Source organism: Gymnodraco acuticeps, unplaced genomic scaffold (genome assembly GCF_902827175.1).
Source record: "Gymnodraco acuticeps unplaced genomic scaffold, fGymAcu1.1, whole genome shotgun sequence".
Lineage (NCBI taxonomy): Eukaryota > Metazoa > Chordata > Actinopteri > Perciformes > Bathydraconidae > Gymnodraco > Gymnodraco acuticeps.
This window is the reverse complement of record NW_022992222.1, coordinates 403816-1557248: the sequence shown is the minus strand read 5'-3', so window position 1 is coordinate 1557248 and position 1153433 is coordinate 403816. Positions and strand designations below refer to the sequence as shown.

General features: G+C 41.3%; 17 protein-coding genes and 1 long non-coding RNA gene across 30 annotated transcripts in view; 9 read left to right on the top strand and 9 right to left on the bottom strand.

Annotated features, from left to right (window-relative positions):
• Positions 1 to 60700: 60700 nt before the first annotated feature.
• Positions 60701 to 64867, bottom strand: pcare1 (photoreceptor cilium actin regulator 1). The gene is made up of 2 exons (XM_034205978.1): positions 61491 to 64867; positions 60701 to 60824 (listed from the first exon to the last, which is right to left on the bottom strand). The coding sequence occupies exons 1-2, from the start codon at positions 64865 to 64867 to the stop codon at positions 60701 to 60703; spliced, it is 3501 nt and encodes a 1166-aa protein (XP_034061869.1).
• Positions 64868 to 66225: 1358 nt separating this feature from the next.
• On the top strand, positions 66226 to 71840 carry spdya (speedy/RINGO cell cycle regulator family member A). Its single transcript, XM_034206001.1, is given in 8 exon segments — positions 66226 to 66490; positions 67516 to 67790; positions 67958 to 68016; positions 68119 to 68204; positions 68295 to 68466; positions 68650 to 68916; positions 68918 to 69008; positions 71429 to 71840. Coding segments are annotated over 7 exon segments (969 nt in total). The 5' UTR covers positions 66226 to 66490; positions 67516 to 67549; the 3' UTR covers positions 71482 to 71840.
• Positions 71841 to 72888: 1048 nt separating this feature from the next.
• On the bottom strand, positions 72889 to 76726 carry trmt61b (tRNA methyltransferase 61B). The gene is made up of 8 exons (XM_034205997.1): positions 76629 to 76726; positions 75717 to 76527; positions 75529 to 75631; positions 74448 to 74638; positions 74274 to 74365; positions 73257 to 73441; positions 73091 to 73174; positions 72889 to 73009 (listed from the first exon to the last, which is right to left on the bottom strand). Exons 2-8 carry the CDS (start codon positions 76452 to 76454, stop codon positions 72975 to 72977), a joined length of 1428 nt encoding a protein of 475 aa, XP_034061888.1. The 5' UTR covers positions 76455 to 76527; positions 76629 to 76726; the 3' UTR covers positions 72889 to 72974.
• A 990-nt stretch (positions 76727 to 77716) lies between these two features.
• On the top strand, positions 77717 to 105077 carry wdr43 (WD repeat domain 43). The gene is made up of 18 exons (XM_034205992.1): positions 77717 to 77993; positions 78827 to 78958; positions 79680 to 79801; positions 85749 to 85869; positions 86952 to 87070; positions 87216 to 87318; positions 89714 to 89778; positions 90198 to 90357; positions 90459 to 90545; positions 91653 to 91769; positions 92564 to 92713; positions 92986 to 93072; positions 93253 to 93284; positions 93483 to 93546; positions 95922 to 96035; positions 97340 to 97409; positions 103936 to 103997; positions 104123 to 105077. The coding sequence occupies exons 1-18, from the start codon at positions 77787 to 77789 to the stop codon at positions 104267 to 104269; spliced, it is 1959 nt and encodes a 652-aa protein (XP_034061883.1). The 5' UTR covers positions 77717 to 77786; the 3' UTR covers positions 104270 to 105077.
• A 183965-nt stretch (positions 105078 to 289042) lies between these two features.
• On the bottom strand, positions 289043 to 289878 carry LOC117539737. Its single transcript, XR_004568066.1, has 3 exons — positions 289692 to 289878; positions 289400 to 289450; positions 289043 to 289106 (listed from the first exon to the last, which is right to left on the bottom strand). It is a non-coding gene; the product is annotated as an uncharacterized LOC117539737 (long non-coding RNA).
• A 47060-nt stretch (positions 289879 to 336938) lies between these two features.
• On the top strand, positions 336939 to 853529 carry alk (ALK receptor tyrosine kinase). The gene is given in 32 exon segments (XM_034205980.1): positions 336939 to 338510; positions 533700 to 533810; positions 560630 to 560764; positions 634512 to 634716; positions 720573 to 720706; positions 757267 to 757398; positions 768519 to 768653; positions 770186 to 770289; positions 772334 to 772506; positions 773937 to 774031; positions 789815 to 789922; positions 801546 to 801711; positions 803552 to 803699; positions 807802 to 807912; positions 808362 to 808503; positions 811043 to 811210; positions 811783 to 811881; positions 825191 to 825346; positions 826354 to 826467; positions 828047 to 828233; positions 829264 to 829354; positions 830902 to 830966; positions 831069 to 831198; positions 831941 to 832038; positions 834843 to 834935; positions 848372 to 848473; positions 848737 to 848871; positions 849964 to 850054; positions 850675 to 850959; positions 850961 to 851407; positions 851409 to 851575; positions 851577 to 853529. Coding segments are annotated over 32 exon segments (5259 nt in total). The 5' UTR covers positions 336939 to 337744; the 3' UTR covers positions 851743 to 853529.
• On the bottom strand, positions 357586 to 363120 carry LOC117539733. Its single transcript, XM_034206007.1, has 2 exons — positions 362865 to 363120; positions 357586 to 359048 (listed from the first exon to the last, which is right to left on the bottom strand). Exons 1-2 carry the CDS (start codon positions 362943 to 362945, stop codon positions 358467 to 358469), a joined length of 663 nt encoding a protein of 220 aa, XP_034061898.1. The 5' UTR covers positions 362946 to 363120; the 3' UTR covers positions 357586 to 358466.
• A 16541-nt stretch (positions 853530 to 870070) lies between the features above and the next one.
• On the bottom strand, positions 870071 to 906889 carry LOC117539722 (CAP-Gly domain-containing linker protein 4-like). 4 transcript variants are annotated; one of them, XM_034205988.1, is made up of 16 exons: positions 906776 to 906869; positions 900341 to 900531; positions 898810 to 898941; positions 897469 to 897608; positions 896893 to 896986; positions 895485 to 895646; positions 891562 to 891680; positions 887307 to 887555; positions 883621 to 883756; positions 883286 to 883417; positions 878139 to 878333; positions 877893 to 878027; positions 876091 to 876214; positions 873345 to 873403; positions 873124 to 873202; positions 870071 to 872820 (listed from the first exon to the last, which is right to left on the bottom strand). In XM_034205988.1, exons 2-16 carry the CDS (start codon positions 900354 to 900356, stop codon positions 872448 to 872450), a joined length of 2145 nt encoding a protein of 714 aa, XP_034061879.1. In that variant the 5' UTR covers positions 900357 to 900531; positions 906776 to 906869; the 3' UTR covers positions 870071 to 872447. The 4 variants fall into 4 exon arrangements, with proteins under 4 accessions (XP_034061879.1, XP_034061882.1, XP_034061881.1 ...); XM_034205991.1 differs by having other exon boundaries at positions 870071 to 872282; XM_034205990.1 differs by having other exon boundaries at positions 900417 to 900531.
• Positions 906890 to 907978: 1089 nt separating this feature from the next.
• Positions 907979 to 911731, top strand: cunh2orf50 (chromosome unknown C2orf50 homolog). The gene is made up of 3 exons (XM_034206009.1): positions 907979 to 908486; positions 910178 to 910217; positions 910662 to 911731. Exons 1-3 carry the CDS (start codon positions 908272 to 908274, stop codon positions 910857 to 910859), a joined length of 453 nt encoding a protein of 150 aa, XP_034061900.1. The 5' UTR covers positions 907979 to 908271; the 3' UTR covers positions 910860 to 911731.
• Positions 911732 to 913090: 1359 nt separating this feature from the next.
• On the top strand, positions 913091 to 921653 carry slc66a3 (solute carrier family 66 member 3). Its single transcript, XM_034206008.1, has 7 exons — positions 913091 to 913349; positions 916101 to 916183; positions 918175 to 918244; positions 918359 to 918416; positions 918712 to 918832; positions 920315 to 920356; positions 921195 to 921653. The coding sequence occupies exons 1-7, from the start codon at positions 913204 to 913206 to the stop codon at positions 921296 to 921298; spliced, it is 624 nt and encodes a 207-aa protein (XP_034061899.1). The 5' UTR covers positions 913091 to 913203; the 3' UTR covers positions 921299 to 921653.
• Positions 921654 to 921691: 38 nt separating this feature from the next.
• On the bottom strand, positions 921692 to 978304 carry rock2a (rho-associated, coiled-coil containing protein kinase 2a). The gene is given in 33 exon segments (XM_034205981.1): positions 921692 to 923821; positions 926207 to 926420; positions 927115 to 927205; positions 927207 to 927374; positions 927461 to 927539; positions 928209 to 928297; positions 928406 to 928476; positions 928886 to 929054; positions 929232 to 929420; positions 929592 to 929686; positions 929775 to 929868; positions 930307 to 930493; positions 930660 to 930763; positions 931809 to 931878; positions 931969 to 932153; positions 932330 to 932490; positions 935120 to 935279; positions 935890 to 935996; positions 939485 to 939731; positions 940114 to 940205; positions 941179 to 941314; positions 941722 to 941770; positions 942279 to 942367; positions 945727 to 945781; positions 945879 to 946038; positions 946152 to 946243; positions 947361 to 947499; positions 947696 to 947840; positions 948316 to 948576; positions 949067 to 949204; positions 949577 to 949677; positions 949800 to 949881; positions 977422 to 978304. Coding segments are annotated over 33 exon segments (4122 nt in total). The 5' UTR covers positions 977521 to 978304; the 3' UTR covers positions 921692 to 923817.
• A 14210-nt stretch (positions 978305 to 992514) lies between these two features.
• Positions 992515 to 1037802, bottom strand: sobpa (sine oculis binding protein homolog (Drosophila) a). Of its 4 annotated transcripts, XM_034205982.1 has the most exons (8): positions 1037459 to 1037802; positions 1023351 to 1023471; positions 1020878 to 1021075; positions 1017377 to 1017528; positions 1015760 to 1015783; positions 1006952 to 1007047; positions 1000324 to 1002364; positions 992515 to 997876 (listed from the first exon to the last, which is right to left on the bottom strand). In XM_034205982.1, the coding sequence occupies exons 1-7, from the start codon at positions 1037552 to 1037554 to the stop codon at positions 1000325 to 1000327; spliced, it is 2727 nt and encodes a 908-aa protein (XP_034061873.1). In that variant the 5' UTR covers positions 1037555 to 1037802; the 3' UTR covers positions 992515 to 997876; position 1000324. The 4 variants fall into 4 exon arrangements, with proteins under 4 accessions (XP_034061873.1, XP_034061875.1, XP_034061874.1 ...); XM_034205984.1 differs by lacking the exon at positions 1006952 to 1007047; XM_034205983.1 differs by lacking the exon at positions 1015760 to 1015783.
• A 9763-nt stretch (positions 1037803 to 1047565) lies between these two features.
• On the top strand, positions 1047566 to 1082780 carry pdss2 (prenyl (decaprenyl) diphosphate synthase, subunit 2). Of its 2 annotated transcripts, none has more exons than XM_034205999.1 (8): positions 1047566 to 1048084; positions 1056565 to 1056699; positions 1062158 to 1062356; positions 1069654 to 1069728; positions 1070446 to 1070607; positions 1071465 to 1071596; positions 1074302 to 1074337; positions 1082399 to 1082780. In XM_034205999.1, exons 1-8 carry the CDS (start codon positions 1047837 to 1047839, stop codon positions 1082552 to 1082554), a joined length of 1143 nt encoding a protein of 380 aa, XP_034061890.1. In that variant the 5' UTR covers positions 1047566 to 1047836; the 3' UTR covers positions 1082555 to 1082780. The 2 variants fall into 2 exon arrangements, with proteins under 2 accessions (XP_034061890.1, XP_034061889.1); XM_034205998.1 differs by having other exon boundaries at positions 1070443 to 1070607.
• Positions 1082781 to 1093320: 10540 nt separating this feature from the next.
• Positions 1093321 to 1097845, top strand: bend3 (BEN domain containing 3). Its single transcript, XM_034205986.1, is given in 5 exon segments — positions 1093321 to 1093457; positions 1094495 to 1094549; positions 1094847 to 1095025; positions 1095139 to 1096986; positions 1096988 to 1097845. Coding segments are annotated over 4 exon segments (2433 nt in total). The 5' UTR covers positions 1093321 to 1093457; positions 1094495 to 1094497; the 3' UTR covers positions 1097342 to 1097845.
• A 259-nt stretch (positions 1097846 to 1098104) lies between these two features.
• On the bottom strand, positions 1098105 to 1101198 carry mtres1 (mitochondrial transcription rescue factor 1). Of its 5 annotated transcripts, XM_034206003.1 has the most exons (5): positions 1100905 to 1101198; positions 1100661 to 1100726; positions 1099540 to 1099999; positions 1098623 to 1098695; positions 1098105 to 1098525 (listed from the first exon to the last, which is right to left on the bottom strand). In XM_034206003.1, the coding sequence occupies exons 2-5, from the start codon at positions 1100698 to 1100700 to the stop codon at positions 1098343 to 1098345; spliced, it is 756 nt and encodes a 251-aa protein (XP_034061894.1). In that variant the 5' UTR covers positions 1100701 to 1100726; positions 1100905 to 1101198; the 3' UTR covers positions 1098105 to 1098342. The 5 variants fall into 5 exon arrangements, with proteins under 5 accessions (XP_034061894.1, XP_034061893.1, XP_034061895.1 ...); XM_034206002.1 differs by having other exon boundaries at positions 1100661 to 1101196; XM_034206004.1 differs by lacking the exon at positions 1100661 to 1100726 and having other exon boundaries at positions 1100905 to 1101196.
• A 14133-nt stretch (positions 1101199 to 1115331) lies between these two features.
• On the bottom strand, positions 1115332 to 1119997 carry LOC117539725 (transmembrane protein 151B-like). Its single transcript, XM_034205993.1, has 2 exons — positions 1119535 to 1119997; positions 1115332 to 1119035 (listed from the first exon to the last, which is right to left on the bottom strand). Exons 1-2 carry the CDS (start codon positions 1119607 to 1119609, stop codon positions 1117626 to 1117628), a joined length of 1485 nt encoding a protein of 494 aa, XP_034061884.1. The 5' UTR covers positions 1119610 to 1119997; the 3' UTR covers positions 1115332 to 1117625.
• Positions 1119998 to 1133915: 13918 nt separating this feature from the next.
• Positions 1133916 to 1142973, top strand: utp25 (UTP25 small subunit processor component). Its single transcript, XM_034205987.1, has 12 exons — positions 1133916 to 1134082; positions 1134588 to 1134627; positions 1134825 to 1135020; positions 1135285 to 1135524; positions 1135934 to 1136022; positions 1136124 to 1136534; positions 1137734 to 1137950; positions 1138043 to 1138245; positions 1139691 to 1139873; positions 1140208 to 1140317; positions 1141065 to 1141310; positions 1142132 to 1142973. Exons 1-12 carry the CDS (start codon positions 1133982 to 1133984, stop codon positions 1142385 to 1142387), a joined length of 2292 nt encoding a protein of 763 aa, XP_034061878.1. The 5' UTR covers positions 1133916 to 1133981; the 3' UTR covers positions 1142388 to 1142973.
• Positions 1142974 to 1145366: 2393 nt separating this feature from the next.
• zmp:0000001267 (b(0,+)-type amino acid transporter 1) overlaps positions 1145367 to 1153433 on the top strand; it is a 22550-nt gene continuing 14483 nt past the window's right edge. Inside the window, exon 1 of one of the 2 annotated variants that reach the window (XM_034205995.1) lies at positions 1145367 to 1146459. In XM_034205995.1, the coding sequence (XP_034061886.1) occupies positions 1145761 to 1146459 (699 nt within the window). In that variant the 5' untranslated portion in view covers positions 1145367 to 1145760. Of the gene's footprint in view, positions 1146460 to 1149626; positions 1150366 to 1153433 lie in introns of those variants that run through there. The other variant, XM_034205996.1, reaches the window with a different exon arrangement.

Genomic DNA, 1153433 nt, shown 5'->3' with positions numbered 1-1153433 from the left:
CTTAAGCACTATTGTTCTGACCAGTGGTAGGTAAAGTACTCAAATGATTTAATAAAGTACAAATTACACAGTAAATACTTCATACAAGAAAAGTTCTAGAGCCAACTGTTACTTAAAGTGGACCTATCATGCTATATTTGAATAATATATTGTAGGGCCATACCTATACTGTATAAAACATGTCTGTGAAGTTTTTTTTTCAAAATACCAAACAGATCATGCATTTTAGCCATGCCTCATTTCGCTCTATTTTCTCTTTTCCAGCACTGGCTGATTATGTGACTACAGCGCCACTTACAGGCCTGGCATATGTACTACAGCGTCTCCAACGCTTTTGAGCGGTCTCGTGTGAACGGACACGTTCGTGGCCCAACCCCCCATTCCCCTGACAGGTGGAGAGTTGCCCATATAGGCGGAGCTCCTTGTTTCTGACGTCAGAGATATTTCAAATCTGTATCAGTCTGTATCAGATCCGTTGCAGCCCCGTTTTTAGAGATTTGGGTATGGAGGAAAAGAGAGAGGGTTGTGTTTTCTGACACTTGGTGAGTTCCCTGACACACCGGGGACACATATTCATGTATAAAAGACGTACAAAAGTACATTTTGCATGATTGGTCCCCTTTAAGTAGAAATGTTTAATACCATTAAAGTATTGTAGTTTGCTATGCAGAGACTCTGTAGATTAGTATTGCAATACAGCAGCATAATTAAAGCATATAATGTGTTTTGGATGTAAAAAGCAACTAGTAACTTTGAGGGTTGAATAAATGAAGTGGAGTAAAAAGCATGTTATTAGCATCTGAAATGTAGTGGAGTACAACTATACAGTATCATATAATGGAAATGCTTTAGTAAATTACAAGGATGTCATCATATGTACAGTACTGGAGTAAATGTACCTAGTTACTTTCCACCACTGGACCTAACCAAGTGTAAGGACATGCTTGCAGGTCATTGGTGATGACGGCCTCTGGCATGAGTGTTTATGCATTGTTATGATTTAGGATGTGCCTGATTTTTGCATTATTCCGTAAATGGAAGTAGGCAGTCCTTGAAATTTGTTTATTTGTGATTTAAAAGACAAATCGTCGTCAAAGATAACACCAAGATTTTTACAGTGGTGCTGGAGGTTAAGGTATTACCATCCGAAGAAAGTATATTGTTGGACAGTTTGTTCCGAAGGTGCTGGGGGCCAAGTATAATGACTTCTGTTTTGTCAGGGTTTAATAATAAAATGTTGCAGGTCATCAATAGCCGCATTCACACCGCAGGACTTTCCCTGGTACTTTGGTTCTTTAGTTCCGTTAGTACCAATAATGTCGAGTTCACACCGCCGGGACTACTCAGTGCCGGGAACTCTTTTGGCCATTTTCAGTCCCTGCTAGAGAGGTGGTACGAACCTGGTGATAAAAGAGTGCCAATTTCTATTCTATTTCTATTGGCTGGGCGAATTGCAAACCACGCCCCGTTAGACTCTGATTTTTTTTTGTTAGGCAGCCATTTTTTTCCTCGCTACAAAACCACATCCACACCTGAGCGAGTAGTTTTTTTGTACTTTAAAGCAGTTATGACCACACGTACTACAACACCGGAGCGGTGGAATGATGAGGAAGTGTCGGCGCTTCTGGCAATTTACTCTGAGGACGGGATGCAGCAGCTTCTACAGAAAGCAGTTCCCAACTCCAAATGTTTTGAGCGATGTTCGCAAAAGCTACTTGAGCTGGGAATCGTGCACAGTGCACACGGATGCCGGGTAAAAATAAAGAAACTCAGGCAGGACTATAACAAAATTAAAGACCACAATAATAAGAGTGGTAACGATTTTCTATTGTTGTGAAGTAAAAACTTCTTTGCAGCAATGTTGAGCCAATCATGAAATGAGGGAATCTGTAATCGCCTGTCAATACACTGATATTTATTGAGAATTCGTACGGCCGGAGAGATCACAGTATACTACAGTTCTCATGTAAGATACCAGCCAACTCTGAAGACCAAGGAGCCAGGAACGCATCTATACATTGAAGAAGAGGAGGGCCCTAAAACACGCGGGTTTTCGTTTAATGCATGCCAGATGTCGAGACAAAGACTCGTTGCATTGCAAACCTACATGAGCCAAGCTTCTCCCCCCACAAGATATCAGATGACCTCTTGACCTGTGTCTTCCTGAGAAGCTATGGATCACATTACAGGCAGGAATACACTTTAACCAGAAACAGATTCCCGAGGACAAGTCACTAAACTCTATATACTTTAACAAGACTAAAATATTCCTTTACAATTATATATATATATTGCCACTGTTTTTTAATACTGACACCTAACTTGCACTAAGGTGTGTCTGCTGCTATATATATTGCCACTGTTACATTGTTTTGAAACTACTTACACTTTATTTTACATTCCACACTTTTATTTAACTTCAATTTACATGCATACGACACACCTGGAACAGCGTGATGCCGTTATTGTTATGTCTTGACTGTGCAATAAAACAAACAAACTGGCGAAGCTTTATTTATTGTGTCCCACCCCAAATTTGCAGAATAGAAGAATGTGAGAGCAGACAGGTGTCGGTGGTTGAATTTATCTACAATGTTGCAACCTTGTGCAGCAATGGCAGGGGCAGAAACACAAGTCTTATACACATAAACACAAGTAATTTATCATGTCATTTGTTTTAGATAAATAAGGGAAAAACACCAAACAAGGGTTAATGTCCTTTTCCAAAATCAGCCTGAGGGGGTAATATATAATAAATACATAAAGATAAAGTCCATTGTTATAATGGGGTATTTTATTTGTAAATTACCCTTATGAACTCCATCATGTCTGAGGTCGGAAAGTAAACAAACGCCTCATACAGCGGGTGGGCTTTATATCCCCTCCCCCGTGTAGTTCTTCTTCTCTCGTTTTTTTTTGTACTCGCCGTGAAGTGGTTTTGCGGCCTGCCAGTAAACCCAGAGAAGAAGAAGACGAAGTGACGTCAGCGTAATCTTGCCTCAGAGAAAGTACTGCGGTGTGAATGCGATTGGCACTAGCCCCCTGGCGGATTCAGTGCCGTGGTACTTTAGTGCCGGCACTAAAGTACGGCAAGTCCTGCGGTGTGAAAGCGGCTTGTGTCTTTATGTCTGTGAGGCATTCTTGCAGTTTAACTAATTGATATTGTTCATCTGGTTTAATTGATAGATAGAATTGTGTATCATCAGCATAACAATGACAATTGATGGAGTTATTCCTTATGATATTGCCCAATGGTAGCATATATAAGATGAACAGGATTGGTCCTAGTAAAGACCCTTGCGGTATACCATGACTGACTGTAGTTTGTGTTGAGGATTCATCGTTGACAGATACAAACTGAGATCGTTTTGATAGATATGACCTGAACCAGCTTAGTGCAGTTCCCTTTATACCTATTACAAGTTCTAATCTTTGTAGTAGTATTTTATGGTCAATAGTGTCAAAGGCAGCACTCAGATCTAACCGAACCAGGATAGAGGCGAGTAGGGTTGGGTACCGAGAACCGGTTCCGGTTCGGAACCGGTTCCAACATTTCGATTCCAACGGCATCATTTAGAAATGTGAATTTCGGTTCCGCTTTTCGATGCCTGAGGAAATGTTTCTCGCCGCTCTCCGTAGCCTACTGTATGACTGCGGCGGGGCGGGAAATGTAGCGTTGTACCTACACTTCCTACAGCATAACCTGAGACCAGGGGCCTCATTTATAACGCTGTGCGTAGGATTCACGAGGGAAGGTTGCTTACGTAGTAGAAATCCAAAAAATAGGTACAGAAATGTTCCGACATTTTCCGATTCACCAAACATTGCGTACCGGCGAGGAAAGTGCGTACAGCACTTCCTACGCCGGTTTCCCTTTATAAATCACAATGGACTCGAAATGCGGTGCAGCTTTTGCGGGCTTCACGTAACGCCCATATTTGCCTATAAATAGTCAAAGAAACGCCCATTCATTAATTAATTTTGACTGACTTTATGAAGAAGATAGCAGGAAATGACGACAGAACAGCTAAAAAAGACATCTCACACCGTGCAAGATTTTGGTTATTTTGGGGAGGTCGAGATAAATCATATTGTTTGGTGGATGCAGTTTGAACCAGAGTAGCAGCATGGAGGTCGGATCGTCACCAAAATAAATAAATAAGTGGTCCGAAAAAGGTTCATGACAAAAAAAATACACAGTATAGCCTTCCTCAGGCAGTGTGTTTGCACCGGGGACAGGAGACACCCCCTTGATGAGAAACTGTAAGAAATGATCGGGGAATCCCTCCGGAGTGGAGTCATGACGACTGGATCTGAATTATGTTTTCGTATTTGGTGGTTTGTGTCCCAGCTGTCGATCAGCTGTGCGCAGCGTCTCCACTGCAGCAACTCTATATCCACCAGTTAAAGGAAATATAACTAATGTGTTGTGTTATATTAGCTGTACAATTTACCACATGGTGTTCTTAGTTTCCTTACCTCCTGTGTTTTATGAGCGACTTATCAAGTCTTAGCAAACGGCATAAAACATGATTAAACATGATATAAAACCATGCTCGTACAACCTATAGAAATGCAAAACCGCATCATTTATGAGAAAACATTTCATAACATTAACACAACATATTCGAGGTGGTTTTAAATAACATATCCGTATTTACTGAGGAGTCTCAAACAGGCGTTTGTTTAGTCATTTTAAGATTGGCTTTAATCAATGTTTGAAAATGAATTCTTCATATGATAAATGAGAGGTAACATTTTGTTTATATTATTTCCACATATTTCTCTCCATTCTTCCTTCTGCCAACGGTGTCGCAGTTTCTCGTCTCTCCCGTTTTTGTGCTTAGTGCGTACGCATCGGTCAGAGTTTGCATGGAGGACCGCACGTTTTCCCGTCAAGTTAGTATTTTATAAATCGCAAACATTGCGTAGAAACTGGCGTACGCCATTTTTTGTTAAAACGAAGTAAACTGGATATAAAATCCCCAAACAGACGAAAACCTACCAGTTTCACCCACTGTCTCTGCCACCTATCAGAGTATCCCGGTAAATAGTTCTGGTCGTAAAGAACCGGGTGATTTGCTACCGTAATTTCTCGTTTGGAATATGAGGAAATGAACTACGGTCTGGCTCTCCTAGCTTGCACGCGGTTTGATTGGCTAGCGCTTGTACTGGCGGGATTTGCATAAACGGGATTTGATTGGCTGATGCCAAGCATCGAGCCTCAAAAGTTGAACATTGCTCAACTTTTGATGCTCGCGATGCTTGCAAAGCCACGCTCCGCTCCCCACAATGCAGTTCGGCGAAGATTCAAAAATCAACTACGTCACCCCATTCAAGTGAATGGGCGAAGCGTTGAAAGCATTTTTCGATGCCTGTAGTGTAGACGGGCCGTATAGATGTTCGCCTAGGGCGCCAGATCTGTGGAGGCGCCGCGCTGGCAGCTCTGGGAGAAAAAAAAAAATGTTTTGACCGTTGGTGCTCATCCTAATTTTCGGCCTTGATGTAACAACATTCATAATTAAGTAAATGTAACACCCTTTTCATCCCGGTTGCACTTTCCATTTCCCCTGTACGATGGGCGCTGTAAGTGATGAAAATGGGGGATGTTGGCTTATTTGGCACCCGCAGCTCACAGCCAAAGTGCGAGGGAGAAAGGGAGGGCGCTGTTGTTATTAGCATCTGGTGCTAGCTGCTCTAACGGAAGAAGAAGATGTTTCTACAATGATGTGGAGGGAGAGTCCTCTCCAGTCAGACTGAGTGGCTGATAACTACAGCTCAGTGAGGTAAAGGACTCTTGAGTGTTTAGATAGTTCACTTTAGTCTAAGTTATCTCAGTGGGTCTCAAACGTTTTGATCACAATTTATGTAAACACATATTTCCATGGCACTCCTTTATAATTATTGGGATAAAACAGGTTTGAAATAATTCCAATGTATACTATAGGATAGTAAACCAGACATATCGTTTTAAACTGGAGAGATACAAAAATATGCATAAATAAAATAGTAAAATAAGATATTAATGAACAACAAAAATAAAATACGTTACATGTATTTGTTATTGGCTATGGTAGGTTATTGGTTATGTTCACATACTTATTTAATTTTTAAAATGTAAACCGATCTTTCTCATATGGGTGTTTAGAGTCATACCCCCTAGATCTAGTCTCTAGTAATTCTGCTTAAAGTGCACCAGATTGAAGCATTTTACTTTAAAATGTTCAAACATTTCTTCCCGGTATGCCTGAGAAGGCAGATATGCTTGTTTTTCTCAACAAGAACTGTTTTTAAATGGGGGGGGGTTTCCTTTAAAAGTTGGACTGTTGCACTGTTGTAGCTTCAGTGGTTCTCAGGTTAGTTACATAGCAGTGAATATAAACAGACTGATTAATGTGAATATTACTGTAAACTAACCTGTGTAAAAGTTTCTCGAATAAATGTAATTTTTTTGGTGGAAGAAGCATGTATCATTTTTTTACCCTGCCCCTCAAAGAATTGGAATTGAGAACCGTTAAGAACCAGAATCGAAAAGTAGAAATTCAAACGATACCCAACCCTAGAGGCGAGTCCATTATCAGATGCAGAAAGCAGTTCATTCGTAACCCTTAACCAGTGCTATCTCTGTGCTATGATGTTTTCTAAAACCTGACAAATTGCAGGTATTTCTCAAATAAACAATTTGTATTTAAAAATTCACCCAATTGTGAGGCCGCTGCTTTCTCAAGGATTTTTGAGAGGAAGGGAATGTTTGATATTGGTCTGACGTTGGCCATAACCGCAGGATCAAGGTTTATTTTTTTAATAATAAGTTTAATTACAGCTACTTTAAATGACTGTGGAACATAGCCTGACAGTAAAGATATATTCATCATATTTAATACAGGTGTATTAATTAGGAGTGCAATTTCCTTGAACAGCTCAGATGGAACAGGGTCTAAGATACAGGTAGATGCTTTAGTGCCTTCTTATATCAAGCCAGAGCAACCGAAATTCTTCATGCTTGGTGGAGCGCCATTTCCATTCAAGTTGCCTTGTCCTCTGCTTTATTATGCTATGTTATGTTTCATTGTTATGCCATGGAGCTAGTCTTCTTTGTTTAATTTTATTAATTTTATAAGGGGCAACAGAGTGTTATTTTCAGCGCCCCTGTAACACTATCAATCATATGATCAATTTGGGGGGGTGGGGGCGTAAGGTTAGTAAAGGAGTCCTCCCTTGGACTGTGAGATGTTAATGAACTAAGCACTGATGGACTTTTTTTCATAAATGTTGCTACAGCAGAATCTGATAGATTTATTTTGTAGGGATTCTTATGCAGTGGCTTGTAGTCTAATAACAGAACACCAAAAGTTATTAAAGGTGGGGAAGGTAAATTTGGAGAAACCAGCTCGAGCGCGCTAGAATTTGAAAATAAACAGCCAGAAAAAATCTGTCACTTCCTTACAGAGCCCCTCCTCCAACACACACGAACGCGCACATGACCAATGAGGGCACGAGATAAGTTTGTGCACAGATGGAAGGCTGACAGACAGGTAGGCCATCCAGTTATTTTAGCCGGGCCGGCTAAAATGATTGGTCGTGCTTTTTACAGTACTACGGCTTCCACAGATGACGTTTTTTTTATGGATTTTTTGTCAAAGCACTTAAAGGTATTCATTGCTATCGGGATGTTAAGAGCATTCCATGGAATATAACAAAGTGTATCTCGAGCCGGTTTCTCAAACTTAATTGTCTTGTTCTGTTGCACTAATGTAGTTATGGTGATAACTTTTATGAGGTTTTTGTGTATAATTCCTCTTCTTTGTATTTGCCTCGTTGGCCACTAGGTAGAGCTGGTGAGCAGGATTGGGAGTGTCTGTGGCGGAAAAGTAGAGATGATGCGATCAGGGTCAGTGACCATTGTTGTGACCAGGGGCGTCGCCTGGACCTGGAAACATTCGGGGCTTAGCCCACAGTGGCGGCGCTACAGTCAAATGTTCTACTGCAAGACTCCCCACACGCACATACACAATTGCGCCATCTGGTGTCACAAACCTGTGCCTGCATTAGCTTTGTTACGGCAATGGATTGTGGGAGATTCTCATAGCACGTGAGGATCTCTTGAGGGTAAGGTGCCTGTATTATCTCGGTGGACAAAATGTATGTTTTTATTTTATAAGGACAATAACGTACTGTTGTGTTTGTTTAGTTTAATGTTAATTGTTTAATGCTCACAGTCACAGCAACATGTTTTTTGTGTGATTGGCTATTTGTTTTATATGATTTATCAACGTGATCATCAATAGCTAATCTGACCACCAGAACCCAGCTCACGAGTCCTTTTATGCTGTCCATTGAAATGCAGGTATGTGAGTTTTGTACACCAGTTTATTTATGTTTAATGTTTCACATTGCTCCACATGATGCCTCGACTACAAAGTCTTCCATGTTTCTACGCTTCTTCCTCTGTGTCACAGTTTCGGGAATATCAAGATCATTGCACAGGGCCTTGGTCTTGTCATAGACCTCATGTGCTTTCTCGTTACTTCGGTAACTTTTCAGTGTGTCCTCAACTGCTGTTTTGTAATCTACTGCCTGCACCAAGTCAATTGTTTCTTTCTGCAGGTATTCAAGCAGGCCCTGAGTGGTTGAGAGCAGTGTCTGGAACATGACAGCATGTAGATGGTACTGCATTTTCAAAGCTTGCTTTCCAGTCCCTTTGCTAGAGGGGCTGAAAGGCTCCCTAAAGTCTTGATCAAAGCAGGGAGGTTTTTGACATGCCCAGCGAACAAGTTGTTTGTCCCCTACCTCTAGCTGTTTCTGAAATGTTTGCAATCTCTGATGGTGGACAAGAGATGTGGAGAAGAAAGAGTAGAGACTCTCCAGGAGATCAACGCAGGTATGTGAGTTTTGTACACCAGTTTGTATAAGTTTAATGTTTCACATTGCTTGTGAAAAATATACTACCACTATACGATCACTGATGTTTTGTTGTTGACTGGACACTAATTTTGTAAAAGAGATAGCATGAGAGGATCTCTTAAGCAATGCAGCTCATGTGTCCTTTTTATATGCTGTCCATTGAAATGCAGGAAAGTAATCACCAGCTCTGAGTGATCTGTTGCCGAGGGGACACTACACCGGAGTTACATAAGCAGAGATAAAGTGCTATTTTGGGTGGAACTCACCTTCTCTGGGGGGGCCGGGCCATGCTCCCCCAGGAAGATTTTTTTTAAATATTGAAGTTAAAAGCATCAATCTTGTGCACTTTGAGAGCAACATTAAGATATATGGATACATCTCACAACACCCATATGTGAAAAAGAAATCAAAGAATCAGAATCAGAAACGGGTTTATTATTTAAAAACACTTCATTTTCCAATTAAATCATAAACTATGTCAAATTATTAGAAGTTGTTAGTAATCAGATTAAACAGAAAAAAGGGATGGAAGGAGGAAATAATAATCCCTCATCACTTGCTGTTTGCGGTTGAAATGATCTATTTTGCCAAACATGCTGGATGGAAAGCAGTGATGTCTCACTTGCCTTGGCCCTGTATCTGCAGTCCCTAAATCAGTCATGTTACCCATTGACTCTTGTCTGTTCTGGTGTTCCTGTTCATTGTTGTCTCCATTGTCGTTCTTGTCTGTTGTATCTCCTTCTTGTGTGTCCCTTTCTCCTGTTCCCCTTTCTTCATCCTCTACTCTGTTTGGCTCATCTGTGATGACTGTGTAGGTAAACACAAACAAGTATGTATCAGTTTCCAGCTCTGTCAAATAAATGAATTTCAAGATACACAAATGTGTCTTCATTCAAATGAGTGTCACCACACTGTCACAAAATGTAATACTAACCAATTGAAAATAGTTACATTTACATCTCTTGTAGATATCACTGTTAGAGTAGTTATCTGCCAATAGGACAGAATCATTCCTATACAAATGCAGTCTGAGTAATTCACTTAATATATTTACTTACAACTTTAATATAGTCATTTTCACTTAATACTCTAATATAGTCATCTTTATGCATTCAACACTTAGGAAAGCTGTACAATTTGACATGATAATGAGGAAAAAAGGCCTCCGACAATGCAGATCATTTTTTTATCATATCAATTTTAAGATGGGGGTCAAGGCTTAATATTTGGGAGCATAGTGTCCCTTGCTCCCTTTCAGGAGCCCCACTGGATTGGCTTTGATCTGAAATATTTGTATAAAAAGCTTGTTAGCTGGCTGTCCATCTCATAATGTTCACATAGTAACTAGCTGTCAATAGGAAATATCAATCAGAAGAATTATATTTTCATGCAAAATCTGTCACAAAAAGAGGTTGCACATTTAAATGCAGGTGTTGTTATGGCAACGTCAGTGGCCAGACAGCCACATGTACTGCTGCAAATACGTTCAAACATGCTGTCGACACGTAAAGCAGTGGCAACTATGCCACCATTTCAGCTGACTTTTTCTCAGAAATACTGTCACATAACATCCATATATATATTTCAGTGCTAGGTTGATGCTTAGCTAAGCTAACTATGAAACACTTTAACTGACAGAACTCAGGAATCAGGATCAACTGTGTACGTAAGGTAGCTTCTAGCTTCATGTCGAACACTGACAGTAAGTCAACATTTCCCAGAGAGCTTTCTTTGAAATCACCAAGTAACGCTAAAAAACACAACATTTAGATTGTATGACAAAGTGTTTATTTAATATATCTGGCTAGCTATAGCTACTTGCTAACGGTTTAGCTTACCCACGCGATTCAAAGTAAAGTCAACGTAGCTATAATGTATGGTTTGCTTACATGTTCGCAAAACTTGTAAGTTTACTGACAGGTACATACCTTGTTCACCTGGCTCAGGTGGTGGCTCTGGGGTTGTTGTGTGAGCCACCACTTGAGAATTGCCGTCTTTTTTATTAAAGAAATGTCTAATGTCCATCTTCAGAATCTCCGCGTCCGGGGCTGACAGTTTAAAGTTTAAACATTGTCACAGAGGAGAGGTACGTACCTGTCAGCCAATAAAACACGTGTATTTCCATGCAACTCTCTGATTGGTCTGGTGGCGTCGTCTTGCCTATGTGTTGCATTCACTGAACATGGGAAATTACAATTCTGCCGTCCGTCCTATAGGTAAAGTAGGTTAATGTATTATATTATTGAGGGAGAATTTGTCCGGGGCTAAAGAAAAAACATCCGGGGCTAAAGCCCCGGATGCCTACCCCAGGCGACGCCCCTGGTTGTGACTAGCGCTGGTGTGGCTGTAGGGGGAAGCGGATGATGGCAGGGGGCGCCAATACCCAGGTCAGCAGACTGTCCTGATACCCCAGAAGAAAATTAGTTTGATGTGAATAGTCAGGCACGTGGATGAGACAGCACTGTGTGTTGAATATTAGCGGACAACATCTGAGAACCTGCTCTGTTTGGATGTACACCGTCGTTGTTAAAAAGAGACCGGCGATTCCAGAAAAGGTTCAAATTGTCAATAAACCCCACGTTCTCAGCTGTGCAGGTGGACTGCAGCCAGGTGTGAAGACTAAGGAGTCACAACCCATAGTGGTTTGTATGAATTTCGTCTAAACATGTTCTTTCTTTACTTCTCTTAACCATTCCTCCTTTGGGTGTAATGTGAGTGCTGCATGGGATAATCGCACCAATAGTGAAAATGTAAATAGGTTTTTTGTACACGTCAAAATATCCTAGGATCAACACTTTTTTCGATATTATGAGGCGTTTTATTTTCCTAACTCTAATAGTAGTATATTCCCAGTACACAATTATAAGGTTTTCAGGGTATTTTCATCCCAAATACTTTCTTAATCTTATATTGGGCTGACAGCAACCTCTGTGTTAGTCCCTTTGTCCAAGCTAAATTCCTTCTCCAATCCAATTAGTCGTTGTCACAGTCTGCTCCATCATTCACCAGTAGTTTTCCATTCACCTGTCTCACCTGTTAACCACACCCACGTTTTTGCTCACTCTCTTTCTCTTCTGCACCCATTAGCTTTACTGCCAGTATTTAAACCCTCAACAGACACACACCCGTTGCCAGATCTTACTTTGCCTTCATGCTAGTCTTTCACATGTTTGTTACCAGATTACCTACCCGGTTCCGACCCTGCCTGTCCCCGACCTGCCTGCTCTGCCTGATCCCTGATCCTGCCTGTCCTTGGACTATCCTGCCTTTCCTGCTGTCTGACCCTGCCTGTACCTACGCTGACCGCCTCGCCTGCTCCCTGACCCTCTGCCCGACTCAACTTCTGCCCGATTGTCCTCTGGTTCGTTTGCCTGTACATCATCCGGTATCCCTCTGCTCTGGTATTATTACCAATAAAGTACATTACCAATACTCCGTGGTTTCTCGAGTGCTGCATTTGGGTCCTTCATAAGATTGTGACAGTCGTAATTACTTCTCCCGAGGGATCCTAAAGATGTCCCAGGCCAGATAGCATCCCTGGTTCTTCTACCAGTTTGACATGTTCACAATACCTCAAGGTGCATTTCTATGGAGTCAGATTTGGGTCAATATTCTCGCGCGTAAAACAAGCTACTCACGAGCGGAAAATGTGCTTTTACACGCGCATAAAATGACCCTCACAAGCAGATTAAACCCCCGCGAGCGGCTCTGCGCCCGCGAGCCAGCCCTCTTGCTTGCTCGCGGGAGTGTCAGCCTCGCGGAGTCTGTCTACGCGCGCGTGAAAAGTTTCTGGCACTTTGGGGCGGAGCCACTGGACTTTGATTGACAGCTGCCAGGAAACCCGGGGTTGCCAGGTTTGATAAATGCCTGAACTGCCAAGAGCCGAGCAGTGACGGCAGCAAAATCAGTTGGACGAGATTGAATGGTAAAGTTGTCCATAAAAAACTATTATATTCATAAAGTGTACAGCTAATATATATATATATATATATATATATATATGATTCTGTTTTCTTCAAGGTTGTGTCTTCCTGGTCGAATGTACTTATTGTAAGTCGCTTTGGATACAAGCGTCAGCTAAATGCAATGTAATGTAATGTAATATACATTAATTTGATATAAAACAATATATTTTTCAGTGGGCTGTGTCCGTCGAAAACTGCTAGCTACTGTCTGCTGTACGCACCTAGATTTTGCTGCCGTCACTGCTCGACTCTTGGTAGTTCAGGCATTTATCAAACCTGGCAACCCCGGGTTTCCTGGCAGCTGTCAATCAAAGTCCAGTGGCTCCGCCCCAAAGTGCCAGAAACTTTTCACGCGCGCGTAGACAGACTCCGCGAGGCGGACACTCCCGCGAGCAAGCAAGAGGGGTGTCTCTCTCGCGAGCGAGCGCAGAGCCGCTCGCGGGCGCAGAGCCGCTCGCGGGGGTTTAATCTGCGCGCGAGGGTCATTTTATGCGCGTGTAAAAGCACATTTTCCGCTCGTGAGTAGCTCGTGAGTAGCTTGTTTTACGCGCGAGAATATTGACCCAAATCTGACTCCATATATTTCCACCTTAACAGAATCCTTTAAAAAGGAATAGTCGCTGTTTTCCAATGTTCCTAACCCAGGGGGGTACAGAAATGTTGGACACTTTTATGTGAAGTTTACATTTTTTCAGTCATTGTCCAGATCATGCGCGCAGGTGAGTGTTAAGTGTATTAGAGCTAGAGTTGGGGGGGGTGAGGCAGCATCATTTTGACTATTTCCTTAAAATGCTACTGTTTATTACAATTATAGTTTTCTGTATTATATGCATGTGGTAAACATAACATGGTCTTTGTAAATAAACCAAGGTTCTAACGTTCTCATGTTTGGTATACTACATATTTTGGTTAAGCTTAAGGTGTTTTGTGGTCAGTTATTGGAAACTCTTTGTTTAGGCCGCAGTATCAGGAATAAAACCACCAGACTCAGGACAGTTTCATTCCACAGGCCATAAGACTGCTAAACGCCTGAGCTCCGTTAAGTGCCTCCATATCCCAAAGCATTCATCTGGTTACATCTTAGAATGTATTACATTTTTTATCGTAATAGTTATCACTAGATCAAACAGTATTTAATTATATTTCACTGTACAATATTTAACCTTACATTATGTTTCTTTCACCTGCACTATTTTATTCAAATGTCTCGTACTCTTTCATTTGCACAATTTTAATTTTTTTAATTATTATTATTTTGTTGTCTTATGTCACTGTTGGAGGAGCTTAGGACCAAAGATTTTCATTGCTACACTGTAGCTACTACTGAATATTGAATCTTTGTTTGGGAAAAATAAAGTGTTTTTAGTTATTTTCCCCTATTGCTCACTGCTTCCTGCATAAGCATTGATCATTGGTATTGGACTTAAATTATAAGGCGAGGAATATTAAGGATATTGATTCTCTTGATTCAGTCACAACCACTTCTCCAACGTCCAGGCTCTTGGATAATTATTATACCACTGAAAAGTTGCCATAACTTGTCAAGCTGTTTAGACTTCCTGGGCTCCTGTCCTTCGCTGTCCCCTTCATTAGTCTGCTGCTGGCTATGCGTTGATGTAGGGGGGGGGGGGATACTCTCCTGACAGCTGAGACTGCTGCGACAGCACAAAGAAACAGTAGACTGGAACTCTGCTATAATATCTGCATCCTCATCATCTCCTGCACAGTATAAGTCAAATCAATGCTGTAACAGCTCCTTCCTCTTGTTTGCCCTGCTGCAGGAGCTTGTCAGTAAGGAGAAGCCCCTCGGTACTCCTCAGGCTACCTGTAAAGGTAAACCTGTTCCCTGCACGCTGGTCACTGTTGGAACTATTGCCCAGAGCTGCTAGAGAAAACAATATTTTGCAGAGTCGACACTAGGCTGCAGGAAGCAAATGTTCCCACCAGTTAATCAACTTTTCATAACACCAATATTACAGATGACACCAGACATTTTACAATAAAAGTTATTTGGGGCTTACTTTAATCTTAAATGGCTAAATTGTCACCCACACTACCTGTTATTGTTCTGTCCTCTGCTTTGCTAGATATCATACGTTTGAGGATTGACCTTATAATGTTATCAAGTTCATATACCATCCCTTTTTAGGGTTAAAATCTGAAACTTGCTGCTGTGTTGGACAAAGCTGTGGTTATTACATAAGCTTTTCTTGAGCAGAAATTCACATAAGTGGTAACAAAAAAGACACCTTATATGGTAATAATATGGAATCAGCATATTATATAATTCTGGGATTATACTGCCTGATAAACTGATGTTTTTAATATAGATTTGCTTTTACCACAATGTCACCAAAGGCACCAAATAGGTAACACAGCAAGTATATATATGTTGCAATGCTTTCATCAGTGTGCCATAAGATCAATCCCTATTGGGTTACCTTAATCGGCAAAAGAAAGACACTTATTGGATATTCATGCAAATGTAAATCTTCAATATTGTTACTGTTAGGGTAGGTGTGCTTTGTCATCATGTTTTAATAATAACTTGATTAGGGTTAGGGAACACTTATAGATGAAAAGTGGTCACAAACTTCCTCCCTCTGTGCTCTATAATAACAATTTCCAACTGTCTCTTTTGCTCTTGATGGACAGGATTCACAGTTCATAAAATGGCTGTAATTTTGTCTGCATGTTCTGTTGTCAGGAAATATCTGAAAGCCTGTTATTTATCCTTGATGGCTTTATTGCTGCCTCCCCTCATCTTCCTGAGGACCCTCCTCTGGTTTGGCAGCGGTGGTTGGTCTCACATTGTGAGGTCACGTGGGGAGAGATGTTGGCAGCTCCTGTCTTCAGAGCTTGCCAACCTATTCACAGCCATCGGAACCTTGTGCCAAACGGAGAAATTAAGCATGTTATCTGTAACTAATACAGTCCACCTCTGCTGTGGGATTATCTGACATCTTTGACTGGGCTCTCTGAAGTCCGCTATATGAAATGCTGCTGATATAGAAAGAAAGAAAGATCCACAAGCTGAAGTCAGAGCAGCTGTGTGATATTTTATTAAACAGATTATGGTGGCATTGCAATACACTTCTTGGTAGGACGCAAGACATGTTGAACTAATTACAGTCTCAGCTGGAGAAACCACTGAATATCCATGCAGTTTGTCAAGCCAAAAGTGAATAAGTAATTGTTTTGATATTGTGACCCACACAATTACATTATTTTGATATTGTGATCTACACAGGCACATTACATTGGTTGATGTTTAAACTGTAGATTAAGTGAGGCGCTAATCAAATGTATTCTCATTACTCTTTGATTTAAAGCAAAATTCTCCGAAGGCGCACTCTTGAATTAATTCATCTTTTTCACGGCTGATTTAAAGCTTTTTTTTTTGCCGCAAGTCACCACTTTCTTAGAGTCAGCCACACCAAATTGAGAAATATAATATCTCCATAGACAGAAAACAAACAGCAAACAGTGGTGTCTTCCAGGCATGCAGTTGACAAAACGGCAGACCAGTGGGTGTCCATTTTTTCACAAACACATCCAAGTTTAACCCTCCTGTTGTCTTCGGGTCAAATCTGACCGATTTACTACTTTCATCAATCATAACTTTTTTATTTTACATTCAATTGCATTAAGGCTTTATGATATCCTTCACAGTAGACATTTGAACATATACAATTGCTGATCACCACTTTCATTGAATTTTGGATGATTTAGTGAACTTTGATGGTGTTCCCGGTCAAAAATGACCACCATAAAGAAAAGGAATTAGTAACCATCCGGATGAGATAAAACACACACACAAACACACGCACACACATACTCTAGATGTGTGTGTGTCCCCCCTTATCCAATCCCCCCATGTGAATCACACCTGGCAAACACAAACACACACGCAGAACAATTTGACACATTTCCCGCTCTTATGTGCCCACCGGGGGGGGTGGGCACATAATACACATTATACAGTATGTAATGAGTATAACATGTCCAGTAAGTATAAAGTGTTAACTAATACTGTGTATTCAACCACTATGGAATATGTATGTGGGCAGACAAAACTGAGTTGTTCTGTGTGTGAAGTAACCTCAAGTCACTCCGCAGGCACATTTTGATGCAGACCAGTTTGTCAAGACAAAAAAGGGCAAGACTAGGCTGAGAGCAGAGGCTATACCCACCATCTTCGTGCATCGCCCTGTGGTCAAAAAGAGAAGGGCCCCTGCACCACGATTCACCCCGGGACCTGTATCTACAAAGCCCATAGCTCATGATCACAGCGATAGTGTGAAAGGTGATACAGGTATAATAAGTATGAACTCTTAGTAACAAAAGTAATATTTCTTATTTTTAAGTGGTATAATATTTTAAATGTTCGAACATTTACAGTGCCATGTCTTCTACTTACATTAGTCTCAAAGATTGAGGGAAGAAAGGAAGGGATCACTGCCCTCCACCTGCCAGAGGAGCGCAAACAACAAAAACAAGCAAGGTGTCCCGTCATGTACCTGGAAGTTTGGGTTGGCAAAATGGAGTAAAAGAGGGACTTGAAAAACCTTGGTGGCTCTCTACACATGTTGTTACAGTTGTCTTGGTTACAGCTCTCAAGGTTTTTTTTGTGCCATTTCCACATCTTTAGAAAATATGAAAAAATTGAAGTGAAATCAACCTCATCTCTGGAGAACAAACTTTGATTTCTCTGTCTTGTGAGTTTTCAGTCTTGCAGTTTTGCTCCTCCACCTGTAACATCACTGCCCCTCCACCTGCCATACAGTAGGTTACTAACAAGATTACTTATATAATACAGTGATAGAATACATGTTTAGTATGCTTACTTATATAAAACAGTAGTATTAAACTTACCTTGTGTTTTCACACTCACTTAAGTCCCTCTCCCTTTGTCATCAATCCAAAATCAGCTGAGCTGCAACATTATACAGGCAGGTAATAATCAACATAATCACAAGGACACAATATGGCTCTGCTAAAAACACTCACTCTTACACGCACCAAAGTTATATTGATCTAATATTTAACTCCCTCCACCCCCGCATACAATCCCGTTTAGAAGCCCCTCTTCTCTAATTCAACAACGTTGGACCAAATAAACATTAAGAGAACGGAATTTACAATTAAAAGGTTGTTCAACGTCTGTTGCTAACTTGCTTCGGTATCCTAGCTTGATCTGTTATCTGTAAACGTTCCCTAAATCTACTAATTTAGGGATAATCCACTAACATCCTTTAATACACATGTTCAATTGAATCAGATGTACTGATAATATCCGCAATATAAATCTTTAAACTTCTTCTTACCTTTAAAAGTCCGTCACGAACGGTCTATTATGCTGCAACTCTACAGCTCTGCTAGCCTTGGCGCTAACTTCCGGGGAACGAATGAGAGGCTCCACGATCCGCCATTGCTGTAAAAAAGTGGTCCATTGGAGTGAACGGAGATGTCATAACTCTTCTATTATATGGCTCTGCCCCGACGTAATGATTTATTTTGTAATAGTCACACAAGATTACGCCGATTTTCTTGTTGCCCCAGCTGGTCGACACCTCTTTTAGCAGAATCAAAGGCTGCATTAATGTATTAAATCGATGTTAATCCATGTGTGTGGATGTGGAATTAATGGACGTGACGTTGTGCGATTGAGTTGCCAGGCAACAGCTTCGGTTCATGTTAATTTACAAACTCTTCAACTACAACCGTAGTTATATTTAAAAACATGTTAGAAGGCCTCACGAAATACTTCAATACAAATTAAAATGTAAATGTGAAGGAATGTGTGTATAACAAAATACATCGGTCATAAACGAAACCGGAAACAGACGTAGGCAAGATCCTCAACTCGATGATTGGATGGTTTAGCCGCAATGCATGCTGGGATTTGGTGTTTATGTGATGTGAAATCTGAAAACGTTTTTTAAAAATACAATAATACTTTATTATTATTAATGTGCAGGTATTCCGAGTGTGCTTGCTTTTCTCTTTGAAAGTCATCACATAACGGCATTGTAATACACGGTTCGGCTGCATTAAATATTACATATCTGCCGTAATTCTCTATAGAGCCCTGTAAATGACGTAACGAAGTTGCCTTAATTAAAAGGAGTAACACGGTTAATGTCATAGTTCAATTGGATAAATGAATACTTTATTTCATGTTATTTTATAATCGTTAAATATGGCATGATTTAATACAGTTTGTTTTACATCTTGGGCCGATATGCGTATGTGTTTCTTGTGCCTAGGAACTAATGTTTGTTCATGTGCTGGTACTGCGTGTTTTGCTGTTACACTGTACAACTCAACGTGGGTTGACGTCTTTTTTGAAGCTCTGCTGAGGTCTGTGATAAAGGAAAAGGAACTAAATTAATCTCCTTTCACGACAAGCGGCCAACGAGGTATTTGTTTTGTGTTTTCATTTTCTTGTTTTCATTCATATGTGTAGCACAATATGCTAATGTGTTTGGCTATGTATTCGTGTCATTTCGGTGTTGTAGTTCTCACGGCGTAACGGAAGAGGGAAGGCTACAGGATGAAAACTCCCAAGAAATAAACGCCCGTTTTAAAGAACCGACCTGTGTCGGTGTTGTAGTTCTCACGGCGTAACGGAAGAGGGAAGGCTACAGGATGAAAACTCCCAAGAAATAAACGCCCGTTTTAAAGAACCGACCTGTGTCTGTGTCGTGAAAAGAGCTACAGAGCCCTGCTGAGAAGACTTCTAGACAAACAGGAGAACTGCCGCCAAAACTGAAAACGTGACGTGGATCATAAATACAGTTGCAAGAAAAAGTATGTGAACTCTTTGGAATTACCTGGATTTCTGTATAAGTTGGTCATAACATGTGTTCTGATCTTCATCTAAGTCACAACAATAGACAAACACAGTCTGCTTAAACTAATACCACACAAACAATTATATGTTTTCATGTTTTTATTGAACACACCATGTTCACAGTGCAGGGTAGAAAAAGTATGTGAACCCCTAGGCTAAAGACTTCTTCAAGAGCTAATTGGAGTCAGGAGTCAGCCAACCTGGAGTCCAATCAATGAGACGAGATTGGAGGTGTTGGTTAAAGCTGCCCTGCCCTATAAAAAATACACACCAATTTTGAATTTGCTATTCTTAAGAAGCATTGCCAGATGTGAACCATGGCTCGCACAAAAGAGCTCTCAGAAGACCTACGATTAAGAATTGTTGACTTGCTTAAAGCTGGAAAGGGTTACAAAAGTATCTCTAAAAGCCTTGATGTTCATCAGTCCACGGTAAGACAAATTGTCTATAAATGGAGAAAGTTCAGCACTGTTGCTACTCTCCCTAGGAGTGGCCGTCCTGTAAAGATGACTGCAAGAGCACAGCGCAGAATGCTCAATTACCTCATTCACACCAACGCAACTCCGGTTCAAGCTCCGTGCTAGAGCTTTTCAGGTTCAGAACCGGTTCTTCGGTTTAGCGGAGGCTCTTTTCACACCGCCCAGAGTCCGACTGGTGCTGCGTCATTGCGTCATCGTTTGCGTCATGACGTAACCGTTTGCGTGCCTGCTTCATAAAGCCAAACCGCTGACACCGACAACAACAACAATGGCCGATTGTGCTCCAGCTTCCTCTGTACCTCTTCGGAAGACCAGATTCCCAGTAGGTAGCTGGTCTCTTCAGTGGACCACTGCTGCTTGTTAAGTTTCTCCATCGTTGTGTACAAGCTGGATAACACGCAGGCTTCTTGTTGTTGTTCAGGAGTTGATCCCGCCCCTGCCCCTGCCTCGACGTAAGCGTGACGTATGTGGTGCTTTTGCTCTGGCCGGACAATTTTTTGGTGCTTGAAACGAACCGGATTCCGGAGCTAAGAGGCTGCTCCGCTGCGGTGTGAAGAGGAAAACCCAGTGCTTTTCAAGCTCCAGCTCCGAACTGGCCCCGAAACACCGTTGGTGTGAATGAGGTATATGAGGTGAAGAAGAATCCTAGAGTGTCAGCTAGAGACTTAAAGAAATCTCTGGCACATGCTAACATCTCTGTTGACGAATCTACGATACGTAAAACACTGAACAAGAATGGAGTTCATGGGAGGACACCACGGAGGAAGCCACTGCTGTCCAGAAAAAACATTGCTGCACGTTTGAAGTTTGCAAAAGAGCACCTGGATGTTCCATAGCACTACTGGCAACATATTCTGTGGACAGATGAAACCAAAGTTGAGTTGTTTGGAAGGAACACACAACGCTATGTGTGGAGAATCCAAAGGGTTCACATACTTTTTCTTGCAACTGTATATAAGCAATTAAACAACATCTTCCATTTATTTTCACACAATACGTCTCCTTGCATTATCAACACTAATTCGGCTGACTTTTATATTTGATCCAATTGGTAGATAGGCTGTATTTACACCATAACGGTGCAGAGCTGATAGAAAGGGACACCTGGTGGTTGAAGAACGTTATTGAATTTTATTATTTTATTATTAGATATTAATAGGATCCCTATAAAATATATTCATTACTCGTTATTCTCTACTAATAGTTCATTAAAGACTGTATATAATGACTATTTTGCACATCCCTTTCAAGATTTTAAGATTTTCTAAGCTAAGGTTTATTGACATAGCATATTATACACAACTACGGTGTAGTTATGCAATGAATGAAAAACCTGGGTCGCAGGTTCCTCAACAGTGCATTACAAGACATCTATCAATATGTGTGTATACCTCCACCATTAAACTGTCATTCTGCACATTTCTTATACTATCTACATACATCTTATAAGAGTATAATACATATGTATAATATCAGTTAAAATAAGTGTTTAACCATAGTTAACATTGCAGGAAAGCAATATATTAGCCAGGGGTCTTCAACGTTTTTCAGGCCAGGGACCCCCAAACTGATGGAGAGCTGGAGCAGGGACCCCCCTACTATATGTATGACATACAATTGTGTTTTATATTAAACGGGGCCTAGTGCCGTGTATAAACATAGCTACTCTGTTATTGCACATTCAATACTAAGCTATTCAAATAATACACAGGTTAATATATTCATGTTTTTATTTTAAACATGTGCAAGGTACAGGGTGGCCGTGCCACTGCCATTTATAAACATACAACTTGCACGGACCACAGAGCTATTAAAATAATTCACAGATACAAGTTTTAACTTTAAACATACATGTAGAAGGGACAGTGAATCCTTAAACAATCTGTGGATGGCATATGCATATTTCCGGGTCTTCTCTCGTTTGCGCTTACCCTTATTAGCTGCTACATCAGCAGCAGGTTCCGCCTCGCCACTTGCATGTTCACTGGTGGTTTCTGAGGTGGATGGTATCTCTCTTGTGCTTGTGGATTTTTTTGGTCGAGTTACAAAACGATCAATTTGTATATATATATAAAGGTATGGTCTTCTCAATAATATTGCAGCGTGCGTCCTTGTGTCTGGGTCCTTAGTAAACTGGGGACTGAATAGGCTCTCGGCCAATCACGGGGAACCTGACAGAGCCACAGCAGCAATACATGTACCTTTGTGTACAGGAGGCCTGGTGGGACAGGTCCGGGGTAGTCTCCTGCTGTGAGTGAACCGGCGCCTAGCTTGAGATAGCTACTGTGTGCTGAATGCGTGCATTGCTGACTAAAAGATAACGTCTTCTGCCTCCATTTCTCCGTTCGCTAAAATATGTTGGATTCATGTTAATGTGCATTTAAAGAAATTTCAATTTGTGGGGGAAACATTTTCTTAATTTTTTTTTTTTAAGAAATATAAAAAATGGTCTACCAAAGATTTCGCGACCCCCCCTGCAGTACCTCCGCGGACCCCTGGGGGTCGCGGACACCCTGTTGAAGACCTCTGGATTAGACGTTAAGTACTTTGTCAGGCTTAATATTTATCTGTAGATACAAATGTCACTGTGTGTGCTGTGTGCTCTGCAGTCTGCATGTGTGACCATTAAAGAATCAGAATACCTTTATTAGTCCCACAGAGGGGAAATGTGCAGCGTTACAGCAGGAAAGAGCCACAGACGGCTTAGTGTTGCATATCTTACATGCGTTAAAAAAGTACTAAGTTATAATAAAATAAACAATATGCTAAAAAAAAGATAAAAAGTTACATAATTTTCAAAAATAAAGATAAAAAACAAATCAAATCTACAAATCAAATCCTGTAGCAGTTCTTAGAATTTAGCAGCCGGTATATATTACAGGTATTAAAGATGGCATATGTATATAAAGTATTTATTGCACATATTGCACATAGTTTGACGGTATTTAACAGCAGCAAGTTACACAATTTACAAAATACAAGATACATACCTTGTAACAGTAACAAGGGTTTAGCAGCCAGGTATAAAATACACAGTTATGAACGGCATATATATATTGCACATATAGCACATATTGCACAAAGTTGGTTTGTATTTAGCAGCAAGGGGTGTTATAGTCTTTGTTGTGGTGTGTGTAGGAGGGTCTACTAGGGGCAGTGCTGGTTGTAAAGTCTGACCGCTGCAGGAAGGAAGGACCTGTGGTTTCAAGAGGGTTTCATCCCTCCATATTCTTCTTAAAGCTTTTTTCTTATTCAAAAGAAGACCTTAACCTAAAGTACTCTTTAATGTTTAAATTAAGCCTTATTAGTTTGTCTGTTTTGCACATCCTCCTATTAATAACCAATAATACAATTCAATAACGTGCTTTAACCACCAGGTGTCCCATTCTATCAGCTCTGCACCGTTATGTTGTAAATACAGCCTATCTACCAATTGGATCAAATATAAAAGTCAGCCGAATTAGTGTTGATACTGCAAGAAGACATATTGTGTGAAAAGCAATGTAAGATGTTGTTTAATTACTTATATTTTATGATCCACGTCACGTTTTCAGTTTTGGCGGCAGTTCTCCTGTTTGTCTAGAAGTCTTCTCATCAGGGCTCTATAAATAGAGAATTACGGCAGATATGTAATATCTAATGCAGCCGAACCGTGTATTACAATGCCGTTATATGATGACTTTCAAAGAGAAAAGCAAGCACACTCGGAATAAAGTATTATTGTATTTTTAAAAAACGTTTTCAGATTTCACATCACATAAACACCAAATCCCAGCATGCATTGCGGCTAACCATCCAATCATCGAGCTGAGGATCTTGCCTACGTCTGTTTCCGGTTTCATTTACGACGGATGTATTTTGTTATACACACATTCCTTTACATTTTAATTTGCATGAAAGTATTTCGTGAGGCCTTCTAACATGTTTTTAAATATAACTACGGTTGAAGTTGAAGAGTTTGTAAATTAACATGAACCGAAGCTCCGTTAATTCCACATCCACACGCATGGATTAACATCGATTTAATACATTAATGTAGCCTTTGTTTCTGCTAAAAGAGGTGTCGACCAGCTGGGGCAACAAGAAAATCGGCGTAATCGAGTGTGACTATTACAAAATAAATCATTACGTCGGGGTAGCATTTGCTTGGCGTTTCCGGTTATTTCTCCACTGGTTAACATGGGTTAACAATACCGTGTAACTGTCACGTTTGAAGGGACGAAATCGTGACATCTTCACGTCTCCCAGCATGGTAAATCGTCGCATGTTCACGTCTTACCGTGATATCGGGTTGAGTACTGAACACGTCACATCACATGAACGTGCCGGGCGGCGCGGTCCCGTGGGTTAGATGCGCGTTCATAATGCAGAGGGAAATAACTCTCAGGATAACGTTATTAGCACATTTTTACAACTTGAGGAACGAATGTTTTTAATAAGGGCTATACAAGTGTTCATACTGGGTAGTTTATTTAGTTTAAAAAAAATTATCCAACGATTTACAGACCACTCTTTCTCCATGTAAGTCAATGGGAAAAAGTGTTTCCGGGCCTGGCAACCAAACAGAAGTTTAGTACCGCCGTTTGGCCACCACGAATATTTTCATCTGAGTCCGGCGCACTTCCTGGGGGCTTGATGGTAGGGCGAACACATATGGTACTGACACCGGAGCTGCGTTCTGGTACTCTCCATCAGCTCTACACCCCTGTCAGACGAGACATATACCACGTGATGACACGTTAGGCTCGTGTTGTGTTCAAGGACCCTGACCTTGGCCAGGAAAAACAGGCACTCGCTTGTCTAATTATTTTGCATTCTAGATTTCTTTAAAAAAATGTTTTGCGTGTATTCATAAATTACCTCAAGGGCCGCATCAAATGGTCTCGGGGCCGGAGGTTCCCCATCCCTGGCTTAGACTGTCGGGGGACACCTTACTTCTTCCTTCTGTCTGTCTGTACCTGTGTACTCTCATGTTCCGAATAACCCAGCTTCCCCCAAATTTATTTTTGGTGTCTATCTACGACGGGATCCTGAGTCTTGGCTGATCCTGTTGCTGCGGTCCTGTGTCCTGGATCCTGCATCCTGAGCCCTGGATCCGGAGTCCTGGATCGTGCATCCTGAATCCTGGATCTGAGCCCTGGACTTCGAGTCGTGGCTGAACCTGACAATGTGGTCCTGCCTGACTCTCATCATACTACTGCCCTGATGGCTCCCACAAGATTGTTGACATCCTCGTGGATTCATCTTCTTATTATAGACACATGCATTTCCAAACATTTGGTCTACACGCTGTAAAATGTATTACCTCTTCGATTTACACACGGCATCTATTGCACGTCTGTCCGTCCTGGGAGAGGGATCCCTCCTCTGTTGCTCTCCCTGAGGTTTCTCCCATTTTTTGGAAGTTTTTCCTTGTACGATGTGAGGGTCTAAGGCAGAGGTTGCGTTAACCGAATATTTTCCGTCTATGACGGATTTTTTTTAACAATGACGGAAAAATCTGAAAGCCGTCCGTCATTTTGACGGATTAGATCAAACTCAGAACAGCGCCACAGTTTCCCCGCAGCGAGGCTCCGGTGTTATGCCGTGTTATGTATGCCCGCCCAAAAGTTAATTATAGCGTTTCCAAACCTAACTTTGCCGAAGAGATCATTTAAATGTCTGAGTATTTGCTTTAAGCTGTGCGCGCTCCCGCGAGGTGCAGTGGACATGCATAACACGGCGCTAACAGTCCCCTGTTGACAGTTCACGAGCGTGCTCTCTCTCCCTCCCCCCCCCCCCGACAGAGTTGTGTACAGGCCGACCAATGGGTAATAATGGATTTTGACGGAAATGTTACTATCCTGCCCGTCGGGCAGCGAAAAAGTCTAGCGCAACCTCTGGTCTAAGGAAAGACGGTGTCATATTATCATACTGATATTCTGTACAAACTGTGAAGTCCACTGAGACAAATGTAACATTTGTGATATTGGGCTATATAAATAAACATTGATTGATTGATTGATTATCAGTCTGTTCATTCTCTTCCTGTCAGCAGCTGAGATGCTGCAGCCCCATTCACATGCTATGCTAGCACAAGATAGCTAATATCTTCAAACTCTCTAGTTGCATTGTGGCTAATGAAGATAGCATAAACAAAAACGGTCTTTTGTGAGAACATTTGAACTTGGCATTTTGTCTTTTGATGAGCTTTCCTTTAGAACTGCTATTGCTCTCCTCTATTTTTATCTGAGAGAAATAATCCTATTTTGGACCACAGATTCTAATCTTGCAAATTGTGTGTGGTAATCGAAGAAAGCCCATGTGACCTTATCTGCGGAAGACCCTCTTTTACCTGATAGATCATCAGTTAAATTACTGATTTAAGGGATGAAGGGAGATTTAAAATGGGTATGTGATTGTTAAGGATTTCAGGAACAAGGATGAGCAAGGTTTTAATCTCTGCTCCTTTAACAGGCAGCCCAATACTAGAAAAGAAAGCATTAATGAGGGTGAACAGAGGGGGACGGTAATGAGCTTGGCATTGAGCGTGGAGAATAGCCAGCATTTTGGTTTAGTGGCAAGTACTAATTTGTCGAAGTTATCTAGAGATACTGTCTTGGGAGAGTGTCTTAAACTGGGGGATTACAGATGGATCACAGGGCACAGGAAGAGCATGCTGAATAGGAACCAGAACTCTGATTAGGTTAAATGTTAATCATCTTTGATGAGGTTAATTTGTGATAAACAGCATTTTTTAAGTATGATGACATTAAGCAGAGTGGAGGGTTTCAAATGTCAAAAAGTACATTTATTATGGTTTTCTTCCCTTTCTTGAATTGGTTTGTTTGATATGGGTAAACTTTGAGCGTTGCTATTTATTTGTGATGTAATTCAATAAAAGAAATGCTTGTTTTTGTAATTTCCCACCCAAAATTATTGAGTTTTCCACAGACAAGCCTATAGGGTAACGTTTAGACTGCAAACAATATCATAGATAGGATTCCTGTTGTTCATCTTTGCCCACATGGGTGTTTTTTATTTATGTTGTAGATCCCACAACGATTGGCTGTTTCGGCTTCAAATGGCACATGACACAAAGCAGCAAATAATTGCCCTTTTTCCAGGCAAGTATCACACTCTGGGGAAATGGAAATGTTTCCATAAAGAATGTGAAAAACACTACAAAGTACTGAAATTAAATTCTAATTAAAAGTGTGTGCCAAGCCAGAGAATGGATTAATGGTTGGAAGAGACAGATATCTTTGCTAACCTTAAAATGTAGGCAAAATGGTCTATAATTCTGGTATTAGCCATTTAAGTGGAAAAAGGGGTACAAATCTTGTTTTTGTTTTTATTTCAACTATTGTGCTGTGTGCAGATCAGTTTTCAGCAATTGCCATAAACATACTCTCCTACATTTGATATTTTTAAGAATTTCACATTATTGATGGAAGTAATGATGTGTGTAATGTTAAAAGATTAGCTTGTATTGGCAAGCCATCATCAGTGTTTACAGCTTGTACCGCTGCCCCCAAGACGCAGACATAAATCCAATCATGCAGCTTCAAAACTGTAATTAAAAAAATCAGCATCTAAGTTTTTCACACGATAAGTAGACAACCAATCAACACTCTTGGCTAAGAACAGCAAACTCTATGTAGTCCATATACAGTATGGAGCGAGTAAAACTGACTGACCAGTTTGCCTTGCAGGTATTTTCCTTTTATCACACACAGGGGACACATGACAATAAAATGCTGTGTACCTCCCAACAGCTTTATAATACTCTGCCTTGAGCGTAGCCGTAGAGGTAAGCCATACAGCTAAATCTAGAATAACTGCTTTAGACTGAAGACAGGTTTATTACAGAAGAAAAAGGGAATATCTAAAGATCATTCATTTCAATCCAGCAGAGAATTCATTATTTCCTGTTTCCTAGTTTACATACTCATCTGGGGCCTCATTTATAAAGGGATATACGCTCAAAAGATGGCGTACGCCAGTTTCTACGCAATGTTTGCGATTTATAAAATACTAACTTGACGGGGAAATGTGCGGCCCTCCACGCAAACTCTAACCCATGCGTGCGCACTAAGCACAAACACGTGAGAGACGAGAAACTGCGAGAAATATGTGGAAATAATACCATAAATAAAATGTTACCTCTCATTTATCATATATGAAGAATTCATGTTCAAACATTGATTAAAGCCAATCTTAAAATGATTAAACAAACGCCTGTTTGAGACTCCTCAGTGCACACAAAAACATAACTTGGAGAAATAAATAAATACGGATATGTTATTTAAAACCACCTGGAATATGTTGTGTTAATGTTATGAAATGTTTTCTCATAAATGATGCGGTAAGCAGGAGGACAGAATTACTTTAAACTGACGCCGTTTTGCATTTCTATAGGTTGTAGATACGAGCATGGTTTTATATACTATCATGTTTAATCGTGTTTTATGCCGTTTGTCAAGACTTGATAAGTCGCTCGTAAAACACAGGAGGTATGGAAGCTAAGAACACCATATGTGGTAAATTGTACAGCTAATATAACACATTAGTTGTATTTCCTTTAACTGGTGGATTATGGATATATAGTTGCTGATCGAAAGCTGGAACACAAACCACCAAGTACAGCAAAATAATTCAGATCCAGTCGTCATGACTCCACACCGGAGGGATTCCCCGTTCATTTCTTACAGTTTCTCATCAAGGGGGGTCTCCTGTCCCCGGTACAAACACACTGCCTGAGGAAGGCTATGTGTATTTTTTTGTCATTAATTTTGGTGACGATCCGACCTCCATGCTGCTACTCTGTTTCAAACTGCATCCACCAAACAATATGATTTATCTCGACCTCCCCAAAATAACCAAAATCTGACACGGTGTTTTTTAGCTGTTCTGTCGTCATTTCCTGCGATCTTCTTCATGCAGTCAGTCAAAATGAATGAATGGGCGTTTCTTTGACTATTTATAGGCAAATATGGGCGTTACGTGAAGCCCGCAAAAGCTGCACCGCATTTCGAGTCGATTGTGATTTATAAAGGGAAACAGGCGTAGGAAGTGCCGTACGCACTTTCCTCGCCGGTGCGCAATGTTCGGTGAATCGGAAAATTTCAGAACATTTCTGTATGTATTTTTTTGATTTGTATTACGTAAGCAACCTTCCCACGTGAATCCTACGCAAGGCGTTATAAATGAGGCCCCTGAACTGTTGAAACAACATCTGTCAAACTTCTGAACTGTTGAAACAACATCCACAATATTCATCTGGCTGCTACTTAAAAAGTATTTATCTATTTACCTAATTTATGCATATAGACTCTTATTGCACTATTTCACTTTTTTCTTCTTGTATTTACTATTTACTTGCACTATATTTTGCTGTTTATCTGTGTTTTGTATTGCACTGTTGGAGAAGCCTGTGACCCAAGATTTTCATCGACATAACTACACTGTTCCTTTGACAAATAAAGAACCTTGAGAAAATGTCCCTATTAATAGAATACCATGAAGCTGGAGGCCAGGATTCAACTTAACCACTCCAGCACCAGCGACCCTTGGACGCCCCTCCACCAGTCGTAGTGTTATACCAGCAGATAAGGTTCCCTGCCAGTCACTTTGACCCCGGGGACATTGTGACATTTGGTGAGTAGAACAATGTCACAGCTGCTTACCTGACCTTTGGAAAAGGCTCATGCAACACCATGTGGAAGAATCGCAGAGATGCTCTTAACTGCATTTGTGGCGATCATGAACTCCATTCGTACTTTTGGCTGAAGATGTAATGATGTACATACATTTTTTAACATCCCAGATATTGACTGTCTTAAACACCATCTGTAAAAATGTAAATACATATATGTGTGGGAGTAATATGAGTGAAGGTGTTAAAAATGTGTAATGATAACATCTTGTGCCTCACACTTGAACACCGTCTAACTATGTTGCGTTTGCTTTTTGTATTAAGGAGGGACGTTCATGTGTGCCTGAGCAGATGACTGAGCAGAAAAAAAGAGAATTATACTTTCCTGGAAATGACCAACATTAAAGAAGTCTAAGATACTAAGACAATAATCCTTTTGCTAACACTGCCACCCGGTGCACAGGGACATTACTACACTCATTAACATGAAAGGTAATAGCATTAAATAAAAAAAACAGAAATACTTTAATTATCCTAGGGGGAAATTGGGTTTTTGCGACAGTTATTCCACTTAAGAATAACATTTAATTTAAAGAAATCAACATAAGAAGTCAGAATACGCAAAACAAATGTGAAACTAAAATAGATAAATACATTGAAATGAAATGATAAAAAAAAAGAAAATATAGAAAAAAAGGAAAACATTTAATTCAAACACAAGAACTGAAGTGACAGCATTTTAAAAAAGTCAATACAAATAGAGAAATTAAAAACAACGCAGCTCCCAAGAAAACCAAAGAAAAGCCACTTTATTCATTTTTGGTAACTACACACAGTTTCTAAAGAAATAAGCAAGCAAAACATTAAGTTTTACCTGCATCCAATCAAGCTCGCTCTTAGTTTGCCAGTATTTTTAGTCCAGCAGAGTTTACAGACCCTGAATGCTAATGGTATTATTGAGATGCAGAGCATGCCAGCAGCACTGTGCTGGGACCTCAGCCTCCATGCAGTGAGCCAGTACAAAGCCCAGAGATGTATGCACAAGCTCTGAACTAATGGCCTATACAACATACACACGATTTGTCTTTAAGGTTGTTAGGGCATCTTTAAGCTTAGCTATTCCTTTTATGCTGATTCACCCTGCTCTGAATACCAATAAAGCTGACCTGTTTGTCCTCCCCTTGGTATTTATTTTCATTATCGCTTCCAATCATACACGCAAGTGATTGAACATGTTCCTGTTAATCACTAATTTTCCTCCAATCATCACTTTGACACTTAAGCAATCTGAAAATAATTCTAACTCTCGTGTTATTGCAGATCTTTGATTGTGCTATCTATATGCAAATGACCTGGGACATGACAGCAGACTTTTGTTGGGAAGATTGCATCAACAAACCTGTGTGACTCAACTGTATCTATTAAAAAAAGACAAGACACATATTCAATAAGATATAAAGAAGATTCCCGGGTCAAATAATTGGTTTGTGTGTGTGTGTGTGTGTGTGTGTGTGTGTGTGTGTGTGTATGTGTGTGTGTGTGTGTGTATGTGTGTGTGTGTGTGTGTGTGTGTGTGTGTGTGTGTGTGTGTGTGTGTGTGTGTGTGTGTGTGTGTGTGTGTGTGTGTGTGTGTGTGTGTGTGTGTGTGGCTAAAACGTAGCAGCCTCGGTCTCTATTCAGCTGTTCTAATGAAGCTTTGAGTGTTATCAAAACAAATATCAAGCCTCCTATGTGTAACTTATACAACCGCAGTTGGGGGGAAATAGGTTTTAGATCACTCTCATATGATAGTTTTAGAATTAAAATCTCTAAGATGGTGTACCCTTAATAAATGTTAAAAAATGTGTTTTGCTTTGGACATCATTTGGCCTCCCAAAATGATTTGATTTTGGGACTTATTCTTCTATAATATCAATTACAGGAAATATTTACCGTCTGACATATCTAACTTCCATGCTTCCCATTCATTGTCTATGCAGCTGTGCAATGCATTGTGATAGTGCCACGTAGCATTTCGAGGGATGGGGCATCACTTTGGCGATTTATATTGGTATTGAGTTAAGGTATAGGCTAATTTATGCAAATTCGGCTTAATCCCACATCTGGAAACTCCTGAAAAACCCTACAACACTTATCAATCAAAACAATTTCGAAACATACAGTAGGAGAAAAAAGTATCCAAACGAGCCGCCATGTTGGTCAATTTTTAAACCTGGGACAGTACGATTTAATAGTGCCCGTCCAATCAGGTGCATGGTGAAGCGCCAAGAGATGAAAATTCAGGTTTAAGAACATAAAAAAAGAATTGATAGTAATAAAGAACAGCTCTTTAAGCAATGCAAATGTTGCCTCCTCTGTTAAAACTATAGGTAACTAAATCTTGACACTTCCAAATCCTCAAATTTTAGTTAACAATGTTTATGTTTAAACTAATAAATGTACCTACATATATATATATATTGGTGTTCTATCGCGTTTGTGCCATTTTTTCCGCATTCAAATTTCCCAGCAAGTACTTCCTGGAACTTTCTGAAATTGTGAATCACGTAACAATGGAGCACTTTGAACATGTGTTAATGCAACTCTTTCTCTCAATGGCTCTGGGCGCATCAATTAACCGTCCAATGCTGGTATGTTTCATGAACCCTCACCCCTAAAAGGCCTGTGGCCACGTAGCCTACCATAAGCTAACATTGAAACTTTATGCAGAGATATCTTAATTGTTAATATCCTTGAACGTTGACATAATTATATTCTTTGTTCTGAGCTAGTTGACTGATGGACAAAACATAGGCCATGTGCACACTAAAGCACTTGTGACAGTTTGATCCTTCAGTCTGAAATATAAAGTCGGGACAAAAATGACACTTTCTGCACTATCAAAAAACTCTGGCTTCCCTTCAGCGAAAAAGAAAAAAAACACATCCCCAACTCTTATTTTTTTACTTTCTCCAACTCTATCATTTGTTGTCATTACCTGATGTTTGCAGGAAATAATCTAATAATCAACTAATTTGCATACACATCAATACATGAGGCAACCCAGTTTGAATGTTCCCAAGCAGGCAATCAGCAAAAATGAACATCATGAGACTCAGTGTGAGCTACATTGTTAAGAGATGAAAGAGTGTGGGGGCCTGAGGGCACACAGATAACAAAACCAGAAGCAGCTGATCTGCAGAAGATTAAAGAGTGCGGTATAAGCACAGAGTATAAGATCCCTCTTTTAAATCCTTTCGCATATGGCATATTAATATGATGACAGCACAAGACTGACACACTTTGAAAAACACTGACAAGTATATTATGATTTTAATAACCTGCCTTTTTTTAAATAGCTCACATGATAGAACAAAGGTTTCACTTCCTCTCCATTTACTCATGTATGAATGGATTTTAGCCACTATTGCTTGATGGAGAAAATACACATTGTACTATGATTTTTGTCAGAATCATGAGGTTTCAATTATGTATCCATGAAGTTATTTTCATGTCTCTTCTTCGGTTCAAATAGGATTATAATATAAAGAGTGTATTGCAATGTATTGCCACTTAAAAGGAATATGTAATACAGTGTTCTTCACAAAAGAATAAATATAGACAGAGCTAAAAGTAGTTTTTCACAAGTTTACATTTGCGGAATGAACATGTTTCAAAATTGTTTCATGTTTGGGAGTTCTTTGTATAATGACAGCTAACCAGTGGAAAATAAATTGCTTTTCAGACAGCTCTTCATCATTAGTGACATTACTGCTTAAACAGACATGCATCATGCTGTCTTGATGTAATCACTGTTTCCTGTTGGCACTGCATGGTATTCCAGCTTATTTAAGAGACTTCCTCCCAATATGTGTTTACATAAAGCTGCAACAGCATTTTCAGCAGCATATGTTATGGCATCAATTTGTCATAACATATAAAAAAGGCTGAGATGAACGGAAATGCTTTTAACTTCTATAAAACAGTGATACAGGCATGCAGATGAGATGCCAAAAGTGTCTGAATGCTCGCCATGCTCCCCCCTCCTATGAGGCCATGTTTCCTGCATGTCTGCATGAGTGTGGCCCAGCTGGAACTTACCTTCAGGTTGGGGCCATTTGAACCAGACGGTTATCAGATAGTATTATCTGGGAGCTGCCATGTTCGGAGCAGCACTGGGCACACGAGGGGCCAGATAAGAGGCATCCATGGCAGCTGGTAGGTCATGTTTTCTCCCTCAGCCCCGCTGGACCAGAGAGTTCAGTAGCTGTAAGCCAGCCGGAGGAGACAGGCTGTGTAAATAGGATAAAGAGGGACACTGTGGACTTGTGCATTTGCTTTGGTCTCAGATTTTGTGTAATGAAGGGAATCTGGGCCAGCTCAGCAAGATGGTCAGAGATTTATAAAGCCCAGTGATGCTTTGGTTTACTACGGTGTGTAGGAGCCTCTGCAATGAACGCTGGTGCCCTCTCGGAGGACTTGTTGGAGGGCAGGGTGGCTTTCCGCTGCTTACTGCTGCAATATGAATGGAATGCTGACGTCCACCAACAGAGCCGGACTGGGACAATAAGTCAGGCCGGGAATTATACACCCAGCCAGGCCACTACCAGTTTTATTTGTCAATTTTACAGCGTTGACCATAGTGATAGCCCTCTACTACCCAAAAATAAACATATGGACATGGGTTACTATTTTAAAAAATGTGCAAATCTATTTAGGAACCTATGTGAACATATTTTAAGTGGAGGTGGACCTCAAATCCTATAGGGGGGTCCGGTGGCATGCTCCCCCGGTAAGATTTTTTTTAAATGTTGGACTTAAATGCATCAATCTGTTGCATTTTGAGGGGGAAATAAAGAGACTACACCCATATGAAACAGAACTGTATACATTTAAATAATCATAAAAACATGGCCATAACCAATAACATACCATATCCAATATGAAAAAACATTGAAACTTGTTTATTTATTTGTTTTTTGGTTCATTTATAGTTGTGAGTGTGTCTGTGCTCCTGAACCAGCCTCACCTGTCTCCCCCTGCTCCTCTTTGAGGCAGCAGCAAAGACTAGTTTTAGCTCTCAACAAGTTTATCTTACCTTTTTTCACCTAGTTAACATTTTTTTTGTATTATTCATGCATATTTTACCAATCACTCCCCCCTCAAATGGAAATATGTGTTTACATAAATGGTGACCAAACCCTTCGAGACCCACAGAGATAACTTAGACTAAGTTAACTATCTAAACACTCGGAGAGTCCTTTACCTCACCTGAGCTGTAGTTATCAGTCTCTCACCCGGCCACACGAGGACGAAAACGGCCGTTTGCGTTACTGTTTAGTGTCATATAGACCATTCGGCCACACGAGGACGACCGAATACGGCACTAAACGACTGAGGAAACGATAACGGGTCCCAAGGTGGATAGAATGGCATACGCAACGCTCTGGGGGGTCCAACGGCTCCGTGTGTGCGCCCTATACGATCATTTTCTGATAATGATTGCGCAATAGCCCCGCCTCTCCCCACCTCTGCTGCTCACCTCCGCGTACCCCGCGCCATTGCTGATGTGTTCCGCCACCAACAACAACAACAATGGCGGATCGCAGAGTTGCTATCGTGCTCCGGACGCTACTGACCATGCTACAGTTCTTTGTGCAACATCTACAGCAGACTTACACATCCGGGGGGGATCTTACTCGCTGCTTTTGTGGATATGTACTGCAGCTTCAGCGATCATTTTCTGATAATGATTGCGCAATAGCCCCGCCTCTCCCCACCTCTGCTGCTCACCCCCGCGTCAAAGTAAACTGCACACTGAATTCAGATTATTTATCTTTCTCTCGATATGGACATAAACGCGAGTGAAGTCTAATCTGACAGGACGGAGACACCTCTCAAACTACCTAAACTAGTTATAAATATGTTTATTTTTACTGTGGGCCGGGTCACTCATTACTGGATCAGCTGCTACATGAAACAGACACTGGCGCTGTCCGAAGAGAGGGAGGGAAAAGAGAGGCTCCGTGTATTTATATTATTATATTATATAGAGTCATTATTCATTTGTTTTAAAGCTCAATAAATAACAAAGAAGACCTTTGACCGGCACTTTTATAATTTTGTCGGAAGATTTAAACTTTAATACACGTTGACTGGCGAAAAACTCTGCCCAGTTCCCTCGGCCCCCACCGCGGAGAATAAACAGAAGGGCAACCATGACAACCATGCTTCTTCGCTGCTTTTGTGGAGGAAGTTACAGCGCCACGTACAGGCTCCTGCATATGTACTGCAGCTTCTCCAGCGGTTGGAGCTAAACGGAGCGGTCTCGTGTGGGCAGACACTATCCGGATAACTATTGCGTGTGGACGGAAGCTTGTTTGCGATTGCGTTTGCGTTTGCGTTAATCCTATGCGTTTAGCCGTTTTCGTCCTCGTGTGGCCGGGGTCTTAATCTGACAGGACAGGAGAGGACTCTCCTCCACCTTGTTGTTGAAAAAGCTCCTTATATCCATTAGCGCAGCTAGCTAGCACCAGATGCTAACAACAATACACGTAACCGGTGCGCACGCTTTATCGCGCCACACTAACACACACCCTCCCGAGCTTGAATGACACACAGACCAATCGAGGGCATTAGTATGATCTGTATGAAAGTGGCCATGTCGGCAGGCCACATCATGTATACAGCCAGTCACCCTCTGTGAGGCAGAGTCAGACCCACATTTGCGCAGCGTTGCGTTCACAATACATACATTAAATAAATAAAAAATCTCAGGCCACTTAACAGGCCAGGCCATCGGGAAACCTCCCGGTCCTCCCGATGGCCAGTCCGGGCCTGTCCACCAAGCATACTTGCCAACCCTCCCGATTTTCGCGGGAGACTCCCGATTTCATTGCCCTCTCCCGGTTTCCTCGGTGGCTTACTTGCCAGAAATCGGGAGCATTTCCAAAACAGTTTTAAAATGATGCAGGGGAACCAAAGTGCTCAGTTTTAAACATGTTTGCAGACTGTTCCAATTTAGTGGAGCTGCACAACTAAAAGCTTTCTTCCCTAAGACAGTCCTAGCACTTGGCTTATTTAATAAAACAACATCATGAGATCTCAGGTAATATGTACTTTCAATTCGTCGAGAGATCAGAGAGCAGATATAAAAAGGTAGTTTACCCAACATGGCTTTGTAAATGAACATGTACCAATGACTGAGCCTCCGTACAGTTAGTGAAGGCAGACCTGCCTTGGCATACAGGGTACAGTGATGTGTAAGTCCTTTACAGTTACGGCCCGTACACACAGCAGCTTTTGGCGATTTGTCCACCGCTTCCACCGCGTCTCCGCCCATTGACTTTGAATGGGGATGACGTCACTTTCCCTCGCTTGTCGCCGAACTGCATTGTGGGGGGGCGAGGCGAAGATTTCCAGGATTTCCAGGATGTTCAGGATTCCAAAGTTGAACAATGTTCAACTTTTGAGGCTGAGCTGGAAGCGACAGCCAATCAGATCCGTTTATGCAAATCTGACAGTTCAAGCGCTAGCCAATCAAACCGCGTGCAAGCTGGGAGAACCAGACCCGCAGTTCATTTCTATATTCCACAAAAATGGATGAGAAGTTAGTTATTGCGGTAGCAAATCACCCGGTTCTTTATGACCAGTCCCTATTTACTTACCGGGATACAAACCGGAGGAACCAGGCATGGAGGGAGGTGGCAGAGGCAGTGGGGGAAACTGGTAGGTTTTCGCTTGTTTGGGGATTTTATATCCAGTTTACTTCGTTGCTAGTTTACTTCGTTGCTAGCAAGCATAGACAGTATCATTAGCCAGCATGGAATGTAGCATAACATAGCACCATAAACATTAATCTCATAAATGTTCAAAATGTTAAAAAAATAAATGTTCATCATAGCCCTTCCTATTTGACAATAGTGTAGAAGAACCGGGTTTTTTTGCTTTGTATGTCGGGGGCGGGATATTCATGTGATATTCATGTGATTGGTTGTTGGTCGCGAAATCCCCAAGCTGTCAGACACGCCCAGCTCCAGGATTTTCAAGATTTGGTCAAAGCTGCTGTGTGGACACACCGTTAGTAACAAATCTCAGAGCACTGTGATAGGCGGCATCTAATTTTTCCAGGCAATGGGCAGGTGCATTCATATAGATCAAATCACCATAATCCAGCACAGGTAAAAAGGTCACAGTGACTAGCCTTTTCCTGGCCTCAAATGAGAAACAGGACTTGTTTCTGAAAAAGAAACCTAGCCTAACCCTCAGCTTTTTAAGCAGGTTATTGACATGAAGTTTAAAAGTAAGACAATCATCAAGCCAGATACCTAGGTATTTATAACTGGTAACCACTTCAAGTACTTGTCCTTGCATAGTAACAATATCCATCATCCACATGCTCCCTCGATGGTCACATTTCCCAATTTGGGAAGACGTTCTGCTGACTTTGATGAGTCCATAAGCTTTTAAGGAAGACACAAAGGAGATGTGTTGTTTTGTATTGCTCAGACATCAACATACAACTTGTGGATAGATGGATGTCCTCCAATTGGAAGGTCATTGGTTTGATCCCAAGCACCTACGGTCAACATGTGAATGTGTCCCGAGAAGGTTGCCTCTTATATGACAGCCTCTGCCTCTTTATAATTAGGTGTTAATGGGTTAATGCTGACTTGTATATGTAAATGGCTTTGAGGGGTCGTAAAGACTATAAAAGCGCTATTTAAATGCAGGACATTTTCCATTTACCATGATATTCTGACCATATCAATGCAGAATACAAATGTTCAGAGGTGCCGCCAGGGATTTTGGGCCCCATGAAAAGATATCACATTGGGCCCCACCACCAGGCACAGGCCACACCAACCAAGCAAAATGCTGTAACCACACCTCCAGAACCCAACCGACTCATTTATGCTTTAAATAACTCTACCTGTACAGGCTTGCATCTATCTTGTAGTCCAATACTAACCGCACAATATTTACTGACACTGAGCGGTGAAAATATAACACTGTGCAGCACTGTACTGCAACATTCGACTGCAGTATAATTCACTATTTGATATAACACTAACATTCCTGACAATAGAGCTCAATAGTCATCTTTTATGGTGTACATGCCTTTTTAATAACATTTTTGAATGGAACATTCATAAATCAAAATAAATATAACTTAAATATACATGACCTCTTAAATTAAAATAAAGTGAACATTAACACCAATATTATCATTTATAAAATGCTATAACAAAAAAAAATAACATAAGCAGTAGATTTTTTTATTAAATATACATACCAACTACAAAATAAGCGGGTATTAAGGTGTAAATGGACATCAAAACGGAAATGGAGCCTATTACCTGTTCTCAGTCTTTTTCTCATCATGCATCTAGTGCAGGGGTGCCCAACCTTTTTTGAACCGAGAGCTACTTTTAAAGTTGCCAGTCTGCCGAGATCTACCAGTCCAAATAGAGAGGCGTAGCCATTACTGACAGCCTACTACCAGGTAAATACACACTTCTACCTGTATAAAACTGACCTTTGTACGATGAATACTTCATAAAATACTGCAGATCCTTTATCTTACCTCTTTCTAATCTACACACTTACAAGTATTTAACTGAAGTTACACAACACTGTTGTTGATACAGAGTTGGAGTTTATTCACACGTCACATACTACAGTGGGTAATGTTTTCAAGAAACATTGAACAGTGCTGCCACATATGACACAGGGAAAAAAGAAAAGACTCGAACCCTTTCTTTGCCATTATATAAAAATAGTGTTGCTACAAAAGTATAAATGAGGCTTACTAATAAGACAACTCAGATCTGAAGCTACACAGGAATCTGCTGCCAAAGTGCAATAAAAAAAACAAAATTAATAGAATCAAACCCTTTTTTGTTGAATTTTAGTAGAGTATAAAAAGAAATGCCTTTTAAAATAGGATGCAAGCAACACTAGTTTCTTAACCTGAATTGATAATAGACTATAATCAATGTAAACAGAACAGATCTTAATGTTTGCATTCTTATACCATGTTGTACAATAATTATAATGAATAAGTTCAAACAAACTAAAACTTACAGCTGATTAATAACGGTATCTAACTTGAGTTTTTATTATATCAAAAGCCTGTTGAAATGCTACTGTTATTTTTACTGTCCCCCAAAAGCGCATCGGCAGCCTCCAGGAAAGCTTCTTTCACAACTTCGCCGTCTTTGAAAGACTTCATGTGTTTCGCAAGAACGTGACTGACACGATAAGATGCTCTGGTAGTAGCCTTGCTCTTGTTGTTGGGCCCTTGGAAATGGACTGCTGTGCATTTAGCTGTCCTTTCAGGCCCCTCCCCTTTTGGGAGCGTAGGGCAGAATTAGATGGGAATCCCGTCTCGTAGCGTTTGTGCACTGTTTTGAAATGCCGCTCCTAAATTACCTTTCTTCGATAAAGCCACGCTCGCATTGCAGATGAGACAGATGGACTTTGAATTGGAATAGATACAAAAATAATCATCCTCCCACTCGGAGTGAAAATTATATATTTTGGGCTTTTTTGCTTCTGCCGTAATTGCGGTCTTGTGTGTGTGCGGACTGTCACTCCTGTGACACGGACAACGTCAGCGAAATAGTGCCAACTGCCCACCAGCCACGCCCCGACACATGGGGTCACGCCGGCCAATCACAAAGCTTTGATGCGTTCAAGTGCATTATTCTGGCACAGGAAGATTATGTTACAGGACATTAACGATAAAACAGAATGTTGTTGTTCTATTTTTAGAGACATCTCGCGATCGACTGGGAATCTCCCCGCGATCGACCGTTCGATCGCGATCGACTGGTTGGGCACCCCTGATCTAGTGTGTAGTGATCCAATATCGTTACCATAGCCTTGCCCTTTAACCGTTATTATGAGCCCTTGCTCAGCCTTACTCACCAAGAGCCCAGCGCCTTACAGGCAAAGTCACTGATCAAGTCCTTGAAGTCCAGCCAAGACTGCAAAGCATTATGGGGGGTCAGGGCTGCTGAGCCTAAATATGGATCTGTTGGTCCTGGCACCAGGGGGAGGGACAACTGATTTAGTATGAATAGCTGCTAAAAATCTACCTGCATTTATTAAATGTCAGCTAAAAGAGGAGTGAAATGAAAAACCTCAGCATTTTCTGTGAAGATATTAACAGTACTTAATGTCAGCAAAACATTACAATTATTATTTACAATGGACTACGCTTAGATAACAGACACATTTCCACCACTCATGGACCACACCCACCTTTTCTTTTGAAAAAATGGGTGACATGCTGTCGCCCTTTAGTCCCTCTCTCTTGTCTTTCTCTCCTTTCTTTCTTTTTTGAAAGCCTGACTTTGTTAGTCGTTGAGACATGTGTTCACACGTAAGTACTAGCATCCCTCCTCACATGCTCTGCCAGAAAGTGCAGTGCTGCACAGCGTTTGGAGCCAGGACCAAACCATTACATGTAAATAGAGGGGGGTGTACAGAGGCTTTGGATAATTAACTTTTGGAAGAATAAAAGTGAAATGAATCGTAAGTTTAGTGAGTACATCATCAGTACGTTATCAATTTAACGTTATATTAATGTTAATTGTTGATGATTGATGAAAGATTACTTAAACATTTTTTCTTAATAGGCGCTTTCACACTGCGGTACTTTTCCCACAAAGGTTCATGTGAACTTAATTCATGTGAACTCTTTAGTTCGCATGAACTAAGTACAGATCGCGTTCACACTGGAAAAAGTCCCTGGGGGAGGATTAGGCAAATGAAGCCGCTGACGTCACTTGTTCTTCTTCTGCTTTGGGTTTACTGGCAGGCCGCAAACCACTTCACGGCGTATACTGCCACCCGGAGTCCCCGGCCGGAAGTCCCCGGAGTTAGGGACTGGCTTCAGTAGAAGCTGCTGGGAGTCCCAGCAGCTACCGAGTAAATCGCCAGAACGCCGACACCTCCTCATCTCCACCGCTCCCATGTTTTATTTTGTGTTGCCATAAGTTAGTCTCTCTGCGTTTCTGCGCTGGGCTAATGCTAATGCTAATAATGCTAATGCGAGGATAATAAAATGGCGGCTTCACAAAACTTTTTGGGAGTTTTGCGGGGCGTGGTTTGCAATCCTTCCAGCCAATCAGAAATATAGCTCTTTTCTCACAAAAGAGCCGTACGAAAGTCCCTGCTCTCTAGTAGGGACTTTCGTGGGGGTAAAAAGGTTCACATGAACTAATTTTAGTACCGGCTCTTTTTGGTGTGAACGCGATAAAAGAGTTCACATGAACTAAGTTCACATGAACCTTTGTGGGAAAAGTACCGCAGTGTGAAAGCGCCTAATGTTCTAACATTTTTTGGGGCCCCTGTCAGTCACGGGCCCTTAGAATCGTCCTAACTTTTCACCCCCTTATGGCGCCCCTGCAAATGTTATATACCCTTTATGGACTACACCATTCACTTCAAGTTTATTAGAAGGACAAGTTGTTTTTTTCCATAATCCTGTTGACAGACTAAGCTTAAACCATTACCTCATTGGTGGTTGAATAAAAAAAACCTGAGTCATAACGGTTTTGGTCTTAAGGTAGGTAATAGGTTGGAATATTTAAATTAGACTCTTCATGGTTCTTGCCAAATGATGAATCGGCCAAAATAGAGGTTAGTGGAAACGTGCTATTGAATAATGTAGCCCAAATTAAATAAATACATTTCCTTGCTGTAAGGTTACTAATCTAATTCATTTAAACTAGAATTGGTTGATGGACTTTTTGCCTTTTTTGCCTCAGCTAATCAATGACAAATCACCTACAAGTCTTTAACCCTCCTATTGTCTTAGTTTCCCCCCCCTTACTTTGGTGTTCGCGGTCAAATTTGACCGGTTCTGTTTTAACTGCTATTACATTAACGCAAAAGCCATTAAAGGTGGGGTAGGTACGTTTCAGAAACCGGCTCGAGATACACTTTTTGTTATATTCCATGGAATGCTCTTAACATCCCGATAGCAATGAATATCTTAAGTGCTTTGACAAAAAATCCATAAAAAAATGTCATCTGTGGAAGCCGTAATACTGTAAAAAGTACAACCAATCTGTTTAGCCGGGCCGGCTAAACGTATTGGATTGCCGCCCTGTCTGTCAGCCTTCCATCTCGTGCACGCACAAATGTATCTCGTGCCCTCATTGGGCGTGCCGTCATTGGGCGTGCATTGCAGCAGTACTTCAATGACTCGCCAGCAACAGGCGGCCACTTTCACCAGTCTGCTGACGTCATGTGCGCGTTCATGTGTGTTGGAGGAGGTGCTCTGTAAGGAAGTCTGAAGGAAGGGGCGGATTCTTTTCGGCTGTGTACTTTCAAATGTTAGTGCACTCGAGCCGGTTTCTGAAACTTACCTACCCCACCTTTAATCATCACCACATTTCATTTAACACCCTTTCAAACTGTAAATATTGTATCAGACTACTGGTATACATGAAGAACTGCAGTATCCAACAAATGCAAGGTTTTGGAACCGTGACATCCAATGAAGGACCTGGAGAGCAGGGCAAATGTTGTCCTCACCTCCTGACAGGCTGTGCAAATATACAATAACGATGTGGAGCAGGCAATTACGAGAGGAACTCATTCAGTAAATAACACTTTAGCTGCATCTCATTAACAGAGAAACAAACCACAAATAATGAACAACATTATTTTACTCAACATTTACCTCCAGGGATTTAAGCATGCCATATTCCATTTCAGATTTCATAATGGAAGAAGTTTAGATGTGATGGTAAATGAAAATGTTATTTTCGGGAGCTTTGAATGCATCTCAAGTCTTACCCTAAAATTGGAACACATCAACTGATGGCAATTTGATAGAACCATTAAATACATTTCACATCTTATTTATGAATGCATAATCAGAATTTCTCCATTGGGTTTTCACATGTACAAATGTGTCTTTGTTGATCTGTGAAGCTAACTGTCCCAACTTCTTTCTAAACAACGACCAACAATTTTTCCAATGAGCTGTTTTTACATCAATCAATCAATGTTTATTCATGTAGCCACAAATATCACAAATGTTACATTTGTCTCAGTGGACTTCACAGTTTGTACAGAATATCAGTATGACAATACGACACCCTCTGTCCTTAGACCCTCACATCGTACAAGGAAAAACTTCCAGAGAGAACCCCACAGTTTAAAGGGGGAAATGGGAGAAACCTCAGGGAGAGCAACAGAGGAGGGATGCCGTGTGTAAATCGAAGAGGTAATACATTTTACAGCGTAGGTAGACCAAATGTTTGGAAATGCATGTGTCTATAATAAGAAGATGAATCCACAAGGATGTCAACAATCCTGTGGGAGCCATCAGGGAAGTAGCATGGTGAGAGTCAGGCAGGACCACAGTGACAGGTTCAGCCACGACTCGAAGTCCAGGACTCAGGATCCAGGATGCAGGATCCAGGACACATGACTCAGGACTCAGGACCACAGCAACAGGATCAGCCACGACTCAGGATTCTGGCGTAGATAGACACCAAAAAGAAATTTGGGGGAAGCTGGGTTATTCGGAACATGAGTACACAGGTACAGACAGACAGAAGGAAGAAGTAAGGTGTCCCCCGACAGTCTAAGCCTATAGCAGAAAAACTAGGGGCTGAATCTAATCACAAATTTAGGGAGAATATCTCCAGAACTTCTCCACTCAGTCCACCAAGACATGAGCAGTTGTGTAGAAGTCCAAGGCACGGGCCGGTGCATCTCGGTCAAAGTAATCCCTAGCCATCTGAACTTTGACCCTAGGAGATAGAGGACAGAGGTGGAGAGGCAGAACGTGTTTACCTACATGCACTCCCTTAGATAGGTTGAGGGAAAGGGGTAGCAAGTAAGAAGTAAGGGAACCCCAACATGAAAGCCCAACCCTAGCCCTAACAACTTCAGATTCAGACAAAGGTCCAGTTATAGACACTTCAAGTAGTTGTTGGATCCCACTACTTTTTATTTCATATGTCCAGTGGCACTCTTTTCCTAAATGCAATGGAGACAAAATGGTTAGGCTTTCCGAGAAGTGACTGGAGATGAGAACCCGCTATGCAAGCACTAAAACTGAGACAGTGGTGAAGTGTAAAAAAAGGCTTTATTTTGTCCACGACACTGGCAAGGAGTTGACGATGAGCACATAGAGGGGAGACGTGGAGCTGGGCTGACCAGGAGGGAGGGCTGGACGTGGCAGGCAGAGCGGCTGGAGTATGTGGATCTGGAACAGGAAAAACAAGCAGGATAAGGAAAGAATCTCATTTCACAAGGAGCATCAAAAAGTCCCTAGGAAAAACACTTGTAGGCCTGGACGATAGTTTACCACTGAAGAATAAACGAAGAACTGGCGAAGTCTGAGGATGGGAACCAGGGTTTTAAGCAGGTGCAGGTGAGTAGTGGCAATCAGTGAAATGAGCAGCAGCTGAGGAGGTGAGTTGGCGGGAATCGAAAGTAGGACAGCCACGCCCAGCCAGGAAGACAGACACACAGACAAACAGACAAAACAAACACAGAAGGGGGAAAAGAAGGAGGAAGTACTGCAGATCCTCACAAAAATACTGAATCTGTAACATGGAGCAGAGAACACTGGAAGATCACTAAAAGCTAAAAGTATATGCATACATATAAGCGTGCATTTCATTCATCCCTAGTGTTTTCTGGGAAATTATGCATGCAAATTCATCATGAGGCTTTTGGAGAGATTGTTTTTATTTCCGTACAAATAATTCACCAAAATGTGTTATTACTGTAAATGTCTCATGAGTCCTCAGGGAATCAAATAACCTTAACTGGCCTATATGAACCTACTTAGTTTGGCTAAAACAGTACCACTTGGGCTACATTAACAAATATAAGAACAATTTAAACAATCAAATCTCGGAGGAATCCATTTAAAAAATATATCTTCATGGTAATGGCATAGTCATGTAAAAACAAAGTACGACGCACTTTGGCCTCAAGGCTTTGTATCAATTTTCCAGTAATATTTTTGCGCTCCAATAAAGGCACTTTGATGGTTTGAAGATAGATTGCCTTGGAGTTTTCTTTGCTATTTGTGTGTCTACTCCTACCAAAATAAATGTGGTGTTAAACTGAAAAGGAAAGATGAAATCAAACTAAATGAAATAAAAAAAATATAGAAAAAGTATTGTAACAATACTTCCTCGTCATGAGGATTCTTTTTTTTCAGTGTCCAGAATTCAACTTATTTCTAGCTTTTCACATACAAGGAATTTCAATTGGTTTAAGGGTGCATACATAAACCCTTTCATTCAAATGGAAAATGTAATAATGTTAAAAATAATAAATTAAATAAACAAAATTGCGTAAAAGAAACAAATATAAAATATAAGTATAATACAAAAAATACTATAAAAAAAGAAAAGCAAGCAGTTTATCTGAATTGAAAATAGAAGAGCTGTGCAGTTTTAAAAGTGATATTATGCTTAAATTAGGAATATTATCAGAGGAATGTTCAATGGTTTATTATATATATTCACACAATTTTGAATCTGTTTATTGCAGTGTATCGGTGGCCCAGGAGAGATTCAGATCATGCAGATGTATTGCCATCATTACGTGTTCTACATTTGAGCATCAGTGTATTGTCTGACACATCAGAGAGTGTCTCATGACAGACAGTCAGATTACGCTGCATACCATTTGCATACCATTTGCATTCCATCTGTGAGTCCCATAGCTGTGTTTCCACATGGCTGCAGATGGAGGATGGTGGGAGAGTGGGGGAGTGTGGGGTGAGGCACTCCTCTGCTGGAGACCAGGTCTCACTGCAGGCATGTGATGGCTTTGTTACCTAATCAGAATCAGAATCAAGTTAATTGCCAGGTACGTTTACACAATACATTTGCTGTGGTATCTGGTGGTGCAAACATATACAATCTGAGAAAATAAGTTGCAATAGTAGGTACAAAATATAACGATATTATGAATTAACCCGGGGACAGATAATCCACCAATCACATTACTGCGGCTCATTCACTGTACAGGGCCGTTAGTTAAGGGGAAATAAATCCTTTCAAGAGTTCATTTCTTATTTAGTCGGTAATATATTTATAGTTGAAAGTAAAATAACTGAAGTATTGACTGTATTTTTTATAAAAGAAGAACCGAAATGTGTCAGATTATGTTCTGAAATTCTTAAAATAATTAAGGCAAGGCAAGTTTATTTATATAGCACCTTTCAACACAAGGCAATTCAAAGTGCTTTACAAAAAACGAAAGACATTAAGAAAATGGCATTTAAAATCAGTCATTAAAAAGAAAAGATAATAAAATAAACATTAAAAGAAAAAATACATGGATAAAAGTTACAGTGCAGTTTAAGATGTGAATAATTCAATTAAAAGCAGCGGCAAAAAGAAAAGTCTTCAGCCTGGATTTAAAAGTAGTCAGAGTTGCAGCAGACCTGCAGTTTTCAGGGAGTTTGTTCCAGATATTTGGAGCATAATAACTGAACGCTGCTTTACCATGTTTAGTTCTGACTCTGGGGACAGAAAGCTGACCAGTCCCTGAAGACCTGAGAGATCTGGATGGTTCATAATTTAGCAGGAGGTCAGAAATGTATTTTGGGCCTAAACCATTCAGTGCTTTATAAACCAGCAGCAGTATTTTGAAATCTATTCTTTGACACACAGGAAGCCAGTGTAAAGACTTCAGAACAGGAGTGATGTGATCCACTTTCTTAGTGTTAGTGAGGACTCGAACAGCAGCGTTCTGAATCAGCTGCAGCTTCCTAATAGATTTTTTAGTGAGACCTGTGAAGACACCATTGCAGTAGTCGAGTCTACTGAAGATAAAAGCATGGACAAGTTTTTCCAAATCCTGCTGTGACATTAGTCTTTTAATCCTAGATATATTCTTTAGGTGATAGTAGGCTGATTTAGTAACTGTTTTAATGTGACTGTTGAAACTCAGGTCAGAGTCCATGACTACACCTAGATTTCTCTGTTGTTTTGAACATTGCACACTGAAGCTCAGCGCTAACTTTTATACATTCTGCCTTGGCTCCAAAAACCATTACCTCAGTTTTATCTTTGTTTAATTGGAGAAAGTTCTGACACATCCAGTCATTGATTTGTTCAATGCACTTACTCAGTGTTTGAATTGGAGCATAGTCTCCTGGTGAAATTGTTACGTAAATTTGTGTGTCATCTGCATAGCTATGGTAACTTATTTTGTTGTTTTTCATTATCTGAGCCAGTGGTAGCATGTAGATGTTAAAGAGAAGAGGTCCCAAGATGGAGCCTTGAGGAACCCCACATGTCATATTTGTCAACTCAGATGTGTATTTACCTATAGAAACAAAGTTGTTTCTGTCCTTTAAGTAGGATTCAAACCAATTTAGAACTGTTTTCGAAAGTCCCACCCAGTTTTCCAGTCAGTCTAGTAATATGCTGTGGTCAACAGTGTCAAACGCAGCACTGAGATCTAACAATACTAACACTGAAGTTCTGCCACTGTCTGTGTTTAAGTGGATGTCATTGAATACCTTTACAAGAGCAGTCTCAGTGCTATGGTTTGGACGAAAGCCTGACTGGAACACATCGAAACAACTATTTAAATGCAATAAATTACTCAACTGTTGAAAAACAACTTTTTCAATGATTTTACCTAGAAATGGCAGGTTTGATATGGGCCTGTAATTGTTCATTACTGAAGCATCTGGATTATTCTTTTTTAAGAGCGGTTTAATGACTGCAGTTTTCAGGGCCTGTGGAAAAATACCTGAGTGAAGAGATTTGATGGAATTGTGTCATGGTGTTTGAATTGATATTAGATGGACATAAGGACAACACATTTGCTGTTCCTGATGCAGAGGCACTGACTGCTTGTCTGATTTTCTGAATTTTGTCAGTGAAAAAGGAGGCAAAATCATTGCCCTGGTGGATAGGAATTCAGAGGCTACTGACACTGGGGTGTTAGTTAGTCTGTCGACGGTAGCAAACAAGGCACATGCATTGTTTTTGTTTTTGGTAATGATGTCAGAGAAGAAAGACTGTCGTGCGTTTTTCAATTCCAAATTATAAAGTCCAAGTCTCTCTTTATAGATTTCAAAGTGAACCTGGAGATTTGTTTTTCGCCACCTACGTTCAGCTTTTCGACACTCTCTTTTTTCTGCTCTCACGGTCATGGCCTTTCTCCATGGAGATATTTTCTTCCCAGTCACTTCCTTTACCTTAGTTGGAGCAATGGCATCTATAACATTTTTTATTTGTTTTATTAAAATGATCTACTAGCTCATTTACTGAGATGTTAGCAGGGGCAAGTGTGGAAGAAAAATTCTGAGTAAACATTTCCCTAGTATTTTCAGTTAAATATCGCTTTGTGGTTACCTCTTTTTGAACATTTTTGTGAACAGAAATAGAGCTCTCAAAGAACACACAGGAATGATCAGAGAGTGCAACATCAGTCACCACAACCTCAGAGATATTCAGACCCTTTGAGATAATTAAGTCCAGAGTGTGCCCCTTATTGTGCGTGGGCTCCGTCACATGCTGAGTCAGTCCATAGCTATCAAGAACACAAAACAGTTCTTTAGCCCCTCTTTCCTGGGGGTTGTCAACATGGATGTTAAAATCACCAACAATGACTAGACCAGTGGTTCCCAAACTTTTTGTGCCCAAGGCACACCAAAGGACAAGTAAAAAATCTCAAGGCACACCTATTGTGCAAAATAGCTCTTATAACACATGTTATCACTCATATCATGTAAAATATCTGTAAATGTGCATAATTATTTACTAATGCTAAATAAAATGTGACAAAGACAACTATATTACTCATGAAATATTTATTAACGAAATATTTCAGAAATTAATTTGAAACTTTATCAAATTAGGCTTCATCAAAACAGCAACACACTCATTTTAACCAGACAGGTCACAACATAAAAAATGAGGCAAAGGAAACTCAGCAGAAATTCAGCACAGAGAACTGTCAATGCAAGGAAGCTGCATTGTCCATGGTCCTGAACTACAAATTATAAATGTAACATTTCAGCAATCAGCATTGAAACATGTGCTATTGTAAATATTTTTGCCGACTTACAAATTAGTGAGATACATGTGCCTGTCGGGGCGCGCAGAATTTTGTAATCCTTGGTGGCACTGAGGAGAGGGCCACTCGCAAGTCCTGTTCAACAGAGAGCCGTGACCTCCTGTTGTTCTTCATGTAAACCAGAGTAGAGAACGCCAACTCCAGAGATGGGGTCGTTACTAAAAAAATGTAATATATTACATATTACTTTTTTTTAAAAGTAATATATTAAACTACTTCGTTACTATCTACATAAAGTAACTCGTTACTTTACTCGTTACTTCACTCGCCGAGCACGTACGAACTGCGCATGCGTGAGTGGCAATAACTTTCCTTACCAGCAGGCGGCGGTAGTGTGTATTTATCATTCAAAACAGGCAACAACCGGAAGACAGAGAAGAAGAACAGACCACGTGATATAAACAAACAACAAATAGCGTGTGCGGTAGCTTCACCTTAGCATGTGTTCTTTGCAGGTGTTTGTTGAGGTTTGACGTGGTGTTTGCAGCAGTGGATAACAGCTTCTGGCCTGGACACAGTTTGCACCTCACTGTCACATTCCTGTCTATTCTTCGGACGAACTCAAAATAATGGGCATACCTCCACCCCTCGAAAGTTATCGCTGACTCAGCCATGTTTATGCAGCACTGCACTTGGAGATGTGGACGCGCAAGTCGCGCAGATTACGTACATATAAACCTACAAAATACTGATATAGTAAATTAAAAAATAATTATTTTTGTGTAGTTGTATATTGCAATAATAACGTATGGTTGTCACAAAATCCCACAGCACACCCGGACTTGCCTCACGGCACACCAGTGTGCCGCGGCACACCGTTTGGGAACCACTGGACTAGACGATCAAAGTCAATACACACTATAGACAGCAGTTCAGTAAAGTCATCACAAAAGCTTGTACAGTATTTGGGTGGTCTATAGATATTTAGGAACAGAGCTCAAGAGGAGCATTTCAGCTGGAGGGCCACATATTCAAAAGAAGCAAAGTTCCCATAAGATGTCTTCCTGCATTGAAGGGAATCATTGAACAGAATAGCAACTCCACCCCCTTTCTTATGCATTCTTTCCTGACTCATAAAACTAAAGTTGGGAGGGGTTGATTCGATAAGAACAGCTGCACTGTTATTTTGTTCAATCCAAGTTTCCGTTAAAAACATAAAATCAAGATTGTGCTCAGTGATAAAATCATTGATTAAAAATGTTTTTCCTGCCAAAGACCTGACATTTAATAAAGCTAGTTTGAGTTCGTTAAACACACTATCAGTCAGGTTTTTTGTAACAAGCTGTGGCTGACATGGAATCACTGCTAAATTAGATAAACTCACACAAACGTTTGAGCGCTTCCTGTATCTAAGATGATTCACCGCTCTTAATCTATTACCTATCAACACCGATATCGGCAAAGCTACTGGCAGGCAGGGCCCCGGCATGTCCTGGAAAGAGTTGAGAGTGCCATACGCCCTTGAGCCTGGACCCAGCACATATCAGTAAGAGTTTGTTGCGTTTTGTACACACACATCCTTATCAGGCTTCGGAGACTGCAGATGCTTTCTTGAAGGGAGGGGAGGTGGTTGACGTAGGCACGGTGATGGAGACGGGGGAGATGGTGCGGGGGTAGAGGACATGCTGCCATAGGGGGGAGGTGGTTGACGTAGGCACGGTGATGAAGACGGGGGAGATGGTGCGCGTCTCTGCAGTGATTTTGGTGGGCGTCGTTGAGGAGCGGGGGTATAGGACATGCTGCCAGCCCTGCGTATCGCCTTAGTTTGGTCTTTGAACTCCAGGAAGGAATCGGTGCCAACCCTCTGTATCTCCTTTGTGTGTTCAGCGATCTCCAGGAGGGTGGGCGAGGGTGAAAGGGTGAACGGAGAGTAGAGAGAGCTGTGGGGTGAAGGAGGAGTATCCTCAGAGGTGATAGGGGGGGTGAAGGGCGGTGGAGACTCCTCCATTTGTCTCCCATAATCAAGACATTCCTCAGGCGGGTGCAGTGATAGATTTTCAAGGTTTTCTGAGCGATGTGTTGTGTCTTTCTCTTGTTTTGATTCCTCTTGTTGCTTGTCCTTGGCAAAGGGAACAGATTGATGACGTAGGCCAGTGGTCCCCAAACTAAGGCCCGCGGGCCGGGTACGGCCCGCCTCCACATTTGGCCCGGCCCCCTGAACAATACCAGAGACGCATTATGATTTTTAAATTTTTTTTAATTTATTTATTTATTTATTTTTTTCAGTCTGGCCACGCGAATCCTAGACTAGCCCCTGTCAAAATGTTGTGACCTGCTCTATCGAAATCAGTCGCATTGACCCGAAGACACCTTTTGAGTTGTATACACTGTTGGGAAGAGGATATTCCTAGCTTTCTAATGATATCAGGATTGTTTTTGTACTTCAAATATTAAGCGAAATATGTCACATTATATAATGACTGTCACCGAGTCATCATTTTGAGAAAAAGGCCTTCAAAGTTGTCTCTTCTCTGGAATCCATTGATCTGATTGATTATTTGCGGAGCAAATGATCAAAATACTACCGAGGGAAGATATTTTCGTTTGGAGGGGAAGCTCGCGAGTGTGTGTGTGTGTATACGTGTGCGTGTGAGTGTGTGTGCTTGTGTAATTTTGCGTTTGTGTGTATTGTGTTTGTTTCCCGGGGAAAACACTCACGAGAAACACCGGCTGTTGTTATGCCTGCCGTTCTCCGCTTGTAATTATGCCAAAGCTTCAAAGTTGTATTTATCATCTGAATTTGCCGAAACAAGTTTAATATTCTGAAAGCCAAGACTTTGTTTAATTGAAATCAGATGAAAACAAACTGTAATGGACCCTGCAGTGTTATCTATGATTACTATACTCTTACATTCATAATTTCAGCGGAGTGAGGGGGGGGGTTTCATATTCTGAAAGCCAAGACTTTGTTTGTTTAAAATCAAACAAAACACCCGAACCCCGAAAAAATAGTTTTTTTTACGTAAATCCACGTTTATTTTGAGAGATTCTGCTCTGACAACTAAGCTAAACTTTTACCTGTTAAGATTGTGCACGGCACAACAGAAAGTTACAGTAATTTTCAATGGACTTTTTTTCTGTGAAGAACCCAGAGAGGGTTATTTGGTTATTATTTATTTCATAAATAGTGTTATTTATTTCATTAATAGTGTTATTATTTATTTCCTGACTTTTTGTCTGTGAAGATCCCGGAAAGGGTTATTAATATTTGGTTATGTGTGGCTTTCTAGAAAACAATAAATGTTTACGTTTAGACACCCATGCGATCGTCACACTTTTTCTGTTACAAACTGACCCGGCCCCCATCAGAGAAGGGAAAAGTTATGTGGCCCTCACAGGAAAAAGTTTGGGGACCCCTGACGTAGGCAGTTGAATACGTTAGAGATAAACAATTTCACTCCTGATTTGTTCAGACAAACTCCATTTGCCTTAAAAAGATGTCTGCGGTCCCAGAAAAAGTTAAAGTTGTCAATAAAATGGACAGAATGGTCAGTACAGACAGTTGAAAGCCAGGTGTTCAGTGCAAACAATCTGCTGAATCTCTCCACTCCTCTTCTGACTGGCGGTAGAGGGCCACTGATGAACACCTCTGCATTTAGAGAGCTGACAGTTTCCAACAGACATTTAAAGTCTTTTTTCAGCACTTCTGACTGTTGTTTCACAACATCATTTGTTCCAATGTGCAGTACCACATTTTTCACAGTTGGATGTTCAGCCCCAATATGCAGGATCTTCTCAGCCAAGTCAGAGACCACATCCTTGGGAAAACAGAGTACTTTGGTGTTGTTCTTACTACACAGACCTTTTACATCTCTTACAGCCGAGTCACCCACAATCAGAGTTTCAGGCCCAGTCGTTAGCTTTCCCTCTAGCCTTTTACTTTTGGAGTAGCTATTGGTCCTTACCCTGCTGTGTGAAGAGGACAGGTTATCCAGGTCATTTGTTTGTTTGTTTGTAGCCTTTATTTAACCAGGTGAAAGCCCCTTGAGATCAAAAGATCTCTTTTTCAAAGGTGACCTGCAGGACATTAGTTACACATGTAACATAAAAACAACAGAACAACAATAAGGATGACAAACAACATAATGTACAGGGTACAGTTTACAAACTCTATTTACAGAGACAGGTACCATGAGTATCAAACAGCATGTCACCCAGCTGAGTTTTAAAATGATGCAGGGGAACCAAAGTGCTCAGTTTTAAACATGTTTGCAGACTGTTCCAATTTAGTGGAGCTGCACAACTAAAAGCTTTCTTCCCTAAGACAGTCCTAGCACTTGGCACATTTAATAAAACAACATCATGAGATCTCAGGCAATATGTACTTTCAATTCGTCGAGGGATCAGAGAGCAGATATAAAAAGGTAGTTTACCCAACATGGCTTTATAGATGAACATGTACCAATGACTGAGCCTCCGTACAGTTAGTGAAGGCAGACCTGCCTTGGCATACAGGGTACAGTGATGAGTAAGTGCTTTACAGTTAGTAACAAATCTCAGGGCACTGTGATAGGCGGCATCTAACTTTTCCAGGCAATGGGCAGGTGCATTCATATAGATCAAAACACCATAGTCCAGCACAGGTAAAAAGGTCATCAGAAAGAGATCTCCGGTTCTCGGTCAGCAGAGCGTATCTGTTCTGGATTGGCACACTCGGTGGTTTAGGAGGATTTTTTGTAGTTCTCCCTTTAGCAGCTGTCCACTGCGGTTTCCTAGTAGGAAGAGGGGTTGAAGAGGCGCTCTTCCTGGGTGATAACAATGCAGGCCAGCCGGTCGCATCACAGATTTCAGAGCGCTGGGCTCTGCCTGTTGTTCGTCCTCCCAAATCCCATGGAAATGATTTACTCTTCGGCCTTGCACCCAGAGAGTTTGAGGGAGGATTACCACTTGTAGATTTATTACCCGGTACACAGCCCTCCTGTTCCTTGGAATCCTTGTAGCTGCTAACTAGCTTTGAGTTAGCATGCATTTGTCCATTCTTTTGCAACACTGGTAAAGTGGTCCATTCACTTCCACGTTAACTTCCAACCGTTGCATTTTCATTTCCAACACGGCCATCTTCTGTAGAAGTTTGTGGAAGTCATCTGTAGAGAACGGAGGCATTTTGCTGCTAACTAGCTTAAGCTAGATAGCATGCAGTACCAGGCTTTAGCTGTTGCTAGGCTTACTGCTTACTGTAAGACTGAGGTCGTCGTAAAAATATTGAAATATGGCTGAAACTAGTGATGGCAGTTTGACACTGAAGCTTCGAACGGAGCTTCAACCCTGGACTTCCTATTCCATAGAAGCAGTGCTTCGAAGCTTGCTTCAAATCACGTGACATGTGACGTCCGAAGCAGCAACTGCTTCAAATCACGTGACATGTGACGTCCGAAGCAGCAACTGCTTCATTTCCTGAATGAATCACTTGATTGTTGTCGTAGTTTGCATTGTTGCTGTTGAGTTGTTGTTGGTATTGCATTTGAATTGTAGTATCATTATAGAGCAAGCCAGGAAGTAAGATAGGTCGTTCTGGCTCGGGAAACACTTCGAAATGTGGAGAAGTTGTGAACAAAAAGACAATTATCAGTAATATAAAAACAGTTCAATATTTCAAGGAATAGATAGCCCAGTGGGTACAGCCGGCGGCCCGAATGCAGCAATGTCCTCCGCGCAGCTGGTTCAAAGCCCGGAATGGATGTATTTTAATCATTGCTTTTCAACTTTAATAACTGATAAAAGGCCCTCTCCTCCCAAAAAAATGTCCAGTACTCTCTAGTCTCTTCTCAATAACCCAATACACACAATTATCAATCTTTAATTGCAAATAGAACATGATATTCAGTCTTAGTGTGTGTGTGCGTCGAATATTTTTCAAGGCAAAGATACGTTAAACCCACTGCGTGGTTCGATGCTTCATTCAAAGCTTCATTTTGCCATCACTAGCTGAAACCCTCCGTCTATTTACGAAGAATAACTGTCCCAGTGATTGGTTAATGTCCAGGAGCCGCTGCTCGAAGTTTTCAGAAAAGAAAAATCGAAAAAGAGCATAAAAAAGTAAGCAGAGGCAAGAGCAAGCAGAAAAGCGTCTGCACTGTAAGAAGGCAATATTTACTACTTACTAATTAAGATTTACAGAGCAATGAATGTGATCTAATGAATATCATTTGACAATGTAAAACAAAACTTGAAAATATAAATTGTTACTTTATTATTTATAGATTAAAGAAAACATTTAGAAAATGTAACTACATTTTTAGATCCCTGAAATAAATACAAATGATTTCACTGCATCTTATAAATGCAACATTCAGGAACTATTAACATCGTATTTGAAGAGAAAAAAATCATTCTAACATGGAAAATGTGTGTTCCACTGAGAACAGCTAATAATACCTGTTTACTTTCTGCTGAATTGGACTTTGAATATACAAACGCAGTGTGTCATTGCAAACAAACAGGAGAGGTTTCGTTCCAGACAGAAGTGCAAATGAATCGGAAGTGTCTCAAAAAAACGTAATGAAAGAGAGGATATTATTCTATGCTGGAGAAAGTGTGGACGGAAATGACTGAACTAATGAATTGTTTTAAAATATATATTAGGTGAATATATCATATCGTCACCTTCTTAAACTAATGGCCTAAGTCATATTTTGGAGAAAATGTTTTTTTTGCCTAAATCATCTTTTCTTGATGCTGGCCACCTCTGGTAAAATTGCCTACATCCTTATTGAAAATAAAGTGCTGTTCCTACCCTGATAGTATAATGGCCTATGTCAAGAGTGTGACTTAGGCAATATATTCAACAAAAAAAAATTGCTTAAGTCACATTGTCTTGTGACTTAGGCCATTTGACAAGCTTTACAAAATGGCTGCTTCAAAAAGAAAGAAAAACTAACAGATAAATTAAGTTATTTTCATGGTTCAGGGCTTGTCCCCTGTTGGTAAGTGATGTTTACTATACTATAGGCTAGGCTATAAATATTGTGTAGTTATTTAGTCTTTTAATTTCACAATTTATAGTTAATGTAGCTACTGTAGGTACTATAGTTACTGTAGCTAATGTAGCTACTGTAGCTCCATGAAGCATGCACACATTTCCCTCTGGGACAATAAAGACTCATCTAAAAACGAATCTAATCTTTCAAAACTAACGGTTACAATTACAGCATAATTATAAATAAGGAAAAGTACATTTTGCGTTCGTCTGTTTTAATTCTTAATATTGTCCTTTTTCCACATTACATTTCCATCTTATTAGGAAAGATTAAATGTTTTTTTAACTGAATTTGGCCAAATAATATTCATTAAATAGCTTTAATGTATTAATGCATAGGACCACAGTGCAATTACAAAAACATTTTCACAATGATCACACAGTTGTGACCGTACGCCTACTCCTTTTTGGTAGGAGATGCACTTGACTTTTCAGACACCGATCAGGAATCATCCAATGAAAATGAGACTGTCGTTAAAGAGGTGGAGCAGCATGTACCAGGCCAAGACACTGTGGGTGTTTCTCAATGTCGAGGACGCTTCCTTGTCCTCCGAGTCAGGTCCATCAGAGGCTAGGCAAGATTCATTCCTGGCTTTCGGAGAACGAAGAATGGAACAGGCGAGCAAGTGTGCGTCATATGAGAGGCCCCGCCTTACATTTTCTGCCAAAGATTTGGGGAATTGGTCCGTGCGCAAAGCATTGTGGGGATTTTAAGACCGCGGAGTCTACACATGTGCAGCCTCGAAATTTCCTTCGATTCAACCTAGGATGGCTTAGAGTAGACGACAGAGTACAGCTACTTGCAATGGGCCTGGTCTACAAGATCCACTACACCTCTATGGTACCCATGTACATGTCAAAATTCTTCCCAAAGGTCAAGGAATACCATGATCATAACACCAGAGGGAGCTCCACAAATCATGTGAAACCCAGATTTGGCACAAAAAAGGGGGAATACACGTTTCGCAATTATGCCACATCAAGGTGGAACGCTCTTGCCACAACTGTAAAGGAAAGTAAAACTATACTTACCTTCAAAACCTCTCTTAAAGAGCACCTTCGGGGGAGAGCATTGCAAAACTGGCCCCGGTAATGGTACAAATCTCAACCTGTCGTTCAATGGACAGCTTCCCCCCCCCCATCTATGTATATACTCGCATTTTAGACTCTGTTACTAACTGTATATCTGTAGACTTGGTATGTCTTAAATGTCCGGTTAGGATGTATTAGAACGAAATCTAAAATGAAAATTGTAAATAAGCAATCTGTATGTAAAAAACCACCTGTATGTAAATTGGAAATAAGCCATCTGTATGTCAAATATGTCTTAAATGTCTTAAATGATATGATGAATTGGAAATGGGGGACCCTGATGTAAACAAGACGAAAGTCTTTCTCTGGTCTGCATCCCCTTAACAATTGTATGTTTTGAGCTGTACTGTACTGTACCCAATATACAAGCTGTTAATAAACTTTTCAATCAATCAATCAACACACACACACACACACACACACACACACACACACACACACACACACACACACACACACACACACACACACACCACACACCAAGATGACTGAGAAAGGTTCAGGGGAGAAACTGATTTAAATGGAAAAGGGTTAGCTACAATTAAAAACACAGCAAAGAAGAGCTGGAGGGAGTAGTGAGGAGAGGCACATGCCTCCTCAGGGTTTGCTTTACTTGCCTTTTGTTTTATTTAGCGAAGAGTGATTTAAGTTGTAGCTTTTGAGTTTGCTATATTGAATTAAAGGGCCAACCACGGCCCAACTGCCCTCTGTTTCCTGAGTCTCTGTATGCTCCTCTAGCATTTTAAACTGTTAGTGGCTGACCCAGCCCCATGGTCTGTCACAGTAATGCGGAAAAGAGAAGTGCACTGTTTTGCCTAAGTCACTTACTCCAGAAGTAATAAGGCCTAAGTCAGGTTTCAAATTGCCTAAGTCACAACAACATGTTCGTAAATTGGCCTAAATCATCTAATCCTCTTATTTTACACAATTGACAGACAGTGTTATTTGTATGTCAATAGTCATATATTGTCATAACCTTTTTGTGTGAAATAATTAATATATATCATATATTCTATATTTGGTTAAGTTTTTTCTGTTTTTTGAAAAACTTTCAAATATGACTTAGGCCATTAGTTTAAGAAGGTGACGATATTACAATGTGCACATTTGAACTACAATTGTTATATTTATTGGATTTTGTTTTCTATTTTTATATATTTTATTTGACATTTCACTTTAACTTCTTATTAAAGTATTTTTTTGTTCATATCTATATATTTTATGTTTTTATCTGATATCATTTACTTTATTCTATTTTATTTTTATTTTATCTCTTTATGGACATTTCATTTTAACTTCTTATGTTTGTATAATTATATTTCTTTTAATGTATCTTTTTATTGCATATTCTTACTTTGACCTCACTGTTAACATAAATATTTATATTATATATTTTTTTGTATTCCTTTGTTGGAGATTCTTAATTAAATAAATATTTGTATTTATGTTTTTTCGGTTTATTCTTAAATGGAGCAACTGTTACAAAACCCAATTTTCCCAATGAAAGATAAAGTATTTTGGTTCTGATTAAAAGTAACAATAAAATAACAATATCCAACTGCGCATAATAAATGCACTTATTAGTCTGAGGAGTTTCTGTTGTAAAACGCCAAAGTTTCATTTCTGCAGGTTTCCTTTGCCAACATTATAAACGTGAGATGACTGCTGCAAGCAAAATTGAACTAATACGGGATAGAAATAGGACTTTCAGTTAGTAGCAACAGTACAGTAGCTTACCATTTCAAATATAATGCTATACATTCTGAAAGAAACTACATGTATGACCCTGCTGGGAAACAAGCATTATGTATTATTTCCTTTAATCCTTAGATCAAGTGTTATTCAATCACGTTAAGTGTTAGGTTGCCAACTGTGTTCTATTGTTGTATTATTTCATTAATGATTAAAATAGTCGGAAGTAAACTGATGATTTATTCAATACAGGAAAAAACAATTGTCTCGGCAGCCTTATTTATAATGCATGATTCTATCAAAAGGCAGAAACAGAAAACATGCCCAGCACTCGGTCACAGGTTCTGGACAGGAAATAATATCACTTTCAGGTCCTTCATCAGCCTGACACAAGTGGCTGTTATTATTGCAACCAACTTTAAACGATGTCCTAAGAACCATTTTTCATTTGTAATCTTTTTTAAAGGATTTGAAGATATTGTTCTGGTACGAAAAAAACGACGTTAGGACGTTTTTTGTAATGTGTTTTATTTGTATTCTTAAAAAACATTGTAAAAATTCAACATGAAAAATAAATATGGTTAAAAACACATATTGAAATACTGGTTGAGGGTGGCCTTATTTATTGCTTGCCGCGTAGTATATGACCACAGAGACAAATTACTTACTGAACGAATGATTCATCAATCGTGTGATCTTTCTTATAAATGCCACTGCTGTTTTGATTTAGTAATATCTAAATGCCAAAGCTTTATTTATAATGAAGCCAGTTAAAATAGTTCCAAATAATGTAAACATGCAGTTCTTTATAAAACGTTTTCCTCTCTTAATACATATGATTCACAGTCCAAGAGCATAATTATGTGCAGAGTGCACATGAATGCATGCAAAGATGCACACCTTTTCACTACACTAGATATAAGTGTTAGGTGTGGATAGAATGAGCTATTCCTCTCTGCAGTGGCGTAAACAGCGTCTTCTTAAATCCCTGGTTAAACCTACTAATCCATAATCCCACTGGCTCCTTTAATCTATGTGCAAGGCCTGTCCAACAACACACAGGTCCGGGTGTGATGCAGAGCGTAGTGTAGTTCTTAGGTTTGATTGGCTCCCCCATTGTTCTTCATATCTGGTTGGTTCATCGTCCAGCCTATAAAAATTAATGGAGAATGTTGTCAATAGCATTTAGGGAGGTGGCCAAGGTGAGTTTATGTCACTTATAAACAGAAAGGGTGCATGACTGGGATTAGCTTGTGAAATGCCTGAAGTCAGTGAGTCACTGTGTTATGTAAGGTGGTGTGAAACTCATTAAAATGAGACACTGCTGGATCTCCTTAAAATAAGACGCTTCCGCTTTTATACATTTTGTTGACAAAATCGTTCTTGATATACTCAAAATGTACAATAATGCATTATTGACAGACATGGAAACTGCAATCAGTAGTGTAAAGAATGAAATACAGGGACATATCTCTTTTATCCTTGTTGTATAGTCTTTACATTTGAAGAGCATGTCATACTTCTGTCTAAATCAAGTACAGCGAAACTGTCCAATGTACTCTTCATATATTATGTGCATAAAGCTAAAGATAACTTCCACCAGCCCCTTGATCGGCATCAAAAGTTCATGTAGTCATTACAATTACATGTGAACTCTGTACATCAGAAATGTTTGAGGTAACTCAGCAATGTAACAGTGAGCTAGTGAAATCAACACTTTACCATACAAAAAGTAAAATAAAACCACTACAAAAGATTTAATGAGAAGTTATATTTAAGGATTTAGGAAGTGTAACATATAAACATAAACACTTACCCCTGTGAGTTTAATGATGGCTCACTCCCACAAGTCTCAGCCACCGAGATGCCTGGGGATCTTGGTGGCTGATTCAGACTTGGCCTTCGGTCCGAATGGCTACGTCGGATAAAGGATCGAGGTCCTTGAGCAGACACAGGAAACCTCCCACGATTCTCAAAAGAACGTGAGAGAAAAGAAACCCTTGTAGAGGTCCACGCTTGAGGGGGATGAGGAACTGGACAAGGCTGGGCCTCAAACAGGGATGGGGATGAAGGGCCGAAGACTGAACGTGCATTACTGAGCATCCGACTACTAGTTAAATCTTCACTGCTGTTCTCCCTTGACCATCTTTGTACTTTTGGCGAAGCTGGTGGAGAAGGTGCTTTGAAAGGGTAGGAGGAGGATGAATTTGATTTAAAAAAATTCTGCTTTGTTACAGGTGGGCTGGAAAGTCTTCCCTGTGATGATGGTGGTGTATAGAGTTTCTTGTTTACAGGTGGGCTTGCTGAAGAAGGTGGAGTAGGTTGTCTTTTGATGTTATGGGGACTGGGAAGTCTTCGATGTACACTGCTTGTTGCAGAAGGTGTGGAGGGTAACATTCGCCCCCTAGACAAGGGTGGTGTTGCTGGTTGTTGGTTCCTTACCACGGTGTAAGGAGGCACTGTAGTGTTAGATTCAGGCACTGAAAGGTTGCCTCCATCTTGTATGTCGGCTGTTTCTTCTTGACTGGAAGATAGGTTTGTTGCTACATCATTTTTTGACAATCCTTTTGAGTCTGAAGAGTTTCTTAGGTGTACGATCTTCCTCTCTTGCTGGTACAAGGAATCATTTTCCTTTCCCGGGTCTGCTTCCATTTGGACATCTGGCTGGCTTAACTTTGACAAAGTAGATGCATCGGGTTGATCTGGTCTATCAACTGAAATTACCTTGGAAGTTTGTGGAAGGCCTCCTTTACTTGGCAGCACTGACTGAACAGAGGCCCTCAGTCGTTGTGATACTGGAACCCTTTTTAATAGAGGTGACTTTCCGACTTTTGTAGCGCATTCATCTGATACACAAGATGAAAGACTCTGGGCATGTTCAAAGGAATTGTCCATTAATACTTCCAGTGGAGGTGGAGGAAGGCTATCTAGATCTAAATAATTGTTTTTCTCAAATGACCTGGAATCAGGTCTACAGCTGGTTATTCCGGTGCTCAGCACGGCTTCTACATTCCCTAAACCTGGCAACACAGGAACGCCACACTTCCTTACTCCTATGAGAGGCCCAAGACTTTTAGGAACTTCTAGATCCTCTATTCCTTGACTGAAGGTATCAATCAGTCTTTTCACTGACTTCCTGCCTCTGTAGAGGCCTGAAGGTGGCCGTGGTGATGCAGGAGGGCTAGGGGGTGGGGTGGCTTTTATAGGACCCTTAGATGTTTTCTTGTCCTTCAGTTTATCATCTTCCACCACACTTGCTGCCTCCAGTTTTCTACTGTTGCGCCTTGTAAGGACTGCTTTGTCATCAATTAGTTTGGAATTGCTGTTCTTTTGTAGTGAGGGATGTTTGCGATTTTTTGCTGGAGATTGTGCTGGTGAGGTTCCTTGATTTTGTTTCGGTGGGGCAGTCTTCATGTGTCCTCCTGGCTTGCTTTTACCCATTCTTTGCAACCTCTGATCTAAATCCTTCTGTGTCCTTTCTAGTTCAAGCAGAGTAGGATCTTCCGCTTTGCTCCGTAAGGATTCTTCTGATTGGGAACGTCGCTCTTTAGACACAGGGGTCTTTTTTACCGCTGCCTTCCGAGTAGGTGCTGTGGTTTGAGGCCTCCTCGGAGACCTTTCTTCGTCCGTCCACTGGCGTCTACTGGTTTTTGGGCTGCCAACTACCTTGGTTTTGGCTCCAGCATTCTGCGATGGGACAAATTGTATCCTACCACTTATAGCATTTTTCATTCTTAGAGTCATTTCGACATTTTGAGGATTCTCTATTCGCTTTGGGGGTAGACGGCGTGGTTGTAGCTGTTCCCGGTTTAAAGGTGAAGAATTTGATCGCTTTCTAAACGCTACATCTACCATGCAGCTACCTATCTGTTCATCATCATCATCATCATCATGATCATCATCATTGTCGTCATCCTCTCCAAAATCTAAGGAGACTGAACCTAGCAATGAGTCTCTTTTGTTATTAGCCATTATGGTACAAGCTGAACCCAGTGAGTTAAGTGATGTGAGGGAAACACTTGGACTTATTTGACTTCCAATCTTTTGCCTGGATGCTTCTTGCCTACTGTTCATGGAGCTGTATTCCATTGGGCTGACAGGAGTCATTCTATTTGTCCCAGATGACGCACAACTCTCTCGTCTAAGGCGTCTTTCAGATCCAGCAAGGGATTCACTCTCAGCCCCAATACCACTGTCCTCGCTAAAGAGAGCAGAATCCTCTGGCCCAGGCTTGCGCAGAGAGGCCATTTCAATACGAGACAAGACTCGCATTAGCCTGGTCTCTATTGTACGTTTAACTTTTAGTTTCTCCTCTAAAAGCTCTGAGACAGATGCAAAATATTCCACTGCCTCCTCCAAAGCAGACTCCCCAATACTGCCAACAGTCTGGCTTACATTTTGCATTCTCTGTGTGGTGTACTGAAGCAGCTGCTGCAACAAATCCGGTGGGGGCTCAATATTAGCAGAACCAGACTTTGAAGGTGGGGACGATGACAGGTTTTTAATTTGACTTGGCCAAGAAAGATGCTCTCCATTCTCTTTAAAAACGTGTTCTCCCTCATCTGCCATCTCCTCAAGACCCTGAATTATTTCCTCGTAGCGTAGAGCCATAAAAGCAACCATAGTCTGCACAGAAACCTGAGTTTGGGTTGCTTCTTCCAAAAGTCCTAGTAGAATATCATATTTGTTTATGCTAGGATTTAAAAAGGCATAAGCAGCTTGATGAGCTTTTACCAAAGGTTCTGGGAAGTCCACTTTCTGTTCTGTAGGTGGTTTTTCCTTGTCTTTCTTTTTAAGCCCCTTAACACCTCTGGTATTTTTCTTTTGTTTCCTGGCAGGCTTTTTTTCTGCTGCATCCTGCTTGTCAACATTTTTGTCCTTTTTCTGTGAAACTGTGTTGTTGTCCATTCCTTGACTCCCCGCTTTATCCATGTTTACTGCTTCAGGGGCTGGCTCTGTCACATATCTCTTTTTTTGTGGTGTTATACGAGCTTCTTTCTGAAGTACCTGGGTTTGTCCAGCTGCCTTTCTCTCCTTTGTATCCACATCTGTTGAACCAGTTGAATAACGCTTCTCTGCATCATCAAAGTGGGAATCTCTGGGGCCTTCTTGAGGTGCAGGGGGGAGCATTCTGCCCTTCCTCATGGGACCCAGAACCCCAAAATGGTTGCCTTTGGATGGTGAGCAGCCCATTTTGGATATCTTCAAATACCAGCCGATTTTTGTGCGTTTGATGAAACACCAACTCCGCACTGAAGTGAATGATGCAAATAATAGCCAAGGTACTTAGCCACCTGCTGTATCTGACATTTTCAGATGGCTGAGGTTGTCAAGTCCGACAAGATCCCTCTCCACTAGGATGCTACAAAAAATAAATATTGATACTTCCATTTTACAAATCTCTCCCACCTGTCAAATAGGCAAAATAAATCCAGAGCTCGATGGCCATTTTTATAAAAAAATCCATGAAGCGTGCTCTGAAACTCATCCTTCTCTGTCTTACAAAGGACACACAGCTGAACGGATTAGTGGGGCTTTCTGTGAACTCCTCAGCATGCGCATATGTCACGTTATAGCATGTAAAACTCACCTACTGGTAAGACTATAAGCTCATTTGCTTAATTAGAGCTGGCTTCAGGTGGCTTTTTATAGCCTGCAAAACAATATCTCCCTCTTTAGTTCTAGGACCATGCCAAAATAAATGTGAAAGAGTTTATTTTCAATTTCAGTGATATGCAGAAAACCGTTATGATTTAGAAAAACACATCACTGATGTTGTATTTGACAATATATCTAAATACATTTGGTGATGTGTTGGTTTGCTTTTAATTTATATATCTAGCATGTGTTCACCAAAACAGCAAGTAATCTGTAGAAGCTACTAAAATGAAGAAATGAAAACATATAGTAACATTTCCTTTTGGGCCTTTTTATTTTTAAATCCTGTCACACAAATGAACAGGAAAAAAAGGAACAATTATTAAGAATATGAAACTAATAAAATATGTTTCATTGTCTACATTTTGGTTCTTTCTCACCATGAAATGCATTTTCGTTTAAGGATAACAATACAAATGTGCTTTCTCCATTTGCAGAGGCTGCTAACTTCTATCAATATATGCTCATTAAACATACATTCAAATCCTTACAATTCCATGGCCTCTCTGTCTCTTCATTCTGTGCAGTAATATATCATTTACTGAAATATGAAACAAATATGATAAAATATAGAACAAACTAATCCAACCAAGTGTCAACTATTAATTAATCTGAATGATTAACAATTAAATTAGAGAAAGATAAATACTGCGTTTTTCAATACACAAATATTGCAAATTATATTAGTTTGTTATTTTAGTGTTATCTTCATCTGATTTGTGTCTTTATCTCATTCCTGCATTTTGTTTCATGTTCATTCATTTTAAGCTGGTTTATGGTTGAGGTAGTTTCGCCATTAATTTTACGTAGAAGAAGAAGGAGAGCTACATGATTGGTTATCACGTCTCCGCGTGCAGGTGTCCTGCTGAACGATTGGCGCGCATCCTGAAGCGCGTTACCAAACTATCATCCTCTCTGGTCCCTTTGACAACTGAGGACCAATTTATTTCTCAGTTTAGCTTTTTAACGTTGTTAGCATATTCTCCTGTTCTCAGGGATATGATCTCTTGGCGCTACTCTGCTCTGCCCCGTTGTGTCACTCACACTGTTGTTAACACTGAAATCCGTCGACTTTTGATTAGTTTTCAAGTCAAGCTGACATAAGTTTATTACTAAACTCTGCTCCATTCACTGACTCCAAAAGCAATAACCGCGAAGGTAAGGACTTTGATTAGGACATTTTAAATGGTGTGTTTAACATTGAGACTGTCTTTACCAAGGTTATTTCCCCAGAGAAAGTTCAGAAATAAAGTTTAACACGAGCTAAAGTTTGAATTAGCTTCCTTCAAGCTGGAAATGGTTAGCTTTTTTGCTAGGTGGCTGACAGCTAACTTGATATGTATGGGGTGAACCTCGGGATCTTGGTTAAACCTACGTAATAATCAATGGTGGGAAAAGTACTCTTGAATCTTTACTTGAGTGAAAGTACTAATATCACACTTTAAAAATACTACATTTAAAGTAAAAGTACTGCATCAAGAGTCTTATTTAAGTGAAATTATGTAAGTTAAATTAGGAACATGTACTTAAAGTATTACGAGTAAAAGTACTCCTGGCAGGAAAAATACAATATATAATATTTTTATATTTTAAATCAAAAGCAGCCAAATAAATACTAGATTTTCTGTTAACCCACTCATGGCTAGTTACTTAAATATACTGTGATGTTGGATGCTTTAATCTATACCAAATAATCATATTTTGAAAGTTTTATATACATTGCTTATCAAAATCTGAATTTATAAAGTAAGTGGTAAATATATCTGTCAAACAAATGTAGTGGAGTAAAAGTTACAACATTTGCTTCAAAGATAAAGTACCATAAACTGATAATACTTTGGTAAAAGTACACAAAATGTGTACTTTATTACAGGACTTGAAGAAATGTACTTTCTACCACTGTACCTAATACATAAAACATATCATAGAGTAAGCAAATAAAATGACAAACATTAAAGGTTAAACAATGTCACACATGTTACAATTATGTTAAAGGGTGGATATGTTCAGGTGTAGTCTGTAATGACTGCAAAAGACAACAAGCAGGAACAATATATATACTTATTAAAATAAAGAAACCATTTTAAAACGTTACTGTTTAACAGATAGAAGAAACTTTTTTTTGGTTTTTATCTAAGAACAACTTAGATAAAAACTGTTAATTTCCCCCTTGTACCTGTCAGAACACACCATACCACAGATGATCTGAACTAAAACATGATGAAGCACACAAGCCATTGGTGCCAGGCTACTCCATCAGTAACTGTCGGAGTCAAACCCAGCAGCACAAACCCTCTCCAAATCAGAAGAGGACTCCGTCTCAAAAGAACCAACGACCATGGCGGCCAGGGCCCGCCGGGGAAAAGCCAGCCCAGCCAGCGGCGGGATGCCAAAATGGTCGAACCCCCAACTATTGTCATCCAACGGCAGGAAATGGCCTCTTTTTTTAGACTTCTTGGTAAATTAGCAGCCCAAATAAAAAACATATATTATTAATTCAGTGTTTTACTTTTAAACTGGAAATAATTAAGAATTGTAGGCATTTCGTATTGTTTTTTGTTTCCTTCCCTCCATTTTCAATTTTTTCACTTTTTATATTAAAAAGATTATGATTTTTTTGTACAGATGACAACGTGATCAATGACTTTCTGTGTATGGACTGTTGCTGTAAAATGTCTGACAAGGTACATTCTCATGTAAATTTCTTTTTGTAAAAGTGACAAAATATCTGTAGCTTTAAGAGGCTTACAATGAACTGCCTACAACTTTTCTCCCTAATTCCTCAGTACCTTCTAGCCATGACATTCGTGTACTTCAAACGGGCTCACTTTACCATTCCTGAATACACCAGGAAGAACTTTTTCATTGCACTGTAAGTTTCAAAAGAAAAACCAACACAATTAGTTTTTTTATCTTGTTATTCTCATAGAAAAGTGAACACGCTCATGTGCTCCTTGTCTAGGTATCTTGCCAACACCATGGAGGAGGATGAAGAGGAGAGTAAATATGAGATTTTTCCATGGGCGCTGGGCAAGAACTGGAGGAAGCAGTTTCCTCGCTTCCTCAAGCAGCGAGACAAGCTGTGGGCTCGCGTGGAGTACAGAGCTGCCGTCAGCAGGCGCTGCTGCGAAGAGGTACACCAGTGTAATTGCCTGAGGAGAGTGATAGATGGGCTTTCTCCGGGAATCTTTTAAGGGTCTTGTTTTTGCTGTACAGTGCAATTTTTATAGCTTTGGTTTAAAGCCAGAAGCTCAATCTCAGTTTTTTCTGATGGAGCTGTATTTATGTTTTTGTGTCTCCCCATCTTTGTCCTTCAGGTGATGGCCATCGTGTCCGCTCACTGTGTGTGGAAGCGCGAGCGGTCAGAGCACCACAGCGGGGCCCAGCGGCAGTACGGGGACCGAGGCCTGACCCGGATCCCCCGCGGGCCCTCCTCCTCCCCGTTCTCCTGTGCCCTCTGTGACCGCAGCGCCAGGTTAGATCCAGGCTCAGGAGCCTCTTCTCCTTTCAGAGCGTCTTCTGCACAGTCCCCAAAGCCCGCCTTACCACACCCATTCACCACGGCTCTGAGTCTGGAGATCACCCCCCCCCAGGGCGGCCGGCTCTCGCAGGAAGGCGATGGAGACCAAGGTCCAGGCGCAGCATTCCTTCTGCTGCTGTGCGGAGGAGGTTCCCAGTAGGTATTTATTTTCCCAAAAAGCGAAATGATAAGTTAAACTAAAGCTAAGGATCTCGGGAACATTCTCAAATGTAAGAGTTTTCTCCCAAAATAATTGCACATTAAAAATAATTGCTGATTTTATATGTAATTTTCTAGGGTTTAGAAATGATTTATTTAATGGAGCTTGTGTATTGCATATCTAGACGAGTAAACTTACAATTTCTCAAATGAATCGTTTAAGAATGTAAAAAAGAGATTACTGGTATAATAACTCACAAATTTCGGTTTGCGCGAGGGCTTTGGAGGGGCACACATTTTGTGTAGATCATACTACAACTAGTTATTCCTGGTGAGTCAACACAGGTGACTTCTCATCCGTCTGCTCGTGTCTCTCTAATTTTGGGAAGAAACAACTTTACACATGCATGTGGCACTTCATAGTTCTAAGGTAATACATACGTGTGTTTTTAAATAATGTATTAAGTAGCTCATACATGTTTCATCAATGATTTTTCTCATGTTTAAAACTTTGTGCAAATCTAAGTGGTCTCTGAAAAGAAGTAAGTTAATAAGAATTAACTCATGATATTGCAACAGAAAAGTCAAAATATAGAATAAAGTCTTCATTTAAATAAGAACCGACTGGTGAGATGTAGAGAATCGTCTGTACGCGGCTCTTTATCAGATGTGGAAAACCTAAACCAACTATAAACCTATAAATCATATTATTTAAACTTTTCACCCCTGACAAATGAAATGTGAGCGAGCTGGAGAAAGTCAAACTGGGAAAGATGGTGATTTAGTACGCACTGTATATACCAGTGACGTGCGGTGAGGTTCATGGCTGGTGAGGCACTGACTCTTTCAGAGTCAGATTTACAAATATTATATTTTGACCTTTGTTGTGGAAATAATTATCATAAGACGCCAATTAGTAACATACAGGACAAACCTCGATGTCTGTTTACCTTCTTTAAGGACACAGGCGGCTTAGCCAATAATGTTATTGTTCCCATTCTGTGACCGGTCAATACTGGGATACAGATGGTCTGTGTTGTGGGTACACTGGGACACTTCCTTCTCTGTATTTGTGGACTCCAAGGTAAAATCTTCGAGGTCATAAGTGTCCGAGGCAAGTAGCTCTGTGTTCCCACACTGTTTAGGCTATCTCCTCAAATATGTTGTTTACTCTCTGCGAAACCAGTTAGATGGGCTGGCAAGAGAGAGGCTCTCCAGAATTGACGTGGCAACTCTACCGTGGAGTCAGAACCTCTGACTCTTGGATTTGTGATGTGAATACTCTGGTACCAACTCCAAATAAATCACAGTGGTTTGACATCAAAGCTCCGACTCTTCCCGTGTCTCCTTCCTGAGTCGGTGACTCCACTGCATGCTACACAGAAGTTTCCTCTACAACCTTAATCGAAATATTCGGTTATTTTCAAAAGCTTTTTTAGTCTGATGTTTCAATTCATTTTAAACAGACCGTTCAACAAAAGGATAGACCTACCCACAATTTAAATATTGGATTGTTCTTTCTTAGTAAGATACCATTTGCATTACAATGGTGGTCTTACCTTGACTTGAAGATGAAGTCCATGCTATCCTTCTGGACAACAATCTCTATTACTTTTTTGTAAAAGTCCTCCTTATCTTCCTCTCGTTTCAAAAGTCTAGTTTGTTGTTTGCGTCTGGTCTACCGTCTCTGCGTAGAATAACAGTAGCAACAAGAACCTGTGGGCTCACGTGCGCCCCCTTCAGTGCGGCAGAGGTTATGGCTGCCTCCCCTGGTGCTTTTTTCATTGCCGTTGTACGGCGAGCCTAAATATCATATATACGTGAAATAAGTTATTTAGAGACTATGGATGGCGAGGATAAATGTAATAAAGGGATCTACAAACATTACATTGGTGACATACAGTGAGATGGTGCAGGCATGCGCTTAGGGCCCGCTTTCCAGGCAGTTTCTGTGGGGTGACGCATTCTAAGGTGAGGCAGATCTCATCTGTGCCTCACCTCACCCCACAGTAACTGGCTTGAGCGCGCTCACAAAATAAGTGCCCGCGTTAAATTAGTGCCCGCGCTCCAGCCAGTTACTGTGGGCTTACGAGAGGCAGAGCTCGTCCTTGCCTCACTTCTCATCGCTACCCGTAGTTGTAGCGGAGCTCATCAAATTTGCTGATTTTGACTATAAAAAGCGATTGGAATCATACATAAATCACATTTACAACACAGATCAGTGGAGACATGTTATTATTATTACTATTTCGTTTTTCTTTAGTTGTTTTTCCGTTCCATTGGAGTATGTCAGGTGAGGCTCTGCCTCCCCTGACGGCACGTCGCTGGTATATACCATGTTATATTGCTTTAATATTGACTCCTTCTAATACAATTTGAGGTTGATTTTGTTTCATTTCCTTCCTTCTCTCTATTAGGAGTTGAGTCTTCCACCAACGACACCTCCATGGACTGGATCAGTGAGGAGTAGAGCCTCGGAGCCTCAGCATGCTGAGCCTGCGCTTCTGTGTGTTGTTGTCTCTCCTCAATAATACTTTAACAATGAAGTAAAGGTCTAAATACCAAGTGTGCCTCTAGTTTGTGTTTCTCTTTGAATGCAAACACTTTGTGAAGTGAAAGAAAGAAAGGAGCTGATGTCATCCCATGGTCACACTCATGGAAACATTCAAAAACACTGATGTATTGTAAATATTTGTCACTGAGCTCTTTATTTATTTATTTATGTACTAAAGCACTTTGGGATTGTTTTTGACCACCACTTGTTTATACACAGAAGGAATTGGCAAAAGGAAAATAAGTGACATTTAGGATCAAAGTTAGCCACTGCATTCTGGGATTCTGCCGGCTGTGTTTTTACTATTGTTGTGTGCCTGTTCAATAACCCAACACTGCCTCTTGAGTTCTCAATAAAGGCTTCAATTTGATATTTTCTGAGTCTTTATTACAAAGTTATTTTATGCTCTAATGTTCAACATCAACGTCTCTTATAACATTTTTTTTAGAAACAAAGCTTTTTACTAGTGGTGAGCTCCGTGGCGAATTACCATTTTAAAGGTTGTTTTTCCTCAACAATTCAAAGGTACTTTATACTCCACTACACGTTTTAAAAACTAGCCATTTTGTAGGATCAGATTAATTTAGAAAAAAAATAAACATTGTATAATATATTGTTATGAGTTAGATCATCTTTGTTGATCCCTTGGTGGAATTCCCAAGCTACCCGCCTGTGTATATATAGTAATAAGAAGCTCCTCTTTCCATTTAAAAGTGATTTATGATCTATTCTATTCTAAAATGGGCCATTGTGCAAAATTAGTACTTTTACCTTTTGTTATTTATGTAGATTGATGCTAATCCCTTTGTACTTTCATGAAGTGGTGGAAAGTAATTAAGTATATTTATTTTACTTAACTACATTTTTGAAGTAAATCTGCTTTACTATATCCATTTATTTCCATTTTAGGCTACTCCACATTTCTACTCCACTATTTTTTGTCCTTTTCACTGATGAGAATAGTTACTTTTGTAGGTTAATATTAATAATACAAATATAATTAAACTATAATATGATATAATCCTTTACCAGCTGCAAATTAATAATGATGTGCACATGAATGCAACACTGATTATAATCCAGTGAAACAAGATACTCCAAAAATGGCCACTTTGGATCATGAGTACTTTAAGATTTGGTCCTTACATTTATTTTATTGCCAAGTACCATTTTAAATGCGGGACATATCCTTGTAACGGAATATTTCCGTAATGTGGAAATATTACTCTTACTTCAGTGAGTATTTCATCCATCTCTACATAGAGGCAGTCAGTCACCTTTTTTTTCACAGTGCATAATGATGTTCCACATACACACAGCCAATTACATTAAAAAACATTTATTTTTAATTATGTACAGTTACAATTTGGTTGATGTGTAAGGACGTTTTGCCTGAGGTTCCTTACAGGCTACCGCTCACACTTCCTCAGTTTCACCAGGAAAGCTACAAATAAAAAAGACATTGAGAATTTATTTATAAAATCAAACTTGGACTCAGACTAGAAATGTGAGTCACTATCTGTACCTGTGTGGCTCATCTGTTCAGGATGAGGCCGGGCAATGTAAGGAACACTCCCAAAGGCTGCTGGTTCCTCTGTGATCGTCTCCTCTGAAATATATCAGTAAAGAAAGGCTGGAAAAGATGATCCTTTATGACGAGCACATTGATCTTTGTGTCATATTATACAAACCTGTTTCTGTCTCCTCCCTCTGCTCTCCCTCCGGGACCGGGGCCTTCCTTACACAGTACTTCCCGTCTTTCTGCAGGGCCGGAGCCACCAGCCATTCTCGGATCGGGACCTCAATGATGCGTTCACAGAGCAGAGGGAGCGCCAAACACCGCAGCCCCTCCAGCAGGTCGATGACCTGAGTGATGCTGAGGTACAGGGAGGGAACGTCAATGATTGGGAGACCATCATGAAAGGTTCAGGTTGGGTTTCACTGTCGTGTCACTAATCAAATTATTGCAAATCTCCTTTTCATTCGGCCTTGAATCATGTCAAATTGAATGTAACTTAAATCAAGACACATCTTACTTTAAATAGGTTGTCAAACTGTATTTTTTTTGCTATTCTTGTAGAGTTCGAAGAGAACAAACAACATTCTCATTTCTGAGAGGAAAATATACATCCATATTCAGCAGCTAGCTAGCTTAGCTTAGCACAAAGACTTAAAACAGGTGGAAACAGCTAGCCTGGCTCTGTCGTCTACATCGCACTAGTAAACAGCTTATATTTTGTTTTATTTGTAGTAAAGAGTGTAAAAACGACATATTGTGGATGGGTAATTGCATATTTTTACAAAATATATAAAACATTTAACAATATGTTATTGTTAACGGCTTCCAGTTGAGACCAAAACTTGGCAGTTTTACACTTAAAGGAAATGTATGAGATTTAAAATGTTAGGTAGGGCAGTTTACAGAAGCTGGCTGGTTATGCTACCTTTGGACAGACTCATACAAGCCTTTTCCAGTCTTTGTGCTAAGCTAATATAACCCCATGGTGGCTGTAACTCTATATCTTCAGCCATATATTAACTACTATATCCCGTGTTATCAATCTTCTCATCCAACTCTCAGAAAGACAGCAATTCAACATATTTTCAAAAACGTTCAAAACTATTCTTTTACACAAAGAAGCCAATGCACTTTTGCCCTATCTTAGGTCTGGTTTTAAAGGAGAGAGTGAGACACTGGAGATACACACTTGGCGAGGTAGACGGCACACACAGCTCCAGTGTGCAGATGTGGAATCACAGTAGGTAGGACCAGCTGAGGGCTGACCATGTCAAGGGCAACCTGCAACACACATAATGCAGGTGTCACAAAGTCTAATTCCAGGAGTGTTAGTACATATAATCAGGTGTTTCTGTACACTGACCGCATTGAACCCCTGACCGGCGATGAGCGAGGAGGCGGTGCAGAGGTCGGCTCTGTGAAATTGGACGTTGTCGGGCCACTCCTCCCTTTGCCGCAGACTCCATGCTGTCCTCCAGCGGTTGTAGTTCAGCACCGCTCTCTTGTGGTGGTCCTCCCTGACCTCCACGCTCAGCACGCTGCCCTTACCGCCCACTGGGAGAAACAGAAACAAACAGGGGAAGGTCAATTCTGCTACAGTTCAATATAGCACACAGTGTTCCAGGAATTGCTCAAATAGTTTTCCTATATAATATTAATAATGATGAGTGTTGAGGATATTCGCCATAGAGATGTCTGCCTTCTCTCCAATACAATGGAACTATATGGCACTTGGCTTGTGGTGCTCAAAGCGCCCAAAAAAACACATTTGAAAAACGTAACTTAAATGTCTCTTCCCAGAAATCATGACCAGGTTACTCAAGAATATCCACAGACTTGGGTGAGAGCAGTTTTATATAGGAGCTATTTTCTTTCCCCTACTTAACGTATCACTGTGCAGAACAAACTGACATCTAATCAGCTATCTAAAGTTACACTTCAGCCAAAGATGATGCCATTAGTGTTTATATCTCATGCTCTGTTCCTTCTGTGCTGTACATTTAGTAACATGGCAGGTAAGAGGAAAAGTATCTACTTTTGATACTGATGTGAACTGTCACTTAAAGGTAAGACACGTGCATGTAAATAGGGTCATTCTTTTCACAAATAGATATCATCATGAAACTTAACTTAAAATGTGATGGGCATTTTATCATTTGATATGTTCTAATTCCCACACATTTCCAGAACAGGACTTAATTGGAGATATCTGCCTTAGGAAACAACACATTTTGAGAAAACTTCCCTAAAAACATATGTATTGTAAAATGTTGCCGAACACTACGGGTAAAAAGGGTAAAGATAACTGATAGATATCACAATGAAACTTGTTGGTAAACTGGTCTAAAAAGAAAAAACATGAATGCAAAATAGCCCAAGCTCTTAAATTAGATGACATGAAAATGTTGCCTGTGAAGTGAGATAAAGACAGTATGATGGGTGACCTGCTCTGGACAGGAACAGAGACATGGCCCCGGACCCAGATCCTGACTCCAACACGCAGTCTCCTTCTGAGACATCCATCATCATCATCATAGTAGCTGCATCCTGGGGAAAGAGAGAGAACGAGACAAACCTGTAAGAAGAAAAGGTCAATACCACCTTGAGACACTCAGGACTGCTAGTTGTGTACCTTAGGGTAGGCGATGGCAGGCCCCCTCTTCATATACAGCACATAATCCTCCAGACTGGGCCTCCGTATGAGGATGGGACTCCCCCTGCCCGTCTTCAGGAAGCGACCCGCGGGCTGCCCGGCTATGTCATCGTGCAGGATCATCCCCCAGTTGCTGTTCAGACGTGCCCCCGCCTCAAGGCCAAACATCTTTTTGAACTCCACCCTGTTTTTCTTACGAAACTCGGCCACCAGCAGCTCCCCGAACACCAGCAAGCTCTCCCCAGGGAGGGTGGGTCGTATCAAACCGTTGTCCTCCTCCTGTTCGTCTGTCTCCATAGCTGCATCTGATGCATGATGGATCTCTGAGTCCTCCTCTTTAGGGATAGCCTCATGTTCCTCTTGTGTGTGGATGTTTGCTTCTTCTTCTGGGTCTTCCTGGTTCTGCTCGTCCCTCAGCTGCATCACCTCTGGGCTCATGGCTTCCTGGGGCATCAGGCTGCTGATCCTCTCCAGGGGGGACAGGGATCGCCTTTTGGACAATAAGGCTTGCCTGAAGGTCAGGTTGGAGCTCAGGGGTGAGGGGTCCGAGTCGTCTCCCTTGTTCTCGTTACAATTTACAAAGGCAGTTGAAAAAGTCCTTGTTTGCCTCCTGTTACATTTATGCAGTATGAATCTGCTACTGAGTTGTCTTTGACTGCTAATTCTCACCAGTCTGTGCATCAACATGAGTCCAGCAAAGGACATTTGCATAGCCATTACTTCAGATTATACCAAAACCAATTAATCACAAGGAAAGGATATGTCTGGAGATGCCACCCACCCAGAGGCACTAGAAAAATGACATATGTAGTTGTTAAATAAATTACAAATGCATAATAAATTATAAATCAAAGTGATTATAACTTAAATCCTGGATGAAATGACACTTACTGCATTTACAGTAGAACCACCAACAATTCGTCTTCATTTATCCTATGCTCGGCTGTGTTTACTGCTCAAGGAGGTCACCATGCCGGAATAGACACGTGAAAAAACGTCATAACTGAGCGCCAGGTGTAATAATTAAAGTCCACCAGCAGATGGCGTTATATACACAATTCATATTCATAATGGTCCCAAAACTCTCATTGTCATTTCGTGTTCTGTCATAATGGCCTAATGGAGCCACATAACAGCAACGTCGGCTTATTCATGAAACTGCCCAGTTTTAGGGAGTGAACCCGCAAACGGGCAAAAAGTGTAAAAGGGGTTCTTCTCATGGATGTATAATAAGGTTCTTCTACATTTGAAGGTTGAAAACGTCATATATTGTTGATGCGTTCAAATGCTGTAATAAAAAAGAAATGCTTGGGTTAAATACAATAACGTTGCAGACAGGGTTTGAAGTGATTTAAAAAATAATCAGAGGCTTGTTTGTATTGCTATCTACCTCGTTGATTTATCCAGAATAGCAATATACAATCAAAAGGTGCCTAGTCAATAACATTCACTTAATGGACATTACAATTCAGTAAACACTGAAAGGAACCTGTGGGAGCTCAATCAAAAACGAAACCACATTATTTGAATGTGACTGGTAACTTACATATTTAAAACAATTCTGAATAAACACATCAATTATATGTATTAATTGATTGAGTAATATATTTCAACGTTTAACCATAACTGATAAAAGAGTGATTTATTTGTGTTTAAACTATACGTCGGAATGCAAATTATGGGTCCGGAGCTATGGTCCGGAGCTAAAAGAGCTTGTCAACAAAAACTATTGGTTTGGGATCATTTCAACTGATACAATGCATTTTAACAAAATAGTATCCCACCAGACTGATTAAATAAATATGCAGAGAAGGCATAATTTCCAAACTCTACTGTATAATACCCTTTGTTTTATAGTTATTCAAAATCTAAGAACTACAGACCATCTATTATACGAGGAGGACTTGAAGGCAGCATGAGTCCTGCTTGTTGTCTGGCAGCAGCCAATGGGAGGGGCGGTCCTTCTGACGTGCTAACGCGCATGTGCGTAGCAGTCCACACGTGGGGTCTGTGTAATCCACGCACGCAGACGCAAGCAGCGGCTCAGAAATGGCGGCCGATGTAGGTAGCTCTTCGCTGCAGTTACCCTGCGTATTTTCACCTAAATCACGACAATACTTAGCGTTGTGTGCCCAGGATGGCAGGCTTCGCATTTGGAACACAGATAGCAAAACACTTCACCAAGAATACGTGCCTTCAGCCCATTTGAGTGCCACCTGTATCTGCATAGCCTGGGGACCATGCCGGACAGTCAAGGTACGTGAGGCCCAAGCAAGCTGCCTATGCTACTTTCCTGTTAAAGTGCACGCAATAAGACGGGTAAAAGTGTCACTTTAAAAAAAAGTATTCTCATAGAAAGCTTTGAACCTTCGCCTATGTGTTAACGCAGACGCATACATTTTTCTGACACACATATAGCGTAGCCACGTTAGCAGTTAGCTAGCTTCCAACAGCTGCGCAGGACGCACATGTTAGTCCCACATGGTAGTGAAGAAAAGAAGGACAATGTCTTACTTTTTTATTTCAGTGCGAACTAAGTCTTAGGAATACTTAAAGCGGCTCCAGTAGTCTTACCAATTATTTTCTAAGCATATATAGACCTGTTAGTACTGCAAATAAACTCGTTATTGAAGTTAGCATTAGCCCACCAAAGCGCAGTAGCGTGTGCCACCATGACACTTCTGAGTGGAGGTTCACAAAGTGTTGCCTCTGTGGCAATTTATAAAACCGTTTCACAAAAGTATATGTGTGTAGTTTATTACTAATAAATTGTATGCCAAGTAATTATGCTTTTAATAATACATGGTATGTGTTTATTATGTCCAGGATGTTTTACTCTAATTATTTCTACTACTCTCAGTAGGTTGTTGAGTAACCTCATTTGATAGCACTAGCAGTATTTGCTTTTATCAGCTTTCAATGCATTTTTGGTATAATATCAAAACAGTTATTGATGTAACAGACTGAGATTTAAATGCAAGTGAATTAATTGCAACCAAGTGATCCAAGCATGCACTATCTTTTTATAATACATAATGTTTTGGTGGATGTTTAGTTAGTTATACATGACAAATATGCTGTGTTTTCAGGAGGGACCTCAGAGGAAGAAGAGGAAATCGGAGGCAGTGCAGGAGGAGAAGGCAGACCTGTTGGCTATGGGCACAGCAGCAGGCAGTGTGCTTATCTACAGTACAGCAAAGGGAGCACTGCACTGTACACTGGTGAGTGAGACTTAAAGAACCTGTATCATGGCCTGTAAACTACTTCCTATGTTTTTCCAAGCGCAAAAGTGTATTTTATTGCCAAAATGTTGTTGTGGCATGTGAAGGACCTTTTTAATCTAAGAATTATTTTTTTGTATCAAAATATAGTTCTGTTCTGTGTTGACTTAAAAACAACATGTTGTCATCTTCACCAGCCTAAGTGAAAAACAACAAATCAGACCCAAGGAAACTCTAATGCAGTGCCAATGACTGCTATGGATCTGTTTTAAAGCTAATCGGCTTTGATTCATTAAGTTAATCATTTTATTTATCAAGATTATGTTACTGCATTTTTTTGGTGACCTGTCCAGCATGTTTACAAAGATTTGAGCAAAACCCAATCACTGGCCGGGGACATTTCTTTAACAGCTTTTATTTATTGTTCACTAGAATTTGAGCAATGTTGCTTAGTTTGACCTAGTTTGGAGGATACGAATTTTGCAAATGTTACTAGGGATACAGAAGGAGTTAGAGAAAATATATTTTCCATAACTATTCAGGTTTATGTGCTACTGTCAGGATATAATGATAGCAAATCTGAGGCAAGGCTGTCTTTGAAAAAAGTTATCAATTGTAGCTTTTAAGTGAAAGCTATATTTATTCCTTTTATTTGTGTTTAGTTTGAAAGAATAGGATACCTTGTTAACATCTAGTAACTACTGTTTTCTGTCCCTTGCAGGATGGAGGCCACAGTGGGGGAGTGAACTGTGTCCAGTGGCACCCTGAAGACGGTTTATTATACAGCGGCTCAGATGATACTAACATTGTAGAGTGGGACCTGCAGACTGGCAAGGCAAGAAGGTCAGTATTTGGTTTATAAGAAGATTATAGGAATAAGAAAAAGCCTTTAATTAACGAAAGCCATTTGTGTGATTTTGCAACTAACCTGAAGGCTGTAATCACCATTTACATGATTATTTAACTCAATTTGAATTGGCAGAAACGAGCAAATGCATACTTATTTCAAAAGAAATATCTGTCACACAATACATAAGGACTTTGACATTAGTTCAACACTTTAACCTCTTCAAATTCTGTTGCTAGTGTAAGTTTATTGTTTAATACTGAAATGGTGTCCCTATCTTACAAATTGCAACTTTTTTGTATTGTCTCCTATACATTTTACATTCTGGAAAAATAACAAATACTTTAATTATATATATATATATATATATATATATATATATATTAGGGGTGTAACGGTTCACAAACATTTCGGTTCGGTACGTACCTCGGTTTTTTGGTCACGGTTCGGTTCGGTACGTTTTCGGTACAGCAGAATTTTTTTTCACAAAACAAAACATATATATATATATATTTATTATTATTAAACTGTGAATAATGTATTCACTCAAATAAATACAAAATATAATAAAATAAACATTAAGGTGCAGCATTTCGATGAACTGAAATAATCTGTATTTGAACTTTACTGTACTAGTACTCACAAAACATAAACTATTAGTTTTGGGTTTTTAATTATTATTAAACTGTGAATATTCACTCAAATAAATACAAAATATAATAAAATGAACATTAAGGTGCAGCATTTCGATGAACTGAAATAATCTGTATTTGAACTGTACTGTACCTAAGCAGCCAGTTTGACATTAGGACTTGCTTGTCATTGTATTTTCATGTTGTTTAAAGAAAGATGAACTTGTCCACATTGCTGCTGAAAGGGCAGATCTGCTGGCACTAACAATGTCTCCTGCTGTGGAGAACACCCTCTCTCTAGGGACAGAGGTAGCAGATACAGCCAGGTAGCGCTTTGCTAACATGGCAACATAAGGATATTTGGCGTTTGTAATAGCTTTGGCTCGGTCTGAACTCTCTGCGAGTGGTGGAGGCTTACATGCTAGCGGGAGTTGGGTTTGCACTTCAGTCTTTTTTCTTTTGGTACCGGTGATATTCACGTTCGAGTGATGCCTTTTCAAGAGTGTGCAAGTTTGATGTATTGCCAGCCGCGTAACCAATGTTAGTTGAACAATGCCGACAAACAGCTTTGGTTCGGTCCACCTGTCTTTGTCCGTCATCCTTGTTCGTAACTGCAAAACCAAAATGTTCCCAAACCGGAGACTTAAATGATGCTGGAGGATTTTCTAGCTCAACATTATCTGCGTTCGTCATTAATTTTCGACAGTTCCTCAAATTACTGACTACATTTGAACGCATCCCTCTGACCCGCTCTCATAGTATGCCTCTCATCCAATGAAATGACCTGCTCGCTCTATGACGCGTTGAACACAATGTGAGCAAATTACTCTGAATGCTGCGACGCAGCACCTGAGATTACTTCCAAAAAGTTGTTCACGTTTTCAATTTTTTACGTTTAACGTTATATTCGTTCGGTACACTTCGGTACACACCTGTACCGAACCGAAGGGCCCGTACCGAATAATTTCGGTACGGGTACGTGTACCGTTACACCCCTAATATATATATATATATATATATATAACATGGAAAAAAATGTTATCTTGTTACATTTCCCCTTTATTTTGCCCACTTCATAGTTTATACACGAACCACAATGGTGTCTTATTTAACTGTCTTTTCTGAAGTGGAGGCCGACGTATCGCATACAGAGAGCCGCAATGCCAGATGAAATGGGGAATAGGAATGAATCACCTCTGAAAGTGTCTCAGGCTGTGAGGATGTGCTCTCTGTTGTTATTAAGGATAATGCTTCCAGGAACACACTTCAACTTATGCCTCTTTTAGATTTGATTGTAATTTTCTCAGAGCCTCATCTGCTGGTCCTATTACTATCAGTCTGATCAGCTATTAGCTTGTATTACAGAGCTCGTCTTTTCAAGCTCACCTTATCTTTGACCAGTACAGACACAGGCTCACTGAGAGAACAGGAACCAGACAACAGCCAACTTTCCCTTTGACTGTTTATTAGGGGTGGAACGGTATACTTATTCGTACCGAAATTATTCGGTATGGGCCCTTCGGTTCAGTACACGTGTGTACCGAAGTGTACCGAACTAATATAACGTTAAACGTAAGAAATTGAGAACGTGAACAACTTTTTTGAAGTAATTTCAGGTGCTGCGTCGCAGCATTCAGAGTAATTTGCTCACATTGGGTTCAACGTGTCATAGAGCGACCAAGTCATTTCATTGGACGAGAGGCATACTATGAGAGCTGGTCAGAGGGATGCGTTCAAATGTAGTCAGTAATTTGAGGAAATGGCAAACGCAGATAAAGTTGAGCTCGAAAATCCTCCAGCATCATTGAAGTCTCCGGTTTGGGAACATTTTGGTTTCTCAGTTACGAACAAGGATGAAGGACAAAGACAGGTGGACCGAACCAAAGCTGTTTGTCGGCATTGTTCAACTAAAATTGGTTACGCGGCTGGCAATACATCACACTCTTTTGAAAAGGCATCACCCGAACGTGAATATCACCGGTACCAAAAGAAAAAAGACTGAAGTGCAAACCCAACTCCCGCTAGCATTCAAGCCTCCACCACTCGCAGAAAGTTCAGACCGAGCCAAAGCTATTACAAACGCCAAATATCCTTATGTTGCCATGTTAGCAAAGCGCTACCTGGCTGTATCTGCTACCTCTGTCCCTAGCGAGGGTGTTCTCCACAGCAGGAGACATTATTAGTGCCAGCAGATCTGCCCTTTCGGCAAGCAATGTGGACAAGTTCATCTTTCTTTAAACAACATGAAAATACAATGACAAGCAAGTGCAGTACAGTTCAAGTACATATTATTTCAGTTAATCAAAATGCTGCACCTTAATGTTTATCTTTATTATATTTTGTATTTATTTGAGTGAATATTCACAGTTTAATAATAATTAAAAACCCAAAACAAATATGTTATGTGAGTACTAGTACAGTAAAGTTCAAATACATATTATTTCAGTTAATCAAAATGCTGCACCTTAATGTTTATTTTATTTTGTATTTATTTGAGTGAATACATTATTCAGTTTAATAATAATGAAAATCCCCAACAAAAATATTTTATGTTTTCTGATAATTTTTTCTGCTGAACCGAACCGTGACCTAAAAACCGAGATACGTACAGAACTGAAATGTTTGTGAACCGTTACACCCCTACTGTTTATAGAATTAACATCAATTGTTGACGGGTTACATGACCTGCTGCTGGTGACATTTGTCATTGTAACCAAACTGTTACAAAAAGTCGCAGTCCGCTCAAAACAAAACCATTTATTTCTCTCTTCCAACTCCACTGTGAATGATTGAACTGCTTATCCACCCCTTGCTCTCTTGTAAAACCCAGCAACTAATTGTATTCAACCCAATATGCTCCATTAAATACAGCATTGTATACAACATGATTGATCCATCATATGAGATGAATCAGACCAATTATAATGTTTTCCTCCAAACTAATTTCATGTTCACTTTTTTTTTATTATACCATTATTATAATTAGGGATGCGCCGATCGATCGGTGCTCTCTATAAAGGCCGATCAGGAGAGCCGATCACATGACGTAAAATACATGACACTCTTCTCTGTGCGCGGCAAAACAAGCTCGCCAAAATGGCTTCACCGGTCTGGCAGTAGTTTAAGGTGTCCGAAAAAGAAAATAGCGGTATGCAACATGTGTGAAGCATAAATCCTGCAGCTCCACCCGCTGTGACGGACCGGTGAGCGGAGCGACACACACACTAAGATTAGACCTAACGCACTTAGCTATTTGATCTACCTGACTTGCTCTTATCTGTATTCAGTGATGTCATCTATTGTAAATATGTACAATGGTATAACAATGTTGTGGTATTTTTTATTATTGCTTTTAGGATGTCTATCACCATCTGGCAAAGGGACTATCGATGAAAACTAGCCTTTTGGCTAATTTGAGTACTTTTACATGTTTTTAATATGTTGATTAATGTACACTTTCCCTTGTTTTAAATAAATCAATTCAATACCTCTGGAACAAGCTAAACTAGTTATACATATATTTATTCTTCACTGTCGGGTCACTCATTACTGGATCAGTGAGCTGCATGAGATACTGATGGGCTGTCGGGAGGGAGAGAGGAAAAGAGAGCGCTTAATTTCTCCCGTGTTCTTATCCAAAGTTAATGTAAACTTGAATAATGTACTTCATTTGAATGTAATAATTATGTTTGTTTGTGGACGAGCATCATGTATTGAAAAATAAATCTGAACTTTTCGATCCGTTACGATTATAAACTGAAGCAATATAAAAATGAGCCCCATTAACTGAGTTTTAAACATCACTTTAAATGGAAGATCCCCATAGCCCCCACCCACCCGATCGGATCGGAGATCAGTATCGGCCGATACTGATTTCGGCGATCGGCTCCAAAATTCCCGATCGGAGCATCACTAATTATAATACTGGAGAAACTGTACCAACACCCAAATCAGGTTAACTCCATAGTTAACTGCCAGCTGGGGTTTATTTTCCAAACAGGTCCCTGGTTCCCTTAACCAGAGGAGTAAGCAGCCATAATGCTGCATGCATTGTTCTCACATGCACTTTCCCAGGAAAGTTAAGACTACCTCATCTATTAGTTTGGCCGCTAGGACTGGGTGAAGTTCCTCTGTCCTGCCTGCCCTTTGCTGTTTAAAGTGACTAACCCGGAGGTTAGCAACAACTTTAGCTCAGGCTAACTTAAGGTGGGCTACACCTCTAGGGTGGACAATCTATTTCCATTTTATTGACAAGCAATTCCGTTTTGTCAGATTTTGTTTAGGTGAAACGGTTAACCGGTAAAGATTTGTGATGGTTAAACATGGCACTATTATTTTGTCAAAGAGGAAATGTGTTTGTTCAAACACAGGTATAAATATGTGCTGTCCAAAAAGCCAAATCAGAAGAGGCCAAAACTCCATCCCTTCTGTCCATCATGATGCAGAATGTTTTATGGTCCCTGTCATGGACTTCTTTTGGGCCAGGACTAGTGTTGGACCGGGACCAGTATACCTTATTTTACCACTAGGTGTCACACTTTACTTAGCAGCGGACCTTTCCTTTTTATCTTCCAGTGTAAAGTGTTTTTTCTGTTTTGTAGTGGTGATCAAAAATGGCAGAAATCAAAGGGGCAGAGTCCAGAATCTTTCAGAATTCCAAAAACTCTCTTTGAGACTAACTTCTAGTCCCCCCTCCCCAAAAAACACATACTTTCTAGTAAAAAAGCATTATAATTGTAATGACATTGTTTTACTTTTATCCTGATTCAAGGCAGTTGCTACCAAAGGTGTGCATTCAAACAGGACAAAACACGTGATCTAATGAACTGACACTTTACTCACAAACACTGAAATACACCAACAAGCCGTAACATTGAAGGCCCCACCATCATGCGTTTATCACTGTATTTCATCATAGACCACCTTTTCTCTGTGATATAGTGGCAGCCCAGTTAGTGGGTAAAATCATGAGCCGTAATGTCACCATGAATCCTCACTACAGCCCATTTGTGGTCTTCAAAATGCTTTTGGACAATGGTGAGAGTGTCTTTCCACTTTTCTTTCTGCGATCAGGTGGTAAATTGTATGCTGTTGAATGCAGCTGTACGATTTCAGTCCCTTCACCTTGATATAAAAAAGAAAAACAGATTACAAAACTCAATAGAGGATACTGGAGTTCAAAACAGGTGCTGCTGGTGCACGTTGGAAAATGATGTGGATTAAAATAAATGGAATCCCTTAAAGATATTGTTAGACTAAAAATAAACACAGGCACCAAGAGTACTCATGGTGTCTTTATTTGTTTACTCAGCAAGTGGAAGGCGGACCGTGCAGCAGTGACCAGTTTGAGCGTGAGCCCTGATGGAAAACTGCTGCTGTCAGCAGGTCAGATCATCAAGATGTGGGACTTGGACACCAAGGAGATTTACAGGGTGAGTGCCAGCTGAGCTACTTCATAGTTATTGATTTATTCGACTAGGCTCAAATATTATGGGCTTTCAGAAGTTACTCATACAGTTGAAAAATCCCGACCTAATGTAGTTAAAGTAAAACAATATGGTTATAAATAGGAATCCATGGTATCTGTTCATCTTTATTTTCCTTACCTTTATAAATGTCTAGCCTAATCCAAGTTATTTCTGTGTATTTATTTAAGAATGTCTTGTAGTAAAGGGCAATTATATGCCATTAAATGTATTATTATTTTTAAACACTGGAAATAACGGATTATGAGGGACAATGAGAAAATCCTACTGGCTGTCGGTACTTAAAATCTTGAGTAGGTAATTGTTTAGGTGCCTCAAGAGCATACTTGCCAACCCTCCCGATTTTCGCGGGAGACTCCCGATTTCATTGCCCCCTCCCGGTTTCCCCCCGGGGTCATGTTTCTCCCGATTTCTGACAAAATCAGATTTCCTCAGGACTGTTTCCACTCTGACTTTAATACAGCTACACCATTGTTTGGTTTCCATGGTAGCGTGTCTCTTTAGTAGCGTGCCCAACTGAAAGTCTGAGAGGGAGAGAAAGATAGTCACAGAACAAGAATGGACAACTCGACCCTCTGCTCACCCCTTTCCTGTAAAATACAGGTCCAGCCCACACATATGCTCCATCAAGGATGGTGCTACAGGCCGCAAGGCAGTGCACTTACAACTACAATATGCATATTAATCTAATACAGCTCCGGCGATCCACTAGCACGCCCCCCCCCCCCCGGGAAATGCTCCCGATTTCTGAGGTCTCAAGGTTGGCAAGTATGCTCAACAGGCTTTGGAAAAATGTGCTTATTCAAAGTTAGTGTGATGGGCTTAAAGGCACTTCATAATTTTAAAACGAAATATATTTCTGTTTCCCCTGCACTAAATGGAAATGAAAACAGAAGGACATTGTGATCGGCCATTTTGTTATGAAATGTGTAATCCTAAATCACTAATTATAAACCAGTCTAACTTGGGTCTGATATTTTCAGCAGGGGTAATTAAAATGTCCTGCTATGTCATTGGTCCCTCTGCAGAAGTTCACAGGCCACTCCTCTGCGGTGACGACCCTACGTTTTGCCACCACACGACCTCCAGACAGCAACGGTCTCTACTTCCTGTCCGGTGCTGCACACGAACGGCTGCTCAGTGTTTGGTGAGTGCTCAAAGAAAACCCAGAGACCTATTTTAATTTTGTCTTCAGTGATGCCGTTTCACCTGACATCTTTTGAAATATATTGCCGTAGTCTGCTTTTGCAGTGTGTATTTCCTCGAACTTACCGGAAATTGTCTCATTACAGGCAAGTACGGCAAGATGGAAAGGACAAGAACTCAGTGGTTTCCTTCACACTGACGGACGAGCCGCAACACATCGACCTCGTCCAGTCCAACAACAAGGAAGAGGTCAGAGTGGACAAATAACATTTAATTCATTTGGAAAAATGTATTCTAAAAAGAAGCCTTGTATGAGACGACAGGATAAAGTCTGGAAATTGGCCAATAAAAAACATAATTGGTATTGACTAATATGTTCTAATGACAAAAAATACACATTTTACACTTAAGGGAGAAAACATTGGAACTAAAGTATAAAAAAAAGTTTAGTCCTACAATCAAAACTGGACTAGAGTTTTCAACTAAATCTGAATAATACAATTTGACTAAAACTAATAAGCATGGCCTTCTAAAGAATAAGGCTATATGTGACCCGCTCTATCGAAATCAGTCGGAAGTCGCGATGGCTCATTTAAAAAATAAACGTGGATTTGTGTAAAAAAAAAGTTTTTCCGGGGTTCAGGTGTTTTTGTTTGATTTTAAACAAACAAAGTGTTGGCTTTCGGAATATGAAACTTATTTTCAAAATCACACGATAAATACATTTTCTAAGCTTGTAAAGGGAAGAACACAGCTCGCCTCTCACTCGCCACTCTGCTCTTCTACAGCGCCGCTTCCCCTCCCTCTGCTGACATTATGAATGTAAGATGTATAGTAATCATAGATAACACGGCAGGGTCCGTTACAGTTTGTTTTCATCTGATTTCAAATAAACAAAGTCTTGGCTTTCAGAATATTAAACTTGTTTTGGCAAATTCAGATGATAAATACAGCTTTGAAGCTTCGGCATAATTACAAGCGGAGAACGGAGTAACTTAACGTCACAGCAGGCATAACAACAGCCGGTGTTTCGCACGAGTATTTTCCCCGGGAAACAAACACAATACACACAAATGCAAAAATACGCACACTCTAGTGTTGCACGGTGTACCGGTACTTGAAAGGTACCGCGATACCCTGCCGTTAAAAACGGTACGATTCCTCCGTTTCATTAGTATCGGTACTTTAAGAATGACGGAGAAAAGTACTCCGGTGATAATAAGAGCCGTTTTAATAAGAGCCGTGTGTGTTCAGCGCTCTGCTTCCACTCCCTGCACTGCAGCCGTGCCTGCAGCCCCTCCCCTCTCAAGCACGCTCTAAGTCCCTCCCCTCTCTCGTGCACGCGCTAGCTGCCAGAGCATGTGAGAAAACGAGAAGCATGGCTGCAAGTGGGAGTGCAACTGCCGCTGCGTCTCGGCTTGTTGACAAAAAAGACGCCAGAAGCTAAATTTGGAAGTATTTGAGCTATATCTCTGACAGTGAGGGCAAGCCTACGGACACCACGAGGCCTGTCTGTGAGAAATGTTTTAGATCCCTGCAAACCAAGGGAGCCAACACATCAAACTTGGCTAAGCACCCGCCGACCGGAATCCAGAGCTGTTTAAATAATTTAAAGACAGACAGGTTAGCGAATGTGATATAACATAATTACATCATGCTCAAGCCCATGCCCTCAAATCTAAGTCAAACAAGTGTAATTTATTTTGTGACAAACGAACGTTTTCGTAGTTAAACGAGGCAATTAATGGCAATGATAACTGTCTAATATGGCTATCTTTTTAGCTAACTTACCAATGTGGCTAACATCTGCAATATACATTTTGTCAATAATTATTTATATTACTGTATTATTTGTATTACTGTTAATAAAATATTTTAAAAATATATATTTTATAAAACAAAAAAGTTGTTTGAGATGATGATTAATTTTATTTAATACGAATTCTTGTCATTTATTTTGTTTATTGTTCTCATTGTTTAAAAGTTTGTGTTATGGTTCTGGTTCTGGTGTGAAATAAAGCCCCATAATTACATTTAAGACTGTTTCCCTTTTTTTAAGAAAAGTATCGGTATCGAAACCAAAATGTTGGTATCGTGACAACACGAGCACACACGTACACACACTCGCGAGCTTCCCCCAGACCAGTAATCCAAACGAAAATATCTTCCCTCCGTACTATTTTGATAATTTGCTAATAATTTTAATCAATCAGATCGATGGATTCCAGAGAAGAGAAAACTTTGAAGGCCTTTTTCTCAAAATGATGACTCGGTGACAGTCATTATATAATGTGACATATTTTGCTTAATATTTGGAGTAGAACAACAATCCTGATATCATTAGAAAGCTAGGAATCTCCTCTTTCAACAGTTTATACAACTCAAAATGTGCCTTCGGGTCAATGCGACTGATTTCGATAGAGCAGGTCGTAGAGCTGCCAAAACTAACGCTGCGCTACATGTAGACTAGGATTGTAACCATTACATTTATTTGAAAAGAGCTTGAGATTTATGCTCTTGCTTCAAGCTCTGCTAAAGTGTTCCTCCCTGTGGTGTAATTATGTTGGAGCTATACAGACACATTTATGGCCTGTTAAGCAACCTATTTACTTTATCCAAATGTTTGTTTGTTTGTTCTACACAGGCGGTGAGGCTGGCAGTGGTGTGTAAGGATGGGCAGCTGCATCTGTTTGAGCACTTTTTAAATGGGTAAGCCCTTAAAGCACTGTATACAGAACTAGGCAGCATATGGCAGCGCAAGGTAACTGTATGAAACATTCAAGCCCCTAGGAAAGCAATTACCTTTTCGTTTTTAGAGACATTTTGCATTCTACTCGTACAAACTTTTTTTCTGTTCATACTATAAACCAAACATTTAAACAAAGCAAGCTGGCGCAGTCAAACACTTTAAACCTGTATAGTTTTTATGCACAGCAGAACCTCTTTAAATAATATCTTCACTTGCTCACATTGGGTGTGTTTGCTCCCTAATGGCTGTTCAGGGACAGATCAGGAAGCATTTACGTCTCTACTTCTAAATGTGTTGAATACAAAATGTAATTTAACAGATTGTAATCAACATCGTATACTAGCCGCACTCAAGGCCTGTTAAATGTCTGTCCCCACAGTCCCTGTAAGAAGCCGCTGTCGCCCTCGTGTTCAGTTCAGATGTCGGACACAAAGGACTCACCTGTGCCAATCCCACTGCTGGCTGCCGCCCTGACCGCCGACAAACTGTCCGTGCAGCTGGCCTACGGGAACCACCTGCAGCCGGTGATGGAGAGAGTGGTGAGTACACGGGAGACTTTGTTTTAAATCATCTTTGGTATCTTCCTAGAAATGTTGGTCGGCCGAACTGTCTGCTTACCTGCCATGCTTTGCCCTCCCAGGAGATCAACACCGCAGAGAGACACATCTGTTTGACCCGGGATGTTCAGACCAGCTTGTCCCTTACCATGGAGACCAGCATATCCAAGGTAACAATCAAGTCGTCCTTTTCATTCTGAGTCAAGAAGACCAAGTTAACCTGGGCATGATCTCCAGACCTTTTAATCAGTGTTCCCGTGGGGTCTTAAAAAGTCTTACATTTGATCATCTGAATTTAAGGCCTTAAAAAGGTCTTAAATATGACCAAAAAAATAAGAAAGGTCTTAAATATGATTTAGAAGGTCTTAAAAATGATGGGATTTGAAAGGTACTTCTGTGTAGCGATCGCGTCTAAATGTGTTTTGGGGGAAATGTCCGGGCTGCAAAGTAACCAGTACGGTAAGAGCCTTTCAGTTCCCCCCAACAATCTGTATTGAAATATATCAACATGGAACCAGTAATCACTAACTTTGTTTCTCCCGGCCCCTTATTGGAGAACACCCAGCTAGTAACCTAGCAACCAAGCTTCAGCTAGCGGCAGTCAGAAACTCAGGTATCTTCTAATCTACTTACAAATAAATATGGGGAAGTGTAAGTTCAATTTGGTTGGAAAACATCGAATTTAGTGCTTGGTTGAAACCAGTGGAGGGAACGTGTTTGAAGCCCGCTGCAAAATAAATTATACATTTTAAATAAATAATATCAAAATAATAAAAACCAATAAACAAGATCAACAAATATTTGAGCGCACTTCCACAAGCTACTATGATAAATAAAAATAAATTAGACTAAAATTAATTGGATCAAATATGTTCTAGTGCACTGTCACAACCTAGCAAAGCAACATAATGTTGTTTTCGTAATTGTGGCAGGCCAAAATCGTAATTGCGATTAAAATATGATGAATTGCACAGCCCTAACACACACACACACTTTTTGTCTAACACGCTAACACAGTTCTGTGCTGTTATGTTCAGTCATTGTTCTTATTTTGAACATGAATACATTTACTTTGTAAGTCATTATGGGATGTATTTCTTCTTTCATAGCAATTTTCCTTCATACTTTCTTGCTGTGAAATAGGTCTTAAATTCTATTCAAAGTGGTCTTAAAAAGTCTTAAATTTGAGTTGGCGAAACCGGCTGGAACCCTGTTAATGGTCTATTTTCAATCCTGTGACTGAAGATGAAAAGCTGACATTCTGTTTTGTGTTCCAGGTGAAGACCCCTATTGTCAACAACAAGAGCAAAGTGCTGGTGCCAGGGCTCCCTGGCCACCAGGCCCCAGTCAAAGGAACATCAGAGAAGAGGAAAAAAGACACAGACACCAAAGAGGTGGGTCCAGTATTCAGTGCACCTTTCTCACTCTGCTGGCTTTATGGCTCTGCCTCCAAACAAATAAACACATCACATGTCACTTGTTAGACGCTTTTATCCAAAGTGACTTACATACTCGAAACTGTGGGAAATCCCCACAGGAGCAATTTGGGGTGAAGTGTCTTGCCCAGGGACACAACAACATGGCGTGGGGTTTGAACCTGAAACACAATTTGTCAACCAAAATGCTCCAGGGTTTCCATTATAGAAACCCTTTAGTAAAATATGTCTTAATATGTAATCAAATGGGCACTGTTTTAACTGTAACATCAGTGTTCTTGGGCACAATATGTCTTCATTGGTTCACTCTTTTTCACATCTTGAACATGTTAATTTCTGACTTTAGTTTTAGTTTTCTTCAAAATGATGGCAAATAAAGTCTCACTCGGACAGTATCAGGATATGATGCTGTGGAATTTCAAAATTAAAGTCAAACATGGGCTGTGATCCCTCTATACTCTTATTTTAACAAAAAAATCATATTGGAACAATTACACACAATTACGGGTTAAATCAATCCGTTATATTTAGGAGAAAATATCGAGACATACATCATAGCCTTAACATATCGCTAATCATGATCGCAAAGCACTACCACTTAGTAACAACTCACTCATTCATCCTAAGCATAGTATTTTATTTCTGCATGCTTTCAACTAGTGTTGTGTTGTTGGTGTTAAACCTGGGAAAGTCAATACATTAAGTGTGTGTTGAGATTCCTGTTAATCTAATACATCTCTGTTCTCCTACAGATTTCAATAGTAGAGCGACTCGGTGAGATCGATCTGTCTACAGTCCCCAGCGAGAAGGGGGCTCCTAAAGGGACGGCCTCTCTACAGACAGACAACTTTGCAGTGCTGCTGGTGCAGGGCCTGGAGAGCAACGACGCCAGCATCCTAAATGTAAGAGTCTGAAGACAAACACGGGTTTTGAGAAATGGAAATACCAAAGTGAATGCCTTCTGTTGTTTTTCCCCACAAATTTGAAAAGATGATTTTAATTTGGAATTTGTTTAACTCGATCACAAATAGATATTTTTACACCAAGGCTGATTGTTTATTATTCAGAGTTCAAACTTGTACAAGCTTCTACAATTTCCTGGATGTTCAGCTCATCTCCGTTCAAACACAAGCCTCTACTTTAAATGTGTCAAATCTTCTTTCCTCTACCACAGAAAGTTTTTCAGACTCGTAAAGAGATGGTGATCAAGAAGACGGTTGCTCGGTTACCCCTCCCTGCTGTTTTACCCTTGGTGGAGGAGGTGAGGTTTAATTTTCTTTCACATTCCTTTTTGACACATGCCAAGGCTTTTTTATCCTGTCTTCACCCTTAACCTGCCCAGATCTTCTGTCCCCGTCACCATTTTTCAAGTGAAGCTGTTAACTCTCTGCTATGATTTACTGCAGTTTTTGTAATCGGCTCTTTATCTCCTCTCCTGTAGCTCACAAAGAGGCTCCAAGGGCACCCTTTCACGTAAGTTGGCGCCTGACAGATCAACTGTCAGCATTTAATTGGTTTCAGTTGACAGTGTTTGACCAATGCAGACCTCGCTGTTTGTGCTGCTGCTTTTGTACTTATCCATAAAAAACAATGAGCCCCATCATGTGGATATACACAATCATGCAGTTCTGGGCCCCACTTGACAGCTTATGAATGTGTTCCTTCCTACAGGGCCGTTCTAATGGTGCGGTGGCTCAAGGCTGTGCTCATGCACCACACATCATACCTGGCATCGGTGAGTCCGCTTTCCCAGCATCACATTATGTCTGTAATGCTTATGTGCAGCCACCACACCCCAGATTCTTGCGCTTTCTTTGGTGCAGGGATGCGTACCTTTGTAAAACAACCCAGGAATTAGCATGGCAAGGGCTCCCTCGACAAAAAGCCAATCGAATATTTGTATTGGACATTGGAATATAGCAGAAAATGAGCTCCTTGACTAACAAACGTTTATCATAACCAGGGGTGCACATAACTGGTACGCTTGCCCGGCAAACATCTGAAATGCGTACAGTCACTTGTCTCACTAAGCGCATTTGCGTACCGGCGGACTAGTGAAGCATTTCCAGAAGGCGCTTCGATCACTGGACGACAGAGCCGGTCGCCGTGCGCACAGACGGGGCTGCTGTTAACGTCGGTGTGTAAAACAGAATTGTGCCACAACTTCCACTAGCGCCCACCTCCCGTCGACGTTCAATACATAACACACTTAAGGCTTTCCCCCACCTGAACACTGCATAATGTGACTCCCTTTAACCTGTTAAGCCCGAGAGCCTCCTGTACAGGGGGCTTAGGGGTGTTTTTTCACAAAACTGTGTCTCAGGGCTTCTTAATATTTAAAAACCTAATGTGTCATACCCATTTAACCGGAAGAAACTCGGCTAATTGACAATACGAATCATTTTTACCAAAACAAAACACAAGTCTCACAAGAAGCGTCTAAATTAGCCCTGAGCGGGGGTTGAGGTGACGTGCAACAACATTAACCTTTCTGTTGGTCGCTTGTTAGCAGACCCTTCACGCGATGGCAGAGCGAACAGGTACAGGTACAGGCAGGGTCCATAATGATAGCCCTATAGTTTAAATCTACTACCCACACATGAACATATGGAAATGGGTTACTATTTTAAAAAAATGAATGTATTTAGGAACCTATCCATGTGATTTTTAGTGGGGGTCGACCTCTATCCTCTCGGGGTCCGGGGGGGCATGCCCGGTAAGATTTTATTTTTTATTTTGGAGTTAAATGCATCAATCTGGTGCATTTTGAGGGGGAAATAAAGAGACTAGATCTATGGAAACACCTATATGAAACAGAACTGTATACATTTCCATAATCATAAAATCATGGCCATAACCAATAACATACCATTTCCAATATGAAAAAAACACTGAAACTTGTTTATTAATTTATTTTTGGTTCATTTATAGTTGTGAGTGTGTCTGTGCTCCTGAATCAGCCTCTCCTGTCTCCCTCATCTCCCCCTGCTCCTCTTTGAGGCAGCAGCAAAGACTAGTTTTCTCTCAACAAGTTTTAAAAGTGTATCTTACCTTTTTTCACCTAGTTAACTTTTTATTTATTTATTCATGCATATTTTACTAATCACATTACATTTCATTTAGCTGACGCTTTTATCCAAAGCGACTTATAATGACCGATTACAGGGACATTCTCCCTGGAGTAACTAAGGGCTAAGTGCCTTACTCAAGGGCACACTAGTGGTGGTGTTCCTGGCGGGATTTGAACTCACAGCCTTCCGATCTTCAGCCCACCTCACTATCCATTAGACCAATCACTACCCTCTCAAATGGAAATATGTGTTTACATAAATGGTGACCACACCGTTTGAGACCCACTGAGAACTTAGACTAAGTTAACTATCTAAACACTCAGAGAGTCCTTTACCTCACCTGAGCTGAGGTTATCCCGAGCTTGAATGACACACAGAGACCAATCAAGGGCTTTGATTTATGATCTGTATGACAGTGGCCATGTCGGCAGGCCACATCATGTGGACAGCCAGTCACCCTGTGTGAGGCAGGCCACTTAACAGGCCAGAAGGAGGCGAGATCAGAGCAAGGGAGCGAGGGATCATTGTCCACAAGTTAATCGATCGCAGATGGCGTAGTGGTCACGGACGAATAAAAAAAAAATTGTATAAAACAAACAAAACTAAATGAGTCGCGAAATATACTTGGGCGGCCGTTAATATACCTGGACGGCCCGCCCAAGTATAGTCTGTGTGGAAACCCTGACATTTTATTTATGGTATTATTTCCACATATTTCTCTCCATTCTTCCTTCTGCCAACGGTGTCGCAGTTTCTCGTCTCGCCCGTTTTTGTGCTTAGTGCGTACGCATGGGTTAGAGTTTGCGTGGAGGACCGCACATTTTCCCGTCAAGTTAGTATTTTATAAATCGCAAACATTGCGTAGAAACTGCCGGACGTTATTTTTTGAGCGTATATCCCTTTATAAATGAGGCCCCAGGGCTTAACAAGTTAAAAGTTTGATGTAGGAGTTGAGCTCGACACATCACACGGTTCTTGTTTCAGTTTTCTGCTGCCGAAACGTTTTTAACTCTGACTGATCCATCTGTTATCCCAACAGCTGCCAGACCTGGTTACCCAGCTGGGAGTGCTTTATCACATGATCGAGAGCAGAGTGAAGATGTTCCACAAGCTGACCAAGCTGCACGGGAAACTCTATCTCCTCATGACACAGGTAGGTGTCGACAATTACAGAAACAACAGCCGTTTCTTTGCTTTTAAATGACTCAGGGATGTTTAAGGTGTGAATTCACAGGTAGGTAAGGCTTTGATTGTGCCTCAGTCCCACAAGAGGCGCTTTCACACTGCGGTACTTTTCCCACAAAGGTTCATGTGAACTTAGTTCATGTGAACTTAGTTCATGTGAACTCTTTTATCGCGTTCACACCAAAAAGAGCCGGTACTAAAATTAGTTCATGTGAACCTTTTTACCCCCTCGAAAGTCCCTGCTAGAGAGCAGGGACTTTCGAACGGCTCTTTTGTGAGAAAAGAGCTATATTTCTGATTGGCTGGGCGGATTGCAAACCACGCCCCGTAAAACTACCAACAAGTTTTGTGAAGCCGCCATTTTATTATCCTCGCATTAGCATTATTAGCATTAGCCCAGCGCAGAAACGCAGAGAGACTAACTTATGGCAACACAAAATAAAACATGGGAGCGGTGGAGATGAGGAGGTGTCGGCGTTCTGGTGATTTACTCGGAAGGCTTCAGTAGAAGCTGCTGGGAGTCCCAGCAGCTTCTACTGAAGCCAGTCCCTAACTCCGGGGACTTCCGGCCGGGGACTTTGGGCGGCAGTATACGCCGTGAAGTGGTTTGCGGCCTGCCAGTAAACCCAAAGCAGAAGAAGAAGAAGTGACGTCAGCGGCTTCATTTGCCTAATCCTCCCCCAAGGACTTTTTCCAGTGTGAACGCGATCTGTACTTAGTTCATGCGAACTAAAGAGTTCACATGAACTAAGTTCACATGAACCTTTGTGGGAAAAGTACCGCAGTGTGAAAGCGCCTAAAGACAATAGTTTTGAAAATGCAAAGTTGATTCTGTAGCCTTGTGCTAAAAGTTTTTCAGTCCCCATTGCCTGGACTGGAACAATCTGTTGATGAAAGTGGACAGGATTATTTTTCTATGCCCCTTACATTTGCATCACAACCAAAATGCACCTGTGGATTTTACAAAGACGAAAACCTACAGGGATTATTATCAATTTGCATAATGCATAGTTGACAGCGTCTGACCTTGTTGAGAAGGCAGGTAAAAAGTCATGTTTCCTTAGAAATACACAATGAATTCAAGGACATTTGGATGTATATTGTCACTGTCCAATTCCATAATATACACTGAGCTACAGAAAACGGCAGTGCTGGGTAAAGGTGCATTCTAACACATCTTGAAAACAAAGTGCATTTTGCATTAGTGCTGATGAGTAAAAAAAGTCTACAATTCTTTGAATCTCTAATGGCAATCTTCCCTTTTACCACTAGGTGGCGACAAGTGACAGCAGCAACACAGTGACAGAGGTTGACCACACAGCTAAGCTGGTGTATGAAGAAGGTGAGTGTTTCTGTTGTGTCCCTTGTTCTCTTCACTCTTGACTTGTGGCCCCAGCAGCCTTTGTTCTTTAAAACTTTCCTTAACCCTCTGGAGTCTAAGGGTATTTTCTCGATTTTTAGATGTTTTCTTAAATCACCTTTTTAAATGTATTTCTTCTAACATGGCACCCCATGTGTTACATATGAAAATGTTCAGGACAATCTCTGGTCTTGCTATATATGCATATTACTCACCTGAGAGCACTGTTTGATGAGATAAGTAGCTCAAAAGCTTAAAATTTGACATCCGATTTTCGGAAAATCTTCAAAACTCTTGTGAAAACTCATGTGATCGAATTGTTTTGGTGTTTTAGATTTGGTTACCAAAGTCCTAGGATCACAAAAGCAGTGAAAAAATCGAATCGAATTTTGAGTAAAATAGGTGTTTATCACTCTACTTTCACCACAGCAAGGACTGAGATACATTAGGACTGAATAATGACTTCATATTACATACCAAGGTTCATGTGATGTATACAAATTGAGCATTCAACCTTTTTTTTTTCAACCAACAATTTATTATAAATATGTTTTTTTCAACCAACTATTTATATAAATATAAGAAACTGGAAAATCTAACTATTTACAATATTGAACATCATAACTTTCAACCAACTCTTCATTATAAATGTCAAGACAGTGTCAAGGTCTTTGTCTGTCTTCCAAGACAGTGGGTCTGGCTGCTGTGTGGGTGGGGTGTACAAGTGCTATACGAGACCTCCTTGCTGGCTGGGTTGAAGGTGATAGCTGTGGTGGAGCCTTTGTGCTGAGGTGTATCTTGACCTGGTGGCAGCCGCAGATGGAGGTGGAGGCAGCTGGAGTGATGCTGGTCTGCTGGTCCTTGGTGGTGATGGCTCTGGTGAAGGCCCTTGAGCCACAGTCGATCTTGACCTGGGGGCCGGCACAGATGGTTGTTGTGGCTGCTGAATAAACGCCGCCTGTGGGCCACTAGGCCCAGACAGCTGTGAAACATCTCTGTAAAACAAATTAAAATGTAGGACAATAATTAAAACTAATTTCATTGAAATAAAGTTCAAGTAAAATGTTGCAGGATTTCAGGTTCTGAGGCTCTATCTTCACTGCTGCTAGCGGAAAAAATCTCTAGCGAAGTCGGCAACTGTAACGTTTTTTTTAGCCATTTTCTCTGTCTCTCTCTTTCTCCTCACTAAAGGAAACTGATGGGAGACACGTGGTTTATGTTTTTTTTTCTTGGTGGGTAGGCCCTTAGTGATTTCTCGATGTCCATTGGTCATTTCAGACCATGATGGCTGCCGGCCGAGATTTCCTTGACGGACACACAAATCCACCAATCCCACACAGTGTAAAGTCAAGCGGCTTTGAGCGGCCATATTGGCTGCTGTGCCCTGGTTACAGTCTCACAGGAGATACCGCTGGAAAACTACTCTTCCAGCGATTCCGCGGATATCTGAATCATATTTCTACTCCTTATAATCGAAAATATATGATTAATTACGTAAAATGATGCGCGTCCACCGACTCCAGAGGGTTAAAGGGGACCTATCATGCAAAATGCACTCTTGTACGTCTTTTATACATGAATATGTGTCCCCGAACTCACCAAGTGTCAGAAAATACAACCCTCTCTCTTTTCCTCTATACCCAAATCTCAACAAAAAAAAGGGCTGTAACGGACCTGAAACAGACTGATCCAGATTTTAATTATTTCCTACGTCACAAAAGGGGTGCTCCGCTTATTGGTCAATTCTCCACCTATCGGGAATGAGAGGTTGGGCCACAGACGGCCATTGCCGCTGGAAAGCGCTGGAGACGCTGTAGTACATATGCCAGGCCTGTAAGTGGCGCTGTAGTCTGCCACAAAAGCAGCAAAGATTTCCCTTGCATGGTTGCCCTTCTGTTTATTCTCTGCTGTGGCTCTTTTTCTCCCTCTCCGAGGGAAGCGTTTGCGCCTCCTGCTTTAAAACAAATGAATAATGACTCGCTGCACATTATCCCGCTTATTACATGGCCACATTCTTAACAAAGTAACGATATGACTCCCAATATTAATTGAAATGCTTTTATGGATTTAGAAAATGATTTAAAAAAACAGTTGTTTATGTATTGATTTAAATTGACATGCATCCGCTAAGAAAAATAGTCCGTTGTTACTGTTTGAACTAACGTAGCAACGGCAGGAAGTGCTTCGATAGCGTTTTTGAGGAGCTTTTTGATTACAGATTTGAAAACATCGTTGCTTGCTTTAAAAGTAGCACACTTCATGATGTCAGACCTTGGAAAGTATCTAGATATCCCTGCCCTAATGCCAAAGTAACTGGCAACTGAATATATGTCGCCGTTTGATGTATATGTCTGGACCGCTGCGTAAAAAGGAGGGTTTCTGCCCCATTACTTCTCTTCTTACTTCTATAAGAAAAAAAGATCTCTTTTTCTCCCCCTCAGCCTAGCAGCTGATCTCAGAGCACGCTCCCCTCTCCTGCAGGGGGGAGTGGGTCAGCTGCAGCTCACAGAATCAGCCCTTGCAAAAACAGCGCTGGAAAGAGCAAATAGAGCAAAATGAGGCATGGCTAAAATGCAGGATCTGTTTGGTGTTTTGAAAAAAAAAATACTTTTATATACTTTATATAGGTATGGCCCTACAATATATTGTTCAAATGAGCGGAACAACAAGGCCCTGCTCTGTTCATTCTTCTCATTTCTCATTACCGCACTGTATAAGACGCTTTATGTACCACGTCGAAAATTGGCTTTCATGAAATTAAGCTGCGCTTTGAGGTCCAATACTCCTGTCGGCGGGCCAGGATGTAAAGGTTTCAACAAAAAAAGTTCATGATGGGAGCTGATGAACGTGAGGCTGCTGCTGGGCTTATCGCAGGTCCAGTGAGGGAATCTGACAGGGAGTTGTCAGTATAGTCAGTCAATGAGTGATTTAAATTCAGGTGCAAACAACACTTAATGCGCTCTAATAGTACAGGTTGTTGCATGTGTAGGTAGCATGAGTCTCACACTGATGTGCCATACTGCGGCATGAGCCGGAACAATTAGAGTAGCTGCGAAAATATCTGTCAGAATACAGGATTAGATTTAGGCCTTTCAGGTAATGGGGCTCCCAGATAGGAAATTGGACATGTTACAGAGAAACTAATTGTCTGCGAGCGCTCATAAAGCATTGCTACTCATTATGAACATTCTCAGTGTGTCAAGCTATGCCGTGCTTGGTCCTTTTTAAATTTGACGGAACAGCGCCTGGAAAGTCTTGAATTTGATGTTTAAGGAGCATACTGCAACATTTCTTTTTTTTACTCCAAATCTCATTAAGTTGATGGCTCTCTTACGATAAAGGAAAAGGCTCTACGGTTGACATGTTTCATCCCTATTGTAGTCCTGCCACTTGACTTTGAAATGAAAGTCTGTACATGTTATGTTGGTGAAATGCATCTTGAATTGTCAATTAGCCTGCTTGATGTAATTTCTAAGGAAGAAAAAAATCTCAACTGCTCTGAGTGTTCACATAAGCGAGCGGTCTCTGTTCATTATGTAGTGTTCAGCTTTATTCTACATGTCCTCTTGCATGCATAAACTAAAATCTTGTTTTGTATATTTATTATTAAACAATTTCATTGAATAAACGACAATTTAATGCTATCAAACATTTCTTATCCTGAAAGATAACGTGTAAGACTGAATCATGATGTATAACAAGAGTCAAACACAACTAGGGTTGCAAAGGGGCGGAAAGTTTCCATGGGAAGTTAAGCTGGGGAATTTTGGAAATATTCGATGCAAAATTAAACAAAAAACATGACATTTCAACAGATTTTTTTTTAAAGTAGAACAGAACAAGTTTTAATTATTCTATTGAACAATTATTTGTTTCATTGAAGAACGAAAACAGGAATGTTGAGTTAAATATTACTCATCCCCCCCAACCCCACTCATTAAAAAATGAACAAAAATGCACCCCATCCAAAAATCCCCACAAAGTCCCATTCAACATGTTGAATGAAAAGAGCCCCTCTCCCTCCAAAAAGTTCCATCAAACAAAAGCAAATCTTCCTTCAAGCAATCCTCTGCATTTTTGCTTAAACCCTTTCAGTTAATGGGCTCTTCCTGGGCCTCATCAACATCCAACAACATGTCCACTTCCTCAACATCAAACTCTTCCTCTTCCTCTTCAGTGGCACTGTCCAGCCTTGTTGAGGATGGCTCTGTGTCAGGCTCAAAGAGCCTTAGGTTTGCCCGAATGCCAACCAGTTTTTCCACTCTCACATTTGTTAGCCTGTTGCGAACCTTTGTGCAATAGCATGGATATTCAAGTGTACTTGAATGGCATCTGTTTGTTTTAGTCAAGATTAGGGATGGGTATCGTTAGGATTTTATCGATACCGGTACTGCTTATCGGTATCGGTATTTTTCGATACTCTTATCGATACTTTTCAATAATTTGGTGCTCAAAATTATAGACATGAATACAAGATGTGAAGATTAAACAGTCATTTTATTGACAGAAATAACTGTATAACTTATACATTAGCTTCTCAGAAGCAGACAAAAATAAATAAAATAACTTAAAGGGGCCTGGCTCGCCCTATCATGCTTTTTGGGGTTTTCCCTCGGACAGAGGATGAAAAGAGGCATTTTTTGAAACATTTTTTAACATTTGTAAATCAGTTACATCTTCATCCAGAAGATGATATGAAGAAATTGGTAAAAAGGCTAAGATGGCAAAAAGATAAAGGCGAGTGCGTATATTTATTATTCTGGATTGTACTTTTAAATCAACACAAAATAAATGATGCGTCAAAATGTGTCTGAAGGTTTAAACATAGAACAAAGTATTTGAGCTTAAAATATGTCAATTCCTAGAAAACCACCAACAATTGCTGAACCATACATTGAAACGTTGACCTTTAACAACATTTAAATGCAGTTTTCCAATTCACAATGACATCTGTAAGTTTAACTGGTTTATAAAGCATTCAATGAAAGGCCAAATTATTATAGGTGTAGGAGCTCACATTAATACACTGTCAGTGTTAATAAACTAAAAAAAGACAAGGCGATGTGCCTGCAAGACTTCACTCAGGTAAACAAAACATATTACCCGTGCGCAGCAGCTAACCTGCCTGCGAGCCTTCGCTCAGGTCACCTTTTCACACGGCGCGGCTGAAGCCCGCTAGCAGTATCGTTAGCAGCCACATTGTTTAGGCTGTCAAATACGCTGCACCGTTTTCAATGAGTGTCCCGTTTGCAAATGCTTCATTAAGTTGCTTGTGTTACGGCCCGTCCACACAGCGGCGTGTGTTGACGCTTGCCGGCGGGCGTGTCTGACACTCGACCAACAACCAATCACTTGAATCTCCCGCCCCAGAAACACAAGCACGCGGTTTGATTGGCTAGAGCTTGTACTGGCATATGACTCGATTGGCTGACGCCTCCGTCGAGGCGTCAAAAGTTGAACATTGCTCAACTTTTGAAGCGAACAACGCCAGCAACGCTCCACGTCGCTTCCCAAAATGCAGTTCGGCTAAAAGTGACGTCACCCCATTCAAAGTGAATGGGCAGAAGCCTTGGAAGCTTCAACGCACGCTGCTGTGTGGACGGGCCGTTACCCCCTTTACAAGCAACTAATTGAGTACATAGATTGCACCTTGCACTATCGCCACTACATTTTTTAAAGTGCACCCAGACCTTCGATCGCTTCGCTCTGTCCGCCATGCCTGCGGGAGTCTCACAACAATAATAAGAGCACTGTTGAGAGAGATGACGAGTGGCATTTACAGTGGCCAATCAGAGGGGTCTCAAACCGGATACATCACACGAGATGAGGGTTCCCAACCAACCAGAATGGTTTAAAGTTAAACTAAGGAAGTAGACGTAACAGATATACCGATAGCAGCACCGTTTGTCCAGCAGCTTAACGGTATACCGATACCGTCCAATCAGGTACCGGTATTGACTTAGTACCGGTTCTCGATACCCATCCCTAGTCAAGATTATGCTAAAATATACTTTCCCCAACTATATTTAAGTTCCCTATGAAGAGCCAACCTTCAATTGTGAAAATTCCCAGTTTATTCCCGTTAATTCCCATGGAAAGTTTCCATCTTTGAAAATTCCCGGAATTTTGCAACCCTAAACACAACCACTGACTGTTGGTACTCAAAATCTTCTCATTGAGTTGTAAGGTGTAGGCTTCAGAAGCTCTTTTTTTAAAAGTATTTTTTAAGCATTTCTGTAAATTCTGAGTAATTGTGAAGGGTGGAATATATTCGCATGATTATTTTTTCTTTTTTGCTAGCACAAAAAGTGAACAAATAACATCTGCACATTGGCATCAGAATTGGTGTCCCCGTTATTGTATTGAAATGCAAATATCTGCCATCTCTCGCATGATATTTATTTATTAAGTGAAAGCACATAAGGCTTTTTGTTTTCTCATGTTGAGGTTGTACCAGCATTGATGTAGTGGAGATGGTTTTACAGCAAATGGATTTGTTTCTTTACAGAATCATCTGACGAGGATGAGGCCTCTGGTGACGAAGCTCTTCGTGATGACGAGGACTCTGATGTAAGTCACTCAGATCTTACAAGTGTCTATAAAGACTGTTAATGTTCACACCCAAACTGCAGACAGTTATCAGGCTGTGCATTTTAAAATGAGCACTAAGATTAATTTGTTGTGGTCCTTCTCAGAACTGGGAAGAGGACGAGGTGCTGGAGAAGATGGAGGAGGAACAAGTGGACAAGGACGAGGAAGAGGGCGACCCCGACATCAGGAGAGACTCCAAAGAGAACGGAGAGGAAGACATGGAGCACGGGAACGAGAGCGAAGAGGAGTGAGGCGCAGAACAAGAAACACACGATCATACACAAACGGACCTGAAAGCGTTATATATATACTTTCATTTTATTTTCTTCGATTTTATTATCTGAACCAAATGTGGTTTTACAAAAAAAAAATCAAGGGACATGTGCTGTTGCAACGTGGGTGGCCCAGACCCCCAGCCCCCCTTCCACCTCCCTGTCTTTTCATCAGAGGAACAGATGCAGCAGTAACATTCTGCAGAATGATAATTGATGAAAGTTCCCTCAGTCTGCATCCCAGCTCTGACACCTTAGCGTTCATAGAGACGGAAAATATAATTTCCCGGTGTTCCATTTAGCCTAAACTGCATTCCAAATTTGATGTTATGTATTAAATAGTTATTATGGTATATTGTATGAGCAGCTTTACAGTAGAAAAGACGGATGTGTTGATTCTAAGAACTCTGGAACCCGCCTTACTGACTCGAACGCAGCGCAGGGTGCAGCTGGGATGCAGGCTGTTTGTTGTACAGAAGACTGCTACATCATGTCCCCACACAATGTAAATCTGTATGTACAGTGAAGTGTTTGTACGAACTCTTCCCTCTACACTTAACCCCCCTCCCCAGAAATGCTTGGGATTAAATGAACTCCTGTAAAGTCTCTTGTTTATTTTTTTAATTCCGGATTTGTTGCAGCATCTTGTTTTAAATGTGTTCTGTAACTTTGTACGTATGATACCCGGGCATGTCCACTGCCCTGGACCCTTAGTCAGTGACGGCAAAGTAAAAGAAAATGTGAACGTGTGAAAATAAATAGGTAAATAAATGGGTTTTCAAACGGCTCGCTCTGTCTGATGAAGTGGTGGGGTGGCTTCAGTGAGAGGTAAAATAATCTATTCTGATTTTTTTGGGGTTTTAACTTTCTCCAGTGTGTTGTATAGGTGGTTTAAATGGTCTGCAAAGGTTTAAATCCCAAAGTTCCCTCCAGAGGGAAACTTCTCCATTAGAACCTCAGGGATGCAAACTTGTCACCTTTCGGTGAAATTTGCCGTTTTGAATCCAAAACAGGTCGTGTGTGTGATTCATGTAGATCTGCAATACTAATATTTTTGGGGTATGGGGGGGTCTGGGACCCGGAGTAATCTGCGGCCGCGAGCTGTTATGTGCCATCATGACACGCATGGTGTTTTTTCAAATATACTATAATGAAGCCCGAGCTGTGTGCTCGAGTCTTTCTGCTCATCGATGTATAATAAGGCTCTGCTCCTCCGCGATGATGGTCTAGCTTCAGCAGCTACATTACCTACGGGTGCGTTCGTTAATATTAACTGTGGACCGGAGTCACTGGCACAGACTGGACCACTGGTGAACAGCTGTTAGAACGGGCCGTTCGGAGTGGCAAAGGGTGATGTGCACTGAAAAGTTTTTCTGTCGCAGTATTATCGTTGAGCTTGCTATCAAGCATACATTGTCACTATCTGCTAACGTTAGCTTTCGTTTTCTAATAGTTTTTTTCATAGGCTATAAACAGGTGGTATAAGTATAGATCTTGTACTTTAGTAAAAGTAGAAGCCCTCAGATCTTGTACTTGATTAGAAGTAGAAGTACTCAGATAATCGTGTACTAGAGTAGAAGTACTCAGATCTTGTACGAGAGTAAAAGTAGAAGTACTCAGATCTTGTTCTTGAGTAAAAGTAGAAGTACTCAAATCTTGTGCTTGGGTAAAAGTAGAAGTACCAGAGTGTAGGAACAATCCTGCAGGTAAAAGTCAAAAATGTTCCTAAAATTAAAGTAAAAAAGTATTATCAAAATATAGTTAAAGTAGAAGTACTCAGATCTTGTACTTGAGTAGAAGTATCAGAGTGTAGGAATACTCTGTTAGTAAAAGTCCTGCATTCAAAATGTTCCTCAAGTAAAAGTAGAAAAGTATTGTCATCAAAATATAGTGAAAGTAGCGACAGTAAAAGTAGTCGTTGTGCAGATTGGTCCATTTCAGAATAATATAGGATATGTTCTATAATGATTGATCATGAAAGTGTTCTCAAAGCTGGTAAAGGTGCAGCTAGTTTGAATGACTTTGTATACTGCAGGGTAGCTGGTGGATTTACTCCAGGTGGAACTAAAGTGTGATTCAACACTTGATTAGATTTCACATCATTCATCCACATCTGTAAAGTAACTAAAGGTATTAATACATGTAGTGGAGTCAAAGTACACCATTTACCTCTGAACTGTAGAGGAGAAGAAGAACAAAGTAGCAAAACATTGAAATACTTAAAGTACAAGTATCTCAAAATTGTACCCAAGTATAGTACTTGAGTTTATGAACTTAGTTACTTTACACCAGTGGCTATAAAGATAGAAAGACTAAGCCTTGCACAGAGGCATGACTATACATTTTCAAAATGCTCAACAGTGCTGCCAAAATTATAAACTGACTGCTACACAATTAAAATAAATGCTTTTATATATTTCTATTAGATGTGACTCTTTCTTTCTTATTAACACTGCTGCTTTAGTTGTTCTGACTGCTAAAATCCTGTTATTCTTCATTTTAAAGCCGATATTCTGTGGGGTCGGGGGGCTCGAATCCTTGTCACCTTTTTCATACCTGATGAATTTGCATCCCTGCTAGTGACATCACACTCGGGCTTATATTGGCTAGAGTGATAGGCCAAAGGGTGGGAAACCTAAAAGCAGTTGACCAATCACAACAGCCGTTCAGCCAACCAATCAGAGCAGACTGGGCCTCTGGTTTCAGACAGAGAGTGAAAAGAGGTGCTGCAGCACAGGCAGTATGAGAAAAATAAAGAGCTTTTTGAACATTAAAGCATGGAGACATGTCACAGTAGAGACACTACATACAAATAAGAACCTGACAATGAGCTAAATAGGGCCCTTTTAAAAGTAATTCAGTCTGCCTGTTAAATGCGTAGGAATAACCAAGTGAAATTGCTTGCTTTTATTCACATACAGTAGGTGATATGGATACAGATCTAGTGTAATTTAATTGTATTGTTGTATTGATATATTTTGTGGCAGTATATTTTCCGACGTTAAAATCAAATAATGCACACGCACCTAATAGTACCCAGTAAATTACAGGGATTAACGGTTGATACCTTTATATTGTCTCACAGTATATTGTCCAAGCTTGCTAAGACTCCCATAAGATTTCAATAACAATTTTTCCTGAGCTGTAAACATGCAGCAAGAACATAAGACTTGCCTCAGTTGGGAACAATCTGTTGTCTTCCATTGACGTATTTTCTTTGTAAACCCAAAAAGAAACAGTTTGGGAACTACAATTGCCCAAGTAAATGACTTCAAATGATTTGAAATGAGCGTCAGTAAAAGCTCAGTGTAATCAGCACTGCTGTGTTAAACATTGCTCTTTAAATTGGGGCATCAAAATGTCTGCTTTGAAAAAAGTCTATTATTGGTGGGAGTAGATAAAGAGTATTACATACAGGGGTTTAAGATGAGACTCTACAGGCAAAAACATTGCTTTTTATGTAATGGTACATTTTGAGATGGGCTATTTTGCTTTAAGTGTTCTTTCAGACTAGTGAAAAGAGAACATCCAAAATACACTTTGAGGGGTTTAATTTACTACACTTTGCTTTTGTGTGGCTGTAGATTTCTCAAAAAATTACCAAAAGTTAGAATTAAATTCCTAGTTCAAATAATATGTAATAAAATGATTGTCTTGATGTAAGTAATAAACTGGGGAAGTTTTATAGTGGTCTAGTAGTTATATTTGTGCTATTCCTCTGGTGTCTTGTACAATGTATGGAATTGTACAAGACACCTGCAGAACAGTATGGCTGGTTTCCTCATAAGGAGAAATCTACAAATCAGTAGCACTTAGACCAAATTCTCCGGTTTTACATCTATATTCTGAAGGTTGTCACTGGGTGGTTTGTTCATAGCCTATATCATTCATAGCCTGAGTTATGGAACATTTAGTCCTGAAGACATGGCTGGAATTGATTTTTATTTTGAAAAGGCTTCTGACGTTATTTTCAGATTTATGGGGTGATAAAAAGAGGTATCCAAAATTACCTCTGGAAAAACCTTTGACTCTAAAATCTCAACAAAACATGTCTTTATCGAACGTTCAGATTTCCGTACTGGAAATGCACATAAATACAACTCCTCGTTTAATTATTAAACAATAAATTGAGTACACTTACCAATACAGTAATGAAGAATAATGTTCTTAATGTAAGGGTAACTTCAAATCATCATTTTGTTGTAGTTGACTTTGTTTGTGTTCACGTCTGCCTTATAATTTTACCTCGTAAGTTCTTGTTAACGTACCTGTCTGTACAATATCAGAATTTAATTTGGAAAATTGAGTGAATTTATGCCTGGTAGGGGAAGAGGACATTTTTCAGTTCTGCAGCACCACTTTGTGATTAAGCTTGACAAGACGGGTGGGAAGCTCTGCATGCCAAGCAAAGTGCCTCTCCGGTTCTGTCCATTGTATACAGTGTAGGACGACTATCCATCATGCACTCACCTGCTGATCCTAGTTCTTCTCTTGAGGAGCCTGGGCTGCATACCAACCATCAAAGGACAATCTGCTACACAGAATACGGGAAAGTGCACTAATGTCTTGGACATCTTTTCGCGTTAAGTAGCACTTGTTTACTCAGAAAGCTATCTTTGACATGAGTGAAGGGCATGTATGACTGAGCTTTGATTTACATAGAAAATAGCTGTTTCTCTGCTGCTCACATCCAGGCTTTCTACAGTGCACACAGCGTCATCCATGATGGAGGCATAAGTTCTTGCTACTCTAGTGGAGGTCCACAACTGTGAGAAGAAGACTTTTTGTTCAGTTAATAATTATCTACTCACTTCTAACAATAGTAGAGACAGGAAACCAGGGACATCAGGGTTATTTCCATTAAATTCAGTTTAATAAAGAATGGTTGGCAATTACACAAATGAGTAGGTCAGGGGTGGCCAACCCGCGGCTCTCGAGCCGCATGCGGCTCTTTGCCTAGTTTCATGCGGCTCTTCAGTTCATATCGAATTGTATATGTGTGAGTTTGGGGGAGAGACACTGACTCCTGACTAGTGTTGCACGGTGTACCGATACTTGAAAGGTACCGCGATACCCTGCCGTTAAAAACGTTACTATTCCTCCGTTTCATTAGTATCGGTACTTTAAGAATGACGGAGAAAAGTACTCCGGTGAGAAAGCGCCGTTTAATAAGAGCCGTGTGTGTTCAGCGCTCTGCTTCCACTCTCTGCACTGCAGCCGTGCCTGCAGTCCCTCCCTCTCAAGCACGTTCTAAGTCCCTCCCCTCTCTCGTGCATGCGCTAGCTGCCAGAGCATGTGAGAAAACGAGAAGCATGGCTGCAAGTGGGAGTGCAACTGCCGCTGCCCCTCGGCTTGTTGACAAAAAAGACGCCAGAAGCAACATTTGGAAGTATTTGAGCTATATCTCTGACAGTGAGGGCAAGCCACGGACACCACGAGGCCCGTCTGTAAGAAATGTATTAATTTGATTTAATACGAATTATTGTCATTTGTTTTATTTATTGTTCTCATTGTTTAAAAGTTTGTGTTATGGTTATGGTTCTGGTGTGAAATAAAGCACAATAATTACATTTAAGGCTGTTAACCTTTTTTTTAAGAAAAGTATCGAAAAAGAATCGGAATCGCAATTCTTGACTTGGTATCGAAAACAAAATGTTGGTATCGTGACAACACTAGCTACTCCTGACAGTTAAACATGATATTTAGTAGGTCTGTTAAGTATTGAATGCTGATAATTCTGACGTAATTTGGCCGGTCAAAGTTGTTTGGGCTCGGATAAAATCGCTCCGTTACTTTCGTCCCGTGTTACTTTCGTCCCGGCTCTCCCTACGTGTGTATGTGTGGTGTCAGGTGTCAGTATGAGAGGATGACAGCGCGTCTAATTTTGATGTGGCCCAAGAGCCAATCACAATAATACCTGTGATGCAGTGAACCAATCACCTTTGAGGGGGGGGAAACCTATCGTTGATTAAACACTATCCAGTGTTTCCCCTACCATTGTCTTGGAGGGGCGCTGCTTCCCGCCAACGGATCCCCGCGCCCCCCCTGGAATTCAAGGTGTTTAAAAAATATATATAATTATTATTATTTTTTAATATATACATAGCACCAAATTGCAAATAATCTATAACTACTGTCACTTTTCACATTGAACATGTGCTCTTTTATTAAATAAACTAAACGCTTTCATTTTAAGTTGTGAGTTTAGTGTTTTTGACCCTAAGAAACACTGATGCATTAATCAATAACAATAATCCACAGCTCCTCTCTCTGCTCCAGAGGATTTAAAAAATATATATCCCAATGCCACAAAAATGCATCAGTGACGTGGTTGAAATATTGTCTCCAGAAAACAAAAAACTGAAACAAGCGGTATCAGTGACTGTGTGTTTGATGTGGCTCTTTGCAGTAAAATGGAAAAATATTGGCTCTTAACCTCTGACTGGTTGGCCACCCCTGGAGTAGGTCTTGTTCAATATGGACAGACAATTACCCAACAATAGCAGAGACAGAAAAACAGGGAAATCAGGGTTTTTTCTATTAAATTCAGTTTAATTGAAAAAGGTTGGCATTTACACAAAGGAGTAGGTCTTGTTCAAAATGCATACCCACGGTGTCACTGTCAGCAATGATAATAATGAATAATTCCCCATAAATTACTGGACTGTTTTTGCCTTGAACATTTCCTAAATGTTGCATCCCTATGTTACTTCTTGTTAAATATTTTTTAGCACCTACCAAGATCATTCACATTACTAATTACATGACATATCATTGCTTGACCTGAGTACAAACACGGCACATTTTATGTATCAGTGAGTTTTCTTCACTCATCAGCTATCGGTTTAACGATGATAAGCCTCTTGGCGCAACGGCTAATATTTTGGGGTTTTCCGGTGTAGCTAGCAGATATACAGGTTTAGTTTTTTTTTCTGTACACTCATTGTTCAGAGTCCTGTTAGCAACTAGAGTTTTGATTAGTGGAGTTGAGAGGCAAAGTCTACTACCAGATTTTCACAAGTAGCCAGTAGCAGGGGCGGCGGGTACTCTAGGCTAGGGAAGGCTAGGCCTTCCCAAATTTTTGTCACTGCATCCTGGTAAAATACAAATATAATGTATAATGTTTGTGTCTTTGACATTAGCGCTTCTATGCAGCCACTTGTGCCCTGTACTACGAAGCCAGTTCAACAGACCCTGGATATGTTTGAGTTATCTTAACTAACCCTAACAAACGAGATCTCGCCATGGTCCTACGACCCTGCTTATCAACTCGGTAAATCAAGCCAGGGTTTCTCTCTCCAGCTGAGAGCGCGTTCACGTGAAAGGGGCGGGGTTAGCTACATTTGACCAATCACAAACAGGGACAAGTGTACTGACAGCGCAGCGTCATACTTCATTAATGAAAAGTAAACTAATATTAGACAAATATGAACTTTAAACATCCATGACTTAAACATATAATCCAGGATACAAGCCACAGAGTTGTACCTGCAAGGTGAATATAGAACAACTGCTAACTGTTAACAGTTTTATGATATCACTGCCCTGAGTGGATCTGACATTAATTACATTTGAGTTGAGTGTTTCGTCAACCTAATGTGTTGCTTAAAATAATACTTCTGCATACAGTATGTGACACTAAGTGTTGCACGGCCAGATACGGCTGGAGAAGCTGACTCAGATAAGGAAATATATGATATATTATGATATTATATGATCGATGATCTGATTGATGATGTGACATGAATGATAAGTGCGACACGTCGGCCGGCGTCTTCTCTGCATACGGCAGTTTAAACTGTATTTCCTTTATCCTGTGATAGAGAGGCGAAATCCCCTTCCGGGGGAGCTCCATGGGACCTTATTTTGGAAAAATTATGAATTGAAGTCAATGGAGAGAGAAAGATTATCTTTCGATCCCGTTTGAATTGTGCCACGAATTACACATATGTTTGTCAATTTAAAAGATGAAAAAACTGTAAAACTGTGAAGTAAGACATTTTTTGTGCGAAACCGCTCAATGACCTACATCTCCCGTCTCGCATTTCACTTATTTCTTTCAGAATGAGGGGAAAAGTATTAAAAGAGGTTAAAATCACTCCAAGTCTGGGCATGTTGAGAGCTGTACATACACAAAAGGTGAGTTAGTCGGTTCCGTAAGAGCCAGCGAGAGGGACCGGGATTCTGGGATTTGTAGTCTTTCTAGTTGTGTATTTTTCATAGTCTTATATTTCAACAGTTTTAAGACAAACTGTGACTTTTTTTATATGGAAATTATTTTTTAAGATTGACAAACATCATATGTGTAATTCATGGCACAATTCAAACGGGATGGAAAGATAACCTTTCTCTCTCCATTGACTTCAATTCATAATTTTTCCGAAATAAGGTCCCATGGGTCGGAAGTATGGGCGGGACTTCGCCTCTCTATATAACTTGACTGAGCTCTGATTGGTCAGCAGGCGGTGCCACTAATTTGGCGCAAATTATAAAGCTAGATCTTCATCAAACAAAATACGATGGGTTTCCGATAATACGTTCCGGTCAATGCGTTTGTACTTTTCTGCTCTCAACATGGGCAGTTTAGCTGCATACAACCAAAACCTGCTCAAACGTGATCAATACTTCTCAGTCAGACTACAAAACAGGTTGCTTCGAATACTAAAATCATGTCTTGTTGCACATAAATTCTGCGTTCCTATGCAGAGATTATCTTCACTTTGACTCAACGTATTTTTGATACAACCCACTGGTCAATTTCACCTAGATTCTTCCTGCATCCGTAAACCCCTCACTGGCATTTGTCAAGCCTAATTTGGATAAGATGGCATTTCATCTTGGTGCAAATCACCATGGGACTTGACAGATTTACTGGGTAGTTGCCACATTTTCTTTGACCTTGGACACACCCTGGGGGTCTCCAAGATCAGGGGAGCTTTACAATGTATTGATTAAAGCACCCAAGAGAGACGTTACCCTGTCATGCTATTGACCTACTCCTGGCCTGTATAACTGTAGATAGAGAGAAGAGATGTTGGCTCATTAACAGGGCTCCCGGGTTAAACTGAGGTTAGACAAGTTCAGCCGAGGAAAGCAAAAGAATGTCGCTTTTCTCCAAATGATCTGGGATGACTGTTTGCCCGGAGTCACCAGGATCCGTGATTAACCATTCATGAACTCTTGTATAAAATGTCAGTGTTCCACTAAAGTAATTGTTTTAAACAACACCAGACTTTTTGCACATTGAATAATGCATTTATGAATGCATAATGAACGGCATGCATAATTAAATGCGCGACTACAATAGTTCAAACTTTTCAACAGTGCAATGTTTTAAAGCAGGCACGATTTGTCATCATATTTTACCTCAGTGTTACAGCGCTGAGCGGGACATCTTGACCTGAAACTGAGGGTATGTATAGAAAGTAAAAACAGTATAATTCCAAACAATCTGGAGTTGACATCCAGGAACCTTTGAACAAAGCGACGGATGTTTATTCTTACACTTGAGCTGATAAATTGCATGCAGGTATGGCAATAAAGAGTGAGACTAATATATTAGAAAACATGTAGAAAAGGATAGAAAGTTTGAGTATATGAAAATAAACCAAACTGAATGGATGAATATAAATATTTTTAAACTTTGATTGTGGCGGGAAAATGTGTGGCAGAGACAATGCTCTCTATCCTTCAATTAAATTGCACTGTGATGATGGTGGTTGATAATTCAGATCACATGGATGGATTCAACAGCAAGGGGACCTCAAATAACAATCAGTTGATGTGCTTCTAGCAAACCTGTTTCTGATCCAATCCACAATGTGTACAATTTTTCTATTTATGACTCAGAAGAACAAAGTTATACATCATCATCATCATCTTTTATTTAAAGAGACTATTGGTCCATTATTACAAAACATACAACACTCAAATATAAATTAAAAAAAGGCAGTTATACCAATGTTTCCACAGAGGTGACTGGTATCAGACAGCACTGAAACACGGATTTGAAAGCAGCATAATGACAGTTATGAGAAACATTCAATCGACAGATGAATTTGTACATTCGATTTCTCAAAAGAGCATGGAACGTGTTGACTCGTGCGTTACAGAACATTTCACTTGCACTGCACCACCTTGGTTTTCTAAGCAGTATACGCAAACAGTCATTATATGCAACCTGGAGCTTCTTGAGGCTCGCCTTCTTATACTTGACCCACAAGGGGGCAGTATAGAGAGGAGTGCAATAAACTCTAAAGAGGTTCACCTTAACCTTATCTGAACACCAAGAGAGTTTTCTAGCCAACATGTTGGCTTGCATATATAAGACACGCCGCTGTCTATACATGTCATCATCATCAGCCATTTCATCTGTGATGATGTGTCCCAGATACTTAGTGTTACAGCAAACAGACAGCACCTGTCCTGACAGGTAGAATGTTGGAAAACAAAGGTTCTTATCCCCTTTTGCTCTGCAGATCATTACAGCGCTCTTCTTAGCATTGTATTTAACGTCAAATTTGACTCCGTAATCAGAACAAACATTTAGCAACTGTTGAAAACCAGCACTGCTAGGAGAAACAATAGCCAGATCATCGGCATACATAAGATGGTTTACAATCACATTACCAATCACACACCCTGTTTTACAGACCACTTAAATCATCTGATAGATCATTCATATAGATATTAAAAAGGCATGGTGAGAGGAGCCCCCCCTGGCGGACTCCATTACCAACACCAAATGGCGCAGAGACTGCATTCCCCCATTTGATCCGCATGCTCTGGTTGGCATACCAATAAGCCAGGATCCTAATTATACTGTTAGGCACACCCCTTTGTCTCAATTTTAAAAACAGTTTATGGTGGTTAACTCGGTCAAAAGCCTTAGAGGCATCAATGAAACCAATCATTATACAATCTTTTATTACATTTTTTGCCATCACGTCTATACTCAGACACAACTGCTTTTGGTGTTGTTTTGTTACAAGGACCATTTGATGCATTGAACATTAGCTTAGAGCAGCGGTTCCCAACCTTTTTCAACTCAGGGCCCACATTCAACCATAAACAATACGGAGGCTAAATAATGTTCTGATTGGTCAATTCAGAACATGTGACACGTTGTAAATCCAGTAGAACAGACCGTGGTCAAGGACTGTAATGACCGTTGCTAAGGAGGATCAAGAAAGATAAAGGAAAGCTAGGTTAAAATAAAATAAATCGTAATAATGAAAATGTTTCCACACAAATCGTGTTTTGCAAATCATTTTGCGGCAAATAATAAATACAACTATTCTTCTGGCTAATCTACATATTTTTAAAAGGAGTAATCTTTATGTAAAGGTGGGGTAGGTAATTTTAGAGAAACCAGAATGCGCTAGAATTTGAAAATACACAACCGGAAAACATCTGCCACTTCCTTACAGAGCCCCTCCTCCAACACACACGAACGCGCACATGACCAATGAGGGCACGAGATAAGTTTGAGCACAGATGGAAGGCTGACAGGCAGGTAGGCCATCCAGTTACTTTAGCCGGGCCGGCTCAGATGATTGGTCGTGCTTTTTACAGTACTACGGCTTCCACAGATGACATTTTTGTATGGATTTTTTGTCAAAGCACTTAAGATATTCATTGCTATCGGGATGTTAAGAGCATTCCATGGAATATAACAAAAAGTGTTAAGGTGTTTGACGAGTAGATTAAAAATACTATTTATTTTGGAAAAAAGTATTGCCACAAAAAATCAAAGGGTGGCTCAACACGCCATGAAATGGGAAATAATTAGCTCTAACGAAGAGTGGGATTAAAGGAACAATAAATATGCTTGACATGTTGTGTTTTTGGTGGTTTTTGGTTGTCAACCTATTTTTGTTTGTGAAATGTTGAAGTGATCCTACTGACTGTATCTTTATTTCTTCTGTTTTTGTTTTTGTCTGAGATGGGAATGTCATCTCCTATATGTTATTGTTGTGTCCATGTTTGTGTCTTTAGCCTGTACAAAATAAAAAAATTAAACATTTTAATTATAATTTTTTTTATTTGGCAGACCACTTGCAAGGGCCACTGGTTGGGAACCACTCGCTTAGAGGTTCATACCTCTTCAGGGTTACCTGTTCATTGTGTTGTGTCATTGTTTTTCTTCAATCCGGTGGGCGATGGCCGAACGGCAAGCTTTTGCGTGAGTATCCATTTCCACCCAATGCTGCGTTCTAGATTTGAATGATTTAAACTTTGACCTTGGTTGTTGCTAACCATTGAAAAGGCAGCTGTGTGCGATGTAGCCAAAGTCTAATGCTGTAAGGAAAAACACCTGCAACCAGCCATTAAGACCATGCATGTAATGCGGGTAGTAATATATTAGGTGAAAAGTAGGGTCATTTTCGTATAGACTTCTCTACAAATGGATTCCTTTTTGCAAATAATTCCAGTTTAAGTCACTTCCCATTGGATTCCCTTTTCAGACACAGATGATGCTACCTGATTTGCGTGTCTCTTACTGCTTTAAGTGGTCTTCTTTAAAACCTGAAGTGCACCTTTTATCTTACTGACTCTGCACTCAAGATGATATATGGCCTCTGTTATTTCATATTTGCTTTTCATCTTTTTTGGTGGCAGCAGTTGATACATTTTGTGAAATGCAGGTAAGAAAGAAAAAAACATAGAGCTCAATTAATTTGAGAGCTGGGTTCAGTGTAGGCACAATAAATATAAAGAGTGGTGTGCACACTAGAGATGGCATAATCTGTTTCTGGTCATAGTGTGTGAAAAACCCTTTATGTACCTTGCAGTAAATACTTCCAACTTTTACTGAATATATTTGTGCTTTGGTTTCACTGCTTATCTTAAACCAAAACGCTAGGAGTCTCTGTCCACAGTACAGTATGTGCTTCAATTTTCCTCAACAACCGTTAATCCGATCGACTTTGCACTTGGTGGTTGTATTGCTGAAGAAAAGCAGTGTCGAGTGTGAGCCTTTGAGATATATGGGATATATGTGTATTTGTAGTGTGTTATGTTCACTATGTTCAAGTAGTGTATTGAACTCTCTTTCTGTCCCACACTACAATAGAATGCTGCAGGACAGTCGTTTTATTCGTAGGGCAACAGCAAATAAAGACTTTATGATACTTACGCGTTTTGTTCAGCAATAACATTTTCACAAATTATTCTCGGAGGCGTTTATTTAATGACCAGAAGTGAAAAGCTAATGTTAAGTTATGAACAAACCACACCACGGTCGCTCGTCAACACCGAGCTAAAGCTAAAGGCTGAGGGACTGGTGTTTGGCATGATGTCGTTTGATGAAGAAATCGGAAACAATACCGAAGGGGAAAAAAACTGTGCGCTATTCTTTTTTTGTGTGCTCTTTTCTTTTTATTGTTTTTTTTTTTTTGAAAAATAAAAAAATAAAAACATACATACATTACTAAAGTAACGTGTTAGAGCAGAAAGTTTAATACAGCGTATATTTCTGGTATATTCATTTTTATGTCACCTGATATATAGGATGTGTGTTAAACTTATATATATTCCTAAAATGATGTCCCATTTTAAATAGAAGTAGATTAGCGCAAATGGTCTCTTCTTCCACTTTTGTGTTATAATCAAAAGGTGTTTTTTTGGCTATTTGTGAGTAGGTAAGGTACAGTACAACCTGTGATTTCTGCCTTGAGTAAAATGATTACCCGTTGATAAGTATTTTTCAGAAAGTCATTTTGGGCTTTCAAGGGCGGAACTCAGTAGGTTATCTGTAAGAGTTTTTTGTATGATCTGGAAACTTAAATTAATAAAAGGAGGAATATTATGTCAATTCTTGGACCTTCTCAATATAACTATACTTTAATTACAGTTTCCAGATGTTAGAAGAGGCCATGAGACGATTGGGTCACACACAAGTTAGAGAGACAATGGTCCTTCTGAGTTATCAATAGATGTATTCATTCTAAGTGAGCGGATTTCGAGGTTAGAGGAAGTTCAGAGAAGGCCTTAGGGTATAAGAACAGTTAATCTTTGTTAGTTAACTAATCCTAAGGATGTCATGAGACGATGACGTTTAAACATATACAAGTATAGCTTTCAGAGAGAAAAACAAGTGACATTTGTGTGATAGGCTGCATGATGAAATGTGTGTGTGTGTGATCCCAGCTATACATTGGTCATCTGTTAACATCTCCTTGTAAGAAGATGGAGCGGAGTCAACGGCTGCTGACTCATTGCCTAGGGTTCGCCCAGAAGTGAAACCGGCCAATGGAGAACTACCAGCTCACGGTCTAGGGCTCGCCCAGAAGTGAAATCGCCAATAACAAATAGCTAGGGAGGAGCAACCAACACAACTCCTCCCCGCTTATGTGTTTAAATACTTTAACATTCTTACAGTCGGGGCTGTCTTCAATCAATCAATCAATCAATCAATCAATCAATCAATCAATGTTTATTTATATAGCCCAATACCACAAATGTTACATTTGTCTCAGTGGTCTTCACAGTGTGTACAGAATATCAGTATGACAATACGACACCCTCTGTCCTTAGACCCTCACATCGTACAAGGAAGAACTTCCGGAGAAAACCCACAGTTTAAAGGGAAAAATGGGAGTAACCTCAGGGAGAGCAACAGAGGAGGGATCCCTCTCCCAGGACGGACAGACGTGCAATAGATGCTGTGTGTAAATTGAAAAGATAATACATTTGCAACATAGGTAGTCCAAATGTTTGGAAATGCATGTGTGTATAATAGGAAGATGAATCCACGAGGATATCCATCCAGGACCTATGATCCAGGACCACAGCCACGACTCAAGATCCAGGGCTCGCGATCCAGGACACAGGACCGCAGGATCATCCATGACTCCGGATCCCGGCATATATAGACACCAAAAAGAAAGACATTTGGGGAAGCTGGGTTAATCGGAACATGAGAGTACACAGGTATAGACAGAGAGAAGGAAGAAGTAAGATGTCCCCCGACAAACTAAGCCTATATCAGCAAAACTAGGGGCTGAATCTAATCAGCCCTAACTATAAGCTTTATCAAAAAGGATGGTCTTAAGCGTCTTCTGACTAGTGTTAATTTCGTTTTTTAACATTATTCAGGCTCAGCTCTCTGAGCTTAAGCTTCTTTTAAATGTGGATAAAACCAAGGTAATGCACTTATCGAAAGCTAAAGCTAAAAATACACCAGATACTGCTTTGGATATTGTAACTACGCAAGGAATACAACTTGAAGTGGTTACCTGTTACAAATACTTGGGTATCTGGCTTGATGACTGTCTCACTTTTAAACTTCATGTCAATAACCTGCTTAAAAAGCTGAGGGTTAGGCTAGGTTTCTTTTACAGAAATAAGTCCTGTTTCTCGCTTGAGGCCAGGAAAAGGCTAGTCACTGTGACCTTTTTACCTGTGCTGGATTATGGTGATTTGTTATATATGAATGCACCTGCCAATTACCTGAGCAAGTTAGATGCTGCGTATCACAGTGCACTGAGATTTTTGACAAATTGTAAAGCACTTACGCATCACTGTACCCTGTATACCAAGGCGGTTATGCCATCACTTACTGTACGGAGGCTCAGTCACTGGTACTTTTTCATTTACAAAGCCATGTTGGATAAACTACATCTTATATCTGCTCCCTGATCTCTCTGCGAATTGAAAGTACTTATTGCCTGAGATCGCATGCTGTGGTTTTATTAAATGTGCCAAGTGCTAGGACTGTCTTAGGGAAGAAAGCTTTTGTGCAGCTCCACTAACATGGAACAGTCTGCAAAAAGAATGAAAAATTACCAAGCTAGTACCACTACATGTTTTTAAAGCTCGGTTGGATGCTACAAAATCAGATGCTGTTGGTACCTGTACATGTGGTTAAATATGTAAATTGTAATCCCTGTACATTTTGCTGTATGATGTCCTTTTGTTGTTTATGTTTTTATGTCTTCTTGTGGAACCTACTGCTGCAGGTCTCCCTTGAAAAAGAGATCATTGATCTCAATGGGATTTTACCTGGATAAATAAAGGTTTTGAATTTGAATTGAATTGTTGACTAAAACTGTGACGAAATATGTTCGTCAACAACCTTTTTTCCATGACGAAAACGAGACGATGACGAGACGGCACCGACGGCAGTAAACAATAACTGTAACGAAATCATCATGCAATATCGTTGACAAAAAGTGACGAGACGAAAATGTAGTTTACTAGATAAAAACTATGCCAAAATCTCTCTTTACTTTCGTTGACGAAAAATGAGGAGACGAAATATTATCAAAGATAACGTTACATCTCTGATAGTCAGTTTTTCTCCCAGCAGTTCCATTTCCGGTGCTGCGGCTGGGCAGCAGCTGTGGTGCCGAAGCGGTAGATTTGAATTACACCGGGCAGCGGCAAAATATCAGCTGTCAGGAAGACTCGGGTCTAACTCATGGTCTAACTAACCTTATTTAACAGAAAATAAAATGGCAACAACAGGGCTTGGGAGCAGTGGTCGCACTTACGTTAACCGAATACCCCCCCGTCAGCGCGAGTGATTGATAAATTGTGCACGCGATGGATAATAATGGATTATGACGGAAATGTTACGATCCTGTCCGTCAAAATTACTGACAACGAAAGAAGAAAGAAAGAAACAATGTGATATTTGGGCCCATTTTCGCTACAATGAGGCGGAGAAAAAAAGCGAATGCATTGTTTTATCAGAAGGGAAGCAATGTGGCCATAACACAGCTGGTAAAAACACCACAAACCTGACCAGATACTCTCTGCAAAGCTTCTTAATCATTCAACCTGTGTTTTTCATCATATAAGGACAAGATATAATCTTATTGTGAAATACGTTTGACTAAAAGGACAAATTATTGGTTTTGGCTAGACTACTTTGACTGAAATGTTCTATATAATCTGATGACTAAAAAAGACTCAACAGTTTTCATTGACAAAAAGTAGACTAAAATAATTAGTTTTCTTTGACTAAAATAAGACTTAAATGCTCAGACTTTTAGTCGACTAAATCTTGACTAAAATGTTTACTGTTTTAGTCGACTAAAATAAGACTAAAATGCTCAGACCTTTAGTCGACTAAATAAAAACAGGATGAAGGTGACTAAATATGACTAAAACTAAATTTTTTAACAGAGGACTAAGACTAAAACTAAATTAAAAAATAGCTGACGAAATTAACACTACTTCTGTCTGACTGTCCTGAGACGTATCTCACACGGTAGTATAATTCAGCCCGGAGTGCTCTGTATTTTGTACTGTTGCAGGGTACTCTGTATTGTGTATTGTTGCTTTTTACCATTAAACTTAGCTTATCTCATTCCTCGGTGTTCGAGTCCTTTCCTTGTAGGAGCCTACTCATCAACGGACGGCGCGGAGCAGAGTTGAACCTTCCAACCACTCGATTGGGTGGTGCTCCAACAATACATACTGCTAAATGTAGGCCTATCACATATCAAAGTACCACAGCAAACCAGACACCAGAGACAGGACAAGAACAGAAAAGACGGACCAAGGGAACATCACAGAGTTAGAGCATCATCCATGGTATACACGATATACATGATACGCGGTATGCAAACATTCCTGCACATACTATAATACAACACATGATCAAATACGTCGTACATCACATTGTAACTTTATTTTCGATTTCAATGATTTGAAAGGGTGGAGCTCTCCAGCACTTTAGGTCACCGCCACACAAGGGCCCCTTATTTACATGTAGATATCTATTCTATCCATCCTCTTATAACATAATCTTTCATAGGAGGATATTTTGGCTATTTCGTCCATCCATTCCTTAAGGGATATATCCCCTTTAGTTTTCCAATGTCGCAACACTATCCTACATCCAGTAATAAGTGCTATTCTGCACCATGAGATCTGATGGGCATAATCTTCGACCATAAGATATGAATACAACATGTGCAGTAGAGTGCCACATGTAGTCTCCAACACTACTCCTGCGCTATTCTTATTAAAAAGTAACTCCTATTGGAACATGAATCCATACATTACATTACATTACATTGCATTTAGCTGACGCTTTTATCCAAAGCGACTTACAATAAGTACATTCGACCAGGAAGACACAACCTTGAAGAAAACAGAATCATATAAGTACATCAGGTTTCATAGAGCCAAACATTTCAAGTGCTACTCAACTGGCTTTAGATAAGCCAGTCCTTTATTAGTATATAAGTGCTTTGTTAATTACATTAACGGCTAATATTTGAATCCTTCAGCTTCTGTATGCTAAATGGAAGCATGAAAACGTTTTAACAAGCTGATTTCAAATACTATTATTTTCACGATTTCACCTCCTGTGTAAATGTATGTTATACGGTGCTTCACCAGTCTCCAGAGGCGAGCTCCGTTTCACTATACCATGACACATCTGTCAAAAACCCCATGATATGGCTCCTCCAGAGTTCCCCCCGTGAATTTCTATAAGCCCCTGCGAGCTTTGTCCCATTTCAGCTGAGCAAACCTCAGGAGATGAAGGGGGCAGAGGGCACCGCTGGATGTGCTTCAACTGCCAATGGGAAATGTCAGTCCCTCTCACAGACGAGGAATAACAAATAGCCTCTTGAGAAGCAAGAAACTTCAGCGGCTGTCCATGGAGAATTATGCGCGTCATCAGAAAGAGCAGCCTCCTGGGAAAGGAATTTATCTCATCTAGCTTGAAGACATTTCTGACAAGAGTATCTTACATATTTCATCTAATTTCTCTGGTAATGCAGAGAAGTACCAAAATTAAGTCATGAATAAGAGCAGTTTGACAATATTTACTTTCATTCCGAACATTGGCTTAATATTTATGTCACAGGCAGCGCTCGGAAGAGAGGTGAAGCTTTCTTATATAATTCAACATTTTAGTCACACATACTCACAGTTTCATTTTCACTCAAAACTCTCATAACTTAGATTATGATGTTATTTTTTATTTCAATTAGTTTCATTTTATTTTATTATCAAAATGCTGTTGTATACAGCATTTTGATAATAAAAGAAAATGAAACTAATTGAAATAAAAAATTACATTACAGGATTTATTTCACACCTCAAACTGTTCAGCCATAAGACTTGATGTAATCCTTTTGTTGCTGTTTGTTTTTCACATTTTCTGTGATGGCATATTTCTAATTCACATAAATTCCAAGAACTGTGATGTGATATTTGAGGGGAATCCTCTAAACTGTATTCAACAGTAAATTAATTAGATTGAAACCACTAGATGTCAATATTGCTTAGGCTTTAAATGTGCAAAATGTGTCTGGGGTTGCAACAATGCAGAGTTTAAATAAATAATTCTTAACAATTATTTGCGTGCAACATTGTGTGCCAGTCACACCATAATACCCAGGGCCAATTCCCCCCCGAAAAATACCAGCTGCCACAATACAGAAGGTCAAGTTACACAGTGACCAGAATGAAAAGATTCTCTGAACAGCTCCAAGGACAGCTCCAGCAACATGTCACTCTTTTGATGTGAACGTGGGGGAGTGTGAGTGTTGAGAGGGGCGTTCAATAACCTGCCTAGCTCTTGCTGGGACTTTCTATTAGTTCTGCTCATGGCCTAAAGACAGTCTATGGTTATCTCTGCATGAATTTGATACTGAGCGTCAGTGCCTTGCAGTAATGCTGATTGAAACCACTCTTACCAAGCTTCAATTGCCTTCATTTTTTGCATAAACTGCTGAAGCATAATAGAAATGTACAAGCTAAGCAAGAAGGCACTCAATAGAATGCAGACCTGCGCCAAGGTCTAATCATCGCCTCAACTGTTACTATCACACACAATCATATTTATACAGGGGTAGATGAAATGTGGCCTCAGGGTTGCGTTACGAGGACAAATCTCATTTTTTGCTTCTTGTTGGCACCATAAACGTGCACAGCATTTTACATTTATACTAACACAATCTGGAGTGTTTACATATGAATAACATGTGGGGATGTCAACTCAAATGTCTTTCATATGCAACATGGACCAAGAAAAACATGGAATTGACAGTGACAGTAGCATGATCTGTGTTTGTGTCAAATATATGGGTACAAAATAGGCCATACCAAGGAATTAGTCGTATCATTTATGAAAGAATGAGGAAGCAGATGGGTGGGGGGGTCTACCATCTCTCTCTGGTCCTAATGCTTGATGTTCTCTTCACTCTCCCACAGGAGATGAGACAGAAGACAGACGTGGAGGTGGAGTGTAAATAAATGAAACGCAGACTCATTCCGATGTAGATCATTTAGATAGGTGGTGTACCAGTGAGTTTTGTATGCTGAACTTGAGTTATGAAAATACCATTTAGAACTGTCATCTCAATTCTCTCACAGGCGGACAGATGTTGTCAACCAGGATAACAGAAAATTGGATTTTTACTTATACAAACACATCTCATAGGCAGAGCTGTCGGGTGTCCGAAATTGGTTCAGTAAAACGTCTCTTGGCAGAGGTCCCGTCTTTTAAGCCAGCCAGTAAGGATGTCAAAGAAACACTAAAATAAAAATGATACATATGGCGTTGTATTGTCATAGCATCCAAAGCCTTGCTCATGTCTTTATCAGCAGGCTACAGCTCTGTGGTTCACAACTTGTTCTGTCAGACGCTCCCAGTCATGTTTGCCCTTTATCGACACCACCTTTCCTGTTCCCAATGTGTTATCATCAATTCCATTCCATTCCAAACATATAATAAAACACACTTAGTTATTGGATAGGGAGTTTTGGCTTATTGGCTGGGTGATTCAATCCAATATGGATTTGACTAATTGGATGATAGAAGAAAACAGGAAGGAGAAAAAGAGCTTGAGGCGAAAGTAATAAGGGAACATAAAAGTAAAAGTGAGAAGGTAAATGGAACTTAACTAGGCTCCATTAGAGAACTTTCCTTCAAAGTGTTTCTTATTCTTTAACAACCACACATGAGGTAGATTCAGCTTAGAAGACAAAGGATTTTTCCATTGCATATTAGACTAATGGAGGACTGTCAGAAAATGCTAAATGTATCCTTTTAAAGCTACAATTCGATTCTAGTAGCTGGTGTGTTTTTTAAAGCTAAAGTGCAGCCTTCACATCATGAGAGTATTTGTAGTCCCGCCTTCCTCACTCTCTGTTGGCCACATTAATACCTTAGGCTCGTTCACACTTTTCCCGTTTATTTCCGTTAGACCCCCTTATGTTGCGTTCACACCAAAAAGAGTACTTAGTGCCGGGAACTTTTACCCCCATTTTTAGTACCAAAAAAGTACCAAAAAAGTACCAATTTCTATTGGCTGGGCGAATTGCAAAACACGCCCCGTAAAACTCTGAAAAGTTTTGTGACGCCGCCATTGTATTTGTGGCATTAGCATTATTATCATTAGCCCCGCGCACCAACGGAGAGAGAATAACTTATGGCAACACAAAAAAAAACATGGGAGCGGTGGAGATGAGGAGGTGTCGGCGTTCTGGTGATTTACTCGGAAGGCTTCAGTAGAAGCTGCTAGCCAGTCCCCAACTCCGGGGACTTCCGGACGGGGACTTTGGGTGGCTCTATACGCCGTGAAGTTGTTTGCTGCCTGCCAGTAAACCCAAAGCAGAAGAAGAAGAAGTGACGTCAGCGGCTCATTTGCGTAATCTTCCCTCAGGGATTTATTCCGGTGTGAACGCGATCTGTACTTAGTGCCCTGGGGTACTAAGTACTTGGTGTGAAAGCGGCTCTTGTCTTGATGAGCTGCCTGCAAAATTTAAATGGCATTCTGCCTCAGGCTGAGATATCCAGAATCCATAAAGTCAAAACAGAGAAAAAGTAACAGATGGTGAATACAGCCAATGTGCAATAAAAACAACAATGATGGTGTTTGTCGTATTTTGCGTGAATTCTATCCTCTTCTCATTTAGCACCACTCTTCCATTTGTTTGCTACTCTTCTCCTCTGATGTTGTTGTTTCTCTGACTTCCTCATACAACTTACCCATGACAAACGCCCACGTCAAATAGTTTACAGCCCAGAACTTTCCAACTAAGTACATACCTAAGGCATACATACTTAACATTTAAATTCAAATATTTTACGGCAAAAGTAGCAAATAGAGTTATTCATAATAACTGAGGTTGTTCCGCTCCGTTCATCCAGAGCCAGTAAAACTGCACTTGTGATTGGGTATATGTTGTAGAACTTGCATGATAAACAAAGATCAGAGCCAATATGTATGAAAAAGGTTGTGAGAATCAGGAGTCTCTAAGGCCTTTGAAGATTTCGCTAAAGAGGGTTAAGTCAAAAGGATCCACAAGTGTTGTAAAAATACCACAAAGCCCTTCCTTAAGCACTGAATTAGCCAAGAGAGGGCCTTCAGAGGGGACCAATCGGAGCTGGATAACTTTCATTTAAATTAATTAAGCTTGTATTGTTTAACCTGCAGTTAATTTTTAGGATACAAGTGTTAAATTGTTTGCACATTAAAGCCACCAATTGTCAGACAAAGTTGCAGGAATGGGTTGCTATGCATGATTTGCACAAGTGAAGGGGACTCACATGTAAACAATGCTCAATAGCACTGTAACTGGGCAAAACTCTAGAGAAAAACTTGAAATGAAGATATGGTTACCGTATGTTGGGATGTCCGATAACACATTGTTTCTTGAAGTGGGGTACGGAGAGCCCCAGGGGCAATGGCACTCTGCTGGGGTCGATGCAAATGTTTCAGATTCAGTTATATCGTTTTTCTTTTTACAAGATGCTTCAGGTAAACGAAGGTTTCAAAATAATATTAGGTAATACAATCAGTAACAAAAGAATATGCTTGTCTACATGTCTAATATATTTTTAAATACCGTATAGAAGTGAAGAAAATGGGCTATTCCAAATTATTCCAAACATTGTGGGCATTCTCAATCTTGTGAGTTGCCCACGGCTGATAATAAAAAGTTTATAAATGAATCAACTCTTTCTCTTCTCAAGAACAGAAAACGTTTTATAACTTCATATTTTATAGTCAATATTTATATGCATTCATGCAGTCTATCAAGTCAAGAACCTTTACATTTCAGGTTGCTTTCAGAAAGACCTTTATATCTTTTATTAGCAAACTCATAGATCACCACATCATATTATCCATTTAGACGCATGTAAGACCAACATTTAACTCTGAGCAGCTTTATAAATACAGGTTTAGACAATAAGAAATGAAGAGCACTCTCTAGTGTTGTGTCTTGTGTCTTTGTATACACGACTCAGTGTTTCCCACACAATGTGATTCTATTCACCCCCCCCCCCCCGGCAAGAAAAGCCAAAGGCCCCTTAACCTATGAATGAATCAATGTATGGGAAGCACTGCAATGAAGGGCCGTGTTGGCCAAAATTCAAACTCACCTCGTACCCACACTACTGAAAACATCTGGCCTTGCACACACACTACTGAAATACTCTCACATTCACTACTGAACACCTCACACACACACTACTGAAAACATCTGGCCTTGCACACACGCTACTGAAATACTCTCACATTCACTACTGAACACCTCACACCCACACTACTGAAAACATCTGGCCTTGCACACACGCTACTGAAATACTCTCACATTCACTACTAAACACCTCACACCCACACTACTGAAAACATCTGGCCTTGCACACACGCTACTGAAATACTCTCACATTCACTACTGAACACCTCACACACACACTACTGAAAACATCTGGCCTTGCATACACGCTACTGAAATACTCTCACATTCACTACTGAACACCTCACACACACACTACTGAAAATTAACCTCACACACTACTGAAAATTAACCTCACACACACACAACTGAAAATTAACCTCACACACACACAACTGAAAATTAACCTCACACACACACAACTGAAAATTAACCTGGCCTTTCACGTAGGCCCAGAACATATGCTCGAATCAAATACCATTAGAATGGAAGTAGTTTTGCAAATAAGTCCCATTGAAACGTGGCCCAGATTAGACTCCAGCTCTGGTGACTGTTTCATATCACATTAACAGTGGTGCAGTGATGGCGTAACTGCTGATTAGAACGGTGTCTTTCCACATGAGCGCAGCGGGAAGCATGCCTGGCACTTTTTCTAATCACTCTGTGCACCGCCGCGTGGGATTACAGGGGATGAACTATTTGCTCCAGATGAAAATTGAGGTAAATCAATTTTCCATTTTCTTTTAGGACTTCACTTCTATCTGGTGTCAAGCTAATGACAGCACGAGCCATTGGGACAGGAGTCATTCATCAAAGGCGTTTAAAAGCAGACGCCGGGCCGACTCCCTTCTCTCCGCTCATTAGTTCAAACAAAATTACTTCTGCGGAGAGCGGCTCGCAGCCATCACGCTCTGCATGTACAGGGGAGTGGGAGATATATGAACGAACATAAAGACAGTAGTCTAATGGCTTGATATAACCATGATCTTTTTCATGATTGGCTCAAAGCAAACAAAGTCAACATTCAATCTTGCCAGCTTTGATGTGGCAGGGGGTGTGTGTGGTTAAGATGTCACTTCTGCTTTTCATGTCAAACATTGAAGACGATGAAGTAAAAACTAAATAAGTGCTCTCCCAAACAAACATATTGAATTAAACATCACTTTATTGATTAAAAATTGTTGGATTCTTATGATTGCATTTTAAACTCTTTAATTCTCTCGCACATTGTCTTGTTCTTTATTTCTTTCCAAAGTTTCTCCACAATTATAAATATTCAAAGATATTCTGTAGTGTTTTCTGATTCTTTCTTTTTTACAGATTGCTAAGGCTGAACATGGTCCTCAATCAGAGGGACTTGCATTAGTCTGCAACAATTGACCAATCAGAATAAAGTATTCACTAAGCTTTTTTATAACCTTGTATACTGCCAGACTTTACTAAACCATGACAAATCAGAGAGGGAATAATTCTGCAGATATTTCGGTTACAAAAGAGACCAAACTTTGCTATGGATTTCAGTTTTTAAACACTACAAAGACCGACATGTGCTTTAGAGTGCTTAGGACTTGTTTTTGGCCCATTGGCAGAAATGCCTCTTGCTACAAAAGCAGTTGTTTATCACTTGTTACCCCCTACCTGAGTCAAGTGTTCCTAGTTGTTTTTTTCTGTTTTATTTTCAAATGCATTTTCTCCGTTTGTCTATGCTTTTTTAATTTCCTGTCTTTGTGTTTTCCCGCCTGTGTGATTGTCTGATTGTATTCACCTGCTGCCTTTGTGTTTCTGCCTGTCCTCTCCAGCTGTGTCTTGTCTTTGTGATTTGTCCTGTATATGCCATGTATTCCCTTGTGTTCTTTGCCAGTTCGTTGTCAATGTTTCCCTGGTGCGGTTTGTCTGATTCCTGAGTTTCCTCACCTCACTTTTTGTTATATAACCAATTGAGCCTGCTTTCCTCCTTTTATTGCGTTCGAGTCCTCCTTGCTCCTATCCCCACTGTGACAACCTGCTGGTAAATAGCAGCAAGGAGTCAGCGTTCAATGACAATATAAAACGTCAGTTTGATTAATTTACACAAGACAATTGCATGATAGGTCTGCACACACGCACACTTATACACAGTCACAGAATTGCCTGCAGGATCCCCCCCAGGCTTGAACATACCGTAGATAAAAAAATACGGAATACCATCACAATTTCTTAAAAAAGACAATGAAAATCAGCAACACCTCACAAATATAAAGCTGGAATATGAATGAATAAATGCAGTATTTTCTCTTACAATTATTTCACAACATTTTTTTAATTGAGAAGTCAGCAAATTGCTCTGGCTATGATACATTTGTTGGGTCCAATTCCAAAATCCGTGCAAGCTACACACCCCCCAAAGCAGAGACTCATAACACTATAATACATTTTATAAACAGAGGCAAAACTCATTGAATAAGCAACACGGTATAGTGCAGGGGTCGATATGGTAAGAGGCAGATGTAATGAATAGATGTATCTTACAAGACCTTGGACAGATTTATGGACAGACGGCAGTAGTTTAAACTCTATTCTATAAAACAGTAGTGTGATACTTTCTGTTTTCTTTTTGAGGATATAACAGCAGCGTTTTGAATAAGCTGGAGTTGCCTGAGGGTTTTTGTGGAGACAGGAGAATAGGTTGTTACGGAAGTCTGCCTTAAGATGAATATTCTGATTCTACTATGTTTTTAAGATGCAAACCGGGAGACTTTGTTATTGATTTGTAGCAACTCACTTTTGTTTGCCCTTAAGCTTCTCACAACCTTTTTGTTTTTTGTTTCTTGGCAGCTCTACCACAATTTTTTCAAGAAAGGCTTTTAGCCAAGGTAAAGGCCAAGAGCTCTCCCAAAGATCTTGAGAAAGTTGATCATATCTTTATTACCTCTCTGTTAGACTACTATTTGTATGTGCATGAAAAACATTTGTCTCTGTTGTTAACGGTTAGTTGCCAATGTAGCCACTCTATACTTAATTGAAGAATAAAACTGGCCTTCCTCAACTGGCTACCTATCCGTCTAAGGCCCGGACACACCAAGCCTATTTTTTGCGATGGGCGTCAGGCCGACAATGAGTGTCGACACGTCCTACTCAGATTGGTGTGTCCCACACCGTCGTGTCTTTTCAGCCGTGCCGACACCTTTTGGGCCGACTGCCCACCGATTCAACATGTTGAATCGGTGGGCAGTCGGCCAAAGGCTGTCGGCAAAAATAAATCACTCTGATTGGCTGTTCAGCTAGCGAATCACTGCATGAGAAGCGAAACGGAAGGGACCCAAACAAACTATTAAGAAGGCAAATCTGAGATTTCATTTAACTCCAGCTCTCGACACAGGTTCGGGAAAGCCCCATGAGCTTCTCGCTGTAGAGTGAAAATGGAACGCACACGCCATGTGTTGTTTGTTTATATCACCAGTGGCGTTTCTAGGTGTACAAAACTGGGGGGGCAGAAAGAGGTCGGGGGAGAGAGAGAGAGAGAGAGAGAGAGGGGGGACAGAGAGAGGGGGGGAGGAGAGAGAGAGGGGGAGTGTCAAATTACATACTGAAGACCACAGGAGCAACACTGTGAGCGCATACATTTACGTACACAGCGTGGGGATATCATAGTAATGCACCTTCATACATGGAGTAAAGGTCACCATCACAAAGTAATTCTTAACAATAACAACAACCGTAATGCTTTAGCATTAAAACACCATAGACTGTAAATATAAGGAAAACACAGACACTCATCATCGAGGTCACAATATCAATCGATCCAGCAGAGGCAAAACACAGAAGATCAACAAAATATATGACATCAATGAACTTACCAAAGCTGAAGGCTCACTTGAAAAGAAAAGCGGCACGGCGGTCCTTCCTCTGACAGAATGTGTCTATCACTTTGGGGATGAAGTCCTGTAGTTGCTGGATCAACTGGCTTTCAATTGAAAGCATGGCCAATGCGTTAAGTCGCGGCTGTCCCATGGTGTTGCGAGTGAAAGTCTTTATCCTTTTGAGGGTGGAAAAGTTCCTCTCTGACTCGGATGTCGTCATCGGAGTTGTCACTATTATTTTGACCAAAATAACAGTCTCAGCAAACGTTTCCTCCAAGTTGTTCTCGTGAATGGATTTCAACAGAGACAGGGCAGTGTTTCCAGTGTGAAGCTCACTGTGGCGGTAGAGCGTGGTCAGCTCAGACTTCAACTTCTCCTTGTTTCCCAACGCAGGCCAGTTTCACGGCGCAGTCAAGCTCAGGTGTAGGAAATGACAGGACATGCTGTGGGAAGAATGAGCTGTCAACAAGCTTTGCAGCGATCAAATGGTCACTCTGTGAGAACCTCTGTCCCACCTGTGAGATGACTGTGTCACAAGCCTCCTTCATCACCGGCGCTGTGCTGCTGACTCGTCGGCCTGGCTCGTCTGTTCCATCATGAGCAGTGGCGGCCAATGCATCAGTTTTCTGCCTCATTTTCTGAACATTTTCCTTGAAACGGCAGAGCGCGCTGTTGATCCCAGGTGCAACGATGCTTCGTTTTTGCAGAGTGTTGTATAGAACATCCACTTCTGGCATAAGCAACGAAAAAAACTCCAGGAGCTGCATAAATGCTCGGTCCTGCAGTTTCTTTGACAGGCCGTATGCCTCACTTATGGTGACCGCATCCCATCCTGGTTGTGCACGTATATACTTCATACACTGAAGTAGTGCATCTCGGGTCTCCCAAACCGCGTTCACAGTTCTGCTTTTAAAGTTCCATCTCACAGCCGGTGGCCGTGGGATGCGTCTCTGTGTTGCCTCTGCAAGAGCTGCAACACGTTTTGGAGCACCGGAGAAAAAAGTGGAAAAAGCAGTTAGATCTGCAAAAAACACCTTCAGGATGCTCATCCTTGCTGAACACAGTTGCTGCAGGGTCAGGTTCAGTTGGTGGGCGTAGCAGTGAACAAACTGAGCGTTTGGGTACGTCTCCTTCATCACCGTCTGTACCCCGCGCACGTTACCGCTCATGACGGCCCGCCCCGTCATAGGTCTGAGCGATTAGCTTTTCTTTCAGCTTCAGGGGTTCCAGAACAGCCTTGATGCTGTTAGAGAGACCTACACCAGTTTTGTCCTTTACTTCCACAAACTCCAAAAAACGCTCTGTAACTGTGAGGTCAGGCATAATGTATCGCAGCACAATCACCATTTGCGATTTACAGGAGACATCGGTTGTCTCGTCGGCCTGAACGGCAACAAATGATGTGTTGTCCACTTGCTTGGCTATTTCCTCCCTGTACACATCATACATGCAGTCCAAGAGTTCATTCTGTATGGTGCTTGATGTCCCTTTGAAAACAAGCTGAGCTTCGTAGTGCCGTTGAAGCCTCACACATTGTCTCGAAAATTGACCTGAATATCCCTGGATTCAGAGAGTCCGCCGACTCGTTGTGGCCCCGCAGTGCTGTCTCACATTTCCCACACAGTTTAATACAGGTGATGATCCGACCAAGCACGTACCTGTTTTTCTTCCACCTTCCTATTATGAGAATCAATGCCGCGTCTGTAGGCGCTGTCAATCTGAGCTGCAACATTCACCCTTCCAAGTAATCCCAATTTTACGGCATTTTCCAAATGACTGTTGCTGCTCTCATGCTTCATTGTCCTCTCCGAAAGATGCTTTAAGTCCTTGTAACCTGTCCTCGACCAAGTACCTTGATCTTCACCAAAAAGCAGGCAAGGAAAGCAAAAGAGGGAATTATTCTGGATGCTCGCCGTTAGCCATTTCTTTTTAGCAAACCACTCAGCTTAAACCCACGTTTAACTTTGCCCGCAGTCTGGGCCATTTGGAAATCCGGTGGATGGTGGGCACCGAGGCGCTTTACCTCCAGTTTCTCTCCGAGACTAAGTGTCTCAAATGTGTGCTCCAGTAAATGGTCAACTTCATTCATTTTCTTTCAGTTTTTTACTTCTTTTAATCGCTGGTGATGTTAGCTATATGCTGCTCTCTCGTCTCCTCTTCAAACTACACGTGACGTTTCGCAGCACTGCACACGTGAGTACTTACAGCCAATCAATTCTGAATTATGTGAGATGACGTATGGTGGGGATGGGAGCACTCTGCCCCTACGGTCATTATTTTTTTTGCCACACACATTCAATAGAAAAATACTCTGAGCATGCGCAGTGTAGTTTTTACAATCACCGTTCACTTAGACTGTGAGAGGGAAGGGCAGGATCGGGTTTTGTCCCACATGGCTCTAAACAGCTCAAAACGGCACTCTAGACACTAATTAGAAGAACACAGACTAAAACAGAAATGTACAGACGAATCAGATTATTAAACATGACCTTAAAATATATTTTATATGTTTTTTTATTTATTTTTTAGTATTTTTTTGTAATCATTATTTGTAATACTTTCTTCTGACACTAGGTGGGGCTGTGCCCCACCTGCCCCTAATGACCCGCCGCCACTGTATATCACGCAGTCTGTTCTTCTTCTCTCGGTTATCGCGTCTGTCTTCCGGTTGTTGCCTCTTTTGAATGACGAATACACACTACCGCCGCCTGCTGGTAAGGAGAGTTATTGCCACTCACGCATGCGCAGTTCGTACGTGCTTCTTGGCCGTCGGCTGAAGTCTTTGCGGTGTGTTCCAGTGCGACACATGGCCAAGATGCAGAGACGTGAGGCGACACAACAGTCGGGGGTCCGTCTGTGTCAGTTCTTTGGTGTCAGCCTGGTTTGTCCGGGCCTTAAGGGTTGGTTTTAGGATGTATTTATTGTTTTTATGGGTGGTGCCCCATTATCTAGTAGCAGTCTTGAATCCTCCAGCACTGAGGTCGACCAATCAGATGCTCCGGTATTGTTCCTTCTAGAAGTCTAGTCACAAAAACTAGTCGTGGCTGCCCCCAGACCCGGCGCCAGAACAAATCTAAAGGGAGGGCATATGATTTTCATGGGAGGGCACAACACCGTCACGTGCTGCGGGCCTGCGGCACAATATATATCAAACAGCAAGGCCAACAGCATTGCATAAAGACGCACACTTATCGCAAATACATACACAAATAAAGGGCAACATAGAAACCACTTTTGAAACATTGTGTGCGTGGCAGCACAGACACTGGTAAATCACGAGCAAGGCACACTGTTAAGGATGGCAGCTTCCTCATCGCTGCACTCGGAGAGAAATAGACGGAGACGATGAACTGCTGTTAGCTCTATTATGGCATTGTGCATGTCGTGAGAGGTGTATGTTGCTGTGTGGGGAATGCTTTCCATTATTTTGGCCAACTCTGCATCTTTGTACTTGTACTGCATACTCAAACAGCGATAGGAAGAGCCCACTGCCTGACTCGGACATGCTGTGGAGTGAACCGTGGTCACCTCTGAGAGGGAGTTGGTTGACAGCTAAAAAAGCTATAATATCAACGACAGCTGACACGTAATAACGGTTCCGTGCCAGCTGATCTGCACCAAAGTACTAATTTCCTTATTTGTTTCCTCGCGTATATGTCTCTCTTTCCACACACTCTCACATGAAATGTGTTCTTTTGATGCGGCATGTCTTAGCAGTCCTTTATCAGTCTGTAATGCGTGTTTCCAGTCGCAAAAACCTTTGACAGTAAAAGCCGCATCAGATGAAGATGTATTGACTTTAAACTGTCTCCAGGGGAAACAAAAGGCTGCGTCTGCTTTTAACTAATCTTCAAGCCGTGGTCTGTTGTTGTACCATGCAGCGGGAAAAGTGCGCTTCTTTCCTGAAAACAATCTCCCTGGAAAACGATCCAGTTTCACCTGGTTGGGTTTATTAACCCCAAGATCATCTGGGGCTGTTGGTCTTTGAGCGGTTGCTGGCCCAATAGAACCTGTTGATGTGCTGCGAGGTAGCGTCTGTAGTGGAGGCACCGGCACGGAGCAGGAGGAGGATGCTGGCGGGTGTGGTACAGGGTGTGGCAACGCAGGTGGTGATGGTAGGGGCACAAGGAGCTGTGCCTCGGAGGAAAGCGTTGGTGGCGGCCACCTTGATGAGTCAAGGCTTGGGCTCACTAACTCAGCCCCGGGGTTTGCCGAGGTCAAGATTGTGACATTAAGGCGTGCTGCTGCAACGGCAGGTGCAGGGTCGCCAGCAGCTGCATCGGCTGTAGCTCTTTTATCGCTATTTCGTTTTATTAAATCCTTAGACCTTTTGAGCCAATTTCTGATGTCCATTTTGTAATTCAAACAGAAATGGGAGTCTACTGAATGCACAATAAACAAATCCAGAATAGGCGGCAGAGTGTGACGCTGCGATTGGTCTAAATGTGGACGAATCACAAATCACAACAGACACATGAATTTATTTGACGTAGCCTGCGATTTTTTTTTTTAGTTACTATCTGACATCACATACATCGTAGCATAAAAGGTCACAGTTTATTTATAACAAAAAAAATTAAAAAACATATTTTTTTATTTTTATAAATAATAAAAAACGTGTTTATTGGGGGAGGGCAATAATGTCAAATGGGAGGGCCTGGCCCTCCCTGGCTGCCCATAGTCTGTAAAAACGGCGTAGCTATAAAACTGGTAACCTTGCTTTTGGCAATAGATTGTGTTGAGTTTGACACATGTTTTCATCTTCTGTTGTGCTGCTGTCAAATGTTATTTGTACCTTAGGCAGTCCCAACGCACACACCTTTTAAACCAAAAGCCCTGAGGTTGTAATACACATTTCCTTTTTCTTAAGGGTTGGTTAATCTGTTTGCCTATGAATTGACTGAAAATAGTAAAAATGTACAACAAAGTTTCCCTTGAAATGACTAAAAATGGCTAATTTGTAATCAAAACATTGTCGCCATGTTCTCTAATATCTGCTATAATCTCCATCCAAACCTAAAACAAATCCTGAAAACATCATGATGGTTCTTCCTCCGAAGACAAGCACTTATATTGTAATAGAATGTGCACAATTAACTTTAACTTCTCATGTTTGTATAAATATATTTTATTTTGATTTGAACTTTTTATTGCAAATTCTTTCTATTACACCTTATTTATATACAGAGTTGGATTCTATTTACTTTATCTATTATCTTCTGTCACAAAATTATTATCCAAACTATTCTTTTAATTTAAAAATAATTTGGGCAGAAAATTCAAACCTGGTAAACACGAGTTGGGTTTGCATGAATGGGCGTGGCCAAATGGCTCAACAGCTCCACGTAGAACGCAGACCCTATAGACTAGAGGCTTCTCAATACTCCCCTCCTCGACTCCCCTCTTCGGTTCCCCTCCTCGAGACTTAGACCCGCCCACAGGAGATGCGAGCGGAGGACCGAGGAGGGGAACCGAGGAGAGAGGAGGGGAAGCAGCAGACGTTTAAAGAAATGAGAACTCTCCTCTGAGCGGTCATTTTAAAGAGACGTTCGTTCATTATTACGTGGCAACAGCTGCATCAGCTGTTGAGTGTTTTGTCATAGCGCTGTATCTCTGTGAGATCAGCTGAACATTGTTCCCCCACATATTTACTTTGAATTCATTGAGAGTGCGGTATAATGAGACAATAACAGGATACAGATGCGGACACACACACACAAATATATTTATATAAATATATACAATTTAAAGTATGAGAGCACTCTCATAATAACGTAACACAATCAGAGACTGGATATATCCCCCCCTCTCTCTGATCGCTGAAATGGGGAATTGAAATTACGGGCCACAAGTTGTATTTACAAGTAGGCCTATTAAAAGTAAGCAGAGGACACCAAACCAACTGAGACCCGTCTGTCCGCCGCATTTACGCACTGTACAACACACACCTACACGCTGTACCACACACCACACACACACACACACACACACACACACACACACACACACACACACACACACACACACACACACACACACACACACACACACACACACACACACACACACACACACACACACACACACACACACACACACACACACACACACACACCTACAGCTCCTAAAGCATAAGCCGTTGTGTATTTTATTATGTGAAGCAATGGTCTTAGAAAAATATCGACTCTTTGTTTGTAGATATCTACTAAACTAAAGCAAATAAAGAGAGTAGGCCTGTTATACTGAGTGATATATATTATACACACTGCTCTGCTTTCTGCATGGACCGTACAGCTGTTCTCTCTGGAAACATCGCGACGCGATGAAAGCAGTTTCTAAAATAATATCCAGGGGATGCATGCATAGCTGTCATTGGCTGAGATAAGTCCGGCCGTGCGTCACGCCTCCATCGTTCCCGGAAATGCATCCGTGGAGGAGCCGTGGAGGAACCATCAGTGTATCCTCGGTTATAGCTCCTCCAGAGAGCCTCCTCGACGCTCGATGCTCGGTCCTCGGTGTGCATTTAGAGAAATGAGACGTCCTTCAAAATGGCGCGCTGAAATTCATTTCCGGGTCACTACCGGAGGACCGAGGACCGAGGAGTCGAGGAGGGGAAATTTGAGTATTGAGAAGCCTCTCCTATGTAACGCAAAGATGCAACAAAAAAAGTATTTGAGCGAATTTGTAAACCCAACAGGAAGTCGTATGTGAAATATATGTTGATTTCCCCCATTTTAGGATACTGTTTTTTAATTACTCCATTAAAAAAAAATTGTATTAATGTACAATAAAGCAACTGCCACAAAATGAATTTCCCCCAGGATAAATACAATATTCTTCTTCTGATTAAAACAAGCCCTTCTTCTAAGAGTAGGAACAGCTGACATTTGGGAGATACACGCTTTTCACAGGACACCAAGTTCACATTGCATAAGGATGAGAGTATCACATTAACGTTCAATATCAAAGTCACCATTTTGCTGGGATTACTAGCTGAGCCATCCAATCATTTAATTACAGTTTAATTTATTTTAGATGCATTTATGCTGGAGCATGACGCCAGTCTGAGAGCAGAGAGAGGACAGAGTGTTTTGTGCGTATTTAAACAGGAGATGAACAGCCAGGGACATCACATTTCAACATAATGGCAAGGAGCTTGGGGTCAGAATGAAGTTTTATGTGCTTGACAACGAACATCCTAGCACTGCCATGTTTAATTTAAGTTCAGACGCAGCAAGACTATTAAATAAAACGCTTTAACAATGGAAAAAGTTCTCATTTAACCATGATGCAAAGATGGGTTTAGGCACTAAACAGGAGGTGGATTACATATTCATGAAGGTTTTGTAGCGCCGTGGCTAGACCTCAGCAGCGAGCCTGTAAACTGAGTCTGACAAGCCCCCATGTAGAGCAGCAGGAGCGGTAATAAGCCTTTCACTCCCTGTATCCTCTATTACTGCCTGGAAACGTCTGGATCACAACAACAGCAAGTACAACACGAAGGAGGTGAAACGGATATCAGGGCCCTTTCTCATTTATCTAACTCCCCTCCTCGACTCCTATCCTCGAGACTTAGTCCCGCCCACAGGAGATGCGAACGGAGGAGTCGAGGAGGAGAACCGAGGAGAGAGGAGTGGAAGCAGCAGGCGGTTAGAGAAATGAGAACTCCTCTCCTCTGAGCGGTCATTTTAAAGAGACGTCCATTAATGATGACAGGAGGCACAGCAGCCCTCTGTCTGATGGACAGATGTGTTCATGACGACTTATATATTTACTTTTAATTCATTCACCGTGCGGTATAATGAGACAATAACAGGCTACAGATGCGGACACACACACACACACACACACACACACACACACACACACACACACACACACACACACACACACACACAAACACACACACGCACACACACACACACACACACACACACACACACACACACACACACACACACACACACACACACACACCACACACACACACACACCACACACACACACACACACACACACACACACACATATATATAAATATATACCATTTCAGAATCAAACAGAGCACTCTCATAACACTATCAGAGACTGGATATATCCCCCCCCTCTCTGGTCGCTACAATGAGGGAAATAAATTACGGGCCAAAAGTTTTATTTACAAGTATTAAAAGTAAGCAGAGGACACCAAAACAACTGAGACCTGTCTGTCCGCTGCATCTACGCACTGTACAACACACACACCTACGCACTGTACAACACACACACACCTACACACTGTACCACACACACACCAACACACTGTACCACACACACCTACAGCTCCTAAAGCATATTATCAGGCTACAGCCGTTGTGTATTTTATTATGTGAAGCACTAAATGGTTTTAGAAAAATATCGACTCTTTGTTTGTAGTTATCTACTAAACTAAAGCAATTAAAGAGAGTAGGCCTGTTATACTGAGTGATATATTATACACACTGCTCTGCTTTCTGCACGGACCTCACAGCTGTTCTCTCTGTAAACATCGCGTTGCAATGAGAGCAGTTAATAAAATAATATCCAGGGGATGCATGCAGAGCTGTCATTGGCTGAGATAAATCCGGCCGTGCGTCACGACGCTTTGAAACATCTCTGTTCCCGGAAATGCATCCACGAAGGAGCCGTGGAGGACCTTGGAGGACCCGTCGGTGTATCCTCGGTTAGAGCTCCTCCAGAGAGCCTCCTCGACGCTCGATCCTCGGTCCTCGAAGTGCATTGAGAGAAATGAGATGTCCTTCAACATGGCGCGCTAAAATTCATTTCCGGGTCACTACCGGAGGACCGAGGAGTCGAGGAGTCGAGGAGGGGGATTTGATGAAATGAGAAAGGGCCCAGCTCTGAGGGAGGTTAAGCGCTGAGTCGGCGCACATTTTTACTTTGAAGTAGAACATCCTCGCAGAAGAAGAACTGTAGGATACTTTTTCTAACGTATGGTAATGTGTTGTCAGTATTTCTCAATATCTTTTTTAATATGAGCAAGCTTTCTTTCCTAAGGCAGACTTAGGGAAGAAACTGTCGAAAGGTTTACACTCCAAGGTACGGTGGCCGACAGGTACACCGTAGCGCGTACACCGACGCGCTACAACGGTCAAAAACACTTACATTAGGATAAATGCGCTGCAGTTAAAAAAACTATGGAAATATAAAACACAAATTAGTCGAAAAATATGCAAATGAAGAAACATCTTCACCAACTTGACAGCACATGCAGTTTTATCTCTTGGACGTGTCTAACACAATTATATATCACAAAAATCGATATATAATTGTGTTTTATATCATCCCAGCTGTTTAAAGCTCCCTGACTCTTACCCTGTATACAAATGTGGTGGGAGCTGCTGCCACCAGGGTCAGTAGAGACCCCCCCTTCCACTCCTACCATCATGGGCCGACCCGCATTGTTGCTGAGGGCCAGCAAAAAATATTAGGCTTAAAGTCCACTTGTGACCCTCGGGCGATGATATTATAAAGAAAAAAAGGCTGCCACTCAATGATCAATTTGGTATTTTAATTAGGCTACTATTTATCCGATAAACTAGACAATTCATCTGGAAGCGCCGGATTTATTTTTGTACATGACTGCCGTGCATCCAATAAACTTTTTAAAGATATGCAGCTGCGCACACTGTTACATAGGACGTATTTTACTTACGCATTCACGGAGTCTGCAATCTGCTGCCAACATTGTTGACGACTTTTTGCAGCCGCAAGCGTACTACTTTTGGCCTTAATTATGAGTTTTAAATCCTCGAATCGGCCATTATTCTCCATTATTCCGATTGGTCGAATGCTGCAAATATCACCCATTTTATGTGAACGCGCACCTAACTAGATAGGGCACGGCTGGCTTGAGTTAACGAGTTGATAACCCGCATCTAGGACCGTTTAGCGAGAGCGCGTTTGTTTTGGATTAGGTAAAAAACCGGGTAACTCAAACGTATCCAGGTTATGTTGAACCGGCTTCGTCGTACAGGCCTCAGGTCACACAAAATAACATACATGTTAAATAAACAAACACACATAATGTTAAACACAAAGAAACTGTCTTTGTCCCATTTTCATTGGTAGTAAATAAACAGCACTTACATTTTTTATTTCACTCTTATATTTTTAGTGTGCAATTATAGTACTGCAATAAAAGCATGTTTAAAATGCTCAGTATCACAGACTTATGTGCTTTGAAATGATGTATCCTTTGTCAACATGATGCCATCAAATGAGGTAACAAACCCCCTAGAGGCCTATTTTCAGACCAGTAAAGGTTTTGTATACATATATACTGTATCTATGTGTAGTGTAAGCTGATTAGATGCTCTGTGCAGGTGTCAAATGCTTTATGAAGAAAAAACTACTATCAACTATACAGGCAGTTATATTCAATGTTTTGGCTTTTAATTTCCCCATAACACATCATCACTTCCCTCAATGTGTATCGCTGCGATGCAAACAGGTGCTCCTGAATATGCATGACGACTAAACAGCAGAACCTTCCTTACTGCCTGACTTGTGAGCGACAGGTGCAGGCACAACCACTTCCCCCCCTCTATTTCAGAAGTAGTTACTGTGTGTGTACAGAATGAACACAGAGTATTTTTAAGGACAGGTTTAAGTGACCTTAAGGCTATGAAATTCAGTATGAAATTATCACAAATCAATTTGAAGTGGAAGGCAGGCTCCATTCTGAGGAATAAGCAGTGGAAAGCGTAGCGGCTGCCTCTGCAAAATGTCTCATGGCGCTATTTTCAATTACTGAGGGGTATTCTGAGCTTTTTTGCTTTGTAGGAAATTAAAAGAATACACAATGATCGAATTGAACACTGAGATCACCCTGATCATTAATTTAGATTCTGACTCACTCAAAACTAATATCCGGTAACGTTTTGTCAGTATATGAATGAGTCTCTGAGGACGGTTTGATGCCAGCCATTTCACGAGTCAAAACCTGAGCTGACAGCTACAGGAAGGCAGGCTGACCGCACTGCTTCACTAGACAATATGTTGTAGGGATTTTTGCATTTGGATTTTGGATTATGGCAGAACATTTAGGATATGCTGCTTTCAAGTTTTGTTCGGATAGATCATCTTCGAAAACTTTTATGGTATTTTATTCTTAATGGTCACCTATTATGCAAAATTCACTTTTTGACGTCTTCTATACATAAATATGTGTCCCGCGTGTGTAAGGAGACTCACAAAGTGTCTGAAAATACAACCCTCTCTCTTTTCCTAGCTGAAAATCTGGGTAGAATTCTCCTGCATGCGCAAAAGGGGCGTGGCCAGCAGCATCTCAGAACAAGTTAAGTTACGGACCCCGAATCAGCACTTCTCTAACAGGGCTGAAATAGAGGGCTATGAGGCATGGCTACAATGTTCTGTTGGGTATTTTGAGCAAAACACTTCATAGACATGTTTTTTATATATCTGATACCTATAATGTATGCTTAAAAATTGTATAATAGGAGACCTTTAAACAAAATTACTAAAGTAAAAAACTAACGCTGGCTATAAACAAACTAAACCATGGTCACAAAAGTTCAACGTCACCACCACTAACTATGAGTTACTACATATTCGTCGTGAAGACGTTTAATGTCCTTGCAACCTCTGTTTTCTTTTCAAGCCCCTTGTTAGTAATCGTCCTTCTTTGAAACCCGAAAGAGTGTGGTCTTTACGGAAGTATTTTATCTTGTCGAACAATACATTACAATCTCTTATACTTGCATAAGTCACAGGCCTTTTTTCAGGTAGACAAAAATAATTAAAAACCAATTGATTTTATGACAAGGGAACCGGAAGTGTAAAATGCTGGTCAATTTCCGGTTAAGCCCTTGGTTTTTGTACCAATTGAGTACTATTGTGACACAGGAGGGGGGAATAAGTATTACCAAACCTTGAAAAATACAAATATGTTACAAATAACATTCATGAACTGAACATTTACTATGAAAACACGAACGACACCTAATCACAATTTAGCGATTAAGTATAGGTTAGCTAGCTCACGTGATTGCACGAGGATTCATGGGTAACAACAGTTACACTCATGTTATGTAACTGAATGTGCATTATACAAATAGGCTGTTTAATCTTTGTGACGGTTACTGTAATTTAATTTATTTAATCTTTTGAAAAAAAAATGTGTCACCCAGTCAGTAACTGAAGGACACACTTGTGTTGAAGACCCATACTCTAAAACACACAAAACAATAAAACTTATATTTGCAACCAGAGGAGGCGCCCCCTGTTGGCCATTAGAGAAAATGCAAAAGGCAATTCTGCATTGGCTGCACTGATAAGAGCTTTTAGACTCATCGCAGCCCTTTATATGTGTGGTTCAGCCTACATTTTGTCTAATGGGGAGCTGCCTGAAGTCGGACACAGCTTCAGTTTATATATGTACCTTGGAGGCAAATAAATAGTGAGCTACTTTTACAGTCGCTACACTGCAGGGCATCTCTGAATCATGTACTGTGCTTTATATCTCTGGCGGCCTTTCCAAGTTGCCCTAAACAACAGATAGCAATGTTGTGTTTTTCCTCCAAAATGGACAGTGAGTCACAGTGCAGCAGAGCCACAGAGGGTCAAGTTAGCCCATTTAATCCCAGACACGATGCCACTGGTTCATATTGTGCTGAGCACATTCAGAAGTACCCGTCTGAGAGAACTAATGCCCTCCACAGCCATCCACAAATCATCCCGCAGGTCCAGGTGGGCAGGCAGAAAAGCTTCTCTTTGTCGTGAGCGGCTCAGGTCTGTAACTGTGAGGATTGATGTAGTCACATAAAAGAAGAGACAGCAACTGTCCAGAGGGAGCGCACAGGTCAGAGATCTCCACAGTACTGTGGCTAAACACCATGAGCCACCGGTGCGTCATACAGAGGCCTCTGACACTGGCCCTGTGTCAGTTCTATAGTAAGAGATAATAATATACTATAATAAGTTCAATATGCTGTCGTTTAGTCCAGGCATAATAAATCTGTTAAACGCTGCATCAACATGTCACATATTGATGTGCTGGGACTACGGATATAACTGTTAGTTTTAGTTTTATGAAGATATCTGGTATAGAAAGCATTATTTACTCAGATAAAAAAAAGGACTATCTTGGTAAATTTAGGACTTGAGTTAAATCTTTTGTTATACAAATTCTTCTTTTTGCTCCTGAGGGAAATATCTGGCTGCTTAGCAACTAAATTCTCTGCTATGTCAACCCCTGATTGTAATCATCAACTATTACATTGATTGCCAACTATTTTGATAATGGATAAAGGAGACTTTTTAAGGGAAACATTTGAAAATGTCCAGCTTCCTGAATGTGAATATATATATATATATCATTATTTGGTCCTCTGACAGTAAACAGATTCTGACAAAACATGGCATGTAAAGACATCATTTTTGGGCTCTGGAATACAACAATCGAAATTGTTCTCTTTTCCCTGACATTTGTATTCAAACAACTGATCAATGAATCCAGAGAATAATGGACAGATTAATAATTGATGAAAATAATCTGTTGCAGGGAGTCAATGGTGTGTTTGGAAGAGATTATTTTGCTAAAGCACATCCATCAGTTTGCCAGAAATGCATATATCATAATTAGAGGGATAACACAAAACTGATTCTGCCTATATTTTTTATTTTCAACTTCTTTTGCCCCAATTGTTTGCCGTAGGAGTGTTTTTTCATTATTTTCTTTGGGTTATTTACTTGGGATTATATTCAACACAATCTTAATATATTTCTATAACATAGATAGAGGCCAAAACAACTCCAGAAGAGTCCTTGAAAACCTAATTCCTTTGAGTTCATGAGAGAAGAAAGTAATCACTGTGGGTTTTCACAATTAGATGTGTAGCTATTCTAAGTACAAAAAGTGTAAACATTTTTATTTTATTTATTTATTTCAAGATTTGAACGGACATCCCGGGGCAAAACAGAAGCCGAGAAGGGGGACTCGGGCGGACGGCCCGGGGGAAAAGCAGAGGCCGAGAAGGGGGACTCGGGCGGACGGCACGGGGGCAAGGTAGAGGCCAAGAAGGGGGACTCGTGCGGACAGCCCGGGGGAACAGCGACAGAGTAGGGAAGTCCGAGGCGGGGAAACTCAGGGGGGCGAAGACAGGGGTGAAGGCCTCGTCGGGGTAAATTAGGAGGCCGGACTCGAGGGAGAAGGCAGCGGCTGGGAAAGTCAGGGGGCCCGGCTCGAGGGCGAAGGCAGCGGCTGGGAAAGTCAGGGGGCCGGGCTCGAGGGCGAAGGCATCGGCTGGGGAACTCAGGGGCCCGGGCTCGAGGGCGAAGGCATCGGCTGGGGAACTCAGGAGGCTGGGCTCGAGGGCGAAGGCAGCGGCTGGGGAACTCAGGGGGCCGGGCTCGAGGGCGAAGGCCGTGGCTGGGGAACTCAGGGGGCCGGGCTCGAGGGCGAAGGCATCGGCTGGGGAAATCAGGGGGCCGGGCTCGAGGGCGAAGGCAGCGGCTGGGGAACTCAGGGGGCCGGGCTCGAGGGCGAAGGCAGCGGCTGGGGAACTCAGGGGGCCGGGCTTGAGGGCGAAGGCCGCGGCACTCAGGGGGCCGGGCACAAGGACGGGCAAGAAGGCGGCGACGGGACAGCTCCGGAGGACGGGCGGGAAGGCAGCGCCGGGACGTCTCCGGAGGATGGGCAGGACGGGGGCGGGACAGCTCCGGACGACGGGCAGGAAGACAGCGTAGGCCGCGATGGGGCCCCTCCAGGGTCAGCTGGATCGCCGGAGCAGAAGCACAGGAATCAGGAGCACTGGGAGCTGGGGATGGCGGGACAGGAAACGGTGTCGGCCGGACAGGAACCGGAGCCGTCGGGACAGGTGCAGACGGAACCCACGATGGGACAGGCACAGACGAGACCTTGGACAGAACATGGGTTGGTGTCAATGGGACCCCGGACGGGGCAAGGGCTGGTGTCGACTGGACCCCAGACGGAACAAGGGCTGGTGTCGACGGGACCCCAGACGGAACAAGGGCTGGTGTCGGCGGAAGAGGCGACAGCAGGGCCCCCAACAGAACTGGACATGGTGTAGGCGGGACCCCCGGCGGGTTAGGATCTGGTGGTAGCGGGACCTCCGACTGAACAGGATTCGGAGCTGGCTGGACCTCCGACTGAACAGGATTCGGAGCTGGCTGGACCTCTGACGGAACAGGTGTTGGCGGGACCCCCAACAGGTCAGGGCACGGAGTTGGCAGGACTCCCAGCGGAACCCCCAACGAAACAGGACAAGGAGTTGGCTGGACCCCCGGCGAGACAGGTGAAGGCGGAACCCCCAACGGACCAGGACATGGGGTTGGCAGGACCCCCGACGAAACAGGTGTCGGCTGGACCCCCAACGGAACAGGACATGGGGTTGGCAGGACCCCCGGCAGATCAGTAGTCGGCGGGACCCCCAATTGGACAGGACACGGAGTTGGCAGGACCCTCAGCGGAACCCCCAACAAAACAGGACAAGGAGTTGGCCGGACCCCGGCGAGACAGGTGACGGCGGGACCCCCAACAGAACAATGTCAAACCTAAGGGCATTTTCGGCAAATATCAGAAGTATGATGTCAAAAATGGAACAACTGGAGCAATTATTAACGAACTCAAACCTTGATTATTTATGCCTTTCTGAAACCTGGCTACACCTTTCAATTCCGTCGGATATTGTTAATATCCCAGGATATAACATTTATAGACTAGATCGTAATCAAGGTAAGGGAGGGGGTGTTATGGTTTATGTTAAGAAAAGCCTGCAAAGTAAACAAATCGAATTATCCTGTGATACCACTGAATGTGTGGGAACAACTATCTCACTATCTCAGGAAATGTGTTTTAATGTAATTGTTGTATATCGACCACCTACAGCAAAGAGTGTTTTTTATGATAATTTAACTAGTATTCTCAAACAGTGTAATGGTAAAGAAACAATCTTAATGGGTGATTTTAATATTAACTGGTTAGACAAAAAAGGCAGGAAGAAATTAAAGGATATTAGTGATAGATTTCAAATGAGTCAATTAATTAAAAATGCAACAAGAATTACTAAATCATCACAAACATTGTTGGATTTAATTTTAACGAACAAAGAGGATCGCGTCTCAAAAACATACAATCTTGTTACTGGCATGTCCGATCATAACCTTACTCTAGTTGCCAGGAAGCTATCCAAGCTTCGTTACAAAAATCACAATATAACAAAGGGTAAAACATATATCTCGTACATCCCAAAGCGGGACATGGGAATTCTGGAGAATTAAATAACGCAAACTGACTGGTTTGATTTGACATATGGTGAAAATTGTGAGGGGGCCTGTGATAATTTGAAACATACCCTATGGTTTCCATAGCGACGTTTAGCAACACACAGCCGTTACACTGTTATACATTGTCTCTCGATGGAAATCGGTAGCTACAAAATGTCAGATTTTAAAGTTAATTTTGATTTGTTGGGTTGGAGGCCAGAGAAATCATGTCCGTTAGCGGACATAAAAACGAGTCTTCGCTTCGCAGCTACTGGGCTCCATCTCTAGACAACAGAAAGATGTGGAGCAACGCGCTTTTTGCCGGTCCGGGACACGCCATGAAACGGCCACTGGAGGAAAGCTCTTCCTATAACGTAGTCCTACTCGTGAACACCACAGCACCACCTGCAAAAAAGTCTGGCATGGAGTTCATGGAGAGCTGTTTCAAGAATTGCACTTTTAATGGCAGCATGAACATCCACCTTCATTCTGAACCCAAAATGTTTCAGCACCATGGACAGCCTGATTTGATTTGTTCCGCTAATCCCACACAGTGATTACTCAGATATTTAAATAGCCTGATTCAAGAATTGTTTTCAATAAATTGTTTTCAATAAATTGGTTAATAATATATTATTTACTATAATTATATCAATAACTGTAAGCGGGGTAACAGGAGTGTTCGATTGATCGGCTATCGTTACCATGGGAACTACTTTCTAGGAACTACTTTCTGACAGAGTTTAACTCAAGCAGAAAGCGTAGGTTTGGGAGCAAATTAGCCCACATTATGAAATTATTATACTCCAGTACAGGCGTACGGACCTCGGCGCAAGCGCCTCGGTCCTGCCGCAGTACTGTCGTACCAATAATGACGTTCAAGAACGGCCTCTCGTGTATGATTGCTTAAATTCAGACCATAAAGTCATTGAAATGTTTTCCAATTTAATAAATCAAGTGAGAAGTACTGTCATTTTTTCATAGACTTCTACACAATCAGATTTATTTTTACAACAAGCAATGTCGCCCCCCACTTTTCAGCCCAGGTATCTGAGCCCACACGATAAAGACTTCAACCAGTCTTGACACAAAGTACGTTTTGTATTATACACTTGCTACGACTCTCATTTCCTCTCTCGCACTGTTTTTATGTCTCTTATCTTGTTGTCTGAGGCACTCCTGCCTTTAAATCAATTTCCTCCATGGGGATTAATAGTTGAATTGAGAGAAATTGAACATGAGCTGAAGCAGATATGGAGATGTGCAAGCAGTGTGGCTTCTCTTTTCACATATATAAATGAAATATAATGTACTTATCCTAAATGCCTCTGACAGGATTAACCCGCAACGATTTAAGGTTTTCCCCAAGCGAGGTTCAACACACCCCCCCCCCTCGCACACACACACACACACACACACACACACACACACACACACACACACACACACACACCACACACACACACACACACACACACACACACACACACACACACACACACACACACACACACACACACACACACACACACACACACGCGCACACACACATCACACACATCACAATTGGACCCCAGTTGCCTTGGTTTGGGTGGTGTAAGCCTGAGAATACACAGCAGCAACTCCCTCATTCAGAAGTTATATTTATGAGTGTGCTGCTGGCCCCGGGCTCAACGCTACTGACTGTCAGCATTGTGAACGAAAATGTAATAACACGCTCTGAGTTGCTGTTGTTTTTCCAGACGACTAACACCATTTAGGCCTAGGACGAATACTTCCTGGGGCGCTGCTGTCACTGCTGGTGGTAAATATGAAATCTGCCTGTAACATGGTCTCCTTTTTAGAGCTGTCTTGGTCACATCTGTCAACAGTGCGCCAATAACCATCATTATTAAATGGTTAATTGGTAGTATAGCAAACTCTAGCTATATTACAAGGAGCGAAAAAGGATCATAACTGATAACATACGATAACAGTGATCCATCAAGCAAAAAAGGGCCTGAGTTATTAACATCGATATGTTACATTAATCTTGTATAACATTGTTGCCCCTATGTAGCATGCAAGGTAGTTTGTAACTCAAAAACATGATTGATTGAGTTCTTTGCTTCTCTTTCATATTAAAAAGGGACATATTCTGCTCATTTTCAGTTTCATATTTGTATTTTGTGTCTCTACTGTGACACGTTTTCATGCTTTAATGTTCAAAAAGCTCTTTATTTTTCTCATTCTGCCTGCGATGCAGCACCTCTTTTCACCCTCTGTCTGAAACCAGAGCCCAGTCTGCTCTGATTGGTTAGCTGGCCGGCTCTGTTGTGAACCCCAAAATCCTAATACGGCCTTTTTAATGTTGTTAATTACATTTTCCTAAAGCCATATTTTGTTGCAATATTATTGAAGGACTCAAAGACAAAATAGTATAGTTTAATTACCAACCAATCCGAGACAACTTTTTAGGGGAAGATATTGTCTTTATTGGAAAATGTCGTTTTTATTGTTTAATTAACGTCATTAAATGTGCAGCAAGTAAGGGATAATGTGCAGCAAGGCGGTCATTAAGGAACAAAGACCATCCAACACAGTGATCATAGAGCCCAATGCTTACTAAATGGCAACATACTAAATAAACAAACAACATGACTAAGAACAAATACTCCACGGCTACCAACAGCTCCAGTAAGTGTTTACTTCCTGTCCGCCTTCTTCTGGTGATTTCTTTTAATCTCTTTTCTTCTCTCCGTGGTTTCTCCTTTGCAACGGTCATTATTTTGCTTAGCGGTGTATTATCGAGTACTGACAACCTCTTAAATGTCCAAATGGACCATTCGGAATTGAGTATTCAACTAAGCCGTGTATTAATTACAAATATCAATTATACCATCAATTGTAAATTATTCATTATCATTTAATTGTTTTTCAAGATTAAACCAGTGTATTGTCCATTCAATAATTATTGTTGTGACAAAGTGTTACCGGTAAAAATGTAAATTAAAGGCATCATTTTCATGTTTGCCGAATAATAATTATATGTAGGCCTACTTCTGTGTTCATATGCAAATGTCTCATTCCGCCCCCTCATCGTAATGATAGTGGCAGTGAGAGTGGTAGACAGACCCCAGCATCAGACAGCATTGACACTGACAGATATAGGGTCTATGGTGTTCATTCTGAATTTCCACAAACATCCCATGAAATACATCAGTACCACATCCTTACAGCTATACAATAGAGGCATATTATTTTTCTGCAGCCGCCGGTTTCTGCAGGGTGCAACCCCGAAAGGACAACACAGCCCCGTCCACAAAAGACAGGGCTTCTGTAATCGACGGACGCCTTTGGCTCACATGAAAGCGCGCTGAGATTGCATCTCTCCACCCACTGTTTCTGTCCCCAGCCGCCGTCCTGGGCGAGCGTTTGAGCCGCAGCCATGTTTTGATCACAGAGATAGTGGTGGATAGTGTGATACGGCTAAACTGCTGACACAAGGCTCTCAGGCAGATGGCAACTTTTGATTCAGGGCCAGAATGTTTCCTCCGTTGGCAGGGAGCTCAATTTCGTTGCTTTTCATGAAAATATCCTCAGAGAAAAAAAAAGATCTCCCTTGCTCAAATGGGTTTAAAATAAAGTAATGAAAATGTCACAGCCTCCTGCAATACATTCCCTACGAGCTAGCAGTCTCGTCTTTAACATGCACACTCTGAGTTATTCCCTACAGCAGCATAACCTTTGCTGTGATCCCAATTTACATGACAATCTTTAGTGCTTACAAATGAGGCTACTGTATAAAAGGGAATCCCCTTTCTGCTGCACATAAAAAGGCTAACAATCGTTTGAAGAGACAATAAGCTAACAAATGAAAGAACAAAAGATTACATTTACCCAACAACATTTTTCTCAAAATTCAAATTACTCTCCTCATGCTTGTTAATACAACAAATATATAAACCACAATCTATGATAATAATCTAAACAACATTTAGGAAAAGCCTGTGTATTGCTTACTGTTTTATGCACCATGGTGGATGAAGAAGCCAAATGTCTAAAAAAGAAAAAGGAGGAACACCACATGGTAGAAGTTCTATACTGTACAGAAATGTAAAAGTCATGTATTTAAGTACAAATGCAAAAGTACTAATTCTGCACAAAGGCCCATTTCAGAATAATATACAGTGTTACAACCCGGCTCGTGGGCTGCAACATAAAGCTGGGAGGCGAGACGAGGGTTGTGAATAATAAAGACGTTTATTTTCATAAACAAAATGATCACACGGCACCAGCAACAGATCCCCGCGGCTGGCCCGGATAGAGAGCCCAGAGAAGTCAGAGAGACGTATCCGGATTGGCTCCTCTTCTATTCTTTCCGCAGGTGTAGCTCATCAGGCAGGTATCCTCATCTGGCAGGTGCAGCTCATCAGGCACTGGAACCTGTAAACACCCACAAACACACTCTGCCCTCGACGGCACCCCACGTGTTATGGAGGGGTCGTCACACTCCCCCCCCCATAAAGAAAGGAGTTCCCCTAAGAACACTGTTAACTACCTAACAGGACCCTCTTCACACCAACACAATACAGCTACAATAGCATTCAAAAACTCCACACTGACAACTATACTTCTTTTCAAACCAGCCAACAAACCTCCCCCTGCCCACTCAGCAACTCCAGCGCCTGAAGAAGCAATTTAAGGAGGGACAGAGTAGATCTAGAAGACCAGAGCAAACAGCATAGTACCGTCAGGCAAACCCAAAAAAACTAGGAGCTCTTCTCGTACGCTTCAGTGTGGACAGGAGACAATTTTGGTCAGTCCCTTGACCCAGCACATAGAAAAGCCCGGAATGTTTCTCCAGAAACGGCAAACAAGCCCTTGGCACCAAAACCAGGACCTGACCTCCAGGACTAAACGAGCGTTGCTCAGTTTTTCGTTCATAATGATATTTCCTTCCTACCTGGGCAGACGACAACTTCTCTTTGGCCATCCCCCCAGCTGAATACCCCCTATACCGGACCCCGTTTACATGGTCTATCTATGTGAATACGAAGGGGTTCCGATGGCGTGACAGCGTCAACGATTAAACGTTCAAAAGGCTGTACACCCGCAGGGACGGGACACAGTGGAGCGGATTTCTCACCCTGATTTGCCTTACCTTTCATTTGACACGTGTGACATGATTTAATCTGCCGAGACACATCTCCCTTTAAACAAGGCCAAAATAAATACCGCAACATGTAATTACATGTTTTACGGACACCCAGATGTCCCGATTGCCTGTATGCTTCCTTGAGGACCTCCTCACGAAATTTTACAGGAACCACAATCTGGAAAACTGGCTCACCAATGAAGCCTTTCCCATGTGACCAGCAGTCCCCCTTGCAGCAGACAACCCCTGGTGGCACCATTTCCATCCTCGGTGGAGAGAACCGCCTCAAAGAACGGACTGAGGGAGACATCAGCTTTCTGCTCTACCACCAATTCACTGTGGGATACAGAGAATAATGAGTCAGGGACAACCACAGAATCTATCTCACCCACCTCTTCACCCTGCTCAGACTCCCCCTGTGCACGGCTCACAGCCCGTGTCACAGCGCCAGCCACAAACACTCCAGGGGAGCACTTAGCATTTTCCTCTGGGTTAACAGTCACAGTGGGTGAAGATGACACTATGGTAGGCGGTAGACCCTCAGCCCACACACGGCTGCCAGCCAGGCCGTTACCCAGGATAACATCCACACCTTCAATCTGCATTACAGGACGGACCCCCATGTTGACCCTGCACCAAACCAGAAAAAAGCACAACAGAATGCAGAGGAACAGGCACAATGGAGATCTGTTCTGAAGGCTCAAATGATTTAATTGGTTCAATAAGGGTAGACAACTCAACAAGTCCTCCAACTCATATGACCAAATAGGTCGATTGTTCAAGCGCTTATTACGACCAAATAGGTCGATTGTTCAAGCGCTTATTATGACCTATAATCACGTTTTAAGTTTTCGACCTCTAGTGCTCCCTTTGAATGCAACCGCTCCGGGTGAAAACAGTATTTCCGGTCTCGAAGTTTTCATAATAAAACTGTATTCCCCCCACTGTCGAATGATTTGAAAGCTATATCTGCAGTACTCATCCACTAAAAACATCAGTTTATCGTTGTTAATTACACAACATTAATTGGTTTAAATTGTGAACACTGCTTTTGTGTTTTTCTCATAGGTTTTTCCCTTTCGATTCTGAGAGACACATTTCTTTTTTCAGAGGTTTTGATCTACCTACCCATAATCCTCAGCTACCGTTCACGCTTGGTGATTGGATGTTTTAGCCGCAATGCACGTTGGGATATGGTGTTTATGCGATATGAATCCGAAAACATAAAAAAAAAAAAAGAATACTTTATTCCGAGTGTGCTTGCTTTTCTCTTTGGAAGTCATCACATAATGGCATTGTAATACACGGTTCGGCTGCATTAAATATTACATATCTGCCGTAGTTCTTTATTTATAGCGCCTTGATCAGAAGACCTTTGGACAAACTGGAAGAAATGCCGCCGAAACTCAATACGTGACGTGGATCATAAATATATCAGCAATTAAACAACATCTTCCATTTATTTTCACACAATACGTCTCCTTGCAGTATCAACACTAATTCGGCTGACTTTCATATTTGATCCAATTGGTAGATAGGCTGTATTTACACCATAACGGTGCACAGCTGATAGAAAGGGACTTGTAGTTGTTAAAGATATTACTGATTTTCTTTGAATATAAGAATGTAAATACTGAGTTGAGAGAATAGTCAGGGGTTTTGGGTGATGGGAGACACATCTATGGAATCACAATTTCAATAGCTTACCATTAAATGACGGTTATATTACACTATATATATCATATATAATATATATATACATTATCAGCTATACTATTTCACATATAGAACTACAATATGTGAAATATTATAGTAATATCCTGTACAATTATGTGAAAACATGAATAAAACTACACATCTTCAGATGTTGTACATACAGTTATTATGGCATTGTATGCTGTGTGTTATTTGTAACATCTTCAGAAACAACCTTTCCAACTCCTCATGCAGTTGACTGTTACAGGTCTATACAGATTCATGGTATAATGCATAAGCTTCAAATCGAGAGACTGAAACTATAGGTTACTTACGTAACCCCAGTTCTCAGAGTAACATGAAGTGAGATGTCTCACTATGGGATGCGCCTCATCGCGGAGCAAACAGAAGCATCAATCTCATTACGCCAATCCTGATTGGCTGGTGATCTTGACGTCAACGTCAGGGAATCACCCCCTATAAGTAGCTTGCGCCACGACGCATGCGTCATTCAAAATAAGCACCTCTTCTCGCTTCACCATAGCAAGGAGGGCCGTCTGGTGAGACATCTCACTTCATGTTACTCTGAGAACTGGGGTTACGTAAGTAACCTATAGTTCTCATTCATAACACTCCGTTCGATGTCTCACTATGGGAAATTGTAGCTCCCGTATTGCCAGACGAGCTTATCTCGAAAATCACCAACCAACCAGAACTCAACAGGTAGAGTCCCGACTCAACAAGGTGCCCAGCACTGCTCGGGCCACGCTTGGAGCGGAGACGTCTAGCCTGTAAAAGCGGACAAAAGTGAGCAGCGAGGACCAGCTCGCCGCTGCACAGATGTCTTGGATGGAAACACCCTTGAACAAAGCCCAGGATGTAGCCAGGCCCCGAGTCGAGTGAGCCCGCAGACCCGAAGGTGCTTGCAAACTCTGACTCGTAAAGGCCAAAGCAATTGCTTCCACAATCCAGTGGGACACAAAGAGTTGGTCATTAAGACGAAGCTCCTTTGATCTGTCCATATATGTGCGTAAAGCACGGACTGGACACAACAGATCCTGCTGCTGTTCCCCGGAGGAAACCAGCGGCGGAGGAAATGCCTCAATGTCAATTGGGGTACACGAACCAAACCTTTGGTGTAAAGGCAGGGTTGGGCTTCAACAACACTCTCCTTTGCCCTGGGGCGAACTGAGTGCATGAAGGATGTACAGACAGCGCATGAATATCACTGACCCGCTTGGCGGATGCCAGGGCCAGTAACAGCACTGTCTTGAGTGACAGATGTTTCATGTCAGATCCTTCCAGGGGTTCAAATGGGGTCATTCTGAGCCCATTTAAAACCACTGCCAAGTCCCATAAGGGCACCAGTGACCTGGAGACAGGAGGAGCCTGCGAGCTCCCTTCATAAAATGGCAGACCAAAGGATGTTGGCTAGCCGTCTTACCCTCAAAGCCCACATGGCATGCAGCAATAGCAGCCAGGTACACCTTGATCGTGGAGAAAGCTCTGTGTTTATCGATCAAGTCCTGTAGAAATGATAAAATCACCCCGACAGGACATTGAAAGGAGATGTGTCCTTCTTGAAGGCACCACTCCTCAAACACCCTCCACTTACAGTCATAAAGAGACCTGGTGGAGGAAGCTCTTGCACTCACGGGTCAGGCCCATAGTGCCCCGCGCTCTGGGCGTGGGTGAAGGATCGCCCCCCCCCGCCTGAGACAATCTGTCCCTGCGTAGAGGGGGCTGCCATGGCTGCCCCCACAACATGCTGATATATCTCCGCCAGCCCGTACGTTGCGGGCTAGGGCGGAGCCATCAGGATAAGTGTGTGGCGTTGCTCCTTCACTCTGGCCAGAGTTGGGGGGTATCAGAGCCAGGGGTGGGAACGCGTACAGAAGACCCGGAGGTCAATCGTGTACGAGTGCGTCCACGCCTAACGGTGCGTTTAAATCGTGCATTAAAGAGAACAGCTGTCATTGAGCATTTTCTCTTTATGCGAACAGATTTAACGCGGCTCTGCCGTAACTCACCCACAGCGGACTCACGATCCTTGGATGTGGAGTCCAGTCTGCATAGAGTGGTGCACCTCTGGACAGTAGTTCTGTCCCGAGGTACATCACTCCTGGTACATGCGTCACTCTCAGAGAGAGGAGACGTCTGCCGCTCCAAGGGATCAGTTTGTGTGCCAGTGTGTGTGACTGGAGACAACGCAACCTCCCTTGGCGGTTCATACACGATACTGTGGTCGTGTTGTCTGTCCTCACGAGGACATGGTGTCCTCTGAGAGAAGGCAGAAAGCGTTTTAGGGTGGGGAACACCGCTAAAAGCTCCGGGTGATTTACGTGCACCCGCTGGAGGTCTCTGCTCCAGAGACCCCTCACCGGGCGACCTTCGTAAATACCCTATCAGCCTGTCAGACATGCGTCCGTGGTGGCCACCTTCCGTGAAAGGACAGCACCCGTAGGCGCGCCCCGTACTAGAAAAGTCGGGTGCGGCCAGTGGCGTAGTGCCATTACGCATTTCATAATAACCAATACTCTCCGCACGCCGTGGCGCGCGGGGTTTAGTTTTATTATGAGACCCATGTTGAGCAGGTGCTTTATGAGGACATTTGTCTGCGTAATCTGACTCTGCTCGGCGGGCATTATAGATAAAACCCTCCTTTCTAGGAGAGAGAGAATCTCTCTCTCCAGAATATGACTGTCCTGGCTCCAAGATGGTGGAATGAGCTCCCCATTGACATCAGGACGGCAGATAGCTTGCACATCTTCCGGCGCAAACTGAAAACTCATCTCTTTCGACTCCACTTCGAGCGTTAGAACTATTAACGAAGCACTTTTATACTAATAAAGGACTGGCTTACCTAAAGCCAGTTGAGTATCACTTGAAATGTTTAGCTCTATGAAACCTGATGTACTTATATGATTCTGTTTTCTTCAAGGTTGTGTCTTCCTGGTCGAATGTACTTATTGTAAGTCGCTTTGGATAAAAGCGTCAGCTAAATGCAATGTAATGTAATGTAATGTAATGTAATGACTCTCCCCGGGCTTGTGAATACAGATAGCCCGAGAGGCGAGGGGGGGTGACGGTGACTTGGAGTCTGTAGCTCCGTGTAACCGTCTTGAGAAACCCAAGCAGATGTCGTGAGCATCTCCCGCTGTATGCTCCTTAGAGCCAGCTGAGATGTCACGTCTCTTCCCCTCTGAGTCTCTATTTGTTGTGTTATGGGGCCCTCCAGTGTCTGAGCACTGTGGTGCCCCATTTCGACAATCCCCACCGACACAGCGCATGCGTGTGGCGGTGGTGCCCTTACGGCTCCAGCCGGCACTGCGCATGCGCGTGGCGGTGGTGCCTTCACAACCCCAGCCGGCACTGCGCATGCGCGTGACGGTGGTGCCTTTACAGCTCCAGCCGGCACTGCGCATGCGCATGACGGTGGTGCCTTCACGACCCCAGCCGGCACTGCTTATGCGCGTAACGGTGGTGCCTTTACAGCCCCAGCCGGCACTGCGCATGCGCGTGACGGTGGTGCCTTTACAGCTCCAGCCGGCACTGCGCATGCGCATGACGGTGGTGCCTTCACGACCCCAGCCGGCACTGCGCATGCGCGTAACGGTGGTGCCTTTACAGCCCCAGCCGGCACTGCGCATGCGCGTGACGGTGGTGCCTTTACAGCCCCAGCCGGCACTGCGCATGCGCGTGACGGTGGTGCCTTTACAGCCCCAGCCGGCACTGCGCATGCGCGTGACGGTGGTGCCTTCACAGACCCGTCAATTGTCCGCCCTTTGAGAGAGGCCGTAGCTGCTCTCAGAAGGGGAACAGTTGATGGACTGTTTATTGTTTTTATTGTTTTTCTTTTCATTTTTTCGAGCTGCGCCCTTGGCTCGAAGCCTGGATGCGTCAGCGGAAAATTATTTATGACAGAAAAATCAATAAGTGTATGACATCAACAACATCGGCACCTCAGTTGTTTCCCCGACTCAGACTGCAAGGAATCTGGGTGTGACCCTAGATAACAACCTGTCCTTCACTGCAAACATCGCTGCTACAACCCGTTGCTGCAGATACACGCTTTACAACATCAGGAAGATACGTCCCCAGCTGACTCAGAAAGCGTCTCAGGTTCTGGTCCAGGCTCTCGTCATCTCACGCCTAGACTACTGCAACTCCCTCCTGGCTGGTCTACCTGCATGTGCCATCCGACCTCTGCAGCTCATCCAGAATGCAGCGGCTCGTCTGGTCTTCAACCTTCCTAAATTCTCCCACACCACTCCGCTCCTCCGCTCCCTTCACTGGCTTCCGGTAACTACTAGAATCCACTTCAAGACACTGGTACTTGCTTACCATGCTGCGAATGGATCTGGCCCTTCCTACATCCAGGACATGGTTAAACCGTACACCCCAGCGCGTGCACTACGCTCTGCATCAGCCAAACGACTCGTTGCGCCCTCGCTGCGAGGGGGACCCAAGTTCCCATCGGCGAAAACACGTGGGTTTGCTGTCCTGGCTCCAAGATGGTGGAATGAGCTCCCCATTGACATCAGGACGGCAGATAGCTTGCACATCTTCCGGCGCAAACTGAAAACTCATCTCTTTCGACTCCACTTCGAGCGTTAGAACTATTAACGAAGCACTTTTATACTAATAAAGGACTGGCTTACCTAAAGCCAGTTGAGTAGCACTTGAAATGTTTGGCTCTATGAAACCTGATGTACTTATATGATTCTGTTTTCTTCAAGGTTGTGTCTTCCTGGTCGAATGTACTTATTGTAAGTCGCTTTGGATAAAAGCGTCAGCTAAATGCAATGTAATGTAATGTAATGTAACATGTGTTTATGCGGACTTGAGGATGGTGTTGAGGCATCTCTCGAGGCGGCGGGAACACATTTAGAGCTGGGGAACCGTAGACTTCCAGCTCTGTCACAGAGGGGAGAAGGAGGGGCTGTCACGCCGCTCGCTTCTTCTTCCTCGACTGCTGGCCGAAATTCTGGGTTGGCTGCGCCTGGGCTGCAGCCGGAACCGGAGATTTTCTAGGCCAGCTCGCCCTCGTCCCCTGCCTGGGCTGGGGACTCGGGGCGGACTGCGACCTCTGCGTTTTCGGTATTTTGAACCGAGCAGGGTTCGGGGCAGCTTGGACGAAGGGCTGCCGCTGCGAAGGCCCTTCGAGGGAGGCAGAGGTGGAGGGCCTCGTCCTCCTTCTTTTTCGACTCGCATCTCCTCTGCATGGAGGCAAGAGCGGAGCCGAAAATCCCCTCGGGAACGATGGGCATGTCAAGCACATCCTCCTTTTCCCGGTCTGGGAGGTTGGTGAGGTTGAGCCATCTAGCTCTTTCCTGCACCACCATGATCCCCATTGTTTTGCCCGTGGCCTGGACGGCGCAGCGTTGGACACGGAGACAAATGTCTGTGACCGCGGCCAACTCGTCCAGAACGGCCGGTCCAGGATTACTCGACATATCCTTACAGAGCTCCGCTTGGTATGCGGTTAGCAGTGAGGAAACGTTCAGAGCCCTGGCGGACAACGCTGCGGCTCTGTAGGACCGTTCAGTCATGGTCGACTGGAAACGGTCCACCTTCGCTGGCAGCGTGGGGTTCCTGCTTGGTGACGGGCCCATCCTCGGTAGGAGGTGGGCTGCCACCAGCAGTTCCATCGGTGGTATGCGGAGCAGGCCAAGCCTCTCCATACCGTCACAGTCTAGGGAGGAGGCACCCTGGATTGGGGCCTTGTTGGTAAAGGGTCGGTCCCTCCACGAGACCGACACCTCATCCAACATCTCCGGGAAGACCGGGAGGAGTTGCCTCCTTGTCCTCGTTGCTTGGGGAGAATGTTTCCCCTCGTAACGGGACCTGGCGGTCTCCTTGGCCATTCCGGGCCACGGGATGTCTAGCCTGGACGCAGTGCGCTGACACGCGGCCTGCAGGTCCATGCTCAGACAGGGCGAAGCTGGTGTGCTATCGCCCGGGAGAGCAGCCATCGCTCCCGGCTTTGCCGTTTGAGCCGATGACATGAAGATATCTTCTTCTTGCTCATCCGAATCAGACAGGAGGGACTCAGAGGTGTCCTCTTCGTCCTCCATGTAGTCTAATTCCAGGACATCCTCCGCGGGCGAGACCATGGTGAGGTCTCGCCGGGAGCTCCCGCCTGGTGAGGCGTGGGGCTCCGTTCCCGCGTCTCTTGCCGCCACCGGGTCCCGGCCTGACACGGCGTGGGATCCCGGTTTCCGCAGCTGCCGCTGTTAGTGAGCCCCAGACCGACACAGTGAGGGGCTCAGTCTCTGCGGCGGACGCCCCCGTGTCTTGATTGCCAAACGGCGAATCAGTGGACATGAGGGAGTCCTGTTCCAACAAGCTAGCTTGGTGTGCTAGCCGTCGGTGGAGGCTCTTTCGGGTGAAACGGGCGCAATGCCCGCACGATCCGGGGTTGTCGATAGCCTCCTGGGCGTGTTCCAGCCCGAGGCAGGACGAGCAGACCTGGTGTGAGTCTGTGCCTGCTATCTTCAACCCGCAGCCGCATTACCGAGCCTCCGAGTCCCTGACTCCTCTGGTGTGAGGGGGAGAGGCGTCCATCTTGTTCGCCTCGTGGCGTGGAGAGGACCTGCTCGTAACAGGTACGTCGTTGAGAGAAAAAGGTTACCAACCCGTCCTTAATCTGGAGAAAAAGGGACGGTGTGGGTCCTTTGTTCTCAAAGAATATTGACTGGTGTGTCAATATACTTCTAATCCTTTTCTCCTCCGTGAGAGAGAAAAAGAAAAGCGTCCTCGCTACCGTGGTGTCGGTAGTAAGGGGAAGCTAGCTAGCAACGGGTGCGTAGCTAGCTTGAGAAAAATCAAAACCTTACCTTACTTTCCGGGGAAATAAACGGCGAGGTCGATTTTAATACTAACTGGCGTTAGTATTACCGTCTTCTTGCGAAGCAGAAGGAGTAGCCGGCGAGCGCCTGTCGACCGAAATGGTTATATTTGGGTTCAGTCTGTGGACCGTTAAGCTTGTCCGGCTACTATAGAGATGTGCTCTGAAGCGAGAAGAGGTGTTTGAATGACACATGCGTCGTGGCGCAAGCTACTTATAGGAGGTGATTCCCTGACGTTGACGTCAAGATCACCAGCCAATCAGGATTGGCGTAATGAGATTGATGCTTCTGTTTGCTCCGCGATGAGGCGCATCCCATAGTGAGACATCGAACGGAGTGTTATGAATGAGAACTGCATTTTTCTTTATCGTTCTGTTTTAATTTCATAATAAAGTTAATAGTAATTATGTTTGATATTATTATGTTTAGAACTAGACCACTGGTTTTTTAACCCGCACCGCCTAGTGGGAGCAGCTTTCTTGGCCATGGCTCATGTGCAAACGCCTCCACCCCCAAGGGCGGATTGTCCCACCGAGCCATGGAAAACCACAGAGTACAGGCGAACAGGTCCACCTCCGCTCTCCTGAACCGGGCCCAGATCTGCTTCACCACCTCCGGGTGAAGCACCCACTCGTCTGGCAGGGACCCGCCTCTTGACATGAGGTCGCCCCCCCCGTTCTCCAGTCCCGAGATGTGGAGGGTTCTCAGAGACAACACCATTTCTGAGGCCCATAACCACAGGTTCTCTGCTATGGTCAACAAGGCGGCGGAGCGGACTCCTCCCTGCCCGATGTACGTCACTGTGGTGCGGTTGTCGCTCCTCACCAGCACATGTTTGCCCTGTATTGCGGATTTGAAGTGCTGGAGGACCAACACTACTGCCCGCAGCTCTAGGAAGTTGCTGTGTTGAATCTCTGTCAGAGCCCAGCGACCACCTATCGCTCTCTCTAGGCAGATCCCCCCCATCCTGTCACGGATGCGTCTGTGAACACCATGATGTAGGAGGTCACACGCCCCAGCGGAGCTCCCCTCTGGACCGTAGGTTGCCCACCACTGAGGGAGGGATAGTCACCAGGCGTCATTTGTGCCTCTTGGGATCTAAACCACCTCTGCAGGCGGCGCATATGCAGCAACCCAAGCGGCACCACAAAGTGAGCAGCCGCCATGAGACCCAGAGTCTGCATGATGGTCAACACCGTCACCGTTGCCCCCTGTTGCAGTCTGCGAACTGCCCACAGCAGGGACGCCTGTCTGCTTTCTGACAGGGTGGCGCGTAGCCTGCCTGCATCGAGCACCATCCCCAGATACTGCACCTGCTGGTGAGGTATGGGATTGCTCTTCTTCCAATTGACCGCAGAACCCAACTTGGTTAGGTGTAGGATCATGGACCTGGCCATGACTATGAGGTCGTCCAGATAAAAGAAGACCCTCATGCCGTGGTCGCGAAGCGGCTGAAGTGCCGTGGCCACACATTTGCTGAACGTGCGTGGGGATACGTAGTAGCCAAACAGCAGTCGGTTGTACTCGTAGGCTACCCCCTGGAAGGCAAAACGCAAATACTTTCTGTGTCTTGGAACAATTTGAACATGAAAGTAAGCGTCCTTCAGGTTGATGGTTGTAAACCAGTCGCCCGGCTGCTCCAGCCCCAGTAACTGCTTTACAGTTAACATGTGGAAGTACTTGCAGGCGATGTGCCAATTTAGGCTGTGGAGATCTAGGATGGGTCTGAATTCTCCTGTCTTCTTGGGAACCAGTTCTGAGCAGGGTCCGCGGGACGGGCCGCGGAGGCGGAAGGGGCAACGGGAGCCGAGGGGGCTCTATACCGTCGCCTCTCTCTCCTCCTCATTGTAGCGCCGCGCTCTCTCCCCTGCGGAGGAGCTTGAGGAAGAGCCAGCGGCAGCATACGGCTGAGCTGAAGCCTCTCTTCCTCCAGGCGGCGGAAACGCTGGGTGACCGACGTGATCGACCCAAAGAGCCCCTCCGTGGTTACGAGGGCCCCAAGGAGATCCTCGCGGTCCTTCCTGGAAAGCGCAGTGAGTCCCAGCCACACGTGACGTGACGCCACCGTGGCCAGGAACATCACATGGCCAGCTGCAGCAGCTACAACGTGGACCAGATTATTCATCTGGCCAATACAGCGGTCCGAATAATCACTCCCGTCCTGAGGCGGGGGGTCGGCCTGCTGAGGGGAAATCAGAGACACGCCCAATACACCGAGCAGAGGCTTTTTCCCCTCTGCCCATCCAGCTGCCTGCGGAAGCATATGGGCCGCCAGGCTCTCATCAAGGGGGGGCACGCCGGGACACACTGTGTCCAAGTGGCCCTGCACCCTCAAGATACCTGATACCTGCCACTGGAGCCCTCGTTCTCAGTGGCTGTCGCCATGTCGCCTCCACACACTGCCAGATGTCTGGCAACGGGGGCGAAACGAAGACCGGCTGCCGGCCGTGAAACCCCTGACGGAGGCGGCTCACCGGCTTTGGCGGTAGTGGCGGGGGGAGCGGTAACCCTACATGCTCCGCCACGATGGCCATCACCGCTGGGAAGTCCTGACATGCGGACCTGTGCAGCGGCCCGTCCTGGGAGCCGGAAGCACCCGGCACCGAGAAACCCTTGTCGTCTTCCTCATCGACGAACGGGGCCGGCCGGCCCGCCGGGATAGCGAAAACGAATGGCACCGCCTCCTGCTCCTCCATCTCCACCACCTCGAGGTCCACGTGGTCGTCCGCTTCTTCCGGCAATGCGTAGTAGGCCTGAAAGTGCTCCAAGCGGTGCCGGCTGCTAAGCTGTGGTAGCATCCGGCAGGCATTACAGGAGGGAGACTGCAAGCCGTCCCCAGCGTGTTCAGGCCCCAGACACTCGAAACACAGGCGTTGGGGATCGGCACATGCGATTAGGCCGTTGCATGTAGGGCAAGGTCGGTGCTTAAGGACTGGTGAGTTTTCCATTCTCTCAATTTCTCTCAGGTTCACTTTGAAATCTATAAAGAGAGACTTGGCCTTTATAATTTGGAATTGAAAAACGCACGACAGTCTTTCTTCTCTGACATCATTACCAAAAACAAAAACAACGCATGTGCCTTGTTTGCTACCGTCAACAGACTAACAAACCCTGAGCTGCACCAACAGGCTGTAAATCAGGTGGTCGAGTGGACTGATAACAATGCTCTTGAGATCAACACCAAGAAAACTGAGGAAATCATTTTTGGCTCACCATCTGACTCCCATAAAGTCCCCATTGTCATCCATACAGATGAGATCAAGCAGGGAGTTTTATACAAATACCTGGGTGTAATTATTGACCATCTGCTGTCATGGAAGGATCACATTGATTATCTGTGCAAAAGGACAAAACAAAGAATTTATTTTCTCCGCCGTCTTAGGTCTTTTGGCGCGAGCAGAGAAATTCTTCTGTTGTTCTTTACATCTGTGATCATGTCCATTCTACAGTACTGCAATACTACCTGGTACAAATGTCTGTCAGCAGCGTTAAAATCAAAACTACTCCACCTGTTAAAGATCTGCTCAAAGATTGTTGGTCAACCCTGTCAGAGACTCTATGACTCAGCCTATCATAACAACCTAGTGAGGCTGTCCAACAACATCATCTCCGACCCAAACCATGTTCTGAACAGTGAATATGAACTGCTACCATCTAATCGGAGATACAGGGTCCCACGATTCAATAAAGTCAGACTGAAGCACTCCTTTGTGCATCAGTCAGTCCTTACAGTAAATACAGAGCTAAATCCCAGACCAAATGCACGCTGAAGGCTCTTTGAGCATGTTTTTCTCTCACTGATTGTGCTGTTTTGTTAAATGTTTGTGTTTCATGTATTTGTGTATGCATATTTGTCTGTTGATGTTGGACATGGAGCTGCTGTGACGCAAGTCAAATTTCAGACTTGATCTGACAATAAAGTAATATCGTATCGTATCGTATCGTATCGTAAACCCCTCAGTGTCAGTAGCCTCTGAATTTCTATCCACCAGGGCGTGCAATGATTTTGCCTCCTTTTTCACTGACAAAATTCAGAAAATCAGACAAGCAGTCAGTGCCTCTGTATCAGGTACAGCGAATGTGTTGTCCCTCTGTCCACCTAATATCAATTCAGACATCATGACACAATTCCATCAGATTAATGATAAAAACCTGAAGGACATTATTCAACTTCTGAAATCCTCCTCCTGCTGCCTTGATATTATTCCAACAGGATTTTTCAAAGATGTTTTGCCTTGCATGGCCTCAGATCTACTTCATATAGTAAACAAATCTCTTCACTCAGGTATTTTTCCACAGGCCCTGAAAACTACAGTCATTAAACCGCTCTTAAAAAAGAATAATCTAGATGCTTCAGTAATGAACAATTACAGGCCCATATCAAACCTCCCATTTCTAGGTAAAATCATTGAAAAAGTTGTTTTTCAACAGTTGAGTAACTTCTTGCATTTAAATAAATGTTTGGATGTGTTCCAGTCAGGCTTTCGTCCAAACCACAGCACTGAGACTGCTCTTGTAAAGGTCTTCAATGACATCCACTTAAACACAGACAGTGGCAGAACTTCAGTGTTAGTATTATTAGATCTCAGTGCTGCGTTTGACACTGTTGACCACAACATATTACTCGACCGACTGGAAAACTGGGTGGGACTTTCGGAAACAGTTCTAAATTGGTTTGAATCCTACTTAAAGGACAGAAAGAACTTTGTTTCTATAGGTAAATACACATCTGAGTTGACAAATATGACATGTGGGGTACCTCAAGGCTCCATCCTGGGGCCTCTTCTCTTTAACATCTACATGCTACCACTGGCTCAGATAATGAAAAACAACAAAATAAGTTACCATAGCTATGCAGATGACACACAAATGTACGTAACAATTTCACCAGGAGACTATGCTCCAATTCAAACACTGAGTAAATGCATTGAACAAATCAATGACTGGATGTGTCAGAACTTTCTCCAATTAAACAAAGATAAAACTGAGGTAATGGTTTTTGGAGCCAAGGCAGAACGTTTAAAAGTTAGCGCTGAGCTTCAGTGTGCAATGTTCAAAACAACAGATAAAGCCAGAAATCTAGGTGTAGTCATGGTCTCTGACCTGAGTTTCAACAGTCACATTAAAACAGTTACTAAATCAGCCTACTATCACCTAAAGAACATATCTAGGATTAAAAGACTAATGTCACAGCAGGATTTGGACAAACTTGTCCATGCTTTTATCTTCAGTAGACTGGACTACTGTAATGGTGTCTTCACAGGTCTCACTAAAAAAGATATTAGAAAGCTGCAGCTGATTCAGAACGCCGCTGCTCGAGTCCTCACTAACACTAAGAAAGTGGATCACATCACTCCTGTTCTGAAGTCTTTACACTGGCTTCCTGTGTGTCAAAGAATAGATTTCTAACCAATACTGCTGCTGGTTTATAAAGCTTTGGTTTAGGCCAGTGGCGGCGCTAGGGGGTGGCTACTTGGGCTCAAGCCCCGGATGTTTCACTTAAAACAATTTTTTTTAAAAGATTTTTTTCTTTAAATGTCTCGGGAGTAATGTGCAGTACAGGAGTCCACCAGAGAGGCAGTCGCTGCGGGACATTAGCCTGCGTACTGCGTAGCCTTCCTTGCCCTGAAGAAGAAGTGATCCTTCCTAGTGCCTGACGAGTTTTAAACTAATAGCCTATAAAGTTATGGATATTAGAAAGTTATTTTCATCGAAGCAGGCGCTGTTATGGAAATAATTGTCATAGACGCCAAGATGTGACACACAGGACAAACCTTGATGTCTGTTTACCTTCTTTAAGGACACAGGCTGCTTAGCCAATAATGTTATTGTTCCCATTCTGTGACCGGTCAATACTGGGATACAGATGGTCTGTGTTGTGGGTACACTGGGACACTTCCTTCTCTGTATTTGTGGACTCCAAGGTGAAATCTCCGAGGTCATAAGTGTCCGACGCAAGTAGCTCAGTGTTCCCACACTGTTTAGGCTATCTCCTCAAATATGTTGTTTACTCTCTGCGAAACCAGTTAGATGGGCTGGCAAGAGAGAGGCTCTCCAGAATTGACGTGGCAACTCTACCGTGAAGTCAGAACCTCTGACTCTTGGACTTGTGATGTGAATCCTCCGGCCGATAACTCCAAATAAACCATCATGTGTTTGACATCAAAGCTACTGCTCCTACCGTGTCTCCTTCCTGAGTCGGTGACTCCCACTGCATAGCTACACAGAAGTTTCCTCTACAGGCGCCACAAGCTGCAGTATCAGCAGCTGACAACAATGTCATCACCAGCAGTGAAGAAATGGATGATGTTTCAGGTTTGTGCAGTGGTGTAGTGGGCATTGGACGCGGGGGTACGCCGTACCCCCACTTATTTGGAGCATGATCTTTTTTTCAATAGTCTAATAAATATACAATCATTGCCAGTCTTATCAGTTGCAAGCAGTGTTGTGCTAGTTACTGAAAACCAGTAACTAGTTACCATTACTAGTTACTTCATTTCAAAGTAACGCAGTTACTTTACTGATTACTTACAAAAAAAGTAATGCGTTACTGTGAAAAGTAACGTTTTAGTTACTTACAAAAAGGGCTCCCATTAATGCCCTTATAGCCTTCATTTCAGTACTGTTATTGCATTGGAGAATAATACAATCTGTTGATCAACTTGACATGCTCTTTCCTTCAAGAACGCTAACGAAAAAGCTCTATAATGGCAGGCAAACATTTTTTTGTTTGACTTCTTTTATAAAAAGAATATAATTCACAAGAAGAAAGAGGCTAGCAGCACCGAAGCTACAAGTGAAGCTGCTACTGGTATTTCATCATCAGAAGAGCCGCCTAAAGACGTGGATAATGCTATACTAACGTTAACGTTAGCTGCGCTAGCAACGTTCCCCTGGCTAGCTCAAGGTCACCTATCCCAGAGGTATGGACGGAGGAGATGTGGCGGAGGAAACAAGAGGCATACCCGTGGATAGACTGCAAAGCTGGGAAACTGGGCTGTAAAGTTTGTTCATCCATTTCGGATTTATCAGTCTTCAAAACGCTGTGTGTGTGTGTGTGTGTGTGTGTGTGTGTGTGTGTGTGTGTGTGTGTGTGTGTGTGTGTGTGTGTGTGTGTGTGTGTGTGTGTGTGTGTGTGTGTGTGTGTGTGTGTGTGTGTGTGTGCTGTCTGCTTATTTGCAATGTAGGCTAGGCCTAATCAGAATAATTTCAAGTCTAGATTCAATGTTGTTTGCATAAGTAGGCTATATTTTTCGTTTAGTTTATTTAATAAGTTAATTTCAGGACAACTTTGGGAATTTTGTTTGTTTGTTATGAGTTTTAAATAGATTTTTAAAGTGGAGATAGAGAGAAGCAGCGCTGTCTGCTTAGTTGCAATACTGTAGCTTATGCAATTTAGGCCTATAAATTGTTTATGTAATTTATGTGCCAGTGTGTCCATGGTTTTGAGTCAGTGTGTTGAACGCAGCGCCGTCTGCTTTTTGTAGTACAGTAACTAAAGTAGGACTAAGCATACCGGTAGTTTCTGTGGACCTGTCTGCCCATTTTGTAAGTGCACTGCGCGCGTGCGCACTTGTGTGGCATTGTTTGGGATGACCTAATTAAAATAGCGTCCCCCCAGTAAAAAAATCCCCACTAGACCACTGGGTTTGTGAATCTAATGGTGATATCTGCACTCTGGTTGACGTGAAGTGAAAAAGAGTGATGTACTGTAACGTTAATCTTATAGCTAGTAAACATGGAGTAACCAAGGCAAGGCAAGGCAAGTTTATTTATATAGCACCTTTCAACACAAGGCAATTCAAGGTGCTTTACAAAAATGAAAGACATTCAGAGAAAGGCATTTAAAAACAGTAACAGATAATAAAAGAAACATTAAAAGAAAAAATACATGAATAAAAAGTACATGAATAAAAAGTTACAGTGCAGTTTAAGATATGAATAGTTCACACAGAAGTTCCACTTTACTGATGAACACAACAGCTCAGTTTCAATTAAAAGCAGCGACAAAAAGATAAACCACACTAAGTCAATACCCTTATATGTTAGTATGTATACAGAACATGACTACAAATTATTCTAAGATGTAACGTTAACCCTTCATACCTCAGTCTACTTTTAAGACACTAAAATAACGTATTCCAATTTTTATTTTGTTTTCGCGTGTGGAATTATACCGGCTCTCATTTCAGTACACATAACAACGGAACCATAGCAACGGAACTGACAGGGAATGGAACTGACAGGCAACAGTCAGAAACGTGACTCTTACGGAGCGTCCACACTACAGCTTCAAAAAAAGCTTGGAGCTGGGCGTGTCTGAAGCTTGGGGATTTTATTCGAGCAACGCGACCAACAACCAATCACATGAATCTCCCGCCCCCGACATACAAAGCAAAAAACCCCGGGGATTTTATGCGAGCAATATATATATAAACTCCCCAAACAGGCGAAAACCTACCAGTTTCACCCACTGTCTCTGCCACCTCCCTCCATGACTGGTTCTTCCGGTTTGTATCCCGGTAGGTGAAGAGGGTCTGGTCATACAATACCGGGTGATTTGCTACGGCGATAATTAGTTTCTCCTCCATCTTTTTTTTGAAATATAGAAATGAACGGCGGGATATCTCTCCCAGCTTAGACGCGGTTTGATTGGCTAGGGCTTGAGCTGTCAGATTTTCAGAAACGGGATTTGATTGGCTGGCGCTGGCTATTCAACAATGTTCAACTTCTGACGCCGGAGACGCCGGAGACGGACCGCTATGCTACCCACAATTCAGTTCGGTGAAAAGCGAGGCAACGTGACGTCACCCCATTCAAAGTGAATGGGCAGACGCGTTGGAAACCGTTTTTGAAGCTGTCGAAGCTGTAGTGTGGACGGCCCGTTACACTCTTTACGTCACAAACAAAGATGGTGGATGAGAATAGATCTATAAAACGATAAGCAATGCGCCAGAATCAAGGTGAGACTATCCGCATCCTTTAAAACTCTACGCACATTCGTTTCACTGAAATAAATAAACGACTGTATTTGAGTGAGTTAAGGCATTAGTTTGCTTCATTAAAGGGTGTTAATGAATAAGTGTTCTCCAGTGCCTTTTGTCTGCTTTAAAGGGGACCTATCATGCAAAATGCACTTTTGTACATCTTTTATACCTGAATATGTGTCCCCGGTATTCCAGGGAACTCACCAAGTGTCAGAAAACACAACCCTCTCTCTTTTCCTCCATACCCAAATCTCTAAAAACGGGGCTGCAACGGATCTGATACAGACTGATCCAGATTTGAATTACTTTCTACGTCACAGAAGTGGTGCTCCGCTTAGTGGTAAATTCTCCACCTATCAGGGGAATGTGGGGTTGGGCCACGGCCGGCCATTGCCGCTCGAAAGCGCTGGAGACGCTGTAGTACATATGCCAGGCCTGTAAGTGGCGCTGTAGTCTGCCACAAAAGCAGCGAAGAAGACTTCCCGCGCATGGTTGCCATGGTTGCCCTTCTGTTTATTCTCCGCTGTGGCTCTTTTTCTCCCTCCCCGAGGCAAGCGTTTGCTCCCGCTGCTGTAATTCAATGCAATCCCTCCCTCGCTGTAATTCTCTCCGGTAGTCCACCAGCAGATGACAAACACCCACCTCTCCGCCTCTTCCAAGGAACGAGGGGACCGTGCGGCAGAGTTTCAGTTAGATTTTTTTTCGCCGGTCAACATGTCCGTTAAAGTTTAAATCTTCCGGATAAAATTAGAAAAGTGCCGGTCAAAGGTCTTCTTTGTTATTTATTGAGCTTTAAAACAAATGAATAATGACTCTATATAATCATATAAGAATAAAACACGGAGGACGGAGATATCTTTTTCTCCCCCTCTTCTCCCCGATGCAGCCCAGCAGCTGATCTCAAAGCACGCTCCCCTCTCCTGCAGTGGGGCGTGGTGCAGCTCACAGAATCAGCCCCCTGCAAAAACAGGCTGGAAAGAGCAAATAGAGTGAAATGAGGCATGGCTAAAATGCAGGATCTGTTTGGTATTTTAAAAAAAAAAACTATTTATATACTTTATATAGGTATGGCCCTACAATATATTGTTCAAATATAGCATGATATGTCCCCTTTAAGGCATTATTAAGGTAGGGTTAATGTTGCTCTCAAAGTGCACCAGATTGATGCTTTTAACTTCAATATTTAAAAAAAAATCTTGAGGGAGCATGCCCCCGGATCAGGGGCGGACTGGCCATCGGGACGTTCGGGACGAATCCCGATGGGCCGGTACTGAAGTGGGCCGGTCGGACGATGTGGGCCGGCCGGTAACCGGCAGGGCTCGACATTAAATGGCCCGCTGGCCCGGAAGCACTATTTAGACACCCCGGGCCAGCATAACGTACTTTCCACTTGCCCACTCGGACCACTAAAAATATTGCTTTAAAAAAATTGTCCTGTGGTATTGGTATTTTGACTAGCAATTTAGTTAAATTGTTTCGTTTATCAACGCTACAACATAGCGTTTCGTGAGTCGGTTGTCGTTGTTGGGTGAAAAGCAAACAGCTGTTTGCTGCGGAGCGCAGCGGGAGCAGGCTCCCGTGAGCGCCACCTAACCATTCGCCAAATGTTTTTAATACCAGCGGTAACCGGCCAAGCGCCGGGCAAAAAACAATCTTCAAATAAAAGAAAGTCACCGGAGGAGTTAAAAGAGAGTGACAGGGAGTATGAGAAGAAGAGGGAGAGAAAGTTTCAGCCAGCTTGATCGATGGAGTTGGCTGCACGACGCTGAAGTTGGCTTCCGATTCAGAGCATCCGATTCGGCAGTTAAGGGGAAAGTTAAGGGACATTTAATTTACAGCGCTGAGCGAACAATCCTCCGTGTTTGAACCTCTTAAATCGCTGCATAGCCGATTTATTTGGACTGGATTATCCCAGAAAGTCTAAAGATTCTTTATAACCCAGTTTGAGATTTGTGAAACCTTTATTCTATTTGTGAAAATTAAAAAAAGGGAGATTTCAGTGCTTTTTTCGCATCTTCACCACATTAGACCAGGTCCTGATCTAAAACCACTAGACCTACACTCATCAAATCCTGACTGGATTATCCCAGAGAGTCTAAAGATTCTTTATAACACAGTTTCAGATTTGTGAAACCTTAATTCTATTTGTGAAAATACAAAAAGTGAGATTTCAGTGCTTTTTTTACATGTAGACCACATTAGACCAGGTCCTGATCTAAAACCACTAGACCTACACTAATTAAATATGGACTGGATTATCCCAGAGGGTCTAAACATTCTTTATAACACAGTTTGAGATTTGTGAAACCTTTATTCTATTTGTGAAAATACAAAAAGTGAGATTTCAGTGCTTTTTTTACATGTAGACCACATTAGACCAGGTCCTGATCTAAAACCATTATACCTAGACTCATCAAATCTGGACTGGATTATTCCAGAGGGTCTAAAGATTCTTTATAACACAGTTTCAGATTTGTGAAATCTTTATTCTATTTGTGAAAATTAGTGCTGTAGCGACGCGTCGACGATGTCGACTTCAAAATATCGTCGACGACATATTTCCGCGTCGACGCGTCGCTACACACACGTGGGTCACCCAAAGCAACAAGCAGTTCGCAATCGCACTTCAAACACAATGGAGACTGAAACGGCTACCACCTCCTCCTCACAGGATTGCGCACGAAGCCCCCAAACGAAAACATCTCGCCCTAGGTCTTCAAAAGCAAGGGAATATTTTAAAGTTAGTCCAAAACGCAAAGATATTGTCATTTGCAGTCTTTGCCAAATGGAGTTGGCATATCACACAAGCACTGCTGCATAGCCTAGACCGGAAGCAGCAGCTGTGATGGCTACCATTAGCAGCTAGCATTTGCTCTCCGATTTTTACATAAAAATGGAATTATGTATTATAAATTCAATCATTTTTTTTATACATAGACGTTAAAAACCTATGAATTAACCGATTCAGCCGCATTTTTTCTCATTTTAATGCCATTGAACACGTATTTTGATCAGATTGACAGCTACGGTGGTGAGACGATCTCCCTAGAAGCTCTGTAAAGGTACGTGTTGTGATGACTGTATTTGCTTCCCCTGTCGTGAGTCCGGATCACTCAGTGATGATACTATATACCTACATAATCTGTGGAGTCTCAGCTTGAATCGGATATATTGTAAGTGCAGCTACGATAAGTAATAAGGGTACTTTTATCTTGAGTTCTGTGCCAATGTCCGTTAGCATTTTTCGCTCAGGGGTCATTTAGATGCTTCTTATGAGACTTGTGTTTTGTTTTGGTAAACATGGTTTGTATCGTCAGTTAGCTGAGATCATTTCCGTTAATCTGGTATAACACATTAATAGGTTCTTAAATATTAAGATCCCCTGAGACACAGTATCGTGAACACATTTTTTTTTACATTACGTTTTTTTTACATTACGTTTTTTATGAATTGAACAACAGAAAAATAATCATTAGATTAGTCGACTAATCGATCAAATAATCGCCCGATTAATCGTTTTCAAAATAATCGTTTCCCCCCAGCACTAGTGAAAATACAAACACAGGTGGAAGGCTGAGGTTGCTGCAGCAGGCCAGGATCAGGATCAGAAAGTGAACCTCCCAGCTGGGCAAGCCTTTATGCCTTCTTGAGGCTCCGCCTCTAGATGGGCGGGCACAAAAAGGACGACACTCCCAGTACCTGCCAGAGGACAGCAAGGCAGGGAGCACAGACAGGCAGAAGGGGGGAGGGGTCGTCACAACATGTTCTTTTGTTTTGTTTTATTGTTCTGTCTTTTTATTTATTTAAGTATTCCAGTAATGTATGTTGCATGTTTTAATTTGATTGTATTTACTTGTTTAAATGAAATTTGTTTTAGGTTCACTTATAAAATCTGTCCAGGGACAACAGATGAAAAATAGCCTCTTGGCTAACTCTGGCACATTTACAGGAATGTTAATTAATGTGTCCTGTTAAACAAATGAATAAATAAAAAAAAATAAAAATAAGTGTATGCTCCTCATTTAGGTGATAATTCTTTATCTACAAAGTTTTCGTATCTTAAATACTGTTTCATAGCAAACAAAAAAATGAAAAAGATGTTAAAGGAATTCAGGTTCATGAGATAAAGAAAAAGGCTAACCTTCAGTCTTTCATCCACTTTGAACAGCTTCTGCTGCTTTGTCCTAAAGCAAAATATGAATAGCAATTATTTTTTACCAAAGTGTTATTTTCTAATCTTGTAATGTTTTTCACATTCCAAGCAATCCTAGTACTCAAGATGACATACTGTAATTAGGCAAAGCTTGTTGCTTAAAGTAAACTTGAACAATGCTAGTTATAGACTATATTTAATTTCCTGTTGAAATGTTTTGCCTGCAACTGTAAATAAATTACGTTTATATAAGTATACCTACTTATCTGTTGAATTTGTATTTGCAACACAAAATTATAATACATTTGAGAAGTAAAGACTTTATTCTTCCTTAATTAGCTGTCCATACTTACCCGATTTGATGAGTGTAGGTCTAGTGGTTTTAGATCAGGACCTGGTCTAATGTGGTCTACATGTGAAAAAGCACTGAAATCTCACTTTTTGTATTTTCACAAATAGAATTAAGGTTTCACAAATCTGAAACTGTGTTATAAAGAATCTTTAGACCCTCTGGAATAATCCAGTCCAGATTTGATGAGTGTAGGTCTAGTGGTTTTAGATCAGGACCTGGTCTAATGTGGTCAGGATGCGAAAAAAGCACTGACATCTCCCTTGTTTGTATTTTCACAAATAGAATAAAGGTTTCACAAATCTGAAACTGTGTTATAAAGAATATTTAGACTCTGTGGGATAATCCAGTCCAGATTTGATGAGTCTAGGTCTAGTGGTTTTAGATTAGGACCTGGTCTAATGTGGTCTACATGTGAAAAAAGCACTGAAATCTCCCTTTTTTTAATGTTCACAATTAGAATAAAGGTTTCACAAATCTCAAACTGGGTTATTTAGACTCTCTGGGATAATCCAGTCCAAATAAATCGGCTATGCAGCGATTTAAGAGGTTCAAACACGGAGAATTGTTCGCTCAGCGCTGTAAATTAAATGTCCCTTAACTTTCCCCTTAACTGCCGAATCGGATGCTCTGAATCGGAAGCCAACTTCAGCGTCGTGTTGGTTGAGGTGACGCGTCCTAAAACCCTTTTATAATCTATCGATTAGATTTATGATTCGAAAATTATAAAAGTAGGGTAGACATGTGGAGATTATCCGGCTGAACAAAACGTGCATTTATCAAACAGGTTTATTTCCCACAGACCTTATTTCCAGCTATTTTCCAAAACCCTTGTCGAGGGAACCAGCAGCTTACTTCCTGGTTTTAGGACGCGTCACTGCACCTCTCAATATGATGCCAATATAAACAAGGCCTTCTGTCGGCTCTGTACATCAATGCCGACCTATGCTGACAAGTAAGTGAAGAGTATAGACAATATAAAGGTATTGGCGAAATGTCCCAGCAGTTTAGGATAATGAAGGTTCTAATCAAATCAATTACATAGCCATTACATGTCTAACTTCTAATGACAGGAAGGCAGAAAGTGCATTATACAAATAATAATAGGCTACTCATAATAATAGCAGACATTTTTTAATAATGACCACAATATCATTATTTTAATAAACCAAATATGAACAATTGAGGAAAATTAGGAAGAACTGATGATTACAATGTTGTAGTACAAGTAGTAATGTAGTTAGTGCATAAATTACTATTGCAACAAATGTGTTAATTTTTCTTCATTATTAGTCGATTTTTTTTACAATGGTGGGGCCAGTGATAATACAAGTCCACCGGCCCGGAGGTAGACATTATTTACCCTTAATGTCCACCAATGACATTATTTACCCTTAATGTCTACCGCTAGTAAATTGTCTACCCCCCCCCCCCCCTGTCGACAATTTACTAACGGTATTTACTTGCGTTACCGCGGTGGGCCGGTCGAGAGTCCCGGGCTGATTTGTAGTCCCAGTCCGCCCCTGCCCCGGACCCCCCTAGAAGAGGCGACGACCCCCCTAAAGGATGTTCGGTCCAACCCCCACTTGTAAAAAAATAGCACTTTACCCCTGCACCCCCCCCCCCCCCCCCCCCCCAACAACTCCTACAATCCTAAATCCGCCACTGGTTTAGGCCCAAAATAAATTTCTGACCTCCTGCTAAATTATGAAATTATTTTTTCTTTTAATGTTTATTTTATTAGGTTTTCTTTTTAATGACTGATTTTAAATGCCATTTTCTTAATGTCTTTCATTTTTTGTAAAGCACTTTGAATTGCCTTGTTGAAAAGTGCTATATAAATAAACTTGCCGTGCCTTGCCTTGCCTTGCCTATATTTAAACATGTCATGTTTTCTTTTTATCACTTTAGGGTGCAGCACACGACTCTACAACACACTGACATATTCTCACCTTTGAAAGTTGCTGTTGTATTATCAATAAGTGGCCTATTGATACATCAGGCAGACCCTGAAACCATGGGTCGACCCTGTTAGCATTTTAAAGTTTGGTAGTGGCCACATGGCAAATGTAAGTCCAATACTCACTCTCCTTTTAGCTCTGTTTTTGGTCTCCATCTGCCCCTGATTAAGATATCTGGCTTTTTAGCTACTAGATGTTTCACTTAGCGTACTGGCTTTCAGAGTTCTCTGCTTTTTGCTCCTGAAAATGACCCTGGGGGCAGTGAGAATCAAATGAAATCTTGAAATAAATGCTAAAGTAATGTAAAATCCTGCAATCCGCCCCAGAATAAGCGAAAGACAATGGATGAATGGAGCATTAGAGAACTGCATTCACTCTGAACATCACCTTTTATATATTAATTGGATCAAATATTAGTATAAGTTATAGCAACTTCCTTAACCCTTTATTCTGTATCGCCCAAATAATAAAGTTTTCTTCTTGTTCTAGTACCTACGACAAACAAGCACCTAACCGTCTAAAGGCATTAAGACTTTCATTATGCAATTGATTAACCACTGAAAGCAGTATGTGTAATATACTTCAGAGCTAATGAGGAGTGTCGGGCAAAATTGGAGGCTTTGAAGTAAAGAGCCAAAACCCAAGTGGTCGGCTTTCACACTCACTGGCTGATTTAAAGGTCCCATGTCATGCTTTTCCGGTTATTACCCGTCCCCTTGTGTGTTATGAAGGTTTTTCTGCATGTAAACGGTCTGCAGAGTCACAAACCCTCAAAGTAAACCCTGTAGCAAGTAAACCTCTAACACAGAAAAAACCTGTCTATGCTGGCCCAGAACGCCTCGTTGGAGATTTCTCTTTTTCCATTGTTTTCTTCCTGGATACAGTGACGTGCCCATACCCAAATGGACCCATTGGTCCAAATGGACCAATCCGTGGAGCCGTTGCCTTAAGTCCGCGGAGCCGTTACGTTAAGTCCGTGGATTGGTCCAAATGGACCAATCCGCGGACTTCCTCACACACACACACTCAATCTTTTCTCAGCTGCAGGTCTGCCGATTTCTCCTCCCTGAGACGGCGGGACGCAGCGAGGCTGTGAGCAGTGGCGGACTGGGACTAAAAATCAGCCCGGGCATCTCAACCGGCCCACTTAGCTACCACTAGTAAATTGTCAATGGGGGGTGCTAGTGACTTATCCGACCGGCCCACTTCAGTACCGGCCCATCGGCATTCGTCCCGAACACAGAGATATACAGAGATGCTGTATGAGAAACCAATGTGAGTTTGGAAGATTGCATAATATAAATCTATTTTAGCATACCTCAACAATGGAATTATGATCAGTAGAAATAGCCATGACATGGGACCTTTAAGCGCATTATCTGCCATGATTGGTCCAACTTAGCGCGCCCATTTCTGCTTTTACTAAGGGAGTGACAACTGAGAACAGAGGCTTGATGAATGAGGGGAATCAGAACAGAAGGCACCCTGGGGACACCGACAGGACAGGAGACTAATGCGGAATATGTTGCCCTCATCACGTATCGCATGATGGACTTGTCTGTAGTCAAGGACGGTGCAGTTTGGAGCAACACTGTCATATCCTGCCAGCGGTGACAGGCTGCTGCTAAGAAGATCTAATTTCAGACATTTCTCTAGGCAAGGCATGAAAACCTCTGAGGTTTCAGGTATCCAAATAGTCTTATACCTTCTTTTTCTTCCGCTTTCTTTATGCAACTTGTTTTTAAGAAAGACTCAACTTTTTCCCGTTTTGCGTCACCGCCATGTTAATATCCTGCCATGGTTGCCTTGAGTGTCGTAAAACATCACAGCGGTGATGATTGCAAAATCATTAAGGAACTAATGAACACAACATGACAATTAATCTTCAATTAGATGTCATGCATGTCTCCCGTGGCCACAGAGACGGGAAGCGTCAGGCGAACAAAATGACGTAGGGAGCCAATAGCGGACGCAATTAGACAAACAAAAAGATTAGGAAGTGAGTAGCATTTGGTGTTGGGGCTAATTGTTCTGAAGGTGATTAGCGGTATGCCACCGTGTTAAATGCAATAAGGAAATGATATTGTTTTTCCAGTTTTCGAATGAGTCCTTTCTCATTATCATCATTTTGCCTTGGGTTCCAATAAAAAAACACATTTTCATTTTAGCGATGGACTCTTAATTATTTAAATGTGTAACTTCCTGGGTCTTACAGGAAACACACTATGAGGTGATATCTCTTCATTCAAGCAGCATCCGTAACAGCTTAATGTTGAAGACAATATAAAAATGCCTAAAGCTGCAATCTCCGTTATTGATCAATAGATGCTGGATACAGACTATATTGAATTTTATATAGAAAGAGATCTGGTCTGAAGCTAACTTCACTTTGTCTGTTGTGTCAGGGATGTTTGAGTGCCTATAGTATTTCAATGTATGTCTGTATTTGTTGAGGCAGCAACATTATCTGTATTTCAATAAAAGTAGAGAGAAGCGTAACATTATTTCTTTGTTTTTATTACACGAATATTAGTTTAATAAAGTGTTTATATAAGTTTTCTTCAATACACTTTTATAATAATTATGAACACTTACTGTAGTGTGTTATGTAGGTTTTTGTGCATGTAAATGGTGTGCAAAAGCCAAAAGTGTGTGGGAGTTTCTCTCCCACACACTGCCCCCCCCCCCGCCTAAAACGCCTCCATTGGAATCCTTTGTGTTCTTCTCTACCATATTGGCATCACTACGTAACACTCACGCTTGTATTGGCTATAGCGCTCAGTGTTTTCAAAGAGGGTGAAAAGAGGTGCTGCAGCAGTATGAGAAAAATAAAGACCTTTTTGAACATTAAAGGATGTAAACATGTCACAGTAGAGACACTAAATACAAAAACCAACCTGAATATGAGCGTCATAGGGCCTCTTTAAGCCTCTTGTTTCTTATAGAAACAACATCCAACAGATGTTTCATGTGCACGTCAATGCTTTTGTTGACGACAGAACTCAATTTCTTGGAGTGTCATACTTCATCATACTTCATCATCATCATCATCTTTATTTAAAGAGACTCTTGGTCCATTATTACAAAACATACAACACTCAAATATAAATTAAAAAAGGCAGTTATACCAATGTTTCCACAGAGGTGACTGGTATCGTACAGCACTGAAACACGGATTTGAAAGCAGCATAATGACAGAGTTATGAGAAACATTCAATCGACAGATGAATTTGTACATTCGATTTCTCAAAAGAGCATGGAACGTGTTGACTCGTGCATTACAGAACATTTCACTTGCACTGCACCACCTTGGTTTTCTAAGCAGTATACGCAAACAGTCATTATATGCAACCTGGAGCTTCCAGAGGCTCGCCTTCTTATACTTGACCCACAAGGGGGCAGTATAGAGAGGAGTGCAATAAGCTCTAAAGAGGTTCACCTTAACCTTATCTGAACACCAAGAGAATTTTCTAGCCAACATGTTGGCTTGTATATATAAGACACGCCGCTGTCTATACATGTCATCATCATCAGCCATTTCATCTGTGATGATGTGTCCCAGATGAAGACTGTGCTTGAAATACACCAGAATACATTCACATCTGCTCAGGTGTCCCTTACACACAACCTTCCTCTACACACTATACACTTACAGACAAAACAGAAACATCCCCATCTACCGGCTGTTGTTTTTTCTTTTTAAGCATTGCTATGATTTATTTTGGATGAGTCACACATGTTGACTTGTTTTATGGCTGCACTTATTGTACAAAATGACCATTCTGGATAAGAGTGTCAGTGAAGAGCCTCACTTGTAATCCATGAATCATAAAGGCTGCTATATTTCATACAAAGGAGGAGAGTCTTGCCAGTCACAGACACACACAGAGTCAGACTCGGAGCACCCTGGGAAACAGTTGGATGTTTAATGTGCAATTGCTGTGAAAATGATAACCCCCTGGAAGCAGCTCTCATCAAACATTTACATTTGCAAAATAGGATTAGCAACAGTGAGATTCTCCATACGACTCTGATATTGTCGCCTCTGACAACGCGACAAGGCAACTTTATTTGACACACTGATTCAATATTCTCTGTCGTCGCAAGATCACTACTTTTATGAAAATAATGCCAGCATCTGTTGCTGACATTTATTTAGGTGGGCGTAATGAAGGGTAGAGGTAAAATGATATATATATATATATCTATTGTTGAAAATATTGCAGCAGGGATGATTCAGCACACAGAAACTTGGCCAACATTGTCAATAACGGGAAGGAGAATAATATTAGAAGGTCAGCTTACTCACCTCAGTGGAACATTTTCTGTGCAAACATCCAGACTGACCCATAAAGGGTGCAATAGAAAAAGAGATGTAGAAATATTTGCATATAGATTATAGCCTGAAATATGTCATGGCTCTACAGTTTAATGAGATTGTCTACCTAATACTTGATTCATTAGAAAGATTCTCTCATCTGGTGCCATGCCTGTTATTTACCAGTCTTCCAAAATGTGTCAAATAGACTGAACATTGTTCCTATTTTAACACCTCACTATGTCTGTTGATTCCGTGAACAATTGCTGCATTTGGGTCATGCTGTCAATAGAATAGCGTCGCTCAGTCATGTAAGGACTTCCCGGGGAAAAATATTAGCGAAAATAAAAACTCATCAGCATACAGCGAGGTCTTCATTGATCTGCCCATAGAGAGGAGTACTCAGCGTGATGAATGAAGTAGTGATACACTGCAAACTGCAATATTGCCTGAGCGACAGCCGTTTCAGAGGCACGATATAACCATTCAGAGTTTTTATTTTAGACTTAACTATGTCGTAAAAAGAAAACCCCAGCTGTAACTGCTCAGTAAATCACAGAATACAAAGATAAATCCATCATCTATCAAGCGTTTATTCCACAAGAGAGCCAGAAGTGAGCAGTGAGACACAAAGCAGCGTTTCCTGCACATTCATCACCAACAGAGGCCAGTCCCTCCACCAGTCCCCCCATCCTTTGTCATTATCCCTTGAGATTTGCAAATAATATCTAAATATATAACTATAAGTGGGCCAAAAGAGGAGAGGTAGCTGAATAAATAATGTTGTTGTGTGGCTCTAGGCCCATTCAGGCCGACAAGGTTTGCATTTTAAGTTGGTAGACACATGAAAGTGTGTTATCTTCAGCCCCTCCGGTCCTGTCCTTACTCTGAAGCACTATGAGCTGAGGTAAAGAACTGCAGCAGGTACATTTAACTTTATTCTTCTCAGCAGTGTTGCCCTTGAAAATCAATCAATCAATCAATGTTTATTTATATATCCCAATATCACAAATGTTACATTTGTCTCAGTGGACTTCAATATCATTATGACAATACGACACCCTCTGTCCTTGGACCCTCACATCGTACAAGGAAAAACTTCCGGAGAAAACCCACAGTTTAAAGGGAAAATGGGAGAAACCTCAAGGAGAGCAACAGAGGAGGGATCCCTCTACCTGGACGGACAGACGTGCAATAGATGCCGTGTGTAAATCGAAGAGGTAATACATTTTACAGCATAGGTAGACCAAATGTTTGGAAATGCATGTGTCTATAATAAGAAGATGAATCCACGAGGATGTCAACAATCCTGTGGGAGCCATCAGGGAAGTAGTATGATGAGAGTCAGGCAGGTCCACAGAGACAGGTTCAGCCACGACTCAAATCCAGAACTCAGGATAGAGGATCCAGTACAAAGGATCCAGGACTCAGGATCCAGGACTCAGGATGCAGGATCCAGGACACATGACTCAGGATCCAGGACTCAGGACCACAGCAACAGGATCAGCCACGACTCAGGATCCCGGCGTAGATAGACACTAAAATGAAATTTGGGGGAAGCTGGGATATTCGGAACATGAGTACACAGGTACAGACAGACAGAAGGAAGAAGCAGCCGCGTAGCTGTGGGTGGGCCTGGGTGGGCCTGGGCCCACCCACATGCATGTCTGGCCCACCCACAGCCAATCAGCGTGTCACAGCGATTTTGACGTTCCTGACTGCTCTCGCGCTCTTTCTCAGCCAGTAGCTAGCGCAACTGTACAGTACCAAGGTGATTGCAAAATGGCGAAAACAAACTAGTTTGTTTACATTTCTAAAACGAGTTTGCACAGAGGATTCTGCTGAACTACAGGCGTCTACCTCCGAATCCATCCAGACACCGACTGCAGCTGCCGCTGCTCACAGGGATTCTTCCCAGCAAGCGCCAGAGTCAGCATTCGAGATGGCTAACGTTATCACAACTCATACTCCTCCATTCCCTTCCTCCACTGCAGCTGCTCTCGAAGAACCTACAAACATCGACCTCAGCCTCCACTCCACCTGGTTTCAAAGAACCTACAGCATTGACCTCAGCCTCAGGTGGAACAGACTTAAAGTTAGCAGCACTATCAGACTTGTCAGGTATAGATGAGCCCCCGATACAGCCCAAACACAAGGTGTTCCCAGCCACCACTTTTTTGTCAGGAAAAATAGGAGTTTTTCCGCCCGGTGCTATGACCGATTTCATTGGATTGAATACAGCACATCCAGAGATGCAGTGTTTTGTAAGGCATGTCGCCATTTCCCTGAAGTGACAGGCGAAGATCGATTCGTAAAAGATGGATTTAAGGACTGGAAGCATATTTCTCAGGTTTGTGTAAAACATGAGGCTAGCAAACAACATGTTTCAGCATTGGCAAAAGTAGAAGGCTATAAGCAATGCCACCAGTCAGGGAAGGGAAATATTATTAACCAGCTTAACAGGGATGCTGCTAATCAATCATTTATAGAACGAAATCGAGAACACATAAAAGTTGTGATAGACCTCGTTTTATTTTGCGCCAAGCAAGACATACCTTTGCGGGGGCACCGCGAAAATGCGGAGGCATTGAACAGGGGGAATTTTTTGGAGTTATTCAAATTAATTTGTACTTATGACCCCGACATAAAAATGCGCCTGGACGGACTACCGAAGAATGGTAAACTCATGAGCCCTGACATACAAAATGAGTTGTTGGAAATAGCTGCATCTCTACTCATCCGGAAAATAAAAGGTGAATTACATGATCAGCCGGATACATATTATGCTATTCTCGCAGATGAATGTAAAGACCTCTCCAAGAGAGAACTGGTGGCTGTCTGTGTTCGATACCAAGGAGTGTTGAAGGAGAGGGCTGTGGGTTTTGTAGAGACAGCGGACATGACTGCAAATGTAATATCAGAAAAGATTTTACAAGTACTGGAGGCTCTAGAGCTTGATCCCGCATTATGTGTTGGATTTAGTTTTGATGGAGCATCAGTGATGTCCGGCAAAAGAGGTGGGTTTCAAGTAATTCTGAAGCAAACGTTCCCCCATGCTGTTTATGTGCACTGTAACTCGCACCGTCTCAACCTTGTGCATTGCGCAGCATCCAAGGCATCACCCAGCGTCGCAACTTTTTTGATATTTTGAACTCCTTACATAGTTTAATGACTGGGTCACATCAGTGGCGAGCCGTCAGGGCCCTCTAGACCCTCTGTGATGGCCTAAGATATTCTACAAAATAATATTTAAAAACATTAAAAAAAATAAAATATTTTTTAATATATTTTTTTATATATAGTTATATATTTTTCATTAGTTTTACCAAAATAACTTGATTTAATTGTATTTAAAATAACATTTCTAAAGAAATAAATCCTTCGAATCTGCCTATTCAGTTTCTGTTGGAATGTGAAGGGTTAAATGAAAGAAGCTCGTCTCTGCGAGTCTGTGAAGAGAGGAGCTGTTGGACGTCCATGCGGTCCAGCTATGAATTCACAGAGGGCCCAGCTATAGTAACTGAACGAGAGAGTAATGTCAAATGACAGTACAATTGACCAATCATATCTTCCCTCTAAATGGGTGGGTGTTATTATCTCGGACTTTATGACAAGTTCCGCCCGCTGTGAAACTTTTCTTGTTTCCATAGCAACAACAACTTCCTGTCAACAGCGTTAACTCGCCTTCAAAATAAAAACATGCCAAATTACACTTAAGACATACAACTGCTACGAAAGTAACAAACACAATGCAATATCCTTTTCAATTTCAAAGAACACAAATAGGGTTATTTACAGGTGTTGTTTTGTGTGGTAGAGGGTCGCTTTCATTGATGCGTTGTGCACCCCGGGCCGTTGTTTTGATATTCCGCTGAAGTATACGCTGTGACATAACTCGAGGGAAGGGGTGGGGGTCAGAGGGCCTAGGTATAAAAGTCACGGCTCGCCACTGGGTCACATAGACATGCAAAGTTTATAGAAATACAGAAACAGCTCCGCCCACATAAACCAGCGCTCGAGCTTGAGAGGGGCTCCGACACGCGATGGAGTTTCAGGTCTGGTTCAGTTAATAAGGTTTTGAGTCTTTTTGATGCAATATTAGAAACGCTTGCCGCATTTTCTGAGAGCACTGGTCAGACGAAAATCGAGGCTGACTCTCTCTTACAACAAATCCAGAACAAGAAATTTGTATTTCTTCTCGTAACATTTAATATGTTGTTTGAAATGAGTGACTTCGCCACGAAGGGCCTGCAATCCGCCACTATATCTATAACAGATTGCATACATCTAATCGAGGGACTTAAGAAGAGCTTCACTGCATGCAGGGATAATTCCAAAAATGACTTGGACAAAGTAATGAAACTGACGGAGGATTTGATGTTGAAATACGACATTATGAACTGGGACGTCACTGCCTCCCGAAAGAGGAAGATGGTTGGGTGACTCTCATGTGGAATCGACAATGGGCAAAGCGACCGCTGGCGCTGTGAGGGACAACTCTGATTTAAGAAGATTATATAATGACATCTTGGACAGGCAGATAATGGAGCTAGACACTCGTTTCCAAGCAGACTCATATGGGCCGCAGCGGCCTGCATGCCCAGTTCCGAGACATTTGGCGAGATGGCAGCAATACAGTCACACAGTGCCCACTTTGGCATAACAGTGGAGGCTGCAGAACACACTGTTTTTGTACAGCAGCTAAAGAGAAAGGAGGAAGATGGGAGGCTCTTTCCATCACTCATGGAAGTTATCGACACCTGCCCAAGTGACATATTTCCAAATATGAATTGTCTGCTGAGGGCACTCGTTACTCTACCGATGACCAGTTGCTCTGTGGAGAGACTATTTTCTACAGTCAATCGAATCAAGACAGACAACAGGGCATCGATGGTGACTGGCCGTCTGAATAGCTTATCGCTCCTGTCATTTGAAAGAGAACTGGCCGAGTCTTTGCAGCATGACGAGATCATCTCAGTGTTCAAGCCCCGTCGTCTCCTGCTGTGATCATCAAAAAGGTAGGCTAATTCACATTTCACTAATTTGTAATTGTAATGAAGCCTAGCTATTTGCGTCAATATAATATAATTGTTTATATTTTTTACTTTTTATTTGGGTGTTATTTGGATTTTTTATCCAGTCATCTGGATGCGGGATAAACCTGAAGCCACCGTTCCAGTCATGTGGATGGCAACACCACTGCTATCATCGTAGCGATGAGCAGCCAGTTCCTCTTCATGAAGCGTTTGATGTCCATGCCTCGTCGTTGTCTTTTATCCATCAGTTCCATTTTGTTTATCTACTCTTCTCTCCTCCGTCTTCTATACGAAGACGCGCGATGGGGTCTCGCAGCAGACACAAAAGACTGTTGCATTTGCAACAACAGTGCTAGTTTATGCTTATGCTTATGTTTAATTACTGCTTTAAAAAATAAATAAAATCATGAATGAAGTTTGAGCTCAGACCCCATGTTTAATGAGTCTCCCCCTGGCCCACCTACATTTCTCCAGGCCCACCCACACAATAATTCCTGGCTACGCCACTGGGAAGAAGTAAGGTGTCCCCCGACAGTCTAAGCCTATAGCAGCACAACTAGGGGCTGAATCTAATCACAAATGTAGGGAGAACATCTCCTGAACTTCTCCACTCAGTCCACCAAGACATGAGCAGTTGTGTAGAAGTCCAAGACAAGGCACGGGCCGGCGCATTTCGGTCAAAGTAATCCCTAGCCATATTAACTTTGACCCTAGGAGATAGAGGACAGAGGTGGAGAGGCAGAACGTGTTTACCTACATGCACTCCCTTAGATAGGTTGAGGGAAAGGGGTAGCAAGTAAGAAGTAAGGAACAGAGGTGGAGAGGCACAACGTGTCTACGTACATGCACTCCCTTAGGATAGGGTGAGGGAAAAGAGTAAGAACTAAGATATATAGGTGAAGAGGCACAACGTGTCTACGTCAGCGCACTCATATTAGATTATTTTATCAACTATAAGCTTTATCAAAAAGGAAGGTCTTAAGCGCACTCTTAAAAACGGATAGGCTGTCTGCCGCCCGAACACAAACTGGAAGCTGATTCCACTAAAGTGGAGCTTGAAAAGAAAAGGCTCTGGCTCCCATTGTACTTTTAGAGACTCTAGGAACAACCAACAACCGTGCATTCTTGGAACGCAATGCCCTAGTTCAGGGGTATTCAACTAAAATTCAACGAGGTCCAGTTAGAGAAAATCTCCCCATGCAAAGGTCCGGAGCTTCAAAATGTCTAACTTGCTTTATGAATTAGTGTGATATATATTGAAGTAGCCTGTAGCTTTATCAACGTCTGCATGTAATCAACAACTGACTGCCAAATAAAGAAAGTACAATTCATAAACAACAATATTTATATATATTTTGTCAATTAACATTGAACTACACAGATATACAGTAAAATACTGTGGATATGTGTAATGTTCCTCTCGGGCTGCATTTAAAAATGAAATAGAGAAAATAAGTAAAATAGCTTTTGAAAATGTGTGCATCTCAAAAGTGCTTAATTTTAGATAAATAAAATAAAGTGTAGCAGCAGCTTGAGTTTCTCTTTTTCTTTGTTAACCGTTTCACATCATGACTTAACAGTTTCAGCCGATTATAGAACAATATCAGTCTTTACACATCAAAACAATTAAACAGTTTTAAAGTTTCTCTTTCTTTCCCTCTTATATAGCAGTCCCTCACTCACTTTTTTGTATTCAGTGCGAGAATTGAGCTTGAGCTTGTCCTGCCAGGAGTTTAAATCTGGGCTGAAATGGTGTCAGGGCCATTCTCATACACACATGCAGGTGCTCATTGGTTAGCCTGCGCTGCCTGAAACGATATTTAATTTTTGTGACCTCAGTTCTGACTTGAGAGGGAATGTTTGGTCAAACACTTTGTGTTTTGTCTCATAGTGGCGTTTTGGCACTTTTAATGAGCGCCACAGTCTCTGAACAAATGGGACACACTGGTTCTGTGCTCTCAGTGGGCAGGATGAACATGAATGAGTCAGGGTTAAAAGCTCTGTTCTCACTGTCCACTTTCCTCTTCTTGGAGAGCGCCATGTGTAATTATTTGTCTCTCCCTGTCTGCCGCTAACACGCCTGTTCACTCTCCTCTCCGCTTCTCTCCCTGTATCGCTAATTATTCTCATCACTCACTTTCCTCTCCGCTTCTATCTGCCGTGCTCTCGTCTCTTCTTCTGTGTTTCTCTCCCTGTATCGCTCACTCGTCTCTTTCGCCCCCTGTCGGCGGCGGTTAAAATAGAATCGCCACGTCAAAATTTAAATCCCCTAATAATGTATTGATTATAGGTCCGGGTCCATATAGGTCGGCGTCTGGGTCCGGATCCGGACCGCGGTCCGCCTGTTGCCGACCCCTGCCCTAGTTGGACAGTAGGGTATAATGAGTTCTCTAAGGTAAGATGGCGCCTGCCCATTAAGGGCTTTGTAGGCGAGAAGAAGAATTTTAAATTCTATCCTGTGTTCTATAGGGAGCCAGTGTAAGGCAGCCAAAACTGGAGTAATGTGGTCCCTTTTCCGAACTCTGGTTAGTACACGTGCTGCAGCATTTTGAATTAGCTGAAGCGACTTAACTGACTTTTTGGTACACCCTGATAATAAAGAGTTATAATAATCCAGCCTTGAAGTAACAAATGCATGGACTAGTTTCTCTGCATCGTTTTGAGGCAAGATATGCCTGATTTTTGCAATGTTATGTACTGTAGATGAAAGAAGGCGGTCCTTGAGATTGATTTTATGAGGGCGTTAAAGGATGAATCCTGATCAAATATAACACCAAGGTTCCTTTTCTCATACTGATATTCTGAACAATCTGTGCTGTTGTATTTGGTGTAAAGTGTCTCTACTGTAGGCTATTTTTATTTTATGTACAGCACTTTGGCTCGACCAAAAATCGTTTATAAATGTGCTATATAAATAAAACTTGATTTGATTTGATTTGATTACAGTCTCACTGAAGGCCAAATTAATGCCATCCATAGTTAATATATCTTTAGATAATTTGTTTCGTAGATTCTTTGGGCCGAGTACAATAACTTCAGTTTTGTTCGTGTTTAACATCAAATAATGTAAGGTCATCCACGTTTTTAAGTCCTTAAGGCAGTCTTAAATTGTATTTAGATGATTGGTTTCATCAGGCTTGATGGATAAATATAGTTGAGTATCATCCGCATAACAATGGAAATGTACAGAATGATTCCTTATAATATTGCCTAACGGAAGCATATATAATGTGAACAAAATAGGTCCAAGCACTGAGCCCTGTGGTACTCCATGGCCAACTTTTGTTTGCATGGAAGATTCATCGTTGACACACACAAACTGAGAGCGTTCAGATAGGACCTAAACCAGCCTAAAGCAGTTCCCTGTATGCCAACTAAGTGCTCTAGTCTTTGCAATAAGATATCATTGTCGATAGTATCAAATGCAGCACTGAGATCGAGCAAGACAAGAATAGAGACAAGTCCTTTGTCTGAGGCTATGAGAAGGTCATTAATGACTTTAACCAGAGCTGTCTATGTGCTATGATGTGTTCTAAAGCCAGACTGAAAATCTTCAAATAACTCATTGTTATTGAAAACCTTTTGAATTCATATAGAGTTGTTTTTTCTATTTCTTCTGAATTGTAGAAATCCTTGGTGTTTCAATACCCTCGTAGCACATTGTTGCCCTGAGGCAACAAACCAACCCCTGGTTGAGGGGTGTGGGGGGGTCACATTTTATAATTGATATAATATCAGGGACCCCTAAGCTCCTAAAACACATGGGGAAAATGTTATTCCTCCCAAAATAAAAAGTCATGCCATAGAGGGTTAACACATGTATCGGTACCAGTAAAGGAAATAGGGAAGTAACCAAACATGAGACAGGTAGAGCAGGAAATAGCACCCGAGGGTGGGGAAATAGCCATCGCTAGCTATCAAGCTAAAGTAGCTACCGTTAGCAAACCCGAAAAGAGTGTAGGCAACTGTGGAGTTAACAGGGTTGCCAACTCTCACGCATCTGGCGTGTGACACACGCTTTCACTCTCAATCTCACGCTCTCACGCTGCCCAAACTATTCTCACGCCAAAAACAAGATGAACCGGCGATCGTTTTTGGTTTGTTATGTAGGTTATTTACAATGTTGAGTTGACAGCTGCTCAAGCTGTCGATCCGCTCCCTCCCCGCCCCCACCACTCTTAACAACGTTTAACAGACAGCAGAGCAGTGGGAGCCGGTTGGTCAATCCCCGACCAGTATTGCGCATGCGCAGATCTAAGATCCAGTAGAAATGATAACAAGTAAAAGTCTGCTGCTTATTGTTCTACTAGGCCAGGGGTCGGCAACCCGCGGCCCTCGAGCCGCATGCGGCCCTTTAAGCCATCTACTCTGGATCCCTTGAGCTTAGACAAAAATAAGAAGGAAATAAAATAAAAGTATTTGTAGGACTATTTATATTTTCTTGCATGGTTGAAAATGTTTCGTATCTTGTATTTTGAAGTGATACTGTGACACATAAATAAAAAACAAAACGGTTTTAATTAGGTCAACTAAAATATGCGTCACATCCTGCTATACGGTCCCGCGCTAGCGCCTTTTCTTGCAGGCGAATAACCTGACCCCCGGCTCAATGAGCGAACTATTCTTTCACACACAGTGACGTCACGAGCTACCCACAATGCAACACACGCCATATATATATATATAAATACGCCATTTTCCTGGAGGTGCAAATATCCTGGAAGTGCAAATATAAACAGCTAGCTAACGTAGCCATGCAGAGCGCACTAGGTTTTTTTTCTGAATTAACGACCGAAGAAATCGCTGCATGTCTTCGGATTACATCTGTGGACTTGAGGGGTGTGCTCTAGGTCATTACCAGCGTAAACTAGAGCTGTGTGGGTTGTTGGATTGCCTTTACAATGTATGGAATTACGACCCTCGAAAGTGGCCTTCGTCGATTTTGGCTGCATCTACGTCTAATTTCTGGAAACACCAGGTGAATACCCCACTTGTCACAATAATATTATCATGCCATTGCATATATGTGGAATTTTAGAGTTGACTAGATATTGATTAAGGCAATAGACTATGATATTCAGTACAGGAAGCTTAGCAACACCTAGACGGTGTACGGCTGCCTGCTTGCACCTCGTGTAAAACGGCGGATACCGGAAGTACGGTGTCGCCCTCGGCCCAATACCCGTATGTGTGTGTGAAAGAATAGATAAATCAAAGAAAAGAACCGGAGGAACACAGGATTTAATTCTGCGTGGACAGAGTTATCTGCTTTCACAGCAAACGATGCTGGCATACCGGTATGTTTGATATGTAGAGAGAAGTTGTCATAGGTGCTGCAGCCTTTACGTATCGAGGAACAACCATAGACTGTATATATAGGGAACAACATGGGAGAGGAAGACAGCTGACGATCTTCAGTCATAATTCAATGGGATATGTAATTTATTTCAGAAAACACTTTTTGTTATATTCCATGGAATGCTCTTAACGTCCCGATAGCAATGAATATATTAAATGTTTTGACAATAAATACATAAAAAAATGTATCTCTGGAAGCCGTAGCGCTGTAAAAAGCACGACCAATCATTTTAGCCGGCCCGACTAAAATAACTGGATGGCCTACCTGCCTGTCAGCCTTCCATCTGTGCACAAACTTATCTCGTGCCCTCATTGGTCATGTGCGCGTTCGTGTGTGTTGGAGGAGGGACTCTGTAAGGAAGTCTGAAGGAAGGGGCAGATTTTTTCCGGTTGTGTATTTTCAAATTCTAGCGCACTCGAGCTGGTTTCTCCATTCTTACCTACCCTACCTTTAACTCATTTTAGGGTGCAGCTATATGTTTTATTTATTTCAAAGTGGGCCCATTTTAATTATATTTTTTTTCCTTCAAATGTGCAGAGGACTCCCCAAGTGCTGTGTTTAATTTATTTTGAAGTAGACCTGTGTATTATTTGTAATTCTCCTTATAGGAGTTCTTTGTTTCTTATTAGAGGTTAACAGTTTTATATAATGTAATAAATAGCCTAATAAATGCAAAAAAACTGTAGTTTTTGTCTGATATAACAATAAATACAACTTTATAAGCTATCAAGCTATGAAAAATTATGTTTTGCGGCTCCAGAAAGGTTGCAGACCCCTGTACTAGGCCAAAATAGAGTCAAAGACTATTTGAGAGTGAGAATGCGTTAATTAATATATTTGGCAGTTTGGAGTAAGTCTGTAGATTTGTTTGTGTGTGTGTGTGTGTTTCATGTATAGGCCTCTCACGATAATTAATTTTGTTGGATACATTTTCCCGGAAATGATTGCGATAAACGATAATATTGTTGGCACCGTTGTATGACCATTTTAGACCACTGACATAATGATAATATATAATAATAGTTCAAGTACATCCTTTCAAACTGCTAGTCACATCCTCATGTAAATGTAAATGTATCGAGGTCAGAAAAGTTATGGAGTTAATTTTTATTTATCGTACGATAAGTCAATTAATTGCACACAATAAAACAATGGAAACAAACATGTGTTTGACTTTCATTAGTGAATGAAACTGTGTGCCCTTTATAGTCTGTGTCCAATATTGTGTATTTGTATATATTGTATATATATCCTATATGCTAAGGTCCCGCTACTGACACGATAGCAGTCATTTAGTGCACATATGTGTAATTAAACCCATGATATCAAAATCTCACTCCAGCCAGGAACCCAAAGTTGGCAACCCTGAGTTACAGTCACTAAGAGAAGGAGAGTTGTGAGTGCTTAAGCTGTAGTAATGTGTGATTACAACGTCAGGTAGGTGCCGTGATCAATCATTTTAAAACGATCGATTTAAGTTAAGATAATAAGCCATCAGCAGCAGAACAGACACACAGGATACCCGGAGGTGACAACAGCAACCACACTCAGACTGTGTGCTGGGCTGTACTGAATAGTCTATGCGAAATCAACATTCAAATGCTTTTTCTGCATGTCTATTCATTGGGTTTAATCACTGTATTTATGCTGATTAAGATTAAGTTAAATTGACGGATGCTGACGCTAACCCCTCGCATGATCACCATGTGTCACATTAACGCACATCATGTGAGTCATCCCTTATATTCCTTACTGTAAATTCACATTTATCTTTATATTCAGCACGTTTCAGTTAAATTGCTACTCTTTTTTCATAACTGCACATCTCTGTCACTTTAAATTCACTTTTTTAAATTCACACCTTTTTGTACATTTATATTTATATTTAAATACATTTAAAGCCCTATTATATTCATCTTCTGGTTCATATTTGTATTTTGTGCCTCTACTGTCTCCATGCTTTAATGTTAAAAAAGCTCTTTATTTTTCTCATCCTGCAGCACCTCTTTTCACCCTCTGTCTGAAACCAGAGCCCAGTCTGCTCTGATTGGCTAGCTGGATTGGTCAACCTCTTAGAGATGTCCCGCCCCTTAGCCTATCACATACAATGTTTTGGAATCTACCCAATAAAAGCGCCAGTGTTACATCGTGATGTCACTATGTAACGGAAGTAAACAAAGTAGTACAATGGAGACATTTCAGGTAAGAGAAACTCCCTCTGGGGGGAGACTTTGGGATTTTAGCCTTTGCAGACCATTTGCACATGCACAAAAACCTATATAACACACTACAGGAAAGGAAAAACCCCTAAAAAGCACAATAGGGCATCTTTAATAATCGCTTTTTTAAATACCTTTTAAAATAGTTAAATATTTTAATCTTTTTTTGTTTCTTTTCTTTTTACAACTGAATTCCTCCAATTGATGTTATGTATGCACCATATACACCAGAGTCAATTCCTTGCATGTGACCCTAGTTTGCAATAAACAAGATTCAGATTCATCCAATAACTTCAGAGTGTTGTTAAGTCAAAAAGTCAAGGTTTATTGATAAAATGTGAAACATGCTCTTTAATCTAACCAAATATTCTGCTTCAATCCATATTTGTTGACATTTAGCCTTTCACATACAACTTTGTCGCTGTTATTAAAAAACGCTATTCACTCTCCATCTCAACAAACAAGGTGAGTTATATTCAATAAGGAAAGTTCATTTGAATGAAGAATAGACAAACTCATTTGATCTGGTGAAATATTTGTTTGAAATTGAGGATGTTGTTATTTTCTTTAGAGAAATTATGTCTCAAAATATGACAACTGACATTCGAAGCATCTTAAAAAGCTCAGTTAAATATAAAATGACATTTGGTATATCCCCATTTTTTAAGCTGCCATTGTATGCAGACACACTAACAAAGCTCACTGGGGACAAACTGCTAAGTTAAATTAAAGTCCATTTACAACTCCGACTTTTATTAATGATCATACATTTGATGTGGATTTTCTTTTATCATCTGTAATACGTTTGAATATTGCAAGCGGCTGGTGGAGAAGACAAAGGGCAGAGCTGGAATGAAAAATCCACAGGTTCAGTATAATGCATGCAGCTGTTGTATTCTACATAAAGAGTTAATCAATCTTTTGGAAAAGCACAATGGCAGTGGCTGCTTTTTTTATCAGCACTCGAGGCTTGTCTGAAATACAATAAAGTAGATCACACTGGTTCAGGATTTCAACACATTCGGATGCTCTGCTTCTGTTTCACTACTTAAAATCCATCAGGGGTTAGAGATTACTTTTTCTCTTATTAATTATCATAAGATCAGGCTCCTTCTCGCACTGGTGCTAGGGTGTTTTAAATAGAGCATTGGTTTATTAAGCACTGTTTTTTTTAAGCATTTATCAGCATTGTCTCATTAGCTTCTGACTAAACTGTCTCCGCAGATGATAATCTCATTTAGTTTAATAATAAATTATGCTCAAGTACATTACCATTCAGGAGCAGGGTTGGGGATGAATAGGCTTGCATTATTATGTAGAGACAACAGTGACATGGTTAGCTATAATGAACTACATGATATATAAACCATAATGTTACAAGATGGGTTTTATGACCTGCTGTAAGTGTAATACAGAGTGATTCACTTACATAATATCAATTATGGGATTATTTAAAGAGAACTGTATATTTACAAATTCATACAAGTTATTTCTATGGTCCGGTGGACAGTATGAAAATAAAAAGTTAGTTGTACTGTACAGTGAGGCGGTGATCAGGATCCCAGTGCAACGCGGAGGCCACAGTGACTTACAATGACGGCAGTCCGGTAGTCTGCCCATTAACTTTCCATGTGGGTTACTTTTTTCCCAATTAACCGGCCTTTAAACAGTGCCAGAGCCCCTACCATGTAACCGTTAGTGTTTACTTCCTGTCTGTCTTCTGGTGATTTCCCTGACGTCCAGCACTCAGCCTTTTATCCTCCTTGCACTGTTTTCTTTCTTCAGCCATCGTGAATCCATGTTTCGTGCTACATAGAATATTTAAAAAATATTCTATGGTGTTTTCTGATTTAAACACGAGTACATTTTCTCTGCATCCAATGCAATTTGGCTTTAGGGCAAAATACTCAACTGAGACCGCCATCTGTTTTTTCACAGAACAAATAAAATAAAAAATAGATAAAGGTGGTGTTGTAGGAACTGTGTTTCTTGACCTAAAAAAGGCATTTGACACTGTTAATCATAAAATACTCATATCTAAGCTTTCCAGTTTTAACTTTTCTTCACAAACACTTAAATGGATAGAATCTTATTTGTTTAACCGATCTCAGTATGTGAGAGTTCAAAATTATGAATCTGTTGACCTTCGTCTTTCGACCGGGGTCCCACAAGGTTCAATACTATTTTCGCTCTTTATCAATGATTTACCATCTGTATGTCCTGACACAAACATCCAAATGTATGCAGATGACACTGTAATATATGTACATGGAAGCAATATGACACAAGTGGCTAATGAACTGACAAACAACATGGTTCATGTAACAGCTTGGTTGGAACAATGCTGTTTGCAACTAAATATTTGTAAAACAGTATGCATCTTCTTCACCAAAACAAAGTCCTCTTGTGTTGAGCCAGATGTTTTTGTATCAGGGGAGAGGCTACAGGTGGTGTCACAATACAAGTACCTTGGAGTCATGATTGATTCAACACTCAATGTCAAGGCTCAGGTTAAAAAAAGTATGTAATAGGGTCAAATTCAGTCTGTCAAATGTTAGGTTCACCAGAGATTACATGTAAATTGAGGCATCTCTGATGTACACACACTCTATGGTTCTCTCACACATCACCTACTGTTTAACGACCTGGTCACATGCCAGTACAACAACATTAAAACCACTGGAGTCATTGTACAAACAAACACTCAAAATACTGGACAAAAAATCAGTTTATTCTCATCACTGCCCAATACTCAAAAAATATAACTTGTTAAGCTGGGAAAACCTAGGCCCCTGGTATAGGAGAACAGATCGTTGCTCAGGAGGATTTATCATCAAGGGTTGTTAATTGTCACTAACCCTTGGTATGTCACAATTGATCAATCAGAATTGGGTATTCAACTGAGCAGTGTAATAATTATATTTAAGATGAACTCACGTTTTCATCCAAAAACTGCTAAACATTTTTATTTGAGAGTTCTTCAAGTATGAAGTGTGCAACTGCTCTGTAGAGTCGACAATGAATTGGAAAATATACTATATATGACTGTGAGGCCACAGGTAATGTGAAAAAGACAAAACCAATTACAAAGCGACACAAAATTACCCCAAAGAGGGATACAACCACAGAGGGATGGTTAACAACTACAAAAAGACACAGAAAAACTACAAAAAGAGGTAAAATTAATGATAAAGTACTTGTTTTTTGTTCCTATGTAGTGGATAGACTCAGATTGCCATCCCCACAATCGAACAGCTAGTGAATACAGTTGGTTATGTGTATGGATCATATACCCAGCCTAATGATGGCTGAGCTCAAGAATGGCAAGAACTGCAATGATCCATTTCTGCCAACTGCTGCAGGGAATGTTGTCAGCTAACTGCTGTTATTTCATCTCAAGCATCATTGATAAAGTAAGACAAAGAGAGATTAAATAACATCTTGACCCTGGCTAGTTAACACTTCAGACTGCCTTCCATTACACTTAAGAACCTAAGAACAATAATTAAACACAAGCTACAGTTGACATACAACAACATCATGGCAGAATGAGCGGTGTAGCCATGCAGCTAATGAGAAGCTGTGCAATTATCTATAACGAGAGCAAGGAGCATGGTACCCATGGTTACACTCATGCAGAGGAAATCATCTTCAACTGTCAATCATAGGAAGGATTAGGTGGGAAAAGACCTCTCTGCTACTGCTGGAAATCACCAGCAATCACCAGCTATGATCAACTGACGTCAGCAAAATGTATAAGCAAGTCTGTGTTCAAGCCTACATGATACATCTCAATACAAGAATTGTTCATAGAGCGTTATACAATTTGGTCCAATAAATCACATTTTTGGTTATCAACTTAAAGGTAGGGTAGGTAAGAATGGAGAAACCAGCTCGAGTAAGCTAGAATTTGAAAGTACACAACCGAAAAAAATCTGCCCCTTCCTTTAGACTTCCTTACAGAGTCCCTCCTCCAACACAAACGAACGCTCACATGACCAATGAGGGCACGAGATAAGTTTGTGCACGAGATGGAAGGCTGACAGGCAGGTAGGCCATCCAGTTATCTGCTGCCGGGGCAGATAACTGGACTTGCTTTTTACAACGCCACAGCTTCCACAGATTAAATATTTGTGTATATTTTTTGTCGAAGCATTTAATGTATTCATTGCTATCGGGATGTTAAAGGTCGCATGTCATGGCCATTTCTACTGATCATAATTTCATTGTTGAGGTATACTAAAATAGATTTATACCGTGCAACTTTCCAAACTCACATTAGTTTCTCATACAGCATCTCTGTAAAGTATGTGTATTCACCGGTATTCACTCTCTGTCCTAAATGGCTTGTTGGAGTCTTGTTTGAATGATGCGAGTAAACACAGCTGGCAGCCGCGGTGAAACTCGAGCGATTAGAGCGAAGCGAATATTCGCATCGCGTTCGGTGTGAAAGTAGCATTACAGAACCAATCAATAGTATAACACTCATTATGACCTTTCCCCACACTCGAAGACAACTCCTACCGTCTCGTACTCCCTCCACACCAAGCCCCCAGGAAGTGCGCCGGAGTCTGGTGAGAATATTTGTTGTGGCCAAACGGCGGTACTACACTTCCTTTAGGTTGCTGGGCCCAGAAACACTTTTTGCCATTGACTTACATTGGGAAAGAGTGGTCTGTAACTCGTTGGATAATTTTTTTTAAACTAAATAAACAACCCAGTATGAACACTTGTATAGCCATTATTAAAAACATTCGTTCCTCAAGTTGTAAAAATGTGCTAATAACGTTATTCTGAGAGTTATTTCCCTCAGCATTATGTATGCGCATCTAACCCACGGGACCGCGCCGCCCGGCACGTTCATGTTACGTGTTCAGCACTACATGCGTTTATCTTTACCCATGGATGCACAATAAGAACGGACCCATATCGCCTTACTGCCATCCCACGGAGCTGTAATAATGGATATATTGCACATATTTGCTGTAATTGATCATTAGTAAAATATTATACTACATGGGCTGTATGATTAAATCTTGTAGGCTACCGTAAATGTTGTATTAAATAAAGTTAATATTACCGACGTTAGATTAACGTCCCTGAAGCTTATTATTGCACTAAGAAGCTTATATATATATATATATATACGGTGCAATAACTCTTTCATGCTAAATGAAGCTCTGTTGGATATCACTAGATCCTGTTACAGCGTAATATAAGTAGATAACGATTGATGTGTACATTAGCATAATTACTAGCTAGCCGCTAGCTACTAACTGCCGCCTTGTTAATATCAAATCCATCATAATAACAACCCATTACCATGCTGTCATGAACGCACGGTGCTGTTACGTGTACGCAAATTGACGTGCTTGATGTGAACGAGCATTTTGGTTAAAGTTGCGCATGCGCTATGAGCGCACATACGGGTACTTCTCAGGCATGCCGGGTAATCTGTGACGTTTCACCCTCTCAAAAGTTGGGCCATTTTATCATCATGCGCTAATGAGCAACTCTCATAGGAATGAATGAGGCCCCGCCTCCCACGCTGTATCCAGTTCTTATTATACATCCATGCTCCACACACACACCGAAAACGCACACACACACCTGGAAGGGGCGGTCTCTCCCTAACTCCCACAAACAACATTGCCTAAATAACTTTACAAATGTACTAAACTGTGCACATCTGATAACTGGCATAACTATTAACTTGGACAAGCTACAATATTTGTCATGATTCTTGTGTTATGTCACGTTTTAGTTTTGTATGTCTTGTTATGGGTGTGTTTCTGTTCTCTCTGTCATGTTTTCCTCCTTGTGTATTGTCTGGTCCCTCTCCCTGGGTTTTTCCTCCCTGTCGTTAGTGTCCCTGGTGTGTCTAATTGTTTGATGGTGTTCACCTGTGGCCCTTGTGTTTCTCCTCCCCTGCCCGGCTGTTTCTCGTCTGGTGATTACCCCTCCCTGTATTTAGTCTGGTCTCTTCCTGTGTTCAGGGTTGGTTGGTTGGTTCAGAGTGTTTTGTTTGTTTCCATGTGATATGTTCGATAAGAGCCCTTGAAATAAAGGTATTATCAGTATTATCTGCGTTTGGGTCCTACCTGCTTCACTCCGCGTATCAGAAAGCACCAACCAAGAAATGGACCCAGCGGATTTTCAGGAGTTTGAGATGGATCTGTTCGATCTAGACTTTTCTCTACAATGTTATCATGCTGAGTGGAAAGGAACTTCTTCTAGAAAGGACAAAGAGGCTATTCTCGAGAAGGCACGAATGGAGGTGGCCGAAATGCCTTGGTTGAGGAGTTCGTTGCCGGAGTGGTTACAGCTTTTCACAAGTTGTCCTGAGGATTGGTCCAACGCTTCTAACCCTTTCCTCGGATCCGACTACGGTTCTGTTGGAGGTCCACGGAGTCTCCAAAGAGCCTCTAGGAGACGCAGGGCCAGGATTCCAGCCCGTGCTCCAACAGCCATGATTCCGGTGTGGGATTCCCGGCCTGCTAGCCCCAGGCATGCTAGCTCCCTGGCTCCCAATTCCCAACCTGGCACCATACGCCTTGGTGGGTTACATTACATTACATTGCATTTAGCTGACGCTTTTATCCAAAGCGACTTACAATAAGTACATTCGACCAGGAAGACACAACCTTGAAGAAAACAGAATCATATAAGTACATCAGGTTTCATAGAGCCAAACATTTCAAGTGCTACTCAACTGGCTTTAGGTAAGCCAGTCCTTTATTAGTATAAAAGTGCTTCGTTAATAGTTCTAACACTCGAAGTGGAGTCGAAAGAGATGAGTTTTCAGTTTGCGCCGGAAGATGTGCAAGCTATCTGCCGTCCTGATGTCAATGGGGAGCTCATTCCACCATCTTGGAGCCAGGACAGCAAACCCACGTGTTTTCGCCGATGGGAACTTGGGTCCCCCTCGCAGCGAGGGCGCAACGAGTCGTTTGGCTGATGCAGAGCGTAGTACACGCGCTGGAGTGTACGGTTTAACCATGTCCTGGATGTAGGAAGGGCCAGATCCATTCGCAGCATGGTAAGCAAGTACCAGTGTCTTGAAGTGGATTCTAGCAGTTACCGGAAGCCAGTGAAGGGAGCGGAGGAGCGGAGTGGTGTGGGAGAATTTAGGAAGGTTGAAGACCAGACGAGCCGCTGCATTCTGGATGAGCTGCAGAGGTCGGATGGCACATGCAGGTAGACCAGCCGGGAGGGAGTTGCAGTAGTCTAGGCGTGAGATGACGAGAGCCTGGACCAGAACCTGAGTCGCTTTCTGAGTCAGCTGGGGACGTATCTTCCTGATGTTGTAAAGCGTGTATCTGCAGCAACGGGTTGTAGCAGCAATGTTTGCAGTGAAGGACAGGTTGTTATCTAGGGTCACACCCAGATTCCTTGCAGTCTGAGTCGGGGAAACAACTGAGGTGCCGATGTTGATTGTTAGGTCAAGAGTGGGACAATCTTTTCCCGGGAGGAAGAGCAGCTCAGTCTTGTCAAGGTTGAGCTTGAGGTGGTGAGCAGACATCCACTGAGAGATGTCAGCTAGACAAGCAGAGATGCGTGCAACGACCTGGGTCTCTGAGCGGGGAAAGGACAGAATTAATTGGGTGTCATCAGCGTAGCAGTGGTAAGAAAAACCATGCGGGCTAATGACTGATCCGAGCGAGTTTGTGTACAGGGAGAAGAGGAGGGGACCAAGAACAGAGCCCTGAGGGACCCCCGTAGTTAATTGACAAGGGTCGGACTCAGACCCTCTCCAAGTCACCCTGTAGGTACGGTCTTTCAGGTATGAGGTGAGGAGGGAAAGTGCAGAGCCTGAAACTCCAAGTTTTTGGAGAGTGCGAAGGAGGATCTGATGATTCACTGTGTCGAATGCAGCAGACAGGTCCAACAGGATGATGACAGAGGAGAGGGATGCAGTTTTGGCAGTGTGCAGTTCCTCCGTGACAGCAATGAGAGCAGTTTCTGTGGAGTGACCTGCCTTGAAACCAGACTGGTGCGGATCCAGAAGGTTGTTCTGATTGAGATAACAGGAGAGTTGTTTAAAGACAGCGCGTTCAAGTGATTTAGACAGGAACGGGAGGAGAGAGACAGGCCTGTAGTTTATAACATCAGACGGGTTGAGAGTGGGTTTCTTTAGGAGAGGGTTTACTCTTGCCTCCTTGAGACTGTTTGGAAAGTGACCAGAAGTTAGAGAAGTGTTGAGGAAATGGGTGAGAAACGGTAGAATATCAGGAGCGATAGTCTGAAGGAGGTTTGAAGGGATAGGGTCCAGAGGACAGGTGGTAGGGCGGGCAGAGGTAATGAGGGTAAGAACCTCACTTTTTAAGGTACAAAATGACTGAGTCACGCGGTTGTACTTCACGCTATCAATAGACTGGCCGTGCCTATATTAATGCAGGCTTGAGTGCTGAGACCTGTAAAGCAGGTTTCGCCTGAGCAGATCTGAGATTTAAAATCTCTCAAACGCGATTTAGCCGTTTAAGCTACAATAACAATTTATACAGAGTCGAATAAATGAAACAGAAGTCTAATTAAACAAGAATATAACTTACAGTGGTTGCTGCGTCAATAGGTAATGTCGTCACTGGGTCCAGATGCACACAGTTCCGCCTACACTCAACCCGTGCTTCTGCTCCAGTTCCTGCTCCTGTCCAGGAGTTGTATTCCGGAATTCGGCTGGCTTATGGAGGTCCACGGAGTATTCAGGCGGCTGCTAAGAGGAGTCGTCGCAAGGCCAGGCTAGCAGCCGGAGCAGCCACAATTCCGACTCCAGTACAAGCCCCAACAGCCATGGTTCCGGCTCCAGTGCCGGACCCAGCAGCCATGCCTCCATGCTCCAGTACCGGCCCACGCAGCTTTGCGTCCATACTGGATTACCTGGCGTACACAGCCAGGGTCCAGGCTTCCACACCGGACCTTACAGTCATGTTTCCGGCTCCAGAACCGGACCTTACAGCCATGTTTCCGGCTCCAAAACCGGACCTTACAGCCATGATTCTGGCTTCAGTACCGGCCCGAGTAGCCATGGTCCCGACTCCAGTTTCGGCTCCAGGACTGGCGTACCGGCCAACGCTAGCTCCCCGAGGCCTGTCGGCGTACCGGCCGACTCCAGCACCTTGTCTCCTGCTGGCTCCCCAGCCGACGCCAGCTCCCCGAGTCTTGTCGGCGTACCGGCCGACTCCAGCGCCTCGTCTCCTGCTGGCTCCCCGGCCGACGCCGGCTTCCCGAGTCTTGTCGGCGTGCCGGCCGACTCCAGCGCCTCGTCTCCTGCTGGCTCCCCGGCCGACGCCAGCTCCCCGAGTCTTGTCCGCGTACCGGCCGACTCCAGCACCTCGTCTCCTGCTGGCTCTCCAGCCGACGCCAACTCCATGTCTTGTCCCGTTGGAGGTCCCGCGGACTGCTCTTCTGCCGGGGGTCCTGCCAACCCTATGTCCCGTGTCGTTGGAGGTTCCGCCGACTGCTCTCCGGCCGGGGGTCCTGCCGGCCCTGTGTCCTCTTCCGTGGGGAAGCTTGCCGACACCTGTCCCACCGGCTCCGGATCCTGTCCGGTCGACACCGGCTCCTGCCCGGCCTCCGGAGCTGTCCGGTCTTCGCCCTCGAGCCCGTTCCCCTGAGTTCGCCCGCTGTGGTCTTCGCCCCTCCTCGAACTCTGCCTTGCCCCCGAGCCGTCCGCCCGAGACCCCTTCCTCGAACTCGGCCTTGCCCCCGGGCCGTCCGCCCGAGGCCCCTTCCTTGGACTCTGCCTTGCCCCCGGGCCGTCCGCCCGAGACCCCCTCCTCGAACTCTGCCTTGCCCCCGGGCCGTCCGCCCGAGACCCCTTCCTCGAACTCGGCCTTGCCCCCGGGCCGTCCGCCTGGGACCCCTTCCTTGGGCTCTGCCTTGCCCCCGGGCCGTCCGCCCGAGACCCCTTTGTTGAACTCTGCATTGCCCCCGGGCCGTCCGCCCGAGACCCCCTCTTCGAACTCTGCCTCGCCCTGGGCTGTCAGCCAAGGCCCGTCCTCCGGACCCCCTCCACCCACCCTGCTGGACGTTGTTGGATTTTTGTTTTGGTGTTTAGGGACGTCTAGAATCCGTCCCTTGAGGGGGGGGTTCTGTCATGATTCTTGTGTTATGTCACGTTTTAGTTTTGTATGTCTTGTTATGGGTGTGTTTCTGTTCTCTCTGTCATGTTTTCCTCCTTGTGTATTGTCTGGTCCCTCTCCCTGGGTTTTTCCTCCCTGTCGTTAGTGTCCCTGGTGTGTCTAATTGTTTGATGGTGTTCACCTGTGGCCCTTGTGTTTCTCCTCCCCTGCCCGGCTGTTTCTCGTCTGGTGATTACCTCTCCCTGTATTTAGTCTGGTCTCTTCCTGTGTTCAGGGTTGGTGCTTCTTTTGTTTGTGACCTCGTTCACCGTAGAGTGTTTTGTTTGTTTCCATGTGATATGTTCGATAAGAGCCCTTGAAATAAAGGTATTATCAGTATTATCTGCGTTTGGGTCCTACCTGCTTCACTCCGCGTATCAATATTATCATTAATATTTACATTAAAACATTCCTTTGACACTTATAACATTACTTTGCAAGGTAAGCACAACCAAAATAAGTTAGTAAAAGCAGAAATTGAACACTGTTTCTGTGCTCCTACAATATGTTTGTATAATACCATTAGGCCTACACCCTAAGTGTACAAGTACACAATAGCGATCGTTCACTGTTTCAACTGACATGCTGTGGCATTTAACCTCATCACCACACCGCAAACAGACAGACGCACACACACACACACACACACACACACACACACACCAGGGTTGTCCGGCTGGAACGGCTCCGTTGGAGATCGCGGTCGTTTACGCTGACTTGTGAGAAATCTTTCCATTTTCGATCTGTGTTCACATACTGAGAATTATAACAACATTAGCCAAGTAACAGTTTGCGCTTTAACTTACAACGACCCCTGATAGATCTCGCGAGAATGTGTATAAATTAGGGCCGGGACTTTAACGCGTTAATTAAGATTAATTAATTACACAAAAATTAACGCGTTAAAAAAATTAACGCATTTTAATCGCACTTATTTTTGCACCGCGGAACGTTTCTCACTGGATGAGTTTCAGGCGTACCGATTATACTGGAGCACCAACTAACGTTCATGACTTCAGACAACAACAAACCACAGTGAACAACAGTGGGAAATGTTGTTTTAAAAAACGGACGGATGGAAGCGTTGATAAGAGCACGGTTGTGTGCAAATTATGCAAAAAGGAATTCGCATATCACCGCAGCACATCAAGCCTCAAGTATCACCTCAATGCAAAACATATAGCAGCTAGCGTGGAAGCTAGCGTGGACGTTAGCCTCTTTTATCGCGTTCACACCATACAGTCTATGGTTCACACCAAAAAGAGCCGGTACTAAAATTAGTTCATGAGAACCTTTTTACCCCCCACGAAAGTCCCTGCTAGAGAGCAGAGAGCTGCTAGAGAGCAGGGACTTTCGTACGGCTCTCTTGTGAGAAAAGAGCTATATTTCTGATTGGCTGGGCGGATTGCAAACCACGCCCCGTAAAACTCCCAAAAAGTTTGGTGAAGCCGCCATTTTATTATCCTCGCATTAGCATTATTAGCATTAGCATTAGCCCAGCGCAGAAACGCAGAGAGACTAACTTATGGCAACACAAAATAAAACATGGGAGCGGTGGAGATGAGGAGGTGTCGGCGTTCTGGCGATTTACTCGGAAGGCTTCAGTAGAAGCTGCTGGGACTCCCAGCAGCTTCTACTGAAGCCAGTCCCCAACTCCGGGGACTTCCGGCCGGGGACTTTGGGCGGCAGTATACGCCGTGAAGTGGTTTGCGGCCTGCCAGTAAACCCAAAGCAGAAGAAGAAGAAGTGACGTCAGCGGCTTCATTTGTTCTCATGAACTAAGTTCTCATGAACCTTTGTGGGAAAAGTACTGCGTTGTGAATGCGCCTAATGGTATACTAAAATCCATGTGAAAAAAATTGCTTCTCACTGTTCTCAGGTCAAATATTTATATGCGATTAAAAATGCGATTAATTTCGATTAATTAATTACAAAGCCTCTAATTAATTAGATTAATTTTTTTAATCGAGTCCCGGCCCTAGTATAAATATATATAGATACATTTTCATAACAAAACAATGGGGTTGCTAAGCCGTTGCTAGGCCAATTGTTGGCAATTCCAAGCTACCCCCTGGCGCCGCCCCTGGTCTGCGGAGAGCATTTCTCCGCGATCCCAACTTAGCAGCCCGAAAAACGTTTACCCATTTAAACAGTCGTGGTAGATACCTTGTTTGTTTTAAACATCATAAATACACAAACAACAATGAATACTTACAGGTTGTGTACCCGAACCTCCCGCTGGTCCAAACAAAGTACAGCATTGTTCTTCAGTGCCCTACACTGTACATATCCGGCATGAATCACTGAAAGGTTTGTGAAGCTTTGTTTCGTGAAATGCTGGCAGAGGGTGTGGCCTCTGGGTGTTCACACGTCAGAGTACCCAGGAAGAAAATGAGAAATCTCCAACGAGGCGTTTTGGGGAGGTCTTTTCTGTGTTAGAGTTTTACTCGCTCCAGGGTGTACTTTGAGGGTTTTTGCAGACCGTTTACATGCATAAAAACCTTCATAACACACAAGGGGACGGGTAATAACCGGAAAAGCATGACATGGGACCTTTAAGAGCATTCCATGGAATATAACAAAAAGTGTTTCTGAAGTGAATTACCTACCCCACATTTGATGGTTCCTCTTTGAGGCTCTTATGATAAATACTTTTCTCACCATCTGCTCTGCCTGTATCTTCCAAACACTTGAGTTTACAGAAATGAAGTAGACTTATTTATAGAGCCTTTTATCAGAAGGAAGCATCAAAGAGTAAACATGAAAAGAGAATGGAATCGGTAACTAAAAATGGAAAAGCCATAACAAGATCCAATAAATCAACAAACATGAAACCCAGAAGTAATAGGGCCTACAGTGCAAAAAATAAAGGAACAATTATTTATTGGGACAAAAAGTAATAGAGGAACCTTTGGTTACACCCAATTGCAACCTCAAGGTCTTAAAAGTGAAACTAATATGGAAGTGCTGAAAACCTGCTTTCTCTGTAATGGAAAGCTGGGTACTACATGGAGTCTGGTTGTAAAGTCTAGGAACAAATGATTGAGTTCTTACTAGAACTTTTCCTAATGAATCTTGGTCTCAATTATTACTTACCTTCAAAACAGCAAAACATGCCTATTAAGAGCAAAGTAGACAACAAAAGTGGTATTCTTTAGGGCGTAGCTACCTTGTGTTTGACAGTTCTGGTTCCAAATAACCAACCAACATGGCTATGGCAAACATTTGAGATTACATTCACAGTTTTTCGGGCGAGGCTACCTTGTGATTGTATCTGCACTTATCGGGCGTGGCTATCTTGTGATTGACAGGTCGCTACCTCCGCATGGTGCGGTCCTTATTTCATCCATGTTTTCCTCTTTAGAATTCCTAACCCCTAACAGTGTGATCTCATTTAATGAATGTTATTTATAACATTTTATCTTTCTTTTGTTTGTACTTAGCTCCACCCTCTCGTGTCAGTTCTGGTTCCAAATAACCAAGATGGCAACAACCAAGATTCCACCTTCAAGAAATGCTGGTGCATTCAAGGCTTCAATACAGTAGTCCACCAACCATTGGGTGAATGATTGAGGGTTCACTTCTTATATACAATCTTATGGTACAGCATGTATAAACAGATAGCCCACCATGATGATTGAGCATATAATTGAACAGAATAGTAAAATTAACCAAAAATCACGTAAAGCCACATCGAGTTGAAGCATACAAACAGAAAAAAAACATAGTTGGACATGTTTTTCCAGTTTCATATGCTTCACATCGGACAGTATAGGTCAATAGGTCAGTACCAGCTTTGGTGAATGTAACAGTCAAGAGGAGGCACTGTGCTGGAGATGTGATTCAACACACACAGATTCACACACAGCATTCATATCAACTGTTAAGTAGGAGGAGGCACCCACACACATATTGGAGCAGTGGTGTCTAGGCGGAGGAACAGAAAATGTCTGTGGAAATCACGACTCATGACTCATGACTCATGTTGTATAAGTGTGATTTCACAGCAAACAGAGAAAGTGTTTCCATCAGGGTCCAGATTTCTATAGCAGTAATGGGAAAAACAAACAAAGTGTTCCCATACTGGCTGGAGGTAAAATAGAGAGGCTGTGAGTGAAGACTGCACTAGAGTGTGCTTGACTGAAAGTAAGATATTATAGCAGAGTTTGTTCTTTACATTCAGGCAAAAGATGTAACAATACAGCAGCCTGTGATACAGAAAGAAACAGTAAAAATGGTAAGGTCAGATAAATAATGTACACCACCTTCCATTTGCAGGATATTGCTTTCCAAGTCAACAAAATAAATGTAAAGTGAGACAATGTGACTTGTAGCTACTTTTCCACTGTGGCTACACGTGGCAATTACAGGATTATATCACAGCGAACTTGCCAAGATTTATTTCAAATAGTTTTATATGTAATATGTAATTTAATGCCACTAGGGGTCAAAACAACAAAAGGACGGGTTTGGTGGCATTGTGAAGTAGCTACTTCTGGTCGGCAATACTTTATACCGAGTATATTGCCATAAATATGATGATTGATTATCAGTAAAAAATTATACATGACACAAAGACATTGGATTAACCTTGAGATGCGTTTTTATTCCGTTGAACACAACTTTTGATCACAAATCAAAAAAGGTAAGACGTAATTATTGTAATATTTTTGGAACCGGATGTTGTTTACTTTCTCTTTTCTGGCTGATAGATCCAGGAATTCGAGGTCGGACAGTGATGACATTACATGTGTGGAATCTGTGGAGTCTCAGCTTTAAATCGTATATCTTGTTTGTGCTGTTAATATAGTAATAAGGGCATTTCTACCGTGTGTTGTGTGTAAAAAAGCGTTAGCATTAGTTAGCATTTTTTCGCTCAATGCTAATTCAAAGGCTTGGTATTACTTTTGTGTTTTTCTTAGCTAACAATTGTTCTTATTGTCAGTTAGCGGAGTTTCTTACCTTTAAAAGGGTATGAAACATTAATAGTTTCATAAATGTTAAGAAGCCCTGAGACATGTGAGAAAAAAAAAACTGTGGGAGGGGTCCACTGGGGGGACCTTCGGGCTTAACTGGTTAAGATAACTGTTTTGTTCATCATTCAGGAGGTTTTACAACAAACAAAAAAGTATCCACAGAGGTCACACCAGAACACACAGAAAATCTGAAAATAATAAAAAACAGTTTGACGTAAAGGAAAACCATTGTTTACTGATCTTCGTTTTCGAACAACTTGAGATTTAGACATCCAATGACTAGTGCGGTTAAATATTGCGTTAAAAACGACAAGGATCTGAAAATGTTCAGTGATCACAGGTGTGGTTGACCTAGCTAGCACATAAGAGGTTGTTCATGCTATATGCTCCGCTAGAGATCAACTTCAATTGTTCACCAGAGGAAAAGCTTTTGAAAGGACTGATTCATATGGTGCTGATACAACTGTTGTTCCTGTACTGCACTTCTCCTCCGCCGTGGCGCACCAGGTGACTGGATGAACTCTAACAGCTAAGTAATGTGGAGGAGGTCAGGGGTTTGCGCTGTGAACTGAGTTCTACATTTTTTGATGGTATAAAGCCCCGATATGAATTCAAGCAATGTTCGCTACCGAGAGTAGGGCAGACTTGTGTTTCACCCTTTATGACCCAGGCTTGTATCAAGAGGCAAGGCAAGTTTATTTATATAGTACTTTTAACACAAGGCAATTTTAAGTGCTTTCCAAAAAAACAACAACATTAGAGGTATTTAGATAAAGTGAAACAGAAACACATTATAAAATGACATTTAAAACAACATAAAGAAATGAAAAGAATACTAATAAAAATGTAACTGCCCTATTATGCTTTTTTAGGTTTTCCCATTGCTGTAGTGTGTTGTATTGGTTTGGTACATACATACTTCTTTGTTTACTTCCGTAACTTAGTGACCTATATCACCCACGCTTCTATTGGCTATCGCCCCAACCCGGCTAAGGGGCAGGACATCTCCAAGCGGTTGACCAATCACAACAGAGCCAGCCAGCTAACCTATCAGAGCAGAATGGGCTCTGGTTTCAGACAGAGGGTGAAAAGAGGTGCTGCAGCAGAGGGAGTATGAGGAAAATAGCTTTCTTTTAGCATTAAATAATGTAAATATGTCACAGTAAAGGAACAAAATAAAGACATGAATCAGACAATTAGCATAATATGTCTCATTTAAATAAAAATAAGTTATTGTGTAAGATATGAATAATTAGAATATCTAATAGAAGAAAGCTGATTTAAAAGAAAGGAATTTCCTTTTGGTTAGGGTTAGAGTTAGGGTTAGGGACCCGCAGTTTTCTGGAAGTTTGTTAAAAAATGATGGAGCATAATGACTGAAGGCTGCTTTTCGCTGTTTAGTTTTGACATCTGGAGACAGAAAGCAGTCGCTTACCAGATGATCTGAGAGTTCTGGAAGGTCATAATGTAGCAGAAGATCTGAAATGTCTATTTTAGCGTCAGCAAATGGAAATGTTTTACTTTGCATTGGCAACTGTGGAATGCTGACCTGAGCGATATGTTGTTGTCATACCAACTGTTGTTTCTTTCTGTGAACAATACTCTTAATATAATTATTAAGTTCAGTTTTAGCGTGGTGAACTTACTGGCTAATTAAACTTCTTATATGTGCAGTCGGGACAAAAAACAATGACACTATGAGTGTAAATATTATAATAATAGCATGTACAACGAGTTGTTTAATAAATGTGGGAGCTATTATTTTGAGTGTGAACAAGACTGAGAAATTATTTACAGTATTTCATTTATGTCTCAGGTATTTCAAGGTTGCGATGGCTAAATATTCAGTCGTTAAGCATCAAGAGGAAACCATTAGTTTTTTATAGCCTATGATGATCTATTGATTCGTGTTCACCAACACGATTTTCCCATTTTTTTCGTGTCACAAAGAACGATTTTAAAAGCAATGTATTTCTATTGTATGTTTCGTGCCTGCACCACGTCTTTTTGTCCGGGCGGGTCTTGGAAGACCGGAAGCTGTGGGGTTCATAAAAACATTTTCTCACACAATATCAAGCCATGATTATTGTTTTTATTCTAAATTGTATAATGTCTGACTTTTTTTGCCGTCTGTGAGGAAAATAAATGTGGCTCAGAGCCTCAGAATACTGAAATCTGTATTTTTTAAAATCTTTTTTTTCTTCTAATTTGTTATTATTTGGTGCAGGCACGAAACATACTACCAATATAATTACATTGCTTCTAAAATCGTTCTGTGTCAGAATACTGAAATCTGTATTTTTAAAAATCTTTTTTTCCTTCTAATTTGTTATTATTTACATTGCTTTTAAAATCGTTCTGTGTGACACGAAAAAAATGGGGAAATCGTGTTGGTGAACACGAATCAATAGATTAATTTCGTGACTATAACACGAAATGCCGTGAGACTGGGTTGAATAATTCCATGACTTATCACTTAAACTTTGGTATTGAGTAATTGTTGATTCATATTGTATGCAAATTTGTGCAAGTTGGATTGGGCAATACTTGAGTTCAACCCGGAGAGACGTGATGTAAGAATTACATATTTATTGTTTACACGTCATATGAATGAAATGATTGCCATGATAGTACAACAGGAGAATGTAATGGTGTTTGGCGATTAGGCCCCCGGTTTGCAGGATAATCATTCAGGAGGGAAAGCACCGCTCCGATGAAATCCCCGGGGTCTAGACACTGGTGGTGGTGATGAGTAGGTGAGACCAGTCTGAAGGAGGAAGGTTTAGCTTTGTCCTGAAGGAGACGGGAGGCGAGAGGGGTGGAGGCGGGTTGCGTGTGATCATCTGCAATGACAACTGACAGGGAGGAAGAGCAGGTATTTAAGGCATTTAGCATGTGCAGCGATTGGCTGCTGAGGCGTGACGCCCTCATATTTAATGAGGGGGGAAGGGAGCCATAGAGTGACGTGTGAGTGACTCGAGTTAGGTCTTCCTTATTGAACTTGCGCTAAAGCTTTCATTTCAACCCGGAGAGACGTGATGTAAGAATTACATATTTATTGTTTACACGTCATATGAATGAAATGATTGCCATGATAGTACAACAGGAGAATGTAATGGTGTTTGGCGATTAGGCCCCCGGTTTGCAGGATAATCATTCAGGAGGGAAAGCACCGCTCCGATGAAATCCCCAAAACCAGTGAAGTATGAATACTGAGATGAACTGAGTTGCTTACCTTGTGGGGTGACTGGTGATCTGGGGAGGAGAGATAATAGATTAACACGTATATGAGCGACACTGTGCCGGAATCACTGCCGGAGCTTACTGGTCATGCTGAGACTCTGACTGCCGAAATCAGTGCCGGTCTTATCTGAAAACGACCTGCGGGTCGCATGCCTGGCCAGCAGGGCTTGACTACGCCGAGGAGCGAGCGGTTTCGTTTTGTAACGGTGGCCCAACGTCCACGACACCGAAGTGTACGGTAGCCTTCCGCTACGACACCGAAGTGTACGGTGGCCTTCCGCCACGCCTGACTTCGCAGGCTATATATATATATATATATATATTTCTCTTTATTCTTTTTCCTTTGTTTTGTAACTGACACCGAAGTGTACGGTAGCCTTCCGCTACGACACCGAAGTGTACGGTGGCCTTCCGCCACGCCTGACTTCGCAGGCTATATATATATATATATATATTTTTCTTTATTTCTTTTTCCTTTGTTTTGTAACTGACACCGAAGTATACGGTGGCCTTCCGCCACGCCTGACTTCGCAGGTTATATATATATATATATGTATCTTTTTTTCTTTACTCTTTGTTTTGTAACTGACACCGAAGTGTACGGTAGCCTTCCGCTACGACACCGAAGTGTACGGTGGCCTTCCGCCACGCCTGACTTCGCAGGCTATATATATATTTTTTTCTTTACTCTTCATTTCTTTTCCTTTGTTTTGTAACTGGCACCGAAGTGTACGGTGGCCTTCCGCCACGCCTGACTTCGCAGGCTATATATATGTATCTTTACTCTTTCTTTATTTCCTTTGTTTTGTAACTGACACCGGAGTGTACGGTGGCCCGAGTCCACGCGGACTGCAGGAAATACATTTTACACTGATGCGTTTGAGCAAGGCCTGGGAATGAAATACCTGTGTGCCGGAGATGAAGCCCGTTACCTGTAGTTGCGGCGTGAGACGAGACATTATTCCCTGTGGGCGGGGCCCGCGGAATTAGGACAGGAATGCAGTTTTGAATATCGGGAACCTTAGTGAGACATGTATACTTGTGAATGTGTTTGAGCCACCACCAGTTATATGTATAAGTACCATAGTTAGGGTCTGAGAGATCTTTGGGAAGCCCGTACGGCGCTGATGTCCGGACGAATGAAGGTTGTGAAGGCGGAGGAGGACCACCGTCCTAGTTGTTGTAGGGATGAGGTAGAGAGACCTTGATTAGCAGCAGAGGTGGCTGCACCTATCCTGAAGGAATGCCCGGGTATGATATGGGTGATAGGCTGGATTTAGTGAGAACTTGCTTGGGTAGAAATTGACGGGGCCATGACCCTGCGAACCACTCTCCCTGGAAGAAACCCCCCAAAACCCATGGATGGGCGGCATCCGTGAAGACCTCATTGAGTCAGAGGAACGCACGAGGCCATCGTAAATAAAGTAATTCCGTTCCAGTGGGCGAGCAGGAGGGACCAGAACCGAAGGTCTGAACGGCAGCCTTCGTCTAAGAAAACGCAGTCATGGAGGTTGTCGACCGCTGATGCTGCGTCCAGGAGGCGGGAGATGAACGAGCGCCCCTGGGGGATGACGTGCATGGCGAAGTTGAGGTGTCCGAGAAGGGAGAGCAACTGTTGTTTTGTGATAACTTGTTGCTCGCAGTATGACTTGGTGATGTCCTGGATGCGCTGCGATTTGTCGGAGGGGAGAGACGCCTTCATGTCTATGGAGTCGAGGATGATGCCTAAGAACTCTAAGCGTGTGCCGGGACCTAACGTTTTCTCTTTGGAGAGAGGGACACCTCACTCCTGAAGCAGTGTTTAAGCTTGGCCAGTGAGATCCCTGAGCTGTCCTGTGGCGGGTTTATGGGGAGGAAGTCGTCCGGTAGGTGAAGGACGGAGGGGATTCTGACGATGTTCAGCAGGATCCAATGGAGCGCTTCCGAGAAGGAATTGAAGATGCAGGGGCTGCTTCTGCACCCGAAGGTCGTGCGAACGCGAAGATAGAGTTTGGACTCCCACTTAATACCGAACAAGTTCCACTGAGACGGATGAATGGGGATGATTTGAAGGCATCGGTAATGTCCGCTTTGGAGAGCCGAGCTCCGTGCCCTGTGAACTTGATCATCTTTATTGCATTATCCACTGAGGCATGGTGAAGGGAGAACTGATCTGGAGGGATGATGCTATTGACGCTGCAGAATGGGCCGGAGCAGGGAGCGGACAGATCGAAAATCAGCCTTTTATTTACGTGTGGCTATTCCGATGGGATTTGAACGGAACACTGAGAAGGGGGAGGAGCTAAAAGGACCGATTATATATCCTTTGAGAAGTTCTTTGTCGATGAGCTGGGAAACTATGTTGGGTTCTTTAGCGGCTGTAAGTTTCTTGCTACGAAAGTCACTGTGGGAGATGGGAGGACCCCTACCCTGAAGCCTTGGGAGAGCCCTGACGGGAGATAGTCAACGAACACGGAATCTGTAGATAGCGCAGCTGCTAGCTGAGGGATGTTAATGGGAGTGGAGGGGTGATATTCCAGAATGTTTTTTTTTTTTTTTTTTTTTTTTTTTTTGTTTCTGGCGCAGAGCCACTGTGACGGCCCGTCCACACGGTGGCGTGCGTTACAGATTCCGACGCTTCTGCCCATTCACTTTGAATGGGGTGACGTCACTTTTAGTAGAACTGTATTTTGGGAAGCGACGTGGAGCGTTTGCTGGCGTTGCTCGCTTCAAAAAGTTGAGCAATGTTCAACTTTTGGCGCCTCGGCAGAAGCGTCAGCCAATGAAGTCCCGTTTATGCAAATCTGCCGGTACAAGCGCTAGCCAATCAGACCGCGTGTATGTTGGGAGAGACTACGCAGGTAATTCCTCATATTCCAAAATGTGAGGGAAAATTCATTATAGCGGTAGTGAATCACCCGGTGCTGTATGATCAGTCTCTGTTCATCTACCGGGATACAAACCAGAGGAGCGAGGCATGGAGGGAGGAGGCAGGGACAGTGGGTGAAACTGGTAGGTTTTCGCCTGTTGGGGATTTTTTTTCCTTTCCAGTTTACTTAGTTTTAACATTGCTATTGCTTTGTGTGTCGGGGGCAAGAGATTCATGTGATTGGTTGTTGCTGCTGTGCGGACCGTAGCGTAGGCAGAAATGTACTTTAGGGTGGGCCTGTAAAAATATAGGGTGGGCCAGATTTTCTTCTGCGCATCGGAAACTAACCACGATCCCGCCGGTACCGGTGGCAGATTACTTTTAGAATACTTCCTTTCCTCTTCTTTTTCTTCTTTCCTCCTCTTCTTTTTATCTTTTCTCCTTTTCCTCTTCTTTCTATCTTTTCCTTTCTTCTTTCTCTTTAGAATACTTTCTTTTCCATAACAGATGGGTATGTTTTGGTGAACGGGAGACACGTATTTTACTGTTTTAATGGCTTATGAAGAGCACGAACACGACATTTTAGTGTCATTCTTGACAGCTCTCTCATCTGCACCGTACATAAAAAGAAAAACTCACCCAGACTGCATTCTTTGTACTGTCTTAAAACCTTTCCTTGGAAAAGTTTATGCATTGTAAGGTGTCCTTGGGTGCTTTGAAAGGCGCCCCTAAATAGAATACATTATCGTTATTTATTATCTGAAACGATGTAATCACTTTTAAAACTTTTCCCAGTTACTTGCCCCATGCATTCGGCAGCAGCAGGCCATTCAGTTAGATTTGATCCCGTTATGAATGTCATCATTTCGACAATACATAAATGCTACATAAACGTTATCTTCCACGTTTTATCTAAACATCTCCGTTTCTACCTTCCAATATGTTTTGAAAGAGAACTCTCTCTCTCTCTCTCATCTGCGTGCGGGGCGGGGCCTCACGGACACGCTACATCTCTCGCTCGCAGATACGCTGCATCGCTGTGCACACGGTTCTGCCGGTAATGAATATTACATTGTGAGGAAACTTTCCACCAATAATTCCAATAAGTATTCACTTCAGGTTTACGAAAGTAACTGCACTCAGTTTACTCGTTTTTTCAAATGTAACGCCAGCTGAATGTACTGATTTTTTTTTTTTTTTTCTTTCTTTTTCTTCCGATTACGTAACACCGTTACATGTATTCCGTTACGACCCAACCCTGTGTAAGGGTCGAGTGCAAACGTTTTCGTTAAAAACTAGTACCTGAGTGCAACGGAAGTTGAAGCTCCTGTGGCGGAGTCTTCCAGAGCCTGGAGGCGAGCATCGATAGCTATCATGGAGCTAGCCAGGGATTGCAGGGAGCCGGCCGCGCTACTCTCCATAGGGGTGTGTGACGCTCCCGGACTGGCGAGCCTGAGAAGGGGTGGATTTTTTGGAGGGGGACGGGATCCTGGAGGGCTCGACTTCCTGCCCTTTTTTTTACCTCCGCGGCTGCGGCCTCGTCCTGCTCTCTGGGAAGCTGGCTGGAGCTGCTGCCCCGGACTGGGGAGCTACGCTGGAGACCTGGTCCGAGAGCTATCGCCGCTGAGAGAGAGTGAGGCCTGGGGCTGTGGGAAAGCCCTGCTGCAGGAGCCGGCGATGAGGAAGTCTTCCTCTGTTGATAAGCCGCTGTGGGGAGCCGAACCGGGATCGGAGACTTCCAGAGAAGGTTCGTGTTCCGAATTGTCCGAGTTGGACATCTTGAGCTAGTTGTTTCTTACGGTTTTTCTCACGAGAAGCAGTATTGTATTGCAACTACCATTGCGTGTGATCATCTGCAATGACAACTGACAGGGAGGAAGAGCAGGTATTTAAGGCATTTAGCATGTGCAGCGATTGGCTGCTGAGGCGTGACGCCCTCATATTTAATGAGGGGGGAAGGGAGCCATAGAGTGACGTGTGAGTGACTCGAGTTAGGTCTTCCTTATTGAACTTGCGCTAAAGCTTTCATTTGTCACTGTGTGTGGGGGAGTGGGGAAGGGCTTGATAAAGCTGTAGCCCCAGGGCCAATGGTTAATGCAGCCTTGACTATATTCAGGGTTGTCTTTAATATTTAGTCCACCTCTTTAATAAATGAAGGAACCCAATATTAGAACCACCTTTAATATAAGTCATTCAAACACACAAACCACAGCCTACAAAATGTGTAAAACCAGTCCTCTCATGCTAAACATGCAATGCTATCACTTTAATACAAAGTTTATTTGCACACTGTTGAATGAGTTTGCATTATATTGAACAAGGTTTTCTCATTCTCTACTAACTCCAGTGACAGAATTGTTTTAACATTTGTTTTGTTTAGTTTGCCTGTAAATAAATAAATTAGGGCTCCACCAATATTCTTTGTAGCAAGGTTGAGCGTTTATGCACCGTTGATGGTTAGCTCTTTAAAAGATGCTTATGCTCAGAGAGTTCTCTGAATGGAAGTGATTTAGGGTCATTTTTATGTTTTAATGGCAACAACCGATTTTTTATTAATCTACTGAGAGTGTCACGCTCACAGGTACAGATCAGAACCCAATAGCACGACACAGATACAACCAGTGTTCAGAATGTTCAGTTTAATCAGGTCAGGGACAGGCAGGGTAAAAACCAGGAAATCCAGCAGTCAGGCAAACAAATCCGAGAAGGGGCAGGCAGAACAGGGCTCAGAACCAGGCGATCTGTCAGAGAGGCAAACAAATCCAAACAGGGGGCAGGCAGGAAACTCGAGGTCCGGTAACAGGCAGGCAGGGGTCAAAACCGGGCAGGACAGGTAACTAGGCTAGAGATAATCAAACGCTGGAGAGCTTGGCAGAATAGACAAGACAATCTGGCAGAGGACTAGTGAGAGTGAGGTGGTATAAATACTGTGGAGTAATGAGGGAATGAGTAACAGGTGAGGGGAAGGGCTGGGGAGACCAGGTGAGGGAAGTGAGCTGATTGCAAGAGCCTGGAAGAAGGCGGGATCTGAAATGACAGGAGAGTTAAGATGAGCCAAACCAAAAAACAACAATAATATGTGTCTAACTTGTGACAGAGAGGTCCTCTTGTACCATAACAATGGAAAAGTTACTCTAAAGTTTGTATTTGATCTCAAATACATCCATATTGTAATTCCCTCGAGCGTTGCTCTTTTAAAAACTGCACGCGTCGTCCACTTCTGTGTGTGCATGCGTAGTTTCTCCTCCTCCGGCGGCCATTTGAAGACAGCCTCGTGCTCAGTCCGTGATCCTCTGAAGTTGCCGCTTCGTCAATTAAGACACACTCGCGTCGATGGACAGTCGAGTTTTCACTGTAATTCCCTCGAAGCACAGGCAGACACAAGTGGCTTTCTCATTACGGGTTTATTCCTCCGAATCCACCGTGAAAACTACACAAACAAACAGTATAAATGACAAACATAGTTTCGTGTTAGACACACAATAACATGCACAGCATGTGAGATAACTAGCAAGGTAATAAACATAAAAGTGATACAAGCACAACAACATACCTCGTTGGGCTGCATGCTCTGTAAACAGAGGGAAGTATTCTTCAGTTCTCTTCACAACTTATATGTATGTATAAGAATACAACACTAACGGAGCTGTAAGTATCCATGCATCTTACTCTGAGGGTGCTTCTCATGTTCTCGCTCTCTAACTCACGCGAGAACAGCATAACGAGACGTGGGCTTGGACTTCAAAATAAAAGACGAAATATTGCACGCATGAAACATTACAACAATAATAATTAGTACACTTAGAAAATACACATTACAGTTACATTATGAACATGTAAAGGCTGCACTTACACATATTTTCAGGTGAAGGTTTCTGGCTTAATTTGTGCACATCTTGTATGGAAGTTGGTCCTCTTTGTTTTGTGCATGAAAGTGTTGACATGGTTTTTATTAGTTTGTCTAAGAGTGAGTGTCACTCAAATCCATGTTCTGACCTGCACTCTTTCATTCGGTCCACCCATAAAGTGCAACATCTTGATCCAGGATAGAGTGTCTGTAAAGACATGGGCACAGTATTGTCTGATCTCCCATTGTCGATTTAGCCTGGTTGGTATGCCATCATTCTTATTTTATGCAACCAGACAACAGCCATGAGCAGGCTGGATAGTGGAATAGTCTCAGGTCCTATCTGGGTTAGCTTAGCTCTATTCCTCCCTTTCCTTCTGGGACGTACTTTGTCTCAGTTGTATTTTGTTTTGGCTGGTGATTCAGACTGTACATGCTCCATTAATAAAGGCCACAAGAGTGTTTGACTGACATTTGATGTTCGCAACAGCTTGTCTAATATCTATATTGTAATCTTCTGGGAAAAAGCAATCTGGGAAAAGACTGTCTGCTCTTAAGAAAGCTTGAACTCATGTGTTTCAGCCAGTGTTGAAGTTATTAGGCTCCTTTCTTGAACTCTGTTTGAAAATGTTGTGTTGGCTCTCAAACTTTAATTTCCACAGTATTTTCCAAACTATAATGTTTACAGTAATGGGTGGTGTGAACAGGTATTTGGTATTTAAGAAATAATTAACTTCGAATACAAAGCTAGCCCCTAATCATAAACTTTAGATAGGTGATCTGTCACATAGGGCAAGTTAGGAGCACCTGCATGCTCTCTGTGTTCCAAAAAGTGACCCTCAAAAACATCCTGAGCAGCTGCTCCAAGGCACTGGGCTGCCATTATGTTTGTCAAAGGAGGGAGAGCGAATGATGAAAATAATCACGACCAGCTCTCCACTGGCCTGATTTCAGTTGACCCTGGGAAGGCAGCTGAACATTTCAACATCATCCAGTCCTCACTAAGACCAGACCTCATCTTGATCTCCGAGGCCACAAGGCAGCTCACTTTGCTAGAGCTTACTGTGACCTGGGAGAAAAGGAATGAAGCACAAGAGAGGAACAGGGCAAAGTACCAGGAGCTGATGGTGGACTGTAGCAAGAATGGGTGGAGGCTCAGATGCATGGCAGTGGAAGTGGTAAGCCGAGGGTTTGCAGGCCATTCCCTCAGCAAGGCCTATGAAGCCCTCGGCATCAAGGGACCAAGTATGAGCAGAGCCATGTAGCATGGAGGCATCAGAGATCAGAACATGCATGTAAGAACTGTCTAGAAGAAATGTCAGGTGCATACATTAAGGCGTGACACGGCAGGCAAAAACATCGTTTTTCAAGTACTGGTCAATTTTGAGATTTTGTGCTATTTTTATTCCATAACATGTTTTCTTTCAGGCTTTTGGAAGGAAAACGTACAAAATACACATTTAAGTGTTTATTTTACTATAGTTTGTCTATTTGCGTCTGTAGATTTCTCCTAAATTCACCAAAAGTTAGCATTCTAACGTAACATAAAGTACCGCGACCGCTGTGTGCACCATGTCAACAGAGGTATCGCTGGAAAGCTGTGTCTCTCCTGCACAATCTCATCGGATCCAAATATGGTCATTTCCTTTGTATCAGCAACCAATCGTGAAAGCACAAAGGGGTATTAAACCAAGAAACGAAATCTCATTGGCTGGTGTCAATTTCTGACAACGTGATTCGTTCAGATGCATCACGTGGTGTGCTAAAACACTTCCTGGTTAGCTTTCAGCTAGAAATTGAAATCTCAAAATGCCAAAAGAACAGCGAAAAAAACGTTCACAGAGAAGACGACAACAATTGTCACTTGCACGAAGCAAGGTTATAAAAAAAAAAATGACCCTGAACATGAAATACCTTCACGGAGTGCGTTGATGCGCAAGCTGTCATCCAGAGAACAGGAGGGTTTAGCTAGCGCCTCACTGCAATCTTTAAAGGTCGTTTTCTCAAAATGAGTTTTTTCTCCTACTCTGAGTTCGAAATTTCAACTTCAGTAGCACGTAGATACACCAAACCTTCCAGTTATATTCCTATCAATATTATGAAGGCTTTTACAGAAGGGTTTGTTCATATATAATTCATAGCCTGAATTATACAACATTGTATACCTAAAAACATGGCGAAAATGGATATTTTAGGGCTGTTGACAGTATTTTCTGATTTATGGAATGATAAAAAGAGATATCCAATATCCCTTCTGTAAAAGCCTTAGATACTAATATGACTTCAAAATGAAACAATAATTTTGAATCTGGCTATATCCAAAATTCAGATTTCGATTCCTGAAAGGTGTTAAAATATGTGCATATTTAATGAGATAATGGATCATTTGCATATTTAAACATGCTATTTCAGAAAACTTGTAATACAAAAGACAATTGCCTAATTGTAAGTAATTAACTGGAGAAATTTCTAGCTGATACCTTTAAGTTAAAAAAATTACCCTATTCACCTGGGGTGTCTCGCCTTAAGCCGAGTTGCCACATGTAATTATCAGCTTGGTTCTTAACAATCCTTTCTCCCATGAATCCTAATTAACAACTTCTTAACAGCATGCAACTCACAGGGGTTTCTTCACATGACTTATGCATCATTGCCATGGTACTAGCCATATATGCTATACACAGAACTATCAAAGAGATCATGCCCAATGCAAGAAGGCACGCCAGACTAACAGAGATGGTATTGAGACAGCTCCAAAATTAAAAAAGTGACCCCTTTGCTCTGGTGCACCTCATCTTCCTGGATATATATTTTGAATGACAGCTCAGTTGTGTTGTTGAAAGCTGCAAATGTGGGTCCGTTTGACCTCTAGGTCCTTGCCCAGTTGTCCCATTACCAAGTCTTCAACAAAGTACTGAACATTTCACTCTCTGCACAGCATAACAAGCTGCCTACGGTCAGTTATTGATTGACCGAGGTGAAATGTCTGCTAAAGTGAAGTAGACTTCTCTTTCGTAGTTTTTTCTTTCCCAAACTCAATGGATTGATTACTTTTAATAAGTAGTGATAGAAAATCAAGCCCAAGGACAAGGGATGTAAATGAAACAAAGAATGTTCTGCTTTACTTTGCCATCCCATATCTCCCTAATTCTGCCTGTCATGGACTACTGTCAGGGTGTGTGTGTACTGCTCCTTCAAACACACTGGAATTAAGGAATCAGGCAAAACACTCCTTTCCTGCTTCAGTGTTCCCTTAACAGATGGGAACTGGCTCACTGTAGTTGTCGTTTAAACACAAACTTCTTCTTCTGTGATGCATTTTCAGAAGTGTTGAAAATCTAAAATGAAACATCCATTGTATCCTCTTCAAAAAATTGTTTAGGTCCGACTTAAGACTTCCAAATAAAACCAACTTTTTCATTTAGTCTACTGAGCAAGTTTGGGTTTTTAATGTCTTGTATATACTGGAATCCCAATGACAGCTCGAACAACAGATGAAGGAAGCAACAACCTTGCCTGTACCTTGATCTAAAACAAGGCCCTTGGGAACATGTCTAAATCTGCATTTTTATGGGGAATGTTTGCGTGTGTTTGTATAAGAGTGTGATTTAAATGATTTAAATCTTCTGGAAGCCATACTACAATCAGCCGTTTGACACTTAAAAATAGCACATGTCAAAATCCACGTTTCATCCCCATACCATATGGTGGAAACAGAATTATTATAATTGTCCCCAGAATGCATTTCTGCTCTAAATAATGTACTGTATTTTAATAAAAAATGCTAGCTAAATGTAAAAGCAGGATGTTTTGTATTAACAGCAACACAATACAGTAGATTGAGGAGGTCGATTTGGTTTGTTTGGCTCAATTATTTGTTATTCTAGCAAAGAAAATGTGAATGTGCAGTACTTTAGAGATGTAGACTGCCTCCATATGCCGACCTTGTTTACCTTTTATGGAAACAAAGTACAACTTGTGGATTGGAAAATAATATTATGAGAAGGTTATTGAGGAATTTCTGCCGCTACACATCTCCATCTCCTTTTCCTCATCTTTTACTCCCATTCCCCACTTTCTGTCTACCTGGGTAACAACATGCACTATGTACTCATGTTATACACTATAGGATGACCTTACTGGTTGCAAGAAGGTAATGCATTTTTCATATCCAGCGTATGTTACTACTGAGGAGTGTTGCAATCCTGACCGTGGGGCTCTTGTGGATGGCCATGTCAATCCGTGGAGATGGAAGCATCAATTAATGTAAGTAGGAAGTGCAAACAATTATAGCTTTGGTAGCGCAGACCTTGCAGTGCTGAACCCTGAATGCTTCTGTACGAGGAAGAGTGAAGGCTCAACATTCAATCCCAGGTATGAGCCTTGGGAAATAACCGTATATAGGGTTCTGGATTGTTAGCCCGCAGCGCTTAATGACTCAAGTATATCTCTCCGGCTTACATTTAAATGAGAAACATGCACATTGAAAGCCATTTTAAGGCATGTAATGCAAATGCAGCAGCTAGGTATATACAGGCTTAACATGTTTTTAAACTATTTTGTGCATTAAAGAAAAGATAAATCCCTGGCGTGTTCAATCATGAAATGTAATTCGAACATTTCTTTCAAATTTGTTTTGACACATTTATGGAGGCATTGGATGTGAGATTATCCGTCTCTCTCTTTTACCATTTGCTCACAAGAAGAAAAAGATCTATACAGGGCTTAAAGCTTCTGTGGGATAGAAAACCTTCAGGCACCTTTCAATTGGTCCTACAGTATATGTCTTTCCTGCTGCTGTTGGGCAAAGGTAAGAAGGAAGAGGTTTAGTCCGAACAGTACAGTATAACAATAAAACTAGTTCACCATTATGAATGGGTCAAAACCCTGAAACTGGAAATAGTTAATAGCAGTAGTAGTGAAGTAATGTTATTTAGTGGTCCAATGGGCGTCCTGGTCTACCTAACAAAAATCAAATAATTATATATAGACATCCTTTTTATTTCCAGCAATCGCCCCTTCTTCTTTATTCAAATGCGAAAATAATATACTGTATTTCAACCAAAAGCAATTGTAAAAAATAAATATAGCTGATTTAAAATATTCTATCAAGTACTGTACTATCCTGCTACGACTCAATGGAAACGGAATCACTACAGTACAGACTAACATAAAAAACTAAAATAACCTCCCCACACAATATGATTTATTACACTTTCAAAATCGAAGGTGATGTAACTCTGTGGGCACACTCTTCTCTCTGAGAAAGGTATTCTCGTGAGGCCCGACAATGCTCCGCTCATGTCAACATCAATGGGAAAAAACAATGAAGGAGTCCAGTTATGTGGCCTTATTCAACACATCCTCACTCCCAGGTCGGCCTATGTTGGCGTTATGTCAAGTCCCCTGTGTCGGCTTTTTCCAACGCAAGAGGGGGGCGGCCCTTAGCGTACATTTTCAACTTTCCGGGATGTCCATAGGCTTCTATATAGCTCCCTAAACGTATGTTGTAGACGACTTGAGATCGCGAGCGAATGCTACCTGAAGATCCATTCTCACAGCGTTTATCAACCTTTTTCTTACTCGATATCAAGCCACACTTATTATTTTTACTTCTTTATTTTAATTGAATAATGTAGGACTTTTGTTGCCGTCAGTTATGGGGAGAGTAGGGGCTCAGAATACTGAAATCTGTACTGTTTCATCGTTTTTTCCTTCTAATGTTGTATTATTTTCTAAACCACACACTGTTATTTACTCAACAATAACACACAATTATCCTTGTGTTTATTCATTTGTTTGATTAATAAACACAAGTTAGAGTCCGTCAGGACCGAGGGTCAGAGCAGCTCATAGTAGCCTAGTTGCTTTAGAGAATTTTACACCCGGAAGTAAGTATTCTCTCCGCTTCGCTCGACAAACCCTGTGATAGTCCTCAAACTCTGTGATTGGATGTTTGAGTGTGCGCCGAGGGTTACGCCGAGCGTCGAACAGCACTTTGAAATGGGATGGAACCACGGCAGACTGTCCAAAACTGGATTTGAACGGGTCCACCCCGTCCCCCCCTCCCCCACCCCGTCCCCAGAACTACACATGCTGGCTATTGTGTGTTTCGCAACATGTTCTCTATCTATGGCACGTCTCTGTGAATTGTAGTTTTAAAAGACGTTTTCGTATTTCCCATAATAAGAAGCATTAATATACCCACATGACAGCCAAGGTCAGAAGAGCTTTATTTAACAGCTGGTCTTATGTCTGTGACCCCTCCTGTTGTTCATTGATAAGCCTGAAACATGCACTTGTCAAGGTTCTGAGGCAAATTTTGCAAATATGGCAGTATAGCCATCGATCATCTTAAGATAAGATATACTTTATTGATCCCAAGTTGGAAACATTTGCGTTACATCAGCATGTGTAACAGTTGTAAATATGCAGTGGTGTTTATTTGTAAATCATTTAGTATATTCACACAAATTCTGTGTTTTATATTGAATAATTCTGTGTTCTTTATTTATTGAATGTTCAATACCTGACAAGGCCGGAGATGAACAACTTGGGTCGCAGGTTCCTCAACAGTGCATTACAAGACATCTATCAATATGTGTGTACCTCCACCATCGTATTCTGCACATTTCTTATACTATCTACATACATCTTATAAGAGTATAATACATATGTATAATATCAGTTAAAATAAGTGCTTACAAATACAGTAGTTAACATTGCAGGAAAGCAATATATTAGTACTTTGTCAGGCTTAATATTTATACCCCCAAAGCTTTTTTCTTATTCAAAATAAGACCTTAACCTAAAGTATTCTTTAATGTTTAAATAAAGCCTTATTAGTTTGTCTGTCTGTGTCTCCTATTAATATCTAATAATAAAAAAAATACATTTCAATAACGTGCTTTAACCACCAGGTGTCCCTTTCTATCAGCTGTGCACCGTTATGGTGTACATATACCAATATACTGATTGGATCAAATATAAAAGTCGGCCGAATTAGTGTTGATACTGCAAGGAGACTTATATTGTGAAGAGAAATTGAAGATTTTGTTTCATTGCTGATATATTTATGATCCACGTCACATATTCAGTTTCGGCGGCAGTTGTTCCTGTTTGTCTAGAAGTCTTCTCATCAGGCCCCTGAGCAGTCTGCGTGATCTGCGTAGGGAGGGGCCTGTCTGAGCTGTTACATTAAAAAAAAAAAATAATAATAATTCAGATGAAATCCCACATTCATTAAAAGAACAATTCTCCATTAACTGAGATTTCGTCTTTATTTTCCCGATTGTCCTAATTTTTACCATTAAACAAAGATGAACACAACTTCACTGTTCAATGTTTACTGAGTCAGTAGCATGGTTACACATTGAGTGTTTTATTTATACATGTAAGGTCTTAATTGAGTAAGAAGTACCTGCAACGCCCCAAAAAGGCAAATGCTAGTCCTTAGCAAAAGAAAAACATAAATAAAACACACATTTTCCCTCCCGCAGTGAACTGCAACAGCTGTGCATGGCACTACAGAGCTAGAGAAACAGCTGAGAGTTAAATAGAAATTATCTAGCCAGTCTTGCAGTAAACAGCCGGTGCAAATGCTAATCATTGCTCTGCCTGTCAAACAACAGAGCAGCTGCTGTTGTACAGAGCTAGCATGATGCTGAATATTCTCAGACCTCATCCCACAGACCCCAATACTTACAACAAACAACATAAAGGGTAATCCCTATGCAACAGACTTTCAATAAAATATACAAACGAGGGACATTCAAGATGACAAACTGGTCTTTTTTATCTTGTGATTTAATGATGCAAGGTATTTCGAACGGGCACCGGAGCAAGAGTTCTTTGTGTGCATTATATGCTTAAATTATATGTTATTTTGTAATACAAACCAATGTTATGCAGAGCCTTGACCTCATGTCCAGCGGATAAAGTCACTGAATCTAAGTGTGGTAACACGGCACATTAATCATTGACGTCTATGGGCCCCCTGGTAATACAAGTTTCGTGCAAATAGGGCTATAATAACATCTAAGTCTGTCATCAACCACCAAAACAGCTTCAAAGCATCTTGCCAAGTCTCTGGAACTCTATTTAAGCGATTAACACCAATTCCTCTTTTGGTGTTTTCATGATGTTACGATCTGTCTGTGTTTTCCCTGTTTTATTTTCTAATGTCACGATCTGTCTCTGTTTCATTTTGAAAAGTGTTCACCCCCTGTGTTATGTCTGTTTTTACTTCCTGTCTCTGTGTTTCCCTACTGAAATAACTTCATCGGTTTCCAGTATTGCTTTGATTACTTATGTAAAATCAAGTGATATGTTATTTTTCACTGTCTGATTCCATGTTGTTTCAAGTTTTTTACATCCATTTCTAAAACAATCCAAAAATATGTGGAATTGGAGGCTGAATATGAACCTAAACGACGTCTGCACAGGCCTTTTAAATTGCTGCAAAGCTTTTGTCCCGATTTGTATGTGTTTTTATGATTTCTTGAAACTTTAAAACATAGCCCATTTGAAATGATGACAGCAATATCTCAAGTGACCAGGAAATCTAACTGAAAATGTGCCAACAAGGCTCTCTCGACTTCAAGGAACTTTAGAACTTGGCTTTTAGTGTATCTCACACTTTCTGAAAAACAAGATTTAGAGCAAGTAATGGATAGAAAGTTAATGTATAAGAGCTCGGGCAGAGTGGTCTGAATGGACTGTGTTGGATGTGAAAGATGTTTTTTTAAAGGAATCTATGTGAGAGCAAAAAGGACTGAGATTTCATGGCTCAAGTCCTCCATCGACATTTCTCGGAAATGGTGTAAACATTTGATAAAACATGATTTTGAGGAAGTTTTTTAAGAAATTCTGGTGTGGCTACAGAATATTTATTTTGAAAGTTTGTATACATGTACACTGTTGGAACTTGACACTTTCAACACAGACTTCCCTGCAAACATGTAAGAGGATGTCTTCAAAATGTGGATGTAAAATAAATTGGATCAAAGTAGTCTTGTGCTTTCCGTTGCATCTTCAAACCTCAAGAGGCATGCCTTCGCTGCCTCTGTGTATTCAAAGCATGTGTCAACCCCGTGCATGAAAACCCTCTTATCATCTGTGTACAAAAGGCTTCTTCTGAAGGGATGCTGGTGGTGATGTACGTCTGGGGTGAATGCTGTTTTCCTTTTTGCCCCAGCGTGAAACGCCGTCTGTCTATCGGCTGTCTTCCTCTCAGTCATGAAGCTTGCGTTGGGTGGAGTAACGCCGAAGGCTTGTTTACAGTCATCCCGTAGGGGGAACGTGATGTGAAATAAGAGGCGTCTGAGCTGTAAGAGAGGCTAAGGAAGGGATCACGCTCGAATGTGACTGTGCTATAGTGTAAAAAGCCTTAAATCCTGCGGGGGAAGTGCTGAGTCAGCGCCGCAGCCTTGTAAAGTCTGCAGGTCTTGCCCTTGCAATGCAAAGTCTGCTTGTATGTAGGAACACGGTGGCGTAATGAAACCCTGGTAAAAGCTTAAGTGGAGGCTCCTAAGGGGATAACAAAAGGTTTACAGCCAAGTGAGTTACTGTGTCCAATGAAAACCGCACACATGCAATCTCACTTCATTGTCAATTAATGACATTGTTGCTGGCGACCTCAATCGGCTTCAGCTAACACAAGAAGAGCTTCCTGTGCAGCCATAACATCCTCTTTAACCCCGGATAGCATTCACTGACAGGGCAAACTGGAAGGAGAAAGGGTCAAATCAAGTCGAGACCCTCATTCATTATTTCCTTTTGAAATTAATCTCCCGAGGTAGACACACAAACTGAGGAACTTTTTTTTCATGACGAGCACAAATGTCTCTGAAGCCGTTCTGCACTTTGTTATGAAGCATTCACAGAGAAGACGGAGATTGAAAAATATCCAAATGTTTTTTTCTATAAAAGCTGTACATAAAGACTTGAAAGCCTTTGTTGTGAAGATTCTAAACGAAGAATAGGCCCTGCATTATAGAAATATAGTAAATATAATCAGGAAATAACAGACATACCAAGACATATAGAAGCATAACTCATCAGAAATGATGTCCCCATGACCTCATGTTATCCAATTAAATATTGTGAATCTCCTCAATACAGTTGTTGCAGTTGTGTTCCATGGAAGCATTTTATTTCAATTGTAATGTTGGGTTTTTGAAGGAAGGTTTTTACATGTATTTGTTTTTCCCATGCAATGCGAAAGAAAGCTTAATGGTCTGAATGCATGACGCCCACTTTCAACAGGGCTGACATGAATTTCATTGCTGCGCACAGAAAGGCACTCAGGAAGCGCTGCAACCTCGGCGTGGGAGCTTTGGCTTTATTTAAGCAATTAATCAAACCCACAAATGGCATTCAGTAATAGCGGTGGTTCGAAACATTGCTCTCTGAAATATTGAACCATTTGCATTATATGGGCTTCTAGTAATTGCTTTAGAAATTACATAAATGTTGCCACGTTATTTTTGCATTCTCAGAACACAACAAAAGCACATGGACATGTTTGTGAACAGAATCATAATAAATTATTAAATAAAGTAAATTTGTAGTACAGTACTAAATATATATCCAGATGAACTTATGTACCCTGTACTGCAGTGTTTAAGTGCAGGGTGAAGAACTTTCCATATTTTTTCCAGGTTATATGCTTACTTTTTTTATAAACCAGTTACAGCTGCGCTTAAGATTTGTATTTGTGCTCAAATGAATGCGCTTGAAAGACACCCACAGATTATATGCTTTTCTTTGTTATATTTGTGTAATTACATTGTGTATTTGGATATATTTGGGATTTGGATTGTCTTCAAGTGCTGTTGGGGCACAAGAGCAACAGTCGTTGGATCACCAAAGTTATTTAGGTTAATCTTCAAACCATGTTTTGCTTTTCAAATTACATTTTCAACATGTCAGGTATATTTACTTTTATATCAAAGCAAATGTATCCAAGTCTATAAATATGTATCATACATGTTGGTAATTTAGCTAGGTGTAAAACAATGTGAATCATCAAGCTAAAGATTAGCATGAATGACTAAACTAGACATTTGTTTGAGCCATAGTGGGGTAAATTGAGTGGTTCAACTTAACCCCCCATCAGGCACTGAAGCTTAGTTAAGTCTCTGTAGGATAAAATGTAGTTGTGCACAACTGATTTGCTTCTTTTGTTTTGAACATTGAAGAAACAATATTCCTGTACCAAACAACTGGAAAGAGATGGGTTTAGCAGGTAGATAGAGATTTGTGTTTAGATTTAGCAAGAGATCATAAGATTCAGCAGATCAGCTAAGGGTAACTGGTCTTGTGTACCAAACTACAGAATCTTGATAAAACCAATTCTATTATTTTAGGTCTAGATTGGTTTAATCATTTTGAGGCACACCACCATCTTCCCTTCCGTATGCCTGGAGCAACATCTTTAGGAAGGGCTACAGCCTTCAACAGAACTACAGTGATAGAAAGACGAGAGAATAACCGCAATTGATAACATGAATACTTATCAATGACTAGCCTATCTAAATCAGTAAAACCATTTTTTTTTTACTTAGGCTGAGGTTTAAACTTGGTAAATTGGTACATTTTCCCCCAGATGGTTACATTTACACCATGACGCGGATCAATTGACCCCTTAGATGGGGCAAGTTAAGCCATTTGACAAACTTTTTTGGGAAGTCATATTTTCTTGGCCTTTTCATGTGATAGATGCATTATTTTCATTTTGATTGACAGAAGACATCCTGAAGTAAAGGTTTTGGTTGTCATTTTACTTCTATATCATGTTTCCTTGCCTAGAGGACAACATAAAAACCAACTCTCCCCTACATCCCATTATTCAGTCTGGACCAAAGTGATGGGAAGACCAACTGACTGTCAGACAAACACTTCCATCACTTAAAAACATTTTGCAACATGGCATAATATGGTTTTAAATGGACTGCATTTTCACCTGACAAGACAATGTAATTATTTCTCATTCACCCATTTACACACACATACATGCACCAATGTTGGTGGAGATTTTGTGAAAGGCTTAGCAGTTGAGTGAAATGTGGACCCACGGCCCTATCAAAAACGTTGCTATCAGAAACAATGCCTGACTGTTTTGGATGTAATATGGTGTTTGTTTACATTAGCAAGCATCGCTAACACTCTGAGCTAACTGTACTGAAGAGAGTATGTGTAAAAAAGCAGGAAATAAAAAAAAGGAACTCGCCTTGTGGTAAACCTGAGAGAGAAAAAGCATTTGAGCTCCATACTGTTTCAGAAATAATCCTTGATGTGGTTTGGAACATGATATGGCATTTAATCACGGGAGCATTTAGCTGTATCTGCGGTAGAATTATGAGCAGGCACAAGCTCCCCCTCCTCCTTTTTTTTTTCAAGCTAAGGGCCCAGATCAGCCATTCTCTAACCCCTCTAATATGAGGGATATCTAAAAGGCATGATCTGCTTGACAAACCCCGTGATTAGTCCTCAAGCTCTGTGATTGGATGTTGGAGTGGCAGTGCGCCAAGGTTACGCCGAGCGTCAAACAGCTCCATGAAATGGAATGAAACCACGGCAGACTATCCAAAACTGGACTCCTGCCCCCCCCCCCTCCCTGTGAGCCCAGTGTGCTCCGATTGGTCAGCTCAACCACTCTGTTCTAATTAGTCAACCACCAGAGAGGCTCCGCCCATGTCGAACACAGTGTTATGTTTTGGCTCTGAGAAGAACATCAGTTTCACAATGGCGTCGGTACAGCCGTATATTTTTGAACCGGAGTCCAATCCTGAAAGTGAGACAGACCGACGTGATAGACCTGATCCACCGTCCCAAACTAGACTAGAGCAGGCGGTTTCACAGTGGAAAGTTTTTATTTGTATCGCTCTTACATTTCAGATGTAATGTTAGAACTGCATCATTTATCTACATCACAGTAACAAGTTTGTCCGCTAACTAACCGAACTGTACCAAAAACTGTTGTTATTTAGGTGCACTTGTGGAAACTGCACCATGATGCCTACCAAAGTGGAAAACGTCTGTTGCTAAGAAATTAGAAAGGTAGCCTAGCTGACAGTTACAACATTATGTAGCCAGCTAGCTGAACATACCAACAGTAGCACACAACGTTATATTCCATGATATACACAATACATACCTGTCAAGTCAATAGACTGTTATATGCCCTTGTATCTCTTCCTTAGTAATTGAATGTTTATATTTATATTTATAGTTGGTTTAATTGCTAAACGTGTTATGTTACAAATATCTTTTAAGGTACACAAATTAACCATCAACTAGTTGTTAATTAACATGCATATTAGCAGTATATTGGCTCTTTATTAGTCATTATAAAACACTTATTAATGCCTTATTCTACATGACCATATTCTACAAGTAATAAGCCATTATAGGCCGCAAGGTGAACCTCGAAAAGTCCTTTAGAAAATAAATCCCGCTCCACAGAAGTGGAACGACATAATCTTTAGTTCATAAAAAAGAACGAGTCATGCTTATCCACCAAAAAAAAGTTTGTCGCTAAAATTCCTGTCAATTCTTCTTGGCACGTAATTATTGGCTGAACTAGTCCCTTCAAAGCGTAATAATATCTTGGTCAAAGGTAGTGCCACGGTTCGTCACGTGATCGTGCTACACCAATTGGGTAGCTGCATATTGTCAACAGAAGTGAAAGATGGCCGCCTACATGGTTACGCTAAACCAGACCAAATGGATTCTAAACAGTGCTGTATGCTTGTTTTATGTCATGTTTTGTCATATGTCTTAATACATCACTATGTCCGAGGTATTTGCGTTATATACGTGGTTTTTGTGAGAGGTTTTACTATCTGGGAACAGAGTTGACCATCGAATCAACATTGGCTAGCAGCGTTTATCAGCCAACTCCAGCTACAACAACATTCCTGGACTACCATGTTCGCATCGCTAGGTTCATTGGCTGAGCTCGTGGATTATTCCATTAGACTGAGGACTTTTTGTCTGTCTGTCTGTTGTTATTGTTACCCTGTACACGTTAAATGCACTCTTAAAAATAAACATGACTTGATTTCATACATAGCTGCGTCCAAGAAGAAGGTTAACTTGTTACGTTAAGTAATTTAGATCAATAAAATGCAGTACTTATACCAATGACCATTGATTCATTTATTTACTCATTCATCCCTCCACAAATGAAAACAACACTGATGAACTATAAAAACGAGATGTATTACAAATATAAAAGGTATGACATAGAAAACAGTACAAAACAGAATAAGGACACTCCTATTCCTCACTGTCAGTGTCAGGGCAGTCATCGTTCTCTTCCTCTGTTTCTTTTTTATTTGCACAATTTGAGCAACGACATAAGTCTGTGCAACAGAGTCCTGCAGAGAAGCATGAACATCTGCCTTTCTCACAGGCAGACTCTTTGCAGCTGCAGTGTATCACATTCAACACACTGTCAGGGGCAGGATTTCTTGTCATCCAGGTGACGTGTAAGTTCCCATCCTCTATTTCCCAACCATATCCAGCAGGTGATGGAGCATTCATTTCTCTTTTGAGACAGGACCTCATTATTGCTGCCTGGTAATTTGCCCTTTTGCAGTGCTGATGGAGGGCATCAGGAGTAGGGGGAATGCTTAATTCTGGCAAGGCCGATGATGCCATACAGAAAGCCTTGTACCTAGCATCATTTACATTTTCGGCTGCTGGCTGATCATATAGGTGACATACATACCGGCAAATAAGTGCAAATGTTGATTGCTCCAAGTTAAAGTTAGTACCTAAACTTCTAAAAGCCTTAAGGTAGTCATCTTTCTCACATGCAACAACAAATGACTTTATTTTACCTTTGCCATAGAAAGCGCTTGTGGAGTCACACCCAGAGAACGTGTGAATTCCAATCAAGGCTGAACACACACTGGTTCCGAGAGTTGATGACACCATGGCAATGTCAATGATCCGTGTCCTGTTGCCAGTCCCTGTGAACACATATAAGCTGCATGGCAAATCTGCCTGCAGACTTACAGCAATGACTGCCACATCAGTGTCAGAGCTCTTGATGACGACAGCTTTGTGCTCCTGTGCAGCATGTTGGGCATGTAAAAACACCCGTGTGTCACATTCCTCATGATCACACTGCAGGTCTTCAACAACATCAACAGACTGTACACCCTCCATGACAGTTACACAGTGGCATGTACAAGCTGAGGTTTTTACCCACTGTTGTGAGGTCTGCATGTGTCCATGCCACATAAAGGAATTCGGCCAGTGCTTCCTTATTTTTTCCGTCAGAGAGAAACTTCTTCCACTGGGTTGAAGTTCTCTGATCTGGGCTGAAGATTGTTATTAGTTGTGACCCTGTATCAGCTCTACGGGACCGTTCTAGGCTTTTGATGCTGATGGGTGGATACCGGTCAGTGACAAAATCAATGCGTGTACACTTGTGATGCAAAGCAAGTTGGAGTATGCTCTGCAGCAGGGGCGGACTGGGACTACAAATCAGCCCGGGACTCTCGACCGGCCCACTTCGGTACTGCCGGCCCACCGCGGTACCGCAAGTAAATACCGCTAGTAAATTGTCGGCGGGGGGGGTTGACAATTTACTAGCGGTAGACATTAAGGGTAAATAATGTCTACCTCCGGGCCGGTGGACTTGTATTATCACTGGCCCCACCATTGTAACCACTGGCCCGGAGCATTCGTCCAAAAAAAATCGACTAATAATGAACAAAATTAACACATTTGTTGCAATAGTAATTTATGCACTAACTACATTACTACTACTACAACATTTTAATCATCAGTTCTTCCTCATTTTCCTCAATTGTTCATATTTGGTTTATTAAAATAATGATATTGTGGTCATTGTTAAAAAATGTCTGCTATTATTATGAGTATTATTATTTGTATAATGCACTTTCTGCCTTCCTGTCATTAGAAGTTAGACATGTAATGGCTATGTAATTGATTTGATTAGAACCTTCATTATCCTAAACTGCTGGGACATTTCGCCAATACCTTTATATTGTCTATACTCTTCACTTACTTGTCAGCATAGGTCGGCATTGATGTACAGAGCCGACAGAAGGCCTTGTTTATATTGGCATCATATTGAGAGGTGCAGTGACGCATCCTAAAACCAGGAAGTAAGCTGCTGGTTCCCTCGACAAGGGTTTTGGAAAATAGCTGGAAATAAGGTCTGTGGAAAACAAACCTGTTTGATAAATGCACGTTTTGTTCAGCCGGATAATCTCCACAGGTCTACCCTACTTTTATAATTTTCGAATCATAAATCTAATCGATAGATTATAAAAGGGTTTTAGGACGCGTCACTGCAGCCAACTCCATCGATCAAGCTGGCTGAAACTTTCTCTCCCTCTTCTTCTCATACTCCCTGTCACTCTCCTTTAACTCCTCCGGTGACTTTCTTTTATTTGAAGATTATTTTTTGCCCGGCGCTTGGCCGGTTACCGCTGGTATTAAAAATATTTGGCGAATGGTTAGGTGGCGCGATAGTCTGTAGTGAAGGAGCGCGCTCCCGCTGCGCTCTGCAGCAAACAGCTGTTTGCTTTTCACCCAACGACAACCGACTCACGGAACGCTATGTTGTAGCGTTGATAAACGAAACAATTTAACTAAATTGCTAGTCAAAATACCAATACCACAGGACAATTTTTTTAAAGCAATATTTTTAGTGGCCCGAGCGGGCAAGTGGAAAGTACGTTATGCTGGCCCGGGGTGTCTAAATAGTGCTTCCGGGCCAGCGGGCCATTTAATGTCGAGCCCTGCCGGTTACCGGCCAGCCCACATCGTCCGACCGGCCCACTTCAGTACCGGCCCATCGGGATTCGTCCCGAACGTCCCGATGGCCAGTCCGCTCCTGCTCTGCAGTATGGTCTCTGCAAGCTCTCCAAATGTTGCTGGTCTGGATCGCATGGCCTGCATGACTGCCATGCCATCAAAAAGAATGGCACCACCTATTGGAACTTTGTCAACCAAGCACTCTCCACCTTTGCTCTCCAATAGATCCATGAGAGCTGATTTGTTTGTTTTGGCAAGTGAACCATCAGCACTTGCTAATGGATATGACACAGTTCCCAAGGAATATGACAGAATTTCCCTCATTTCAATTTTCCTGCTCTGGCCAAGGATGAGGAGCCTGGAAAATAACTTCTTGTCAGCACGCAAAATCACTTCCTTGCCTGCTGCAGATTTTTTGGGGGGCTTTTTCTGATCACTGAGAGTCTTGAGTTTTTGTGATATTATGGGGGCAAATATGTCAACTGTTTTGGATAACAGTCTCTGCTCCATAAACTCCTTTACAGCATTTTCACCCTTTTTTGAGGCAACAAGCAAATCCTTTGTGATTTCTCCTGTTAGCTAAGACACACAATGCCGTGTTGGTGTACATCAAAAGGGTTGAGCATGGAATCAATAGTGTCCAAGATTCTAATCACAGCCTTTGCATCAGCAGAGATGCGTGTCTTGTCCAGGTCTTTTCTTGTCCGTAGCTCAGGAGATATCCCTGCCATTGATTCATACTGTCTTGCTATCGCGGCTCTTTCATGCTGTGACAGTATCCAGCGATACACTGCAGACCGATTTTGGTGATCCCTGTCCAGCCACCTTTGGTCTTGGCATCTCTGTTAAGTGTTTGCTCAATAGCCTGGTCGCAAGCAATGGAGGCAAATCCATGAACACTTTGTCGCTGGACAGTCCACTGGCCTTTACATTCATGTCACTGTGGCAAGAGGGATGTGTGACAGGCAGATTCATAATTTCCAGCCAGTATGCAGGTAAATATCGAGCGTAATTTACTCGATCGTAGGCAAAAAACCATGGCATCATTAACCGGACGGTTGACAGGTGAAGCTGCCAGTTTGATTCTCGCGTTGCTCTCACAAACAAGAGGAGTAGCTGCATCATGTCAATGTATGAGCTCCAGAAAGCAAATGTTGCATTCTCTGTACTCCTCCTCTGCACAAAGTCTGCATATTTCGAGCACATATTATCAAACCTCTGATCTGCACTCAAAACATCCATCAATCTGTCTGGAAAGGCACATTCCATCTCAGTGATGACATCCATGCACGCAGCTCTCTCTTGGGGTGGCAAGGAGTCCATGAAGGTGATAAACCGGATGCGCTGCAGACTCTCATATAGAAGTTTATGAGCCCTCATGCTGCGATTGTAGTGATGGCCATTGAGTACCCTATTGATGGATCCTGGGGCAACAACTTCAGATTCAATGAGGATATCTTGCAGTCCTGCATCTCCAAACCTTTTGCCTAGAATACTCAGGTAGGACATGCATGTATGGAATTCACCTAGTCTAATCACTAGACGCTTTGTAAACTCAACATCCTTCCAGCGTATTTGCTGTGCTTTGGCATATATAGCCTGGTCAAACACTAAAACTATATGATCCAGTTTGAGTGTTTTCATCCTGAAGCAGTGTATGGAACCCTGTCCAGCTTGGGATTGTACAACTATCCGTACATGTGGACTTCACCAAAGCATATGCCATTTCAGCTTGTGCAGCAAAGTGGGTGTCCATTCTGCATGTCGCTGACTGCACTGGTTGACACAAGTTCTGTGGCCCTTGCCTTTTGGACTGATGGTAAGGTTGTATAGGCATTGGGGGGGGGGGGGGCTATGAATGAGGTAACTCCCTTTCTCAGTGGCTGTCTGATTGCTGTGGACATAGGCTCGACGGGCAAACTCTGGAGCATAATTCCATTTGTATGGTGAGTAGTTCCACGACCCGATAGTGTCTCCTCACCAAAGTCAATGTTATCCCACACAAGTGTTGTGGGTGTCCGCTTTGAGAATCCCTTCGGTATTTTGTCTCTGCCTTCTACTAGTGTCAGTTGGGCAAGGCTAGTGTCTAGACTCAAAACTGTGTCCCATGATGCACAATGTCCCAGTCTGTTAAGCAGTGATACAATGGGTGATGATCCAGTTAAATGTCGAACAGTTAAACCTAAAGCCAAGGACTTGGGTGTCTGCTTGCGGCCCTTGGAAGCAAGGTACACAATGTCTTGACAAACAGACAACACTTTCAAATGTACGTCATCATCAATGTTGACATAATGATCCAGTGTTGGCTCCTCAGTGGCACCTATAATCCAGCTGACCAGATTGTATAGTCCAATGGGGACAACAGTTTGAGATTCAGTGACATTTAGATTTTCAGAAGTGGGAGGCCATGGGCATGACATACCAGGAGTGTCACTAAGCAGTCTTTTCAAAAACAACGCTGCTGTATACAGTGTCTTTGTGTCCTCCTGTGTTGTTTGGTACTTTGTTCTCCCTGTTTCATTGTCGCTGTCTGTCTGGCTCAATTCACTGCACTGTGTTGTTTCCGTACCGGATGGATCTGGTAGCATGTCCACGAGTGCATCCTTTGACAGAGTCTCAGCAAAAACCAGTTCGCAGACGTTGCGCTTGGTGGGCATGTGAAACGCGAGCTGAGGGAAATCTTGAGCCAGCCTCTTCTTCAACAGATCCTGTCTGTAACACAACAAAACAGTGACAATTACGAGTCACAGGAGTTTTTCCCCAATAACCCACTAATTAGTGCTTATTTATTGCAAGTAAGGACGTTTTTGTACATGAGTTTTGGTCTTAATATGCTCTGCTCAATATGGGCCTAATAAACAGTAGTATCACAATAATAGTAATTATCCCATAATAACACTTAAAAAATATGATCTATTCTTATTATTCTATTCAAAAGACCTCATGAAAGAACAACAAAGAAGTGAGGATACCCGGCCCGGATACTCACAACTGCCCGGTTGGGTGCTTCATTGTTGGAGTTTACCCCAGTGGACGAGAGGGTCGCCTCCCTACGCCTGCGGGTTATGGGGGGGAAAACTCTGACTGTTGTGTGTGCTTATGCACCAAACAGCAGTTCAGAGTATAGAGCCTTCTTGGAGACCCTGGAAAGAGTCCTGTATGGGGCTCCTGAAGGGGACTCTTTAATCTTGCTGGGAGACTTCATCGCACATGTGGGCAATGATGGAGACACTTGGAGGGGCGTCATTGGGAGGAACGGCCCCCCTGATCTGAACCGGAGTGGTGGTTTGTTACTGGACTTCTGTGCTAGTCATGGATTGGCCATAACAAACACCATGTTCGAACATAAGGATGCTCATAAGTGTACGTGGTACCAGAGCACCCTAGGCAGAAGGTCCATGATCGATTTCGTTATCGTATCATCGGACCTAAGGCCGTATGTTTTGGACACTCGGGTAAAGAGAGGGGCGGAGTTGTCAACTGATCACCATCTGGTGGTGAGTTGGGTTGAGTGGCGGGGTAATTCTCTGGATAGACCTGGTAAGCCCAAACGTGTAGTTCGGGTGAACTGGGAACGTCTGGAGGAGGCCCAAGTTCAGGAGGCCTTCAACTCACACCTCCGGCGGAGCTTTTCGGGCATTCCTGTGGAGGTTGGGGACATTGAACCAGAGTGGTCAGTGTTCAAAGCCTCTATTGCCGAAGCCGCGGCGGGGAGCTGTGGTCTCAAGGTCTTAGGTGCCTCAAGGGGCAGTAACCCTCGAACCTCCTGGTGGACACCTGTGGTCAGGGAAGCCGTCCGACTGAAGAAGGAGGCCTTCAGGGATTTGTTATCCCGGGGGACTCCCGAGGCAGTTGCAAGGTACCGACAGGCCCGAAGGGTAGCAGCCTCAGCCGTGGCCGAGGCAAAGCAGCGGGTGTGGGAGAAGTTCGGAGAAGACATGGAAAAGGACTTTCGGGCGGCACCAAAGTTGTTCTGGAAAACTGTCCGACACCTCAGGAAGGGGAAGCAGGGAACCATCCAAGCTGTGTACAGTAAGGATGGGACGTTGTTGACCTCAACTGATGGAGTGTTAGGGCGTTGGAAGGAACACTTTGAGGAACTCCTGAACCCGACAACTCCGCCCTCTATGTTAGAGGCAGAGCTGGAGTATGACGAGGGATCAACACCAATCTCCCGGGGGGAAGTCACTGAGGTCGTCAAACAACTCCACAGTGGCAAAGCCCCGGGGGTGGATGAGATCCGCCCAGAAATGCTGAAGGCTCTGGGTGTTGAGGGACTGTCATGGTTGACATGTCTCATCAACATTGCGTGGAAGTTGGAAACAGTACTGAAGGAGTGGCAGACCGGGGTGGTGGTTCCCCTTTTCAAAAAGGGGGATCAGAGGGTGTGTGCCAATTACAGAGGCATCACACTACTCAGCCTCCCCGGGAAAGTTTACTCTAAGGCAGGGGTGCCCAACCAGTCGATCGCGATCGACCGGTCGATCGCGGGGAGATTCCCAGTCGATCGCGAGATGTGTCTAAAAATAGAACAACAATATTCTGTTTTATCGTTAATGTCCTATAAAATAATCTTCCCGTGCCAGAATAATGCACTTGAACGCATCAAAGCTTTGTGATTGGCCGGCGTGACCCCATGTGTCGGGGCGTGGCTGGTGAGCAGTGGGCAGTGTGCACTGCACTAGTTCGCTAACGTTGTCCGTGTCAACACAGGAGTGACAGGCCGCACACACACAAGACCGCAATTATGGCAGAAGCAAAACATATAATTCTCACTCCGAGTGGGAGGATGATTATTTTGTTATCTATTCCAATTCAAAGTCTATCTGTCTCATCTGCAATGCGAGCGTGGCTTTATCGAAGAAGGGTAATTTAGGAGCGGCATTTCAAAACAGTGCACAAACGCTACGAGACGGAATTCCCTCCTAATTCTGCCCTACGCTCCAAAAGGGGAGGGGCCTGGAAGGACAGCTAAATGCACAGCAGTCCATATTCACCAGGCCCAACAACAAGAGCAAGGCTGCTACCAGAGCATCTTATCATGTCAGTCACGTTCTTGCGAAACACATGAAGTCTGTCAAAGACGGCGAAGTTGTGAAAGAAGCAGTCCTGGAGGCTGCCGACGTGCTTTTGGGGATAGTAAAAATAACAGTAGCATTTCAACAGGTTTTTGATATAATAAAAACTCAAGTTAGATACCGTTATTAATCAGCTGTAAGTTTTAGTTTGTTTGAATTTATTCATTATAATTATTGTACAACATGGTATAAGAATGCAAACATTAAGGTCTGTTCTGTTTAAATTGATTATAGTCTATTATCAATTCAGGTTAAGAAACTAGTGTTGCTAGCATCCTATTTTAAAGGCATTTATTTTTATACTCTACTAAAATGCAGCAAAAAAAGGTTTGATTCTATTGATTTTGTCTTTTTTATTGCACTTTGGCAGCAGATTCCTATTTAGCTTCAGATCTGAGTTGTCTTATTAGTAAGCCTAATTTATACTTTTGTAGCAACACTATTTTTATATAATGGCAAATAAAGGGTTCAGCGTATTTTCTTTTTCTCCTGTGTCATATGTGGCAGCACTGTTCAATGTTTCTTGAAAACATGACCCACTGTAGTATGTGACGTGTGAATAAACTCCAACTCTGTATCAACAGCACTGTTGTGTAACTTCAGTTAAATACTTGTATGTGTGTAGATTAGAAAGAGGTAAGATAAAGGATCTGCAGTATTTTATGAAGTATTCATCGTACAAAGGTCAGTTTTATACAAGAAGTGTGTATTTACCTGGTAGTAGGCTGTCAGTAATGGCTACCTCTCTATTTGGACTGGTAGATCTCGGCAGACTGGCAACTTTAAAAGTAGCTCTCGGTTCAAAAAAGGTTGGGCACCCCTGCTCTAAGGTACTCGAAAGGAGGGTCAGGCCGATTGTCGAACCTCAGATTGAGGAGGAACAATGCGGATTCCGTCCTGGTCGTGGAACGACGGATCAGCTTTTTACTCTCGCAAGGATCCTGGAGGGGGCCTGGGAGTATGCTTATCCGGTCTACATGTGTTTTGTAGACTTGGAGAAGGCGTATGACCGAGTTCCCAGGGAGTTACTGTGGGAGGTGCTGCAGGAGTATGGGGTGAGGGGGTCTCTGCTCAGGGCCATCCAATCTCTGTACTCCCAAAGCGAGAGCTGTGTCCGGGTCCTCGGCAGTAAGTCGGACCCATTTCCGGTGAGGGTTGGCCTCCGCCAGGGCTGCGCTTTGTCATCAATCCTGTTTGTAATATACATGGATCGGATTTCGAGGCGTGGTCGTGGGGGAGGGGGTCTGCAGTTCGGTGGACTAAGGATTGCACCACTGCTTTTTGCAGATGATGTGGTTGTAATGGCTTCATCGGTCTGCGACCTTCAGCACTCACTGGATCGGTTCGCAACCGAGTGTGAAGCGGCTGGGATGAGGATCAGCACCTCCAAATCTGAGGCCATGGTTCTCAGCAGGAAACCGATGGACAGGCCACTCCAAGTAGGGAAGGAGTCCTTACCCCAAGTGAAGGAGTTCAAGTATCTCAGGGTCTTGTTCTCGAGTGAGGGAACAATGGAGCGTGAGATGGGCCGGAGAATCGGAGCAGCGGGAGCGGTACTGCAGTCGCTTTACCGCACCGTTGTGACGAAAAGGGAGCTGAGCCAGAAGGCAAAGCTCTCTGTCTACCGGGCCATTTTCATTCCTACCCTCACCTATGGTCATGAAGGATGGGTCATGACCGAAAGAACGAGATCGCGGATACAAGCGGCCGAGATGTGTTTTCTCTGCAGGGTGGCTGGTGTCTCCCTTAGGGATAAGATGAGAAGTTCGGTCATCCGGGAGGGACTCGGAGTTGAACCACTCCTCCTTCGCGTCGAAAGGAGCCAGTTGAGGTGGTTCGGGCACCTAGTTAGGATGCCACCTGGGCGCCTCCCTAAGGAGATGTTCCAGGCACGTCCAGCTGGGAAGAGACCAAGGGGTAGACCTAGGACCAGGTGGAGGGATTATATCTCTTCGCTGGCCTGGGAGCACCTTGGGATCCCCCAGTCAGAGCTGGTTGATGTCGCCAGGGAAAGGAAAGTTTGGGGCTCTCTGCTGGAACTGCTACCCCCGCGACCCGACCACGGATAAGCGGGAGAAGATGGATGGATGGATCTATTCTTATGTAACAAGACAGGAAACTATAAGTGTTAATTGTGTCTATATAACTCAAAATTAGGTATTTATATATAAGAATATGTTTTGGGGTATTGACAGTTCAGCTACCAATAGCAAGGTGATATTGACCTGTATGTTTCATATTTTCACATTTATATTTTTGTGAAATTTGTACTCAAGGTTAGACAGGAAACCGGGTACAGGAAGTAGGAGAAAGTGAACTGAATAGCATGGCAGTAGACTGCTACTAATTTCCCCTATGCAACCTGAAGAGTAAAAGGGTCAAGTCCATCACAAAGCAATGACTGTAAGTGTAAGCCTTACACTTACTCTGTAAGGATTAGTAACATGTATTATTATGTGATGACATTTGGAGATGTTTAAACTCAATGAGAAAACGCTGTTGAGATCTCCATATTAGGTTGAATAATTAAAAGGAAAGTTAGTTATAATCAAATATAATCAATTATATTCTTGTATAACCCACAATGAAAATGCTTCATATTTTATGATTTTCTATATTTACAGTATAAACAAAACACAAGTGGTTTGAGACCAATTATGGTTTATGAGGGGTCACTGATAAGAGAGGAGAGACTCACAGGGAGGGGGGCTCCTGACTATTTGGAGAAATACTAAGGCCCCAAAAATGTGTTTATGCAATAGCAGAGCATAATATTTCCCAGTCCTGCACACTAGAGGTCATGACCTTTTTACACAAACATGCACTGAAAGAAACAACTTGTAGGATTTACTTGATTAAATCTTAGCAAGTATTTGCACTTACTTTTTCTAAGTATATTTTACTGCTGTAATATCAAGTAGAACTTACTTTCCAGTATCAAGTCAAATGTACTTATCACCAGACGTAACATTGGTAAAAATATTAAGTAAATGTTACTTAATAATGTTGAAGTTACACGTTATATTTATTTGAACTAATTAAGTAAAGTCTAATTATTTTCTTCATGGACAGGAACATCACTGTTATCAAATTATTAAGTAAATATTATATATCTGTAATAGTTACTGTTATGAAGTAAATAAGTAGATTTTATCATATTTTTTCAGTTTAAAATGTTGAATTACTCATTTGTTTGAAGTTATATTACTCACTTTAATTATGTAATTGTTACTCATTTACTTTTGAAAAATGTTACCTAATAAATGTAATAATCTATGCATTTAATATACATTGAGCACAAATCACACAACTAAAATACAATACAATTACACTTTATTTTGTCAACAATTCAATCACTATTAACCGACAACATTAACATTATAATAACTAGGGGTGCACCGAATGGGAAATTCTTGGCCGAAACCGATACCGAAAATAGGAAACAGTTGGCCGAAAACCGAATGCCGAAAGGCCGAAAATGATTAATAGAAATATATATATATAATGTATACATTTTTTACCAATGTTGTTCAGCTACCTGATTATGGAAATAGACATGATTATGGCAAAACTTAACTTAAATAATAATCACTATTATGGGTCCATAAAACATTTATTCAGCACTTTTGAATGCATACAGTACATTTATATATGTCATGTATTATTGCTAAAAAACATTATATCGCAGTCTTAGTGTCGCCAACTCGTTTCTAATATGCAAAGACAACAAATGCGTCTATGATGTATTTTCGATCAGACGAGATCTCTCTCCCCCGTCTGTGTGCGAGGGGGCGGGGCAGTTTACACACACGCAGCTGCTACATGCAGCGGAGCACACTGCGGAGATGGCGGAGAGAACGCGCTCCGAGGTGTGGTTAAACTTTACCCGTCTCGATGTGGAGAATACTTGTTACCATAAGTGCAATAAGAGTTTAGCATGTAAGCACGAGCAATTTGTCTAAACATTTAGCAAAAGTGCACCGCATGCAGACGGAGGAATGTACCGGGTTCGACCGTCTTTCTAGCAGCTCTGTAGCCCCATCCACGAGTAACGTTTCCACGTCAGGTGTTATGTATGCTAGCAGCAACACACGGAGTTAACTACATGATACAAACATGGGTTAATGATTAGAGGAAACTGAGTTATTTAGTTTGTTAAAATGTCAGCTATTCTGTTTACAGTTCTGTCATCAGATTATTTAATACGATTTGTTAAAGGCTCAGGGCAATCTCGATGACAAAGGTCAATGTCCCCCCCCCCTGTGAGCCAGCCGCGAGCATGGTCGCCGCGTCTTTATTACGTCATCACAACAACACGTTAGATTACCAACGTAAGCCTGTTTTGACATTCGGTGATATTTTTTCGGTGCTAAAACCCTTTCGGCCGAAAGCCGAAAGGGCCTTTTTAACCATTTTCGGCCGATAATTTTCGGTGGCCGAATATTCGGTGCATCCCTAATACTGCATGCAAACAATCTCTAAGCAGCAGCTTTCACAAAGCCCAAGAGCCAGAACCATGAAAGCTCAGAGGCAGGTGAGAAAACGCTGTTGAGAAGTCTGCATGTGAAGAAGCTTGACAATTACTTTACATGTGTAACTTCCTCCAAGTCTGCGAGCTCAAAGTTTCAAATCAGACAGAAATGAAGTCAATTGTCAAAAACATTTAAACTTGCAGCGACATACAAAGGGCCTCATGAAAGAACATACTTGATATGAATAGAGCCAGAACCATGAAAGCTCAGAGGCAGGTGAGAAAACGCTGAAGTGTTTAGAACAAGAAAACCCAGGTGGTGAGGAATAACTGAAAATGAGTTAGGTCCTTAGAAACTGTTGCGTCACACTTAACACAATCACTCTATCAGTTGAGAAGTCTGCATGTGAAGAAGCTTGACAATTACTTTACATGTACATGTGTAACTTCCTCCAAGTCTGCGAGCTCAAAGTTTCAAATCAGACAGAAATAAAGTCAATTGTCAAATAAATGTCAACTTGCAGCAACATACAAAGGGCCTTATGCAAGAACATACTTGATATGAATAGACGGCTGTTCCATGTCTTTAAGACAGCAGGTTCACATTCAAAGCTTGCACTTTTGGGGTCAGCTTAATCCCATCCAGTCTGAGAAAAAGTTTCTGGAACACCTCAAAAGTGTAGCGCAGTGTTGGGGGGTATGCCCAGTTTAACGCATAAATCAGCCCCATAAGGAGCGTGCATGCTTTGGCAGTACTGCCGCATCCTGGCATAATCTCTCTGCCTTCAAGCAGGAGGGCTGCATCAACTGGATCCTCTTCATTGGCACCATGGACAACCAGGATCTTCAGGACGTGTTCAGTTGCATCACTGCGGCTGTCCTCCTGCATACCATTTACAAGAAAAATGAAGTGAGAAACATAGAATGCTTGAATCATTCAAAGTGACTTCATTGTCAGGGCAGAATGAACACATGTGCTAAAGACCATCATTAACTCTGAGGGCCCTAATCCGGGCCGGCCAATTGTACTGTCTTTCAGAGGCTCAGAGGGCTCAGTTCTGAAGCTAGAGTAAAGATGATATCATATGAAACTAGGATCTGAGGAATCCATTGGTGCCTTGTCCAACCATGTGATGCTGGTCAGCAAAGAGGCTAAATAACGCTGCAAAGATAGGCAACATTTTGGCGAGGGGAAAATGACATGACCATATTCAAAGGGGTCATCCCCTGACCTTTAAGCTCAAGATATCTGAATGAAAATGTGTTCTCTGGATACCCACGAGTCTCCTCTTTACACACATGGACACTTCATGCTGATCACAGGCAGTTTGGGATGAAAAACATGCAGTTCTGTGCATGCAGTATAAATGTGTTTTTTTCGCCTTTCTTAAAACGTTGTATTTTAATATCTTTGCATGCTGGGGTCTTGGAATTGCATGAATTGAATATGTGGATCCAATGAGCCCAATTATATTCATGTGTGATGATGTAGGAGCCATTCCATTGGAGTGAAACTTTGAAGATTGACTTCACAGTATAAAATGAGCTGTTGTGGCTTCTAGGATAGTCACAGCCATAAACTAGAGATGGAGGGCTTTCAGAGGATGTATGGCGTTCCTAGGTTTATTTACAAAAAGGGGGTTTCTGAGCAGTTTCCAGAACAGAAGTGCTCACCATCCAATCGCGGAAAAATGCAAATCTTGCAGAAATTTAAAAATAATTCAGATTTTTTTATTCCAAATCACAGCATAGATTATTCTATGTCTTGATGTCCTAATGTGATACTTTGAAGGAATTTTTGACCATATTTGGCAATTCTCGAGTGGTTAATATGCTTAAATTTAGCAGCAAATCTGTGTATTAAATTCTATCAACACAAAAATTGCTGCAACAAGTTATGGGACATAATAGAGCAGGATAGCATCTCTCAAATACTTGGACCAATGTTCTGAGCCGTAATACACTGAAAACATTACAATTTAATTAATTGAAATGAATAAACTATGTTTATAATAGATTTGTGACTAGAACAATTTGACCCAGCTTTCAGATGATGTAAACCACTTCTATATGACATAAACTGTTGAGCTGCTATCTCCCTCTAAAGACCTCCTGTTTTAACATTAAAATGTTACAACAGTGTCATTAAAAAAAAAAAAAATAAATCATGCTTTACCAGGAAATCTTCAAAAAGATCCTGTTGTTTTTCGCCAAGGTATAGTATGAGGCTGCAGATGACAGAGTCACGCCTCATGTCAATGCTTTGGTTCTGTGAAGAGATTAATATTGTGTCAATACTGAACTAATATTCATACACAATAAAAAGGAAGAAAACAAGAGCATACATGTGCGAGGAGGAGTGATTTGAGCAAACTGAGCAAGAGCCATGGAAAGATGGACCATGCAGGGGCATTTAAACAACCGAGTGTGAGGATGTGTGCTGTATATGTGTAAGCATTGGGCATTGGGTGATGTGTGTGTGAGTGAGGTCTGTCTTCCTTAAAAAAAAAATTGATCATGCACAATTTTGAACAAGCATACCTGACTCCGTTTTTCCAGGAACGGCCTCAGCTTGGTCCCGAGGACTCCTCCCTTGGCCTTCATCAGGGCAATACGTTTTGGTGTGTAGTGGTCGAGTTTGTACATGAAGCTCTGCTCCAGCGAAATTGTAGTTATTCGCCCGAATTCCGCCTTTATCTGAAGTGACAAAGTAATCACAGGCACAACATGAGGAACTGGGCCAATAAGTCTGATACAAAATTAAGGCAGGGTCAATTATGTATAGGGTGTTATAAATCGTGCAGATATTCATGGTGGAATGAACAAGCTATTTATAGAATTTTAACTTTGAGAGAATAGTGTTTCAAGTTAATGAATGTTCATGTGTATCTATCTTTTTTTCATTTGTTCCTGTACAATGGAGCATGTATAGATTCACCTACCTCAGCTTCACAAAACAAAGCAGGCCATCTCTCTTTGAAATCACCAGCAGCAGGACTACCAGGCATTTATTTTTATTACATTTTTGTTAACGAGAAACATCTATTAGAACAGGCCCAGCCGAAATGACATTGGCCCACCCACAATTGAAATCCTGGCGCCTCGGCTGATGCCAGGGCTAGTCAGTTAGCATGCTAATTTCAGTAGCTAATATATCTATACAACACAATAGATTGGCGTATTTGACATAATGCAAGCACTGTAACCTATTTGGTTTCTGTACATATTGTTTTTAATGTTTAAAAAAAATCCATTGTAACCATAACCTGACAGGATGACAAAGCTAATTTTGGAAAACTGCGGCTAACGCTAACTCAGCTAACATTACTTTTCCTCTCCTCTGCTTTTGACAATGCTATTCCAACTGTTATGCCCTTAGTTTTATAGACGTGAAATAAAACGTGGAACCTTCTTTAGATGCATGTGAGTGTTTTTTTTAATTATCTGGTAAATTACAGTTAAGGTTAGCTGTTAGCTAACAGCACGTAACATATCTAAAACATAATCTCTCAACTTTGTGAACTAATGCACAGAAACGTTAACATGGTTCAAGCAAACAAGAATCAGGCTATTATGCACAAAGACACATATATTATCATAAGTCTTAAACAGAGAGACAATAACTTACCAACACTTCTTTTTCCAGCCATGCAGCTCCTCCGACAGCCTTCAAATGTGCAACTGCAAACCTAACTGAACCGTCGTCCAAAAACGCGGGTATCTTGTCTTGTCAAGATGCATGCACGGATTCAAACAGCTACTATGGTTTTAGATTAACATTTACTTAGTATTTTAAGGTTTATGTGCAGTGATTATAAATCATTTAAATAGTATGAGTAAATATATAATACAACTTACTCCTCCCACACTGTAAATGTATTACATGAATAAAAGGTGTATACATTTAAAATGTTACTTAAGAAATTCTAGTTCTTTGTGAATCTTGATATTACCATGTAAAAAGTACGACAGTTAATTAAATATATTTTACTACACCAAAAAGTCAGTTTTTTGAGTGTGGGAAGGTGTGTTTTATGCCATAGCCATAGCATACTGTATGTCTGGACAGTCCTGTACATCAGAGGCCATGCCCAGTTTCCACAAATATGGGTGTGGGGGAGGTGTCTTTAGGTTTTTCTGTCCTGTTTCGTGCATAAAAACACTAGCAGAGAGGGAGCAAACGAGAGAGAGAGAGAGAGGGGGGGGGGGGGTTCCCCTGGTATGCTCTCTCCCGGTAAGCTCTCTCCCTGGAGAGCTGCGTTTTCCCTCGGTAAGGTTCTCTCAAACTTGGTAAATATTGCTTGAATTTCTGTTTATTGAATGCTGAGTGAATTGTTGGATGAAAGTTTGAAACTGTTAGATCCCACTGATCATTTATGAGGATCTGCCTCTGGATGTTGTCAGGCTATAGGTGTGAATGTTAGCACCTTCGATCCGTGTATGGAAGCAAACAAGAGACAGAAGTATTTGAATTTTATTAGACACCGAATTTATAGCATTGAAAATAATTACTTTGAAAATCATGAATCTGAATTTTTTTTGCTCCGAATTTATCTATGTGAAATAAAAATGTAAAAATTCAAGTTAAAAAAATTCGAATGTTCAAATTCAGATCCCAAAAATTCAAGTGAAAAAAATTCGACGTCAAATATTTCGGTGTTTAAAATTCGATGTAAAAAAATTCGGTGTGTAAAATTCGACGTCAAAAATTGCGATGCAGCCTCATCCGGGCTACTCAGACAGGATACGCAATCGAGCCCTAATGCAATCAAACCGACTTCTGGCCTATCAGAGCCAAGCGGCAAACCCCGGGACAGTGCGGTGAAGCCCAATGCTGCAAACTGTAGGCGATGGATGCAGATGGGAGCAATTCCCGTAGACCCTTTGTTAAAATGTCCAACTTAACATCAGAAAATGAACATGTTTCTAGCCTGGATCTACAAAAACATATTCTGCATATAGTTAGATTCCCCCTTCATGACAACGGGACTGCTGCTCCTAGCTCCTCTCTGCTAGCTCCGTTAGCTCCGTGATGCTACAGCGGCTCAGCTCATGAGGAGAACACTACTTGAACTCGGCCGTGTTTGTTGTGTTGGCTCCTGGTGGACTATTAGTCATGCAAATATAGGATTTATCTGCGGTTGAAACAGACCGTCCATGAATGCAGTTTCTTCGGTAAGTCAACCCTGCGTACTTTATGTTATGTTACTGGTGTTTTTATTAAGCTAACGTTAATGAATGTTTAGAGTTGGGGTAGCATTTGAGCAATCGTAGCTCCATCTGTGCTAACGATGCTATGCGTAGCATCCAAGAGTGTAAAACATTAAGTGGGATGCTACTGTATACCAAAAGGCTTCTGTGCGAGGTTGCTAAAATAAGGTCATCCTTGTACGTTAGATAGTTAGTTTGCTATTTAGGTTACTGTATGCATTGTTAAGGTTCATTTAAATTCGCTATGCTCTACTATAGCATAAAATAGACTAGCTAACGTCAACGTATTGTTGAAGAGAGGCTTAGTGTATATTAAATCAACCTCACAATGAAATATGTGTATCTTTAAAATATGAACGTCACATTTCAAGATAATAACGCTCCCTTAGATATTGTAATATGGTTTGTTGAACTGGAGTTATTTATTGCAGCTAACCGCCTATCCGACGAACGACCCAAACATTGTTCTTTTTAATATTATTACTAGGGCCGGGACTTTAACGCGTTAATTAAGATTAATTAATTACACAAAAATTAACGCGTTAAAAAAATTAACGCATTTTAATCACACTTATTTTTGCACCGCGGAACGTTTCTCACTGGATGAGTTTTAGGCGTACCGATTATACTGGAGCACCAACTAACGTTCATGACTTCAGACAACAACAAACCACAGTGAACAACAGTGGGAAATGTTGTTTTAAAAAACGGACGGATGAAAGCGTCGATAAGAGCACAGTTGTGTGCAAATTATGCAAAAAGGAATTCGCATATCACCGCAGCACATCAAGCCTCAAGTATCACCTCAATGCAAAACATATAGCAGCTAGCGTGGAAGCTAGCGTGGACGTTAGCCTCTTTTATCGCGTTCACACCAAAAAGAGCCGGTACTAAAATTAGTTCATGAGAACCTTTTTACCCCCACGAAAGTCCCTGCTAGAGAGCAGAGAGCTGCTAGAGAGCAGGGACTTTCGTACGGCTCTCTTGTGAGAAAATAGCTATATTTCTGATTGGCTGGGCGGATTGCAAACCACGCCCCGTAAAACTCCCAAAAAGTTTGGTGAAGCCGCCATTTTATTATCCTCGCATTAGCATTATTAGCATTAGCATTAGCCCAGCGCAGAAACGCAGAGAGACTAACTTATGGCAACACAAAATAAAACATGGGAGCGGTGGAGATGAGGAGGTGTCGGCGTTCTGGCGATTTACTCGGAAGGCTTCAGTACAGGGGCGGATCTAGACAAATATTCATGGGGTGGCAAGAGGGTGGCAGGAGATTTTGAGGGGTGGCATCCCCTGACAGAAGTATATGCTGATTTAAATCGCAATCATATCAATCAATTAGGGGTGTAACTGTACACGTACCCGTACTGAAATTATTCGGTACGGGCCCTTCGGTTCGCTACACGTGTGTACCGAACGAATATAGCGTTAAACGTAAAAATATTGAGAACATGAACAACTTTCTGGAAGTAATCTCAGGTATATATCATAGAGCGACCAAGTAATTTCATTGGACGAGAGGCATACTATGAGAGCTGGTCACAGGGATGCGTTCAAATGTAGTCAGTAATTTGAGGAACTGTCGAAATGGCGAACGCAGATAAAGTTGAGCTGAAAATCCTACAGCATCATTGAAGTCTCCGGTTTGGGAACATTTTGGTTTCACAGTTACGTACAAGGATGACGGACAAAGACAGGTGGACCGAACCAAAGCTGTTTGTCGGTATTGTTCAACTAACATTGGTTACGCGGCTGGCAATACATCACACTCATTTGAAAAGGCATCACCTGAATGTGAATATCACCGGTACCAAAAGAAAAAAGACTGAAGTGCAAACCCAACTCCCACTAGCATGTAAGCCTCCACCACTCGCAAAGAGTTCAGACCGAGCCAAAGCTATTACAAACGCCAAATATCCTTATGTTGCCATGCTAGCAAAGCGCTACCTGGCTGTGCTACCTCTGTCCCTAGAGAGGGTGTTCTCCACAGCAGGAGACATTGTTAGTGCCAGCAGATCTGCCATTTCAGCAAGCAATGTGGACAAGTTAATCTTTCTTTAAACAACATGAAAATACAATGACAAGCAAGTCCTAATGTCAAGCTGGCTGCTTAGGTACTAGTACAGTTCAAATACAGATTATTTCAGTTCATCGAAATGCTGCACCTTAATGTTTATTTTACTATATGTTGTATTTATTTGAATACATTAGTCACAGTTTAATAATAATAAAAAAAATGTTTTTAATGTTTTGTGATCATTTTTTCTGCTGTACCGAAAACGTACCGAACCGAACCGTGACCTACAAACGAGGTACGTACCGAACCGAAATGTTTGTGAACCGTTACACCCCTACAATCAATGTTAACTTGGAAAGCCACAATATTAATATTTTAACTCAATCACATAGGTGATATTATTGTGGCACATCAGTAAAGCCTTACATATAAGGTGGCAGATGTAATTTAATGAATTTTAACTGAACAATAACTGAATGAGTTTGTCTCACTCTTAGACCAGCAGGGGTACCAAATATATGCAGACTGCTGCAATAAGTACATTAATTAACTGTCTCATCGATGTTTGTGTGAATGAATATGATACTATTAACAATCATATTATTCCTATCAGCTGTATAAATAAATAATAAATAATAATAGATTTAATTTGTTAGCGCTTTTACAGGTGCTCAAAGACGCTTTACAGATATAGTGAAGAACTGTTATGATTCACATATTCATTTATTATTGAATAAACTATATTTATTTTTTGGAGGAGTTAATGATGAATGTTCATCAAGATGCTTGCTCACCCTCCTTCAAATTTGAAAAACAAGTAATTATATCATTATTGATATACAGTAGGGCTGTGCGATTATGGCAAAAATCATAATCACGATTATTTGGTCAATAATTGATATCACGATTATTTTGACGATTATTCATTGACCATTTATTGAACTTTAAAACAAATAATATTTTACCAATAAACAAGATCAATAAATATGTTGAAGCGCTCTTCCAAAACCATACTAAACATATATTAATATGATAAATAAAAATAAATTAGACCAAAATAAATGAAATCCAATATGTTGCAGTGCACTGTCACAACCTACTGAAAACTCCTTAACATATAGCCAACATTTTGGTAAAACATATTCATCATATTCCACTCAGTTAAACGTTGAAGGCTGGCCCACCGTCATGGTCCAGAAGTAACAGGAAATAAATGTTGAACTACAATTTAAGACCAAATAAAAATGTTTAGGCCACCATGGCAAATGCTGGTAGGGCTGCTCATGTCATCTCTTAAAGATTTTTTGCAAGAAATACCAGCCTGTTTACATGGTCTGGTTTCAGAGATGAGCGCAGGCAGGTGACAATATTGCCACCTGTACTGAAGACCCTCCCTGAAGAGGAACTTGTGGCAGTGCTGCCACATATGACACAGGAAAAAAAGAAAAGACTCTGAAGAACCCTTTCTTTGCCATTATATAAAAATAGTGTTTCTACAAAAATATAAATTAGGCTTACTAATAAGACAACTCAGATCTGAAGCTACACAGTAATCTGCTGCAGCAACAGTGCAATAAAAAAGACAACATTAATAGAATCAAACCCATTTTTTGTTGCATTTTATTAGAGTATAAAAATAAATGCCTTTAAAATAGGATGCAAGCAACACTAGTTTCTGAACTGATAGACTATAATCAATTTAAACAGAACAGATCTTAATGTTTGCATTCTTATACCATTTTGTACAATAATTATCATGAATAAATTCAAACAAACTAAAACTTACAGCAGATTAATAACGGTATCTAAATTGAGTTTTTATTATATCAAAAACCTGTTGAAATGCTGCTGTTATTTTTACTGTCCCACAAAAGCGCGTCGCAGCCTCCAGGAAAGCTTCTTTCATAACTTCGCCGTCCTCGAAAGACTTCATGTGTTTCGCAAGAACGTGACTGACACGATAAGATGCTCTGGTAGCAGCCTTGCTCTTGTTGTTGGGCCTGGTGAAAATGGACTGCTGTGCATTTAGCTGTGCTCTCAGGCCCCTCCCCTTTTGGAGCGTAGGGCAGAATTAGGAGGGAATTCCGTCTCGTAGCGTTTGTGCACTGTTTTGAAATGCCGCTCCTAAATTACCCTTCTTCGATAAAGCCACGCTCGCATTGCAGATGAGACAGATGGACTTTGAATTGGAATAGATACAAAAATAATGATCCTCCCACTTGGAGTGAAAATTATATATTTTGGGCTTTTTTGCTTCTGCCATAATTGCGGTCTTGTGTGTGTGCGGACTGTCACTCCTGTTGACCATCCATGCTGTTGACACGGACAAAGTCAGCAAACTAGTGCACTGCTCACCAGCCACGCCCCGACACATGGGGTGAGGCCGGCCAATCACAAAGCTTTGATGCGTTCAAGTGCATTATTCTGGCACGGGAACATTATGTTACAGGACATTAACGATAAAACAGAATATTGTTGTTCTATTTTTAGACACATCTCGCGATCGACTGGGAATCTCCCCGCGACCCTTCTTTTTAACGAGTTGCTGCTCTTGTTCTGACATCTTCGCTTGCGCTGAACACTCACAACACATGTCACTCCCACGTGGCCGAGTGGGCTTTTAGGGAGGGGCGAAAGCGCACCCAGCAAAATAATCGTATTTTGTCAATTATGCTGTTTTCCTAATCGTCGCAAGCCATAATCGTAATCGCGATTAAAATACGATTAATTGCACAGCCCTAATATACAGTTACAACCTTGACTTTACATCAGAAAGAACAAACATTAAAGAAGTGACTAACTGCATCAGTTAGGGTTAAAAAACGTGTATTCAGCTAAAACATCGCTGCAGTTATTATCCAGTGGAAGGTCCTTACCTACTGGCCTAGTTCAATCAAAGTGGTTACTTTCTGTTGGCTGGGCAGTGTAGTTTTACACACCGTCTTATTTTACTTTTTCAGGACTTAAAATTGTTTTTTGGGGGCAGACCCCCTCAAAGAAAAAAATATATACACGCATACAAGGTCATCATCTTAACAGTTTGTTATTCTCATCGAGTCATCCGTGAGCAGAGCATCAAGTTGGCATGTCTATTACAGCTGAATGCGGCGATTCCTATCTTGTTCAGCAAAACGCCTCACAAATGTATTAAGATCAACAGCTTTAGTGCGTTTTGATTCAATGCTGAGTACAGCCAAACTTGACATTCTCTTCTCTGTCAGTGTAGACCGCAAATACCTCATTCCTTCAGTCGTTTTGCGCCGTCCCGTTCAAATGAATTCGCCACCAATCATATTTCCACTCTCGCGCCAGGACCGGGGGAGGGGTTACATGACGTGAATCTTGTGCTGCATTCACTTGCACTCGGACATTAGAGACTTTCTCTCATAAATGTCCGATGAGCAACAACTTTTCTTTCAAAACAAAGATGCCAACTGGGGTGGCAGCTGGGGTGGCAAGGCTATTGTTTAGGGTGGCAGTTGCCACCCCATGCCACCCCGGTAGATCCGCCCCTGCTTCAGTAGAAGCTGCTGGGACTCCCAGCAGCTTCGACTGAAGCCAGTCCCTAACTCCGGGGACTTCCGGCCGGGGACTTTGGGCGGCAGTATACGCCGTGAAGTGATTTGCGTTCTGCCAGTAAACCCAAAGCAGAAGAAGAAGAAGTGACGTCAGCGGCTTCATTTGTTCTCATGAACTAAGTTCTCATGAACCTTTGTGGGAAAAGTACTGCGGTGTGAATGCGCCTAATGGTATACTAAAATCCATGTGAAAAAAATTGCTTCTCACTGTTCTTAGGTCAAATATTTATATGCGATTAAAAATGCGATTAATTTCGATTAATTAATTACAAAGCCTCTAATTAATTAGATTATTTTTTTTAATCGAGTCCCGGCCCTAATATTACCAATGCCTCTTTTAATTGTATTATCATCACACTTGAGAAACAGCCTTATCGTGGCTGTACAACGGAACATGTAACTTAATTCCTGCATTTAAGGACGATGAATAGCGTAGTAGTCAATGCTTTAGTGACAAGGAAATGATTTGTTTAAATATTATATATGACGTTATCTGTGACTTCAGTGGAAATGAAGCTTATCCATTGCATTGCATTTGTTCAATAGGTTTGTGTGTTACCCTTACGTGTGTGATACATATGAATATGGCATATGAAAACAAATTAATTTGACTGACTCATGAAAACCTCATCCAAAGTAACAGTAAAATAAAAAGGACCTACACAATAATACTCAATCAAACTGATACAGTATAAGGACTGTGATATCCAGCCATTTCTGAAGTATAACAATAAGATTATGACCTGTTTTTAAAAGAAGATAAAAAGTTGTTTGCATGGAAAGAAGTCTGTAACCCATGCATGTAACTTTACATCTGTTTGTTCAAAGTGTCCTCAAGGTGATCCAGACAGGCTGGACCAGAGGAGGAGAGACAGATCTGGAGTCCTAGCAGCAGAGAACTTCAGCACGGATTCCAAGGTACACCTTTTTCATACTTTACAAAGAATGCATAAAGTAATGACTCCAATACACTGATATACATGCCATTAAACATGGCTGAATACTAGATCACCTACACATCAGTGATGTTGAGTGGACTTTATTAGCAAAAGGTTACATTTACATTTTACCAAGCAACATCACATAGTGAGAGCTGCGACCCTTTGTCTTTCAGTGAGACACCCGAACAGAGCAAGCTTCCACAGTTGCACTAAGTTTTGATAACAGTTAAATATTATTTTAATAATACATTTATTTCAATGTTGATGAATTTAGAACGGTTTATTCATAATCTGATTATCTTTGTAGTACACTGTTGGATTTAAAAAACACATTCAAATAAAAAAATCATTATATTTATGAACAAACAAACACACCTCTTTCTTAAATAACACACTTGCTCAGCAATAATATGTTTTTTGATATTTCTGTTAGGAAAGGACAGGCCTGAGAGACAGGACTGCTTCACCATGTTCTCTTTCTCTGAGGGTCCAGAAGAACATCCAAGAGGGAAAGGAGAAGCTGATGTGATGAGATTTAAGAGCATTACAGGACATTCACTAAGAGACACTTATATTGTAACACAAAGACCTGCACACTGAATAGTTTTATAGTCTAACAGGAACTTCATTTGTGTTGTTTTGTGTTTTACGTTGCACCTCAGAGACAGTGTGATTGTCAGGCCTATAAAGTTTGGCAAAAAAAAAGTCAGCTGATCAAATGCATTTGCCTCACTTTATGAGCTTCACATCACTTGTGCCTTGTGCCGCCGAGTTTGGAACGTCATAAATAAATGGTACCAATCTTCAGTCAGATGTGAATGTGTAATCTAACATGTTCAGTAAGAATAACGGACAAAAGGAGTGCAAATACAATTTATTGAAATGTGAACTAAAAGTTATCAAGCATGAACCATCACCATTTTTTTTTTAAATAAAAACGAAATAATATACATAAGTTACACTCAATGTTAATCTGTTAATTGACAGGCTAGGCCTGTGCAGGTGGTAACAGCTATGCCCAGCATGGGCTAAGTTCTGTAGGTGCAGCTGGTGCAGGTCCTCCTCCATCAGGTCTGGTCCTCCTCCCTCAGGCCTGCAGGGTCTTTCCCTGCGAGGAGGACTCCTCGCAGGGAAAGACCCTCAGCCCTCTCCGGCCAAAGCAACAGACAGGACGTTCATGAAGCTGAGGTCTCCCCCAAAGTCTCTAATCATTCATCCTGTGAATATGAGAGGGGAACAAATAGTGTAATAGATGCTTTGGACAATAAGAAATATAAAGTTAACTGTTGAGTTGCTCAGTTTTTTAGATTGACAGGGTTTAATAATACAAACAAAAGGAGAGAAATAAAGATTGGTCTTTCAATAAATTGTGTTGATTTTGTCTTTTGAATTGTTTATCTGAAGTCAAGTAGCTAGAACTGTTACTTGTAGTTTGAATGATACAGTCTGGTTATAATGTGTGGAGGAGGCATCACAGGTAAGAGCACCATGTGTTGTGTTCCATCCACAACACATTGATGTGTGTGTATTTATTTATCTACTATTTCTTGAATCATTACTGTCAGTCCAAAACAAGAGATGTTGTTTTGGTAACATTTAAAAAAAAAACATTATCTCTTTTCCACTACACTATCTTGAATACTTTAGTTTTTACGTCACTACATTTATCCAACAGCTTTAACATTGTAAAGGTGTCACTTCGGACTCTGGGTAATTATGACAGCATGTCCTACTCAGAGCCCTAGAGGCTCTGGGCTCTGGTCCTACTATTTTGAGAGTTTGAACAAACCAGACCTTCATCTATTAATGTAGAAAATAGTCGGCACATTACACCATTATGAAAGTAATAATTAGTTAGCTCATTGTTCAAATGAGCTCCAACTACAACAGTTAAGTCAACTCGTGCATCGGTAATAACAATAAATCAAATGATATAATATAATAGTATAACTTGTCTACTTTAAATACTCTAACAACACTTTCCTAATTATACTAGCATACTTTTACTAAAGTAACATTAACATGTTTAAATGCAGGGCTTTTGTAAGAGAGTATTTCGTATAGTGTAGCATGGTCTACTTGACTTATCTAACCGAAGTGATCGTTACGTTACTTTGCAAACCGCCCCCCCCCCCCCCCCCACACACACACACACACACAAAAGGACACGGTAACGTTGTGATTCACTTCAATTAATGATAACTACGGAGCTTGCTAACAGCAAGGCACAAGGCTACTTCACTCATTTAGCTAGCTAATGTAAGATACAAATGCTGTCGAGCCCTCACTGCTTGTAAGATAAAGAGCACAAACTGACTACTTACCCGAGCGGCGAGCCCCGCTGTTCTCCGTCATTTTTCTCCCGGGTTGTTGTGATCACATGACTGACAAAGCCGTGCTCTGATAGGCCAAGTTAGTTTGATTGCATTAGGGCTCGATTGCTTATCCTGTCTGAGTAGCCCGGATGATGCTGCATCGCAATTTTGGACATCGAATTTTATACACCGTATTTTTTGACATCGAATTTTTTGACGTCGAATTTTTGGGATCTGAATTTGAACATTCGAATTTTTTTCACTTTAATTTTTACATTTTTATTTCACATAGGTAAATTCGGAGCAAAAACATTCAGATACATGATTTTCAAAGTAATTATTTTCAATGCTATAAATTCGGTGTCTAATAAAATTCAAATACTTCTGTCTCTTGTTTGCTTCCATATCCGTGAGGAGATTCCTCTGGATTCTGTCGGAATTCTCGCTGATCATTTACGAGGAACTACCTCTGAATGTTGTCAGGCTATAGGTGTGAATGTTAGCCCCGGCGATCCGTGAGGAGATTCCTTTGGATTATGTCGGAAGACTTTAATGTCTAAAAACTATGAATTAAGGTTTCAGATTAGAAAATGACCACAGCATGAAATATTCTGTATGATTGTCATGTTGTAACGAGAGAAGGCAGAAACCCTGTATAAGTGTGGACCAATTTTTCTTCAAATAAAATGATCCCACCTTTTGGATTGAGACAATTTAAAAGACATCTGCGCTATCCTCTCCTGCTTAAAAGGTAAGATTGCACCCTGCCACACTCACACTTAGGTAGGACCACACCTCATTTACTGATATCAAAACCCTTCGGGATCGCTTAAACAGATTTAGTAGGTCGTCTGAATTGAAACAGCAGTTAATTGAACCTGGTTCTTCAGGAGTTAATAGAGGTGAGACCTTGCTGATCGTTGGTGGATCTGAGCCAAGCAGTAAATTTACATGGACTCAATCACTTTTGTTAGGTCAATTAGTAGGTCTGAGTAATTTGCCGGAATAAATGATCAGGCCTCCCGACTCCAACAACGCGTTAGCATTCACGCTAGCATTAGCATAAATGGTAGCGTTGGCATACATGCTAGCGTTAACCATACAAGCCTGTATACATGCTTATTGCACAGCTAGCATTAGCTATATTTACCTTGTTTACACTTAGCGGTCCTATGTGTTAATCTGTGTATGTTACCCTTGCATGTATGAGATCATTAAGTGCCTTGTAACTTCTTTTTTTATAGTTTCACTCCGTTTGAATGTCAGTGGACTGCAAATAAGTCAATAAAGGAGCATGGCATTCTAAAAGTACAATATACACTTCTCGCTAGAAATCTAATCAAAAAGCATTTTAATGGCCGAACTATTCTACAATTTAGGATTTTCCAGAGAGGACCCTCCGGAGCGTTTGCAATTGCTGCAAATTGTTGTTTGTTACACGACCACTAGAGGTGCTAAACTTTAAAACGTGACTAAAGGTCGTAATAAGCTGCTGAACAATCGACCTATTTGGTCGTATGAGTTGGAGGACTTGTTGGTTTATTTCCAACACTGGACCCTGTAGGAGCCAATTAGCACTCAGGATATGAGTAGGAACAAATGTTTGTTTCCTCACAGGTTTCACCATAAAGGTACATTGTTTTTGACCACATGTAGTGTCCCGTCAATTATGTTAAGTTGTTTCATGTTTGTGATTGTCATGTTCATGTTAGTTTAGTTTATGTTCCACTTCCTGTTTTATTTTGTACTCACCTTGTCTCATTCCAGGTCCCTTTACTTCCTGCCTTGGTTCTTTTTCCCGCCATCGTCAGTGACTGCCCCGCCCCTGATTGTTTCCACCTTTGCCCACTTACCTCATGTATATATTGTCCTGTCTCCCCTTGTTAGTTGTCGGTTCGTCTTGTTCGTTGTCCCAATAAGCCAGATCCAAGCCATCGCTTAAGAGATTCAGTGTTTTGCCTTTTTCCCTCCATGAGAGCGCTTTACTTTTGTCAGTTTGTTATTTCCTCTAAAAGAGTGATTTTGTTTTTTGCAAGTAAAGATTATTTTTCTTCAAACCTTTTTTGTCTCTGGATTGTGCATTTGAGTCCTCTAAACCAGTGGTTCCTGTAATATAAACAAATTATTCTTATAGAGATTCTTATTCATGTGAGAATTTGGGGAAGATTTAATTTGTCACAATATAGATAGCAGGCAAATCTTTATTTGAATGGAAAATGTTAAAGGTAGAGCTGGAACCAAGCCAAAGAAAGTATTCCAATCTAGAGTATTGGTTTCACCATTGTAGCATGTTTATTACCATAGGAGAACTGTTAAGGTGGAAACAACATTTGTTTGTCGTCCAAGATGTAGAGTTTTAAAAAGACACTAAACAAAGAGCGATTGAAGATTTTAATTTAGAAAAAACTAGTACAATTGGGAGTAATACATGCGGGGCCTTGGATCACTCATTTTAATGGTGCATATTTTCAGCAACAAATATCGTTCAGGGAGAAGGGGTTGCTCAACCCACCCTGCAGATGTTTTAAATCTTACTTACAGCTTCAGAGGGAGCGCACGGCACCAGAGTATGAGTTTTAAAAGACAAGTGCCACCGCTCATCCATTTAATCAGTGATGACCTGACATTTAGAGATGTTATTTAAAAGGAGAAACATATCTGCCATGAGTGAAAATTCCTGAATTGACCTACAAACCATTAATGAAATGACTTCTGTTTTTAAAGTCCTTGTTAGAGCACCCAAGGTTCCACACACTGTTAAAGGGGGTTAGGATAGTTATTTAAGTAGACCAGAAATGAAAATAAATTAGTATAATGAGTTATTGATATTCCACCGGTTTTCACACCATTTCAGGGACTTTATCACTGCATTAGAACAGACCACCCCAAAGCCAGTAGGGCTAAGAGACCAGTCCCAGGGGGAGTTTAGGCTCCAGGGTACAAGCATAGCATAGGGGCGCCCAGGGGAGGCCTAAATGTTGCACTCATTCCATGTCCTAAAATACCGATTGATCACGACGGCCTCTTCTAGAGAACATATTACTTTCATACCTTAAATGATATGAAAGGAGGGAGGGTACATTTCTCATGAGGAGACAGTTACAAATGCTAGTAGAACAAGACGGCCCACCCCAATACAGATGTTGATGAACATGATGAGTTAGTTTGAATGATGTTAAACGATATGGATGTTCAGAGATGAGGTTGTTCAATGAATGTCCAGCCGATGTGATTCTTTAAATGATGAAATCATGTGAAGAAGTGAGCAAAATAAAATGCTAAAATGGAGTGAATCCATTTCAATTTACTTATACTATTACAAGATAGTGTATTTTTATTTCAATTTACTCTATACTATTCCAAGATAGTTTATTTCATTTTTATTATTTTTCACTGTTCTATATGGTAGATTTCATGTATTTTCGAATCATTACAATTCTAAAATGGGTAGTTTCATTTCACTTTGTAAAAACAAGTGCCTTAACACTGAGTGTATTATGAGAACGGTTTCTGTGAAAGGAGGGAGGAAGAAATGTTCTGATACCAAGCCATTGCTGCTATTTTGAAGAACCATATTGAATGTTAACACTAAAAGTTATGCACAAGGGAAAACTTTTATGTTTGAACACAGTCAAAGTATTTTTGTAAAGTTGAGGATATTCGAACCATTCCATTTTGATTGTATGTTTTTGATATGAGTTATGTACTATGCAGAGTTCAGATGAAGAACTCATTGATTTCAGTATTATACACACCTTTTAGGTGTGTAAGGAGGGACTGTTAGAAATTAAAATCAATGTTTTGATGGCATAATGTACCTTAAATGTACCTTTAGTTTAAATGCTGTTTTATACTGAAAAACCAGAAATTCTTGTGCACAACCAGTTAGACTTTTATTCTGAAAATCCTTCACCTCCGGTTAGCATTTAGCATGAGGCTAATATACCATTTCCTATAGAGGTGAATTTAGCAGCGATATGATATGATGTTGCACACCGAAACCTACTGATTTCAACACTACAACTATAGACGTCGAGATATTATTATTGTTGGATATTAAATGAAGGTACAGTTTATTTGAGTAAGTTATCGTTTACAGATGTGGGTAGCATGTCACAACATTCGGAGCGACCGGAAATCGAATTGCTGTGAAGGATTTCCTGTATTTTTTGGAGTGTTGATTACAGCGTTTGGAATGTGTTGAATGGAAAGTCATGAAAGAGTTAAGGAGGAGAAAAGGAGTGTTTAGATATATATTGAATGTACAATGTCTGTATACTGTGATATGTGTAACAACGGACATTAAATAGTCGGAGAGCCGGCCCCCAGGGAGGAGCCTGCAGAAGCTATAAAACAGCAGCACCTGGGCGGTTCGGCCTCTTTTCTCTGCTAGCGAGGGCCAGAGGCAGCTGCTTTTCTGTCGGACAATATCCTGTTTGTGACTTTACCGCGCCTTTTTTATTAATTAAAGTACCAATTTGAAAACATCTCAGAGACTCCATTTAGTCTCCTTTTAAGCTTCTCTTTCCTGGACGCGAGAATAACCATCACAGTTAACATTCCCAAACGGTGTGCCGCGGCACACTGGTGTGCCGTGAGGCAAGTCCGGATGTGCCGTGGGATTTTGTGACAACCATACGTTATTATTGCAATATACAACTACACAAAAATAATAATTTTTAATTTACTATATCAGTACTTTGTAGGTTTATATGTACGTACTCTGCGCGTCCACATATCCACGTGCAGTGCTGCATAAACATGGCTGAGTCAGCGATAACTTTCGAGGGGTGGAGGTATGCCCATTATTTTGAGTTCGTCCGAAGAATAGACAGGAATGTGACGGTGAGGTGCAAACTGTGTCCAGGCCAGAAGCTGTTATCCACTGCTGTAAACACCACGTCAAACCTCAACAAGCACCTGCAAAGAACACATGCTAAGGTGAAGCTAACGCACACGCTATTTGTTGTTTGTTTATATCACGCAGTCTGTTCTTCTTCTCTGTCTTCCGGTTGTTGCCTGTTTTGAATGACAAATACACACTACCGCCGCCTGCTGGTAAGGAAAGTTATTGCCACTCACGCATGCGCAGTTCGTACGTGCTCGGCGAGTAAATTAACGAGTTACTTTATGTAGATAGTAACGAAGTAGTGTAATATATTACTTTTTTTTAGTAACGACCCCATCTCTGGAGTTGGCGTTCTCTACTCTGATTTACATGAAGAACAACAGGAGGTCACGGCTCTCTGTTGAACAGGACTTGCGAGTGGCCCTCTCCTCAGTGCCACCAAGCATTACAAAATTCTGCGCGCCCCGACAGGCACATGTATCTCACTAAGTCGGCAAAATATTTACAATAGCACATGTTTCAATGCTGATTGCTGAAATATTACATTTATAATGTGTAGTTCAGGACCATGGACAATGCAGCTTCCTTGCATTGACAGTTCTCTGTGCTGAATTTCTGCTGAGTTTCCTTTGCCTCATTTTTAATGTGTTGACCTGTCTGGTTTAAATGAGTGTGTTGCTGCTTTGATGAAGCCTAATTTGATAAAGTTTCAAATTAATTTCTGAAATATTTCGTTAATAAATAGTAATATAGTTGTCTTTGTCACATTTTATTTGGCATTAGTAAATAATTATGCACATTTACAAATATTTTACATGATATGAGTGATAACACGTGTTATAAGGGCTATTTTGCACAATAGGCGTGCCTTGAGATTTTTACTTGTCCTTTGGTGTGCCTTGGGCACAACAAGTTTGGGAACCACTGCTCTAAACTATTGAGTCAAGGTTCCTAACAGAACGAACCGACCAGTATGGACACAGCCAACCCCAAGACGCTCCAGACCGCCCTGTCTGCACAGGGAAACATCATCCATCAGCACCAGGAGCAGCTAAAAACCGTTAGTCATGGAGTGAAAGACCTTTCAGAACGGCAGGAGGATTTCCAAACCTCTGTCACGTCACAGGTGAACCATCTGGCAGAACAGCTCCACAGAGTCCTCACTCATCTAGAGGCAACTTCTACAGCTCAGATTCCTGCTACGCCACCTGATGCCAATCCTGCTGCTAATCAGGCCGAGGTCAGTTTCTCTCCTGTCCCACTGCGGTTGGCATCGCCAGAGAAATATTCAGGTGAATCTGGCAACTGCAGAACATTCCTAGTCCAGTGCGACCTGCATTACAAACTTAACCCAGCCGCGTTTGTGTCAGATGAGGCTAAAATAGCATTTATGGTCTCCCATTTAACCGGCAGAGCTGCGGCATGGGCCACTGCGGAGTGGTCAAGAGACTCCAGTATATGTAGATCTTTCACAGCATTCAAAGACACTATGAGCAGGATTTTTGATCTTACCTCACCTGCCGGTGACGCCACCCGTGTACTCATGCAGCTCAAACAGCACCCACGACCAGTATTAGATTATGCCATAGAGTTCTGTGCCATAGACAGTGGCTGGAACACCCCAGCATTAACGGCACGTCCACACAGCGGCGTGCGTTGAAGCTTCCAACGCTTCTGCCCATTCACTTTGAATGGGGTGACGTCACTTTTAGCCGAACTGCATTTTGGGAAGCGACGTGGAGCGTTGACGCCTCGACAGAGGAAATCCCATTTATGCAAATCTGCCAGTACAATCGCTAGCCAATCAAACCGCGTGTATGCTGGGAGAGACTACGCAGGTCATTTCCTCATATTCAAAAAAATTGAGGGAAAATTCATTGTAGCGGTAGTAAATCACCCGGTGCTGTATGATCAGTCTCTGTTCATCTACCGGGATACAAACCGGAGGAGCGAGGCATGGAGGGAGGAGGCAGAGACAGTGGGTGAATCTGGTAGGTTTTCGCCTGTTTGGGGATTTTATATCCAGTTTACTTCGTTTTAACATTGCTATTGCTTTGTATGTCGGGGGCGGGAGATTCATGTGATTGGTTGTTGGTCGTGTTGCTCGCAAAAAATCCCCAAGCTTCAGATACGCCCACCTCCAAGCGTCAACGCACGCTGCTGTGTGGACGCTCCGTAATAGACGCCTTCCGGAATGGACTCTCTGAAACCATCAAAGACCACCTGGCTCCACTAGAACTACCACAAGACCTTGAATCGCTGATTTCCATGTCTATCCGAGTTGATAACCGCCTCAGAGAAAGAGAGAGAGAGAACGGCGCCGAACTGCAACAACACATCCCAGCCACCAGGGGCGCTCTCTGGGTAGGTAGCCTTCATGGGATCCCTTGTTTCACTCTTCATCAGGCCCAGCAGGAACAGCGCCATCACAGGCACTGGAGGAGCCAATGCAGCTCGGGAGAACAAGGATTTCTCCAGAGGAAAGACGGCGCCGCCTGCAGGAGGGATGCTGCTTTTACTGTGGCTAATTGGGTCACCAGCAGGCAACATGCCCGAGAAAAGGGCATGCTCACCAACCATGAGGAGGGCGCTGGTGAGCAAGATTTCCTCTGACAATCCTCCTCGCACACTCACCCAGGTTAAAGTCACAGCTAACAGTTAGACACATACTCTGGGGGCGCTAATTGACTCTGGGGCTGATGAAAGCCTCATAGACTGGGGTTTAGCTAAACGCCTTAATATTAAGACTGTCCCTCTCAAGCATCCCGTCAATGCCAGCGCCCTAGATGGCAGACTAATGTGTAAAGTAACTGATTGTACAGAACCCATTCAAGTGACAATTGATAATAATCATGTTATACATAATGCAGTTTCATCTGTTCAATTCAGCACAACATCCGCTGATTTTGGGGTTTCCTTGGTTAACTACTGTCACAAACTGAATGAATGTGAAGTATTTTGTTAAAGGAGGATGAAAGCGTAATTAAGGAGCACTATTGGAGTGACTTTGATGGTTATTGGACTCAGGATTAATTCATTTGGATTCCCGCTGTATGAAGAAATTAAAGGACGGCGCAAGTGGAAACAATTCACAAAGGGATTAAACTGTTTAAAACACATGCTCAAAGTAATCCGGATTTTGCCGATATTTTTTATATTTTATTGTAATGTAGAGACAAGGCTTTTAGTGACAATCATGTATTGCGTTACAATTATATGTTCCCAGGTTGGGAACCACTGCTCTAAACTATTGAGTCAAGGTTCCTAACACCACACACACACAGGGACACACACATGCCTAGGTAATTTGGCTTCCAAAGGTAAGTTTGTGTGTTTTAAGTGTCATATTGTGTATGTTGATTGAAAGCCAATTCAAGTTTAATGATCAACAGGAAAATAAATAGAATTAAAACTGCGGTCGCACTTGTGCGCGCAGTGATGAGCGGGCCCTCGCGTCCGTGCGCCTGTCGGGGAGGGCGGCAGGTCGTCCCGGCGTCAAGCAGACGTGCGCGAGTCCTGGGAAATGAGCCGTTTGTCATTTCTCTAATTTTCGCGTCCCAGACTCCCAGGCGCTCCGGCAGCGACCCGGAAACGGATGTCGAAGGAAAACAAATGTCTCTAAAGGGTCGTCGAGGATCGATTATCGAGGAGGCTGTCTGGAGGAGCCGTAACCGAGGATACACTGATTTAGAGGAGAGAGGAGTGTCTCTGGAGGAGCTATAACCGAGGGTACACTGAAGTATTCTCCTGAGACGATTTAAGCCAACAGTGATGTTTAAAAGAGGCGTGACGCATGGCTGGACTTCTGTCAAACGAAGCACAGCTCTGCAAACTGTTCCCGTTGTGATTATAAGTTATTTGAGATGATCAAATGTGCATCAGACTTTCTGCCCTTTACAGTTTGTTTACTCACTAATCACATGTCCCCTGGATGTTAGGTGATGTTACAGTGAGAACAGCTGCTGAGGGCAGTGCAGAAAGCAGAACAGTGTGTATAATATATATCGCTCAATAACAAATGTAACAGGCCTACATGTCACACTTTATCTGTAGGCTTTAGGAGATATCTACAAATAAACATTAGGGTTAGGGTTAGGGTTAGGGTTAGGGTTAGTGAGGGTGTGTGTGTGTGTGTGTGTGTGTGTGTGTGTGTGTGTGTGTGTGTGTGTGTGTGTGTGTGTGTGTGTGTGTGTGTGTGTGTGTGTGTGTGTGTGTGTGTGTGTGTGTGTGTGTGTGTGTGTGTGTGTGTGTGTGTGTGTGTGTGTGTGTGTGTGTGTGTGTGTGTGTGTGTGTGTGTGTGTGTGTGTGTGAGTTGATGTGCCAGGCAGACAGGCAGGGCTCAGTAGCTTATCTGACATATAATGGGTCAAAAATGGTACATTCTCCGTTAGCCTACGAGCTCCCCGTTTGAGCGAAAGACTATTCCTTCTCAATGTAGCATGACATTGGATTTGCGCTGAAGTTGTCCTGGATTGGAATGTTTCCGATCATTCCCCTAGGAGGAGTTGGCAAGAACGTGCGTAAAATGGCTGAAAACCGCACATTTTTCAAAATGGCCGACTTTCTGGGGGGCGGGGCTAATGGAAGGCAATTTGAAATATGTGTGCAATCATAATAGCAATATGTATACAGCGTTTCGTGAATATTGGAAAAAGTATACGCGAGTAGTTTGGAGTAATTTGGAGTAATTTGTGACATGTGAATCGTCAAAAATGGTGTATTCGCTGTTAGCCTACGACCTCCACGAGTAATTTTTCAAAAATGTGCTCCTGAATTAAGTATCCTATTGGATAGGGGCTAAACCTGTCCTGCATTGGAATTGTTCTGATCATTCCCCTAGGAGAAGTTTGCAAGAACGTGCGTAAAATGGCTGAAAAACGCACATTTTTCAAAATGGCCGACTTTATGGGGGGCGGGGCTAATGGAAGGCAATTTGAAATATATGTGCAATCATAATAGCAATATGTATACAGCGTTTCGTGAATATCGGAACAACTGTATCCGAGTAGTTTGGAGTAATTTGCAACATGTAAATCGTCAAAAATGGTATATTCGCTATTAGCCTACGACCTCCACGAGTAATTTTTCAAAAATGTGCTCCTGAATTAAGTATCCTATTGGATAGGGGCTAAACCTGTCCTGCATTGGAATTTTTCTGATCATTCCCCTAGGAGGAGTTTGCAAGAACGTGCGTAAAATGGCTGAAAAAACGCACATTTTTCAAAATGGCCGACTTTATGGGGGGGCGGGGCTAATGGAAGGCAATTTGAAATATGTGTGCAATCATAATAGCAATATGTATACAGCGTTTCGTGAATATCGGAAAAACTATAATGCGACCAGTTTGGAGCAATTTGCGCCATGTGAATAGTCAAAAATGGTGTATTCGCTGTTAGCCTACGACCTCCACGAGTAATTTTTCAAAAATGTGCTCCTGAATTAAGTATCCTATTGGATAGGGCTAAACGTGTCCTGCATTGGAATTTTTCTGATCATTCCCCTAGGAGGAGTTTGCAAGAACGTGCGTAAAATGGCTGAAAAACGCACATTGTTCAAAATGGCCCACTTTCTGGGGGGCGGGGCTAATGGAAGGCAATGTGAAATATGTGTGCAATCATAATAGCAATATGTATACAGCGTTTCGTGAATATCGGAATAACTATATCCGAGAAGTTTGGAGTAATTTGCGACATGTAAATCGTCAAAAATGGTGTATTCGCTGTTAGCTTACGACCTCCACGAGTAATTTTTCAAAAATGTGCTTCTCAATTAAGTTTCATATTGGATAGGGGGCTGAACGTGTCCTGGATTGGAATTTTTCCGATCATTCCCCTAGGAGAAGTGTGCAAGAATGTGCTTAAAATGGCTGAAAAACGCACATATTTCAAAATGGCCGACTTGTTGGGGGGCGGGGCTAATGGAATGTATGTACAAATATGTCTTCAATTCCATGAGGAATGTCTGTGCCAAAATTCGTGAAGTTCTGAGAAACTATGAGACTACCACACAATAGGGGGCGCTAGTGAGCAGTATTTTAGAAAAATTACGTTTTTTTTTTTACATTCTTGAAAAGGTCGTGGGCTGTGACGTGTGTACCAAGTTTTGCGTACCGAAACACATTTTAGCACATCGTCATAAAAAAAAAAGTACAGGCCACGCCCACATTTGTCATTCGTTGTGACAATTTAAATATAAGTCCATACTCATCCCCAGAGTATGTCTAAAAAAAAAAATATATATTTCGTCCATCAGTTCATGAGTTATACATTTGTCATGTTTTTGGCGCCCCCTATAGTCCAAAATGGAAATTACTTGTTGTGCCTATTCCCCAATACAGATTGAACATTACCACCAAAACGTGTGTTTTTTTTGTACATTGTTGATGAGTTATGAGCATTTCTATCTAAGCCCCGCCTTTTTGCGAACACGTTTAGAGTAATGAGGGCCACATTTATCGACTGAACATGCTCATTTCCTACGATAATGTGTCTGACCCTCCGGCGATACTGTATACTGAGTTTGGTGTTGAAAAACCAAAATTTGAAATTTAAGTGAATATTTAACTGTTTTTCAAATTATGCTAATTTAAAAAAAAATAAAGTAGGCGGAGCTTACGGGTACTTGGACCTTATATGTAGAGCAGGTCCACCCGAGTAAGTGTGAAAAATTTCAGGTCATTTGGAGTTACGGTGCGACTTTGTACATCTTTCCAAAAACGGAAATGGCCATAGGTGGCGCTAGAGAGCATGTTGGACAATTTGAACACATTGAGTCCAGAATATTGTAGTTTTCACCGATTCTGGAATCTGTGCAAAATTATACAACTTTTTCAGCGTCCTAAAGGCCTCAAAAACAGGAAACGCCAGCAGAAAAATAAGAATAATTCCACGAATAACAATAGGTATCCTTGCACTTCGTGCTAGGACGCCGTTGGGTCCTAGCACTCTCGTGCTCGGGCCCTAATGAGTGTTCAATTGGAAACCTTTGTATCAGACTTTTATTTGTCAGACAAGCGTCCATTACGTAAACAAAGGCTTCTTTAATAATATTTGTTGACACACAATCACCCAAATGCTCTATTATTCGATACCACCTACCCATTTTGTAACCCCAATTATTTATTTTTCACATTGATAAAAACAATGATGATGTCTTCAGGGTTATTTTTTCCTATGCCTTTTTAATTGAAGAATCGAAATATTTATCTCACCATGCTAAACTACAAACAGGGTCATAGCCTCGATGCTCCAGTAAGCACAGTTGACCTATGTGAACCTTAACTACTACTGGATAAACTCCCTCTGTGCTGGCCCACGCCTAATAAACAGTACTGCTCAAACTAGAGAATGCAATTCCTGAAGAAATTGCTAGTGGGAATGCTTTATTGCCCGGGCGCTGTACAATAGCTGCCCACTGCTCCTAGTACTAGACTCCTAGTACAAGGATGGGTTAAATGCAGAAGCCAAATTTCACTGTGTGCTGTGTGCTCTGCATGTGTGACCATTAAAGAGGGTTTCATCCCTTCCAATTCTATTCTATTCTTTGTGCTGAACTGCTATGCTGAAATGTAATGTGTAAGAAGAAAGTGAAGAATTTAGATTGAACTGATACATGAACACTGGGGGCTTGAATGTGTGATAAGAGAATTAAAGAATGCAGGGTTGTTGGTGTTCCTAGAGTCTCTAAAATTACAATGGGAGCCTTTTCTTATCAAGCTCCACTTTTGTGGAATCAGCTTCCAGTTTGTGTTCGGGCGGCAGACAGCCTATCCGTTTTTAAGAGTACGCTTAAGACCTTCCTTTTTGATAAAGCTTATAGTTAATAAAATAATCTAAGAGTGCATTTACGTAGACACGTTTTACCTCTTCACCTATACATTTTAGTTATTTCACTTAAATCCTAAAAACGTAGATGTTATATTTAAAACTAAGGTTATTGCTACCTCTCATTCTTCTAAATCTACTCTCTCCCTACTTCTCATACTCTCTACTTCTGTAATCTATTTATTCTATTTTCTCTTTATCCAAACCTTTCCCCTCTCTGACCTCTCAAGGTTCTATTAGAGGGTAACAGGTTGCCGAGAGGCCTATTCTGGCCGGGGAGTGTTTAGACCGTATTCACAGCGTACCTCCTTACCTCTCAATAATTCCAATTTAGGTTCCAGTGGGGACCTTTCTCCCTGCGTGTGCCTCTCCACCTCTGTTTCTTACTTCTTACTTGCTACCCTTTTCCCTCAACCTATCCCAAGGGAGTGCATGTACGTAGACACGTTAGTTTAGCTGCTATAGGCTTGGACTGTCGGGGGACACCTTACTTCTTCCTTCTGTCTGTCTGTACCTGTGTACTCTAATGTTCCGATTAACCCAGCTTCCCCCAAATTTCTTTTTTGTGTCTATATACGCTGGGATCCTGAGTCGAGGCTGATCCTGTTGCTGTGGTCCTGTGTCCTGGATCCTCTATCCTGAGTTCTGGATTTGAGTCCTGGACTTCGAGTCGTGGCTGAACCTGTCTCTGCGGTCCTGCCTGACTCTCATCATACTACTTCTCAGATGGCTCCCACAGCATTGTTGACATCCTCGTGGATTCATTATCTTATTATAGACACTGGCATTTACAAACAATAGGTCTACCTACGCTGTAAAATGTTTTCCCCTTTAAACTCTGGGTTTTTCTCTGAAAGTTTTTCCTTGTACGATGTGAGGGTCTAAGGACAGAGGGTGTCGTAATGTCATACTGATATTCTGTACAAACTGTGAAGCCCACTGAGACAAATCTAACATTTGTGATATTGGGCTATATAAACATTGATTGATTGATTGATGATAAAGAAAGTAAAAAGGCTTGGAAAAGCAGCAACATATTTGGACTGCAAACTTTTGAACTAACTTGATGGCGAATGATCTGTCGCCATGGCAACGGCATTTGATAACACCCCATAATACGCTTAGATGTGTTGATGGCTGCATCGTTAACACACCTGTGATGTTTTGGGCCATTTTGAGCATTTTCACTGAAGTTATGAGAAAACCGTGTTTCATAGCGAACATTGTGTTGCCAAGGCAACGGCATTTGAAGAAATCTTAAAACTGTCAAGTAAATGTCTTCACGGCTGGACTGTTAGCACACATGTTAAGTTTGAGCACTTTTTTACCATTTTCATAGGAGTTATAGCAATATCGTGTTTTACGGCGAGGGATGCGTTGCCATGGCGACAGCTTTTGAGGAAAATGCACTAATGGCACATAGAAATGTTGAGGGCTGGACCATTAACTGTCATCTGAAGTCTGGTGGTGTTTTGACCATTTTCATATGAGTTACGACAAAATCGAGTTTTTTAGCAAGGGATGCGTTTCCATGGAAAAAGCCTATGGTGAGATCTTAGATTTGGCATAGGGCTGTTGAGGCATGGACCGGTGATATACAAGTGAAGTTTGGGGGATGATCGGACCGTGTCCATTGGAGTTACAGCAACATCGTGTTTTATGGCGAGGGATGCGTTGCCATAGTAACACTACATTACATAACATCAGATTTGATGTAGAGCCACAGTGTTAACCATCATGTGTTGTTTGGTGGCGTTCTGAGCATGTCAGTTGGAGTTATGACATCATCGTGTTCCATCACACAGGTGTTTATGTTTGAGCTAGCAACGTTATGAAACACCTGTGCTTGAGCCCAGAGATCAAAGGTTTCCATGGTGATGTGCAGTAATCAGTGAGAGGAGAGCCTTTCCATTGTTCTGAATGAGAGATAAACCTCTTACATGTGAACGTTTTGTTGAAGAACCGTAACAGATATATGTGAAATTTCAAAACGTGAAGCATGGACCCTGAGCATCTGAAGTGTGCTCTTTGTGTACTTTCGGGTTAATAATGTGGCCTTTTTGGTAGATTAACTAAAGGTGTGCGGTGGCTGCTGTGAGGAAAGATCAGCCTGCATTTACAATGGTTCTTAATGGAGACATGTTGAACGTTTTTGTCACTTCATGCCCTCAAGAGGCATTTTGTTCATTTTATTTTGCTTAATGTTTTTTGAGTTTTCAAGCTACGAGATGTTTTCCTACGTTTCTCATGAAAAAGCATGTTTCAGGAATGTAGGGTTTGGGAGTTATGGCAGGTTTAAAAAGAAATACGAAGGCACATTTCAAGCTGTCCTCCACCCTAGTTGTGACATCACACACTCTAGCCTAACGAAAACTACGAGCTGTGCAATACACACTAATGTTAAAATCTGAAGAAGGCCTCTTTACCAAGCGGCAAACTCTGGGGAAGAGCCGAGACGCCAATACGGAAGTGCCACCAACTGTAGTTCATATATTGGCCGATAGGCGATGACTGCAGAAAGGAGCAATTTCCATAGACCCCATGTTAAAATGCCCAATTTTACATCAGAAAAAAACATGTTTCTACACCTGGATGCAATAAATATTATTATGGATATAGTTAGATTCCTCATGATTATGAATATGTGAGTGAATTGTTTTCTAACGCGACCCTTTTATTTATATTAGGTCTTAAAGTTTTTGCATATATTAGGGCGTGGTCACATTGAGTGACAGCTCTGTCAAGTGACTGCTGCTGTTAGCTTCTTGTCTCTCTACTAGCTGCTCCGTGAACCTAGCTACAGGGACTCTGCCTGGTCAGTTCATCCAGGGAACACAACTTGACCCCGGCCGTGGTTGTTTGTTCTTCATGCTTATATATCGGACTATTGTGACTCACTCTGTGGTTAAAACAGACGGTGCATGAATGCGGTTTTGCTGTAAGTGAAATTCGAGTACTTTATTTATGTGTTTATGATTTTAATCAGCTACGTAATGAATGTTAAGGCTTGGGTTAGCGAGTGGTAGCTACATCGGTGCTAACAATGCTAATAGTAGCCTCCAAGTTAAAATCATAGACTATATATATACTGTAAAGGTTAAAACGAAATAGACAAGTGTTAAGCGTTAAGTGGGATAATACTGTAGAACAAACGGCTTCTGTTTGAGGTTGATAAAATAAGGTCATCCTTGTAACTTAGAGATATTTTATTATGTAGGTAGGAACTGTATGCATTGCTAAGGTTAATTTAAATTGGCTATGCTCAAGTATGTAGACAAGCTAATGTCGAAGTAGTGTATGTGAAATCAACCTCACAATAAGATGTGTGTATATTACAATTATTAATGTCATATTTCAAGATGATTACTTAGATATTACAATATGGTTGGTTGAGCTGGAGTTCATTATTGAGCTTACACGTTAACGTCACAGTCATATCTTAAGAACGAACCCAAACCTTGTTGTTTTTATTAATTGCATTACCAAATGGGTATCAAATAAACAGTAAGCATTGGTAACACAACTTCCAAAGTTACAGTAAAATAAAAAGGACAATACACAATCCAACATGTTCAACAGAAGAGAATCAGTTATATTGTTTGTACACATGGTACTTTACATATATATCTGTTTGTTTAAGGTGTCCAGGTGATGCAGACAGGCTGGACCAGAGAGTGAGAGACAGAACTGGACTCCTCACAGCAGTGAACTTCAGCACAGGTACAAATACTATTTTTTCATACTGTACAAAGAATCAAGAAAGATATTGGTTTAAATAAATGAAGTATTGACTTTAATACACTGATATACATTCCATTAAACAATACTAAATACTAGATCACCTACACATCAGTGAAGTTGAGGTTTTTTTCCATGCAAAAAGTTACATTTAGATGATAACAAGCAATATGACTTTGTCAGCTTTCTAATGTATTGAAGGCAAAGATATTTAACACATAGTGAGAACTGCTACTATTTATCTCTCACTATTGTCTGTAAAAAACGTGGTAAAAGTTATTCTTTCAGTGAGACAACAGAGCAAGCTTCTACAGTTGCACTACGTTTTGATAACAGTTAAATATTATTTCGATAATAACATATATTTCAATGTTGATGAACTTCATACTGTTCATTCATAATCTGATTGTCTTTGTACTGTAGCTCACTGTTGAAATCAAAAAAAACATTACAATTACAAAATAATTATATCTACAGCATCTAAACACACAAACACACCACTTTCATAAATATCACACTTGTTCTGCAATAATATGTTTTATGTTTCCTGTCATTTTTATTAGGAAAGGACATGCCTGAAAGACACAACATGTTCTCCTTCTCTGAGGGTCAAGAAAAACATCCAAGAGGAACATTAAAAGCTGATGTTATGAGATTTTCAGACCAGTACAGGACATTCACTAATGGAACATTTCCACTGCAGCGGGGTAGCCCCGTTTAAGCGTCCCTAAGCGTCCTCGCTCAGGCCTCGGGCTGCCTCGCTGGCCGTCCGAGGCCGTGGCGCATTTCCATTACAGTTTAGGACCTGGGGTAGCAACGCAGTGTAGGGGGGGCGATCGGCTTTTTTTTCTTCACATTTCGAGTTGTTCCGTCGAGCTCCCGCTGGATTTTATCATCACCAATGAGATGTAGGAACGTTGTCACCTTCTCGGTCGACCACGGTGTGCTTTTCTTTGACGTTGCCATTTTTGTAGCTCCTCCGTTTACAAAAATGCTGTTTATAAAAATGCTGCAAGCTTGCTTCTAGATATATATGCGACGCTAGGGATGATCTCGCGCGCGATCTTGTGACGATTCTCTCTGACCAATCTGCAGTCGAGAGTGTTGACGTCACTAGTTCAGCCCTGGCCCTGGCCTGATAGAACCACGATTTTATGGGGCCGGAAAAAGAGGGGAAAAGTACCCGCTAGCCGGAGCTACGCTATATGGAAAGGCCACCAAAGACTGGCCTACTTTTATTGTGAAAACACAGTCAGCTGATCGAATGCAGCTATTTCCACATCTACACTCCATCAGCTGATTATTTTTCTTTGCCTCACTTTATGAGCTTCACATCACCTGTGCCTTGTACCGCAGAGTTTGCAACGTCACTGTTACGGTTGCTGTTTCTGTCTGCTCATTAATCTGCCTGTGAGTGTTTTCAGCTGTGTGTGTAATATTTAAATAAGCTGCCCAGTAGCCCTGACGTCATTGGCTAACCATCCTCTGGTCCGCCGAAGATCGTGATTGGAGTACGCCGGACCCGACGTCTTCCAGTCGCTGCGCACCCCGCCGGCGCACACCGCCGGCGCACACCGCCGGCGCACACCGCCGGCGCACACCGCCGGCGCACACCTGCTGCAGATGATTATAAAGCCCGGGAACAACTACCACTCTGGAGGCTCTGCTGCGATCAGATGCTTCACTAATTTTGCTACTGTGTCGTGGACACGTTAGACTTGTTAGAACTTGTGTGATCCGTGTTTAGTGTTGTGTGTTAGCGTGATGATATAGGTGCTCAGAGTAGCGTGTTGATATATGTTTAGAGTAGTGTGTGTAGTTTCCCCTTTGTTAGCTGCATTCCCCTGCAGCTTCCTTCAATTAGTGGTGATTAGTTAGGAATCACAGCTGTGTTATTAGGCTCACCTTTAGAGTCCTCCTTCTGTTATTTAGCGCCTGCGCCATTTTGGCTCCTTTGTACGGTGGCCCTGAAGTGCAAGACATCACAGCATTTCACAAAACACAACAGCATTTCAGAAAACACAACAGCATTTCACAAAACGCCACAGCATTTCACAAAACACAACAGCATTTCACAAAACGCCGCAGCATTTCAGAAAACACTACAGCATTTCACAAAACGCCGCAGCATTTCACAAAACGCCGCAGCATTTCACAAAACGCCACAGCATTTCACAAAACGCCACAGCATTTCACAAAACGCCACAGCATTTCACAAAACACAACAGCATTTCACAAAACGCCACAGCATTTCACAAAACGCCACAGCATTTCACAAAACGCCACAGCATTTCACAAAACGCCACAGCATTTCACAAAACACCACAGCATTTCACAAAACACCACAGCATTTCACAAAATGCCACAGCATTTCACAAAACACAACAGCATTTCACAAAACGCCGCAGCATTTCACAAAACGCCACAGCATTTCACAAAACACCACAGCATTTCAGAAAACGCCACAGCATTTCACAAAACACCACAGCATTTCACAAAACGCCACAGCATTTCACAAAACGCCACAGCATTTCACAAAACACCACAGCATTTCACAAAACGCCACAGCATTTCACAAAATGCCACAGCATTTCACAAAACACAACAGCATTTCACAAAACGCCGCAGCATTTCACAAAACGCCACAGCATTTCACAAAACACCACAGCATTTCAGAAAACGCCACAGCATTTCACAAAACGCCACAGCATTTCACAAAACGCCACAGCATTTCACAAAACGCCACAGCATTTCACAAAACACCACAGCATTTCAGAAAACACTACAGCATTTCACATTGGACGGAAAGGGTATTCCTTAGAGAGAACACTTCTTGTTTGTGATTGGACAGAGCCATAGAAGCACTGCTATGATTGGTTGTTTTTGCTGCCAGTCAAGAAATGACGCTTCGTGATTGACCCAACACATCAGCCGTTAGCTGTTAGCACACACTCAGAGCTCACAGCTCCTCATATCTGTTCAGAAACTGGACAAAAGTTCAACATATACAAAACACAGACTGTCTATGTCATGGCGAATACAAGTCGCTGCTTTATTTATGTCTGTATGACGTTGTTGTAAGTGTGGTCGGGTGGTCAGCAGCTACAGGTTAGTTTAGCCTGATCGATCCGATTCCGATAGGATTTACATGGAGATACGGCCCGCCCCCTCTCCAGCGTCTTGTTTGAATGACAGGAGTAAACACAGAATTAATGCTTTATTAATTCATGGTTTTTAAGGGGCTTATCTCCATGTCAATGCTATGGTAGACTACCCAATATTTGCATCGCTCTAATCGCTCGAGTTTCACCGCGGCTGTCAGCTGTGTTTGCTCCTGTCATTCAAACAAGACGCGCCGGAGAGGGGGCCGGGCGTATCTCCATGTAAATTCTATGGGAGATACCAACTACAACAAAATGAACATATTTGACCGTGATTTAATTGTAATACACGTTTCAAAGTGATGCCGAAGTAACTACATACTGATAACAGTTAGTAAAAACCATGAATTAATGCTTTGACAAGTCTGCAGACAAGACGGCAGGCGAAAAGCTTTTAAAATGCGTGTTTTCTGAATCGGATCCATTAGGCTAAACTAACCTGTAGCTGCTCCGTCCACACTCACAACAACGTCATACAGACACAAATAAAGCAGCGACTGTATTCGCCATGACATAGACAGTCTGTGGTTTGTTCATGTTTAACTTTTGTCCAGTTTCTGAACAGATATGAGGAGCTGTGAGCTCTGAGTTTGTGCTAACGGCTAATGTGTTGGGACATATTGCGCTGTCGGGTGTTGACCAATCGCGAAGCGTCATTTCTTGACTGGCAGCAAAAACAACCAATCACAGTAGTGCTTCTCTGGCTGGCTCTGTTCAATCACAAACAAGAAGTGTTCTCCCTAAAGGAATACCCTTTCCGTCCAATGTGAAATGCTGTGGTGTTTTCTGAAATGCTGTGGTGTTTTCTGAAATGCTGTGGTGTTTTGTGAAATGCTGTAGCGTTTTGTGAAATGCTGTTGTGTTTTGTGAAATGCTGCAGCGTTTTCTGAAATGCTGTGGCGTTTTCTGAAATGCTGTGGCGTTTTGTGAAATGCTATGGCGTTTTGTGAAATGCTGTTGTGTTTTCTGAAATGCTGTGGTGTTTTCTGAAATGCTGTGGTGTCCGTACCTTTGTTTGGCTTAGGCTACTTTTGTTCTTATTTTGTTGTACACCCTTTTGTTGTTATTCATTAAACCCTATTATAATTATTACCAATTATATTCTGGTGTGTGTTGACTTCCTCATCCCTAGTGAGATCGTAACATACATAAATGGGGCCAATCTTCAGTCAGATGTGAATGTGTTATCTAACATTTTCAGTAAGGATAATGGACGAAAGGAGTGCAAATACAAATGCAATTTATTGAAATGTGAACCAAAAGTTAATCAAACATGTTTTAAATAAAAAGCACATGTGGACAGAAGGTGTACACCAGGCATCCTCAAACTACGGACTCCGGTCCGGATCCGGACCGAACCACCACTGTCTCCGGACTCTGAGCAAATTATACTTTTCATATGTATGATCTCTCTGTATTATATGTGAGACATCGCCACAACGCATTCGCAACGAGTCAAAATTCTCCGCTATGTCCACTGCAAACAGCGCTCTGCATGTCTGACTGTTCCACTGTGTTCCACCTGTGTGTGTCAACGCTTTGGTCCAATCACATTCAGCATCCAGTCAGCGTTTTTTTCCCCCAAACAATCTGCGAATCAAAGGCACAGTAGGGCGGGTCTTCGCGGACTGCGGGTGGGAAAAATGTGTGTGTCTCTTTCAACCTGTCTAAGTCAGAGCGAGAATTAAAACAAAAACAAAAAAAATTCAGAGCGAGAGTTAACAGCTCATCTAGTTCCATCTGTACTGTAGCTAGTAGCCTAGTTTCACCTACCGGGGTGGCAACTGACACCCTAAAAATAGCCTTGCCACCCCAGTTGGCAGATTTGTTTTGAAAGAAAAGTTGTGGCTCATCGGACATTTATGAGAGAAAGTCTCTAATGTCCGAGTGCAAGTGAATGCAGCACAAGATGCACGTCATGTAACCCCTCCCCCGGTCCTGGCGCGAGCGTGGACATACGATTTGGCGGCGATTTCATTTTTAACTGGACGGCGCAAAACGAGAAGCATTCGGACCCAAGCACTGAAGGAATGAGGTATTTGCGGTCTACAATGACAGAGAAGAGACTGTCAGTTTGACTGTACTCAGCATTGAATCAAAACGCACTAAAGCTGTGATCTTAATACGTTTGTGAGGCGTTTTGCTGAACAAGATGGTAATCGCCGCATTCAGCTGTAATAGACATGTCAACTTGATGCTCTGCTCACGGATGAGCATACAAAACTATTAAGATGATGACCTTACGTGTGTAAATATATTGTTTTCTTTGAGGGGGTCTGCCCCCAAAAAACTGTTTTAAGTCCTGAGAAAGTCAAATAAGACGGTGTTTAAAACTACACTGCCCAGCCAAAAAAAAGTAACCACTTTGATTTAACTAGGCCAGTAGGTAAGGACTTTCCACTGGATAATAACTGCAGTATAAAAGAATGCATGACTGAAGTGATGGCGACCATGTTGAAGGCAAACAAAAAGAGGAAATAACAGGTCAAATCAAGCAAATCCCCCTCTCAGATTCCACAGCAACCAGAAGAACATAAATACTGGCTGGTGATTTGATTCATCAGCTTTGTGATGGAATAAAAAATGCACAGTGCATTTCCTTAGCTGTGGGTGAGTCCACTGACACCACTGACAATGCTCAGTTGCTGGTGTTTGTGAGTTTTTATGATGAGGCAAAGGGGGAGTTTGTTGAAGATGTGTTGGGCCTGACGAACCTCAGTGGACACACAAGGGGGCAAGACATTTATAAAGCAATAATGGGAATGCTGAATGAAAGAGGGTGCAGCTGCCTTTATTCCTAACGTGCAGCTCTTACACTGCGACTCTGAGGGGTCAAGCACAGAAACAATAACAATGAAAACTGCTGCATACAGATTATTTTTGTTTTTGCAACCTCGTGTTAAGAATCTTGTTGCAATTGTTTAAAAGTTTGAATGACCGTAATAAACGGACCTTTGTCTTATTGAAACATTTATTTTGGACCTTTAAGATTTGTATTTGAGTACCCCTGGTGTACACCAAGCGGCAAACTCTGGGGTAGAGCCGGGAAGCCAATACGGAAGTGCCACACACTGCAGTTCATATATTGGCCGATAGGCGATGGCTGCAGAAAGGAGCAATTTCCATAGACCCCATGTTAAAATGCCCAATTTTACAGCAGAAAAAAACATGTTTCTACCCCTGGCTCCATACATTTTTATTATCGATATAGTTAGATTCCACCTTCATGATTATGGATCTGTGAGTGAATTGTTTTCTAACACGACCCTTTTATTTATATTAGGTCTTAAAGTTTTTGCATAAATTAGGGCGTGGTCACTTTGATGGACACGGACATGCCTCACTGTCAGCTAACAGCAACTTGTCCACTCTGCTAGGCTACAACCATAGAGGCTACAACGTTAGTTAGTCGTAGTTACTGTACTATTCCTTTAGCTTTAGCCGTGTTCGTGGTGATTGTGGGAATATTGTTACAAATACCAGACAATTAAAATGTCGTGCTGTGCGCTTGAATGTACTAACAGAACTTCCAAGAAGTCTACTCTCAGCTTTTTTCGGTGAGTAAAATGATAATATTATACATGTTAACCCCGTTAGCAGGTGTGTGTGTGCTTGTTAGCTTAGCTTGTTATGTAGCTTATTAGCCAGCTAAGGACGTAACCCTTTATACATGTATATATATATATATATATATATATATATATATATATATATATATATACAGTTTAGTTTATGATTCAGCCTTGGGTAAGACTGTTATAGTCTATGGCTATGACGCCCATAATGCTAAATGGGAGCAAATGTTAAGAGGGGACCCAATTATCCCAGTGGTGGCCGCCGAAGCTAACCGGAGCCGTAGCTAGCCCTTTGCGGCTCCGTTAGCTTCGGCCAGCGGCGGAGCCCGGCGTTATAACTGGAGATCAAGGAATGCAGCGAAACGCGGACTTGGTTCGCCTGCAGCCTTCTATAGTATTAGCTAAAGAAATGATGTTGAACAAGGCTTATTAAGCTGAACATCGCCACAATTGTTCTGCTATGTATCGGTTAGGGTTGCCAACTTCCAGAAATGGAGAAACGGGACACATGCACGTGTCCCCCGCGCGCGTGCGAATATTTTCGGGTTTCTGGCGGATTTAGTTACTTTTTTTTGTTACTTTATTTCGGTTTTAGGGTTAGGGTCAGCTTAGGGTTATGTTATTTAATTATTTTGGGGGAGCCAGCCCCTAGGGTTCGAAAATGTTTTTGGGGGTCAAACCCCCCAAAACCCTCAAAATGCATAGAAAATACATTTCACACAATACAAACACAATGGTCTTACACCTGCATTAGGCTACTACATCACATTGTACATCAGCATGTTCAAATCGGATAGGTGGGCACTAGGGACATCTGGGCATCTCGATGTACAATTGGTTATTTTTCCAAAATGTTAAAAAATAAATATTTGAAAAATGGTATTAAGTAATGCAAAGTATACATGATGTGAACATGCACGGTACATCATTATTATACTTAATGTTATCCTTCAACCAACCATTTCCCCAGCATTTCCCCATCAATCAGCTGACTAACACACACACACACACACACACACACACACACACACACACACACACACACACACACACACACACACACACACACACACACACACACACACACACACACACACACACACACACACACACACACACACACACACACACACACACACACACACCAGGGTGGGAATTTCACGACGGCCACGACGGCCGTCGTTGCCCCGCACTTTGGCCGTGATGCCCTGTGAAAAAAAAATGCAATTCACGGCCAAAGTGACCTTTGTGCCCCTGTCAAAAGTTCCAGTGTAAACAACGCTAGTGAAGTCATACTAGTGCGCGCAGTACGATAGTCCCGTGCCTGTGGATCAGAGCGATTGCTCTGCTGTGATTGTTCCGTCAGAAATGCCTGTAGGGGCCCGACAGTCTCCTCCTCAGCCGCGGGAGCAAGACAAGCACAGGTAAGCAAGCGGACCAAGCTGTTTTGATATGATTTAACTGAAGTATGTGGTAGTATTTGAAAGGACTTAACATTTACGTGTTTATAGAAAGTACTATTGATAGGTAATTACCATTGTATTAGCCTATTTAAAGTCGACTCGTTACATTTTGTCATGAAAACTAGCGATAGCTAGCTAGTTTGGATAGCGCTAACGTCTTCCCTTCAAGGGGTCTAAATCTAGTGTTGCTTCTACAAGCTAGCAGATAGCTGTCACCTTTGAATCTAGTATTTTTCTTGCTAAGCGGTTTTGATATAATACATGACTGACTTATGTGGTTTATGGCTGAACTTAACGTATACCTTTAAGAAACACTATTGCTATTCAGCCATTTGTAAAACGACTGGTGTTGACGTTAGTGCTACACTTTTCAGTCATGTTGATTGACCAGCGTAATTTAACCAAACGGCCTTTGTGCCCTGTCATGTGGCCTTTGTGCCCTTAAAAAAAATGTGAATGGGAAGGCCAAATGGCCTTGCCCCTAAAATGATGAAATTCCAAGCCTGACACACACACACACACGCACGCACACACACGCAGAAGACCCGAGACAGATCTCCACTCACAGGCTTTACCCAACTGTGTTTTTCTTCCCACTGTTTGTTGTAAGACACAAGTCTTTTCTGAACAGGCTGACATGCCACACAAACAATGATGCCGCGACCGCGGCCCACCGGAGAAAATCTCACACACACACACACACACGAGCATTGTGCCTGCCCTGTCAAATGAGCGGTCCAAGCGCCCTTCGGGCACTTGAGCACACAAACACACAGACACACTGCATTGCGCGCAAACAGACAAATATTTTTTATGTTTCCCTTTACACGGGAGTCCGGGACAAACAAAGTCCCGTATGAGACACGCCCCTTTTGGCTCAAATACGGGACGTCCCGGCTAATACGGGACGGTTGGCAACCCTAGTATCGGTACTTATTTTATTTTCTTAACGTGTGAATGACAAGCATTAAGAATAACAACAAATAGCTATTTATCTTGCATATTGTCTCGTTTGATTATGAATGTAACATTTATATAGTGTAACTACACTGTTTTATCAAAACCAAAGTGCCACGCAGTAACTTGGTAGGCCCATGCATGTATTTCAGCAGGAAATGTGCAACCTAGATTACATGTACCAACACAGACTATATAGAAATATTTGTAAAAGTTGCGTTATTAAGTGAATATGGCATTAACCCTCCTGTTGTCTTTGGGTCGGTTTTCATGTATTTTTTAATAAAGGTTTCCTTTAGGTGATCCAGACAGGCTGGACCAGTGGGTGCTGAACATCCGGAGGAATAAATGGACCCCCAACGTTTCTCCGCCTGTGCAGTGAACACTTTGAGAGTCATCACTTCAACACGGACTCATGGGTACAGATCCTTTAAAAAAAAAAAAAAACTTGGTTCCATTTGTGAGTGTAAATTGTTGTTACTAATTAAATACATGTTATACATCATACAATGCTAAATAATTGTTATGGCACAGCTTGCACATCAGTGATGAGTAATGTTCTTTTGATTAAAGGCCAAATTAAGATTTTGCCAGTTAAGTATAGAAACATAGAAATCGAATTTTTTTGCAAACCATCACATTTCTCTTCAATTTATGCAAAGACTCTTTATCATAGATAGATAATTGCCATTTCCCCCCACATACTCTATGTTAAAAACAGATGAATTATATTACCTTTTTTTACATTATTTTAATAGCAACATTCATTCATCTGTTGTCATCTTATAACTTATTTATCTTAACAGCTATCACTGTAAAAAAAAAAGGATTTAATTTCATCTTACTATATTTATCTTTACATTCTGTTCTTGCATATGTCTTATTATATTTACGTGTATATAGATTTCTGCCTGCACTAATTTATTATTCTTAATTTAATTTTGAATTTATTTTATTGTTTTATGTCTTATATAACTATGTTGCATTGTTGGAGGAGCTCGGGACAGATGATTTTCATTGCCATTCCTACACTGTAGCCTATGTGCATATGACATAAATCCTTTGAATCTGAATCTTGGAAACACGTAATTGTTGAATGGATTAACTGCATAGTTAACATGTTGGCCCTCTATTGTCTTTTATAATGCACTCTTAAATTTAAAACAACATTATTCAAAAGAAAGTTGAATATCTACAGACCTCAAAAAGTTATTGTATGTGTTTTTGTTTATTATTTTTATTAGGTAAGGAGATGCCTGAAAAACACTTCAGTGCCCACCATTTTCTATTTCACCAATGGCAAAGAACAACAGCCTAGAAGGAAAAGCAGGGTGAGGAACAATGACTAGGTAAGTGACAGTCCTAGTTCGACTGTTAACAGCAATGAGGAGGTTGCAGATGTAGACCATGGTAGTGGTGAAAACAGTCTTGCTGCTGATCAGAGCAATATCATTATGATACAAGACACACCTGAAGAAGCCTTTGTTGTTCCACATGTGGAGCATAATGACATTCCAACAGTCAATGCTTGTGAGGATGTTGGTTTGGGTAGCAGCAGCCAACAAACAAAACAAATTGGAAAACAGGCAGACTCCGCCTCTGTTCACTCTTACACTTGGGCTTTAAACTAAGACGGGTCATACTGAATAGTTTGTGCACACATTTTTAACATGTGATCTTTCTTTCATGTAGGACGCTTGAGGGAAGTTGCAACGCCTCGGCCAATGTGATGTCTTCTCCACATGAAAGAGATTGAAGGCATACGTTATAACTTGAGACAATTTTCCAAAAGTTATGACTTTTATTGGTTTAGGTAGTAATGGATTACATCTAACACGAATCAAGATCGTATAGAAAAAAAGGAAAGTGTAATCCTTAGTTACATAGGAAAATATGTAATCGGATTAGTTTTACTTTTTTTAATAATAGGGAAACTCAGGATTACAATCTTATTCAAAACCTAAAAAGAGCATACAGTATAGTGTTTGTTGTAAAATGATCAAATTGTATCTCTTCTCTGGAAGCGGTACTGTTCTGTAGGCTAATACTTTAATTGTGAATCTATACACCTACTGCCTGAATCTGTTTTATGGTATTATATTATACATTTAAGTAAACAAATAATATTAATATTTCTTCTCTCCTGTGTTTATTTGCATTGCATTTGATATTGAGGTAATCCAAAAGAAAAATAAAGTTATCAGGTTACATTACTTTTATATCTTGATACTTTTTTTGTTTTGTTTTTGGCAAGTAGCCCTCCCAACCCTGTACATAAATTACATCATTTTAATTAGATACAGTTGTTGCACATCTTTCATTTATGTTCTAGTGTACTTAAGTCAACAAATGCAAGATGTAACTTTCAATGTGGCTTGTGTATTTATCACATTTTCAATGTGAAATAGATCTGATTAAATAAAGACTAAAAGCACAATCTTAAATGTAGACATTTATCATTTTCCTATGCTTATTGTTAATGTAGTGGTGTTATAAACAAAATGTTGTCGTGAAGGAAATTAAGATGTTTTATTTGTTGACAAAAGATTTAAAGTTGATGCTCACAACATGTGGGAACATTTATTGAGAAAAATGTTTCTATTGTAAAACAAATATTTATCTGCATACTGAACAATTTCGAAACTCTAATAGGTATTATCTTCTGTGATGTTACGACCCTGTAGGGATTGTGGGTATTGCACTTCATAATTACATTCTAATATGGTATGCTTATGACATAGTTGATGCCAAAATACATGGGATTAGGGGAGACCTTCTTGTTGTTTGCATTGTCACTGATAAATGACAGGATATTATTCATTGTCAAGATTTTGTGTTTTTAAACTTGGGACTCTTTTCAGACCGCTACGGCGTGGGAAAAGATTTGAGCCTTAATGTGTAATGTTTTCTGTATTGTATGGTTAGCTTATCCTTTCATTTGATAGTCGGATTTTGATGTGATAACTAACATTTTCAGTAAGCAGTAGACAAAAGAAGGGAAAATATGAATGTCATTTATTTATTTTTGGTTTATCTGGGAGAGCATGATCTTCATGCCAGGGTGCCGATGGTGAAGCTGGTGCAGGTCCTCCTTCATCTGGTTCAGCAACTGAACACTGGGCACATCCCCCAAGTCATTGCCGCCACAGTGGATGAGGAGGACATCCGGGACTGCTTTTCCTCGCAGGGAGTAGGAAAAGAAGGGGATGACACCTTGTAGCGTAGGTCTTATCCCTGAACGAATAATTTAAACTTTTTAGATACAGAAAAAGAGGGATAGCCCGGTGACCTAGCTACTGAATTTTACAAAGGAAAAATAATAAATCAATTCACTTTCAACATCAAATGTCTGTATTTTTGTTGACTCCAAATAATAAATCAGTACATCAAACAAACATACTCATGTCACAGACCATTTACCAGATAAACTTAACTCCAATACATACAAACAAATAAGCCAAGTTAACTCACAAAACATCAATACATCCTGGGGATTGACTGTGAGTGAGTGTGGGGGAGGGGAGAAGTCTTTTTTGTCCTTTGTCACTCAGTTTAGGAGTGTATTTCAGGGGATAAGGATGTGTGAAAGTAAAGTTGTAAAGTTCAGCTTTTCCAGTTCAGAGTGTGGGGTGTGTGTGTGGGTAGAGTGCTAGAGGAGGAGAAATGATATTGGTGTAGTGAGAACCACTTATCTGAGGGTGACAGGCCAGAATAGCTCACTGGATTGCAGGGTTAACTTGGAAGGGGAAAGTTGAATGTTTCCCCAACAGCTCCTGGGTTCAGTGGCAAAAACTCCCAAAAAATAGCCTGATTCAGCAGATGATGTCCTCAAGAATCCACGTTTCTCCTTGTTCGATTCCAACTTCCTCTTGCTTCTGTCTCCCTCTTTCGAATGACATGCTGTCCTCCTTTTAACAGCACACAGGTGCCAATCATTCTCTTGATTGTTTCCTCCAGTTTCTCTCAGGGGTGCTTGATTAGCCACTCCCCTTTTTCTCAGAGAATCTGTAGGAGTGGGTTTACTTTCTCCCTGTCCTGCTACAACCTCTCCAGCGCAGTCCACCCCAACCGAACCAGCACACCCTCAGGTCGAGGCCAAGGTTGCTGCCGATGGTCTCTGTAGCTCTCTGGGCTCCACGCCGGACATAGCTGTCTCCGATTATCCATACAGTCACTATGGGAGGAAAATAAATGAAAGTATAAAGGGTTGCTCATTTTGTTCCTTTGACAATAACATACAAAATAACTATGAAATCACACCCGTATGGTTAAAAGTAACAAGAGAGCAAAACCTCAAAAAACAGATTAACAGCACACAGTTTATATATATATATATATTTATATACTGTGTGCTGTTTATCTACAATTGTGCACACATGTATATATATATACATATATGGATAGTATGTTTGTGTGTAATGTCAACCATCTGAAGTAATGTAAAGTAAGCCAGGACCATCAACTTACAGGTTGTGCAGTTTGGCGTGGAGGAGGTTGCCATCTTCTTTTTTCTTAATGCTGAAATAAATAAAAATGGTTTAATCAATATAAAAGCACCTTTCTTTTTCTACAGTCATATTTCATTAATTCAATTTAATTCACGCAACACTGGCCATATCTCTGCTAGTTTACAAAGTTTAGTTACAAATGACATTTATATTTGAAAAACGGTGAAGCACTTAAAAAACAATTGTATAGTGTAGGTTCAAGAACATTTAAATCAAAAGGACAAGTTTTGTAAAGTTACAGGGTATCTTACCTTCAGAATATGCCGGGAACGAGGAGCAGTGACCGCAAGCTGGGTTGTTAGCATAGACTGTGTTGTTAGCATAGGTTGTTAGCTTAATACTGAGAGCATGTTAGCTTAGCTTCTTAGCCTGAGCTAGGTCTGGAACGTCACGCTCGTTGGCAGCAGGTCCCGCCCTGTCCCGCCTCGGCTCCGCCTCAGCACCGCCTCTTTGCCCTTATTTGGAGCAGGCGGGAGAAGGCGGGAGTTAGACTCTGACGTCACTGTCGAGCCGTTAGTAGCCGACTCCGCCTACTAAGGGCTTCACGGAAACTCTGCAGAATCCTATGGGTGACGTCACGGACCCTACGTCCATTTATATATACAGTCTATGGTGTACACCTATGAAATGTATAAGTAAACACATTTAGTCAAATAAAGTGACAGACTAGGCCTGTGCAGTTGGTATCAGCTATGCCCAGCATGGGCTCCTCCATCAGGCCTGGTCCTCCTCGCTGAGGAAAGACCCTCAGTCCTCTCCAAACCAACAGGACGTCCATCACACCGAGGTTTCTCCCTGAAGTCTCTGCTGCTCTCTGGACACCACGCTGTCTCAATCCGTCCACACTGAATATGAGAGGGGGAAAATGAAAATAATAAATGCTTTAGACAATAAGAAACATAAAGTTCACTGTTGAGTTGCTCAGTTTTTTTAGATTGTCAATACTATTACTGTATAACTAATATATCAGGTTAAGAGGCACATTCAAATAAAGATTGGTCTTTAAATACATGTTGTCTTTTGAATTGTTTGTCTAAAGTCAAGGATCTAGAATGGTACTTAGTTGTAATGATACAGTCTGGTTATTATGCTGTTTGGAGGAGGCCTCACAGGTAAGAGCGCTAACTAGCTACCATCACATGTACCTTAGCTTGACTTAAATGTATTAAACGTATAATTAAGTGATATCAAAATATAAATAACTAATGTCATACAAACATTAATATTTGCTTGATTCCAGTGTTGAATTTAGCACAATTGCATACAAACGTTAAGGGATTTTAAGATTCTGAAGTATTATGCTAAAAACTCAATAACTTCAATTATTATTTATAGTTTTGCTGAATAGTTTCATGTCCGCTTACCTTAGAAACGTAAAATGCGACGGCAGTGTGCAGATGGGGAGCATGTTAGCTTTGCTTGGTAGCTTCAGCTAGCTCTGGAACTTCCAGCTCGGTGGCAGGAAGTCCCGCCTCTTTGCCCTTATTTGGAGCAGGCGGGAGTTAAACTCTGACGTCACCGTCGAGCCGTTAGTGGCCGACTCCGCCTACTAAGGGCTTCTCGGCAACTCTGCAGAATCCTATGGGTGACTTCACGGACCCTACGTCCATTTATACAGTCTATGCTCTTTACCAAGGTCTGAACAATGTTTAATATTTCTAAAAGTATGAATCTGATTTAAAAGTTGTTGCTGTAATATGAATAATGTCAGAAAGATGTGAAACATTTTAAAGTTAGAATGAGGTTTCTGAGTGAAAGTATGAAGGAACAGTTAGCAGTTTAAGTCGCATGAAGATTTTTCAAGTCTGAAGAGTTTCTCCATTGACTTCCATGTTAAAAATGTGATGAATTATGGGATATATCTCGCGAATTATGAAAGTTATGAATGAGAAAAGTAATAGCCATTGATTCCCGATCGAGCTGAACGTTTTGATGTTTGAACGGAGTTTCTGCGATGTGGATTGTGGGAGCACAAGAGGCGCAAAAAACCCGGCGGAATAATAATAAAGAATTTTGTGCGTAGAAGAACAAGTAGTGGGAATGCTGTATCAGCATTCCCACTAAATAAGGAAGAGGTGGGAACATTTATTAGCACGTCATTTATAATTCACTGGAATTTAATGGGCATCCGAGGACATGCTCCAAGTCCCAATTAGAGATTAAAAGCCCTGATGAATTTACAACATGTGGCGAAAGTTATGCAAAGACCAGTCTGCGTCTCCTTCTATGACTCATAAAGACAACAATGCTGCAGCACTCATTGTGGCAACTTTCCATATTCATCATGAGTGATACGGAGCGAGATGTCAGCCATGTAAATATAATTAAATGATGACATAACCACATTATGTAAGAGCCTCTAATGGAGTTTGTACCTTCTTTCAGTTCTCCACATGAACATTGTTGTGTCAGACAGAAGCAAACCACGACTGAACAGCGGAGTTAATGGGCAGGGAGCAGGAATAAATGCATTATTATGGGGCGCTCTCACCCCTCCGTGACTTGGTCTTATTAAAGGAAATAAAACCTGACTCTCTGAATGAGCTGATGTTGCATGCTACAGCAGACAAAGTGAGTATGACAGTGGTGGGACAGCCGTACAGAGAGAGGCACACTGAGAGAAACACGGAACAAATAAATCCATGAGTCACATTAGCTGGAGAAGGATGGGGTGCTGAGAGGGGAACACAAGTAAACAGGATTATGAAACAAACCCTCAGGCAAATGAATATCATTGAGAGGTATATTCAGTGGTGTAGTGGGCGTTGGACGCGGGGGTACGCCGTACCCCCACTTATTTGGAGCATGATCTTTTTTTCAATAGTCTAATAAATATAAAAATATTTGCCAGTGTTATCAGTTGCAAGTGTGTATTTGTTGTTATAATGACAAAAACATAATACATTTCACAGTAATTATAATAAAAAATAAAAACGATTTCCTTCAAAAGTTTGCCGCCCGCCGATTTTGCGGCAGCTCTTTCCCTCAAGAACGCTAACTAAAAAGCTCTATAATGGCAGGCAAACATTTTTTACTTGACTTCTTTTCTAAAAAGAATATCATTCACAAGAAGAAAGAAGCTAGCAGCACTGAAGCTACAAGTGAAGCTGCTACTAGTATGGGATTAGTTTTGTATCATAAAGAGAAAGCAACACTTTTTCAGAATAAAGCAAAACTATGAGTTTAAAAGAAGAAAAAAACTGAGTCAAGCAAAATAAAATAAATTTCAAAAATAAAACTATAAGTTGCAAACAAATCATTTGTGTAATCATGTAAACTATAAGTCTTTTTTCTTTGTTTTAACATAGGTTTTTGTTTGCAGTTCTTGTTTCTTCTTTCTCAATGATCAGACTTTTGCTCTCGCTGCAGCTTTCTCTTTTGCGCTCACTCATTTTTTGTTTGAGATTCTGACACAAACCTCCCAGGTGGGCGGGACTTTCAGGGGTGCGTCCCCATTGGCTACTCAGTTTTTGAGTGACAGCCCAGTCCTCCAGCGATTGTACAGTGCAGGCAACTGCGGTGCGGTAGCTAGCTGAGCGTGGACAGAAGACCCCCAGAAGAACCAGCATTTCAATTATTATAATACTACAAGTGAAAATATATGTAAGTATTGATCATTTGAGTTGTTTGTGCTATACGTTCTGTTTCTTTATTGTGTTAAGTGAGAAGTAAAGCTGTGCTATGAAAGTTAGCAAGTAGCCTAACAGTTAGCTACATAGCTAGCAGTGAGTGAGCGTTCAGACACCGGCGCACACACTCAAACAGACTCGTGTGCCTGACTCTACCAACAGGTTTTCATGATTCTGTTTAGATATGCAAGTATAAGCCATGATAGCTTATTTTATTAACACGCTAATTTGATATGAAAATCAATGGAGGCTGAGTTAACTTTGTAGGAAAACCTACCGTCCATGAGCTGTGTTTTATTTGTTAACTTCATATTTTTCATTTCCTAAAACATTTATTTTCCTCTCATATTAACAGTGTGGATCATTGAGACAGCGTGGCGTCCAGAGTCTTATCCCGTTTTCCCACTTCCTCTGAGGGGACAGCACGAAGGGCAGTGGCGTGGCGTGGGAAAAAAAATAGGGGAAGCCAATAATACGTCCTTTCTTTTGGGTCGGGGGTGTGGTGGTCAATGTGATAACGTAACCAGATGAGTGATTACAGCACCCGGTATCATTTTACACACATTTATATCATACAGATGCAGGACTTACACACGCCTGTTATCTAACCGACAGGTCCGCATGCACTCTCCAGCCGAAACTCTAATAAGCATTCATTCATAAACTAAATCAGGAGACCTTTAACGTTTTACGTCCGATTCGCTCCTTTTTTCCTCGCTGTACACAGCTCCAGTTTGGGCATTGGCCTGTCATCAGATTGTATTTGTTGTTGCTGCTGTAGCGGAAGTTTAGTACAATTATTTTTGATGAAATACTCCACCCTCCATAATTGCACTTGCTTCAGTTGCTTGCTACTTTCTAACGGCGGTGAGAGTGATGCAGTGACGCTATCTATCTTCTATCGATTAGATTTATGATTCGAAAATTATAAAAGCAGGGTAGACATGTGGATATTATCCGACTGAACAAAACTTGCATTTATCTAACAGGTTCGTTTTCCACTGACCTTATTTCGAGCTATTTTCCTAAATCCTATGGAGAAATCTCATTGCTTTTTGTCGAGGGAAACCGAGCGCAGCTTACTTCCGGATTTTAGGACGCGTCACTGCAACACTATGCGATTTGATTGGATTGTGAGGCAAGGGAAGCCAGCCGCCTCTGGCTTCCCTTGGCATGGCCCTGACCAATCACAGGTTGGCAGGGGCATCACGTGAGCCTCATCTGATTGGTCAATCCCTCAATTTTCTTTCACCAAGGGAAGCCATATTCGGCTGGCCTCCTCTCGCAACAGTGAGTGCAATCTACTGTTTCACCATAACATCTAGAGGGGCGCTGTTTGTTTCACTCTTTGTAAAATACTCAATGAGAATGGGGGAGGGACGGGCCGGCAGCAACACTCAGCAAATGAGAATTATCGAAACAAAACAAAGTGTTTTTATTTATTTATTTAAATTATAACTACAACCCGAAAAAACAGGGGAAGCCTGGCTTCCCTTGGCCTCCGGGAGAAAACGCCACTGACGGAGGGGGGGCATGAAGAAAGAACTGCACCAGCTTCATCCACGCTGGCGTTACTGTTATCACTGGCTCAGTGTCATTTCATTTGACCAAATGTCTTTACATATACATTTAATAGATTTTATTATTATCCACCTTTTTGTTTTATGTCCTTTTATTTAAAACATTCTTTGAGACTTCATCTTCTGGTTCAAATTTCAATAAATGTAATTTGTATAATCACTCTTTTGTCTTTATTCTACATGAAAATGTTAGAGATTCCATTCAAATCTGTTGATTATTCATATCTTCCTCAGGCTAGGAATAGTATGTCAAATTTTTACATTTTTCTCACAGGATATAGAATGAAACAACACCGGTTTTATCCATTGTGTATGAATGCTTCAGCTCTTCAGACCAACATAGTAAGATGTGAGCATGTTCCTAATTGTGTTGGTATGCAGCCTAGGTCTGGTCTGTTTAATAACGCAAATCTGCCACTTTTATATTGCAGAATTTGTTCAATTAAAGCAGTCTTTAATTGTTCATCCTAAACATAGCAATATATGCTTTTGAAATGTAACATGTCTTTGAAAAATAATAGTATACAGTTTATATTGTGTATCACCTTTAGCTTAAAAATACATAGATGTGTTTTTTTAATCTATAAAATAAATAGACAGAGACTTTATCAATCCCAAATTGGGAAATTATTTAACAGCAGCAGTGTGTTCAGGTATTAAAATATTTAAAGTTGGAATCCATAAGATAAGTCCGATATGTTCATGAAAACTCCCCAGGAGACACCGACACACATGGCCGAGTGGACTCCGGAGTTTGCTGCATGAGTTGCACTGTATAATCTGTGGTGTAGTGGGCTGTCACTCAAAAGCTGAGTAGCCAATGGGGACACACCCCTGAAAGTCCCGCCCACCTGGGAGGTTTGTGTCAAAATCTCAAACAAAAAATGAGGGAGCGCAAAAGAGAAAGCTGCAGCGAGAGCAAAAGTCTGATCATTGAGAAAGAAGAAACAAGAACTGCAAACAAAAACCTATGTTAAAACAAAGAAAAAAGACTTATAGTTTACATGATTACACAAATGATTTGTTTGCAACTTATAGTTTTATTTTTGAAATTTATTTTATTTTGCTTGACTTAGTTTTTTTTTCTTTTAAACTAATAGTTTTGCTTTATTCTGAGAAAGTGTTGCTTTATCTTTATGATACAAAACTAATCCCATACTACTAGCACTACATCATCAGAAGAGCCGCCTAAAGACGTGGATAATGCTAGCACTAACGTTAAGGTTAGTTGCGCTAGCAACGTTCCCCTGGCTAGCTCAAGCTCACCTTTCCCAGATATATGGACGGAGGAGATGTGGCGGAAGAAACAAGAGGTGTGTGTTTGTGTGTGTGTGTGTGTGTGTTTGTTTGTGTGTGTGTGGTGTGTGTGTGTGTGTGTGTGTGTGTGTGTGTGTGTGTGTGTGTGTGTGTGTGTGAAGCAGCGCTGTCTACTTATTTGCAATGTAGGCTAGGCCTAATCAGAATAATTTCAAGTCCAGATTCAATGTTGTTTGCATAAGTAGGCTATATTTTTCGTTTCGTTTATGTAATAAGTTAATTTCAGGACAACCTTGGGAATTCTGTTTGTTTGTTATGAGTTTTAAATAGATTTAGAAGAGAGAGAGAGAGAGAGAGAGAGAGAGAGAGAGAGAGAGAGAGAGAGAGAGAGAGAGAGAGAGAGAGAGAGAGAGAGAGAGAGAGAGATCTGTCTGCTTAGTTGCAATACTGTAGCTTATGCAATTTAGGCCTATACATTATTTATGGGCCAGTGTGTCCATGGTTTTGAGTCTGTGTGTGTGTTGAGCGCAGCACCGTCTGCTTTTTGCAGTACAGTAACTAAAGTAGGATTAAGCATACCGGTAGTTTCTGTGGACATGTCTGCCCGTTTTGTGAGTGCACTGCGCGCATGCGCACTTGTATGGCATTGTTTGGAGCTAATTAAAATAGCGTCCCCCCCAGTACAAAAATCCCCACTACACCACTTGGTATATTACCGCCAACAAACATGAATCAACTCCCTCCGGGGTGAAAAAGTTGTCTCACAACCAAAAAGACAAGGAACCGAATATCCTTACTTACTGTTTTAAAAAAAAGAAAGGGCCCACTTATTCTCTGCCAATTGTCAGATAAGATTATGACTTCTTTAATGTGCATAAGGGTGTTCAATTAAAAGTGAAACCTAGCATAGTGCTACACGCTTCCCTCCAGGGCTGAAGTCCAATAGTCCATTTAGCTTAGGAACCTTCCTAACGGAGTGAAATGACCCGGAAGTACGTCACTGGCAGCCATGATAAGTGCCGTTCCAATTCTCCAAATGAAAGGAAAGGAGGTTTCAAACTTCCTTTATAACCTCCTTTAGCTTAGGAACCACTGGACCTCCCTAACCGAAAGGAGAGGAGAAAATGCTGCCCCACAATGCATTGCAGCCGCAGCATTTGACGTCACACAACAGTCGATACAGACACAAACGATAATGGGAGAAATTATATCATGAAAGTTACGGTGCTTATTAAGCTTTTTAAAACGTATGTGGTAAGTTGCCAAAGTGCTTTGTTTTGAACGTTCATCAGTATTAAAATCAAAAAGAGAAATATGAACGTTAGTTTTTACTGAAATGATCAAATAAAGTCAACATTTCACTGAGCTGTGTGGAGTTTGTTCAACTTTTAAAAGATGTTTGAATGGTGATATACACAGTGATAGATGTTAAGGACTAACGTTTAAAATAAATACATTTGTATTTATTTTAAGATCTTTTAATAGTTCATACAATCATACGTATTGGGATCATTTGTATTAATGTGGACCGGAGGGAGAGGGTGATGAGCATAAGTTTCACTTTCCTTTTTTATTTCAATTCCAACTTTGGTCATGAAGAATATGTTTCTCTGTTGTCCACGTTCATAAAGCATAAAACAACAGCATCAGAGCACGGTGCAGAGTCTCTAGATGAGTTTACAGTAGTCCGTCGTTCTTATTATACATCCATGTTGTAGTCCGCTGTATAGAAAACTGTGGTTTCCATAGTTTCCCCACAGCAGCAGACGCACATTCATGACGTCCGCTGGCGCATCATAAACACGTCGGATAGTGAAAGTGCATTCGGATTCTCTAAGCACCGCAGTCTCTTCTCCTAAATCCTTTTGAATTCTCCTATCCACTATCCCTTAACTCCGTGACGTTTCACTCAGAGGTCAAGGAATAGGAGATAGGGTTAGACGTTAGGAGCTGATTTTTGGATTATCGGAACGCAACCCCGGAGCTTTAATCATTGCTCCACCATTCCTAATAGAGTGATTATTAGCACAGGGATTAATCGGCTCATTTAAATCTCACACCGGCCCTTTCTTGATTTACTTCTCTTGGCCACTTCCAAGTGCACAAAGGAGAGGAGGCAGCGGGGGACAGTTAAAGAGAAAGGAAGCTGTTCCCCCATTTACTCCCCCTCCTGATGTTTGCTTCACAGTAGCTAACAAGGAGCGCAGGAAACTTTAACTATTTCCCCTCCTGACCAGTGGCGCCAGCAGGGGGGGGCAGGGGAGGCCATGGCCACCCTGATATATTTGTTGGCCCCCCCACTGGCCCCCCCACCACACACACCGCCTCGCCAGTCACGTACTGTATGCGTAGTAGTTTATCTGATATTTAACAACAAATACACAGCCAGCGAGTCGCTTGATTTGAGCTTCCAGGGTTGCGTTCCGATAATCCAAAAATCAGCTCCTAAATTCTAACCTGATCTCCTATTCCTTGACCTCTGAGTGAAACGTCACGGGGTTAAGGGATAGTGGATAGGAGAATTCAAAAGGACTTAGGAGAAGAGACTGCGGTACTTTAGAGAATCCGAATGCACTTTCACTATCCGACGTGTTTATGATGCGCCAGCGGACGTCATGAATGTGCGTCTGCTGCTGTGGGGAAACTATGGAAACTACAGTTTTATATACAGCAGACTACAACATGGATGTTCAATAAGAACCACAAACTACTGTAAACTCATCTAGAGACTCTGCACCGTGCTCTGATGCTGTTGTTTTATGCTTTATGAACGTGGACAACAGAGAAACATATTCTTCATGACCAAAGTTGGAATTGAAATAAAAAAGGAAAGTGAAACTTATGCTCGTCGTCACCCTCTCCCTCCGGTCCACATTAATACAAATGATCCCAATACGTATGATTGTATGAAAATATCTTAAAAATCAATACAACTGTATTTATTATAAACGTTAGTCCTTACCATCTATCACTGTGTATATCACCATTCAAACATCTTTTAAAAGTTGAACAAACCCCACACAGCTCAGTAAAGACTGTGAGATGTTGACTAGGGCTAGTGAGGAGATGGCCATACATGCTAGAAAGTACATGTGGAACTCTGTTTTATAAAAGTGAAACTAAAACCTAAATACAGTTTTATTAATGTGATTGTGACCTTTGTAATCATTTAAGTCTTCAGTAAAAACTAACGTTCACATTTCTCTTTTTGATTATAATACTGATGAACGTTCAGAAAAAAGCACTTTGGCAACTTACCACATACGTTTTAAAATGCTTAATAAGCACCGTAACTTTCATGATATAATTTCTCGGTCATAATCGGTTGTTTCCGTGAACGGCCGACTGTTGAGTGACGGCAAATAATGCGGCTGCAATGCATTGTGGGGCAGCATTTTCTCCTCTCCTTTCGGTTAGGGAGGTCCAGTGGTTCCTAAGCTAAAGGAGGTTATAAAGGAAGTTTGAAACCTCCTTTCCTTTCATTTGGAGAATTGGAACGGCACTTAACATGGCTGCCACTGAGGGACTTCCGGGTCATTTCACTTGGTTAGGAAGGTTCCTAAGCTAAATGGACTATTGGAACGCAACCCAACACTCATACTGCAGCCCCTCCCTCTCCCTCTGCTACCATGGTAACACTCTGATACTCAGCGCACCACTCTGATACTCGCTCGCACCACTCTGATACTCGCGCACCCCACTCTGAGATTCGCACAGACAGCAGCAGGTTGCAGCAAAACGTTTCTTTCTACTGACTTTTCTACTGACTTGACAAAAATCCACCAGACCTCTAGAAGGTAAGTCGTATACGTTCGTTGCCTGTTAAGCCCCACAACACTTAGGCTTTAGTGTGTTAGCTTTAGGTAGCAAAAAACGGAGATATGCTTACCTTTAGCTGTTATTCTGATCAAAATGTGTGTTCAATGACATTAAAACGAGAAAAACGCTGGAAGACCTGGAAAACAGGCTCGGGGCTCAGTAAAGGCTGGATTGACTTCAGGTATAATTCGTCTGTAAACACACTTTGGCAGCTATCCTAGTTAGCGTTAGTTTAACTTGCTAAGCTAACGTTAGCTGATGTCGGTATGCTGGGCTGGTGTAATGCGTAGGCTACTATTAATCACTGCTGTGTGTAATGTCAATTTGCAGAAAATGAAGAGAAAGTCAACAGACATATCTTCTTATTTTAAGAAGAAGATGAGTAAAGGAGAGACAGAGCTGGCAGGGGAGCAGCATATAGGGCTAGTGAGGAGATGGCCATACATGCTAGAAAGTACATGTGGAACTCTGTTTTGTAAAAGTGAAACTAAAACCTAAATACAGTTTTATTAATGTGATTGTGACCTTTGTAATAATTTAAGTCTTCTACACACTTTAGGTCTGCAGCTCCTTCAAAATGAAACGAGAATATATGCAGTGTTTCCTCTTCTGTGTTCTGAGGTTATGAGACGACCATTAGTCAAGTTTGTTTTCATAATGTTCTGTATGCTAATCTAAAAAAAGGGTAACCAGTTTGTTTATAAAGTATAAATATACATTTTCAAAACAAATGGAATACAAGCTATATGTATTACTCTCACCACAGTGGCCTAATCTAAAAAAAAATGAAATATGTCTCGTCACCTATTTTCTGTCTAATACTAAAGGTGGTGTTTTGAATCATTTATAATGTTTTGAATTTGCTATAAAGGTCAATAATAGATGGTGTTTTTGTGTTCAATCACAGTATGTATTTACCATTTTATACCCCTTGTGTTTTTGGGTCCTGTTGAAATAAAATAGTCATGTTTTAAAACTTGATTTAATAAAGTCATGTCAATCATCTTTGATCCCAGTGTGACACAAACAGCTTTGTTCAGTCTAAAACAATTTATAACCTAGATACATAATATAACTGAAGAACATGTTGTGTTGCATTTGTGTATTGTATGTGTTGAGAATGCTGAACATTTTGTGCCTTACAATAAAGGAACTTATTTAAATTAAGCTGTATTTGTCTTTTTAAAAGGAAATAACAACTAGCATATATAAAAAACAAAACAATAAATCACCAACACATGTATACATAACACAAAACAAGGTTATTTTAAATGTTGTTTGGAGTAAAATGTTAACTATCCGTATTATATTCACTTCAGATGAATAGTATAAGAAACCAAAGTATATCAGTAGGTGATTCTCTTTGCCATTGTTTTAATCTAGTCTATACCTTTACAACAATTACATTCTTGGTTTTGGTGGGCCACCCCAAGATTTTCAGTGGCCCCATTTGGCCACCCCTATGAAAGATTTCTGGAGGCGCCACTGCTCCTGACTGGATAGCTTCATTCTACCGGGTGAGGTGGTGTGAGGACAGAAAGCGGGGGGAAAAAGGTATTGGAAGAGCAGACAAGGATAAGAGAGGTGATTAACAAACAGCCTCACAAATAGACCAGAGCTACATGTTTCGGTGCTAGACATTCCTGCAGTGGTATTTATGCTGCTGTTGTGGCAGTTTTATGAGGCCATTTTTCTCCGGATGTGTGGGTGTGAGGGTGGGATAAGAGCCTTGTGACGAGGGTGGATGTATACGCCATATAAGCGCAATGCCCTTGAATGTGGCCTTAGACCTGTGTTGCGTTTCATCCCTCCCCCCTCCACTGTCAAGAGATGGAATAACAGCAAAACGAATTCCAACTGTGGCTACAATCCGCTCTTCAGATAGCAGGGAAGATGTAGTGCTGTCAGAGTTACTGCTTCTTATTTTCTTGCTTTTCTGTATGCTGCACAAGCCCGCCTTAACCTGCCATCAGGCCCTGGGTTTTGTAGGCCCCCTTTTTAAACAAAACAAATCAAAGTCATTTATAGCCTCGGCAGGCTCTGTGATCGCACTTCTTCACTCTGCTCTACGCGCGCCTGGTCCTCTCCTCCAGATGAGTGACGTATCGGGCCTCCCTCATGTATCTGTCCGGTTGCCGTTGGCTCCCCTCCACGTAGCAAGTCCTCGTCGTTCTCTCCATCTCCTCCAACATCCCTCCTGTCTGTTTTTCCTCTCCCGCTACTCCATCGCTATCAGAACCAGACGGCCTACTTGGCTCCGAGGCCCCGCGGCCGGCACCGCTGCCGCTCGGTACAGAACTCATCTGTCCTTCCTCCTCATCCTGGCCTACAGGTTTAAAATAACCTGTAAGCTTCGGCATTTTTTATAATAGCTGCTTGTCTCGAAACTCCTTTTCCCTCAACAATTTCCTTTTCCGAGCGCCACTCTCAAACTTTTTCTCCTAAACAACCTTCATCTGTCACTCAATCACTCGCGATTTGAATAAGTCACATGTGAAACGTATTCTCATTCTGATCTGGTCTGGGGGAAGCTCGCGAGTGTGTGTGTATATGTGTGTGTGTTTGTGTATTTTTGCGTTTGTGTGTATTGTGTTTGTTTCCCGGGGAAAACACTCACGAGAAACACCGGCTGTTGTTATGCCTGCTGTGACGTCAAGTTACTCCGTTCTCCGCTTGTAATTATGCCGTTACAAGCTTCAAAGTTGTATTTATCATCTGAATTTGCCAAAACAAGTTTAATATTCTGAAAGCCAAGACTTTGTTTATTTTAAACCAGATGAAAACAAACTGTAACGGACCCTGCCGTGTTATCTATGATTACTATACGCCGCTGATTACTTCAGCGGAGGGAGGGGAACAGCAGAGTGGCGAGGGAGAGCTGTCTTCTTCCCTTTACAAGCTTCAAAAATGTATTTATCGTGTGATTTTGGAAATAAAAGTTTCATATTCTGAAAGCCAAGACTTTGTTTATTTAAAAAAAAAAATAAAACACCCGAAATACATTTTGTTTTTTTTATTGGCTCATGATAGGCCCCTGGTCTCCGTAGTCCCCTGGGCTTCAGCCCAGGTCAGCCTGTGCATTAAGGCGGCCCTGATGCTGCACACTGTGGACATACAGGCCGTTTCTCAATCGCGAGGATTTTGGCTTCCAAGCCAATATTTCAAGGATGCTATGTCATCGAGTGCCACCGAAGGACTGTTCCAATCTCCAGCATACTTGGAATTCCACCGAGGCCGCGTCCTTGGTTTGGGGGAAATTTTGAGGCTACACATGGGTAGACTTCGCGTCCTTAAAATCCCCACAATGCTTTGCGCACGGACCAATTTCAAAAACCCTTGCGGAGAATGGCTGAACCGACGCAGCACACATTTAAATGTAAGTATGTAGTGGCGTAGAACATGTGTTGGTAAACATGTTACTTTGTTACATTTGTTTGTTATCACGAAAAATGTGTTCCGTGAAAGTAAAGCAAGTTCATAATTAGATAGACATTGTGAGGTATTTATTGTTGGTACAGTTTATGTTGAAACCGTTAGAGACAGTGGTACACTTGTTAGCCTGTTCCATTCTTCTTCGTTTTCCGTAGCCGTGGCTTGGAAGTATACTTGCTTCGTTTCTGAAGGAAGTGACTTGGAAGTACACGACTACCAAGCCAGCATCCTCGCGATTGAGAAACGGCCACAGACAATGTATTTAATTTGCTATAATCCAACATCTGGTGTATTTCTTACATTTTTTTCAATGAACAGTACATACTTGTTATCCGTTCATTTGGTTATTACATTACATTACATTGCATTTAGCTGACGCTTTTATCCACAGCGACTTACAATAAGTGCGTTTGACCAACAAAATACAAACTTGAAGAAAACAGAATCATATAAGTACATCAGGCTTCATAGAGCTAAAACATTTCAAGTGGTTATAGTAGTGGGATGAAACTGAGTAAATATACTCAAGTATCGTATATAAGTACTATTCACACGTATTTACTTGAATATTTTCATTTTATGCTCTTCACTGCAAATGTTGTAGTGTTTACTCCACATTTTTTAACACTCATTACTAGTTAATTTTTACATATAAAAACACATGATATGTGATAATATGATGCTGAACTATATAAACACAGTATTTTAAAATGTCACTAAAATTAGCACAACATTGACACACCACAACAACAAAAAGTGTTGCAATGTATTTGTGAGTGATAAAAACAAAAAATAATAGTCTACTGTGCATAATTTTGACTCTCGAAGTACCCTTTTAGTTTATAATACTTTTAGTAAAATAAATTCTAAAAATCAGGACTTTTATTTGTTATGGTGTATTTTAAGTTAATACCACGGAATTAATACCTTTATTTAGTTAAAGGATCTGAATGATATGCCCCACACTGGTTATAAAGCTTTTTTTTTAAAGGTATAAGATATTTTATAAATCATTCACTTAAAGGAATTCTGCACGGGACCAGAAAACCCCCATCCACCCACAGCTACAACGTACCGGAGTACCGGAACCGACCCGTGACCCACAATTATCTCAAAGTCAAATCTCATGGATCTGCCTTGTTAATATAATGTTTATATGTAGTAATTAATGCGGGGTTTGTCACTAAGAGTTGGCATTATATGGAAGTACATGCTGTTAACATGCTCTAAATGTAAACGTTTGTTTGTTATTTTTGTTTAACATGAAAACTCAGGGCATCTTTCAGTAAAAGTAGCAATACCACAGTACAATACTCCTAATAAACTACAGGATCCGAATTGAAAAATGTACTTCAATTATCAGCAGAAAAATGCACCAAGTATCAAGCAAATGTATTAATATGAACTATGTCCCCTATCAGTGTCGGCTTCATTATTATTGATGTCTGAATATGAGAGCAGTACTTTCACTCAGTTGATAATTGTTCTACTTCATAGTAGTACTTCATCAGTGCTATATTATTATTACATTACGGGATAATTATTATTGATGCATGAATATGAAAGCAGTGCTTTAATGCTGCTGTTCATTTATAGTTTTGTAGTTTTCTCAAAGTATGACAATATTAATGATAGTGGGTTTCAGGCTCAATACTACAGGGACACATGCTGAATTCTGACAACTTCTTTTCAGGTGCCAGGGAAATAGATGTACTTAGATGAATACAGTTTTTTATTCTATTAGATAATGCAAGCTAAAACTCTTACACGCAACAACCTACAGTCAATGTACACCGTGTTTCTTTTTCACTAAAGGAACTTTATGACAAATACTCTGTGCTTGATACAATGACCTAAGTTGATTGATATCATGTGGGCAGAATGGTGATACATTGGTAAGCACTGAGGTGTGACTGATTGGTGTTACGACCCTGGGTCGTTAGGTCATTTGTGTGTATATTTTTCCCTCCTCCTGTGTCTGAGTGTGTGTGTGTGTGTGTGTGTGTGTGTGTGTGTGTGTGTGTGTGTGTGTGTGTGTGTGTGTGTGTGTGTGTGTGTGTGTGTGTGTGTGTGTGAGTGAGCAAGCAAGCAAGCAGGTGGTGCCCATTTGCTGATTAGCTACCTTCTGCATGCTGATTGGTCCACCTAAGTAGACGGGAGCATGTTATGCTCCAGCCGTGCAGTTCCTAGGCGGCTCTCTCTGACTCGACTTCTATCACTCCCAACACTGTTGCGCATTTGTATCTGTCCTGTTGTGTAGTGATGGCAAAATGAAGCTTTGAATGAAGCGTCGAACCACTTGGACAATTGTGTCGGAATAGGTTCATTTCTCGAAACTTCAGTTACAGCGACCTCTCCTGGCGAAGTGCAAGGCTGCAGTGGGTTTAACGTATCTTTGCCTTGAAAAATATTCGATGCACACACTCACACTAAGACTGAATATCATGTTCTATTTGCAATTAAAGATTGATAATTGTGTGTATTGGGTTATTGAGAAGAGACTAGAGATTGCTAGACATGTTTTTGGGCCTTTTATCAGTTATTAAAGTTGAAAAGCAATGATTAAAATACGTTCATTCCGGGATTTGAACCAGCTGCGCGGAGGACATCGCCGCATTCGGGCCGCCGGCTGTACCCACTGGGCTATCTATTGCTTGAAATATTGAACTGTTTTTATATTACTGATAATTGTCTTTTTGTTCACAACTTCTCCACATTTCGAAGTGTTTCCCGAGCCAGAACGACCTATCTTTCTTCCTGGCTTGCTCTATAATGATATCAAATGCAATACCAACAACAACTCAACAGCAATAACGCAAAGTACGACAACAACCCACACATTGTGCATTGTTTAGAGCGGTCATAAAGTGTTGAAGCACTCAAGTTTGAAACTGTTTCAACCTGTCAGAATCGAGACGAGGCAGTGCATTGAATCGCTGGAATGGACCGTGAACCAGTCAAGTGATTCATTCACGGAAATGAAGCAGTTGCTGCTTCGGACGTCACATGTCACGTGATTTGAAGCAGTTGCTGCTTCGGACGTCATATGTCACGTGATTTGAAGCAAGCTTCGAAGCACTAGGCTTGTTTGAGACAAGCAAGACCTGCGCAGACCTGCGCAGTTGCGATCAACGTCTTGCTAGTGCGTTGCATGATGGTTAGTCATTTTGTCCGACTTGCTCTGGATGCCCGCCCACATGAGACTTTGAAATTTCGCGGGACAAAGACGCCCGCAGCCTTGAGAGCGAGGCGAGGCGAGTTGGCGCAGTTGCTCTCCACGGGCTGCGGAAGCGAAATGCTTGATGGGAAACGGCTCGCTGGTATCTCGAGCTGAGCGCTCATTGGTGGTTTTTACCACGTGCTGGTGATGAAACTCTCCAATTGGCTGGCAAAATGTTGTTGTTATTTTGTGTCAGTTTTACGTCGCCACTTCCATTCACATTTTTCATCATTGTTCCACAATATTTATCATCATGAAATGAATATCTATATATTTTATACTATACTTGCACTGCTTACCGTTTTCATACTTTATATATCTTAGCATATTCATACACACTGTTCATACTGCTCTCAGGCTGCTGTGTATATCTAGTGTATTCATAGCCCTCACTGTTTATTCATCATTCAATTCATTCTATATGTTATTCTGTAGATTGTGTACATTACTTTTCACTTTACTGCTTGTTGCACCTGGTTAGAAGCTAAACTGCATTTCGTTGTCTCAGTACCTGTAATATGTGCAATAACAATAAAGTTGAATCTAATCTGGAGCAGGAACAAATGTATTTACTTAGTACATATCTGACATTAACGATTAAACACATGTGTGCATTCTTTATAAATGCAAACCGAGTCAAGCCGACTCCGGAGGTGGCGGTATGCACCTTAAAGTTGTTTGCAATCTGCCAAAAAACCGAGAGAAGAAGAAGAAGACGAAGCCGACTCCGAGCATGGACTCCGAGCTGTCCGACTTCAGGCGAGCTTTTTGAGACCTCCCCCGGCTGCGATCGGCTATTCTCGTCTACTTTCGAGGCGAGCCGCAACGCGTCTCAAACAAGCCTACTGCTTCTATGGAATAGGAAGTCCAGGGTTGAAGCTCCGTTCGAAGCGTCAGTGTCAAACTGCCATCACTACTGTTGTGTTGTGTTCGCACTTTGACCGTGTATCTTGTCATTCTCTTCTTGCGGGGAGACTTAAGAAAGTAAGCCACTTGTAAGCCTGTCTTTGCAGGCACGCTGTATTTTTTACTCAGGAGTGTAAAACCCCTTTTCTTTGGTTAATTCGTTTTCTCCTGTTTAATGTTAGAGTAGGTAAGAAGCCTGTACGTCTATTTTTATCATTCGGTAGGTAAGATTTTTGTGTTAAAAGGTTTCTTTGTTTTGTGGTTTTGTTACTCCTGTGTGTGTATATTTTGGGTAATTACATTTACCAAACGCTTTCTCTGTCTTGGCGTCCATGTTCTTGGGAGTGGGGAGAGTGCAACTTTGTGTTGCGCCTAGGTTCCCCTAGATATGGGCGTAACTTAATTGGGGGCTCGTCCGTCCAGTCCTTCCGTTTTTTTCGTCGTGTCCAACACACTCTCACTCCATAATCGTCCAGGAGCGACGTTTGGTCAGTGTCCGTGGCGTGCAGTTGTGACGCTCCTAGGCTCCTTCAGCTTCATAAAGGGACGCAAATAGCTTTCAACTGATTGCAATGTATTCCCATCTGCGGCGGGATTTGACGCTCATGGAAGCACGGCATTCGTTTGTGTAAAGGCAATGTGAGCGTCCATTCTCATTGGATAACGGAGAATTGTACACCCGGAAGTAAGTATTCCCCTTACTGTCGATTGATTTTACAGTGATATCTGCACTACTCATCGACTAAAAAACACCAGATGATCCTTGTTAATTACACAACATTGATTGGTTTAAATTGTGTGCAATGCTTTTGTATTTTTCCCTTCGATTCGGAGAAACAAATATTTGTTCGGAGTAAAGGATGGCAGAAGACACTAACAACCCAGAATCCCCAGCTATCGTTTAGGACTACACCATGTGCTCTGTTTGACAAGACCCCGTCTGTCACGTGATCTTCAAATTTCTCCCTGCAGAAAAAAAGAACATGGCCGAACTTCGTTTTATTCTCGGTGGAAAATGCCTATTTTAAAGTTAGTTTGGCCATTAAAATGCGTTTTGATGTCATTTGATGCGAGAAATATGAGTTGTTATTTCAGATTATGTGTGCAGTGGATGTACATGATCTTTAGTTTGCTAGTTATTATGAAGATTACTTCAGGAATTGCGTCCATAGAACGTTTTCATTGTTACCAAGGTGGTTGCTAGGGACGCTGCTATCGATATTATTTCTGTTATGTTGTGTAACTGTTTAATGGTGTTATCTTTATTGCTACCCCCTTCCCCGTCAATGTATAGTGTTGATCCACAGCGCAAACGTATTAGTTTAACAAAATCCGCATCTAAAGATACGTTATTTTCCCTTGTGCAATTCCAGTCTCACATCTCACAGCACATCGTCATTAACAAATACCGGAAACAGACCGAAAACATTTAAAAAAATAATAATAATACTTTATTCCGAGTGTACTTGCTTTTCTCTTTGAAAGTCATCACATAACGGCATTGTAATACACGGTTCGGCTGCATTAAATATTACATATCTGTCGTAGTTCTGTATTTATAGAAAAATATTTAATCGCATGATTGTCCATAGTTAATCACGATTAATTGCAAATTAATCGCACGTTTTTTAACTGTTCTAAATGTTCCTTAGAGGAATATTTTTAAAGTTTTTAATACTCTTATCAACATATGAGTGGACAAATATGCTTTATGCAAATGTTTATTATCATTTGAACAATTACTTTTTATTATATTAAACACAACAACCTCTGAACATTACAAATATTCGCCTCAATTCAATCTGGAACCTCTCTCATACATTACAATGTGTGTGTGTGTGTGTGTGTGTGTGGTGTGTGTGTGTGTGTGTGTGTGTGTGTGTGTGTGTGTGTGTGTGTGTGTGTGTGTGTGTGTGTGTGTGTGTGTGTGTGTGTGTGTGTGTGTGGTGTGTGTGTGTGTGTGTGTGTGTGTGTGTGTGTGTGTGTGTGTGTGTGTGTGTGTGTGTGTGTGTGTGTGTGTGTGTGTGTGTGTGTGTGTGTGTGTGTGTGTGTGTGTGTGTGTGTGTGTGTGTGTGAGCTATGTGCAACTCAAGGCATATGCTCGTACGGGAGCTGCCTGGACGCTTCAATCATGTTGCGCGCACTATCCGTGCTGACTGTTCGTACAATGTCCCACTGTCTGGCTTCCTGCATAAAGTCAAGTGCTCGGCGCAGTTGTCGGCGAAATGTCGCTCCTCTGTTTTCATTTAAACAGCTCCTTATATTTGTTAGCGCAGCTAGCTAGCACCAGATGCTAACAACAACAATACACGTAAGGTCTCTCTCTCGCGCCACACATACACACACCCTCCCGGTCCTCCCGATGGCCAGTCGGTGCCTGCCGGTGAGCGTGGAAGTGTGGTCTGCCGCAAGCGGACGGCAGGAGCGGGGCTGTCAGCATCAGTTTGTATATGGTATTTTAAACTCGTTACGCTCTGAAACTACGGGGCGGCCGAGGACAAAAAATACACATGCGTTAATCGCGTTAAAATAATTAGTGGCGTTAATTTTTGTTTGCGTTAACGCGTTATTAACATGCGTGAGCTCATTCTTTTGGAAGAATTAAAAAATCAGCTGTCAGATAAAATTGTCACCTATCTGAATGAGCAGAAAGTTGCGTCACTTGCTGCTGCCGCGGTACTGGCAGATGAATTTGTGATAACTCATAGAAATGTTTTTTATCTTCCAGTTCAGCTTGATCCTGTGGCAGGTGACGGAAGGGTAAAATCTCCTCCCCGTGGTAACGCCAAAACAGCTGAGAACAGGGAGTGCTATTACTGCCGTGAGCAAGGACACCTCATCGTCACCTGTCCTAGTCTAAAAAGGAAAGAGCAAAAAACAGGTAGAGAAACATCGTCCCCTATAGGTTTTATCCAAACCAAGCCGCACTCCTTAAACGTTGCAACGAACGTGGAGGATAGCGCAATTGATGAGGCGTTCAGGCCACCATGCCTTCAGTGTCCTTCACAGTCCTTCACAGTCCTTCAGAGTCCTTCAGAGTCCGTTAGGGTCCTTCGAGTCCATTAGAGTCCTTTAGAGTCCGTATGAGTCTGTTAGTCCTTAAGAGTCCGTCTTTAGGATTTTTTTTATTTTTTATAAACCATATATCTGGGTCAAACATTTCTTTAGGGGGAAATGTTTGATTTTTAGTTGGGGGGAGGTTACGACCCTGGGTCGTTAGGAGGCGGGGAAAATATACACACAAATGACCTGTGTGAGTGAGAAAGCAGGTGGTGCCCGTTAGCTGATTAGCTACCTTCTGCATGCTGATTGGTCCACATGAGGAGACGGGAGCATGTTAAGCTGCAGCCATGCAGTTCCTCGGCGGCTCTCTCTGACTCGACTTCTCCTACTCCCAACACTGTTGCGCATTTGTATCTGTCCTGTTGTGCTGTGTTCGCACTTTGACCGTGTACCTTGTCCTTCTCGTCTTGCGGGGAGACTTAAGAAAGTAAGCCACTTTACCTGTCTTTGCAGGCACGCTGTATTTTTTACTCAGGAGTGCAAAACCCATTTTCTTTGGTTAATTCGTTTTCTCCTGTTTAATATTAGAGTAGGTAAGAAGCCTGTACGTTTATTTATTTTTCATTGTTTTGTGGTTTTGTTACTCCTGTGTGTGTATATTTTGGGTAATTACATTTACCAAACGCTTTCTCTGTCTTGGCGTCCATGTTCTTGGGAGTGGGGAGAGTACAACTTTGTGTTGCGCCTAGGTTCCCCTAGATCTGGGCGTAACACTGGTGAATGGTGTTCTTTTTAAGTGATGAACCTGTGAAAAGATGGCGACCCCAGTGCGTCACCCTCCATGTATCTACACAGGATACTATATATAATGGAAAATGGATGGATGGTCTTCTATAGGACAACCTTGACCTATACCGATGCTCTGAGAAATTGCATAGTCACTGCTTTGTTGACACTTCCATCAACCAAGACCTTGTTACTAAGATATTGTTGTAGCCTGATAACAACTTCCATCTTGACGGATAACAGTTATTATATACATGACAAACAAGAGGTCTTATTCCTTTCGAAGGCACTGCATCAGAACCTGTAGGATGTACGGAATTTGCAATGCATTCCCACAAAAATGCAAGGGAAGACTTATGTATAAAACACTATTGAATAACATTTAAGGTAGAAAAGAGATAAGCAGAAATATAAAAATTCAGTGGAACATATAAAAAGTAATGTAGGAGCAGCCAGCTACAATAGTAAATAGTTACATTATGTATTGCATGGTTTTATTTAACAAGATTGTTGTTAAAGTATTAAGCAGAACAAAAAAGAAGTAGCAGCTAGTATCCTAAAATAGTATATATTGCACAAGATTGTTATGCACAACAATAGAGTTATAGTCTGTATTGTTGTGTGTGGTGGTGGTCTGCCAGGAAGAGGATTGCTAAATGCCAGCCAGGTGGTCAGCTTGAGGCAAATCGAAGGAAAAGGTTCTTCCCGTCAGAACAATCTCTCATCTAGACTTCAGGCAGAAGATATTGTAATGGCTTTCAGTTATAATTCCTGCAACTGTGCCTGCTATTCTCTATGCTAATACTAACAGGAGAACTGTTTGGGAAAATATGACTTGTTTTACAGCACTGGTTCAGTCTCTGAGAAGGAAGTTTTGGAAGAAATAGATGTTAATGAGTTCTTATTATGCTTTTGGGGTTTTCCCTTCCCTGTAGTGTGTTATAGGTTGTTACGCATAATGGTCTGCTGAGGCTAAAATCCTGAAGTTCCATCCAGAGGGAGTTTCTCTACCACACACTCCTCCCTGCCTGAAACGCCTCCATTGGAATCCTTTGTTTTTTTTCTCGTGCTTCTATTAGGCTTGTTTGAGACAAGCGAGACCTGCGTAATTCCGATCAACGTCTTGCTAGTGCGTTGCATGATGGTTAACGGTATGTCCACACAGCAGCTTTTCAAAAATCTTGAAAATCGTGGAGCTGGGCGTGTCTGAAAGCTTGGGGATTTTTTGCGAGCAACGCGACCAACAACCAATCACATGAATCTCCCGCCCCCGACATACAAAGCAAAAAACCCCGGGGATTTTATGCGAGCAATATATATATATATATAAACTCCCCAAACAGGCGAAAATCTACCAGTTTTAACCACTGTCTCTGCCACCTCCCTCCATGCCTGGTTCCTCCGGTTTGTATCCCGTTAATAGTTCTGGTCGTAAAGAACCGGGTGATTTGCTACCGTAATATCTCGTTTGGAATATGAGGAAATGAACTACGATCTGGCTCTCCCAGCTTGCACGCGGTTTGATTGGCTGGCTCGTCCTTATCTTTCTTACAGTGCAGACGCTTTTCTGCTTGCTCTTGCCTCTGCTTACTTTTTATGCTGATTTTCCTATTCTTATTCTCTGAAAACTTCGAGCAGCGGCTCCTGGACATTAACTTATCACTGGGACAGTTAGTCTTCGTAAATAGACGGAGGGTTTCAGCCATATTTCAACATTTTTACGACGACGTCAGTCTTACAATAGCGTGGCCTTGCAACAGCTAAAGCCTGGTAGGCTACTGCTATTTAGCTTAAGCTAGTTGGTAGCAAAATGCCTCCGTTCTCTACAGATGACTTCCAGAAACGTATACAGAAGATGGCTGTGTTGGAAATGAAAATGCAACGGTTGGAAGTTAACGTGGAAGTGAATGGACTATGTCGTGGGAATGACACGACTTTACCAGTGTTGCAAAGTAATGGAGAAGGGTATGCTAACTCACAGCTAGTTAGCAGCTACAAGGATTCCAAGGAACAGGAGGGCTGTGTACCGGGTAATAAATCTACAAGTGGTAGTCCTCCCTGGAACTCTCTGGGTGCAAAGCCTAAGAGTAAATCACTTCCATGGGATTTGGGAGGACGGATAACAGGCAGAGCCCAGAGCTCCGAAATCTGTGATGCGACCGGCTGGCCTGCATTGTTATCACCCAGGAAGAGCGCCTCTTCAACCCCTATTCATACTAGGAAACAGCAGTGGACAGCTGCTAAAGGGAGAATTACAAACAATCCTCCTAAACCACCAAGTGTGCCAATCCAGAACAGATACGCTCCGCTGACCGAGAACCGGAGATCTGATGACCTGGATAACCTGTCCTCTTCACGCAGCAGGGTAAGGACCAATAGCTACTCTAAAAGTAAAAGGCTAGAGGGAAAGCTAACGACTGGGCCTGAAACTCTGATTGTGGGTGACTCTGCTGTAAGAGATGTAAAAGGTCTGTGTAATAAGAACAACACCAAAGTACTCTGTTTTCCCAAGGATGTGGTCTCTGACTTGGCTGAGAAGATCCTGCATATTGGGGCTGAACATCCGATTGTGAAGAATGTGGTACTGCACATTGGAACAAATGATGTTGTGAAACAACAGTCAGAAGTGCTGAAAGAAGACTTTAAATGTTTGTTGGAAACTGCCAGCTCTCTAAATGCAGAGGTGTTCATCAGTGGCCCTCTACCGCCAGTCAGAAGAGGAGTGGAGAGATTCAGCAGATTGTTTGCACTGAACACCTGGCTTTCAACGGCCTGTACTGACCATTCTGTTCATTTTATTGACAATTTTAACTTTTTCTGGGATCGCAGACATCTTTTCAAGGCAAATGGAGTTTGCCTGAACAAGTCAGGAGTGAAATTGTTTATCTCTAACATATTCAACTGCCTGCGTCATCAATCTGTTCCCTCTGCCAAGGACAAGCGGCAAGAGGAATCAAAACACGAGAAAGACACAACACATCACGCAGAAAACCCTGAAGAATTATCACTGCACCCCGCCTGAGGAATGTTCTGATTATGGGAGACATATGAGACACATGGAGGAGTCTCCACTGCCCCCCCCCCCCCTGTCAACGCCTTTGAGGATACTCCGTTCACCCTTTCACCCTCGCCCACCCTCCTGGAGATCGATGAACACACAAAGGAGATACAGAGGGTTGGCACCGATTCCTTCCTGGAGTTCAAAGACCAAACGAAGGCGATACGCAGGGCTGGCACCATGTCCTTTACCCCCGCTCCTCAACGACGCCCACCAAAATCACCGCGGAGACGCGCACCATCTCCCCCGTCCTCATCACCGCGCCTACGTCAACCACCTCCCCCCCCTGGCAGCATGTCCTCTTCCCCCGCACCATCTAGCCCGTCTCCATCACCGTGCCTACGTCGACCACCTCCCCTCCCTTCGAGGGGGCTTCTGCAGTCTCCGAAGCCTGATAAGGATCTGTGTGTACAAAACACAACAAACTCTTACTGATATGTGATGGGTCCAGGCTCAAGGGCGTATGGCACTCTCAACTCTTTCCAGGACATGTCGGGGCCCTGCCTGCCAGTAGCTTTGCCGATATCTGTGTTGATAGGTAATAGATTAAGAGCGGTGAATCATAGAAACAGGAAGCGCTCAAACGTTTGTGTGAGTGTATCTAATTTAGCAGTGATTCCATGTCAGCCACAGCTTGTTACAAAAAACATGACTGATAGTGTGTTTAACAAACTTAAACTAGCTTTATTAAATGTCAGGTCTTTGGCAGGAAAAACATTTTTAATCAATGATTTAATCACTGAGCACAATCTCGATTTTATGTTTTTAACAGAAACTTGGATTGAACAAAATAACAGTGCAGCTGTTCTTATCGAATCAACCCCTCCCAACTTTAGTTTTATGAGTCAGGAAAGAATGCATAAGAAAGGGGGTGGAGTTGCTATTCTGTTCAATGATTCCCTTCAATGCAGGAAGACATCGTATGGAAACTTTGATTCTTTTGAATATGTGGCCCTTCAGCTGAAATGCTCCTCTCGAGCTCTGTTCCTAAATATCTATAGACCACCCAAATACTGTGCAAGCTTTTTTGATGACTTTACTGAACTGCTGTCTATAGTGTGTATTGACTTTGACCGTCTAGTCATTGTTGGTGATTTTAACATCCATGTTGACAACCCCCAGGACAGAGGGGCTAAAGAACTGTTTTGTGTTCTTGATAGCTATGGACTGACTCAGCATGTGACGGAGCCCACGCACAATAAGGGGCACACTCTGGACTTAATTATCTCAAAGGGTCTGAATATCTCTAAGGTTGTGGTGACTGATGTTGCACTCTCTGACCATTCCTGTGTTTTCTTTGAGAGCTCTATTTCTGTTCACAAAAATTTTCAAAAAGAGGTAACCACAAAGCGATGTTTAACTGAAAATACTAGGGAAATGTTTACTCAGAATTTCTCTTCCACACTTGCCCCTGCCAACATCTCAGTAAATGAGCTAGTAGATCATTTTAATTCAAAAATTAAAAATGTTATAGATGCCATTGCTCCAACTAAGGTAAAGGAAGTGTCTGGCAAGAAAATATCTCCATGGAGAAAGGCCATGACCGTGAAAACAGAAAAAAGAGAATGTCGAAAAGCTGAACGCAGGTGGCGAAAAACAAATCTCCAGGTTCACTTTGAAATCTATAAAGAGAGACTTGGCCTTTATAATTTGGAATTGAAAAACGCACGACAATCGTTCTTCTCTGACATCATTACCAAAAACAAAAACAACGCACGTGCCTTGTTTGCTACCGTCGACAGACTAACTAACCCCCCAGTGTCAGTAGCCTCTGAATTTCTATCCACCAGGGCGTGCAATGATTTTGCCTCCTTTTTCACTGACAAAATTCAGAAAATCAGACAAGCAGTCAGTGCCTCTGCATCAGGAACAGCAAATGTGTTGTCCCTATCTCCACTTAACATCAATTCAGACATCATGACACAATTCCATCAGATTAATGATAAAAACCTAGAGGACATTATTCAACTTCTGAAATCCTCCTCTTGCTGCCTTGATATTATTCCAACAGGATTTTTCAAAGATGTTTTGCCTTGCATGGCCTCAGATCTACTTCATATAGTAAACAAATCTCTTCACTCAGGTATTTTTCCACAGGCCCTGAAAACTGCAGTCATTAAACCGCTCTTAAAAAGAATAATCTAGATGCTTCAGTAATGAACAATTACAGGTCCATATCAAACCTCCCATTTCTAGGTAAAATCATTGAAAAAGTTGTTTTTCAACAGTTGAGTAATTTCTTGCATTTAAATAACTGTTTTGATGTGTTCCAGTCAGGCTTTCGTCCAAACCACAGCACTGAGACTGCTCTTGTAAAGGTCTTTAATGACATCCACTTAAACACAGACAGTGGCAGAACTTCAGTGTTAGTATTATTAGATCTCAGTGCTGCGTTTGACACTGTTGACCACAGCATATTACTAGACCGACTGGAGAACTGGGTGGGACTTTCGGAAACAGTTCTGAATTGGTTTGAATCCTACTTAAAGGACAGAAACAACTTTGTTTCTATAGGTAAATACACATCTGAGTTGACAAATATGACATGTGGGGTTCCTCAAGGCTCCATCTTGGGGCCTCTTCTCTTTAACATCTACATGCTACCACTGGCTCAGATAATGAAGAACAACAAAATAAGTTACCATAGCTATGCAGATGACACACAAATTTACGTAACAATTTCACCAGGAGACTATGCTCCAATTCAAACACTGAGTAAGTGCATTGAACAAATCAATGACTGGATGTGTCAGAACTTTCTCCAATTAAACAAAGATAAAACTGAGGTAATGGTTTTTGGAGCCAAGGCAGAACGTATAAAAGTTAGCGCTGAGCTTCAGTGTGCAATGTTCAAAACAACAGATAAAGCCAGAAATCTAGGTGTAGTCATGGACTCTGACCTGAGTTTCAACAGTCACATTAAAACTGTTACTAAATCAACCTACTATCACCTAAAGAATATATCTAGGATTAAAAGACTAATGTCACAGCAGGATTTGGAAAAACTTGTCCATGCTTTTATCTTCAGTAGACTCGACTACTGCAATGGTGTCTTCACAGGTCTCACTAAAAAATCTATTAGGAAGCTGCAGCTAATTCAGAACGCTGCTGCTCGAGTCCTCACTAACACTAAGAAAGTGGATCACATCACTCCAGTTCTGAAGTCTTTACACTGGCTTCCTGTGTGTCAAAGAATAGATTTCAAAATACTGCTGCTGGTTTATAAAGCACTGAATGGTTTAGGCCCAAAATACATTTCTGACCTCCTGCTAAATTATGAACCATCCAGATCTCTCAGGTCTTCAGGGACTGGTCAGCTTTCTGTCCCCAGAGTCAGAACTAAACATGGTAAAGCAGCGTTCAGTTATTATGCTCCAAATATCTGGAACAAACTCCCAGAAACCTGCAGGTCCGCTGCAACTCTTACTACTTTTAAATCCAGGCTGAAGACTTTACTTTTTGTCGCTGCTTTTAATTGAACTATTCATATCTTAGACTGCACTGTAACTTTTATCCATGTACTTTTTTCTTTTAATGTTTAATTGACAGCACTGTAACTTTTATCCATGTATTTTTTCTTTTAATGTTTATTTTATTAGCTTTTCTTTTTAATGACTGATTTTAAATGCCATTTTCTTAATCTCTTTCATTTTTTGTAAAGCACTTTGAATTGCCTTGTGTTGAAAAGTGCTATATAAATAAACTTGCCTTGCCTTGCCTTGCCTTCTACTGTCAGATTTGGATAAATGGGATTTGATTGGCTGACGCTTCCAGCTCAGCTTCAAAAGTAGAACATTGCTCAACTTTTGAATCCTGAAAATCCTGGAAATCTTCGCTTCGCTCCCCCACAATGCAGTTCGGCGAAAAGCGAGGCAAAGTGACGTCATCCCCATTCAAAGTCAATGGGCAGAGAAGCGTTGGAAGATTTGTTTAAAGCTGCTGTGTGGACGTACCGTACGGTACGTCCAAATCCCGTTTATGCAAATCTGACAGTAGAAGCGCTAGCCAATAAAACCGCGTGTAAGCAGGGAGAACCAGACCGCAGTTCATTTCCTCATATTCCAAACGAGAAATTACGGTAGCAAATCACCCGGTTCTTTACGACCAGAACTATTTACCGGGATACAAACCGGAGGAACCATGCATGGAGGGAGGTGGCAGAGACAGTGGGTGAAACTGGTAGGTTTTCGCCTATTTCGCCTATACCTAGGAGGAGGAGGAGGGAAGAGGAAGAGGAAGAGGAAGAAGAAGAAGAAGAAGACTCGGAGCTGAGACCTTCCCCGGCTGCGATCGGCTACTCTCGTCTACTTTCGAGGCGAGCCGCAACGCGTCTCAAACAAGCCTATTGACTAGCGCTCCAGCACTTTGTATGTGATATGCCAATCACAACAGAGCCGGCCACCTAACCAATCACAGCAGACTGGGCTTTGGTTTCAGACAGAGGGTGAAAAGAGGCATTATGAGAAAATAAAAACCTTTTTGTACATTACAGTAAAGCATGTTAACATGTCACAGTAGAGGCACAAAATACAATTATGAACCTGAAAATGAGCTTAACAGTGCCCCTTAAATAGCGGACAATGTCAAGATATAGCATTGCTTTTGTGTTGGACACTGGACACATATATCTCTGGTTATTTGCTCAGAAGATTTCCAAAAATATGAAAGAAAAAGCAATATTGTAGGTCAGAGATTGAACAGTGAGCCTAATACTAACTTTACAGTACAAAGCTGTGGCCACACACTCTCAGAACACCGCTACAGTGAGGCAAGCAATAAAGCAGAGATAGTCGTATAGAAGCCAAGATGGCTATAAGAAAACTTAAAAGGAATGGAAACATTGGGCCACATGCCTAGTTGATTTGGAGGCCGCGTCTGCTTTTACTAGTAGCAATTTGGAGGAAACAAGATACTGAAATGAGGGCAATTAATTTTTCTGCCAGCTCTCGTTGGTCAACACATGCTGTTACTCCCACACCGGCCTGCCTGTCCCTTTCTTTGCATGAGAGCAACTGTATTTGGAATGTGTGTCTCATTGGCCATACATTCCTGCATCTGAGCCTCTGCAGTTGTTTTTTTGGGGAGGATGGAGTAATGAAAACTCTCAGATATGAATACTAAACCAACGCTGTGATTTATATTCCTTTGGGCGAACGGGGCGCACCACACGCACACAAACGCACACACGTCTGTTACCAGGAAACAGGGGGGAGTCGGATAGATGGGGAGGGAGGGGACACAAACTGATGCTTCTCCTAGAAGAGAAAGAAGACTGTGCATTGAAGCTACACAGCCGAGAAGCTTTGCTGCAGGCTATTTTTGGCTTGCTTCCCCCCTCTCCACCCTAAATGCCACCCTGTTCTGATAGTCAGTCATTGATATAAGGTTTGCTTTTTCTAAACACTTAACAAAAGTGCAGATTTTTCACCACCTCCTCCTTACTCTAGCCATTCATTAAACTGACCCTTCCATCCCTGCCACGACACCAAATGATTCACTTTGGATTCACCTCTAACCTCCCCCCTTGTGATTTGAGCCAAATGTGTACACCTTATCATGCTCCATGCAGCCAATTTATCATTTTCAACCCTGACGTGCTGCAGCCCAGTGGCAGATCATATCGACAGGGGGCAGGTGAAAAATCGCCCCATGGGCCCTGATGGCACCCTCTCTTCTCTCATCCTTTTCATGAGAGGCCTGATCCATGAAGGTGATTGAATTGGTGCTAGCCATCGAACCGCCCAAATGCCCCGTCTCAGATTCCAGAGCGGGAATTTATCAGATGTTTCGCTGAAGCCGACCGCCAATGGCCCATTAGGCTCCGGCAGGTCGATGGTTAACTAATTGAGGAGAGTTCTTGCAGTGACGTTTTAGCCCATCCATCCGATCCATAATCGGATTGAATGATCAGTCAGAAACTACTAGAGCTACCTCCATTGGCCCGGATGACTGATGCTTTGACTGACTCTGTTACTGATATAATGAATCATTACGATAACTACTTTTCCTGCATATTCATTCATGCAGGATGATGGTAAGTAAAGGAAACACTTGTCTTGTGAGGGCTGGCATATATCAGGCTGGCTCAAGACATTCCCATGCCTCAGATCAGCAGTGTGTTACCAGACGGGTGATGAATGATCCTTGAGCTAAACGCATTCCGGCCTACAAAGGCAGGACTGTACTTTTTGATATTGAAATGTACAGTATCAGTAAGCCTTTGAACAAGTATCTTTTTTGTATAGATGGAGAGATAAGCTTTGAAATGAAGAAAGCTATATTTGGAGGCTTTAAGCATATAAAACCGTAGAGATCTAATCCCATGCCTGATGATACGTACTTGAGGTATTGTGTGTGTGTGTGTGTGTGTGTGTGTGTGTGTGTGTGTGTGTGTGTGTGTGTGTGTGTGTGTGTGTGTGTGTGTGTGTCTGTGTGTCTGTGTGTCTGTGTGTCTGTGTGTCTGTGTGTGTGCGCGCGCATGTTTGAGTTCACTTTTATAAGAACCTCTGAGTGGCCAGACTGCTTCTCATTTTAACCTACATATTTTTCATTAGTTTGGAAGCCTGTCGTTGTAGAAATTCATTTCCAGGGTAAAATGGATTTCTATGAAACTGGTCAGCTTGTCAATTTTTAAACATTTTCGATAAAGCTCGAAAGTAGTGGAACGAACGGAGGCAATGAATTCATTATGAGGTGCCCATCCCACAGCATAAAGTGATAAGGAAAACACAAACGCTCTGCGGCTTCTTAGCCTCCCTCCAAGCCTTAAGGGAGAAAATGGTTTGTGTAAAAAAATGGGAAATGAAGCTGAAATGAGGAAAAGCTAAAACATATCATTCCCAATCAATTTAGGGAATAATCTTTGTAATAGGCAATGATGGAGATTGATGGAATTGTGTTGCTGCAAAAGTGTAGCAACTTTGACCAAACTTATGATTACATATTTCAGATGTCTAAATGAAACGTTATTTCTCCAGAAGCATAATGCATTTGATTAAAAGCATTTCTGTGAGCATGAGTCACGATCCACTCTACAGTGTTAGATTTAAGTATCATGATGCTGCGGCAATTTTTGCTCTTACAAAAAGCTGGAAGGTTTGCAAGTAATTAATACAAATAAAAGGCTATAATTAATGCAGCAGAGGCTCAGATATTCAAACGTTCTGTAGGTCAAATTAGGGCAAGCAGCTTTTAAAAAATAATAATCTCATACATAGCCAACATGATTACTTTATAGAATTGTAGAGTCTTCCCAGGTTTGAACTCATTTACAAGACTATTCAGGTTTGGCTACACTTGTTTTTATTTTATTTATCAGATTAATATATAGAATGTACGAAAGAGGATTGGGACGGTAAACATTTTATAGATCTGACTACAAGTGGATTTTTTTTTGGGGAATAATTCAGATTTTAATATAAGAACTGTGTGTGTGTGGGGGGGGGTGGGAGTGTTAAAATACAGGTCCAATGGGGGCAGGGAGGAGAGATGGGAGGGAGGGGTGAGAGTTCTGCATCCTGACAGCCTGGTGGAAAAAGCTGTTGTTGAGCCTGGTGGAGCTCGACCGGAGGCTGCGGAACCTCCTCCCTGAAGGCTGCAGGGTATAGAGGCAGGTGGAGGGATGGGTGGGGTCACCCACAATGCTGAGTGCTCTGTGGGTGAGGCTCTGTGGGTGAGGTGGTGACTCCTATGACCAGGAGTGATGGGAGTGAGGCACCAATGATCCTCTCAGCAGTGTTTACGATGTGCTGCAGGGTCTTGCGGTTCAATGCTGTGCAGTTTCTGAACCACAAGGTGATGCAGCTGCTGAGGATGCTCTCGATGGCGCCTCGGTAGAAGGAGAGCATGATGGGTGTGGGGGCCCCTGCTCTTGGGCTTTCTTGGCGATTGAAGTGGTTTTGTTGGGTGTGGGTTCTCCTGAAGTCGACAACAATCTCCTTCACAACCCCACACTTAGAAAGACATTGTTGGCTTTGCACCACGTGGCCAGCTGGCTCACCTCCTTTCTGTAGTGGGTCTCGTCGTTGTTGCTGATGAGACCCACTACGGTTGTGTCAGCAACAAGCTTGACGAAGTGGTTGGTGTGCAGTCGTAGGTCAGCAAGGTGAAGAGCAGTGGGCTGAGCACACATCCTTACTCAGAGGTGATGATGTTTCAAATTGTATCAATAAAAAATATGTTTTGGAGTTACAGAGGCGTTGATGAATGCCTTCACTTAGCTGTTGCAAGAAATATACTATTAGCTGTGCCTGAACAACTGAATAATACAGAGATCTTAGATAAAATATACAGATATTTAAAGACGATTACTGCAGATAGAACCGTAAAGCCTGTTTTTGTATTATGTGTGTTTGTCATGCCTATTGATTCATAGATATAGATAAAAAAACGTTTTAAATAGATCAGTGGAAAAACGATGTAAATGTAAATTTATGTTACTCGTCTACAACTATTTCTGATTTGCTTTTTATTGTAGACGCTATTATTGACCTTCCTCAGCCTTATTCGACATATCGAGGATTTCAAATCATAAACATTTTTATAAATGATTTGTTATTATTCAAGCGATGTCACTCAAGTTATTCTCTCAGACTTGAAAGAAATCCTCCAGAGGCACTGAAGATTATCCAACTGTTCACACATAATAAAGTAGTACTCCCTCTACTTTGCATTAACATGTGAAATGCCTATTTCCATTTATGGAATTCGAGATTCAAAATGCTTGATTTACATTTCTAAAGCTGTTTTTGCCGGCAGGTAAACATCACCATATGATGAGAGGCAGTCAGAGATGCAGTCGGTCTTCTGTTGGGTTAAGAAGATGAAGCTTGGCAAACAAGAGCACACTGTAAAGAAACCTTTCAGAAAGCTGAGTCATTTCAGAAAAGTCTTAAAGCAGTTAGGTCACAAGTGTCATGATGAAAACACAACCTCGCCCACCCAGCACCACAAATACTCCTGCAACCTTTTTATCGATTTACAACTTTGTACAATTCTAAATATTCATTGCAGTTTTCAGACCTTGCTGAGTAGAATGCATTGATACGAACGCAACCTTCATAAAGACAAATATGTGCCATTAGTCTAACTAACTGCAGCCACTTCTCACAGCTGTCTGAATCAAATGTCCTCTTATGTACGGAATTGTGGAAGTTATAATCTGGCATTTGGCTGGTCAAACTGTTCACACTGCGGGGCATTAAAGGCCAGGTAGACTCTAGTCATTCATTCATTTATTACTATTAGTTGCCAAGTCAATTTTATCATGTAAAACTCATTTCACACACCCTTTTAATTTGAAGAAGAGCACCACTAATCGGACATGAATTGGGAGCCAATGAAGGAAAGCTTTAACTGGTGATAAATGCTTAATTTTTCTAGTTTCATTTTTAGGCAGAAAGAGAGAAAAACAATGTTTACACTTCAAAACAAACTACATTACAAGAAATAATCCCTCTTTAAAATCACTTACTCTATGAGCCATACAGTAGGTGTTTGTTACTGTCCATATATTTAGAGACCCTGTCCTCTTTTCTATCTTAATTCTTCGGTGTTCAGGACATTGGACATTCAGGGCGTCAGCCATAAGCTACAATATATGTTTGAGCAGGTGATCATTGCAATTAAACGCACCAACCCCCACGCTCTAGACAAACCTTCTGCATTAACTATGACCTACAGTACATTGCTGTTGCTATAAAGATTTGAAATGGTATTCAAGCGCACACATTTCAGCACCACAGGACATTAATAGTTACGACTGACTCACACACTTACAAGAACGTATTAACAGGGATTGGAGATCAAGACTTGAACTGATGAGACACACCACAAAAAGCAAGATCAGTTATATTCCATGCTACAAAAAAAAAGATGTTATTCTCAGTAACCAATGCCATTACTTCTTTACAATAGCTGTTGGCATAGTGCCATTGAGCCTCATTGAGCCTTGGAAGAGGGGCCACATTTGAATGTTGTGCTTACAGAATTCATATGAAAATCGTTCTCATTTGTTTTTTAGACTCTTGCTGCAGTGTTCTTAGCCATTTGAATACTTGTCATGCTAGCATGTGAGGGACCGGACAACAAAACAAGCAAAACAAAACAGTTTTAATGATATTGGATGAATTTATAAAACTTCATCGGCCACATTTACAAATAAATACATATTTTAGCTATTTTGGGTGGGTGAAAAAGGCGATCATCAAAGTTGAATGGAACCTAACACCAAGATTCCTAAACGTCTTATTTTGGGTGACTTTAGTTGGAGTTACATTATTAAACTGTTGTGTAAGTCAAGTATGGTCAATGACCAGCATCTCAGTTTTATCTGAGTCTAGGGCAGGAAATGCTGTTGTTTCTGCTAGACTAAATCAGACTAAGAGTTATGTTTTTGGGAAGCACTTCCGTAAATCAGCATTGCTAGTGACATGCTAATTACCTGGCCAAAGTCTGCCTTGCAGCACAATGAGTAATGTGCTGGCCATGCTGAAGGCTCAGTGGACTGGAGCTAAAAGGCCGCTATTTTTCACATCACCTACCCAGAGAATTGCCACTTATCAAAAGTTTACCCCCTGCACCTGTGAGCGCGCACCGTTAAGAGATGACCGCCCCAAACTCGTATTACAGCTGTCAACAGCAAACTCTACACATCTTGAACACTCTGTGAGAAAAGCCTCTTTTTCTTCTATTTTCTTCAGAAGCCTTAGTTTATTTTCCTTAACTCGGCAGGTCCGGGGGTTTGATTTATGGAACTAAGAGAGAAAATGTCATGAGGTGGGAATTCTAAAGGAAGCGGGTACTGTCGCCCTGGCGTTGTAAAATGCATGGCTCGAGTGCGAGAGACTCGGCAGCTCCTTCCTCAATCCCTGCAGACACGTGTTGTGCATGAACGAAAAGCAAAAACAGACAAAAGATAAAAATTGGCTTGTGAAGTTGTGAGAAAGGATGGGAAATAAGCAGATTGACAACTGTGGAGAAACGCTTTGGGATTTTTTGGTTGTGCGTGTGTGATAAAACATCCATCTTTGGCTCTGCAGAGCGCCAACAATGATGAGAAGCGTAGATGGACGGACGAGGCCATGAACTACGATGATGCTGGCTGAAAGGGTCGCCCAGCTGCTGATTTATGAGGTTTACCACGCGCCATGAAAAGTGGTTCTCCGGGGGGGGGAACTTATCTGTCTGTAATTTATCACGCCACTACTCCCCCACTGACCTTTCCACATGCACTGACCTGTGAGCTGGATACCAAACGTGGTTCAGATGAAATGGAAACGATAGCTTGTTAAGTGTGCTTGAAGACAGTGGCCTTGTGGGTAATGGATATCCAGTCTTTGTTTCATTTTACTGCATAGGGACTGAAAAAGTGGAAATGAGTGATCAATCAGAAAGTAATTAAGTTTTCCTTCGCGGTCTGGTAAATGGCTTTCAAAGTGCATGCCTATTACCATGAATACGGCGATAGCAGTTAACAAAGTGCCGTTTCATCCTAGCCCATCATACATGCTTCAGCCATCTCTTTCTCTTTAGCCCGCAGTGCTGCACAATAAATTCATCCCGGTCACTATTATGCACACACATATCTGTTCATCAAAATTAATTTAGTGTGGAAAATGGAAATCAAGCTGTAATGCTTTACTTTGGGTTTTGCTAGTTAAAATCTATTTGGCTAACATTACTGATGTGCATAATCTATTAATCATAACTCCAGATATTGTCTTGTTTCAGTGGTTATATACCATTTCCACAGTTCATTTGCCACTGCAGCCACATTATCAAACCTAGATTTAGCCACTCTCTAGCTGGAAAAGCTCTTCGTGTACAGGCTCATCTCAACTGAAGCAATTACCGAGCAGAATCTTTTGAATTGATGTACAATATTATGCATCGGAAGCGGTCGGTGTGAGAATGTTCGGACAGCTCGTCAGTGTCAGACATGGCCGTATCCACCATTGAGGTCACCGAGGTCAGGACCTCGGTAATTTTTTCCGAGCTGTGTCTATAACAAAACTTGTGAAATAATTTAAACTAAACGGGATTCTTTGTAGTACTTCCATTTACTGCCGATGGGGGCGCTGCATAACTACGTAGCCTCGATTAAAGCAAACAGAAGAAGACGACATGTATCAACAAACAACCGCAGCCCGGACTTGTACCGGAGCAGCGGAGGAGAGATGTGTTATCTGGGGATCTGAGTCCAGCAGGCTGCTTGTGTTTCTGTTCATCAGGACATCATATGACCAGCAGATCCTGTGTGAACGCTCTACGTTAGTCAGTGGACGTCCGACAACATGCACACTAACTTATATTGCAGCTATAGGCTATACTTTGGTTTACATTGCGTGAATAAACTAGCTAGAGAACTAACGTTAATTACATTCATCCAATGTCAGAAGGATTACCTTTTAACAAACGTTGTAATGCTTTTCTTTCATTTCAATTTGAGTAAAACATTGAAGATATAACATTGTATTGTTTTCTTTTTACACTGACTCAGATGTAATGAAAAGACTACGTCAGTCGAGGCTCAGCTTTGGTAAGGAAGAGACAGGACAGGCAGAGAGAAAGAGAGAGAGAGAGAAAGTGATGGAAGTCAGGGAGGAACTGCAGGTACAGTCACACAAAAATAATGTAGGCTTAATAACCCTGTCTATTTATCCATCTACCAATCCATCCATCCATCTATCCATCTATCCATCCATCTATCTATCCATCTATCCATCTATCATCCATCCATCCATCCATCCATCCATCCATCTATCCATCTATCCATCCATCCATCCATCCATCCATCCATCCATCCATCCATCCATCCATCCTATCATCATCTATCTATCTATCTATCCATCCCATCTATCCATCTATCTATCTATCCATCTATCTATCCATCCATCCATTCATCCATCCATCCATCTATCTATCCATCTATCTATCCATCCATCCATCTATCCATCTATCCATCTATCCATCTATCTATCCATCCATCCATCCATCCATCCATCCATCCATCCATCCATCCATCTATCCATCTATCTATCCATCCATCCATCCATCTATCTATCCATCCATCCATCCATCTATCCATCCATCCATCCATCTATCCATATATCCATCTATCCATCCATCCATCCATCCATAACAATAGTCTTCATTTACAATAGGCATAATTGTAAAACAACACATATATTGCAGTTATGATGTCATAATAACATACAATTGTATAAAACACAATTTGCTTACATCTTTGTTCTCTTTTGAGAATCAAACAAAACAGATTTAAATAAAGCAAAAAGGGGGTATACCCCCCAAAACATGTTTGGTCCTCTGTATTTAGGAAATCCTGGATACGGCCCTGGTGTCAGAGTGTCTGTGTCAATGCTCTCCCTCCTACAGGCCTTATTCAGTCTGTCCCACACCTTTTTATGATTCCTCACCTTCTCTGACTGAATATAACAACTTGTCCAGAATAAGGTGTTCAGATGTTGGGTGGGATGCACAATGAATAAAGGAAAAAAAGTGTCTTACTTCTGGGTCAGATGTTCTATTCTCCTGCTGTTCCAATCATTCCCTGTTCATAACAAGTGTGGACTAGGGTTTTGAATCCTAGAGTTCAGCATTCTGGCTAAGGCCATCTTGATTTTCAAGCAGTCACCATTTTTGTTTTCTTGAGCCAGAAATCCCATGAAAGGGTGGGGCTGAATACAACTGAATGCAATACTTTTAGCCAACAACATTTTTCGCAATCAATTTTAATGAACTGACTGAACACTGTGAAGGTGTTACAAGTCAAAATATAAGATAAGATAAGATGGACTTTGATTAATCCCTCGTGGGGAAATTGTTTCTCTGCATTTGACCCATCCTAGTGTTGGGAGCAGTGTGCTGCCATTTTGAACGGCGCCCGGGGAGCAGTGTATATAGACACCCAAACAGGACAAAACCATGTTAGTGACCTGTCAATCACAAGGTCGGCCATCCTAAAACATACCCTGCTTTATTGTCTATTATAATCTAAATAGAACCATTCTTTATAAAATGAACACCGTGCTGTGTTGAAGAAGACTAACAACTAAGGATTGACAACATGAACTCATTAGGAAAGTGTTCACTAATTTAATAAATAAAGTAAGACATAGGATCATTTTCTCATAGACCTCTATACAATCTGATTATATTATTGCAACCAATGGAGTCACCCCCTGCTTAAAGAATGCTTGTTTAAGGCACTTATGCACTAGATTTACTTTTCAGGCCAAGATGCAACTCTTGCATGGGAGGAATATGTGACAATGGGCTACTGGGCACAGACATGTACTGTAAAGGCCTGTCACTTCTTTCACACAGTAATTCTTGCTCTCTTTTTGTGTCTCCTTTGAGTCTCCTAGTCATTTCTGCCTCTTTGTGTTTGTTTCACGGTTATTTGCAGTCATGCTGTGTCTCTATGTAGTGGCTTTGAGTTTCTTTGTGGTCATTTTGAATCTCTTCCTGTTGGTACGTGTCTCTTTGACATTTCATATAAAGCCATTTTGGGCACACTCTGTGCCTGTGCCCTTTTGGCCCGTCCAGTAATCTTTTCATTAAACACATGTTAGAAGATGCAAACTGACTGAAGATCGTGCTCATATCCTGGCCGTGGGTGTATCAGGGAGTGATGATAATGCATTTACAAATCTTGAATTTTAAACATTTCCTCACCTTTGAACAGAAATACACCAGTGTGTATATCCAACCCGATCACAAATAAACCAATACTACCTTGTCCAATCATGGCGATAAAGGAGCAAATTAAGGAAGCAAGTTAAAGAAGAATGGAGACGAAGAATGGCTCCGGCAGAGGCAGTTCCATTATTAGGAAGTCATTATGTAGACACAAAGCAGTCATCAATCAATGACATATAGTATAATAATTCCCATTCTACCAGTGCATCTCAATCAACCCCTAGAAAAGAGAGCAGGTTGTTTCTCAATCGAGGAAAAAATAAAGTAGTTATAGGTTTTACATTAGTTACAAAACATAAAATAATGGTTTTCTTGATTAGTGAGAAAGAATGGGGTCGTATTCAGTGCTACAACAATTTAGTTCTTGTTGTTAATAATTAATCAAAATCACCTCCTTGTCGCTTAAACAAGTGAAATCATCAGACTGCTGATGCTATAAACTGTAAAAATGGCCATAATAATAAATATGGGATTATGTAATTCAATGATAATGTCTATGTACACTATTGTGCAGAGCAATGAAACATTTAAACAGCAGCATCAGTTGTTTTTCCGGTATAAATGGAGGAAGAACTGGGTCGTCAGCATGTTCAGTGAGCCACTATAACTGAAGAGGTATTCTTTCCTGTGTTAATGTTTTTAAACTCTCCAAACAAGTCTCCAATCAGCAGGGTTTAGCTTGGTCTCACATACAGCTGTGAATATCTGGTTATTGACCATTTTTTTAATTGTGCAAGTGCAAACGGACTACAACAGCCCAAAACATTTCGGAGAAACGTGCTGCAACTAAAAAAACGAAGCAAATGTTAAATCACAAATGTGCCAAACACACGCAAATGACGAAACATTTACCACAACTGCGCAGCATTTACAAAAAAATACATTGGAAAACGGTGCAAATCCAAAACTCTGCAAGAAGCGCACTGAACAACAGAAAGTGTTTCCAAGGGACTCTTAAAAGTGATGCACACAGCTGGAACACGAGCGCTTGTTGACATTTGGGGATTGTGAAGTTTGCCAAAGTTCACTGTTGTTGAAACGTGACCTAAATAGAAAGTTTTACCGTCTTATTTTAACGATGTGATCACATAATTCCTTTCCGATATAATTGCTGATTTGCTGTTAGCTAGCTAACCTACACCAGCTGACAACAGCAGTAGTGCGCTTCTTGCTGCATTTCAAATTGCAGCGCTTATGCACTGCTTTTTCCTCAATGGTGTGCATCTGTTGTCACGTTAGTGAAGATGTTTATTATATTGTGTGTGTTTGTCACACTTGTTTTTTATATTTGAATCATTTCTGAATTTGCAGCTTCTAATGGAAATGTGTTGGCTGTTGTGGCTTGATTGCCCTTCGGCTATCTTGTAATGTAGTGTAGTGCCAGGAAAAGGGAGGCGGAGGCGGTATATTAAGAACAGAGTTCCAATCTTTATTAGCCATTAATAACAGACAGGTTATCACATCAACTGCTCTGTTTGACGAGCTAGCAGGAATGGAAGCTAACGCTACAGGTGTTCCCACTAAAGGGTCCGTGTGGCAACACAATACGAGAGGTGAATTATGTCCAATAACGTGTCACCACACAAGCCCCCCCAGAATTCACGTGTAAACAAAATCTGTATGGCGGGGAGGAACAATCCGCCTGCCCCCACGAGACCTGCGCACCGGAGTCGGTACAGCGACCTCCGCCCGTGCGGCCCCTGACAGAGGAGGGACCGGAACAACAGGTCCACACTCCCTGACAGGAATCAAAGCCGGGGGTCGGCCGGGGGTCGGCCCCGTCTCGGCGGCCGAGCCAGCACCACCGGCCGGTCCACGTCCAAGTGAGCAGCCTTCACCCGGTCAACCGAGACGTGCTCAGCCTTACCGCCCATGTCGACCACCAGGTGTTTTTCACCGTGTTCCAAAACCCGGAAAGGTCCATCGTAAGGGGGCTGCACGGGGCCTCTGTGTGCGTCGTGACGAATGAAGACGTGCCCAGCCGAGCGTAGCTCTGCGGGAACTTTTGAGACCCTGGCGCACCGTGCTGAGTAGTTGGGACTGGAGCGAAAGCCTCCGCCGCATCACGCAGAAAAACTCGCTGGGCCGTGGCAGACCAGGGAGCTGATGCATTTGGGAGGAAATCCCCCGGAACTCTCAGCGGCTGACCGTAGACCATCTCCGCTGTAGAACACTGCAGATCTTCCTTAGGTGCGGTCCTCAGGCAGCATCACCCAGGGCAGCTTGTCGACCCAGTTACCGCCCGTAAGGCCGGCCTTGAGGGCCGCCTTCATGGAGCGATGAAAGCGCTCGCAGAGGCCGTTAGCCTGAGGGTGGTAAGCGGTAGTCCTGTGCAGCTTAACCCCCAAACCGCCTGCCACAGCGTTCCAGAGCTCGGACGTGAACTGAGAGCCCCTGTCTGAGGAAATGTCTGACGGGGTGCCAAAATGACACACCCACGTTGCAATGAAGGCCCGGGCAACGTCTGCGGCTGATGTCGAAACGAGCGGAACCGCCTCCGGCCAACGGGTCGTTCTGTCCACCATGGTGAGGAGGTAGGAAAACCCCTGAGAGGAAGGCAACGGACCAACCAGGTCAATATTGACGTGATCAAACCTCCTCTCAGGCATGAGGAAACGCTCGGGGCCTTCGTGTGGCGGAGCACCTTAGCGCGTTGACAAGCCACGCACTCCCTGGCCCAAGTCCTCACGTCCCTTTTCAGTCCTTGCCAAACGAACTTCGCCGCTACCAAACGTACCGAAGGTTTAACGCCGGGGTGTGACAGGCCGTGCACAGCCTCGAACACAGGACGCCTCCAGCTGGCAGGGACGACAGGCCGCGCCAGGCCCGTAGAGACGTCACACAGGAGAGTAATGCCCGTGTCGCCGAACACCACGTCCTCCAAGCGCAGCCCCGCGCTCTCCACCTTCAGAGCCTGGACGCCGGGATCTGTGACCTTGTCCGCCGCCATGCGAGTATAGTCCAGGCCCAACTGGACGGCACCGATGACGACCCTGGAGAGGCAATCAGCAACCAGGTTCGACTTGCCAGCCACGTGCTTAATGTCCGTAGTGAACTCCGATATGTAGGACAGCTGCCGCTGCTGACGTGCCAACCAAGGCTCCGCCACTTTTGACATGGTGAAGGTGAGCGGCTTGTGGTCGACAAACGCCGTAAATTCACGGCCTTCCAGCATGAAACGGAAGTGCCGCACGGCCAAATAAAGTCAGAGGAGCTCCCGGTCAAAGCGCTGTATTTGCGTTCTCTAGGCGTCAGCTGGCGGCTGAAAAAGGCGAGCGGCTGCCAAGCGCCCTCCACCCACTGCTCGTGCACTGCGCCGACCGCGTAGTCCGACGCGTCCGTGGTGATGGAGATGGGAGCCGTAGATGATGGGTGTGCCAGAAAAGCCGCCTGAGCCAACGCGGTCTTGACCTCAGCAAAAGCGCCGTCCGCCTCTGCTGTCCAGTCGATCTCCTGGACGGGGGTCTTGCCTTTCAACGCTTCATAAAGCGGCCGCATGATGTGTGCGGCCCGGGCGATGAAACGGTGGTAGAAAGTCACCATCCCCAGAAACTCACGGAGCGACCGGGCTGTGAGCGGGCGAGGAAAAGCCGCAACAGCCTCTACCTTTGCTGGCAGAGGTGTCGCACCGCCCTTGGTGACGCGGTGCCCCAGGAAATCGATGTCCGACACCCCGAACTGGCACTTTTCAGGATTGATGATTAATCCGTGTTCGTTGAGCCGTGTGAAAAGGGCTCGGAGGTGGGACAGGTGCTCCTGCACTGAAGCGCTGGCGACGAGTATGTCATCGAGGTAGACAAACACAAACGGCAGGTCCCGCAGCACCGAATCCATCAGGCGCTGGAACGTCTGAGCGGCATTCTTGAATCCGCAGGAACTCAAAAAGTCCAAAAGGCGTTATCACTGCTGTCTTGGGACTGTCCAGGGGGTGCATGGGCACCTGGTGGTATCCACGCACCAGGTCCACCTTGGAAAACACCCCCGTACCGGCCAGATGCGCCGAAAAGTCCTGAATGTGCGGCACCGGATAGCGGTCAGGCGTAGTGGCGTCGTTGAGTCGGCTGTAATCCCCGCACGGGCGGAACCCGCCGTTCGGTTTGGGAACGACGTGCAGGGGGGAAGCCCAAGGACTGTCGGAGCGGCGGACAATGCCCAGGCGCTCCATGGTTGCGAACTCCGCCCTCGCTACAACCAGCTTAGAAGGGTTCAACCGCCGGGCCCTGGCGTAGACAGGAGGCCCCCCGGTAGTGACGTGGTGTTCCACGCCATGCTTAGTGGTAAGCGCAGAGAAGGTGGGTAGCGACAGGTCTGGAAACTCGGCCAACAGTCTGAGAAACGTGTCTGCCCCTGTACGCTGCGCTGCCAAGTTTGCACACGAGGGAAGAAAACGTTAAGGCATTAACCAAACGCCTATTCTTAACGTCCACTAAGAGTCCATGAGCACACAAAAAATCCGCTCCGAGGAGGGGAAAAGAAATGTCCGCTGTCACGAAATCCCAGCTAAAACGCTGTCCTCCGATGCACAGACACATAGGCCTCACGCCGCACGTGCGAATGGGACCGCCGTTAGCCGTCGTCAATCGCGGTCCGTGCACCCCACGGGCGACGTCGGAACTACACTCCGCTGAGCACCCGTGTCACACAGAAACAGGCTCCCCGAAACGCTGTCGCTGACGAAGAGGAGCCTGCACGTGCCGCCGACGCTCAGGGCCACTACTGAGCGCCGGCCCCTCCGTTTCCCGGGGGTTTGTAGCTGCACGGAGCGATGCATCTCTTCGACCTAGTCCTGAAACGTGCGTGGTAAACGCACTCTCCGGCGTCTCCACGCCGGCTCGCCACAGCCGTGTCCGGCCTCCGCCACGCTTTCTTGACTGCAGGTGGGCCGCTGAGCGTTGCGGCTAACGTCTCTGCACCGGGCTGTTGTGTAGCCAGGAAAAAACGATCTGCTTCCTCAGCCAAAGCACGGGGCTCCGTGACAGGCGTGTTGGTCAGCGCCGTCTGGACCCGGGGAGGCAAGTGACGCAGGAAAATCTCCGTGAATAAAATCCGGGGATCTTCCCCCCCTAGCAGATTTAGCATTTTCTCCATTAGCTGGGATGGCTTGCTGTCTCCTAGGCCTTGAATGTCAAGTATCTGGCAGGCCCTCTCCTTAGCAGATAAGCTAAATGTCTTAATGAGAAGGGCCTTAATCGCCTCATATTTGCCATGATGTGGGGGGGCTGCAATGAATCCCACCAACCTGGACGACGCAGAGCTGCCCAGCGCTGCTACCACATGGTAGTATTTCAGGTTCCCGTCACGGATCTGTCGGCAGGCGAAGTGCGCCTCCACATGTGCGAACCATGCCTCCGCGGCGTGCTCCCAGAATTCCGGCAGCTTTACGAACACAGCCATGCTCGTTAATTTCCCGGTAACTTTCTCGGAAACGTCGGGGTCACCAGTGTAGTGCCAGGAAAAGGGAGTCGGAGGCGGTATATTAAGAACAGAGTTCCAATCTTTATTAGCCATTAATAACAGAGAGGTTATCACATCAACTGCTCTGCTTGACGAGCTAGCAGGAATGGAAGCTCACGCTACAGGTGTTCCCACTAAAGGGTCCGTGTGGCAACACAATACGAGAGGTGAATTATGTCCAATAACGTGTCACCACAGTAGCCTACATTTGGGCATATAGCCTACTCCAGTGGTTCCCAAACGGTGTGCCGCGGCACACTGGTGTGCCGTGAGGCAAGTCCGGGTGCGCCGTGGGATTTTGTGACAACCATACGTTATTATTGCAATATACAACTACACAAAAATAATACTTTTTTTATTTACTATATCAGTACTTTGTAGGTTTATATGTACGTAATCTGCGCGACTTGCGCGTCCACATCTCCACGTGCAGTGCTGCATAAACATGGCTGAGTCAGCGATAACTTTCGAGGGGTGGATGTATGCCCATTACTTTGAGTCCGTCCGAAGAATAGACAGGAATGTGACGGTGAGGTGCAAACTGTGTCCAGGCCAGAAGCTGTTATCCACTGCTGTAAACACCACGTCAAACCTCAACAAACACCTGCAAAGAACACATGCTAAGGTGAAGCTACCGCACACGCTATTTGTTGTCTGTTCTTCTTCTCTGTCTTCCGGTTGTTGCCTGTTTTGAATGACAAATACACACTACCGCCGCCTGCTGGTAAGGAAAGTTATTGCCACTCACGCATGCGCAGTTCGTACGTGCTCGGCGAGTAAAGTAACGAGTTACTTTATGTAGATAGTAACGAAGTAGTGTAATATATTACTTTTTTAAAAGTAATATGTAATATATTACATTTTTTTAGTAACGACCCCATCTCTGGAGTTGGCGTTCACTGCTCTGATTTACATGAAGAACAACAGGAGGCCACGGCTCTCTGTTGAACAGGACTTGCGAGTGGCCCTCTCCTCAGTGCCACCAAGGATTACAAAATTCTGCTCGCCCCGACAGGCACATGTATCTCACTAATTTGTAAGTCGGCAAAATATTTACAATAGCACATGTTTCAATGCTGATTGCTGAAATGTTACATTTATAATTTGTAGTTCAGGACCATGGACAATGCAGCTTCTTTGCATTGACAGTTCTCTGTGCTGAATTTCTGCTGAGTTTCCTTTGCCTCATTTTTAATGTTGTGACCTGTCTGGTTACAATGAGTGTGTTGCTGCTTTGATGAAGCCTAATTTGATAAAGTTTCAAATTAATTTCTGAAATATTTCGTTAATAAATATTTCATGAGTAATATAGTTGTCTTTGTCACATTTTATTTGGCATTAGTAAATAATTATGCACATTTACAGATATTTTACATGATATGAGTGATAACACGTGTTATAAGGGCTATTTTGCACAATAGGTGTGCCTTGAGATTTTTACTTGTCCTTTGGTGTGCCTTGGGCACAAAAAGTTTGGGAACCACTGGCCTACTCTATACATTCACCAAATGTAGCAAGTATATGTTATTTAAAATAATAAAACCCACATAGGCAACACCACAATTTTGCCTTTGCCATTTGTAGTAGGCTATATAGTTTTTCTTTACTGATGTGTCACAGATAAGAAGCAGGTTTTTGCAAAAGTAGCAAACTTTTATCCTTATTTATTGTCTATTTCTTTACTCAACCATTCTCTCATTCATTTCATTTGTTTTCTGAAATTGGATAATCTATAACTTTTCATTTCTATAAACTGAGTCTTGAATTAATGAATGTTACTGTCACACACATTGGACATACACCATTTTATTTACAAAGTACCAAAATACGTGTACATAAAGACATATTTATATTATATCACTGACTCCCGCACACCGTAACATATCTCTGGCCCTGCATTTCTACACCAATATATCAGTCAAAATAGATTACATTAAACTGTCACTGAAAATGGAATGAGCCAATTTCTACCTTTGCTGCCAAACACAGTAAATCCGGTGATGCATCAGCCCATATAGCATTTCCACACTATCCCCCTCTATAGATAAGCCTCTAATGAGACTGTGTAAAAAAATCCAAAGTAATTAAGCATTAATGGATCGTCAGTGAAACTGAGGTGTGTGAATTACCATAAATGTGCTGACGCCATCTAGTGGGTGTGTTATCCGATCAACTTTTTGGAGAGAGAGAGAGAGAGAGAGAGAGAGAGAGAGGAGGAGAGAGAGAGAGAGAGAGACGACGGAGAGAAGAGAGAACGCGAGTGGACTGAGAGACGAGAGAGAGAGATGAGAGAGAGAGAGAGAGCGAGAGAGAATGTTTAGGCTACATACAGCCATTTTCGGCATTCTCCCCGCCTCCTTGCCCCATACAATTGACCCCTTTGATTTACCACCTACACAGGTGGCGTGTTTTTTTCTGGTGCAATGGAGCGTCCTTCGGTGTTTAAGGACTCTGCACATAGAAGCAACTAAGCCCAAATCTGCTTTCTCCAACCCAACGGCCCTCCCCTGCTGACAACATTATTTGATTTGCACACAAAGCCACGGCGAGAGTGCGACTCATCCAATTCCCAATTTCCGGACGCACCAAAGGGCCTCGGTTGATTCAATGAGAAATCTCCAGAGACACTGGATGCTCTGGCCTCATCTTGTAATTTCAATAAGAGACGGGCCACTATTACGGCTGCGCTGAGAGCACTCCAGACGCGTCCAGAACGGCGGAGGCTTTCTTTTTCGCAAGGGAGTCGTGTTGGGGGAAAACGGCTTATATTGACGTCAAATGACTGACTTTACCGCATGTGCTGGCACGACAGAGCTGCCAGTTTGCACCAAACGAGCGCCGAAATCCTCATCAGACAATTAACCTGAGAGATAGCTGGCAGGCTTTCCAATTAACCAACACTGCACGGTATGATTGTATTTTTAAACTTTAATTGATGCTCGGCTCCTCCAAAACTCGTTGTGCATGCATGGTGTAGTTGTGAGGGGAAAGCGCGACACTGCATCCCGCTGCTGACAGAGAGACACTTGTACCGCCGTCACAACTGTGCCAAGAGACAGGGAGTCTTTGAAAGCCACCGGAGTGGACCCGACCGGCATATCAATCAGCGTCCCGGAGAGTGACGCGCACGGCTCGCACAGGAGATAAAAGGCATTGTCTTAGAAGCTGCGCGCCTGTGTGAGTGTGGGGGAAACAGAGTTTGGGGGGGAAATGGCACTTTCTCCGCTTGATGAAGGGAGGACTGCAACAGTCAGTGGTAAACACATGTAAATAGCCAGTTCCCTTCGGCTTGGTGCGCACCGGCGAGGAGGACCCGCAGGATAATCGATTCGCACTTTGAGATCTTGCGCTGCGTTTATGTGACACGAGCGGAGGGGAAGCGGCGGACGGTGGGATTATTAGGGTGTTCCTGCGAAGAAAATACTACAATTATTTCACCATGGACACCAGGATATTGTTTTTGCTTGTTTCTTCTGCGACATATTTTGCTGGGCTGCAGTGTGCCTCACCACGGATCACAGCGGGGATGGAGCTCTCCACCTCGGGCTTCAGCAACATCAGCAGCGGTGGGGGCAGCAGCAGCAGCAGCAGCAGCAGCGGGGAAACAGGGAGCAAAAGGGACTTTAGCCAAACCATAAACTCCAGGATCAAGAGGAAAACCCTAGCTGTGGATTTTGCAGTCCCTTCTCTGTTGCGCTATTACCTGGCGGAGTTCATAAAGAGACCCCTGAACGGCGACTGCCAGACTTTTAGCGGGTGTTACATGGTGCGCGCAAACTTGACGATGCTCTGCATTCCTTTGCAGAAAACCATAGCCACTTTTGTGGATCCCAAGTCTGACTCAGCACTGAGGAACACGTCCGCTGATGGACAGCTCCCCTTCTACTACCAGCGGCCGCTGTCCAAAGTTCTGAAATTGGGCTTGACGAAAGCCAGCAGGAAATCAAACCAAGTGGTGGTGGAAATTGGAGAGGATATAGTGAGGACCGGATGCGGGGGGCTGTCTGTGCACGAGGAGGCCCCGGTGCTTTACCTTGAAATGGACCTCACAACTATTCTGGAGTGGTGGCTCGGCGTCGAGGGGGGCCGCCTCAGGGTCAGGCTCATACCCGAGAAAAAGGCGCAGGTGCCCGTTATGGAGGATCGATACACCGCGGCCATACGCGCTTCAGACCCCCGCCTCTACCTTCAGATATCCTCCAGGGGTGAGTTCCTCTTTTTATCCACCCCCTCCCTCTTTTTCTCTCTCTCACTTCTTCCCATGTTGTGCACACACTCGGGCTTCAATCTCGTTGCTCTTGGATGTGATTTGAGTTCCGCTGTGGTTACATTTTGATGTTGTATCCAACATATGTGTGTATTATGACTGGCTTTTTTGGCTGATGGGAAATGTATGACGTGTGTGTGTGTGTGAAACCATGCATATAGGCTGTTATCCATGGGACTTTTCAGACTCCTCTTTCATTATGAATGCACACAGTAGCAGAGAGACGCACTGCATGTTGGTCTATTTTTGCCCAAACTCTTTGATATGCATATGCAGTATCTTAGAAGCTCCTATCTGTATCATCAGTTCTGAAATGTGAATTATTATAGGAGGGGAGAAGAGAGGCCTCCTCAACGCCTGATAATAACATGCCTGTGCATTGCATAAGGTCTATATGCCATAAAAATGAAGTTATAAAGGATCGCAGGGTTCCCACCTTCATCTTTCCTTTACCTTCTCAATTCCCCATGAGCCACCCACCCCTGAGGGAAGGTTGAAGATGTAAAGAACAGGCTTGATTTTGATCAGGCAGGCACAAATTAAGCCGTTATCTCGAAGAAAGCTTTAGCACTCAATACTTTAGGGTCCTTCCCTCGTTCTTCTGAGCATGGTATAATCAGTGTAATTGCTTAATCACTTTGATGAGGGAGGCTGGCCCAGAAAAAATGCAACAGAACCGAGCACACAAAAGCAAAGCTGATATAGTATGGAATAAACCCCCCCCCCCTGCCACACGTGGCCACGATGAAACATAGGGCTGGGCAATATGGAGAAAGAACAAAAATGGAATACCTTGATATCCCAATGATATTGTAAGATTGTATTCTCACAATACCTTTTTTGTTAAATAATCATCAGTAATGTCAGTATAATGACTAGGTAACACTAATAGAAGTAAGTTATATAAAAATGACATCACTTTACTGTATGGCAGCCTTTAAAGGTTCCATGTCTTGGCCATTTCTACTGATCATAATTCCATTGTTGAGGTCTACTAAAATAGATTTATATTGTTCAATGTTCCAAAATCACATGGTTTCTCATACAGCAACTCTGTAAAGTATGTGTATTCACTCTCTGTCCTAAACGGCTTGTTGGAGATCCTAACCCGGAAAAGCATGACATGGGACCTTTAAAACCAGGTAATGCTGTGGCCGACAAACACGTTTCAACTCGGAGAAATGCTCTGCAGCTTTAATAATTAAGTAAATATAAAAACCACACGTGCCAAAACACATGCAAATGAAGAAACATATTCACCCACGATGAGCATCGTTTACTTAAAGAGTGGAAAAAGCTACAAATACAATGCACTGCAAATAAAAAACGCTGCAAGAAACCAGGGGACATTAAAAAATGATGCACACAGCTGGGACCTGAGCTTGTTCATGTGGTCCCTATCACTGTTGGCACAGTTAACCTATTTCATCAGTGTTTTGTCAATATATTTTAAATTACTAGGTTAGCTTATCTAGATAGCTTACAGCTCATCTGGAATAATATTAGAAGGATCATGTGATCTCATTGTTAAAGTAAGCCGATAAAAAGTACATTTGAGGTCACTTTTCGACGACAGTGATGTTTGACTATCTAAATGTTATAGGCCATTGTAGCGCTTTTGCACCTGTCGGCCACCATAAGAAAAAGTCACATGTGAAATATAATAATGTCCACATTTGTGTAGGATTTTTTGTCTCTTTTATCAATAACAATATAAATCTATCTAATGCCCAGCTGTTGTAGAAACACATGAATTAGGATTTTTGAATGCATTTTGAATGAATATGATATTCAGGTGACTATAAGGGTTCATATTAAATGCACAAACATGGTCTATATACCTGAGCTGCAAAGTGGCCAGTTTCTGGATGGCAGCTGGGAATGTGTCTCACTGTGAGAGTGTGAAAAAGGCATTCATGCTCAGCAGGTCTTCTTCTGAAAACCATTGTTTGTTAGCTCCAAATTCAAACTTCACATGCTGTGTTTTTTGCAACAAAAAAAAGAAAACCTTCCCTTTACATAACAAGTTGCTTTTGTGCCCAAACCTACCAAAAACAGGAACAAAAACATTCCACACACGTTCTGTTGCCTTTGTGGTACTACTTTGACTCTACAGGACACACATATTGTGTTCCGCAGCACCCAGCAGGCATTCCATCTCACACAGCTGGTAGTGTTTTCAGGTGGGAAGCCAGCGGGGAGTGTTTTGCCAGTAGGAGCCTCAGCTGGGTTTTGACTTTTTGTCTAATCCACAGTGTGCTCTCAGTCTACATGGACATAATATGCCCGTAACAAAAGCAAAGCTGTGTTACATCATCAGCAGGGATTTGAATGTGTGCACAGACACATGATGCCTTCCTGTCTACGTGTTCCTGAGGGAAATACTTATTCTGACATTCAAAACAAAACGCTTGTTGCTGCATATCTGTGAAACTGAAGACATTTTTAAAAACAGCCCTTTAAATGATCTATTTTGAAACAGAAGGAAAGAGATAGGATAACAAGATGTCATTTAAGCTTAATGCATTAAAGCACAATACTTACTCTCATGTCTTAAGTGGTAGAAGCTCAGTTTGTGGGATTTGTCTTTGAAACCGGAGGGATGCAGGTTCAATTCCCTGATGCTACGGACTGTGCGTGGATTTGTTTCCTCCATTTAAGGGTCAAGGGGCATTGTACCAAATATTGGATTAAAACAATTAGGTGTTGAAAAAACACAAGAGTTGTACGTAATAGGGCTTTCAGTATAGAAATGGTGTCTTTATCCAGCTGAAGGTTAATCCGTGTTCCACTTCAGTGAGTCTGACTATACGCAGATGGAGCACTGGGCAATAAATCCTTTAAACAAATCTTTTTAAATAAACAGATTGGAGTGATTCAGTACACTGAAAAGGACTTCTTTCCCCATCACTCTTAACACACATGATCATTTCTCCCATTTTAACTCCCCTCCATTCTTCATCCTCACATCGCCCCGAAACTGAGCCAGTCTTTAATCTTGAAGGACGTCTGCTGCTCAGAGGAGCACGGAGAGACTTCCTGGAGGAAGCTTCAGCAAGGAAATATAAAGGCAGCCATTCATTTAAAAAGCTGCTATGATGGAGGGTAGTGCTTAAACCACCAGGAGAACTGCTGAGGAGGAGACACAAATACCAGTTTCATTTGTACAACAAGAGACACCCAATGGAGGAAGCACACTTTGTATATTCTGATGCGATAAAACTAGCATTGCTTTCTTCTGAGCCAGTGTGCCATTAATCTGTGCATGATATTTGTGTACGTTTATTAATAGTGATTCCTAAATGTGACAAAAGCAGTTATAAGTCTAGTATAAGTCCCTCTTTAATGCTGTTGTATGTATCACTAATATATTTGTAGATTGTAACATTCTAGATTAGTACCACAGTAAAGGCCGAACATATATAAGCAAGCACATTTCAAACAATGGTGTCATTAGTTTGAAAGCTTTATATTTATTTAGTTATTGTTTATAGGGACACATATGGCACATTCTAGATTGTAACACCCAACCCTATAAGGCTTCATGGAAATGTGGAGATTAGAAAACCAGTGTGAACCAGAATACAGTGTCATACAAAAAAGTATATCAAATATGCAATGAAGGACATATTGAAAAGCTACTTGGAAACTATGGGAACCAGTTTGCTTCTGAATTGTAAAGGCTTGGTAGCATTTTTCAAATTGTTTCAAGATTACAAGTGGTTAGATAGCAAGTTCCAGGATTGTACCTTTCACAGCTGTCTGAGAAATATATGTTTTTTGCACAAAGGTACCGGATATTTGCCACTTGAGGCTGTTAGGGCCAGCAAATGATTAGCCACTACTTCAATAGTATAGAGGATTTCTGCAAGGCTAAAAACCAGCCTTACACAGTCTGTTCCAGGCTTCTTCCATTGCTAAACAACGGGGATCTCCAGAAGGTTTTGTCTCAATATAAACCATGCATCTGCGTTTAGTTTCTCAAACTGCAGCGCTTTTCTCCTTTTGGAAATATGTTTGCACCTGTTGGCCACCGTAGACAACTCTAGAGTAAATCCATAGTTGAATTTGTGACGCTTTGACAGTAAACGAGCCAGAGGGAACTATTGAATGTGAAGGACAGACACCTGGAGCACTGTACCGAGTGAGATTTTCCAGTCTTTTAAAGTACTGTCAGTACAAACAAATTAGTATTTGAAAGAGGAGGTTTTCTTTTGATGTTAACAAAGGAAGACAGTGACAGTTTGCATAAGTAGCAGAGACAGACACAAGTCCACAAACTACAGGTGGACTCCACTGCCTCCACAGTGTATTCACACTGCATGTTTACACAGCCGCAGTTATTACCAAAGCGGTTATTGCATTATGATTTCCTACAAGGCACAAATGTGTTTACACACTGTTGATGCACACACACACCCTTTCCTCTAATACTCCCTTCTGCCAGTGCTACACGCTCCCTCCTCCGTATGAAATGACTCAACTCAAGGCTCCAATGTGCATTGTCTCACTCTATCAGCTTTTTACACCCCTGATTGGCCAGCGTTTGTCATTTTTCAGTGTAATATGCGTGCTACACTTGTTTTTCCAGCCTCCGGTAAGATGCAGACTATTAGCATGAAATACATGCCAGCCATGGCACCCGGAATAATTTGACGATCAAGCAAACGTGCCCACGGGAATCAAGGAATTAAACTCTGTGCAGTACATTTATATTTACTCGCCCTATGGGGAAGATCGTTAATGAGAAATGCGTCTATGAGTTATAGTGCAGGAGAGGGGAAAACAGTTACTGGGCAGGCGTGATAAAGAGTTGACCTCTACTTTATTAACCTCTGTTATGTTCACCAAGCGCTCCCATAAATAGGTTGCAGGAGAATCATTAAATGATCTCAGCAGGGGAAGCAAGTGGGGACCCCCGCTTCATTAACTTGCACATGCCTGCTCTTTAAGACGTTTGTGTGCACCATTAGCAACGAGTGTCCTCTTAAACACGCCTAACAGGTTTTGATAGAAGCCCTGCAGTAAAGACTTCTTCCACCAGGCTCGAGAGGAGCAACTCAGCATCGTCTCCCCATGTTTTCCCCTCAGCTCTGAATGCAAACACACACTTCATGATTTTTAGATTGAGCGTCCCCAGTCTAGCATTTCCTTTGAGAGGCTTAAAACAGAATCCCAATGCGTGGATGTAACAGCCGTTAGGCAAACATCGCCATTTCTTCTGAATCATGAAGAAAGCCAACAGTAAATGTACAAAGTTAGATTACACGCTTGGTATTTTGTTTACCCCTATGTTGCTTTTGGCAACATTTGTTTCGAAGACGTTTCTCCTTGATAGATTAATTCACTTTTCCTTATCCGAAATGCATTTTCCCACTTCTCCAGACAAAGTAGCTGGCATATCAGCCGGAAGAGTCGTTACAGGGTGTGAAAGAATGAGGTTTGCTTACATCAAATTATTACAGAAAAGTTAACTTGTATCTTCTTTGTATTTAGTTCTTCAATTTTCAAACTATGTAACTAGAATTGCACTTTGAGAACACGAGTTTCCGCCAAAGCCAATGGTGCATTTACGTTCATGAGCTTTAAGTCAAATGGAAACAAAAGGAAAAAGGAGATGTATTTTTTGATGTTGCTCAGAGCATTTAAACAACACATGACATTTCCGAGTCAGGAACTACTTTTCCCAATTATTCTGACTTTACGATGGTGAAGCACAAATGCCCAATCTCGCATTGTTAGTCAAAGTAAACGTGGATCTGCTCTAAAATGTATGGCCTTCTTCCATGGCCAATGCAACACACTCTTACACCAAATGACATGAAAATCAGATAGAATATTTTTCCAGAAATTGCACAGACAAACAAACAAACAGACAGACATGACCTCGTTTGCGGAGTATATTATATGAAATTGTAAACAAGAACACAAGGACGGACTTACAAGTGATTTCATCATTATTCATCATTGCCTTTAAAGTGATTGCCAGTCATGTTAAATGCTTTTGATTGCTTTTTAATTTTGATTAACTGTAAACATGATGAAATAGTTTTAACGCCTAATAATACTAAAGCTGACTGATATATGATATATGATATGTCAATTACTACAATTTATAAATAATTATGAGTTGTTAAAGAGGCTTTATTATGCTTTTGGGGTTTTCCCTTTCCTATATGTGATATATATTTTTGTGCATGTAAATGGTCTGCAAAGTGGTCAGGTAGCAAGTTCCATCCAGAGGGAGTTTCATTAGCATTATATGGCATCTTTAAATGTTTTGAGGCTTATCTTGGTTATATACGATTGTAAACTGAATATATTTGGACAGACAAAACAGCACATTTGAAGACCCTATGGTGGGCTTTATCCTTGAAATGATTGAGGTCATATACCTTTATTGTACAGTAAGTTGATTATGTCTGTATTGTATGTCTTATTCTAGACAGGCCAAGATAAGCTTGAATGACACACAGGATACATTTTGAAATGGTTGCCTCTTCCACTGACTAATCAAATAATGCAATGTTTAAGTGGAATTCAATTCAGGCCAGACTATAATCTCTTTGCATGTTGGTACACTTACCCTTTTCCGCCTTTTCTTCCAGTGTTATACATTTTGGATTTAGATATTGTACATTCTTGGACCAAGCGGGTTAAGTTCAGACATTTTGTGAAGTGAAGTTGGAGTGGTTTCATTCTGAAATGCAGTAAGCCAGAGGAGTAAACATCCCAGAGTGTGTAAAGGCAGCTCGATGAAACGGTGCACCTGTTGACCTTTCATTTAGTGGAAGGTTGCAGAGCCACCAGAAAAGTGAGATGACGCTGCAAATTAGTGTGCTTGTTAAAGCTTGTATCAATCAGCTGCTAATGGGGAAGTCAATAGGAAGTCAGAACGACATGCCACTTTATTATTTATGATTTTCAATGATCAATTCACTGGAGGACTCGGTGGCGTGTGCGACACCCCGATGGACCCTGCCCAGCTGATCAATACCGCATCTCACAGCGAGCATGATCAAGCACATGTGTCACAGTGTTAGCTTCTAACAAGCCTTCATGACAGATGAGTTGTAACCAACATTTTTGGAAGGAGACTGTTCTGCCCTCCTGCATCTGTCTCTGATAAGTAGTTTTAGTTGTGTGTCATATCTTTCATTTGGAGTGGCTAGATTTGTTGATTTATGCCTTTTGCACAAATGTCAATAATGAGACTTTCCCAGCCTCTGCAGCATAAACACCTTGAAGCAGTGATCAACAATCAGTGCTGCTTGATTGAGCTGCAGTGATATCATTACTGCACTGTTATGGCCACAAATTATAATCATGCTGTTTTTGTTTAAATATTGAGATCAAGATACGTTATCATTTCTATTCAACGATTTTAGGGACAACATATTGCACTTGACATTTGAGTAAATAAAGCCATGTTGTGCAACAAACCTGCTAGGTAAAAATTGAAATATGATTGCTTCTTGTTCACAGTGCATCTCCTATAATGAAACTACAAATAAAGTTGCTGCAAAACTTTAGGTTAGGGTTCACTTTCGAATCACTTTCAAGTTGTGCTACATTCAAACTAATTAACATATGTTTGCATCAAAATTAGACTTAACAAAGTTTTTCTTCACCTGAAATCAGTGCATTTTCAATTTCTACTTTTTCTTTCTGCTAAGTTTATTCTTCTGTTCTTACTGCTGCTGCAACATTCAGGTTTTCTATGAGCAAAACGTGTATTCCAAACATTAATATCACTGTAAATCATACTCAATTCCTTTTTAGAAACCAGATTTGCAATAGTGATTGATATTGGATAATTGATATTGTCCTACATATGCTTGAGATTTAGATCAAGACATTCTGTAGTAATTATAAAGGGAAATTAAAATGTTCACTCTGGTGTTATTTACATTACATTACAAACATAGTCCCAAAACACATGCACAAACAGGACCTACTGTGTAAACGTGCATTTGTGGAGAGGTGTAGAAGAGCCAATTGTTTCAAGCCATGGAGCAGTTGGGAGTTTGGTGCCTTGCTCAAGGACACCTCAGCAGTGCCCAGGATGCAAACTGTCACCTCCCAGCTCACTGTATTTCGGTCTAATCGTGACTTGGACTGGCGACCCTTATGGTTCTGAAGCCAAATCCCTTCCTTGCTGCCATGTGGGCCTTCATGAAGCATTAAAGATAACATGTTCGGCTGTAATGGCCCCCAAGCTCAGAAAACATACATTCTCACTGTCAGCAAGTCTAGTGTGTTGGTTGAAAATGAATGCCTTTTAATGATGATGGCCCCTGAATCTGCCAAAGATGAATTCATGTCATATTGAACATGGCTGCTGTCACGGTAATCAGACCTCCAATTCTTCTTAATAAAAAGAAAAAATAACTCTTTTATTTGGCTTCCTGAGCAACTTAAATGAGCTCTGGCCAGCAAACCAGTTGGCTCCATTTAAAGAGCTCAGGGGTTGCAACTGTTGCCAGAAAATACATACTGTTATCATTCTGTAGCTGGCCATACTTTTAATAAAATACATAAATGTGAAGCTAGCCACATTTGGGGCTATGGATAAACATCTTGACAATGTAAACAACAGCTAAAGCCTTTTACGATATTAATCCTGAAGGAAGTTAGTGCTTGAGTCGCTGTTTTGTAAATTAGCAGGAGTCAAGGTGACATTGCCTGTGATTTCCCCCTTTTTCACTTCTTATTCAGCACTGTCTCTTCTTCTTTCACATGATGTTTTAGTTATTTATGCCACTTGTTTTTGTTCTTACAAAACAACCCGCAAGCTGCCTGTTTGATTAATGGCGATGCTTACAAGAGGCTTCGGCACTGGAGTTTTGGAGCAAGGAGTGAAGAGGAATGCATACTGTACATGGGTGAATGTGAAGAAGATGCACCCTTAGATGCTCTACTTCCATAATGAGAGGAATAAATAATGTGAGTATAAGGTCGTCGTACTTTAAGCACACCTTGTACACTATGTGGGGAACTATTTTTGTATGTTTGCCAATTTAAATGCCAAGAGTTCCAATTTACTCTATATATCTTTGCTAACAAGCTGTGTCATCTGTTGTTTAATAAATACAAATGTGTGCTTTTTAGTCCAAAGTTTGTGAAGGTGGTCAAACTTTTGAAACATAGATTTTCCCATCTCAAATCTACGTTGGCCGACAGGGGCAAACGCGCTACAGCGGCCCAAAATGGTGGTTACGTATTGTAACCCTAGTTCTATAAGCACAGGCGGAGCCCTCTACTGGACTCTATAGGTACTTCTCTTCATCAATGACACACGAGCGTTCTCTTACTGAATTTGCATAAACGTAGCCGGCCAATCAGGGCGAGCCTAACCGAACGCAAGCGCAGGCCTCACAGTATATTAGGCAGCTACACCTCCGACTGTCATCCTACACCCTCTTCAGCTAGTGGCATAGGAAAGACAGGGCCCCTAGGTAGAGGGCTCCGCCTGTGCTTATAGAACTAGAGTTACAATACGTAACCACCGTTCTATCTCACACAGGCTCCGCCCTCTACTGGACTCTATGGGTACAGTGGGTGGAACCACATGTTTTCCCTGTAGTAAGGGTCTGAAGTGCTGTAGGACCAGTACTACTGCCTGTAGCTCGAGAAGGTTGATGTGCCGGGTCTCTGTCAGAGGCCAGCCACCACCTATAGCTCTCTCTAGGCAGGTCCCCCCCCATCCTGTCACAGATGCATCTGTGAACACCTTGACGTAGGAGGTCACCCGCCCCAGTGGAGTCCCCCTTCAGTAGATGCTTTGGGGACCCCCAGTATCGGAGGTTGCCCTCCACTGAGGGGGGGATTGTCACCAGACGTCGTTTGTGTCTCTTGGGATCTAGGCTGGCAAACCACCTCTGTAGGTGACGCATGTGCAATAGCCCCAGCGGTACCACGTGGTGAGCAGCCGCCATGAGACCCAGGGTCTGCATGATGGTCAGGACTGTCACCGTTGCCCCCCCCGTCACAGTCTGCAAACTGCCTGAAGCAGGGACGTCTGTCTGTTCTCTGACAGAGTGGCACGTAGCCTGCCCTCTCTCTCGATTGGGGCGTACACCTGTCTCTCGATGGGGGCGTACATCTCACTCTCGATGGGGGCTGCATTGAGCAAAATCCGGCAGCGGGGGCAGAGTTTTCTTGTTCTCCGCCCAGCCTGCTGCCTGTGCTTTGGAGCAGATCTGCTGCTAGGCTCTCATCGAGGGGGGGCACGCCGGGATATGAGGTCTCCGTGCGGCCCTGCACCCTCAGAATACCTGCCACCGGAGCTCTCGTTTTCAGTGGCTGTTGCCACGAGGCCTCCACACACTGCCAGATATCTAGCAACAGGGGCGAGACGAAAGCCGGTTGCGCCAGGCGGGCCGCAACGTCAAACCCCTGACGGAGGCGGCTTCCCGGCTTTGGCGGCAGTGGTGGGGGAAGCGGTAGTCCAACACGTTCCGCCGTCATGGCCATCTCCAGGGGGAAGTCCTGGTGGGCAGACATGTGCGGTGGACTTCCGCGGACTCCGGACCCGGAAGTGCCAGACACCGATGAGGCGAAGTCATCTTCTTCCTCCTCAGCAAATGGAGCCATAACCCGTAGTAGTAGTAGAGTAGTACCCATAGAGTCCAATAGAGGGCGGAGCCTGTGTGAGATAGAACACTTGCATTAGGAGAAACGAGCTGCAGTTTAAAAGGGCAAATAAAAAAAATACAAATTTGCCAAAACACATGCAAACAAACTTGAAAGACAAATATACTAAATTGACGAAATAAAAAAAAAATTAACCAATGGTAAATGTAAAAAGGGCTTTTGCATTGGATTGCATAAAACAGAAGTTGCCCACTCATGCATAATAAAGTAATGTTTGCTCAAAGCTCAACGTTGTTTTACTTCTAAGTCACATTTCAAGCAGCTTAGAAATAGCCAAACTAATTACCACGTTTGGTAATGACACGATATGCACTGCCTGTGTAGCTCTGTACTCTTTACACAGGAAACACAACAGAGAAATACAATTGAGAATATTATACGCAAGGAAAATAGGATGTCTGCTTCACTGAGTGTAAGTCGTCATTTGACTTTCAATTATTTTTATTTTATATGTTTATCTACTACAAAGAAAAATATAAAGGTATATTCACTCTTTTTATTTACCACTTATTTCCTTTTGTCATTTCTTTTTAGTATGGAGGATCTGGTGGTCCAGTTTTCCAACTTCTTTATTTAGTTTAGTTTAGTAGTTGCATTTAAATGTAGGGGGACCAGACTTCCTCCATCTTTTTTTCCTTTTTGTCCAGTCCTCCAGACTCTCATGGTTTGATTACATTTGAAATAATGTTGTAACAGTGTTTTGGGTTAGGCGTCTTAAATTCATGTAGTAGGTCAGAACACCAAGCTATTTTTGCCTTAAAGTTGGGCAATGTAATATTGTTTGGATTGAATCACTACTGGAGGCAGCATCAATTGGCCATTTGAGGAACTGCGGTCTTTTGCACTTTTGCATTGGCTCCACCTTTAAACCTACGTTTTCCAAATGTTTCTTAGAAAAGATATGGCGCTTGGTTGCTAACCGCTCCCTCAACTAATTTCTCATCTGCATTTCCTGTTTTGTGCTAGACTACCTGAAATCAACAAGGTTAATGAGAGCAGAGTGTGTGTGCCAGAAAACCAAAACAGTGATCCGAAACTAAAATACTCTGTAGAACTAATTCGCTTTGGGTTCATGTCTCTCAGTGACGTCTATCACAATTTAATGAAGCATAATATAAAAAATATTGATTAGTGCAGCCCTAACGAGCACGGTATTAAAAAATATACATCCTCATAGGAGAGAGTTTTATTTCCCAAGAGATATTGGAGGAAGACTTTTAAGCTCCTCATTTAAAGTCTTCTTCCGTGCACGTTTAACAGTATGTCAAATACTCTCATGATTAATATTTAGTTTAATGTGGGTTACCCATATGAAAAAACTCTGAAAGGGATCTTAAAGCACACATACTTTGTGTCCCTTGAAAAATACTGCATAGTATAGTTTGTTATTGAAATGGAAGGAAGCTCCAGGGTCTGATTTACATCCCAAGAGCTGACATGCTTGCTGTAAAACGTTCCCTATATGCTAAAGCTAACTCTCTATCTAAATCTAGCTATCTCTCGGTCACTTCTGCTGCCGGTAAAGAGACTATGTTCTGCTTATTTGAAATGTGTTTCCAATTTAACATTTTTGAGAACTTACACATATGCAGTAGAGGAATGGTGAAAAAGAACCTCTCTAGTAAAGTAACGTTTGCACAGATACAAATCAATATAGTCAAGGTTGGGCATTTTACTAACATAAACATAAGAAAAACACATGTTTGAATTGATTGTTCTTTAATTTCCTATGCTTTTTTATATAAGATGGCATCCCAAAAACGTATGAAACATTTAAAAGGAATACAAAAAGGGAGCACTTTGATGATGGCTTAATGCATAGTCCAGCGAAGCACCACCACCAAGCCTTTCTCTGGTGTCAAGCTTGTCTTAGTTTTCAAACATCTTAAGCCAAATCCACATGTGAGTGAAATGAAACCAGTCCCTGTGCCAATAACCTTTGACCAGGAGCCATCAGACAGGAACACAGAGGCTCTGAAGAAACACTTCCCAACATTAAATAGTTAAAAAGACATTAACAGATGTGGCAAAGTCGCCATACACACAAAGGCTGGCAGCCTTAGAGGAGCAGCCTGAGTGCTCTCAGGCCACATCCCCAGCTCCGTTTATGATCTGTAATGGGATTGTTGAGGAGCACCGGCAGCATCCTCATCACAGGACAAAAACCCCTTAATGGGATATGATTCGCCACGAAAGGGCGAGGATGAGCTTTTCACTGAACCCACTTATCCCCTGAAACCTTCACATCGTCACCCGTCCATTCACCTAGTGGAGGCTGGCATGTCGATTCACTAGCCTATCACCCCCACCATTCCTGTGGCGTAGCTGGATTTGTGTGTGTGTGTGTGTGTGTGTGTGTGTGTGAGAGCCTTGCACAGACACAGATGAAGAGACAGAGCAGCAGTGCCATGAGAGACACAATTTGTGGCTTATCGGAGCGCAAGCCCCGGCATGCTCAGCGGTCCTGACAGGCTCAAGGGATGGAAGTGCATCTTGTTCAGCTGCCAAGAACACTGGAAGTGAAACCAGAACGTTGACGCCACTGTTTTGGAACTCGCCAGCACCTCGAGGCGGCTTATCTTCTCAGCTGGAGCACAGAAGAGTGCACTGAGGAAAAAAAGTTTCATGAAGTGAGACTCAATAATTTATAGCTCGGCTTTGGGGTAACAAGTCAGCGTGGATTTGTTAAGCAACAGTCACTCATACAGGTCAACCTATACAATCATCTGAGGCAAAACTAAAACAGATGTTCATGATATCAGTCTGGATAACTTTGCCTCGTATGCATCACTTTTTAAAGAGGACATTATGCAAATGTTCAGGTTCATATTTGTATTTACTTTTAGTGCTTCTACCGTGACACGTTTACACGCTTTATTCTTCAAAAATAGTCTTTCTTTTTCTCATACTGCCTGTTCTGCATCACCTATTTCCACCCTCTGTCTGAAGTCATGCCCAGTCTACTCTGATTGGTTTGCTGGCTGGCTCTGTTGTGATTGGTCAATCGCTTTAGCAATCGAAAACCACTTACATGCACAAAAACCTATGCTACAGGGAAGATAAAACCCCAAAAGCATAGTAGTTCTTCAAATCTCTTTGTCAAAAGGCCCATGACTTCATGGATATCAAATACTTAACTTGTACGCTTTCAACAGTTCTGATAGTTGCTGACCCAGGATAGAAAGCACTAAATAGTTTGGTATTTGGTTGGTGAATGAATTAGTAAGTTTAAAGGAATACTTCAGCCACCAAATTATCATTTCCATATCAACTACTCATGCCTTGCTAGCTTAAATTCTCAGTATTTTTCACATGCTTCAACGTTAACTGTCGAATCCGAATCGAATTTTTTCAGTGGTATCATTATTTCCGAACACACGCATTTTCACTAAAACCTTACTATTTAAAACACTTCGACATAAACGGTCTCACACTCTCACAGGTGTGCTACTGGTACATGTATGTGTCGTTTATGCAGTAGTAATACATTTAGTTCGGCCAGAGCTAATTTGAGGCTTCAGTAGTGTGTTAATTAAATGAAGTTGGTATCTTTGTTCTGGTAGATTTGTGTATATTTATTGCTGGTGTTTTGTACCAGCTATGCATATAAACGGATTGATTTCCCCACCGTGGCTCAGGGAGCAAACACCATCATGGGAAACATAAATAGGAAACTAAAAAGACCAACTTTTAGTCAGTTTGTTTACATCAGATGGCAGGAGACTCATATTAGAAATGGCTGAACTTGCAAACAACGAGGACTGTGGATTTCATCCCCAATTTCGAACTGTGTAAGCAGCAATATTGGAACAGTTCATGACCATAGTATGGAAATTAGAAATAATTACAGCAATAAAATACTTTTTTAATGGACAAGTGGCATGATTGCAATAGAGGAGAGAAAGCTAAACACACTCAAGTATAACAACTTACATTTTATGAATGGATTCAGTATTGTTTAGGATTTACTAATGACTTTAATGAAATAGCTTTCTATCATAGCATTGACTTTCTACCAATTCAGTGATTGACATTCATGGTGATAACCCCAAATACAGCATTATTAAAGAACTAATGAATGACATATCACGTGATGGAGCACATGCACAATACTGGACTTCATCTTCTCCAAGGGGATGATAACATCTTCCTCATCTGAAGATGTGGTGACAAATTATGTTAATTTCCTCATTCCCTTGTTTTTTTTAGACGACTATCTCCGAGCACTAAAATCTTTAGAAAATGGTACATCAACAATAACATGAGTCAATTATTCATTCAGACATCTGCCTCGTCTTGGGTCTTGGAATTTTAGTTCAATGTCATTTTCCACACTAAAGTACAGGTAAGGCAAGGCAAGGCAAGTTTATTTATATAGCACTTTTCAACACAAGGCAATTCAAAGTGCTTTACAAAAAATGAAAGACATTAAGAAAATGGCATTTAAAATCAGTCATTAAAAAGAAAAGCTAATCAAATAAACATTAAAAGAAAAAATACATGGATAAAAGTTACAGTGCAGTCTAAGATATGAATAGTTCAATTAAAAGCAGCGACAAAAAGAAAAGTCTTCAGTCTGGATTTAAAAGTAGTCAGAGTTGCAGCGGACCTGCAGGTTTCTGGGAGTTTGTTCCAGATATTTGGAGCATAATAACTGAACGCTGCTTCTCCATGTTTAGTTCTGACTCTGGGGACAGAAAGCTGACCAGTCCCTGAAGACCTGAGAGATCTGGATGGTTCATAATTTAACAGGAGGTCAGAAATGTATTTTGGGCCTAAACCATTCAGTGCTTTATAAACCAGCAGCAGTATTTTGAAATCTATTCTTTGACACACAGGAAGCCAGTGTAAAGACTTCAGAACAGGAGTGATGTGATCCACTTTCTTAGTGTTAGTGAGGACTCGAGCAGCGGCGTTCTGAATCAGCTGCAGCTTCCTAATAGATTTTTTAGTGAGATCTGTGAAGACACCATTGCAGTAGTCGAGTCTACTGAAGATAAAAGCATGGACAAGTTTTTCCAAATCCTGCTGTGACATTAGTCTTTTAATCCTAGATATATTCTTTAGGTGATAGTAGGCTGATTTAGTAACTGTTTTAATGTGACTGTTGAAACTCAGGTCAGAGACCATGACTACACCTAGATTTCTGGCTTTATCTGTTGTTTTGAACATTGCAGACTGAAGCTCAGCGCTAACTTTTATACGTTCTGACTTGGCTCCAAAAACCATTACCTCAGTTTTATCTTTGTTTAATTGGAGAAAGTTCTGACACATCCAGTCATTGATTTGTTCAATGCACTTACTCAGTGTTTGAATTGGAGCATAGTCTCCTGGTGAAATTGTTATGTAAATGTGTGCGTCATCTGCATAGCTATGGTAACTTATTTTGTTGTTCTTCATTATCTGAGCCAGTGGTAGCATGTAGATGTTAAAGAGAAGAGGCCCCAAGATGGAGCCTTGAGGAACCCCACATGTCATATTTGTCAACTCAGATGTGTATTTACCTATAGAAACAAAGTTGTTTCTGTCCTTTAAGTAGGATTCAAACCAATTTAGAACTGTTTCCGAAAGTCCCACCCAGTTTTCCAGTCGGTCTAGTAATATGTTGTGGTCAACAGTGTCAAACGCAGCACTGAGATCTAATAATACTAACACTGAAGTTCTGCCACTGTCTGTGTTTAAGTGGATGTCATTAAAGACCTTTACAAGAGCAGTCTCAGTGCTGTGGTTTGGACGAAAGCCTGACTGGAACACATCGAAACAGTTATTTAAATGCAAGAAATTACTCAACTGTTGAAAAACAACTTTTTCAATGATTTTACCTAGAAATGGGAGGTTTGATATGGGCCTGTAATTGTTCATTACTGAAGCATCTAGATTATTCTTTTTTAAGAGCGGTTTAATGACTGCAGTTTTCAGGGCCTGTGGAAAAATACCGTTGTAAGACAAAAGAAGCACCAAGGAGAATTGCTACGCTGGTCAACATGAACAAAATAAAGAGTTTTGAAAAGCTGAATGCAGGTGGATAGACAAAAACGTTTCCAGGTGCATAAAAACCTGTATAAAGAGAGCCTTTGAATTTATGTTTTTTCTCTAAAAATGGCAAGGCAGTCCTTGTACTGCGTCACCACAAACAATAATGATATGCTGCTGTTGACAGGCTGTCAAACCTTACTTTGTATTTATCCCTTGAACTTCTAACCCCTTGCGCCATGCAATGAATGCAAATTCAGAAAGCTTAACAATTAAAAGTATGTCTAAATGCTTCTTGCATATACCTAAAAAACAATTAAATGTACATAACATAATTTGATTCTATTATAAAACATTGGTTGATGTTTGCGGTTATCCTGCAAACACTCAACTTCTTTGCTCCCATGCAACTTCCCACAGGCCCTGAAAACTTGATTAAAAAGCATAAAAAAGAACAACCACCATTTTTTAATGTTATCAACCGATTGAATGGCCATCATCAGCTTTAGAGACGTAGGTTGAAAGGGACCTGCTACACAATCTATCAGCTTTTATGAACAATTCACACAGACGTTTTAAAAAAAAAAGAAGCTATACAAGAAGATGTCACCAACCTCCACATAGTGCTTTTTCTGAGCTGCAGCGTTCTTTTTTTCATTGATTCCAAAGAAAACCGAGCGCATGGCATTGGAGTGCTTCTAGTTCAAGCGAGTGAAGTTACTGAAATTGCTTGAAAAATTGATTCAATGATTTGGCACTGTCCGTCTGATGAAAATCATAACACAGGCCGAACATAGATTATTTTTTAAGTAATTGGGACGGGTAGACACCGGATGTTAGTGCCGATGAGTGTGAGACTTATATCGTCTTCCTCCCATGCTATATGTCTGTCTGACCTCATTTATACAAAGTGTGATAGCAGGAATCTTCTGGTTGGTGCTTATAGTGAAAGACAATGTAATAAAATGTACAGTAGCATCAACAGGTGATACATCAATGCCAGTTTGTCATACAACATCGGTAATACGTTGTTGACATATCGTTGTCATAGAAACACTGTGTGGGACTTCCTCAGCTCCTCACCAGGGCTTTTCTACCAGAAAAAACTTCACAATGTAGTTAATGCAGTTTGGCCCGTGCAAAGCTAAAATAGTAGCTATAACGATAGTTACGTCTGTAACTACGGTTCTATCAACTCCTGAACAACAACAAAAGCCGGCGTTTTATCCAGTTTGTACACAACGATGGAGAAACTTAACAAGCAGCAGTGGTCCACTCAAGAGACCAGTTACCTACTGGGAATCTGGTCTTCCGAGGAGGTACAGAGGATTGGAGCACAATCGGCCATTGTTGTTGTTGTTGTTGTCGGTGTGAGCTGTGAGGGGTTTCCGCGCTGTTTGGTTTTGTGAAGCAGGCACGCAAACGGTTACGTCATGACGCAAACGATGACGCAATGACGCAGCACCAGTCGGACTCTGGGCGGTGTGAAAAGAGCCGGAGCTAAACCGAAGAACCGGTTCTGAACCTGAAAAGCTCTAGCACGGAGCTTAAACCGGAGTTGCGTTGGTGTGAATGAGGTATAAGTCACCTGTGACCCATGTGAGCACTGCCTTCACCAGCCGAGTTAAACAATGAAGCTCAACAGAACATGCAAGATGTTAGCCAAGCTGCTGCTGCTAACAATCAAAACAATACGTTACCGGGAGCGGGAGCGAGCGCGCTGCCTTCACCAGCTGAGTTACATAATGAAGCTTTACAGTACATGCAAGGTGTTAGCCAAGCGGCTGCTGCTAACAATCAAGCAAGTCCAAGTCAAATAACACAAATGTTAAGACCAGACAATTAGCTTCTAAAGAATAGAACAGCACGGCATAGAACTGTAGTTACAGTAGTAACCGTGGCCGGTACTTAAACGTGTCAGCCAAACGGCTGCACACTCGCAATAATATAATATTGGGATGGATGAAACCCTCTTTAATGGCCACACATGCAGAGCACACAGCACACACAGTGAAGATTGTTCTCTGCATCTAACCCATCATAGTGCTAGGAGTCTAGTACTAGAAGCAGTAAATAACAACAATATAGTTAGGCTGAGCCACGCTACTGATAACTAAATAAAACGAGAAACACAGCTAAAGCTGGAAACTTTTTTCATTTTCATGAATGTTTTTTTTTGTACCTCCCTTGATTATCATTATTATCATTTATGTCCCAAGTAAAGCTCTTGCCTGTTGTTGAAAGTTGCTGTAACAACAAACTTTCCTTGCCTTCTCTTACCTTGGACATGAAATGACCTTTGAGAGGTTTTTTCGTTTGCTCTCTACATGTATTACTTGTCAGGGGGCTTTTGTTACCTAAGGGGACCCGACCTTCCTGCTAAGAAACACTGGAGCCACATTTCCTGCTGTTCTGCAAAGGTCCACCTCCTACTAACCTCATCGTGTATTCAGTATTGACAGATTCAGTGTGTCCATTCATCATTAGAAAGTTTGTTATTATCAGAAATGCTGGGACTTAAAAAATGTCAGCCGAAAACCTCATTGGACACACTGTTGCAGAGTATTTCCCTTGAATTGTGCAGAGTTGAAAGCTTTGGCACATTTCCCATTCCTCTTGTCTTCAGAGATCAGCATTTCAATTGTGTTGCTTGCATACAGTATGTGTGTGTGTGCAAATTGTTACAACCCGGCTCCTGGGCTGCAACAAAAAGCAGGGAGGCGAGACGAAGGGTAAGAAAATAACCAGTGTTTATTCTCTTATAAACAATATAATGACAGAACCATCCACAGGTCCCCGAGGCTGGCACCGAGAAAGTGCCCAGAGGAGTGAGAGCAACGCAACCGGCTGGGCTCCTCCTTTATCCCGCTCCACCAGGTGTAGCTCATCCGATAGGCATCCGCCCACAGGTGCGGCTCATCAGCACCTGAAACAACCTGAACAAAACCACACACACACACAAACACACGGCACCCCACGTGATGTGGAGGGGTCGTCACACTCCCCCCCCATAAGAAAGGAGTTCCACTAGAACACCGTTAACTACCTAAATAGCTAGGAGCTCTTCTCCGATATTTTGGCGTGGACAGAAGACCACTCTGGCCAGTCCCTTGACCAAGCACCTGGAAGAACCCGGAATGTCCCTCCAGAGACCGCAACCTAGCCCCCGGCAACAAACCCAAGACCTGGCCCCCAGGTCGCTGCCGAACAGGCCCACCCGTCTGACACGCGTGACATGATCTAACATGCCGAGACACATCTCTCCTCAACCCAGGCCAAAAGAAATACTGCAACATGTTCTACGGACACCCAGATGTCCCGACTGCCCATGCGCTTTTCTGAGGACCTCCCCGCGAAACCTGACAGGAACCACAATCTGATACCCTGGCCCACCAATAAAGCCTTTCCCACGTGCCCACCACTTTCTGACCAGCAATCCCCCTTGCAGCTGACAACCCCTGGTGACACAATTTCCATCCCCGGTGGAGAGAACCGCCTCAAAAACCGGACTGAGGGAGACATCCGCTTTCTGCTCTATCACCAACTCACTGCGGGATGCCAATAACAACAAGTTAGGAATAACCACAGAATCTATCTCACTGACCTCTTCACCCTGCTCAGATTCCTCCTGTGCACGGCTCACAGCCCGTGTCCCAGAACAAGCCACAAACACTGCAGGAGAGCACTTGGCATTCTCCTCTGCCTTAACGATCACAGTAGGTGAAGATGACTGCATGGTAGTCGGTGGACCCTCAGCCCACACACGGCTGCCAGCCAGGCCGTTACCCAGGATAACATCCACACCACCGATAGGCATTACAGGACGGACCCCCATGGCGACCTCACCCTGCACCAGACCAGAGTTAAGCACAACAGAATGCAACGGAACAGGCACAACACTCATTCCCATCCCTCGCATCCGGACAAAATCCCCAGTTCCAGATTTGTCCGAAAACGGTAACACAGAGCTCAGAATGTAGGAATCATACGATGCAGTGTCTCTCAAAATCTTTACCGGCACGTTGATATCACTTCCCACCAATGACACGTATCCGGTTGACACAAATGCAGAAAACAGTGGGTCCTTTCACCCACATGGCTCATTAATCTGCTGACAGGGAGAGATGACAGGTAACGGCACCACAGACACAGCACAAGCAGCAGAGTTAAACTGGCCTACACAGTTCCCCTTTTTTGCCTTAGCTTTCGGACAGTCAGCCTTCCAGTGACCTCTCTCCCTGCAGAAATGACAGATTTCTGAATCACCCTGTGGCTGACCTCGCATCTCATGCTCAACCCAGTGCGGATTAGCTTTCTCTTCCCATCTCCCTGCACGATACATACCAGCTCCATCCTGGACCCTGAAGTTGCGACCGCCCCTGTGCGTTAGCACATAATCATCTGCCAGAGCAGCAGCCTCTGCAGCAGTTGTCACTTTACGCTCGCTGATGTAAACCGCAATGTGGCTGGGCACAGAATTTTTAAATTGCTCCAACACCATCAACTCACATAATGCGACATACATATCCACTTTCAAGGAGTTACACCACCTACCGAAAGAGGTAACCAGATCCCTGGCAAACTCAACATGTGTCTGCTTGTCAGACATCTCCCAGGACCGAAACCTCTGTCGATAAGCCTCAGGGACCAACTCGTAAGCCTTCAACACCGCAGTTTTAACCCTCAGATACACTTTGCTGTCCGCCACTGTTAAAGCAGAATAAGCTTCCTGGGCCCTACCTGTTAGCACACACTGCAGCAATAAGGTGCTATTAGCCTCTGACCACTCTCTGCTCTCAGCAACACGCTCAAACAAGGAGAAAAACGTATCGGGATCTCGTTCATTAAATTGAGGCACAACCCGCAGATTACCGGCAACGTCAAATGGAGTAGCTCTACCAGGGAAATTAGAGGCCTGACTTGCAGCCCCAGCAGGTAAACCCAACCTCCGCTCCTCTAACTCAAGCCTTTTAATTTCTACCTGCAACAGCAACAGCTCCTTTCTTTGCTCAAAAGTCAGGTCTGTATCACGGCAGCCAGACGTACTGCCACTGTCTCTGCTAGGATCAACAGTATATTTTCCCCCTTTGAAAACACCCAACTCGAACAGATTTGCTCTAACAATCCCTCTTATGTTTTCCTTCATCCTCTTATGCCCAACATCCAAGCGGAAATGTTCAGCAACACCGATCAGCTGCTCACGTGAGAAGCCCTCCAGTAGCTCCTCTGTAGGCGCTCTCACAAAGTCCTCCACACTCTCCATCATGGCAACACTGAGTGCACGCTCACGCTACTACACAGCCTAAACGCTTGATTGATTGAAAAGTTTATTAACAGCTTGTATATTGGGTACAGTACAGTACAGCTCAAAACATACAATTGTTAAGGGGATGCAGACCAGAGAAAGACTTTCGTCTTGTTTACATCAGGGTCCCCCATTTCCAATTCATCATGTCATTTAAGACATATAAGACATATTTGACATACAGATGGCTTATTTACAATTTACATACAGGTGGTTTTTTACATACAGATTGCTTATTTACAATTTTCATTTTAGATTTCGTTCTAATACATCCTAACCGGACATTTAAGACATACCAAGTCTACAGATATACAGTTAGTAACAGAGTCTAAAATGCGAGTATATACATAGATGGGGGGGGGGGAAGCTGTCCATTGAACGACAGGTTGAGATTTGTACCATTACCGGGGCCAGTTTTGCAATGCTCTCCCCCGAAGGTGCTCTTTAAGAGAGGTTTTGAAGGTAAGTATAGTTTTACTTTCCTTTACAGTTGTGGGAAGAGCGTTCCACCTTGATGTGGCATAATTGCGAAACGTGTATTCCCCCTTTTTTGTGCCAAATCTGGGTTTCACATGATTTGTGGAGCTCCCTCTGGTGTTATGATCATGGTATTCCTTGACCTTTGGGAAGAATTTTGACATGTACATGGGTACCATAGAGGTGTAGTGGATCTTGTAGACCAGGCCCATTGCAAGTAGCTGTACTCTGTCGTCTACTCTAAGCCATCCTAGGTTGTCAAAGTGGGCAGAGGTGAGGTGGGTTCTAGATGAAAGGTCAAGCAGTAGTCTGACCAGTTTATTTTGCGATGTTTGAATTTTTCTTTTTAGCGCCTTGGAGGTGCTATGGTACTATGACGTGCAAGCATAGTCATAGTACCCTTGAACAGTGGCGAGCCGTGACTTTTATACCTAGGCCCTCTGACTCCCCCCCCCCTTCCCTCGGAAAAAAAAGAAGAGATATTACGTCTCAACGTAGACTTCAGCGGAATATCAAAACAGCGGTCCGGGGTGCAAAACGCATCAATGACAGCGACCCTCTACCACACAAAACATCATTTATACCTACACCTATCATGACAGGGCACCCACAGCCAAGTAGCAATTACAAATGAATTAAGTCGGCACGGCGGCCCGCATTGAAAATGACTTAGGCCTACCTTTGATGATCAAATCACTGAAACACAAAGTCCATCCGTCTGTCCTTTTGGATGAAGCACTTGCGGGTCATTCAGCTGATCCTTTGCCACTCCAGTTTATCATTGTAACTCAATCTTGAAAATGACTAGGTTAATAATTTCGCAACGATGTCCTTACTATCACTGAAGTGAGCCATCATCATGAACGAACTTATTCTAATCATAAATCTATCGATCATAAATCTATCGATTAGATTTATGATTCGAAAATAATAAAAGTAGGGTAGACATGTGGATATTATCCGGCTGAACAAAACGTGCATTTATCTAACAGGTTCCTTTTCCACAGACCTTATTTCCAGCTATTTTCCAAAACCCGCTTTCTGTAGAGGGAATCCGAGCGAAGCTTACTTCCGGGTTTTAGGACGCGTCAATTCACCACTTGCATAGACCTCACAGCGGGCGGAACTTGTCATAAAGTCCGCGAAAATAAAGCCCGCCCATTTAGAGGGAAGATATGATTGGTCAATTGTACTGTCATTTGACATTACTCTCTCGTTGAGTTACTATAGCTGGCCCTCTGTGAATGTAGAGAGGGACCAACAAGCTCTCCCGTCTTCACATAACTCGCAGAGACGGCATTTAACCCTTCACATTCCAACAGAAACTGAACAGGCAGATTCGAAGGATTTATTTCTTTGGAAATATTATTTTAAATACAATTAAATCAAGTTATTTTGGTAAAACTAATGAAAAATGTAACGACAAAAAAATATTTAAAATTAAAAAAAAAAAAAAAAATGTTTTCAAATATTATTTTTTAGAATATCTTAGGCCCTCACAGAGGGCCTAGAGGGCCCTGACGGCTCGTCACTTCCCTTGAATGAGTGCTCCTGTCAGCTACCGTGGCCCGTCCCTCTAACTGCCTACAGAAACTAGCTAAACTCCCCGCTAGTCTTCAGGTGCTAGTTATGGTGGGTACTTATGCACTTAATACCGTAAGCTCGGCGAAGCGACCAGCAAACCGGCAGCTCCACCCGCAGCCTCGGTGTGCTCCCGAGCTAATAGCTCTAACCACTTTCACACCGCACTAACAGCCCCCCCTACGACCTCCAAGGAAGACCGTACTAGACCTAACAGGGACAGATACCACGGTAACTAATGATCTGTGCTCGTACTTGCTGCCATACACTCTCCGTGTACTAGAACTGCGAAACACTCACCCCCGCAACGCTACTCCCAAAACAACCAGCCGCACCCAGCGACAACAGCAGCTGCGCGAAAACCGTCCCCACAACGGACATCCAGTTGCACACGCTTCCTAGGTCCAAAGCAACGAGCCCCCTCTGTTACAACCCGGCTCCTGGGCTGCAACAAAAAGCAGGGAGGCGAGACGAAGGGTAAGAAAATAACCAGTGTTTATTCTCTTATAAACAATATAATGACAGAACCAGCCACAGGTCCCCGAGGCTGGCACCGAGAAAGTGCCCAGAGGAGTGAGAGCGACGCAACCGGCTGGGCTCCTCCTTTATCCCGCTCCACCAGGTGTAGCTCATCCGATAGGCATCCGCCCACAGGTGCGGCTCATCAGCACCTGAAACAACCTGAACAAAACCACACACACACACAAACACACGGCACCCCACGTGATGTGGAGGGGTCGTCACAAAATGTAAACATGGATGCGAGAGAGAACCCCGTGTGTGTGCTCATGTCAATGTGTGTCCAAGGGGGTATACTACGAAGCAGGATTTTCGCTTAGCCTGCTAAATTCAGGGAAAACTCCGGCTTTCCGGTCCTACGAAGCTGGTTCTCTTTTTAGCAGGCGAGATCTCCATGGTAACTTATGCTTAGTGGCTAACCTGGTCGGGACCAGGGGGGTATACTACGAAGCAGGATTTTCGCTTAGCCCGCTAAATTCAGGGAAAACTCCGGCTTTCCGGTCCTACGAAGCTGGTTCTCTTTTTAGCAGGCTAGATCTCCATGGTAACTTATGCTAAGCGGCTAACCTGGTCGGGACCAGGTTAGGTTGCAGGCTAAGAGCTCAACTCAGTGAAAGCACTGCCTGCTGACCAATCAGAGCTCAGTGTGCGGAGTTTAAAGCGATCAAGTCATATTACAGGAGAAAGGAAATACGGAAAGACGGCCGGCAAAAATCACCGACTGTGTGAACGTGGACATTAATAGAATATCACCTCCATCTTCAGAGCAATCTGACTATTATAATATTAGCGTTAAGAAAGCTTACTTAAATATCTGCCACAACATAGGCCTAAGTAACCGGATCAGAGTAACATTAAGTACAGTCCGCGGCATATCACTTCATAATGTATCATATTTCCTTATCTGAGTCAGCTTCTTGAGCCGTATCTGGCCGTGCAACACTCACAGTGTCACATACTGTATGCAGAAGTATTATTTTAAGCAACACATTAAGTTGACGAAACACTCGAGACAAATGTAATTAAAGTCAGATCGTGTTTTAGACGGGGCAGTGATATCATAAACCTGTTAATGTATGCATTCAAACACTTTTTCTTTTACCAGCTGTATTCACCTTGCAGGTGCAGCTCTGTGGCTTTTATCCTGGATAAAGTGTTTAAGTCATGGATGTTTAAAGTTTAACTTCTTCATTTTTTACTAGTATTAAAGTTCACTTTTCATTCAGGAAGTATGACGCTGCGCTGTCAGTACGCTTCTCCATGTCTGTGATTGGTCGAATGCTCCAGATACCACCCCTTTCATGTGAACGCGCACCTAACTAGATAGGAAACGGCTGGCTTGAGCGATCCACTTGATAACCCGCGTCGTAGTACAGTTTAGCGAGAGCGCGTATGTTTTGGATTAGGCCAACCGGCTAACTCAAACATATCCAGGTTAGGTTGAACTAGATTCGTAGTATAGGCCCCAGGTTAGGTTGCAGGCTAAGAGCTCAACTCAGTGAAAGCACTGCCTGCTGACCAATCAGAGCTCAATGTGTGGAGTTTAAAGCGATCAAGTCATATTACAGGAGAAAGGAAATACAGAAAAGCTGCCGTCGCAGGAAAGACGGCCGGCAAAAATCACCGACTGTGTGAACGTGAACATTAATAGAATATCACCTCCCATCTTCAGAGCAATCTGACTATTATAACATTAGCGTTACACAACATAAGTAACCGGATCAGAGTACCATTAAGTACAGTCCGCGGCATATCACTTCATAATGTATCATATATTTTCTTATCTGAGTCAGCTGAGCCGTATCTGGCCGTGCACTCACAGTGTCACATACTGTATGCAGAAGTATTATTTTAAGCAACACATTAAGTTGACGAAACACTCGAGACAAATGTAATTAAAGTCCCCCTTTCATGTGAACGCGCACCTAACTAGATAGGAAACGGCTGGTTTGAGCGATCCACTTGATAACCAGCGTCGTAGTACAGTTTAGCGAGAGCGCGAATGTTTTGGATTAGGCCAACCGGCTAACTCAAACATATCCAGGTTAGGTTGAACCAGCTTCGTAGTATAGGCCCCAAGTGTGTATATTATGTACACGCTTTTGTGTTGTGTGTGTGTGTGTGTACTCGTGCGCATGTCCACTAGGGCAGTGGTTCCCTAACTTTTTGTGCCCAAGGCACACCAAAGGACAAGTAAAAATCTCAAGGCACACCTATTGTGCAAAAATATAGCCCTTATAACACGTGTTATCACTCATATCATGTAAAATATCTGTAAATGTGCATAATTATTTACTAATGCCAAATAAAATGTGACAAAGACAACTATATTACTCGTGAAATATTTATTAACGAAATATTTCAGAAATTAATTTGAAACTTTATCAAATTAGGCTTCATCAAAGCAGCAACACACTCATTTAAACCAGAAAGGTCACAACATTAAAAATGAGGCAAAGGAAACTCAGCAGAAATTCAGCACAGAGAACTGTCAATGCAAGGAAGCTGCATTGTCCATGGTCCTGAACTACACATTATAAATGTAACATTTCAGCAATCAGCATTGAAACATGTGCTATTGTAAATATTTTGCCGACTAACAAATTAGTGAGATATATGTTCCTGTCGGGGCGCGCAGAATTTTGTAATCCTTGGTGGCACTGAGGAGAGGGCCACTCGCAAGTCCTGTTCAACAGAGAGCCGTGACCTCCTGTTGTTCTTCATGTAAACCAGAGTAGAGAACGCCAACTCCAGAGATGGGGTCGTTACTAAACAAATGTAATATATTACATATTACTTTTTAAAAAAATGTAATATATTACACTACTTCGTTACTATCTACATAAAGTAACGCGTTACCCTCAAAGCGCTTGACATACTACATGTCATTCACCCATTCACACCCATTCATACAGAGCAGTAGCACTTGCTCTAGGACCTAACATTCACACACCGTTGGCCATGCCATCGGGAGCAACTCAGGGTTAAGTATCTTGCCCAAGGATACATCGACATGTTGGCTGCACGGGCTGGGATCGAACCCACAACCTTCTGGTTGAAAAGAGGACAGCACCCCCTCGCAGCCACAGTCGCCCAGAAGAAGAACAGGCTACGTGATATAAACAAACAACAAATAGCGTGTGCGGTAGCTTCACCTTAGCATGTGTTCTTTGCAGATGCTTGTTGAGGTTTGACGTGGTGTTTACAGCAGTGGATAACAGCTTCTGGCCTGGACACAGTTTGCACCTCACCGTCACATTCCTGTTTATTCTTCGGACGAACTCAAAATAATGGGCATACCTCCACCCCTCGAAAGTTATCGCTGACTCAGCCATGTTTATGCAGCACTGCACGTGGAGATGTGGACACGCAAGTCACGCAGATTACGTACATATAAACCTACAAAGTACTGATATAGTAAATTAAAAAATAATTATGTTGTGTAGTTGTATATTGCCATAATAACGTATGGTTGTCACAAAATCCCACGGCACACCCGGACTTGCCTCACGGCACACCGTTTGGGAACCACTACACTAGGGAGCACTGGGGTGCTTTCAGGCAACACAGCCCCTCCTCCTCCTCCTCCTCCTCCTCCTCCTCCTCCTCCTCCTCCTCCTCCTCCTCCTCCTCCTCCTCCTCCTCCTCCCTCCTCCTCCTCCTCCTCCTCCTCCTCCTCCGTCTGATCGGGCTTCAACAGGGGGCTGAGGCCAGGCGCTAGCAGCCACATCAGCAGTGCAACATTGGGGGGGGGGTAAAAAAACAGCACCTCTGATGTTGTGTTTAGTGCCAGCTGGACGACATCATGTTGACCTTGCCATGCTTGCACAGATTCCATGAAACCAAGCCATGACCCTTGCCTCAGCACCCTCAACTCCAACACACACTTTCTCTTGCTTCAACATTTTCTGTGCTGCAACAAAGCCTGACCTTGGTACTTGTTCTTGTGGTGCTAAGTAGAAAAAGAACATCGGGTCAAAATGAAGCAGTGTTTCTGGCAGCAGGGCAAGGCGAGGGGAATGGTTCACACACCGGGCGATGCTGCTGTTGATTGCGATTCATATTTTTGCTTATCATAAATATGAAGATTTTGCTGATCTGTAAATACATTAAAGATATGGGTTTTACAATAATGCAAGATATCACTTTGGAGGGCGCTGCTGAAGCTTTACAGCCGCAGAGCTCTGCTGGGAGGCTCATCAGTAAACCCTGAGCAAAACTAGCAGCGGTTTGTCAGTCCAATTATGTCCAAAATGCCCCTTCTGTTGGCTGTGTTCATCTCTTTAGTAGACACAAACTAACTGTGATTAGCCAGATGCTCAGGTAGGATTTTGTTTTTACATGTAGACAGTTATTCCAGTACAAGCAAATACCAAGAGTCAGGTTAGGGTTACATCATTTAGGGTTGCATAATCTCATTTCCTTTTACAGTCCTCTAAAGCAGACTGTCAGGATGTTTATGTCAAATGCATCATGAACCGTATCAGATACTTGTGGTGAGTCGGTGTCAGGGTTGGTGAATGGGCCACTATGTAATCTCACCGCGGTGACACGAGCACTTCGAGAAACATATGATTCAATCTTAGGTTCTCGTCTGCCGTTATAAGAACAAACCTGACTTAACTGTCATGTACTGTGGATTCACGCTGCACGTTTCCATGGACCAAAGCCGCTGACTGACAAGTATGAGAGGGGGCTTTATCTGTCACCTTACAGGCATTTCATTATAGAGGAAAGATGGTGGATGCGGTTGGCTGTGTTACAAAAAAGGCTTAAAGGTCCCATGACATGGCCATTTCTACTGATCATAATCATAATTCCATTCCATTGTTGAGGTCTACTAGAATATATTTACATTGTTCAAAGTTCCAAACTCACATTGGTTTCTCATACAGCATCTCTGTATAGTATGTGTACTCACACTCTATCCTACACGCCTTGTTGGAGCTCCTGCCCCCCTCCTCCCTATGAGCCCACTGTGCTCTGATTGGTCAGCTTGCCCACTCTGTTCTGATTAGTCCACCACCGTTACAGCGGAACATCAGTGATTATGTGTTACAATGGCGTTTGTTAGCAACCAGAAAATGACACCAGCAATGACAAACAGATGAGAATGCTGCGTGGGGTCTGGGTGCTGTGTTGGCAGGAAGTTTCGGGCTCGCTGCTCCGCCCTTTGAGGCCCGACGAGTGGACAGTGTGAGCTGGATTACTGGTGTCGTTTCCTGGTTAACCACGGAACTCAGCCTGAGCACACACACCTGGCTGTGAGTGTGTGTGTGTGTGCGGAGATCCGCGGCTGAGAAAATATAAGGTGTGTGTGTGTGTGTGTGTGTGTGTGTGTGTGTGTGTGTGTGTGTGTGTGTGTGTGTGTGTGTGTGTGTGTGTGTGTGTGTGTGTGTGTGTGTGTGTGTGTGTGAGTGTGAGTGTGTGTGTGCGCAGATTGGTCCATTTGGAAAAAAAATGGAAAAAGAAAACATTTTTTACTCGCTACAGGGTGTAGCATGTCATGGGACTTTTAAGGACAGATTATGCAAAGGTTACGAAGGGGACTTGGACACATTTAGCTTTGTTTCTCCTTTATCATTCTGAATTGCAGATCTTGTGACGGTTATGTTACATGGATCAGGCTCTGATGTTTCACGGAGGAATTAAATGGGACACGAGGGATTTGGCTTTGTACAAGGGCGTAAGGCTAGTTCTCTTAACTTTTATTCTTCTCTGTGCTGAACTACTTCAGGGGGTGCTGTGAAATGAACCGAGTGACTTTGTCGATCTTCACACTGCAATGACAAGTCACGTAATGGACTAACTCTGGCAACTCAGCCGTGGAACTGATGGTGTGGCTCTATATAGTGTGACGGCTTTGACATGGTCCCACAGCTGCGCTCGTGTGGTCAGGGCAACGGGCCGACGCGATAGCGAGGCCAGCTAGAGGTAATGAAACAGGGGAAGAGGGATAGTGTTTTTCCTCAGCCAGTAAAGTTTGACAGGTTCTTGACTAGACGTATCTTGGAGCACAGTCTAGCTCCTTTCCCTTTTGCCCCAGACACGTTATTCACTGATGAGGAGCCATCCTCATTTAGCTCTGCAATATTTAGTGCTCATTAATGACTCTGGAGAAGCAAACATATTTGCAAATTAGAAGAGTTGAAACGATGATGGGAAAAACATATTTTACAATTCTTTAAATGTGTGTAAGTGTTAGTTTTAAGTGCTCTAAACTTTGGGCATGGTTTTATTTTCAGAGATGCCTTCAAGTTGGAGGATCAGGAGGTCGAGTCTTTCAAACAGTCTGACCTATTTTAATGGAAATGTGTGCAGTTGGATATATTGTAGTATGACTCATGCTAACTCAAGTATCTTTTGGAGAGATGGTACGATAAACTCTACTGACAACTTGTGATGGCAACAGTGCAGGGATTTCCCAGGGGCTAACACAGGCATGGCTACTGTGCTCCCTAAGTTTGGCCTTATGCCTTCATAAAAGTGACAGAGACATAGATGCTCATGTAACGCCCCAGCGAATTGTGGCGGGGTTTTTTTTTGCCTCTTTACTGCCATCACAGTTTTCAGACTCCAGTGTTTTTTGTTGGGATTCTGAAGTCTTATAGAGCACCATCGGGTGAAATGCTGCACACATAATCAGTGGTGGGATTTGGAGTCTGATGTGAGCCGCTGAAAAACAGGTCTTTTGTTCAATTATTCATGACGATAGTTTTAATCAAATTGTCTCCTTGTCCTTAACCCTTGAGTTAAGTTAATGATTTTCAGGACTTTAAATCATTGTTTTTCATGCCTATGGTGTTTGGCCCTCACCAAGGGAAACATGAATTACCTTGCACCTAAAATAATGGCATCTATAATTTACTGGTCTTATTTGTTCAAAAAAAGTTCAGGCAATGGCACTTCAGGAGTTTTTTTTAACATATGTGAATATTTGCTTTCTTTTTGATAATTACTTGAGAAATCTCCACACTCAAGTACATTCATTAGAGCCATAACAAGCTATTATCCTAGCTTAGCATGTAGTCAAAACTAGCCTGCTCTCAAAAGTATAACAAATTCAAATCCACCTGAAGTCACTGCACTTGTGTATGTGCCAAAAGCAAAGCTAAGCCTATGGCTTTAGTCCCATACTTAAAAGAATCAGTTAACATTTTGGGAGAAAAAGAGCATCACATTTGTTTTGATCTTACTGATATTAAATCACTTAATCTTCTCAAATGTGTGGTTTCTGCAAGTGTAGTTGGTTCGTATCTGTTATTAAAAAGTTGTCAGTGCATTCCTCTTTTAGGTCTGATGGCTGTCAGCACGGTAATGGCAGGGCTGAGCAGCATTTTTCATACACTGCACCAGATTGTATTCGTCTATTACTGAATAAAATAATGTTGCCACGCTAATTTCTGTGTCTTCTTACCTAATCTTTCCTGGCATGCTCTCACAAAATTGATCTGCATCCTTCTGGATCCGTTATAGCAGCACAAGCAATTTTTCTTCAATGATTTATCTTACATCTGCTGTTGTTTCAGATCATAACGAAGTACATTTTTGATAGCTCATTTCACTTGTGGCAAGCTTATGGGCCAATCATGACAATGACAAATGTTCTTACATGTGTCAAATTAATATGTGGGATGGCAGGCCAACCCAATTTCCAGTTTTTACATTATTGTAATGTGATTTGTGCATTTGTCCAAATTTGTCTTAAATCCCTTCAAATACGTCCACAGTAATTGGGTCATGATGACCTTGACGGCTAAGATGGATGATTCTGGGGAAAAATATAAATGGGCCCATTGGTGCCCACGCCGTTAATTATATAATGAAAAACTAGACTGAGCAAAATGATCCTTTTGATGAAGCAGTTGGGTCAGTGAGTGTAGGAGCTGACCAGTTGTGGCTGTGAGTCATTTATCTCCAACCCAGTAGCTGCCTTCGTATTGAGCAGGGCTCAATCAGGCTCGCTACTGAATGCCAGCTGGCTTTAAGGGCAGTAGAAAAAAACAACAACAAGCCAGCAGAAGTGAGACCTAGCTCTTGCTCTGATTAAACATCAGTGCCATCAAAGGGGAAGAAAACCATTAGAGATAGATTGTATTGGCTTTGTGACGATATGTGCTTCTATTTTAAAGAAAGACACATCAGCACAGAGAGGTTCTGGTCTCTTGCAACTCACCAAGGATATCATTGGTCAAGCCCAGTAAGAGGAAAATAGCTTTCAAATATATATTGAATTTCCATTATTTCTGTACAAAGAAAGGACAGTTGTGGGTGGAACTGAATAAATACAGGTCAAAGCAAAACAAAAAGTGGCACAGTATAATCGCATCTGAAAAATCCATTATGGTTGCCAAAGAAAAAGCCCTGTGAATAAGTATCTAGTTGCATAACAGTTTAAGTCTAAAGCAAATGCCCAGAGAATCCACAGAAACGTATCATCATTAGTATAATTGCAAACATTGCCAACCAGTGACAAACAACATAATTTATTCAGCATTAATATGGAGCAGTTGGCGGGTTTTAACGCTGTGAACGATTTTGCTGCTCATTGTAAAGTGTATGCAATGCCTGTTCAGTTTCAAAGCTCACTGCCCTAGATACCTACCATCTGGTCCATCCCTTTGGATGCCAGCAACTTGCAAGCCAAAGGCGGGGCGTTGAGGTTCCTGCCTCCGATCCGAGTGTAATGATCGATTTTCACCATGCATCCCACAGCCTTGGCAGGCGGGAAAGAGGAAAGACACTGGGCATCTGAGCTAATCTAATCTCCCCGCGACACAGTGTTTGACACATCTGCAGCTGGGGAGAGATTGTTGAGATTTGTGCATTGATCCGCACGCTGGCCCTCTCTGCAGGATCTCTCATTTGAATAAAAAAGTGGGAAATGTTTTGAAGAGCAGCACAAGACCATCAAAAGAGTCAATAAGTCTCCATGAAGAATGGACTGAGGGTCGTGATCCACAGGGGACGTCTCGAGGACAACGAGGGGGCCGTTGTGAATAACTAATGTGTGGGAAGGTGATGTGCAGGAAATATGATTGGAAGGAAGGAAATGGGGAAGTCAACTAGAGAGAAAGAGATGTCATTTTTCCCTTGAATGACTCTTAATCTGTAGGACAGCGAAGATACATTGGGAGGGAAAACATATGACACATACAGCATTAACCTCCTGTATCATTAAGATGAGTTATTTAAAGCAATTCCATATATTCTTGTTTAAAACTTGACCCCAGTCGGCGCAATTATCAAGTGAGCGCCGTTGTAGCTTAATTTGAGATCAGTAATGTTGTGAATAATCTTTGCATTAAGCCCTCACAGTAATCTCATAGGTTTAATTATCACCCAAGATTGGCTGATCATAGTTCAAATAAGTCAAACGAGACTTGTGTTAATTAACATTCAAACCCTCTCCAGTGCATATGGCGTCTTTATTGCGGACATGTAGCGGATAAAAAAAACAGAAGCCAGGTAACATTAGAAAGCACTTTTTCTCTCCACTCATACATTTGGGCACAAAGACAAGCCTCTTATCGCTAAAAGGTCATAAACTCGCTCGAGGGGACCGTTAAACATGTCCTTTGGCTCTCACTCTCTCTTTCTCTCGCTCCGATCTCATCGCCATGCCAGCACAGGAGCAGAGTTCAAATCATAGAGACCCACTTGTTCCATCAGGGATGTGGGAACGAAGCCACGTGGGAGGAAACCGGCACGGGTCCGAATCCGGCTAATGAGGACAAAGACCTGAATCACAAAGCTAAACATATTTAACAGCGGTCGTCAAAGCACATCCAAGGCGAAATGATGAGAAATCGATGCGCACTGAAGGAAGAATCAAACACATCACAACCCCATTTAAATGAGTTACAGCCCTGGTCCAATGTCTTACTCAACCCTTTTTCAACACTGAGTAGTAAAACTGCAAATCCGGTTCTTTTTTTCCCTTCTTTTGACCCAGCGGGAACACAGTGATTAATTACATCTTCGTGCATTGTCTTCCATCTGGCAGGGTTACTTATCGCCCTGGGCGGAATGACTGCATAAACTGCTACTGTTTCATCTGCAATTGGGTCTTTTTGCCACTAAAAGTGGTCATAATTTCAGTACAAATGGGCCATTTTCAGCAGTAATTGAAATAATTTATTATACATGTATTAGGATACATTTCATGATATGCATGGGTATTAACGCAAAGGCCACAGGGTATTCATGAACTTCAGCTAAGACAAACAGTTTACGGAGCATAATGGTTGGAGGTGTGTACTGTAAAACCTGGAGGAAATACATATAGATTGAATTAATCAGCCAAAAACACTTACACACACATTATATTCACCAGGATGGGTTGGTAAAGCCTAAGTATCTGGCAGTGGCTTACAGTATGGTGGCTAAAGTTAGCTAATGTTAGCAAAGTTAAGGAAAGTACTGGGCCAGTATGGTGAATTGATGGTCACTTGTGTCTACAGTATTACAGATTCATAATAAAGGCTGAACATAGTTTTACAGCAATAAGTAAAGGGTTGGTGTATGTTAGGTCAGTTATTCAGCTATATATCCCCGAAATTATCTGAAATTAGCTTAAATAAACGTATATTCATGCACATGTTTCCTTTTTGTTGTACTTTTGGGCTTAAACAATTGACATGTTTGATTGACATAGCAATGTTTAGCTAGGGGGGCGTCTGCTGTGCATATATAGGCCATGTGTTGGTGAGCCGATGGGTAGATTTTAATATATTTTAGCCCCATTGTAATTTTGCTGTAGTTTATGAGGCCCTGATTTATTATTTTTTCTAAAGGCATTCGAGATAAGTTAATATTTCTCCATACATTTAATTGACACAAAAAACATAATTTAAGGAAATCCTTTTGAAGCTGACAAGATCTTGAAAATATCAAATACTCAAGTCAGATTTAAACTCACGTCAGATGTAAACATGTATGGCTTGCCAATATGTATTTTGCAAACAATTAAACCTGAGTTTGACTCACCTCGGTTTGATGCCGCATCAAAGTACGCATTCTACCTATGTAAATCCTGTCATGTCGCCTCTCCCCAGCTCCAGCTGTGATCTCATTTGAAGCACAGTGAGAGAAGGGAGCTGAAGGCAGATAGTCAACAGGTGCTGTAGAACAATAATATGAAAGTTGAAACATGTTTAAGATTGAAGAGTGAGAAAAAGAAAATAGATATGTGGTCCTTAGCGGAATGAACACTCTTGAGTTATTCATGCATTCTCAAAGTTAAACTTCAAAACAAAAGAAGATATTGTAGATCTTTCATCTATCTTTTCCTTGGTGTTTTCTGAGAAAAAGAACACTGTGTAAATCTCAGGCCCATACACTGGGACGGTACCACTGTAGTTTTTTTTAAGTTTAATTGCTGGTCTGACATTTGCTTCTTCTTGGAATGGAAATAGGTTTTTATCCTGCATATCTTTTGTTGGTCTTTTTAAGACATCTATTGAGTTTGTGAGGGAAAATCATTTCAGCAAGAAAGTGTTTGGAGGATCCTGAGCAGCAGGTGCTGTTTGATAGATCTCAGAAATGAATTTAACTTCTTTGCAATATCCTCTTATTTAATTGATTTATACAACTTTTTAAAAATATTTTACCTTTGTGTAATTTAACCGTTATCATGGCAATATCATGCAGACTGCGTGGGGGCCTCACCTTGCGGAGGGTGCCTCAACTGAGGCGAAAATGCGAGGCAAACACATTTCATCACAACATTAAACATAAGCAAATACAAACTCAAGGTGGCTAGGTCCCCCCATATCATTTTAAAGTCTCTCCGCTTTTGAAGGAACTTTAGAAAACCATGCTGGAGCCACAGTGTCTGGGGAAACCAGGCAAGAAAGTGTCAACGCTTTGATATAGCTCGTTGCCCGCCTCAATGTGTCTGTGAATATTGAATCAATGCGCCACCATAGCCCAGAAAAACCAATATGTAATTCCCCCCCGGACTCTGCCTGGGTCTGTGAGCACCCAGGAGAGAGTGGCGTTCATGTAATAGCCTTTATTCAACTGAAAACCACAAAATGTGAAGGCCAGGCGGCTTTTTTGGAGAGAAGCTAAACACAGGAGCTTCAAAGTGTCTGACTCTTGATTGTAAATGTTGTAATGCTCAGCTTAACCAGCAACAAAGAGTACGGATTCAATCATGTAAAGATCTCGTGTGAAAAGGGTTAGGGGTTATGACCAAAAAAAAGTCCTTAAAGGTGGGTCAGATTAGGTTGAATAACAATTTGCAACATTAGCTTTAACAAAATGGCTGTTAATGAATGGGAAGTTTTTTTAAACATGAAATAACTCAACTGAACATCAAAGAGGCAGGATCACCTGCACCCAAAACTGCAGGTGCAACAGTCCAAAATAACATCTGATTTATATAACATGTCAAGTGAAACACTGGTGCTAAATAGTGCATAATGAAAATCTGCAATGGCATATAAAGGAATAGCAGTCACAATGTAAAATGAAATGAAACGTGTAGGACACAAAAGTGGGTGAAACATGATGATAACTGGCATGTGATTAAATACAACTCACCAATTTTGCTCAAGTGAGTATTTTAGCTTCCTTTTTTTAGAATACCTTTAAAAAACAAGGTCCTCTGACAATTAATTGGTTATAGAAAATAAGTCTTCTTCTTCTTGAGCCTTAAAAACATACAGTTTATTCTGCGCTTAGCTTTAAGATGCTTTGGTGGCGCATGTAGCTATTCTTTGTCCTTATGCCTGATTACTGTAATAACAAAAATAATGTGTGATATTCTAATTTAGCTTACATACATTCTCCAATGTTCTACCCTGGTGATGAGGATTAAAATGAGAATCTTTCTAATTCTAAAATCAGAAACGCAGATGCCAACAGATTTATATAACTCCTAAAATAACATATTTACACTGTGAAATTGTGCGTTAAATCTTCAATTTACTTTGACATTATGCATAATTATGTTCTTACTGTTTAGATTAGAGCACATGTTTGTCTTCTCTCTATACTCTGCAGTAGATCATAATTCAGTTCTTAATTAATCGATGTTAACTAAGTGCTACAGGTAATGAGCTATATACACACTGTTTAGATTAGAGACCTCACATCCCACATGTCTATTTTTAGATGGTGTAAACAAGTCAGAGTGACACGTTGTACATGTATAGTGATGCACTTAGCAATACCATTTTAACATAGGTACACCAATAAAATTACATTTGACCAATAAGGGAAAAACATTTGTATATTTGGTATGTTCAGATAAAATACTGTATGAAAAAGAAGCCCTTGGATTGCAATTGATAACTTGACAAATAGATTAACATGCAAAATAAAACATGTTTATGGAAAACAATTATATGTAGAAGGCAGATGTAAGATCACAATGTCCTAAGGGTATACGTGACTTAATTTTGAGGTGGTGCTCCATTTTGTTCCAGCACTCAGGTGTGCTAAAATGAAAAGCATTCATACCTAGCTTGTGGAACATAAGGCAGAAGCCAGTCAGTAGAGCGTATCTGATCAAATCTATCTCAATAGCCAAGCAGCTCTGATAATAGGGAATTACAAATATAATATCATCCAGCAAACCTTTTCTGTTTCAAAAATCTAACCTCACAAGATTTCTTGCATAATATTTCCGAAGAATATACCATAGTGATTTGGCATGTAAACTATTAATGGTAACCTCACGGAATTTGAATTTTACATCTTGCGTGTTAATTAAAGTTTAAAAACCAGCACCAGTGTTTAGGAAAGATTTGCCACGGCTTGCATATTAACGGCAACATCTCGAAGCCAGCAGCAAGATCTTTTTCTAATGGCATTGCTATGTACAGTAATCAGCTGCTCCCGCTAGTTCCATTTTAGTTTCTGCACACAGACTTTTTGCACACACTTTGTGTCCACTTAAATCCGATCTCATCCCTCTGCCCGAGCAGTAGAACGGGATGATGAAAGATGACCCAGATTGCTTTTGTGGAGTTGGGCTGTGTGCATTCACTGTGTGAGTATGTGTGACAGATAACAAGGTGGTGTATAAGTTAAGCTAGTTTTTTCCCCTCTGGCTCTCGTAAACAAAAGGCACGATAAGTGCAATTCTCCACAGACGTGTGGAATTAACACTTTCCGACCACTTATGCATCCGTTGTCTTTATGTGTACGCTTTTATATCTTTGCATACATGAGGTTTGCCAGACATTCTTGGCAGCCTTTAAGCCTACCTTTTATCCAGCCATGATAATAAGGCAACAGTTATTTTGCCAGTTTTGCCTTACTCAAGGGAGATCTTCCATCCAAATAGGGCAGCTGTGAATATGTAAATATTGCTTCAAATGGGGAAGCATGTTTCAAACCACAAGATCCTTGGACCATGATTCCCACGGATAACTTACCCTTTAAGACCACTTTGACCTGAGGAATACCAAAGCTTCACAGAATATCAGTACTTTTTCCTGTTTTGAATCATTTTTGATTTCATTGTTGGTGAAATAGATTGGATTTTCATGACACCGTGGATGAGTTACTGAAAGGGACCTTATCACATCAGCTCAGGCACTCCCATGGCCTTCACATAAAAAGAGCCATTTATCAACCAGGAAAGGATTCAAAATGACCACAGGAACATAAAACAAATAAAGGAAGCCTCACAATGACTGCAAAGACACACAAAATAACTACAGAGAGTCAAATAATTACTACAAAGAAACAAAACAACTGCAAAGAGACTCAAAAAGACTAAAGAAAAACAATGACTTCTAGACACAAAAACACATCGAAGAGAATCAATACTTCAAAATGACTTAAAATGTTCAAAGGAGACAAAACCACGAAGAGATGCAAATCAACTACTAAGGAACACAAAATGACAACAACAAGAGGACACGTCTCTATAATCCGCCCGAGTGCAACCACTTATTAATGGCGAGACAAAGTACATGACTTTGATGTGAAATTACCAATCTTGGTATTTACAATTGCAAAATAGGGACTTTGTGCTAATGAGTAGTTAAGGGGGACTATTATTCTGATCAGAGCGCACAGTCAATACTAATGTTTAATTGTTATGATGTTAGCTGTATTTCATCTTGATTTACGTCAGAATGCACAAAAAGACGATCTTTAACTCGTCTTGCGTCAACGAGATGTTTCCCTTGATGACTGCTGACACCTCCTGAACACGACCGCAGCCCCGGCCTCCAGCCCTGGTGCCTCAGAGCCTAATGTCTGTATCATGGTGTAAGAGAGTCTCCTCAAAGACAGGACGTGTCTCTGAGGCTTTGTCAGCCAGCAGCCTCACTGCGCCGACGTCAGCCGGCATAATTCAAATGTCTTTTGCTGGCCAGCGCACAGGTGTAATTGATCTCAGGCAGAGGCGGGACATGCTTGGATTCACACACACTCTGGGACATGTGCACACTCTTTTGCGGTTAAACAGAAAGAAGAGAACATTTTTTATGTGCAAGTATATGCAAAAGCAGACATTTACATAATGCATCATTATGTGTGCATAATTCAAAGAGTGCATCATTTAAAGAGAGCATCATTTAAAGAGTGTTTATGGTCAGACAATGTGCATATCAGGGGACTCTGTTTATTTCTAATTAGTCAATTGATTTAAACCATAGCTTGTTAGAACAGAACAATCTATTAGCATATTTAGTGGTTTTCCACTCTGAACACTTTTACCAATTCTGTTGATTACATATTGTGGTTTTCAAATTCATGCAACATGCTCACATTCTTTGTGTTGTCTGGAAAGCTAAAGGCAGAAAGTCACATTTTTAAAGTTAAAGCAAAAGAAAGACTGTTCTGTATTTACTTATTATGCTTTATATCCATTATAAATGGATTTATTAAGTTAAACTATATTCATTAATCTATATTTTCTTTTTGAACACTTTACCATATATTAATTGTAGGAAAAGGTTCCGTTTGGTGTCTATGTTAAATAGGCAATAGAACGATAGTTACGTCTGTAACTACAGTTCTATGAGTCCCGGATGGCCGCCAGAGGCGGTGCTTTAGCACTGGATATGTCCATCGCGCGCATGAGCAGCTCGAGTACCAATTACAACGAAGTCACCTGTGACCCACGTGACACCGGCTATACTGTATCTGCCGTTGTCGACAGAGGATCTGTTCCCAGAATCTTCTCGCGAGCACACAATAATTCTGAGTGACAGGATACTCTGGCGGTCATCCGGGACTCATAGAACCGTAGTTACAGACGTAACTATCGTTCTATTTCTTCCCTTCTGACCGCCAGAGGCGGTGCTTTAGCACTGGATGATTTATATCAACATTGTTATGAACCTGTCTGAGGACCACAGATGGAAATTAGCTATTAGTTATAATCTGGCATATTGCATCTCTTCTCTTTGCTGAGATGAATGTTTTTGTATGCATGGGCCTTCTATAAATAAATACAAATACATTTTTTTAAAAGCATCCAAGCACTTACTTACGTAGCTGGAAGCAGCGGAGCTCGGCAACAGGACCACGCCCAAAGGGTGGGGAGTGGCGACATTGACCCGGTAGAACCTGGAGAATGTGCCAGGAGATGCCCACGACACCGCGGCGCAGATGGTCTCCAGGGGCACCCCTCTCAGGGCAGCCCAGGATGTCGAGATGCCCCTCGTAGAGTGGCATCTCGATGGCGGACCCAAGGTCTGCCTAGCTTGGGCAGCACGCTCCAGTGCCTCCAGGGCAGCTGCCCCAAACAGCTCCCCTGGCTCGACTGGCACGCTACGGAGGACTCTCCTACATGTCTCCGTTAGTGGTGACTGAGCCAGCCAAACCTGGCGACTAGCCTGCACCAATAAGGACATAGTACACATCTAAGTGTTTATCAAAGGTTTGTTCAAAAGGTTTTTCCATATTTTATTCCTAAATACATGCCGGAAATGTGTTAGAGATTTATTTTATTCATGCAAAGAGATATACACATTCCCTCTGTAAACAACTTTTAACATAATATATAACATTTCAGATACAGCAATCTGTCCGAATGTAAGAAATCAATTTGGAAAGTGTCATGGGGATAAATAAGGTAAACCTGACACCTGTAAGGGTCTCCCATTGAGGCAATGATTGGTTTTAATGCGGCCAGTGTGAAAGAACAAAATCACTCTCCTGGCCAGTTCTATTGGCCACTCGGAGGGGAATCAGGGCCATCCCATGGAGGATTTGTGCAAATATGGCACTCATTGTGAAATCAATTGTCCCAGCATCCATCAGTTCATCCTCCAGCCTTTGCTTATGTTAGCACTTTACGTTAGCCTCCCAGCGGCTTTTGATGCATAACTGGGCTTTTAACCATTTTATGGAGGGGGATGTTTCATGAAAATGATGCTTGAGAATTCCCATATTGGACTAAATGAAAGCATCAAGCTGATCAGTTGGCCATTATGTGCAATATTCATTTTTTTGGCATTAGAATAGTGTCAACACAGAAAATCCTAAACATGACCGCTTTTTGGATCAGTATTTTATTCAAGCCTTAATGACGTAAACAAGCATTAATCTGACAGCACATCAAATCTAGTGAGGTTATTCTGTATTAAAAATGTGTTATGTAGGTTTTTCCACATGATACTTCAGAATCCCAAAGAGTGTCTGCAATCTGCCATGTGTTATCATCACCAGTGGCGTTTTCTCCTGGAGGCCAAGGGAAGCCAGGCTTCCCCTGTTTTTTCAGATTGTAGTTTTAATTTTAATAAATAAATAAAAACACTTAGTTTAGTTTCGGAAATTCTTTGTTGTGTGTTGCTGCCGGCCCGTCTCTCCCCCATTCTCATTGAGTATTTTACAAAGAGTGAAACAGCTCCCCTCTAGATGTTATGGTGAAACAGTAGATTGCACTCTCTGTTGCGAGAGGAGGCCAGTCGAAATTGGCTTCCCTTGGTGAAAAAAAATGGAGGGATTGACCAATCAGACAAGGCTCATGTCATGCCCCTGCCAACCTGTGATTAGTCAGGGCCATGCCAAGGGGAGCCAGAGGCGGCTGGCTTCCCTTGCCTCACAATCCAATCAAATCGCATCAACTTAGTGTTGCAGTGACGCATCCTAAAATCCGGAAGTAAGCTGCGCTCGGTTTCCCCATGGTTTCCCTCGACAAAAAATCAATGGGATTTCTCCATAGGATTTTGGAAAATAGCTCGAAATAAGGTCAGTGGAAAACGAACCTGTTAGATAAATGTACGTTTTGTTCAGTCGGATAATATCCACATGTCTACCTTACTTTTATCATTTTATAATCATAAATCTAATCGATAGAAGATAGATAGCGTCACTGCACCACTCTCACCGCCGTTAGAAAGTAGCAAGCAACTGAAGCAAGTGCAATTATGGAGGGTGGAGATTTGGAGTATTTAATCAAAAATAATTGTACTAAACTTCCGCTACAGCAGTAATAACTAATACAATCTGATGACAGGCCAATGCCCAAAGACATTAAAGGTCTCCTGATTTAGTTTGTGAATGAATGCTTATTAGAGTTTTGTCTGGAGAGTGCGTGCGGACCTGTCAGTTAGATCAGGGCCGCGGAGGTGTTACTGCCGGGCCGCAAAATAGCTGTGAGTTTATCGTAATATTTGCAGAATTATAAATATATAACAATATTTTATCATAATATTTTTTTCAAAAAGTGTTTAATGTTCGCACCTATACTAGTCATATTATTTCCTCCAGTAGCCTAGTTGATCTTTCACCAGAAAACCGTTGAAAATGGATTTGATGATGTTCCGAGGGATTTGGCGGCTCAGCCTCTTGTGCACACGAGAAAGTTACCGGTGCGCCAAGTAGGAAGTGGAGCGCACAGGAGCCGTTTAATTGCAGACTGTTATGTTTATGTGGGGAAATGGCAGTGCATACATTATTTGAGATATATTTCAAACTCGGACTTCATTTTAAGGACATGTCGGCCAGGGGTGTAGAGCTATATGTTTATTTGATTAGCTTTTCTTTTTAATGACTGATTTTAAATGCCATTTTCTTAATGTCTTTCATTTTTTTGTAAAGCACTTTGAATTGCCTTGTGTTGAAAAGTGCTATATAAATAAACTTGCCTTGCCTTTGTTTAAGCACCGGATTGGCAAAACAGGAGAGTCTGTAAACCAGTCTGCCTTGATCTATGAATTCATGTCCGGGACTCTAACGGTATCTGCTGCCCGCAGCTGTTTTATAGAAGGAAAACCTCCTTCACTTCATGAAATGGCTGCAGGCAGCATCAGGAGGCAGCGGGACGTGTAACTTCGCTTCTGAGAAGTGCAGCACCAGTGCGCCGAGAGCTGTGCCTTTTTACGCACCGCCTTTGCTGTGTTTACCTTCATCAGAACAGCGAGTGACTGCAGGCTGCTACGTGTTAACCACACACATCTCTACACACATCTCTACACACATCTCTACACACATCGAACTGCCCGATTACTCCCCCTTTTATTAGTTTTATGGAGATGTCCAGTCACCAAGGCGCATGATGTGTGTGTGTGTGTGTGTGTGTGTGTGTGTGTGTGTGTGTGTTGTGTGTGTGTGTGTGTGTGTGTGTGTGTGTGTGTGTGTGTGTGTGTGTGTGTGTGTGTGTGTGTGTGTGTGTGCTCTGCTCAGCTCAGCTCTGTGTGTTCGGTGTGTTTGTGTCTGTCCGACACCGGCATTTGTTTTCAAATGACCATGAACAGTAATTTACACACATCTGCTAACTCCATAGGTAGCCTATATGCGGGTGTTCCCAAAATAAATTAGTTTAATCTTCGGACGTGCACCGGAACGAACGTCACTATCATAATATCTTCTGAAAACAAATGCCAGTGTCACACACACACACACACACACACACACACACACACACACACACACACACACACACACACACACACACACACACACACACACACACACACACACACACACCACACACACACACACACACACACACACACACACACACACACACCACACACACACACACACACACACACACACACACACACACACACACACACCTCCTTCATAATGCGCCTTCTCCTCGTTTTCCCATCACTGGATTATCCGTAAATCATACAAACAAAACCAAAACGTTGATTTAACTGTTTTCCCGTTTTGGTTTAAAAACTGAATAACGTCGGTTTTTTGCTTTTCCGTTTTTCCGAAAAACCAAAAAACGACACCGGTTCTTTTTTAAACGTTGTTAATATGTTTTGGATGCATATTGTTCGAGTATTTGTTCAGGCTGTTACATACAATGAGCCTCTGTTGCTACCTGCTGGTGAGTAAATATTAAAATCAGTTAAAATTGACAACCGGTCCGCGATTTTTTTTTAATGTATCTGCCGGTCCTTGGCCCAATAAAGGTTGGGAACCCCTGGGTTAGATAACAGGTGTGTGTAAGTCCTGCATCTGTATGTACAAATGTGTGTAAAACGATACCGGGTGCTGTAATCACTCATCTGGTTACGTTATGGCATTGACCACCACACCCCCGACCCAAAAGAAAGGACGTATTATTGGCTTCCCCTCATTTTCTCCCCACGCCACGCTACTGATCATCACCTTCCTTTGCTCTTACCCAATAATTGTCACCTTGCAGTACATAAAAGTAAAGCCACCATGCTTTTATGACATGGGAGTGGTGAGGCGCACCTCTTTACGACCTGAAGAGTATTGGCGGAAAGATTTAAGAAGCGGAGAATAACATGTGGCACTCTTTGAAACTATGATCGTAAAGACGATGTCCCCTACGCAGACAAATTGTCTTCAGGTAAGAGCTGCCATTACTGCACATCAACCAACACAAACCCATTATGTTCGAAAGCCTCTAAAAACACCTGGGGTGCCTTGTTTGTGCTTCAAGCATGGCTTTACAACTCAACAATAACTAGAAAGCACACCAAGACACACCCTCCATGGCTGTAAAATACATAAGAGCAGTCAATCCTAATGGAAGAACATGTTATTGTACCTCATCAATCATTTCACATGTTTATCAGCAGCAGATGAAGATTGCCATTTCAAATTACAGTTGTTAGAGAAGGCTATAATATCTCAAATCTGTAATATACAACTGTATTATGTAGTACATTTGGAATGTTAGAAGAAAGCTTACAAAAAATGTAGAAATGGAAGTAATCCAGCAAAATACTTATACTGTCTTTCTTATGAGTTAAGGAGTAATGAGCTGAAACATGCTGATTAGCCACACGAGTCAATATCAATACTAGCATTTGAATCACTTGTTGGAAAAAATGTATAGAACATTTGCACATATGACGAGTGCCAACAATTGATCAAATATTTCAATTGAAATGAGCCAAGGTCAATGCTGCATTTGTGCCTTTTGGAAAGGTATAGTTTTCCGACTTCGGTGTGTTCAAGAGATAATTAATAATGTGGAAACTGCACTGACGCTACGTATACATAGAAAAAACACTGTATTTTCTTGGTCAGAACGTTATTACAATTTTCTTTTAAATATATATTCTGAAAGCAACACCAATGTGTCATTTCACAATTTAAACAACGGTCAAACATAATTTGTGTAATTTTCTTTCCTATCACAGTGCAACACCTTTCCAGCAAGTTTAATGACATTTGGGAAAATATTTTTTTCCATAAACCTGCCAACGGGCACATGCACAAACCAACCTGAGAATATCTTCCATGGGACGTGGTAATAATAAAACGTTTTTTTTTTCAACTGAGGCACTTGAAAGGATCTTTTTTATAATGTGTTGGTGAGAATGTTGCCTGTATGCAATCCGCCAACCACCCTTCACCAAATAGTACAGCTGGGAATTTAATTCGGATCTCTGCTTTTGTGGGTGTGAATTTCACCTATTTCTTTTGAGTCATTTCATATTCTAAAATAAATCTCCTCTGTGGATCTGTCATCTTAAAAGCAGCCACTTATGTAACACTTCTTCACATTTTGCTTTCAGGTGTTGAATATTTTGCATGCGCCACTACCACTCATTAACCAGAGACCTATAGGGCTGCTCGATTATGGCAAAAATCATAATCATGATTATTTTTGGTCAATATTGGTATCACGATTATCAAATAAGATTATTCATTGACTTTGAAAACATCCATTTATTGAACTGTGAAAAAATAAATAAAAATAATTTGAACAGTATGTTTTTAACAGTTGATTACCCTGAACTTTAAGTAGCCTATAATTCAACTGAAAAACCAATACAATGATAAATAATACATTTATATCTACATTTAAATAAATAATATCAAAGTAATAAATACCAATAAAGATCAACAAATATTTTGGAGCGCACTTCCACAACCTACTAAACATATATAAATATGATAACTAATGTCACTCACAACCTGTAATGGTTAATTATACGGCTACACGCAGTACTCTTATTTTGGAAACCCCTTACCCGGAAACCGGAAGTAGCAAACTAAGAGGCTCCGGCTTGACGCGTTAGTAAAGGTTGACTGTACGCTAGAGACCGGACAACGGCAACTAAAGCTTCCCTTGTAACGTTTTTATATGGATTTATTAAACAGACTGCAAGTCACAACACAACCTGGCCGACAGGGCTTTTAGGGAGGGGCGAAAGTGCACGCGGGGGCAGGATGTATAACGCAAGACAAATTGAGAGCATTATTGCGAAAGGGAATGCAGCAAAATAATGGTTTTATTTCGAGATTAAAATACGATTAATTGCACTGCCCTAACGTCTCTCAGTCAAAAGCTGACCAGAGGTTCTACATGGTTATGCAGGAATGTTGGCTCTGCATGGTTTAGCATCACTTGTGCATCAGAGGAACTGCTGTTTGGAATTGAACCTTGCCTTTGTAGATGGGCAGCTGTCTGTCCTATCAATATTTCAGTGGCAACCTGCCATTAACTCTGGGCCATGGAATGTATCATCCTTTACCTGCCTGGTTACCACAAATAGTGCTTTTAAGGAGGCAATGGGCAAGAATAATGTCCTTGTGGCCTTTGCACGCTTCGTTGACCACTAGGGTTATCACTGTCAGGGATTAAGCCTTGGATTAAGTCAACTTTGACCGTACATCTAACATCCTTTAGCTGCTTTCTTGTCGGTAATCCATTGACCAGAAGTATTGCTTTCCTCCTCCCTCCTCTGATTGCACCTTATGATGGTACCTTATCTCCTTGACCATCAGAGTGAAAGAGGTTGACTTTTAAGATAGTGGCTCCTCCATTCTGCCTTGATAACTTGCCTTTGCTTTCATGTCACATATGTGATGTCTTTAGACTTCAATTAACAACAGCTCAACAACTGGACCATTATATTTCACGAGGCCCAGGTGAGATTTGTCAGTCATCATGACTAAAGCAATCGTTTGTCTTGGTAGGGAAAGCTCGGATGGTGTTTCCACAGCACCTCTCCGGTCTCTTTTTAGGTGAGAAGGTCAGGAAATAAGTACAATTGTCTTTTGTTCTAGATCAAAGTATGGTATTGTTTAAATGACTAGTTCTAGTACTACTTGAAAGTACTTCGTTTTTACAGTCGGGACCAAGTATACCCAGCCCTACTGGTTCGACTATGCATGACCAGGTATCTGATTGTTTTATTAGTCACAGAGATATTTTACCTAATCAAGCAGAGGCCACTCAACATCAGAATCAGTCAATTATTCATGCTCTCCACACAGCTGGCCACACACAGAATGGTGTTTAGTGAGAATGTTATTGTAAGTAATCCCCCACAATATGAATGTAAGTTTGTCTTTTTTATCCAAAGGGTGTTTCATTACTTGGATGCAACACTTATCATGTCTCTTTTCAACAAGGAAAGGATGGTAATGGCGGAGCAGGAAACATGAGTAGGAGGACAGGAAATAAGTACAAGAACACATTTCCGTTGTTCTATCTAAAGTGTCCTGTCGTGGAAGGCACAGACACAGAACAATTCCCAAAGATTGAAGGTCTGAATTCTAAAGGAAGAATAACATGGCATTATATTATAAATCAGAACAGTGAAGGCAGAGGGCCACACATGTGCCAAAACCACTGAAAATGAAGAAGATGTGCTGGTGCTATCTCATTCAATCCATGTCTTAAATTACAATTAGTGCAGTGCCGATCCACATATGATGCAAATTGGACCTACTGACATATTCCCACTGGGCTTCATTAACTTTGAAAACCCCACCTCAGAACATGAGAGAAGTAATAGATATTTCATGATAGCCATCATTACAAACGTCTGTCAGAGTTATTCAAATTTTACCTTGGGCTACCGTGAGATTTGAATTTTACATGACCATTACAAACTGTGTAAAATGTTACATATATTTGGGCCTCCGGATTTTCTTTTTTAATCTATTCTAAGCCCATGTCAAGTGAAGCTGCTGCTTGTCCATGTTGCATGAAATATTTCTGAAGTCTGCCGCCGAATGTTGTGCATCTGCCAGATGGCTCTTAAGAAGAAACAGTTACGATTTGCCCTGACTTTCCAGATGACCCTGACCAAACACACCTAGAGTGCTTCTCCCAGGGAAGAGGGGTGTGCTGGGATAGCATGCACCACTGGGAATGGTTCCTTAAGCTCACAGCAATGCACATGGAGGGCAAACTGCGCCATCACTCCCTGTTCCCCAGTGACCAAGCACAGGGGTGGAGATAAACAGAAGGGTTCGTCTGGAGGCATTTCTGGAGAAGATCAATCAGCACAGTGCAGAGAAGGTCTGCTGAGTTTTGGCTAATCCTTTATAGTCAGGGCTCGCGACTAACTTTTTTCCCCATCCTCCCGGAACTGTCCCGAAATACAATCTAAGCCGTCCCGAAATTAATGTGGACCGTCCCGAATTTAAAATGTTAGTTTTTCTACATTATCATTAGTTAAAATCATTCAAAGTGACCTTTAACATAAATAAAACATCATACAAATCATTAGATGATAATTCATCAACCTTTTTATTTGAGTAAATCATTCAATCACATAAACAAAGGCCAAATATATTTAAACAAACACACAAACGAGAAAATTACTCTAATATTGAATCCAATCAAGTCCCATCCAATTAACAAACAAATCCAACACTGTGTCCTGAAGACAGAACCCAGAGTAACCACTAACCAGGAGGACAGTCTGTAACACAGTCAGGAGACCTTTACAAACGGCCCCGCCCCCTCGCACACAGACGGGAGAGAGAGATCTCGTCTGGATTGGAAAGATCGAAAATACACCATAGACGCATGTTGTAGTCTTATTGCATATTAGAAACGGAGTTGGTGAAACTAAAACTGCGATATAATGTGTATGTAGCAATAATACATATATTTTTTAAATGTCTCCAGTATCGATCAAAAGTCTGATAACGTCGGAGCTTAACGTTACCACTGTCTTTAATAATTCCGGCCCGTGGCCCGTTTAATACCGGGGCTCGGTACCCATCCCTACATGGGGAGAGGCGCAGCATATTGCTAAGGACTAAATACGATGGAGGGTTCTCTTCTCAGCCTTATTACCCATAGGGGATGAAGAGGAGTAAGTAAATAAAGAGGCCGGCGCTCCAGGGTCTGGTTCTGCTGTGCGTATTTGTGATGTAATGGTAAAACATTTCAGAATTCCTCCACGGGATGCCATTGTACATCACTCAACCCCAGGGGCGGCGCCAGGGGGGAGCTAGGGGGTGCTGAAGCACCCCCCAGGATTGCCAAAGCACCCCCTAAGCACCCCCAAGAAATATGTGTTTTGTTTTTTTTTCGAAAATTATTAATATTATTTTTATTAAATTAAATCAGAAAAATTATTGATTACATCAATGCAAATGTGAAACAAACAAATGTTTGACCAAAAACATAAAGCCAACACAGGTGATATGATTAGGCCAATGGCCAGCACCCATTAGATTTTTGACCTACCCATAGGCTAAATTACTTTGTGACACTTGAGTGACTTCCTGTTAGCTGGAGCCCCACATTATTTGCTAACAGCAAAGTGACAAATGGATCGTTTTTTTAGTCCTTAAACGTCCACATGTGGACACTCAATCAAAACCAACTGAAAGCGAGAGGGATTCTACACATAATAGGCCTCGTGAGTACAAGTAGCTTACTTCTGGGTCTCTGTGTTTCATTCAAGCTCTGCTCTGTGTGTGTGTGGCACGAGCCATTTTGTGTGCGTGCGCAAGCGAGCGAGAGCTCGCGCACCGGTGGGTATCTACCGGAGATCGTTGTGGTTAGCATCTGGTGCTCGCTAGCCAAGCTAACGGATATAAGGAGCTTTTTCAACAACAAGGTGGAGGGAGAACTCTCTCCTGTCAGACGGAGAGTCTCAGATAACCTCAGCTCAGGTGAAGTAAAGGACTCTCAGTGTTTAGATAGTTAACTTTAGTCTAGTTATCTCAGTGGGTCTGAAACGGTTTGTTTTAAAAGGGGAGTGATTTATCTATAAAGAAATAGAAAATCTGTTTACAGTTCTGTTTCATATGTATGTTGAGAGATACAGTATATCCATAGATCTCTTCATTTTGTTCTCAAAGTGCACCAAATTGATGCTTTTAACTTCAATATTTAAAAAAAAATCTTCTGTAGCGCTGGTGCATTAATGGGAAACCCTTAATGTTTGAGCACCTTCTATGAAACGTCAAGCTACCCCACAGCACCCCCTAGAGAAAATCTCTGGCGCCGCCACTGCTCAACCCGCGAAATACACACACTCAGTACATAGCTAGACCCACGAATTGTAGCTACAGCTGTAGCTACGTACTGTGTGTGTATTTCGCGGGTTTCTAAATGTTTTGTGCGTGTGTGTTTATGTTGACAAGGAGGTTTAATAACTGTGTGCTACACAAAACGTGCAGTCGGTTTAATTTTCATCGCCGTTTGTAGTAGAGTTAGCAGGGTATTTTTATTTTAACTCTCGTCCCAAATTCGTCCCAAAATAATTTTTTATCCTCCCCGACACTATTTGTTTCGGCCCCGGGACGACGGGACGTCCTTAAGCTCGAGCCCTGTTTATAGTGCTTTAATAACTACATTTCAAGCGTATATTGGGAAGATCAGTCGGCACATGCTGCATGTGCAATTTGAAAAACTACAACTAGGTCATATTGATTGTATACATATTTAAGAAACGCATCATTATAGGTTAGGATTATTTGGCACTATTAGAAGCTCCTCCTTGGCTATTTAAGGGCTAATTCTACACTAATTGCTAAAAATACATCCTAATCCTGTTCTTTTAGGAGTATTCTGTATTTCCACACAGTGCTACCAACAAATAGTGACCCAGATTCCAGAAACCTTACATCATCATGCATTTCAAATGATGCTTCCCCTTCCATCTCAAGCTGGAAGCTGGTGATAAACAATGAAGGGTACAAAAGAAGAATGGCCTATTAGCTGTGTCACGCATTATAAATCTTTCCTCCCCCATTACTGGCAGAGCATCCGAGTAAGGAGACATATCTGGATTGAACAAATTAAGTAGGGTTTCTTGATATGTGTTGTTCCTTTGTTGCCAGAGTGCAGCACTGACAACTGATCCCCACCTCTGAATAGAGCCCCTAGTAAACTCTGAATGCATGTGCTCTCCTAATTGGGAGTCAGATAAGTATTGGCTGCTGATGTTTGGGGTCTTCTCTGAGCGCCTGTCTATCTGGGGATCTCTAGAAGGCAACGGTACAATGGCTGGTTTCACAGCCATTTAGCACCACAATCACCACACACCCTAGACGCCAATAAAACACACTGTGTGCACTTAGTTTGAAATCGACTGAAATCATCTGCTTCTGAAGACAGGAATACAAGGGAGTGGAAACCAGGGGAAATAGCATTAAAGAGAATGGACAGTCAGCGCCTCTTCTGTCATTTTATTGCTTTTTGAGAGAGATACATTAATGAAAGACAAAGAAAGGGTTTATAGAGTGACATGCCAAATATCATTTAGAGCCACAGTGCACCATAACCATAATGGATTTTTCTTGAATGTGTTGATGTTGATGTCCAGGGGGTACTTTGGCGGATATTCAAAGGGTATTAATTTCAAAACAATGTTACTGGTTATTTTCACTGGAACTACTGCATCACAAAACCCATCATTGTACAAGTATAATCAATTATGAAATCATCAAAGATTGAGACATTATATAGATTATATTTTTTGTACATATATTGTAAAACACAAGGTATAAAAAGAAGAACATTGTTGTTTTTTATGACTTGGAGGGAAGGTATCCTTTTTATTAAAACTACAAGGTCAACATTAAGATGTCCTTACTGGCTTTTTTTTCTAAAGCTTTCATTTTAACTATTTTCCAAATTTCAAGTTCCATACTTCATTCATGACAACTATAATCTTTCATGGCAGTTGGATCCTCATTATATCACAAGGTCACACTAACACATCTTGTCAGATTCCAATACATATGTTCTCATCTTCTCGACCAATCATTGCCTGTAAAGAGCTCCCACCCAGTATTTCTTTATTGAATGGAGAGCATGGAGAGAGAATGGTACTAAAGCCTTTCTCAATGGAAGATATTGTGTTATCTGTTCTGCCCACTGGCTTCAGCAAACGTTTCCAAACCCATGTGGTCCATTGATCTGATTAGTTGAAGTTTGCCAGTTATGGACAGATGGTGCAACCAATCACCTGCCAATTACTTTCCAGTGATTGTTTGTGTGAAACAATCTGTTAGGTTTGTTGTCAAACGCTTATCTTACTGATGAAGACCAAGTGATTACGTATAAAGCTAAACATGAGCAAAATATTGGAGTCTGCAGAAAGGAAAATATACTATTTAATTGGTTGCAGGGCAATTAGAGAGTCATGTTGCTCTGTGGGTGGCTCTGTGGCTCTGTGGGCTCTCTAGGGTGACATTTCACAAATGTACAAGGCGAACTAAACCACCTATGGAGAAAAATGTATGATTTGTGAGAAACTGTTAAAGCTTCCGGGCTGTAAGATTCAGGGTCAAAACGGAGGGGGGGGGGGGAAATGGGGGATAAATGTTGCATGAGGCCCTCATTTGTTGGAGCCATTTGTCTGCAGAGCAGGAGACAACTGTGACGTTTTGGCAGGTCAGGAGTATTTACAGCTATTGGCAGGCCCCTGCGAACACCGTACCTCTCCCCCAGGGCGTCTGTCTGGTAATCCTCCCAATGCATCTACTTACCTGTGACACAAGGAGACTGTTTCAGGCTGCAGAGCACTGTGCACCTGCCAAAAGCTCATTTGAATATATTTCTTAATTAACAGAACATTTGGGAATCAATAATCAGAAGTGCATGACATTCCTTTAAAATGTATTCCTGATTCTCGCCTTCTTTCACTTTAGCTCCGTGTACAAAATACAAATGTTTTTGCTTTGTACTCTAGACCCGTTCTCAGCTTTCGGAGATGAAATTATAGGTAAGTCTGGGTAGTAGGCTAGGCTAGGCTAGGCTAGGCTAGGCAAGGCAAGGCAAGGCAAGGCAAGGCAAGGCAAGGCAAGGCAAGGCAAGGCAAGGCAAGGCAAGGCAAGGCAAGGCAAGGCAAGGCAAGGCAAGGCAAGGCAAGGCAAGGCAAGGCAAGGCAAGGCAAGGCAAGGCAAGGCAAGGCAAGGCAAGGCAAGGCAAGGCAAGGCAAGGCAAGGCAAGGCAAGGCAAGGCAAGGCAAGGCAAGGCAAGGCAAGGCAAGGCAAGGCAAGGCAAGGCAAGGCAAGGCAAGGCAAGGCAGGCAAGGCAAGGCAAGGCAAGGCAAGGCAAGGCAAGGCAAGGCAAGGCAAGGCAAGGCAAGGCAAGGCAAGGCAAGGCAAGGCAAGGCAAGGCAAGGCAAGGCAAGGCAAGGCAAGGCAAGGCAAGGCAAGGCAAGGCAAGGCAAGGCAAGGCAAGGCAAGGCAAGGCAAGGCAAGGCAAGGCAAGGCAAGGCAAGGCAAGGCAAGGCAGGCAAGGCAAGGCAAGGCAAGGCAAGGCAAGGCAAGGCAAGGCAAGGCAAGGCAAGGCAAGGCAAGGCAAGGCAAGGCAAGGCAAGGCAAGGCAAGGCAAGGCAAGGCATGATGGTTGGGCAAGCATTTTGCATATTATCAAGCTAACGTCCAAGTGTGAGTGTATATGTGTGTGACCAGGTGAAAGAGGGGTAAAGTGTAAAGTATCTTGGATAAGAGCACCAGTTAATGCATATATTTATCATGTGTATGTCTCTAACAACTAGGATTATCCAAACAAAAGCAACCGTAAAGTAGACACTGTCAAAGCTTCTGATTTTTGCACTTGCAAAAGTGGTTTCCATGGGGATAGAACAAAATAATGTTCATATAAACTGCATTCTGACATGTAACAAAACATATATATTTACTTTAAGTCTGAATTTCCAGGATTTAAATATCCAGTAACAGTAAAACAATTATACAGTTAGCTTTAAGACGTCATTTTAATAGCTGGCATCTGAAACTGATAACCCTCTGAAACCAATAATTCATAGTTTAAAAAATCTACACATTTCAAGATGTAAATCTGCTGCTCATACCACTGTATATTGCATATGTTCCATGCTGGACATAAAGGCATGACTGGCGTAGTAACAGCAACAAGGTGTTCCCGTCTTACCGAAGGGCATTAACAACTCAATTGGCAGAATCGACCAATGCAGTGCAGTGATGAAAAGAAAATAGTACAGTCTCCACCGATGAATGCTCACATTTAACTGGTCGATATCACGTCCCTTTGATAATTCTGAGTAGCACACTTATTAAGCTGTTTGGATCTTGTAGATTATCAAACGGATAAAATGCGCCTGCATACTGTACATGCATACAGATTCAGTTCTACCCAGAACACCAATGAAGTGGTTGCTTTTCACAACCCTGCATGTCTACTGACCAACACCCCGCTATTAGAGTTTAACACAGAGCTTATCATACTTAGTTGCTGCTACATAATAATGGCATGGAGTAGATAAGATGCTCCATTTGTTGTATGGATTAATGTGCCACTTGATAACAGGTGAAGACAGGGTGATAAAGTGATGAAACCTCCCAAAGCAGCGATATCATTGATTTATCACGGCAGACAGCTGGGGTTTACTTTTTTCCCCAAACATCTAAAAAAGATGGGGGCATCCTCCCAAATGCTCTCGCCTCGCTTTTGTCGCTGTTGATGTGATCTAGCTCAATAACTCGAGGGGAATAGAGGAAAAAGGTTTGTTATCGTAACTAATTAAAAACTTGCTCAGGACACCTGGCGGAGTGCCATGCATTTTAATCAGACACGCAGCGTTACTATAAAGACATTACCTCAACAGATGCCACAATTTCTCAGTGAGACGGAGGCAGTCTGAAAATGGCGGGTGTTATTTCCTAAACCCCGCGTTTCAAATAGATTTCTGGGATTGGCAATGGCAGTTTTCTCACATTCGGTGGGTAGTTGTGCAAAGGATTAGCTTTGTTTTGTTTAGCTGATTTTGAGGCAAATGAGAGAAAGTGGCACAGTGATAAGGACACCTTTAGCATGAGTTTGCAAACAAAATGTTTTGGTGGGAAGTTGTGTCGGAAATGTAATTACTTAGTGTAAAAAATCCATCATGGGTAGCCAGGACACCTAATATTTTTGAATGATTAAACTGCCATGTCTTTACTGTTCGCTGGCTCTGGCTGCCACTGTCGAGAATGTTTGGAATAAATTAGATGTAGCGTGTGGAAAGCGAAGATGAATTAGGCAGTTTAATTTATGAGTGGTTTGCTGGTTGAGCATTACTGGCTCGTAATGCCGCATTTAATTGAATTAAGCAAACCTCAGATCATATCATGATGCACCATTGGATGGCTGTGGTAAGCTGCAGCATTAACGGAAATGAACGGCACAGCAAAAGGACTTGCAATCACATTTCACATCTTTCTTTTTATCAGAAGTTAAGTCTACTTCATGGTGGATGGTGCAGGCACACTTTTCCCTATACAATCTGTATATACAATTTAGCTGGATTGTAGATCTAACCTTTAGCTTGTACTTTGGAAGTGAAACAGTAATAACAATAATACTTTAAACTGTTTCAGCGGCTAGCTTGTCATTTTTACTTTTTCTGTGTTGAAAACACAAACATTCTCTCAACCTTTTGACATGTTCACACATCCTGTATCAACACCATGATAAATAGACTTGTTCCTCTGCAAGACAATCGTAATCATCCATAGTTTCCGTATATTTGCCTAGTAGGCCTATGATTAATGTTTTGAGGCTGGTATAAAGCTGCAGGGCATGAAAGCTTCCAACAGGCCTAAAATACACACTGACATGCTAATCCTCCATGTAATACTTTGTGAGGTTGCATCAGTGACTCATTGACGCCATATAATCACCTGATGGTATTTACACGGCTCTTAGACCCCAGACTACTTTGATTAGTACTGGCAGGATAGACCTCACTGTTGAAATATTCATGTCTGAGAAAATGTATGGCCTGCTCCTGAAATATGGGCAGTTTGACTGTGTTCCGAACCCATTTCCCACTAACGCCTCTTCCCTAATTAGATCCGGAGGTCTACTCTTTTCCTCTAGATCTTTTCCCACACACCCACACACACACACACACACACGCACGCACACACACACTCCCGGTGGAGTTGAGATGAAGGCAACAGAGCTAATTGCATTAGCATCAATTTACTGGTGCGACAGAGGACAGCTGTGCAATCCAGTGATGTATGGCCCTAGCTAAAAGTCTTAAAAAAAAGTAGCAGGCACTGCATGAGTATGTGTGTGTGTCGGATGGAGGGCGTATATTAGCCTCTCCAGAGAGAGACAATAGGCAACCCAACAGCGGCATTTTCCACACTGATTACGATCAGAATCATTTCATTAAGCCACTTACATGCATTACATTTCCACGCAATCTTGCCACAGTGATTGCTCATAGAGTAGATCTTTTTTTTTTATGAGCGGCTACAAGCAACATAAATAATTTCCCATGTGTCACCAACTGTGGTGATAAAGCTCCCTGCTGTAGTTGTTTTATTCCCATGTCACTTTCCAACAATACATCTAGAGGCGAGACTCAAGGCTCGAAAGATGGATGTAAACAACGTCGCGTCAGAATGCTCTACATACTGAAATAGTAAAGATAAACAGACCTACCAGCCTCTTCTTCTTAATTATGTAGCTGATACACTGTTTTCACAACCTAGCATTCATACTGAACTCATTGTTTCATACTATATTGTCAAAGTTGGGAGGGTTACTCTAAAAAAGTATTCTGTTACAATCACTAGTCACCTAGTAATCAGTAACCTAATCTTAGTTCTAAAACATAGATATGTAACCTGATTACTAAGTATAATGCAATGTTAAAATATATAATAATAATATGTTTTTTACTTAAAGGGTCCATATAATGTTCTTTGTCAGGTATATATTTGTATTTTGTGATACTACTGTGACATGTCGGCATGCTTTAATGTTCAAAAGCTCTTCATTCTTCTCATACTGCCTGTGCTGCAGCACCTCTTTTCACCCTCTGTCTGAAACCAGAGCCCAGTCTGCTCTGATTGGTTAGCTGGCCGGCTCTGTTGGATTATTAGATTGGTGGGAAATCAGACTGGGAGATTTCATTGCAAGGCAACAAGTCCTCCAACCAAAAGGTCGACAGGTCATTTGTTCCTACCAGTGGTGTAGTGGGTATTATTTTACTGGGGGGACGCTATTTTAATTAGGTCATCCCAAACAAGTGCACATGCGCGCAGTGCACTCCCAAAACGGGCAGACAGGTCCACAGAAACTACCGCTATGCTTAGTCCTACTTTAGTTCAGTGGCGGCGCCAGAGATTTTCTCTAGGGGGTGCTGTGGGGTAGCTTGACGTTTCATAGAGGGTGCTCAAACATTAAGGGTTTCCCATTAATGCACCAGCGCTACAGTTGAATGTTCTACTGCAACACTCCCCACACGCACACACAGTGTACCCGCGACTGTTACAATGAAGGCTCGGTAATCAGCTCACGGCATATAGGTGTAAGCAGGGGTAAAGTGCTATTTTTACAAGTGGTGTGTGGACCTCACCTCCTCTAGGAGGGTCCTCACCTTCTCTAGTGGGGAAGATTTTTTTTTGAAATATTGAAGTTAAAAGCATCAATCTGGTGCACTTTGAGAGCAAAATGAAGAGATCTATGGATATACTGTATCTCTCAACATACATATGAAACAGAACTGTAAACAGATTTTCTATTTCTTTATAGATATTTTACAAATCACTCTCCTTTTAAAACAAACCATTTGAGACCCACTGAGATAACTAGACTAAAGTTAACTATCTAAACACTGAGAGTCCTTTACTTCACCTGAGCTGAGGTTATCTGAGACTCTCCGTCTGACAGGAGAGAGTTCTCCCTCCACCTTGTTGTTGAAAAAGCTCCTTATATCCGTTAGCTTGGCAAGCTAGCACCAGATGCTAACCACAACGATCTCCGGTAGATACCCACCGGTGCACGAGCTCTCTCTCTCTCGCTTGCGCACGCACACAAAATGGCTCGTGCCACACACACACAGAGCAGAGCTTGAATGAAACACAGAGACCCAGAAGTAAGCTACTTGTACTCACGAGGCCTATTATCTGCAGAATCCCTCTCGCTTTCAGTTGGTTTTGATTGAGTGTCCACATGTGGACGTTTAAGGACTAAAAAACGATCCATTTGTCACTTTGCTGTTAGCAAATAATGTGGGGCTCCAGCTAAGAGGAAGTCACTCAAGTGTCACAAAGTAATTTAGCCTATGGGTAAGGTCAAAAATCTAATGGGTGCTGGCCATTGGCCTAATCATATCACCTGTGATGGCTTTATGTTTTTGGTCAAACATTTGTTTGTTTCACATTTGCATTGATGTAATCAATAATTTTTCTGATTCAATTGAATAAAAATAATTTAAAAAAAACTAAAAAAAAACATATTTCTTGGGGGTGCTTTGACAATCCTGGGGGGTGCTTCAGCACCCCCTAGCTCCCCCCTGGCGCCGCCCCTGCTTTAGTTACTGTACTGCAAAAAGCAGACGGCGCAGCGCTCAACACACACACAGACTCAAAACCATGGACACACTGGCCCATAAGTTACATAAACCATTTATAGGCCTAAATTGCATAAGCTACAGTATTGCAACTAAGCAGACAGCGCTGCTTCTCTCTCTCTCCACTTTCAAAATCTATTTAAAACTCATAACAAACAAACACAATGTCCAAAGTTGTCCTGAAATTAACTTATTAAATAAACAAAACGAAAAATATAGCCTACTTATGCAAACAACATTGAATCTGGACTTGACATTATTCTGATTAGGCCTAGCCTATATTGCAAATAAGCAGACAGCGCTTCACACACACACACACACACACACACACACACACACACACACACACACACACACACACACACACACACACACACACACACACACACACACACACACACACACACACACACACACACACACACACACACACACACACACACACACACACACACACACACACACACACACACACAGATTGATTGATTGGAAAGTTTATTAACAGCTTGTATATTGGGTACAGTACAGTACAGCTCAAAACATACAATTGTTAAGGGGATGCAGACCAGAGAAAGACTTTCGTCTTGTTTACATCAGGGTCCCCCATTTCCAATTCATCATATCATTTAAGATATAAGACATATTTGACATACAGATGGCTTATTTACAATTTACATACAGGTGGTTTTTTACATACAGATTGCTTATTTACAATTTGCATTTTAGATTTCGTTCTAATACATCCTAACCGGACATTTAAGACATACCAAGTCTACAGATATACAGTTAGTAACAGAGTCTAAAATGCGAGTATATACATAGATGGGGGGGGAAGCTGTCCATTGAACGACAGGTTGAGATTTGTACCATTACCGGGGCCAGTTTTGCAATGCTCTCCCCCGAAGGTGCTCTTTAAGAGAGGTTTTGAAGGTAAGTATAGTTTTACTTTCCTTTACAGTTGTGGGAAGAGCGTTCCACCTTGATGTGGCATAATTGCGAAACGTGTATTCCCCCTTTTTTGTGCCAAATCTGGGTTTGACATGATTTGTGGAGCTCCCTCTGGTGTTATGATCATGGTATTCCTTGACCTTTGGGAAGAATTTTGACATGTACATGGGTACCATTGAGGTGTAGTGGATCTTGTAGACCAGGCCCATTGCAAGTAGCTGTACTCTGTCGTCTACTCTAAGCCATCCTAGGTTGTCAAAGTGGGCAGAGGTGAGGTGGGTTCTAGATGAAAGGTCAAGCAGTAGTCTGACCAGTTTATTTTGCGATGTTTGAAGTTTTATTTTTAGCGCCTTGGAGGTGCTATGGTACCATGACGTGCAAGCATAGTCATAGTACCCTTGAATGAGTGCTCCTGCCAGAGTTTTCAGGGTGTTTTTGTTTACCAGAGAGGAGATCCGGTATAGGAATCTATTTCTTTGATTGACTTTTTTTATTACATTGGATGCCATTTGGTCACAGGAGAGGTTTGCCTCAAGAATAGATCCTAGGTATGTAATTTCCTTCTTACTTGTGACAATAATGTCGCCCACTGCAACTGAGAAGTCGTCGGATTTGCTGAGATTATGTTTCGAACCGAAGAGAATGGACTTTGTTTTACCCAGGTGTAATGATAATTTATTATCGGCGAGCCAGGTGCAGATTCTGCCGAGCTCGGAGCTGAGGGTTTTTTCAACCTGCAACCTGTTCCTGTCAGAGACCAGCAGGGCTGAGTCGTCTGCGAACAGGAACAAGTTGCAGTCACATGCTGATGACATGTCATTTACATAAATTAGGAACAGTAACGGACCTAATATGCTTCCTTGTGGAACACCACAGCTCACTGGGAGGGGGGGGGACAGAGTACCGTTTACCTCCACCATCTGTTCTCTCCCCTCCAGGTAGGATTGCATCCAGCTCACCGATAGTTTATCAAAACCAATTGCTTTTAGCTTGTCAATCAGAATGGGGTGATTGACAGTGTCGAAAGCCTTTTGTAGGTCCAGCATCACCATGCCGCAGTACTTGCCCTCGTCCACCTCTTGTTTGATGTGGTCGGTCAAATAAAGAAGGCATGTGTCAGTGGAGTGGGATGTTCTAAAGCCAGATTGAAATTCATAGATTAGTTTATTTTCCGCGAGGTACTTTTCGACCTGTTCATATACTATTTTTTCCATGACTTTCGAGATGGAGGTAAGTATAGAAACAGGGCGGTAGTTGCCTGGGTCCAATTTGCTGCCTTTTTGTGCAGGGGGGTTACTCTTGCAATTTTGAAGTCTTTGGGTACTTTTCCCTGTTTTATGGAGAGGTTAATTATGTGAGCTATGACTGGTGAGATGGCGGTTGCTGAGTCTCTGAGGAATTTGGAGGGGATATTGTCGTGGCCAGTGGCCTTGTTAGGTTGGAGGGCGCTCAGTTTAATGAGTACCTCTGCTGTTGTTACCCTTGCTAGACTGAAATCATCTTTGCGTACCCCTAGGTTTTTGTAGTAGGTCATGATGTGATCTACTCCAAAAAGCCCTGAGTGGGAGGGTAATTTATTTACAGGAGTTGTGGCTATGTTTGTGAAAAAAATGTTCAAGTACTTGGCCACATCCAGTTTGTCTGTGATGAGCCTGTTATCTGTCTTTATGTTTAAGTTAGAAAATCTCGTTTTGAGTTTTTTACTGCAGCCAAGCTGGTTATTGAGTAATTTCCAAAGTTCACGGGGTTTATTTTTGTTTTCCTCAGTTTTGACATTGATGAAATTCTTTTTGGCAGTTTTGATCATGGAGCTTACGTCATTTCTTAGTCTGTTTCTTTCAATTTTTAGTTCAGTCACGTGGGCCTGGAGTTCACTGCTTGTGCTTTTGGAAAGCATTGACTGACTTTTATGAAACTCAGAGCATTTTTTGTCTCTGGTTTTCATGGCGGTCAGTATGCCGGAGTGCATCCACGGCTCAGCGCGATTTTTTACCCTGGTTGTTCTTAGGGGGGCCAAATCATTGAGTATTGCAGAGAATTTGTTTTTGAAACCAAGCCATGTTTCTTCAACTTGTGTACCACTGAGCTCATCTGACCAGTCCAGGCTCTCCAGTTCTAGGTTAAAGGCCTCGCTAGAGTAGTTTTTGAGGTCTCTAGATATGACTGTTTTGTGACAGCCGGCCCTTTGTTTTAGCTTTTTGCGGGTACAGAATATCATATAATGATCACTTAATCCGCATGCTATAACCCCTTTACTGGAGATCCTGGACTTGTCAGAGGTCAGAATGAGATCAATGGTAGTTTGTGTTGTTTCACATACCCGGGTGGGTTGGGTGATTAGCTGGCTGAAGCCGTGCAGATCACAAATCCTACTGAAGGACTTGAAGACGGACGTGTCTTTACGTTGCATATCCGTGTTCCAGTCTCCAATAATAATTGTCTCTACATCCCCCACATCAGCCAAACACCCATCTAATGTATCATAAAAGTCACTCTGTTCCGGTGGTCTATAGATTGTCCCGACTATTACAGATTTAGCATTGTCAAAAATAATTTCAACCCACACAGATTCAATATTTTCATGATGCAGGTCAGTACGGTTTTTGAAATTGGTGTCTTTATGTATGTACATGCAGACACCACCTCCATTCACGTTCCTGTCCCTTCTCACTACAAGATTATCTTCAATTTCAATCTCTGAATCTGTAATGGAATTGTCCAATTTGGTCTCAGAAAAGCATAATATGCTTGCCTTACCGTTCATGAATAGCTGTCTGAGTTCAGCCAGTTTGTGTCTCAGGCTGTTAGTGTTCAGATGAAAAATATGTAGTCCATGTTTGTTGCTTAAATGCACAATGTCGTCAGCTTGCAGATATTTGTCTTTGTCCGTTACAGCAACCGGCTTGCCGTGGTGTTTGGAGAGGTGGGGTGGGGTGGGGTGGGGTGGGGTGGGGTGGTGTGTGGGTGGGGGGGGGGGGGGGGGGGGGGGGGGGGAGGGAGGCTCCGTTGTAGCTTTAGCCGTTGATATGCTAGCAGGGTGGCTAACAACATGGCGGATATTTGTTCCCTCGGATCTCGGTTCTCTTCCTCTCGTCACTGCCTCATGCGTGTCTGTCTGCCGAGGCGTCCCCAGGGGAATCTCGAAGTCTCCGTTTATTCCTTGGTCTCCGCTGTCTCCACGGTCTCTGTTGTCGTCGCGTAGTTGTTGTTGCAGCGGAAGAGATGCTAGTTCTGATGCTAAATGTGATGCTAGCTCCTCGAGCCTGCAGGACTGGCTTCTTGTCTGCACCGGGCCCGGATTCAGATGGATGTCTCCCGCTAACAATAAGACCAAGACGATCATACTTCTTCGGTCTAGTTTGCCTGACGGGGGTAAGTACTTTCGCGTCGGGTTTGCAGTTAATAATGCATGAATGCTTGCACTTCCAAAAGCGAGGTGTTTCCTTTCCCAGCCGTTGAGAAGGTAAAAGTCATTGTGGTTCATTTTATCCCCGCTTTCATTACTCTCCTTCTCTAAGTGATGTTGCCTCATTGATGAGTTGAGGTAGGAGTCCATAATCCATATTGTCAGGAGGATGAAATATGTAAAAAAATCGTGAGGAATAACCGCCAAAGCGGGAGCTCTCGAAAATGCGACCACTCATAGTGAAACCGGATGCACACACCTTGGGTTTTGAAGACTGATAAATCCGAAATGGATGAACAAACTTTGCAGCCCAGTTTCCCATCTTTGCAGTCTATCCACGGGTATGCCTCTTGTTTCCTCCGCCACATCTCCTCCGTCCATACCTCTGGGAAAGGTGAGCTTGAGCTAGCCAGTGGAACGTTGCTAGCGCAGCTAACGTGCACGTTAGCTAGCATTATCCACGTCTTTAGTCGGATCTTCTGATGATGTATTACTAGCAGCTTCACTTGTAGCTTCGGTGCTGCTAGCCTCTTTCTTCTTGTGAATTATATTCTTTTTAGAAAATAAGTCAAGTAAAACATGTTAGCCTGCCATTATAGAGCTTTTTCGTTAGTGTTCTTGAGGGAAAGAACTGCCGCAAAATCGGCGGGCGCGACGAGCTGGCTCGCCGTGGGTGTGTCAGTGACCGCGGAATCATACTTTTTTAAGGAAATTGTTTTTATTTTTTATTATAATTACTGTGAAATGTATTATGTTTTCGTCATTATTACAACAAATACACACTTGCAACTGATAACACTGGCAATTATTTTATATTTATTAGACTTAAAAAAAAGATCATGCTCCAAATAAGTGGGGGTACGGCTACCCCCGCGTCCAACGCCCACTACACCACTGGTTCCTAGGAGTGTTTCAAAAACAAAGTTAATGTTGTAAAATGGGCAACATTTAACAACAAGTTAACCTGAAATAGTTCAATTAAGTACGTATGTACCAGCACTGAACTCATAGACTTGTCATCAACACATAACATGACGTAAGTATGTAGCATGACAATATTTCACTCAGGTCGTAAAATCGAAGTTGTGAATAATATAAATGCCAACGCCCTATGAATTAGTTTGTATTGGTAGACAGGCTGCTTTTGAGGTATTCAGGTTGTCATCACATAACATTTGTAGTCTCCTGCAGACAGAATCCTTCTTGTACATGTTCTGCATTTGTATTTAAAATCATCATAACATCCCATCAACTTAATGAGTCAGCAGAGTTTCTGTCTGACAAGCGCTAATTAGGCAGCATTATCCAACAACAAACCTCAAATTACTTCAGACTGTACCTTAGTTGGTGATTGGCTAATGGTTACACAAGCCAAAAAATCGTTATGACATCATTAAGTGGCAAAAATCTGATCAGCTCATTTTCAGACAGTTTTTTATAGAAATGGATCAGGACAAAAAGAGAGAGAATCTTTCTTCCTGAAACTTTCAGAGTCTCTTTACACAGAGGGGACACATGTTCATGTATAAAAGACATGAAAGCGTGGATTTTGCACAACAGGTGACCTTTAAAGCTAGTAGCAATCTATTCACATTTTGACATACTGAAATATTGTCACATTTTAGTTGAAGCCTCAAACATGCTTCTTGGTACATTCTACAACCAAAACCATTACCATGTATTTATTTGATGGTATTATTACTAATAATCATGCTATGTTGTGGTATTTTTAATTGAATACACGCCAGTGGAAGAACAACCCTCCTAGTACAATTGAGTACATTTAGAGTTTAAAATGTAAAATTGTTTGTGCATTGTGTGTTAACTATATATTGTGCTGCATATGGCGAGTGGCGTTGTTCAAAAACCCTCCATTTCATGCAAATATAATGGACGGTAAAGTCATCTGAAAGATTTGCCTGCTTACAGTTCATGTTCGGCAGTCAATCTTCCAATTTTGGTGTGTTTCTAAGTTGTTGTTCTGATTTTAAGGGGCTTTCATGTGTATTTTCCCAGTGGGGAACTAGTTTTCCAATTACTCCAACAGTTCATAAATGGCCCATGTCATTAAACATAAACTATAATAGTGTTTAAATGCTGTGTAGAGCTGTGGGTGACTGCAAAGATAAGTGATACTCCTCACTCAGTGCGTGGCTCACATTACACCTCATTTGATTTACTGTGAATATAGAAATATTGATTAGCACAGCATTAAATATTGATAATTTATTACGTCAGCTGTAGTTAGCGCAACACTTTACTCTAAAGGAAATTAATGGAGTTCTTGGGACTTATTGCCAAAAGTGAAATGTATTGTGGTACTTATTGAGTAATAATAATTGATACCATACACAACATTCTGTCCACAGTTTTTTGCTCTGGTGCTCCTGGCAAAATCTGCACTACTATGTTGAGTGATTGTAAGCATTATGAAAAAATGAAATTTGTAGCAGCTCTGATGCGAAATGGCAAGGCATCATACATGTTATATAGCCAAGCCTGGCAGTTTTTGTGTGGGAGGTAAAATCCACATGAAATATGATTGGACTGTTTCCCTATTTAAAAAATGAAGAAGACTTAGGAACGGAAGCGAAAGAGACTGCACAGAGAATATGGAACTGAATAACCTGCAATTATGTCCAATATAATTGTTAATCCAATCAGTTCATTTCATGTTGGTGTCTATTGTCTGCCAAGTGTTATATAATATGTGAAATGTTGATTATGCAAACAGCAGAGTAATAAAAAGTTCCTAAAAATAACAGAAAACCTGGTGCACTATATTCACAGGAAATTATACTTTCCTTTTGTTTTACCTGGCCGGCTCCTTGAGCTTTTATTTGTGTTTTTGTTGGTACCATCCTACATTTAATAAAGCTACATTTGTGTTCATGCTGTGCTTTTAAACCTGACTCCCCTCCTTTTGCACTGCATGTGGGTCCTGCCTTCCCTACCCTCTGTGAATGTACCAAACTGCACAATAACTGTTTCACTGTGCAGCAGAAAGCATTCATCTTCTCCTGAACACTCAGCAACCCACACCCAAACAATACAGATTGATAAATAGCACCATAGGTAACAGAGGAAATATGTATTTAGTTTTTTGAAGTTAACAAAGTCTGTTTATTGTGAACTGTCTCTTTAATGTGAGTTGAAACCCTAAAAAACATGTTCCTTTAAGGACACTTAACTGTCCACCTGCTCACCCCCTCAGAGGAACCATGACTCACTCATACGGCCGTGTGTCTGAGTTTCTCTGGCTTCAGGGATGCTGCACAGATTTGTTTCAAATACCATGTCACATCCTTTTAACTTTGTGGCTTCAGAGCGGCCATACGTACCCATATGTCCTCCTAATGTGCCCGGAAGAACACCGTGGAGTATAAATGCCAGACTGAAAAATCCACTTTGCTGGCATTTTCACAGAACAAGCACGGATGTTGGTGTCTGTGTACGCTTCATTTCAAGCGTGTGTGCTGCAATGCCACATTTAGTCAACTCAATAACCCCGTGTTGCGCAGAATCAGACGTCATGCCGGGTTCTTTTCACTCCTCTCCAGTCAAACAGAGCAGGAAATGAGGAAATTGGAGATAAATCCTATCAAGTATAATTATTTCCTACCTCGCTGGATATGCTCAGGATGTGCTCAACCTGTGCAAGTGCTGATAACATATTTAATAACACCGCCTTTCCACTAATCTGTGGCGAAATGGTGTTTGAATTTTCCGAAAGGTCAAATTGATCTGAATACCAAAAGCCCTCCTATTGAGGGTTTTTCGAGAAGTGTCCTGCAGGCAGGTATCGACAGCAGAAATGTAACAATTACAGCAAAATGAAAATGATGGACTGGCTCAGTTCAGCATTTCAAAGGAAAACGATCTTTTCACTCACTGTAAAGGGCAAGTTATATATCCACATCCCAAACCCAGAAGAAAATGATCTGTTGTGGAACACAGATGTTTTTTTATTTGTCCTGTATTGATCAATCCACATGTTCAAAATAGACGAGATTCCCTGAACTAAAGCTGCTGAGGTCTCCGGAGACCTTCCCTGTGCACTCACACATCATCACACTGCTCACCTCAGAACCTCCCACCTACCAGGCAGTCAGAAATACAATCATCACATGCTCATTGTTTCCTCTCTTGCTGAATAACTATGTGATGCTAACAAAGTCAGCACCTCAATCTTTCATACACATTTTGTATTCCTTTAGCAAAGATGAAATGTTTCCACACGGAGATCAATATAAACAGATTCATATATAAACATGACTGCATCACTGGGAGCGCTAATCGGATATGAAGCTACTGAATCTGTTTGAGCTGAACATTTATTCACTTTGAAATTGTACCTTTTGTTTTTATCAGACAATTTGGGGGGTTGATTTGCACCTCATTTGATTTGTTTGCTGCATTGCCCAATGAATGCCAATAAGACAGCTTGTTTTCTATTTTTCTGCATCAGCTTGAAATCTTTGCAAATGATTTTATTGTTGTTTACGTTGCATGAAAGACTGGAACATAAGAGGGGCAACATGCAGGCTGTGCGCTGGGCTCTGTGTAATCTCTGGAGTGTCTACGCTGTGCTTGTCAACTTGCATGACCTTTAAACATCATTAAGTTAGCCTGGGCCTCGCTGTTGAGCAGACAAATGCATTCATACCCACTCATCTATACGCAATGCAAAAAAGAGAGAAGTGGTGATGCCGCTTATTACAATCATTGCACGGACACACGCACACTGAGACACACACATCTGTTTCTCCCAGCGAGGGGCCAAATCAATATCAAACACACCGCACCCATTCTGTTTGCATGGCTTTGATGTCAGTCAGAGTCTGGAGAGGAGAACACTTCTCTTCCCTCTGTAATGCCCGGACACACACATGCACCCGCACACAAACACATGCCTACAAATGAAGCACACACAAAACATGAGAAGCACGTGCGCACGTACTCATGAAACCCCGGGTTATTATTTTCTATGATTATAGGGCTCGGTTTATTCCCCTCAGTTATTGCAAAGCAGAATGCTCCATATTCAAAGGGCCAATCAGTGAAGTTTGGAAAGGTGCAATTTCAAGTGTGTGTGTGTGTGTGTGTGTGTGTGTGTGTGTGTGTGTGTGTGTGTGTGTGTGTGTGTGTGTGTGTGTGTGTGTGTGTGTGTGTGTGTGTGTGTGTGTGTGTGTGTGGTGTGTGTGTGTGTGTGTGTGTGTGTGTGTGTGTGTGTGTGTGTGTGTAACCCAACATAATGAATGGGTTTTCATGATATTCAGATGTTTGCCCCCTATTAAGAAAAAATAAAATGTTTAAAATGAGGTGTGATTCTACTCCCAAAGAAAATGCTTGGCTTTTCTTCTTGGCATGCACCTCTGCTGTCATACTATTGTTCCCAAGGCCCATTATTCTTAAACCACCAAGGTCCCATTGGACCAGGCAGTCGTACAAATGGGAATTTGTTTTGACTATTGGGCTTTTTGTGGAACGCTGAAATGGAAAACAGTGGCAGGCCCTGTAACTTTAGCCCAGCTTTACAAACGGTTGGCTAGATGGTTTGTATATATTGGACATATGTAAGTGAAACCAGTAAGATGCTTTGTGCTACAAACTGGGTTAAAAATCCAATTTACATGCACATCCAGATGCGTGTTATGTGTCAAACAAATGCTCCTAAAGCCTGATTAATATCAACATATCCCATTTAAGATGCTACATTCAGACTAAGGTCTACTTTGGGATATTCATAATGATTATCCTGTTTCTACAACCCCTATCAGATTAATTGTCATATTCTAAACAATTAATACAGTAATAATCATTAACAAATCCACTGCCTCTACATGTCGTTTGAAACAAATCATATATCGATTGATTTAGTGTAAAAAAAGTTGAGAAGCCTCCAATATTTGATTTAATGGACACTATTACCTTATAAATATGTTTGTATGCTAGTGGCAATATGTCTCAAAAACGACTTCATAGATTTAAAGAAGCGGGGGGGGAAATGTTTCCAGACACCAATACATATATTTTTCAGATTTGTAAAGTAAACTTAATGTGCACCAATGGCACTAAGGCAATGTGGTTTTTACTGTAAATGCATGGTGGATGCTTGACTACTTGAAAACGTGAGGGTGCATGTTCTGTCTTTGTGTTTCATGTTTTATTTTGAAACCCTCTGTGTCTGTTTTTACTTCTTGTGTGATTGTCTGCACCGCCCTGATCCTTTTCGCCCGCCCTCTCTCTCTTCGCCCTGTCAAATCCTTGTTTGTCATCTGTTTGGAAAGATGGTTTTGTCGTGTCTTGCCTCCCGTTTCTCCGTGATGTAGGGCGTTGAAATGACCGCAGTCAAACACTACTCAATTTAGCTGTGAAGGAGCTATTCGTAAACCAGATTGATCTGCAAACGTCCTACTTCACATTTAAAATAAAAGCCAACAAACATCCAACTTTCAGTCCCGCAGCAAATGAAACAGATTGCAAAGACACGATAAGAGAGCAGCACGTACTATACACCAGTGGGGAATGTCTTGGCAACTAGAAACCTCATTTTGACTTATCTGCTCCATAAAGTGTGAGAACAAGTGCAACAATAGAAATAAACACCACTTTGCTCAATGGAATCCAGGGTGGTCATTTAATTAAACTGAATGTTACAGGTAGGACATGTCCTCCCCGTGTCCCCATACCAGACAAATGACTATGCTGGCTTGGCGCCTAGGCAACCCTGTCCTGTTCAGCGCAGCCTGGGAACCCTGCCACTGTATCCAATCCTCATTTAATAAAAGGTTGGATATATGACCACTAACAAGGCCACTAATCCTCTGAAAATCAGCTTGTGTGTTTGAGTGTTGGGAGAGACAATTAACATGCTAACATGAAGGATTTGATACCTCATTTCCTGTCCTGCACTGAACGGACAATGGAAGCTTTTACTCTGTTTCTATTGGCTGCGGCCTCATTCCCATGAGCACAAAAGCCTCTGAAAGTCATTTAGAGTGTGACTTGGTTTCACAATCAGCCATCTTAGCCTTAATTATAGCCTTTCTGATTCACACATAATCTCATAGCTGTGCTTTGTCTGAGTAAAAAAGCTGAACGAGAGTTCAAATGTTATTCTTCTGGGAAATAGCCATACGGTTTGGTTTAGTGCTGGATACGTGTTCTCAAGGGAACTGAATGTGGCTTTATAAATGTTCTCAGGATCAATCACTTAGTTTGGGACTGGCATTGTGGGCAACAGGGTGGGATTGAATTTACCCATTTTTCCAGTTCCACAGAAATGCGACTGTCATATCTAATTCTGTGGAGGTGTTGGAGGAATGTGAACCAATCGCGCCTTCATCAGTGCCAGTGTAGGAGCGGGGTAAGGTGCTATCTGTCAATCAATGTCCAATAGTGTTAGCACTTTGATTGGTCTCACTGTTTTAATTGTGTTTAATGCCTTACTTTTGATTTGACACATACAAAGAGAAGAGGCGCGTTAATGCTATCTTCAGCATCCTTTTGGAGATGTAGTGAAGATTAAAAAAAGATTTAAAAGACACATCAGCACATGTCAACAATATTTTGGTACTTTTTTTATAATTTTAGCTTAGATGAAAAGTCAAAAGTCAAACAGGCAGATACACAAATAAATGATCGTACACATGATCTTGACAGATGAGTGGCAGATCAAACAACTGCAAACTATTTTGATTAGCATTTCCAATAAGCTGATGTTCTTTTGATAGATCCACACGTGAAAAGAACCCTGTCTACTGACAAAGCACCAAGATGATTATGATTTCTCAGATGTTGTCCTTCACTTATTGTCAGTAAACAAATCAGTCTCAGAAGTCCTGAGTGATTTGCATTCTACTGAGGTGAGAGGTGAAAATACAACACAGTGATTAGCTGTGTGAGGGAGTCAATCACAGCGACAAAGCCTTTTTATTCTTTCAACATATAAAAGCCACTTTGTTGTTGAAGCTTCAGATGATGGCGGGTGTTAATCGTTTGATGATGAAGGTTGATTTTGACGACTGTCTGATTGCAATTTGGAGTTGTTCGGAGCATTTTGAATGGACACTCTTTGACTCTAAATTGAACAATTCATTCCTTATTACCATACCCAGTGTGCACGTCATGCATTCAGCCGCAAATTACACACAATGAGAGGAGAAATCACCAGCGCTAAACCCATGAGAAATCAGATTTCACCTCTTCTATCTGTGTTATCTTTTATGGGGGGGAAATCCTGGATTGACAGCAGTGTTGGTTCAAGGTGCAACAAATAATGAATAACGTTTTCAGGGATTGCATTACAATCAAGTGCATTTCATTATAACCAATCACATGCAACAGTGAATCTAGTTCCAAAACCCAGGAGCTGATTTGAATCTAATTAGCTAATTTTCCATGTCGGCCGCTTACTATTAACAGCCATCCTGCAGAGCTAGCAGTCCGTGTTCTCCCTGCAAACCATAACAACTCAAATGTTTTCCAACTGAGTAACAAAGTGGCGTCATTACCTTTTTATAAATGCCATATTTTTGCAAAAGTGTTGACGTCGCTGGTGTGAGAATAAATGGCTGCAGCAGTGTTTAAACACATTATTCAGTCTACTGTCTTTGGAGACCTTGTCACAGACACAACACAGACACCTGAAGAACTAGATAGTGGCAGGGCCGCCCCTGGCCAACTTGGGGCCCCAAGCGACATTGTGAGATGAGGCCCCCCCCCCCAACCGACAGGAGTGAAACACATTATTTTGGAAACAAAGTAGGCTACTTTGCAAATATAATTCCTGTTTATTATTAGTATCAACACAGTTACTTTTGTATACAGTGAGATAAATGGTAAATGTGCAGGTACGTCTGCATTTCCTGCCAAATACTAGCCTCAAAAAGATTAAAATATAATGAATGCAAATAAACTACTTCTACTAATAATAATAATCATAATCATAATCAATAATTATATAAATACTATATTATTTTATTATAATTTAGTTGTAATATAGTCAAGACAAAACATGCTTATGACATACTCAAAAACTGATATTTCTTAAATCTGTATTCAAATATAGTTCCCTCTGTCAGCAATGTATCAACAACTACACACACATTTATATCAGTATTTCTCTGTGTTGTGGTTGACATGATGATGACTGTTAGGAGTTAAGGGGAGAGGCTGAGCGTCACCATGACGATGACTGTTAGGAGTTAAGGGGAGAGGCTGAGCATCACCATGAAATGTGCAAATTGACATAAAAATGAATAAAAGGGGAAAACATGCTCCATGTTTTTTTAGGCTGTAAACTTTAACTGTTATGTAAGCCAACTAGACAGACAGTGTATCACTCTTCCTCCTGTATATTAGCAGATAAAAGGCATAACATACTTGAATGAATGTTAAATAAAGAATGCTGGAAACAACTGCATCTCCATTAGCCTGTATGCTCTGCAGAGACTGCCTTCTTCATGTCGTGAATTGCAGCTGATGTTTTAATATGGCAATTTGACTTATACAACATTCGCAAGTTGTACATTTGACTCATACAATAACCCACCTTCGAGTGATGCTCTAGTTTCTTCATGTTTTGTTTTTTTCCCCTCTTGCTTGCGCCGGACTGAAACTGTCTTTTCACCGACATCTCTTCACCTGCACTAGTGGCCGTATCAAAGCCGTGATTGGTCAGATGTCGATTCATTGCAACGGTGTCGGGTTACAGACGTGCTCTCCTTCTCACCTCTCACTCTCGCGGGGGGTGCGCGGAGAACTGAGCAGAGAACTGCGCACAGCAGCTGAGGCCCTCTGGGCGGGGCCCCCTGCGCAAGACGGGGCCCCATGCAGCCTGCGTGATTGGCCTGTAGGGAGGGGCGGCCCTGGATAGTGGTATTATGGTCTGGCTGTGTGGGAAATCACTTCTTCCTTATAAGAGATGGTCAGAGGATCAATGGGCTTTTAAAAGCAGAGAAAGTGTCTCCTAGACTACCATGGCTTAGGGGTCTGCTCTAATAAAACTGATAACACAATTAGGCTTTTTAGTTTTTTTGGCTGCTGCAAGCTTCTTTGATTTTGCATTAGCATAGAATGTGGTGGTTAAAACTTCCAACACACTAACCAGTGGTGCAGCCCTGTGTTTACACTGCCATTCAATTACTAACAACATTACTTTTTAGATTCCGTGAAAATAACAATTCATCTCCCATTAAATGGGATGATGTTTAAATGTATGCTGTCTGGCCTGCTCCACCATTACCTCCTTCCATTTGTTCGCTATGAGCTCATTACTGGGGCTTTGTTTGAGACTGCCTGCATGGCTTGTAAATTGTGCCCACAGCAACGGCTTATAAAATATCTGGCTCCTTCAATCGATTTCACAACCTCCGCATGGTGCATGTGGTCGGTATGAATTTGCAGGGGAGCGGCGTGTTGATACTGAAACTAGCTCTCAGACTCCCTGAGCACTTACTGTCTACCAGCAGAATCTAAAGGTCAAGGAGGAAGTCCCCTGCTGTGGTCGAACTTTGTCAAGGACACCGTGAAAAGGCTTTTATGCTCAATAAATTAATGATTGCTTCTAAGATGTCCATAAATATTATTGTTGGTACAGCCACTGGTTCACCTTTTGTGATTATGGATGGTCCTCATTTTGAAGTACCGTGCTCAAGTCATGCGCTTCTTTGTATAATAAAGGCAACGCCTCTGTCAGCAGTGACGGGAGGAACGGATTTAGTCAACCATCTTAATAGACTAATGCAATGATGACATACTCTTGTAAGCCGAACCTGACATAAGGGGCAAGGGCTCCCTTGACAACAACCAATGGGACTTTACCATTGGATATCGGATCATTAGAGAAAATAACCCCAGACTCACTTTTATAATGCTTATGCTCATCAAGATCATCTCCATATATTAACACCACTTTCTGCACAAAGCGTGGAACAAAACGTGACAATCTCTCATTTGTGTTGACCATAGACCTTATCTCAGGTGTCTAACAGCCAACATGTTGACAATGGAAAACATCTGCCATGCAGTCCATGTGTCTTTGTGAACTTGAAGATTTAGATTTCTTTGCAACAGGGACGTTGGACAATTTTGATCATTTATCTGATCAGTTGATATCACCATTAGCTTTTCAGTCATGAAGCCAAGGGAGTTCTACAATACTCAAACATCCCTCCATATGTCAGACATGGATGATTGAAAGGAAATAAAGGGTACATGGTGACCTCAGTGCCATGAGATTCTTTATATGAGCAAATGAGCTATAGCAATCTCTAAAGGACTCTTTTTGTTGTTTAATGCTCACATTAGTTTTTCCATTAAGGCCGTTTATACAACATGAAAAGCATATAGCTGCTGTTCCCTTGCCTTTTGATACCAATCTACCATATCCCTCAGAGCTCTGATATCATTAGAACAGCGGTGTCTTTGTGTGGGTACAGTCTGAGGTTTTTACTAGAGGCTCAAGGTGGCATGCTCCATAATCTCCTTACAGTAGCTGCTTTAAAGCCTCTGACACACAAGATACAAGGCCAAGAATCTTCACAAACAACAGCGTTGCATGAGGTGCATCAGAGAAAGCATTTGGCATTGCATTACAAACAATACACCAATGAGGATACAATTAGTGTACATTTTCTTTTAATTCCACCTATTATTTTGCCCGTTGTGACTTTTAATAACTGAAGGGAGGAATTAAACACGAGTGTTATTATTTAAAATGCTGAAGCCTGAGCTGAATGGAATGATTTAAGCATGAGGGTTAGAGTACCAATCAATAGAAAGCTGTTATGACGCATTAAGCAGAGATAATTGGAAATTGTGTGGGGAAAAAGAACAGATGGATGTGCGAAAAATGTGCTGAACATTTAGACAAAGGGGCTAATTCACTTTGGCATTTTGAGAGCCATTACATGTCCCAGTACTGTATGCAGAATGTACTTTGTACTGAGTACATACTGTATTGAACAAAAGTGGAACATGATGAAATTAGGGCATCAGAATTGTAGAAAATCCTGAATATGTTACAAACTAGTTTACAATCTCTGTTTGAATCAAATATTTCAACTAAATAATACAGTAGAACCAGGAACTCTTCTCCACTTTCTTTCTCGAGATTTCAAGTCGCCCCACGAGCTACGCTTTTGTAGCAATGCCAAAACAATGGCTTCTTACTTATTCATGGTAATTGAATTGGCTTCGGGTGTGAATGTGTGCATCTGCAGGTGTTGAGTTGCACCTGGTGAAGAAACAACTACAAGATGTGCAGGTGCACAGCTCAGTGAGGATTGATTTGGACAAACAAAGCCTTGGATTTCATCTTCTGTTTGTTCTACTGTTTTATTCTTTCACATTGTTTTTCCACCATTGCAACTAACCGGAAGATTATTTCTCTCACACTTTATCTGATCTGCTCCAACAAATACACTTTTTGGACAAGCTTCTTCGCCAACTCCTGCAGTGACATCTTTTTGAAAAGTTGAAATATTTCCAACTTGAAGCCTTCAGAGCAACCAAACCAAAAAGGTAGAGCTTTTTTTGAGGCGACCCATGTGAAGCAATGTGTTCTGGTCTCATTGGAATGTATTGCAAAAAGGCTCTGTTGCTCAGAAAAATGCGTTATGTGGACACGGACTAAACAACACATACCTAATACCTAAATGAAAGTTAAGGTGGTTTGCAGATGACCCCCAAAACGATGTGAAGTGTACTTGCTCATATTTAGAGTATCACGCTAGATCAGTCGGTCAAATGGAGCTACATAAATGCATTGCCTAGATGCCCGACTCTTACTGTTTGCTGCTGTGAACAAACATTTCCAACGTGAGTGTCATTTTCAAAGCTTTGTTTTAAGTTCCTTTTAAATGCATTTGATCCTGTCTTGATTTAGCTCCTCTCTTTGTGTTCACCTGCTGCCCTTGTGTTTTCCTTGCCTCCTCCAGCTGTTTCTCGTCTTTGTGATTAGTCTTGTGTGAATATATGCCTGTCTTCCCTTGTGTTCTCTGTCGGTTCGTCGTCTTTGTTGGTGCCTGCTCCTGATGTGCGGTGTATTTCGTCCCTGCATGGTTCCCAGTGTTCCTGCCCTTGTTCCCTCTGTGCTCTGTACTTGTTCATTTTTTTGTTTCCAAATCTCTTGCCTGGTACCCCTGTTTTTGTCTTTCATCAGCTTTTCTTAATATAAAGCCTGGTTTCTGTTGTCTATTCCTGCCTCCCTCTTTTAACTGTGGGCCCAACCTCCTGCCATAGCGTTGTTATTAGTAGTTGTCTGACATATATGTGATGTAGTACATGACGTGGTTGTGCATACTCAAATCTCCCACTTACTGCATTTGTTTGAAAATGAATTGAAGTCAAATGCTGACCAAATGCCCATACTGTCACTCTTCCCTTCCATTCGTGATTATTATAATTGTTTTAAGCACTCATAGCAATTGTGTTCTAACAGTACTACCAAGAAAGAAAACTGCCACATGTAGGTGTGTATATGTTGTATTCTTTGCAGGAGTGAAGGTTATGTACATCTCATTTTCTAAATCAGATTAGCCATCAGAAAATATACCACCTACTGTAATTTACATCGGAAATGAACGAGCATGTGGATTTTGTAATGGCTCCATCAGCTCTTCCTGTGTCACTTTGCATACTCCTACTCATTCAAACTCAAATGAAGTGTGCTGTGCCTGACAGACGCAACATTAATTCATTAAGCCCACAGCACAAAACTCCTCCGTCACACAGCCCCCATGAGCACAAAGTAAGACTTTGAATTATGTGAAAAATAATCATGTTTTGGTTGGAATCAATGTTACCCGAGGCAATAAAACCCCGTGTGTGAGCAGTGGGGGGTCTCCGCTGAGAACTTCAAATATTTGGGATGAGAAATGAGCACTTAGCAAACCTTCTAAACCCATGCCAATACTTCCTAAAATATTGACTGCTTGTAAGAGACTGAGAAATCACCCATTGTATGCTAACTCTACTTTGGGCTTAGGGTCAGTTCATGCACACTACATTCAATGAACATGGGCATATGTAAGGGATTATGTGGATGTAATCATTAATGATGGCCTAGCTGCAAATAATCCTGCTTACTGTCACTCTTCCCTTCCATTCGTGATTATTATAATTGTTTTAAGCACTCATAGCAATTGTGTTCTAACAGTACTACCAAGAAAGAAACAGCCATATACTAAATAAAGCAACGACTTGACTTATTGATTACAAAGTCATCGTATTGCCTCTGCTTAGGAAGACAATAGTCAGTTGCAAGGCATGCCAACGGCTGGAACAGCAATGTTAAATGTTCAAATTACCACTGCACTTCTCAAAGGTTTTTACAACTTTTTCCGAGTCTGTTCACATTTTCTTTTCCATTAACAAGTCTTTAAACCCAGAGCCCATACAGTGCTCCCTATGTCTTCTTCTGTTGATTTCTCTGAAGCCCAGCGCTCTGACTTTTAACCTCTTACCTCGTCCGCTGTTTTTCTATTCAGAACCAGATACAGGGTTATTACCAGTTAACACATACGAGGAATTTGACTTGGAGTTGTGGTGCATACATAAAAGTAAAACAAAAATTCAAAACACAGACAGGAAACTATTTTCTTTAATGGGGAAAGTTTATTTAACATAAATCCAGAATCCAAAAAGTATTTTAATTGTTTTCTGATGGATGAAAACTATTTAATTATTTAACATAAATCCAGAATCCAAAAAGTATTTTAATTGTTTTCTGATGGATGAAAACTAAATGTTGTTGTCCACAGTAGACAGTAAATCGAACCGGACTTCTTTCCGCGGATTGATATGGCTGCACTTCGTCTCTTTATCCTCCTTAGCAAAGGTCCTGTTATGCTTAGCGAGTATTAACAACCGCTGAAATGTCCAAATGGACCAATCAGAATAGAGAATTCTACTGAGCTGTGTAATAACTTCTATAATGCAACTCCCGTATACCATTCTGCCTCTGTTCTACTCTGCTCAGTGTTAGCTTCAAAGGTGAGTCTGTTGTCAACAGTAGCCCCAGGGCTTGTCTTTATATTGTTACTGACTGATTGCTATTGACTGCAGTGACAGCAGAGGGAGGTCAAGTCCTCCTAAAGTCTTTTTCTTCATCATTGCTTTTTAAGGTATTAAGCTGGAGAAAAACAATCCCCGCACCAATCAACAAAGTCTGTTTACATCCCACGGGAGTGCGCGCATCCGTGTCACCGGGGATCCTAACGATACGTCTGCCCTTGTAATCGTCTCGGCATGTTTCAGATTTACAGTAGAAAGCCCTGCAGACATCTGGTCGACTGACATCCAGATTGACATGATTTGGTGTCAGGTTATGAGTTTACAGAAGGTGAGAAAAAGGATATCAACAGCAAGCTTTCATGTGTCTTCGTGTCCCTCCGGTTGAACGTTCAGGATAAAAAAGGTTTTAAAAGGCCTGCCTGTAAACAGCAGGGGACCCGCGGTGTTTTGCAGAGCATAGCTTATTCATTTTATTCTCAAATATCCTTTAATACTGAGGCCATTGGGCAGTAGTCCGTCAACACCTTGGGGCAACTACTCGTGGCAACTTGAAGCTTTTTTTAATACATTTTTGACCATCCTGTGCAGGTAAGTTTATAAAAATGGTGGGGGAAATGAAGCGGTGTGTTCAGGATATCAATATCTTCCCCGTGTTATTGTCAGGCCTCTCCCTTTCCCCCAGCATTGATCTGCTGTAGATCAGTAACGCTGGAGGCTGTTCAGGATGATTCAGCACTGTGGTGGAGGCTCTCCTTGAACTGGACCAGATTAGTGTTTATGTCTAGATCACACTAAGCTGTTTGAGCGTTACATAATAAATATTGTATATTAGTCCAGTTTTTATAAATATAACTGTAAAGTATACAGTTCAAACATAAAGTCAGGTTTTAGGTGATTCCAATACTGCGATTTGATTTATGAAAATACACTGCCAAAATGTTGCAATTTTTCAGTTCATCTTAATTGTTCCAGATTCATTTAATGAGCAGCTGTCACAAAGAACTGTCTCCTATGTGTTGAACTTTGTGTTGTATTCGGTATCCAATCGCTGCCCTGGAGTCCACACCAAGGTCTCTTTCTTCTTATGCCCCGCTGTTTTGTATGCAAAGGCCCTCGACACTCAGTATGTCTAATCCTTTGAGAAAAGCGGGTGAGAGCTCCCTGACAAAATGAGGATAGGCCTGCTATTCTTTTGAATCTCATCGGCATCAGGAGAGTGAAGACAGGGAAATGTGAGCGATGTGGACGGACGGAACATGGGGAGAAGGGCTAGAGTTTCTGCCTTTTTCTCCCTCACTCCTACAGTATACACTGTGACTGCTGGAGATGACGTTACGTTATGAACACTAGGGATATGTTGCCAGGGGGGTTCTGGGAGATGAGAAAGTCAGGCATGTGTGTGAGTGTCTATATTCTGTATGTATGTAGAGCTCAAAGTTTCACAGGCATACCAATGCCCCTTGGCTGATAAAGGTATGTGATCTTTTTGATGTCATTCCCTTTATACCTACCTCTTTGAATGTCTGTCTGTCTCTCTCTTCGTCACTATGCTACTGCCTGCTGGCCCCGAGTGGCAAGCTTAGCATCCATGGCGCAAGCCAGCACTTTGAAAAAGTGCAAAGCTGCAGACCAAAGCGGCTTAGAGAAGCAGTGCACACAGAAACCTCAATATGACTCTCTTTTCTTTTTGTGCTGCCACAATCACCCCTCCGTGCCCTGCTCTGATGCTCCCAGCAGGCTGTGGTGCAGATACCAGTGATCACACCTGACGGAGAGGGGACAGCATGCAGGGCCTCAGCGCTCCGGGAGTGGAACAAGTTCACTGTTGATCTTTGGCTAGACTCAGCAGTGTATGAGTGTTCAAGGCTGCTCTGAAGGCCGGGGCTCCATTGGAGTTTAAACAGACAAATTGCCTCTTAATTCAACTTTAAAAGCCTCTGTCTTTACTCTTGCGCCCACAGAATATACAGAGCTGTTGGCACCGGGTTTGACGTTGCGTGTCTATCAAGATTTATTCTTAGAACCGTAATTAGCCAGGTAGGAGTGAGGACTTCTTGTATTTCCCTAAGTATTTTGTATGTGGTTCTACCTGATACAGAGTTCTTTCATTTCTAGTCAAGGAGATTATTAGGTAATTGGATTTTATTATATTCATTTTTTTATTAAGTGTCTCTCGTGAGACAAGAGACAGAGAACATACTGTACACTTTTGGTAGAGTAGAAGGAAAAGTTTTGAAAGTAATATCAAATAAAAGCATTGGCCAAAGGTTTATCATTCCACTTCTGTGATACAATGAACTGGCCCAATCTACTGGGAAGTGCACATGGTGCCAAAGATTACGATCTGTTGGCCTTGCTGGAAATCATATTGTATTTTGTTTGTGAAGTACATGGTTATCAGATTTTGAAAACCAGTTAAAGACTGAAAACTCTCAAAAAAAGTTCCTTTTCATTTAATAATGCCTATAAACACATAATTGGTACTAGAGTCTAGACTATCAGATGTTTCCACAAAGTGTTTAATTTGCTGGAAAGAGAGGAAACCAAGTCTGTTCAGAATGCCAGCACAATGAAATGTGTGTTAAAACTCAAACACAGTGCTAATTTAATGAAAGGAAAAAACATTCTACTCTGAGTTGCAACATTTTTATTAAGAATAGCAATCGATGGTTATGAATTTATTTATTTTTAAACTGTAATATTATTAAATCACACAGTAGAAGGAGTTTGATATACAAATAAATAAAATAATAAATGCAACTCGAATATTTAGTTCAGAAACATAATCTTAAAACACCACTTAAAATGTTTTGAAATTGTTTGTGCATTCTAACAACACTTGACTTTAAAACCACCACACTTAAGATGTTTCTTGTTTTCAGTGAGGCTATAACCAGCATGTTGGCTAAGTGCTCTGCCCCTGAGAGATATCAGATATCTGCATTTTCAATCGATCAATTCCAAGCAGTTGGAAAGTACTGTATGTGTTTCTGACAAGTTAACTAAATCAAGAGCTGTGTGATAAAACAAGTTTCTGTTTAGCTCAGGCTGATTTACACATTCCCTTCTATCGTAATACAATTCCTGAATTATTGTTTCTCCCAGCCGAATCAAATTAAAATGCTCCGAGCACTTCACATGCATTTTGTGCGTCTCACTCTATCTGGTCTCTCGCTGTGTGTGGCCTCATTCTATTTCAGCAGATCATATTCACTCTCCCGCCACCTCGGGGACACAGGAAACGAAAAAATACTTTTGTGAGACAGACAAATATAGAAAGTCTGAGCTGAAGCGTGGGTTCTGCCTGAAGTGATGCCCGGTTTGTTCAGAGGTACTGTAGTGGCACCAGAAGTGTTGGCTCCTGAGGGGCTGCTGGGGAAGAGGTAAAGTTGCCCCGTGGAAATATATTTTATGTTTGGGGGAGTGAGATTCTGCAGATTAACTCCACTATCCCTTTAACCCCCTGATCCCACCGGAAGCGTCTGCGCTGCGGCTGCGCCGCGCTGCGACCTCTTCCTGCGTCATAACCATAGACTGTATATATAAATGGACGTAGGGTCCGTGACGTCACCCATAGGATTCTGCAGAGTTGCCGTGAAGCCCTTAGTAGGCGGAGTCGGCCACTAACGGCTCGACGGTGTCGTCAGAGTCTAACTCCCACCTTCTCCCGCCTTCTCCAAATAAGGGCAAAGAGGCGGGACAGGGCGGGACCTGCTGCCAACGAGCGTGACGTTCGAGTCCTAGCTCAGGCTAAGAAGCTAAGCTAACATGCTCTCAGTATCAATCGAATGTAAAACATGACTGATGAAAGTAGTAAATCGGTCGGATTTGACCCGAAGACAACAGGAGGGTTAATGCCATATTCACTTAGTAACGCATGAACAACTTTTACAAATATTTCTATATAGTCTGTGTTGGTAAATGTCATCTAGGTTGCACATTTCCTGCTGAAATACATGCATACCAAGTCACTGCGTGGCACTTTGGTTTTGATAAAACAGTGTAGTTCCACTATATAAACGTTACATTCATAATCAAACGAGACAATCTGCAAGATAATTAGCTATTTGGTATTATTCTTAATGCTTGTCATTCACACGTTAATAAAATAAAAATAAGTACCGATACATAGCAGAATAATTGTGGCGGTGTTCAGCTTAATAAGCCTTGCTCAACATCATTTATTTAGCTAATACTACAGCGGGCTGCAGGCGAACCAAGTCCGCGTTACGATGCATTCCTTGATCTCCAGTTATAACGCCGGACTCCGCCGCTGGCCGAAGCTAATGGAGCCCCAGGGTGCTAGCTACGGCCGCCGGGACGCGCTAGCGAGCTAGCACCCTGCAGCCCCGTTAGCTTCGGCGGCGTGGACTCCGGCGGCCCACCCCTTTTAACATTTGCTCCCGTTTAGCATTATGGCCGTCATAGCCATATAGTATAAAAGTCTTACCCAAGGCTGAATCATAAACTAAACTGTATATATGTATAAAGGGTTACGTCCTTAGCTGGCTAATAAGCTACATAACAGGCTAAGCTAACAAGCACACAAACACCTGCTAACGGGGTTAACATGTATAATATTATCATTTTACTCACCGAAAAAAGCTGAAAGTAGACTTCTTGGAAGATCTGTTAGTACATTCAAGCGCACAGCACGACATTTTAATTATCTGGTATTTGTAACAATATTCCCTAACAGGCACGATCACCACGAACACAGCTAAAGGATCAAGTACAGTAACTACAACTAACTAACGTTGTAGCCTCTATGGTTGTAGCCTAGCAGATTGGACAAGTTGCTGTTAGCTGACAGTGAGGCACGTATCTGTCAATCAAAGTGACCACGCCCTAATGTATGCACAAACTTTAAGACCTAATATAAATATAAAGGGTCGCGTTAGAAAACAATTCACTCACAGATCCATAATCATGAAGGTGGAATCTAACTATATCGATAATAAAATGTATGGAGCCAGGGGTAGAAACATGTTTTTTTCTGCTGTAAAATCGGGCATTTTAACATGGGGGTCTATGGAAATTGCTCCTTTCTGCAGCCATCGCCTATCGGCCAATATATGAACTGCAGTGTGTGGCACTTCCGTATTGGCTTCCCGGCTCTACCCCACAGTTTGCCGCTTGGTCATAACCCACCAGGCGCGTTTCAAAACGTTGCGGAAGCGGAGCGTCGTGTGTGCAGCCTCGCAGTTGTTGGATGAATGTTCCACTTCCTGCTTGCGCCGCGTCAAAAATAGGATTCATCCTATATTTTAGAAATTCCTTGCGGCGAGGAGCTTCTGGGACGCTTCGAGCCGCAGCGCAACGCAGCGCAGACGCTCCTGGTGGGATTAGGGGTCCCACCAGGAGCGTCTGCGCTGCGTTGCGCTGCGTTGCGCTGCGGCTGCAGCGTTTTTAGCGATCGCGGCCACTCTAGTCAATGGGTGCTATTCCACTGCGCCGCGGCTCGAAGCGTCCCAGAAGCTCCTCGCTGCAAGGAATTTCTAAAATATAGGATGAATTCTATTTTTGACGCGGCGCAGCGCGGCGCAGGCAGGAAGTGGAACGTTCATCCAACAACTGCGAGGCTGCACACACGACGCTCCGCTTCCGCAACGTTTTGAAACGCGCCTGGTGGGTTATGACGCAGGAGGAGGTCGCAGCGCGGCGCAGCCGCAGCGCAGACGCTTCCGGTGGGATCAAGGGGGTAGGCTGCCATTTATTTTGGTCGGCGCTAGGAACAGCTGTGACTTTATCACATCCTACTTCTCTGGATTACCAGGGTGCATTCGTGTCTACCTCAGTGATATTCTGTGTTTGATCACATTATTTATTTTATTGGCAAAATAACACAGTCTCCCAGCCAGAGGTGGAAGTAGTGGAGTACAAATACTTTGTTACTGTACTTAGGTACATTTTTCTGGTATCAGTACTTTACTCCACTACTTCTTTTTCTGACGACTTTTTACTTTTACTCAAATACCTGTACTTTCTACTTCTTACATTTTCCAAACAGGCTGGTTCCTTTAATTTGAATGTGTGTTTGGTGGCGTGATCATTATTATTTAGAGTCATTGCGTGCCTATTGATTTGAACACGATCCATGTATCCATCATTTCCTGGTCTTCTCTAAAGAAGAGGGACCAATGAAAACGTTGTCATGTTGCCGTTGTTCAGCATGGAAACATTCATTAGCTAACAATTAGGGATGCTCCGATCGCCAATTTCGGGGCCGATCACCGATCGCCGGAATCAGTATCGGCCGATACCGATCGCCGATCCGATCAAGTGGGCGGGGCCTAAATGGAAGATTTAAACTTTAAATCTTCCATTTAAAGTGATGTTTAAACTCAGTTAATGGGGCTCATTCACTGGAGCTTCTACAAACAACAATCAACTTAATTATTACATTCAAATGAAGTACATTATTCAAGTTTACATTCACTTTGGATAATAACATGGGAGAAATGAGCGGAAGCGCTCTCTTTTCCTCTCTCCCCCCTCTCTCCCCCTCTCTCCCTCTCCTGACAGCCTGTCAGTATTTCATGCAGCTCACTGATCCAGTAATGAGTGACCCGACACCGACAGTGAATACTAAATATATTTATAACTAGTTTAGCTTGTTCCAGAGGTAGATAAAATAGCTAAGTGTGTTAGGTCTAACTCTTGTGTGTTTCGCTCCGCTTACCGGTCCGGCGGGCGGAGCTGCAGGATTTCTGCTTCACACACACACACGTTGCATACCGCTATTTTACTGTCTTTTTCGGACACCTTAAAATAATGCCAGACCGGTGAAGCCATTTTGGCGAGCTTGTTTTGCCGCACACAGAGAAAAGTGTCATGTATTTTACGTCATGCGATCGGCTCTCGCGATCGGCATGTTTAGAGAGCACCGATCGATCGGTAGAGAGTGAGTATCGGCCGATCTCGATCGGTGACCGATCGATCGGAGCAACCCTACTAACAATGACATTATTGTTCTATTAATATAAAGGGAGGTCAGGTACTCTTTAAAACAGCTGCTAGTTATGGGTACATTTAACTTCGAAGCCCATACTTCTTTACTTCTACTTGAGTAAAGGATGTGTGTACTTTTGCCATCTCTGCTCCCAGCTGATATTCACATGGTTGGTTTGTGTGAAAAACCTTTGCAGCACTTTTGCTTGGACTGTGAGCCAACAGGGTGTCAAGTGTTCTTTAGTTAAATCAGAAAGTCTGCGCGAGTCAACCTGAAGCCTGAGCACCGTGGGTGTCTGAAGGTGCACTTGAGTGAGAGTGGGTGGACGTGTGGAAGTATATTTGCCAGTTCTCGCTTCACTCTGGGTTACTCTGGCTTTTTTCCAGAGAAATTATGGAGTAAAAAAGGGCCCAAAGGACCAAGTTTCTGATGAAGGAGACTCGAGACTTTTGTCGAAGATCCTGAACAAGCTAGAATAACTTTGCATGGAGGAGAAAATTAGATCAAGTGTATGCCTCTCTCTGAAACACAGACTTTATGTTTTTAATCAAATCATACCAAAAGATAATATGTTTCCTGCATAAACGGATGGCTTTTCTCCATTGCCTCAGACAGCAGCATGAATCAGGCTTTTATTGGTATTTAAATAGCATTGGCGCATTTCCTCGATAACAAGGCGGCACTGGATGTATTTCAGGTATGCTAGAGTGTGAATCATCAGCCACATTGAGAGCTAAGGACATCGACTCATCCCTCACAGCGCATTCCCTCAAATTCGGATTAACCCAAGGTCAGGTTAGGCAAACATTTGCATCCACGTTGCAAATCCTCATCAATAATTCCATAGCACAGCTTATCTGTCCGGGTATTCTATTATGCAAGCCTTTTTCCGCGGATATATTAATCTGATTCCCGTCGTTTGGTTAAACATTTTCCCTTTCTGTCTCCACCTGGCCTCCTTCTGCTCATTATACAGTTAAATTAATGCAAATGAGGGCAGTCGAGGCATGATTCTTGTGCCTGAGACTACGTCTGAGCCTTCCAGTGTTGCTTACTTCTGAGATCAAACCTAAGCAAATAGAAGCAAGTCATGAGTCCGCTCCTCTGTTTTCTCACATTTATTGACATCACTCGTTGCTATAATAAGTTACTGCCACAGATTTGGAATGTGTCCATGTAGCTGCAACAGCTGTGGCTTCAACTCTTCACCTCTAGCAGGATTCAGGCTCGGCAGCAGGCTAAGATGAATTTGGAATAGCGTGCAACATGTCAAACAGCTATAAAGAAAAAGAGGAGGATTTATCGCACGACACTTTCTACCAGGCGCTCCTGTTACTCTGCAGCACCGAAGAAAGATCAAACTCATATATATTGTCTATTCTGGGAGTGAGTAAAAAAACAGTCAATTAAAATCCCACCAGCATCGCCAATTCTTCACTTTTCTCGTATCCTTGCTCTGATTGACTAGTTTGCACACCAGTTGCAAAGGCGTCTTTTTGTATATGTTTAATGATGCTCCCCTAGGTAGCCTTATCTACCATAGCCTTCTCTTTATACACACCAACACAGTTCTTCTTTTCTGAGATGTATATGAATGAACACTTCGCCGACACGCTCTTTTAAATCTGTTTTTGTTCCTATCCCTTTGACTTTTGAATTCCGTGGCTGAAGCTGGCGTGTGTTTACTCATCTCGGCTGAGCTCTGCGTCCTGATGATGGCATAGTAGGACACGGAGCACAAGAAATGTGCCATCCCCGCTGTTGTACCTCGCTTTGAAAGGTGTACAGTGAAAGTGGAAGCTGACATGTTGCTGTCACCGACACGAAGTGATGTCTTTGCAGATCAGCCCCGCAGTCACGCTCGTGTTGTGACCGCTCAGGTTTTGAATGCTCAAACACAGGAAATCGCTGACAAAAAGGCTTTTTCAACATTGGCTCAACATAAGTCGGAGTTATAAAAAGCAGCATGGCAATCGAGGCTACTTTCGGCAAGAGAGGGAACCCGAATCAAATCCTTTGCACAGCCGTAACCCTTCTCTTTTTTGGATTTCTCTCCCCTCTGCCCATGCAGATTAACTGGACTGGTTTTGGCTATAAAGACATCTGTGACCTAAATGCAATGCTCCATTCAAAAGAAGGAAATGTGAACATTAAAGCTTCTAGAATTGGGTGATAAACCTCATAACATCACAATTGTTTTGTCTTACCTTTAAGGAATCAATATCTCTAGATAAGCCTATTTTGCAGTTATACTCTAACACAAACAATGTAATCTCATACTGTCTCTGTACTTTTTGCAGTGTGTAAGGCTGCAGCCACACGAGGACGATAACGGAAACGAACCGAAATCGTTATCAAAAAAGTCTTCCGCCCACACGCAATAGGCACCAGAAACGTGTCCGTCCACACGAGACCGCTCGAACCGCTGGAGACGCTGTAGTACATATGCCAGGCCTCTAAGTGGCGCTGTACTTCTGCCACAAAATACACCCAAAGCAGCAAAGAAGACTTCTAGCGCATGCATGGTTGCCATGGTTGCCCTTCTGTTTATTCTCCACGCTGGATTTAGCAGCAGAGGTGGGGTTTCGCGGTCAACATATCCGTTACAGTTTAAATCTTCCGGACAAAATTAGGAAAGTGCCGGTCAAAGGTCTTCTTTGCTATTTATTGAGCTTTAAAACAAATGAATTATATAAGAATAATACACGGAGGACGGAGCCTCTCTTTTCCTCCCCCTCTCCTGACAGCCCGTCAGTATCCGTGGTCTCATGCAGCTGGCTGATCCAGTAATGAGTGACCCGACAGTAAAAACATATTTATAACTAGGCTTCAGTCAGGGTTGAAGGCAAATTCCATATCCCCTTCATACTGTGCAGGAATACATTATTTGCATATGGTGCAACCATATATTTGCTTTTTAACCTCAATTTCAGAACAACTATCTATAGGAACATTGTTGAAAGTGTGGTAATGGCACTTTTGTTATGTCCATTGCAATTATCTATTGTCTTGCAACACTCTGCTGGAATATGGTAACTGGTGAGAGTTGAATCATGAAGTTGCTTAGCAATGCAGTGAAAGTTCATTGTGTGTCATTTCACTCCCACATATAAGGGTTTTAAATAAATAGAACTAGATATTATATTATTTGTGGGAGAGAAACTCCCTCTGGAGGAATCTTTGGGATTTTAGCCTTTGCAGACCATTTACATATACAAAAAACTATATAACTCAAGTAAATCCGATAGGCTCTCCATGTCTATTTGTGCTGATCTCTGCTCATGTCAAACACAAGGGCAAACCTGTTGGCCTCTAAAGCTCTTCCTTTTCCCAGTCAATCCAGCAGTTAAATTATGCCAAAGCATTTTCTGTCTTCTTCAAAGCAAGTTCCCTGATTGCCCAATCACTGCCGGCCAACAATCCATGCCAAGCAACAGCCCTCATCTGAAACACTTTCAAATCAATCATGGGCACAAACGTTGCCATCTGATGGATGCTGGAAACCGACAGAGCACCCAGATTGTTCAAGAAGTCAAAGCATTTTCACAGAACTCCATTTTGGGCTCTGCATTTCTTGCCTTTTCTCAAGGCTATTCAGCCGACAGGACTTTACATTGGATCGAATGACCATCTGCATGTGTCCTGGTCTTTCAATGTGGCAGCAGCTCCACTCTTTGGTTGCTAATCAGTTTTCTTCTATCTTTGCAAAGTCAAATTCTGAATGAATACTACTTTAATGCATATGAATCAGGCGCAGTGATGGGGGTAACGCGCTACAAAGTTACTCGTTACAATAATCAGATTACATTTGTCTGTAACGCAGTAATGTAACACGTTAATGTTGGTTAAGCAGTAATTACATTACAGTTACTAAGCACTTGCTACGTGCGTTACTTCAAGGTCTTTGACTACCAGGAGGACAGAAACATTAATATTACTTTTGTTCAGTATTGTCCTTATTAGATAAAGGATTTGTTCTGAACTGGGCATACAGGTTTACATTTATATTGTTATTTGTCATTTGATTTATGGTGCATCTCAGGTGACGTTACAGAGTAATCCAAAATAAATGTAACTAACTGTCAGCAGTGAGTAACTAAGTAAAGTAAGGTATTACTTTCTTTAAAAGTAACTAGTAATGTGTAATGCATTTTTTTAAATAACTACCCCAACCCTGATAAGGCGTACATTTGATGTTTGATGAGCAGCACCCCTCAATGCAACTGCTTCCTAGAAACAGCCCAGGTTTGTTGAGGCTTCACTTTATATATTACCAGACTTGTTAGAGCGTCTCATTTATGAGCTGGAGTTTGGCTCTGGGCCTCAGGGCAGATAAAGAACTATAACACACACCTGAGCTTGGAATACACAAATACAGACGCAGCCAAGCACATTTTCTCAAACTCATGAATTGTATTTTTTCCCCAAAAAGGGTTCTGTTTCTCCCATTATGCAAAACCAGTCGTGTTTTTTGAGGCATTCTCAGCTCTCTCCCCCACCTAATGCTCTCTCTACTTTCAAGCTTGTCAACTCTGGTTAAGCAGCGTGTCAGGAATGAAAAGACAGAGGGTGATTTGTTTGCCATCTCCCTTTCTCACTACTCCATGCAGGGGCGCCGCCAGGGATTTTGGGCCCCATGAAAATATATCACATTGGGCCCCACCACCAGACACAGGCCACGCCAACCAAGCACAATGCTGTAACCACACCTCCAGAACCCAACCGACTCATTTATGCTTTAAATAAATAACTGTACAGGCTTGCATCTATCTTGTAGTCCAATACTAACTTCACAATATTTACTGACACTGAGCGGTGAACATATAACACTGTGCAGACGTGGAACATTCTGCTGCAGTAGAATTCACTATTTGATATAACACTAACATTCCTGACAATAGACCTCAATAGTCATCTGTTATGGAGTACATGCCTTTTTAATAACATTTTTGAATGGAACATTCAAAAATCTAAATAAATATAACTTAAATATTAGGGCCGGGACTCGATTAAAAAAATTAATCTAATTAATTAGAGGCTTTGTAATTAATTAATCGAAATTAATCGCATTTTTAATCACATATAAATATTTGACCTGAGAACAGTGAGAAGCAATTTTTTTTCACATGGATTTTAGTATACCATTAGGCGCATTCACACCGCAGTACTTTTCCCACAAAGGTTCATGAGAATTTAGTTCATGAGAACTCTTTGAACCTGGGGGTGGATTAGGCAAATGAAGCCGCTGACATCACTTCTTCTAATCCTGTTTTGGGTTTACTGGCAGGCCGCAAACCACTTCACGGCGTATACTGCCGCCCAAAATCCCCGGCCGGAAGTCCCCGGAGTTGGGGACTGGCTTCAGTAGAAGCTGCTGGGAGTCCCAGCAGCCTTCCGAGTAAATCGCCAGAACGCCGACACCTCCTCATCTCCACCGCTCCCATGTTTTATTTTGTGTTGCCATAAATTAGTCTCTCTGCGTTTCTGCGCTGGGATAATGCTAATGCTAATAATGCTAATGCGAGGATAATAAAATGGCGGCTTCACAAAACTTTTTGGGAGTTTTACGGGGCGTGGTTTGCAATCCGCCCAGCCAATCAGAAATATAGCTCTTTTCTCACAAGAGAGCCGTACGAAAGTCCCTGCTCTCTAGCAGCTCTCTGCTCTCTAGCAGGGACTTTCGTGGGGGTAAAAAGGTTCTCATGAACTAATTTTAGTACCGGCTCTTTTTGGTGTGAACGCGATAAAAGAGGCTAACGTCCACGCTAGCTTCCACGCTAGCTGCTATATGTTTTGCATTGAGGTGATACTTGAGGCTTGATGTGCTGCGGTGATATGCGAATTCCTTTTTGCATAATTTGCACACAACCGTGCTCTTATCGACGCTTCCATCCGTCCGTTTTTTAAAACAACATTTCCCACTGTTGTTCACTGTGGTTTGTTGTTGTCTGAAGTCATGAACGTTAGTTGGTGCTCCAGTATAATCGGTACGCCTGAAACTCATCCAGTGAGAAACGTTCCGCGGTGCAAAAATAAGTGCGATTAAAATGCGTTAATTTTTTTAACGCGTTAATTTTTGTGTAATTAATTAATCTTAATTAACGCGTTAACGTCCCGGCCCTATTAAATATACATCACCTCTTAAATTAAAATAAAGTGAACATTAACACCAATATTATCATTTATAAAATGCTATAACAAAAAAAATAACATAAGCAGCAGATTTTTTAATTAAATATACATACCAACTACAAAATAAGCGGGTATTAATGTGTAAACGGAAAACAAAACGGAAATGGAAGTGAAAAGGCCTGATGGTGGTGCTAAATCAGAGCCTATCACCTGTTCTCAGTCTTTTTCTCATCATGCATCTAGTGTGTAGTGATCCAATATCGTTACCATAGCCTTGCCCTTTAACAGTTATTACGAGCCCTGGCTCAGCCTTACTCACCAAGAGCCCAGCGCCTAGCCTTCTTAAAGGCAAAGTCACTGATCAAGTCCTTGAAGTCCAGCTTTCTAGCCAACTGGCTTTCAATGGACAGCATGGCAAGACTACAAAGCCTTATGGGGGGTCAGGGCTGCGGAGCCTAAAGATGGATCTGTTGGTCCTGGCACCAGGGGAGGGACAACTGATTTAGTATGAATAGCTGCTAAAAATGTACCTGCATTTATTAAATGACAGCTAAAAGAGGAGTGAAATGAAAAACCTCAGCATTTTCTGTGAAGATATTAACAGTACTTAAAGGTGGGGTAGGTAATTTTGGAGAAACCAGCTCGAGTGGCTAAAATCTGAAAATACACAACCGGAAAAAATCTGCCACTTCCTTACAGAGCCCCTCCTCCAACACACACGAACGCGCACATGACCAATGAGGGCACAAGATAAGTTTGTGCACAGATGGAAGGCTGACAGGCAGGTAGGCCATCCGGTTACTTTAGCCGGGCCGGCTAAAATGATTGGTCGTGCTTTTTACAGCGCTACAGCTTCCACAGATGATGTTTTTTTATGTATTTTTTGTCAAAGCACTTCAGATATTCATTGCAATCGGGATGTTAAGAGCATTCCATGGAATATAACAAAAAGTGTATCTCGAGCCGGTTTCTCAAACTTACCTACCCCACCTTTAATGTCAGCAAAACATTACAATCAGGGGCGGCGGGCACTGTAGGCTAGGGAAGGCTAAGCCTTCCCTAATATTTGTGTCACTGCATCATGGTAAAATAAAAATATAATGTGTGTGTTTGACATTAGCGCTGCCCTGTGCACTACGAAGCCAGTTCAACAGACCCTAGATATGTTTGAGTTATCTTAACTAACCCTAACAAACGAGATCTCGCTAAACGGTCCTATGACGCTGGTTATCAACTCAGTAAATCAAGCCAGGGTTTCTCTCTCCAGCTGAGTGCACGTTCACGTGAAAGGGGCGGGGTTAGCTACATTTGACCAATCACAAACAGGGACAAGTGTACTGACAGCGCAGCGTCATACTTCATTAATGAAAAGTAAACTAATATTAGACAAATATGAACTTTAAACATCCATGACTTAAACATATAATCCAGGATACAAGCCACAGAGTTGCACCTGCAAGGTGAATATAGAACAACTGGTTAAAAAATAAATAACTACAGTGTTTGAAAGCGTACAACAGTTTTATGATATCACTAAGACACGAGTGGATCTGACTTGAATTACATTTGAGTTGAGTGTTTCGTCAACTTAATGTGTTGCTTAAAATAATACGTCTGCATACAGTATATGTGACAATGTGAGTGTTGCACGGCCAGATACGGCTCAACTGACTCAGATAAGGAAATATATGATACATTATGATCGATGATGTGATATCAGTGTGATATGAATGATAAGTGCGACACGTCGGCGTCTTCTCTGCATACGGCAGTTTAAACTGTATTTCCTTTATCCTGTAATATGACTTGATAGATTTAAACTCCGCACACGGAGCTCTGATTGGTCAGCAGGCGGTGCTTTCACTGAGTTGATCTCTTTTCGCTCTTTACGCCGGGGGCGGGCAGCGTCAGGTAAGTTAACAAACAAGTTATTTAGCCTTCCCAAACCTGAGCCTCACGCGCCGCCTATGATTACAATTATTATTTACAATGGACTACGCTTAGCTAACAGACTAATTTCCACCACTCATAGACCACACCCACCTTTTCTTTTGAAAAACTGTGTGACATACCCTTTGACATGCCCTTTAGTCCCTCTCTCTTGTCTTTCTCTCCTTTATTTTCTTTCTTGAAAGCCTGACTTTGTTAGTCGTTGAGACATCGTACACACATAAGTACTAGCATCCCTCCTCCTCACATGCTCTCACTAGTCTCTCTGCTACAAAGTAGAGATGGGCGAGTCCTGATTCATCCGGATCATTAACCCGGTTCCTAGAAATGAGCTGGTCGTGACGAGTCTCCCCTCTCCATTAACCCGAGTCCTTTGAGTCCTACAACTGGTGTGACGTACAAATTAAAACTATAAATTGCGTCACTCGCTACTCTCCTTATAACCAGGGCCGTATCCACCATTGAGGTCATCGGGGTCCGGACCTCGGTAATTTTTTCCGAGCTGTGTCTATAACAAAACTTGTGAAATAATTGCACTAAACGCAGTTCTTTGTAGTACTTCCATTTACTGCCCATGGGGGCGCTGCTGAACTACGCAGCCTCGATTAAAGCAAACAGAAGAAGACGACATGTATCAACAAACCACCGCAGCCCGGACTTGTATCGGAGCAGCGGAGGAGTGATGAGGTATCTAGAGATCTGAGTCCAGCGCAGGAGTGATGAGGTATCTAGAGATCTGAGTCCAGCGGGCTGCTTGTGTTCCTGTTCATCAGGACATCATATGACCAGCAGATCCAGTGTGAACGCTCTACGTTAGTCAGTGGACGTCCGACAACATGCACACTAGCTTATATTGCAGCTAGGCTATACTTTGGTTTAAATTGTGTGAATAAACTAGCTAGAGAACTAAAGTTAATTACATTCATCCAATGTCAGAAGGATTACTTTTTAACAAACGTTGTAATGCTTTTCTTTCATTTCAATTTGAGTAAAACATTGAAGATATAACATTGTATTGTTTTCTTTTTACACTGACTCAGATATAATGAAAAGACTACGCCAGTCGATGCTCAGCTTTGGTAAGGAAGAGACAGGACAGGCAGAGAGAGAGAGAGAGGGAGAGAAAGTGATGGAAGTCAGGGAGGAACTGCAGGTACAGTCACACCAAAGAATGTAGGCTTAATAACCCCATCTATCTATATATCTATCTATCCATCTATCTATCCATCTATCCATCCATCTATCTATCTATCCATCTATCTATCTATCCATCTATCTATCTATCCATCTATCTGTATATCTATCTATCTATCTATCTATCTATCTATCCATCTATCTATCCATCTATCTATCTATCTATCTAACTATCCATCTATCCATCTATCTATATATCTATCTATCTATCTATCTATCTATCTATCTATCTATCTATCTATCTGTATATCTATCTAACTATCCATCTATCCATCTATCTATATATCTATCTATCCATCTATCTATATATCTATCTATCTATCTATCTATCTATCTATCTATCTATCTATCTGTATATCTATCTATCCATACTATCTATCTATCTATCTATCTATCTATCTATCTATCTATCCATCTATCCATCTATCTATATATCTATCTATCTACCTATCTATCTATCTATCTATCTATCTATCCATCCATCTATCTATCTATCCATCTATCTATCTGTATATCTATCTATCTATCTATCTATCTATCTATCTATCTATCTATCTATATATCCATCTATCTATCCATCTATCTATCCATCTATCCATCTATCCATCTATCCATCTATCCCTCTATCCCTCTATCTATTTATCTATAACAATAGTCTTCATTTACAATATAGACAATAGGCATACTTTTAAAACAACATACATCTATTGCAGTTATGATGTCATAATAACATACAATTGTATAAAACACAATTGGCTTATATCTTTGTTCTCTTTTGAGAATCAAACAAAACAGATTTAAATAAAAATAACAATGCAAACAAACCAGTGAAATTAACTAAAAAGCTGAATTGCTTTTAATTCACTGGCAGGAGCGACAAGTGAGGAGGAGCAAACAGTGAACAACGAGGGAGAGATTGAACAAAGAGAAAGAGTAGAGGACAGAGAGAGTAATGAACAGGAAGAAGACAGAGAGACTAAAGAAGATGGAAGAGAGGCTGCAGGTTATGGAAAGGACCCCCGAACCCCCCTAGCATTTTTGGACCTCGGTATTTAGGAAATCCTGGATACGGCCCTGCTTATAACATGTAAAATAACATTACAACGTAGCCCAGTCCATCTGCCTACCCTTTAGCAAGTAGGATAGCTTCCAGAAGTTATCGTTTGGCTCAGGGGAGGGGATGCGGATCAGTGAAACTTCCTGCAGACTGGTGGGGACTCAGAGGAGCCGTAAATTACGGCTCCTAACCGTGCATAGCAGATCCAGAGATCCATACTCGTCATGTGCACGAGCATAGCCGCGGCCGGGAAGACATTTTACTTAGGGGGTGTGGCCAAAAGTGGGGAGAGATTATATTAACAGTAACATGTTGCAGCCCCTCCTCCAGCTCCCGGGGCTATATTATGCACGAGTCAACAGCAGACTCAGAGATTTGCAAATCCTGACTCACTGTGCAAAACACAGCACACTCGTGCGGACTCAGAGCCGTAACCGTATAGCAGCAGATCCAGAGATCCAGCAGACTCAGAGATTCGCAAATCCTGACTCACTGTGCAAAACATAGAAGACTTGTGCGGACTCAGAGCCGTATAACCATATAGCAGCAGATCCAGAGATCCAGCAGACTCGTCGTCATGCAGAAGTCAACAGCAGACTGAGATTTCCAAAATCGCAAAATGACCCTTTTTTTTGTGATCAACATGTTTTATCAAAGCATAAGACACGACTTTACACACATTTAACACATACAAACACCAGTATTGCAATTATTACGCAGTCCATGAGAAAATAGGAGGGGGGGGGGGGGGGGTTGGGGGGGCATATGATTAGATCTACATACACACTGTTTTCATGACCCAAATATGTATATGTTCATTTTAATTAATTTCTTATTTTTCATAGTTATTTTATCATGGGTGGAGATACTGGATGAAGATATGCTTGATTTTGTTGTGTGTGCATTTAAAAAAATAAGTGTTTTGCATTATATGTATATAGTTATTTTAATAATGTCCTGTATAAGCACATTTTGCACAATTGTGTTTTAATAATTGTATAATTAAGACATTTTATATATTCTAACTGTTTTGCAATGTTCTATCATTTGTCATTGTTTGTTTCTTTTTGTGTGCTTTGTTCAAAATAAACATTTTGCCAAGTAAGATCTGTATTGGAAATGCAGCTATTACACGCAGGCAGAGATGGGGTCGTTACTAAAAACAAGTAATATATTACACATTATATATTACTTTAAAAAAAAGTAATATATTACACTACTTCGTTACTCTCTACATAAAGTAACTCGTTACTTTACTCGTTACTTTGCTCGTTACTTTACTCGCAGGGCCGGTCCGCCCCTCCCTACAGGCAGATCACGCAGACTGCGGCGCACCTACAGTGTAAGCTCGCCACAGTTTTGCCTCTGCGAGACTCCACTTGCACCCCCAATTACTATTGAATTAAGAAAGACATAACACAAGTATTTCTTTTTATATGCTCTAAAATAGGCTACCAGCCTACCACAACAAACTAACAGTCTGTGAAACGTCAAGACACTAATTAATTAAACCAGTTCAAGACGCATTATTCTTATCATTCTTTATGAGCGCAGTAACGGTAAGGTATCTAATTACTTATGTATTTAGTATTCCATAACTTAGTAACAGAGATGGTCAAACTAAAGTGGTAGAGACATGGCAGAATTCCTACAATGAAGCGGGACATTGAACTGTTCACCCGTGAGAGGGTGATCAACAAAAGAGAGCGAGCGGCCCCGTTGAGGGAGTTTACAGATTACTCATCCATGTTTATGCAGCACTGCACGTGGAGATGTGGTCTCGCAAATCGCGCAGATTACATAGGCCTACATGTATATAAACCTGCGGCGAAACCTCTTGTCTGTCAGTGAGTGTGATTATTTTATAAAAGTAACGAAGTAACGCGTGTCGGGGCAATGTTAGTAACTGCAGTGTGATAACATAATTATAAAAGTAACGCGTTACACTACCCCGTTAGCGATGACAGTATTATTATTGCAGTAACGCGTTACTTTGTGGCGCGTTACACCCAACTCTGCACGCAGGAGACTGTTGCACAACATGACAATTTTGTTAGAAGTCTACATTGAAACTTCATTTAGAGCCGGAAACATAATGGACTTAATCAAAATCGCGGGATCCGTGAATCCAGGACAATGATCGAGAGAGACCAGTAGCCTACGAGTTAGTCAGCGGAACTTCACAGACTCAGATTCGCAAATCCTGACTCACTGTGCAAAACACAGCAGACTCGTGCGGACTCAGACCCGTAACCGTATAGCAGCAGATCCAGAGATCCAGCAGACTCGTCCTCATGCACGAGTCAACAGCAGACTGAGATTCGCAAAATCGCAAAATGACCCTTTTTTTTAGTGATCAACATTTTTTATTAAAGCAAAATACACTGTGTAGCGGAGGTTAATATAACGTCAGTTTAATATGCTCGTGAAATGCAACAAGTTTACGGTTTCACCGGTAGGATTTCTACGCTCTTGGTGATGCTGACTCATATGACTCAAATTACTTGTGATCCGGATCTCTTCAATGACGGACTCAGAAGACCCTGAGTCCGTAAAAGGATCCGGATTTGCCATCTCTACTAGAAAGGGCCGGGCGGTGCCGCACAGCGTTTGGAGGCAGGACCAAACCATTACATGTAAATAGAGGGGGGTGTTCGTTGCTTTGGACAATTAACTTTTGGAAGAAAATAAGTTAAATGAATCATAAGTTTAGTGAGTACATCATCAATATGACGTTATATTAATGTTAATTATTGATGATTGATGAAAGGTTACTTAAATATTTTTTCTTAATGTTCTAAAAAATGTTGGGGCCCCTGTCAGTCACGGGCCCTTAGAATCATCCTAACTTTTCACCCCCTTACGGCGCCCCTGACTCCATGCAATCATCCCCTTGCTATCTCAAACATCTCCAATGACAGATTGCTTGCAACACTTCCTGTCCTCATTGGATCCCCTTTATCCATTCCTTACTTCGTCTTTTAGAGGTTTACTTCCATGTCTGTTCACCATCCACAAGGTTGTGCCAGTAGAGTTAAGGTAGTGAGAAACATACTTCAGGGTTGTTGGAGTTCTTCAGGTTTTCCCGAGTGAGCTAATTTGAGGTGAGATTTTGAGGAATGGAATGAGTTATGAACACATTGGTTCAGTTCAGCATCCCTCAAAGTTCTTCTTCTTTTTGAAGTCTTTCATTTTGAATACTCCTGTCTATTGATAGCATCCTCACTAAAGGTATTAATAACATGATTCACCAGTATGAGTATCAAAATAAAGAACTTCAAACATTTGAAAAAACTGTTCTTTCCCAGGGTGTTAAATATTGACGTTCTGCATGGCACACAGGTCAACCTTTAGTGTCTGTTTGAAGAGGTTTTCCTCCAATAGGCGCTTTCACACCAAGTACTTTGCTGTACTTAGTTCCCAGTACTTAGTTCATCGGAACTCTTTAGTTCCCGGAATCGCAGATCGCGTTCACACCGGAATAAGTCCCTGAGGGAGGATGAGGCAAATGAAGCCGCTGACGTCACTTCTTCTTCTTCTGCTTTGGGTTTACTGGCAGGCAGCAAACAACTTCACGGCGTATACTGCCACCCGAAGTCCCCGGACGGAAGTACTCGGAGTTAGGGACTGGCTTCAGTAGAAGCTGCTGGGAGTCCCAGCAGCTTCTACTGAAGCCTTCCGAGTACATCGCCAGAACGCCGACACCTCCTCATCTCCACCGCTCACATGTTTTTTTTTGTGTTGCCAGAAGTTAGGGTTTTAAGGGGCGTGGTTTGCAATTCGCCCAGCCAATCAGAAATTGGAACCTTTTTATCCCCAGGAAAGTCCCTGCTCTCTAGCAGGGACTAAAAAGGGGTGACAAGCTTTGCAAAAAAAAGTTCTAGTTCCAGATCTTTTTGGTGTGAACGCAAAATCCCAGGAACTATCGGAACTATTGCTGGGAAAAGTACTTCGGTGTGAAAGCGCCTATTGTTAACCCATCGGGGACTAGAGTAAACACTCAAATGCTCCTGAAGACCAACACAGTTTGCGTAGGGATGATAGGGTGGATGGAGATGTGTTAGGGTTATGCAGGACTTTCACCAAGGGAAACCCTGCCCATGTCAAACCAAAACTCAACAATTACTCATTTGAAGTTACGTAACATGGTGAACTGATACTTATTTTCTATCCAGACTGTACACTTTGCCTAAAATTCCATTACTGGTATTGTCTCCGCATTTCACAAATGACCCAGAAGATATGGTCACGTGAGATTGAACCCCAATAGAACGTTTATTTCTTAGGACAATACCAATTGAATCAAAAACTTTGCCCACTGCAGGATAAGTTATTTCTCATGTGTGTTCTCCTACTTTTTCACTGTACAATATAACTGTTTTTTACTACTTCTGTTCCATCTCTACCTGAAGGTAAAGTGTTTATAGCTGTTCCAAATGGCCACACTTGAAGGCACTATGAGTTCTTGCTGGAAAGTTACAAAAGATGAAATTTTTTCATACACTTTGGTTGAAGCGTTTTGACACGTTAACAGTGGAACTGTAGTAGAAGTCAACTAGGCTGCTTAGAAATAGCACTTTGCCACTTTCACAGATAACCTGTCTGGAGGCGTTCAAAAACCTCAAGTGCCTTTACCTGTTTTGTTCCATTCAGTAAGTCTCGTTGGCAGTTTGAATTCAAGTGGATGAGGGTTTGACGCTTAAAATGTGGAAGCTAAACGAAAGAAAATCACATGGCTGATTGTGGCTGTGAACAATTCAGGAAATTATTGTCAGTCTAATCTGAATAAGTGGTGTCTGAATTTCTGTGCATGATCATTTGGTTACCTTAGCAACATTTATGCACTTAAGCTCATGTATAAGGCAGAGTTCCCGTTAGCCGGTAATTACCGGACTACGACCGGTAAAATATGCTGAAGACCGGCAAATCTAAATCTCTCCGGTCAAAGTGTCCGTTCAAAATCATTTCCGTTTAGCGCAATACCACATCAGTTGCGCAACTTGCACCATTTATGTGACAGACAAAAGAGTATGTGACAGACAAGAATAGTCCATTCTAATGTCTAACACTTAATGTGGAGAAAGAGATGTCCTGTATGGGTTGATTGTGCGTTGATCTGTTGGTAATGCCTCCGGGTTCCGGTGGGCATGTAAACAAATGCATAATGCTGCGCTATACTTTGTGGCCTCACCCGGTTGCATACCGACACTTATTGTTTAGGTGTCTTTTAATAAGCAGGTAGTCCTATAATTAGCTAGAACCAGTAGCGGCGCCAGGGTATGGCTGGGGTAGGCTACAGCCATACCAAGAAATGGCTTAGCCCTACCTTAGCCCGACCATGAAAAAGTATGTTAAAGTAAGCATGTTGAGAACACGGATTGCGAAAATCTACCGGTCGTGTCCATAACACACAAACTGATCCTGCTGTAACAACAAGTGCACGTTACTGACGCAATATGGTTGAGACCATTCGGGCTTATGCTAGAGGGGTGCAAGGAATAGTCTAAGTAGTGGGGGAGTTTTATACACTAAAGGTGTGGAAATCAGCGCGGCCGCGGTCAGATCAAAATGCCTCCGAATGCAATTTGAATAGACCTACAGCCAATCAGAGCAACGAAACGTTGGGTCTGCTGCGTCATGCATTACTGATTCGTCACGTTCACAGCGAAAAGTCCCCAAACTCGCGCCGAGTAAATTGCAGACAGACAGCATAACTTCTAGCATTAATTGTATATTTCGGATGGATAGATTTGTTCTTAAACGCCCTCGCATTGAGGTACAAGTCGAACAGGTGCCAGAGTCACACGACCCACCTGAAAAGTGAATAGTGAGTTTTGAATATATTTTGTAATAGTAATTTGAAAAAGTGTTTTGTATGAAAATAGAGACACATGCCACCTGTTGTGTGCTGTGTCAGTCTCTCTTTGTTTACCTGTGTCTGTGTCTCTCTCTCTGTCTCTCTCCCTCACTATCTCCCTCTCCGTGTCAATTCTATATGCCAACTTTTCTTGTTTCTGCCGCTGCGTAGCATGTTGTAACAACGTGGAATTAGCAGAATAGGCTATTGTATTGTTTAACTCACACCTGTTGCTCTCGATGTAATTTAGCTGATAAAAGGAGACTAATAAAAGCTAATAAAAGCCTCATGCTTGGCGTTTCACTGTCAAGGGGTGCGATATAGCGTGTATGTAATTAGATTACAAATACTGACTTGAGCCCCACCACTGTATGGATTAGCCCTACCATAGATTACCCAACAAAAATACTCTGGCGCCGCCACTGGCTAGAACTAGCTGGATCTGATCGATATGGACATAAACGCGAGTGAAGTCTAATCTGACGGGAGAGAGATCAGCTGCTGCTGACGAGTCGACACGCAGCTCTGCATGATCACATGCAGCGGTGAGCGGACAAAACACACACTTCAGGTTAGAATATCACACGTAGCTAATTACCTCTCAAACTACCGTAACTAGATATGTTTAGTTTTACTGTCGGGTCACTCATTACTGATCCGCGAGCTGCATGATACTGACGGGCTGTCAGGAGAGGGAGAGCGCTCCGTTTATTATTCCCGTGTTATTGTAAATTACTGTTCACTTTTGAATAATGTAGTTAATCTACTACAGTATCATTAGTTTGTTTAATATCGAATCATATCAATTTGTTTTAAAGCTCAATAAATAACAAAGAAGACCTATGACCGGCACTTTTCTCATTTTGTCCGGAAGATTTAAACTTTAACGGACATGTTGACCAGCGAAAAAATATTCTAACGGGAACTCTGGTATAAGGTAAATGTATATTTCCTATTCCATGTATTCTGGCATTTCTGACAATACTGTATGCCTCTTTTATGTATTTCTATTTACAATATGTGCTCTCGAAGACACATATATCCACACTTTGAGTCAGAGAGATGCAGAACATCCGATTGTACTGGGAAAAAGCCAGAACCAGAATTAAAATTAAACAATGTATATATTTTTGTGTTTCTTACAAGGGGAGTGAAAGCAACCTCACAAGTCATTACGTACTGTGATTGGCTCCCCACAGCAGATTTTATTGTAACATTATTATATAAACTGTGGTGGATCTTCTGTTTTTATTCCGTATCTAGTGAAGTAGATAAGATAAAGAAAAATGCATGGAATAAACAATCACCGTCTAAACAAGCACCACATGGTGTCAGCATAACCGTGAACCATTTTCTTCCAAATTGAAAGTCAGAAAAATCGACAGCAGAGGGATGTGCCCAGCAGTCAGTCCAGTGATGAGTCAGGCCTGTTTGCTTTAGCATGACCACACTCTCTTTTACACATCACTTCCCATCTGGCAAGGCTACATCTCCCATTAACTGTGTTACTGAAGCATGGGAGCGCAGGTAGACACATGCTGCATAGATATGCACTGGCCCCCTTTGAGACTAGCCCTGAAATCCCTGTCAAAATGAATCTGGGACCCCATGCTCAGTGAGGCCAGCAGCACAGCACTGGCAAAGATAATGAGCAGCGACTGGGCTCTGTTTCACTACTGCTGTTTAACTGTTCATTCGCTGATCAATAGGTCAGTCAATTTGTCAACTCTTTGCTTTTGCAATGTGGTCACAATCTGTCTCCAATCACAGACATAATTAATTAAACATGGAGATTGCAACGGCTTCCTGTTCCTCTACACCTCTTCATCTATGTCTGTTTTTTTTTGTTTCCCTCGTTACAGGCTTGCCGCCATTGACGTGCAAATTAGCTCCATCTCGATCATCTCTCTCTCGTTGTGTTCCTTCCCCAGTGCTCATTAAATTGCAGCGTACTCAACAGGAAAAACATCTACTTGGGCTCTGATAGGCTGCTAATGTTTCCTCATCAAGTGTCATTAATCACACTTTGAGAGCGCTAAGCGACAAAGTTTAGCAGCTTCAATGTACTTATGGGTCAGGAGTACTTTGACAATAATGCCTCACAGGTTGTTTTAGGTTGATAGTTAGCCCTTAAGGGTGAAGGTAAGCTTCAATCTGCTCCACTAATTCTATATGCATTAGGGACTGAAAGCTGTGTTCCACATAAGTTGTGAATAATAGAATAATGTGTCGCGCTGTACATTATGGCCCAATGTAACGGTAATCATAAATATAGAGCATTAGCGTGTAAGTCAGCAGAATGCAGAGAGAATGCAAATACCTAGCGGTGTTAAAAACCCATCATGGTTATTGCTCCATGAACGTTATTTTCAATGAGGATGCAGACATAAGGGATTCTTTACCTTGTTATCTTTTAATAATTCCACATAATTCCTGTTTGGTGAGTTTTTGCTTGCTAATGTTTGGTTTCATTAGTGCTGAACAATAAGCAACAGCCTGAATATTTCCCTAACATGTCTAATTATGTCTCCCTTGTGGGATATTAGCTGGCTTTCATTTCATGTTTAGTGCGATTGCATCTTGTCATTGCTTTAGTGCAGTGTGTGTGTGTGTGTGTGTGTGTGTGTGTGTGTGTGTGTGTGTGTGTGTGTGTGTGTGTGTGTGTGTGTGTGTGTGTGTGTGTGTGTGTGTGTGTGTGTGTGTGTGTGTGTGTGTGTGTGTGTGTGTGTGTGTGTGTGTGTGTGTGTGTGTGTGTGTGTGTGTGTGTGATGCACATTTGTACTGTTTTGAAAGACAGGAGGGACACAATCATAACAAAAATCCATATTACATTTTTCTTTCAATTTCTCCGGGGTCAAATCAATATCTGCTCCTTATAAAAGACAAGACAAACACACTTAACATCTGGTTATGCAGAAACAGACAATTTCTCATTTATAATATTCATGAGGTTATGATAGTTTCAAGAAATGTTCATCTCTTCATCGAATAAAGGTGGGAAATGAAGTTGACCTTTGAAATTGCTCAATACGCGACAGCCTAACAGCATCACTAAATGGAAGTCAGCCATAATGCATCTTTTTTACATGGCATTTTGATTAAATCCACTGCACCGTTAACACTTTGGGTTGTGCAGGACAGTAGCCAACACAATTTGAACTTTGATTGAGGGGGTTAGCTGTTGTCTGAAGGTAACAATTGCAGTGTTAAGGCTTTAATGTCATTAGTTTGAATCCTTGATCAGGGCTGCTGTTTAATGTCGATCAGCTTCCCTGTTACAATTTGACAGTTAGAAGCCCTTTTGGTGCAGCTAGTGAAAAGAAGCATTTTACACATGTTGCCCTCGTGATTTATTTAATTCCAAATGGGCTCAAGAATGGTTTAGCACTTTATTTCTAGGGATAATGTTTCACAGAGTTCCTATTTCTGTCTAATAGATGAAGCAATATTACACATCTGCTCTGAAGAGTTTCATTACACTGGGCTTCACTGTTTTAGAGACTTTGTGTTCCACCTTGAGGAGAAACAATACGTGGGACACACCCTGGATACTTTTTTCTTTTATACATCAGTCAAACTTATAACACTTGGCGGCGGTTGGGTGCCTAGTAGTTTTAGCTTCGAGCTTGAATGACTTGAACATTGTTTGTTTCTGTGTCGAGCATCAGTAGAGTAAACTGTCCGTTGGTGTGTTGCATCTATGTTTGTGAGGGGCTAAGTTCTCAACTTGACTATTACATCCCTATGGAGTGTAGAGTCAGAGAATGGCCATAAGCCAATGTAATCAGGAGTGAATTGCGTTTTAGGGCACGGTAAACAAAACGCAAATTAGAATCACAAAAACAGAATCACAGGTAAAGCAGCTGTGGCTGTCACAAAGAACCACAGCTGTGATTGGTGCCGAGTCATCAACAAACAAAACAATCTCTACTCACTTATATTCACAGCTGTTCCACTGGCCAAAGGACAATAACCATGCTTGATTTATGTTTTAAGAGTGTGTGTCGTTCCTGTAGTGTGTTAAATGGGTTTTTGTGCATGTAAAAGGTCTGCAAATGCTACAATCTAAACGTTTCCTCCAGAATGAGTTTCTCTCCCACACATTATCCCCCTTGCCTGGCACGCCTCCATTGGAACCTATTGTTTTCTTTCGGAACGTAGTGACATCACTATGTAAGACTCGGGCTTCTATTGGCTAGCGCTCCAACACATTGTACGTGATTTTCTAAGAGGCGGGACATCTCTAAGCGGTTGACCAATCACAACAGAGCCAGCCAGCTAACCAATCAGAGCAGACTGGTCTCTGGTTTCAGACGGAGGGTGAAAAGAGGTGCTGCAGCACAGTCAGGATCAAAAGAATAAAACACTTTTGGAATATAAAGCTTGTAAATATGTCACAGTAGTGGCACAAAATACAAATATGTCCTCTTTAAAGATAACTCAAAAAATAAAACGTATTAATGTTACTAATTCCTGCCAACGCTTGGGATGTAATTAGGGGAAGAGGGGTTGGATAATACTGAATGTACTCTTTCAATATCAGAGTAGCACATGATAACAAAGGTATCCCAACTGTGGCTGAGTACATGACAGGATGTATGATTACCTAGAAGAGCGTCAGGACTGTTTGAGGCATATGATAGCTATGTGATTAACATGATGATTCAGCCTCTATGGAGATAGACATGGCAAGCATGATCATTTCTGACGCGGGCCTTAGCTAATCTGAACAAAGCATTGTATACTGCTTTGAACCGGTATTCCTCCATCTTGTGACTGTGATACACCCTCTCTTGTATATCAGCATGTGAAGGACACTGTTCAGGAACTAGTTGTACCAAATGCTCTGTATGTGATGACTACTTCCATTCTGGAGAGGATAATAAATACATGGATCCTGATATTGAAGCTCAAGCCGGTGACGGAACAGAACAGGAAACTCACAGTACGGACCAGAAAGTCCCACAAAGGCCTGCATGCCTTCTTACAGTATGTACACACCCTTCTGGACTTGCTTGACTATTTTAAGTAAATCCGGTCATCAATTTTTTAAGACAAAACAAAGGAAGTTCTTGTAATGTTAAACATTTATAATGCATTAAGATCACCAACATGGCATCCTTCATATTCCTAGCTGTGTGTCAGCTCTTTCCTTATGTGAAGATGCATGACTCTGCAGACTGCTTCTAGTTTCTGCTGCACCACAGACCTTCACTGGATCTCTTCTCCATACTCTTTGTATTTTCTATCTTGTTAAATCACACATGGACGAGAATCCGTCCGGTGCACCGAGCGGCCGGAGGTGCAGTAGTAATTTTTAGTCCGCTCTGCTCGGATTCGCCTCCTGACAACTATAATCTTGTTTTATAGGAGCTGTCTGTCTGTTTTATTAACATGATTTAATATCCAGCTATGTCTTATATTCAGCACAGTTTGCATATAGGTGCATGGCCATTTTGTGCTGGCTTCTCAGCCTGCTGAGAAGGTACTTTCAGGGGCACTTCTTTTTTTATATAGAAAAGCATAAAACATTAGTGATAAATGAACAAAATATAGAATTACACTTCAAATGAAATAATTGTTTTTAAATCAAATTAAGTAAGTACACAAAATATGGATTTTTTCTTTATATCAAAACATTAGATTACTGCACTTTGTTTTCCACATTACACTCCGGACAAGAGATATATTCATCAGTCCAAATGGAGGAATTATTGTGTAAGTTCTTCCTCCAATATAACGAACATGAAAAATGATTGAATTATAGATAGGATCCATTATTCTCCAGCTAAAACACTGAATGGATGAACATTCAAACTGTCAGTGGCTCTGCGGGAATACACTTTAGAAAATAAGTGCAATTCTTAGAATCTAAAGGCCACAAGGCGTTATTCAGACAGAGAATACACATGTTTATCTTTGAACAGCTCTGCAGGATCATGGACACATGCTTTGCTTTCAATCCGCCAAATCACCCAGTATTCTTCTCTTCTATCATGGGAGATGAAGTGGGTGGGTTACCCAATCCCAGCACGCATTTGGCAGAAGGCAGTTCTGGACAAATCCTTGAAATTGCGGATACATTAGGTCATTTCTACTTGCGTTCTGGTCTGCGATTCATGGAGTTGTGAAACATCATCACTTGGACGACACTTTAGGATCAGCTCTGGGTGGACAATTTAGATTTAGAATATGTGTCAATTTATCCAAATAATGCTTTTTTGAAAATCTGCTCTTGTACTTTTTAGAACCACCATGCTATCAAGCTGACCAGCTGATCAATATCCAGTCTCATCTTGGCAAGGACTTTGGTAATTTGCAAGTGACACTGATATCGCCCAAGCATTTTGTAAATAAGTCATTATTCCTTTTGGAGTATTTGTTGCTGGCATATTAATTTGGCAGAAATGAGGTTGATCATTTCGGCAGGAAGTTGTATGACAGCACTGCTTCTGTGTTTGTTTGGTAAAGAGGAAAACATTTTCTAAATATAGCGTACATTACATTGGAGCCTTCCAACCTCAAGTTAAACTTTATTCTTCAGCTGATGTCCAAATATCAGCCTTTAATATATTTAAACAAATCTATTGGGCATTTTCCAAATGATAAGACTTTTTCAAACTAAATCCCCCCTTTTTGTTCTCCCAGATAGTGTCCTCATTGCTTTGTTGTGATTAACGGATAGTAAAACAAAGTGGGGATTTTGAACCCAATGTTCTGACTCTGCAGAGTGGATGGCTGAGCTAAAAGGAAGACATTGTTACAAGAAGCAAAAGAAAGAGAAACTTTTTGAACTCACCCTATTAGTTCTTGTAACATTGTTGGAATTTTCGTTGGTCCCACAGAGGTCATGGATGACTTCATACAGCACACCCATGAATATTACGAACTTTTTGCAATTATAATTCTAGTTATTTTCTCTATCAGCTCATGAGATTGAAAAGAATGGTCTGAGAAGCTGAACTCAGCCTGCACTCTGAATATAACCCTGTTACAGCCGCGGACACTACAGTACATTCTCCTCGAGCACGCTGAAAGCTATCAGGTATATAATAGGACATCGAGGAGAGGATCAATCTGTGGTGGACAGATCAAAAGAGTCGACCAAGAAGATGAGACAGACGACATGAAGTCAGAGAATTGCCTGTGTTGATTGATTGATTGATTGAAAAGTTTATTAACAGCTTGTATATTGGGTACAGTACAGTACAGCTCAAAACATACAATTGTTAAGGGGATGCAGACCAGAGAAAGACTTTCGTCTTGTTTACATCAGGGTCCCCCATTTCCAATTCATCATGTCATTTAAGACATATAAGACATATTTGACATACAGATGGCTTATTTACAATTTACATACAGGTGGTTTTTTACATACAGATTGCTTATTTACAATTTTCATTTTAGATTTCGTTCTAATACATCCTAACCGGACATTTAAGACATACCAAGTCTACAGATATACAGTTAGTAACAGAGTCTAAAATGCGAGTATATACATAGATGGCGGGGGGGGAAGCTGTCCATTGAACGACAGGTTGAGATTTGTACCATTACCGGGGCCAGTTTTGCAATGCTCTCCCCCGTGTGATAAAGAAAATATGTGGTGAACAATATGAACAGAAAGAAGAACGGGCATGGGAGCAGAAACAATGAGCTGGAAATAGGAAGCTGTGTTCTTCGGCTGTTATTTATTCCGCCACACTCCAAAATGAATAACTCCTGCCTTATCACACCATCAGCTGTAATGTGTTTCTTTGACTCATCCCCGTGTTGTCCTCAAAAAACTACTGCTTTGTCAGGCATCATGCTTGGGCTGCCTTGTGACAACATTTTAGCTTCTTGGTAAATCGTCCTAGTTTTGCCTTCGGTACATTTGGTAACACCTTTCCACGTGTGATCAGCCCAGTTCCAAGGTTGACGTGATTAGGACCTCTGCACTGCCCCCAGGCACACGGGCCAGAACGGCTAGAAGGAACAAGACTCTCCTCGGCTCTTTCCAACTTACTGCTTCACTGAGTTCCCAATGAAGCCGAGCATGAGGCTCACGATTACATGCACGAAAAAGAGCAACGAGGGCAAAAGTCTACACAAGAAGGTGTGAGGAAACATCGGCAGATACTTAAGTAGCAGTGCATTCCTCATGCATGAGAGCCACTGTGGACAAATGTTTTTCATGTTTGAATGGCTTTATATGGCATGTCATGCACAGAATGCATAACAAAGTGCGTTAGAGTTCAGCCTCAAAATAAAAAACACAAGTAGAGACATCGTAAATATACACCAGGAGGAAGTGTAAGAAAACACACAGCTTCTAGTAATAGGCAAGATTCATAGACGGTATATGAGAAGTGGACATAGTCAACGTGACGTCACCCATTGTTTTGTGAACTATGGACGATGCTATGTTGGCTTTTAGGAACCAGAAGTGTGATATGGGCCCAAGTTTCATATTTGTAAATGCTTTAATGTTCAAAAAGGTCTTTATTCCTTCATTTGTTTTTTGGGCAAGGCGGGTTTGGCTCAGTCTGTAGGGTCTTTGAAGGGAAGGGTCGCCGGTTCACATCCCGATTGGACCAAATACGGAGTGTGGATTGGTAGCTAGAGGAGCCAGTTCACCTCAGTGTGTGGGAGAGAAACCTCCTCTGGAGGGAACTTTGGGATTGTTGCCTTTGCAGACCATTTACATGCACAAAAACCTATATAACACTCCATAGGGAAGGGAAAACACCAAAAAACATAATAGGGAGTTTTTAAGTACAAACACGCTCTAAAGGACCTTTCTGGCTAAATATTATAATTCATTCATTTTAGGTTTGCTGCTTCTAAGGCAGTGTGAAGTTATTGAATATCTTAAAATCATGAAAAATGTGAGGCGAAGAGATTAAACTGACAACTTTCTTTATTAATCCAGCTTTCTTTAGATTGCTGATTCGCCGGCAGTTTGTCTTTCACTTTTAATGAACCTTGACTTTTATTTATCTTTTTACTATCTGCCATCATGATTGATTCTGTTTAAAAATAGAAATGCAAGAGATGGCTGTGAAGCTTGATACAGCTTTACTCTGCCTTTTCAGCAGTTGCAACGAAAAGGGATTAAAACAAATCCTTCCAACAAAATAACAATCACAGAAGTATACATCCTGGCTTCAACCGATTTTCAATTATCCATTGTCTGAAGCGCATCACATTGCAGTAAGACTATTGGATATGTTATTTCAACAAGCACAAGCTGAACAGTTCAGGTCCCCTAATGCTGCTTTCACTGCATGCTTTGTATTCTGTAAATACAAGCTACTGTGAGGTAATGACAAGGAGAGGATGGTTTTGCAAAATGATCTGCCACCTGAGTAACACATTCAGGAAGCGTGACAGCACACGCAATAAACACAGCAGCTAATCCTCTTGCTATCAGTCCGTGGTATACAATTGTTTTAATTAGTGAATCATGAATTGGAATGAAAAGTTATACTCACACTAATGCTCCATAACACTGTTCTAACCGTAACATTGACAATTCATCAGTCACAGCTAATTTCCAGAAATATTTAGTGGAATGTGCTTTAATCACATTTCAACCTCATAGCCCACCACAATGATTTCAGTCACATTAAGCATGCTGGGAATGTTACGTTTTATTTAAGGATGGGTAAATACAATTTGATGGTTATTTCCCCCAGTGTTCCCATTGTACAATACAGGTGTTAGCTCCAGCTAGCTAGTTTTCTCTGTGTCACAGTCTTCTTCTCTCCCTGGCTGGTGCGCCCCAGTAATTTTCCACTGACCCCGCACCCCCCTCACACCTCAGGCCAGCCCGTCCCACCTCACCTCCTCACCAGCACACCTGGGCTCCCAGCTGCTTCTCATTGCTAATCAAGCCAGTATATAAACCTCTCTGGCTCAGGCACACATTCATCCTTCCAGCACTTGTTGCCGCTCCTGCCTATCCCTGACCTGCCTAACTTGCCTGTGTCTCGATACATTACTGAGTCACACTGTACATTTTACATTTATTTTTGATTTAATATGTAATTCCCTACACTCTTAATGTTAATAATATCCTGCTTTATATTGTGTCTAAAGCCTGTCAATAGTGTTTTATTGTCAGAGTTTATAGATTTTTTATATTCACGGCCTACTGTATATTTTCTGCTTTTTAATGCTGCTTTAATTCTATTTTTAGATTTTAGCATTTTCTATTTCTATTCTTTGATTTATTCTTATTTGCAATGCCTTGTTTTGTTTTGTTGTTTTCTATGCTGCAACACAAACATTTCCAAAATTGGGATCAATAAAGTATCTTTACCTCCTCAAGGGTCTTTGAGCATGAGGAAAAGCGCTATAAAAATCCAATGCATTATTATTATTAACCTTATTAACCCACCAGCCTTCTGCCTATGACTAAACAATGTGTTTCTGCATCCTGGTTTCTGCTATTTACCTGCTCCCTGATCCACTGCCTGGCCTCAACCTGTCTGAGAATCTCATTGGACAGTTACCTTTCCTGCATAGATTACCTGCCCAGCTCTGTACCTGTGGATTTTGGTTTTAAACTTCATTATAGACTGTTTCCTGCTATCGAGTGTGCTGCATTTGGGTCCTAACACGACCCGTTACACAATGACCAGTGTGGAAAAAAACTTCTCACAGAGAAGTTGGAGTTCTTTGTGTTGCTTCCTTTCATCCTCACTCGATTTTTTATTTAAAGCGTTTATCTGCATCCCAAAAATGTTGGGTGTTCATCCTTTTGCACTTTTTATCCCCAAGCCGAACACATCTTAACAGTAGCACAAGAGGCAAAGAGTCATAAAGCCAGTGAACTGCCTCACTAATGTCAGTTTAGCAGCAATAGTCATCTAAAGTTTGCAATAGTCATCTAAAGTTTGCTAACATTAGATGACTAACCGTTATCACCGTTAACTACTGTAGTCATACCATTCCAAGTGAATCCATTAAGGCTGCATTTTATGGCTCATGAACTTAAGTTGTAGAATTTACCCTTGGACAATACTTCAATACAGTAGGTCGATTTTGATGAGGATTAGAATGATCACACGAGACTCCACAAGTTTCTCAATGGCTTGAAAATAACATTAATTCTGCCGCCTGATAGTTTAAGCCAAGTGCTTTTGCCTGTCACGACAGAACAGCTCCAAAAGCCAGAACACTTTACTCCTATTAAACACTGTTCAGTAGCTGGACACAAACTCTTCCGAGAATTGAAAGCTTTCTTTTAAGGCAAATCTGAACTATGATCAAACAGATTTCTCCACTTGTGCATAATTATTGTTCTCCTCCCTGCTCCAAACCTCTGGACAGAAATGACTCCGCTGTCGCTAGAACAAAAGCATGCCATAACATAAACTCCCAAAAGCTCATTCTTTCTTTGTAGGGTTATCAGCTGGGGAGTAGAGGCGGCTGCAAATGGGAGTGCTATACAGTTGTAGGCACTAAACACTGCTTAAGCATTCCACCACCATCGTTACTCTCCTCCGCGTGTTTAACCCATCTTTTCTCCCTCGGCAGGAAGGTTAAACAGCTCCTTGTTAATTGGTTGTGTGTCTGCATGTCCCATTCTTCTCATCCATCCATCGCCACACCTGTGGGAAATTAGGTCATTAAACAGAACCGGCAGCGCCTCCTACATGTACAGCCTTTGTTTCAGGAATACCACGCAGATAATGGCAGATTACCAATGCACTGTTGTTACTGCTGCGGAACAAATGCTGCTGCAAACTGTTGCTGTTCCTCTTTGTTGTCGTACATCGTTAGTCTCTGATGGTTAAACAGCACGCAACACCTGACCAGCTGTTAATCCGCCGTTTCAAGTCATACTGGGTATGTTGTCGCCTCCTCATTTTGAGTTTTCTTGCTGATTCTTAAGGAGGCCCCATTTTTCATCTGCTGTGTGTGGATTTGGATTTATCGCTGTAATTAAGCTTATAATGGATCCTTTTATTGCAACATATTTTAAATGAATGACCAAACTGTGAAGCTAACTTTGGCAGGAAAATGTAAATTGAATTCTCCTAGAATACATATCATAACCTGAATGGCACTCAGGGGTAGACCTACGCCTACGCCATGCTCCTCGAAGGGTCCCCTACCAAGATTATGCTTCTTCACTTTAAAAATCTAAAAGTTATGACAACCCCAAATTTCAAGGCACAACATAACGGCCACCTAAAAGGAAAACTGCCTACATTAAAGCAAAGTCATTTAACTTTTGTGAGATCGTTGTTACTTTTGTTTGATAACTGTAATGTAACTTCATGTGTTGAGTCATACAATAAGAAATCCGAGAACTGGAAATCGTGCCAGCATATTATTTGTTCAGAAAAATCTATTTTTTGTATGTGTTTTCATTTTGAGTTGTAGATTAGTGACAATCAAAACCGAGTCAGTCAAAAATGTTTATCATTGACAGCTTCAATCATAGAGATCAGCTATGATGAATAATGAGTGCCCACCGACCAATCACAGGCTGAAGCAATGACTGGAATCATTCTAAGGTGCGCAGTTTGAAGACAGGAAGACAAACTCTTTATTTTGCCACAAAAGCTCAGCTACAAAAGAGAAGAAGCTCCTATACTTATTCTGCAAGGTAAATGTGATACATCGGCAAGATATTTGAAATAAAAATACTATATTATTATTCAAATAAAGTGCTTACTTTCAAAGGTCCAGTTGAAAGCAGGAGAGATTGCAGCACGTGTGGGAAATCTAGAGTGTAGCTGAAGACCCCTGCAGATTTTAGTTGGAGTCCCTGTTATTTGGCAAAGCAAGAATTTAGTTTGACCTCAAACCTACAATTTTAAGTATTTGACTAATGGAATTAGACAAACTTGGATGCCTTGAGATAACTACTTTGATATAGTTAGAAATATATGTTTCTTTACATTAGGCAAGGCAAGGCAAGGCAAGGCAAGTTGATTTATATAGCACTTTTCAACACAAGGCAATTCAAAGTGCTTTACAAAAAATGAAAGAGATTAAGAAAATGGCATTTAAAATCAGTCATTAAAAAGAAAAGCTAATAAAATAAACATTAAAAGAAAAAAATACATGGCAGTCAATTAAACATTAAAAGAAAAAAGTACATGGATAAAAGTTACAGTGCAGTCTAAGATATGAATAGTTCAATTAAAAGCAGCGACAAAAAGAAAAGTCTTCAGTCTGGATTTAAAAGTAGTAAGAGTTGCAGCGGACCTGCAGGTTTCTGGGAGTTTGTTCCAGATATTTGGAGCATAATAACTGAACGCTGCTTTACCATGTTTAGTTCTGACTCTGGGGACAGAAAGCTGACCAGTCCCTGAAGACCTGAGAGATCTGGATGGTTCATAATTTAGCAGGAGGTCAGAAATGTATTTTGGGCCTAAACCATTCAGTGCTTTATAAACCAGCAGCAGTATTTTGAAATCTATTCTTTGACACACAGGAAGCCAGTGTAAAGACTTCAGAACTGGAGTGATGTGATCCACTTTCTTAGTGTTAGTGAGGACTCGAGCAGCGGCGTTCTGAATCAGCTGCAGCTTTCTAATAGATTTTTTAGTGAGACCTGTGAAGACACCATTGCAGTAGTCGAGTCTACTGAAGATAAAAGCATGGACAAGTTTTTCCAAATCCTGCTGTGACATTAGTCTTTTAATCCTAGATATATTCTTTAGGTGATAGTAGGCTGATTTAGTAACTGTTTTAATGTGACTGTTGAAACTCAGGTCAGAGTCCATGACTACACCTAGATTTCTGGCTTTATCTGTTGTTTTGAACATTGCAGACTGAAGCTCAGCGCTAACTTTTATACGTTCTGACTTGGCTCCAAAAACCATTACCTCAGTTTTATCTTTGTTTAATTGGAGAAAGTTCTGACACATCCAGTCATTGATTTGTTCAATGCACTTACTCAGTGTTTGAATTGGAGCATAGTCTCCTGGTGAAATTGTCACGTAAATGTGTGTGTCATCTGCATAGCTATGGTAACTTATTTTGTTGTTCTTCATTATCTGAGCCAGTGGTAGCATGTAGATGTTAAAGAGAAGAGGCCCCAAGATGGAGCCTTGAGGAACCCCACATGTCATATTTGTCAACTCAGATGTGTATTTACCTATAGAAACAAAGTTGTTTCTGTCCTTTAAGTAGGATTCAAACCAATTTAGAACTGTTTCCGAAAGTCCCACCCAGTTTTCCAGTCGGTCTAGTAATATGCTGTGGTCAACAGTGTCAAACGCAGCACTGAGATCTAATATACTAACACTGAAGTTCTGCCACTGTCTGTGTTTAAGTGGATGTCATTAAAGACCTTTACAAGAGCAGTCTCAGTGCTGTGGTTGGACGAAAGCCTGACTGGAACACATCGAACAACTATTTAAATGCAAGAAATTACTCAACTGTTGAAAAACAACTTTTTCAATGATTTTACCTAGAAATGGGAGGTTTGATATGGGCCTGTAATTGTTCATTACTGAAGCAATCTAGATTATTCTTTTTTAAGAGCGGTTTAATGACTGCAGTTTTCAGGGCCTGTGGAAAATACCTGAGTGAAGAGATTTGTTTACTATATGAAGTAGATCTGAGGCCATGCAAGGCAAAACATCTTTGAAAAATCCTGTTGGAATAATATCAAGGCAGCAGGAGGAGGATTTCAGAAGTTGAATAATGTCCTCTAGGTTTTTATCATTAATCTGATGGAATTGTGTCATGGTGTCTGAATTGATGTTAAGTGGAGATAGGGACAACACATTTGCTGTTCCTGATGCAGAGGCACTGACTGCTTGTCTGATTTTCTGAATTTTGTCAGTGAAAAAGGCAAAATCATTGCACGCCCTGGTGGATAGAAATTCAGAGGCTACTGACACTGGGGGGTTAGTTAGTCTATCGACGGTAGCAAACAAGGCACGTGCGTTGTTTTTGTTTTTGGTAATGATGTCAGAGAAGAACGATTGTCGTACGTTTTTCATTCCAAATGATAAAGGCCAAGTCTCTCTTTATAGATTTCAAAGTGAACCTGGAGTTTTGTTTTAGCACACTGCGTTCAGCTTTTCGACATTCTCTTTTTTCTGTTTTCACGCTCATGGCCTTTCTCCATGGAGATATTTTCTTGCCAGTCACTTCCTTTACCTTAGTTGGAGCAATGGCATCTATAACATTTTGAATTTTTGAATTAAAATGATCTACTAGCTCATTTACTGAGATGTTGGCAGGGGCAAGTGTGGAAGAGACATTCTGAGTAAACATTTCCCTAGTATTTTCAGTTAAATATCGCTTTCTGGTTACCTCTTTTTGAACATTTTTGTGAACAGAAATAGAGCTCTCAAAGAAAACACAGGAATGGTCAGAGAGTGCAACATCAGTCACCACAACCTTAGAGATATTCAGACCCTTTGAGATAATTAAGTCCAGAGTGTGCCCCTTATTGTGCGTGGGCTCCGTCACATGCTGAGTCAGTCCATAGCTATCGAGAACACAAAATAGTTCTTTAGCCCCTCTGTCCTGGGGGTTGTCAACATGGATGTTAAAATCACCAACAATGACTAGACGGTCAAAGTCAATACACACTATAGACAGCAGTTCAGTAAAGTCATCAAAAAAGCTTGCACAGTATTTGGGTGGTCTATAGATATTTAGGAACAGAGCTCGAGAGGAGCATTTCAGCCGAAGGGCCACATATTCAAAATAATCAAAGTTTCCATACGATGTCTTCCTGCATTGAAGGGAATCATTGAACAGAATAGCAACTCCACCCCCTTTCTTATGCATTCTTTCCTGACTCATAAAACTAAAGTTGGGAGGGGTTGATTCGATAAGAACAGCAGCACTGTTATTTTGTTCAATCCAAGTTTCTGTTAAAAACATAACATCGAGATTGTGCTCAGTGATAAAATCATTGATTAAAAATGTTTTTTAATTACCCAAATAAAATGTTCAGGCTAAACATTTTAAGCTTTGGTTTTTACAGTGTTGGGTTAATCTGCGTTATCTTGCAATGTTACCAAAAGTGAAACAGAATTTGTTGATCAAACCCGCACTTTAAAATGAAATGTTTCATTTCAAATAAGGCCATTCTGTTTGTCTTACTCACAGAGGTGTAAATCAGAACCTCCTTGGCTGAGCTAATACATCTGCCCGAGTCAGAAATGGCTGATATGTGTCACTGTGACTGGGAGGTAAGATATCCTAAAAGTGATACTGTATGAAATTCCTACATCAAAGCCACTGTCTGTTGCTATCCCTTCATAGGCAGCCATTATATCCCAGTCAGGAACACTGTGGCACTTTGTGTGATCACATAGACACTGCACACCCCTTCAGCTTCTCTGTTTCTTTCATGACATTATTCTCCTTTAATCTTTCTTTCCACTGAGTTAATCATCGTATGGCTGATGGGTTTTTGAAACTGGTATGTGGAGAGGGTGCAGGACAAGACCCAGGCACGGGATGACCCCTTTATCAGCAGTGAGCAGGCTGTGACTGGGCCCCAACTTCTCCACTAAATGATTTCCCTGGAGACTTGTGGTTCTGGCACCGAGTCAAACTCCCCCCCGCTGTCACAGGCAGATGTATGGAGGGTACCCGACCCTTCTAGTGGCTGTCCGAGACTGGGCCGTGGGAAGATGATGCATATTTTATAGCTAAGGGCTCCGCGGTGTCTGTGAAGAGGGATGAATTACATTGTGCTGGTAATTGGTAATCGGCTATTGCTAGTGTCTGAGCGGATTCAAAGTGCTCCGACCAACTGCTTGGATTTCTTTTTTCTTTTGTTCCTCTTTTCTTTTGTCTGGTGGTTTTACCCCAGCAGACTGTGACTGTGACACTTCTGAGTGCTTGGGGACCTGTGGAATTCTCCCAACTGAGGATGAAGGGCCGTCCTGTTAGCAGTGTCAACAACAGCTTGTCCAAAAATAATGGAGCATTTTGGTTAGCAAACACAGTGAAGATAAAGCTCCATTGAAAAGAGAGAAAATCAACAAATATTGCTTTTTAGTTTGACTTTTCTGGTACAGAGGGTTGTACTTCCAATAAAGTATAGCTGTGTTATTTTTCTGTCAGTTAAAAAAGGTTTTTAGTTTTCTTAAAGCTTAGTATTTGGTTGCTTTTTCAGGCAAATAAAATCCTCTGATGTTTGAGTTCAGGAATTCCCAGCAGCAGCATTACAAATAATAAATGTAAGTCCATTGAGAAACACTGCGGTTGGTACAGCTGTGTGTTGTCTGTGTTTCATTTAGAGTTTGATTGGCACACAATGCTCAAAGCTTCTCTCTTTGTAAGAAATGCATCTTGTTACATGCAAGACTTTCTTATTTTTGCACTGAGAAGGTTCTGTTCCTCAGCCGGCCCACAGAGAGGCTTCTAAAATCTCTAAGGTGTTGCACTCCACTGTTCATGACAAGCAAGCCGGAGCCATACTGTGTTATAACTGGTTGATTTCCATACTTAGAGATACTTTAAGTGTTAGACTTCATTCATTTATCGATGTTTACTATCAGACTGCATTTTAAGTCAAAATATTTGGTGGCGCAGCTGTTTCGCACAATTGATTTATACTGCAGCTTTTTGCCCAGAAATAATTGCCAATTACAAGATTTACACGGAGAGCAGCAGGATCCTTCTGGAGGAACGTTGGGCTTTTTACGGGAGATGTTAAAGACTTCAAAGCACCGCTTACAGAGAAACAATAAGGCACAAATAATAAAGCTGCTGGAGATTTTCATTTGGAGCACTCTGGAGTACTGGAGGGTAGTTGCTGGATATCAAATAACATTGTTCTGAAAGTATTTACAATGAAAAACACTGGAGAATAGGGTTTTTTTCTCCTGCATAGTTAGAGTTGAGTCATTAAGAAGGTCTTGCTAAATGGACCCCGGCTTAATGTTTGATAATGGAAGCCTGCATTTGCTAATTGGTGTCACTGTCAACCTGAAAGACATTGCTCTCATTAAAGGGAACGCTTCATGGGATAAATATGTCCACTTAAAAATGTTACATTATTGATTAAAACTCCACCATTGCTGTTTAAAGACTTTTAAGTTTTAAGACTTTATTTGATTTGACCCAAGGGAAATAAAATGAATTACACAAATACCCAAATTATAATATGTAATATGTGGGCTCTGTAGGAATCCAAGCTGTATAAAAAGACACGTTTATAGAGTTGATATCTTTCTTTGCTATTTCATTAACTTCTCCCTGCTTTCAAAACATGAAGTCAACTTAAAAGCGGGGTATGTAATTTATTTCAGAAACACTTTTTGTTATATTCCATGGAATGCTCTTAACATCCCGATAGCAATGAATAAATTAAATGCTTTGACAATAAATACATTACAAAAATGTCATCTGTGAAAATAACTGGATGGCCTACCGGCCTGTCAGCCTTCTATCTAAGCACGTGCACACACTTATCTCATGCCCTCATTGGTCATGTGCGCGTTCGTGTGTGTTGGAGGAGGGGCTCTGTAAGGAAGTGGCAGATTTTCAAATTCTAGCTCACTCGAGCTGGTTTCTCCAAAATGACCTACACCACCTTTAAGCAGCAAGATGAGAAAAGTTACATGTTATATTTTAAAAGCCTATAAAAAACGATGAATGTTTCTAACTGTTGTTTTTAACATGAATACTTTACAGTATAGGGCTATCACTCACGATCTATCCATCCAATCATCCTTCCATGAGTACATATTATAAAACCATATAACCAAACATCGAGGCTCGATGACAACCAAGATGACAAGGTTTGTAACTCCATTTAACTTCAACAAACGTAGTGAATACTAGATTTACTATTGTTTATACTTTTCACAATATAAGCACATGTAATCATTAACATTGCATTTTGTTTTGTTTTGTGCACCACGCGCCTGTTTTAAGACAAGCCATTGTTTTTTTCCTTCATTGCTTATTTTTGCTTTTAGCATCCCATTACAGTATTGTTAGAATATGTAACGTTGCTGGTGCACAAGTGATACATATAATTCCATGTTTTTCTGATTCCTTTTATTGACCTTCTTTAGCTATATAGCTACAGAAAAACTCATTGATATATATCAATGAGTTTCCTCTAAAAACGGAGTATACCATTAACAGTAGCTACTTCACTTGACAAGCAACACCCTCCTAAAACAGTCAGTATGCTGTCAACATTTGAAATGTTCCCACAATGGCTGGCGTTTCTTAGCACGGGCCATTGCACTACATCAGTCTAATTGCCCTACTTTAAGCAATCACCCAACTCCTTTATCCTGCCTAAAGAGTGTGAATTAATATAATTCCTGAACTAAGAAAAATAAACTGTGCAGTGGAACAGGACAAACTCATTCTGTGATTGAGAAAATTACTTTTTCTGCTTCAGAGAAGTGATTCAGGAAGAAATTGAGCCTGAGTTGGTGGTTTTCTATTGGCTTTGGACAAAAGAATAACTTGCACGGCAATTTTGTACAACATACAAAACATGACTTTTAACTTTGTATGTCTCCAACTTACAAGCCTGGCACATATATAGTCAAACCAGAGACATACTGAAGATAGCTGTATAGACAGTTTTTGGACTTTTAGATAACAGCTTTTTATACTTACACTCAAATGACATGGTTCGTTTTAAGGAATAGCTTTCATATTTGAATCCTCCTCTTTCCTCCTCAGACAGCCTATTACCAGCTTCAAAAACAATAACACACTTTAAATCTTGAGCTACTCGTGTTATAGGCCAGGGTCAGCCATTTACCAACAACACACTTCTAAAGGCTTGTTCCCAAAGTCAATTCAAGGCTGCAGACTCCAATTCTATCAGAGGAATTGACTGTGAAGTCGACAATCAAGCAAAGACATGAGAGGTTGGCTGGGCCTCTTTTTACTGCATTGAGGTTAATGTTAGGGGCGGTTATTTCCAGAGGCAAGCCACGGCCATTTATATTTATTAATGACTAATTGTTGTGTAATAAAAGTTGGGGGCAGGACCAGATTTTCTTGCCAAAGATCGGGGTTGTTGTAAGTAATATGTTTGGAGATTTATTTTTCTTTCACCCTGGCCTCTTGAGTCTGCAAGCTGTGAATCATTGTAAATGTACCACAAATAGAACACTCGCTCATTCTGTGTTCTTTGATAGCATATTTTTAGCCTGGTTATTATCATCAGTATCATGGATGGTTAGTTTTTGTCATTCACCAAGCAGTTATGTCCGGAATTGACTCAATTTCCACCGATGCTCCTAATGCCTTTAAATAACAATTACTCGATAATATTTCAAGTGCTTGTCCTCCTCTGCAGTTGACTTACAGTACAGGGAGGCTGATTTTATGTTTCTCGCGCCAGAGAGTGGGAGTATATCAGTTTATCACACACCTGCTTTGATATTTCCAAAGCCAGTCAGGTAGATGAGATACTCACTCAGAGACGTTACATTATACTGGAGGCAGGCAGCGGCATCATAAAGGACAAATGTTGTCCAGTTTTAAATGACAAGGAGGCACAACTACATTATATGACAAGGTCAGAAGCAGGGCGATGGGGGGAGGGAGGGCGCCATGTAGCAAATGGATTCGCAGCATTGTAGATAACACAGTGAGGGCTGTGTAACCGCCTATATGATTGTATTACTTTTATATCACAATAGACTGGTTTGTATCATAAGATGTTGCGGAGTAGGTGATTCCAGCATGTGGTATAGCTAGGCTTTATCACAATTATGCTTTTTTATTGGTTCTGTTAGTACTGGTAATCTGATTGGAGCAATGTCAGTTGTGGTTGGCGCTGAAATTGTTAGTAATATGACTTCAATTCAAACAGCTTGGAGAGATCCATTAAGTGTGTCTGTTTCCATATTTTTATATCTGCATTTTTTTCTGCATAACATCAGTGGATAGAAAAGTGCATTTGGCACCAGTACCATCTGTGACTTAAAGGGACCCTGTTGGGCAAATGTTCATGTTCATATTTGAATTCCCTCGAGAAAAATCTGCACAAAACCACTACATGAAAGAGAAAACCAATGTGTCTCTGTTGGTGTCAGATCCTCGTTTATGGGAGAGCGCTGTTGTGTTTGCTGTGCCCCGCTCTGTTTTGCATGAAAATCCTACGATGAAATACAGTTTCTATAAATGTATTCTGTGTCCTGCACTTGGGTCCACCCTGCTATGCTCTAGTAGTCTAAAGTGTGATATCTGGTCCTTTGGCAATACCACAAGTTGATCCACAATAATTGACAATGTATACAAGTTAGACCCCTTCTTTTCTATATTATGGAACAAACAGTGGGAAACCAAAATGACCAAAGAATAGATTTGGGTTGTTGAGTGCATGAATTCTGCATCCCCTGGGTCAAGTCTGAATCACCAAAGATATTGTGCTAATTATATTAAAGGACAAACATGGCCATTAAGTTTAACAATTCATATTATTGTTCACATCATCGTCAATCATCCTCTTTACTTTAGTTTCTTTCTTTTTTTTAATGACATGAAGGGAAGCTTTTTTAAACTATTTTTCAAGAAACAGCTGTCATTGCATCCTGTCAAGGCATCCTGAAATAAATAAGTTTGATCAGATGAGACAAGGCCTTTTTCTGGCTTCAATCCCTGCTGCCATGATCACTGAAAAGTCTGTGTGTGACCGTGCACTTCAGTACAATCTCCCTGAAAACAAAAATCCTTTCACCGTAACTATGTGTAGCTGTTGGTGCTGATCTTTGTGAATTGGGTTGTGTTTTGCAATAAAGCTAATTTGCATAGAAGGGGCCAATTGTATTTGCATATTACCTAATTCAAGTGGCACAGCAATAACAATGTTTCATTTAGTTGTATATGGAAGTTTAGTGGCCGCAAATTATTTTGTTGATTATCCATTGTGTTGGAGAAATACTGTTTTCTCCACTCTTTGGGTTGTTTTAATGCACAGATATCATGTGTGGCTCTGAACTGTGTATGACCTTGCAGCTGCCTCTTCTTGTGATAGGAGGAGGCAGGGCATTTCAGGTTGTTGATATTTATGAGAAGACAGACTTGCTGTCTCCTAAATATCTCATTTCTATGAAGCGTGAAGGAAGTACGTGACTCTTTCCAGAAGACGTCACAGATGACCCATCGCAGATGACCCGACTTTCCGACACCCGCGGCTGATATTAGCGCCACCTCGATTTACGACTTTGTTGTTATCTCCTGTGTTTTGGACTAGCCTATATAAGCCTGATGTTTTTTGCTGTTCCTTTGAGCAACATACCCCATGTGTGTGAGTTAACCCATATCCTTTGTATGTGATTTAACTCTGCTCCTTCTTGCAAGAATACATTAGTTACCTGATCATTGATTCTCAACCTGGTGTCGAGTGATATTTTTCTAACACATTGAGTGTGTGGAAGCGGACGATGACTGTAGGTGTTGAACATTCATAAACATACAACAGACTGTAGGATTCATTGCTAGCTCTAGCAAGTGAGCAAGCTAAGCTAACTAGCTAACTGTCCTGATGGGAACTAGCTAGCCTAACTAAGCTTACATTCCCCATGATGAAATACAATACTGCAAGATGGCTCATCTAAAGTTGATAGTTGTTGTAAGGAGTAGATTGTTTTGTTGAAAAAGTTACCCAAAAGTGTTTTTGTCTATTCAGAAATATGATTCTTTCACACACAGTGACGTCACAGCTACCCACAATGCAACGCGCGCCATATATTTTTTTATAAAGATGCCATTTTTCTGGAGGTGCAAAAACCCTGGCGATGCTAATATAAACAGCTAGCTTATGTAGCAAGGCAGAGCGCACTAGGTTTTTTTTCTGAATTAACGACCGAAGAAATCGCTGCATGTCTTCGGATTACATCTCTGGACTTGAGGGGTGTGCTCTAGGTCGTTACCAGCGTAAACTAGAGCTGTGTGGGTTGTTGGATGTACAATGTATGGAATTACGTCCTTCGGTCGATTTTGGCTGCATCTACGTCTATCTTCTGGAAACACCAGGTGAATACCCCACTTGTCACAATAATATTATCATGCCAATGCATATATGTGGTATTTTAGAGTTGACTATATTGATTAAGGCAATAGACTATGATATTCTGTATGCACCTCATGTGAAATGGTTGATACCGGAAGTACGGTGTGGCCCTCGGCCCAAAACCCGTATGTGTGTGTGAAAGAATGTGCGTCTGCAACACTTTTCTCAAATGTCATTCATCTGCTGCCCAGGGATCTGTCCACCCAAGGGGATTTACCGTCTTTTGACAATCTGCACAGTAGCTGCAGTTTTATTGTAGTTTTTATCCTTTCTCAAAATGATTGACAGTTCAGTTTAGCTTAGCTTCTCTCTTCTTACTTCAAAAGTCCACCCTTCAGACATCAAGTGAATTAAAAAGTTGAAATCAGTAATCATTTTTATCATGTTCACAACTTTAGTGAAAGAACAGGCAATACACTATTTTGATATGGCTGTAAAAGACCAACACATTTCTCAAATCAAACTGTTCAATTTTTCTACAACAGTGAAGGTTACACTTATCCGCTACGCCTTCTGACATGGTTCACCCCTGCTATTCTGAACAGTCACGTCTTTATGTCTTGATGAAAGGGCACTATTTTCAAGTGCAAGTCCAACTCAGCTGCCGTTTTATTCTCCTGTCATAAATGGCAGATTTGTATTTGTGTCAGAGCAGAAGGCAAAATGAGGAAGCAGAAAATAACGAGAGCTTGTTGCTGCCTGTCAGACATGTGATGGTCAGATGTCCACGGTAGAAAATAAACATTCACCTTTCATTGCCTTTCATCTCAGTCCCAGCCTGTCACATTTAGACATCATTTCATGTGTCACCTCAGGATGTCTTTCAACCAAATGTAACCAGACGTATTTTCTTATTTTTTTCCACCTGAAGCAAGCAAAACTCAAATCAAATGATATTATGTACGTGACTGACGTTGAGAGATGTTTCTACTGATGCTAAAACAGAGAGAGTATAGTGAAAGGGATCTCTGATGCTCAGAGAAATCAGTCAGAGTCATCCCGGTTCTTTATTGTTGCCAATATCCAGTACTGCATGATCAGAGATAGGGGAGATACATCCCCAAATAGTGTGTACAGCCAGTTCTACAGGTGCTCCTCCACCTCTAACTGTGTTTACCTCCATCTGCACTCCCACATGCACTTTTCTCTTTAGTTCGAAACCATGGTGGAACAGTTGGCTTTGATGCAATGAGGTGGATGCCAATTTGGCCATGTGGCAGTTTGAAATAGTCTGGAATAAATACTGACATTTAAAGGATTACTCAAATGTTTGTAGTTCTGCCCATTTAATAGTTTATTTCATCAAAAATGTATGTGATATGTAACTTCTTAGTTACTTTCTAAAGTAATCTTTGACATGTGTCTATAGTGCCATGCTATTGTTCTGACGGTCCATTTTTCCATAACCCGGAACAATCCTGAAAAATGTCCCCATTGGTGGATAGCCCATTATCTATAGACAACTCATTACATATGCCACATGCCCCAAGCTTCTTTTTTTTCTGATATTCTTACCCAAAATCTTACCAATCTCTCTGCTCATGCCTACACCTTACCAACCACACTAAGGAAGGGGACAAGTTCTAGCCAATCAGAGTATGGTGTGTCATGCCATATTAGGACGTCATTCTTGAAACATTATAATAATGTTATGCTGTGCATTGCAGGGACAGAAACAAGCAATGTCTCTACAGAACTTTGGCAGCTTGTTTCTGGATAACGAACTATAGGATAAATGGGCAATTTTTCTGACTGTTGCTGTGTCTGAACAATAGATCATCAAAGTCTGACCAAAATGTGGTCGGTAAAGAAACAATTTGGGTTATTATATCACCCTCTGCCTTTGTCTTCTCTTCCAAATAAACGTGATTCATCTAGGGTGTTGTTGTGTTTGGGCTGATTATGTTTTTGCCACATCTGACTTCTTGTTAGGGATGTTGCTGTGCTCTCAGACCTCAGCAGTGAAAGGATAATACTTTCATTTGTCTCTCATTACCCGCAAACTTATTTTAGGGGACTATTTTCCGAGCAGGATTTGATGCTTGAGTGAGTAATTACGATAGGATATTGGTATATGCATGCTTTGTTGAAAATAAACAGTGTGTGTACTTATTGTAATGAAGAAACATCAGTGCAACAATGTGGCTCATTGATATGTTTTAATTTGAACAACATTCAATCTCTATAGCATGGAGAACTATGATTTATCATAATACTTATGGTTTTTATTACCATTACGATGAGGAAGGCTTGCTAAAACATTGGCAATAATATCCAAGCTATGATAAATCAGAAATAAACGTAACATGAAACAGTCATGGAGACACACAGCTGTTTTTTTTCATTGTAATAGTACCAGTTCAAATCAATATCTGATATTAATAATAATTCAGTTGCAGGTAACAGTTAATTGGTTCAGGGACAGGAAAGATGGTGGTGTGCAGGAACATGAGTATTATGTATTATCTGAATTACAATGCGACCAGATATAACGTCAACAAATTCTGCAGCATACTGTTCATATTGAAAACAGGACATGATTGAATTTAATATAAACATCATACCCATTCCTATTTGTGTGGCGCTGCACAGTAATTTTATCAGTGAACAGTGATGAGCACGGCAAACGGAATACACCTAACTCATACTCGTAAGAAATTCCTGCCATGCATGAGCGTGTACTGGAGGTGATACTAAGGCATAGTCTGGGAAATGATTTGCATTGAAATAAAGAGGCCACTGAGTCCACTGTAGAAGAGACAGGATAAACAAAGGGGGGAAATAACAGAGTGCGTTTGTGTGCCTCTGTCTGAGTCCAACACCCTATTGTTGCATTTGTGCTGTGTCATGAAAGGCATGGAGGCAGAGGGAGGCATTGAGCCAAGCGACAACCCCACCAACTGGAGCTGCAACACTCAATTAGACAGACATCTGTCAGGGAAAGACTTCTTCTCAATCGGAGATAATTTAACATGCAATATGGACAAGTGGGAAGCTCAGAGAACATATTGCAGACAGGTTTAGCCTGATAAAGCTGCTAGAGTAATTAGATTGTTTCATGTGTCTAACCAGTATCCTTATTCACTGTGTCAAAGCAGGAAAATAAGTTGGTGTAGCTCATTTCTGGAACAACATTTTTATTAAGGTCTTTTTCCTTCCAATGTTACATTCCTTTGAAAATGATCATCACATCTAAATCATAATGCCCACATTTTCTCAATGTACATACAGTACAGTACATATTTAATAGCTCGGTTCAAGCTCCGTGTTAGAGCTTTTCAGGTTCAGAACCGGTTCTTCGGTTTAGCTCTGGCTCTTTTCACACCACCCAGAGTCCGACTGGTAATGCCTCATTGCGTCATCGTTTACGTCATGACGTAACCGTTTGCGTGCCTGCTTCATAAAGCCAAACCGCGCGGATGAAATCAGTTGCATTCATTTCTTATGGCTCTATCTGCAGCTTTTCCGGAGTCATTTCTGTGGTTTAGACCAGTGTTTTTCAGAGTGGGGGCCCCGACCCCCCGGGGGGCCGCCAGGGGGTGCCAGGGGGGTCACGCGAAGTTTGAGGGAAACAGGATTTTTTTTTTTAGATGTTATTAATAACTGTATATCTATCAATCTATGTTTCCTTTGATGCCAATCTTTTAATATTTTTGGTTTTTGAATCACACAACCGCCCTTCAAGCCAATCAGAATCGAGCTGCCGCTACTGAGAGTGAAACTGAGTATCTGCTCAGCTTTTGGAGCAAGTGAGAGCTAGTGAATGTTTCGCTCTGCAGCTGGATGAGAGCACGGATGTAGCAAATGTCGCAGAATTGCTTGCATACATCAGATTTATTTCAGAAGACAACTTTGTTGAGGAAATATTATTTTGCAAAGCACTGGAAGGTAGGACCACACGAAGAGACATTTTCCAAGTTTTAGATGAGTACATCATCTCAAATGGACTTGACTGGTCTCGTTGTGTGGGTGTGTGTTCAGATGGGGCAGTGGGGCTATGACAGGCAAAAAAGCGGAGTAACAGCTTTTATCAGGCAGAAGGCCCCAAATGTAGTGGCAATGCATGCTCAATCGCGAGCCACTTGTACACATCATTTAAAAAGGGTTAGACAAAAAAATTGCAACAGGGGGGTCCCCGCCAGAGGATAATGCTATATGGGGGTCCTTGGCATGGCAACGTTTGGGAACCCCTGGTTTAGACTATATTCTTATAAAAAAGTGTACTCGTGTCAATAAAGTTTTTTTTAAAACACAACTACTTCCGAGGTCGGTCTTATTTCTTAAGGTGGACTGAACCATGAGTGTGGAGTAACGTTGTATCTTTCATTTAAATTAACTGTAACCTTCACCCAGGTATGTAACAGCTGTTTTCAAATGAACATGTGACGTAAAGTTTAATATTTATAGTTTTATAGATTTATAATGAGAGGTGATCAACGTGAATGCTGAGGTTCCACCTTAACACGCAGACATGTTGCTTCACCATGAGCAGAAACCTTTACAGTCTATGGCAGAAACACTGAAACTCTTGTTAAGTTTCTCCATCGTTGTGTACACAAACTGGATAAAACCCGGGCTTTTTGTTGTTGTTCAGGAGTTGATCTGTCTCTGCCCCTGCCCCTGCCTCGACGTAAGCGTGACGTATGCGGTGCTTTTGCTCTGGCCGGATAATTTTTTGGTGCTTGAAACGAACCGGATTCCGGAGCTAAGAGGCTGCTCCGCTCCGCTGCGGTGTGAACACGAAAACCCGATGCTTTTCAGGCTCCAGCTCCGAACCGGCCCTGAAACACCGTTGGTGTGAATGAGGTAATACTAGTGTTACACAGTTTATTTTTGACAAAGTATTGTCCATTTATTCACAGTTTTTTGATAATTACAAACATTTGTATAGCAAGAAATTAGATTTTGGAGAGCAAACACAACAATTGAAAGCAAAACATGACATGACACATCAATATCTCCTTTGGGTTGTCTCCGCAAGGGGCTTTATTGTTTAAGTGCGCCATTTCACAGAAAGTAGTACGTCTATTGAATTATCACTGCACAATGAGAGCCTACAATTAATTTGCCTGTTTCTCTTGGATTGATTTAAGTAATTAAGCAATTACAGGAATGGAACACTTGCTTTTGAAATAAACATTCCACCACACAAATGAAACAGTTCACGGCACGCTGTCTTTTGGTTGTGTTCTTTCAAATTGTCGGTGGGGGAAAAAAGTATTTGTTCTTCTATTTGAATCATATTTGAAAGTATTATCTCTCGGTTTTCCACTGTCTGTAAATCTCGTACCATTTGTTGAATCGAGTTGCTGCTCATTGGCAACCACAACCAACAGTTCACTCTACAGACCTTTGCTTGCCAGACTTGTCCCCCCCCCCCCCCCGATGTGTGTGCCAGCAAAGACAGACAGCAATAACCCCATGAGTTAGCCTTCCTACAAGCGTTCTCTCGGCTTCCTTCACTCTATCTTTTCCCTTCTCCATCTGTCCGTGTTGGCAAACAAGTCTACACGCTATCCACCATAAGATCTAGCAACGGGTGAAGAGGGGCTGCCATGCATTCATCTCCATACACCAATGGCACCATCATTTCCTTCACCATTACACATGACCATTCTGGCCCATTGTTGTTGTGTGTTTATGTGCCATGATTAACTCAGTCAAGAGCAACCATTGGGGAGCCTTGTCCTCCCAGCATGGCTCCAGCGACTGTGTGTGCATGTGTTTACTTCTCTGTTGCACTTCTTTTCAGAGTGTCTGATTCAGGGACCTCGTGGTTTGACCTAGTTTTACGCGTGCTAATTGCACATTTGAAAAGGAAGCTGAGTAGCTTTTGAAACTGTTGTTAAGATTGGCTCATAGATTCTTAGAGTGGTGGTGAAAGAGTATGATCCACATGTTCTTATTATGCAAATGTTCTGGGTTCATATTTGTATGTAGTGTCTCTACTGTGACATGTCTCCATGCTTTAATGTTCAAAAAGCTCTTTATTGATCTCATACTGCCTGTGCTGCAGCACCTTTTTTCACCCTCTGTCTGAAACCAGAGCCCTGTCTGCTCTGGTTGGATAGCTGGTCGGCTATGTTGTGATTGGTCAACCACTTAGAGATTTCCCGCCCCATCACGTACAATGTGTTAAAGCGTTAGCTAATAGAAGCGGGAGTGTTACATCGAGATGTCACTATGTCCTGGAAGTAAACAAAGTAGTCCAATGGAGGCGTGGGAGTGGGGATTTTAGTTTTTGGGGAGCATTTACATGCTCAATAACCTATAACACACTACAGTGTTTGAGTCATTTCTAGAGTTAGGAGAAATACATCTTCTATTGGTTTACATTTCCACTGGGTTTTATGCAGAGTGCTAACCCTGGAGAGAAATATCTCTGGAAGAGTACTTCAATATTTATAATGTCAGTCATAAAATAAACACACTCCGCAAGTAAATAAAATTGACACAGACTAGCATCAATGGGAACCCATTCACTCCCAGGTCTATCATTTGTGCATTAGCTGAATGAGCCATGTGGGATCGATGTCTGTTTGTACAACATCTTATTATTAATAAATGAGTACAAGAATAAGGATGTCTTTCACTTTCTCATTACTCCTTATAATTATGATCCGACAGTTTATCTAAAGTGAGCTTTACATTGAGATGTATGTAGTGTAGTGGCGTGCATGGTGGCCCAACTCTTATCTTTTCATCTATAACATGTAACCCATTGCATTGTAGGATTGTTAACAGAGTGTAGTGTATGGGCAGTACTGTTTGCATGCTATTTTAGGGAATGTAACATAGTAGAATACAGTGAATGTATTCTGCTATATACAAAATGTGTGATTTAAGTCATTGTTAACATTAAACGACCTATATATATTAGCATGCCATCGTGTTAGCATTGCTGTTTGGTTTTCCTCATGGATATCTGACACACGCTTTATAGCAATCTCTCCTACAATTATTATTTTTTATTTAACCAGAAAAAGGTTAATTTAGATTAGAAGTCTATTTTCATGTGTGTCCTGGCCAAAACAGGCAGCAGAACATGATATCAAGTTTGAGACATACGACAGAGACAACACCATGTCAGCTTAGTGCAGTAGAGTGTAATAAACTGAGCCTCAGTTCACCAAATCCTGGATCACATAGAGATAATTGGCTCAGTGAAAGCATCTAGAACCTGACCCGAGTACATTTTTGAAAACACTCTACCACAAGAGACCAACTCCCCTAGACCCAAATGAATCTGCAAGAAAATCCAAGCCACAGCAGAAGCTAACCTAAAAACCTTTTTTTCATTTCAAGATGGACTTTGGGGATATAGTAAGTCTGTCACAGAGCAGTGAGGGTAGTTTGCAGCATTTTTCAGATGGATGCGTTTAAATAGATACAGTATGAAGGACACAAGTAAAGAATCGCCTCATAAATAAACACATGCCAGGGATGAAGTGTATGGATGGTCAATGCCTGCCATTCAACCCTAACCTACAGGGATCGATGGTGAGTTAGGGCCGTTTGATTGAACCTCGATGCTCCATGGCATACAGTAGCTAAAGAGTGAATGCATTGAGAAGACAAGTCACCATAATCAATCACAGACATAAAAGCAGCATAAAAAGTCTCTTTTTGAATTAAAAGGAAACCAAGCCTCATCTTAAACTCCACAGGTTGTTGAATGTGAGGCTTTACAGAAAGTGGACATCAATTAAGAATCCTTGATTTAAAAACCCCCCCCCGTCAACTTCAGTTTAAATGTATTTCACAAAAGTCTCTGTACACTTTAGTTGCTACCTGTCAACGAGTTAAAACAGTCAGGGATTGGGGTACCGAGCAGGTGTTAAAAGAAAAATATGTTTCTGCATGGATTTCTCTGGATTTGTCCCAAATGTTGAGTGAATGGAGAAAGGAATGGTTATTCAACCCGGTGTCAAGAGATCATAGGACATATTCTAAAACCCTGATCAACTAAATGTCCAATTTGATGCCCATTACTCTAAAATGAACACTCTGCCACCTTATAATGCCTTTGATAGGCCGACCACGATATACCTCAGTCAGTTTTACCAATCTCCCTCCTCATGCCAAAACCTATTTTTGCCAGCCAATTGAGCCAACGAGTACTAGCCAATCAGGGCAAAGCATTAGTAATGCCTTCGCCATAGTAGCAGAGTTTGTTTTGTGGGACTCGGAGCAATGGGTGTTTGTTTTTCCAGGTTAACGGACTGTCAAACTAATGGACTTTATGTCCAGTGGGATATAGTTTAGACTACTGGGGTTTTAGGCCTTCAGAACAATGGGCGGTCCCCAGAATACTATTCCCGATGCTAAACTGTGCAGCTCTGAGTAATTGTGAAGCCATCGAGGTTAATGGAAAAGTCAATGTGGCTTTTTTCTGTCCAACCCACAGTTGGGGACCAACTAGGCGACCCTAGATGATGCTAGCATGGCTCAAAACAATTTTGGGACATAGGGGATTTAATATGTCATTATTTGATATCACCATAGTATTACTGTCACAACTCTATGCTCAATCGTTCCCTTTCTCACTTTGTTTCCTCCCATACACAACTCCCAATGCATCCATCCAAGGAAAAATGATCTTACCAACTTTCGTAACCTAGTTACCTGATCTTCATTCTGCATTTGTTTTCCTTTCATCATTTCAGCAGCAAGCTAAAGGGGTTGGCAGTTTACTCCTGAGGAAAACCAGAATCTTGAGGCAAAACACAGCGACCTGCATGTTTACCTCAGTCAGGATCCAAACATGAACCTTCTGTGCTTCCAAGCTAGGGGTTGGCTCTGAAAACAGATGAAAAGCCAAGCGTTTGCTGTGAGCTTCCCATCGGCCGCTTCGAGGTGCCAACGCAGAGGAGAGAGTCGAAAGGAAAGCTTAATCGTTCCTTGAGAATGAAACCCGGTCTGGAAATGAAGCGAGGAGGGCGCCCTATCTCTCTGGCAGATCCCCCTCTCGTGTAAATATCCATCAGATTCAAATATCAAAGTGGTTCAAAACCATGCAAGGAATTAACAGATCAATCAAAGAGACACTCGAGTCCCGGAGGCTGATGCCTCGTCAATCCTTCAGGCATGTCTGATTAGGGCCTCGCGATATGAACGTTTCTTTATTGACATATTTTACTGAAGTAAATAAGTCAGTTGGGCTCAAGGGAAATTAATGACCCACTTTGGGAACCTTTAGTGTCCTCCTTCCTTATGTTAAGAACATGCTATCATGTAGGAGCAATCAGAAGGGAGCTGAAGGTTATATAAAGTAATACTCTTTTTAGTGTATGCTTACCGTGCTTTATTTAATGTATATACTATTTCTTACTCATTCTGCATTTTGTTGATCCAACTTTCAATTACTTTGAACTATTATGCTCTTTGTCATATATGTGGTGAGGGTTAGGGTTAGGGTTAAGGATTGTGCAGCAGTGTTATATTTTTATGTACAACGAGTTTCCTTTAAATACTAGTATTGAGCATATTTGTAATATACTGTATATATATATATATATATATATATATATTGATATCATCATGTTAATAATTAATTTATAAGAATAATTGATTCAACCTTTCAGAATGTCATAGAGTACATTGATACTTGAGTTGTGCAGCCGGCCCATGCCTTTGCATGTACTGTATGCATTAAATAGATGAATGGTAATGTCATAATGTTTTTACCCTCAGTCCCAAAATACCAGTCTGCCAGCGTGACTGCATTTCCAAAATACAAACAATAAGCCTTGTGGCATATGCTTCAGTTAATTAACTGAAATATAATTGAAAAATGTTTCTATGCCTTCACTTTCATAAAATAATTGTATATTTTTGTTTCAAACTGCGATAATTAAATGTATTAATTTAACAAAAGACAGCGAGAGGCTGAAAGCACAGCAGGCACGATTTGAAAGGACCACAAAGACCAAATACAACAAGAAAAATAAATGGAACAACAACTCTACAAATGTTATGCTCAGCACAAAGGCAATGAATAACACCATTCTCTTCATGCCCTATCCAGTGACTAAATAAGATTACTAAAAGCCATCAAGCCGACACAAGTCCGCCTTTAGCTTAGCCAAGGTGTAAGACAGCCGTTCCATCGTGATGTAATCAGTTTATAGCATTGCGTTAGCTTTTGCCGATTTGCATTTCCGCTATAAAAATCACAAAGTGGTTTTAATGTGTGGAGACTATCCTGCTGAACAAAACTGGTATTGGTGACATACTGTACGGTAGCCTATTTTCTGCAATATACCGACATCTAATGGGAAAGTCCCATTGCTTTTGTTCTGCTTGTTTTGATTCACATGTCTACACCTAGCTTGGTGTTTCCTGGCATAAAAGCTCTATTCTGTTACTGTGTCTAAAGAATCTTGATACATTATCACCACTTTACTGTGGTTTCATGACAGACACCATCACCCCATTTGCTTATTTTATCCATTTTGGCTCCTGAAAGAGGCTTGTGCTCACTTTTTGTATGAATGACATTGTCAGAACTCAATCTTACCGCCGCAGAGCAGTGATAAATGGTGATCAAATCAGAATTCTCAGCACCAACTTGTATTGTCCAATGTCCACCCAGACAACCTGCCCCAAAATATGAACTTTGTGTGGGACTTTTTTGTGTGAGTGAGGGCCAAAGAAAGCGTCTCCTCCATTGTCTACAGTTGTGGATCAGTGTAAAGCTGTGCTTTACTGAATAGTACAAAAAAGTGCTCTGAAAGAAGACGCCTTGTGCCTCGTGTTTTTCAAATCCGGAACTATTTCTTAAAAGACCCCAAAAAAGAGCAATGTAAACAATCAGCTACGGAGCAATTTGTGGTTAAGCATCTTGCCGAAGAACACTTTGTCATTGGGTGGGATTGAACAGCTGATTGGTCATTGTTAGTGACAGATAACCTGACCTAACCCAACCCCTAACCCTTGAAAAATGGGGGAAAAAAAGTCATCAAAGTTCACTTTTTGTGTTTTTAGCAGTTTTAAGGCCTTACCTGTTACCTGCATAGTTTAAATCTAAAGCAAATGCAACACTGTGCCCGTTCCATCAGTTTGGCGGTGGGAGATGAAACAGGAGATGAAGAGCTGCAGGCTGCCCTGCTGTGCTGTGTGGAAACTACTCGTGCCCCGTGCTGCATGAAATTAGACTGAGGCTGCAATTATTTCTGACGGACTCCTTTATTCAAACAACCTGAGTTTGTTTTGCTGAACTATAAACAGAAATACATTTCGTGTTTATTTTAATGAAAATTCAGCTGCTGGAGGGGTGTTTTCTGTCTCTATGGCAACCATCATTTTTACATTTCTGATTAATGACCATGTGTAAAAAAATCAAGGTCATGAAAATCTGAATGGAGAAGCTGACAGTTGGTCCATAGAATTAAATAAATACAAATATAGAATAACTTCTTAGAGAAGAATGTGAATACAAAAATCTAAATATATATTTTTTTGTTATGTTATTAAAATCTTTATTAAAATAAATATTTTTTATAAAAATATAAAGTATCAAAAAAACATCAAATAAAGTCGAATTAAAAATATTTTAATAAACATGAGAAGATAAATATCCAAGAAGATAATATGACATATTAACAAATACAAAATAAAACATTATTTTAAGATCAGAAATTCAAGTAACATCTCAATCCAATAATCTAATCAAATATAAAATAATCAAAACAAATATATATTAATAACAACACAAGTTAAACTTTGCAATTAAATAGAGGAAATCAAATAAATATATTTTTACAAAAATATGAAGGTAAAATGTAAAATAAAGCATAAAAAAAAATACAATGCAAACATATTCACAAGAATGCACAATACAAAGATAAATAAAATAATACAGATACTTGTATGAACATGAGAGGTCAGTATAATGTCCAATTAAAGAACAATTACAATTATAAAATAATCATAACAAACTTAAGAAGCAAATAAAATGAAGATTTCCATTAGAAACATATGAAGTTACATTAAAATGTTCAATAAAACCTAAACAATGTGCACATTGTTCAAAAATATATACAGTAACAGATTTCTTACAATAGAAACAGTGGCGTTTTAGTATTCAAATATTATCGCTGAAAGGCATAGTCTGTAAAAAACCATGTATCAGATTTGGGTTGTGTATTTTTGAACCTAGAATGGTAGTTTGCAGGTATAAATTGTACAGGCAGCTGTGGAGAGAGTGCATCAGCTCGAGGTTACGTCTCCTGCTCTCCGATGCAGTTGGCTGCTTGACTGACTGAGGACTTGACTGAAGCAATCCTTGGGAGGGATTTTTATTTTTGTACAGGGCAGGGCAACCCAGCTAGAAATGTTTGGTTCTAAAAACATTCATTGTGAATGTTTTCAGTGGGAAGTTTTCTTTTGGTTCCCAGAATGTTCTTCTGAAAGGTAGGATAACGTTCTCTAAAAACATTCTTAAGATGATTTTGATCACATTGGAAATTCGTTGTTATACATCCTATTCATTGTCTCAATGTATTGTCTTAATACATCTTAAGAAAGTTATCACCAAAAATGTTAAGAACGTTATTCTACCTTTCAGAAGAACATTCTGGGAACCAAAATAAAACGTCCTGCTGAAAACGTTTTAAGAACAGTAGGGCATATGTTCTAACGATGTGATCAGAAACATCTTAATGTTATCAGAAGCATCTTAAGGTTATCACCAAACATTTCCAGAATGTTTTTAAAGAACGTTATCCTACCTTTCAGAAGAACGTTCTGGGAACCAAACTAAAACGTCCCGTTGAAAACATTCCTAGAACAATGAATGGTAACAAAAATGTGTAGCTGGGAACTCACACATGCCACCGCACACATGCAATATCTGCTTAGAGCTTATCATGAATTTCGTGCTTGTTTGTTTTTTTCAAAAGGAAGATATGGTGACATCAGATTCTTTTAAAACATCCTTTTCAAACAAATGCAACAAGTTTGTTTTTTTAAAGCGCTCTAGAAATAAATCTGACATTGACCATGACCGTGTTAATATTTGCCATCACAGGAACGTTTTATAAAAAAAGAATAACATCCTGAAAACACTATCCGAATGTTGCTTTGAAAATGTTCTTCTTTTGATTATCATGTAACATCGAGGGAATGTTTTATAAAATAACATCTATAATATGTTACCTCAACAATGTCCAAAAACATCCTTAGAATGTTGCAGGCAAAACGTTCCACCTTTGTTAACATATTACATTGAAGGAACGTTTTATAAAAAATGTTCTGTCAGCTCAGGCCTCAATAACATCCTGAAAACATCCTCTGAATGTTGCAGTTAAAACGTTATGTCTTAGTTAACCTTAAACCTTATAGGAACATTATTTGAAATAATAAACATCCTAGAAAGGTTAAACATCAGATTTAAACGTTTATTTAAAACATTATTAGAACCTGTAGGTAACGTTAGCCAAAGTTGTGAGAACGTTCCCTGCTGTGAAAGCTTTTCATTTTTGCTCACATTAATGCTGTGAGCAGGGAACATGTGATGAGCGAGAGGAACAGGGCTGTGCGTGCTGCACACAGGAAGATATCCACCCTGAAATCAATAGTTAATGATATTACAATTAGAAAACATTGTATGGGTGTTCCCATTCTGACAGCATGGATTTCTTCTTTGTCATATAAACCTTACAAACACCTGTGTTCTCTTTTATACCCGTCTTGAGAATAGCATTTCCCCCGGGTAAAGGCTTTCTTGCTCTCTGTTAGGGGCCGAGATCATTGACTAAAAGACGGTAACAAAAAAAATAGAAAAAGAAGAAAATCAATGAAGCTAAACTAATTTCCCAGGCAAGTACACTTTCATATTTTCCCACTGCTAAACCCCAGTCTCTGTCTGCATTTCCTCTCTTATTGACTTAGCGTTTCTCTTGTGCCTTGCCGTTTTATTCCTATTTCCACTTGATCTTGCAGAATGTAGCGAAGTAGAATATTTTTTGCTGAAAGAAAACTAAATGGTTACTTCTGCCTCCTACAATTCTCAAGTTGTATTTGCCTCTAAGACCTTGAGAATACTGTGTATGAATGTCTTGGTTGTTGCATGGCACTATCTCTTTTTTCCATTTCCAACTGGCCGCGGATCGGTTTAAACGTGTGTTTTGTATCGTAGCTCACAATGAAATGAGATGTTGTATTCATGGACCGCTGGCATGCGTGATGCATTGTGTGACGTGCTTTATACAACCCCTGAAGTTTCATTTCCCCTTGAACCACACCCATTTGTTTTTCACACCCACGCACACATGTATTTTCACAATCTGTCTCCTGCTTTCTGAATCGACCTGCACATTCGCTCTCGATTGAACAAAACCACAGTGACATCTCATCCTGTGCCTTGTGTTGTCGTATCCACACACACACACACACACACACACACACACACACACACACACACACACACACACACACACACACACACACACACACACACACACACACACACACACACACACACACACACACACACACACACACACACACACACACACACACACATCTGGTCTCCTGCTTACTTGGCAGCTCTTAGCATGTACCTCACGTTTGCAAGTGCCGGCTCAGAAGTTCAATCGATAGAGCAGCCAGGTCTCGCGGTCCTGTGCTGCTTTATGGACAGAGTTCAGACCCGCCTTGTACTCTGGCCCCCCAAAATACTGCAGTCCAAGCTCGCCACGGATCAGAGAGTAGCACAGTTAAAAGGAGACAGCAACTGTGGCCATATTCCACTGCCTTTTAAATGAAAGCTGAGTTGGTATCCCAAAAAATGATGACCACAAACACACAGTGAAATTCATGTAGTTCAACATTTTAACAGGCTGTTTTCAAACAATATGGCGAAACCAGCCAAAGTAACACTTTTTGGATTTGTGAACCATGAGCTATGAAGAGCAAAGAAGTCCATGCAGGCCTGCCATCGGGGGGGGTGGGCAAAGCGTACTGATGACCCCAGCCCAAGGGGCATATGCAAAGCTGTACACTCACACATTGTGACCAACATATCCGTTTTTGTTATTTTAGCGGTTAGTGGTCAGTGGAAATAGAAATTATTACCCAAACCTCTCAAACCTCTTAAACCTTAACTAAGTGGTTGTTGCCTGAACTGACTTGTTTCCTGTGAAGATGGAAGTTTAGTTTTAAAGTATTCAGAATGTACATGTAAAGAGCGTAATTGAAAGGTGTAACCAAAAATGTGGAGGAAATTGACGAGAAATTAGAAAAAACGTAACAGAAAATATCATTTGTATGCATATTATGAGGATACATTGAACAGTACCAGACACATTTCCTTCTTTTGACAAGCAGAATGAACAGTGTGATATAACTTAGCTGATCTGAACTCCATTACCTCCCCAGATGTATTGTCGGCCCTTAATGGTGGTCTTTTGTAAAAGATGATAATAGGGCAGGTAAATGGTCCATTAGGGTCCCAGAGTGCCTCAAAACATTATGAGGCTTTGTCTTCGGGCCAATTTGTAAGACGGCGTCTATTATAATGACACAAAATCACTTTATTTAACCGTCTGATCGTTCTGATATAATTCGCAACTTTCTGAGGAAGGCAAATCACCAGCAAAAAGAAGAGTTGGTAAAAAAGTGAACTATTTATATGGTTCGACTGGTGCCAAATGTGGACGAATAGCCAGCAATCGATGTGTGTGAAGCTGTCCATGATGCAGGGTTTTATTGTGAGTTTTATGCAGGTGGGACTTGGGAATGAGCCTGGAAGCAGGAGGATGGCTGTGAAGTTGTGTTTTACTGAAGGCAGCATGGAGCAGTGGAGCTGTTCATGACGCTCAAACAGTGGTTGGACCAAATAACAAACTGTCCAGGGTGTTGGAAATCAATTTCAACCCTGTAGACAATCTCCAAAAATATGCTTTTCCTTCAGTTTTATGCATCAATTATTAAAACAATTCAGCAAACTGTAATGATCAACTTACAATTGTTCTCCTGTGACTGCGGGGGTCTTGAATTATTGTAACAGGTGTGTACTTTATTTCTCTGCTCACCCTAATCTACTTCCCAGTAAGGCTTTTCTTGGAACATCAGGCTAATTGAACCATTACATTTTAAATTCATTTATAATTTAGAGGCAAGTGATTGGCTGTTTAATCTTGTTATCCCAGCAATGGACTGTAAATCTGCCTCGGCCTGATGCCTACTGCAATGCATGCTGGGAATGGCCCCAGTGCTTTATTACAGGTGATAACTGCATATTAGTGTCCTGTATGAAAAGGTTGGCAGCTCCTCTTAATAAAATACTGCTATTTGTGGGACACTTTTCTTTTTCTTTTTATTGTATTATCATCTTTTATTGGACATTTAATTGTAGTTTTGTGTGTGTGTATATATCTTATTTATTTTATCCTATTATGGAACATTTTCAATAATTACAGCTTCTTATGTTAATGTAAAAAATCCTGCCGTTTTATATTTTATTTTATCCTAAATTTGAATAACTGTCATGAAACCCAATATTCTCTGTGATGGTGCTAGTATTTAAAGGATAACATCACTGTGTTTTACTCCAGAGGGAGTTTCTCTCCCCCTCCTGCCTGAAATGCCTCCTTTGTGACATAGTGACATCACTATGTTACACTTGCGCTTCTATTGGCTAGCGCTCCAACACATTGTACATGATAGGCTAAGGGGCAAGACATATCTAAGCGGTTGACCAATCATTTGCTGGTGTAAACATATCCAGGTAGGATAGTTTGATTAAGCTGCAAAAAGTCATTGGGCTGTTGCCACGTCTCAGTCAGACATAGGAAATCAAACTTACGATCTTCCAGTAGATCATGAAGTAGAGGTCCCTTGTTGTTGAGCGAGCGGATGTTGAATATCCCGACAGCGAGATCGTTTCTGTCGGGTTTGACGCCAGCACCAGCACTAGCACACCTGGCCAGGTTTGCCAGCGAGCTGTGGTCAATAGACCGTCCGGTGGATCTTCTTGCGGGACGAAGATTTGAAGAACAGAAGTATCGTATTGTTTTGATGTCATCGAAGTTGAAGCTCCGACGGGATCCACGGTGGATGTATTTCCGACGAGCATGGTGAGCGATATCCAGGTGATGCAATGCCGGTGGGGGCTCTGACAGGTGGAATCACAGTTGGAAAAGTTCGGCTGCTGAGTATTGAAGTATCGGTGTTATTGGATGGACTATGAAGGATACAATCCATGCAAGGATTCTCCATACCAGCAGCCTGTTGATCCACATCGTTACCTGGGTGGTGAAGCTACCAGATACATGCGGCCAGGAGTATGATAGCAGCGGCTTCTAGGCGAGGCAAGGGAACTAGCCGGGTAGGAAGCCGGTAAATCGGTAGTCCAAAACACACACGATTGCAAGTTAAAACAAGCGATCAAGTCACTGATATTGTCGGGAGGATAGGCTACTGTTCAAATGGCTGAGAGAACAGTCAAAATAGTGACAGAGAAACGACAGTTTTAGAGTAATACTCCAGAGAGCAGTGGCAGCAAGTCGTGCCAGCGTTCACTCCTCCTTCCAGTATCACACTGAAAACTTCAAGATCAACTCTGTTGAAACACATCATGCATGCAGCGTATTGTACCCTCGATATGTTCGGCATAACCTTTACCGTACCTCTGCAGCTCATCTGCAGTTTGCCTCCTCTTTGCAACACTGGCACGTCTCCTACTAATGGATTATTAATCACATTTAGCTTAATCTGAAGCAACATTTCAGACAAAACTCCCATTGTGCCCTCGGAGTCACTCGGTGTACGCCGGGACAAAACCTGTTTGACGTGAGTCTGCAAACGCAACATCTCAAGGTGCACATCACACTGTGTATAAAGGTATTCAGCACAGTTATTTAAATGAGTTAGACAATGTGCTTTTTGTCTTCTTTTTATGCAGTGTTGGAAATCATACAAAACTCTAGCCATTAGTAAATGTGTAGACACTCTCAAATACAGGATCATGGTCAAACCATTGCAGTCTTGTGGCAAACATGCATTTACAGAACCTAGTGACCTCACTGACTTGTTTGTAGAACCTATAGAATAAAGAGCTTGACGACCATGCTACTAAGCTTACAGTACTAGTAACACAACTCTATAGACCTTTGCTTAATTGTTCCCTTATCTTTCTTTATTGCAAACATTTCAAACGTGGACCTTTTGAAATGGTCTGTTGGTGAGGAATAGTATTTTCTTCTTTGGCTGTAGCCTCGTTGAAAGAACTGTTCAAAATGCTGCATCCACTTTGAACATGATTTGTTTTCTCCTGTGAAGAAGAAGACCGCATGTGTTGCCACATTTTAGAAAAGAGAGAAAAACCCATCCACTGCATGACTCTAGAGCAGGGGTGGGGAACCTTTTTCCTCTCAAGGGCCATTTTAATTTTTTCAACATCCTCCGAGGGCCGTACAAATGATTTACCTCTGCTTAAAAAAATTAAAATCACAGCCCATTCATTTCACCTTTCTTTCATGCTGTGCAAAGAAAACGCAACCTCTCAATCCAGATATCTTACCATGATGATGCATGCACGTGCACGGTTGTGGCATGAACACCAAAACAGATATGGACACAAGATGTGTGCAAATGTATTTAGTTTCCTATCCATGTGGACATGATTTAAGTGGGGGGGGGGACCTAACCTCCTCTAGGGGGGTCCGGGGGGAAGATTTTTTTTTAAATGTTGAAGTTAAAAGCATCAATCTGGTGCACTTTGAGAGCAACATTAGGAGATCTATGGATACATCTCTCAACACCTAGATGAAACAGAACTGTAAACAGATTTACTTTTTCTTTATGGACATTTTACAAATCACTCCCCTTTCAAACTGTATTCTTGTTTATTAATAACAACTTTTTTTTACTGTCATATAGTATTTTATACCTGTTTACTTTATTCTCTTATTTTTTTATAATAATGATCATATAAAGATGTGCCTTTACCTCACTGGTTGTAGAAAAAGCGTCTTATATTCGTTAGCATAGCTAGCTAACCAGATGCTAATAACAACACAGTTATTGACTGTATGATCAGTATGACAGTCATGAACAGATCGCCCCTGGGCTTTCAACTAAAGACACAGACACGCAAAAACTGCGGGATGTGTACGGCTACTGCAATTTTTGGAAGTGCCGGAGCGGTGTTCTGGTGCTCTCCGTCAGCACTACACCCCTGTCAGACGAGACATATACCACGTGATGACACGTTAGGCTCGTGTTGTGTTCAAGGACCCTGACCTTGGCCAGGAAAAACAGGCACTCGCTTGTTTAATTTGTTTGCGGTCTAGATTTCTTTCATTTTTTTCTTTTTTGGGTGTGTTTATAAATTACCTCGAGGGCCGTACTAAATGGTCTCGCGGGCCGTATACGGCCCGGGGGCCGGAGGTTCCCCACCCCTGCTCTAGAGCTAGGCTTCAAAGTACCAAGTTACACACAACTGTATAGACATTTGGTGTAGACAAAATAAAGTGCTTGTCTTTCAAACCAAAAATAAGATAAAGTAAGGATACATTTAAAAGTACTTAAGTGCAATACTCAATACAATGTATTCTGTTGCTGTCCACACTATGTTAGCAGTTTGAAAGCTATGTATATGTGTTTACCAGAACCCAGTATACATCAGTGCTGAAAACACTCTTTGCATAATCCTTCAATTATACATTATATGTGCAATACACACACTGGTAAAAGTCTACAGTATATGTGAGCACCCTTTCATCATTTCCATAAAGAAAGCTGGATTGATTCTGACCCTTTAAACCTCAACTCCTTAATGAGTCTTTTTCTTCTTGATATAAATAAGTATAAGCACGCACAAACATATTTAATGACAGAAGCACAATACCTCTGATTGGAGGCTCACCCTACTATAATAATGCGCTCTCTGTTGATGAGGGGGATATCTGAAGATGTGTTTGTGGATATGCGCGGGGAAAAGTGTCGCCACAGGCCCTCGGGGGCTGTGAGAGTGTCTCCTTAACTGCTGGGCGGGCACAGTCAGCACACTGTTAGGAGATGACGATTGGCTGTCTCCATCTTCCCCACAGTCCCAATCCACGGCTGACCTGAGGCGCTGTTTTAATTACTCATGGCACGGCACTGCGGCGCAGTGTGGGGCTTCACATCCTCCACACTCTCTCCTCCCCCCCCCCCAACGCTCGTTAGCTCCCGATGCCCCCTCACACCTCTCTGTCCTTCTCACTTGCATGTAATTTGCAACATACTGGATGAACACGTGTTGTGTTCAGGCGTGAGGTAGCCCTGCACGAGGCTGCTGTAAATATCAGGATGGAGGATGTGTCGCCAAACTCCCCTCTGGACTGGATGCATTATTTAAAGAAGGGCAAGTGAAAATTGCTCTCGGCTTAAACAGCTGAGGCCAATTGTGTGTGTGTGTGTGTGTGTGTGGGGGGGTGTCTATATGTATGAAGTAGGAAGATTGCTGTTTTTTTCTCAGATTCACTTATGCATAAGGAGATGGAATTTATTTTGATGTACATTTTTGCTGATAGAACATCTGTATTTCCACTCCATCCCATACCATGTGTCATATTTGTTTTTCTTAGGGCAGGAGATGTATAATAAGTCAACACTATGCCATAAAGAAGTGATGTACATATCTAGGCAAATAGATACCTGAAGATACATTTTAGAGTCAGCTTGGCACATTTGTAAAAATGTTCTTGTCCTATATTGGTGTGTTTTGGTTAGAAGCCTTTACATGGTGAACATTCAGACTGTCTAAGGGCTCAGTTGATGATGGCTGTTGCCATGTTTGACATGTTGCTAGAGTAATTTGGGGATTTATGTCATTTGTTAAACTGATTTCGAGCAAAATCTGCAAAATGTAACCACGTTTTTTGGGTAATTGTATATGAGTAACATAATTATTTATTACCATGCACTTCAGTAAACAATGAAAAATACACTAATACCGTTTGCTCTATTTATTTATTGTTTTAAGACTACTCACTGTCAAATCATGTTGCCTTAAAAATGCATTGAGAAGCAGTTTAATCTGAGTCTGAATCTGTACATTCTAAGACTTCTTTAAGCAATTATTTGTTTAGAAGGTGAACACTGGCATGTATGAGTACACAACCTACACATATAAACATACACGTTTTATACACTCCTACTATGCTTCGAGCTATTGTTACCGCATTTGTCAGTTGTCATACTTCCCGACGTCATCATCGTCTCCCAGGAACTATCATCACCTAATCCTCCATGTTAAGCCATAATGTGTGCAGGGGCCAGCCACGCATGTGTGTGTGTAAATGATAGCTGGATTATTCAAATAATACTCTGACTGCTGCATTGACTGGCTGCAATGAGAGCTGCTCCTCACATTTCTCCCTCTGTATGTATCCCTGCAGCCTTATAATGATGACCTGTGAGTTTGGCTTGCAAACAGCACGCTGTAAAGGCACATTTGTTTTTTATTTGAGCCATTCAGCCAATTGACTTTATTATTTTCTTTCTTTCTTTTTATATGCCATGTGTTTGAGGTGTCAGTCCTGCTGGGAAGGATTTCAGCTTCATATCAGCCTGGCTCTGTGAAGCCCACAAGTGTGTTATGCCCACTGTGGATAATTACAATTTGGACTAGAGGAGTTTTTTTTGGCTAGTTCTTATTAAAAATAACCTAAAATATATGAGACTAAAGCTGAACTGAGAGTAAACTCAAATGAGGACCTGGGGAAAGTTCACTCTGGGATTAATGTCTGTCACGCTTGTGTGTCAACATTTGGTTAATATTTTAATACCTTTGGTAAATACTTCCCAATGAGTCAGAATACTAAATACTGACATGGCATTAATGAGAAAAGACCAAGATTACAGCCATGCCATCAACCCTGGCTTTGAGCCTGTACGTCGTATTTAACCCAGCGCACTATGAATAACCAGAGACATGGTGCATTCAAGTGCTCCTTGGATAGTCCCATTTCCTGAACTTCTTTCTAATTCAGTTTGTGCATGAGCTTTAAGTTGAAAGAAAATGTACGCTGCAAAATATATCGGTTCTATTTTATTGTTCAGAGCGTTAAATCAACTTATTAAAAGCTGTTTCAAGTTTTTCTAATGACTTGAGGAGGCGTTCACAACGTTATTTACAGTCTGGAACGCATTTTTCGAATCATTTTGACATCACATGAATGCAGCACAAACGCCCTATCTTACAATGTCAACAAACGTTAAACATACTTTTTTAATCGTCCTGCAATTCTGGTCTGCTCCAAAATAGAATGGGTTGTCCCTTGGCCTGTATATCCATTCCATCAAGTTCTATGAAAGTTGGCCCAGTAGATTTTCTCTGAACGTGCTGACAGACCAAACGAGCCAAAAACACCATCCATGTGATGGAGTTAAAGATCAGCAAGGTATTTTAGCACCACTAAGCAATTGGTCAAATTGGTCAATGGATTTCAATTTTTAAAGCCTTAGCAAATGTAAATCCATTGACCAATCCAGCTCTTTAGCTCTGTTCATAATTGGAACCAGAAGAAAAGTCACCAAAGTGATTTAAATTCACACTAAGCTAAACAAATGGCTGAGCAGAATGCCATGACAATCCCTACAAAACTTGTTGAAATATTTGACATAAAACCAAAAATGTCAATCGCATTCTGTATATATTTCAAGATGTTACCCAATGAGGAGTGCTGTTTGAGGTTGCTGATGGAGGATACAGCATTACCTAGGAATCTACACTCAGCAAACATGTCACCTTTAAAAGCCAGACACACAGAAAACGATGGTGTCAACATGGCCTTTATCAATGCATTTCATGGCTTTACTATGTTGCCCCCCACAGCCACCCATACATGTATCTCTACTTGGCGTACATTAATATAAATGTGTGAATGCTAATATCGATAATTATTTGGATCTATTCATATGTATTGGCATTAAACGGTATGTAGAGCTGATGAGAAGACAACCCTCGCATGCTACACAGTCGTTGGAAGTGAGTCCTTGTTGGCTGGGGGCAACCACCTTTAAAACTGTTTTTTTTCAAAGAGTACATATTTGATTGATGCTGCTGTGCCCCTGTGAGTTCTCTGCAGCGGGGGTGGGGTTCACTGTGCTAGATCTGAGAGCTCCGTGATTCACTCAGGTATATACCTTCAGGACATCCTAATGTTTGAGTGCAAGGTTCAGAGCTGTAAAAGGCAGTGTGAGTGTTTGTAAGTGTGCGTCATGTGTCAATGGTTGCCATTGTTGTGTCGTACAATATGTAGCGGTGACAAAGAGGTGACATCGCAGTGAATGTGTAGAGTCTCTGCTTCTCAGATGTTGATGTCTGCATTGAGAGCAGCTTTCTGGGAAAGAAAGGGGCATGGTGGATGTCATTGGTATTGGAGTCCTGGCTCTCTAGATCCAATCATGCCCCACCACCACACACTTCTACCCACGTCCCCGTCCCCCCCCCAGTAACCTGAGTTGTTAAGAGGTCCTAGAGAACACAGTGTGGCTGCAGATAAGGGAACACTGACAAATGAGTGGGAGCTTGTTAAAACAGAGAGCAGCAAAATACAAAATCTCTGCTGCCACAAAAAGAAAAGAAAGGTTTGGAGGATGCTATGATAGTAGGTCTACAACACTTCAGGGGGTTCTGATAGAGAGGGGAATGGGATTGGCAAATTAGATCATTTTAAAATGGTCAAAAAGCTGTCTGATATACATGTTTGAATGCATGAAAAGACAAACAGGGTGCAAGGGTTAAAGGGGACTAAACAACTTAAAAAGACACTCCTCAGGATGCCTTTGTCATTTCGTTGTTTGTCTTTTTATAGATAAATAAAGCCACTTTGCACGTAACAAAAGCGAAATGCTTCGAGCAACCCATCTGGGTACTCTCCCTCTATATCACCGTTGCGCCCCTTTTTGGTTGAAAACTGTCATTTGACTGGCTGTAGAAACAGATGCCTAAGTTATCGCCAATCACATCAAAAATGTGAGAATGATGTGATTATTTTTTGATAAGATGTCCTTTTACGATGGACATACAGGCAACACTTACATAATGTCAGTGGAGATAGATGATGGTGGACGAGTGGCAGACAGCAGGCTAACCTTTAAACTGGGATTTAATTTGCTTGTCAATGTTTTGTATATTTGTATGCAGTATATTTATTCACTATGTTGACTTTTAATATTAAAAATGTTCACTTAAATAATTGATGTTAAACTCATTAGCCTCATAGAACAGCTGTAATATAGTGTTTCCCATTGACCGACCGGGTCCAATTGGTAACCCTTTTAGACCTGTTCGTGGAGAAAAAACACAGACATTTGTCTTTCTGTCTTTTTAAGTTAAAGTAAAGACGATTGCAACTTTTGATATTTTTTTATGTTTGACGTGGAATACACAACACCGCAGGTTTTAGGGGTGACAAAACATTGTGCTGTGCTTGAGTCATCACTGTGACCAAATAGGTGCCATTCACACCATCTTGTTGTAAATGAAGAATACCCTTCCCACAATACATCATTCAAGATTACATTCTGCATTAGAGTGATTATCATCTTGCATTAAGCCTTCGGGAACTTGACAACATTCTGTCTTGTCATCATACCTTTCTGGCAGATAACACCTGTCTTTTTCTCACTTGCGTGTGGCATGCTTGCAGCAAATTCACCCTTGCTGCTTGAGAAATATGTAAATAAAGATTAGACCTATGGATGGATAACAGCAGGGAATTCAATCTTCCTCTGATCACAGTTGGGATTGGTTATAATGGTCTGTGGAGGTAAAGACGAAAGCAAGTGAAAGGCCAAAAATAAAGACAGTTTTTCAATAGTGTGAATGTGCGATATATGCAGGGTCTTCTGCAATAAGTTATTACTGTGTGAAAACGTATTCCGAGATTTAATGACGGTAATTTCCGCTGACAGGCAGCCTTATTATTTTGCCGAGAAACCTAGACAAGAAGTTTCCTTGGCACTGCAGTTTAGTTTCAAATTAACCCCTGTCGCCCTGTTTGACAGGTATGGAAGGTGGCAGTGGTCAAACTTCATCTGGTTTGCACATAACACGTTGCATACTGTGAATTCTGCACAATCTGCTCTTCGTGCAGGGACAGAAATAGCTCAGGAACAATGACACACACTTGCACGGAGAAGGGTGTGAAGAGAAAGGACAAAGAAGCAATCAAGTCATATTGTCTGCAAGTTTAATGGGAGTGACTGGATCCAGAATGACTGTGTTGTTTCTAAAGTATAGTTAGAGGGTTTCGTTCTATTGCAAGGGGTTGTTTACAAGGGCATTTATATGGTATAATGCAGTGTTAAATTAAGGAAAGCAGTAGAAATCTTGGTCATTTGTTACACTTGCATTGATGCTCCATGGCTTGTGAGATGTAGTGATTAAACAATATTTAAAGCAGCAATAGAGCAGATGCCAGCATGGGAGAGTGGGAGAGACAATAGCCTCCTCCTGTTTCTATGTGCATTCTTCTCCAACAGGGTCATAAAAGTTGTTAAATAAACAGAAACACAAAGTCCCATTGGATATAATTAAAAAGTGTTCATAGCTGACTTTGCTCTTGGTGATAACCGGAGATTACAGCACATGCTGAATGATTTATCATTTGTACAACCAGTACAAGCACCAACTTTTCTTACTTTTTTCTGTACTTTACTTACAGTAATTACGTATGTTCGGGAAATAAAATACATGTCATTGAACTTGTAGTTTGAACGATTTGCCGTCATTTGCAGATAGTTCAACTACATTTATATTTGCATTGTTATAATAGTTGTTAAATTACCGTTTTTGTGTAGTTATTCCCTGTAAGTAAAAACAATTGCTGCCCATCATTTTTTATTTATACTTTACCATCACTTACCTACTGGTATTAAAGAGGACATATTACGCTTTATTTAGTGCCTCTACTGCAGTGGTTCTCAAACTTTTTCTGTCAGGCCCCCCCTTTGGTGAAAAAAAAAAGTCGGCCCCCCCCAACACAAATAGTCAGGCTCAGTGGCGGCGCCAGAGATGTCTTTTGGGTGTGATGTGGGGTAGCTTGACGTTTCATAGAGGGTGCTCAAACATTTAGGGTTTCCCATTAATGTACCGGTCGCTACAGTGGAATGTTCTACTGCAACACTCCCCACGCAAATACACAGTGTGACAGTTACAATGAAGGCTCGATAATCAGCTCACGGCATATAGGTGTAAGCAGGGGTAAAGTGCTATTTTTATAAGTGGGGAGTGGACCTAACCTCGGGGGGTCCGGGGGCAAGCTCCCCCGGGAAGATTTATTTTTAAATATTGAAGTTAAAAGCATCAATCTGGTGCACTTTGAGAGCAAAATGAAGAGATCTATGGATACCTCTCTCAACACCCATATGAAACAGAACTGTAAACAGATTTACTTTTTCTTTATGGATATTTTACAAATCACCCTTTTAAACTTTATTCTTCTTTTACTGTCATATAGTATTTCATACCTGTTTTTCATTTATTCTCTTGTTTTTTTATAACTATAATGATCATATAAACGTGTGCCTCGGAAATAATTGTTTACATAAATGGTGACCAAAACGTTTGAGACCCACTGAGATAACTTAGACTAAAGTTAACTATCTAAACACTGAGAGTGTCCTTTAGCTCACTGAGCCTCTCAGTCTGACAGGAGAGGACTCTCCTCCACTTTGTTGTTGAAAAAACTCCTTATATCCGTTAGCGTAGCTCGCTAGCACTAGAAGCTAACAACAACAATCTCCGGTACCGGTGCGCTCTCTCTCTCTCTCTCTCTCTCTCTCTCTTTCTCTCGCTGGCGCACACACACAAAATGGCTCGTTCCACACACACACAGAGCCGAGCTTTAATGAAACACAGAGACCCAGACGTAATAGTACTGTACTGTATCATATTATTTTCGAATCAATAATTTTTCAAATTATGATTTTTTTTTTTTCAATCTTTTTTTTTTTTTAAATAACAATTTTTCCTCCTGGTCTCTCGCGCCCCCCCCCCCCCCCTGTCATGCCTCTGCGCCCCCCACTTTGAGAACCACTGCCTCTACTGTGACATGTCTCCATGCTTTAATGTTAACAAAACTCTGCCAGTGCTGCAGCACCTCTTTTCACCCTCTGTCTGAAACCATAGCCCAGTCTGCTCTGATTGGAAGCTTCATTATAGCGGTAATACTACATTACTTAGAGGAAAAATAAACTCATCATCTCTCTACCAATGCATACATTTAATTATGTGGAAAATACAAAGCAAAAACAACCCATCACCTGAGGTAATCATTCTCACTTGTTATATCTTCATCACCAACCTACACTACCAACATCAAGAAGACATGAGCTCCTCTCTCAACAGTATTGATCTACAACATCTGAGCGGAAAACAAGCCAACACACATGAATTACCAATAACACCCGAGGAACTCTCTACCACGCTTTTTGCCTTTTAAAGCAACCCTTGTAAAAGAGTGTGCAGCAATTATTCAATAACCTCCAGAAAAAGTATTTTCACAGTGCAAAGAAAACACCACTACATCTGTGATCATTGTGTGCATTGAAGGTTGTAATTTTCATTGTCAGTAAATTCCTCGTGTTTACAGGCAACAAAAGTGAGCCATGAATGACAGTGGTAATACTCATTCCCAGATCCCAGTCACACACGTATACAAACTATCATTTAATACTGTATAGGTCTGAAAAAAACTTGATGTTGTAGGATAAAAACAAGTGGCTGTAACAGGCAGGCAGTCCCTGTTTGGGTCCACAGTGGTTTCTCAGTGTTTGAACTTTTCTTGTCAGTCTTTAATCTCATTTGTTTCCCTCTGGCCCAATTTGTGGCTGTCATTCCTAATTTTGAATATAATGGTGAAGTGTGGTAGATGGCAGTTCAAAAGAAACAGCAGATCAGAGTAAATAGTTAACTTGTAAGTTAGGTATGACAAGCGTGAAGAGAAAAATGAGAAACCTAAAAGCCGAGCCACATGCCTTTTTTCTCTACTGTTGTGGGGTATGCTTTGAGACAGGGGCCATCATTTCTGTTACAAAGCAGTGTCATATTTTCTCCATATAGTGATGATGACTGACACGAAACATTTTGGGAAGGATATTAATGATAGGCCTGGGCACTTGTTTTTGACCCCTGTGTCTAAAAGAAATGATGGGAGGAATCCAAATAAATAAGCTCCTATTTTCACATAGGACCATATATGTTCCAAGTGTATAGATGTTGACAAGTATTCCACCGCTGTCACTTCCAATATTTCTATGTTGAAACTATATGCCAAGAAAAAAGCAAGTTTTTCATATTGAAATGTGTTCCTTTAACATGGGCAGCAGCTGTTTACAGATTTCAAAGTGGTGTTCTGCTTCTGTGCTACAATTTGATCTTTTAAACCACTTAATGTCATAGGCTTTCATGGGCTGTAAACCACTGGCAATTGCTGCCCCCGAATGTGTGGAGTCATAATTAACGTCCTGGTTTTTTCCAGCTCTCTGTGTCCATTACTGGAAATGAGCAAATTGCTACCAAGAAAGTCTTATGTAAAAATGTTTTGGCCAGTATTCTTAATTTTTCATATTTTCATGGGAAGCTGACTGGCACTCAGCATTAGGGCTGGGGCATGTGAAAAACATCATTACAGATACCAGGAATAACCAATTACCCATCAGAGCTTGTGCCAGGTCATTGGAAGTAAGAACAAATAACTTTAAGGCTTTTGACATGTCACTATGAAGAGCTTCTGTAATTCAAAGAAGCATGAAGACACAAATTGTGGTTACACAGCTGGCATATCATATTAAGGGATGCTTAAGGTTTCCTCCAAGTATTACATTACATTACATTGCATTTAGCTGACGCTTTTATCCAAAGCGACTTACAATAAGTACATTCGACCAGGAAGACACAACCTTGAAGAAAACAGAATCATATAAGTACATCAGGTTTCATAGAGCCAAAACATTTCAAGTGCTACTCAACTGGCTTTAGATAAGCCAGTCCTTTATTAGTATATAAGTGCTTTGTTAATAATTCTATCGCTCGAAGTGGAGTCGAAAGAGATGAGTTTTCAGTCTGCGCCGGAAGATGTGCAAGCTATCTGCTGTCCTGATGTCAATGGGGAGCTCATTCCACCATCTTGGTGCCAGGATAGCAAACCCACGTGTTTTTTGCTGATGGGAACTTCCTACTTGTTTACAACAGGAGCTCCTGCCAACTATTGGAATTCTCCAGACTTGTATATCTGGCCCAAGTAACAAACCCTTCAAATATATTTCTCCTGACATCTCCGCTAATTTCCATGCAGGATCTATAACACTGCCAAATCCATACATCCTCACCCAAATCTCTTTTGATGTTTTTAATCTCTCTTTAATCACTTATTTGGGGGGAGTTGGCTCTCAAAAAGGTATCTTTAAAGTTGTAGTAAGCTTTATGTTTTTATTAGGGCTGTCAAACGATTACAATTTTTAATCAGATTAATCACAGTTTAAAAATGTATTAATCATGATTAATCACCATTCGAACTATGTCCAAAATATGCCATTTCTTTATGTATATTTTTGTGGGAATGGAAAGATAAATGAAAGAAGGCGGATATATCCATTTAACATACATTATCTATGTTTATTATAACATTTTTCTGCGTGTCAAAATGAAAGACAACCCACACACCTATCAATCATCAACCGTGGGGTCTTAAGTCATTAAATCAACGGGGGAGTACTTCAGGAAAGTCGACAGAGGGGGGGGGGGGGGCGACGACTAGTGGAGTACTTCGTGACCACAGAGTGTGAACGTTATGATCAGCTGTTTTAGCGCAGTTCTCCAGTGAAGGGGGGGAGTCTCCCTTCGCATCCGGTTGGCGTAGTTTTGGCACAATTCCGTTGTACAGACCGACGTTAACAGCAGCCCTGTCTCTGCACACGGAGACCGACTCTGTCGTCCGGTGATCTAACCGCCTTCTGGAAAAGCTTCACAAGTACGTCGGTACGCAAATGCGCTTTGTGACACAAGTGACGGTACGCATTTCAGATTACGCACATAACCTGCGTACCAGTTATGTGCACCCCTGTACTACAGCAAAGTATTCTCCGTCGGGACTTCCTGCAACAACACCACGCCGTTATCAAAGATGTTCTATGAGAAGACGATCACTACGTGACAAAAGTTTTCAAAACCGTGGCTACGGAAATCAATCTTACTAACTGCTGTCTGTGCAATTTACTCCGCGCGAGTTGGCAGACTTTATTTTGCTTACTTTAACATCATTTTTCATGGTGGGGCTAAGCCATTTCTTGGTATGGGGTGTAGCCTACCCCAGCCACACCCTGGCGCTGCCACTGGTGGCATGTATGGGGCGGGCCATTCTGCACATGCGTTAAATGCGTTAAATATTTTAACGCAACTAATTAAAAAAATTAATTACCGCCGTTAACGCGATAATTTTGACAGCACTAGTTTTTATTAACAATGTCAAAAAGCTTGTAACTGTCATGATTTGGTCTCCCCTGTATACTTTTTTAACGTTTTCTCCCCCAGTGCCATGTTTGTTTTTACTTCCTGTCTTTGTCTATTTTCCCTCCCTTTTTGAGGTGTGTCTTGGCCTTATTAGTACAACCCAGTCTCACGGAATTTCGTGTTATAGTCACAAAATTAATCTATTGATTTGTGCTCACCAACACGATTTCCCCATTTTTTTCGTGTCACACAAAACGATTTTAAAAGCAATGTAAATAATAACGAATTAGAAGGAAATAAAGATTTCAGTATTCTGAGGCTCTGAGCCCCATTTATTTTCCTCACGGACAGCAACAAAACTGTGACATTATACTATTTAAAATAAAAGGGTTAGGCTTAGGGTAAGATATTGAGTAAGAAATGTTTTATGAACCACACAGCCTTCTTGTCTTCCCCGAACCGGACAAAAATACGTGGTGCAAGGCACGAAACATCACTACCAATAGAAATACATTGCTTTTAAATCGTTCTGTGTGACACGAAAAAAAAAAAGGGGGAAATCGTGTTGGTGAACACGAATCCAATAGATTCAATTAATTTTGTGACTATAACACGAAATGGCCGTGAGACTGGGTTGATTAGTAAGACCAGTTCTCTATCTGCCCTGCAACCATATGCCCTTCTGTAGGCTATATCTGCAATGTATCCCCTCATTAGTTAGCTTGTAGTAAGGTCCTGCTTTTTGTTCAGTCTTTGTCAGATTCCTTGTGTCTCTTACAACAGGAAGTTCTGCTCTGTTTCATTCTGTTCTGCATTGCCTTGCGTAGAACCAAGCCATCAAATATGTATTGTGTTCTCTGTTTAATGTTCCTGTCTCCTGCGTTTGGGTCCACCCTTCCCCACCCCCCAGGCCCGGTATAGCTCCATGTAGGATTTCAGCTCACTGTTTTTGGTTTCTGTTGCCTACAAAAAAAATTTGGCCCAAAAAACTGCTAAACCTGTACACAAATAGACTTGGCAGACAAGCCACCCAATTATTAGAAACACAATGTTGTGAAAACAGTCAAACATGTGCTTAATGTTGTGATTGGAAATAAAATAGTTCAATAAGTTGTATTGACCTATGTTCCAAAGGGGGACCAACAAGGGTGTAAGTCCTGTGTTCTTTGGACCCATCCGTACATCCTGAATTATTTCGAGTGCCCTATTACTTTTCGGCATGCGCCCTTATACTAAAATGCTGATTTTCCCCGTTGAAATGTTAAAGTGATGCCAGAAAACAATATTTCTGTTCGTGAAAACTGTATAATTACTCCAAAAATATGAAAATCGGGGTCAAATAGGCCGTCAGACGGCATAGACAGCTTTGTTTTTATGGAGCTCCTAATAAATAGGGGATTGACATCCCCTGATTTCCTTTTATGTTCCCGCAATTTCCCCCCAACATTTATTAACTTCCCTGAGGATGAGAACAACTTACAGATAATTACATTGACCCCATAAGCAAATTAAATGGTAAAGTTAGGCTATATCCCAGGGGTCTTATACAAGGTCAATGTTCCGGATCAATGCCAGTAAAGTCAAGGTAAACTTGCGGTTAACTTGCGGTCTGCAATGCGTGTCACGCTCACGCACACAAGTAAATATATATGCGCGTTTCATTCTCACAACGCCTCAGACACAAGAAAATATACATTTAAAGGGGACCTATCATGCAAAATGTATTTTGTGATGTTCTTTTATACATAAATATGTGTCCCCGGTGCATCGGGGAACTCACGCAGCGTCAGAAAATAAAACCCTCTCTCTTTTCCTCCATACCCAAATCTTTTAAAAAACAGGGGTACCACCAAGCGGCAAACTCTGGGGAAGAGCCTGGTGAGGCCCACTACGGATAGTGCCACACACTGCAGTTCATATATTGGCCGATAGGCGATGACTGCAGAAAGGAGCAATTTCCATAGACCCCCATGTTAAATGCCCAACTTTACGCAGAAAAAACAATGTTTCTCTACACCTGGATGCAATACATATTATATGGATAAAGTTAGATTACCACCTTCATGATTATGAATCTGTGAGGTGAATCGTTTTCTAATACGACCCCTTTTATTCATATTAGGTTCTTAACGTTTTTTGCATATATTAGGGCGTGGTCACATTGAGTGACAGCTCTGTAAAGTGACTGCTGCTGCTAGCTTCTTTGTCTCTCTGCTAGCTGCTCCGTGAACGCTACAGGGACTCTGCCTGCTCAGTTCATCCAGGGAACACAACCTTGAAGCGCCCCGTGGTTGTTTGTTTCTTCATGCTTATATATCGGACCATTGTGACTCAACTCTGCGGTTAAAACAGACGGTGCATGAATGCAGTTTTTGCAGGTAAGTGAAATTCGAGAATACTTTCTTTATGTGTTAATGATTTTAATCAGCTACGTAATGAATGTTAAGGCCTTAGCGTGTACGCGAGTAGAGTGGTAGCTACACTCGGTGCTAACGATGCTAATCGTAGCCTCCAAGTTAAAAATCATAGACTGTATATTATAAGGTTAAACGAAATAGACAAGTGTTAAGCGTTTAGTGGGATAATACGTAGAACAAACGGCTTCTGTTTGAGGTTGATAAATAAGGTCATCGTTGTAACTTAGAGAGATATTTTATTATGTAGGTAGGAACTTGTATGCATCGCTAAGGTTAATTTAAATTGGCGTATGCTCAAGTATGTAGACAAGCTAACGTTGAAGTAGATGTATGTGAAATCAACCTCACAATAAGATGTGTGTATATTACAATTATTAATGTCATATTTCAAGATGATTACTTAGATATTACAAATATGGTTGGTTGAGCTGGAGTTCATTATTGAGCTTACACGTTAACGCGTCAGTCATCTGAAGAACGAACCCAAACCTTGTTGTTTTATTAATTGTATTACCCAAAATTGGTATCAAATAAACAGTAAGCATTGGTAACACAACTTCCAAAGTTACAGTAAAATAAAAAGGACCCTGACTCGGACAATACACAATCCAACATGTTCAACAGAAGAGAATCAGTTATATTGTTTGTACACATGGTACTTTACATATATATCTGTTTGTTTAAGGAGTCCAGGTGATGCAGACAGGCTGGACCCAGAGAGCTGAGAGACAGAACTGGACTCCTCACAGCAGTGAACTTCAGCACAGGTACAAATACTCTTTTTTCATTACTGTACAAAGAATCAAGAAAGATATTGCTTTAAATAAATGAAGTATTGACTTTAATACACTGACTATACATTCCATTAAACAATACTAACTACTTAGATCACCTACACATCAGTGAAGTTGAGGGTTTTTTCCATGCAAAAGGTTACATTTAGATGTTAACAAGCAATATGATCTGTGTCAGCTTTCTAATTTAATGTATTGAAGGCAAATATATTTAACACATAGTGAGAACTGCTACTATTTATCTCTCAATATTGTCTGTAGAAAACGTGGTAAAAGTTATTCTTTCAGTGAGACAACAGAGCAAGCTTCTACAGTTTGCACTACGTTTTGATAACAGTTAAATATTATTTGATAATAACATATATTTCGATGTTGATGAACTTCATACTGTTCATTCATAATCTGATTGTCTTTGTAGCTCACTGTTGAAATAAAAAACAAAATAATTATATCAACAGCCCCTAAACACAAACACACCCTCTTTCATAAATAACACACTTGTTCTGCAATAATATGTTTTATGTTTCCTGTAATTTTTGTTAGGAAAGGACATGCCTGAAAGACACAACATTTTCTCCTTCCTGAGGGTCAAGAAAAACATCAAGAGGAACATTAAAAAACTGATGGCTATGAGATTTTTAAGACCAGTACACATTTCACTAAGAAACTACTTTTTGTGGAAAACACAGCCAGCTGATCGAATGCACCTATTTCTACAACTACACTCCATCACGCTGATTATTTCTATTTGCCTCACTTTATGAGCTTCACATCACTGTACCTTGTACCGCAGAGTTGCAATCGTCACAAATAAATGGGGCCAATCTTCAGGCAGATGTGAATGTGTTAATCTACATTTTCAGTAAGAATAATGGACGAAAGGAAGTGCAAATACAAATACAATTTATTGAAATGTGAACCAAAACTTCATCAAACATGTTTTAAATAAAAAGCACATATGGACAGAAGGTGGCTAAACCTATTAAATAGTTTAATAAGTAAACACATTTAGTCAAATAATGTGACAGGACTAGGCCTGTGCAGTTGGTATCAGCTTTGCCCAGCATGGGCTCTTCCATCAGGCCTGGTCCTCCTCGCAGAGGAAAGACCCTCAGTCATCTCCAAACCAACAGACAGGACGTCCATCACACGGAGGTTTCTCCCTGAAGTCTCTGCAGCTCTCTGGACACCACGCTGTCTCAATCCGTCCACATTGAATATGAGAGGGGGAAAATGAAAATAATAAATGCTTTAGACAATAAGAAATATAAAGTTGACTGTTGAGTTACTCAGTTTTTTTAGATTGTCAATACTATTACTGTATAACTAATATCTCAGGTTAAGAGGCACATTCAAATAAAGATTGGTCTTTAAATACATGTTGTCTTTTGAATTGTTTGTCTAAAGTCAAGGATCTAGAACTGGTACTTAGTTTTAATGATACAGTCTGGTTATTATGCTGTTTGGAGGAGGCCTCACAGGTAAGAGCACTAACTAGCTACAATCAAATGTACCTTAGCTCAGGGGTGGATCTAGAAAAATACCCATGGGGTGTCAAGAGGGTGGCAGGAGAATTTCAGGGGTGGCGTCCCCTGGCAGAAGTATATGCTGATTTAATCGCAGTCATATCAATTAATGTTAACTTGGAAAGCCACAGTATTGATATTTTAACTGAATAACATAGGTGACATTATTGTGGCACATCAGTAAAGCCTAACATATAAATATATAAGGTGGCAGACATAATTGAATGAATTTTAACTGAACAATAACTGAATGAGTTTGACTCTTAGACCAGCAGGGGTACCCAGTGGCGACTGGTCATTTGGGGCAGACCCACCTAGTGTCAGCAGAAAGTATTACAAATAATGATTGCAAAAAAATGCAAAGAACTGATTTGTCTGTATATTGCTGTTTTAGTCTGTGTTCTTCTAATTAGTGTCTACAGTGTGTGCCTATTGAGCTGTTTAGAGCCATGTGGGACAAAACCCGATCATGCCCCTCCCTCTCACTGTCTAAGTGAATGGTGACTGTAAAAACGACACTGCGCTTGCTCAGAGTATTTTTCAATTTAATGTGTGTGGCAAAAAAATAATGACCATAGGGGCACTGAGCTGCCATCCCCACCATACGTCATCTCACATCATTCAGAGCTGATTGGCTGTAAGTATGTGTGCCGCGAAAAGTGTGTGAAGAGGAGACGAGAGAGGTGCAGTGACACGTCCTAAAAAAAATGGGTTCCCTCGACAAAAAAGCAATGAGATTTCTCCATAGGATTTTAGAAAATAGCTCCAAATAAGATCTGTGGGAAACGTACCTGTTAGATAATTGCACGTTTTCTTCAGCCGGATAATATCCACATGTCTACCCTACTTTTATAATTTTCGAATCATAAATCTATCGATCATAAATCTATCGATTACACTTATGATTTGACTTTTGAAACTACAAGAAGATAAGGAGGACTTTTATAAAAAAAGTAATAGAGATTTTGTCCAGAAGGATAGCATGGACTTCATCTTCAAGTCAAGGTAAGACCACAATTTGATTGAAAATGGGATCTTACTAAGAGAGAACAATTAAATATTGAAATGATCAAATACATTTTTTTGGGTATCATTTTGTTGAACTGTCTGTTTAAAATTAATCGAAGCATCAGACTAAAAAAGCTTTTGAAAATAATATTATATTTTGATTTAGGTCAAAATATAAGGGCCGGGGGAGGGGTTACAAGACTCGCGTCTTGTGCTGCATTCACTTGCACTTGGACATTAGAGATTTTCTCTCATAAATGTCCGATGAGCCACAACTTTTCTTTCAAAACAAAGCTGCCAACTGGGGTGGCAACTAGGGTGGCAAGGTATTTTTCTGAGGTGACAGCTGCCACCCCGTGCCACCCCGTAGAAACGCCACTGCCTTAGCTTGACTTAAATGTATTAAACGTATAATTAAGTGATATCAAAACATAAATAACTAATGTCATGTAAACATATTAATATTTGCTTGATTCCAGTGTTGAATTTAGCACAATTGCATACAAACGTTAAGGGGTTTTAAGATTCTGAAGTATTATGCTAAAAACTCAATAACTTTGATTATTATTTATAGTTTTGCTGAATAGTTTCATGTCCGCTTACCTTAGAAACGTAAAATGCGACGGCAGTGTGCAGATGGGGAGCATGTTAGCTTAGCTTGGTAGCGTCAGCTCTGGAACTTCCAGCTTGGTGGCAGGAGGTCCTGCCTCGGCTCCGCCTCTTTGCCCTTATTTGGAGCAGGCGGGAGTTGAACTCTGACGTCACTGTCGAGCCATTAGTGGCCGACTCCGCCTACTAAGGGCTTCTCGGCAACTCTGCAGAATCTATGGGTGACGTCACAGACCCTACGTCCATTTATATATACAGTCTATGGGTACAACGAGCGGATACAGATTTACGATTGTCAAATCGGCAGCGGACCCACAGAAAATTGCTATCAGAAACAATGCCTGACGTGTTTTGGACTGTAATCTCGTCTTTGTTTGCTTTAGCAAGCCTCGCTAACACTCAGAGCTAACCTGTACTGTAGAGCACATGTGTTTTAAAAAGCAGGAAATAAAAAAAGGAACTCACCTTGTGATAAACCCGCAAGAGAAAAAGCATTTGAGCTCCATACTGTTTCAGAAATAATCTTTGATGTGGTTTAGAACAGGATGGCGTTTTTTCACAGCAGAATTGAACTTTATCTCCGTAGAATTCTGATCAGGCATTATCTCCGCCTCCTCTTTATTTTTTTTAAAGCTAAGGACCCAAAATCCGCGTTTCTCTAACAGGGCTGCAAAAGAGGGGTATGAGCAGTATGAGGCATGGCTACAATGAGTGATCTGTTTGGTATTTTAAGCAAAAAACTTCACAGCATTTTTGTATAGGTATGGCCCTACAATATATTTGTCCAATATAGCATAATACGTCCACTTTAATTTACATCAGAATCAGAAATTCCTTTTCCTTTTATAATCTTTTTTTTAATTTTTTTTTTTTTTATAATGCGACACAGGGTTCGGTCCGGATTGATTTGCAGTTCGGTCTGGATCCGGACCTTGGTCTGGAGTTTGAGAAGCCCTGCTATATCCTCTAAAATCTATGCTCCAATGACAACACACACAGACCATTTAAAGGGATGGTATCACTCAAAGCAGGGGGCAAAAGGCAGGGCTGGACTGGCCATCTCTGGCATACCGGGCATTTTCCCGGTGGGCCGACGTGGCTTTTGGGCCGACACGTCATTTTTTTTTTTCTGAAGCCCATAAGACGGGTAGATTGGCCCTCTGTTTAAATGTTTTTAGTAATTGACACTGGGCCGGCCCAATCAAATCTTTAATCACCTCCCCCTTTGGGCCGCTCGGTGTGCATCATTAAATCACGCCCCCAGGAGGTGAGCCGGCCGTTGAAGCCAAACTGCTTTTTTTTTCGAGAAAAAAAAAGTTCGAGTTAGAAATGGAGAAGGCGACAGGCCAAGCGAAAAGGGGGAGCAGAAAAATTGCGGGCAAGAAAAAAGCAGGCCCTTCGTGCTGATGCTGCCGCTGTGTCAAAATAACCGACATGTTTAGTACAGGTGCAGGTCCCTCTTTCAGCACCGTTGCCGATATTGGTGGTGAGGAAGAGATGATGAGCGGGAGAGAGATCAGCGCGAGTGGGGAGAGGGAGGAGAACTCGCGGTAAGCAGAAGCTAAGAAAATTAGGAAAATATTATTATTAAGGTTATGATACTCTGTAGTTCTGGAACCCATTAATATCCCTTGATTAAGCACTAATAAGGACACATATTATAAGAGAAACATTCGTTAGCCTACAAGCTAGTAAGCTGGCTTTTTTTAGGTTTTCCCTGGCAAGTTAAAATATAGCTTAATGGACTCTGATACGTTGTCTCATTGAAAGAATGTCATTATTTTGTTAACCACCATCATGAACAATTACTGTCAGCTGGCAGCTGTTTTAGTTAGTTTATTACTTATTTGGTATAAGGGCAACAGTGGTCTTTTGGGACCTGACATTTTTTTTATAGTCAGCTTTTTGTGGCAGTTTTTGACTTTGACACATATATCAGAATGAATAATACTAGAAATAGATAAAAATTTGAGGCACACATGTAGTTTTCACCATTAACCTGTGGGGTATTGTTATGTCAATGCCTATTTGTATGGACCCTCTATAGGGAATCCTTTCTTCTGTATCATTGTGTTGAGCCAGGTAGCATCCACAAGAGGAGGAGAGTGTCAGCGGATGCAGTGAGGAGAGCAAAAGAGCAGGGAGGACCATTAGATCTACTTCTGCCCACCCCGAGCCCATCTATGTTACAGATGTTTTTAGAAACAGCACCCACTAACAACATACCAGAAATCCAGTTGTGCAGAAGTATTTCACTGTAAAGATGGCACCAGCTAGAAAGTGGCAGTTATAATTGCAAGGGTACGTCATATGTTGTTTTTGTTTTGTATGTCTGGCATTTGCGGAAGAGGACTGACAATGGCAACATTTATAACTGGAATGTCCGGATTGGCGGCACCTTCTCGTGCTCCTCGTACCAGCGTACAGAGGAGCACGAAAAGAGCATTACACATTCAACCTGTCTGAATATTTTTTTCTTACGGTGCTCTAAAGCAGACATCGAAAGCATGTTTGCTGGCAGTCAGATGTCTGCTCATAGGGAACAAGTCCGAAAGAGACGTCGGTTTTGGAGCGTGTTTGGTGGTGGATGTGGTGAAAGTGCAGGCCAGGTGGAGAATAGGGAGCATATATGCTAGCTGACAACACCGTGGACCACGGTAACTTTTTAGGAGCTCATCCTTTTATTAGGAAAGTATGATGTCTGCTTAAAAGAGCATTCGGATGATTGCGTTTAGAGAAGAGCAAGACATTGCACCAATCCAGTGGAACAAAGGTAGAGGGTCTCTCATCACCCTACTCTCCAAAACTACTGTTAACTCCATAATAGAAAACTGTTGGTAGTCTAATCAAAGAAAGTATCTCCAGTGATGTCCAGAAGGCCGGAATGTTTTCTGTTCAGCTGGACACCAACAAGACCATAATTCTTCAGGCATCAGTGTTCAGTAAATCTTAAAATGTCAATGAGACTGTGCAAGAGAGGCTTGTGGCTTTAGTGAAGTGCCATGCATCCACCGGACAATACTTTGTGAACTTGCTCTCAGAGGTCTTAGAGCATCTGAAACTGGACAAGGGCATGTGTATAGGTAATGCAACAGATGGAGCATCCAATATGCAAGGCCGGTACAAAGGATTTTCTGCACTGATGACCTCCCAGTCACCCACTCATGTCCATGTGTGGTGCTATGCTCATGTTCTTAATCTTGTCCTGGCTGAAACCTCCCAAACTGTCATCGAATGTGGAGCACTTTTCAACCTAATCAATGACATAGCAGTGTTTATCAGGGAGTCATATCAGAGGGTCAATCTGTGGGAGAAACAAGCCCAAGAAAAGATGCCGTCGACTCATCCTGTAGACTCATCTGGTCCTATCTCTATTGTGTTGTCATAGAAAGGGGAGGCAGGGCACTATAGGGTCCCCCCCCCCCTAAATTCACTAGAAGTCATCATTTAAGGGGTTATTTTTAAAACTTTTCTTCTGCTCGGTCACTGTTCGCTTTGTGAGAGTGTATGAAGGTCTAATTTCTAATGATTGATAGTACACATACTTGTGGTATGTATTAGTTTTTGTTTTCCCTGGTACGTAAAAAGGATAATAATAGCGGTTTTTTAAAATTATACTGAGTTATTCTTCTTGTCAGGAACCGCTACTATTCGTTTTGTTTTATGGATTTGGGCCGGTCTGGGTCTAAATGCCAGGGCTGATTTGCTGTCCCAGTCCAGCCCTGGCAAAAGGCCCATTTGAGGAAGGGAAAATACATTTCTTATCTATATTTCTACTAATTTTCCATATAAATAAACAACTACAACAACTGGACATCTTGTACGTTAGATTTGCAAAATACCATATTGGAGTTATAATTGCAGCCTGGTGTGAAATCGTTTTTTGATCACAAAAGGCTTACAAATCATCATGCAGTAAATATTTCACAATAAAAATAGATGAAAATGCAAATAACAGCGCCTCAGACAAAGTATCCTGTCGAAAAAATAGGGATACAGCCTTAGTTAATCGCTTAGTTTATCACCTTGCTAGAAAAATCTTTAACGCATCATCACTCAAGCCCAGCTGAGGCCCATTCAATAAGCTGGGTGGATCTCCCCTCCGTCCACAGCCTGCCATGTGAAACTCCACCTAAGCATTAAACACCTGTTTCTTGTTTATGCCAAAAGCCCATCACAGTTAAGACTATAGTAGTTTAACCATCGCCTTCTAAGAAAAAGGCTTGCCTGGCTGTTATCAGCTGACGAGAATGGAGGGGTGAGGGGGAGATAGGGAAAGATAAGGGAATAGTCAGAGATGGGAATGGACCATAGATATTAGGAATCTGGAGGATAGGTTGATACTGAGAAGGAAACATAGATAGTGGAATGAGGTGGATGAAATATGGTGTTCTGGAGAAGAAGAGGTCATTTGAGGAACAAACACACATGAGAGATAGAGGGTTGGAGATTGGGTGGGATAAGACACAGGAATGGAATACAGCTTGAATACATGCGATTGAGGAAGTGTTCAGAAGAAACAGAATTCTCTTTAGGGTCTTGGAGAGGTATAATGGAATGCCATCCATCTATTATATACCTTCCTTCAGGGACCCTCATTAAAATGTATCAACAATCACAGACTGCGGACTCATTTTGGACCCTACATTGGATTGATCATGCAAGGATAGAGTGATAACTAGCAAATGTCTTGCTTTGAGATCCTCCATCTCATTATATATGCCTGATCCATCTATGGCGAGAATACATGCTGTTGTTGACAATATGGCACCATATAAAAGCTCCTTTTCTTTTCTAGCATGTAAGTATTGGTTCTTCAGTTCTCCTGTTTAATCTGTGACCCTGTAATCAACAGTTTGATCCACAGGGTGAAGCAGCAGTATAGCCATTTGTCTCTTAACTCCTATTTTTGATCCCTTCTTTGAATTCTCTTGAAAACCCAATTTCCTTCATCACAACAACCCCTCATTTGCTTTGCAGCAGGCCAATTTGTGGTGATGTGTGAAACAAAGCAGAATGTGCAATTTATGCAAATTGATGCCGCTAAAGTGTATTTCATTTCCTAACATAGATTACAGTGGTGATACTTGCGTTCTGATGGGTTGCAGATTGGTGTCCCCACGTCTCCTACAGTAGAGGTACATTGGTGATTTGGCTTCTGGGTGACGGGTGCTGCACGTATGGCCTTGCTGAGTGGAAACCCAGCAGTGGGGGGAAGATGGGGCACGGTGGTGGCACGTAGTAGTGCCGTCACTCCGCTCAGCAGGCAGATTGGGGAACACAGCTGCTAGGAGCCATTTGTTAGACAAGTCTGATTGCTGAGCTCTGGCGAGAGGAGGCATGGCGCGCTTCACCTTACTGAGTCTCACGCAGGATAGCGATCCTGGAATCAAAAGGCAGTTCCAGACTGGTGGCGCTTAGGCCTGGTGAGAGGTGGTGGCAGCTGGCGATAGTGGCATCCTGGGATCTGTCCTGAGTTTCACTTACGCCAAGGGATGCCCAGGAACCAAGAGATGGGCTTGCTTCCGTAAACACTCAGCTTGATTTAAATGCACAAAGGGAGGGAGCATTGAGTGTTGTCCTGGAGGATCTTTCTTCAAACAGAATCTGTGATTGTTTTAATGTGTCCACCAGTGGGATAAATGTTCTCTTTTTATGTTTGTTAAGCATTTGGTGCCATAAAAGTTCACGCACATCTGCCACGTCTGTGTTGCACTTCTTCAAAACATTACAGAAGCTGTAGTGTTTTGCCAGCAGACATGCGCCTGTGTGTGTATCAGTTTAGCACATTCGTTAAAGGCAGCATTTAGTTTACTCTCAAAGTCTTGCTGATGGCGAGTAAACAGAACTCGAGATGTGCTTGAGATTCCCCCTAATCCAGATTCGGAATATAAATCACGCTACCAGACACTTTTTGAAACAAATGCGGGTGATTAATTCATTTCATCTTGCTAGATTTCAACATGCATAGCATTAGACAGCAACTTATAGTCGACTACTCAGACACCACCCCTTCCCCCCATCATGTTCACAGTTTTAAAAACACTGCTTTGCGAAAAATGAATATGAATTTTTTTTCTGACTGTGCTTCCAGTGGCTTGTGTGAAAATACTTTCCGATGACTCAAACTATTCAACCCATTAGCTTTACTTAATTAAGTGTTAGAAACCAATTGCTCACATTGTGGAACTTCTCTTAATGAGTCACTGTAAATGAGCCACCTACACTTTGTAGGATAACTGAGTAGCTGGGGCTTGATTTTAATTGCCAGTTTATGATTTTGAAAGCTTGGAACCCTCCAATAAAAGTGAATAATTTTAAAATGACGCTGGCGGACTCGTGCAAACACGCTACAACAGTCCAAAACACGTATGATGCAAATCTAAAAACACAAATGTGCCAAAACACATGCAAATGAGGAAAAACACCTCACCAACTTTTAAGTGAGGAGCAGTATATTTGTAAATGACTAGCTACGTTTAGCTATCTAACAGCAGATCTGCAGTTATATGAGAAGGAATCATGTGACCACATTGTGAAAAGCCAATAAAACGTATATTTTAGTGACAGACCATTTTATAATCCCTGAAGGTAAAACACAAATGCACATTAACCAGTCAATATGCAAAATAAAGAAACTATTATAAACATAAAAAACTGGCACCATTTTATAACGACTTCAATTATGGGATATACTGTAAGAGCAGTCACATCGACCAATGGATATTTGTTCTCTGTCTGTTAAAATGGACTTGAACTCCCCCAAAGTGATCAAATCTGACAGTTTCAGCTCCTTGAGATACATTATTACAAAAATAACAACAAACATGCTTCATCTCTATAACACAAGGCAATCATATGAAAACATTATGCATCCTCTTGACCTTTAGATACATTCTCTCTATCTATCTATCTGCCTACCTACCCAGCTGTGTGCATACATTTTTAAATCCCCTGCTTCCATTGTGTGTTGAGCTTCTTTTCAGCATTTTATCCATTACCACATGTTCATTTATTTCGTTAACGCGGCACTTTTAATAAACCCTGCCCATGTGTGGTCAAGTTGGCGAAGATGATTGTTTACTTGCATGTGTTTTGGTACATTTCAGTCTTTTGAAACGCGTTTCTCCTAATATCTTTCTCCTAAACTTTTAGACTCTTGTGACACGTTTGTCAAAAATTGCATTCAAATAGACAACAATCCTCCTGCCCTGCATGCCTCTCGAAAATAAACTTGCACATCTTGGTGCTGACTTTGCAGTAAATACTTGCCATGCACAGATTGTGGAGAGGCGGTGCTGCACCGTGGAAACACAGTGAGAGTAAATGATGCAGGGAGCAAAGGGAGAGAAATAAGCAAAGCCTCACAGAAAGACATCTGGGTGTTTTATTATGACTCAGAATGGACTGAGCTGTACTCTTATATGCAAAGTTAGCACAAAAAGCTGCTGAACAAATCCTCATGCGGGATGAAAAAATGGTGTTAAATAGTGACTGGTTGGATAAATGTGGAAGCGGGAGTCAGCATAACAATTGAGTTTTTCTGTATTTTGTGTTGTTTACACTCTCAAAGGTGCTTAGATGGTGAGACTTACAAATAGCGTGCTTTCTTTCACTTGCCATGATGTAATCTATTTCCATAATGTGCTCTCTCTGAAGGGAACTCAGAGGAATACAAAATGTAAAAGTCCCTCATCAGCTACTTAAAAAAACCTCTGCCTTAGCTTCAGAGACCACTCTTGAGGAATTGTGAAAATAAATCCAAAGGTTTTGCGGAGTATCAGTTAACAGTGTTTACCTGGGTTTGAAGAGATGTTTTTATCTCCATGCTTATAGAAAAAATGAATGTTCTCATGTGGCTTTATTTCTCTTTTTAAATACAGTTGTATTACCTTTACGTTCACAGGACCTTTTGAGTTGGTAATGACTTTGATTGGTTTCAAAGATACCTTAGACACTCTTTGTCACCCAGGTCTTACGCTCTACCCTTGCCCATTGAAAGCGTCAGGAGGTTCAGTGTTCCCACAGCAGTCATAGGGTATTCATTTATCCTCTGTCAGCCTGGTAATTGAAGCAGGTTAAAGGAAGCCACTTTGTGTTGTGGCTTCGGCATTATGACAGACGAGTGATCACACTTTGATGGTGAGCTTTTGATTATGCACGTGTGTTTTCCTCAGATGTAACAACATCAAGCATACCTCTTTTTTCCACTGAGCTGTTATTCCCATGTGTTTCCAGGATATTTGTTGTGTCAACAAGCATGCGTTCTCGCACCATCACCCCACCTGGGCCCCGTCCCGCTCCTTGACATGGCAGCTCACCTCAAAGACGACGCCTCCCCATCCCTTCTCCCTCTCAACTCCTCCCCGGGTCTCAGGCAGCGGTTGCTGTCAGACACAGAGAGGCATGCAGACGTCCTGGCATTTGCCCTGTCTCTGTGACAGCAGCTGACTGACAATTGGCTGCCAGCCTGACACTCGCTTACCCATCTTCCCCCTGGCCCGGGTTTCAAATGTTATCATTACTGTGAAGAGGGATGTCATGATTTTCTTCCCTTGGAACATGGAAGCACTCCTAGTGGAAGTGGCAGCACTGCAGTGGCATTCAGCGTTGTGTGAATGACAAGATATTATAGCAGCTGTAAGTGACAATGGCTTGAGCACACGGGGGACCATAAAGGAGATTCATACGCTGTCTCTCTCTGGTTCTAGAACAAATGTATAATATTACAAGTCCATGTGTGAGGCAGAAGAAGTGGGCAAATAATGACCAGGAAAATCTTTAAGGGGAATTGCTTTCTCTCTGAGAGGAAGGATAATGGAGGCCGACCCTCACGCCAGCCAATCAGGAATTAATTCACTTGCAAATATGGCCTTAATCACTGCGCCGCATCCTGGCTCTTCCTCAAAAGTCAAAAGTACAAATGAACCGCAGGACTGGGACTCACCTCTCGCCATATCATTTAAAAGAACAATACATATTTGATTCAATGGTCAACGCTGACAGAGCAATGAGGACAGATGGAGGAAGAATGCTGTGCAAAGAGCTTAAAGTGATTACTTTGCAAACATGGAAGTGGAGGAAGGCGACTCTCCGCCTCGATAAAGTAGTTCGGGGGATAGTCTCCAGGGTGGGACAGGCCCGGATCAGATTAATGGCAAAGGGATGGACAACAGCTCTGATTATTATTTCCCCTGCACTACACTCCATTTGTTCACTTTTGTCTCATGGGTTCCAGTCGCAAGTAGACTAGCAATGTCCGTGATTACCTGCTCTCAATTTGTCCTCCTCTCTATTGTGCTGCAGCTGCCCATGAGTCAAACGCACACACGTGGGATTGCAGAGCACCTTCTCTATTGTTAACTGCGACCCTGGTGAAGATTGCCACCTGAGAAGAGGAGCTAAGGACGTGGAGCTCGATGGGGAGTGTTACATTCACAGGCGTGGAACGACCTGCAGCATTGTGTTGTTGTTTTTTTGGACACTTGTAAGTGCTGCCATAGGGTAGCATTGTTATTGTACCCGTCCCCTCAATCACGACGCAGCACGGGAAGGCGGGAAGGACACTTGTCGCTCTATAAGACAGTGGGTGAAATATTGTTCTGATACCTTGCTTACACATGGATGAATGTACAAGTATGCATGCACACGCCCAGGTACTTCAACCCCTGGCTGACATTGACTGGCATTCACACACACACACACACACACACACACACACACACACACACACACACACACACACACACACACACACACACACACACACACACACACACACACACACACACACACAGGTTGTGTATGTGATGAGCAGAGAAAGGGAAAAAGATGAAAAATGAGCCAAATAATGTCAGACTGAAGGCAGCACCTATCAAACGCATCAATGGGCCTAAGGTGTGCAAGGACGGGGTGGAGGTTTTATGACTGCTGCCAAACATAAATACTAGCTGGAAGTCTTTGGTGGATAGAGCTCCGTGGGGCACAAGAAAACCTGCACATTCTGCAGAAAATAAATGTAAATGCTCTGAAGCCAAATTCAGGGTCTATCAGGTTTTTATCTGCATCCACAACTGAAACCCTTTAAAGCATTTGTGAACATGTGGTACACAAACCAAACATCACTCACTCTCTTTGCAGGGTTAATCTGGGGGGGGGGGCCGTGACAGAGACTAGCTCCTGGGTCCCTGCTGGAAGCCCCCCCTCTGTTCTCACTATCTGTGCAATGTATGCAGCAATACCTGTGGTCATACATTAATTCAGGATTATGCCAAATGTGAGCAAACTGAAACATTCAAAATAACAATAATGTTTCAATTTGCTTGCCACAGACTGCATAAAATATATATATATATATATTTATACAACAAACCTGTAATATTTAAAGGGGCCCGTTTAGGCTCATTTTCAGGTTTCATATTTGTATTTTGTTCTTCTAATCTACAGTGAGATGTTTACATGCTTTAATGTTCAAAAAGTGCTGCACAAAAACCTATATATCACACAACAGGAAAGGGAAAACACAAAAGAGCACAACAGGGACCATGGATAGATTACAGGACAAGCCTAACTTGAATATAGACAAAAGACAACTGAAACACTTTGACCATATGGTCGTTTAGTATTTGACCCAAAGTCATTTACAGTATAGGGACATCAAAAGGGAACAGCACTTCAAGAAGGTGCAAACGGACTGTAAATAGAGGTAGGTAGAGTAGACACACCTCTAATTCAAATTGGCGTAAAACAGTCATGAATCAAAGTCATCAACAATCACCGCAAAGACAAAACAAATACTGTAGACAGATGTAAAATGATACATAGAAAAATTAACTGTTTTAAGGTAAGTGCAAAGCAACTAAAAAGAGACATAAATGACCATGAAGAGGTTGACGAATAATTAGAACCAATTCAAAATGCTGTCAAACAGATCCAGATAGAGAGAGAACAACACCCGCTGCAGCATGATGGTCTATTGATTAACAAGAACGAATACAGTAACAATATCCTAGGAACAAGATGTGTATTAGTTTCAAGAACTCATTTATATAAATAACCAAAAGCCACATGTTCATCTCCTGAACTGACAACAAATCACGGCTCACTGAGCAGTGAAGCATAATAAAATCCTGTAAAGTGTTTCCTTTAGTCTTTTAAAGTTGAATTTAAATCTGCTCGTGTTATTTCAGCCTGTTTTCAATGCGAAATGATTTCGTCGAGAATGTTCTTAAAATATTGTTTGATGAAGAAGTTGATATAAATGATACATTTTTCAGTTAGAAAATGTGCTTTTCAGATCTTAACAACTGAGACACATATTTTCATTCACGGATTTCTTTTTTTATAATTCAATTGCCCGACACAACATCATGCTTGTTTGATTTAAAATCTCTACCAACCAACATTCTTCTCACACAGAAATGCATCAGACTTGTCTTATATTAAAATGTGCTTGTTAAATGATTTGACTTGTAATACTTAAAGTTGATTTGGCTGGTGAGTGATTTGCGCTGGAGCAGACTTGTGTTCAATAAAGAAATAATGTAAAAGTGACAATGATGCCATTTGCTGTGTATGCCGGTCAGAATCTCCTATTGAATGGTGGTCTTTTGTTGGTCTATATGGAGATATCAGTGGTAATCTATAACAAAATGATATGCTGAATGCTTTTTCAACATTACCTTAAAGAACTTCTAGAGAAAAAGGTAGGAAAGCCCTCTAAATGTAATTCCTTTCCCTTTTTTTATAAAAAGAAAAAAGATGCCTGTGCTCAATAACTAGTAGTTAGCGTGCTCTATGGCCCATCATAATAGCGTACACTGGGGCCTGTCGTGACTACCTTACACCACTGAGGCAGGTCATTAAGAACTCATTCTTATTTACAATGGCGGCCTGGCAAAGCAAAGCCTCACAAGGGGAATGTGGTAGAGGCTGAAAAAGAAATGAAATAATTAAATCCATTGCTCAGGGAACAAAGTACACTACTGTGGACTCAGGTGTATTTCAAATACATTTTTTCAAAAGCTATGTTTTGATTTATTTTTCTGTAGTTAAAGTTGTTCTCAAATGTACACTGAACAAATATAAATGCAACACTTTTGTTTTTGCTCCCATTTTTCATGAGATGAACTCAAAGATCTAAAACATTTTCTATATACACAAAATAACCATTTCTCTCAAATATTGTTCACAAATCTGAAAAAATCTGCGATAGTGAGCACTTCTCCTTTGCCGAGATAATCCATCCCACCTCACAGGGGTGGCATATCAAGATGCTGATTAGACAGCATGATTATTGCACAGGTGTGCCTTAGGCTGGCCACAATAAAAGGCCACTCTAAAATGTTCAGTTTTATCACACAGCACAATGCCACAGATGTCGCAAGTTTTGAGGGAGCGTGCAATTGGCATGCTGACAGCAGGAATGTCCACCAGAGCTGTTGCCCGTGAATTGAATGTTCATGTCTCTACCATAAGCCGTCTCCAAAGGCGTTTCAGAGAATTTGGCAGTACATCCAACCGGCCACACCAGCCCAGGACCTCCACATCCAGCATGTTCACCTCCAAGATCGTCTGAGACCAGCCACTCGGACAGCTGCTGCAACAATCGGTTTGCATAACCAAAGAATTTCTGCGCAAACTGTCAGAAACCGTCTCAGGGAAGCTCATCTGCATGCTCGTCGTCCTCATCGGGGTCTCGACCTGACTCCGGTTTGTCGTCGTAACCGACTTGAGTGGGCAAATGCTCACATTCGATGGCGTCTGGCACGTTGGAGAGGTGTTCTCTTCACGGATGAATCCCGGTTTTCACTGTTCAGGGCAGATGGCAGACAGCGTGTGTGGCGTCGTGTGGGTGAGCGGTTTTCTGATGTCAATGTTGTGAATCGAGTGGCCCATGGTGGTGGTGGGGTTATGGTATGGGCAGGCGTATGTTATGGACGATGAACACAGGTGCATTTTATTGATGGCTTTGTGAATGCACAGTGATACCGTGACGAGATCCTGAGGCCCATTGTTGTGCCATTCATCCACAACCATCACCTCATGTTGCAGCATGATAATGCACGGCCCCATGTTGCAAGGATCTGTACACAATTCCTGGAGGCTGAAAACATCCCAGTTCTTGCATGGCCAGCATACTCACCGGACATGTCACCCATTGAGCATGTTTGGGATGCTCTGGATCGGCGTATACGACAGCGTGTTCCAGTTCCTGCCAATATCCAGTAACTTGGCACAGCCATTGAAGAGGAGTGGACCAACATTCCACAGGCCACAATCAACAACCTGATCAACTCTATGCGAAGGAGATGTGTTGCACTGCGTGAGGCAAATGGTGGTCACACCAGATACTGACTGGTTTTCGGACCCCCCCCAGACCCCCCCAATAAAGCAAAACTGCACGTTTCAGAGTGGCCTTTTATTGTGGCCAGCCTAAGGCACACCTGTGCAATAATCATAATGTCTAATCAGCATCTTGATATGCCACACCTGTGAGGTGGGATGGATTATCTCGGCAAAGGAGAAGTGCTCACTATCACAGATTTTTTCAGATTTGTGAACAATATTTGACAGAAATGGTTATTTTGTGTGTATAGAAAATGTTTTAGATCTTTGAGTTCATCTCATGAAAAATGGGAGCAAAAACAAAAGTGTTGCATTTATATTTTTGTTCAGTGTATATATACACTGGGGGGGTCCGAAAACAAGTCAGTATCTCGTGTGAGGGGTAGGATTAGGGTTAGGGGTAGGATTAGGGTTAGGGTTAGGGTTAGGGTAATGTTGTGAATCGAGTGGCCCATGGTGGTGGTGGGGTTATGGTATGGGCAGGCGTATGTTATGGACGACGAACATAGGCCACTCCATTCACAACATTACCCTAACCCTAACCCTAATCCTACCCCTCACACCAGATACTGACTGGTTTTCAGACCCCGCCAGACCCCCCCAATAAAGCAAAACTGCACGTTTCAGAGTGGCCTTTTATTGTGGTCAGCCTAAGGCACACCTGTGCAATAATCATGCTGTCTAATCAGCATCTTGATATGCCACACCTGTGAGGTGGGATGGATTATCTCGGCAAAGGAGAAGTGCTCACTATCACAGATTTTTTTCAGATTTGTGAACAATATTTGAGAGAAATGGTTATTTTGTGTAGAAAATGTTTTAGATCTTTGAGTTCATCTGATGAAAAATGGGAGCAAAAACAAAAGTGTTGCGTTTATATTTTTGTTCAGTGTACTTTACAAACGTAAACTAAATCCATGTTGAGTCTGTTATGTAATTCACTCCAGCAGTTAGATCTATCCAACAGGGGGCACTGCTGCTCATCCTCAGCTTGTCCTGGGGCTACTGCACTCACACGCAAACAGACACTCACACCACACACACACATGGACCTCCTCTCCACTGTTTGGCATCATTCTCACAGATATTGATCTGTGCATGCTGTACCCTTGGGCAAGGTGATTTCACACTTGTCTCCCCCCACTTCTCCACCTCCCCAATCACATCGCAGTGTCGCATTCACTGTGCTTTGGGGCTGACGAGGATTCCCACTGGATTTGTCTCTGACTACTTGTCAGTATTGCTAAAGCCAGTTTGTGATTGATGTATGAGGTCACTTGTGCATATGAAGACACACATACACAGGCATAATCTCTCCCACACACACTGTCTCTCACACACACAAAGGCATGTAACTACCCGTTCAATCGTGGGCAATTTTCCTTTGAAAATAACTGTAATCATGGCTTGTCTGAAGATATTGATCAATAAATCCTTACGCCTTTTCATCTGTTTTATTCATAATAGCCTTGTTTGAATGAACATCAGGTCCCTGTGAGAGCGGATACATTTTATTAAAAGGTCATTTAACCCTTTGCCATATTAACAGCTCAATGGCTACATGAGGGATAGAAAACGGTCACAGTATTGATCAATCACCTTGCCACCTTCTGTATTCTCTGTCTGTGTAATGAAAAAGATGTAGAGCTTCCCGAAGGAAAAATCTTAGGAAATAATATGTTATCACAGGAATTATACCATACCAAAACAGTCATGTTCTTACCGCTGAAATTTTTTGTCTGACTTTTGAAAAATAATGTAATATCCCACTTAATTTAGTCTTCCATTCCGACTGGAATGGCACCTTTTCTAAGTAGGAGATTTCTGCGGAGCCGTGATTGCGTGTGTATCATGCACCAATTATAATTGCACTTTTGTCTGAAGGTTTTTAAAGTGCTATATAAATAAAGTTGGATTGGATTGGATAATGTTGAGAAACACTTCAGAAAGCCTTCAGGTGGCAAATGCACAAGATGTGTAAGCATCACCGGCACTGACTAGAGCGGAAAACTTATAAATAAGGATCCACGAAGCTAATATGCTGACTCATTGGATAATCAGTGCCTGTATGAGAGCAACAAATAAATCATTAAACAACAGATCAGGGGGAACTTTCTGAAGTAAGGCTTTATTTCCGCTTTCGGGTGACTTTTCCTTTGAAATAAAACATTACTCTGTGCAACATCTGACACTCTAAATGACCCATAAAGTAATAACAAGCAGGGATGAATGACGGAGAACAAGGGATTTAATAACTGTATTACACATGCATGCAGATGGATGTTACTGTTGCAATGTCTGCAAACTGCAAATACTTTAAGCATTCTGTTGTTTTGCCTAATTCGAATAAGCCTCTCACTAAGAAAAGGGGTATTGTTATTAATGTGAAATTATCACATTGACTCCCAGCTAAAAAAAACAAGCACTCTTGCCTGCCTAATGGAGTGATCACTGCTGCAAGCATAACCATAGAAACTATATTTCTTATGCAAGGCAGTTTTTTGGGCTACACTATTTGAATACATTCAGGACATTAAAGGGCCTCACGCTTATTTATATATCTCTTTACATTTATTTAACCTGGAAAGGGCTCATTGAGCAGTAAACAATACAATGTTGCAGCCATAAAAACTAACATTTATGAATTTAGTCCATGGCAGCTGTTATAATATCTCCATAGTCTAGTAAAGACATAACGTTGGAAAGGACAAGGTTGCTTTATGCTCCAAGAAAAAGCATAAGAACCTTTCAAAGTGAGGATTAGTGAGGATTTATCAATTATAATTCCAAGATACTTGTATTGAGAAGCAAATTGAATCTTAGCGCCCTGAAAAAGAGTTTACAGGTCGAAGGTACAGTCGCTTGGAAGTTTTGAACATCATGTGTCGGCATTCAGTAGAAACGTTTATGCACACAGGGTTCGTTGTACAGTTAAAGAGCCGTATATTACAATTGGCTTTGAGTAAAATTGCAATTCATGTTGGGAACATTTTGATCAATACTGTTAATTTACAAATAAACCTAATTGGTGGTCCCAGGACGGATCCCTGAGGAATCTGAAGGAAATTGGCAACATTTGAAAGTCAGTAAAGATTTCCAACAAAAACTACAACTACACAATCAGCACAGGTGCTCGATACGTTTTTCCTTCACCTGAATCCACACTCAAATTGGGTCAAACAAACGTGCTCAGCAGTTTTCACAATGCAGTACAGACTGAGCCTCTGCAGTAGCAGCAGCCAGGTGAAGTGATTTGAGTGATGTTGATGATGGGATTGCTGAGAGGGACACAAGGGTGGTGTAGTTGGCTTCAAGTGGGGTAAGCAAGATGGTAATGACAGTGGGACGTCTTAAATCTTCTGCCTGAGTGATAATGGGTTGTGTTTGTTTGTGTGTGTGTCAACTGAGCAACTGTTTGTGTGCAAGTGTGTATAACGAGAGCCCACATGCAGACATATGGAGGCAAGGTAATTGTGTCTCACTCCGCCTAGTCTCTTTCTTCTATGATGAGTTCCCTCACACGGTGCCTGACCAGCGGGTGGGCGGAAGGAACCACATGAATTAGAGAAATAGCAGGGTACCATTTAAACATCACAGTGTGTCTGGAAAGAACTGCGTAGTTTACCCTCCTGTTGTTTGTGTGGCCTGTTAGCCTTCCTTTTCCCATTTTCTAGGCGAAAATTATGTGCAATCAAGTGTTTGTTTCTCATCAAAAGTAAATGCTACATATGGACAGGCTACCACACACCATGATTCCTGCTAATGAGGATCGTGGGCTTGCGGTCATAGTGTATGTGACTAAGCGTAAGCTACAATTGTATGTCCTTCTAGAAGCATTCAAGTCAGGATAGTTGTATTATGACAGTACAAAAACCGCACCAATAATCAAAATACAATTACTGGTAATTCTCTGGTTGGTATTGGCAGATTATTTGTTTCCCTCTGTTGTTGTCATTATTCTCAGCCAGGGAAAACGGATTGCTTCATATGTGCATTTGACACTAATGGGGGTGTTTTTGCAGGGGTAGCTGCACCCTGCCAGCCATGGAAGTCCTATCATTTTAGCTGCATAATAAGTCAGTGTGAATGTGAGAGGCATGGTGCAGTAGGCCACAGGACTGATCAATAACAGGGAGGTTGCAAGGAGAGACAGACAAATACACCCTTTAACCCTCCTATTGTCTTAGTCCCCCCCCCCCCTTACTTTGGTGTTCGCGGTCAAATTTGACCGGTCCTGTTTTAACTGCTATTACATTAACACAAAAACCATTAATCATCACCAAATGTCATTTAACACCCTTTCAAACTGTACATATTGTATCAGACTACTGGTATACATGAACAACTGCAGTAAATATACAAAGAATAGACACTGAACATGTATTGCGTGTGCCAGGTGTGATCCATGTGGGGGGATGGGCACATAAGAGCGGGAAATGTATCAAATTGTTCTGTGTGTTTGTGTGTACCAGGTGTGATTCACATGGGGGGATTGGGCACATAAGGGGGGGAACGCATCTAGAATATGTTTGTTTCGTAGTTGTATCACTAAGATTCTCTCCATGGACGTATTTTGGCTATTTTAAACGTATGTAGACCACCCCTTAATCCTGTTTCTCGGCTGTGTATGTGCTGTACTCCTCTGGTGCAATGTTTGCTGTATTGGGATATTGCGCTGCTCTTGTTGATTCCAAGGTTTGGATGATTGTTGCTGCTGCTGCACTGTAATTATATTATGTAGATAGTCTGTTGCATACTAAGGCTACCAGCCAGTCTATAGAAATAGAGTTGTCAAGCTTAACATTTGGATTTGAAGAGCTCGGTCATGCTGTTTGCTCCCAGCCAACGTGAGAGTGTTCCGCTACTGTTCCTGTCATTTCCTGCTCTCAGACATTTTTTGGCCAGAGACCATTTGCAAATGCAGAATTGCATTTAGATGTTTCTTCCACCCCCCATTTAAATCTAGCAGAGAGCATCTTAAAGACACGCATAAAAGCTAAATAAACTCATCAATTAAAAGGTAATCAAATCAAGTAGCGGTTTGTTTGGGACAATAGATCCTTTTCACCTATCAGAAGATGACACCCAAGAAATCCTAAACAGGTTACAGAGATACATAGAGAGCTCTCCTAACACACACCTACCCATATCTGCAAGAATGTAGCACAAAGTAGACCTAACCAGAGACTCAGACTGTGAGCAAATTCAACTTTCTATGTTTCCACACCCAAAATAATGTTCATGTTTAATGCTGAGTGTAGAAATTCTGCAAGCTTAACCAGTGCACCAGCAGGACCATCACATTGTGAGAATATACTTTGAGAGACTGCTAGTCAACCTACCTGTAAAATAATAAAAGCCTTGGCACTAAATATCATCAGTTTATCCCTAATATACTAACTCTGCTCTATTATAATCTTTCATAATACACTATCTAGCTACCGCAAGAAAAATTATCTTGAGTAAAAAATACTGAATGTTGATATGGCAGTATTCGGCTCTGAAAGCCAACGGGGAAATGTCTTAAGCTTTTCTCCTTCTAAATGGCATCACCTCATCATCAGAGTGAATCCACTGGTTGCAAAGATAAATCAGATTGTATAGAAGTCTATGAGAAAATGATCTGACTTTTAATTCAGCTAAAATGTACCTAGTGTGTTTATCACCTTGTGTTTGGGTTGTCCGGTTAGTGTGTAGTCTTTGTTTACTTTAACATTTCCATGCTGTGTTCTCAGTACATGAAAGTTATTTGTAACATGTTGGTAGCCTACAAAATGCCTTGTCGAATGTGTTGTTGTTAACACATTGTTCACTTTTCAACTAAAACCATTGCACAGCTCATGAATACATTACTCTTGAGCTGTACTTTCAAAAGGAAACCAGCCTATACAAAATTGTATTGTCTAATGCTAAAAATGCTAAAAATGCTAACTTTAAGTGAATCAAGGAGAAATCTACGGTACAGACACAAATATACAAAGTAAAACAAAACATAATGTCGTTCTGTGCCCTAATGTAAAATAAAATGCTCGTAAGCAAAATAGCCCGAACTCTCAAAATGTACTAGTGTACAAAAAAACATGTTTTTGTCTGTAGTCACTTGTCTTAATATTAATTTCATAATATTGTTGGTATTGTAATGTTGTTGCACCATTAGATCACAATAGCTGATAGTAACTCAACTGTATTGTGAATATTGCATCAGGATTGCATGCTTCTTTAATGTGTCAAATGAATGACACCAACAGCACAGCGTAAGTCTCAAAGTAGGCAGAGGGCAGTGTGGGACACTTACACAAAAGAATAGGGAGCAGGTACGAGTCAGTTTCATGTAGAGACAGAGTGAGACTGCTCTTGTGATAAGGGAGCTGTTAGGACTGACTGTTACACAAAAGATGGTGTGTGTGTGTGTGTGTGTGTGTGTGTGTGTGTGTGTGTGTGTGTGTGTGTGTGTGTGTGTGTGTGTGTGTTATGTTTGTACGTGAATTAAAGGGGGCAAACAAGCAGAAAGTGGTGAAAACAAGGAACAAAAGATGGAAGGTCAAGAGAAGGGCCAGATTTATAAAGTACCATTTCAGCAAAAGCATGCCTGCATTACATTAACTGAAGTGATTCTAGGGGAGTGGGAAGGCGTTGTAGTAATCATGACCATTTTCATACAGCAACAGCTCTTTCTTGATGGATTGTGTTTGTTAGTGGAGCCTCGTGCATGCGACATAGCCAACATATTGCAAAAAGTCAAGCTGCAGAGGGAGAGAGGTTTTACGTCTGTGTGGTGGTGTTTGATTTGTGTTGTCACATTGCCGTACTACTGAGAGGCTGTCAGTGTCAGACCAGTCAGCTAAATGTCTCCCCTTAAATCATATTTTCTTGCTTGATCTGTGTTTTGGAGCAAAGACGTTAAAACTGTCACAGCTGCCATGAACTACGGTTGCCAGCATGTTGCAAATGTTCCCTGTTCTGTAATGCTGTCTTAACTGAAACATACAGAGAACTTCTGCAAGAATCTAAAAGTCAATATTCTAAAGGATGTGGGGGAAAAGAACGTGTTCCCTATCTCTTGTTCTTTGAGTCTTAGTCTTGATCTTTCCTATTTTGCAGGGATACAATTTGTTTCTGGTCAAGAAGGCATAGCGTGTAATGATCATAATAAGATCGGCACATTTTCACTTCCACTTTAATGAGGGCGATTAAAAATAAGAATGTGTCTTGTATCAGTTGAAACTTAAATGTGTTGTATGCCTCTATGCCAATGATAGTACCTCTATCAGTGTCATATGACTGACGCTTACATGAGTCTTTTTACAGCAGCACATCTTTATCAGAGTAACCATGATTACGGTCCCTACTGCGTTCCCTGCTGTTGCAACAAACCGCTAAACATCAAGGAGTGACTCCCTCTGATCCGTCTGATGCAGGCTGTCATGTTGGAGACATGTAGCTGCCACTCTCTGGCTCGTGGCCTCCTTTTGTTTTGATGATGGAGGGGAAAGTTTGTAGAAACAGTTGATCGTCTGAAATGATTTAATGCGTGTATACCGAGGACAGAAAATGATTATTTTTCTGAATTGAAATGTTTGCTCTAAGTGTAGCTTAGCAGATGATGGGTAAGGGTTTGGAACATGTGCTCCCAGAAAGCATCCCTGTCAGATCAGCTGCAACCAATATGGCATGACAATTTCCATCTGGTTAAACACATTAATAATGAGGTCAGTTTATTTTTTTATCCAATTAGTCACTAGGCCAACAGGGTGGCACAATGTGCCACTGACACCTCATTTATAATTCAGTGCTCCTGATTGGCTTATCATCTGCCATGTTGTCCATGCAGCAATGTTAAATGCCACTGTTCCAAACAGAAGACAAACATGACACATCCCAGCTGCGGTTTTGACCACAGTGTGCTTTTCTTTTTCTGTCTGTAATGGTGTATCTCTCTGTAATGTTGTTGCCTGGATACTGAGAAGAAATCCGGAGGGTGCTGGGAATCAAAGTAGCATTTAACAGTCACCTCTTCCTGATCTTTAACCTTATGAAATGCAATAGATTGCTCAACAATTGTAGTGAGTATTTATGTCCTTAAGGTGTAAATACATTAACACAAGGTGCTCTGCAATGTATGCTATACATGCTATGTTCTGGAAACAAGCTGATGGGCAAGTGGACAGAAGACACAAACTACCATTTGAGATCCACCTGTCAATCGTCTATATAATCGGGATACTAATCAAAGTGTTCTACATGTTCTTACTCAAAGAAGGCACCTGGTAGCTCTCTGTTACGTTTGTGTCGCATCAGCTGTTGAAGCTAGGGGAGATTGATTGGTGTGGCGTCAGGGACAAGCAGGGTGTAATGGCTGCAGAGACTTGAGCCAGCGTCTCTCGCTCTTTCCCCCTCATGTACAAGTGAAGAAAAAGTAGACTGGCATCTACAGTGCAGACCTCCACCATTCCACCCATCTTGGTTTGCCAAAATACCAGCATAGCATCCTTGGCAGATGTAATAAATACTATTACTCTTATTCTAAAATGTTTTTTTTCAAGAAAGCCTGCCAATGTGTCACATCTCTTAGGGGGCATTAGTTTCTAGTTGAGGATGAAACATCTTCACTTTTGCCCTCTGCACCTTTTTTATTTGTGCATGACTGAACATGACCCTCTTTTTCTCATCATAATATAGGTGTCAAGTCAGTCTCTCTGTCCCTCCTCTCAAGCCACATTCCCTATTCCCCTTTACTGACATCTTCCAAGCGGTCACCAGATGCCCTCAGACTTTGCCTCTTTTTCCCTGTCACCTGTTTGCCCCACCCATCAACACACATGTTCCCACTTTCTTCATCAGCCCTCCGGAGACCTGACCTTTCCCTCCTGCTCGCCTGTATCTCATTCATTTCATCACTCACCTTTGCAGTATATTCACTGGCTCCTTTATAATATTTTCGTTTCCAGACAAAGTGAACTTTCTTTACTCTGACCCTTTACCTGGATCCGTCCCATCTTTGGATACATAAAGGATGATTACATCCATCTTCTTTATCTGCAGTTGGGCCTTCTTGACAGTAAAGTAGGGGAACCGTTGTGGTTGTATTTTGTTTGTTGGGCTTTTTCATGATTAGTTGGTTGAAAGTAGTCAATGAGCATAAAGGAACTGTCTTGTGGCTGTACTGTAGTTCTGTTTGACTTTATTGTCAGATGTTGATTATTTGCGGAAACCGGGAGAGCCTGTCATTTCTCCAAATCCCCCTGGGCATAAATTGGGTCCGACTTGGAAGTAAACTATGCAAGTGTATATGGGGTCAGAGTTTTTTCCCCTGATTATAACTACACTCAGTTAGTAGTGTTATGGAAATAATTATCATAGACGCCAAGATGTGACATACAGGACAAACCTTGATGTCTGTTTACCTTCTTTAAGGACACAGGCTGCTTAGCCAATAATGTTATTGTTCCCCTTCTGTGACCGGTCAATACTGGGTCACAGATGGTCTGTGTTGTGGGTACACTGGGACACTTCCTTCTCTGTATTTGTGGACTCCAAGGTGAAATCTTCGAGGTCATAGGTGTCCGACGCAAGTAGCTCAGTGTTCCCACACTGTTTAGGCTATCTTCTCAAATATGTTGTTTACTCTCTGCGAAACCAGTTAGATGGGCTGGCAAGAGAGAGGCTCTCCAGAATTGACGTGGCAACTCTACCGTGAAGTTAGAACCTCTGACTCTTGTACTTGTGATGTGAATCCTCCGGCCGTAACTCCAAATAAACCATCATGTGTTTGACATCAAAGCTACTGCTCCTACCGTGTCTCCTTCCTGAGTCGGTGACTCCCACTGCATAGCTACACAGAAGTTTCCTCTACAAGTAGTATGTTGTAACTGCTAGCTTTAATCCCATGTAATGAATGTGAAGAGGTGGAATGTCGTGGTCATAACATATTTGTTTTTAAAAGCATCCCTTTCCATCCTGAGATAAATATTTATGAGATTAGATATCTTGGAGCTAAAAGATCCTCCACTGTTATCAGCTGACCAGGAAAGGACTGTTTTATTGTAATGCTTTAACAGCTCTCTAAATACAAAACTCTTAAGACTGTGAGCTTTCTCTTTACGTTTTTGTAAAAATTGTAAGAAGACATAACATATTTCAGTTTCTCATTCAAAATATGAATGTATGTGACTCAACCTGGACTCAACCCTACATGTGGTTGCTTGGAGGAATGCAATGAGGAATGAGTAGTGATACATTGAGCAAAATCTGGTTGAGAGTAGAGCAATGTTATATTTACTTCAGCATCTATTAACCTAAAGGAAAACTGTTCCAGTGTCTGTGTCATTTTAACGTCATATAGTTTTCACTCTCTTAGCATAATTGTTTCAGATGTTGTGCCCCAGAGAGTGGTAATAGATCAGAATCCAAGGGATACCGCCATTTTACAATGTATTATAATCCTCTTTCACAGTGAGCTTTGGTACTCGCTCTTTGATGGATGATTCATACTGCATGTGCATTACATATCAAACTATTCATTATACTCACACACGGCAACATGTTGGTTGTCCTTTGAGTAAGGGAGGAGCTTCAAAATGAATCAATGCCTCAGCCCATTAAGTAAGGTCAGTTCAGATCGTGGTCGGTGCTTTGATGATGCAACTAGATAAACACCCTGGCATCAGAGGCAAACACTTTGAAGATGGGCAAGACTTGATGAACTGCAATATGTTATATAGTTCAAATGTTCCAATAGTAAGTCTCCCTCTGTGTTTCTGCATTATTAATAATAATAACTTATAATTAGGGATGCACGATATTGGTTTTTTGAAACCGATACCGATAACTTCCTGCTTCTCAAGACCGATAATAAAAAATGTTTTACGCCACTAATTATTTTAACGCGATTAACGCATGTGTATTTTTTTTCCTTGGCCGCCCCGTAGTTTCAGAGCGCATCGAGTTTAAAATACCATCTACAAGCTGATGCTGACAGCCCCGCTCCTGTCGCCCGCTTGTGGCAGACCACACTTCCACGCTCACCGACTGGCCATCTGGAGGACCGGGAGGGTGTGTATGTGTGGCCCGAGCGAGCGAGAGACCTTACGTGCATTGTTGTTGTTAGCATCTGGTGCTAGCTAGCTGCGCTAACGGATATAAGGAGCTGTTTAAATGAAAACAGAGGAGCGACATTTCGCCACAACGAAAAGTCAGCACACTCAGCACGGATAGTGCGCAACATGATTGCAGCGTCCAGGCAGCTCCGGTTCGAGCATATGCCTTGAGTTGCACATAGCTCCAACGCCCATACCACCAACGACATGTTTGTTTCCTGTCCTGGCTTCACGGGCGCACACCATTTACGTCACAGCCAGGCATGAGTTAGGGAGCGCTGGATTTGTGAAGAACTCCCCTCTTCCTAAACCACTAATACCACAGTACTGGCAAAACGGGAGGAGCCGAGTGAAAAACAAGCACCCCTCATCCCAATCCACCCACACCGCAGTATTTTTTTCTTTTTTTTTACCCAAAAAATATATTGTATATTATCGGGGCTATTAATACTGGTATCGGGTTTATCGGGATGACGTCATAATTCCTAATATCGGACCGATAATTATCGGGCCGATAATTATCGTGCATCCCTAGTTATAATATAACTTTGTTTATTAATCATTACATTTGAAAGTTGACTGTATTTAGACCCAGCATGAGGGGTGCAGTGGTGTCGAATGCTCAGTATGTTAGGCCCAGTCAGTGTCAGTCAAACATGTATCTATTAAAGGCCATTTGTAGTTTTACTTTACAATGTAACCATGGATGTTGTATACACACACAACTATCACTGATTATTGATTTAGAAAAATACAGAGGCAAATTCTGTATTAATAAATGTTTATTTGTATATGATATAAGTGACACTATTTCTAGTAGGTGAAGGGGACACACCTTTACTGCCTTCACGAGCTGTGTGTCACAAGTTCAAATTAATGGGACCACAATATAACCGCTTCTATTTCAAAACTCAGACATGCATTTGCGTCCTTTGCCTCGTCTTTGGCCTGTCTTTGGCATGACATTTCTTGGCAGATAAACCATTATGTTAAAGAAGTCTGAGCATGCTGTGAATGAGACATCTTGCCTTGGTTGTGGTGGTGCTATAGCCTAAACTAATATAGTGGGATTTTTTTTTTTTTAAAAGCAGTGAGCTGACAGTGGTCTATGCACAGTAAACATTTGCATAAAACTAAAGGCGTCTTACATCACATCAAATCAAGTTTTATTTATATCGCACATTTTTAAAACGAGGCATCAATGTACAACGGCAACATCATTTTCTTTAATGAGCATCAGTGAAGCCCAGTTGACATCTTCATTGTCACTGCGCAGCCCTTTCTTCCCCAGGATAATGCTTTCAGGCAGAAGCCTTATGATCAATTTCTTTGATAAAAAGTATGTGGTGTTTGCCTTGAGAGATAAAACAGCGCTTGATCTTACTCTGAATTCCGGGTACACATGTCGAATGTACATGCGTTACTTAGGGGAGCATCTTAAGTGCTGTCAGAAGGCATTTGTGTGATGCTGGTGTTTGGCATAGCCTCTGTTTCATCATGTGTTGTGTATCTGTCTCTACTCATTGTGAAGTCTACTGCAATAGGAGCTCATTTACTCCGACTGCATGCCTAACGTCCAAAGCACACAATTAAAAGTTGATGTGTAAGTATGTATCTAAATTAAAACTACTAATCTATGAACTAGTTAAATGATTTTATATATTAAAAGTATAACGTTACATTTCCACATATAGGAGTCTGAAATTGGTAAGACCTTTGTATTTTGTTGGGTTGTGTATTAGCTTTACATCCTGAATGCTTCAAAAAAGGGGCTTGGTGATGCTGTGGAATAGGAAACCCCCTTTCCATGGGGTGTAGACACTGGTTGTCATGGTGATATGTGGAAGGGAATGCTAATATTGGATTTGATAAGGAATGGACATGTGATGAGCTTTAGAGGTGACTGGTGCAGTGATATACCCTAAAATGACAGATGGCTGCAGGAGAACGGATTTGAAGTTTTACAGCAACAGCATGATTGGCTGATGGAAATAATTGAACAATGGAGTTGGTTACCTAAGAGGAACTGAAGTGACAGAATCAAGAAATAATTAGCTGTGAAGGTAGTCTTTCTGATTGAACCTAAACTGAGCTAAGGCCTTAAACCAGGGCTTATGGGCAGCAACCTACTTTTGAAACAGAATCCCAGCTTGTTTACAAGCAAGGTTAATGCTTAAAACAGAACATCATGTACCAGTATTATGTGATAAATACAGAAAGCCTCTTAGAAATAACCCATCCCCTCTTAGTCTTAAAGCATACTAGATGATATATTAACATGAACACTTTAAATGGGGCCTCATGTATTTAACCCTGATTAACCTCAGATGCGAGACGTAAGAATACGATTTAAGAATGAAGAAAAACTTGACACCCCTATTAATGTAGATGAGACATTTATGAATTATTTACTGTCAGCACACTCCTGTTTAAAGACTGTTTAATTGGAGATCACTTTGGCTCTGCTGGTGGAGGTCTCCAGTGAGAAGTATACTCAGGATGAAAGTGTGTGTGTGAGAATGACTCTGTACTCACACACATGTTTTGGGCTTGGCAACGTGTGGAATTCTGTGAAGGTCTTGATGAAAGTCGGGATGCTTAATGGACATCAGGGCTGCTCTGATGGAAATCAATGCAGTCTTTTGTAGCAGAGAGAGCGCAGCCAATTCCTGGCCTCAGCTGCCTGATGTGGCGCTGGCAGACTTTGACGAGCATTTAATGACGCGTCACTGCGCTAGACAGGTAATCAATTTATTTAGGCAGTAATGTATGTATCCCAAGGTAAATCTTTAATTAAGGGGCACAAAGAAGAGGACAATTGTGAGGCACAAGTCAAAGCAGTATGGAAATCCAATAGCGTAAACCGGTGGCTCCTTCATTTCCCTTTTAATTAATAATAATAAATTATATTTCTATAGCGCTTTTCTTGAACCCAAAGACGCTTAATTACCAATGACCAATTAACTGTAATAGGTTCGATACGCCAGCTGTGTTTCGTTACATTACCAGACGTATTATTAGAAATGTCTAATTTAACTGCAAACATTTTAGATTCCATTACATGCAAGTGAAGACCAAACCAGCTGCCAGGTCTTGTTTGTATACAGCCATCTTATAATATAAACCCTGGACAATACCCATATGGAATATGGTTGTATTGTTTCCCTCTCACAAATATAACACTCCAAGAAGATTGTACTTGCTAAAAGCATTCTCAGTTATTGGAAAATCTGTTTTGTTTTACGCAATGGTTAGGACCTAAAATCCTTCTTTACAGCTTTTCTCCAATCAGACATGTTCATATGCGCTTTCATGTAAATGACCCTCGTTCTAATCTGTACCCTCGGATGTTCGTTTTTTTCTGGTTTCATGCCAGCCGCTTTACAAACATCATCAACAAGCCCAGTTGTTGGATATTAAATGTACAAGGTGCAGCTGTATTCATACATTAGCTCAATCGGATATCACGCAGACATTGTACGAGGTAGCTGGCATGGTGATCTCTGTTCGATTTCTGGCTTGAATGTTACGAACATTTGCGCACTCACGTACACCTTATGTTTAGATTTAGGGTTGCAGTGCATGTGTGAAAGGGGCTCTACAAATCCACTACCTGTACACTTACCCTGCCTTCCCTTTTCATGGGTAATTTGCTTCAGTTCTGGATCATTCCACTAGTGAAACAAAGCCAACAAGCACCACATACATCATATATAACTGCCCCCTCAAAAGGCTTCCTCTCGTACCTTGCAAGCTATCTGTTTCTCCCTTTGGCTTTAATTGTAAGGATTTTGCAAGTACTTGGATCTACTTCCGTCTAATTCAAACAGATATGGGCATCTGAGAGTGAAAAAGAGACGGACTGAGAGAGATGTATGTCCGTGCACAGCCATGTTGATGTGACAGGTTGAGTCAAGCCTCATTGATAAATCCACAAAGCATTTGAAGGATTTTGGAGTGTGGGTTGGACAGAATTAGACTGTTCACTGAGCTGAGTCAACTCTCCTCTGTAGTGGCGAATTGTACATGCACTACTGACTGTGTGCACAGGAGTGTACGTGTTTGTTATGCACATACTTGTGTGGCTGACAGGGCTGCCAGCAATATTTTTTTTCATGAGTACAATTTGAGCAACATTATTACAGTGAGGATTTTTTCACAGGCTCCTCACAGGAAAACTAAAAGGATTTCTAAAACTCAGTTAAGAACATTTATGTGAAGTTGTGTTGACATACTATCTTTTGAGATTAAGCATTGTAAATAACTTAATTCAAGATGCAACTGCCGTGATTCATTAGGATTTTCTCAAAATGTGCTTCAATGTACTCACCTGCTAGAAAAACCTCTCTCTTACTGATTCATGAACATGTCAGAGGGGATTTGATCTGTAAACCAGAATCTGCCACAATCGTCTCCTTATTTATACGATATCCTAATGTTGGTCCTAACTTTGTATAAAAAAACATTATGCTGATAAGACTTTCACAAGTCAAATGTTTATTTATCAGTTTGTGAAAGCAAATCTTGATTAGAGTAGTGTTTCTTTTTTTTCTTTTTCGTAAAACACATTTGCACATTTTACATTTATTACTTTTTTTGTATAAAGTGAAAGGGAATAGCATTATTCTAAAGGAAGAGCAATAGTAATGATTTGTCGGCTCTAATAGTGCATGGCTGCTTCTAACTCATTGCTTCCTCATAAATATGTGCATAGTAGAAACATAGATAATGTTGTGTTGGTCTGTGTATTTATACCCCCTGGACTGTTGTTTTGACATCATCACAAAGACATCTACCATGAACAAAGTCATCAGTGAGAGCCATTGTATTCACTCTCCCATGGTTTGTTATACAAGTTCAGTTTATATCAGTGTGGTGACTAGAAACTACGAAGCTCATGTATAATCATAGAGTCGATGGATCCAGTTTTAAATTCAAATCTTTTTTATGTTTTGTGTCAAGTAGGCAAACCAAGGTCACATACTGTAGACTCTAAATTACAGTAGCATGTTCCAACACATTCTGGAGCTTTTTGAGGTGTTAGTAGGCCAGCATGTTCTGGCTCTGCCCCGGTGTCTCCTCCCAATTGCAGATGCTCAAATTAACATCACCTGGAGACACATCCTGCTCGGACATCTGGGCTGAAGTCGAATATTCCATTTAGCTTAGGAACCACTGGACCTCCCTCACCGAAAGGAGAGGAGAAAATGCTGCCCCACAATGCCTTGCGGCCGCAGCATTTGCCATCACACAACAGTCGGCCGTTCACGGAAACAACCGATTATGACCGAGAAATTATATCATGAAAGTTACGGTGCTTATTAAGCATTTTAAAACGTATGTGGTAAGTTGCCAAAGTGCTTTGTTTTGAACGTTCATCAGTATTATAATCAAAAAGAGAAATGTGAACGTTAGTTTTTACTGAAATGATCAAATAAAGTCAACATTTCACAGTCTTTACTGAGCTGTTTGGAGTTTGTTCAACTTTTAAAAGATGTTTGAATGGTGATGTACACAGTGATAGATGTTAAGGACTAACGTTTATAATAAATACATTTGTATTGGTTTTAAGATCTTTTAATAGTTCATACAATCATACGTATTGGGATCATTTGTATTAATGTGGACCGGAGGGAGAGGGTGACGAGCATAAGTTTCACTTTCCTTTTTTATTTCAATTCCAACTTTGGTCATGAAGAATATGTTTCTCTGTTGTCCACGTTCATAAAGCATAAAGCAACAGCGTCAGAGCACGGTGCAGAGTCTCTAGATGAGTTTACAGTAGTCCCTCCTTCTTATTATACATCCATGTTGTAGTCCGCTATAGAAAACTGTGGTTTCCATAGTTTCCCCACAGCAGCAGACGCACATTCATGACGTCCGCTGGCGCATCATAAACACGTTGGATAGTGAAAGTGCATTCGGATTCTCTAAAGTACCGCAGTCTCTTCTCCTAAGTCCTTTTAAATTCTCCTATCCACTATCCCTTAACCCCGTGACGTTTCACTCAGAGGTCAAGGAATAGACGATAGGGTTAGACGATAGGAGCTGATTTTAATGCAGAGATGGTCCTATTCGAAGCTCCCTTTTTTAGATGTCTGTTCTTTTCATACTGTAAGGTTGAGCTGACACAGCCTTTAAGAGACTCATTTTGACTACTTGAATATCGACAGTTTAATTGTTATCCCATCACTGAGGTTGGGAATGAAGATTTACTGGGAAATTAAGAGATTCATGATGACGGGCCTGATTAAAGCCTTTTTGACCTTTTCATACCAGGACATATTGAAAGCATGCCCTTACCTTGCAAACCCGGGTAGATTGTTGGAAGTCTCATGAGAATGGATCACAAGATCACAAATCTATCTTTTCAGGCTTCAAGTAATGTGTGTGTACCAACCGCGAGTTTCTACACCAGTCAACTTCGTTTATGCATGCACATCAGTGGCAGCTACTAAAAAGGTCATTTAGACGCTGCAAAGCATCAGTTATATCAGAACTAAAGGGATCTTTGCTACGAGAAGGGCAAAGAACCGCAGTTAAGGCTTTTCTCGGTGGATTGACAGATGGTTAATCCAATCAGCCGCCAGGTATTGTTTTTAAAGCGCCTGCCCTTTTCCAAACAGTTTCAAATGCCTGCTTCTCAAATTGTTATTTGCAAACAAACCATATGGCGTGTAAGGTTAAACACGCCCCACAAACACCGAGAAATGCCACTCGTGTGATAGCCAGTCGGCCATCCAGCTGTGAGTCAGTCAGTAAGAAAGCCATCCACCTCTCACAACAGCCGGTCGGCTCACCCTCTTCAGCAGCTACAGCTACCAGGCAGCCAACCAAACAGTTAGCAGCAGACTGCCACCTCATGCAGTATCCGACCAACCAGACATATTCCCCTGCAGCTGAACTGCTGTTGACCCCGAACCAGTCTTTATGGACAGTCATCTCCTCTTGCCTGGTCATCAATTGGGAAAAATATGCACAATTAAGTGATGAAAACCATTTTTTGAAAGGTTCAGGGTTCTGACTATTTTCCTGAATTCAAGGAAGTACAGGAAGTGCAGTCAAATCAAAAACATCTAATCTAAAGTCTGTGGAAAGGGCTACTTAGTACAATAATGGACATAATCCCCACACTTGATGCCTTCAAAAGGGCCCTCAAGACCCATCTGTTTACTAAGGCCTTTGGCCCCTAATCTATTTGTTGTTTTGTCTGTCTGACTGGTTGTCTGACTGCCCTTTGTTTTGTTATGTTTGTTTTGCACCTGTTCTTCTTTGTAAAGCGGTTACTTACCCCTAACCCTAACCCTTGGGTCTTATGAAAGGCGCTATATAAATCCAAGCTATTATTATTATTATAACCGCTTCCCTTGTACCAATTGCTTATTATCTATACTTGTCTCTTGACCTTGTAATCAATTATTTCATTTTGTTCTCATTTCTCTTCTTCAGCTTCTTTTTAATAGCTGTGAATCATGACAGTCATGGCCATTGATGTCAAGTTCTCCATCCTGATGAATTTAGAACGAAGAACCGCTCCATAGCAAAACACCCTCGTATTGTGCTTGACCATCTAGTGAACAGGTTCCTTCTTTAGGCCTATCCTTTAAGGCTGAACATGTAAATGTTTAGATGTCATTTCACATTACAGTTTCTTAATAGCATTACCTGTCAACCTTTCTTTTGTGAAAAGTAAATGTGGTTACGTAGAATTGTAATTCAATGATTAACTTGATTGAAATCACACCTTGTCTTCGTCTTACCGGAATTGAAGAGTTGTTTTGAGTTGTTGTCTTATCATGTATATAGGCTGGTTAAAAGCATTTGCATATCATGGAAAGGTCAGTATGGCTTTCGCTCTGCTGTGAGAAAAATACATGAGACTTTAGTTTTAGAAAGATAGTATGTCCTTGGATAATTACACTGTTAAACTGTATCTCTTATTTACGGCATGCTATAGATTAAAAATGTAGTGACTTTGGCATATATAAATGGAGAGAGCCAATAAATAAAAACAAAACCCTTCTTCAGGTTACCCGCTGTGTGCTCTGTTCAGTGCCATGTAAGGCATCATTTACGATGAATCGCTCTTCAAGGCTAATTTTAAATGCAGGATTGATGCAGGAGTCTCCATCGGAGGCAGTGGTGTATTGGTCTGTGACTGTGTAATAATTATCCATGGACTGAGGACTGTGTGAGAGAGAGTGGTGTGTGAGTGGGGAGAGGTCAAAGTTGTTGAATCTACTTTACAGTAACGGACTTCTGTTCGATCTTGGGATAATTAGCTTGAGTTTAGAAGGTGAGGAGAGAGTCAAACCAAATCAGGCAAACACCTCAGGTAAATATACAGACTATCGATATCCAATAACCAATTCATAAGGGCTCTTTTTTAAACTATGACTCAAGTTCCTGGTGTCACTGCTTGAATTTGTTCCAGCTATTTATCTTCCGTACCAATATTGTAGACATTTCATTGACTCTTGACATTGTGTTTTTTTTACGCTTTGAAGGTGAAACTTCAAATTGCATAACATTTACAGATGATAAAAGACTATAGTGGAGCAATGAGTGAGTAAGACTGCCAAACGAATAAGACCTCAGCATGGATTCCAAATCAATGGCAACCCGTCAGGCAAAATAAACACAGAAAGGGGTAATCATTATTTCATTGAATGCCTTAAAGGGAACATATTTGGCGCCCTGATGGCTCGCAAGGCAGGGCAAGCAGCGAAGGACAAAGTATAATTCCTTAGCCTTGTTAAGGCTTTACATTAGTCCTTTGGGCTCCTATTTTAACAAGTGTACATGCTTTAAAGGTCATTTTAAAGACTGTTTGCATATAGCTGTAAAAGGTGTGTTGTCTTTTGTCACTGTGTGTGCTGTAATAGTATAATGTTGATTTGCTGTTTTTGCAGGTGAACCATTGGCAGGTGGAAGTGCTGCTAGCATTCCTAGAGGGTACTGGAGCTTCTCCTGGGTAGCTGAGGACGACCTGAGCTTTCCCAACGACTCCGTGCACATGTCAGGTGAGTGGGGCATTGTCAGTTCTGCTCAGACAGACGGACAGGCTGAGACGCTTCCGTCCTCCAAACATCCTTTTGTTACCAATTGGCCGTGACGCCCGGCATCAGCCCTCCATCAGTACACATAAACGTCTCTGTACCGCCCGGCGCCCGCCCTCAGAACTGGCACCCTCACAAAACAGAATGTCTGTTAATCAGCCTTTCTGTGACCCACACTAGGACTTTGATGCAAATTACAGCTCATAGAATTAGCTGTAATTAATATCTGCAGGAAACTTAGAATGCACAAATGTACTCATGTTGTCTCCGTCTGTCTGTAATGCAACAGTTGTTGGGAAGCTGAAACATGCTGATTTACTGTGGTGAATAACAAATGGCTGTGGGAAGTAGACCTATTCAATGCAAATCCTAATGAAAGAACATGAACAACTAAAAGTCAAGGCTTCAGGACAAAACAAAAACGTTTGGGAAATTACAATAACAAAAGTTAAAGTTTGGTCATAATATTTTATAGTTACTCTAAACTAAATGAATGTTTTCTTCCAAAATTAGCACCAAAGTGTTTTTCTTTCTTTTAGGTTGACATATATTATTCAGAGCTATAAATCATAATCACACCAGGGGAGAAAGAGGTTAAGATTTGAACGGTACTATTACCAATACTACTTATCGATCTTGTACTTTAACTGTATTTGTATTGGTTATTTTTGTATTTATTTTTAAGGGAAAGCTAAACAATTTGGAAACGGAATCAACATTGCTTTATTTTACTTAAAGGTCCCATGTCATGGCAATTTCTACTGATCATAATTCCATTGTTGAGGTATACTAAAATAGATTTACATTGTGCGATTTTCCAAACTCACATTGGTTTCTCATACAGCATCTCTGTATACTATGTGTATTCACTCTCTGTCCTAAACGGCTTGTTGGAGCTCCTGCCCCCCCCTCCCTATGAGCCTAGTGGCTGTCTGCGAGACACAGCAAAACCCAGCCAGAAACCAGCCCGAGCACACACACCCGCAGCCTGGCTGGGAGTTTGTGTTTGTGCTCACACACCGACTCACAGCCTCGCCGCGTCCCGCCGTCTCAGGCGGAGAAATCGGCGGAGCTGCAGCTGAGAAAAGATTGAGTGTGTGTGTGAGGAGGAAGTAGCTTAACTTAACGTAACGGCTCCACGGACGTGACGTAACGTCACTATACCCAAATACGTCACTGTACCCAGGAAGAAAACAATGGAAAAAGAGAAATCTCCAACGAGGCGTTCTGGGGCAGCATAGACAGGTATTTTCTGTGTTAGAGTTGTACTCGCTACAGGGTGTACTTTGAGGGTTTGTGACTTTGCAGACCGTTTACATGCAGAAAAAGCTACATAACACACAAGGGGACGGGTAATAACCAGAAAAGCATGACATGGGACCTTTAAAACAAATAGAATATATACTTGTATATCCTTTGCATTATATACTAATGTGATGATGGTACTGTACAGTACCATTTTGAGGGACTTTGTACTTCTACTACACTACAATTAGGAGGTAAATATGTTACTTTTACTCAACTACATTTATGTAATACCTTTAGTTACTTTGCAGATGTTGTAATAATAATGTGAAATATAATGAAAACTTTAAAAAATACTGTAGTTCCACCTGGAGTAAATTCACAATCTCTACCCTGCAGTATACAAAGTCATTAAAATAGCTGCACCTTTACCAGCTTTGATAACACATGAATGCATCACAATTATAATCAAAATATATAATATATATTATTCTGAATTTGGCAAATGTGCATAATGAGTATTTATACTTTATGAGTATATTTTGATGCTATGCTTTGGTACTTTTACTTGAGTAACATTTTGAATGCAGGACTTTTGCTTGTAACAGAGTATTCCTACAGAATCCTACAAGATCTGAGTACTTCTACTTTTTTTAAACGATAACGTCGGAGCTTATCGATACCACCGTCTTTAAAAATGTAGCTTCTGGGCCCAATAAATACCGGGTTTCTTTACCCATCCCTAAATCACGCATAATAAACTAACTTTAAAGGCAAACACAGTGCATGAGTGGAAGAGGTATACTTTGATCTTTTATAAGTAAGCTATGGTTTCTAGAAATATCCCTATGGAATACCATCATGGATTAATCATGTATACTCTGTTATTTAAAATGAAAATATCCTGAATTTTAAATCTTGACAGCATCAAACAATTCTTCCTCTGATGTGTATGGTTTACTTTCCTACATTTTGAAATCCACATTAATGCTAAAAAGAGATGTAATCATGTGGGCGATGCGGTTCTACTTCATGTTTGCTCACAATTCACTGATCTGAATTGACAAACACTGAACTACGGTTATACAAAACAAATACCTAGTAACTTCTTTTGATTATCTTGATAACAAATATTATATCTAGATAATAAGAAATAATATGTCACAGGAGAGGTCAAGAAGCCCCTGGCTTACACAACTGACTTCTTAATTTATGGAGGGAAAAAAAACTAAGCTTACAGGATATAAACAATACAAAAAACAAGACATAAAGAAGCACAACATGAGCAGTAAAAACAAAAATCCAAAGAAATGTATTGAAAAAATAGCTGTTACCGTTCATGGTGTTCGCGGGTCAATTTTGACCCATGATTTATCTCAGTCCAAAACACTCAAAAATAATGACTATATCCAATATTGTTTGAACTACATCATAATTAACTTGTTATGCATTCATAACCGTACAATCCTGTTGTTATTTTATTTGATAGCCCCAAAAAACATTACACCACATATTTAAGTAAAACGTGTGATTCAATTCACTCATTATATTTCCAATAGTGAAGACAGTGATCATTACGTTATCCGACTATAATAAACAAATATTAGAATACAATCTCCCAAAACCAGTTTTAAATTATTGTTACAGTGGATGAAGGGGGTGGGGGTGGGGTGTCTAAAGTCAAAGATGAATCTTGATTGGGCCAAATTTGACCCCGAGTCACCCCCAACAATGTTCCTGGGTCTTCCCAGCCCAATATTACAGCCCTGCACATGATCCTCCGAGCTACCCCAGAGAGGCGTTTGTGCATTTGTGTCACGTCAGACTCTCGGAGCCCATTCCTGTCACTCTGTGTAGGCGACAGCTCCAGTGTGTTTTCCTTAACCCTCTTCCAACCTCTTGGAGGGGTGGGAGGTCATCCTGTAGTGATGATTCAAAGTCCCACCAGCACCAAACTGTCACCCGACTGCTTATGAAACACATCTCTGTGTGTGAAACTCTGGGACTTTGCTTCAAGCTGCCTCTGACAGCCTGCAGTGGATCCTCACTGTAATTGGTGTCAGTTAGGAAATGGATCACCCCACTGCTTTTTCAGTCCTTCATCCACACTGCTTACTACAGTTCTTTTGAATTGTATACATCTAAAGTATGTGAGGGAAAACACAAAAACTGAAAAAAACTCGATGGTGATTAGTAAAGCGAGCATGATGTGGCTGAAGCAGAAAGGATCACATCTGGGTCGGAAAAGCTAGACAACAAAAACAGCTAAATGAATAATGGCACAGCTCAGAGAAACAAATTCAATCGTTATTAGCGCAAATGTTGATTGAACCGAGAAAAACAAATGTAATATGTTATACTTGTGCAGTTTTTATTTTTCAGCGTTATGGGTGACAAGTGGGCGTTTTGTGTCTTTCCTTAAATGTCAAACACTTAATTCCTTAATGGATTTCTATTTACCAATCTATGGTGGAAATCTATTTATGTAAAGAAAAACACACAATTCAGGCCTCAGATGACAATTTAAAATGAAATGGAACCTAATGCAAAAAGACTCAGGCATTCGTTGTTGCTTTAAAATGGGAAGCCTCTTTCAACTATTTTCAACTCTTTAAATGTCCATGTGGCCATGTGTCCAATGATAAATGAATACATCTTCACACTTTAATAGCTCTTGTTTCAGCAAGATTTCAGGAGCAAAAAACGTTCTGCAGGACCTGCTCTATTTTGTGGACTCATTTGTACCTCGAAAATATGCTTTTAAAGGTGAAGTGGTGTTGAGTTGTGCTGCATAGGACAGCGATGTGAAGAATAGTTGTGAGAGGCTGGTCGTAACAACATGGCACGGTGAGCATAGCTTTAGGCTGCTGTTATAGATCTCAGCTGTCCCTACAGCATCTGCTGTCCGCTGGCATTTATTGCCTCGCTCTTAAGCCAACACAGACTGACTGGACACTCGCCACCAGCTGCCCCCATATCCCCCTACCCTGCTTTCATTTACAGCCTTTAGCTGCAGGCGCTGCAGTATGAGCAAACCTCCATATTTGGATTTTGGAGCTGCTAAGGTGACTTAATTTCGACTGTGTGTCAGTGATGTGAGTAATGTGAAAGGGTTGTGACCTGCTTCTCATCTTCCCTTTGGGAATACCAGCAGGGTACCCTGTTGTCAAATTCTGTTTAGCAAAACTCTAGCATCTGCCATCTTTCTCACTCCAGACCTATTCTCCTCATCGAGATGGATTGTCCTGGTTCAGCTGCATCAGCCAGCTGTAACAGAGGCACTCAGATGGATGCTAGCCACTTGAGGAGTTGCCGCGCTCCACAATCAAACATCTGCCTCACTCAGCTGGTAGTGCTGTTCTTGTGTAATGAGACACAGCAGTGGAATAAAACCCATTTTCAAAGGCGGGGGGGGGGGGGGGGGGGGGGTATAAAAGATACAGCAGTGGTGCAATAATGTGGCATCATCCTGGAGTCACATCATTGAGCCCCTCCAACCCCTAGTGTCTGCACAGCTTCTTTTTTGTTGTGGAGGATAGCCACTATACACATCTGTATGCAACTTGGTTTATTTATTAAGGAGCATTGTGTAGAAGTGTCATCTAAAGTGAGGTTCCAGATGCAACCCACTGAATACCCCTCCACTAAAACTCTCCCAACTGTAGAGCAGGGAAGCCAGCCTCTTCGACTTAGGACCAGAGATGCGGGCATGGCTACACGACACCGAGTTGGACCTCTGACGTTACACGAAAGAAGAAGCAGGGGTGTCAAGGGTCAAAGTGAGAGGAGAATCGCTGAAGTTTCCTCCTGCTTTACATTATTTAATATAGTCTGAATATAGCGAGAAGACGTTCATTCTGTTGAGGAAGCGGCTGCCTTTAGATTTTTGAACTTTTGGTAGCTGAGGTTAATATACTTTGCTTCCTGTTTGGTGTCGCTGTGCCACTGTAACTTGGGTTTCTTGGGCTCTGTCACTAACCGACAACTAACATTGAGAAACAGCTGTTATTAAGAAGCTTCAGTGCACAGGTCCCAGAATGAAATGCATTGTGGGACACGTCGTTAATTGGAACCGCACTTTTATAAAGCGGTATTAAACGTATGATACACCTATGATATTCTATGCGAGCTCTCGCGGGCCACATAAAATGATGTTGCAGAACGGATTTGGTCCGCAGGCATTGAGTTTGACGCCTCTGATGTAGAGAATCTACTGCTCTGTAAAAATGCGTTTGGTTTGTCTGTTTTGTTGTTGTCTGTTGAAATATGGCCCTTTCCTACATCTTTTGAACTATGATGTTCATAAGCTGCTTGGGTTGCAACAGGGAAAAATGAAATATGTTACAAAAAAATTAACATATTTACAATTTTGTACAATAGAGAAGGTTTATATGATCCTAAATAAAATATAACTTTTATGTTGTTAATGTCTATCGAACAATATCTTATGCTAATTTGAACAGGAAGTCATCTAAAGCGTGTTACAGTCACCAAATTGTGTTGCACATCGTCAGTAAGAACTGCTGTTAAGTCTTCATCAATGTAGTTGGATGGTTCTAAACTCAATTCTAATCCACTCTAATTGGATTGGGTGTACCCAATATGGCGCACCCATGGGACCTGATGGACTTTGGCCAAAGGGTTCATTCCTATGCTGACAAAACCCCCAGGAACTCTTAGTTTCAAGTGAATAAACGGCAACAAAAATACAGTATTAATATCTGCCAATTAATCCTCCGTAATATAATATGGTGGCAATTTTGACACAGAGTGACAAAGAGCACCGCTTTATTGACATGTTTTAAAGGTTGCATCCAATATAGGGGTGGGCGATATGACGATATATATCGTCGTGACGATATTAGGTCTCCACGATATGCTTTTTCAGAGATATCGTATCTATCGTGATAAAAAAATGTGGAAAAAAAATGTGGAGAAAAAAAAACTATAAAAAAAATAAACTTTTCCCTTCAGTTATGCTAAAGTCTTTTATTGCACTTCAAGTCTAAAGTTTACATTTTAATTGTTTGGCACTGACTTTTCCTCATTGATGTTTTATGTTTTACTTAGTTATGTTTTACCCTCCTTTTCATGTTTATTGATGTTCACTGCTAGTGCTACCTCAGAAAGTTCATTTTGATACTGAGAAACTGTGCCTTGAAGCCATATCAAAATGTTGAATTGTTCATTCAGGGATTCATTTCAGAAATAAAACCAGCTTGAAATGCTATTTTGGTCTGTTACTCCTTTTTGTTTTAGTTTCTGTTACCTTGTAGGTGCTTGTACTGTTAAGTAACTTGAAAAATAACCATAATAACCGACATGAAAAAATATCGTGATATATATCGTCTATCGTGATACTGCTTGAAAAATATCGTGATAATATATTTTTCAATATCGCCCACCCCTAATCCAATATAAAAAAAATGGCGGCATTAGTAGGCTACAACAGAAAAATAAGGCACATCACAGTATCTCACTTGTATCCTTCAAACTCTAAGGTGTCTTCAATATCACATTATTAGTCTCCTACATTTCAGGAGTAAACAGGAGATTATGTCTGACAGCAACTTTTTAGGAATTAAATAAATACTAATACAAGATAATGAAATACATTTGGCTGGATCTAAAGTTTGGCTGGATCTAATGTGCACAGTTGTTGATGTAAACTAATCATCTAGCAAACAATCTCACACAAAATAGTTTTCTAATATAATGGGCAACAGTTGATTACTATGCTGCTGAATTCACTTTAATGGCTCTGATGCTTTTCCAATTGTACATGTGTTAATGCTCTGGATTCTGGGTTACATTTGAAAAAGGTTTACTTGGACTTTAGATAGAAAATCAATGACCAAATGAACTGGAATGATGGGAAACAATTAAACTGTTAATACATTGCAACATACTGTGAGGCAAAAGGCTTTTAATGGTTTTTCATTTGTCAGTAGTTTCTCCAATATCTTCAAGGCCATGGTGTCTTTTGTCAATGTATTTTGACCCCCGGCCTGCCAGCATTTGCCGCCTTTGTAGTTGTGAAGAGTGGCTGCTAAGGGTGAGGTGAAGAAGCAAACTCGCAAGAAATAGGAAGCCTGCCATTTGACTTTGATCCCTTCTGATATTAAATCACAAACTGTTGCATATAGTTGAGTCACCACTCTTCCTTGATACTTCCTGAAATGTGTCTTCTTTTGCTTTTTGTAAATTAACACATTTGATCACCTTCAAAGTAACCCATTTTTTATCACAAAACTCACACGCACGCACTCAGGCAAGCACGCATACACGCACACGCAAACAAAAAAAGCAACAATGTCTGCGTAGGGAGTACGTTTGGGTGGATAATAATACATGTGATTCATATAGCACGCTTGAAATGGTATTTATGCTGTTTTTGTCCTGTTCAAAACCAGTATTCGACATGTATTTAATGGTCACCTAACTTCCTGTCTTTAGTTACTCGACTTCCTTAGTAATTCTAACCCAAATGTTTCAGGTTCATATTAGTATGTAGTGTCTCTACTGTGACATGTCTCCATGATTTAATGTTCAAAAAGCTCTTTATTTTTCTCATACTGCCTGTGCTGCAGCACCTCTTTTCACCCTCTGTCTGAAACCAGAGCCCAGTTTGCTCTGGTATGATTGGTCAACTGCTTAGAGATGTCCCGCCCTTAGCCTATTATGTATTGGAGCGGGTGTTACATAGCGATATCACTATAGTCACGGAAGTGAACAAAGGAGTCCTATCGCGGTGCAGTGGGGGGGGGGAGAAATACTCCCTCTGACTTTACAGAACATGTTCATGCACAAAAACCTCACACACTACAGGAAAGGGAAAAACCCCAAAAGCATAATAGGGCCTCTTTAAAAAAGGAAAAACTGACAGTTATTGCTAGTCATTCTCGGTAGAGTGCACGAAAAATGAGGATTTGCATTTCATAAATATCATACTAACCTTTGTATTACTGTTCATTCATTTTTGCAATAGAATGTGCCAACAGACGTTCTGTGTTTTTTATATATTTTAGACTTAAACTTTATTTCTTGCAACAATACCTCTGATGCTTGCTGTTTGTTTAAAATAACTTCCCACTCTTCTATTTCTCTGTATGCGTTCCCACAGCTCCCTTGATAGGAAATTATTTTGCCTGGAATACCTAGGCCATAAATGCAAATATATACATAAATCAACTCAGCCAATCTTATTGTCATCAGAAAATAAACATATTCATCATCTCTGTTAAGTGTTTAGGGGGGAATTTGTCAGCACAGTTTTCACAAGTGATTCACAAAGAGGCATAGGCCTACATTGTTAGATGTGATTTATACAATGTCAAAAGCACTCCTGTGAAAATCCAGCATCTCATTTTGTTTTTGAATGTAGCTGTGCACTATAGGGAATTGATTAGTTCATTTAGAGGGCCGTAGATGCATTTTGACAACCTTTTAACACTACATGTCACTCAATCTCTGCTCTGTCTGATGAATGAAGTCAGGGCTGTGTAGGCGTAAAGCCTACAGTTGGCTCATTACCATCACACACCCTTGTTAGCGAGGTTATAACACCACTGGCAAACTGGTAAATGCTCTGCTTGAATACTAACATGGCTTAAATTCAACAGTGTTTCACAATTGAGGCTGATTTATAGGTCAAACTTTATAAGGGGGACACAACGAACCCTGATGTTTGAATAGGCCCAAAATGTCCATCCCACAGTATGATGATACAATTGAGTAGAATACAAAGTATTTGTAATACCAGGACAGGCAACCACGCACCAACATATGCAACAATAATTTGCAATTATCATCCTAATCATAAACAAGTACCCCAGCAGAAGCCGTTGCTCCACAGAAGAATGGTTATTTAAAAGCAATACAGAATGCCTGAGGGCCTACTGCATTCAATTCCATTGTATTTTCATTTTTTTTTCATCAAATACTTTGAAAATACAAGCACAAGCTCTTAGTACTAGACTCCTGGTACGATGGGTTAAATGCAGAGGCCAAATGTCACTGTGTGTGCTGTGTGCTCTGCATGTGTGACCATTAAAAGAGGGTTTCATCCCTCCCAATTCTACTTCTAATTCTACTTCTACATATGAATAATTCATTTAACTATACATTGTTCCACAAAGCCTGAAATGAAACAATATTAAAATATTGTCCCTGATCTTAAAGGTCACATGTCATGCTTTTCCGGTTATTACCCGTCCCCTTGTGTGTTATGAAGGTTTTTATGCATGTAAACGGTGTGCAGAGTCAAAACCCTCAAAGTACACCATGTAGCGAGTAAACTCTAATACAGAAAATACCTCCCCAAAACGCCTCGTTGGTGAAACGTCATCATCCATTTGATTCTTCCGGGGATATCTGATGTCATGTCGTACCCGGAACGAAATGGACCAATCCATGGAGCCGTTACGTTACGTCCAAATTGACCAATCCACGGACTTCCTCACACACTCAGTGCATGCAGCTCTGCTGATCTCTCCTCCCTGGCTGATAACAGACAGTTGGGATCGCGGCGAAATTCTCTCTGCAGACCCATTCTCACACCGTTTATCAACCTTTTTCTTACTCAATATCAAGCCACACTTATTGTTTTTACTTCGGCTGTGACTTTGTGTGTGCTCAGGGTGAGTTTGGCTGTGTTTCGCTGTGTATCACTAAACAAGGAAATCACACCACAACGTCCCGACTGGTCCCGACCAATCGGAGCACACTGGGCTCACAGGGAGGGGGGGGGCAAGAGCTGCAACGAGCCGTTTAGTGGAGAGAGTGAATACACGTAGTTTACAGAGATGCTGTATGCGAAACAATGTGAGTTTGGAAAATTGCACAGTATAAATCTATTCTAGTAGACCTCAACAATGGAATTATGATCAGTGGAAATGGCTATGACATGTGACCTTTAAATATAGGCAGACAAAGAAGAAAGATTGGAAAGCTGTCATAGTTTCTATTTGTGTTTTTCTTTTGCATGCCAGTTTTGTTGTCATGGTGGCCATGTCCCATTGTGTTTGTTCGGGCTTTTAATTGACTTAATAATCCTCCTCTCTCTTATTAAGAAAAGACTAACACAAACCCTGTGATGCTTTGTGTCTTTAAGCTGTTGGTTACTGAGCATCACCATGACCAATGAATGATGTCTGCTAGGTTTCAGATGTACAGTAATAGATTCAAGACAGTCTATTGAACAGGAATGAGATACAAAACTGAGTTTGAGTTGCATCCACCAAAAAACAACGATAATGTGATTAGAATCAATATTGTTCTCTGGAAGCTTCAATAATGTATTGATTTGCAGGACTAATGAAATGAAATTATAATGGAAAGACATCAAATAAGTGAGAGTACATTGGAGAACTTCCTGACGGGCAGACCTCAGGCAGTGCGGGTGGGAAACATCACATCCTCCACCCTGATCCTGAACACCGGAGCCCCTCAATGCTGCGTGCTCAGCCCTCTTCTCTACTCCCTGTTCACTCACGACTGCATGGCTCCAACACCATTGTGAAGTTTGCTGACGACACGACCGTCATCGGCCAGATCACCGACGGCGACGAGACGGCATACAGAGAGGAGGTCGAAAACCTGACATCTTGGTGCCAGGATAACAACCTCCATCTCAACGTCAGCAAAGCAAAGGAGCTGATTGTGGACTACAGGAAGCAGCAGAGAGAGGGACACGCCCCCATCGCCATCAATGGGACTACTACGGTGGAGAGAGTCAGCAGCTTCAGGTTCCTCAGTGTCCACATCACTGAGGACCTGACATAGACTCTTCACACCACCACCATCACCAAGAAAGCTTGACAGTGGCTTCGCAGGTTCAATATGGACTCCAGGATACTCTGCAACTTCTACAGGTGCACCATAGAGAGGATCCTGACCTTCTACAGGTGCACCATAGAGAGCATCCTGACTGGCTGCATCACGGCCTGGTACGGCAGCTGCAATTAATTGTAATTGTATCAAAGGTTCTGGTGGGGGTGTTCAAGTAGGCAACAAATTACACCTCCATGAGCCAGTTAAAATATCTTGTGTTAAATTGTGTTTCCCATTTATTTAAAAAAGTTAAAACAGCACAACTTAATATTGTACATATATTATTCTATTATAGCCCTTTAAACACAGAGTTGTTGAAGTACATCAACATTAAATAAATCTTATTTACAGAAAGTTGAATCATAACTCTCATCCCCATTTGGCAGCACACAGAATGTTTAACTCGTCAGTGAGCCAAATGCAGTTCTGCAAACATGAATATTGGTCTGATAACCGGTGGTGGAAAAATGTGAGGAGACAGTTCTGAAAACGTATATCTATGTTATTTTCCGTTAGGGCTGCTCGATTATGGCAAAAATCATAATCATGATTTTTTTCTCGTCAATATTGATATCACGATTATTAAATACGATTATTCATTGACTTTGAAAACATCCATTTATTGAACTTTAAAGAAAATACAAATAATAATTTGAACAGTATGTTTTTAACAGTTGATTACCCTGAACTTTAAGTATAATTCAACTGAAAAACCAATTAAAAAAATAAAAATAATACATTTATATCTACATTTAAATAAATAATATCAAAATAATAAATACCAAATATGATAACGAATGTCACTCACAACCTGTAATGTTTAATTATACTGCTACACGCAGTACTCTTGTTTTGGTAACCCATTATCTGGAAACCGGAAGTAGCGAGCTTAGAGGCTCTGGCTCATGGATGTATAATAAGAACTGGATACAGCGTGGGAGGCGGGGCCTATGGGAGTTGCTCATTAGCGCATGATGATAAAATGGCCCAACTTTTGAGAGAGTGAAACGTCACAGATTACCCGGCATGCCTGAGAAGTACCCGTATGTGCGCTAATAGCGCATGCGCAACTTTAACCGAAATGCTCGTTCACATCAAGCACGTCAATTTGCGTACACGTAACAGCACCGCGCGTTCATGACAGCATGGTAATGGATTGTTATTATTATGATGGATTTGATATTAACGAGGCGGCAGTTAGCAGCTAGCGGCTAGCTAGTAATTATGCTAATGTGAATCAGTCGTTATGTACTTATATTACGCTGTAACAGGATCTAGTGATATCCAACAGAGCTTCATTTAGCATGAAATAATTATTGCGCTGTATATATATATATATATATATATACACAGTGCAATAAGCTTCTTAGTGCAATAATAAGCTACAGGGACGTTAATCTAACGTCGGTAATATTAACTTTATTTAATACAACATTTACGGTACAAGATTTAATCATACAGCCCATGTAGTATAATATTTTACAAATTATGAATTACAGCAAACATGTGCAATATATCCATTATTACAGCTCCGTGGGCTGGCAGTGGCGATATGGGTCCGTTGTTATTGTGCATCCATGGGTAAAGATAAACGCATGTAGTGCTGAACACGTAACATGAACGTGCCAGGCGGCGCGGTCCCGTGGGTTAGATGCACGTTCATAATGCAGAGGGAAATAACTCTCAGAATAACGTTATTAGCACATTTTTACAACTTGAGGAACGAATGTTTTTAATAAGGGCTATACAAGTGTTCATACTGGGTTGTTTATTTAGTTTAAAAAAAATTATCCAACGAGTTACAGACCACTCTTTCCCCATGTAAATCAATGGGAAAAAGTGTTTCCGGGCCCAGCAACCTAAAGGAAGTGTAGTACCGCCGTTTGACCACAACGGATATTCTCATCAGACTCCGGCGCACTTCCTGGGGGCTTGCTCTGGCTTGCAGGAAGTGCGCCGGACTCAGATGAAAATATTCTACACATATATATATATATATATATATATATATATATATATATATAGCCTGTGTTGTATTTATACACACAAATGAACACCCTTGTGTGTGTCAAATAACAAGTTGTATTGTAGTGTTTATTTTAATGTTGTTTTATGCTTATCCACATTTTGATTTCAGAGCACAGGAGAATGCTGGGCACAACAAAGCTCAACAGTGAAGCTGGCAATGCTGAACAAAACCATCACTAGATCCTGTTACATCAGCTTAATATAAAAGTACATAACGATTGATGTGTACATTAGCATAATTACTAATGGCTCGGACGTTACACTAGATCAGTGGTTCTCAAACTTTTTCTGTCAGGCCTTTGTCGGGCCCCCCCAACACAAATAGTCAGGTTCAGTGGCGGCGCCAGAGACTTCTTTTGGGGGTGCTGTGGGGTAGCTTGACGTTTCATAGAGGGTGCTCAAACATTTAGGGTTTCCCATTAATGTACCGGTCGCTACAGTGGAATTTTCTACTGCAACAATCCCCACGCAAACACACAGTGTGACAGTTACAATGAAGGCTCGATAATCAGCTCACGGTATAGGTGTAAGCAAGGGTCAAGTGCTATTTTTATAGGTGGTGTGTGGACCTCACATAGGGGGGTCCGGGGGCAAGCTCCCCCGGGAAGATTTATTTTTAAATATTGAAGTTAAATGCATCAATCTGTTGCACTTTGAGAGCAAAATGAAGAGATCTATGGATACCTCTCTCAACACCTATGAAACAGAACTGTAAACAGATTTACTTTTTCTTTATGGATATTTTACAAATCACCCTTTTAAACGTTATTCTTGTTTTACTGTCATATAGTATTTCATACCTGTTTTTCATTTATTCTCTTATTTGTTTACAACTGTAATGATCATATAAACGTATGCCTCGGAAATAATTGTTTACATTAATCGTGACCAAAACGTTTGAGACCCACTGAGATAACTTAGACTAAAGTTAACTATCTAAACACTGAGAGAGTCCTTTAGCTCACTGAGTCTCTCAGTCTGACAGGAGAGCTCTCCTCCACTTTGTTGTTGAAAAAACTCCTTATATCCGTTAGCGTAGCACCAGAAGCTAACAACAACGATCTCCGGTACAGGTGCGCTCTCTCTCTCGCGCACACAAAATGGCTCGTTTCACAAACACACAGAGCCGAGCTTTAATGAAACACAGAGACCCAGACGTAATAGTACTGCATCATATTATTTTCGAAAAAATAATTTTTCAATTTATGATTTTTTTTTTAATTTTTTTTTTTATAACCATTTTTCCTCCTGGTCTCTCGCGCCCCCCCCCTGGCATGTCTCTGCGCCCCCCAGGGGGAGCGCGCCCCCCACTTTGAGAACCACTGCACTAGATAGCCGCTAGCTGCTAACTGCCGCGGCCACCTCGTTATTCGTTAATATCAAATCCATCATAACAATCCAGAACGTGCGGTGCTATTACGTGTACGCTAATTGACGTGCTTGATGTGAACGAGCCTTTTGGGGGGCGTGGTTAAAGTTGTGCATGCTCTATGAGCGCACATACGGGTACTTCTCAGGCATGCAGGGTAATCTGTGACGTTTCACTCTCTCAAAAGTTGGGCCATTTTGTCATTCATGGGCCAATGAGCAACTCTCATAGGAATGAATGAGGCCCGCCTCCCACGCTGTATCCAGTTCTTATTATACATCCATGGGCTTGACGAGTTAGTAAAAATGTACTGTACACTAGACCGGACACCGGAACATGGAGGACCGGAGAATAAAGACACAGCAACTAAAGCTTCCCTTGTAACATTTGTATATGGATTTATTAAACAGACTGCAAGTCACAACCTGGCCGAGCTTTTAGGGAGGGGCGAAAGCGCAACGCGCGGGCAGGATGTATAACGCAAGACTAATTGAGAGCATCATTGCGAAAGGGAATGCAGCAAAAATAATTGTTTTATTTCGATTACGCTGTTTTCGTAATCGTTACAAGCCAAAATCGAGATTAAAATACGATTAATTGCACATCCCTATTTTCCGTGAGTATGTAAAGAATGCAAATGTATGTACATACACAGTTTTTAGTTTTTGTTGGAGTACACAAACTACTGAAAGCCTCTGTGACCCATTTGTTGTTGGATATTTTATTTAAAGTTTGGGAATTAAACAAAACATAATTTGTACTATGCTCCATCAGTTTAAGACACATCCTGCCTACTTTTGTTATACTACCGGCTGTTTTACCCTGTTTTTACCCTTTGCCAACGTGATCAGGGTTTCTAATTCTTATGAGGTCTTACGGTTGTTTCTGGCTTTAGACACAATTAGTCCATTGCTCACAGGAAAATGTGTAAGAAAAAAGATTCTGTGTGTTTTGGCAGCTCTGAAATCAGAAAGATCTGCTTTAAAGATCTGGTTTCGTTTGTGACAGTGGCAATAACAGTAATACCAGTTGTAAACGCTATGGGGGGTCAAATGTAGAAGCTGTCTGTTTTCGCTTCAGGTTCAAGTAAAAACACTGCATTATTCCAACCATACTACATAGACATTTATTGAGGGAAAGCAAATTAGCTTTCACAGTTACCTTGGACTTCTCAACATCTCATCAGCCTTCAAGGTCCCCGGTGACAAAGAGCAAGGAATCAATGGTGTTTGCCAAACGACAAGTTTCGGGCATGGAAACCATTACCCTTACTGGCACTAAGTGGCTGTGAATGACTGCCACTGTGATTCTTTAAAGAGAGCTCCTGCCTCAAGTGGACAGCCATGTATTTTAACGGCAGCCTAATGCAGCCTTGATGCCACACCATTAGGTAAAGCTCAGTTTTAGCATTCCGTCCAATGTCTTTAATCCCTGATAACTAGCTCAAACTGTTTAAGACAGCAAATACAAATATGAAAGGATATCAAGGAAATATCTTTGACGTTGCTTAAAATCCAAATTAAAAAAGAATGTTGGACATATACTTTAATCACTCGATGACAGAATTTTCATAATCCGTTCCATAATCGTATGGCTAATAGAGTATATCTCGTGTAGAAAAAAAACCGATCTGTTTTAGAGCCTGTTCTTTAACCTCCACCACAAAAGCCCAGTTCAGTTTGATTTGCCTGAGAGAAATATATCTACTCTTTCAAAGGTATAGTTCTCAAGACTTTGGTAGAGATGGGGGACGTTTATTCAAAGTAGCCAGCATATAACAGTAGAAGTAATCTGAATGGCTTCTTTTGTCAAATGTTTTTTTCATTTTTACTCAACAGCCTTGACTGGGTTTTTTTTTGTTGTTGACAGTTGTGGGTTGCTATACACTCTGGACACCAAAACATGTTTTTGCACAAGGACTTAAAGAGTCAGTTTTTGAATGTATGTCGCCTTGAGGTTTGCCATCCTAAGCAATGTCAAGTGCTAAGTGTTAGTTTATTATTGTACGCTGAAAACTCAAACATGAACTCAATCGCAGCAGCACAGGTAAACATTATTTGTGATCGGTTGGAAATCTTTTATCTAAAGAACCGCAGCACTGTTAAACGAAGATAATGCAAGCTTGCAGTTAGAAGTGTGGTATCAGGGTTCTACAGGCTGAACTAAAATTTAAAAACAAAAAATCAATACGTGAAATTGCTTCTGATTTCTAAGAGACAAGCACCATATGGGAACGTTTCCAAGACCTCGGCACAGTGAACCCAACAAACGCTGAGAAAGTAAATCCTCCCAGTTAAGATGCCTACCTACAGTAGACTCAAGTTGTAGCACTTTGTATTTGAACAACATGATTGATTGGTATGAGAAGTGCTTCACTCTGCTCTTTTAATTGTATATATTCTTAAAGGTTCAGTGTCAGTTATTTGTAGGACTTTTCATAGTGCATGTTTAATGAAATTCATTCATTTAAATTCCTCTTATTGCCGGCAAGTGAAGCTAATGCAAATTAGAAATGTGGTCTGAATACCAGGTTATTACATAAATGCAATAAAAGAAAGACGGCGGACATTGGTGTATATACTGTACATGTACAGAGTTTGATTACACTGTGAATTTAGGGACTAGAACAAAAGAAAAAACACAATATAATACCAACCAAATGGCAATGGTTTGTATTACTTTGTTTGGATCAAACCATTAAAATACTCCAACTCATTCTTATCCAATCCACGTATTTACCTTTCAGAAAATAAAACATATTTAAGAGCTACCCAAACATTAGGCATTCTAGGGATCTCATGTACATTTCAGGTAAACTAAGGGCCTCATACATTTTAGTTTCAATGTAGTCCTACATGTAGTGCCGGTAGTTCTGGTTTATTCTTTGCATTGATCACTTCACAGTCTTTATGAGCATGAACATGGTTCCTTGTAGTCACGCTGCTATGAGAAACATTGCTTTCTCCTCCCCCTGGAACCTTTATGGTGCACAGAATTGCTGAATTTAACCATTCTATGGATGCACATACACTAATAAATCTACATAAATGATGATCGTGGTGAGCTTTTTTATTATCTATCATCATAATGCAGTCAGCATACTATTTGCATCTTCATAGCTTTACCATCTTTTGACAAAAATCATTACTTTTCAGAGCATTTTAAGCGATCTTCAGTAGCCTTGTTGGCTCTGTTTACAGTCTTTAGTAGCTTGTGATTGTAGACTTGGCTGTTATGTTAAAGATGATGCATGTGCATAGCCCTTAAAATGGTGAAAGTATGATACAACGTTAGAATATCCTGCAGGATAAGTTGCTTTTATATCATTTGAAACAACTGCCTACTGCAAAGAAACCCCAAATTAATGACGGACTTATCAAAGAAAGTCTTATCATTATTGTTGAAGCGTTTCAGAGATGAAGAGAAAATGTTGCTACAGTAATAGTAATTCTGCTGAGTGAGCCAGAAGCTTACAGCTGCGGTTATTTCAAGTTCTTGTTTATGTAGGGCTCAAATCACACTGGATCATCCAAAAGGGCTTTCCAAGCGCAAAGGTTTGCAAAGAAAACAGGAGTGTACAGTAGTTGCCATGGAATTGCCACTATATAACGGCATCTGTATCACAATCAAGATCAGGATTAAATGAATAACTACTCCTCGTGATGGTTACTTTATGTGAATGCATGTGCCTTTACTCGTCCGGGGGAAGTTGCTTAGGACAGAGAGGAGAGCTGCAGGATTAGGGCTGTATTTTCCAATTCTTCCTTTTTTAGCCTTTCCAGCCAACTGCGTACCCTGGGGTGCCACTTGAATAACAATGTGCTGAAAGGTTATTATAGAATTTTTGCCCAATAATGCCAAAAAGAAATTGCCTACCATAGCTTTAATGTGCTATGGAGTCCATAACCCTGCTAAACCCAGCCTGGTTCTGACCATTTCATTGTAGTTAAGCAAAAATAGTGGGAGAAATTAAAGATAGTCACTAAAAGATCACTTTTTTTCACCTCATGCTGAGTCTAGATGTAATTTGAAAGTGACCAAGCCTCCTCAGAGAGCGATTTACCCAAGCCCAAGGGAAGAGTCTACATGAGGTCTGTCTACAGGGAGGGAAGGACACATAGAGGTAAACATGGAGGGGATGAGTGGGAGGAGAGCAGACCCTTGAATCTCTCCCCGAGCAATTTTTTTTAGGGAGACTATTACAGCATTACTACCTTAACTTCTATTACACCCAGCCCTAGTGTTGACAGCAGCCTTTTAAAATGAACACTGTGTTTGTATAACCCCCCTCCACTCCCCCCAGTAAAAGGATGTGCACTATGCAACAAAAGCAGTTCTGCTATTAAATATGGTATCTCTTGTTTTGCATGCTGACACAAAACGATGCTGTGCAACCAAAAGCACATGGCCATTAAATCTGAAAATATCAAACTGTCGAGGTTTCTTCTCCCTGAGCCTGTTTTTGTTTTATCTGTCTTGTCTTTTAAGGTAACATCTGGAATAAAGCTTTATATTTAGCAGATATTGCAACAGTTTGAAAAAATGTGTTTTGATTGTAGCAAAATAATCGTCTCATTTTTTGAAACTGAGGACTTTCTATCAAAAGAGAGCAGGAATGCTGCTGCGACAACATTATGTTTATGCAATTGAACACCTCTTTTCCCCTGGCACAATATGTAATTAAAAGTTTCATTCGCTATCACACTAGACAAGGCATCTTGAAATGCTTTTGATGAGTTTTATATATCAAATCTTCTTTGCCTGGTATTATTTAAAGACACATAAGTTGCTTGTGCCATGAGTTTTCTTCTCCCATTGGGTTTGCATTAATGAGAATTTAGTTAGGTGATTTAGTCTCTTTATTGCATTATGATAACCCATGAGGAAATGTGCGTCCCTCTGCTGAGACTTATTTCGATTTATTGTTGAGATTCTCTAATTATACTAATTTCTATGCAGCCTGTCCTACAAAAAAACGACTAAATAGGTCGATTGTTCAGCAGCTTATTATGACCAATAGTCATGTTTTAAAGTGTAGCACCTAGTGGTCGTGTAAGAAACAACATGCTCCCGTTGATTGCAAACGCTCCGGAGGGACGTTTATTCACAAATAACACTCTCTGGAAAATCCTAAATTGTGGAATAGTTTGGCCATTAAAATGCTTTTTGATTAGATTTCTAGTGAGAAGTGTATATTGTACTTTTAGAATTCACGTCCAGTGGATGTGTAGGATCTATAGTTTGATAGATATTACGAAGATGATTTGAGGTCTCGCCAGGAGAACGTGTATATACTATGTCTTTCCCCCTATTCATTTATATTGACGGCAGCGTCCATGTAAAGTTGGCGTCAACCCAGAGATGGAGTACTCGAGTGCCGATTTTCGGGACTCGTGACTTGACTCGGACTCGCGCACTGTTTGACGCGACTCGGACTCGTGAATTCTCACGCACAATGACTTGGACTTGGACTCGGACTCGGCTCGGACTCTCCTTGGATGACTCGGACTTGGACTGGGACTCGAGCAAGTTTTCTCTGGAGTCTGATGTCCTCTGTGTCCTGGCGTGTGCACCTGCGAGGCGAGTTCACGTACTGGGCGCGCCCCCCTGCTATACCAGTCTAAAGATGTCCAGAGACACACCCCATTTCGTTTCCATATTGGAAAAGAGCAGCGCAAAATGCACATTATGTGGACAGAAGATAGAAGAGAAGACTGGGACAACGTTGAATTTCAATCGACACCTTTCACGGCGGCACCCAGAAAAGTAAGTAGAAATGCTATTGTTAGCTTGCTAACCCACGTTAACGTTAGCCACTAAATTGACTCCACAAAGGTTTTAAGATGTCGGGTTAGATGGAGGTAGGGGTTGATATCACATCCTAGGGACCAAGTGCAGTTTTATTGTCTAGATAGATACTGTTAAAAAACTATACATGTCCTTGGTGATACTGCAGATGATGAGTAGCCTAGCCCACCCCTAGCCTACAATGAACGTGAAAATTAATTTTTTGAAATTATTTGGCATCAAGAAGCTAAAGTGTGTATTCTTTCTTCCCCTAGGCACCAACAATACTGTGCATCACTTTCCTCCGATGTGACATCGGCTGCTGGGTCTAGTAGTCAGAGTATAACGTCATTTTTCAGTGAAGGACAGCGAAGGATCTATGACCCCAGTCATCCTCGTCAGAAATCCATAAGTGATGCTGTTGTGAAATACCTTATCATTAAATGCTGTTTGCCTCTCTCCATTGTCGACAACGAGGACTTCAGGCACTTCCTCCATGTCTTAGACCCTCAATACAGGCCAATAGCAAGATCAACCATCTCCTCTGTGACCATTCCAGGAATGGCATCAAGTGTTGCTGTCACCGCAGACATTCAGAGCGATCGAAAGATGCGGTCGTTCCTTGGAGTGACAGCACACACAGTGTCTGAAAAAAAAGACGAACTCATCCTCCAGACACATCTGCTAATGTGTGAAAGAGTGCTTGGAAAACACACAGGAGAGAAGATAGCCAATATGTTTGAAATGTGTGCAGAAGAATATCTTATTAAGGATAAGATCAACTTTATTATAACTGACAATGCATCAAACATGCGAAAAGCATTCCAGGCCAGCTTTCCACCAGAGGAGGCTACAGTGCTGTGTGAGGAAGAGACTAATGATCCAGGCACGGAGGAGGAGGAGGAGGAGGAGGAGGAGGAGGAGGAGGAGGAGGAGGAGGAGGAGGAGGAGGAGGAGGAGGAGGAGGAGGAGGAGGAAGGAGGAGGAGGAGGAGGAGGAGGGAGGAGGAGGAAGGAGGAGGAGGAGGAGGAGGAAATATGGCAAGACCCGACGACAGAGGATCAACATGCAGTTATTGCTGCTCTGGATCAGAACTGCAAGATGGAGAGACTGTCGTGCTTCACGCATACACTGCAGTTGGTGATCAAAGATGGTCTGAAAGAAGCCAGTGGGCTGTCAGGTACACTAGCCAAGCTATCCCGCACAGCCAGCCTCCTCCATAGTAGCACCTCATTTAAAGACCGCTTTGAGTCCTGCTTTGGGGATGCCACAATTCCATCAGCAAATGCCACACGATGGAATTCAACTTTAAAGCAGGTAAAGGCGTATGTTAAATTTGACATGCAAAATCTCTCTTATATGTTGAACTCAGAGGGACACAAAGCCCTCATCTTATCCCAGCGAGATTATGCTCAGCTGAAAGAACTCATCGAAGTTCTTGACCCATTCCTGGAGGCAACCGACCTGACTCAGGGAGAGAAAACTGTCACAGCCAGTGTGGTTGTGCCCTGTGTTCTTTCTCTGCACTGCCATCTGCAGGAAATAAGAGGAAGAGTCAGATACTGTGGGCCCCTGGTGAGAGCTCTGGCGAGCTCCTTGAAAACAAGGTTCACAGAGATCTTCCAAGCAGTGAAGATGCCAGGATGCGAGCCAGCTGAAGGAAGAGGTCCCACCAAATTTCCTTTCACGACTGCCTACTTCATAGCATCTGTGTTGGACCCATCGTTTGGTTTCCAGTGGCTAAAACATGATGTGCAGCTGGACAGTGATGACAAAGATCAGCTAATGACTCAGATCATTGGTGAGACATGTTCACTTGTTATATATGTATGCAGGCTCTAACTTATACTAGCCATTATTAATTATAGTTATATGTGTACATGAATGTCTAGAAGTGGTTTATCTGTTTGTAGATATTGGGGTGTGTGTAGCCAAAATAAGAATACTCAATCCTTATGGAAAGAATTACCCAATTATAAGGCCATTTTTACACATTAGCCTCTTCAAGTAAAACAAATTAACATAATCTATAAATGGTATCACAAAGAAAATAATAAGATCAGTAGCAGATTTATTCACAAAAGTATACCCTCTCATTTCAGATTGTATCAAGGCAGAGGGTGAGAAGCAAATGATCTCAACAGCAGACACAGCAACAGGACCAGAACAAGGTGATGTTCCAGTGTCTCCTCCTGCTCCTGAAGCTCCTCAGAAGAAGCTGAGAATGTTCTCCCACTACAGCAAGACTCCCTCCTCCACCAACAGTCGGTCTGTTCAGGCTCAGCTGACTGCATACCCTCGACTTGATCGACAACCAGGCCTCAGACCCATGCTTCAAGTTTTGGCAACAAAATAAATCCCAGTTCCCTGTCCTCTATCAGGTTGCCACACAGGTATTCTCCATCCCTGCTTCCAGTGCACCCATTGAAAGGGTATTCAGTCATGGAGGCATTTTTATGAGGCCTCACCGTGCAAGGTTGAGTTGTTCGATGTTGTCAAATCTGATGCTTTTAAAATGCAACAAGGATGTTTAAGTGTGTGTGCCTGAGTGGGTGCTCATCTGCTCCTGACGCTAGCAGCTAAAAACATATTGTTATGCCAGACTAAAGTTCCCTGCCAGACTAGAGTGGCACAGTGACGCATCCTAAAACCCGGAAGTAAGCTGCGCATGGGTTCCTTCGACAAAGAAGCAATATAATTTCTCCATAGGATTTTGGAAAATAGCTCGAAATAAGGTCTGTGGTTGACACACATTTAAGAGACAGATCACGTTTTGGATAATCTCCATGTGATCTGTCTCTTAAATGTGTCTCAACCACAGACCTTATTTCGAGCTATTTTCCAAAATCCTATGGAGAAAATGCATTGCTTCTTTGACGAAGGAACCGGAAGAAGTTTACTTCCGGGTTTTAGGACGCGTCACTGTGGCACTCTATTGGAATTGGCCTCATTCGGCTCTGCTGGTGTTGTTTGTGGTTTTCTGTACACCTGTAAGATGCTTTTTAAGTATTCTAAATGCATAATTTCAACTGGGTGTCTGTCCAATAGGGCCACATTATGGTAGGAGAGGGGACCCCATCACTTCACTAACATAGAGAGGAATTGGTTCTATGACTTTGTAATTCGAGCCAGATTCAAATTGGAAATTGAACGAAAATGTTACTTATATTGCGTAGAAAGCCCTGCATGCTTTCTCATGTTCTATTGTTCTTAATAATGTATTTTCAGTTTCTGTGGGTTTTCAAACCATTAAATAAGTTCAATTGTGACATTGTGTCATTGTGTTTAATGTATACCATTTTCATTTGTAAAGCAGCTCTTTGAAGATGCCAGAACGGAGCACTGGAGGCAATATTGGAACTGGACTCAACCTTGATGATGATAATAATAATAATTATTATTATTATTATTAGTAATAAGCTTTATATTTGTATAGCACCTTTTTTAATACAACAATTGTAGCCACACTCGCTTCACAGCAGTTCAATAGACACATTAGTATACCATGACAGGATAAAAGCAATGTAGAGGAGCTACAGCTACATTTCAACACATATATCCACTAAGATTAATACATGAAGACTTGTGACTCGGACTTGACTTGGACTCTTCTTGGGTGACTCGGACTTGGACTCGGACTCGACTACGACTCTCCCTAGGTGACTCGGACTTGGACTCGGACTCGAAGAGTGGGGACTCGAGAGTGACTTGGACTCGTGAATTGGTGACTTGACTACAACACTGCGTCAACCCTCACGGGGTGAAAACAGTTTTTCCGGTCTCGAAGTTTTCATAATAAAACCGGAAGTATTCCCCTCACAGTCAAATGACTACACAGTGATATCTGCAGTACTCATCCACTAAAAAACATCAGTTTATCCTTGTTAATTACACAACATTGATTGGTTTAAATTGTGTACAATGTTTTGTGTTTTTAATCTTCGATTCGGAGAAACAAATAGTTTTTTCGGAGTTTAGAAACTACAGAGTTTCCGAAGACACTACACTACCCAGAATCCTCAGCTATCATTTGGGACTACAACATCCGCTTTGCTTGACAAACCCCGTGATTAGTCCTCAAGCTCTGTGATTGGATGTTGGAGTGGCAGTGCGACAAGGTTAGGCCGAGCGTCAAACAGCTCTTTGAAATGGAATGTAACCACGGCAGACTATCCAAAACTGGACTCAGCCCCCCCCCCCCAGAACTACACATGCTGGCTATTGTGTTTCGCAACATGTTCTATGGCACGTCTCTACTGGGAATTGTAGTTTTAAAAGACGTTTTCGTATCTCCCATAATTAGAAGTTGCCAGTATTAAACTGTGCTCATCCCTGGAGGTTTAGGGGATAGGAAACACTCAAATTTAAAACATATAATTAATGAATGGGTGAAAATTGCTTGTGTCCATAATGGGCAGCATTAATATACCCACATGACAGCTAAGGTCAGAAGAGCTTTATTAAACAGCTGGTCTTATGTCTGTGACCCCTCCTGTTGTTCATTGATAAGCCTGAAACATGCACTTGTCAAGGTTCAGAGGCACATTTTGCAAATATGGCAGTAGCCATCGATCATCTTAAGATAAGATAAGATAAGATATACTTTATTGATCCCAAGTTGGGAAATGTTTTTGTTACAGCAGCATACTACTTTGTTCTACTCCACTACAATTCAGAGGTTAACCTGGTATTTTTACTCCACTACATTTATTTGAGTTACTTTGCAGATTCTGATTAATGATGTGAAATATAAACAACCCTTAAATCAGACTTTAGTTACACCTGAGTCAAATTCAGGGAAGGTGATTGTCAAGTGCCAAAATAAACTATGCAATATATTAGACGTTACCCCAAAGTGTTTTTCTTATTCAAAAGAAGACCTTAACTTAAAGTATTCTTTAATGTTTAAATAAAGCCTTATTAGTTTGTCTGTTTTGCACCTCCTCCTGTTAATATCTTTGGACGTCCTGCACTAGCTTTTTTATTGAAGAGATCACTACAGTATCTTCTTGATATTTTCTATTCTTTCTATCATTGACCTTCTACTTTCCCCCTATGTTGTATGTAGGCTACTCTTAATATCTAAATGTTTTCATCAAATATAACATATTCAACAACAAAATGCAATAACGTGCTTTAACCACTAGGCGGTGCGGGTTAAAAAAACAGTGGTCTAGTTCAGTGATTCTCAAATGGGGGTACGCGGACCCCTAGGGGTACGTTGGGGTACTGCAGGGGGATAAACAAAACAAAATGGTTTGAGGAAAATATTCCTAGAACTACCAAGGGGGTCCTCATATAAACATGTCAAATGTGTGTATTGTATTTTATAGTTTTTCATAATATATCATTTTGTTCACTGGTTTGTTAAACATATATTACTTCAATTGAAAAACTCCTTGGAAAAATCTGTTTACATTTTTTTTCGTTGTGTTCTTTTTTTTCATGCATAAAGATGAAAATATCCTTAGTTTGTTGTAATTCATGCATGAAGTAGTTAATAAATCACACACTGATGGAACATCACTATATTGTAATTATTTATATAGGCTTTTTCTATCAAAAATGTTTGGGGTCGGTCAGGGGGTACTTGGCTGAGAAAATATTTCAAAGGGGGTACATTACTGAAAAAAGTTTGAGAAGCACTGTTCTAGTTAATAAAACATAATAATATCAAACATAATAATACTATTAACTTTATCGTGAAATTAAAACAGAACGGTAAAGAAAAATACAGTTTCAGTCTCTCGATTTGATTTCATATCGCATAAACACCATATCCCAACGTGCACTGCGGCTAAAACATCCAATCACCGAGCTTCAACAATATATCTGAGGATTATGGGTAGGTAGATGTTTTAGCCTATCAAAACCTCTGAAAAATGAAATGTGTCTCTCAGAATCGAAAGGGAAAAACCTATGGGAAAAACGCAAAAGCATTGTACACAATTTAAACAAATTAATGTTGTGTAATTAAGGATTAACTGATATTTTTAGTGGATGAGTACTGCAGATATAGCTTTAAAATAATTTGACAGTGAGGGGATTACGGTTTTATTAGGAAAACTTCGAGACCGGAAATACTGTTTTCCCCCTGTGAGGGTTGACGCTAACTTTACATGGACGCTGCCGCATATACACGTTCTCCTGAGACCTCAAATCATCTTCGTAATATCTATCAAACTATAGATCCTACACATCCACTGGACCTGGATTCTGAAAGTACAATATACACTTCTCGCTAGAAATCTAATCAAAAAGCATTTTAATGGCCAAACTATCCTACAATTTAGGATTTTCCAGAGAGGGTTATTTGTGAATATACGACCCTCCGTAGCGTTTGCAATCAACGGGAGCACTAGAGGTCTAAAACTTTCAAACGTGATTATAGGTCGTAATAAGCGCTTGAACAATCGACCTATTTGGTCGTATGAGTTGGAAGACTTGTTGTTTCTATGGTAATCTTTTTGTACATAGGCCTATTAGGAGTGCTCCATATTAAAATTCATCTTTATTTTACCAGATCACCAATGCCTGGGCAAAAGCAGAACATGTGACCAGCAGCAGGAGGGGAACCCGGAGTTCACCTGGAGCATAGTGGCTGCAGGGGACAAGAAAAGCGATAAGAAGGCAGGAAGCCCCCAGGGCTGGGAGGAAGGTAAGAACGAAGGTATCACCTCCCCCCAATTGCAGGGGAATTTCATTTTTTAACAAAACTTTTTAATATTCCCATACTTTGGTATTCTCTGCACATGTTGAACATTCCACATCATCCATTACTTTCCTATGCCTTTTATTTTTTTTAATGGAATTATTTGTAGTGTTGTGCATTATGGGTAACCACTTGGTTTCTTTTATACAATAATGTTAATGGAGAAACGGTCTCTAAAACACTTGGAAATGTTTCGCAATAGTGCTATTGAGAAATTACTTTTCACAGATTTCTCAGGTAAAGAGCTGAATCTACTTTACTGAGCCAGTAGTCTGCGACATCTCACCTTCACATCTTCTATATCCTCCGGCATCATTCATTTTCATACCTGGGAATATGAGAAGACAGTTTCTGTCTTGTTATCTCCTGACCTGAGCTAATGGTGAAATGGAGGGAGACAGAGGGGTCTATTTATTTCCTTAAATGTTTTTCATGAGTCATGAGTCCGAGAGCAGATGGGTGAAGTGCTAGATTAAATTGGAAAAAGTGAAATGTAGTGACTGGTAAGGGAGAGCAGTTGCTGTGAATGGACTGCAGAAATGATTTATGTTTGTCTTGTGTATCTACTTTAAGTTGTAAATGAGGACAGAGGGAGTGTGTATGCATGTGTTTGTTGGCTTGGCTGAGAGGCTAAGGCGTCACCAGCATGCAAAAAACAAAAACATGTCATTTAATTTCGATCTGTAATCATGATTGATTAACATTATTATGTTACATGTTGATTACAGTGTGTTAACAAGTAGATGTATACACTCACTGGCCACTTTGTTAGGTACACCCGTTCAACTGCTCGTTAATGCAAATATCTATTTAGCCAATCACATGGCAGCAACTCAATGCATTTAGGCATGTAGACATGGTGAAGACGACCTGGTGAAATTCAAACAGAGCATCAGAATGGGCAAGGATGGAGATGTATTACTTTGAACGTGGCATGGCTGTTGATGCCAGATGGGCTGGTCTGAGTATTTCAGAAACTGCTGATCTACTGGGATTTTCACGCACAACCATCTCTAGGGTTTACAGAGAATGTTGCGAAAGAAAGGAAAATATCCAGTGAGCAGCATTTGCTGGGGGGAAAAGGCCTTGTTGATGCCAGAGGGCAGAGGAGAATGTCCAGTCTGGTTAAAGATGATAGAAAGGCAACAGTAACTCAAATAACCACTAGTTGCATAAGACCATCTCTGAGCGCACAACACGTGGAACCTTGAAACAGATGGGCTACAGCAGCAGAAGACCACACCGGGTGCTTCTCCTGTCAGATAAGAACAGAAAACTGAGGCTACAATTTGCACGTGCTCGCCAAAATTGGAAATTAGAAGATTGGACAAATGTTGCCTGGTCTGATGAGTCATGATTTCTGCTGCAACATTCGGACGGTAGGGTTAGAATTTGGTGTAAACAACACGAAAGCATGGATCCATCCTGCTTTGTAACAAAGGTTCAGTTGTCTACTTACACTATTCCAAAAGATTCGGACAATATTCAAACCAAGAGACATTTGCCATTTTAATCACAATGGTCTGTTTTTTCTAGTTGCCATCAATCCGGGGCTAACTGACTTTGTGGTTGTCTGCTAAAAGTTGACTATTTTTCCTGCTTTGAGACACATTTTTAGGACACACTTTCACAATCATACACATTTGTTTATATCTTTTAAAAGAATAAGGAATTTAAGTCATTGAATGTCTGGATCTTATGCTCACAGAGAAACAAGCGGATCAAATGTTAGTGGTAAGCTCTCTGCCCCTTTTTATCCTACGTTCAAGTTCATGCTGAGCATATTTCTCTATGAGCATGAGATGGGTATTTCAAAATACCTTTAAACAATGATAAAATAATTTTGAACCAGAGATACATGTTTCTCAACCGTGCCATTTTAATTATTTGATTGGTGTACAAATATTTTTTTCAATCACCCCTTTTTTTATAAAATAAATTAACAATTTCCGTACAAGGTAAGGCTTCGGTAAGGATCTATAAACTATTTAATATGAACATTAAATATAAATATATAAATATTTTCCAGGCAAAGTAAAACACCTTAAAACATTATTAATTAAACATTTATTTCTGTCCACCTAAACATACTATTATTGAGCTATTGTACAATTGCTTATCCCCAAATACCAGACGAATTATATTAAATATATATTTGTTTTGCACACATTAAAGATATTATCTATGAAACGACTGATTTAAGGGGACATCAGGCCTTTGCAGCCTTCCCCCTGACACTGTAACAGCCGTAGTCATGCATGTATATGTGCAAAATGAAAAAATAAGCCGACCATGATTGAAGGTTGGCAATGCGGAGTACAAAGGAAATATATGTGCATAATCATGTTCCAGCCCTCAGTTAGCCACAATACAGTTGGCATGTTTTGAATAATTGAGCTGGGCGAGCTGCTGTCTCCACACATTTCACTGGCGCATGCAATTTAAAAGGGATGGAATAAGCAATGAATACTTAATGGCTGTGATGTGTGGAATTGCTAGAGCTGTTTTCTACAGTATCTAACTCAACCACTTTAAGATGTTAAACTTTGAAGCTTTGTTACTGTAAATGGCAGTGCTTCTTTTATCCATTACATTACATTGCATTTAGCTGATGCTTTTATCCAAAGCGACTTACAATAAGTACATTCGACCAGGAAGACACAACCTTGAAGAAAACAGAATCATATAAGTACATCAGGTTTCATAGAGCCAAACATTTCAAGTGCTACTCAACTGGCTTTAGATAAGCCAGTCCTTTATTAGTATATAAGTGCTTCGTTAATAGTTCTATCGCTCTAAGTGGAGTCGAAAGAGATGAGTTTTCAGTCTGCGCCGGAAGGTGTGTAAGCTATCTGCTGTCCTGATGTCAATGGGGAGCTCATTCCACCATCTTGGAGCCAGGATAGCAAACCCACGTGTTTTTGCCGATGGGAACTTGGGTCCCCCTCGCAGCGAGGGTGCAGCGAGTCGTTTGGCTGATGCAGAGCGTAGTGCACGCGCTGGGGTGTACGGTTTAACCATGTCCTGGATGTAGGAAGGGCCAGATCCATTCGCAGCATGGTAAGCAAGTACCAGTGTCTTGAAGTGGATTCTAGCAGTTACCGGAAGCCAGTGAAGGGAGCGGAGGAGCGGAGTGGTGTGGGAGAATGTAGGAAGGTTGAAGACCAGACGAGCCGCTGCATTCTGGATGAGCTGCAGAGGTCGGATGGCACATGCAGGTAGACCAGCCAGGAGGGAGTTGCAGTAGTCTAGGCGTGAGATGACGAGAGCCTGGACCAGAACCTGAGTCGCTTTCTGTGTCAGCTGGGGACGTATCTTCCTGATGTTGTAAAGCGTGTATCTGCAGCAGCGGGTTGTAGCAGCTATGTTTGCAGTGAAGGACAGGTTGTTATCTAGGGTCACACCCAGATTCCTTGCAGTCTGAGTCGGGGAAACAACTGAGGTGCCGATGTTGATTGTTAGGTCAAGAGTGGGACAATCTTTTCCCGGAAGGAAGAGCAGCTCAGTCTTGTCAAGGTTCTTATCCGTACTGTAGATGCTGCTAGTTGAAGTTTTGCCCACACAAACGGACGGATCACCAAGGTAACCTTCATGTCCAGCCACTACAAACAAAGGCTTATCTCTTATGCTGTATGGTGGAACTACAAACATTTACCAGAACTGTACTGAAGTGCAATATTTATGTGTTGTACATCTATCCACTACCTCCACTGGCTTCCTGTCTCCCATTGCATCAACTACAAAATTCTGGTCCTCACCTATAAAGCCCTCCACCATCTGGCCCCCCCTTATCTCGCAAACCTTCTCACTCCTTATCAACCCCCACGGTCCCTCAGATCCACCGCAACCGGACTCCTATCCATTCCCACATCCACACTCTGCAGCTTTGGGGACAGAGCCTTCTCAGTGGCAGCTCCTAGGCTCTGGAATTCCCTCCCCCAAGATCTCCGTGACTCTGAGTCCCTCACAGTCTTTCAGTCCCGCCTCAAAGCACATCTTTTCAACTCTGTCTACCCATAAGCCCCCCCCACTCTCAATCAACTTCCTCTTGACTGCCTTTTTATTTTTTAATTTGACTATACTTACTTGTTTGCCTGTCCTTGTTTGTCTACCCTCCCTCATACTGTAAAGCGTCTTTGAGTTGTGAAAAGCGCTATATAAATAAAATGCATTATTATTATTATTATCCTACCAAATTTCCGATGCAAATATAATACTTTCACTACATTTATTCAATAACATAAGTTAGTTTGTTGTGTGTTTTTTTTTTCCTTAATACTCAGATTTAAACTTTTTAAAAGTTTGAATGGTGATAACCAATCAAAAATGCTGCGTGCTCCAAAGAGTTTTGCATTATTGCTTAACTGAGTCATGGTGAGGGCAGTAGGTTACTTGTCTCACAGTTTGAGCATACTATTTTTAGATTATCCATACACATTTATTATTAACAACTGAGTTGTTTAAAGAGGGAAAATATGGTATTGGATTGTTATCCACTATTAAAAAGTGATTTTATTTATCATGAGAATGAAGTCGCAATTTTGAGAATAAAGCTGAAACCTTAAGAATAACCTAATTATCCAAATGCAAAATAAATAAAAATCGTTCCTATTTTTTTCTTTGTATCTTATGTGTAAGATGCAGTGTAGCTTTTAATGCGATCATTCTCATGTCCTTGGCCATCAGTGGCATGTGACTGCAGCTCTCTGCTCCTCCCTCAGGCTGATGAGAGGGGGCGGTTATCCCCCTCAGTGCTCTGGATAAAGTAAATAATAAGAACAGCATGAGGCAACAGTCCCCTTAGCAAGGCAATTAGCATAAAAGACAATGCAATACACTCAGATCAAGGAAAATCAGAGCAGTAATTATGGATCTGTTTGACAAATTAACCCGTGAAGTGTTTTTCGGTGACGGCGGGCTAACACACTGTGACACTGCAACTGCTGGGGGAGGTCTAGCTCAGGGAATATACATCCACTCAATCGAGCCACACGCGAGTTGATTATAAATGTGTCACCTCTGTCGAGTACAATCTAGAGAGATTTTGAATCAGGCTGAGGCGAGACAAAGATGGAAAATGACGTGAATGCATTTGGCTTCTCCTGTGTCCTTTCCGCACACAGCGGGTCATCTCAATTCCATGTCTGCCCCCAATGTCTGCTGCCAAAGAGTGTGAATATGATTACACATTGATTTCTCGCCCTCACACAGAATAGAGTGGCACGAGTTGGAGCTTGGAGCTGACTGGCAGGAGGAGATATTACAGTAGAACGCTGTTTGCTGGTGCTGTTTGTAATAGAGTGGCCCCAGGGCTGTCCATCATCTGCCAACTCGGGGAGTCATCGGGATTTTCTTAGCTGGACTGGGCATTATGGGAATCTGGATTAAAAAGGCGGAATGTAGGGAGAGCTTTGGCTTACAGAAGATACTGTTACTATCCTTCAGGGCTTTTAATGTCAAGGAAAACACTATGGATCTCATTTCCTTAGCCGAAGCTTTATCAGCTGTTGCGTTGAAAGATACAAACTGAAAAATGTCACTTCCAATCTCACCTCCCCTTTCTTCCATACAAACCCACTAGTGATCAGATGAATGCAACCAGGTGAAACCTACACTAACTCCGCCCAAAGCTCCAATGCACGTCCACCACCCATGACAAGTGAAAAATACCACATAATAATACAAAAATACGTAGACAGGCTCCTACATCTTCTAAAGACTACTCAAACGATAAGATTATTTTCAGAATGGTCTCTAGTAGAATAATTTGCCAGAAATGTGTGAATAGGTATTTTGGATATAACTGTTTAAGCACCGTTCCACACGCCCACATTCAGACAGTGGTAATCAGACTCTGGTGTGGTTTTACCCGCTGGGCAGTTCCCTTGGGCGGTTGTTAGCGCTGGAATCACTCGTGTGCCTAACTAAAGAACCGAGTCTGCTTGCACGAGGTGGTCTCAGGCAGTTTTCTAGTGAACCTAGAGCGGTTTGATTGCAGGATAACAATCCAACCCGAATGCAAGAAATGATGACATTATTATGGGCTACTGTACCTGGGCGAGCATTTCTTGAGATTGAAACAGGTAAACGACGTGGACAACATGAGTGGGAGAGGAATGCTTTTTACTTCGGTTGAAGACATTTGCTTAAAATCTGGGCCGAAGGGAACATACAAAACATCTCAAATCCACAAAACAAGAAAATGAATCAAAGAAACAACTTTATTCTGACTAGCCTGACAAGCAAAGATGTTGTTAATGAAGCCTTAATGTGTGAGACTAAATAAATGAAATGCAGCATCCATCCCACCTGATAAAACTGATACATACATATGTATGAATAATATAGCATTCTTAGGCAACACAAGGCAAATGCATCTATACAGCACAGTTCAACAACAAAAGGGGAATTCAAAGTGTTTTAAGAAAAACAAACATTAGATAATTAAGAGATAGTTCAACAAACACAGATAATACAATTATACTTTAATACATCTAAAAGCAGTGTGTAAAGAGCCGAGAGAACAAGCTAGAAGGCATGTTTAAAATTCAAGAATAAACGTTGTAGTGCAGTCTTTGATAGGAAGTTTTTTTTTGTATTTAATAAAAGGTAGCAGCAAAACAGTCCTAGAAATATATTACGATCTACTATTTGTATCAATTATTTAACAGTTTTGTCCATGGGCCATTTTATTTTATTTTTTGGAGATTAACCTTGTAAACTGATGTATTTCTCTTAAACTAAGTAGCCAGAATGGAAAGAGAAGTGAAGCTTTCTGGGAATACCGTCCTGAGCCTTTTCATAAGGGGTTGATTCTGTCCTTGCACAGTCCAGAAGACATACATTGGTAAGGCAAGGCAAGGCAAGGCAAGTTTATTTATATAGCACTTTTCAACACAAGGCAATTCAAAGTGCTTTACAAAAAATGAAAGAGATTAAGAAAATGGCATTTAAAATCAGTCATTAAAAAGAAAAGCTAATAAAATAAACATTAAAAGAAAAAAATACATGGCAGTCAATTAAACATTAAAAGAAAAAAAGTACATGGATAAAAGTTACAGTGCAGTCTAAGATATGAATAGTTCAATTAAAAGCAGCGACAAAAAGAAAAGTCTTCAGCCTGGATTTAAAAGTAGTCAGAGTTGTAGCGGACCTGCAGGTTTCTGGGAGTTTGTTCCAGATATTTGGAGCATAATAACTGAATGCTGCTTTACCATGTTTAGTTCTGACTCTGGGGACAGAAAGCTGACCAGTCCTTGAAGACCTGAGAGATCTGGATGGTTCATAATTTAGCAGGAGGTCAGAAATGTATTTTGGGCCTAAACCATTCAGTGCTTTATAAACCAGCAGCAGTATTTTGAAATCTATTCTTTGACACACAGGAAGCCAGTGTAAAGACTTCAGAACAGGAGTGATGTGATCCACTTTCTTAGTGTTAGTGAGGACTCGAGCAGCGGCGTTCTGAATCAGCTGCAGATTTCTAATAGATTTTTTAGTGAGACCTGTGAAGACACCATTGCAGTAGTCGAGTCTACTGAAGTTAAAAGCATGGACAAGTTTTTCCAAATCCTGCTGTGACATTAGTCTTTTAATCCTAGATATATTCTTTAGGTGATAGTAGGCTGATTTAGTAACAGTTTTAATGTGACTGTTGAAACTCAGGTCAGAGTCCATGACTACACCTAGATTTCTGGCTTTATCTGTTGTTTTGAACATTGCACACTGAAGCTCAGCGCTAACTTTTATACGTTCTGCCTTGGCTCCAAAAACCATTACCTCAGTTTTATCTTTGTTTAATTGGAGAAAGTTCTGACACATCCAGTCATTGATTTGTTCAATGCACTTACTCAGTGTTTGAATTGGAGCATAGTCTCCTGGTGAAAATTGTCACGTGAATTTGTGTGTCATCTGCATAGCTATGGTAACTTATTTTGTTGTTCTTCATTATCTGAGCCAGTGGTAGCATGTAGATGTTAAAGAGAAGAGGCCCCAAGATGGAGCCTTGAGGAACCCCACATGTCATATTTGTCAACTCAGATGTGTATTTACCTATAGAAACAAAGTTGTTTCTGTCCTTTAAGTAGGATTCAAACCAATTCAGAACTGTTTCCGAAAGTCCCACCCAGTTCTCCAGTCGGTCTAGTAATATGTTGTGGTCAACAGTGTCAAACGCAGCACTGAGATCTAATAATACTAACACTGAAGTTCTGCCACTGTCTGTGTTTAAGTGGATGTCATTAAAGACCTTTACAAGAGCAGTCTCAGTGCTGTGGTTTGGACGAAAGCCTGACTGGAACACATCAAAACAGGTATTTAAATGCAAGAAATTACTCAACTGTTGAAAAACAACTTTTTCAATGATTTTACCTAGAAATGGCAGGTTTGATATGGGCCTGTAATTGTTCATTACTGAAGCATCTAGATTATTCTTTTTTAAGAGCGGTTTAATGACTGCAGTTTTCAGGGCCTGTGGAAAAACACCTGAGTGAAGAGATTTGTTTACTATATGAAGTAGATCTGAGGCCATGCAAGGCAAAACATCTTTGAAAATCCTGTTGGAATAATATCAAGGCAGCAGGAGGAGGATTTCAGAAGTTGAATAATGTCCTCTAGGTTTTTATCATTAATCTGATGGAATTGTGTCATGATGTCTGAATTGATGTTAAGTGGAGATAGGGACAACACATTTGCTGTTCCTGATGCAGAGGCACTGACTGCTTGTCTGATTTTCTGAATTTTGTCAGTGAAAAAGGAGGCAAAATCATTGCACGCCCTGGTGGATAGAAATTCAGAGGCTACTGACACTGGGGGGTTAGTTAGTCTGTCGACGGTAGCAAACAAGGCACGTGCGTTGTTTTTGTTTTTGGTAATGATGTCAGAGAAGAACGATTGTCGTGCGTTTTTCAATTCCAAATGATAAAGGCCAAGTCTCTCTTTATAGATTTCAAAGTGAACCTGGAGATTTGTTTTTCGCCACCTGCGTTCAGCTTTTCGACACTCTTTTTTCTGCTCTCACGGTCATGGCCTTTCTCCATGGAGATATTTTCTTGACAGACACTTCCTTTAGCTTAGTTGGAGCAATGGCATCTATAACATTTTTAATTTTTGAATTAAAATGATCTACTAGCTCATTTACTGAGATGTTGGCAGGGGCAAGTGTGGAAGAAAAATTCTGAGTAAACATTTCCCTAGTATTTTCAGTTAAATATCGCTTTGTGGTTATCTGTTTTTGAACATTTTTGTGAACAGAAATAGAGCTCTCAAAGAAAACACAGGAATGGTCAGAGAGTGCAACATCAGTCACCACAACCTTAGAGATATTCAGACCCTTTGAGATAATTAAGTCCAGAGTGTGCCCCTTATTGTGCGTAGGCTCCGTCACATGCTGAGTCAGTCCATAGCTATCAAGAACACAAAACAGTTCTTTTGCCCCTCTGTCCTGGGGGTTGTCAACATGGATGTTAAAATCACCAACAATGACTAGACGGTCAAAGTCAATACACACTATAGACAGCAGTTCAGTAAAGTCATCAAAAAAGCTTGCACAGTATTTGGGTGGTCTATAGATATTTAGGAACAGAGCTCGAGAGGAGCATTTCAGCCGAAGGGCCACATATTCAAAATAATCAAAGTTTCCATACGCTGTCTTCCTGCATTGAAGGGAATCATTGAACAGAATAGCAACTCCACCCCCTTTCTTATGCATTATTTCCTGACTCATAAAACTAAAGTTGGGAGGTGTTGATTCGATAAGAACAGCTGCACTGTTATTTTGTTCAATCCAAGTTTCTGTTAAAAACATAAAATCGAGATTGTGCTCAGTGATTAAATCATTGATTAAAAATGTTTTTCCTGCCAAAGACCTGACATTTAATAAAGCTAGTTTAAGTTTGTTAAACACACTATCAGTCATGTTTTTTGTAACAAGCTGTGGCTGACATGGAATCACTGCTAAATTAGATACACTCACACAAACGTTTGAGCGCTTCCTGTTTCTATGATTCACCGCTCTTAATCTATTACCTATCAACACAGATATCGGCAAAGCTACTGGCAGGCAGGGCCCCGGCATGTCCTGGAAAGAGTTGAGAGTGCCATACGCCCTTGAGCCTGGACCCATCACATATCAGTAAGAGTTTGTTGTGTTTTGTACACACACATCCTTATCAGGCTTCGGAGACTGCAGATGCCGCCTCGAAGGGAGGGGAGGTGGTCGACGTAGGTAAAGAACATTCCAGGTGATTCTTGTTTATTAGACGCTCCAACACAACGCCTCTCAAAGTTTCAAAATAAAGCCATGGAAAACTTGTGAAAGCATTGTTGTTTTGAGCTGTACCCTGCAAGATTACATCTGGACAGATCAATGGTCAGCTTTTCCATGCATGCACCAAAATGGCCTTTTCCAGCATCCTACCATTCTTATCTGAGCAAATAATTATGAGCCATTACTTTGGATGAGAAGCAATTTGTTCTACTTATCTGTTTTGGACCTAAAACATAATAACCCTGTCATTTGAGATAAGATATTGCTTTGAGTTTTGGCTCATCGTCTTCAAACCTGACCTGTTAAGCATGGCAAAAACAGAGGAGATGAAAAGGCCTAACTCCATGGCAACACACTTGGCCTGGTAGACCTCAGTTTGTCCTGACTGAAAAAGCAACAGCCAGCATTAAGAATGAAACAGTGATCTTATAAAGAGGGAAACAAATGTCACCCAGCATGTCTGGCACACCTGGACCACATCATGAAAATAAAAAAGTAGAAAAAATGGTGTTTAATAGTGAAAACGTGTGACCTATGTCCTTATTAAGCCCTCTTTTCACGAGTGTTCGAAATACACATCCTCCCCTCTGAAAGTAAAAGACATGCAGGGCAATGTATTCAGTTGTGCACTCTGTAATATAATATGACATATATACTAACAATCAAGAGTGGTCATTTAAAAATATACACAATACAATTATTAGTTATGTTTGAATCTTACATTTGATCACAGTAGAGATGTACCCATGTTACCCATGGAACTTGGAACTGAACCAATAACGATTGAAACCCATTTCTTCCAGCCCAAATTGCTTGTTATTATTCAGGGTAAAATCTCTGCCTTGTATGACATGTGTATAAATACATTTTAATCGATTCATCATTGTCGATGGCTGCAAAATAAAAATACTATTTTTTTTAAAAATCCGGTGCTTTGATATGAACCATTCAAAAGTTGTTTTATTTACACGATGTCAGTCTGAAAAAAAACGTCTGTTTGTTTAGGGGAGAGTGTGTATTTTCAGAGCAATGTGCACCAATTCACATCAAATAAAAAAAAGTTTTCTTGCATCTAAAAATCCCAATCCAAATGTTGGATTAAGTAAAAAAGCTTTGCTTTGTCTCAGTACATTCTGTAGTCATCTGTTTGAATGTGCAAAATGCTATATGTATCTACTATAGGATTCTCATTGTTCAGTCTCTTTACGTTAAGAGGAGTGGTGGAAGATTTCAGACAGTTCATAAAAAGAATATGTTGGGTAAAGATAAACACAACTTTATAGCCTTCAAAGTAATTAAATATTATAGTATAATCCAAAAGAAAGCCTTTTATTTGAGCATAGACGAAAACAATCTTAGGCTAAACACAAACAGGAGAAAGTGAAATGTTTGTTTTTGCACATCAGAAAATCTTTATCTCAAGATTGTTCTCATTCTGTATGCTTTATGTGGGGCGAAGGGAAGACAAAGGGAAGATCATTTTTGTATTCAAAGCAAGTCAGGAACACATATCTCCTCCATCGTGGATGTCCAGTCCCACCAAATGCCCCTGCCACAAGGGTTCCAAATCCCCTATCATAGCCTCTTGTAACCAGGACGTGCTATTGCAAGTGCTGCCTATACCTGGGGATCCAGAGGTGCTCTGAATAATGTCACTGAAGAAGATATAAACAGTTTAAGTTAAATGTATAACAAGGCCACTTACTATATTCCAGAGGGACCGTTTATTACCTTGTGTTCTTGCTGCACCAAGCACCTCCCTTTCTGTTATAACAGTAGGAAGTCAGTGAGTCATTATAAGGAGATTATGAGGAGATAATGGACTCCATCATACTGCACACTGTGGCATTCTGATGTCAAGAGGGGGAAGAGCACATATCATAGATTAGGCATAATGAGAGGAATGCACTTTACATGAACACAAAAAAAAGATCTTCTTACGAGTATACCTTATGTGTTTGGAGAGGTGATGCTCCGATTAGCATGGTAGCAAGAGAACCCCACAGGTAGGGTTGAAGGTTAAAGCCCAGGTTAATAGATGGGTGAGCGTTCAAACTAAATCATGTATGGAGTAAAAGCTCTGCAGCACTGACCTCTGGGATAAAATGTTCAGGTCTGTTGCACTTCTGACCAACATGACACAGCAGCTGTTCTGGTGTGGTCGGTCATATGAGCGTGTACACTGTAGCCTGCTGAGATTTGACGTACAGTATGGAACAGTGTGGTAGGAAAGCGTGTTACTTTTAAAAAGACAATACACATTGATGTTTGAATCCAGCTCATGAACTAATTTCAGCTCCTCGAAAATACTCTCCTCCTACTATAATCTCTCAGTATAAAGTATCTATACAGACAATTAGTACATCAATACGTAAATGTCACCATGTGCAATGCACCTGAATTAGACATACTAAGAGGAAAGGCAGGTTCTGTGTCTGAAGTTAGACCCCAGGGCTCCCACTAGAGCTTTTCCTTTCAACCTTCATTTCTCACAAACAGCAGCCACTTGATAACCCACAGCTAATGAGTTGTTATAGATTAGCCGAAGCTGCTTTTCTCTTTCCATCAATGATGAGACCTTGATGGTTTTTCTGAGCCTAGAGGTTACTGCTTCACAGAGACCCCAAGAGGCCTTGACAGAGCAGTTTTTAATGCACCTTCCAACCTCGGGCCCAATGAGCTTGCTGCATCCCCTTTGTCGTTTTGTCCAGTAATCAGAGAACCATACAATTGTCAATAATCCAGCAAATGGCCACCTTCTACCCTGCTTTCCTAATGAACTGCCCTTCACTTAGCGATGTCAGCGGAGTGCACCGGCACTGTATAAGCCATCACTTGTACGTGTTGTGTTTATTTATAATGTATCTTTACTCTTGATCTTCTGATGTTGCCACTTTTTACCCTGGCCCTCAATAACATCACAATAGTGTGTGTTGAGATGAGGCGTGCTACAACAACTAGTTTATATCTATTAACACACTTAATGGCCCTTCCCACTTTACATTGAAGTCGGAATTTGAACAGATGGCAAAAACGTGTGCTTGCTGGCACCGGTTATTTTTTGCAACAATAGATTTGTTGAATAGTAGGCTAAATGTGACTGCTGTGATACACTTACTGTAAAGCTAAAGAAAATACACAACTTGCTGCCAAAATCTTCTTACAATTTCTCCTTTTATGGTTGCCATAAATTAATCAGCTGTTCCCTCAAACAAAAGCTTACTCCGGGCAAGTTGTCTCAAGGTAAATTAATTACCTGTGTAAGCTAAAGGAGACACTGTCATTCTCTATTGTCTCACTTTTCCTTGTGTTTAATGAACTACAGTTTAAAGATACATCAAACAGAAGGAAGCAATTACGAGTAAAGCATACCTTTCACCAACAGAAACACAATCTCATCTTGTGTTCATTCTAATATAATTAGTATACAGTTTTTAGAAAAGCCAATTAGTAACCCTGTGCTATGTTTCTGACATGATCTCCCAAAATGTGGCTGTTGTGAGTGTATGCATTGTATGTAGGTGTGTATCCTTTTGTTACTGAGTTACTGCTGTGGTTCCAATTGTTTCAAATGTCACAGGGAAAAGGAACATGAAATGATCTAACCAATCGGTGTTTGTTGCCCCTTGTGATTTTCATTATGAAGTCACAATAACATGTCAGAATTTCCAGTGCACGTTGGCAGTCCTGATGATTCCTAGTCATTCCATTGATGGTAGCATGTCCAATGAGTGCATGGAAATGTGTTTCTGTCAAGCTCCTTAAAAGTAACTGTTACTCCGGCTTTCAATTACACCTGCATTTATTTGCCACAGGGCCACAGAAATGCATATTCACCCTGACATTAGGTGAACCTGCCAGACGCCTCTCACTTAGGCTTAAGTGGATCATCGATCCTTAAAGGTTAGATCGATTAGTTTCTTGAGGGCTATTGTCTACCATACTCGATCCCATACCCGTATCACGCTGCCTGCCAAGATATCTGTCCTCACTCAATCAATCAGCTTATTGATCCCAACCTGAACACGAAGGCGAGAGGATAAGTGTGTGTAATGTTTCTCGGACTCAGACCCGCATTCATCCGTGGAATTACCTGGGCTTGGCTACATTGTGCATTGGCGGCCAACCCATTTGTACAACTGAAGTAAACTCAAGCCAGCAGCAGTTCAAACAACTGAATCCCCGCAGGTCAGGGGATGAGGAGAGCGGTGGGATGTTGGAATGGGTTATGTGGGTCTTCTCCCAATTGCTGCCTAGTGTTCCACATGCACCGCAGCTGTGCACGATTTGATTAATTAGGCCCTTTTGATGGGGTCTCCCTGAAGGCTCCTCCATTGGTGAGAAAGCGTCCTCAACATCACACACATGCACACACACACACATACACACACATACACACACACACACACACACACACACACACACACACACACACACACACACACACACACAGTCTTATACGTTATGTGTGGCAGTGCAGGAATCCCTGTGGATGGGATCAGACACATTTCTACTTTTCCTGGGGACCCGCTGAGGTGAGTGGTCGGTCTGATTCATCCTCCATCTTGGACAAGGTTCTACCTCTGCTCCATATCCCCTGCTGGTCTTTGAAGCTCGTCACATCAGAGACTCTTGTGTGCTTTCTGCAGTAGGCCTACTCGCACTTGCACATATATTTGTCTTCCTTTTTTTTACATCAGGCATTGGAGGGAAAGATTAAGATCCATAAGCTCATGACAAATGTTACCCCTTACCCTTGCCCATTCTTTCCCCTCTTTTAGTCCTTCTCACAGCTCTCTGATAAATGAATCCCATACAAAGATATGGCTCTAGGTTTGAAATCTCTCTCCTCTTTTTTAAAGCTTTTTTTGTGCACTATATAGATCTAGTATAGCATTGCATGGAGTCCTTCCAGCAAAAGCAATACGGTTGTGTGGTTTGGAACTGCCCTCCTCAGTATACAAAGCAGTATAATACAACCCAGTCTCACGGCATTTCGTGTTCACCAACACGATTTGTAATCTATTGATTCGTGTTCACCAACACGATTTGCCCCTTTTTTTCGTGTTGCACAGCACGATTTTAAAAGCAATGTATTTCTACTGCCTGCAGCACGTCTTTTTCTCCGGTCGGGTCGAGGAAGACCGGAAGCTGTGTGGTTCATAAAAACATGTTCTTACTCAATATCAAGCCACAGTTATTGCTTTTATTTGAAATCGTATAATTTCGGACTTTTGTTGCCGTCTGTGAGGAAAATAAATGGGGCTCAGAGCCTCAGAATACTGAAATCTGTATTTTTTAAATCTTTTTTTCCTTCTAATTTGTTATTCTTTTCGAAATAACACACTGTTATTTACTCACCAACAACACACAATTATCCTTGCTTTTATTTATTGGTTTAATTCCATAATCTCTGGCTTTTTTGGCGTCCGTCAGGAACTGAATTTCAAAATAAAAATAACCGGAAACAGACGTAGGCATTTCGAGCGATTACCCAAGATCCTCAGCTATGGTTTTAAGCTCGCTTATTGGATGTTTTAGCCGCAATGCATGCTGGGATTTGTTGTTTATATGATATGAAATCCGGAAAACATTTTAAAATAATAAAATAATACTTAATTCCGAGCGCTCTTGCTTTTCTCTTTGAAAGTCATCACATAACGGCATTGTAATACACGGTTCGGCTGCATTGTATATTACAGATCTGCCGTAGTTCTTTATTTATAGAGCCCTGATGAGAAGACCTTTGGAAAAACTGAGAAAATGCCGCCGAAACTGAATACTTGACGTGGATCATAAATATATTCAACAATTGAACAACATCTTCAATTTCTCTTCACACAATACGTCTCCTTGCAGTATCAACACTAATTCGGCTGACTTTTACATTTGATCTAATTCACAGATAGGTTATATTTACACCATAACGGTGCACAGCTGATATAAAAGGACTGTAGTTTTTAAAGATATTACTGATTTTCTTTGAATGTAAGAATGTAAATACTGAATCTGAAATAGTATAGCAATATGCTGTAAAATTATGTGAAAGCATGCATAAAACTACACATTTTCAGAAAACAAAAGTGTCCTACACTAATAATACAAAGTTATTATGGCTGTGTGTACCTGTAAGCACATTATTGAATTATTGTGTTTTATTTGTTAAAAATATTAAGAGTACATACTTTCATAGGGGGAAAGTATAAATATAGAATATAAAAAATCAAGAAGATACTATAAGTGATCTCTACAATAAAACAGTTTAGTGCAGAATGTACAAAGATATTAATAGGAGGAGGTGCAAAACAGAAAAACGAATTAACTTTTATTTAAACATTAAATAACAGATTAAGGTCTTCTTTTAAATAAGAAAAAAACTTTGGGGGTATCTATCTACAGATAAATATTAAGCCTGACAAAGTACTTAACGTCTAATATATTGCTTTCCTGCAATGTTAACTATGTTGAAGCACTTATTTTAACTGATATTATACATATGAATTATACTCTTATGTATGTAGATAGAATAAGAAATGTGCAGAATATGACAGTTTAATGGTGGAGGTACACACATATTGATAGATGTCTTGTAATGCACTGTTGAGGAACCTGTGACCCAAGTGTTTCATTCATTGCATAACTACACCGTAGTTGTGTATATGATATGTCAATACACCTTTGAAAATCTTGAAAGGGATTTGCAAAATAGCCATAATATACAGTCTTTAATTAACTTTTAGTAGAGAATAACGAGTAATGAATATACTTTATTACTCGTTTCCATTCATGTCAATTGCAGATACATGTTTAGTCTTCTCAAGCACCAACTATCAAATATCTCTCCTGATTGTTGGCACTTGACAATCACCTTACCTGAATTTTACTCAGGTGTAACTAAAGTCTGATTTAAGGGTTGTTTATATTTCACATAATTAATCAGAATCTGCAAAGTAACTCAAATAAATGCAGTGGAGTAAAAATACCAGGTTAACCTCTGAATTGTAGTGGAGTAGAATTACAAAGTAACAATGAGCTGTCATGTGGGTATTAATGCTGCGCATTATGGACACAAGCGATTTTCACCCATTTATTAATTATATGTTTTACATTTGATAACACCAATGTGTTTAATACTGGAAACTTCTAATTGTGGGAAAAACGAAAACGTTCAGTAGAGACGTCCCATAGAACATTTTGCGAAACACAATAGCCAGCATGTGTAGTTCTGGGGGGGCGTTCGATTCCAGTTTTGGATAGTCTGGCGTGGTTTCGTTCCATTTCACACAGCTGTTTGACGCTCTGCGTAACCTTACGGGGACTGTAGTCCTAAACGATAGCTGGGGATTATGGGTAGTGTAGTGTCTTCGGCCATCCTAAACTCAGAAATGTTGACAATCGCAATGATGCTCGAAATGTCCCTTATAGGCCTACGTCTGTTTCCGGTTATTTTTATTTTGAAATTCAGTTCCTGACGGACGCCAAAAAAGCCCGAGATTATAGAATTAAACCAATAAATAAAAGCAAGGATAATTGTGTGTTATTGGTGAGTAAATAACAGTGTGTTATTTTGAAAAGAATATCGAATTAGAAGGAAAAAAATATTTAAAAATACAGATTTCAGTATCCTGAGGCTCTGAGCCCCATTTATTTTCCTCACAGACGGCAACAAAAGTCCAAAATTATACGATTTAAAATAAAAGCAATAACTGTGGCTTGATATTGAGTAAGAACATGTTTTTATGAACCACACAGCTTCCGGTCTTCCTCGACCCGACCGGAGAAAAAGCCGTGCTGCAGGCAGTAGAAATACATTGCTTTTAAAAACGTGCTGTGCAACACGAAAAAAAGGGGCAAATCGTGTTGGTGAACACGAATCAATAGATTAAAAATCGTGTTGGTGAACACGAAATGCCGTGAGACTGGGTTGTATAATAACGACAGTGATAAGAAATGCATAGACAGCTGGTAGATAAAAGCACCAAAAACAGCACAGTCACAACAAAGAAGGGTGGATTTCATACGGTGATTCAGCTTGTAAAGAAAATACAATAAAATGCAAAGAGTGTAGGAATTTAAAATGACTTCTGACTGTGCAAGTGTTGAGGGTTTTATCACATATAGTAGTCATTGTAGATGGGGAGAAATTAAATATGGTTGAGCAGTGACCTCGATGACTGAATTAATCAAGCACCATTAGCATCATTTCAGCTTGTGTGACGTGGCACGAGCATGGCAGGAAGTGATTATTTTTGAGAAATGATGATTAAAACCAGGTTTCATTCAATGCTAATGAAGGTTTAGAAGGAAGGAAGGAATCCACTTTGTTACGTATTGACTTTAGGAATATAAAGAGAAACCATTTCCAGATATAATCATACTTGTCTGGTTTTGTTATTCTTTGTCACAAAAAACAGTTAAATTCTGATTCTGGAAATGTTTTCTTCCCTCAGAGCTCCATTACAGATCACTCATTAAATAGCCAATTCCAAAAGAAAATGTCTTGATGATACACGTTATCTGTTGTGTTGGGCTCCTGTAACGGCAAAGAGGATTATGCATTAAAGAGACCAGCTGGATTCAAAACATGTGGAAGCACTACTGTCTATATTAACATGTATTTAAAGAGTAAAAAGAAAAAGAAGATCCTCTGTGCTGTTCATGAACATGAACACTGTTGGTCACAAAACACTGACCTGACTTTGCCTCCTTTGAGATTGACCAACTATACCACGGCTACTATTATACTTTGTAATAGATTTAATTACGAGACACGATGGAGTAAGATACAGTTATGGCAGTTTTAGCTTTTGACCTATGAATCAGGGTTAATAACCATTCTGAGTAGCAAACCAGTATGGGCTCATACTGATCAACTATGAGATTGCTTCTTGAACAGATTTCACAATCACCAGTTCAACTTATTTGTTCTCAAGCTTTTGAAATCAAAAGCAATTTTTTCTACTGCTTTTTGTAACTTCTGTCCACACCCTCTGTGTGGTTTCTCCAAAAGCCTCTGTAGTGTACATTTTATACTCCTGTAGACTTACAGTGTTTATTCATCCGCAAGGAAGGCAAAATGGTTCCACTGCCTCTGGCATTTAAATCCAGCCATAGGCTCAAAGAATTGCTTTGTGTATTTTTCTGTACTTCACTGTAGCACTTCAGGATTAAAGCATCCATCCATGGATGTATTGTTCTCTTCCTTCTGCTTCTGTGTGAAGAGGTGCTTTGAAGCCCACATTTTGAGATCTGCCACCAAATGAAAAGCTCTACGGAATATGTTGTTATCCTAACCAAGCTGACACTATCCACAGAAGGATCTGATATACTGTTGACAACTTTTAGGTGGGGACGTGTATAAAGTGTGTGCTTGGTATTTTAGGTTAAGCCAAGAATTGTGTTTGCCGACTTAAGCAGTTGCTTAGCTTTTATTCTCCTTTAGGTACATTGTAAAAGAGCAACATGAAGAAAATATGATATTGTAGCTCAACAGTGCACCTCTAATGTCTTGAGAATTCCTTGTTATGTTCTTAATATCTGTCTTTCACATACCACACTCCCACGAAAAATAGGTTTTCAAGGCAAGAATACCATTAAAAAAAAAAAGAAACTTGAGGAACAAGTAGTATTACGAGACAGGACAGGCTGGGGCTAGTTAGTTTGACTTTAAGACATAGTTATTTATGAAGCTATTACCAAAATCAATAATAAACCAACGCAGAGGCAATAATGTAATATGATACATTATAATCTATATTTATATAGTCTTAAAGTTACAACCGACACTTTGAGGGCAACTATAATGCTAATGTGGCCCGCGATGAAATTTAGTTTGACACCCCTGATAATCCAAAGCAAGGAATATAAATAATTGACAAGATCATGTATTCAGTTAATTCTATTTTCTAACAAACTATGATTTTCTAATACACATCACTTACTGTATGGGGTTGTTTGTTGGAGTCATGTTCTGTATTTGACCCGAAGCAGATCTGAAAAATGCCATGGGCTCAGTAATCGCTCATTGTTTTGGTCTGTGTGATTTGATATGAACATCATATTCCTTTGATATCATGATGCAATCCTAAATAGGTTTATTTTATAAACATCCAAAGCTCAATCTGTGTTATCTGTGGTGTGTGTGAGAGAAAAAAGAAGAGAAACCAGAATATAAAAGACAGTTCAGGAGAGTGAGGGACATCCAGAGACATAGAGACAGCTGCTCATTCCTTTTTCAGAGACCTTCTAAAAGATCCAACTGAGAGACTATCTTCACAACAACACATACTAAAGGTCAAAGAAGGCACTTGACATAAGGTCAGACATTTCTAGGAGGCAAATCACAAAGTACTTGAACTGTGATGTTTGGCGTCTGGCCGGCAATTCCATACTGTATGTAATACTGATGAATACATCTATATAGCCACTTTATACTGTCGTCTCTAATACAAAGTCACCACCAACATATCAAGGCTGAAAATAATTAAATAGTTACACCTTTCATTTAAAGGTTACATTGGAACAAGTCAATGTCTTTATTTAGATTTTCTTAACAACCCTTTTTATTAACGGACTTCAGTGATTTTATATTTTTTCTTTTTCCGTTAAGTACTTTGGGCTGCATGTTTGTATGAAAGGTGTTTTAAACCCATGGAATCAGGGACGCGGGAAGTCAGTCAGAGTTGGGGGTGCGGGTGCGGTGGGGGGTGGGGGGAGGGGTGCTAGTGGAGCCTCGCAGTGGCACGCTACACTGTAGGTGCGCCGCGTTTGCGCTTCAGAGGAGGTTTCCTCCGTAAAATGAGGCCCCATCCGCGAGGGGTCTGCGTGATCTGCGTGTAGGGAAGGGCGGCCCGGCCCTGTATAATAACGTCATATTAAATGCAGTCTTTTGGTCTTTAACAACAGCTTGTGAGAGCAGTGCATTCATCTGTGTTCGTTTTAATGCTGCCAGTTTGTTGACGGCCTGTGTGTTTCTGGGACTTCTCTTGCTCCCTAAATGTTCCCCTGCCTTCCTAAATGTTTCCCCTGCCTTTCGCCAGTTCTTAAACCCTCCTTTCACAAAACTCCCATCCCTGATCTTGTCTGCACTGACGAGCTTCTTTTCTATAGCAGAGCAACAGAAGAAGCACACCGCATTATCTATATTATTTATAGACTGCTTACACTAAAATGCTAACTCAAAAATAGTAACTCAAAATAAAACTTTTGTATTGATTTGTTTAGTGAACTTTTTGGCGTTGCAGTTACAACTCTCCGCCAACAGATGGGGGTGCTGCAGCCCCCTCAGCACCCCCCCTTTCCACGTCCCTGCATGGAATAGCATTTTTAATTGCAAGATGTTGAGATCTACAGGACATATTCATCGGTAGCATGTTGCGTCACCGTGACGTCACCAATGAATGTGTTGACAAATGTTTTGCAGATTCAGGTTTGGCGCCCTGCTATAAGCCATCTCCGTCTCGGTGTTAGGCCGTCGTCTTTCAGGAAAGGAAAGTGACATGAGAGGGTGGAACTAAGTACAACCTGAATGAAGAATGCTTTATTTGCTGTGTTAAACAATACAACCATCTCAAAAGAAGTGCCCAGTAAATACAATGTGATCATGATACCTTTCAGACATGTTTATTTAGATGTCCCATTTGCTCAAGTAATGCTATGGATTGTACAAGTTGCAAAGGATACAGTACAAAGGCAGCATTTGGAGGGCTTGGTTGGACAGTAACGATGGAATGGGTCTTTTAGATGAGGGCTTACAATTGAAGTTGAATTGCTTTTTTTTTGTCTGTTAAGAAAGTAGGTACACAGATGAGTGTACATTTTTGTCATTGATTTATTTCTTACTCCTTACTTCAGTCAAACATAGTCCAATGTTTGTGTTTGATAGTACGGTTCTAAAGGGTTATAGTATTTTATAATATTTCATAAATACAAGGACAAAAGTCACTAGTGTTTCTGGGTAATCTCAAAATAAACAACATCATAAAGGGTGTTTCCAGTACATGGCCTTTCCTACAGGTTACACTACATTTGTATTCCTTTATGCACCATATGTTGCATAATTCATGAATAGCCCGTCAACCGCAGTCTAAGCTTCTCTTTGAATTGGTGTTAAAAAGCAGATCAGAGCATGTTGAGACACCGCTGTACGGCATAGATCAGATGAAGATCACTGCTAATCTTACCGGATAAAAAAGAAAAAAAGGTTTCTTAGAGTCCACGTTGATGGAGAGCTGATAGCAGGCAGTGTCTATGTGGATTATATACAAGCCTACACCAACATATTAATGCAATAAATCAAAGGTTTGTATTTGATCTGGTCGGAAAATAAAATGTGTTAAGGGAACCTAAATCCTGAACATTAACTTTTGTTATGCAAAAACAAACGGTCCAGATGTTAGCAATTAAGGACAGGAGAACAACTTTCATTTCAACCGTCCAGTTCAACTGTTATAAGTGTCATCCATTGACTTTTTATTTTCATCTAAAGACATATAACCATACACAATTTCAATAATGATGTTAAATAAATGTTTTTATCTATTTAAATATCTTCTTTGAAATGAAAGAATATTGACATTATTTGTTTTAATATTACTTAGAGCTAGCATTAAACGAATAATAACGGGAAGCAATTGCCTCGTATATATTTTATATTGTTATGATTTAATTACTTACCAAATGTTATGCATTTACATATTCAACACATGACAGTTTTTGATTAACATTTTGAGATATTTACCCATACATTTTTTTTTCCTGAAAAGACCATCAAAACCCATCACTATGTAAATCAATGGAAACAACCTAACTTTACTTTTAGCATATCCAAGCAGGGTTCATTTAGCTCTACATTACTAGCTCTAATAGCAGATTTCGACACACATTTGCTCTTTACAATGCTTTATCACCATAGCCTTTGCATAGTCTTAAACCCCCCTGACAGCAGGCCTCAGCATACCTAATACACTTACTGTACACACATGTTTTGGCAAATAAAAATAACTATATGTGCACGCACAGAGAAGAGATGCAGATGTACATTTCTGAAATGACAAAGTTTGAACATATCCAAGGAGAGTGGATTTCATCAGTGCTCTGGGAGCTGACTCAGCCAGAAAACAATGTATTTTTCTATATTCTTTTTTGTTTATCCTCTTCTTTATACATGATAGCTCTGCCAGCATAATGATGGGAAATGATTGATTAGAAAAGGGCACTGTGAAGGAGGTGGAGGAGCAAGAATGCTGAAAAGATAGTAAAATAACATTAAAATAAGAGAGACACAGCCAAAGACAGAGTGAGATAAGTCTGGAAGAGGGATTACGGGGAGCAGGAGGAGCATTCGGGGGAAAAGCAAAGAGATATGGCATGCCGAGTCGACTTCTGAAGACCAGCCAGACCAGATGGGGAGCGGGGAAGAAATGGAGATGAAAGAGATTGTCTCTGATAGCAATAGGCAGAGGCGAAGACAGAAAAGTGTGCCTGGCATTTTATAAGTCTGATATTACACTGAACAAAAATATAAACGCAACACTTTTGTTTTTGCTCCCATTTTTCATGAGATGAACTCAAAGATCTAAAACATTTTCTAAATACACAAAATAACCATTTCTCTCAAATATTGTTCACAAATCTGAAAAAATCTGTGATAGTGAGCAATTCTCCTTTGCCGAGATAATCCATCCCACCTCACAGGTGTGGCATATCAAGATGCTGATTAGACAGCATGATTATTGCACAGGTGTGCCTTAGGCTGGCCACAATAAAAGGCCACTGTGAAACGTGAATTTTTGCTTTATTGGGGGGGTCTGGGGGGGTCCGAAAACCAGGCAGTATCTGGTGTGAGGGGTAGGGTTAGGGTTAGGGTAATGTTGTGAATCGAGTGGCCTGTGTTCGTCGTCCATAACATACACCTGCCCATACCATAACCCCTCCACCACCATGGGCCACTCGATTCACAACATTACCCTATGTGAAGTTAAAACTTCTGTTGTTGCAATGTTGAGGTGGAATGAAGGAGTCTGGAACGTCGTTAGCCAAAGCACTGAGAGTTTATTGAACACAGTACATTAATACAGCCGGGAGGTCACTTAGTTTCACACTGTCCTGTGCATCCACCAAATCATCTCTGAACCCACAGAAACCACAGCACGCAAAAACATGAGGAGAGGCGGGCTCTCAGAAGCCCGCGTTTACCTAATCAATAGCAGATGGGAGACAATAATCTGCTTGTCTCAAGAAATGCAGGCAGGCCTGGACCCTTCCCCCACAGGATATAGGAGAAGCGTTTGACCTGTGACCTCAACCTACAGAGGAGTTTTTGACTGATACTACAAACAGATGTTTGCAGTATCACAGATTCTAAGAAACAATAAGAAACTCTATAATCAAGATCAGATTAAAATATTCTCTTACATATTCACTCTTTTTATCAATCTATTGATAACCAATTAACATTAGTCTAAGAATATTTCAGTCAATACTTAAATCAATAAGCATCTTCAGAGTTGGGTGGGCTCACTCACATTAATTACATCAAAAGTAGAACAAGATTGAAAACACTTCAATCACCATGATTGAACACAGTCAATCATAATAAAAATCATCTCTCTTCAGTGCTTGGCATCTTTTGTCAAAAGGCACAATAATAAACACGTGAAATACAAAATATTACAGTAAAATATATGTTTCAAAAATAAGATCTTTTATCATTTATCACTCAGTTAATCTCATTCATCGAACACAAATTCTAAATCAGCTTACATCTCAAAGATTTACTTCAAGGCAATTACTTATTAAAAACACAATTAGAATTTAGGATTATAAGAAATCCAATTGAGGTATAATTCAGGATTATAAGAAATCCAATTGAGGTATAATTCAGGATTATAAGAAATCCAATTGAGGTATAAATCAGAATCATGAGAGATCCAGCTAAAATTCCTAGTTAAGGTATAAATTCACAGTGATGAATCGATCAATCTGTAATCTGTAAAGTTACAGTGTCCTCAATCTTTAACATTACTTTACGTTTACTTCATTACGCTTTATTCAAGAGTAAGGCACTTAGTAATACATTTATTTCATTCAAATACATTTGTTCAAAATCTGAAAAGGATGAATCAGACATTTTATTTGTATAACAACCTGAAAAGGAAAAATCAGACATTTGTCCTTTAATCCAGTGTATCAACTGTAATCAATTATCAAAAAATCTGTTCTTTATTCAGAATATCAACTTTAAACAACATCTCAATCGTTGAATGGAGGTACCCACGGGTCAGAGACCACGATGGAGACCCAGGGATCGGGGAGCTCTGCATTGTACATTAATATTGTGTCCTTTACAGTTGAATACCCCACTAGCCTCTGTGGGGCCTGGAGGGCAGTCTTGGCAACCCTTCGTATGGCTAATTTAACCACAGTGATCAAACAGATCACTAGGATTAGCACAACCAAGATAAACACTGAAACAGTACAAACAAATTTAACCAACCCCACTCCCCAGGATCCAAAGGTTCCACTTAATTCCCCAAATGTAAACCCATGAGTTTCATGCAATTATTTTATCCCCCTGGCAGTATCATGAGCCATGTCCATAACTTCAGGTGTGGCATCAGAAATAAAAGAACAGCACTCAGATCCTATCACCTTGCATGTCCCCCCCTGGGCAGCTAAGAGGAGATCAAGCGCCATGCGATTCTGTAGTGCTACTGTCCTAACTTCCTGCAATTCTTTGTGTTCAGCTAACATCGCTGTGTTGGATACATTTAGATGGTGTTCTACAACTTTAGACAGTGCCACAATTTCCTGCTGAGTAACATAAATACCGTACCGAGGCAAAAATAGGCTAGCTATCTGTTGTCCTTGTGTAATTGACCTGCTGTTCCTGTGTAGAGAGGGAAGAATCGCTGTGATCTCCTTAGCCTCTACTTTACGGATTAAAGGGATTAGGCAGGCTAGATAACAGGTGCCATAAAAAATGTCATATGGCACACAGCCATAGGCCCGGTCCCCACAAACTAAGTAAACTCTCTGTGGGAGGGGAATTCTGGCTAAATTGACTCTCACTATGGTATTACAGTAGCTGTGTCCCACATCAGGAGAGGTGTGAGATCCTACTTCATTCTGGAAGCAGATGGACACATTATTCCATTCATGTACCACAATTGGGGGAACATATACTGAGCAGTCACGTGTAGGGGGCTTGCCTAAGGGTATTGGCTGCGTACAGTCATGTATTTTAACCTCAACGGAGTCCACTGTTCTAGAGCCAAACCAGGGCACAACTGTTACCAAAGCTTCAACCAACAAAGCGGGTGTGTGTGGTTGCATTATGCATGGACTTGTGACGTTAGCCGAACAATTAGTCTGAGCTAGAGCTAACTGGAATCTATATTCAAAAGCTAGGTTAACGTATTTCTTCATATATATTAGTTTTAAAAACATCGACCGTTTGAAACCGTCAGGCAGGTAATTTTTATTTACTGTATCAACAATGAGAGAGACTAAGCCCTTGTATTGTAAGGGTTGTTCAGAGTCTATTGGGTAGGAAGGAGTATAACAATCCTCTGCCTCGTCGCTAATTCTGGACGCTATGTCATTCCAGTTTACTAAACCGTAATCAGCTTTTGTGAAAGGAATTGGGCTAAACATAGGAGAATGCATGGATTCTGGCATATTTTGGCACAACCAACAGTTGCTAACATTACGTTCATGTGCGTAGTCTAACATTAAACTTACTGCAGAATTAGTTTTAGTTCGTTTAAAAGGAGTAATTAAGGCCTTTTTTGAAGAATCTACCTCACCTTCTGATTGTTTAAGTGGAGTAACATCACCTCCTGATTGTTTAAGTGGAGTAGATGGAACATTTGTTTTGCTATTTGGTCCAGTAAATGTGCATGCAGTATCACCTGGATTGGGAACCTGGTAATCTGGTTTCCTCATTGTACATTTTACCTTATCCCTTATCAGTGTCTTGAACTGTTCTACAGTGCTACACCACAGTTCTGGGGGCATTTATTCGATGGTGTTGAGAGCCATCCTTACCCCCTCTGATGAGACCCCGAACCAATAGTACTGGTTCTTTGGATACATCTCCCATGTTGGGTAAACTGAGGACACAGGAAACACAATAATACAGTTAGATGAGTCACATATTGAAATTGGGCAGTTAAAGGCAATAGTCTCTGACTTATGACCAGGGAGGGAGACAATCCTCCTTATTCTCCCTCCTTTTCTCTCTCTTTGTGTCTCTTGCACCATACTGAATGTCTGTGTGGTGATTGGATACAACCTGTCCTTGTCGCTAGGCACTGATTTGCCCGTTGGTGTTGTTTTGCCCTCAGGGTCTGGGCCCTGAGTGGTCAAGTCGTCTGCGCTCTTAGATAAGAGCACCTTATTTTCTCCCTCAGAGGGGCGAGGTCCCTCGCCACCTGTCGTTGAGATTTTCACAGCTTCATCTAGCAGGGCGTCCTTGGCCAGGTATAGTAACCCTAGAATGATTAAGATGATGACTGCCTTCACACGCCAGCATCCGGTAGAGGAGAGAGACGACATCTTGAAGCGTGAATCCACTCCGCTCTACCTTGTACTCTCAGGGCTGTTCTGGTCACTATTAACACCTGGAAAGGACCTTTCCACCTGGGAGACAAAGAACCTTTTTCAAGCGATTTGATTAGTACATTATCACCAATCTGAAAAGGGTGGGTGGGCTCCTCTCCAGGCTGAGGGAGCCTGTCAGCCACCTGCCTGTGAAACTTTCTCAACATGTCAGTTAGATATTTGACATAGTTAGTCATGTAATCCTCTGTCCACAAAAGAGTGAGTCTGTGGGGCATTACTGGGGGGCTAGATCCTGTGAACATTGCCCTTCCCATCAATACTTTGTGTGGGCTAAACCCTGTCGTTGCATTTGGTGAGCTTCTGATTGAGCACAGAACTAGCGGCAGTGCGTCTACCCATTTTAGTCCTGTGGTCAACATTGTTTTAGTGAGTTTCTCCTTTATAGTCAAGTTCATTCTCTCAACCTGGCCTGAGCTCTGTGGGTGATAGGGAACATGCAATTGCCATTTGAACCCTAACACTGTAGCTAGACTCTGGGTTATCTTAGAAATGAATGCCGGACCTCTGTCACTGTTAATCCCTGCTGGAACACCAAATCTAGGGATAACATCTTTGAGAAGACACTTTACAACTGTTCTGGCGTCTTCTTTTCTGGTAGGGTAGGCCTCTACCCATTTGGAGAACTGGCACACTATTACCAAAAGATATTTGAATCCTTGGCATGGTGGCATGTGCGAAAAGTCAATTTGCATATTTACAAAGGGCCCCGAGGGGGGCGGTAAGTGTTCATGCTGAACTGGACCATTTCTTCTTCTTGTCTGCTGGCATATCATGCATCTATCTACAAGTGTCTGTGTAGCTAGTGTGATGCCTGGAGAAAACCATTGTGACTTTATAATCCCATTCATCCCTCCTTTTCCTACATGTGATTTGCCATGTGCAACATGTGCCAAAACATGGAGGAACGAACGGGGACAGACCATCCGGCCGTCTGGGTGGAGCCACAAGCTGGACTCAGCGTCAAGTGTACAACCTCGTCTTAGCCATACATCTTTCTCCCTAACATCAGCGCGGGCTTGCATGTCCGCGACATCATTAAAGGAAGGCAAACAAATAGTTTCTGCGGGTTGTGTCGAGGGGCATTGGAGCACCATAGAAGAGGAGGAAACTGCTGCTTGTTTAGCCGCGGTGTCGGCTAACGCATTTCCACGCGAAATAGGATCATTAGAATTTGTGTGAGCAGCACATTTAACTACTGCTAGCTGTGCAGGGAGCAGGATAGCGTCTAATAGCTCAGCTACTAACGCATGATGTTGAATAGGCTTACCAGCCGATGTTAAGAAACCGCGCATTTTCCACAAGACACCAAAATCATGGCACACACCAAATGCATACCTGGAGTCTGTGAAAATGGTTGCAACTCTACCTTGAGCCAAAATACACGCCCTAAGCAGAGCATACAACACTGCAGCCTGAGCTGACGTGCCATTTGGCAAGGCCCGGCTTTCTAAAACTTCCCAGTCATTCACAACAGCGTAGCCTGCTAAGTGTACTGTGTCAGACGGCCTGCTCGCAGACCCGTCTGTGTATAGAATCATATCTGAATTAGGGATAGGAGTTTGCAACATATCAGCTCTGGGGGAAGAAGACATGTCAATCGTTGTGACGCAGTCATGTGTTATTTCAAAATCTGGAATTGGCACCAGTGTAGCTGGGTTTAGGGGGGGGGAACGTTTAAGAGTGATGTGTGGACTTGAAAGAATTACCGCTTCATAACCAGATCGCCTTGCTACCGTCATATGCTGAGTAGCAGAGGTGTTCAGAATATGCAAAACTGCATGTGGGACATGTACTACACAGTCACTGGCCAGTACAATGGGAGAGGATTGTTTTACAACTATCGCAACTGCGGCCACAGCACGCAGGCATGAAGGCATACCAAGCACCACAGGGGATAGCCGAGATGAGTAGTATGCAATAGGCCGGAAATTAGAGCCATGCTTCTGCACCAAGATGCCCGTTGCAAAGCCCCCCTTCTCATGGACGTGCAGGTGAAACGGCTGATGGTAGTCAGGGAGCCCCAGGGCAGGAGCAGATGTGAGGGCCTGCTTTAAGTCCTGAAAGGCAGTGTGCATGTCCTCAGACCATTGAACAATGTTAGGGGCAGCCTGCAGAGTGGCAGCACGCAGGACAGAATCCATCGCAGCATACTCAAAAATCCAGTGTCTGCAATAATTTGCCATGCCCAAGAAGGAAAGCATGTCCTTCTTTGTGCGAGGTGGTGGTACTTTGTTCAACAGGCAAATCCTTGCTGGCGAGAGGAGACGGTGTCCATCCCTCAGAATGTGACCCAAATACGTGACCTCAGTCTGGCAGTATTGCAACTTGGCCAGGGATGCTCTGTGTCCGCATTCAGAAAGTCTTTTCATGAGCAGAATGGAGTCGATGCGACAGGCGTCTTTATTGGGAGAAGCTAACAACAGGTCATCTGCGTACTGAAACAAGGTAATACCTCCTGTCAGGACCAAAGTGTCCAGATCTCTCCTCACAGCTGCTGCGTACACAGTAGGCGACTCAACAAACCCCTGTGGGAGGCGCGTGTATGTGATTTGTTTACCTTTAAAAGTAAATGCAAACAGATACTGGCTGTCTGGATGCAGAGGAACAGAGAAAAATGCTGAACATAAATCAATCACTGTGTAGTACTTAGAGTCCGGGGGCAGAGAAGCTAAGATCAAATTGGTGTCTGGCACTATAGGAGCTGTCAGAATGAGAATAGCGTTAATAGCTTGCAAATCTTGGACAAAGCGCCACTCATCAGGGCGATTGTGTTTAGGTATGGGTAGAATTGGAGTATTACAGGGACTAGTTGTGTAAATTAACACGCCCTGATCAAGCAAAGATTGGATGACTCCTTCAATCCCCAAAATGGCTCTATGGGGTAAATTGTACTGTCTGATGGCAGAAAATCTGGCGTTGGCTTTAAGTGTTACTCGATGTGGAGGCGCTGAGGCAACAAAACCAACATGGTTCTTGTGTTTGGCCCATAATGTAGCCGGGACTTCTGAAAAATCTGAGGGGGTGCCATACTCTGTGGGGGGGTTTGGTTGTAAATGAAGGAAGGTGCTTTGGGGAAGAGCAATTGGCTCCGCGAGACGCAGCAGGAAATGCTCCCCTCCAAAGTTAATTACGTTAGGTGGCGTGTGTGTGTGTGTGTGTGTGTGTGTGTGTGTGTGTGTGTGTGTGTGTGTGTGTGTGTGTGTGTGTGTGTGTGTGTGTGTGTGTGTGTTGTGTGTGTGTGTGTGTGTGTGTGTGTGTGTGTGTGTGTTGTGTGTGTGTGTGTGTGTGTGTGTGTGTGTGTGTGTGTGTGTGTGTGTGTGTGTTGTGTGTGTGTGTTGTGTGTGTGCGTGTGTGTGTGTGTGTGTGTGTGTCTGTGTGTGAGAGAGGGGAAAGTGTGGCTTCCAGCTGGGCCTGGCAGCGGGCTGCCATGGCCCCCACCTCCTTTGGGTTACTGCCTGGCGTAACAGCCACTGTGACGTACTGTAGGGGAGGGTTTCTTCAAGATGAAGACCTGTGCCCTGGGTGTTAGCCTGAGGGGTAATGCACATCCTTGTTGGCCAATGAACAAATATTGTTCACTTGTCAACCGATCTGAACTGTTGCAAAAACCTCTTACTGATCGCGCGTAGTCATCTGATGGATTAAAGGCAGCTGTGCAGTGACAATTCAACACAGGTCGCATAAGAGACATTAAAGACGCACACACTGGAGAAATGCTAGCAATTTTCTGAATCCCTGTTGTGGAGAAAACAGAAATCATGTTGAAATCTGGAAATGACCAACAATAAAGGTTGTCTCGCGATGATTGAATGAATTGGACTGCCTGATAGACTTTACTGTCAGGAATTGTCAAAAACAATCCGTCTGAAGTGCAATGTATTGTTTCCTGTAATTTACATAGTAAGTCCCTGCCCATTAGATTGATCGGGCTTCCATCTGAAATAATGAAAGAGTGTTGCACGTTTGATCCATTAATTGAAACATTAGTGCTCACTGAAATGGGTTCGGACATAGAAATTCCAGCAACACCGATTGTTGTGACAAACTTATTGGTTGCTTCACACACTTTCTCCTTAGTACGCACGGCAGACAATGTGGCTCCGCTGTCAATCAAAATATCTACAGCCGTACCACTAAAATCAACGGGCATAATCGGATCTTCACGCGGGTTATTGGAAAGGCGAATTGTTGCTGCTTGAATGGGGAAATGCTGTGAATCTGATCCTATTTCTTCCTGGCACCACTATCTTCTATTAAATCCACTTTGTTGACCGTTTTGCTCCTGGATCTGTCTGTCATACCGTGGAGGCTGCGTTAATGCCAGATGTCTGGACTGCTGGGGAAGGGGGGGGGGAAGGGCGTGCTGGGAAAAGGGGGGCTGGGTAAGGGGGGGCTGTGTGTGCTGCTGGACCCCCCACCGCTTACCACACTGTCCAGTGATCCGTTGCTCCGCAAACATGACATGGTGTCAATTTTTTGGAATTTTTGTTCTGCTGCTGTCTGCTCTTATTATGATAATCCTGTGATCTCCCCTGATTTTGATACTGCTGTGTGTGGTTTTGTCCCTGAGTTTGATAAGCCTGGGTGTTTTGAGGAAATTGTTGAAGCAGTTGTGAAATTCTGGGGGTAAGGAATATTTGGCTCCTATGCAACGCACGCATTGTGGCTATCGTCATTTTCCAATTTTTAACTTGCCATTCGGGAGTCGCCATCATGTAGGCCTGAGCCGTTTCTGGGATTAAATTATGTAACAAGGTCTGTATGGCAAACAAATCATTACCCTCTCTTTTAATGCCCGCATTATTATCCCACACTGTCATGAAACGCTGGATAAATTCTGGGACATTTTCAGTTGGGTTTTGTACACAAGCCGTCACTTGGGAAAAATCTGTGTGAGTTTTAGCGCATGCTCTGATAGCCAATGCAGCGACGTTTTGTATCCACATGTCTCGCGTCTGTGTCAGAGGCCAATCTCCTGCAGGCGTACACTCAGGAAATTTAAACTCGTCTCTGCACGTGGGCCAATCTGCTTTGTATGTTAAGATTATCAGCTGTTTAACATCATGAACCAAACAGTTATAAACTGAGCAGACATTAGTCAACCATGACAGATACTCATCTGGACTTTTAGTGGGACTGGGAGCGTGATTAGTGACATCAATGACCTCAGCGGGTGTCCAGGGCTTAAAAACTGGAACCTCTCCTATCAGAATTTTCGGGGCGGTCACAGTTTCAGCAGAATTATTATTCTGAGATGTTTGCATTGTCGTGATATATTTACGCTGGACATGTTTTGGAAAACTGCTGCCGTACGGCGATTCTGGGTGATCGTGTAAACGGAGTGGCGGAATGCGAGGAGTGGGGGTCTGTAACGGACTGCCGTGTGAAAGATTCCCTTCCCCCGCTGCTGCACTCTGCTCCTCTTGTGCCGATTGGAATTCTCTATCTTGTCCTGTCTGATATCTCAACCCATTTTCATTCATGATAGCGGCAGTTGTCATTAACAGATCATCATCGGAGTTTCTCGCAACGGGATTTGAGAGTTCTGTCGCGGGAATTATTTGTGTACAGAGAGACACAGCCTACTTTCCTTCCAGCAGCCTGTCAAAATACAAATGAGCTGAGATGGGCTTGGCGCTTTCCCTTGTCGTTTAACCCAATCATACATTACTGACTTTGCAATGTCTGGAACATTTTCACCGTGTCTTTCCCTAAATCTGGACATGTTTTCTGATCTTACATCAAAAGCAGCCTCTAGGCTAAGCAAATGACAACTTTTTGCACATTGAGAAACTTTATCAATAAGCTCTTTGAGCTCAATGGAGCCTCGCTCGCTGCCAACAGATTTTGCATTCTTCCGCTCATCATAACCTATTTTCTCTGCAATTGCCATCCAAGCCTTCACACATCCTGTCATGTATTGCTGATCCCATGAACAATTTGAATTATTTTCCACCAGTTGAAATGCTTGCCACAACACGGCCATATCAAAACTACCTGTCAGAGGCCAGTCAAATTGAATCAATCCTTTCTGATTAATCTGTTGTGAGTGTTGGCAAAGTAACGATGTAAACGGCATAACTTTAGACCAATCCAAAGTTCTTCCGACAATTCCAGACGGCATGTTTGGAGAAAACAAATGCGTGTAGTGGCTTTCTGCAATTGGATTTTTTGGAAGTGTCTTTGTGCGAGAAATCGTTTTCCTCTTACCAACTGAATCGTTTGTGGAGGCAGTATTACCCATGTTTAATGGTTAGTACAATAAAACAAACACTGCAATTAGACAAACAAACATGTACTCGCAACAAAATCAGCGCCCTGGCCAAAAAGTCATCCAGTTTAATTTAATCCGAAATTACGGAAACCTCAACGGGAGCACTGAAATATCTGTTTAATATGGGCTCTTCTCAGCCATATTTACTAGTAATTTGTTGAGCAATAACTACCTTATTCTCAATCAAAACCACTATGCAAATTTAGTGGTAAAACTGCTCTACCGACCGAGAGCAGAGATTTTTAATTAATTCAGTACTCTTTTTTTGTTTTGTTATTTTAAACAACAGCCAATTCAATAATCCGTTATTAAACACAGTGTGAATGTAATATTCTGGTATCACCCTTCCCATTTAATAGTTTTATTTTGTTCTAAAACTTATGGTGTGATTAACAAAAATACAACCCTGTGTTCTACATTCCTCGTGTGCCGTTCACCACAGGGGGGAGGGGAATTCGCCCTTCCTCCTGCAGGCTAGCAGACACCCGACGCGGATTGATCTGACTTAAACCGTTGAAATCTCCAGAATTCGGCGATTTGTTTCAATTACAAATCCTCACATTGCTTTTGAAACAGAAGTTCCACCTTGCTGATGCTCTCCTTAAGGTCTCTCCAAATATTTGCCGTGTGTAATTGTCCAGTAATTTAATTCTAGGAACCACACACAGCGGAAATCAGTAAAAGTCGATATTCCGAGGTTATTTATTAGCCCCAAATATTCTTATTGTTTTATACATGAGCTGTGCTTGCTTCTTTGGGCACTTTCCCCAGCAGCAATCACAGGAAAAACTGGCCAGGATAGAATCCCCCTTTGACACCGATTTCTCAGGTTATAATTAAGCCTTCAAATGTACAGAGTAGAGAGACCAAAACAAATTGCACTCGCGCAGTCTCACAGGTAATTTTGATACCGTCAATCACAGACCCTGGTAAGGCAGTGTTCAAATAGATTTGAAATAGCACTTACCAGTTTCTGAAGATATCTTGGTATTGTTCGTTGACGCCAATTGTGAAGTTAAAACTTCTGTTGTTGCAATGTTGAGGTGGAATGAAGGAGTCTGGAACGTCGTTAGCCAAAGCACTGAGAGTTTATTGAACACAGTACATTAATACAGCCGGGAGGTCACTTAGTTTCACACTGTCCTGTGCATCCACCAAATCATCTCTGAACCCACAGAAACCACAGCACGCAAAAACATGAGGAGAGGCGGGCTCTCAGAAGCCCGCGTTTACCTAATCAATAGCAGATGGGAGACAATAATCTGCTTGTCTCAAGAAATGCAGGCAGGCCTGGACCCTTCCCCCACAGGATATAGGAGAAGTGTTTGACCTGTGACCTCAACCTACAGAGGAGTTTTTGACTGATACTACAAACAGATGTTTGCAGTATCACAGATTCTAAGAAACAATAAGAAACTCTATAATCAAGATCAGATTAAAATATTCTCTTACACCCTAACCCTAACCCTACCCCTACCCCTCACACCAGATACTGACTGGTTTTTGGACCCCCCCAGACCCCCCAATAAAGCAAAACTGCACGTTTCAGAGTGGCCTTTTATTGTGGCCAGCCTAAGGCACACCTGTGCAATAATCATGCTGTCCAATCAGCATCTTGATATGCCACACCTGTGAGGTGGGATGGATTATCTCGGCAAAGGAGAAGTGCTCACTATCACAGATTTTTTCAGATTTGTGAACAATATTTGAGAGAAATGGTTATTTTGTGTATTTAGAAAATGTTCATCTCATGAAAAATGGGAGCAAAAACAAAAGTGTTGCGTTTATATTTTTGTTCAGTGTACATCACCAGTAATTCAGCTCTACGTTCAGCTCTTCCAATTAGGGGAAGAAGTCAACTTGTTACAGGCTTATCGACAGCCTCTACACCTGTCTCGCAGGTCTAAACCCAGTTAAACACCAGGGCTTTGTTACGCAGTGTACTCTCCAAAACAAGCTGCTTACCTGACAAAACAACTGGGCTGAAACATCACTCATGACCCAAGTTCCATGATTCAAATGCAGTGTACTTAGATCCTCTGTATTTGATCAATATGTTCCTTTATTCCTGATGGAGAGGAAGGATACAATTCTCAGTTTAGTAGTTGAGAAGACATACTGTGTGTTAGAGACGAGTAAATATGAAGGAAATGTAGATAACTAAGTTTTATCGGTTGAGAGAAATACTAAGAAAGAAGGATAATGGCGGCTCTCTTCCTTCTTAAAGCTTAATGGCGTCTTTGTGTGCTTCCTTGGTGTAAAATAATGCAACTTACTGTTCTCTGGAGGGAATTTCCATGTCCAGGAAGTCCATCTCAGACAGTAATGGAAATGTATGAGGCATTTTGTTGGTTGAAAGAAAGCAGCAGCAGCATCACAGTGGAGTATATCGCTTGAGAGCAGAAACTAAATTAGTATGTGGTTGTTCTTTGAAGAGGCAGATGCGGGCTGCTTTTGTTTGCATGTGTACCGAAAAACAACCAGACGTCAACTGACAGAGAGATAAAGAGACGGTGGCACGTCATTTGGAGAGTTCAGTCAGTCTTCAGATTGGCTGGAAGAACTATTGCTTCACAAACATCTGTGTCTATGGTTACCCAGCTAATGAGGCCTTTGCAAACAACATATTTTTCTTATAAATGAAAGCACAGCCTGTCAAACTGCTGAGTTAATAGATGCTAAATGTTGTTAAAATGTCAGTCGCTCTTCAAATCAAACAGAGAAATAAAAAAATACAGAAATATCAAATGTTTCACACACAACAGTGAGAGATGGTTTTAAATCAGTTGATGCTCTAGTCTATGATTAGTAGCTAAGGCAGAAAACACATCTCCCCACAATCTTCTTTTTTTGGGAGTCTGAAGACATTTCTTTGTTAAAGCAAGGTCCCATTCGTCGTTTGTATTTCCCGTCAGGATGGGTGTGCAATTACAGCGTACCTGCTGTGATTAAACATTATTAAAGCCAGCCTTTAAAGCTGTCAGTCTAAATTCCCTGGCTGTGTTTGATGCAGCAGGTACTGACGCGTGTGGCCGGGGTTAAAATCTGCTGCTCTCTGCTCTGGTTCTGGAGGTAGTGCAAATTAAGTGAAACCTGAGAGGAGTTTTGTTGAGGAATACAAATGGTCTCTCTGCTGCTTTCAACTTAAACTGCAATCCCATCTTTCAGGGATTTACACGGTGAAATTGTAATAAGATTCAGTTTAGGGCGATGTCTCTTTATGGGGATTGAAATGTAATCAAACCCACCTGAGGCTTCCTGGTTCAGGATTGTTGTGTTCGTATATGCCCAAGACAGTCTGTATAACGCTTATTGTATTAACAAGAAGGCTTTTTTTTGTCTGCTCACCACCCATGGCTCTAGTCAAGACCTACTTAAGCAAGTCCAAGGGCTATTCACCCCTTCAAGACCAAAATAAGCAGAATGTGTTTCCAATGCTATTCTCGGCTCTTCTGCGTACACAACAACTTCAAATGTAGGCAAGACAGTGCAGTTGTACAAAAGGTATAAAGCAAATGTAGCCATGTTAAAGGTAGATGATTATATTGGTTCATAATACTTTCTGTTATGCTTCACACTTGAAACTAAGACAACTGTATGTAAGTCAAAGACAAAGTCCAGCTGTCACCTGGATGTTACACTAATTGATACCTTCCACCCTATAGTAGTAAAAGTGTTTGCCTTTTTAGTTGATCTTGAGTTAAAGTATGGGATTATGATTGCTTTTCGTTGCACAACCCTGTGTTGTATGATATTAATAAATGATCCTTGATGATATGTCTACTTTGGCACGTTTTGCTTTTGTTCTCACACCCTCACAGCAGAATCTGACACATGCAGTATGAAATCAATATGATAACTTGACTGCATGTAGCCTCAGTAACTTCATTCATTGGAAGAAAATGATGGGTGAGATGTATCTGAAGTTGGCAGTGCTTTTTCCTTTTGCAAAGTTTGGGATGTTATGGGGATTAATAAATGAAACTTCATATCTCGTGCTGAGGAACTGAGATGGCACTCTGGTGAGATTGCTTGGGAGAGACCCTGAAGCAGCGATGTGTGCTGCTGTGGTGCAGCCTTCAACGTCGCCCTTCGACAGGAGGCAGCGGGCCTTTTTAGACTTATCGAGCAGCAGCAGCTCTTTTCCTGGACTCCACAACTGCTAATGTACTTGAACAAGGTCACTTTCTCCCAGAATGACAAAACTGGCCTGAGCGCCGCTCTCAGTCCTGGCGTCTGCTCTCCTCAGAACACGTTCCAATGTCGCTCTGCTGTAATCAGTGTTGAACACTGGTTGTCCGTTTGTTGCTGGAACTTGTAACACTTAATTTGACCTATCAGCATCGCCATCAGTAGCATGAATCTGTGAGTGTATTTGGCTCAGCTCTTAATGGTATTGGCACCGGGGCCTGTGGAACATCTGGCCTTCCCGTACAGAGGTCGGGTCATGTTGATTGTTGATAGGTTTAATCCGTTTAAACACACACAGCGTGTGAGCCTGCCCACCATCACTCTCTGCTTTTCCTTCCTTCTTTCCTACTCACATATACACACACACGGCACACACACACACACACACACACACACACACACACACACACACACACACACACACACACACACACACACACACACACACACACACACATACACACACACACACATACACATACACATACACACATACACATACACACATACACACATACACACACACATACACACACACACACACACATACACATACACATACACATACACACACACACATACACATACACGTACACACACACACACGCATCACTACACAGTAACTAGTCTCTACATTTAGCCCAGGGAGGGTGGTATGGTTTCTCTCACAGTGAGCTCATCCTGCTGCTCCTGATGTGAACTGATGAGACCTGTCGGCGCTTAGCGCACCATGCTAATCTCATCACACTGCTTGTGGATAGGAGCCTTAGCGTCTGTGCTAGCTCAGCCGATGGCCCTGGCCGTAATTGTATGAACTTGCATAGCTATGCATCTCACCTAATAGCATTAATGTCAAATGGTTTGATAAAGATGGGTAGCCTCCTATTTGATTAGCCCTATCTGGTACTCTCTCCCCCACCACACACACTCTCACAAACACACAGACACACACCACCCGCTGAGATGTAATGAACGTAATAATGCTTATGGGAAAGGACAGGAAGACTGCAATGACCCGGTGTAGGAGAATAGAGAAAGAAGCCATGAGAGCAGCTGTAGTCAAATGCCACAGTCAAATGCCATATTTGAGTGCTTTGACCTTCATCGTTATTGGTTGTTCCTGCACTAAAACTGTTAATACCATGCTATAACTATATTGTCACTGATGCGTATTTGTAGTTTACCACATTCAAATTGTATACCTTTCCTTTTATCAATTTGGAATATGTTATAACGCCTCCAAGACTCCTCACAGCCTTTACATTTTGTACTTATTTGCCCAAACAACTAGAGACAAGTATTCCAATCTGCTGAAGTCAGTGTGCCTGTGTTTTGTCCAATCAGTTTTCATTTCTATTTTGAGGTCTGTATGAATGATTTTGCATCCTCTGTGCAGAGAGGCTAGTCTTATCATCTCTGTCCTTGGATTTTCTGTTGTTAAAGAATGTTTCTATAAACCTAAACCTAAAAAGCAGCACCTTTTTTCTTTGAAATGTGTTTTATCAACTTGGAACACAAAAAGTGAATATACTACTACAATAAAATGATATTGTTCCAAACTCTGTATCTATTATTTACATTACCCGAGGTGATTATTGAGCCTCTGTAAGGTTGATACACTACATTATAATGTTTTTATTGTAAACTTCAATATTAATTATCATACATAATTCAGATTATGTATATTTAAAGACATTTGCATTAGTTTGGTGATAATTCATGGTTTTTACATTGTTTCATTTCATTTCAAACCTTTATTTATATAGATAAATCCCATTGAGATCATTGATCTCTTTTCCAAGGGAGACCTGCTCAAGTAGTTGTAATTGTAGCTCAAGGTGTATCATAGCCTGCAGCTTTAATCAGTGTTATTGTATATTAGTAAGAACTTAAGAAAATGTGTGTAGGTCTCTCAAATGTTTTATTGACATTAAAGTCCTCATTACAAGTGTTGATATAAATATATGGACATTAACATAAATACAATTGCGCTATTTAGTATGTCCATGTTGTGGTTATACGTATATGATGGGATGCACTACTAAACTACTATTCTAAATAGTATATTATATATAATTAGTATACAGTGTATATAGGATACAACTTTAATATTAGACACCTTTTTAGAAAAAGTAATTCTGCAGGAAACAAATAAAACATCTGTACTTTTCCTTATGGGACACTAGGACTTTCACTTGTAATAAAATATATTCAGATAATTTAATCTTTACATATTCTTAAGTGAGGAGTTCTTCTTCCAACTCTGAATAATTAATAATAAAACAGCACCTCACAGTCTCCTCATAAAACAAAGAAAGATTACACTTTCCTCAGCTGCATCACTAAAGTGAGTTTGTAGCAGAGGTAATAGCCAATGCAAGTCTGAAAACGTATCCATTCTCTCAGAAAACCCCCGTGGGTAATCTCACAGTCATTGTTTCAATCTGTCGTTATTTTCCATCGAGCCGGGTGCTGACGGGATACAACAAATCGACGAGAGCCAGAGATAACCTCACTCACTTTGTCTGTATTGTAGCATACAGCAACACACGCTCACTGTTAGAAATGGATTCCAATTGATATGTCTTCATCATACAATCTGCCCTTGATTTTCAAATGTAGATAAATACTATTTTTTTCAATTAGAATTTGTGTCAAGCCCTAGAATAAATGGCTTTACTATCGTAATCATAAATGGACCTCAAATGTATCCTGTACGGTTTAAAACTCTACAGTGACTTCATTTGAAAGAAGGTTCCAGGCTTGTATTAGTCATATGAACATAGCTACAGTGTAGTTATGACGATGTAAATACAAAAAGATAGTAAAATAGTGAAATAGTGCAATAAGAGTCTAATACAAGTGATTGGAATATGATATATTAGATACATAATTTCTAAATTGCAGCCAGATGAATGTTATGGATGTTGTTTCAGCAGTGCAGGTGTTTAGAAAATAAATCACATTTTATTCAAAACTAACATTGTGCAGCATGCATCTCAGCACATAGTTACTATGCTTCGGATCTCTCTAAGTGTGATGCATTGTTTGCCAAAACCCAATTTGTAACTGCTGCTTCCTGTGCCTCATTGGAAACCCTTAACCTTCCACCTCTTTGTTTCTCAGTCCTTCAGATAGACAACAAAGACAGAGTGGTCGGTCAGTGTCTGTGTTGCATAAAAGTGAGTTTACCACAGTGCATTGTGCAGGATTTGTGTACAGTTATAGTCTGCAACATGCCAACAATTCAATGACAGTAATGAAGTAAATACGTTTCACACAACAGACATAAGCTCTGATATATCATGAACTATGCAGAGCTACAAACTGGTAACTAACCTGTTTCAAGTCTAAGTGTCCGGATTACAGCGGCAACAGTACATCGGCTTAGATTAGGCTGAACCCTCTGTCCAGCCTCTCTCATCGTCAAACCATGGTTGATAACATTTCATTTCATTAGAGAGTACTCTTCCTCCTCCTCTCCTCTTCCTCTTGCTCTTGCTTCCATGTTGGCTTCCATTGTTGCTGTAAGAAAGTATTCACCTGTGTTCTTTTTATAGTGCTAACATCCTGATTGATGAGCCAACAATGATGCTACCAGGTGTTTGGTCAGATGGAACGTGTTTCTTGATCACTGGTCCATGTGTGAGGCATTTTGAATATCAGTGTTTTAAACCTGCTAACACGTGACTTTATGTCAGATGCCTCTGTCTTACGTGGAGAAACGTGTGCAGTGGTTTGCACAAAGTGCCATGTTGATTTACAAATTGTGTGAAAAGCTGAAAACGTGTTTTGAAGATTTGAGCTGATGTTTTGCTCTTTGAGTGTCAGTTAAAATAATTGTGCTTTATGTATAATTTTAGTGTGTTAGCAATCGAGAAAAACTGTAAACATGTGGATGTACGGCAGCGGTGTTGCTACTAGGAACACACACATACGAAATCTCTACTAGCGTCAATAAAGAGACCACCTTCAGCTCTAAATTGTGAAGCATTACATTATAGAACAACACCTGTTTTCACGCTATTATTTAGCAGGGAGGGACTCCCTTGTTCCCGAAAGAAAGAAATAGTATGGATGTTTGAGAAAAATCTCTGATTGATTTATCCCCTCAGTATGTGTGAGATTTCTATGTTTGCTGGGTAAATCCTCGACCTTCCTTTCCACTATTTTCTATCTTGCTGCCCTCTCACATTGTGTTTCTGTCTCCCCTGCTATTTTCTATTCGTGTTCACCCAAGTCTTATCCCAATGAGTTTGCTCTGAAAGTTAGGTTGTAGTTTTGTTATTTTATTTATTTCCCTGTAACACTTCCGCCCTCACATGGAGACACAGAAAGAGACAGAAGGTAAATATCCAGATGGTCTATAAAGTTTGAGCCAATCAGAGAGGACATGCCTGTACAGTTTGTTCTTTCTGAGGGTGCTATGGCTGTTGAATATACATTTGATTACTCAAAGAGAGCTTTCAACGAGTGTACATCCTGCTGTCCCCCGGTACTCTCTGCAGCCATTTCCCCCACTTATGTACATTTACCAATTACGCTTTAAACGTACATTATACTGACAACCCAACACATTGCAGATACAAACTTCTGCCCTGGTTTTACTTTTACTTTTGCTCACACAAAATAAGAGCATTGAAACATCAGGATGAATGCAGGAAGACTGTCGAGTGCATGTTCTCTACTCGCCAGCTGTGCTGCAAATCCGACAAATCTCCCACAGGAGGGTTACCTGCCCCATCTCACTTTGCACTTCAAAGATGGCACGTCTTTTTTTCCCCTTTCTTTTTCCTCGTCAGCTCGCTGTACACGCCTAATTGTGCTGAGAGCTTTGATGGTGGGTGGGAAAAGAGTGAGTGCCGTGTTGAGGCGAAGAGAAATTGAGCATTGACACTAATTAGATGGAGAACAAGTGGAGAAAAAAAAGAAGTCTGCTTCTCAACACTACAGGCAGCATTGTCGAGGTGAATTGTTATTAGTGAGGATGAGGTCTGAAAGCTGAAGGCACAACTACTGGGCACGTTCAAAGCTGTGGGCCGTGTGATGAATGCGTCTGGTGGGAGTACCGCCTCAGGGGTGGTATGGTACACAGTGCAAAGAGCATACAGAGGGTGAGAGACACATGTCTCCTAGCCTCGGGGGAAAGGATGTTGATAAAGTACGATGCAGTTATTGCCGATCCTTAAGGTCCATGCCTTAAGGCAGCAGGGCATGACAAAGTGATGGCTAGGGCGATGAAATGAACTTTGACAGGATTAGTTGAGAGCCCTTCAGGAAAGAGCAGGAAAAGTACTCTTGTAGAAGTACCAGAGTGAAGGAATACTCTGATACAAGTAAAAGTCCTACAACCAAAACGTTACTCAAGTAAAAGTACGAAAGTATTAGTGTCAAAATATACTGAAAATACCAAAAGTAAAAGTTCTCATTCTGCAGATTGGCCCTTTTCAGAATAATTGTATATGTTCTAATTATAATGATTAATGTGTTTATCAAAGCTAGTAAAGGTGCAGCTAGTTTTAATGACTTTATCTATTGAATATATAGCTTGTGTATTTACTCCAGGAGTAACTACAATCGTAAGTGTTGATGATATGACTAACTAAGTAGCTAAAGCTTCAAGTAAATGTAGTGGAGTAAAAGTACAAAGTAGCAAAACAAATTGAAATACTCAAGTAAAGCACAAGTACCTTCAAATTGTACTTAAGTACAGTACTTCAGTAAATGTACTTAGTTACTTAACACCACTGGTCATAAACAAAACAAATGATGTAGAATCTTCTTTTTTGTACCAGAGTTATGATTGTCAATGGGATTCAACCCAAACCAGCAGAGTAAGCTGTGAGAGATTCACTCCATAAGAACAGTACCTATTCTCTGACTCCCTTTTAAATGTTCCATCCAGCCTAATATGCAACCATGCAGAGATGTCAAACCGTTTTAGTAATGAACACCTTTTTCCCTCTCGCAAAACAATGTCTGCACGTATTGTGTCTGCTGCGCCGCTTTCTCATGTTGCTTATCACTGTGGTGCTTCAGCCTTTGAAATACAATGAGGTGCCTTTGGCGTGTACGGCCGCTCTTGACAGAAAACAGAAATCTCTCCGATACCAGCAAGAGTTATTTCCCCCCCCCCCTTTCTACAAAGGCAGACACACAGCAAGGGCCGTACCCAATGGTTAACTTTAGGGAAGTGAATTAAAATGGAAGTGAGAGGGTGGGGAATGAAGGCGAGATCGACAAGATGGCCAGCGGTGACATAAGTTGTGTCGCACAGGAGGAGAGGGTGAGAGGGAGAAAGAGATGTGGAGTTTTTAAGGACACGAACAGAGATCTGAGTTGGAGGGAAATGGCAGGAGTTTAAATAAGGAGTAGTAGAAGATAAATTATACACAAAGACAATAGATGAGAAAAGAGAGTGGGGAAAAATGGTCACAGGCACTGATGGAGTAAAAGGAGATTAGAATAAGAGCGATTTCAAAATAATAAATGGCAGGGAGAAAGATGGATGCCATAAATAAGAGGAGATAGAGTATATAAGACAGTGATGGAGAGTGCAGACCATTTTGGCAGATAACAGTTGGTGCCCTACTTACATCTGACATTTACGCAAAATAGAACACATCAAGAATATAAAGAAAAGAACATGAAACAATCAAACTATATATTATCCGTGAGTTAAATCAGTTCAGATCGCCTGAGCCCTGTTTTTCCGGATTCCCAACTGGACACATTTGCTCAGAGGGAAGCATGTTTGTCCTACTTTTATGAGTAGTGAGTAAAAACAGTACATTAACTTCCTTAACTTAAGGAAAGACTCTGTTTTAAATAATAGAGCTGGGACATTCACAGGAAAACAACATCAATGACAACCAATATTACCAAAAGGTACCATGAAATGTGACAAAAACTAGTTGAAATGCTCTTAACTCTTAGCTCTTAGTAGATATGTATATACCAAGAGCAAATTGTAGTAATTATTGTCAATCCATTTATGATGTTGTTTTGATCATATGATTACAAAGTATTTCCCAAGAGCTGATGAGATGACAGAAATAGGTCACTTGTTGTACATAATTGAAGTGATGTTGAAAGAGAGATGTACCACAGCCTGCAGAGGGTTTGCATAACCATCATTGTGCAAGGAATGAAAGTAACTAGCTAATACTATACATTTTACAAATACCTGTTTTTTTTTGTGAGTGAGTGAGTACCATTGTTAAGTGTTGGTGCTCCCCATTGGCTCCTATATATTGCAGCATTATCTGCAACACTGTCTAATCCCTGTAATGGGATTTATGATTATCAAATAACCGGATGCTATGGTCTTGTATGAGTAATAATATTCTCTAAACCTCAGATATCAAAAGATAGTAGATGAATGTAGTTGAGATATCATCCCTTAGTAGTCAGCTGTAGAGACATTGCTTTCTGTATGCTGCGTGCCTCTTTTGCAAAAGATGATTAAAGACTCAGAAGGACAACTCTTCGACCAGTTCATCGCAAGAATTCCCATCGCTCCAACAGAACTGTGAGAAAACGTTTCAACGCCATAGTAAATGCTACTTTGTGCCTAGAGTATTGTAACACTACCACATTAAGCATTCCTACTGTAGGAGCGATCCTTCTCTTGCTCAGTCAGTGTAGGAAGCCTCATAAATAACGTACAGTATACTCTGAGGTAGAAGTATTTCAGTCTTAGGATCACTTTCAGCGTTTCCTATAATAAATGAAAAACAGTAAGCTGACTAGAGTATACTGTATAGAATTCACCATCCCTTTAAACTTTAGTTTTATGACAAAAATATTTGAGAACAATTAACTGAATGCCTTTTGTGTATGGGACATGACTATGGGAATTTGATTAATTGTAATAGATCTCTAAAACGAAACAGAAAACAAGCTTCCTTTTTTTGGAAGCCACAACCTCAAAGTCGTAGTCTTCTGAGTGGAACTGTCTGGAGGCAAGACTGGTTTAATATTAGAAGACCTGGTCAAGTTCTGGACCACTTCCACCACGATTGGGGCATCATATATATAACGTTTATCAATGGTCTAGACTTCACGAAACTTGTGGAGTGGAACAATCACTTCAAAGTTCTCCCTTTTTTCTGCTCATCTGTGTCTGTGTTTTAGAACTTTTTTAATGTGAAAACCAGCCCCTCCCTTAAGGGCTGTATCTGATGGGGTGGTGTCGCTTTGGCCTTGTAGACAGGCATACATCAGGCATTAGCCACCTGGATACTGCAGGTTCACCAAGGGCCATCCTCAGGAATTAGTTCCAGCCAAAGAGATTTCACGGATTAGATCCTCCTTTCTATTTGAATTGATGCTCATCAGTCATACTGACTGCTGCAATGACTGATCCGAAAAATGATACTCTTGATCTTGGGAGTTTTAATAAAGTCAACCACGAAGCAACATTTCATTTTAAAATGTCATTTGGGGGCAACGTTTTGTGGAGGCGAAATGGGGGTTGTAGGCCACAAATGTCAGCAAATGGCCAAGTAATGAGTGAGTCACTGGTATTGATCAACTACCCCCATCAGCCTCCTGAATAAACATTAGGGCCATTTTACACAATGGCGCCATTCACAGCGCTGTGAGTAATGAGCCAAATGGGAAGTTGCTGAAGTCATAAGCTGCATCTCACTTCGGTTAAATGGATTCCTTGCGTAAGAGCAATGGGACGTCGTTTCCTCCGGAGCGTCACGTGAAGCGACGTCCGTTTGTGATGACGCGACACAGCTGATTGTCTGACAGCAGCCAGATCAGTGCATGCGCTGCATCGTCCAATCAGTGAGCGATACACAGTAAGGGGTTGGGGCGAGTGTCTGAGGATTTCACCGGAGGATAGAGATGGCAAATCCGGATCATTTTATGGACTCGGAGTCTTCTGAGTCAATCATTGAAGAGATCCGGATCATACGAGTCATTTGAGTCATTTGAGTCATATGAGTCATCATGACCAAGACCGTAGAAATCCTACCGGTGAAACCGAAAAGTTGTTGCATTTAACCAGCATATTAAACTAACGTTACATTAACCTCCGCTACACAGTGTCTTTTGCTTTAATAAAACATGTGTGTGTGTGTGCATTTAAAAAAATAAGTGTTTTGCATTATATGTATATAGTTATTTTAATATGTTCCTGTACTTAAGCTAATTTTGCACAATTGTGTTTTCATTTAATAATAATAATAATAATAATAATAATAATAATAATAATAATAATAATTGTATAATTACATTTGATATATTCTAACTGTTTTGCAATTTTCTATCATTTGTTTCTTTTTGTGTGCCATGTTCAAAATAAACGAGTTTCCAAGTAAGATCCTTATTGGAAATGCAGATATTATTACAGGAGACTGTTGCACAACATGACCATTTTGTTAGAAGTCTACACTGAAACTTAATTTAGAGCCGGAAAAATCGCGGGATCCGTGAATCCAGGTCAATGATCGAGAGAGACCAGTAGCCTACGAGGACTCAGAGCCGTAACATATAGCAGGCAGCAGATCCAGAGATCCAGCAGACTCGTCCCCATGCACGAATCTACAGCAGACTCAGCCCCTCCTCCGGCTCGCACGGCTCCCGCGAGTCCCACGGCTCCCGCGAGTCCCACGGCTCCCTCGACGAGTCGCAGCAGACTCAGAGATTTGCGGACTCACGGCTCACTCACGGCTCACGGCTCACTCACGGCTCACGGCTCACTCACGGCTCCCGCGAGTCCAACGACTCACGGCTCACTCACGGCTCACGGGACTCTCGCGGGAGCCGGAGGAGGGGCTGAATTTGCTGTTGATTCGTGCATGGCGACGAGTCTGCTGGATCTCTGGATACAACAACGTTGTAATGTGATTGTACACGTTATAAAGAGAGTAAAGAGTGACGCAATTTATAGTTTTAATTGTTACGTCACATCAGGTGTAGGACTCAAAGGACTCGGGTTAATCGAGAGGGAGACTCGTCATGACCGGCTCATTACTAGGATCCGGGTTAATGATCCGGATGAATCATGACTCGCCCATCTCTACCGGAGGATGGTCTGGTAGTTCCTTGGTTATCGCTCCTCCGTTATCACTCCTCGATCCTCGGTCCTCCGGCAAAAATAAGGCCACTGGGACGGTACTCAAGATGGCGCAGACAAATCAACATCCAGTGATACCGAGCCCGAGGAGCGAGGAAATGAAAAATAACCGAAGTGAGACGCACCCATTGAACAATCTGAAGCCATCATTTTACCGAGGCAGGGGAATTGTAGGGTCGTCAATTTTTAGCTGCAGCCAGAAGCTGATACAAATCAATCTGTCAGCGAGGTTTTTGTCAGTTGGTTCAAACAACTTCAAAAAGATACTCCACGCAGGTGTTATTGCAGAACTGCAGTGAAGCTTTTCAGATGGTGACACTAAAGTCAATACAAAGACAATACAACCTCAGAAAGATTTTAAATAAATAATCCCCTGACAAAAAACAACCACAATTTGACAAAAATAAAGGAAAATCAAGATAACTAGAGACAAAGCAAAGTTAAAAGAATCCCTTCAGCATTTAAAAAAAACTGGCAGAATGTTTGAGTATTCCACTAAGTCAGACTCTTCACTCTTCAAGATGATTATTTTTCCCATTTCATTATGTGTTTTGTTACCTTGCAATAGTTTGTGGCAATTTCTTTCCAAAAAGGCAAATGTTCTATATGCAAGACATGTCTGTTCCTAATGCTTGGCGATTCCATTTCAACATGTGCACTTTATAATTTTTCGATTTATGTGCACCAATGCTGTGAACCATTTGTTTCTGTCATCATACAGTATGACCAGGTGTAATGACGCTAATACTTCCATTACCTGTCTCTTCTTTGAAATGTGTCACAGACGTATGGTCCAATCTTTAAAAAAGACATTGATTTCTTCTGACAATGAAGATATCTATTTTGTAGTTATCGTGACTTGGACAATATTCCTGCTACCAATCCTTTAGGGTGTTTAACAATTAAATTGCGCTCAGTCGTAATTGGTGCGGTTGCATTACGTCCATTGTTCAACGCAAAAACAATGCAGGAGCAACATTTTGGACATACAGTATACAGTGTGGTGCAATACAGCTGAAGTGTGCAATAAACAATCTTGGAAATATTGTTTCAAATGTTTCAAATTTGCTGCTAATCTTAACCAGCCTTCACAGAAATAAAAAAACAGCTGTGTTACAGATCTGCCTTAAGACCTCTTGGATCAACCAGGCATGTAGTTAGACACCCTCGGTCGGGCAACTGATCACATAGTTGCTGACAAGGGATCTCTTTAGGGTAATAGTGGAGCAGCCAAGGCCCTATTAGTGTCCATCAACTGCTGTGCTAAATCCCAGACTGTCAGTGTAACTGTTTGGAAATAGTGCAGGCTTTGGATGCCAAAGGCAGAGGAGACATCTATGCCCTGCTTGTTGCATCTCCTCTGCCAGTCTGTGTCCGAAGCCAAAATGAGCTGCTGCCCCAAGCCAAAGGTGAAATAGCGCCTGTAATCAAGAATACAGTGCCATTCCAAAGGCAGCGGCGGGAAGCAAGGCCAAGAAAGATTTTATGGAAAATCAACCAAGTCTCCTTTGTTCTGCTCAGTGGAATGAAGTACTCCCTTCAAACTAAATGTATTCCTTTTTGAGTGCAGTACAGAAGCTGAGCTTTCAAATGACCACCGATGGTATGTAAACGGAAGCTATTTATTGAAGTCCTCACAGGTGAAAAATGTTGGACCTGATACTGTGGAAAAGTCTGTGAATCAAAACAAATGTTACCTTTAGGACTTCCAGCCCTTAGTCACTTTGGTGCAATTTCTTGGATATATAAAGTGGTGCATTAATGAGTCCTAAAACCAGGAAAGACTTGGCTTTTTAACACTTCAGGGTACCTCGTCCCGAAGTCAATGTTTTTTTTAATGTGTTTGTGGTGAAATAAGGTCTATGGTAAACACAACATTTGTTGTTGTACGACATAAAATACACCAGTAAATAGGCGTGAATGTCCAAAGGTTCTATGTGTCTATAAAAATGGCTACAAAAATATGTCACTAATGCACCACTTGATATAAATGTTTCGGCTAAACAGAGGTTAAGTTATTAATAAACGGTTTATTATATATTGGTATACATTCTAGTTGAAGGTTCATTTATGTGATGCTGTCTGGATAGCCAGAAAACATATTTTTGCTTTACAAGTTGCTGTGAGAGGGAACTAATGTAATGTATGTGAATATGTGTAAAAGTGAAAAAGAAACAGGGAGTAGCAAGTATTAAATTCACTATTGAACGGATCTATTACTGCAGGGTTCAATTTTTCAACAGGGGTTGCAAACTAATTCTACTTTGACTCTTCCCGGGCTCGGGTAATTCAAATGAAATGAACATCTTTCTGTTTGTGCCTGAAATTATTCAGCCCAGGGATTGTTCTGCCTGGCTGGCAAACACAGCGAGCAGAGAAAAAAAGAGAAAAAAGGCCCACCAATCAAAACACGGCACTCTAAACCTCTCCGGAAAATAATACTTTGTATTTCCTGAGATTTATAAACGGCTTTATTGTTCTCAGTATTTGCACAGATCACTATTGCCCTTGCTGCTATGCGTCGGCACTTGGAGGTTATAGACCGTTCGCAGAATGGTTATCCCAATAGGATCTCTCCACAGCGGAGATTCAGTACATTGACAGTAGAGGGCTTGTCCACTTTTTGCATGCAATCGGACCTTTGCCCCTTTCAGTACACTGTGGGATTTATGGATAGTTATTGCTTGTTGCAACCCAACACGGTCCATGTCAGTGCAAGAAGACTTGGTTGCCATGGCAATCAAATTATCTCTTTCCCACAAACAGAGACGGACCGACAGCAGCAAAGACACGAAGAGGGGGAGAGGGATGAGTGGCTCTCAGAGGAGCACATTAAAAACGGAGAGCAATACAGATGGATGTAGGCCTCCAGGGTTAGGCTCGGCTCACTGCTAGTGTATAAAGAATATATAGCCTCCTGTAAAGTCAGAATATATTACAAAAAAGCCCAGTGCCTTGTTTATGAGCCATGGTGATGAACTCTTTGTAGCTGAGGGCAGTGCTTCCCCTGCCCTATATTGTTATGCTATACTCATTATGGCTTGCATATTTACACATCCGTTTTAACTAATGATGCTTAAACAGACAAATACATAAACATTAGCTTTTTATCGCTATGAAATATGAACATGCCGGTCGTAGACTGCTTGGCTGTTGTTTATATTCTATAGAGTTTACATCCTTTGCAAAGCTCAACTCAGCAGCTCTCTAAACGGCACGTATGCAATCATCTATGAATTATATATAATTATCCAGCATGCATTAATTATTGGGTTTCTTTCAGTCAACAGCCTCTTAACTCTTTCCACTGAGCTTTACACAGTTGCTTTTTTTGCCCCCTTTTCGAATATTATTGGCCTAATAAATGGGTGTCATCAAAGGTTATGGCACGTCCAAGCTGAGATTGCTTCATTGTGAAAGTGAAAAAACAAAAAAACAACACTTTTAAAAACTGAATGAAAAACAACTTCTTTAGATTTGGGCAACAAAACGATTTGGTTATTTTAGGAAAAGATTATGGTTTGGGTTCAATTACTCGTATTGTTTAAATGCTTTCCCTGTCCGACTACTTTAGGCTGACAACGCTTTTAAATAGGCTGATAACATTCAAACCAGGCTTCTTTCTTGTGTGTGCATATGCAACCTGCAGCCGTTCAGTAACACTAAAAGCAGCAGTGGCCGACCCCTGGATCAATATTCAACCAGTGTAACCATCATTGTGACAGTCGAGCTACAATCACTTTTCATTGTGGCACATCATGTGGAAACTGTTTGTGTCTGTAATTGGACTGGCTTGTGCTACAAGGCTTGATCACAGAGCTGATACGTTTTTGAGTTTTTTGTCTGCTCGCTCCCCTGCTTTTTTATTTCTCACATCTGCTCATTTCTGTGATATATAAACTCAAGATCCAGCACAGTAAAAGAGTATGTTCAAACTCTGAGAAGAGACTACATTTTTATGTTTTCACTCCTTGTATCTCTAGGACTAACTTATCTGAAAAGAAAAATTCGCAGGTTTTGGCCGATTTTACTCCTCAACAATATTATATCACACACCACAGTCATTAATTAGGGAAATCCATGGTGATTTTCTGCAAGCCGTGAGAGACTTTGCTGCTTGCAGCCACAAGTAATTAAAATAAGCTCCTGTTTGGCAGGATAGCTAATTAAATTAGGTGTTTGCTGTGTGTGTGCGAGTATCTGTTTGTGTCATTGAGGCTGCTCTGAGCCGCAATGCTTGCACAAAGGGGCGGATGTGCATTATGAAGTGTATGCATTTGAGTATGTACTTTATCTTTGTCAAACGAACATCACCAACAGCAATCTATACAGTATGTGCAAACATAGGCACAGACATACTGTACGACCACTCGACCAATCTGCCTCCCAGATATGAGGATGTAAACACAAGTTGATTGTTTACCGTTTACTCCCACCGCAAGTTTGAGTGTGTATCAGGTGTTAAGGAAAGGAGGGTGATTTGTGTTAATGCAAACAACATGTCACCCATGGTGTGAAGTGATTGCTGCCATCCGATGATAAACAGAGAGACTGGTTGAGCATGACTGGATGCTGTAGCACTTTGATTTCATTCCTTGACCGAGGATAGCTCTAAATTACTGCAGTCCCTTCACTGTTCCTGTCAGAGACGTGTGCGTGCGTGCGTGCGTGCGTGCGTGCGTGCGAGCCCCTGGTGTGGTGTAAGTGGGCTTTATTCAGACTGTGAGCTGTGGAGAAAAAAGTGTTGACGGCTCTAAAAGCCAGTGCCAGCAAAACCACATTTTCTTTACCATAATAAAAGTAACAAGTGATGCTCGGTAATGTCAAACTGTGCCAGCATCACAGGTAGGAACTCTTTGTGCACATGTTTCTTACAAGAGAGCACGCCAAGACCCCTGTATTTTATCTATCATCTCACAAAATGAAGTTGTCAACATTGTAATACTGCAATACAAACTGAGCCTTATAGTAAGAGAATAGCGTTAATGAAGGCTCTGTATTGCTGGAAATGGCCTTTTTAGGTGTTAATTAAATGAAATTGATCCTCCCCTTTCCTGTCACTAATCTTGCCGCTGAAACTTTAACTAACTACGCACCCTAGGCTACCGCTATGTAATTAGGGTTTTGTCCTAACCTAATTTTGTCTTGTTTTGAACATTAAAAGTTCTAGTTGTCAAAGGGTTTTCTACAAAACACTGCTAAAAGCTTAGCTATTGCAAGGAAGAAGTAATTACCACAAATATAATTAAAGGCCATGTGTTGTCAGTATACTGGAATAGAATGCTGGTTTTGAGTATCCAAACCTGACCATTAGGTCATACTGTGTTCAAAGTCTCATGATGTATTTGTTCCTAAAAAACAGCCATTGGTGAAAATCCAGCAACTGGCATATAATTAGCTTGAGCGACACCGGACCAGGTAGGCACTTTGTTGAATGCCAACTAGTTGTACATTTAGTATCTACACTCTAAAAACGAATTCAGGCGACCTTTCACCTCCACTTAATTAAATGCATGGTTGCAAGATAGAAATGTGAGTTAATTGATTTAAATAAACCTTTTGAGTTGCAAACATGAATGTATAAGTTCTGTTGACGTAATAATGTTGGTAATTACATCAACTTAATATTGTGTGTAATTTGAACTCTGATTTCTACGTTAATTGACTTAAAACTAACTTCAAGTTGAAGTAAGTAATGCAATTGGCTTGATAACTTCATTGTTCTACACCTTGAGTTAAGGATTTCAAGTCCACTCCCACTTAACATGCCTGGACAAGTTCCCACAGTTAAGACACATAGAAATATACAAAGGACATTTCAAGGTGAGTGTCATCTCTTGTCATTCAAATACAGTAGAAAGCCTTGTAGTTGCACTGTATAGGCAAATTGCTGTTTGACCAAAATTAGCAGCCTTTGAACTGTGAATAGTTCTGTGAGAGGATACAAAGTAGTAGAGGCTACTGTGAGAGTAAAAATACTTTGGTTACTATTGTGATATCGCTTTTTATTAAAAATGAATCTCGGTGAAGCAGATCAAGGATGCTTCTTGAGGTAGGATCGTTATTTAGAGTTGTCATTGAAATGCAAGTTGTTGGCAGTTCAGAATATATTAATAAACACAGGACAAAAGCACTGCTCTCTGTTACATTTTGTAGCATATTGCACTTTTGGCCACACCCCAATCAATAATATCTTAGCAACGTTCAGCATGGATAGGTGTTGACAGCAATGGCATGGGAAAAGGATTGTGTAACATTTGAAAAGTGGCTTCTGCTCTTCACTTAACCAGTTCACATATTGTATGGAACCTGCAAAAAAGATGAGAAGGGACACTAAAGCTTGCACGGTTGTGATTGACAAAATCTGTCCACATGCATTTAAACACTAGGCAAAGTACTCAAAACCACCTCTGTGTGTCTTCAGGACCACGTTTCCATGACGACACACACATGCAGACTCAATAGGTGAAAACAATACCAGCGTTGCTTTAGCAGCTGGTAATAATGGCTCTGAATTAGCTAAGAGTTTAAAAAGTATGCAATTACCTAATTCATTATCTCTTATGCGCTAACCTATTATTTAATGTGCTTCAAAAGGACATGAATATCGCCTTCATCAGTGACCGGTCCACCCCAGGATCTGACCATACGATGGCAGCCATCGTGGTCGAGGGAAACAAATGAATGAGCATTCTGCGTTAAATGTGTTCATACTGTTTGAAATAATGACTGTCGGCAGTGTAAACATCTTTGTTACATCTTTTGTAAAATGGATGTGTGTGATCTGCAGACTGGTGGCCATTGAGAGTTTGTTTCTGTAGTTTTACAAAGACTTTACAGATTTGACATATTTGGCACTGGTTTTAAATATGCAAAGGCCTCTAACTTCGATGTGATGGCAGCATGTATTTGCTGTGTCCCCATGTCCCATGGTAATATGGCTAATGTGTTTATTTATTATTTGTGGGGAAATTAAAATTTGTGTTATCTATCTTTTTTGTCAAGATTTAAATGAAGCTCAGCGCAAGTTCTTTCAGGAAGACTGGGTGTATATACATTCACTCCGCAGCTGCATATAATCAGCTCATCACAGGCGTTCTCTTTAACCTATTATATTTCACCTCATTCTCCAGCAGCCAATCAACGTGCTGCAGCCAAACTATAAAATGGTTCTCCTCTCTCCTGCAGTCAGCTGGAATTTCAGGTGTTCATGCACCTTATCATATGGCATGTGTCAATAAATGTTCAAACAAAATGAATTCTCTCCTGATTGAAACATCATGTGTTGAAATAAACAACTGCTCAACTTTAAAGGCAAAAACATGTAAAAGCTAAGAAAAAAAACTATTGAAAACAATATATTTGGAGTAACTTAATTTATAAATGGTTGTCAACTTAAAAACATGTGTTCACAATTATGGTAATTAAGTACATACAGTACAACTTAAAATCCTTTTAAATCATACGGTAAAACAAGTTGGAACAACTTAATTTTTGGAGTAATCAACTTAAAAACTTGTATCCCGAATGAGGGTAATTAAGTACATACAACTTAAAATTCCTTTTAAATCATGTGGTAAAACTAGTCGGAACAACTTGATCTTTTGAGTAATCAACTTCAAAACTTGTGTTTATAATACCAATTATTAAGTAAGTGGTAATTAAAAACACCTCTGATTGTAGAGGAAAAGCCTTCTCCCCTAACTCAAATAACTTTGTTGCTTTAAGACAATTTCATTAGAAGTTGTCTTAACTCAATAAACATCGATGCAAACTGTTGCGTTGATTTTCTTTGTTGAGCCAAGGCATTTGTTTTTAGAGTGTATAAGGTGACCAGATTTTCAAAATTAAAACCGGGGACATTTTGAGTTTTGCGGTCAAAATCTCATTAACATATCCAATTTTCTTCACTGTTAAAGAAAAAAGGGGGACAATTCTGGTTCAATGTAATTCGAACATTTGAACTGTTGGATACAAACAGAAGGACGATAGCTCATATATGAGACTTCAAAGGTCTTTTATTTTGAAACTGCACATCAGATTCTCTCTGAGTGACTAGGTGGGGTGTCCTGCTATCACCCTGAAGAGAAATAAGTCTTTGATAATTTGACAGTTTTTGTTTTATTCTCATCTAAAAACAGACGGATGATAGCTCATATATGAGACTTCAAAGGTCTTTTATTTTGAAACTCTACATCAGATTGTCCTGAGTCTCTCTGAGTGACTAGATGGGGTCTCCTGCTATCACCCTGGAGTGAAATAAGTATTTGATAATTTGACAGTTTTTTATTTATTCTTGTACAAAAACAGAAGGAAGTGAAATAAGTATTTTATTGAAGTGAAATAAGTATTTTATTGAATTCGAATGACTCTTTGATTATGGACAGTTTCCATTAAATAATAATCAAAATATAGATGGACAATAGATCTAATTTGAGATTTTAAACAGCATACATTTTAAAGCCACCCAGTGGAAATATCAGATATGTCTTCATAACTGCATACTTACATTTTACATTCACTCAGTTACAATGTGGTAGTTATACATAGTTTGTTTAAAATTATTATTGATCACATTATATAGTACATATTTCTTAATTTAAGCTCCAGTATATATGAATATGTTTGGTGTGTTTTTTAGGTATATCTGTTATTGACCGAGTAAACGCTTTTATTTTGAAGGCAGTTTTTACAGGCCTCTACCGTAATGCATAGGTCAGGATATTCGTGCACCGCAATACAACGTGCGGGCTGGCTTGACTGTGTTTTCCGAAGTGGGGGCTGGCTTGACCGCAGTCTGTTTACCCAGTGTTTCCTGACATGAAACATTTTATTTCACCTTGCTATGTGTTTTTAACGTATATTAAAAAATGGGGACATTTCCGGGGACAGTTTCAACCGGGGACAGGCCAATACAAACGGGGACTGTCCCCGGAAAACGGGGACGTCTGGTCACCCTATCTATAAGTGAAGTGTGTCCATGAGATCACAACAACACAAACCAAATTGTTGAGATGTATCACTGAGGGACTGTTTTCGGATTCATCACTTGTTTATTTGCTCACTCCCACTCTTCTGGCACTTTAAAGAGTCACAAGATGTAATGGATTCTTGTCACGCTTCCAGCCGCGTTACTCTGAAATGTTGCACTCACAGCCCACTGTCTCAGACTGGGCTGCTGCTCTGTTTAATGTTCTGCCTCCTGGAGACCACAGCTGAATGGGTCGAACAGGGTAAAGAATGTTGAGCAGCTGACCACCACTGACCCATGCCAGCCCTTTAACAACTGCAGCCTCTGGTGGAGCATGATGTTATCAATAATGCTCAGGAGAAACAACAGGGCCAGAGCAACAGACTGGTCATAACGTCCATGATAAGGAAAATACTTCTCTCTAAAGCTATAATTGGTTGGCAGAATATAAATTATAATGCTGTTTACAGGTAAAGAATAGCTTTGTTTTGTATTGCACTCCACAATGTGCAGAACAAAGCAGGGAAAGAAAGTAATGAATTATTTAATGAGTATTTTTTTTTTATTCTATCAACATAGTTTACTGGTGTATGACATGGTAAATGGGATGCATTTATAAAGCACTCCAGTCTCAAATATGTTTTAATATATGCATTCATTTGCCACCGTTGGCAGGAGCTTTGAGGTTAAATATCTTGCCTATTGACACATTTACAGCCTGCTGCAATGCGAGCGCTCAGATACTCCACCTGCTCTGCCTGTGTGTGCTTCCTGGCTGCGGCCCTGCGAGGTGCTTCAGGCCCTCCTGTTGAGAGCAGCTCTGGGATTTCTCCCTGCAAGCAGGCCAGGCAGGAGGTGTTGGCAGGGGATGGAAGTGTTGACTCTCTCCTGTGGATTGTGATCCATCATCTTGCCTTACATAGCTGAGAGGCTGCTGGCTGGCTGACCGGCCCTCAGTCCACAGCCAGTCCTTTGTCAGACTCAGAAACCAACAGTGAGGAACAGAACTGCCTTCAGGTAGAACAGTGGCACTCTCATGCAAACACAAATACATTCATTATAATCTCGGGAAATTAATTAAACATGCTCACAAAATGCAAACTGTATCCATTTGATCACATTAGCACGTATTTCAGCATAGTAGAGACTTTTCCCAGTTTCCAAGGAAACAGAAAATAAAAGTGTAAGTAAAAAAGTGGGGAGGAAAATGGCAAAAGTCCTTAATGGAGTTATTAGAACCAACTTCCTCTAATGTTCCATAATCAGATAATATCCTAGCCTTGAGGAATTCACTCTAAGAGATACTATCGGCATTCACTTGGGGAGTAATCAACAAGCTATCTTATCTACCTTCCTGCACACTTTATGATTGCTAGTTTCACTGGGTGGATATCTGTTGTCGAGAGGGAATCTTTTTTTTTTCGTGAACACTTGGGTGCTTTTCCGCTCAGAGGATCTACTAATTTATTTATTCATTCCTTTTTGTCTCGACTACAAAGGCAGTACGTGTCCCAGTTCTTTATATATTTCCCTCAGCTGTTGGATCTTCAGCTTGCTTGCCAAGACCGTGTAACTTGGGCAAAGTGATCCCGCCCATACCCTCAGCATGCCTCTGAAGTTTCCCTTTCTCTTTGTGTCCAAACAGCATGTGAGCATTTTAGCGCATTCCTTTTAATTAGTTCCTTATCGACCCCCCTCTTTGAACACACTTTCAGACTTCGATGACCATTCTGCTGAAATAATATGTCGACTAGTCTGCATTTCTCTGACACAAAGAACATGGCAGACTCAAAAAGTAGCTATAACGTTTTTGGACTTTAAAGAGGTAGCTTCAAATACCAACTATCCACAATCAAACTAATGAAGCATAATGTAACAGAGTAGTCTCTCTGACAAGGCTGCTTGAAGCCTGGAAATGCAGTATTTGTGGACTGAGGTTATCCATATTCAGTGTTGCTGCTGGTGCCCAGCCACGATCAGCTTGCCAAACAAACCCTTCTGCTCGGGGCTTGTTGGGCTGACTCCTTGTTGGTCTGGGCTTTGATTTGTCATTGTGAGGCTTGGAGAGTTATGAAGGAGTGCTTTTGACCCGATAAATTGTGAGGCATTTAAAACTTGAACTTATCGTAAGTAAATGTTGATTGCACAATGTAATGGTGGTAGAATAATGTCAATGTATTCAATATAAGCTTTGCTTTACATACAACACAAGCCATAGGATTTCCCTTTCACTATAAAACCTTATTATATGAGAGGAATCTCAACAATATAACTAACAACATAACACAATAGCTTATTGTAGCTATCCTTAGGTAGCAGAACATCAAGAGTAACGTTAACTGCAGAAACTCTACTCGGACATAGATAAGGTTTGAAACCATGCCTACTTATGAAAGGGGCCCTATTATGGTCCTATGCCGGTGTCATGTGTTGTTGGAAGAGCTGAACATAATAAAACGGTTGATGCCAAAAGGTTGGGGAGTTATCTAGGGCGTTGGTGGCGAAGTCGATAGGGACTTGGCTTGGCAACTGGAAGGTCACCAGTTCAAGTCCCGGCAAGACCAAGTGCTACCGCTAGCACCAAGTGCTGAGCAAGGCACCGTTCCCTACACTGCTCCTCGGGCGCCGTTCAAAATGGCACCACTGCTCCTAACACAGGATGGGTCAAACGCAGAGAAACAATTTCCCCACGAGGATTAATAAAGTATATCAAATATCATCTTTTTAAGCTCATCAGTTTTTATACAAACATGCTACTGACAGTATCAAAAAATCAAATGTATTCTCATTAGCTACATCATTTAGACACTATCATCTGTAAGCGTGTATACTTAGAGTTAATTGTTTATTTGTTATTACTATTGATGGTTTTAGTTTGTAATCAGGAATAATAGACTGAGCACTTGGTGTTAATACTAAATAAATGAATCACTTTTTGTGTCCAATTAAAATCGTTTTTGTAAGTTAACACTCTTCGCAACCGAGTGTGAAGCGGCTGGGATGAGGATCAGCACCTCCAAATCTGAGGCCATGGTTCTCAGCAGGAAACCGATGGACTGTCCACTTCAAGTAGGGAATGAGTCCTTACCCCAAGTGAAGGAGTTCAAGTATCTCGGGGTCTTGTTCTCGAGTGAGGGAACAATGGAGCGTGAGATGGGCCGGAGAATCGGAGCAGCGGGAGCGGTACTGCAGTCGCTTTACCGCACCGTTGTGACGAAAAGGGAGCTGAGCCAGAAGGCAAAGCTCTCTGTCTTCCGGGCCATTTTCGTTCCTACCCTCACCTATGGTCATGAAGGATGGGTCATGACCGAAAGAACGAGATCGCGGATACAAGCGGCCGAGATGGGTTTTCTCCGCAGGGTGGCTGGTGTCTACCTTAGGGATAAGGTGAGAAGTTCGGTCATCAGGGAGGGACTCGGAGTTGAGCCGCTCCTCCTTCGCGTCGAAAGGAGCCAGTTGAGGTGGTTCGGGCACCTAGTTAGGATGCCACCTGGGCGCCTCCCTAGGGAGGTGTTCCAGGCACGTCCAGCTGGGAAGAGACCAAGGGGTAGACCTAGGACCAGGTGGAGGGATTATATCTCTTCGCTGGCCTGGGAGCGCCTTGGGATCCCCCAGTCAGAGCTGGTTGATGTCGCCAGGGAAAAGAAAGTTTGGGGCTCTCTGCTGGAACTGCTACCCCCGCGACCCGACCACGGATAAGCGGGAGAAGATGGATGGATGGATGGATGGAAGTTAACACTCAACAATTGGAGTTTTCTCTGTGCAATCCTTTCTTAAGATACAAGTTGTGTTGTTGTTGTTTTATATAATACATATATTTCCTTTGTGATGGACAATGCGTGTATAATAATAATAATAACATGTCTTAAGATAACTTCAGTGTTTATGAATCACACTCTCAGATGCAGTATTGAGAGTGAGGGCAACAACGCCTAAAAGCAAAGAAGCTGGATCAGAGAGCTTATAATAACAGACTCTAGGTAAGAAAGAAGGACAAAACAAAAGTGTGGGGGTTATTTCAAAGCGACCAACCACTACCTCTGCTCAGTGTGTGTCTGCATAGATGTGTGTGTGTGAAAATCGTGTGCTGCAGTCCATGGCTCAGAGGGACAAAGGACCCTGTACTTTGGTATTTTTACACATTCACATGGGGTCGCCCACGGTTTCCTTTTGACTGCTAGCAAGACGCTTCGCTGGCCTTCCCACCTGTGACGACTACCCATTGTACTCAAAGAAACCTTTTCTGAGAAATCAACCTCTGTATCTGCGGTTGTGGTTAATAATATTGCAACCTTTTGCTGTTTTTATCGAATTGTATTTGCATTTCAGTTCTGGGAGAGTATGATATTGATGATGCAGGAAATCACAACAGGTGTTTCTTTGGTTATTGAAAACCTGCAGTACATGTTTCAAATGAAAATGTATATCAATGCAGTGAGATTTCAGTATTTTTTACATAAAAATGGAAGCTGCTTTCATGCATTATAAACCTATATATATTGTGCCATTCTCTGCCTATACCGTTGTATAGTTAAAAGCATCATTTTTGGTTTTATATAGGATTACTATTTTGTTTGACTTTTACTGTGGTATTCCTTTTTTTTGAGAATTGTGGAATTTCACTAGTATTGTTATTACTTTATATAAAATAATCATCCAATTTTATTAAGCATTATAGCATTAAATAATATGCTCCCCCTTAAAAAATATACTATGTCAAAACGATATGAATAAAAATTCCTTATTGTTGATGCGGAAAAAAACTATAACGTTTTGTGATACTTGACCTTATGACATTTCAAATGCTTTATAATGTGTTATGATTATTTTCATGATTATTAATGCTTATGTATACTCTAATGAAGCAGTGCTATAAGCTCATTTGAATGCGTTATGAATAGGTTTAAAAGGGATCATAGACATTGGGGCTAAACAGATTCTGAAAGTGGCAAATATAAATATAAAACCTGCACTACAAAATCGACCCGTGCTGCACATCTGCATTACTGTGTTTACTTCCTGTGCACCTGTTGCAGATGAGCAGCAGTGGGTGACAGCCCGGCGTATGACCCATGGCGCTGTGCACTCAAGAGGACAGACCCTTTGGCAGCATTTGGGTTCAGCTCCATCTATAAACAAGGCCACTTAATCAGTCAGCTTGCAAGGCCGAGACACTTTATCCCTCAGGCTGAAGTCACCACTAACCCTCTTTAAATCACGGCTCAGGCTCTCTGTTGACTCGCTTGTTTACTTCGTTTGGCACTGGCGACAAAACAGAGTACTGTCTCTTCTGTCTCAGCTCCCCATCCGTGTGTCAATCTTACTCTCAGTCTGGTCTGTTTGAATCAAAACATTGGCAGCTAAAAAAGTACACTTAGTAAGCTGCAGACACACTTTGTTCACCACTGTCCCTGAGCATTCTCGAAAAACCCTTTAAACGATCCAGATGAGAATGTTAACCAGACATTTTAAATGTAAATAGGCGCGTTCACACTGGAGTACTTTTACCCGTACTTTTCCTGTTTAGTTCCGTTAGTGCCTGGAATTTTGCGTTCACACCAAAAAGAGAACTTAGTTCCGAGAACTTTTACCCCCATTTGTAGTGCCTGCTAGAGAGGTGGTACTATCAGAAAGTACCAATTTCTATTGGCTGGGCGAATTGAAAACCACGCCCCGTAAAACTCTGAAAAGTGTTGTGCATTGTATTTGCTTGCATTAGCATTATTGGCATTAGCATTAGCCCAGCGCACCAACGGAGAGAGACTAACTTCTGGCAACACAAAAAAAAACATGGGAGCGGTGGAGATGAGGAGGTGTCGGAGTTCTGGCGATTTACTCGGAAGCTGCTGGGACTCCCAGCAGCTTCTACTGAAGCCAGTCCCCAACTCCGGGGCCTTCCATCCGGGGACTTCGGGAGGCAGTATACGCCGTGAAGTTGTTTGCTGCCTGCCAGTAAACCCAAAGCAGAAGAAGAAGAAGTGACATCAGCGGCTTCATTTGCGTAATCTTCCCTCAGGGACTTATTCCGGTGTGAACGCGATCTGCACTTAGTTCCATAGGGGTACTAAGTGCTGGCACTAAGTACGGCAAAGTACTTGGTGTGAAAGCGGCTAATGGTCTTAAAGTTCTTCTAATCTGTTGATGTTTAGTTTTCAGTTTATTTCAAGGAAAGTGATTAATGAATGGTGCCCCTCCTGGTTGAAAGCAGCTCAAGGCATCATCAGGACAATCATTGATTTGTTTGCTGTGGGACAAACTATGCATTTCAGGGTAGGAACATCTTGGTCTATTGCAGTAATATTTAACTGCCTCAGAGACCCTTGTCTTTGATGAACATTGTCAAATAACGTATCTTTGTAACTCATCATTTGTTGTGAAAAATCAAAGAGCGTACCTTCATGTATAATGCAATAAGTTCAGATTTGTATCTTAATACCCACATTTGTTTTTTTATCTGGAAGACCCAGCAGACTCCATTTCTCTTCAAATTATTACTTTTGTCTTCTTTTTCTTGAACTTGAATCACTGGATATTTGTTCAAGATTAAATTGTTATTTCAGTGATATTACAGCAATAATTTAGTAATATCATATTTGAAACAACAGCCTTTGAATGCTCGGCATAATTCATTTGTTCGTGAGAGTTACCAGGGTTACATTTAAACCAACACAATGTGGCTTGGCTGTTCATTTACAATTTATTATGTCAAAATATTGATTCTGTTATTAATAATTATGTTGGATTAACCCTATACATATGTAACTAAAGACAAATGAAATAGTTTTGCTGAAATTAGGCCATACATTTGTAAATCAAGCAGAAAAGGTTTGCCTTTCATGTGTTAAAAAAAGAAATGTCATGTTACCACATTGAAGCAAAAGCCGTACCCATCTAAATTAAATGTTCACAGTTTGTCATGAATTATGTTCATGAAAACTAGATCATTTCCAAAGATCTCTTCTCCTGCGTGGATAACTCTCTGCGTAAAGAAGAATCTTTCTGAACTGGAAAGCGCTCAAATTATTCAGCTTTTTGATAACTGGATTTGATGTTTTCACTTTTCTGCTTTACATGAAAAACAAAGGCTATATTTGTACCCTGTTTCTCACCTACATCAGAGAGTATGAGACTTGTCTCATGAATTGTTGATATATTATCATGTGAAATTCAGTATATCTTTCTTTATTTTAAAAATGATATCCTTATAATCCTCAATTTTACACACTGATGATTATTCATAAAAACAACTTTCTGTAACTGTTGTAAACATTGTAAATGTACTCCCCTAATCTAATGAAAAGCTCAATGTGTTTCACATAAAACACAAAAGGCTTTTCTATAACTGCTTATTTGCTTACTTTGACTTGAATCCGCATTGGCTTTTAGATCGCTATACCGTGTCTCTTATCTCACACAAGCTTGACACATGTGTTGTCCGCTTGGAAAAGATACCCTCATTGGATATAATTGATATCATCTATTCAAGTTTATTATACAACAACCCTTTTATATCCATGTGCTGAAATGTATTTGGTTGAAAAGTGTGTTTCACAAATACAAAATAACTACTGCACATGCTTCAGTGAAATGTGCTCTTATAAAACAGCAGCAGCAGCTCATGAAAGGGACTAATGGATTTCTGAGAGAGCAGAAACTGAGGGACAGCTATAATATGTAGTTCATTATAACCAGGATAATTATCAGAGGACAGTGGGCTGTCACCATGTGGACTGCCCGGGGTTTACTGTGCAGTGTTATTGTGCGCTATCATTCATTGGAGTCATTAAACCAAATAGTGTCCAATGAATAGTAATAGGATCACAGAGGGGAACATACAAACATACCCATTCTGGCATCTCATTAAATACCAGTGGCTAAAATAATCTTTTAGAACACTAAACAACAACCTCATGTTTTTATATCCTAAACCACAATCAGTATCTAACGCGATCTCCCTTTTTCTTCAGTGTCATTCATTTATACATTAGGGGTGTGAGAAAATAATGATACACAATTTGTATACATTGCATTTAAAGGGGCCCTATTCTGCAAAGGTTCAGGTTCATATTTGTATTTAGTGTCGCTACTGTGACATTTCTACATGCTTTAATTTTCAAAAATGTCTTTTTTTACCTGGTGCATCTAATCAAGGGCTTCATTAGTTCAGGTGTGGTTGAGCGAGAACACACATACGTTGGATTGCAACAAGAAAAGTGGGCTCCAATATGCTGGTGTCTGCATCACGTTTGCAGCAGGTCAAAACAGCAAAAGGGTGCTCTAAGTAATGAAGATACTTGTCATGAAGGGGTTGAATGCTTTTTAGACTGCAGTAGTCATTAAAAGTAGCATTTTTTGGTTTCATTTGGATAAAAACCCTTGTAATATTAGTTTCAGTGCACTACTGAAACAGTTATTTTGTCATTTGTTTATTGCAAACAACTGAGAAATGGTATGTTTTTCCAATAAACCTTAAGTGCAATGGGGGTTGAATCATTCTGATAGCATCTGTACACTCGCTCCTGAGTCATGTACAGCAACAACGTTGTTTTCTCTTCAGCGAGCGCCCTGGCTGAACTTAAGGGCCCAGCGCCCTCCACTTTCCTACTCTATGGTAATGTAGCTGTTGACATTAAGCTCTAATGCCAGAGCTCAGCTTCGCCACAATAATATCAGATGTTTAGCTGCTTAAAATGTATCAAACCGGTGGTCATGACATGGCTGAGTGCCTTTGAAATAAAAAACACACTGGCAGAAATGACTAAAACTGAAAATGATTGGCACGTTTGGCAAAGCTCCTGCGAGTAACTGCCACACGACAAACAAACAGCAGCCTCATAACTCTAGCATGAGCGATAAATCATGTTCAAAGGCTGTGTAAATTAAACATAAATCACCTTATAGTAGCAAATCAAAGATGATCAAAACCCTTACATCAGTTTCTGCGGGTAAGCATGACAAAGTATTGTATTTGGAAATAATTGTATTTGCTCATAAGCTGGACCACCACAGAGCACTGTTATCCTCAGTGTCTCATCTGCACTGCTAAATGTACAACAGAGACAAGCAATGGATCATTTACAGAGACTCCAACGTTTAGAGAAAAAAGAAACACATGTTGACATTTCCCCTGCTTACATCCAAGTCTGCATCTCATTTTCATGAAAACAATGTTAGTTCCCTTTGTAACGCTACATGACAAATTACAAAAACAAACCTTGGAACAAACCAGCAGCCGTGGGGACTCGTCCTTGTGACAGAAGAGCGGAGCTACGTGGATGAAACAATAGTGTGTATGTTTCTGGAGGTTACCAAAGCCTTCCTGCAGTGTCTAGTTATGCAGCGCTGTACAATTAAATGTGTCTAAAGTCTGAATACACATGTAATCAACCACGTATACGAATTGCATGGCTGTATGGTCAACTCCAGTGGTGGACTGTAAAAAGGCATTTACTCAAATACTGTAATTAAGTAACATTTTGAGATACTTGTAATTTACCTCGGTATTTGAATGTATGGCTTCTTTATACATGTACTCATGTTATATAGTCATAGGTTACCCAGCAGCAGTATGCACATTTACAAGCTATAACATGAATGTAATAAATCATCATCCAGTATTTAACATTTGATCCTGAAATAGGTATTTACCCACAACTTTAAGTAGATGTGGCTCTGCCTTTGAAACCAAACTAAAATGTAATTTTAAATTGTTACCATATAGTCTATCTAAGTAATTAAACGTTTTAATTCTAATTGAATGTTCTTGTTTGTTATTCATAATATAACCAACATGTTCTATCCAGTTATTGTACCTGCTGGGTATTCACAAGGCAGTTACCCAGACAACCTCTCTGTATACATTATTGCAATAAATTCTCCCAATCAAATATTCTAAGGCACCTCACACAATAAAACAATGTGTGAAATCACTCATATGAATCAAAGAGAAATGGTTTCCCCTGCTCCAGATGTTTGATATGCTTTAATGCACTGTTCCATGTCATTGTTTTTTTTATTCAGCTAAGAGAGATCTGCAGTACCACTGGGACACTTTCCCGTAAACAGTCTCTGGTATCGTTCAGGTATTCAGATCTGTGTCAATTTTTAAATATATTATTAATATATATGCTAATGCACAATTTGAATGTACTTCTTTAATTGTGTATTCTACCATGGCTGCTGCTTGATATAAAAACATAACATGTTAGCTGATACTAGCTTATGAGGCAGTTTAACAAAAATAACCATATCATTGTTCTTACTGACTTGAGGAGACATATAGGTGGAGTCCTTTGATCGTTCCATTTCCTAATGTTTGTTTCTTCTATGAACATTGAATTGGCCAAAATAAAAGCCATATCAATGGTTTTGTGCCCAAAAGACTGGATACGTTCCACTACTATCTTGATATTAGTACACATGCATCGACAGACTAGAAACTCAACTTCCAATGAATGTTAATGTTGCTCCATAATTGTTGGATATGTAAATTTGCTTTTATTTGCAAACAAATACACTTTAAAACTAATTGTATATCAATGTTATGTTCACAGCTTGTTCCTACAGCCTCCATCTGGCAAAACAAACACTGTTGCAGAAAATCTTTCTTTTCTCATCAGCACACTTAACATTTGACATCTTTCTCCTTAGTAGAAACTCTCTAAGGTCACACCAGTGAATGGGCTGTAAATGAAATGGTGAGGCAGTGAAAGTGTTGGGAACCCTAAACGCGTGTGCTGGCTGTGGGTACATGCATAATGTGACAAGAGGATTTGGCAGACAATACCATTTGAATGGCTTGTTTTCCTCCACTCAGGCCTGAGCTGCAATTGTATTATATGGGGGAATTCAGCTCTTACCAACATTTGGCCTGATTTGGTATGCTACAGTATGTCAACAAGAGCCTTGGTTGATTGAATCAGAAACCGCACAGAGAGCGAGAAAAGTGTTTAATGATGCAGAATACAACGATCACTTTCTGCTTCTTTTGGGCTTGTGCTCTTACTCCGATGGCCAATAATCAAGTGGTATTAAACACGGTTGATGAATCACTTCAGGGATAAATCACAAATGCCTAAAACCGTCCATTAGCTGCAGCAAAACACACCAGAAGAGAGCAAGTGCTTGTTTGGGTTACAAAAAAGAAAAGAAAGAAACCTTTGAATTGTTTTCTGTTTTGTCTGGCACCAGAGTCTTGTAATTATTTTTTGTGAATATCTTTTCATATTATCTTTTCATATTATCTTAATTTCTCATACTGCCTGTGTTGCAGCACCTCTTTTCACCCTCTGTCTGAAACCAGAGCCCAGTCTGCTCTGGGGCCTCATTTATAAACGGTGCGGACGCACAAAAGATGGCGTACGCCAGTTTCTACGCACTGTTTGTGATTTATAAAAAACAAACTTGCCGGGAAAACGTGCGGTCCTCCACGCAAACTCTGACCCATGCGTGCGCACTAAGCACAAAAACGGGAGAGACGAGAAACTGCGACACCGTTGGCAGAAGGAAGAATGGAGAGAAATATGTGGAAATAATACCATAAATAAAATGTTACCTCTCATTTATCTTATATGAAGAATTCATTTTTAAACATTGATTAAAGCCAATCTCAAGATGATTAAACAAACGCCTGTTTGAGACTCCTCAGTGCACACTAAAACATAACTTGGAGAAATAAATAAATACGGATATGTTATTTAAAACCACCTGGAATATGTTGTGTTAATGTTATGAAATGTTTTCTCATAAATGATGCGGTAAGCAGGAGGACAGAATTACGTCTAAACTGACGCCGTTTTGCATTTCTATAGGTTGTAGATATGAGCATGGTTTTATATTGGCCTACTATCATGTTTAATCGTGTTTTATGCCGTTTGCCAAGACTTGATAAGTCGCTCGTAAAACACAGGAGGTATGGAAGCTAAGAACACCATATGTGGTCAATTGTACAGCTAATATAACACATTAGTTGTATTTCCTTTAACTGGTGGATTATGGATATATAGTTGCTGATCGAAAGCTGGAACACAAACCACCAAATACAACAAAATAATTCAGATCCAGTCGTCATGACTCCACTCCGGAGGGATTCCCCGTTCATTTCTTACAGTTTCTCATCAAGGGGGGTCTCCTGTCCCCGGTACAAACACACTGCCTGAGGAAGGTTAGGCTATGTACGCAGTCTTTTATGAATCGGAAAGTGTTGGTGTGTATTTATTTGCTTTGTCCTATGTAAGCAACCTTCCCACGGCAATCCTACACAAGGCTTTATAAATGAGGCCCCAGATGTGTCAACCACTTAGAGATGCGTCGGTCCACCCCGCCAAGCCTATCACATACAATGTGTTGAAGCGCTAGCCAATAGAAGTGCAGAAGTAAACAAAGGAATGTGTGGGAGAGAAACTCCCTCTTTGTTTTCTCAAATGTAAGACAAGAGTGGTCCATATTTACGCAAGAGGTGATAAAGTAAATTGCCCTACTGCGTGTTGCCTAATTGCAAAAATACCGATTAGTACATGTTACCTTACGGAGATTTTAGTTTTATGCAAAGCTGGATTTGAAATCATCTTTATCTATACCGCTTAAACCCCGACCAACGATCATGTTGTCATGCTGCTCCTTCCTGATTGGTACAGACATTCAGTTGAACCAGGCCTTGTCATGCAGAAAATGAGGGCACCAAGCTCTGTTAGGTGGGAGTATTCGTAGGTGAAGCAGAGGCAGAAATCTATTATTTCCTTTGCAGTTGCCGTTATAATTTGTACTCTGTCGATAATTGCTCACATGCAGGTATTTTGATTGGGAAACAGACTTAATAGGTTTCTGCCTTCAGGCCCAAAGCTCTCCCCGGCTGAGCCTTAAAGCCTTTATATCGAATCGCTGCTGGGTGTGTAGTAAATGCCTGCTGTCTGAATTGTCTTGGCACTTGGACTGTCCTTGCCAAATTGACTGGACCTTTTATGTAAGGAGCATGCAAATGTGGAAGGGAAAGCAAATTTAAAGGCCTGCGAATTCACCAGTTATTCAGCAAACTTCCCTGAGTTTGGAAAAAGGTGTTGGATATAGGGGGAGAATAAAAAGAGGGAGTAAGCATTTCTCCTGCCCACCTAAAATGAAGTTTCAAATGGAATACCTGAATCAGTTGTCATGATCTTTCACTATTGCAGCTATTTAAACATTTTAAACTGCAAAACTGTTGATAAGTGTAGGAAATAAATAGATCAGATTTCACTATAAAATTGCAATCATGCATCATATCTTGTTTAATACAATGTATAGTCAGATATACACAGTCAGGGTAACATTGATATATTAATAGGCATTGTTACGTTCCCTCCTGGACTAGGGGTACAAAGGGAAGTAGCAGAAATATAAAATAACCGGGCGAGAGAAAAGAGGAGAGGAAACTGATTGCTGAAGCCACAAGGAGATGTTTAATAATCAAAAGAAAAGAGGGCTCACCAGCCAATTTGCAAAACAAACGTACAGTAAGGTAACTCAGAACAACTTTCTCATTAAAGAAAGTGACTTACTTAAAACAATACACAAGGATACACTGGAGCACTTCTCCTAACAGTTAACAAAAACACAGGCCTCACACAGAGACAGAGACACCATGCTGCACACATGCAGCCAGAGGAGAAGGAGAGAGCGACTGCAGCCTTTCTCAGCTCCCTTATGGAGGCCCTGGGTGAGAGGGGGAGAGAGAGACACACAAATACACACACACACACCAGCACCCACTACGGCACGTAACAGCGTCTACCAATCAGAGGATCAGTGGTTCAATCCCAGGGTGTTTCTCAATGTCGAGGACGCTTGCTTGTTAGCACATGTCTTCCGAGTCACTTGCTTCAGAAGCGAGGCAAGAATCCTTCCTAGCCTCGGAAAACGAATAATTGTGGAACAGGCTAACAGGTGTGCAGGTGTGCGTCATATGCGAGGCCCCGCCTTAAATGGAGCGCGATTTCCGCCAAAGATTTTGAAATTGGTCCGTGCGCAAAGCATTGTGGGGATTTTAAGACCGCAGAGTCTACACATGTGCAGCCTCGAAATGTCCCGCTATGAAGTACGACGGCCTCGGTAGAATTCCAAGTATGCTGGACATTGGAACAGTCCTTCGGCAGGACTCGATGACGTAGTATGCTTGAAATAGTGGCTCTGGAACAGCCTTCCTCGACATTGAGAAACACCCCCAGGCTGTTTCTCATTCGCGAGGGTGCTGGCTTGGTAGTCGCGTACTTCCAAGTCACTTCCTTCATAAACGAAGCAAGTATACTTCCAAGCCACGGCTTCGGAAAACGAAGAAGAATGGAACAGGCTAACAAGTGTGCCACTCTCTCTAATGGTTTCAACATAAACTGTACCGAAAATAAATACCTCACGATGTCTATCTAATTATGAACTTGCTTTACTTTCACGGAACACATCTTTGGTGATAACTCATCTCTTTCGACTCCACTTTGATCGATAGAATTACTAACAAATAATTGCTAACAAAGCACTTATATACTAATAAAGGACTGGCTTACCTAAAGCCAGTTGAGTAGCACTTGAAATGTTTTAGCTCTATGAAACCTGATGTACTTATATGACTCTGTTTTCTTCAAGTTTGTATCTTGTTGGTCGAACGCACTTATTGTAAGTCGCTTTGGATAAAAGCGTCAGCTAAATGCAATGTAATGTAATAACAAACAAATGTAACAAAGTAACATGTTTACCAACACATGTTCTACGCCACTATACTTACATTTAAATGTGTGCTGCGTCGGTTCAGCAATTCTCCGCAAGGGTTTTTGAAATTGGTCCGTGCGCAAAGCATTGTGGGGATTTTAAGGACCCAAAGTCTACCCATGTGCAGCCTCGAAATTTCCCCCAAACCAAGGATGCTGCCTCGGTGGAATTACAAGTATGCTGGAGATTGGAACAGTCCTTCGGCGGCACTCGATGACGTAGCATCCTTGAAATATTGGCTTGGAAGCCAGTATCCTCGAGATTGAGAAACGGCCCCTGTGTGTCAGTGGGCAAGACAATTCATCTGAAATTGAAGTGTCGCTTTGGATAAAAGGATCCGATAGATAACATGTAATGTAATATTTTATTACCCTAAGTGGTTACAAAATAATATTTAGCTTGGATTTACTTAAACATTTTTTAACTCTAACCGACCCGTCAGTGCACAACCAGAACAATTGTGTTATTATAAGAAGTAGATTTAAAGTACATATTGTCAAAGGCATGTTATTGAATTGATTGGCATAACATTTTGTTATCTGTGACAAGCTCATCAATACAAAGTGTCAAAGGTCTAAATAAACTAAGTGTGAGGGTGAAGCAGCAGATGATGCTATTGGGAAAAGTAATAATATGTTTTCAAACAAAAAGTAGCCCAAATAGAGCATTAAATGCTATGACACACACTTTATCAGGGGGTTAACATATTGCTTCAATGTGATCTATACAATATAACCCAGGTTTGTAATGGATGTAATGAACATGCATGGCCTAGTTACAGCCTGACCCATGGGAAGCTAGTTTTGCTTTTGTTCAAAAGGCAAGAGTGCAGCCTGGAAATGGAAACAAACTGAAAAATATCTAACAAAATATTTCAATATGTACTTACTTGCAAATGCAGCAGCTAACGCTCCACACGACCCTTACAGTGACATCAGGGCAATCTCACCTTGATACGGAGAATGATTTTATTTTAAAAATCAATTATTTTGCTTGATTTTTGCTTTGCGTTTCTTAGCTTCCCGTCATCAACACCACTTGTTCTTAAGAGAGAATATTAAAAATGGATATTCCTCCTTTCAAGTTGAGATTCTCTGTGTTCCCCCCCACACACCACTTTCAGCCTCTGATGAACCTCCTGCATGAATGAGCGCAATAGGTTTGAAAGTGAAATGGGACTTCATATCAAAGCCAGATCAAAAACGATGCTTTGATTTTCCCCCCGCTACCCGTCTCTCTTTTCTTTGGTGCTAGGGATGTCATGTACTGTTCTTTTTCAAAGCGGCTTTATTTCATGCATTCTCATCAAGTACTACACTCAGCCTTTGCCTCCAAACTATTTGAAATCATAGCCCGTGATCATCATTCAGATTCTGTACGTACTGTAACGGAACATCATGTTCACGAAATATAACTTCTCGCTTCTACTGATCTACAGTACTAGCAAGATTTGACCCTAACCCCGCAATGTCCTTCGATGTTTAGCCCACCCTGTTTGTGCCCCTGCTCTTCCTCATTCTTTGTTTTACCTCTCGCCCACAGGCCACTTCCTCTGGGTGAACAGCTCAGCCTTTGGCGGCCCCTGGGTGCTGAGTCCCTGGTTGTGGGGGGGCCAGGGTCCCTGCAGCCTGGACATGGCCGTGTTCCTCCACCCCGAGCAAAGTGGGCAATACACCATGTGGCTCATAGAGCGGGACAAACCGCCCCTCGCACTCTTCTCCACAGACACGCTGCCACGCATCACTGGGTAAGCACTCGTTTTTTACTACACTACAGACTGAATCTAAACTTGCCCCGGGACAAAACACAACCCAGAGATTTATCGAGAATAAGAAACCGTGAAGTAGGTGTCTTTAACCATTCACTCCTGATGTTCATAATGACACATTTGAACATTTCTCTTGGCACTAGCTATGTTTACTGGATTTCTAAGATGGTCTTCTGAGTCGTGAACCATGTATTCTTGCTTGCCAGCCAAAAGCTTTATTGTGAATACGATGTTCCCAAACAAGTGCTAATGTTTTCTAATATAGACAGGGATGGAAAACCTTTGGTAGAATTAAATGTTGGCAACCTCATCAAAACCTGATTCTATGGACATTGTGTTAGACAGGAACTGGCTGAGTAAGAAGAAAATGTTGATAGTAGTGTTATAACAAAACTGAAATAATATGAAGACCATGACGAGACAATGACAAGCCAGCACAATTGTGACAAAAAAGTGACTTTGATAATATCATATATAATAATAATATTGAATATATAAAATCTCCATTTTACATGTCCATTTTCTTCACCTTCCACATTATCTTCCCTTTCTGTTCAACACACAAATACCCTCTTTCCTCATTGCTAATAGCTGTGTTTCTATGATGCTTAAAGTTGAGTAACAGTGGTTAACTAACTTCATGTTGACTGATGAATTGGGTATTTGGACCGGTTGATGCTACTGAACTGTGAGCTCTGTCAGGAGGCTTTGGAGAATCAAAGTTGAATTTTAAATAATGTAACCATTCATAATAATATTAGTGGGAATAAGGTGAACTATAATGACAAAATGATTGGTTTTGGCTTGACTTGATTGACTGAAATTAATCGATATAACCTTGTGGCAAAAAAATAGTATCACAGAACTAAGACTAAATACAAATGTCTGCCATAATTAACCCTAGAAGGTTGTTTACAACATGTCTTGGTAAGTCAGCATATTTTATTCATATGATCTCCATTGTGGCTTTTCATTGTAGTCTTTGTAGAGAGGCCACCTAGTTCATAGGCTACTCCTCTAAATACTTAATATGTGCAGTGGTATCTATGTGTGGTCTGCCTTATTAGCATAGCTGTACTTGTCTGTGTGGGAAGTCAGTATACCAGAGCAGCTCGGACATATTCCATGCTGCTCGTGTGTGTGATCCCTTAAGGGCACTGGAATCACATGAATGTCTTGCTTTATGCACCTCTCCTTTCTCCGTCCCGTCTGTCTGTGTGTGGGAGGAAATGTGCACTAGCGTTTGTGAGTGTTAACGCGAATGGTGTGTCTCCTTTAGGGACCATAGCAGGGACACTCATTACGCGTGTGACGGATTAGACGTTTGTGTGCTCTCATTTGTAGTCACAGGCCGCCATCCGCCCTTGCAATCTCTGTTGTTTGGAGACCCACTCAACCACTTTCCCCACATCTTCACTCCGGCGGGAGGACGCTCTCATCTCAAGATGGGGCAGTAACAAAAGCAAGAAGGGCCCCCCGCGAACATCATAAGAATCTGACGGTGTACTAATTGCCAACCCTTTCCCTTCGCCTTTGAATTTTAATCCCGTGTTTTGACATTCACAACAATTCAGTAGTCAGGACATTAAGCATAAGGGGCAAGGGGAAACAAAACATTATTGTATATAGATTGTATTTAGGTCTTACTTACTTGAAGAAAGTGTGAAACTCTATTTTATTATTCTTAGGTAAACTTTGTATTAAAAGGACTCATAGACAGCAGCCAACTGCAACTAAAACAGAAATATCCAAATCACAAGTGTGTTCCCACAGGAGTAGGAATAATAGGCGCTATTTTGGAAGCTGCCCACACACTCAACCGTCCAAAATCTCCTTTGATTCCCTCTAATAGTGACATTGTAATGGAAAAATGTGATCAACAAATTAGCAATGCCTCAGTAAATGCTGTGGCTATTATAACTTAAATGTGCTTGTTTATTTTCTAAACTTCTCTCCTCCCACACAAGCGGCCAAACTCCAGCTCTGCTACAGCCATCAGCCACTGAGGGAGCTCTCGTTTTGAAACCCCTGAAAGCTGCTCTGTTGCGTTAGCGTTGCGTCACTTCTAATAGAATGGGCCAAGCACAAAAAGATCTTTGTGGGTACATTTTCAATTACTTATGCTTTGAGATATGCTTTGAAAGTGGCGCATTTTGAAATTCATTGAAGTGAAAGGATCAGTTTTTTATATTGAGGAACATATTTACAAAACAGGTTAAGGTTGGTAAACTCATGCGCATATCGAGTGTTCTTCTCACATTTTTGCTGGATACTTGTAAATATAAACCAGTGGCGGATTTAGGATTGTAGGAGATCCGGGGCTTAGCCCAGCAGTTGTTGAGGGGGGGGGGGGGGGGGGGGGGTGCAGGGGTAAAGTGCAATTTTTTACATGTGGGGGGTGGACCGAACATCCTTTAGGGGGGTCGTCGCCTCTTCTAGAGGGGTCCGGGGGCATGCTCCCCCGAGAAGATTTTTTTTTAAATATTGAAGTTAAAAGCATCAATCTGGTGCACTTTGAGAGCAACATTAACCCTACCTTAATAACACCTTAAAAGCGGACAAAAGGCACTGGAGAACACTTATTCATTAACACCCTTTAATGAAGCAAGCTAATGCCTTAACTCACTCAAATACAGTCGTTTACTTATTTCGGTGAAACGAATGCGTAGAGTTTTAAAGGATGCGGATAGTCTCACCTTGATACTGACGCATTGCTTATCGTTTTATAGATCTATTCTCATCCACCATCTTTGTTTGTGACGTAAAGAGTGTAAGAGTCACGTTTCTGAATCGGACACTCTGAATGGATGCAGTCACAGCCAATCGGAGTCTGATTCAGAGGGTTGCCTATCAGTTCCGTTGCTATGGTTCCGTTATGTGTACTGAAACGAGAGCCGGTATAATTCCACACTCAAAAACAAAATAAAAATTGGAATACGTTATTTTAGTGTCTTAAAAGTAGACTGAGGTATGAAGGGTTAACGTTACATCTTAGGATAATTTTTAGTCATGTTCTGTATACGGTACATACTAACATATAAGGGTATACTTAGTGTGGTTACTCCATGTTTACTAGCTCTAACATTAACGTTACATCACTCTTTTTCACTTCTTACTCAGGCCCATTCCCAAACCGCCCCCTACACCCTACCCCTACACCCTACCCCTCCGTTTGCGCGTTCACGCGGAGGGTCCGCCATATTGAGGGCTGTTCCAAAGCAACGAGTGTGGAGGGGGAGTGGGCTATCAAGCCCTCAGACAGCGAGTCTGCAGCGGTGCTGACTTGAGACCGGTCTCTACCTGACCGGAGTCCCGCTGTGTGTGTCCGTCAGGAAACACGCTGTTTACAAGTAGTTCCAGCAAACATCCACTGATAAATTCCGATGTTAACAACCTCATGATAACCTCATATGTTTTTAACTTAGGATCATACCTGTGTTTAGTCTAGAAAAAGGTAAATGTGTGCATTTTATTATAAAGTTGTGTATATTTACAGACCGTTGCAAAAACTAAGAAGCTTATAAACATCAGGTTTAAAACTAAAAGAGCTTTGAAACACAATGAAAGATGTTTGGAGTTGTATTTGAGTTATTAATTTAAACTTTTTGTCTAAGAGATGCTGATTTGAAACCGTTGTTACATACAGTTACGGCATTTCCTGTTTCTGCCGGAGAGAGGGGAGGCCGTCCCAAAGCTTGCTGCTGTATTTACTCCCTCCATCTGACAGGAGGGAGCCTCGTTGAGCTGCGAGTGTGGCTACAGACGGAGTTCACTCCATCACGGAGGGGTAGGGTCGAGGGAGTGGTTTGGGATTGGGCCTAAATCAGCCAGAGTACAGATATCACCATTAGATTCACAAACCTGAAACATCATCCATTTCTTCACTGCTGGTGATGACATTGTTGTCAGCTGCTGATACTGCAGCTTGTGGCGCCTGCTTCGATGAAAATAACTTTCTAATATCCATAACTTTATAGGCTATTAGCTTAAAACTCGTCAGGCACTACAGGGCTCAACGCTAACTTGTAAAAGTGGTTGCCAGGCTGGCAATCAGGCATCAGCTTTTGGTTGCCAAAACTGAAATACGGTTACCATTAGTGCAGCTGCTGTCATGTCATGTAATCCGTGGGGTCGGGGGGCTCGGATCCTTGTCACCTTTTTCATAGCTGATGGGTTTGCATCCCTGATATTTGTACTGCTTTACTTTGCTATCAGACAGCCCTGTCTGATGACAAACTGAAACCCTTGTAACCATCTATGTGCTTGCCAAACTCAACCGACTCCATTAATTAAAACATGTACCTTGTACAACAAAGAGGTTGATGGATAACTGCTTCCTTGATCGGTACATTTTTTAATGTTTTTATGTGATTTTGGTCAGTTTCAATTTACCAAAGTCAATCTACAGCACAACTAATCGAACCAGTGGTTGACCATTACCTTCAGTGTTTGTTTGTTATAAATGTATAGGTGGCAAAAATCTGTTTTGCTTACACCCCCAGTCAATACAGTACATTGCTTAGCGCAGTGGCGTAACAAGGTTGTGATTGGCCCCGGTGCAAATATTGTTTTGGAGCCCCCCCCCGCCATCGCCCCAAACATAAGCGCACGCTGATGCGCTCACACACGCACGGACATACACAACCACTCAGAAGCGCCACATGTATAGGCTATCAACAACAGCCTGCCCTGGCCTCAGACCACCACAGCCTGACAACGGCACAGCGAACTAAGAAGAGGATTAAACCTGTTTCCTTGATATTTGTCTCTGGGGAATGGGCCGGTAGGCCAACATAGACCGGTTGCTATAATGTAGCTTTTGATCTTGGCGTCGGGGGTCTCAATAGCGCCATAGAGTCCCCTATCGGTGGGGGCCCTTGGGGGAACTGTTGGACCACCGCCGGGCACAGCCAAATCCAGCCTCTCCTCCTGGCTGGCTGGAGAAGAAGGTTGCACGGCCACGGCCACGGATACAGCTTCACTTGTGGAGCTAGATGGCAATGATGGTGGTGAGGCAGGTGAGCTATTATTAGGCTCCGGCTGCCGCTGCACGTCAACATTGCTAACGTTAGTGCTCGATTTCGAGGACGATGTATGACAAAAAAATCTAATTTTGTCAGTTTAGCTGTTACATCTCCTTGTTCTCTCTTGTCCTTTCTCTTTTGAGCGCTGCTCTTGTGCTTTGGTTTGCTGTACATTACAAATGCAAGCTATTTCATGTTTTATATTGTTACCAAACTTGCTGCTGCTAGCTAACCTATAACTTTTGAGGTTGATTAAACGGTTCTCTCGTTATGCAAGGTATCACATGACATGAAAGGGAGCAAGGTCATTGGACAGAGAAATTACAAATTAATTTAGGTTGCTTGGTTACTTTGAAGACTGCGTGAACCGGTCAATGCCATTGGGGCCCTAAAAAGTGTTAAAGTATATATAAAAAAAGAAAACAATTGCATGGGCCCCTGGCCGGCGTTGCACCGGCTGCACCGTCGATAGTTACGCTGCTGGCTTAGCATACTGCTGGTACTCCTATATGTGTCTCAATACTGGGAACGTACAGACTGTCATCTACTGTAGGTAATACACTGACTAGGAATAAGTACCCCATACAACAACACTTTAAACTGTGTGAACTTTCCCTTTAATAATTAATTACATTAAGCCTATCTTTAAGGATCAATCCGGTTTACCCACTGAATAAACCATGTCTCAAATGTTACTGATTAAACTTGCTGTATAGTAATGGAAATCCGCCTATTCACCACTGTGCAAGTAACATTTTAGGTTTGACTTTTTATTACGCCTTCCCTCGTCTGCTGCATCAGATTTCCTTATACAGTGTATAACTATACCTGAGGGAAGCATTTAAGACCTGTGAAGACAGCCAGTGAAGGACTTGACTTATCAAACAGTGTCAGCTCTCACAGTGCATGTGAGCAATGTCTAGTGCCTCTGTCAGCAGGGAGAGCGGGAGAGCGGGGGTAGGGGGGCTGCGACAAGATGTGTGTATGTGTGTGGTATCTCTGTATATCTCCATATGAGTCGTGTTTGCATGTGCACGTGTGATATCCATCATTCTGGGTACCGTGACTGTGGTATATTATCAGGTGCTGAGTGAGCAGGTAATGCATTACCCCACTGCTACATCTCATGGAATATAGTTCACATATCCACATACAGGATAACATGCATGCATTTACTTTACATTAATACTGTAAGCACCAAATGGTGTATTATTGTAATGCTTAATGCTATGACTGTATGAATCAGATCCTCCCAGTGTGACAAACGCAGCCATGCATTAGTGTGGAAGCTGTTGGATGTCATTTCAAGCTTAAAGCTGATCCATAGCTAGTTTAATGCAGGGGAAAGAGGCCTCAAAGGTGGCATGCGTTAATGCAACTTCTTCGCCATACAGTACTAACATTATGGCAAGTGATATATGGTGTATGCCAGCAGTGCGGCACATTCTCTACTATATAAGCCCACACATTAAAGAGGTGCAACCATAGAGCATGACGAATAGAATTACCAGATCATCTTCAGAAGAAATACGCTGAATATGATGTGCTGGATGATGCTGATTTTTTTTTAGTCTTTGTTAAAAAAGAATCAGTACAACCCAAATAACGATAAAGAGACACAATCTGTATGTACATGATCATTTAGAAGATTTCTTAGTAGCCATCGTGGTCATGATGAAAGTTGTTCCACACAATGGAGCCCAGTTGGCGGGAGACAAAGCATAGCAGCATTTTTTTTTTTTAATTGAACCAGCTGTAATCCCTGTAAGTAAAAAGGATTATTCTTACGGCTAACCTAATTATTCAATTTACAGTCCCCTAAATGAAATAAAAAGCTTCTCTACACTGACATCATTTGCGTCTGTGGATATACTTAGCAGGTTGAATAATTGCCGACTGCCGCATTATTTTGCTTGTAAATTAGAGTTAAGGAATCAATATGAACTGTGTATGAGGCTGGTTAGAATGAATGATGCTTTTAACTCTAAGGTCTTTTTGTTATGTCATGACCGAAAGAACGAGATCGAGGATACAAGCGGCCGAGATGGGTTTTCTCCGCAGGGTGGCTGGTGTCTCCCTTAGGGATAAGGTGAGAAGTTCGGTCATCAGGGAGGGACTCGGAGTTGAGCCGCTCCTCCTTCGCGTCGAAAGGAGCCAGTTGAGGTGGTTCGGGCACCTAGTTAGGATGCCACCTGGGCGCCTCCCTAGGGAGGTGTTCCAGGCACGTCCAGCTGGGAAGAGACCAAGGGATAGACCTAGGACCAGGTGGAGGGATTATATCTCTTCGCTGGCCTGGGAGCGCCTTGGGATCCCCCAGTCAGAGCTGGTTGATGTCGCCAGGGAAAAGAAAGTTTGGGGCTCTCTGCTGGAACTGCTACCCCCGCGACCTGACCACGGATAAGCGGGAGAAGATGGATAGATGGATGCTATGATTAAATAAATGGGCATGACTACAATCTGTGTATGCTCATGCATGGTGCTGTGCTTCTACTGGTGCAAACTAGATGGGTTTTCTTGTTTGAGTTTTAAATTAGAATTGTTTGTCCTTTTTTAAATTGTAAAATATTTGAGTGCTTTTATTATGTAAAAAAACATAATGTTGTGAAACAGCTTTTCATTGAAGTATGTGATAGTGTTAGCTGAGGGTTCTTTTATTCTGAGTTTGTCAGATAAATAGGAATTTGAAGTGAAATGTAGCCTTTAATGAATACCTTATTTTCAAAGTGAAGAAGTTATATTTTCTTTTAAACTAAGTTTTATCTACGCCCACATAAAACTAGAAGCCTCAAAACAAACATAACACTTGAAGGTAAAATGTAGCTTTAAACTTGATTAGTTGTAATGCTAATGTAAACATGTATTTCCTCAGCATCATATCATTTAGGTTGCCTAAAATAGCCCCAGTTTTCCGAAAACAATTTCTTGAAGCCTTGATGGAATTTCTTCAAATCTTGGAAAAAGTCCTCTTGGACTCAATGAGTGACTGATGAGCATGTGTTGGTAAAAGCTCAAGTACACTGTGACTTGTGTATCCCATTCATTTGATAACTGAGACACATCTTGAGCACATTTCTTCAGATCTTGGCTGCGGGCTAAAAGTTAAAAACTCCTTGGAAAACATCAGGAGGTGCTAAAATAAAATGTACACTCTGCAGTTACAAACATTTTGTATTTGTACTTGTAACACAAATAAACATAATGTAGTGACAATATAAATGCTACAACTCAAGTATGGATTCATGTCCAGAACACAAATCAAATGGGCAGAAATAAAAGAAAACAACGGTGGGTTTAATTGACAGCCCACTGCTGGACCACTTTAAAAGTCGCCTCCACATGAAATGGTGGGCCGCCATTATCTCCTTACTTTAGGTACATTATGGTCCTATGCTGAAGAACATATGGATATAAGCATTGGATATTCCTAATGTTTCACATGGCAAAAATCACAATTCCAAACAAATGTCTTAGAGGATGAAATGATGAAGAGAGGACATTTGGGACAGACATGGATGTAAACTACTTGACTACTTGGCGAGGGCATTCAACAGCGAGGAAGTAATTATAGTTTTTGCAATGACCCAAGTGGCAATTGATTTCTGCGTGAAGCCATTTGTTTTTCTAATACCACGCATTTAAAATTCTTTATGAAACAGGAGTTCGTCCACCCCTTAAAGTCTCTTACAGCCATGTGTTGTGGGTGGGGTGAACCTAAACTAGACTAAGAGAGAAAGGTCAACTCATAACCTATCATTGGCAAAGCTGTGCATCCATCCCTCGCAGGCCATTACACCGCCTCCGCTCCTACACTTAGTGCTCACCACAGCTGACCTGCTGCTCCTGGAGCACGGTGGCCACAGCGCCAGGGCTGATGGCATCCTCAGAGCTGGGAGTGCTGCCAGGAGGAAGGCTGTAACTGCTCCAGATTATTTGGAGAAAAGACCAAGACGGATCACATTTTCTGCTTTTTAGTCAATGGTGTTTTACATTACATCTCAAAGACAGGGAAGGAACCTTTATGTGCCGCATGGTGTATGCTGTGCCACTGTGACCCTAGGGGTTGTGTGAGAGAGAAACTCCCTCTGGTGGGAAATGAATAGCATGAAAGGGCGTCTTTAATGCATATATTATTAACTTGTATGGAACACTCTAAAACAAGGGGACTATAGGAATTCTGGCTGTTTGCTTAATCACAGGGACCAAGAGGGAATCTTGGCATACATTTGTATTTCTTTACATATTCTCCGTCTCTGTCCTCCAATGCTGTTTCAAATGTAAATTAGATTTGTTATAGAATCGGCCACACGTGCCACACACCACTGTTCTCTTGTTATACTTATTTCCAGAGAAAGGAGGCAGCGGCATCATTTCCCCTGACTGATACGTTCTCCTTCTCTAGGCCTTCTATTATCTGCACATCCCTTGATAAAACCTGTCTTCCAAATTGGAAAAGAGAAAGAAAATACAAAAATGAAAAGAATCCTCAGACATGATTACAAAAAATGGGGCAAGAACATTGAAGAAATCTAAATCTTGTCATGACACACATTACATTAGAAATGGTATAAATGTTGCACTACAATCTGATTATACTGCATATAATGGCACAGCCTCATCTCAAACATTGTGCTGCATATTTCTACCTATTTATGTCATTGCGCACTCCTCCCTGACGCACACATTTTCTCAACAAAATATTATTACGCTGCCTCTGTAGTGTTTTGGTAGCAGTTCCCGGTGGGAAATGAAAAACATTTCAGCCTCACATAGGCTCTAGTAGAAAATAAATTCTATCCACAAGTGAGTTATTTCTTGTCATCCTCAGCTTGCACACTCTCTATATCTCTTCCCCTTCTTCTCCGCAGACACGTTACATAAGGTACCACGTTTTTATTCCCACCCTTCCCCCATGTAGGGGGAAGGGATAGGCCTCCCGTCTCATCTCCAAATCTCTAATCACATTTCCCCAAAGTTGCATTGTGCCTTCCTGACAGCTCAAGTTTCACAGAGTAGAAGAAGGTGGAATTTAGAGGAAAGCAACACTGGCCTAGTTTTTATTTATTTGTTTGACAAGACTGAACCAATGGCAAATGCATGAGGAAAATGTAAAGCCCAGATATTAAAAGCTTAGCACCCAATAATCACAAAAGGTATTTTCCTGTGATGTATTTTCCATTTTGCACCAAAGCAAGTGCTGAGATGGAGATGGTGCTTTCTTCTTCCTGTCTGCCGTCCTGGGCGGCTTGTGTTGTATTGCTCTGTGTGTTACCTCGCAATAAAAAAATGGCTGTACTGTAGCTCAGATTTAAAATATGTATAACCATATTTAAATATGCTGCAATTGAGTGTCATAAAATCATTCATTTGAAACATTGTACAAACAGAGCCACTGGCATAGGATATTTGATGTTCTTTTATTCATCATAGCCAAAAGGTTGAAAAGCTAGTGTTCTTTAAAGACAGGACAAGAGCTTTGGTCAGTTACCATGACGTTTTTATTCCCAATTTAATATAATGATTTTATTGGAGATCCTCGTGTTTCTTTTGATGTGTTCTGGCATCCCACAGTAGGAGAGCTGTTGGCGTGTTATAGCTTATGGTAGTGACCTAGAGTTTGGGTAAGCCATTTATTACTCTCTGTAGAAATGAATACAGGAGATAGGCAGCTGTGTGTTGATGGAAAACTGAGAGTACTAGTCAGTGGAATCATCTGGTGCTGTTTGTAATAAATACTTTTGCACACTTGATCCTTCCTGGCCATCGCCCAGTGTCCTGTGTGATTTGAGAAAAATGCTTATATCCGCTTAGAATGACTTCTGTCAAAGAAAATATCTCAATATTGAAACAAATGCAAAAGTGTGGTGCATCTTTGTTTGTTAGATAATGAGACTTACTGTAACTTTAAGTATAGTTTAATTGTTTATTTGTTAGTAGTTAAGTTGTATCCTTAGTCATAGATAATCATTCCATAGCTTGATGAAAAGTGATGTTATTCTGGATTTAGGAAAGTGCGTGCCTTGTCTTGTAGTGAAATCAAATGGTGATAATCACACTTTCAAACATAATTCCTCACATGAAAATAAATAGAATAGATAGATACATTGGGAGGGATGAAACCCTCTTTAATGGTCTCACATGCAGAGCACACAGCACACAGTGACATTTGGCCTCTGCATTTAACCCATCCTAGTACCAGGAGCAGTGTACATCCAAACCAGGCTTTGAGGCTATGAGTCTTATTGTAAAGAAAACCATATATTAACATGATGATGGCTCTTTAAAAAAGTGTAGATGATCCAACAAAGACAATGTAACACACTGCAGGCAAAAACATGGGATCACTCATTAGGGTTCATCTTCTGGGGAGCAGGAAAATCCATAACAATCAAAGCAATAGTTTTTAAATCTGGACCAAGCAGTGAACTGAAACACGTTGCTATCCCTACTATTTTAGTAGGGATAGCAACAATATTTGTTTTAAAACAAATAACAAATGGTCAGTCTGCAGAGCAAAGTGCTCTTTAACCTGCGGACTAGGGACATTGGACACTTTGTCAATATTCAAGTTTTGTATAAAAGTTGAACTCAGTGACACATTGTTGATACAGTACTGACTAAATATGCATACTTTTAAAGGCTTTTTGCATTAGAAATATTGAATAGTTTATCTGTAGCTGCTGGGCATTCGACCCGGCAGCCACTAGGCAAGTGTTAAACTGAAGTGCTGCAGTTATGTCACTAAATCTTCTTGTAGACATTTGGTGTCACCAGGCAGGTCAGATGAAGCTGGGCATTGAACCAGATGTGAATGTATAAATGAGACATATCTGAATAGTGAATTTTCTGAATTGTTTTCCCAAGTTGTCATTTAGAATATTAAACTGCACTTTGTGTGAGCGTTTTACTAGATCGATAAGCATTACAATCTAAATGTATGACTGATGGTTGGCCGGTTGTAGCCAAATCACAGAGGTGAACAATGTTACCCCCTTCAGATGTTATCAACCCATTAAAAGGCTGTTATCAGTTGTCATTGGCTATTCTGATGAGGGATGGCTCTAATCTATCTGGATCACTCTTGTGGTCACAGTAATTATGACTGAGCAAAGGAGAAAGTCTAAAGAGCAAGTCCATGGCTCTGGACAATTATATATATTTAAAAAATCAGGTCTTATCTCATTTCCTAATCATTTTTCCTTGACCTTGATAACAACACCTAAGAAATAGGTGAGGCAAATTAATCAAGACTGAGGAAAAGACAACCGTGGTGCTAAGAGAATCCGACTGCATGATTAAGTGGAAATATTGTCACTAACGACACTTGCAATAAATCCGTAACTAGACTTACAAGTGTAACACATCAATATTCAAACATATTGAATTGAAAAGCTTAAGATGCACCACTCAACTACTTAATACCTTGCATTGTTGACTGCTTTTCTGTTTTGTTTTGTTTGTCTACCCTCCCTCCCAAATGTAAAGCGTCTTTGGGTTCAAGAAAAGCGCTATCGAAGTAAAATATATTATTATTATTGTTGATTTCACAGCACTATCCTTATCATTTAGATAATTGGAATGCTCTCAGCACGGCTGTCGATTAGATACTTCTGGGTCTTTTCATTCAGAGAGGAACCTTTCTCAGCAAGAGAGACCATTTGAGCAAAACCCATGTAGAGAGGACATTGGGCTGGACGGAGCTGGAGATTTCACCAAGGAGACATCTGTCTGTGTCCGATTTCATATTTCAACATATTGACTTTTGATTCTAAGTTACGTACGTAATTTATCTAACATAATCTACTTCACTTATACCTCATAGAGATATATACTTTACAAACCGTGATCTTTTCATTAACCTAACCACTTTTTTACAACCAAGGTATTCTGATTATCTTTGCTGCTTTTACCTAACCAAGTAGGCAACCTTTGTATCAATTCACAACGTGTACGTTAATTGTCCTTGTGATGAAGCTGTAGATCCTCTCGATGTGTCCCAGGCGATTCCAGCTCTGAGTCCAAGTGTCCCTCTCAGGCCAACTTAAACTCTGCCTCTGTGATAGCTCAATAAGTTCGACCTGTTCAGAGAGGCAGTGTGACCCAGCATCTGAGCCACCCAGAGATTTTCAAACTCTTTTGACTCATCACATAACCCTCAGTTGTCCTTAGAGAGACTTTGTAAAGATAAATGATCAAATCATTCTCAGATGCTCAAAACAGTATACAAATATGTTAATTAGCTTCATTATTATGTGTTGACCCTTTGATCACCCTCTCTTTCTCACTGCATGACTGACTCTGTTCTTAGTTAATTAACTCATTTGAAAGTCCGCAATAACAAAGTATCACAGTGACATTCACAAATGTGTGGCTTTTGAATTCGGTCGGGACATATAAATAAAAAAAGGTCTAAATGCAAATACATTTGGAGAATTCCGGTCAGGAAATATCAGATTTGAAATTCAGATTTGACTCCCCTCCCTATGGCACATGCATGCTCATTAGAATATACCACCCCCAATCAAGGGTACCTTCACCTTGAATACTGAAGAAGACATATGCTCATTTTTACGTTCATATTTGTATTTTCTGCCTTATTATTTTCTGCAGCACCTCTTTTTACCCTCTGTCTAAAACTAAAGCCCTGTTTGCTCTGATTGGTTTGCTGGCCAGCTCTATCGCTATTGGTTAACTGCTTGGAGATCTGTTAGAAGTGTCCCGCCCCTTGGCCTATCACGTACAAAGCATTGGAGCGCTAGCCAATAGAAGCGCAACAGTTTCATAGTGATGTCATTAAATTACGGAAGTAAACAAAGGAGTCCAATGGAGGCGTTTCAGTCAGGGGGGAGTGTTGGGGAGTGAAACTCCCTCTGGAGGGAACTTTGAGATTGTAGTCTTTGCAGACCATTTACATGCACACAAACCTATGTAACCCCTTACAAGAAAGGGAAAACACCAAAAAGAATAGGACACCATTACCATATTTCATCTGGCTAGCCAATAAAATCATACTGGCATTTTAAAGAAGGGCTTTTTAGAGAGTCGGTGTTCAAACAATGCGTTTTAGACAGACAGGAAGCACAGGTATATTCAAACAGACATTATGAGAAGAATAATGTGTCTTTTCCTTAGTCTTGAGCAGGTAAACATTGAACTGAATGACAAGTTTGAATGTGAACATTAGCATAATGTGTCCGCTGTAAGGATTCTGACATGTCTCTGTTTTTTTTTCTTATCAACCATTTTGAATAATGAATTAAGGATTGATTCATCCAATTACAGTTCAGTTTTTCATTTATCATTTATTATTAGGACAGACGTGTATTCATCATTCATTCATTTGTTATATACACAGCATGAGTGCATACAAAGGAAAGACAATCAGCCCAGATGAATCTGTATGCGTTGAAGCACAGCAGGGAAAACCAGCCTTCGTGCAACAATCTGTGAAACACAGTGCTATTGGCTGGCAGCCAGGAGAACAGTGCGACAGCCGAAAAACCAGTGAGCCACCTTTAGCCTGAGACTCCACAATATACAGTGAGGGTGGTGAATGAAATAAGGAACTCTCGCTCCTCTAGTGGTCCTCCTATCCCTTGGTGCCGCTAACATTGTTTTACGCCGCTTCAGGAAGGGCAGTTTTGGCTCTCATCATTGCACAGGACATTACAGTTCAGAGGACAGTGGAGGAGAGGAGGGGCAGGTTCATCATCTAAGTTGGTGCTTTTGGAGAAAAGGCTCAGCGGTCCGCAGGGAGTCTGACCCCCCCAGGTTTGTTGGACCATTCCAGATGTACAATCACTTCCACTGAAAGCATCCTCATTCAGCATCACCCATCTGCTAGAATGCCACTTTGGTTTATTGAGGAGCCTCAGAGGGCCGCTTTCAGGAGAGGACTAGGGGTCACTTTTCCAAAGCCTGCATTTACAGGATGGGTCCCAAGATGAAAAAATGCTTTGCAGGACAATCAGTCATACCCTATCTGACTAAAGCAATTGAACTTTAGTAATAGTGGTTGTGGGTGAGGATTATATTGTTGATATTGATCATGAAGGTTTGTCTTAATTGCTTATGCTTGTATAAATAAAACAGTGTGCTACTGTATATCAGATTTCTCTACAGGTTATAGAGCACAGTTCATTACCATTGATGTATGAGTTTCATCTTGTTTTATGCTGCAGCATTGTTCCTAATGAGCAAGTCCTCCGTTGAACTTGGTCTTCTCCTACAGTTAATAAAAGAAAGCCCAGAACTCGTTGTTGAAAACAAAGTGTCTGTGAATCTGTGATTTTCATGAGAACCTCCCGCTTAAGGAGGTTAATATTTTCGGCTAAATCTGCCCAACGTGTTGTTGCTCTCCAATGACCGAACTAAATGCACAGCTGTCACTGCTCACATTTTAGGGATATTTCCAGTGATATCCTCACTCCAGCTCAAATCTGAAAGAGAAACAGATGGTCGTTATGGCCATCTCTTCCTGAGGGTTACTTCCCCACAAGCAGTTGCCACTTGAGCTCCACTCACACATATGTTCATTATCTCCAAGCACTCAATCGCTCCTCCACTACATGGCCTCTGGCATCCATGCTGCAAGCTCCTCGATGGCAGCTGTATAAGCACATGTGATTATAATGATATCGACCAAAGAACAAAATGTTTTTACATGAGACTATCTGAATGATTGCATGTATGACTCATATTTATTTGTTGTTCTTTTCTTCTCACTATCTCGGTAAAGCGACTTTGAGCACCTAAAGCGCTAACAAAATACATCTATTATTATGAGTGTGTGGATGTCATAGGATGGAAATATAATCTCACCATTTCTGCTAGAGGAAAGAAAGAAGACATCAGGGGGGGGGGGGGGGGTCTACTGATGATGCAGCTTGTTCGACAAGGTGTTGAACTCACGTAGCAATGGCTGCTCTCTGAGGTGCTGCTCCTCTGCTGCAGCCGAGTGTGGTGGGGGGCCTGATGTACGTGCTTGGTCCTGGCCAAGATGATGAAGGACCGGGGCCCATAGTCTGAACTCATAAAGGACATTAGAGTAGGTTATGTGCAAGCATGGAGCATATGTGTGCGTAGCATGGGCATCAGCGGAGAGATCTCAGCATGCTCGATGCTTTGTCAATGGGAAAGCAATTTTCAACAGTCCGTCTCTGTTTAGAATGCACCATTCAGACACAAATGTATCATGCAGCAAGATATTAAACCAGAAGGTCACTTAATAGAATGAGGCACCACAGTTTAAACATTATTATTATTACCCACAGATTTTTATATATTCATTTATAAAAAAAATGATCCATCAACTTCACGTTTGGTGGACACTAATTCAGTGTATTATGGTCAACAAATCCTTTAGGTCTTTGTTCAAAATGTTTTTCAATTTAACTATACGAAATAAATGTGAATGCATTTTCCACAAAATGGTGGGGGAACCATAATACAGGACTACTCAACCCAAAGGTTGACTACAACTTAGTATCACAACTTCGTTTTTTTGTTCTTCTAACTGTAACTAATGAAACTAACAACTTGTGTTGCCTAAACCGTTGTTTCCTGTAAAGACTGCATTTTTATTTGAACAAATCATATGCATGTAAGAACCAGAAATAGACATGTTACATGAGCATTCATACTGGAGGACATTGCATGGTAAAGATTTAAACAACTGTGTATTTTGTTTTCATCTCATAGCTTCCACACTGGTTGAAAAAATACATTTGATTTCCTTTTACTTAGTGTAGTCAACCGAAATGGCCGATTTAAACTCTCAGACTGTCAAAGCTCTTACCTATGGATACAAAACAGAAAAGCCTTACCCGAAACATTTGAACAAATAACTAGAGACTGATCCACTTTATGCTTAATTTGTTTTGTTCATCATAATTATTTCAAGACAATGGCAAAAAAACACTGCATTCTTTATTTCTTTACCTTCAAAGTAAAATAAATGAAAATGCCTTACTGCTGCTTTTATTATGTTTATTACTATACACTATCTGTGCCTGCTTGGTAAAAGTCTTGCTTTTCCAACAGCTGCAACTCCCTCTGTTCCTCCATCTGTACTGAATTGGGGTTTCATCCTTGATGAAACTAATTCTGCACCTCTGCAAATCTGCACTGCTCAGTTTCTACCCATCTGATTTTGAACAAAGTGAAGGTATCAAAGAGTGATCTAATCTGATATTCCAGCCTCTTAGGTTATGGGAGATAGACACCCGCCACCCTTCCAGGAGGGCGTCATTCATTTCTGCGCCGGTTTAGATCTGTACAAATGGATCAAAGTGATAAGTGTCAACTAATTATTATCTGAGCATGAAGTAGTTCTTCTTTCAGCATGTTAATGCAATGCCCCAGTTAGTGTGTACAAGGCATCTCACAGTCTCTCACAGAAAGAGAATGGATGTTATTTAGATCATTTGGTTACATCCATTGACAGTGAGCTTTTGATTGTGGACGACATTATAGGAAGACGATAGAAGGGATGAGCTGTGGTACAGTCAGTGTCATATAGTTCCTTACTTTTAGTAGATTCTGTTTCATGTGGAGCTTAAGGAATCATCTTTGATGTCAGATGTCAAGAATTTGGGAATTTAACCTTGAGTTAAGCTTTAAAGAAATCAAAGTGACATTGTATCCACCTCAAAGCCTCTAATACATGGAGGTAAATGGCATTTGGGTTTGTAATGATCAAAGTGTTATAAATATGATTGGCACTGCAATAGACCTTTGAAAGCCAGGCCCTATCAAACAAGTTTGGAAGTAGTATTTGGACTTGAGTTTCTTAATACGTTTCAAGTTTTCACTACAAAAAAGTCATGTGTTGTTTTCTTCTAAAAACATCAAAAAAGCCCATTGATATGGCACTCCCATGCATTTTCCCATTCAAGCTCAAATGTTGCGACTGTGGTTCTGAGGCGCTGCGGTCCTCTTACAACCAGAAGGTTGTGGGTTTGATCCCAGCCCATGCAGTCAAACATGTGGATGTAACCTTGGGAAAGATACTTAACCTGGAGTTGCTCCAGATGGCATGGCCCACGTTGTGAATGTTGGTTACCCTGAGCAACAGGCACATTGCTCTGCACGAATGGGGTGTGAATGGGTGAATGATGACTTGTAAATGTGAAGCGCTTTGAACGGTCGTAAAGACTGGCTAAAGCGCTATACAAATACAATACAATTTACCATTCATTCTGACACTACATGAATGCAGCATCATGCATTCCTTATCTTGCAATGTTAAGGGAAGTGTAAAGTACTTGTTTGACCGCCAGGTTTTAAGGATCCCAGAATCCCAAGCTGAACCCTTTGACCAAGTTTAATCAGACCAGTGTTTGTATCCCTCCATGATCCTACTGATACATACACAAACAAACATAACAGAAAGTGTAACAACTTGTCTTCTCAGAAGCAATATCTCAGTGACTTCTCGTTAGCCACCTCTCATTAAGATCTATGATGGTCTTGCTTTGCTAAAAAAGCAAACGTGGGGCAATGTCTCCTGAAAATGATGCCACCAGACAACAGAAAGCATGTTTCTCCCAAGGGTCTCTCATTGCCTCTTAAGCCATGTAGACAACATGACACACTGTACACACATCCAAGAGAAGAAATCATACTTCACAGTGAAAACTCTCAATGGGGACTTGTGCTCATGAAGCATGGTTCAGAGCTGCTAGTGATCACGAGATCAAAACAAAGTTCAGAAAACTCAACCTCTAAGATTTCCGAGCTTTTTCTCTCAACCTTAAATAAACCAGCAGTAAGTCTTATCTTTAAGCTTATTATCCATAATGCCTTAAACACCTTGCTGTTGAACGCTTTGAATGAATCACATTAATACGTAAGCATCTCTATATATAATTGTATAATAATAATCTCTCTTAGTATTGTTTCACTTTAAATTGCTTTATTTGACCAGGGTCAAGGATACAAACAAAGGGATGCAATTAGTGCCAGCGTCTAACTTCCAATAAATAATTCCCTTAACAGTACATAATGAATCCATGTTTAATTAGAAATGGTAATTGATACAAACCGTAAGTCTATTGCACTTTAAACTTCCTCTTGTATTTTTCTTTGCCTTTAAAGCATAAGGTTGTTTGTTTCAGCATGCCCTAAGACTGTTGGGGTTGTTTATCATACAGCAAACCAAAGCATTGTTGCATGGGGAATTAGGGTGGTAGTCTTGTAGTTCTTGGCTTTGTGGTTAAAGCATTGGCAGACGTTTTGTTTACTTGGAAGCTCTCGCGTGGCCACCTTGGATCTATTAGACAGATGTGGCCTTTTTTCTGTTTAACCTAGTAGTTTATGCACAAGAAACAATTATTTTTAGAATAATAATACCTGTTTAGTTATTCTACAATGGCACTGCGATAAGCTGCTTAAGCATCTTCCCACACACTTACGTAATTGCTTGATTTGGCGCTGCGTCTACAAGCAAACTGACATGGCCATAATTAGTGAAAACCTCACATTTATATGGTTCTTCTCAGATTTAGGATACTGTATAAAACACTATCCGTATTCCCTTCGCCCCAAAGTGTTTAATGCAGTTGGAGAGTTTTACAATTGCAGCTATTTAAATGAGTACTTGAAATCGGCAATTAGATGAAGCCGTGATACATAATAGGCCTCTGGTAATTAATAGCACATGAAAAAATATCCAGCTACTCATCAGTGCTTCATTACAAGAATTTGCCTCAATCATCGCAGAGCATTCTTTAACTCTTCTTCGGCATGGGAGGACACGCTATGGTTTGACTACCTGAAAGCAGCAGAAACGGCATTACTGTAAGTCTGGCAACAATGCATGCTGGGTAGCCATGGCATATTTACAGTATGTAATTATGTTGTATGGTGTCCTTTTTGTTTTCTGTTGTTTTTCTGTTTTCATGTGGAACCAACTTTGCAGGTCTCCCTTGAAAAAGAGATTGTCTGATCTCAATGGGATTTTACCTGGTTAAATAAAGGCTACAAACAGGCTGATAATAAAACAGAGGCATGACGAAAAATGAACTACAATTAGTTTCAGAGAGAATCCAAATGGAAGGAAGCAAAGAAGTGATGCAATGGGATGTCATGCTGTGGAGCTTTGATGGTCTTTCTCTTATGGTGTGCTTTTCACTTTATAATGATGTACGTATGTGCTGTACAGTGCATATTGTATGAGAGACATAACATGGCTAACATGGGCATTATTATACGGTAATGAGTGAATGGATGATTTATCTCCATGACATTTTCAGAGCTTTCTCGCATGACTGAAGATCATTTTGGGAACATTGTCAACATTTTTAAAATAAAGGTTTCACTGAGAGATCAAACTGGTTTTGCAAATGGCAACGCGTCAGTTGAAACCAGTCAATACAAATGATAGAAACATAACTTACATCATTTTTCTTTAAGGGATGAAAACAGTTTTTCTATCATTTAAATAGGCACATCGTATAGCGTAAACAGGAGAGAGCAGCCTTACAGCAGAGTGTTTTAAGAGTGCTAGAGCATGGCTCATCATTCAAAAGCTGATCTCATTCATAACTGAACATGCTTCAAAATAAAAGCACAGTGTGTTCAGGTTTTCCTGTGGCACAGCAGGCTGTTCTTATTCACTGTTCATACTTAAACCTTCAAAAGGTAATGAACTGTAATTTGCATACAATGCACGCAATCAACTCATATGGAGCCCGCTTAATCGTCAGCTAGTACGGCCGAGGTTTTCAGGAATTGGTAGGAGATTTTAGGAGAAGAGGTTGTTGGTGCCAAACTTACGGTGTTTGCAAAAATGACCCAACACGACCGTCAGAAGTTCTAAACTGTTCAGGCGTTGTAATTATTCCGTACCGCTGTGTTTTACTGTGCAACATATGTCTTTCAAATGCAAATTCTGCATTTAGTGATACAAATGTCTTCTTTTTAGTATAAAACCATCAGATGCTATTCTATGTCATGCTGGATACCAAACTATAATACTCTGTTTAAAGTCTGTGTCCAAGTGAGCAGGGGCGTCCTTTTTCTCTATTGTACTATTCAATGTGTTTGGATTATTTGCATATTTACAATGGAATGGTGCAGGGATGACGTATTTACCCGAAAGTAAGCAGCGCATGGGTTCCCTCGACAAAAAAGCAATGGGATTTCTCCATAGGATTTTGACAATAGCTCGAAATAAGTTCTGAGGAAAACGAACCTGTTTGATAAATGCACGTTTTGTTCAGCCGGATAATATCCACATGTCTACTTGTTAACGTTATGCTATAAACCACATGTGTCAAACTCAAGGCCCGGGGGCCAAATCAAGCCCTTGGTGGATTTAATTTCGGCCCGCAGGATAATTCTTAATTACTATTAGATCTGGCCCGCCGGTATATTGCACGCACACCTTCACTCAATCCTGAGGGTTTCCTCAGCTCAGAGCCTGAGCCCAAACATTGATGAACTTGCACCCAAGATGAGATGCCAAGTATCTGCTTGAACTAGCATCACAGAGCAGCACACTGACTTCAATGGATGTTTCCTTCTGCACTTTTTTTTCTTTGGTTTTTTGGTTGAGGGAAATAGTTTTGTTGAAGCTGTTGTTGACCTGTGGAAAAATGTAATCATAAGAAATGACTCTGCAGATAGAGCCATGAGAAATGAAGGCAACTGATTATTTAATGTTGTTTTTATAGGCAATCATTTAAGCTTTGTTGGTTCCAGGTTTAATATGTGCAATAAGTTCATTTCAATAAGTTCTGCAATAAACATTGAACCGAGTCCGGCCCTCGACTAGTACCCATTTTTTTATTTTGGCCCACTGTGTATTTGAGTTTGACACCCCTGCTATAAACGAACTACAGCAGGGACTTCAACGTCACACCAACTTAAGATCGCTATTCAAAAATACAGATCAAAATTGTTCAAGTTGAAGCTTTTGTTTGAACAGTTTGCAAGAGCGCAGGTACTCGCTTTCAAGCAGAACAGGGCAAACAAACTTAGAGGAGTGTTTACGTGTTCGGCGTAATGACGTACAACGTCCTCGACAACTTCTGTAGTCCTATTCAGCCACTTGTTAACAACCATCGTTTTTCAGACACATCAACTCTTCAAGGTCACTACTGATGTATTGAATGTCGTGGAACAAAACGTGATCCGTCTCTTCAATTTGTGTCAACCACAGACCTTATTTCCAGCTATTTTCCATTGGCTCTGAGACGAGGGAACCGGAAGTGCTAAAATGCTAACTCACTTCCGGGTTTTAGGACTCGTCACTGCACCACCCTATTAGCACAATTTAATAATGATAAATTATCAAAATATTAAAAGCTGGGACCAACAAAAGTCATGTCTGAATTATATATTACTAGACACTTAAAAACGTCCTTGTCTTTTCATGATAAGTGACAATTTGCAAATAAGAAGACATTTCCAATTTCTCACCTCCTGTCTTTTGTGTGATATCTTGTTTGATTATGCTCCAGTAGCATAACAGCCAGTCTAACAAGACCCTCATCTTCACATGAGTATTTCCCCTTCACGTCAACAGAGAACTTTCGGCCTCAGTGTAGTTTCCCAATAATTAGCTTTCAGAGCCAAGCGTTCATTTATCATGACACCCTCCAGCATGAGTTCATAAGAACCGTTACATCATAAATCCCACTATTGTTTTTCTTTGATGTTGATGGCTTAATCAAACCAAACTGTATATTGAATGATGTGCCTAGACAGATGGTGAGCAAGACTTCAAGAAAACAAGCATAAACTAGAATCTAGTGGTTCCCTGCTACGGAGCGAAAATAATCTACACTCTGTTTGTTTCTTTTGTGCAATCGTATTTTTTATTTGCAAAGTAAATTCAACGATCAGTCATTGGAAACTGTATAAGAATTCATCAATCACAATACTTTATTTATCCCTCGGGGAAATTGAGTTTTGTGACAGTTGCTCTATTTGAAACAGAAATAAAATAAAAGATAAACAAAAAATAATAATGTTTCTAATAATTTATAGTTAAAGTAAGAATGTGCAATAAAAAAGATACAATAAAGATATTCATATAAACAGCAGAAGTTTAACTAAATTGTTAAAAAAGAGACAATAAAACAAAGGTAAGAAGTTAAAATGAAAATGTGTGCAAGGCCTTCACTTAAAAATAAATGTATGATGATATTGGAGCATCTAGCTACCTCTCTATGAGCTGCCATTGTTGTTTCTAATAAACAATAGCATCTACCTGTCGCATCGAAACAAAAACACTTAAATGCAAGCAAGATGCTGATTAGTCCATATTTGGTTTGGACACAAAGACAGAAGTTAAAGCTTTACACGATACATTTCCATGTAGTCATGTATGGCAAGAATCCACCTCTAGTGTAACTGAACCAGGTTGATGCATTCAACCTTAAATGTTCTTCCAGAGGAAGCAAGCCACCCTCCAGAATCCTGTGGGGAAGCACCGATTTGACTCTGCTGTTTCATCAACCTAACAAATAATCAGCCACTATTTCTATCTTTGCCTGGGTCAGGGAATAAAGAAAGATCCCGTGAAATGGGTGGACCCTCTTATTAACCGTTCACCAGAGGGCATGTGTTTGTACAAGCAGGAACATTAGTCTTTGAGGATTATGGATTGAATAGGTCTGTTGAACAACATCTATTTTGTTTTTGATGAACCCAGTGGCTTATCTCTGTGTTTCTAGAGTAATAGGCAATATAAATAGTTTAAAAGCAATGATAAGTGGCACTTGTTGTAGGAAGAACCATGCTGCTGCATATTCCCATGTGGCCTTTACATAAGCTTCTCTACTTTATTGCTGTATTTTCTTCACTCTATGCCCTCTTTGACACAATTATGCACCCCCACTATGCACACTTGCAGACCTCCGCTCTGTATTCTTGTTAACCCTCTATCACCTCTCAGCCCCAGGGCCTATTTTAGAGAAGATGAAAGCATGGCAATTCCTTTGATAGCGCAATTTGTCACATGAATTCCCCCTGATAACAACAAGGAAAGGTGTGAAAGAAAAACAGCAACACATTCACATTGTTAAATCAGAAAATAGAACCCACTGCCAGTTCTCAACTCTGTTTTCTTTGTGGTTGTTTAGCGAGCGCTGTTACTGTACCTGACAACTTCTCCTCGGAAACAGCTGGTTCTACTTACGAACTTATTCTTGTGGTTTTTCTGACAGCCAGGTTGTCAGCGAGCGAGTTTGTTTAAAAGCATTACAGCGCATAAAACAAAAACGTTTTATTTGTCTCAGGGGGCTTTACAGATTGTCCAGAACACCCTCGGTCCTTAGACCCTCACATGGGACAAGGAACAACTCCCAAAGAGACCCTGTTGGAAAAATGGAAGAAACCTCGGGCAGAGCAACAGATAAGGTCTCGTCTGTAAATGAAAAAAAAGATAATACATTTATAACATCAACAGTCCAAATGCTAGAAAATATCATGTGTCTAAATATAAGAAGAAGATCAAGATGGCTCCAGCTGGATGTCAACAATCCGATCAAGGCGTATCATGTATTCGGACTCCTTACCTCCCTAAGAGAAATACAAGGAGTTGATCACCTTGAGGTTGTAAAAATGGCAAACCTCTAGAAACATATTTTCATCACAAATTCACCAGCTCACGTCTTTTAAAGTACCTTATCCACACTGGTGCTTACCTTTTGGCTGTTGGATGCTCACTACCTCTGAAAGGACTTGTCTCAAAACACACTGTGCCCCAGGCTTGCAGGATAAATCCTTAAGAAGGAGCTTGAACTCAAGCAAATACTTTTTTGTATTTGTTAACATCAGGTCGGGGTGTGAATCAATGTGAATCGATGGTGCAGCTTCACAGAAAGCTTCTCCTTTATCCCATTTGGCAGACAGGAATAAACACAGTGGAATAACCAGCTTTGTCTGCAATCAGGATCTTAAACTAGATTAAGTTGATTTGAAGTAGCAGGAGTCTACATTTCAGTGCAAGGTGCTGCCTAGTGCAAGATAAATGGACCCTTCTGCAGCCTCTGACACGTAATGACTTGCGCGGTAAATACTGTTTTTTGTCAGTTGTCTTTGTGGCTACCTCAATTACATTACCGGGATGTTTTTCCTCTGACGGTGACGTTTCAAGAGACGGGAACCTCATCATGTGCAATTTGCCCACACACACCTGCCACCTTTTTCATCATTAGGACCCGACAGGCCCGGTCCGCCCAAAGCCTCAGCCGCCAGACCCCGGCAGGGGAATCTGAATCTTCCTTTCTCAACCATTACTCAAGCCAGGAGACCTTTCACAGTTCATTTGTGTAGTCCAGTGAGTCTGGAGATTCCTTTTGGGTCCCAAATGATGCACCGTTCACTTACCTGCTTCAGCCCTGATTCATTCATTAGTAACTTTGTCTTTACAAACTTTTAGAAAAAAACTAGTGTGTAGAAAAAACATGTTGTGTTTAACCGTCTATTGCTGGGTACTTTCAACAGTTTCATGTTTTACCTATTTTCATCGCCTTTTGTTTGTAGGGCCTTTGCTGCATTATTTCCTTTTTGCATTATTACATTACATGTCACTTGTTAGACGCTTTTATCCAAAGCGACTTACACACTCAATACTGTGGGCAATCCCCACAGGAGCAATTTGGGGTGAAGTGTCTCAGGGACACAACGACATGCTGACAGCAGTGGGGTTTGAACCTGTGACCCCCTGATCCCAACACCAACGCTCTATCCACTGCGCCAAAACTGGGGAACAATAGTCTTGCAAGGGGGGGGAAGAAAGGAGAAGAAGGGGGAAGAAGGGGGAAGAAGAAAAAAGAGGGAGAAAGAGAGGAAAAAGAGGAGAAAAACGATTCTCTTGCTCCCTGTTTCCCTTCTGCATGTACAAGTATTTATATACAGAAGTACAACGTATGCGTTTGTTGACTAATAACACTTGTGTTATGCAGTTAACTATTAACACATTTCTATTATATATTTCTAATACATATTAAGTAAAACGTATCTACTTCTTTCAAGTTTATTACATACAATTATTATTATTTTCTTTATCAGGGATAGTTTTGAAGTACCCAATATGGACCAGCTCATGGTTTGTGTGCTGTGGACAAATACTTAAATGTAACCATTACATTTAATATGAACTAAGAAGGTATTGGTGTTGTATTAATGTATTTATTTTAACAAACAAAGAGAAAACCTATAGAAATTCTAAACATAGCACTCCACTCAATTATTGGACAGTCACATACTTGATAGAACCAAACCTTTATTTTAAAGTAGTTCAACTTAATAAAATGTAAAACAACCCATACAAGTAAGTAAGGTGCAGTATAACAAAATAACACTCTAAATGGGTTTTAACATCAAATAAACATTATCATAACCTTAATAAAATATATACATATCATATATATAAATAAATATCAAACTATACACCGAACTATATACATAAATAAGTGTCCAGTGTCCATGCCTCTGGTGGGGGGATATACATTTTGTTATGTCCTCCAACCATTGCTCCTTTGGCACAATGTAGTTCACTACTCCCTGTACTGGCTGTGTCCAGGGTCCGCTGTCCCAAACCTCCCACACCTCCACACGTGTTGGGCAGTACTTTGCGGGTCAGTGTTTGGCTGTATGGAGCAGGAGCAGGACTAGGAGCAGGAAAAGCAGAGAGAGGCTGGCATTCAGAGCCTGTGGAGCAGCGACCAGGACAGGAACCTGTGAGCTCACTGGTGTAAATATCATGGAGCCCAAAGGTGGAGCAGGGAACTGCTGCATCACCACCTGAGGGCCAGAGGGTGGAGCAGGGAAGTGCTGCATCACCACCTGAGGGCTAGAGGGTGGAGCAGGGAAGAGCTGCAACACCACCTGAGGACCTGAGGGTGGAGCAGGGAACAGCTGCATCTCCACCTTACTTTGATGCTTTGTGATCTGGAATGTGACAACAGCGAAGTTGAGGCATTTATTAGAAATGATCTATAGCAGTTAATGTTTCCAGATGTATAACCGAACACATTTATAATAAAAACTAGTTTGTAATGTTATTGTTTATAAGAGAGTTTAACAAACACGGAAATCAAATACACAGTCACGTTATGTTTGAACTTTTTGGTTGAGTCCATCTTTAAGATGGAACTTAATGTGGAGGTGATGCTGGCCTTGATATGGTCCATTTGGGAGAGGATATCCCTGCCGTACATGGACAGCACCCAGAGACTGCTTGGGAGGAGGCTGGGCTCTGGGGGCTCCTGGCAGACCACAGGGAGGAGGCTGGGCTCTGGGGGTAACTACTGGGGGTGTGATATAAAATGTATGCATGAGGCATTCCTTAATCTGAAACTATCATCATTATGTTTTAGTCTGGATTGAGTCACTCAGTGTAAATCCTTTGATTGATAATATTTGCACCAGTAAATTGTAAAAGTTCAGTAATATACTTATCATATGTGAATAATAAGTAATAGGTACATATGTTTCTCTACTTTACCTTCTGACAGAGGTCACGTCACTTCCGTTTCCTTGGAGTGGGTTTATCCCTCCTGAAGGCCAAAGCCCGTCCATTCCGCATCTCCCATTTCGTTATGGCTTATAGATTTAGTGATCATCTAAACTTTAAGTAAAATAACAATGCAAGTGTTAGAGACAATTACAAAGCGAACAACACTGATACCATGTTAACCATTATTTATACAGGTTATCTACACATATAATCATGTATAAACACACATCATGTTCATAAACGGTGAAGTTATCCTTTTATCCATAAATGATTGATGTATGTATATTGAATTACAATTAATGTAATGTTATATACAGTATATAGCTATCTTGAATATATATTCAACAATATACTGCAGGGCTTCTCAAACTCAGGACCAAGGTCCGGATCCGGACCGAACTGCAAATCAATCCGGACCGAACCCTGTGTCCTATTAAAAAAAAATTATATAAAAAAAAAAAATTATATAAAAAAAATATATATTATTCAAAAAAAGAAAATTCTGATTCTGATGTAAATTAAAGTGGACCTATTAGGCTATATTGGAAACAATATATTGTAGGGTCTTAACTATACAAAACATGTCTGTGAAGTTTGTTGCTTAAAACACCAAACAGTTCACCCATTTAAGCCATACTGCTCATACCCCTCTTTTGCAGCCCTGTTAGAGAAACCTGAAACCCGGATGTTGGGATCCTTAGCTTGAAAAAAGAAAGAAAAGAGGAGGCGGAGCTAATGCCTGATCAGAATTCTACTGGAGATAAAGTTAAATTCTGTTGTGATAAAACGCCATCCTGTTCTTATCCACATCAAAGATTATTTCTGAAACAGTATGGAGCTCAAATGCTTTTTCTCTTGCAGTTTTTTCACAAGGTGAGTTCCTTTTTTGATTTCCTGCTTTTTAAACACATGTGCTCTCCAGTACAGGTTAGCTGAGTCTGAGTGTTAGCGAGGCTTGCTAATGTAAACAAAGACAAGATTACGTCCAAAACACATCAGGCATTGTTTCTGATAGCAATTTTCTGTGGGTCCGCTGCCGATTTGACGTCAGATCGGCAGCAAATCTGTATCCGCTCGTTGTACTCCTGTTTTTAAAAGATTTGGGTACGGAGGAAAAGAGAGAGGGTATTATTTTCTGACGCTGCGTGAGTTCCCCGACACACCGGGGACACATATTTATGTATAAAAGACATCACAAAGTGCATTTTGCATGATAGCTCCCCTTTAATGTATATTTTCTTGTGTCTGACGCGTTGTTAGAATGAACGTGCATATATTTACTTGTGTGCGCGAGCGTGACATGCATTTAAGTTAACCGCAAGTTTACCTTGACTTTCTAATGCTTCTAATGCCATTTTTGCAGAGGTTCAAGGCATTGGCTACAGACAAACAGTGCCATTTCTCCCACTAGTTCAAGCCATCACACTGTATGTATGTATTGAATGTGTGTATACAGGGGCGTTTACCGACAGGCAAGTGCTTGGACCAGAAGGGGGCCCCCAAATAAAGTAGATTAATCCAATCCAATCCAACTTTATTTATATAGCACTTTAAAACCTCCTGACCAAAGTGCTGTACAGAGAGATACATACAATATAAAACCACACAGCTCAGCTCACAAAACATAAAATAAAACATTTAAAATAAAAGATACAAACACAAAACAAACCAGAATAAATGTAAACATTTAAAAAAAAATAAGATTAAGAGGGTCCACAGCAACGACAACATGAAAGACCCTTTAATTTACTGCAACGACATGTCGGGAAACCCCCTTAAGGGGGCCCCATGCATAGCACGACGAAACTGCTTCTTAATTTCCTTTTACTTTACTGGCATTGATCCGGACCATTGACCTTGTATAAAATTCACAAGTGGACCTTTAACAAAAAAGTTTGAGTACCCCTGCTATACTGTGTCCTTCCTGGAGCATATAACACACTTTATCATATTATAGTGAGCAACGATCCCTTATCTCACATAAAGATATTTATATCATATAACATATGATATACTTTAGGTGTCTATATGAACAAATAAACTGATAAACATAAACTCATAAAACGTGATTGGTTTAAGTCCAATCTCACAATGGACAGCGAGTATCATGATTGGATGATAAATTGGAGTTTGACAGACGGTCCTGCGCCAACTAGCGCCACACGCCTCTTTGCTGAGAAAGATGTTTACGTGTGTTACCTTTGAACTCCTGCAGTCCATCTGTCCTTGAGTCAATAATGGCCTACTTTCTTATCAAACGTTCTCATTCACACTCTGTAGAATATCTGTTAAGCCCCAAGGTCCCCGCCGGCGGGTATTTTTATTTATTTTTTTACGACACTGTGTCTCAGGGGATCTTAATATTTAAGAACCTATTAATGTGTTATACCAGATTAACGGGAATAATCTCAGCTAATTGACGATACAAACCATTTTTACCAAAACAAAACACAAGTCTCATAAGAAGCATCTAAATGACCACTGAGCGAAAGATGCTAACGCACTTTGGCACATAACTCAAGATAAAATATACCCTTATTACTTATCATAGCTGCACATACAAGATATCCGATTAAAGCTGAGGTTCCACAGATTATTTAGGTATATATATCATCACTGAGTGATCCGAACTCTTGACAGGGGAAGCAAACACAGACATCACAACACGTACCTTTACGGAGCTTTTACGTGAGATCGTCTCACCGTAGCTGTCAATCTGATCAAAAGACTGGTTCAATGGCATTAAAACGAGAAAAAACGCAGCTGAATCGGTTAATCCATAGGTTGATAATGTTTCTGGGTAATATATTTTTTAATTTATAATCCATAATTCCATTTGTATGTAAAAATCGGAGAGTAAAAGTTAGCTGCTAATGCTAGCCACCAGAGTTATCGCAGCTTCCGGTCTTGGCTATGCGGCAGTCTCACACACACACATACGGTACGTCCACACAGCGGCTTTGGAAAAAGCTTGCCGGCGGGCGTGTCTGAAGCTCGACCAACAACCAATCACATGAATCTCCCGCCCCTGACATACAAGCAGCGGTTTGATTGGCTAGAGCTTGAACTGGCATATGATTTGATTGGCTGACGCTTCCACCGAAAGCTTCAGAAGATTCAAAAGTTGAACATTGCTCAACTTTTGAATCCTAAGATGCCTGGAAATCTCCGCTTTGCTTCCCACAATGCAGTTTGGCGAAAAGTGAGGCAAAGTGACGTCACCCCATTCAAAGTGAATGGGCAGAAGCGTTGGAAGATTTTTTTAACGCTGCTGTGTGGACGTACCGATAGAATGGCGAAGTCACGCCCATCTACTTCCGGTCCATGGGACCTTATTTCGGAAAAATAATGTATTGAAGTCAATGGAGAGAGAAAACGTATCTTTCGATCCCGTTTGAATTGTGCCATGAATTACACATATGATGTTTGTCAATCTTAAAAAATAATTTCCATGTCAAAAAAGTCACAGTTTGTCGTAAAACTGTTGAAATATAAGACTATGAAAAATACGCAACTTGAAAGACTAATCCCAGAGTCGCGTAAGTGATGTCCCAATTGTTTTCCTCCACTAAGAGATAGCTAAGATCAGCGCCACATAGATATAATCTATCTATATGGCGCTGGCTAAGATAAGATAACTTTAACAAGATGCCTGTGTGCTTAGTACCAGGTTGTTATCATACCAGCAATGGGTCTTGCTCGTTCTTTCGCTTCCCGTCTGATGAAAGGACCAGGAGTGGCTGGATCAAGTTAGCTACCTAGCTAGTAGCTAGCACGTTAGTTAGCATTACAGCCTTGTCATTTTTATTAGCCTTAATATGAAGTAACATTAAGTAACCCAAAATGTTAAACAGTAAGAGTTGACCTTGCCTTCTTACAGTGCAGACGCTTTTCTGCTTGCTCTTGTCTCTGCTTACTTTTTTATGCTCTTTTTCTATTTTACTTTTCTGAAAACTTCAAGCAGCGGCTCCTGGACACTGGGACAGTTATTCTTCGTAAATAGACGGAGGGTTTCAGCCATATTTCAATATTTTTACGACGACCTCAGTCTTACAGTAGCGTGGCCTAGCAACAGCTAAAGCCTGGTACTGCATGCTATTTAGCTTAAGCTAGTTAGCAGCAAAATGCCTTCGTTCTCTACAGATGACTTCCACAAACTTATACAGAAGATGGCCGTGTTGGAAATGAAAATGCAACGGTTGGAAGTTAACGTGGAAGTGAATGGACTAGGTTGGAATGACACCACTTTACCAGTGTTGCAAAATAATGGACAAAGGCATGCTAACTCAAAGCTAGTTAGCAGCTACAAGGATTCCAAGGAACAGGAGGGCTGTGTACCGGGTAATAAATCTACAAGTGGTAGTCCTCCCTCGAACTCTCTGGGTGCAAGGCCGAAGAGTAAATCATTTCCATGGGATTTGGGAGGACGAACAACAGGCAGAGCCCAGCGCTCTGAAATCTGTGATGCGACCAGCTGGCCTGCATTGTTATCACCCAGGAAGAGCGCCTCTTCAACCCCTGTTCCTACTCGGAAACAGCCGTGGACAGCTGCTAAAGGGAGAACTACAAAAAAATCCTCCTAAACCACTGAGTGTGCCAATCCAGAACAGATACGCTCCGCTGACCGAGAACCGGAGATCTCTTTCTGATGACCTGGATAACCCGTCCTCTTCACATAGCAGGGTAAGGACCAATAGCTACTCCAAAAGTAAAAGGCTAGAGGGAAAGCTAACGACTGGGCCTGAAACTCTGATTGTGGGTGACTCTGCTGTAAGAGATGTAAAAAGTCTGTGTAGTAAGAACAACACCAAAGTAATCTGTTTTCCCAAGGATAAGGTCTCTGACTTGGCTGAGAAGATCCTGCATATTGGGGCTGAACATCCGACTGTGAAGAATGTGGTACTGCACATTGGAACAAATGATGTTGTGAAACAACAGTCAGAAGTGCTGAAAAAAGACTTTAAATGTCTGTTGGAAACTGTCAGCTCTCTAAATGCAGTGATGTTCATCAGTGGCCTTCTACTGCCAGTCAGAAGAGGAGTGGAGAGATTCAGCAGATTGTTTGCACTGAACACCTGGCTTTCAACTGTCTGTATTGACCATTCTGTCAATTTTATTGACAACTTTAACTTTTTCTGGGACCGCAGATATCTTTTTAAGGCAAATGGAGTTTGTCTGAACAAGTCAGGAGTGAAATTGTTTATCTCTAACATATTCAACTGCCTGCGTCATCAATCTGTTCCCTTTGCCAAGGACAAGCAACAAGAGGAATCAAAACAAGAGAAAGACACAACACATCGCTCAGAAAACCTTGAAAATCTATCACTGCACCCGCCTGAGGAATGTCTTGATTATGGGAGACAAATGGAGGAGTCTCCACCGCCCTTCACCCCCCCTATCACCTCTGAGGATACTCTTCCTTCACCCCACAGCTCTCTCTACTCTCCGTTCACCCTTTCACCCTCGCCCACCCTCCTGGAGATCGCTGAACACACAAAGGAGATACAGAGGGTTGGCACCGATTCCTTCCTGGAGTTCAAAGACCAAACTAAGGCGATACGCAGGGCTGGCAGCATGTCCTTTACCCCCGCTCCTCAACGACGCCCACCAAAATCACTGCAGAGACGCGCACCATCTCCCCCGTCTTCATCACCGTGCCTACGTCAACCACCTCCCCCCCTGGCAGCATGTCCTCTACCCCCGCACCATCTCCCCCGTCTCCATCACCGTGCCTACGTCAACCACCTCCCCTCCCTGGCATGTCCTGGAAAGAGTTGAGAGTGCCATACGCCCTTGAGCCTGGACCCAGCACATATCAGTAAGAGTTTGTTGCGTTTTGTACACACACATCCTTATCAGGCTTCGGAGACTGCAGATGCTTTCTTGAAGGGAGGGGAGGTGGTTGACGTAGGCACGGTGATGGAGACGGGGGAGATGGTGCGGGGGTAGAGGACATGCTGCCAGGGGGGGGAGGTGGTTGACGTAGGCGCGGTGATGAGGACGGGGGAGATGGTGCGCGTCTCCGCGGTGATTTTGGTGGGCGTCGTTGAGGAGCGGGGGTAAAGGACATGGTGCCAGCCCTGCTTATCGCTTTCGTTTGGTCTTTGAACTCCAGGAAGGAATCGGTGCCAACCCTCTGTATCTCCTTTGTGTGTTCATCGATCTCCAGGAGGGTGGGCGAGGGTGAAAGGGTGAACGGAGTATCCTCAAAGGCGTTGACAGGGGGGGGGGGGGCAGTGGAGACTCCTCCATGTGTCTCATATGTCTCCCATAATCAGAACATTCCTCAGGCGGGTGCAGTGATAATTCTTCAGGGTTTTCTGCGTGATGTGTTGTGTCTTTCTCCTGTTTTGATTCCTCTTGCTGCTTGTCCTTGGCAGAGGGAACAGATTGATGACGCAGGCAGTTGAATATGTTAGAGATAAACAATTTCACTCCTGACTTGTTCAGGCAAACTCCATTTGCCTTGAAAAGATGTCTGCGATCCCAGAAAAAGTTAAAATTGTCAATAAAATGAACAGAATGGTCAGTACAGGCCGTTGAAAGCCAGGTGTTCAGTGCAAACAATCTGCTGAATCTCTCCACTCCTCTTCTGACTGGCGGTAGAGGGCCACTGATGAACACATCTGCATTTAGAGAGCTGGCAGTTTCCAACAAACATTTAAAGTCTTCTTTCAGCACTTCTGACTGTTGTTTCATAACATCATTTGTTCCAATGTGCAGTACCACATTCTTCACAATCGGATGTTCAGCCCCAATATGCAGGATCTTCTCAGCCAAGTCAGAGACCACATCCTTGGGAAAACAGAGTACTTTGGTGTTGTTCTTATTACACAGACCTTTTACATCTCTTACAGCAGAGTCACCCACAATCAGAGTTTCAGGCCCAGTCGTTAGCTTTCCCTCTAGCCTTTTACTTTTAGAGTAGCTATTGGTCCTTACCCTGCTGCGTGAAGAGGACAGGTTATCCAGGTCATCAGATCTCCGGTTCTCGGTCAGCGGAGCGTATCTGTTCTGGATTGGCACACTTGGTGGTTTAGGAGGATTGTTTGTAATTCTCCCTTTAGCAGCTGTCCACTGCTGTTTCCTAGTATGAATAGGGGTTGAAGAGGCGCTCTTCCTGGGTGATAACAATGCAGGCCAGCCGGTCGCATCACAGATTTCGGAGCTCTGGGCTCTGCCTGTTATCCGTCCTCCCAAATCCCATGGAAGTGATTTACTCTTAGGCTTTGCACCCAGAGAGTTCCAGGGAGGACTACCACTTGTAGATTTATTACCCGGTACACAGCCCTCCTGTTCCTTGGAATCCTTGTAGCTGCTAACTAGCTGTGAGTTAGCATACCCTTCTCCATTGCTTTGCAACACTGGTAAAGTCGTGTCATTCCCACGACATAGTCCATTCAATTCCACGTTAACTTCCAACCGTTGCATTTTCATTTCCAACACAGCCATCTTCTGTATAAGTTTCTGGAAGTCATCTGTAGAGAACGGAGGCATTTTGCTACCAACTAGCTTAAGCTAAATAGCAGTAGCCTACCAGGCTTTAGCTGTTGCTAGGCCACGCTATTGTAAGACTGACGTCGTCGTAAAAATGTTGAAATATGGCTGAAACCCTCCGTCTATTTACGAAGATGAACTGTCCCAGTGATAAGTTAATGTCCAGGAGCCGCTGCTCGAAGTTTTCAGAGAAATAAGAATAGGAAAATCAGCATAAAAAGTAAGCAGAGGCAAGAGCAAGCAGAAAAGCGTCTGCACTGTAAGAAAGATAAGGAGGATAAAGGCAGGGTTGGGCTTCAACCACACTCTGTTTGCCCTGGGGCGAACTGAGTGCATGAAGACTGTAGAGATAGCGCATGAGTGCCACTGGCTCGCTTGGCAGCTGCCAGGGTCAGCTTCATGTCACACTGTATTCAGATTGTACCACTCACGGGCCAGGCCCATAGAGCCAAGCGCTCTGGGTGTGGGTGAAAGATCGCCCCCCCCCGCTTGGGACAGTTTTTTCCTGCATAGTGGGAGCTGCCATGGCTGCCCGCACAGCAGCTGATATATCTCCGCTAGCCAGTACATAGCTGGCCAGTGCGGAGCTATCAGGATTTGTGTGTGGCGTTGCTCTCTCACTCTGGCCAGAGTTGGGGGTATCAGAGCCAGGGGTGGGAACGCGTACAGAAGGCCCGGGGGCCAATCGTGCGCGAGTGCATCCACGCCTAACGGTGCATTTAGATCGTGCATCGAAAAGAACAGCTGACACTGAGCGTTGTCTTTCGATGCGAACAGATCCACCGCGGCTCTGCCGTAACGCACCCACAGCTGGCTCACAATCTTTGGATGTAGAGTCCAGTCTGCATAAAGTGGTATACCTCTGGACAGTAGATCTGCCCCGAGGTTCATCACTCCCGGTACGTGCGTCGCTCTCAGAGAGAGGAGACGTCTACCGCTCCATAGGATCAGTTTGTGCCAGTGTGTGTAACTGGAGAGAACGCAAACCCCCTTGGCGGTTAATATACGATATTGTGGTCGTATTGTCTGTCCTCACGAGGACGTGATGTCCCCTGAGGAAAGGCAGAAAGCGTTTTAGGGTGAGAAACACCGCTAAAAGCTCCAGGTAATTTATGTGCGCCCGCTGGAGGTCTCTGCTCCAGAGACCCCTCACCGGGCGACCTTCATAAATACCTCCCCAACCTGTCAGACATGCGTCCGTGGTGACCACTTTCCGTGAAAGGACAGCACCCATAGGCACACCTCGTACTAGAAAAGTCGGGTGCAGCCAGTGGCGCAGTGCCATTACGCATTTCACAGTAACCATCACTCTGAAAGCTTTCACTCTTTCCGCTGACAAGCGAGCTGAAAAGGGCACCGAGTTCAGGCAGTAAACCCAGGAAGAGTATAGTCTGCGCGGGGCACAACATAATCTTCTCTGTGTTTATTATGAAACCCAGGTTGAGCAGGTGCTTTACGAGGACATGTGTCTGCGTAACAGCCTCCTGCTCCGACTGTGCGAGAAGCAGCCAGTCGTCCAGGTAGGTCGCCAGGCGAATACCCTGTTGTCTTAACGGGGCTATCGCGGCTTCCGTACATCGTACAAACACCCTTGGACTGAGAGACAGACCGAAGGGGAGTACTCTGTATTCATAACAGATCCCCTGAAATGCGAATCTCAGATATTTCCTGTGTGGGTAATATACTGGGATGTGAAAATACGCATCTTTCAGGTCGACTGATGTAAACCAGTCGTCTTGTCGCACGAGCCGCAGCAGAGATGTGTGAGTGAGAATTCTGAACTTATATCTTTTTAGATATTTGTTCAGAGCCCTCAAATCAAGTATTGGCCGAATTCCGTTCCCTCCCCGTTTGGGAACGAGGAAGTACTTGGAATAGAAGCCGCCCTGACTCTGCTCGGCGGGTACAATAGATATAGCCCTCTTTTCTAGGAGTGAGAGAATCTCTCTCTCCAGAATATGGGCTGACTCTCCTCGGGCCTGCGAATGCAGAATGCCCGAGAAGCGAGGGGGGGTGACGGTGACTTGGAGTCTGTAGCTCCGTGTAACTGTCTTGAGAAACCCAAGCAGATGTTTTGAGCATCTCCTGCTGTATGCTCCTTAGAGCCAGCTGAGATGTCACGTCTCTTCCCCTCTGAGTCTCTATTTGTTGTGTTATGGGGCCCTCCAGTGTCTGAGCACTGTGATGCCCCATTTCGACAATCCCCACCGACACAGCGCATGCGTGTGGCGGTGGTGCCCTTACGGCTCCAACCGGCACTGCGCATGCGCGTGACGGTGGTGCCTTTACAGCTCCAGCCGGCACTGCGCATGCGCGTGACGGTGGTGCCTTTACAGCTCCAGCCAGCACTGCGCATGCGCGTGACGGTGGTGCCTTCACGACCCCAGCCGGCACTGCGCATGCGCGTGACGGTGGTGCCTTCACGACCCCAGCCGGCACTGCGCATGCGCGTGACGGTGGTGCCTTTACAGCTCCAGCCGGCACTGCGCATGTGCGTGACGGTGGTGCCTTCACGACCCCAGCCGGCACTGCGCATGCGCGTGACGGTGGTGCCTTTACAGCCCCAGCCGGCACTGCGCATGCGCGTGACGGTGGTGCCTTCACAGACCCGTCAATTGTCCACCCTTTGAGAGAGGCCGTAGCTGCTCTCAGAAGGGGAACAGTTGACGGACTGTTTATTGTTTTTATTGTTTTTCTTTTCATTTTTTCGAGCTGCGCCCTTGGCTCGAAGCCTGGATGCGTCAGCGGAAAATGTTTTATGACAGACAAATCAATAAGTGTGTGACATGTGTTTATGCGGACTTGAGGATGGTGTTGAGGCATCTCTCGAGGCGGCGGGAACACATTTAGAGCTGGGGAACCGTAGACTTCCAGCTCTGTCACAGAGGGGAGAAGGAGGGGCTGTCACGCCGCTCGCTTCTTTTTCCTCGACTGCTGGCCGAAATTCTGGGTTGGCTGCGCCTGGGCTGCAGCCGGAACCGGAGATTTTCTAGGCCAGCTCGCCCTCGTCCCTTGCCTGGGCTGGGGACTCGGGGCGGACTGCGACCTCTGCGTTTTCGGTATTTTGAACCGAGCAGGGTTCGGGGCAGCTTGGACGAAGGGCTGCCGCTGCGAAGGCAGCGGCTGGGCCCTTCGAGGGAGGCAGAGGTGGAGGGCCTCATCCTCCTTCTTTTTCGACTCGCATCTCCTCTGCATGGAAAATCCCCTCGGGAACGATGGGCATGTCAAGCACATCCTCCTTTTCCCGGTCTGGGAGGTTGGTGAGGTTGAGCCATCTAGCTCTTTCCTGCACCACCATGATCCCCATTGTTTTGCCCGTGGCCTGGACGGCGCAGCGTTGGACATGGAGACAAATGTCTGTGACCGCGGCCAACTCGTCCAGAACAGCCGGTCCAGGATTACTCGACATATCCTCACAGAGCTCCGCTTGGTATGCAGTTAGCAGTGAGGAAACGTTCAGAGCCCTGGCGGACAACGCTGCGGCTCTGTAGGACCGTTCAGTCATTGTCGACTGGAAACGGTCCACCTTCGCTGGCAGCGTGGGGTTCCTGCTTGGTGACGGGCCCATCCTCGGTAGGAGGTGGGCTGCCACCAGCAGTTCCATCAGCGGTATGCGGAGCAGACCGAGCCTCTCCATACCGTCGCAGTCTAGGGAGGAGGCACCCTAGATTGGGGCCTTGTTGCTAAAGGGTCGGTCCCTCCACGAGACCGACACCTCATCCAACATCTCCGGGAAGACCGGGAGGAGTTGCCTCCTTGTCCTCGTTGCTTGGGGAGAATGTTTCCCCTCGTAACGGGACCTGGCGGTCTCCTTGGCCCTTTCGGGCCACGGGATGTCTAGCCTGGACACAGTGCGCTGACACGCGGCCTGCAGGTCCATGCTCAGACAGGGCGAAGCTGGTGTGCTATCGCCCGGGAGAGCAGCCATCGCTCCCGGCTTTGCCGTTTGAGCCGATGACATGAAGATATCTTCTTCTTGCTCATCCGAATCAGACAGAGGAACTCAGAGGTGTCCTCTTCGTCCTCCATGTAGTCTAATTCCAGGACATCCTCCGCGGGCGAGACCATGGTGAGGTCTCGCCGGGAGCTCCCGCCTGGTGAGGCGTGGGGCTCCGTTCCCGCGTCTCTTGCCGCCACCGGGTCCCGGCCTGACATGGCGTGGGATCCCAGTTCCGCAGCTGCCGCTGTTAGTGAGCCCCAGACCGACACAGTGAGGGGCTCAGTCTCTGCGGCGGACACCCCCGTGTCTTGATTGCCAAACGGCGAATCAGTGGACATGAGGGAGTCCTGTTTCAACAAGCTAGCTTGGTGTGCTAGCCGTCGGTGGAGGCTCTTTCGGGTGAAACGGGCACAATGCCCGCACGAGCCGGGGTTGTCGATAGCCTCCTGGGCGTGTTCCAGCCCGAGGCAAGACGAGCAGACCTGGTGTGAGTCTGTGCCTGCTATCTTCAACCCGCAGCCGCATGACCGAGCCTCCGAGTCCCTGACTCCTCTGGTGTGAGGGGGAGAGGCGTCCATCTTGTTCGCCTCGTGGCGTGGAGAGGACCCGCTCGTAACAGGTACGTCGTTGAGAGAAAAAGTGTTACCAACCCGTCCTTAATCCGGAGAAAAAGGGACGGTGTGGGTCCTTTGTTCTCAAAGAATATTGACTGGTGTGTCAATATACTTCTAATCCTTTTCTCCTCCGTGAGAGAGAAAAATAAAAGCATCCTTGCTACCGTGGTGTCGGTAGTAACGGGAAGCTAGCTAGCAACAGGTGCGTAGCTAGCTTGAGAAAAATCAAAACCTTACCTTACTTTCCGGGGAAAGAAACGGCGAGGTCGATTTTAATACTAACTGGCGTTAGTATTACCGTCTTCTTGCGAAGCAGAAGGAGTAGCCGGCGAGCGCCCGTCGACCGAAATGGTTATATTTGGGTTCAGTCTGTGGACCGTTAAGCTTGTCCGGCTACTATAGAGATGTGCTCTGAAGCGAGAAGAGGTGTTTGAATGACGCATGCGTCGTGGCGCAAGCTACTTATAGGGGGTGAATTCCCTGATGTCAAGATCACCAGCAAATCAGGATTGGCGTAATGAGATTGATGCTTCTGTTTGCTCCGCGATGAGGCGCATCCCATAGTGAGACATCGAACGGAGTGTTATGAATGAAAACTGTTTTGTGTTCTTGATAACTATGGACTGACTCAGCATGTGACGGAGCCCACGCACAATAAGGGGCACACTCTGGACTTAATTATCTCAAAGGGTCTGAATATCTCTAAGGTTGTGGTGACTGATGTTGCACTCTCTGATCATTCCTGTGTGTTTTTTGAGAGCTCTATTTCTGTTCACAAAAATGTTCAAAAAGAGGTAACCACAAAGCGATATTTAACTGAAAATACTAGGGAAATGTTTACTCAGAATTTTTCTTCCACACTTGCCCCTGCTAACATCTCAGTAAATGAGCTAGTAGATCATTTTAATTCAAAAATAAAAAATGTTATAGGTGCCATTGCTCCAACTAAGGTAAAGGAAGTGACTGGGAAGAAAATATCTCCATGGAGAAAGGCCATGACCGTGAGAGCAGAGAAAAGAGAGTGTCGAAAAGCTGAACGTAGGTGGCGAAAAACAAATCTCCAGGTTCACTTTGAAATCTATAAAGAGAGACTTGGCCTTTATAATTTGGAATTGAAAAACGCACGACAGTCTTTCTTCTCTGACTTCATTACCAAAAACAAAAACAATACACGTGCCTTGTTTGCTACCGTCGACAGACTAACTAAGTGTCAGTAGCCTCTGAATTTCTATCCACCAGGGCATGCAATGATTTTGCCTCCTTTTTCACTGACAACATTCAGAAAATCAGACAAGCAGTCAGTGCCTCTGCATCAAGTACAGCAAATGTGTTGTCCCTATGTCCACCTAATATCAATTCAAACACCATGACACAATTCCATCAGATTAATGATAAAAACCTAGAGGACATTATTCAACTTCTGAAATCCTCCTCCTGCTGCCTTGATATTATTCCAGCAGGATTTTTCAAAGATGTTTTTCGTTGCATGGCCTCAGATCTACTTCATATAGTAAACAAATCTCTTCACTCAGGTATTTTTCCACAGGCCCTGAAAACTGCAGTCATTAAACCGCTCTTAAAAAAGAATAATCTAGATGCTTCAGTAATGAACAATTACAGGCCCATATCAAACCTGCCATTTCTAGGTAAAATCATTGAAAAAGTTGTTTTTCAACAGTTGAGTAATTTCTTGCATTTAAATAGTTGTTTCGATGTGTTCCAGTCAGGCTTTCGTCCAAACCACAGCACTGAGACTGCTCTTGTAAAGGTCTTTAATGACATCCACTTAAACACAGACAGTGGCAGAACTTCAGTGTTAGTATTATTAGATCTCAGTGCTGCGTTTGACACTGTTGACCACAACATATTACTCGACCGACTAGAAAACTGGGTGGGACTTTCGAAAACAGTTCTGAATTGGTTTGAATCCTACTTAAAGGACAGAAACAACTTTGTTTCTTTAGGTAAATACACATCTGAGTTGACAAATATGACATGTGGGGTACCTCAAGGCTCCATAGGTTACCATAGCTATGCAGATGACACACAAATGTACGTAACAATTTCACCAGGACACTATGCTCCAATTCAAACACTGAGTAAGTGCATTGAACAAATCAATGACTGGATGTGTCAGAACTTTCTCCAATTAAACAAAGATAAAACTGAGGTAATGGTTTTTGGAGCCAAGGCAGAACGTATTAAAGTTAGCGCTGAGCTTCAGCCTGCAATGTTCAAAACAACAGATAAAGCCAGAAATCTAGGTGTAGTCATGGACTCTGACCTGAGTTTCAACAGTCACATTAAAACAGTTACTAAATCAGCCTACTGTCACCTAAAGAACATATCTAGGATTAAAATAATAATGTCACAGCAGGATTTGCAAAAACTTGTCCATGCTTTTATCTTCAGTAGACTTGAATACTGCAATGGTGTCTTCACAGGTCTCTCTAAAAAATCTATTAGAAAGCTGCAGCTGATTCAGAACGCTGCTGCTCGAGTCCTCACTAACACTAAGAAATTGGATCACATCACTCCAGTTCTGAAGTCTTTACACTGGCTTCCTGTGTGTCAAAGAATAGATTTCAAAATACTGCTGCTGGTTTATAAAGCTTTGAATGGTTTAGGCCCAAAATACATTTCTGACCTCCTGCTAAATTATGAACCATCCAGATCTCTCAGGTCTTCAGGGACTGGTCAGCTTTCTGTCCCCAGAGTCAGAACTAAACATGGTAAAGCAGCGTTCAGTTATTATGCTCCAAATATCTGGAACAAAATCCCAGAAACCTGCAGGTCCGCTGCAACTCTGACTACTTTTAAATCCAGACTAAAGACTTTTCTTTTTGCCGCTGCTTTTAATTGAACTATTCACATCTTAAACTGCACTGTAACTTTTATCCATGTATTTTTTCTTTTAATGTTTATTTTATTATCTTTTCTTTTTAATGACTGATTTTAAATGCCATTTTCTTAATGTCTTTCGTTTTTTGTAAAGCACTTTGAATTGCCTTGTGTTGAAAGGTGCTATATCAATAAACTTGCCTTGCCTTGCCTTGCCTTGCCTTGCCTTGCCTTGCCTTGCCTTGCCTTGCCTTGCCTTGCCTTGCCTTGCCTTGCCTTGCCTTGCCTTGCCTTGCCTTGCCTTGCCTTGCCTTGCCTTGCCTTGCCTTGCCTTGCCTTGCCTGCCTTGCCTTGCCTTGCCTTGCCTTGCCTTGCCTTGCCTTGCCTTGCCTTGCCTTGCCTTGCCTTGCCTTGCCTTGCCTTGCCTTGCCTTGCCTTGCCTTGCCTTGCCTTGCCTTGCCTTGCCTTGCCTTGCCTTGCCTTGCCTTGCCTTGCCTTGCCTTGCCTTGCCTTGCCTTGCCTTGCCTTGCCTTGCCTTGCCTTGCCTTGCCTTGCCTTGCCTTGCGAGTAGTAGTCATATTCGTGAACCCTTTGAAGAGTACTGTCACCGTTGTGATCGTTCTATAATACACCATTTAAGCCCGGGGGAGAAATACTAACGCTAGCATCGGCGATCGCCCATCTTTTCTACTTCATGCTATCTGCACAAATGGTTGACATTAAACATTAAAAAGACCAGGCAGTTCAGAGAGAATCAAAGGAAGGCAGGCAGGCAGCTTTGCATGACATTCTTCTGGACGTGTTTCATTGTGGTGATAGTGAGGGTAGTCAATCGTTTTGTTGACAAGACAGTAGTGACGGCCATCTTGGTGACGTGTGATGTTCTGCGAGACCAGAGATGTAGTTCATTGAGCGTTTCACATAAACAAAAGTGTTACTTCACAGTTTTATGACACATTTTTTTTTTTTTGACTTGCAAAATTATCTTTTAAATTGACAAACATCATATGTGTAATTCGTGGCACAATTCAAACGGGATCGAAAGATAATCTTTCTCTCTCCATTGACTTCAATACATAATTTTTTCGAAATAAGGTCCCATGGAGGTCCACCGGAAAGGGAGGGACTTCGCCACTCTATTACCAAATAAGGAGTATGTGGGAGTTCCCCTCGATGCCATTTGCTCTGACGGTTAGAAAGAGATGTCAATCAGCAAAATCGACCATAGATATGGAAAATCTACCCAAATGACCCCAGAAGTGTTTTTTTTTTGCTAAATCTCTCCAAAAGGTCAAATGTCACTTGTTTTGCATCAATCTTGATACAGGGTACTTATTATATGTTGTAGTTTGGATTCCTAAAGCTTTAAGTCTACCATCCCATCATTCAAGGGTGGTTTTCACTATAAGTAATTTTTTTTTTTTTGGACGGACACAATAATTTAATTTTTTTTACTGTGTTCAATCTGAATTTACTTTAAAATAAAAACATCTATATTGATTCTGACACTTCTACATCCAACTCACAGGTGTAACCTTGCTTTGAGAAAAAAGATTATTAATTTAATCCTTTTAGAAGGGAAGATATGGTAATTTGTCCTGGGAATGTCATTTTCGAGCCTGAGACCTGAAAAACAGGCTCGGGCTTAACAAGTTAGGTCCTTACATGGTCTGTAGTTTCTCTTTCACCATTATGAGTAGTGTCTGTCACTACCCGATCCGTCCCCCTGCCCCATCGGTACTGCGCATGTGCGAGATGGTCCGCCATTAATTTAACTTCTGTTAGACAGCCATATGCCATACATTTTTGCATACATTCACAGTAAATATTTATTCAGTATGATAGCTGTCTAACAGAAGTTAAATCCATTTCTCACTTATTATATACTTAACCCCAAATAAAAGAACCCAATAAAAAGAGTTGTTAAATAATAGTGAAGTCACGTTGTAATAACAATAACTCATCTCTCTCGAGTTTTCTTTTTGAGCTTTGCTAAAAGCTACTGTGTCAAGTGTCCATCTTGGGTTGCTGTCCGGAGTTGTCCAATATGGCGGACCATCTCGCACATGCGCAGTACCGATCGGGCAGGGGGATGGATCGGGTAGTGACAGTGTCCTCTCCTACTGGTTAGGCGAGGGGAAGCGCCTGGGAGGAGCTGGCAGAAGGCAGGACATGAAATCCATCACACAGCAGTCACTAATCCTTTTTGTAATTTGGCCATGAGCAACCAGGTTTCTTGCCATAACCGGAATTGTGACGATTAAGGTGTTGGACCATACAGACAGAATTTCTAAAAATCGTCTCCCTTGTGAATGAATGTTCTTCTTCAAAATAAAAGTTTTCTTTTTCTTTGGTTCTAACACCAGCCCTGTTCCAAACATCATCAATAAACGTGCTTACAGTACTGTCTTTGAAATGTAGTTCTGTTCACCCTCAGGCTCAGTTTGACAGTACACTAAACTAGCAGGGTTTAAGTCTATTTCAAGTTTGATCTCAATGTTTCTGGCATTTGGACCAGTGACGTGCGGTGAGGTTCATGGCTGGTGAGGCACTGAGTCAGATTTACAAATATTATATTTTGACCTTAATCGAAATATTCGGTTATTTTCAAAAGCTTTTTTAGTCTGATGCTTCGATTCATTTTAAACAGACTGTTCAACAAAAGGATACCCAAAATCTAAATATTGGATTGTTCTTTGTTAGTAAGATCCCATTTTCATTACAATGGTGGTCTTACCTTGACTTGAAGATGAAGTCCATGCTATCCTTCTGGACAACAATCTCCATTACTTTTTTTGTAAAAGTCCTCCTTATCTTCCTCTAGTTTCAAAAGTCTAGTTTGTTGTTTGCGTCTACCGTCTCTACGTAGAATAACAGTAGCAACAAGAACCTGTGGGCTCACTTGCGCCCCCTTCAGTGCGGCAGAGGTTATGGCTGCCTTCCTTGGTGCTTTTTTCATTGCCGTTGTATGATGAGACTAGCGAGCCTAAATATCATATATACGTGAAATAAGTTATTTAGAGACTATGGATGGCGAGGATAAATGTAATAAAGGGATATACAAACATTACATTGGTGATATACAGTGAGATGGTGCAGGCATGCGCTTAGGACCCACTTTCCAGCCAGTTTTCTGTGGGGTGACGCATTCTGAGGTGAGGCAGAGCTCAGCTGTGCCTCACCTTACCCCACAGTAACTGGCTTGAGCGCGCTCACAAAATAAGTGCCCGCGTTAAATTAGTGCCCGCGCTCCAGCCAGTTACTGTGGGCTTACGAGAGGCAGAGCTCGTCCCTGCCTCACTTCTCATCGCTACCCGTAGTTGTAGCGGAGCTCAGCAAATTTGCTGATTTTGACTATAAAAAGCAATTGGAATCATACATAAATCACATTTACAACACAGATCAGTGGAGACATTTTATTATTATTACTATTTAGTTTTTCTTTTGTTGTTTTACCGTTACATTGGAGTATGACAGGTGAGGCTCTGCCTCCCCTGCCTCCCCTGCCTCCCCTGCCTCCCCTGACTGCACGTCGCTGATTTGGACTAATATGTACAGCTCCTCTTTGTAATTTCTAGATCATTTAATGGCTGCGGTGTGAAAGGGGCTAGTCCTCTTGCTTGAGTCCTAACCATAGACTGGTCCTAACACACTGACTATTTAAAAGCAGCGCTGCTCCTTGCATCTTGACCGTTGATCCTGAATCAGTTGTCAGGGCTCGCTGAACAAAGGTTAAAACCTTTGCAGCGGCTAGAACTCTATGAAGATGCATGTTTCTTTTCCTGGTGATAGACTCATTTCAAAGAGCCACAGGATGCCACCAGCACAACCCCACAGTTGCTCTATCCTCCTTTACACCAACCGAGTTCATTCCTGCTGCTCAGTCCCTCCTCCCACTCTTTCTGTCATTGCTTTGTTTTCTTGCACAGTGCTTCAGCGAAGCAGATGCATCTTTCCTCTGAGCATTATTTGGAAACTGGATGCCTCCATTGGCGGATATTTTTGTAACTCATCAAATGTTCTTTTGAAGCTTGATCAGTATTCAGGTAGCGAGGCGTGCCTGGGATCATCAGAGGTGAAACTGTTTCAAGCTTTAATCTGATAGAAAAGGTCAAGCTGCCATAAGCACTTTTGCTTAACTTTAAATCTTTAAACTGAAATACAGTTCATCCATAGTGTCTGCATCATGAGGCCGCATATGGAAATATTTGCTACTGGACTGTTGTACATGTCCAGTCGAATGGAAGCCTTTGCTAATGCATTCTCACAAAAAATGTGAGGTGAAATATTAAGCTGTAGCATCTGTGAGACCAATAGCCATATAGGTTTCCCACTGATTCAAATCTGATGCGTTCAACATCCACACAGCTGCTGTCCTTTCATTAAATACATTCATGGTTTTACACATACGCACATTGTTATCCTTCATACAAATGATCATGGTTATAGGTTTAGCATTGGCCATCAGCACATTTTAATATGCCTTAAGGCTACAAATCAGCCACAAGTATGAAAAGAAAGACCATTTGCTTTTCAAATAAAATCTGAAACAGCTGATATGAGCAGAAAGTAAAACTGTCTTAGTGAATCAGGAATTCAACAGCAGGTCATTTGAATGTTTATTTCATATGAAGTATAAATTATAGGAAGAAGTTCATTAGCAGACACAAGAGGTCAAACTACATCAATTTAAATCAATCATGAATGTGATGTCAAGTATAATTATTTACAATATAGTGAAGTTCTATCTAACAAAAAAATGATTAATATTACTAAAATGAAACCAAACTAAATGTTTAAACACAGAGTTGAATACAGCATTTAACACACAGATACACAACTGACTAATAAAAGAACTGCCAGATTAATCTAACAATTCACAATAGGTAACGGAAACAATTGTATCTAGCTTTAATCATATTTAGTTTTTTGGGCAACAAATACCGATCCCCTTAGTAAATAAGCTGCTTTCTCTTTTGTATTATATAGAACCTGTAGTAGTCTTCATTCCCCAGTCTTATATTCAGCCTAAGTGCATTTGATGGAAAGTCAGACTGACACAGCGGGGGTACCACATCATTCTTGACTGGCGTTCCATCAGTGAAACTGCTCCAGGAGATTTTCACGCTTATACTGTATTTATCAGTGCATATCACTGACGGAGGGATCTTTGCAGATTGTGCCTTCCCCACATCAAAGGTGACCTTCTGTTCTTCATGAGACATGTCTTTATCACTCTGAATGATTGCTGGGAAAACTCAAAGGGATAACTCTAAATGTTATGCTGAATCTAAGATTGTCCCTGCAAGGCAGTATTACCAGAACTATGTATTTCATACAGTAGGAAGCAGATTTGATTTTGAATGATCTGATAAAGTTCTTGGAAGTTAAATGGTGAACACATGGAAGAAAATCTTAGTACAGAATTCAATTTGTATATTGTACTACTTTTCAAGAATTGTATAGACATGTCTCCTCCAGCAAGGCGATTACCATGGATATATTCAACAACATAACGCTGAGTGAATTTCAGATGTGATGACTCAAACGCTAGTGACCTTTGACTTAAACGCTAGTGACCTTTGGCAGTGTGCAGTGCATGTTTCAACATGATTCTCAGAGGTATGAATGTGACTCATAACCCTCACTGAATATTGTTAATGCTGTATGAGGACAAATGGTCCTTTGATTTCAACCATTGTTAACATGTTCCAGCTGTATTCCCTCACCTGAGACTCACAGGAACTGCTTTGTGAGCTGAGGTGCTGTGTGTCACTGTGTGAAAAGATAACTCTGGTCAAGTTGAGGCTGCGATTACAACACATCTTGATCCTATTGCTCTCACAAAGTCTTAAGTAAGATTATGCTTAACTTTCTCTCGAATAGTCTGATTTAAGTTTAAAATTAAATTAAACAGAAGGCTCGTTTGTCGTAAGAAATGTAAAGGACTGTGTTGTACAAGCATCAGATATTGTTTATTTCTCTTGCTTGTAAGAATAATCTTGAGTCAGACAATTCCATACACTGGCTTGATCTTAGCCCACCTGGAAGATCCATTTCTCAACTTAACTCAACTTTAACGCACAAATAATTCTCTTGGGTGAAATCTAATTTTGACAGTCAGTAGTTATTAGACTATTAAAACACCTTTACCTTACTATGCCTTATCTTGACTTTGAGATATGTGTAAATGTTGATAGGGCCCCTATTATGCTTTTTGGGTGTGCCCTTTCTTGTAGTGTGTTATAAAGGTTTATTTGCAGGTAAATGGTGAGGGAGTTTTTCTCCCACCCACTTTATATTCCTGTGTTTACTTTCGCTAAAACTCGCGCTTCTATTGGCTAGCACTCCAACACCTTGTACATGATGGGCTAAGGTGCGTTTCCACTGCAGGCCTCGCTCGGCCTCGCTCGGTTTGGTTAGGCCTTATTAGGCCCGGCTCACTTTAATGCTGCACTTCCATTACAGTTTAGGAACTGGGGTAGTTACTATAGTAACGCAGTGTAGGCGGAGCCGTGACGTCATCTTCAATGAGAGCCCCAGAAAAACAACACAGCCGTTAGCTCTTAGCACTCAGATCTCGCAGCTCTTCATATCTGTTCAGAAACTAGACAAAAGTTAAACAAGTACAAACCACAGACTGCCTGTGTCATGGCGAATACAGTCGCTGGTTTATTTATGTCTGTATAGGCCGTTGTTGTGAGTGTGGACGGTCGGAGCATATATAACGTTAGCTTAGCCAAGCTCCATTTAGAAAACACGCATTTTAAAAGGGTTTTTCGCCTGCCGTCTGTCTGCAGACTTGTCAAAGCATTAATTCATGGTTTTTACTAACCGGTATCAGTATGTTGTTACTTCGGCATCATTTTGAAACGTGTATTACAATTAAATCACGGTCAAATATGTTCATCTTGTTGTAGTTGTAGCCCCCTTGCCAGCGATTCTCTCTCTAGTTTAGCATATTCAGCCCGACTCAGCCTGGTTGTTCCTGGCCCTAGAACCACGATTTTATGGGGCCAGAAAAACTGTGAATTAGGACCCGCTAGCCGGTACTAGGCCAAGTGGAAACGCAACCAAAAACGGGCCCCGCACAGCTCGGCACGCTTAAAGCGAGCTACCCGCTGCAGTGGAAACGCGCCATAAATGGTTGACCAGTCACAACAGAGCTGACCAGCTAACCAATCAGAGCAGACTGGGCTCTGGTTTCAGACAGAGGGTGAAAAGAGGTGCTGCAGCACAGGCAGTATGAGAGAAATAAAGGGCTTTTTGAATATTAAAGCATGGAAACATATCACAGTAGAGGACCTACTGAGTTTAGCTATAAGACCCTGCATGATGTTATACTCCCATTTAAGCACTCCTGAAAATATATTTAAATTGTGAAAGAGCCAATTCCTATTTAACTCTTGCTCTTCTTAGCTAGCCCGAATATTTGTCATGCCCTCGGCCCCAGCAGATCTTGTGTGTGATGTATAGGGTTGGGAACCGAAACTCGGTTCCAGATGAGAACCGATAAGAAAATGCCGGGTACCGGGTACCCATACAAAATACACAATTTCGGTTCTGCTTAACGGTTCCTAAACGGGGTAGACCCTGTATTCCAGCGGGTCCGTCTGCACCGCGGTGCTGCGGTGACCCGGTGGAATACAGGGCGGACCTGGAGAATCACAGAACGGCCGGTCGTCAGCGGGCCGTTGACGGCCGGCTCGGTACGCTGACGGCCGGCACCCGCCCTTCATTTTTTTAAACGGCATCATATAAATTGCGCTGACAGGCGACAGAGGTCCACAGTTGCCCCGCAGCGATGCCCCCCCCGCCCTCCCGTAGACATTTCACGAGCTCAGTCACTTCATAACACCAAAGATAGGTCGCGGTAAACACTCTGAAGTGAGGCTCCACTACACTAAAAAAGAAAAAGAAAAGGCAAAGTGTAATGCCTGTTAATAGCTTGCCACAGGCATAGCTCAGTTAAAATAAAGCACAGCTATTGTGCAATACATTTGTATTGCATGTATATTTTTTAGTAACAATTTCAGTTAAAGCTTTTAAGAATAAATATATTTTTGTTATCTAAACGTTTGACCTCTTTATTTTACAATTTTGGAATCGAAACGGGGAATCGATAAGAACCGGAATCGATAAGCAGAACCGGAATCGAAATCGGAATCGATAAATTTCAAACGATACCCATCCCTAGTGATGTATCCTGTTATTATGTTTGTTCGTTTCAGGACACCACGTCTGTGTTTTGTTTTTATGTTGACCTTAAATGTATGCCTCATGTGGTTATTGTATTCATGTTTCTGTGGTATTCATTTTAACTTTTTACTTGTGAAGCACTTTGTGAAATCAATTTCTGTGAAAGGTGCTATCATAAATAAACGCATTATTGTTATTATTATTATTATCTTTATGAAAATATATCATTAGAAAGATTTAAAGATGCTATAATCATTATACATTTAAAAAAAATGTATAATTATTAGGGCCGGGACTTTAACGCGTTAATTAAGATTAATTAATTACACAAAAATTAACGCGTTAAAAAAATTAACGCATTTTAATCGCACTTATTTTTGCACCGCGGAACGTTTCTCACTGGATGAGTTTCAGGCGTACCGATTATACTGGAGCACCAACTAACGTTCATGACTTCAGACAACAACAAACCACAGTGAACAACAGTGGGAAATGTTGTTTTAAAAAACGGACGGATGGAAGCGTCGATAAGAGCACGGTTGTGTGCAAATTATGCAAAAAGGAATTCGCATATCACCGCAGCACATCAAGCCTCAAGTATCACCTCAATGCAAAACATATAGCAGCTAGCGTGGAAGCTAGCGTGGACGTTAGCCTCTTTTATCGCGTTCACACCAAAAAGAGCCGGTACTAAAATTAGTTCATGAGAACCTTTTTACCCCCACGAAAGTCCCTGCTAGAGAGCAGAGAGCTGCTAGAGAGCAGGGACTTTCGTGCGGCTCTCTTGTGAGAAAAGAGCTATATTTCTGATTGGCTGGGCGGATTGCAAACCACGCCCCGTAAAACTCCCAAAAAGTTTTGTGAAGCCGCCATTTTATTATCCTCGCATTAGCATTATTAGCATTAGCATTAGCCCAGCGCAGAAACGCAGAGAGACTAACTTATGGCAACACAAAATAAAACATGGGAGCGGTGGAGATGAGGAGGTGTCGGCGTTCTAGCGATTTACTCGGAAGGCTTCAGTAGAAGCTGCTGGGAGTCCCAGCAGGGACTTTGGGCGGCAGTATACGCCGTGAAGTGGTTTGCGGCCTGCCAGTAAACCCAAAGCAGAAGAAGAAGAAGTGACGTCAGCGGCTTCATTTGCCTAATCCACCCCCAGGTTCAAAGAGTTCTCATGAACTAAATTCTCATGAACCTTTGTGGGAAAAGTACTGCGGTGTGACTGCGCCTAATGGTATACTAAAATCCATGTGAAAAAAATTGCTTCTCACTGTTCTCAGGTCAAATATTTATATGTGATTAAAAATGCGATTAATTTCGATTAATTAATTACAAAGCCTCTAATTAATTAGATTAATTTTTTTAATCGAGTCCCGGCCCTAATTATACAATAACCCAATTTACCCATCAAGGATATTATTCAGGCCTACAAAATAGGTATGAAAAAAATATAAAAATGACATGGGACATTTTTTTAAAGGTCCCATGTCTTGGCCATTTCTACTGATCATAATTCCATTGTTGAGGTCTACTAGAATATATTTATATTGTTCAAAGTTCCAAACTCACATTGGTTTCTCAAACAGCATCTCTGTATAGTATGTGTATTCCCTCTCTGTCCTAAATGGTTTGTTGGAGCTCCTGCCCCCCCCCCCCCCCCCTCCCTATGAGCCCACTGTGCTCTGATTGGTCAGCTCGCCCACTCTGTTCTGATTAGTCAACTACAGTTACAGCTGAACATCAGTGATTATGTGTTACAATGGTGCTAGCAACCAGAAAATGACACCAGCAATGACAAACAGAGGAGAATGCTGCGTGGGGTCTGGGTGCCGTGTTGGCGGGACGTTGCGGAGCTCAGCCTGAGCGCCGCAGTGTCCCGGTGGCATGGTTCTAGTTCTAGGCCTATATCCAGCATCCAGGGAAACACCTGGCAGATTGTTCTATAGCTGTGTGCCAATTGGGCAGAAAAACATGGAAAAAGAAAAATCTCCAACGAAGCGTTCTGGGGCAGCATAGACAGGTATTTTCTGTGTTAGAGTTTCACTGGCTACAAGGTATACTTTGAGGATTTGTGACTTTGCAGACCGTTTACATGCGGAAAAAGCGACATAACACACAAGGGGACGGGTAATAACTGGAAAATCATACAGTGTTTCCCACAGATCTGAAATATACTTGTGGTGGTAGCCGAGAACGGGGGGGGGGGGTGCTAGTGGAGCACGCTCATGAACTGTTCTCCGGAGCCTCGCAGCGGGGCTACTGCGGAGCGCATACAGCAGACCCTTCACGCGATAGCAGAGCCAACAGGTACAGGAGGGGTAGAACGAGGGATCATTGTCCCCTAGTTAATCGATCGCAGATGGCGTCGTGCTCGCGGACAGATAAATAAAAAAAAAAACGAAATGCTCATACTCATCACCAGGAGCGTCGCCTGGACCTGAAAACATTCGGGGCTTAGCCCACAGTGGCCGCGGCGCTACAGTGGAATGTTCTACTGCAACACTCCCCACACGCACACACAGTGTACCCGCGACTGTTACAATGAAGGCTCGATAATTAGCTCACGGCATATAGGCAGGGGTAAAGTGCTATTTTTTATGATTGCGGGGCGGACCTCACCTCCTCTCGGGGGGTCCGGGGGCATGCTCCCCCGGGAAGATTTGTTTTTAAATATTGAAGTTAAAAGCATCAATCTGGTGCACTTTGAGAGCAACATTAAGAGATCTATGGATACATCTCTCAACACCCATATGAAACAGAACTGTAAACAGATTTTCTTTTTCTTTATGGATATTTTACAAATCACTCCCCTTTTAAACTATTCTTGTTTTACTGCCATATAGACTATAATGATCATATGAAGGTGTGCCGCGGAAATAATCTTTTGAATAATTTGTGACCAAACCGTTTGAGACCCACTGAGATAACGGCGCATTCACACCAGCCTTTTATGGTCCGGTTGAATCTAACCCTGGTGTGTTTAGCCGCTTGGTGCGGTTAATTTGGGTCGGTGTGAACACAGTCCGAGACCTCTGAAGTGAACTAAACAACCGGACTCTGGTCCGCTAAAATAGGTGGTCTCGGAACGCTTGCTTGCGAACTCTGGAGCGGTTCATTGCTGGTGTGAACGCAGTCTGCACCAAAACATAGGAAGCGTAGTATTTACGTGTCACAAGAACGCGGATGTCTTCAAAAATCTTTAGAGAAAGAGTCTTTCAAGACATCCGCGGTTGTTAATTTAAAGAGTGAAGCAGAATTAAGTGTTGAACAGTGTCGTGTAAAGTAAAAATGCTCCGTCAACTACATAAAAGTAAGAACACTGTCGTCGGTGAAACGCCCCTCCTTACTGCAGAACTAAAGCCCCGAATGCCCAGGCCAGGCGATGCCACTGCTCATCACTGAGCAATCAGAACTCGTGACAGGGGAAGCAAACACAGACATCACAACACATAGCTTTACGGAGCATTCACGGGAGATCGTCTCACCTTAGTATTCTGATCAGAAGTCGTGTTCATTGGCATTAAAACGATAACAACGCTGCTGAAGGTTAATCCAATGTGTCTTTGTCACTTTGAGATGATTACTGATAATCCATCATTCAATTTTTATGTCAAAAACTGAGATTTCATATTAGCTGCTAATGATAGCCACCAGAGTGTATCGCAGCTTCCGGTTCAGGGGCATTCTTGCTGCGCATCACTCATTCACCAATGGGTAATGTTTAGATGGATTTTAGGAACTTCCCCTCGATTCTATTGGCTCTAACAGTTAAAAAGAGGTGTCAATCATCAAAATCGAACGATGGGGGCCATAGATATGGAAAATGCACACAAATGACCCCAGAAGTGGTTTCTTTTTTCAAATCTCTCTAAAAAGGTCAAATGATGTTTTGCATCAATCTTGATACAGGGTACTTATTATATGTTATAGTTTGGATTCCTAAAGCTTTTAGACTACCATCCCATCATTCAAGGGTGGTTTTCACTATAAGTGTTGTTGTTTTTTTGGACGGACACTAATTTTGTTTTACTATGTTCAATCTGAATTTACTTTCAAATAAAAACATATATATTGATTCTGACACTTCTACATCCAACTCACAGATGTAACCTTGCTTTGAGAAGAAAGATTATTAATTTACCCCTTTTAGAATTGAAGATATGGTCATTTGTTCTGGGAATGTAATTTTCGAGCCTGAGACCTAAAAAAACAGGCTCAGGGCTTAACAGTAACAAGTGCTCCCTGAAGCATGTTTCCCATTATTCAAATTGATTTTGGGTTTGAATTAACTCCTAATTGTGTACCCTGCAACACATTTTATGTAGATGACAGAGACCACTCGAAGAGTATGAGAGAACTTAACTTTTGCCGCTACAATTAACATAATGACATTGTCAAGTATGTAGGCCTCACATAAAGAGGTCTGTGAGACTGTTGCCACGCTATTAAGGGATGTCAAACAGTCTGGCGCTACAGCTGCAATGATTATTCAACTCATCGATTAGTTAGTATAATAATAATACCAACTATTTTAATAGTAAAAGTAATTTTTCATGACAAACCTCAGAAAATGCTGTTTAAAGCCTCTAAAATATGGAGATTTCCTGTTATTCACTGTTTTAAGCCATATGAAAGTGATTATCTTTGGGTTTTGGAGTGACAAAAAACTAATACAAAAATTCAGCTAAAGATGTTTGTTATAAATCAAAATCAGAGAGCCTTTTTTTCCCCACAGTATAGGGACATTTACAGTGTCACAGAAGCAAGGTACAGATAAAAGGCAAAAGTAGAAAGAATAGTCTGGCATATTAAATAAAAGGTTAAGCACACATTTTTAAGAATATAGACAAATAAGTAAAGACTGAAGTATACAATGGTAAAAAATAAAGTAGCCTAATTTAAAAAAGTAATTGGACATATAAAAGTAGTGAAAGAGCTGGTAACGTTGACAAATTGTACATAATAAAAAAGAAAAGGAAGTGTAATGTTGGTGTTGCACAACAATTACCCTACAGTTTAAGTTCTATACATCATTATTTATTTACAAGCGCTTCTACCTTTAATTATATGGTGCTTTAAGCTAATTGTCACAAATTACAAGTATGGTTAGATTTCAGTTCAGAAGAGGGCTTCATAGAAAATGATAACTCCATTTCAAGCTGCATATACAATCACTAACAGATATTTACTTTCTCTTGATTTTTACTCAGAGCACAATGTTGCCTAATGAGTTGTTGCAAAACAACCAACTAGTCTCACCCAGCAGTGACATTTGAACACTCTGACTCGTTTCATCTCGTGTCTGCACATTTATGTAACATAGAAAAGTATAAACCTTACCAAGGCCTGCAGCATCACTTCATTCATGAGCAGCTGGGTGCTATTATGTTCAATGAAAGCCGTATCCACTTTTATTTCTCATTGATATGCACACACCAAACCCTATGATTTTATGCATTATTTCTGTTAAAAATAAACATTCAGAGTCTAATAATGTCTCCATTCAGACTCAGTTACAAAGCTGTTACATTAGTAATCCCTGCAGTTCACAAAATAAATGGTCCTAGGCTGGTGCCTGGCATAACTTAGGTTTCTGTAGGGGTTTCAGTGAATGGCAGTAAGCTGACGGCTCAGGCTTCACTCACTCTTCAGGAGAGTGAGAGGCAGCGGGTCAGGCTGCGTGATTGATTGCAGTGCTGATGTAACCTGTGCTGGATTACACCACTGCGGGTGTACAGCAGCACAGCATCCTGGGTATTTCATGTAGAGAAAGACATTGAAGAGATGTGCGTAAAATATATAGCTATATAGAGTGGGAAAGAGAGATGTGTGGAATGACAGAGCAGTACACAGTGAGGAGAGAGCTGATGGATCCCGGTCACTCGCCTGTGACGGGCTCCGAGCTCTGATCGGGGCATCAATGAGGAACCTGTGTGAGGACAGAGGCCAGTCATTGTCACCGTTTTAGAAATGCTGACTGAGGGTAAATGTTGAAGGCAGGAGAATAACGAGACCTGAATAAACCCAAAGAAACCTCAAGTGTGGGTGGAAGAGTTTTATAATGTGTAACAGAAGTTATATGTATGACACATGGTAAGTTGAAGGACGCCCTTGAGGAAAAACAATAGCTTCGCTTTATTGCATTTAGAGGGAGAGATGGGAAATGGGATGTGTGCTTTGTTTATGGTATCAATCTCAATGCGATGTGAAGGCACCGTGCAGTCTTTGGAGCCTCTTTTGAAAATCCTGAAGTGACTCTCAATAATGGTTTCACATCTGAGAATATTTTCCATAAAATATCTAAGATTGAGATGAGATAAGATAGAGAGCTCCAACCGAAAGCATGTCTAGGGATTGACATCAAAATTAAAATGACATAAAACCATATGCACAGTTTGACACAATATTAAGCCACAGCTGTTTGGTTGGATTCCAGACGTTGGGACTCCACCGCAGGAAGAGATTGTCACGATCAGAGTGCTCCCTGGTGTCTGTGATAGACTAATACCTGACACCTGTTGTCGGGTGATTGAAAATACAAATAGTTTATACACCCGGGCATAGTTCCTTGTGATAACAATAACTGCATGAAGTTAAGTCGGAGTAAAATATTTATAAAGCTTAACCAGAAGTGGGCTCCTCCACATAAATGAGATGAAGGATTTACGGTGGGCCGGCCCCTCTGGATGACCTTGCGGCCAGGTGCTGCCAAAAACAACAAACGGCTCCATTAGCAGCCTGAGTGAAGGCTTATGCTGAAACACATTAGTCTGATAGGTCCATAAATATATGGTTTAAATGCGAGAAATTATTACCCTATTTTTCAGGTCATTTTAAGCACCATTACCGTAGTGTTTTAATGGGCTGTTGGAAGATCATGCAAATGACATACTTAGAATGTAGAGTATTTTAGATGCTGTGGGTGTCTTGCCAAAGTGCAATACATTAAAAGTTGTAATGTATTGCTTTAATCTTGTTTAATGATTCTCAAGAACAAGCCAATGACAGATAACCACAACCAACTATTTGGTGCTACTTAAATGCTTAGATAACTATTTAATTCCAGCATTTTATATTTATATATCCATGCAATTACAAACTAAGAAAGATCATTTAAAGTACTGAAAAAAGGTCAGTGATAACCTGTTTTCAGTTGTGCTTATTTACACAGGAATAAGAACACATTACTGTGTAAAAGCAAAATATAACAATAACTTATTTTAACTTACAGTAACGTACTAAGTAAAGCCAAACCATTATTTTGTAATAACCAAGTCCTCTTGCTTTTAATTGAATCTTATACCGTAAACCTGATGTTTAATACTGCAACATTTCTCAACTAGGGCCTGTCGCCAGTTCTCTCAGCTGTCAAGTTGTTTTGGTATTCGTTGGCAAAAGACCTATAAGACTGTTAACTTATGAGGCCATGTTTCTGTAAGTGTGCACAATACTGTACAAACAAAAGGCCCTAAACTCAAAAGAATGGCAATCAAGATCCACATTTAGACCATCAAAGTATTCTGTTAACAAATCATAAAAGCTTCCATCCTTAGGCAAGGTTTTCTCAAGGCTTCCATCCAGCTTAGTATATTTTAATGAATGAACTTGAGCATTATACTAAATAAATGATCAAGCCACACATTGGAGTTATTCTTCAATTGTGTTTCTGTGTTCAAAAACTTTTGGTTTTAGCTAGTGAAATGTTTAGACGATGGATGCCTTTTGCCTCGCGGGCATGAGATAATCCCTTTTTGATTTTGATCTTTTTACAATTACTAAGATATTTGAACCATTGCCTCTTTTGTTGTTTGATTTGCATCCAACATGTGCGCCACATGTGGAGTGTGTTTGCAAAGTGCTTAATGTGGTCAGGGCGGCATATTTCTCATATTCAGCGCACAACGTTCCATCAAACACTTCAAAGACACCCAGTTACTTATGAGTTCATCGTACTGATCGCCTTTGGGTACACAGACCTTGGAAAAGGTAGATTATAAAAGGGCACAGAATAGTGTTGTCGACATAGTGACGGTCTGTCAGCTGTCAAATTGAATATGCAGAAGGACAATCGAGAAGGAGCAATGTGGTTCTTGAAGGCATCGGTGAGGAGACCTGGGAGCAAACTGAGGACAATAATGTCCCACTCTGTTAATCTGCCAAAGAAGGGAATGTTACTTGCTCACTTGAATGTGTGTAGTTTGAGGAATAAGGTGCATGAACTCTGCCATTTGGTAGAATCAAATAATATACACATACTGGCTATCTCAGAATCACACCTGGACTCATCTTTTGATGATTCAGAGGTTGCAATGCATGGTTACAATCTGTTCAGAAAGGATAGAGATAAGAATGGTGGCGGAGTTTTGATCTATGTACAAAATCATATTCCAGCTAAAGTACGATACGACGTAATGAAAAATGAAATAGAAGCTTTATGGTTACAAATACAATTGCCAAATGTAAAACCCATATAAATTGGATGCCGTTACAGTATAGGCCACCGAGTGCCAATTCAAACTATCTAGATGGTATTTGTGAAATGGTAGATAATACAGCTGAGTGTAATAGTGAAATATATTTCATGGGAGACCTGAATATCAATGCCTTCAATGAGAAATGCCCCATGTGGAACAAGATTGCATTAGCTGCCAAAATGTGTAACATGACTCAGGTAATAACATCACCAACCAGAAGGGCTACAAATGAACATGGGGCTATTACAAGGACCTGCATTGACCACATCTATACTAACAGGCCAGAGCACTGCACTAAAGTGTTGTCACTCACAGTTGGCTTTAGTGATCATAATCTAGTTGCTATAGTACGCCAGACCAAAATACCTAAGGCTGGCTCCGAGATAAATTATAGAAGGTCTTATAAGGGGTTTAATCAGGAACAATTTGTAGAGGAGGTAAAGAATGTGCAATGGTTTGATGTTTGCCATGAGGAAAACCCAGAAAAAGCACTGGGAGTATTTATGAAGTCTTTCATGGGGAATGCCAATCAGCATGGTCCTATGAGAAAATGGTCTGCCCGGTCAAAGTGTGCACCTTGGTTGAATGACGAGATGAGAAGTGTAATGGTCCAACGAGGTGATGCTAAAAAAACTGCAGACAGTCTCTATGTGACAAACAACATTACTGTAAACTAAGAAATGCGGTAACCAAATTGAATAAATGTAGAAAGAGGGAATAATACATGCAGGAAATCAGTGATTCTACGAATGATGGAATGAAATTATGGAAAATATTGAATAACATAATGGGGAGGAACTCAAACACGCATCCTTCCTTTATAGAAACTGAGGGTAAATTCATTACCAAGCCAGCAGATATTGCAAATCATTTTAATGATTATTTTACAAATAAAGTAGACAAGCTGAGGAATGCCATGGGTGCAGTCAAGGACACAGTGTCACATCACATCATTAAAGATCGTATCATGAGAGAAAAGCAGTGCATGTTTGAACTCCACAATGTTGCTTGTATGCTTTTACATCTGTCCGATGATAAATCTCCTGGGATTGACAACTTGGATGGTAAACTGCCTATAGCGATGGTCACTCTACAAGTACAGCACTTGCACAAATGACTGACGACTGGTTAAAGAGCATGGATGATAGGAGGCTTGTAGGAGCTGTGATGTTAGACTTTAGCGCAGCTTTCGATGTAATCGATCATAGTCTGCTGCTGAACAAACTCAAATGCTATGGCTTTGATTCTGTTGCTATGTGTTGGATGGAGAGCTACCTGACTAGGAGAAGGCAGCGAGTCTTTTTCATTGGGAGCTTTTCTGAAAGTAAGGTGTTGCAGTGTGGGGTCCCACAGGGGAGTTCGCTTGGGCCTTTGTTGTACTCTATATTTACAAATGACCTTCCTTACGTATTAAATAAGTCCAGTGTAATAATGTATGCTGATGATTCCACGATGTACAGTACAGCATCAACATGCAGTGAGCTAAACTATCTACTTAAAATAGAGATTAAAGCCATAGCAGACTGGGTCAACAATAACAAACTGGTACTCAACATTGCAAAAACAAAAGCAATGGTGTTCGGATCCAGACATATGTTAAGCAGCAATCCTCAATGAAGCCTGACGCCGGCTGGTCAGCCGGTGGAACAGGTCAACGAGACTAAGTTGCTTGGCATTGTTCTTGATTCTGGTTTACGGTGGACAAAGCAAATTGACAGTATCGTAACTAAAATGGGAAGGAGCATAGCTGTGGCGAGAAAATGTACAAAGTATGTAACACCAACCACTTTGAAACAAGTCATTCAGTCTCTGGTTTTGTCACATCTTGAGTACTGTCCGGTCACATGGTCATCAGCAGCAAAAACACATATACAGAAATTACAAATACAAATAGCTCAAAACAAGGCTGCCAGACTAGCTCTCCAGCTAGTGGTTAAAGCACGTTATTGCATTTTATTCTTTTATTATTTTTCACAAAAATGAAACCATCAATAGCATAAAACAGAATTAACTGTCATTAGTAAACCACTCAAATAAAAAGATCATAAGTGGTTTTGTTTTACATATATTTTAAGGATAATAATAGCAATGTAACACTGTCTATGACACTTGACCTGACCATCACCTGTCAGGTCTCTTATTCTGTTAGTTAATAATAATAATAATAATAATAAAATGCAATAACGTGCTTTAACCACTAGGTATCCCTTTATATCAGCTGTGCACCGTTATGGTGTAAATACAGCCTATCTACCAATTGGATCAAATATAAAAGTCAGCCGAATTAGTGTTGATACTGCAAGGAGACGTATTGTGTGAATAGAAATGTAAGATGTTGTTTAATTGCTTATATTTTATGATCCACGTCACGTTTTCAGTTTTGGCGGCAGTTCTCCTGTTTGTCTAGAAGTCTTCTCATCAGGGCTCTATAAATAGAGAACTACGGCAGATATGTAATATTTAATGCAGCCGAACCGTGTATTTTTTCGGGTATATCTCCACTGGTTGGGCCATGTTAACAATACCGTGTAACTGTCACGTTTGAAGGGACGAAATCGTGACATCTTCACGTCTCCCAGCATGGTACATCGTCACATGTTCACGTCTTGCCGTGATACCGGTTGGCTAGATATGATTGGATGTGATGTAGCTTCTTGTCTAGCAGCTTTGTAAACTAATATTGGAACCTTTTGTAAATGACCATTTACATAATTTTTTATAATTTATGTTGTTTTGAGTTTTCTCTTTTGAATTATGCTGACAGCATCTGTATATTTTTGTATTTTATTTATTTAAGTATTACTTTTTTTCTTGTTTATTGTGTTGTATTTATTTAAAAAACAACAAACTCACCTGTTGGCCGCTCATTGATAAATGAGGTCCGGTATCAGATCGCTGGATCGCTAGAAACACCGCTGTCATCAGACTGGCAAGGGCTGTTCCATGCTCTGCTCAACCTCCCGCCAGGTCACGTGAGTCACGTGACTTTTGGCAGTAATATTCCGTGACTTTAGAAGAAAAAGTGTTGTACTTGTAAAACCTATGCTGAATTTGTTTCTGAAACATGATTTATTAGAAAAATCGTATGTGTTTGTTTGATAGATACGTTTTTTATTTGTAAAAGTAAATGTATTAGTTTGTAGATGGTGTTTTGTATTTGCTAACCACACTGTGTTTGTTAGTGAATCATAAGGAATTTGTCAAACTTATTTAGTTTGTTTGTGGAGTTATGGCAGAAAATTAGCTCCATAATAATCAGTTTGATATAAATAAGATAAAGCTGCAGTGAGAATGCTTAAAAAGTTGACTGTAATTTACTGAATGTTTAATGAAACTCTTTTTTTTAAATAAGTTTTGAAATAGTTTTCAGGATGGTTGCAATAGCACACATAATATTACATCAGATACAAGATCAAAGGTGTGTCCAAACTTTGATAAAGACATCGTTTTTTAATTATACTGATCTGTGAATGCAGAAACTCTAGACATGTGATCTGGTTTCTGTTTGTTGTTCAAGAGGTATTGAACCATCAGAGCTTTGGTTTGTATCAGGAGCAAAATATATATCACACACTGGCAAAAATGTAATCTCGTAACCCATTGGCTATTTTCTGATAGCTATCTAGTTCTTTATTAGCTTGATTTATTATCTGCATTCATATGACACAAAACATCTATCAGACTTTAAAGAGGCCCTCTCTCTGAAACCAGAGCCCAGTCTGCTCTGATTGGTTAGCTGGACGGCTCTGTTGGGATTGGTCAACTGCTTTGTCAATCACGTACATTGTGTTGGAGCGCTATAGAAGTGCAATTGTTATATAGTGATTTATATATGTTAGCAAAGTAAAGGAATCCAATGGAGACGTTTCAGGCAGAGAGAAACTTCTTCTGGCATAAACTATGGAATATTGGCTTAGCAGACCATTTACTGTACATGCACAAAAACCAATATAACACAACCTTTTTTAACCTTTATTTATCCAGATAAAAAGCATTGAGATAAAATCTCATTTAGAATGCTGACCTGGCCAAGAAGGCACCATATCATTAAAGTTAGTCCTCAGGACGATTCCTTTTAATCAATGTCAAAGGGGGGTTTAGCTGTAGTGCAGTAAACTGTTCGACTCAGGTTTATACATTCTTTGTTGCAGCCAATTCTTTATTTTATCAATGCCAAATACTGTGCATTAGTCTAAATCCCCAATCTGATTACTTATTCTGGGGCTGGAAAAAAATGTTTTTCCATTTGTCTGCTACGATTTGTATGACACATTTTTAAACCATTGGCTCGTTACCCCTGTGCAACTCTACAACAAGATGGAGACCATCTCTGCAGTTATGCGCTCAGTCTCAGAGAAGATTCCAATCTGAGTATTTCATCCCTCAAGCCTCTAATCTGTTTGGCCTCCCCCGTAGCTACATTTCATCTCAATGGTGTCAGGCAGCTTTATGGTCAGCCATCACTCTTAAGAACAATCGGATCAAGGGGTCAGCCGAGCCCTTCTTTCAGCGACACCGTGCAATGTCACTCCAGAGACGAGCCCCGCTCTCTCTCCACCAGTGCTTATTGGCTGAAATATCTGCTCGCTGTGCCACTTTTGACATGTAATCTACTGCTGGTAGCAGAGAGGGGGCCTGTTGATAAATCTCCTCCTGGACTCAGAGGGTTTTTTATGGGTATCACCTCCCTGCCGCTAAACTATGCTTGAGTGTTCCCTCAGCAATGGGGTTGAATGTTAAGCAGTCCAGTAGCTGGAGGGCAGTCCCTGGGGGGAGCCATGTGTTTTTTCTGCTGCCCATCAAGTGATTTAGCCATGAAGTCTGTAGAGCCCAGCGGGGAGAAGCACTGCTGCAGCTTGTGCCAGGACATTAGCTAAAGATAGTTCTTAAGCGGTTCTTAGGGGCGGTTTTGGCGCAGAGCGTTGGTCATCAGATCAAGGGGCGTTGGTGAACTCCAGTTCGAATCCCGCCTCAGCCGCCACTGCGTCAGGCCGTTGTGTCCTTGGGCAAGACACTTCACCCGCATTTGCTCCTGTGGGTAATGTCCGCAGTAATGACTCTTACATGTCTAATATGTGTAATGTGTAATTGTAAAGCGCTTTGAGCACCTGTAAAAGCGCTCTAATAAAAAATGTAATGCATTATTATTATTATTATTAAGCCCATAAGAAAGAGCCATGGGAGATATCATTGCTTATGTCTTGACCTTGTTGAATACCCAGTTCTGATTGGTCAGTTATGGCATTCTTTTTGAGGAGCAGAACACGGCTATGATAAACAAACTTGTACGCATTAATTTATACTAAAAGTGTATAATAAAAATGTTGTTTTAATCAATATTCTATTACATATACTTGTAATACATAAAAACACAGTGTGGACAAACTAAAAGGCTTCCATTTTCTTATTTTGTTTCTCTCTCTTGCATTCTCAAAGGGAATTAGTTGCCATTACAGGAGAAGATATGAACAAATCTTAAGTAATATTAAAGATTTCTGTGCATTTGAAAATGGTTGGATTTTTGAAATATACAACTCAACTAAATACTTAACACAGGTGGAGTGACTTAGTAATGCATTGCATGGAACGACCTGCCCCCTCAGGTTAAATTGTCGCCCACTCTTGAAGTTTTTAAGTCCCGCCTAAAAACCCACCTCTTTTCCCTCGCTTACCAGTCAGTCTGAGCTATGTCATACCTATTTGTACTGTATGCTTTTACTGTCTGTCCATAGCCTTTATGTGCCTTGTATTTATTCTTATGTGTGCTTTTTTATCTATTTGTGTAATATTATATGTTATTATAATGTTATGTTCTTTGTGAAGCACTTTGGCAAACCCTCTGTTTTTAAACTGTGCTATATAAATAAAGTGGATTGGATTGGATTGCATTTCCAAAAAGTGAGGAAAATATCATACATTTTGGTATGGATAAAGCACCAAATCACCATGTCGTTAACATTTTACAATTTTTAACAAAGGTTTCATTTTTATTTTAAGTCCTCAAAGCTGAGCTGACCTTTTGACCCCAGGTGACTTCATTAGGGTTATTGTTTCACACCACAAAGCTCCTCCAAAGACCAGAATACAACCGTTTCACCTACCGAGACAAGTAACTCTCCTTTTATGTTAAGATGTGTGAAACCCTCCTTAAATAATCCAACCCAATTCTACAAGCATACAGATAGAAAATATGCACATCATAATTGTGACTTGTACATATAGGATTCTGGAAAATAACAATAACATTTTTCACAAAGAGCTCAACAAACACGATCTTAACACCTGTTTGTCTACTGCATTTTAATAATGGAAATATTTGCTAGCAACCTGCTCTAATGAATAATCCCTTTTTTCAAAATCCCCACATCTCAAACATTGGAGATGCTCACAAAAATAGATATAACCGTGTTTTTTAAGGAAGCATTTTTTGCCTTGATGGCCCTTAACAGGTTTACATTTTCATCATTAAAATCATATGCCAGCATGTACGCAGGCACACTTTAATAATGAGAAAATACAGCTTTTCAAGTTTTGTATTCTAGCCTTTCTTAGATGCAGGGGTTAAACTCAGATTTTGTGTCTCATACACACCGGGCAAATTAGAGGGACCGAAAAGTGGAGCCCTTGCTTGTATTGACAAAAGGCTATGGAAAATAGAGTTGTTATTCCTTTCATCTTCCCCCTAGTTACATAAAGTTTTCATAGCAAAGTGTTTCCGCTGCCTATTCACAACAAGGCTTTCTCCTTTACTGTGCTGCACGTCAGTCACCCTGGCCTTGTTCCGTTGTGTTTGAATGTCAGAGGTTTTACTCTGTTTGAATGAAATGTGCAGGCACACAGCGCTGAGTTGATGAACACGGCAGAGCCAAGTTCATGGTCGCTATTTACGGGAGTGATTGCGTCATGAATGCAAAAATAATTCAGTGACTTTAAACAGTCAGCTCTCTCCGAAAACATTCTGAGAAAATAAAACCTTTCATTATTGTCTTATTATCCCCAAGTATTTTCCTCAGGCAGTATTTCTCCTAATAGTGACTTATAAACTTAGAATAAACAGCATTTTACCACTTCTGTTTCCTTTCAAAGATGTTCGTGGTTAGAAGCCTGCAATAAGGTATCTGGTTAAAACAACCCAAAGAGATCTTCACCTATGGTTCTCCGATATAGAATACGTCTGTGATTACCCCTCTTGTGACTCCGTGAAGCTACTATGTGTCTAAAAACTGCGGTTGTTAACAAGGGAGTAAAAGATATGAGATAACATCAATCACAGTGACAGAAGTACACCTTTAGCTTAGCAGTGGTGATGCAGTACTTCTGCCAATTGCATTTTCGCTTCAAAAATCACAAAGTGGCGTTTCTATGTGGAGATTATCAAGCTGATCAAAACGTCTTGAGTGTCATGGATGTATTGTTTGCCAAAGAGCTTAGTTTCTGCAATATGCTGTTATCCAATGGGAAAATACTATTGCTTTTTGTTGAGGCACCTCTTTTTAATGCTACAGGTCGGTGTACAAAAATACATCATCACTGCACAACTCTATTTACCAGAAATCAAACAATGGTTATAAAATAGCACTATTTTGTCATCTTAAACTGGTGTTTTTTGACCATATTAATCTTCAAGCAATGGTTGAATCAGAAGTATTTTATATATAGCCGTTAAGAAATTAAATCTCTATTTTTATCGCCTCACCTCTGTGTCAAAAATAAGTCTGAACAATGTAACTGTGGGACCGAACCACCCCACAGAAGTCAGTAATTACATTTGTAATACCACACAAAACCATCTGGAAAAGTGTAATGAAATAAAGCTAACCCTGCTCTGCAGAGTCGCTTGGAAAGAATTGCATTAAAAAGAACAACACATCTAATGATCTATTAGATCAGTTTGCTCTGAGAAAATATGCAATACCTCCTACAGTATGTCATTATAACCTTCAATGGTTTCCTGTAGTTTTCCATCTACGCGTTGGAAACATGGTTCCCAGAAGTGTCCTTGTTTGCGTAATGCGTTTCCCAGCAGAAACTTTTGCAGAGTGAAATTAATGGAACTGCATGCTATGCTGCCACTTTTGTAATCTCACAGCCTCTGCCAAGTTGGAACCAGTGTGCGTGGAAGTGCATGTTCCCTAAATATAAATGCGAAGCACCAAATATGCTTCCCAAAGCAGATGATGGCTCCCTTTTTCTCCCTATAAATTCACATTTCTGGAGCTCTGTCAACACATTTCTGTATGCAGTGATGTGCACCAGCAGTTTTAATTTGGAAGATTAAGATGCACAGAGCAATCATATGTGCATTTACAAATAACTTTGTTGCTGAATAAAAGATAAGAATATGTCATAAGAATAATTATTTTGTTTGGTTGTGTCGAAGTCATTGATAAAGTCATATTTAAGAAACCATTTTTTCCACGCACGAACATATGCCAACAAGCAAATCATCAAGCAAAATGTGAATATTGGATCGTTCAAAAAAAAAGCTTTCTAAATAAGTCTACTGAACATTTTCATTGTGAGTGACTGTTGGCAGAAACAGGGTGTGACTATATCAACACATTCTTAAATATCTTGACAAAATGTTACATTTTCACTACATTAATTAATCATTTTTCATTTATTGCATTTTGTAATAAACTGATACATTCCATTGCATTTTGCAATCAATCATTACATAATACAATTTTATGAATAGTTATTTTTTTATAAAGATGTAATAATCAATGCATTTTATAATGACCAACCAAAACAGTTGTCTTTATCTGTACACATGTTATTTTTCAATAGGCTGATTAAAATGTAGGTAAAATAAATATGATTCATGATGTACTGCATGAAATAAATGTTGTTTATTTTATGGAACAAGAGGACCATTTTGGTTGGCTATGACATAATGTGTACAAAACGTTTTTTAAATTGCAGAACCCACGTTTTGTAAAAAAAAAAGAGAAGGCAATGATTTAGAATTCATTTGAAAATACAGGTAAATCAGCTTAATACAAAAGAATAGTCAACATCCGTCTGCAGGCTGATCGTGTCATACTGTAATGGAGTGGCACTGTGCGACCATTGTGCTCGGCTTTACTGTACGCTGCAGGAAACATCCGGAAAGAAAGAATATAGAGTCAGTATAGTCGTATCATAAAAACTCACAGCCACAGGCCCACAGTGTCTCAGCTGCAGGAGACCCAGGCTCCCTGTGTCTTGGAGAGAGGGAGACTCTGCGTCATCTAGCAGCAGCCCCTATGTGTATGAGGTGAGCGTAATTGGACACTTTTGGTAATATGAATCACATCCCTCGTACCAGACCCTATAATTGGAGCAAACAAACAAGTCCTGCTGCCTTTAGATTGGCTGCAGAGATGTAATCAACCAACATATCTGGCTTAATTATTCCACAATAGAATACAACTTGGTACAGACTCTGCTTCACTAGTATGTTTGCTAGGCCATATAAAAAGACGTTTTAACATGCTTGTAAACTGTAGTTCACAAATGTTGAACTTGACAAAAAGTCATTTCTTAAGGGTGTTTTGGAGCAATCGATGTTACTTTAGCCATTAGACCTACCATTTTGGACACTTTTATTGCCTGTCACTTCTTAAAAATATATATTTTTAACAATAATAATACCATTTATTTTATCGAACCTTTATTGCAAGATGCAGACCAAAGTGCTTTACATATAGAAAATAAATATCAGATACAAAATAAAGATGCAGGGATATAATGAAAAATAAGTTATAAACAACAGAAAGAGTTATATCACAGAACCATAAAACAACTCAAATTACCCCAAATCAAATCCAAATTAAAAAGATACATCTTTCATTGACTTTTAAAAACTCCAATGTAGTTTGCTGTTCTAAGATCCAATGGGGGGAAAAACAGAAAGCAGCCTCCCCAGATTTCTTGTTTAATACTTTCGGTACTTCTAAAAGAAATGCATTGGAGGATCTGAGAGTTGTTGTAGAGTTATATAAATGAAAGGCAGTCTGTAGGGGCCAGGTTATGTAAAGCCTTGTAAATAATTAAAAGCACTTTAATATAAATTCTGAAAGACAGCGGTAGCCAGTGCAGTGATGCCAGCACATGGAAATGTGATCCCTTTTTTGTGTTTGTTAAAATCCTGGCCACAGTATTCTGAATTAATTGCCATTTATTTCAAGATCTTTTAGGGGGACCAGTAAAAAGAGATTTGCAGTAGTCCAAGCAACTCGTAATAAAAGCATGTAAAACCATTTCAGCAGCATTCTGAGTTAAAAATGGTCTGATCCTGGCAATGTTCCTTAGGTGGAGAAAGTGTTTGCAACCTTGTTCAAATGGATTGAAAAATGTAGATCACAGTCTAAAATGACCCCCATGTTGATAACTTGTGTTTTAATATATGTGGACATGATGTAAAACACTGACTCTACTCGTAGAATTTCTTTTTTTTGCTCTAAATTACAGTTGTTTATACAAAAAATGCAAAATTGTTGAGTCCTGGGAGTCTAGCTCCTACTCACTGTGATTTGTTCCAACATCTTGGTGGAATCGTTCATTAAAATGTGAACGTCAATAGGGTTGTGTACATAGTCACACAGGAGAATTGTTATCATGCAAAAAATGTAGCTGCAATAAAGAATCCAGCACATGTCTCTTTGTGGGATATGGTTGCTGTAAAAAAAAGCTGTTTTTCGTTGGTACCATTTTAATTAGACACTAGAAAAACATTTACTGTTGAACAGTGTTAGTTTATCACTGCATAACTGCTTCAAAACAGCTATATGACCCATTCAGAATGTCTTCCATACTTCATGCTGTCATCACTTTCCAGCCTCTTGGCAACGCCTCAATATCTCTAAACTACTAATGCCACACATAAAACATGGACACCGAGAATAATTACATTTGACCATGTCATAGCACATCTAAATACTTTGAGATACACTTCTAAAAGTCAAATCCGACTAAAACATGTTCTATGAAAGTCACAACCTTTTCTAAAATGTACTATTAATAAATCCCTTTTACTGCTAACATTAGGCTAAGCCAGTATTCCTCATCAAAGACCAAATCATAACACATTCACAATAAATGCTGTTTTCCAAGCCATATATCCATGTCCTTGTGCTTCCTGTTTAAACAATGGAAAACATCCCATTTACACAACCTCAGGCCTCCGGTCGTCAACTAAATACTAGTCACATATCCCCTTTTAATACACAGCTAAGCATTCTAAGTTAAAGGTGGGGTAGGACATTTTGGAGAAACCAGCTCGAGTGCGCTAGAATTTGAAAATACACAGCCAGAAAAAAATCTTCCACTTCCTTACAGAGTCCCTCCTCCAACACACACGAACGCGCACATGACCAATGAGGGCACGAGATAAATGTGTGCACAGATGGAAGGCTGACAGGCAGGTAGGCCATCCAGTTACTTTAGCCGGGCCGGCTAAAATGATTGGTCGTGCTTTTTACAGCGCTACGGCTTCCAGAGATGACATTTTTTTATGGATTTCTTGTCAAAGCATTTAATATATTCATTGCTATCGGGATGTGAAGAGCATTCCATGGAATATAACAAAACGTGTTTCTGAAATAAATTACATACCCCGCTTTTAAGTGATAAAAAGAGCAGAATAATTGTGTAAGGAGAACATGAACATACATGGAAATGTTGTGCAGTTATCATGTTGTAGTTAAAAGCACCCAAACTACATTTTATTTTATTTTTAAATGAAGAGCTAATGAATTAAAGGCCACACAGAAGTCAGCCCATTAAGTCCAGTGAAACAGTTTTTCACATCTCTCAAAAAAACAGAAAAACAGATATTTTTCAATGGGCTGACATCCTTTTTGTACTCTCTGGTTCTGTGCCATATGAAAAAAAAGTTAGATGTTCCTATGGTTTGCCCATTTTAAAGGCGAATCGCATGATCTCTTGACCCTAGCCCTCTAAAAATGTTATATATTGGTTGAACTGTAGACAACACAGGTTTGGACCATCCAGAGCTTACTTGCCACAGAGCTTAAGTCTATTTACTGGCTTTACCTGCAGCCTACATACGAACTAGGTTAACTAACTTTTGTTTTGGCATTGCACAGTACTTTGAAACTTCAACTTTTTCACTTAGTTTGCGCAATATGTGAAAATGAACATTGACAGACTGTGGTAGACTGTTTGAAAGATAAAGTTAGATGACAACTCTACTCGCAAAATAAATGTATACCGAAATGCTCAAAATATAATTATTAATTTCCTGTGTATCCTGTAGTTTAATTAAAACGGAAATGTAGACACTGTGGTATGACCCATTTCTGTTAAAAATTAGAATACTTTAGATCTGTTTGTTCTCATGCCTTAGATTGATTATAGTGGAAGGGGTTGTTGCAGCATCTGCTCCGAGAATAAAACATATTATAAATCTACATGTCTTGATAATGTCATTTGTTCTAGCCTACCAATGCCAATCCATCATTATTTTGGGTTCATTACCACAGTACCTTAAAGAGGCCCTATTATGTGTTGTGGGTGTTTCATCACATATTCATGTAAACTGTCTGCAAAGGCTACAATCCCAAAGTTTCTCTCCCACACCCCCCCCCCCTCCCCCTGTCTGAAACGCCTCCATTGGACTCTTTTGTAACATAGTGACATCACTTTTTAACACTCGTGCTTCTGTGGCTAGCAGATTATTAAAGACCTTTTTCAACATGTCACAGTAACGTTAAACAGCGGTAATTAAAGTTTCAAAGTCTCAAAAATGCAACAACTACTGTCACAAACTGGATGAATGTGAAGTATTTTGTTAAAGGAGGATGAAAGCGTAATTAAGGAGCACTATTGGAGTGACTTTGATTGGACTCAGGATTAATTCATTTGGATTCCCGCTGTATGAAGAAATTAAAGGACGGCGCAAGTGGAAACAATTCACAAAGGGATTAAACTGTTTAAAACACATGCTCAAAGTAAGCCGGATTTTGCCGATGTGTTTATGTAGATTCAAAAGTCGTAAATAATCTACAAAATGGAGGAGACCGATCTGATCGGAGCAACTGTGACAAATAATCCAACTGAAACCGGCATGGACAATGACTATGTTTTAAAATGCGCTTATCCAGAAAAGCCTGGTTTGGACACTTAACGCGCAGAAGAAACATTTATATTAAAGAAAGAATTATAAATGTCTGTGTTTTTATGCCTTTAATAGCTACTAACTTGAATTTGTATTCAAATTAATTAATCAATTATTTTGTATATGTTATTGTAATGTAGAGACAAGGCTTATAGTGACAATCATGTATTGCGTTACAATTCTATGTAAAAAAAAAAATAAATTAAATAATTTAAAATAAATAATAATAATAATTCTAAATATGATATTTGGCCTCAAATCATCTGAGGACTGGCGCCCCCCCTGCGATCTTTGGCGCCCCCCAGGTTGGGAACCACTGTTGTAGAGCAACGACTGATCCAAACAGTGCTGAAGGGACTTCTTTCCTGACTCGCTTTCCCACACAAAATACTATCGAAAAAGTAATTGTCACCATGTTGCAAGTAGAATGTTGAAAATTGTGACGGGCAATCTCATAGCTTTCCTGTTATTGTAAAAAGTGCCAGGCCCAGCACTAGGTCTTTTTAAAGTGACATAACAGAGCATTTATTTTCACATACAAATCACACAAACAGAGAAGTGATGTCGTCAGTTGACACAGAATAGATTTCAGTATGAGGGCAACTGTCTTTTGTTGTGTTCATCCTGTATCTGTTTCCCGTAAGCTCAATGCCAACACCGCAGTGTTTTTCATGTTGCAAAGTGAACATGTTTTAATCACAAGTGCTGTCACTCGATTGGAGCAATTTCCTTTGGCTCTGAAAAGTATGAGGTTGCCAAGTAATTGAATTTGGACCATAATTAAAAAGTGCAAGGAGCCATGTGATCTCTCCCCCGATGCCTTTCATCTTTGTAATAGCATAGCAGTTTACGTCTGAGAGGCAAAGTGTTCATCAATGAAACGAGTGATTTATGGTGCTCCTCCATGCTTTATGTGCCATGGACGGTACAGCAGGAGCCTAATTAAATTGGATATATAGTTTAATTTGACATTGACGGGAAGAAAACACGAATAGGTTGAGGAATCAGTCAGGGAGAGAGTTGGATTGGAGGAAGGGCAGCAAAAACTATGTTATTGACAACAGACCTAAGATCTTCAAAGTGAATTGTAAAACATATGGCTCAAACTTGAAAAAGGTGTATTTAAGGCTGCTTCTGGCAGAAAAACACCAGATGAAACTTTATATTGATTTTAAAAATACAATTTCTTTCAAGGATTGAACACATTTTTATTATTGATGATTTATTTGATTATTTCAAAGGATATTTTGGGGCCACCAGTGCTGTATTGTATTGACGGTGTTGAAATGGGGAGACTCAGGGGATGACATGCAGCAAACGATCCCAAGCTCTACCAAGGGAGCTATAAGCGACCCAAATACTGTATGTGATCATCTAATGGAGAGTTATACTCTAAATGTGAGCAGGGTTAGATTGTCACGATCACAGGTACAGATCAGAACCCAATAGCACGACTCAGATACAACCAGTGTATAGCAATGTTCAGTTTATTCAGGTCAGGGACAGGCAGGGCCAAAACCAGGAAATCCGTCAGACAGGCAACCAAAACCAGACAGGGAGCAGGCAGGAACTCGAGATCCGTAAACAGGCAGGCAGGGATCAAAAACCGGGCAGGACAAAAATCTAGGCTAGAGAGTAACACACACTGGAGAGCTTGGCGGAAACGACAAGACAATCTGGCAAAGGACAAGTGATAGTGAGGTGGTATAAATACTGTCGGGTGATGAGGGAATGAGTAACAGGTGAGGGGAAGGGCTGGGGAGACCAGGTGAGGGAAGTGAGCTGATTACAAGGGCCTGGAGGAAGGCGGGATCTGAAATGACAGGAGAGTTTAGATGAGCCACCAAACAAACAATAATAGAAGTGTCTAACTTGTGACATAGATTGTGTTTCTATCCTTCTTATACAATCATTGTTAACACTTACAGGGTTCCTTTAAGCCCCAAGCACTAAAACTTCCCACCTCACAATTGCAGAGATGTTTCAATCAGCTCCCTATCATTAGGGAGCACTGCAACTGTAGAGTTGTAACCTCTAAATGATTCAGAACAGCGGTGGTATATGAGGGGATAACACAGAATCCATGAATCAATGGGAGACATGGAGGAGAGAATGAAGACACAGAACAGACCGCGGCAGTGATAACGAAGGTCACTGTAGGAAATTATATTGGATGGCAAAAGGGGGATGTTGCACTTCTCTACCACATGTAATGTTCACATGAAGACTGGTTGGTGTGTGAGCTGGTAATATGTGAAGATGCTGCTGCTCCTGCGGTATTAATTAGCCATGAAAAACAGCCTCAGCAGATATGGAAAATGTTGAGTCAACAGGACTGCTGCTTTCAACTTTAAAAACATCCATTATTTGTTGTCACCCCTTATTATCCAAGCCAATAACACAACTGCAATCTAAAATATTGTCCTAACCTACGACCGTACTGTAGTAGGTCATGTAAATGTCACATGTTTTCCCTGTTTGCAAACTGTGCCGGTTCTTTGCAAAACATGTCGGTGTTAACACAGCATTATCAGGGGGTAAATCATGAAAGGGCGCCACGGCAGCCATGATGCCCTCGTCAAAGTGAGGCCGATTGTGTTTTGAGGCAGCATCACCCATATCTGGCATATTTTAAAGAACTTTCTTAATATTTTTTTGATTAATCTGACGATTAATTTCCATCCAACCAAGTGTGTTTAAATCCAAGAAAATGCAAGTTTAAAAAAAACACATATAAAGACATATTTAGTTTATTATAATATGAATATGGTAAAAGCAAGGCATCGCCTGATGTGAGATTCTTAAACAGGATTTTATACACATTTGTGTTTGGATCTATAGACTAATATAACACCAATAGCAGACCATTGGAGCAAACTAAGATTACCACTTACTATCCCATAGCTCAATTGTCAGTCAACTTTTACTCCTCAAATATTTGTTGCGTTTGTAAGAATGGTATTGAGCTAAATAAGACTATTATAATCTACTTTTCCAGAAGTATAAAACAGAAGGTAACACCATTAGGTAACTCCTTCAATCTAGGTCACCATAGCTGCCAACTAGAAATAATCATTTGAAATGCTCTCATCAACATCTAAAAGAGGGGTAAAACCTCTACGTGGGCTGGGTGAACATTCAATAACTAATGAAAACATTTGAGGTCCATGTTTAAGGGTTTCAATACAACAGAAAAACGTAGGCTCGAGATTGCTCAGCTTTATAGTCCTTTGCAAGGTTTTACAAAGTGTAAGTTGCTGCTTCCGCCCTGGCGTACTGTCCTGAGTGTGGGCTCTGTGGTGAAACATTTAACACACTTTGTTGACAGCCAGTCACTCAGATAGCCTTATCTGGCAATAGAGCAGTCAGTTTAGCTCTACAGGGAGATCCTGAGAAGACAGCTTAAGAACATTTAGGGTGAGTTATCCTGTAACCTGTATTCTCTGAAACCCTCATGGTATCTATTTGAACTGCCTGGAAAATAACAAAGTAATTGACCCAGACTTCTCTGACACGATCGACTCACAAATACCCACAACACCAATATGGACGAATGCAAATCAATGTACGATCAAACCTCAGTGTGTGACACCTGTTTCTACTGCAGCCAGGGAGTCCAATACTGGCACTTGGGAAGTGGCCTTTTGGGGTCTTAATACCCACACACAAGCCACCCATTACAGCTGTAAGGGATGCACCAGGACTTCCACTATCTCCATTCGCTCCATCATTAGACGCTCAGAGCAACTACCATAGTTTTAAGATCCATGGGTGGGAGCAAGGATTTCCCCCAGGGGTGTGCAGATCGTGTCCAGTGTGAAACCAGAAATGCCGTTTTCCTGACAATGTTATGTCACATGACACTACGTCAGAGAGTCACATGACCTAATGTACCCAAATGATGCCCTTTTTTAACCCTGTGACTCTGGCCAAGTTGTTTGTTGCCTAAATCTTGCCACGTTTCAAAACTTAGTAACCGAGTAACATGTTGAAATGTTACAAACCTTATGTGTCAAGATACTACACCAAACAAATTCTGCCTATCACATAATACTACCAGTAGGGATGAGATCACTCAAAACAACCAAAGTGAGATATAGGGATATATTCAGAAGATCTGATGAAATTGAAGTTGCACCACACACAAATACACAACCACACACAAGACTCAATCTGACTGTTCTCGTATCAGTTATGCCGGCACACACATCTTTGTTAAAGTCACGCTTCTGTGGATTACCAGATTATTCCTGGATCTTGAGGTTCTTTTGTCTCAGTGGCCCGATTAAATAGTTTTCCACACATCAAATACTTTTAAAGTTGTGACCAAACCCTGCCAAAACTGGTGAGTCATGAATCAACAGTGGGCAGCAAGAGGCCAGATCCACTGCCCCTTTTCTTCATAACACTGATATCATCATCCATGTAGTTTTGATTGGTTTCCTGAGACCTCATGAGCATCAATATGTCTATGAGCTCACTTATTCACTGCCCTTGTAATGGGGATGCAGCTTGGGCTTATTTCATTTGGAATTGTTTAAATTCCCAAATGTGTGTCAGTGCTTCCCCCATACCCCTACCAATTGTACTCTACTGTCAGTATGTATCAAAAGTATATGGCAAGACCGAGTCTCATAACAGGACCCTCTCAAGCAATGCACATATGATCTCATACAACACTCACTCAAGACATTTAGAAAATCTATTAGCAGAACCTCCAGCACTGTAGGCTGCTCACAAAATTGAAATAGGGGTTTAACTGTAGAACTGTCAATCTCTTGATGCACTGCCATCATGTACGTGATACTGAAACATCTAGGTCATCTGTTTCCATCAGTCTTGACACTGTTACTTTCTGTTACTTTCTCAATTCCTTCATTCACAGCTTTTGAACTAAGCATCTATGGCCAGCCAATATAATATCGGTTTGACCTCTGTTAATTTGTAGCAGATTTGTATTCCGTTCTGACGTAAAACTCAGATTGAAGTTTAGCATTTCAATCTTGTGACATGCTGTGAGAGAATTGTTTGACCTTGTTGCTATGCAACACATTCTGGGGGAAGAGATACTGATGTCTGAGATGTCTCAAAATTGCTGATGGAAATATGTAATCATTAATCTTATATTATTTCTGAGCTGTGGGGGTCTTATTTTGGTCAGAATGACAAATTGAGGTTGAAGCCGAGTTATTTTTACACTTAATGCACAAATTCTACTTAATATTCTCCAGGCCTTCCCAGAGTGCTTTATACAATAACTATTGTTTCATTTGCTCATCTGATGGCTCTTGTTTTATTATATGTTGCAAATGTTTCCCATGTGGACAATGCAAATGTTCCTTTTTTTCAGTTTTTTGTTTTAAACATCATCAACAAGGCTCTGTGTAAACACAAAGGAGGTGAAACTGTGCAATCATTATGTGCGCCTCTGTATGTTAAATGATACCAGTATTAGTTCCACCATTGATTGTGTACCATTGATGTTTTGGCTGTCAATTTCACGTCAGATAACCTTGACTGGTTACACAGGTTGATATAGTTTGTCGTAATAATAGGGATTCAGCCGATAATTTCACATTTTCTGTATTTAAAAAAGAAGTTCATACTCAGTATGTACGCCTGAGGGGTAGAAAGGCTTAAATGTAGTGAGCAAAGATGGATTTTATCATCTAACCTCTTAAGCCCCACCGAAGGGGCCGAAATCACAACATCTGCAAGCAAAAGTGTCTGAGGGCTTCTTAAGATTTAATAAACTATGAATGTTTCATATCTATGTAACGGGAATAAACTCAGCTAACTGATCTTTTTTTTTTTTTTTTTGAGCCTCTGAATTAGCCACGGGCCAAAAAATCTTAAGGCTGTTAGCACAGAACTCTAGCTATACCGATCGATATACTTGTTGGATCTGCACAAACAAGCTTAGATAACATCCTGAGAGTCCACAGATTATAGAAATATAAGGATCATCACTGAGCAATCAGAACTCGTGACAGGGGAAGCAAATACAGACAACACACAACGTAGCTTTAGGTAGGAAAACACGGAGATATGCTCACTTTAGCTGTTATTCTGATCAAAAGTTGTGTTCAATGGCATTAAAACGAGAAAATACATGGCTGAAGGTCAATCCATAGGTTATAGCAATGTGTCTGTCACTTTGAAAAAAGTATTGATAATCCATAATTCCATTTTTATGCAAAAAACGGAGAATCAAAATGAGCTGCTAATGGTAGCCACCAGAGGCTGGCGCAGCTTCCGGTTTTTCTACGCGTCACTATCACTCCTTATTTGGTAACCTGTGTGTGTATGTGGAACTTTCCCTCGAAGAGAGAGAGCGCGCGCACCGGTTACGTGTATTGTTGTTGTTAGCATCTGGTGCTAGCTAGCTGCGCTAACGGATATAATGAGCTGTCAACAAGGTGGGGGGAGAGTCCTCTGCTGTCAGACTGAGAGGCTGATAACTACAGTTCAGGTGAGGTAAAGGACTTTGAGTCTTTAGATAGTTAACTTAGTCTAAGTTCTCTGTGGGTCTCAAACGGTTTGGTCACCATTTATGTAAACACATATTTCCATTTGAGGGGGGAGTGATTAGTAAAATATGCATGAATAATACAAAAAAATGTTAACTAGGGGAAAAAAGGTAAGATAAACTTTTAAAACTTGTTGAGAGCTAAAACTAGTCTTTGCTGCTGCCTCAAAGAGGAGCAGGGGGAGATGGGGAGAGGAGGGAGACAGGAGAGGCTGGTTCAGGAGCACAGACACACTCACAACTATAAATTAACCAAAAAACAAATAAATAAACAAGTTTCAATGTTTTTTCATATTGTATATGGTATGTTATTGGTTATGGCCATGTTCTTATGATTGTATGATTATTTAAATGTATACAGTTATGTTTCATATGGGTGTTTCCATAGATCTAGTCTCTTTATTTTCCCCACAAAATGCACCAGATTGATGCATTTAACTTCAAAATAAAAAAAAAAATCTTACCGGGGGAGCTAGCCCCCGGACCTCCCTAGAGGATTTGAGGTCCACCCCCACTTAAAATATGTTCCCATGGATAGATTCCTAAATAGATTTTCACATTTTTTAAAATAGTAACCCATGTCCATATGTTTATTTGGGGGTAGTAGATTTAAACTATAGAGCTATCACTATGGGCAGCAACGCTGTAAATATTGACAAATAAATCCAGCAAAATGGCACAAAAAAAAACTGGTAGTGGCCTGGCTGGGTGTATAATTCCCGGCCTGACTTATTGTCCCAGTCCGGCCCTGGCCATAATCTTAATATTACAGTATAATATACATTTCTAAAAATAGACTGATCATTAATTGCCTGATTTTGAGTAATTATCCAAATGCAATATACAAACACAGTTTATAGGACCCACGGAAGAGCACTGGGGAGTGATAGGTTGTTTGGATGAGTGGTTCTCGACAAAGCTGCAAGCAGCCATACCAGAGGCCAAGCACCCGCCTGCAAGGACACTGCACTGCTGTGCTACCATTGATGGAAGAGGCAAATATCCCGAGTTGGTATATTTGAGGGAGCTTGCTTCTCAATCACCACTGTCATTACCCACTTGCTCTGGGTTAATGCTGAACTTGGCTCTGCAGTTTTTGTGTTTTTTAGGGTTTGTGAAATTGACTCACTGGAAGAAGTCCCTAGTCAACTCCTTTTTTCATCTGGGTTTGTTTGTTTGGTTGGGGTTGCTTTCAGCCTCTGTAATTTTCTCTCGGCAGATTGTTCATTTTGCAGTCGCATAATAATTTGCTTAGCACAGAAATACAAGATAGCTGTATTTAGGTGTGACTCGCATAAATATACAATAGCTATGGCTTGCCTGGAGTACAGTCCCACATTTTAGCAAGATTCTGTAAATGACTCACAATTACTGTCGACTAAAACACACTTTCCCAGTTCATATTGTTCAGAAAATGCTATGATGAAATAATATTGTTTGTTATTGTCTGCGAGGCATATGTGAGATGAGAACAAACTTTGCACTTTTTTGATAATGTGGTTTATACCGATAGTTACACAAAACAAAAATGTCCTCAACACAAGTCAACCCAGTTTACCTTATCTACCCTTTCATCGCAGCTGCATAACGTTAGAACAGATTGAACAGATAGCATTCAAATGTGTCCTGTTCAGTTTGCGGAAGTGACACTCATTCAGCCGGGCTGTTCAATCTAATCTGCACTTCTCTTGACTTTTTGGCTTACACGCCTGTTTGTGCATTTGACAGTCAAAATCAATGTGGCTTAAGTAGGGATCCCTGATCCAGCAGCAATCACTGCAGCAACCCCCACACCACCGCCTGAGTCCTTAACCCTAGCTGCCTTTCTGCAGAACGAATCGTACACAGCATCATTTTCAATCAATTTAATCTCAACCCTATAAAAAAAAACACACTTCGATTTAACACAACCAGTATGATCGAACCCATGGCAATGTCTCTTAGGGGGTACAAATTAAATTAACATTTAAAGCAGTTCTCTACTCCCCTTCCTTTAGTTTTACTGCAGATGTATTCAACAAGTACTGTACACAAAAACACTTTCCATTACATGCACTTAGGCCGTGAGTTAAAGAGCTTGTCAATACCACACTGTGTAATATGTAATTGCATCACCAGTGTGGAGGGTTGTTTATATGGAACATGGAGACATTGTGGATTTTACATTTCCTACTTCCTTCAGCTCTGTGACCTCTCTTTGCAATATGTGATCATTTTTGGCACATTCAAGCAGCCACATCTCAAGCTAATTAGCTCTGGCATTTTACAAATGTGTTTTGATTTTGACTAATTGCAGACAGAAACTAAAATGTGCACTTCTATCTCACCGTGTTTAATAACTGGGGGTATAATTTACTGAGTGTTGTGATCATATCCCAGGAAAACAAGATGGTCATGATTGATAACTTAATCAAGTTGCAAAGAGATGATTTAAAGAGATATAATGTCAGCTTTGTAAGGATAAAGGGGAAACAAACAAGCAATTTAAGCAAAACACAAACAAATATGCTGCACAGCCAACAACCTGCAGGAATTGCTCCATGTGCCACAGTGTACCCTTGAGGATACATTTAAATGAAACCTCTGTTTCCAGTTATTTTCCTTCGTATTAATCTTCTGATTCAATCTGCCATCTGTAATTATTTCCGGGTTTCTGAACACTGACGTAAAACTAACCAACCAAAACAACATGTGATGGAACCCGCTGGAGCAGAGCCAATGTACACTCAATGAAGACAATTATGTAATGTCCTCTGCATCGTCTGTTTTCCATGTCAGTGTTCCATATGAACCTAACATTTATTCTGGTATGGAGTGGTTTTTTTAAGTTAAGTTAACAACAGTAGAAGAAATGTCATAGTGGAGTCAATCAGACAGATACTCACACAGACCTGAAAAGATTCATCAGAAAGGAAATGTATTCACACATGTTAGTGTATTGTAGTTTTGATGAGCGTTCAAAATGAATCTCAGGTTGAACCTTGACACTAAACCCTGAAGTCTTCTATTAAACGACCAAATTGAAACAAGAAAGTTCCCGTTCCTTTCTTAGCCAAACACCAAGCCTCTAGGTCACGTAAGGCAACACCAAACCTTTTTTTTTTCTATCTAGAAAATAACTGTTTTTATTTGTGTTTCCCAAGGTGGGTAATTATTATTATAGCAGCACAAACAAGTCAAGGGAAAATATCAGTCGGCAACCAATCATTTTTGTGTGTTTACACGGTTTGTTTCACATTCACACACATCACACCAAACAATGATATTTTTAACATTTTGTATTACACATGATTTGATGTATACACTCAGAAAGCCCTTTTATCAATTCAGTTTCTCAACGAACCCCTACCAAAACCATATTCCTAATTATTGAATGAATATAAAAAATGGATGACATTACAGCTCCGCAAAAAAAGTTAAAGCCAAAACATCTTGGTTTCCCTGCATGAGTGTCATCATTGTTGCTATCAGATGGTGCGGGCCGATCTGGAAAGTCCAAGTAGATGTCAAATACTCTTTTCATTGTTTCATTTTAAGTAGTTGTTATCAAGCTGTTGCATAAGTTATCTGATGCTATAAAAAGTGGATGACTGACAGCAGTGATTGACAGCTGCTCCGAGTAAAGTGCTGAGTGGGAATCACAATTTGATCATAAATGTATTTATGAAGATATTATTGTTGGTCATTGTGTCTTTTAACAGCTACGCGGCTCTAGCTTGCACACTTCGGCAGTGTTTAGCTTGTGATTAGCTATGACCTTAGAGTGGTTAAGAAGACAGGTGTGTGGGAAGATCTTGTATGCTGCCTAAAGCCCCTGATCACTACTAGCTCCAAATAAGGTCAGAAAGATGGCATCTCCTGAATGCAAGATGGATGAAGGGTTACGGGTCATCCATCCATACAGTCTATTTTCACAAACTAATTGTTATTCTAACCCGAGGATGTGAGGAAAAGAAAGCTTGCCAGATGACTTTTGTCTCAGGACACACACATTAACACACACCTACAGTTAGACAGTAATAAAGTTAGTCTTCTTCTCTCACTCTGACAGTGTGTCCAACCAGGCCTCACATCATTAGAGAAACATTACCACTTAGAAAAGAATATAATTCTTCATATGTTGTTTGTCCTGACGGATGAGACTCCGAGTTAATGCAAACCAGATCCCACAAGACAAATAAGCCTTAATGTGGTTAGGATCCTACCTCCTCACCAGCAAACACACACACACACACACCAAATGAAAATTAAAAGAGCTACATTAGCCAGAGCAGAGCACTAAGGGAGCATAAATGAATAGCATTATGAAAAGGGAATTGTCAATTGGCTGCAAAGATTATTTGGCCTGAGCTGTTTTGTTGTTCTCCTATCATAGGAGAGGCGTCGAGCAAACAGCAGTCTGAACACAGGTCAGGTGATTTTAAATAAGCAACACAAAGGGCTGTAATGAGATTTATTAGCATCCGCATTTGGATTAGTCATATCTAAACCCTGCATGAGGAGTCTTTATCATTCATTTTCTTTGTATTTATTTGTTTATATTTAGGTCTGCTGTGTCATGCATAGTATACTTCTAATGAGGTTTAAATGTTTGAGTGATGTGCTCCGGCAGCTACGCTCTGATCCCATGCTCAGTTAATCAGCCCTGCGACGCCAGTGCAGACATGGCGTAATAAGACATGGAAATGATTCAGTTGTTCGTGAGACTTGTGTTATATTTAACACTGGAAGTACATGGAGATCCGGTTTACATTGATCATTTCAGATTGGATGGTGTATACAGCCCCGTCCATGTTGTTATCAGTACATTGAGCATACTCAATGGCAAGCACAAATCCTTTGTTTTACAATGTTGCAATTCTAAGATGACAAACTCTATGTTTCATTTCACTATAAAGCATGTTCATCCTGAGTACATGCTGTTGCAGTAGACATGCTTTCATTTACTATGTATAAGGCAAGCCAATGTGGACGTGCATTAAAACCTGCATTTTCTCTAATATCCAGCAGGGGGGGGGTGATTCCAACGGTTGCAAAAATAAGTCGAATTGCATAGAAGTCTATGAGAAAATGACAGTACTTATACATGATATACATGTTCCCAATACAAATTGCTAGTTTAAATGTGTATAACAGTGTAGAAGGATGTTCAATTTGTAAATGGTGGTCCTATTTAGGGGGAAATAGAAAATGAAGTAGGGTAAGCTTTAAGTCGTGGCTAACTTTTGATTGACAGGTCACTAGTATGGTGTTTGCAGGTCCGTCCCTCCCTACAGGCCGATCATGCAGACTGCGTGGGGCCTCACCTTGCTCCACCACCCCCCCCCCCCCATGAAAGCTTGTGAAACAGAGGACCTGTCATTTCACAGTGCGTGGGGCCTCATGTTGGCCAGGGACGGCCATGGGTGCTTGCCAGGCTTGGTACTCTGTGTTTCTGTCTAACAACCTTCAACATTTGAAAAGTGTGATAATAGTTCACAAAAAAAGCCAAATTCTAGGCATTTCAAAAGTAGTCCACTATCCAATGGGTTATGTCACTGTGACTGTACGTCTACTTGTTAGATACAGTCTTTGGCACAAGGAGACAAACACAGCCTTACAATCACAATCCCATCATCATCATGCTGAGTACTCTTTCAACAAAAAAGCTGTTTCCAAATTGGGCCCTCAGCTGAGCCAGCGGAGAATTCAGCAAGACCATATGTTTAAGACTCATTTCACGTCTATCAAGGAGACAGTGGCAGCCCTTATCTGGCGCTTCATTTCCTTTGTTATGATGGGATACGGCAGGGACCATGGCGTAACGTGGGGCTATAATCACCTCCCATCTGGTCAACACCTTACTTCCTCTCTATGAGAATCTGGGTGGAGAGATAGGGAGAGAGAGGAAAAGGTGAGGGCAGTACAAAACAGGGAGGAATCAGGGAAAGCAAACGCAGTGCTCCAAAAAACTGGGAAAAACTTCAGAATGGAATCTGACAAAGGTAGTAATGCAAAGCCTGTTGAGCCCGAGCACAGACGTTGGGGAAATCAGAAAAGCTTGGAGCCTGTCTGTGTGTGTGTGTGTGTGTGTGTGCGTGCGTGCGTGCGTGCGTGCGTGTGGGCATTCATGTTTGCTGTACGCTTACTAGCACAAGCACAATTGCACCCACACAAAGCACAGAATTAACCCCAAAATAAACATGGAGCAGACAGTCTGCAATTCCCCAGAGTTCCTGTCATAAACTATAAAGTAGACCCCCACTGACATTTGTAACGTCATTACCGGTCTGTGGCCGGAAAAAACCTTAAAAATGAGTTACATTGTTCCAATTTGGTGCTATTTTATTAAACTGTCATAACCTTGTATATCCGAACGGTTAGTGGAAAGCAAAAATAGTAGAAGTAAACATATCTGTAAAAAAAGAAAGTGGTAAAAGAAAGCTCTGCAGCAGTGTGCAACGACGCATGCGCCACTGTGCAGAGCATGTTATTGTTTGTTTACTGTCATTAGTAGCTGTTGTTGCCCGGCCCTCTGTAACATCATTAGGGAAGTAGTTATTTACGGTGCATTCACTATATGCGGTGTGTATAAATGAAGGGATGGGCAAGAGACAGGGGGAGGGGAGAGAGAGAGAGAGAGTGACGGGGAGAGAGATATTGTTGATGAGCTCGGAGCCAAACATAAATCAGCACAATTTGCTTAATAAAATTAGAGAGTTAAACTACATGAAGCCAGCCGCTGGTCTAGAGAGAACAGCATTCAACACATGACTGCAGCTCGCTCACACACAACAACCTGAGCGTGTCTCACACACACCTGCTGCTGCTGCTGTGAAGCTAGTCTGACTCCACCAGCTGTAGGCTCACACCACCTCCTCTAGAGCCAGGGAGTCGGTGGTGGGCTCATGCATCCACAGACAAAGGAAGAAGGGGAGCCTCCAAAATTGGAAGGCAGTGAGGGGGCCCCCATGTCTGCTTCCGCTGAAGCCCTGGACAGCCCCTCCTCAGAGACCCTGGGGGCTCAGGCCCAGCAGGCCCGGGCCACCCTGACCCCCGACCCCCGCAGCGGCTGTGGGTTTCTCTGCCAGCCCTGCTGCCTGCTCCTCACACTCACCCTCCTCCTGCTTTCTCTCCTCGGCAGCTGGGCGGTGGTCCACCTCACCCTGGGGACCCACGGAGGATCACCTTTCAAAGTGTCCGCCAGCTACGACCAGAGGATTCCACAGGACGACACGGCCACCATCGAGCCCTACTTCACCACCAACTGCACCATGGGTACGTTTATACATGCATATCATTCTTTTTCGGAACCTATGATGCTGCTCTGATTTTTGTGTTTACCTTTACGGGGTGAGCACTAAGACTGAGAGTCATTATATTTGTATGCAATTCTTGGCGTCATGATTCCCCATTCAAAATCATTTCTGGATTGAAATGATGGCATAAAAGGATTTGTAACGTTTGTCATGATATGATAGTTATATCAGTAGAAAATACCTTCTACTTAACAGTCATGTCAATTCCTAGTAACTTTAACAATAAGTACATCTTCAACCAACAACGTAAAAGTTGCCTGTGACATAAATAGAATAGCTAGGCTTAGTCTTGCTAAATGAAATCCTCATAAAATGTCCAAATAAAAAAAAAAATTTTAAAAAATGAATCTTACACAGAATGAAACTGTCCATAATTGGCAATATCTGGGTTATAAGATGATAATTAAAATGTTAACATGAGTGATTTTCTCACCCATTCCTAGTATCATCAATATCATTTGAAAAATACATGTTAATAAAGTGTTTGAATCAGTTAATTAATAAAACCACTTTTACCTTAACCTATAAAAAATAACCTTTATTCAAAAGATGAGTCATGAAGCAGTCCAAACAAACCATTGTGTTAGGTGATAAGTCTTGAACACTTTTTTCTGTTTTCAATGTGTCTCACATGGCTGCAGAGGGGCCGAGTTCCCAAAACAGCTCACACATGTCAAACTGAAAATTACACAGCAACATTCTGTGATTTTTAACTTCATTATATCATGTTGTGCAATGAAATGCTTAGACTGCTCGACTGAAATAATATCCTTCTCTGTCATCCCCGAAAGCTCCTGAAATTGGATTAATATAACTGATTCAATTTCCTCTGAGCTTGGTTCAGAAGCACAGAAACCCTTAACATTTAACATTAACAAGGGTGCATTACTGATGAGGAAATATGATGGAATCCTGGTCTCCTCTAACAGACAGATGTTTGATAGACAAAGAGGTGTTACATGTCATACCAAGCAGGCATGTTGTTCTGTGAGTGTATACAAATATCTTTATTTATTTGATCATTCTTTTCTCCAGCAACATGCTGAAACTCTCTTCTAAATGAGTGGGTGTTGTTTGAAGATGATTTATAAGAGGCTTCTGTAAGAAAAGTTACCCAACTTGTTTACCCAACTTGTTTACCAGAACATGTAAGAGTCTGCTGAACTTAAGAAGGAACTCAAAAGTGAATGATGACCCAGGGAAGTGCCCGTCCGGTCACGCACTTCCTTTAATCTTAATATTTGCGGCGGCGCTCAAAGGAGATCCCTACATTGATATAAATAAGCTTGCATAGCATTGTTTTTACAGACCTTCGCCAAGATTCTCTACATCTAGAATGCAATAATCAGTGATCTTGTAAAATGGTGTATTATGCAGAATGGCCAGTTTCAGCATAATGTAACAACACATGGTCATATTTTGCGATGCATTAACGTCTAATGTATCCCTTTATATTGCAGCTTGTAAAGGTGGAGCTAACTGTAGCTTAGTGCATAACAATACAGATCTATTTTAAAGATTTTTAATTTAAAGAGGCCCTATTATGCTTTTTCCCTGTAGCGAAGTTCTCTATCTGTGTTTTTTTATTTTTGTTTTACTTATATGTATGCACCATGACATCAGGTCAAATCCCTCGCACCTGTCAGCCTACCTGGTGATAAACCTGTTTCTGATTCTGAAGTGTGTAATATAGGTTTTTGTGCATGTAAATGGTCTTCAGAGGCTCAAATCCCTGTGTTCCCTACAGAGGGAGTTTCTCTCCAACACATAAAAGCTTGTAAACATGTCACAGTAGAGCCACTAAATATTAAGATAAAACTGAAAATGAGCATAATGTTTAAATAAATGCATAAGAGTAAAACGTACAATATGACTGCCAAAACGTTCTAGAGTAGACGACGTATGATGTTGCATAACATAGAAACACTCAAGTAAAGCTCAAGTAACGCACAATTGTACTTAAGTACAGTAGTTTTGCACACAGACATAATTAAATCCAGATATAATATAAAATGAGAAATAAGACAGAAGAGGTCAAGCAGCCATGGGCTTAACCAACAGTCATCATCAGTTAAAAAACGACAAACAAATACATAACAGAAAAGGGGAGGAAAACTAATGAAGCCAACATAACTTCATTACAATAATTGACAGCAAGATCAGAGGCAACAAAAATGAGCAGAAAACCGGCCAATCAAAAGAACCGCAGTCCATTAAGAACAAAGAAATCCATTAAAACCAATACAGGGGAAGAGAAAGATACCTCTTTGTGAGGAAATACTTGGACATCATAAATACAATGTGGTTGTTAATTTCCTTTTAAATTGTGATGCAAAAACATAATAATGGTATTATATATGATCAACTATGTTCATGTTAAAACGTTACACCAAATGTTTGACCCATCTTGAGTAAGTGAATTAGACAGTGTTAGAAAGCGTTATTAATTTGTGTTACACAACTTTAAAAATGATCTTTAGAGGCACATATGGTTATGTGTTGCAGAGAACATGCTGAATGAATTATAAAAATAGTATTTGAACAGTAACCCCTGTGGCCCTGCAAACTCAAAATCCATACCTTTTCCCAGTATCACGTGACCTATGATGGGTTATAATATTATACATTTTAATAGTGATTTCATACATGAAGCCACCAGAAGGAGTGCTTTTCATGTTTGTAGGTGGTGACACAGTTGATATACCTGTAAATATGTTCTTCTTGTGGGAACAATTGTTATAACTGTTAACTATAATCATCCTTTACACTGGTTTGTAGATGTTGGGAGGATCACTATGATAAAAGACAGATAGAAAAATCCTCCCTCTTTTCCACTGCTTGTCCTGCTTAACACACAAGCCATTGAGCACGGAAGGAATTTGATTTTACCTTGTGTTTTCTTTTAAAACCTTACAGATCATCTTAAAAAAGGTGATCCTTCCCCAAGGCTTTTTTTTAGGGATGCTCTCAATTGAGCAAATGTAATCTCCTTTACTTTTCAGAGGTAGAGTCTCTTTGAGCTCCCCGACAATAAAATAGCTTTTATGCTCGGTCAATATTTGGCTCCGGATGAATGAGGAAAGATTTGTCTTGTTTTAATATTTCAAAACGGATTAAAACGGGATGTTTGGAGCTGAGGTCAGGTCGGCGTTACCGTTACAGAATAATTAATCATGTCATGCAGCGGAGTTTCACTGTACACCGGCAACAAATCTACTACACCCGACTCTTTATGCTATTATTTTATATGGATTTATTTGTCAAATATGTAAATGCCAGAGAGAGAAAGAGATAATGAATTACAGGAAACAGGGACAGGGGAACTTCATGGAGCTCACATACTGTACACAAACGTTCTACAATCATAACATGGATGGGAAGGAATATAGGATTATATAACACACAAAAAATACAATACATTTGCAATACAAATATTTAATTATTTATAAAAAACAATTTAAAGTGAGTTTTAAGTGTATGTTTATGATTATCAGGACAATAATGAGAATTCAACTGTGACATACAATGTTCATGCCAAGCCTCTACCCTACATATATAACTTGAAGTCCTGCGTCAACCCAGACCTTATCCTCATTTATGATTTTAAAACTCAATCATGGCTCTAAAATACTCTTAGTCACTTCCCAAAAGTGTCCACGGAACCACTATCCATGAAAAAGCCTCTGAAAGAAGTGCAAAACAAAGACAGAGATGAAAGTAACTGAAACACAGAAACAAATCAATGAGCCATTAGTGATTCTCCGGGTGCTTCTTTCTTTGTCTGTTCTGTCAAAGTAAGGACAGATCGCAGAGGGGGCTGCTGCTCATGCAAATCCAGGCCTGGCCCAACACTTGTCTAATTGTTCTCAGCTCTCCGGGTTCACTGTGTTCCTCTCGCCATGGCAGCATGAAAGCTGTGGCTAGTACACAGACATGAGAGGTTTCTCAATTCTTAAATTTCCCCTCCTCGACTCCCCTCCTCAAGACTTAGACCCGCCCACAGGAGATGCGAGCGGAGGACCGAGGAGGGGAACCGAGGAGAGAGGAGGGGAAGCAGCAGACGTTTAAATAAATGAGAACTCCTCTCCTCTGAGCGGTCATATTAAAGAGACGTCCGTTCATTATTACGTGGCAACAGCTGCATCAGCTGTCCAGTGTTTTGTCATAGCGCTGTATCTCTGTTAGATCAGCTGAACATTGTTCCCCCACATATTTACTTTGAATTAATTGAGAGTGCGGTATAATGAGATAATAACAGGCTACAGATGCCGACACACACACATACACACATATATTATTTATATATATATTAGGGCCGGGACTTTAACGCGTTAATTAAGATTAATTAATTACACAAAAATTAACGCGTTAAAAAAATTAACGCATTTTAATCGCACTTATTTTTGCACCGCGGAACGTTTCTCACTCGATGAGTTTCAGGCGTACCGATTATACTGGAGCACCAACTAACGTTCATGACTTCAGACAACAACAAACCACAGTGAACAACAGTGGGAAATGTTGTTTTAAAAAACGGACGGATGGAAGCGTCGATAAGAGCACGGTTGTGTGCAAATTATGCAAAAAGGAATTCGCATATCACCGCAGCACATCAAGCCTCAAGTATCACCTCAATGCAAAACATATAGCAGCTAGCGTGGACGTTAGCCTCTTTTATCGCGTTCACACCAAAAAGAGCCGGTACTAAAATTAGTTCATGAGAACCTTTTTACCCCCACGAAAGTCCCTGCTAGAGAGCAGAGAGCTGCTAGAGAGCAGGGACTTTCGTACGGCTCTCTTGTGAGAAAATAGCTATATTTCTGATTGGCTGGGCGGATTGCAAACCACGCCCCGTAAAACTCCCAAAAAGTGTTGTGAAGCCGCCATTTTATTATCCTCGCATTAGCATTATTAGCATTAGCCCAGCGCAGAAACGCAGAGAGACTAACTTATGGCAACACAAAATAAAACATGGGAGCGGTGGAGATGAGGAGGTGTCGGCGTTCTGGCGATTTACTCGGAAGGCTGCTGGGACTCCCAGCAGCTTCTACTGAAGCCTTCCCCAACTCCGGGGACTTCCGGCCGGGGACTTTGGGCGGCAGTATACGCCGTGAAGTGGTTTGCGGCCTGCCAGTAAACCCAAAGCAGAAGAAGAAGAAGAAGAAGTGACGTCAGCGGCTTCATTTGCCTAATCCTCCCCCAGGTATGAGTTCTCATGAACTAAATTCTCATGAACCTTTGTGGGAAAAGTACCGCTGTGTGAATGCGCCTATAGGTATACTAAAATCCATGTGAAAAAAATTGCTTCTCACTGTTCTCAGGTCAAATATTTATATGTGATTAAAAATGCGATTAATTTCGATTAATTAATTACAAAGCCTCTAATTAATTAGATTAATTTTTTTAATCGAGTCCCGGCCCTAATATATATACAATTTAAAGTATGAGAGCACTCTCATAATAACATAATCTCTCTGGTCGCTGAAATGGGGAATTGAAATTACGGGCCAACATTTTTATTTACAAGTATTAAAAGTAAGCAGAGGACACCAAACCAACTGAGACCCATCTGTCCGCCGCATCTACACACTGTACAACACACACCTACACACTGTACCACACACACACACAGGGCTGCCCCTGGCCAACTTGGGGCCCCAAGCGACATTGTGAGATGAGGCCCCCCCCTAACCGACAGGAGTGAAACATTTTTTTTTGGAAACAAAGTAGGCTACTTTGCAATTATAATTCCTGTTTATTATTATTATCAACGGTTACTTTTTTATACAGTGAAGTAAATGGTAAATGTGCATGTATGTCGTTCAGTATGCGTTTACAGGTGAATTTTGCATTTCCTGCCAAATACTAGCCTCAAAAAGATTAAAATATAATTAATGCAAATAAACTACTTCTACTAATAATAATAATCATAATCAATTCAATAATAAAAATACTATATTGTTTTATTATAATATAGTTTGTAATATAGTCAAGACAAAACATGCTTATGACATGCTCAAAAACTGATATTTCTTCAATCAGTATTCAAACGTAGTTCCCTCTGTCAGCAATGTGTCAACTACTCACACATTTCTATCAGTATTTCGCTGTGTTGTGGTTGACATGATGATGACCGTTAGGAGTTAAGGGGAGAGGCCAGGGGCGGCGAGTGCTGTAGGCTAGGGAAGGCTAAGCCTTCCCAAATATTTGTGTAACTGCATCCTGGTAAAATAAAAATATAATGTCTAATGTGTGTGTCTTTGACATTAGCGCTGCTATGCAGCCACCTGTGCCCTGTACGAAGCCAGTTCAACATACCCTGGATACGTTTGAGTTATCTTAACTAACCCTAACAAACGAGATTTCGGTAAGCGACCAATCACAAACAGGGATTTGTGTACTGACAGCGCAACATCATACTTCATTCATGAAAAGTAAACTAATATTAGACAAATATGAACTTTAAACATCCATGACTTAAACATATAATCCAGGATACAAGCCACATAGCTGCACCTGCAAGGAGAATACAGAACAACTCGTTAAAAAATAAACTACCGAGTGTTTGAAAGCGTACAACAGTTTTATGATACTGCCCCATCTAAAACACGAGGGGATCTGACTTTATTACATTTGAGTTGAGTGTTTCGTCAACTTAATGTGTTGCTTAAAATAATACGTCTGCATACAGTATATGTGACAATGTAACTAAGTGTTGTACGGCCAGATACGGCTCGAGAAGCTGACTCAGATAAGGAAATATTGTGAGATCGATGATCTGATTGATGATGTGATGTCAGTGTGATATGAATGATAAGTGAGACACGTCGGCGTCTTCTCTGCATACGGCAGTTTAAACTGCATTTCCTTTTTCCTGTAATATGACTTGATAGATTTAAACTCCGCACACTGAGCTCTGATCGTTCAGCAGGCGGTGCTTTCACTGAGTTGATCTCTTTTCTATAGACGCCGGAGGCGGGCAGCGTAAGATGAAAAAAAAAGTTATTGAGCCTTCCCAAACCTGAGCCTCACGCGCCGCCTATGGGAGAGGCTGAGCATCACCATGAAATGTGCAAATTGACATAAAAATGAATAAAAGGGGAAAAAATGCTCCATGTTTTTTAGGCTGTAAACTTTAACTGTTATGTAAGCCAACTAGACAGACAGTGTATCACTCTTCCTCCTGTACATTAGCAGATAAAAGGCATAACATACTTCAATGAATGTTAAATAAAGAATGCTGCAATAACTGCATCTCCATTAGCGTATGCTCTGCAGAGACTGCCTTCTTCATGTCGTGAATTGCAGCTGATGTTTTAATATGGCAATTTGACTTATACAACATTCGCAAGTTGTACATTTGACTCATACAATAACCCACCTTCGAGTGATGCTCTCACACACCTACACATTGTTTGTACCACACACACACCTACACACTGTACCACACACACACCTACACACTGTACCACACACACCTACAGCTCCTAAAGCAGGGGTGGGGAACCTCCGGCCCCCGGGCCGTATACGGCCCGCGAGACAATTTGGTACGGCCCTCGAGGTAATTTATAAACTCTCTACTTGTGGCCTCAATACATTACGCAGTGTTCTAAACCTCCCCCACTTTCCCCCTGCAGCACCTGTCACAAACCTGGGCTCGAGTTACCTTCCTCACACCTAGCACAGAACACGATGCTCCGTTAAGGCTCTCACACTCAGCTACTGGCAGAGACAGTTGTTTACTTTGTTTGTTCCGTGCCCTTGCACTCAAAATAGGCTAATTACTGATATTACTGACCTGTATCAGTGGGTGGGAAGCATGAAGGGTTTGAATAATTGTATTTGATTAAACCTCCAAGGTGTGAAGATTTCATTGAGTTTCAAGTCCGAGAAAAAGGTTCTGGATTTGTGAATTTTTCCGGATTTCTTGACGCTACACACATAGGCCTAACTTATTCCTTCAGTCAAACACATAACTTATTCCTTCAGTCAAATGAATAAGAAAAGCATGAGTCATCCTAAGGACTCTTAGGCCATTGAGAAGGACAAACAAGTTTATTAATGATGTCTTGTTGTTTTTTTAGCCTTGAGATAATACCATATCACCAGTCAGAAGTCATAATATTCCCCGCTTGCTTTCACCTGATTTAAATGTATCCAAATCCTTTCCACAAACTCTCCCTGTTCTCAGATCTGAATTGGACATTTTTGACAATGTCCAATTCCCCTACCATTTAGTTGTTTTCTTGAGAAGAAAGGAAGCGATTACTCAAGCCAGCAAAGTGCGAGGAGATATAGTCAATACGGGATACATAAATTGAGCCTGACTTCTTTCTCCATAGTCTTCCACTTTAATTAACTCATCAGTCACATGGCCAACAAGCAATCCAATTTGTTGGCCCTAAAGTGACTTGTGTGCTTCTACGCCTATCTCTGGCGCTCATCCTCCTGACAGGAAGTTAGAATCACGCCTTCTGCTAGCATTTCACTGATGGCTGTGGCATAGCCATAGAGAGCGTAATTATTCAAACCTGTCAATAACACTCTGAATCCCCACCCCACCACACCATAGTTTCTCATCCGGGAAGTAAACAGAGCCTGCGCTGTTATGACCGACAAGCTCATTACCAGATTGTGTCAATAGCATATTTGACTTTGCCTCCGTCATAGTAATTTGGCAAGGCAGAAGGTCACATTTGCCTTCACACTTATGGCAATGTTTGTCCGCACACAGTCCTATATGCGGTCATGTATTCCCCCCGCAAACTGTCACAATTATTTTTCTTTCAAATTGGACACGTAGTCGTGACAAGACGGCGGTGAAGCCCTGTGGGAATTTGAACCGGTGACCTTCTCTTTCCTCGCCCATTTCCCTAACCATTACACCTTGCTGCTGCTGGCCCTTAATGGAGCGTTACGGAGACTCTATACTTGGCGATTAGGTACACAGCAGCGTGAGGGAGTCCCTAGGCCCATCAATCACACACAGCCTGGTGGAGGCAATGAGGGGAAATGGGTTTGGAGAGAGCCGGTGGAGTGGACAGAGTGTTAGACATGTAGATGGATGGGTGATGGAGAGACAAAAAGAGCTAAAAAAGCTATGCAATGTTGTAGCGTGGTACTGAGACTCACCTTTAAATACGCTCTCCAGCATAAGCCTTTAATTGAGTTTCTCTCTGACTGCAATAATAAAATAAACTCATCCCTGGAGTTTCTGTTATTGGGTAAAGAGCGCAGGCTGATAAAAAATACACATTCATTTCGTAAAAATGAAAACCTCAAACTGTCACAACAGTAAGAGAGAGTGTTTATGAGATCACAAGAATGTCAAAATTGGAGAAAATTGATGCCGGTTGAGCGCTGTCGCACAGCCACAGTGGCTCATAAGGATGGGTTATTGAGTAAAACTGATTTCATTGTCAGACTAGTAAAGACTCATCAGCTCTGCTGGTGCTCATCAATCTGCATATGCACAAGTGTGCAGACTGAACAATGTCAAACAGGAGACATAATATCGCAAGTACTGTGATGTGTTTATCCTTGTATTAAACTCAAGGTGCGATTTTCAACTGACACACAAAAACCCTGGCGCATAATATAAACATATGAAATAATCTAGCATATAAAAACCAGGCCTGTGCACATGATGTGAACGAACAGAACAGTATCCACAAGCGTATCCTCGTTTCACCTTTCAACACCCACACGCTCAGCCTCTTTACACATGTGTGCTAGCTGTAACAGATTGAGATCAACTTTTAATAAATTCAGTTTTTCACTCAGTTGTTAGTATACAATTACACAAATAAGCCCAAAATACAAACACACGTGCACAAACAGGACCTATAGACATGCACTAGAGGTGGCAGAGCCAGGGGGTTGCCAGTGTTTGGTGCCTTACAGACTGAGCTACTGCCGCCCCATATACCATCCAGTAAACAAGATGTTACCCTAACCCAGGGGTGCCCAACCAGTCGATCGCGATCGACCGGTCGATCGCGGGGAGATTCCCAGTCGATCGCGAGATGTGTCTAAAAATAGAACAACAATATTCTGTTTTATCGTTAATGTCCTATAACATAATCTTCCTGTGCCAGAATAATGCACTTGAACGCATCAAAGCTTTGTGATTGGCCGCCGTGACCCCATGTGTCGGGGCGTGGCTGGTGGGCAGTGGGCACTATTTCGCTGACGTTGTCCGTGTCAATAGGAGTGACAGTCCGCACACACACAAGACCGCAATTATGGCAGAAGCAAAACAGCCCCAAATATATAATTTTCACTCCGAGTGGGAGGATGATTATTTCTGTATCTATTCCAATTCAAACTCCACCTGTCTCATCTGCAATGCGAGCGTGGCTTTATCGAAGAAGGGTAATTTAGGAGCGGCATTTTCAAAACAGTGCACAAACGCTACGAGACGGAACTCCCTCCTAATTCTGCCCTATGCTCCCAAAAGGGGAGGGGCCTGAAAGGACAGCTAAATGCACAGCAGTCCATTTTCACCAGGCCCAACAACAAGAGCAAGGCTGCTGCCATAGCATCTTATCGTGTCAGTCACGTTCTTGCGAAACACATGAAGTCTTTCAAAGATGGCGAAGTTGTGAAAGAAGCTTTCCTGGAGGCTGCCGATGCGCTTTTGGGGACAGTCAAAATAACAGTAGCATTTCAACAGGTTTTTGATATAATACAAACTCAAGTTAGATACCGTTATTAATCAGCTGTAAGTTTTAGTTTGTTTGAACTTAGTCATTATAATTATTGTACAAAATGGTATAAGAATGCAAACTTAAATTGATTATAGTCCATTATCAATTCGGGTTAAGAAACTGTTGCTTGCATCCTATTTTAAAGGCATTTCTTTTTATAATCTACTAAAATGCAACAAAAAAAGGGTTTGATTCTATTGATTTTGTCTTTTTTATTGCACTTTGGCAGCAGATTCCTGTGTAGCTTCAGATCTGAGTTGTCTTATTAGTAAGCCTAATTTATAATTTTGTAGCAACACTATTTTTATATAATGGCAAAGAAAAGGTTCAGAGTATTTTCTTTTTTTCCTGTGTCATATGTGGCAGCACTGTTCAATGTTTCTTGAAAACATTACCCACTGTAGTATGTGACGTGTGAATAAACTCCAACTCTGTATCAACAACACTGTTGTGTAACTTCAGTTAAATACTTGTATGTGTGTAGATTAGAAAGAGGTAAGATAAAGCATCTGCAGTATTTTATGAAGTATTCATCGTACAAAGGTCAGTTTTATACAAGTAGAAGTGTGTATTTACCTGGTAGTAGGCTGTCAGTAATGGCTACACCTCTCTATTTGGACTGGTAGATCTCAGCAGACTAGCAACTTTAAAAGTAGCTCTCGGTTCAAAAAAGGTTGGGCACCCCTGCCCTAACCCTTTAAAACAATGTTTAAGTGGGATCTGAACGATAAAACCTAGTTTGAGGCTGCATTCACATGATACAATGTAAAATGGCTGCTAACTTAGGCGTTGTGAGCCCAACTGAAAATGGTCAGTTAGCCCTGAGCTCAAAGTTCTACTGTAACTATTTCACTTTGATTTTAACGCTGATATTTCAAGGCACAACCAATCAGATGACAGATGTGCTAAGCGACTCTCGCTAGCAGAGGAGGTAACCATAGAAACTCACTAGCCGTTTTCACCGCAAGGCTCTGCCCCAACCTTGTGGTGAGCATGGATCACATTTCGTGTCGTGTGATGCCATTTTTTACTTCCACATCGACATACATAAATCATTATGTATGAGCAGTGAAAACTATAATTAAAAGCAAACAGCCAATCAATGTTCAGAGTCTTTTTTCTAAGTGACCAATCAAAGGATCTGAAACTCTTCTGTGTGCTCGTAACGCAAGCAAGCGCATGGTTTTCATTCGTCAAGGATTTAAGACTAATTACTTGTACCATATCACACATAATGCATTCTCGACACAAACGGAGATCTAATAATCTTAGTACAATATTTACCTCCTGCAGTGGATCAGCATTTTAATGATATTCTACTTAATGTAAAGCGGCGGATCAGAGCTGCAAAGCAAACTCATGCACTGCTAATGAATCTGAACATGTACTGTTAGAGGCCTTTGGCTCAATGCACTATAGAACCTTTCATTTTTAAGTTGCACCAGGCAAATGTGCAGCTTTCAGTGCACAGCGCTGAATAGTATTGGAACTATATGTGATTAATTCGTTTTGCATCGTGATTATTATTATTGTATAGTGGGAAAACTTCACCTACTGTATGGTAGGCTTATACCCACAGTCTACATTTGGTGGGTTAGAGTTGTGATCTATTCACATACGTTTCCATATCTTCTGATATGGATGTGAAATGTATTATTGTTTGTGGTTTTTCCTCCCTACTAAACACTTTGAGCATAGGTGACCCATACAGGAATATATGGCAATTTTTCCTTACATTTGGGACTTTTAAGTTTCTGTACTGTCTGTTTGTGTTAAGTAGTGAGTCCAGCTGATGTGTTCAATGTTAAATTACGTAAATATTCAGTACATTACATTTCATTTAGCTGATGCTTTTATCCAGAGCATCTTACAATGAGTGCAATCAACCGTGAAGATACACACTCAGAACAGCAATAAACCCACATTTACATTTGCTTCAAATAAACCAAACCATATGTATTGCAGTTTCTTTGTGCTGTATTTTAAAGAGGTCATGCTTTTTGGGGTTTTCTCTTTCCTGTAATGTGTCATAAAGATGTTGCATGTAAATCTGGAGCTTCTTTCCCACACATCTCAATATGTCATCTTTAATGGCCAAGGTGCAGTGGAAACAGCTACGTTTGGGTGGAAGATACAGTATGTACTTTCTGCAGATCTGATATCAACTTTAAGCTCTTTCCACCATTTTGGAGCCAGAATAGCAACAAGATGAATGGCTGATGCAGAGCCAAGTGCATGTGCAGCTGAGAGTTGATATTGAGTTTTTCGCTGATCAGATAGACAAGTTGGTCTGGTCTGGAATGTGCTTTCTCCTTGGTGCTGAATTGAACTCACTGCAACTATTTGTGGCTCCACAAATGTGTCGATGGTGTTATTCTAAGTGTTTCCTCATTAGATTGGGCTGTGGGCTTAAAAAGAGTTTAACTGTTAGATAAACTGCTAAACTGTCTAACTGAAACATTTAAAGTTGGTTTGACGTGGAGAGGGCGCATGTGGGTTTGTGTAGCATACTGTCCATCATTGTGTCCACATCACTACTTCAGTACTTAGTTAAGGTAATAATTAAGAGACCTAAAAAGAAAGATCTGTTCCGCCTCTGCTTTTGTTCCTGCCCACTGCCTTTAGATGACTGTGTGTGCTACTCGTTGACACTGATTAAATATTTGCATATCAGAAATGATTTCCACTGCCAACAATTCCATTGAGCTTGCAATAGGTTCACTGGTATTTAAATCCCCATTGAAGCAGAGGTTAAATGTTATGAAATGTAATCAAATACTGTTCCTGAAACAGAAACACTGATAAACTGTCTGCTGCACACGAAAAATGTTAGCATAATTACAATATAACCTTTAATTATATTCAGGGCACAGGCTACTTATCTTTTACTTTTGTTATTATAGTCGGCAATCCTCAAATTGTGAGAGTGCTTGGGTTGACAAATTTTGCAAAACAGAAATACTGACATTTTACCTTTAAAGGTTACTATTGTAGTATGAATATTGGATTAGCACATCTCTTTCCTGACACTTAAATGTGCAGCTATAAAACATCCCAGTCTTAAAAAAATCTATTTTCATATTGTTGGAAATCAATACCAAGTTACTTGTTGATTGGCTACCTACTATCCATTCACACATAAATGGAAATTAAATTCCCTGTTGTTGAGCATTTACTCAGAACCCCCACGTGTACTACAATCCATAAAGTCTTTAAACCATATTGCCTTCTCCAGGTAGGCCATGATGTCTACAAAGCTCAATATAAACCTCTTTCATTAATGCTTTGTTTTTGTTGTATTAACTTCAATATGCCTGGGGAACCAGATTAAAATGACAGAACTAAAACGTAATTATTGATCTTATGGCGTCTTAGTTTCACGAGTACATTAAAGTGAGACACTTTACGAGCCTTAAGGGCAATCATAAGTTTGTCTTACTGCCAGATTTACTTGGAGGTAATTTGATGGTTATTTGGTCGTTTGTGTTCAGTGTTCTGTAGGGCTTTTGATTGCTTAGCTCTGATGCAAATGTGTTCTGGATCAAAAATCGTTTTGAGAAGAATTTTCAGTGACAGAAATATAGGAGCAAGTTTTTAAAATAAAGAAAACACAGCTCATCAATGAATACCAACCAACTGCCTAAACAATGCCTATCTGGCAGAACTAAGCTTCATCACGCTCTACCTCTAATCCCTCGCCTTTTCAGCGAGCTTCATCCCCCTCAATACTAACTGGGTGTCTGTTGCAGGCACCTTTCCAAGGCAATCTACACTGGCAGTTTCATTTTTAAGATATTGAACAAGTGTTAAATGGCCCAGGGCACCAAGTAGAGTGTTTCCAGGATACATGCCAAATGCAACAGATGTCTAAATCAACCCTGACCTGACAGGGAGGCGGAAATGTCTCGATGTTATGGACCAAGCATCACTGAAGAAAAGTAATTAAGATACAGCAATCTTAAATAATTGTTTGTTCTGTAGAGCGGATATTTGTGCTCTGGCATGAAACACTTATTCAGGTTGTTGCATTACTTTAATCAATGTATCTTCAAATGACAGGCGTTACTGTGTAAACTGAAGTCGGCTAGAGAGATGTGTTTTATGGACTCTGTTGGGAGCTCAAAAGAAGACTCACTAACTATTCTATGACCTTTTCTGACTTTGATCTACCACCAGTAGAAAGTTCTACAACATTGACAGATTTATATATTAGAAAGTAGCGTCTGACATTTCCCAACGCCCGCTCATAGAGTTGGGGACGTTAGCAAACCCGTCATTAACAAAAGTCATTATTTTTGTAATGGGGGGAGTAAAAATCATAGCTATTACTTGGTCAGAGGTGAATAAATCAATTACAGCATCCTTCATTATTTGAACCGTTACATTTATTGTGGTTTTTTGATGTCCTGTAAAAACCAATAAACTGTGAAACATCAAGGACAATTTCATTGTGAGGAATCAAAGCCCTGCAGTGTGAGGCTGATACTAAGAAAAAAGCTTCAGTCTCTCCATGGCCGCTCCATCTTTGGGACAGATGCTTTGAATTAAAAGCCAGTCTTCAGGCTTTGTCAATAACAATGTTTACTTCAAAGACAAGTAGGAGGGGGTTACGCGAGTAGCCTTAAAGGTGAAAAAGTCGGCACTTAATGCTTTTGCTAGCAATATACAGAGGATAATAATGCATAATGTGAGTCTTTTATGTAATTCTAGAAAATGACCACACACAGAGAAAAAGTTAAAGTAGCATAAAGTATAATTCCCAGTGCTTTTATTCTTTACTGTGATAACAACATGAGTATGTAGTAGTATGATGTGTTATATAAAGTCAGACCTCCAGCCAGCAAAGTAAGAATGTAGGGGCAATGCTAATGTATCATGTGAACCAATAGAAATGCATGTTAGTTGTTCAGTAACTTAATCATGTTGTGATAATATTCATCAATAAGTCCTGTAACCACTTTGGTCATGACCTAAGTGTTTAATGGATTGCAATGACATATTTCTTGTCCACAGAATGACTCCTATTGTCTTGAGTGATCCCGACTTTTCCTCCAGGGCCACCATTAGCTTAACATTTGTGTTTTTTTGTAAGATAGCAACAATTCAACCCAGTCTCACGGCATTTTGTGTTATAGTCACGACATTTAATCTATTGATTCATGTTCACCAATACGATGTTCCCCTTTTTTTCGTGTCACACAGAACGATTTTAAAAGCAATGTATTTCTCAAAAAATCGAAATATCAATCAATAGATTAAATGTCGTAATACGAAATGCCGTGAGACTGGATTGAACAATTGGATGGTTCTCATAATTCCGATACAGACATTAATGCCTCCCTGGGGATACATTGTAATGACTCTGATCTTCACCTGAACTTTGATCTAGCTCCACCATTGACCATCAGAATATATAATAAGGTTTATGACTAAATTAGTACCATGCCCATCAGCCTAAGGCATACTTGTGTTCTCCGTTTAGTGCTAATTGGCAAGTGTTAGCATGCTAACAGTAACACCTGAAACTAAGATAGGGAACATGTCAACGGAACCAAATTGCAGAGGTGGGGGACTCAAGTCACATGACTTGACTCGAGTCAGACTCGAGTTGCATATTGTTGGACTTGAGACTTGCTTGACTAACATTGATAAAAGACTTGAGACTTGACTTTGACTTAAGACAGATGACTCGAAAGGACTTTATTTTTTAAATTAAATATTTGCATTTGTTTTTGTATTGTACGGAGGCCCTAAAGGGCAATGGAAAAAAAAAAGATACTGTATCTCGTTGGCACGAGAAAGTTACCGGAGCGCCAAGTAGGAAGTGGAGCACACAGGAGACAAGCGTTTCATTGCAGGCTGTTATGTTTATGTTGGGAAATGGCAGTCCATACATTATTTGAGATATATTTCGAACTCGGACTCTCATTCACTTCATGAAATCGCTACAGCACCAGGAGCCAGAGGCAGCGGGACGTGTAACTCCGCCTCTGAGAAGTGCAGCACCAGCGCGCAAAGAGCTGTGCCTTCACTGTGTTTACTTTCATTAAAACAGCTAAAGAGTGACCGCAGGCTGCTACTTTTTAACCACACACACCTCTACACACATCGAACTGCCCGATGAATCCCCCTATTACTCGTTTTATGAAGGAGATGTCCGGTCAACACATCCTCACTCCCAGGTCGGCCTATGTTGACGTTATGTCAAGTCCCCTGTGTCTGCTTTTTCCAACGCAAGGGGGGCGGCCCTTAACGTACATTTTCAACTTTCCGGGATGTCCATAGGCTTCTATATAGCTCCCTAAACGTATGTTGTCGACGACTTGAGATTGCGAGCGAATGCTACCCGCAGATCCATTCTCACAGCGTTTATCAACCTTTTTCTTACTCAATATCAAGCCACACTTATTGTTTTTACTTCTTTATTTTAATTGAATAATGTAGGACTTTTGTTGCCGTCAGTTATGGGGAGAGTAGGGGCTCAGAATACTGAAATCTGTATTGTTTCAACGTTTTTTCCTTCTAATGTTGTATTATTTTCTAAACCACACACTGTTATTTACTCAACAATAACACACAATTATCCTTGTGTTTATTTATTTGTTTGATTAATAAACACAAGTTGGAGTCCGTCAGGACCGAGGGTCGGAGCAGCTCATAGTAGCTTTAGAGAATTTTACACCCGGAAGTAAGTATTCTCTCCGCTTCGCTTGACAAACCCCGTGATAGTCCCCAAGCTCTGGGATTGGAGAGTGTGCTCCGAGGGTTACGCCGAGCGTCGAACAGCACTTGAAATGGGATGGAACCACGGCAGACTATCAAAAACTGGATTTGAACGGGTCCACCCCGTCCCCCCCTCCCCGTCTCCAGAACTACACATGCTGGCTATTGTGTGTTTCGCAACATGTTCTATGGCACGTCTCTACTGGGAATTGTAGTTTTAAAAGACGTTTTCGTATTTCCCATAATAAGAAGTTGCCAGTATTAAACTGTGTACATCCCTGGAGGTTTAGGGGATAGGAAACACTCACATTTAAAACATATAATTAATAAATGGGTGAAAATTGCTTGTGCCCATAATGGGCAGCATTAATATATACCCACATGCCAGCTAAGGTCAGAAGAGCTTTATTTAACAGCTGGTCTTATGTCTGTGACCCCTCCTGTTGTTAATTGATAAGCCTGAAACATTTACTTGTCAAGGTTCAGAGGCACATTTTGCAAATATGGCAGTAGCCATCGATCATCTTAAGATAAGATATTCTTTATTGATCCCAAGTTGGAAACATTTGCGTTACATCAGCATGTGTAACAGTTGTAAATATGCAGTGGTGTTTATTTGTAAATCATTTAGTATAATCACACAAATTCTGTGTTTTATATTTAATAATTCTGTGTTCTTTATTTATTGAATTTATTTATTTATTGTACAACATCAGGAAGATACGTCCCCAGCTGACTCAGAAAGCGACTCAGGTTCTGGTCCAGGCTCTCGTCATCTCACGCCTAGACTACTGCAACTCCCTCCTGGCTGGTCTACCTGCATGTGCCATCCGACCTCTGCAGCTCATCCAGAATGCAGCGGCTCGTCTGGTCTTCAACCTTCCTAAATTCTCCCACACCACTCCGCTCCTCCGCTCCCTTCACTGGCTTCCGGTAACTGCTAGAATCCACTTCAAGACACTGGTACTTGCTTACCATGCTGCGAATGGATCTGGCCCTTCCTACATCCAGGACATGGTTAAACCGTACACCCCAGCGCGTGCACTACGCTCTGCATCAGCCAAACGACTCGTTGCGCCCTCGCTGCGAGGGGGACCCAAGTTCCCATCGGCGAAAACACGTGGGTTTGCTGTCCTGGCTCCAAGATGGTGGAATGAGCTCCCCATTGACATCAGGACGGCAGATAGCTTGCACATCTTCCGGCGCAAACTGAAAACTCATCTCTTTCGACTCCACTTCGAGCGTTAGAACTATTAACGAAGCACTTTTATACTAATAAAGGACTGGTTTACCTAAAGCCAGTTGAGTAGCACTTGAAATGTTTGGCTCTATGAAACCTGATGTACTTATATGATTCTGTTTTCTTCAAGGTTGTGTCTTCCTGGTCGAATGTACTTATTGTAAGTCGCTTTGGATAAAAGCGTCAGCTAAATGCAATGTAATGTAATGTAATGTATTGAATGTTCAATACCTGACAAGGTCGGAGATGAACAACTTCGGTCACAGGTTCCTCAACAGTGCATTACAAGACATTTATCAATATGTGTGTATACCTCCACCATTAAACTGTCGTATTCTGCACATTTCTTATACTATCTACATACATCTTATAAGAGTATAATGCATATGTATAATATCAGTTAAAATAAGTGCTTACACATACAGTAGTTAACATTGCAGGAAAGCAATATATTAGTAGGCCTACTTTGTCAGGCTTAATATTTATAACCCCAAAGCTTTTTTCTTATTCAAAATAAGACCTTAACCTAAAGTATTCTTTAATGTTTAAATAAAGCCATATTAGTTTGTCTGTCTGTGTCTCCTATTAATATCTAATAATAAAAATAATACATTTCAATAACGTGCTTTAACCACCAGGTGTCCCTTTCTATCAGCTGTGAACCGTTATGGTGTACATATACCAATATACTGATTGGATCAAATATAAAAGTCAGCCGAATTAGTGTTGATACTGCAAGGAGACTTATATTGTGAAGATTTTGTTTAATTGCTGATATATTTATGATCCACGTCACATATTCAGTTTCGGCGGCAGTTGTTCCTGTTTGTCTAGAAGTCTTCTCATCAGGGCTCTATAAATAGAAAACTACGGCAGATATGTAATATTCAATGCAGCCGAACCGTGTATTACAATGCCGTTATGTGATGACTTTCAAAGAACACACTCGGAATAAAGTATCATTTTATTTTTAAAAAATGTTTTCGTATTTCAAATCAACAGGAAGTCCGGTTAACTAAAATGTCCGTGCGGAACAATACCCCAACCCATAGATGCGTGGGTGAATAATGTAATCACCACATTGCACACATCCCTTCACATTTAAATTTAAATGTACATTAAAGTATTTCGTGAGGCCTTCTAAAATGTTTTTAAATATAATTAGGGTTGTAGTTGAAGAGTTTGTAAATGATTGCGTTGCCAGGCAACGGCACGTCCATTAATACCAACCCAGTCTCACGGCATTTCGTGTTCACCAACACGATTTTTAATCTATTGATTCGTGTTCACCAACACGATTTGCCCCTTTTTTTCGTGTTGCACAGCACGATTTTAAAAGCAATGTATTTCTACTGCCTGTGTCAGTACCAGATATGTTCGGGCTACCAGATATGTTCGGGTGTATTTCCGTCGCATCCGTCATCCGTCATATGACGGATTGTACGGCAACTCAAGAGGGCCAACATACACGGTCAAATTCCGAACATTTAAACATAGCCTACACTTCATTCTTTACTTTGTCCGTTATTATATGTAGAAGATTATACTTGTTCTCCGTCATGTTGTTTCCATAGCAACAACTTCAAACAGGCATAGCCTACACTTCATTCTTTACTTTGTCCGTTGTTATATGTAGAAGATATACATTTTTTCTCCGTCATGTTGTTTCCATAGCAACAACTTCAAAGAATAACAACTAACCGCTAGCCGCAAAGCTAGCATCACAGCCACTGCTCCGTTTTCGGAGACTTTGCACACGTTTTTCACAAACATTTCCACACGCTAGGAGTACTTCCACTAGCTTCGTCTTGATCTGTAGATGTGATTTGATGTGTCGTGTGTCCCCCAACTCCTCTCCAAAGTTCAGATATTTAATAAAATACTCCTGAGTTTCCTGAATTTTAACGCCCAAAGCCAAGCACTAGGCCCTGGGTAAATTAAGAGGCTGATCTCGGGCACTTTTGTCCACTTTCCCTGGTGGTCGAAACTCAAGCCAGACATCCCTGGAATCGTCTCAGAGAGTAGATGATCAGTGGGGCCTTGTTTTTACTGAATGATGTGTTTTTTATGGGGAATTCAAATATGAGCTTATTTTTAGGATTTTCGGAGACTTTGCACACGTTTTCACAAACATTTTCACGCTAGGAGTATGGGAGTACTTCCATTCGCTTCGCCTTGATCTGTAGATGTGATTTGATGTGTCGTGTGTCTCCCAACTCCTCTCCAAAGTTCAGATACTATATACAAATACTAAAAGGTAAATAAAACATTAAACATAATGACAAAATAACAACCTGAAATATATATATTCTATCTACACATTTCGTAATTATCTAATCTAGTGGCCTTATAAAAGTGTTGGCTAAAGTAACGCAGAATATATATATTTTTTAATTGTAAATAATTAGAAACATTATTTATGTGCACAAGTACATGGGATCCCACCATAGCACCCCACACATAACAAGCTGTCTCGAGTTCCTCCGGCTGCAGTTCCGCAGACGGCTGGTGTGTGGCAGCAGAGCGCTGGGAGCAGAGGGAGGTGAGTATATGACGGATATGACGGATGACGGATGTGACGGAAATACACCCGAACATATCTGGTAGCCCGAACATATCTGGTACTGACACCTGCAGCACGTCTTTTTTCTCCGGTCGGGTCGAGGAAGACCGGAAACTGTGTGGTTCATAAAAACATGTTCTTACCATAGACTGTATATATAAATGGACGTAGGGGTCCGTGACGTCACCCATAGGATTCTGCAGAGTTGCCGTGAAACCCTTAGTAGGCAGAGTCGGCCACTAACGGCTCGACGGTGTCGTCAGAGTCTAACTCCCGCCTTCTCCAAATAAGGGCAAAGAGGCGGAGCTGAGGCGGAGCCGAGGCGGGACAGGGCGGGACCTGCTGCCAACGAGCGTGACGTTCGAGTCCTAGCTCAGGCTAAGAAGCTAAGCTAACATGCTCTCAGTATCAATCGAATGTAAAACATGATTGATGAAAGTAGTAAATCGGTCAGATTTGACCCGAAGACAACAGGAGGGTTAATGCCATATTCACTTAGTAACGCATGAACAACTTTTACAAATATTTCTATATAGTCTGTGTTGGTAAATGTCATCTAGGTTGCACATTTCCTGCTGAAATACATGCATACCAAGTCACTGCGTGGCACTTTGGTTTTGATAAAACAGTGTAGTTCCACTATATAAACGTTACATTCATAATCAAACGAGACAATCTGCAAGATAATTAGCTATTTGGTATTATTCTTAATGCTTGTCATTCACACGTTAATAAAATAAAATAAGTACCGATACATAGCAGAATAATTGTGGCGGTGTTCAGCTTAATAAGCCTTGCTCAACATCATTTATTTAGTTAATACTACAGCGGGCGAACCAAGTCCGCGTTACGATGCATTCCTTGATCTCCAGTTATAACGCCGGACTCCGCCGCTGGCCGAAGCTAACGGAGCCCCAGGGTGCTAGCTACGGCCGCCGGGACGCGCTAGCGAGCTAGCACCCTGCAGCCCCGTTAGCTTCGGCGGCGTGGACTCCGGCGGCCCACCCCTTTTAACATTTGCTCCCGTTTAGCATTATGGCCGTCATAGCCATATAGTATAAAAGTCTTACCCAAGGCTGAATCATAAACTAAACTGTATATATGTATAAAGGGTTACGTCCTTAGCTGGCTAATAAGCTACATAACAGGCTAAGCTAACAAGCACACAAACACCTGCTAACGGGGTTAACATGTGTAATATTATCATTTTACTCACCGAAAAAAGCTGAAAGTAGACTTCTTGGAAGATCTGTTAGTACATTCAAGCGCACAGCACGACATTTTAATTATCTGGTATTTGTAACAATATTCCCTAACAGGCACGATCACCACGAACACAGCTAAAGGATCAAGTACAGTAACTACAACTAACTAACGTTGTAGCCTCTATGGTTGTAGCCTAGCAGATTGGACAAGTTGCTGTTAGCTGACGGTGAGGCACGTATCTGTCAATCAAAGTGACCACGCCCTAATGTATGCACAAACTTTAAGACCTAATATAAATATAAAGGGTCGCGTTAGAAAACAATTCACTCCACAGATCCATAATCATGAAGGTGGAATCTAACTATATCGATAATAAAATGAATGGAGCCAGGGGTAGAAACATGTTTTTTCTGCTGTAAAATCGGGCATTTTAACATGGGGGTCTAGATGGAAATTGCTCCTTTCTGCAGCCATCGCCTATCGGCCAATAGATGAACTGCAGTGTGTGGCACATTCCGTATTGGCTTCCCGGCTCTACCACCACAGTTTGCCGCTTGGTTCTTACTCAATATCAAGCCACAGTTATGGCTTTATTTGAAATCGTATAATTTTGGACTTTTGTTGCCGTCTGTGAGGAAAATAAATGGTGCTCAGAGCCTCAGAATATGGAAATCTGTATTTTAAATATTTTTTTCCTTCTAATTCGATATTCTTTTCAAAATAACACACTGTTATTTACTCACCAATAACACACAATTATCCTTGCTTTGATTATTGGTTAATTCCATAATCTCTGGCTTTTTTGGCGTCCGTCAGGACTGAATTTCAAATAAAAATAAGCCGGAAACAGACGTAGGCCTATAAGGGACAATTTCGAGCATCATTGCGATTGTCAACATTTCTGAGTTTAGGATGGCCGAAGACACTACAAACGAACCCATAATCCCAGCTATCCGTTTAGGACTACAGTGCCCCGTAAGGTTACGCAGAGCGTCAAACAGCTGTGTGAAAGTGGAACGAAACCACGCCAGACTATCCAAAACTGGAATCGAACGCCCCCCAGAACTACACATGCTGGCTATTGTGTTTCGCAAATGTGTCTATGGGACGTCTCTACTGAACGTTTTCGTTTTCCGCACTATTAGGAAAGTTGCCAGTATTAAACACATTGGTGGGCAAATGCACAGCATTAATACCCACATGACAGCTCATTGTTACTTTGTAATTCTACTCCACTACAATTCAGAGGTTAACCCTGGTATTTTTACTCACTGCATTTATTTGAGTTACTTTGCAGATTCTGATTAATTATGGTGAAATATAAACAACCCTTAAATCGACTTTAGTTACACCTGAGTAAAATTCAGGTAAGGTGATTGTCAAGTGCCAACAATCAGGAGAGATATTTGATAGTTGGTGCTTGAGAAGAACTAAAACATGTATCTGGCAATTGACATGAATGGGAAACGAGTAATAAAGTATTATTCATTACTCGTTATTCTCTACTAATAGTTCATTAAAGACTGTATATTATGGCTTATTTTGCACATCCCCTTTCAAGATTTTCAAAGGTGTATTGACATATCATATACACAACTACGGTGTAGTTATGGCAATGAATGAAACACTTGGGTCAACAGGTTCCTCAACAGTGCATTACAAGACATCTATCAATATGTGTGTACCTCCACCATTAAACTGTCATATTCTGGCACATTTCTTATTCTATCTACATACATAAGAGTATAATTCATATGTATAATATCAGTTAAAAATAAGTGTTTCAACATAGTTAACATTGCAGGAAAGCATATATTAGACGTTAAGTACTTTGTCAGGCTTAATATTTATCGTAGATAGATACCCACCAAAGTTTTTTTCTTATTTAAAAGAAGACCTTAATCTGTTATTTAATGTTTAAATAAAGGTTAATTCGTTTTTCTGTTTTGCACCTCCTCCTATTAATATCTTTGTACCTTCGGCACTAAACTGTTTTTATTGTAAGATCACTTATAGTATCTTCTTGATTTTTTATATTCTATATTTATACTTTCCCCCTATGAAAGTATGTACTCTTAATATTTTTTTAATCAAATAAAAACACAATAATTCAATACGTGCTTTTAACCACTAGGAGATGCACACAAGGTACACACAGCCATAATAACTTTTTATATATTAGTGTAGGACACTTTTGTTTTCGTACAACATCTGACAATGTTGTAGTTTTATGCATGCTTTCACATAATTTTACAGCATATTGCTATACTATTTCAGACTCAGTATTTACATTCTTACATTCAAAGAAAATCAGTAATATCTTTAAAAACTACAGTCCTTTTATATCAGCTGTGCACCGTTATGGTGTAAATATAACCTATCTGTGAATTAGATCAAATGTAAAAGTCAGCCGAATTAGTGTTGATACTGCAAGGAGACGTATTGTGTGAAGAGAAAATTGAAGATGTTGTTTAATTGTTGAATATATTTATGATCCACTCAAGTATTCAGTTTCGGCGGCATTTTCTCAGTTTTTCCAAAGGTCTTTCTCATCAGGGCTCTATAAATAAAGAACTACGGCAGATCTGTAATATACATGCAGCCGAACCTTGTATTACAATGACGTTATGTGATACTTTTCAAAGAGAAAAGCAAGAGCGCTCGGAATTAAGTATTATTTTATTCTTTTAAAATGTTTCCGGATTTCATATCATATAAACACCAAATCCCCAGCATGCATTGCGGCTAAAAACATCCAATAAGCGAGCTTAAAACCATAGCTGAGATCTTGGGTAAATCGCTCGAATGCCTACGTCTGTTTCCGGTTATTTTTATTTTGAAATTCAGTTCCTGACGGACGCCAAAAAAGCCCGAGATTATGGAATTAAACCAATAAATAAAAGCAAGGATAATTGTGTGTTATTGGTGAGTAAATAACAGTGTGTTATTTTGAAAAGAAATAACAAATTAGAAGGAAAAAAATATTTAAAAAAATACAGAATTTCAGTATCCTGAGGCTCTGAGCCCCATTTATTTTCCTCACAGACGGCAAACAAAAGTCCAAAATTATACGATTTCAAATAAAAGCAAATAACTGTGGCTTGATATTGAGTAAGAACATGTTTTTATGAACCACACAGCTTCCGGTCTTCCTCGACCCGACCGGAGAAAAAGACGGATGCAGGCAGTAGGAAATACATTGCTTTTAAAATCGTGCTGTGCAACACGAAAAAAAAGGGGCAAATCGTGTTGGTGAACACGAATCAATAGATTAAAAAATCGTGTTGTGAACACGAAATGCCGTGAGACTGGGTTGTTTAATACAGCTACCGATACAGATTTCAGTATTTGAGCCCCTACTCTCCCATAACTGACGGCAACAAAAGTCCGACATTATTCAATTAAAATAAAGAAGTAAAAAACAATAAGTGTGGCTTGATATTGAGTAAGAAAAAGGTGATAAAACGCTGTGAGAATGGATCTGCCGGGTAGCATTCGCTCGCGATCTCAAGTCGTCTACAACAATAGCCTACGTTTAGGGAGCTATATAGAAGCCTATGGACAATCCGAAAGTTGAAAATGTACGCTAAGGCCCCCCCCCCCTTGCTTTGGAAAAAGCCGACACAGGGGACTTGACATAACGTCAACATAGGCCGACCTGGGAGTGAGGATGTGTTGGTCCGGTCGCTTAGGCGCATGGTATGTGTGTGTTGTTTGTGCCTCTCTGCTCAGCTCTGGCGTGTGGTGTGTGTAGTGTGTTGTGTTGTGTGTGTGTGTGTGTGTGTGTGTGTGTGTGTTGTGTGTGTGTGTGTGTGTGTGGTGTGTGTGTGTGTGTTGTGTGTGTGTGGTGTTGTGTAGTGGTGTGTTGTGTAGTGTTGTGTAGTGTGTGATGTGTAGGTGTGTGTGCGTTGTGTGTGCTTGATGTGTGGTGTGTGTGATGTGTGTGTGGGTGTGTGTGTGTGTGTACCCATTTTCAAATTAAAGCCGATGAACAGTAATTTACACACATCTGGCAACTCTATAGTATGAGGCCTATTGTGGGTGTTCGCAAATCAAAAAATGAAATAAAGTGCGTTTAATCTATAATGCTTGGCACCTGTCTGCACACAAAGCACACACGACACTCACACACATATCATGCGCCCTGGTAGCGACTATTCCGTTGTATTGGGCTTTGATACAATGATGTATTTGTGGCACAGACACAGTTAGGAAACAATGACAGAACAGTGTCTATGGGGAGCACCTTAGAACAGGAACCATGGAGGAATGATGTGACCCTGCTGAAGGGGAGCCAGGGGCAGGAGGCTTAACATGTTGATGTAAAATATTTGTGTTACTCCTGTTATCACTTTAGAGCCCTTTTAGAAACTTATAGGGTTATCATTTCAGCGCCCCACGCTACATTGCTGTTTATGTTGAAAATAAAACAAAACTTTTCATAACCACAATATTTTAACTGATTTAAATGCGGAAACTGCATGGGGTTATTCATCAGAATGTTGTTGGAATTGACTTGTGACTTGCTTGACCTGAGCAATGACTTGACTTGACTTGCTTGACTCTCACCACAGTGACTTGGGACTTGCTTGAGACTTGTAGGTCAAGACTTGAGACTTGCTCATGACTTGCACATGTAGGACTTACTCCCACCTCTGCCAAATTGGCATAAGCTCAAGGCACCAGTGTCCAAAAGTGCCACCTCAAAAAGCTGCCGACATGAATATAAACTTGTAGGGCCCTATTCTACAAACTGGAAAAGTAGCTTGCAGTGCAGATGTATTGCTTGCTTCATACAAATAGCAGTTGTTATCTTTACATTTAGCATTAACATTGTGTAAGTAGGAAATGTTCTGTCCCAGTGCATTGTTGGGGTACTAATTTATCAAGCCAAATTGATTGTACAACCATTTTCTAAAGCAAGTTGCACAGTATAATTAATGAGTGAATATTTGAAATTGAAAGGTATGCCTACATATGCACGTTCACAACACACAGCCTGTTACACTAACATGGACGCGCAGCAATACTCCTCCTCCTCCTCCTCCTCCTCCTCCTCCTCCTCCTCCTCCTCCTCCTCCTCCTCCTCCTCCTCCTCATTTAAATAGGTTATCAGTGCATTTGCTGATATGCCGTCAAATTGAGTTGTTAATGGTAGAGAGCATTGCTGCTTTTGTATCGGGTCCGTTTGAGCACTCATACTTCACACACAATCAGATCCGTTTGTTGCAGCAGAAAAACTCAAATGTCTCAGGCACGTCTGGCCTTAAAAGGGAAAAGAGGATGACATTGATTGGTTTGGTTCACCCTTAACACATAAATGATTAACTAAAAGACAAAGTACAACCCCTTTACGCCTTGGGTCTCACTTTGGTAATGATATGCTGTGGAGTTGGACATGCCCTCAATGCACCTGCACCATGCACTATATACTGTAGACCATGTGCTTTATATTACTGTAATACTGTATAGCCCCTGCTATCTGCAGGTTGCATGTATGTCTAGAATGAAGTCACTTGCCCCCCTGTTGAAATTAACTCGATTTGACTTCAAAGTACTTAGGTGAGTACTTATAAAGAGAACTGGCTTTAGTGTCAGTGAACTCATCATGTAGAAATGAGCTCATCATTAGCCTCTACAGTATATTTTATTGCGAGAATCCTCTCTCCATGCTCTTAACACAGATATGAAGTTCACAGAAATGAACTCAACAAACCTTGTGAAGCAAAGGAGATCATTATATTGGATCTGGTACATTGATAAATATACATTGCAGAGGTTACAAAATACATGGAAACCAATTGTTATCCAGATTGATGTTCATGTTTGTGTAATATAACAATGGCAGCATCACATGAACAAAGTACCCTTTTACGTCTCTTGAATGTAGAATAGACATTAGGACATTATTTCCATTTTTGATCTCCACCTTTCTGCTCTTGTGTGTGCCGCTGTCAGATGACAGATAGTTATAGTGATTGGGCAGTGCTCTGACCAATCGAGCGTGTCTGTGAGCAGTTAATTGAATTTCATGAGCGAATACTTCTTGTCCTGCTGACTGTCCAGTGGGACACTCAGCTGCATCGATCTTCAGCATCCCGGCCACTGTAAATCTCCATGAATATCTCCAGATTGTGCTGTCAGTGCGGTGGCGAGATAGCGATGCGGCCCTTGCTCGGGTCCCTTGAGGTTTTCCTCCCACATGACGTGGAACAGTCCTCCATGTTGGCTTGTGAGGGTAAAGAATACACACAAATGAATGTGCAGAAATGGGTTTTAACTACTGCTGCTCATTTATATGCTAGACTCAATCAAGTCTTCTTTTCCTTCTTTATTTCCCTTCTTCCATTCCGTACACACAGACGCAGATTCCAAGCCAGACATTTCTTCAGACAGCTTTTTTGTTGTTTCAGAGCACACAGAGGGATTTGAGGATATGAGTGACATGCTCGCTCATCCGTAGGAAAGCAAAAAAGGCATATTCATTTCAGAACGGTCTACCCTCTGCACGAATCAAGGCTGCAGCTAACAAGGACACGTCTGTCTGCATTCAAATCTACAAGCATTGTCCATCATCCATAGCAAAGCTTTATGCAAATGGCCAGAGAAGCCGCTTTGCGTGATCTCATGATATCCCGAAGGGGCGAGACCTCCATATCAGTCGAATCCCAAACTTGATACGCATGATGCTGTTATGTGAAGAAGCTAGAATGTTATGTGTTGACTTGCTTTCAGCTGGTGCAGTGTGTGAAAAGGGAGAGCACTTTTTTCAATACAGCCCACCACTTTGTAGTTAGACCAAAACCATGATACCTTTGTTTGAGACATGTCTGCTTAATGACCATAAATCACACTTTACACCAATCAAATTGTTCTTGACTTTCAAGCCACCCCTCTGCGATCATTTAGTTCATGGATTTGTTTGGATTATTATTTTGTTAACAAACTGAAGACTAAACACTTTACACAGCTGTTGCTCTTGTAAGCAAAATGTTCCCTGATTTGTTTTTTTTCGTCCTGGAAGCAGATCGCCTGAGAGACAATTGAAAAATTAGGCCGAAAGGGATTTTCTGAAGAGGAGGATAAACACAACTTTAGTGAAAACCCATCTTTAAAACAGGCTCAACTGATATTAGAAAATGCGAGAACAATGTGTTTAACTGAAAGGAAAAAAGGCAGTATTTTTGCTTGTTCATTGCACATTGAATAGTTGTAGCATAATGACACAATCCACATTGAGATTGGTGTTTTATGAACATGTATACACCTATATAATTACATCTGCAAACATGTAGCAATCTCCCTTTCACAATAAAAGCCCTAGACATGTACACTGCATCACTTCCTAGGCAGCCCAACAAAATAGCTCAAAACTGGAGAATGTACCCGGCAAAAGGTCCCATGATTTAGGTGGTAAAGAAATAACCATATGATACATATTGTGTCTGTTCATTCTGTTCATCTGTAACTGGAATGTATTTTTTAGTTGTAGGAATGTCTGTACATTTTGCCTGGTTAAAAAAACTAGCATATTTTTCATACGTGACGTACATGGCAGTATCCTTTTTAAATCAGACCAGGGGGTGGGGAGGATTGGGAGCAGCTAGTGGTGAGATACAGGAAAACTGTGGTTAATCACTATGTGACACCCTCTTCATTGATCTTATCCATGGATTTCATCGGATGTTTGTTTACAATTTTAAGACAAAACACTTGACACAGAACGTTGGGCATCTTGTCTATTGTATTGCCTACATTTAGTCTCATGTCATTCCTGATGCTGTTGGTCTTGTAAGTTAAATGTGATTTGATGTTCATCCTGGAAGCAGATGGAATGAAGACACTGGCAGGTAATATGATGAAAGGGATTTTCTAAAGCGAAGAAAAGAAAAACAAGACTCAAGCTAAAACCTATCTTTAAAATAGGCAGTACTTTTTGCTTAAACGTGTCATTATGTAGTAAATGTTGATTGCACAATTTAATGGCCGTAGCATAATGACACCAACCGCATTTAGATGAGCATGTCTCTAACTATGCAATAATGTCTGCCAACAGGTAGTAATCTCCCTTTCACAAGAACCCTACAAATATAAACTGCATTACTTCCAAGTGAACTCAAAAAATAGATAGCAGCTTAACAAAACAGCTACAACTGGAGACTCTACCTGGCAACAGATGATAGTGATCAACACAGAATCATAGCATAGCGTATTTGACAGTTATAGGAATTCATGTACATTTTCCCTACTCAAACGTATGCAAAAAAAGATGTTTATCCTTGACTCCAACCTATCATGTAGGTGCTGAGTCTGAGTGACACCGTCAGGCTGCAGAATACAACCACTACCAAAAACAAGCCTTACACATCCTGTAATGATAGAAACAGCATTTGGCAGTCTCTCATTCTAACACACTTGTTGTCTCTCCGCTTTTAGCTGAATGTCCCCCGAGATGATATGAGGTTTTATTTTTAAATCAGCTGTAGAGCAGGAGGTGGGGACGAGCTGATAATAACCGAGAGGAGCTCATAACAGTGAGATACATGACATGTATGTAGAGTAGGGTATTGACATAATCGTGATAATGCAGCAATCTGTTAGGGTTAGGGTTGAGAGTCTGAGCCCTGCCACTCTCTAAGAATGATAGACAAGTGAAACTGGGGAAAGCACCATCTTTAACAGCCTGCATCGATAGCATTTGCCTGCTCTAATTAACTCTTATCTGGTAATTGTTTAGCAATTATCCCCTGATAGTTCCCATCAATGAATCCTGGTAGGCGAGACACTAGTGACTGATGGCTTCCTGACATTTCGTGTCTGTTCTGAAACGCTGAAAGGCAGGGATCTGAATGACATACTGTGGTTATTTTTTGCAGGTTTCTATCAGAAATAATAATGTGCGGTTTCAAAAAGCAAACACATGTGAGTTGACACAGGAGTATGTCTCCGCTTCTTCGACTTAATGTGTCCATTTATGAAAGCTCCTTGTCTTACAGCATTTATTTCCGTGTGACTGAAAAACTGCGTCTTTCGTTGATCTCTGAATAGGTTCCGCTTTGTTGCGGGATGAAAGCTTTCTTTCAATGTCTTGTGGATTTGTTTTTTCTTCCCTTACACCTTTGAAACACTCGTCATATACACCTGAAATAATATTCCTTTTGATGTTGTCAGCGGCATATCAGTTACAATAGCTTGATACTTCATCTAAATGAGCTGTGCCCCTTCTGCACAGCTGTTTACATTATGTAAGTTACTGGGTATACCTGCGAGAGATGAAACGCTTCTCAATCCAACATGTCGTTGAGGAAATATAACCTTCTTCATTCTTTTCTAACGTCAATGCAGTTGACGTTGTGCCATTTAGCGGTTTCCAAGTACCTGGATTCCCATGTGTGCCTTTCTGTTTGTCATTTATCAGAGGCTGCTGTGCCCTCTCCAGATACCTCATTCTCCTCACAAAGCCAACCCCCCCTGAGCACACGGATAACAAAACTCCCTTACTCCTACAGGCAATTCATCCCCTACTGACCCATTTGTTTTCACAATCTGACAAGTGTGATTTAAGAACTGCGGTAGGCCAGGAGTGCAGCGGCCATGTCTGGATCCACTGCTGCGGGACCTTCAAATTCAGCAACACCTCCAATTTGATACACTTTTTACTCCACTGACATCAAACTAAGACAAATCGATGAATTTACATACCTTGCCTGAAGGTTTCACCGAAGTCTAGCTGACTTATTTTCTGACTTGATAAATTGTTCTTGCTGGCGGTGTCAGTATTATTCAGAGAGGAAGCCACTGAGCACAATGGATGCATAATGTGTGTGCTGCACGTGACACATAGCAAGACCATATCTATACTCAAACATTTGGTAACAAACCACAAGCATCTGTGTGGCCTCTGAATAAAACATGACGTATTAGCCTTTTTCTGTGCTCTTTTGTCACGTGTGCGAGCTTTTAGATGTAAAAAAGACTATTCAAAGTTAGCAGCGCAGCATTGACATAAAAGGATATCCATTATCCAAGTCATTTACTCCGGCTTCTATGTTTTCAAAGAATTTTGATCTTGCTATTCACCGACTGGTTAATGTGTCTCCATTAAGGCTCTGTCACAATAGTAGAGTGTGGAAGGCCCATAGCTGATGTGTTTTTGTCCAATACAAAATGCCACCCCCTATTTCGACTCTATTGGGTTGACTCTGTTTTCCCGTTGCTTAAGGTTTTCGAACCACAGTGACCGAAAGTATTTCAGTGTGCTGCAAATCTGGCCTTCTGTAGCTGTGTAATGTTTTACCTTGTACTGCATTATGACTAGACAGTAACTTCTGTCTAACTACCTAAGAGTGGCAGTAAGTAACTGGTGTCATTACTGGAACTGAGTACTTTATTTGTGTGCGTAAACTTTTTACATTACATATTTCCTGAGCGGGTTATTAATTCCACTTTTGCTTTATAGTTTGAGCAGACACACTTTACATAACACATTCAATTACATCCAATAACTCACACATTTAACCCTGGGACATTTATATTTTAGTAGTTGATCTTAAATTGTATGTAGAACAAACCTGTTAAGCTTGCAGCAACACGAAAAAACGGTATCATTAAAGGGGCCCTATACCGCTCATTTTAGGTTCATATTTGTATTTAGTGCCTCTACTTTGAGACGTGTCCATGCTGCCTGTGCTGCAGCACCTCTTTTCACCCTCTGTCTGAAACCAGAGCCCAGTCTGCTCTGATTGGATAGCTGGCCGGCTCTGTTGTGATTGGTCAACTGCTTAGAGATGTCCCGCCCCTTAGCCTATCGGTTCTATAGGTGTTGGAGCGCTAGCCAATAGAATCAGGAGTTACGCAGTGATGTCACTATGTAAACAAAGGAGTCAAATGGAGGCATTTCAGGCAGGGGGGAGTGTGTGGGAGAGAAACTCCCTCTGGAGGGAACTTTGGGATTTTAGAGATTTGCAAACCATTTACATGCACACAAACCTATAACACTACAGGACAGGGGAAACACCAAAAAGCATAATATTGCCTTTTTAAAGGAATACTTTACCCACAACATTGTACATCAAATACTCACTCTCTATACCCTGAAATGTATGTAGAAACTTCTTTTTCTAGCATAGCTCCAAGGTGAGTATGAACAGCCAAAACAGCATAAAGGAAAATCAGAATAGCTATATTATCCATTAAGAGCTCTCACACAACCAAGGATGTACAATCCAATGTTGTGTGTCAATTAGGATAAATTCAGGGATATGTACTATAATATATATACTATATTTTGCGAACCTTTGGGGACAGAGCCTTCAGTGTGGCAGCCCCCACCCTCTGGAACGCTCTCCCTGCGGAGATCTGCAACATCCAGCATGACGCCTTCAAAGGGCCCTCAAGTCCCATCTGTTTGCTAAGGCCTTTGGCCCCTAATCTATTTGTTGTTTTTGTCTGTCTGACTGTTTGTCTGACTGCCTTTTGTTTTTGTTATGTTTGTTTCTACTCCTGTTCTTCTGTGTAAAGCGACCATGGGTCTCATGTAAGGCGCTATATAAATCCAAGCTATTATTATTATTTTACTGTGTTAAGTAGGTTTTTAAATGTTCAGTGTGATCATTTATACAGGACACACAAATCAAATATGGCTGTTGTGCAGTCAGAAGAAACAATCATCATCGCTGATATCGTTTGTCGTACACAATCCTTACTTTCAGACTGCTCAAATAACCGATTATCCCAACGACAAGTTAGCGGTATACTTGGTGAAAAATAAGTCTTTTTGTACAGTGGGTTGTTCACCGGAGGAATCCCAACAGCTGCTGTGTCCATTGCTTTTTTTTTATAAGTGCACCATTGGGGAGCAATTTGCAATACTTGTAATCGTTATCGCACTTATGCACTCAAAGTGTATCCACAAATGAAAGCCTGATCAAGTGTGACTTATTCCGTGTGATTTAAAGAGAAACTTGATGTTTTGGGGAAATAGTGAGCTTACTGTACCACTGGATACATTTGTTTTTGATTGTATTCTGTTAAAGTTTGTAAATAGATTATTTAAAACACTTTTGCTTTTGTAAAACTAGCCATTTACTTCAATTCTTTGTTTACCGTTGAGGCATGTGAGTTAGATTTTCCAAAACAAGGTCATACAGGGTGAATTCCTAGAACTACTAAAGTTGCCATCATTTCTTCTATCTTCAAAATCGTAATATTGTTTTGTCCTATCTTGGTTGTTGTCTGGGAGCTCTGGTGCATTACGAAAAGCAGCATCCAGATACAGTAGTGACACCACTGATTAATGGGGTTTGACACTTTTGTTGTTTTGTTTATTCCCCTACAACCCACAACGTCATAAATGTTTTTCTTGTTGATTTATGCTCCACTTAATCTTGTCCTGCCACATCTGTGAGCGTATCGCCCTACGTCTGATCTTGAGAAAAGTGCTTCTGAAGGCGCATCATCCTGAATGTAATGCAAACTGATAATAAAGAGCGCACTCATTACGAACTGTGTTCAAATGACTGTAGCATTACCGCCTATCTCAGCCCAGCTAACAGAATGATGCTCCACGCCGCCTGTCCTGTCATGGTCTCCAACGTTATCACACTTCCGTCTGAACAGAGAACAAATCTACATATTGCAGATCAAGGGCAAACTACAGTAAGCGGAGCCAGTCACTCACGATAAGAATCTCTCCTATTTGTTTGTTGCTATGAGAGAGGGAGAAAACGCAGATCCCCATCAGAGGACAGTTTTTTCCACACTTTGCTGTTTTTGTTCTCTTCACTTATCAGCATCTGATGATTTAAGTGGAGGTAGGCAGTTAGTTTAACAACCTAGAGATATCCCCCCTCTGATTTGCATAGATATGCAAATGTCCCGGGTTACAGTTGAGGTGTCGACACGGGGGATCTGTGTGTGTGTGTGTGCCTGATACAGTATATAGGTCATTGTTTTTGGTGTTCCTCCGCTGATGGATACGCACTGTACTCAGAGCCAGATGCTTACGCAGCCCAAAGTTATTTATGCTGCTACAGGGTGTCATACAGGGTTTACTGACTGATGCACTTTTATGTAGCTGTAACTATGTTCTACTGTGTGTAAGTAATGTTATCCCTCAGCTACTGATTTGTGTTTTGTGTCCAACATATAAATCTAGCTGTTATGTTCAATAAATTAACTCGGAGGCTGTTTTCTGGCTCTAAAGGTAGATTTTTCAGTCGTTTCATTTCCTAACTGCACAGTGTAAGGAAATGGATGTCTTCTTAGGGAATGTTTAGTATGTGCTTTTCTTATTTGTCTATAAGGACTTTCCCAGTAACCCGACATTTGGCCATTTTTAACAGTTTTTATTTAATTAAATGTCACTATCTATATTATGCTCAGTTATCAGCACATATCCATTGTTTAATTGAGTGTTCTTTTACTAACTTGTCAATTACAGGTTTGATTTAATAAAATGACAAACAAATGTCATCATAGTTACATCATTTTTTATGTTTTAGGATTTGCAATAGCTTGTAATGACTTCACTAAACAGAGGGCTGACAGTGGCATTTGCATCAGGGCCTATCACCTATATTACATTTTAAAATAGCATACCACCTGCCATTAACAAGATCCCTATATTTATTCCATTAAAATGACCCATCTCAATCATAATATGACATGTTGAATTATTTATTTAGTTTTTTTCAACCTTGAAATGTTTTTTCATATCAGTTTATTGTCACTTACATGTTCCTCTTTTCTTCAGAATCATTTAATTTACAAATGACATTGATTTAGAGAGGGAAAATGTACACAAAAAAAGAAAACCCTATTAGAAAGGGCATGCACATAATATTTAAAAAAAAAAAAATACATATATATTCCAATTGTACAACTAACATTCGTAACACATTTACATATTGCACACAATTGTTATTGCACAACAGTGGTGTTGTATTCTGTGTTTGTTTTTTATCTAGGGACTACAGTTGTTAATTAGCATTTTTGCTAACTCTTTCATATTGAAGTCCATTAACGTGCTACGCTCTCATAAATAAACACTTTTTTTATTTTCCTTCCCTTGTTTCCAGCACCCCCTCCCAGCCCAAACGTCACCCTGGAGGGCCAGTACCACTGCCACCAGGGGCCGGGGATCCCCCTGGACAAGCTGTGTGACTTCAGCACAGACTGTCCGCTCGGCGATGACGAAGGCGACCTCTGTAGTGAGTACACTGTGATACACGAGCACAGCTGAGAAAGTGCAAGAGGAGTGTCTGCTGGCCTTACTGCATTCATGTCGGGATCAAACCCGTGTAAAACTCCTCATCCGTGTGAGCTGTCTTTAATGAAGCCGTTGCATCCTGCTGCCTATCGGAGCAACAACTGAGCGCCTGCGAAAAACAGAGAGGCAAGGGGGAAGGCAGAAACAAATGCAGCGTGTCTATCTTGACTAGCATTTCTCACCCTTGACAAACTCCATGGTTGTTATTTCTATCTCTTTGCACATTTTTGTCCTGTGTGTGTGTGTGTGTGTGTGTGTGTGTGTGTGTGTGTGTGTGTGTGTGTGTGTGTGTGTGTGTGTGTGTGTGTGTGTGTGTGTGTGTGTGTGTGTGTGTGTGTGTGTGTGTGTGTGTGTGTGTGTGTGTGTGTGTTGAGGTGTTCATGTTTTAGTCCTGTACTAGCATGCGTGCATATTTACATTTTCCTCACGGTTAAATGATACACAGTTCAAAACTCCTACCCCCTACTGTTTATCTTTTAATGATGTAGTTTGATTTCACAGTTTTTCACCCGTACTAAAATGACCAGAATGAATTTGCCTGCTACCCACAGCGCAGGTCAGCCTCCCATGTGGTGCTTATTAAAACGCTCATAGGTTTGCTAACAGTAGGAGCTGAGAGATAAGAGGCTAACGAGAGGGTGAAACTCCCAGCCAGGCGCTCTTTCACTTCCTGCTGAAGGACTTATCAGGGCTAATTGGCCTGAGGGGATAACCCAAGGGTATAATCTCCATTTGAACGTCATAAGAGTGGGTACGTGTCTGTGTGTTACATTTTGATTGTGGAAGCCAGAAATGGTAATTTGAGACAATCAGAAAAATACAAATCCGGCTAACCATTGACTACTTTCTGTTACCATCTTTCTGTTACCATCTTTAACAACTTCTATTCAAATGATGTAAAGAACATAATAAGACTGGTAATAGTGTATTCAGGTCAGTAACAAGAAGGGAGACTGGGATGATACTTGACACAAACGTATGGGTCTTAGAAGGGAAATGTTTTCCACTTATTTCCACATAACACCGTGTACAAATGCAAACCATTTATTATCAATCAAACAGTCAGAAAAATGTATTAATCCCATGGGGAAATTACATTTTGTGAAAATTGCAACATATTAGAATAACAAAAATGTTTATTTTTATAAACATACATTTAATTAAAAACTTGCAATTTTTCAATATTCCTGTGCGTCTTTGGCACAGGAACGAGGCAGGACGTCCTCCACAGCTCAGGGACCCTCGGAAGACCCAGGCTCATGGTGAAGACATGGTGAAGCTCTCAATGCAATCCCTGTCGGCCAAAACATTAGACGACACTCCAGATATTCTTACGTTGCCCACTATTACAATAGTAAGTCCATGGGCTTTCAAAACGGAGAAAACGTTCCCTGAAAGAACAGATTTTTTATTTACTGTATGCCAGAGGAAGTTAGCATGTTACGCATTGAATGCTAACTTCCTGTGAAATTAGCGAATGAGCTAACAGGCTATTTATTCAATTCAGTTGCTTGGCTACGTTGATAGTAAAATTGTGCCTGCCCTACACATTGTAAAAAGTAGTTAAATAAAAGTGGGTTCATTATGACATTCATATTATTTCATTTATTTGCCTATATTCATTGAGGAAAACTTTGTGGAAACAAGTTGTCAGGAAATATTACGCATGTGACAGCTCTTTTCTCCTCGTCTCCACACACCTTTCCGCTGAGCGCCCAGATCATGCTGGGAGTGCACAGATGCATGAAGGCCAACTGTCATTTGAATCTCTCTCTGTCTCTCAATCCATTCTTAAATTAGATTTACCCTTTATCGGTTTTGATCGAGGACAAGGACTGACAATCCATAGTTGATTTGTGAGTCCGCTGTGATACTCACACATGTGTCTCTTTCCTCTCGCTGTCTGCGGTACCTAAGGCTCTGCATTTGTTCCATGTTCATCTCCATCACTTGTCACAATTACCCCCCCGCTATCCGAATCAGATACTGTTCTCTGATGCCCTATTCTCTATGATCTTCATCTGATTTGATCAATGTCAATCCTTCATAAGATGTGCCAAGGCTCATTAATGGGAAAAAAGCAAAGAGGAGGCAAGGAGGAACACACTTAGCTGGTGTCAATCACAAAGATCCCTGATTTATAAGGAAAATCTAATCCCTGTGTATCTCCCCCACTGCCCTGCCTCAGCATCATTATGCAAGAACACATCCTCCACACTTTGAGTCAGAACTGCCTGTACTTAATCTTGTCAGCCAAAATTCTTCTGACACCCCACTACTTTGCAACACTACCGTTTCCCTGCAACTACAGAGAAATGCCGCTTAGATCAAAGATGGATGCCTGCAGAAATGTTAAGTAGTAGGTCCTGCCCAGTAAGACCAGTGGTAAGATGTCTTTGATGTCTTTTGTTGTTTATCCATGGTAGCCATTAATGATGCTATCGTAACCACCAAGTCCTTCTTTGGTAGATACCTCAACCAAATAAAATAACTGCAGTTATTGTCCGTGTTACAACAAAAATGGTAAATGGACTGTACTTATTCAGCGCTTTAACCAGTCTTTACGACCCCTCAAAACACTTTACATTCTACAAGTCATCATTCACCAACAGTGTTGGGCAAGTTACTTCCAAAATGTAATACAGTACATATAACTTATTACTGTTGTAATAAGTTACATTACAATATTACTGTCTCTGAAATGTAATGAGTTACACTACTTTTATATTACTTTTGAGTTACTTTCACCAAAATAACCGCAAAAGAATGGCTAGGTATTTTAAATGCTAAAATGTAGTTTAGTGCAGCTCATTATACACCCAGTGAGGGGCAATGTGGTATAGCATAACAACTGTGTAGGCCCTTAAGGCTACTAACAACTTGTATTACACAGCTTAGTTGAATACTCGATTCTGATTGTAAATTCTTAACATGTGACACGTTGTTAATCCAGCAGTACAGACCACTGTCAAGGACTATAATGAAGGTTGCTAAGGAGGATCAAGAAAGAGAAAGGAAAAGAGGTTAAAAGACGGAGCGCTGGACGTCAGATAAATCACCAGAAGAAGGCAGACAGGAAGTAAACAATAACAGGACACGGAATGGGCTCTGTAGTTTGTTTAGTTTATGGCCGTGTAATAAGCGGGATAATGTGCAGCGAGGCGGTCATTGTGGGGAAAAGAACACGCGACAGGATGATCAGGGAACCTGACACGAAGCGGAGGGAACTTGATGAACCTGAAGGGTAAACACCAGGCTTACTAATCTACCCGCACAATTTTTGTCTGGTGTCGGAATGTCTCGCGATGTTGGTAAATTCTTAAAATTTACTTTTGTAACACGTTACACCCAACACTGTGTTCACCAATGCATACACATTAGTGCCACGTGCTAAACCACATTCACACACTGTTGGCCATGCCACCAGGAGCAACATGGGGTTAAGTAAACTTCGACATGTTGACTGCTGGGGATCGAACCAAAAAGCTTCCGATACAGCGTGTTATTAACAGAAACAGATGGAACAAAACTTTATGGCAGGCATTTTTTATTTCTCTATGCACTCTTAACACTCTTAAGGTACATAGTTTGTAAGCAAGCTTTTGACAGCAGGAACTTTCCCGCAAACCCACGTACCTATTTAGGAACTCATTCCGGGCCTCAGGGACCAGCATATAAATAAAGTTATGGGGACATTATTTGATCCACCAAAAGTATGTGGTCAGGGGAATAATACTTTCCGAGAGTTTGGGAACGTTGTGTGAAGTCTTGCTGAGCAAAAAAGTCTTCTTTGCTGCTTTTGTGGCAGACTACAGCGCCACTTACAGTCCTGGCATATGTACTACAGTGTCTCCAGTGCTTTCGAACGGCAATGGCCGTGGCTGTCTCCTCCTGATAGGTGGAGAGTTTCCCATATGGCGGAGCTCCTCGTTTCTGACGTCAGAGATATTTCAAATCTGTATCGGTCTGTATCAGATCCGTTGCAGCCCCGTTTTTAGAGATTTTGGTATGGAGGAAAAGAGAGAGGGTTGTGTTTTCTGACACTTGGTGAGTTCCCTGACACACCGGGGACACATATTCATGTATAAAAGACGTACGAAAGTGAATTTTGCATGATAGGTCCCCTTTAAGGAACCTTTGAGTTCCATACAAAGTAGTAGGAATAATGTCCTCAGGAACTTTAGGTAGGAGCACAGCTTTTGTACCTTGTGTTCAGATACCATGGTTGCGGTCGAATAGTCCCAAAATCAGCTCCTATCGTCTATTCCTTGACCTCAGCTTCTACTGAAGCCAGTCCCCGGAGTTGGGGCCTGCTGGGAGTCTTCCCAGCAGCTTCTACTGAAGCCTTCCGAGTAAATCGCCAGAAGCGCCGACACCTCCTCATCTCTCCACCGCTCCCATGTTTTCTTTTGTTTTGCCATAAGTTAGTCTCTCTGCGTTGGTGCGCTGGGCTAATGCTAATAATGCTAATGTGAGCAAATAAAATGGCGGCTTCACAAAAACTTTTCAGAGTTTTACGGGGCGTGGTTTGCAATTTGCCCAGCCAATCAGAAATTGGAACCTTTTTCTCCCCAGGAAAGTCGGAACTATTCCTGGGAAAAGTACTCCGGTGTGAAAGCGCCTATTGTTCGTGTCATGCCATTTTTCAGACTTTATTATATTGACCCTGCCATGACTTTTGATATATTATGTTTTCTTGTCAAGTAATCATGACAGACACTGATAGAGAAGTGTTGACTTAACATTAAAGTGACGTTATGAATTAGGGCTGTGCATCTTCACTGGTCTCACGATTCGATTTGATTACGATTATCCTGTCAACGATTCGATTCAATTCGATATCCCGATGCATCACGATTCATACCAATGCGTTGCATCCTCAATTTTCTATATTACTGCACATGGCTTATTTATCATCAATACATACATGCAGTAAATACATATGAACTCTCTTTTTATTATTTAGAAAGTGCTTCAGAAATCAATAACATAAATGTCTTGACATTAATTTATAAACCAAAATAAATTAATTGTATATAGGTCTAGTCTATATCTGTGTGTGAAGTTGTTCCATCCTCAAAAACCAAAAAATAATGCTTCTGCGGTCTAGCTGCAGCTTCTAGCTACGGTCTTCTGTTAAAAAAAGGACACTGAATGTCCTGAATGTGGCATCACACACAGAACTTGAGTCTGAACACAGCAGACAACAGGAGTATTTACAACAGCATTATAAAAACAAAAATAGTGCATGTGGGTGCACACTTACATTCTCTGTCTTACTGTTACATAAATCCCATGAATGTATGAGATTAAATTAGCTTCATTATATCTCAGTGACAGTGACGTGCGGTGAGGTTCATGGCTGGTGAGGCACTGACTCTTTCAGAGTCAGATTTACAAATATTATATTTTGACCTTAATCGAAATATTCGGTTATTTTCAAAAGCTTTTTTAGTCTGATGTTTCAATTCATTTTAAACAGACCGTTCAACAAAAGGATAGACCTACCCACAATTTAAATATTGGATTGTTCTTTCTTAGTAAGATACCATTTGCATTACAATTGTGGTCTTACCTTGACTTGAAGATGAAGTCCATGCTATCCTTCTGGACAACAATCTCTATTACTTTTTTGTAAAAGTCCTCCTTATCTTCCTCTCGTTTCAAAAGTCTAGTTTGTTGTTCGCGTCTATACCGTCTCTGCGTAGAATAACAGTAGCAACAAGAACCGGTGGGCTCACGTGCGCCCCCTTCAGTGCGGCAGAGGTTATGGCTGCCTCCCCTGGTGCTTTTTTCATTGCCGTTGTATGATGAGACCAGCAAGCCTAAATATCATATATACGTGAAATAAGTTATTTAGAGACTATGGATGGCGAGGATAAATGTAATAAAGGGATCTACAAACATTACATTGGTGACATACAGTGAGATGGTGCAGGCATGCGCTTAGGGCCCGCTTTCCAGGCAGTTTCTGTGGGGTGACGCATTCTGAGGTGAGGCAGATCTCTTCTGTGCCTCACCTTACCACACAGTAACTGGCTTGAGCGCGCTCACAAAATAAGTGCCCGCGCTAAATTAGTGCCCGCGCTCCAGCCAGTTACTGTTGGCTTACGAGAGGCAGAGCTCGTCCTTGCCTCACTTCTCATCGCTACCCGTAGTTGTAGCGGAGCTCGGCAAATTTGCTGATTTTGACTATAAAAAGCGATTGGAATCATACATAAATCACATTTACAACACAGATCAGTGGAGACATTTTATTATTATTACTATTTAGTTTTTCTTTAGATGTTTTTCCGTTACATTGGAGTATGACAGGTGAGGCTCTGCCTCCCCTGACTGCACGTCGCTGCTCAGTGATTAAGTGAATAATAACGTTTCGATCAGGTTACTTACTATCAGCCTGTCACTCATTATTTTCAGGGAGGGGGCGGGGTTTGGAGGAACGGAGAGGAGACGGTGATCGCGGAAGCTTTTTTCCTCTTGCCTTCACAAACTTTACACACGTATATATCGTCTGAAAATTGCTAGAGAACATTCATACTTTGCAATCCAAGACTTAATTAAATCCACCAAAAACCTGACATGATTGTAACGCGATTATTTTTGAAAAACATAAACATAAATCCCTGGCCAACTTGGGGCCCCAAGCGACATTGTGAGATGAGGCCCCCCCCCCTGCAACCGACAGGAGTGAAACACATTTTTTTGGAAACAAAGTAGGCTACTTTGCAATTATAATTCTAGTTTATTATTAGTATCAACACAGTTACTTTGTATACAGTGAGGTAAATGGTAAATGTGCAGGTACGTCTGTATTTCCTGCCAAATACTAGCCTCAAAAAGATTAAAATATAATGAATGCAAATAAACTACTTCTACTAATAATAATCATAATCAATTCAATACTATATTATTTTATTATAATATAGTCAAGACAAAACATGCTTATGACATGCTCTGAAACTGATATTTCTTAAATCTGTATTCAAATGTAGTTCCCTCTGTCAGCAATGTATCAACAACTACACACACATTTCTCTCAGTATTTCTCTGTGTTGTGGTTGACATGATGATGACTGTTAGGAGTTAAGGGGAGAGGCTGAGCGTCACCATGAAATGTGCAAATTGACATAAAAATGAATAAAAGGGGGGAAAATGCTCCATGTTTTTTAAGCTGTAAACTTTAACTGTTATGTAAGCCAACTAGACAGACAGTGTATCACTCTTCCTCCTGTACATTAGCAGATAAAAGGCATAACATAATGAATGTTAAATAAAGAATGCTGGAAATAACTGCATCTCCATTAGCCTATATGCTATGCAGAGACTGCCTTCTTCATGTCGTGAATTGCAGCTGATGTTTTAATATGGCAATTGGCAATTTGACTTATACAACATTCGCAAGTTGTACATTTGACTCATACAATAATTTCACCGACATCTCTTCACCTGCACTAGTGGCCGTATCAAAGCCGTGATTGGTCAGATGTCGATTCATTGCAACGGTGTCGGGTTACAGACGTGCTCCCCTTCTCACCTCTCACTCTCGCGGGGGGTGAGCGGAGAACTGAGCGGAGAACTGCGCACAGCAGCTGAGGCCCTGTGGGCGGGGCCCCCTGCGCAAGGCGGGGCCCCATGCAGCCTGCGTGATTGGCCTGTAGGGAGGGGCGGCCCTGTCCCTGTGTCTCTGAGCCCCAGCTACACGGAGCGGGTCCTTCTGCTGTTGGTTCTGGACTGGTGGTGTTGTGTTGGTGGATAAAGCAGACTGCTCCGTGTTTGGTGTTGCTGTGCCGCTGTCACGTCTGTTCCCTGATCTCTGCATCACCGACCGATTTGATATTAAAGTGACAGAAAAAAAAAACGTTATAGTAAAGCCGCGGCCGGAAAATCAGGAAGCAACGTTACTACGCTATAACCGATTATCTTCCGTCACTGCATCGATACCGAATCGTCCACGTCCGCATCGCAATGCGTCGTAGAAACGATTATTTTCAACACTCCTATTATGAATTGAATGACACTTAACTCTTCATGTGTAAAGACTGAGTAATCTTCATGTCAGTTTTCATAAAATTGCAAGTAAGGACATTGTTATGCCGGCCTTATTCACAGCTCATTAAATAAAGTGTTTCAGGTCAAATCCATTTGAGATTGGAAAACTAGACGGATGGGGAACAGTTATAATTGATAACTTGGGTGGCAAAAGGCACTAAGTGACACATGAAGGGACATCATCGCTGACCTGTTTATTCATGACATGAGCAGCTACGGTGTGATGGGACTTTGCAGCTCTTTACTTAGCATAATAATATCTTAGTGATACTAAATGGCTTATGAAACAAGGAGAATGACTCATAATATATATAATAAGACACAGAAAAATATGACATTTACTTATTAACCAAAAAGCCAAGGGAAGCTTGTGAAAAACATAACAGAAAAAACAAAGCCTCATTTTTTGTGTTAGCTCCATGATGGAAAGCCTTTTGTATAATAAACCAAATATTTAAACACCGTAGTGTCATTGACGAATAATGTATTTTTCTTCCCTTTCTTTCTGAAGAACACCTGCTCTGAGACCTCCATTATCTGGATGGTGCCATTTCCAAACTGCACACTGTTATCAGGGTACTTAGAGGTAATGGGCACTCAGAGACAGAAGCTTGGGATAAAAGGTACAAAGAAAACTTAAGGAGAAAAATTGAAATAAAACTTAAAACCATCCAACTGTTACCAACTAAAGTTTAAGGTATAAAATGAATTTTAAACATGCAGCAACATTTAGATATCAAACGTTTGTCTTATTTAGTCACAAAGAGAAATTATATTCTATAATTATATTCGATTCGATTCTATTAATATTCAGTATTGGCCTGAGGTCTGCGTATATGTGTACATGTTTTTAATGTTGAAAGAACTACATTTTGTCAAAGTGTCAAATCGGAAATTACATGTATATATTCAAAATTCGAAATGCTTAGGTTAAGCCCTCCACCCAGTCTGCTCTGATTGGTCAGAGTTTCCCGGTACTCCCGAGGTGTGCTTTTTGCATCTCAGCCTCATCGTTGGAGCAAGAGAATGACTGACAGCACTGTAGCAGCACTTTCTACCCAAATAGTGTATAGTTGTCACAACTTGACTTTACAGGAGCTAAGAAGGCTCATTTGAATGCACAGTTTCTCAAAAGTGGTTGGGTATTTCACCACATTGATATTTTCACAATATTTACAAAGCACCTAGAACTGCTTTTATAATAAAGAAAACGATCATTATTGTCACTTTTAACAACTGTTTCACTTGTTTATGTCATATGCCTGTTTATTTTCTTTTACAATAATGGCCCACTTTTATAATAATATATTTGTAGGATGAGCAGCACAGCTGATTATATTCATGGTTCTAAAGGAAAATGTGCCAAATGTACAATTGTCCGTGCTCAATAGACCAACATCTTTCAGTAACAAGGAATAAACAAGGCATGTTGGCAGTTTTAATATTTATTCATTAAACATTCAACAGTAAGGTGCTTCAGTATCCACAACATCCTGACACCACGTCTTCCTCATGCTGCAGGTTGTGTTGGTAACTCGAGCACGTACAACACACCAAAGCGGATCCCACAAGGTTTTAAATTGGGTTGAGGTCTTGGCTGTTGACAGTCCATTCCAATCTCTGCTACATTCTGGAGGTAGTCTGTGATAACCCTAGTTATGTAGGGGCAAGTGTTGTCATCTTGGAGTATGGAGTCAGGTCTCAGATTGTGGAGACATGGGATGGCCACTGGCTGCAGAATCTCTGCCTTCAATGGGTCAGGCCTTGTTTAGCCAGTGATAGAGATACCCCACATCATGACACTGCCCCCACCAAAACCATTCTCCACAATGTCTCTATACTTTGACCCTTCTATCCATCTTCCGCAGAGAGAACCTGGACTCATCATGACATTCCTCTATATGTTCAAGTTTCAATTCAGTGTTGCCAACGACTGGGCCTGACCTGAAGCTGATTGGCGCCTGAATCAATACCAACAGGACGATACACTTTGGAATTGTAGCCCATTTATCTGGGACACACCCATGTTATCATTACAAATATGACAACCATGTAAAGAGAACCTGTCAGAAATGTATTTTCATTGATATGCACCATAGTGGTCACATAAAGCAGAAATATGATCGACCAAACAGAAATGTCCCCCCAAAAAGTAGTTTTGACAGGTTCATATCTATACAGCTGTGTTATCTGTTAGTGAAGATTAACCAAAAAAAAGTCCTGAAAATTAAAAATGTAATAAAAAAATGTGCCTTGGGTAAAAATGTGGATCTTTCAATATTTACACTAACTGTGTATTAGATTTGTTTCTGTCGGTTAAACATAACGGGGAGACATTGTTTCAAAATCAATCAATTTTTCATTAAGACACAGTGTTGAAACAGGTAGACACACAGCGTTTTCTGTGCATGTTCTTGCACAATCTAATTAATCGTTTTTACTGTACTGCAACCGTGCACACTGTCTTTGTAAATTGAAGTTGGTGGTGGTAAAGGCTTCCGATGCTCATGCCATTCAGTGAAGTGATTTCAAGTTGATTGCTACCTCCCAAAACACATCATGTCACCACCTCAGCTTTCTCATTTCCCCTCAGACCCTCTTCCTCCTTCCTCCACTTTTCTATCTCGTCCTCTGGACACTTCAGGCCTTCTCCATCTTCTGCTCCCGTTTTTAGAGGCACTCTGAGCGTCATCTTACAACCCCACCCCCCCTCCTATCGCACTTCAGTCCTAATTTTCAGCAACACATCGAGTCCTGTGAGCCATTAGTCTGCACCCCCCGCGTGCCCCGCTCTTCTCAACCTCTTCGCCTTCGCTGTCGCTCATCTCCTCCATCACCGCCCCCCACACCACCCCCGTCCTTTTTCTCCTTGGCAGTTTGGCAGTTCACTCCAAAGGTTCTTCATTCACCCACCTGCAGGGGCTATCCACTCATTAAATACCCCCACCCAACCTTCCCATCTTCTCCTCTTCTCCCCTGATATATTCTCTCTCCCCTGTCTCTCTCTAGGACACTTCCTCAATGGCAGCTACTGCTCTTTTGAAGAGGGCGAGTGCAGTTGGCAGTCAATAACGGGCCGGGGTCTCTCCTGGAGAAGACAGCAGACACCATCCAAGGCTTTGAGACAGAGCTGCCTGTCATCAGGTGACACACACACGCACACACACACAGTCTTATACAGATCTCAATTGTCTTCAATATAGAAAATAAGGTAATGGTGGGTTTCTACTCTTAATGCAGTCATGGATCATTAAAATCAATAATAAAATGGATTAAAAACATAATATTTCTGTCCATTTAAATAGACACAGGATCTTAATTCATTAAAAACACCTAACTTTAATTGACATTAACTAGTCTTGAGAGCTCTTTTTTCAATAAAATAAACATGAGTTTTTATGAATGGACAATTCATGTCAATGAATAAATTAGGTATGTCAAACACATTGCACATAACCTGACTAAAAGTTATATTTGTTTCATAAGGTATATTGTTTTAACTTTGAATTCAGTATTGCAAATGATGGACTACATCAATGTTGAACATAGATTAAAATTAGCCCTGCGCTTTCTCCTTGCATCACAGTCGGAAAAAGGGTTGTGGTTCTATTGCAATCCACTTTAGACGATTTGAAACACTGTGATTGGCTTAAAGATTTCCAATCAATTCCATGTGTTGACTTGGGTGGATTTAAATGACAATAATCATGGATAAAAAGTGATGTACCATCCGACATCCGGCGGGATCTAAACAGGTTAAGAAATCATTCAAGTGATGAAATCTGCATGCTCACTTTAATTGTTTATGGAGTAGTGGTGTTAATGCTTTATTAAATGGACTTCATAGTCTTTAAACCTTGATCTTACATATTTCAGTGAGTAAGGAAAGATAACCTAAATGTCTGATGTGTCAGACATGGACGTGCCGCCTTGTTCGGAGCTCAGTGTGCAGCTACAAACTCCACGGTCCCAGCGGCTCTGAAGGCTCCGGCACGTAGACTGAGTCCTACATCTGCAGTTCATCGTCAGGGCAGAGTCTCCAGCGTGTCTCTCCAGAAGACTTTAAAGTCTTGGTTTGCTGAGGCTTGTGTTTGTTCTCTTCTATTTACATAAGTCTCAGAGGTAGTGTGGGGAAACAAAAAATGGAGCACTATAATTTAAGGAATATTTGTTGATGTGAGATCGACAGTAAATTGCTGCCACAGTCACCTGAAATAACATGTTGACGTATGCTTTAATAAGCTATCACTGAACTGTGCTTTTTTCAAATATTATTCTCTAATACTTTCTATGAATGCCACATCTATTTTGCATTCATTAAAAAGGTACAGTACTATATATATATATGTAAAGCATCTATGTGTCATGACTACAAACATACATACATTATGATACACACAAAGATCAGAAAATGAGTGTGACCAAGGCCCCGACACATCTCAGAAAATTGATCAAGGGGCCCCATCATCGGCCAATATTGGTATACATTGGTATAATGTAACTTTATGAAATGTATGTACTCATTCAAAAAAAATTCCGCAAAATATATTCATTCTTCATTTCCTACCCATATACACAGATAATCGATGCTTTGTTATATATGGATGTTTTATATATACTATTGTTTATTCTGACGCAGTGTTTCTTCTTCTGCGTGTTTAATGTGTGTATTAAAGGTGCGACATTCAGTGTGGAAGGAGGCCAGTCCAAAGGCCAGCGGAGCTCAGCAGTACTGAGGAGCCCTCTCTTCCCCCCTCCTCTCAGAAACTCTAGATGCACGGTGAGCATAGTACAGAGTAGACTGAATCTTCATTACATACAAAGACCCCCCCCCCCCCCCCCCCCCCCACCTAGTAACTGTTGCTAAGTGTGTCAAGCTATCTTTACTCACGCTGCACATATGCATATTTTTAAATGATAACGTGCCATATTTTTCCCTCTGATTATTAGCACCCTGGATTCCACACAGTCAATGCTACAGTCCAGAACAGTCATTTTGACCACTACCAGAAAACTCGATACTTTATTTTGGTCTGTGTTGTCTGTCTTCTCAGCAGAGCTACGGAAGAGCTAGAGGGAGAAAAGCAACAATTTGAATCAAATGTACAAAATAAGAGAAGCCATGGCAAAAAGAATGCAGATCATTCACATACTCTATTTCTGCCACTTACTAAAAAGTTTAAGTAATTATAACCTCCACATGAAAATGAACAGTCACTTGAACCCTAATGTATTATCATAGGTAAATCACCTGCAGCTATCAATCAGATTACGAGGAACTACAACCAAAATCCAAAAGTGTAAGCTACTGAATTCAGCATTGGACATGATGAAAGGACAACAAACTAAGAATAAATTGGATAAATGATCAGAAGGTTATTGGGATCTTTGGGAAATCCTTGTCACCTTTTTTATACCTGATAAGTTTGCATCCCTGCTTCTCTGTTTCTGTAGGAGTAGAACATATAATGAATCTCTGAATAGTGTGATATGTTCATTGCCTTCAGTAACAGCTCAAACAGTAATGTGTTTCGACAGCAGGGTTACACTGTACCATCTGCATTTCCGGAAAGACAGAGGTTGACCTCGTCAATCACACATTTGTATCTGCTGACCTGGCTGTAAAATACTACAAATCATGCATAATTCACATCATGTAGCTCTGGGGCAGGTCTCTGAGGGTGGTTCAGTTCTTGACATATTAAATTGATGGTGCTCTATCTTTCATTTAAATATATGTTATTAATTCTAACATTGCAAAGCGACCTTTGGCCTTTGGCCTTGTGCATGTGTACAACTCTACATTCCGAGTTGATGTAGAGAGAAAATGGGGAGACAGAAGCAGACACAGAAGGGAAGGAAGGTAACAGGAAGGTCTAGAGGTCAGAAATGAAGATAATAATAGAGACTGAGGGTAAATAAAGTTAGTCTCGACAAGGGAAACACACTGGCTGCAGGGAAGACAGAGAGGCATAAAACAGAAGTAGAAAATAATACAAATATAGGAGTAGAAATGTACCCCTTCCTTCTGTGAATTAAAGCTGCCTGATATGTGTGGAGGCAGTGCTCCACCATCGCAGCTTCCTGGTGCAAAGCCAAAGATTAGCCATGATTCTAGATTAACACTCTAAATCCTTTTCTCTACACTAAACCGCTGCTGTTAAATCTAGCCTGTCTGCTTTTGGACAACTACATAGAGGATATCAGTGTGTTGGGTATTAGCTACAGACCATGTTCACTTTCATCTGGCGCCCGGTGTGCTCTGTGCAGTTCCTGTAATCTTGTCGTTTAAACGGTCACCATGTGGTCCAGCGGTTGACGATAAGGGAAATGACAACCTGCAAGATTTATGTTCTTGACGCCGCCGAAATGCTGCGCAGGGACATGGTCACATCCCATGCTTGTTAGCGAGCTTTAGATTCAGACTTCATTTTACTATTTTATTGAGCCCTGTGTGTGTTGTCTAACTTGAATCTGCTTTACGCTTTCCGTATCCCTCCTGGAATTAAAATAAATTAGATGTATTTGTGCTGAAGCATGCAAGAGCAGCAGAGATAGCAAAATGACACCAAATCATGATCCTGGTTGAATTTTATTAATCTTGGAATAATTAGAAAAGAACAGATGGCTTTTTCTGATTGAGCTCACATAATGCACTTGTGTAAAACATTTTTAAACGCAGTAAAGGTTGTTGAATGTGCTGTCTTTACTTCTCAGAGTGCCTTTTAAAAATCAACACTCTGAATTTATGATTACCTTGACTACATATTTCATTTATAAATGTAACTGCATTGCTCATTTGAAATTCTACCTTGCTTCCACAGATGAGATTCTGGCTGTGTTCTGGGGGCTCACAGAGGGGGTCGCTGTCGCTGTGGATCGCTGAGAACAGTACAGGCCCTGAGGAGCAGCGCAGACTGTGGCGTTCAGCCAGCGAGCCCAAATCTGAGAAGGGCTGGAAACTCATCATCCTGCCCCTTTACGGGCTGGCAGACTGGTACGACCTGTTTCAACAGCATTATATCCAGCACGACTGTCCGAATGCTTTAAACCAAGTTTAAGAGCCAACGAGTGGTTTAGCTCTCACTCCAATAGACCTCCTCACACAACTAATTAAGAGCTCCCACAAGAAATCCTTAAGAAACAGAACCAAGTAGCTATTCTTCCTTCTTATCGCCTCTCCTAAATGCAAATTCCAACATTTACAGTCCATTTTCCTGGATCATTGCCTCTCACCTCAGCAGAATGAATGAGTCCCATAGGGACTGAACAAAATGCAGCCCTCTTTTTTATTCAACTTGTCTGTGATTCAGGGAGTCCAAATCAATACAACAGGCTCTACACACACTACTTGCTTTCTAATTAGAGATGGCCCTGATTTCCCCTCAAAAAAAGGGGAAATTAAAACCAAATAAATTAAGCTAGGAGAAAGAGAAACCCCAAATAAGGCATTTCATCTCTGTGTGCCTCACTGTTGGTTTCTTTGCCATTGGAGCTTGGATAATCCTGCTCCCCCTGAGAGTGATAACATTTTTTATCTCTGGGTTATGTAGTCAGCTGTGCCTGGGCTCTTAATTAGAATGTCATGTCCGTATCCACGAGGTGAACCTGCCAGTCTTTGCGCACTGACCTTTGTAGAGCTTAAATAGAATCAGAAATACAGCCTGAAGTGCAGATAAAAGTCAGCACACGACAGACTGCTTTTGGTTTGACAGTAAGAATGGGTGTATACTGTAGCATACCATGACATTCAAGCAACATAACAGATAAAGTACTTTAAAAGTACTTTATAATTTAAAGGAATATGTTTATTCTCGTTATGGTCTGAGAGGTAGATGAGAAGATTGACACTATTCTCATGTCTGTACGCTAAATATAATGCTGGATTCAGAAGCCAGTTAACTTAGCTTAGCACTAAGACGAGAGAAAGGCGGCAATTGTGTTTTGTTCCCTTTCGTTTTTTGTGTAGCTAATTAAAAACAATTAATGAGTGAGCTTTAGAGGGGTTTCAGGATATATGCTAAGCTAACCAACAGCTGGCTACATGTTTACCTTGAGGACTTGAAAATGGTATCGATCATCTTATCGAAGAGGACCAGCAAGAAGAACCCAAATACCGACATTTTAAAAGATTTCTTTAAAGGTTTAGGCAGCGTAAGTGATATCATGCCTGTCTACATAATTCTATGCATGAAAGCATTTCATTTTCCAACATAAAAAGAGTTCCATCCCAATAGGACTCAATTTCCTCTGTCTCGGCTGAATATACAGTGAGCTGTCATAAGGCATACAATGCATACCCTCCAAAGCCAAAGCACAAAGACATTTTCCTAAAGAACTTTCATTGTTCTACACATCCTTTACGTTTGAAGTTTTCCATAATCTCAAATCTTGTGAGGAAGTATAAACCGCTCTGTCCTTCTGTAGGTTTTGGCTGCAATTCAGCACAGAAGATGGACCTGGATCGGGTTCAGCCGTGTCTATTGACAACATCTCTTTCAGTATGGACTGCTTCCTGGCATGTGAGTACATTCAAAATGTTTCTTTTGCCACTATTACTTCATCAGACATGGGTTGAATTAATGGTATTGTTTGTCTGATTGATTGACCATCACAGGCACAACAGGGGGAGCGGGATGCCTTTGAAAAATATTTACCCTTTTAATGGACTTTAGATATACTTATGAAAAAATTCAATTCAATGACAGCTATTCAAATAATAGTCGATTCAGGCCTGCCCTATGCTTATGTTTACATAGCAACTGTTTTGTACACTTTTTATCAAGGACTCACTTATCCTTTCAATTCCCTTGACATAGCCATAATACAGTACTACAACATGTATTTACAATTCACAGTTAAAACTATTAAAATACAATTGAAATGCTAGTAAGTCTGCTACGAATTAATACCTTTATTAAATGTTCTGTTTTGCATGAAGATACATCCCTCTGAGAATGAGATACATGAAATGTCAGAACAGTTCAAATATGCTATCATGTAGCATGCTGATTGATAAGGGCTTATGTTTCAATGTTGTACTGCAGCCATATAAAGGTTAAGCCTCACATCACCTTTACGAATATGTTTGTGTTATAATTGGGATGGTGTATCAGTATAAAAACAGGAGTAGGATGACAACCATGTCTGGCATCAGAAGAATGAAAGGTTAGAAGGTCGGTGCCTCTCTCCATCTCTTTGTGAGCTGCGCCTGGAATAGTAATGTTTTATCATCTGTACGTGAATAAAGTTCTGACCATGAGAACTTTGGTAAAATGAAACATAGGTAAACTGACTGGCCAAGGATTCAACTCAGCTCGGGCATGGGGTTACCCTCTGAAATAGATGGTTGGATTATAAATTTGAAATTGTCCGACACTGACGTCACTGACTTGTATCTATGCGAAGTTTGACACCAGAGAGGTTTTTTCAAATGTCTCTTTTAATAACGAGAGATGTTTGTGCACTTCCTTATTATCTCAGATTAATAAAGGTTACCCTGGGCCAGCTCGATTTGGTATGTCACACATTCTACAAAGTTTAGCTTTTTAATATGCCGACATATCTCGACATGAAAACCAAAAACTATCAGTGCCGAGAAAACTCGTCAGTAGGCTACAGACAGCGAGAGTTAGCATTAGCATAGTGAAACGTTTTCAATTAAACATGGCAACTTTTAGATGTACACCTTAGCCTGGAGTCAATTTAAATATCTTTAAAATCCTACTAGATATTATTGTATGTTTCCCAACCAGTAATACTCTGTCAGCCACTGCTAGCAACAAGCTATTAAGCTAGCAAATATAACAAAGTTGCTAGCCGCTGATTTTAGTGCACAACTGACTCCTTATGTGAGTTAGGAACCTTACTTTTAATGGTGAAAATACACCTCTCTCATGTAGCAGCTCTTCTTTGCCATTGATGCCACATTACAACCAAGCGTGAGTAGTGGGTGGGGAGAAGCCAGATTCAGAATGTTTCATGAAGCAATAAACAGTAAGCTACATGTGCCTGTAGCCCTTTAAAAGATATATATTTTGCTTACTATTTTTGTGGTAAACCCGTGTTGAACAAAATGTCAATCATAGCAGATTATTCTAATAATCTTTAAAAGCTGTCTGGAGGCGGACTTTAAAACAATGATAAAAGGTTTAAACTTTTATATCAAAATACATTGTTGAGATACAACCCAGTCTCATGGCATTTCGTGTTCACCAACACGATTTTTAATCTATTGATTCGTGTTCACCAACACGATTTTTAATCTATTGATTCGTGTTCACCAACACGATTTTCCCCTTTTTTTCGTGTTGCACAGCACGATTTTAAAAGCAATGTATTTCTACTGGTAATGACGCTCATGGAAGCACGGCATTCGTTTGTATCGGCTGCCCTTAAAGGCAATGTGAGCGTCCATTCTCATTGGATAACGGAGAATTGTACACCCGGAAGTAAGTATTCCTCTTACTGTCGATTGATTTTACAGTGATATCTGCACTACTCATCGACTAAAAAACACCAGATTATCCTTGTTAATTACACAACATTGATTGGTTTAAATTGTGTGCAATGCTTTTGTATTTTTCCCCTTCGATTTCGGAGAAACAAATATGTTTTCGTAGTAAAGGATAGCAGAAGACACTACACTACCCAGAATCCCCAGCTATCGTTTGGACTACACCATGTGCTCTGTTTGACAAACCCCGTGATAGTCCTCAAGCTCTGTGATTGGAGAGTGTGCTCCGAGGGTTACGCTGAGCCTCGAACAGCACTTGAAATGGGATGGAACCACGCAGACTGTCCAAAACTGGATTTGAACGGGTCCACCGCGTCCCCCCCTCCCCCACCCCGTCCCCAGAACTACACATGCTGGCTATTCTGTTTCGCAACATGTTCTTTATATGGCACGTCTCTACTGGGAGTTGTAGTTTTAAAAGACGTTTTCGTATTTCCCATAATAAGAAGTTGCCAGTATTAAACTGTGTACATCCCTGGAGGTTTAGGGGATAGGAAACACTCAATTTTAAAACATATAATTAATAAATGGGTGAAAATTGCTTGTGCCCATAATGGGCAGCATTAATATATATATACACACATGCCAGCTAAGGTCAGAAGAGCTTTATTTAACAGCTGGTCTTATGTTTGTGACCCCTGTTGTTAATTGATAACATTACATTAATTGATAAGCCTGAAACATGCACTTGTCAAGGTTCAGAGGCACATTTTGCAAATATGGCAGTAGCCATCGATCAGCTTAAGATAAGATATACTGTATTGATCCCAAGTTGGAACATTTGCGTTACATCAGCATGTGTAACAGTTAAATATGCAGTGGTGTTTATTTGTAAATCATTTAGTATAATCACACAAATTCTGTGTTTTATATTTAACAATTCTGTGTTCTTTATTTATTGATTGTTCAATACCTGACAAGGCCGGAGATGAAATATCTACATACATCTTATAAGAGTATAATACATTATGTATAATATCAGTTAAAATAAGTGCTTCAACATAGTTAACATTGCTGGAGGTGCGACCCAAGTTTTTCATTCAATACATAACTACACCATAGTTGTGTAGGCCTATATGATATGTCAATAAACCTTAGAAAATCTTGAAATCTTGAAAGGGATGTGCAAAATAGTCATTATATACAGTCTTTAATTAACTATTAGTAGAGAATAACGAGTAATTAATATACTTTATAGGGATCCTATTCATATCTAATAATAAAAATAATGACATTCAATAACCTGCTTTAACCACTAGGTGTCCCTTTATATCAGATGTGCACCTTTATGGTGTAAATTAAATACAACCTATCTACCAATTGGATCAAATATAAAAGTCAGCCGAATTAATGTTGATACTGCAAGGAGACGTATTGTGTGAAAAGAAATGTAAGATGTTGTTTAATGGCTGATATATTTATGATCCACGTCACGTTTTCAGTTCCTCATGTTTGTCTAGAAGTCTTCTCATCAGGGCTATATAAATACAGAACTACGGCAGATATGTAATATTTAATGCAGCCGAACCGTGTATTACAATGCCGTTATGTGATGACTTCCAAAGAGAAAAGCAAGCACACTCGGAATAAAGTTTTTTTTTTTTTTTTTTTTAATGTTTTCGGTCTGTTTCCGGTATTTGTTAATGACGATGTGCTGTGAGATGTGAGACTGGAATTGCACAAGGGAAAATAACGTAGGCTATCTTTAGATGCGGATTTTGTACGTTTGCGCTGTGGACCAACACTATACATTGACGGGGAAGGGGGTAGCAATAAAGATAACACCATTAAACAGTTACACAACATAACAGAAATAATATCGATAGCAGCGTCCCTAGCAACCACCTTGGTAACAATGAAAACTTCCTGAAGTAATCTTCGTAATAACTAGCAAACTAAAGATCATGTACATCCACTGCACACATAATCTGAAATAACAACTCATATTTCTCGCATCAAATGACATCAAAACGCATTTTAATGGCCAAACTAACTTTAAAATAGGCATTTTCCACCGAGAATAAAACAAAGTTCGGCCATGTTTTTTTTTCTGCAGGGAGAAATTTGAAGATCACGTGACATAGACGCCAGCCATTGGAATGAATGGCGTAACCCTCGGAGCACACTCTCCAATCACAGAGCTTGAGGACTATCACCGGGTTTGTCAAACAGAGCACATGGTGTAGTCCAAACGATAGCTGGGGATTCTGGGTAGTGTAGTGTCTTCTGCCAACCTTTACTCCGAAAAAATATTTGTTTCTCCGAATCGAAGGGGAAAAATACAAAAGCATTGCACACAATTTAAACCAATCAATGTTGTGTAATTAACAAGGATAATCTGGTGTTTTTTAGTCGGTGAGTAGTGCAGATATCACTGTAAAATCAATCGACAGTAAGGGGAATGCTTACTTTTGGGTGTACAATTCTCCGTTATCCAATGAGAATGGACGCTCACATTGCCTTTAAGGGCAGCCGACACAAACGAATGCCGTGCTTCCATGAGCGTCATTACCAGTAGAAATACATTGCTTTTAAAATCATGCTGTGCAACACGAAAAAAAGGGGAAAATCGTGTTGGTGAACACGAATCAATAGATTAAAAATCGTGTTGGTGAACACAAAATGCCATGAGACTGGGTTGTGAGATAGCAGTTGGTATTCAGATGTGTACTGTGCACCCACTCACACTGGAAAATGGTACTGGAACACATCGTCTACTATGCGTTCACCTTAAGATGATGTTTTTGATGAATTTATACATCCGCCACAGATATAATCTCAACCCATTTGCCCTCACAGTACATTTCAATCAGATAACATGAATTCATCAGCTGAATGTGATGTGAGTAATACTGCTGTTCTAGGCTGAAGCAGATCACACCGTTCCAGGCTTATTGGCTCACAGCCTCTTTATTTAAAGAGGTGACATTTTCCAGGAGATATTTGCACATCAATTTGTGTTTTATGTCCTTTCCTGAGTGGCAACGGCACTGCTACGGCAGCGCTGGAAGATCATCCATCCCCGCTTCACTCACTATCCAGATGGCAAGTTCTTAATCTAGGCCAGGTATCCATTTCCCACAGCCACATGTGAAACAGCCACTTTTATCACCTATCAATCAGACCTGCGGATATGCTGAAACTAAGAAAAAGCCGTCTTTCCCAAAAGTGATCGCAGTGAGTGATCAGCATGATGGATCCTTAAGCATTATGACGCATCCCTGTAATATTTCAGTCGGAAAACATACTGTGAACACATTATGCAGAGGACCAGCCAGCCATGGCCTTTATCCTTCACTTCCCTTGGCTTGAGTGTGATGTATAGTTTGGCAAGTATTACGTGTGTTTGATGATGCATCCATTGCCCTTCAGGTGTTGGACCTGGTTTTATCTTTTATCTTATCCAGCTTCAGTAAATTGGTATATTGTGTTATTATTAAGGAGTTCATCCTTCCTAAAGCAGCGTTCAGTTATTATGCTCCACCTGGAACAAACTCCCAGAAACCTGCAGGTCCGCTGCAACTCTGACTACTTTTAAATCCAGGCTGAAGACTTTTCTTTTTGCTGCTGCTTTTAATTGATATATTCATATCTTAAACTGCACTGTAACTTTTATTATCTTTGCTTTTTATCTTTGCTTTTGAATGAGTGTTTCTAGATATCATTTTATAATATATTTCTTAATGCTCTTAATGTCTTTCATTTTTGTGTTGAAAGGTTCTATATAAATAAACTGTCCTTGCCTTCAGTCTGTGTACTGTGCCGTCACGTCTTTTACCTTTCCTTCTTTCTTTCTTGTGATGTTTCTTTAACCCAGTGGTTCTCAAACTTTTTCTGTCAGGCCCCCCCAACACAAGTCAGGCTCAGTGGCGGCGCCAGAGATTTATTTTGGGGGTGCTGTGGGGTAGCTTGACGTTTCATAGAGGGTGCTCAAACATTTAGGGTTTCCCATTAATGTACCGGGCGCTACAGTGGAATTTTCTACTGCAACAATCCCCACGCAAATACACAGTGTACCCGCGACTGTTACAATGAAGGCTCGATAATCAGCTCACGGCATATAGGTGTAAGCAGGGGTGAAGTGCTATTTTTATAGGTGGTGTGTGGACCTCACATAGGGGGGTCCGGGGGTAAGCTCCCCCGGGAAGATTTTTTTTTAAATATTGAAGTTAAATACATGTGGTTCATCTGGTGAACTTTGAGAGCAAAATGAAGAGATCTATGGATACCTCTCTCAACACCCATATGAAACAGAACTTTAAACAGATTTACTTTTTCTTTATGGATATTTTACAAATCACCCTTTTAAACGTTATTCTTTTTTTACTGTCATATTTCATACCTGTTTTTCATTTATTCTCTTGTTTTTTTTTAACTATAATGATCATATAAACGTGTGCCTCGGAAATAATTGTTTACATTAATGGTGACCAAAACATTTGAGACCCACTGAGATAACACTGAGAGAGTCCTTTAGCTCACTGAGGCTCTCAGTCTGACAGGAGAGGACTCTCCTCCACTTTGTTGTTGAAAAAACTCCTTATATCCGTTAGCGTAGCTCCCTAGCACCAGAAGCTAACAACAACGATCTCCGGTACCGGTGCGCTCTCTCTCTCTCTCTCTCTCTCTCTCTCTCTCTCTCTCTCTCTCTCTCTCTCTCTCTCTCTCTCTCTCTCTCTCTCTCTCTCTCTCGCTCTCTCTCTCTCTCTCCTCTCCCGCTCGCACACACAAAATGGCTCGTTCCACACACACAGAGCCAAGCTTTAATGAAACACAGAGACCCAGACGTAATAGCACTGTACTGCATCATATTATTTTCGAATCAATAATTTTTCAAATTATGATTTAAAAAAAAAATTAAAAACCATTTTTCCTCCTGGTCTCTCGCGCCCCCCCTGGCATGCCTCTGCGCCCCCCACTTTGAGAACCACTGCTTTAACCCAACATCACACTGTGAATGTGTCCCCTCGGTAGCTTGTCTTTGACCTCACAGGATTGTCAATACAACGCTCCTCACCAGGGTTAGATTTTGTCATTGAAAAATGAATGTGTTTTTTCAAACTGTGTCATAAACGTACCAAAAGCGCTTTATTGATTTACAATGGAATTTCCAGTTGTTTTTTTCTTCCAATTATGTGCCAATAGCTTGGTTGGTTGGTTGTTGCGTCCGTGTTTTCTGTTGCGGTGGCTTGTGTGAAACAACGAGGGATTAGTGAAATGTATTTGTTTCTCTAATTATCACCTGCACTTGTGGATGTTGAGAAACATGTACCGTAGACACAGCATGGACCAGTAATTACAGACGCTCTACATTCCCCCGTGAATTGACAGTGATTACTTAGTAGGGCTAATTAAAAGCAGTCAATGTTGTCTGTACAGGTTTACCTTAATATTTTGATTCTAGATACTGTAAAAGCTGTTAATGCATGTTAACAGATTAGGAATCCAAGAGATGTTTTGAAAACACTTGTAAAAAGTACATGTCTATTATGCATTGTTAACATACATGTAAGACACTGTATAATTAGATTTATAAAACGGACAAGTCAAATCAAGCAATCTGATTGGTTCTTAGCCGTGATATAATGAGTGTATATCACGGGTAGAATTGTAGTTACTTTTCACAACAAGTCAGTATCCCTTCGCGTCTGAGAAAAGCTACAACCGTTACAACTGTTACATTACGTCCATTACGAAACTAACTAGCTAACAAAACTTAAGATGGAAACATGTAAGGGATAATGTGCAGCAAGGACTTATTGACCGTTGTTAAGGACGCTCACATCTGCAGAAAGAAGTCCGGTCGATTTAACTGTATACAGTTGGGTTGAAAAGCCGTTGGCTGGAAGAGAAATACTCCGCGTCGGGCCGAACCACGCCCTTTAGCTGTGATATAATGAGCATATACCACGGCCTGTCATGAGCTATTGCTTAAGTATAATCACTAAGTATTCATAATGCTTTATTACAATAATCATTACATATTTAAAGTGTTTTATCATGACATATAAGGTAAGGTATCATCCTGTAATACATACGTACTAATAATTCCTGGTCTCTTACTGATATATTTTTGTTCAAAAGTGTATTATAAATATAACAGTAGTTATACATTATTATCCATATAAGTGATTGATATATCACTATAAGACACTTTAAGGAGCTATGATTATTTTAAAGGGGACATATCGCACGTTGATACTTAACTGTATTAACCCTCTGTTCGTTTAAGATCCTGTCCTAGACAATCTTCCTTGATTAGCAAAAAGTAGTGCATCCTTGAAAAGGGATATTTGGATGACGGATAGTCAATTCTATTCTACATCCAAATGAGACATAGGAAGGGTAGCTAAATCTGAAGGGCTTGTCGACCCTTGTTTTTTTGACAGAGACGGACCACACAAAACTGAATAGGTTGCCTTATTTCACAATGATTGGTTGATTGGCACTTGATTCCAAAATGTACGTGCACAAGCACTGAAAAATATATTTTTTTATGATGTGTCCACTTAATATAAAGTGGGAAAAAAAAAATTCTAATTTCATCTACAATGGAATTGAGTGACCAGCAATTATGAAGAATAATGACACTTGACCTTATCAGTCATTATAAAATGCATTATCATGTTTTAGGATTATTATTATTATAATAAGGTATATAATGTACTTTTATTAACAGATACTTTTGTATCATAGGTAAGTTTATAATGCATTATGCAAAGTGTTGTTGATATTTTCTTGCATGTGAGAAAACATTCCACAAACAGTACATTTTCTATGATATAAAGCAGCAGTATCCCGTAGGGAATAATACTGACTGTGACGGTGATACGTCTGAAGTGTGGATATTTTTCTCTCAGAGCTTTTGCAATCTCATGATATTTTAGGATTGTGGCTGGGTGGAAATGAGTTCCCCCCCTCCTGTTGCTGGCCTCTGGTGGGCTTCAGGCAGCTTACGGCGCCCTGCTAATGAACAGTGACAGCCACGCCGGCTGCTGCCCTGCCCTCTGGTTCACGCTGCTCTGTGGTGGACCTGCTGAGTCCTCCTGCAGCAGCATACCAATGCTGTGTTTTCCTGCTCTGTCTGTTCCAAAGCCCTGCCGTAGCGCGTTTCCCCATGCTCAGAATAACAATGCAGCCTTATCAGCAACTTTGCTGAAGATATCAAAAGTTGCTTAACTTGTTGTGTAAACACAACACATCTAAGGGTCTTACTTGCAGAGTGACAGTGTTGTGTAGAAAGCAATCAAACACATTGCGGTCATTCGTGTGCTGAATGAGATCCATCAAATCTGCAAGTAAACTATCTGTATCAAAGCCACAAAGCAGTGGAGACTAAGACGAGGATTACAGGGCTAAGGAATGAGCTATTGATTTTCTAGCTGGCAGATTTTTGGTAAGCAGTGTTGAGTTTTGTTTAAGCCTCGAGTACAAAATTACAAGATTTCTCTACTCAGAGCAAGCCACAATAGAGACGAGGCAACAATCTCCAGTTCTGAAAAATGCTAATGCGGAAGTGCCTGAAACTTGCATTCTTTCTCATGGCCAGGATTTTTTCTTTGGGGCGGGGTCTCCTCTGGTTGAGAAAAGATGTCCAATTGCATAGAAGTCTATGAGAAAACTACCAAATATCTCTTTTGATATATTACCCTTAGTAATCATTTTCAAAATAAGTAGGATGCTCCGATCGCCAATTTCGGGGCCGATCGCCGGAATCAGAAGGCTTGTTTGAGACAAGCGAGACCTGCGCAGACCTGCGCAGTTGCGATCAACGTCTTGCTAGTGCGTTGCATGATGGTTAGTAATTTTGTCCGACTTGCTCTGGAGGCTCGCCTACATGAGACGTTGAAATCTCGCGGGACAAAGACAGCCTTGAGAGCGAGGCGCGGCGAGGCGAGGCGCGGCGAGGAGGCGCAGTTCCTCTCCACGGGCTGCGGAAGCTAAATGCTTGATGGGAAACGACTCACTGGTATCTCGAGCTGAGCGCTCATTGTTCCACAATGTTTATCATCATGAAATTAATATCTATATATTTTATACTATACTTGCACTGCTTACCGTTTTCATACTTTATATATCTTAGCATATTCATACACACTGTTCATACTGCTCACAGGCTGCTGTGTATATCTAGTGCAGTGTTTCTCAAACTTTTTCATTCCAAGGACCACTTAACCAATAAAAAAAACACTCGCAGACCACCTAACTCCACAAATATCAAAAAACACATCGTTTTTCTAGAACAGATTAGAAATCACCTGAAAATGGTACAAACAAGTGGCAGCATGTGTGATGAAGGTGTTGCGCTAAGCTATATCATGCAATTGAAAGTGAAACTTAACCTTGCTCCATTGCGGAGATATTCCAGTGAGAGTGCGGAAAACTGAAATGAATTTATTTATTTCAAATGTGAAATGTTACCAATATACTCACGGACCACTAGGGGGCGCTCACGGACCACACTTTGAGAAGCACTGTATCATACCCCTCATTGTTTATTCATCATTCATTCTATATTTTATTCTGTAGATTGTGTACATTACTTTTCACTTTACTGCTTGTTGCACCTGGTTAGAAGCTAAACTGCATTTCGTTGTCTCAGTACCTGTAATATGTGCAATAACAATAAAGTTGAATCTTATCTTGAGCAGGAACAAATGTATTTACTTAGTACATATCTGACATTAACGATTAAACACATGTGTGCATTCTTTATAAATGCAAACCGAGTCAAGCCGCCAAAAAACCGAGAGAAGAAGAAGAAGAAGAAGAAGAAGAAGAAGAAGAAGAAGAAGAAGAAGAAGAAGAAGAAGAAGAAGAAGAAGAAGAAGAAGAAGAAGAAGAAGAAGAAGAAGAAGAAGAAGAAGAAGAAGAAGAAGAAGAAGAAGAAGAAGCCCGACTTCAGGCGAGCTTTTTGAGACCTCCCCCGGCTGCGATCGACTATTCTCGTCTACTTTCGAGGCGAGCCGCAACCATAGACTGTATATATAAAGGCCGCAACCATGGATGTATAATAAGAACTGGATACAGCGTGGGAGGCGGGGCCTCATTCATTCCTATGAGAGTTGCTCATTAGCGCATGATGATAAAATGGCCCAACTTTTGAGAGAGTGAAACGTCACAGATTACCCAGCATGCCTGAGAAGTACCCGTATGTGCGCCCATAGCGCATGCGCAACTTTAACCAAAATGTTCGTTCATATCAAGCACGTCAATTTGCGTACACGTAACAGCATGGTAATGAATTGTTGTTAGCGGCAGTTAGCAGCTAGCGGCTAGCTAGTAATGATGCTAATGTACACATCAATCGTTATGTAGGCTACTTATATTACGTTGTAACAAGATCTAGTGATATCCAAGCAACAGAGCTTCATTTAGCATGACATAATTATTGCACTGTATATATATACACACACAGTGCAATAAGCTTCTTAGTGCAATAAGGAGCTACAGGGACGTTAATCTAACGTAATATTAACTTTATTTAATACAACATTTACGGTAGGCTACAAGATTTAATCATACAGCCCATGTAGTATACTATTTTACAAATGATGAATTACAGCAAACATGTGCAATATATCCATTATTACAGCTCCGTGGACTGGCAGCGATATGGGTCCGTTGTTATTGTGCATCCATGGGTAAAGATAAACGTATGTAGTGCTGAACACGTAACATGAAGGTGCCGGGCGGCGCGGTCCCGTGGGTTAGATGCTTGTTCATAATGCAGAGGGAAATAACTCTCAGAATAACGTTATTAGCACATTTTTACAACTTGAGGAACAAATGTTTTTAATAAGGGCTATACAAGTGTTCATACTGGGTAGTTTATTTAGTTAAAAAAAAAATTATCCAACGAGTTACAGACCACTCTTTCCCCATGTAAGTCAATGGGGAAAAGTGTTTCCGGGCCTGGCAACCTGTGCAGTACCGCCGTTTGGCCACCACGAATATTTTCATCTGAGTCCGGCGCACTTCCTGGGGGCTTGGCCGCAACCCATGGAACGCGTTACGCGTCTCAAACAAGCCTAGTATCGGCCGATACCGATCGCCGATCCGATCGAGTGGGCCTAAATGGAAGATTTAAACATCACTTTAAATCTTCCATTTAAAGTGATGTTTAAAACTCAGTTAATGGGGCTCATTCACTGGAGCTTCCACAAACAACAATCAACTTAATTATTACATTCAAATGATGTACATTATTCAAGTGTACATTCACTTTGGATAATAACACGGGAGAAATGAGCGGAAGCGCTCTCTTTTCCTCTCTCCCCCCCCCCCCCCCCCCCCCCCTCTCCCCCCTCCTGACAGCCTGTCAGTATTTCATGCAGCTCACTGATCCAGTAATGAGTGACCCGACAGTGAAGAATAAATATATTTATAATAACTAGTTTAGCTTGTTCCAGAGGTAGATAAAATAGCTAAGTGTGTTAGGTCTAACTCTTGTGTGTTTCGCTCCGCTTACCGGTCCGTCACAGCGGGCGGAGCTGCAGGATTTCTGCTTCACACACACGTTGCATACCGCTATTTTACTGTCTTTTCGGACACCTTAAAATAATGCCAGACCGGTGAAGCCATTTTGACGAGCTTGTTTTGCTGCCGCACACAGAGAAAAGTGTCATGTATTTTACGTCATGGATCGGCTCTCGCGATCAGCATGTTTAGAGAGCACCGATCGATCGGTAGAGAGTGAGTATCGGCCGATCTCGATCGGAGCATCCCTAAAAATAAGTGTATGATCTCAATTACTGGTTTTGAGTACTTTTCAATACAACAAGGTGTTGTTTTTGGAATGATGATGAGTAAAATAAACAGTAGAGCAGCATTTGTTTTAGGATAGGGTAATCTTATGACAGGTTGCAACCACACTCAAACCCTCAAAGTGTGTTATTATACCATTGTCAAAAACAAATGGTTGATTTGATGGTGACTACTTCCTATATAAAGTCTATGAGAGAAACCAACAGCTGAAGAAGTTTAGTAAAAACTGGCCACCTTTACTTTTAAATCAAGCACATACAAAAACAAAAATGTGTGTTTTCTCTAATTCAAAGCCGGTTTTGTCGGACCAAGTGGTACCGCCAGTTGCTTTCCGAACCTTTCAGCTGTTGAGGGAGCCCCCAGCCATATTGTCATAAACGCTGAGCCTTCAGCCTAAAGGGACAGGGGAGCAGGGGAGGAGAGGAGGGAGTGTTTTTGTGGTGAAATGATTACAGAGATAAAGATGAAAAGTGTTGCGTCCGTCCCCTGACAAACCAGAATGACGGCGTGGATAGGAGGCATCATTTGTTTTGACCAAGGAGGCACATGACACTATGTGGACAACTCATTGTCTCATCCCAATTAGGACACGTTGGATTTTTGCTTCATATTCATCTCATGTTAGTCTTTTCCAAGGTTTGGAAACACCACCTGTTCATCAATGGGTTTGTTGGTGTTATCTGGAGCTGCAGCTTTTTATTAGAGGACTGTGTGTGGCTTAGAGCAAAATAAATTATAAAACCTTCAATTATCCTTTGCGGCTGTTGCCTTCCAGGACAGGCCTATGGAGAATATCACGCTGCCACAGTGTAAACAAACTATGCTTTCCTGCTGCTCTATAGGACGAGCTTGTGTACAACTAGAACACTTTTATTTCCCCATACCGTTTAAAATGTAAATAGGCCCCGAAACCATGTAATCTGCCTCTGAACATTCTATTATAATTGAATAACAGAAACAGAGCTAAATATGTGGGTCACACAAGTACTCTCAATGCATTGTTTGCCTGCCCAAAGTATCTACACTGAGCACTCTGAAAGTGTTCAATGAAATGACTAGGAAAGGCCGTCATTAGTGTTGATAGACTACAGCATTGTGGCGGTAGGGCTGAAACAGCAGTGATTCCTATTGTTTTACAGTTGACTATGCTGCAAAGCCTCTTTGGGTGGTGTACACTATATTCAGCTTTGTTCTTAAAGTTATAAATCATAGGACTAGCAGAATAGCAGTTGGTCAAGTTCTGAACCACTGCCCTTTCCTGATGTCAGAGCATTGCGAGCTGGCAGCCTTATCAGATCCATATACCGCACTAAACCTTATCTGACTTTCAGAATGATCTCACATCTTCTGCTTTCATAGCAACTAACAAGGGTCATGTAGCAACGGAGCCACAGAGGGCTTTCGCTGCAGAATATAACATCAAAGAAACAACATGCTGGACAAACTCTTCAAAGAACATTGGCTCGCTTTGGAAACAAAGAAAGGTCGTGTGAAGTCTCAGGCACATTTATAGCAGCTGAACTGAACATATCCGGCTTCCTAAAATAACAAGGTGAAACCTTTACCATGGAGGGAAAAAAATACATTTCGCATTCAAGCAGTCTTATAAAAATGATTTACAACAAATTAGAATTCTCAATCGCGTTTAAGGGAAAGGTATTCTCTCAGATTAAAGTGATAGTTAAAACACAAATGGGTGATGTTTTAAATTTAAACTACACTAAAAAATAAGTATTTGTTACATAACTTAAGCTACCTATGTAAATTAAGTCACATGATTTACCGTATGTAGTGCCTCTACTGTGACATGTCTCCATGCTTTAATGTTCCAAAAGCTCTTTATTTTTCTCATACTGCCTGTGCTGCAGCACCTCTTTTCACCCTCTGTCTGAAACCAAAGCCCAGTCTGCTCTGATTGGTTAGCTGGCAGGCTCTGTTGTGATTGGTCAACCGCTTAGAGATGTTCCGCCCCTTAGCCTATCGTACAATGTGATGGAGAGCTAGCCCTAGAGTTTTGTATAGTAATGTCACTATGTTACATAAGTAAACAATGGAGGCGTTTCAGGGTGTGGGAGGAACTTTGGGATTGTAGCCCTTGAGGACCATTTACATGCACAGAAACCTATATAGCACATTACAGGAAAGGGAAAACCTTTAAAAAGCATAAAAGGGCCTTTTTAATAGTAGACCAGGTTGTCACATTGTATGCACACAAGTTAAAAGGGTACAGTATGCACTGTCGTATCTTTGTTAGCCAATAACAATTTGGATTGAAGGTTCTGTATTCTGTCTTGTAGGTGGTTGTAATTCTCTTGTTGGACATTGATTTTGTCATTTTAGTCCTTTCTCAAGTACTGGAACAAGTATTTTGTTATGTTCAGCTGACAGGGTTGCATTGATTGTCCCTGTAGCTCTACAGTCCCTGATCAGATGTGGCCGTAGATCTTTTAACAGCATTCAGTGCAATCTTTTAAACCACTGATTGCAGTGCATGGACCCAATCAAAGAAAATAATGCATCTGTTCAGCAATTTTCCCGGGCAACCATGGGAACTCCTGCTTCTCGACCTTAAAATAAGGATATGTCTTTTTCCCCACCCCACAACAGTCATTATAGTGGCTAAGTGATTGTCCCCTACTTAAAAAAAAAAGCTGGTTTGCCTGGCAGACAACTCTTTTAGAATAGTTTGAGGAGGGGAGCTACCAGAAAGCTTATACATTCTGTCCTGGGAAGGCTATGAGGTTGGAGGCCTAAAGATTCTCTGCAAAACACCCTGCCTGAACCATCTACCCTATGGTGGGATGGAGACAGGTAGAGATGGAGTCGCATGTTATGTATTCCACTCCCTCTGTATAGCCATCGGTGGTGCAAATGAAAGCGTGACCCCTGTTGGTTGTTCCACATGTTCTGTGCCACTGAGAGGTCTACAGCCACTGTGCTTATACTGTGTCCTGTAGTGTTTGCTGCACATGAAGGGAATAAAGCACAACCAATCAATAAATTAATTGTATTTCTCTTCCAGCCAATGGTGAGTTCCCACCAACCAGCTCCACCATGCTGCCTTTCCTACGGACCAACAAGACTACCCCCCCGTCCATTCGAAGCCCTTTGAGCTTCCCCACCACAGATTGTAAGTGTGACCACGGTTCAACTGAGTGAGTGAGTAATGCTCGGATGGATTTATGGAGAATATTCTCCACACGCATATTTTTCTCCTTTTGTCTTTTCTACATTCTCTTTCAATCACACACGTGTGCTTGCTTGCATTAATGATTCATAATTACTTTACATGTGACGATCATGGCACCCCACACACAGGCTGCAAAGTAAGTGTGCCCCCTACTGGTCTGCACCATATCTGAATGAAAGCTGCAGAGATCTCCTTGGCATTAAATGGAGCAGGACGGGCAGTTTTGAAGTATAAAATCCTCCATTTTGTCTCCTGAGAATGTCAATGCAGCCACTTACACAGACTTGACATTTTCCACCTTGCACACTCCCACTTCCCTGCTTCAAAAGGGTAGACACAAGCACAGATTCCATTTCTATATTTTCAGTCATGAGTTGGAGATACTTTCAAATCAAACTTGCTCCAAGACATTTTTCTTCGGTTGTAGCTTTGAAGTGCAAGAGGTTCCCCAGACTTTAGGACTGGACTTTCAGATATCAGCCACTACCACTTTAGTCACTATATGTTTGCCATCCTTTTCCTATAAGCATTATGTGACAGCCATTCACAGCAGTTATGCAATCGTTGAATAAATATCAACTTTAACTCAGTTTCAATGACTTCAAAGACATGTTTTCCAGTCCAAATAGATGATTGGTCTGGACCAGGGGTGCCCAACGCGATCGACCGGTTTAGATGTGTCTAAAAATAGAACAACAATATTCTGTTTTATCGTTAATGTCATATAACATAATCTTCCTGTGCCAGAATAATGCACTTTACGCATCAACGCTTTGTGATTGGCCGGCGTGACCCCATGTGTCGGGGCGTGGCTGCTGGGCAGTGGGCACTAGTTAGCTGACGTTGTCCATGTCAACAGGAGTGACAGTCCGCACACACACAAGACCGCAATTACGGCAGAAGCAAAAAAAGCCCAAAATATATAATTTTCACTCCGAGTGGAGGATGATTATTTTTGTATTTATTCCAATTCAAAGTCCATCTGTCTCATCTGCAATGCGAGCGTGGCTTTATCGAAGAAGGGTCATTTAGGAGCGGCATTTCAAAACAGTGCACAAACGCTACGAGACGGAATTCCATCCTAATTCTGCCCTATGCTCCAAAAGGGGAGGGGCCTGAAAGGACAGCTAAATGCACAGCAGTCCATTTCCACCAGGCCCAACAACAAGAGCAAGGCTGCTACCAGAGCATCTTATCGTGTCAGTCACGTTCTTGCGAAACACATGAAGTCTTTCAAAGACGGCGAAGTTGTGAAAGAAGCATTCCTGGAGGCTGCCGACGCGCTTTTGGGGGACAGTAAAAATAACAGAAGCATTTCAACAGGTTTTTGATATTTAAAAACTCAAGTTAGATACCGTTATTAATCAGCTGTAAGTTTTAGTTTGTTTGAACTTATTCATTATAATTATTGTACAAAATGGTATAAGATCACTGCCGAATGCAAGGAAGTGGCAGAAATGTATGACCCAGAGCTGTGGCCAGCTGGCACCTATGTCCGACGCTATTATGAGCCAAGACGGCCTGCTAGTGGGGTGCTTGTGGGGGATAGCACTACTACAAACAATGTGGTCGCTACTGTACAACACGGGAATTCTGCATCTGCTGATGTAAATGACGATAGTACATAAACAATAGGATGCGGGTGGTGTCATATAACACACGTGGCCTACGTGTGGGGCACAGTGCTGGTGATAAAGCGAGGCGGCTGGTTGTTGATAAACTGTTGGAGGAATGTGATATTCTGTGCTTACAAGAGACATGGTTACCTAAGCAAGATTTGGAAAGGCTGAATACACTACATGCTAATTTTCATGGAGTTGGAGAATCAACGACTGATCTCTGTGATAAAATTGCCCATGGCAGGATACCTGGTGGAGTGGCGATTCTCTGGAACAGTAAATATGATCCTTTGGTTACAGTGGTAAGATTGGACGTCGACTGGGCCATTGGTATAGAGATCAAGTATGAAAATAGGTCATTTATTATCGTAAATATTTACACACCTTATGAATCATATGAAAATGAAGATGAATATCGCAATAGAATGGCATTTGTTAACGCATACATTAAGGATAATGCCACAACCTGTGTGTATGTAGTGGGGGACTTGAATGCTGACATTTCGGATGATAAATCTCTGTTTGGCAAATGTTTACTGCATTTTTGTAACGATAATAATCTCATACTGTCAAGTAAATCTCTTTTACCTGAGAAAAGCTTTACATATATTAGTGAAGCATGGCTAGATCACTGTATATGCACAGCTGATGCACATGCTTCTCTGGACAACATTGACATTTGTTATGAGTTGGCCACTACAGATCACATTCCTTTTGTATTGACCCTAAATGTTGAAAATATTCCGGTGCTATCTGTTGATGACAATAACACATACACAGGGAGGCTGGATTGGTCAAAGTTAAGTGAGAAGGATATTAATCACTATACCTCACTCTCTGACAAATCATTAGACTTGGTTGTAATTCCTAGAGAAGCAATGCTGTGCAGTGACACCAACTGTAAAAATGCGCAGCATGGTAGTGATCTATGTTCTACATATGATCTTATTATTGGTGTGTTAAATGCCTCAAGTAAGGGTTTTTACAACAGTAAGAAAAAGGAGCATAGTATAAAACCTGGATGGAATGAACATGTGTCTGAGCTACACTCTGCTGCTAGAGATGCTTTTAAATTCTGGGCCGAATCAGGAAGGCCGAGACAGGGGTCTTTGTTTGAACATAAACAGTCCACTAATGCCAAATATAAGTATGCTGTCCGCTACATTAAAAAAAAAGAGGACACAATGAGGGCTGACTCACTTGCCAGAAAGCTGCGCAACAATAGTTGCTCTGATTTCTGGAAAGAGGTCAAAGTCATAAACAGCTGTAAGACTCCCTTACCGTCTTCCATTGAAGGAGTGTGTGGGTCAGGCAGCATCGCAGAACTGTGGCGACAACACTATTATGAGTTGTTCAACTGTGTTAAGAGTGATGCATTTGTGGTTGAAAAGGTTGACTCCACTGAAAATGTTACAGTTAGATCAGAGGAAGTCTACAACACTATAATGAATCTAGAAAATAACAAAGCTTGTGGCCCGGATCTCATCTCAGCTGAACACTTAAAAACATGCCAGTCTTAGGCTTGCTCCTCTTCTTGCTCTGTGTCTTACTGGTTTCCTTAATCATGGTGTCTTACCAGATTCCATGTTATCTGTGCTACTTGTGCCAGTCATCAAGGATAAAGCTGGGAAGATTAATGGCATTGATAATTACTGACCCATTGCTTTAGCTAGCATTCTCTCCAAAGTGTTGGAGAAAATTCTGTTGGATAGGCTGGAAAGGTATATTACCACAGCTGACAACCAGTTCGGTTTTAAAAGAAAACATGGCAGATATGTGTATTTTTGCTTTAAAAGACATTATAGCAAAATATAGAAGCCATAATTCCACCATGTTTCTGTGTTTTATTGATGCTTCCAAGGCATTTGATAGACTGAATCATTACAAATTATTTGACAAAATGTGCCAGAGAGGGATACCCAAGTACATAATAAGGATCTTAGCCTTTTGGTATCCACATCAGACTATGCAGGTGAAGTGGAGCAATACTGTGTCTGAACATTTTTATGTTGGTAATGGGGTCAAGCAAGATGGGATTTGATCTCCTTTGTTGTTTAATCTGTACATGGATGATCTGTCGAGGAAACTGAACTTGTGTAAAACTGGCTGTGTCATTGGTGCCACTGTTGTCAACCACCTTATGTACGCAGATGATTTAATCATCTTTTCCCCGTGCAGTGCTGGCTTACAACAGCTTCTGAGGACTTGTTCCCAGTATGGCATTGATTTTAATATTAAGTATAACGCCAAGAAGAGTAGCATCATGATTGTACGAAGTAAAGAGGATAAAAAGGCTGTATTTCCTCATTTTATTCTCAGTAGCAACATTCTTCTTGTGTGCAGTGAGATCAAGTACCTTGGTCATTATATTTCTGATGATCTCACAGATGACAAAGACATCCATAGACAACGCTGCAAACTGTATGCCCAGGCAAACATATTAATGCGTAAGTTTCACAAGTGCCCTGTAGATGTCAAGGTATCACTTTTCAAAGCTTTCTGTACACCATGGTACACGGCTCACCTGTGGAGTAACTACAAGGCTAGAAACATGCAAAAACTAAAAGTTGCATACAATGATGCTTTACGGTTGCTGCTGAGGGTACCAAGATGGCACAGTGCCAGCCAGCTGTTTGTTAACTTGGGGGTACCTACCTGTCACGCCCTTTTAAGAAAATGAATGTACAAATTCATGTGTCGCCTAGTAGACTCGGACAATTATGTTATTTCGATTTTAATCAACCCTGTGAAGAGTTCTACCCGGTTCTCTTCCATGATTTGGAGACATTGGCGCAATAGCCTCTACAGACGGTGAGCATGTGTGGCTCGCTGTGATTGGACTGATTTTATGTATTTATCTGTTTGTTTTTATCTGTTTTGTGTTTAGCTTTTTATCTTATTTATTGATGTGTGTTTTGTCTTTTTGTGCGATATGGACCTTGAGTCTGGAATAAAGATTGGAATTATAAGAATGCAAACTTAAATTGATTATAGTCTATTATCAATTCAGGTTAAGAAACTAGTGTTGCTTGCATCCTTTTCCATTTTCTTTTTATATTCTACTAAAATGCAACAAAAAAAGGGTTTGATTCTATTAATTGTGTCTTTTTTATTGCACTTTGGCAGCAGATTCCTATTTAGCTTCAGATCTGAGTTGTCTTATTAGTAAGCCTAATTTATACTTTTGTAGCAACACTATTTTTATATAATGGCAAAGAAAGGGTTCAGAGTCTTTTCTTTTTTTCCTGTGTCATATGTGGCAGCACTGTTCAATGTTTCTTGAAAACATTACCCACTGTAGTATGTGACGTGTGAATAAACTCCAACTCTGTATCAACAACACTGTTGTGTAACTTCAGTTAAATACTTGTATGTGTGTAGATTAGAAAGAGGTAAGATAAAGGATCTGCAGTATTTTATGAAGTATTAATCGTACAAAGATCAGTTTTATACAAGTAGAAGTGTGTATTTACCTGGTAGTAGGCTGTCAGTAATGGCTACCTCTCTATTTGGACTGGTAGATCTCGGCAGACTGGCAACTTTAAAAGTAGCTCTCGGTTCAAAAAAGGTTGGGCACCTCTGGTCTGGACAGTGCTCCCACACTCCAGGAGTGTAATTGCATTCATATATATCTTCTTTTCTCTAGGTGTTATGACATTCATATGCTGTTAGAGCCCAGCAAATCAATGTTTGTAAGGTGCACAGGCTGTTTACTGTTTGAAAATGGTTAGTCATCACACTGTGTTCACATGTTTGTTAAGTTTCCCTTGAATACACAGCCAATATACCTCCTAAGCCTCAATCAATGCGAAGTGGATTGTTAAGCAGGCCCTATTATGCTCATTCTTTAGGTTTCATAAAGTATTGTGTGCCTTTACTGTGACATGTTTACATGCTTTACAAAAACTGCTTTTTAATGTTGTGTAGTGATGCCACTGTGTCGCGGAAGTAAACAAAGGAGTCCAATGGAGGTGTTTCAGGCGGGGGGGTGGAGTGTGTGGGAGAGAAACTTTGGGATTGTAGCCTTTGCAGACCAGTCACACGCACAACAACCTATAGCACACTACAGGAGAGGGGACACACCAAACCTGCACCACAGATTGAGCATTCCTTCTGCTGAACAAGCACTGATAAACACCCCGAGCACACAGTGTCTGACTCAGAGAGGGGGTGATGGTCAGCCACCAATAGTCGACTCACTGTGTTAGGGTCCTAATATGTTTGTGCAGCGACATGTCTGTGAAGTGGGTCACTCTTTAGTCTGGAGCACAGAGCCGCCTGTTTGTCTCGAGGGACAAACGAGGACAGTGAATAATCGGACATTAATGTTTAGCCAGCTGACATGATTTGATAACGTGCATTGAACTGGAGCCACCGACGTGACTCCTTCAGGCTCCTCAGTCTATCAAGGATGTTCTCTTATGTGGAGCAGGAAGGAAGCATTTGAGGAAACATTTCATACGCAGTACAATATTATATAAAAGGTGTTTCATTCTTGTGGAGTTTGCCAGCGGGATCTAGCAGCAGCAGCAACAAAGAGGCTATTTCAATGTGCTTACACAGGTAATACTCTGTATGGTTACAATAGAAGCGTGCGGCCTCGGGGAGAGATGGGACTCTGCGATCACAGCGCTCTCGCCCTTGTGATTATCATACATATTAACTCCGGGGCCAGAAAGAAGTTGAACTGGCAGTTATACATTGGCTGTTTCAAAGACAGCCGGGGGCGGTTTACATTCGCCCGGCGTTTCACGTCCCCCCCTGAAGCTTTGACGTCTGCAGGGCAGGACGCAAGCCTGATGAGGGTTTGGCTCAACAGACCTGTCACTCCAACAAGAATTGCTTTTGTCGAAACGCTCGATGAGTAACCCCACCATAACTCTCCTCTGACTCCCCCCTCCCTCTTTCCTTTCTCTCAGCCACCACATTTGGGCTTCGCACTTTTTCTTCATTCATTTGTTCCCCATTTCCACCATTGATAAGCTGCTGAATACTGCCTGCTAGTTGACTACCGCCCCCAAGACTTCTTGCTCTCAGTCTGTTGTCCCACTTCTTCCTCATTCCTCCTTCTTCCTGACTTCCCCTTCATTCTCCTCTTTCTTCTTATTTCCTTTCCCTCTCATTGATTCACCGCTATTCTGGCAGCTTTCATTTCTCACCACTGCCCTAGTGTGTGGCACCCGCCTCTCACTGCTGACTCATCATTTGCTTTCGGAAGAGAGGGGGGGGGGGGGGGGGTGAAAAACTCAACCTAGATGAGCTGTCTTCCCTTTTTTTTTTGTGATAACCTCGCCTGATGGGAAAAGACCGCTTGGCTAACCTCAAAATGAGCTCCGGGAGTACATTTCTCTGGCCATTCACCGTTTGAGAGTGGGTGTGTGATTGACAAAGATAAGTGTGTTCATGTTATTTTAAGACAATAGTACTTAACAAAAAACGCTTCCATGATGCAACAAAGCATCGTCATATTTACACCTTATGTGCAAAATAATAGCAAGCTGTACAAGTATTAGCTGCTTTGAACAGACATCTGATTTTCATATCAATGTGTTTTACTTCCACAACACAACAAAAGAAAACAACAACAAAAAACTGTTCTCTGGGTAGATGAAAATCAATAGAAATTGAAACAATCTGATTGGCTCGTGAAAGTAACTGACAGCAGATGTTGCTCCTTGATCGCAATGTGAACAAATGTAAATGCTTTTTGGCCGTCACATGCTCGCTAATTAGCTGCAGAGTGGAGAGTCTGCTTCATTCTTTACTCGTTCATAAACACAGGCCCGTGGCAATCAGTGAGCTAGTTGTTGTTACTTTGGATTTTAGAGGGGGAGCATTACTCACTCAGACAGATATGAGACTGATAACGAGCAGTGCCACGCAAAACAGGCTTTTGTAATTAATGGCACTCGGGTGCCTCGTAAGCTTTGTGCTTAGCATTCAGATCCATTCATGGCGTGCCAGCCTTGATCCATCTCTCTAATGGCCGGCCCAAGGAGGACAACTGTCAGTGGATAAGGAGGACACATGCTACGAGAGGAAGCAGCCCACACTGAGCTGCAGTTCTGTGTGTTGGGGGGTTCATAGTGAATTATGAAGCGCTTTAATTGCACTATTTTTAAGTGCTTTACTTTGAGAAAAAGACAGTAGAATCAAAAACAACAAGCACAATATTTTTAGTCAGAGTGTTGGTTTGAGATTCGATTACATTTTCTTTTTGTTTCCTGTAGCAGGATCATTTTGCCCTGACATTTTTTCTTTTGATTAAAGCAATTGTACATTATGCATATTCACTGTCAAGCACAAAGGTCCTTCTCCAGCATACCTGTAGGAAGATGATTCTTAGCAGGCGTTCAGATCATAAACCGCTCCCTGCACACAGGGCTACATTGGATGTTGCTCTAGGTACCGGTGAAAAATGAAATACCATCCAGGAAATCCACTTTGAATATCAGATCCCTGAGGTAAAATGAACACTGTGCAGCAGTTTGTAATAGCCAGGGACAGGATTTTACCCCGAAGTTACTGACAAAGTTTCTAATGCAGCAAGTATCTTATCGTTTGTCACGATTGTGTGCTAAACTGAGGTAAAAATGACCATGGATGGAAAAGAATGTACTTTAAACCAAAACATGACACAAGAATGTGGACAAAGCATCTTGGACTCCAACCTCTCCATCATGCCGCATGCCAACCACATCACCAAAACGGCTTTATTCTAGCTTAAGAACATTGCAGAAACATCATACATGCCATACATGACAATCCTGTCACAACCCTGTCCTAGCCTCAGGTCCAGAGATGAAAACACCCTACACCCTACAGACTACCTCTGCTCCTGCACCCTCCCCACTCACATCAGACCGTCAACCACCCTAACTTCCTGCCAAAAAGCCCTCAAAATCTACATCTTCAGACTTGCCTTTCGTATGGAACTCCCACCCCCCACATCTTAACTGACTGCTTTCTGTCCTAGGGTTTCTTTGTATTTTCTCTAAATTAATTTAATTGCATCTTTTTTTTCACTAATGTAGGCCTTTGTTTGTTTATTGTACTGTATGCTTATACGGAATGTTTAGGTAAAGTGTCTGAGTATTTAGAAAATCACTATATAAATGAAATCTATTATTATTTTAGATGCAACATAAAACCTAAGGAAAAATATAATAACGTTGATTTGACTGGTGGATGCAGTGTGACAGCCATTGAATGGCCTGATTACATTTGAAATGGTTGCTCAAATATCAGGTTGACACAACAGGCCTTCTTGTACCAAGTAATGATCACTTTTCACAGAAGCAACCGAGTATCATTGCTTCATTGTGCCAATTAAAAACCCATTCAGAGGCCATACGTCTGATGAAATGCTTGTTTATTTGTTACTGATTGGCACAAGGACTGCCTTGTCATTCCTAAAAAGTGACATGTTTACTTTCGTCTTGTATTAATAATGTTTGGCAGAGATAGGGACAGGCATTGCTTGAACATTGCTGTCAGTATTGTAATCAAATCATTGTTATTTACACTGCATCTCTTTCGTTCTCTCTCAATTGCTCACTGATGACAGTGTGCAGCTTCGCCCCATTATTTGATGAGGCTAGTGTTTGTTATGATGATGGCACACCACCAGTAGCAGAGTTCACAGTAAAGGTGATTCATATAATAGTCAGGCAGAGACGGAGCATCCCTGGGGAGGGGTGTGTGTGTGTGTGTGTGTGTGTGTGTGTGCGTGTGTGTGTGTGTGTGTGTGTGTGTGTGTGTGGTGTGTGTGTGTGTGTGTGTGTGTGTGTGTGTGTGTGTGTGTGTGTGTGTGTGTGTGTGTGTGTGTGTGTGTGTGTGTGTGTGTGTGTGTGTGTGTGTGTGTGTGTGTGTGTGTGGGTGTGGGTGTGTGTGTGGGTGTGTGTGCACGCATTAGAACTCACTCATATTGATGGACCAACCAGATCGATCAGCTGAGTTGAGGTGCGAAACCAATCGCACCCTGGGGAGACGGGAGGGAGAAATCGAAATGGAGGACACGGCTAACTTCGACAGCGTCTGTCAAAACGTCAAGATCACTTTAAATAACAATAATCTTGTTTATGTCAAGTAGCCAATAAGTCTCCAAATAAAAAAACAAAAAGCAGAGACATCATTCACATCTAACCTTCAATCTTTTGTCTAGGCATGTCCTGTATTCAGTGAGTTGAATCTCAGGGCAACCTATTAGGAACAGTGAGATTTAGGTCTAAAGCACCATTTGTCTTCGGATGCTTTTCTGCTCCAGTGAGGGATTTATTGCCAGCAATCTAAACTCTTTTTACCTTGTTGAGCGGTAAAAAAATACTGACTTGAGGGATCAATTTACTCCTGCTGGAAGGGAGCCAGACAGAACTCAAGCTACCTATCCCAAAAGTGTTCTGTGTTGTAGTCTTTCTACAGTAAGTGCCTTCGCTAAGACCAGGCTGAACTCCAGATCGAATCATGTTTTCAAGCGTTTCCAAGAAGCCTGATTGAAATCGTCTCTGCTGGCAGCACTTCATCAAACTCAAAAGAGATGTTTGTGGGGCTAAGGATGGAGCTCTGATGTCGAATCGTTTACCAGATGCCCCTGGAACCAACCAATCGTTGAGATCAGACTGAAAAATAAGTATGCTTGACATGCAGTCCATCCAGGGTTTCAGCAGCCATGCAAACCCTCATTCGGACTGGCAGCCATAGAAACATGCACTTGGGATGAATGCTTTAAAATGAATCCAGACCAAAAACCATCATCAGTATACAATTGATGGGAGAATGGAGTTGCACACACATCCCCACACTCATGGCAAACATGCCAGCTTCCTGCTGTAATTGTTTCTCAGTCAGAGCAAGTGGGCTTGATATCTGATCTCTGAGGCAGGCGACAGGAACAGCAGAAGGTGTTGTTGTGTGAGCATCATACGTTGAAGTAGCACTCCTGAGAATGGTCTCATGCCATCATGTCTACTTCCTGTGCATCTTTACACCATTTAATCAGTTTACTACCGCAAAAAGGAGATTTGACTGATAACCCTGACCTTACATTTGTTGATAGAGAATGAAGAAGTCCTCTGTTTGAATGCGCATATCCTTTTTAAAACTACACTTAAGCATCTGATTCTTCGAAACTGGAAACAGCACAACCCCCACAATTAGTTTAGACTTTCTCTTTATTTCTTTACATCCATGTTTAATAACATAACATGTTATGTTTTAGGAGCCAGAGGTCAAGGCATTGGCCTATTCGGGATGTGTGTGCGTGGAGGGAAAGTCAATTCAAGTGTTCATTATATGTATTGTATTGTTGCTATTGTCATTGAAAAATCAATACAAATATCAATCAAAATAAAATCTGTAAGTACCTTTATAACAAATGGTGTTACTTCACATTGGGCATCAATGACTTTGCGCTGGTGTCAGATCTGCAGCCCTGCTCTTAAATTAATAAGTAGTCTCAGGCAGATGGAGAAGGAGAGGGAGAGAAAGAAAGAGAGGTGCTGTTCTGCCATATGTCTTCCCCGCTGCTGTGTTCACAAGCCTTAAATCAGGTGCTGCAGCGGCGAGTCCTTCCACGACCATCTGACAAGACTAATCTCGTGCTAATTACGGTGAAAGGAACTCTAATTAGCTGCGACACATAGGATTACACGGGAAATGAGGAGAAATGTTTGTTACCTGTGATCCTGTCACTGCGTCCCCCGCTGTCGTTGTGAATCTGATAAGCTCAAATGAGTAGCTTTCACCTCGGAGCTTGCCTTCCCAATATATCATCATTTTCTCCATATGTGTATTTGATCATTATTGAATGGCAGAGGCATTTTGAAATGGTACAAATAGAACTGTCATGAACCTTTGATGTGCACTGACTTTCAGCCTCTGTCATCTTTAAGTCTGATTAAGTTCATGTGTGACTGAATACTTTTTTCTTTCCTGTTTCTTTTCAGATCCAGACAAGAAATGGATTTTTCATACCTGTGGCGGTGTGGGCCCTGAAGGCCCAACTCCCTCTCAGTGCCTCAACTCCTATAGGTACAGCAACGTGACAGTCGGCACCCGTGGGCCCTTCAAAGGCATCCAAATGTGGCTTGTTCAGGAAACTGGCACCTACAGGTAGGGCTGCTGCCTGAGTATAAAGCTTACCACAATCTGTACAACAAATGTTCATGTATTACTGTGTACTGTTTTGAAGTGGCTTTGTATGATGTACTTATCCTAGTCAGTGTATTCCCACAGTAGATTGTTGGCGGTTATTTTTCTTGTGTTATTTTGTGACTTTTCTAAATCCTAACAAACCAAACTAACTAACTGAGTGATGCAGGGGTAGACCAGCAACTACCATGTGTTGGGAGGTAAAATGGCTGTCTTCATAAATGAGGCTGTTGGATTTATGGTTAAGCAAATGTTCTCTACTGCCTGTGCTGCAGCACCTCTTTTCCCCCTCTGTCTGAAACCAGAGCCTAGTCTGCTCTGATTGGTTAGCTGGCCAGCTCTTTTTTGATTGGTCAACCGCTTAGAGATGTCCCCGACCTTATCACATACAATGTGCCATCTACTGTAGGTAAAACACTGACTATGGAAGAGTAACTCATACAAAACCGCTCATGCTAACTACCCTCTTTTGGTTCTCAATGCATTGCCAGTCAATCTTTACGTACGTACACTCGGCTTCATGAGCACTCAACATACAAACCCTATAGAATACACACTTAACCTCTCTTTTTTTATCATCAGCACTGCGCATTCCAACTCCATTTTTCTCCACAATACAGACTCTTCCTCACGCCCACCTCCTCTCCTCTGTGCATCAGCAGCACATCAATCTTCCACAGGCATACAGAGAAATCTCACTATCAGATTCTTGGAGGAGGGAGCAGAGGCTGGAGTAATGGGAGCTAAATAGTATGATTCACTCCACATCTGACTCCCAAAAAATCCCCCAAAACCACCCGCCTCCAATGCTATGGTTATGGTGTTTGAGGCTTTGGAATACTACAACAATCAGTTAGCACCTTGACCTCATGCATTCTACTGCTCTAGGATTAATGCTGCGGTATCCACTACCTTGTGCAGGGATCAATATGTGTCCTGTGGGCATTCATGCGCGTTTAACTTGAATTTGACTTGGATGCCTCAAACACAAAAAAAGCGCATCAAAACTTCTAGCCTCCCACATCAACAGGCAGCACAACCACACACTGCTAAGCTCTGCCAAAAGCCTTAAAATACCCAACTAACAGCAGCGTGGACAGCTCTGTCTTAACAAATGTCCCAGAGTTTTAGAAAAACACCTTCTGTCTCCGCATAAACTCCAGAACTGTGTTCTTGATGCGGCCCGTAAATGGAGCCGACAGACGGTCACAGAGATGAATATGCGCTCTGCATCTCCCAAAAGTCATTAGGCAAACAGCTGAGGTAGCGACTGAGCACCGGGCAGCGTTCTCTCCCCCCAACAAGCACCACCATCGGGAAGAGAAATATACAACCGCTACCAATCAAGTTGTGTTTTGTTCTCCCTGGCAAGAAAACTGGAGAATTTGAAATGAGTGTCTTCTGCTGCGTGTGTGCTTGTATGTGTGTTTGTGTGCCCATGCAATCTGTAGTCTGTGCTATCTTTTGTATGTGTTGCCCAAGCGAGGTCAAAAACACCCCAGGTAAAAGTATTTTTTAGGGTTTCCAAATGAATTTTGGTTGTTATTTAATACACTCGCAGGTGGAATACATAAGAAGTGTTTTCCAGCCTCAGGTTATTTCTGATAAACAGCTAGTGCCCAGCTTGGAAAATACAATAAATACTTCACCTTAAAATCCTATGAATCCAAAACAATAGACAAAACCAAATGAAAGTAATCAACCATCCTTTTATTCACTGTATCATCAGGATCAGGATCATGCTAATGACCAGTGTTATGTGTGTGTTTGTGGTTCTGTGTGTCTTCTGTTTCCAACACAGGATTACAGCCTACGGTGCGGCTGGCGGTCGCAGCGTGTTGGCCATGAGCAGGTCACATGGTGTCTACATCACAGGAGACTTCCTGCTGCGGAGGGGCGAGCTGCTTCACATCCTGGTGGGACAGAAAGGAGAGGACGCATGCCCCAATGTGAGTCTACCATCACGCAGTAAATATGATCTATGGTAGCAAATGAGAGCTGCAATTTAGAGTATGTCAAGATAAACATTATGGGGGAATTAAAATACAGATTCAATATATGGGGGTAATTTTAAATGGCTATAAGCGATACACTGATTATAAATCGTAAATTAGGAGGCAAACTAATTCTATTTTATACAATGATAGATGGCTATTATCATTATCTTTTTCCAGGAAATTTAGAAGGATTAAAGTTGTTCAAGCTGAATGATATCACTGCGTCCACACTGTATGACTTGATAGCAGTGGAAGCATACAGCAGTGGACATACTGTAGCCGCTGTGATAACGGCTATAAAATGTGGATTACAGTCGTGAAGCCTCGAGTTACAGCCTTCGCGCTGTCCTTTCTTTTGGGAAAAATAATTTCAATGGGAGGAAAAATAAGAACAACTGAACAGTACACAGTACATTTGTAGGCATTGTTACATTAAACGTTAACAAACTGAAAACATTGTAAAAGCATTCAAACGCAGGAAAATAAGGTAGCCCTGAAGCATTCCCTACTTACTTGTCTGTTTTACTCTCATTAGGAACATCAGGCTGATTTTAAGATGACTTCAGACTATTGATTAAGAGCAAAAACTCATTAGTACACGTTTTAAAGAAGTAATAGCCTGAATTAAGTGTGAAGTAGTATCTCTTTCATATCTAGTTGCAACCTGTTGTTGTGCCCTGCTTGCCATTTAGAAAATAATTCAAATTTAAAGTACTTTGCATCAGCTTCCCTTTTTAGGCATCGCCACTTAGAGACATTCTTTGACATTGTTTAACTTTCGGACCATCTATAATTACATTTAATCATCCCTTTGTGTTTTTGGAAAGTAAAATCGATTTAAAATGTGTTATTTATAGTTTTGGATTATTAAAAGGAAAAATATGGTCTTTGGGGAAATGCTCTTTTCCTGTCAGCCAGCTGGAGAGGTGTGAGTAGTGCTGCCAGAAACAGGCATTGTTTTGTTAACAAAGAGTAGGGTCCATACCAGCGAACTGGACACTGACTTTTACATGCTGTTAATTGTGCTGCAGCTGAGCAGCTCATTAGCGTACTAGTCTGCAGTGCCGTATCCCTGGTGAATGTTTGTTTTGGGGCTTTTAGACAAGCTAATGTGCAGGAAACGTACTGTATGTGAGGGTTGTAAGTTACATAAGAATGAGGTTTTAGCAGAAAAGCTAATGTGGTTGTTGTGCAGAGTACGTAGCTCTGGTGTTGTGTATTAGGCTGGTGGTAGAATCTTTGTGTCCCTCTGATCTGCGTGTGATAGAACGCCGACCTTGATTGGCTGTGTTGAAATAAGTTCTCCCTCTACGAGACGAATACCAATCAGTACTCCGTCAAATGAATGCTAAACTAGGTGACGCATCATAAAAACTAAAAATTAAGTTTCCTCCTTTTGGTTTCTGATTTATTTCAGGAGAAAACATTAAGTGATTGACATAGCAGACACAAGCTGCAGTAGACCAAAGAAATATGTTGGAAATTAATAAAACTTTGACATTCTGAAATTCAAGGTAGCATCAAGTAATTCTCCTCATGTTCCCCGACCTCACCCTGGCCACCCGTGCTCTGAATCGTGAACCTTTTTGCCACCAACCACAATTGAAACCTGCGATGGAAGCCTGCACGGATCTCCCCACTGTCTCTCTTAAGCTTCCTTGTGTTGACTTGCCAGGGGTGGCTGTCATCCATTATGCTCTGGAGATTCTTCCCTGGCAGCAGCGCAGCATGCTTCCCCTCCCAGTTCCACACACTGAGAATAAAACCCTCACAATCCCTCTAGTCGCCAATGAAACCATCCATCGTCTGCTATTTAAACGTTTGAAAACGAAACCCTGTACCGCCACTGAAAATAAAGAGAAAGGGAGGTTAGTTGACAAAGTGTAGCATTTATTATTGCTGCTTTTAAGAGAAGGAAACATACATTGTTTGACATTGTTTGTTGTATAGAAAGCAGGGTGCAAAGGTAACTTTGTACGGTGGCCAACAGGTGCAAACACGTCTGTTAAGAGTAAGGATGTTGTCAATATATTTGAAATGACAAGGTTAGCTATGTTAGCTAGCTAGCTAGCTAGCTTAGAGGGCATCTGAAATAATATCAGAAGGAATCATGCAATCACATTGTTAAAATAAGCAATAAAAACGTACATTTTAGGTAAATAAGGCCCCCACATACTTCCCGTGCGGACACTCCACCGCCCACCATATAAGTCAGCTGAAGTGCCCAATGTCTTTCCTAACTTTACTTTCAGCCGGCAGAACGTGTAAACAGTACCTGCAGGGAGGGGTCTTCACCACTATCACCAAGTTATTAGTTTTTAACCAGGGTGCCTTGAAGTGCTCAGTGCAGACAGCAGAGAGAGACTGGCCTGTTCCAGAGTGAGCCTGAAGTCGTTTAATGTTCCTTTTCTTATTTGCCCCTCTTCTTCAGCAGCTCTCTCCAAAGGGTCGCTCCGAAGGTTATGTGTGCTGTAGTACAGAGTTTCTCACACCTAGCCTTTCCTCGGGTGAGGGAAATGATACCCCTATGTCCTCTCTGTGCATGTCTTTCTCCTTCTTCCGTTCACACATCCTTGTGTCGTTTTTTCCTCTCTTAGACACAACCTTAGAGTTAGAAGCTGCAATGACAGAGAGGGGGAATGACTTGAAAAAGGCTCCCCTCAGAATGCCTCAATGCACTCTTTACCTCCTCCACTGTCAATTAAAGTCGCTAAAGTCCCGCCCCCACCTCCCTCCCATCCTCTCAGAGTTTCGGTTCAGACAGATGAGGGGAGAGGAAACTCATGTCCCCTCACTCTCATAGGACTGGCTCCAGGCAGCTCAGCATAATTGCAATGCACACACAAGGCAGACACTCAATTCACAAAATCTCAGCAATGCAAAGTCCCTGCATCACTTGCCAAATAAATGTCATGTTCCATTTTTATAAAGGGACTTGATTTCTTGGAAGACATCAAACTAAATATCCGGCTTTATTAGTTAACATGAGTAATAAACTTGCCTTGCCTTGCCTAATCAATTTAAAATACACTGACGGTATAATCATTGTGGATTCTTTCAAACCATGCATTTGTTGAAGTTGTCCTTTGGAGCCTTTGAGTTTAAAAAGGACATTCTGCTCATTTTCAGGTTCATGTTTGTATTTTTTGCTTCTAATGTGACATATTTACTGAATTTAGTGTTCAAAAAGTGCTTTATTTTTTAAATGGCCCGCAATAGAAGTGCAAGTGTTACATAGTGATGTCATTTTGTTATGGAATTAAACAAAGGAGTCCAATGGTGTGGGAGTGTGGAAGAGGGAACTTTAAAATGTTTACCTTGCAGACCATGTACATGCACAAAGATCTATATAACACAAGAAAGGGAAACCCCTAAAAAGCACAATTTAAGTTTTTTGCCATGGCCATTTTGTTTATTTATAACCAAAATGGACTCTAGAAGGTGGAGCAAACCACAACAAAAGTCTTGTAATTAACGTTTATAAACTGAGACAAAAAAAAAGGATTGTTTTCATAAAGCTATTTAAAGGGTTTTTAGTGATTTTGGATTCATGGGACTTTTCATTAATTCTATATTTTTAACAATCCTTTAACTCTGCAAAATAACAAACTATTCAGTATATATGTTGAATGCATTTTGAATGCATTTTGAATGCATTTTGTCATTTTGATTCAAGATGTCAAATCTTTCATTGGGAAATATTTTCCGGAGTTGTCTTATTCAGTCAGTAATAGGTGGTTTTACAATAGACAGGAAATCAGTAAATAGCAGACTGAATTGTCATATAGAGGCAGCATTGGTCCTTGCCTCTCAGTTCCTGTGTGCATCTGGATATTTCTGCTTGGTGTTTGTTCACCATTATAATAATAAAGCCTTTGACTAAGCAGCAGCTGTGGCTTGGCAACTGCTCAAGTTTCTCACACACACAACTGACATGCATGGAGACAGCATGAAAGCAATTCTTATGTGAGCTGACATCTCTCTCTCTCTCTCTCTCGCTTTCTCTCTCTCTCTCTCGCTCTCTCTCTCGCACTCTCTCTCTCCTTGCCTACAGATCAACCCCATGCTGAATAAGATCTGCCAGGAACAGAGTGCCCCCATGTCCAACAAAACCCAAGTGAAAGGGGGTGGAGGAGGAGGGGGCGGGGCCACATATGTGTTCAAGGTAAGTAGGTTATGATGGGCAGGCAGATACTTTTAGACTTTATATTTTGAGAACTGCATCATTTGTGGAGATTTCGTTTGTCTCATAATAATGCATTACATATTCAAATGCAGGCATTGGGGATATTGACCTTGCTCTCTACCATTCAAGCTATTCATATCACTGAGATAGTAGTTATTGTCTTATTGTCACTACTTTATCCATGAACATGACTCACTGGAGTTATTTGGTGGTTGTAATCTCACATCAAACAGAGAAGCTGACCAACATCCCAATACATTTGTTCGAAAGGAAGTTACACTTTTTAAAATACCTGAATTTGCTTTCTTACACCATGGTAATGGAAAATAATTAAAAACGTATTTTCAAGAAACTTTCCTTTCCTATTCCTTTGATGTGCACACACTGAATGTAACTGTATTAATGTATACATGTATATAAATACCCAGGTGGTAAAAGACGTGTTCATCCCCCTCATCATCGCTGCTGGGGGAGGGGGCCGGGGCTACAGCAGCCTATCAGAGATGCAGCTGGAGCAGATGGACTATGACCCCAGCCAACCGGGACGCAACGGGAAGTCAAGTGCTGCAGGTTTGCTACACACAGCTTTGATGTGTGTGTGTGTGTGTGTGTGTGTGTGTGTGTGTGTGTGTGTGTGTGTGTGTGTGTGTGTGTGTGTGTGTGTGTGTGTGTGTGTGGTGTGTGTGTGTGTGTGTGTGTGTGTGTGTGTGTGTGTGTGTGTGTGTGTGTGTGTGTGTGTGTGTGTGTGTGTGTGTGTGTGTGTGTGTTCCCAAAGCAGTCAGAAGGAGTGAACTGCACACAATGGTCTCAATATTGGCCCTTTCTATGCAGAGAGCCTCTTTGCATGAATAGTCTAAATCACTTCTACAGTTATAGTGAAATGATGAGTGTCCATACAGGGTTCCTGGTAACTAACGGGACTTATAATTGGGGGGGTGCTCAAACTTATTCATTTTGTGATACAGAAAAAGGAGGCAACGATGGCTTTGTCATGGATAATGACTGAATAAAGCTCCTTTACATGTCCTTTTTTGAAAATGCATGAGAAAAAAAGGATTATTATATAAACTAATACAAACAAGTTCTCCTCTATCCCTCCTTTCTCAATTCTAACAATTTCCTTTTCCTCTCTACAATGCCTTTGGATGCACCCTGAGGCCCCCCGATCAGACCCCGGTAGCTCTGGATGACCCCTCACAACAAATCAGTCATACTCTGCCACATGGATAATGGCAATCGGATGCAAAAAAAGGCAAATTGCACTTTATGAGCACTGTAATACTATTAACACAATGTCTTTTGTGAATCAGATGGGGCAGATAGAGGGTGCAAATGATGCACAATTCACCTGTTAGTGCGTAGTTTGTCTACAGTTGTGTGTGTTTTAGTGAGAGAGCTTGGTCCAGGGAGAAGCATATAGTGAGTGTGTACGAGGTGAACAGATAACTAATACCCCATTACAGAACTGTTGTATTGTATTCAGCTCTGCATGGCCACAAACTAATAAGCCCAGTTTACAGATATCCCGAAGTGGAAGTGTTTATTTGTGTGTCTACCTGTAAACACAATCATTTATCCCAGAAGGCATTTACCTCTGCCTTAATTCATACGTTTCATATGCATTCCCACTCGCTGTGCCAGTGTTTGTGTTTTGGCTAAAACAAAACAAAGCTAGGGCCTGCTCATAATTATTCATATGGATCCCTGTGTATCCCGTCATTACCGGTCAGAACTACCAGTGTGATGCTACATCCATGCCGGCTGCATTATTCATGTGGTCTGAGTTTAGAATGGCCCAGAAAACATTTCCTCAAAGCCCATGGTTTACTTTTGAAGGAACTGGTGAATGAAAAGTCAAATATTCAGCATTTCCGTGTGGTTTATTGCTAATGTGGTGAGATATTTGTTTTTGTTTCTATCTCTCAGACTTCAGAGAGGGAGGAAAATGAAAGGGGAACATTTACTTTTAACTTTATTAGCTATAACTTTAATCTCCTGTTACCAGGTTTCTTCAAAGGGATTTATGTTTCTGTGGTCTCTGCTCTAACCAGTGTTTAATAAGTTATTGCAGTGTGTGTGTGTGTGTGTGTGTGTGTGTGTGTGTGTGTGTGTGTGTGTGTGTGTGTGTGTGTGTGTGTGTGTGTGTGTGTGTGTGTGTGTGTGTGTGTGTGTGTGTGTGTGTGTTGTGTGTGTGTGTGTGTATCATCTTTCCAGAACATTTTCCCATTGAAGAGCTCTTTCTGTGTCTTTCTCTCTTTCTTCCTTTTCGAAATGAATTTTTGAATTTGTCTTGTGTGAACTCTGGACAAAGAATCAGTTCCACACATTGTCCAGATAGTCCTGGTCATAAGAGCTCTTACTTACTCTGCTGCTCTGCTTGTAATTTGCTCAAACAGCCAGTCTCTTGCCACTCTTTGATTTTGTCTGATGACATTTTTGACGTAAACATTTACAGACCAAGATTCCCTAAAGGGGCCCTATCATGCTTTTTGGGGTTTCCCCCTCCTGTAGTGGGTTACATAGGTTTGTGTGCATGTAAATGGTCTGCAAAGGCTAAAATCCCAAAGTTCCCTCCAGAGGGAGTTTCTAAAAATAAAGAGCTTTTTGAAAATGTAAGCATTTAGAATTAGAAATGGCGTCTTGTCGTCTCTCCAATTTGAAATGTTTTGTTCTTCCCCCTCAGGTTTTAGTTTTCTTCCGGTTTCCCACCAGCTGGAATAGAAACTCGCCCACAATCTGGCATTAAAAGCCTGATGCCATGCCATTGTTCCTGTAACCCAGAGAATACAAAATAAATTACAGACTGAACCGAAAGCCCATTTGTCAGACAGTCCATTAACAAAATCACAAACGCCCATTTCGCTGAAGGCCCATTGTTCCAAAAAAAAACAACTCTACTAAAAAGTGCATGTCTTATTATTCAGAATGAGGGCGAAGGCATGACCCGCCCCTCTCTGCCTCTGGTGATCCTGACATTTGCGTCCTCACACAGCGCTCCTCCGGGTAATGTGTAGATCATTGCAGAGTTGCTGTGCATATCTGAGTGGAGTCCTTGCTCCACAGCGTGTTACTCCACATCATGTGACAGGGTTGTTGTGTTTGTTGACAGGTGGAGGCGGAGGCTGGAACGACACTGCTCCTGTCAGTCAGGGGGGCAGACCTCTGGTGCTGGGTGGCCAGGGAGGGCAGGCCTGTCAAAAGTTCTGGCAGACTCGCGGTGGCTTCGGGGGCGGCGGCGGGGGGTGTATGTCCGGGGGCGCTGCCGGAGGATACAGAGGTTAGTGCAAGAGATCTGCAAGGTTTTTCTAGAACGTCCAGTGCTGGGAATTACACAGCACAAGGCATGAAAAGATACACAAATAAAAACATAACACAGAAGTAATGCAAATAATAAGCAAAATGCAAATACCTGTAAACGTTAGATTACACTGGGGTTTATCACACACTAGGTTCATATCTAAACATAATCTACCATGAGAATGTGGCGTACTAGCTGCAGAACACTCACATATCTTTTCTAAATGCCACCAAATATTAATGTTCTGGAAAAGTGTGCACACAATTCGGATAAAACAAACTATGATTTTATTTCTGTATCAGCCACCTTGTAATTTGTATGGATTTTTTTTATTTGAGACAGCAAAATGTAGAGAAACGGGAATAGATACAGTCAAAATGTTGTTGATGTCCATGATGAAAATCCCTACCAAGATGGATAGAGACAATAGAGAAAATCTACATAATGGGAAAACTGACATGTTTTCAGATTGCAAAAGCACAGAATATAAAAAAGCATGTTATTTATGAAATGGCACTGAAGTTTTGTCACTGTGCTCTCCATGATTCTAGGTGGTAACACCTCGCTGGATGACAACCCCAAACACGATGGTGACGATGGCACCTCCTTCCTCAGCCCAGAAGGAGAGCCCTTCCTCTACCCGCTGAAAGGTAATGTGACACACTAGTCATTTATATGCAGTGTTTGATAGCATTGTGCTTTTTGAGGTTTGAGGGTCTATGTGTTTGCACTTTGAGAAAAGCTGTCTTTGCTGTTGACATATTAACTCTTAAATGACCAATTACATTTATATATATGTATATATATTTGGAAAATACTACTTTCTACATTACACCTAAATTAACCCTCAGATGCATAAGTGGGTCGTTTTTGACCCGGTGAGGTGGTTTTCTCAGAGTATCTTTGTAATTACATTTTTCATCATTTCATATTCCAGATATTCCTCAAAAAACATGTTTCGGATATCATGCCATTCAAATTTTAAATTTAAATGTAATACATTTTAAGAAATTGTAGTTTTTGTATTACTACCCCAAGCTTCCATAAGTGGGTCAAAAATGACCCACTTGCATTTTCTATGACATTTTTTTTTTTTTCAAAATGTAAAATTATAAATAGTAAAACATTTAATATAAAATATTTCTAGTGTGAACCAAAATATAATATTACATATTATACAAGTGATTTTTCTTAACCAAAATGACAAAAATGGCACATATTATTCTAATACGGGTCCTTTTTGACCCACTTATGGAAGAGTGTAGGGTCCAGCCACTCGTGCATCTAAGGGTTAAACTGTATCAAACTCATATAACAACATTAATATGCCCCCATCACTCCATTATTACACCCATATTAAACCCATGTTACACATGGTCACAGCCTGTCAAATGACTGTTCTACGGTGGCCCTGAAGTGCAAAACACAACAGCATTTCAGAAAACGCCACAGCATTTCACAAAACACCACAGCATTTCACAAAACACAACAGCATTTCAGAAAACACAACAGCATTTCAGAAAACACCACAGCATTTCACAAAACACCGCAGCATTTCACAAAACACAACAGCATTTCAGAAAACACCACAGCATTTCACAAAACACAACAGCATTTCACAAAACACAACAGCATTTCAGAAAACACCACAGCATTTCACAAAACACAACAGCATTTCACAAAACACAACAGCATTTCACAAAACACCACAGCATTTCACAAAACACAACAGCATTTCACAAAACACAACAGCATTTCACAAAACACAACAGCATTTCACAAAACACAACAGCATTTCACAAAACACCACAGCATTTCACAAAACACAACAGCATTCACAAAACACAACAGCATTTCACAAAACACCACAGCATTTCACAAAACACAACAGCATTTCACAAAACGCCACAGCATTTCACAAAACACAACAGCATTTCACAAAACACAACAGCATTTCACAAAACACCACAGCATTTCACAAAACACAACAGCATTTCACAAAACACAACAGCATTTCACAAAACACAACAGCATTTCACAAAACACAACAGCATTTCACAAAACACAACAGCATTTCACAAAACACCACAGCATTTCACAAAACACAACAGCATTTCACAAAACACAACAGCATTTCACAAAACACAACAGCATTTCACAAAACACAACAGCATTTCACAAAACACAACAGCATTTCACAAAACACAACAGCATTTCACAAAACACCACAGCATTTCACAAAACACCGCAGCATTTCACAAAACACAACAGCATTTCAGAAAACACCACAGCATTTCACAAAACACAACAGCATTTCACAAAACACCACAGCATTTCACAAAACACCGCAGCATTTCACAAAACACAACAGCATTTCAGAAAACACCACAGCATTTCACAAAACACCACAGCATTTCAGAAAACACCACAGCATTTCAGAAAACACCACAGCATTTCAGAAAACACCACAGCATTTCACAAAACACAACAGCATTTCACATTGGACGGAAAGGGTATTTCTTAGGGAGAACACTTCTTGTTTGTGATTGGACAGAGCCAGCCATAGAAGCACTGCTGTGATTGGTTGTTTTTGCTGCCAGTCAAGAAATGACGCTTCGTCATTGGCCCAACACATCAGCCGTTAGCTGTTAGCACACACTCAGAGCTCACAGCTCCTCATATCTGTTCAGAAACTGGACAAAAGTTCAACATATACAAAACACAGACTGTCTATGTCATGGCGAATACAGTCGCTGCTTTATTTATGTCTGTATGACGTTGTTGTGAGTGTGGACGGAGCAGCTACAGGTTAGTTTAGCCTGATCGATCCGATTCCGATAGGATTTACATGGAGATACGGCCCGCCCCCTCTCCAGCGTCTTGTTTGAATGACAGGAGTAAACACAGAATTAATGCTTTATTAATTCATGGTTTTTAAGGGGCTTATCTCCATGTCAATACTATGGTAGACTACCCAATATTCGCATCGCTCTAATCGCTCGAGTTTCACCGCGGCTATCAGCTGTGTTTGCTCCTGTCATTCAAACAAGAGCAGTGGCGGCGCCAGAGATGTTCTCTAGGGGGTGCTGTGGGGTAGCTTGACGTTTCATAGAGGGTGCTCAAACATTAAGGTTTTTCCATTAATGCACCAGCGCTACAGTTGAATTTTCTAATGCAACACTCCCCACACGCACACACAGTGTACCTGCGACTGTTACAATGAAGGCTCGATAATCAGCTCACGGCATATAGGTGTAAGCAGGGGTAAAGTGCTATTTTTACAAGTAGGGGGTGGACCACACCTCCTCTAGTGGGGTCCGGGGGCATGCTCCCCCGGGAAGATTTTTTTAAATATTGAAGTTAAAAGCATCAATCTGGTGCACTTTGAGAGCAACATTAAGAGATCTATGGATACAACACCCATATGAAACAGAACTGTAAACATATTTTCTATTTCTTCATAGACATTTTACAAATCACACACCCTTTTAAAACTAATCGTTTGAGACCCACTGAGATAACTAGACTAAAGTTAACTATCTAAACACTGAGAGTCATTTATTTCACCTGAGCTGAGGTTATCTGAGACTCTTCGTCTGACAGGAGAGAGTTCTCCCTCCACCTTGTTGTTGAAAAAGCTCCTTATACCCGTTAGCTTGGCTAGCTAGCACCAGATGCTAACCACAACGATCTCCAGTAGATACCCACCGGTGCGCGAGGCGAGCTCTCTCTCGCTCGCGCACACACGCACACAAAATGGCTCGTGCCACACACACACACACACAGAGCAGAGCTTGAATGAAACACAGAGACCAGAGAAGCTACTTGTACTCACAACGCTAGGCTATTATGTGCAGAATCCCTCTCGCTTTCAGGTGGTTTTGATTGAGTGTCCACACGTGGACTTTTAAGGACTAAAAAACGATCCATCTTTCACATTGCTGTTAGCAAATCATTTGGCGCTCTAGCTAACAGGAAGTCACTCAAGTGTCACAAAGTAATTTAGCCTATGAGTAGGTCAAAAATCGAATGGGTGCTGGCCATTGGCCTAATCATATCACCTGTGTTGGCTTTATGTTTTTGGTAAAACATGTTTGTTTCACATTTGCATTGATGTAATCAATAATTTTTCTAATTTAATAATAATAATAATAATTTTTAAAACATACTTCTTGGGGGTGCTTAGGGGGTGCTTTGGCAATCCTGGGGGGTGCTTCAGCATCCCCTAGCTCCCCCCTGGCGCCGCCCCTGAACAAGAGGCGCTGAGAGGGGGCGGGGCGTATCTCCAAGTAAATCCTATGGGAGATACCAACTACAACAAAATGAACATATTTGACCGTGATTTAATTGTAATACACGTTTCAAAGAGATGCCGAAGTAACTACATACTGATAACGGTTAGTAAAAACCATGAATTAACGCTTTGACAAGTCTGCAGATAAGAAGGCAGGCGAAAAGCTTTTAAAATGCGTGTTTTCTGAATGGAATCGGATCCATCAGGCTAAACTAACCTGTAGCTGCTCCGTCCACACTCACAACAACGTCATACCGACATAAATAAAGCAGCGACTGTATTCGCCATGACATAGACAGTCTGTGTTTTGTATATGTTGAACTTTTGTCCAGTTTCTGAACAGATATGAGGAGCTGTGAGCTCTGAGTGTGTGCAAACGGCTGATGTGTTGGGACATATTTCGCTGTCGGGTGTTGACCAATCACGAAGCGTCATTTCTTGACTGGCAGCAAAAACAACCAATCACAGCAGTGCTTCTCTGGCTGGCTCTGTCCAATCACAAACAAGAAGTGTTCTCCCTAAAGGAATACCCTTTCCGTCCAATGTGAAATGCTGTGGTGTTTTTTGAAATGCTGTGGTGTTTTCTGAAATGCTGTGGTGTTTTCTGAAATGCTGTGGTGTTTTCTGAAATGCTGTAGCGTTTTGTGAAATGCTGTTGTGTTTTGTGAAATGCTGTGGTGTTTTCTGAAATGCTGTAGTGTTTTGTGAAATGCTGTTGTGTTTTGTGAAATGCTGTTGTGTTTTGTGAAATGCTGTTGTGTTTTGTGAAATGCTGTAGTGTCTTGCACTTCAGGGCCACCGTAGTTTCCCCCAGGATACAGCACTAGAAACACAGTGTGGAAAAATGATGACCCTTCATACGTCATTTTAAATAACCTTTTGCCTCAGCTATGTAAGAAAACAGGAAAAAAGGAGAAATGGAAAACTGAAGTGCCTTTTTTTAAATTGTCTTCCATTAGGGCAAAGTACGCACTGATTTCTCTCCCATTGAGCTTGAATAGGCTGATGCTATCTGGTGAGGCAGTGCTCCTCTCAACTGCCACAATCCTCATTTCGTCATTACACTCACTTTATTTCCTCTGGTGGAACAAGACTTAGGAGTGATTACCAGCTCTGTCAAAGTGGTATACTGGCTTTTAAACTTCACAGAATTGTATTCACATTCCACTGTGTGGAAACCCTGACTGGTGAACATGCTGAGATGTTCTAGTTTCTCTAGTTTCTGGTGTCATTTAAAGAAGGAAAATCGATTTCCTATTTTAGCTATTTAACCTAAAAAATGAATAAGAAGATCTTACTAAAAGGGGACATAGTATTCCATATTATGTTGGTGTTTTTATGTTAAAGATCCATCATCTTTCTCATACCTGCTGAATAAAGCTGTATTCACCCCTATTAAAGATACTAAAGTGTGGGGCTCGTATATCGTATACTCGTATGTTCTAATCAGCCAGCTTGTGATGTAAGAAGGTTACATTTATATTGGTTATTGCTCACAGGTTTTCTGACCAAGAAAACGTACCATCACTAAATGAGTGAGATTTTCATAATACACCCCCTTTAAGATACAACTGTAGTTCAAACTGTGTTTTTCTTCCAGCAACAGCTCCTGGATACCTTTAATATCCCCATTTGGTACACTTGTGACAAGAAAATAACAACTTTTATGACAGATAATAAAGATTAACATTGGGAATATAGCCAGAATATATTTATGTCTTTTTGATGTCTTTATTAGGATCCCCATTAGCACTAGCATGAGCATTGGCTATTCTTCCTGGGGTCCTCACACACACAAAACATACATAAACATACATACAACAAAATTAAAACAAAACCGCTCATCATTTCATGCAATTTACAGTGCTGTCTGAAATGAAGATTATCGCCATCCTAAGGCCAAACAAAAGTAAATACAAATAAGTATACATAATAATATATGCATACATAGCCACAGGCACAGTTCAAATGTACTTTATAATACTTAAATAATTTTTTAGCAACCTTTTGAAATGTACTTGAGAATGTTCCTGAATGATATGGACGGGTAAAGAGTTCCAGCTGATCATGGCTCTGTACAGTATGACTGTTTTCTGTCCCTTATTTGATTTAGATTTGGGTAATACAAACCTTCCTTCTGTTGTATGTCGTGTTTGATAGTTATGTTGAGCATACTGCGCTATAAACCTTTGTGATAATATATGTGGTGAGTGAGTCACTGTAATATTTCTGACAAAATGTAACAAAATATAATTAGACCTCTGTCTGACAGTTAACCATTTCAGTGTCTCCAGCATTTTAGTGACTCTGGTTCTGCGGGAGCATTGCAGTGCACATCGTGCTGCCTTATTTTGTGCTACTTGTAGTTTGTTTAAATATTTTTCAGCAGCACTAGACCATATAACCAAACAATAATCCAGCTGCGACAGAACCAAAGCATCCAAAACTTGTCTACTGACATCTATTGGCAAATATTTTACAATTATTTTTACAAATGACACACCCCTTCCCATTTTACATACAACATTATCAATTTGTTTACACCAAGATAATTTATGATCCAGGGTTATACCTAGCAATTGTGTCTCCTTGACCTGTTCAATTTGAATATGGTTTAAATGTAGTTGCAATTTTGGTTCACCTTTGAACTGATGATTTGATCCTATTCAATTCAATTCAAAACCTTTATTTATACAGATAAAACCCATTGAGATCATAGACCTCTTTTACAATGGTGACCTGCTTCAATTAGTTCCAAACATTAATACAAACATGACAGAAAACAAAGGACATTATATGATACTACAGTTTGTATACTAGTAGCATTTACAGACACCAATATTTTCTGATTGTATAGCGTCTATTAATAAAGATTTAGTTTTCCAGCATTAAGTACTAACTTATTATGTATGACCCACTCTGATATCAGTTGTAGATCTTTATTCATAACATTTGTAAACTCTCCTATAGTCTATACTTCTGTTAATATTTGTAATGGTTAAAGTTTTTATATTCCTGCAAAAGGAAAACGTCCACTTCCTGTTTTAGAAATGTGCGCAGGAAAAGAGCTAAGGAAAAACATGATTTATAACCAGTGAATTACCAGAAGGCTAAAGTCATTATTGTAACACACAGGGAGAGATGTCAGGTATTATCTGTAATTGTATCACTTCATAGAATATCCTCTGTGTAAAGGTCATGTTTAAGGGCATCCGTGGTTTGAAGATGTGATCACAAATGGTGACGGCAGCCATGTTCTCCTCAGCTTGAAGTGCACAGGCAGGTTCTCAAGCTCAAATAAAAACAGTAGGTGCTGCCGGACAACCCTGCTGTGTGCACTGAAAGAACTTTAAAGAGGCATTAATGTTGACAGAGGCAACCGGATTGCATGAATCCTAACACAGAAGAGTGCATTGACGCAAGTCCTTCTTTCATCGATTGAGAGACTGCGTTTAAGGGAAGAGAACAATGATTTATCTGTGCAGGTATAACTGTCTTGCTTTGATAGAAGATCAACTGTTTCACTGTTACAATGATATCATTAAGAAACGTGAAAAATGAAGTCGAGAAATGATCGTCACCTTTCTCACTTAGGGAGTATATTAAAGATCTAGAGAGAAACACAATCTGCATTCCTCCATCGAAACCCTTCAACGGTTTGTATGTCAGATAGATTTATGTATTTGTACTTATAAAGCTGATAATGGAATGAGAGGAGATAGATTTCTGCAGATGAGTGCATTTGCCTTACTAAGCCGTACAAGCTTCCACAGACCAGAAACCACTTTATGTTAGATGATATGTCCAAGCTTGCTATGTTGTCTAAAATGAAGATAATTGGTTCCTTTTTCATGCAGTAATGGCTGTAAACAGGTTCCTAAAACTCCTTATAGCTTTAAAAGCGTTGTGCAGTGGAGGGCGGAGAGTCTGCAGGTTTGGTTCCAGCCTCAGAGACCACAGCCGCAGATCGTTTCACAGATGAACACAACTTCAGTTCCAATCAGTCAATTTAGTTTACGGTAAGAAAAGACTGGAATGGAAATGTGCGCGCTCTCAATCCTCCACACAGCACGGAGGCACCCTGGCTCCATTCAGCTCTGATAGCTTGGACTGGATCAGTAGCGCTATTCACCAAATGGAATCACGCTGGGGATGAAAGCACAGTGAAGCTGAATAGGAAAGCTGATGCCTTATGTATTCTCACTTTTAACCCTGTTTTAGTTTACAGGTGGTCAAAATACTCCACCAGGCCACAGCAGTAACACAACACTGTGTAACGACCTAAATCATTATCCATTATTACCCATTCACTTGCCAACAACACCTCTATTTAGATGTTTTCAATTGTTATTACCTCAGTGAAGGATCTCATGTTTTCGGCTTGGCTGCTGGCCTGCTTTTCATACAAAGATACTTGAAACTAGTAATCGAGATCATTCAATGATTAGGAAATGTTACTTAAAGTATTAAATAAAGTCAGAAATGTTTTCATAGCCTTCCATAGAATCTCACTTCTTTTTGCAACCACTTGAGTGGCCCCCTGCCGACTACTAGAGAGAATGTGAGTTTGGCATTGTATGTAGCTATGTTCGGAATAATAAAGAACCTTGAAATACCATAGCAGTATTATTGAAAATGTTCTCTTCTATCCTAGAGATGTCTTATACCCTTCTTATCTTTCTTTCTTACAGTGCAGACGCTTTTCTGCTTGCTCTTTCCTCTGCTTACTTTTTATGCTGATTTTCCTATTCTTATTCTCTGAAAACTTCGAGCAGCGGCTCCTGGACATTAACTTATCACTAGGACAGTTCATCTTCGTAAATAGACGGAGGGTTTCAGCCATATTTCAACATTTTTACGACGACCTCAGTCTTACAGTAGCGTGGCCTAGCAATAGCTAAAGCCTGGTAGGCTACTGCATGCTATTTAGCTTAAGCTAGTTGGGTGCAAAGCCTAAGAGTAAATCATTTCCATGGGATTCGGGAGGACGGATAACAGGCAGATCCCAGCGCTCTGAAATCTGTGATGCGACCGGCTGGCCTGCATTGTTATCATCCAGGAAGAGCGCCTCTTCAACCCCTAAACAGCCGTGGACAGCTGCTAAAGGGAGAATTACAAACAATCCTCCTAAACCACCAAGTGTGCCAATCCAGAACAGATACGCTCCGCTGACCGAGAACCGGAGATCTGATGACCTGGATAACCCGTCCTCTTCACACAGCAGGGTAAGGACCAATAGCTACTCCAAAAGTAAAAGGCTAGAGGGAAAGCTAACGACTGGGCCTGAAACTCTGATTGTGGGTGACTCTGCTGTAAGAGATGTAAAAGGTCTGTGTAGTAAGAACAACACCAAAGTACTCTGTTTTCCCAAGGATGTGGTCTCTGACTCGGCTGAGAAGATCCTGCATATTGGGGCTGAACATCCGACTGTGAAGAATGTGGTACTACACATTGGAACAAATGATGTTGTGAAACAACAGTCAGAAGTGCTGAAAGAAGACTTTAAATGTTTGTTGGAAACTGCCAGCTCTCTAAATGCAGAGGTGTTCATCAGTGGCCCTCTACCGCCAGTCAGAAGAGGAGTGGAGAGATTCAGCAGATTGTTTGCACTGAACACCTGGCTTTCAACTGTCTGTATTGACCATTCTGTCCATTTTATTGACAATTTTAACTTTTTCTGGGATCGCAGACATCTTTTCAAGGCAAATGGAGTTTGCCTGAACAAGTCAGGAGTTAAATTGTTTATCTCTAACATATTCAACTGCCTGCGTTATCAATCTGTTCCCTCTGCCGAGGACAAGCGGCAAGAGGAATCAAAACAGGAGAAAGACACAACACATCACGCAGAAAACCCTGAAGAATTATCACTGCACCCGCCTGAGGAATGTTCTGATTATGGGAGACCTATGAGACAAATGGAGGAGTCTCCACTGCCCGTCACCACCCTCCCCCCCCCCCCCCTGTCGACGCCTTTGAGGATACTCTGTTCACCCTTTCACCCTCGCCCACCCTCCTGGGGATCGTTGAACACATGAAGGAGATACAGAGGGTTGGCACCGATTCCTTCCTGGAGTTCAAAGACCAAACTAAGGCAATACGCAGGGCTGGCACCATGTCCTTTACCCCCGCTCCTCAACGACGCCCACCAAAATCACCGCAGAGACGCGCAACATCTCCCCCGTCTTCATCACCGTGCCTACGTCAACCACCTCCCCCCCCTGGCAGCATGTCCTCTACCCCCGCACCATCTCCCACATCTCCATCACCGTGCCTACGTCAACCACCTCCCCTCCCTTCAAGAAAGCATCTGCAGTCTCCGAAGCTTGATAAGGTTGTGTGTGTACAAAACGCTGCAAACTGATATCTGCTGGGTCCAGGCTCAAAGATATAGCACTCTCAACTCTTTCCAGGACATGTCGGGGCCCTGCCTGCCTATAGCTTTGCCGATATCTGTGTTGATAGGTAATAGATTAAGAGCGGTGAATCATCTTAGAAACAGGAAGCGCTCAAACGTTTGTGTGAGTTTATCTAATTTAGCAGTGATTCCATGTCAGCCACAGCTTGTTACAAAAAACATGACTGATAGTGTATCTAACAAACTTAAACTAGCTTTATTACATGTCAGGTCTTTGGCAGGAAAAACATTTTTAATCAATGATTTTATCACTGAGCACAATCTCGATTTTATATTTTTAACAGAAACTTGGATTGAACAAAATAACAGTGCAGCTGTTCTTATCGAATCAACCCCTCCCAACTTTAGTTTTATGAGTCAGGAAAGAATGCATAAGAAAGGGGGTGGAGTTGCTATTCTGTTCAATGATTCCCTTCAATGCAGGAAGACATCGTATTCAGCTGAAATGCTCCTCTCGAGCTCTGTTCCTAAATATCTATAGACCATCCAAATACTGTGCAAGCTTTTTTGATGACTTTACTGAACTGCTGTCTATAGTGTGTATTGACTTTGACCGTCTAGTCATTGTTGGTGATTTTAACATCCATGTTGACAACCCCCAGGACAGAGGGGCAAAAGAACTGTTTTGTGTTCTTGATAGCTATGGACTGACTCAGCATGTGACGGAGCCCACGCACAATAAGGGGCACACTCTGGACTTAATTATCTCAAAGGGTCTGAATATCTCTAAGGTTGTGGTGACTGATGTTGCACTCTCTGACCATTCCTGTGTTTTCTTTGAGAGCTCTATTTCTGTTCACAAAAATGTTCAAAAAGAGGTAACCACAAAGCGATATTTAACTGAAAATACTAGGGAAATGTTTACTCAGAATTTCTCTTCCACACTTGCCCCTGCCAACATCTCAGTAAATGAGCTAGTAGATCATTTTAATTAAAAAATTAAAAATGTTATAGATGCCATTGCTCCAACTAAGGTAAAGGAAGTGTCTGGCAAGAAAATATCTCCATGGAGAAAGGCCTTGACCGTGAAAACAGAAAAAAGAGAATGTCGAAAAGCTGAACGCAGGTGGCGAAAAACAAATCTCCAGGTTCACTTTGAAATCTATAAAGAGAGACTTGGCCTTTATAATTTGGAATTGAAAAACGCACGACAATCGTTCTTCTCTGACATCATTACCAAAAACAAAAACAACGCACGTGCCTTGTTTGCTACCGTCGACAGACTAACTAACCCCCCAGTGTCAGTAGCCTCTGAATTTCTATCCACCAATGCAATGATTTTGCCTTTTTCACTGACAAAATTCAGAAAATCAGACAAGCAGTCAGTGCCTCTGCATCAGGAACAGCAAATGTGTTGTCTCTGTGTCCACTTAACATCAATTCAAACACCATGACACAATTCCATCAGATTCATGATAAAAACCTAGAGGACATTATTCAACTTCTGAAATCCTCCTCCTGCTGCCTTGATATTATTCCAACAGGATTTTCCAAAGATGTTTTGCCTTGCATGGCCTCAGATCTACTTCATATAGTAAACAAATCTCTTCACTCAGGTATTTTTCCACAGGCCCTGAAAACTGCAGTCATTAAACCGCTCTTAAAAAAGAATAATCTAGATGCTTCAGTAATGAACAATTACAGGCCCATATCAAACCTGCCATTTCTAGGTAAAATCATTGAAAAAGTTGTTTTTCAACAGTTGAGTAATTTCTTGCATTTAAATAGTTGTTTCGATGTGTTCCAGTCAGGCTTTCGTCCAAACCACAGCACTGAGACTGCTCTTGTAAAGGTCTTTAATGACATCCACTTAAACACAGACAGTGGCAGAACTTCAGTGTTAGTATTATTAGATCTCAGTGCTGCGTTTGACACTGTTGACCACAGCATATTACTCGACCGACTGGAAAACTGGGTGAGATTTTCGGAAACAGTTCTAAATTGGTTTGAATCCTACTTAAAGGACAGAAACAACTTTGTTTCTATAGGTAAATACACATCTGCGTTGACAAATATGACATGTGGGGTACCTCAAGGCTCCATCTTGGGACCTCTTCTCTTTAACATCTACATGCTACCACTGGCTCAGATAATGAAGAACAACAAAATAAGTTACCATAGCTATGCAGATGACACACACATTTACGTAACAATTTCACCAGGAGACTATGCTCCAATTCAAACCCTGAGTAAGTGCATTGAACAAATCAATGACTGGATGTGTCAGAACTTTCTCCAATTAAACAAAGATAAAACTGAGGTAATGGTTTTTGGAGCCAAGGCAGAACGTATAAAAGTTAGCGCTGAGCTTCAGTCTGCAATGTTCAAAACAACAGATAAAGCCAGAAATCTAGGTGTAGTCATGGTCTCTGACCTGAGTTTCAACAGTCACATTAAAACAGTTACTAAATCAGCCTACTATCACCTAAAGAATATATCTAGGATTAAAAGACTAATGTCACAGCAGGATTTGGAAAAACTTGTCCATGCTTTTATCTTCAGTAGACTGGACTACTGCAATGGTGTCTTCACAGATCTCACTAAAAAATATATTAGAAAGCTGCAGCTGATTCAGAACGCTGCTGCTCGAGTCCTCACTAACACTAAGAAAGTGGATCACATCACTCCTGTTCTGAAGTCTTTACACTGGCTTCCTGTGTGTCAAAGAATAGATTTCAAAAATACTGCTGCTGGTTTATAAAGCACTGAATGGTTTAGGCCCAAAATACATTTCTGACCTCCTGCTAAATTATGAACCATCCAGATCTCTCAGGTCTTCAGGGACTGGTCAGCTTTCTGTCCCCAGAGTCAGAACTAAACATGGTAAAGCAGCGTTCAGTTATTATGCTCCAAATATCTGGAACAAACTCCCAGAAACCTGCAGGTCCGCTGCAACTCTGATTACTTTTAAATCCAGGCTGAAGACTTTTCTTTTTGTCGCTGCTTTTAATTGAACTATTCATATCTTAGACTGCACTGTAACTTTTATCCATGTACTTTTTCTTTTAATGTTTAATTGAACTATTCATATCTTAGACTGCACTGTAACTTTTATCCATGTATTTTTTCTTTTAATGTTTATTTTATTAGCTTTTCTTTTAAATGCCATTTTCTTAATGTCTTTCATTTTTTGTAAAGCACTTTGAATTGCCTTGTGTTGAAAAGTGCTATATAAATAAACTTGCCTTGCCTTGCCTTGCCTTACCCTGTTCATGTGGAAACGTCTGCTTTTCACCCTGTGTGTGTGAAGCTATGGAGGGGGATGGGGAGGTGATCATCAGTCCGGTGCAGAACTGCAGCCACTGTGAAAGCGACGAATGCCACGACACCTACGGCAGCATCGTGTGCTACTGCGACGAGGGTCTGATCCTGGCCCGGGACGGGGTCTCCTGCATCAACGCTACAGGTCAGACTGCTGCTCATCTCTCCCTCTCCTCCTCAGCATGTGAAATGAATCCGAATGCAGAAACGACTTAAGCTGATGTAATTGTACCTGTAATAGACTGTGACTCGGTGAATAGATGATGAGTTAATCTGCAGGAGTAATTAGGCCTGGGAGGCTCTGTACTTAATTTAATCTTTATCTAAGGAAAGGTTTTTTATGAATGTCTTAATCATTCCTAATAATAATCAATCCGTAGGATAAGCTAACCCTAATGGAGATGATATACCTTTAGAAGTATTACCTGCTTTAGTCTTGCTCTGTGATAGATCTCTGCGATACATTCAGATTAAAGCTTTTTAATGTTAAGGGAATTAGGCTGAAATACTCAGGGTGTGGATATTCATGTTTTGTACTTACATTATTAATGAAACGTGATTGAATAACGGATTATGCAACATTTTTATAGATAATACTGACCCTAAGTTCATGCGACTGCATATTTTCCCCACCATCTCAACCTTGTGCCGTGTCTTTTGTTAAACTGCTACAAAGCAATGCAAACCCCTCTGGACATAGAAACGCCTCTCCAATTATTCTTTGTAATCTCTTGAATCATGAGCATATGAAAGTATATCTGAAATAAATGAATATGGCAGAATGTCACTTTATCATTTGTAATGGTATCTTAATGACCTAGAGTGTCTCCTTGCCCCATGGTTTGCAAATCTGTTCTCCAAAATGACAAGCAGTAGATGACTGTATGATGCTAGGTCATAAAAGGTCGCTATCTCAATATGGCGTCTCTGGGCGTGAAGATGTGTTCTTCGCTCAGACGAGTGAAATGAGATTTCCCCCGTGCCCATGGGAGGGGAATTGACATGCACCGGCCGTCGCTGCTCCTAAGCTCTGTTGTGTCATCGCTTTCACATCATTGATTAAGTGTGGGATCAGAGTGGCGGAGAGAATGTTAATACTCCTCTGGGGACGATAACAAGTGTGGAATGCTGTTGTCTCCCCTTGTCTAACAGAGGTTACCCGGCTGCCCCCCCAGCCGTCTCTATCCCACCTGGCGCTGGGGCTGTCTGTGGGCACCTCGGCCCTCATCGCCGCCCTGCTGCTGGCCGTCTCCGGGGTCATGATCAGTAAGTGAGGGAGGACAGGGGAAACACATTAACACAAGTGTCAAGACATATTCTGGTATTAGTCTGCGGATACGATGTCAGAGGATTTTAAATTCCATGATTCATGGTAAGACGGCAGAGTTTGTGCTATGTTGCTTCAAAAGCATGCCTTCTTTCAAACAATCATTCAAAATACACATTTAAGTGTTTATTTCCCTTCATTCATCTGTAAGGTTCTGCTTATTTCATCTAAAGTTAGCATAAGATCATTTCTCATTTGTACAGTTAAACATTACATTTAAAATAAATTGTTATATAAAAATATAAATGATTTAATGTAATGAATCAACTGGGGATGTTTAATGTTGATATCCATTACCTAAAATGCTTAGCCTAATCTCCTGTAGTGTGTTTTTAAAAAATACATGGGATTTCACTGAGCATATTATTAAAGCCATTTGATCAAAATGAGGTTTTTCTCATGACAGCCAACAAAGTAAACGTGGGGGAAGTAGGAACGTTAAAGTAGTCCTTGTGATTCTGAAGAGCCCCACTGTGCTGGGTAACGCTAAAGAGGTTCCGTTCCGTTAGTATTTCTTTTTTCTGCTTCTGATTATAAAAAACTGTCTCACAAACACACACTCCAGTCCCGCTCATCGCCCCGAGCAGCTTGTTGTCAGAACAGGGAAGTGAACCTCTCGGACAGCCGCACACATCCTCCTGCTCACCTGCTTTCAGGCTATTACAGCCAGACATGTGCACTCATTGAGCCATCATCTCCTCCCACACACACACACACACACACACACACACACACGCTCCTGCTCTTACAGCCAGACTCCCACCTACACGCCTGTACCATCAGTAGAGGCAGCGGGGTCTGTGGAGGAGTGGGTCTACCTCTGTGATGAATGACACGTGCTAATGATGGATGGCTGCTTAGCCAGCGGCTGACAGCACTCCCCACACACACTAATGGGACTAATGGGTTCCCAGTTCAGGTTGAGGCTGCTTCTAGAACTGGTGTGCGTGCTTGCGTGCTTGCGTGCGTGCGTGCATAAAGGAGAAAAGAGTTTCCACACAGTGGGATGTTCAATGAGCTGCAAAACTCACAATATTCCGTTTTTTTTCCGAGAGAAGTAAAGAAACCAGAAAGTATTCACATTTAGAAGCTGGAAATAATAATGTTTACTTTACAACTAATGAGTATATTATGAAATAGTCTGCAATTAATGTAACAGTTGACAACTAATGGATTGCTCTTTGCAGCTCTACTTGGTCTTATGCTTACGTTGTAATATGAACACATCCTCAAGACACGTTTAAACATAGGGTTAGATTCTGAAACATTATGAAAGACGAATCTGGCATCACATAGAGAGGAATCAATATTTCACAAAGGAATTATTTTCATAAAAATTGCTGTGGAACAAACAAAAGGTCTTGAGAGAAATAACAACTGGTAAGCTTTCCACTTTGTTTGCTTTAGCTGCCAGCAATCATTTCCACAAGAAAGATGTGTTCAAGGTTTTGTTTGCTTTTTGCTAAATTGAGGATTTCCCAACAGTGGGATGAAACGATTGAATGTTCCTCTCACCAGTGTACAGGCGTAAACATACGGAGCTGCAGTCCATCCAGCTGGAGCTGCAGAGTCCAGACTGTAAGCTCAGCAAGCTGCGGGCCTCCACCATCATGACCGACTACAACCCCAACTACTGCTTCGCCGGAAAGACGGCATCGGTCACCGACCTGAAGGAAGTGCCGCGGAGAAATATCTCCCTCACCAGGTACGAGAGCAGAGATTAAAATCACGCCTTGTTGTTGCTTGTCTTGTATGAGCTGAATACACCTGTCCTCTGTGGGGAAGTGGGACCTGACTGAAGCATAACAGTATCTGAACAGACTCACTGTAATTATACAAACTATTTAAATAGGCTGGACTCGTGAATCCAGCCTGGTGTGAGAAGTGGCAGCTTAGTGTACGGGTCTGCTGCAGGGATCCAAGTGTCTAGGGGAAAGATTTTTCGCATGGCTCTTTTAAATGTTTAATCTTTCATGTGCAACAGTTTATCATGCTGGTTCCTAATCGTTATGCTTCATTCCTTTTCCTTGGGACCCAATCTTTTCCAGCATTGACATTATTGAAGTCAAATGAAATGGCTGCAAAAGATACAAAATCGAAATGATTATTTGACATAAACTCTGAATGGATGTCACGGAGAGTTTGGGGCTGAAATACATGTGACCTTGAGAAAACTGCCAAGAGTTTTTCCATGTCCTAGTGCTACAGTGATCATAGTTTGGACATTTTGTTATGCTTTTGGGTTTTCCCTCTTCTGTAGTGTGTTCATATTGTTTTTTTTGCATGGTTCTACAAAGGTTAAAATCCCTGTGTTCCTTCAGAGACATCACTACGTAACACTTAGTTACTTGGTTAGCTCTCCAACACATTGTACGTGATAGGCTAAGGGGCGAGACATCTCTCAGCGGTTGACCAATCACAACAGAGCCGACCAGCTAACCAATCAGAGCAGACTGGGCTCTGGTTTCAGACAGAGGGTGAAAAGAGGTGCTGCAGCACAGGCAGCATGAGGAAAATAACGAGCTTTCTGAAAATGAAGGCATGGAGACATGTCACAGTAGAGGCACAACATACATATATGGACCTGAAAATGAGCATAAGGGGGCCCCTTTAGGACATTTCTTAGTGCTGGTTGCTTCTAATGTATCCAATCTAGGAGACTTGTATTAAAGTCTCAGCTTCACTTCTAAATAGGAATGGAGTTGTAAATAATGAATGTGTTTGTGTGTCTCCAGGGGTCTGGGTCACGGAGCCTTCGGTGAAGTGTACGAAGGGCTGGCAGTGGGGATCCAAGGTGAACCCAGTCCTCTGCAAGTGGCAGTCAAGGTGAATTTACGCTCTAAGGAACTCTAAAGATTTGTTTCTGTCTTCCAAAGGTCAGACTTTGATGTTGATGTGTACAGCCTTTTACAATGCATCAGACATCATGCAACTAAGAATAGGTTTTTATCAGGATATGAGATTATGAGTTGTATCAGTGTTTCCCATACATTGAGTTATTTGTGGCGGGCCGCCACAATTAAATATGGTCCGCCACAAATGGATCTCATTAAAAAGTGAGGTGAGGTGGGCTGATGATCGGAAGGTTGCAAGTTCAAATCCTGCCTGGAACACCACTTGCCCTTGAGTAAGGCACTTAGCCCTCAGTTACTCCAGGGAGGATGTCCCTGTAATTGGTCATTGTAAGTCGCTTTGGAATAAGGCGTCTGCTAAATGCCTAAATTGTAAATTATATTTTTGGGAGAATAAACACCACAGATCCTCAACTCCGGTGTGTCTCACTCATTAACAACGCAACACAGAGCAACAAGAACGTTGTCTACAGTAGCCATTAACTCGCATGTATTATCTTATTTGAGGGGGGGTGGATGCGTGGGCCAACCGAATAGGTTAAGGGGCCTTTGGCTTTTCTTTTTTTGTGCGGTGCCCCCACAAATAGAATCAAATTCCGTGGGAAACACTGTGTATTGTGTCTTGCTCCTGTACTCGCCTCTTTACATTGGCTACCAGTCAATTTTAGAATACAATTTAAAATGTTACTGTTCGCATACAAAGCCTAAACGATTTAGTCCCACCGTACCTGGCAGATCTTTGAAAACCATACACACCCACACGGTCACTGAGGTCTGCTGACAGACTCCTTCTGGTAGTCCCAAAATCGAGGTTGAAGCAGCGAGGAGACAGAGCCTTTGCTGTTGCAGGTCCAAAAGTATGGAACGAATTGCCCCTCCAGGTTAGACTTGCTCCAACTCGGCCTGTTTTTAAATCTCGTTTAAAACCCCACTTATTTTCCCTGGCATTTACAGACCAGGTGACACTGTGCTTTTACATTTGGGTTTTTATCTTACTAGTGTTTTGTATTGTGTTTACGTCATGTAGGAGAGTTTCTCAGTCTGTGGCTTCTAATCTGGTTTCAGTGTCTCGTGTTTTACATTTGTTTCATGTCCAGTCTGTTTTTATGTATTTATGCTATGTTTTTATACAGTTGTTGATGTACAGCACTTTGTTCAACTCTGTTGTTTTTAAATGTGCTATAGAAATAAAGTGGATTGGATTGGATTGCTGTTTTGCAGTTAAAGGCTCTACAGCACGAAAACTGCCACTTCTGTTTCACTGCCTTATAAAGAAATGCATCAGGCTCTAAACACAATTCTGCTCTTTATCAAACTGACACAAAAGAATGTTAAGATCAGGCATGAAGAGAAAAAACAACAGGATGATGTCTTGTTTTTTTTCCATGTAAAAAATAAAGTCAAAATGTCCACTTAATGCTTATAGATGGAGTTATTCTCAAAACCTTGACATTTATGTACACTACTTCTCTCCTCTGTTCTTCATTCTTTGCACTGAGATGTTGTTTGTATTTCCAACAGACCCTGCCTGAGGTTTGCTCTGAGCAGGATGAGCTGGACTTCCTCATGGAGGCTCTAATCATCAGGTAAAGCACCCAAACAATGAAAACAGCTCTGTTTCTCAAACAGTGCAGACATAGCACATTTCTGATACACATTGTTTCCCCTGCTGTGTTTCCGCCCTGCAGTAAGTTCAGCCACCAGAACATCGTGCGCTGTGTGGGGGTCAGTCTGCAGACCATGCCCAGGTTCATCCTGCTGGAGCTGATGACCGGGGGAGACCTCAAGTCCTTCCTGAGGGAGACCAGACCCCGGCTGGTGAGACAGACCTGTATTGAATGGATACTTGTATTGGTTTAACCACCTTTAGCTACAAATGTTCTCGTCACTGAGCCCCAGAATTTGCCAAAATGTGATCCATGTTCTGTTAGATGTTCAACATTTCCCCCTCGTGTTTTATTACCAACATCTCTGGGCCTCATGCAGCAACATTCTCTAAGATTTCTCTCATATTTCCTCTTAATTTAGTGTTAGGAGAGAAGTCAACTCCAGATGCACCAAACATTCTCATCCATCCAAATCTGCTCTCACCCAGGTGTATGGTGACTCCCCTTTGATCATAAATATAAGGGGAATAGCTCATTGTTTATTATTAGGTAGCACCCCTTTAGACTGTGAAAGGGTGGGCATTGTGCCATGTGCAAAAACTCTGGCACAAGAATTAAAGCGATGCCACCAAAAAAGGCTGTAAGAATAATTTCAGCAGTAGAGATTTAAAGACACCATTATACGAACATGAACAAATTAAACTGGGATTTCTGCATCTGAGAGCCGTATGTAACCCATTCAGAAGCTGAAAAAAAACTATTATCCTCCAAGGGGTTTTAAAGTCTTAACTGGGATACATTGAACAATAGTATTTCTACAAAAATCAAGTCTAATCACAGAAATGAGAGTAAATAACAGCATTTTGTTTGTATATCGCTTGCTGAATGAGGCCCAAATCTGCCTCTGATACTTTGACTAATATTGCATTCTGGGTATTCCTCTGTCTGATCAGGAGCATCCGTCCAGCTTGTCCATGGTGGATCTTCTGAATGTGGCCCGAGACATCGCAAAGGGCTGCCAGTATCTGGAGGAGAACCAGTTTATACACAGGTACTACACCAGAACTACTCTGCATATGAATATATAAACAGAGAGATGATGTAAGGATTCTGCTGACCACCTAAACAGATTAGCTATGCACAGATAAAAACAAACAATATACAGCACATATGGGTATGCATATACATATGGAATGCTAATTTGCAAAGAGAAATATTCAAACTCAAATAGCACAGACTTGCCCACATTCACACGCTGCCTTTGCTCAGGATTATGAGTGGTCTGCATCCGCCCAGGCGGATATGGACCCTGCTGCCTTGGCCTCTCGTATGATCGCACAATGGACAGGTGATGGGTTTAGCATCCGAGCAGCCAGATGGGGTAGCCGGCTGGCCTTTTTACGGTCCGAATCAAAGGAACAAGTCTCATTCTATATCCACATTCATAGTGGTTGGTGAACCGGAGGATGTGACTAAATCACTTTGAAATGCATTTCTTGAATCCTTCTCCTCCGTGGATGTCTGTGAGGAAAGTCTAGTACATGTCAAATAGGCCAGTGGTCAAATTGGCTCCCACAATCACATCTGGACGCTTAAAGCTCATGTCTCCATCTTCATGTTTCTGTGCGGCTTGGCCAATGACAAACGAGACCTTGTCTGCCCCAACTTGGCACAGTAAGGCCCATCAATCCATCCCTCTTTCATGCCTTCAAACTTGTATTAAAATTCATCTTTATACTGTCCTTGAGACTCATTTCATTTTTATGGGGGTGTGTTTACTCGGGGTTGAGTAAAGGGCTGGTGGATAAGGTAGGGTGGAGGAGAATGCAGCTTTTCTTAAGGGATTACAGGGTGTGGATGATGAGCTGCAACAGGTCAAATCACAGCTTTAGTGCTGTCTGAGCACTACTTACTCTGGGTGCTGGTATTCCAGGGTACTACATGGAATATAGAGCATATGAGTGTGGGATTGGCTCAGCAATCTACGAGCCCCTACACAAATGTATTTATTCATTATTTTCCCATATCCTCTAGACTCCTGTTCCAGGATAACAGAAATGCTAGCTAGGTCTTCTAAACTTTGTCCTACATGCCAATATGTTTTTCCTGAGTGCCACAGGAACTGTGCATGTGCCATTTCGCCGAAGCTGGTTCGGGTGTTCTTAGTTTCACCAGCTAGACATGACCTTTTACCTTCCCCCGGCAAACCAGCAATCTTTAATGTTGACATCCGTTTTTATCTGTGCTCTTTTTGTCTAGTGGATCGAATAATGTTACATTTTTATAACGTTATTTTACAATAACACAGGTACTGACATTAGAAACTGTAGTCGCCTGAAAAGAATCACTGACTCGAGGAGAGTCAAGTAGTTCAACTTCAGCTGTTTAAAATCGACTAATAACAGGGACGGTAAGTGCTGCAGTGAAATGGGTCTTGAAGCTGCAGTTAGTGTGCTGTAAATAAGGTCTACAGTTTGAAGCCGGTTAACTTTGTTTTAATAACAGCCTGCTCTCCCATCACTGTGCTGCATGTGCTCTGTGTCCTTCCCCTAAGCGCTCAGCGACACACTGTGACAGCTTCTGCTGCATTCAAGGCTGTCCCTGCCTACGAGCAAAACTCATTTGCATGAATTCTTGAGAGCCATTAAACAAGAACTGCTTGGGTTTATACACAGCACCTCATGAGAGGAGAGGAACTAGATAAAGAGTTCATGTGTGTGAGCTGATGCTATGTTTTTGGAGACGCCTCTAAATGGATGGATTCATTCACTTCTTTTTATGAATAGGGAATGTTGTGGCAGGATACCACAATTTAGTCAATTAACTGCAGCTGGTTTGATATCTCATTTATCTCTCAGACATTCATTTAACAGCTTGAGTCCACATTTCACTAAAACTGAGAAGCCACTGGATGCCCAAGACATTGTTTTGTTTCATGCCAAATCATCTATTCTCATACTTGAAGTTGTATTATATTATAATAAGTTGAATTGTTCCAGACACTTCTGGCGCATTGAAGTGGGGCAGCCATGCATAGAGTAGTGCCCTGCCTTAAAAAGCCCTCGGTTTAAATCAATCTGAACTATTACTTCAGCCTCATTTCACATCCGAGTTTCATCAGAGATTGGAGGATAAACATCAAAACACACAAACTGATTGTATCACTGCTAGTTGTTGTATTTCTTGCTCCGGCCCTGTCCCATGATCTACATTGAGCAGTGTCACATGATGTTATTTTGATGTGAAATTCAGGATATTCATCGTCCCGAGTGCACTACTGTCTTTACTGTGATGAGGAGCATTAAAGCTACATTACTTCTTAAGATGATAAGAACGTTTGGCGCCTTGGGAGCCCAATGCAGCTTGTGGGCTCAATTGTGTCTTCCCCAGACATGAACTACTGTATTTCCTCAAACTAGTAGAGTGCAAATATGATTTTATTCTCTTCCAACCCACTCTGCCTACAACGGAACCTTTCAATCTTGTCTATGGATGCACCATGTGGGCAGAGCTAAGGAACAGTAGAAAACCATACACTCGACTTTACTCGCTTGCCCTGGGCAACTTCGTACTTCCACTGAACTTAAGATCCCACAGGGAGCGTCTGTAGGAGTTTCATATGTGGAGCTCTCTTATAGATACACACACACATATGAAACTAGTGAAGGGAGGAGGCCTGAGCAAAGCTGTGTGAATGTTCAGTATGTTTAACTCTTGTACACAGTGCCTTCTAAATATATTACAATACAAAATGTCATTCAGACTTAAAGTGCCTGTGCATCTATGAAAATGACCAATATTGTTGAACCAGCAGTAAGTACATGACCGCATGTATGTGTTTTTCTCCTTTTTCAGAGACATTGCAGCTCGTAATTGCCTACTGACCTGCAAAGGATCGGGCCGTGTCGCCAAGATTGGAGATTTTGGGATGGCTCGAGACATTTACAGGTACAATTCATTCCAACTGATATTAGACAACATGCGAGACTTACACGGCTTTCTCCAAATCAGCACTGGGTTCAGATGAGTCATAATGGGGTTTAAACTAAGTAAGCTCACATCAAACAGAAATAAGACAGAGAAACACTTTTAAAAAACTAATGTGTGGGCATTCATCTTTACCGTGGAGTAATCACCAGGCTGGACGAAAGGACAACATTTGTATTTAGAGATAAAGTGTAAGAATCAAATCCTTTTATTCCGGATGTTGACTGAATACCCAGATCATTGTAATATTTTGAGTTTGCTGTGGAGGTTTACCAATACCATTTCACCACACCGACATCGCTGCACTAAAGAAGAGTTCTTTGCAATGCAACACTTTGTTGTTATGGAGAGGTATCAGAGTGAAGTTGCTGCCAGGTTAAGGAAATGTTTACTGTGGTATTAAATAAAGTCAGAAGTAGCCACATTTCTCATTGATATTGGAAAATCTGACATGTTTGCCACTAGTGGAGTCGCCCCTTAATGGCTATAAGAGAGAATGCAGGTTTAAGTCACTTTTGCATTCTTAGATCAGGAGTTAGCTGCTAAGATGTGTTTCCCTAAACAGCATGAAGGCAACACAATCCAGAGAAAGCCGGTCTCATTTACACTGACTGTTGGATATTGTCCTTGTTATTCCCTTTAGTATCAGTTGGTATAAAGGCCCGGACACACCAAGCCGATTTTGGCCGACGATGAGCATCGACACGCCCTAATCAGATTGGTGTGTCCCGCACCGTCGTGTCTTTTCAGCCGTGCCGACACCTTTTGGGCCGACTGCCCACCGATTCGACATGTTGAATCGGCCAAAGGCTGTCGGTAAAAGAAATCACTCTGATTGGCTGTTCAGCTAGCGAATCACTGCATGAGAAGCGAAACGGAAGGGACCCAAACAAACTATTAAGAAGGCAAATCTGAGATTTCGTTTAACTCCAGCTCTCGACACAGGTTCGGGAAAGCCCCATGAGCTTCTCGCTGTAGAGTGAAAATGGAACGCACACGCCATGTGTTGTTTGTTTATATCACGCAGTCTGTTCTTCTTCTCTCGGTTATCACGCAGTCTGTCTTCCGGTTGTTGCCTCTTTTGAATGACGAATACACACTACCGCCGCCTGCTGGTAAGGAGAGTTATTGCCACTCACGCATGCGCAGTTCGTACGTGCTTCTTGGCCGTCGGCTGAAGTCTGCGGTGTGTTCCAGTACGACACATGGCCAAGACGCAGAGACGCGAGGCGACACAACAGTCGGGGGTCCGTCTGTGTCAGTTCTTTGGTGTCAGCTTGGTGTATCCGGGTCTTGAAGGAACTGACTACCACGATAAGCTTGAGAACTCTGTGTTCAGTTTTTAAGTTATTTTTACTTCACCAGCTCTGTACTTTAAGGTTTATTCCTCGTATATGATTGTAAAGGTCATGGCATTTATCATGAAGACTTTTAAATGCAACTGGGAACATGTTCTTCTCTATCACACTGATGCCTTCTTTGAATGTACATCATCTCATCTGGAGCCCCTGTGGCTTCTCATTATTCTTAGCTCAAACCAATTTCACGTGACAGCGTTCAAATGAATGCACAATCCAGCAGGGAAATCTCCAAAGTCTTTCATCTGGTAAGAAATTAGAGCAGGGGAAATATGCCACAGCACTAAGCTGCATGAACACAGCACTTTCCAGTCATGGAGTGACACAAGAACAAAGTCCTTCTCCAGAAGAGCTGCACAATCCTCCCGGAGGGGCCGCATTAGGTTGCTTGATTTAATTGCTGATGTCAGGTTTTCAGGTGCCTCCATGTGATTTTCTTTTTTATCTTGCAGCCTGGAGCTGTGGTGCCGGACTTGTTTTATTATCATTGTTATCATTTTGAGAGGGAGGGACAGTTGTGTTGCGCCGCTGGTGTGTTATTCTTCCCGTTTCATGATGTGGCCCTCCTGCTACGTGACGAGGGACATGTGAGGCACCGTGAGGCACCGTGACGAGGCTGAATGTCAGCTGGGAGTATTATGGGAGTAGAGCCACAGACGGACCTTTACATGGTATACCATGGATCCCCCCCACCCACTCTCCCTCACACACAGGCTTCCACACCGGTGTTGCTCTGGTAAACAATAGCTGCCAGTCGCTAATCATCCTTAGGTAAACAGCCGCCACTATGAAGAAAGATCCTCTGTGCTTCCAGAAATCAAAGGCATTTTTTCTGAACTGACGATATTCTCATAGGAACAATGGTGTGTGGCATGACTTTAGGCTGACACACACACAGAACATTCATGTGAACAGACCCCACATTGTGTCGTCCTCCCCTATCTTCCTTTCTGCACACTGAATTGCTTTCACACAAAATCACACACATATAAAACACCTCCATTTGTGCTATAGGTTCCCTGGGACTGTGTTTAAGCCTTCCTTAATCTGCGGCTCAGCGTTCAGTTTGTGCTGGTGCTGTTAGCAGCAGTAATAAATATGTCCATAAACTCCATGCTAAGGAAAAAGGTTGACCTCACTGATAGGGGGATTATCAGTTTTATGCTGTACATGTACCATCCCTCAATCTTTTTAAAATATTCCAGCATGTTCAAATGGGGAGGATTATGTACTGAATAGCAATGTACAACATTTCCATGTGTTTAAATCTTCTTTTTTAAGATATGCCTTACTTTCAGAGGTCACAGCTGTATATATATTGAAAGAAAAAGGATTGGAGATTGTGGGAGTCTTTATCAGTGAACTCTTTTCATAACAACACAAGCAGGATCACTGCCACAGCTGTTTGATCGAATCACATCTTCCGAGGACACACCGCCTCCCTGACTCATTTCCTTGATAAGGATAGACAGGGAAATTAGAGGAATAGGCGTAAGTAGGGCACACATAGGGAGATGTTGTTAGGATTCAATACTGTAATTGCAGGCCTACAAATGCGGGAGGGAACTGTTTCCCCTCAGTGCATCGATCGTGTTATTCTCAGCCAGATATTGCGGGGACAAGTGGGACTGCCCTGTGGTTCTTAGCTAATCTGTCAAGCAAACAAACTCAATTAGTGATTGTTTTCCCTTCTTCATTGATTAAGTGCAATTTTCTTCAAGGCTAACTTCTTGTGCTAATAGTTTGCTAAATAAACATTTCCCTTTCAGCCTGACTTTCTGACAGCATATCATCTCTCAACTCACTGCTCTCCCCCAAAGACACACAGATGGAGCTACGAGTTCAACTCAAATGATCAGGGCTGGCTCCTGTTATTTGCCCTGGGTCCATACCATTGCAGTTTCAATACCATTAGACCTGGTCTAAATATCACAGCAAAAAGATAGTTTGAGCAAGATGAAGCTTTGTTTGTCTTTAAACGATAACGACTTGAATCACTGTTTCAGTAAAGAGAGACAGCCAGTGTGAATCCTAATAGGACCAAAACATTGAACTAATATATGTCACAACAAAACCTCCCCAGTTCATTACATACTACTTTTGTAATGCAAAAATACTACACAAAAAGACAAAGCTAATAAAATAGGAAACTTAAAAGCATATTTTTGGAGTATGTTATAAAATCAAAAAAGACCAATCTCTGACATTGTTTCCTGTATTCTCTGGCCTTAAGAAGGCTAGGCATAGCTACATCTGTTTGAGATTCCTGGTGGTAGTTGCTACTTATTTTTGGATTCAATTTGACGGATTACTTTTGAAGCATGCATAGCCCTAGTTTTTAACAGTAGTTGAGAAATGTTTTGCCCATGGGGAGCAAGAGAACAGCTTGAAATCAGTTTGAGATCCACCTAAACTACTGCGAAGAATAATTGTGATGGGTCATGCATCCTTTGGCTGCCATATCTGAAGAGCTTCAGCTGCCAAACCCACATTTGCTTTTTTTGTTGTATGGCAAGGCAAGGCAAGGCAAGTTTATTTATATAGCACTTTTCAACACAAGGCAATTCAAAGTGCTTTACAAAAAATGAAAGAGATTAAGAAAATGGCATTTAAAATCAGTCATTAAAAAGAAAAGCTAATAAAATAAACATTAAAAGAAAAAATACATGGATAAAAGTTACAGTGCAATTAAACATTAAAAGAAAAAAGTACATGGATAAAAGTTACAGTGCAGTCTAAGATATGAATAGTTCAATTAAAAGCAGCGACAAAAAGAAAAGTCTTCAGCCTGGATTTAAAAGTAGTAAGAGTTGCAGCGGACCTGCAGGTTTCTGGGAGTTTTTTCCAGATATTTGGAGCATAATAACTGAACGCTGCTTTACCATGTTTAGTTCTGACTCTGGGGACAGAAAGCTGACCAGTCCCTGAAGACCTGAGAGATCTGGATGGTTCATAATTTAGCAGGAGGTCAGAAATGTATTTTGGGCCTAAACCATTCAGTGCTTTATAAACCAGCAGCAGTATTTTGAAATCTATTCTTTGACACACAGGAAGCCAGTGTAAAGACTTCAGAACTGGAGTGATGTGATCCACTTTCTTAGTGTTAGTGAGGACTCGAGCAGCAGCGTTCTGAATTAGCTGCAGCTTCCTAATAGATTTTTTAGTGAGACCTGTGAAGACACCATTGCAGTAGTCGAGTCTACTGAAGATAAAAGCATGGACAAGTTTTTTCCAAATCCTGCTGTGACATTAGTCTTTTAATCCTAGATATATTCTTTAGGTGATAGTAGGCTGATTTAGTAACAGTTTTAATGTGACTGTTGAAACTCAGGTCAGAGTCCATGACTACACCTAGATTTCTGGCTTTATCTGTTGTTTTGAACATTGCACACTGAAGCTCAGCGCTAACTTTTATACGTTCTGCCTTGGCTCCAAAAACCATTACCTCAGTTTTATCTTTGTTTAATTGGAGAAAGTTCTGACACATCCAGTCATTGATTTGTTCAATGCACTTACTCAGTGTTTGAATTGGAGCATAGTCTCCTGGTGAAATTGTTACGTAAATTTGTGTGTCATCTGCATAGCTATGGTAACTTATTTTGTTGTTCTTCATTATCTGAGCCAGTGGTAGCATGTAGATGTTAAAGAGAAGAGGCCCCAAGATGGAGCCTTGAGGAACCCCACATGTCATATTTGTCAACTCAGATGTGTATTTACCTATAGAAACAAAGTTGTTTCTGTCCTTTAAGTAGGATTCAAACCAATTCAGAACTGTTTCCGAAAGTCCCACCCAGTTCTCCAGTCGGTCGAGTAATATGCTGTGGTCAACAGTGTCAAACGCAGCACTGAGATCTAATAATACTAACACTGAAGTTCTGCCACTGTCTGTGTTTAAGTGGATGTCATTAAAGACCTTTACAAGAGCAGTCTCAGTGCTGTGGTTTGGATGAAAGCCTGACTGGAACACATCAAAACAGTTATTTAAATGCAAGAAATTACTCAACTGTTGAAAAACAACTTTTTCAATGATTTTACCTAGAAATGGGAGGTTTGATATGGGCCTGTAATTGTTCATTACTGAAGCATCTAGATTATTCTTTTTTAAGAGCGGTTTAATGACTGCAGTTTTCAGGGCCTGTGGAAAAATACCTGAGTGAAGAGATTTGTTTACTATATGAAGTAGATCTGAGGCCATGCAAGGCAAAACATCTTTGAAAAATCCTGTTGGAATAATATCAAGGCAGCAAGAGGAGGATTTCAGAAGTTGAATAATGTCCTCTAGGTTTTTATCATTAATCTGATGGAATTGTGTCATGATGTCTGAATTGATGTTAAGTGGAGATAGGGACAACACATTTGCTGTTCCTGATGCAGAGGCACTGACTGCTTGTCTGATTTTCTGAATTTTGTCAGTGAAAAAGGAGGCAAAATCATTGCACGCCCTGGTGGATAGAAATTCAGAGGCTACTGACACTGGGGGGTTAGTTAGTCTGTCGACGGTAGCAAACAAGGCACGTGCGTTGTTTTTGTTTTTGGTAATGATGTCAGAGAAGAACGATTGTCGTGCGTTTTTCAATTCCAAATTATAAAGGCCAAGTCTCTCTTTATAGATTTCAAAGTGAACCTGGAGATTTGTTTTTCGCCACCTGCGTTCAGCTTTTCGACATTCTCTTTTTTCTGTTTTCACGGTCATGGCCTTTCTCCATGGAGATATTTTCTTGCCAGACACTTCCTTTACCTTAGTTGGAGCAATGGCATCTATAACATTTTTAATTTTTGAATTAAAATGATCTACTAGCTCATTTACTGAGATGTTGGCAGGGGCAAGTGTGGAAGAGAAATTCTGAGTAAACATTTCCCTAGTATTTTCAGTTAATATCGCTTTGTGGTTACCTCTTTTTGAACATTTTTGTGAACAGAAATAGAGCTCTCAAAGAAAACACAGGAATGGTCAGAGAGTGCAACATCAGTCACCACAACCTTAGAGATATTCAGACCCTTTGAGATAATTAAGTCCAGAGTGTGCCCCTTATTGTGCGTGGGCTCCGTCACATGCTGAGTCAGTCCATAGCTATCAAGAACACAAAACAGTTCTTTAGCCCCTCTGTCCTGGGGGTTGTCAACATGGATGTTAAAATCACCAACAATGACTAGACGGTCAAAGTCAATACACACTATAGACAGCAGTTCAGTAAAGTCATCAAAAAGCTTGCACAGTATTTGGGTGGTCTATAGATATTTAGGAACAGAGCTCGAGAGGAGCATTTCAGCCGAAGGGCCACATATTCAAAAGAATCAAAGTTTCCATACAATGTCTTCCTGCATTGAAGGGAATCATTGAACAGAATAGCAACTCCACCCCCTTTCTTATGCATTCTTTCCTGACTCATAAAACTAAATTTGGGAGGGGTTGATTCGATAAGAACAGCTGCACTGTTATTTTGTTCAATCCAAGTTTCTGTTAAAAATATAAAATCGAGATTGTGCTCAGTGATTAAATCATTGATTAAAAATGTTTTTCCTGCCAAAGACCTGACATTTAATAAAGCTAGTTTAAGTTTGTTAAACAAACTATCAGTCATGTTTTTTGTAACAAGCTGTGGCTGACATGGAATCACTGCTAAATTAGATACACTCACACAAACGTTTGAGCGCTTCCTGTTTCTATGATTCACCGCTCTTAATCTATTACCTATCAACACAGATATCGGCAAAGCTACTGGCAGGCAGGGCCCCGACATGTCCTGGAAAGAGTTGAGAGTGCCATACGCCCTTGAGCCTGGACCCATCACATATCAGTAAGAGTTTGTTGTGTTTTGTACACACACATCCTTATCAGGCTTCGGAGACTGCAGAAGCCCCCTCGAAGGGAGGGGAGGTGGTCGACGTAGGCACGGTGATGGAGACGGGCTAGATGGTGCGGGGGTAGAGGACATGCTGCCAGGGGGGGGAGGGTGGTTGACGTAGGCGCGGTGATGAGGACGGGGGAGATGGTGCGCGTCTCCGCGGTGATTTTGGTGGGCGTCGTTGAGGAGCGGGGGTAAAGGACATGGTGCCAGCCCTGCGTATCGCCTTCGTTTGGTCTTTGAACTCCAGGAAGGAATCGGTGCCAACCCTCTGTATCTCCTTTGTGTGTTCATCGATCTCCAGGAGGGTGGGCGAGGGTGAAAGGGTGAACGGAGTATCCTCAAAGGCGTTGACAGGGGTGGGGGGCAGTGGAGACTCCTCCATGTGTCTCATATGTCTCCCATAATCAGAACATTCCTCAGGCGGGTGCAGTGATAATTCTTCAGGGTTTTCTGCGTGATGTGTTGTGTCTTTCTCGTGTTTTGATTCCTCTTGCCGCTTGTCCTTGGCAGAGGGAACAGATTGATGACGCAGGCAGTTGAATATGTTAGAGATAAACAATTTCACTCCTGACTTGTTCAGGCAAACTCCATTTGCCTTGAAAAGATGTCTGCGATCCCAGAAAAAGTTAAAATTGTCAATAAAATGAACAGAATGGTCAGTACAGGCCGTTGAAAGCCAGGTGTTCAGTGCAAACAATCTGCTGAATCTCTCCACTCCTCTTCTGACTGGCGGTAGAGGGCCACTGATGAACACCTCTGCATTTAGAGAGCTGGCAGTTTCCAACAAACATTTAAAGTCCTCTTTCAGCACTTCTGACTGTTGTTTCACAACATCATTTGTTCCAATGTGCAGTACCACATTCTTCACAATCGGATGTTCAGCCCCAATATGCAGGATCTTCTCAGCCAAGTCAGAGACCACATCCTTGGGAAAACAGAGTACTTTGGTGTTGTTCTTATTACACAGACCTTTTACATCTCTTACAGCAGAGTCACCCACAATCAGAGTTTCAGGCCCAGTCGTTAGCTTTCCCTCTAGCCTTTTACTTTTAGAGTAGCTATTGGTCCTTACCCTGCTGCGTGAAGAGGACAGGTTATCCAGGTCATCAGATCTCCGGTTCTCGGTCAGCGGAGCGTATCTGTTCTGGATTGGCACACTTGGTGGTTTAGGAGGATTGTTTGTAATTCTCCCTTTAGCAGCTGTCCACTGCTGTTTTCCTAGTATGAATAGGGGTTGAAGAGGCGCTCTTCCTGGGTGATAACAATGCAGGCCAGCCGGTCGCATCACAGATTTCGGAGCTCTGGGCTCTGCCTGTTATCCGTCCTCCCAAATCCCATGGAAGTGATTTACTCTTAGGCTTTGCACCCAGAGAGTTCCAGGGAGGACTATCACTTGTAGATTTATTACCCGGTACACAGCCCTCCTGTTCCTTGGAATCCTTGTAGCTGCTAACTAGCTGTGAGTTAGCATACCCTTCTCCATTACTTTGCAACACTGGTAAAGTCGTGTCATTCCCACGACATAGTCCATTCACTTCCACGTTAACTTCCAACCGTTGCATTTTCATTTCCAACACAGCCATCTTCTGTATAAGTTTCTGGAAGTCATCTGTAGAGAACGGAGGCATTTTGCTACCAACTAGCTTAAGCTAAATAGCAGTAGCCTACCAGGCTTTAGCTGTTGCTAGGCCACGCTATTGTAAGACTGACGTTGTCGTAAAAATGTTGAAATATGGCTGAAACCCTCCGTCTATTTACGAAGATGAACTGTCCCAGTGATAAGTTAATGTCCAGGAGCCGCTGCTCGAAGTTTTCAGAGAATAAGAATAGGAAAATCAGCATAAAAGTAAGCAGAGGCAAGAGCAAGCAGAAAAGCGTCTGCACTGTAAGAAAGATAAGGAGCAGTATGGTGTCCTATATTTTACCCCAGCTGTTTAAGGTTTCGTTTCAGGTCCTGCTTCAGGTCCTGATTCAGGTCCCCTGATTCAGGTCCTGATTCAGGTCCTGCTTCAGGTCCTGATTCAGGTCCTGATTCAGGTCCTGATTCAGGTCCTGGTTCAGGTCCTGATTCAGGTCCTGGTTCAGGTCCTGATTCAGGTCCTGGTTCAGGTCCTGATTCAGGTCCTGATTCAGGTCCTGGTTCAGGTCCTGATTCAGGTCCTGATTCAGGTCCTGGTTCAGGTCCTGATTCAGGTCCTGGTTCAGGTCCTGCTTCAGGTCCTGCTTCAGGTCCTGCTTCAGGTCCTGCTTCAGGTCCTGATTCAGGTCCTGCTTCAGGTCCTGATTCAGGTCCTGATTCAGGTCCTGATTCAGGTCCTGCTTCAGGTCCTGCTTCAGTTACTCTAGGGTCTGTTTTCAGAAGGCTCAGAGAGACTGTTACTGCCACTCTTGTACCTTCCCTAAAGGCCCAGGGATTTGAACTGGAAACCTTCCACACATCAACCTGACTGTAGACTATTGTCAGGGGTTAAATTATAATAATAATATTGTGGGGAAAATATTGTAAAAAAGAGTATACTAATGGCGCGTTTCCATTGCAGCGCGGAGCTCGCTTTAAGCGTGCCGAGAAGTGCGGGGCCCGTTTTTGGTTGCGTTTCCACTTGGCCTAGTACCGGCTAGCGGGTCCTAATTCACAGTTTTTCTGGCCCCATAAAATCGTGGTTCTAGGGCTGAGTATGCTAAACTAGACCTAACTAACCCTTCAACTTCAACATTCATACTTTCACTCAGAAACCTCATTCCAACTTTAAAATGTTACACATCTTGCTGACATTATTTGTGTAAAACAACTTTTAAATCTGATTCTTACTTTTAGAGATATTAAACATTGTTCAGACCTTGTTTTAGAGGTTTTCTTCACATTTTAACATTAAGTGTGTGATGTCACAGCTAGAGGGTAGAAAATCTTGAAATGTGCCTTCATATATTTTTTTAAAACTGCCATAATTCCCAAACCCTACATTCCTGAGACATAATTTATCATGACAAACGTAGGAAAACATCTCGTAGCTTGAAAATAGACAAATAATTAAGCAAACTAATTAAACAAAATGCCTCTTGAGGGCATAAAGTGACAAAAACTTTCAACATGCCTCCATTAAAGCCCATTGTAATTTCAGGCTGATATTTCCTCACGGCAGCAGCCGTGAGGAAATAACCTTTAGTTATACTGCCAAAAAGGCCACATTATTAACCCGAAACTACACAAAAATTACACTTCAGATACTCAACTTCCTTGACATGCTTCACGCTTTGAAATTTCACAGATATCTGTTACGGTTCTTCCACAAAACGTTCACATGTAAGAGGTTCATCTCTCATTCAGAACAATGCAAACCTTTGATCTCTACAGAGCTCGTTAGCTCAACACCTGTGTAATGGACACGATGATGTAATCGCTCCAACATGCTCAGAGCAGCAGACTTCAGGTAGCAGTGTGCTAACAGTCCAGCCGTGAAGACATCCAAGGGACAGTTTGGAGATTTCTCCAAATGCCGTTGCCATGGCAACACAATGCTCGCCTTGAAACACGGTTTTCTCATAACTTCAGTGAAAATACTCCAAACAGCCCAGAACTTCACAGGTTTGGTAACGATGCAGCCATCAACGCATCTAAGCGTAGTATGGGGTGTCATCAAATGTCGTTGCCATGGCGACAGATCATTCGCCATCAAGTTAGTTCAAAAGTTTGCAGTTCAAATATTCTGCTGCTTTTCCAAGCCTTTTTACTTTCTTTTCTTCTCTCATCACACATTCAAGCCCCCAGTGTTCACGTATCATTTCAATCTAAATTCTTCACTTTCTTCTTACACATTACATTTCAGCATAGCAGTTTAGCATCAGCTTTTCAGCATAACGCATTCCCACTAGCAATTTCTTCAGGAATTGCATTCTTTAGTTATTGTGAAAATCTGAAGAAAACCTCTTTAACAAGGTCTGAACAATGTTTATTGCTTATTGTAAGTCGCTTTGGATAAAAGCGTCAGCTAAATGCAATGTAATGTAATGTAATGTTTAATATCTCTGAGAGTAAGAGTCAGATTTAAAAGTTGTTTTACACGAATAATGTCAGAAAGATGTGTAACATTTTAAAGTTGGAATGAGGTTTTTGAGTGAAAGTATGAAGGAACAGTTAGCAGTTGAAGTCGCATGAAGATTTTGAAGATTTTTCAAGTCTGAAGATTTTCTCCATTGACTTCAATGTTAAAAATGTGATGAATTATGGGATGTATCTCTGGAATTATGAAAGTTATGAATGAGAAAAGTAATAGCCATCGATTCCCGACCGAGCTGAACGTTTTGATGTTTGAACAGAGTTTCTGCGATGTTCAATGCGGGAGGAGAAGAGGGCCAACATTTCGGCGGAATAATAAACTTTTCGTCCGTAGAATAACAGATAGCATTCCCACTAAATCAAGAGTCATAATCTAAAGGCTGCTACGGAGTTCTATCCCGGTGTACAGGGCACTGATAGTAGTTCTTGGTATTAATCAGAAGAAGTAGATGGACCTTTATCAGTTTGCACTCTGTCATACACGCACATGCGTTTTATACAGGGACATACAGTACACACAGTAGACACTTTTTACAAATACACACACAGTTACACATGTACATGCAGTTGAGAGGTCAGAGCGGAGGCAGCCAGTCTAGCCGGCGCCAGTGAGCAGTTGGGGGTTCGATGCCTTGCTCAAGGACACTTCGATAGTGGCCCAGGAGGTGAACTGGCTCCTCTCCAGTCCACACTCCGTATTTGTTGGTCCGATTGGGACGTGAACTGGCGACATCTTTTTGGTTATTATCGTTTGAAATGATGTTTACTTTTCTTTAGCAAAATTGTTAGAATTTGGAAATTGAAAATGGCACAACGATGGATTTTTGAAAAGGTGTGTATATTGTAAGATGTAAATGACATCCCTCAGCACAGAGCCCCCAGACATAAAACAAAACCTTGGCTATTACAGTCCTATTGAATCTAAAGCACTTGTTAACAAACAACTGCAAAGGGGAAAAGTGTATAATTGGCAAAACAGATGTACTCCTCTGCAACAGCAAACAATGTCAAACGATACTTTCCCCAGAAAAACTCCACTTAACTGGCATCTTGATGTGTGTCCATTTCTCCTGCTGATGGATGGGGAGCAGTTAATGCTGTGGGCCTGGAGCGGAGGGGGGGGGGGGGCAGTGACCTCCATCAGCACCAACAATCAGATACAGCACACATCTGATCATTTCTCCGACAACCCTGCTTGCAAAACAGCATTAAAAAAGACTCAGACGGGGCTCGGCCCGGCGAATAACCCCCTCCCCCTCTGTGAGAGATAAGAGTTCTTAGAGGGTCCCTCACCCACATGTGAGGAAGCTGGGAGTGCGATCGCATCAGAGGGCGATACAGACGCTGACAAACGAGGATTTAATTGCAAGATGTTTTTTTCTTTTTTTCTTTACCCTCTTCTTTTTTTTTAGGGCAGTGGTGTTGCCATGGTGACGATGCTACACGACAGATGCTGGTGTTCATTTTATAAATGTTCCCTTTTGAATTATTAGTGGGCAAACAAAACACAATATAACTGTTATTAGCCACATGGTTAGTCATACAATATGTATCCATTCAAAGTGTGTGTGTTTTACTCACATCAATCTGTTTGCATATTGTGGCATAATCGGCTTCCCTTTTGGGGACAACACGTAAGCTACCGTAACATAAATAATGACATTTTAGGGTGAATATTTATATTTAACTTGAATTTAGGGTTAGCTCGCATTGCTACATTTCTTTTAGAAAGTCAAATTTAAAGTGTGTGAGCCTAGTTAACTTTTAATACACAACTACCGTACACAATTTGCCTTTCAACAAATTGGAGAAACTAAATTGAACAAAATAGCCTGTTTGCTAATTTGCTGAATCCACTTTGGACTGCAGTGGCACAGACATGCCACGGAAGTAACACAATGTTGACTCGAGGCAAATTCAGGACTGAAAAGAATATACGGAAATATGAGTTCTCATAGGAACGAATAAAGTTCAGGTTGACTCGCGCTGAGCTTGTGAAAATGAGTCTTAAGTCTCCAGCGTAATGTTCTCTAAAGTGATGGAAACGTGTGTGTGTGTGTGTGTGTGTGTGTGTGTGTGTGTGTGTGTGTGTGTGTGTGTGTGTGTGTGTGTGTGTGTGTGTGTGTGTGTGTGTAGGGCCAGCTATTACAGGAAGGGGGGGCGGGCCATGCTGCCAGTCAAGTGGATGCCGCCTGAAGCCTTCATGGAGGGCATCTTCACGTCTAAAACAGACACGTGGTGAGTCCCTCACACTTCTCTCTCATAGCTCTCACTCCTATATCTCACATACTTCCTGTTTCACCTTCCTCTGTCCTTCAACACTTCTGATCCTGTGCCATATGTTAAATTCTCCATCTTGTCTCTATCTCAGTCTTGTCCTCTGCGCTCATCCTTTACAGCTCTGAAGATGCTTTTAATGTATGACTTGCTTGTCCTGAGATCCCCCCCCCCCCCTCTCTCTCCCCCTCCCTGTGATTGATGTGTCCTCTTTTTACCTGCAGGTCCTTCGGGGTTCTGCTGTGGGAGATCTTCTCATTGGGCTACATGCCGTATCCAAGTCGCAGTAACCAGGAAGTGTTGGAGTTTGTGACCAATGGCGGAAGAATGGACCCACCCAAAAACTGCCCTGGGCCTGTGTAAGAGCTGATCTGAATTCATTCAAGTGCTTCACATGCCTGCAGGGGAAATGTGATCCCACGAGGTCCAATTAAACTCCTCCAAAACATAAACAAGCTAGAAGGAAGCTCAGTCGCACATAAAGCATACGTAGTGTGATCACTGGAGGCCAAATCATATGGAATGATCACGATACTTAAGTCAAAATACCATATGTTTGCCATTTAAAGCAACGTGGCATATCATGACTATTGCGATAAAACAAAACAAAAATGCTAACAGTACAATTTTACATTTAATTTTTATTGTTTGAGATCTGATTTCTTTCTCCAAAAACACCATCTTAATGTTGACCAACTTCCAGCCAATCCTGTTGATGTCATCCGAAAAAATGTAACGCCATCTAGTGGACAGAAAAAGCAAGGAATTGAATTAGAATTTGCAATAGTAATGATTTATTTAATAAAAGATTGATTGTGGAAGCTGTGTATCAATACAACATTGTGAGGCAAATATCACGATGCTGTATTGATCCCTAACCCTACACGGTATAAGAAATGAAAATGAAAACATAGAGGCAGACATGAAAGGCTCAGATGTTTTGCTGATATTCACACGTAAACAAGTCGTGACCTAGGAGGCATGAGAAAATAAGATGAGATGACTTTCAATATGGAAACCACATCAACACTTCTCTTTCATGTTGCTTCCCACTTTGGAAGAAGTGCCGGGTAGCTGATAGAGAGCTTTAAAAAATATTTTGATATCAGACTGTATTTTTCACTTCAGACGCCGCCTCGCTGCCAACTCTATTATAAAAGCTATACGGGCAGATGCACACACACATTTCCTGGCTCTCTAATATACGTATTGGAGCCACACTTTAGCCTCTCTGTGATTTCTCAGCTTTTCCTTCATACCTGCAGCTTTCCAGATCTCCTTATATCCTGGTGCAATCTGCCTTTTCAGTTCCATGAAAATGTTTCTTAGTTATTTGTTCACTTCTCTGATTAGTATGTTCCAGGGTTAGTTTATCTTCTTCTCTGCATCTGCAAAGATTGTATTTCAATTGTATTTTCAGCATGTGTTCTTGTCCCTGTGTGTTTCTTCAGATACCGCATAATGACTCAGAGCTGGCAGCATCAGCCTGAAGACAGGCCCAACTTCTCCACCATCCTGGAGAGAATAGACTACTGCCTGCAGGTAACCAATCAGAGCACTGTGGGATTTCTATTGGGGTTTTCTGTCTTTACGTATTACTCCAAGCCTGTATCGGATTTCTGTCAAGGATAACCCAAGATAGGTGCTTAAGGAGCTTCATCAAAACATGTTTCTGAATTCAAAGATTACTTGTTGTTAATCTATTTAGTGTTATTGATCAATCTTACCCCACTTTGGGAGTCACAATTACATTGAACATATAACATATCAGCTGTATAGGAGTCTACCTACCTTATGATAAGCTCCTGTTTCAGAGGGAGAACACTAAAGAGCCCCCACATGCTGCTTTACAGTTCAACAGTCCACCAGCTAACTGGAACTACTGAGCTAACTAGCTAGCTAGGTGTTAATGACCTGTCTGAAGAAGATGTCATGCATCTTGAAATGTTGCTTTTTTAGGACAATAAAAAGACGCGGTTCACTTTCTCTCTATTCAACACCTGAAATGTATTCAGAGTGGTGTATCACATGTGAGACTTTGAGCCTGGGTAAATACAGCAGCTATAGGCAAAATAAGAAGAGTGATAGTTCACCAGCAGCACACTGACGCTTTATTATTATTGATACTTTCTCACCTTAACCTCTGATATCCCCCTCTTTAGGACCCTGACGTGGTGACCATGCCGCTGCCTGTAGAGTATGGACCTGTCCCAGAAGAGGAGGAGCGGGACCCCTCGGCTCCGACGGTACTGGTGAACGCCCCGGTGCATGATGGGGAGGTCCAGCAGCCCCCCCCCTCCTATCCTACAGGAGACCCCCTGAGACGGGGGGAGCACAGCGCGGAGACGAGCGCAGCATTGGAGGCTAAAGCACAGACGTCGCCCCCCCCCTACCTCCACCAGCAGCCTCACACGCAGATCGCCATGACAACCAGCAACACGGTCACCCTCCCCAGCCGCCTCTACGCTCACTGCCAAGGGCCCGCACATCCCCCCCCAGCACGGCCCTGAGGGGGGGCACATCAACCTGGCGTTCATCCAGGGTCAGCCGCAGGAGAAGGAGGGCCCCAACGGGAAGAGCACCACCCTGTGGAACCCCACCTACGGGTCCTGGTTCCTGCAGCAGAGGAAGCAGCAGCAGCAGCAGCAGCAGAGGCAGGGGGGTGTGGGGGCTGCAGGAGAGGGCAGCGGCAGGGTCCCGGGGGAGGGGCAGGAGCATGTGGGCCGGACCGTGGCTGAGGTGGCGGGGGCCCTGGGGCTGCAGCACCAGCAGCAGCTCCAGCAACAGCACCAGCAGCAGCTCCACCAGCAGCAGCTCCAGCAGCACCACCTGCAGATGCTGCACCACCAGCAGCAGCAGCAGCAGCAGGGTCTCTGCAGGCCTCTGCTGCCCCCGCCCCCCCCCTCCCGCTGCCCAGTCCCCTCTGCTCTTAGATTCGGCCGCGCTGCCCCCGGTCCCCCTCTACAGACTGAGGCGGTTCCCCTGTGGGAACATCGGCTACGGCTACCAGGAGCAGGGCCTGCCGCTGGAGGCCGTGCACCCCAACCCCCCTGCGGCCCCCCCAGCCCCAGCAGGGCCTCTCCATGGCCTCCGCCCACCAGAGGGGGGCTTCAGTGACCCTGGGTCGCTCGGGTTTGTCCGAGGACAGCCGTCCGCTCCTGGTTACCATGGGGACAGTACAGGACCCCCGGCTGCCCAGGATGGAGGGCCACAACGCCACCGTGCTTTAGCCCACATGCCTGTACTCTTTTTCCACACTGTACAGACAGAGACCCTTTTACACCCCCTACCGTCCCACCATGTTGGTTCCTCCCTCCAGGCGTGGCTGAGCATCTGGATGGAGCCTCAGAACCTAGAGCTGTGTTCAGATCCCACTCGGATGCTAAGCACAGCAGAGAAATAGAAACAAAAGCTTTGGGATGCAGAATGTAGAGCAAATGCTAGTTTTAAGAATTCAAAAAATGTATTTTTTCAATGCTGGAGGGATCATGACTGAGTGAGACACACATGGAGAACTTTCCATCTGAGAGAGAGCAGGAGCTCATGTGTTCATCAGAGGATGTCTCTTTGCTGTGAGAATGGATTATTAGGAGGGTTCAAATCTCTATATTTTGCCAAACTTCAAACTTTCAGTCAGACTTTAGTGACCGGTCTGACTGAAGCAGTGTTGTCTCCAGCTGCAGCAACCCGTGCCCCCCCTCACACTGACCCCCCCCTCACACTGACCCCTACCACACGCTTTTGGAGAACAGCAGTGTGCTCAATAACTCGTATCAGACTATTTTTCAAGGATCAGACTCTGGATTACCAGACATTTATACGAAAAAGAAAACTACTGGGGAAAAATGTGTTTGTTGGTGTTTGCTTGCCTGCTTGTTTATTTATTCATTTGTTTATTTATTATTTGGAAGTGGCTCTATAAATTATTCATAAACAGGCTTTCCTCAAATCCAAACAAATTCATTTTACATCGACTGGTTTTCACTTTAAAACCCAGGGATATCTTTTTGGAAAAAAGAGAAAAGGAGAGATTGAACAGAAACACATCAACCCTAAATGTCCTAAACGCTGTGTAATGACTGCTGAGTCACGACCATAGACTGTATAAGACTGGAGAGTATGCCGCTTGGTCGCGACCTCATTCAGGAGCAGACGGATAAACACAAACACAGCGACAGAAGAACACGGCAGATTATAGAGGAGCCGCATTCAGACACATTAAAGAGTTCACCTTTGGACTTCTGGAACACACTCTGCTTTTGTTCACAAGTTGCTTTGGTTGATAGAGTGCTCTGAGACCGTTGTCTTTTCTTATCGCTTTTTTTCAGTAACCTTTTATCAATTTCTTTCTTGTTACAAAAAAAAAAAAGTTTTCCCCTTTTGTGTCCAGATATAGAAACAAAGTGGATATCGCTGAATCAATCTTAACCTTCAAATTGCCATCTCAAAGCACTCTACGTCTCGACATTTGCATATTTTCATCTTTTCTATCACAGGATGGCTGTTGTGGAATACAAATGAGTCTGAGTGAAACGTTTGGATACAAACTGCTACTGCTCCACATGTGACTGAACGCTGAGACCCCCGAGTCTCACTTCCACACACGGTGTCTGTGTTTAAAGTCTACCTTCAGTTGAATCACCGTTCCATACAGTATCTATGTGACAGCACCATGTGTTGATGTCTCGCTAAACGACATGCGTCACGTATTTGGCCTCCTGTCAGTGTACTGTGAAGCTGAGCAGCCGTGTGTCCGTCATGGCGCTGGTGACGGTTCGAGATAAAAGCATTCCTGTAGGCCGAGGTGAATCTTGGCCAATGAAAAGTATTGTTTGTTTCGTCTTCTGTGCATTCATTGTGTTCCTTCACAGCTCATCTCCATTGTTTGATGTAAAGACAAACTGAATCCGCACCTGTAAATGTTGTAATTATAAAGTATTGTACTATGGCTCTGTTAAAAGCTGTCAATTGCCCTTCTGATGACATTCGCCAAAATGAATAAATTACTATATAATGACCGTTAGTCTGTGTGCACTCTTTAGGATCTGGGCCACATTCATTATAACGGAAGTGCGACTGCTGATTACATTCTTGAAACACAGCCATCAATCACAGTTTAGTGTAAAATTAGTAGTGTTTTTCTTCTTTAACTTTGATGTAATAGGGCTGTAAAATGCAACATCATTGATATTCTGACAGCAGTTGTTTAACCCTCCTGTTGTCTTCGGGTCAAATCTGACCAATTTACTACTTTCATCAATCAGAACTTTTTTGTTTTACATTCAATTGCATTAAGGCTTTATGATATCCTTCACAGTAGACATTTGAACATATACAATTGCTGATCACCACTTTCATTGAATTTTGGATGATTTAGTGAACTTTGATGGTGTTCCCGGTCAAAAATGACCACCATAAAGAAAAGGAATTAGTAACCATCCGGATCCGATTAAACACACACACAAACACCCACACACACACACATACTCTAGATGTGTTCAATCCATGGTCCAATCCCCCCATGTGAATCACACCTGGCAAACACACACAACAATGTGATACATTGTCCGCTCTTATGTGCCCATCCCCCCACATGGATCACACCTGGCAAACACAAACCCAGAACAATTTGATACATTGTCCGCTCTTATGTGCCCATCCCCCCACATGGATCACACGCAATACATGTTCAGTGTCTATTCTTTGTATATTTACTGCAGTTCTTCATGTATACCAGTAGTCTGATACAATATTTACAGTTTGAAAGGGTGTTAAATGACATTTGGTGATGATTAATGGTTTTTGTGTTAATGTAATAGCAGTTAAAACAGGACCGGTCAAATTTGACCGCCAACACCAAAGTAAGGGGGGGGAGAGAGAGACTAAGACAATAGGAGGGTTACAAGTTATTGGCAACACAAACAATTGTTGACATAAAGTGGTTTTGGTAAAAGCTATAGTGGTAATGGCGGGGGGTGACTCCTGTCCACCAGCTATTCAGAGTGGCATAATGCCTTTAAAATCACTAGCATTCATTATTTAGATCCATCCCACTCCTCAAAAAAAAAAATCAGATAATGGAAGGTGAAACAATAGTCTCCCTGACAGATGGCCTCGGTACAGTCTCTAGTGTATTATTTGACAGATTCCAGCTCCTTGAGCCAACATAGAGAAATCAGAATCAAGCGGCCATTAGTTATGGTCTGTATTTGTTACAAATGAGGCAGACCAGACTGTTTAATCAGGATGATTGTAGTCCTCCTGATTTTACACGTTACCATTAACCTCTGATATTGACCTCATGCCGCTCCTACAGGAGACAAAGCATCTGCTGGGTTTGATAATGAAGCGATCACAACATCAATCACCGGAACTTGCTTTTAGTGTTTACATATTGGGACGCGCCTCACAGTCATGCAGACCGTACATTTGACATCTCTGATAAAAAGATGTGTAAATGTATTTTCTCAGCGTGTCTCCCTTCATGGCTTCAGCTAGCTGTATGTGGTAGATTAAAACAGTTTGAGGCTCCTATGTAAGCTACCCATGTTGCACGGCAGATTTGATTTACTGCAGAGGAGCCTTCCTTTTCCTTTTCAATGTTTGACTCTATTGCCCCTTACAGGTAAAAGATAAGAAACAAACTATAATAAAAAAGAAGAAAAACACAGACAGAAAACAAATGTGATAAAAGCAAATCTACAGAGGCAGTGCAATGGCTCAATCAGTAGCCAACGTTCTGTGAGAGAGTACAGAAGAGAATGTGCGAACAAAAGGCCAAGAGGCGAGCACGTCTCTATAGACATTCATGAGGAGATCAAACAGGCTTAGAAAGATGGCCGACTGCTTTCCACTGACATTCAGCAAGTGTCGCCATCCCAGAATGATGTTTCCAGAGATTGCTCTCCTGCCTCGAATCCTCACACTGGAACCTGTTCAGACGACTGTAAACAACAGCTGCTCTGCTAGCTAGCTGCTCTGCTAGCTAGCTGCTCTGCTAGCTAGCTGCTCTGCTAGCTAGCTGCTCTGCTAGCTAGCTGCTCTGCTAGCTAGCTGCTCTGCTAGCTAGCTGCTCTGCTGGCTGTGGAATATCCACTCCCTCGCTGTATGGAACCTCAGTCACTGCAATAGATAGGCGAGGAGGACGATGACGTTTATAAAACACAAGTGAACACACTTCAGAAACATTCTGAAGTTGGGTTGATAAAGGATGAACTTCATCGTGGGAACAAAGATACATGCCTCGGTAGCCCCATGGCCAGGCTGTCCTAAGAGAGCTGGGGAATGAGTTTATCAGGTGGACGATGACTTTGAATGGAGATGGAGGATGTATTTCAAAAGAGGAGGAACATTTTCAGGAGAGGTGGACGATGTATTTTTATTAGAAGTATGCAATGTTTTTGATTAGAATCAGAAAAGGTTTTTTTTAAGATTAGACTATGTTTTTAACAAAGGTGGACAATATTCTTTAATTAAAGATGGACATTGTATTTTTTACAGGTGGATACTGATTTTGAAGAGAGATTAATGTAATAATAATTTTTTTTTAATTAGAATTAGACAACATTTTTAAAGAGAGATGGACGATTTTTAGAGAGGTGGAGTTAATGCAACTGCTTCCGTTCTTATTCGTTCACACACAGTGACGTCACGAGCTACCCACAATGCAACGCGCGCCATATATATATATTAGGGCTGTCAGTCGATTAAAATATTTAATCGCGATTAATCGCATGATTGTCCATAGTTAATCGCGATTAATCGCAAATTAATCGCACATTTTGTATCCGTTCTAAATGTACCTTAGAGGAATATTTTTCAAGTTTTTAATACTCTTATCAACATATGAGTGGACAAATATGCTTTATGCAAATGTTTATTATCATTTGAACAATGACAAATATCCTCATGAATATTAAACACAACAACCTCTGAACATTACAAATATTCGCCTCAATTCAACCTGGAACCTCTCATACAATAATACAATACAAAGTGTGTGTGTGTGTGTGTGTGTGTGTGTGTGTGTGTGTGTGTGTGTGTGTGTGTGTGTGTGTGTGTGTGTGTGTGTGTGTGTGTGTGTGTGTGTGTGTGTGTGTGTGTGTGTGTGTTCGTTGGAGCTATGTGCAACTCAAGGCATATGCTCGAACGGGAGCTGCCTGGACGCTGCAATCATGTTACGCGCACTATCTGTGCTGAGTGTGCTGACTTTTCATACAATGTCCCGCTGTCTGGCTTCCTGCATAAAGTCAAGTGCTCGGCGCAGTTGTCGACGAAATGTCGCTCCTCTGTTTTCATTTAAACAGCTCCTTATATTCGTTAGCGCAGCACCAGATGCTAACAACAACAATACACGTAAGGTCTCTCTCTCGTTCGAGCCACACATACACACACCCTCCCGGTCCTCCCGATGGCCAGTCGGTGCCTGCCGGTGAGCGTGGAAGTGTGGTCTGCCGCAAGCAGGCAGCAGGAGCGGGGCTGTCAGCATCAGCTTGCAGATGGTATTTTAAACTCGATGCGCTCTGAAACTACGGGGCAGCCGAGGAAAAAAATACACATGCGTTAATCGCGTTAAAATAATTAGTGGCGTTAATTTTTTTTTGCGTTAACGCGTTATTAACGCGACAGCCCTAATATATATATATATATAAATACGCCATTTTCCTGGAGGTGCAAATATAAACAGCTAGCTAACGTAGCCAGGCAGAGCGCACTAGGTTTTTTTTCTGAATTAACGACCGAAGAAATCGCTGCATGTCTTCGGATTACATCTCTGGACTTGAGGGGTGTGCTCTAGGTCGTTACCAGCGTAAACTAGAGCTGTGTGGGTTGTCGGATTGCCCTTACAGACTGCCTGCAGATGTATGGAAAAACGACCCTCGAAAGTGGCCTTCGTCGATTTTGGCTGCATCTACGTCTAATTTCTGGAAACACCAGGTGAATACCCACTTGTCACAATAATATTATCATGCCATTGCATATATGTGGTATTTTAGAGTTGACTAGATATTGATTAAGGCAATAGACTATGATATTCAGTACAGGAAGCTTAGCAACACCTAGACTCTGTACGGCTAAACCCTCGGCCTGCTTGCACCTCGCGTAAAATGGCGGATACCGGAAGTACGGTGTCGCCCTCGGCCCAATACTCGTATGTGTGTGTGAAAGAATCTGCGGGGAGAAAGCTGCTGATCTCCAGAAATAAAGTCTCAAGCTGCTGCACTGCAGATTAGTATGCTGGGGACGAGGAGGAGGAGAGGGAAAGATGAAACCCTGGATCATCTTTCTCACTGTAGCAGAGAAAAACATGGCCAGTGGTCATTGGAAGTGGTTTGAATTAGAGACTATTTAACATGCTTGTTTAGATTATAGAGAATATGTTATACTACATTTATTGTTTTCTTCCTTCTAATCATTGGAATAAGATAGTTATATACTCATTTAAAATCAATATTTCAGTCAAGCCATTACAGCTCACTTTGGTAAAGCAGTTAGGAGGATTATGTACAGTGAGCTGGTCATTATTGCACATAAGCCGTGACAGGGTGAATGGAGACCCCAGCAGGATTATCCCTGTATTGTAAACATGTTGGCGCTACACGTAGAGGTTTATGCAGCTGCCAGGATGTATTTGCTAGCGATAGCAAACTGTATTCCTCGGGCACCAGCTGTGTCTGTGCCGCTCTCCATCATGTCAGAAAGCACTGGAGTCTTCCTCTAAAGTCTCACTGAGATCATTTGTCTCCCATCGGGGATCTCCGCTCTCAGAGTGCTGATGATGCAGCTAAGCACTCAGCACACTGTGGTGCAATGTGTCTGAGCTTTGTTTCAACTTCACATCATTTATACCACCGATATCAAACCATTCTAATACAAGACTCAGGGTAGCCAAACAGAAAGAAGAGCAACACAGGGAAGTCTAACCAGTGGCGAACCGTCAGGGCCTTCAAGGTATTCAGAGAATACCCTGGAACACTCAGATAAAACAAACAAAAAATTGATTTAATTATATAAATAAAATGTAATAAAATGTATATAAAATGAATAAATGAGAATCGTATCCGTGTTGTTGATCTGTAGTATTACAGTGTTACGTTGATTTATTTGTCCTTCTCGGACCATGCACTACGCATGTCAGTAGAAAAGAAAGCAACCAATCAGATATTGTTCTGGGTCTCTGGGTAGAATATCCTTCAACCAAGGTATTCTACATCCTTGATCGAATGCCCTGGCCATTGCACTGAATGAGAGCGTACGTTTGGATTGACAGTTTGATCAACCAATCATATATTGATTTGTAGCCAATGGGCGTATTCTTTCAGAGTTCCCCTCGGTTCCAGGGTATTCTAGAAGGCCCGCTAGTTAACTGGCTCGAGACAGAGGATCTAGATCAGGGGTGGGGAACCTTTTTCCTCTCAAGGGCCATTTCAATTTTTTCAACATCCTCCGAGGGCCGTACAAATTATTGACCTCATCTTAAAAATACTAAAATCACAACCCATTTATTTCTTCTTTCTTTCGTGCTGTGCAAAGAAAAAGCAACCTCTTAATCCAGATATCTTACCATGACTCGCGCATGCATGCACGCACGTGCACGGTTGTGGCATGACCACCAAAACAGAAAGATGTCTACACAAGATGTGTGCAAATTTAGTTTCCTATCCATGTGGACATGATTTAAGTGGGGGGGGACCTAACCTCCTCTAGGGGGGTCCGGGGGGCATGCTCCCCCGGGAAGATTTTTTTTTTATGGGTTGAAGTTAAAAGCATCAATCTGGTGTACTTTGAGAGCAACATTAAGAGATCATCTCTCAACACCCATATGAAACAGACCTGTAAGCATATTTACTTTTTCTTTATGGATATTTTACAAATCACTCCCCTTTCAAACTGTATTCTTGTTTATTAATAACAATTTGTTTTACTGTCATATAGTATTGTATACCTGTTTACTTTATTCTCTTATTTTTTTTATAACTATAATGATCATATAAAGATGTGCCTTTACCTCACTGGTTGTAGAAAAAGCTTCTTATATTCGTTAGCATAGCTAGCTAACCAGATGCTAATAACAACAAAGCTATTGACTGTATGATCAGTATGACAGATGAACAGATCGCCACTGGGCTTTCAACTAAAGACACAGCCACGCAAAAACTGCGGCATGTGTACGGCAGTGCTGGAATTGGGCCGGTACTCACCGGTACGCAGTACCGGCACTTCTGGTTCTGACCCATGGAGTACCGGCACTTCTTGCTCAGTACCGGCATGCTGGCGGTACTCCGGTACTCATGCACCGTGCCAGTACTCAACACCTCTCCCGCCGTTCTTATTATACATCCATATATATATATACAGCCGCCCGGTACTCAGTAGATGCGTCATGAGGTGCCGAACGGACATTCTCATTGCTCTAACCGCTGGAGTTTCACAGCGGCTGTCAGCTGTTTACTCCTGTCATTCAAACAGAACGTGCTGGAGAGGGGGCGGGGTTTATCTTCTCCATGTAAATACTGTGGTGGAAACGACTATGTCAAAATTAACCTATTTGACCGTGATTTAATAGTAATACACGTTTCAAAATAATAATAATAATAATGCCGAAGTAACAACATACTGAAAACTGTTAGTAAAACCATGTTTTAATGCTTTACAATTTACATACCTAGATGCACGTGTGTTGTGTTTATGCAGTGCAACTCCCACCCAGTGGGTGGCTATGTAGAGTGATAGAACAGAGCAGGCACGCCCCCGAGAGAAGGAAAGCAAGTCACGTCACAAATTAGCATTTCTAAAATGTTAGCGTGGATTAATAAAAGTGCAAAAAGACAGCGGTTCGGAAGAAACTTCAAATACAGAGAATGCTGTGCCTGTGTTGGAAATTGTGTCTGATGGGGAGCTTTCTTTGGTTGATCCTCCTGCTCCAAGTTCTAGTGCATTAGCATTAGCACTAGCTCCGCCGCCTCCTCCAGAGCCTCTAACGTTAGCTGCTGCTGGCGCAACTGCCACCACCAACACCGGGCAAAGCGATGCACCTGACTGCTGGACAACGGACCAGGTGCAATATTTTTGCAAGACCAATGCATGGCTCCTTCTTAAAGATAAGAAGCTAGGATGTCGGATATGCAGAGATGTCAAATCTTTGGGAATACACACTGGACAAGGACTGAAACTGTCAACTGAATGGGGTGAGTGTGCAGTGTCTCATTTCGGTGTTGACAAGGGCAAACAACAAGCTAGCCTGAGAAAAAAAAATCAAAGAACATAAAGAATCACAAGCCCATGTAAAAGCTGCTGACATCCTTACATCTGCTTCACGTGAAACTATTCAACATCAAGTGCAGTCTATGCATAAATCTGAATTAGACACCACTATCAGAGTTTTTCGAACGGCATATAAAATTGGCAAACATAGCCGGCCATTCACAGACATGCCAATTGATTTGAATGTACAGAAACTGAATGGGCTGAACGTGGGCAGGGTTTTGCACTCCAATAAAACCTGTGGCGAAATCATCGACCACATAGCTCATGAGCTGAAGAAAAAAATGGCAAAAGACATTACAGAAAACCAAAGAAAACTCTGTGTTTTGGTCGATGAATCTACCACTATTAGTGGTAAAACGGTGCTTGTTGTGTGTCTACGCTCAGCATTAGCTGATGCTGAGCCCGAAACGTTTTTTTGGGAGCTGATCGAGTTGGATGGAACAACGGCTGATGACATTACAAAGGCGTTAATGGAGTGTCTTGGAAGAGATTTTAACGAGGACTTTTTAGGTCAGTGTTTCGTTTCTTTTGCATGTGATGGGGCTTCAGTCATGCTAGGGAAGAGAACAGGCGTTGCTACCCAGTTGTGTAGTAAATTCCCAAGCCTGTTTGTGTGGCACTGCTCCAATCATCGTTTAGAGCTGGCAGTCGGGGATGTGGTCAAGGAGGTCTCAGGGCTCAATCATTTCCAGATCTTTTTTGACAAACTCTATTCCTTGTTCCATGCCTCCCCCAAAAATCAGAGGCAGTTAGCGCAGTGTGCGCAAGCAGTCGGACAGCGTCTCCTGGTGATAGGGCGTGTTTTGTCCATCCGCTGGGTGGCTTCAAGTGAAAGGAGCGTCAGAGCAGTCTGGGAAAACTACAGAGTGCTTCATGATCACTTCACAAATGCTGCAAACGACACGAGCAGGGATTCCAGAGACAGAGCAAAGTACAAGGGCCTGGATGATGTGCTCACATCTGCAACGTTTGTCAGCAATCTGGGACTGATGTACGATGCGCTCACAGAGCTCAGCGACCTCTCTCGGCAACTCCAAAAAAGAGAGATGACACTGCCTACAGCAGATAGGCTCTTAACTCGAGAAATACGAGTTTTTTGAATCCATGGTCACCATGCCTGGCCCACACATGACTACAGTTCATACAGCTCTAGCTGAGAAGTCCTTCAAGGGTGTTGCCCTGCGTGAGAATGGCAGGCTTGTACAGATTCATGCAGGTCAGTTTTTTCCGCAGTATGGTAGAGAATCTGAGACACAGAATGACTTCCACAACCTCCTCTCATGTCAGCACAAGAGAAATCCCATTACATGGCCGGGAGGCCCGGGACAATCAGCTAATCCAGGACATGAAAGTTATCCATCCTGGAAGTTGGCCTGAAGAGGAGTTAGACGTACAGTATGGGGACGTAGAGGTGCTACGTTTGTGCGAAGTGCTGAAAGTGGACAGAAGAGAGACTGTTCAGGGCTTTCGCGAATACAAGGAAACCAGGGCATCCCGTACACCTGCTGCCATGGAGCCTCTACTGAAAGCAGTCCGAACCATCGCTGTCTCCACTAGTGAGTGTGAGCGGGCATTCAGCTGCATGAACGATATCCTTACTGCAAAAAGGAATGCTCTCTCTGTCAGCCGACTGTCCAGCCTGGTTTTCATTAAATGTAATGGACCATCACTAGGACAGTTCAATCCGGAACAGTATGTGAGGTCCTGGCTGGCAAAGGGAAGGAGAAGTGCTGATGAAAGAGCCTGTCCAGCTCCAGCCCCTGATACTGATGTCCCCAAGGCCTTCTGGAGCCTTTTCTAACAATGTGAAGTATATTGCAAAGCAGCTCACCCAGTGAGAAGACTTTTGGCATAATGTGCCGATTTGTACAGATCCTGGAGGTAGAAGGACTTCAGACCAACCAGGGAGTTATCTGATCAGCTTGGTGTTCAATGTAACTCTTTACCATGGCTCAGACTTTGTTACTTGCAGTTACAGTTTCTCATTTTAGATTGTGCAAATTTTGCATTTGTTTTTACATGTTCTTTGTTCATGCTCTTTATCATTTTTCTGAGTTGGAAAATTAGATTGCATCATAGTTTACTTTATACATATTTGTATTCTTCAGTGGTGAAGTATATTGCAAAGCAGCTCAGCCATGTGAGAAGACTTTTGGCACTTTTTCGTTTTTTCGTTTTCTGAGTTGGAAAGTTAGATTGCATTCAAAATGTACAGAAATACTTAATTTTGTTAAGCTTTTATAAAAAATGCTTCTGACCAGAGCTTTGTTTCCTTGTCATTAATGTTGAACATCAGAGGGGCTCTCACCTGAAAGGTCTCTGCTTCATGTGTCTTCAGCAGAAGATCTAGACTTTGATTGCTATATTTTCTGTTAATATTGAGCTTTAGCCATATCCGCTGCCTATCATAAAAAATGTTAAGTACAGTGAACCTTTCTAAAATATACAGTAGTAAAGAGACAAACCCACCAGCATTATAGTAGCCAAATTCTTGTTTGTGGGCTGTATATATAAAATTGACTTGAAAAAGTTGCTGATTTTAGAGTACTGGCACCTTTTTCATTCCAATTCAAGCACTGTGTACGGCTCCTTATCTGAAGTGCCGAGCCACGTTCTGGTGCTCTCTGTCAGAACTGCACCCCTGTCTGACGAGACATATACCACGTGATGACACGTTATGCTCGTATTGTGTTCATGGACCCTGACCTTTGCCAGGAAAAACAGGCACTCACTTTTTCTTTTTTGCGTGTGTTTATAAATTACCTCGAGGGCCGTACCAAATTGTCTCGCGGGCCGTATGCGCCCCGGGGGCCGGAGCTTCCCCACCTCTGATCTAGATGAATGCGACGAAGCAATTCATGCCATTTTATTGTTTTTAACGTTGAAATGACAAGTGCAACAGGTGAAGATGAAGTTGTTGCGGAATTGTTGCGAGTACCCTTTTCAAGACGACAATTCAGTGAAAAGACGGACATTATAATGCCGCGGAAGGGGGGGCGGCGGCGGGGGGTGGGTGTGTCTACAGAAGGTCAAGTTGTGATGGCCACGGTTCGCCACTGAGTCTAACCATTATTCCAGAAGTTATATCCAAAGAAAGCATGGTATTTTTGCTGCTATGATTTTCAGACAGCAAAGTTGTGATAATGCACACGTCACCATGAGAGTCTGAACTAAGAGGCTTCATTGTATCTCACAACTTTGCTCATCCAGTGGAGCTCTCTGCGAGCTGCTTTCAGTGCATTCATTAACATATAGCCTACATTACATTACATTACATTACATTGCATTTAGCTGACGCTTTTATCCAAAGCGACTTACAATAAGTGCGTTCGACCAACAAAATACAAACTTGAAGAAAACAGAATCATATAAGTACATCAGGTTTCATAGAGCCAAACATTTCAAGTGCTACTCAACTGGCTTTAGATAAGCCAGTCCTTTATTAGTATATAAGTGCTTCGTTAATAGTTCTATCGCTTGAAGTGGAGTCGAAAGAGATGAGTTTTCAGTTTGCGCCGGAAGGTGTGCAAGCTATCTGCCGTCCTGATGTCAATGGGGAGCTCATTCCACCATCCTGGAGCCAGGACAGCAAACAGCAAATTCCTTTTACTTAAGCCCTCACACTATCAGCAACAATAATGGAACGCAGTATGTGAGCAGCGAGCCTCTTTCTTCTGCACTGCTTTCTCTAAGAATCACATAGCCACATGGGGTATTCACAACGTGATGAGTCACTAGTACCGACTAAAAAAGGTAGCTTTAAGCACTATACTGTCTAATGCAATCCAATCCCACTGTTCTGCCATGAAGGCGACCTCGGAGATTACTATAATGTTCAGTTTTTGTATAAGTTTAGCATTGAGGAAGATGGTGTTAAATTGAGCTGAATGTATTCAGATGTTTCTAATAGTCTCCTCAGGATGTCAATGTGAAGGACAAAAACATTAGAAACACCTCTCAATGAAAAGTGTTCCAGTAGCTACACAACCACTTCTGATCTCAGTAAGCAACATGTCTGAATTTCACAAACAACTTTAGAGCATTGTAAACTCCATAAAAGGTAGAAGAGCTAAGCCGGTTATCCAGGTCCTGTTCCTGCTGCCAGTAGCTCTTACGTATATATAAAACATAGGAAAATGATTTCAAACAACTAATACAAAACCTAATTATAAAGAGAACTTTACAGTAGCCTACTTCCAAATTTGTTCCAGCAGATGACTTGAAATCCACCTTGTTGCCAAGCGACAAACTCGGGTGCAAAATAATTAACACGGAAGGGCCAAACCCTGCAGTAGCCTACTTTGAATGGCCCCTTGAGAATGGCTCAGAAAGCGAGCCAACCATGCATTATAAAGAGGCAAAGAGAACTGGACCCAGCACAGCACCCACCGTTCACTCTTAAGAAAGTTGTTCTGTGGCGCATGAAGCCAAAATGGAGTAAAAGCACTCTTATCTGGACCCATAGAGCGTTCACATTTGCTTTTAACTGGCATCCAGTCCGCATTATAACGACCCATCTCGACTCAGTCAAACGGAAGGAGAGGGGAAATAACTCTGGATTTGGCTTTTAGCGCATTTTACAACTTTGAAACCCATCCATCCATCTTCTCCCGCTTATCCGTGGTCGGGTCGCGGGGGTAGCAGTTCCAGCAGAGAGCCCCAAACTTTCTTTTCCCTGGCGACATCAACCAGCTCTGACTGGGGGATCCCAAGGCGCTCCCAGGCCAGCGAAGAGATATAATCCCTCCACCTGGTCCTAGGTCTACCCCTTGGTCTCTTCCCAGCTGGACGTGCCTGGAACACCTCCCTAGGGAGGCGCCCAGGTGGCATCCTAACTAGGTGCCCGAACCACCTCAACTGGCTCCTTTCGACGCGAAGGAGGAGCGGCTCAACTCCGAGTCCCTCCCTGATGACCGAACTTCTCACCTTATCCCTAAGGGAGACACCAGCCACCCTGCGGAGAAAACCCATCTCGGCCGCTTGTATCCGCGATCTCGTTCTTTCGGTCATGACCCATCCTTCATGACCATAGGTGAGGGTAGGAACGAAAATGGCCCGGAAGACAGAGAGCTTTGCCTTCTGATTCAGCTCCCTTTTCGTCACAACGGTGCGGTAAAGCGACTGCAGTACCGCTCCCGCTGCTCCGATTCTCCGGCCCATCTCACGCTCCATTGTTCCCTCACTCGAGAACAAGACCCCGAGATACTTGAACTCCTTCACTTGGGGTAAGGACTCATTCCCTACTTGGAGTGGACAGTCCATCGGTTTCCTGCTGAGAACCATGGCCTAAGATTTGGAGGGTGCTGATCCTCATCCCAGCCGCTTCACACTCGGTTGCGAACCGATCCAGTGAGTGCTGAAGGTCACAGACCGATGAAGCCATTAGAACCACATCATCTGCAAAAAGCAGTGGTGCAATCCTTAGTCCACCGAACTGCAGACCCCCTCCCCCATGACTACGCCTCGAAATCCGATCCATGTATATTACAAACAGGATTGGTGACAAAGCGCAGCCCTGGCGGAGGCCAACCCTCACCGGAAATGGGTCCGACTTACTGCCGAGGACCCGGACACAGCTCTCGCTTTGGGAGTACAGAGATTGGATGGCCCTGAGTAGAGACCCCCCTCACCCCATACTCCCGCAGCACCTCCCACAGTAACTCCCTGGGAACTCGGTCATACGCCTTCTCCAAGTCTACAAAACACATGTAGACCGGATAAGCGTACTCCCAGGCCCCCTCCAGGATCCTTGCGAGAGTAAAAAGCTGATCCGTCGTTCCACGACCAGGACGGAATCCGCATTGTTCCTCCTCAATCTGAGGTTCAACAATCGGCCTGACCCTCCTTTCGAGTACCTTAGAGTAAACTTTCCCGGGGAGGCTGAGTAGTGTGATGCCTCTGTAATTGGCACACACCCTCTGATCCCCCTTTTTAAAAGGGGAACCACCACCCCGGTCTGCCACTCCTTCGGTACTGTTTCCAACTTCCACGCAACGTTGATGAGACGTGTCAACCATGACAGTCCCTCAACACCCAGAGCCTTCAGCATTTCCGGGCGGATCTCATCCACCCCCGGGGCTTTGCCACTGTGGAGTTGTTTGACGACCTCAGTGACCTCCCCCCGGGAGATTGGTGTTGATCCCCCGTCATACTCCAGCTCTGCCTCTAACATAGAGGGCGGAGTTGTCGGGTTCAGGAGTTCCTCAAAGTGTTCCTTCCAACGCCCTAACACTCCATCAGTTGAGGTCAACAACGTCCCATCCTTACTGTACACAGCTTGGATGGTTCCCTGCTTCCCCCTCCTGAGGTGTCGGACAGTTTTCCAGAACAACTTTGGTGCCGCCCGAAAGTCCTTCTCCATGTCTTCTCCGAACTTCTCCCACACCCGCTGCTTTGCCTCGGCCACGGATGAGGCTGCTGCCCTTCGGGCCTGTCGGTACCTTGCAACTGCCTCGGGAGTCCCCCGGGATAACAAATCCCTGAAGGCCTCCTTCTTCAGTCGGACGGCTTCCCTGACCACCGGTGTCCACCAGGAGGTTCGAGGGTTTCCGCCCCTTGAGGCACCTAGGACCTTGAGACCACAGCTCCCCGCCGCGGCTTCGGCAATAGAGGCTTTGAACACCGACCACTCTGGTTCAATGTCCCCAACCTCCACAGGAATGCCCGAAAAGCTCCGCCGGAGGTGTGAGTTGAAGGCCTCCTGAACTTGGGCCTCCTCCAGACGTTCCCAGTTCACCCGAACTACACGTTTGGGCTTACCAGGTCTATCCAGAGGCTTCCCCCGCCACTCGACCCAACTCACCACCAGATGGTGATCAGTTGACAACTCCGCCCCTCTCTTTACCCGAGTGTCCAAAACATACGGCCTCAGGTCTGATGATACGATAACGAAATCGATCATGGACCTTCTGCCTAGGGTGCTCTGGTACCACGTACACTTATGAGCATCCTTATGTTCGAACATGGTGTTTGTTATGGCCAATCCATGACTAGCACAGAAGTCCAGTAACAAACCACCACTCCGGTTCAGATCAGGGGGGCCGTTCCTCCCAATCACGCCCCTCCAAGTGTCTCCATCATTGCCCACATGTGCGTTGAAGTCTCCCAGCAAGATTAAAGAGTCCCCTTCAGGAGCCCCATACAGGACTCTTTCCAGGGTCTCCAAGAAGGCCGTATACTCTGAACTGCTGTTGGGTGCATAAGCACACACAACAGTCAGAGTTTTCCCCCCCATAACCCGCAGGCGTAGGGAGGCGACCCTCTCGTCCACTGGGGTAAACTCCAACAACGAAGCACCTAACCGGGGACTTGTGAGTATCCCCACACCCGCCCGGCGCCTCACACCTTGAGCAACTCCGGAGAAGAATAGAGTCCAACCCCTATCCAGAAGTAAGGTTCCAGAGCCGACGCTGTGCGTAGAGGTGAGCCCAACCAGATCCAACTGGTAACGCTCCACCTCCCGCACAAGCTCCGGCTCCTTCCCCCCCCAGAGAGGTGACGTTCCACGTCCCCAAAGCCAGCTTCTGTCGCCCGGGTCTGGTCCGTCGAGACCCTCCGCTTTCACTGCCACCCTTCTGGCAGCGCACCCGACCCCATCGATGTTTCCCGTAGGTGGTGGGCCCGCGGGACGGAACTTTTAAACCCTAATGACTTAAATACGAACTGTGTAATTCATTAAGTTAAAAATACGTTATTCATTGATTTTCAGACTTCTCTTTCCCAATGGAGGTCAATGTGAAAAAGTATTTTTGGGCCCAATGACGTCCAAACCGACAGGGAAGCTGTAGTGTGACCGTTTGGCCACTAAGATTGCTTCAAAATGGGCTCACTTCCTAGGGAGACCCTCATGTCAACATGCCCAGCTTTAAGCAGGAAATAAAAAATGTAAAGCCTGGTATAAAACCGTTTTGGTCTTGATAGCCAATTTATTTGTTCATGACAACTGCACAGGTGTGAGTTTTTATACAAATCATCTCTTTGAATTATATTAAGGATTAAATGTATACTTAATTAAGGGGCACCATTTTAACAGGTTAATACTGTCTCAGGTATTAACAAGCTAGCCATGTGCCCTGCTGCATCACCTCAGCTCCACCACTCTTCACCTATTGGCCCATTTAGAATTTGCACTGCCAAGATGGAGAAGGCTGGAGCTGCCCACATTGAGCTTCACAGCAGCTCTCCAAGAGCCTCAGGGAGACGTGTCTAGAATGAAATCTATATATTTTATACTCCATCATTGGTGCCTAACCCAGACTTTGAGGTGCTGACCCTCAATTCAAACACATAACACCAAGATGTGCACGGTGGTAACATGACATCCAGAAGAAAAAAGAGGGATGCAGTCCTGAGGTTACCGAACAGGACTCTCGTCTCCCCCTGCATGTTGACAGCCGGCCAATGGAAATGACAGAACCAGTGACAAGGTCCAGCTTTGGTGGAGCCCGACAGACTGGAAACACTGCTCTTAGTATGCAAACACAGACTCTGGGCTCCTCCAGCAACACATGGTTATTTAGTTTTCAGACACTTCTGTATTAGTGCCAAGAGGGATGTATCCGAGCCTTCAGAAGAACTATGCAATCGCAATTATTATGACGTGAGTACTATTTAAAAGTTGTAATTTAAATAAGCAATCCGACATCATTGTGGCAGCTCCCCCGCCTCCTCCTCCCCTTTTGAACCTATTAAGGACAAATACAGTTTATTCTCCCTGGCAAACCAAGCTTTGCAGTCGTTATATATAAAAGGGTTTTTATTCTCAGTGGCTCTTTTTACAATCTCAAGTTGAACAAATTGTCTCCAAGTGCTGGCAAACCACTGAGTTATAGGTGGTCTACTTGAACTTGGTTACTTTTATTCCAGATATTACCATTTAATTTCACCTTTGAATAAATCTCTTGGTCAGATGTTTGGACAATCACTACTTCCCTTGGTTTCCTTTCTCCTGTTTGGACTACAAAAAGAACAGTGGGCAAAGAAAACTATTTAAAAGCAACCACTCAAACATCTACTTATTCCACAATCATGGCATAATAGAGTGTGTCACCCACACTGAAGCTTGACTGTGTGTGCCGGGCTGGCAGAAAGCGAACAATGGTACTCAGCAGCAGGCGGTTTGTGCTTTGGCTGAGACGAGCCCCGGTGGAATCAGATGGTAACAGACGTGTAACCATTTCAAAGTGCTTGTGCGATTTCATTTTCATTCCCTGAAGGCAACACTCCTCTGCACTCTCTGCAGTTGTTCTCTGCCCAGAGCCAGAGAACAAATAGAGTCACGGAGATAAGAAGTCAAATTAGAATAGAGTCTTTTATTTTATTTTTTACAAATACTGTTATTTTCCACAACATGAAAAATGCATCAGACCAAATCCCCCTCACACACTTCAGATTCAAATATCAGGAATTTTATGAAAAACAACAATCCATTACCCACAGGAACACAGCGCCAAAACACGGTCATACATACCAGTGGAATCTTAAAGTACTCATGCTGTAATACAATCGGGTTTGCAGATACACCAAAAATATGCGAGTTTTTCTGAAGCTGAGATTTGAAACTCTTACAAATGCCACAGTAGTGATCACAGGGATGGCCCTTATGCAAATTAGATTTCTGTGGGGTTGAAATATCTCAATAGCATCTCAGAAATGCATTTCATCGGTCTGATCTCTGACCAGCACTGCCTCCAGGCTCCGCAGACGGATCAATGAGAGGGCCATTGGAGATTCTGCTCCTCTTGTTGGGGCCTGCACTTTAATTGGGTGGTACACGACTGTTTTGCTGAACAGTGGGCCTGTTTTCCACATGCCCAATCGATGGCTTGCTCTCTGCAGAGAGGCTCCGACAGCCAGCACGATCCTTCAAACAAGATGATTGCGTATATCCTGTGTCGAGCTGCTTTAATCAACCGTCAAATACATTTAGACCCCTGCTCTGAAATGGGGTGGAACATATCATACTGTAGTAAAAAGCTGTCAGGGCTTAAACACATTCAGATCTTTCCAACTTCACTTTTGAAAGAAATTCAGCCCGACGGACTTTCAATCTCCAAATGTTTTCCAACTCAATGACTTTTATCATTATATGACATCACTTCCTCTACAATGTCAGCAGTTGGTAGGATAATGCTGCCAATAGTCCAATATAACCATCATTTATGTAGGGCTAAATCTGAGAAGACAGTCTTCTGGAAACAAAAAAAAAAAGCTTCAGAATTTTAAAATAAAGCCCTCGTCCTGCAGCTCCCCCCCCCCCGACCCAGTCATTCATTTCATACATAATCCTCCGATTGCTATCCTGGTGCCATTTCAAAGCAGCAGGTCTATGATAATAACTGTCCTGGTTACTTTGCAAAGTGATGGTCCTTTAGGGTTCAACATGTATCTGGTTACTGATGATCTGCAGCTGTAAACCTCTGGTAAATGTTACTCAATTAAACCTTAGCAATGAATATTTTCTCCATCTCTGAAACAAATGTTCCAATATTGATATGATTCATTGAGGTTGATACTTTGTTGGTACGTCCGTCTTCTTTTTCCCGGTTCATTTGTAGCAAATACAGTTGTACCCAATGCTTGAATAGCAACTCTCCCTTTAAGATTTTCCAGCTTTCTGGTATCAGACCTAAGGGTAATAATATGCTGAAAGGTTATTATGGATTGTTTTTCTCCCAATTGAGGGCAGACTCCTGCCTACCGCAGCCCTACTGTAAGGTCTGTGGCAGAAACTGTTTAACGTGGGAGGACATGACTTCTGTTAAAGCAGATGTATTCTGCTGGAGGTCGGTGGAGGTTGCGTTTAATTAAATCCTGTTTCATTCACATTGATTCATAAACTAGAAAATCCAGATTTGACTCAACTTCCATCAATTACCTGCAGGCTGATGACCCGGGAAGAATCAATCATCTCTCTGGTTTCAAAGTGCTCTGAATGAATACACACATGCACACACAGATGCGCACATAATCACAGACACATGCACACTTTGTTGGAGAGTAAGCTACATTACCATTATCTAAATGATCCGATAAAATCTCTACTGCATGTGATCAAAATTAGCTTTGGGTATTAGAAACACTTTTTCATGTGTGCACATCCATACCATCCGACCTAATCTCATTCTGATCTGTCATTGATATTCTTTCTCAGTGCAATCAGATTCAAAGTAGTGCAGTGTTGTATGTCTTATTCAGACTTTTCCCCCCCTAGCATCCTGCCCTGACTAATTCTAATAACAATGTATAGTTCATTTCATAAAGTGCTTTCTTTACCTCATATTTATGTCCAAATTGAATCGAGTATTTTTACATTGAACTCTTAATAGGTAGTTTTATTGCTGTAACTTACAACTCCTCTGAAAGAGGCTGTGGCTCAGTGGGATAGGCGCTGATCTTGGATCAGTGGAGAGAACGTCCGAGTCCCACTGCAGTCAGCAAGTTGTGTCCACTTCCCCCAGACTGCTCCTGTGTCAGTCACTTTGGATACAAGCGTCTAAGTGACCTGTAATGTAAAGTAATATAAAGGAATAACTATGTAAATGAGAAATATGCAATTTATATGTAATGCATATTAAAGACGCTTAAACCTATATTTTTTGCATTGAATAGAAGATCATAAAAAGAGAGACAAAACTTCTTTAAATGAAAGAACCCCTTCCCACAGTCCTTAGCTGTCTTGGTCCACCAGGCGGGCCCCGTTGAGGCCCCTGTAGGTGACGCGGCTGGGCCGGACCAGCACCCCGTGCCCGGGCCGACAGCTGAAGTAGCTCCGCCCCCCCACAGAGCCGTCGTTCTTCCCCTTGGGGCTGCGCAGCTCCAGGCCCAGCCAGAGCCCCGGGGCGAAGTCCGCGGGGCCCAGGTAGCGGATGGAGGCCATGTCGTTGGCGCTGGTGAGCAGGACCTGCATGCCCACGTGGAGGCAGACCTGCCCGGAGGCAAGCGGGGCGGCGGAGCCCAGCGGGGGGGCGGACCCTGGTGCGCTCCCGGGAACAGCCCCACTCAGTGAACTCCAGCGCCGGCGGTGAGGGTTAGAGCGATTTCTTGTTGGTTTTTAAGATGAATTTTGGCAGCACAGGAAAAAATACAGCAAAAAAGATTTATGAGTAAAGGTAGCAGTCAGTGTGATAGGATATCTTAAGGTAAGTATGAGATGGATGGCAGCTTGATGTCTGAATGATTGATCTTCAATGCCTCTCTCTCGTTCTAACCACAATCATCTATTGGCCATTTAAAAGAGGAACCTTTGCTGACTAATACCGCTGCGTCTTATCGGTATCGATTGTGCCGCTGGCTGCGATGAAGATGAGGGTGGAAAGAGAGGGCTGTGCAGAAAAGAGCCACACCTGGTGACAGGACTCCTCCGGCTCGTCTCCTTGGAGGCAGCGATGGCCGATGATGTGCTGAAAGTGCGACGGATCGTCCCTGCAAGGCAATCACAAGAGTCAAGTACTCCCACACACATTCCTGCATTAGAGCAGCTTCACGGGCACTCGCAGCATAATAATTGCCATGACATTTCAAATACATTTCAGTAGACGCTTGCTATAAAAGGTAGAAGTCTCACCGCTGAAAGGATTGCGCGAGGAGGAGAGCTCCGACAGGCAGTCAACAGATCCATGGATCCTGAGGAGAGAGGGAGAGTGATGTGTCTCTGAACATTAGGCATTCTCAACCTACTGAGCAAGTTAAGTCTAGCATAGGTTGAGGAGCAAAATGTTTGGAATACCCATTGTTTACTACCACCACAAATCTGTAAGTGAGTTTAAAAATTAACAAGCTGACTGCCCCCCCTCTTTATTATAGCAGCGGGGAGTTCTGAAAGCCATTCAAAGCCTGGCATGAATCCAAAAAGGTGCTTCCTTGTTTGTTTTTTGAAATAGGTGGGGGGGCATAAGAAAAGCTGCTTGTTTTCCTGAGTTGTGATATCTGACAAGAGGAAAAAAGAGAAGGAGAAACAAGTTGCTGGATGGAGAGAATGCGAGTTCTCCATTAGAGGCACAATATCTGCCCCGGGGTTAATTAGAACAAAAGGAAGTGAGGAGAAGGACTTGAAAAGGGGACGGCACAGGCAAGTCTTTCCAAAAGGAACTTTTATCGTGAGAAAAAAAAAAGCAGTGCAATAAAGAGATAGGAATAGGAGCTCTCCTTTTCACGGGGCATCTGCATCGAGACAAAGCACATGCAGAAGAGCAAGGTGAAGAGACTCATTATAGCTGGGTATAAAGGTGGAATGTGTTCATTCACCCAGCAATCCCTCCAATCTGAATGACCTCTCTCCCCTTTAAAACTGTTCATCAGTATTGAAGATGTCAACAGCTTCTCAAACTGTAGAGCTTTCCGTTCAGCTCTGACACACATTATACACTGAGGCAGGCTGCTGTTAATGTGCCAGCCAATAAGAAGGGGACCCGCCTTTATCCTGCTGCAGAGAGTGTGACGCAAATACAAAACAATGCCTGGCAGTGGATAACGTGGTGGCTCGAGAATCTGCATGCGAGACGACGGGCTCCATATCCCGAGGATTAAACGATCTCCATAAGTAGCTACCTTGGCACTCCCATCTGTTATTATATTAAGGCCTTTGCCTCTGTGCGTGCACTAATTGAGCAGGTCAACATGGGAGCCGCCATGTGGTAGGGGTTCCTAAGTTTGCATCACATAAGTTGCAGATGTAATAAAGAACTATGAGTCAAAAGAGAAGATTTGACTGTCTACTGCATGTGAAGAAACACCACCGTCTAAATGTAGGTTATGTTAAGAAGTTGGCAAACCTAAAAAATCCTTTCATACGATTTTTGGATGAAAGATTCAAAGGATATTTGGCACTAAAGTAACAACTCAAACTTTCATGCAATGCTAAAAGATGTGGCCCGTGTGGTTAATGTACTAATTATGTACCAACTAAACTTCTATAGATGTGCCTGAGGGCCCGACGAGGCTCAGTGTCAGAGGTTAAAGGACACTAAGCAGTATCTAACAGAGATTGTATTTTGTTGTCATAGGAGGGAAAATAAAACACCATCATTAGAGGATTGTATTTAGCTATTGAGGTTGAAGAGCACCTTTATGCTGTTAAGTGAGTTCTGATTTGTTTTAACCAAAACCTCAAGATGGTTTTCTTTATAAAACATGTAGACGGGGTACCAATAGAAATGTGAAGCATGCTTCTCTGTTATCTGCCCCGACATCCAAACACCAAGTAAGGGAATATCTTTTGGGAAAATAATGTTCATGGCCCCACAAGAGTTTCAGAAGCCGTTCAGTCTTCCTTACCGAGATGCTTTGTGTTGGCTTTTGTTCCTCTGTATTTCAAACACAACCAGTCCAGCTGACAGCAGCTAATGGTGGCCAACATCTCAGTGTGATTAATAGGAAAGGAACATAGGCAAAGTGCCAACTGAAGAGTTATTTAATTGGCTGTTTTACATATCCATTATACCGCTCCAATATTACCCAAGCAGCCTTGTTATTTTTTTGAATCAATCGACAGCCCAATATTCACATACACAGAAGCAGGAATTGATTCTGTATCCACACTAAATCCAGCCTACGTTCTGGCACTGACACTGTCATTAAGTCCAGCTTATCTCTCACAATGTGCGACTGAGGAATTTCTATGGAAACTGCAAAACGTCTCCCTATGTGCAAAATCAGAGGGGGGGGGGCGCGTGTGTCTACAGAAGGTCCAGTTGTGATAGACACGGTTTGCCGCGGTGTTATTAGAACCTAAAGGGCAACCAAACCAGGATCTGTGCTTTGTCTTGCATGTGATGTAACATATCCCACAATGGGACAGTTCAATCAATAGAAATGTGAATAAAGTTAAATGCAGCGACAATGCAAGGAAATCTCTTATGTATTCCATACCTTGTTGTGAAAATATAAAATTGAGAAATGCTAAGCAAATATTCATTAACCATAATCCATATTGAAAAGGCAGGGATAATGGTGCCAGGCTCAGAACTAGGTGCCACATTAAAGTGAAGAGTTGTGCAGGGTGAGGGCCCCGGACCTCACGTTTGACAACTCGGACTCCCTTTAATCACAAGTCCACAGGATTGTGTGCCACACAGAGGGCAATAAATCAAATATGTCAACACTCGCACAAATGACGCCGTCAAAGGAGCTCATTAACGTGCTCAGATGTATTGATGAGGGCAATGAAACACTACCTCAGGGTTTGTCGTGCTACATTGTCAAATTCCTCCAAAATCTGCTCTGAACCGACAAATGTGATTTGGTGCCCCCTGGCAAAAACTAAAGTGATCATTAGTACAAAATATAAGGTACCTTAGAGAGCCTGCACTTACCTTTGAACCCGAGAAGGAGGAGCAAAGACGCCATGTTTGGAAGGACAGCTGAAGTACCTCACCCCCCCCACCGACCCATCGTTCTTACCACTGGGCTTATCCAGCTCAATGCCCAGCCAGAGCCCTGCACAGACAGACAGAGTGGAAGTCAGACAAAGTGTCAAGGGAACATTAACAGATAATCGCAGGAACAAAGAGGAAAGATGCGCCTCAAAGTTAAATGATGCTAAGAAGTCAACAAAGCAGTCCAATGGAGGCATTTTTATATAGACACCAATATAACACACTACAGGAGGGAAAACACAAAAAGCATAATAGGGCCTAAGAAGTCATTTAATGTTTGCTTCTGTAAAAAGCAAATGTATAAACATTAGCAAGACGGTTATATGTGCTGGATAATGCAAACAAGCTGTAAACAGAATAGCAAACAGCTGTTGACTGAAAATATAGTTACTAAAGGCGGTTCCATCATCGATGTAGTGCTACATAAGGGAATAGACCAAATGTAAAAAGTGGATTTAGTGGGAAGAGCAGCTTTTGGAATAAAGAAGCAGTGTTTAAAGCACGGAGGCTGAGATAACAGGGCACTGCTAGCACTGATTTCAAAGTAGGAACGGAAATCCCCTCCAACATGATCCTCAGTGCTGTGAGATGTGTTAGCACTTATCCATACATGAATGGTGCCTGGGCAGAACCATTGCCTACATGTTAATGAGCATTGTGAGCAGCTTTCTGAGCGAGTTCCAAAGACTTTTGTTCGGCAGAAGTTTTCTCATATCTTATTTTTATAAAGTATCGTCTGTGTAACTGAAGGTTTGCCACTGCAGTGACTTCGGAGTTTGAGATGCAGCTCATGCATGTAGGAACAGAAGAATACAACTTCTGTTAAATATATCTCTCTAAATAAATACTTTCCACAAAATGTTACTGCACAGATCCATTGTGACATTTAGATGCTACAAAAAGAGAAAAGATTGAACTCAACCCTTTAAATACATAAAGACTATTTGTTCAACCTTATAATGGCAGCAAATGGTCAGAATAATATGGTCCAAACGACCAGCTCATCAGTTCACTGCCCAATTAGACATTTCAGGATGTACAAAGGGAAAAGAAAGTAAGAGTAGAAAGTCATCCTGATTCTTAAGCTCTGTCCTGAAAATGACAGTAAAAGACAGACATGATTTATCAAAAGGGATATGAATTATTTTAGACACTTGGATGCTTTACAAAATGAAATAGTTTGAAGGAGTTTATTCACATAAGCTCCAAGCACAACACAACACACAACACAACACTGACAGGGCTGAACCTTTCCAGAGAAACCTCACATGTACGTTATTGAACCCTATCATTCTAACATTAAACATACATTTACGTTATGCTAGTAAATGTATAACAATTCAATGGGAAGGCTATTGATTCAGCAGCAGTTCTTGCTGTTAATTATAAAATAATGTGTTTAACCTTTCGCCGTTTACCATAATCCTTAACAACCAAATTGGCCATGAGATACCATGACCTTGCAAATTAGACTTCACAGAACACCCAATATGCATTTTCATATATTCACATATCAAATAAATGGAATTCATAACAATTAAAATGATCTTTATGTCGTTTTTTATGAAAATGAGGCCGAACAACCTCTTAGTCCAAAAGGCAAGTTATTAAAGTGTCCTCCAGATTACACCAAAAAGCACCGCTGCAAAGCATCTACTCAAAGAGTGTCATGATATTACGTTTTCAAAGATTCCAACTGTCAGATCTTTGCAGGGAGAACAGCATTTTTAACAACTTACCTGGAGCAAAGTTGGTTTTCCCGTAGAACTGCACTACACCAGTTCTCTGACCGACCACCAGCACCCTCTCCCCCAGGCGCACCTCGGGGCCCCCAAACACTGAGCTACTAGCCGAGGGGGTTCTACTTCGAAGACCTGGAGAGGTACACAAAAAGTGTTTCACTCCTGTGATCAATAACTGCCTCAATACGATTCATTTGTGTCTGTATAATGATCAGTGAGTATGTAATATATAATAAGACAGACCTGCAGGAGGAAGTGCAGTGTTGTCAGGAGAAGAGTGGATCGCAGGCGACGGCGTGGCCCTCGGACTGAGAGAAGCTCTCTCCCTCCGCTGCCTGGCAGGAAGACGCTGCCTTGGCAGGGGACGAGGGCGGGCCCCTGGTCCATGCCGAGAATCCAGGGAAGAGGATGAAGAGGAGAGAGAGCGGGAGAGAACGCCTGTGATGAACATGACACAGAGGAATAAGTAACGAGACATATAGGGAAGGGATTACTTAAAGGGGCCCTACTATGCTCATAATTGTATGTAGTGTCTCTACTGGGACATGTCTCCATGCTTTAATGTTCAGAAAGCTCTTTATTTCTCTCATACTGCCTGTGCTGCAGCACCTCTTTTCACCCTCTGTCTGAAACCAGAGCCCAGTCTGCTCTGATTGGTTAGCTGGCCGGCTCTGTTGTGATAGGTCAACCGCATAGAGAAGTCCAGGCCCTTAGCCTATCATGTACAATCAATGGGAGCACTAGCTAATAGAAGAATGTAATGTCACTACTGTATGTCCTGGAAATAAACAAAGGAATCCAATGGAGGCGCCTTTGCAGAACATTTACATGCACAAAAACCTTTATAACTCACTAGAGGTAAGGGCAGATACTGAAAAGCATAATAGGCCCCCCAAAGAAAGAACCCTACCAAAAAGGGACTGAATACACATTTCAAAGTTAGATAAGACCTATTTCTGTAAAGTATTTTACTTGCGAACATTATTATACTTTCTACCCTCTACAGTCACACGGCACAAGCTGGGTGCCTCCCATCTTAATACTGAACCCACCATTACATTACATCACATGTTAGACGCTTTTATCCAAAGCGACTTACACACTCAATACTGTGGGCAATCCCCACAGGAGCAATTTGGGGTGAAGCGTCTCAGGGACACAACGACATGCTGACTGCAGTGGGGTTTGAACCTGTGACCCCCTGATCCGAACACCAACATACAACCCACTGCACCACACGCCTCCATCCATTCATGGTTACATCAGGAACTTTTGTTATTCCATTGAAATAATGAATCTCGGCCTCCTTTTTAATAATGTGAGTGTGACGGTGCCTACAGCTTGCAACTGCACTTCTTCAGAAAACCAAGCAGCTGCAGCACATCATTCTATGGCAGCACAAGAGGGCTCAATATAATACAGTTGCCAATTACAAGCTAACATGCTAATCCCCTCCCAACATGAGGGGGCGAGATGGACGAGGGGCACGCCCAAGTTCATTCTTAAGAAGCCATTTAGAGTCAGGACATGGTTAAGCTTTTAACTTTCACAGACCTTCACAGGCCATAGGTTCAATGAGTGTCCGACTCTTATAGGCCAATTGATTACATCTGTGCCAAAGTGCTTTAGGACCTAATGGAAGATTCAGCTACAAACAAATTGTGATTTCTGGAACCCAGAAAGTAATGAGCAAAATAACTGGAAATATATTTTGTTTCTAAAGTAAGTCCTAGCTTACAGGACCCCAAGGCTGGATGGCAACAAATAACAGTAGAAGCTGCTGATTCTTTCTTTTCTTTATTAATCCTGTATTGCCTTAAAGTGATCACTGGACTTGTGATCATTGTGGATTAAACCACATACAAATGCATATTGCATTTTTAGGTTGAAGAAGGTATCTGAAATTCAGATTTGTGTTTTTAAGCAGTAATATATACAAAGTATCAGTTGTATTTATTGAATCGTGTGCTATTCAAAAGGACGTGATGTATCTGTTCAACTACCCTCTGATGATAGATTGATAGTGGATGGGATTCAAGTATTAAGGTGCACTTTATTATCAGAGACAGGTGATGTTTCAAATATGCTACTTAGATTTGAACAATTTCCATAGTTTTAACATATTAAAATGAGACATTAAACAATGCAATGTCGTGCCCACAGCCCGTTCTCTGATAGGCAGTACAAGGGAGCGCACTCAGCTGGACCTGCAGTACCTGTGTTTGTTCCTCCCTCTGGGCCCTGATTGGGACACGGTGGACTCTTTTCATTTTCAAGGTTTTTTTTTACCAGATAAACCTTTCCACCCAATTCACATAAACAAACAAGAGAGACACGGTGACTACTTTTCATCACAGAGATCTATATTCATCGTAGTAGTAAAGTACTCAGATGCAAGATGACATAGTAACATAACATTAAATAATGTTTGATAATGACAATTGATAAGACTTGTTTTTTTATCTTTTGTTTATCAGTTGAAACTATCTGAAACGGGACTTTTATGAATCTGTCAGAATAACTTCGATAGTCAGTTGCTGTATGTGTTAGTTATTATGAACATAGATTTGCATTGAATGTAAATACTATATCCAGAGAGACAAGTTTATAAAGTTAGGAGAAATAAAGAGAAAAGCAAATGAGGAAACTAGAAAGACACAGTGGAGAGTTACAATAAGAAACATAAACAAGGCTACACTGAAAAGATAACACAAGAAGGAGAGTGAATACATGCAAATGCAGGACAGCATGGCATTGTTAAGTAGCGAAGAAACAAGAATTACTGAAAGAAATTGCCTGAGACGCTCTTTTCCCCGAACACACAATAAAAACACTCATAAATGCTGATACAAGCAGTTACACCCACACAAAAGCCCCGATGACAGGGAACAAAAAAGGAACTTCAAAGGGAGTCTTGGTACACTCAAACAGCACAGTTTGAGAAGTAAACATAATTATGTTCTTACCTAATTTATAGCAGAAATATAAAGCCTTTCGGACTCTGTTCTAACAGGAAATAACATCAACAACTATACATCTAAAAATATTTCAAGAAAAATTCATGCTGATTTAATTCATACATTAATCTACCACATTAACTGTCCCACATTACTCTTAACACATTAACATCTCTCCTAAGTTTAAACCTTATACTGCACTTTGAAAAGGCGTTTAAAAAATCTCAAATCAGCCTGGTATTTATCGATTGCCATTTCGGTTCACATTTAGAGAGCCGGGAATGGCTTCCCTCAAGAGGCAGAGCTGTGCGTCTCCTTTGAACTCCAAAGACTACATTTCGACTCAGAATACCAAACATTTCTTGTCACTTGACCTTTAGCTCGCAGGGACCTCCTGGCTCTATCTATCCCGTCCACACACTGACATTCGCTTCAAGTGACAGACTGCAGCCCACACTGAGGCTTTATGAATTAGAAGAGGGGGCTTTGTGAGCGTTGTCTATGTGTCCAGCGCCCTTTGAGGCCTGAGCCACAGTTGAGACCCTCTAATAGGGGCCAGCGTGGCATTCTGCGGCCGGTCTCTGCTGGTTAGCCAGACGAGACCCGTGCACAATGACACAGCCAATCTGTAGATACACACTGGCAAGCTGTATGCCCGTCCAGGGGCCGCTAACACACAGGTGGCTCTCAGAGTTTGGGCTGGAAATAGCTGACAAAGGCTCTGAAAAGTGTTAGGCCGTAAATGAGTCTGGTTCCTGAGTAGTATGGAGGTGCCGGCACACGCCCTCACATGCATTGCTCGCCACACATAAAACACTTGCACACACCTCATAATGAATGGCTGCCAGGTTATTCAGCCCGTCCATGGCCTAGTTATTAAACCCGGCTTAATTGGACTATCAATCACAGGGTTGCATAGGCCACGCTGAGGTACTCCATTCCAGTCACGTCCAGATCAATCAGCCTTCAGAACCTTTCAATATTACAACAGCACAACACAGCTGTAAACAGGAGAGGGCCCGATAGACACAAAAGCCTACCAAGACAGTTTCTACAACGTTCTGAGGTGATTGGACTATAATATGAGAAGACATTCGTTTAGGAGCTGAGCATACGGGAATCCTAGGACTACGAGAGCTAGGGTGAACTCAGCAGTCTCATGTATGCACTTTGGAAGGAGTTCAGAATCCACTTTTCACAGTATTCGAGGAAGATTAATATGACAGTCCAGACGTAAGAAATGCTGGTATGCAGTGACATGGCTCACACAAGCTAGGAACTTTGAGAAAGCCTCTTTTTGGAACAAAGTGACCATCAGCTTGAGCCTCATCTGGACCAGAGGTTGCGCTAGACTTTTTCGCTGCCCGTCATTTTGACGGACAGGATCGTAAAACTTCCGTCAAAATCCAGAATTACCCGTCGGCCTTTACACAACTCTGGGGGGGGCGAAGCATGCTCGTGAACTGTCAACGGGGGGGGGGGGGGGGGGGGGGGAATTCACATGCGCCGTGTTATGCATGGCTGCTGCACCTCGCGGGAGCGTGCACAGCGTCAAGCCAAAACTCACAGACATTTCAATGATTAGTACGGCAGTTAGGTTTGGAAACGGTATAATTTCCTTTTTGGTGGGCACGCATAACACGGCATAACACCGGAGCCTCGCTGCGGGGAAACTTTGGCGCTGTTCCGAGTTTGTTCTAATCTGTCAAAATGACGGACTGCTATCAGATTTGTCCGTCATTGTTAAAAAAAATCCGTCATAGACGGAAAATATTCGGTTAACGCGACCTCTGGTCTGGACACAGTTGAGTGACTCGATCCTTGGTAGGTTCAAAGCCTGCCGAGTCAGCACGAGAACCTTCAGTACTTGGATCAGTTTTTCCATCTACAGTAAGAGGAAATAAACAGCGTTTCACTGTAAGTGGCAAATGTTTAGGTTATAAAGCAGAGTGAGGATGATCAGAATATCAAACAGGATGTGGGCTCTGTTATAGGGAAGCAGTTCTCCGTGCTAATACTCTTCCTCCAAAGTGTTTGTGTGTCTATGAGGTTGGTGAAGTTTGATTTGTATACTATATGTGGGCCTCCAGGGGACTGTGGGAGATTACCTGGGAACTGTGGCCCCTTTGGCATTTATCCACCTGTGAACACATTCCTCTTCCCAAAGGGGCCTACAGGCTGCTCAGTTTCACAGCCTTTGTAGTTTTAATACGACTTGATCATTTTAAGCTTTTTTAAATTGCAATGCTTTGTGCCTGAACTCCGCAGACAAACCGCTTCATCCAAAATCTTGTCAGCCTCGGGCTGACGCTCATTGAGCAGTTCTCAACGATCCACAAAGCACTTTCTGTATGATGTATCTTGTGTGTCATTATCCCGCCCTACCTAATTAATAGAGTCAAGTGTTGTGAGCTGTTTGCAAACTGTTCTTACCTGTGTTTATCTTGGAGGTGATGCGGGATACGTCGATGCGACGAGGGGGTCTTAAGGGAGTAGACGTCCTTTTGGTGCTGGCTTTATGTCTTTCCAAAGGTTTGCTTATCTTGGAGAGGGGAGCAAAGATTCCTGTGAAGAAAAGAGAACATTTTGGCACAGGTTATTAAAAATGGTAAATATACAGAGTGAAAATACAAAAAGAGACAAACTAATTGAATGGGGTTATATATGATACCTTTGAAAACCTGATTGGACTAATAAATACTATGAAGTAGACAATAAGTGAGTTAAATGTGTTTGATCATTAAGTGCTGGGCCGTGGCGTGACCTACCATGTTTGATGCGACAGGTGAAATACAGAACGCCTGCTACCGAGCCGTCGTTCTTCCCCTCCGGTTTGTCCAGCTCCACTCCGGCCCAGAGGCCTCCAGAGAACTCGGTGCTGCCACAGAATCGAAGCCTTCCAACCTGCGCACACATAATTATACACCACAAAAAGTCAAAACTAATTAGCACAGTGTGCAAAACAAATCAAAACCAAAACAAGCAATGTAGCAAAAGAACTTGCTGCACCAAGCGGCGTGCTAAATGACATCTCCATGGTGGGTATTATGTTAAGGGCAGAACCCCCATCAGAAACCCAATAACATTATCATGCGACCATGTCGACGCAAGCAGCAGATGAGACACACTATTAAAAGGGAAAATGGAGATCAAGGCATGAGACTGTGCCAGAAAGAGCAGGGGAGATAAGAGTTTTGATTAGCCCATCTCTACAACTTGGCACACTGTGATTATGTGGCACGAAAGATCTATTAATGGCATATTCTTTATTTACATTTACATGTTTGAGTTTGCATCTATGCTGGCTGACCATACAGCAAGGATACACTGCGGAATACAGCCACATTTAAAAAGAACTGTTAGAATGCGACCAGTGGTTCTGTGTGACCAATTTAACTAAATGTATGATCGATGAATTCGGAGTAATCTTTTTAAAAAAAACAATGTACAAAGTTGTTTACGTGTGCCTTTCTTTTATGTGGCTGAAATATATTTAGCTGCTGCCCCGTCGACAGCAGTATTTTGCCTCGGAGCCTCTAAGCTGGTGCTCCCATCTGTTTCCAAACTGGGGGTGTGCCCATCGCAATTTACTTTTGGTAGTACGCTGACTATGGATAATTAACCTCATACAGCCCCACTTGGGCATATTTGTGCACTGCTTTAAAACTCAAGTTGCTAAGAGCTTGTTATAGCTTTAATGCTTTGTTCTCTATATCCATCCTCAACTATTTCCACATAGAGCATTTCCTTCTAAATGTCTGCAGTAAAGTGACTGCATCTGATATATTTTGCAAGGGCACTGTCCCTGTATCCAGAACGTTGCACTGCACAAAATGATTGTGTTTGGTTTAAAGGATACAAACAAGCCATGGAGTTTTTCTTCCTATACCAGAATGATACATTCGTATGTGGAGACCTTTCTCAAGCGCTGAAAGGCATCGTGGGAATACGTCTCGCTATGAGATTGTCTAATGCCAAACGTATGGTGATTTACAGGCCACCTGCACATATACATGCACTATCATTTGTATTTCACCAGTGCATCCTGCACCTACAGCCTTTGATTTGTCTGCAGTCTACACATACAGCACTTGCATGGTAAATCTGAAAAGCCATAAAGCCAGTGTTAACCGTGACAGACAGGTGGAGCAAATTATCAAAAGCATAAACAGGTGGCTTACACCAACCATTTCACCACGTTACATAATCTCTCATGGTTGTAAAGGCTGTTTTGAGAATCCATTCAAATCTAAGAAAATCCTCAGCCAGAGCACAGAGGCATCAATTTGTCACGATCTCTGTCAAAAGGTTTAGAAAGATTACATGTATTTGATGCCACATTTTGTTATACAGAACCACTTTAATTGTACTTAAATTGTTTTTCAGTGAGCTGTGATGGCACTGCAATGTAAGAGATGTCACGGCAAAAGGAATGTTAAAGTGGCTGCGTAAGTTGACTTTTCCAGAGGGGTAGAACTGGGCAACTGGACACATTAATAAACATTTGACTTAAGACATAGAAATCATGGAGGATGTCAACTAAAGCTCATGCTTTACAACATTGATTGTTTGTAATCACTTTTACAGGGGTCAGTAGTCCAGCCCGAAAAGGGAGGACATGAAGTCTAAGGAGCTCAACTACAATTCCAGCAATATCATGAGCAATACTCTGGTAGTCATCATACTACCGTTTCTTGCTACATGCTTACACCAAAGGCACAAAGAAGTTCAGCGTATAAACTAGTATACAAAAAAAGTACTGAACAAAACCTTAACAGACGGAAAAGCTACATCTTTCTGTGTCTAAGAAGGAATGTTGAAAAAGGCAGAGCGGAAAGAGCCTGTTCCAAGTGTAGAAACATTATAATATTTTCACGGACATTATTTGTAAACCTGTCTCATTCTGTATATTCTGTCTAATATGTGATGGCTCTATGGGCAGAACCATGATGAGAATCACATCAAACTAAAACAGACACAAAGACTAGCACTGTCATTTGTCCCATTGTGGATTGGAGTAATCCAAGTCTTTAAGAGTTCCTATAAAAGTTACTGACATTAATCTCGGGTACTTGGGGTTATTGGCAGAGACAGGAAATGTCATCCTTAAGTGCAAAGACATCTGGAAGTGAGCAGAGAGGATGTCACAGATATTGCTGAACTGAGCCTCTGAGCACGTACTGGCGGAGTTGAAGCACCAACGACTGCAACCGAGATGTTTTTGAGTCCCTGCTGTGGATGTCCTTGCCTGCTTTGGTGAGTCACAAAGCACACTCAACGCCGGCTGGCTGTCAGCCTGATGACTGAAGACACACAACAGTCATTGGATTGGACACATAAGGCCGATTTTGCAAACGTACAGATTTCTTGGGTTTTCATTTTCAGGAAACTTGAGGACAGTTACTGTGCAGCGAGCTCTCAACGTTTTTACTTTTTCATGAACATAGTTAGAAAACTGGAAATGCCATGGCTTTCAAAGCTTGCTTCTTGTCAAAAGGATTACACGTGGCTTAAAGCAAGACACTGATGCCGGGGGGTTAGGCTGAGAAGCCACACCCACTTGTTTATTTGCAGTAAATGAAGGAATTGGGCAGAAAATGGGTTGTTGGATGAATGTCTTTGCCTGAATTCAGAGCCAACGACTGGATTACATAAACGAAGGTTGCAGCAAACTATGCACATGCAAACGTATAGACCCGCCTACACTATGTAATGAAGAGTAAACGGCATGCTTTAAAAGGACATTTTTAAATAACAAACCGTATACACAGTAATGAACTGTGACTGGTCAAGAGTGTTAGTAAATCCTTATAATTACAGTGCTGGCATGCGAGCACTTCAGCTGATTCATTATGTTCTAACATTTACACTCATGGATTGTGTGGGTTTGGACAATAGAGGATGATCCAGAGGCAAAGTGGGAAAGTATGAGCATTTCAAAACTGCCAACACTTTTACCAGACATTTATCAGAATCACTACTTTTGTTGGATAAACTAAGACATGCTCAGATAAATGTTGATGATATGCCAAAACGAACTGTCAAACATAACCCTGAATCCTGGAAGGATGCCAAAAGGGTGTTGCTGAGCAACTGGAAACTATTTTTACTCAGTTGAGGGCTGAAATAATTGTAGAAAATTGAACAAAAGCTTTTGTCTTTGTTTAGGATAAACTACAGCACAGCCGCATGGCACTGATGTGGTTCTAGGAACAAAGCTGATTGTGAAACTTACCTTTTTGATGTTATTGCTGTACTGGCCATTCATGCTTTGCTATTAGGTAGGGGGTGTTGTTAGCACAGTAGGTGTTCTTATGATAAATCAATTAAGTCAAGATCAGTGCATTCTATAATGGCAGGATTTCAAACATTTTATGCACACATTTTTGCAATCAAAGGATAAATGAAGATATAGGTAATTGTTTGTGCCTTTTGATAGTGACCTACCACGCACCTTCTGTCCGGCTATCACCACACGGTCTCCTAGTCGGAGTGCCATGGCGGCGAGCTGGATCCTGGCCTTATTGGAGAGACCAGGGAGGGACTGGGCCTGCAGTGTGAGCGGCAGAGGGGAGCTGGGTCTGGGTAAAGCCCGTCTCAGCAGAGTCCGGAGCTCTTTGGCCATGGCCGCTGCATCGGCCATCTCCAGGGGCATGTCCAGGGGGTCAGGCACAACGTCTGCTGGGCACTGCCCTTTCTCATTCTGTAGGCAGAGACAAGCACAGAAGATCGATGAAAAAAGGATGAATTAGAAGTGAATTTCATCCAACTTTTCTTCTTCACTTGCCAGCATGCCAAGTAAATGTATTATAACTGATCAATATCAAGTAGGTTATCAAACTCATGACAGGCTGCAAGGACAAACAAGTCAAACTTTCTTCTTTGCCTCTATTATCTGAAAGTTCAGTTGTCATTTCTGAAACAAGGACACTGGGCTTAACAGGGTCTTTAATCTCATCTCTGGCAAAGTGTTGTGATAAAAGCAGGTTGTTCTGGGAGAAAAGTGGCGTCAATTAAACTATGTGCACTATTTCAAGGCTGAACTGTACTGAGCTCTACTGCTAGTGTTTTGTCCACTTGTACAACACCTGTAACTTTACCTTCCAGACAGAAAGTGATGGCTTCACTCTACACACCAAACACCCAGCACTTTTGAAACATTGGCTCACTTCAAAACTGAAAGTGGAACAATCGAGTAAGGAATCCCCTACAGCAGCGTGCTGCTAAATGGAAGTATGACGACTTGCTATAGCGATTAAGCAATAAGATGTGTGGCAAGAGAAGCATGAAAGGCCAGCAGCATTTTTCATTTCTCCATCTTTATAAAACTTCCCATTGCTCAAATGCAAGCTTTGTTGTCACAAATGTCTACCGAGTCAGAGAAGAGAAATATCAAATTAATATTTACTCTTCCAAGCCTGGAAAAAGGGATTTTAAAGTTCATTTTTTCTTTAGTATCATGCCTCGTTCTCCCCGGCAAGACAAAAGCTACTTTTTCTAAATGCAATGGACGCCATTTGATGGGTAGAACTTTCAAGTACAACTCAAATCATTGCACATTGTCTATACTGATGCTATATGGTGCATTGCTACATGTTCTACTAAACTTAAGAAAGACACATGTTACATGTTCCAGGCAACATAAAGCTAAAATGGCTTTGCTTTGTTTTGCAGTGTACTCTTTTGGGTAATAATCAGGGGGGCACATAACTTTTTTGTCCTGGTTCTCAAAGGAGCACCTGGAGATGTTGCTTGGTGCTCATCCTTAAAATGAAATAAACCGTAACTTTTGAGGGGGTCTTGACTTTATTTGCCAGACACACGGCACTGAACTCACATGCAGAGGTGAACACAGAACACACATGCAGTGGTGAACACAGAACACACATGCAGAGGTGAACACAGAAAACACATGCAGAGGTGAACACAGAACACACATGCAGAGGTGAACACAGAACACACATGCAGAGGTGAACACAGAACACACAGAGGTGAACACAGAACACACATGCAGAGGTGAACACAGAACACACAGAGGTGAACACAGAACACACATGCAGAGGTGAACACAGAACACACAGAGGTGAACACAGAACACACATGCAGAGGTGAACACAAGACAACATTAGCAAGACCAGTAATCCTACAAGCTGTCATCACTACCCTCCTGACTGTTCTCCTGACTGTCTTCCTCTCTGTCAGACATGGTAGCTGATGATGTAGGCCTACTTCTTTCTCTCTGGTTGAGTCTGCGATTAGCTGCTTGCATCCACAAGTCAACAGCTGGGTTTGGGTCGAAAGTCTCTGTTGTCATCTTAGACAAGTGGATGTAATCAAATAAGTATGTGAACATAACCAATAACCTACCATAGCCAATAACAAATTAATGTAACTTATTTTATTTATGTTGTTCATTCATATCTTATTTTACCTTAACATTTATTTATTTATGCATATTTTTTTATCTCTCCAGTTTTAAAGGATATTTTTGGTTTACTGTCCTATAGTATACATTGGAATGATTTGAAACCTGTTTATCCCAATAATTATAAAGGAGTGCCTTGGAAATATGTGTTTACATAAATTGTGACCAAACCGTTTGAACTTAGACTAAAGTGAACTATCTAAACACTGAGAGTCCTTTACCTCACTGAGCTGTAGTTATCAGTCTCTCAGTCTGACTGGAGAGGACTCTCCCTCCACATCATTGTAGAAACATCTTCTTCTTCCGTTAGAGCAGCTAGCACCAGATTCTAATAACAACAGCGCCGGAACCGGTGCGCCCTCCCTCTCTCCCACGCTCACTCGCATTTTGGCTGTGAGCTGCGGGCGCCAGATAAGCCAACATCCCCCATTTTCATCACTTACAGCGCCCATCGTACAGGGCAAATGAAACGTGTAACCGGGGTGAAAAGGGTGTTACATTTACTTAATTATGAATATCGTTACATCAAGGCCGAAAATTAGGATGAGCCCCAACGGTCAAAAATGTTTTTTTCCCTCCCAGAGCTGCCAGCGCAGCGCCTCCACAGATCTGGCGCCCGAGGCGAACATCTATTACACCAGCGCTACGGGCCGGCCCTGAGTTCATATCATAGGTTCATATGCAACTCGCAAATATCTTTCTCTCTCTCTCTCTCTTCTCTCTTCTCTCTTCTCTCTTCTCTCTTCTCTCTTCTCTCTTCTCTCTTCTCTCTTCTCTCTTCTCTCTTCTCTCTTCTCTCTTCTCTCTTCTCTCTTCTCTCTTCTCTCTTCTCTTTTCTCTCTCCTCTCTTCATGTTGGTACGCAAATGCGCCTTTTTTCAAATGACACGGTGCTCTTTTTTTGGCGGAGGTGCGCATGCGCACCTCCGCACCAGTTATGTGCAGCCCTGGTAATAATCTAATTCATACATTAGTCGTGTTAGGACTTTGATACACCCACAAGCTTGGTCTACACCCCAACTGAAAAGGGTTTGTTGACAGTCAGTCTTGTTTTACTAGAGGAAAAAAAGGAATAACAATATAAGAACTTGTAAAAGAGATGCAACATTTCTCTGGGGCTAATTGGAAACCGAGACTTGACAAACCTTAAACAAAAAACAAGCCCGAAATTAATCTCCCCTCAGTGGAATTTAATCAGTTGCTCAGCAGAGATAAGGAACAAACATCCATTTCTCTAACCCAGAACATCTCGGAATAAAAAGCTGTTTCATATCAACTTTTGCTACAAGAATATATAGAGACTCCGTAATCATCATGGGAATGATTGGATTATGGTGTGTAGTGCTTTGGTGACCTCCAGTGGGAAGATTAGAGCATAGAGTGAACGGGCACCTTTTCTGCTAAGAAACAGCTTTTATTCATATTAAAAAAGTGGTTAATATGAAAGGATAACAGCACAGTGACACGTGGCGATTATAGTATAGGCAGACATGTTCAATAGAGCCTTGATGCCACATTGCCATCTGCTGGGAATCTGCCGTGCATCCTTCAATAAAAAAGGTAACAGTACATCAGGGCTGTTCTTAGCAAGCCCCTCAACAAGGCGTTCAATGATTTCAATTGAGAGGCTCAAGGCAGAAAGACTGAGCACAGAGACACGTTTTCAAGAAACTTCTGGAAATGTGTACTGCAAGCAATTGCCTTTTTGGTGTTATCTGCCAGCGGAGTCAGAAAGAGCCAAGCAAAAAGAATGACTGCTTATCTGAAATGGAATAAAAGTGAGGCCCAACACTTTAACTAAAATATTGCAATCTGTTATATTTGTTGACAGAGCTTAAGGACTTATTTTGCAAAGGTGTTTCCATCAAATTGATGCAATTCTTTGAAAGGAGCAAGGATTCAATAACAGGAAAGGTTTTGAAAAGGTGACGTTGGGGGAGCTGTGGGACTTTCTATTGCCAAGGAAGTACCAATGACATCTGAGATCAAAAACTGTTTGTTGAGAATTAATGAAAAGCTCAATAACATGGTTGTTTCTTTTGTGGTCTTGTTGTGTTAGACAGCATTACATCAGGTGATTTCATTAGGGACACATGTATTTATTTACTGTAAGAGGCCCTATTATGCTCATTTTGAGGTTCATATATGCATTTAGCATCTCTACTGTGACATGTTTCCATGCTTTAATGTTCAGAATGTGCTCTGTTGTTGTTTCTACGTTTCTGATATCCATGGGGATTTTGTCAAACAGGTGTAAATGTCAAATGTGCATGTTGTGTACTTACTCTGAAAGCAGGGTTGGCTCCCAGCTCCAGGAGACATTTGAGAGCCGACGTGCACAGGTTGGACGCAGCGATGTGCAGCGCGGTGCCAAAGTCGAAGTCACTACAGGTGGCATCTACATCTGCAAGAAAGGAAAGACAATCAAGAGCATTTATTCAATGGGAGTTGTTTACACGTTATGATGCTTTCTTATATCATTCTCTAATAGCTGCCTCAGGTTTAGACACTGAGGTGAACCATTCTTTAATATTCACATCCACTCCACCTCACTTTGTGTTTGAACAGATAACTGAGAATAGGCATAGATGAATCCAGAGAACTCAAACAGCAAACGTGCTAACCCTAACCCTGGGAACAGGCCCCAGATCCATTGTTGAGTCACTGCCGCAGCATCTGGCAGCTGTTCAGGGCCAAAGGGGCTCCACAACTGGAGTGAACGAGCCTTTTGTATTCTGGTCTCTCTGGGTGTGTATACATGCTGTGACCACTCAGTGTAATGTTTCTCTATTATAATATTGAACTACAATCCTCATTCACAACGTAATCAGTTCCTATTCAGTAACCACTAGCCACACTATATGATGACACAGCTCTCGTAAATCAAAAGGGTGCACTTTGGCACTACTGCTTTCAAAGCCGCACAAAAGGCAGAACTCTGATATACGATGCAACATTTTGATAAAATATATACTAATTATTCATGACAATATGATGTTGTCACTTTGGTATAATGCAGGACTGTTTTTAGACAGTGTCCTTGTCCACACACTACATGCACCCCTGTGTGTCCAGAGGTGCTTATCATCATGTGCCTTATCGCAGCCACAGTAATTCTTTCAGGCTCACTGAGACTCACCTAGCCTGGATATGAGACAGCATTAGATCTTTTTTTATGTAAACTACGTCAAATAAATATATAAACTGGATTGACCACCACAGTACGCAAAATGTAATATATAACAAAAGTACCTGAGCAATCCACCAGAACATTTTATATATATATGGATATTGGCTACTGAAAAAGAACATCACTTTAAGCATTGGGTCTGTGCGTCCACAAACTGAAACAGATGTGTATGCTGTGCAGTTGTTTCTTTCATACTTATGTGCAATGACGGAAAAAGCATCCACACGCTCTTATAATGCCAAAACCCGCAAAATAAAGCAAAAGTCGAGACAACTTGAAAGGATATGGCGTTCCACTAAACTTGAAGAATCTCGTTTAATTTGGCATATTACTCTCAATGAATATAAGAAAGCACTGCGTAAAGCGAGAGCAGCCTACTACTCTTCATTAATAGATGAGAATAAGAATAATGCAAGATTTCTTTTCAGCACTGTAGCCAGGCTGACAGAGAGCCACAGCTCGATTGAGCCTTCTATTCCCATAGCACTCAGTAGTAATGATTTTATGTGCTTTTTTTAATGATAGAATTGTTACTCTTAGAAACAAAATTAATGACCTCTTGCCTTTGACCAGTATAGTGTTATCAACAGCTCCCGGAAACCTAAGTTCTAATATTACACTAGATAGTAAACTAGAATGCTTTTCAGCCATAAACCTTGAACAATTAAATTCAATGAGTCTCTCTTCTAAACCATCAACATGCATGTTAGACCCAATTCCAACTAAGCTGTTGAAGGAAGTTTTTCCATTAATTAGCACTTCTTTATTAAATATTATGAATATGTCTTTATTATCAGGCTATGTTCCACAATCATTCAAAGTAGCAGTGATAAAACCGCTTCTTAAAAAGCACAACCTCGATCCAGAGATTTTAGCCAATTATAGACCTATTTCTAATCTTCCGTTCCTCTCAAAAATTCTTGAAAAAGCAGTCGCAAAACAGTTGTGTGATTACTTAAAAAACAATGATTTATTTGAAGATTTTCAGTCTGGCTTTAGAACACATCATAGCACAGAGACAGCTCTGGTTAAAGTCACAAATGACATTCTAATAGCCTCTGACAAGGGACATGTCTCTATTCTTGTTTTGCTCGAGCTCAGTGCTGCATTTGATACTATCGACCATGATATCTTATTGCAAAGACTAGAGCACTTAGTTGGCATACAGGGAACTGCTTTAGACTGGTTTAGGTCCTATCTATCTGAACGGTCTCAGTTTATGTGTCAACGATGAATCTTCCACGCAAACCAAAGTTAGCCATGGAGTGCCACAGGGCTCAGTGCTTGGACCTATTTTGTTCACATTATATATGCTTCCGTTAGGCAATATTATAAGGAATCATTCTGTACATTTTCATTGTTATGCGGATGATACTCAACTATATTTATCAATCAAGCCTGATGAAATTAATCATCTAAATAAAATTCAAGACTGCCTTAAGGACTTAAAAACGTTGATGACCTTACATTTTTTGATGTTAAACACGACCAAAACTGAAGTTATTGTACTTGGCCCGAAGAATCTACGAAACAAATTATCTAAGGATATACTAACTATGGATGGCATTAATTTGGCCTCTTGGTGTTATATTTTATCAGGATTTATCCTTTAACGCCCACATAAAATCAATTTCAAGGACCGCCTACTTCCATCTACGTAACATTGCAAAAATCAGGCATATCTTGCCTCAAAACGATGCAGAGAAACTAGTCCATGCATTTGTTACTTCAAGGCTGGATTATTGTAACTCTTTATTATCAGGGTGTATCAAGAAGTCAGTCAAGTCGCTTCAGCTGATTCAAAATGCTGCAGCTCGTGTACTAACCAGAGTTAGGAAAAGGGACCACATTACTCCTGTTCTGGCTGCCTTACACTGGCTCCCTATAGAACACAGGATAGAATTTAAAATATTTCTTCTCGCCTACAAAGCCCTTAATGGGCAGGCGCCATCTTACCTTAAAGAACTCATTATACCCTACTGTCCTATTAAGGCATTGCGTTCCAAGAATGCAGGGTTGTTGCTTGTTCCTAGAGTCTCTAAAAGTACAATGGGAGCGTCTGTCCGTCCTGGGAGAGGGATCCCTCCTCTGTTGCTCTCCCTGAGGTTTCTCCCATTTTTCCCTTTAAACTGTGGGTTTTCTCTGGAAGTGTTTCCTTGTACGATGTGAGGGTCTAAGGACAGAGGGTGTCGTATTGTCATACTGATATTTTGTACAAACTGTGAAGTCCACTGAGACAAATGTAACATTTGTGATATTGGGCTATATAAATAAACATTGATTGATTGATTGATTATCTTTGCTATATTCATTTACTGAAGCAGGCTTTCGGTCAGGACTTTCTTTAAGACAGACTGCAGCGCACAACGCTTTTCACATTCTTCTTTTTACCATCTGAGCTCCAGCAAGGTAAACAAAGGTTCATCTGCTAAATAGTGTGTTTTATAAATTGGCCTCCATACTGTGAAATGAGTGCAAGTTAAAATAAATGTAATCAATGTATAGTAAAGTCCTGCTGCCACTGTCCCAGTCTATCCACACTGCTTCATCACATTTTGAAAGACCTAACCATTTAATGCAACAGCAGCAGAAATAGATCCACCATAGAATACATGACACCTTTCTGGCTAAAAGTGAAAGTGCAAAGGTTAATACATTTAGGCTGCATAGGTTATTTTGGATTGTATTAAATGTAGGTACAGTTGGGCCGTCTGATAGCCGATTTGCTGTAACCACTGCCTAGTAAGCCGGTTCGATCCCGAGCCGACCGAACATTCAGGGAACATCCTCCCCTCCATCTCCCTCTTTCAATTCTAAGATCTCTAATAAAAAAGGCCCTCTTTGGCCCAAAAAGACCTTTAAAACAAAAAAATGTAAGTACAGTGGATCACCTAATAAACTGGCAACACTGTATGCTTGCCACAGTAAAGTGATGAGGCCTAATTGACACCTAATTGACCTGTACCGACTGCTGCGTTGATCTCCACCCTCTCTCCATGGCTGCAGCTCTGCTCTTACCTCCAGGCTGGGAGGCCTGCAGCACCACCCAGATCAGCTGGGGGACGTCAAAGTAGGCAGCGTAGTGCAGAGCCCTCATGTTAGTCCAGCGCGAGCGAAGGTTAGGGTCAGCACCCAAGGAAAGAAGCTGGCGTGCAAACCCAACCGCTGTCTCTGCGTCACCTGAGGAACACAGGAGGAGTACAGGTACTGTACGGCCCGGTAGTGACCTGACACTAGAATGAGTGGAACTCAAGAGCAGTTGATGGATTGTTTTGAAAGTTTGCGTACATTTCAGTTGTTGCTCTCAAATAAATCATACATTGTTACAGATATGTGGAATGACTAATTAAAGAGCCAGCCAGACAAAGACTGTGTGCTTTTTAATTAGTAAACAACGTGTCTGTAATAATGTATGATTTATGTGAGAGTAACTGAAATTAAAGCACGCACCCATCACACCAATAACAATTCATTATTTTCAGTAAGATTTGTATTTTGGACATACACACACAAATAACGTACGTGTTTATTACCATATAGAGAAGGGAAGTGAAATCTGATCACAAGTGGAGATCCATACCAGGTAAAGAAAATGACGTACGTTCACTCGTTACTGCTGTTAATGCCATAAACTGGGCCCATGGAACTCTAGAGACTGTGGGTATGTTTTAAACTGCATACTTTTGATTTGTACTTTTAGTAGATACTGCAGCTGCCCTGCAGAGTATGTCCTGTTTACAGAAGACATGCAGTCTGGACATACTCGTTTGTCCTAACATGGCACCTTAAACGTCTTACATATATCTTCCAAGCAAAGTTTTGGGCCAGAATAGCCAGAAAAGCATGTTGGCTTGCATACTGCGAAATGTGACCGGATGCAGTAGGATTTCATGGCACTTTCCGCATACTGTATTTGACATTCCATGTATCGGCACCAGAGGTCGCGTTAACCGAATATTTTCCGTCTATGATTTGTTTTAACAATGACGGAGAAATCTGAAAGCAGTCCGTCATTTTGACGGATTAGAACAAACTCAGAACAGCGCCAAAGCTTCCCCGCAACGAGGCTCCGGTGTTATGCATGCCCGCCAAAAAGGAAATGATATTGTTTCCAAACCTAACTTTGCCGTACAAATCATTGAAATGTCTCCCCCGTTGACAGTTAACGAGCGTGCTCTCCCCCTCCCCCCCCCCCCCATCAGAGTTGTGTACAGACCGACGGGTAATAATGGATTTTGACGGAAATGTTTAGATCCTATCCGTCAAAATGACGAGCAGCGAAAAACTCTAGCGCAACCTCGAATCGGCACATACTAAATATTTGTTCCTGGCATACTAAATAGTTTTGTTGTGAACATTGAGATAGGGATACAAGATTCTGTTGTTTATACACTTTAACAGCCCAGCTGAGAGTGTCAGTACTAACCGATGCCCTGGGCCCCGGCCTTGCAGCAGTAGTGCAGGAGGCTCATATCCGTCAGACCGTCTCGATCATTCACACCGCAGCCTCTCTTTAGGATCTGTGCAAAGACAAGAAGTGCAGTGAGTCAGTGGGACTGCTAGTGTCACTGTAAACAAGTATTACATAATAGTCTATGAAATTAAACTCCAGGGCACTGATCTGATGAATGACAAGCAAGCTGTTTCTCTTTTAACTCTACTCATCCTTAAATGTGGACGAGAATTGTTAGGCTGGAAACGAGGCATGTATTTCTCAAGGGTAGCAGTTATTAAGTGAGACAGGGAGAAAATTATCTTCAGTTCTACCCTTGAGACAACTGCTTCCCTGCCCAATTTACTGCATTGCAGCTATTTTGTGTAACTCTGCGTGGAGGTGCTTCGGGGGTTGGTTGGCAAAAGTTCATTTTGTTTTGAAGTATTCTGATGCTTTCAGTTATCAAATGTTGTATTTAGCATTGCTTTTTATTGACATGTGACTGATTCAATGAGTAGTAGTTTGTATAGAAGCACATAGACAGTGAACAATGCTGGATGGCGTCACCTCATTGCCGATGAGGTCAATGTTCTTCTGGACCTGGGGCACCCACTGCCTGAGGACAGCGAACAGCTCTGGTATGGTGGTGCTGGGATCCAGGAGAACCTCTCTGCACTGCGGCTCACTCGGGTCAAAGAAGGAGAACTCTGCAGGTGGTGAGATAACAGAAAACAACAGATTAACTCAAATGTAATTCAAGTGAACTTTGGACCTGGGAACCTAAAGCTTTTTGATCCTTTCTCACCTGTGTGTGCATGTGAACAGAGCCTTGTGAGACTCTGCAGCACAGACATACATTAACTTTCTGCAGCACGCCATTCAATCGATTCAATCAAATTAGTAATCTTGGGAAATGCCCTTGCTGTGCTGCAGAGAATGCAATCAGATGTGACAGCAGATGGCCTGCCGTGAACCAAATGAAGCATTACCGAGCACGACGGAAGATGAAAACAAATGGGTTTGGCCTTTCATAGTGAATGCCAAAGCTTATCATGTAACCTGGTTCAAACCTGCTGCCTTTGCTTTACCGACTGCATCCATTTAAGACTACATTATCATTTGTGATATTCTGGTCCACATTACATTTAAACAGATATCCCCTTTACATGTTTTGGGTTATATAAATCATGTGAAGCTGGATGCTCTCTGTCAAGCCCACTGAGCAGCATGAGAATACAACAAGTGAAACTGAGAATAGCAAACGTATTTACTATTTGAAAATGTAATAGTTTACAGAATCAATCTGTAAGACATGTGTCATTACTTTGTGTTTATCTTTCACAATATAAAAAATGATCAGCAAGAAATGTATCCCTGTCACCCTTCACTGGAGTCAGTGGCCAGCAGTTATTGAGTGCAGTCTCAGGACTTAATTATGTGCTGTCTGCAGGGGAATTACCATCATCATTGATTATTTCTACTTAAAATGTTGATTAGTCCCACCTAGTGGGGCATTGATATAGATCAACAATCGTGACTCATTGATAGTTTTTAATGTTTCCAGCTGATCATTTTCTTTATCTGCATGATTATAATACACAGTGAAATGTTTTTCAATTGGCAGTCATCGAGGTGTTCATTGCAGAGAGGGTTTGAACCTAAACTCCACTCAAAGGAAGGCAAACCGGTTTGTGGCCACAGGGACAAGTGTTACTCTACAAATAGTCATAATATTAGTGTAGTCTAATATTTATTTGCAACCATGCAGGAATAACAATTTGTACACAAAATGAATAGACATGCAGAGAGATAAAAGCTTTAAATGTGCATTTAGAATGTGTTATGAATGAAACTGTGAACGGTCTGTTGCAGCCCTAACTGAATGTGTGCATGTGTGTGGATGCTCACCGCAGTCACTAGGCATGGGTGCAGAGGCCACCTGATGGATAACGGGCCGCTGATGGGAGGAGGCCCAGTCCCGCAGAGCGTCTCCCTCAACAGGCTCTGCAACATCCTCCTTTGTCATCTCCCCCTCAGGGCCTGGGGCAAGAACACAACCAGGAGACTTATTCTGAGGACTCCAGGAGCTCTCACTTTACCGCAGCAGTGAGACCTGGTTTTAAGAGACATGACTTCATTGAAAATTTGAGTTGATCTGCCACCATCTTTACTAAAACCGTCAGATTCTAAATGTTCCCTTTTGTAATTAATCAGAAAATTGGGACTGATTAAATCTCAAGTGGAATATGCTAGTCAGACACAAACTCCCAGGCAGTAAAATATCACAGCACTATTAGGCTTAATATTGTTATTTAGTGTGACAGTCTTTTCATCTTCCTGAAGTATATTGCAGAATATAAATACATTTAAAAATAACTATAACCCACGCTACTGGAAAAGTAGTATTATTATGATATTGTAATATGAGCAATATGTGTGTTCTTTATACAAGGTCAAATGTGATCATGTGTGGTATGGTAAATGCATGAGGCTTTAAAGACAAGTTTGCTCTATCAAACCAAAACCATTTGATAATTCGGCCTAAGAATTATAAACACAGAAAGTCTGAATCTTAAAAAAAAAGTCAAACTTTTATTTTGAAGGCCCGATTTTCTAACGCTGTGCATGCAGTCGGCGTTGGACTGGAAGTACCGGAGACCATAAACGGTTTTGAAAACTTCTGTCACATAGTGATCATCTTCTCAATAAAATATCTTTGCTGATGTTTTTCCGAGTCTTCTGGCCTTTGATCAGAATCAAGATGGTTGCCGGAAGTCCCCACGGAGAATAACTTAGCGGTATAACTCTTCTTTATACCTCCATGGGTACAACTTCAGATAGAAATCAACACATAATGAAATATGACCCCCGGTCTGATGACTGACAGGTCACAGAACAATGGGAGCTATCTACCCTTACCCACAATTTAAAGTAAGTCACACAACTATCTCCTCTTTACTCTTCTCGCAGCAAGATGTCAGAACAAAGTGAAAAACAAACAATGGCATAAAATATTATTAATATGTCGGGTAGTAATAGATTTATTTATTTTCTTCTCAGTGTACCAGAATGCATAGTTTATGTTAGTATTTGTAAAAATCTCCTGGGGGTGAATCCCCCCCCAGACCCCCCTGCTGGGTTTGGGTTTTCAGCATGTGCCTTTTTATATAGTTCAGCTTTGATTCCATCATCTCATTAAACCTTTTTTAAAGCATACTTTAGTTCTGTGAAGGGATATAAGGGATATGCACTGTACTTCACTTTTATTAATATTGTATGCTGAAAAGCGTATATTACAGCACGATTTTTTGTTGAATAGATTTGAGTGCTTCAAAACGTTGGGTCGCGATGTATTGACCAAGTAAAAAGTGGGTCCCGAGGCCTGACCAGTTGAGAACCACTGAACTAGAACATCTAACCAAGCTGCTTCTCAAAATACCAGTCCTCTCCTCCATATGCCCTGCTGTTGTTCCCCTCACTCCCAGGTCCAGGGGCTCTTTGCAGCTAGTTCTCACTTCTGACTCTCCCCGTCTGGAATGTCCCTCTCACTTTCCAGTCGTGTGCTCTGCTGACCGCACCACCACTTCATCTGATTAGTCAAGCGTAAGACCTCCGATGCAGAGAATGTGTCTGTGGGGCGACAGGGCAAACAAACACAGCATGAAAGAGCAGCAAAGTGGTGCTCGTGATTAGGGTGGATGTCCTCCACGGTAAAGGCCCATGTCCCATCCCTCTTGACAGCAAGCGTTCATCATGTGAAAGCACCCATTGGCCCAACTCACTGAATCTGTGTCAGCTCCAAAGGAGAGGTGTCGTTGAAGCTCACTGTGACCTTTCAAAAAGACATTTATTTTATTTTTGAGTTATTATCATTATATCCTAATACATTAGTTATTTTAGCCATATGGGAAATATTTTAGAACAAATTATTTGTATGCAGTTAAATCCCATTGTGAAAATGAGAAATCATTCAGCTTTAATGTTTAATGGAATACAAAAGTAAGGATTCCCTTGTGGACTATACCATTTATTTTCCAAGTACAATTGCTTTGTGAGGACTGGCTTTAGCAATAAGAGATATAGATCATAACAGCAGAACATGTCATGAATGCCACATAAACCAATACAGACTGAGTCTCATGACTTTAAAATATGCTGGGCCAATCCAGGCCCTAGTGGTGCTTTGGGTCTTGCACGTGGCAGTGACCAGTTTGTAAGTAAGAAAATAAAAGCCCATCCTTGAACCGACAGCCTCAAGCGTAAAGGATTTAATGAACACCTCATGCAGAAGCACATGCACTGACTAGGTGTTTTCCATTGCACCTTATTAAATAAAGGACTGTAGACAGGGTATATGCAGGAATCCTGAAGTCCAATGGAATACCTTTTAAGACCTCATCGCCACTTGGAGTTTTAACCGGTTACCTTGGCGACACACTTTACCTCACATTGACTATATGCAGTATTGATTGTCCTTCCTCCCGATCTTCCAACCATTTGGACGCAAACTTGCATTTCCCCATAAAGATGCTGTTTAACAACCGGCGTAAACGGACCTCCGCGCTATCAAGCAGTGAGCGTGCGATGTCCTGTTCAGATGACGTCAAACCCACTTTAGAATACAACCTCTTTGGACCATTGATATACTTTTTGAAAACAAGCTACACAATGTAATACCTTGGAAAATGTCGTTTAATACTTTTAATAGCCTTAATTTTCGCTAAATTGATTCATCAACTTTTAATACTTTTAAGGACCCTGCGGACCCCCTGGTAGAAGGGTGTTGGAAGAGGTGTGGGAACAGTATTTTGGCAACTAGGCTAATTTTCTGAAATGCGGTCTCCATATCTCTAAACCACATAGTTTAGATGGTTACTATTTGACACATCACAGCATACACCAAAGCTAAACAAATAGAGAAACAGCATGGTACTAATTGTGATTATTTCTAATACCTGAGCTGATCCCCGTCAAATCGAAAACATAAATTGCACTTTAAAGAGGCCCTAATGCTTTTGAGGGTTTCCCCTCTCCTGTAGTGTGTTAAATAGGTTTGTGTGAATGTTAATGGTCTGCAAAGGCTAAAATCCCAAAGTTCCCTCCAGAGGAAGTTTCTTTCCCACACACTCCTCCCTGCCTGAAACACCTCCATCTCATTTGTTTACTTCAATAACATTTTTGTGACATCACTATGCAACACTCAAGCTTCTATTGTCTAGCGCTCCAACACATTGAACATGACAGGCTAAAGGGTGGGACATCTCTAAGCGGTCGACCAGTCACAACAGAGCCAGCCAGCTAACCAATAAGATCAGACTGGGCTCTGGTTTCAGACAGAGGGTGAAAAGAGGTGCTATTTTGACTCATTTATTCAGCACCAACTTGTAGATTTGTTGTGATGCGTCTCTGAGGTCACTAACTGTCTAGAAATTAGGACATTGCAGTGTGAATTGGAACAATGGCCCACTTTACCCATAAGCCTCTCTTTGTTTGTCTGACCCATGATATCACCCTGCTCCCATCCTTGCAGCTAACAAAGCAACCTTACTACTGTCACATATTTGACTGATAGTTTAGAGCAATGTGGCACCCATCGCCATTTGACTGCTTAACCATCCAACTGTGTGTGTGTGTCAATCATTTAAATTCCACATTAAACCAACAATCATTACAACAACGTTTTTGGAAGAATTTGGGTAGTGAGCCAGCATTATCTCAGAATGATAGTTAAAAAAACCAATGTGGCTACTTGGGTAAAATATATGAGAAATTGTGATTTTGATTTTGTTTGGAGAGGATAACGTTTGTAAAATAAGCCTTTTTTAAAGCAGACATTGGACTTGTCACTGAGCCAGCATGCACAATAACAGAACCCTGGAACCAGCTCTCTAAAATGGAATGCATTCAGTTTCTATGTCATCAGTTACACCTGTGAAACTACCTGGTATGACGTTGAATAATGTCTATTGAATATCATAACCACAGCGCCCCTAGACACAAATGAACTATCAACACAGGTGTTTCCACTTCGCCTAATGAAGCCCCCCTGCCATAGGCGTAGCTGTGGGTGGGCCCGGGAGGGCCTGGGCCCGGGAGGACCTGGCCCACCCAGCTGGGACCAAGGCCCACCCACAGCTACGCGTCTGCACTAGTGATGTGTCGGTTGCGAACGAGCCGGCTCAAAGAGCCGGCTCTTTTAAGTGAACGACGGGAGCCGGCTCGCGCCCGCGAACGAGCTTTTTTCTTCTTCTTTTTTGCGGAGGGATCTAGATCGGCATAAAGGCACATTATGCAATGTGCAATGTGCACATTATCCCGCTTATTACATGGCCACATTCTCAACAAAGTAACGACATGACTCCCAATATTAATTGAAATGCTTTTATGGATTTAGAAAATGATTTTATTGATTTAAAAAATAGTTGTAGTATGTATTTATTTAAATTGACATGCATCCGCTATGAAAAGTAGTCCGTTGTTACTGTTTGAACTAACGTAGTAACGGCAGGAACTGCTTCGATAGTGTTTTTGAGGAGCTTTTTGATTACAGATTTGAAAACATCGTTGCTTGCTTTAAAAGTAGCACACTTCATGATGTCAGACCTTGGGAAGTATCTAGATATCCCTGCCCTAATGCCAAAGTAACTGCCAACTGAATATGTGTCAGCGTTTGATGTCTATGTCTGGACCGCTGCGTAAAAAGGAGGGTTTCTGTCCCGTTACTTCTCTTCTTACTTCTATAAGAATAAAACACGGAGGACGGAGATCTCTTTTCCTCCCCCTCTACAGACCGCCCAGCAGCTGATCTCAGAGCACGCTCCCCTCTCCTGCAGGGGGGCGTGGTCAGCTGCAGCTCACAGAATCAGCCCCCTGCAAAAACAGCGCTGGAAAGAGCAAATAGAGCGAAATATAGGTATGGCCCTACAATATATTGTTCAAATATAGCATGATAGGTCCACTTTAAGTAATACAAGACAGAATGATGATGATATGCATGCAGTGACATAATATCCAAGGATTAGAGACGGTTGGATGCTGCTGTTTTGAGCATTGCAATATATTTATTTTCACTATGTTATTTATTTATGATTATCCTTAGGCTCAGCAAAGATTTGATGTCAGCTGTTGCTGTCTTTTTTTCTATAGCTAATAGTTACTGAAATAGAGCCCTGCTGTTTTGTCAGGACCTTTTCTTTAAATATAATTTTAAAATGTCGATACAGTAGCCCCTTTATTTTTTTTATATAGTTATTATAGGTGTTGCTCTCTGTTTTGTGTAGCGTGGTTCTACAAGCAAGTCAGTGCATTCATTGGGTGGTATCAGAGAGTTACAAGGGTCTGTAAATGCAATGAAAACATTTGGCCACAGCAAATCATTTATTTTAAACATGTAATTTTTACTTTTGAATACTTCAGTACAAAGGATGTATTGAATAATTTAAGTGATATATGTGTACACATATACATCATTCATTAGTCAAAACAGGGCTACATTTGATTTAATTAAAAGGTAAAATATGTGGTAAACTGAAGAGCCGTTTGGGAGCCGAAAGAGCCGGCTCTTCTTGGTGAGCCGAGCCAAATGATCCGGGTGATCGAGGGTCTCAAGAAAAACTACAATACATTGAGGAAAACAGAAAGTGACTTCATTAAACTTGTGACACTGACAGATGATTTGATGAAGAAACACGACATCATTAACTGGGACGTCACTGGGTCGCGAAAGAGGAGGTTGCCAGGTAAGTTTGGCGATTCGCAAATTGAATCTACCCTGGGCAAAGCCTCCCCTGTAAAGGACAACTCCGACCTAAAAAACATTATGAATAATGTGCTTGATAGGCAGATTATGGAACTGGACACTCTTTTTAAGGCGGACACATACGGGTTTATGAAAGCCGCTGCTGCATTGTTGCCTCGGTCTAGCACCTTTGGTAACAATGAATTAATTCAGCCTGCCAGCACACACTTTTCCATCTGTGTGGAAGATGCAGAACACGAAGTCTTTGTACAACAGCTAAAGAGAAAGGTGACAGCGGGCATAACCTTCCCATCACTCGTGGAGGTGCTCGACTCATGTCCCACTGACATTTTCCCTCAAATGAATCGTCTCCTTCGGGCTCTCGTCACGTTACCCATAACAAGCTGTACTGTGGAAAGAGTCTTTTCTACTGTCAGTAGAGTAAAAACGGGGGTGAGGGCATCAATGAACACAGACAGACTGAACTCGTTGTCCCTGCTCTCCTTTGAAAGAGAACTGACTGAATCCTTGGACTACAAGGACATTATTTCAGTGTTTAACACAAAGCCCCGTCTACTCCTGCTGTAACCATCAAAGGTATTTGGACTGTAAAAAAAATAATGAAATATACTATACATGTATAGTATATTTCATTATTTTTTTTATTTTATTAGATTTATTTCGAATGTGTAAAACAATAAAACAAAAAATAAAATATGAAAATGAAATGAAACATGAGAATTATATAGAAATTTAAGCAGTGTCAAATTGATAAACAAACATATTACTGATTCTAAATTATATATTAAAAAATGATCTAATTACACGAAGAAGAAGTTTACATTTATTTAATCCCACCCTTTCTCCCAAAAACTAAATTTTTAAGATACATATTTTTGTTTTTTTCTTAAAGTAATACATGTGTTAACGAAAAACAAACAAACAAAACAAAAACATAAAAAACAAATAAATAAACAAATAATTATTCATTACAGTTATTGTTTTTTGATAGTTTTGCAGCAATTGGACTTTACGCAATGTTTGTGTGCGTGCGCGCCAGTGTGTTTATGTGGCCGCCGTTCCAGAATGAGTATGTCCGCACCGCTCTGTGTATCCATGCTTTATTGTTAATGCAGCTGTTGGCAACTGTGTGTTTGTGCAGCAGCAGCCGTGTCATGTTATAGGCTACTGTGCTGGTGTTGTGTGCCTGTAACATGACTTCTAATATGTGTCCGTCTGAATAAACTTGTCTGCAATCAGGCAAGTATAGTTGGCTTAATAGTGGCTTATTTCAGTTAAAATGCGTTTTAGGACATATTAAGTATGTTTGGTCTTGAACAGGCTGGGCCCACCTGTTTTTTTTTGGGCCCACCCACTCTTTGATTTCTGCCTACGCCACTGCCCCCTGCCATTTGAACTTGTACTTAGTGACATCCTACAGTTCCCAGCATAGCTCCAGCCCACCTGAGGGGCGGTCTAATCAAACACAATATTGAAAACACCTGTGTGCATCCCACTAATGCACTGCCAACAACACTCTTAATATAATCTTAAAGTATATTACGTTTATCTAACTGCGTATTAAAACCTTTAACCAGGGTGTTTTAGGTATCCACCTATGATACAGCGTATGATACAGGTAGCCATACTAAATTATTAGTTAAGCTAACTTACTTACTAAGCAGTGACTACTTGCTGGTCTCACAGATGAGCAGCACCTGAAGCTTACCAAATGTCCCAACACTTATTTAGCCTATTTCCCCTCAAGTTTGGCTTGTAATACATTTTATTTATCCTGTCATTAGCTGAGAGGAAGGTGTTAGCTGGCTAGCATATGTTCAACACCCTGCTCGTACTTGGACAGCTACACTTTCGTGGTATTTGTTTTAGTGCATGTGTGCTACATATTAGCACTTAGCGGCTACGTCTTTAATACGCTCGTGCGTTGTGGAATAAGTTTCCCATTGGAATAAAGTGCATTCTGTCTCCTGTCCACTCACGTTAGCTGCGCAGAGGTAATGCTGTCTAGCATCAATACTGTGTCAGGCATTCTACCAGCTTAAAATGCCCCTTACTACTAGAAATAGAAACAAATGTGACGTTAAGCTTACTGATAACAAAAGAGATTAACATTACCTTGACCTTGCTGCTCGTTTCAATTCGCTCAAGGGGGAAATCATCAGAAAGTGAGTACCGGAATTCATTTCCGTCATATGCCCAGTGTGTCCTGCAAAGCTGAGGCACATCCTGTTGTTGCATTCAGGTTTCAAAATAAAAGCGTGTGATTTCCGGTCTTCAAAAATGTGTAATAATAACATTACTTTCTTTATAAATCTCAGGAATAAATTATATGATAAACAAATGACGAAGAGCATTAAATATACCCTTATATAAAACATATTATTTTTTTTAACATCCTGACCTTTGTGTGACAATACAAAAGGAAACGTTTTATTTATTTTTTAACAAGTACATTTCTCATTTTAATTTGAGAATTCACAATTGCTTCTCTTAGAGGAATGCATGTTTCACTGGATCTGATCAGAACACTCACTTTAATGATACATTGATTTCCTTTAGAGCCCAACGAACCAACAGAACATATGTTTGACTGCAATGCAATCCTATGACAATGACACTTGCAAGTAAAGTGGAACAGAAGTGGACTGCACATTAGGTTACTTTTAAGTACACATCCAGCCTTATCCTTGGGGATAATTCCACACACATAATCTATATTCCTATCCAGCAGATGGTCATATCACAGCGACAGGAGTTTGTGGTGCACATAACATTTACCTTTGACTGCGTATTGAACTAGTTTACTCAGTGGGGTTCCCCAATACCTGAAGGCCTTCACTGCATGAAGCTGCCTCTGAATAAGATCGTTCCCTTTGCTGGAAACTGATGCTTATTTTCGGGTATTTTAGGGCTAGGGGATATTTACCCAACCCCATACTTTTTGATGATCCTCAACACACAATAAGACCAACATTAATTTATTGTGACACAAGATACATTAAAAAAAGTAACTGTTTATTCAAAAATACACACACTATCAGCCATCAAAATGTAATGAACATAGAAGGACTACAAAACAAACAGTTTAAATAATAAAACAATTATTTTAAAAATAAGAATGATTTGTTTCCAAACCAAACATCTTTGAGCGCATGTTATTTACTGATATGGATTCGTTTTTGGTTAAAAATGTAGGCAACTCACAAAATAAAAAATGTAAAAACACTTAACAATAGGGTGTATTTAAGAAAATAAGCTTTTATGATTAAAAATATCCCTAATAAGATAATAAGGTTCAAATCTGTTTTTATCAATGAAAATGAGGGATGGGTACTTTAAATATTAATTGCATACTGTGTTGTTTTGCACAATATAATATAATGCCAAAGCCTTTCCAAATGTTACCACATAATGTATGGGCAACCAAAAAACTGCAATAGCCTTGTTTATGGTGGCCTGTAAACATCTTATTGTGAAAGTATTGTCACTTGCCCTCAGCTGGCGCCAGAACACGGTTTCCATGGAAACGTAAACAAATCGGCTGGCAGTGATTTCTCTTCATACTCACTGAGCACAAACCACCACTTTAATATAGCTTCCAGCCAGGCGAGATGGACATGAACAATGTGAGGCACGTCTCCTCTGCGGGATACCGGTTACCGGAGCGAGCCAGACCGAAAACCACCGAGCCTCCCGCGGACCGGGGCCGCCTCGGGACAGGAGCCGCGGGGCCCGGGGAGAGGAACCCAGAGAGGAGAGACCCCGTGAAGCAGGACCAGGTGTGGAAGGAGCTGGTGTGGGGGGAGAGGAGAGGAGTGCGGGAATGGTGAGTGGTGAAATATTAGGGGCAAAATAAGTCCGGGGGAGAGGCTCACTTTTTTAGTCTGATGTTGATTGGACTACAAAAGGCTGGTTTAGCTGGTCAGACTGGTCAGACTGGTTTAGCTTCAGTGTCAGTATGGCTGACTGGTCAGCAAAAGCCAAGCCAAGACCATAATGAAGCTCAACAGCAGCTTGAGGAAATGGATGAATGAATGAGGCTACTGAGTATTGAGAACAAATTAGATGTCAATCAAATGGAATATGAAAAGTGTATAAATGAAATAAACAAAACAAATGTTTTGGCTATCAAAATGAATATGCAACTTACGAAAAATTATCTTTCAAAAATATATAACTTTGTAACGTCACCTTTTTGTATATGATCAAATTTGTCTAAGCTACAATTTGAATGTATTTGTCTTTATTTGGAACCACTTAGAAGACTTTCCTTGTGTTGTGACAGTTACCAACGACAAATATAAGATTTGTCATTACATTGCATTTAGCTGACGCTTTTATCCAAAGCGACTTACAATAAGTACATTCGACCAGGAAGACACAACCTTGAAGAAAACAGAATCATATAAGTACATCAGGTTTCATAGAGCCACACATTTCAAGTGCTACTCAACTGGCTTTAGATAAGCCAGTCCTTTATTAGTATAAAAGTGCTTCGTTAATAGTAGAGTTCGTTAACGCTCGAAGTAGAGTCGAAAGAGATGAGTTTTCAGTTTGCGCCGGAAGGTGTGTAAGCTATCTGCCGTCCTGATGTCAATGGGGAGCTCATTCCACCATCTTGGAGCCAGGACAGCAAACCCACGTGTTTTTGCTGATGGGAACTTGGGTCCCCCTCGCAGCGAGGGTGCAGCGAGTCGTTTGGCTGATGCAGAGCGTAGTGCACGCGCTGGGGTGTACGGTTTAACCATGTCCTGGATGTAGGAAGGGCCAGATCCATTCGCAGCATGGTAAGCAAGTACCAGTGTCTTGAAGTGGATTCTAGCAGTTACCGGAAGCCAGTGAAGGGAGCGGGGGAGCGGAGTGGTGTGGGAACATTTAGGAAGGTTGAAGACCAGACGAGCCGCTGCATTCTGGATGAGCTGCAGAGGTCGGATGGCACATGCAGGTAGACCAGCCAGGAGGGAGTTGCAGTAGTCTAGGCGTGAGATGACGAGAGCCTGGACCAGAACCTGAGTCGCTTTCTGGGTCAGCTGGGGACGTATCTTCCTGATGTTGTAAAGCGTGTATCTGCAGCAACGGGTTGTAGCAGCGATGTTTGCAGTGAAGGACAGGTTGTTATCTAGGGTAATCTTGTCACTCAAAGGTTCACAATTACATTGAAATGTAGGTTAAACATTGTTCAGTATTGTTATACAGTAAGCAATGTTCTATGTCTATCCAAAACACTAATCAGAAGGGGCGGTGACAAAACAAATGCATAACAATGTCTGGCTCTGGAGATAAGATAAGATAAGATAAGATAGTACTTTATTGATCCCAATTTGGGAAATGTTTGTGTTGCAGCAGCATACAAAGACATGGCATTGTACAATACAAATGTAAAGACAAGAAATAAACAAGAAAGTAAAATGTACAGTGTGATTTTATTCCAATAAATGATATTAAATAAGTTATTATGAAATCCATTTATCATTTCATTAACACTATGGAGATGAACAAATACATTGTTTTCCACAGGGAGAAGAACTGGAATTTCCTCAGGGACTATGATCAGATGGTAAGACTAAATATGTATGTTGATGAGATTCCTGTGAAATGAATGCATCTAAACCTATGATCTAAACACCATTTCAGGCTCTGAAACTCGGAATATATTCAAATGAATACGCAGTAATGTTTCCATGATGTTTGTGCATGGCAAACACCAGAAATATTGCTAATTGTTGTTGTTATTTAACAGCAATGGGCAATTCCATGGCTGACTTTGGTTTATTTTCACATCATTTGTCAGGATTTGTTCCCTTTAATTATTTAAAATAGTGCATCAACCTGAATAAAAAATGTCTTAATACTCAGTAAAATACAAATGTTTATGCAGTATTGAAAACCCTCCTATTTGATCACTTATTTCAGGACTCATGTCCCTGATTATATCCCTTACTTTGGAGCCATATCACAGCCGAATGCTGCCAACAACCATGTGATCTCTGTGTGTTTGCAGGGGCGGCTGAAGCCAGAGGAGCCCTTACCCAGCAACGTGCCCCTCTTCTCTGAGCGCGTCCCCAACACCACCAACCAGATGTTTGGCAGCAGGCTGTCCACTCCTCTGGGCAGCAATCTGGTCCAACTGGACCGGCTGCTGCTCTGGTCTGGAAGCAACCACCGCCGCAAGCTGGACCCAGAGATGCTGCCCTGCTAGAGCTCTGAAGACCAGACTCCTGTCATCAGGACCTGTGCCCATCAGAGCCAGACCGCACTGTCCTGATGTAGGGCTAAGATGAGTTGGCATGGTGTAGCACAAACCTTAGTAGGATACAGACTTTGAAGTATCAGGTGGAAGCTAGGACTAGTGAGATGATTTTGCTGTCCTACATCTGCTAATTGACCAGTTATATCATCCAATGATCATACAGAAGTATATTCATGTATTCATCAGTTTAGCAAAATGTTCCATTAGACCGGCGATAGACGTTTATGTTGAAGGCCTTTGCTCAGCGTGAGGTGAAAAGGGATATTTGATTCATGTCATTGGAGCTTGATCGGGTTTTTGATCCGACACTTGATAATTGAACCAGACACCTGATCACATTTGGATGAGTAAAGGGTTGTATCACCACCTCGTTACCTCCTTCTCTGTGCACTCAAACAGTGCTGCAGTGACAAAGAATATGGAAAAACTAATTCTAGCAAAGAGTTTAGAAACCTAAATGGGAGTATTTTCTGCAGATGCTATAAACCCATCATATATTTTGTTGTGCTTTTCTTTTTGTTCAATTTCAAATGCCTTAAAAAGCTGTTACATTGTAATATGTTTGCCTGGACCTTTAAGCCATTGTTCCATGCTGGACGGATGGGATTATATTCATTTATGTTGTGTGCTTTTTATAAGGATTTTCACTGACTCTGTACCTTATGTGTTGTAGCTGCTTTAAAATGCCTTTATGTATATTGTTATAAATCACTGACCTTTATGACTAGATTTGGAGACAAATGTTGTCCATATTGAATTTGAAAAGCTTGTTTGATCTGGATTGGTTTCAATGTGTCATTGTAATAAAGCTGTTGCATGTGTCCTGACATTATTTTGTTGTTGTAAATAGATCCTGTTAATCCATACAGCAGATTATAGAAGAGTTTGCAGATAGTATTGAGTATTAGTGCTTACTTTGACTTACAGTAGGACCTCATAGTGAAAGTTACCAACATGTTGCACTATGTGTAACTTTCGCTATGAGGTTCTAAATGTGTCTTTGTCTCAAGTTGAAACACAGACTCATTCAACCTGAATACAGGAAGATGGAAACTTTGCATGTTCCGAAATGAAGACTTCAAATACTTTGGTCTAACGTGTCAGTACTTAACAGCCAATCAGATTTCAGTGGATGTATGCGGAAGTGAAACAAGGTGCCAGCTGACAGGAAACTTCACAGGATAATAAAGGAAATAAAACAAGTTTGCCTTCAAAATAAGAGCATAACTATCTTTTATAAGAACAGTGTGGGAAAAGATGCTCTATAATAACTTTAAAGTCATTATTTATATTAGTGCAAAAAATAAAACACTAACGACAATCAAATCAAGTTTTATTTATATAGCACATTTATAAACGATTTTTGGTCGAGCCAAAGTGCTGTACATATAATAAAAATAGCCTACAGTAGAGACACTTTACAGCAAATACAACAGCACAGATTGTTCAGAATATCAGTATGAGAAAAACGACACCCTCTGTCCTTAGACCCTCACATCGTACAAGGAAAAACTTCCAGAGAAAACCCACAGTTTAAAGGGGAACATGGGAGAAACCTCAGTGAGAGCAACAGAGGAGGGATCCCTCTCCCAGGACGGACAGACGTGCAATAGATGCCGTGTGTAAATCGAAGAGATAATACATTTTACAGCATATAGACCGAATGTTAGGAAATGCATGTGTCTGTAATAAGAAGATGAATCCACGAGGATGTCAACAATCCTGTGGAAGCCATCAGGGAAGCAGCATGGCGAGACCCAAGGCAGGACCGCAGAGACAGGTTCAGCCACGACCCGAAGTCCACGACTTAATCCAGAACTCAGGAAAGACAATGAAGGTTGGAATCATAGTTATAGTATACCATGAAATATCTTGCCATTACTTTGCTCTAAATGAGAGTAACAAATGTAATCTGGTAAATAATGCACATGCTTCTATGGGAATGAGTGTTTGTAAATTGGGGTGAATTGACTATCATATACATTTTTGTAATTTAAAAATAATGATATAATGATAATAATACTAGTAATAATAACAACTAGTATTATTATTCATAATTATTTTAGGTAATATAACTGGGGACTGGAAATACATTAATTAATATTTTGATATTTATAAATGTCACCTTTAGTAGTATGGAGCTGGAGTAGCTCTTATTTTGAAAGGACAAAACGGAAGTCTTTCCTAAATACATATACCTTGACACTGGTGACAACGCAGCAGCATCCGGCTGCCACTTTTAGCCATATCGTCGGAAATCTTACAAGTTTTAGGTCACATTTAGTGTTTAACAATGCAGTCCGACACGCTGCTGCACGCGGCTAACTTCAGCACCCTGCTGCTGTGCATGGTGCTCAAGTTCCCGCAGATCTTTGCTCTGATGCGGGCCAAGTCCTCGGCAGGAGTCAGCTTCAACAGTCTACTCCTCGAACTGCTCGGGTATGTGAGTTTTCACTAAGTGCAGTTATTGACCTTTAAAATGTGCAATTTATATGCAAAGTTAAATCAATTGTATCTAAAGTGTTGAGGTAAGCAGTGCATTACTTATTATTATTAATGCTGACGGATGTGATGCTGTCTTCCTGTTACCGTACTTCTCTCGTATAGAACCCCGCCTTTAAACCTATGATCCAAACTCCATTTAAAATGTTCATAAATCATTATTAATTTGATTATAGGAAAAGGTTAATATGTCCTTACATTTTATATAAAACGATACTTAATCCTTCTTTCATAATGGTAAATTCGGCATACATTTTAACCACCATACCTTTTTATGTAAATGAAAACCCCTGCATTTTAGCTCCAACAACCTCACTACCCCACTGTTTGCCTTTGGTAAATGAAGGGTATTCACGAGCACACCCTAAAAGTAATTATGTTGCAAGGATAAAAAGCCAGTTTTATTTTCAGTTTGTGTGTAAAATAGGACAGTGAATTGTCCCGACTGATTTTTTTAATTGAAAAGCTGCTTAATAAAAAATAATCCAACCGTGAAGGAAGGCTTAACACTAAATAATTGTTTACAGAGCTGAGGACAACAAACATGGCGTCAGTTCGGTCTGTTTGTCCTAACATCTGTGTGTGTGGTCTGATCTGTGAGGTTAAATCAGATTCTGGAGTAGGAGCTATTGAAATCAAAAGCAGGGAATACATCTGCCTGCATCCTATTAGTTAGTGGGGATAACACTTGTTTTTTTTAAATATATTTTTGTAGGATTTATTAAAGTTCCACTAGTTCTCTCATGTGTCTGTAAGGGTGTATAGTTTCTCAGTGTGCTGTCTCTCCTGTGTGCCTGGCAGCAGCCTCACTGTGTTAAATGTCTCCACTGTGCTGGTGAGCGATCGCCTGCTGTCATTGTGCATGCTACAATTAAATAACCAGGCATTAGAGCTGCAACCATTAATCGATTAGTCGATTCACAGGAAATTAACATGTTTGCCCTCATTGGTCATGTGTGCGTCCGTGTGTGTTGGAGGAGGGGCTCTGTAAGGAAGTGGCAAGATTTTTTCCGGCTGTGTATTTTGAAATTCTAGCGCACTCGAGCTGGTTCCTCCAAAATTAAGAATGGAGAAACCAGCTCGAGTGCGCTAGAATTTGAAACTACTCATCCGAAGAAAATCTGCCCCTTCTTTCAGACTTCCTTACAGAGCCCCTTCTCCAACACACACGAACCATGACCAATGAGGGCATGAGATAAGTTTGTCCACAGATGGAAGGCTGACAGGCAGGTAGGCCATCCAGTTATTTTAGCCGGCTAAAATGATTGGTCGTGCTTTTTACAGCGCCACGGCTTCCACAGATGACGTTTTTTAATGTATTTATTGTCAAAGCATTTAATATATTCATTGCTATCGGGATGTTAAGAGCATTCCATGGAATATAACAAAAAGTGTTTCTGAAGTGAATTACCTACCCCACCTTTAAAGGTCACCTATTATACAAAATCCACTTTTAAACATAAACATGTACTGTGTTAAAGGTGGGGTAGGTAAGTTTGAGAAACCGGCTCGAGATACACTTGTTATATTCCATGGAATGCTCTTAACATCCCGATAGCAATGAATATCTGAAGTGCTTTGACAAAAAAATCCATAACAAAATGTCATCTGTGGAAGCCGTAATACTGTTTAGCCAAACGGATTGGATTGCCGCCCTGTCTGTCAGCCTTCCATCTCGTGCACGCACAAATGTATCTCGTGCCCTCATTGGGCGTGCCGTCATTGGGCGTGCATTGCAGCAGTACTTCAATGACTCGCCAGCAACAGGCGGCCACTTTCACCAGTCTGCTGACGTCATGAGCGCGTTCATGTGTGTTGGAGGAGGTGCTCTGTAAGGAAGTCTGAAGAAAGGGGCGGATTCTTTTCGGCTGTGTACTTTCAAATGTTAGTGCACTCGAGCCGGTTTCTGAAACTTACCTACCCCACCTTTAAGAGATTCAGAAAGTTTCAGGAAAAAAGATCCGCTCACTTTTTGTCCTGATCCATTTATATAAAAACCTGTCTAAAAATGAGCTGATCAGATTTTGGCCACTTTGTGATGTCATAAAGATGTTTTGGCTTGTGTAACCATTAGCCAATAACCAACCAAGGTAAAGTAAGGTCATTTGTTCTGGGAATGTCATTTTCGAGAGCCTGAGACCTCAAAAACAGGCTTGGGGGTTAAAGCTACAGACGCAGAATCAGCACTTTTGGAACAAGACTGAAACAGAGGGGTTTATGGGATGCTACAATGATCTGTTTGGTATTTCAAGCCAAACACTTCAGAGACATGTTTTCTATATATCTGAGACTTATAATACATCGTTTAAAAGTATATTTGGGGACCTTTAAAGCACCTTGAGTTGCCTCTGTGTATGAAAACGATTGCTTTTTCAATAAACATATTTATAATTATGGCAACCTTGCATTATTTCCTCAGGCCTGCACATAAAGACTGAACACACCAGCAGCCTGTAAACTTGCATCCATCTGCATGTAAGCTTGGTGAGCAGGCATTCAGCTGTTGAGACTCAGGAATTACTTATGCTTAGGACCACAACTAGTTTATTCAATTATCCCCCTCCACTGCATCAGGCTTCTTCTGCCACACACCCAGCTTTTGCCTTGTCTGCTCTTGAATGTCAAACATATTATTCAGTAGCTAACATTATAACACAATGCAATAACCTGAGCCCCTATTCTTCCCAGGTATATTGTTTTTGTAACGTACCAGATGTACTATGACTACCCACCGCCAACATACCTGGAATATCCAATCCTCATTGCACAAGGTGAGCTGTATGAACTTAAACCTCCATTGTCCCTGTCTAGTGAAGTAATTGAAGCAAGAGTTAAATAAGCTAGTGAATTAATTGTAGTTTTCCGCACTCTCGCGGGAATATCTTCGCAATGGAGCGAGCTTCACTTTCGACTGCATGATATAGCCCAGCGCAACACCTTCGTCAAACATGTTCCATTTTCAGGCGATTTGTAATCTGTTCTAGAAAAACGATGTGTTTTCTTTTAGATTTCAAGAAGCATATAGAACAAACAATGGATGTATTTTATGAACATTTATCCATGCTGAAAGTAGATTTAGATGTGTTAGGAGTGAGATAGAGATTATTATCTAATATATGCATCCGATGAAGCATTGCATGAAGTCTGTTGATGATCAGAGGCTGTTGTTGGGGCTGCAAAAACGTTCTTTTATTTTTGTTTTGTAGGCAGACCATACAGGCCTCAGAGAGTTAAACTTGGGCCTGCGACCATAGTTTTACTGTATTTTGTTTTGAAAATCCACAGCGCAGGTTTGTGTCGAACTATGCGGTGTATTTTGCATATCTCTCAGTAGCCAACGATCTATGAGTCTGTTGGCTCGGACATAAACTCCGTAATAAATGTAGTCTCCATTTCATAAGAAGTGTAAAACCTGAGCATTTTAAATCGCATTTGAACGAAATGCTTATGATCTGTTGTATTTATATTGTTGATTTATTGTGTGAACGAGGCGATATAGAGAAGGTTAAGCTGTCATTATTAGGCTGTTATAAACTGTTGGAGTGGTAAGCAGGCCTATTGTTTTGGGATATTTGTGGAGTTAGGTGGTCCGCGAGTTTTTTTTATTGGTTAAGTGTCCATGGTATGAAAAAGTTTGAGAAACACTGCGCTAGTGGATTGTCAACAGGGGAAGCCTCGCTGCGGGCAAATTATCCAGATGGCTAGTCCGCCCCTGAAAAATGTCTATGCACACGTTATTATTAATAATCATTTAAAAAAAAAAAAAAAAAGATTATTTAACATTTTTATTTTGTAATCATCTCGCGACCCCCACTTTGGGAACCCCTGTCTTATCTGTCAGAGAGAAACCATTATGTATTTGTATAATCATACATTTTACCTCCTTGTGTCTATTGACCTGATAAAATGTAATATTTTGCTGCATGTACCTTTTTAAAGTTATTAACAAATAATCTGAGGGGAATTTCATGTTGTTTGTTTTTAACTTGTGATGTGTCATTTTGTAAAGCACTTTGAGCTGCACGTGTTGTATGAAAAGTGCTATAGAAATAAAGCTATATTATTATTATAAGACAAGCAGCAATCTCCAGGCCTACAAAAAAATGTGAAGCCAATGTGGAAGTGCCTTAAACATGCATTATCTCTAATAGACAGGAGGGGGCAACTCCACTGGTTGTAAATAAATCAGATTGTATAGAAGTCTACCAGAAAATGAACCTAGTTCTCACCAGATTTCTTACCTCATTGAAAATATTCCTAATGAGTTTTTAGTCTCAATTGCTAGGTTCAAGTCTTCTTGAATACATCAGGACTTTGAATTATGGTCCCATTTAGAGTTGTATAGAAAATAAAGTTCAGGGTTTAGGGCGTTAATGTATGGTTTGGGTAAGTCTCCCGTTTCTTCTTAGAACTTATCATTTTAAATAGTGTTTTCAATTCATGCAAGTTATGTTGCCTAAAAACCTTGTTCAGCGTTTGGTCAAACTGAGCTTTTGGTACCGAAAAAGAAAAAAAACAAGTTGGAGGAATGTCCATCAGCGGGTCAACAGTAACAAAGGGCACGCCTTCAAAATGGTCCGTGACTACGTTCATTTCTTAAACACGGTCTGAGGTAGAAAATATAAGAACGACTGTGAAGCAGAGAATGTCGTTTCAGGTTGAGTTAATGACACAGTAAGAACTGATATTGGTACGCCTTCAAAGGAAATGAAAGCCTGCAGTCCACTGATCATGTGTCTGTTCCATCTCCCCGTGACCTCAGATGCCATCCTCCTGCTCCTCATCCTGCACTACAACGGCAGCCTGAAGCAGAGCCTCCTTTACACCTTGCTGTATCCTTTCATCACCTCAAATACAATTGTGTTCCCTCTGTAAACGAAAACCAATGACCCAGTGATGCCTTTTACAGTACGTCACGTGTAATGGCCTTAACATAATGTGTTCAGGTTTGTCGGGGGTTGGAGGCTCCTCACTCTGGAGAAGTGGATCATAGATTCGGCCATGGTAATGAATCATTCTAACGTCAATCATAAGTCACAAAGTAAGCAAAGAGAGGTCATCAGTCAGGAGCAATGAGGTGGAGATTTGGACAGGCCTCATTTCACCTGGTGTGTCAAAGGAAGACACACAGGCTTTATGAATGCCAAATAGCTTTGTTGGTTAGTTTGTCTGGGAGAGTGCTGATCCTTCAACTGCTTTCTATCTGAAAATAAAAGTGTTTGCAGGCTACACAAAGTGTTTTGAAACTTTATAAACCATATAGTGAATGTTTATTGAGTCTGACCTCCACTCTCCACAGAGCCTGTGCACATTCATCAGTGCAGCCAGTAAATTTGCCCAGCTGCAGTGCATGTGGAACTCTAAGGACGCAGGACAGGTTAGCGCACTCTCCTGGGCAATGGCTACCTTCACATGTATAGGTGAGTATCACACATTGGACATGAAAACAAAGAAGACCTCCCAGTTCCCAACAGAAGAACAGGGGTAACCACTTTGAATTCAAACCCAAACTCACTCCTCTTAGCTCTGTTTTGTTCTCCACCATTGCCTCAATATTGTGGCTCTATGGCTATGACATGCTCCAACATCCTCATTTGATCAATTAGAATCAGAGAAATGTTTATTATCACTTTTTCACTTTACTGGTTGAGACTTGTGGCTATTTTCCGTACAGAATGTGTTTTTTGTCAGGCAGGTGGAAAGAAAACATCCAAAGTACAAATGTAGTCGTTTGTAACTACACTGTCAATTTACTTCTGTCAAAAATCAACAAAAGTTAGCAGGATTTGTCTATTTGCTGCGCCCTCTTACTTTCGCGTGTGCCCGCATACAAAAATACAGATGTTCCCTGTGTGATACCAGAAAACAATATTTCTGTTCGTCAAAAACGGTATAATTACTCAAATATGAAAATGTTGTCAAATAGACCGTCAGGCGGCAGAGACAGCTTTGTTTTTACGGAGCTCCAACGTCCATCTTGTATACTGGCAACATGTTCTCGAGATAATTGATATATCTTATATACAAGATCAGCGCCCTCATACTATATTTTTCTAGAAAAACCCCTGGTCAGCGACAGGTAATACCTTCAAATCTCCACATATGTAGCACTTTCAGTTTCATTCCTATCTATATTCTAAAGGTTATTACAGTGTTTGCTCATATAGAATTCAAAGTCTTATTTATGGAACATTGTAGTTCCAAAAACATGGCAGAAGGGGATTTTCTAGTAATGGCTGTTGACTGTATTTTCAGATTCATGTGGAGATAAAAACATATCCAAAATGCACTCACTGTCTACAAAATTACTTAATTTTGAATCTGGCTTTATCTTATGATCGGAAATGTTTGCAAATTGGCACAAACTTAATAAGACAATGCCTTGTTTACATATTACATATACAGGCAGTATGAGAAATAAATACCTTTTTTGAACATTAAAGCATGTGAACATGTCACAGTAGTAGAGGCACACAATACAGATATTAACCTGAACATTTGCATAATAAGTCCTCTTTTAAGTTAATTATAAACTTGGCAAGTTTCATGGGGATTTCTAGATACACTTGGAAGATGCCTTATAACAAGCAATTAACTTTAGTTTAATTAAGTCTTATATTACCCAGAGTACACTAGGATCCAGTTTTCAAAAACACCAATATCCTCCTGTTATCTGTCTCCCTCATGTTAGCATTTCTAAGACATTCAGAAGTGCTTAACCAATGTATGAGATGTTCTTCTCCCTACAGGACTGTTAATGTAATGTGTTAGTGCACGAATATGTATTGTGCTTTTTACCCCGCTCCTAATTTCATAAATTAGCAATTCCACACTTCATTAATGAAATATTAGACACTCTCTTTGATGAGGATGTGATTAACGCGGCTTCCTCTTTGTTTCAGCACGGATTTACACCACCACAGTGACAACTGGAGACATGCAGGGTGAGTCAAACTGAATGACAAATGACTGTGGGGTGTGCAGGGTCCCCACAGATCTCTAGAAACATTTCAGAGGCAACCCTTTCATAAGATTTGTTTCCTAAATAACCATCAGCATAGTTTTACATGAACCAAGGATTTATTTTGTGATCTGGTGCTTTGCTACGAGTGATTTGTTTCTCTTTGTATGTGATTTGATTTGACCTTTTAATGCTCGTGGTGCGTCTTTGTGGAGTTGTTTGGTGTCTGGTCATTTGTTAGTTTTCTGGTCTTTTTGTGGGTGTCTTTATGGCTATTTTGCATCTCGTTGTGGTCATTTCTTTGTCCATTTGCCTTCTTTGCATCTCGTGTCCTTTTTTTTTTACCTCTACCTATTGGTCTTGTTCCATCCATCCAATGGCTAAATATTTACATAAAACTGAAGTACTTAATCAGTATTGTTATTCCCATCTTGTCAGAAGTAAAGGGTAAGTCAACTAAAATACTGTGAAAGGGAAAAGGCACTTCAAACCAATATATAGGCCAAATGTAAACATTAGTGATAGTGTAATAAACAGATGAGTTTCCAATGTGTGTACAGGGCAAAATAAGTTAGTTTTTTTCTGCTTGCATTTGAAGAAGTGTTCATTTTTGCAGAGAAGGTGGAACCTCTCGTTTTTTTGGTAGAGGAAAAAGGTCAACTTTAAATGAAATATGGTGACATTGTAAACCCTTTACCGCCTGTAACTTGCACATAATCGATTCATTATGACAAAACAATATCATGATGTTAAGTGTGTCTACTTATATTCTTTGCTTAAGTATTTGAAATCTAATCAAAAAACATGTCTCTTTGTCACAGTTCTGGTGCGGTTCGTCGTCATGACACTGCTCAACATGTGGGTGCTGCTCACCGTGCTCTACTACCAGAGGCAGCGCAGCAGCAGCTCCAAGAAGGAGGACTAAAGCTGGAGGGGGGACCCTGAGCCGGACTGTCCTGTAAACCAGCTGGTCCCAGATCTGTGTAGCAGAGATCTCCGTTACTGCACACGACTGAAAAACAAACCTCACATGTAAAGACGGTTATGTAGGCAGCTTTTTTTTTTAAAGTTACCCATCAAATGTGCTTTTTTTACCTCACTTTTAAACCCACATATCTTTTTTATAACATTTCAGTGACAAAAAAAACAATGCTTTTTCCTACTGTATGTGACAGAATGTAGTGTTATTAGATAAAGAACATTTTTCTATGCAATGAGAAATACTGTAATCTGTAAAGCTTTCCTTATCTGAACTATTTGAATAAAACATTACATTGTGGTCATTTGTCTCACCCTTTAAAAACCCAAAGTTATCACACACCTTTACAAAATTATTTATTTTAAAAACAGAAAAATAATCCAAAACCAAAAGGCACATCCATGTCTTTATTGTTGAAGAAGTTATTATTATAGAGCAGTTTGGTAGCAAACATGCAATCTGGATGTAGAGCCCTTAAATACAAAGTGGACAAGGCTGTATAAATAATATAATGTGCACTGTATGGCATGTAAAATATAGACTGTGTATATTCATATGTATAAAACATGCTTCTTGGTTAAAGGAGAGCACTCGGCACACACACACGCACACACACAAATAGTTACTCTCCACCTGCTATATAAGCCACATACACAACAATGTGCCCAAACTCGAGTTTGGTTACTTTTAATACAAAAATATCAGGACAAAACACTTTTAGAAAAACCTTGAATGGAATAGTGCTGCTCAGTATTTGACTGGTGGGATATGATTGCATAACCTTCATTGTTTCTGCTTCTTATGGGTAGATCTACGGAGGCTGACAGTTGCAAACACCCATCAACGGCCCAAAACACTTCCATTAAGAGAAACATGCAGCAGCTTCAGAAACTAATCAAATATAAAGAAACATCTTCACCAACATGACAATACATGTTTAGCGCTGTGTAAACGAAACACTGCAAAGAAAAAACGCTGCAAGAAGCTCCAAACACAACAGAAGCGGATACACTTCAAAGTGACGCACACAGCTAGTTGCAGCCTGTTCCATAAGTGTTTTGTCAGTATACTAGAAGTGAGTAGGTTAGCTACGTCAGCTTGCTGCTAGCTTACAGCACATCTGCAATAATATCAGAAGTGATCAAATTGTTCAAATAAACATTTTTAGGCAAGTTTCCAGTGACAGTTGGCCAACTTTATTAACCCCCGAACGTCAACAAGCGCTCCCGTCCCAGCTGTGTGCGTCACTCTTTACTGTCCTCGTTTCTGTGTATGGGCATTTATCATCAAGTTGGTGAAGATGTTTCTTCATTTGCATGTGTTTCAGCACATTTGTGTTTTTATATTCGCAGCGTATTGGTAACTTCAGTGCATTGCTCCTGATGGAGATACGTTGGGTCGTTCTAGCCTGTTTGCGCCTGTCGGCCCCCGTATGGATTCCCCTAAATCCTAAGAGGTGGAGGCCTGAAAAGGCAAACACATGCAGGTTCACTCAGAGGAGTTGGTGATGAGGGCAGGCTTCAGTCAAGTATATTTGGATAAAGTAATACAATGCCTGCGTGTCGTCTCTGGTAAAGTACATTCAAACAACAAACAATGAGTAGAGCTCGGATCAGAAAAGCGTTACCGGTGCACCCCTTGAATTCAGTAAACATTAACCCTCATAACTGACAGTGCAGGTTTGAAAGATTACGGGGTTGTGAGGATCTCATGTCTAATCTAATGCCATCTGTAACGAGCAAGTGGTGATCCAGAGCGAGTCAGAAATCTGAATAAGAGGCACTCAAGGAATTATTTGCTGAATCCTGGGAGGAATATGACACTCCTTCCCCTCACAGCTGCTTTGCTTAAGTACCTTATTCAATTTGTGACCCGTGTGAAGCAGAGTTGTGGGAAGCTACAATCAATAAAAGAGTTTGGATAAGTGAGATCAAGTCTTCCGCCATTACAGAACGAGTGTAGTGTTCCCCCTTTATACCCTTCATATTGTTCATTATACACACGTTTATTTTTGGCCACAAGAATCCCCAAAGGCGGTGAGGAGTTTTTTCTGTCGGGTCCTTCAATCAGAAAGTGTCCTTGTGAGGTAAGTGTGTCCCCTTGTCGGCTCATAAGAGCTCTTTTGTGTTCTGTGGGAGCTGAACGAGCCACTTCAGCCCTCAGAGACACTTCATAGGTCTAGTGGAGGGCCCGGGAGGAGCTAATACTCTTACAATATATCCATCATGGTGTAGAGATCGCAGGTGCTCAGGTGAGTGTGATTACCCGTTGGAAATGCCCCGAAAAGAAGTTCAACGGGTAAAAAAAAGGGAATGCTGACTGTCACAGGCTGAAGCACGGCGGGTGGCTTGTGGAGATGTGATGGGTTCAGTGTGCTGATCTGCAAACGGAGCTTTGTGTAGTCTTTGATTTAGGAGGACACCCCCCACCACCACATCCACGATGCGCTGCAATCTCAAGCGTGGTTAACTGGAGGAAGAGAGAGAAACAGATGTGACATTAGACACAGCAAACACTGATCAGAGGATGACCACATGTGCTCACAGGATATAAATGACACCAAGTGAAGAATCCTGCACTTAGTTTTGAATTGTTGGTAAGCTATATTGAATATACTTGGCTTAGCTAATGACTATCACAATTACATTAATTCAAGAGAGTCAATCAATAATACATGAGTCCTCTTTTCTCATACCAAATCAATAACAGATGAACTGGTAGAAGTTAATGTAAGAAATCATTTGTCTAGGTTTTGATCAAAGTTTACCTCACTAACGCAGTTTTACATAAATTGTTTTAATTATAACCACCCCTTGAGTTTAGTTTTTAAACAATAGGGGCAGTGATATATACTGAGAGGCATTTGACATGTTGAAAAACAAAGGCATCAGTGCTCTCTGGTGGACAAACTACATCATGAAGACACTTACTAATACATACCAAATATATGTTTCTGTATCTGAATAAGTACATCAGTGCTGAAAGATGAAACTATATTATACCCTTTTGAAGTCCTTTTATTGCAAACAATCATGAAGTAACATTAAAATAAAAACATGCCAGAGATATGGTGATTAAATCAAATCAGTAATGCCCCTGATGTTCTTCCCTAAAATGAGTTATGAAAAGAACCATAAAAGTGAAAAAATACATGTAATTAAAAAAACACCCAGTGCGAAGGTGATTCAAGCTATGAGTGACCCTGACAGCATGCACTGGGCCCAACATGTGGACATAGCCCTCTCAACAGTTAAGTGCAAAAAGACACCTTTTAGTTGTAAACACACATACACACATTCAGGGATTGAGTCTTTTACAGGGAAAAGGGGGGGGAGAAGTCGTCAGCTGTACCACTGTGTACTCTGGGTGTCCTCTCGTTTCAATTTGAAGCCGTTTGACCTGCGAGGGCTGAGGTCACGAAGGGGGAGACATGTTTAAAGAAGGCCGTTAACAGAATGATGTGACTGGAGAACAGCACCAGACGTCATTATGGGTCTCACGTAGCGGAGGCTCTTGACACTCTGATTTCTTTTATCAGTATTCAAATTTGATTCTCTTTTCAAATGACAGCAAATTGGAGCTGCCGCTGTGTAAATTGAAGATGCCCCGTGGAATCGGTGTTACGCTGCCACTGAAATCATCACACAGCACAGCACAGCACAGCACACTGCACAAAGTGTTACCATCATCAGAAATGAATAGAGGAACAATCCTCATCGATATCATCCAAAGCCCAGTGCCAGTCCTGGAGACCAAAGTCCTCCAATCTGAAAGGGAGGATTAGTTTTTGATGGCCTGCTCATAAAAACTAGCATCAAGAAAAAGGATAACTATTCTTGTTAGGTGTTAGGTTTGCCTACTGTTCTCATTCAAAGAGATGTTTGGGTTATGTAAGTTATGCTGAGTCACACAAGACTGAGCAGATGGGAGAAGCATCGTGTATACAGAGACCAAAGCTCCACAACTCACACTACCAAAAAAACCTCACTTCTAAAATGTTGATACAAAAAGACGTTTATACTCCTCTAAAGAAAGGCTCCACTGCATTCATATAACTGTCCCTCAAGTATAGACATATCCTCTTTTCTTTTGTGATGACTGTGGGTGCACTAGAGTCGAGAACAATGAGCATCTTTCAAATACTTTATACTATTGTAGTGTCTAACACAATGAGTCAGGAGGGAAACCTTTGGAACAACAGCTGCACCAGGGGAATTAGCTACAGCGGCCATGAAGGGCCGGCAATAACTTCTACGTGGCTTTGGATTATGCCGTGCGTTTCTTCAAAATCATTTTTACATTTTCTCTAATCCATCAACAAAGTTTGTGTGTTGATGTATGCATGTGTAATACGCTCATTTTCAGGTGTATATTAGAATGAAGCGTCTCTACTGGGACATGTCTGCATGCTTTAATGTTCAAAAAGCTCTTTCTCATACTGCCTGTGCTGCAGCACCTTTTTCACCCTCTGTCTGAAACCAGAGCCCAGTCTGCTCTGATTGGATAGCTGGCTGGCTCTGTTTTGATTGGTCAACCGCTTAGAGATGTCCCGCTCGTTAGCCTATCACGAACAATGTGTTGTAGAGCTAGCCAATAGAAGCGTGAGTGTTTGGGAACCAAAACCTACTCCCCGTTCATCTGTTAGCATTAGCAAAGAAAGCATTAACACAAACTCTAACCTGTATACAGATAGTCCATTTCAACAATGTCCTTTTCCAATGGCGTGTAGTCAAACCCAGAACCTATTCCATGCCTCCTGCATATACCAACTTAATACAAATGACTGAAATACTTGTTTGTCTCTAAAGCTGGTCCGTGAAGCTCAAAGCGACATGCCCTCTGGTGCTGTGCTACCTGCTCTTGCTGATGGGGAGCTGTCGGCTGGGCCTCCTCATGGACTGGCTGGGCTGGACCTTCATGGAGGCGCGTGGCGAGGAGCGTGCAAACTGCTCAGGTGGGGGGGGCTTCTTGGGAATCTTCTTGACCAGTCGGCTCACCCACTTCTGCTGCTCCTCCTGCGTCAGGGCCAGCAGCAGCATGTTCTTGGCTGAGGACACGTCGCAGTGCACTGGAGGGGGAGAGAAGAGTGCTTTTCAGTTAGTAGGGCTGCTGGGCTTTTTGTCCTCGTTTTCTCATGTTGGACTTCAGATTCAACTAATACAACGAGATGCAGTTTGCATCCAAACAGAAAGTGTAAAGAGTAGTAATGTGCATTAGTTTCCTTATGGTGTACTTAGTTTTATATGCAGGGTTAGGATCTGGGAAATATGGCGTGAATTAAATATGACCACTGTTTTTACTACATACCTAGATATCGATATTACAACATTATTATTAGGTGGATAGGTGGTTTCACCAAATATTTACACAATGAGAATTTTGATAACAAATGATCAGTAATGGTTATATAATGACTGGATGGAGAAAATAAGAATATCAAAGTGTAGAAAGATCACAAAAACACACTTTACTGTAACCAGGAGAAGATAACAATGATGCAATATTACAACATACTAAATCTAAGGTATCTGGTCTCGTATCAAGATAGCGATACAATATTGATATATTTCCCAGCCATACTTACTTGTTTAACGATGTCAACAACTTTTAAAGAACAGTTTTATTACCTGTAAAATGTTCAACAGAGTTTGTGGAAGTAACAACACTGGTTTTAATTCAAATGTATTCTTTTTTGTATATCTTAGAGTTGCACTTAACCTGCACCAACAGCTGTTATACGATAGATGTGTGGAGCGTCCTACCTTTGCACGGAGCGATGATCTCCTCCTTCTTGTCCATGTGGTCTTTGTGGCACTTGATGTGGCAGCGCCGGCACTCCAGAGCGGGGGGGGGGTTTGAACATGTTCCACAGCGGCTTGGTGCACGCCTCACAGTTGGTGGGGAAGTGGTAGAGGGTGGGGATGAACTCGTGGCCCTTGTGGCAGATGTAGCTGGACTTCTCTCCGCTGGGCAGCGGGTCCTCGGCCTCCTTTTTGCTCTCGCCCTCATTGGCATAAAGAATCTGGAAAGATGAATGGGGATACTCAGAATGTTTGACATATTTGATTCTTTCAGCACAAAGAAAAAAGAAATCCATAGATCACAGACCTGGAATATCCTCGGGATCTCTTTGGCGTCAGCACGGTACACGTCTGTTTGAGTGACAGGCCTCACATGGAAGAGTTTGCTGTGTGAAGAAACAGTGTTTCATAATTCTAAATCTGAATACTTTACTGATCCGGGGGGGAAATTGAGTTTGGTGACAGCTGCTCCATTTCAGAATATAGTCAAATAAAATGGATAAATAATTGTTGTTTGTTTTGCCAACGAGTGTGGATGCAGTATTATGTGATTATACCCGTTTTATTTATTATCAACTGCCCGTTCTATTTATTTCGGTGTTTCTTTTTAACACTTTTTTAAATGTATTATATGTTTAATATTTATTTTTACGTTTTTTTGTATTTATTTATTATTATTTTTTGGGTTGTTTGGAAGGAATGAATTCTTGAAACATGTTTAATTTAAAGTTTTCAAAGGAAAAAAAGAAAAAAATTGCACAATGTACTACAATATATAAAAACAATAAATAATAAAAAACGTGTACAATATTTACTCTGGTGAAAACCAGATTATTGCTCAAAATATACAGCTATAATCCTAATATCTGTATTTACTTATCTTCATATTTTCATATATACACTTTAAATAAGCCAATTCATTAGAAGTAATGCACAGTTGAATAATATATAAATAAAACACTAAATGTTTTATAGCTTTTAGCTGCAATGAAATGTCAGCTGCACCTCAATGCAACACTACATGGAAGTACTTGACTCATCACAGTGTGACTCACTCTATATCCAGCACCATGTAGGGGATGGAGTGCTCCTTGTCCAGCTCGTTGTTGTAGAAGAGGATCTTCTTGCTGCTCACGACGACATACTGCAGCAGAAGGACAGAACACACATTGGGGAGGTTGTGTTAAATCATGGAGAACTTGTTAGGATGCATCAGAGTGATGTAGGTTATGTGAGCAGCCTCTCTGCATACCTTCCTCTCCCAGCCAAACTTCTTGGTGTTGTTCCTCACAGGGAGGGAGAGCCAGCCCTCCAGCCTCGTTTCTGAGAGAGAAGGAGAGATGTGTGTGAGCACAGTGATCGTCTGCCTGTTTCAGAAAGGCCATTAAATATGGATCGAGGTAGCAGAATATTTTGTTAGTTGAAAACATGTTATTCATTTTCTCAATGATTATATCTATCTTTTTTCAATGTGTTCGATTTCTAGACTCTGTTCTGGAGTCATTTGAATCCACGAGTCTGAAACTAATCCACACAGCAAACACTAGTTGTACACATTTGTCCATGTAACAGGAGCCTAATATGCATGTTCAACTGTGCAGAAACACCAGCTGAGTTTGAATGTAAATGCCATTCGAACTAAAGGAATATTGTAACTATTCGGTACAGCCCTCAAATGAACATGAAGTTGGATAGGAGCCACAGTTACACTCCCCAGTCTCAGAGCTCTCACCTCCGTACGCATCATCTGTATCAAAGTCCGGCCCGCTGCTGATGCTGGCCGAGTCCATGGACTGGACACTGAGCGTCTGCAGGAGGTTCCTCAGCTGCTCGATGTCGCTGTCCTTACTGTCCAGAGCCATCTGCAGCTCGATGCGCATCTGACTCTCCTCTGACAGTTGCTGCGCATGAAGAACAGAAGGAACAGTCAAAGATACGGAAGGAGGACAAGAAACACAGTAGACACGCTGCTCTAGTCTATAGAAAGCTTATTATCCTACACAGTTGGACAGTTGCCTAAAATGTCATTATTAATGATAAGTGATTATTCTCGGAGGTCAGAACAGAGGGAAACTGACCGCCTGCATCTCGTTGATCTCCCTCTGGTACTTGATGATGCTGCTGTTGAGTTTTTCCTTCTCCGACCTCAGCTCCAGCTGCAGCTTCCTGTTCTCCTTCTCCTTCCTCTTCAAGTCTGTGTCATTACCACGGCGACTGCCTCCGCCACGGTCCTTCCTGTTCATGATCTCTGCCAGCTTATTGACGGCCTGTAGGAGGACACGAGTAAAACAGTTCAAGCTTAAGCCTGTTTTCAGAGTTGTACAGACATTTTGTGACGTCTCTTTTCATTCTTAATCAAAACCCCTCAAGCTGACGTCTAAGTGTATAACAAGAAATGAACCAAGTTCATGTAGAAACAAAGTTTGAAACAGTGTTACCTGAGTTTTCAGCGTCTTCTCTGACTGCAGCTGCTTCTCAAAGGCCTGCTTCATCTGGCTGATCTGCTGCTCCCAATCCTTCGACTTCTCTGATTCTGAAAGATGAAAAAACAAAGTAACGTTATCCCTGACAATATATTGCTTTTAATACAAATTAAGTTTGGTGCAAAACGTTTTATTGACCTTCTATTGCCTCGCTCAGCTTGTTGTTCAGCTCCTCCTTCTCATTGGCTAGGTTGGCGACATCGCTGGTCAGGGTCCTGTTGGCTTCCTCCAGCTGCACCGGGCGGGGAAATATTGTCATATTCACTACGTATTTGTGTTTTAAAGGGCTAGCTTGGAAGTTTCACAATAAGACAATAAAACGTATCAATCAAGGCAGCGTTGGACCAGCATCTCACGTGTTATGGAGCGTTCAATTCATGGTTTTGTCAGTAGAGTCTAGTGGCTTTGAAGTGAGCATAACTAAAACATGTACAACTTTTATAAACGAATAACCATTTTGGCAGGGGGTTTTATCATTTTCTTGTTATAACTTGTTTATTGATTGCCAGTGCATTCCCTTACAATTACAAGCTTTGGTTAAACTGAGCCTATTTTAAAATGTGCTGGACTTGAACTTGATTGTGATACTTCAGTAACAAGGCGAGCTATACACATTGCTTACTGTGATAAACAACTGCTTTTCATTCAACTGTGGGTGTATGCAACTCACAGAATTGATAGTGATGTCCTTGTCTGAGAGCTCCTGGCGATGGCGGGCCATCATCTCCTTCAGCTCCAGCTCCTTCATGATCTTCTCCTTCTCCAGGTCCGAGTACTGCTCCTCAGCGATGGAGCGCGCCAGCTGCTCCGAGTCCGCCTTCGTCAGGGTGATCTCCAGCTGAGCAGCCAACGAATCCCTGAAAGACATTTTCAAACAAACTAATGAGAGGCTGAACAAGTGAATCCCAAAAATCAAGACTTATATTAACTGATGGCTACTTCCTCTTTTGGTTTCAAAAAAGCAGATGAGGTTTTGTCATGAACTTTTAAAGTGTATAAAAAAGAGACATCTTTATTTTGTACCTCTCCTCCTGTAGCTCCTGCAGAGACTGCTGCACGTCTTTGTAGAGTTTGTTCCTCTCCTCACAATCCTCCTTTAGTTCCCGAACCTGGGTCTTATACAGGGTCTGGAAAATACACACACACAGATACACGCGATGTGATGCAACCCCTTGTGTCTGAGCACATTATGAATACAGCAGTCTACTACTGGGCTTTGCCACTGGGAGCACTAGAGAAGCAATACAACGTTTTATAAAAGCCTTTCCTAAGTAACAATGAGAATAAAGTATATTCTACGGAAACCCTGAGAGACGAGAGAAAACAAATCAGGTGAAAAAGAAAAGCGGAAAAAAGCCAGGATAATGTTTTGAAATGAGTTGAATTGTTTTTAACAAGTATTTGTTGTTGTAATACACATGTTGGCCACAAAAGGCAGAAGCAAATCATTTGTTTCACTTGTCGTTAAATCATAATCAAAGGAGAAAACGATTTAGAGTTTAATAAAACAGATACGTGCTTTAATATGCAATGCAATTGTGCTCACGTGTTTTTGACTTTGATAATGTGTGGGACTGCAGGTAAAAATGAGCCTGTGTGGATCAATCTGGCACAGTTACACGATGGACTCAAGTTCTTGTTTAATGCAGAATATAAATAACCAGAATGGTTTTTTCTCTCATGGGCCTCTGATGGCTTCCATATAAAACTATAAGCCATGTTGCTTTTATTTGCTTTCAGTGGTCTATTGATTTTATTATATGGCTGTTATTTATTTTTTAATTATTACATTTATTCTGGTTTGTTTTGTGTTTGTATCTTGTATTTTAAATGTATTTATATTATGTTGTGTGAGCTTATCTCTCTGTACAGCACTTTGGTCTGAAGGTTTTAAAGTGCTATATAAATAAAGTTGGATTGGATAAAATGAAAAATATAATCAAGGAAAACATGTAATTTGGGTTCTATAAAGCATGATATTCATATGTAGCACATATAGGAAGAAATCCTTAGCTATTTAATACAAATAGCAGCATGCATTAGCTAGTGAAATAAGGCGATGGTGCTATGGTTGCAGACTACAGCCCACACACGCTGCATGCAAGATGCAGAACATTATGTGTTGCACTTTCACATCCACATGATTCATCACACAGCAGAATAAAGACTCACAGAGAAATACTGCTCGGCTTCCAACTGGTCCTGTAACTCCTTCATTTGCCCGTCTGTGTCCTGTCTTTCTCTGCCGTCACAAAAAGAAGAACATTACTCATCATCCTCAAATATGAAGCTTTGAGTATGAATGCTTGAAAGGAGATAAAAGTGAACGGACTTGCGCAGCTCCTGGTTCTGTTTCTCCAGGCTGCGTTTGATGTCCAGCAGGTGGTTCATTTCCTGCTTGAGCTGCTTCTCGGAGGATCGCAGAGAGTTCAGCTGCTGGTTCTGAGCCTTCAGGTCGTTCTGGGTCAGGTTCCGCTTCTGGGTCTCCTGCTCGATCTTCAGCGTCAGGTTCTTCACCTGAGAGAATGGAGAAAACACAAAGGGAATGAGAGGATATTAGTTAGATCTCTGTACTTCCTGTTTTCCATCAACTAAATTCCCTCTACAGCTAACAATTGGCACATTGTTACATAAGCTGCCAGACTTGTTTCATATCCAAACACAAACTGCAGAGGATACAAACAGTCCCTCACCTCCTCAGTGAGCCGGTCCTTGTGTCTGCGCAGCTCGTCCAGCTTCTGCAGAGCCTGCTTGTAGTCACAGTCCATCATGCTGCTGTGCTTCTCCAGATCCAGGATCCGGTTCTCCAGACGAATCTTAGCCGCTCGCTCCTCCGCCAGCTTCTGCTCCATCTCTGTTTGATCATATCAATATGTTAACCACATGTTAAAGTCATGTTAAAGAATCACTTTTGTATTTTTCGCCCCGGAACCCTTTCCCCCATTATTCTAGGTTTCAAATGGGACCATTTGTGTCTGAGAACATTAAAAGAAGCTCGGTTGTCGCTTGTTGTAATATTGTTACATTAACAAAGTCTTGTTCTGACATCATGTGTCGTATCAACATTGACATATTTAGCTAATTATTTAGCAATGTCATTGAAAAGTCTTTTAGACCACACTAAGCTTCAGTCTCTATACCAGGACACAACAACAACAACAACATCACTTTTAGTGGATGTGCAGCAAACTGGACCGGTATCAAATGCTGTTGCTCCAAACTATCCCTTAGAGATACAATCATGTTAAATGACCCTGAAAAAAGGAAACCTTAAATCAATATTACTGAGTATGTAAATTGTTATACAATTATAATATATATACTATTTTAAGAAATAGACTTTGTATGTACGTTAAGCGCTTTGAGCATTTGGAAAAGCGCTCGAATACATGCAATGAATTATTATTATTAATTAATTATCATGTGACTCAAAGCAATGTATCGAGGGAAGAAGGTGTCGTCAGACGTGTCCACTAGGGATGTTAAGATTCACGATTCTCATCGGTGCACCGGCATAAACGTTCAAAATGCGAGTGCACCGGTTGAAAGAGTGCACATCGGCTACAGTTTGGGTTGAACGCGCGATGCATCGATTGTAGCGTCTTTGCATCGGTAAAAAAACGATTCATTCATATAAAATCCTCTCATCCTGTCAGCACTCAGACGATCTTTGCTCTTTGCTTCGCACAATGGAGGCCGAGAGTCTCAGTTATCAACATACATGGAAGTCGAGGAGAAAGAGAAACACAGCGCACCGAAAAATACCTACAAATCAAACGTTTGGCAACACTTCGGATTTTTCAAGAAAGACGGACAACTTGAAAAATCGCTCGCAAATTGTAAACGATGCCGAGCCGCTTTAAAGTACATTACATTATTATTACATTACATTTAGCTGACGCTTTTATCCAAAGCGACTTACAATAAGAGCGTTCGACCAACAAAATACAAACTTGAAGAAAACAGAATCATATAAGTACATCAGGTTTCATAGAGCAAAAACATTTCAAGTGCTACTCAACTGGCTTTAGATAAGCCAGTCCTTTATTAGTATATAAGTGCTTTGTTAATAGTTCTAACGCTCGAAGTGGAGTCGAAAGAGATGAGTTTTCAGTCTGCGCCGGAAGGTGTGTAAGCTATCTGCCGTCCTGATGTCAATGGGGAGCTCATTCCACCATCTTGGAGCCAGGATAGCAAACCCACGTGTTTTTGCCGATGGGAACTTGGGTCCCCCTCGCAGCGAGGGTGCAGCGAGTCGTTTGGCTGATGCAGAGCGGAGTGCACGTGATGGGGTGTACGGTTTAACCATGTCCTGGATGTAGGAAGGGCCAGATCCATTCGCAGCATGGTAAGCAAGTACCAGTGTCTTGAAGTGGATTCTAGCAGTTACCGGAAGCCAGTGAAGGGAGCGGAGGAGCGGAGTGGTGTGGGAGAATTTAGGAAGGTTGAAGACCAGACGAGCCGCTGCATTCTGGATGAGCTGCAGAGGTCGGATGGCACATGCAGGTAGACCAGCCAGGAGGGAGTTGCAGTAGTCTCGGCGTGAGATGACGAGAGCCTGGACCAGAACCTGAGTACAAGTAGTACGAGGAACTTAGCGACGCACATAAAGAGGCGACATGGGGTCTGCGGCTGAAAAGATAAACCTGAAAGTTAGACGTATGAGTTAAATCACTCAGTGAGGTGTTCTGTCAGAGAGAGTGGTGTTTAGTTTACAGCAGCCTGTGACGGCCAATAATAATTTACATGTCTTCCTTACTGGAAGCAGTTATGAAATATCTGTTTGTGAAAGGTTATTTGTATTCTTTATTGTTCATATAGAACCCACCGCTTTCTGCTCACTGGTGAGTTAGCCTATGAATGAGTGTTCAGCACATCAGGCTGGCAGCTGTATGGGCATTGCTCTATGGTAGCTGTTATTTGCACATTGTTAATCATGAGCAATGCATCCTTACATTGTTTAACTGTGAGGTGTTATACAATTGAACTGTACTCTGGAGACAGAGAATACTACTACACTTGTGAAAAGGCCTGTTTGTGAAAGGTCCAAATGTTTGTTTTGTTTAAGGTAAAAAAGAAACGCAGTACTAGTAGAGAGAACCAAATATGTAAAGCACTTTTTTGTTAATGTATGATTTGCTGCATATGAGGAATAAAACAAAATCCTCTGTCGTACCATATTGAAGTATCATTATTTTGCATCGTGTTGAATCGCATCGTATCGCCCCGAATCGCATAATGTTGAATCAAATCGTATCAAACTGTATCGCAACAGGGGTGAATCGTATTGCATCGCATGGTGCTTCAAATGTATCGTTAATGTATCGTTGGCAACGTATCGAGATGCGCATGGCATCGGCCTCAGTGTCCACAGGTGCCAAATGACTTCACTGATGTTAAATTCATTGATTATCCTTTAAAAGATCTTCTGTGTGATTGACCAAACTAGGAGGTCAACAATGATGTCGGGAGAGGGCCCTCACCCTTCATGGACTCTGACTTGGCGCCCTCGATGGTCACTTTGATCTTGCTCTTGTCTGCCAGCATGGCCCTGGTGGTCTTATGAGAGGCCTCCTCCTGCTCCAGCTCCTGCTGCAGCACCTTCAGCTGGTAGGTCAGATCGATCTCCTTGTTGCTCTTCTCCTGCGCAAAGAACACGAAAAAAAGAGACGTTGTGATCAGCCAAATGAGCAAAACTCAGGTAAGAGCCACACATTGGATAGCATAATAATGCCAACATCCCCATAAGCTTAACTTCAAACTTCTGGGAGCAAAGTAAAGCTCAGATAATGAGCCCTAAATGAATGTCATCTGAAATCTTTACCAAATAATGAAAGCACTGAATGATTAAAGTACATTATACCCTTTTGATTATTAAGGCAACCAAACAGACATCAGCAGCTGATCCATGGAAACACTTACAATGCTAAACATGGTGGCGATTAAGTAAGGTTAACAGAAACCTTTTTAGAAATGTCAGTTGTACAATAATGTCTAAAGAACAAGGCTTTAAAACAGTGTAATAAATCAGCCTGTGGATTATCTATTGACCTCTGTTGTGATACTGCAGCAAACTAAGAAGGCAGGGGAACGAGCGAACACACTGCTTTAATTAATTATGTCAATGTTTTAGATAAAGAAATCAACCCTGAGGTATTCATGCAACATTCATTAACCCTGCCAGGTTGTAAATACAAAAAAGTTAAAAATAAAGTCCATATAAGGCAAATAAAAGCAGGCTTTTCTGGTTTACCTTCTCCAGGTCGGTGTGTTTCTCCTGAAGCTGTCTCTTCTCAGCCTCAGTTTTGGACAGAGTTTGTCTCTGCTGACGGGCCTCCTCCTCGAGGCAGGAGATACGTGCTGCAGGACAAAAACAAGAGTCCTTGGATCAGTTAAAGTATTAGAATAATACCTCCTCAACACATGCACAGAACCTACAACAAACTTAACACTTTTTCTGAATTCACCATATAATGATCACTCCCAGCGAGACACATATGGGCTTATGATTTATCATCCTGCCAGACTTTAACCTTTTAGAAAATGTACGGCAATACAAAGTGAATATAGCATTGTTAGTTCTGGAAAGGTATATATAACCTTCCCCTTGGATATTCCCATAATATCCGTGCCATTGAGAAACATGACGCTTTTAAGGTCTTCATTTGTGATGGACAATTATTCAATTCACTTCTTCAATCAATTGACATATTATGAAATGATGATTTGGGTTCTTTGAACACCACTTACTTTATCACATACTGAATATATATTGTCTGTGTTTCTAAAAAGAATATACAGTATATATGTTCTTATCTACACAAATTCTCATTCGTCAAACAATCACTGTTGATACTTCCATATGGACAGAACCGCAGGTGTGCAATGCGCTTTTGTCCCTGTGCTGAAATGTGTACTACAATAAAGTTTGGCTCATTTATTCATATCAATGGTATTATAAAGGGCTGGTCAGCTTTGAGTCTGCGTTTATCATTTAAGTATCAAATAATTGGGTTTAAAATGATTTCATATGTTGATGTATAATTCATTTAGGCTACCGGTGGTGTGCTGGAACTAAATGAAGTTCATATATGGATAACATGCATACTGATTGGTTAGCTGGTGGGCACTGTTGTGATTGGTCCACCTCTTAGAGATATCCCGACGTCGTGTACAATGTGATGAGAGCTAGCCAATAGAAGCACAGAGGTAAAATAATGATGTCACTTCGTTATGGAAGTAAACAAAAGAGTCCAAACAAGGCGTTTCCAACGTTTGTTCATACATACAAAATTGCCTGATATTCAAAGTTATTCTCTTAAGGCAATCTTTAGAATTTGAATATTAACGTGATTCAAATGAATGCCTTTTCTCCAATTTGCTGATTCATTGGGGGAAAGCACTTCATCTCAGATTCAATAACATTGTTTAATGTGTAACGTCTGGTCACTGCATCCCAACAACTGCACTTTGACCAAACAGAAAGTGAACCGAGGTCTTTCCTTGTTGGAACAAGCGGACGCTGAGCAGGAACCTGGGTGTGTGAACGGCACTGGGTTTGAGTTTGACCTCACCTCAATTACAGCAATCAGATAAACATTTTACATGACAGTCTCAATGGGCCCAGAAGTACCTTAATCAGATTCAGGTTAAATGATTAGCCTCTGTTTAAACACTCCCTCGTACACTTACTTAAATGCACATCTGCTACTGCTGACCAGCTGCAATGGAGACACTGTCTGTTGTTATTCAAGGACAGTAAGAAGGGAGTAGGACATGCTCTCTATACAGAGATGTGTCTACCCAGTGTGGCTTAAGCCTTGTATCTGGAAATATCAGATGCATTTGCAGAAATGGATTGTGTTGTTTGCTGAATGGATGCAAACCCTTTTTTGCCTTCTATGTCTGTGTTCATCTGCCATGTGAGCTGCTGAGACACCACTTTTGTTATCCAAGGTGTGTAATAACATTTCTACTTCATAAAAACACAGGTAACTATGCGCTTTAGGCAGAATTCTAAAACAGATTATGGTTTTACCCAATATTGAGTGCAATCTATATTCAAGATCATTAACATCTTTTGATCTCAAGGTCCAGGAGCCTCTCCAGACACATGTAGCCGGCAGAGGAGAAACAGGTGAAGTGATGGACATGTTGTTGTCAAACAGGCTCGGTCGTAAACAACTGAGGATGCTGTGTTTTTAGCTAAGCTAGACAAGAAAATACTAATAAAACAGATCAGAGATGCTGGTTGTTGGCTTGGAGGGATTCCATGTTGCCCCAGTGCGTTTTTGTGGAGCAAGCACTGCGCCAGACTTGCTTTAAAAAAAATAGTTTTATAAATGTCATGGTACTTGTCAGCAGATGGTTATTTCGCTTTAATGAAAACTCTACCCTTTGGCATGATGCTATTCACCACTGAGAAGGAAATAACGGGAGTAATAACCAGCTCTAAAAGTGACGTATTTTGCCATGTGGTGGATCTGATTTATGCCCATGTAAAGAGTGTTTCATAAGAATTTACAAAAGTATTTGGAAGAGAATCTGATGAATACATCTTTGAAGTGTTAAAATGTTATATTTAGGAATGGAATTTGGTTTGGTTGTTGAAGCCCCCAAATCTATAAATAGAGATATTTCTGGCTCAGTTGAGCGGTCGTCCATTTGTAAAGTAGGTGGTTTGGACCACACGTCAATGGGCAAGATATGTAACCCCAAATTGCTCCTGATGTCACTTGTATATGTAAAAGTGCATTGAAGGGTCTCTAAAACTGGAAAAGTGCTCTATATATATATATATCAGTGGCGAACCGTCAGGGCCTTCAAGGTATTCAGAGAATACCCTGGAACACTCAGATAAAACAAACAAAAAATCGATTTAATTATATAAATAAAATGTATATAAAATGAATAAATGAGAATCGTATCTGTGTTGATGATCTGTGATATTACAGTGTCACGTTGATTTGTTTGTCCTTCTCGGACCATGCTACGCATTTCAATCGTTTTGTGTTAGAAAAGAAAGCAACCAATCAGATCTTGTTCTGGGTCTCTGGGTAGAATATCCTTCAACCAAGGTATTCTACATCCTTGATCGAAGGCCCTGGCCGTTGCACTGAATGAGAGCGTACGTTTGGACTGACAGTTTGATCAACCAATCATATATTGATTTGTAGCCAATGGGCGTATTCTTTCAGAGTTCCCCTCGGTTCCAGGGTATTCTAGATTCTAGAAAACCCGGTAGTTCACTGGCTCCAGACAGAGGCTCTAGAGCAGGGGGGTCAAACTCAAATACACAGAGGGCCAAAATTTAAAAAATGGGTGCTAGTCGAGGGCCGGACTGGTTCAATGTTTATTGAACAAATTATTGAAATGAACTTATTGCACATATTAAACCTGGAACCAACAAAGCTTAAATTATTGCCTATAAAAACAACATTAAACATTAAATAATCAGTTGCATTCATTTCTTATGGCTCTATCTGCAGCTTTTCCCCGAGTCATTTCTTAAGATTACATTTTCCCACAGGCCAACAACAGCTTCAACAAAACTATTTCCCTCAAAGAGAAAACAAACATGCCCTGTTGCCGTGAGAGAGAAAGTGCAGAAGGAAACATCCATGTAAAGTCAGTGTGCTGCTCTGTGATGCTAGTTCAAGCAGATACTTGGCATCTCATCTTGGGTGCAAGGTCATCAATGTTTGGGCTCAGGCTCTGAGCTGAGGAAACCCTCAGGATTGAGTGAAGGTGTGCGTGCAATATACCGGCGAGTCTAAAAACCAGATTGTTTACATCCTTAAAAGGTGTGTGTGTCTGTGAGTGTGTGTTGTGGTGTGTGTGCCACCCACCCATGAGGTCACTGATGGTCTCTGAGCCCTGGCAGTGCTCCCTCCTCTCTGTCTCCAGCGCCGCCTGCAGGCTGATGCACTCCTTCTCCAGGCTCAGCTTGCTGCGCTCCAGCATGCAGCTCTTGTCCTGCAGCTCACGCACGTTGGCCTCCAGCTGCTGCAGCTGCTTGCTGCTGTCCGCCTGCGTCTTCCGGAGCCTGGCCGCCGCCTCCGACTCTGCCCTTAACAACGTGTTGGCTTCATCCAGCTGAAGGGGAGGAAACGTGTGTAGAGATCAGTTTAGTTTGGCTACTTGTTACAGTACTTCCTCAGATCTGTTGGATAAACATTTTCAATCAAGCACATTATTGTGAATAGAAATACATTATTTATTCCATAATACCATTTCTTTTTTTTACTGTTCCACAATGGTTGTAAACTTGTAACTCTAAGTAAATACATGTGTAAATGTAAGGCGGTGAGCGTTAATTGGAATAATCTGGAAACCTTAAAGTGTGAGAAAAAAAATGAAATATTCAAATGACCATTACTTCATCCAATTCCAACCCATCAACAATTGTTTGTGTGTTTTTACAATACTAGGTACATTTAACGTCAGTGCCACTGTAAACAGGCAGATTATAACAGACCTGTTTCTGCAGGTGGATGTTCTTCTCATTGGAAATGTGTGAGTTCTGGTTCCTCCTCTTCATGTCATCCAGATGGTCTCTAAGGCCGTTCACTGCACAACACACAGGGATGCATTATGGTTCATTCCTTTCCTTTATATGTAGCCGAACAATTCTCCAGTATTATTCCTTTATTACTGAGTTTTAAACAGTGAGACGTTTGGGTGTCACAGAGAAAAGAAACAGTTACATCAAATTGTGTTAAAGGTTATAGAAACTAAAAAGCTGTGTGTGATACAAAAGTATTCAGCTGGAAAAAACGGACATTGTTGTTCAGCGCAGTAGGGAGTCAGTCAACAAACAAGGAGTCCTAAACAAAGCGGTGTATATAAGAAGCATTTCCAGGGTTTACTGCTGCGGGGAGAAATCACTCAAACATTTTGAGAGTAATTAGCAAATGTCACAATTAGGTTTTGAAGCATAATGAAGTGTTTTGAAGGAGTCATTATATTTTTCAGACAATGCAATAGATTCTTTATTTCCCATCTTTGATTCTAAAAAGAGTTATTTGACCAGGTGATGGCAGTAATGTCCACATGATATCAGCTGGTCAATAAACCTCCATCGAAACTCACAGTTACAGTCTAACAGCCTTTTTGAGTTTTTTGTTATCTATTTTTTATGTTTTTGCTACTATTGTTATATATAAGGTATTTTATGTTCATTTATTTAGTTGTTTCGTATTCATCCGATTTGTATTTTAGATGTCTTTATTTATTATATAACAAAAGTGACGTCAGAATAATTGGCAGGAATTGGTTGTGAAAATTCACGGAAACAGCTATCAAGGCGTTATTTAAGGAGGAATCAAATAAAACACTTCTTCTTTGGCGATAAACAACGAAAAGAAGAAGGCACCACTGTCCTTGTCGGATATATGTGTTCTCTGTGCTCTTTCTAGTTTTTGTCAATTACGAAATGGTTGGGCAGGCCACCCTATCCTTTGATTAAGTGTAGCCGCTGAAGATGAATGCATCTTGCCGTATATTTGAATAGGATGTACGATATGCGTGTGTCTCGGTTCACCTTCGTTCTCCAGGCAGCGCTTCCTGTCGGCCTCGCCCTCGGCCTTGCGGTTGCTCTCCAGGCTCTTGTGCTGCAGCAGAGCTTTCTCTCTCTCCAGCTGCCTCAGAGTGGACTCCAGATTCTTCCGGCTGCTCACCTAAAGCACGTCATTCAACACTTTATTCAACACGTCCTACAGGGCTGCTATTACAAGGCTCCGATTTCATATTTCGCTTTAGGACAAATGCTTCCTGAGAATCAAATGGAGGATCGACACAAATCCAATCCACATAAGACATTTGAATGGGGTTGTTAGAATACTGGCTCCAGCTGAACCCTATGGGATTTCAACTGTTAGGCATTCACTCAAAACTCTGTCAAGTGAAAAGTGAGGAATCTGACTTAAACATATATTTGGGGAAAAATGAGTGACCCCAATGAGGAAATCGGGTCATTTCACCAGGTATTATTAAAAATAGGACTAAGCCAAACATATGCAACTGATGTCCAACACTAACAGGTGTCTGGCTGTGTCTCCACGGTTGTTCCAGAGTATTCACTTACCTCTTCCTCAAGTTCTTTGGCAATTTTGTCTAGACGGCTTGTGACAGCTCTGTGGAAAGAAAACAGAACAATATTTACTTAAGCTCGGACTGTGATGGTTGCTGACCTTTTGTCTTTAAGTAACGTTTCTACAGTCCTGTACTCGTCCTGTATCCTTTTTCCAACCCAGTTTATATTTGAACACACACATTTCTGTAAGCATCAACGCAGTGTCAGAGCACAGTTATGCAGAGCTGAGTATATGTTAATTCATCTTTTATAATTCATTCAGTATGGATTTCAGCAGAATAAGCCATTAAACAATCTGAAGCAGTATAGTTCTCTCTGAGGGGCGGGAAGTGAGGGAGAGGGTCTGCGGGAAAAAGTAGTTAGCTAATTATTTGTGGTCTGGTAAACAATTGAGCGGTACGTATCGTTTTAGACGTGATATTATGTGAGCGTTGTACTGCAACGTTTTTTAATACATCCATGATGCAGTCACGCAGAGCTACGTTGATAAGGAAGTGGGCGTGGTTCAATCTAAACTGGGTTGGGAAATAGAGAGACGCGTCCTGTACCTGTGTTTGTGATCCAGATCCACTTTGGCCTGCTTTTCATTGTTCAGCTGCTTCTCCATGAGGACCAGTTTCTTCTCCAGTGCTGCTGACTGTGGAGGGACAACAACCGACCAATCACACGTCAGAGTTATTAATCAATTGGCAACCATAACTGCATGTTATCCATCTTTCCTGTGACTCTACTGCAGTGTTTCTCAAAGTGTGGTCCGCGGACCACTGGTGGTCAGTGAGCGCACCCTAGTGGTCCGTGAGTATATTGGTAACATTTCTTATTTGAAATAAATAAATACATTTAAGTTTTCCGCACTCTCGTGGGAATATCTCCGCAACGGAGCGAGGTTAAGTTTCACTTTCGATTGCATGATATAGCCCAGCGCAACACCTTCATCAAACATTTTTCCACTTGTTTGTACCATTTTCAGGCGATTTGTAATCTGTTCTAGAAAATCGATGTGTTTTTTAATATTTGTGGAGTTAGGTGGTCCGCGAGTGTTTTTTTTATTGGTTAAGTGGTCCTTGGTATGAAAAAGTTTGAGAAACACTGCTCTACTGTATATCATCTATGTGGCTGTTGTTGTGAATGTTTCTTCCAAAAAAAAACGATGAGCCGAAAGTCACCTTATAATAATAATAATAATAAATGATATTTATATAGCGCCTTTCAAGGGACCCAAGGTCGCTGTACAAAAGGAACAGACAATCAACGGGCAAACCAAATAAATAAATAAAGGAAGCCGGGGGACCAGAAAAGAGCTAGGGCCCGAAGGCCAGGGTGAACAGGTGTGTTTTTAGTAATGATTTGAAGATGTCCAGGGAGGCAGCATTACGGATCTCGGCAGGAAGTGCATTCCAGACGGTGGGGGCCGCAACACTGAATGCCCTGTCACCAACAGTTCGGAGGCGAGAGCGGGGGATGGAGAGCTGGCCCGTGTCTGAGGACCGCAGACTCCGAGAAGGGGTGTAGGGATGGAGGAGGTCCGATAAGTACTGGGGGGCGAAGGAATGGAGGGACTTGTACGTGAGGATGAGTGTTTTGTATTGAATCCGGGACTTGACCGGCAGCCAATGTAGGTGGATGAGGGTGGGGGTGATATGGTGCCATGGCTTGGTGTGGATGAGAAGCCTGGCGGCAGAGTTCTGGACGTATTGGAGCCTATCCAGAGTTTTGCTGGGAACCCCGGACAGGACTCCATTGCAATAGTCCAGACGGGATGTAATGAACGTGTACCAGGGTTTCTGCCACAGAGTCAGAGAGTGAAGGCCGGATTCTGGCAATGTTTTTTAGGTGGTAGAAGGCGGATTTGGTGACAGATTTGACGTGCGCCTGGAAAGAGAGGGTGGTGTCCAGGATGCAATACAATACACACCTTGTATTACTACATCTTGCAGAGCTCAAACCTATAAGAATTATTATTATTATTATTATTATTATAGGGCTATCAATTTAACACATTCATTGAAATGTTGTCAATTAAATAATACTACCATAACAAGTGTATAATATAATGTTTTATCATAATTAAATGAATGTAAATTGCTGCATGTTGTAAAAATATATTATAATATTAGTATTATATAAATAACCCTAAAAAGTCTGTCAGGGGCTTAATTGCGTTTTTCTAATGTTATTGCAAAAGATGAGTAATTGATAGGCTTGTGTCGATTTATACAAATATATGATATGAAATAAAACCTTTTTTTATTCTTAATCCCACTTTTTCAAATCTCTATTCAAGGCATGTGTCATGTGCCACAATAAAGCAATGTTTTTCAGTTGAAATATCTGCAATTGGGGGCAAGCAAATATAAAAAACTATCATTTATTCAGATTAGAATTAATTTAAATCTATTGAAAACCCAAATAGAGTGGCGAAGTCCCTCCCCTTCCAGTGGACCTCCATGGGACCTTATTTCGGAAAAATTATGTATTGAAGTCAATGGAGAGAGAAAGATTATCTTTCGATCCCGTTTGAATTGCGCCACGAATTACACATATGTTAGTCAATTTAAAAGATAATTTTGCAAGTAAAAAAATAAAAAATGTGTCGTAAAACTGTGAAGTAACACATTTTGTGTGTGAAACGGTCAATGAACTACATCTCTGGTCTCCCACAACAACACACGTCACCAGGATGGCCGTCACTACTGTCTTGCTAAACAAGGGATTGACTACCCTCACTATCACCACGTCCATAAGAATGTCATGCAAAGCTGCCTGCCTGCCTGCGATTCTCTCTGAACTGCCTGATCTTTTTAATGTTTAATGTCAACCATGTGTGCAGATAGCATGAAGTACAAAATATCGCCGATGCTAATGTAGCGTTAGCATTTCTCCCCCGGGCTTAAATGGTGTATTATAGAATGATCACACCGGTGTGACAGTACTTTTCAAAGGGTTCACGAAATATGACTACTACTCTTACTGTTTAACATTTTGGGTTACTTAATGTTACTTCATGTTAAGACTAATAAAAATGACATGGCTGTAATGCTAACTAACGTCCTTGCTACTAGCTAGGTAGCTAACTTGATCCAGCCACTCCTGGTCCTTTCATCAGACGGGAAGCGAAAGAATGAGCAAGACCCATTGCTGGTATGATAACAACCTGGTACTAAGCACACAGGCATCTTGTTAAAGTTATCTTATCTTAGCTATCTCTTATATTTAGCGGAGGAAAACAATTGTGACATCAGTTATGACATCACTTACGCGACTCTGGGATTTGTAGTCTTTCTAGTTGCGTATTTTTCATAGTCTTATATTTCAACAGTTTTACGACAAACTGTGACTTTTTTTACATGGAAATGATTTTTTAAGATTGACAAACATCATATGTGTAATCAGTGGCACAATTTAAACGGGATCGAAAGATACGTTTTCTCTCTCCATTGACTTCAATACATAATTTTTCCGAAATAAGGTCCCATGGACCGGAAGTAGATGGGCGTGACTTCGCCACTCTATGATCTTGAATGTTTTAGTCCCATACAACAAATAAATAACAAAGCTACATTTGCAGTGGCATTGTACTAACAGCATATGGTGAGCTGAACGAAAAACATGGCCTTTGTTGCCTCTCTCCTCTTAGTTGATTGATTAGGCTGCTCAGTTAGCGCTAAAGCTAATAAGAGATTAGCTTCAAAGCCAGCCACTTGCAAAAAAAGCTGCTTAAGTATTACTGTGTGACTAAGAACATTGAAATTCTAACAAAGTACAAATAAATCAGGGGATCAGAAGAAAGAAATCCCTTTTCCTTAGTCATTTCCATCATAATCCCTAACCTCTTACAGAATGAAGCTGGATTGATCGCAATGTCAACAGGCCTGTGTGGTCGTGTAAACTGACGCCTGGCGTATTTATTTCCTGAGAAGCTCCGGACGGACAGTTTTACTAGAGTTGCTCGAGGTGCACCTGGTAGTTACAATGTGTGGAAGTGAAGAAACCCACCTCTCCTTTTGAATTATCATGAGCCACCGAGATGTTGTTGGAAGCGTTTAGTAACCTGAAGATGGGAAACGGACAAAGTCAAGATCACAGCAAATAATATCTCTCTAAGGGCTGAACATGATCAAACACAGCTAGAGAAACAGATGACTTACTGATCCTCTTTGAAGTACGTGAAGCCGACGAATGGCAACTGGTTTCCGACAAAGGCCTTCGGTGTGGGGAATGATTCTACATCGCCTTTGTCATCTTCAATCTCGTCAAAATTACTGGTATCTATGTCACTGCTCAGCTCTGGGACTACAGGAGCCACCGCTGAGGAGGAGAGAGAAAGAAAGGAAAATGGTAAGTGTGAATTGCAGAATTGTTTTTGGAGTTGGAGAAAAAAAGGCATATTTAATTGGCTCAGGAACTGTTTTGATACTTACTGTCTCTGATGGTGTCAAAGGTCCACTGGTCGTTCTTGAAGAAAGGGTGTCGCATGATTTCATCCACGCCGTTTCTGCCCAGTCGCACCTCCCTTGAAACAAAGAGAGTGAATGAGTTGTTGAGCCATGTTTACAGTTTAACAGTATCACGAGCAACTGGCTACAACATGACCTACTGATACATATCCAGGAGAAAGCCAGAGTAAAAATATACAGATGTTGACTTTGTTTAGCCTAAAGCATCACCAAACACAAGACACCCAGTGGTAAACATGAGTGTGCTGTGAGCAGCTGAACAGCATCAACATGTTATGTAATGTCTGAGTAATGCAGTACACAAGAAGTAACCCACTGCCTCCTTCTGCCATTATCCTTATAGGGCTGCAGCAAAAAGTGGTTTTTCCATTTTAAGTTTCCAATATGGGTTTTTCAATGGCCAAAAAAATATGTCAATACATTGTACCTTTTCTCTACCATGTATCTGATAAATCACAACAATTTAAAGAGGACATATTCGGCTAATTCTCAGGTTCATATTTGTATTTTGTGCCTCTACTGACAACCGCTTAGAGTTCCAGCCAATAGAAGTGTGAGTGTTACATAATGATATCACTATTACGGAAGTTAAGGAAGGAATCCAACATAGGCGTTTCAGGCAGGGGGAGAGAAAGTCCCTCGGATAGGGCCCCTTTAATATGTATTACAAATGAGACCTAGAGTTGCTGAACATAAATGAATCAAATGTATAAATGTAACACTGTTGTCCGTTTGATTAAGTAGATCTGCAAAAAGGAATTGTATCAATTGGAAAATAAATAGTTCTAGCTCATTTAACAGATGGTAGCATCTCATGTTTAGGAGAGAAATAAATGTACATAAGTAATTACCGCCTAATGCTTTACTGCTTTTATATGCTTCATTACAGTAAATACGTGTATGATTGTTCTAACTTTTTTATTACATACTGGGTTATTATTTTGTGAAAGCACCAATTAAAAAGATTATAATTGATTTGATCCATATCATAATGTCCCTTTCTGCAAATGTGCTGGAATTTAAAAATAAAAAATACTGCTTTTAACCAAATAGAACAGATGAAGCTGCACAGCATTCAATGTTGATTAGGGATTTGAATCTCCCTACTCCGTACAGCCGTATGAGCGTCACACAGGCACATTTAGAAGTGTGAAAGACTGTTTCTCTGTGTACCTGTCAGTCAGGAAGGCACAGATGATATTCTTGGCGTCTTTGGAGATCTCCACGTCATCAGGGAAGTTGAGGGAGTTTTTGTGGTCCATGATCTTACTGTAGGTTCCCACCAGAGAGTCGGCGTAGAACGGTGTGTCACCTAACAGCAAAACAGCAAGTTAGCGATAATAAACTGCACTGGAATATTGAAAATAGACAGATTTGTTTAGGTAATAAGAAGATTCCAACAGGCCAAGAACAGAAGTACCGTCCTTTTATTACGCAAACATATTTTCAGATAGCACCTCTCCACTCTTGTTGTGTACAATCAGTGACTTCCTTCTATGTTCACTGACCAACAAGCATCTCGAAGATGAAGACGCCGACGGACCACCAGTCACACTCTCTGCCATAATAGCCGTCTCCTCCCTGGGACTTCAGCACCTCAGGAGAGATGTAGTCCGGAGTCCCCACCGCCGTATCACAGTGGACCATGCCGGTCTGCAACGCAAGTCCATACATTAAGATCTTTCAAATCCTGCAGGTTTAAGGAACCCTAAAGTCAATATTTGTGTTATATCTTAAGAGAAACTATGGATATTATTCTAAACATACCACCTGATGACACAACGGAGAGAAAAATGTGCGCTCCAACTGAGTAACATAGAACTACTAGAAGGGCTGATTTAAATACGGAGACAGTTTTGTTTTTTGACTGAGATTATTTTCCTAATAAAGCTTGATGGACAAGACGCAGGTCAAAATAAATACGATGCATCTGCGAAATAAATCTGTCCTTTAATTGCAGTAATTGATCAGTGTGAGATCATCCGGTGACTTAAGAGTTGTGATATTGTTGTGCCTCCCGCTAGTAGAAATGTATTTACTTATAAGTCAAATATATAAACAGATTGCAGTATAAACAAGCACTAATAAACGCAACATGCTGCTGCACGTGCACGTGTATACAACTCACAGTGTCCATCTTCATGCACGTGCCGAAGTCGGCCAGCTTGAGGTGTCCCAGTCTGTCCAGCAGCATGTTGTCGGGCTTCACGTCTCGATGGATGAAGCCCATGGAGTGGATGGCTTCCAGAGCCATCACCACCTCTGCCGTGTAGAACTTGGCCCACTTCTCAGGCACGTCGTAGGTGCTGGTGAGGTTCACCAGGTCTCCGCCCGGCATGTACTCCATCACCATGTACAGGAAGTGCTCGTCTTGGAAGGCACAGCACAACTGACGGACCAAACACAAGCTCTCATTAGTTTAGTATTTTTGGTATTGGTGACACATAGGGATGAACAATGTGGATCTTTGCATTTCCAATAATAACCATAAGAAGTTCAAATACAAATATTCGATAAAATAAGAAAATTGAATAAAGATATTAATACAAACATAGGAAGTTTAAGTAACATGTGAAATCAATTAACTAAATAACATGTATCTGCAACATATACAGTGGTGTATACATTTTAATCAGATATTATTGCTGGTGTCAATATACACAGTATGTATATGTATGTGAATTGCTACTTTGTTGCAGCTCTTAATAAATCAAGAACAAATATGTGTAAAATATAACAGTTTTCACAAACACAATTTTGTATACCTTTTGAAATAATCAAAAAACACCTCGAAATGGTATTATATTGTATTTATCAACGGGGGGCATAACTGTGGAAGCACCAGACAGGAATATTCAGAAGCAGAGCACATGTCTTACCTGCACCACCCAGGGACTGTTGGCGAAGGCCATGATGTCCCTCTCTTCCCAGAAGAAAGCTGAGTCTGAGCGTTTGATCATCTCAAACTTGCTCAGCAGCTTCATGGCGTAGACCTTCTGAGAGGCTTTATGCCGGACCTGCATGGCGGAGACACACAGATATTAACAGTTGGAAAAGTCATTCAGAATTTTAGATTGTTTTCAATGTCTAACTTATTCTGAGCCACATTTTGGCTAAATGATTAATTGCATGTTATGCAAACTACATAAACAAACTGACCATATTTTCAATTCAATGTTGTGCAATAAAGCACTTTGCATTTAGAATTCTCCATTCATTGAACACTAAAGAATATTCAGAGATATTCTCAAAGGATTTTACTTTGAAAACAGACCAACTCATCAAACCAACTGTTGCAATGACATGTATGTGTAGTCTTCTAGGAACCCTAATGTTAGAGACTTGACAATTAAATGAGAAAACCTTTTTTTTTTTAAAACAATACTCACGAGTTGGACTTCACCAAATGCCCCTCGACCGATGACTTTAACTCTGTCAAAGTCTTCCGACTTCATCTGGAGGTCTCGAGTCTGTGTTATGACTTTTTCATCTGAGTATATAGAGAATAAATAACACAATTAATTATATTTTAAATATACCACAATAACAAATATTTAGCTTTAAAATGGGGCATTTCCATCTCTTTGTCTCATAAACAAACAAATGACTCACATCTGTTTAAAAAGGTTTCGATGTTTTTGTTCTTGCGTAGTGCAGGGTAGTCCAAGTCTAAGACCAGGGCATTTATAGAGTCCTGCACAGAATGAAAAGAACAATTAATCATCAGGTTAGGTAGTGAGAATGTGTCACATGTATCATTTGCTAAATGAACAGGAACAAGATCATCTGAATGACCCCAGCTGCTCCTTTTGCTTTTCTCTAACACCTTCTTTGCATAGAACAGTGTGTTGATCTTACATGTTATGTCATACCACAAGTGTGTGGACATTAAAACATGACAAGGACACAAAGACCAAGACATGTTTCGTCCAATCATTCGCACACAAGAAATGAATAATCACAGTGTAAGTGTCCAAATATTAAGTGTTGCATTCTTATCATTTATAGACACAATGTATTTATGACTGTGCATGCTGTGAGCATCTGATGCAGCCAGCTACTGAGGAAATGTGTCATTACTTATGCTTCATAACTCACTTGGAAGGGGCCCTTTCATTGTTGGGGACTTTTCCCTTTCCTGTAGTGCGTTATAGCTTTGTGTGCATGTAAATGGTCTGCAAAGGCTAGAATCCCTGTTCCCTCCAGAATGAGTTTCTCTCCCACACTCTCCCCCCCTGCCTGAAACGCCTACATTGGAGTCCTTTGTTTACTTTCTGGAACATAGTGCAGTGTTTCCCACAGAATTTGATTCTATTTGTGGGGGCACCGCACCCCCCCACCCCCCGGCAAGAAAAGCCAAAGGCCCCTTAACCTATTAGGGTGGCCCATGCATCCACCCCCCCCTCCCATAAATAAGAAAATACATGTGAGTTCATGGCTACTGTAGACAACGTTCTTGTTGCTCTGTGTTGCGTTGTTAATGAGTGAGACACACCGGAGTTGAGGATCTGTGGTGTTTATTCTCCCAAAAATATCATTTACAATTTAGGCATTTAGCAGACGCCTTATTCCAAAGTGACTTACAATGACCAATTACAGGGACATCCTCCCTGGAGTAACTGAGGGCTAAGTGCCTTACTCAAGGGCAAGTGGTGTTCCAGGCAGGATTTGAACTCGAAACCTTCCGCCACAAATAAATCAATGTATGGGAAACACTGTAGTGACATCATTATGTAACGTTCACGTTTCTATCGGCTAGCGCTCCAATACATTGTACATGATAGGCTAAGGGGCAGAACAATTGCGAAACATCTCTAGGCAGTTGACCAATCACAACAGAGCAGGCCAGTTAACCAATCAGAGCAGACTGGGCTCTGGTTTCAGACAGAGGGTGAAAAGAGGTGCTGCAGCAAAATAAAGAGCTTTTTGAACATTAAAGCATAGAAACATGTCACAGTAGAGACACTACATACAAATATGAACCTGAAAATGAGCATAAAAAAGAAAAATGTAAAAGAAAAAAGAACATTGTTCCAGACTCTAATTTAGGAGAAATGAATCAAAACCAACTGGCGAACACATTCTACCCAATAAAGGCAGTGAAGTGCAGGAGTCCAACTTAACATTACTGACCAATGACTGCATCTCTAAGGAGAGTTTATTTTTTGTATATTTTTTTACCACAGCACTGAACAAAAACAGTTAGACATCACTGCTACACAGCAAGTTTAACAAATAAACAGCTTTGGAGAGCGTTTCATTCAACAGGGATCAAGCTAACGGACTGGATAAATAAACTTCAGCTACGGTACATGCAGAGAAAATGGTTTCTAACTGAAGGCTCTGTTCTTAGCGACAGAGAGGCAGGATGACTAATTATTCCATAAGCAGTAACTCTCCTGATTGTGTCAATGATATTCATGTTCAGACAAATGATGAACACACTGTTTGTGTGACTGTTTGAATGATTGGTGTTGTGAAGATGAAGTCATCTCCGCACAGTGAATAGTCACCGGTTAATTACACTCATGGTACTCAAAGGACTTATTTGTCATTTTGTTATATTTCTGACCGAACATAAAAATAAAATGCCTCTTACAGGTTATGAACTAGGGCTGTACCCGAATATTCGTTCGTTGGAGTACTATTCGGGTTTCAATTTCGTTATTCGGATATTGTTTTTTTTAATTTATTGAGAACTCCAATATCAACGTAAGAGCTTGTGCCTCATCGGGGAGTGCTAACACTTAACCATAAACGTTATTGTTTACTTTCTCCGTCTTTATATGTAGATATTACTTTTTCTCCGTTAATATCCGGCACATTGTTTCCATAGCAACAACTTCCTGTCAACAGCGGTAACTTTCCTTCAAAATAAAAGCATGTCCATACAAAATAGGAAGCCAAGCCAAATTACACTTAAGACGTATATACAACTGCAACGAAAGTAACAAACACAATATCCTTTTCAATTTCAAAGAACACAAATTGGGTTACATTAACAAAGAACTATAAAACAACAATACTGTAGAATAACAAAATGAATGCCGTGAATAAACCGAAATACAGGTGTTGAAGCGGTTCGCTGCTGATTACTACCGAATATCCGGAGCCCGAAAAATGGTATTCGGAACAGCCCTATTAAGAACAAAACATAGGAAAGGACATGACAACTGAAGTAATACGTCAACACGTTTTTAAAAGAATCCACCGAGTAGCAAAAGCTTCATATATCTGAACTTAACATTTATTAATATGGTGCCTGTAATGAACTGCGTGTCAACCAAGTCTGTAATAAATACTTTCTTTATGTAGTGCAAAGAGGTGATGTTTCTTAGCATTACAATATCGTTTATTTAATCCATATTTAACCAACTGTAATAATATTAAGACTGAACAGACCAATACTATATTTGTGCTAAATATATCTGCTGCAGAAACAACTTGTTGCATTAGCAACAGTTACTGACCATTTTTTCCATCGACATTCTTCAAACCAGTTCATTTGTCTTTTAAGGGACATAGAAATACATATACATATACTGTAGGCAGACTGTATAGGGATGCTCCGATCGATCGGTCACCGATCGAGATCGGCCGATACTCACTCTCTACCGATCGATCGGTGCCCTCTAAACATGCCGATCGCGAGAGCCGATCGCATGACGTAAAATACATGACACTTTTCTCTGTGTGCGGCAAAACAAGCTCGTCAAAATGGCTTCACCGGTCTGGCATTATTTTAAGGTGTCCGAAAAAGACAGTAAAATAGCGGTATGCAACGTGTGTGTGTGAAGCAGAAATCCTGCAGCTCCGCCCGCCGGACCGGTAAGCGGAGCGAAACACACAAGAGTTAGACCTAACACACTTAGCTATTTTATCTACCTCTGGAACAAGCTAAACTAGTCATTATAAATATATTTATTCTTCACTGTCGGGTCACTCAATACTGGATCAGTGAGCTGCATGAGATACTGACAGGCTGTCAGGAGAGGGAGAGAGGGGGAGAGAGGGGGGAGAGAGAGAGGGAGAGCGAAAAAGAGAGCGCTTCCGCTCATTTCTCCCGTGTTATTATCCAAAGTTAATGTAAACTTGAATAATGTAATTCATTTGAATGTAATAATTAAGTTGATTGTTGTTTCTGGAAGCTCCAGTGAATGAGCCCCATTAACTGAGTTTAAACATCATTTTAAATGGAACATTTTAAAGTGATGTTTAAATCTTCCATTTAGGCCCCGCCCACTCAATCGGATCGGCGATCGGTATCGGCCGATACTGATTCCGGCGATCGGCCCCGAAATTGGCGATCGGAGCATCCCTAAGACTGTATATTTGCATTCATATCTCAGGTATCATATTAAGGTACCCCAAAACAACAGGGCAATGTAGGGAAACCATTAAATAAGTAAAAGACTGACTGATGTAAACCCCTAATCGTTACAGTGTGTTACAATAAGGAAGTCATCTATCAAATTGTGTCAGCTACGCATTCCTGAACAGTCAATGAGGAGCTGTGTGAAACACGGGACCAGTACAAATGTTATACGAGAGAACACAAGAACCCCACTCCCTTTGACTTTCAAAGGCATCTCCTACTTTTTCCTTACTCTTCTGTTCCTCCTATCATTACAGGATGGCATGTTCTGTTCCATGTTCCCCTCACATCCTCTTATTTCTCCACCACCTTCCCCCTTGCCCTTTTCTGCTTCTTATCTGCCTGTCCTCCTGCTCTCTCCATCGCTCTCCACTCGGCTGCGATCAGTCGGCAGCGTGCAGAACACTCCGTTTCATCATCGCATTTCCACTTCCCCATTAAAGGACTGACCTCACACAAAACTACTATTTAAGGCAAAAAAAATACACACACGCCGGGGGGGTGGAGAGGGGTTGCCGGGGGTGTGTGCGTGTACGTACACACACACACGCACGAGGATCTCCCAGCAATACAGGAAATGATCCACCCCACCCCGGGGCCGGCAGATAATTTCTCTGTGTCATGAAGCCAGTCCCTGTGTGCAAGTCATTTCCTCTGAGGCAGCATTCTCTGCTACGGCTGCTTTGTCTGCAGCCAACATTTCAATGACACATAACAGCTACAGGTATGACTAGTGGTGGAAAAGTACTTTACATATATTTTACTCAAAGTTTTCAAAGTAGCAAAAGAAAAAGGAAAAACACTCCTGCATTCAAAATCTTGCTGAAGTAAAAGTACAAAAGCATTGCCATCAACTAAAGCCAAAAGTAAAAGCACACATTATTTGTAAAACCCCATTTCTGAAATCGTATTTATCTGACACAATGTGATTATAGAGTAGGGCTGCTTGATTATGGCAAAAATCATAATCACGACTATTTTGGTCAATATTGATATCACGATTATTAAATACGATTATTCATTGACTTTGAAAACATCCATTTATTGAACTTAAAAATAATGATAATTTGAACAGTATGTTTTTAACAGTTGATTACCCTGAACTTTAATGTAATGTAACTTTAAGTATAATTCAACTGGAAAAAAGACAGATCAACTCCTGAACAACAACAAAAAGCCCGCGTTTTATCCAGTTTGTACACAACGATGGAGAAACTTAACAAGCAGCAGTGGTCCACTGAAGAGACCAGCTACTGGGAATCTGGTCTTCCGAAGAGGTACAGAGGAAGCTGGAGCACAATCGGCCGTTGTTGTTGTTGTTGTTGTCGGTGTGAGCTGTTTCCGCGCGGTTTGGCTTTATGAAGCAGAACAACGCAAACGATGACGCAATGACCAGTGTGAGAAAACGTTTTTAGAGAGTACTTGTCCATGGACAAATGAGTTTGGCAATGTACTTGTCCGAATACATTTTTCACTTGTCCAGAATGGACAAAAATTGGGGCCACTGGAATCTTCTTCTTCATCATCATCGTATTTTACACTTTCCCACGTTTTTTTACGACACCGCTAACGTAAGTGAGCGGTAAGATTTTACTGCATCACACATAGGGTTGGATTTTAACGATTCCGGTTCTGCTTTTCGATTCCGGTTATTTTCGGTTCTCCATTCCGGTTCTTTGAGAGGGTAAAAATAAGTCCCATGACAAACTGGGAGAAAAATATATTTATGAAAACATTAAGTCAAATCTGTATTCCTATTTACAAATCACTTCATACTCTTTAATTTATTACGGTTATTGAATACAATTATATAAAAATAATCTCTGCATTGTTTAGTTAGTTCTAAGTGGTGCAGTTTGAGAATGTACAATTGGCCCAGTCTCCTCTGATGTTACACTGCAACCTGCCTGTGAGACAGAGTCCAACCACACATGTCCAACACATAGGCCTAATAATAATAATAATACATTATATTTATAGCCTATAGGCCTAGCGCTTTTCTACAACTCAAAGACGCTTGCACACTTACACATGTCCTGCAATACACATGCTGCAGCTGCTCACTGTTTGTAAAAGTAAATAAATAGTATTTTCATTTCAATAATGTAGCTACTTTCTATACCCTGCTTCATAAACAATACTGACATCCCTGTGCTCCTCCGAGTCTGAGGGTCCGGGGACGTGAGGACAGCGCGAGGACACAGACAAGGAGGCTGCTTCACTTCATAAAGGAAATGGCGGTCAATATTAACAACACAGGAGCTAAAACGTTTAATAACCTTCATTACGTGTTAGAGAAAGAACATAAGAAAGTTTGACAAAGATGAGGCTGTTAAACGGGCAGCGGATCCGCTGTGTGTAGAAAGAGAGAGAGAGACGCTGAGCTGCACCGTGCAGCGATCAGCTGATACGGAGCATATGACAGAGCTGCAGTTCGCGGGGCTCGGCCTCGCCTCCTGTCCTCACAACTCTTATTAATCCCGGTACCGGACAATTGTTATTTGTTCCTACTCGGAACCGAGTTGTGCTTCCCAACCCTGCCACTGTGCTACACTTCCCGCCCCGCCCCGCCCCCGTCTAACTGTACAGAAAGCGGCGAGATGCATTTCCTTAGGAATCGACAAGCAGAACCGAAACTAACATTTCTAAACGAACAATGGCGGACACGGACAATTTGCGAATGAGTTCTGCCTTTTGTAAACTGAATGTATCAATAATTTGTCAATAAACGTCACTTTTCCGCCGGACAAGTCAATTGACAGATCTACTTGTCCGATATTGTAAATAACACGTCCCGGACGGTGGGACGTGTACTTTTTCGCACACTGAATGACGCAGCACCAGTCGGACTCTGGGCGGTGTGAAAAGAGCCGGAGCTAAACCGAAGAACCGGCTCTGAACCTGAAAAGCTCTAGAACGGAGCTTGAACCGGTGTGAATGAGGTATTATAGAGTGATGCAGGGATGACATTTGTGTTAGTAAATTAGCATCACAAGGCATCGATTGATACAAAGCAATTGGTTTTCTCCATTTGATTTCTGTATATTGCAAAAAATATGCTTTGTGGCCAAATACACGTTTATGATACAGGACAATCTCCACATACTAACACCACTGTGATTTTTGAAGCGTTAATACAATTAGGAGAAATAAAAAGCTAAGGCTATAAACCGACTACATCATGGTGGCATGGCTGCGCATCACCAACGCTTAGCTTAAGGCAGTGGTTCTCAAAGTGGGGGGCGCAGAGGCATGCCAGGGGGGGCGCGAGAGACCAGGAAGGAAAATGGTTATAACAAAAAATTAAAAAAAGATTAAAAAAAATTCATAAATTCAAAAATTATTTATTAGAAAATAATATGATGCTATTACGTCTGGGTCTCTGTGTTTCATTAAAGCTCGGCTCTGTGTGTGTGTGAAATGAGCCATTTTGTGTGTGCGACCGAGAGAGAGAGAGAGAGAGAGAGCGCACCGGTACCGGAGATCGTTGTTGTTAGCTTCTGGTGCTAGCGAGCTACGCTAACGGATATAGGGAGTTTTTTCAACAACAAAGTGGAGGAGAGTCTTCTCCTGTCAGACTGAGAGGCTCAGTGAGCTTAAGGACTCTCTCAGTGTTTAGATAGATAGAGTTAACTTTTGTCTAAGTTATCTCAGTGGGTCTCAAACGTTTTGGTCACGATTAATGTAAACAATTATTTCCGAGGCACACGTTTATATAATCATTATAGTTATAAAAAAATAAGAGAATAAATGAAAAACAGGTATGAAATACTATATGACAGTAAAACAAGAATAACGTTTAAAAGGGTGATTTGTAAAATATCCATAAAGAAAAAGTAAATCTGTTTACAGTTCTGTTTCATAGATGTTGAGAGAGGTATCCATAGATCTCTTCATGTTGCTCTCAAAGTGCACCAGATTGATGCATTTAACTTCAATATTTAATAATAAATGTTCCCGGATGAGCTTGCCCCTGGACCCCCCTATGTAAGGTCCACACACCACCTATAAAAATAGCACTTGACCCCTGCTTACACCTTTATGCCATGAGCTGATTATCGAGCCTTCATTGTAACTGTCACACTGTGTATTTGCGTGGGGATTGTTGCAGTAGAAAATTCCACTGTAGCGACCGGTACATTAATGGGAAACCCTAAATGCACCCTCTATGAAACGTCAAGCTACCCCACAGCACCCCCAAAACAAATCTCTGGCGCCGCCACTGAGCCTGACTATTTGTGTTGGGGGGGCCCGACTTTTCTTTTTCTCCAAAGGGGGGGCCTGACAGAAAAAGTTTGAGAACCACTGGCTTAAGGTGACATTTATTAGTCTTTTTTAGTCACTTGTTAGCAAACGCTGATTTTAATTCAACATAAAGCTTCAGATACTTGGGATATTACTGAAGTATTTGATGTCTTAGATCCTAACGTGCAAATGCCTTGAGCTTGTATTAACCTAAGACCTTCTTTCAGGCTTCACAAACGTGTTCAAAGCCGTTTACTTCGAGAAATGCCTAGTCTTTTTCAATTTTTAGAACTCATTACTGTACTACTTTATTCCTGCATCAATGTCTTTATTGCAGACGGTTAAAGTAGAGCTAAATCAAATAATTGTGTATACTTCTGCTGAAAATCTTATAGCCAAGCCTATAATTATATATCATAGATTATTTAGAATTTGTTTTATATTTGAAGTATAAGTAACTAAAGCTGTTTGATCAATGTAATAAGTATGAGTACAATATTGGTTTCCAAAATGAAGTCCAGTAAAATAATTTAAATGTAGTAGCATAAAACTAAAATACTGATTGAAGACAAGTACCTCAAAATTGTACAATATACTTTTTATATATGCATTCTGACCATGTACACCAAGTCATATGTTTAGACACATTTCACTAGCCTATAAATCTGCAATAGTTACATTTGAATAAACGGCCTATCGTGTCTCGTCAGTCTGACTCATGCATGTCCAAGTTGTCTGCATGCTTCAGTGTGGTTGGGTTAAGAGAAGAAGCAGCTGTTATAGCTACATTACCAAACACTGTGGTTGTGTCAGGCTACACAGGAAACAAAACAAACAACTGCACACCACAGAGGATGTACTGTTTCCATTTATTTCTAAGTTTCACTACTAATTGACTGTGTCGAGTGTCAGATTTCATGGTTTGATTTGGTATTTCCTTTAAAAACACATATTGCTCTGTAATAGAGTGGTGCAGGAATGAGTCCTAAACCCTGAAATGAGTTATCACTTCCGGATTGTCCTGTTCTTTTTAATGAGTTTTGGTTAAATGAGGTCTGTGGTTAACACAAGCTTAAGAGATTTTCACATTTTGTTAAACAACATACAATTAGGCCTCAAATAAATCACTGATTAGTTTCCAATGTTTATATTATCAGTATGAAAATGTAGGTCTGTGCTTTATGACAAACGATTATGTATTTATTGGGTTATTTATTTATTGCCCTTATCAGGCGGTAATCTGTAGATGCCAGTAATGGCGGGTAATATCTCTGTAGATGAACAATATCAAAACAATTTGCATGGCCAAGCTGATTTCTTGGAAGGAAATGAGTAAACCATGACACTGACATGGTTCAGGCCTCCTGAAGTGAAGGAAGAGGGACTGCTGCTTACTATCAGAAGTGAAACATGCCGATTTGACCTTTGCTCTTCTGATTTAAATGTTTGCAGAGTCGGAATAGCCGAACACAGCCGATACAGGTGGAGCTCATGTATCGGAGGTGCATCGTAGTTTGAACAGTAACAATTCAAAGCAAATAAAGATCAAGTGTCTCTGAATAGTTCATAGGTCTGAAGTGTTTTGTGAGGAAAAGGTCACTGCTCATCACAAAGACGCATGTATAATCAATCAGTGTGAGGATACAATCACAAAAAGATCAACAAAGCAGCATGGCAGGTAGAGGAGGTTGGCATTTGAAAAGACTCTTATGAAAAAGTTACACAGATGTCCTACTTTGGACATCACAAAGATGACAATGGTTTGTCTACAGTTGCCACGAGGAATACAAAGCAAACACTGTGCTGCAATGCTTGGAACCGCTACAGGCAAACATTCTCCATCTACATTCAGGACCTCTTGGTGACATATTATTCCTCTTCTCCGTCATGTCTATATCTCCTCATTAAACAAGATGAATCAAGTTTGGAGGAAGGATGAATACATAAATACACGTTGCCCTGGTGACAGCGAGAGGCGCCCGGGGCTCTGCAGTGAAGTAGTGAAAAGATGTTCGTGGAGAAGTACAACAAATATATTTGGAAAATCAAAGTGCATGGTGTACTTGGATAAAATGAAGACAGAGAGGTGTCAGATAGACCCGTTTGTAGCTTGCTATTACCATTTGTTTTTGTAAAGATGGGTTGCTTTCCAATTCAAAATGCTGTATTTAGGCAGATGTAGTTCAAGAGAATCGTGATTCACAGAGACCCTATAGGTCTTACATAACAGGCTGTTTAGTGCATTTCAGTGCCCAGCGGTTATACCAATTTGCTTCCATTAGCGTTACTGTAGAAAAATGCCAACAAGGCTCTGGAGGACATTTGTGGGGCTACTCGGTTCAGGCGTCTATTTATAAATATTAAATAACTGACAAGTCTCTGGGGAAGTGTAAAGCTGGAACGACAATTTAAACTTTAATGCATCCGGCATATCTGGACGTGTCGCAGGCCATCACACATTCTCCCTCCATTGTCCACAGTGATGTTGGCTTTACTTACATCTAAATGAAGAGGATCTAAATAATGACAAACTGTGAGGTCAGGTCCTATGCCTGAGTTTAAGAAACAGGACACTTCCCTGTGTAACTTACAGTAATGTCTTCCTGCGCTGATAGGAGCATTATCCGTGCAGTTAGGCTTATCCGTGGGAGTTATGTATCTATTAGACAGCACTTCACCATCTTATCTCTGCTATACTGTAATCTAGCCAATGGGTTATGGCTGGTTGCCTAGCAACTCCTTCAAAAATACAAAGAGTTGAAAGCAGTTGAGGCTACAGAGCAGCAGCAGCAGGCAGGAGTTTTATTAGCACCCCGTTTGAGGCACATTCTATTATTTTACCCAACCTTCTGTTGACATTACCAAGCGGTCGTTCTGCCATCGCCTGCTTCCACTCTTTATCACCCTATAAAAAGCCACGTGGATCCACCAATAGTCAGGAATGTGATGATGTTGACCTGAGAGGAGCTAAACGAATAGAGGAATAACCAAACTATTCACATCACAAACTCTCCCTGCTCAATTTGAAGTTATTTCCCCTACAAAAAAAATCATCCTCTCCTCATACCCACCTCATGCATGTGGAACGGAAAACAAGCAGCACTGCTCTGGGCTTTAAAAGGATTGAGCAGAAACTTAATGTTTTGATTGAATTCCAGCCGTTTTAAAAATAGTTGTGGGGATAAACGGTGGGCCGGGCAGAGTGAGGGGACCGTGCCAGACAGGGCCTGTAAACTCTAGAGAAGAAAGACACAATGGCAGGAATCCTGCAGGGGCTCACAAATAGCACGGCTAATGTCTCCACGGGGAATAACATTAGTATGTCTTACTCTTGACATATTTCTGTCCCATGCTCCTGTGCCCTGTGCATTTTTGGCACCCACGCTTTGTAATAAAGTATACTGAGGAATGTGCCAGGAAAGAAGATAGCAAAGGGAGGACTGCGTGTATGTTAACCTTAAACTGTCTGAATGCTCGAAATACCCCACTTAAAAGAAAAAAACATTAGGTTTCCAACTGCAAACCAACCAGGGGTATGTCCATGTTATATTTTCTTTACTTTAGCCAGGGAGGTTATGTTTTTGGTTCAGTTTGTCTGTCAACAGGAGTATGGAAGTATAACTCCTGGCCTGATGGTCATGTAGGGATGATGGCATTGGCCAAGGAAGAATTTTGTATTCACTTTCCAGAGCATTGTGAGATATGGCATCGGTGCTGCATTCATGTGGTGTCGGAATAATCCCAAAAAGGGAAAGGGAACCTTTTACAAGGGTTGCCGTTGTAGCAAGGCACGTGAACACTGCCTCAAGTTCTGACTTTTTTCTTGCAAAATATTAGATACTTAAACCCCTTTTTGCCAGTGAAAAATCCCCTAAAGGGAAATGATCTGAAAAAGGGAAATCACAATTGTTCTTGTTTTTATGTTCATGAACTGCTCTAGACTGCAGGGTCAACGGTAGATATTGCTCTATTTAAGCCAAGAAGTGAGGATTATTTTCTCGATTAATCCTAAAGTCCATCAAATGTCAGCAAAAAAAGACCATGTTGACGTCTTTAAATGTCTTCTCTTGTACGACAAGCAGTCCAATCCCCCACAATTTCAGTTTACTATCACATAAGAGTGGAAGAAGATATATAAGAATCATTTAATATGTGCACCAAATATCTCCATCTTTCATTGTTCATTTGTATTTATTGTGTTATGTTTGTGTCAGTCAAGAACGCGGCTACGATGCCATAAATAGATGGTGGAAAAACTTTCAATAAAAAGTCTGAAACATAAAATGTTGTCAATGGGCTGGAATTCAAATCGAGGTACTCAGTTTCAACTCTTAGCATGAATATGTTGAATTGTGTACATATTTGAAGTTTTAGCACAAACATTTTGAATTGGAACAGTCAGTTTCAACACCAAAACCCTTAATCCCTACGTTCCTGTTTGGGTTTGTTAAAGGAAATGAGAATCGTCTAAACTCACTGACAATCCAGTTTGGTAACGTGTTGAATTGTTCTGCGGTTGCTGCTGGTTGCACACAATGCAGCTTGACTATTGCTAAGATCAAGTGAATAGCGTGTTTGCTTGTGAAATTGAACGCAAATGTGTATCTATGAGCACCCGAGCCTGTGTGTGCGTGTGCGTGTGCGTGTGTGTGTGTAGGAGGATGTGTTTCAGCAGCAGGTTGAGATGGAATGATAACACTGCTGTGGCCAGAAGGATGGGTTATGTATTGTGCGTGGGAGACTCCTGCTCTCCTCCCTGCACACTCAAAACCTAATTTAAAGCTAAAAATACACCAAAACTCAGGTAGAAAATTATTTAACCGTTACAGGGTGAAGATTTTTGCACAAGACACTAAAAGATTTGAACAAGATTTGTGCATTCATTGTAAGCCATGTGTTATTTACATAGGCTGTCACTTTGATCCGTGGAAAGTATAAGTTCATCAAAAGTATCATCTCCGTTAGAGCGGTGATATCTTCAAACTATGTGCAGAGATTAGAGATTCAGTGCTGTTTTTGAATTGTTTTCGAGCATCGTCGTTCACATTATCTCAGCCACGGTCTTTATGTCTAGACAAGAAGATCCACCAGATTAAGACAAATCTTCGGGTGTATACATTTCCTTTCACATGCGATAACCATACATCGCTGTAAACACCTCAAGACATCTCACTCCAGCTTTGTTTCTAGTCCAAATGTATTATGAGAATTGAGGAGATTCACAGCAGTGTATCATACAACCAGATGGGGTTCTGAGTTCTAGCATCGATTGAGGAATATTTTTCTGGACATACAGCATTTTTTACTTGAGATGAAGTGCTTCCTCATTTTTTGCATTCCTTCTCACATCCCTGCAAGGTGGACCTTGGATCAGCTCGTGTCTTGTTCTAGGTATTACATAATGTGCTGTTAAGTATGTGTATTTTTATTGATGTGTGTCTCTGCGGGGGTGTGTTTGTGCTGCTGCTGCTGGACTTTGGTTTTTGCTCAGTTTGTAATGAATGTTTTACAGCGAGCTGGGGGAGTCCTTTCACCTTCTAAAGCAAAATAACAAGACTAAAAGGATTTTTCCTCCAAATACATTACTTTTTTACTAATTTAGAAAGAAAGTACAGACGGTAAAAGCTGTCTGATGTCTCGTAGCTGCTGGGAGATAAACCAAAATCCAGCCAATTCAATTTAAGTGCAGCCAGTTTCCCACAGATTCTGTAAAATGTGATTCTCCATTAAGAATAGTGTGATGTTCAGAAACCAACAAAGAGCCCAGAAATAAAAAAAATCATTAAGGTCGCATTCACACCAGCCTTGTATAGTCCGGTTGAATCAAACCCTGGTGCATTTAGCCGCTTGGTGCGGTTCGTTTGGGTTGGTGTGAATGCAGTCCGAGACCTCTTAAGTGAACTAAACAACCGGACTCTGGTCCGCCTAAAAGAGGTGGTCTCGGAGCGCTTGCTAGTGAACTCTGGAGCGGTTCATCGCTGGTTTGAACGCAGTCCGCACCAAAAACATAGGAAGCGTTTACTCGCCACAAGAACGCGGATGTCTAGTTAAAGAGTGGAGCAGAATTAAGTGTTGAACAGTGTTGTAACAGTAAAAATGCTCCGTCAACTATACATAAAAGTCAGAGCCACCTGTCGTCTGTGAAACCTCCTCCTGACTCGAACGTCTCTCATTATGTGTTATAATGTTTTTTAACGGACGTTGTCTGATTATATAATCATATGCACGGGCCGCTAAAGTCTGTTGATCTCCAGATTAACAGCAGCATGAAAATAACCTGCCGAAAGTGCCGATGCTCCATGGCGGAGGCTCCGGTAGAAATTGTCGGGATTCGCGTGTTTACCCCCTTAATGTCTGACCAATGGTTGAACAACATTTCCGTGCACATGGCTTGTGTTTAAAGTAGGGCTGTCAGTCGATTAAAATATTTAATCGCGATTAATCGCATGATTGTCCATAGTTAATCGCGATTAATCGCACATTTTTTATCTGTTCTAAATGTTCCTTAGAGGGATATTTTTTAGGTTTTTAATACTCTTATCAACATATGAGTGGACAAATATGTAAATATATATGCACGTTTCAGAGTGGCCTTTTATTGTGGCCAGCCTAAGGCACACCTGTGCAATAATCACGCTGTCTAATCAGCATCTTGATATTCCACACCTGTGAGGTGGGATGGATTATCTCGGCAAAGGAGAAGTGCTCGCTATCACAGATTTTTTCAGATTTGTGAACAATATTTGAGAGAAATGGTTATTTTGTGTATTTAGAAAATGTTTTAGATCTTTGAGTTCATCTCATGAAAAATGGGAGCAAAAACAAAAGTGTTGCATTTATATTTTTGTTCAGTGTATGTGCAACTTAAGGCATATGCTCGAACGGGAGCTGCCTGGACGCTGCAATCATGTTGCGTGCACTATCCGTGCTGAGTGTGCTGACTTTTCGTACAATGTCCCACTTTCTGGCTACTAGGGATGGGAACGATTAATCGAATATTCTAAATTATTCAGGTTTTCGAATAATTATTCAGGTATTCGAATAGGAGTTATTATTTTTTTAGGGATGGTTGCCTAAATTGATTACATATTATCAAATTGAATGATTCAATGTATACGACAGTAACATAGCTAAATGTGTCAGGTCTAAAGGTGTGTTTTGCTCCGCTCACCGGTCCCTCACAGCGGGCAGAGCTGCAGGTGCTGATCTCTCTCTCTTGCGTCCGGTTATACTTCACTCGCGTTTATGTCCAAATCCATCAGATCTAGCTAGTTCTAGCTAATGATATGGCTGCTGCCCCTCCCTACACGCAGATCACGCAGATCCAAACCTCATCTGCGGCGCAAATGCGCTCCGTAGCCGTTGCGAGGTTCCGGCGCTAACAGTTCATGAGCGTGCTCCCCCGCCCCCTGTCAACACTCGCGACACATGAGTGGCCAGCCTAAACAACAATAAGCGCTGCTTGGCAACCGTGTGTGGCGGCAAAGTACATAGACATTTTGACAGGAGAGATTTAGTTTTGCCGGTATTCAACATATTTTACCAGTCATAGTCCGGTAATTATTTACACTCTAAGAAGAGTCCTACACAACAGACATGGCGTCAAAAAGGAGTAATGTGTGGAAATATTTCGACCAGGTTAGTGAGTGCGGTGTAGAGGTCAAACTATGCCAAATTAAATTATATACATAGCCTACTATACCTTGCTATACCTGCAACCTCCGTTCCAGCTGAGATGGTCTTCTCTACAGCTTGATTGTGAATCGCCTCCGCACATGAAAGCTGTAGGCCTATAGCTGTCAAACTGTGATCACCAGTTCAATACATTTGACAAATTCGACTTGGTTACTATACTTATTTGTAGGGATGCACCGAATATTCGGCCACCGAAAATTATCGGCCGAAAATGGTTAAAAAGGCCCTTTCGGCTTTCGGCCGAAAGGGTTTTAGCACCGAAAAAATATCACCGAATGTCAAAACAGGCTTACGTTGGTAACCTAACGTGTTGTTGTGATGACGTAATAAAGACGCGGCGACCATGCTCGCGGCTGGCTCACAGGGGGGGGGGGGGGGGAACATTGACCTTTGTCATCGAGATTGCCCTGAGCCTTTAACAAATCGTATTAAATAATCTGATGACAGACTGTAAACAGAATAGCTGAAATTTTAATAAAATAAATAACTCAGTTTCCTCTAATCATTAACCCATGTTTGTATCATGTAGTTAACTCCGTGTGTTGCTGCTAGCATACATAACACCTGACGTGGAAACGTTACTCGTGGACGGGGCTACAGAGCTGCTAAAAAGACAGTCGAACCCGGTACATTCCTCCGTCTGCATGCGGTGCACTTTTGCTAAATGTTTAGACAAATTGCTCGTGCTTACATGCTAAACTCTTATTGCACTTATGGTAACAAGTATTCTCCACATCGAGACGGGTAAAGTTTAACCACACCTCGGAGCGCGTTCTCTCCGCCATCGCCGCAGTGTGCTCCGCTGCATGTAGCAGCTGAGTGTGTGTAAACTGCCCCGCCCCCTCGCACACAGACAGGGGAGAGAGATCTCGTCTGATCGAAAATACATCATAGACGCATTTGTTGTCTTTGCATATTAGAAACGAGTTGGCGACACTAAGACTGCGATATAATGTTTTTTAGCAATAATACATGACATATATAAATGTACTGTATGCATTCAAAAGTGCTGAATAAATGTTTTATGGACCCATAATAGTGATTATTATTTAAGTTACGTTTTGCCATAATCATGTCTATTTCCATAATCAGGTAGCTGAACAACATTGGTAAAAAATGTATACATTATATATATATATATATATATATATATATATTTCTATTAATCATTTTCGGCCTTTCGGCATTCGGTTTTCGGCCAACTGTTTCCTATTTTCGGTATCGGTTTCGGCCAAGAATTTCCCATTCGGTGCACCCCTACTTATTTGAACATGTATTTATTTCCCCCAAAAAAAATTTGGAAACATTTTTTTTATATATATATATATATATATTAGTGCTGTCAAACGATTACAATTTTTTATCAGATTAATCACAGCTTAAAAATGAATTAATCATGATTACTCACCATTCGAACTATGTCCAAAATATGCCATTTATTTATGTATATTGTTGTGGGAATGGAAAGATAAATGAAAGAAGGCGGATATATCCATTTAACATACAGTATCATCAAACCGTGGGGTCTTAATTCATTACGTGTTGATTTCTATCAACGGGGTAGTACTTCAGGAAAGTCGACAGGGGGGGGGCTAGTGGAGTACTTCGTGACCACAGAGTGTGAACGTTGTGATCAGCTGTTTTAGCGCAGTTCTCCAGTGAAGGGGGGGAGTCTCCCTCCGCAGCCGGTTGGCGTAGTTTTGGCACAATTCCGTTGTACAGACCGACGTTAACAGCAGCCCTGTCTCTGCACACGGAGACCGACTCTGTCGTCCGGTGATCTAACCGCCTTCTGGAAAAGCTTCACAAGTAGGCTACGTCGGTACGCAAATGCGCTTTGTGACACAAGTGACGGTACGCATTTCAGATTACGCACATAACCTGCGTACCAGTTATGTGCACCCCTGTACTACAGCAAAAGTATTCTCCGTCGGGACTTCCTGCAACAACACCACGTGCGTTATCTTGATTCTGATTGGCCAGAAGACATTATCAAAGATGTTCTATTGAGAAGACGATCACTACGTGACAAAAGTTTTCAAAACCGTTTCTGGTCTTCGGTATTTCCAGACAAGTGGCTCCTGAAATCAATCTTACTAACTGCTGTCTGTGCAATTCTCGGCGAGAGTTGGCGGAGAGTTATTTTGCTTACTTTAACATCATTTTTCAAGATGGGGCTAAGCCATTTCTTGGTATGGGTGTAGCCTACCCAGCCATACCCTAGCGCTGCCACTGGTGGGATGTATGGGGCGGGCCATTCTGCACATGCGTTAAATGCGTTAAATATTTTAACGCAATTAATTCAAAAAATTAATTACCGCCGTTAACGCGATAATTTTGACAGCATTAATATATATATATATATATATATATATATATATATATACACACATTCAAACTAGCTGCACCTTTACCAGCTTTGAGAACACTTTAATGATCAATCATTATAAAACACATCATATATATTATTCTGAAATGGACCAATCTGCACAATGACTACTTTTACTGTCTTTAACTATATTTTGATGAGAATACTTTTATACTTTTACTTGAGGAACATTGTGAATGTAGGACTTTTACTGTAACAGAGTATTCCTACACTCTGGTACTTCTACTTTTACTCAAGTACAAGATCTGAGTACTTCTACTTTTACTCAAGTACAACATCTGAGTACTTATTCCACCTCTGGTAGTGTATTAGTCTGAATTGTAGCCACAAAATCACACAGAGCTGCATAAAAATAGACTCACAATGGTAACAAGTGGAAAATAATATTTACAAATGTGTACAATGATTTGTAGGTAATTTTGACTACTCAAGACACCTGACTTATACATCTGCAAAGGAAGACTGTGTTCATTCTACAATTACATGGGATTAAAGCTAAATGTAGTTGTACTTGTATAATACTTCAATTTTATATAAAAGACAGTTTGTTTTCATCTGTTTTCAAATAAACAAAGTCTTGGCTTTCACAATATTAAACTTGTTTCGGCAAATTCAGATGATAAATACAACTTTGAAGCTTCGGCATAATTACAAGCAGAGAACGGACTAATGTAACGTCACAGCAGGTATAACAACAGCCGGTGTTTCTTGTGAGTGTTTCCCGGGAAACAAACGCAAAAATACACAAACACACTCGCGAGCTTCCCCCAGACCAGTAATACAAACGAAAATGTGTCTTCGGGTCAATGTAACTGATTTCGATAGAGCAAGTCACATTTGGTTTAGGCACGAAACATACTACCAGTAGAAATACATTGCTTTCAAAATCGCTCTGTGTCGAATCAATAGATTATATTTCGTGACTATAACACGAAATGCCGTGAGTGCTTCATCCTCTGAACACCACAGGATGGCGACTGTAACGCACATAACATAGGTACGCTCCTCTGAAATGATTGTCCCCTGCAATTATTATTAACCCTCATCGAGTTCGCTATTCAGCTTGCTAACGTTAGCTTAAACAAACGTAACATGCAACGTTAGCCTAATCTAAAATGCTCTACTACGGCGTACCTTTCATGTGGCTCGTCAGCGCAGACTCTCGCATCGTTATTTTTGCAAACTTTGCAGGAGGCTACTCGTGGGCTTGACCCTCGTCTTAGCCATGGCTTGTATTTGTCTTCTGCTACCCAACGCTCGTTGAAACCGCAACCTCCTGGCACACAGTCATCTATCACTCATCAGAATGCCCAGGTCACACGTAACACAAACACTTGCCGGTCACGCGCATAGAAAGGCCGCAGCCGGGCTGTTTTATGTAAAAGTGAAACAATTAAGCGCGCTCCGACTTCTTTATTTTTCTTTTAATCTAAAAAGCGAAGTAAAGCATTTACAATTTCAAGCACTTTATCCCATATTCAAGCACTTTTCAAACCTTGAAAACACCTCGTACAATTTCAAGCATTTTCAAGGATTTCCAGCACCCGTACGAACCCTGCACATAACAACTCCAGTCAGTCACTTTTAAATGCAATAATTAACTTGTTATAACTTGTTTGTTTAATCTGTACAAAAAATGAAATGTAGTAAGACATGTTGTGGTTCTCTCTGGAGTATGTGCCAGACTGTTGGCCAGGAGGACTTCCTTTAAACTTGTTATTTCACCCGGTGACGACACCTGACATCCTGCGTCACACATGGTGCTGTGTGCCGGATGAGCGTTCATGTCGTCACATAAACGACAACATTTAACCAACAGGAAACCTGATGTGTGAGAAACCAGGAAACAAAACTTGCATTTCAATAAAGGCTGGTCGCTAGTAGATGAGTATCTCTAACCAGCAAGAAAGTGCTTGATAACATTTGAAGCCATTTGACAAAAAAGCTGTAAAAAATGCACTTTGACTGTAACTTGATAACAGAAGAATTTGTGAATTATTATGTGATTAATTAAGGATATATTTAGACTCATGCTCCTTGTTTTTCTGGCACGGTTGAACCAACAACTTCCTTTTACCTGACTTCTGATTCATTCTAAAATAGCCAATTATAAATTATAGTGGAAAATGTGTCTAAAAAGTGCTTAATAAATAAACATTTAGATGGACTAAATGATGTCCAACAGCAACATATCTGCGGTGTCTGCATTCTGATATCACTGTGGTATCTTGTAAGACTGGGTTTGATATCGTCATGTGAATAAATCGTAGACCTTGTATCTTGCATTGAAAACTCCAGGAAGTCATATGGCCCAATAATCTTCCTCCATAACACGACATAAAACACAACACAACTTTTCTACAGATTAAACTGACAATATATTAAAAAAGCTCGTAAGGTGCTGGAAGGAGAATTGGTTTGCATTCAGACAGAGCCAAGCTAGAGGTTTTTCCCATTTCCAGTTGTTTTGCTAAGCTAAACTAACTGACTGCAGCTACATATTTACTGTACGTGGTATTGTGCTTTTCATCCGACTCTCAGCAAAAAAAGTTAATTAGCATATTTCCTAAGACGTTAAGATAAGTTAGGCTATTTTGTACAGAGACAGAAGTGAAATATGAATATGTGTCCAATGGGCCATCTACGACTTTAATAAAGTGGGTGAGTGAGTAGTTCTTCAGACATAGCTGAGGTGAAGTGTGACATTTTAAGACTGCTGAGGACATGCACAACCGAAAGACGCTGGGGTCTTCTTCACTGGAGTGGAGCAAAAACCAAAAAAAGACAGCGGAGAGGACCGAGAGTCTCACCAGAGGAGGTGTGGAGCAGAGAGACTGGCTTGTTTTGCAGGAGAAAAAAAATTGGCCGGGGCCACCGTCCTCAGTGCCTTATAAGGCAGTGTTTCTATCCAGCTAGCACATCGAAGCCAGGACTGCTGCTGCTGCTGCTGCTGCTGCTGCTTGCCTGAGAGCAACTCAACTGCACTCCGGAGACGGAGCAGACACTCAGGTTGACTATCAGGGTAAGAACAGAACAAGAGACCCAGGGGTTATCCCCACCTCCCTCAGAGACGCACAAGAAAGGAAAAAGTCCCCGTGTTAGGACAAAGAGATAAAAAATAGATGAGAAAATGGAGATACTGAAGGAGAAGATAAGTAATAAATAAAAGGATATAATAGGGAGAAGGGATAAACTAAGAACATGTCAATAGAAGAGAGAAACTCGGGTTGAAATGAATAACCAACTCTATATACAAAACAACACAAGTTCATAAAGGTGTCCAGGGCTCAAAAGTGATGGCTGCCATGTTGACACTAGCCAACTTTTGAAGAAATAGGCTACCATTCGTGGCCTATCAGTGAAAACATATTGGGATATAATAGGGGCAGAAAAATGGTATCCCTAGATCTAGATATGCTACACATAACCACAGGAGTTTGTTTTATGTTGAAGCAGTTTGTAGGGTTTGTAGTAGGGTGAAAAGTAAGATGAACCCCTTCAACTAATATGCAACTCCTTGAATTTACAAAGAACCAGATGAATAGAACCATGGCTGCCCCCAATTAGTCGACTAGTTAGTCAGGGCTTTAGGAAATCCAAAAGTTCGGATCATTCTGAGCATGTGAGGACGAACCCCACAAGGCGACATGTAAACTCTACAGGAAAAGGTCGTCAAAAAATCCACGCCATCGGAGCGCAGCTTCTCGAATGACAGCTTCATTATAATCGGAGGAAACCAGCAGCAGTGAGTCAGGCAGCAGCCTTGCCTTATTTCAACATACAGTATAGACCTATATAATTGTTCTGACCTCAGAAAATGAAATTAAAGCTTTCATTCCATGATGAGGGCTTAACGTGCGGAGCTATTTTTTGCTGACGCGCATATTTGTTGGTGTTTCCGTTTCCTGTGTAGTATTTATTGGGTTGTTATATTCAGATAAGAATGAGGGAATTAATGAACTTAATGTTCAGTGTGTATCCTCGCTGCTTGTTCACACTCACATTAACATCATCACCGGAGCTTCGGCTGTTTATACCGCTGACCAGAGGACTGCTTCTTCCGTGCGGTGCGCAGTGACTCCGCGTATAAAACGTCATTTATATTTCAAAGGTTCATCATTACAGTTTCATTTTATATTAGCACAACGTGAACGTGCCATGATGTTTTAATAATGATCTCTCTCAGCCTTTGAAACTGAAACTATTTTTGGGAGAAAAAGAAAACAAAATCATAATATATCATAAACGTGCGACGATTAGTCGACTAAATTGACGACTATTGGTCAACTAGAAAAATCTTTAGTCGAGGGCAGACTTAAAAAGAACTGCGAGATTTGGAAATAAATAATCATTTTGAGTGAAAGCGGAATTGGATATGATTTGCCATTTAGGACGGAATGACCTTTTCAGAAACATGATTATTAAATTATAAAATTATAATAAAATGATCATGGTGGGGGCTTTTTTTGTAAAAGGATATGTAACAAACAAGGATTTGTATTAAGTCTGTAGACCGGGACTTCCCTGCAGTACCACAATACTTTGTTTAGAAAGACTTTTCACATATTTTACCAAATATTGCACAAGATGCAAATTGGATATTGCACAAGTCCATATCGCAATTCTGATACAATAGGCGCTTTCACACCGGAGTACTTTTCCCCGTACTTTTCCCTTTTAGTTCCGATAGTTCCTGGGATTTTGCGTTCACACCAAAAAGAGAACTTAGTTCAAGAGAACTTTTCACCCCCCCTTTTAGTCCCTGCTAGAGGTGGTACTTTCCTGGGGAGAAAAAAGTTCCAATTTCTGATTGGCAGGGCGAATTGCAAACCACGCCCCGTAAAACTCGGAAAAGTTTTGTGAAGCCACCATTGTATTTGCTGGCATTAGCATTATTAGCATTAGCATAGCGCACCAACGGAGAGAGACTAACTTCTGGCAACACAAAAAAAAACATGGGAGTGGAGTGATGAGGAGGTGTCAGCGTTATGGTGATTTACTCGGAAGGCTTCAGTAGAAGCTGCTGGGAGTCCCAGCAGCTTCTACTGAAGCCAGTCCCTAACTCCGGGGACTTCGGGAGGCAGTATACGCCGTGAAGTTGTTTGCTGCCTGCCAGTAAACCCAAAGCAGAAGAAGAAGAAGTGACGTCAGCGGCTTCATTTGCGTAATCTTCCCTCAGGGACTTATTCCGGTGTGAACGCGATCTGCTCTTTAGTTCCATAGGGGAACTATGTGCTGGCACTAAGTGCTGGGAACTAAGTACGGCAAAGTAATTAGTGTGAAAGCGGCTATTTAGATTATTGTGCAGCCCTACAGAAAAACCTGAAAGAAAAATGATATTTGTGAAGTGTTAAAGCGCCTAAAAATAGTAACATGTAGTACATGTTGAGCACGTACATGTTGAGGTTTTAAATGCCTTGTTCACCTAATGCTGAGTAAAGACAGGACCACAGTGAATGAAAGAGACACCCAGGGACCGCCCCCAAGACATGTTCTGGAAGACATCAGACAAACTCTCAGCTATTGATATCTCATAATATCCTTCACACTTAAGTGCTGTGTATAAAGTTATCTGGCAGTGCCCGCTCTGCAGCTGTATCAAAAGGCTTTGGACTGGCGCTCCAGTTAAAATACCTGCAGTGTGTTTAACAAGCCCCGAGAAGGGGGGCTGAGGGAGAAGCAGAGCCAGAGAGAAAGAGATAAGGCTGAGAAGTGAAAGGGGAAAGTGCAGTCATTCGCAGGGACTTTGAGCCCCATATATAGCTGCCAACTATTTACTCAGTGAGGTCATTTCCTTCAGGACGGCAGAACTTATGTGACTCGCAATCAAGTGTCCATATTTTTCTTTATCAAGAGAAATGCCCCTTCTTTTTGCTTGCCCTCGACAATCACTTCTTGTACTTGGAGCTGCCAAGTCAACTCGTCAGCAGTGGTGCGCTGCCAAATAATGATCTCTACAGTTTGCACAAGGGGAAGGTTGCGTTGATCGAACGCTGATAGAGGCAATATAGTGATTTGCAGTTTATACTACCAGAGTTTATAGTGCGATTAAAGCATCATGTATATGCTTTTCGCTGAGTATTCTGTGCTTTTTGGAAGCAGGTGCAATTGAAGGGTTCATTACAGATGACAAAATAGTTTTAAAATGAATCTCTGCTGCGTATTTGTAATGTCAGAGTACAATACTGCGTTTCCCAGCTTACAGAGGGTTAGATTTCTTTACAGGAAGGTCAGGGGGTTTACTTGACAGATGCTGCAGATTCCTCACTGTCAGCTTTCCGTATCCTCGGGGTATTCAGCCCACTGCTCCCTAAATACATCTTACTTCAAGTCCGATGAAAAGTACAAACCCAATAGACTGATGCAGGAATGAGTCCTAAACCCCGTGGTTAACCCAATAGATTTTCACATTTTGTTCTTTGACATAAAATAGTCAGTAAATATCCCAGAGCTACTTTGTGTCATATATACACATAGTGGTTGCTAAGAAGTGGCTAAATAACGTTAGCTTTTAACTTCTGGCTAATGTATTTACACTTCAAAAATCATAGTGTTGTTAATATATGGATATTAACCTGCTGAACTAAATGTGTAAGTATCATATTGTGTATCTGCCACAGAGCCGATTTGTTGCAATATTCCCAAATCCAATGGAAAGCTCCCATTGCTTTTGTCAGAAGACCTTGCGATTGCTAACTTTCGGGTCGGCCTATGAAAATACATCATCACTGCACCACTCTATGTTGTCAACAAAGCTCCTTTTTTTTTGCTGTTGCTATGCCACAATAGCAGGAGATGTGTGATTCATCGTTTACTGAATATGAGCCTGTGAGCAATTATTAAGGCACTTAAAGTAAGCCATTTTTTTTATTCCACCTGCAAAAATGAAATTTCTGAGCCCTTACTGTCTGTGTGTTTGAATCCCACCGTGAGCAACAGAACTTCTTGATCCCTGTGTTCGCTCCAAGGCAGCTCAAAATGGAAAAGTGCAGCCTGCTCCCTCCTACGCATGCTTCCCACTCAACTTTTGTCTCAAACACTCAACACCTCTATCTCTCCGGCTCGCGTGCAGGAAGTAAACACCACCGGTGTTTAAAGCAAGTATTCTGCTAAATCTTTTAAGGTAAGAGAGGACAGAGCAGGAGTGCCTCAAGTAGTGTAAGGGGGGGACAGGGGAGGGTATGTGCAGGGGGTCCCAAGCTAGATGGGGCCCATTAAAAGGGGTGAAGTGATGCTTTTTAAGATAGACCCGACAGTGTGTTTGCCCTCTGTCAGATCCAGTTAGGAGGCCCAGAGATTCAAACACCACCGCTAAAAGGGATGTTACTTTACAGCCAAAGTAGGTCCTGTGACACAGAGCTGGCTCTGATTTACAGTAAGAGCCCAGTGTTTAGAGGTCCTTATGTTCAGTCCTTGTAAACAGAGTGACATTAGGTATAACACCCAACGTTGGTGGCTCCAGCTTTATGTGGTCCAAGCATTCAAAGAGCTTTCCATTCAGTTTAGATTTGTTAGTTCGTGTGGACACTAGACAACACCAGAAACTATCTGGTGAAAAAGGGTCAATCAAAAGCAGTATTCCTCAATGGGGTCACTAGTTTCCATAAGTGTACTTAGTTTTATTGTTATGTTCATTATTATTATTATTCTATTTTCTCTGCAATCGTTAACTCCCACATGATCATGTTCCATTTGACCAGGAAGAAGCCAGTCTCCGTGTTAGATCCAAACAGATTGCTCTGGGGTTGAAATGCAGCAGCCATACAGCCAGGAGAAAGACGTGAGGCCAATGTGTCTTACTTCATTGGAAGTGCAACCATTCAAAAAGACTTGATGCAACAGAGTCATCTTGTTATTGCATGATCACACAAAACGTTATGTTTTGTAAGCAAATGGAGCATCTGGCTATTTATTTTAGTACGATTTTGTTTAGAAAAACAGTGATGGTGCAGTACTGTATTCTTCCTCTTTATAAAGGCTTTTTTTTAACCTTCCAAAAATGTTTAGCAATGGTCAGGGGGTACTTAGCTGAAAATACATTTAAAATCTGTACATTATTAAGTGAACTAGCCAGAGAACCTTATTATTAGTTCAGCCTTGTGTCATGCTATACACAATGAGGGTATTTTTGCCCTGCCTTATGCAACTTGAGGTCATCACAAGGCTCTCCAAAAGCACATCTCAAGGGACACACCACTTCATATATATATTATCTTCACTGCAGAGTATCGTTTGCTATTAAACTTTATTCTCCAACAGTAAACTCGAACTCCTGCTTTTTGCAAAAAGGACAACAACTTCCCTTTGCCTCGGTATCTGACTGCTGATGCATGTTGGTATCAGATCCTATCAGTTTGGAACATTCTAATAGTGATTTTGACTTTGTCGGGTTAACATCTTAACGTCTTGTAGTTATAAATCAGACTGCGTCAGAATATTCCACCTCTGATTGTAAAGAAATACTTTGAATTCTCAAGCAATGCTTTAAAAGGTGATTCAATCATACACATGTAAACACAGGGACAAGACTAAAAAAAGAGTGAAAATCAGCTCAGAGGAAACAGCAGTGGAATGCAGCAGCTCACTTCCCAGGAATGGGAAGCAAGACAGAAACATATCAAAGCAAGTGTGATTCACATGCTGTGTATGCAAACCTGTCTGCACTGATGCAATGCAAGGGCTTTAAAGTAACATTCACTTATGGAATGTGAGAACAATTTAATGAGCTGACAGATACAGATATGAAGTGACTGGTTTAGTTTCACATATGCATGCTATAGGGAGTTTTGATTCAGCAGTTTTTGATTTGACCAATCGATCTCGCCAAGCTGTAGCCTACATTGTATCGTACTTTTCAGAAAACTCCAAGACAGGAAAGTTGTTTAGAACACAATTGTATCAAGATATAATGGTTATGTCTTAGGCAAAACATGGTGCGAACATCTTTCTAATCGCCCATCAGTGCAGGAAAAGCAGAATACCTGGTGGGTGGTGGGACTCACCGGGACTGGTGGGCCCCCATACTGTTACCCAGAAGGGATTTTAGCCGGAAATATTAGTCTCCATGAACACACCAAGTGGGACAATCTCCACTAGTTAATCTTAATCTGTAGACACGCTTCACAGAGCCCCAAACTGCACTGTCTGCACTCAGTCTTAACTATTAATCAGGCCTGTCTACAGAACATCCCTGCACCATGAGGCTGTTATTTTGAAAGCTTTTTCTATTTGAATTCTAAGGGGAATTAATGTCAAGGTATCTCATTTCAGGACAGAATGGAAAGTGCATGAGAAAAAATAGAAAACAACAATAAAGAATAGTCATAGGCAGCAGCATGACAGTCTGTCTGCCTTATGTCAAAACAACAATGCTAACCGTAGCAGGTCCCATTTGGGGAATGAAATGAAGAAAAAAGCAGGACATATTATGTCAATAGCATAGCTAAGTGTGTGCATACGTGTCTATCGTGTGAACACACAGACAACACGGCATCATTAATAATCGATGAGGTGTATCCCAGTTGACTTACCAGCAAACTTTCCAGGTTTATGGCAGATCTGGGCTCTCTGATCATGTCCTCCAGCTTCTTGAGCCGGGTTTCCATCCTCCTCTCCGCTCCCAGCGACATGGCTGCAGAGTCGGCTCGTTAAAAAAAAGTTGGGTAAAATTATGAAGAGCTTCTCCAAACTGTATGTGAGTTTACATGTGAAAACGCTTTGTCTCTGGCTAATGGCCGTGGGCCTAGCGGAGCAAGCCTTGGGCTTTCAGCCCACCCAAATCGCTTCCACCAGGAATAGTGTGCACAATGAGGAGAAAATATTCCCAAAGAAGAGGCTTTTCCTCGCGTGCCGAAACTTGTCGAGTGCGCGGGCCTTCGGCTAGCTAGCCGCGTGACTTTTAGCTTATAAAATATAGCGTTACACTTTAGAGTTATCCTCTCCCGTTTAGTGAAAAGTGCATTTTTCCAACTCGGCGATAAAGTTTGAATGTGTAGATACCAGCAACAGGCAGCAGGGCGTTTTCTTTGCCCCCCTCTCCTCCCCTTCCCTTTGGGTTTTGGTCGCTTGGAAATGCTTTGGACTCGCTCTTTAGTGAAAACTCCGCTTCGTTTCAGCCCATCCAGTTATGTTTGAAGCTGCTGTAGTTTATCCTCGGTGCTGCCACAGGTCATCCAAAGGGGCGATAATGTGTGTTCTCCCGCGCTGAATTTTTAATAAGCACACACTCTCTTCCTGGATTTCTTCTCGCATTTTCGCATGTGTGCTCCTCGTTTTGTTTTCTTTATTGGTTTTATCCACACTAATAAGTAGTTGTATTCGTTTAGAAAAGACCTCCAGCGGCTGAATTCTTCACCGTGCACTCACATCTACACACCAACACACACGGACCGAGTCTGGAGTCTCTCTCCTCCCCCTGACATCAACACACCAATGACTCAGTTACCCATAAGCCACCTGTCCTGTCGTGCACCTCTACCTCGCATCTGTCCCTATAGTTGTGTATGCATTAAAGTTATTGTCATACGACTATCTACCTGGTAAATAGACAAGCACATATTATAGTATCTTTTATATAATGTAATGATAGACAAACAGTCTATTCTGTGATTGGGTAATACAACATTCCAATACTGTTTTCAAAATAAGTACATTTGAGTATATCATGTGTAGGCTACCCTTGCGATTTTTCTTTAAAGAAATGACTGCAGTTTTTTAAATGTCAGATCCTAATGTAATACTAGTAATTCCAGGCTGCACCAAATTTGATAAAAATCCATCAATGGATTTCTGCAACATCCCCCCTATATACCCAGCTCCTTGTACCTTTTTTTATTTGTATACAAGTTATCTTATTAACTTTTAAATATCATATACATTTTCAGGGGTCTCTGATAAAATATTTTTTTTTTTCAAATGAATTATAAAAATCTAAATGAAAGCATGCATGAGGCTGTTTATTATTGATCAGATTGCTGGACAAATTGTTACTTGTCTAATAATCATAAAAATGAATAAATAATGAGATGTGGGAGTTTTGGGTCATGTCGTCAAGAAACGTGAAGTTTCCTGTTTGACACAACAGAGGGAGCAGTTGGACCACATGCATACCTGCACCTTGCTCCTACTTTAACTGTGGCTCTGTTGATGTAGTGTTGCTCCTGTCATTCGACTTGCAGCCATTCGCTGCTCAAAACAAAGCTGAGAGTGCTCACTGTTTCCTAGGAAGAATCTTCTATCATCACCGACAAGAAGTGATCCATGTGATATTTTCTTTAGTTTGCATGTGGAGAAACAGACACAGTGTTTGAACAGACAAACACAAGCAGAACATCCAAGCATAACCCCCAAATGAGCAGTTTGTTGGACAGGTGATATCTTGGAAAGGTTAGCAACACAGTGACAACACAAGTAAAAGAAGTTTCACCTCATCATTTCTCTTCTCATTTATGAAACCAAATCAAGATGTTTCCAGTAACCATATTTGATTACTTTTACAGCCTATTGAATCCATATTAAACGGGCCCTATTTTGCTCATTTTCAGGTTCATATTGGTATTGTGCCTCATGTTATATGCTTTAATGTTCAAAAAGCTCTTTGTTAACGAATGCAAAAATATATGCTGTATCTCACCTTATTCACTCTTCTGCCATATAAGGCATTAGTTATGAATGATCTAAAACACTATGTCAAATGTATGGCACCAGAGGAGCACTTTCAATTCAATTCTTTATTTGCCCCAAAGTGCCCTCAAGCTGATACTGATTGCACGCACTGTAGAGAATCAACAGAACATTAGGAAGCCCTTCTGAATATTTGCATTTTCCACTTTTTAACTGATTGTGTGTTGTTATTGTACATGCTCTTTTTTCCCACTTAACTTGAAATGGAAGTTTGGTGTTCCTCGTGAGTCTTGTCTCCTCATTGTCATTTACGTTTCAAAGGAAACACCCTCTGTCTGAAACCAGAGGCCAGTCTGCTCTGGTTGTGATGGGGGGGAGAGACAAACACAGGGATTTGAGCCTTTGCAGACCATATACATGCACACAAACCTATACAACACAATACAGGAAAGGGTTATCACCCAATACATGATAGGGTCTCTTAAGCCTTTGTCAAGCAAACACAATACTATTATGTAATGCTAAGGATGAACTCAAATCTGATCTAAAACTTTCAATCTTTCTTTTGATCATTACTGGTGGAGTGTAAAAACACATGCACAGGATGGGGTAAAGACACGAAGACACCACCCTCATCGGACGAGTGAAGAACAAATGTAAATCATGTAGCATTGTTCATATATGATATTAACTATTTTTTATTTTGTCATACTATACTGTACTTAGTTTTTTGTATAATTTTGTTTGGTTTAAATATTTCTCTATTTGTATTTCTTACATTGAAATCGTTTTTATTATAATCCTTTTGGTCCTTTTTGTGATGTGTTTCTTCTCTTACTGTATTTATGTATGCGCCATACACAGATTCCTCGTGTAAAACCTACTTGGCAATAAACCAGTTGTTAAATCTCTGTTAAGAATCGCGGAAAAGGTAGGACCCAAATGCATACTACAAAAAAGGTAAAGGTCTATAAACAAAAGTGAGCTTTATTTCAAAAGCCGATCAGCAAAAAACATGGCATGGATAACACATAGGTAACACGAGGAAGATACAATACCAAAACACAGTCGTGACCAACATGGAGGCAGACAGGAAAAACAAACAATGAACCGACAAGCCGGAACCATGGCTGTGTGGGCTGGTACTGGAGCAGGGACCATGGCTGCTGGGACCGGAACAGAAGCCTGGACCATGGCTGTGTGGGACGGTACTGGAGCACGGTACCATGGCTGTATGGGCCGGTTCAGGAGCCGGAACCATGGCTGTGTGGGATGGTACTGGAGCACGGTACCATGGCTGTGTGGGCTGGCACTGGAGCACGGAACCATGGCTGTGTGGACCGGTACTGGAGCACGAGCTGGCCTCCAGACCTTGCGTCTTTTAGAGGACTTTTGGAGGCTCCGTGGACCTCCAAATGCCAGGCGGGATCCCAAGAAAGGGTCAGAAAATGGAGAGTGGCACTCAGGGCTACGTGAAAAAACTCTGAGCCATTCAGGCAACAAGCTCCTCAACCAAGGCATGTCGGCCACCTCCATTTGTGCCTTTTTGAGGATAGCCTCTTTGTCCCTTCTAGACGAGGTTCCACTAGCAAAGCTTCACATCAGGCCCCCGCTGGTCTTCTTCGCCCCCTTGCATTCCCCACCGGCCCTGGTCCCACATTGCGGTGGATTTTGTGACTGGTCTCCCACCATCAGACGGTAACAACACTATTCTGACCATCGTTGACCGTTTTTCTAAGGCTGTGCACTTTGTCCCCCTGCCTAAACTAGCTTCTGCCCTCGAGACTGCCACTCTTCTCACCCAGCATGTTTTTAGGCTGCATGGTAGATATTGTATCAGACAGGGGTCCGCAGTTTTCCTCCCAAGTATGGAGGGCCTTTTGCCAGGCATTGGGAGCGTCGGCCAGCTTGTCCTCTGGGTACCATCCCCAGACCAATGGCCAGACGGAGTGGGCAAATCAGGACCTGGGAACGGCTCTTCGTTGTGTTGCCTCTCGAAACCCGGCCTCATGGTCTTTTCATCTGCCGTGGGTTGAGTACGCCCACAACTCCCTGGTGTGCTCTGCCACAGGTATGTCACCATTTATGGCTTCTAACGGCTTCCAACCCCCCCTTTTTCTGGTTCAAGAGAGAGAGGTGGCGGTTCCCTCGGTGCAGGGGCATCTCCGGCGAGCCCGCAGAGTCTGGCGTGAATCCCGGGCAGCTCTCACCCGCACCTCCGCCCGGAACCAGAGGCTGGCGGATCGTCACCGCCGACCAGCTCCTGATTACCAATCCCTCTACAAACTGAGTCTCGGAAACTCACTCCCAGGTACATTGGACCTTATGAGATTGAACGTGTCATCAATCCTAGTGTGGTTAGGCTCAAGTTGCCTCTTGCCTTGAAGGTGCACCCAACTTTTCATGTGTCACTCCTCAAGAAAGTTTCCTGCAGTCCTCTTTCCCCCTCCGACCGAACCCCCTCCCCCCCCCCCCCGGCTCATCGACAACCACTCGGCCTTCACTGTACGGCGGTTGCTGAACGTTCGAAGGCGGGGCCGTGGCTACCAGTACCAAGTGGATTGGGAGGGGTATGGGCCAGAGGAGCGACAATGGGTTTTTCGCTCGCTCATTTTGGACCCTGATCTCTTGAGAGACTTTTATGCCCGGTATCCGGATAAGCCTGGTAGGCCGCGAGGAGGCGTCCTTTGAGGGGGGGGTACTGTTATGTTTATGCATGTTTTTTGTTTTTTTTGTGTTATTTCCTGTTGTTTGCTCCTTTTACCCCTCACTACTGTGTCTCTCCTTCTCTGCAGGGCTGGTGTGTGACTGGGGGCGTGGCTGGTATTCTACTGGCTGCAGATGAGGCACCTGTTCCCACTCACATAATCAACCTGCTCTTTTGCCCCTTTCACACCAACGCGTTTTCAGCTCCGGCTCGGAGCTGGAGCCTGAAGAGTGCCGGTTTTTCCTGTTCACACCGCAGCGGCGCCGCCTCTTAGCTCCGGAATCCGGTTCACTTCCAGCTCCAAAAAATTGTCGGTCTAGAGGCAAGAGCTTCGGAGCTAAGAGGTGGCGTCGCTTACGTCTCTCTTACGTCGAGGCGTGCAGGAAACTAAACCCACCTCCCCTGAACATGGGTCGACTGTCATGCCTGCCTACAAGCATAAGGTTGGAGAAGTCGTTATTTAATTTAATCTGGCTTCGTGTGATTAAAAGCAACACGATCATCGACCCGACGCAGTTCCCCGTTGTTGTTGTTGTTGTTGTTGTTGTGAACGCCGTTGACGTTGACGTCATGACGCAGCAGCGGCAGCACCAGTCGGGCTTGATTGATTGATTGATTGAAAAGTTTATTAACAGCTTGTATATTGGGTACAGTACAGTACAGCTCAAAACATACAATTGTTAAGGGGATGCAGACCAGAGAAAGACTTTCGTCTTGTTTACATCACGGTCCCCCATTTCCAATTCATCATATCATTTAAGACATATAAGACATATTTGACATACAGATGGCTTATTTACAATTTACATACAGATGGTTTTTTACATACAGATTGCTTATTTACAATTTTCATTTTAGATTTCGTTCTAATACATCCTAACCGGACATTTAAGACATACCAAGTCTACAGATATACAGTTAGTAACAGAGTCTAAAATGCGAGTATATACATAGATGGGGGGGGGGGGGAAGCTGTCCATTGAACGACAGGTTGAGATTTGTACCATTACCGGGGCCAGTTTTGCAATGCTCTCCCCCGAAGGTGCTCTTTAAGAGGTTTTGAAGGTAAGTATAGTTTTACTTTCCTTTACAGTTGTGGGAAGAGCGTTCCACCTTGATGTGGCATAATTGCGAAACGTGTATTCCCCCTTTGCTCTGGGCGGTGTGAACAGAGCGGGAGCAGAAAAGGGAAACCGGAGCTGAACCAGAAAAGCTCCCGCTCTGAGCTAGAAAGGGAAAAGCGCTGGTGTGAAAGCCGCATTTAAGACCCTGGCCCTCACCTCACTTCTCTGCCAGAGAATTAAATGCTGTTCGTCGATCGAGAGTGCCTCTCTGCAGCCCAGGCCGAGTTTTTGTGAGAGACAGCAAGTGCATTTCGTGGCATCTGTAGGCAGTGGCAAGTCCTTCTGGCATATGCCACAGAGGCCGCTACTCTGTGGTAGCTGTGGCAAGTCCTTCCGGCATATGCCACAGATGCCACAACTTGCCGAGGCATCTGCCGCTGCTCAACGGGAGTTGCCACAAGATGCCAGAGTAAGAGAACGTTTACTGTAGCTGCCACTCGCCTTCCGTGGCAAATGCTGCTATTTAAACCCGTATTTATCGTGTAAAATGTCGCTGTTTTGGCATGACTTTATCGAACTGATCTGTACACAGGACTGATGGTCCGATCTCTATTTTTTTAAACATTATAATTTCTATTCAATTTTACTTGGAGCATGGTTTGCTAAAATAAACAAACGTGCTATATTTATGATGAAATATTGGCGAGTGAGGGTTGCAACGCCCTTGGCAATTTTCGCTTCTTGAGGGGAGTTTCCACTGCTTGCTACGATAAACCAGGTGTATGACTAGTAAAGACAAATAATTAACAAATAAATATCTTTATTGACACAGCAACGTGTACACTGGTGTTATTAGACTTGGCTACAGACTTAGGGCAGCTGTAACTGATTGCAGTTGCCACTGCTAGTGAGATGCTAAGGTTTACTTTATAAATTAGGCAAAGGACTTATATTTGCCCCATGCCTTCAGCAGCAGCAGGCCATTCACTTTGATTTGATCCAGTTATGAAATGTCATCATTTCGACAATAAAGAAATGCTACATAAACGTTATCTTGCACGTTTTATCGAACCATCTCCGTTTCTAACTTTCAATATATTTAAAAAGAGATCTCTCTCTCATCTGCGTGCGGGGGCGGGGCCTCACAGACATGCTGCTGCGCTGTGCACACAGTTCTGCCGGTAATGAATATTAGGATACATTTTGTGAGGAAACTTTTCCACCAATAATTCCAATAAGTATTCCAAAATGTATTCACTTCAGGTTTACGAAAGTAACTGTATTCGGATTAGTTGTTTTTCAAATGTAACGCGGGCTGAATACAGTTAGGCTACTTGGTTTTTGTATTCTGATTACGTAACGCCGTTACATGTATTCAGTTACAACCCAACCCTGTGCACAGATCATCAGTCCTGTGAACAGATCAGTTCGATAAAGTCATGCCAAAACAGCGACATTTTACTCGATAAATACGGGTTTAAATAGCAGCATTTGCCACGGAAGGCGAGTGGCAGCTACCGTAAACGTTCTCTTACTCTGGCATCTTGTGGCAACTCCCGTTGAGCAGCGGCAGATGCCTCGGCAAGTTGTGGCATCTGTGGCATATGCCGGAAGTACTTGCCACAGCTACCACAGAGTAGCGGCCTCTGTGGCATATGCCGGAAGTACTTGCCACAGCTACCACAGAGTAGCGGCCTCTGTGGCATATGCCGGAAGTACTTGCCACAGCTACCACAGAGTAGCGGCCTCTGTGGCATATGCCGGAAGTACTTGCCACAGCTACCACAGAGTAGTGGCCTCTGTGGCATGCCGGAAGGACTTGCCACTGCCTGCAGATGCCACGAAACGAGCCAGGCCCTACTGGTTTTTGTTTCTCTTTGCAGTTTTTGTGCAACTTTTTGAGTTTTTGGCCAGGAACGTTTCCCTTCTGTTTGTTTTTGGACCTTTCTGCTACCAGCCAGCTCCCTGTCGACAGTACCTGCCTTGGCCTAGTATTATTTATTAAACACCTTGAACTTTACTTGTGTCTGTCTCTGCTTTGGGGTCCAAGAATCCAAACGCCACAAGGAAGATACAATACCAAAACACGGTCATGACCAACATGGAGGGAGACAGGAAAAACAAACAATGAACCGACAGGGGAACACAGGGAAAGACTAAATACAGAGAGGGGTAATCACCAGACGAGAAACAGCTGGGTAAGGGAGGCAGAAACACAAGGGCAACAGGTGAACGCAATGAGACAATCAGACACAGGAGGAAAACAAGAGACAGGGAGAACAGAACAGCAAAACAAAACCCATTACCAGACAGACAACACTAAAACCGTGACATAACACCAAGATCGTGACACCAGTTTCGGACTCTCACTGCAGTTCACTTTAATAACAAATAAAAAAACGTTTTACTTTACTAGCTACATGGATTTGATGACATTAGTCACTGAAGATTTTGATAAATAATACACGATATAAGCAACACATGTTGAATCAATGTGTTATTGGTTAAAATAAACTTTATTGAATTGATCCCTTAGTGAAAATAACAAGCTGTTTAAACAGATGAAATAATCACCTTTAAATGCTGCATCATTTTAGTGAGGAATACACAATCATTAGTCATAGATTAAAGGTGAGGTAGCCTATGTAGCCTAATTTTGGAGAAACCAGCTCGAGTGCGCTAGAATTTGAAACTACGCAGCCGAAAAAGATCTGCCTCTTCCTTCAGACTTCCTTACAGAGCCCCTCCTCCAACACACACGAACGCGCACATGACCAATGAGGGCACGAGATAAGTTTGTGCACAGATGGAAGGCTGACAGGCAGGTAGGCAGTGGCGGCGCCAGAGATTTTCTCTAGGGGGTGCTGTGGGGTAGCTTGACGTTTCATAGAGGGTGCTCAAACATTAAGGGTTTCCCATTAATGCACCAGCGCTACAGTTGAATTTTCTAATGCAACACTCCCCACACGCACACACAGTGCACCCGCGACTGTTACAATGAAGGCTCGATAATCAGCTCACGGCATATAGGTGTAAGCAGGGGTAAAGTGCTATTTTTACAAGTGGGGGATGGACCTCACCTCCTCTAGGGGGGTCCTCACCTCCTCTAGTGGGGTCCGGGGGCATGCTCCCCCGGGAAGATTTTTTAAAATATTGAAATTAAAAGCATCAATCTGGTGCACTTTGAGAGCAACATTAAGAGATCTATGGATACATCTCTCAACACCCATATAAAACAGAACTGTAAACAGATTTTCTATTTCTTCATAGACATTTTACAAATCACACACCCTTTTAAAACGTTTGAGACCCACTGAGATAACTAGACTAAAGTTAACTATCTAAACACTGAGAGTCCTTTACTTCACCTGAGCTGAGGTTATCTGAGACTCTCCGTCTGACAGGAGAGAGTTCCCCCTCCACCTTGTTGTTGAAAAAGCTCCTTATACCCGTTAGCTTGGCTAGCTAGCACCAGATGCTAACCACAACGATCTCCAGTAGATACCCACCGGTGCGCGAGGCGAGCTCTCGCTCGCGCACACACGCACACAAAATGGCTCGTGCCACACACACACACATGCCCCACACATGCCCCTTTCACACCAGCGCTTTTTCAGCTCCGGCTCGGAGCTGGAGCCTGAAAAGCGCCGGTTTTTCCTGTTCACACCGCAGCGGCGCCGACTCTTAGCTCCGGAATCGGGTTCACTTCCAGCTCCAAAAAATTGTCGGTCTAGAGGCAAGAGCTTCGGAGCTAAGAGGTGGCGTCGCTTACGTCTCTCTTACGTCGAGGCGTGCAGGAAACTAAACCCTCCTCCCCTGAACATGGGTCGACTGTCATGCCTGCCTACAAGCAGTAGTGCTTATAAACACACTTTATAAAGTCAGGCAACACTAACCAGGCTTCGTGTGATTCTGTTTATTTGTACCTTACTTTGACCATCCGTTCATTGTTATTGATCATTGTGGAGAGAGGCAGACGTTTTGTTTTGTATTATAGCAGCTATCGGATGGAATCAATACATGGGCTGCACAGGTTGTCGTGTCCGACTATCACAAGTAGAATCATTATAAAAATACGCCGGTAAAATGTGCCTGTAGAAAACGGTTTATGCCACAATAGGATAGCAATAGCAAGTAGTGTGGTGACCACCTATTTAACCACTGGGACATAATTAAAACTTGGAACTACAGTTGCGGTTATTGTTCCCACACGGACATGTTATGGGTTACCTATAAATAGTATGTACCCTCTTGGCTCTCTCTTGTCGACCCGGGCTGCGACCCGACAACATGTCCTTTACAGCTTGTGAATAAATTACTATTCTTGCACCTTCCTTGCACCGCCTCTGACTCCATATCTCTCGGCACTACACTGGTGACCCTGATACGTCTTGAGAAGTTTCCGGGACGGAGCCGAACACGGCAAAAGGAACTCGAGTTCCTTTCTCGAAATGCCGGGGTTTGATTGGAGACGTCCGTGGCTGCCACCGGCACGCGGACTGAGGCTCGGTGCGCGCTCCGCAGAAGGCTGGAGACGTTGCTCGCCATTCCCGCATTGGCTTTCTATCCAACGGGGGGACGATGCACGACCTGCTGGGTCGACCAGCAACCCCATTGCTACCTCGTGGGTTTGTTCTTCGGGGCGTGCGGCTGCACATCCCGGCTGCTAACCACGTGGGGCTAACGACGGCTGGCAGCTACCCATGGCTGCCAGCTAGCGGCTAACCACGTGGGGCTAACGACGGCTGGGGCTAACGACGGCTAGTGCTAATGGCTATCGGCCCTTTTGAGTTTTTTTTTTTTTTTTTTTTTTTCTGGTACCGGAGAGGAGGTTTGACCAGCCTGTTGACCTCATGTGGACACTCTCACCTTTTTCACCACCTCCACGGCGGTTCCAGACGCCACTCACGTTTTCATCGACGCCTGGGTGGTGCACTCCTGGACCTCGCCTCGACGGTTTTGGACGTCGCCCATGCTGCCATCGGCCCGTGGGTGGCGCGCTCCGGAGCCTGTCTGGCCTCTCCTGCCTTCCGGGGATATCCAGACGCCACTCACGTTCATCGGCGCCTGGGTGGCGCACTCCTGGACCCCCTCTCACCTCGACAGTTCCGGACGTCACCCATGCTCCATCGGCCCATGAGTGGCGCGCTCCGGGACCCTGTCTGGCCTCTCCTGCTTCCCATGCCTCAGCGCCTGCTGAGGACTTCATGCCCGCCGCCGCGGCACTTCTGCCTGCGGCCGGGTTGCTCTCCTACTTCCCGGGGATACCTCGACACCTGCCGAGGACTTCGTGCCCACCGCCGTTGCACGTCTGCCTGCGGCCGGGTTGCGCTCCTTCCTCCCGGGGGGACTGCTCCTCTCTTCCGGGGATACCTCGACGCCTGCCGAGGTTGCGCTCTTTCCTGCTGGGTTCTCCGCGACACCTACTGCGGCCCCCTTACGACGGCCCGCCCCCCCTGCCCTCACCTGCGGCCCCACCCTCCTCGGCCCTTGTGGTGCTTCCTCCACGGACGTGGGGATATATATTTTTTTGCCATGTTTGAATTCTGGGGGGGGCTTGTGTGGTGACCACCTATTTAACCACTGGGACATAATTCAAACTTGGAACTACAGTTGCGGTTATTGTTCCCACACGGACATGTTATGGGTTACCTATAAATAGTGTGTACCCTCTTGGCTCTCTCTTGTCGACCCGGGCTGCGACCCGACAACATGTCCTTTACAGCTTGTGAATAAATTACTATTCTTGCACCTTCCTTGCACCGCCTCTGACTCCATATCTCTCGGCACTACAGTAGTCAGTTTAGCTTCGGTTGCTATGCTAACATCACCCATTTTATACCAGAGAAACTTTCATAACAGCGTTGTGATACCAAACAGCGTCAATTCAGACTGACACACATTCACTTAGGCTAAGGGGAACTGGGGATATGTATCAGCTGCTTGTGTGAGTCGGACAGTGAATACTTTAGAGCGGCCGCAGCAGTGTGAGCTAACCGGGAGCTAACGGAGGAGAATAAACTCCCGTGGAAGAGCAGCCAACACTGCAGTGGTCGGTAAATGCTGCAGAAACACATTAATAAACAATGAACCACGGCACTCTGGAGAAAAGTATAAGGTTGGAGAAGTCGTTATTCAATTTAATCTGGCTTCGTGTGATTAAAAGCAACACGATCATCGACCCGACGCAGTTCCCCGTTGTTGTGAGCGCCGTAATGCCGTTGGGGAGCAAATCAGCGATGTAAACGATGACGTCATGACGCAGTAGCGGCAGCACCAGTTGGGTGCTGGGCGGTGTGAACAGAGCGGGAGCAGAAAAGGGAAACCGGAGCTGAACCAGAAAAGCTCTAGCTCGGAGCTAGAAAGGGAAAAGCGCTGGTGTGAAAGCCGCAATAGAGCAGAGCTTGAATGAAACACAAAGACCAGAGAATACTTGTACTCACAACGCTAGGCTATTATGTGCAGAATCCCTCTCGCTTTCAGGTGGTTTTAATTGAGTGTCCACACGTGGACTTTTAAGGACTAAAAAACGATCCATCTTTCACATTGCTGTTAGCAAATCATTTGGCGCTCTAGCTAACAGGAAGTCACTCAAGTGTCACAAAGTAATTTAGCCTATGAGTAGGTCAAAAATTGAATGGGTGCTGGCCATTGGCCTAATCATATCACCTGTGTTGGCTTTATGTTTTTGGTAAAACATATGTTTGTTTCACATATGCATTGATGTAATCAATAATTTTTCTAATTTAATAATAATAATAATTAAAAAAATAAAACATATTTCTTGGGGGTGCTTAGGGGGTGCTTTGACAATCCTGGGGGGTGCTTCAGCACCCCCTAGCTCCCCCCTGGCGCCGCCCCTGCAGGTAGGCCATCCAGTTACTTTAGCCGGGCCGGCTAAAATTATTGGTCGTGCTTTTTACAGTACTACGGCTTCCACAGGTGACATTTTTTAATGTATTTATTGTCAAAGCATTTAATATATTCATTGCTATTGGGATGTTAAGAGCATTCCATGGAATGTAACAAAAAGTGTATCTGAAATAAATTACATACCCCACCTTTAATGTATATATTATTCTGAAATAGGCTGTTATGCAGAATGAGTACTTAACTTTTCGACTTTTCATACATTTAGATTCTAATGCTTTTTTTTACTTAAATTATATTTTGAATGTATGACTTTAAATTATTTGCTATGGTATTGCTTCTTTTCCTTTAGTTAAATAACAGAATACTTTATTCAACATCTGCTGAGAAGGGGCTATAGCTTCTGTTTGACATCCTGTCACGGTGCAGGGTAACTTGCATTATTTGAATATTCTCACACAGGGATCATTTTCCAAAACAGCAATCGCTGACTGTGCTCACGCCTCAGGAACATCTCATTATTTTGCCCACTAGCTTTTTGTTAAATGTGTGTATTGGCTGGATCAGTCTAAATACATCACTTTTACATCACTTTGAAACAAGTGTATGAGTTTGAACTTTTATTTTTATTTCTGTGCATGTGGGATTGTTCATACACTTGTAAAAGCATCTGTTTGTGTTAATAGGACTTTTTTGAAACATATATATTGATGATAGGGACAGTGAGCCAGCATGCACAGTGCCAGACATCTGAAACTGAAGCAGCTTAATGCAGCCATCATTCAAATGGATCACTATCACCAATGCCTTTACTATATGTCAACATGTTGTCTGTAAGGCCTACGGATATAACTCTGTTTTATCGTGTCTTCTTTTTTTAATTGATTAAAATGTAGGATGAGAATTGCAACAATAAAAAACTCTTACTTTTAGCAGTGTATCAATTAAGTATTCATAATATAGCAATACGATAATGAATGTTTTCCTGAAATCAATTCAATGTTTTGAAAAAAACAAAAAACAAACAGCAGAATGACTGAAATAAATTAAGGACTTTAAAGTTATCTGATATTTGTTTGTTTTTTAAGAATAGGTGAAATTGCAATATCACCTTTTCTTTAATACATTTTCTTTTAAAACTGCCAATGTCACCCAACAAAAAGCTTTCAAAAACATTCTATAAAAACACATTGTAATGAATGTGATGAAGGTGGTAAGCAGTACCACGAAGAGCAATAATCCAAAGCAGATCTAATTATATTGGATGCAGTTATAGTTGATTAAATGGTGTTTCCCTATAAAGAACTAATACCAATACTCTGAGGTGCCACTAGATGGAGCTAGAGACCATAACATCCAACTTCTCATTGAGCTGTGACCTGAAAATCTGATATTAACATGAACATTTTTGTTGAATATATAAATATTATCATGAATAATGCAATAGCTCTTTAATCTTTCACTGAAATTGTTTTCAAACTGTGCCTTGTGTGCATTGTAACAGTGTGTTATAATGCACATTAACTGGATATTGTGCTCATTCATAGTGACTCACAGTTGTGGTTATGTTTGTATTTATTGTAAAAAATGTTCATTCTGCCCTTTTGGCAAGGTTACTAATGAAAAATAACTTGATCTCAATGAGATGTCAACTTAGTCAAATAATTATATATCATCCTCTGATTGTGTATGATGAAATTATTTCTTAACAATCGGGACATTGTATTGGTCCATATTAACCAATTGACAGTTTTGTTGTTACCAGGACCACTTACTAATTACTTGACTCATTATAAGTGTGTTTTTATTTTCCCTCCACTCCATCTTATCCATTAATATTTAAATGATATAACCAAAGCCTAACTAGTTACACATGATTCAATATTCTAAAATGTGTTTAAACACGTAATCTCGTGTGCATTAATTATAAATAACATTCACAAGCTGTTAGCGTAATTTTATTTGACGGGTCAATTCTGTGAGATCCTAGAGTAGCTCTTGCTTTTCATCTCAAACTCTATTGTATGACAATATGCAGCACAGTATTTGATGTCGAGGGTATCTCTGGATTAAAACGTGTTGTATTTATGAACTTCTCATGTTTCCATTGAGCTGCACTGCTTGTTCTCAGAGTTTTTATTCAAAAGGATTACTGTCAAACATTTTGACTCTGAAAAGTGATATTTTACAATTTACATGTAAGTTATGATTGTGATTTGTCACCGTTTTCACTGATCCTGAATGGCTCTCTGCTATGTTGTATTTGAACTGATACTTAAGTCATCCTTCACAGAATAAAGTTAATATTTTTTGCGTGCAGGATCCATAAAATGAGCAGATAGGAACAATTATGAAACAGATTTGTGTGTGCCTCTTGTTTATTTGTCTTCATGAGCAATTCACTGGATAAAACAAATACTGTTACAACACAAAAAATTATTATTTTCCAAAGCAACTTTGGCCACATGTTATGTACATGTTACAAGGTCATAATAAAAAGACAGAAGGTCATCTCCTCATATCACTGTTTTCTCCATTTTAATAATTAAAAAAGCTTTTCACTGTTCACCAGGCATTTACATTGGAATAGAATGCTCCGGTCAACTTCACTTTTTTTTATTATTTGCAAATGCAAAACTTGTCAACAATAAATAATACTATAAAATGTACACAAAAAGATTGACAGTCCACCACGAGTTAAAACGTTGAACAGATTGGATGGTTACGGACAGGAAGTTGGGAGGAGGGTTTCTTCTTAGCAAAAATGTGACGGTCCATCCAAGTTACAGAAAAAAAGCTGATCATCTATACATTGACACTAGCAAGATAACAAAGTTGTTGTTTCTGGTATATTTCATTTTGTACAAAGAAGGGAGTCTTCTTTACAAGCGAGCATCATTGTCTTAACTGTGGAGATTATACAAGCAAGAGTTAAGGCAACTTCTCTGTTGTTTTTGAAAGGTAACATGAAGTCATGTCATCTTTTATTTTGTCTGTGGACCACTGGTCTATATTAGGGTTGGAGTAAGTTGTCGTTGCATAATTCAGGCTGTTGACCAGGCCTGTAGTCCATCATCAAAAAAAGGGATGCAGGAGATTTGTCAAGAGTCTGTTCGCCATCACAAATACTGAATAAGTGGTCCAGAATTTTTCCACATGAGATGTAGGCTTTCATATCTTGAATATCTGTCTCAGACATGGACAGTGTATCGTTTGCAACGCCAACACAACATTGTGGAGATTAGAGTCAGATCATGCATGTTGTTTTGTCTGTGTGTGTCTGAATGTGTGTGTAACGGTGTCAGGCAGGAGAAAATGCAGAGATAGTAAAATATGTTGGTTAGTTCCTCATCAACGTCTGGTAAAGACAATGACATAGGCCTACTTGGAGTTCTTACAGACTAGTGGTAAATTGTCATTTTAGCTTGATGGTGTGACTGTGAGAAGGGTCAGAAAAAGGAGGGAACAATCAACATTTTGCGAAATTTCCTTGTGAAGCTATAGCTAGCAGCCGGTTAGGTAAGCTTAGCATAAAGACTGGAAACAGACCAAATAAACTTTAGTATTTTGTAGGATTTACAGGTGCTGGTGGACCGATTTTTTTTAAACCTTTGGACAAAGCAAGGCTAGCTTCTACCCCGTTACTATTATTTGCGTTGAGCTAGGCTAACTAACAGCTTGCTGAAGCTGGGACTACAGTTGGAGGCTTAAGTTTAGTCTGATGGTCGCATGAACAATGTCACAGGAAAAGGTAGCCAACATTTTTTAACATGTGCCCTCTGGGGAAGAAACATTTTTGGGAAATCCGATTATGGAGCTACAGCCAGCTTTAAGCATTAATACTGGAAAACAAATAGTTATGTTGATAAGTAAGACTTCCAGGTGCTGGTAAACAGATCTTTTAAAACCTTTGTACAGAGCAAACCCATTTACTATCTCAATGCTGTGTTATGCTAAGCTAAGCCAGAGTGGTGACAATCTTTTGATTTAACTCTCAAATAGAAATATATCAAATAATCATATATTCTTTGCAATGACTTATGGCCATATGCTTTAGATATTTCATGTTGAAAGTATATCTTCTGTCCCGGGTGGCGCTTGATGACAGCTACACGCGACTCCAAAATGGATTCATCATTCTTTGATTTACCGGTCGATTTTCCTGTTTTGGGCTAGCAGACAGTAAAGAGTTAGCTCGGAGCAGTTAGCTTACATCAGTAACCAAAGTAACTAACCAGAACATATAGGTCATTTAAAAAACGGTGTTCTCCTTACCTGACACAATTGCCTTCCTACTTATATTGAACCGAATGGTGCAGGCCCATACAGTAACTATGGACAGAGCAGTGGCTCAGATTTGTACATGGTTGTAGCTATTGGGGATACTGAGGTAATGCCCTCTGTATGTTTTTGCATCCTGGGGGGACTTTACAATCTAAAAATCTACAGACTGCTGATTGTTTGTACATTTGATAAAATATAACATTTGCAGAAAGTAACAATTGAAAAGATTTAAAAGTTGACGTATTAAAAAAGATTAGAAACCTCATCTTTGTTTTTTGGTCAAAACAGTAAGCGGGATGTTGTGGGGCTGTGGCCTTGGCTTTGTATTACTCCCATATTACAGACAATAAAAACAACAGTGTCCAGTTACATTGTTGTTTCTGGATTCTGTACAAGAAAACTGCCCGCTATCTCTGAAATAATAACAGCAAGGGGTATCTCTACTTATGGACAAATACAGCAGAAGGTAGACGAGACAGAAACAAGCAGCTTAAAGAGAGCATTTTAACTGCCTTTGATTGCAAAGAAATGAAACGGGGGCATGGAACTGCTTAAAGTGACACCAAAGCTGGGCCTTGGCAAGCATCAAGGTAAGCCTAAATGCCTGACTAACAGGCAACAGATAAAGTTGCACACTGCTTACTCTGAGTCAACACTTTATAATCTCGACTGTGCTCTCTGATTGCACCTGCCTCACAAACACGTACACAGTTACATGTATGTGCATTGTGTGTAAGTGATATGATGGCTGCATGTATGCTTGTGACATGTAAGTATGAGTTAATGTTGGGCCTCACTTGGACACAGAACAAATCAGACAGAAAAAAACCAAAGGCTACTACAAAAACAGTCAGATGGGATGGGATTATATATTTTTACTTTTACCTGCAGAGCTATTCTTCACCCTTTATTGACATCAGCTGTTAAGATGTCTGCCTTCTCTTTCTGTATTTATTTGGAATGCAATCTGGTTCCATTATATTGAAGAGAAGGCAGGCGTCTCTACAGATGCTATCTCCAACACTAAAGGGATAAATAGTGCTACAGGTTAGAGATAAAATAGGTATTTTAGATTTTGGGGTGAAATGTCCTTTTAAAGATCATTCAAGTTGTTAGCTATGTTAGATTAATCCAGAGTTGTATTTCATCTTCCATGAAGTGTGACATACCTTTTTAATTGGTTAAATAAACCATGAAGAGACAAAAGAGGGTAATACTGTTTTTGACATCCACGTGTGTACTCTTTCTTTCGTTTTGAAAGTGCTTGTTATCTTGGCAACTATAAATTATCTGGTCAAATCTTCAGTTTGCAAATCCAATTTCCACTGAAAACTAGGCGACATGTTTTGTTTCATCACACTGGAGGCCTTTGGCATATGATAATACCTTGTCTCGTACATTTACAATGTACCTCCTACATAAGGGTGTAAACTAAATGCTCATTTTTAGTTTGATGTCCTAGCTCACCGTCTTAAACTGCAGTGTAAGTGGATCAGATCAAACTGAACGTTGACAGTTGTATTTAATTCACTTAAAGGGGACATATCACGCTCATTTTTATGTTCATACTTTTACTATGGGTTTTGACTAGAACATGTTTACAAGCTTTAATGTTCAAAAACCCGTTATTTATCTCATTCTGCTTTCCTGAATATATGTTTATTCAACCTCTCCTTCAAATGCTCCGTTTTAGCACCTGTCTCTTTAAGACCCGGAAAAGCCTGGTCTGCTCTGATTAGCCGGCAAGAAAGATAAATTGAATCTTTGCAAAGGCAGTTCTGATGCCTTGAGAGGAGATGCTCAGATAGGGGGCATTATATTTTGAATGGCTTTGTTAAATCCCATGTTTTATGACCTTGACAGAAAACTGTCCTAATGTATGTTCACAAGCACAAAAAAAAGTGACTTTTTTATGATATGTCCCCTTTAAATTGCACAAAGACATACATAGAGCATGCTAAGGAAAACATTGGCTTTACAATTGGCTTAAAACTAAAGATAATTGGCAAAAATTAAGAAACTTGGCAGGATTGATGGACAAGCAAGAAGCAATATTTTAAATAACTCTAAATATTTAAAACATAACATTTGTCTTGAGTGTGTTTATTGTAGAAAAGAACGTGTGGTGTTACTTTAAGTCCCACAATAATTATTCTGAAAGAGCTGGCTTTCCTCTGCCCCCTCTAAATTTAGTGCAGTCAGTTTCAAACTAGCCCATTACAGGAACATCACTGGTAATGTATTATAAAAAAGATGAAGTACTAGCCTGCGGTAGCAAGTAACCACTGCAGGTTGGCAGAGTTTTTATATTGCCATGCAATCCAGGTTCTTTTTCGAGGCGCATTAAGCCTTGAAACGTTCTAAAAACAGCAGGGGGGCCCATTCCGGTTACTGGTATGGCGTACTGTTTAAGCACTCAGGCGAGATTCCAAAGGGCGTGAAAATGTCAATGGTAGGAATGCTTTTCATGGCAACTGTGTATCATTCTTTTGTTACAACATACAGTATATGTCAATTAAGTGGAGTTTAATACCAAACAAACTGATGCTACAGGACATGCCAGAGATTGTATGATTCCGCTCACACACCATTCCTTGCTGGTGAAGGTTAATCATTTATCTTCCAGTATGCTCATTCAGAAGGAATAATTATCCACAAAATTGGTGATTTAGTGTCCAAGGACACTTTTTAAGCCTTCTGATTGAAACATCTCTTGTAATTGTCCTTCAGTCACATCCTATTAACTGTGTTCATGTTTCGCCCCTCAAAATCACCCAGAACACTTTGACAAGTACATTTTCGCTGGTTAGAATTTCTGTTATTTCTGCCATCTCTATGGCTCTATAATTCTAAAATCAGTATATACCTTAGTGACAAGGTGTGAGAGAAAAAACAAACACTTACTGGATCAGAGATTTACTTGTGGTGTGGCACCATGTTGGACAAAATGGTAGAATTTCATTAAAATAAGGTAGTCACTCTTTGGGGCTCCTTCATTAATCACTCTGGTGCGTTCTGTAGTTACAGACAATGTGAAGAGCTCTTGCTTTGATGGTGACGCTGGATTAGGTGTAAGGGGCAGTGTGGGCTGAGAGCCTCTAAATAAGGAGAGAAGCAGTGGGGTGAAGTCCTCTTGTTGCAGTATTATACTGTCTGCAGTACAAAGTCTGTAGTTCATTCCGTCAGAGCGTCTGTCACACGGACCAAATGAGTCCAGAGCGCTCTGTTGTGATACTCATCAACATGTTTGGTTGGACTCTCATCAGTCGTCGAAGGCGATTTGTGGTGCTGGTAGACTGGGCGATGAGCGAGGACTTGAAAAAAGTGTATGTGTGTGCGTGTACATGTGCGGTAGTGTCGCTGGGAGGGGTGGGGTTTGGAGGTGGGGGGTGGACAAGTGAGTGTTGTTGATGGCACTGTGGTCCTCAGAGCGTCCATCTGTGAAACACAGTGGGAGGAGAGTTAGACTGAGTCACCCACAAGGCTGGTTTTTCTTAAGTCGGTGCATGTGTCCAAGCACATTGCTCTTGAATGCAATTTTGTTTAATTAACAACTTGAGGAGTGTATCATAAAATGTGTACTGTATTGAATAAGACCCTTGACATGATAGATGTGCTAATCCCATACTGAAGTTCATATAAGCAACACAAAGAAAAAATGTAATATAATTTTCCTATAAAATGGGAATAACACTCCTGCACAACTAAACTGCAATTGCAATTATGTTTCAAGGGAAACACGCAAAACTACTTGTTTTTCTTTACACGATAAAACAACTTGGTTAGGTTTAGTATAACATCACAGTTTGGCTTCAAATTAGTCTGTTTGATACATCCTTTTTAAAAGGCCCTATTATGCTTTTTTGGGTTTTCCCTTTCCTGTAGTGTGTTGTATAGGTTTTGGTCGGCAAAAGCTAAAATCCTAAATTCTCTCCAGAGGGAGTTTCTCTCCAACACAATCCCACCACTGCCTGAATCGCCTCCATCTCATTTGTTTACTTCCGTAACATAACTATGTAACACTCACACTTCTGTTGGCTAGCCTTCCAAAAATGTTTACGTGATGGGCTACGGGGCGGGACATCTCTAAGCAGTTGACCAATCACAACAGAGCCAGCTAACCAATCAGAGCAGACTGGGCTCTGGTTTCAGACAGAGGGTGAAAAGAGGTGCTGCAGCACAGGCAGTATGAGAGAAATAAAGAGCTTTTTGAACATTAAAGCATGGAGACATGTCACAGTAGAGACACAAAATACAAACATGAACCTGAAATTAGCATAATAAGTCCTCTTTAAGTACAGACGTAAATTAAAATAAGTAAACTTGGACTTAGGGTTTACTGGGGACACAAACATGGTCCTTTTGGGGGAGGGTCCTCTGTTTTATCAATCAACCCATGCTCTACAGACGAAATGTATTTCTGATGTGTCAAATACACATTGGTGAAAAAATGTGTTTCCTTTGAAACGTAAATGACAATGAGGAGACCAGACTCACGAGGAACACCAAACTTCCATTTCAAGTTAAGTGGGAAAAAAGAGCATGTACAATAACAACACACAATCAGTTAAAAAGTGGAAAATGCAAATATTCAGAAGGGCTTCCTAATGTTCTGTTGATTCTCTACAGTGCGTGCAATCAGTATCAGCTTGAGGGCACTTTGGGGCAAATAAAGAATTGAATTGAAAGTGCTCCTCTGGTGCCATACATTTGACATAGTGTTTTAGATCATTCATAACTAATGCCTTATATGGCAGAAGAGTGAATAAGGTGAGATAGATCTTTTTGCATTCGTTAACATTACTTATCAAATGTTGTGTATCTTCAGTTACCTGAAGGTCATGTTACATTTTGCTCAGCTGCTGGTTTGGTTTTAGCAGTACTTACTGTGCATGGAGCTTGATTTCCGTCTTTTGTCATTATTAATTACTCTAATTCAGAGCGCTCGCCTCATGTTACCATAACTTCAATTGCTCTTGAATACAATCTCATTTAATTACCAACTCAAGGAGTGCATCATTAAATATTGCATTAATGTGTTGAATAAATCCTGTTTCATGATAGACTTCCCTATATTTTGAGGCTCATAATAATAATAATAACTTAAATGTATATAGCGCCTTTCAGGGGACCCGGGTCGCTTTACAGAAAAAAGAGGAGTAAAACTCTGCGAGTAAAAGTAAAGCGACAAATAAAATGGGAGCACCTCTTTTCACCCTCTGTCTGAAACCACAGCCCAGTCTGTTCTGATTGGTTAGCTGGCCGATTAAGTACAATGTGTTGGAGCTAGGGATGCTCCGATCGGTGCTCTCTAAACATGCAGATCGCATGTGAGCGCAAATGTTACGTAGTGATGTCACTGTGTTCTGGAAGTAAACAAAGGAGTCCAATGGAGGTGTTTCAGGCAGGGGGGAGTGTGTGGGAGAGAAATGCAACTTTAGGATTTTAGCCTTTGCAGACCATTTTCATGCATAAAAACCTATATTACACACAGGAGAGGGAAAACCCCAACAAACATAATAGGGCTTATTTAATTTCTAAAAGTGTATTATTATTGCATATGTAATATTTAGATTTAGTGTGGGCTTCTAGTCATGTTCCCTACTGGACCTTGATCCTTTTATTCCCTGCAATGTAAGTGATATTGAACTACATCAGATGGTAAGACTGACATCAATAGTACACAAATTGTTAAAGAACATTTTGGAACTAAATGAGATCATTTTCTTCAAAGACACACGCTGGGGAGACATTTGAAACAACAAATTGTCTGATTATTTAGAGGGTACCCCACTGTGAATTCCAAAATGTCAATGAATAATTTTTGAAAACAGACTGCACAATTACATAAGACTGTTGGTGGAAGCACAGTGGAGTGAACCCACCTCATTTGTTTTGATTGCGGATTCGCAGACACCTCCTCTTTAGCGGCGGCTCCAGCTCAGGGCTCCCGTCCACTGATAAAGGGGCACTGATGGAGCAGGACAGGATGGCCGTCTTGTCAGCGCCGGGCTTTGGCACAGGCTGGATGACCACACAGCCTCCGGTGGACAGCAGCGGCAGGGAGTAGGCATGCTCATCCTCCTCTGCGTTGGAGTCAGGATCCGGCTTACCCTCCACCGTGTCTGCCATCTCGTCTTGCAATAAGCTCCGCTTCCCCGGCTCCCAATCTACAACTCCAACCGAGCAATTGTTCTCTTTTAGTGCCTCATGCTCTAGGTCACCGTTGGCTGGCTGTGCCTCCCCTTCTCCTGCAACACTGTCTCGCTCAGTGTAAGACTCGAAGGCAGGAGGGAGAAGCGGATGCCACCCCGAACCATTGACTATGACATTACACAGGGCAGCAGGGTTAGTTTGGAGGTGGGGCGGGGATTGGGGTTGGGTCCGTGCTGTGCTTGGAAAGGATGGTGGGGTATGGTTAGAGATACAGGGATTTAGCTGGCTCACTGATGGGTCATCATGGCAAGAAGGGCTGCTATAGCTGGAGGGAGGACCTGATGATTCCAGTGTGTTTGGTTGTGTGGCCCCTTCTAGCTCCGTAGCACCGAGGAAGCCCTGTGAGAGGGCCCCTTCTCCCCCGTCACAACTCCCCTTCCCTTCCCAACTCAGCCCAGCAGCTGGTGGAGATCTTGAATCAGTCTCTGCCTCTACTTTGACCTGGAACCCTGGTAGCATCCTCTGAATGACCTGCTGTTGGCAAGTCCTCTGGCCCACAGTTAGATCAATCACCCCGTCCATGGGTCCGGGGCAGCTGGTTGGACACAGGTTGCCCGAATTGTCCTCTGCCTTCACAGTCAAGTCCACCATCCCTGTCCTGCTCCTCTCTGAGTGTGCAGGAGAGAGACGCTCTAGAACTGATGGCTCTACTTTCTGCTCCCCCCTGTGACCTCCAGAGGAACCTGGAGAGTGGGGCCCCGAAGCTGAAAATTCGGATGACTCTGGAGCACTGCGGAAGGGGCCACTCCTCTCCGGCTTGTCCCAAGAAGCCTGAGGGTTGTAGGGAATAGGGATTGGAATAGGGATTGGGACTGGTAATGGTACAATGACAGGGTAGGGGATCAAGAGAGTTGCCGGGGGTACTAATGGGGACAAAGATGGCATGCCATAGTTCATCATTGGGGGCATAGGAATGCGTCCATTGGGCATCATATTGACTGGGGGGAAATGGGGGAGGCCTGGCATGGAGAAACCGGGGTAGGGTGGCATCATACCAGGGTTGGGGTTGGATGAGGGGTAAACATGTGGAGACATCTGAGGCCTGTGCATGGGGCTCGATGCTGGACCCATGCTCCTTGGAAGTGGACCAATACCAGGGATCATAGGGTTTGACAGGGGGCTATGGGGCCCACCTGGGTGGGCAGAGGGCCGAAGATATGGTGAACGCATCTGCTGCATCATTTGATGCTCCATGAACAGGGGCAGGGGCATGGGTCCTCGTGGTGTCATCACCATTGGAGGGCTACCAGGAGGAACCCCGACAGGGGGGTGCAAAGTGGGAACAGGCGGAGGGTGGAGTGTGGGGCTCTCGTGGAGTCTGGGTGTGGGGATCTTGGACGAGGACGACGGGGAGTAGACAGCTGCAGAGTCTGAGGGGGAGGTGGCAGAAGAAGTAGAAGGGGCCATTGCAGAGGTTGTTGAGGGCCCCCCTGGCGAGGGAGCTTTACGCCGGAGGTCCGTTAACGGCGTTCCCCAAGATTCAGGAGTGAGCAGCTGTACCCCCCCGCCGCACTCCATCTTACCCTCACCTCCTCCCCCGTGTCCTGGGTTACAGAACCCTCCCGGCAGCGCAGCCTGGGTCTCCTTGTAGAAAATGTCCATCTTATATTGGTTCAGGCATTTGGCACTGCAGAACTGCAGCCTCCGCTCACCAGCACCAAAGTCCAGGTACTCCTTAGTGTGGCGGATATGTTTGCACCAGTCACACACCTGTAGCAGAAAACACACACAGGACACACACTGCATCAGCACCTGTCGCTCTGCAAACAAAATACTTCTAATTTGTTTGTGATTAAATACAATTTAATCTCCTCTGAATTACAATGGTAAGCAAATGCTTAGCCTCCAAACCATCTGTAGATTACAAAAATCTAAAATACTTTTAAACAAAACTCATGCTGTTTCAAAATACTTAGAATTTACAGTATGTCCGAAAAATGTTCCTTACAGAGAGCTAAATGTGCAAATTGCCATTCTGCTGCTAAGTGGTATTAAAGTGACTTTGTGTTTATCTTCCTGTCATAACAAGGAATTCCCATGTACGCCTTATGTTGGCAATAAAAGCACTTCCAGTCTCATTTAACCACAACCCAAGCACAACAAGACATAAAGACATTTCAAAAAGTGAAAAGTCTGTAAGTGTATGGTATTGTGTTGTTGGTTAGCAATGTAACAATCTTTTAAATCAAGTATAGTCTCAAAAAACCAGAATGCAATGCAGCCATCTTTTTATAATCTCGTCATACATGTACTTAGAAGCTGTGTTAGAAAATGCACAAGATAATTTGTTTGCCTGCATAAAAAACAAGTCTGGACAACAGTTTAACACCTAACAATATGACATTATGCAACACAATATCTCAATGTATTCCTCAACAAATGAAACTGTCTTTTTTTACACTTCTCTAACTTTTTCTGCATCTACATTCCTGACAATTGTGTGATTAAAAGCTTATGAATGCCTTAATTTTCACTGCTCATCCAGCATAAAAGTAACTGGTTCTTCTTGGAAAATGTTACTGTACGTTATACTAATAAAGTTCTGCAGCAGCATGTTATTTCTTAAACTATACCCAATAAGGCACATTCATGATTTCAAAACAGGACCATAAATTCAGTATGAAACTAAATCTCTCATCTTACCTTGTGATTTAAGGCAGAATCTCTTCTGTATGCAGAGAGCAAACAAGAGGAGGCTACATTGAAAAGTTGTCTTTCTGGTAGTGGCAAAGATCCCAAAACATCCGGCTGCACTGTTTCATCACTGTTATACACCTTTGCATTACAAAAAATGCACATTTTCCCCCGGGAGGCAAATGAATGTGACCCTGGTAGAGCAGATAAGAGTGGGCGAGCCCGGAACACGGCGTTACTCGTCAGGCCACACACAGCTCACTCTGTCAGCTCTAGGAGGAGTGGCAGGTCCTCGCCGGAGATAATTAAGGCATTAATCAGTTGTCAGACCCCTCAACGACATCCATCTATCACACGGACCCTTAAGCCCCCCTGCTGAATCTTAATAAGTTCCAACCGGAAGGTGGATAAACTCATTTTTTGCACACTGCATAGCAACATTGGCAGGATCCTGTCTGGCAGCAGCTGAAAGACAGTGGACTCACATGCGCTGTTCGGGCACTGTAACACTGGCCAGGATTTCAAAGGCATACATAGCATGCTGTCCTGCAGCTGCTACGCATGTAAAACATCAGGTTCCTTGTATATATTATGTGTTAAAAATCTGATAGTCGGCTGGATTTAATCAGCTCTAAAAGTTAGTAAAAAGAGTGCTGCATTTGTTATAAGCCATTATGCAGTGTCACTCAGGACGGATAAATTGCACAAATGCAATAGATTCTGACAGATGAAGGGAGCTCAGGGCAAGCAGCTGGAGAACATAAGGAATCAAAGCGACAACACATCAGAGACTGGACTACATAGCAACTGCTCAAACAGCACGCTCCAGCATCACTTCTACACGTTTTAACTGCCCATTTAGTACTGGCTAATTCAATGAGCCATGACTGAGTAAAAGTCAAAAAGGGGCTCTCGCAGGTTGAGTTTAGCCCAGGATATTTTCAATAATAAATGTGCTGAAATCTTTCCTCGACTCAGAAAGACAGATGGAGAGCACTTAACGACTTTCTGCACCGCAAGTGAAATTTCACTGCGCATTACGCTAATGGAGTTGTGCTTTCGCTCATGCGCTCTCTCCATCCACCACTACACAGATGTTTGCAGTCGAATGTAATTACGGTCATTTATTTTGATCGTGGCCAACGAAGCGGCATCGACGTTGCAGTTTAACCGGTTGCATTACAGCAATTATCGTGCTTGCAAACAAGTGCAACCACCAATCGTTTTTCTTCCTCTTCTCAAAGGGCCAGTGAAGACGCCGGTGACATTTAAGTTAATGCAACAGCTAGTTTTATTGTGGGTTTAAATAAACAATTAAGGTAAGATGATGATCTGAGACATTTTAGGGGTTAATGGATTGGATGAAAGAGTCTTAAATTGAATGACCAGGTTCTAGACCAACAGGTTGTAGATGAGGATGAAAAAGTTTCCGGCACTGAAGATGTGCAGATGTTAAAGAGATTGCAGAGGATGTGGACGATTTAGATAACGAAGAGGAAGAAGAGGAGGCGGTTGCTGAGGGTTAAGAGGCTGGAGGGTTTCAGGCGGCGCAGAGATCGTAAGGTTTCCCCAAGAGTGCCTGAAGTGGTTTTATATGTAGAATGAAGAGGTTTAAGCAGCAGAAGTGCATAAAGGGAAAGGCTTGTATATCCCCCCTCCCTATTAAGGTTGATATGTGATTCTTTTGACCCTTCTCAGATTGCTGCTATAATCACATAACACAGGGATTAAACCCCAGGAAAATGAAGCAGGTGCTTTGAGTGAGCCAGTCGCTTCTTTTTCAGTCAAATTGTCTCACACTCCAAAGAATCTGTGGCAAAGTATCCACTCTTGACAATTCAAGTCCGTCAATGATGGTAAACGGTAACACAGGGCTTGTGGATTGAGTCCAAACAAAACTATATTACAGTATGTAGCGAGAGGCTGCCATCTTAAAGCACCTGGTCCATTGAAAAAAAACTGAATAAAGCTTACACAAGAAAATTAAAGTTTGGCAGAGCTTAACAGACCATCTGCAACATGTGGACTTACTATGATTAGCCAAGATATCAGTTTGCATTGTCCTCATTTATTGGAATATCTATCATGGTGGTTATAATTACCTGGCTTACAAAAAGGGGAAACATATCTGGTTTTCCAGTGTTTTTTTTAAATTGGCTACACTACCTGATGTCTTCATTAAAACCTGAGAGGAGCATGAAAAGTTTAAACTGCAGATAAAAGCCAAAGAAGAAGAAAGCTGCACTCCGTGTTAGGCCGTTCTTATCACAGGCAGCCATCACCATCGGTCATTATAGATGTGACATACAAAGGCCATTCTCACTCTGCCAAGTCAAGTTATATCGCGCTATATTTAAACAGCACACACTCACGCACGCAACGTGAGCAAAATATCTCCCCTGTAAGAAAGATAAGACAGACAGTGGATTGTGTTTGAATGTCACTGCAGCCGACTGAGACTAAATATTTCTGTTAGCGTGTGGCTGCCGTGTACATGTTTGCTGTTACATGTGGGACATCTTTACCCAAAGCAAACGTTTGACATTTTGGGAAATATGGAAATTCCTTTTCTTGTAGATCCTGTCTGTAGATGAGAAGATCAATAGCACTCTAAATATCTATATATGAGGCTGCGGCCTATGTTAGTTTGTTTTTAGCATATTAGCATTAAGATTGAAAAGAGTTAGCCTGTCCAGATATGATAAAATCTGCTTACAAGCGCCTGTAAAGCTCACTTGCTGTTTGTCTTGCAATCAGAATCAGTTAGTTACATTTATTTGTCTGGTACCATACACAAAAAACAACAAAACAAGGATATAAGCTACTTTAGATTTTGCTACTAGCTTATTTTTTTTCTAAAGTTGCTGGCTTGCTGTTTCCCGCCATTTTCAGTCTTTGTTTAGTCAAGCTAACCTACTGCTGTCTGAAGCTTAATATTCAACTTGCGTTTAGGTTACATATACAAGCGCTATTTATCTTCTCATCTGACTTTGAGCAACAGGAAATAATCGCAATTCCTAAGATGCCTTTGGGTCTTTTTCTGTAGATCTTGACACTATTTGTCAGATGTAATAATAATAATGATAACCCCCATTATTTTCAGAGTCTGAAACCGGAAAACTCAAAACAATGCTAAAATATAAAAGTCTATTATATATACTAATCATGAATCATCCATTGGATCTACATTTGAAGCACATGTTAGTGGTATAATATTCCATTGAATTTCCGTTGTGATGAAGGGTTCACCAACTTTTCTTTTTTTGTGCAATCTATTTAAAATATTACATTGCTCAAAAATACCGAAATAAATTTCATATAAATGAATTAAGATTCCTTGTATGATAACTACTAATTCCCAACACAAGTCACTGAATACAATGTATAATGAAAATGAGCAAAACAAATGATTACATATGAAAAAAGTTCAATTTAAATGTGTGCAAACTTTATGTAAAACATGAGTTGTGTACTGTGTGTTAATTCTTGGTCTGACTTGAATCTGATGGTCTACTTTTACAGATGTGCCTAAGATCTATTAACATGTCAGGAAGAAATTAGTTGAAACTGATACACTTTTAACAAAGAACAACATCAAAACATATTTGTGCAGTAGCCATCAAGCTTAAACTCTATCTGGTGTTAAATGTTTATGGTCCTTACAAGCACATCGCTGTTTGTCTTGAAGACAAGCCTGGGCGTGTCCTGAGTAAAGCTGTGCTGGGGTAATTTCCCACCGAGGCCATCGTCGTCTCTTGCCTGGGGGGGAAGAAATAATGGCTGCTTTTTACGAATGGACAAAATAAACAGGTGAACAGAGGCAACAAGGAAACTCAGAAATGGAAAACAACAGTGAGAAAGATGAACAGAAATGGTGACTTTAAAATGGTTGAGCAGTCATTGGTTTGTGGTCAAACCAATCAACAGGGTTCTCTGAAACAAAAATGTGTGTGTGTGTGTGTGTTTGTGTGTACATGCATGTGCAGGTTGAGGAGTGTGCAAGACATTTACTTTTTACATTCAAATTGCTGCCTACTTTCACAGCTGTGTGTGTTCATTGAAACAGATTTATTTCAGATAAAAATGGAAAATTAAACACATTTAAAATAAAAAATAAAAACTTAGTGATCACGCTACACTAAGCGAACTACTCTTCAGTAATGCTTGTTTACGTGTCTTGTATTCCCCAAAAAACTCAATTGGAAGTTAGATCCATATTTAAATGTCCTGCAAACCAACAGTTACACTTTTCTAAGATAATATGTGATTTTTTTCTCACAAGTGGAATACATCGTTCGTGTGAGACATTTCCAATATATCATATTCGGATAACAGTTCAGAGGCTCCCTCCAACTCTGTGCTTCTAATAAATACCATAGACTGTATATGTAAAGGTAAATATGGTCTAAAAGCCATGAACGAATGTGAGATTGTACTGAAGTGTAGTTGTTTACACTCAGCTTTACCTTCTGTTACAAGTCAAAATGTATTTGAAAAAGGTAGAAAAGAGCAAAGTTAAAGTTAAACATACTTCTCTTCGTCTTACACTTCCATCATAATGTTCTACACCCTTTAAACCCTTTTTAACTTCTTTGAATAAGCACTCTACAAAATTACAATGTGTCTGACTCAGTTCAATAGTCAGTACCTATCTGGTTGGTTTGGATGAATGGAACATTGTTGTAAAAGAATAACACACTGTGGTTGACAAAAATTGCCAAATGGGGAGTATTTGGTGGGAGTGGGAGAGAAACTCCCTCTGGAATTTCAGCCTTTGCAGACCATTTGCATGCACACAAAGCTATATAACATACTACAGGAAAGGGAAACCGCCCAAAAGCATTATAGGGCCTCTTTAATACATTTTTGTTCAAATACAAGTTGTAGCTTAACTAAGATAATGTTTATTTTGCTTAAACAGTAGGTGTTGCTGGTTTAATTTTCCATGTTCTCATAATAGAATACTAAACTCTAAACATTCAAACAATCTGAAAAGGAGCCACCTTCTCCTGCACTGTGAGCCATTCATTACGCACAGTGTGAAAACTGTTATGCCAGGTGTGAGCAAGGAAGTTATTGGAGAAGCTTTGTCTGGCTCTACGCCAAATCACTCCAGTGTGTTCCATTGTATGAAACACACTTACACACAACAAACACCTCAGTGTGAGGTGATTGGTTCATACTTGATGGCCACGGGGCACTGAGGAACAGCTATTAGAAATTAACATCAATTTGACATGTTCATCGTGCTGTTTGCAGCCCAGAGCTAACACTTCATGCTGAGCTCATGCCACTGACAGGTGAGTCTCTTTGAGTCTTTCTTTCTTATAATATTCACTATCAATTGCTCGCTGCAACCTTTCACTTGTAATTTGCCCTCAAGCTCTGCTCAATTCTCGATACCACCAAAAGACGATATAGTCTACTTTTCTTTGTCCAACGACTGATTAAGTTAGCCTCTGCTTCCCTCACCTCCAGCTAGGGTGTCCCATTCCAAGCATGGCATACATCAAATGTGGAGATTCACACATGAACATCACTGACATTTAAAATTGAACAGGTTTTTTTTTTACTTTGTCACAAAAAAGGTAGAACATTACCGTAGCTTATGAGGTCATGTTATCTAGAAGCTGTCTAAATGAACAGTTGGTTTAGGCTGACCTATTTCAGCTATTGTCTTTCACCCTCACACACACAAACACATACACACCATGTCTCCTCAGTTTGAGCACTCAAAGACAGGTGAACGCACATAAACATACATGAATCTGGGCATGGATTTGCGGACACACACACAAAGATGCACCATTGTGCTATTATTCTGTCTCCAGTTTGTGCTCTGACCCTCTGGCCCTGTGCCAGTTCATTTGCATATTGTACTAATGAGGTGTTGGCACTGTGAACGAGGCGTGAGGCACACAGGGAGCCACACACAGATAAAGGAGATGGGAAAGACAGACCGACCGACCGCCGACAGACAGACAGACAAATGGGAAATTCCGTTTTAAAGTTGTTTTTTTCTCTCGATTTGGCCATAACATTTCCTCTGAGATTCCTTATAGAACGTCAGAGCGGGGCACCGTCCGGAGTCCGCCTCACTCCCCTCCAGCGGCTCCCCCGTCCTGAGGGGACGTCACACCAGCTGCCACCGCTCCAGCTTCCATCTGGGCACGGATACATGTCCAGGTGTGTGTGCCCGTCACCTGCCAAAAGAGTTGCGTTTCCCAAAGAAAGACGCTCGTAGGCAGGCTTTCAAAATCCAAAGACAAACACAGCCGAGCTCAGCCCAGATCCTGAAACCAAGGTGCAGACCTGTCACTACGTGTATGACAGGCGAGAAAACAACAACCTTACTAAAAAGGACAAATGTGTCTCTACTTCCCATGTCTAAAAGCCATTACAAAATCTATTTGATTTTGGTTAAAGAAACAGTTACAGATGCATTAAACTGCTCAAGACACTGATTAAATTAGATTCACTTTAAAAGTGGTTGTTTCTCCATTTCCTGTAGGTCTGCTGCAGGTCAATGACTAACATTTGATCAGTTTGTTTCTCTGATCACTTTAGATCCAGATGCTGGATGACTAAATCCTTCAAGTGGCTTAAACCTTTTGGTTGTCCCTTTCCTGTAGTGTTTTATATAGGTTTGTGTGCATGTAAATGGTCTGCAAAGGCTAAAACCCCTGTGTTCCCTCCAGAGGGAGATTCTCCGCATGTACAAAGGGGATATGAATTTATACAGGCGGTCAAATGAAAATGATCTCGGTTGGAAAATGGGTGAAAGCATTTGGGATAATGTAAATACACAACCCATACATCATTTTATTTAGAATTTCAAATCCAGAAATGTTACATATTCTATTATAAAAATGAAAACACACCTGCAAATTCAAATACGAGAAGTTAGTTTTTATTGCACTTCTTGCCTTATTCTAGTTCATGACACCTATACGTTTAAGAAAAGATAAAGGAATGTGTTCATGTGCTTGGCTCCACTTTAACAATCTCTACGCCTAGTTATCCGGGGTAACTTTCTGTCTTTATTTGCGCTGGATGGCTGGCAGCTATGAGATAATCACCTTCCTCTCTGTGCCCTGAAGCTGTGTCAGGCAGGCCTCAAGGCTGCTTCGCCTGAGCGGCAATATGCAGACACATTTCTTCACACACACACAATTTTCCACGAGCACATTCACACAAATACAGTTACATACACATGCTGAGTCTTCTCTCTTATTTTGCGTGTGTGCCCTCCTTGGGAGATGCAAAGTCAATTGTGGAGCCTTCAGGAGCAGGGAGGCAACCACGGGGCTGTGTGTGGAGGAGGTGAGTGTGTGTCTGTGTGTGTGTGGAAGAGGTGATGTGACATTTCTGGGCTGACATGAAGCGGCACTCTGCCCCCTCGCGCCTGGAGGGAGCTCCCGGGGAAAGACACTGATGGAGGTCTGGGGTCTCCTGGGGGGAATTTCACGGTGTGAACAAAAAGCCCTGCGATGCGGCAAAAAACGACACAAGCTAGCTGCTTTATGCTCTGCTGAATCTCGTGGAAGCAGTGGAGTGTATATTTTCATGATGTAGAAAGATATAAGGATGATATCTAAAATATTAACGGATTTTGGGATGGTTATAAATCAAGAACATATGATAAATCACCCTGCAGATGACACATGATGAGCCACTGTTAACGCCATCAGTATTCATATTCAGTTCCTCCTCTAGCCGCTTTTCAACCACAACATACCAGCCTACAATCAACCAGTTTTTTTTCTCCTGAGTGTTTCAAGCCCGAAAACTCCTGAACGCAAACCAAACCGCAGAGAAAAGCAGATTGTCGGAGCTATTGCAACAGAAACAGGCAACATTTCATCACTTTTCTGTCACAGCAACAGCAGCATTTAAAATCCGACCCTAAATGATATATGAACGTCCCTGCGGAGTATGAGGCCGTAGCAAAGCATCCTCGCTCTAACCTACACCCTTTTTTTTTGCTGCTGAGCGTCACACTCACAGAGGGTAATTCATCACCGCTAATTGCCTAACTTAATCTTGGCACTGTGTCCAATGAGCAAGCATGTTTATCGGTGTATGTGTGGGCGTCAGATAGCGGGAGAAACCGTACGTCTGCGTGTCAGTTGAACAGCTTCTGCCTACAGCTGAAAAGTAAAACTCCACTCTACATTTAATTCCTTTAATCCGCAAAAATGTCAAATATCGCGCTGTTGTATGTGTCAATTCTCACTTAAAATGTCACTGTTGGGGACATTCCAACTCAAACTGGGATTTGCAGCGCATACAAACCTGCAAAATAAGTTGAATCGCATTGCAAAAACTTGCAAAAGAGTGATGTCGGTATTGACAGTGGACAGTCAATAAGTAAATAAAAGTGAGCAGGCAGAGCGCTGTGACAGACAGAATAATGATGTAGTGTGAGCAGCGTGGAAGCAGCACCTTCCATACAAACTAATCCAAGAGCTTAAGGCTCACAGTAAACACGCACATAAGTGATTATCGTCGTTAAACTATCAATCATCTTTCGCCACACACAAACACACTCGCTATAATAAAGAGTTATGCAGCAGGGATGTGAGAAAGTAGCAACCAGAGTCACCCTAGGAGGGGATTGGGTTTCATGGATGAGGCAGCTGAAGATATTTCATGCAACTTAATGCCAGAGCCGTCCCCCTCCTCCTCTTCCCCCACGTCTCTTCTCCGCAGCACACACAGACATGAGATACTTCTCTTCAGCCATGACAATATTTTTTTTTACAGTTGGAAAAAAAGACAGAAAGCCTGCAGGCCGTGTTGTTGTGGCCAACCTTGTGGGTGCATGAGAAAAGAAACATGTGGGTATCACTTACACAAATGGCCCACATAAAAGTGCCCGAGCTAGACAAAATATAGAATCTGAGCCTCTGTGGCAGCGCAGGCCTTTCCTGTGTTTGTGATGTTTGAGCATTCTGCTGATGATGGGTAAAGGAAACATCCAACATGGCGGACTGGCTTCTAACAGCAATGTGTGTTAATGAAATGACTCCTTTATGTGTGGGTGATGTCCTCTGAATATGTGCTAAAACATTGATTGGGTTAACTGTAGTTGCCCTTTTCTGTACTGCTGATGTGTAGATCAAGTAATGATCCATGAATGAAACTCATGGGCTGTTCTAGGGGTGGGCGAGCAGGGGGGATATTTTTTAATAATGTAATTTAATACAATTGTAACTTATTCATTTTTTGACTTCATACTGAAGTAAAATGTGACCAGTAAAATTGGTCTAGAACCGCCTCTAAAAACGTAAAGCTGTCACAGGACACATTTATCAATACCATTAAATAAGACAGCATTAATGTCTTGATTTTTAGGGCAAAAGGTTCAAATCAATAAGGTCAATTTCCTGCCTAATGTTTAAAACCGCAATTTAATCTCTTAATCTGACACTGAAATAACTGGAAAATGAAAAATACTCACTTACCTTGAAATTTGAGTTAACAGATAATATATAACTAGGGCTCAAAAATGATCAAAGCCCGTTTCCACAATTTTTAGATTATTTTCAATAATTATGAAAATTAATGTAATAATTTACTTTTATCATTATAAAATATGTATGTTTTCTATGGCAGAAATGGGCTTCCATACAATATATGTACCTAATTATCAAAAGGCTGCAAATCATTCTAATGATTCTAATCATTCATTCCAAGTTTCAAATAATGAAATCTACAAGGCCGTTCCCAACAGTTTTTTTTTTAACACTGACGTATGGCCCATTTCCACTGCAGGGCCTCGCACGGCTTAGTACGGTATAGTTAGGCCTTGATAGGCCAGCCTCACTTTATGCTGCGTTTCCATTACAGTTTAGGAACTGGGGTAGTAACTATAGAGTGGCGAAGTCACGCCCATCTACTTCCGCCCCATGGGAACTTATTTCTGAAAAAGTATGTATTGAAGTCAATGGAGAGAGAAAGATTATCTTTCCATCCCGTTTGAATTGTGCCATGAATTACACATATGATGTTTGTCTCCCGAAAGGGGAGGGACTTCGCCACTCTATAGTAACGCAGTGTAGGCGGAGCCGTGACGTCATCTTCAATGCAAAACACAAAACCAACATCAGCCGTTAGCCCTTAGAGCTCACAGCTCCTCATATCTGTTCAGAAACTAGACAAAAGTTAAACAAGTACAAACCACAGACTGCCTGTGTCATGGCGAATACAGTCGCTGATTTATTTATGTCTGTATAGGCCGTTGTTGTGAGTGTGGACGGTCGGAGCATATACGACGTTAGCTTAGCCAAGCTACATTTAGAAAACACGCATTTTAAACGTTTTTTTGCCTGCCGTCTGTCTGCAGACTTGTCAAAGGATTAATTCATGGTTTTTACTAACCGGTATCAGTATGTTGTTACTTCGGCATCATTTTGAAACGTGTATTACAATTAAATCACGGTCAAATATGTTCAACTTGTTGTAGTTGTAGCCCCCTTGCCAGCGTTTCTCTCTCTAGTTTAGCATATTCAGCCCGGTTGTTGGCCCGGTAAGAACCTGGATTTTGGAGAGCCAGAAAAACTGTGAAAAAGTACCCGTTAGCCGGAACTACCCCTAGTGGAAACGCAACAAAAAACGGCATTCGGCATTACATTCTTTGTTAGTTTTAAGTGGAGCACTTCATCTATTATAATTGCATAACGCACTGTTACTGTAATGAACAAAGTGGGTTTAAAACTTGCTGGAACACCATCAAAAATAGTGTGATGGCATGCTATCTATCGAACCTCATAAGGAACAATTTCCTCTACTACAGATATGATCTAACCTGTCTCTTTGAAATTCAGACTTTTACTCAACTATAAGTTGCACAAAGAGCTGTCTCCGCAGTGAGAGGACATCCTTTGAAAGGACTGTCTGAGGCTGATTAAGGGGAGAGCAACTTGAAAGAGCATTGTTGCATCTTTGTACTTTTGACATCTTTAAACCTTAGTCAGTGTATTCCCTTCAGTAGTTTTAGTACCAACAGACAGGAGTGTCAGCAGTAAGCTAACTAATGTACTGTGGTGGATGTTGGCAGAACCACAATGTATTATTTCCACCTCCACATATTATTTTAAGGTGAAGTGTACGCTTAGTTAGGAAATATTTTCAAAATAAATATTTAGTTGTATCCATACAGTGAGACAGCTGACCTGTCTGTGATTCCAAGATGAAGTGAGGAACGGTTATTTACCTTTGTTTACCAAAGGTGATTATCAGAGCACTTTACATTTACAAGTCATCTCTCACCTATTCACAACCCATTCATTCAGAGGTAAGGGGCTACCACCTATTTAAGTAAGCTAACATTCAAACATCGTTTGCCACCCACCAGGAGCAACTTGGGTTAAGTAGCATGCCCAAGGATACATCGACGTGTTGACTGCAGCGCCCAGGATCTAACCCACAAACTGCTGATGGAAAAACGACAGCACTATCTCACCGCCTAACCTCTCAGAACTAACTCACTTTAAAACACTAAAGTAACACAAAAGGACAAACAAATTGACTGATCGAGTCAGCGGTAGACCAGCAACTCCCATGTTCTTTGAGGTATAATTAGTGTTTTTGTCAATGGAGTCTTGCGGCTTTGAAGAAAGCACAGATAACAACTTCAGTTTCCTGTTGGAAATGGCTGTCTGGCAGCAAAGTAAGGCGCTGAAAATATTCTTGATATAGCAAACTGGTATTTTTCTTTTTTTAGATGGGTCTTTCTCTCTAGTGTCTTTAATCCTGTTGGCCCCAATTCACAGCAGTTTATTTCTTAGCTTCTTGCTGATACTTATGTGGCCTGCTGACCATTACTGACTGTAGATAATACACTTACTAAGGGTATACCTCATATAAACCCACTTTAAAAAATCGAAATCTCCTTTTAACAACCTCCGTGATAGATAGATCTCAGATTGATATGGAGCTGCCTTGTCAACTTTGTTGTGTGTCAAGTAGCATAGACTTTTTTTTCAGACCTTCTCTGAAGCTCAGAAAGAAAAAGTGTAATTCAAAAGCAGCGTTTTGATCTGATATGAAGCTCTAATAGCTCCTGCAACTGTCACACATTCTCCCGTGAGGTTTCCACATGTCAGACTCTTCTTGTCATCACCACGACAAGACAGATAATTTGTCATCACTTCAACATTTAGTGCAATGAAAACTACAGACTTTTCTATCAAAGTAAATGGGCTAACATGTTAAGGTAGAAAATGAAAAACACATAGTATGAGCGACAGTACAGTAGACGCAAGGCTCAGCTTGATTCTCATGCTTTGGGGAAAAGTGTCAGAAAAGAAAAAGGATTTTACTAACTGAAATGAACAAAAAAACTCTAAGTGCACCCCTACTTATTCCTGCTCCAGTGCAGTGCTTTATGTGCTTTAAGTGATTATGTTTAGATGAATAACTGACTTGAGGACAGACAAGCAGGAGAGTAAAACACGTCATACTCACAGCGTAATTCCTTATATATCCCAGCTTTGGTACAAGAAAGAAAGGAGATTGTTTAACTACAGTCATTGGGCGGGAAAATTAGAACACAATAACAGCTTTAAATGTTCCCTTTTGCTTGTTACACACCATGGTGACCAAGTCATTTAGCAGTCATCGGCCCGAAAGTGTTTTTGTTGTAAAATCCGTGGTTCATTCTCAGTGATTTCTTGGTATTTATTATGTATCATGCATTTTGTATTCAAGCCAAACCTGAAATAGTAATGACAGGGTTTTTAAGTTAAAATGACCTTTTGAAGTGTTGACTTGGAATTAAGGAGGCAATTTTCTCTTGCTCTAATAAAGTGCCCACACGTTTTTGTAGGCCAACCTGAAGCTAGCATCGCCCTGGTTCTCCTAACTAGAAGCCAATGGGATTTTCCATCAGATTTGTGAGTATTGCAGAAAACGAGCTATGTGTCAAACCAAGTTGTATGACACTTTACTGTATATTTTTTGTTCAGATTTCATAATCATTTATATGATTTTTGAATGGGTAAATGCATTTATCTAAAGTAGAAAGTTACAATTTGACTATAAACAAAATACATTGCAGTCACATGTCGCTTCTGTTTGACGTAATGTATAGCAGTCTCTCTTGTTAACAAGGCTTTTTTTTTTACACGTAAAAGCTTCCAAATTCACACTTTTTTACGCTTGTGTTAACCATAAACTAATTGAACATCCAGTTTTTATGTCCCAACAGAACCTAATAGACATTTTATTTAAATGTTTTATGTGTAAAATAAATGTACAGTTTTTTGTTTGTAAATACTGTTAGCATCTCAGCTAGTACAACCATAGCATCACGTTAGCTAACCGTCAGGCGAACATTTTCATTAGAGGGGGGAAGCACTTGTATGTTGCTCTACATTTAAAAATAATATGTAGAATTGTTCCTCTCCCTCACAAAAAGAGATTACAATTAATATAGAAGTTAGAACAAAGTAGTTCTGACACCAAGTTTGTAAAGTAAAATAAAGATTGTTACTGGCTGGTAGAATGCAATGTATACACCCTGTGGTATGTTATTGTGTTCAGTACGACCATGAATAACCTACAACAACCTGTCATATTTCAGACCCAAATCCTTTTAGCTAACCAACTTCACACTGACTTCAACTTAATTTGTGTATAAACTGTGTATAAAAACGTTTAGCTCAGTCGGGGTGCAGTGCATCTGTAAAGAATGCTTTACATTACTGTCTGTTTAGTGTTGTGAGCTTTAGCTTTACTACCAGACGTGATGCTAAGCTATGCTAAATACCTCCCGCCTTAAGCTGCCTACTTGACACACAGACATGACAATGGTATCTGTCTTTTCATTAAAGTCGGGAAAGTAAAGCTAGTTAGTGTACTTCCCAAACTGTCAAACTATTCCTTTATCGATTCATGCTGTTCTCAACCATCGTTAACTACAATTATATGTGGAGGTATATCATGTTTGCCGTGTGAGTGATCCATTCGGGACTCAGTGATGATGACCACATGTATTTGCCAGGAGATTTGTGACATACTATCTGCAAAGCCTATAAGAGAAGTTGTAAGTGTTCAAGTGCTGGTTAAAGGAAGGAAATGTACCTTGTTTCTCTTGAAATAGGCTCTACGGCAGGCAGCAAAGCACTTCTCGCTGCAGAAACTCTTCAGCTCACTCCCCATGCTCAGAGAGTAGCGCTTGACGCCGACCTTCTGGCACCAGGCGCACAGGATCTGCATGTTGGATGCATCTTCATCTAGAAACAAAAAAACAAATGGTAAAAGTGAGTAAGGATAGATATTTTATTTGTATTTACTCCAAACATTCTCTTGCACTATTTTATACTATTTAACGTTTTATTATGTCCTATATATATTCATGTTGCACTGTTGTAGGAGCCTGTGACTTAAGCTTTTCATTGCCATATCCACACTGTAGCTAATGTGCACGTGACAATAAAGCCTTGAATCTCTTGAATCTCTTGAATATGGCCTTATGTTAAGTATTCCTTTTTGCTTTAAGTGCAAGTCCATTGCAGATAATGTCCACAGGTATGCAACAACTGAATGTATTAAACACAAAGACGGCAGGGCTTGTTTAATCCGCTCAAGCCACAAAAATACTGTGGGATTCATGAGCTGGGGAATTTGGAAGATGCCTTTTTGTGGCTCTTCTATGGCTGCAATAAAGTTGAAGTGGACACAATGAAGAACTTGGGTGACGCTAAAGATCAGCAGGTCTAGTCTGTGATGTGTGTTCTGAGTGGGTGTGATTAATTAATTATTAACGATGAGGGCCCTTCGAGAGTAGAGAAAACGAAAAAAACGAGGGTGGTTGTGTGTATATATACTGAAAATATTTTTTTAATAGTAGTAAAGTTGGTGTGTATTTGTATGGGGATTTTTATAGCAGGGCCCTGGCAGTTAAAGTAGACTGCAATATATTATCAATAAAAAGAATAAAATATTTGTTATTCAGTTTATAAACAGTATGCTAGTCAGTACGTTTATTTCTCAGATATTGGTGGTTTGCCCGAATTCATGACCTGTGTGGAAGTGTGCCCGCAAAGAAGGCGTTCTAAATTTGATTTAAAGGTCAAAAACATCTCCTCTGACTTTAGATTTATTGTTAGCCCTAACACATTTCTGAATAAATCTTTAGTTGACCTCAACACATCTCTCGTTTCAACGGAATTCATTTGGTGCGTAAAAAAAGTTTTTGGGAGAACAACACTATAATCTATTGAAAGCTGCAGTAATGGCTTGAAACCTAGTTCCCCGTTTGATTTAGAGGCCGGTGCAGTGCTGCTGTGTGGTCAGTGTGGGCAACAAATTATTAATTATTATATTAAACAGAGCCTCGGTGACAGTGAAATGCCTCCTCTGTGGTAAACTGTGACTGCCGGTGATGAGCTGCGGGCTTTTAGTGCCGTCGCTGTTGCAATAAGAGAGATCCTCCGAGATTCCCTCCAGTATTTCCCAATTATCACATTATGACTACGCGAGTGAGAGGGCGAAGAAAACGCAGGCCCATTAGTCTTTCCCCCCCGCTCACCTCCTTATCGCACGCTGGCCAGGATTTTCACCTCTTGTTGAGCTTAACGGATCTGCGGGGCCATCAGATTTTAAGTAAAGACTAACTCACAATTAGGGGAATAACTCCCAGAGGCCCTAAAGATAGCACTGTAGACCTAACATGCATATTTTATGTCTTTCCTCTCCTTCCTATAGTCTCCCTGCCTTTTGGTATGTATCTGGATTGCTTCCTGAAAAACCTCCTGGGCTGACTGGGTGGGTGGATCGGGGTTTCTACATTTCTCAAAATATGTCGATACCACAGCATGATGAACAGGATCGAAGGCCAACATCAAATCACAACATCTTCCATATTATCTCAACATTTTCATGCAAAGCGACATCTTGAGGTGGAGTTGTTTTTCGTCTTCTCGTGACCTGGCATCTCGTAACAAGCTCAAAAACACTCACATCTGCATGAGCGGGGGGAAAGCCGGCAGTAATTATGCAGCCTCCGTGCTAAATGCCACCATCATCTGCGTACCTGCACCTCAAAAGGTCCTTTGTCGGATTTTTGCGGGCCACATGAATAATTCAGCATATGTCTGAGGGTGGAGAGGGGGGGTGAGTTGAAGGGGGTGGTGGCCGGGTGGCGAGTTGGTGCTGGGCTTTAAGTGGGACCGCACCATCTGCTTCCCCGCCTGGGCAGGGCCAGCAGGGACTCCTCTTGGGCGATGCCAAGGCGGTCGCTCCCTCCGCTGGGGCGTAGCAGCCTCCTGTGCCGCAGCAGACGCAGGGGATAATGAAGCCCTCTGTCTGGCCCAGGAACGAGGACGTTTCCTCAGAGAGTTGACGGGGTTATATTGACACTTGGGCAGGTGGAGGAAAACAAGGTGTACAGCAGGTAGCTAGCTCATTAGTCGCCAGTCCCTGCCTGGTTTGGAGGCTCTCAGGACGTCGCGCAGACAGCAAGTTGATGCATAAACATTCAGCTTTCTTCTAAGTGCTGAAGAATTAGCAAGTAGGTTTTTACTGTCACTACAATGTATTCTGTGTGGAAAACAGCTGTGGGTGAGATATTTGCCAGTTCTTTGGATTCTGACCGGAGAAATTATTGTGGGTGCTTTGTGGTTGGGCTGAAATTAAACCGTGATCTTTTTAGAAATGTTAAATATAGCAATTTCAAAGCATTTTTTATGGTTTTTTCATGTTGGGCGACATGTACAAACGCGCTTCAACAGCCATTAGAAGACACGCGCTGCACTTTTACAAACGATGCAATAGTTGGTAGAGCTGGCAGCCCATATACTGGGGTTTGGTCCCTGAGTGGCAGACCAAGGTACGAATCCGGCTCGGGACCATGTGCTGCATGTCATCCCCTCTGACATAGACACAATACAGACACAAGTTGCCCAAAAAAAGGATGCGTATAAAAAAACACACATTTTCCAAAACCCATGCACCAACTTTACAACACAGCATTGAGAAAACATTCACAAAACGCTGCAAATAAATAAACGATGCAAGAAGCTTAAAACCGAATGGCAACAGGGACAATAAAAAAGTGACAAAATACTTTCGGGGATTATACAATCACTGGAAACATACCTAAAATGTCAAATGTATTGGTTTATTTTAACAATGTGATTGCATAATTCCTTCTGATATTATTGCAGATCTGCTGTAAGCTAGCAAGCTAACGTAGCTAAACTTGTCAATTTCGAATATTCTGACAAAACACTTACAACTATGAAACAGACTTACTCCGCCAACAGACAGTTTATAATTCCAAAATATCAACAAGCGTCCCAACTGTGTCCCGTTACAGGTTTGAGCTTTTTGCAGCAATTTTTTTATTTGCAGCATTTTGTGTTGGCAGTGTTGTTGTGAAGTTGGTAAAATATGCTTCTTCATTTGTCATTTGTTTTGGCAGATGTATGTTTTTATATTTGCATACATTTTAAAAGTGCAGTGCGTTAATTCTAATGGAAGTGTTTATGGCCGGTGGAGCTCGTTTACCCTTTAGTTGACAAGGAGTTATATGTACTACTTCTCAACCTCAATATCTTTCCAAGTGTCAGTACTCCTTACCTGAGGGGGGCTTGATCAGTGGCGGGGGGATCATGGGGACAATGATGGGCATGTTGCCATGTTCCTTGGTGCCAGGCATGGAGGTGGAGGGCTCTGTGACTCCGTTCCTGGAGCCTGGCAGACAGTGGGAGCTGTTGGCTCCATCCGGAGAGCCTTCACCGCTCTCTGTTGAGGCTGGGATTTTTGGCAACAAGTTTTCTAGACAGGGGGAAATTGAGCAAAATAACATAGCATTACTAAACAACTGATGAGATGCTGTGCAATAATCCGTAAATTGTGGAATAATGTAAAAGCCTAGTATGGCTTAATTTGACATAAACTTTGGGTCATTTTTGTACACATAGTTGAGACACAAGTGATAAAGCATGTTAGAATTTTTTTATTTTAAAAGCCCTACAGAAACATTGTGGAAAAAAAAGCAACAATGAAGGTTAAAGACTAACTCGTTAATTGGCAGTGGATAACATGACCAAATACAATGTGAAATCACTCATTTGGACAAGAAGGTCAAATACAGACGTTTCCTTAAACTTGGGTTCTGATTAGGGCTGTTAACGCATTAACGCTCAAGATTATTCTGTAAACCTTAACACGTTGAAATGAATAACATTACTAAGTTAGACCACAACTGCTTCCAGTAGTCCCAGTGTGGATGTTTACCTCGTATAGCATGGAAGTGAAAAGGCAAAGAAAGTGGTGGGACTGTTTGAGTGTATGTCACTGATTGGAGCTCAAAATAAAGTTATTTGTTTGCTTAGATTTGTCAGGTGGACAACTGAGTGCTAATGTCGCTCTGTGTCTCCTGGGAGAGTAGCAACCGTTAACTGACTGCTAACAAGTGCACCATATCAACTTTATGAGATGACAGTATGTCAATGTTGTGTTTGCAGCTCATTGCATTCAGTAGCGTGGCGTGGGGAAAAAATGGGCTTCCCCTAAAATATGGGCTTCCCCTACATTTCAATAACGTAACCAGATGTAACATGGTCAATAACGTAACCAGATGAGTGATTACAGCGCCCGGTATCATTTTACACACATTTGTATCACACAGATGCAGGACTTGCACACGCCTGTTATCTAACCGAAAGGTCCGCACGCACTCTCCAGCTGAAACTCTCTCCTTATTAATTTAATGCAGACAATCACACAATCTATGAGATTTTTGGATTTACCGTGCCTCTCAATTGCCCGTGACAGGTCGATGAATCCTGAAGTTGCCCAAGGATTGTTCAGGGAGCACGAATCCTTGTCAAAAAGAAGACATGGCCAGCAAAATAGACGCTGAAGTTTAGCGCTTCCAGTTAGCCACTCCGTGCGGACATAATTATCCTCATTGAACGTCCGATTCTCTCCCTTTTTCCTCTGTGTACACACAGCTCGAGTGCGGGCATTGACCTGTCATCTTATTTAATTTTCAGTTGCTGCTGTAGCGGAAGTTTAGTAAAGTTATGTTTGATTAAGTACGCCAAATCTCCACCCTCCATAATGCTTCATTTGCTTGATAATTTCTAACGGCGGTGATGACAGTTACAGTATTAAAACTGATGTTGATGTGATTTGATTGGAGGGCAGTGTCCAATCAAATCGCCAGCCGCCAGCCGCCTCTGAAGGGAAGCAAGAGGCGGCTGGCTTCCCTTGGCATGGCCCTGACCAATCACAGGTTGGCAGGGGCATCACGTGGGCCTCATCTGATTGGTCAATCCCTCAATTTTTTTCACCAAGGGAAGCCAGATTCGGCTGGCCTCCTCTCGCAACAGTGAGTGCAATCTACTGTTTCACCATAACATCTAGAGGGGCGCTGTTTGTTTCACTCTTTGTAAAATACTCAATGAGAATGGGAGAGCGACGGGCCGGCAGCAACACACAGCAAAGGAGAATGATCGAAACAAAACAAAGTGTTTTTATTTATTTATTTAAATTATAACTACAATCCGAAAAACAGGGGAAGCCTGGCTTCCCTTGGCCTCCGGGAGAAAACGCCACTGATTGCATTGCTCCCAAGAGGCCAGAAATTAATTGAGGCAGGTTTAAAGCTCAGAAAACCTTCTTAGTTTGAATTAGTTTCATTTGAGTTTAATACACCTTTATAATTAGAGGTCAGCTAATCTGGTTCATTAGTGCAGTGTGGTAGTGGAGCTGACTTCACATACGATTGACAGTTCAGGAAGCATGAGCTAACACTTAATTGTTGCATTTTCATTGGTTCATAGAAAAGATGACATCACAATTTTCCAACTGAGCCCTGCCCACTTCAGTGCAATGAGGATACATATAAAGTCTTGTAACCTTAAATGTGACCTTTAAAAAGGCCTTCTTACTATGCATTTCACATAGTAAAAAGCTGTCATAATTACATTTAACAAGTACCTTTAACAAAATAACAAAGACGTTTCATATTCTCATTACGTAATAGATTTTCACGACCCATTAACAAGCACTTATTTCAATGTCTTTCATGATCTTTCCATACCTTTGAGGACAGAGATGTGCTGTGGCGTCTCTCCCATCTCCAGGTTGTCAGAGTCTCGCAGCTCCACCTTGTCGTATCCGTACCAGCCCAGCAGCTCGTTCATGGTGTTCTCTGCAAAGCTCTGCAACACAAACACGAACCACTCAGACTAGCTTAGTTACAGAGGCAAACTTCTTCACAGTTGAATGAAGTAGAACGAGAATGCAGGTTACTTGTAAAAGGAAGTGCAACGATCTGTTACTTTGTTGCATTTGCTGTTCACATTTCTTCAACTGATCATGCAGAGATATTGCAAACTCAAAACAAATGTTGAATAGAATATCACAAGGTATTATTCATAAGTAGGTAAGACTACCTAATTGGGATTAACTCTGACTAAATGCTGCAGAGCCAAACTAATGGTCTTTATTGTAAACTTAAATAGGAGGAAGTAAACAGAGTGTAACAGAAAAAGAAAAAAAACAGCTTATCACATAAGAGTAAAATAGAAACCAATTGAATTTGAAAAAGCACTTCATCTAATATGGCAGAGGGGTTTAATGTCAGAGATATTCTATCAAGTTTATTTATGGTATACGTTATCTTCGTAGTTCTCAGTGTGCCTTAACCCACTAGAAAAGCCAACTAAGTTATGGGTGTTAAGCCTTTATTTGTTTTATTCTTATATAATTTCACATTATGATATATTTTCATATGTACAGGTTTTTATGAATGCAATTTATTTCATTATTGTTTTTTATGTATAAAGCATAGTATGTTGTGCCGTTAGAAGGGCCTGGGTATTAAGATTTACTTACCAAAGAAATCACACGCCAGCTGTTGTGCATATGAGAATATCATTATGCATTATTGGTTTATGCCTTCCTTTGTTGTTTTCATATCATTTTCAAATTCTATTGTTCTTGGCACAGCCCTGTTCTTGCCATTTGCTGTCTATTTTAAAGTGTGATTCCCTGTTTTATTTCTGCAATATTTACACTTATTTTGATTTATTGTCTTTTTTCTACTTGATAAATAATTGTGTAAGACTATTCCTTAGTTCCCAAGCGCTTTTTAACATTTAACTGGTTATATATTAGAGTAGGAACACTACTACGGTGGCCGACAGGTGCAAACGAGCTACAACAGCCCAACATTTCCATCAGAAATACGCTGCCGTTTCAAAAAATATGCAAATAAAAAAACCACAAAATGGGCCAAAACACATGCAAATTAAGAGACATCTTCACCAACTTGACAACACATGTGCAGCGTTTAGAAAACATTGACCAACTTGTTTCCTATGTTCTAGAAATTCAGTGCTTCTCAAAGTGTGGTCCGCGGACCACTGGTGGTCCGTGAGCGCCCCCTAGTGGTCCGTGAGTATATTGGTAAAATTTCACATTTGAAATAAATAAATACATTTAAGTTTTCCGCACTCTCGCGGGAATATCTTAAGTTTCACTTTCGATTACATGATATAGCCCAGATAAACACCTTCATCACACATGTGGCCACTTGTTTGTACCATTTTCAGGCGATTTGTAAAAAACGATGTGTTTTGGGATATTTGTGGAATTAGGTGGTCCGCGAGTGTTTTTTTATTGGTTAAGTGGTCCTTGGTATGAAAAAGTTTGAGAAACACTGATCTAGGCCATTGTAGCACTTTTGCACCTGTTGGCCAATGTACACTACATGTAGTCTACATCTCCATCTTTGTGAACAACCAATCACAATACAGAAAAAACACTAATAAAGAGTCAAAGACATTGGGATTTCAGCTGTCACTGAGCAGCAAATGGCACTTCATAGTTAAGAGCATATAGTCCAGGACACAGTCTTGTGACAAATGCCATGCAAGTTGCTTTGAGCCCGGCAGTAAAGTCCTAACATTCAGCAGCAGCACAGCAACGCAGAGTGCTCTGCAGGTAGTTAGTGCAGGCATGCAAAAGTAAATCCAACTATATGCAGGTGAAACATATTTCCTCCTCAACAGCCACAGTCAGTAAACACTGTACTCCAAAGGAAACCCTGCTAATGCATAGTCCATTATCTATACGCCTCTCCCATGAAATGTTCCCATATGCGTTAATTCACTGAACCAGAAACTTTGGTAAATGGTTCAGTGAAAAAAAATTGAAACAAATTGAGGATGATCAGCTGTAATGATTTGGTCTGAGCGATAAAATATTACTCACAGGTCACGTAACTATCAGCTTAGAGATAACACTGCTCATCTGCGCTTTAAATAGTGTTTAACTCATATTGGTGCTCAACAGTTTTTCTGTAAATGTTTTTCTATGATGCCCATTTGGAAACTAATGGATAGGGACTTGTCTGGGCACCATGCAGCAGGGAACTGTACTATATATTGCCATGGAGATGACCCGCCCCAGCTACAGTGGAGGAAATAAGTATTTGATCCCTTGCAGATTTTGTAAGTTTGCCCACTTACAAATAAATTAACAGTCTATAATTTTAATGGTAAGTTTATTTTAACAGTGAGAGTAAGAATATCAAAAATAAAATCCAGAAATAGACATATATAAAAGAGAAAAATGTATTTGCATTTAAGTATGGGAAATAAGTATTTGATCCCCTTGCACTTCATGTGTTAGTACTTGGTGGAGAAACCCTAGTTGGACAGCACAGAGGTCAGATGCTTCTTGTAGTTAATCACCAGGTTTGTGCACATCTCAGGAAGGATGTTGGTCCACTCCTCTCTGAAGATCCTCTCAAAATCCTTCAGGTGTTGAGGCTGATGCTTGGCATCTCAACTTCAGCTCCCTCCACAGATGTTCTATGGGATTAATGGCCTTGACATGCCATTGGTTGGTTTGCTCCAGATCAACTTGACAAGACTCAATGCATTTCTTTACAGCCAGTCCCACTTTACTATGTACTGCATTATCTCATCATGTCACTACATACATAAGTCCAGGCCCGGACTGGCTATCGGGAGGACCGGGAGGTTTCCCGATGGCCTGGCCTGCTAAGTGGCCTGCTGGCCTGAGGACTTTTTTTTTTTATGTAGGCCTATGTATTGTGAACGCAACGCTGCGCAAATGTGGGTCTGACTCTGCCTCACAGAGGGTGACTGGCTGTCTACATGATGTGGCCTGCCGACATGGCCACTTTCATACAGATCATACTAATGCCCTCGATTGGTCTCTGTGTGTCATTCAAGCTCGGGAGGGTGTGTGTTATGTGTGGCGCGAGCGAGTGAGATAAAGCACGCGCACCGGTTACGTGTATTGTTGTTGTTGTTAGCATCTGGTGCTAGCTAGCTGCGCTAACGGATATAAGGTGGAGGAGAGTCCTCTCCTGTCAGACTGAGAGACTGATAACTACAGCTCAGGTGAGGTAAAAGACTCTCTGAGTGTTTAGATAGTTAACTTAGTCTAAGTTATCCCAGTGGGTCTCAAACGGTTTGGTCACCATTTATGTAAACACATATTTCCATTTGAGGGGGGAGTGATTAGTAAAATATGCATGAATAATAAAAAAATAAAAACGTTAACTAGGTGAAAAAAGGTAAGATAAACTATTAAAACTTGTTGAGAGCTAAAACTAGTCTTTGCTGCTGCCTCAAAGAGGAGCAGGAGGGAGACAGGAGAGGCTGGTTCAGGAGCACAGACACACTCACAACTATAAATGAACCAAAAACAAATAAATAAACAAGTTTCAATGTTTTTCCATATTGGATATGGTATGTTATTGGTTATGGCCATGTTCTTATGATTTTATGATTATTTAAATGTATACAGTTGTGTTTTATATGGGTGTAGTCTCTTTATTTCCCCCTCAAAGTGCACCAGATTGATGCATTTAAGTCCAACATTAAACAAAAATCTTACCGGGGGAGCATGCCCCCGGACCCCCCTATAGGAGTTGAGGTCCACCCCCACTTAAAATATGTTCACAAACGTTCCTAAATAGATTTGCAATTTTTTTTTAAATAGTAACCCATGTCCATATGTTTATTATTGGGTAGTAGATGTAGAGGGCTATCACTATGGGCAGCAACGCTGTAAATATTGACAAATAAATCCAGCAAAATGGCACAAAAAACTGGTAGTGGCCTGGCTGGGTGTATAATTCCCGGCCTGACTTATTGTCCCAGTCCGGCCCTGCATAAGTCACTAAATCAGACAGGGAAATGGCAATTACAAATGTTTTACCTGGCACATTTGCCCGTTCTAAACTGCAAAATACAGACAAATATAGATTCTTGGTAAAGCAAATATGTTAGTGAATCAGCCTTCATTGTTCTATCATGTTTATTTTCAGGTTCATATTTGTATATTGTGCTTCTGCTGTGACTCATTTGCTCTGATTGGTTAGCTGGCCAGTGCTGATTTGTTAACCGCTTAGAAATCCGGCCCCCTTAGACCCCATTTACACTGGAACGCAAACGAACCGAATTCGATATCAAAAAAGTCTTCCGTTCACACGAGACCGCACAAAAGCGCTGGAGACGCTGTAGTACATATGCCAGGCCTGTAAGTGGCGCTGTACTTCCGCCACAAAATACACCAAAAGCAGCGAAGAAGACCCCCCGAGCATGGTTGCCCTTCTGTTTATGCTCCGCGGTGGATTTAGCAACATGTAGTTCATGTAATTCTCCATGTCCACTTGTTGCTGATGGTTGTGGTAGAGGAGCTGTAGATGTTGCACTAACATCTGTAGCATGGTCAGTAGCAGTAGCAGTAGCAACTGACCATGCTACAGCAGTGAGCAGCAGAGGTGGGGCTATGGCTTCATCGTTATCAGGAAATGATCGTATAGGGCGTACACCAGAGTCCTGCATCGGGTCGGGTACCCGACGGGTGACCCGCAAAAAAGGTGATTCGCGGGTGGTATTTTTTCAAACGCTTTTTTCCGGGTTCGGTTCTGGGTAAAACAAAGATGATGCGGGTCGGGTCGCGGGTATTGCATAATAAATATATTAAAATAATAATAAATTAGTTTAATGTTTAAAATCCTCAGACCTCTCCACCGCGGGACCGCGCATAATCATAACCTCTGCAGCGCATCAATCTGCTGCTGTGCGCGCCACATTCGAAATGGCTGAGGTGAAGCTCTCTAGCGGAGAATACAGCATTTTCAATAACACTTCCTCAAGAGCGAAATCCAACGTCTGGGAGGCTTTTGGTGTCATCCTGGATGGAGGAAATAACCAACATCCCACGCTTTTTGAGACAAATATGCAACTGCGTGTGTTAATAATTGCACATTTTCAGTGCTCATATATATGCGGGTTCGGGTCGGGTTGCGGATCTTGTGCCGACGGGTCGGGTCGGGTTGCGGAACTAATTGGCAATATGTGCGGGTAGCGGGGCGGGTTCGGTATTGCACGTCGCGGGTGCAGGGCGGGAGCGGGTCTTGAAAATCAGACCCGTGCAGGACTCTGGCGTACACACGCAGCCGTTTGGCCCCCCAGAGCGTTCCGTCCGCAGATCTATCCACCTTGGGACCCGTTATCGTTTTAGGGGTCCATTTCCGCGGTTCTGTTACGGCCTCGTGTGAACGAACGGGCTATATGAAAGAGAAAAGTAGCGGATACAACCCGTTTCGTTCTCGTGTAAACACCGCCTTAGCCTATCAAGTACAATGTGTTGGAACACCAGCCAATAGAGCGAGAGCGAATTTCACCAAGTGACGCCATTACGAAAGTTAACAAAGGAGTACAATAAAGGCAATTCAACACATTGAACATGGATTGCTAAGAGGTGGGACATTTCTGATACATAAGAGATTGACCAATCATAACAAGGCCATCCAGCTAACCAATCAGAGCAGACTGGGCTCTGGTTTCAGGCAGAGGGTGAAAAGAGGTGCTGCAGCACAGGCAGTATGAGAAAAATAAAGAGCTTTTGAACATTAAAGCATGGAGACATGCACATACACATACACATATGAACCCTTAATTAACACAATATGTCCTTTTTAAATAAAAAACCATTGGGTTTTGGACTGATGAAACGATACATTTAAAGACTTCCCCTTCAACTTTGAGAAACTGGGTTGGGCATTTTTCACTATTTCTCACATTTCGTAGACAAAGCGATTAAATCGAGAAAAGAACCAGCAGATGAATTGATAAAGAAAATGATCGTTAGTTGCAGGCCATCATTGCACACAGTGTTTTCATCCCGAGAAGATGAGAGAGAGAGAAGTTCTGACATGAGTGCAGATTCCTCTGGAGAGTGTGCTCTCACTGCTGGAGGCAGGATTGAAGTATTGATTCGTGATTTCCTGTGGGTGGAAAAGTGACCGAGTCTGAAACCAGAATTGAATTTGGGCAAATAAACTGAAACTGCAAGGTCTCAGTGGAGATGGGTTATGGTGTATTTTCCCTATGAAACAACTTATGTAGCTCTGGCCTGCATGGTGGAACACCAACATGGAGACAAGAGGGTCAACTGAATCAATTAGTGAATAAAATACAACTAACAGAAAGCCAGCGCAGTTTGGCTATTGTTTACAGAGGTATTATAGTAAAGGTGATTCAATGGGGAATAAACCCACACACACATATATTAACCCACAATTTTTTGGACTGCCTTTGCATATTTGAGACATTGTAGTATAGTATGTTAGCAACAGAGGCAGATTTCCTCCTGCTTCATTGGCACATTCACTCTGTTTATAGGCATTCATGATGTGTGGTATTTGCAATTAAGAGTAGTAACTGCTCAAGGATCAGTTTTGCTTTGTTCATACAGAGCACACAGTTTCTGCTTTTCTGTGCAGAAAGAAGTGAATTATCCACACCAAGTAAAAGGTCTAAATACTGGAATGAAGAATGACAGCAGTTATTGATCTGCCTGTTGTGAAATACCGCTGTGGTTGGGTTGTCAATGGGCAGACGTGGCACAAAGGTGGAGGGTTCACCTCAAGTCAATTACAGGTGAAGCAGTGTTGACAAGAAACACCGTGTATGAACATCTGGAAGTCCCATTGCAGCATTTAACACTGACAAGACATGAGGCTGTTATTAACAGTAATTAAAGTCTAATCCAAATTTATAATCTCAGGGTTTCTCTTACAAAGGTTGATGGTGAAGCAGTGCAGGCTGTTAATGAGGACAGCTCCTGTTTGCTCATGTACCAGTGCTTCTGCTTGAACAATGCTGAGTGACAGCAGTGCTCACTCTTCCTGAAGGTTCCTGGAAGTCAGATGTACTACCCTACCACTTCCTGATCCGAGCTAAAGCTACAGTGGAGGAAATAAGTATTTGATCCCTTGCAGATTTTGTAAGTTTGCCCACTTACAAATAAATTAACAGTCTATAATTTTAATGGTAAGTTTATTTTAACAGTGAGAGTAAGAATATCAAAAATAAAATCCAGAAATAGACATATATAAAAGAGAAAAATGTATTTGCATTTAAGTATGGGAAATAAGTATTTGATCCCCTTGCACTTCATGTGTTAGTACTTGGTGGAGAAACCCTAGTTGGACAGCACAGAGCTCAGGTGATTCTTGTAGTTAGTCACCAGGTTTGTGCACATCTCAGGAAGGATGTTGGTCCACTCCTCTCTGAAGATCCTCTCAAAATCCTTCAGATGTTGAGGCTGATGCTTGGCATCTCAACTTCAGCTCCCTCCACAGATGTTCTATGGGATTAATGTCCAGAGACTGGCTCGGCCACTCCATCACCTAAATGTGCTTCTTCTTTAGCCTCTCCTGTGTTGCCTTGGCCGTATGTTCAGGGTCATTGTCCTGCTGGAAGACCCACCCATGACCCATGTTCAGTGTCCTGGCTGAGGGAAGGAGGCTATCGGCCAATATTTTACAGTACATGTCATCGTCCTGTCCCCTTAGCCGAGAAACACCCCCAAAGCATAATGTGTCCACCTCCATGCTGGACGGTGGCGATGGTGTTCTGGGGGTTATAGTCAGCATTTCTCTTTTTACTAAATGAACATCATGCTGTATTTAAAAAGCTTTTAAAACTAGTGATTGAGAATATAAAACTGTCAATAAAATGTTAACTGAGGTAAAAAAGTTGTGAATATAAAGATATTTCTAACTATGGTGAGTCGTTAGAGTCCCAGGAGCTGCGACACTTGGCTGCACCTTGCCGTCACTCACTCCACCTTCAGTGTCTATCTTAAGGTGCCCTTAAAAAGGCAAATATTCCTTGAAAAGTTTAAAAAACATAACTTAAGAACATGAATGATATCTTAACTCAAGAACGTTTCAAATATAGTCCCTGTTGGATTGTTCTCAACAATTAACCAAAATGTAACCGTGCTCTGGCAGACTTAAAGTAAACACTGGCAAACACAACTGTAGCAATTATCCCAACTTGAAGGATGAAACCCTGTGTAGAACAAGTCAAGAAGAAAAACCTTTTGAACAAATGAGTTGGAGCATAACCCAACTGGATGTCCTCCTGTGGCTGTAAAACAACCGCATCACAGAGACAAAAACACAGCATCTCTCTGTCTCCCTTTCCTCTCTGCCATCCTGTCCTCTATGTCACGCTACTACTTTGAGAAAGTGGGAGTAATATTAAGAGTGGAATCTAATCCCGGTTGGCGACTCATCAAAGCAGCGGCACCAGCTCTGGCTCTGGCTGAGCTGGGGAGGTGAAGGCTACCGAGGTCTATATACCACACTAAATGTATAGCCTTTTGATTTGGTTTCACACATACAAAATCCCTTTTTTATATCAGTGTTTATTCATCCCAAAAGCCTCAGCGGAACAAAGGTCAGCTGGAAGTGCAGTTTTTGCTTCAGGTTGCCAAAATGATGTTATTATTTATGGAGTTACAAGGGTTTGAAAAAGGCAACATTTGATCAAATGCACGCCTCCAGGACTTATTATATTGTTGCCCTTTTTACCCTGACCTTTTGTTTGCTGCCAAAATCAAGTTGAAATTCCCCCCTGCCAAACTTTCAGTCCATGTCAGGGTTATTTAAAAAACAAAAAGGCAGCGGCACCATACGATCTGCTCTGGGTGCTCATTGTCCCCAGAGAATGAGAACTATTAAGTGATTCCCACAACTTTTTCTATAGAACCATCATCACATCAACTTGTCCACTTTACACAACAACAACAACAACAACAACAACAACAACGTAATAGACTGACAGGCATAAAAGCTCAGTAATGCTGCCAAGAAGACAAACACTTTCTATTTAGTGTCACCATCAGATTACAAATAAATCTATGCGTTTTGATTGAGCATCGTCCATCCATCCATCTTCTGCTGCTTATCCGGGGTCGGGTCGCAAAGGGAGCAGTTCCCTTCCCTGGTCACACTCACTAGCTCTGACTGAGGGATTCCAAGGTGCTCCCCCACCTGGGTCTGCCCCTCGGTCTCCTCCCAGCTGGACGTGCCTGGCACACCTCACTAGCTGTACCACCTCAACTGACTTCTTTCTACGCAAAGAAGTAGAGGTTCTACTCCGAGTACCTTCTTTTATTTACACATGCTTATTTAAACATCAAGGACATTGTGGTCTTCGCTCTAAGATCACCTTGTAGTAAACTTAATAGTCTTTAAAGGGAATACTTCACCCCCAAAATGAGCTTTTGTTAATCAATGACTCACTCACTTGTTCTTGTAGGACTCACGTAGAACGAAGATTCGGAAAACTGAGAAACTTGTTTTTAAATTGAAGTGAATGGAGGCTGCGTTAAACAACTGCAAACAAACAACTTATACATCTGTTTACAAACTCTCACACAACTATTCTGCCTAAACTGTCTCACACTTGCACAGGCGTGTTACTCGTCTTGTTGGGGGTTTTACGTTCACCATGGAACCATGCGAGACAAACAATGTCTTCTTAAAGAAATCAAGGTAACAGGTGGAAAAATACCCTTGACATAATGAAATGCTGTGTTTAAAGCGCCCTATGTAACTTCTGAAAGAAGACATATCCTACTCTTGCTGTAAATATAGATAATATACTTGAAATATGTCCATATTATTTCCTCTAAATGAATATATTATTCTAAGAGAAGCCTACTTGTCATACTGTTGGAAGGAGGCAAAGCTACAGATGATGAAAGCAGCATACCATATATTAGCCGCTCAATCAAAGTCTAGGATTTGTTGAATGGATTTTGGTTAGGTCTGTTGTTGACACATGCTTAAGAGATTGTTGTTTTTTGTTCTACAACATCAAATACGTCAGTAAACACTGCGCTGTTGAATGTCAGAAGCTTCTAAGTTTACTAAAAAACCACTAAACGTCATTGGAGTGAACACAAGTCTGTCTTCAGCTTAGCGGACGTGATGCGCAGCATTTCAACTGTGATGTTCATTTATAGCCTAACATTAGGTTCTTACTTCTAGCGATTGCATTTAAAAAATGATAAAGTGTTGTAAAGATGTGGAGACTGAAAGTATCTTGTTCAACAAGACATGTAGATACACATGTGTTGGCCACAAAGCTTATTTTCTGCTATAATTCAAACTATAATGGAGGAATTGGCTTCCTGTATGTGATCCCTGCAGCACTCTATATTCTCACAGTGTGATATTTGAAGATTATTGTGCTCAATTAGGACCGTTTGTGCGATCAGCTTTGAAATTGCTCTGCTAAAGCGTTTGTGCACTGAGGGTTTGACCTCTAATATGACAATATGACAATATTTTGTAGCATTTATACAAACTTTTAACAAGACGAAACCATCAGCAGAAAAACACCCATTTTGTCCTCGTTAAAGACAAGATGGTGGTTTAACAGAGCCTGTGCAGGACGATGATACTTTCACAACAGATTCACGAGCTGATACTTCTCTGCCATATATTCAGCAGTGGACACTGATAAAAATACATTTAAATTCTCCACAGTCTTCCCCTCAGTTTCCCTCCAGTAAGACCCATTGGTGGCCAGCAGGGCTTGTGGGAATGATGATGGTGGGAACTGGATACCTTGTGGCCAGAAACCAGAGCAGGTCACTGTACACCGTGATAACATTCCCGAATCCACATGCCAAGTTTCCCCTTTGCCTCCTCCTTCTCCACTTTTCCACTCCTCTCCTCCTCTGCCTCTCCCTCTCTCCTCTGCTTTCATTCCCCTCTACTTTCCTTGATATCTGATCTGGCGGAGACACTCAGGTTACAGTTTTTACAGCTAAGCCAGCCCTGCGCTGTATACATTCCTTTCTCCACTGTTTCTTAGCCCACTCTCTGCAGCCCTCTCATATCCCCTCCATGCCCACTCCTCCGTGTCCTTGATTACTCACCGGAGCTTATTTTACCGTGGCACACATTAAGCAGCCAGATGAAGGAAACACTGTCGGACTGTATGATCCCTCACAAGGGCACATTGTGTGTCTGTCTGTGTGTTTTGGTCTGAAATATTGAGGATGAGAGGAAAACTGGGTCCTTTTCTTCTGAACACTTGATAGAGCAGAATCGAAGAGTTTTCTGCAGGAAATCAATACGCTTAACTTATTTGGCTATTATTATGGCACATACTGTTAATAAGGTGTCGCTTGTAATGCTGCGTTCAGGTTAACACGCTAATTTCTAATGCTTCCAACCAATGACCTTAATCAGATCAGATACAATTATATTTGTTCGACAACTTATTAACTCCCGTAATGTCACATTAACAATGAAGGTATTGAAAGGGAAGCTGCAGCTGTTTTTCATCTATCAGTGGATCGCTGTTTTCCTAAATTAAATCTGTGGACAGCCGCTTGTGTGTGTGTGTGTGTGTGTGTGTGTGTGTGTGTGTGTGTGTGTGTGTGTGTGTGTGTGTGTGTGTGTGTGTGTGTGTGTGTGTGTGTGTGTGTGTGTGTGTGTGTGTGTGCAATAGGAGATGATATTCAAGGTTGCGTAATGAGCTACAATCAAACTTGTTTAGCCTTTGAAAGTGTTTTGACACCTTAACCACATCTGCTCCTTCATTCAGTCGCTTCTCCACGGTGTTGGCAGAGATAAAGGATTTGTTGTGGGAGAGGTGTTTTTCCCTATAGCCCAGCAATAAAACGGTGTTTTTTACTGACATATCTATGGGAAAATCCACAAGCTACTGCTTTTTCATTTGGTCAGAGATATATCTGAGTAAGTGAGAATGCGAAAATGCAATGTCAAGATTATTCGGTCAAAATATTTGAGATTCGGAACGTTATTCTGATAATAGACTGTATAACATATGCTCAAAACTTCTTAATTTAGCATATTGGAACCACAGGAACTTTGAAAATGTTAATCACGTCTTTTTAACAGAACATCATTTCAAAGAAAAATAAATTAACGACAAAAATATAAATGTAAAAATAGCAATATTGTATGAGTCTTTTTTTACATGTTATTCCTGCACTGAAAAAACAGGCTGTATTTTTTCAAATGTTTTATGATAACAGCTACTACAAAGCTTTCTAAAGTCCCTGTGAGGATATTCACAAATATCCAGATTTAAAGTCAATTGTATCATAATCTATTATAATATCCTAGATCGTCCCGTCCCTAGGTGTATATTCATATCCCATCTCACAGCCATGACTGATAACAGTCACTACATTGTGCTTACAAATAAAAATGACATATTAGGCTGCTTTCATAAAATTAAATGTTTAACCGACACGTTCAAAACATTGCGAAATCTGTCAATTCATTGAACCCTGAATGATGACCCACGTCACACAGCATCTATCATAAACCTGCAAATAAAACATATCTGACTGACATCCCATAATTACTCGGTCTATCTGATAAATTACAACAGGAGACATTTTAATAGATTTTCACAGTCCAAATTGATTTATGGTAATATTTAGCTCTATTAAAGAATTAGCAAATAAAAACGTGGACAGACAGATGTGTTTAAATGATGCTCATAAAGACTCGGCTCCACTGAGAATACCACAAGTGCCCCCTGATAAGAAATAAGGAAATGTCTCCATTGAGAGACCCTGACCGACTCCATTCCATGTTACTGCATGATCCCTTGTTTCTCTGTTAACCACCAACAAAGCATCTATTGTCATCCAAAAAAATAAAATGTGTTTTACAGTAAGTGGTGGCACGTGAACGCGCGTGGTATTATGGAGAGGTCTAAATGCAAAAAATAAAGGCTTCTTTATCACAGGGTTGTTTCAGGACTCGCTCAGAGCCAGCACCCTCGCGCCTCTCTCTGACAGCCTAAAAACCATCATTTCTACAATAATTCTCCCCAACGTGATCACCTGCAGGTCCACCCGAGAGCAGATGTGTCTCTGCCCAAATGTGTACAAACAACGAGGAGATGAAGACAAAGCGGACACACATCCTTCCTTCCTCTCTCTCTCTCTCTCTCTCTCTCTCTCTCTCTCTCTCTCTCTCTCTCTCTCTCTCTCTCTCTCTCTCTCTCTCTCTCTCTCTTCTCTCTCTCTCTCTCACACTCTCACACACACACACACACACACACACACACACACACACACACACACACACACACACACACACACACACACACACACCACACACACACACACACAAATTGAGCACTTTCTTTCTCCACAATGAACCGCACAGCTCAGAGCTAAAAAATCACAATATGCACCAAAAAGAAAAAAAGAAACAAGGTGAGGGTGAATATTGGGGATAGGCCGAACACTGGAGACAATGTGCTCCTTTCGAGTGCGTAAAGCTCACAGACGCACATCTGGATCACTACGCCTCTGGCCACACACACGCATAAACAAAAACACACACGCATCGTGGAAATGCGAGCGTGCCCCCCCATTGATGTATCCTAATTATGCACATTGGTCTGCTCTCCTTTGCGCCGTAGTGTAACAGTATTAATAGTAATAGTAGAGGCACTGTTGACGCCTTCACTGACGCACTGGATTTTCCATTAACTCCATGAAAGGCAGGCAGGGCAACACAAACGGATAAATGATGACATGAGGGCGACACACTGTATTCCTCATTGATTCCAAACTTACTACAGGAGCGCTGAATGGGTGCCGCATCCATTGTGCGAGGCGGTAAATACTGCCGCTGCTCATGCTGCCATTCAGCGTCACAATAGAACTTGGGTATGAAAAAATTAATCATAAATCAAAGTTTCACTATCATGCAGCCTATTGCACTTGAGTGTATTTCCACAGAGGAGCAAGCACTCCACGCGTAATCACATGCAAGTGTGCACAGAGCCTGTTTACCTTCATCTCCTCATTTATTTCCCTTTTCACCGGGTGCGCTGGCTTTCGGCTTCTTTTATTTTCCGGAGGTCTGCCCTCTTTTTCCATCTCTGCCATGTTCCCTCTGAGATACTTCTGTCAATATTTGCGGTTGAGGAGGGGGGGTGAGGAGGGGGGTGAGAGAAGAGAGGCAGCTGTTTACAGTCTCCAGACGGCGGATGTCTTGCAGCTTTTCAGCGGCCCGCGTGACGCTGCTGGTGATGCCGCCGAAGGCTTGAGGTGCCCGGCTAAGTCAGCCATCTTCTGCCCGTATCCTCAACGGTCCGTGCGCCAGTGGTGAGCCGCCTCTGTGAGTCAAAGGAGAGGTTGAGTGAGGGGAAAAACGAGACAGGGGGAGGGGCGTGTGCTGAAACATTATATGACGCGTTGGTGATCAGAGGGGGGCTATTTCTTCTCGCTTTCCCATGGACTGCAATCAGAGCAGTCACATCCACTTAACGCTGCTGCCTATGGTGGGGGGCTGTAAGCAGCAAACAGGTGCCCACACACTCTGCAGTCCCATATTGTTCTTCAGGGGAGGCTAACAACCGACTGCTGTTGGTTAAAATACAATCTGGTGTTTTTATTAGTTTCTTCACAGGTTTAGACACAAACTCAAATTGGAGGTTCCAGAGCATGAGTTTTAACCAAAGGAACTGTGCAGAACCTTGATACTTCACCTCCAAAATGGTAATTTGTACATCAGCTTCTCACCTGGTTCTACCTTGATTTTTTGATCAAACTTTAGTTTTCTCTCGTGTCTCCACAGTGATTTAAGAATTTTAAAAACATTTCTTGTGTAATGAAAATAATGGGAGGCTGCGTTTAACGACACATTTATATAAAATCTGTAATCTGTTTTCAAACTCTGACATAATCCAAATATCATGTATCCAGTTGTATGCTCAGTGCTTTCCAAACATATGTGCTTTTACTAAATTCTTAAGTCTTTGAAATATTTCTGAACCGTCCAAATTCTGCGAGTTAAGGTTTTACTGAAAATGCAGTTGACTGGATAAAGGATGATTCAGCCCAGTGTGAGAGTTTGTTAATGGATAGTATCACTAAAGTTTATAGTGGCCCCCATCTGAATTCATTGAAGAATTTGCTCTCGTTTTTGGGTTCTTCCTTCATTAAAGGGAGAATATATTTATTGAAGATTTGAAGTGAGCACAGTAATTGATTAAGAACTGATCATTTTGAGGGTAAAGTATTTGCAGCAAGAAGCTCAATATACAACGGAAACGTGGACACTAAAAAGGGATGCTCACATTGACTGGAACTCTTGTTGATTGATATCCGGGGATAATGAATTGGGCTAACTGTCACATGCAGTCACTGGAAAAGATTACCTAAAATGTAAGTTTTACTGGCTTATTTTAACAATGTGGTCGCATAAGTCCTTCTGATATTACTGCAGATGTGCTGTGAGTTAGCGAGCTAACATAGCTAACCTAACCATTTATAATATATTGAGAAAACACAATTATGAAACAGAGTAACTCCTACTAACGTTACTTCTAATGTAAATGTTTTGGGGCATCAGTAGGTCAGTGAATTTTGCAGGGATTAAAAGCCAAGCGTTGTTTGTAATAAATAAATGTTTTGGGGAAAAATCAGGAGCAGTGCTTGATGATGGCAGACATTGCACAAAACATTGTGTATGTCCAATTAGAATACAACTGCAGTCTAAAAACAAATCCTTCATCATAGTGAGGTAAAAGGTTAAACACTCTCTCATAGGAACAAAGGGAACATTTTCATTCATCATGCATCAAATATTAAAAGTTGCCATTTAGCCTCAGAGTGTCTCTTCTTCTGCATCAGGTTGTTCCCTCAGGCAACAACATGCATGGCACACATTTTTCTAGGTGTACAGTATTTGCAGGAATCTCAAGGTTCAGTTATCAGACTTTTAAGGGACTATGCATTTGCATTTGTAACAAAGGTCTCACATACTGTTGGTCAGATTTAAATCCAAGACATCACATTTTCAGCCTTGAAGTGGTTTTGTAATTTGCAACCCATTTCCAAAGGACTGCTCCCTCATGTCCAACGGTTTATACCAGAACCCCGAAATATCAAGTAAGACCGATAGCTGAAGAAATACAAGATGCAAAATTGTGCAACCAAGTTAAATGGGAGTGTCGGAAAGCTAAAAGAGAGCATGAAAGAAAAATTGCAAAGGAAGCCAAAGAGAATCCGAAAGCTTTTTATAATTATGCCAGAAGCAAGCTAAAAGTCAATGCCACAGTCGAAGATCTGAAAAAGGCCAATGGCAGCCTGGCTCAAAATGACAAGGACAAAGCCAATACACTAAATTCCTTCTTTGCTAGTGTGTTCACAAAGGAGGATACCTCATCAATACCAGACTTCCAGGGCAGACCATTTAATACTCCACTAAATAAATTGGACTTCACATCAAAGGACATCCATAAAAAACTATCGAACTAAGATGCCTCAAAAGCATCAGGACCGGATGGCATCTATCCCAGGATTCTCAAAGAACTGTGTGACGAACTAGATAAACCCTTACTTACTATATTAAAAAAATCGCTTGATGAAGGTGTGGTACCCAGAGTTCCCGTTAGCCGGTAATTACCGGACTGCGACCGGTAAAATATGCTGAAGACCGGCAAATCTAAATCTCTCCGGTCAAAGTGTCCGTTAAAAATAATTTCCGCTTAGCTAAATACCACATCAGTTGCGCAACTTGCACCATTTATGTGACAGACAAAAGAGTATGTGACAGACAAGCATAGTCAATTCTAATGTCTAACACTTAATGTGGAGAAAGAGATGTCCTGTATGGGTTGATTGTGCGTTGATCTGTTGGCAGGCCCGGTTCCAGAACAAAATGACTCAGGGTGCATCTGAGATTAGAGAGGGTGCAGGGGTAAATTGCTATTTTTATAAGTGGGGAGTGGACCTAACACCCTCTAGGGGGGTCCTCAACTCCTCTAGGGGGGTCCGGGGGCATGCTCCCCCGGGAAGATTTTTTAAATATTGAAGTTAAAAGCATCAATCTGGTGCACTTTGAGAGCAAAATGAAGAGATCTATGGATACATCTCAACACCCATATGAAACAGAACTGTAAACAGATTTACTTTTTCTTTATGGATATTTTAGAAATCACTCCCCTTTTAAACTGTATTCTTGTTTTACTGTCATATAGTATTTCATTTTTAGTGAGTGAGTTACTCAGATGAGTACCAGGAGACAGCGGTTGGTACTCTGGTAGACAGGCATCTGACGTACTTGAATGTCTACATGCATAGCAGAAGATGGCATCTTTTTTACATGAATATTCCAGCCAATCTCTGTTTTTAAACCATGAGCTGCAAAATGAGCGCCTTACCCCACTGTACAGGCGAGTTGGGTGCTCGACAGTGGCCGCGGGTAACGTAATGTCCCCATGATCTGAACTGTTATTACCTGCAGTAGATGCAGTGTTACTGCTGGTGATAAGAGCTGGTTGTTTTAACCATTTTCTGATGTCAATCATTGACTATATTCTTCTTATTATTCTTATTATTACTACAATTATTATTATTGTTATTATATATGTAATATTTTTCACTTTAGATTTTTTTTTTCTTTCACTTTTCGTTTTTCAAATGAGGGTGCATAACGACTCAACTGAGGGTGCAATGCACCCTTATGCACCCCCCTAGAACCGGGCCTGTCTGTTGGTAATGCCTCGGGGTTCCGGTGGGCATGTAAACAAATGCATAATGATACGCTATATGTTGCGGCCTCACCCGGTTGCATAGCGACGCTTATTGTTTAGGTGTCTTTTAATAAGCAGGTAGTCATATCATTAGCTAGAACTAGCTGGATCTGATCGATATGGATATAAACGCGAGTGAAGTCTAATCTGACGGGAGAGAGAGATCAGCTGCTGCTGACGAGTCGACACTGTCATGATTCTTGTGTTATGTCACGTTTTAGTTTTGTATGTCTTGTTATGGGTGTGTTTCTGTTCTCTCTGTCATGTTTTCCTCCTTGTATATTGTCTGGTCCCTCTCCCTGGGTTTTTCCTCCCTGTCGTTAGTTTCCCTGGTGTGTCTAATTGTTTGATTGTGTTCACCTGTGGCCCTTGTGTTTCTCCTCCCCTGCCCGGCTGTTTCTCGTCTGGTGATTACCCCTCCCTGTATTTAGTCTGGTCTCTTCCTGTGTTCAGTGTTGGTGCTTCTTTTGTTTGTGACCTAGTTCACCGTAGAGTGTTTTGTTTGTTTCCATGTGATATGTTCGATAAGAGCCCTTGAAATAAAGGTATTATCAGTATTATCTGCGTTTGGGTCCTACCTGCTTCACTCCGCGTATCAGACACGCAGCTCTGCATGATCACATGCAGCGGTGAGCGGACAAAACACACACTTCAGGTTAGAATATCACACGTAGCTATTTTAATTACCTCTCAAACTACCTAAACTAGTTATAGATGTGTTTAGTTTTACTGTCGGGTCACTCATTACTGATCCTCGAGCTGCATGATACTGACGGGCTGTCAGGAGAGGGAGAGAGCGCTCCGTTTATTATTCCCGTGTTATTGTAAATTACTGTACACTTTTGAATAATGTAGTTAATCTACTATAATTAGTTTGTTTAATATCGAATCATTTCAATTTGTTTTAAAGCTCAATAAATAACAAAGAAGACCTTTGACCGGCACTTTTCTCATTTTGTCCGGAAGATTTAAACTTTAACGGACATGTTGACCGGCGAAAAAATATTCTAACGGGAACTCTGGTGGTACCACAGCCTTGGAAGGATGGTCATGTAACTCCTATATTCAAAAAAGGTGACCGAAACAATCCTGGAAACTATAGGCCTGTCAGCCTTACAGCAGTAGTATGCAAACTCCTTGAATCCTTGGTGCGTGATGCCTTCATAGAACATCTCGACTCAAACAACCTATTATCAGACCGCCAACACGGCTTCGTCGAGGGCAGATCCTGTTCAACCCAGCTCCTGGCTTTCCTTGACATATGGTCTCGTACCCTGGACGAGAGAGGAAGTCTCGATGCCATTTATTTGGATTTCCAGAAAGCATTTGATACTGTACCTCACAAAAGATTACTGAAGAAGCTCTATGGGTATGGTATCCGTGGAGACATACTCACCTGGATCTCAGACTTTCTCAAAAACAGGCGACAGAGAGTCTTTGTTAATGGGAAACCATCTGGATGGTGCCCAGTTCTCAGTGGAATTCCACAAGGTAGTGTCCTGGGTCCTGCACTGTTTGTCCTCTATATCAACGACTTACCCGATAATGTGAGCTCCATGGTCCAGATGTTTGCAGATGATACTAAAATCTTCAAGGAAATTAAGTGTAAAGAGGATGCAGAAAAACTCCAGTCAGATCTCAGAGAAATGCAAAGATGGTCCGAGTGTTGGCAGCTCAAATTCAATGCAGCAAAGTGCAAAGTAATGCACTTGTGTTTTCTGAATAAAAAATATGAGTATAATATGGGTGATAATTCAAACACTATAAACCTATCCGAGACTCAGAATGAAAAGGACCTTGGTGTGAAGGTTGACAATACCCTGACATTTAGTGACCATATCCGTTGGGCAAGTAACAAAGCGAATGGTATCCTAGCAATGATCCGCAGATCATACACTTATTTGGACTCTGACGTAGTACGTAGTTTATACATCTCTCTTGTACGGCCACTCCTCGAGTATGGGAATGCCGCTTGGTCACCCATGTACAAAAAGGATGCTGAGCTCATCGAGAAAATACAGAGAAGGGCAACAAAGCTGGTTCCAGAACTAAAGGACGTACCATATCAAGAACGACAGCAAAGTCTTAAAATCCCGAGTATGTATTATAGAAGGGCGAGGGGAGATATGATCGAAGTTTTCAAATATCTCCACAATATCTACAAAACATCATGCCCACTACAATGGGATTATAACACCAGGACTCGTGGACACTGCCTCAAGTTGAAGAAACAGTACTCAAGACTGGCTATCCGCCGCAACTTTTTCAGCCTGCGTGTGGTTCACTTGTGGAATGATCTGCCAGAAAGCGTTGTCACATCCAAGACGGTTAACTGTCTCAAATCCCGCCTCGACCATTACTGGTCAAACATCACCTTCACTTTGGACTATGTGGCTGTTGCCAGCATCCATAGTAAATAAAGAATCAGTGATCTACTTATTTATTTATGAGCGACTAAAAGGCCTTAGGCCTATTACAGCCGTATCCTATTGATTGATTGATTGAAGATGGTACCATGAAAGTAACGTTTCTTTAAAAAAAAAACTTATCCCAAAACATATGTATGTAATGTAGATACTTACAGTGCGCCTACAAATGTTTTTTTGATCCAGGGGCCTGTACTACGAAGCTGGTTCAACCTAACCTGGATATGTTTGAGTTAGCCGGTTGGCCTAATCCAAAACATACGCGTTCTCGCTAAACGGTACTACGACGCGGGTTATCAAGTGGATCGCTCAAGCCAGCCGTGTCCTATCTAGTTAGGTGCGCGTTCACATAAAAGGGGTGGTATTTGGAGCATTCGACCAATCACAAACATGGAGAAGCATACTGACAGCGCAGCGTCATACTTCCTGAACGAAAAGTCAACTATAATATTAGACATATGAAGAAGTTAAACTTTAAACATCCATGACTTAAACACTTTATCCAGGATAAAAGCCACATAGCTGCACCTGCAAGGTGAATACAGCTGGTAAAAGAAAAAGTGTTTGAATGCGTACATTAACAGGTTTATGATATCACTGCGCCGTCTAAGACACGATCTGACTTTAATTACATTTGTCTCGAGTGTTTCATCAACTTAATGTGTTGCTTAAAATAATACTTCTGCATCCAGTCTGTGACACTGTGAGTGTTGCACGGCCAGATACGGCTCAGCTGACTCAGATAAGAAAATATATGATACATTATGAAGTGATATGCCGCGGACTGTACTTAATGTTACTCTGATCCGGTTACTTATGTTGTGGCAGATATTTAAGTAAGCTTTCTTAACGCTAATGTTATAATAGTCAGATTGCTCTGAAGATGGGAGGTGATATTCTATTAATGTTCACGTTCACACAGTCGGTGATTTTTGCCGGCCGTCTTTCCTGCAACGGCAGCTTTTCTGTATTTCCTTTCTCCTGTAATATGACTTGATTGCTTTAAACTCCGCACACTGAGCTCTGATTGGTCAGCAGGCAGTGCTTTCACTGAGTTGAGCTCTTAGCCTGCAACCTAACCAACCTAACCTAATCAACCAATGCACGCTATAGCACTTCTCACAGCAGACACTTCAGAAAGCACAGGTGTGATTGATTATGTTAATGACCATAATGTGTTTTACAACATGATGGTTTACAGTGGGTTTTCTCAGCTAGTGCCACTCATAGGGTCATTATTGGTTGCATTATTGGTATATAAAACAAGATCCCTAAGAAAACAATCTATAGGGAATAAATAAACCTGTTTCATGTGTGTGCTACATGCTGTCCTCCGGCAGGTGAAAAAACACAGAGTGCCGGGGGGATGCTGCTCATGGCATTGTGACACCCATTTGAGCCGGGAAATCGGCGGAAACAGAGCTCAGTGAACCGTGGTGTAGGGTCAGGGGGAGATGACTTGTGTGGTGGCCTACAGGGCTGCTCCTGTCATGCCTTGCAAACCAGCAGCTCACCTGCACCACAACACTCAATATGTGTGTCGAGTTTGCTGCAATGTGTTGCTATACCTAAATGGGTGTAGCATGTTATTTGGCTCTAAATCAGGATGGATTTCTAACTTGTTCATATTCAATTTTCTTTTAGCGTTTAGTGCATTAATATACGAAGCGGCTTCAATTAAAGCATTGTTAAACCTAACGCTGCTTGGGCACTACTCCATCAAATTGTGGAACTGTTATATTGTATTACATGAACTGAAACATGAGTGGGATTTTTTCCCCCAAAATAATCAAACACTTTGGCTTAGCTTAATTTATTTTCATCTGGAATTCATATCATTTTAAATCTCCACATTGGAGATACATAAATCCAATTTGTGGTTTGGTTTCTGTCACTGGCCAGTGGCCACAATATAAACATAACAGGACAGGACTTCAGATTCTATCCAAAAGTGTTTCCGCATTGGTGTAAAGTATTTCTTTCATTTTCAGCAATTGAACTTAATATGAAACATGCACACAATATGTCAGTGATGTTTCCGTGTCAAATAAATGAAGATTACAGTGTAAGGCAGAACTGTCTGTTAATCTGTCAAGAAGAAGAAAAAGAAGAAGAAGATAACGTGTCTCTTTAACAGTAAGTGATGTTCTCTAATGGTCAAACGTTAATGCATGATCAGATCACAGATCCGTTCTGCCCTCATGCAACAAACAAAAACATCCACAGCAAATGGAAAACAGATGGGCATCCGATTACTGACATAGGTGTTGTGTAAGACTGTTGAGGCTACGGCTTGAACTGAACTCTTATACTCTATCCCCATCTTGGACAGATAAACTTAACACAAAAAGTAAGGCAATTTGTGTTTGGTAGATTATTTCTATGTTGTAACAATGCTTTTTGGCAATACATCTTATACCGTTGGAAAGCCAACAATTGATTTATTAACAATTGATTCATTTAACAAGCAGCCTCAGTAGCGTGTGGAAGAACCAAACACAGCCACAACAGCCTCTCCTCCTCATGCTGTCACCAGCCTGCTCACACTCTGCTGTGAGATGGCATCCCATTCTTCAACCAGCATTTGTCCCAGGTCAGCCAGCGTGGTTGTGCAGTTGTGTTGGTCAATCTGAATGGACAGCAGGGCCAAAAAGCATTGTTACAACATAGAAATCATCTACCAAACAGTTTTGTGTTAAGTTGATGTTAACTTTTTTCAATCAGTTTACATTTAGCTAATCTTAGATTATTGAGCCTTATCTTTCTTAAATTTAGAAAAATACAAGTAATAATCTTTCTGCCGGCCCAAATAATATGATGGGTTTGAATCTTTCAGTTCATCTCTGGGGTGTCACTGTTTTGTTTTTATGACAAATCAACTAAAATATATATAGGCATCAATTAAATATGTTTGAATGTTACACAGAATTAAGTGATATTTCTTTTAATGAACTCAGTTACAGGTTAAAACCAGAGGTCGAAAAAAGTACTCAGATTGTTGGAAGTAGTAATGCCACAGTTTAAAAAAACGTAGCTTGATTGCTGCTTAAATAAATAAGAGCAAAACTATAAAAAGTATTAACATTAAAATGTACGGTAAAATAGTCTACAAAAAGAAAAGGAAACCGCATTCAGCCCATTTTAGAATAATACATATTATTGTTGACTATTATTGATGCATTTATGTGTTCATTACTTTAATGTTGAAGCTGGTAAAGCCAAGGAGGAGTGGCTTTTTTCTTTATATATATATGCTGTTGGGTAGCTTGTGAATTTCACCAAGGGATCAATAAAGTTTATATTTATTTGTATTTAGTTTTTATTTATTAATAATAATACATATTTTGAGCAGATAGCAATAAATATGTATTTACACAGTAACTATAAAAATGTCAGATAAATGTAGTAAAAAGTTGAATATATTGATGAATGTCGAGTTGAAGAATAAAGTAGTAGAACAATTGAAATACTAAAGTTAAGTACGTCATAATTGTACTTCAAAGTAGCCTTCAGTACTAAAACTAAAAACTCTTGTGTGGGTGATTCACCGATATGGACAACATTTAAAAAATGGTAATACATTTGGTCATAGTCATAATGTTAATTTCACATTGTTGAGGTTGTTGATTAGATTTGTTGACAAAGAAGAAGAAATGGCGCGCTTTGTATTTCCTAAATTACATAGTTCGGTGGACAGAAAACAGGTGTGGACCAACTGTCAAATGTTACATTTCACCAAACAAAAGTGACACTTTGTACATGTAATACTTGACGAAAAGGCACGTGGACATACCTTAAAAATTGCTTCATGTCACGTTCTTTCAGAGTGTAACTTTGACAAAAAACGAATGAATATAAAAGTGTCTTACGGAGCTGGCAGGAAGTCCTCTCCATATTACAATTTAGCAACAAACGTCATTACGTTGGACAGCGACGTAACGTATTACGCGTTCAAAGATGGCAGCCTACAGTGACAGGTCGTGTGTTATGAAGCACAGCTAGTTATTGACACAGTAACAGTATGTTTTATCAGTCAGAACAGCAAAGTATACGTTTTAATTCATCATACTAACACGGTGCTGTTTAAGAGCATGCCACTACGTTAGAGGACAAGTCAGGCTATACAACTTAAAGATGGTGGAAGGTAACTGAATTGCACTTTATGCAACTGTCTCACTAACAAGTACATTAGAATAAGAGAACATGTTTCCTGCTACATGGTCACGACTGTCCCGCATGGCGCTGTCCAGCCGAGGACGGAGGACTCTGAGTCTGTTCTCCAGCTCAGCACCCTCCAACTGGAGCAAAGCGGTCGCAGACGCAGAGAAGATCGTCGGATATCCAACCTCCTTCATGAGCCTCCGCTGCCTGCTCAGTGATGAACTCAGTAATGTGGCCATACAGGTGAAGAGACTGGTCGGGACTCAACACCCTTTACTCCACACTGCAAGGTAACACTCCACACATGATCTGGGTTTCCTTTAAGCTCCGACTCAGGGCTTGTTTTTTCCATGGAGTAAACGCCTAACCTAACTTCTATCAATGATCTGCCAAAATAACACGACTCTGTCTTTCAGCAAAGCTTAAAATAAATAAAATGAACATTTATAGTGAAACTGTTTAAATGACTATTTTTCGGCATCCACCAATTGGCTCTCAGTTTTGATTAAATGACTATCTTTCCTCTAAATTAAAGAGAAATACAAGTCCAGTGTTTCATTATGGAGCTCACTGTATTGTGTGCCTCTTAAGTAATCATATGTTTCTCTTATGAGAGTTTTGCACGAATGATTACACTCGAATCGTTGATTAACTACTGTTTTATTAAAAAAACAAATACATTTGGCAGCACTCATCATTGTGGAATTACATTACTGTACAAACACACGACATCACCTACAGATCCATACTAGTATCCTCTTTCGTCACTGCAGACCTTTGGGTAAACAACAATCGTTTGTAATCAATACATCTATTTTGTTAAGTCAAGCAACAGCCATTGTCAGTGGTTGCTGCCTTTATTGACAGCCATCAGATGCTAAACTATTAGTAATATTTTTGTGACAACAGCTTATAAACAAATATGTGCATCATATCACACACAAACTGAATTTTCACCACAAACATCATCATTTCGTAACAGCCGCCTTAGACAGATTCTAAACTGGGATTGAGGATAAAAACGTATTATTTTTTATAAAAGATGATTTTCCTCTTATCATCCTTCTTTGTAGTTTTAAAGAATATTGTTTGCTGATCTTTGAAACCCTTAATTGATTTGACAAACTCAAGCTACAGTTTAATAGATGTTATAACTACATAACAGTCAAGGGATTGAAAAACATTTGCTAGCCTTTCTTTCTGTTATTGGGAATACACACAATGCTGTTTTGATCCCGATTGAATGTTCTCACGTTTTATTTTCATTTATGTTCCTGACTGATGTGCTTATCTGTACGAAGGCTTATGTTATTTGCTGCTTTGTTTACAAAAAACAGGGCAGTGTGTACACTCAGAGGCCACTTGTTGAGTTTGTGGGCTCCAACTGCAGAGGTCTCCCCTGTGCTTCAAGCTTTATCTTGGGACAACCAGGAGAAGCTGGTCAGCCGGATTTAGTGACCTTGAAAGGTTGTGTGTTGTTAAAGGTCAGAGAGATAGGTTGTTCAACCTTAAAGAGGTTGTGAGTGATACTGTAATACAGGACATGATTACACTGATCAGAAACCATGTCACTGTTGTATCTGTTAGAAAGGGTAGCTAGTTACACTTTTTAATACACAGTTGGCTACTTTAGTAGTTCTTAACTCTAATATGTTCTCTTTTTTTTAAGAGTTCGTATAACTTGTATAATGTTTTTCAATCTAAACGTAGTAAGTACAGCTGCTGGATAAATGGTGAGAAATAATAATAAAAAGTTCAATATTTCCCTCTGATATGACTATAACGCAGCGTCCACACGGCGCCGTGCGTCTGAAGCTCGACCAACAACCAATCACATTAATCTCCCGCCCCGGACACACAAGCACACGGTTTGATTGGCTAGAGCTTGTACTAGCATATGATTTGATTGGCTGACGCTTCCGTCGAAGCTTCAAAAGTTGAACATTGCTCAACTTTTGAAGCGAAGCGACGCTCCCACAATGCAGTTCGGCAAAGTGTGACGTCACCCCATTCAAAGTGAATGGGCAGAAGCGTTGAAGCTTCAACGCACGCCGCCGTGTGGACGGGCCGTAAGAAGACTGTAGCTGAAGTATAAGTATATAGTTTCACCGTTAAGTAAAGGAGCTGTGTGTAATTACTTTATCAGCAACATTCCTTAGATAGAAACAAAGTCAATCAACTGATAACAATACAACTAATCATATTTGTATAATGTTAATCTATCTAAATGCATAAAAACGTAGTAAAGCCACCAGCCCTTTGCTGACATCGTAAGAGAAATTGGTCAACGTTCAAATGAAATGTTTGCACTGAATAAAGTCTAAAGGGAAATGTTAAGTATGGGAGCAAAACAAAGTCATGAATTGTTTTGTCACTGCATTAATGCTTCACTTAAAAAAAGGAAATTGACTAAAGAAGCACGCAAGGGGTAACATTTTAGGGATGCACATATTGTGAAGTTCTGGGTTAAAAATAACAATTTGTCCAAAACCAATACTAATGTTTTGTGGTTTTTTGCTAATAATTAAATAATTCTTTATTAAAAAAAGTAAAGAAAGTCTTTGCGTGAGACATAAATGAAATGTGTTTAAATGTTAATATAAAACCTATTAGAAACATAAAGTGTGACTTCATTCCCCAATCTGCATATACTACATACTGGGGTTTGAGTCGGTGCTACATTGATGCAACATAACCATAGACTGTTTATATAAGAGCACATATTGAGATCAGCTCCTGCCATAGTTGATGTCATCAGGCAGGCAGTCAACAGGGCGAATTGTGGCCGATGTTCAGACATTGAATGGATGCATCTGTATAAACCATAAACTAACTTCTCAAAGGGAAGTACTGTATTCATTTCTTCTGCAGGAGAGGCCCAAAGACAACATATTTGTCTGTGTTGCAGTCACCTCTTTTGGGGTATTAATCAACCCAATTAGATGTTCCTAAACAGACCTATGGTCATGCCAGACATAGTTGTTTTTATATCCAGTTGTTGCCTATAGTTGCACGATGCCAAGGAGGACTTGTGATGCAACTGCAAACCCATGATTGTGCAATGAAGAAGGAGGGGCTACAACGGGTCACATCTTCCAAATATGACCACTTTATCACAGGGGTTGCCTTGTCTTTCATCTTATCAAAGAAATCAAGAACTTGGAGAACCAAGGAAAGAGAACCAGAAGAGAGAGTCCTCAAACTCAATCCCGCCATGCCGACGGGTGTGTTGGAAACAGGAGCCCAAGGGTGTAATAACCTATACACCTAAATCTGATATGACAATCCATTTGGGTGTTGTAGCATGGGGGTGGAGGTGGGGGGGGGAGCAGACCTCTTGACAGTCCTCACTGTCAGCTTGGGTTGGCTGGTTCGTATTTCCCTCTGTGTCTCTGCCTTAGACGTGCGGCAGATAAAAATATCCACAATAGCAGACAGGCAGACCCTCGTGGAGTTGGGTTTCGGTTTTTCCTTTCCTTTCATTCTCAAAAACTGCAGCTCAGCTAACTTTGCCCCAAAGTCTGGAGTTACAGCAAGGGGATTGCGGCCCTGGAGAAGAAACTTAACTTACTTTAAAGAGCCTGTGACAGCATCCCAACAACTGTTGTGCAATGAAATATTGGGCTACTAGTCATCTCGAACCGTCAGTTTAAAAAAGAAAAAGCGATTCCGTTCCGTTAAATATCAATAATTTCGAACATCGCGGGGAAATTCCTTCGACTCATTTTGAAGTTTTGGGGGAAGCCGGAAGTGACGTCAATGCGGGAACGCTTCACTGTGCGGCGAGAGAGCCAAACACGGACAAAGTGTGTTGTCATGCGTAGAAATGGTGAATTACTGAGTTTAGGCACGTTAATAACGTCTTAATAAAGTTGACTACAGTATATTCATATTTGTCAGTGCTTTCATGTCAATTCGGTGAACATAAACATAAATGATCGTGGTGAAGATGATGATTACATTAGGATTAAAAATCGGTAGTGAGAGCTGCTGAATTTCCTCCCGTAGGATGTGATATAAAAACAAATCGATTACTTTTGTAGTTGTAAACTCAAGTGGATGAAACTACATTTATTAGTGCTTTCATGTCAATTCGGCGAACATATGATACATTAAATGATCGTGAGGATGATGATTACAAATCTTTTGTTTGAGCCGGTCTGCATTTCCTGATGAGAAAACAAACCGATGCTTTTTGTAGTTGTAGTACACCAACATGGATTAAACGTGTGGTTTTTTCACCACAATGTTGGGGAAATTAATGGATAAAATGCACGGATTATTATTATTATTATTCCCACTCCGATCGGGACACTAGGTCCACCGTTTCCCCGCAGCGAGGCTCCCCCCGTTGACGGCTGGGTGGCGGACTGGCCATCGGGACGAATCCCGATGGGCCGGTACCGAAGTGGGCCGGTCGGATAAGTCACTAGCACACAGAAGGCTAAATAACTTTTTTTACGCCTCCGGCGTCTATAGAAAAGAGATCAACTCAGTGTGCGGAGTTTAAATCTCTCAAGTCATATTACAGGATAAAGGAAATACAGTTTAAACTGTCGTATGCAGAGAAGACGCCGACGTGTCGCACTTATCATTCATATTACATCATCAATCAGATCATCGATCATATAATATCATAATATATCATATATTTCCTTATCTGAGTCAGCTTCTCCAGCCGTATCTGCCCGTGCAACACTTAGTGTCACATACTGTATGCAGAAGTATTATTTTAAGCAACACATTATGTTGACGAAACACTCGAGTCAAATGTAATTAAAGTCAGATCCACTCGTGTCTTAGACGTGAACGCGCTCTCAGCTGGAGAGAGAAACCCTGGCTTGATTTACCGAGTTGATAACCAGCGTCGTAGGACCGCTTAGCGAGAACTCATTTGTTAGTGTGTTGTTGTTAGTTTGTTTGTTACTCAAACATATCCAGGGCAGAGGCTCTGATCCAGGGTCTGTTGAACTGGCTTCGTAGCACAGGGCACAGGTGGCTAGCAGCGCTAATGTCAAACACAGACATTGCATTATATTTGTATTTTACCAGGATGCAGTGACACAAATATTTACATATTTACATTTACTATCTACAGCACTGATATCTTGATCAATGCCACGACAGTTCAGTAGAATTTAAGTGGTGCCTCATTAGCCTGCATATTTCAGCTAGATTGTGGACAAGAAACCATTTTGAAATGATATTCTTCTCCAGTCTGTTTTAGGACAAATAGGAATGATCTCAAGTTAGTCTAAAATGGGCTTTCCTCAAAAAGAAAAGGTTATTAGCCTATTCAAATTCCCCCCACCCTCAATGCACTAGAGGTTTCAAGTTTCCACATCACAAGCTGCACATTGGACAGAAACTGGATATCACCATGTGGTATCATAAAGTCCTGCTTGTACGGACATGTGTGGAACTCCGATTTCAGGTGAAATACGTTCGAACTTTAAGAGATGAATAGGAAAACAGCCTTCTAGTGTCAAAGTAATGGTATAGAGTTATATAATATATTATAGGTCTCATATATATACAAAACATGTCTCTGATTGGCTCCAAACACCAAACAGATCATTGCAGCATCCCATAATCCCCTCTGTTTCAGCCCTGTTTCCAAAGTGCTGATTCTCTGTCTGTTACTTTAGATGAAAATAAGGAGCCCCTCCCCACGCCCCTCTGAGAGAGATTTGGTTAAAAAGAACACAATGGTGCTCTAGGAGGAGATTCAGGTGATAAGGTGGGGGGGGGTTACCTTGGTTGATGATTGGCTAATGGTTACACAAGCCAACAAATCGTTATGACATCATAAAGTGGCCAAAATCTGATCAGCTCATTCTCAGACAGGTTTTTATAGAAATGGATCAAAAAGAGAGAGAATCCTTTTTCCTGAAACTTTCAGAATCTCTTTCCACAGAGGTGACACATGTTGATGTAGAAGAGACATGAACAAGTGGATTTTGCATAATAGGTCTCCTTTAAGTTAGGACATATTTGCTGAAAGACAAAAGCACTTGTAGATAAGCATCTTCTAGATATAAAAAGTGATTTGTGCAAATGGCAGCCTGGGAAACACCTTTACCAGGCCTGTCAATATTAACGTGTCATTATATTTCTTTAAACCTTCTCATTTACATATATTTGAAATACTAAGTTATTACATAACCAAATGTGACCCGGCTTCCAAATAGCAGATGACAGAAAATAAATAACCACAAATAAATGTTCTTAAAGATTGCTGGTTCTGTAATGTTGGCGTTTAAAATCTGAGTGCACCACGAAGCAGCAATTGAAGCATGTCCAATGACGGGTCAATGATCTCTTTCAGTGCTTTTAGGCCTTAAGCGTGTCCAATGGGACAGTTTATGTTGTCTCTTAAAAGACACCACGGTAATCGTTTTTTAAATAGGCTTACCCACTGAACATTCATTTGGGTGAGATGTTAGCTTGCAAATAAGCTACAAGCAACTGTTTATATTCTCTTTTAGCGGAGGTCAATATTTATTTTATTCGTCTGCTAATTAGATCTGCAATTTGTTATGGATGTTGCTGAGCATTCCTTGAGACTTTATTTTCTCAGTCATTAAAGCAACTTGAGATTTAACTCAGTAATCATCCAATTGGGCAATTCTCTGAAAAAAACTGCATATTCAATAAAGATATCTGCACTGTAGAGACAGATGCATTGCATTAACTCCATCATAAGAAAAGTACAGGCATGTTTAGCATGAATGCATCCTCTCCATACTCCGGAGAGGTAGAGGATCAATAAGCCACCACACATGTGAGATCACACATTAGCATCCATTCATCTCAGCCCCTGCATACAGCCACTTTCCTGCGCTGCAGTGGCGGAGCGGGAGGCGTAGTGACCTGTTCACAACCCTTTCAAACTGACAGCAGCCCATTCCTCTCCTCCACTCCCTCTCTCCCTCTCCCAAGCCCTCACTATCTCTCGCTTTCCACATCATCCTTTGCCCCACCCCTTTGCGGGAGGGCGGTTGTGATTGATTGATGTATGCCGGTGTGGATAGTGACATAAATATGAATCATCTGCCACCCTCAGGCCACTGGCTTAACCGGACTCTCCAAGAGGAGAGCAGCTTCATCATGTTTTCGCTCTCTATCCGTTTTCTGTTCGCCCGGCGATGCTTCTGCATTCATCAATGCGCCAGCCTCCTATTTTTTACTTGAGTACAAATTTAGAGTGACCATAAATAAATCCCAAAAGCTGCCATGAAAGACAGCCCTACATAATGTCAGATGTATCTACATTTTAGAGGTGTTTTATGTTGCTTTCTCTTGTTTCAGCACCAGAACACTGTGAATCACCAGTGTGTTTCTTCTGTCATCTTTTCTTGCATTTCTGCTTTGCTCTCCACCTCCCCCCTCCCCCCGTCCCCTCCCACTTTTCATGCTTTATCTTCTCACATCCATTCTCTGTCTCGTTCCTCCACCTCCCCCTGTGGTGCAGGGGTGGGTCAGAGAGGGTGGGGGGTGTGTGGAGGTGGCGGGGTTGGTGAGGCCGGTGTCTGGGCATGGAGCGGAGGGGGGCGTGGTGGCTTGTCTGCTTCGGAGCCCCTAACGAGAGCGTGATTCATGGCACAAGGGGCTCCCATAGGGACAGGATTAGAGGTGCTCTGTCTAAAGCGCTCCCCAGAGACAGTAAAAAGATATTTAATCTGCCCACCACGCAGGCAGATACCTCTGGGCTCCGTGGGTGTGTTAGGGCCACCCCCCCTTCCTAAAAAGAAAAACTGTAGAAATATACACTTCTACAGCGAACCGTGCAATTATTTCTCGGTACTTTGCAGTTTAATCCTTAAACATTTTGTCATTCTTTGTCCTACAGAAACGGTCCATATTGATTGGCTAATCATGATTATTCAATAGCATCAATTAAATGTCCAGACATATATATATATATATATATATATATATATATATATATATTAAAAAGAAAGATTAAAAAAAGCAAGGGGTTGTTATTTCAATATGAATAATACAAACCCTTTTTTAAAGCTTCTATCATCAATATTCCTACATTAACAAAGACTAATTGTAATGTGAAAAGGATGGTTTATAGTGAGGAACCCACAGAGGATGATCCGCCTGCTATCAGCTCCCTTCAGCTCTATGTAGCATTTCAGCATCTTCTAACTCATTGTTTGGGCTTTGTCAGCCGGTAACTTTACGCTTTTGGTTTGGTCACACCTCTCTGAATAATAAATCATTTGCATTTTATGTGTCAAACACTATTGTAAGCAGCCATGATGATTAGCAGGCTTTACATAGCATTTCACACCGAGTACCTTCCTTTGGAATCAACGGGACTGCGTTTCAGGACAAAGAAGAAAGAACCTTACTTCGGAAGTGTGTCGAAGTTATCTTACTTTCACTATTTAAACTACTTATGCATGCTGGATGTTTCCAAGCTGTTACCGGTTTCTTAAACATTGCTCATTAAACAGGGTGAAGCCGTGGGATCAGGTGTAGCTCAGGCTCTTGGAACAGATGGCAGCAGGGTGTAGGAAAAGATGTTAAATGTACATGTTTAAAAAGCCTTGTTCTGCTCAGAAAGGTTGGGAAAGATAGAGCTATCAATGTAAACTGGTTCAACCTTAGTTTGTGCCATGGCCATTTGATAGGTTATGTATTTCAAGTATGTCTAAAGCATATAAGAGAATGAATTAGAAACCCAGAGAACTAATTCATACTGTTTACTGATGGTCTATTTGTATTTCAATCTTCTGATGGTATTTCTCTGCAGGGACTTTGTCTTCGACAGCAGGAACAATCTCCCGACAAGAGGACTGATTGTTCTGCTGTTGTCCAAAGCAGCAGGGCCGAGCCACACAGCCTCCGATCTTCTGGCTCAGGACACGGTCAGCGGCATCCACACTAGGTAATTCAATAATGTAGCCAGAATGATCTCAAAATCTTCCATTTCCATCCATTCAACTTGAAGTGATTGACACCATTTTTGGATGCCAGTAACCTCAGTTTTTGGGTTGATTGACTGGCTCATATGTCCATTTGGTCTCAAGGATGAACTGATTATATTTTCGTCTTCAAAGGTCTTTTGGACACAACTCAAGTCTTCATATTCTAAGTATTACAATTTCACACAAGTATCTAATAGGGTAAATGATAAAGCTATGACTCTATTGGACAGACATATGATGCAAGATATAGCTTCAGTAATTCGTAGAGGAATTCGACGTGGGGCGATAATTCTAGTTTTACATTGGTTGAGTCACAAGAAGGTAAGGGACCATTTAGGGGCGATCAGTTCTGTTCATCTACTGCTTATTACTACTTAGATCCATATAATGTCCATCAAAGTCCATACTCTCCACTTTGCTGCTCTTCTGGCTTTGTTTACCGATGTTCCTCAAACTTCCAGACATCTGCTTTCTCCCTGAACTCTACAGCATGTTTGACTTTACAGCTCTGCATGGTGCAAGCATCAACATCAGCAGGATGATGAATCTTCCTCCTCTGCAGGAAATTCCCTACAGCATGCCTAACTGAGAGAATCTAATTGGTTGCCATTGCATAAAATAACCATTGCACAGAAACATTGTGCCCTAGAGGATTTTCCCAAATGTTAAACTGTGTCTACCAACCTTAATCACAGTCATAGAGCCTCTACGGAATTATTTCCACTATCATACCACGGCTAGTTTTTAATCCACAACTATCGGTTCATGTCTGTAACCCCACACTTGCAGACCATCCTTCTTGTTTCCGAATATTTTCATTTTCATGTACAGTAGGCACTGATTTAATGGGAAACGGTGTGCAGCAAACATGCATAATATTGCTTTTTGGAGTCATAAATGTGCATGGCAAGCAGACCAAGAAAGGTGATGCCTCTTTTGTGTTACATGGCTGATGAAGGATAAATAGAGAAATAAAATCCTCTTGTCAGGTAACTCTATCTTGGCCTTTGTGGTTATAGTCCATATCAATTCCTGTAAATGAAGCACTACATTATCTTGCAAATATAATGGATACTGGGAGTAAAATAACCACAGTAACACAGCGAGGCAGTCGTTAAAGAAAAAACTAACAACATTGCAATCCTGACGCGATAAAGTAGTCCTGGCCACTGCGTGCCAACAAATGGAACTGCGGCAACAGCGACGTTACTTAAAATGATGGCAGCACTGATCGAGATTAACGGTAAATGTCAGTCTGTTCACATTCTCTTTTTCATGTCTTTAAACTCTGCCAGAGCCCATACCTTGTCCCCAATGGTGTTTACTTCCTGTCTGTCTCCTTCTGTTGAGTTCTCTGACGTCTAGCGCTCTGTCTTTTAAACTTCTTTATTTTGCCTTGCTTTTTTTTCTTTTTTTCAAAAAGTATTCCATTGTGTTTTCTGATTGAGAAAACGAATGTTCTTTGTTTGCAGCTGATGTTAAATTGACCGAACTTCTTTCTGCGTATTGATTTGGCTGCACACAGTCCCTTGATCCTCCTTAGCAACGGTCTGTTCTCCTTAGCAGTGGTCTGTTAGTGAGAACGACCTTTGTAATGTCCAAATTGACCAATAAGTATTGAGTATTCAACGATTATTACACAGCTTAAATTAATACTCTATTCTGATTGGTCAATTTCAACATTTTAAGGACTTCTCTGGTCAAATTAAAGTAAGCTTTGGTCAAATATGTGTTTGATCAAAAATCCTCATTGGAATGTTATTTGAATATTCATTTTCTATATGTGAGGGGCAGACTCTGAATCATAGCCATGCTCCAAATTCCCTTTATAGCTCCTTTAAATATATAGTGTCAAATTAGCTATTAGTGTTCTGCTGTGAAAATGCTTCAGGTAGCACCCCAAGATCCTCCCCGCCTTCTCACACACATTGACTCCCGGCATGCAGCTCGGAACAGGGATGTGTGCCAAGTGGTTTCCAGAAGTGACTGCTGTGTTTGGCGTGGCCGTGCGCTGGGTGCCTCAAAGAACTCCTTTCTCACTGCTGCCTGCCACAAAGCTCACGATGTGTGTAGAGGAGCTGGGTCTCTGCAGAAACATCCTAATATTAGACCAAATTGGGATAGCCCGGGCGCCATGGAAGGGTGTGAGGCAGAGCCTTGTTGGCAGGTTGTTTCTCACTACAGGACACACACACACACACACACACACCCCTCATGTCACTACCTGGCACTTGCATCATTGTGACATTGGATCACTGAACCCAACATGCAGCATTCCGTCAGTCATGTGTGATGGATAGCCCCAATCCAAACACACACACACACAGCATGACTTGATCACCTCATTTGCACTGTCTTGCAACCCCATCCGCACCTCTCCTGGGCTCATTAGCACCTCTGATGGAAGAGATGGAGGGATGGAGGGAGTCGGGGTGGGGCGGGTTTTGGGGTGAGGGGGTGGGGGGTGATTGAAACCTCCGGGGGACGGTCTCCTCCCTCCTGACAGGCAGCATTTGTAAAACATTTCCCACTCTGCTGCCTGACACTGATGATTCACCAAATCACCGCCATGATAGATAGATAGATAGATAGATGGATAGATAGATAGATAGATAGATAGATAGGTAGATAGATAGATAGATGGATAGATAGGTAGATAGATAGATAGATAGATAGATAGATAGATGGATAGATAGATAGATAGATAGATAGATAGATAGATAGATAGATATATAGATAGATAGATAGATAGATGGATAGATAGATAGATAGATATAGATAGATAGATAGATAGGTAGATAGATAGATAGATAGGTAGATGGATAGATAGATAGATAGATAGATAGATGGATAGATGGATAGATAGATAGATAGATAGATAGATAGATAGATAGATGGATAGGTAGGTAGATAGATAGATATATGTAGATAGAAACACACACACTCCACTAGTATGATAGTCCAACTTGTGCCCACCACACCTCTTTATTTCTCGTGACAAATGAGAGTGGTGCCACTGAACTCATCTCTTGGCGCGTCTGATGGACAGGCCAGCTCTTTAAATCTCACACACATCTGCAAGGCTGCATTTGATGGCGAGGCACACTGCAGAGGGAGGAAAATGGAACAGAACAGTCAGGACAAGGGGCGTGGTAGGGGGCGTTACACCTCGGCAAGATGGCATCGGTTGCTATGCAACTGGGCACCAAAGCTATTTATACACCGGCCCCCTTGTCCCCCTTTTTTCCTCCCCAAGCTCCACTGCTACTGATCAGGATTGCTGTACGGAGGCAAGGCTTTGGGATGTGTGTTTGCACCGGGGTTCATCTGATTTGGGTTTTTGGTCAGCCACTGTTCAATGCTAGGCCTGTCACGATGATTACTTTTGTTGAACGATATGTTGTCCCAGAAATAATTGCGATAAATCATTTTATTTTAATTTTAAGACTATTTAATGCCAGTGATGTATTAACATTGTTTCTAAAAATAAAATCAAGGTCATGTCTCAATATTTTTAAATCAAAAAGATTTATGTTTCCTCTTACAGTATTCCTGTTAGGGTGGGTGTCTAACACATGTCAATCATAATGGGATGCTAAAAGTGTTTGTTGTAGCCCAAATTCTGATCTTTTTGTTTACCTATGAATTACCTTTGGGCGTATAAGGCCATTGTGAGGCCACTTCCTGTCTAAGATATCAATTACAAATAAAAATGGCTTGGCCATTCGTACAAAAGAGAATACTTCATCATTAAATGGGAACTCCATTGATTTTACACATTATGCTTATCAGATCTATGTCTACTAGACTATGACACACTCTCGACTCTCAGACCAAAGTTTTGGCGTCCAAGTTGCATTGTGGGTAAAGTAGGCCCCAGGTTCTGACGAGGAAGATAAATGAGGAGAATAAGTAATTCTTATAATATCTTTTATCGAATTTAACCTGTGTCAATCATGAGTCCTTCAGTGTTATAGAAGTGTACTGCTAAATCAAGGCTCTATCTTGGTTAGCTCTATCTTTTATTCTAACAAAGTTAAACACATTTTTTAGATGAAGCTACGAAAATGCTCCCTTTTAACTTTTCGGACCTGCAGTAAAGTGTTGATCTGAAGCCTAAAGCATTTGCAGATGGCAGGTTTATCACCGATTTATTGTAGTTTTACACTCAACGTAAGTAAAGTGCCACAGCAAGGCTGACCTTGCAACATTTAAAATGTTATTTTTATGACCTGAAATCAGCTCTTTATCAGCCTTCTCTTGTTGTAACAATGAACTCTCCTCTTGAAACCCTGTGGAGCGAAGATATCACTCAGAGGCACCTTGTGAACAAGCCACTGTAAATCTGCTAATTTCCTCTTTAAAGCCTGAACTTATTAACTCTCATTCGGGGCGACGGTGTTGTTGCTTTGCGTCACCGAGCTGAGAAACCAACCAGACAATGGATGTGATTGAGAGGCGAAACAGATGACATTATTGAATTTTAATCACATCTTCTCCGCGCCGTCGTCGAACACGGCAATTACCTGGCTACAAGACGTGTGTTTGTGAGTGTGTGTGTGTGTGTATAGGAAGGGGTTGGAGCGGGAAGGCAGACGATCGGCTCATCAGGTTCTCACAGCGGCTGAAAGAAGGTCGTAAGTGGCTATCAGCGCTCCCAACCCTGTCTGGATAGATCCCTCCTGTCGCAGCAGAGCTCCTTCCATATGGAGAGGGGCCTAATTACCCCCCACCAGTGGCTGAATCAACATTTGATTATATCCTCCCCAAGGCTACTCTGAAAGCCTCTATTCAAAGACCACTTTTATTATGTCTTTTCTCTCATAATCAAGAATGGCTGTTATTTGCTAATGATACGTTTGATATATATTTTTAACACAACCCCTGACACTGGGGCAGTGAGATGTCTGACATATGTTCTGTTTTGAGTACGCTGATTTTGACTTGAATGGTTTATCTAACCCAATTGTTGTTCTAGAGCAGTGTTTTTCAAAGTGGGGGCCTCGACCCCCCGGGGGGCCGCCAAAGGGCGCCAGGGGGGTCACGCAAAGTTTGAGGGAAAGGGGAATTTTTTTTAATATTTTTTTCTTTTTTAGATGTTATTAATAACTGCATATCTATCAATCTATGTGTCCTTTGATGCCAATCCTTTACTTATTAATATTTAGATTTATTATAATAGATTTTTCTCTTTTGCTAGACGAATACAATGAAACCCACACTACCTTTTGTTTTGATTGATTCCTTTGTGATCAGAACACCTGTACGTGATGCTGTGAAGAAATGCATATTTCACCAGCAAAAAGACAATGAATATGATCCTGTCAAAAAGCTTTCTAACTGTCAAACCTCCGGAACACCTCTTGTAAAAGCTGTTGACAAAAAAGCCAAACATGTATTCTTTGTTTTGTTCTGTAGCCAGCGCAACTTGGCAGAAATCACAGAGTTGATCCACACGGCGTTCTTGGTGCATCGTGGGATAGTGGACCTGAAGGAGTGGACAGTCTCAGATGGCCCACTGAAGGACATGGAGTTCGGGAATAAGATCGCCGTCCTGAGCGGCGACTTCCTGCTAGCAAACGCTTGTACCGGACTTGCCCAACTGAACAACACTAAGGTACCCTGTCTGTTAATAACAAATGATTAGTGTTTGACCTATCATCAGTGATATTTTTGAGGGAACACCGCTTTGAACGATCTCCCGGTGGCCATTATAATCACTGTTGACCTTTATCCCTACGTCTTTTCCCACCCCCATACAGCATCCACACTCCATTTCAGAGTTCCCACTAATCATGGAATTTGTATAATATGATTTATTTTTGAGAGGTATTTTCCTTCTTTTTCCACAGCAGCAAACCCCTACATATTCATTTCATAGAACAACATTAAGTGGTTATCGTTGTCTTTTTATTTTGTCTCCATCTGGATCTGAGTCTGCATTGGTGTGATTTTTACACTGCAATCGCCAGAGATCCTTTTTCATTGAACAATGAAGCCCAGTGATTCGCATCCTGGGGGGCAGTGAGATATATCTGAGTGCCCGCGAGATGATCACAGGGATCATGTGGCTCAGTGGGATATTGCGCTGATCTTCGGAACGGGGGAGAGCTAGTTCGGGTTCTACTCTAGTCAGTATGTCGTTGTGTCCCTGGGCAAGACACTTCACCCAAAAATGCTCCTGTTGGGATTGCCCACAGTACTGAATGTATGTTTGTCGCTTTGGATAAAAGCGTCTAACAACTGACATGTAATGTAATCAATCTTGTTTGTATTGTGCTGTGTTGAACGAAGCAAAACACCACTTTCGTGGTTGGTCCGGCAACTTCCGTTATGTAGCCAAGATGGCGATTGTTGAGAGTAACCAGTATTCCACACTCAACTTTTTGACCATTACGAGTGCTGCATCCGTGTTCTCATAGTGCACTGCATTTAGTCATACTTCAAATTGGGATGCACTTTTGCACTCAAGATAGCTGTTGTTGGTACAGAAGTATGCAAATTGAAACAGGGTGTTATGGTCGAACTGAGGCGGCCAGCAATGGAAAAAAAAAGATGTTAGATGTTTACTAGAAAGTTTGTGTGTTTTTTGAGTGAGAGAACTAAAATTCAAGGGGCCCAGGAGCTGTCAGTGTGCTGCCATCTTGGATAATCATATCAAAACGTACAAGTGCTAGTTTTGTGTACCAGTGTGGTGCTGTACGGTTTGATATTATTTACACGTTTCCAGGTCATATTTAATGTCTTTCACACTTTATTTATATAAAACACTTTTCCGAAAACAGGTCTTTGTAATGGTTAAGAGTTTGGTCAGGAGACACTGTAAACATGGACGCCATGGGAATGCTTCTTATTGAGTTTTCTGGAGGTAAGTGTGGTGGTGGTCACAGATCATATCTCTTGCGTAGCCTGGTAACCTCTCAATGACAGAAACTGTCACCACGCTGCTCTGTCAGAATGTGGTTGCCTGAGTGGATCAAAATAACCGTATCTCTGCCATCAGCTGGACCGAGCCTTATCGCTTTCCCTGACGACTCTTATTCAGCACACAGTCTAGGAGCAATGAGATGCCCTCCCAAATGGAAGTGGTATCCATGGTGGGAACACAGCAAGAGTTACGAGGAACCATTTCCTTTTGAATTAAAAATGATTTTTAAGGTGTGGCATTTCCTTTCCAGTGCTAATTGGCTTTCATTAAGATTTGTCACTGCAACAGTACTGTGTGAGATAATTGACAAACGGGAATTAGAGTAATGGAAAAGAAAAACACACTGAGAATGAAATGATGGCAGATCTGCTGATGACTTGAGCTAATGATGATGTAATCACATTAACATCCACAGTGTGCGTTGGCACTGGTTGAATGGAAGTTGTGGAGCATCTGTCCCTTAAGTAGGGCTCATTGTCAAGGTGAGAGCAAAGCCATTCAAACTCAAGTGGCACCGAATGACACCAGAAACTATTTGTCGAAAACAAACCTGCTGTGTTTAGAAGGAGTGCGAGTGTAATGTGAAGCGGCCACAGGAAACGTCCCCAAAAAAGGAAGTTTTAAAGGTAATAAGGAGATGGACATCTGATAGCCAACAGTTGCTCGTGTTTGAAAAGGTTAGCAAAACAAAATAAACCGAGGGCAAACCACGGTGTGCACTGATGCTCATATTCTGCTGTGTTTGTGTCAAGCTGTTCTTAAATACCTTATGACCAGGGGGGGGAATTAGGTTAAAGCAAAAGTCAATCATTGTGAGTTTAAGTTACAGGAATTTGATATGTTTGGGACATTTTTTTTTCCAATGGTGTGGTGATCCTGTTTACTCCCCTCCTGTTCATGTTGACTTTCCTCCATCACTTTTACTTGACTTTCCTTCCTTCACTTTTATTTGGTTTGAGTGAAAGAAAACAATCTAAGTTCATTTGACCTGAAGTGGTCTTGTAAATTAGGAACTTTGAGTAGATGCACACAACATCATCAAACTATTGTGTCTATCAACAGAAATTGAGGAGACTCGCTATCCATTAATGGCTCTATTAAAACAAAGACGTACATATTGTAGCCGGCATGAAAATCAAGACTACACTCGAGTTGTGAGGCAATCAAATGTTCCAAATTCAAACAGCAAAGCCAGAGATAGTCTAGTCTTTAGAATGGGTCAAGTTCCAAAAACACTACATTTCCTATGATGCAACTGGAAATCCTGTTTTGTTAGACCCCCTACTCTCACCTCATTTTTTACCCCACACCTCCAGTTCATAAAAATAACCCAGAAAACATTGCCCAATTTAACGCTGCACATTTTTAAAAACGCACAGTTGATACACACACAGCTTGGACCGCTGTGACATTCGGGGATTTAGAACATTTTAGTTTTTATATTTGCATCGTTTTTTAAACTCGGCGTGTTTCTCCTAATGGAAGATATATGGGCCGTTGTAGCGCGTTTGCACCTTTCGGCCACCGTACATAAACCTACATAAAACACTACTGGAGCGGGAAACCCTCAAAAAGCATAATAGAGCTTCTTTCAAGTTTTAGAGCCACAAAAAAAATTGTTGGACATAATAATCTTATCTTATGTTATAATACTGAACATATCAAGCTTTGCTCCTAGGCTAACTAGGAACTTCCCAGTTGTAATCACTAATTGGTTTAGCTCATTAGGATAAACAAGGATACAAACAGACATTTACATTTTTGAAACTTAACATTTCTCTCCGGCAAATGCAAAGAAAGCAAACTTTAGATATGTATGACTCTGCATCAGCTCCAAAGGGTGTTCAAAGAGTGCAGTTTGAGTCTGGTATGTATGAAAAACAGATTGCCTGTCTCTTCTTGCAGCTTGTGTGTGGCCATTGTCCCTCATCTCTTTAACACACAGGGTGACAGATGAGTCGTTCTTGCAGCTTTCAAAGTTTTTCTCATAAACCGGGCCTTTTTCTCCTTCTTCTTTTAAGGCAGTGAGAGTGATGGAGATTATGTGTCGTGGCCTTGAGAGGAAACCTATGCCGCTACTTGTATAAACTGTAAAGTAATCTCACCGCCAGGCTCCGGTTTCTCCCCCCTCGCAGACCTGTCGGCAAAACACGATCTGGCTGGATTTGGGAATGGAGTAAGGGGGAGGCAGGGGGAGAGCTTATCTGATACTTTCCAAAAAAAGACCCCCACCGGCCCCCACTTCCCAAGGCAGGCAGAGACACCACATCTGGTAATACTGTAGGCACATTGTCCTTCCAGGTCTGCGGGTGGAGCTCGGGTTTCCTCAATATTTTCCCCCGGTGGGTTCAGTTACCCAGAGGGCACGGCGGGGGCTGACGGAGCAGCGTCACCAGACTTTTCTGATGAACCAAGGATGTCTGGGATGAGCTGAAGGAGCTCTAAATTTAACCTCATTCATGTGAACCGTACGGGCGTGGCCTCCACCCCCCGTCCACACAGGTCTGAGGCTGTGAATGAAGGACGGAGACTTTTCATTTTCACTCATACATTAGATCCAGACCTGTCATCTGAAATGATGCAGCCTCTCATCTGGGGGTTGATAATTGGCTGCCAGTGTTTCTCGAAGCTAAAAATGTAGTCATGCATGCCCCCTGTAAGAGGGAATAGGCAACTACAGCAGACACTCGCACCTCCACAATGCACTGTGGGAGAGAATGAAGCTTTGTTTTGTTTATTTATATATATTTTAGTGTGAATTGTAATTCCAAAAGCATGTTTTCTTTTTGCTGCATATTTATTATATTATAGTGTAAAGAGTCATATCAAACACCAAGATCACAAAGGAACACAAAATCAAACCAATGCAGCATGATAAAAACAAACACATCAGCGAGCAAAAAATGAATAAAATAAAAAACTTGAGTTTTCGATTCAGTGGAGTAAGTTAGAGTCAATAAAGAAAAATGATGAAAAAAATCATAAACCTAAAAATATATATTTGAGAGATTATGTTTAAAATAAAAGGTTTTTCTCCATTTCCAGTTTACATTTTCTTTTACTAAAAACACGGACTCATTTTGATCTTAGTAAACTAAGATTTCTCTTTTAATGCTTTTCCACATTGATAAGCACACTGCTAGTAAACACAATATTTAAAGTGATTCTCCATGATATCAACTAATTGTTTCATTCATTCAAACGTATTCTCTGAATTATTTTCTATGATTTATTTTTTTCTGAGAAGAGCCTATTCTGTAAGTATCAACAGATTATTATAACCAATCTGCAATGCTCAAAGTCCAAACTGCTCTATCTTCTATACGCACTCATGTGTTCATATTATTTATAAAAGCGTCAAACAACAGTCCATAGAGTTTTAAAATAGTGTCTTTATTGTACTGTCTATATTTATACAAGCTTCATAGCTTATTCAATATTTATACTACTGTTCATGCTTCTCTTGCACCTCTGGTCTGATGATAACTGCATTTGATTATCCCACTACTTTGTGCAGTGACAATGAAGTTGATTCCAACACTGAAAAGAATGAAAACAAGGTGTTTTCACTTGTAATATGTGAAATCTGCCGATAGAAGAAAGGAAATGTGCTCGGTAAGATATCTTAAAGAAGATGGGATATTTAGATCAGACCTTGTGATTAGCTGGCAACACTTATTTTGAACTATATTTTACGGGAATCAGGAAATGTTTATCCAAAATAAGCCACAAATGCTCATAAGTTCTTTTATTTTTTAGATACAACTCCAAATAAGATGTTTTCAAGAGACCTAATAACATACAGTACTTAAGATGCATTGTCTGAAAACAAGACCCTATATCCCACTGCATTGTTACTTTAGTACTTTACCTTTAAGTTATTAGCTCTTATATCAAGTGTAAAGACATATTCTGACTACATATTAGACAAATATACTTGGCAAGACTTCCAGTTTGTGTAGTGAATCTGAATCAAAGGCACAACGTGAATAAATCAAACATTGTAGAGAAAAAGAGGAGGCTAAAATCCGATCATGGCTCTTTAACCTTATTTCCCCCCTGGACACAGTTCTATTTGGTTTCACCGTCTGACTTTTAGCTCCATTTCAGCCCCTCACACCGGACCGACACCGGATCTGTCTATCCGCTGGACTCTTCTATAAATACAAAGTATAATGAAGCAAGATAATGAGCCGCTGAGTTCACATCTCGCCTCCTGATCTCTTCACAGCCAGCTGTTGAGATGAGCGCTGTCACCTCTCGCTTCAGTCAGGGGGAAATTGTGTTTTTTGACTTGTAATGAAGGAGCAGGTTATGGGTTCAGAGTTAAAGGATGCCTCAACAGGACACACGGCTGATCAAACACCGCAAAAAGTCGATTTTCACTAATGTAGAAAATCAAGGAAATATAAACGCGTTTTGGGGCAGTTTTTATGTAAGAGAATTTCAATGATGTCTATCTCTGTTGCCCATAATGACCTTACATGTTTTACTGAGATGATATTACTGGTTCTGAGTACCTTTTTTAATGCTTGAAGAGTGACCAGTATTTTAAAGCTGTTTGACCAACAATGGTAAATACAAAACTGCTTGGCTGAAGTCATCATTTATCCCTTCATATGTTAAAAAGCAGATAGAATTCACAGGTTTTGTGTCAATCTAAAACCAGAGCGCAGCAACGTTGTACTTCTATGATAAATACAGTTCCCTTTTCACATCTGGAAACGCACTAAGTAAGAGTCATTTGAACTGTTGGCAAGTTTCTTATATCATATATGCCATGGACCCAGCATAGCCAATATGTATTCCATAAATATTCCCCTTATGTCAAGAGGATAGCACTTTTCCCTCCATGTTGAGCAAGAAAAGCTCTTTACTTTGTATCCAGACTGCTTGTTTTAAGTGTGGCTTAGGGTTAATGGCACCAGCATTTGCTACATTTGATCACACTTCATATTGAGAAATATATATTTATTTGATTTGCATCCATACAAATGTTCTAGTTATTTAGTCTGGCTGCACTTTTGAGATAATTATACTTGTTTTAAAAAACTTTGACAAATAAAGATTTTTTTTTCTGTTGGTTGATGATTTTGCTAGTTGAAGTAATACTTTGCCCCTTTTTTATTGCAGTTTATTTTGGACTTTTTGCTGTTAAATATTTGACTCAGTTGTAAACATGCCAGAGAATGATATGTACAGGATGTCCACGGGGTCTTAAAAAGTATTAAAAGTTGATAAATCAATTTAGCGAAAATTAAGGCTATTAAAAGTATTAAACGGCATTTTCCAAGGTATTACATTTTGTAGCTTGTTTTCAATAAGTATATAAATTGTCCAAAGAGGTTGTATTCTACAGTCTGCCTGAATGTAATTGTAAATTTGACGTAAGGAAGTTGCCTTAATTAAAAGGAGTAACACGGTTAATGTCATAGTTCAATTGAATAAATGAATACTTTATTTCATGTTATTTAATTGAACTATGACATTAACCGTGTTGCTCCTTTTAATTAAGGCAACTTCGTTACGTCATTTACAGTAATCATTGCGTAGGTGTGTAGTGTGATTCTGTGTAGTTTATTTCTGGCATCCCGTTGGGTTTGACGTCATCTGAACGGGACATCGCACGCTCACTGCTTGATAGCGCGCGAAGGTCCGTTTACGCCGGTTGTTAAACAACATCGTTATGGGGAAATGCAAGTCTGCGTCCAAATGGTTGGAAGATCGGGAGGAAGGACAATCAATACTGTATATAGTCAATGTGAGGTAAAGTGTGTCGCCAAGGTAACCGGTTAAAACTCCAAGTGGCGATGAGGTCTTAAAATGTATGGAAAGGGTCTTAAAAAAGGTCTTAAAAGTTATTCAATTTGACTTCAGGATTCCTGCATATACCCTGTGTGTGACTGTATTGTCATTTTAATTCTGACAATGCTTAACGATTGAAATGTTCACCCAAAGGTTTAATGTTATCGTGTCTGCTTTGCAGGTTGTTGAACTGATCTCGAGTGCTATTGGTGACGTGGTTCAAGGCATCTACAACGAGAACACCAGTAATACGGAGGTAAAACATCGTTTATACGTTTATGCCAGGACAAAGCCCAACAGACTACACACAGTTGGGCTTTGTCAATCATTTGGCTGTTCTTCATAACTCCCATAAAAAGACTCAAAACAACAAAGAATGCATTCTAACAAGTATTGTGCGTCTGTGTCTAAAGCCTTTGTAGCCAATGTTGTGATTCACACCTTATTCTCCAAATATCAAACAAACAATAAATATCCTCCTCCAATAGTTTCCAGCTGTTTACAGAATTCAAATGAAATACTGCTTTGTCAATGGTTCTGAATCTAGGCGCTACAAGCTGTTATTAATAAGAAAAAGTACACATTTTGATCAATAGCGGATTGAAGAGTGTCTTTTTATGGTAAACAGGAGTTTCTCTTAATGTTCTGCAGTGGGTCCTTTCTCACAGGAGTTTGATGTTGTGTAACTCAGACAGAGTTCCAGTTCCGACCACTTCTTCTTCTGTCTGGTTATTCAAGAACATGCTCAAGCAATAATTTAAACCTTACAATAAATATTTAAGATGCACCTTTTCTCTATGAGTAAAACAAATGAATAACTGCGGAGGTTTTTGTAGATATGTTGGTGTTTACTTCTGGTGCACAGTCTTCAACACGGAAAAAATGAGCAAGTTTTTTTATTTGAGGTGTTCTGATGAAGTTGTGCAGTGGCAGCAGTGAGCGCTCAGTGTCTCCGCCCCTCTTTTCTCAGCAGGAGAACAGTCTGGATGTAAAGGCGTGGGAGGAGCACACCTTCCTGTCCCATGGTGCACTGCTGGCCAAGAGCTGCCAAGCTGCCATGGAGCTGGCCCAACACGACAAGGAGGCCCAAAGTATGGCCTACACGTTCGGCAAACACCTGTCCATGGGCCACAAGGTGAGTCACCTGATCCCCCCCCATATATTTTTAACATTCCACAAAAGTCTTTGAACCCAAGTTTTTTTTGGCCTGACCCAAGAATCAGGACAATATATTAAATAAATATCTTAAAATCTAATTGATATTGTGTGTGATAGTATATGAACATATATGAGTTGGGTGGTTGAGAACATTTGGTGCATCTGGAGTTGACTTCCTTTCATTTTACTTAACTGAAAATTAAGAGAAAATATTACCTTATCAGTCCGGATATTCTTCCAAAGATTTTGGGATATTTTTATCCAATGGGGTTTGAGGATTTGAACCCAAGGTGTCAGGGGCTTTGATATAGCTTTTTTTCACTCCTGACCACTGTACGTAAAAAGGTATTTTAATTTTAAGGACCTATGTATTTAATTTTAAGGACCTATTTACTGTACGTAAAAAGGTATTTTAATTTGAAGGACCTATGTACTAGTAGGTTTACACATACGAGTAATTTGCTTTGGTAGAATGGTATGTAATGTTACTGCGCCATGCCAATGCTCAGATAAACATATGTATTTTGAACGGCCAGATTTTGTTGGTACTGGCTTAAAAACCATGTGTATCCCTCCCACTCACATGCCATGTTAGCCCGCCCTCTCCTGCTGCGGCCCCCTGCAGCGGCCTGTCTGCAGGCCTCAGCGGCTACAAGGAATCTCAGCGGGGGGGGACAGAAATGATGTGTTTGAAGGACAAGCATCAGGCTAGCTGTGACTTACAGTGTACTGTTCCTGCTCATTAACAGCTTCACTCAGTGTTTTCTCCCCTGTGCGGCTGTAATTGGTGTCTGGAGGTGTAATCTCAGTCTGAATGTGCTCCATCTCCTGCAGCTCAACTCTGACCTGCTGCCGTTTGTAAAGAGCAGCGCAGGAGAGTCTGCGACATTCAGCTTTAGCGCCGCCCCCGTTGTTTTCCACCGTCAGATTGTCGGGCAGGAGAGGTGGAGTCAGCAGCTGCAGCAGGTAGGAATGGCACCACTGCAGAAATTACATCATACATACGTCCTACATACGTCTTCTTTGTTTGAAAGGAGACTTACAGGCTCTAGGGCAGGGGTCTGCAACCTTTTTGACCAAAAGAGCCATTTTGCTCCCTTTTCCAAAAAAAATGTTTGTCTGGAGCCACAAAACATATTTCATAGCTTATAAAGTTGTATTTATTGTTATATCATAGATAAAAACTACAGTTTTGTTGCATTTATTATTTATTACATGATATAAAACTGTTAACCTCTAATAAGAAACAAATAACTCCTATAAGGAGAATTACAAATAATACACAGGTCTACTTCAAAATAAATTAAACACAGCACTTGGGGAGTCCTCTGCACATTTGAAGGAAAAAAAATATAATTAAAATGGGCCCACTTTGAAATAAATAAAACATATAGCTGCACCCTAAAAAGAGTTAAAGGTAGGGTAGGTAATTTTGGAGGAACCAGCTCGAGTTGACAGGCAGGTAGGCCATCCAGTTACTTTAGCCGGGCCGGCTAAAATGATTGGTCGTGCTTTTTACAGCGCTACGGCTTCCACAGATGACATTTTTGTATGTATTTATTGTCAAAGCATTTAATATATTCATTGCTATCGGGACGTTAAGAGCATTCCATGGAATATAACAAAAAGTGTTTTCTGAAATAAATTACATACCCCATTGAATTATGACTGAAGATCGTCAGCTGTCTTCCTCTCCCTTGTTGTTCCTCGATACGTAAAGGCTGCAGCAGCACCTTTGACAACTTCTCTCTACATATCAAACATAGCGGTAAACCAGCATCGTTTGCTGTGAAAGCTTATAACTCTGTCCACGCAGAATTAAATCCTGTGTTCCTCCAGTACTTTCCTTTGATTTATCCATAGTTCGCTCATCGAGCCAGGGGTCAGGTTATTCGCCTGCAAGAAAAGGCGCTGGCGCGGGACTGTAGCAGGATGTGACGCATATTTGAGTTGACCTAATTAAAACCGTTTTGTTTTTTATTTATGTGTCACAGTATCACCTCAAAATACAAGTACGGAACATTTTCAACCGTGCAACAAAATATAAATAGTCCTACAAATACTTTTATTTGATTTCCTTCTTAGTTCAAGGGAGCCAGAGTAGAGAGCTTAAAGAGCCGCATGCGGCTCGAGAGCCGCGGGTTGCCGACCCCTGGTCTAGGGCAGTGGTTCCAAACCTTTTTTTTTATACATATAATTGTAAAAGGCCTTGTCTCTACATTACAATAAAATATAAAAAATAATTGATTGATTCATTTGAATAAAAATTCAAGTTAGTAGCTATTAAAGGCATACAAAGACAGAAATTTATAATTGTTTCTTTAATAGAAATGTTTCTTCTGCCCGTAAAATGTCCAAACCAGGCTTTTCTGGATAAGCGCATTTTTAAAACATAGTCATTGTCCATGCCGGTTTCAGTTGGATTATTTGTCAGTTGCTCCGATCAGATCGGTCTCCTCCATTTTGTAGATTATTTACGACTTTTGAATCCACATAAACACATCGGCAAAATCCGGCTTACATGTGTTTTAAACAGTTTAATCCCTTTGTGAATTGTTTCCACTTGCGCCTTCCTTTAATTTCTTCATACAGCAGGAATCCAAATGAATTAATCCTGAGTCCAATAACCATCAAAGTCACTCCAATAGTGCTCCTTAATTACGCTTTCATCCTCCTTTAACAAAATACTTCACATTCATCTAATTTGTGACAGTAGTTGTAGCTTTTTTGAGACTTTCAAACTTTAATTACCGCTGTTGCGCGCGCCCGCCCCCCCCTAGTGTGCGGGGGGGGGGGGGGGGGCGCAACTTCCAACAGGAGTCATTTGGGGGGGCCCTTGGGAAAAAAGGTTGGGAACCCCTGGTCTAGGGGATGTGTTACGTGCAAAATGAGTAGGTGTCTGAGCTCAATTTTCATAATCTCAAAGTGTAACAGGTTTTTTTAGCGGTTTAATGTGTAACATTTCAGCATTATAATGTCTCAAAAAGACTATATGTTGACAAAACTATGAAACCAAGAGAAACCAGATTTTGATGAAGTTAATGGTCCGTTTCATTTATCCCCTTTGAGCCTGTGTCAGTGTCATAAACTGACTTTTTATACAGATGTAAGCCACTTTATTACAAGACATTTTTAGATCTTGTTTTTTTTACTATAACACGATTAATTATTTTACTCATGTTACGTATGGATCAAACATTTTCAGAAAAACAACAGCATTTTTCTTCAACAAGCAACCAAACTTGTCAATGCAAGCAGCCTGGATTTTTAAGAAGTTTTAGCCTTGAAAATAAGGGGAAAAAGAAAGCCTTGGAGGTATTTTAATGAATGAATGTTCTAATAATAATAATGCATTTTATTTATAGAGTGCTTTTCTAAAAACTCAAAGACACTTTACAGAGTCGAAATCAGCTTAAACCAATGCAATTAGTTTATTAATTTTCTTTTTCTTAAAAAATGTAGTCAATTTCAAAAGATGTTTGTTTTTCAGTATATATTTTTTTAAACATAATTTATTTCCCAAATGATATATTTTAAAAATGCATAATTTATTACAAAACAATATTCAGTTCAATCAAAATGGGCTTCATTTAAAAGTTGTTCCTCCTAATGTTCTATACCCTTTGAATTCTGTGTACTGTCACTGATAATGACTCTCTCTTCTCTTCAAGGTAAAAACACGGAGGAATGAACTGGATTACTCAAAGGTAAACCCGTGGTTTATGTATTCCTTTATTCACAATCTGAACTCCACTATGTTGCCTCTGTGCTGCGTTTAAGCTTTTATCATTTCACCTTCATATATTCACCTGTTTACTAGTCGGCAAGGCCTCTGACAGAGAGAGGAACAGGGCATTTTCTTGCTGTAACATATATCAAAGTTGAGAAACAAGCTTCCCAAAGTCAATGTGTGAGGGGTGATCGGGGTGCAAGAGGAGAGCGGAGCTGCAGAGGAGGGGTCTGATGGTGGTGTGGGGGTTATCTGGTCCCGCCTGAAACCAGAGCAGGAAGGATTAGTTACCGAGGCCTATTTACAGAGGCGACACCGAGGCTCTGAGACAGTGGCATTGTGAGAGAATCTCCTTCAGCAAAAAAGGGGACAGAGGGAGAGGTTTGAAGGGAAGGAGAGATGAGGGGACACGAGGAGGAAAGCTGAGAGCAGCACACGGTGAGGGATACCATTTTGGGGAGGAACAAGAAAGACCTTGAGTGTAAAGTTTTTGATTCAGAACAGAGATGGGGACGCATAACTGCAGGAACTTTGTCATGTGCTTTCATCCCGATCATTTTGATTAATAACTATCATTGTTTGCAGAAACTCCCATTTTACAGCTTTTCCATTTGGGTGAAAGCAAGTTCTATGGAAGCAATAAGATTACAATTAAAGTGTAATATGTACTAGATTACATTTATAGTTATAGTATTATTTTGTTACCTTTTTAGAGGTATTAAAAAGATCTTAAGTCATTAAATGTGAGTTAAACAAACCTAGTGTCTGTCTAGTCACTATGATATACTCATATATTTATATTTATATAGTCTTAAAGTTACAACCATTATGATAATGTGGGCCACGATGAAATTGAGTTTGACACCCTTGGTCTAGCGTCTCAAAAAATGACTGATGATATCTAGAAATAATGACTTACTATTGAAAGAATTAAAACGTTCTAATAATATTGACTATTTTGCGGTATCAAGTGATGATTTCAATGAATTATCTAATTATCCTTGCTGTCGTGTTCGTTTCTCCCCCTTTGGTGTTCCCGGTTAGATTTGACCGTACAAAAAACATTAATCATCACCAATTTTGATTGAACCCCCTTTTAATCTGTAAACAATGTCTCAGACTACTGGTTTACGTGAATAAGTCCAGAAACAATGCAAAGAATAGAAACTAAAAATGAATTCCAAAATTAACATTTAGTCAATTTTGGGTGTGTACTATCTGATGGATAAACATAATCTAGGGTTACCCATTCATTTTCTATGGCAGTCATTTTTGAACAGGAACATCATAGGTGTTACAAAGTGAACTAAACCACTCAAAATTCAATGAAAGTGGTGATCAGCAATTTGATATGTTCAAATGCCTTCTGTGGAGGCCTTAAACACATTATTTATGATTGATTAAAGTAGTAAATCGGTCACATTTGACCCGAACATGACAGCAGGGCTAAAAATGACTCACAGATTTTTTTTTACATCACATTGGCAAAAATGGGCTTCCATAGATTCCAAAATTGGTGAACGTGAATATTATCTAAAGACATTAATATTCACACTAATAATAAAATAAAATCTGACTACATTGAAAAAGGGAGGATGACTTACTTTTGTCTAAAGCCTTTCAGAAGCTTCAACCCATTCACTGAGATAGTGATTAGATCAGTGAGTAGAATTAAACAAAAAGTGAATAAAAAGGATGAATCTGCATCACGCAACATGACTCTTCATGTAGGGACATCAGAAAATGGATGGATGTGGAACTTATAAGGTCAACTGAGATACAGGATACATTAAGTCAATGCAGAACAAATAACAAGTGGGAAATGAGGGTGGAACATATTTTAGTTTTAATGAAATAAGCAGAGCAGGTGATGCAGAGTTCAGCACCTGCAGGCTATGTTAAAGAGGAAAGGCCTTCGGGAGTTTCTACCTCCAGAATTCACGAGGTTAAAACGCCCTCAGCAAAAGATGTCCAACACACCAGTAGAGAGGCACAAAGAGACACCCACATTCTCCCAGTCTGAATACTCAAGCTGTTGGTTAGGGCTGATCTGACATGATGTTTTCACTTTCGCTTGTATAAAATGTATATGTTGTGTGTGTTTGTAAGTCCCAGGTCTTGTATACAAAGACACTATTGTGTCATGACACAGATCCATCAGATTAATGATAAAAACCTGGAGGACATTATTCAACTTCTGAAATCCTCCTCCTGCTGCCTTGATATTATTCCAACAGGATTTTTCAAAGATGTTTTTCGTTGCATGGCCTCAGATCTACTTCATATAGTAAACAAATCTCTTCACTCAGGTGTTTTTCCACAGGCCCTGAAAACTGCAGTCATTAAACCGCTCTTAAAAAAGAATAATCTAGATGCTTCAGTAATGAACAATTACAGGCCCATATCAAACCTCCCATTTCTAGGTAAAATCATTGAAAAGGTTGTTTTTCAACAGTTGAGTAACTTCTTGCATTTAAATAACTTTTTCGATGTGTTCCAGTCAGGCTTTCGTCCAAACCACAGCACTGAGACTGCTCTTGTAAAGGTCTTTAATGACATCCACTTAAACACAGACAGTGGCAGAACTTCAGTGTTAGTATTATTAGATCTCAGTGCTGCGTTTGACACTGTTGACCACAACATATTACTAGACCGACTGGAAAACTGGGTGGGACTTTCGGAAACAGTTCTAAATTGGTTTGAATCCTACTTAAAGGACAGAAACAACTTTGTTTCTATAGGTAAATACACATCTGAGTTGACAAATATGACATGTGGGGTACCTCAAGGCTCCATCTTGGGGCCTCTTCTCTTTAACATCTACATGCTACCACTGGCTCAGATAATGAAAAACAACAAAATAAGTTACCATAGCTATGCGGATGACACACAAATTTACAGAACAATTTCACCAGGAGACTATGCTCTAATTCAAACACTGAGTAAGTGCATTGAACAAATCAATGACTGGATGTGTCAGAACTTTCTCCAATTAAACAAAGATAAAACTGAGGTAATGGTTTTTGGAGCCAAGTCAGAACGTATAAAAGTTAGCGCTGAGCTTGAGTGGCAATGTTCAAAACAACAGATAAAGCCAGAAATCTAGGTGTAGTCATGGTCTCTGACCTGAGTTTCAACAGTCACATTAAAACAGTTACTAAATCAGGCTACTATCACCTAAAGAATATATCTAGGATTAAAAGACTAATGTCACAGCAGGATTTGGAAAAACTTGTCCATGCTTTTATCTTCAGTAGACTCGACTACTGTAATGGTGTCTTCACAGGTCTCACTAAAAAATATATTAGAAAGCTGCAGCTAATTCAGAACGCCGCTGCTCGAGTCCTCACTAACACTAAGAAAGTGGATCACATCACTCCTGTTCTGAAGTCTTTACACTGGCTTCCTGTGTGTCAAAGAATAGATTTCAAAATACTGCTGCTGGTTTATAAAGCACTGAATGGTTTAGGCCCAAAATACATTTCTGACCTCCTGCTAAATTATGAACCATCCAGATCTCTCAGGTCTTCAGGGACTGGGCAGCTTTCTGTCCCCAGAGTCAGAACTAAACATGGTAAAGCAGCGTTCAGTTATTATGCTCCAAATATCTGGAACAAACTCCCAGAAACCTGCAGGTCCGCTGCAACTCTGACTACTTTTAAATCCAGACTGAAGACTTTTCTTTTTGTCGCTGCTTTTAATTGAACTATTCACATCTTAAACTGCACTGTAACTTTTATTAATGTATTTTTTCTTTTAATGTTTATTTTATTATCTTTTCTTTTTAATGACTGATTTTAAATGCAATTTCCTTAATGTCTTTCATTTTTTGTAAAGCACTTTGAATTGCCTTGTGTTGAAAAGTGCTATATAAATAAACTTGCCTTGCCTATTGAGAGTGAAGGTTCTTTTTTTGTAACTAGGTGTACTTTGACAGCAGTTTAAAGGCGCCCAATTATGCTTATTGCCCTAATGTTTGTATTTTGTTTCTCTACTGTGACATGTCTCCATGCTTTAATGTTCAAAAAGCTCTTTATTTTTCTCATACTACCTGTACTGCAGCACCTCTTTTCACCCTCTGTCTGAAACCAGAGCCCAGTCTGCTCTGATTGGTTAGCTGGCTGGCTCTGTTGTGATTGGTCAATTGCTTAGGCTAAAGGGCGGGACATCTCTATCACGTACAATTCGTAAGAGTGCTAGCCAATAGCAGCATAGGTGTTACATAGTGATGTCACTATGTTAGTAGGGGTGTAACAGTATACGTATTCGTACCGAAATTATTCGGTATGGGCCCTTCGGTTCGGTATACGTGTGTACCGAAGTGTACCGAACGAATATAACGTTAAACGTAAAAAATTGAGAACGTAAACAACTTTTTGCAAGTAATCTCAGGTGCTGCGTCGCAGCATTCAGAGTAATTTGCTCACATTGGGTTCAGCACTTCATCGAGCGACCAAGTCATTTCATTGGACGAGAGGCATACTATGAGAGCTGGTCACAGGGATGCGTTCAAATGTAGTCAGTAATTTGAGGAACTGTCGAAATGTCGAACGCAGATCAAGTTGAGCTCGAAAATCCTCCAGCATCATTGAAGTCTCCGGTTTGGGAACATTTTGGTTTCTCAGTTACGTACAAGGATGACGGACAAAGACAGGTGGACCGGACCAAAGCTGTTTGTCGGCATTGTTCAACTAAAATTGGTTACGCGGCTGGCAATACATCAAACTTGCACACTCTTGAAAAGGCATCACCCGAACGTGAATATCACCGGTACCAAAAGAAAAAAAGACTGAAGTGCAACTCCCACTAGCATTTAAGCCTCCACCACTCGCAAAAAGTTCAGACCGAGCCAAAGCTATTACTCCTTTTACTGTTGATGTTGTTCGTGAAGTTTTAACCAAGCTAGATCCTAAAAAGCCAGCTGGTCCGGACAACGTAGAACCTTTCTTTTTAAAGATAGCTGCAGATTGTATTGCTCCACCTCTTACTACTCTTTTTAACCTCTCTCTCAGCACGAACAAAATCCCAAAAGTATGGAAGTCAGCTTATGTCCTGCCACTACTAAAAGGAGGGGAGGCCACCTTATTAAACAATTATAGACCCATCTCTAAATTGTCAGTTCTGGCCAAGGTTCTTGAACGCCTAGTGAGTGAACAGATAAAGGTGTTTTTAATGTAACAATGACATCCTGTCTAAACATCAGTCAGGCTTCAGAAAGCAACATAGCACCATCACTACCACAAGGAAAGTGGTAAATGATATTACGAGTATTTTAGATAATAAGCAGAGTTGTGCAGCTCTATTTGTTGACCTATCCAAAGCTTTTGATACTGTCGATCATCGCATTTTGAAGCAAAGGCTGGTCAGTATAGGCATATCCAGCCATGCAGTAGGGTGGTTTGTAAACTACCTCTCTGAAAGGTCCCAATGTGTTCAGTTTGATGGGCTGTCTTCTGAGTGGCTAAACATCACTAATGGTGTACCACAAGGTTCAGTTTTAGGTCCGCTATTATTCTCTATCTATATTAATAGTTTAGGTGAAAATGTCGAAGGAGCAACCTTACATTTTTATGCGGACGATACCGTTATGTACTGTGCAGGTCCCTCGATTAACGAGGCTGTTGTTAGATTACAGGCTGTTTTTAACATTATTCAGGCTCAGCTCTCTGAGCTTAAGCTTCTTTTAAATGTGGATAAAACCAAGGTAATGCTCTTTTCTAAAGCTAAAGCTAAAAATACACCAGAGACTGCTTTGGATATTGTAACTACGCAAGGAATACAACTTGAAGTGGTTACCTGTTACAAATACTTGGGTATCTGGCTTGATGATTGTCTCACTTTTAAACTTCATGTCAATAACCTGCTTAAAAAGCTGAGGGTTAGGCTAGGTTTCTTTTACAGAAATAAGTCCTGTTTCTCGCTTGAGGCCAGGAAAAGGCTAGTCACTGTGACCTTTTTACCTGTGCTGGATTATGGTGATTTGTTATATATGAATGGACCTGCCAATTACCTGAGCAAGTTAGATGCTGCGTATCACAGTGCACTGAGATTTTTGACAAATTGTAAAGCACTTACGCATCACTGTACCCTGTATACCAAGGCGGTTATGCCATCACTTACTGTACGGAGGCTCAGTCACTGGTACTTTTTCATTTACAAAGCCATGTTGGATAAACTACCATCTTATATATGCTCCCTGATCTCTCTGCGAATTGAAAGTACTTATTGCCTGAGATCGCATGCTGTGGTTTTATTAAATGTGCCAAGTGCTAGGACTGTCTTAGGGAAGAAAGCTTTTAGATGTGCAGCTCCACTAACATGGAACAGTCTGCAAAAAGAATGGAAAATTACCAAGCTAGTACCACTACATGTTTTTAAAGCTCGGTTGGATGCTACAAAATCAGATGCTGTTGGTACCTGTACATGTGGTTAAATATGTCAATTGTAATCCCTGTACATTTTGCTGTATGATGTCCTTTTGTTGTTCTCTTGTTTATGTTTTTATGTCTTCTTGTGGAACCTACTGCTGCAGGTCTCCCTTGAAAAAGAGATCATTGATCTCAAAGGGATTTTACCTGGATAAATAAAGGTTTTGAATTTAATTGAATTGAATTACAAATGCCAAATATCCTTATGTTGCCATGGTAGCAAAGCGCTACCTGGCTGTATCTGCTACCTCTGTCCCTATCGAGAGGGTGTTCTCCACAGCAGGAGACATTGTTAGTGCCAGCAGATCTGCCCTTTCAGCAAGCAATGTGGACAAGTACATTTTTCTTTAAAAAAACATGAAAATACAATGACAAGCAAGTCATAATGTCAAGCTGGCTGCTTAGGTACTAGTACAGTACAGTTCAAATACAGATTATTTCAGTTCATCGAAATGCTGCACCTTAATGTTTATTTTATTATATTCTGTATTTATTTGAGTGAATACATTATTAACAGTTTAATAATAATTAAAAACCCCAAAAAAATATTTTATTTTTGTGATCATTTTTTCTGCTGTACCGAAAACGTACCAAACCGTGACCTAAAAACCGAGATACGTACCGAACCGAAATGTTTGTGAACCGTTACACCCCTATATGTTAGGGAAGTAAACAAAGGTGTCCAATGGAGGCATTTTTAAGGGGGAGAAAACTCCCTCTGGAGGGAACTTTGGGATTGTAGCCGTAACAAACCTATATTACAGACTACAGGAAAGGGGAAACCCCAAGGAGCATAATAGGGCCTCTCTAAAATAATTCACATATTACGGCAATAACATTGAAACATAAAAACATTATATAATAAAGTGTGTGGGATAAAGTTATCACACACACTATCAATATCTTTGGGCAAGTACATATAATAACATTATCATTTTGGCACAAGAAAGTTGCTGTGCAGTGATCTGATGCCACAATTAACAGACAGCAGAGACAGAGGATCTGTGAGATGAAACTTGCATAATGATTTAAAGGACAATCATTGATCAAGTAAGGGGTGGGAATTAATAAGCATTTGCTTCCTCCTACTCCCTTTCGGACACATATGATTTATTATTATTATTAATATGAAGACTTTTTTTTCTTTTTTTTGTTGAATATACACATATTACCATGAATGTGGATAAATACTGTATTATAACAATACGGTATTCTGTTTTTCACATTTGTTATTTGTTATTTTTTAATCTGTTCGAAATAAAGACTGAAAGAAAGAAAGAAAGAAAGAAAGGTTAGAAACATAAGATAATAAAACATTCTGTGCATTCGCTACTAATCTTTTAAATATAATTCACCGCGATGAGTCTGACATGTTCCCCATGTAGTTAAATGCAGTAGGCTGCCTCCAGCGGTGCTGGGGGCAGCGTGCAATAACCGTACATGATTGTGTTATACAGTGGCTCTCTGCTTTGCTTCAGTTCAATCCAGGTACTTAAAGAGTCCCTTACTTTAAGGGTAACTTTCGCTGTCTCTTTAACACTTTGCAGCTGGATAGTAACAGGAGTGACACTAACAGTGACAAACTAACGTGTGTTTTCATCCCTCGACAGCTTTTGGCAGCGGTTAAGTCGGAGAAAGGCGTGAGCACAGCAATGGACTTATGCTGTTACCATGGCAACAAGGCTCTGGAGGCCATCCAGGCTTTCCCCTCCTCCGAGGCTCGATCCGGCTTGGAGAACATCGCCTCTGCCATCACCAAATTCTGACCTGTGCTCACACACACATACACACACAGAGTGTCTTTGTCCGCAACAGGATGAGGAGCATTGAACTGTTGACACTTACGAAACAAATCAACTTATTTTGTGCCAGGTGCCGACTGCTGGAGAAACGGTTCTGCTCCGCCGGGGATGACAGTGTGCATCAGAAATGCAATGGCTGTATCCATAAATGGTCATCATTAAAAACAAGGAATAAAAACACATTACTTCAGCATCATGTCATGCATTGTGTCGGCTCCAACACGTAGGCCTACCCTTCCTCTCCGGGTGGAGAAAATCTCACGCCAAGCTGCATTAAAAACCTGGCAGTTTATTACCACCTGGCTTATCAGCTAGGGCACATACCAGGCAGAACGTAATGTAAGATGTTTTGTAGTATTGTTATTATCATCTGGAAAATGTGCCATGAACGGCAGCTGATCACTTAACCCAGGTTCACCCGCTCATTACTGTACACCTCAGAGGATGCTGAAATCATAGCTGCTGGATGTAGTGGGTGTGTGCCAAATTGAAGAAAAGCTTAAATCCAGAAATGTCTCATGTTCTAGCAGGTTTTTTTTTTAAGTCGTTTTGCGTGATGTTCTCTTCACAGAGGGGGAAAGGGCATGAATCAGGAGTAATGTCATCTATGTTGCCTTATTATGTCTGTCCCCACGCCTGTGTATGTGATCCAAGTGGACCCAGGGGCGGGGAAAGGTCACACAGTCTCTCCCCTTGGCCCAGCCCGCGAGCGCATTGAAGCTCCGCCAAGCAGTAATTATTAATGAAGAGACCTGAGCAAATGGACAGGAAATGCAGAGGTATTGATTGGGCCGGCTGCCCTGCTCCAAGCCGTACAGACTGGCGCCAGCCTGGTGGCCTGTGGTTTCCCAGGCTGCTGTCTGCAGGGGGAGGGGGCAGTCAAGGTGTGAAACCAGGCCACTGTGGCAGCTGTTTGTCACATCCAGGCCACACCTGAAGGACGGAGCATCAGAGACGGGACTCTAGGACTAAGCCTTAGGGAACATACCTAACACAAAGGGTTCTGTGTAGTTCAGCAGATAATGTTGGTACAACCACATGTGTTTGATTTTGAATTTGGATAGCAAGAATCAAAAGACAACTCAAAAAGAGTTTAATTTGAGAAGCTGATTAAGGATTTAACCATGCTAGCAATTTGTTCCTAGGCAGTGTACATTCACTACTTTAATCGAGACTAACCTACTGTATTAGAGGGAGTGTTATATGACATTCACAGTCCCTAAAAGATGAATCTTCCTAACTTTGGTTTAGCAGCCCTTTGAATTTAGCGCTCATTAGCAAACGTTAGCATGCTAAATGATGTTGGCGTTTGCACAAATTGCAGCTTGTCTGTACGCTCTTAGTCTTGTATATTGAATGGATTTGCAAAGAAAAACTACAACACAACTTTTCAAGTGCCTTTAAGTTGCACCAATATAGCAACATTTATTTTTTTTATTATGTGTTTATTTGTCATTTATTAAAAATGCTACACGAATTACGTTTTTTGCGGTGGTCAGAAAGTAAGCATTGTAGGCTACCAGTTCCCTTAACGAAAAGCAAATGGTATTTTTCCTTTCCTTCAATTTTTTTTTAAATAATACTCTCAAATAAAACCACTTTTATGACTTTTAAGCATAAAGAAAAACGCCAGAAGTACCAGCTAAATCTAAGCTATAAACAAACGACACCAAGATCACGCTTAGTAGGCTAGTCGTATTTAGCACCTTGTTAGCAAACCGCCTTGTTAAAGCTATTTTATGCTTCAACATTAATGAGTTGTGTATTTGCGGACCATATTTTATGTCATAGAAAATAATTGTAATAATCTCTTAAAATCGTGTTAACACAGGCCTCTTATTTGATTTTGAGACTAGTTCATGCAAAAAGGCTAACACATTTCTGGGTTCAGGACTCATTACTGCAGCGCTCAATGGTTCATAACCTTGTCAAATGTTGTTAGATAAAAACAAAACATTTAAAAATTACATTCTGCTATTTCCTGCATAGCCTACCTATTTTACAAGTGTCTAGTTTATATGGTAGTCTCAATCATCCAATCAAATACCTCAATTAGTTAAAAGGTTTAAGACATTTGGCCCAGCATCAGTGTTTGAGAGTTTGAGCGTGGATGTGGAAAACACATAGGGTTGGAAAAGGGGGAAGGGGAGATGATGAGGAGTGAACTATTTCAAAAACAAGCCCCTGTCTGTTGTTGGGTTGTTTGTCCACTTCCTCTTCTGTTTGGGTTTCCGCTGCTTTGGCTTCCTGGGTACAGCGAGGTAAGGCCTGTGCCAGGATACGCCTCCGGCTCTTCATGAAATATGTATCCTTGCCGTGAGGAGACATGAGGAAAGTTACATGGAAAGTTAAAAGGCCCAAACAAGGAAGGAGGCTGGGGCTCTGCCAGAATGACAAATATAGTTCCTAAACAGAACTTTTTATAAGACGCGAGGTCTGGCCTTAGCAATGAAACTGTTGCAAAGGCGGTCCCTGTAGAAATCAACCAGGTAGTGCAGAAGACGATTTGATGGGATGAGTTTTTTTGTTTGTAACTCGAAAAGAAAACAGTTCTTCAAGCTAAATGTTTAATGCAGAACAGAATGTGTAGCCTTTTTTCTTCCCTGACAGCATTGCTGCTGCCAGAATTCATCTTTTTGATAATTCCTGCAGTCCGAATGAAGAGGGGAGCGGTTTGTCAGCTTTTATGACCTGCACAACAGAAACCTGACACTGTGTTTGCTTACAGTTTCCATTTTGAGAGTCTTGGGTGTCATGCAAGTAAGAGTTTGCAAGACTATACGTTTACATGCACAACATGTAGATGGTACCAGCGGTGTGCCCGGCCCAGACGATGAGTGGTGTAATTACAGCAGGGTCCAGTGGAGAGAGTTGGTCAGCACATATTCCATTACACACACACACACACACACACACATGCAAATACACGTGTGGATGCTGGGGTCAGAGCTCAGGAGTTTGACAGAAAGATAGTGTTTGTAAAACTTGCTAAGAAAATTATACTCCACGTTTCTTGTGTTGATATTCTGAACATGTTAAATATTACCGTATTTTACTGTTTTCACTGAGACGTTTATTCTTTCAGGGGGGAGACGGAATTAGCCTTTATATATTTGGGAATGCTACAGAGCTGAAACACAGAGTAGGAATTTCTTCAGTTTTATGGAGAGGCTTTTTTTATGTGCTCTCCCTGTCAATGACATCCAGCTCAAGGTCTCATTGTCTCCTGTTTAATTTGTGCCTCAGAGTTCAGAGCCGTATGAGTTTGGAACTTTTCTTTAAGATGCTCAACCTCAGCGAGGAAAGCCTTGTTCATTGGGAAGTTTGGACGTCTGCTCATCTGCAAAGACCTCAAGGCAATCTAGTGGGGACAATATTTTTTTCATCACTGCTGGTGATCCAGGCAGTATCTTCTGATGTAGGCTACTGCTAGTATCTTCTCCTCTGATGGTGGTCGTGCCAGTATTTGTTTTACTTCTGTTGGTCGTGACATTAAGTAGCCTAATCACAATGGTGGTCTGATCATCTTTGCATAAAATGGCCACAGATACAAAAAGTCTGGGTCTCATAATATGTGATTATCTCTCAGTTGATAAACCCTGTGATGGACTGATGCCCTTGTCAAGGTGTTTCCCAGCCTCCTTTCCTACTGCATGCTGGGATACATTCCCTGCAGCCTCTGTGACCCTGTTAGGAATAAGCCAGTATGTAAAATGACTGAGTGAATCTGAATGTGGAATGATATCAGAGCCTCCATTAGTCTTCCTGTGAATGGCCTATCAGTAAACACCTGCTAATATCATCATATAACTGACGGTGATGGATGAGAGTCATTCTCCTGCGATAGGAACACTATGGCTGATTGGCCTCCCCGACTCAGACGAGCATATTGGCCAAAAATGACACTTTAACGAGCTCTTCCAGGGTGTTAAGTGCTGCGCGCCGGCCCCTCTTCGCAAGCCGACGCCTGGCTGACCCCGGGCCGTGCTTCCCCCCGCACAGGGCCGGCTCGCTCCATTGGCTGACAGATCAGACTGCCATGGAGACAGCTCATTAGTGGAATAATGAGAAGCACAGCAGCCACACGTCCTCTTGTTATATCATATCTGTATCGACATATTTGTGGCGGAGGACAGAACATTGGGTGCTAGTGGGTGCATGAAATGATTAAAATAGGATTATGGCATTGTTCATCTCTCACTCACTGAAATATTTGTTCAACAGGGGAACAAATTCACCATCTTTGCTTATTGGCACATCAATTTTTCTCCTTATTAAAACAATACAGTAGAGTTTCAAAAGATTGCCTTCTTTTGATGATATTGCTTTCAGCTGCCACAGTTCAAAGATGATGTATTTGACAGCATTTTCTTTATGGTTTAAAGAAACCATAATAAATAACCTCATACTCTTTTAACTCTGAGTCTACGAGCTTCATAATGAGTGACTGTCAGCTGTAATGTGAGGATATTTGTTTTCAAAGTAGATGAAAAGTCTGAATCCCTAACATCGGAGATTTTTGTACTCAACAAACACACAGCAATAGTTCTGTTAGATGTCTCTATGGTTTCTAGTTCATCCCCTCTCTCAAATCAAATTTATATTTTGGTGGGAAATTCTAAATATAAATATGCTTTGTGAAATAACTAAATTAAAAGTACTGAGTATTTTTCGTTTAATTAAGACCTTTAGTGCAAAATGCACATAGGAGTTTCAACAGATTTTTAGAGAAAAGTAAGAAATCAATGTTTTATTTTGTACACTGGATATGTTCAAATGCATGCACACAAATACATATAGCAATCAGATTGATAGGATGTCGACAGGTGGTGTCCAACTCTCATCAGAATTTGATCAGGCCCCCCGACTTCATTTTATTTGGCCCGCAAGAGCTTGCAAAAATACAATACGTTTATTATACGGTTTCATGCCACTTTACAGAAGCATGATGTCCCTAAACTACATGTCCCACAATGCATCTCATTTTGTGACATGCGCACTGAAGAGATTTGCGATTTCTGATCTCAGACTAGTTAATTATGAAGTGATTACCCTATCCGATAATAATCCAATGCAGAGGCAATAATGTAATATAATACATTATTTTATATATGTATGTATATTTATATAGTCTTAAAGTTACAACCGGCCCTTTGAGTGCAACCTTAATGCTGATGTGGCCCGCGATGAAATTGAGTTTGACCCCCCTGTGTTAGAGGGTGGGCAGTGAGGGCCAGTCACTGCCCACCCTCCCCTGGCTTCCAGCACCACTCTTCCCGCCTGTTCCAGAGCCAACAAGAGGCTCTTTCCCCTGCCTCCCCCAACCTACGAGCAGCTGTTTTTTGCTCCCTACCTGCTATTCCCAGATCTGTGGACGTCGTGTAGCCAACCTCAACTGGGAAAAGCCAGGCCTGCCACCCTTTGTCCCTGCTTTGATGGACCAGGTCCTGGAACTTGGTGGCTTTCCTTTCCGAGGCACCGATCTTCTCAAGGGACTGACAGCTCAATAATGATGATTTTCTTCACCTCCTCCAACAATGTCAGGCCTCAGGGGTCAGCCTGACTCAGGAGTTGTACGTTGTTTTGCACATAAAGACTGTAATCCTTCAGTTTTTCTGAATTATGGCTGAACTGAGCTGCTGTATGACCAATGTGTTATTCACTGAAATGATAGTGCTCTTATTTATTAGGTTGATTTAAACGGTATGGAAGCCACTTGGAGGAAAGAAAATATAATTTTCGTCATAAAAATGAGAAATAATCTCAAAATAATGATTTAGGATATCAAAATAAATATGAAAATGATTCAGTATTAAGGTAGAATATGTAAATGGGAGGTTTCTGTAAGACTGGGCAACATGACAAACAAGTCCAAATCCACATAACACTGGCTAGGTGTAGTTCATAATCTTATTTATCCATTTATTTTATATCTGCATATGAGGATTATACTCTTGTGATATTTATGAAAATGCAATGATAGAAGCCTCCTATGCAAAGTGTCTGTCCATCCAAAGCAGATCCCTGTTGTCATGTTAACAGATAACTGATTGACTCTTCTTTAACCCTCATCAAGCTCACTTAGATCCTCACATGTGTTTTTCTCTGACTTCGATCAAAACCAAGTCCTTTAAGTCAGAATATAGCGAGACAAATCATAAACACAAACAACCTTTTTGTCTTGATGATTTTTGCAATGCATTCAAAATGGTGTGTCTAAATCAGTGCAAATTAAAGAAGATTTCATGTGATTTGGAGTTGAGTGACCGGGGTCTGTGCTGATCCATCTTTAGATGATCTTAGAAGATAACATTTAGACTTGTGGCCTAAATATCAATGCTGCACTTTTCTACAATAACTAACATGTAAAGCGTTGTATGGAATTATTTATGGCCAGAAACAAGTGATAGGGTGAGTATTTTAACTTAAATATATCACTATGAAACTTCATCTTCACTCGTCAACTTAATTCCTCCAACTTGCAGTAGATGAATGAATGATTTTTGAAATCATTTAGTCAGAGTCCAGTTTGTTTATAGCAATGATCGGTAATGTAAAGTGTGATGTAAAAAACCAATGATATATTATACAACACAATATAAAAAAGCAAACACATAGTGAGAAATACATTTATTGAAATAATGTGTTTTCCAAATGATTATCGGTGGTGTGATTATGTGTATTTAGAGCCTGTTCTCTTAAGGTTCTCCTGGCTTACATAAATAGCTCAGAAGTTTAGAGTAGACAAGTTTGATCAGAGCTCATTCTGCAGTGTATCCCTCTTTCCACTAGATGGCGATGCTGCCCACATCATGGGCTCTGTAGTCCAAGGGGAACAGAGACAATAGAGGTTTCTCAATACTCAAATTTCCCCTCTTCGACTCCTATTCTCGACTCCTATCCTCGAGACTTGGTGCCGCCCACAGGAGATGCGAACGAAGGACTGAGGAGGGGAAGCAGCAGGCGGTTAGAGAAATGAGAACTCCTCTCCTCTGAGAGGTCATTTTAAAGAGACGTCCATTAATGATGACAGGGGGCACAGCAGCCCTCTGTCTGATGGTAGATGTGTTCATGACGACTTAGGGTCCTTCTCACTTCGGTTAAATGGATTCCTTGCGTCCCTCAATTGCGTCGTTTCCCTGTGACTAGTCCCTCCCACCAGGGAAGCATGGAGAGACGCAAGGAAACCACGAGAAGCAGGGAAATGAGTTTTAAGAGCAATGGGACGTCCTTTCCTCCGGAGCGTCACGTGAAGCGACGTCCGTTTGTGATGACGCTGCACAGCTGATCGTCTGACAGCAGCCAGCTCTGTCCCCGTTATTTTCACAAACACCCCCGCCTCTGTTAGTACACATTTACTGACACACACATTTGTATCATCTGTTGTAGACCCAAATAAATACAATTAAATAAGAACTCATTCTCAAAAAAGACAAACGCCATTCTTAAAATGTATAAACGAACATTAGTTGGATTAATATTGATTAGAGTGCACAATAGAAATAAAGTAATTGAGAGAAGAAAAAGAGATATGTTATCTATCAAAACCCAGTTAGATTAACATTCATTGGATTGCACACTTTGTTTGTTTGTTTGGATATGTAGCAAATTAACATTTTAATAGCACTTAATGACTGACTGAATGGAAATGGAGGCGTGTGGCACAGTGGATAGAGCCTTGGTGTTGGGGTCAGGGGGTCACAGGTTAAAACCCCACTGCAGTCAGCATGTCGTTGTGTCCCTGGTAGGGCTGTCAAGTTAACGCGTTAATAACGCGTTAACGCAAAAAAAAATTAACGCCACTAATTATTTTAACGCGATTAACGCCTGTGTATTTTTTTCCCTCAGCCGCCCCGTAGTTTCAGAGCGCATCGAGTTTAAAATACCATCTACAAGCTGATGCTGACAGCCCCGCTCCTGCCGCCCGCTTGTGGCAGACCACACTTCCAGGCTCACCGGCAGGCACCGACTGGCTGTTGGGAGGACCGGGAGGGTGTGTGTATGTGTGGCCCGAGCGAGCGAGAGAGAGACCTTACGTGCATTGTTGTTGTTAGCATCTGGTGCTAGCTAGCTGCGCTAACGGATATGGAGCTGTTTAAATGAAAACAGAGGAGCGACATTTCGCCACAACTGCGCAGAGCACTTGACTTTATGCAGGAAGCCAGACAGTGGGACATTGTACGAAAAGTCAGCACACTCAGCACGGATAGTGCGCAACATGATTGCAGCGTCCAGGCAGCTCCCGTTCGAGCATATGCCTTGAGTTGCACATAGCTCCAACGATCACACACACACACTCACACACGCACACGCGCGCGCGCACACACACACACACACACACACACACCATTTGTATTGTATTATTGTATGAGAGAGGTTCCAGGTTGAATTGAGGCGAATATTTGTAATGTTCAGAGGTTGTTGTGTTTAATATTCATGAGAATATTTGTCATTGTTCAAATGATAATAAACATTAGCATAAAGCATATTTGTCCACTCATATGTTGATAAGAGTATTAAAAACTTGAAAAATATTCCTCTAAGGTACATTTAGAACAGATAAAAAATGTGCGATTAATCGCGATTAACTATGGACAATCATGCGATTAATCGCGATTAAATATTTTAATCGACTGACAGCCCTAGTCCCTGGGCAAGACACTTCACCCCAAATTGCTCCTGTGGGGATTGCCCACAGTATTGAGTATGGAAGTCGCTTTGGATAAAACCGTCTAACAAGTGACATGTAATGTAAAATGTAAAACGAAAAAAGCGATCATGAAAATATTTCCAAAAAATGAATAAAATGATTTTTGACCACTTTGTTGTTCAGATATATCACATATTTGTAACTAAATGATACATGAATTGAAGCAAAACACGGTATAAACTGAGGAGTGACTCTCGTGAGGTTCATGTATTTTCTCACTCCGCTGGGAAACTGCTCTCATGTCAAGAAGCATCAGATCAGTGCATGCGCTGCATCGTCCAATCAGTGAGCGATACACAGTAAGGGGGCGGGGCGAGTGTCTGAGGATTTAATCGAAGGATGGTCTGGTGGTTCCTCGGTTATAGCTCCTCCATTATCGCTCCTCGCTCCTCGGTCCTCCGGCAAAAATAAGGCCATTGGGGCGCAGACAAATCAACTTCCGGTGAGACCGAGACCGAGACCGAGGAGCGAGGAAATGAAAAATAAGAGAAGTGAGAAGGGCCCAGTGTCGGGTTACAGACGTGCTCCACTTGTCACCTCTCACTCTCGCGTGTCAGCGGGGGGGTGCTTGGAGAACTGCGCACAGCAGCTGAGGCCCTCTGGGCGGGGCCCCCTGCTCAAGGCGGAGCCCCATGCAGCCTGCGTGATTGGCCTGTAGGGAGGGGCGGCCCTGTGTATACTTGTGCTTTACTAAACAACTCTTTGGAAAAGAAGCGGAGAACAAATTACCAGAGTGTAGGAGTACTCTGTTACAAGTAAAAGTCCTATTCAAAATGTTACTCAAGTTAAAGTACAAAAGTATTAGCATCAACTTATAAAGTACCAAAAGTAAAAGTACTCATTATGCAGATTGGCCCATTTCAGAATTATATATTTTCTTTTAATTATTGCATTAATGTGGTTATCAAAGCTATATGTTTAAAAAATGTCATCTGAACCACAGTAATTTTAAAAACGTGAAGTTCTTTTTTTCTTTTCTTCTTGTTTTGCACATAAAGTGTAAGCTGATGTCCAATAATAATAATAAAAAAATCCATATATTACCTTATTATTCATTTATATTATCATCAAACTGTAAAATATAGTTATTTATGCTCTACTATACAGCTCATTAAATACTACTCAGGGTAATATATTAAATCGCAAGTGATAATTTATAATATGCTGTATTTTAAAAGAACAATTAATACATGGTTATTACTGTGACACCACAGCATACATACATATACAATATCAGGTTGCTCATATGATATTTAATACTGCCAAAAAAACGATTGACCCAATCAGTATAAGGAATATCCAAACATCTACATTGTATACAGTGGTTAACCAGAATTCACAAGATACTTAAGATTCTGCACTCAAGTATTAAAATGTACATTAGATTTTAACAGAAAAATACCCATTAGCCTGTTTAGGTAAAAGGGCCTGTTTCAGAGTAATATTATAGATATACTTTAGGCTTTGTTCTTTCATTATAACTAGTGCATTAGCATTTACACAGCATTTTAAGGTAAATTGGCCATGAGATGATATATTTGAAATTGTTATTATTGTGTTTTTGTTCCTTGGCCTTTTTTATTTGTAATATCTTAGTTTGGGAATTGTTCTTTTGTATATTTAAAAATAATATTGATTTATTTTTGTAGGTATAGTCCTACAGCCATGTATTATTTCAGTATTAGTTGGTTTCCTTCGACAAGTCATCATGTTTTTATATGTCATTGTACATTTCTTCTGTCTGGTTTTATTTGATCCAATGCATAATACAATATAACACTAAAGCAAAGCTAAAAAGCCACAATACTGTAGGCCTACATACATGTGCCTCATGCTCAGCATAATGACCATTTGTCCAATTAAAAACATTTTTTAAACGGGCTGTGAAATTGTTAGGATATAATAACATGAGTTTAAAGACAATGTCGTTTTACTTAGACGGTATTACAACTTTATTTTTCATTTGTTCACCTCCATCCCAGCTGTGCGGAAGTGACACAGCAGGCGCGCGCCCCGTCACGTCACGCGAGAAAGCAGAGAAGCAGAGCGAGACAAAAAAACATCAACAACACTCCGCAGCAGATCTAGCTCGCGGCAGTGCGCAGACATGTCCGATACGTCGTTAAAATCCCTAAAGGACTGCATGGACTCGTGAAGGTGAGCTCGAACCAACGGTCACGCGCCTTTACCGTTAATGTAACAAGAGTCGTAGCAGGAGGGGGAGTGTGTGGAGGGGAGGGGGGGAGGTCCACGCAAACATTGCCGCGTCATTAAAAAAATCCCATATAAATGTTACACTACTAAATAAACCCCGTGCATATGTGTTCACAATGGCAGCCTGTTGTTGTTGTTATAACGAGATGTTGGTGACGGTGTTTCTAAAGAGTCCCCTCGCACAGCTGATATGTCTTGTGTTTTGGTTCAAGGGTTCATGGGCGGAGGAATGAGGAAGTAACCTTAGCGTACTAATAAAGGCTGGAGGAGAGCTAGAATGAAACTCAGAAAGCATGCACAGCGAAATCAATAATCTACCTAGTTTACGTTAGTCCAAACAAATTGTTGTCATCACGTTAGATGATATCAGTGTAACCTTGCAGCACGCACGCTTTACCAGCATACAAGTGCATGTGTTTTGGCTGCAGCTTGTCACATGTCATAACGGTAGCATAGAAGCTACCACATGTTATGATTTGTAATATGTTCATAATACACACATTTTAAACGTGTTATTTTTTAGCAAAACTCGTTAGTGATCCTGTATTATAATGTATTCTCGCTTGTTGGAATTAAGGTGAGTTTTCGATATTTTTGTCAGCTAGGGCTATAACTAACTTAATTTCAATATCAGTTCATATACCACATTCTTATATATGAGGGATTTTGTCTATCAAATGTTATCAAATAGTGAAAAACTCCCATCTTAAGATCACAGAATCAGTTGTGATGATTTCAGATGTCTTATTTTGTCAGTCCGTATACCAATGGCAATCATTTTACAATCAAAGAAGAAATCAAAAATGTATTAGAAAATAATTAAGTGGTGAATTTTTACTTTAACATACTTTATAAAATGCGTTTTCAGTTTCTTTTTTTATCAAAGACTCAATTATCGTCTAATTGTTACAGCTCTTCAGTAACCTTATGTTATAGATGTACATATTTCCATTGACTTGATGTTTGTATTTACCTTCTAGGCTATGAATTCCTCTGGGCATGGAGACGTTTCAGATGAAGAGATGCTTGAGAAAGGTATCTAATGCAATCTGTACCTGCAAAGGTTTACTGTTTAGTATAGCAACCCATTTGTTATCAAGTTCAAAAATACATTAATATTCACATGCTAGAATGTCCAGATAAGATGTAGGTCAATTTCCTCATTAGAAGACACAAAACAATATCAAAGTGGCTAAAAAAGGACTGATCACATGAAGTCTGCTCATCTAACAAGATATTATGTACGCATCTATATCATTATCAATAACACTTGTGTCTTTATGTGTCGGCCAGAAATCAAATATTTAAACTAAGTGGTCTCGTGATTTACAGAACAAAAGCATGACCAGGATGTTAAGGAGGAATCAGACGACTTGGCTATTTGTGCGTCCCCTGAAGGGCTTAGAGGAGGACCTCCTGGAGCCACTGAGGCTGCTAAACGTCCCTCTGCAGAGACGGGCCCTCACACAAACCAGCCCACCAGCAGCAAGAGAGCCAGGGTCTCTAGCGAGGTAAATCTCAGACCCTTTTATCTATAAAAGTACACAGCACAGACAATATGCATATGCACTTGTTTTAAAGGTCAAAGTTGTCATGTGTTTGAAATGTCATCTCCTCTGTCTAGATGAGGCGGTACTTGCTGGATGACAGCAGCAGCAGACATGAGCCTCTTTGCCTCACCACAACTGGCGAGAGGGGGGGTTACATCCAGCAGAAACCCAGAGTGTCCTACAGAAAGCCTCTCTTCAGCATCTCCCACAGGATCTCAGAGAAGAGGACCACACCAAGTCTGGAGCAGCAGGCCAGCATCCTCTCGTCAAAGCTCAGAAGTTCGGAGGAAAATGGCCCATTGGATTCTCTGCCCACCATAGACGCTTTAGGGCAACCTCCGTCAACGGACTCCAGTCTTTATCCTCTCATTGAGAAAATGTTTCTCATTCTCAACACCCTCAATTCAAGCATGACACAACTGCATAGCAAAGTGGACGTGTTGACGCTTGAGGTGATGCGAATAAAGAAGCAGATCAAGCCAACTGAGATGGTGACGGAGTTCCAGCCTCCTCCTGAATACCTGCTAACAAGTGATGAACTGAACCAGCTGATGGAGCAGACCTCCAGCGCCGGGGAGCTCGGGTGTCGGCTGCTGGTGCATCTCTTCCCTGAGCTGTTCAAAGCCAGGGAGTGCTCTCACGAGTGCATGGCCAGCAAGAGAACACTTGAGTCTCTACATCTGCAGCTGATCCGCAACTATGTTGAGGTGTGCTACCCTTCAATCAAGAACAACAGCGTCTGGCAGGAAGAATGCCTCCTACAGATTAATGACTTGTTTAACCGCTTCTGGGCACAGAGGGACATGGAGAGTGCTCGGCTGCTCCGGAAGCAGACAATCACGGCCGCCGGGATAAAGCCTGAGCGCCCTCAAAACTATCGTTTCATTAATGAGCAGGGCCGGGAGGAGCACATTTCTTTAGATAACCAGCAAAGCAGCGAGGGTGTGGCAGACCTTGCTTTCAATATCCAAGCCACGGAGGAGCTGGACGAGTTCTCCTCACCTGAGGACTTTGTTATTTTCCTTATGCACCGTCTCTTCCCTGAGGTTTTCGAAGAGGGGAAAATGCCAGAAGGCTCCAGCAGTTTCAGTAGTGCGGGGCAGCTAATTCTGGACTCTGACAAGATGGAAATAATAAGAAAGTACATGGAAGCTAATTTCCCAGATGTGCCTGAGGACAGCTGGCTTCAGGTGTGCATTCAGCACATGGAGGATGCACTGGAGGGTCCTCACAGTATTGGGGATGGGAGCGAACCTGACAATAACAATGATGAGGGCTATGACCTGGCCAGTCTTCCAGAAGATGTGTCTATAATTCGGGTTTCAGAGGCGGGTGATGGTGAAAGGCCTTGCCGCAAAGCCAAAAAGTCGCTGCTTTCACCTGTGGATTTTGACAATCTGGAGATTCCTCTTCCTGACTTTACCGTCCACCAGGAACACCTCCTGTCCAGGGAGCAGCTGAAAAACAACTATGAATGTAGCCTGTCCATCGGGAACTTTGCCTCTCGGCTGCTGGTGCTCATGTTCCCCGAGCTCTTCACCCACGAGAACACCAGGAAGCAGTACAACTGCAGCGGTTCTCTTGGTAAAAAACAGCTGGACCCCGTTCGTGTGAACTTGATCCGTCATTATGTGCAATTAGTCTACTGTCGGGCCAAGAACGACAGAGTGTGGATGTTGGAATTTGTGGGCAAGCTCGATGAGAGGTGCAGGAGACGCGACACGGAGCAGAGAAGGTCCTACCTGCAGCAACGCAAAGTCTACGGTCAAGACTCGGATCAGGACTTTCTTTGCCAGCTGAACCAGCTCAATCAAGACAGCATGAGGGAGGATTCAGACGTTCCTTCTTTACCTCCTGAGAAAAGTAGCAAAGACTTTTGTAAAATACCCCTGGACGAACTGACTGTATCCAAGCCCGACTTCCCCTGTACCTTCTGTCTACCTGCTCTCGGACACTGAGGTACGGGAAGTCGTCCAGCAGAGCCTCTCTGTTGGGAACTTCGCTGCCCGCCTTTTGGTGCGCCTCTTCCCTGAGCTCTTCACTCAGGAGAACCTCCGGCTGCAGTACAACCATTCAGGGGCCTGCAACAAGAAGCAGCTGGACCCCGTGCGCCTCCGACTGATCCGTCACTACGTGGAGGCAGTGTATCCTGTGGATAAGATGGAGGAGGTGTGGCACTATGAATGTGTGCCAAGCATCGACGAACGCTGCCGGCGCCCCAATCGCAAGAAGTGTGACATTCTTAAGAAGGCCAAGAGGTCAAGCACTGTGTCCTAGTTACTTTTCACTTAGGCAACACCTGTTGGAATAAAAATAATTGCACAGTATATAAGCTGAAACCGCATCTTTGAACTTTTCAAACAGTCCTATGAAGGATGAAGCCAATCTGTTAGGATTTATTTCAGTACTTTTCAGTCATATTTTACCTTTTGTCTACAGCAGTAGTTTATGTAATCATATTAATGTTGGATAAATAGATTAAATGCTTCTATTTATAAGCCAAAACTGTCATAGCTTCTCTAACATACTTTGTTGAACAATGTTGTAGCCTTAACAATAACAATGATAGTAGCATATAGCATAGCTCACACTATGGATATAAATGAATCACAATGAAGTGATACATTTCCGTTGCAGTTACTGATGTAGCATTGTGCCATCACGGTTTTAATAACAATGTGCTTATGTTAAGCCTTCTTATAGAAGTTTATATTATAAAGACAATTAACATGACGGTGGATCATGGTAACTATTTCTAATAAAGTCACAGCTATAACATGACATTTGATTGCACTGTTTTACACAAAGGAACTGTGAGGTTCTTAGTGACATACAGAGTTTTTACCGAACACTCTCCAACAAGCTCTATACTACGCAACATATATATTGCTTCTACAGGTTTTATTTACCATTTCATATTTTTGCCTCAATAAAAAAAATTGCTATGAGGAATTGCGAAAAGGATATCAGTAGCCAAACCTTCCAAAACGCTAACAACTCTGATGAATATTCATTCATTTGCTCTCAGTTAGACATGATCTCAAAGTGTCAAAGTGCACCTTTATTGGAGGACTCTCACAGTATAGAAGGGAAGGTAAACACTAAATATATTTCTCTGAGAAAACTGTTTACATGTCTACACCCGCTACAAGCCTTAACATTACACTTTAGTAATCCATTAGAGATCCAACTTTTTGGAGATTGCCGGCATTCAGTTCTGCCGGTGTTGTTGCCTTCATTAGCAAATGGTATTAAAGTCCACACTGTCCTGTTCAAGTTCATGGCTTGAAGGCCTCCTCTTTGGGAAGCTCTAAACATTTCCATCGTCGTATGGCAACTTTGTACTTTTCTGTGTGACTCATTTCTTCCAAAACCCTCCGAAGGCAGACTCTCATCAGAGTGACAGTGTTTGTTTCTCCGTTCTCCGACAGTACCAGGTCCAATGTGTCCCCAACTTTTACCTAAACAAATCAAATATATAGGAGCAATTAGAAATAAGATTGAGACACTAGTGGAAAACTAAGAAATGAGAGTAGGAGTATGTTGTTCGTTACTCACCGTTTTACTTTTCTTGATGAGTTTTTGTCCATTTAGCCTGAGTTTGTTGTCATAGAAGGACACCTCAATTTTACTGGAATAGGAGAACAGACAGTTAGTCTATACATCGACTGCTATAGTATGAGAACAAATCTGAAGACATCTCAAAATGGGTCAAACCATTTGGCTGATAAATCATTCTAATAAATAAGTATAGTAATAAGTAGTGAGATATGAAGATGGGATGAAATGGTTGTATCTCAGAAGTTACAAGGAAGTTCAAGTATTGGGCATCTTATCCAATAACTAATAGTACAGTATTATATGTTGTGTCAGAAAAGTTGACAGTATGCCCTTGTGATCTATACATTTAAAAACGTTACTGTTTCATACTTTCCAAAGTACGTCTGTAACATATTTCCAGAATTTAGACCAGGGTTGTCCAACTGCGGCCCATTTTTGATTGGCCCTCAGCCAATTCAAAAAGTCTACTTTTCCTATGTTTGACTTCTTAAATATATATCGAACATATATTACACCGTAGTATTCATGTGTTAATAAGCCCATTTTCAAATCAATTCAGTCAATTTAAGTTGAAACATTTTCTTTCCAAATCTTAGTTGGTCAAAAATAATCCCAATAACTCATCTGCATAACAAGCTTGAAATATACCCTTTCTATTTCCCCTTATAATAAGCAATCTGAGGCTCCTGGTATAAGGAATGAGCTGCCAACACTTATGTAACAAAATTAATGAAAACTTTTAAATGTTTTTCTGAATGTGGCCTTCAGTGAAAACATTTGGACACCCCTGATTTAGACCATGAATCTTCCACAGAGTAACTGCATCGGGGGCTGTCAAATCATAGTTTAATAATGTTTTGAAAGTTTGTGTTTATTTTTCAAAGATTAAAACATGTCTGCATGAAGAAACTCACTTGCGTGCCATGTCCAGGCCGGCTTTCATGATGACGTCATAGCGAAAGGACTGCACGTGTTTCTCAATGTCTTTATAGTCCTTTGGTAGATTCTCCTCCACCTCTTCTTCGTAATCACTGTCCTCTGGGTCTTTTTTATCTTCCTCCTCATCTTCCTCCTCCTCGTCCTCTTTCACTGTCTTAGCCTCACTTTTCTTCTTGTTGCTTTTAAACCTTAGAGGATTGACGGACCATCCCCTGACGGCGTCTCGGCCCCGGAGAGCAGGCCTGCTGTGACAGCCGAGTGCGGGGAAGGCCGAGCAGCCCCACAGCTGCCGTGTGTGGATGGTCCTCGGACACCATTCAGCCTGCCTCAGTCCATAGCCAGCAGCCAGCAGGTGGCGGGGGTTCAGCCTTCCTAGCTGCCTCATGGCGAGTGCCTGCACCACCAAACTCTGCATGTTAGTACTCCACCCAGTCACTAGAAAAACAAAGATGGTTAGGAAGCATTGTGATAAATAACAGCTAATAATACATCTCGTTCATACAAATTCAGGTACAGAAAGCCAGCCATATTTGTATCACACAATTATGCATTTAGTATCAAGACTTTTTAATAACTAAATGAGCTATTGCCCTCAAATATGTATCTGTTGAATCTCCTCTTAAAATAATGTGTCAACTGTTGTTTACAATGTCAAAAGTTAAATATAAGGATGCATATTATATACTTGCTATGCAATAATGTCCTATTTCAATGTATCATTTCAATATTCAGGGAAAAAAGGGGTTGTTTTATTAGATAAATGTGAAATATTCTCTTTTCTATGCTAATGTACCTATGTAGAGTTATTCCCCTTCAAAGTAAAAGCCTCATTTTATTTCTAACCCCAGTTTTGTAATATATAATAATAATTTAAATGTAAGACTGTTACATCAAGTATTCTGTTAAACACCAATAGCACAATGGGCACACATTTGGGTTTAACTATTTGTGTTAAAGTTGCGTTTATTGATTTACCGGAAGTAATATTTTTCTTGTCCACTTGACAGCAGTCGAAAACAAACATTTATTGAAAGTAGCGCTATACCTGTTGAGCAATGTTATATCTTTATCTTTTAATAAAATGCTGTTAATGTACCTTTATGCGGAGGTTGTCTCTGCTTGGTGGAGCTTGACATGTTTCACGGTGAAGCTGAAGGAGAAACTGCTAGCTAACGTTAGCTCAACTTCTCTTCAGTGAGCACGTGCACTCATTTATATCCTTCCATGTGCAACAATCCACGAGCCGGTAACCAAAAGACAGTATAGCCTGTTTACCTTGGTGCTAAATGTCACATTTGAAGCTGCTAACACGCAATAAATAAACGGTATAGTCCACTCACCGATGAATAACCTTCTTCTTCTTCTTCTTCTTCTTCTTCTTCTTCTTCTTCTTCTTCTTCTTCTTCTTTGGATTCTACAGAGATTACAATGGCGTACTGCTGCCCTCTAACGTTACTGCTTGGTACATTTTCATCAGAATACTTCTGGAATACTGCAGTCCTCCAAACACTACAGCCTCATCCCAATACCCCTCCTCAACTCCTCCTTTCCCTCATTCGCGTCCCTTCCTTGCATCTTAGCTCCGCCTCCGTAAAATGCGAGCGAGGGACACGAGAGCCTCATCCCAATACCCCTCCTCGACTCCTCTCTTCCCCTCCTCCGGGACTTGACCCGGAAATCGATCAAGACACGCCATGTTGAAGGACGTCCCAATAGCTGAAATGCACTCGGAGGAGTCGAGGAGGGGTGCGGGAGGAGACGAAAGGGAGGATACACGCGAGCGCGTATAAAAGCCCCGCCCCCACCTTCACAGCTGGTCGATTTCAACAGAGGAAAACCGACAACTGGAAGATGAGTGGAAAAGCGTCACAAGTGCTATAAGTGCTCACAGCTCCGTGGGAATTATTATGTGCAATTCATTTCTAAAAGGCTTTCACATTACTATAATTACATATTTATTTAAATGTAGGCTACATTTACACCAAAACGGAACACAAAAGCAGGACCAACCATCATACATTGAATTCCTTGACTAACAAAAGAAAGATTCATTCATTTAAATAAATATTTAACAACAAATGGGCCGGTTCTAAGGGGTTATTCAGTTAAGCCCGATGAGAGGGGATACAGCTGTGCACATGTCATCATTAACAGACGTCGTTTAAGAGTGACGTTTGAGTGAACGAGGCCATCCCAATTAATACCTGAGGACTCCTCTGTCCTCGCGTCACCTCCTCGTGTCTCTCGCTCGCATTTTACGGAGGCGGAGCTAAGACGCAAGGAAGGGAAGCGAGTGAGGGAAAGGAGGAGTCGAGGAGGGGTTTTGGGATGTGGCTTGATTGTGTTCTCAGCAGGGGACTTTGACAGAGTATTCCTCAAAAAATACATAGTAAAAGTACTTCAATGTATTGTTAGTAGGCTAACTAATACAAAGTCAAACATTATCAATTTCATTAAGAACTAATGGTAAAATTATATTTGTATGATTCATCAAAGATAGCAGAAAAACATGCATTATGTATATGGAGGGGACTGATAGAGGATTACTCACAAAGTAGGCTACACAGTAAAAGTACTTCATTTTATTTCTGGTAGAAGTCAAACTAGTAACGAGTCCAACAGAGTCAGTTTCCTTAAGAACTTGTGGTAAAACATATTTGTATCACTCGTCAAATATAGCAGGAATGAAGAGCAGCTGATTTGAAAAAACAAAGGCGAGAGATGGCGCAGTGACCGCAGTGCAGAATCGCTGTATAGTTTAAATCTCCTAACAATGTTGTCCATTTTAGACATAGGCTTATTATATTTACAGCCCTTAATAACATTCATTTTCTGGGCTCAATATGTGTCTTGGCCGTTTTCGTTGTGATCGCTAAATTCACCTTTCCCTTTGTTTATAATATTATTATGGAAGCAAACAAGAGACAGAAGTATTTGAATTTTATCAGACACCGAATTTATAGCATTGAAAATAATTACTTTGAAAATCATGTATCTGAATTTTTTTTGCTCCGAATTTACCTATGTGAAATAAAAATATAAAAATACAAGTTAAAAAAATGTGAATGTTCAAATTCAGATCCCAAAAATTCAAGTGAATACAATTCGACGTCAAATATTTCGATGTTTAAAATTCGATGTAAAAAAATTCGGTGTATAAAATTCGACGTCAAAAATTGCGATGCAGCCTCATCCGGGCTACTCAGACAGGATAAGCAATCGAGTCCGAATGCAATCAAACCGACTTCTGGCCTATCAGAGGCAAGCGGAAAACCCCGGGACAGTGCGGTGAAGCCCAATGCTGCAAACTGTAGGCGATGGATGCAGATGGGAGCAATTCCCGTAGACCCTATGTTAAAATGTCCAACTTAACATCAGAAAATGAACATGTTTCTAGCCTGGATCCACAAAAACATATTCTGTATATAGTTAGATTCCCCCTTCATGACAACGGGACTGCTGCTCCTAGCTCCTCTCTGCTAGCTCCGTTAGCTCCGTGATGCTACAGCGGCTCAGCTCATGAGGAGAACACTACTTGAACTCGGCCGTGTTTGTTGTGTTGGCTCCTGGTGGACTATTCGTCATGCAAATATAGGATTTATCTGCGGTTGAAACAGACCGTCCATGAATGCAGTTTCTTCGGTAAGTCAACCCTGCGTACTTTATGTTATGTTACTGGTGTTTTTATTAAGCTAACGTTAATGAATGTTTAGAGTTGGGTTAGCATTTGAGCAATCGCAGCTCCATCTGTGCTAACGATGCTATGCGTAGCATCCAAGAGTGTAAAACATTAAGTGGGATGCTACTGTATACCAAAAGGCTTCTGTGCGAGGTTGCTAAAATAAAGTCATCCTTGTACGTTGGATAGTTAGTTTGCTAGTTAGGTTACTGTATGCATTGTTAAGGTTCATTTCAATTCGCTATGCTCTACTATAGCATAAAATAGACTAGCTAACGTCAACGTATTGTTGAAGAGAGGCTTAGTGTATATTAAATCAACCTCACAATGAAATGTGTGTATCTTTAAAATATGAACGTCACATTTCAAGATAATAACGCTCCCTTAGATATTGTAATATGGTTTGTTGAACTGGAGTTATGTATTGCAGCTAACCGCCTATCCGACGAACGACCCAAACATTGTTGTTTTAAATATTATTACCAATGCCTCTTTTAATTGTATTATCCTCACACTTGAGAAACAGCCTTATCGTGGCTGTACAACGGAACATGTAACTTAATTCCTGCATTTAAGAACGATGAATAGCGTAGTCAATGCTTTAGTGACAAGGAAATGATTTGTTTAAATATGAGATATGACGTTATCTGTGACTTCAGTGGAAATGAAGCTTATCCATTGCATTGCATTTGTTCAATAGGTTTGTGTCTAACCCTTACGTGTGTGATACATATGAATATGGCATATGAAAACAAATTAATTTGACTGACTCATGAAAACCTCATCCAAAGTAATAGTAAAATAAAAAGGACCTACACAATAATACTCAATCAAACTGATACAGTATAAGGACTGTGATATCCAGCCATTTCTTAAGTATAACAATAAGATTATTACCTGTTTTTAAAAGAAGATAAAAAGTTGTTTGCATGTAAAGAAGTCTGTAACCCACGCATGTAACTTTACATCTGTTTGTTCAAAGTGTCCTTAAGGTGATCCAAACAGGCTGGACCAGAGGAGGAGAGACAGATCTGGACTCCTAACAGCAGAGAACTTCAGCACGGATTCCAAGGTACACCTTTTTCATACTTTACAAAGAATGCATAAAGTAATGACTCTAATACACTGATATACATGCCATTAAACATGACTGAATACTAGATCACCTACACATCAGTGATGTTGAGTGTACTTTCTTAGAAAAAGGTTACATTTTACCAAGCAACATCACTTTTTTGTTCAACTTTCACATTTCAATGTATTTAAGGCAAATATTATTGAACATAGTGAGAACTGCGACCCTTTGTCTTTCAGTGAGACAACCGGACAGAGCAAGCTTCTACAGTTGCACTAAGTTTTGGTAACAGTTAAATATTATTTTAATAATACATTTATTTCAATGTTGATGAATTTAGAACGGTTTATTCATAACCTGATTATCTTTGTAGTACACTATTGGATTTAAAAAACACATTCAAATAAGAAAATCATTATATTTATGAACAAACAAACACACCTCTTTCTTAAATAACACACTTGCTCTGCAATAATATGTTTCTTGATATTTCTGTTAGGAAAGGACATGCCTGAGAGACAGGACTGCTTCACCATGTTCTCTTTCTCTGAGGGTCCAGAAGAACATCCAAGAGGGAAAGGAGAAGCTGATGTGATGAGATTTAAGAGCAGTACAGGACACTAAGAGACACTTGTATTGTAACACAAAGACCTGCACACTGAATAGTTTTCTAGTCTACAGGAACTTCATTTGTGTTGTTTTGTGTTTTACGTTGCACCTCAGAGACAGTGTGATCATTGTCAGGCCTATAAAGTTTGGCAAAAAAAAAAGTCAGCTGATCAAATGCATTTGCCTCACTTTATGAGCATCACAATACTTGTGCCTTGTACCGCATAAATAAATGGTGCCAATCTTCAGTCAGATGTGAATGTGTAATTTAACATTTTCAGTAAGAATAACGGACAAAAGGAGTGAAAATACAATTTATTGAAATGTGAAATGAAAGCTTTAGCGCAAGTTCAATAAGGAAGACCTAACACGAGTCACTTACACGTCACTCTATGGCTCCCTTCCCCCCTCATTAAATACGAGGGCGTCACCCCTCAGCAGCCAATCGCTGCACATGCTAAATTCCTTAAATGCCTGCTCTTCCTCCCTGTCAGTTGTCATTGCAGATGATCACACGCAATGGTAGTTGCAATACAATACTCCTTCTCGTGAGAAAAACCGTAAGAAACAACTAGCTCAAGATGTCCAACTCGGACAATTCGGAACACGAACCTTCTCTGGAAAGTCTCCGATCCCGGTTCGGCTCCCCACAGCGGCTTATCAACAGAGGCAGACTTCCTCATCGCCCGGCTCCTGCAGCAGGGCTTTCCCACAGCCCCAGGCCTCACTCTCTCTCAGCTGCGAGAGCTCTCGGACCAGGTCTCCAGCGTAGCTCCCCAGTCCGGGGCAGCAGCTCCAGTCAGCTCCCCAGAGAGCAGGGCGAGGACGAGGCCGCAGCCGCGGAGGTAAAAAAGGGCAGGAAGTCGAGCCCTCCAGGATCCCGTCCCCCTCCAAAAATCCACCCCTTCTCAGGCTCGCCAGTCCGGGAGCGTCACTAACACACCCCTTATGGAGAGTAGCGCGGCCGGCTCCCTGCAATCCCTGGCTAGCTCCATGATAGCTATCGATGCTCGCCTCCAGACTCTGGAAGACTCCGCCACAGGAGCTTCAACTTCCGTTGCACTCAGGTACTAGTTTTAACGAAAATGTTTGCACTCACCCTTACACAGGGTTGGGTTGTAACGGAATACATGTAACGGTGTTACGTAATCAGAAGAAAAAAATCAGTATATTCAGCTGGTGTTACATTTGAAAAAACGAGTCATCTGAGTGCAGTTACTTTCGTAAACCTGAAGTGAATACTTATTGGAATTATTGGTGGAAAGTTTCCTCACAATATGTAATATTCATTACCGGCAGAACCGTGTGCACAGCGCTGCAGCGTATCTGCGAGCGAGAGATGCAGCGTGTCCGTGAGGCCCCGCCCCGCACGCAGATGAGAGAGAGAGAGAGTTCTCTTTCAAAACATATTGGAAGGTAGAAACGGAGATGTTTAGATAAAACGTGGAAGATAACGTTTATGTAGCATTTATTTATTGTCGAAATGATGACATTTATAACGGGATCAAATCTAACTGAATGGCCTGCTGCTGCCGAATGCATGGGGCAAGTAACTGGGAAAAGTTTTAAAAGTGATTACATCGTTTCAGATAATAAATAATAATGATAATGTATTCTATTTAGGGGCGCCTTTCAAAGCACCCAAGGACACCTTACAATGCATAAACTTTTCCAAGGAAAGGTTTTAAGACGGTACAAAGAATGTAGTCCGGGTGAGTTTTTCTTTTTATGTGCGGTGCAGATGAGAGAGCTGTCAAGAATGACACTAAAATGTTGTGTTTGTGCTCTTCATAAGCCATTAAAACAGTAAAATACGTGTCTCCCGTTCACCAACACATACCCATCTGTTATGGAAAAGAAAGTATTCTAAAGAGAAAGAAGAAAGAAAAGATAAAAAGAAGAGGAAAGAAAAAGAGAAGAAAGGAAGTATTCTAAAAGTAATCTGCCACTGGTACCGGCGGGATTGTGGTTAGTTTCTGATGCGCAGAAGAAAAATCTGGCCCACCCTAAAGTACATTTCTGCTTACGCTACTGGTCCGCACAGCAGCAACAACCAATCACATGAATCTCTTGCCCCCAACACACAAAGCAATAGCAATGTTAAAACTAAGTAAACTGGAAGAAAAAAAAAAAATCCCCAACAGGCAAAAACCTACCAGTTTCACCCACTGCCTCCCTCCATGCCTTGCTCCTCTGGTTTGTATCCCGGTAGATGAACAGAGACTGATCATACAGCACCGGGTGATTCACTACCGCTATAATGAATTTTCCCTCAAATTTTTGGAATATGAGGAATTACCTGCGTAGTCTCTCCCAGCATACACGCGGTCTGATTGGCTAGCGCTTGTACTCCGCTCCCTGCTCCGGCCCATTCTGCAGCGTCAATAGCATCATCCCTCCAGATCAGTTCTCCCTTCACCATGCTTCAGTGGATAATGCAATAAAGATGATCAAGTTCACAGGGCATGGAGCTCGGCTCTCCAAAGCATTACCGATGCCTTCAAATCATCCCCATTCATCCGTCTCAGTGGAACTTGTTCGGTATTAAGTGGGAGTCCAAACTCTATCTTCGCCGTTCGCCTGACCTTCGGGTGCAGAAGCAGCCCCCGCATCTTCAATTCCTTCTCGGAAGCGCTCTATTGGATCCTGCTGAACATCGTCAGAATGCCCTCCGTCCTTCACCTACCGGACGACTTCCTCCCCATAAACCCGCCACAGGACAGCTCAGGGATCTCACTGGCCAAGCTTAAACACTGCTTCAGGAGTGAGGTGTCCCTCTCTCCAAAGAGAAAACGTTAGGTCCCGACACACGCTTAGAGTTCTTAGGCATCATCCTCGACTCCATAGACATGTAGGCGTCTCTCCCCTCCGACAAATTGCAGCGCATCCGGGACATCACCAAGTCATACTGCGAGCAACAAGTTATCACAAAACAACAGTTGCTCTCCCTTCTCGGACACCTCAACTTCGCCATGCACGTCATCCCCCAGGGGTGGTCGTTTATCTCCCGCCTCCTGGACGCAGCATCAGCGGTCGACAACCTCCATGACTGCGTTTTCTTAGACGAAGGCTGCCGCTCAGATCTTCGGTTCTGGTCCCTCCTGCTCGCCCACTGGAACGGAGTTACTTTCTTTTACGATGGCCTCGTGCGTTCCTCTGACTCAATGAGGTTCTTCACGGATGCCGCCCATCCATGGGTTTTGGGGGTTTCTTCCAGGGAGAGTGGTTCGCAGGGTCATGGCCCCGTCAATTTCTACCCCAAGCAAGTTCTCACTAAATCCAGCCTATCACCCATATCATACCCGGGGCATTCCTTCAGGATAGGTGCAGCCACCTCTGCTGCTAATCAAGGTCTCTCTACCTCATCCCTACAACAACTAGGACGGTGGTCCTCCTCCGCCTTCACAACCTTCATTCGTCCGGACAAAGCCGTGCTCTGATAGGCCAGAAGTCGGAGTTGCATTAGGGCTCGATTGCTTATCCTGTCTGCGTAGCCCAGATGATGCTGCATCGCAATTTTGGACATCGAATTTTATACATCGAATTTTTTGACGTCGAATTTTTTTCACTTTAATTTTTGGGATCTGAATTTGAATATTCGAATTGTTTTCACTTTAATTTTTACATTTTTATTTCACATAGGTAAATTCGGAGCAAAAACATTCAGATACATGATTTTCAAAGTAATTATTTTCAATGCTATAAATTCGGTGTCTAATAAAATTCAAATACTTCTGTCTCTTGTTTGCTTCCATATATTATCACCGCTTTTGTTTTGAAATCACTTCCGTGAGTTTTGCCCCGCCCCTCGCTCCAATGACCATTTGACCATTTAGTAAGGTAAAAAGCAAAAAGGCCTCTCAAACGCTCTTCCGTTTACGTGTTTAATAAAGAAAAACAATTGGACGGTAGATACACGGATTCTAAAAGATATCACTTTATCCTTTAGTTTTTCTCTTTCAGCTTTATAGATGTCACAATGTAATAAGATATTATGTTCCACATTTTCTTTAACTCCACAGTTCCCACACTTGTCACTGTCACTTTTCCCCATGACATACAAATCCGTGTATCTACCGTCCAATTGTTTTTCTTTATTAAACACGTAAACGGAAGAGCGTCTGAGAGGCGTTTTTGCTTTTTGCTTTTTACCTTACTAAATGGTCAAATGGTCCTTGGACCGAGGGGCGGGGCGAAACTCACGGAAGTGATTTCAAAACAAAAGCACTCGTTTGCTAAAATCACACTTTGAATCACTACAGTATCCTACTGAAGGAACGGCGATTATTATAAACAAGGGGAATTTAGCGATCACAACGAGAACGGCCAAGACACATATTGAGCCCAGAAAATTGATGTTATTAAGGGCTGTAAATATAAGCCTATGTCTAAAATGGACAACATTGTTAGGAGATTTAAACTATACAGCGGTTCTGCACTGCGGTCAACTCAGCCGTCTCTCGCGTTTTTGTCTTCAAATCAGCTGCTCTTCATTATTCCTGCTATATTTGACGAGTGATACAAATATGTTTTACCACAAGTTCTTAAGGAAACTGACACTCTTGGACTCGGTTCTAGTTTGACTTCTACCAGAAATAAAATGAAGTACTTTTGCTGTGTACTTTGTGAGTAATCCTCTGTCAGAGTCCCCTCCATAGTACATAATGCATGTTGTTCTGCTATCTTTGATGAGTGATAAAAATATAATTTTACCATTAGTTCATAATGAAATTAATACTGTTTGACTTTGTATTAGTTAGCCTGTAACGACTGAATCAACACAAGTGGAGGACTCAATAGCACGACTCAGAGACAGAGGCTTAGGATGCAAAAAAAGTATTTATAGCCAAGGTTCGGTACACGGGAGATCAGTCAATAAGGCTAACAAAACAGATGAGGAGTAGACAGGGACCGGGTCAGGACACGAAGCTGGGTCAGGTACACGTGGAATCAGATAGGCCTACTATGAAAAATACTGCTGGAACGCTAGGAAGAACTAAGACGAACTGGCACTGAAGGGAATGTGGATGCAGACTTAGTAGGCAGAGGGAGAGATGATAATGGGGCACAGGTGAGGCTAATTAAGGAAGGGAAGCAGGTGGAGTTCAATCAAGGACAGGAAAGCTGAGACTGAAATGAGAGAAACCACAATGAAAACAGGAACAATAACAAAAACAACATGCTGGCTAGGCCCTTACAGTTAGCCTACTACTTACAATACGTTGAAGTACTTTTACTGTGTATTTTTTTAGAAATACTCTGTCAAAGTCCCCCGCTGAGAACAAAATCAAGCCACTTCTGCTAAGTTTGATGAGGGAATTCTTTTTTGTTGCCATTAGTTCTTCGTGAGATTGATCCTGTTGGACTCAGTACTAGTGAAACTACCCCCACAACTATGAAGTACTTACTGTGTACTTTTCCAGTACTCCTCTGTCAATGTCCCCTCGAGAATGCATGTTTCTCTGCTATTTTGAATAAGCGTTAAAAAACCTTTCTTCATGAGACTGATATTGTTGGACAGAGTATTTTAAGAGGATGGTAGACTGCACAATGACACACTGTCACTCTTGTTGGCCTCTTATGATACTGCTGTCTTTTAATATAGGATTATTTCTCAGCCGCTAATTCGTACCTCACAGATTCTTCAGCCTCATCCTTCCATCAGTCCCCTGCAGTCAACGCATCAGCCTCCAGCACACTTCCAGTGTCTGACTCCAATGATATTGTCCTGATGCTGTAAGGGTGATGCCCCTTGATCACACAGTGCCAAGGACCTCATATTATGTCTGTCATTAATGTTAGATCACCCATTATAACAATTTGCTTTCCTTTTTCTCTTCTCTTAACTGAATAGCCCTGTCTTTAAGTATAATACAATGTAAAGTCCTTTTCCTGCACCATTTTAAGGCTTCAAAACAGGCATTTTTACTGGATGTGTTTGGAGAAATGACACAATCAGTGGCCCAGAATTGTACTTGATAAACTCTGAATCTTGTGGTGCTTGAATAATTACACACTGGTTAAGCCGGCCAGGTTATATATGCCTTTTTTGGAGCCCTTTTTTGCAATATTTATTAAAATGTCACTAGTTATTTAAACAAACCATCAATATTTTTTATTAACTTCAACCAAAGTCAATTTAAATAGCGAGCAAAAATTGTTTAACTGCCATGCATGTGTGTTTGATATAGTTTACGTTCAATTTCAACTATTTTAGGCAGAGAAACGTATATTCACTAAACCTTTTTTAATGATTTACTATAATTTAGAAAGGTTTTTGTGAGAAATCATTTCAAAAGTAAACTTATTTTTCATTTTATATTTACATTTGAAATGTTTGCACACAACATTATTAATGTATACATTTCTATCAATTTAAAAAAAATTATGAATCCATTTATTTTATTGTATTTCCTTGAGGCTAGGGAAGATATCATGTAGTTCAACATGCAAATGTTCTAAGGCAAGTAAGTATACGTATAACATGGAAAAGGAAATAAAATAGGTTTCATAGGAGGATGTGGATTTATTTTCTCTCACCTTGTAATTACACAATCAAACCCTCATCAAACTTAGCAGAAGTGGCTTGATTTTGTTCTCAGCAGGGGATTTTGACAGAGGATTTCTCAAAAATACACAGTAAAAGTACTTCAATGTAAGCTAACTAATACAAAGTCAAACAGTATCAATTTCATTAAGAACTAATGGTAAAATTATATTTTTATCATTCATCAAAGATAGCAGAAAAACATGCATTATGTACTATGGCAACCCAGTCTCACGGCATTTCGTGTTCACCAACACGATTTTTAATCTATTGATTCGTGTTCACCAACACGATTTGCCCCTTTTTTTCGTGTTGCACAGCACGATTTTAAAAGCAATGTATTTCTACTGCCTGCAGCACGTCTTTTTCTCCGGTCGGGTCGTGGGAGACCGGAAGCTGTGTGATTCATAAAAACATGTTCTTACTCAATATCAAGCCACAATTATTGCTTTTATTTTAAATCGTATAATTTCTGACTTTTGTTGCCGTCTGTGAGGAAAATAAATGGGGCTCAGAGCCTCAGAAAACTGAAATCTGTATTTTTAAATATTTGTTTCCTTCTAATTCGTTATTCTTTTCAAAATAACACACTGTTATTTACTCACCAATAACACACAATTATCCTTGCTTTTATTTATTGGTTTAATTCCATAATCTCAGGCTTTTTTGGCGTCCGTCAGGAACTGAATTTCAAAATAAACATAACCGGAAACAGACGTAGGCCTATAAGGGACATTTTGAGCATCATTGCGATTGTCAACATTTCTGAGTTTAGGATGGCCGAAGACACTACATTACCCATAATCCCCAGCTATCGTTTAGGACTACAGTCCCCGTAAGGTTACGCAGAGCGTCAAACAGCTGTGTGAAATGGAACGAAACCACGCCAGACTATCCAAAACTGGAATCGAACGCCCCCCCCAGAACTACACAGCTGGCAAAATGTCTCTACTGAACGTTTTCGTTTTCCCCACAATTAGAAGTTGCCAGTATTAAACACATTGGTGTTATCAAATGTAAAACATATAATTAATAAATGGGTGAAAATCGCTTGTGTCCATAATGCGCAGCATTAATACCCACATGACAGCTCATTGTTACTTTGTAATTCTACTCCACTACAATTCAGAGGTTAACCTGGTATTTTTACTCCACTGCATTTATTTGAGTTACTTTGCAGATTCTGATTAATTATGTGAAATATAAACAACCCTTAAATCAGACTTTAGTCACACCTGAGTAAAATTCAGGTAAGGTGATTGTCAAGTGCCAACAATCAGGAGAGATATTTGATAGTTGGTGCTTGAGAAGACTAAACATGTATCTGCAATTGACATGAATGGAAACGAGTAATAAAGTATATTCATTACTCGTTATTCTCTACTAATAGTTAATTAAAGACTGTATATTATGGCTATTTTGCACATCCCTTTCAAGATTTTCAAAGGTTTATTGACATATCATATACACAACTACGGTGTAGTTATGCAATGAATGAAACACTTGGGTCACAGGTTCTTCAACAGTGCATTACAAGACATCTATCAATATGTGTGTACCTCCACCATTAAACTGTCACATTTATTTTCCTCACAGACGGCAACAAAAGTCCGAAATTATACGATTTCAAATAAAAGCAATAACTGTGGCTTGATATTGAGTAAGAACATGTTTTTATGAACCACACAGCTTCCGGTCTTCCTCGACCCGACCGGGGAAAAAAAGACGTGCTGCAGGCAGTAGAAATACATTGCTTTTAAAATCGTGCTGTGCAACACGAAAAAAAGGGGCAAATCGTGTTGGTGAACACGAATCAACAGATTAAAAATCGTGTTGGTGAACACGAAATGCCGTGAGACTGGGTTGACTATGGAGGGGACTGATAGAGGATTACTCACAAAGTACACAGTAAAAGTACTTCATTTTATTTCTGGTAGAAGTCAAACTAGAACCGAGTCCAACAGAGTCAGTTTCCTTAAGAACTGGTGGTAAAACATATTTGTATCACTCGTCAAATATAGCAGGAATGAAGAGCAGCTGATTTGAAAAAACAAACGCGAGAGACGGCGGAGTGACCGCAGTGCAGAATCGCTGTATAGTTTAAATCTCCTAACAATGTTGTCCATTTTAGACATAGGCTTATATTTACAGCCCTTAATAACATTCATTTTCTGGACTCAATCTGTGTCTTGGCCGTTTTCGTTGTGATCGCTAAATTCACCTTGTTTATAATATTATCACCGCTTTTGTTTTGAAATCACTTCCGTGAGTTTCGCCCCGCCCCTCTCTCCAAGGACCATTAGTAAGGTTTTTAGTAAGGTAAAAAAAGCAAAAAGGCCTCTCAAACGCTCTTCCGTTTACGTATTTAATAAAGAAAAACAATTGGACGGTAGATACACGGATTCATACAGCGTACTATTCAACGCTGTGTGATTTAGTTTGAGTCTAGCTATCATGATTTCCTACCTTCTGTTTATTTCTTTATAAATATTAATTGTGATTGTCTTTTGAACTTTATGATACTCTTTGCCTTTCGGGTCTTTCTCCCACCTTTTCTGCCAGATCTCCATCCATTTTTTCTTAATTACTGCTTTTCCAAGTTGAACTGGTAATGTTATTTCCTTTTGTAATTCACTTTTTGCAAATGTATCAGCTAACTTGTTCCCTTTTACCCCCTCATGTGCAGCCACCCAGCAGAACTGAAGATCTATACCACCTCTGTGAAGTCTTAACAAGCTATGGTTAAGTTCTATGACTATATCTTCTCAGACAGTTGTTGTTGTTGTTGTTGACTGTATGCTTTTTATTATGGATAAAGAATCTGTGCATATCACCACCCTATCTGGTCTGACCTCTTCAACCCACTGTAATCCTATTATTACTGCCAGCATTTCTGTGTACACTGATAGTTGATCTGACGCTCTTTTGGAGATCGATATTTTAAAGTCTGGGATGTATATACCAACTCCAACACACTCTTCCTTGTTCTTAGAACCATCTGTGTACATTTTTGAGGTAATTGTGATAATTATTCCTGAGGTACTTGTTTTGATTCCTACTTCATTTATTTGCCACTCTCTTTTCTTTTCTAGAATACTCATATCTACCAAACCAACACTGCCCAATCCTCAACTTTATAATGAAAACTAAACCTTTTTCTACTGAATGACAAATGATCTTTTGCCTTTTTAACTGCAATTACATTAACACAAAAAACATTAATCATCACCAAATTTCATTTAACACCCTTTCAAACTGTAAATATTGTATCAGACTACTGGTATACATGAAAAACTGCAGTAAATATACAAAGAATAGACACTGAACATGTATTGTGTGTGCCAGGTGTGATCCATGTGGGATGAAATAAACATGATTCTGGAATGTGCCATTTTGCATGACGAGTATCGGCTACTTTTACATTTAGTACGTCTTCAAGTATATTTTAATGCCAATTCATATACTTTTATACTTTTACTGAAGTACGATTTTGATTTCGGGACCTTTACTTGTAATGGAGTATACAATTTAGTATTAGTATTTTTATTTAAGTAATAAATCTTAGTACTTCTTCGTAAAACCCAGCACGAAACCTGCTCTATATTTCTCTATAATGATTGATATATGTCTGTCAGTATGCCTGAAATGAAATGAGATGTCTCTTCTGAAGACAGAGCTGCTGCTAAGTCACTGCATATGATTACATTGCCTGGTTTATTGTCTTCTATCCACCAAAGTGTATATAGTATTGCCATCATCTCTGCTACAAGTACTAGGCTTATTGTGCTTATGTTGCAAAACAATAAGTGAAACAAAAATCAAATTAACCATTATTTCACAGTTATTTATCTGCCATATTGTTTTAAAGTATAAAAATGGTAAACTGTTACAGTATAACTCACCAGAAAGCTAAATCCAGACATACAGTTCATTAGGTGTGACAGGGAGTCAGCATGCAACCACCTTCATTCGTTTTATTTTTTACAACTGTGCTATTCCAACAGCAAGTTTTCTAAATGTGTTCAGTCAGAAATGTTTGAGGATCCGAGCCAGGACCATGTTTTAAACATACATGGACTTCCCAAAACATATTTTCCAGCATAAGATCAATTTGAATACATCATTGAAAAGGTAATCAAGTTATTAATACAGCCCATTTGGTTATGAGGATAACATCATTGAACAAGAAGCATTAAGTGGTTGTTTTATGTCTGAGCATATCAATATATCAGCTTGAATACTTTATCATTTGAAGGGAATTTACATCAACATTCAGCTTCACTACAATTCATAATGTCTAGTCAAGTGCATAATACTGGTGTCACAACAATGTAAGAACAAGTTTTGCTAGGATGCATACAATATGTTCCTTAAAAAAGTCTTATAAAGGTTGTATGATGTCCACGTGTAAACATAAGTGTGTTTGCATCCTTGCATATCTCCCTGTAAACTCTTCTCAAAAGAGTCAGGGATGAATCAACATCTTTAGGAACATGGTGACATGTTGGTGTGTGCTGTGCTCCACCACTGTCTGAGCACATTCAATACACTTGACGGGGAAATGTTATATTTTACAGGTAAAAAATTGAGCATTGTTCCTTTACTATAGACATAATGAACATATACTACAATATATCATATGCTGGTGGTTTACATTCAGGTATGGTTATTAACACGTTTTCTTAGCAGAATGAAATCATGCAAATGTGAGTATATATTGTTCTTTTTGCAGTGACACACACACTGTGGTTAATGATAGTGATCGATGTGACATCCACCTGTGTGGTAGACTGAATGTAAACCTGTCCTTGTCTTTTCTGACCACAAGAATGTGGTGACATGTATGTGTTTGTACCACAGTTGTCGGCGTGTTTAGTCGTGGCAGTAGGTAGAAAAACAATTACATTGCATTCACTGAAGACTGACTTTAATCCGTTTTCTGGATTAGTTGATACAAATCAGGTGCCAGATGTTAGATCCAAATCCCAACCTCAATATATGAGCAGAAATATTAGTCACAGGAAACTGGATTTGATTGACCCAACTTGAATAGTTGCATTAAAAAGATTAACATATTAAACTAATACATTCAATTTGAAATTATGCTATTCAAGTTGAGCAATTAAAATAAAAACTATTCAGTTTCAGTTACACAAATATCTTCCCACCCCTACATTGGAGGTTTGTAGGACAAAATGTTTCAAAAACAACAACTGTAAACATTAACATCCAAAATAAAGGCGAGTTTCTCTCCGGAGCTGCCATATAGCACCAACAGTCAACAGTCAAATAGGGAGAAATCAATTGTAGAATAAATACATCAGTTATAACAAATTCTCCATCAAACAGAAGCCTTGATAAACTAAAATGCAACCAAACACAATTTGCTTCAAATAAAGGGCACAAGAAAACAGGTTTATACCAGCTTTCTGGCAATGTAAAAGGCATTCTGGGGAATGCACCAAGTCACTAACATAAGTAAAAATACATTTAAAAAGTAGTAGGTACTCGGTAAAAAGTAAAATTACAACAGTTCCCTGTGATGTAAAATGTCATAGATTCGTATAACTGTGAGTGAATGAGAGTATCCAAGAGAACGTTTGTCTCTTCTGGATTGGAGGTTTCAAAGTTGACCGATGTCTCTCTGTAACATGCATTAGCCCAACATATTTCTCTGATGTTCCTCCTCACACTTTTCACTTTTTTTTCAAAGTTATTGCTGTAAAAATCTGACTGGACTGAATGATTGAGATGTCTAAACCTGCCCGTCTCGTCTGTGGCCTCGGAAAAGGTCTTATGAGGTAACTACAGCTTCAGTTTGATATGTGTGTCAAACAAGAGACCTTGAAAGCTATGGCAAGGATGTCCAGTGTAACAGTCTGTGTCTGCTTGGTTGTCATTGGAAGCCAGACAGATTTATTTCTTCCATGTGTGTGCATTGTAGGTTTACATACCACCATCGCTTTGTTCCCCCTCACTAATCACTGTGATTGCTTTGGTGATTCTCACAATCAGGATTCAGGAATTTGCTTCAGGTAGTGTGCCGATACAGCATTAATCGGTGTACCCCACATTAAGACGTGTTCACATAGTCTGTTTCTGATGTCCAAAGTGTTTGTCTGCTACAGAAATGCTACTGTTTTGTCAGTTGTCATAAGGAAGTCTCCACACAGGAACCATTTCTGTGCAAGGACCTGTGGTTGTGGCAATTCTCGCTACAGTGGACGATGAGCACTGGGTAGCAAAGTGCGTCCTCATATTCTGGGGGTTCCTCTTCATCTGTGGCGGGGCGCACTGAGAGACAGCGGGTATTTTCGCTGGGGCTCTCCTGGTCGTCCAAGCTCCCGCTCCTCCAGAAGCAGCTGCGCTGGGACCCGTAGCGCCGCGCCAAGGAGAAGCGGCTGCCGCTGAAGGGGATGCGGGAGCTGGCACCGGTGCAGATGCTCAGGGCACTCCTGGAGAACACTGAGGAGCAGCTGATGGCTCGGTGGCAGCGCTCACAATTCTGACGGAGCCCGTTGAAGCTGGACGGGCATTGGGCTAGGTCCATCAGGCCAGCCTCCGAGTAACTGGGCACCAGTTGCTGGTTGGACCTAATGTGCCATTCCAGTTCCGTACTGTCAATGGTATTAACACGAGGGATACGCCGCCAATATGGCCGATCATCACATGGCGTCACAGGGATGTAATCGTACCCAAAGAGCTTCTCAACGCGGTAGTGGACGTATGCAGTGTGATACTCTGTGAAGACCCTGAGAGGCCAGGAGAAAGTGAAGAATGAGGCGAACCAGAAGACGTAGTGGGACAGATACCAGGGGTGGTGGTCTGGGTCGGACAGAACCATGACGTACTCCTTCAGGTCAATGTTTTTCAGGTGCATGCCTTCCCTGGCTTCCATGTAGTCATCAAGGCCCTCATTGTCGGTGAAAAACCTGGCTCGCTGCGTAAGGTAAGAATTCTCAGACTCTACGTTGGCGAAACTGAAGCACTTGGTGAAGCGCATCTTAGTGAGAGCTGACTTCCCCAAGCCCAGCAGCTGTTTGGAAACATCTTTGACGTTACAGTGACTGTAGTCAAATTCTGCTTCTGCCACATGTGTGTTGACACGTTCGTGGTAAACCTGGGTACTAGTGTAGGCGTCTCCATTGCGATAGCGCGTGACTTGCCGGGTTCTGCGAACATAGTGATAGCTGATGGCCTTCCACCAGATGCAGGGCTTGGCTTGCTGCATCCTTTGGATGCGCTCGTAGATGCCCTCCACATCCACTTTGTGCTGCAGCTCGTTCTTGACATGACAGTGCCAGCACTCCACAAGATAGACCAAGTAGAGCATTCCCAGTAGGGCCAGTGGGATGTAGATGTAGCCATCAGAGCAGGGACTGTCATGGTACATCATGGATTTCCCTTTGAAGGCACTGTCAAAGGTGAGGCGGGTCACCTTGGTGACATGACACCAAACCATGGCTCCCATGCAGCCATACATGAGTATGGACAGGAGAAGGCATTTCCAAAAACTCTCCCGGCATAGTGACTTGCTCAGAGACTGCTTCAGGGGTTTTTGCTGTTGAGTCGAAAACAAACAGACATAACAAAAGATGAAGTCATACAAAACTGTTATCTTATCATTAATCATCTACCTTACATGTAATTGATAACGGCAACACGTTAAGCACCTTTCGGGTCCTGTTACCCTACCCTTAAACCAAAAATGCCCTTGTAAATAAGAAGAAGTTTATTCAGCTCTGTAGAAAATTAATGTCATTTTATAAGCGCTAGAGGGATATATGCTGGCTCACTACAGCAGATGTGAGATGAAAGACAGGTAAAGATGTTAGGATTATAATCACGTGGCCACCCATTTTACTCTGCATTTATTAACGTTTAATCTCAACATTCTGCTATTCTGAACTGCATGAACATTATTATTAAACCAACATCCCTGGCAATCTTTGACGTGCACTAACATTCTTCAAACATGGATCCATTATTGGCTGCGACAAACAGAACACAACAAAAGGAATGTGGTAATGAATAAGCCATGCTAAATGATAGTAGCCTACCTCCTCTCTGGTGTCCTCCTCCAAAACGGTGGTGCTGCTTTCACTCGCTGTCGCAGCCGATGCTGGGGGGGACATGGTGCTGGGAATCTATTGATAATAATGGTAGGGCGAGGAGTAGGGAGAGATGTTACTATGTTGTTCTGCAGAGACGCTCAACCAAGATGAGCATGGCATGTGTTATCATGTGGATACACTCCACCTGAATACACTCGATGGAGGCATGAACGGTAACAAATAAACGGATCTCTGGTGGCTGAGAAACTAAAGAAAAACACGGCGGAGGTGTCTACAGGAAAGCCCGCATCCTTCCCTTCTTCTGTTCAGCTGTCAATAGCGCAGTAACATGACCGTAAATGATGCTGAATTAGCAGGTAGTTATTAAAAAATGAACATGCCCTGCCCCCCCCCAGGGCCTCGTGTGTGCGGGGGCTGACGGTGCCGTTACCGGGCTGCAGAGCTGGTGCTGAGGCAGGTGCACGCGGAGATGTTGTTGCATAGGCTAAATCTGTCATTTAAAGGGAAAGTCCACCCTAAAACTTAGTCTTTAAGATTCCACAGGAAAAGTAATTAATTTTCATCCACAGGTCAGTTTTTAGTGTGGGATTTGTTTTATTTTTATGGTGCACAATGGCACTTTTTTTTACAATTCAGTTATTGTCCTACCAATTTTTTTGTTCTTCTTTTAAGAAATTATTTACAAAGCATATAATCAAATAAACCCAGATACATAGGTGAACTACATAACAATCGACAAATCAGGAAAACAATTAAATAATAATAAGTAAACAAATGGAAAAACATAATGGATACTTTACTAATACTCAGGTGTACATTAATTTTCAGTTCTTACCTCTACTTATCACAGGTGTTTCCATACACTGTGTGAAAGACACTCCTCAACATAACTCTGACTGACAGATGCTGAGCTTCATCCAGCAGAAGGACCTCCTCTTCCTCCAAACCCAAAGGGATCATGCTCATTTTCACAACACATTCAGACAACAGAGTGTCTGCGTTTTTGTGATTTTTTTTCTAATTTGTTACACAACTCTATTAGGTTAGTTGAAAGCTAACAACTAACCTAATACAGTTACATGAAATGTGTTGAAATAATACATTTAATTAAAGCCAACCGTTCAGGTTTTTCAGTATATTTGATGTTTGTGTTATAAGCAGTAAATCTGCACTGTTATGGTGATTTCTGATGGTGTCTGATGTGCTGTTTGCTGCAGCAAAGAGAGAAGCGAAAACTACACCATTTCCGGATTTACAATTAAATAAATAAATCAACTGTTGCGTAAAGTTCCACTTAGTATATAATAATAATAATTATAATAATAATAATAATAATACATTTACATAATAATAATAATACATAATTTTTATAGCGCTTTTCCTGGTGCTCAAATACACTTTACATATAAATCAGAAACCGAAACAGTAAAAAAAAAAAAAAACATTAACAGTAGTCGTAATCCAAGTGCGAGTAAAGTGTGTGTGTGTGTGTGTGTGTGTGTGTGGGGGGGGGGGGGGGGTTGTTGATCAGAGTTTGAAAGCTAGAGTAAAATGTGTTTACAAGAATTTTATGAATATAAAATACCAAGGCAGTTTCCAGAAACCAGTGTAACAAAGTCTGCAGCACTAGAGCAATGAGACCGAAGGATCAACACATTAAAGCAAATAAGGGGGTGTACAGTTGCAGTTTACATGTGGAATTGATTATATGAAGCAAACTCAATTAAAGATCAATATCATTTTAAAAAAACGTAGAAAAACATGCATGTTCTCATAATTCAGCAGCAAGCCATGAGAGATACTTTGCTAATATCAAAATCACATGAAATTCTGGGTCACAATTATGCGTACAACATCTTAAAAAAATACAAAAATGATTTCGGAGACCCATTCACAGTCTTGGAGGGTAACACTCTTTAGTTTTTAGTGTAGTTGCTTAAATTAAAATGTCTTGCTTGTAGTGATAAAGATGCAGGCGTATAGCATTATGTAGAAACCTGTTACACCTACTTAATGTGTTTTGTTTTATACATTTTGAAATATATGAGAGGCTTCAAATGAATATGAATGCATTACATCATTGTCTTATAGTTTTTCAATGAATTTGAATGAAAACACTTGGATGGTGATTTGGTCCTTTTCCAGATATTGTTTTCACAAAAGTGTTTGTTTTGTCCTGGTGTAATTCGAAATGGTAGACTATCTCCAGCCTTTGGACTACTTCCTGTTGTGTTAAGCTGCTACTGCTTTTCCCAGGGTCTCCTTTTCTGATGACGATGGGAACCCTTAAAGGAAAGAGGAATACGGTTATGATTTAACAAATATCAAGGTTTATGTTTAATGAAATACATTTGTAATTTTGTAAATTCAATGTAAGCTTTTGGTAACATTTGCTTTTTCAGTCCACTAGGTGGTGCTGATGATGTTTTTTTCTTATGATGTCAGAAAGTTGATCAAAACAAAGATGAGTTATTGAAGAAAGAAATCATAAATGTGCTTTAGATAATTCAATGAAATTGTTTAGCAGTTGAAAAGGTTTAAAATTGCATTGTTACACAGTTTAGGAATACACATGATTCTGATTGGTCAATTTATTTCGACAATCTACAGTCTGTTATTTCTGTATAGTAGACCACTGCCCAGACCAAGAGACTATGCAGTCATATTAATCTGCAAAAAGAAGATCCGGTAAGAGTAAAAACAGCTATGGCAAATTACATTAGTTTGGTTAATCCATCAGAAAACACAGTGGAACATTTCCTGAATGTTATTTTGTATGTATATGGAAAGCCAAAATGATGGATTCATGATAGCTTATCTCTCCAGAGTAAAGAAAAGAAAGATTGAACAAGAACAAGAAAACAGTGCAAGAGAAGGAAAGAGGTTAAAAGACACAACAAGCTATAGTACAGCAATCTCAACAGAAGACTGACCAGTGTTGAATATTGCACATTATCTCTTACATATATATCAACCTATGTTATCGGAGTACTCAGCATATTGTCAATCATGGAAAATCCTATTGATATCGTATCATGACTTAATTATCTGATAATATCGTATCATGGGGCCTCTATTGAGTCTAGGAATCATGGTTTTTGATCATCTTCAATTTAGATGCCACGTGCATGAAAAAACTTGAGCCTTTTTTTCCCCTAAAAATTCAGATCACACCAGAATAAACATGCAATCAGAAAGATAACCTGCAATAAGATTTTGAAAAGCAGCTCCTTACCGAGTACATGTTGGAAAGGTTGTTGAAAAGCTCTTGACCTGCGCTCACTTTGTTCCTCACTCCTCGTATGGTCCCATTCTTGCTGCAGATATTAATCCGTTGTTTGCTGAAGAGCCTCTCTCTCTTGGCACTGGCGTACAAAAGCAAGTCATCTGCAGGTTCACAGCCATTCTCATCCGCACTAGTTTCCACCACCAGACCGTTCAGATGGCGATTGGCCTCGCTGGTGGGAGGCAGGCCCCCCTGCTCGGCCTCTGGACTGCTGCTGGTGCGTTCAGAGTCCACTGAGTCCGACACCGAGCCGCCCCAAGCCCTTTCATCCTTGAACACCTCCGCCAAGACCCGGCCGCTGTTGGCAGACGCCACTCTAAACCTCACTGTTTTCCCAGACCTTTCTTTCTCCTCTTTCACTTTTGGCCCCTCCATTGACAGTCCCATATGTGTCACATCCCATTCAGAAAAGCCACTAGTGCTCTTTCAGCCACAGCCATAGTCAAGTGCAATTATCAATCAATAAAATCCCCATTGACAGGTCAAAATGGGCTGAACGAGTGCACAAACTAGACACCCAAATGGTTAATAATACATGAACTTCTGCCATGGTAACAGCTAAAACAGGCACACAGTAAATTGATATTACCAGGTTCAATTATTTATCAAGGTTAGTTTTCAAACAGAAGGTAGACTACTCCTGTGACTGCTCTTTAATTCCAAGTGCCCTTAAAAGCCTACAGATAACCTTCTGCTGCAAACTCCATTACCCTCTGTCCCTGAAGAAAGAATCATGTATCAAACATCAACCAACTTTTTGTTTCCATTACATTATAGGATTATGGCTATAAGAAAATGTTTTTTTGCATGATAATGGTATTGATTTGTAGTGAGAGATGCTTTTCGGCACTAATGGCATAATGAATAGGGCTTTGTCACTACAGTAGTTACAGTTAGCATAGGTAGGCTACATTCATAAGAAATGCATAAAAAATTCTAAATCAAGGTTGTACTAAATAAACACAAAATGTCCCCTGTACCCAAATATATAGTTTATGTTGCTATGCTACCAAGGGTGAGCAAACACCACCAGCCAAAAGATCATCACTAAATCAAATGATTATAGTAACATAAACCTAGGAAATTGCCCTAATTTAGTGGGAATGCTGATACAGCATTCCAACTACTTGTTATGCTACGCACAAAATTCTTTATTATTCACTTAACTGCTCCTTCATACTTTCACTCAGAAACCTCATTCCAACTTTAAAATGTTACACATCTTTCTGACATTATTCGTGTAACACAACTTTTAAATCTGATTCACACTTTTAGAGATATTAAACATTGTTCAGACATTGGTAAAGAGGCCTTCTTCAGATTTTAGAGTGTGTGACGTCACAGCTAGAATGGAGGACAGATTTAACTTTGCCTTCATATTTTCTTTTAAACCTGCCATAATTCCCAAACCCTACATTCCTGAGACATAATTTGTCATGAGAAACGTAGGAAAACATCTCATAGCTTGAAAAAAAAAAAAATGTAACAAAATAATTAAACAAAATGCCTCTTGAGGGCATGAAGCGACAACAACTTTCAACATGTGTCCATTAAACCCCATTGTAAGTTCAGCCTCATCTTTCCCCACCACAGCAGCCGCACACCTTTAGTTAATCTGCCAAAAAGGCCACATTATTAACCCGAAAGTACACAAAATGTACACTTCAGATGCTCAAGTTCCTTGACATCCTTCACGCTTTGAAATTTCACCGATATCTGTTACGGTTCTTCAACAAAACGTTTACATGTAAGAGGTTTATCTCTCATTCAGAACAATGGAAATGCTCTCCTCTCACTGATTACTGCACATCACCATGGAAACCTTTGATCTCTGGACACATGTTAGCTCAAATAGAAACACCTGTGTCATGGAACACGATGATGTCATAACTCCAACTGACATGCTCAGAGCAGCAGATTTCAGATAATGGTTAACACAGCTCAACATCAAATCTGATGTTACATAATGTGGTGTTACTATGGCAACGCATCCCTTGCCATAAAACACGATGTCGCTATAGCTACAATGGACACGGTCCGGTCGTCCCACAATCTTCACCTGTATATCACCTCTCCATGCCTCAACAGCTCTACGTCAAATATGACATCTCACCATATGCCGTTTCCATGGAAACGTATCCCTCGCAATAAAACACGATGTTTTATTGGACGGTCCAGCCCTCAACAGCTCTACGTCAATTATGGGGTGTTATCATATGCCGTTTCCATGGAAACACATCCCTCGCCATAAAAGACGATGTCGCTATAACTCCTATGAAAATGTTCAAAAAGTGCTCAAACTTCACATGTGTGCTAACAGTCCAGCCGTGAAGACATCTACGGGACAGTTTTGAGATTTCTTCAATTGAAGGTTGCCTTGGCAAGACAATGCTCACCATGAAACACGGTTTTCTCATAACTTCAGTAAAAATGCTCCAAACGGCCCAAAAATTCACAGGGTTGGTAACGATGCAGCCATCAACGCATCTAAGCGTATTATGGGATGTCATCAAATGCCGTTGGCATGGTGACAGATCATTCGCCATCAAGTTAGTTCAAAAGTTTGCAGTTCAAATATTCTGCTGCTTTTCCAAGCCTTTTTACTTTCTTTTCTTCTCTCATCACACATTCAAGCCCCCAGTGTTCATGTATCATTTCAATCTAAATTCTTCATTTTCTTCTTACACATTACATTTCAGCATAGCAGTTTAGCATCAGATTTTCAGCATAAAGCATTCCCACTAGCAATTTCTTCAGGAATTGCATTCTCTAGTTGTCATTAAAAATCTGAAAACAGTCCGTCATTTTGACAGATTAGAACAAACTCGGAACAGTGCCAAAGTTTCCCCGCAGTGAGGCTCCGGTGTTATGCCGTGTTATGCATGCCCGCCAAAAAGGAAATGATACTGTTTCCAAACCTAACTTTGCCGTACAAATCATTGAAATGTCTGTGAGTTTTGGCTTTACGCTGTGCGCGCTCCCGCGAGGTGCAGTGGGCATGCATAACACGGCGCTAACGCAGCATCCTTTGCCTTTGACACTGTGGATCATAGTATCCTGTTGTCACGGCTTGAACAGTCCGCAGGTATTACAGGCTCTGCTCTTGCATGGTTTAGGTCTTACCTGACGGACCGTAGCTTCTCAGTGCAGCTAGGTGCCTTCTCCTCTGCCAAAGCCCCTCTTACCTGTGGGGTTCCCCAAGGCTCGATTCTGGGCCCCATCCTTTTCCTATTGTATATACTGCCCAGGTTCAATTCTCACAAAACATAATATCCCCTTCCATTGTTATGCTGATGATGTACAGATTTACCTGCCTCTCAATCAAAATGCCAACTCACTACAGCAGTTGAAGGACTGCTTAATATAGATTAAATCCTGGCTGAGCCAAAACTTCCTTACCCTCAATGAGAGCAAGACCGAGGTCATCTTTTTTGGACCCCAACCAACAGTCTCCCCGGTTGATATTCTGGGCTCCCTCAATAAAAATATCCTCCCCTCTGTCATGAACCTTGGAGTGACCTTCAACAGCGCCTTTAAATTTGATAAGCAGGTTAGCACTGTAGTCAAGACCTGCTTTTTCAAAATACGACTATTGGCTAAGACCAAGTCGTTTTTATCTTTTAAAGACCTAGAAAGGGTTATTAACGCCTTTGTTACCTCGAGACTGGATTACTGCAATGCTCTGTATGTGGGTATGGACCAGGCCTCAATTAGACACCTCCAGCTAGTTCAGAATGCAGCTGCACTTCTTCTTACTGGCCATAAAAAGCGTGACCATATCACCCCAATTCTGGCCTCAATGCACTGGCTTCCAGTTCGGTTCAGAATAGATTTTAAACTCCTTTTATTTGTTTTCAAAGCCCTAAATGGGCTGGCTCCTGCCTATATAGCCGAACTCCTCCATCGCTACACCCCAGGCAGAGCCTTAAGGTCGGCTGATCAGCTGCTGTTGATAGTGCCTAAGACCAGGCTTAAAACCCGAGGGCATCGAGCTTTCGCAGCGGCTGGCCCTAGGCTCTGGAATACTTTGCCCCTCCATGTGAGGTCGGCCCAGACCCTGGTTTTTTTTAAATCAACACTTAAAACTCACTTTTTCTCTCTGGATTTTGTTTAATTATTTATTTATCCACAGAATTGATACTATTTTTAATATTATTAAATGTTATTAATATTATTGGGGTTTTCAGTTTTTTATGATTAGTAGGTTGGGGAGGGGTAGACCTTAGAGAAGGTTCTGACTGGACTGACTGGTTGCTACGTCTGGTTGCTTGGAGCTGAGTTGGTATAACCCTGAATTAGATTAGAACATTTTAGAAATATGAGGAATAACCCAGAGATGGGGACTCGAGTCTGTGACTCGGACTCGAGTCGCACTTAAGTCGCACACACAGAGACTTCAGACTTGACTTGGACTCCTGCTCAAAAGACTTCAGACTCGACTTGGACTCGTGTTTCGGGACTCGTGAACAATCATTGTGTTTTCTATTTTTGGCGTATTAAAGGTGGGGTAGGTAAGTTTGAGAAACCGGCTCGAGATCGCTAGAATTTGAAAATACACAACCGGAGAAAATCTACCACTTCCTCACAGAGCCCCTCCTCCAACACACACGAACGCGCACATGACCAATGAGGGCACGAGATAAATTTGTGCCCCGATGGACGGCTGACAGGCAGGTAGGCCATCCAGTTACTTTAGCCGGGCCGGCTATCGGGATGTTAAGAGCATTCCATGGAATATAACAAAAAGTGTATCTCGAGCCGGTTTCTCAAACGTACCTACCCCACCTTTAACATTAACATCATGGTCACACCATGGCGACCGGCGGCACACCTGCAGCTGTACCGCTTGTAATTAGATTCAACTATAAAAACTTCGAACAAAACGCCGGCGGCACCAACAAAAGGAGCGCACACTGCAAAGTCTGCAATATTAAAATCAAGGATGCTGGTGCAACAACTTCAAATTCTATCAGGCACTTGAAAACTCACCCGGAGAGGTCAGTCACATTAACGCATATGGACGGTTAGCAAACATGTTTAGCTCAGCATCAGCTATGTAATGTTAACTTAGCTTGCTACTAGCTTTGTAACTGAATATTTGAAAAGATGAGTGAATGTTTGCTTGTCACACTTGTTTGCGTTGAGTGGCGTTGACATTCAACTCTTGACATGACATAAAAAAGGTCGGTAACGTTAATCATTACGTTCCGCTGCCACCATCTACTGGCTAACGTTAAACGTAGAACAATACATAGTTACATACATAAATACATCTGTCGGTTTATAGGCAGGTTACAGGTTTATTGTTGACCACGTAACGTTAATGTTACAGGTTTATTGTTGACCACGTAACGTTAATGTTACAGGTTTATTGTTGACCACGTAACGTTAATGTTACAGGTTTATCAGGTTACCATTACACTGGATTTGAGTGAGAGGATAGAGGAATATGTTTATTTATAGTAGACTTAAAAGATGTAATTAGAGACCGAGTGTAATTAAACAATACGGTTGCAGAGGTCAAATTTTAAAAAAAAGTTGTCCACTGGCCAAATGGCTAGCCTAGTGAATGTTGAAATGTTACCAGCCACTCAATAGATTGCCATTGTTATTTTTGGCTGGTGCGTGCAACATACAGTACCAGCCACTTGCATGATTTACCAGCATTTGGCTGGTAAATGGTGTTAATGGTAGATATCTCTTTTGGAACAGGTCATGTTTTAATATCACCAGTTCAGTATATTTCAGATAATATTGCAGCAATAGTTTTTTAGTTGCAAATGGCACAGAACAAATGTTTACTTTGAAGTACTTTTAACACAGTTTCCCTGCGGGGGATTAATAAAGTATTTGTGATACTGATTTCTGATTCTGAAGTGTTTTGCTTATAAGTTGTTTGCATTTAGCTAAAGTGTGATGTTTTTCCTCATATTGCATTGCAATAGCCTGTTTAAAGTGATCATATAACAAACAACTAATCAGTACTGATACTGTATGCTAATAGATATAGGAGTGATAATAATACAGTAAATGCTTTGAATTTCTTAGATATAGCTGTGCAGTATTCTTAACAGACTGGATAGCAGCAGACAATAGAAGGCTTATTACAACCAGAAGAGACATGAGACTTTTATTTTTTAGAGACTTGAGACTTGACTTGGACTCGTGACCAAAGACTTGAGACTTGATCAAGTCTCACCCCTACAAGACTTGAGACTTGACTTGGACTCGTGACCAAAGACTTGAGACTTGATCAAGTCTCACCCCACAAAGACTTGAGACTTGACTTGGACTCGTGACCAAAGACTTGAGACTTGACTTGGACTTGCAAAAAAAGACTTGTGAACATCTCTAACCTCTTGGTTTTATAAACCGTTTTGTAATTACTTCTTCATCCATTTTTGGATCTCTGTGGGGTTTTCTTTTAAAACCCTAACCCCCCCCCCCCTTGGGGTTGGTCCCTCCCCTCTCCCTCTGCTGATCTAAGGTCCGGTAGAGGGGGATGGGGCACAGAGTCGCTTATCTAGGCGGGGGAGTGCATCTGACAAAGAGATAGGTTGTTGTGCTCTCTATCTCTGTTTCTTATCCTACATTTTCACCCTGGACTAGAGGGAAAGCGTTCTTGGACGCCTTTTCAGCTCCGTTTCTTACTATATTCTTCCTACCCCGTTTACCTTGAACTATTCTAGGAGAGTGTGTTGACGTTGACTCGTTGGGCCTTTCCTCCTGTACTTGTTTGTTCCCCAGTTCTTTCCTTTAACTGAATCTAGGAGAGGGCATTTAGGCCTCTTTACTTCCTTCTTTTGATTAGTTTAGTTTTTCACCACCTTTCCCTTGAACTAATTTATACAGGAGAGTGCATTTACGTAGTCACGTTGTGCCTCTCGGCGTATACTTTGACTTTCTGTCTCTTTGGAGAGTGCTAGTACGTTGGATACGTTGGGCCTTTTCACTGTTGTCCCTCTTCACTAGTATCCCATGTCCCCTCTTCATAATTTGGGTCTTCATAATTTCCACCCTATTCTAAGGGGAAGCATGATGATGCCTTTTCATTTCAATTTCTGGCTTTGTGTTTCTTCACCTCTTACTCGTTTAATATTTAGGAGAGTGCATTTACGTAGTCACGTTGTGCCTCTCTTCCTCTGTTTCTGGCTGTTCTTTTCATACCCTTGTTTCTCAGAGAAGAGAAGCAATACTATTATAAAAAGGAGCTGACACATGGTGTCTCTTCACTTGTACACTTGAGGGGTCAGAGTTCATATGGTGAGGGATTCCATGAGCGGTATGCGCCGGTCTGTGCCTTTACCTTGGACTTCTAATAGAACTGCTCGGGTCTTGATAGATTGAGTGGGGAAGTTCATGAGATCTTTCTAGAGGGTTATCAAGAATAACTTTTATCCAATGACCTTTTCCCTCTCTGTCTGTGTCTGTGTATTCTCTTGTTCCGATTAACCCAGCCAAATCTTTTTTCTTGTTTTGTATCTATATCTACGCCGGGATCCGGAGTCGAGGCTGATCCTCTTGCTGTAGTCCTGTGTCTTGGATCCTCTATCCTGAGTTCTGGATTAAGTCGTGGACTTCGGGTCGTGGCTGAACCTGTCTCTGCGGTCCTGCCTTGGGTCTCGCCATGCTGCTTCCCTGATGGCTTCCACAGGATTGTAGCTGACATCCTCGTGGATTCATCTTCTTATTACAGACACATGCATTTCCTAACATTCGGTCTATATGCTGTAAAATGTATTATCTCTTCGATTTACACACGGCATCTATTGCACGCAGTGGCGGCCGGCCCATAGGGGCACTAGGTAGACCCTCCAGAAAAACGCGATTCTGCGATCGCAGAATTTACCACATAATCTGCAAAATGGCGCAGATTTTTAAAAAGCCGCATATTTATCAAAAGGCCGCATAATCCCCGCATTTTTCCACACAAAATTGAGGGAAAAAAAAGTTAGCTCGTCTTGACGTGAAGTGATGATGATGCGCGACGTCATCAGCTCGCGCATCACAGAAGGTAAACAACACCGTAGAGTGAACGTGTGGAGCTCACACGAGAGTTTCTCTTCACCAAGATGAAAAAATCTAATCCATCTCATTTACCGACGAACATTTCTGCTAAAGACCGGGCAAAGCAGTACCCCGATGTCTTGCATGAAAGTGGGGGGAAACTAATCTGCACCCCGTGCAACTGTGTGTTGGAGCATAAGAGAACATCGACGGTGACGACCCACTTTGATTCATTCAAAGATTCGAAAATGCTTTCTGCTGCTGCGGAGAAGAAAGCCAAACAACTCACGTTCACCGAGGTATCAACCTCCAAAACCCTTTCGAGGGCTACAAGAAACGAAGTGAGTAGCCTACAAGATTGAAGCTGGTCAGATAACGAACGAGTAAATGAAAACAGAATGAGGCGGAGTAGTGTGTGTGTGTGTGTGTGTGTGTGTGTGTGTGTGTGTGTGTGTGGTGTGTGTGTGTGTGTGTGTGTGTGTGTGTGTGTGTGTGTGTGTGTGTGTGTGTGTGTGTGTGTGTGTGTGTGTGTGTGTGTGTGTGTGTGTGTGTGTGTGTGTGTGTGTGTGTGTGTGTGTGTGTGTGTGTGTGTGTGTGTGTGTGTGTGTGTGTGTGTGTGTGTGTGTGTGTGTGTGTGTGTGTGTGTGTGTGTGTGTGTGTGTGTGTGTGTGTGTGTGTGTGTGTGTGTGTGTGTGTGTGTGTGTGTAAAATAGTCCAATTGCTTTTACAATAAATAAACATTGAATGTGTTTAATTGAATAGTAAAGGGGTTTAACGTTAGTGGCAGGTTATGTGTGAGAGAGAATAAATACATAAGACAGCCCAATATTTATTTATTTCGCAACTTCCCGCAATTTCACCGCATAAAATCACATAAAACCCTGCATGTTTGATCGCATTATCAAGGATTTTAGCCCGCATAATCAAGGATTTTTGCCCGCGTTTTTCTGGAGGGTCTAACTAGGGGCGCCGCCCCCCCTCTTCCCACATTACATTTTTTTTTTTTTTTAAGGTAAATATTATATAATTGGTATCAGTAAAATGTATAATCTACAATAAAATCTCTTTTAAAATTGTGTTACGATGTCTAAAGTTACTGATAAGTCACATGTTTCTTGCCTGGCCTTGCCCGTGTATCATTACCCTCTCTCATAGCGCCCAGACGAGAGTGCAGCAGAAGCCAACTGTTGCTATCTTTAAACTATGCCGCCAAAACATAATTTCAGCCAATCAGCGTCGTCAAATCTGATGGTCACAGGGCGCCTACGTCAGCGCCCAGTGCAGTCTGTGAGTTGTTTGGACTCGTATCCAAGGAGACAAAACAGGAAGCTGTCATTCACTCTGGAAGCTATCATTAGCAGCTAATGAAAAAAAAGGTGAGCAAAAGGTGAGCATATCTCCGTGTTTTGCTACCTAAAGCTACGTCGTGTGATGTCTGTATTTGCTTCCTGATCGCTCAGTGATCATACTTATATTTCTAGAATCTGTGGAATCTCAGCTTGTTAGATATGCTTGTTTTTGCATATATACCTAGAGTGCGTTAGCCCCGGTGTTCTGCAGTTTGTGTGGGTCTACTACTGTTGCACAGTTTATGCTGTAGAAACTATGTCCAGAACAAGGCGTTTGGAAGTTTTGGAAGATTCATAGCTAACCACACTGAAGATTATGGAGGTATTGATCAGTCTTCTCATATTTTTAAGCCTTCATTTGTCCTTTGAATAATCTGTGCTGTTGTATTTGCTGTAAAGTGTCTCTACCGTAGGCAATTTGTATTATATGTACAGCACTTTGGCTCGACCAAAAATCGTTTATAAATGTGCTATATAAATAAAACTTGATTTGATTTGATCCACACGGCGGCGTGCGTTGAAGCTTGCAGGTGGGCGTGTCTGAAACTCGACCAACAACCAATCACATGAATCTCCCGCCCCGGACACAAGGGGTCACGCGGTTTGATTGGCTAGAGCTTGTACTGGCATATGATTTGATTGGCTGACGCTTCCTTTGAAGCTTCAAAAGTTGAACATTGCTCAACTTTTGAAGCGAGCAATGGGAGCAAAGCGAGCGAAGCGACGCTCCCACAATGCAGTTCGGCAAAGTGTGACGTCACCCCATTCAAAGTGAATGGACAGAAGCGTTGAAGCTTCAACGCACGCCACCGTGTGGACGGGCCGTAACATTTCACGAGCGTGCTCTTCCCCCCCTCGTCAGAGTTGTGTAAAGACCGACGAGTAATATTGGATTTTGACGAAAATGTTACGATCCTCTCTGTCAAAATGACGGACAGCGAAAAAGTCTAGCGCAACCTCTGCTGTATTTTTTCTTTCAAAATTATGACTTTATTCTCAATATAGTACATTTTTTCTCAAATGATTACCACCTCTCAGAAAATACAAATATGTGGGATATATTTTTAATATGCTGCTCAAAAGGAACGCATGGGATTGTTCTGCCTGGAGCACTGACACACTGTGATGCCTGCATCACGGCAGACAAGGAGAAGGTGTTCTTGCTTTGTCAAATTGTTGTGAAAATGTTAATAAATATAAATGTGGATGCAACTGTACTTATTGCATAACAAAAGCATATTCTGATTGAATTGAAATGGCGTCATGTATTTTTATACTATGAAAGATTTCCTCAAATTTAATTTTTTTTATTGCACATTATTTATATTGTAGGCTATAGTATGCAGTAGTTTTCACATAATATATATAATTCACTCGACTACGCAGCAATATATGAACATACATAGGAAGAGGATTAGGGCCACATAAAAAAAATGTTTTGGGAGGATTTGTTCTGAGAAAAAAATCTGAATTTTGACTTAAATCTCAGAATTCTGGCTTTTTTCCTCAGAACAAAAAAACATAATTTTTTTTGGGAGAAATAAGTCAGAATTCTGACATTTTTCTCAGAATTCTGACTTTTATCTCAGAATTCTGACTTTTTTGTTTTATTTTCAAATCCTCCCAAAAAAAGTCACGTGACCCTCTTCCGTATGTATTTCTTGGCCTTTCTTTCTCTTTTTTAGGATCACAAACATGTAATTCCATTCCTGACCTGAGGATGGTAGTAAAGCTACTGGTTAACCACCACCGAAGAAGCTGGAGGACCGCACGTGTAGTCCAGTGTCAACATGGGGAAAAGAAACCAGAAACAGCAGCTTTTCACAACTTTAACCAAGAAACAGAAGAAACACTTAAAGGAATTCGGAGAGGAGCATCCGTTTCATGATGTGTAAGCAGCACATCAAAGTCCGGCTTGTCTTTAAGTATCAATTTAGCTACTTTTATGTTAGCCATATAGCTAAGTTGCACTCAGACACCTGTGTTAACAGTCAAGCCGTATACAGTAGGTAATGTTCGCTAAATGTTCTAATGATGGTATTATTAAAAAACGAAGGGGTACTTGATTTGAACGATATACCCGATATTTGATGCGTTAAGGGTGGTTGACAAGTCAAATAAAAGTTAAATAGCTCATGTGTGCTAATATTTGCTAATGTGTGTACTGTAAAATTCTAGACATAGCCTTCCTTCACACTTTCTTCACCATGCTATTGTCTCCATCCATTCTCCAAAATGCACCCTAATTCACTTTTTGGTCAGGTCCTTTGCTTTATCTATACATATTCTAACACCAACATGATAGACCAAGGCCTTTTGTTATCTAGTCAAGTGTGCGGTCAAAAAAATAAATGCTTGTGTTCTAAGAAAGTGACTCAATTTGTGTTTTTATACAGAGTCGGTGCAAGACCTGAACGAACTGAGATATTGGAACTGGTGAGTAGCTCTGATGCCCAACCTATGCTACGTGAGATTGATGATTGCACAGATGGCAATAGCAAGGATCTCCCGTCTGAAATATCTGAAATAAATTGTGGACCACCCAGTCAGACACACTCCAGTTTAGTTATGTTGTACCTATACCAAAATGAATATACACATTAAAAGGTGTTCTCCCTGCACCTCTGTTAAAGCCAGCCAGTCCAGAACATTCAGATGTTGAGCCTGATGAGTTGGAGGATGGGAATGAGGAAGAGGAGCCCGAGCAGAAATCAGCCTATCAGAAGCTTCTTTCAACTCTCAGCAAAGCCACCAGTAATGACCAGAGTGAAGAAGAGAGCACAGATGATGAAGAGGAGGAGGAGGAAGAAGAAGAGCTTCTTGGTGAAGGTGAGTTTTTTTTTCTTCCAGCACACAGTGAGGACAGGAGCTGCATCGATCAGTTGACTAATGGATTAATTTAGTATAAAGACAGATAAATAATCAACCACTGTTTTGATAATTGATTAATCTTTAATGGAAAAATGCAGTTTTCATATATATACATACGTCGCTTAATCCAGATTGTAAATAATCATTGGTTGCACCCTCACGGAGGACGCTATAGGCCAACTTGATGCAGCTGTCTGAATACTGTTTTGCTCCAAATCGTAGTGGACAGTGATGGAGTTGATGATGACAGTGAGCATGGTGAAGAAGATGAAGGAGGTGAGGAAGAACCTGAGGATGCAGATGAGGCACTGACTGAAACGCTGGAAGGAGAGGAGATGAAGGAGGCAGGAGATGAGTTTGAAGACAAGGAACATGAGACTCAGTTCTGTCTGGAGACCAACTTCACAGAGGACGGAGGACAAGAGGACGCTGACAGCGATGCAGAGCAGGATGACAGCAAGGGTAAGAAAAAGATTCATAGCAATTAATAGTTATGTCAAATATGTCATCCTACATTCCCTGTCTGGATGCATGTTATGTCATCCTTTGTATTTCCAAAATAAGTGTACTCCCTGCTTTAAAAAAAAGTTTAAGGAATATTAAACCCAAAAACTCTTTTTTAATGTGGCTTTTAATTGAATTGTATTTATTTTAATTGTATTCTTAATGTATTATTCTGTTCTTGTTTTTGTCAGCCCTGTGTTTATGACTTCTGTTGGTATTAAGTGTTTTTAATCACACAGGTATGTGTTACTCTGTGTATTGTATAGGAAAAAGGGGGGGGGGTAGCTTTGTTGTTTCTTTTAAGTTTTGTTTATTGTTTTATTATTGGGTTTGTGAAGCGCTTTCAATGATATTTCTGTTTGTACAGACATATTTGTGCAGCATTTGAACACAGAGCTTAGTGAAGACGATGTGCAGAAGATGACGTCGGGCAGCAAAACTAAGGCTCAGATTACGGTATGAAGTGCACAATTCTTCAAGATCAACCACCTTTTTATTAAAGTAAATTCTAACTGCAGTTGATGTGTTTTACTTTCTGCGTTTCCCCCTACATTTAGTGGCCAAAACTGGGCTCTTTACTTTGTACCAATCCCCTGGAGAAGTTTGGACCCATCGGCCCCAACAGAGACACAAACCTGCCAGTGTTCCACAGGGTTCTGGAGAGCCACTGGAGGAATCTGAACAAGATCTCCAACTTTAAGGGGGTGTCGGAGGAGATCAGCCCACTGCAGCAAGAGCTGCTGTCTCTGATGGGCTCCTACAAGGACTTCTACTTCCCAGAGATGTGTCCTGTGAACCAGGGCCCACAGGTCTGCAGCACATACTGCCTTCACGTTCTCAACCACGTGCTGAAGGCCAACTCCAGAGTCCTGGCCCACAACGCGCTGCTGAGGGAGCAGAAGACCCAGAACAGAGCTGGAGCTGAGCCAAAGGACGAACCCAGAGACCAGGGACTGACCCGGCCCAAGGTGAAGTCCTGGATACATTATGATTGGCTTCTCAACGGAGCTCCATTTAACTTTTTTAAACTCCCACAAAACGGTGTAATTTTAGGGTATTTTGTGCCCGTTTTAGTCTCAAATACCAAGAGTACTGTATTAGTAATACATTGCTAATTTCCTCTCTGGTTTTCAGGCTGAATCACATTTTATACTTTTTTTTTTACAGTGTTTGCCGTAGTAATACATTACTGTAACGCGTTACAAAAGTAACGGAGTTACAGTAATGTATTACTTTTTGCTGTAACGTAGTAATGTAACGCATTACTAATGAATTTTGGGTAATATACTACCCGTTACAATTCGCAGTAACGCAGTTACAACTCATTTTAACTTGAAATTAAATGGTGTTTTGTTTTTTAAGAATTTACCAACATTGTGAGACATTCCGACACCAGAGAAAAATTGTGCGGGTAGATTAGTAAGCCTGGTGTTTACCCTTCAGGTTCATCATTTATCTGACGTCCAGCGCTCCGTCTTTTAACCTCTTTTCCTTTCTCTTTCTTGATCCTCCTTAGCAACCTTCATTATAGTCCTTGACAGTGGTCTGTACTGCTGGATTAACAACGTGTCACATGTTAAGAATTTACAATCAGAATCGAGTATTCAACTAAGCCGTGTAATACAAGTTGTTAGTAGCCTTAAGGGCCTACACAGTTGTTATGCTATACCACATTGCCCCTCACTGGATGTATAATGAGCTGCACTAAACTACATTTTAGCATTTAAAATACCTAGCCATTCTTTTGCGGTTATTTTGGTGAAAGTAACTCAAAAGTAATATAAAAGTAGTGTAACTCATTACATTTCAGAGACAGTAATATTGTAATGTAACGTATTACTTAATAAAGACAGTAATATGTACTGTATTACATTTTGGAAGTAACTTGCCCAACACTGAGTACACATTTGTGTAGAGGGGTGCCATGCCTTAGATGTAAGGGGGATTATGTTGTTACACATTGTAAAACTTTCATTAAAAACATTGTTTTAGTGTTTTAAAAACGTGGAAATCATTACGGAAATCATTAATTTCACTTCTCCCAGCCTGTCAGCGAAATGGAGTGAATCACATTTCCCCTTGAACAGCATACAATTCACAAATACTAAATTATTCCACAATATTACATTTTCCAGCTCTGATTTAGATGTTTTTCTGATTATTCCAGGCCCTGATCCTGGTTCCGTTCCGCGCCGGAGCTCTGCGAGTCGTCCAGACGCTCATCGGCTTGCTGGAGACCAAAGGCAAAAAGATCGTGGTGAGCAACAAGAAGAGGTTCAAAGATGAGTTCGGAGAGGAGGAAGATGAAAATCCGTCCAATCTGCAGAGACCAGACGATTACCGGACCATCTTCTCGGGCAACGTGGACGATCACTTCAGGATAGGTACAGTTTAGTAAACCTGAATCAACATACTCTTGGATATCCTCCCTGAGTCTTTCTGTTTTAATCTTGTTGTTGTCCTCTTTCTTGAACAGGCATCTCCATCGTGAGGAACAGCATACGTCTGTACGCCCCCTTTTACTCCTCTGACATCATCATTGCGTCTCCGCTGGGCCTCCGCACAGTGCTGGGAGCAGAAGGAGAAAGTAAGAGAGACTTTGACTTCCTCTCCTCCATCGAGATGCTGGTGGTGGACCAGGCGGACGTCTTACTCATGCAAAACTGGGAACACGTGTTGGTGAGAATATCACCTGCTTGCAACGCTACACATAAGCCGCGCTCACACCGCAGTACTTTTCCCACTTTAGTTCCGATATAGTTCCGAAATGTTGCGTTCACACCAAAAAGAGCCGGAACTAGAACTAGAACTAGAAGCTGCTGGAAGTCCCAGCAGCTTCTACTGGAGCCAGTCCCTAACTCCGGGGACTTCGGGTGGCAGTATACGGCGTGAAGTTGTTTGCTGCCTGCCAGTAAACCCAAAGCAGAAGAAGAAGAAGTGACGGCAGCGGCTTCATTTGCCTAATCCTTCCCCAGGAACTTATTCCGGTGTGAACGCGATCTGTACTTAGTTCATGAGAACTCTTTAGTTCTCATGAACCTTTGTGGGAAAAGTAATGCGGTGTGAATGCGCCTATTGCTGCGTTATGACATCAACTGTTTTGTTTTTTTTGTTGGGAAGGATGTGACGCCATCTGCTGTTCATTTGAGAATTGGATTAATCACAACATATTGAAATGTTGCATTTAACTCTAAAGGCCAATCAGACTTTCAGCATGTTTTTGTGAAAGTATTTTTGGATTCTGATTTGTAAAAGTCACGATTGAAAACTCTGTTGTAATGAAAAATAAATGTATGGCTTAAGGGAAAGTAGTGCACCTTTTTTATGTGATCTTTTTAGTAAATGTTAAAGGTTATTGTAGTCCATTGAAGATATTAGTTTGAAAGAAAGCTTAGTTCTACTGCTCGCGGAGCCATGCTGCATTGCCTTCATGTACCAGGATGCATTGTGCTCAATCTTCTGACACCCAGCCCTTACACTGTGGGTATACTTAAAAAGTTGCGGTTTCCTAGTGCAATCAAGCGTGAACTAAGATGGCAACAACTCTATTTTCAACATCGTCAAAGACAGTGCATTGCAGCTTTGCTCCTTCTGTTTTTAACTCTAATACTAAAAGCCCCACCTAAACTCACTCAGCATTTGACCAAGAGCTAACTCAACAAAAACATACTATTGCATTAGGTGAAAAAACGATTTGCTCAATGAAAATCTGCCCCCAAAGCCATGCTGTTATGGTCATCCTCTTAGAAAGTGATACATTGATGTCTCATTCCAGTGTTTCCCACAGATCTGAAATATACTTGTGGTGGTAGCCGGGCACGAGGGGGAGAAAGAAATAAACGTCTTCTGTGTTTCTCGTAAGGTCTCCCTTTCTGTTGGTCGCTTGTTAGCGGACCTTTCACACGATAGCAGAGCGAACAGGTACAGGAGGTGTAGAGCGAGGGATCATTGTCCACTAGTTAATCGATCGCAGATGGCGTCTTGCTCGCGGACGGATAACAAAAAACCTAAATGGGTCGGGAAATATACTTTGGCGGTCGTTAATATACCTGGGCGGTCCGCCCAAGTAAAGTCTACGTGGGAAACCCTGCATTCAACTAATGACACGATCCGTCTCTCTACAGCATGTGATGCAGCACATTAACCTGCAGCCGCTGGACCCTCATGGAGTGGACTTCTCCAGGGTGAGGATGTGGAACCTGAACAACTGGGCCCGGCACTACCGGCAGACGATGGTGTTCAGCTCCATCCAGGACCCTCAGATCAACAACATCCTCACCAAGCAGTGCGCCAACTACCGCGGACAGGTACGTCATACAGTTGGCATTACACCACTTTGTGACACACGCAGTTATTTAAATCAACATATTGTCACAAGGCAGAAGTAATAATAATAAATTAATACATTTAATTTATATAGCGCTTCTCATCTGCCAAGACAAATCTCGAAGCGCTCAGAGTGAAGTGATCTGATAAACCGTTTTCCTATTTAAACTAGAGATATTTTTTTTCCCACACATTGTCAAAACAACCCTGTTACTTTAGTCATCTGGATATCTGAAGAAATCCCTGGTTTCTGCACTGCAATTCGATTATGTTGGTTATTTTAAAGTTGATTTCTCTCTTTTTTTTAACTCCCAGATTGCGACCAAGAACATGCCGGAAACTGGCTCCATCTGCCAGGTGCTGGTTCAGCTGCCTCACGTGTTCCAGATGTTCCCCTCCGACAGCTTCATGGACCATGATGCACGGTAAGCTGGTCAATCACCTAATGCCATCATCGCCTGACCAAGTGTGGTCTCTATGAGATAGACCAGGGTTTTTGATATGCTTCACGGTAAATATCATGTGGCCATTGATTCATTGAGCAACACAGTAGACTACCACTTTTACCCTGACACCAGTAAATGTGTGACAATCAGCAGCTCTTGTTTGCAGTGTATCCATGGTAAAACAGACAGCTGCCACTGGATATTTCTGATGCTAAAAAAAGCAAAACGTACCTGCTAAGTTAAAATATAGATTTGTGCGATATTGATCATATCCTAGAGCCAATATATTTTGTTACAAAATACCTCCATATGGATATTGCAACAATATTGTAGGGTTGGTGCTTTTTGCAATGAGGTTTTCGATAAATAATCATCAGTAATGTGAATATAAGGACTTTGTGGGTAATACCAGATAAAAAAACAGAAAATTATATAATTTACTATAATGCCCTTTTTTTAAAACAAGGAAAAACAACTCTTGTGACATATTACATTATCTTAAATGTAACACACATTAAGAGTCGGACCCAAATGTCATTAATATGTTTGATTTATTGCCAGGCACTAGCGAGATATACTATAATTTTACTGTAAATGTTCAGCTCCTTTATTTGAGCATATCTTTTGGTCTGACATTATGAGATTTAAATCTGACAATCGCTCGGTTCATCCGAACAAAATATAAAGCTCTTGTTTTATTCCCGCTGTTCCCCACCCTGCCCGTAGGTTTCAGTTCTTTTTAGATAAAGTGCTGCCTCAGTACAGGGACTCTGTTATGTCCCACACGCTGATCTACGTCCCGTCTTACTTTGACTACGTCCGGTTGCGCAACCACATGAAGAAAGAGGAGATCAACTTCGCCAGCATCTGCGAGTACTCCAGCAAGTCGGAGGTGTCACGAGCCCGACACTTCTTCCAGAAAGGAGATCATCAGTTCCTGCTCTTCACTGAACGCTTCCACTTCTACAAGAGGTCAGCTCTTTTTCTAAACTGATAACCTTAACAATAAGTGTACTGATGAGCATATACAAACAGCACTTGGGACTGCCGGTGATATCTTTTGATGGATACATGATAGTTGCTAAGCAATGAAGATGCACCCTTATCTTTAGTTTTTAAGTTATTGCACAGAACACATTTGAAAACGGTCAAAGTGACTGCTCTAGTGTCAAAGACTGTTAACTTTATTACTGTTGATAAGAGTAAACCTCACTTGTTGCCCTAACAAATGAATAACAGATGTCGTTCCTTTTAAAGAGTTCAGGGACCTCTTACTTTATGTGTGGAGTTCAATCCAATCATATCTGGTTTACTCATGGAAATGACTGTCACTGTCTTTTGTTTCTTTATTGTAGTCAATTGTTATTAAAAACACTAATACGTTTTTTTAATGACACAAATTAACATTGTAATTCTGTTGTTCTTCATATGTTTTTGAAGGTATTCTGATAGAATCATGATTTGACTAGGTGTTGTAACACTCCTGGTGATTTCCTGTGTATCTGAAGGCCTTATTATAGATATCCTTTTCTTTCTTAAAGAGGCCCTCTTATGCTCATTTTTGTAGGAGAGAAACTGTATACACTAAACACTGTTTACCGTATTTATATCAGTGGGAAGCAATAATCAGAAATGATTGCTTCCTACAGTTGGAAAGTACTTGTTGAAAAGTGTTGTAAAAATATCTTTGAAGAACTGTAATTGAATACCTGTCATAACAGACAGTCTGTGATATGAAAAATGTTTTAAATGTAACGTTTAAACTCTGCTTTCTCCATTTTTTTTAAATTTAGGTATACCATCAAAGGGATCCAGAACCTGATATTTTATGGCTTGCCCTCCTACCCGCACTTCTACAGCGAGGTGTGTAACATGCTGGCAGCGGGGGGTCGGGGGGAGGAGGCCAGCTGGACTTGCACCGCCCTCTACTCCCGCTACGATGCCCACAAGTTAGCTGCCATCTCTGGAGTGCAGCGAGCCGGACAGATGCTGCACTCCAACAAGACTGTTCACCTCTTTGTTACAGGAGGGGAGGATAAAGCCTCCTGATGGAGAGGGACACATTAAAGAGAGACACTTCATAAAACCAAGGGAGATATCTACTGTCCACCGTTACAGCAGGAGGATCTGTTGTTGAATGAAAGTCGCCTTGTGACACATCAGTCTTGAAAATGTGGATAAACACCAGATTAAAACATAACTATGGGTTTGGTTAATGTGCCATCCAGAGATATTGGTCACAAAATGAAGAGATCATAAAAAATAGTCAAACTGTGTTCTAAAGCTTCTAGGTGATCAGGCTGTTGAAATGTTGAATGAATGTGTATTTCCAGTTTATATACATACATTTTTCTTCCCTTTTTAATTGTTAAAAGTTCATATTTGTAGCAATACCTGTCCTGATTCACTATGGTTGTAACAATGATGGCAAACCCAATATAAAAGCCTTTCAAATTAAAGCTGGGGTACGCAGATTATTTTTGGCATCATTGTACATTAAATATCTAGGAGAAAGCTATACTTAAACACCTGTGGTAACGTTTTTATATAAGCTTCAAAGAAGTCTTTACTATGGCATTTTTACAAAAGCAAACGCTGTTTTAAGATGGTGAAAACAATAAACGGCATAATATCCTGAACGAGTATTTGTTAACACTTCAAAGGAACCCCCCCAAAATAAGACATTATCGTTATAGTTGGACATTATCAGGAAAGTGGTGGAGAATAGTTGAGCTTTAAGGTTCTTTATTTTGTCATTCGAACATAGCTACAGTGTAGTTATGCCGATGAAATTCTTAGGTCACAGGCTTCTCCAACAGTGCAACACAATAACACAGATAAACAGAAAGATATAGTGCAAGTAAATAGTAATATAGTAAATACAAAAGAAAAATAGTTTGAAATAGTGCAATAAGAGTCTATATACAAGTTATTGGAATGATATATTAGATAAATAATTACTAAGTAGCAGATGAATGTTATGGATGTTGTTTCAGCAGTTCAGGTGTTTAATAGTCTTATGGCCTGTGGGATGAAACTGTCTCTGAGTCTGGTGGTCTTAGTCCGGATGCTTCGTTAACGCCTGCCAGAAGGCAGCAGACTGAACAATTTGTGGCTGGGGTGATGGGGGTCTTTTGGAATCCGGAGGGCTTTCTTCCTGAGCCGCTGGGAGTTAAGGTCCTCCATGGATGGCAGCTCTGTGCAGTTTTCACCACCCTCTGTAAAGCCTTACGATTGAGGGCGGTGCAGCTGCCGTACCAGGCCGTGATGCAGCCAGTCAGGATCCTCTCTATGGTGCACCTGTAGAAGGTCAGGGTCCCCTCTATGGTGCACCTGTAGAAGGTCAGGATCCTCTCTATGGTGCAACTGTAGAAGTTGCAGAGTATCCTGGAGTCCATGCTGAACCTCCTCAGCCTGCGGAGGAAGAAGCCTGGGGTCTGCCCGTCAGGAAGTTCAGGATCCAATCACAGAGGGCGCTGTTGAGCCTGAGGTTTCTGAGCTTGATGACCAGCTTGGAGGACACAATGGTATTGAAGGCTGAACTGTAGTCAATAAACAGCATTCTTACATATGTGTTCCTCTGGTCCAGGTGTGAGAAGGCAGTGTGGATGGTGAGGGCTATGGCGTCGTCTGTGGACCTGTTTGCTCTGTAGGCAAACTGCAGGGGGTCCAGAGAGTCAAGGAGGGAGGAGGTGATGAATGTTTTGACTAACCGCTCAAAGGACTTCATTATGATGGAAGTGAGTGCTACTGGGCGTTAGTCGTTGAGGCTGGTGATTGTTGTCTTTTTGGGGACAGGAACGATGGTGGAGTGTTTTAAATGGTTAAAAATTGTTTAAAATGGTTATTTAAAAAAAAAAAAATCATAATAAAAAAATGATGGATTCGAAAATAATATGATACAGTACAGTACTATTACGTCTGGTCTCTGTGTTTCATTAAAGCTTCCGGTGCTAGCGAGCTACGCTAACGGATATAAGGAGTTTTTTCAACAACAAAGTGGAGGAGAGTCCTCTCCTGTCAGACTGAGAGACTCAGTGAGCTAAAGGACTCTCTCAGTGTTTAGATAGTTAACTTTAGTCTAAGTTATCTCAGTGGGTCTCAAACGTTTTGGTCACCATTAATGTAAACAATTATTTCCGAGGCACACGTTTATATAATCATTATAGTTATAAAAAAATAAGAGAATAAATAAAAAAACAGGTATGAAATACTATATGACAGTAAAACAAGAATAAAGTTTAAAAGGGTGATTTGTAAAATATCCATAAAGAAAAAGTAAATCTGTTTACAGTTCTGTTTCATATGGGTGTTGAGAGAGGTATCCATAGATCTCTTCATTTTGCTCTCAACGTGCAACAGATTGATGCTTTTAACTTCAATATTGAAAAATAAATCTTCCCGGGGGAGCTTGCTTTTGGGAGGTGAGGTGCTTTTGAGCGGTTAGTCAGCTTTAAGATAAGACGAGTTACAAAATACAATAAAAAACATAGCAGCATAATAGTAAAGCTGTACACTAAAAGTCCTGTAAAAAGAGCAATTAAATATATACAGCAAAAATTAAACATAGACGGTAAACTATCAGCAACAGCCGATATTGTATCTAGCTAGAGCCTTGTAACACAGTATTCTTAAAGGGCTTTACAAAACATGTTGGCAAAAAACAGGGCGGAATTTAATATTGGATCACAGTGGCAGATGTGTACCAAAAGGAAAGTAACAAAGGAAGCGGGGGCAAATGTCTGGGAAGGGTTTAAGACAGAGGAGAGAACTGTAGGATAAGGGCTGTATTCTCAATTTTTGGCTTTTTTAAATTTGTATTATGGATCTCTTTGCCAGATGAAGCCCAAAATAAACTGCCTATTTGCAGCTTTAAATACGAGAGTGTTGCCGTTATTATCCGGTTAAGAATTTTAGAAGTTTTAAGCCAGAAGAATTTAAAGTAGTACTACTTATGCTAATGCAACACTATTTTGTAAAAACGTTTTTTCAAATGTTTTCATTAAACTGTGAGCAGGTCAGTGAAGTATGTTATGTCTTCGGGAGTGATTTTTGTGGATGTTAAACACAAGCTTAAAGGATAAGCAATGCCAGCCGGTAGACCAAGGGAACGAGTGTGAGAATCTGGTAAATAACTGATCGGTTTTATAGACTTTATGAGCCCAGCTTACTCAGTTGTTCTGTTTATCTGACCTCCTGAAAAAAGGAATACTATCAACAAATAAATCGGACGAACTCAGGGCCATTACAGTGCGTTTCTACCCTTTAAAAAAAAAAGATAAGAGACAAAGAAACGGACAACTTACATAGCCAACCACGTAATTATTAACAGCCTGAGTTGCTGCAATAGTGACTTTGGCCACATAATTATAGTCGTTCCTCCATTGGTGGTGATCCCGGACAATAGGTCACATCTGGAATTATGGACGACAAGACAGAGAAGCTCAACCTGAAGCGGGAAGTTGGGCTGGTGGGAGCCGTGTCCCTCATCGGTGGGACGATGATTGGATCTGGGATCTTCATGTCCCCACAGACGGTGCTCTCCACCATAGGCAGCCCTGGAGCCAGTTTGGTTGTGTGGGCATGCTGTGGCTTACTGGTTATAATGGCGTCTTTCTGCTACGCTGAGCTGGGCACTGTTATCAGAGAATCCGGGGGGGAGTACATCTACATCCTGAAAACCTCAGGCCCGGTCATCGCCTTCATGCTAATCTTCAGCTCTGTGTTGTTTGTGAGACCTGCTGGTGTCGCCGGCATCTCACTGAGTTTTGCTCAATACGTCGTGGCTCCTTTCTACACAGACTGCCCCCCTCCGTTGCTGCTGGTGAAGGGCATGGCTGCAGTTTCAATATTAGTGCTTGCCACCGTGAACTGCCTTAATGTTCGCTTTGCAATGAAAATCCAAGTTTTTTTTATGGTGGCCAAGCTTCTGGCGCTGGTGGTCATCATAATAGGAGGGTTGGTGATGCTCATAAGAGGGCACACTGAAAACTTTGAAAACTCCTTCGAGAACACAAATGTGGGCCTCAATCCAATTGGGATTGCTTTCTACCAAGGACTGTGGTCCTATGATGGCTGGAACAACCTGAATTATGTAACTGAAGAGTTAAAACGTCCAGAGGTAAGTAAGTTAAAGGTTATATGGGGTTTTTGTGGAAGCGGTTAAACATTTAAAGATTAGAAGAAGATAAGGAACAATGTGCAATTTATTTAATTCATACACTGGCCGTCTCCCCAAACATCACCTTAAAACAATAAAGTAATAAATGTTTTCTCAAGTGGTGAAATCAAGTGAAAGGATGTGTTGTAAAGTATATTTATTACGCTTTTTTATTAAAGCCATGACAACACCCATTGTAGAATATACAGCCCTGGAAAAAGTGGCTGTCAAATGTTGAGGTCACAAGTTTTACTTTTTTAGGGTTTGGTTTTGACATGAACACTGCTGTTTAAAATAATAATAGAATACTGATATTTCGCCAAATTCCAAATAAAACATGTTTCATTTTAGAGCATTTATAGGCAGAAACTCCAAACTTTTCAATATAGAAAAAATATGCAATTGTTTCAGACTTTGAAAATGAAAAGCAAACAAAGTTTATGTATGGATTTGTATATAACACATTAGAACAGTCACAGTGGTTCTCAAACTTTTTCTGTCAGGCCCCCCCTTTGGAGAAAAAAATAAGTCGGGCCCCCCCCAACACAAATAGTCACGTAATGGGCCAAGTTAACATTTATTAAAATACATCAATATGAACGTGTGCATTCCTTTGCTAGAACAGTGGTAATAAAACAATGCTCCATAAGTCTGTGTGGTCAAAAAATAAATACATAATACAATTGTGCAATCCCTTTGCTAGAACAATAACTTATAATACTTTGACACTTTGCAATCTGTGCCAAAAAATGAAAAGAACGAAAATGCTGATATTTGGCAAGAAAGTGTGTCTTATCATAGTGGCTGCAATGAGCCTGTTTTGCACTGCACATTTCTTCAAAACGGGGTTACAGGCTCAGTGGCGGCGCCAGAGATTTATTTTGGGGTAGCTTGACGTTTCATAGAGGGTGCTCAAACATTTAGGGTTTCCAGTTAATGTACCGGTCGGTCGCTACAGTTGAATGTTCTACTGCAACAATCCCCACGCAAATACACAGTGTGACAGTTACAATGAAGGCTCGATAATCAGCTCACGGAATATAGGTGTAAGCAGGGGTAAAGTGCTATTTTTATAAGTGGGGGGTGGACCTAACCTACTCTAGATTTATTTTTAAATATTGAAGTTAAAAGCATCAATCTGGTGCACTTTGAAAGCAACATTAAGAGATCTATGGATACATCTCTCAACACCCATTTGAAACAGAACTGTAAACAGATTTACTTTTTCTTTATGGATATTTTACAAATCACTCCCCTTTTAAATACAAGGGACACGAGACCCAGACGTACTTGTACTGCACTGTATCATATTATTTTCGAATCAATAATTATTTTTTTTCAAAACTATTTTTCCTCCTGGTCTCTCGCCTGTCATGCCTCTGCGCATACAATAATATTTGGTGGAATTTCATGAATCTTGGCAATCTTGGAGCCTTTGTTCGTCCCACAGTGGGGAAATTCACGGCGTTTTCAGATTGCTGTTGGGTGACTGTATCGCGCTCATGGCCAGGGTGGACTGGTGTTCTGGGAATTTTTCTGCTGGTCTGTTTGTCTGACCGGCCTTCACTACACCGGGCTGGCCCAATCTCATATTTATTCCCCCTCAGGCATTAAGGTCTTGGCAAATGTAGGTGCTGTAAATTCACTGGCAGAAGTGAGTTACTATGGCCAGGTAACGTTTGGTAATGTCAGCCGATGTGAATTTCGACAAAAAGGCCTAATATGGTATTTTTGAATATAACAGCCTATCAAAGAAAATAAAGTAAATGTTTGTGTGTTAAAGCAGCTGCCTTTGGTTTGATGGCATATGACCATCTATCTTTCCATTGATCCCAATCCAGATGCTCTCAAGTTTAGCAAAGAAAACGCAGTCAGCAGAGCTCAAAGTGATTAAGAAGCTGCCACATTGGAACTCATATGAAATAAACAGCTGATTATAGGGTGTGTGCTTCTAACACAGACACAAAACAACTGGTGATTTCTATGCATGAAATAATGAGAAAATATGCCTCTGGTTAATCATTATTTAACTTATTTTCTCCATAAAAGCTGTTGGGTTGAAAGCAAAACAGGTGAAAAGTGAATTCACTGTAGAATACAGAAGTTACTGTTGATGCCGTGGCTTTATCTGAAAACGTAATTAGATTTATGGACCGGGACACGTATTTATTTAGATATTTTTTAAACAAGATTTAATAATTAGCTGTAATGTTTCTTTCTCTGCTTAGGTAAATCAAGGGGGATTTATCTCTGGAGCCTTGTCATCTCACCACGGGCAAACAAGAATATTTATAGTGCTAATTGTTCATTTCACTGTATTATTGTTTAACTATTACTGTTTAATATTACTGCTAAAACAATCACAAATTGCGTTTATTCACAAATGTTGTGCAAGGATCAAATCAATCAGTAGTCTGGCTTTAATGCAAATGAACAGGCTCGGCAGTTAATTGAAGCTGATCAGCAGGGGTGTGACTCTCTTGGTTTCACACCTGATGGCCCATCGGAAAGTGCCACAGGTCTCCCACCTATGGAGAACATAGTGTATTTGAGTTTGCTTGACAGGTGTTTTTTTCAGCATCATTGTTATTCTCTTTATGTTAAAATTATTGCAAAAAGGTTTGCCCTCTCTAATTTCTGTCCCATTCCCGGAGTGGGCTTCTCTTCTCATGGCCCAAGCAGTTCATTAGCATTACAATGTGTCCTTGATCATACTTAAGCAATATATTGTAAAGGTAAAAGTATGAGCATCAAACATTAGGTAGTGTAAACATTTTAATTATGGAGACAGTCCATTTTCAAAATAATGAAAGACTACATATTATTCAATTACAATTCAGATTATAAAATAAAATATACATTATTTGCTCCAATTTTTTTGTTGCACTTTATTAGAAATTAAAAAGCGTAGAAAATAAACAATTATATAGCTGGCATGTGTGCAATATTATAAATAAATACAATTGTAAAAGTAATGTGTCACATTTCCCTGTGAAAATAATGGATAAAGAATATGTGATTATTTATGTGTATCTGTGAATGAAGGGCAATCTTATCGTAAAACCCTGCAATCGAACAAATGGGCATGTCTACACTGGAATCAACGCCTTCTCAGGAAACAGGGCAAGGGTTAGGGAATGCCTTTGAGGAGACAGTAGCAGTCCAACAATGGAGAGTGACACAAAGAGGATCAATCTGAAGAGGGAAGTGGGCCTTATAGGATGTATATCATTCATTGCTGGCACCGTTATAGGATCTGGGATTTTCATCTCCCCCCAGTTTGTGCTGGCTGCCAGCGGCAGCCCCGGGGCAAGTTTTATCATATGGACCCTCTGTGGTTTCATATCCATGCTAGCAGGACTTTGCTACGCTGAACTGGGAACAGTCATACCAGAGTCTGGAGGAGAGTTTATCTACATCCTGCGGACAGCCGGAAAAGTGGTGGCCTTTATGTTTTCCTTCAGCTTCATCGTGGTCATGAGGCCTGCCAGTGCCACAGGAGTTGCTCTGAGCTTTGCTGAATATGTTGTTGCCCCCTTCTACAGCAGCTGCACCCCTCCAATATTGGCAGTAAAGTGCATAGCTGCAGCAGCTATCATGGGTCTGACTGCCGTTAATTGTCTGAGCGTACGCTTGGCTGTCCGCATCCAGGTGGTTTCCATGGTATTCAAACTGGTTGCACTGGCCGTGATCATATTGGGAGGTGCTGTGATGCTTTTCCAGGGACACACTGAGAACTTTGAAGAGCCCTTTGAGAACACAAATGCTGATATCAGCTCCATTGGCATTGCTTTCTATCAGGGCTTGTGGTCCTTTGGCGGGTGGAACACTTTGAATTACCTAACTGAGGAACTGAAGAATCCAGAAGTAAGAGTTTTACTGTTTGCACAATTAACTTTCATTTTCAATATTTTCTTAATTTACCATACAGTTTACTTATAATGTATAAAGATCTTGTTGTTATCATGTGTGACAAATCAAAAGTCCAGAGATGGTATACTTGCATTTAGCAATACGTGCAATTAGCAATCTATTCTGAGAGATCTTCACTAACAGTGCAGTAAAGTACCGCAATAATTTCATTGTGAGGTCATAAAAAGGGAAGACTAACTTCATATAGTCATTTACAAGCTTGATTAAAGAATAAAAGCAGTTAGGCCCTAACATTGTCTCTGAGGGCAAAGCATTTCTAGGGGAGGGGCTAGATTAAAAGCAATTCTAGCTCTCTACACATTAGCATCCTGGGCTAGTTCTGTCTGGGTCACCAGGGGACCAGCCCTTTGTTATACCGTGGCACATCAGTGGGGGGGGGAGCTGAAACAAAGCTAAGAAAGGCTCTGCACCCATCCCTGTGGTGAACACAAATCAAAACTCTTATCATGCAATGGCAGCTTAAAGGCATCCGGGGTAGTGGACAATAGAAAATGTGGTTGGAGCACAGTAAACTCTCTATTGACATGTCCTGGAATTTCATTAGTAATGCTTTGAAAACTCAATTCCTGGTATCATGACATTCTCAGAATTCCATGTGGATGCCAAACTATCAAATGCTGGATCACTCTTACTGGTTCTGACAGTTTTTTACATGGAAATAATCTTTTAGTACATACGAGGGGCTGATAGTGCCTGAACTCAGGTGTCTCTTTGTATTGCACATTATGTGGTTTTCATGGCTTTATCAAGTAATGTATTTAAGTGTATAAATTAGCACCCCCAATTGGCAGGGCACGATACTTGAAGAAGGCAGGTTGGGAGTTAGTTTGCTTCGAACAAATACATTCAATATTTTAGGGTTGTCTTGCTCACAAGTGTGGCTAAAGCTCCTTACACACCAAGCCGATTTTCGGCGTCGATAGATGTAGATCAGGGGTCGGCAACAGGCGGACCGCGGTCCGGATCCGGACCCAGACGCCGACCTATACGGACCCGGAGCTATAATCAATACATTAATGCAGGCTATTGCTACACTGGAGTCACCCGCTTTCAGGGAGCTAGTTAGCATGATAGCATGTCCGGGCGGCACACGGCATATGGGACGGAAAACTTTTTCCCACTACCTGGAGAAAGAATATACAAAAATGGAAAGCCAGCTAATATCGATGCAATCCAGATTGCATATAATGCATGTCAAATTGATCAACAGATTGTATTATTCTCCAATGCAATAACAGTACTGAAATGAAGGCGATAAGGGCATTAATGGGAGCCCTTTTTGTAAGTAACTAAAAAGTTACTTTTCACAGTAACGCATTACTTTTTGGTAATCAGTAACTGAGTTACTTTTGAAATGAAGTAACTAGTAATGATAACTAGTTACTGGTTTTCAGTAACTAGCACAACACTGGTTATGACTAAAATAATGAATTACAGAGACGGGCTCACTTTAGTGGTAGTGTGACGAACTTGGAATCCAGAAGGAGCTCAGAGTTAGACCATTGCTCATACCCATAGAGGGGAGGCAATTGAGTTGGTTTGAATAGCATGTTTCATACACAGTCCCACACTAGAGCAAGGTTACTCTAAAAAGATGACAAAGTACAGTCTCAATCTTTCAGCGTTACTTAGAAAACAACCACACCTTAGCCTAGTGGAGTCAGGGAACCACAAAAAGACCATGGCTTACAAGTTGATGGTGTCAGTTAGAGTGAGGAGGTCAGAGGCCGTCACAGTGTGTTGATGTATGCTGCACCATCCTTTGAGCTGTGGAGGTCTGTGACATCATCAGCCTAATTGACACAATCAAGTTGTACACCTGGTATTTTTTTTGCTGTGGTTTCTTGAGACCAAAATCCCTGATTATGTTTTTTTTTAATTCTTGAAACTGGATAGAAACCTCTGTCATTGTTTGGCAAGATTAGTTCATTGCTACTTTTGCAGGTTAATATTATTAATACAAAAATGTAATTGACTAATGAAATATTATGCACTTTTATGGACAGCGATACCTGGCAGTACAAAGTTATTCAAGTTATGTCAATTAATCGGCTGAACTAAGTGACCAGTTGCATGAAATATAAGACTATTTCCAGTCAACTAGGTGGCAGCAAAGGCCATTACAAAGAAGGTGGATTCAATTATATTGTATTAAAGGGCCTACAATCTTATTTAATAAATCTCTGTTTTGCTTGACATACCTTGTTTCATTGAAAGAGAAAATCATTGTTGTACATCTTTAATTAAGCTAAAAAATAAGTTCTGAAATGTTATTATTAATATAATTTTAAACATTTTTAAAATGGGAGTCTAACAAGTTTTTCCCACATTTTTATAGAAGTTTCATAGAAAGAATTAAAGAATTACAATTTACTGTCAGAGAAATAACCTCAGCACAACTATTCTTTTTGAGATGTCCCTCAGTTTTGCAGACGATCTCAGACTACTTATTTACCCTGACTACCAAACATCTAACTACCACTGGTTAACACTCAAACCCATAATTCTTTAAAATGATTGCAGTAAAAAGTTAAAACATAATTGTCTGTTAAGGGAAAACAACTGGATGTAATGGGCAAAGTCTCAGTTTAGTTGCCACTCCTCGGTTTAGTGGCTGATCGTTGTGACACGGCTCTATAATTGCCCAACATTTCACAGTTAATCTACAGCCAGTTTAGTGCATGTCCAGTGTCCACTGCGAATGCGTTTGAGAAGACAGCAGCTCTCTAACGATGGAAGGTAACACACAGAAGCTCAATCTGAAGAGGGAAGTGGGGCTCATAGCAGGTGTATCATTTATTGCTGGAACCATGATAGGTTCTGGGATTTTCATCTCCCCCCAGTACGTGCTGGCTGCTATCGGCAGCCCTGGGGCAAGCTTTGTAATCTGGACTTGCTGTGGGTTGATATCCATGTTGGGAGGGCTCTGCTACGCTGAACTGGGAACAGTCATACCAGAGTCTGGAGGAGAGTTTATCTACATGCTGCGGACGACAGGGAAA

What these genes read in the sequence shown, in the direction of transcription:
- LOC117539722 (XM_034205988.1), bottom strand. An exon ending in TGGTGATAGCCGGACAGAAG is followed by an intron (nt 883,757 to 887,306) that starts GTGCGTGGTAGG and finishes ATGTGTGCGCAG; the next exon opens with GTTGGAAGGCTTCGATTCTG. An exon ending in CCTCCTTCTCGGGTTCAAAG is followed by an intron (nt 873,404 to 876,090) that starts GTAAGTGCAGGC and finishes CTCTCTCCTCAG; the next exon opens with GATCCATGGATCTGTTGACT.
- pcare1 (XM_034205978.1), bottom strand. Translation starts at nt 64,867, where the DNA reads ATGGGCTGCTCACCATCCAAAGGCAACCATTTTGGGGTTCTGGGTCCC. An exon ending in CCATCATTAAACTCACAGGG is followed by an intron (nt 60,825 to 61,490) that starts GTAAGTGTTTAT and finishes TAATTTTTATAG; the next exon opens with GCTGGACGATGAACCAACCA.
- LOC117539725 (XM_034205993.1), bottom strand. Translation starts at nt 1,119,609, where the DNA reads ATGTCCCCCCCAGCATCGGCTGCGACAGCGAGTGAAAGCAGCACCACC. An exon ending in AGGAGGACACCAGAGAGGAG is followed by an intron (nt 1,119,036 to 1,119,534) that starts GTAGGCTACTAT and finishes TCGACTCAACAG; the next exon opens with CAAAAACCCCTGAAGCAGTC.
- cunh2orf50 (XM_034206009.1), top strand. Translation starts at nt 908,272, where the DNA reads ATGGACATGAACAATGTGAGGCACGTCTCCTCTGCGGGATACCGGTTA. An exon ending in AGGAGAGGAGTGCGGGAATG is followed by an intron (nt 908,487 to 910,177) that starts GTGAGTGGTGAA and finishes TGTTTTCCACAG; the next exon opens with GGAGAAGAACTGGAATTTCC. An exon ending in TCAGGGACTATGATCAGATG is followed by an intron (nt 910,218 to 910,661) that starts GTAAGACTAAAT and finishes GTGTGTTTGCAG; the next exon opens with GGGCGGCTGAAGCCAGAGGA.
- mtres1 (XM_034206003.1), bottom strand. Translation starts at nt 1,100,700, where the DNA reads ATGTCAAGCTCCACCAAGCAGAGACAACCTCCGCATAAAG. An exon ending in GAGACAACCTCCGCATAAAG is followed by an intron (nt 1,100,000 to 1,100,660) that starts GTACATTAACAG and finishes TTGTTTTTCTAG; the next exon opens with TGACTGGGTGGAGTACTAAC. An exon ending in GGCCTGGACATGGCACGCAA is followed by an intron (nt 1,098,696 to 1,099,539) that starts GTGAGTTTCTTC and finishes CTCCTATTCCAG; the next exon opens with TAAAATTGAGGTGTCCTTCT.
- trmt61b (XM_034205997.1), bottom strand. Translation starts at nt 76,454, where the DNA reads ATGGCTATGCAAATGTCCTTTGCTGGACTCATGTTGATGCACAGACTG. An exon ending in TCTGTTCCTGTCCAGAGCAG is followed by an intron (nt 74,639 to 75,528) that starts GTCACCCATCAT and finishes TGTTTCTCCCAG; the next exon opens with TGGGCGGTAAGGGCAGCGTG. An exon ending in TGAACAGATGAGCCACACAG is followed by an intron (nt 73,010 to 73,090) that starts GTACAGATAGTG and finishes TTTTATTTGTAG; the next exon opens with CTTTCCTGGTGAAACTGAGG.
- pdss2 (XM_034205998.1), top strand. Translation starts at nt 1,047,837, where the DNA reads ATGTTTCCTGCTACATGGTCACGACTGTCCCGCATGGCGCTGTCCAGC. An exon ending in AGAACACCAGTAATACGGAG is followed by an intron (nt 1,069,729 to 1,070,442) that starts GTAAAACATCGT and finishes CTCTTTTCTCAG; the next exon opens with CAGGAGAACAGTCTGGATGT. An exon ending in ACCTGTCCATGGGCCACAAG is followed by an intron (nt 1,070,608 to 1,071,464) that starts GTGAGTCACCTG and finishes CATCTCCTGCAG; the next exon opens with CTCAACTCTGACCTGCTGCC.
- utp25 (XM_034205987.1), top strand. Translation starts at nt 1,133,982, where the DNA reads ATGGGGAAAAGAAACCAGAAACAGCAGCTTTTCACAACTTTAACCAAG. An exon ending in GAACTGAGATATTGGAACTG is followed by an intron (nt 1,134,628 to 1,134,824) that starts GTGAGTAGCTCT and finishes CCTCTGTTAAAG; the next exon opens with CCAGCCAGTCCAGAACATTC. An exon ending in GGACGATCACTTCAGGATAG is followed by an intron (nt 1,137,951 to 1,138,042) that starts GTACAGTTTAGT and finishes TTTCTTGAACAG; the next exon opens with GCATCTCCATCGTGAGGAAC.
- LOC117539733 (XM_034206007.1), bottom strand. Translation starts at nt 362,945, where the DNA reads ATGTCCGTTGTGGGGACGGTTTTCGCGCAGCTGCTGTTGTCGCTGGGT. An exon ending in TTGGGAGTAGCGTTGCGGGG is followed by an intron (nt 359,049 to 362,864) that starts GTGAGTGTTTCG and finishes GGTCTGGTGCAG; the next exon opens with GGTGAGGTCGCCATGGGGGT.
- wdr43 (XM_034205992.1), top strand. Translation starts at nt 77,787, where the DNA reads ATGGCGGCCGATGTAGGTAGCTCTTCGCTGCAGTTACCCTGCGTATTT. An exon ending in GAGCACTGCACTGTACACTG is followed by an intron (nt 78,959 to 79,679) that starts GTGAGTGAGACT and finishes TGTCCCTTGCAG; the next exon opens with GATGGAGGCCACAGTGGGGG. An exon ending in ACACCAAGGAGATTTACAGG is followed by an intron (nt 85,870 to 86,951) that starts GTGAGTGCCAGC and finishes GTCCCTCTGCAG; the next exon opens with AAGTTCACAGGCCACTCCTC.
- sobpa (XM_034205982.1), bottom strand. Translation starts at nt 1,037,554, where the DNA reads ATGGCAGAGATGGAAAAAGAGGGCAGACCTCCGGAAAATAAAAGAAGC. An exon ending in CCTATTTCAAGAGAAACAAG is followed by an intron (nt 1,015,784 to 1,017,376) that starts GTACATTTCCTT and finishes CTTGTACCAAAG; the next exon opens with CTGGGATATATAAGGAATTA. An exon ending in AGACAAACAGCGATGTGCTT is followed by an intron (nt 1,002,365 to 1,006,951) that starts GTAAGGACCATA and finishes TTTCTGCTACAG; the next exon opens with GTGTGTGACTGGTGCAAACA.
- slc66a3 (XM_034206008.1), top strand. Translation starts at nt 913,204, where the DNA reads ATGCAGTCCGACACGCTGCTGCACGCGGCTAACTTCAGCACCCTGCTG. An exon ending in GGATCATAGATTCGGCCATG is followed by an intron (nt 918,417 to 918,711) that starts GTAATGAATCAT and finishes CACTCTCCACAG; the next exon opens with AGCCTGTGCACATTCATCAG. An exon ending in GACAACTGGAGACATGCAGG is followed by an intron (nt 920,357 to 921,194) that starts GTGAGTCAAACT and finishes TCTTTGTCACAG; the next exon opens with TTCTGGTGCGGTTCGTCGTC.